Source organism: Panthera onca, chromosome B2 (genome assembly GCF_046562875.1).
Source record: "Panthera onca isolate mPanOnc1 chromosome B2, mPanOnc1 haplotype 2, whole genome shotgun sequence".
NCBI lineage: Eukaryota > Metazoa > Chordata > Mammalia > Carnivora > Felidae > Panthera > Panthera onca.
In genome coordinates, this window is record NC_138343.1 from 64,223,444 (window position 1) to 65,376,876 (window position 1,153,433).

Sequence of the window (1,153,433 nt, forward strand, 5' to 3'; positions counted from 1 at the left end):
TGAGCATTCCTAGGTCATTTCTTTTGGAGAGCATTCTACAGATTTCTGTGGGATAGAAGACAAGAGCTGGGACATAGAATATGGATATATCTAGCTTTAGTAGATACCACCAGTTTTCTAAGTGGTTGGGTCCCAGCGAATGCTTCCATTTGTAGTGTTTATCCACATCCTTGCCAACACTTTTTTCTTTTTAATTTTACCCATATTAGTAGTTGTGTCTTGGCACTGAGCTGTGATCTCAATGTGCATTTACTTGATAACTAATGAGGCTGAGCAACTTTTTATGTTAATTTCTCATTTGCATATCCTCTTTTTGTTCAAGTCTTAGCCCATTTTTTCTGGTAGGTTGTCTGCTCTATTAATTTGTAGGAATTCTTTATATATTCTGGGTGGATACAAGTTGTTTGGTATTTTTGTTGCAAATATATTCTCTATACATTATATTTTCATTTTCTTTTCTTTAAAAATTTTTTTAAGGTTTATTTTTATTTTAGAGAAAGACAGAGCTGGAGCAGGGGAGGGGCAGAGAGAGACACAGAATCTGAAGCAGGCTCCAGGCTCTGAGTTGTCAGCATAGAGCCTGACATGGGGCTCGAACTCATGAACCGTGGGATCTTGACCTGAGCCGAAGTTGCATACTTAACTGACTGAGCCACCCAGGTGTCCCTATCTTTTCATTTTCTTGATGATTTTTGATGAATAGAAATTCTTGATATTATTTTTTTCTTTCCACTAGTGTTGTCTTGTGAGTTTTTAAAGGAATTTTGCCCACTCCAAGGTCATAAAGATGTTTTTTCCCCTAGAAGCTTAATTATCTTTCATATTGAGATCTACAATCCATCTGGAATTGATTTTTATGCATGGTGTGAGGTAGAGGCTAAAAATTCATATTTTTCAATAAGGGTATTAAATTAACCCAATAATGCTTATTAAAAAAGACCATCTTTTCCCTAATGTAATCTATATCATTTTCTCATTATGGTGTCTCTCTGCTGTTTGTCCATCCATTGTCTGTATTTGTTGCTACACAAATAGCACACTACTTTAGTTACTATGACTTTATGATAGATCTTGATTTGTGGTAGGGTAATTTCTCCATCTTTTCTGCAGGACTACCTTGGCTATCCTTTTGCCATTTAAATTATAAGTTTTAGAATTTCTCAATTTCCAAACACACACACACACACACACACACACACACACACGCTCAGATTTTGTTTGGGACTATATTGAATGTATTTGATCAGAAGAACTAGCCACTTTACCATTTGAGTCTTGTTCTCCATGACCATAGTATATCATTCCATTTTATTCAAGTCTTCTTTAATTTCTCTCAATAATTTTTAATTTCCAGTGTCGAGGTCTTACATGTCTTTTGTTAGATTTATCCTTGGGGGTATTTGATAGTTTTTGTTGCTACTATAAATGGTATTTTTAAAATTTCATTTTTGTTTGTTGCTAATTTAAGGAATAAAATTGAAGTTTGGATATTATCCACATAACTTTTCAATGACAGAGTTAACAAAAAGAACACCCAAGAACCACTGTGGTGATTGATAACTTGCTCTCAGCAGTTTAAAATGGAGAAATGAACTATATTTAGATCCAGAGAAATCTAAGCAAGAGAATTTTATAGAAATAGATCATCACTTGGCCTAAAAATATTTATATTATAAAGACTTACTAATTTAAACAAATGAGGACAAGAAGACTATGAATTCATAATCTAATACAGTATATATTAGACTTATTTCTGTTGAGTTTTTATGACACAGGATTGCAAAGAATGGTCAGTTGAAGCTTAGGTTTTTTCAAATATAAATGGAAGTTTACATTTAAAATAGTTTACTCTTTTAAACTATTTGCTTAGCAAATAATAAATATACATATACACTGTAAAGATAAATCATACTTATCAGTATCTGGAGAACTATATATTTGACAAAGTTAGGTCTAAGTTGATAAAATAGAACATATACCATACATACAATATACCATAATTTGAATATATAATATATTGTATATATTTGAATACATGCATATACATATTTATATATTCAAATTATCATTGTATACAGGACAAGTGAATTTTATTAACTTGGACCTTACTCTGTTTATACATATATACATACACACATATGTAAAAACACACATACATTTAACCCTTGTATTACATAACTGCTTAGCAATATCTTCTCCGTAAATGTCTATAAATAACAATGACCTCTCAAGCATGTCTATTAATACTACTTACCTATGTCATAAAACTGGCTAGTTAGTAACAATGAGAACATATTTGGAAGAATAATGCTAAATATAAAGGCTAAAAACATTAAATAGATTTATAACTAGAGGTTTTTCATAGACAATGACATACGTTTTCAGAATATTTAAATTCATTTAGTTTTTAAAGAATGGAAAAGACAATAATACCATTGAATAAAATTGGATATTTTAGATACATAAAATAAAGAAGATGTTTGTATCCTGACATGTTATATATTTATTTATAGGTTCATGAGAGTAGGGATGTTGTTTCTTTTCACTGCTATATCCCTAATGTACATTTATGACTAAGAGAAAAAATCAAATTACATCTGGAATATCTAAATGTTTCCACTTCTCATTTAAACAGAATAACTAACACGCTATGAAAAAGTATCTAGGTCATTCCTTTCCTACTCTGAGTGGCTTTTACATTTAACCATATGATCTGCACCTCCTAGCATAAAGTAAAATTTCCAACATCCACAATAATGATTTCTTTGAGAAGACTGTAGAGCATTGTTCCAATGAGGTCCTCCTCAAGCCTGCAGGCAAAGTCTAAAAAGGTTAATGACTCACCCAAGCTGGAGTTGCTCAGCAAGCATTTCAACAGTGTCTGCCTCAGCTGCAAGGCCAGCTTGTTCAAATACTTCCTCGAAATCACATGCTAAGGTAATTGTATTTATACACATTTTTTTTTGTTACATGTACATAAAACAATTGCTCCTATTGTCTTAGATTCTGCAAATCGGCAAGGAGGTGAAATTAAAAGTTTCTATAATACTTTTAAAGCAGTCGAGTGTCTTTCAGTTTAAATGTCTGGCATTTGTTGACACATCAAGACAATATATTTAAGTAATTGTGCCCAGGTTCATTTTATATTCAAAACAAACATTGAGTTAATTTTTTAACCTTTTTAAGTGCTTGTTGTAATAGAATATACCTTATTATTTAAATATGCTCTATAAAAAGAAGACCCATTTAATATGGATTAGCAAAAAACAACAGATTCAGGGTAAGTCACATTCAGTAAATCTTTAAATTATTTACATAGAATAAAAAATGAAGAGTTATGGTTTTTCTGGTTAAGGCTTGATGTAAGAGTTAGTTGTGTAAATTTTTCTTAACATTCTCCTGCATCCTACCTTGCATCTCTCCCCCCACCCCAGTCCTACCTTTCCCCAAGATGTGTAACTATATGCTGGCTTTAAACAGCAGGGCTCACACATGAAAACATGCACAACGTCACTCCTCATCAGGGAACTACAAATCAAAACCACACTCAGATATCACCTCACGCCAGTCAGAGTGGCTAAAATGAACAAATCAGGAGACTGTAGATGCTGGCGAGGATGTGGAGAAATGGGAACCTTCTTGCCCTGTTGGTGGGAATGCAAACTGGTGCAGCCACTCTGAAAAACAGTGTGGAGGTTCCTCAAAAAATTAAAAATAGGTCTACCCTATGACCCAGCAATAGCACTGCTAGGAATTTACCCAAAGGATACAGGAGTGCTGATGCATAGGGGCACTTGTACTCCAATGTTTATAACAGCACTTTCAACAATAGCCAAATTATGGAAAGAGCCTAAATGTCCATCAACTGATGAATGGATAAAGAGATGTGGTTTATACATACGATGGAATACTACTTAGCAATGAAAGAATGAATTCTGGTCATTTGTAGTAACGGGGATGCAACTGGAGAGTGTTATGCTAAGTGAAATAAGTCAGGCAGAGAAAGACAGATACCATATGTTTTCACTCATATGTGGATCCTGAGAAACTTAACAGAAGACCAGGGGGGAGAGGAAGGGGGAAAAAAAGTTACAGAGAGGGAAGGAGGCAAACCATAAGAGACTCTTTAAATACTGAGAACAAACTGAGGGTCGATGGGGGGTGGGGGAGAGGGGAAAGTGGGCGATGGGCATTGAGGAGGGCACCTGTTGGGATGAGCACTGGATGTTGTATGGAAACCAATTTGACAATAAATGATATATTAAAAAAATAAAAAAAATAAACAGCAGACCTCATTCATACTGTTCATCATTACCGCTCTAAGCCTGGGTCTCCAGGTTGTATCTGATCCTTGATAAGATAACAAGTCCCAGGACACCAGAAGTCCTGCTTTAAAATAAGCTATGCTCAGCATAGAAATGCTATTCAGGTTAATGGAGAATTGTTCAGCTTAATGTGCAGGCATTTAATGTATTGTTGCTTTCACAGACCAGGCTACAACAACTCACAAAATATAGCCTCAGCCTCGTCCAAGTTACCAGAACTTTCATCTCTTGGGTAGTTGGTAAATTTTTTTTCCCCCCAACAGCGTTAGACAGATCAAGGAGAACTGGTCGTACAAATTATTGTATATTTGTTAGTATGACTCAGTCAATTTACTTTTTTTCCTTCTGGAGTTGACCTCATAAATAAATACTGGATAGGATTAATTACAAGACACATATAAAAATACTCCAAATCCGTTTCTCTTTAGTTGATTTCCAAGGCAGAGAGAGTAAACAGCCTTCTCCCAGCTTTCTTACTTTCCACAGCTGAGAGTGTAGGATGTTTACAGTATCTGTCGCTCAGGGTGGGGTTGGCGGTCAGCAGCACAAGCCTCAGGAAACCCAGCATCATTTCAAGATACCATAATGTGTTACAGGAAAAGATCAGAAAAGTATACTTGGAAGTAAATTATGGCTCTTTTAGGACTGGGGCTGGAAGGGTGGGTGGGAGGCCACATGACACTACTTTCTCGCTGCCTGCTGAATTTTTGTCTTCTTGCTCTGCACATCCTAGGATTTTCCTGGGGTCTACAGTTTTGGCCTTGCACACTCATGGATTGTGTTATTTTTGGATTTTCAATATTCCATGATTTCCCAAAATGGTCTCAAGTGATTTACCCATCCCTTAAATGGCGCCCCTTTCCTTTCTGTATGTGGGAAGATGTGAAATCCAGCCTCTCACTCTCTGAGCTATACAACTTTGTTCAGGCTCACTCCTGCATGTAACTGAGAACAATGGCTGAACTGTGCTTGCAGACAAGAAGACCATCCATCAGTGTAATTACTGAAAGTTATTTTAATTACGGGTTACATAGTCATAAGTTCAATCAAATGGGAAAATGTAAATATGCTAGGACACAAGTTATAGGCATAAAATGGTGTATTGTAAATTGCCAACAAAATGCTGAAATTAAAAAAAACTAATATTTGGAAGTAAATCTGTAATTAGAGGCATATACATAAACAGACTTAGTCAATATCTAAAGTTCTTTTCTAAAAATGATTTATTCAACTGGTGCGTGGACCTCATTTGTTATATTGATCTATGATGCACTAAACACTTGGTGAAAAAGAAAACCATCAATACTATATATCACAAAACAACCTTCCACATCACATTGTAAACCAAAGTGGCACCTAATTTCAAACTATTACTGGACATTGTTCATCATTCATTTATCAAACATTTGTTAGTGCCTGTCATTTATCAACCATGTTTTAAATTCTGAGTGATGGGAAATGAATGGTATCATCCTTGCCCTGGAGAAAAACATGGCCTAATATTCCATACAGACACTTAACCATTGTTATAAGAGTGACAAGTGCTGTGGTGGGTCAGAATGACACTACTGAAGTGACTGAAACCTAAGCCAAATCTTGAAGATTGAATAAGGTTGGCTAGGTTGAGATGGTGCTAATAATGGGTTTGGAAGGGGTGGGCAGGAAAGGGGATAGTGTAGTTTTAAACGCACCAGAAAAAACAGTTACAAAGCTGGAGAAAGAAAGACAAAGATGATGTATGCTGAGACCTTCAAGAATTAAGGTTTTTTAAGGGGAGGCTAGGGGGTAGATCAGAGTGGGAAATGATGGGGGTCCTTATATGCCAGGCTAAGAAATGTGGGCATTATCTCCAGACCATAGAGGCCAGTGAAAGATTATAAGCAGGCAAGTGGCATGACCATGCCTGTACTTTAACGTAAGGCTGCAGATAAGGAAAATAAGGTTTAATTGCATAGAGGAGAGGATGAGAGTCTTAAATTAGGGAAGTAGTAGTAAGGACCCACAGAAAATAAATATGGGAAATTAGAAAAAGAACAGAACTCAGTGAATGACTGCTTGAGGAGATGGAGAAGTCTGGGTAATTCCCAAGTCTGGTTTGGGTGACAAGGCCTTTCACACAGGAGGGAATGGATATGAAGAGGGGTGGTAAAGGAAAGAGCTCAGAAGAATACCAATGATACCTTGAGTGGATCCGGGCTGGGAATTTCGTAAGTTCACATTTAAGGAATATTTAATTCTGTTATAACTGAAGGGATGAAAACATTTTGAAGGACTGAATCATATAAGCCTGTTCTTTTTTCTCCTGCTTCTGCACCTCCACTTACCCTCTAGGTGGCGAATGCTCACACAGTCTTCAAACCCCAAATCCAGTCTTCTCTCTTCTGAAGCCTCCTCTGGCCACTGCCAGCCCTAATATCAGTGCCTTTCCACCTGTCTGGGGAGGAACTGTTTATTCCTCCTTTTGACCATCAGGGTACTCTGAATATTCCTCCATCACAGCACTTGAGCTTTATTGCAATTATTTGCTTGCCTATCTCTCTATAAAACACTATGTTTCATTTCACTTCATTTCATTTAATTGAAATATTTTTACAACATGTTTGTTTGGCACCATAGGAGGTTCCCAGTAAATGTGTGCTGAATGAATGAATGAGTAAATGTATGATGCCATGTGCCACCTGGCAATTTGTTAACAATTTGAAGATGATTATTTGGGTTTTAAATAAATAACGAGTACTTAACCAGTTCCTGAAAATTTATTTTTAAACTCCCAAATAATTCAAGGTTAGGCTCCATTACTTTTTCCAAGGAACTTATACCTAAGAAGATAAATTACTGCATCACAAGCAATCTTTTCTTAAATGACAGCAAAACCTTTTGGAAAGTTAACTTTTCATGATGGAAGTTTCATTTATTTTAATTTTTTTTGTGATGGATTCCAAATGAAGAAAAATCAGGGTACAAACAGTGCGGAGGAGAAGTGCATGTAAACAGTTTATAAATGGACAAGAAAGAAAGGAAATGACCCTAATAGTTGGTTCTGACTATTGAATAATCATTTAAGAGTTTACAATGTTCTAACTGGGAAGAACCACACCCTAACTAAATACAGTCATTAAAACAATTTTAGCTACATAAAATGATTATTTTAACCACTCAAAGACAAGTCAGAGAAGGTCCTGTCGTAACAAGAAATCTACTCTTTTCAAGTAGGGCTTCTGATTTAACAGTCATTTTAGTCACACAGAACCGATCTCTGATAAACTAGTAATTTGGTCCCTTTGAGCGCTAAATGAAAAGATAAATTTATTTCAAGTGTATATTATATCTGATTACATTTGGTACATTTTGTATTAAAAATCTTTTAATCTATTATCTGATTTAAAATAAAATCTGCAATAGTACCCATCAGCTTTCAGGATACACAGTAGCCTTCTCCAAATCTCACTTTTTAGGTCAAAATGTAGGAGCTCCATAGTACCATGGATGACTGACTGGAGAAAAATCATTATTACTACTTTCAATGCTTAATGTATCTTGTGTACTCAGGATTTTCAACTCTTCATGTCTTGCCCTATCATTGCCCTATTAATTCTTAGTCAAGCTCCAGATATCCTATCATTGTTGCATTTTAAGCTGTTGCAAATTCCCTGGTGAGGATGCCTGCTTGCATCTTATTCTACCTGCCTATCTCCACAAGCTACTTTGCCACCTGCTCTCTTCTCTAGTCTGGGCCATATACTTGCCATTTCACCTTCCATTCTCCTTTCATTTTGCGCATTCTGAGATGAAAATTTAATAGGAAGCCATCACCTCTCTCCTTCAGTTGAAAACTAAATCCAAACCTCCCACAATGTGACCAACATACTCTCAATGAATGATGGACTATACAGAAATTTCCAGGAAACAACTATCAGACAATCATAATTAAAATGTTGTGATATGCACTCTATTTTCAGCTTCTTTTACTTATAGTAACTCTACTCTAACTTATTCTAGTTTGTATTTATCAGAGATCCTAAAGGAAAACTACAAGTGTAGACTACTTTTTTACCATGTTACAATACATGGATAATTAATAATATTTTGACTTTAAAATAGATATAGGTGCAGAATATCTTCATAAAATTAAGACATTTTATGAGTTGGGAGATTTATCCAATGCAAAAATTCCATGGTTTTATTTTCAAATCATTTGCTCTAGAAAGTCCATTCCTTCTTTAATTAACCTTCTCATGTTTATCCTGGAGAAAAAGCTCTTCTCCCTGCTCCCCAAAGTCCTATCCCTTAAATCTGTGGCTGAAGTGTTTCTGTCTCAAGCTGTCACTATAGCTTAAATCTAAAATCTAATAAATTCTATAGTTGTGAGGGAATAGCCAATAGTTTGTGTCATCTTTGTGTAGAATGCTATAAGTAGATTCAAAGAGAGTTAGGAGACCTGTCAGTGTGATGTAACCTATTCAATTATGCTTTCCTTAAAAATTTTTGGGTTCTTAATTCCTTTAACTTTTTTACCCTTTACACTTACTATTTCATTTAAGCTATTGTACCCAGATAAGAAAATGTGGGTGAATTAATAATTTTAACTGCCTATCAGTATAGTTTCCTGTTAAGTATGCAAATTTTCAATGAAAGTGGTAGAAAAACTGGGCTCAAAAACATTTTTTAAAGGCAATTTTTGGAGTCCTCTTCCCATATATTCTGTGAGCACAGCTTTACTCACAGAAACCACTTGTTATCCTGATAACTTCAGCTGCAATAAATAATTGTGGGTCCTGTGTTTAAAAGTCTTCTAATTTTGGCTCCAGCCATAGTAATGGGAGTGTCATACTGTAACAGAAGAGAAGTTATTCTGGCAGTGTTTCCACTGGAACGTTCATTAGAAAACTCAAATGGTGGTCCTGCCAATATTTAAGTTAAATCTTAAATATTTACTACAGACATCTGAAGTAACTTTAGAAATAACTGCCAGTGCTGTAGAGTATCAAAATGTTATAATACTTAGTGGCACGACTTCATATTTTGATGAGGTTAATCTCTCCACTGAAGAGGTTTTACCAGAATAAAGTTTCTTTGGCCAAATTCTTTTATGTACCAAACACACAACCCATCCCTACATTTAATACAAAGGATGTGTATGTGTGTGTTGGGGGGCATGTTTCTGGAAAGCTACACACCAAAATGACAGCAGTAGTGACCTATGGGGAAAGGAAGAAGGAACTAGGGCTGGTTATCGAAAAAAATTTCAACTTTATTGGCAATAAACTGGTTTTTTTAAAAAGAGAATGTACTCACTATCTAAATAATATATATTATACACATTATATAAAATTATATCTATATACACAGATTTAATTTTTAAATTAAAATGAAGATTCTGTCTCACAAAATTAGAAAGAGGGTTCAAGTGGAGTTCTCACCTCTCTACAGATTTAACCAAATTGGTACTCTGTGACTTTGGGTACTCTCTAAAACTCTCTCTGAGCCTCAGGTTTTCCATCTATAAAATGATAAAATAATACAGATGTATCTCATGGGGTATGCCAAGTTCACTCTTAATAAATATATATCTGTATAAATACTTCATAACATGCTATTAGTCTTAATAGTTCCAATTTTAACATGTAACAATGTCTTTATTCTTTCTGCCTTAGTTTTCTCCTGTTCAAGGTCACAGATCTCTTTTATTCTTTTTTTGCCCAAGGTGGGAAATGTAAGGGATACTGGCTGCTCTTGTCAGTAGTGCTTCTGGCTCAAGTATCCCTGCCACAGAAAAGAATATAGGGCCAGGAAGAGAGAGTCCTCTTAAGGCACATCCTAGCTGATGAAATGATTACTTAAAGAAAGTCCCCAGACAAAACAGATGAACTCAGAAAATATTCTAAAAAACAGTACCACCAGGTGTCACTGTAACCTAAAGCAATGTTGGTTCTCTACTCAGTTGGAAAGAAATGTACATTACAAACAAACAAGTACTATCTTACAAGGCTTTCCATGTCAGTAGTTTATATTTTTCATAGTTATTAAACTATAGTTATTAAATTAAACTAAATTAAAATGGATCGCCCTAAGCCTTCACTTTTAGAAAATTACAATTAATGACAATGCACGTTAAATGACCTAAAATACAATAAATAGATCTTTGGAGGTCAAATATTTCATATTTTCAGTTTTGCCTTTTGGGAAGCAAACCTGAAGTCCATGATAATAATCATGTATGGTTTGACTAAGATTTTATCAGAGAACAAGTGAGTCTGGTTGATTGCCTAGTACTTTTCTTGTTCTTTACTGGATATTTGGGACACTTTTTAAAGTAATAAGAAACAACAGTTGGAAATTCTCAAAATTAATATTATAATTATGAATTATAAGATTTTAGATACATAATTTATTTTAATAACTACCCAGGGATTTTAATATTACTTTTATAATTCTCATCTCTTAATTTCTTGAAGACACATGATTGCTTAAAGCAAAATGTATAACACTGTATTTTGGGTTTTAAAAAATATATATGTAATATATGTGGCAACAGCACAAAGGATTGAGGGGACCTGAATGAAACTATAGAGTTATAGGTTATATATATATGTATATATATATATGTGTGTATATATATATACATATATGTATATATATATATACATATATGTATACATACATACCTACATAGGTATATAATCTCCAAAGTTAATTCAATAATTTTAAGTTGATTGTAATAAAGAAGCATATTATAATCTTTATTGTAACCAAAGAAATATGGCTATAAATGCCAACATAATTAAAACGACATACTAGAAAATATTTGTTTAACATGAAAGAAGGCAGGAAAGGAACAATAAATACATGACACAAATAGAAAACAAAGAGCAAAGGGGCAGACCCAAATTCAACTATATCACTATTTACATTAAATGTAAATGTACTAAATACTCTAATCAAAAGGTACATATTATTGGGTCAAGATGTATAAAAAAGCCAGACTCAACTATAAGCTATCTGTAAGAGATACACTTTAAATATAAAAACACAAACAGCTTGAAAGTAAAAGGTTGGGAAGATATACAGTATGCATAAGTAAGTTTCACTGGCTACAACAAGAACAGATAAAATAGACTTCAAGAAGTATTATGTGAGTGAAAGACATTTCATATTGATAAAAGAATCAATACAGCAGGGATTTATAACAATAAGTATATGTATATCTAATAATAGAACTCAAAAATACATGAAGCAAAAAACTATCCGACTTCAAAGAAGAAATAGACAATTATTATTATAGTTGATGACTTAAATAATGCTTCTTTCAGTAATAGGTAGAACACATAGACAGAAAATTAGTGATGATAGAGTTGTACAAAACTACGAAACAAACCAGTTTGATTGATATTTATAGAGCACTCCACCAAACAACAGCAGAACACATATTCTTTTCAAGTACATACAGAACATTAATCAAAATAGACTATGTGTTGAACCATAAAACAAATCCCAATACAGTGAAAAGGAATGCATTTATACAGAATATGTTCCCTTACTAAAAATAAAAAAAAGATATCTATAAAATCCCCAAATATTTGGACATTAAACAATATTTGTGTAAATAAGCCATGAGTCATTAGAGAAATTACAAGGGGAATAAGAAAGTATCTTGAACTGAATGAAAATGAAAATATAACATCAAAATTGTGAGAAGCGGTTAAGATATGTTTAGAGGGAAATGTATACGCTTATATTAGAAATGCTTACATTAGAAAAGAAGAACATTCATTTCTTTTAAATGGACTTCCAAATTTAGTAACTCCAGTTCTCTTATATACTGCTAGATGAAGATGTTGAAGGAGTCATTGGCCAGTTTTCAAATATATTATGGTTGGTATGTATTTCACATTACTTTTGTGAATAACGGAGGAAGATAAGAATCAAAGAATTATTTACTATGTGTCTATTGGGCAACAAAGGGTGCACTTAAACGAACAGTTTTTTTCCCCTTCTTCTGAGATTCAGTGAGGTTATCCAGAGTCACAGAGCTCGTAAGTGATGGAGAAGTTCAGATTTGGGTCTGCCTGACTTTACAGCTCACACTCCTACTATTCAGCAGGATGCCTGAGTTCTTGATTACTGTTTGTCCTGTGGTCCACTATGGCTTCTATATTTCCTTTTGCATAGACTTTAATTTGTTCAGCTTATTACCCATTGTTACAGTTTGTCTCTTATTAAATGAAGTCTGTTACAATTTATTTATATCAACTTATGAAAGAGCAACAGTCTCTATTATTGTCACTGTGTTGTCTTTTAGGTTATAAAGTCATAATGGGCAACCCTTATGTTTATTACAGTATACTACCTGGTGCACAATCCTCCCTGTTGATAGGCAGAAGCATTACATGCACTTCATGATGATGAGAGCATGCTTTCATCACTTAGATTTGCTTTAGGAAACACATCTAGTACAGCATGTTTGAGGGTCTAATGCCATCAATTACTGTTAATGTTGAATGTTATTAATTTCCCAAATAGAAAAAGAAAAATGCATTTATTAAAATTAATTCCAGGGGTGCCTGGGTGGCTCAGTCAATTAAGTGTCTGACTCTTGATCTCGGCTCAGGTCATGATACTGTGGTTTGTGAGATAGAGCCCCTTGTTGGGCTCTGTGCTGGCATCGTGGAGCCTGCTTGGGATTCTCTCCCCACCCCTCCCTCTTTCTCTGCTCCTCCCTCTCCCTCTCTCTCTCAAAATAAATAAATAAACTTTAAAAAGTTAATTCCTCTGAATTATCTGAATAAGCCACATAACAGTTTAGGGTTATCATGTTTGATTAGACATTAATAGTAATAGCTAACACTTCTGAGTGCTTTTCACATTCCAAGCCACATGCCAAATGCAAATTAACATAGTGTTGTAAATAAACCCACACAGATGAGGAAACTGAGGTTCAAACTTGCTCAAAATCACACAAAAGTTAAGATCTAAACTCAGATTTACTTCTCTCAGCATCTACGTAAACACGCACATCCTAAGCAGAGGAAGTATGAAAGAACAGAAGTATACTCTGGTTCTAAAAGCTTTATGTCTATAAAAGTACAAGAGGATCAGATGTATCTGGATACTTTATAGTCTCTTATAACTTCATGGGGTACTATATAAAATATCAAGTTAATTCTCTGGGGAATCATGCAATGTCTTTATTATTCCTTGCCTATCAATGTTTCAGTATGCAATAATGAAGTCAAGAAATGCCTGCTTCCACATATCAGTACATAACTACCAAAAGAATAAGTACAAATAATAAAATAGAAATCACTAGAATTTTTTGTAACTAAGAAATTCAAGTAAATGAATTTTTGGAGTTAGCATGTTGCAACTACCAAATTAGCAACATTTAAACATATACACAGCACAGGCGTGGCCCCCAGCAAATCTGTTATATTCATGTGTAGTGAAAAAATCTGTTTTGGACTTGGTGAAATTGCCTAATTTAGTCTCCCATAAAAAATAAAGTGATAGAAAAAACTGAAGTGATAGAATCAAAAACTATATGGAAATAAAAATCTATATTTTGATATATATTTTGAGTTGATGAAACTATATTTTCATCAAAATGAAAACAATTTTAACAGTACAGTAATTTGGTACAATGTGGTATAGAAACATGATATAGTCATTTAAGTGATTAATATATTTAAGTATAATATTTTTTAAAGGCATAATCTACTTTCAATATACCACATGACTGCATCTGCACAAAATGGGAGACACCATAAATTAATAGGCAAAAACTAAAATATTTGGGTATGAATAATATCATAATCATTTTTATTTGGGAACATTTTGGTTAATATTTCCTCAGTGTTTCAATAATTTTTTAAGAAAACAAAGAAGTACATAAGAGCACCTAGCCTCACAATGATGAAATTTAGATAAATGACGTAATACTCTTTTTAGGTCATTCAAATAAAAGATGTTTGCTCACCACACAGTAATTGACTGTGGTTTTAAAATAGTAGCAAAAATATAAAAAGTTCTCAGGTGGCTGATTATATTCAATGAAACTTGAATAGGTGACTCCATATATTTTAAGAAAACTTTTGAAAATGATTTCTTTTCAGTAGCACCGAGGGTGGTATCCTTGTGCAGTTTTTTGCTGCTATTGTATATTGACATGACAGAATGTCTTCTTTTGATACAAAACAGAACCCAGTAGAATCAAGCAAAGAAGAAAATGTGCTTAATTTTTAAAAGCAAATAGTAGTAAAATATTTTGTGACTTTGTTACAATGGTACTTAATCTCTATGTCAAATTGTGTTTACACACATAGATTAATCACAGATCTTCATTTTTTCCATTATATTAAAATTGAAAGTATGTTTCAGATGAAAAAAATAAACTATGATAAAAAGTCTTATGAAAGTGATGGGATGTAATGTATAACACGGGGAATATAACCAGTAGTATCGTAATAACTTTGCATGGTAATAGTAACTAGACCTGTTATGATGATCATTTCATAATGCATAAAAATAGAGCACTATCTTGTATCCCTAAAATTAACACAATATTGTATGTCAGTTGTAATTCAGTAAAAAAAAGGTCTTACGATAAAAGAATATGTTATCTTGTTATCTTTGCGAAATCAAAACTTTTGGCCCAGTTTACTGTCTCCTCCCCCCAAGAAAATCTGTGAAGAAAAAATGAAACTCTATCATCTGAAAATTCACTTGAGAACTGTACATAACCTTTCCAACTCATCTAAAGACTGGGGAGTTTGCAAGGGAAGCAAGAAAAAGTTCAGATGCCTAAAAAAAAATCTGAGTGGTTCCAAATCTAGTTGCTTAACCACCAGCGCCCGAGTGTCTCTAGGGAAGCAAGAGACATCTGCGGGTTTGGAAGCAGCATACTTTACAAACATGAAAGATGTGTTTCCCCACTCTCTCACCTCTCTATCCAAGGGGAGGAAAATACCGCAACACGAATTAAAGGTCAAAGAATGAAAAGTTAGTTACCTTAGAATTAGACAAAAGAAATGAAAAGTGAAATTGAATTGGCCATTTCTTTTTCATAAATATTCCATGTTAAGAGCTGCTGGAGAAAAACTGGAGCGCTTGATGTGTAAACTTCAGATTAATTATAATTGATATTCTGGCCTTATTCATTCTGATAAGACATTGACATATGATAAGCAGTCGCTTGTGATAAATAAAGTTTAATGCACTGCCCTTTATGCTTACTATGGTTTTCCTATAAAGACAAGTCAATAAATATTTATAAAATTAACTTATCTCTATTTTGAGACATTTTATAGGGTCATATGAATAAACAGAGTCAGCAGGTCTGAGTTTGGATGTTGGTTCCATTTACCACTTGTGTGACCTTGGAAAAGCTCTTAACTTCAATATACTAAGTTTTAAAACAGATAATGATAACAGCACCTCCCTTATTAAGATGAACCTCAATGTTCTTAATTGTCAAAATTAAAAAAAGTTTTTTTAAAATGTTTATTTATTTGGGGGGGGGGCACAGCACGAGTTGGGGAGGGGTAGAGAGACAGGAGAGAGAGACTCCCAAGCAGGCAGGCTCCACGTTGTCAGCACAGAGCCCAATGTGGGGTTCGGACTCACAAAACTGTGAGATCATGGCCTGAGCCGAGATCAAGAGTAGGATACCTAACCGACTGAGCCACCCAGGCGCCCCTTAATTGTCAAAATTTAATAGGCGTTTTTCCTTTAAAAATTTTAAGGGTTTACTATGTACCAGGCACTGTTCTAGACTATAGGGATATAGCAGTGAGTCCCTGATCTCGGGGTATCTGTGAAGAGCCAAAGTCAGTTAAGAAATTAACATATAATCTGACGGATGTGATAAACGCTTCAAGGGAAGTATAGCTGGTTAAGTGATCAGTTGGAAGGGAGTGCTATTTAAATGAGGTGGGGGTCAGGTAAGGCCTTTCTTACTGAAACTAAAAGAAGCAAGACTAAATGAAGCAAGGGAGTGAGTCGTGTTTATATCTGGTGTCACATATTTGCCCAATTTCATTTAGGTAAGTTTCCACATCTGAGTGTTACATCCATTTATGCCAGAAGCTACTATATAGAGAAACAAGGATTTTTCATGAAAAGGGAAGTAGAGGCTAGCAGGACATATACAAGGAGTAAGAGGAAAAGAAAACATTTCTTTCCCTTCTGTCTTACACGTAACTTCTGGGTTTGAGCACAAACACCCTGGCCTATGGGATCTCTTAAGGGTTGAAGGGAAGCTGGACACATAGGCTCCTGAAAGGAGTGGGCTCCAAAGGAAGAATGAACATTGTTTTCATGCAGTCTTTTCTAGTGGGGCTACTAAACTTAGACTCAGGAATAAGTTGCACTGGCAAATGGGAAAAGGAATGGAGCTAGGGTAAGGGGTCTTGGGCCGTTTATCTTATGTTTCTCCACCTATGGTCCTTTTGAGATCCTAGCATGGGGTATGATTAACTTTGAAGTCTGTGTAAGAGTCAGCCCAGGTGTAGCACACACCTAAACAAAGAAGGACTTTCAGGAAATGATTAATACGAGGCCTTTGGAGAAACAGTGGGAGAGATGGATGTTGCGAAAGTAATTCTCTGAAAACTCTCTGAAGAACATTAGATTTAGGCAATGTAGTAAAAAATTGATTCATTGTTCTGCTAGGTCTTTTTTCCCTCTGTGGCAAAAGAATCGAAATTCTTACATGGCAGTTCTAAGTTCAAAAGACATTTACTTCAGATGACAGTGGCATTTTTATAGCATGTTAACCAGTGTGTGTGAAAGTTATCCGTAGTATGCACTTGAATTACTAGAGTGAAGTCTATTAACACCAAATGTTTTAGAAAACAAGCTGCTCCAAATTTCAATTTCTTAGGGTTTATTTGTTTCATAGTTCAGCCAGTTTCCCAATCTCTCCAGACCTTGGCACCATATTTTATGTTATAATTTCAGTAACTTGAAAAACTTCCACTTCTGCACATGCTACTTCCCAGCTTTGGTCTGTCTACTACTTAGAACAGCTGCTTTACACTCAAGCCCCACCCGTCAGCTTCTTTGAGAGCAGCCAGGCAATAATGGACATTTCTGGGGAGGGCAGAGACAATGTCTGACTTGTTCAGCTGTATCCTAAACTCTTAGCACAAGAGTCCAGTTCAGAATAACTGCTTAATATATGTTTATTAAATGAATACACCAATGTCTGAAATCCTCTGGGATCCAAAATTATCTTTTATCTTTTCTGAGAAGGACCCGGGAGAGAAGGCAGGCAGGTATTATTAGTACAATAGGGGTGTTGATTTTTATTTCTTCCCTTTTTGATAGGATTACTGAACAGGCAGACAGAGAAAATATGTTGGGCAAAGTGTATTTGACCAAGTCTTTCATGTACTTATGGAGAAATTTAATCTGGATCCTAACACAATCAGGAAGATTCACTGCTCAACAACTGTACCCCAAAGGAACCGAGGACTGCAAGAGATCAACCTGGAGGAGAGCCCTGAGAGCCAGGATTATGGACATTTCGTATGCAACAATTTTAATCTTTATCAGTATCTTTAGTTAAACTAGAGAATGAAGGCTTTCCCAATCAGACATAAAATTCTGTTGGACCAGAATCCAAAAGGACTTTGACAGGTTACTGCAACAGGTTGAATCTAACTTAACAATTAGGTAACATTTCTAAGATATTTCTTATGCAGTGAAGGTGACATAACTGCTGCTCTTGGGTTGTCTTATGGATAAATGTAAATACCTATTTAAATTCAGGGATTGAGCCAAACAAGTACCAACTGGGGCAAAAGAGCAATTCATGCAAAAAAAGGAATGAGTTTTAATGGACGTTAAGCCCAACCTGGATAATACTGATGACTGCTCCCCAAAAAGCTAATGTGATTTTGTCGACATTAAGAGAACTGTGCTGTCTTTAGAAATTATCCAAGTATTTATGGAGCTTCCATTTGCATTGTTCTAGGTGCTATGTGGGATACAGAAGTATCAGGCATGGAATCCTTGCTACTCAGAAGATTAGCAGTCAGAAAACAATGTAAGATATGTGATTTGGCAGACTAATTATCAAGGAAATGACCCCTCAAAACTCTTAAACACCCAAAACCAAAACTGAAAACAAACAAACAAAACCCAGAGGCTTGAATGCACTCAACAGGCATACATGGTCCACTAATTGATATTTATAGCCATGGCCCAAAGTCATCAAGAAACTGCTATAAATAAGGTCCATTACTCTCTTTATAGAGACCGATGTTAATACATCTTAGAAATTGTCTTTAGTTTTAGTTTTAAATGGGAAATAATTGTTTTAGTTTTAAATGGGAAATAATTCACTTATCTAGAAATTATGCGGATCAGTTCATTCCTGAATAGGGTCAAATAAATCAGATACTACTGTACACGGTGAAGCACTGAAGTATACAGGTCAGCCTGTAATGCTTGAGAAGAGAGGGAAATAAATATGAGAAGTCACAGAAATGTAACATTCCACTCCAAACTCTACTGAGCCAAGCCAGATCTGTGGACTTTTGGCACTTTGAGGTCATGGCACAACCAAAGACTCTTGAGTGCTGACAGGAGGACAGGGGGTTACAACAGCTGCTTCTAGATAAGCCAAATATATAATTTATCAAAATAGCCCAAAGTTGCATACAACATCATGTTCCCCTTATAGTGACAGTGATGGTGCCCCAAACCAATGGCACATTTCCTTCTCAGGTGGGATTTCCAATGCATAATACTCTCCCATCCTTTGTGCCTATATTTGGATTTTGAATTTAAGTCTGGAAAAAGTGACACCAACAAGTGGATGCATGTCTCTCCAAATTTATGGCCTCTAATCTCAGATGACCCTCAGTGAAGCACAGAATAGCTTCCTCTGTCAACTTTTCTATGCTCACAGCAGCTTCTTCAAACCTGCTCCTCCTCCCTATTTTCATCCCTCTCAGGCGTGACTTACCTCACTCCCTACTTCATCTGGTTCATTCTGTCATAAAGTACATTACTGTGTCCCAGCTCAAGTCTGTTCTATGTCCACTCATCTTTTCTTATTTACAGGAAAGACGCCTCTCCTGTTCAAGGCTAACATTCTTTCATCTTTGTGAAGCTGTTGATACTCTGGACTTCTCCCTTCTTGAATTCTCTACTCCCTCTATACCTATGGCCTCATTTTCCTCCTCCTCTCCTGGCTCTTTTCCTGGCATCTTTTGCTGCTCATCTTTAAATGTCATATTCCTCAGCTATGTCCACGGTCTTCCTCTCACACTTACTTGGGCAGCATGATCCACCAGTTGCTCTTCCTAAGTAGGCTCTGCTCTCCACACCTCCACCCTTTGTAAGTGCTCTTTACCTTTCTGGTGTATCTGCTCAACTCATCCACTCACCTAGGGTCTGCTTGTCCTTCAATATGTTCAAAAAGTTTTGTGAACTGTTTCCTGATCCTCACACTAAGTTAAATAGACCTTCTCTGTACACCCCTCCTCTTAAAACTCTCAACACGACTTCCACCACAGGTTCTCTCATGCAATCAATAATTCTCATGTTTTTATCTCCTTTTAAGTCACCAACTCCTTGAAATGAAGCTGCATTGTTCTTTGCCATATCTCTGTGTGAAGGGCTCAGTAAACACCTATCAAATGAATGGATGAATTTTTTATGTGCAAAATAGGAGATCAGGAGATAATGAAATATTGTCTGAATGACCAATTGATGGAGTTGCCATTTGACAGGGATGTGGACCAAGTAACTTAATGTCCCTAATAAGAGGAAGGGTTTGTGATGTTCTGATGATCTTGTGCCAAATATACCTGCTTAAAATTACTTTAAAGACTAGATATTAACAAAGTCTAAATAGACTGTATAATAAATTAAAATGTGCATTAGTGATTATTTTGCCTTCCTTTTTTTTTTTTTTTTTTTTTTTTTTTTGGTAGCAGACACTGAAACACTTTTGGGTAACTATTGCTCTGTATTATGGTGACATGGGTTACTGGCTAATGAAGACCTACACCATTTTTTTATCCTAGATTATAAACCTAGTGCATCTTAGAGGAAAGAGGTCTATCTTTATTCCTCAGCAGATGGCCTCTTTCGACTGTAACTGCTAACTAACCATTTGACCCTATCTGATAGGCGCCCTAGACCTAGAAAACGTGCCTTCAGCCTTTGAAGTCCTCACATGGTTGGAAGCAAACAGGGGATGGTGACAAGAGCATCGTTTCCTCTACTTTGTGCAACTTTTTATTTTTAACATAAAGCTATTTGGGTTTAAGACTTTAAAAATACTTTTGAGTGTGCAAAAGAAAATAACTTCATAGTTTCTAGCATGGTGGGAGACATTAAAAGAGCTCTGGTTGCTGAATAAAATCACAGTTTTAAACCTTCCTGAGAGACTGTTATTTCCTCACCAATTCCCCTTAAGCAAAATATTTAAGATCAGTATGAAGAGACTACAGCTTTTTATTCTGAGGATTACCTTTCATGGAAATGATAAAATGGAAAAATAATTATTCCACAAAGTTCAATAAAAGAGCCAAATCCTCTCAACAAATCCACAGATACCATTACCCTTAAATACCCTCCACTTATCAGGGGGGAGAAAAAGAAAACTTCCTTAGATCTATTCAAATATAAAAACATTCTTTACTACATTGAATTTTATAAAATCCCATTGTTAAATACTTCCTCTCAAACTCTTGCCAAATGGGAGGATTACTGCTGAAACAGACAAGGAATATGTGACCTCCTCTCCCTCCCCTGATGAACATCAGGGTTACACTTTGGCACACATACAGATCTATTTTCTACAAAGGATGCAGCTTTTCAGAGATGTGAAGGATCTGGAATGAGAACACTGGCCCTCATCAACCCACTTCCTCTATTGGAAGGGAGTCTCCCAAATAGTCCTCTAAAGGAAACACTGGAATGAAGTCACCCATGTTTAGTAAAGTAACAGTAGCCTGATGATGTGACTGTCTCAAAAGTGATACAAGGCACAGTGGTTAGACTGAAAGTTCACTGGGACTTTTAATAATGAAATTTTAGATAAATATTTGCACAGATGCACACACATATTTATTTGTTCTGCTTCAACGGGACTCTTCCAAGTGCAAGTTTCAAAATATAAACAGTGGGAAACTGCTGCAGTAATGACTAGCAAAATACAGCAATTATTTGCAAGAGCTGAAAACTATTCATCTAATAAAAAGTAGGAAGCTGTGTGGGAGAAAAAGGAGTGAAATTCTCTAGCAAGTGAGGACAGTTGGAATTTAATAATTCACTTTGGCAATCATATTTGTTTAGTCAGCAGGCCAATGTTCTTACTGTGCTGTACAATGCCAGGGACAGTCTTCATCTTAAACACCCACCATGTTAAGAGAGCGACTATTTCTAGCCAAGCCACATAAATACTATCACTGTAGCATTCCTAGAGTATAAACCTTTTATTACATATCTCTAGGCAGATCTGTAAAGCCCAGAAAGGACTCTCATTAGTTCAGAGATTAATTTGGCAGAGATGGCATCAGATTATTTGAAAACATGTTATTAAGCAATATTTCAGAAGTGGCAGTTATGCTCCAGTAACAGAATATATGCTAGGCTCCAGACTGTATTTTTAACATCTCCTTAGTAATATAAATAGAGACCAAGGCATGAAAAGCTCTCATGGCTTTCTCTTTTTATTAATCAATGTTTTTCCTCTTCAAAAATATTTTCGTCACTTTTAATTGAAATAAATTTCCTCTTCAATAAAAGTGAAGGCATGCACAAGAGCTTATAAGAGAATGTACATATTGCTGTGGTGTTAGGAGCAGATGGATATAATTGATGATCAGATTAACACAATGAGATTAATGGCACCTATTATGCAAACAGCTCAAATGAGTAAATAACAAACGGCTGACCACCTATGGAATGGCCTTATAAGAGTCAGGAAGGCAAAGAAATGGAAAGTATATGTAGCTGCCATATGTCTGCATGCATCTATTCATATGCATCTTTGTTTCCTATGCTCATTCACTGGTTCTCCTTTGCTCAACTCTTAGGTATCATTTAATTGGTTAAATTAATATTTCACCAGGATTAACTTTTAACTAGTTATTTATGCTAACCCAGAAGCCATAGACTAGGTTTTTCATGCAGTAGATGGTCAAATACTGCCTAGCAAATAATTTTTTCCAGTGGTAAATATATGGTACAATAATACCATATATTTTGGAAAGAAATATATATATTCCATATATTGTGGAAAGAAATCCAAACATCTTTCAATGGAGAAGGAGAGAGAATTAGGTGTTTGGAAAAAAGGGGCATTTGTGAAGAAGCAATGGAGTTTTGTAAATCCCGCACAGTGAGAGAAACTTGTACAGTTAGCCGCAATCTGGAACAACCAGTCCCACTACCACAGCAGGGCGAAGACCCCCACTGAGCACAGTCCAGGAGAGGTCAGCAGGCTGCATATCAGAGATCCAGAGTGGAGCCCAGTGGCATGAGAATGAGGAATGACTTCCTGGTGGCACATGGGGAGGTGACATTATTTTTTGAGTGCATAAGAGGAAAGTGAGCATTTCAGAGAAACAGTTGAGGAAGACTAGATGTGAAAGTCTAAATTTAGAGCAATAATAGTCTGGGGGATTGGAAAATCTTCAAACATATACTAAAAGACCTGACCAGGAAGCTCCACTTCTGACAAGTGTGGAACAAAGAAACATCATGAAGGAAGAGAAGAAGCAAGTCACAGTCAAATCCCTCAGCCAGAGCTATCTATGCAGTTGGTTAAGTGCCCTACTTGGAAGACCAAAAGTTAGTGTCTGTGTATAATTTGATGGATAAGAATTTTGCTTTAAAAATCTTTTTTAGACAATTGTGAATAGTTCCCTTCTAGCATTCCTCACAGTCCTTATTGAAGAGGGCAGCTGTGATATAGAAAAATAACATCCTATTATGACTACCTTTGCTAAAATAGCCTCTCTTTCTGCAGGCTTATCTGACCCAGACCTCAGAATCTCCTGGACTAAGAACAACTCAGGCCATTGTGATTTAGAAGTATCCTGGTGCTAGAGAAGACACCAAGATGGCCAGGAGACAATGGCAGCATTAGAAGGCCCTAGTTGAACAGAATATATAATTTCATTTAACAGCTGCGGAAGCTCATTAACTACGCTGGCATGAATGATTCTTTACAACTACAAAAAGAAAGAAAAACAGCAGCCTATTTACAGATGCAGGGAGAGCCATCCCTTGTTTTCTAGCTTTCAAGGGAAACAAAACATTTCTGCATAATAACTTTATCCTATAATTCAACACGATTTAAAAGTGTAGCTTGCCATAAGCTTAAAGAGATATTTTTGTGCCACATATTCAAAACTTCCACAATATTCCAGCAGTTTCTGACTGCATGGCTTCCTGGTTCCCCATGACCTGCTAAGGGGGCCAATCAGGCAGCAATCTGGCCAGCCCAGGCACCTTCCTGGCATGCACGCTCCCTGCGCTCAAACATCGCTCTCCCTTGTACTTCCTCACGCCCTCAACTTGAGGAAAGTATAGCTCAAATGCTTTCCACAATCCTTCATCACTTCTTATTTTTTATTTTAGGTTCTCTGCCACTTGCTAAATGACCCTGAGCAAATCACTTAGTCTGTCTGTGCTTTAGTTTTTTTATCTATAAAATTATGATAGCACCCACCTTCATGGGACTATTGTGAGGACTAAACTGTGAGTTAATACAAAGCATCTAGAACAATGCCTGGCAATAGCACACCCTCAATAAACGTCAGCCAGTACTTCATTATTATTACCACTACTTAGGACACGATGCACCACTATTACTAATGTCACGTGTATTTCACCAACTCCACCTAAGTAAAAATTGCTTGAGGGGAGAATAGAGGTGCATGTTAGTACCCTTTCATGCCCTCCTCCTTCTTCCTCCCCTGCTCCTACCTCAGATACATACACAAACAGGAGGAATGTTGCTGATACTTTCTTGGGCTCAGCTGAAGGTTCACGATGGCATGGCATTGTCTTTATCCCATTTGGACAAACTCCCTCATGGCTGTTTTTCCTCCTAAGAGTAAGTGGTAAGGTATGTTCTGGGATGGGTCCCTATTTTTCTCTTTCATCATCTCAGACACTCTCTGTTACTCAAGAGCTCTCATAAACAGAACTGCTTGATATGAGTGCTCTAGGCTAAAGGAATGTGAAATAAATGATTCCCCAGTGTAGCCTGGTTCATTTGTATTCCATACTGGGGCCGAAGATGATGCTCTACTTGGTGACATTATTGTTTGTTTTTTTCTTTTAGTATGTATTTCCTGTGAGATCTTTTCAGTAAGGGGCAGCTAATCTCAGGTAGAATTTACATAATCTTGGGTTTCTGGTCCACATGACATTATCTCATCCCACTCTTATTAGCAATCACAGGAATCAAGTCCTTTTCAACTTTGTATCCTTAAGCCCCTAACATTCATGATTATTTATACAAATAGGTATTCAATATTTATTGAAGCAAGCAGTTATATTAGCCACATTCTGACAGGGTCGGTCATGATTGAGGTCCTATCATTTAGCTAAACTGAATCCAAAATTCAGAGAACTTTTCACAGTAACAAGTACTAATCTGATGCTTATCAGTAAAATTCAAACTCATCAAGATGGCCTACAAGGCCCTACAATGTCTGTCCCTTATTTACTTCTCTGACCCTATCTTGCTCACTCCAAACCAGAACACTTTATAATTTTTGTCTGATCCAACTTCTGTTCCTTTGCACTTACTGTTTGTTCCCTCTGCTTGAAATACATCTCCCCTCAGAATCTCACAAGATGAACTGCTTCTTATGATTCCTATCTCAGGACAAAGAAGGAGCCCATGGCCTGAAGAGAAAGGAATGACTTCCCCTGAAGAAATGACATGACGTATGATATTTAAAGTAGGAGTGTGCATGCACATATGTGTGTGTGGCTGTATGTGTTTTGGGGTACACGTGAGGAAAATAAGAGTATTCAATCTATGCAGAGGCAAGAGCTGAGGCAAAGGCTTGGAATGCAAAGGAATAGAGCAAGGTTGTTTGCAGAACTCCGATGTGGCTTCAGCTTTAAAAGCTGGGGACAGCAGAAGATGGGGCATGAGCCGAATCATAAAGACCTCCTTCAGAAGAGGATCCAAAAGAGGGGCAGTACAGCATTTATGCACAGTAGCCCTTACGTAATACCTTGATTTAAGATACAGATTAATCGCTCTTCATAAGAAAAAAATCCTTCTGTTTTCATGGGTATTCTCCTATTCTTCCCTAACTTAAAAATAATTAGTAGTGTTAAGTGTGAGTCAACCCTAGGAGTTTTATACTTTTTCAGGAAAAGTGAGCTACCTCATCCAAGATTCAGGGGATGGACTGCTCATAGGCCTCCTGGGAGCTTGTTTTCTAACCCTTAACATAACCATAACTTCTCCTACTACTAGTCCTGGTGTTAACTCAGGTGAGAAACTGAAAGCGATTTTAAACCTTGTTTTAATTAGCTATTAGCATATCATACACATTCACACACACTGAATTTGTAACAACCACCTGAATGGATTCTTCTCTATACCATATATATATATATATATATATATATATATATATTAAATTGCTATTATGTTAATTTAATAGATTTAATAGATTAGATTAAATTGATTAGCCTTACATTTTTAGAATTTCTAATAATTCATGATGATTCATTTTAACTACTCAGAGATTTAGGAATAAGTTTCAAGAAATCAAGAGAATCAGCCCCAAAACTATAGGAAGATTAGATGATTGGTTCAAGATACAGCTGAACATTATTCTTCCCATGAACAGTGTGCAAATTTCCTAATTTCTTATTCAATGCTTGACTGTCAGAACTTATTTTAAGCAAAATACATATTTACTTGGGTAAGAGAGTAGAATGAAAATTAGAAAAAGAAAACTATATATCTTATATGGCCATGAAAGCTACTGAAAGCATATGAAAAAGAATAAATGTTTCAAAATTAGATTTTCCAGATGGGCATTCCATAGTTGAAAGATTGTAATTCCAAAAATAATTTTATCTAACATAACAAAGAGTAAGAAATTGAGCAAAATAATTTCCTTAATAGGCACTTGGAAAGATGTATTATGTATAAAACATCAATCCTCTAAGCTGAATATTTGAATTTATAACTTTTACCAATTCTCACACTCATTTCAACATACTTAACACTCAGTGCAAATAAATCATTTAAGCAGGACAATAGTTTCTATTCATTAACATCACACATCCTGCAAATAAATGTATTTCTACTGTGGGAATCTTGACTGCAAGTACTACTCTTTTATGGCATGAGACATTTATTTACATACATTTTCCTTCACTGGTATGTATCATCAACATTTATTCTTTGCCAGAGTTTAACTCCTTAGCTGAAAAACACCAAATCCAAAATTCAGAAATGTAGTTCAGTCTCTGCAAAGAAGCATATTGAGAATAACAAGCTTATGACACATTACCACATTGCATAACATTTTATATTTTCCAACACTCTTTCCAGTAAGGTACCTCATATGTGAGATCTCATGGTGTCATTTTTGAAATGAGAGCTGTGGAGAGATTCTGATTTTACTCCGTTGTTAAGGTACCTGAAGGAGTGCATTCATTAATTTCTCTAACCATGCAGGGCACTGAAGCCTTTGGGGACAGTAAGTTCACATTTAGTGTTTATGCTGAATGAATCCCCATTCTACTTTGTTTTAATTTGCATTAAAAAGCCTCTACTCTCAAAGTACTGCATCATTAAGTTTATATAATAATTAGATATACAAATTAGGAAAGGCAGATTAAGTATCACTTGGCAACATTAACTTGCCCACCACCTTCCCCACACTGAAGATTTAAGAAGTGTGTATTAGTGAGAGATAACTTGTTCGTGTGTAACAACTGAAGAAGCCTGTTAAGAATACTTAATTCACTGACTACTATTTCTAATAAATAGCACATTCAGAGGATGAGATTTTTTTTCTTCATTTTATTTACTGGATTTTTGCCATCAAGAAGAGTAAAAATGAAGGGGAAAAACAATAATCATAAAAAACCCAATCTCTTAAATGATTTAATAGCTTGGTCAGTGCACACAAACAACTACAGCATATACTATCAACCATATTTTCTATAACTAGAATATTTATTCTGACATAGTACCATATGAAGAAAGTTTTCTCCATTACTGTAGTGAGACTGCTAAAACAGTTCACTAAGAACCATCTTTAAGAATTCAGTAAGTCATTTTAAATATTAAGAAAAATAACTTCCAGTTGCACTCTGATACAGAAAAACAACTGGTATCTTTACATTATAATTTTTAAGCCACCACAAATGACACCACTCAAGAAAGATATTTCCCCTCCACACCCCAACCATAATATTTAGCTACAGTTTTAAAGAAAACAAGGCAATTGTGATAGCATCTGTTTGGGCAAGGATATGTTTCACAGGTATAGCTACTAAGACTATATTCTTATGTAGCTTCCTTTGCCCTCATTGTCCTCACCCCTGGTTTTAGTTATTCTTTAACAGAGGAAAGATTTTACACATGTGTAATATTATGGGTAGCATCACTACAAAATGGAGTCCAGGTTCAAATTAGAGTTTTATGGTCAGGGAAAATTAGTATCATTTAAATGAGTCACCAGTGCCACTTTTAGACCTCTTACACTTCCTATAGAAATCTCCCTTTTAATGATGTACCCATTTTTATTTTCGCAAATCACAAACAAAAATTAAACATGCAATAGTTATGATGATTACTCAGTGTGGTGCTATTTTTTGTTTTACATTATAAACTTTACAGCAACAGTCATGTTATATTTATCTAGCACACATTTTAACAATGTTTTATTCTCAGTAACTGACCTATGGTGGCCCATTTCAAGAGTTTTATGTCCTAATAATACATGATATGTTACTATGCTGATATGAACATAAAATTTTAAAAATTTTTATAAAGAAGGAAAACCACATGAAAGGAATTAGCAACAGTTTCTAATTTATGCTAAATATTAATTTATCCTACTTAAGTGCAAATAACTCTATGTAGTTGTAGATATCTAACACTGTAAATTTTAAAAGTTGGATATTTTTGTGAAATAAAAAAATTGCATCCAGATCTTATTCCAAATATAAACAGGATACTTTTGAATTATTTTAAAATAGCATTTTAGATTTTTCCTAGTGAAATATAGGGCCTGAGACATAAAATATTACACATATTAATTTCAAAACTATCCGGCATATTTTCTGGAGATTTATATTTCTTTAAGAATATTTGAGAAAGTTGTGATTTTTACAAACTAAAATATTCTAATATGTAATCACTTAAATGAGGCAAATAACTAAATAGGTGGGAAATGGAAAATTTAGAGGGCAATGAGGCAAGGTCGGGGATACGAAATAACATAGGAGGAGAATCTAAAGAAGTGAAGGTCAAAGAACTAGGAAAAGTTTACTCATTTCTCCAAACCTATCATAATTTACCTAGGAAATGTGGTTAAGCTCCCCGGGACATAGCTGAGTTACCTGCTCTCAGTGTTTTAAGTTTACCTATTAAAAAACAAGCCACATTCTTAATTCCAGACCTCAAGGCCTAGCAGATGGAAAGCCTTCATCCCTCCCAGTGACAGCCTACTAACCTCTCATGGCCCAGCATGACTAATTGAGGTTTTCACTTGATGGCTTTATGTATGAGAGAAATTTAAAGGCACTTCTATACATGCTCCTTCCATCTCAGCTAATGAGAATGTTCAACTGTAGCCTGGACAAAATTTAAATAGTGGTCACACTGTTTCAGTATCACCTCTTACTGACATCATCAGTGAGTATTAAATAGGAAACAATAACTATAAATTCTACATTAATGGCAACAACGCATGTTTAGAAAATACAGTGTTTTAGAGGACAAAGGATGCCATTTTCATCTCCTTTTATGTATCTCATTTCTACTATTTAAGTGTCTCATATTTTAAAAAATCTGCCATAAGACATAGATTTACAAAAAATACAAGTTGTTGGATCCTTCACAGAGGTCCATAACAGGATTCTTTCAAAAGTATTAGGATGCCTTCATATAGTTAGGGTAGCATTTGATGCATGTATCACTTTTAAGAGATATGTGCTATTACATAAAACAAATCAACAGTTCAATTGAATGGAGGCAGTATCAACAATGGCCTAAAATCAGCCTAAACAAGAATAGATTTTTCAAAGATTGGTTTATCTTAGGTACTTTTTTAAACTGAAAACTACTTTATTACTTAAAGACTGAACCTATGAGGAAATAAGTTTAATTCAATAATGTGAAAGTGAATTAACTCTTTACTCTGGGCTTTGCTTTTTTCTGTTTTCAAATAATTTAGGTTTCATTCATAGAAATGTTTGTGAATGGCTCTAAAAAACACATATTTTGAAATTACATATAAACAGCAGGACAAATCACTGTTTAGAGTGATTTGTGAACTATTGCCCTAGTACACTTTTTTTTTTTTTTAGAACAGAAATACTATAAAACATTTCCTCACTTCTCTCAGGAATACTTTGTCTCTTTTCTTTTCTTTCCCTTTCTTTTTTGATATTGCAAATTCAATACACAGAGCACCTCTCCTCCTGCCCCGCTGAAGTCCTCTGAAGATGCAAAGAGATAGTTTAAAAGTCATTTAATTCATACCATTTTCACCCAAGCTCTGTAAAAATGAATCAAAAAGAAAGTAAGGTATTCAGTTTTAGTTAACAAGATAATTGCTCCTTGAAGTCTGAGGCAGTAGGCAGCTGCAAACATCCGACTGAAAGCCCATCTGTGGCTTCACAGCTTCCAGTCGAGGATGTTTACAGTCGCTCACTGTCAAGAGGGATATACCTTCTTTCTGTTTTGTTAACCTGCATACTGGTTCCTAGCAGGTGTTTCTAAGATGCACAAGAAGTAATTGTGTATGTTACTCAACTCTCATTCCAATGCAGAAATATTCTAGAAAATGTCTCAATATTAAAACAAAAAGCTTCATGTTTGTTAATCATCTACCAAGTTCCTGTAGGATTTTGTGACAGACTAAGAAAATATATGCAAATTGCTTTCATCCATTATTGTTAGCTAAGAAATAAACAAGGCAGAATTACTTAATAGGGCTCCAATTCGTATTATGCAATTTAAAATCGCTCTTTGAGTGAAAATGACCAAACAGAGAAATTAAATTATGTTAACAACATAAAGTACACATTAACATTAAATACTACACTTAAGTGAACTTAGACTCTCAATGAAAATATAAAAGGTCTATTTCAAACATTATAAATTCTGATTAAAAAAAAGAGACTTACGTGCTTTTATATACCACTCTTGCTCTGAAATCTGCTCCCAGAGACAACTTGTATAGTCAGCTGGTTTTTGAAAGAGTATGCAACAATCAGGAGAAAAGTAGAAAGTAATAACGAGGTCTATAACAGGCATAGATCAGTTTGTGGATCAAAGTTTCCCACTGGAAAAACACAGAACCTATCACTCGCAACAGAGTGACGCACATTAACTCCAAATTTGAATGTTTTGAATTCCACTCCCATTCTCTTATGAAAATAAATGAGGAAAACTGAAGGTTAAACTTTATCGGTCACTACTCTCCTGAAGGAATTCGAAACGCTTCCTAGTCTAGTGAAAGATTAAGTTAATACAGAACAGTGGGTGTGCCTTTCCCTGAGATTTTTTAGAAGAAGTTACCATAAGATTCTCAGGTTGCAAAAGTCTTAGTAGTTTGGGACACCAAACCCAAAACCAAAACAAAATCCACACAAACAGTGTCATGTTTACTGAAACTAACAAATGTGAAGAGCTCCATAAATTACTTTCTCAAAGCAAAGGGTAACTCTATCCCATTAAGGTTAAGAAAGTTAATCTTTGAGGCAGCAGGTGAAAACAAGCTGAATTATGTTGAGCCCTTTTTCTTTATTAACTAAGGACTTTGAACTATTAAAACTTCCTAGGGAACCACGTTTTCTCAATGGGTCAAGTCACACAGGGGAACAAAGCAAACTTTATCAGTGCTGTGCAATTCTACATTCCTGAAATTCTTAGTACTTGGCATTCACATATACCATCGCTGACTGGAGCTCTAGTCAGTTCACCAAACTCAGCTATAGCTACCAACCTTGTGAACTTCTCACCAAGACACTCACTTCTTTTAAGTTAGTCACAAATACTAACTGTACTCTGGCACCATACTCTGTACTCTGTAATTAAAACAGATAAATACCAAGCCTTTACACCCTGTGAAGACATTGTATAACAGTAACTGTGTACCAAAAGAAAATATTTTTACTTCATAAATTTTTCTCAAAGTGACAGAGCCCGTACTTGTCTTGGAATTTTACCACTTTTAAATAATAACTTTAACCTACAAACTAAAAATGGTGACTAGTACATGTTACGCAAATAACCTCAAATAACAATTCAATGAACATGTTAAAGAGATATTAAACCTTAGCACAACTTTGAAAATCCAGCCTTTTGCTCAGAACTCTTATGAATAAATACAAAAAATCCTCCAGAGCATGGAAGACAATAAAATTTCAGTTACAAGTGTACATAAATGGAAGGGTATTTAACAAGCATCAACACAGTATATTTCACTGCCTGTATACGTGGACTTCCTTTTTAGCAAGACACTAGCTAGATGAAATCTACATGGAAGGTAAAGTGGATTTATTCCAACAAGGTACTGAACAATTTTGCCAAGTTTAAGTGAGATTCAATGTTAAACTCTTTGCTTGTTTTCTGGAAATTGAACAGTATTGGTTCCATTAGAACAGCAATTTTCAAAATGAGAAGCTGGCAATGGAATTATCAGGATAGCTTCTTCTAACACCACATACCTGCACTACCTCTTGCCCCATCCGTTTTGCAATTGTTATTCAGAAGGGGAAGGTCTGAGTGTGTGTATTTTGCAAAAGCTATCAAATGATTTTGCCGTATTTTCTTGGCAGAGAACTACTAACCTAGAAAGATGTAACTAAATAAATTTGCTTGAGACAAAAAACTCTTGTCACTATTTGAGAAATAATACTAGTAAATCCAATTAAAAAATCATGAATTAAACACAAATATGGCAGAATAAGACTCAATTGTATCCAATAGATCAGATTCTACATACTGTCTTTTATAACACTGGAAATGTTCACAGAAAACAACTTAGTTCAAAACGATAGGAACGCTGGGTGCTCTAGCCCCAGTAGATAAGGTTCCTAAGAGTCTCCACACCCAAAAGTGCAATTCTGGATGTCTATATCCTAGTCAGTTTTTATAGTGTTCCTCATATTAGTTTTAACTCTTTGAAGGATTAAGTCCTCCTGGTGGTGGATAGTTTAGGACTGGTCCCAGTTAAAAGTTTAAAATTTTTTCTTCCCTATGACCCAGCAATTGCACTACAAGGTATTTATTCAAAGGATACAAAAATGCTGATTTGGAGGAGCACATGCACTCCAATGTTTATAGCAGCACTATGGACAATCACCAAAGTATGGAAAGAGCCCAAATGTCCATCGACTGACAAATAAAGAAGATGTGGTACATACACACAATGGAATATTACTCAGTGATCAAAAAGAATAAATCTTGCCATTTGCAACAATGTGGGCAGAATTAGTGTATTATGTATGCAAAACGAAATTAGAGAAAGACAAATATGATTTCACTCATGTGGAATTTAAGGAACAAAACAGATGAATGTAGGGGAAGGGAAGTAAAAATGAGAGAAAAACAGAGAGGGAGACAAACCATAAGAGACACTTACATATAAAGAACAAACTGTGGGTTAATGGCAGGGTGTTGGGTGGGGAATGGGCTAAATGGGGAATGGGCATTAAGGAGTGCATTTGGGTGTTATATGTACTGGGTGTTATATGTAAGCACTGGGTGTTATATGTAAGTGACGAATCACTAAGTTTCAGTCCTGAAACCATTACTACACAATATGTTAACTAACTTGGATTTAAATTAAAAAAAAAAATTTTTTTTTCTTAGCTACCCTAAACCATTCAGTCTTGAGCCCTCTTATTGATTCTATAATCACACATTTTCCTAAGCTGTGCACAACTTAGAACAGCTTAAAATATTATAGCCACTCAAGCTCCATTACCTCCTTCTGCTAATACACACAATTCTCTGGATTTCAACATATCAGAGTTTTTAAATTAAATGGCCTACATTTGAATGGTGAGGTTTTAGGCACTTATCAGCAGGTGGTGGGAGTTATCACTGCTTTACTGGTCAACTTATTTATATATACTAGGACTCTCCCTTGGCCATGGAAATGCAAAGGGACATATAGGTGAGGCTTTTCCCTCTGGCTCCATGTATCTCCTCTGTGTCCATCTAACCACCTGCTCTAGCCTCTGAAGGTTTACAGCGGCACCCAAGGAATGGGTGCTTCATGCCACCATAGGGCCTAGTGTCCAGGTTGTGCTCTGCATCCTTCCACGTACCATCTCTCTGAAGGCCAAAGTCCCAGGCAACTGTGTCAACAGTATTGGAATTTGGCCTCTATCCTTTCCTTCAGAAAACCCACCTACAGACAAAAAACACAAGTAGTTTCTGTTTCCTTTCATAGAAAGCATACATAGAAGTGATCTGAAATGGAAGTAAAATAAATGTACAACTTTTGTACAAAATTGTCCCTTCGAAATTCATCTTCACTTTCTTCTATTTATACTTAGTAGTCCACACTGTTGTTAGCCTAATTCAGTCTTCTAATTATTATATTTCTTTTTTTTTTTTTAATTTTAGAGAGAGAAAGAGTGCATGAGTCAGGGAGAGGGGCAGAGGGAGAGAGAGAGAATCCCAAGCATACTCTACCCTCAGAGCAGAGACCGATGTGGGGCTTGATTGCACGACCCCAGGATCATGACCTGAGTCAAAAGAAGAGTGGGATGCTTACCTGACTGAGCCACCCAAGCACCCCAAATCTCACTTTATTTCTTGCTAATGACAATGATGTTGAACTTTTCCTTGCTTTTTTTGGTAATTAATAGAAATATAGACCTACCCACTCATTGCCTGTTGAAAATGGATGAAGGCTGTAGGTATTTACTGGGAACATTTTTCCATGGATTGTGCATACATGCAAGATTGAGAAACTCAAATTCTAGGAAGAAAAGCAGTATCTTGGATAGTATAGGGCTTATAGTTACAAAGAATAAAATCTCTTCTACTCTAGATATTAATGTAAGTATTTTTTGTTCAATTAACAATCTCTAATAAAATGGTAGTGAGAAATAGAGAATTAAGCTTAATAAACTGTGTGTATCAAGTTTATAGCCTTAACTTTAATACATCATTTTTGTTGTATGCCAAGCAATGTTTATGCATGATCTCATTTTATCCCTGCCATGGTATGATGAAACTTTTACTATCATCATCACACAGATGGGAACACTAGGATTTGGGAGCTGGAATCATACACTCACTTTCCTATTCTGATATTTTGCCTATTGTAAGCTCTTCTAAATCATTTGTGCAGTTGGGAAGGTGTTAGTTTGAATAAATATGAGACAGTGAAAATTCAATAAAAATTGTGTTTGCATTGTAAATTGGGCATAAAAATTAATGAAAAAAAATACTTTAAGAGTAGAAACAAATACCCAGATCTTTTGGTGATAAAACAATTCATTCACTCATTCACCAACATGTATTTATTCATTTGCCAAAATCTTTAAAATAATACTGATTTACAGTTTAGGCCAGGGTTCTCCAGTCAGGAACTCTTCCAGTTTATCAGTTTTTTGGTTATTATTACCTTACTCTTTCATCTGCCCCAGCCTCTCTCCTACTCTGGCTGGCTTTCTCACTAGGGAGGGGGATTCCAGAGGGTCAGGGCATCCTAGCCTTCAGGCTAATAAGGGACTTTCCATCCAACTCCTCCCATCCCCTCTCTTTCCCTTCCCTCAGGCATATCACTGGCAGCAGTTCCTAGGCTGCATCCCTCTGACAACCTGCTGGCTCAGCTTTTCCCCACTTCAGGTTTCCATTAGACTCTTCACAAAGAGCAACTCTCAGGGTGCCTGGGTGGCTCAGTCAGTCAAGTGATTAAGGTGTCAGACTTTGCTTCAGGTCATGATCTCAGGGTTTGTGGGTTTGAGCCCCACATCAAGCTGTCTTCACTCAGTGCAGAGCCCACTTTGGGTCCTCTCTCTCCCTCTCTCTTGGCCCCTCCCCCATGTTCTCTCTCTCAAAAAGAAATAACCTTAAAAAAAAAAAGGCAACTCTCACCTAGGAATACTTTCCTAGTCCTGTTGAAACATAAAATCATATTTCTAAAGGGCCATTAAGGTGAATTTAAGATGAATTTCATTGTAATAATCACATGGCAGAATTCAGAAGTTCTTGTTTTTCTTAATCAAAGCTGTAAGATTAAATGCCCTGCAATAGTAAAAATTCAGCATGATTAATACTTCACCTTCAGAGTAATGAGAAATGATTTCAGAAGAACACAATTCTCTAAAGGAAACTGTATTCAAAAAATATTTCTGTTTAGGGCACCTGGGCAGCTCAGTAGGTTAAGTATCCAACTTCAGCTCAGGTCATGATCCCATGGTTCGTGGGTTTGAGCCCTGTGTTGAGCCCTGTGCTGACAGCTCAGAGCCTGGAGCCTGCTTTGGATGCTGTATTTCCCTCTTTCTCTGCCCCTCCCCTGCTCGCCCTCTCTTTATCTCTCTCAAAAATAATTATTAAAAATATATGTTTATACATTTCACAATTTCAAAAAATCCATTTCTAATGTAGGTCAAACTACACATAGTTGACATTTCAATTTTAAGTAAATAAAATTATTTTGATGCTCTTAAAGAAAGATTTGAAAGTAATCTGCTACTTGGTTCATTATTTTTTTCAAATACCTTTAGAAAGTATTTCTTAGTAGTAGCCCAGGTTAGAGACTTTATTAATCATTTTGTATAAAATAACATCAGTAATTGCCATAGAATAGCCAGATTATTGACACACATAGAAACCGACTCTTTCTAAAATTACATAATCATTAAAACATGTTTACAAAGCTATACAATGATACAGAACATTATCTACCCCATCAGGTAAAAGAAAAGCCAACAAAAAAACCGTATGGATGACATAAATATTACCATGGTAAAATGCAGAATATACACGTGACTTTTTTCTTTCTACTTTTCCGTATTTCTTTTTTTTTTTTTTTTTTTTTTTTTTTTTTAAGTAAGTTCTATGCCCAGCAGGGAGCCCAATGAACTCATGACCTGCACTGAGGTCAAGAGTCTGACATTTAACTAACTGAACCACCCAGATGCCCCCTACTTTTCTGTATTTTAAAAGTTTTCTTGAATGTGAATACTTTAATACAAATATTCAGAAGAAATTGATCCATTTCAGACATAAGAATTACAGCCGACCCTTCAACAACACAGGTGTGAGCAGCACGAGTTCACTTACATATGATTGTTTTAGGTAAATACAGCACAGTATTGTAAATGTATTTTCTCTTCCTTACGATTTTCATAGTAACTTTTTTCTCTAGCTTACTGTACTGTAATAAAACAGTATATAATACATATATAAAATTTGTGTTAATTGCTTGTTTGTATTATCAGTAAGACTTCTGGTCAACAGTAGGCTATTAGTAAAGTTTTAGGGAGTCATAAATTATACATGGAGTTTTGACTGTGCTGGGGGTCGGCATCCCTAACACAAGGGTGAAATGTAGTAGCTTTCTTATCTCAAGAGTAATGTAGACAGTGCCAGACATTTCTTAAGAACAGTTCTCTATGCAGGTAATCCTTTGAAGGGAGAGAAGATTGCATGAGCCTCTTCCCTGAAGGCCTTGATTCTGTCTCAATCACTATTGTGTCTACTGGAGCAGCCCATAATGTGTCTTTCACATAGTAGGTACTCAATATATACTGGCTGAATTTTTAAAACGTTGATAAGGAGATTCTTAAAATACACCTTATTTTAAATTATCCAGCATCTCTTTTGCAAAATTTAATTTTTTTTAATGTTTATTTATTTTTGAGACAGAGAGAGACACAGCATGAGCAGGGAAGGGGCAGAGAGAGAGGGAGACACAGAATGTGAAGCAGGCTCCAGGCTCTGAGCTGTCAGCACAGAGCCCAACGCGGGGCTTGAACTCACAAACCGTGAGATCATGACCTGAGCTGAAGTCGGACGCTTAACCGACTGAGCCACCCAGGCTCCCTTTTGCAAAATTTATAAGCTCATAGCTCTTTAAAAATTTTTCCTCTTTAAAAGTGATAAAATAGATGAAACTTAATAATTGGTTCAAGTTTAAAGCCAAAGCTATAACACAAAAGATGTGAGAACTGTCTTGAGACCAGCTGAAGCTTCTGCCAAGGTGAGAAGATGGGAGTCCTGGGCCCTTTTGATGGAGACTGGCATGGACAGATCTCTGAGCCAATTTTCTTTGTGAATGGAAACTATGATACCTATACCTTATAGAGTTCTTCTGAGGAGTAACATACATATGATAAAGTACCATACACATGTTAGTTATTTTTCCTTATTATTACCGTCTGATTCTGAACATGTTAAGGGAGATTAATCAGAACAGTGTTTACTAATGGAAATAAACTACTAATGTCATTTGGAATTTTATTTTTTTTTAATTTTTTTTAATGTTTATTTATTTTTGAGACAGAGAGAGACAGAGCATGAACAGGGGAGGGTCAGAGACAGAGGGAGACACAGAATCCGAAACAGGCTCCAGGCTCTGAGCGGTCAGCACAGAGCCTGACGCGGGACTCGAACTCACGGACCGTGAGATCATGCCCTGAGCCAAAGTCAGACGCTCAACCGACTGAGCCACCCAGGCGCCCCTGTCATTTGGAATTTTAAACAGCTATATGATCTCATTTGACATCACTGAATATCAATTTCCTCAAGTGTAATAAAAGAGTTAATCAGATTTGTTCTAAAATCCTTCCAGCTATAAAATCCTATGACTCTAATTCCTTCATTCATTGCTTGAATTTATGAGGTAGGGGTAGGAGCTGAAGTAGGAGATGGTTGGAAGGATTTTTTGAAATTAAACATATACAAATCATAGAAAAGTCTTCCTTTACCTAGTGTGATTTTTCTTAATACAAAGAAGCACCAATTACCCTGACTTCATTCACCATCACTTCCCACACCCACACATTTTTAAAAATAGCCGGACTACAAAATAGTTTGAGAGTATATATTTACAGGCACAGTAGTTAGTAGATGACTTATGAAATTTTCTATAGAAGAACTTAATTGTCTCCAATACTGTCTGGCATGAGATTTGGGTTATAAATAGCAAAAGAAAAGAGGCTCATATACCTTATACCTGAGGTGACATCGCATACAGAAAACAGGGACAAAAAAAGTCTTATTCAGAGTTCAACCTTGAAATCAGGTTACAAGACCTCCACACCACTCCATGTAGAAACGGGAAACTTAATTTGAAATAGCTCACTGCATCTCAAAATCAAAGACACTTTCAGCAGAGTTTACTGCAAGTTAATGATTGACTTGCACTGTTTGGGGCTATCAGCAGTTTAGTTGTTCACATAAGGATTTTCTAGATTTCCAACAAAATAACTAAACTCATAAGCCAAAATCATACTTCTATTCAAAATACAGTTATTGAAAAACTCATGTTATAATTTCATCCTATTATATTAGCCTAATTAATATGTACTCACAGCAGATTTGTGCTAAATTTGAACCACTAGGGATGGGTGATGAGGGAAATACAGTATAAGTGGCCCTAATTTCATTTGTAGATTTTAGCATTAAGAATGGAAGTAAAAAAGCTTAGGTCAACCAAACAGGACAGCCACAGAAGCAACAGTGAGGAGCCACCAACTTCTGTTTTGCTCCTCTTGCATTTGGGGAGGAGAATCTGAGAAGGCATGGGATGATTTCCATTCGCTTCTAAATGCCCAGGTTCTGTTTCTGTCTAATTCTAAGAAAATTTAACATGGTAGTAATCTAGAATGTACAAATGGGAAACTTTTGATGAACAGTGGAGCGAAGTAAAAATTTCCATGGTTACAGGAAAGGGTAAAATGAAAATGAACAAACGAGAAAGAAAAGTTCCTTTTCTCCCTTTCTGTTCTAGAAGGGTGATTTATTAGTGATTCTTCAAATGTCTGAACAATGTTATTGTCATGCAATGACAGAAAAAAATCTTTCATTTTCTTTGCTTTACTAATGGAGATCTAATCAAACCTGTGAAGACTGGGGCTCTCCACCTGAGAAACAACCATTTAAAAATAAATTAATTTCTTCAAATCAAAACTTTTATCATTTAGATTAGTTCAATAATTTTTAAACTGGGTGTTTTTCATAAATGCTGCTAAATAATGTACGTTTCTACAGAAACTAGGATAGAGAGAGACTTCAGGGAATTATAAAATGAATTTTCAGAAAGTTTAAGGATAAAAGTGACCATATATGTTAGATTTATCTGGGAACATCACAATTTCAGTGATTCTGTCCCAATACAATTGCAAATTATTAAGAAATATATTCAGACCTGTGAACTGACCAAGAAGGCATTAGAGATGATTTAATAAGCAGCATCCAAAAAAAAAAAATCCCAAATTCCCTAAAGAATTAACCTTAGTTTTACATTCTATGCAACAAAAGTACCACTCTTTTATTTTACCTAAATTATCTACTAAGAAATGAAGACATATATAAGAAGAGTAATTTGAACCCACTTTAGACAATAACTAGTGAAACTACCCTAATTTAGAGGTTTTGAAAACATTAATTGAAAAGAAACCTACCATGTTGGTTGGCATTCTAGAGCCTGAAGGTCCTAACTTTTCTTATTTTTTCTTTCTAAAGCATTTCTTAAAATTGCCTCTGGTATTTTTTAAATGTGCTCAGAAGTCCTAGGGCTCTGGCAGTTTTTTAACTAATAAAATAAACATAGCAATCGAGTACCTGCAGTTCTGCTAACAGTATTGTTTGTATTCTAAGCCCCATCCACAAAGGCTACAGTGAAAAATATCCAGTATAAACAAATATCACTTAGATACCAGTGGCATCTCAAAGCAGCACACCCAAGTCTCAAAATGCAAAAGGGAGAAATTTTCCACTCCCAAGGCGAATAACTTCCTGGTGAACCTCATGTCAGGCAAAAGAGAGAGAAATCGCCTCCGTTAGTGTGAAGTTGGGGAGGAGGTGTGGGTGTGAAGCAAATCAGTAATTCTCTTTCTTCAATTTTTCACCACCGTTTTTTCTCCACCTATCTTTTCTCTCTCTCCTTTATATTTCTTGCGTTTAGCTGTTCTCTTATCTTCTTCCATCCCCAATTCCAACAGAAAAGATAACTTTGTCCTTTAATCTTGTTGCTTAACATCAGTCCCTAAACTTCATACAATACACACACACACACACGTAAACACTACTGACATTTTCAAAATAATGTACAAATTAGGGCAAGAAGAGAAAATGAAGTGGGCTGGGGTTAGACTGGGGAAAAAAAAATTCGTCACTTGTATTTACAATGCCCAAGTTTCCAGCAGAGAGAGAAGTTAAAAACTCTGCAGGAGGAAAGAAGCTGGAGTCCTAAGAAATGCTAGGAGGAGGTAAGGTATATAGGTTCATGCAACCCTGAGAATCACAATGAGCCAGTACAGCCCACCTCAGCTGAAACCCATGGCAATGGTCACTTCTCATGCAATGATCACTTCCCAGGACTGAGGAGTGTCTCCTAAGTTTGGCTCTTGATTCTGCCCAAGGCTTACAATTGAGAACGGAAGACATATTGCTAATTAGGACTAGGTTGAGCTAAGTCTCTGACCCTTTCCATGTAGACTCATCTTCCCAAAACTCTTTCAGATCTTCCTGTTGATTCTTAGCACTATTGCTAAGTTATCCACTCTGCCTACCCTTATCAGTCTCCCCTCATTTAAGGCCCACCATTAAATAAAACTCTGTGTCTTAGTTGTCTCAATTGTACAATAATAACAACTATAATTATATAGTGATAGCTATAACTATAGAGTCAAGATAATTAAATAAACTAATATTTTTAAAGTATTTAGAACAGGGTTTGATAAATGAAAGAATAATATAAAAATTTGTTTAGTAAAATGAAAATAAAATATCTGTGAATACATATATATGGATTCAAATGACAAAAAGCTCTGTATAATGATAAAATAGACTTCAAACAGAAAAGAAGAGCAAATGTGTTGATTTTGTCAGTATGTGTCATTAATCCAGGAGAACTGCCAGGAAAGATAACCCAAGGAACCATGCTTTATCTAAACATTTTGTATTTAACCAAATCTGGCCTGGTCCTGAGACACTTAATTGCCAAGGAAGAAATCAATCTACCTGTTGAAACCAGTTTACAAAATGCAAGTATTAGAGTTCACCCTTAGCCTGAGATACCCTATGTCTGACTATTCGGGTACATTGCATTGCAGCATTGCAATTCAGCACTGCAGTCATTTGCATCCTTTATGTATTATTTACATAATATTCCTTAAGAGGCTTCATTGTATATTCTAAAAAAGGATAGAATTTGAAGTTAAATGTTTGGACTAAGGCAAAAGAACTTATTTTCCTTTGGAAGTGGGGCTATAATGAGATGAAAAGGACAGCGTTAAGTTGTAAAACTAGAAACAGAAAAAGGCAGGGAAAAAAAGGCACCGTGGAAGGAGAGACAATGAAGAGAAAATAAGGTCAGTTTCATGAGATGAGACTCTTTACCATGCTTATAATATGTGAATAAATAAAGGATATCATGACATCAAAACTTATAAAACAGGGAAGAGAACACATCCCAAATATGGAGCTACACAGGTGAAAAGTGTAAGATGACCTCATGAAAATAAAAACTATGGTTTAAACTTTATCTTCTCTATTTAAAAACAGCTTTTAAGATAAAAATATTTTGCAAACCATGTCTAGAATCTCAAAGATAAGCTAGCAAACACAGGAAATTATACGTTTTTATTTTTCTATTAACATTTAGCAAAAAGTGTAGCTACTTTTTCATGATCATTAGAAATATTAATTTAGAAACATGTAAGACAGTGAACCATATTAAAAATTATTTCCACAGACTGATTTCATAAATTTAATACCCAGAAATTTGTAAACAATTCCGCAGAAGTTCTCTAGGTGATAGTAATAAAATGTTAAGCTTTAAAAAGAAACATATTTGACATTTTTTTAAACAAGTACATCCTTCATAATAAAGTTAAATTCCACTCACAGCGATTCAAGGGATATAATTAAGAGTTTACTATGAAAACAAATCCTTTGAGTCCTTGTTTAATAATTGAGAAGTATTCGTACTGATAGTTTTAGGTTACATAAATGGACTTGAAAGATTTTCAAAACTTTATTATGTTAAAAATATGTAGTGTTGAGGTGCTAAGCTTCTCTAAATTTTAGCAGCACACCTCAAACTTCTGCCAGAAGAAAAGTATGCTTCCACTAAGCAAGAAATTTCCATTACTCCTATATTAAGGAGCCACACCCCATACAACTAATGACAGGAAGGCATTTCAATTCAAACCTCTTACACTATCCAGCCTGAAGCAAAGTTAAAAAAAAGATGCAAAAATAAAACACAACTCATATTTCCAAAGAAGAAAGGAAACTCTTGCTAAATAAGTAACAATTATACTGTAGAATTTATATGCTAAGCACGATTGAATGTAAAAACACCAGAGCAGTCAACCATAGCTTTAGCACTTTGAGTATGATTAACAGAATGAACTTTCAAAGGTCAATTAAATGTCAACACATTTTAAAGAGATACTCTTCTTAAATCTGGTCAATGTATAATGGCACCTTATAACTTAGGGATACCCTTCTTAATTTAAGTGTAATGTGCATATGATACACACACACATACACACACACACACACACACAGACACGCAGACTTACAACATGGATTACTATGGAAAGTAATCTAGTGTCTATCCTACAGTTTGACTATTTTAACGTTTTTCAACTTATGAAAGGATTAAGAAGAAAATATAACTGTATTTTATATATAGCACTACTCAATGAAGATGAAATGCAAAGTAAATTTTAAATGCTAAGATGTATGGTTTATTCAATAGCTGACCTTATTTATTCCCTCATAGGAAGTCATTCACAAAATGACTATTATCCTTAATGCATCATCCTGCTACCTAATTCACCCCCATTAACCTTCCCTGAGTGCTTGTGGTTAAAAAGCTTAACAAAAAAGGTAGACAACTTTCAAAAATTGCCATGTTTAGCATCAGAAATCTGTGGGATAGAACAAGTCCTGAAGGAACTGAGTGCCCATTCCTGACCTTTTTATCCAAGAAGTCAATTAAGAGCCCCAATCCTATCCGACATTAGGAAGGTCAAGTTGTCCCAAAGCCTCAGAATGAGAAGGAACCATCGACATCATCTGCCCCAAACTCTTAACGTTAACAGCTCAGAAAATGTTAAACCACAAAGGTAAAGCAATCTGGCTTGGCTCCCACAGCTCTTTAGTAGACATCAAGTCTTCTAAAACTGACTTAGTCTAGTGTTTTCTTCTACTTATCAAATTTATGCTATATTTTTCTCCATTAGGACTTTAATACCAGGTTATAATTGACCAAATAGCTGTAGCTACCATTGGAATTCAGAGCAAGATGTAATCTTTAAGGAATTAATGATCTAGGAAGGCTCCAAGGAGGAGTTAGAAACTGAAGAATGGGTAGAATCTGAGCGGTTCGAGGAGGCATCACTAATAAGGGAAGCAATATGGGCTAAGGCCGGTGGTTAAGTGTTCCATGTTCCAGGAACTATGTGGAGAATATATTCAGAGTAGGATAGGACACTGGTTTTAAGGTCACCATATAAGCCAAGCAGAGGAGGCTCCATTTGATATGGGTACAAATAGAAAGTGATGAAAGGTTTTCAATTTTAGGAAAATAAAAAAAAAATGATGTGAAGATAGCGAAGAATAGCCTTGCAAGATTTGAGGGGCCTTGTAGGAGTCTGTCTACTAATATCAATATTTTACAGGACTGTTTGTAAGGGGAAAGTAAGCTAATGAGAGACAAAGTACTTTGGAAAGTACATGAGCTCTAGAAAGTAAAGGTATTTTTCAAAGTCAGGGGCAGTGGCCTGTCTGATCACATCGCCACGTCTTGACGGCATACACTTCTCTGACAAGGCAAATTTGGAGATGGATTCTGGATCTATTCCTTTGGGGTCAGAGATAGAAATCTCTGCCCTTCAATAATTCCAAAGGCTAGATTCCAAGAGGAGACAGTTGGTACCCCTAAGCCATTGCAAGGTTGAGGATCACAGAGCCTAAAATCCAAAACCAAGATTAACATTTTGAGGCAGACAACATAATCAATGTTTCTCAAAGTGAATCAGAAAAGTATTTAAGTACTAAATAAAGGGGTATAAAAAGGGAGGGGGTAGAGGAGACAGCACCTGAGCCAGGGTGATACATGAGGAAACCCAGGTTATTAGCTGGACTGCAGTCTACTCCTTCCCTTGTCCCTTTCCCCTCTGCTCAATAATTACTATATAGCGGTATGACCTTCCCTTGTATCCAGAGTGACTTATCTCCTCCTGTGTTGTCTTCCTCTCTTATCCCTCTTCTACAGCAACTCTCCAGGGCTAGAAAAGAAATTTTAAAAAAATTACTATAATAAATTAAAAGTACACATATGGAGTATGTACTGAGTGAAAATTATTATCTGTCACTAATTTGTGTATTACATAATTACCAAGACAACTCCTATGAGGCGTTGGAGTTGGAAACTCCAAGTAAGGAAACTGAAGCATAGAGGGTAGGTAGAGGGTACAGCTCAAAGTCACCTAGCTAATAAATGGCAAAGCTAGGATTTGTATCAGGTGTGGCTGACCCCTTAGCCTATGCTTTGAACTTCTCTCCTAAACTCTTCCCTTTTTCTTCAATAAACATGAAAATACTGAAATGTTGGGGTTTTATGCATACAGAGGTTACAAAAGCCATTTTATGGGTTTGCAAATGAAAGTTTTAATAACAGACAGTATGGGGCCTGGGTTCAGCCACTCGCTTGACTGCCAAAGTATCAGCTTGAGAACTAAAATCATCAAATATGAGTGTTAAACTATGTTGAGGGGATAGGTTTCCATGCTGCATTCTAGCTCTGTTCCCTCTCACACCTTCTGCTCCTTGGGGTCCATTCCCAATTATTTGCTTGAAACTTAATCTCTCTAGTTGACTTAGGAGGTGACTGGAAGACAGGGTGGTGGGAATATCCCACAGTAGAAGGGGTTTCTTGGCCCTGTGCTCCAAAGCAGCCTTAACTGTGCTTATTAATTAGAAGGTAGGTGGTATTTTGGCTTGCTTATAGAAGTGGCTTGTGAGGAGATCCCTGGCCACAATTAAGAGATGAAACCACCAATTTTGGTGCTGGAGAGGAAGTGATCAGGGCAGAGAGCATGGTGGGGTAGGAGTACTTTTTAAATGTTCCTGGGGAAAGCAACAGTTGCCATTAAACATTGGCAAGAAAACTCTAATTCTCAAAATTTAGTGTGATTAATTCTCACTTTGGGAGGAAGCTTATTAAGAATACAGACTCTAGGTTCTGCTCACAGACATTCTGATCCTTTAAGTGTAGGAAGTTGCCCAGCAGTCTGAAGTTTGGCAGGTGCTACAGAAGATTCTGATACAAGTGGTCAAAGGACCATACTCACTTCACTGCTCTAACCCCCTGGAAGACAGCCAAACCAGCAAACCTGCTATGAGGAGAATGCACATTCTACAAAGTCAGCTTGTTGTTCAAATATCAATGCCATGTTTTAGGTTGAGTGGTTACTTTTAAATAAGGCTAGAAGGCTTTCCAGAAGTTTCCAGGCTTATAAATATTGGGGACTTAAATTCCTTATGTCAGCAAATAGACTATTACACATACATAGACTATTTTCCCTTAGGAAAATCAGAATATTTTATACATGATGTGGTCCACACAGGATCCCTCTACACACATAGCATTTGTCTAGAGTGAAGACCTTCTTGGAAAGATGCTACTTCCAGTGCTTATTTTATATTTGGTGTAAGATTGGAGTTAATTTTTTAACTGCAGATTTAGTTGATTTCAAAAGGTATACTTTCCTTCATGCAACTACATTGAAAGGTTCATTTCATGTTATTTTAACAATGAGTTTAAAAATCAGATAACACTCTATTGAAATATTATGGTTATGATTTGGCCATTTAATTAGACATTCAATCACAATGTAAACAACTACTGATAATTCACGAAACATACCTTTTCAAAGGTTTGTGCTCTTCAAAGAAAGCTAGGTCATAAAATGTATTATGTTAAATCAGTATTGCTATCTTTTGCCTATAAACCCTATCAATTGTCTTTGTCTGTTTCTAAATCTGTATCCCTATTTTAAAATACAATCTTTCAGGATAGATACTGGAATTAAGCTCGGTTTTTCTGCCAGTTTCCTTTGACACCTTCTCTCTTTCCCCCAAAGCATGATAATGATTCTCTTTAAGGATGGGCGAAAAGAATTTTAAATTATTCTGATCTGAGCACTGGGTATTTTTTCCAGTGAGTATTTATTGAGTATACTTAGGCACTTACATTAAAAGAAATCATCTTTTGTTGTTATAAGCTCCACGAGAAGAGAAAATGTCCAGTGGAGCACCTAACTCCTAGAAGGCATGCTCATAAATAATGAGAAAACTGGGAAAATTTATTATTGAGAGAACAAAATAACTTCTCCTGTATTCTGTACTGACGAATATATGTTTAATAGTTAAAAGAATTTGGGTTAGGGAAAATGCTTGATTTCACTTTTTGGGGAAAAAATGCAGGTTATCATTATAAAGGAAAGTTAGCACTCCATTGTATTGCAACACAACCTGTAATGACAATATTCCAAAAGCATTCTCAGACTAAACCTTTAACATTAATAATTTATCAAAATTATACACGTCACTAACACATCCCAACAAAGAAGATTATGTAAGTAAGCCATCTTGGCATCAGTGATACTGAACATAGCAGCTTTTTTCAATCCTTCATTAAAATTAGATCAAGATGTACTTGCATTATGTGTTACTGTTTCTGTAAGGAAGATTTACATTAGTTTAAGACTTACTTTGGTTGTAAGTGACATTTTCTTTTCCTTTGCCAGAAGTTAGAGACCACTACTCCCCCACTGCCCTCCACACAAAAGTTTTCAGTAGAAAGAAGCAATACAGAAAAACAGTGACAACAAAACACCTGCCCTGTTTACTCTCTCGTGTGTATAATAAGAGCCTTGTTCTCCCCCTAAATTGAGTCAGAGATGGGATGAAGGGATCGCTGGAGGCACCTGCCACTTTACCCTCAGGCTTGGTTCTCTGTCCCCAGCCTGGCTCCTACTACTCCAAATGGTGCAGCAAAGTAGATCAGTTTTAAGAAGTGTTTTTAAGCAAAGGATAGTTTATTTCTCACTAAAAAAACCCTCTCAAACCTTCAAATATTACTGTTTGAAAACATCAGACTTAAAAGTTACTTCTCAGCAGGCTGAAAGGTGAATCCATGCGCCTGTAAATATATCCTGGCCTACTGGTTCATAATTCGTGTACCACGCTGAGGCCCAAGGAAAATCTCAAACCGAGATGTATTTAAAAAACGGGAAGACACCACAGATCATGTAGCACTAGCCTCATGTATCACCGATGAGGAGATCTAAGTGGTTAAGTCACTTGTCCAAGGTCACGCAGAGCCAGTTACAGGCAGGGCTGGTGCGCGACCTTCTAATCTTTCCACCTCCCAACCCCCACGCCGCACAGGCCCTCAGTAGTTCTGGCTCCTAAAAGGTTCCCACCGATACGGTTCACAAGTCAGTGGCAGGTCAGCGACTCTTAAGCAATCGCACTTTTATTTGTTCTCCCCGCCTGATCGAAAAAGTAGTAAAAGGCACTCTCCTTGCCTTCTCCCAAACCCAGACACCCCGGACCGCTGAAGCCCCTCGTGCCGGAAAAGCCAACTCACCCGCAGCCCCTTGCGCGGGAGCCCTCGGACGTACTCTGGCCCTCCCCGCAGTCGCCACCGGCCGCGCCGCGGCCCGGGCTGACGACGAGTCCAGAAAGTCACCGGCGGTGACCGTGGACGCCAGGGGCGGGCCGCGCCGCGCCGCGCCGCCCCGCGGAGGCGCCGCAAACTTTTCCCGGCTCGCAAGTTGCCGGGCTCGGCGGCCGCGGGCCGACTTCCTTCCCGGCTGCGGGAGCGAGGGGGCGCCCCTTCCCCGGGCGGGGGCCAAGCTGGCCGGGAGGGGGCTGGGCGAGCCGAGGGACGGTCAAATAGGGGCCGGGGGAATGCAGGCGCCCGCACTCTGAGGCGCGCGGGGCCGGAGCCCGGCCGCATTGTCTCCGCGGCCTCGGACCCAGCCCCGGCGGCGGCGGCACGGGCGGGCGCGGCCGGGAGTTGCCGTCCCGAATTTGCCGCCCCCTTTCGCCGCCGCCGCTCACCGCGTTCTTTGTGTGTCTCTCGCCGCCGCCCTCGGGTCGCTTCGCCGCTCTCCTGACAGCTGATGGGCTCGTCACGCTAGGTCCCGCGTCTTCCCAGCCGCCGCTAGCGAAGCCCGGCCCAAGGAGGACTGTGTAAGAGCGGTGACAGATGCTGTCTTAGAGCCGCCGCCGCCTGGGGATATCTGAAACTGCCCTCGGGGCAGCCGGCTACTAGCCCCGGTACCGCACTACTCCTTAGAGACCCTTTCCACGCCAGGACCCTCCCGTCCTCCCTCCGCGGCCGCCAGCCCAGCTCCGACCGGGCGCCGGGCGCCCTGCTCCGCAGCTGAGCGCGCTCGGTCAAGAATCCTGGGGAACCCGCTCCGCCCCCTGGCTCCCGCACCCTCCAATGATCTCGGCCTACAGGGGGCAGTTCCGTCCAATCAAGTGTCGGAAAGCCCGGCCAGTTCCCAAGAGTGTAGCCAATGGAACACGACTCCGGCAACACACCCGCCCTGATCCACTGGGAACAAACAGCTCAAGAGACCTGAGGTGGGACCCAGATCCCGGCGCCCAGAGCAAGTCAAGTCCGGCCGGCCGGAGCTGTGTCACGAAGCGAGTCTATGGAGGCAGGTCTGGTCCTTAAATTACTGTATTGTAATAGAAGGTGTTGACGAAAATGGGAACGCTGGACGTACTGCTTTTGTAGGTCACCTCAATCCCTACTTTTAAACTCTTTTTCTGCCGAAAGTTCATGTGAAAGAAAACTGCACAAACACGTAGTAGCACTGTTGACTGTTCAAATTAAGGCCTTTACTTTTAGAACATTGCTTTAAAGCGTCTAACCGGACAGACAGTCCTCAGGCTGATGGATTTGTATTAATGTTTGCCAGAACACCAGGTATCTGAAACAGAAGTTAGTTTCTATCCTGCTCTAAAACGCGGGTGATCATGGCACTGCCAACTTTTTTTTTTCCTAAAAGAAAATTGCACTCGAGTGAAAATGTAGTTTTATATACAAATCATCTGTAATGTGAACTTTATTTCTGTAACAAAGTCACACAGTGTCTTCAGTAGAGGTTGGATAAAATAGCTGAATAGAAAATTATCATATATAGAGAGAAAGGACTTGAATAAACCACTTGCTATAAATGACTCTAGTTGTTAATCACAATACTTTGCAAGTAATAGTCACTCTATAGTTATTTATTTGATATGAATAGGATTCCTTAGCTATTGTTATTGTTGGTCATGTAAACTTTATTGAACTCTTTATTGAAAGTGGACTACGCCGTGATGAAAACAGTTTTTGGTAACACATATTTGCAAATGTTAAAATCAAATCACACTTATAACTGTTATGCCTTGCTTAGGCTTAGACCCCAAGTCTGAGTTTTGTCAAAAGATCCAGATTCTTGATTGACTTTGAGCAAATCTCTTAATGGCTAACTGTTAACAAAACATCATATCCCTAACTCTGCATGCCTTATCAAGGTGCTTTGAGATCCACCTAGATAGCATTTGTTAAGATTTTGTGAGATGTTGTACCAAGTGCACAGTAGCCTGAAATATGTTTATTCTCTTTTTCTGTTTTACTAATAAGCAAGTATCAAGGTACTTGCCTACGAGAAGCCCAGCAATATTTCCTCTGCACATTTTTCCAACTTGAAATATTTTTTGATCCCATCATTTTTCCTATAACTTAAATATGAATGAAGCTCCAGCCTCTTAATTCTAGAGCAAAGCAACATTCCTAAGTTTTGTTTTGTCTTTCTTTCTTCTTTCTTTTTCTTTTTTTAATGGATATGGTTTTAAGAGAGAAATTTAATGTATCCTTTGACTGCCAGTGTGCATAGTTTTATGTAGAAGTTATTAATGGCTATGTCAAATTTATACCTATATAATCAAGTAACTTTTGCAGCCATTTATTAGAGATTCACTTAAAGCATTTGTGCTTAATTTTCAAAGAGCAAATGTATATTTTTAGAGGTATTTCCATGTCATAATGTAATTTGTTTACTTTGTTCCAAAATATGCAATCTCATACAGAAGTTTAATTATTACTTCAAACAAATGTACATATGGTAACACTAGAATGTGAAATTTGTTAAGTTTAATTGAACCAGCAGTTGTTATTTTCAACTAATTAACTGCACAGATTTCATTTTCTGAGTGAAAATTGTGGAAGAATCAATCAGTATGAATCCAATGACCATGACTTATTAAGTGTATTTAAGTCAAAACCAGTGTTTGGTAGTTTCCTGATAATTGATGACTCCATACCCATTTATTAAAGGGAATGAATATTTTATCAATTGTCTGGGTAATATTTCTGACTTCATTGTGGTGATATTTCGTTCAGTAAGTGATATTTTCAAAGTTTTTCATCAATGATTTCTTCATCATTTGTTCAATATGGAACAAGAGAGCTGTCACTCTTAGAGAGTTGCCAGTTTTAACACACATTTAAATGTTTACTAGAGAAGCTGTGACTTTGGGGGTAGTTTTAGCATTTGTAGAGATAATTTTTTTTAAATACAGAAACATACAGCCTTTAATAAGTTGTATCACATGATCTTGGTATATGACTACTGACAATTTGATTTTTTCTGTATTGTTACATTTAAGATACAATCATCTTAAGACTCCCTCGTGAATAAGTATGAAGAATAACTTGATTCATATCTTCTGGATTCTGATCATTGATATGCCTCTGAATTTTTATGTGTCTTTGACAAATCAGGCTTCTGTTTGACTTCTCTCCAATTCACTGAATGCAGTTTACTCATTTGAAAATGATATTATTAGGAATAGTGAAATAATATCTACATAGAGAGAATATAAAAATAATTTGTTCATTTTTCTTTCTGGTTCTGACATGGATGCGGGAAAAATTCCTTTTGTGAACCATGACATTAGATCTCTTTAACTCTGCTTTTACAAAACTTGTGTTTTTCTGATTGCTTGAACCTGACCCTGCAGAGTGTTCTCATTGTGGGATGTATTTATGGCAAGACATTTTTATATGCATATGGGGGAACAGGGAGAAAATTCCAAAAACACTGGTAATGGCACACTAGGTTTCCCTCCTCATTTTATTTTGGACCACAGTCCCTAAGGGAAATTTCTTTTAGAGTTTAGTATTAACAGAAATTTTGTTTCCCCTGAATTGAAATCTTTGCAACTTCTTTTTATTTCAACTATCAGGAAGCTCAGAACGAAATTTACAGCTCAATTTAGGAAGGTATTATGGCCTGTTTGCAAATTTTTTATAAACATAATATTTGGCTTATTATTTTTCACCTGTATATTACTAGCTTATATTTGTATGCATGCATTTATTGAAGCTACCTAAAATACTTTCTGAAATGATGTGAATTATTACAGGCATGAATAACATATTTTGAACCATACATAAATCCTGGTGTGATAAGCTGAGCTTAACGTAAGCAGAGTATATAGTGAAGACAACATGAAGTTCTGAGACTGCTGTGGTTTTGCTTCGCAAAGGAAGAGGAATCTGATTCACTAGGTGTAGAATCTCAAAACCTTCTTCAGAGAGGCAGAAAAGTATAGTACAAAATAGGGATAATTTATTACACTGATTTTGAAAAGTTAGTTAGGGGCGCCTGGGTGCCTCAGTCAGTTAAGCGTCTGACTTCAGCTCAGGTCATGATCTCACACTCTGTGAGTCCGAGCCCCACGTCGGGCTCTGTGCTGACAGCTTGGAGCCTGTTTCAGATTTTGTGTCCCCCTCGCTCTCTGCCCCTCCCCCACTCTCGTGGGAGCGCCCGCGCGCCCGCGCGCGCTCTCTCAAAATAAATAAAAAACATTAAAAAAAAGAAAAGTTAAAGTTAGAGGGAACATATATTAATGGATGTTTTATGCAAACTCAGAGGTCTCCCTGATAAAAAGAATATTTGACTTAAATATAAAGTGAAATACATATTATAAATTATATTAAGTCATGGTCGCTTTCCATGTAACCCTTCAGTAGCCTTTTTACTTAACACAGTAACCCCTAGAATATGTTTCAAATGCAATAGATCTTTTCGCAAGGATCACTATACATACCCATTTCCTTCAATTTTAGTGTCTCTTTTAGAAAATAAATAATGTATCCCACTGTTTTCAAATAATATTCTACAATGGTTTTATTTTTGAAAGGCTTTTCCTGAGTACGATATTGTCTTAGAACTATTGAAGAAATTCATCTTATAATTTTGTTTTATGAGATATGTTTTGATCAAATATGACTGATAGGTTTAACAATGATATTTGCTTCTAAAATAGAATCATTTTATAGCATCCCTTTTCCTGGCCAGTGGGTTAGCAGTTTGGGGTGCTCAGTGAATTTAAGAGAGTTTCTGTTGTGATAGAAAACTCAATTCAGCCTGGCTTAAATAGAAGAACATTTTTTTAATTAGCTCAAATATTTAACAGTTCACTTTACAACCTTGACAAAGTAAAAGTAAGTGGATAGTTAGCTGACAGAGGTAGAAGAGGAAAGAAAGTAGCAAAAGTTGAGGGTGTAAGCAGAAGCATAAACAGCCTTATTCCACCTAGAGTGATGTCAAAAAAGTGACTAAAATTTATTGGACAAGAAACAGAAGTGTAAGTAGAGATTTCCAAAAACACTTAAAATAATAATATGATTATCAAAATTACAGAAATGCTGAGAAAAGTACTACAGTAGAGGATCTAAAGCCTCATTTTACATAGATGAGAATCAAGCACATGAAGAGATATATAATAAGTATATAAATATATTAGTTATTTTATTATTTCAATTTTATATTTTTTCAACTAAATTTTTTAGTCTCCAAAATGTAAACATAGTCAAAAGACTTTCCCTTTTTGAGACTATTGCAATTGGGTGTGAGGAGGATTGTTGTCTTATTTTTTTTAAACCAAATGTGAATATTATTTTTATGAAATTTTTCAATATTGCAAAAAAGTCATAGCATGAAATTTATATCAATATATGTTGGGAAACCACAATAATAAGGTAATTATGGTAGGATAAAATGTTGTTTAGAGTCCCAGTGTACTGAAATACAAATATTAATCAGAAATATACGTGGTACGCACTGTCAACGTGGAGCCTGATGTAGGGCTTGAACTCAGAACCGTGAGATCATGACCTGAGCAGAAATCAAGAGTCAGAAGCTTAACCAACTGAGGTACCCAGGCACCCCAGGAATATATGTGTGGTTTAAGAAAGCAAATATAATGTATATATAGTGAAATTACTTTATTTCCTTCAAAAGCAATTCCTAATGTAGTGGATTCTCTTTTATGTGTTTGAGAACAAATGTGCCTTTGGATCCCACAAATTCTAGTATAGATTAAGTATGGAGAGGGTTTTTGTTAAATGCCTATTTTTTGTTTTTAGGGTTTTTTTTTTTTGATGAAGTAATTGTATCATTTGAAACCATTGGACTCAGCACACGGGAAAACTCAATAAAAATGTGTTCAATTGGGAGGAATGAATGAAAATTATGGAAAAGAAATTAGAAATCTAGAACATAGAATATTTGAGGAGTTCACATTTTTGAGCTTTTGGGGCTTCAAATTTTTCAGATATAGTACATTGTTAATTTTCTGTGCCAGTGAAGAATATTGGGGCCACTGTGAAATGCTCCTGGGAGTCTCATAGAATCAGTTCATTTTAGGAAATGAATGTGCTGGACTTGCAGTCTGTGTTGTAAATAGTCAAAGGCAAGGCAAAAACAAATCATTATCAGAAACCCTGGAGGAAGAGTGTGTTTGTGTGTGTGTGTGTGTACACATGTACACAAGTAGACACACTCATGTGTAAGAGACTAGGATGAATAAATGTTTGGATCACCTGCCAGTTGATAAGGAGCAGGATAAATGTTAAAAGCAAGTACAGAAAAATTAAAGAATCATCATGAAAGTAAAAACTACCATCATAGTGTAATGTTTTAATCCTGATATGATAAGTTTTATTTTATAATGTACTGTGCCATTTGGAAAGAATGTGGAAAATACCTGAACTCATTCTTATGTGGTTGCATCTTACCAATGTTCTCTGAAAATAAATACAGCAATACGTGTTGGGTTTTCATTAACTTTTTTTTTTTCATTTGGAAAGAAACTTTATATATATAATGTCATTATATCTTCATAGTTTTCCCTCCAAATAGAGAGAAGACACTTGGTGTGGTATTTGAATTCAAAGACAGTTTTGAGCTCTGCTACTTCAATGGGATTCAACCAGGCCACTAATTCCTCTGGGCCTATAAATGAGGATGATAATAATTATAGATGCTGTATCTCTCTTGCTGTATTGTTTTGAGGGCAGAAGCAGCCAATTTGTTTGAACATGCTTTGTGGACCATTATGTGGGTCACCAATGTTCTTATTAGCATAGGTTCTATTCTTATTTTATAGAGAATGGAAAGGAGTCACAGTGATTGAGATGAGGCCTCTGTTACCCAGTTACGTAAGGTTGGGTCCCTGGTCTCAGGTCCGCAGGTCTCCTAATTATTCACAAGTGCCTATTCTACTACCTTGATCCATGCTTTTAACTGTGGTCAGTGAATATAAAATTAGAATAGTCATGTGGTTTCCTCAATTCCTTTTTTGGATTGAGGAGTTAGATTAATTTGTTACCAGGATTCTTCTGACTGGAAATCTTAACGATAATCAAGAATTTGGTGTCGTCAACACTCTCAGGGCTCTCCACTGACCTAGAAGTGGTGCAGGCAACCAAGCAGGGGGTAAAGAACTCTGTAGAAAACAGAGACGATGTCTCTTTCTCCTAAGAGAAGAGAAAGGGCATGGAAAATCAGGCAGGTGGTATGAGTTGGGAGCTACAAAGGTTCTGAAACTGTTCCTGATTTCCTGAATGTGGAGATAGAAGGGACATTAAGAGGATTTCTAAGGTTCAAGGGAAAATGTTCAGTGACTTTCTAAACATGTAAATGGCCTTGTGTGAGGATTTTTTTTTTGTTTTGTTTTAGTTATTTGTTTCAGTGGATCCATATGGAACAAAGGAAAATAAAGAGTGGCCATGAAAATATAAGTCCCTCTCTTCCTTCCCCTAGAATTCTCAGAAAAATTAGGACTTTTGACATCTATATCTAGATGACACATAGAATGGAATGAAAAAAGGAAAAAAAATCCCTAATTGTACCTGAGGGTTCCCTTCTCTCTTGTTACCGCTGAAGTATATGGGTTAGAGAAACAGAAAAATTGTAGCATGTGGAGATAATTGCTGAAAGTAGATACCCAACATTGTGTGCTTTAGTGCTGTAAAAAATAGTTGTTTGAGAAAGCTAAGTATATTTATCATTGCAAATTTTTTCCTTAATGTCTAGTAAATGTTATGTTTAATTCACATAGGATGGAGTGTAAGTTGTGATTTATTAAGGATATAGTACAGAATATATTTATATGAATAGAATAACATCTAGAAAGATCAACACCTAAATGTGGTTATCTTGATGTGGCAGAATTATGGTAATCCACATACTTTTCTGTATTTTCTGATAATTTTCCAATAAACATGGTAAAATAATAAAAAGGAAATTCTCAACTCTCTATTGCTACATTAGTTTTAAAGTTTAAGAATAAAGTGTATGTGTTATATGAATTATATTGTTATTTGCTTCTTATTGAAAATCTCTTTACTTGGACTTTTGAACCAAAAGTTTGAATATTCATTGCAATAAAATAATTTAGATGACTTTTACAACCAAATAAAAACAAGGAAATAATGTCAAGAGAAGTGAAATGGATTTTCATTGTGACAGTTACCTCTAAAATCTAAATTCTAGTTTTTTTGTCAGCTGTTTTTTTTCATTTTTTTTTTTTTAAGGGAAGTCTTAGTTGCTTAGTTGCTTAGTAGTTTACCTTAGGTAGACTACTTAAGGACTAGTAAAGTAATAGAGTAGCAAGTAGTCCCAACATCTGAGAGACAGGAATTTCACTTTTTGAAGACTTTGAGTAGATAGAGAAGATAGATAATACTCATGTGGCTCTCTGTGAGTGATATGACTTAGACCAGAGTTCTTGACTAGGGAAGATTTTGCTCCCCAGGGGACTTTGGGCAGTGTCTGGAGATGTTTATGGTTGTCAAAATGGGGTGGTATGGAGGGGAGTGCTATTGGAATCTGGTATGTAGAGGCCAGAGATGCTGTTATACATGCTACGATGTACAGGACAACGCTCCACTACACAGAATTATTTGGTCAAAAATGTCAGTGGTGCATAGGCTGAGAAACCCTGTGTAGACCCCTTTTTATGTACAAATAAAGAAAATAGTACCCTCAACTTCAAAACTTAAATCAATCCTTATTTATATGTTGTCTTTCAAGCAATGAAAAATATGAAAAGTGATATTTCCCTCCCCCAAAAGTAAAAAAATAGAGACTTCTAGTACACTCCTGTGTTATAAAATAATATTTAAAGATTGAGAACCCTGAGGTAGCTATTCATAGTGTTTGAGAAAGCAGAATTAGAATAGTACAACTCATAGAAAACAACTGTGCTTCAGCAACTTAGTTGAGAATTTTTTTTTTAGCATTCCTCACAAGACTATTTTAAGTAGTAATTCAAAATGGTTGGGAATGTGAATCCAATGATATGTCAAGAACATACATTAATAATGACTGCTATTCTCCCAAGAAATAAATGAAAACACAAAATGCACTTATTACGATATTTTATGTGTCCTTCAGAATCATGAGTTATTAGAAAGGCAGTTCTGGGACAAGATGCATGGATACGGGACAGAAGTCTTCCTTTCCATCGCCCCAATGTGAAACTTGTATTCTCATAGGAAGATTCCTGGGTTAAGAAAACAACAAGAACAACAACAACAATAACAGGAAGTTTGGCAGCATTTTGTATTGTGTTAACCCTATAACCCTGAAGCATGTTTTTCAGGGCATTAAAAAAAAGATATGCTTTCAGTTGGTTAATGCATGAAGTTCAGTGAAGGTCACTGAATACTGTTTTATTTTTCTCCCTGGAGAGGGCATTAACTTAGTCCCTTAAGAATGAACACTGTTAACTAAAGTATACCCATTTAGTCTTTATTACTCCTTTCCTCAAAGAACAGGATACATTTTCATGAAGGATAAAATGATATGTCATGATTATATTTTGTTTTAGTTTTTAATTGTGTAATGTTTAAGGAGTTACAAAATTGTCTTTGGCAGGTTAGCTGAAGACACGCTGAGGATCAAGTTACTCTGTGCTGTCCGAGTCTTTCTTTTCAGTATATGATAGAATTGATTCTGTGAGGTTAATCAGAAAGGCATAAATCCTCTTCTCTAAATATTTACTATTACATATTTTTAATTCGTATATGGAGCAGGAAGGTAAAAGGATTATAGGATAACTTTGTAAATGTTCTGTACCTCTTTATAATTTTACAGTAATTTCTTTCTGGCCATTAAGTAATGTCCACTTACTACTTAATATTTGGAAAATTCAGGAAAGCATTAAAAAGAAAAATTACTCCCAGAGACCACCACTTCTAACACAGGTCAACTTCCTCCCAGCTCTTTCATAAAACACATATCACTGTGTGCCCAACCCTCCCTTCTGCCTCTAACATAGAGTGAACATTTACTCATCTTATCAAACTTCTTCCAAAACAAAGTTTATAATGTCTGTATTGCATATCTTAAATGGCTGCACCTTACTCAGTTCTATAAGTGGTTCTGATTATTTTCTCCTCTGTAACACACATAGACATATGTTGTTCACAAATCAGTGAGTTCTCACGCACACTCTGGGGGCACCTGGGTGGCTCAGTCGGTTGAGCCTCTGGCTCTTGATTTTGGCTTAGGTCATGATCTCATGGTTTGTGGGGTTGAGCCCCAAGTCGGGCTCTGCTCCGACAGTGTGGAGCCTGCTTGGGATTCAGTCTCTCCTCTCTCTGCCCCTCCGCCCCCTCAAAATAAATAAACATTTTCAAAAAGGCTCTGGTTTATGCAGATTTCCATGGGCATTTGCCACTGCTCTGTTCCTTTTATTCCCACTCAAAGTATATTGTAATAGGAGTAAGAGTGATATTACAGAGATAACCTTGACTGTATTCTAATTTATTAAATAATGTTTAGTTTGGTACTTATACTATTAATAGTAACAAATTACTTGTGATGCACCTCACAACTAATGTTGGATATTTTGTAATATTTCTGGTGATTAATGATAAATTCAACTAATATGGGTATAATGTGACAATGAATGTTCCTGCCCTCAAATGTTCCCTAATTATTTCCATAAGATGAATGGCCAAAACTAGAGCTCTTCAATCTAAGGGCATTAATTCTTGATGTAGAGCTTCAAACTTACTTTCCAGAAAAGTCTTTCCAATTTCTGAAATCATTTTCAACAATACTGGGCTTTAGAATTTAGTTTAGCTAATTTTATAAGTGAAAAAGATACCCTTTAAAACAAAAATACTTGGAATTGAGTAATTTGATTTTTTTTCCTTCATGTTTACTTTGTCCCTTTTTCTTAGCTTCTTTACCTACCTCCAACTCTCCCTTTCTTTCTCCCTCCCCCCCTTTCCCTCCCTCCTTCCATCTTTTCTTCTTTCCTGAAGTAAAAACTTCATATTCTTTGCCATTTTTTTCTGTTGTCATTTTAAGATTTACATAAGCTCTTTATATATGAACTATATGAAAATTTTTTGGTCATAGACCGATGTCAAATATTTTTCCCAGTTGTGTGCTTTTTAAATTATATTTACTTTTTATGATGATGAATGTTTAATTTCAGTTTTTGATGCTCTTTCTTATCATAGGGAAGTTTCAATTTTTATTCTCTGTAGGCAAATTTATACTACTACTTGCATGAGTTCTTTCAATGCTTTTATAGTTAGAAAGCATTTTCCCATCCTGAGATCTGAAAAGTGCCCTTATTTTCCATATTTTCTTCTAGGAGAGTGTGTGTGTGTTTTCAGTTTTTAACATTAGAATATGTTTATAATTTTTTAATGTTTATTTTTGAGAGACAGAGACAGAGACAGAGACAGAGACAGAGTGCGAGCAGGGGAGAGGCAGAGAGAGAGAGGGAGACACAGAATCTGAAGCAGGCTCCAGGCTCTGAGCTGTCAGCACAGAGCCCAACGCAGGACTCCAACTCAGGACCTATGAGATCATGACCTGAGCCAAAGTTAGATGCTTAACTGGCTGAGTGACCCAGGTGCCTCTTAACATTAGAATATTTTAATCATTCTACAGTTTATCTTATGGTATAAAGTGAGGAACTAACTTAATTTTATTTCCATTTTTTTAATAATTGTCTCACATCATTAATGAATAATCTTTTATGTCTACACTAACTTATGATGTCTGTCACCTTAATCTCACACAGAACTTTTTCATTCTTGTCATTGTTTTGTCTTTTTAATCTGCTAGAGTAGTTGGCTTGTTGTCTTTCTACTTTATTCCTGTGTTATATCTATTTTCACATCCCACTTGGTTCTGTTGAGACAAACTTTCCCCATTAAATTTTTAAATCTTTTTTAGTTTTACCTATTTTTTCCTGATAAACTTTGGGAATTGCTTTAAAAATATATCTTAGCATTGCACTAGTACTCCAAGAATGCACATTAGAATTTTGATGGATTAAATGAACCTATTTTTTCCTCATTCATCCTCAAGGTATGTCCTTTTATTCCTGAAAGTCTTTTTATTCTTCTTACAACCTCTCATTATTTTCATTGTATAGGTCCCACACAATTCTTAAAGCTTACTTTAGGGGGAAGGCTGGGTGGCTTATTTGGTTGGGCATCCAACTCTTGATTTCAGCTCAGGTCATGATATCACAGTTTGTGGGATTGAGCCCTGTGTCAGGCACTGCCCTGTCGGTGCAGAGCCTGCTTGGGATTCTCTGTCTCCCTTTCTCTGCCCCTCCCCTGCTCATGCACACACACACTCTCTCTCAATAAATAAACTTAAAATAATGATTGCTCTTGGAAATGTTTATTATGATATTTGGTTAGAATGAGGTATTCTTCCATTAATTTTGGTTATATATTATAAATATCAGAAATTTGATTGATTTATATATATTTATTTTATACTTGGTCACTTTACTGAACTATGTTATTATATCCAATACTTTTTATTCAGTTGATTACTTTAGATTACTTAGGTAAAAACATCATATTATCTATAAATAATTGTATTTGTCCCCAGTTTTTTTTTGAATTAACAAATACACCTTATATTTCTATGGTTTTTTTCTTTGTTTTGGCTATCACTTCTACAACAGATGGAAATCATAGTGGTAATAATAGATATTCTTGACTAGTTTATGATTTGCCAGTGTATTGTTATAAAATATGATGTTGGCTGTATGTTACATATAAATATTCCTTATTATGCCAATGAATTATCATTTTATTTTGAGCTTATTAAGCAAATTTAAAACCCAGAGTACATTAAATTTTATCAAATTATTTTCCATATCTGTTGAAACATTTATGTATTTATTTTGCAGTCTATTTGTGGTTTTTTATTAGGAATTATATACATTGATTCTTAGGATGATTTTTAATTATTCAGAGTAAATTATTATTTTAATATAATCTGAATTGAATATGCTAATTTGTAATTCAAACTCTTGCATCTATACTTAGTATTTTTAGGTTTTACTATGAGGGTCACCTGATTTTTAAAGTGAGTTAGAACATTTTTTTCATATTTTTTCTATGCACAAGCAAAGTATACATCACAGGAATGATTTATTTCTGAAGTTGAAAAGTATTCAATGATAACACTCTTGACTTTACAGCTATCTTGCAGGTAGTTATTGAAAACTTGTTCAGTTTCAGTTCTTCAGTTGATATTGGTCTTATAAATTTTTGTCCACACTTTTTTCCTTCATTATGTTGGAATCCTTATTATTAAGATTTTCAGATTTATTAAGCTAGCTTATTTATGCTAATACTTTTAAAATTATATTTAAAATCATCTATGAATCTTATTAAATCCTTTTAAGATTATATGTTATTTCTTCTAATTAGTTTACTATTTGTTCTTGATTAGGTTTGCTAGCACTTTTGGATTTTCTTTTATATATATATATATCCATATATATCCATATACGTATATATAATATATATAATATATATATTTCTGTTTTATTGAGAAATAATTGACATATGAGTATGTCAGTTTTGTCCCTGTGTAAGTTCAAATCCTACAGCATCAAGACGCCTGGGTGGTTCAGTTGGTTAAGTGTCCGACTCTTGATTTCAACTTTTAGTTTTGTCTCAGGCCATGATTTCATGGTTCATTGGTTCGAGCCCCAAATCAGGCTCTGTTCTGACAGTGCAGAGCCTGCTTAGGATTCTCTCTCTCTCCTTCTCTCTCTGCCCCTTCCCTGCTTGTTCTCTCTCTCTCTCAAAATAAATAAACTATAAAAAAAGCATATAGCACCATGGTTTGATTTACATGTATTATGAAATGATTACCACAGTAGGTTTCAGCTAACATCCATCTTCTCATATAGATACAATAAAAAAAAAAAAAGAAAGAAAGAAAGAAAATTTTTTTCCTTGTGATGAGAACTTTTAGGGTTTACTGACTTTATTTTCCTATATATTTTATACTAGTGTTAGCTATAGTCATCATGTTATACATTAAGTCTCTAGTACTTATTTATCTTATAACTGAAAGTTTGTACCTTTTGACCACCTTCCCCTACCCTATGCCTCTGGTAACCACAAGTGTGATCTCTTTTTTTATGAATTTGTTTGTTTTAGATTCCACATAAAGTGAGATGATACAGTATTTGTCTTTCTCTGTCTGACTTATTTTACTTAGTATAAGGCATTCAGAGTCCATCCATGTTATTACTAATGGTAAGATTTCCTCATTTTTTATGGCTGAAGAATATATGTATGTACAACATATTATTATAATAAATATTTATTTATTTATTTATTTATTTATTTATTTATTTATTATATAATTACAATTTACAACTTTATCCATTCATTCATTGATGGACACCTAGATTGTTTCTACATCTGTCTATTGCAAATAATGCTGCTAATGAACATGGGGGTGCAGATATCTTTTTGAGTTACTGTTTTCATTTTCTTTGGATGTATTCCTCGAAGTGAAACTACTGGATCATATGGTAGTTCTATTTTTAATTTTTTGAGGATTCTTCATACTGTTTTCAATAGTGGCCGTACCATTTTACAATCTCACCAACAGTGCACAAGGGTTCCCTTTTCTTCAAATTCTCACCAGCATTTGTTATCTCTTGTCTTTTTGGTCATGGCCATTCTGACAGGAGTAAGGTGACACCTCACTGTGGTTTTAATTTGCATTTTCCTAATGGCTAATGATGATGAACATCCTTTCATGTCTTTTGCCCATTTCTTAAATTGGGTTATTTGGTTTTTTTGCTATTGAGTTTTGTAACTTCTTTATATATTTTGAATATTGACCTCTTATCAGATATATGGTTTACAAATACATTTTGCCATTTCATAGGTTTTCTTTTCAGTTTTTGATGGTTTCTTTTGCTGTGCGGAAGCTTTCTAGTGTGATTTAGTCCCATTTGTTTATTTTTTATTTTGTTGTTTGTGCTTTAATTGGCACATTTAAAATATCATTACTGAGACCCATGCCAAGGAGCTTTATTCCTATATTTTCTTCTAGGAGTTCTATGGTTTCAGGTCTTACAGGTAAGTCTTTAATCCATTTTGAGTTAATTTTTGTGAATGGTGTAAGATAAGGGTCCAGTTTCATTCTTTTACATGCGAATATCCAATTATCCCAGTACCATTTATTGAAACGATTTTTCACTCTTGAGTATTCTTGGCTCTTTTGTCATATATTATTTGACCATATATGCTTGGGTTTATTTCTGTGCTCTTGATTCTGTTCTATATTGGTCTGTTTGTCTGTTTTTATGCCAGTACCATACTGTTCTGATGACTATAGCTTTATAGTATTGATTGAGAAAGTGTTAAGACTCCTGCTTTGTTCTTCCTTCTCTAAAGGTATAATTTTGTTCTTTCTTTCCTTAGAAAAGAAAATTTGTTTTTCCTCAGAAATTTGTTCTTTTTTCTCTCAAAGATAGAATTTTGGTAGAATTCATAAACTCTAGTTTTACTTCTCCTCTTCCTCACATTGTAGGTTATTGATGTAATCGTTTACAGGTGTTTTAGATTGTGTAATAACAGATTATTGTAGTTATGGTAATTTCTATTATGTTAGTTTTTCTTTTGACTTTTAAACTAGTGTCATAAGTGGATTATGCGCCACCATACCATATTGTAGAATCTAACTATGACAGTGTATTTACTATTACCAGTGAGATTTCACTACCTTTTATGTTTTTATGATGTTAATTAGTATTATTTTACTTGCACTCAAAGAATGACCTTTAGCATTTCTTTTAAGGCAGATCTGGTGGTAATGAACTCTCAGGTTTTGTTTAGGGAAGTCTTTATTCCTTATTTGTTTCCTTTTTAATTTTTTGAAAATATTTATTCATTTCCTGAGAGAGAGAGAGACCGTGCAAGCAGGGGAGGGGCAGAGAGAGAGGGAGACACAGAACCCAAAGCAGGCTCCAGGCTCTGAGCTGTCAGCACAGAGTCCAACACAGGGCCCAAACACACAAGCTGTGAGATCATGACCTGAACCAAAGTCTGATGCTTAACTGACTGAGCCACTCAGGTGATCCTATTCCTCCTTTGTTTCTGGCGGACAGTTTCAATGGTTATAGAATTCTTGGCTGGCAGTTATTTTCTTTCAATATTTTGAATATGCCATCCCATTTTCTCCTGCCCTGAAAAGTTTCTGTTGAGAAATTCACCCAGCTTTATGGGGGTTCCCTTGTATACAACTCCTCTATTTTCTCTTACTGCTTCTTTGTCTTTGAATTTAGATAATTTAATTGTAATCTGTCTTGGTGTAGCCCTATTTAGGTTCAACTTTTTGGGATCCTTTGGGCCTCATGGATCTGGATGTCCATTTTTCTCCCCAGGTTGGGGAAGTTTCCAGCAATTTTTTCTCTAAAATGTACTTTTGTCCTTTCCTTTTTTGTTCTCCTTGTGGAATTCCCATAATTATTTCTTCTCATGTGTCTCATAATTCCTATAGCCTTCTTTACTCTTTTTTCATTCTTTTTTCTTCTTTGGGTAATTCCCAATGTCCTATCCTGCAGGTTGCTGATTCTTTCTTCTGCATGGTTGATTCTACTTTTGAAACTCTCTGTTGAGCTTCTCAGTTTGGTTAGTGTATTTTTCAGCTCTAAGACTTCTATTCCTATTTGGGGTGGATTTTTATTTTGTATTGTTTTGTTTTTGATGCTTTCCATTTCTTTGTTGAACTTCTCATTTTGTTCATGCCCTATTTTCCTAATCTTGTTTAGTTGTCTGTATATGTTTTCTTGAAGTTCACTAAATGTCCTTAAGAGGATTATTCTGAATTCTTTTTTTATGTTTCATAGATCTCCATTTCTTTATGGTAAGTTTTTGGAGCTTTATTAATTTTTTTTGTGTTGTCATAGTTACCTGATTTTTTGTGATCTTTGATTCCTTATGTTAGTATCTGTGCATTTGAGTAATTAAGCTCCTATTCTGGACTTTACAGGTTTGCTTTGGGCAGAAAATTCTTTGCCAGTCAGTTTAATTTGGATTTCTGGGTGTATCTGCTGGTGATGTCCTTGGGTAGGCAGGGCCTGCTATTACAGACTACTTTGGGGTGAGGCAGTTGTTCAAACTCTGAGGACAGGGATAGGGAAGTTTGCCACTAGCTGAAAACAGCTGCGTAGAACTGTTGGCTTGTTTCCCTACCCAAATGAGGTTGCAGGGTAGGATCTGTGTTTGCCTAGATTCTCTGGTCAGGCTTGCTAGATGTTTAGGACTGAGTACTATATTCAGTAGTAGATGGCGCTATGAATTAGCTTTTTCGCCCTGGCAGGGCAGCAGGATGGGATGCAGGGTCTATACTCCTTATTGTTTGGGGACCTGAATCAGTTCAGAGTGTATACTAAATTACCTGGCCAGGTGAGGCCACCAGTTTTTCTCTGCAGACAGGGGAAGGCTTGGGCTGTGATTCCTATTCAAGTGCCATTATACGTTGAATGGTATATGCAGCTTTCCATGTGTTCTGGCTATGTTCTCTGGTCAGAGAAGCTGAAGGCTATATTCAGTGATAAGTGAAGTTACAAATTAGATTCCCTGTCCAGGCTCAGTGGAAGAAGCATCTCTAAAGCTGGTAAAACTTTTTATTTATTGTCTTAACCCAAGCTGACCTGCATCCCAGGTTCCCTGACTGAACAGGGCCACTGGTTTTGTTTTGCAAACTCAGATCTGCCTGCCTGCCTCTCAGCTTGAATGTCACTGACCACACAGCTTCCAAGAATTGTCTCCAGCCATTCTGGTCAGATGGAGCCAGAAGATACATTCCATAGTGGGTGGGGCTGGGATTCAGCTCCTTGCCTGGGCAGGGCCAAACCAGTCTCTAGGGCTGGCAAAACTCATTTGAGGACCTGAATCAAGCAGATCAAGTTCCCTGGTCAAAGTGTGCCCCTTAACTTGACCTGAAGATGAGCAAAAGTGCTGGTTGGGATTACTACTTGTCACTGCAGGAAAAAACTCAGTCGGTCAAGATCCAGGTGCTGGTTATTGTGAACTCTCCCCTGTTCTCCATCATGGTCAGATACCCAGTGGCTGAGCCATGCAGGTTCCCCTGCAGTCCTCGTGGTGCAAGATCAGAGTAGGAGTTCTCACAAATCAACCCACAATGCTGGGGGAGACTGGTTGATTCCCCCCTGGGTTCTCTTTTCCTTCTGGAGGAACTGGAGGCTCAGGGGAGACCTGTCTGCATGGTGCTATGCTGGCCTGGGGTTGGGGCGATGTGGTCAATGTGTAGTCTCTACTTTTACCCTTCTAATGAAATCTGTCTAGGTCTCTGTGATGCAGAGAGTATGTCTGCCTTACTCTCATGTTCTAGGATTCCCTTGATAGTATCTTGTTCTTGAATAGTTGTTAGTTATTCTTGTGAGAAGGAGCAAAATCAGAAACAATCTGTGTTACCATCTTGGTGATATCACTCCTCTGTTCTTCTTTGTTAATTCAGTATTATAGTTTATTTACCAATTTTACTGTTTTTCTCTTTTCTTGAGCATTAATGTATATATTTATTTTTAATATTTTTTTGTTTTGTTTAGATTCTTCTGTTTGAACTTCTTGAAGTTACATTCAGTTTTATTTTTTAAACTATGTTTTTAATTGGAGCAAAAAATAGTTCAGGCCACATATGTACACTTGCACACATTCTATAAAGTTTGCTAAGTCACATTCCTGTTTTCATTATTTTAAAACAAGTTTGTGATTTTACTTTTCTTTTTATTTTTTCTAGATTGTAATTTAGGAAGGCATTTATAACTTCCAAAGTGTTTGAGTGTTGATTTTTTTTTTTTAATTTATTTATTTATTTTGAGAGAAAGACAGAGAGAGTGAATTGGGGACAGACAGAGAGAGAGAGGGAGAGAGAGAGAATCCCAAGCAGGCTCCACACTGTCAACACTGAGCCCAACGTGGAGCTCAAACTCAAGAACTCTGAGATCATGACCTGACCTGAAACCAAGAGTCAGACCCTTAACTGATTGAGCCATGCAGCCACCCCCAAGGTGTTTGAATTTTTATTTAAACTTAAAAAAAATGTTTTATTGCACTGTGGTCTGAGAATGTAGGCTCTGTAATTTCTGATTTGGATCACTTTTGAACATTTTCTTTGTGACGATATTTGAATTTTTATGAAAAGTTATATTAATTTTAAAAATAGTGTCCATGTGTATATATGTTTTCCTGTTTTTAGGATAGAAAAGTCAACATATAAATAGATCCAAACTTACTAATTATATATATTTACCCAGTATATGTTTATCAGGGGCTAAGAAGGATGTGTTAAAGTCTCCCATAACAAAATGCTTTCCTTTTCTCATTTGTAATATTTCTAACGCCCTTGCTTTATAGGCATTGACATGATCTTACTCTGCTTGTAAAGTTGAATGACTATTTTTTTCCTTTGATACATATCTTTATAAATATGTAATGACCCTTGGGCCACCATTAATATCTTTTGCCCTTTTTGAAATTAGTATTTCCTGTTTTCTTTTGTGAGTGCCTGATGCATACTTGCCCATTCTTTATTTTCCACTTGTCCATATCACTTTGTTTTAGAGTATTTCTTGTAAATATCATGAAATTCAGTGTTTTTAAACTGGATTTGAAATTTTTTGTCTGCTATTAAGGAATTTTCAATCATTCAAATTACTATTATGACTAAAATGTTTATTCACATTTCTTTTGTGATTCTTTTTGTGATTTTCCTCAATTTTTTGGTAACATTGCTTATGTCATAAGTTTTTACACTCTCTAATATTTGTCTTTTAATTGTGTAAAGAATTATTTTGGATTTTTCAGAATTATACTTATTAATTCATATTTTTAATGATCAGGATTATAAAAGAAAAGGAAGATTTTGACTCCCTTCATACAAAATGAAGAATTTCGTTCAGTTTCCTTTTCTGCTTTGTCTTTTCCTCACATCTGTTTCTCTTACCAAAATCTACAAGCTTCAATCCATATAATTATCATTAAATTCATATTTTACTTGATGTGTTTGCTCTTTGTTTTATAACAATATTAGCAATAGTTCTTGTGATTACCTTTCTGTTGAGCTGGCTTGATGTATATCATGACTTCCTCTGCTTGAGGTCTTCATTAGGATTCATCCCTTGGTCAGTAGGAGTATAACTTTAACCTTTTCGAGAACCACACATGGATAGTTCATTTTTTGAGCTCCTGCAAACCTGTGGATACCTGTTTCCTTCATATCTGAAGGTCAAATTCTCTGGAAACATAATTCTTGCAACTTTTACCCTCACAATTTTTCCCTTAAGAGATGTTGCTGCATGGGCTTACATAATTTTGTTTGTGGAAAATAAAGTCTTATAAATAGCATGTGGTTCAATTTTATTAGAAGTCATTAATTCTTTTCCTTCCTGAATGCTTAAAATAAACTTTCTTAATTATTGAATTTAAAGGTTTTTTTCCGGAACGTAAGTCAATGTGATTCTATTTCATTTTCCAGTTTAATGAATTTTTGCCTTGAATATAGTGAACACTTCTGATTTTAATACTCAAGTCTTTCAGTGATGGTATTCTTTTATGTTCACAACTACTTCAGTAGTTTGTTTTGTAACTCCTGGTACAGATATAAGAGGTAAAAGAATTTCTTTAGGTTTAGGTACATAATCTGTGAGTGAATTTTCTGAGTTACAGTTGCATTTTTAGTTGTTTTCATTCTTTTGCATATTAGTCACGCCTCTTATAATCTTATACTTTTTTTCATTCTCCGTATAACTTTCAGCTTCTGTTTCATAGAGTAAATGTTTTCTTTCATCTTACAAAGGATGACAAATCTTTCTAAAGTGGGTAAAGTAACTTTGGAAGGTATACTTTTTAATATAGGAGTTGAGAATTATGTTCCTTTTCCCTTTTCCTTCAATTACCCCATTTTCAATTTATTGTGGGCTTTGGGTTTTTTGTCTGTGCCTTTAAATAGATAGACAATTAAATAGATAATCTTATTTTTCTATGCAAGTGGTTTGTCAGTAGATTTTAGCACTACCATTTTTCCATTGTTAGGCTAATATGCCAGCTTTTAGCACAATTCTTTTTTTTTTAATGTTTATTTATTTTTGAGAGAGAGACAGAGTGTGAGTGGGGAGAGGCAGAGAGGGAGACACAGAATCTGAAGTAGGCTCCAGGCTCTGAGCTGTCAGCACAGAGCCTGATGTGGGGCTTGAACCCACGAACTGTGAGATCCTGACCTGAGCCGAAGTTGGACGCCCAACCGAGCCACCCAGGTGCCCCTCTTAGCACAATTCTTACCATATGTTGTAGTTGACAATTCTATTGGCTTATGAAGGAGACTTCTTCCTAAATCTCAACTCCTGATTTTCTACACATCTGAAGTTGTAGTGCATGAGAAACTGAAATTCCCAGTGGGTCAGGGTCATGGGTGACTCAGTTCGTTGAGCGTCTAGTTCTTAATTTCTCTCAGGTCATGATCCCAGGGTTGTGGGATTTAGCCCCACGTTGGGCTGTGTGCTGAGCATGGAGCCTGCTGAAGATTCTCTCATTCTGCCCCTTTCTCCCATTTGTGTGTGTGTACGTGTATGTATTCTCTCTCTCTCAAATAAAAAATAAAAAGTAAGTAAAATAAGACAAATTTCTCAGTGTTCCCTGCTTTCAGGGCTCTTCCTCTCTTTGCCCAGTTGTTTGACATCCCTGAAGTTGCCTCCCAGATTCTGGCACAGGTTTGCCTGAAAGTTTGGGTCTCCTTGCATTGTATTTTCATACATTTTTTTAAATTTCAAACAAATTTGGGTGAGAAGTTAGTCAGGGAAATCTTCATCAGGGGCTCCTAGCCAGCTTCTCTTTTAAAACAGAACCCTTTATACATCTTAGACAGATGCTTCCAAGCCAGAGAATCTTGCTGTTGTCTTAATGTCTTGAGTTCTGGAGGGCACTTTGGAATTTGTATCTGTATTACTCAATTAAGCAATCAATGATGAGAATGAATAATTCAAAGAATTGATCATCACACACAGGCTAGTTTTTTTTTTTCTTTTCCTGCTTGATGCTTTCTGTTGACCTACTTCCTTATAAAATAACACAATTAGCTGGTCGTCCAGATCTTACTGACACTAACAAAGAGTGCCATCTGTTGATGTGCATGATGTGCTCTCTAGTACCAGTCCTTGATTGCTTTGTGGAACTCAAAGCGCTTCACAGTTTTATTGTGATTTTAATCTTTAAAAATACCTCAGGGTCACTGTAAGGAAAAATCATTTAAATCATTCCCGTCTTACAGATGACCAGCGTGAGGCGAAAAGCAAGGAAATTGTGCTATAATCAAAAGAAAGTCACTCTAAAAATCAGTAGTATGATCCAGATCACAAGATTTCCAGATAGATGGGTTTTCCATTCCTTAGCATCTGAGTGACCTTCCCTTTTATAATGGGTATATATAATGATTTGTGAAGTACCTCACTGGCCAGTGCTGTCCCCTCTGGGAAGGTGGTTTTCTCTGCAAAACACACCTTTGCAAGTAGACTTTGAAGAGTATTGAGAAAGAAGGGGTTACTTGTCCAGCTCAATGTGACATCTCACATTTACTGCTTTAGGAGTAATCAATAATATTAAGTTCATTCAATAAGCTAGCAGATATTTTAGTGATCTTAACATATCTTTAACTAGAGAATTATTAGTAGTTTGTATTCAGAGTAGCCTGGCTTGTCCAGAAAACTAGAAAGAGGTCTTAATGGAGACCTGTCATCTTACAGGAAAAAAATATGCACAAATCTGAGTTTCTGTTATATTTCTATATTTTTAGGTGTTTTTGTTTGTTTTAGTGATTTGTGCTTTGGAGAAATAAATGAATCTTCAGTAGTTTGTGGCTTATAGATACTTGGGCTTCATTAACAAAAAGGTATTAAAGAATGGAAAGAGACACAGGTGAAACAACTCAACCTGTGTGTGTGTGTGTGTGTGTGTGTGCGTGCGCGTGCACTTTCTTGCTACGTGTCAGGTTCTTTTCTACGTATGTTGAAAGTCATTTAATCTTCACTACCACATATGAGGTAGTTACTGTTATCATATTCATCTCACAGACGAGGACAATAACAATAAGAAACGCTTCCAAGAACTTACGGCATACTGACCAGCCAGATCACACCCAGGCAGTCTCAGACCGGTGCTCAACCTTTTCACACCATGCCATCCTCCCTGCAGACAGTGCACCCAGAGATTTTCCAACCCTGTTTTATAAGCCAAGCTGATAAGTTTAGCCAACGCATCCTTGGTGGATGAAACAGGGCTCACAGTTCATAAGAGAGAAATTAGCAAACCATGTCCCAAAAGGACAAATTTGAGAGAAAGTGCTAAGGGGAACCTTCTTATGGAGTTTTAATTCAAAAGCAGTGTCTTTCTGAGACATCTTTCCACATTCCTTCATTTATGTTACTCCACTGGGATTTGCCCAGCCCCCCTGCTTAACCTTTGCTTCCTTACTTAGTAGCCTCAAAAGTGGGAAACGTTATGAAAAGAAGCACAAGTGTCAGAGCAGCCAGCTGGCAGAGGGAAATTCCAGTCATATTGTACATCCCCTTGTGAGCTTTTTATTTCAGTTGTTCTTTGGCACACACAAGTCAAAAGCTCAGCTGGCTGTCTGCTTCTTGACGGATGACAACTCTGCAATATTCCAAATGTCCAAACACAACTAACCAGATCTGGTCTTTGTGCTCTTTGAGAAAGCTGTAGTAAGTGAAAAAATTATAAACCAGTGCTTGATGGGTCATGGGTTGTTTAGAAGTAAAGTCACAAGAATAGGAAAGAACAATCTTTATTCTGTGGCCTTGGGTCTCCAGTAGGCTCAAGGACTGAGAAACAAGTCCCTAAACATAGACTTTTGTATCATAACCATGCTCAGAACTGCACTGTGGCTCTGTGGGGCTTAGAGAATGAAGTAAAGGCATGTCACTTGGCATTTGAAGTGTTCCGTGTTCTGGCTACAGCCTTCTATCTGGTTCTGTCCCTTGCACATGCCAGGCTGCTGTTCCAAAGTTACACACAGCCATGCCATTGTCTGCACATGACATGCATTGTGATTGGCTAATGTTTATGTCTTGATAGGTACTAAAGCTTTTAAATATCACCCTTCCACATGTATTTCATATAGTACTTTAAAGAATAAAATCTTATTCATTTCTTGAGCTAGACTGTATACTTCTTAAGATCATTGGTTTTTTTTTTACTCCATTTTATATTTGCCACAATACCTAGTACTTTCTGGTTCCATAGTATGTGCTAAATAAATTTTTCATATGAATAAAAGAATGAAAAATACTGGGAGAATATACCTCTGTGTTTCTTATCTTGTCCTGAGAAGGGAAAACAATTGTGGCTGGGCTAGCCTGAGAAGGAAGCATGTGTGTATCTCCCAATTGTGTTGGCACAGAATTTCCAAAGCCTATGGAAATGCAGGGAGAAATTGTGAAACTGTGTGGTGTTTCTTAGTGGACAGGGAGCAGAAAGAATCTTCGCAGAAGCTCAGATAGTTTCTGTGGAAAGGGAAAAACTTAAGCCAGTATAATGGATCCAAGGTAAGAAAAACATAGGGTTCTGATGACTGAGAAATATCTGAGAGTTTCACTCACCAAGGACACCCTGGGCACCATAGCTCTAACCTCCCATGACAGCGAACACTATTGCCCAAGTGCCAAGAAATGAAGGCAACTAATAACTATTCAGTATCTACTAGTGCATATTAGAAGTATTTTAAAAAGTCAATCTCAGGGGCACCTGGGTGGCTCAGTCGGTTGAGCGTCCGACTTCGGCTCAGGTCATGATCTCACAGTTTGTGGGTTTGAGCCCCGCATCAGGCTCTGTGCTGACTGCTTGCTCAGAGCCTGGAACCTGCTTCAGATTCTGTGTCTCCTTCTCTCTCTGCCCCTCCCCCGCTCACGCTTTGTCTCATTCTGTTTCTCAAAAATAAATAAATGTAAAAAAAAATTTTTAAAAATAATAAAAAGTCAATCTCAGAGTGTAGTGCTAGGCTACCTGGATTCAAATTCTGCTTCTGCCATTCACTAGTTATGTTGTCTTGTGCTTCCATTTCCTCATTAAATTGGATTGATAATAGTATCTATCTCATAAGATGGTCAAGAGGGTTTTAAAATAAGTAAATAGTGGAGTGCCTGGGAACCTCAGTCAGTTGAGCATCAGACTCTTGATTTTGGCTCCAGGCATGATCCCAGGGTCATGAGATAGAACCCCACATCAGGCTCTGTGCTGAGCGTGGAGCCTGCTTGGATTCTCTAAATTTACACAATCAATCAATCAATCAATCAATAAAATAATTAAATATAGCCTAGTGCATAGAAAATAACATATAATCATTTATTAAATTGAAAATGTGAGCATATTATTTTCCAAGGAACATTGTTTTATGCAGTAGTTCATTGCAATTGTATAGGCACTTGGATGTTCATAGTAATACTATCATAGTAGCCCCCAAATGACAACTGCTCAAATGCCCCCCACATTAGAATAGAAAGGTAAGTTGTGGTATATTCACACAATAGCATGCTTATTCAGCAGTGAATACAAAAGACCTACTGTTAATTGCTGCTGTTAAATGAATCTCACGAACTTAATATTCAATGAAAAAAGCCAGACACACAAAAGAATGCATTCTGTATGAGTGCATTTATATAAAGTATAAAAATTGGCAAAACTAATCTGTGCTGTTCAAAGTGTAATTGATACTCTCATGTACAGGAGGACTTCTGGGGTGTTGGTAATGTTCTCTTTCTTAGTGCTGGGGTGCTAGCTACACAGGTGTGTTTATTTTGTGAAAATTCACCAAATAGCATGTTTATAAATATATATGCCTTTTGTATGAATGTTGCACTTCAATAAAAAGTTTCTAAAATGAAACGATTGTGATAGTGAAATAAAAGTGGACCCTGTTGTAACAATGAATTAGCAAATGATCGTAGATTCATGCATCAACTAGGAAGGTAATCAGTAAAATCTTTGGAGTATGTAGGTGGAGACCTTCTAGTAGTAGTCAGAACCAACCAAAGAAGGGTTTTCAAGGCTTTGGCTGGTGAATTATAACAAAATCTATAGGTGACCCTATAGGTGAATTTTCTTTCAGTCTTTGTGGCCATCCTAAATTTGTATCACTTTTACTTCCTTTGAATATTTTAATTTGACTTAAGTTGTAGTGATAAAACAGCAATGGAGAAGGTGTAATCGTGTCACAACTTTCTTCTACTTTATTCCATTATCTCCACTCAGCACTTTCATACCCCGTCTCCCAGTGCTCACAGTTAAGTCTTTCTCCTCTCCTGAAATTGCCTTCTCTGACTGATCTTGCTGTCTTGGGAACCTTTTTGCACAGCAATCCCTATATCCAGTCAAGAGCTTTTCTACATTCTTATAATTAGTATTGCCTTTAACAGAAAAAGTAATATAGCTATGGAGTTATTGCTTATTAACACAAAAGCAACTAAGTAACTTTAATGTCTCATCACTGTTTATCTTATAATGAGCAAGTTAATATGTAGTCTTTTTCTTTCTTTTAAAAAATACCATTGATATAAATGCAAATAACCTAGATAACCAGCAAATATTGAATTAGTTGGTGAATTATTCTAGTAATTAGACAATTTACTAATATGTTAAAGAAAGTGCGTGTCTATTTAAGAATGACTTCAAGGATTCCAAAGTGTTGTGTGATGAGATAAAATGGTGGCAAGAAGTGTTTGCTACTTTTGTATAGAATTTTGACTCCATGGAGGAACTGGTAATTCAGAAGAGGCTTATATGGAGGAAGGCAGTTGGGTGACGGAAGGATATGAAGATGGAAGACCCCCTGCTTGTGAGCTACCTGTTTCTTTAGTGACCAAATAGAGGAGTATTTAAAATCTGATTGGCTTTTGATAAGTGTTTTTAATGGAATGAATGAAGGGTGAGTTCTCTTTAAATCTGTTGATGAAGACCTTATATTCTAATCCATTGTGTATGGATCTTTGGTTAAATTATCAGAGAGTTAAACTCAGAACCCATGATTTTCTGGATTCTAGATTTTCAGTCAAGAATATGCTCAATATTTTACAAGACTCATATGATCCTTATGACATGTAATAATATGCTCTTGTTGATATATGTGAATACATCTATGTTAAAATTGATATAAACAGCACTTAAACCAATTTTATAGTTTCAATACATTTCAATAATGAGCACAAATTTTAAGTATAATGAGAGCAAAATAGTTCATCATATTTTAAGGAATTTTCTTTCAATAGATTACATATATAATTGTAGAGATATTTTAGTTCTTTCAGATAATGGCATTTCCAAAAAATTTAAAAGACATATAAGAATATAGAAAAATTGACAATCCATGAATATTCAGTTTGTCTTGCCAGTAGAGAAGACAACTATTTATTATGTTACATTATTATTATATTGTTTATTTATACTTCACACATTTAAGCACGCCTTAATTCTTTTTATTACTGCTGGCAGGTATTATAAATTCTGTTTTACAGATGAGCAAACTTGAGATTCACTAAGTAACTTGTCTAGGTCATCATACATAAATGAAAGAAGCAGGATTTAACCTAAGTCTGTCTGGTTTCAAAATTTGCTTGGTCTCTACTGTCTGATCCCGACAGCCAGATAAATGTCAGATGAATGAACACACACACACACACACACACACACACACACGCACACACATAGAAATTTATTTCCTTCTATCCTTATTTAAAACTATGTATTAGCGTAAAAAAGCATACAGGTGCTATAATAATTATATAGGCAATCAGAAAATGCAACAAAAGAATATTCTGAATTGGATGGAACTTAGTTTATTCATATAATCATTTACTGAGTGTAGTCACTCCAGTGACTCTGGTTGTAATTGAAGCACACTGGAAGTTTAGAAACGTTATGGTTGATGGTTCCTCTCACTTACCTCTTCCTTTGTAAATGTCACTGGGTGCTAGAAATCAGTTCACTCTGAAAGATTCCCTTGTCTCCATGCCCCAGTTTCTCTGACACTGTATTTCTTCCTATGATGACAGTAGGGGGCACTTGATGAGACCCCTTTTGCACTGGTATGCCAATGGAATTTAATAGAACAATTTCTCTCAGGCTTCTTCAAATGCTCTCTCTCTTGTTTCAAACTGTTACCAAGTATGTCACTACTAAATCGAAATTTCTGGGGAAAGAGATAAACCATATGTTGCTTTTCCCTTCAGCATATTTTAACCATATGGTACTCGAAATGGGAATGCAACAGTGCTAGTAATTTAGACTCCCTGTGCTCCTAACACTACCCCATTCCCTAGCTAATTAAAAAAAAATCCTTACTACTAGCTTGGAAAAGTTGTCTCTGCCAAATAAATAAGGAGCAGGACTAGGAGACAAAATGTAACTGAAAGGTGCATTTCTGATGAAGTGGGCCTGGGCATGTGGACACATCAGCTCAAGATGGTGGATCACAGAACACACTCTGAACTCCTGAAAATTTTCTTTGTTTGACTTAATTCTGGCATGGAACAAAGAGCTCCCAGGTTGTCACTGATACAATACTCATTGTCAGCATAAGGGCTAAGCCTATAGCATTATATTTTATTGGATTTACATTTACTGAATACTTGAGGAGTGACAGTTGTCATTCTGGGTAACACTATAAAAATGTTTTCAACAGTGTAAGAATGACAGCAAATATCTTTGACATAAAACTAATAAGGTTTTAAGGGTTTTTTTTAAAAAGTACGTATGAGATAAAAGTTTGTTAGATACTAGAAAAATCGGGAAATTAATCACATAGAAATGTCATGTCCACTGGTCAAATACAGCTATTCATTTAAATAAAAAAAGATCAGATTTGATATGAATTGATTTCATGTAAACTAAAAAGCACAACTCAGAGCATCTGCAAATTTTATATTCCAGTCTGTGCTTTGCTTTTCATTGTGTTCATGGTGTCTTTGAACATAAATAATGTTTTTATTTTTAATTTTAATATCCTCACATTTATCAATCTTTTCTTTTTTTAATGTTTATTTATTTTGAGACAGAGAGAGCGAGAGAGAGTGAGTATGATTGGGGGAGGGGTAGACAGAGAGGGAGAGAGAGGAATCCCAAATAGGCTCTACACTGATGTGTACACTGATGAGCCTGATGTGGGCTTGATCTCACCAACCGTGAGATCCTGATCTGAACGGAAATCAAGATTCAGACACTTAACAGACTGAGTCACCCAGGTGCCCCATCAATCTTTTCTTTTAGGGATTTGGTTCATTGAGTGTCATTTAAGAAATTATCCTCTATTTCAAACTCATAAGGATTTTTTTACGTTTTTCTTCTAAAAATTTTAGTTTTCACTTTTAGGTATTTATTAAATATAAAATTTATTTTTATATATGGTAGGAGTAGATACCTGATTTTTCTCTGATAAGGAAAACCAATCATCCTTGTACCATTTATAGGATGATTCATTGTTACTACTTTGTAATGACATTTATGTTACCCATTACATTTTGTTATGTGTCTGGGTCTATTTCTGATCTTTGTATTCTGTACTCTGTCAATTTGCTTATCCTTGGCCCACATCACTGTTTTAACCACATTAAATATAGAAAATTCTATCTCATAGGACAAGCCTCTGTTTAATTCTCATTTTCAGAATTGTTCTAGCTATTCCTGGCTCTTTAATTTCCTAAATAAATTTTAGAACTATGTCAAACTCCTTAAAAATGTCTGGAGCTTTGGCTGTAATCATATTGAACTTATGGATGAATTTTGGGGAAATTGAAACTCATACACTTGAGTCTCCTCATCCATATTTTGTTAGGTAGAACCCTAACATTTACAGGTTTTGATGCTATTTTGAATAGAATCTTGTTTTCTTTTATAATTTTTTAGTGGTTATTGTTAAGGTATTCAACTGCAATTTATTTTGAATGCTGATCTCACAACCAGAAAACTTTCTTGACTTGCCAGTATTTTAAATAATTTGTACATTTCTATGGATTTTCCATGCAATTAGGTCATCTGCAAATAAAGGTAGACATACATGTATTTCTGTCTAATACTTTAGTATAGTTTACTTCTTTTAATTATCACAGTGACTAGAACTTCAAATAAAATTTTAAATAAAATGGTGGTAGTAGTCACCTTTATCTTGTTTCTGGTTTAAAATAATGCTCTGAAGTTTCACAGTTAAGGATAATAACTTGCTTTAGCTTTTTCACAGGTATTCTTTATCAAGGTAAGGAAATGGTCTTGTCTTCTGAGTTTACTAAAATATTTTATTATAAATGTAATTTTTAACATTTTATTTATATTTTTTGTCATTTATTTAGATGATTGTATAATTGTTCTCCTTACTTGTTACTATAGTGTGTAACAGATTTTCTGATGTTGCACCACCTTGATAAACTTTTCTTGTTCCTGGTATATATTTTTTTAATAGGTTAATTATACTCATTTGTGTTTTATTTAGCATTTTTGCATCTATAAGTGAGATTAGTCTATACTTTTCTTGTATGTCTCTTAGTGATATTTATTGTTGCTTTGTAGTTACTGTTCTTGTGGTTCTTTGCAATAGTTTATATAAAACAATAAGGAGTTTTTTCCTTGGAGTTAAGATTACCTTGAAAGTCATCTGGGCCTCTGGGCCTTTGCAGAATCTAACAATATTGTAACTATTAATAATCTAATTTCTGTAAACTTCATTGCCTTATTGGCAAATGGAAATGGTTTTCCATTTCATCTTTGAGTTTAAGCGATTTATATTTTTCTAAGTGTTATCCATTTCATCAAAGTTGTAAATTTTATTTGCTAAAATTTTTTTCCTAGTATATCCTATTACTTTTTAGAATCTTTCCAGTATCTGTTGTTAGTCCTCTTTTAAATTATCTCATGTTGTTTTTTATATCATCTCTCATTCTTTGCTTCGTGAATAGTATTTCTGGAGATTATAGCTTGTTTTCTTCATCAACACTATTGTTTCTCAGCTTTCCATTTTATTAATTTCCCTTATTTTTATTATTTCCTTTGTTCTGTTTTCTTTAGGATGACTTTACTGTTCTTTTTTGTTTTTTAAGTTGAACACTTGGTGTGTACTTAAAAATTCTTCTTTATTTTGTTTTCATCATATCCACTTAAGTCCACAAACATACTGTAATATACTTCAGCATTAACACACACATTTTTATGTGTACTATGTAGAAAAGTCATTCTAAATATATTGTAGTTTCCATTGCTGTTTCCTCTTTGCTTCAAAGATTATGCAGGAGTTTTTAGTTTCTATTCACGTATAAATGTTTCACTATATTTTATTGGTAATGTATACCTTAATTATCTGAAAATATATATGATATAATTTCTTTATAGCTTATTTAAGCTTACTTGTGGAAGTATTCCTCCTTGTATACTTAAAGTCTCTTTTTCTATTTTCTAGGCATATACATATATAATACATATATAAAATAAATTTTTTAATATTATATGTGTGAGACCAATATTGTTCAAATATTTTATATATTTACTATTTTTTGTTTCTAATAAAAATGTGTTAAACTCTTATACTGTGATTGTGATTTTGTATCTCCCCGCTAGTCTTTTTTTTCCCTTTTAATTCCAGCATAGTTATTATACAGTGTTATATTAGTTTCAAGTGTACAATATAGTGATTCAACAATTCTGCACATTACTCGGTGTTCATCATGATAAGTGTGCTGTTAATCCCCTTCACCTGTTTCACCCATCCCTCCATCCACTTCCCCTCTGGTATCCACCAATTTGTTCTCTATAGTTAAGAGTCTGTTTCTTGGTGTGTCTCTTTTTTCATTTGCTCATTTGTTTTGCTTCTTAAGTTCCACATATGAGTGAAATCCTGTGGTATTTGTGTTTATCTGACTGACTTATCTCACTTAGCATTATACCCTCTAGCTCCATCCATATCGTTGTAAATGGCAAGATTTCATTCTTTTTTATGCCTGAATAATATTTCATGCATATATATACCACATCTTCCTTATCCATTCATCAGTTGATGGACACTTGGGCTGTTTCCATAATTTGGCTATTGTAAATAATGCTGCTATAAGCATCAGGGTGCATGTATTCCTTTGAATTAGTATTTTTGTATCCTTTGTGTAAATACCTAGTAGTGCAATTGCTGCATCATAGGTAGATCTATTTTTAACTTTTTGAGGCACCTCCATGCTGTTTTTCAGAGTGGCTGCATCTATTTGCCTTCCCACCAATAGTGCAAGAGGGTTTTCCTTTCTCCACATCCTTCCCAAGACTTGTTGTTTCTTATGTTGTGATTTTAGCCATTCTGACAGGTGTGAGGTGGTATCTCATTATGGTTTTGATTTGTATTTCCCTGATGATGAGTGTTGTTGATGATGAGTTTCTTTTCATGTGTCTATTGGCAATCTGAATGTCTTCTGTATTCTATATTATCTTCTTGATGGATTGATTGTTCCCTTTATGATTATATAGTGTCTTTTTTCATTTCTTGTCAAAGTCTTTGTTTTAAAGTATATTTTGTCTGATATGAGTATTGCTACCCTGGCTTTCTTTTCACTTACATTTGCATGATAAATTCTTTTCCATACCTTCACTTTCAATCTGCATGTGTCTTTAAGTATGAAATGAGTCTCTTGTAGGCAGCATATAGATGGGTCTTGCTTTTTTATCCATTTCATTAACCCTCTGTATTTTGATTGACATTTACATTCCATTTGCATTCAAATTAACTATTGATAGGTATGTACTTATTGCCATTTGTTACTTGTTTTATGATTGTTTTTATAGTTCTTCTCTGTTCCTTTCTTTTCTTTCTCCCTTTTCTCATGGTTTGCTGCCTTTCTTTAGTGATATACTCGGATTCCTTTCTCTCTTTTTTTGCTTATCTATTACTGTTTTTTTTATTTGTGGTTACCATTAGGTTTGAATATAACATCTTATGCACATAGAAGTCTATGTTAAGTTGATGGTAGCTTCAATTTGAACCCATTCTTTACTCCTCTTCTCCTGCCCACATTTTAAGTATATGGTGTCATACTTTACATCCATTTTGGGGAATACCTTGCCTGATTTTATGGGTATACTTATTTTTACTGGTTTTGTGCTTCCTACTTTTCTTACTGCTACTTTCAGTCTTTTCTTTCCACTCAGAGTCCTCTTCAACATTTTTTGTAAGACTGGTTTAATGGTGATGAATTTCTTTAACTTTTGGTTGTCTGGGAAACTCTTTATGTCTTCTATTCTGAATGATAGCCTTACTGGATAGAGTATTCTTGGCTGCATATTTATTCTTTTCAGCATTTAAATACAGCATGCAAACTTTCTGCTGAAAAATCAGCTAATTGCCTTATGGAATTTCCCTCGTATGTAACTGTTTTCTCTTGCTGCTTTTAAAATTCTCTCCATATTACTACTTTTTGCCATTTTAATTACTATGTGTCTTGGGTTTCACCTCCTTGGATTGATTTTGTTGGGGGATCCCTGTGCACCCTTGATGTGGATTTCTGTCTCCAACACCACATGGGAAGTTTCAAGCTATTAGTTCTTAAAATACTTTTTCTGTCTCCTTTTCTGTGTCTTGCTCTGGGATTCCTATAATGTGAATGTTATTATACTTGATGGTGTTGCTGAGTTGCCTAAATCTAATTTATTTTTTAGTTATTTTTTTTCTCTGTTCTCTGGGTCTTGATTGCTTCCATTACTCTGTCCTTCAGGTCACTGATCCATTCTTCTGCCTCCTCTATTCTACTATTTATTGCATTTGGTTTATTTTATTTTTATATTTTTTAATGTTTATTTATTTTTGAGAGAGAGAGAGAGAGAGAGAGCACGCATGAGTGGGGGAGGGTCAGAGAGACAGAGAGGGAGACACAGAATCCAAAGCAGGCTCCAAGCTCTGAGCTGTCAGCACAGAGCCTGATGTGGGGCTCAAACTCATGAGCCATGAGATCATGATATGAGCTGAAGTCAGATACTTAACCAACTGAGCCACCCAGGTGCCCCTCCATTTGTTTTATTTTTAATTTCAGTTAATTGAGTTCTTCATCTCTGATTTTTTTAAATGCGTTCTGTCTCATTGTTAAGGGTCTCACTAAAGTCCTCCACTTTTTTCTCAAGTCCAATGAGTAGTATCTTTATGACCATTACTTTAAATTCTGTATCAGGTATATTACTTATCTCTGTTTTATTTAGATCTTTTCCTGGGATTTTTTCCTGTTCTTTCATTTGAGACATATTCCCATGTCTTCTCATTTTGTCTGTCTTTGTATAATTTCTATGTGTTAAGAAAGTCAGCTACATCACTTGCTTTTTGAAAGTAGTGGCCTTATGAAGAAGAAGTCCTATAGTGCCCTGCATTGCAGTGTCCCCTATTCACCAGAACCTGGAACTTCAGGGCTGTCTCCTATGTGTGTTGTGTGCACCTTTTGCCTTTAGTCCACTCATCTGCAGTGGCTCTTTGCCTGTTGTGGGCAGAATTTGGTCCCTGTGTTGTTAGTGGGCCAGGCTGGTCCTGCCATGTGCTTGAGTAGAGTCAATGCAGGCATTACCAGAGATGAAGTAGCACTGAACTGCAGGGCACTTTCTCCGTCTTGTGCTCTGAGAAGCATTTTTGGTGGGCAGGACCTATGGTCAGGACAGGTGTTTGCACCCAGTACACTGCTGGGGCTACAGTTGGACTGGTGTGTGTGGTTATCATCCCCTCTCCTCAAGGCAGGAGTCAGTTTGGAGTGGTACTGATACCTGTTGGGGCTGCTTGCACACTTCCAGGCTTGTGGCACTGGTTTGGATGGGCTCCCGCCAAGGGCATATTAGAGGGGGCGGGTCTGTAGGAGAATGTGGATGTGGGGTGCAGGGTGTTAGCAAGTTGGTTTGAGTGTTGGCATTGTGCTGGTTCCTGCAGGTATTCTTGTGTTGAAGGCAGGGGTTGGCGGGGGGGGGGGGGGGGGGGGGAGAAATGATGCCTGCCAGCTTCTTTGTTCCTAGAGAAGTTTCCCCACTATCCCTGCCCCTGTAGCACATGTTTTGAGGTTAGTAAATAAATCTCCTTCCTGTATTGGCCAGGTGTTTTTCAAAGTGCTGTTTCTGTGCTGTATCTCAGCAAGGCTATTTGTTGTGCTCTCTCTTTAAAGGCAGAGACTAAGTTTCCTCTTGCCCTCCAGGCTCTCCCAGAATCAAGTCTACTGATTTTTAAAGTTCCATGTGTCAAGCCCCACTAACTGTAAGAACTCACAAATTATGCCCCTCTGGTTTTCAGAGCCAAATGTTATGGGGATTCATCTTCCCCATGTGGGTTCCCCATGGCTGGGGTGCCTGGTGTGAGGTCTGTTTCTTTCCCCTCTCAGGATCCACAGCATCCTTCCCTCCTGCAGAGAATCCCTGTGGGTCTCTTTAGCTCCTGACAGTGTCTCTGCCCTTCCTACCCTCTTTGATGTGGCCTCTTCCCTAAATTTAGCTGTGAGGAGTCTGTTCTTCCAGTCTTCAGGTCATTTCTGGGTTATTTACGCTGATGTGGGTGTTATGTAGTTGTACCCATAGTATTCCACCATCTTTCCTAGAACTCTGAGATCTCCCGAGAAGGAAAATGGATGTGAAATTGTTAAGAGCAAGAAACAAATGGAACCAGAGAGGATAAGCTAGAAACTTGGTGGACAAACCGGAATCTGTGTTTGTATTTCACTGCCTTCAAGCCTTGACCTTTGATGATGCAGGTGACCTATAGAAGAAGCTAATGCCCTTTTGCTACAGAACTGTGTATAAGGACAGAACTGTGTATAATGATGCAGAAGTTGAAGAAGCTTCAGGACCAGACCCAGCAGGAGTCAGAGGAGCTCTTGGCACAGGGGCTTTCCTGGGCACTACAACTGAGCTGCAGAGCACAAAATAGCTATTACCTAACTTCCTCCTTCCAAATGTTATACAAATTTCTATTGAGGCCAACCCTAAACTGGAAATATACAGGGAAGGGAATTCTGGGAAGCCTAGTTCCAATGTAGCTGGATTGACAAGTGCAAGGCCATCACAGATTTCTTTTATTATTACTTTATTTCTTTATTCCTTTAAATGCTTTTAGCTGGTAACTATTTTCTCTGATAGCCACTATTCTTATGATGCTTTCTTTTGTCTTCGGTTTAGCTTATTAGAAATTTCCCATCTTTTTGTATATGATTGTCTGTTTATAGTAGCCAAAAGTGCATGCCTCAGATCTCCTGATCGGAAAGCATAATTGACCAGTTTCTCCAGCTTTTGCTATTCTGGATTCAACCCCGTATTCATGATGAGGCCACACTTTTCTTAGTGTAAGTCTGAGCATATCAAGAGAACTAATACAGGCCCATTTCTGGGACATGTAGACTCATCCACCAGGTGACTTTGATTAAAGGACTCCAGATTAGAGTGTCAAAAAACTTATTGCAACTGCACTGTGGTACAAGACCTTCCTATCCTATACTTTCTTCCCCCTGTTCTTCACAGGGTTCAGACCTACATCAGTCAGAAGGGTCCCATTCATTTCCCACCTTTCCCTTTTGTCCTCACAAGAATTTTCTCCAATAAATTTCCTATACATTTAATCCTGTCTTAGCTTCTTGGAAAACCTGAACTAATGCACTGTGTATGCATGTGCTTACAAAGTGTGTTTTAAAAAAGCATATAATTTTTAATCAACAAATCTTTTAATAGGCAGGTTTCATCTACCTACCTTTATTGTGATTTATAACATATTTAGTCCTACTGTTGCATTGTTTTGCCAGCCTTTTTTCTTTATCTTTAACTTTCCCTTTCCATGGTTTCAATTTGACTGCTGGTCAGGAAAATCTTGGGATATTGGAATAACAAAGCCTAAACTTTTGGTGGTTTCAAGTCAAGGTTATTTCTCATTCATTCTACATGGTCGTTGTGGGTTGACTTATTGAGTCATTCAGAAACCTAAGCTGATGCAGGATCCATCTCAACACATGCTTCCTAAGAGAAGCAGAGAAAACAGAATATGCCAAACACCTACTTGGCTCGTAAAGCTGCCATCTACAGGTGACACAAGCCACTCCCACTCCTATGCCATTGGTCAAAAGAAGTCACTTGGACATCCTGGATTCAAATGGGCAGGGAAATGCAGTGCTATCATGTGTCTAGATAGAGTAGGGTGTTTGTGTATTGTCCAATGACTCTATAACTTTTATCCCCCTCTGCTGGGCTGGAAGCTATAAAATATATTTTTATTATTTTAATTATTATTCTCCAATATGTCACATATTTAAATATTACATATTTTCTTAACAAGTTCTAGAATGTATATAATATTTTAATCTTCTACCCAGATTTTACTGAGTTATTGTAATGGAGCCATTATAAGATGAAGTAAATTTAAGTTACATTTGTCATGGGATACATCACATTTTGAACTATAAATTTTAAGTGGAATTATTAAAGTAAAGAAGACCTTTAAATTCAGCAGAAAGGAATTATTTTCATAGAACACCATAAAAATTAATTTCAACAGAGAATCTTATTTCTGCATTTGAAAATGGCAAAAGAAAAATAAAATCAGTTATTTAGTAGAGCTGTATGTTTTTCATCAAGGCAAAGCAGCAGAGACAAGTATATGGACAAAGAGTAAACCAACATTAATTATGCTACCATTCATGAATTGTTTTTCAATTTATCCAAAATATCTAATTTTAGAACGCTAGTGATTAATGTCCACTAGTAATTTATTTCCTAATGGCTGAAGAAACAAAAGAAGTGATAACCCGTTTTTCTTTAGATTGGGTTTGGATTGCCTTATATAATCGTTTTTGTTCTCTTCATTTACAGATGAACCCTGAAAGCCATATGTTGAAGAAGCACAAGATGGAAGGAGGCTGAGTTTCTGGGTCACTGTCAGACTAGAAAGGTTTATGTGTACTCTTGGGTGAGTGAGAAATAAGTGTTGCACCAGTAAGATTTGGTGGTTTGTTACTGTAGCAGGTGTTATCTAAACTAGTACAGTGCTGGAAGGTGAGCTGCCATCTCACACCTATTCTTCCAGCAAAAAAAAAAAATGTGATTTTAGTTTAATGATATATGATTGTCTATCACTGTAATTCATGTATGTCAGAGGAGAGCAGAAAAAATTGCCTTATAGTCATGGAAGTTATTTTCATATAACCACCTTACGAGCTTTTAAAACTGAAAACAAGCTGTACATAGGTAATGGAGTTCTATTTTTTTACTGAAGCAGATTAAATATACATTTTATTTATTTGGGTGGTATCTCTTTGGTTTGTTTCTATTGAATGGATGCTTACTTAATTACTTTAACCTTAGTCTTAACAATTGAAATGAGATTTGAGTAGTCTATAGGATTTTGAAAATTATCATTGGGATGGGTAGGTTGCATGGTATGTTAAATCTTAGAAAACCAAGAATAGGACTTGCCCAGTGAAGCTTGAAAAAGACTGTTTTAGAACCAGTAAATTAAAGTTTGACACTTATGTAAATAATTTGGACTACAGTCTTTTGAAATTGCTTATCTGTTTCTTCTAACAGATAAATATTGAGCCATTGCCATGTATAAACCACCATGCTGGGCCCTATAGGCAATGCAAAAAGAATATGACAGACTGTCTCACGGTGTCTGCCCTCCAGGATCTTAAATTTTTGAGGTAGGATCTATTCAAATACATAATATGGAATACTATGTTATAAATGCCAAGAGTTATAGGCAGTAAGTGATGCAGGGACTTAATCCTGAGAAGGGATACAGAATCCCTCACTGAGGCAATTAGAGGAGCTTTATCAGTAGAGACAGCATTTGTGATGCATCTTCCAAAAAGGGAAGATTTGATGTATTGAATAAATTGAACAGCTATACCCAAAGCATACAAAACAAGGCAGGATGGTTTCTGGCAAGGGTGTCTTCAGACCCTTCCATGATTTTAATAGATAGATTGAGGCATTCTTGACACATGTTGATTGGCATGATTCTGGGATTGTTTGACAAGTCCATTATCCATAAAAATAAGCAGATTTGGGGTCCCTAGTACATAGGGTGAAGTAAAAATCGTTCTCACATTATAATGCAGAATTGTAACAAATATAGATTTGGTATTGGGAAACTTAAGTTCAGATTCTGACTTCACAGGATAAGCAGAAATAGTCACTCAATGTCTTTGAGCCTATATTAATTCATAGTATGTTATAACTCATCATATGTATTTTATTTGCTTCAACTACAACTGTCATGATATATTTGCAAGAAATATGTTCCAGAGGAAAAAAAAAGTCTTCAGCTAGGTCAGGTTTTATTACAAGTAGCTCTACCACTTAACTCTTATAGCCAGTAGATCCAATGATGCTTGAAGTGTTTATGGCAGGTTAGGATGAGATATGGAACTAGTATTAAGGTCGAGTAGAAAAATCACAACAGAAAGGCTGAAGAAAACTTGCATCCTCTTCATCATGCATTATTAAAACATAGCCCTGGGCTTGCTACTGAATCTTCGTAGATACTGAATATCTGAACAGATGACCATGTTACCTGAGTTGTGACCCGTTTTTCACTGGGTGTTTTCTGATCCATCTAGACAAAGAACTTTCAACATTTCTTTTAGTGCCCTTCTGCTAGAGCCAAACAAGTTTTATATGTCTGAACAAATCTATGTCACTGTAATTTTTGAAGGATATTTTCATAAGTTACAAAATTCTAAATTGACAGTTTTCTTTTTCCTTCAGCATTTTAAAGATGTCAGGCCATTGTCATTATACCTTTCCTTGATTTTGATGAAAAGTCTGCCACACATATTACTGGATTTTTCCCCTGAATGTAGCATGCATTTGTGTGTGGGAGTAGGGATGAGAGTACGTGTGTCTCCTTTTTTTTTTTTTTAACATTTATTTATTTTTGAGAGAGAGAGAGAGACAGAGTGCAAGCAGGAGAGGGACAGAGAGAGAGGGAGGCACAGAATCCAGTGAAATGCTCTACCCCTGAGCTATACCCCTGTGAGGCACAGAATCCAAAGCAGGCTCCAGGCTCTGGCTCTGAGCTGTCAGCACAGAGCCCAACGCGGGGTTCAAACTCACCAACCGTGAGATCATGACCTGAGCCAAAGTAGGATACTTAACTGACTGAGCCATCCAGGTCTCCTAGGAGTATCTGATTTTAAGATTTTCTCTTCTCTGTTTTTCAGATGTTTGACTTTGTATTTATCCTATTTGAGATCCACTTCATTTTTTGTCTAGGATCTGTGGGTTGATTTCTTTCATCAATTTTGGACATTTCTTGACTATCCTCTCAAATATTGGCTCTATTTTCTTCCTATTCTACTTCTTAGAATCAAATACATGTACATTTGAACACAGGTTTTGGATGCTTTTCTCAGTTCTTTAATTTTTTTTCTTCTTTTATTTTAACTTGGATAATTTCTATTGATTTGACTCCTGATTCACTTATTCTTTCTTCTGCTTTTTTTTAGGCTACTGTAAAATAAATTGAACAAATTCTACATTTATGACACTGTATTTTTAAATCCTAGGATTTCCTCTTTTTAAAAATAAGTTTCTAGCATTCTACTAAAATGAAGTTCCCCATCTGCATCTATATTGTCTACCACCTTTTCCATTCGTTTTGAAAATGTATGCATATTAAATTTTTATATGCTAATTCCAATATTTTGGTCACATGTGGGTTAACTTGTATTGACTATTTATTGTATTGATGGATGACATTGCCCTGCGTGTTTGCATACCACATATATTTTTTTAATTTTATGTCAGAAATTGTATAAAAAGGACTGTAAATATTATTTACTGAAGAAAAAGAAATCCCGTGGGGCACCTGGGTGGCTCAGTTGGTTGGGCGTCCAACTTTGGCTCAGGTCATGATTTCACTGTTCACGAGTTCGAGCCCTGCATCAGGCTCTGTGCTGATAGCTAGGTGCCTGGAGCCTGCATCAGATTCTGTCTCTGTCTCTCTGCCCCTCCCCTGCTTGCACTCTGTCTCTCTTTCTCTCTCTCTCTCTCTCCCTCTCTCTCTCTCTCTCAAATAAAAAAAAAACATTAAAAAAAAAAGAAATCCCATGCCTGTGGCAGGCTGCAAGTGATGAAGCTGAAGCAGTCTAAGCTGGAGTTGAGCTAGCTCTGGGGCTGGTTGTAGCTTTTGTAACATCTGTAGTTCACCACAGGTTTCAAATGTTTTAGGAGAGGAATTGGGACTAGTTTATCTGAGCACCAGTGTAAACTTTATGTTTTACAGCTCAATAACCATCTTTCCATGCCATTCCAATTTTTTTTTTTGGTTCCTATGGTGGTCTTTTGGCTCTCTCCTGACTTTCTGAGCTTCACAGACTATTTCTACATTGCTGCTGTGGTCTTAGCTTTTGGCACGCCAATGCCTTGCACTCAAGTAAGGGCTGTGAGTGACTCAGGGGATGATGTTTCTCAGCTCTGCTGTCATGCACACCCAGGTTTTAGTTGCTGTGTACTAGATCCATCTTTTCAAGAAATCTCTCTTACCTTCTTTCCTTGTCCGCAGGCTTTAGAGCACTACCGTGTGCATTCTGTAAGGCTTTGAGTTACAGCAATCTTTCCCTGCTTTCCACTCAGCTTCCATCCTTCAGCTGGCTATACATGTGTTCAGGGAAAGCTCTGATAAAATTAGGATAAATTTGGTGATTGAGCACACTCTCACAGGACCTCCTTCATGACAGCCACCTTGGCTATAAAAAAAGTTGTTAAAATTTTGGCTAGTTTCTCCTTACCTCTGTCTACAGTGGGTTTGCTCCACCTCCTGTGCCCATGGTTTTGGGTTTCTTCTCTCCTAGGAAGGGTTCTTCCATTTTGGGAATTTAATCCATTTGTATTTCTTTTTATCTTCAACTCTCTAATCAAAAAAAACCCAAAACCATAATTTTATAATTTGTCTTCTTGTTCTCTTTATTAAAATGAAAGAAGTGGTCTCATGATTTTATATATATATATATATATATATATATATATATATGTATGTATACATACATGTATATATATATGTACACACACATACACACACGTATATATATATAATATTTTAAATACACAGACATTTTGATGTTTAATCATTTTTTCTGCTTCTCCTCTGGGACCTCTACAATGTCTTGTAATTCTATGATCATAACAATACTAAAATGAGATACTATGTTTACATAAATGAGAGCAATGTATTTACTAGTTTTATTATCTTTTGTAAAACTGTTCCTATTTCTTTCAAGGATCATTGCATATTCCACAAACAAAATATCATTAAATTATCATGTGTTGATCTTTCAAATAGATGATTAATCTTCTGTATTACATCTTTGTATTTTATTTTATGCTCTTTATTCAGTTGACACATGATTAGAAACAAATGTTTCTAGGTTATCAAATATGTGCATGAATTTCCTAGATTTAATTTTTCTAAATGATCATAGTGCATTTCATTTTCTAAAGAAGATATTTGAAATAGCTGTGTGCAGAAGTATTTTAGTTTTTAGTTAAATTATTGAAATTGTTTCAAAAATGTTTGGTCTCTTTCCTTGTTTTGTTGTTGTTGTTGTTGTTGTTGACCTATTACCTAAAGATGATAGACCTTTTTGCCCATTGCCAAGAGCCCAATTGTTTATTGTTTAGCAATATACTTTCTGAAGTTCCTAATTCTTACACTCTTTAATCTATTCATCAGTCTCTATCATGCCGGACTGTCCATTCTCTCTACATGAGACACATTTCTCATTTGATAGGGTTGGTCTTCTCACTAGTTGAGAAGTTGATTTACCACTTGTTCAATACAGAGAGAGACCTTGCTACTGACTCAAAGAGACAGGAACCTGGTCAAAGGACATGGACCATAGAATGAAGAAGCCAAGTGTGGTAGGTTGTATTAATGTCAAAATTTAATACCTGCTCCTTATAGGGTACTACTATGAGCCATCCATGTGGGCAGATTATGCTCCCCTGATTTCAGGTTTTACCATGTTTAACTTCCTTTGGCCAGGGAAATATGATAACAATGTCATGTGCCAGTTCTGGGCAGATGTACTGAGAACCGTTGCATGGTAGTGCCATTATTCTCTTCCCCCTCCTCTAAGAGTAGCAATGTCCCAAGTATCCCAGGTACTAATCCTTCAGCCTATATCTCAGAAAAAAAGAAGACACATGGAACAAATTATATGTAACATGAACAAGAAATAAACAATTAAAATTTTTTTTAATTATTAATTTTTGAGAGAGACAGAGACAGAGACAGAGACAGAGACAGAACATGAGCTGGGGAGGGGCAGATAAAGAGGGAGATCCAGAATCTGAAGCAGGCTCCAGGCTCTGAGCTGTCAGGACAGAGTCCAACGTGGGGCTGGCACTCACGGACCGCGAGATCATGAATTGAGCCGAAGTCGGAGACTTAACCAGCTGAGCCACCCAGGCGCCTCAAAAATAAACAATTTTTGTTGTAAACCATAAAAATCTAGAAGTTATTTCTTCCTGTGGCATAATCTGGTAAAAGTTTACCAATAGGGAATTTTGGGGTGTATGAATTGGATACTATGTTTATGGCTTGGTTCCTAAAGCAAATATAGAAGTACAGTTCTTCTGGAAATGTTTAAAATACTGACATATATTTATTCCTGAAGGATATTTCTTACAGGATTAGAGATAGAAACTTCTTTAAGAACTTACGTTGATTTCTTAGTGTCATCTTAGATGCTCTTTTTTTCTTTTTCCTTAGCATCCAATGCAAACATCTAAACACTGGTTTGCTTAAGTGTCTCATGAAGTAGATTGTATACTTTTTAGGGGAAGTGACTTTGTCATATTTGATTTTAGGTACAGCATCTAGCACAGTACCCATACCATGCTGATGCTCCTAAGTGTTTATTAATATGTAGGTACAAATCCACAATCTGAAAAAGCTGAAGTGGCTAATTTGTAGCAAAACCTGACCTGATCTGAACTCATCTGACAACAAAACCTTATGTGAACTGACACAAAAATGTTTATAGTCATTAATTAACCTACATGGAATGATAATTTATAAGTTTGGCTTAGGAAATACTAAACATTTTATTGTTGGGTACTGCTCTAGGCTCCCCGCCACCAGGTGATGTTACGTGATATAGTGTATATGTATTATCTTACCTTTCTAAAATCCCTCCAATTCCAATTTCTAAAACACATCCTGGCTCCAAGAATTTAAGATAAGATATTGTGGACTTGGGTCAGCAAATCAGCATTTTCTGGACTGTGACCAATCTTTTTTTTTTTTTTTTCTATAGTTATATCATACATACTTTCATCCTTTATCAGATAAATAGCTTTTTGGATTTTTCAGAGTGATCTTGAATTAATTTATAACTTTTAAGAATTTTATACCTAAACTACATGAAAAGAGCATAATTGAAATTTCTGTATCCACAATTTGGTAATAATGTGACATTACTAACATGTAGATATAAATGTTGATGGCTCTTGTTCATAAAGCCTGCCATGGTACCATTAAAGGAAGATATGTAAATATTGATATACTTTAAATCTATAGAGTAATTTCACTGGGTGAAAGCAGCCAATCTGGGAGTTTAACAAAAAAATTAACTGTGAACAAGTATTTGTTTCTAGTGCCTCTACGAAAGATGTAACGATCATCCTGGATTAGGAATTCATCATTAATAGAGTGTTATAGAGTGGGTAGAAGATCACACACATGCACATGGGTAAGAATCATGTGTTCTGCTAAATAGTACAAATGCATCTCAGTTGTAATAATGTAACTGTAATTTTTTTCTGATCTGTAAGTGGCACTGATAGGTTAGTGTTGGTCATGCTTAAATTTATATAGCTACCACATTTTCTCCATATATAAATTCTTATTTAATCTTAGGTAAAATGGCAAAAAGTATATACACGAGAGTTTGAATGTAGTCCATGCCATTCACTGCTTTTTGATGCGAGCTGCTTTGTATTCTGATTATCTTGCTGCTATAAAATGAACAAAGGGTAACATGGTATTTGATAAAGACAAGAAAACTTTTATTAAACTTTTACAACAGTGAAATAAATTATTCATGCAATTGCATGAATAATGGTATCCATGCTGATTAAATCAGCTAAGAGGAGGCAAAATATTCACGTGCATGGCATGAGTTCCATTTTCAAACAGTTGTAAAATGAAAATGTAATATAAAACAACACAGTAGTTGGTCCCCAAAAGTGGAAAGAAAAAAATGGGGAGTACAGTATTAATTCAAAAGAGGAGGGAAAAGTTTAAAGCACTTGGACTTCTGAAATCCACTAGCCAGAAGGAATTTTCAAAGACAGAAAAAATAATCCACCACTTCAAAGGAATTTAATGAAAGAGAAATAGCAAAGATGACTAGGGTGCAGGAGAGACAGACCTAAGGCTTAGAGACGGGAGAGAATGAGCATTTATGCAGTGAACCATTGCATAGCTTATTCTATTTGGGGCTTGAATAAAACAGGCTCCTCTCCAAATTGGGCTGTTGGGAACCTGCCAGCGTTTTATGATGATCTGAGAAAGGACCTGCTGCCGGCAATAAATAAGGTGTCTTCCAGATCTCTGCCACTCACCTTAAGATTTCTGACTATCACGTGTCCTGTCATCAAAATGTTCACAAAAAGAAAGTGTCAGAGTTCATACTTCTTCCCTTTCCACATCACTGAGCGCAAGAAATGGCGGAGAAAACCCCTGCCACCCACAGAATTCCAAAGAGCTGAGTGCACGCTGCAGAACACACTGACAAAGTAGGAGGAGAGGAAAAATAGCTCATACTTGAGCCCAGCAAAGTAGTGGGGAGGAAAAAAAGGGCACATGGGGGAAGGAGACTGATCAAATAGGAGCATTCCTTACCAACCATGCACAAACCCACCTTCAGAAAAATTCTTCACCACAGGGACGCCTGGGTGGCTCAGTCGGTTAAGCATCCACTCTTGATTTTGGCTCAGGTCACGGTTCGTGGGTTCAAGCCCCAGCGCAGAGCCTGCTTGGGATTCTCTCTCTCTGTGTCTTTCTCTGTCCTTCCCCTGCTGGCTCACTTTCTCTCTCTATCTCTCTCTCTCTCTCTCTCTCTCTCTCTCTCAAAATAAATAAAAACATTAAACAAAATTCTTTGCCACAGATAAGATGCTCTTTTATTACCAGGCAGTCCCTCCGATTAGGGTGTTGGCATCTGGGCCAATATGCAGAAATGACTGGAGACCACTGGTGACTGTAGGACTCACTTCTGACAGTCAGCCAGCAAGCATGGCGAGGCCTTCCTGCCGGCTCCCCTGCTTGCCACTTGGTCTGTTTGATTGGTTCTTTGTCCCGCTTGGTCAGTGCTGGTGCCATGCTTCCTGTTCTTTCCAACTATCACCTCTGTTCTTAATCCAAGCTGCTGAGAGTTCCTGGAAGAATTCTGTCTCCCCAGGGGAACTCGTCCGTTTCTCCCTTTGTTCCTTCTTCTTCCTTCTGTGTCCCTGTGTCCCCCTCCTTCCTTATTTGCCTTCTCTTCTGCCTAGACCTGCGGCTTCCCTGAGGCACCTGTGGGTCTTTGAAGCTTTTTAAGTCTAGGAGGCCTTTTATTAGGCGTAGGAGTAAAGAAAGAAAGGTTATGGAATTTTCACTGGAAACCCTTTGCTCCTCGGGGGAGACATATTATAACATATACCTATTTTAGTCTTACCTTATACTTTGAGAAAAGCCATTTGTTTGTAATCCCGGTGCCCCTAGTCCTGCCAGTTTTTCAAGGCTCCTTCCTTCTTTGGAGACTCAAACTGAGCTGAGCTCCCAGCCTTCCAGACTGAAGCAAGTCCTTGAATATTTCTGAGCATCCCTAGTGAATGTCTCACTGCTACATAAAGCTATTATGGCTTCTGCTTGTCACTTCTTACCCAGGACACTGCTCCTATACCACACTCCACCAACTATCTCATTATTCTTTTCTAGGCTGCTGCTACTATCCCTCTATTTCCCAAACCCAAAGCTATTGCACTTGACAGGATTAATGAACACTTGTAGGGAACAAGAGGGGATTTAAAATACAGAGTGGGAAAATGCTTTTAAACAATCACTATCAGTCTATGTACTGCCTTTCAGAGGATCCCTTTGGTTTCTCCCCCTTCTTGCCTCTGACCACAATTGCCACATATGGTGCTCTGGTCCATAGTTCCTTTCTTAGGCCCTCTCCTCGTAGAACAGAGAGCTCCAATCCCTATCTCTGGGCCTGTAAGAGGAAGCAAAAACCATTATTGAATGTTTTATTCCAGCAGTGTCATGCTACCCTCTAAGAAGGCAACTGATAATATTTTTTAAAAAATAGAATATAGTATACATAAATCCTGTTCCAAACTATGGGCATTTGGATGTTTCAGAAGTCAGGGCTTCACTGACAACAGAGGTTAGGTACATCCATTCCATGCCCATGACTAAACAAGGGTCAGCAAAGTGGTTTCTCTCACACAAAGCAACAGTTTGAAAGTAGGTTGTTCAGTGATGGTGCACCAGGGACAATCTGAGAAAAATCTCTATTAAATAAATGCTTTGCAACATAGTGCTGAAATTGAGAAGTATTTAAATGCCAATGATCCCATTTCTCTTTATATACCAAACTATGCTGCCACTAGTGATGGCCCTGTTATGTAATGATGCTACCTCTAAGAAAGAAGAATGGCCTTTCCTAAATCATAGGCTTTGTTCTTGCATGGTATAATGTTGTGCCTAGTGAGTATGACAAGATTGAACTGTTAACAATATTTTTTAAGTCCTATATGTGTTAGGAATTGAACTTGGATAAAAACATGATTAAATTGTGGTCCCTGCCTTTACATCGCTTCCAGTCTAAAAGGAGAAACAAAGTTATAAAGCACATAGTGTCTTTTACACAGTAATAAAAACACATGTAGGATATAATGAGTGCATGGTCACTTGTGAGAGGGATGAGGGGAGGAGTAGAGGAAGAAAGTTCTTCATTGAGTAGGTCATGCTTGAGTTGAATCTTGATGATGAGTGCTGTGTTCCAGGTGGACAAAGTTGGGAGTGATGGTGGTGGATTTTTGAATTTGTCTAAAGGAAGAGTGTGAAAAAGGATGCATGAGAGCCCTTCTCTACTTGCGTCAGACAACTTCCTCTCCTCACCACGTTTTTGGAACTCTTTTCCATCGCAGCTGTTAGTATTTTCAAAATAATATAAAATATAGGAGATGATACCTCATTAAAACCAAACAGGATCAGCTTCGGGGTTCAGAATGACACATTCCTGAAGCAGATGAAGTGATTCCTCCACCTTTTTCTCCATCACCAAATCTTTAATGTATTATGTGTTCCACTATCTCTAAATGCTAATGGTAAAAACATCAAATCCATGACCAAGGTGGGGGGAAAATGAAGACAGCGTAATCATGTCAGTGATAGATCTATATTTACTCAGTAAAGGCGTGACTGGACTAAATTATGAGTCCTGTCTGTCAAACTGCACAAAGTATAGACAAGTTGCTGATCTCAGAATTTATAACATGTACTGTTTTTATATTTGAACTTGTTCATATAAGGAAAAATTTTAAGAGTCCATTCCAGTCTACATTTATAACTGTTGTATAGCTTGAAATATATTTCCATTGTGTAAACTAAATTCATGAGGAAGAAAAACTAGTTGAAATATGTTTAATATATTAAAGTTCAGATGTGCCTTGTCCTGTGATAGAGGGATGCAGGAAATTCTAGAATTTGCATGTGCAGGGAAAGACTATATCCCCCACTGCCTATAAGCATGTGAGTTTTTCCTATCCCTGCCTTGTTTTCTATGTCAGGGAGACCCAGATCTTTTAAGGGATGTGAACAGGGAAGAAATAGGTATTGCCTCAAAAACTCAACTGTGTGTAAGTTGAATTTTTTGGGTGCCCCCTTCTCTGTAGTGAAAGTGTGCTTTAGGTGAGAAGGCATTAACATCTAATTGTTATCATAGTGGAAAACTGTGGAAAACAATAGAGGAAGGGACTAAGAGAAAAATTAGTGAAATGATGGGCTGTTTGTCCAAATCCCTTCAGTGTGCTCCCAACCCTTTCAGTAAAAATCAAAGACTGGACAGCCCTGTATGGTTCATGCTCCAAGCCCAGTATTTCAGTGAGACCCTATCTCTTTCCACTTCTCCCCTAGCTCAGTCCAGTCTATCTGCTGCTACTATCCCTCTATTTCCCAAACCCAAAGCTATTGCACTTGACAGGATTAATGAACACTTGTAGGGAACAAGAGGGGATTTAAAATACAGAGTGGGAACATGAACTTTTCTTGAACATGAGGCATTTTTCTTTGATTTTCTTGAACATGAGGCATTCTTTTCTTTTCTTTGCTTTTCTTGAACATGAGGCATTCTTCCACTGCACATCTATGGTACTGGCTGCTGTCTCCATCTGTAAGCTCTTTCACCACAAGTCCTCACTGCTCACTCCTTTAGTTCATGTCTCAATGTCATCATCTTCTTAGTGAGGCCTCCCCATTACCACATTTAAAATTTCAACAAAGTGCTCCCATCCCTATCACTCTGCACTTTCTTTTTCCATCTCCTGCTTACAATTTCTTCATTGCCCTTTTCCATCTCTGCTTTACTGAGTACTTTACTTTTTTGTTTATTGACTCTCTGTAGAAGGTAAGACAGTGATTCTTTATTTTTCTTTTCCACTACTGTGTGACCAAATACTGGGCACCAGTGGGCACCTGATCTTTTTGATATGACGGTGCCTGCCTCCCATAGTCCTGGCTGTTTACTCTTTCCTGAGTGCAGCCACGGTGTGGCCTTGTGTGGCATGGTGTCCTCTTCTCCTGGACTGTGAATGTATGTGACTAGGAAACCCCGTGACATGCATCTGTCCAGTGTCAGTTGTGTTTGGTCATCCTCATAACCCTGGGGCAGGGATCCCTCCCTCACCTATAAGGTGAATAGGAGGAAATTAAAACAAAGAGATGCTACGAGGCAAGACATATACAAGCATCAGTAATATAATTGAGAATGTCTAAGCAGGTGGTAAATGAGGATTAAGTAAAAGTACTGTGGGAGTTCAGAAATATTTGCATAATTAGTTTAATAAACAAAGGCTTTTATGAAAAATTATAATAAAGACGTAGAATACAAATGACTAGCACATGTCCTATTTAGGGCACCATTCTGGGTTATTTCTGCCTTCCATTGTCTTTGAGCTGTTTTACAATTGTAAGTTGCAGAAAACTGATAATAATGCAAATGACTTTTGACCACAAAAATAAAAAATAATTGTACCTGGTAAAATGCAATTGATTGTTGCCCTTTGATAGACCCACTTTGCATCTCTTTATAATTTCACTTCAAAATTCCTTTAGACACACACACACGTAAATTTCTTAGAATTCTCCTTTGCACCAGTTGTAACATTTCACTGTTTTTGTCATTAATTGATGAGTTAAATAAGATCTGTGATACACTTCATTTTATATTTATATGAAAGGCATAATTTTATCCTTAAAAAATTACCCTTCAGTAATGTCATTTCTACTAAAACATAAAAAATGGCTTGTACTGTCCTCTCCTTCTTCTGGTCATAAGCCACTAAATTTTGAACAATATGGTAAATTATAATGAAATCAGGCATGTGAGATTATGGCTGTGTCTACATGAAAGCGAACATCTGGAGGAAACATGAAAATTTCAGGCAGCCAAAATTGAGATACTTGGCTCTGAGTAGATGAAACATCTGGATTTTTGAGAATTGATTCATTTCCATCCATTTCTACCATTTTGGCTTTATTCAGACAGTGCCTTTCTTCTGACCCCATACCTTTTCCTAACACTTCACAGACACCCTGTCTGTTGTATAGAAAGGGTTTATTTTTTTCTACCCCTCTCCACTCCTCCACATAGTATACATGACAATAGACTCTATTTTTACTTAATTGTTACTTAAACTATTGCTTGAAGCCATCAATAAGGACAAAGGAAAAGAAAGACATTTATATTTAGTGTACCTGAGAAGTAATTTTATTCTGGCTTTTCAGTAGGTAATTACAAGATTTTTTTTTTCACTTATTTTCATACAGTTTTGTGGGTTTTCTTTCCTTGAGAGCTGTTTCTGCTAAATATTCTACAATATAACATATGAACACTTAAAAATATATCTGTCCATTTTGTTTTCAGCATCACACTCTTAATAAGGGGGAAAAACATTGAAGACTCATGATGTGCTTTAGAAAGTACTTAGATATATCATAGAAACTCAAGGCCATGACTAGGGAGGAAGGTCATAGAGCCAAAAATATACCTGGACCTGAAAGTACAATGTAGCATTCACTTCAGTACCTTGAATTGTGAGTCTAAGTAGTCAAAGCCAAATTGTCAAACCAATGACTTTCACTTTTATTTTTTATTATAGATTTACCACTTGGCAAACTGTTACAACAACAACAGCAACAAAAAAATCCCAAAGAGTGCAGAAAGAACTAGTGCAGTGGGTTGTCCCAGTTTATATTCAGTTCCAGTTTATATTCAGTTTTGTCAATTTGACCTTCACAGGTCTGTAATTACTGTAATCACAGCCTGCTGAACGTGCTAACAATCAAAGCATCCCAATTTGAACAGTTCAACAATAGCCTTTTTAATAGGGGTAAAACCATGCCAAAAAGACTGGCTGCTTTACTTCCAGCCTTTTCTGAAGACACTGGACAATAGGGAACAGGTATCAGGCACTTCACCTCTTAAAAGTAGGCTGTGCAGAGAATGACCCCAAGTCTGTTACTAAGAGAACCACTATGTGACCAAAAAGAGGGTGCCCTCCACCGCTTTGTGGCTGATTCTTCCGAATGTTGCCTGATGATGTGGACAGAATATCTACTTTTAGGGGCCTCACTTTTTAAAAAAAAATATATAATTTATTGCCAAATTGGCTTACATACAACACCCAGTGCTCATCCCAACAAGTGCCCTTCTCCATGCCCATCACCGACTTTCCCCTCTCCCCCACCCCCATCAACCCTCAGTTTGTTCTCTGTATTTAAGAGTCTCATGGTTTGTCTCCCTCCCTCTCTGTTTGTAACTTTTTCCCCCTTTTCTTTCCCCAGTGAGACCCTCACTTTGAACACCCAGTGGTGCCTATGACATTTTCAAAGGTCAAAAGAATTAGTAAAATCGGTTAGTGTGAGATAGCCCAAAATGCATAGCTGGTATTAGGGGCTTCTTTTCTACCAAGTAATAGGGAGAACCATAGTGATTTATAAGCATGTTAACCTCAGGCTTGCCCTGCATTTTCTGTTGTTTCCTTCTACTGTCACCATAGATTTACTGTGAATTATCTATGACATCATTCTCAATACCTTGTGGACAAAAATAGACATTTATAAGATTCTAAGATTAGAATAGAGTTTGGTCTTGAAAACAGAGTTTTTGGTTCATGTTTTTGTCGTTGTTTTGTATTTGCTGATTGGTTCTTACATGAATTATAATCTATAAATCTGTATTTGTACAGCCCTAGAGTGTCATGGCTCAAAGGAAATTAGAAAGTATTTAGCCTATATCTTTAACTTTTCTTTTTTGCCAAAGTACCCTTTTAACAAGCTAAATCAGTGTATAAAAACAAATAAAAGCAGAGCTTCTCTGAGTCCAGACACACACATATAATCTTACCAGCTAAGTTGTCTCTTTTATTAACTCTCCCCAGCCCCCAACATAGCAGAACTCTAAGGCTCCACAGAACATAGTTTGAAATTTAATCCAAGGTTCCAAAGCCTAGAGAGATAAAGTGACTTAGCCAATGTCACTACTAACTTCTGGAGTCCCTTTCTCTGACCAACTGAGTGAACCACAAATAAACACTAAAAATATTTTGGCAAACAATTACTTATCCCTCTGTTACATATTTTTTCCTTTGTTTTCTCCTACTCTTCCATTCTACTCCAAAAGACAGGCAAGTACTTTCCTAGTGATTTTGGTTCTGGTGGCAGCAGGACTAGTCAAATCAACCCACCTTCCAGAAGCAGCCTTGATTAGAAAAGGAGGGGATGCTGATAGTACTGACAGCACTAAAAATGAGAACCAGTTTTCACTAAAGGTAACTAGTGCACTCACTTTCTGGGATACATATCCAGGTTGAGAAATAACCTCTCCAAAGGCTGATCTCTCTCACTGCCAAAGTGCAATGTGTGCTAGGCAAATGAGAACATTGCTGAATGTATATCTCCACTGATTTTGTCTGAAGGTATGGAAAACTACCCTGCTTGCTTGGGAAACTCAGATTCTCTTTGTGAAACAGTCTTACAGATACTATAGAAAGTGGCCAGAGTGAATTCACTGGAAATGCTTACACTTTCATTAGTTTTCATCCCTTATTTACTATCAAGAAAGACAGTGGTTGGGGCTCACTTGTGGATGAAGGTCCTACGTTGGACCACTTCTATGTCCAGAAGAGACATTAAACTAGGAGCAAGTCAGCATAAATGGAACGTAAAATATCAGGATGGGGAGGACATGTAGAACAAGAAGCAAAACTAATATTTATCGAGTGACTACTGTGTAACACTTACTCTTCTAGGTCCTCTCTTTGCTTATTTTATGAGTGTAATAACCCAATATGAAAGTCACTATTATCCCTAAGACACATAAAGATCACAGGGGCAAGGTGACCCAGCTCTCCAGGTCCTGGGTCTGTCTGGTGACACTCATTTCAAAGTCATTTCACAGAATTATGATGGGAGTTGAGTAATGTTAATGATTTTGAGCTTTACGATTCAGAGGCTATGAAGAGATATAAAGACTTCCTAAGATGGCTTTGTATGTGTTCCTCAAGAACCCTGCAATTTAATTAAAGGCAAAAGAACATGACACCTTAAGGTCCCAGCTTGCTAGTGTATTAAATAAGTTACCACCATTTAACCTTTGAGGACTAACTGGAATATGTAATTTGTAAGCCAAATGTAACACTATTTTTAGGATGAGTAGGTAAAAATAAATCAGTAATGGAAATGAATGAAAGTGTTAGTGTTTCTAAAATATTGTTTAAGGAGTTGCCAAAAAATTAAGTTATATTACTTTTTCTGAGTAAATAATAGACTTCAATTATCAAACACCTTTTTATAAGTATCCAATAGGAACAAATAGTTATGAATATTGTATGTAATGTACTACTTCTAACATTCTAAAGTCCTTATATTAATCACTATTTAGGACTGTTCTGTGTATCTACATTTGCTCAGAGTGTTGGAAAAGTGCCCTGTAGGAATGAGCAAAACTGATGCACAAAGTGAGGAAGGAAAATTTAAATACAAAGCAATTTCTCTAATAAAATGCTCAAGCAGTCTAGAGTAATTTGGGTGCTTGGTGAATCATTGCTTAGCAATTCATGAACACTGTGGGTGCTTGGAATTCAATTCCATTGTCCTCTATCTGAATTGCTTTGAAAAAAAGGTCACATGAGAAGGAAAGGAAGTTTTGACTTTCACATGCCTGTTATTGCTAAGGAAACCACTTCCTCAGTATTCACATATTCAGCATGTCTTCAGTTTTGGCTTCCATACAAATTACATCTTGGTACTGCATTAAGAAACAAACAAGGGTGGAGAATATTTTAAAAACTCAACTATGACATGTTCACAGACAAAAAGAGGAGCATTCTGAGATGCCCTTTCTATTCTGAAGTACTCTAGGTATGCCTGGATGGAGTCTCTAAGAGCTAACAGGATGTCTGAGATGCTAGGGAAGTGGCCTGTGATCTGCCAGTAAACAAATGAGAAGCTAATACAGCTCTGTTGTATTTTCTGATTGGCAATGGCTCTGAACTATCTCCTACTTGTAGTTGCGGACAAAGAAACAGGAGATGAATTACCATGTTCTAGGACTGAGTGTTCCTTTCCAATTCAAATTGCAGTAAGAAATAAAAATGGTTAGTCTTCCTTCCAGTGTGTAGATTATATAACTTGTCTCCTTTTTTGTTTGTTTTGTTTTGGTTTGGTTTTTGTCTTTTAAGAAGAAAAAAAGAATAAAATGAAGGGATATTTTAGAATGACTGGGGTCATCAATGGGCCTGATTGCAAATACAGCTTAACTCAGAAGTAGCTATTTTTGCTCAAGTGGATCTTAACTATTTGGTGGTTTCTTTGCTTTTATTTATGTTTCTATTTTTAACCCAAATAGAAAGATCTTGTGTAAACTGCCTCTTTATCCATTGTAGAAATACAACTATTTTTATTTCTCCCTGTTGCTGGGAATAATGATTAGTACCCAGAAGATCACAAATCTGACATGTCTGGGGTCCATCTGTTTAACTATCCTGATTCTTTCAGCAACAAGATTTATTGTTCATCCTCCACCTTTTAGTTCTCAACCTTGTTCATGAATCATAGGTTCAGGACAAAATTGCACTGTTATTAAGAGCAATCTGCAAACAACTACTCTATAGTGAACTTACAACAGAGGAGTGCTCGTTTGTTAATACATGGCGGCAACTATGAAAGAGGAAATTCTTAGTTATAATAAAGCTGGAGTCATAGCATTAGCTGAGCATTTGAGACATTTTATGTCCACAAAACAATAGAGTTAATATCAAATGGGTACATTAAGCATTTAAAATGCATTGCTTTAGAACTCATGGATTTGATTTTTATCTTTAGTGTTTGAGAAAGCTAAATATTTTGAGTGACAGAGAAAATACAGAAAGATGTTAATGTACTTATTTATTGATGATCATTGGTGCACACTTGCCAGAACTTGCTGTAAGCACTCTATTTTTGGATATACACTATGCAAAAAATTTGTAAACATTATAATATGCTTTGGTTTCAAAAAGAACTGGGATGATGATGATGATGATGATAATGATAATGATAGGAATAGAAATAGTTAATGTATATTGAGAATTTAATAAGTGCTAGTCACTGGGGTAATAGTTTACCTATATTATCTCATTTCATCCTTACAACAACCCTGTGAGGTTGATACAATTTTTATCTCTGATCTTCACATGAAAAATTGAGACTCAAGGAAGTTAAATAATTGCTTAAGTTCACTCATTTAGTAAGCTACAGGGCTAAGATTTGAAAACTGGTAGCCTCTCCCCAGAGTCTGAACTCTTAACCACTGTAGTAGGTGTTTATATAGAGAAAGCCTTTGACATAAATTGAATTGAGATGCCATTAGGCTGAAGTAAGCAAAGGATCCCCTCTTCCTGTCCCAGCAAGCCATGTATGTGTGTGTGTGTGTGTGTGTGTGTGTGTGTGTGTGTGTGTCTATATATATATATATATATATATATATATACAGGCAGATACCAAAGTCCTCTGGATAGGGAGGGGGTCATCCCCAGCACCAGTCATCCAGGAAAAAGAAGGTCTTAAGTGAGAAAAAGAGGGAACACTTGGGTGAGAGAGAAGGTCTTGGTGTGGGTGTCTGGGTAGTAGATGTGCTAAGATAACAGTGACTCTCCCTACCCCACCATCCTTGCTGGCCTCCTGGGGACAGACTAGGAATGTAACAGAGAGCCCTGTAGTAGACAAAAAGATGAGGAAGATAAGTTATGTCTTGTTAAACTGGAAAATCAAGTTTCATCTTGTGCCCTTCATCTACTTCCTTTAGTAAAGTCACATTTAAATGTTCATTCTGTCAAAGAGATGCTCCAAGCATACTAAGGGAAGGATCATGAGGCTATGTTTTGTCAAAATAAATTTCTAGGCCCAAGATGGAGCTGGTTTTGTACAGGGTGCCATATCAGCAAACCAAAACTTAGTTAACTTTCTTGTCCCTGTAAATCCTCCCTTGACCAGAAATGAAATATATCCAGTCAGCCAATTCCCAAATGCCTAGCCATCTCTGGGCCTTCTCACCCCAAACAAGGTTGACTGTGTGACCCCAGTCAATCTTATATTTTTTATTTTTTTCTGGTTTGTTCTTTATTCTTTATACTATAAAAGCTTCCTGCCATCTTCCCCATTTTGCAATTCTCCAAAAGGAGAATGGTGAGTGAAGTGTTAAAGTTTGTATCACCTAAGTTATCTCCTTTAGTCATGTTTTAACAGTTGGGATCTAACATTAAAGGGAAATTGGAACTCTCCATACCTTCTTACTCTTTGAACCAAAGGTTAAGATTTCACCAAGGGAAGGGGTGAATCTAGTGGGAAGATTGAAGCATCAATATCAGATCACCTTAGGCCATGAAGAGATCCTTCTTTGGTTGCCAAAGTTAGAAAATTCAGCCTGTTTTCCTGCCTTCTTTTCTTCTTCCTCTTTCTTTCTCTCTCTTTCTTTTCTTTCTTTCCTTTCTTTCTTTCTTTCTCTTTTCTTTTCTTTCTCTTTTCTTTTCTTTCTCTTTTCTTTCCTTTCCTTTCCTTTCCTTTCCTTTTCTTTTCTTTTCTTTTCTTTTCTTTTCTTTTCTTTTCTTTTCTTTTCTTTTCTTTCTGGAGGCATTCTCTCCACAACATCTCAAAATATTTCTCCAACTAGTTCTGCAATTCTTCAAATTCTCACTGTCCTGGGTTAAGGCATTAAAGGCCACAATTAAATGCAAATGCTACCAAAGCACCTTCACTGACGTCCTACCTAGCTAATTAAATGGCACCAATCCCCACCCAGTTGCTGAAGCCCAAATCCTAGCTATTCTTGATTCTTCTATCCCTTCATTCAATTTAGCATTCATAGGTGCCCAATCATATAAAAACATCCTGAATTTTCCCTCTTCTCTCCATCAGCACCACCTCTCATCTGGGCTGCTGTGGCACCCTTGTAATTTGCCCAGCTGCTTCCATACTTGTCTCTTTTTAATTTGTTCTCCACATATCAGTCAGGGTGAACTTTTTGCAATTTAATGAGAGTACATCACTCCTCATCTTAAAATCCTCTGGTGACATCTCCTTGTGTTTAGCTCCTACCCTGATGTATAAAGCCATATATGGTCTGGACCTGCCTATTCCTTGAAAGGCTTCTCTATTATTGTCCCTTCAACCACCATACTCCAGCTGTAACTGAGGCATTTTGACTGTTCTCTGAATATGCCAAGCTCATTCCTGCCCTAGGGCCTTGGTACAAGTTGTTTTCCCTTTCTAGAATTTTCTTCCTCTTTGTCTTCACATGGCTCACTCCTCATCCTTTATTTTATTTTTTATTTTTTATTTTTTATTTTATTTTTTGGTTTTTTAAATTTACACCCAAATTAGTTAGTATATAGTGCAACAATTATTTCAGGGGTAGATTCCTTAGTGCTCCTTACCCACTTAGCCCATTCCCCCTCCCACAACCCCTCCAGTAACCCTCAGTTTGTTGCCATATTTATGAGTCTCTTCTGTTTTGTCCTCCTCCCTGTTTTTATATTATTTTTGTTTCTGTTCCCTTATGTTCATCTATTTTGTCTCTTAAAGTCCTCATATGAGTGAAGTCATATGATATTTTCTCTGACTGACTAATTTCACTTAGCATAATACCCTCCAGTTCCATCCACATAGTTGCAAATGACAAGATTTCATTCTTTTTGATTGCCAAGTAATACTCCATTGTATATATATACCACATCTTCTTTGTCCATTCACCCATAGATGGAGATTTGGGTTCTCTCCATACTTTGGCTATTGTTGATAGTGCTGCTATAAATATGGGGGTGCATGTATCCCTTCGAAAAAGCACATGGATCCCTTGGATAAATGCCTAGTAGTGCAATTGCTGGGTCGTAGGGCAGTTCTAATTTTTATTTTTTTGAGGATCCTCCATACTGTTTTCCAGAGTGCCTGCACCAGCTTGCATTTCCACCAACAATGCAAAAGGGATCCTCTTTCTCCACATCCTCGCCAACATCTGTTGTTGCCTGAGTTGTTAATATTAGCCATTCTGACATTATGGTTTTGATTTGTATTTCCCTGATGATGAGTGATGTTGAGCCCTTTTTATGTGTCAGTTGGCCATCTGGATGTCATCTTTGGAGAAGTGTCTATTCATGTCTTTTGCCCATTTCTTCACTGGATTATTTGTTTTTTGGGTGTTGAGTTGGATAAGTTCTTTATAGATTTTGGATACTAACCCTTTATCTGATATGTCATTTGCAAATGAACTACTGGGACCTCATAAAAATAAAAAGCTTCTGCATGGCGAAGGAAACAATCAGCAAAACTAAAAGGCAACCGACAGAATGGGAGAAGGTATTTGCAAATGACATATCAGATAAAGGGTTAGTATCACCCCTAATCTTTTAGATAATACTTTGAATATCACCTTTTCAGAGATGACCTCTCCATCCTCTGAGTCACTCACATCATTGCTGGTTTCCTCCTCCTAGAAGGTAGGTTTCATGAAAGCAAAGGCCTTATCTGTCTTGTTCACTATATGATACCTGAGGCCTAGAAATATGTTGACACTGTGGAGAAGCTCACTGAACGCTGGTGAAAGAGGAACCAACCCTTGTTATTAACCATTATTATTGAGTTCAATTCAGAGTATAGCCAACTACTGAGCTGAAGATCTGAGGAAGCACAGAGCAGTGAAGTTTTTCATGGATACAGGGGTGATGGGGGATGCATATAATTGAATCAAAATCTGTTTCATAATTAATGTGGCCTTAAACAATGACAATGGGGATATTGATATTAATGATTCTAAAGTTTTTGCTTCTACCTTAGCACTTACCACTAGTCTGAATTGCAGCTGTTAATTCACTGTCTATACCTATCAGTCAGGATTGTCTGGGTTAAGGTGGAATAAAAACAAACTACTCCCAAATCTCTCATTGACTTAAGATGAGTGAGATTTATATCTTAATCATGATATACATTCATCACTTTTGCTTATTTGTAAGCCCTCAGTGACCCAATCAGATAGAGAAGCCACCATCTTGAACTTGCTAATGGCTCTGCTGGAAGGAAAGTAAAAGACATAGAATAATGAATTACATACTAGCTTTTTAAGGATTCTACCCAGAAGTGACACATATCACTTTACTCACATTTTATTCATCAGAGTGAGTCATGTCACCTTCAAAATTTAATTGGATGGATAAGTACAAAGAGAAACAGAATAGTACTAATGTCTACCATTGGCCTTCAAAAGGAGAAGATAGGGAGATACAAGGTGATCACTGATACATAGAAACTATAAGAACTTTCTGGGCAGAAGTGATGGCCCTTGAGTGGTGAGAAATACTGCTTGATTGGACCCCAATTCTTCAACTAGGAAGTGATGAGCAGTTTTCCTACTTCTGGCCAATAGAAGATTGGGGGCAGAATCATTTTTAGTCTCAGACATTCACTTTTTCATGCAAGGCTGTTTTCTCTTTGGCAGTACATCTGTCTTAAAGATTTACTAAGTTTCTGTGTTGCTTATTCTCTGTTTTCCTCATCAAAATGTATTCCCTTTTTTTTGCTTTGTTTTGTGCTCCAGGAACTGACTTCTATTGACTGCATTATCCAAACTCCCCTACCCTCTGGCGTTTTGATTTGGTGAATATGAAGCACAGTGTCTTAGTCTGTTCAGGCTGCTGTAACAAAATGCCACAGATAGGGTAGCATATAAACACAGAAATTTATTTCTCATAGTTTGGAGATTGTTGGTGAAAACCTTCTTCTAGACCGCAGATTTCCGCCTTGTATCCTCACAGGGTGGAAAGGGTTAGGGAGCTCTGTGGGGTTTCTTTTATAAGGCACTAATCCTATTCCTGAGGGTTCCACCCTCATGACTTAAGCCCTTCTCAAAGTCCCCATCTACTATACCACCACCTTTGTGGATTAGGATTTCAACATACGAATTTTGGGGGAGTATCTCCTCATCTTTAATTGATACCTTAACTCTGACATGCTTCTATAAACTGTCTCTATTAAATTCCTTTCAGTAAATATAGTCAATCTCTGAACAACATAGGTTTGAACTGAATGGGTCCATTTATATGCAAATGTTTTGATAAATACAGTATGGTACTGTAAATGTATCTCTCACTTCATTTTCTTGATTTTCTTAATAACATTTCCTTTTTTTGATTTTCTTGATTTTTTAAAGTTTATTTACCTCTTTTTAGAGAGAGACAGAGAGACACAGAGAGAGAGAGAGCAGAGAGAGAGGGAGAGAATCTCAAGCAGGATCCGAGCTGTCAGCACAGAGCCAGACTCGGCTTAAACTCACGAACCACAAGATCATGACCCAAGCTGCAGTCAAGAGTCAGACACTTAACTGACTGAGTCACTGAAATTTTCTTTTTTCTTTTTTTTAATGTTTATCTGTTTTTGAGGGAGGGAGGGAGAGACAGAGAGAAATAGAGAGAGAGAGAGAGAGAGAGAGAGAGAACACGAGTTGGGGAGGGGCAGAGAGAGAGGGAGACAGAATTCGAAGCAGGCTCTGTGCTGTCAGTGCAAAGCTCAACGTGGGGCTTGAACCCACAAACCCTGAGATCATAACCTGAACTGAAGTCAGACTCTCAGCTGACTGAGCCATCAAAGCACCCCAAGGTGCCCCAATTTTCTCAATGACATTTCCTTTTCTCTTGCTTACTTTGTTGTAAGAATACAGTAAATACTATATAAACCATACAAAATATGTGTTAATCAACTCTTTATGTTAATGAGTAAGGCTTTCAGTCAACAGTACACTATTAGTAGTTAAGTTTTAGAGGAGTCAAAAGTGGATTTTCGACTACAGGGGCCAGTATCCCTACCACCTGCATTGTTAAAGGGTCAGTTGTATTTTGTGTATGTCATCTACTTCCTGCCTATATAGTTTCTTAACTATTGGAATCCAAACACTGATGTATGTCTATAGCCACCCGTAGTTCTTTCCATGACATATTTCTTAGATTTGCTATATTTCTTTCCTTTCTTACTCCCTTGCTTCTCTCTTTCTCTTAATTTTAAGAACTTTGAGCTCAGTGATAACCTATTCCAATTGAAAACATTTACTGTTTTTTGGCTAAAACACATTTTTTCATTCAGCAGTGTGATGACCATTCCCTTTGTGTTAGTTTGCTGGGTCTGCCACAACAAAGTACCACAGACTGAGTGGCTTAAACAACAGAACTTTATTTGCTCACAGTTTTGGAGGCTGGAAGCCCAAGATCAAGGTGTTAGCAGGTTTGGTTTCTACTGAAGCAGCTCTCCTTGGCTTGCAGGTGGCCATCTTACTGTGTCCTCACATGATTTTTCTCTCTGTGTGCAGGCGTCCTTGGTGTCTCTTTCTGTGTCTCTCCTTATAAATACACCAACTGTATTGGATTAGGGTCCCACTCTAATGGCTTCATTTTAACCTAATCACCACTTTAAAGGCCCTATATCAAAATAAAGGTTACATTCTGAAGTACTGGGGGTTGGGACTTCAACATATGAATTTTGGGGAGACACATTTTAACCTATAACTTTTTTTTTACATGACCCATATCACAAGACAGAATTCCAATTGGTCTTTGTACATCAAAGCCCTTAGTTTACCTTTTACTTATCATAGAGAGGAAGTTGCCTCTTCCAACCCTGAAGATTCCCAAATTTCTGGACACTTCCTATTTTCTTTTATTGGTGTTTTCAAGCCACTTGATTCTTTTTCTATGGTGCATATGAAATACAGCCAACTGATAATACATGCTATTAATACTATTTTCTAATAGTTTTCTTTGGAGCTACATTTTTCTGCCTTCCAGGTTATCACAGGAAACAGTTTTACCAAATGTTTTGGTAAAACATCCATATTACATTGTTCCAGGCTCCAGTGGTAGTTCATTTGCTGTCCACTATCCAGCCCTTAGCCACTGCCATATATTGTAGGCTTGTTTGCTATGGTAGCAACCTATGCTTAAGTACTAATTTTGGTACTATTCAAGATAGGCTAGGTTTGCTGCAGTAAATACACATATTTATTTCTTGCATATGCCACATGCCCACCAATTCTACAATGGGCTCCTGGTAGTCACTTGGTGACCCAGACGGTTGGAACAGCCACCACCTTGGATATGCCCACTTATGGTGCCAGAGGGCTGCAAGAGCCATTGCCTCTTAAAACCTCTTCTCATATATGACACATGTTACTTTTTTTTTTTTTTTTTTTACAGTTTATTGACCAAAGTGAGTCATATAGGTTCTTTTAACTCCAAGGGGACAGAGATCTGTTGCTCTACTATGGCCTTGAGAAGATAATCAGAAAGTTGTGGTGAACAATACTAATGGTTGCTGCACAGGGTTGCTGCTCAATATTTGGTAGCTCTGGAAAGTAGGAATATAGGAAAAAACAAAGATTTAAGATAATCTGTGGCATAAATTGTGGGTCCATGATATTATGCTTTTTATTTTTTAGTTTTTTAAAAACAATGTTTATTTATTTATTTTGAGAGAGAGAGAGAGAGAGAGAGAGAGAGTGAGTGGGGCAAGGAGCAGAGAGGGAGAGAGGGTGAGTGAGAATCCCAAGCAGGCTGTGTGCTATCAGCTCAGAGCCTGACACAGGACTGGATCTCACGACCGTGAGATCATGAGACCATGACCTGAGCCAAAATCAAGAGTTGGATGCTTAACCCACTGAGCCACCCAGGCACCCCTGTGATAGTATTTTTATTTTCTAAACACAGCGGTACTGTTTCTCCCTCCATACACACAAAAGCAACCATCCCATCCCCTAATGCCATAGAATTACATATTCAACTCTGTGAATATCAGATGGCTATTATGTGTCATTTGGTAATTTCCATAACTTTTCTTTTACCGCTAAAGAAGCCTGAAGATCATGTAAAAAGAGTAATGTACAACTATCTTATGCTTTATTGTGCCTGTGATATGTATGATATGTATCTTGTTCCCTTCCAAATGCATTTTAAAATGAAGTCATATTTAAATTTATCATTTCTATAAAGCAAGAAAGATATTTATTGTAATGCACTGCCAAGCAGACTGGCAGATGCCACTAACAAATGGTAAGAAAAATTCTTCTATGGCTCATTATTTCTATAAAAACAAACTATTTTTTAGTTATCATTTCTGAAATAGAATATAAACCCAAATATAAATGACCAAAAAAAAAAAAAAAATCCAGAAAAAACATAGTGGCCGTCAAATCCCAGCATGTGTGTCTCTAGGAAGTTAGTGAATAAGTGAAGTTAATCACAATATCTCACATTCTGAAGAAGGTACCAATTAAAGTAATTTCCAGTCTAAAATAGATGTGTCTGTAACGGGAATTACTAACAAGGGGTTAAAAATGGAATCAGGTATATAGCATACTGTGGGAAAATGTGCATAAAATTAGATTGTTTTGATTAGGTACAGTTTTCTCAGACCCTTCTCTGGGAATAATTTTTTTTTTTGAAATCTTTCCCCAATATTCTACCCTTTTCACTGGCTACAAGTGATTTTTCTAAACTACAAATCTGATCATGTCGTTCCCCTACTTAAAAGTAGTCTACTTCAGAACTCGGTCACCATTAGGAAAGGGTCGCTCTTTTTAGCTCCTCCAGGTTAACATCATCGTAACCTCTCTAAATCACTCAATCTAGGAATGCCCCTTTGCATACACTAGCGCCACACCATGTGAGCTAAGTGCTCTGTTCTGGCTCCCTCATAACCGTTGTTTGGCTCTCAGAGCTCCTTGAATGATTCCTCTTCCGAGAAGTCCCCTTTGTTGTTTCTTCCTTTAGCCCCCCCCTCCCCACCCCCCCTCCCACCCCCCCTCCCACCCCACCTGCCACCCCACCTCCCACCCCACCTGGCCTTCCCTTGCCTTGCTCTTTTGCATTTGAGACACAGTCATTTCCTGACTGCATTTTTTTCTATTACATGTTTGTTCTGAGCTCTGGTCGGACAAGCTGTGACTGAAATTGTTTCCTGGCTGCTGATTCACTGGTTTGCTCCATCCTTTGGAGTGGGGGACCCTTTGGATTCCAGACCACGTGGCTCCCTGTCTCACTGGTACTTTTGGTTTCAGCGGGTTGTTGGTCCTGACACCACCAGACACCCCTGAATCTTTCCCCATCTTTTCAGAGATCATTCACTGATATACTGAGTTATTATGCAGTTCTGGATAAATCATTTAACCTTTCTCTTTCTGGGGTTTTGTTTTTGTTTTTAGTTTTAAGTTTTCCCAGTTTACAAATAAGAGTCTAGATAAGCCAAAGACTGCCCTCACAGGGCTTGTGAGAATTAAGTGAAATAAAGCATGTAAAAACACTTTGTTAAGTGCAAAGTGCTAAACTAATATATTATTTTATTGCAATGCTTTTACTCAAATACATAATTCCTGGATGTAATTTTCTTTGTAAGGAGCTTTGTGATTTGAAAGTATTGACTGAAGGGGCATCTAGGTGGCTTAGTTGGTTAAGCTTCCAACTCCTGATTTCAGCTCAGGTCATGATCTCGCAGTTGGTGAGTTTGAGCCCTTCATCGGGCTCCATGCTGAGATTCTCTCTCTGTCTCCACCTCTCTCTCTGTCCCTCCCCCACACATGCTGTCTCTCTCCCTCTCAAAATAAACAAATAAACTTTAAAAATTAGTTTCTTGTTTTTTTAAAAAACGTATTGACTGAGAATTTGATAGACTAATGTGTAGGTAAGAGGGAAAATAATGATAGCTATTGTCACTGGATATATACCATATTCCAAATACTGTGTTGGCTCTCTAGATGTTACCTAATTTAATCTTCATATCTTCTCTGCAAGGTAGGTATTATCATTTCCATTTTACAGTTGAAGAAACAGTCTCAGAGACTTGAAGTAACTTGTTCACTTCTGTGTTTTGCCAGAGCTGTGATGCTCAGTACAAGCCCTCCTTGAGATACTGATATGCTCCGCTAGGTTTTGCCTCTTTGCTAGTCCCACCATGCCAATCTGATTCTACTTTATGTACTTCCTGCCCCATGACAATTGTGGTGTATTAGGCAGATTTCCAAGATAACTTCCAAAGATCCCTTCCTCCTGATAATCATGCCCTTCTAAAATCTCTTCCTCTTGAGTGTGTGCTGGATTTAATGACTTGCTTCTAATTAATAGAATATAACAAAGGTGATGCTATGTCACTTCTGAAATTGGTTGACAAGCATCTGTGACTTCTGTCTTGTTGGCTGTCTCTTGCTTGTTCATTTTGATGATGGCATTCTCTTGCTGTCTCTTGCTTGTTCATTTTGATGAAAGCAGCCGCCATATTGTGAGCTGCTCCATTGAAAGGCCCTGTGGTAGAGAATTGATAGCAACCTTCAGCCAACAGTTACCAAAAACCTGAATCCTGCCAACAACCAGTGAGTGAGCTTGGAATCAGATTACATCCCTCTTGAACTGGAGACTCAGCTGACATCTTGAGAGACTATAGATTCAGCTGACACCTTGATTATGTACTGTGAGTGATACTGAGCTGGAGAGCTTAGCTAAATTATGCCTGGAGTCCTAAGCCACAAAATTGAGAGATAATAAATGTTGTTGTTGTTGTTTAACTACTATATTTTGGGGTCATTTGTTACACAGCAATAGATAACCAGTACCTCTGTTATATATGAAAAGCATTCTTGATAGGGATCTGTTGTACGACTAGTGAATGAGGAAATTAACTCCAACATGCTCAGCTTTTTCACCTTATAAGCAATACTTAATAAGAGCTGAGATTGGAATTCATGTCACTCTAAGTTCAAGGTATCACCTTTTATGCCATGCTGCTGGAAGGCATGTGCATTTATATAAGGGCCTTTGGTGCGGGGTGAAGGTGGTAGGCTGATGTTTTGGTGCCCATGTACAAATGAAAACGGATAGAAATTTTATACCTGAAGATAGACTGGTAGGGAGAGTTTGGGATGCTAGAGAGCTCCTCAAATATTGTCAGATAATTTAATCCTGCTCCACTTGGATAGCAACCACTTTTACTTAAAGCAGAGGTCAAAATTTTTCTGCAAAGAATCAGATAGTAAATAATTTAGACATTGTAGGCCATTTTTGGTCTGTTGCATATTCTTTTTTGTATTTTTTATAAACCTTTAAAAATGCAAAAGTATTCTTAGCTGAGAGGCCTTACAAAAACAAGCCATGAGTCACATTTGTCCCAGGCTATAGTTTGTCACCCCTGACCACAGTCAAGGTAGTCCTTGAAGAGCACAGATTGATCTAAGTATGGTTCTCTATGGGATTCCCAGAGGGAATTAGGCCCTAATGTCCTAGGGCATTCATTGTAGGTAATCAATCAACTTCTTTTCTGTGAAACCAGGATGGTATTTACTGTGTACACACTTGAGATAATTGACTAAATAATCACTCAGAATGTTTTGTGTTCTGTGGTTCCCATGACAAACCCTGATTGAAAAAGTCTAGTAGCACAGTTGCTCACACACTTATTCATTCAACAATCATTAAATCAACACTAACTGTGTGCTCAGTGTTGTGTTATGTGACAACAGAGCTAACTGAAATGTGGACTTTTCATTTACCTCAAAAACATCACATTGAAGGAACAACAAGAAATTACGAAAACAACTTAATTTCTGAAGTTATGCTCAGCTAGAAACAATGTGATGATCCTAATAACTGTTTTTTTTTCACTAACATGATATCCTTGCTATAAAATAAGAGCATTCCTTTTTCTTCTTAGGTCTGTGATCTGTGCTACGCAAACCTATTGATTTGTTTGAGAATTGTTTGTTGTTTGAGAATTAAGACTCCCTAATGTTCTATGTCCTCAGATAAGTTTGGATCAATCCTTGCTTGCCACTATGTGACTACGGGCAATTACTTAACATTTTTGAGACACTGTTGCACCATAAAATGGAGAAAATAATAATACCTACTTCAACAAGTTGTTATGTAAATTTAAATGAGAAGCATAAGGCCCTCAGGGATAATGCTTAATAAGTAGCAAAAGCTCAACAGAATTAACTATTATTATTACTTTCAGGCTAGCTCCCTTGACTTCAGCAGCATCAGATACATGCTTTTAATTTTGTTTTTAAGTCAGATCCATATATCACACCCTATTTATTCTCTATGAGATATACTAATACAGAGGAAACATCTGCAGTTTTGTGTGATTGCATTGGCCCCCTCAGAATGTTGTGCCCAGCTACCGAGAGTAAAAAAAAATACCTATAAGGACTCTACAAATCTTGGAAATGTTCTATTTTAGGAGGATGGTTTGATTTCTTCTCAATGCAGTAAATTGGCTGCGGTAGGTTGGGGAAAGGTGGTAGGCAAATCCTCCCTTCAGCAGATTCCTGATTTTAACTTATTTCCCTTCCTTTAGAGAGCTTCCTCATGCAGAAAAAGGGCTTGACTCACTCTTTTGGATCCTGAAGTAAGAATATAGAACCAACCCTGAGTGACCTGTTACTCTGCACCAGGCTCTTCACACTTAATCGTTACACAGCCCTATGAGATAGAGAATATTTCATCGTTCACAATTTATATGTAAGGAAACTTGAAGCACAGATTGCCTATATAACTTGCCTAAGGTCATATGGCTGGCCCATCAGTAGTCTGGTTTAAATGCAGATGGGTTACTTCAGAGCCTAGCTCTTTTTCTTTTCTTTTCTTTTCTTTTCCTTTCTTTTCTTTTCTTTTCTTTTCTCTTTTTTTTAATTTTTCTTTTCTTTCTTTTTTTTTTTTTTAGAGACAGGGAGAGAATGAGTGTGTGCACAAGCAGATGAGGGGCAGAGGGAGAGGGAGAGAGAGAATCTTAAACAAGCTCCACACCCAGTGTAGAGCCCAACATGGGCTCAGTCTCACAACCATGATGTCATGATCTGAGCCAAAATCAAGAGTCCAAAGCTTAACCAATTGAGCCACCCAGGCATTCCCAGAGCCTAGCTCTTAATTCCACTGCTCTACTACAGTGGTATACAATAGAAAGATTTTGTGAGTCACATATGAAATTTTAAATTTTCTTGTAGTCATGTTTTTTTAATTTAATTTTATATATTATATTTAATTTTAATATATTTAATTTTATTTATATTTATATTTAATTTTAATAATATATATTTAATTTTAATAATATACTTTGAAATTCACCAATATGTCTAAAATATTACCATTTCAATTGTAATGAATATAAAATTTTGAATGAGATATTTTATACATTTTTTCATACTTAATCTGTGAAATCCAGTGTGTATTTAACTCATCTGTTCATCTCAATTAGGACTAGTTACCTTTTAAGTGCTCAATAGCCACATGTGACTGGTGGCTTCCACATAGAGCACAACTCTGCTACACATTCAGCTAAAGTGACTGGATTTTCTGTTTATATCTCTCTGTTTATATAATCATTTTTTGTTTTTGTCTTGGCATCTTCAAAAATGTAGAGATCTTGAGTACTAAAACTGAAAGTAAATTTTTTTAAAAAAGAAAGAAAACTGTTGTAATATTGTCATTGTTTTGGGATTTCTAATGATGCCTAGGAAAGCTGATGTTCTTCATTGCCTTCTGTCAGATTTCTGAAATATTTTGAGTTCAACTACATGCCCATTTAAGAACATAAGGCTCATTTACCATATTTCCCCTTTGGCCAAGCAGAAATCTAAAAATAAATTCTTAAGTTGTTAGGTTTGACCTAGCTCTTTATATAAATATCCGTTTGCAGTTGTTGTTTTAGCAAAAGAAAAATCCAATCTCCCAAGTCTTTTGGTTCTAAAAACTTTAGGAAACTGATTTCTTCCCTGAACACTTCCTTCCTCTAAATCACATACAAACTGAAAAGAAAAGGAAGTGAAAATTAGATTTTATTTTATTTTTTCTCAGAAGAGGACAAAAAGACAACCTGCCATCTTCACATACAAGTTCTTTGCCATTTCCCTTCCCACTATCAAATTTTAAGTGATGATTAGTGTATAAAACATCAGTCCGTTAATATGAAGTTTAACTCTGTAAGCTGTGCAGATTTTTTTCAGGAGTAAAGTAACGTGTCATCTAATAAGTTTGGAAGTGCCCTGTGGGAAGTTACCATGTCACATATACCGCTATTTGGATCCCAGGCAATGTTTCCCCCAGTACTTGATATAAGTAGACAACAACAGACAGGAAGTGTTTGTTGAATTAAATTTATTTTAATTAATTGGAGGAAAGTCAAGAAAAATATGCATACACTATTATACAAGAAAAATGGTTTGTTATTTCAAAATATATTTGTGGAAACAGTAGATATATTTTGATTAGAAAGAAATGACCTATGTGAAAGGAGGATGTAAAGATGTGGTAGAAACTACTAGAACTTGAAAGGGTGACTGGCTTCTAGAGGTTCCTCCTTAAGCCTGTTTTTAAATAAAACTTCAATATGAACATAATGTGAAAACTAAATATAAAATTGAAAGTAGAATATACAGGAAGGTATTTGTACAATTTTGGACAAGGGAAACCTTAAGTAGTAGGTAGGAAATTTAGAAAGAAAACACAGTTATATTTAACCTAGCTATATAGCACATGTATATAGCAGATATTTACATGTGTGTGTGTGCCCATATGTATGTGCATACATATTTAATACATACTTTATACAAAGCAATGAATCAGGGCAAAGAATGCGCAATTAAAATAACATCCTAGATAGATAATACATTACTATTCCTGATATACCAATGTCTACTAAAAAAACAGCAAGTTATAAATAAAGAAAATGGACAGAAATCATTTTCTCCTTTACTAGTGAAACAGGAAAATGCAAAGTACTCAAAAAGTAGATAAAACTTTTCACCCATCATATATACACATACATACACATGCACATACACACACACACACACACACGGAAACATCATCATGTGCTAGTGAAGTAGGCCTTCCACATAGCAGCTGGAGTGCACATTGCTAAAGTAAATATAGTAGACTTCACAGAGATTTCTGTTGAACAATGTCTGTGGATAACAATGCTAGCTGCCTTTGCTCAAATCATTTTAGCAGACTGTCTCTCACAACTGTGTGTGGGGTAAAGTAGAATTATATTCACTATTAAAGTTATGTGTCCTTATATGTATTTTAAAATTTGAAGTGATATTAACTAGCTTGATAATATGCCTTATGCAGTTAGCTTCAACTGACATTTGGTGACTTCAAATCAGTGTCCCATTTTAGGATAATGATTTGTCTTCATTGAAAAGAACTCGATGCTGACTTTGAAGGTAATTCCAAAAGAGGAGTTTCCAAAAATATTTGGACAATGATAATGTCAATCAAATAAGCTCACAGCCTCTAAAGGTGACTACTTTAACTGAAACAACAGTTATTTGGATGGATAAATTCCAGCATGTTTATAAAAATGAGTAATATTACTTTATAACCAGACTCAAGGCAGAGTAATGAAAAATAGTCGAAGTAATGTAGGTGGGAGTGAGAAAGCTTCCAGCCCTCCTGCTGGTCTTATGGAGAAGCCTCAGTAGTTCTAATGGTTCTCTGCTTGGTTAAATCTCAATTTTCCTGGCCTTGTTCCAAAATACTGGTGTAGTGTTTCTTGTTTTTCATTTATTTCTATGCTTACTCACATTTTCAGGCCATCACCTAAATTCTTTTATTAGTTCAGTTTTACCTGATCTCAGAAGATTTTAGACAAAAATGCTCTCTAATTTTATTTGGCTGTCACTCTCTTCTTGAGTCCTTAATAACAGTTCCTAAGGCAGATAATGTTTTCCAATAAATATTAAAATGAGTATTTTCCCACATTTCTGCTCAGGGCTGCTGTGTTGCATAATTCTAGGGGTTGTTTTCCTTTGTCTTTTTTTTTTTTTAAATGTTTTATTTATTTTTGAGACAGGGAGAGACAGAGCATGAACAGGGGAGGGTCAGAGAGAGGGAGACACAAAATCTGAAACAGGCTCCAGGCTCTGAGCTGTCAGCACAGAGCCCGACGCAGGGCTCGAACCCACGGACCACGAGATCATGACCTGAGCTGAAGTCGGCCGCTTAACCGACTGAGCCACCCAGGCGCCCCTCCTTTGTCTTTTTGAATAACCCCACACCACACCATACACACTCGGCTCACAAATGACACTCCCAGGGCCTGTGGGATGCAGCAGTCTTGTCTTAGCTTACCCTTATTTGGTGGGCTTTATGTCTAAATCTTTAAAGCTTCTGGTCTAAAGGAGAACTTCTATATCGCAGTTACATCAGAGTTCTAAATATTTTGTCCACAGTACTTTAAAAACAATTATGTCCAATGAGTTTATTTTAAATTAATCATATTTGATATTTTACAGAGGAGTATGCCATTTATAAAATATTAAGGTAGAAGGTGTTGCTTATTTTTCAGAAGATATGTCTCCTTGGGCTACATTGAACTGTAGGTGTCTATTATAGGGTCCGTTGAATTCTTCAGTTGTTTGCTTCTAATGAAAACACATACGGTGTTTGGAAGGATTTCTATCCAAATAAAGCCTTTTGATTAGCTATGTTAGAGATGGTGTGTCCAAAAGTATCCATTGTCATTCCCCACACCCCCAGCTTCCCTTGCAGTTCAATTGGCCTAGATGACTGCTTTGTCAATGGACTTTGGACAGAAGAGACTGGTATGGCTTCAGGCCAAAGCTACTAACTGCCTCAGTTGGCCTCCTCCATCTCTTCCCCACTGCAGTGGCCTGGGAGGCCTGGTGCTCCAGGTGGGCTGCTCCAAGTGGGAGGATGCTTCCTGATGGGGTTCAGACTGAGATGTGAGCAAAAAAGAAATCTTTAGTGGATTACACTACTTTGATTTGAGAGTCAGTTTGTGGTTATTGTGGTCTAGCCTTGTCTAACTAAAACAATACATATCATGGTTTTAGGGATTATAGAAAAAAATGTATATGTATATTCTGTGTATTCTAATGTAGTATATTCTAATGTAAATATAATGGTATTTTCTTTCTAGATTTCTTACCGATCTTAAGATCTCTCCCTTGACCAAAATTATACAAATATTCTTCTACATATTCTTCCATTTTTATTTTTATAGTTTTTACATTTTCTTCATATTAAGATTTCATTTAAAGCATTCAAATGTATCTTACACAAGATAACATCTTAGATTGGATGAGATATTTTTGATCATTTGAAAGCATTTTCAGGTCTTATATCACCTTCAGGTTGTTATTATGTGAATCGGTTGTCATTGATCTGTAATTATCTTTGTTGATAGAGTGCCAGGCCATGACCCTTTTAAGTGGCTGCACCAACTTTAAATTTACTTCTTATACTTGTTCTGAACATTATGTCCTGGTTAATTGCCCATCCTTTGGAATTCTGACCCCATTAAATGTTCTTCCATTTTCACCCTCACCTTTCACACTGGACTTTGTCCTCAGCATTGCTTTTCCAGCTATAACTTCTGGATTCCTAGAGCACTGTATTCAAAATGTGATTCATGGACGATTCATCTTTTTCTTTTTTCTCCTCTGTTGCATGAGGCCTCCACACCCCAGCCTTGGACTAAAAGGCTCTGTGTCTGCATTCAGTGAAACCTCTCATTGCTGAGTCTCCTGCTGTGTTTATTTAGGCTCCTCAGTCATTCAACCTTTTGGGGAGAGAGTCAGTCCTCTTAGGTGGTAATGATAACAGAATACAAAAACCATCATCATTACCTCTTTTCCAAAGTTAAGGTTAAAAACCAACATCATAATACACTTTGAAAATTCTAGGAGTACTTAGATTACTGAGCAATTTTCACAACTATTGGACTTTTCATGGGTCCTGAACTCCCAAGTGAACAGTTTGGAAGATTCTTGTTCATAAGTTTATTATTAACAAATAGGTAACTTTTAACATGCCACACATAGTTTTACAGTTTGGTTACAGTTCGTGGTCTGGAAGCCACTAGCTGAAACTCTGAGATCCCATAGGAAATTACTACTTCATAGAGGTAAATTTTTTCCTAGAGGCCAGGATTCATTATATTTTAATGATTTGTCTTTTTGAAGATACCATAGTAGCAGTTTTTTTCTTAGTGAAAATAAACTGAAGTTGTGCAAAAGAAAATTATAAATGTTCATCAAGAAAAGAATAGTTAAATAAGTTATTTTTATTTGTGTAGCGTAATCTCATACAACTATTAAAATAAAAAATAGAAATACAAGGTTGACACGTGGAAGATTAGCATGAAAAAATGGCAAAAAAAAGAGCAAATTTGACGTTTACTTTGACGTTACAAATCCCAACCATACTCCAGAGTAAGGTTAGCTGTGTAGCTATTTTGAATTCAGGTTGATCGGGGAATATTATTCATTTTGGGGGATGAACTGACAAAGGGGGCGGTGCTGTTGAGGATTCTATTTCCATGAGAATTTGAATACCTTTCCTAGGGTGGCAGGGTTGAATATGTTTATCATTGGTCCAAGTCACTGAGACTCACAATAAATATAGACAAGGGAGGATGAAGAGGGCATGGAACAGGGGTGGCATGTTGCCATTGGGAAGTTCACCAAATAGACATGATGAGAGCCATGGTACCTAAGCTTTGTTCAGAGACACTGATAAAAGTTTGGGAAAGGGATGGGAGTAGGCAGAGTAAGCATCTCTAGAGCTCATTTAGAGGTGGCAGAACTGGTGGCAGAACTGGCCTTGCAAGCTCGGGCGACCATCTCAAAACTCTTCATCTTCTCTCACAGACATATTAGGATATGGTTAGGATTATTCTGGATACTGTGATAGGATGCAGAGTAGGCTTATTAACACAATAGTGGGTTTTTTTTTCTATGTGTGTGTTACATGGTCAGAGGGTGGCTTCCCTCTGTGGTCATTTACGAACCAAAGCTCCTTGTATGCTGTATCTTGACCATTTTGCAAGGCATCAAAGTTCATTGCAGCTAACTGACAGAATGAGGAAGAGAAAGCAAGAAGTCACTAGTTTCCTAAAATCTTGGGCCTGGAGGTGATCTGTGACCTCTATTCTCACTCTGTTGGTAAACCAAGTCATATATAGACTCACCTACATGTCAGTGGGGCTGGGAAACATAGTCTTTGTCTGGGTCCAGGTCTCCCAGGGACACATGTTCACTCTGAAAGAGAGGACAATACATTTTCATAGATTGGTAGCTCTTTTTCTCAAGTAGGCAAGAGGGAGAAAGTTTTGAAGAGGAAACTGAATTGGAAGGAGACAGCAGGCATTTCAATTTTGATTAAATGCTTATTGAGCTGCAGAGCTGGCAGGGCCATGCTGGTGGAACCCCTGAGACAGAAGATGAGGGAGAAATTGGGAGATCTTGATATATATATATATATATATATATATATATATATATATATATATACACACACACCACAGTTAGGGGGCTAAATGTGAATGTGAAGACTGTTGTCTTTTTCTCACCTGGTGATTTCATCAGGCAGAAACCTCACTGAAGCAACTGAATCATGAAGTGTGTGGCATTCTTGGTTTTGGATACATGGGAAGAAAATTTTCCTAATCCATCAGAGGGCCCATGCGGCCACCTCAGGAGTTCCTTTGGCTCTGTAAGAAGGTACATAGAGGTTGGAGAAGAGTCAGGGACATGGAGTTGCTCAGGCAGCTGCTGGCCAGGCAAGAGGATTCCCCACTCAGATAGAAGTCTGAAGACAAAGATTGCTGGTGTAGCCAAAAGGGGGATATGGTTGACCCTTTCTGGAAGTTTCCTCAGTAAAGGAAGATATCAAGCTGAAGATGAAGAGTACCCCTAAGAAATCATGCACAGCATCTCTTCAGAAGCCATCATGTTGATAGAGACTTCAAAGAGTAGATTTGAGGGTTACCTTCTCCCATTAACAAGCAACCAACTATGCTGAACCCCAGCCATTTTTCTCTATTTCTTCTTCCCATATGACAGTTCATAGGAAAATAGTTGGGAGGAGTAAAAGAGCAGACCATGCCTCTTAAGAACTACAGATCCCACAGGCCAAAGACTGAGCCTGACCTGTGGGGAAGGGAAAATATAACAGTAGAATTTTAAAGTGAGAAGAACTGGATGATGCTCTTTTAATATCTGAAAGGGACCAGAAAGCTACAAGGATTTTCTAGAGATACAAGGGCTTAAAAAGGAAATTGTATAGATTATGGTTAGATACAATAATAGGAAAGAAACAAAACAAAATAAAAACACCTCCCCTCAAAACCGGCATGTTATGTATGTCCCTATCAAGACATACATAGGGATATGTATGGTTCTGTAAACACATAGGTGTAAAAGCTGGAAGTGAGGCTAGAAGACACCACTCTCCTGCTGGAATTTGCACTGATTGACTCATAAGGGGCTCATTAATTAACTCATATCTGCCAACACATGTTTACCATGGGGTAGAGGTGGACCGTGTACCTGTTAAGCTTTGTAGCATTTTGGAGCCCGAGTGGTCTTGCTGTGGAGCAAGGAGGGGTAGGGGAGGGAGAGAAGGAGGATCCGTTTTTCTCCCTCCAGGTGGCATTTAGAGTCCTGGGGTTGGTAGGATTGGCTGAGAATTGCCCCTTGGAGGAGCAGAGACCAGAGAGAATTGGGAATCTAAGTATTTAGGAACCAGGAACTCCTGCATGAGCAGGTGAGGTCTTGGCACTAAGGAAAATCAGTTTGTTGGGGAAAGCTGAAGATGTATGAGTTTCAAGGATGAATAATTAAGAGGAATATTTATTCATTTTTATTCAAAAATGTATTAAACATGTACAATGTGTTACACACTATGGTCAATGCTGGGAATGAAATTGAGAGGAAAATATCTAAGCTCTGCTGGGCTAAATTCGTGAAAAACAAATACAGGGAGCTTTAAACAGTCACTTGATCTGGTCTGAGGGTGGAAGATGATGGCTAATGATAGTGACAAAAAAGTGCAGAGTGTTAGGATAATGGGAAACAGTGTTTTTCATGTTTAGGAATTCCTTTAATGTTGTTTTAATAATCCTTTCATAAGAAATAATAATCATTGAAGGAAATAAATGCAAATCTTGGCACAGCGAACCAAATGGATAACGGCTTTGTGTTTTCTCTTAGAGTCCAAGGAAATTAAAAATCATTTAACTCTCTGATGAAACATCTTCATCACCTCATTTTTATTTTCACTGCTTAATCCAGAGGACATCTTCCATTTGTTCATTTCCCCTTTCATTCCATTTCATGCTCGGTCCTGCCACATCCTGTTCATTTCCCCTTGAAACAAATCATGTTAAAGATTTCTTCCTGGTCTCTGTTGTAATTTCAAAATCCTTAAGTAGTTTCAGAGGAAGACAATTAAACGGAGGTGAAGATCTATCATGCTTCCTTGTTATATCCTGAAGTTAAGAGGAGGAGGAGAGCTGCAGTGGCTTTTAAGGCATGAATCAAGCTGGTTATCTGAGAAACTCAAAAGACAGGGGTGCTATGAAAGCAAATGATGAGTATCTCATGATTCTTAAGCAAAGCCTGAAAAGTAAATTTAGATGCCCAGGTGGATTTGGGGTGAAGCTGAAAAGGCTCTGATATAGGCATTTCAGGTAAGTGTGAATTAGAATATCTCAAATTCATACCTGTTCCTTACACTTACACACACACACCCCACTACACACAGGGATTCAAGATATATATATAGATAGATATAGATAGATAGATACTAAAAGAGATTGAACATTTATAACTAGCATATGGACAGGCTAAAAATGTAAAATTATTAATAAATTTAGACCTTAGTAGAAACACTTAAAAGCCTAGTAACATAAAATTTACTTCAGAAAATAAGAGCTTTCTGTTCATTTCAATGTAATACCATGAGCAGTCCACCCTTAATGCAATACACGTGATTCTCCTAGCTTCATGATCTGGATGCCAATCTAACTATAAGAATATAAAGCAAAAATATTCTCATGGACCTGAATTGAGGAAGTCCTCAGTGATTTGTGCAATCCCAGTCTACTGCTGTCCAATGCAAGTTGGAGTCCCTGACAGTGGCTGTTACTAGGGAAGTGGAAATTTTGACCATGATTTCAAAGCATAGGACGAAGTGTAGGGTGAAGAAGTGAAAGATACACAGAAAAGCAAGAAAGACTAGCAGCAGGTTCATTCCCTTCAAGGTTACTGGATAAGATAAGTAAATGCATAGCTGTAGGTAATGTATTCCCATATTACAAAACAACTATTTTGCTGCCTGCAAGTACTTTGTTTTTCTAAATTGGCTCCTGGGCAATGTAAAATTTTCACCTCACTTCTAAGTGCCCATTTAATAATCTAAATTCAAGTAATTATAAAAAGAGAAGCCATATATTTTATAGAAAAATTGCTGTAGTTTTATGCTAAACAAGAGGTCTTTGCTTAGGACATTTATTGGTGATATAGCATATTTCAGTAGTGAGAGAACTAATTAAAACATGAAAAATCTTTTATAAAAGTCAATAAAAATATTCACAAATATGCACCAAAATTGACTTACGTGAACAGTTAATGCAGTGTTTAAAATACAGAAATTTTACATTACTTGTTTCACTTAATATGGTATCAAAGGCATTTTCCTGTCTTAACCTTAACTACTTGCTTAGCATGTATATTTTTTCAAACCTGGTGTATTGCTGCAAGTATGGACTTGGTATAGGGGCTATGCAGGTGTATGGAAATTTACCAGGACATTTCTGTTAATTAGGTAATTGATTGGTTTGTTGGAAACTTCTGGAGTCTTGAGAAGATAAAGATCGACAAGTAGAAACCCAACATATTACCAAAGTTGAAGGTTGTACTTTATGAGAGATAGTCTTACTAACTGATCATCAGAGAGATTTACCCACCGTAAATGCAATGCTAAAGCCAGCTGGGTCTGCCTAGCTATGGGGGCCTGCCAGGTAGGGTTTATGGATTGAGTTACAGAGGGCCTCTCCCCCAAAGATGATAAAGGGTAGAACTGAACTGAACATGCCAAATTTATTATTAAATTCCCACCTAATAAATTACTCTACTTCCCTCAGGGAGAAGGGAGTGAAGAGGAGGGAAGAGGACAGGAGGGTTTAGGGAAAATCCCTCCTCATTGAAACCAGAACAGCTGAGAAAATGTGTTTCTCTCTAGTAGAAATGACTCCTTAATCCCTTCAGATTTTTTTCATTCAACACCCTTGGTGGCTGCAGCACATGGTTCAAGGTGGCTTTGAGGGATTAAGCATCAAAAATTCAAGATGGGTAATGCAATGCAATTGGTAGCATTGTTCTGTATTGCTTTGAATCTTAATGTTTTTGTAGGGTTCTAGGCCCAGAGCTGTGCTAATATGCTTGGATGTATTGGGCTTATTGTAAACTGACTAACTTGTAAGAATGCTGACAAATAAGCAGCTAGGATCTTCATACTTAATTTTAAATGGTCCAGTTCCACAAACAAATCAATGGCAGTTTTTCTTGCCTACAGATGTTTGTTCAAATATATCAGTTACATCATCATTCAGAATGTTACACCCCAGCTTTTATTCTAAACACAAATGAGAGACATTTCTGAGTTCTTAGAAGCATGGGAAATGTGGTATTCTTATAAGATACAAACATTAAAATTCCTTCAGGCATTTCCATTTCTGTCACAATATAAACCAAAACACAAACCCTCATCCCCCACCCCCAGGCTGCTAATTGTATTGTTTACTGTGAGGATCAAGTGGGTTATGACTGCCCAAAATTAAAGCAGTTTTTAGTAAGAAAAGCAATAAATGAGAGATTAAAAAGTTAAACTGTCTCTATGCCAAACCAACAAATTGTTTTTATAAAACCTACATACAAATCTTAGTTTTCAAAATGATATTGAAGAAACAAACATGGCTGAAATACAAATATGGGTAGCTGTTATCCTCAATTCCTACTGACATATAATAAACAAGTTTTAAAACAAAAGTAATTGAGGACTTTAAATGAAATCCTGTGAGCTAGAAGTCTTAACATTTAGTGATTTGGTGGTTTCTAGGAGATTTCTTACAATTTTGAGGGAGCAAATTGTTCCTGGCTGAGATCTGTGAGTGCATGCAGGGACTGAGGGTGGCTGACTAGAATTCCAAAATAAAAGTGGGTATTTATAGTGTGCACAATACTATATATTAAGGCTGACCTGTAGTTGGGCCATTTTCCCCTTCATTTCTAGAAAGGAGCAAGGGTGCCCTCTTGGGACTTGGTGAAAAAACTTTTCCTCATACTTTCTTGAATTCTTTGGGCCCTCAAGTCAGAAACCTCAAAGGCCAATGGCAAATTTAGGCTGAAATGGAGGCTGAGAAGTGATAGCAGCTGCATAATTCACTCAAGTGAGGGTTTCAAGTGATGGCCAATCTCACCTCCAACTGTTCCATGGGCCCTTTCTAACAAAGGATGGCATTACCATTTTGGCCTGCCTCATCTCCCTAATCAAAACACCTTCCAGCTGCTTCAGTGACAAGTTGACTTGTATTTTGACTCTTTTGGCAAAAAAAAAAAAAAAAAAGTGTTCCCACACAATACTGTTTCTTAAAGTGCCTTGAAGTTAACATAATGTATTTTCTGCTTTAGCCATAAAAACTGAGGAATCTGAGAATTGGAAGAGCATTATAGGTTATGTAATTTAACCTATTTGTTCTAGCAAAGAAGAAATGGAGGGTTGGGACTAATGTAACATAATTTAAAATCCTAATGATTTGAATCTAGCTCTTGGTTTTCTAAACTCCAGTTGAATTAATTTTCTGTTACATAAAGTTTACAACAAATATGCAAATAAGTCAAGATAGGTATTATTTCTATTTTATAGATAACACTATTAAAGATCATGGTGATGAAGTGATTTTTCCAAGATTATATGATGAAGTTGGGCCAAAGCTAGAAAGGAGCCCAGTTCCTTGACTTCCAGTTAGGATTTTTTTATACACACTCATGCACAAACACAAACTCAGAAACAGACATATTACAATTCTGTCACTAATCAGTTAGTCTACTTACTATTAATCAAACATTCGTTGAGTGTTAGGTACTTCCCTGGTAACAGAGGATATTGCTAACCAGGGAAAATGTGTGATATCCAGGGTGCAGTAGCCTTCAAGAGGGATTGTTAATGATTTTTTTGCCTTCTGTTATTTATACCCTTGTCCAATCCCTTCTCATATTGAATATGGATTATGTATGTAATCAATAGGATATTGCTGGATAGCTGTGTGTTACCTGTAAACCTCGGTCATAAAGTACAGTGTGGTTTCTGTTCTCTTTTGGATTACTTGCTTTTGGAGAATCCAGTTACCATTTTGTATGGACACTCCAGCAGCCTTATGGCAATTCCATTATAGGAATTGAGACTTCTGCCTGATAACCAGCAAAAATCTGCCAATTATGTGTGTCAGCATCTTGAAATCAGATTTTCCAACTCTAGTCAAACTTTTAGATGACTGCAGCCCTGGCTGACATTTAACAGCAACTTCATGTGAGACCCTGAGCCAGAATACTAGCTAGGCCATTCCCAAATTCCTAACTCATAAAATCTGTATGAGATAGTAAATGTTTGTTGTTTTAAGTTGCTAAGTTTTATGTAATTTATCATGCAGAAATTGGTAACTAGTATTAGAAGGCGTGATAAAATAAACACATAAAGTAATAAAACAATTTCGAAGATCAGAGACAATAAAATGGGGCAATATGATAGAAGGATGGTGGAGGGGCTGCTTAGCTAAGGGTGGGAAGGGAAGGCCTCTTTGAGGAAGTAATATTTGAGTTGAGGCATCATTGTTCATAAAGAGTCAGCCACGGAGATCTGGGAGGATAGAAACTCCACAAGAGGCAGCAATAGGTGCAAAGGCCCCAAGTCAGGAAAAAGTTTGGCATGTTTGAAGGACTGAAAAAAGGCAATTTGGTTAAAGTGTAGTCAATTAGGGAGAAAACTGAGGAAGATGAAGCAAGAGATATAGGCAGGACCAAATCACCAGAAGCCTTGAAGGTCATGGGAAGCCATTGAGGATATATAGAGAAGAGAACCATGTTCTGATTCACACCATAGAAAGATCTCCAGTTGCTGTGTGGACACTGGATAGTTGTGAGTGGGAATGCACTCAGGAATACCAATTAGAGGCAATACCAATTAGAGGCACAATTGCAGTTGTGTTGAAGAGGAATAAATCACCTCATACATTAGGATGGCAGTGGTGGAAGTGGAAGAACTAGCTGGATTTGGGATATATTTAGAAGATAGGGCTGACAAGACTTGCTTATGGGTTGGGTTTAGAATGTGAGGGAAAGTGGAATCAAAGGAAGCTTGAGCTGTGAGACTTGTGGTTGGGAAACCACCCTTGGCTTAATTTTTTTTTAGAAGGAAGGAAGGAAGGAAGGAAAGGAAGGAAGGAAGGGAGGGAGGGAGGGAGGGAGGGAGGGAGGGAGGGAGGAAAGACAATAATTGAATCTATCCTTTTGAAATGAAACACTGGAAATTCCTTTTAAAAGTGTTCAGCATTTTACAGCTTCAAGACATTCTTACTACTAATGACCTCACTCAAGTTCATAAGAGCATTTCTTCTTGAGAAAGGCAGCAAATGTTGGCACAAACCTGGCTGATGGGATGAACTCGTGATTCAGAAGGAGTCCCTGATGGTAAAAAAAAAAAAAAAAAAAAAAAAAAAAAAGCCTTATTAATTGCTCTATGCAAGTACATCATCCCTAGCAGCAGTAGACTAGTAGAGTCTGAGTCCAGCATTAAGCCTTATTTCTTAAAGGAGAAAGTAATCTTCAGAGAAACAAATTTCTTTTCTTCAGAGAAAGAAATGTGTTTAGGATTACAATTATAGAAAAGCTCCTTTCTCTTAATTATTGTGTTTTATGAAGACTTTTAAGAGTTTTCTGAACCTAAGTTACAGTTATTGCTTCATGAAGATAACAATAAAAAGCTTATTTCTCAATTGTTACATTCTTTCCACATAGGAAATTTGGTTCTTGTAAATATTAAAATCAAAAGGCAGTTTTCACTGTTGTACTATAAAATCTTGTACTTGGGAATTAAGTATCTATTTTTAATGCCAGCATTTGCTTCTAAGAACACGTCATGATTTGAAAATGAAAAGGCACACAAGTCTGTGTACTGTTTATGTTTGGGAAACCAATAAAGAGTTCTATTACACTTTATCCCACAGGGAAAGACCATCATGGGTCATAGCAGTCATATTATGTTACAGTCCTGTGATATACTCTGTGTCAGCTGTTCTCACTCATTCACACACGTAGATCTTAGCTACTTAATATACAGTTATGCACATTTTCTAAAACAAAACAAAAATTCATTCAAACACGGAACAGATGTGAATAAAAAAAGAGGGTAGTTTAAAAATATTTCTGTTGCTATCAGCAATTATTTTGTCTCATGAATGGCATTTGGCTCTTGATGTAGAATGTGAATAAGGCTGGTTTGGTTACTGTGGAAGTTGGAACAATAGCAAGTTTCCCATTTTCAGTCCATGAGATCATTTATTGCAAGTTCATTATGCTTTTCAAACTATATTTTAAAGAAAGCATCAAATTGAAATTGGAAGTAGTTTATATAGATCAGGGAATGATTTTGTTCTACACATTCCCAGAGATATAGCTATATACAAATGTTACAGAAGCTGTTTTTTAAATACTTTTTTTGATATATTTGCTACCTCTAAAAAAATATATTGCTGTCTTACTAATGTCAAAATTCTCCCTTGAACCACATTCCCACAAACATGTTAGGTTAAATAATTAGAAATTGTTTTTTCATTCATAAGGTACTATTTTATTTAAACACTATCATTAGATTACTGGAAAATTAGAAAACATAAAATGTGTTCCAGCAATTTGATTGCATATGCCAATGATTTTATAATTCAGAGTAATATAAGGAGATTTGGTAGTGATAGTACAAAATCTTTATGAATGGGGACATTTCATAAAAAGTCCATCCAAAGGAAATGTCAACCAAGTTAATGCAAAGACAAATATGGTGATAAAAAGAACAGAAGGAAGAGACAACTAAATCTGAAATAAAAAGTGTTCCTGATAGCAAACAAATCAGAAAGCCTGAAATCTCATATTAACTGTGAATGACACTGGGCCACGTATATATCTAACTTACATGGAAAATAAGACTTGTATAACAGGATTAGTCAGAGTTCTCCAGAGAACTGGAACCAGCATGTGTATAGAGAAAGACTTATTTTAGCAATTGGTTCAACGTGATTGTAGAGACTGGCAAGCCAAAATCTGGAGGTTAGTCTGGTGGACTAGAGACCCAAGGAAGAGTTGATGTTGCAGTTTGAATCTGAAGGCAATCTGCTGGAAGAATTTCCTCTTCCTGGGGAAAGATCAGTTTTTTTCTTAAAACTTTTAATCCATTGGGAGGGAAGATGGCGGCGTAGGAGGACTCTGGGCTCACCGCGCGTCCTGCTGATCACTTAGATTCCACCTACACCTGCCTAAAGAACCCAGAAAACCGCCAGAGGATTAGCAGAACGGAGTCTCCGGAGCCAAGCGCGAGAGGCCCACGGAAGAAGGTAGGAAGGGCGGCAAGGCGGTGCGTGCTCCACGGACTGGCGGGAGGGAGCCGGGGTGGAGGGGCGGTTCGCCGGCCAACCAGAGCCCCCGAGTCTGGCTGGCAAAAGCGGAGGGGCCTGACGGACTGTGTTCCGACAGCAAGCACGACTTAGCGTCTGGGAGGTCATAAGTTAACAGCTCTGCTCAGAAAGCGGGAAGGCTGGAGGACAAAGGGAGGGAGAGCTGCTGAGCCCCCCGGACGACAGAGCTCAGCTTGGTGGGGAACAAAGGCGCTCGACAGTGCCATCTCCCCCACCCATCCCCCAGCCAAAATCCCAAAGGGAACCAGTTCCTGCCAGGGAACTTGCTCACTCCGCGCAAACACCCACCTCTGTGCTTCTGCGGAGCCAAACCTCCGGCAGCAGATCTGACTCCCTCCCGCTGCCACAGGGCCCCTCCTGAAGTGGATCACCTAAGGAGAAGCGAGCTAAGCCTGCCCCTCCTGCCCCCGTGCACCTTGCCTACCCACCCCAGCTAATACGCCAGATCCCCAGCACCACAAGCCTGGCAGTGTGCAAGTAGCCCAGACGGGCCACGCCACCCTACAGTGAATCCCGCCCCTAGGAGAGGGGGAGAGAAGGTACACACCAGTCTGACTGTGGCCCCAGCGGTGGGCTGGGGGCAGACATCAGGTCTGACTGCGGCCCCGCCCACCAACTCCAGTTATCCACCACAGCACAGGGGAAGTGCCCTGCAGGTCCTCACCACTCCAGGGACTATCCAAAATGACCAAACGGAAGAATTCCCCTCAGAAGAATCTCCAGGAAATAACAACAGCTAATGAACTGATCAAAAAGGATTTAAATAATATAACAGAAAGTGAATTTAGAATAATAGTCATAAAATTAATCACTGGGCTTGAAAACAGTATAGAGGACAGTAGAGAATCTCTTGCTACAGAGATCAAGGGACTAAGGAACAGTCACGAGGAGCTGAAAAGCGCTTTAAACGAAATGCAAAACAAAATGGAAACGATGACGGCTCGGATTGAAGTGGCAGAGGAGAGAATAGGTGAACTAGAAGATAAAGTTATGGAAAAAGAGGAAGCTGAGAGAAAGAGAGATAAAAAAATCCAGGAGTATGAGGGGAAAATTAGAGAACTAAGTGATACACTAAAAAGAAATAATATACACATAATTGGTATCCCAGAGGAAGAAGAGAGAGGGAAAGGTGCTGAAGGGGTACTTGACGAAATTATAGCTGAGAACTTCCCTGAACTGGGGAAGGAAAAAGGCATTGAAATCCAAGAGGCACAGAGAACTCCCTTCAGACGTAACTTGAATCGATCTTCTGCACGACATATCATAGTGAAACTGGCAAAATACAAGGATAAAGAGAAAATTCTGAAAGCAAGGGATAAACGTGCCCTCACATATAAAGGGAGACCTATAAGACTCGTGACTGATCTCTCCTTTGAAACTTGGCAGGCCAGAAAGGCTTGGCACGATATCTTCAGTGTGCTAAACAGAAAAAATATGCAGCCGAGAATCCTTTATCCAGCAAGTCTGTCATTTAGAATAGAAGGAGAGATAAAGGTCTTCCCAAACAAACAAAAACTGAAGGAATTTGTCACCACGAAACCAGCCCTACAAGAGATCCTAAGGGGGATCCTGTGAGACAAAGTACCAGAGACATCACTACAAGCATAAAACATACAGACATCAGAATGACTCTAAACCCGTATCTTTCTATAATAACACTGAATGTAAATGGATTAAATGCGCCAACCAAAAGACATAGGGTATCAGAATGGATAAAAAAACAAGACCCATCTATTTGCTGTCTACAAGAGACTCATTTTAGATCTGAGGACACCTTTAGATTGAGAGTGAGGGGATGGAGAACTATTTATCATGCTCCTGGAAGCCAAAAGAAAGCTGGAGTAGCCATACTTATATCAGACAAACTAGACTTTAAAGGCTGTAACAAGAGATGAAGAAGGGCATTATATAATAATTACAGGGTCTATCCATCAGGAAGAGCTAACAATTATAAATGTCTATGCTCCGAATACCGGAGCCCCCAAATATATAAAACAATTACTCATAAACATAAGCAACCTTATTGATAAGAATGTGGTAATTGCAGGTGACTTTAACACCCCACTTACAGAAATGGATAGATCATCTAGACACACGGTCAATAAAGAAACAAGGGCCCTGAATGATACATTGGATCAGATGGACTTGACAGATATAGAACTCTACATCCCAAAGCAACAGAATATCCTTTCTTCTCGAGTGCACATGGAACATTCTCCAAGATAGATCATATACTGGGTCACAAAACAGCCCTTCATAAGTTCACAAGAATTGAAATTATATCATGCATACTTTCAGACCACAATGCTATGAAGCTTGAAATCAACTACAGGAAAAAGTCTGGAAAACCTCCAAAAGCATGGAGGTTAAAGAACACCCTACTAACGAATGAGTGGGTCAACCAGGCAATTAGAGAAGAAATTAAAAAGTATATGGAAACAAACGAAAATGAAAATACAACAATCCAAACGCTTTGGGACACAGCGAAGGCAGTCCTGAGAGGAAAATACATTGCAATCCAGGCCTATCTCAAGAAACAAGAAAAATCCCCAATACAAAATCTAACAGCACACCTAAAGGAAATAGAAGCAGAACAGCAAAGGCAGCCTAAACCCAGCAGAAGAAGAGAAATAATAAAGATCAGAGCAGAAATAAACAATATAGAATCTAAAAAAACTGTAGAGCAGATCAATGAAACCAAGAGTTGGTTTTTTGAAAAAATAAACAAAATTGACAAACCTCTAGCCAGGCTTCTCAAAAAGAAAAGGAAGATGATCCAAATAGATGAAATCATGAATGAAAATGGAATGATTACAACCAATCCCTCAGAGATACAAACAATTATCAGGGAATACTATGAAAAATTATATGCCAACAAATTGGACAACCTGGAAGAAGTGGACAAATTCCTAAACACCCACACTCTTCCAAAACTCAACCAGGAGGAAATAGAAAGCTTGAACAGACCCATCACCAGTGAAGAAATTGAATCGGTTATCAAAAATCTCCCAACAAATAAGAGTCCAGGACCAGATGGCTTCCCAGGGGAGTTCTACCAGACGTTTAAAGCAGAGATAATACCTGTCCTTCTCAAGCTATTCCAAGAAATAGAAAGGGAAGGAAAACTTCCAGACTCATTCTATGAAGCCAGTATTACTTTGATTCCTAAACCAGACAGAGACTCAGTAAAAAAGAGAACTACAGGCCAATATCCCTGATGAATATGGATGCAAAAATTCTCAATAACATACTAGCAAATCGAATTCAACGGCATAGAAAAAGAATTATTCACCATGATCAAGTGGGATTCATTCCTGGGATGCAGGGCTGGTTCAACATTCGCAAATCGATCAACGTGATACATCACATTAACAAAAAAAAAAGAGAAGAACCATATGATCCTGTCAATCGATGCAGAAAAGGCCTTTGACAAAATCCAGCACCCTTTCTTAATAAAAACCCTTGAGAAAGTCGGGATGGAAAGAACATACTTAAAGATCATAAAAGCCATTTATGAAAAGCCCACGGCTAACATCATCCTCAATGGGGAAAAACTGAGAGCTTTTTCCCTGAGATCAGGAACACGACAGGGATGCCCACTCTCACCGCTGTTGTTTAACATAGTGCTGGAAGTTCTAGCACCAGCAATCAGACAACAAAAGGAAATCAAAGGCATCAAAATTGGCAAAGATGAAGTCAAGCTTTCGCTTTTTGCAGATGACATGATATTATACATGGAAAATCCGATAGACTCCAGCAAAAGTCTGCTAGAACTGATACATGAATTCAGCAAAGTTGCAGGATACAAAATCAATGTACAGAAATCAGTTGCATTCTTATACACTAACAATGAAGCAACAGAAAGACAAATAAAGAAACTGATCCCATTCACAATTGCACCAAGAAGCATAAAATACCTAGGAATAAATCTAACCAAAGATGTAAAAGATCTGTATGCTGAAAACTATAGAAAGCTTATGAAGGTAATTGAAGAAGATTTAAAGAAATGGAAAGACATTCCCTGCTCATGGATTGGAAGAATAAATATTGTCAAAATGTCAATACTACCCAAAGCTATCTACACATTCAATGCAATCCCAATCAAAACTGCACCAGCATTCTTCTCGAAACTAGAACAAGCAATCCTAAAATCCATATGGAACCACAAAAGGCCCCGAATAGCCAAAGTAATTTTGAAGAAGAAGACCAAAGCAGGAGGCATCACAATCCCAGACTTTAGCCTCTACTACAAAGCTGCCATCATCAAGACAGCATGGTATTGGCACAAAAACAGACACATAGACCAATGGAATAGAATAGAAACCCCAGAACTAGACCCACAAACATATGGCCAACTCATCTTTGACAAAGCAGGAAAGAACATCCAATGGAAAAAAGACAGTCTCTTTAACAAATGGTGCTGGGAGAACTGGACAGCAACATGCAGAAGGTTGAAACTAGACCACTTTCTCACACCATTCACAAAAATAAACTCAAAATGGATAAAGGACCTGAATGTGAGACAGGAAACCATCAAAACCCTAGATGAGAAAGCAGGAAAAGACCTCTCTGACCTCAGCCGTAGCAATCTCTTACTCGACACATCCCCAAAGGCAAGGGAATTAAAAGCAAAAGTGAATTACTGGGACCTTATGAAGATAAAAAACTTCTGCACAGCAAAGGAAACAACCAACAAAACTAAAAGGCAACCAACGGAATGGGAAAAGATATTTGCAAATGACATATCAGACAACGGGCTAGTATCCAAAATCTATAAAGAGCTCACCAAACTCCACACCCGAAAAACAAATAACCCAGTGAAGAAATGGGCAGAAAACATGAATAGACACTTCTCTAAAGAAGACATCCGGATGGCCAACAGGCACATGAAAAGATGTTCAACGTTGCTCCTTATCAGGGAAATACAAATCAAAACCACACTCAGATATCACCTCACGCCAGTCAGAGTGGCCAAAATGAACAAATCAGGAGACTATAGATGCTGGAGAGGATGTGGAGAAACGGGAAGCCTCTTGCACTGTTGGTGGGAATGCAAATTGGTGCAGCCGCTCTGGAAAGCAGTGTGGAGGTTCCTCAAAAAATTAAAAGTAGACCTACCCTATGACCCAGCAATAGCACTGCTAGGAATTTATCCAAGGGATACAGGAGTACTGATGCATAGGAGCACTTGTACCCCAATGTTTATAGCAGCACTCTCAACAATAGCCAAATTATGGAAAGAGCCTAAATGTCCATCAACTGATGAATGGATAAAGAAATTGTGGTTTATATACACAATGGAATACTACGTGGCAATGAGAAAGAATGAAATATGGCCTTTTGTAGCAACGTGGATGGAACTGGAGAGTGTGATGCTAAGTGAAATAAGCCATACAGAGAAAGACAGATACCATATGTTTTCACTCTTATGTGGATCCTGAGAAACTTAACAGAAACCCATGGGGGAGGGGAAGGAAAAAAAAAAAAAAGAGGTTAGAGTGGGAGAGAGCCAAAGCATAAGAGACTTAAAAACTGAGAACAGGGGCGCCTGGGTGGCGCAGTCGGTTAAGCGTCCGACTTCAGCCAGTCACGATCTCACGGTCCATGAGTTCGAGCCCCGCGTCAGGCTCTGGGCTGATGGCTCAGAGCCTGGAGCCTGTTTCTGATTCTGTGTCTCCCTCTCTCTCTGCCCCTCCCCCGTTCATGCTATGTCTCTCTCTGTCCCAAAAATAAATAAAAAAAAAAACGTTGAAAAAAAAAAAAAAACTGAGAACAAACTGAGGGTTGATGGGGGGTGGGAGGGAGGGGAGGGTGGGTGATGGGTATTGAGGAGGGCACCTTTTGGGATGAGCACTGGGTGTTGTATGGAAACCAATTTGACAATAAATTTCATATATATATATAAAAAAAAACTTTTAATCCATTGAATGAGGACCACCAACATTGTGAATAGTAATCTATTTACTCAAAGCTACTGATTTAAATGTTAATGTCATGTAAAAAATACCCTCACAGTAACTTCCAAATATGTTTGACCAGATATTTGAGTGCCATGGCCTAGCCAAGTTGACATAAAATTAACCATCACAAGAACATAGTAAATCAGTTACTCTTACACAATGATGGCAGGTGTATTAACTCTTCAACAATTTTGGAAAATAATATGGCCATTTTTTATTAAGACCTTCAAAATGTGTTTAGGCATTTTTACCAGATAATTACATTTCTATATTGTAGAAATAAACCTAAATGCAGGCACAAACATCATAAACCATAAAGCAAAAGATTGATAAATGTGATATATTAAAGTTAAAAATTTGGAGCTCCTCAGTAGCTCAGTCAGTTAAGCCTCTGACTCTTGATTTTGGCTCAGGTTATGATCTCATGGTTTGTGAGTTAGAACCCCACATTGAGCTCTGTGCTGACGGTGTAGAACCTGCTTAGGATTCTTACTCCCTCTCTCTGTACTCCTCCCCCACTTGCCCATGTGTGCTCTCTCTTGCTCTCTCTCTCAAAAATAAACAAACATTTTTAAAGAAAGATTATAAAATAATTTGTGTGGTGTAAGAAACCATAGGCAAAGTTAAAAAGCCATTGACCAGGAAAGATACTTGAAACACATGAGAGAAAATCATGAGGAACTCCTACACTCCTATAATTAATGCGAAAAATATTTAAAACCAAACTGAAAAATGAGCAAAGTTGGATAGGGCAGTTTTTAAAAGAAGACACTTGAATGGCTAACAGTCATTTGAAAAGATGTTTAGCCTGACTCATAAAGATATGCAAGTTACAATAAGATTTACTCTTCAAGCTATCAGAAAGACCAAAATTAAAATTTTAACAATGCCAGCTGTTGGTAACAGCATAAATTGGTATAACCACATTAGAGAACAATATGGCAATACCTAAAGAAACCAAAGGTAGGTATATATTAAAATCTTAGCATTCTACCCCCAGTTGTTTATAATCTAGTGAAATTCTGGCACTTGAACAAATAAATGCACAGGAAATGTGCATATGTGTGTATGTGGTATTGTTAATAAATGCAAATAAAGCAAAAATGTAAATATCCATCAGCAGAAAAATCAATAAATCCTGATAAATCAGAATAGACATTTGTATGGAAGTTTAAATAAACTAGATTTACATTTGTCTGCATGAATTTATCATGAAAATATGTCAGGTAAAAAAAGTAGGTTGCAAAATTATGTATACAGTGTGATTTCCTTTATGTCAACTTTGAACACATTTAATTGAGAAAGTCAACTAAAAGTTTAAGAAATCAAAATGCTGTACTATACGATACATACCTAGTAAAGTTATTTTTTAAAATATGGGGTGATAGGACACCCATAAAACTTAAGATGTTGTTTACCTTTCTCTACAAAGATTGTGAAGGAAATAGGTAGCTGTGTGTGTGTGTGTGTGTGTGTGTGTGTGTGTGTGAGCACAGAAGTGCACATCTATGTGCAAAAAGAAAAGAGAGGTCTAGGAAGACACAAAAGGGCTTTAATTTGATAGGTAATATTTTATTTCTTAAAACTAAAAAACGCTAAGCAAATATGGTAGAATAATAGGTTAAGAATGTACACCACCAGGAATGAACTCTAATGTAAACTGCGGACTCTGGGTGATCATGATGCATTGTTGTAGGTTCATTGATTATAACAAGTGTGTCACACTAGTGCAAGATTTTGGAAGTGGGGGTGGGTTGTGCATGTGAGGTGGCAGGGAGTGTATGAGAACTCTGTATTTTTTGTTCAGTTTTGCTGTGAACTTAAAGCTGCTTTAAAAATTAAAGCTTCTTAATTAAAAATATGTTAACTCTAGGTGGTGGTTATATTTTAAATTATTCTTAAGACATCAATGAATGCTTAAAAAATTTGATAATGATAAAAGAATGTATTGTAATGGTTCTAGGCCATTTCAAAACTTTTATTTCATGTGTGCACATTACTGTCATATTAAATATATATATTTATATATTACATACAGTAATATATGTGTATATATGTATATATAAAACTAAACTTGAGGATAAACATTTATTTCTGAAAAGCTGAGAATGAATTCTAAGTGTTATTTCTTGAGGATAGGACATGTGAGTGATTGATACACACATATTTATCATTCTTTATACATATATGCATACTTTGACTTCAGGAACATATTTTTTATTGCAATATAGAATATTGAAGTTTAAATATTTTTAAGTCAAATATGAATGGTGGACATGGCAAGTCTTTGCTTTGTGATCTTTTTAAGGAAAACGTATAATTTCTTAAACATTTCAATGACTTACTCTACAGCCCTTATAGACTTTTGCAGTTTGTCACCAAACTTGAGTCACTATTTCTTTCTTGCCAGTTGAATAACAATACCTCAGGATAAAGTTAAAGTTACACGTAATTGTTAGGAAAAACAGATTTCCTTTTTGTTCATGCCAGAAAAGTCATGGGAAGATTTCAAGATACTCCAGTTCAGCTGTTGAATGGGAAGATTTCAAGATACTCCAGTTCAGAAGTTCTCATACTTGGCTGCATATTAAAATCTTTAGAAATCCTAATGCCCAGGCACATCTCATAACAAGTAAATCAGAATTTCTAGGAGTGGGACCCAAGGTTTGTTTTTTTTTTTTTTAACTTCTTAGTTATGCAACCAAAGATCTCTATATTACGACAACTAAAAACCTTACTTTTTTTCTTTCCTTTTAAAGATAGATACTTACTTTGAGGCTTTACTATTAGATCCCTATAGCATCCATGCTATGGCTTAAAATAGTATGGTCCTCAAAGCTTTGAACCTTAAATGAGGATTCCTGGGTCATGAGTGTGACCCATCATTCTGTTAGATTGGTCTTATGGATACTGCTTGATTTATGTCTTCTTTTTGTTGCTAATAGCAACAGCACCAACTGTTTCAAGTTTAGGCCAAAAATAATGTTATAAAAATAGATTATTTTGAAAAAACACAAAAATATATACCCACAGGGGCTTTTAAGAATTAACAATTCCTGGATAAAACTGCAAAAAAAAATGCAGTTAAAAACCACCAATTACTTAAACATCTGGATATTTATGACATTATTTATAAACATAATACTCAGATTTTTCATTGAACTTTTTATCATTTCATGGATGTGAGGCTTTAAATTTTCTATCATTGATTCATATTTTTGTTCATATATAAAACAAAACCTGAAGAGGGGATGATTAGGAAACTTCAAAAGGCAAACTATTCCTGGTGGGTAATGTATTTCTTGGAAGCCTAGTTACTACTGTTGGTTATTATAATTCAGTTTCAGGAACTGCTGAGAGACTAGAATCTTATCCAGGATTTCCAACTTGATGGTTGTATGTCCCTTACTATAGACAGGTGTCATGATATGCACTGAAGTATAAAATCTCACCTGCAGTATAATGAGGTGCTGTATATATGAACCTATCATTTGAGAAAGTGATCTTGCATCACCACAGATTTGAAGGACTTGAAAGGTGGCCAGACATATGCTGTGGTAGAACATGCAACCCCTGATGGAGTATAAATTATACTGGACAGCTATCCTGTCTTCATTCATCTATTCATTTGTTTACTAAAATTATATCTTTTGAGTACCTATGTGATACCATATTTTGTAGCCTCATATTATCTATTTTGCAACATTACTACCCTTTTTTTGGAATGAGGCATGGTATCTCCTTGGCTTCAGCTAAGGGAAAATTTGACATTGGCTAATTGAAAATCTTAATGCCTATTTGCATGTTGGCATGAATTTATTTCACAGGTTGATTAACTTCTAATCAGGAAAATAAAGCTCAGGGAACTGTAAGGGGAAAAGCACAGGGTTCCTCTACCTCTCTGTGTTACATATTTACAGATTCTTCCCTTTCATGAAAACTCTTCCCCTTTTCTGATGTGTCCCACAATCATGCTATAATTTTTTTTTTGCTTCTATTGCTCTTTGTTTTAAAAGAAGTGTTCTATCATGGTGTTTTCATTTCTTCATTAACAATTCACTTTTAAAAATTAATTTATGGGTTTTGCAAAAATGACATATGGTCATTATAAAAAGAAATTGAAGCAATATAAAAAGAAAAAAAAATCATACTCCCAACCTTCTGGCTCCCTCAATTCACCATTATAAACATTTGAGGAGTATTACTCAGGAACTCTCTCCATGCATAAAACAATAGAAAGACAAATTTTAAAATGTTAGAAAAATGGGATCATACTATTTATGCTTTTTTAAATTACAGGTACTCAATTTTATATTTTTCTTATCACTTTTATTGAAGAATATTTCATGTACCATAAACTACCTTCAGTCAACACATGGCTCAATGAGTTTTCATAGTTGTGTACATTGATGAAACCATCAAAAATTGATACAGCAATTTATCAACTCTAAAAGATTTCTTATGCTCCTTTGCATTCCATTCCTCTCTCTGTCTCTAGCCCAAGCAACTATTGCTTTGTTTTTTTGTCACTACAGATTTATTTGCATTGTATATAAATGGACTCATAGAGTATATACTGTTCTGTGTCATTCATGAAGAGAATTTTCTGAATATAATAATGTATACATATCAATTAGATCAACGTAGTAGTGTTTTATAAGATCTGTGTCTTTGCTGCTTTTTTAGACTAGTTTTTCTATAAGTTATTCAGATAAGGGTATAAAATTCTCTGTTATTACTCTAATTCTATCAATTTTGGCTTCATATATTTTTGAGGCTCTGTTATTAGGCAATACACCTTTATGATTGCTGTGTTTTCCTAATGAATGGAATATTTTCTTGTTATAAAATGTTTCTCTTTATATTTAATAGCACTGCTTGTCTTGAAGTCTACTTTTGAATTTCTCTCTGGTATTATTTCTCTTTAGCCTGATGGATTTCCTTTAGTATTTCTTGTAGTACAGATCTAGAGGCAATCAGTTCCCTTAGAGTTTTGCTTGTTTGTTTTAAAATCTGAAAATGTCTTTATTTTACCTTAATTATTGATGAATATTTTTTGCTGGATATAGAATTCTGGATCACTAGTTTATTTTCTTTCTGTGCACTAAGGATATTATTTTATTGTTTTCCAGGCGCCATGATTTCTGATGAGAACTGTGTGGCCATTTGAATCTGTATATAATGTGTCATTTTTCTCTGACCATTTTCAATATTTTCTTTTATCTTTGCTTTTTAGTAGTCTGACCCTGACATACTTAGCCATGGTCTTTTTCTAACTAATCCTGTTTGGAGTTTTCTGAACTGCATGGATATGCAAATTTATGGATTTCACCAATTTTTGCAGGTACTATTTCTACAATTTTTTTCCCAGCTCCATTGTCTATCCCTTCTCCTTCTTGGACTCTAACTACCTATATGGATATGTTTGGAATGGTCTCACAGATCTCTAAAACTCTTTTCTTACTTAGTGTAATTTCTCTATATTTTTCCTCTCTCTCTTTTCTCCTTCTCTTCCTCTTTCTTCTTTTCCTCCTCCTCCACCACCCTCCCCTTCCTTCTCCTCCTCCCTTTCTACTCCTTCTCCTTCTCCTCCTTCTTTTTCTTGATTTAATGATTCTTATTGATCTTTCTTCAAGCTCACTGACTCTTTCCTCTGTTTTTCACATTCTGCTATTAGGTTCTTTGAGAAATTTTTAAATTTCAAATATCGTGTTTTTCAGTTTTAAAATTTTCCATTTAGATCTTTTAACCGTTTCTGATTTCTTCTTAATTTTCCTATCTTTTCACTTATGAGAATATGTTCCTTTACCCCACTGAGCAAAACTGTAATAGCTGTTTTGCATTTCTTGCCTGATAATTCCAACATCTGGGTCATCTCAGAGTTGACATTTTTTTTCCTTTTCAGAGTTGACATTTCTTGATTGTCTTTTTCCTTGGCAAGGGGTCATACTTTCTTGTATGGTGAATAATTTTGTATTGTGAATATTATATTATGTAGATTCTAGATTCTGTTATACTTCTTCAAGTATATCAAAGTTTTTGTTTTAGTAGGCAACTGACTTGGTTAAACTCAAATTACACAGTTCCATGTCTACAGTGGTTGACAGTTCAGATATCACTTCAGTCTTAATTGTAAGCTGCTTTCTGTTTGTTCCATAATGTGTAGTTCAGAGATTAGCCAGACTTGAGCTGAACTTAAACATGGAATTTTGGATTGTGCCTCTCTGGCTCTCCCTTTTCTTAGTTTCCTTCGTGCTCTCTCTTGCTTTGAGGCCTCTTCTCCTGGTGTAAGAGAAATGGGAAGTGTCTCTGTAGGAGTTTTAGCCATTTTTCTAGGTATTTAAGTTTGATTGTCTCATCATTGTTGACTCTGGCTTTTGAAAAAATTATCTTCTGTTTCACAAGTATAAATTCTCATTGTTTCTGTTTTTCCCCATCTGCTGTTTTCCCATAGTGATCCATTTTACTGTGTGCATTGCAGTTTCTGCTAGGGTTATATGACAAAACTTAGAGAGTGATTTGTGTATGCAAATGTTGTATGCAAATACACTAAAGGGTTTTCACTGGTACCAGATAGTTTTTAAGCCAATTTCTCAGAAAAGGGTTTCTGTGTTACATAGTTTGATTTAATTCAGACTACACATGTGTGTGTCTCAGGCCTGCTTTCTCTATTTCTCACAGATAAATATTTTCTACCCATGGATATGGGAAGTTGGCAAGCTGTCTCCCTGCTTTCCAAGTCTAGCACTTTTTCCGTCTGGCACTTTCCTAGGGCCTAGTGGGTGTAGCTTTTCTCATATCTGTTTCACCTACAGGGCAGCCCTTTCTGATTCTAGGCTGCATGTCACAAATTCAGTGCCAGCTCCCAGTGACCTTGCTAGGACAAGTGCTAGCTAGTGTCCAGCCAATTCTTTAAAATTTTTTTTAATGTTTATTTATTTTTGAGAGAGAGAGAAAGCAGAGTGTGAGCAGGGGCATGGAGGGTCAGAGAGAGAGAGGGAGACACAGAACTCGAAGCAGGCTCCAGGCTCTGAGCTGCCAGCACAGAGCCCAACGCGGGCTCGAACTCACAGACCGTGAGATCATGACCTGAGCGGAAGTGGGGCACTCAACCAACTGAGCCACCCAGGTGCCCCCATCCAATTCTTTTGTTAAGATTTCAGATTCACCTACCTATTACCAGTCTGACCTTTTAGTTCAGTTCATCTACAGATTTAATTTTATAGTTGTGGGTTATTTCTTAGTGGGTATTTCACTCAGCATCTTCTCCATCCATATATAACTTGAAGTCTCTTTTCTATTCTTTCCTCTATTGATGTTAATTAATGAAGTGACATTCATCCTTTTATAACCTTTTTTTTATATCTAATATTAATTTTTGTTCCCACTACTCTCCTATAGCCCCCAGTCCGGGCTCTTGCCGTATCACACTGGATCGGTGTATTCAGCTATTAATTCCACTCTCTTTTGCCATTGTGTCTCTAACTCCAAACCTTCTTAGATACTGCTGTCATAAGTTTTGTCATAAAGATTGGCTTTGATCATGTCACATTGCTCTCCACAGAAGTATTTAATGCCTCTTCGACACCAAGTCCAAGTCCAAAGTCTTGCCAGGATAATATGACTCAAACATCTTTTAAATTCATCACTGCTCTTAGCACAGATTCTGGATTTCAGGTGAAGTTTCTCTACTCACTGTCCCCTGAGTTATGCAACTTCTTCTCACTATTACTTCACCTTTGTTCATACCATATCCCCACTGTGGGAAAATGTGGGATGCCTGGCCCCAATTTGCACATTTTTCCAAATAATATTTTTCCTTTTAGATAAAGTTGAAGACTCTCTTCTTCCACAGATTCTTTGCTGTGATTTTAGTCTATGTAAATTCTAGTTCTATTCATTGCTTTTGCAGATCTTCTGATGCTTGTCTTGGTTATTCATATTCTGTCTCTCTCTTTCTTTCTCTCTCTCTCGCTCAGTATGTAAGGTCCTTGAAAGCCAGAAAGGAGATAAGAAATATTAATGAAAATTTTATTCATAAAGTCTATTCTTTGTAATTACAAAGTGCCTTGCACATAAGTATTTTGTGATCTAGAAAATCAGAAGGCAAATTTTGATGTAAGAAAAAGGGATTAAAAGGGACAGGAGATACAATCATAGTTGTCACTAAAATCAAGAAGAACTTGAGACAGTATCTTGGGAATAAAAAGTGCTGAAAACCCCAGCCACTTGATTTTTACCTACTTAATTAGCTATTGTGGTTGGAGCAAATCTCAGTAGCTCCATGAAGGAATTTTCATTTAAACCAAAACATAACGAAACAAACACCAAAAACCTGGGTCAATGTTTATGTAACTGATATTTTTAAGAATCATAAATTATAACTTCTTTTAAATAGCCATCACTTTTGCTAATATTATTTTCAACTTCTGTTACACAAAAGACCAAGCAAATAAATAAGTATATTATTAGAATTACATTATTTAGATAATACATTTATAAATTTTATCTACCAAGTTCTAATCGTTGGTAAAACACATAGAATTTCTTGTTTGCTGAACACTGTATAAAAAATAGCCCACGGGGCACCTGGGTGGCTCAGCCGGTTGAGCGTCCAACTTCGGTTCAGGTCATGATCTCAGTTAGTGAGTTTGAGCCCCAAATTGGGCTCTTTGCTGACAGTTTGGAGCCTGGAGTCTGCTTTGGATTCTGTGTCTCCCTCTCTCTCTGCCCTTCCCCTGCTCGTGTTCTCTCTCTCTCTTTCTATCCTAAAAATAAATAAACATTTCAAAAATTTTTAAATAAAAAAATTGCCCAAGATTGTGACTGACCACAAGCTTAGTATTGGTGTACAGAATGATGTGGCAAATAAAAAACATTAGATTGCACTGAGGAATTCATACTTAAAATTATGGGGCAATGGCCTCATGTACCCGACTAAGGACTGTGATCCTACTGGGTGCTTTAAAAATGGTAATTCACAAATTATAGAGTATTGAGGAAAAAGACAGTTTGATAAATGTGTTGGTAATATTCTCATCACAGAAATGGTGAAAGGAATTTAGAGAGAATTAATTTTCTCTTTTGTAGAAGAGGGAATAAGGTGACAAATGTTGTTCAAAGATACAAACAAGGACCCCTGTGAGGTCTTTATAGAGAGGTAGATTTCAGCTCAGTATGGCCGCTCTATGGCAGACATTGTGATGTTTGCCAAACATTCAGTTCCTCCCCTATATTTTCTGGTCCTTTTAAATTTAGACAGTGCTTGTATCTTATTCTGACCAATGAAATGTGAGCAGAAGAGATTGACTTCCAGTGTGTGACAGTAAATGCCCTTGATTCTCCAGTTTCTCTCCACCCCATTAAAGAAATGATCCATAATGGTACCAGCCACAAAACCCTGCAGCCTTGTCACCCTGTATGCAAAGAATAACTGTGCAAGCAGACAACTCAGAAACCACTAGCACCACATCCCTTGCTCTCCATGAAGGACTTGTAGCAATATACATATTGTTCTTTTAAGCCACTGGGATTTGTTAACTGAAAATTAATATAAACCATATTTCTCAACTGTTTTTCATCAATGAGACTTTGAAGACATTTTTTCTTAGTCACTGCCCACACCTCCCAACAATGAAATTTTAATACCACAGACATATATGTTTATGTACATATATTTATACAAGAATAGTAAGATTTTGGAGTCTCCCCCTTAATAATCATTTTTCTCTCCCCTAACAGAGTGTGCAAGTTATAACCTTGTATCTTGGATGGTTCAGCAATGGAGTGGATATCTTTGAGATGAACTTCTCGTAACAGGAAATGTTCATTCAGATGCCAGAAGGACATCAGCCAAAGACACTTAAATGGATGCTTTTTACTGTAGGAGCCTGAACTAGGTAAATTCTTGTGTTCTTTAAAACTCTTATATGACTTCTTCCTTGTTCCTATAATATTTTCCTCTGGCTTCTCTTATTATAAGCTACATAGTTCTTAATGTTTCTACATTATGTCTTCTTTTTTCCTGTGCTTTGCAATTATAAGTTTTTTTTATGAAGCGACAATTTTTCCCTCTGTGCATAACTACTTCAGTCTCAAGGTTCGCTTTTAACTCATTTATATAAATTCCAAATGTGTTATTCCAGCACTGACCTCTCATTTGAACTCTAATTCCATATCTTCAGGTGTTCAAAATGTCTCTGCTTAGGTGTCTAGTTACTGCACAATGCCCTCACATATGGGAGCCCCAGTTTCCCTCCCAACTCACTGAGATTCACTGAAGCCATGATCCAGTAGTCTAGCATGAGTGTGGTGTTATGAGTCAAGAAACACATTTCATTGGTCAAAAGTATTTCCTAATGGTTGGAATAATTTTCTTTTGGTCATTAAACATAATGAAATATGTCCCATTGCACATAAATGCTTTTGAAAATCCTGTTTTTTCCCCCCTCTCATCTACTTTGCCTCAACTCTGTGCAGTTACTCCCAAATATTTCTTTCCCCAAAAAGTCCTTCATCAGGCTCTAGGTCACACACTAATCTCTCCTCTCCTACTTCTGCATCACAAAAGTCTAAATTACTCTTTAACAATAAAATATCCCTCCCTGGAGAATGTGGAAGAGAGAGAGCCTGAACATTCACTGCTAGAAATCTTTTAATCAAGGAGGGGTGGGGGAAAAGATGGGAACACATATATGTAAATCTTGCCATTTCACATTACTTATTTCTGTCACCTGCTGTTGACAGAGTCTGGTCCTATAATCTAAGAGTCTTTTGAAGCTCTATTTTTTATTAAACTCCTGGTGGACACCTGTTGGGGTGTCTGCCTAGCACGTAAGGACTTCCTTGTCTGCTTCCCTCCATCACACTGATGGACTCTTGTTAGCCCATTTTATATGACATAATCATACAGGCCCTGGTCACAGATAATTAGACTCAAATTCAAACTGATCAGAATCCTTTTCCAGGGAATAGTAAAATATGATTGAGATGCTCTCTCTTGCCAACTGGATCTATAACTTGTAAGCTCAAAACTGTTTGTACTGGCAGATGGTAAGAGGAAACACCCATACCTCTACAGAACCTCCAGACCTCCATACCTCTGCAGAAAGGGCCAAATAGGAGGTACCATACACTTGGGGTGTGTAATATTGTGATCTATAATATGAAATATATGTTTATTTTTCATACTTATTTCTGGCACAGAGCATACAAAACTTGGAATTCCTTGAGTGATGAGAGCAATAAAAGTATCTTGATAATCATAACAAACCCCTTTTAATCATACCTGGACTGGGGCGCCTGGGTGGCGCAGTCGGTTAAGCGTCCGACTTCAGCCAGGTCACGATCTCGCGGTCTGTGAGTTCGAGCCCCGCGTCAGGCTCTGGGCTGATGGCTCGGAGCCTGGAGCCTGTTTCCGATTCTGTGTCTCCCTCTCTCTCTGCCCCTCCCCCGTTCATGCTCTGTCTCTCTCTGTCCCAAAAATAAATAAAAAACGTTGAAAAAAAAAAAATTAAAATCATACCTGGACTTATGTTAATGAGGTGACTTTTGAGAAGCACATAAAGATGGTGGCTGGTTGCCAGGGAAACCAACCTTGTGTTTGGAAGTTTGGAGCTTCAGCCCCATTCCCTGTCTTCCCAGGAAGGGAGGGAGCTAGAGGTTAAATCATGGCGAATGACCATTGATTTACTGATTTATGCCTATGTAGTGACCCCTCTATAAAAACCCAAAAGGAGAGGATTCAGAGAACTTCTGAGTTGGTGAACATGTGGAGATTTGGGGAGAGTGTTACATCTGGACAGGGCATGAAAGATCTGTTCCTGAGTTATATCCTTTTATAAAACTGCTAATCTAGTGAGTGAAATGTTTCTGAGTTTTATGAGCCACTCTGCTAAATTAGTTGAACTCAAGGAGGGGAGTCATCGGAACCTCCAATCTATAGGTGGTGAGTCAGAAGCACAGGTGATAATCTGGGGTTACAACTGGTGTCTGAAGTGGGGTGTGAGGGGCAGTGTTGTGGAACTGAACCCTTTAATCTATGGGTAACCTGTGGGATCTGATGCTGTCTCCAGGTAGATAGTGTCAGATTGAGTTGAATTGTAGGACACCCTGCTGGTATTGGAGAATTGCTTGGTAGTATGGGTAAAACCTACATATTGGAATGGGTTCAGGTTCAGAATGAGACGGTCCTTTCATGGGCTTTGGGCCCCATTTACAGAATTTAGGGGTAAACTCAGGTACTCATTGCAGACATCTCCCTCTATAGTCTATGCCTCTATCAGCAGTGGTCAAGTGGAAGACCTAATAATCTGGATTGTCCTTTCAGATCCTTCCTTTCCTCTCATAAAGACTCACAGCTTTGGGACACCTGGGTGGCTCAGTCTGTTGGGCAACCAACTTCACTCAGGTCATGATCTCACAGATCGTGAGTTTGAGCCCCACATTAGGCTCTGTGCTGACAGCTCAGAGCCTGGAGCCTGCTTCGGATTCTGTGACTCCCTGTATCTCTGTCCCTCTCCCACTCACGTTCTATCTCTCTCCTTCAAGAGTAAATAAACATTAAAAAAATAAAATTAAAAAAAAAAAGACTCACAGCTTTGATGGGACCATCAGGAAAAATCTTATTATCTTGGCCTATATTCCACTGTTTATGTCAACCACCACCAGAAGCTCCTATGGCTCTGTACCTCCCTTTCTAACTCCATATCCTACCTCCTCTCAATATCTAAAACCCTTCCTCCATGCCCTATAGAACTCTTGGCTGGTAATCACTATAAATCTATATCCCCAACCTATTTTCTGAATGTTCTCTTATTCTTGTTCTGACACCTGGTTCTCCCCTGAGGACATGTTTTCTTTCATAGTCCTCATGCTCCAGGTCTGGGAGGGAGAATAGATATCCTTCTTGCTCCTTATTGCTACTTCCTGATCCTTGATCTTCTCTCTCTTTCCTAGAAATTTTGGTACTGAATTTCCCATCATGTTCTACTTTCCACTCCTGCAGTCATTGACCAACCTCTGGGTCATGCTCCTCCTTTTGTAAAAGACCTTAGCTTCTGAATCACTACCCTTTTCCAGAACATACTCCTCTTATACTCCTTGCTAATTTCAAAATCCCAACTCCATGGCCTTTCAGAAAACTGACCTCTTCATTAATAAAATACCTTTTTCTAAGTCTTAGTTTTCTCTTAGCAGTAAAATAGATATAATAATGACTTCTTTTCAGGGTTGTTCTAAGAATTACTAAGTAATGTTGAAAAAGCACACTGAGTAAAAGCTACCTGAAGTCAAATCTGAATACAATACAATCTGAATACAATATCAAAATGGTTATTTTGATAATCTCTGTTTAGTTTGGAAACTATGCCTTACATTCAATCTCATGCAGAAGCCTAAAATGCATAAAAGTGGAGCTGCTTTGTTGAAATGCGGTGGGGGTGGGGTGAAAATGGGAAATTCTAGGAGTACAACCAGCTCAGCCTGGAAGTGCCAGCACAGAATTTCTAGGGCTTGGCCCAGAACAGTTTGAAACCGCTGAACTACAAGCCATTTTATCCTTTATCTTTTCTATGTATGACCTACATATCAGTGGAAATCATTTACCCAAAAAATGTACTTTAGTGCTTCATAAACATGTTTTCACAAGAGGAAAGCTTAACATTTATTCCTTGGCTATCACCAATAGTTAATAAGTGAAAGCTGGTCATGTGATAGACTTTTGGTATTTTTAAAAAACTTTTAGAGATGATAATATATTTAAGTTTTCTTTCCATAAACTTTGAAACAATCTTTAGAGATTAGTGCTTGGAAATGTTTGTCTCTTTTGAATGGTTATACTTCCTCTTGTTGGATGATCATTATGTAATATATTACGCTTTGTTTTTTGCCTTGCCGGCAAAATCTGTACTAGCTGCTCTTTGCCCTTTTTTTCCCCTGCTATAGCTATCTCAATATCTCCTTTATTAGATTATAATATTTTATCCTGATAATTATAATAGCATATATATATGTATATAGATATATATATATATATATAAAATTGCGAACACCTTCAATTCCTTTTGGCAATAGAAAACATCTGGATAAAAATTAACATGATCTGAATAATGATGTGTAACTATACAACAACCATAACTCAATTTTGTTATATATTTACATTTTTAACTATTAGCACACATTTAAATTTCAGCAGGTGAAACTATTGCTTAAAATATTTTTTTTAATGTTTATTTATTTTTGAGAGAGAGAGGGAGACAGAGTGTGAGCAGGGGAGGGACAGAGAGGGGGGAGGCACAGAATCTGAAGCAGGCTCCAGGCTCTGAGCTGTCAGCACAGAGCCCGATGTGGGGGTCTGAATTCACAAACTGCGAGATCATGACCCCAGCCAATGTTGAACCGACTGAGCACCCGGCACCACTATTGCTTAAATTATTTTATAGCCTTTTAGAGGGAGGTACTCACTGAATCAATTGCATATCCTTAGAAATTACAGAAAGCCTAATGTTTTTTACAAAAATGCTACACTTGGTCAGTCAACAAAGTGACATTTTGATAAGAGAAGAGAAGGGGAACAGGTTAGATCTATTCTGTTCACTTCGGAGTAATATTATTTTATTTTATAATGTTTGAAAACAGGTTCTAGTTTTGTAATGCTTAATGTTCATTTCAAGAAAAAAGAGTAAATGTTAACTTTTAGGACAAAGTGCTAACAAGCAACAATCAAAACATGTTATTATTAGATCGGTTAGAAACTATAAATTCTCATAACTGACAATTTGCTGCTAACATGCAGTACACTGTAACACAAATTAGTAGTATTATAGAATAATTTTATATGAATCTGTCTTTTGGTAGATTTATTTTAAATGGTACATTTAAAAAATATGATTATGTAATGGATAGCTTTAATTTAAACCAATTGCTATGTAAGCATTACTCTAAACACATTTCCCTTTCCAAAAATATTCATAGCAAACCCAAAAAAAAATATAGAATTTTTTAAAAGATGGGCACTGAAGTTTGAATTTTAAGAACAAAAAGAAAAAAAGAAAAAAATTAAGTTTGACAAACAGAAATAGACATCTAGGAGAAAAATTCAACACCTGAAAACAGATTAGACTATAAAAACTGTCATTAGTAATGGATTGTTACTCAGCAACATAGTACGGCACAACAATAACGAACTTAACACCTCCATCAATAAATAGAGAAAAAAATATTTTGCTTTAAGTGAGAAAGCAGAGGAGAAAACTTGACCTTTTGTATTTATTTGAGTAAATGTATATTTGGCACATTTCCAGAAAGACTTTGGGTGGGAGAAAATAATTACAAAGAGGCCTATGTTTAAATATCATGGTTGTGACACACACTGACAAACACCAGGCCATCTAGCTTGTCACTCTCCCAGCTGAAAAAAACAAAGCAGAGATGTGAAGGAAGAGTGGCATGTCCGTCAGAACGCACAATTTTCTGGCTTTTGTCACTGTGTCACACATTGTATTTCTTTTAAGATTTGCTTTTATATTTTATACAAACCTCTCACAGATATGGGGCCTGTGACAAGCAGTCTAGAAAATAAAAAAATAAAAACAAAGACAGTGGGGAAATTCTAAAATGTATCCTTTAATCAATCATATTAGGTGATGTGAGACGTGTCAGTGTGGGCAGCATGCTAATGTTGCTGTTAGGGAGACAGAGGAGCTGAAGACTCCAACCTTTAATCAGCTACACTTTCACGTTTTTGACCTGTCTGAAGTCAGAGCTGAATTTTTACAGTTTACTTCTATCTCAATATTTCCACCATCGTTAACTGGAAAAAGAGTGAGAAACACCAGGTAAAGCATTTCAAAAAAACCTACAGCACAAAAAAGTGTGTTTGTCCATTTTGCCAAGTGTTTTTCCAAATATGCTAAGAAAGATTGTCTGACCCAGAGCAGTATGACTTTGTCACTGAACATCAAAGGGTAGAAGTGTCTGCTCTGGAAATGACATCAACCATCACTGAAACACTTTTCAGATTTGATTGTTCTAATGCTCCTTCTCTAGCATAAAGACACTAATCCATCTAATGAATATGAGCCTCAGAACTTCTCTGGAATTTTTTAGAAATAGGGGATCTCCTTCTTCTGGCTTTGCTGGACTGTTGGATGTAAAGCCCGGATCTGCTGGTCACTATTTTGCCAGTGCATGGGAGAAACCTATCTGCATATTTAGCATAGAGTGCTGTGTACACAGTCAGCACTTAATATATACCCAACTGAACATTCCTGGACTTTGACCTAGGAAGCTGTGAATTGCCTGTCGGTGACCTAAGGGCCTCAGTTAGACAAATCACCTGCAATAACCACAGCAGTTATGACCATACTGACAAGTGACAGAAGCAAACTCGAACTGACCTAGGGCGTTTACTCTCTCATGGTTCTGAAGGCCTCAGATATTGGCAGCCAGAGACCAGATCCATGTCGGCAGATGCTGTTATCAGCAACTTCTTTTTTTGTATCTTTTGGTTCTGCTTTCCTGTGTTTCCCTCTTCATCAGAAGAGCTGTCTTACAGCGGGGATACTGGGGCAGGAAGGAGGCTGCTGGATGTCACTGACCACCAGGCACTGCAGTAGCTGGGCAACAGATATGTCACAAGTGCCACAGGAGTTGAGGCACTCTGCTACAAAGTCCCTGGCTGGGAGGGGAGGGTTGCTGGAGGAAGCTGCTGGCTGGTAAGTGCTGCAGACTATCGTGTCCTATAAAGCTGGGCACTGAAGATGCTGTGAGCACTGTCTAAGCCTCGGGCTGAAGAAGCCACGAATGCAGCAGGAACCTGCTGAGTGAGCCTTCTGGAAGCGGGAAGTAAAACTTTTTCTCCTGAAACGTCTCTCAAGCACCCCCTCATAAAGCTTCAGGGTCAGCTGTCAGAGGAAATCATTTAAAGGGCCCACATTCATTTTCATAAGGCAGGAAAACGAGGTGAATCTGAGGCTAAGAGGCAAGAAATAGATAACCAGCAGAGAGGCATTGCAAAGCCACATTTTTACTTTGGTGCTATAATATTATCTCAAGTGTGCACATCTTAAATTTTCTTTATTTTCCAAGTTTCTTTTCTTGTGGGATAGTGACAACATTTAATCCCACTCCTCAGGCAGTGCATCAATGATTCCAAACATCCCTTGACTAGCTGGGAAGGAAAAATTAGTGAGAGGTAGCATGGGTGGATTTCAGAGACAGAGATCGAGTTTCCAGCCAATTTTTGTTTTATAAAGTAGTTTTCTCAATCACCCAAGGGAAGTTATTCATACTTTTCCATTAGAAAAATTGATTCTCAAAGGTTAATAACCGTTGCCATATGTTTACCTCAGCACATGGTGAAGGTTTATTATTATATATTTAAGCTTGGGGACATCAAAACAATGATTCATAAACATCTAAAAAAAGTTTTTAAGTATAACTTATAAGCTTAAGTGCACAACTTGATGAATTTTTATAAATTGAACCCACTTGTGTCACTCATTCTCCGGACTTCATAAATAGTTAAGGTGCCAGAAATTCCTCTGAGAATCTAAAGTAAGTTTAGGTCTCTTCTTGAACATGCACAAACACGAAGAGGTTAGCTTGACATTGCTTAGTTTTTACATAACCCTAGGCAAGATCCCCTACACAAAACACAAAATGAGTTTTTCCTTCCTATTGGAATAGAATAATCTACCCATTACACTTTAGTTTATTAGTCCAAAGAACAGGGAAAAAATACAGTAAAGTACAAATCTCCCATGGCTTTTTAGAATCACTACATAATTTATGTGTTTTACATTTTAACTGACAATGTATATTAAATAATAAACTTGTATTAATTATATTCCCTGATTAAAAAAGTAATGGATGTTTTTAAACAATAAAGGTATCAATATATTTTTCGTTGAACACAAAATTCTCTTGGAAGGTGTGTGAAGAAATAACCTTAAGTTTTCTATATGGGATTTTTTCCTGTCTTTCAATTCCACTTTAAACAACAATGTATTAATCATGATATTCTTTGGAAGGGGATAATCACAGGTAGAAATGGTAACATTATTGAGGCTACATTTATGTTCTAAATTCTGCAAATACTTTGATGCAATTGGGCATTTCCAATTCAAGAAAGTATAGTTCATTAATCATAAAGTTACTGTTAACTGGAAGTTATTACTTTGACCACCAGATGGAGCCAGTATTGTTTCAGAAATGGAGTGGATCCTGACATTTTCATTTTTCCCCACTGTTTCTCAATCTAGGAGTTAAAATTTGCTTTCGAATTTGATCAGGGACTTCAGAACTACTACTATTGATTGAATCTATTCTTGTTAACTAATAGCTATTTCCATTATTTCCTATAAGCAAACACCTAAATTTGAAGGGATTGTTTTATATGACTTTTATGTCTCTTCCCAATTTAGAATTCTCTTATACATGCTGGGAATGTTCTAAGAGTACCATTCAAATTCCATTATGCTACTTAGAAGGCATTCTTTGATATTTCATTGTTTTTTGATATTCATAATTTTGGCAGTCAATACTGATGTTATTTTATGAGAATTTAAGGCATACATTAGGGAATAAAATGGAGACAAACAGAGATAAGATACGAAAGACTATTTTTTTGAGAGAGAAAGAGTATGTGTGCACATGTGCAGGGGAGGTTCAGAGAGAACCTCAAGCAGATTCAACACCCAGTGTGGAGCTCAAAGTCACAAACTGGGAGATCATGACCTGAGCCAAAATCAAGAATTGGTGCTTAACCCACTGAGCCACCCAGGCACCTCAATACAAAAAGACTCTTAATGCTATCCATTTTGAAAGTCTATTGAATGTCAATGCAATGGAGACATCTCCACAATGTTGAGCGACTCAGTCCAAGAGAATGCAAGTTATATACTATATATATATTGGTTTCTGCTGTACTTTTGCTTTTCTCTCCTGCCTTTTGTGTATAACAAATATCTGTATTCCAAGACAATGATTCATTAATATTTTTTCAAGTTTCAACTTCACTAATTATCTGTTCACATATTCTGGACAAATCAGCATTGGTGCCAAATATGAAGTTGCTGGGTAAAAGGAAAATTGGAACTGAGAGAAAAGAAATTCCCCCAGAAATTTCCCCAAAAGAGTTAATCAAGATGAGGCCAAGGTATCATCTTAGGAAGACTGTGCGTGTGCTGGTGGCCAGGTGGTGAAAGCGCTCGGTAACCTTTCAAAGCCAGTAACTCCAGGGAATGGAATTCACACAATTAGCCTAAGCGTGTAGTGTGAGAATGGATTTGACAACATGTGAAAGGCAAGAACATGAAGCTGTAATTGATTTCACTGATAAGAGGCCAGAAAGGAAGCTGGAGGTGAACAATAGGGAAAGTTGAATGTTTGATGTTATATAAACTTAATGGGCATAGTTTGGAAACAGTGTGTTGTTTCTAGGTTACTGTCAATTACAATTTAAAAATAAAGAACGGTAGCTGTTGCTAGGATGGTATCTAAATTGAATTGGTGATGATTAGGCTAATGGAATATAATACCCATTTGGGGGGCACATTCTGTAATGTGTAATTGGGCTATGAGCAAGAATGAAAGGGAATAAGAATACAGACTCAGGGGTGGACCTGTGAGTTCTAATCCTAGTACTGTCACTTCCAAGCTGGGTTACTTCAACTCAGTGCTGTGTTTTCTCATCTGGAAAATAGAATGAAAGCAATAGTGGTGCAAGAGGTTGTTAACTGAGATGATATGCAACCGTAGCGCTCAATTTGTGATATATGCTTAATAAGCTAATGACAATTATAACTCTATTTGTTCCAGGAAATACTTGGATGACGTTGAACAGCAGAGGACATCTCAGAGAAGGAGATAGGTTTATCCTAGTTACTTAGGCAAGGAAACAGCAAATGGCTAAAATTTGCCAAAGGACTAAGTGCCTCTTAGTATGACAGGAAAAAGTGTTCCATTCAGGGAATGAAGTCCCCTGGGGAAAATACTAAGAGGAGAATAGCTGTTGCCCTCCAGGACCTATATCAACTAAATGGCTTGCCTGTGAGCTCACATTCCTGTTCTTATTTACTAGTAGGGATCCTTCAGAAATGTTGCTCAAAAAACTGGAAGGAGTAGACAAGAGTCCTTCCCACTGTACTTCTCTAAAGCCTTGTAACTTGAGAAATGCTCCAATTCTTAAGAGGGCATTTCACTGATAATAGCAGGACATTTTATTTACAGAGGAAAAAGAGACATGCAAATGTAATTATCTGCCAGAAATATAATTCTAAAAGCAAAATGTCTAAAAGTTCTTGACTTTTCCATGAGGACATTTTCATTGCTCAGCAGGTAGAAGAAGCCATTCAATAATTAGGAAACTTCAGACCTAATTTATGAACAGATGTGGTGCTATGGATAGCAAGCAAATAGATGACAAAGGACTAAGTGACAATTAGAGTAGGGTCTTGGCACTGTGGGATGTCAGCAACTCCAGCGAGGAAGGAAGACATGGAAGCCTGGCCCAGGTAGAAGGGCCCTTACCATGGTGGAATATAGGCTGATGGAAAATAATTTCTCAGGGGCTTAAGAATATGGAGTATCCCTACTGGGTTTGAAGTAGTTTTCTAAGAAATGCAAGGGACTGACAGTTTATGGTGTTTTATTGGAAAAACTAAAGTAAACTTAGGTCTTAAAAATTTTTTTTTTTCTGGCACTGTGTGAAAAGTGGCTGAAAGGGGCACCAGTGCATTCGCATACTGTGACACACTCCTGTGCTTAGATCTGGTCTCCACAGAAAAACACTGGGGTTCCGGAAGGGTAGCTGATTCCGTCATAAGCAATGCAAAATTCAAAATGAGCAAACAACATCTTATTATTGCTGTAAAGCAAGGGACCTTTTCAAGGATGATGGGGGTAGTGCTAAAGAATAAGGGGCAACTTCACGAAACTCCTTTTAGCCAAGTTGTAACAGTTTGGTCAGAATTAAAGAAGTCAGTGTTTTTTTAGATATCCTTCAAAATTCAAGAAAAGTTGATATAAAAGCCATGATAACTCTAATAGAAAGGAAAGGAAAATATAGTGGTGTGTGTTTACTGATTTTAATAAGGGAAGGAACACTTATTATGAGTATCTAGGTGTGCTATTAAATTTCTCTTTATAAAAGTATGGATACACACTTCTTCATAGTAAAAACATTTTTTTAAATTTTATTTTAATTCCAGTAGAGTGAACATACTGTATTATAACACGTACAGTGTTATATTCATTTCAGGTGTACAATATAGTGATTCAACAATTCTATACATTACTCACTGTTCATTGTGGTAAGTGTACTCTTAATCCCCTTCACCTATTTCACCTATCCCCCCACCACCTCCCCTCTGGTAACTATCTGTGTATTCTCTATAGTTAAGAATCTGTTTTTGTTTGTTTCTCTCTCTCTCTCTCTCTCTCTCTGTCTCTCTCTCTGTCTCTCTCTTTTTCCTCCTTGTTCATTTGTCATGTTTCTTAAATTCCACATATGAGTGAAATCTTATGGTACTTGCCTTTCTCTGACTGGCTTATTTCACATAGCATTATATTCTCTAGATTCATCCATGTTGTTGCAAATGGCAAGATTTCGTCCTTTTTTATGACTGAGTGATATCCAAGTGTGTGTTGTGTGTGTGTGTGTGTGTGTGTGTGTGTGTGTGTGTGTGTGTGTGTCTTCTTTATTCATTCATCAACCAAAGGACACTTGAGCTGCTTCCATAATTTGGCTATTGTAAATAATGCCGCAATAAATATAGGAATGTATATATCCTTTCAAATTAGTGTTTTTGTATTCTTTGGGTAAATACCCAGTAGTATGATTACTACTAGGCTAGTTCTATTTTTAAATTTTGAGGAACTCTCCATAGTGTCTTCCACAGTGGCTGCACCAGTTTGCATTCCTACCAACTGTGGATGAGGGTTCCTATTTTTCCACATTCTTGCCAATATTTGTTGTTTCTTGTGTTTTTGATTTTAGCTATTCTGACAGGTATGAGGTGACATCTCATTGTGGTTTTGATTTCCATTTCCCTGATGATAAGTGATATTGAGCATCTTTTCATGTGTCTGTTGGGCATCTGTACGTCTTCTTTGGAAAAATGTCTGTTCATGTCTTCTGCCCATTTTTAATTATATTATTTGGGATTTTTGGGGGTATTGAATTGTGTAAGTTCTTTTTATATTTTGCTATTTGTAATATCTTATCAGATATGCCATTTGTAAATATCTTCTCCCATTCAGTAGGATGTCTTTTAGTTTTGTTGGTTGTTTCCTTAGCTGTACAGAAGCTTTTTATTTTGATATAGTACTAATAGTTTATCTTTGCTTTTGTTTTCTTGCCTCAGGAGACCTATCTAGAAATAATTTGTTACAGCCAATGTCAGAGAAATTACTGCCTATGCTCTCTTCTAGGAGTTTTATGGTTTCAGGTCTTACATTTAGGTCCTTAATCCATTTTGAGTTTATTTTTGTGTATGATGTAAGAAAGTGGTCCAGCTTCATTTTTTTAATATTTATTTATTCTTGGGAGAGTGCAAGCTGGGGAGGGACAGAAAGGGGGAACAGAGGATCCGAAATGGCTCTGTGCTGACAGGCTGACAGCACAGCAGTGAACCCGATGTGAGGCTCCAACTCACGAACTACAAGATCATGACCTAGGCCAAAGTCAGACACTCAACTGATGAGTCACCCAAGTGCCCCTGCCCAGTTTCATTCTTTTGCATGTAGCTGTCCAGTTTTCCCAACACCATTTGTTGAAGAGACTCTTTCTCATTGCATCTTCCTGCCTCATTTGTCAAAGATTAATTGAGCCACTTCTCTTTTATGATTCCCTGCTCATCAAGCCAACTTCAGAATATGATTTAGTCTGCTATCATGTTTACTTCCAGAAGACTGCCTCAGCCAAAAACTTCTAAGAATCTAGTAGTCTGGCCTACTTGATAGTCACAGTTTTTTATGATAAATGTGCTGTTATTCCAGTTTCATGCTTGAGTCTTTTAGAGCCATCCTACTGTCAGTACAACCTAGAGAGATCTGTAAATTCTTAGTGGTCTACACTTGTATAGCAGAGTATCTCCCCAAAGCCTGCCACTTATGAAGCCCTCTGCATGGACAATTAGTCACTTCTGGGTATATCCTGACTTTACCAAGTATTTTTCTTTAATTAAATTACATACACATTTAAAATTAGGACTCACCTAAGCATTTTGGGGAGTTTAGCAACTACATTGCTTTAATTCCAGTAAACTAGATTTAGAGACATTGATTGTGCTCTACAGTGTGAAAATCTGAGAAAGGTGGATTTTTTCAAAGACATTTATTGTACCAAAAAGAACATTTTGGATTGTAATTGTATTAAAATCCTAAGAAAATCTACTACTTTTTGAAAACTTACAGTGTAGTGGGAGAGAGCCAAAGTATGACAGACTCTTAAAAACTGAGAACAAACTGAGGGCTGATGGGGGTGGGAGGGAGGGGAGGGTGGGTGATGGGTATTGAAGAGGGCATCTTTTGGGATGAGCACTGGGTGTTGTATGGAAACCAATTTGACAATAAATTTCATATATTAAAAAACAAAAAGAAAACTTACGATGTAACAGGCACTGAATTAGATATTTTGCATTGAGTAGTCTGACTTAGCCATCAATACAATCCTTCAAAGCACTATTACTTTAGCTGGGCAGACAAAGAACCTAGAATCATGGAGGGTCTACACCCCAGTGCCTGCACATGGTTCATAAGCAGTGAAACACTCGTGAAGACAGGTTTTCCCACTGCCTTAGTCCACATTTTTGTTGCTGTTTCCATTTGGTTGCTTTTTTGGTGGAGGAGAGGTTGTTTCATTTAGTCTTGCTTTGCTTTGACTCTTTTTCACTATTATGTGATGATGGATCTTGTTTTCTTGTAACTTTTTGTTTTATCACTTGTGTTGTTTATTGATCTACTCTTTGCCCTCAAGTGGACTTCCAGGCACTGGGAGTGGGAAGGACACTGGAAATAGCAATTCTCAACATACACTCTGCACAGCACTGCACTTATAAGTAGGCACCCTAAAAATGGCTCCTTGACCAAATAAAGTCTTGACAAAATGGCTCCTTGACAAAATAAAGTCTTACAGTAAAGATAATATTTCCAATTGCATTTAATATAGTAGTTTCCAAAACTCTTTGACCAGAAAGCCATTTTATTGGAAAATAACTTTAATACTGAGACTAGTTCTAAGCGGCAAATTTTGGGAATAAGACAATGGAGATTAGGAACAAGAAAGTCATTTGTCTCCCTTCTCAGAGGGTTCAAGATAGAAAAGTTGAAGGTTTTCTCATGAAAATAAGTTTATTAAAATAGTGAAGAAACAGAAAGAATTTTCTTATTACTCGATTCAAGCTGCTGAAAATCTTTGCAATCCAAGGCAGAAAAGTGAGTAATGATGCTGTGTTTGTCAGGATGACAGATCAAGCATTAAATTTAGAATTTGAATTGAAAAGCTGCTTGTGTAGAATACAGGGCAGCCTCAGAAATGAACCTTGAAATTCTGTCATGCAGACTGGTCCTGCGGCACAGTGACAGGGCCTTGGCTGAGCACTAGCCTTTGCCTCTTCACCTCTCACCCCAGTCCAACCTATATGTATTGCCATAAGAACCACGTTTCCATGTTCAGAAATGTAAGAACCAAGAAATAAATGAAAACATGAAAGGGTGGTGAGCCTCGCCTCGTTGTTGCACACCTTCAGGAAGAGCTTGAAATGATTTTTTTACAAAGGAAGGCGCCATCTTACACCACTTCTCACCAACCTCGACCAACAATGTTAGAAATTACAACAGTGGGCTGAGGTCCCACCCCATAATTCCACCTCAGATCGGAGACATTGCTGTGAACACCAGGTGGTGACTGATGACCACAAACCCAACTTTGCTCCTGATAATCTTCATTCCCAGTGTTGCAATTAAATTACTGAGTGAATGGTTTCATTAATTTAACTTAATGATTAATATAGTTATTATCTAAGAGGATTTTTTTGTGCTTTGAAAGGAATACTCACCATCATTTTTATTTAATGTCCAACATATTAAACTTACACCCAATTACCAAAACTATGAAAATTAAATTTTGTTAAACAGTTAAACATTGATTAAAGTCTTAATTAAAGTCCCTCAAGTGATGTGAACATAATTATAAATTTACTATGATTAATTCTTTTGAATATTTTTACACTCCAAAAACAACAAAATGTGCACAAATCCAATGAGTGTAAAATGTACTTTTATACTTACCACTGATTTTGTAAGAATTAAGACCCTGGGTTTATTATTTCTCAGTATTTCTCCATCATTTTATATTTTTCTCATTATTATTTATATAACTTCTTTTATTACATATTTTTGAAACCTAACCTACTTTCCCTTCCTTCAATTAATGCCTCAGATTAGTTGAGATTCCAGGATTTGGGTAACCAGCCAAATAATTTGTGGTGGAGGTTGAAGAATCTGCCTCTCCAAAGTGAGTTGCATGTGAACTAGTAGTCATCTGTCTGAGCTTTTTTCTTGTTTTGCTTGTTTTTATACTTAAACTTGATTTTTTAGGTGACTAAGACTTTATTTTTTTATTATTTTTTTTAATATGAAATTTATTGTCAAATTGGTTTCCATACAACACCCAGTGCTCATCCCAAAATGTGCCCTCCTCAATACCCATCACCCACCCTCCCATCCCCCATCAACCCTTAGTTTGTTCTCAGTTTTTAAGAGTCTCTTATGTTTTGGCTCCCTCCCTCTCTAACCTCTTTTTTTTTTCTTCCCCTCTCCCATGAACTTCTGTTTAAGAGTCTCTTATGTTTTGGCTCCCTCCCTCTCTAACCTCTTTTTTATTTCTTCCCCTCTCCCATGAACTTCTGTTAAGTTTCTCAGGATCCACATAAGAGTGAAAACATATGGTATCTGTCTTTCTCTGTATGGCTTATTTCACTTAGCATAACACTCTCCAGTTCCATCCATGTTGCTACAGAAGGCCATATTTCATTCTTTCTCATTGCCACGTAGTACTCCATTGTGTATATAAACCACAATTTCTTTATCCATTCGTCAGTTGATGGACATTTAGGCTCTTTCCATAATTTGGCTATTGTTGAGAGTGCTGCTATAAACATTGGGGTACAAGTGCCCCTATGCATCAGTACTCCTGTATCCCTTGGGTAAATTCCTAGCAGTGCTATTGCTGGGTCATTGGGTAGGTCTATCTTTATTTTTTGAGGAAGCTCCACACTATTTTCCAGAGTGGCTGTACCAGTTTGCATTCCCACCAACGGTGCAAGAGGCTTCCCATTTCTCCACATCCTCTCCAGCATCTATAGTCTCCTGATTTGTTCATTTTAGCCACTCTGACTGGTGTGAGGTGATATCTGAGTGTGGTTTTGATTTGTATTTCCCTGATGAGGAGCGACGTTGAGCATCTTTTCATGTGCCTGTTGGCCATCTGGATTTCTTCTTTAGAAAAGTGTCTATTCATGCTTTCTGCCCATTTCTTCACTGGATTATTTGTTTTTCGGGTGTGGAGTTTGGTGAGCTCTTTATAGATTTTGGATACTAGCCCTTTGTCTGATACATCATTTGCAAATATCTTTTCCCATTCTGTTGGTTGCCTTTTAGTTTTGTTGATTGTTTCCTTTGCTGTGCAGAGCTTTTTATCTTCATGAGGTCCCAATAGTTCATTTTTGCTTTTAATTCCCTTGCCTTTGGAGGTGTGTCAAGTAAGAAATTGCTGTGGCTGAGGTCAGAGAGATTTTTTCCTGCTTTCTCCCCTAGGGTTTTGATGGTTTCCTGTCTCACATTCAGGTCCTTTACCCATTTTGAGTTTGTTTTTGTGAATGGTGTAAGAAAGTGGTCTAGTTTCATCCTTCTGCATGTTGCTGTCCGGTTCTCCCAGCACCATTTGTTAAAGAGACTGTCTTTTTTCCATTGGATATTCTTTCCTGCTTTGTCAAAGATTAGTTGGCCATACGTTTGTGGGTCTAGTTCTGGGGTTTCTATTCTATTCCATTGGTCTATGTGTCTGTTTTTGTGCCAATACCATGCTGTCTTGATGATTACAGCTTTGTAGTAGAGGCTGAAGTCTGGGATTGTGATGCCTCCTGCTTTGGTCTTCTTCAAAATTACTTTGACTATTCGGACCCTTTGTGGTTCCATACAAATGTTAGGATTGCTTGTTCTAGCTTTGAGAAGAACACTGGTGCAATTTTGATTGGGATTGTATTGAATGTGTAGATACCTTTGGGTAGTATTGACATTTTAACAATATTTATTCTTCCAATCCATGAGCATGGAATGTTTTTCCATTTCTTTATATCTTCTTTAATTTCCTTCGTAAGCTTTCTATAGTTTTTAGTATAGACATCTTTTACATCTTTGGTTAGGTTTATTCCTAGGTATTTTATGATTCTTGGTGCAATTGTGAATGGGATCAGTTTCTTTATTTGTCTTTCTGTTGCTTCATTGTTAGTGTATAAGAATGCAACCGATTTCTGTACATTGATTTTGTATCCTGCAACTTTGCTGAATTCATGTATCAGTTCTAGCAGACTTTTGCTGGAGTCTATCAGATTTTCCATGTATAATATCATGTCATCTGCAAAAAGTGAAAGATTAACTTCATCTTTGCCAATTTTGATGCCTTTGATTTCCTTTTGTTGTCTGATTGCTGATGCTAGCACTTCCAACACTATGTTAAACAACAGCGGTGGGAGTGGACATCCCTGTCGTGTTCCTGATCTCAGGGAAAAAGCTCAGTTTTTCCCCATTGAGGATGATATTAGCTGTGGGCTTTTCATAAACGGCTTTTATGATGCTTAAGTATGTTCCTTCTATCCCGACTTTCTCGAGGGTTTTTATTAAGAAAGGATGCTGAATTTTGTCAAATGCTTTTTCTGCATCGGTTGACAGTATAATATGGTTCTTATCTTTTCTTTTATTAATGTGATGTATCACGTTGATTGATTTGCGAATGTTGAACCAGCCCTGCATCCCAGGAATGAATCCCACTTGATCGTGGTGAATAATTCTTTTTATATGCTGTTGAATTCAATTTGCTAGTATGTTATTGAGAATTTTTGCATCCATATTCATCAGGGATATTGGCCTGTAGTTCTCTTTTTTTTCTGGGTCTCTGTCTGGTTTAGGAATCAAAGTAATGCTGGCTTCATAGAATGAGTCTGTAAGTTTTCCTTCCCTTTCTATTTTTTGGAATAGCTTGAGAAGGATAGGTATTATTTCTGCTTTAAATGTCTGGTAGAATTCCCCTAGGAAGCCATCTGGTCCTGGACTCTTATTTGTTGGGAGATTTTTGATAACTGATTCAATTTCTTTGCTGGTTATGGGTCTGTTCAAGCTTTATATTTCTTCCTGTTTGAGTTTTGGAAGTGTGTGGGTGTTTAGGAATTTGTCCATTTCTTCCAGGTTGTCCAGTTTGTTGGCATATAATTTTTCATAGTATTCCCTGATAATTGCTTGTATTTCTGAAGGATTGGTTGTAATAATTCCATTTTCATTCATGATTTTATCTATTTAGGTCATCTCCCTTTTCTTTTTGAGAAGCCTGGCTAGAGGTTTATCAATTTTGTTTATTTTTTCCAAAAGCCAACTCTTGGTTTCATTGATCTGCTCTACAGTTTTTTTAGATTGTATATTGTTTATTTCTGCTCTCATCTTTATTATTTCTCTTCTTCTGCTAGGTTTGGGGTGTCTTTGCTCTTCCTCTTGTATTTCTTTTAGGTGTGCTGTTAGATTTTGTATTGGGGATTTTTCTTGTTTCTTGAGATAGGCCTGGATGGCAATGTATTTTCCTCTCAGGACTGCCTTCGCTGCATCCCAGAGCATTTGGATTGTTGTATTTTCATTTTCATTTGTTTCCATATAATTTTTAATTTCTTCTCTAATTGCCTGGTTGACCCATTCATTCTTTAGCAGGGTGTTCTTTAACCTCCATGCTTTTGGAGGTTTTCCAGACTTTTTCCTGTGGTTGATTTCAAGCTTCATAGCATTGTGGTCTGAAAGTGTGCATGGTATGATCTTAATTCTTTTATACTTATGAAGGGCTATTTTGTGACCCAGTATGTGATCTGTCTTGGAGAATGTTCCATGTGCACTCGAGAAGAAAGGATATTCTGTTGCTTTGGGATGCAGAGTTCTAAATATATCTGTCAAGTCCATCTGATCCAATGTATCATTCAGGGCCCTTGTTTCTGTATTGATCCTGTGTCTAGATGATCTATCCATTGTTGTAAGTGGAGTATTAAAGTCCCCTGCAATTACCACATTCTTATCAATAAGGTTGCTTATGTTTGTGACGAATTGTTTTATATATTTGAGGGCTCCCGTATTTGGTGCATAGACATTTATAATTGTTAGGTCTTCCCGATATATAGACCCTGTAATTATTATATAATGCCCTTCTTCATCTCTTGTTACAGTCTTTAATTTAAAGTCTAGTTTGTCTGATATAAGTATGGCTACTCCAGCCTTCTTTTGACTTCCAGTAGCATGATAAATAGTTCTCCATCCCCTTACTTTCAATCTGAAGGTGTCCTCAGGTCTAAAATGAGTCTCTTGTAGAGAGCAAATAGATGGGTCTTGTTTTTTTTACCCATTCTGATACCCTATGTCTTTTGGTTGGAGCATTTAGTCCATTTACATTCAGTGTTATTATAGAAAAATGCGGATTTAGAGTCATTGTGATGTCTGTAGGTTTCATGCTTGTAGTGATGTCTCTGGTACTTTGTCTCAGATGATCCTCCTTAGGATCTGTTGTAGGGCTGGTTTAGTGGTGATGAATTCCTTCAGTTTTTGTTTGTTTGGGAAGACCTTTATCTCTTCTTCTATTCTAAATGACAGACTTGCTGGATAAAGGATTCTCGGCTGCATATTTTTTCTGTTCATCACATTGAAGATTTCCTGCCATTCCCCTCTGGCCTGCCAAGTTTCAGTAGATAGATCGTCACTAGTCTTATTGGTCTCCTTTTATATGTTAGAGCACATTCATCCCTAGCTGCTTTCAGAATTTTCTCTTTATCCTTGTATTTTGCCAGTTTGACTATGATATGTCGTGCAGAAGATCTATTCAAGTTATGTCTGAAGGGAGTTCCATGTGCCTCTTGGATTTCAATGCCTTTTTCCTTCCTCAGATCAGGTAAGTTCTCAGCTATGATTTCTTCAAGTACACCTTCAGCACCTTTCCATCTCTCTTCCTCCTCTGTAATCCCAATTATGCGTATATTATTGCGTTTAATTGTGTCACTTAGTTCTCTAATTCTCCCCTCATGCTCCTGGATTTTTTTATCTCTCTTTTTCTCAGCTTCCTCCTTTTCCATAATTTTATCTTCTAATTCACCTGTTCTCTCCTCTGCCTCTTCAATCTGAGCTGTGGTTGCTTCCATTTTATTTTGCAGCTCATTTATAGCATTTTTTTAGCTCCTCCTGACTGTTTCTTTGTTCCTTGATCGCTGTAGTAATAGATTCTCTGCTGTCCTCTATACTTTTTTCAAGCCCAGTGATTAATTTTATGACTATTACTTTAAATTCATTTTATGTTACATTGCTTAAATCGTTTTTGATCAGTTTGTTAACTGTCACTACTTCCTGGAGTTTCTTTTGAGGAGAATTCTTCCGTTTCATCATTTTGGATAGTCCGTGGAGTGGCGTGGAACTGCAGGGCTCTTCCTCTGTGCTGTCTGGGGTAACTTGCATTGGTGGGTGGGGCCGCAGTCAGACCTGATGTCTGGGGCCACAGTCAGACCGCTGGGGCCACAGTCAGACTGGTGTGTACCTTATCTTCCCCTCTCCCAGGGGCAGGACTCACTGTGGAGTGGTGTGGCCTCTGTGTGGGCTCCTTGCACACTGCCAGGCTTGTGGTGCTGCTTTGATGGGATCTGGCATATTAGCCGGGTTGGATCTGCAAGGTGGATGGGGGTGGGAGGGGCAGACTCAGCTTGCTTTGCCTTCGGTGGTCTGCTTCTGGAGGGGCCCTGTGGCACTGGGAGGGAGGCAGACCTGTCGGAGGAATGGATCCACAGAAGCACATCGTTGGGTGTTTGCATGGTGCAAGCAAGTTCCGTGATGGGAACTGGTTCCCTTTGGGATTTTGACTGGAGGATGGGCGAGGGACATTGTGCTGGTGAGTGCTTTTGTTCCCTGCCAAACTGAGCTCTGTCCTGTGGGGCTGAACAACTCTCCCTCCCGTTGTCCTCTAGCCCTCCCGCTCTCGGAGCAGAGCTGTTGATTTATAACATTCCAGATGTTAAGTCCCACTGGCTGTCAGAACACACTCTGTCAGGCCCCTCCGCTTTTGCAAGCCAGACTCAGGGGCTCTGCCTTTCCGGGTGGGCTGGCTGTCCCTCCACTGCCCCGGCTCCTCCCACCAGTCTGTGTAGCACGCACCGCCTCTCCGCCCTTCCTACCCTCTTCCGTGGGCTTCTTGTCTACGCTTGGCTCCAGAAAATCCATTTTGCTAGTCTTCTGGTGGTTTTCTGGGTTATTTAGGCAGATGTGGGTGGAATCTAAGTGGTCAGCAGGATGTGGTGAGCCCAGCGTCCTTCTCTGCCACCATCTTCCTTTTCTCTCTAGGTGACTAAGACTTTAAAAAAAATATTTTTTCATGTTTATTTACTTTTGAGAGGGAGAGACTGAGAGAGAGAGCAGGGGGAGGGGCCTAGAGAGGGAGACACAGAATCTGAAACAGGCTCTAGGATATGTGCTGTCAACACAGAGCCCAACGTCAGGCTGGAACTCACGAGCTGCAAGATCATGACTGAAGCTGAAGTTAGACGCCTGACCAATTGAGCCACCCAGGCACCCTAGGTTACTAAGACTTTTTAAGTTCATGCTTTCACCTACATTTTTTTGTAACCTGGCATCTTAACTCCTTTCTATGTATTTTGAATTCTTGCATGATCAATGCAACTCATCTCATTATAATTTATCTCATCATGCTGTATAGACCTGGTCTGTTAGCATTATCAGAAAATCACATATATATTATGTCATATTATTAGAGGCATCATTGAGGTCTCATCTTCCACAATATAAGGCATAGAGTTTTTCCTATTATTGATTTATATATGTCTTGTTAGTTAATCCATTACCTTAATACCACCAAGGTTTATTCTTGGGTAGTTACATGACAACCCCCCTTCTGATACATGCAAAACTCCATTCTACCTGGTTGTTCAGTATACTCACCAGCACTAGAAATTCTTGGTCCTGTGCCTGAATTTCCCATGTCTATTTGGCTCACTCACTTCCTACTTATACAAAATATAAATGCATACCTAGATAGGCTAGGAAGAGTGGCAGAGTAAGAGGATCCTAAATTAACCTCATTCCATGGATACAAATAGATAGCATTTATGTCAGCATAAATAATCAGAAGAGGACCCAAAGACTTGTAGAACAAATTCCACAACTACAGGTAGAGAAGATGTCACATGGAAGAGGGTAGGAAGGGTAGGTAGGGAGTGGGAGGGAGCTACAGGCCTGGAGAAACAAGAAACATATTATCACACTGGGGAGCTCCATGGGGAAGATGAATCCCCATAACATTTGGGTTTGAAGAGATGAGGGGTCAAATATTGTGAATTCTTACAACCAGAGGGACATGTAGCCTGGAATCTGCAGGCTTAACTCTGGGAAAGCCCAGAGGGTAATAGGAAGCTGAATCCTGCCCTTCGAGAGCACAGCAAACAGCCTACAGAGATAAACTATAGAAGCAGGGGTTTGAAAAAATGCCTCCGGCATATTCGAGGGAGAGCCATTTACTCACTCCCAGCATGCTCAGAGAGAGATTCCTCTAAGGAGCTGGCAGGCACCATTTCCCTCCTGACCCCCAGCATAAACACAGACCCACCTGTGGGAACCAGCACAGTGCAGGCATTCACTATTGAACTTGCTTATACCAAGCCTCTTCCCTCTACACACCCAGCATTGACAGATGTGCCATTTCCAGTCATGCTTGCCTCAGTCCCTGCACTGTGGATCCCCTCCTCAGAAGACCTGCATAAACCTTGCCAACATGGCATCTACCCACACACACGTTTGGTGGGGCCTTGGTCCTGGAGGCAGCAGTGGTGCCAGGCACTGCAGAAGCCTGAGGCACACTTTGTTAAAATTGCATGCCCCACATGGCCATGGTCCTGGAGGCAGTGGCAGTGGCAGGTCTCATTTCAGAAGCAGACCAGTGGGCACCTTGTTAAAACCATGTGCCCCACTATGGCTGGAGACCAAACACTGCCCACAACAGGCAAAGAGAATCTCTGCAGACAACCAGACTGAAGGAAAAAGATGCTGGCACATACAACACGCATAGCAGACATCCCCTGAAACACCAGGTTCTGGGGATCAGGGGACACTGCACAGCAGGGCACTACAAGACCTCTTCTTCATAAAGCCATTACTTTCAAGAGCAGGAGATGTGGCTGACTTTCCTAATACACAGAAATAGATTTTTTAAAAAGTTAGACAAAATGAGGAAAGAGAGGAATATGTCCCAAATGAAAGAACAGGAACCACAAAGAGATCTAAGTATCTTGGATATAAATAATGTGGCTGATAGAGAATTTAAAGTTGGGGTGCTTACTGGCTCAGTCAGTTAAGCATCCAACTCTTGATTTCGGCTCAGGTCACAATCTCATGGTTAATCAGATGGAGCCCTACATTAGCCTCTGCGCTAACAGTGCAGAGTCTGCTTGGGATTCTTTCTCTGCCTCTGTCTCTGCCCCTCTGCCACTTGCATGTTCTCTCTCTCTCTCTCTCTCTCTCTCTCTCTCTCTCTCTTTATCTCTCAAGATAAATTAATAAACACTTAAAAAATAAATTAATGGTCATAAAGGTATTCACTGGACTTGAGAAAAGAATGGAGGACATCAGTGAGATCCTTTAAAAAGAAATAATAAAGAGCCAATCAGGGATAAAGAGCACAATAATTGAATGTAAAAATACACTAGATGGAATACATAACAGGGTAGAGGAAGCAGAGGAACAAATTAGCAACCTGGAAGACAGAGTAATGGAAAATGATCAAGCTGAGCAGGTGAGAGAAAAAAAATTATGCATAATCAGAATAGATTTAGGAAACTCAACAACTCCATCAAGCATAACAACATTTGGATTATAGGGATCCCAGAAGTGGAAGAGAAAGAAAAGGGTGCAGAAAACTTATTGGAAGTAATAAAAGCTGAAAGCTTCCCAAATCTGGGGAAAGAAGCAGATAACCCAATCCAGAAGATACAGAAAGCTCTCAATAAAATCAACACAAGGGGGTCCACACCAAAACACATAGTAATTAAAATGGTAAAAAGTAGTGATAAAGAGATAATTTTTAAAGTAGTAAGAGAAAGACAGTTACATACAGGGGAAACCCCATAAAACTGTCAGCTGATTTTTCATTAGAAAATTTGTAGGCCAAAAGGTAGTAGCATGATATATTCAAAGTGCAGAAAGGAAAAAATCTGCAGCCAAGAATACTCTGTCCAGCAAGGCTATATAATTCAGAATAGAAGGAGAGATAAAGAGTTTCTCAGACAAACAAAAGTTAAAGGAATGCATGACCACTAAACCAGTGCTACAAGAAATGTTAAAGGCAACTCTTTGAGTGAAAAGGAAAGATCATAAGTAAGAGTATGAAAAATAGGAAACATAAAAACAGTAAAAATAAATATATCTATAAAAATCTGTCAATGGATTCACAAAATAAAAGGATGTAAATGGTGACACCATGTACCTAAAATGTGGGGAAGGGAAGAGTAAAGAATGGGTTCAAACTTAAGTGACCATTGATTTAATATAGACTGCTACATATATAATATGTTATATATAAACCTAATGATAATCACCAACAAAGGATATGCAATATTCTTTGCAACATATGCAAAGAATAAAGAGAAAGGAATCTAAGTATATCACAAAAGAAAGTCAGCAAATGGTGAAAGAGAGCAAGAGAAGAAAGGATCAGAGAAAAACTACAAATACAATCACAAGTAACAAAATGGCCATAAATGCATAGCTATCAATAATTACTCTGAATATAAATGAATTAAATGTTCCAATCAAAAGACATAGGGTGAGAGAATGGATAAAAAAATAAGACCCATCTATATACTGCCTACAAGAGACCTATATCAGACCTAAAGACACATGAAGATTGAAAATGAGAGGATGGAGAAAAATTTATCATGCAAACAGATGTCAAAAAAAAAAAAAAAGCTGAAGTAGCAATATTTATTTTGGACAAAATATACTTTTTTAAAAAAATTTTTAAGCATTTTTATTTATTTTTGAGAGACAGAAAGAGACAGAGGGTGAGCTTGGGAGGGGCAGAGAGAAAGGGAGATGCAGAATCCGAAGCAGGCTCCAGGCTCTGAACTGTCAGCACAGAGCCCACTGCAGGGCTCAAAACCACAAACCATGAGATCATGACCTGAGCCAAAGTTGGATGTTTAACCAACTGAGCTACCCAGGCATCCCAGGACAAAGTATACTTTAAAACAAGACTGTAACAAGAGACAAGAAGGACACTATATAATAATAAAGGAGACAAAACCCAACAAAAAGATATAACAGTTGTAAACATTTATGCACCCAACATGAAAGCACCCAAATATATAAAGCAGCTAATCACAAACATAAAGGAAGTAATTGATAGTTAAGCAATAATAATAGGAGACTTTAACACCCCACTCACATCAATGGACAGATCATCCAAACAGAAAATGAACAAGGAAACAGTGGCTTTGAGAGATGCACTGGACCAGATGGATCTAACAGATACATTCAGAACATTCCATCCTAAAATAGAGGAATACATATTCTGTTCAAGTGCACATAGAACATTTTCCAGAATAGATTACATATTAGGCCACAAAACAAGTCTCACAAATTCAGAAAGATCAAGTCATACCATGCATTTTTTGACCACACACTATGAAACTAGGAGTCAATTACAAGAAAAAATCTGGAAAGATCAAAAATACATGGAGGTTAAATAACATGCTACTAAGCAATGAATAGGTCAACCAAAAAATCAAAGAGGAAATAAAAAATACATACAGAAAAATGAAAATGAAAACACAATGGTCCAAAATGTATGTAATGGAGCAAAAGTGATTCTAAGAGAGTTTATAGCAATATAGGTCTCATTCAAGAAGCAAAAAAAATCTCAAGTAAACAACGTAACCTTAGACTCCTAAAGGAGTTAAAAAAAAAGAACAAACAGAACCCAAAACCAGCAGAACTTTGGAAACCATAAAGATTTGAGCAGAAATAAATGATATAGGAACTAAAAAAATAATAGAATATCAATGAAACCAGAAGCTGGTTCTTTGAAAAGATCAACAAAGTTGATAAACCTCTACCCAGACTCTTTCTTTTCTTTTCCACTTCATTTTTAATTTAAATTCTAGTTAGTTAATATATATGGTAAAATTCATTCAGGTGTAGAATTTAGTGATTCATCACTTACATGTAACACCCAGTGCTCATCACAAGTGCCCCCCTTAATACCTATCACCCATTTAGCCCATCCTCTGCCCACCTCCCTCCATCAACCCTCAGTTCTCTATAGTTAAAAGACTCTTATGGTTTGCTTCCCTCTTTTTTTTCCTGTCCCCATAAACCTCTATACAGACTTTTAAAAACAAAGAAAGAGAGGACTCAAAATAAACACAATAATGAATGAAAGAGGAGAAATAACAACTGGCACCACAGAAATATGAACAATTATAAGAGAATATCATTAGAAAAAGTATATGCCAACAAATTGAAGAAGAAATGGATAAACTCCTAGAAATATACAGCCTCCAAAACTGAATCAGGAAGAAAAAGAAAACTTGAAGAGAGTAATTACCAGCAATGAAATTTAATCAGTAATCAAAAAACTCAAAAAACAAAAGTCCAGGACTAGATGGCTTCACAAGGGAATTCTAACACATGCTGAAAGAAGAGTTAATACTTATTCTTTTCAAACTATTCCAAAAAATAAAAGAGGAAGGAGAACTTCCAAATTCAATCTATGAGGCCAGCGTTACCCTGATATCAACATCAGATAAAGATACCACAGAAAAAGACAACTACAGGTCAGTATCTCTAATGAACATAGATGCAAAAATCCTCAGCACAATATTGGCAAAGTGAACCCAACAACACATTTAAAAAATCATTTACCATGTTTCAGTGGGATTTATTCCCAGGATGCAAGGGTGGTTCAATATTCACAAATCAATGTGATACATAACATCAATAGGAGGAAGGATAAAAAACATGATCATTTCAATAGATGCAGAAAAAGCACTTGACAAAGTACAACATCCATTCATGATAAAAAACCCTCAACCAATTTGTTTAGAGGGAACATACCTCAACATAATAAAGGCTAGATATGCAAAACTCATAGCTAACATCATACTCAATGGTGAACAATTGAGAGCTTTTCCCATAAGGTCAAGAACAAGACAAAGATGTCAACTCCCAACACCTTTATTCAACATGGTACTAGAACTCCTAGCCACAGCAATCAGACAACAAAAAGAAATAAAAGGCATCCAAATTTGTAAGAAAGAAGCAAAACTTTCACTGTGTACAGATGACAAAATAGTATATGCAGAAAAACTGAAAGACTCCACCAAAAAATTACTAGGACTGATACATTAATTCAGTAGTATAGCAGGATACAAAATCAATAAACAGAAATTCATTGCATTTCTATACTCTAATGATGAAGAAGCAGAAAAAGAAACTAAGAAAACAGTCCCATTTATAATTGCACCAAAAATAATAAAATACATAAGAAATTTATGCAAAGAGGTGAACAACCTGTATTCTGAAAACCAGAAAACTCTGATGAGAGAAATTGAAAATGATACAAAGAAATTGAAAGACATTCCATGCTCATGGGTTGGAAGAACAAATATTGTTAAAATGTTAACATAGCAATCTATAGATTTAATGCAATTCCTATCAAAATACCAGCAGCATTTTTCAATTTTTTTAATGTTTATTTATTTTCTTGAGATATAGAGAAAGAGCATGAGCAGGGGAGGGGCAGAGAGAGAGAAAGAGGGAGACACAGAATCCAAAGCAGGCTCCAGGCTCCGAGTTGTGAGCACAGAGCACGACGCAGGGCTGGAACTCACAAACCGTGAGGTCATGACCTGAGCTAAAGTTGGATGTTTAACTGACTGAGCCACCCATGTGCCCCCAACAGCATTTTTCAAATATCTAGAGTAAACAATCCTAAAATTTGTATGGAACCACAAAAGACCCCAAATAGCCAAAGCAATTTTGAAGAAGAAAAACAAAACTGGAGGCATGACAATTCTAGACTTTAACTTATTTTTTTCAGACTTTAAGTTATATTACAGAGCCGTAGTAATCAAAATGGTATGGTACTGGCAATAAAAATAGATCTATAGATCAATAGAACAGAATATAAAACCCAGAAATAAATTCATGATTATACGGTCAATTAATCTTCAACAAAGATGGTAAGAATATGCAATGGGAAAAGTCTCTTCAACAAATGTTGCTGGGAAAACTGGGCAGCTACGTGCAAAAAATAGGAACCTTCATCCACAGTTGGTAGGAATGCAAACTGCTGCAGCCACTGTGGAAGACAATATGGAGAGCTCCTCAAAAAATTAAAAATAGAAATAGCCTTCAATCCCAAATAAGTTATTTACCCAAAGAACACAAAAACACTAATTTGAAAGGATGCATGTACCCCTATGTTTATTGCAATATTATTTACAATAACCAAATCATGGAAACAACCTAAGTGTTCATCAATAGATGAATGGATAAAGAAGCAGTATACATATGTATATATGTGTGTGTCTGTATAATATATGTATGTGTGTGTGTGTGTGTGTGTGTGTGTGTGTGTGTACATGCAAACACACACACACAGGAATATTACTTAGCCATAAAAAAGAATCAAATCCTGCCATTTGCAACAACATGGATGAATCTAGAGAGTATAATGCTAAGTGAAATAAGCCAGTCAGAGAAAGACAAATACCGTATGATTTCACTCATATGTGGAATTTAAGAAAGAAAACAAATGAACAAAGGGGGGGGGGAAACAAACCAAAAAACAGACTCTTAAGTGTAGAGAACAGATGGTTACCAGAGAGAAGGTCAGTGGGGGAATGATAAAACATGGGTGAAGGGGATTAAGAGTACACTTATCTTCATGAGCCTTGAGTAATATATGGAATTGTTAAATGACTATTGTACACCCAAACAAATATAACACTGTATGTTACCTACAGTGGAATTAAGAGAAAGAAAAGAAAAGAAAAGAAAAGAAAAGAAAAGAAAAGAAAAGAAAGAGAAAGAAAGAAAGAAAGAAAGAAAGCAAGCAAGCAAGCAAGCAAGCAAGCAAGCAAGCAAATGGCTTGTAATGGCCACTTGTAATGATGTGTACCATGTACAAGATGCTTTGCAAATGGTATCTCACTTAATAGTTTCATAACCATCCTGCTTAGAAGATACCATTTGAGCCCCATTTTATGAAAGAGGATACTGACAAATAAAGTAAATTACCAAAGGAGACATGACCAGTAGGGGATGGTGCCAGGGTTTGCATTCAGTTGTTCAGGCCAAAAGCCTTGCAGTGTTCTTGACAGCTATCCTTCTCACACTCCACACCCAGTCTTTCAATGAATCTTATTTGTTCCACCTTCAAAATATATCCAAAGTATGATTTCTTACCACCTTCATTGCTACCAACCCCAGACCCTGCCACCATCATCTCACACTTGAAGTGTTCCAGTTGTCTTTACAGTGGCCTACAGTGATCTCCTTTTGACTTTCTCTCTTTTTACTTCCCCTTGTCTTCACTTAACTCCTGCTATACTGGCCTCCTTGGAATTCCTTAGATGTGCCAGGAATGTTTCTATCTTCAGGCAATTGCTCTCACTTTTCCCTTTGCATGGCATGTTTCCCCAACCACCCTCCACCCCCCCACCCAGATATCCACTTGGAAAATCCCTCATCACCTTCAATTCATTGCTCAAATATCCCTTCTCAGTGAGGATTCCCTGACCAGCAAATTAATATCACACCCTATCCTTCCTCCAGAGCCCCCTCAATTCCTTATATCTTGTTTTATGTTTTCTTTTTCATAGCAGTTATTTGGTTTCTAACAACACTATACAATTTACTTATTTACTGTGTTTAATGACTATTGCCCTGTCTGTGACATTGTGCAGGGATCTTTGTTGTCTTGTTCATTGACATACCATAAGTGTCTAGAACTACTGGGGACACAGGAGGTACTAAGTAAATATTTGTATAATGAATGGTTTATCTGACTGTGAAGCCCATGGTCCTTCCACTGTGTGAACATCATCTCAACAATTGAAAATGCAATAGGTCAGATTATCTATTCAAGGATACCCATTACCCAGAAACCTCTTAAATATATAATGCTAAAGTTTTCCTTCCTAGTTTTGCTTCCACAGCTGATCATTTCCTTTCTGACATATTTTTCCTTTATATAGAGAAAAATCTTTTAATATGTAACGGCCAGTGCTAGCATACCAGGAGCTAGTATTAAGGTGATTTTGTATATCTCTGTTTGAGAGTGATTTTAGAATCCCAGTTTTTAAGGAGAGGAATGCATTTCATGGTATCCTATAAACTACCAATATCTTAGTGCCCATAAATCATTGAAATGTACCAAATTCCCAATATTGTACTCAAGCTAAAGTTTGCTGGCACTGAGAAATAGCATTACATTTCTTTGTCAAAACTTTTGTCTAGGTTTTCAGTATCGTAAATATAGCTATTATGTGTATTGATGACTGCTTTGTTTCTAGGGTCATTTCTTTTCTTTGCACATTTTGAAGAGATGAGAAAACTACTAAAACTACTTATTGCTTTAAGCTATAAGAAAGTGGTTGTCTTCTCTAATCAGCCAGTGGCTCATTCAAGCAAAGAGGCAGGGACAAGGGAAGAAGAGGATTTTTCTCCTCCATGTTAAAAGCACTGAAGATCCAACTGATTTGCTCTAGGAAACTACAAGAAGGAGCAGTCGGAAGTTCAAGTAATCTCAACATAGCTAGCAAAAGTTATTCTTCAATTATGTTTTTATTTTTTCTACAGTCTGCTTCGGGGATCAGAGAGGCAAATGTCAGAAAAGCTATTAGGAAATAGTGACAAATATTTAGGTAATTGCTGTAAAATATTTGACACTTCTTTTTTCCTGCCCTATATTCCTTCTTTTGGACAAGAGCATGAGGATGTCAACCATGTTGTCCTTCTTTTCCCACATGTGGTAGACGGATGACATGAGCTCATTAGAGTATTTTCTCCTCCTAGACACAGAGATGGGTCCAATTGTGGGTATATAATTCTAGTGAAGATAGCATCCATTTGGAAATAGGGGTGTGGCCTTTTCTCTGGAATGCTACTTATAAGGAGGATATACTATTGGAGGTACAGGTGGCCACCCTCTCTGATGAAAGTGGTGTTCCCATTTCGCAAATGCCCTACAACCTAGTTAACAGATTTTACTAGCAAATGGAGAGTCATTCCATAAAATCTGTTTGCCACTTTGCTACTTACTAGTTGTATTATGTGAACAAATATGTAACCTTTCTGAGACTTAGTTTCCTTATATGTAAGTGAAAATTATGATATCTACCTGTAATAATCCCAAAGGCTAATAACATAATAAGACAATATGTATGAACTGCCTGGTCCAGAGTAGACACTCATTAAATGGTAGCTATTTTTATATTATCACTATCACATTACTTTTCCCTTCTATTTTTAGAATCTGGAAGAATGATGTAAAAAGGTGTCCTTATTCAGTCTTTAAGAATAGCCAAGAAAAATAGGACATTGCTAAGTAAGCAGAAAAATCTGTGTCTCTGTTTCATGCCTACATTAGCAATAATGTGAAATAGCTACAAAATTAAGCCTCTTTTATGGTAACTCCATGTTATCTATCTTTCTACCAATGATTTCCTATATTCTCCTGTTTTAAAGATTTTATCTGAATGATAAAACCAGTGAGGTGTATCAGCAGAAGTTATAACGTCCTAAGGGAGAGAATGTTCTTTACTCACATGCAGATTCAGCATGCCTTTTCTGTAACAGAGCAACCAAGCTTTACTGGGTTAGCTGCACATTTGACTGCAGATACTGCCCCTGAAGCTAGATTTTTACCCACCATGATAATGGCATCTATTTCTGTTGCACCATTGCCATTCAAATATATATATATTTGCACACATAATCAACGGCCTAAAATTCTAAGTATGCAAAGTATGCAGCCAGGAAGGGTGGGAGGATGCTGAAGGAAGATTAAGATGGAAACATGGCATGACTCTGTTTTATCAGCTTTTCTTAGGCAAAGCTCTTTGGGGGTGTTTTTTTTTTTTTTCTTCCAGGGACTGATTAAATGTTCATGCCTATGGCAATGGGGATCCTTAAAAATAACTGGATATTGTAAAGTACACAGTTTTTCATAACCATGCAGCATAATCTTGAATTAATCTTTTATTTTTCTCATAATAGGTATCAGTACAAAAATAATGTCTTACATCAGCACAGTGCTCAAGGCTTTACAGAGTGATTTCATGTGCATTATCTCATTTTATCCTCCTAACAAAATAGTAATGGAGGTAGAGTTTGGATGCACCTCCCATTCTGTGTTAGGATTGTACAGTTTGAGGCTTAACGTGATTACATTGCCAAAGGACACAAAGCTAGTAAGTGACATATCTGGGATAGATTTTGGGGCCTAAGTGCAGTGCTATTTGGGCTACACCAGATTTCAAGCATTGTTTTATTTGTTCAATGCTCATTTTTCTATCTTATTTGTTTTAAAGTTTTGAATTAGAATATCCTCTTTGTATTAAGAAAGTCTTATTTCTCGGATGAATGCAAGAGAACTCCTTTGCTTCCATCCAAGTGAAGGAAGAGAATCAATTTACTTTCCCACCAGATCTGGCTCCTATAAGATACTGGTTTGCCTCATCATCTTTTAATAAGCAGAGAGTGGCTATTTGGGAAGTATCAATAGCTGGCTTATAGCGCATTCACTCTACTCCCTTACCAAGTACAGTCCTCATTTAAATTATACATCATAGGGGCAAGAGACTGCACAGCAAATCTAGCACATTCTTGAGGTGTGTGTTTTAGAGCATTTGTGAATTAGAAAATCCTATGAAAGTTTTCCTGCCCTAAATTATTTAAGGCTGATAAAATGGGTGAGAGAGAATATGTGCCACATATGCATTATTTGTTTATTAATCTTTTCTTCTTTCTTCTCCTACTGGATAGTGATAAGAACTGGATGAAAAGATACTGTGCTGAACTGGAATGTCTAAAAAAAATTGTCTGAACTAAGGGTGCTGGATTGAAAATAGGAGAAGTACTAATACTTTTTTTAACCAGGTTCTTTTTTTCGGTAAAGGGTCTTCCATTTTGATATCCACCTAATTTCTCCAGCCACAGAATATTATTAGCTGCTCCCCAAGAGTAAATCCAGCCTTTTATTCCAAGACCAAACAGTCCAAAAAGACTACAAACTCACTTTAAACAAGTGAAGGAGTTCCAGTCCATCTCAATTCACTTGAATGTGCTTACTCCAGCTCTGTTATTGTTAACCTGGTTCATGTGGAAATCACAAGTCCTAAAAAAAGAAATGAAAATGCAAGAGATGTGTGAGACTCAGTGAGAAGAGCTAACATTTGCATGATTTAAATTTCAGAAAGGGGGAAGAGAGAAGATGAGGCAGAAGGAATATCTACAGATACAACAACAGTGAATTCTCCAAAGGAAGCACTACCAAATTCAGACAAATTCATGTTATATTAAAATGGCTAAACATTAAAGACAGAGTTGAGAAGAATAAAGGATTAGGGAACCACAGATAAACAGAACTGGTTTCTATTAAGGAACACTCACAGTTCTTAGAGTTGTGGGCCTGAGAGCATATCCTGGGCAGAACTGCATAATTATTATGGACTATGTGCCTCTGTTCCTCTCTTTTTGGAATCCAAGTATCTGGTTGAAGTTATCCTTTCCCTATCACACCAATGTATGTTGCATGTGTGGGCGAAAATAACAACCGTTTAGTTCCCGAATCCTTTGTTTAAGAGGAACTGCTCCCAAAGAGGGGCACTTGAGAAATTTCACCTGTGAAGCCTTATTTGCATCAAAACCTCATAGATCCTGGACTTTGAGCCTTACACAGTAATTGAATGATACTTTGGGGGTTCTTGGAAGGGACTAAGTACATCTTGCATGTGGGAAAGATGTGAATATGTGGAACCAAAAGAAGGACTAGAAGAGATTTTTACTACAATGTTTCCCAATGAATCAAACTTCCCAGCATCCACTTCCCTTTTCCTCCCAGTTGTTTCTGAGATTGACTGTATGGCTTCTGGCCAATGAGGTATCAGCAAACATGATGCCAAGCAGAGGCCCTATGAGAGCTTCTCCACTGAAACTTGCCCTCCTGTAATGCTTTGCTGATGGAGCCCAGGTGGAGACTCGGGGAAAGATTGGTTCAGCAATCCCATCTGCCACAGCTGAGCCCATCCTCAGGTTCCTCACCAGATGAATGCAACCACATAAGTAATGTCAAAACAGACCAGAAGAAGAATCAATCAACTTGTAGAATCTTAAGAAAAATTAACTGTTGTGGTTTAAGTCACTAAGTTTTAGGGTGGTTAATCAGCAATATATAACTGAAACAATATGCAGTGAAAAAAAGCTCACTCAAAAAATTCTCTTAATGGAAGAAATTGTCATAACTTATCAGGAATGATATCTTTTCCAACTATGTCTTAAGCAAAAGGTATCACAAATCTATTTTCATGACTGAAATTTGATAATTGTACAAAATTCTCATGAACTATGTCACTTCTGTAGATTTCAGAGATCTTGCCTTTCCATAGCTAGTTACTCTGTCTACTCTAATAAATCTTAGTTATCACTTATTATGGAATAAGAAAAACTCCTAGAAAATGCTTGACTGTTACCTTGTTTAGATTTTTTTTGTCCCTGCCAATAAAATCACTAGTATGGACCAGTGGGGTCCAAAGGTAACAATCAAGACTGCTTAGGGGCTCCTGGGTGGTTCAGTTGGTTAAACACTGACTTTTGATTTCAGCTCAGATCATGATCTCGCGGTTTGTGAGATCAAGGCCCCACATCAGGCTCTGTGCTGACAGCATGGAATCTCCTTGAGATTCTCTCTCTCTCTGCCCTTCCCCCACTCATGCTTTACCTCACTCTCTCAAAATAAATAAATAAGCTTTTTAAAAAAAAGGCTGGTTAGATTAATAAACACTTCTATAAAATGTACGAATGGTTTCTCTCTCTCTCTTTTTTAAATTTTATTTATTTTGAGAGAGATAGAGACAGAGGAGATGGAGAGAAGGAGAAAGAGAGAAAGAGAGAGAGAGAGAATCCCAAGCAGACTTTGTGTCAGCAAGGAGCCTGATGTGGAGCTCCATCCCATGTACCGTGAGATCATGACCTGAGCCAAAACCAAGAGTCAGACACTTAACCGGCTAAGCCACCCAGGCACCCACGGATGGCTTCTCTTTAATAAATTATGGAATTGCATTTATGTAATGTCCCAAACCAATAGCAGGATGCAGAGCCAAAGAAAATTATGGCCAAGGAACAATTAAGATCACTTTAAGACAGTTTGCAGTGTTTTTCAAATAAATTATATATGTTTTCTTTTCAAAAAAAAATATAGGTCTTTGTTTAACTTAGGTTCCTTGGATTTTAATGCTTTCTCAGAGTTATTACCAAATGTATAGTTAGTAAGAACAGTCTTACAACAAATGTAAATCCAACCTTAAATGATATATACAGCTGAATCCTAGTAACTCTTTTTTAATCATATTTTAAAGCAATGTATATAACTCTTAAGTGTTCAATGCATATTCTACTGCCGTAGTCAAGTCAGAGAAAGATAAGACTTTCTCTGTATTAAAATGTACGTTCATTGTCTTTGAGAAGAAATTATCTTTAAAAATAATTAGGCTGAGAAAACTTCTGGTTTCAGCTTTGACCTGTAAACAGTTTGGAAGTTATTGTCCATGACCTTAAAAGGTTGGACAGATGAAAATTAATGCCTTTCTTGGATCCATCATAAAATTGCAATGGCAGAACAAGTAATCTATTTTAAACATAAAGACTAAGATAAAAGGAAAGAGAAGGAAGAAGCTAAAACAAGCTAGTACTCATCAAAAGAGAGATGGAAGAGCTACATTAATATCATACAAAGTAGATTTCAGAACAAGGAAGATCATTAGTGATACTGAGGAGCATCACAAAATTATAATATGAGTCCATTCTCTAAGAAGATATAACAGTTTTAAACTACTATGAACCTAACAGACCATCAAAATACATGAAGCAAATACTAATGCAACTGTAAGGAAAAATGGATGTGTCTACCATTATAGTCGGCAAAACATCTGTAGAAGTATACAGAAATTAATTAAGTTGTCACTTGGGAGAGGAACTGTGCATCTGGGAATAGATTGGAAGAAAACTTACTTTTATGACATTTTTACCCTTTTTAATTCTGTACCATGTGCATCTATTATGTATTCAAACATGAATACGTTAAAAAAATAAAGAAGTCTTTAGAATTAGGCCTAGATTCAAATAGTGTCTCAGTTAATTAGTTAATTACTGCCTTAGTTTTCTCCTCTGTGAAATGTGGACAGTAGTACAACCCTTCCATGATTGGTGTGAGGTTTGACTGAAATATGTCTCAAGGTGTGAACACAGTGGCAGATACTTGATAAGCCACTAATAACTCCTATTTTTTTGTCTTCAGTATAATTCATTTAAAACTTGACTGCGGTTGTTCACCTTGCAAAGTCTGAGTAAGACCTCTGATATCCATTCTGAAGTTCTCTAGGTTTGGTAATTTCTACAGCATATGGTAATTCCTTTACTTTCTGCCACACAGCTTCAGTAGCTTAGGAATTTATTCCTATGTCGCCAACTGATGTCACTGCATTAGGCAACTAGAGCACAAATTATTTTGAGTCATCTTAATTCTTTTAATATTTTTAATGTTTATTTTTGAGAGAGAGAGAGACAGAGACAGAGTGTGAGCAGGAGAGGGTCAGAGAGAGAGGGGGACACAGAATCCAAAGCAGATTTCAGGCTCTGAGCTGTCAGCACAGCGCCCAACTTGGGGCTTGAATGCATGAACTGTGAGATCACGACCTGAGCCTAAATCGGATGTTTAACGAACTGAGCCACCCAGGCTCCCCTGAGTCATCTTAATTCTTGATTGGCTTCATTGCCCCAGTTCACTGAGACCCTATTGCCTCTGCAACCTGCCTGGCACAACTCTTAGTAGTAAGCAGCAGATGCCCCTTCCTTGGGTTCTTTTTTTTTGCTCAAGCTTTGCAGGGCAAAGTTTAGAAGCACAAAACTGAATAGAAGCCAAGAGTATAGGCAGAAAAGAAAGGGCAAAAAAATCGGACAGATTTTCTTGCAGGCCCATATATTTTTTTCTGAGATCAATTCCAAAATCATTTGATTGATGGTTTAGGTGTTGCAGGTCAATATTTGTTTAGATTTGACATTGTGGTCATTTAATCAATGTATACATCACTTTTTAGTCTCCTCACCTTATCCTTTATATAAGAAATATAAGAGAGTTAATGAGAGTTAAAATAGCTGTAATATTCATAGGCACTATCAAAAGGCACAGTGCAGATTTGACCATGAGAAGGAATGACATCATTTTGATTAAACTTTCAAAGCCTTTTGACATTTTGATGCTAAGAATTCATAAAAGGTCAAAGGATCAAAAATTAATTCTAAATAAAGGTTGATTCATGCATTTTAAGGTAGGTCAGCCTTATATAACATGTGCTGTGATGCTGCTAGTGCTGTGCAATGGGATGGCTTGAAAGGAAAGACCTTTGTGTTCTGTTGATTCAGAACCATTTGTAACGTGTCAGCTCTTCCTTTTCTCCCCTAATCCCTGTGTCTTCATATTGCCCTTGGATTCTCCAAAGTGGCACTTTAAAATGAGGTTTGTGTTTGTATTTGTCAGTCTTCTTATTCCAACATATTTAAAGTAACCATGCTTCCAATTAAAAATCAGGAGGAAGTTTTATACTTTGACCAAGACATAGTGACAGGGACTGGGTATACTCTCTGGCACGAAACTACAACAACAAAAAATGTACAAAATATATTGAAACAATAGTTTTCAAGTCTTTGGACATTAGATAATAAAGCATAGTAACTCCTGAGAGAGAGCAAATGAACAAACTGAGTCATATGATTATCCATATTACACCTTGAGAATGCTTCCAGGCAGAAACCAGTGAACATTTTGGGTTGAGGGGACAATGCTGAGAGTCCAGGGAAAGTTTATTAGAATTTGCTGGATAGAATATTGAACAGAAGAGGTCCTTACAGAGAAAGAACGCTGAAGGTGCCCCTTGGGAATTAGGAGAGACTGATCAGTGTATTCAAGTGAGCAAATGACTTGAGCCCAGAAAATAACTTCCTGAAAGGATTTCAGGTAATAGTGTCTGCACTTACACAAGGCCAGAAACAGCACCAGTGTCTACCTGCCAGACTGGAAAATTTCATAATTAGTAGGGTATTGGGTAGAGTACATAAAGGCCTTCCTTCAGTTTTAGGAATAATTAGCTTTAGACTGAGCACTGTTCCAGTACTGCCTAAAAAACCTTAAAACTTAGATTTTAAGGGGTCAAACTGCTTGCAAGCAACTTTACTGCATCCTAGTACAAAAGCCAAGAATATCTACAAAAATATTCAGCATTGCTCAACAAGGTAAAAATCACAATGTCTTGCATCCAATAAATTACAATGCATGCAAAGAAGCATGTAATAATGATCCATGATGAGGGTTATTGTATGGATTTCTTAGATAATACACAAAATAGTGATAAATTAGACTTCATCAAAATTAAAAACTCCTGCTGTTTCGAAGACATCACTGAGAGATCAAAAGGAAAAGCCACGGATGTAAAGAAAATATTTATAAGTCCGCTAAAAGGCTTATATTCAGATTTTATAAAGAACTTTCAAAACTCAATATTAGGAAAATAACCAAGTAAACAATTGGCAAAATGCTTGAACACACATTTCAGCAAATAAGATACAAGGATGGCAAGTAAGCACAAAAAATAATGCTCAATATCAATGGGACTAGGAATTCTGTGCTTAGCAGGTGAAAAACAGAACAAACAAAATTGAATATTAATACTAATATGGCCTCATTCTTATTCAGGCATCGTTGAGGCCATTACATGAGAATCAAGCGAGAAAATAAACGTAAAAGGCTTGGTGCTAGCCCAACTGTACTAGGTAGTCATTTTGTTTCGTGCTTGCTCTCTTACATATATAAGAGCAAGATATATATAATTACACACACACACACACACACACACACACACACACACACACACACATATATAGTCATATTCTAACCACTATTTTTTTCAAGAGAAATAAAATATGGCATGAAAGGCATTAAAATACTAGAAAGTCACATGAAAATGTGTTCTCTTCTAAATTAGATTTTTATCACATTTTGTCATATTTTGTCATACAAGCTCCATGAAGAAAAAGGCTTTTAGTAAGTTTAATACATGTATCTGATATTCCTTCAATAATTAATAATAGAAGAAGCCTTGCTAAATTTAGTATAATGTCCAAATAGATTTATTACTTTCAAGTGTGAATAAGAATATTCAATTCTTTAATTACTTTTCTCAAATAGACTGTAGAAACTACATTAATGTGGAACAGAATGGTTTTCCATCTGTATTACACAGAGCCTGAGGGTTCCCTCAAAAAGGTGGCTCAAGGGCATAGGGTCTCTGAGGGTTGATGGGGGGCCAAAGATCCTTTCCAACTTTTTCTGGATTTCAAGTAAGATTTCATGAAAAAATGATTCAGCAAATAGAAAAAATAAGGGGAACCAAAAGGAGGAGGAATAAAATCCACAATCATAAAAGAATGATAATGAACTGGGAAGCAAGACACTTGGTGTGATGGTTAGTTTTATGTTTCAACTTGACTGGGCCAAGGGATGACCAGATTGTTGCAGGTCCCCAGTGTGGATGGGCATCATCCAATTGTTGAGGGCCTGAACAGGACAAAAAGGCAGAGGAAAATTGAATTCACTCTCTACCTGATTGCTTGAGCTAGGATATTAATCTGCTCTTGCTCTTGGCACTTCTGGTCCTCAGGTGTTCAAACTCGGACTGGAATCTATACCACTGGCTCTTGGGCTTTCAGGCTTTTGAACTAGACCACCAGCCTTCCCGGGTCTCCAGCTTGCAGAGGGCAGATTGTGGGAGTTTTCAGGATCCATAATCACTTGAATCAATACTCTATAATATATGTATACATGTATGTATCTCCTATTGGTTCTGTTTCTCTGGAGAACCCTGACCAATACATTTAAGATTTTATCTAGTTATGTGGTTTTGTGCAAATTATTTACTTTTTGAATTTGGACTACTAGCAAAGACTATGAATAATGTAGTTCATTTAGCAACCCCTAAATAACTCTAGAATAGGTCAACAGATGCTGCTGCTTTCACTTAAAAAAAAAAGTTGATTATCTGAATTTCAATACCCTAGTTATGTTCAAATGACTACTATTAAAATATTTTCTCTTAGACCAAATGTTTGTTTTAAAAATTATGTTGATGTCATTATGTTCCTATCAATAAAATTTCCATTTATCAAAGCATTATTTCATTTAATTGAATCCTTCCAACAAATGTTAAGAGTTAGCATTCTCTCCATTTTACTAATGAAGGACAATGGAGCACAGAGATGTCCAATGATTTGCCAAAATGGCCTGGTTCTTGGGGCCTTGTAGGCCACGTCCTGGCTTTCTACCTCACAGACAGCCTTATTTTAGGATATCTTTGAGCCAGTGATGAGGTTTATTTGTGGAATCAATACCTGAGTATCAGGGATACTTTGGGATTCTATTATTTAATGAATCATTGTCTACTTGAGTCAGAGTCTGGGTAAGACCAATGACATGGTAATCGTGTGATCAAGATTTTTTGAGCAGACTGAATTGCAAGTACTTTCCCCCTTTTGTTCATTAAAGTCGTATTTCATTAAATACAGCTTACCTAGCTAGGTGAGTGGCAGAGCTAGGATTCAATCCTAGTAGGTTCACTCTAACAGCCATGCTGTTCTGCCTCCCAGAATACTTTTCATTCAGTGACTTTCAACACACTCTGCAACTAACACTTCAATTTCAAAATAGTAATCCAGTTATAAAAATCTAACCTAAAAGAATCTTTAAGACAATGAGCTTCTTTCTCTTTTCCTTTCAGCACTCAACTCATTTAAATGCTGCATCTTTAATCCAAACATAGATTCTGTGTCTGAACAGCTTCAAAAATACTCAGTGTCTGTATTAATCCACTCCATAAACTAGTGGTGTCTGGATTAATGAGGTATATTTATATGTACACATAGAGCTATGTAGAAAACTGTGCATCAGTAAAATACATTTATACAGTTTATTAGGCATTCCCATTCTTGGGTTATATAATGGTTGCTACATAAACTACATTAAATGTTGTCTTTTTTTAATTTATTTTAACGTTTATTTATTTTTGAGACAGGGAGAGACAGCATTATGGGGGAGGGTCAGAGAGAGAGGGAGACACAGAATCTGAAACAGGCTCCAGGCTCTGGGCTGTCAACACAGAGCCTGACGCGGGGCTCAAACTCACGGACTGCGAGATCATGACCTGAGCTGAAGTCGGATGCTTAACCGACTGAGCCACCCAGGCGCCCCAAATGATGTCTTTAATTATTGACAATTTGAAACAATGAGAAAATGTACACCTCTATTTGAATCATAGTTCAAAGTTACAACACTCAATTATACCAGTTTAATGATTGTTACTTTAATTTTGCTTCTGAGGTGAAAAGTTATTTTTCCTGGTTGTTAAACCAATATTACAGCTGGATCTAAACTATCACAGATCCCTTGAGCCTAAATATTTAATATTTTAGTCCGGTTAAAATGCAGAGAGGCTGAGCTACAGACTGCCAGCCTAAGGCTGCAGTTTGGATTTTCTTTCTTTCTTTTTTTCTCTACACATTAAATATGACAGCAAGGCCCTGTTAACGTTGCTTATTATTGGCTCTGAGATCTTTGTTTTCACGGAATGAAAAGCTCTTCACACCACTAGGCATATGGCAAATAAGCTTGCTATACTGCTATAATGAAACATTTTATAATTGGGGTTGTATTTATAACATTCAAAACTGACCTAGGAAGAACTAGAGTACAGGATTTTACCCTCAAAATTCAGAATTGTGTTAGTTACTAGTGTCACTAGAGTTCCTGTTCCTATTCATGTCCAAAACAATTGTAAATTTATACTGTTATGGCAGCTCTCCTTCGAAGAGCCCAAGGCATTTTGCACAGAGTAATTCTCCCCATGCCTCTGGGAAAAGGGGAAGAAACTTACCAGAGATTCCTTTCACCCTAATCCTACCCCACAGCCTCAATGGTCTAAATACAGTTGGCCTTTGAACACAAGGGGTTTGGGGATACTGACCCCTTGCACAGTCAAAAATCTGAGTATAACCTGACTTTACTAATTGTCTACTGTTGGCCGGAGGCCTTACCATTAATAGAAACAGTTGATAACACATATTTTGTATATGTATTACATACTGTATTTTTACAATACAGTAAGCTAGGGGAAAGAAAATGTTGTTAAGAAAATCATGAGGAGAGAAAATATATTGACAATACTGTACTATAAAAAAAATCTGTGTATGAGTGGACCCACAGTTCAAATCTGTGTTGTTGAAGGGTCAACTACTATCTTGGAAGGATTATATTTTCCAGCCCCGATAGGCCAATGGTTATACCTTATATCAAATTAACATTATAATATTACATGAAATTGAGAAATTAAAATTAATATATAGATTACTTCTTAATATTATTAAATACTATTGGGGAGGTAATTTTGCTTGATAGTTAAAAAGTCTGTTTTTTATTTTACTTTATTTTATTTTTTCGCAGATGGCCTGAAATGAAATTCAGATACTAGGATGAGACAAGTTTGATGGATTAATTACAATGAATATAGATAATCTCTCTCTTTCTCTGTCTTCCTCCCTCCCTTCTCCCTTCCTTTATAAGGAATGCTCTAAGGGGCACTACATCTTACATCACAGTAGAGTTGATATAGCAGTCCAGTGATAATCAGGCTACCCAGTTCCTACTTGTTGTTCTGCATCCCAACCCACTGCATGACTTTGGCTTCATCTCTAAAATAAGGGAACAAACTGAACATAAATTTTCTCTACTCCTACTGAACCTGCACTACTGGTTCAGCTATCCCCTTACACAGATGCTGTAAATATTGCTCACTTGCATTCCCACAGATTCCTCTTGGTACAAGATGGCATTTGGATATTGCAATGAGATCAGAGTTACAGAGCATTTCCTCCTATGCTTTGTACCTCTTCTTTGTTTATGCTTTGGTTTCCTCAGTCTGCAATGACAATTAGGACAATAACGCTACTATCTACTTATTGCAAGACATTGCACTGTGGATCTTAAATAGCCAAGACCAATCAGGATGAAAGCCTGTTCATCCTCAACAACTGCCTTTGGTGAGCATTTGAGAAAGTAGGTCAATAAGTATACATAGAATCATGTGACTAATCATAAGTGGCGACTGTAACAAATACATATATAATGTGGTAATATGCAGCATGCTAAGTTTATACTGTAGGGTCCTGGTGCAGTGGAAAGAAGACTGGTCTGGGAATCAGAAAATCAAGAGAGAGTTTCTATTTAGCCACTGATTCTTGTGTTGAATTTGGTCAATTCATTTCCCCCCTATGGGCCTCAGAAGAACAGAAGAAAAGCTATGTCAAGAATTGGCAACAGTTTGAGCAGTAATAGTCATGGCTGCATATCTCATTCATCCAACCCAGTGATTGTTGGACCTGTCTGCACATTAAAATCAGCTGCAAAATTGGTGACTGTAGTTAATAGTACAATAGTGCATATTTGAAAGTTGTCAAGAGAGTAGATCTTAGAAGTTCTCATCACAAGGAAAAGATTCTTCAACTATGTATGGTGACAGATATTAACTAGCTTTATTGTAGTGTCATTTTGCAAAAAAAAAAAAAAAAAATCAGCTGCAAAGGTTCTGAGACATACCAATACTGGACCCCTTCCTTAGAGATTACAATTCAACTGGACTGGGCTTGGGTCCAATCATTGATGGGCTTGAAAAGCTTTCCAGGTGATTCTAATATGCAGCCAGGTTTGAGAGTCACTGCTTGAAGAAGTCAGAGGAATCCCTCTCCCACTGGATTGCCGCTCAGAATTGCAGCCTTGCTGTTCTCGTTTTGGTAGCACATGTACAGAGTTGCAGCCTCACTATGGTCAGTTCTGGTAGCTTGGTACCTTTGTCTTTTTTTTTTTTTTTCTGCTAAACAGTTTGAATATTAACCCTGAACACAATTGCTCTTTTTATTTGGGAAGACAACATGTTTCCTTTTAACATAAAAATAATAATGGTAAAAAAAAGACTACATGCCTAATTTGGGTTGAAGAGGTAAAGACCAAAAGAAAGAGAAAATTACTCTGTAGGATAAAGTATTAGGATGCTGAGTTTTCTGAGGAGGTCCAAATGACTGGTTGGAGGCCTAGACAGGGACATGAAGAGTTGCGTGAAAGATCTTTGGAGGAGACATTGGGTCTAGCAGATGGCAGCAGGCAAGAGCCTATAGAATGGAAGACCAATGAAGGACAAGGGACAGGATCTTCACTGCAAGGAAAATATATGTCAAGGGATTGAAACCAGTGTGGGAAGGACTGAGGAGTAGGTGGTGGTGGAAGTTGTGGTGGTGGTTAAGAATTGGATTAAAAGTAGGAGTTCAGCAGGGTGCCTGGTTAGCTCAGTAGTTAAATGTCTGACTTCGGCTCAGGTCATGTTCTCATGGTTTGTGAGTTTGAGCCCCACATTGGGCTCTGTGCTGACATTTCGGAGCCTGGAGCCTGCTTCAGATTCTGTGTCTACCCCTTTATCTGCCCCTCCCCTACATGCACTCTGTCTTTCTTTCTCTCTCTGTCTTTCTGTCTCTCGCAAAAATAAATAGAATATAAATAAATCATTACCAGTAGGTAGCTTCTCTCATAAATATAAGAAGGATCCTAGGACCTCTATGGTTGTCTGGGATACACTTAAATTATTTTGTTTGAGAATGAATGGCAAAGGGAAAACATTATTTTTGTAATTTCAGGGGGCTAGACTATGATTTTTTCCAGTTGTAGAAAATTTTGTAATTTAAATTAAATTTACTTTAATATACATTAGTTTTATAATTTGAGGCTGCAGTATACTGTCTTCCAGTGGTAGAAAATTTTGTAATATAGTTAAATGCATTTGCATCCTAAATTTGAAAAAAAAAACACTTCTATTTCTGAACCTATCAATATACTTCCAGAATATTAAATATATATATGAATATATATAAAATCAATACTGTAAATTAAAAAATAGTTCTTATGAATGAATTATTATTAATGTGTTAGAAGGCAGGACCAATATTTCAGAAACATGCTTTATAATGAATGAAATACATTATATATATCACACAATAAATACATTACAGAGTAAACACGCAAAATAGAAACACACAGTCATACTGAGGATAGAATGCTGAACAGAAATTCCAGTAGCTATATTTTGTAGTTTTGTTTTCCCTTTTGCCACTAACTTGGGATAAATGATTTAATATTGTGTCTCACTCTCCCATTTGTGGAGAAAAATCAATATCAGCCCTGTTTAAATTGCCACACGAGAGTTGTCATACAACTTGGGCACAGGTAAACCATATACTTAGTAAACCTGAATACAAATTGAACCTTGAAGCAGTTAAATCTGAGGATAATTATTTGCCTTATCCAAGAGGTATTTTATTCATTTGCGTAAGTACAGCCTGTGGATGTCAGTGGAGAAAAATATTGTAGACAGGTATAGGGAACGAGAAGCGTACATAAATATACTGCAAGACAAAGCAGAAGATGTGTGCTTCAACACAGGTACCAAGTTCTAGAGGAATTGAAAGGGAGAAGCCTCAAGGGACAATTTTACTATTTCAATGGCAATATAACCTGAGTTAGCATTGTAACCTAATGGCAATCGGAGTTGGCAAATAAAAAGAATGAGTCACCAAATACCCAAACCTGCAGAAAATTAGGTAATATTGCATTTCTTGAAGGATACCTCTTGAGATTATGTGAGTTGTATGTTGGGTGAACATATCATTTACCTTCTGAACAGGGACAGTTTTAAGAATGAAATTAGGTCTCTTAATTATTCTATATAGGAGGTGTAAACTTACCTTGAGCAATCTAGTGTTAAGTCTGAAACTGGGCAGAGTTTGAGATATTACCCTACTTGCAAGTTAGCAAGTTATACTGCCATATATGGATCAGAAAAAAAAATACCTCTTATTTCCTCACAGAGCATCTTGTATCTGGTCCCCATGTCATAGTTTCCCCATGTGACAGCTCTGAAAGAGCTAGGTGGACCTGCATAGGTACTCCATGAGAGGAACACCACATTGTGAAACTCACAGCTTTTATAGGCTATAGGGCAGCTGACATGTCTTCCCATCCTCTCCTCTGGGAAGAGAAAGGGACAGAGTACAGGGTTGGGGCAGGGGGGTGGTGCATAGATCTTTGCTCTGGAATGTAAACAAATGCTCTTGGAGCATGGGAAGGTCTCTACCTTACTACCTTCACCACCCTGGAATGTAAACAAATTTGTCTAGCTCTCTGGAGGGCTCTATATTTAGGGTTGCTATTCAGTCATCCTTTAACCCAGGTGCCAGTGCCCTTTACTCAGAAACATTACAATATTTATGGAACATTTTTCTACTAACAATTAATTTTCTAGTTGGATATCACTTGTATGCATGACTATCTTTTCAAAATCAGGCAGTTAAGGTTAAATTCTGGGTTTTCAGTGTGACCTAATGCTTTACTACATTTCTAAGATAGCTTGTTCAGGCCCATATATATGTGTGTTCATATTTGAATTACATATCCAGAGTTTATCTACTTGAATTCCCCCAAAGAATTCTGGGATGAGAAATCTAGACATTAGCTCTATTTGGGGTTGCAAACTACAGAAATCTAACTTAAGCTAGCTTAGGGAAAAAAGAGAGAATTTGCTATAAGGCCATTGGATGTCTCTGAAAACTCAAGGGAAGGAGCAGCTGAACTCAGAGATTCTGACTCTCTGCATGTTTTCCTGGTTCTTTCTGTGCCTCTCATGGCAGATCAGCTTTCTGTGCATCTGTTTGTATGGTTTCATATGTAAAATATAGGTTATTTTTGTTTTAAAACCCTAACAGAGATCTTAATTGATAATTTACATTTCTTTTTGTCTCGGTCTTTGGTTGCAAGAAACAGAGATGCCATTGAGTTAGTTGCAGACACTTGTGTAAGAGACATCACTGAGTTACTTTGAGACACTTCTGTAATAGCAAATGAGACCTGTGGGCCCTAAGGGAAGAGTCATGGGTTCCCAAATAAGCAGGATTCAACACTGAGTTACAATCTAGAACTAAGATAACTTCTTGTCCATATAAAGTAAAATTTTGTTGAACTTTGCCTTTACCATGATTTAGAATTTAGATTTAGATTTCCTGCTCTGCTCTTGAAACTTCTGCTATGTTACCCAGAAATAGTTTTATCACTATTAGGCAGTCTTCATGAAAAACATGCCCTTCCCTGAGTGCCCCTGGCCTCCCTCACTATACTTTTCAGTCTCCTTTCAGTGGCATCTCTAGAATTTCTGTTCAGATGGGGCTTAGGGATAACAATTAGGTTTGAAGAGGGTCCTTAAAGTTGAGTTTTCGTTATTAAGAAAATTGTCTGTTTTAAGAAATTGAGGTGAAAGTGATAAAGATTATGAGGTAGAGGTGAAGCTCTTTCTAACATCAGCTGTCACAACTAGAAATGCTCAAATTTCCAAAGGAGAAAACAGAAAGTGGCTGTCATCTTTGTTTCGGCAGAGCTTTTGCACTGCCGTAAAGTCATGTGCTCTCCCTGGCCCAGTCAGGGGTGTCAAGGAAAGCATGGCTATGTGTCATGGTCCATAGAAGGAGCTATCTGGACCATATCATCTAAGGCTCATGTATCATCGCCACCATTGTTCCTCTGATTACAGCCAAGGGAAGCTAACTTGCAAGAATACCAAGTTATTGACTCGAGCCCATTGGTTTGGAGGGTTGGCAACCTTATGAAAGTTATTTCCTCTTTTTAAGCTTTAGTTTTCTTGCCTTTAAAATGGGGGTATTGTCCCTGAAAACTGTAGTGACGAAATCGTGACAATCAAATAAGACAGTGTATACAACAGAATTTTGTGACTGGTAAAGCTGTGTAAAAGTAAGAAGTTAATGTCTGTAATGCTGTAAAACCTTTAAAAGACTTGGGTAATGTTAATAATTAAATAGCCAACAACTTCTCAATGCTTCTGCTCTAAAAACTTTATGCATATTATTTTTAATGCATCATCATAATTACTCTATGGGGCATGTATGATTATTTTTCCTATTTTCAGATGACAAATCTAATACATGCAGAGGTTAAGAACCTGCTCAAGGTCATACAGACAATAAGTAAGGTTAGAATATAAACTCAAATGATCTAACTCCAAAACCAGTACTCTGTTCTACCTAAGTCTGCAATATTGTAGTAAAACTCCATGATAGTAGACATTCATCTGTTGGGTATAGAAATAAGCTTTCTGTACTGTCCCAAAGGGCCAGTGATAACCTTAAGAACGTAATGAGTCCTTATATGAGAAAAGCCTCTACTTTATACACATCTGATATGGCCAAAGTTTTGCCACTTGTTGGTTAAAAAGATTGCCTTTACTTGTTTTACTTCGGTTTCCACACTTTGGTTAGAAGAATCTCTTTGTTCTCTTAGAAGTACCCATAAATGTTAGTGAACAATTTGGCCAACAAATTAAATCCCTTGATATTTTGTAAAGAAAGTAGGTCTATAATTGTCATCTCTCTTTGTTAAGAAATTCAGTTCCTTTCAAATATATGCCAAAGCAAACATTGATTTTTCTGAATTCCACAATTTCCTAATTTCCTAGTTAATACTTTGATGTATACATATTGATTGATTGCATTTGGGTTCCAGATATCTGCCATCCAGGCAGTCCTTCTCATTGAAAGAAGAATTTCCTAACTTCTAACTTTATGACCATTATTCCCAGAGAGGAGTGGTATTGACCCTCACTAACAAAGAATTCAATACAATTCAGCGTATGCTTGATGCAAATCATCATCAAGTTGATAGTGCTTTTTGCATGGCAAACTGCTTTCACAGTGCAAGGCCCTCTGCCCAATGTAGGTGAGAACATGAATAAAATATGATCTCTGCTCAGAAGGGGTCCATAATCCAGGGTAGAAAATAGACACATGCATAAATAATTCTAAGTCAAGATAGACCCTGATATGTGCTTTATTAGAGATACAAAGGAAATGCTAGGAGAACAGTGCAGAGAGATTACTTCCAATGGGGTTGTAAGTTTGTTTGTTTGTTTGTTTGTTTGTTTGTTTGTTTGTTTTTGCAAAAGTGAGAATTAGGCCTATTGTTAATAGTAAATGTAATCTGTCACCTACTTTACATAGATTATTTTTTTATGTATATTTTTTAATCCTCATAATAACCCAAGGAGGAAGTAGAACATGAAGAAAAAAACTGGAACATGCAGGAAGTTTATTGGGTTACGGGCACATGTAGCAGGAGTTGATGCTAGAGCAAACCACAGAGTTGTCCATGTGAGAAGCGTCTAGATTTTAAATCACTGCCAGAAATTGAAGAGTGTGCCCTATGGCTTTTGATTTGGGGCTCACAAAACACATTTTATTTTTGCCTCATAGTCTATATTTTTGATGATACCTAAAATGCCTTTCAGATTTGGAAAAGATCCTTCTCAAGATTTTCATATAAAACGGTAGCCAACAAATGGAAAAATGGAAATTTCATTTTATTGTGTTGAACCACAAAAATTGTCATCTTAGTAGGAATATTGACAGTTTTACGTAGTTCAACTTAAATGTACATAGATAACATTTGGCAGCCATTATTTGACTTCAGGACAGAGAGTGACATGATCATATTTGGGTTTCGAATGGATAAGTATGGGAATTTTAGAGGATACACTAGAGTACAAGGGCCTGAGGGCAAGAAAGATATAATACAGTGGTATTGGTGAGAGATGATAACCCTGAATGAGTCTCCCCCGACTAGGTGTGTTCTTCTCCAGGGCAGATACCACATTTCTGTCAAATGTCTAATGGAGAATGGAGTAGGTGCCCAAAGGAGAATTATTGAGTAAATAAGCGAGAGGGTGGGATAGAGGCGAAAGGAAGAACATGAAAGATATGCTACATGTAGGATCAACAGACTTTTGTACTTGAATATAGAGATAGGAATAGGGTGAAACAAAACAAGAATGCTTTTAAGGCCCCAAGGTTAAGAAGGAAATGTATAAGAATAAAGGAAGAATCATCAAATAATGTCAATGTTTCACCTTCTGCTAGTGATTTCTCCAGGCTTCTTTCATTGGCTGACATCTCTGATAGGGAAAATTTAGAATCTTGAAATATTTTGTTAAACAGACACTTTAAAGATTGGAAGGATGGAATGCTGAATGCTGCATTTCTAGATGTATTTTCCAAGTGCACAGAGTTCCACAGTGTCCCCACTTTCCTCTCGCTTCTGGCCCAGCTGATCTTGGAAGCTACTTGTCTTTTCCTATTGGGTACTGTATGGCATGGGTAGTCAGGTCTAATAACGTTGTCGTTTAAAATCTAGCACTGGAAAGAACTGGAAAAGTGTATCCTCAAGTCTGTTCCTATTCCAAAAGGCATTAATGAGTGTAAAATATTTTTTAAATATTTATGCGCAAATAAATTTAGGAAATGTTGAGTTAAAATTTAAAGAAGTTTTTTCTTCCTTAAACACTGCTTCTCTCAGATTTTTGCAAAGTGCACTGTGAATCTCCAAAAATGGGATAAGAATCTGAAATGTTCCCTAAATTTCTCTTACCACTAAACCTTTTTCACGTGAGCCTTTCACGTGTCTAGTGTTTAATGGCATAGTGTTATGGAAGTGTTGATCTTAGATTGTTTATTTGATATATTTCTTAATCTTTTAGTTTGGGGCTGTTCCCTTATTGTTGACTAAATTTTTAATGATAACTTTGGGTAATTATAGCAGAAATCCACCAAAGACTTGTAATTAGGTATCAGTATAATTATAATAATTTTTAAAACCCCTAAAACTCTAGGGAAAAAAACATTCCACATTATCAACAATAGTCATTTTTAGTATAGTGGGAATATGTTATTTTTTCCCTTTATTTCTTTCCCAAATATTATTTATGTCTTTAATAGAGATAGAAGAAAACATTGAAAGGAAGAAATTTAAAAAAATTAAGAGTGATACAGGAGAGTAAAAGCAAGACAGTAAGACTCAAATTTTTGAAGTTTTTTTACACAGGTTTCTCCCATTTCATTTTTTATGACTGAATGTATTGCAGTTCTTACCTTGATCCTCGAGATTGCATATTGTTATTAGTAGACACTGTCAGGTGGTAGAAAGAGCCTGGGATTTGGAGACTTAGAGGATTTAGCTTTAATCCTAGCTCTCCTGCTTAAGACAAACAAACAAACAAAACTTTGGTAAGATATACTTATGTGCATGCCAGTGTTCTGGTTTTTCACTATAGCTCTGTGATCTTAATAAGCTACTTAACCTGAGCTTCAGGTAGCTCTTCTGTTAACTCTCAAAGGATTTTGTAATACCACCCTGCTAACATAAAATCTAATGTTTATGTGACATATCTTTTTAAAATATATTTTCTTATTTTTAAAAAGTATTTTTTCATTATTGGGGTGCCTGGGTGGCTTAGTCGGTTAAGTGTCCAACTCTTGGTTTTGGCTCAGGTCATGATCTCTCTGTTTCAAGAGTTCAAGCCCTGCGTCAGCTGCCAGTACAAAGCCTGCTTAGGATTCTCTCTCTCCCTCTCTCTCTGCACATCCCCAACTTGCACTGTGTCTGTCTTTCTCAAAATAAATAAACTTAAAAAATTAAAAATATATTTCATTAGAAAAATGCATTTTATTTTGGATGACTTACAAAACAGAATTAACAATAAAATCATAAACATCACCCATGACTTTACCACCTAGCAATATCTACATTGCACGTCCTTTGTTGATTCTGCTTCATATTTGCTTTTCTATGTCTCTAATACACTGTAAGAAAGGTAAAAGCAGGGAATCCACCTCCTCTGTGTTCCAAGTACCTGGCAAGGTGAGGAGGTACTTAATAAAAATTTTTAATGTATACGATAAAAGTATGGTTTCCTTATTGGCTTTCTCAAACTTATCTTATTTGTGACTTAGGCTGCATCTATTCCACATCTTAAAAACAGGCTTTATCAAACTTTATACCCTTCACTTCTTTTCAGAGTCTGGCTGCCGTTTGCCACCTGGTCCCCCAACCACCTAGTGAGGCTTCCATGGCTCCAGTGTATACTTGTGGAGTGATAGAATTTTAGATATGGATAGACCCAGGGAATCTTCTGTTCTCCAGTTTCCAAGAGAGAAATCGGAAGCATCAAGAAGGAGGTAGGTCAGAGTTATAGTGATGGTTCTTAGTGGAGAACTGACTCGCTTTAAAACTCCTGTAGCCCCCTACACCAGAATATAACATTTAGAACTTGATTATACAGTCAATCTTGAGATATTCCTATCCACATGTAGACAATTCAGCTTGAGCAGGACTTTAATTTAAACCCCTGCTTCAACTTATGAGGCATGTCTTTGCTCATACAAAAACAGATTGAGATTTTATAGGCTTCCCTCTGCTGACACCACCCAGGAGAACCCCCAAGGGTTGTCTTCACAGCTGTGACATTGGCATCTACTGAGTTTAGTTTTCCTCTCTTAATACCCTGGCCTGTTTTCTTTGCATTCATTTCAGTCTTAACATTAAAAAAATCTGGGGGCTCCTGGGTGACTCAGTTGATTAATCAACCAACTTCGGCTCAAGTCATGATCTCGCAGTTTGTGAGTTCAAGCCCCGCGTGGGGCTCTGTGCTGACATCTCAGAGCCTGGAGCCTGCTTCGGATTCTGTGTCTCCCCCTCTCTCTACCCCTCCCCTGCTCAAGCTCTGTGTCTCTCTGTCTCTCAATAATAAATAAACGTTAAAAAATTTTTTTTAATCTGAAATGTTGTATTATATAAAAAAGAGTATCATCTATGTATGTTTTTGTGAGCATAATCTTAACAGTAGCCAGGAAAACTGAAGGAGCCCAGTCAGCACCCATGCTATAAAGCAAGTCATGAAGGGAACTGCCTTATTACCTAGTGTTGTAATAACTTATTAGTGCCTGAAACTACTGTGTTCATTTTAATGGAATTGGATAGGTTTGTCATAAATCAATGCTATTTTGGTGCTCACCTCCAACAAAAAAACTTTCCTCTTAAAATTGATAGCAAGTCTTCACATTCAAGACATTTAGTATGGAAAGGAAGGATATTCTGTCATCTCTTCATGCCTAATTTTCTGTCATTTGCCTATTGTGAAGCCAGCAGTCGGTTTAGTGACCATCACAGGATTCCCAAGCAGCTAGGATGGCTGGTTACGTGAAAATACACAATATGGACCATCTGGATTCTAAACAAACCAGGCAGGAATTCTGGGAGAGTCTTAGAAACATTTATGCGTTGCAGACTGTTTCAATCATATAACACCCCGTTTCTAATGTGTTCTTGCCTCCTTTTGTAAAACAATCATGCTTATACGAATTTTTGTGCAATTTGTGGGTTGTGTTTTTATTTTTCAATACGGTACATTTTCACGTAACATGTAGATCTTTACTGTTTTCAGGTATCAGGAAACAAGTAAGTGGTATATGTTGTGGACCACACATCTTCAAACACAGCCAGGGTGCCCCTTCTTTCCCCCCGCCTCAACCGAGTTCACCAAGGAAGCTGCACCCTCCTTGCTGGTGCAACCCAGTGGTGGAGCCCAGGTCCCCAGAGCACTTCTCAGCCTGGGGTTTGCTGCGGAGGTGGCTCTGAAGGCAAGAGAAGAAAGGGGGCAAGGCCCTTGGTGTACTGTACTGGCAGGAAAGATTCTAGGCTGTACTGCAGGCTTCTTCTCCATGAAGCACCCAGGGCCAGGCAGAGTCAGGTGCCATGGGGGCCCACCAGCCTGTTTCTCACTTGCAACCACAGCTCAGTTCTGCAGAATTCTAAACTCACTTCCAAGACCTGCCACAGTCCTCTCCATTTAGTGTTATGATTTACTAATTTTTTGTTTCAAACCCACAGTAATCATTTCCCCACTGTTGCCACTCGTTAATAACTATCCTATTTTTGTGGAATGTTGCACCAGATTTTTGGGTCAAACTTCCCCAGCCAACCTACCTACCACTCATCCTCTTAGTCATGACCTCCTATAATCCAGGGAGCTTAAAATTCCTCAAAAACACCACTGGCTCTTTGAGTGGGCATTTGGGGCACTCCTTTTCTAGTATTGGTATGTTTGATTTCATGTCAAAATGTAACAATTATGATGCAGTGTAAAACATTGCATATCATTTAACCTTCTCCCCCCACCTCCCACTAATATATAGCATGAATCACACTAAGAGCACAGCTAGGGAGTTACAACCTTGTTAATTAACATATTTTCATCACTTCTGTAAGTCATGATCATGTGAAACCTGCCGAGAGTTAGAAATAAAGTACACAGCACATACCTTTTCTAAATGGAGATGAAATAAATAATATTAAATCAATCAATCAATAAATCAACCAATAAATAAATATTCTCCTCCCTCCATCCCAGTTTCTCTAGGGATTAGTTGGTAATACTTTAAAAGAGTGTAACTATTACAGATGGGGGCATACCCATGGAAAAATTTGCTAATTTGGTTTAATTCAGTGCTCTATCAATTCAGCTAATTAACAAAATAATAACAATGATACACAGTGCAAATACATAATTACTTCTGCCTTTTGCTGCCAGGGAGCAAGTTCTAAGTGAGGTGTGACCAAAGATGAAAGGACACAAGTAGAAGATTGAGGTCCAGGGTGCTATATTGGAAGGAAAGGCCTGGAGTTTCCAGCTCCCTGCTATCTCCCTGAAAGGGAAGTTAGCTGAAGATGTCCCACTGCCTGCTCCATCTTTGGGGTAGGATTCCAAAGAACTTCCTACCAGGATTAACTCCATCTAGCAGTTTCTTCACAGCTCAGTGCCTCACTCTCACTTCTCCAGCTGGACACACTTCTCCAACCCTTCCTGGTCCTCAGCCAGGAGGGGTGCTGAAGCAGGAATGTCTTCCCAACCTTCCTGTAGACAAAAGGTGTCAATATTCCAGCTTCTCCTGTCTTGTCCCTAAACAAGTGTCTGGCCCTTTAAATTTTTTGAAGTCCTCTCCACCCCAGCTTTACCATGAAAATATAGGAAATGGGGAAGCTACGCTATTTTTGCATAAAACTTACCTGGAATATGATAAAATGCTTTGGACTTAGGGTTAACTTCTAGTGGGTATATGAATATGATTTCTAAATAAGTGCTATTTAAATTTAGGCATATGAACATTCAGAAGCAGCATAATGCTGCAATAGTTCAGAGCATGGAGTCTGAAGATAAGCTGTTGGGTCCAAGCCTAAGTGTAGACATTTTTTCATCATGTGTCTGAGAAAATTGGTTTGCCTCAATTTCTTCAAATGCAAAATGGCATCAGTAATAGTAATAGTAATTATACCCAGCTCATGGAGGATCAACTGAGTTAATATAGGTATTTAGGAGCATACCTGGCATGTAATAGGGATTCCATAAATGTTAGCCTTTTTATGATCCTGGAACCTGTGTGTGATGAGGACAGAGGACTGGGTAAATGGAAGGAACTTGGAATCCTGCATCCCTAGGCTGGCCCTGTCACTTATTAGCTGTGTAGGTTTGGATAAGTTACAAAACCATTTCAAGTCCAATTTTGTACATTTGTAAAAGGAAATAATAGAAGTATGTGTTTCATAGGATTGTGTGCGAAATAATGAAACACTGTATATAAAGCCCTAATACATAATGAGCTATCAATAATTGTTATTTATTTTGTTTCTCTGGCTCTATTTCTTATAAGCTGCGTTACTTTGGGCATAGTTCATTCATGGAGTGGGGAAGGGGGAGGTTACATAATACCTGTTTTTAGAATTATTGTGTAGATTGTATGACAAGCACTTAGAACAAGGTTGGGCAGATAGTAATTGCTCAAAAATGTTAGCTTACTGGGGGGCCTGGGTGGCTCAGTTTGTTGAGCAACCAACTTCAGCTTGGGTCATGATCTCACAGCTCATGAGCTTGAGCCCTGCTCAGATGACAGCTCAGAGCCTGGAGCCTGCTTCTGATTCTGTATCTCTCTCTCTCTGCCTCTTCCCCACTCAAGATCTCTCCCTCTCTCTCTGTATCTCTCTCAAAAATAAATAAGCATTAAAAAAAGGATAGCTTACTGTAGTCTGTCCAGAGGTGTTTAGGTATGGACCCTAAATTAGTGAACAAGTCAGAAGGAAAATAGAGAAAAGGTGCTTAGTGATGAAGAAAGGATCACACAGACTTCTTTCAAGTTCTCTGGGAAGCTCTCTCCTCCTCAGTGTCTACTATCTACTTCCAGCCCACCTCCCAGGCTTTGTCATTTGTCTTAGTTCATTTGAGCTGCTGTGACAAAAATACCATAGGCTGAGTGGTTTAAACAACAGACATTTATTTTCCATAGTTCTGGAGGCTGGGAAGTACAGATCTGGTGTCTGGTGGGAGCCACTTCCTAGTTCACAAGTGGCTATCTTCTCACTGTAACTTCACATGGTGGAAGGGGGAGCAAAGGAGCTTTCTGGGGCCTCTTTTATAAAGGGCATTAATCCCATTCACGAGGGCTTTACCCTCATGGCCTAATCACCTCCTGAAGGCCCCGCCTCCAAGTACTGTCACACTGGGGATTGGGCTTCAACAAACATGAATACTATAGTACAAAAGTATTTTATTCTTAGGGCTCCTGGGTGGCTCAGTGGGTTAATCGTCCCACTCTTGATTTTGACTCAGGTCATGATCTCACAGTTTGTGAGTTTCAGCCCAGCATCTGGCTGTGTGCTCACAGGGTGGAGCCTACTTGGGATTTTCTCTCTACCTCTCTCTCTCTCTCTGCCCCTCCCCTGCTCACCCTGTCTCTCTCTGTCTCTCTCTCTCAAAATAAATAAATAAATAAACATTAAAAATCTATTTTGTTCTCTGACATGAGGGAGAGATTAATTGGAGGTAGGCCTAGTGTTTTTTCTAGCCCCTAACCAAGGACTATAAGACACACAGGGCACACTTACCCATAGAGACTGAACCATCTCTAATTGTAAGTGACATGGAGTGATCCTTGAGCCTTTGATGGTCTCCTGGGACTCCTATGCTTCTGCCATCAGGCTGATTGATCATTGAAATTCACCTTCTAATCTTTATCACTTCAGCTTGAGACTCTGACACTTGTTAAATCACATAAGCCCTTGAAAGGATAAATACTTTCAAGCTGTCTTCAGTCAACATTCATTCATTTTGTCATCAGTATGGACTGAGCATCTGTTCTGAGTAAGGCTAGGTACTAGATTACAGGGATATGGAGAAGAACAGAGCAGACCTGGTCATCCCATTTTACAGACCTCAAACGTATAATTCTGGTCATTTATTGGCATTTATTGTGCAGATTTTGTAGTGGCATGGGCACAGAGAACCAAATGGTACTGCAATTTCCTGTAGGGGGGAAGAAGGCAAGACCAACCAGATAGGGCAAGAGCATGGTACAAAAAACACCTTTCTGGACATTGCTCTAGAGCTAGCTGGCTTTTCATAACCGGCTGCTTAAATTCCAAGCAGGCATGAGAGACACTTTTTCCTTCTGCCACCTTCCTAAAATTTCCTTACTGTACCAAAACATATGTCATCCACTTTTGAGATGCAAAGCTTGGAATCTTACTCTGTGGCCTGAGGAAAAGAAATACCCTTTTACTTGGGGATGGGCACTTCTTGCTAATTGTTTAAAGACATATTTCTGTACATAAGATTTTGAAAATAGTATCTAAATTGTTTATTTGGCATCGAGGAAAGGCATTTGGAATCAAGAATATATTTCTATTACAAATTTTAAAATGTTTAAAAAATACTTAGATGTCAAATCTCTTTAGTTGCCAAATTCTTGGTTCAACTTTCTCCTTATTTTCACTTAAATTGAAGGTTTTTCTAAAGACAGAAAGCGGAGTACTTTCTAACATACAATATTAGATTTTTGCATTATTGGCCAGTAAACAGGATATATTTTGGCCATAGGTGTTCGAGAAAGTAAAATCTTTCAACAAGTTTACTCTCTGGGGGAAAAAATCTGTTTTTTTAAGGATCAGGAAGGACGGAAATGAGGACTAATTCCCTAGAAAAAACCTGACAAGCAGACTGCCTGTAGGACATGAATCCTTGTTTCCTAATCACAGGCAGGCTGCTGAGTGTTTTAGATCCAGTGATTACACAATCTGTTATAATGTAAGCAGATATCAATTTTAAGCTCAAAACAGATTTTCCTAGTGTGTCATGTGTAAAAGCTCTTTCCAGATGAAAAATAAAAATCTGATTGTAGTTTTACTGTGAAATACTTTAGCTGAATAGAACTATAAAAGAGATTGATTCAGGTATGTTTTCCATTTTTCCATCACCAAAAGCATTTTTTTCTGTATATGTGGCTTAGTTACCTGATTAATCCAGGGAAAGATCTCAGTTATGCTGGTGATTGTATTTGCATTAAAGTGGTTGAGAATTAAAACACTTTTTTAATGTTAAAATTGTGGTGTTACTTTCACGGAAAATATCCCTGAACACATTGAATTTGGTTGTCTGTAGGCAAGATTTTAATTAGCAGTATTGTTGGAGAGTCAAATTCCTCTAAGGGCCTGGCAAAGAGGGCTGGGGCCTTCAATACCTTCATAAATTTACTTACCAGATTCATTTATAACATATCACAAGATTTATAGGAACTGTGCAAAGTATTTGGAACCAGCACTATTGCTAATTTCCAAAGAGGAATAAAAAGGCTTTGACCTAAGTTCCTGAAACATTTGTGTGGCTGCTATTTTGAATTCTAGAGATACTTTTGCAAAAGGTAAAGTGCTTCCAGAAAGACTCCCCATCCCCACCCCCTCCTGCAGCTTTATTTACTGACAGAATTTTGAAGTAACGTTAAATAATTTATAATTTTCAGCCACATTTAATTAATTTTCCACCTCATTACTATTTACAAGTGCTGTCTCATATTGAATAATGACTTTGTGTTGTTTGTTTGCTGGATACACCACTATGGTAAGAATAAAAGCTGCAAATTTGCAAATGTAAAGAAATGTTGTTTAAAGAACCAAAGAAAGAGGAGGTTCGTGGGGAGAGCTTCACTTATTCTATAGCCTTTAATTGTATAATTAAGAATGTTAATGAAAATTTGAAACAGAGGTTCTGAACGTGGCATCTGTGGACTGTACCTCAATTCTTAGGCTGCAGAGCCTCTGAATCTACTGATACTGTAAGCAGAATTTAAAATGGGCGTGCATATATGCTTTTTACTAGATTTTCTAACTTTTGTCAGATTCCCAACAGTGTTCAAGGTTCAAAAAACCAATTAAGAATCATGCTAAATTTTAAATAAAAAATCAGTGAAGATACAAATAATTTTTGGAAGTTGCCATAGAATTAATTTTCTCCCAAATGATAATTTAAGGATGTCGGAGAACATCTCTTCAAATGAATATATTTATCAAGTGCTTATTACAAGGAAAGAATCTTTTTACTCTGCACTCTCTTGGTATAAAGTACTTGTTCTAGTATTTAAGGCATAGTATTTCCTATTGAATAATGACAGCCATTTGTAAAATTGCTGACACGAAAAAATAGAACAAACTTGCTATTTCACAGGGAATTGAACATTTTGGTTATCAAAGCATTATGTTATGTAATTTAATAAATATGGATAAGCAAATCTCCAGCAATTTAATGCAATCTTTCTCTGTCAGTTTTGTTTAGCACTTCAGTTTCCCAATTGCCTTCATACCATCTTGTTTGATCTTTATGATTATATTTTGATGCATATGTAGCAGGATTTGTAATGCTGTTGTTGTCATAGATGAGCAAAGTGAAGTTATTGCATGAGTTGCCTACAGCTAATAGAAGCCAGGCATGTAGGTCTTTTGACTTCTAAAATGTGTGTGTTATTGCACTGCAACATGTTGCCTTTCCATATGTAACATGACAGGTATTATTCTCACCCTAATAATTCAGGTTATGTTGGTTATTTCTATGACTCATGTAATCACTGTGCAATTCAAAATAAAACCTCTCATGAATTAAGCCTTCTAATAACTTGGATTCTAAATTAGGTGACGTAGGCTGTCAAAATATTCTTTTCTAATAATAAAAGTGGTTGTAAAGCAAAGTTCATTGTACATCATGTGGCATGTTGCAGGGTCATTTTTGGTCACATCAATAAAATCACTAACTTTATCACCTAGTCCCTAACTACCTAGTCTAACACTTTCTTATATTTTGTTTGTATGTCACATATAATAAGAAGGGATGTTAATTTCTGCAAAACAGTAGCACTAAATAAATGTGTATGGAATACAGATGTGGAAAAATTGCTCAGGCGATTTACATATGCTTGTTTTGTGTTATAAAATTATCAGTTTAGTTCAAAATCATTGATTGAGTACCTAAATTGCCAGATGCAGTGATGGATTCTATGGATACAATGGTATATATGATGAACTCTGTCCCACATCTCAAGGAATTTATATATGATGGAGATTTGGATTGTGTCAATCCACATTTTTTTATATGCGATACTTGTGTGGTACATTTGTGTGAAGTAGTGGAAGCCAGGATATCTGGAGATTGGTATAAATCTCCACCAAATGACTTCATATTATGGATAGAAGCTATGAAGGTCCATGTTTGGTCCTTCTAGTTATTAGTGCTTTGCAAAGATGGAAACTTCCCCTCTTGAGGATAGCAAGTTCTCTACTATGAAAGGTGTTCCAACAAAGATTTGATGAGCTCTTAGGAAGGATTGTAAAGGGGCATTAAATAGTAAGTAGTTATTCTAGGGGCAAAGTTTTCTTCCAATTCTGAGGTCCTATGACTTGACAAATCATTTAACTCAATGCTGCCTTAAGTTTCTTTACCTTTCAAAATAAACTAAATATTTTATCTATTTACATTATAGGCTGGCTCTCTAGTTTGACAAATATATAGTGGTGTAAAATTGCTGAAAATGAGTAATTAGTCTTGCAAATTTTTTGCTTACTTACAGTTTTGTTTTTTACAAAAGAAGAAAATCAATTAGTTTATATACTTCTGCAAACTAAAAAAGGCCCAGATTGGCTATTTCTTGATAGAATTTCTTGTTACTACTGAAAAAAATCATTAATACAAAGTCATTAAATTTACTTTTGTTATTAGTTTATTTAAGGTTATCTGGAGGAAAAATAAAAATAAATATTCATATAGTCTTTTTAAACAGCCTTATTATGGCCTATTATAATTTATATACAATAAAATCCCCCTTTATGACAAGTAAATAACTGTTAGCCAATTTATAGAATTGTTCATTCATAACCCAAATCTAATTTTATTTTATTTTATTTTTTTAAGTTAATTTATTTTGAGAGAGAGAGTACGATCAGGGGAGGGACAGAGAAAGCGAGAGAGAGAATCTCAAGCAGGCTCTGTGCTGTCAAGATAGAGCCCAACTCGGGGCTCCATTTCACAAACCGTGAAATCATGACCTTAGCTGAAATCAGGAGTCAGACACTTAACCGAGTGAGCCACCCACACCCCCCAAATCTAATTTTAGAACTTTCCATCACCCAAAACATCCCTCAGATCTATTTGCTGTTACTCCTTATTCCAAATCCCAGGCCCAAAGAACCACTGATTTGCTTACTGTTTCCATAGATTTATTCTTACTGGATGTTTCAGATGAATGGAATCATATGATATAGTTTTAAGAGTATGGCTAGAGGATCACCTATGTTATATGCATTCATATTTCATTCCTTTTGATTGTTGAATAATATTCCATGGTATAGATACGCATATTTTGCTGATACATTCATCACTTGATAGACATTTGCATTGCTTTCAGTTTTTTACTATTATGGATATCAGTGCTATGAACATTCATTTGCAAGTCTTTTTTGGACATTTCTTATAGGTAGGTAGGTAGATAACCTAACAATATAATTACTGGAATGTATGATGAGTTTATGTTTAATACTTTAAGAAACTGCCCTGTATTCCAAAGTGGCTATACATTTTACATTCCCATCAGCAATACATGAGGATCCTGGTATCTCCACATCACTTGGCTTTGTCAGTCTTTTTGATTATAGCAATTCCAGTTGATATGTAGTTGTATCTCATTGTGGTTTTCATTTCCATTTCCCTAATGATTTGAACATGATACTGAACATCTTTTCAGTACTTATTAGCCATATGTATATTTTTTAAAAATATTTATTCAAATATTTTGCCCAGTTTTAAATTGGGCTATTTATGTTTTTATTATTGAGCTGAATAACATGTTTATATATTCTGGATACAAATTCTTTATCCAATACATAACTTGAATATCTTTTCCCAGGCTGTGGCTTGTCCTTTAATTTCCTTAACAGGGCCTTTTGATGAGCAGAAGTTTTTAATGCTGATGAAATCCAATTTATTACTTTTATTCTGGGGAATTATGCTTTTGTTGTCTCTAATCAATCTTTACCTAAACTTGAATATCAATCATTTCTTGTGTTTTCTTTTAGACATCTTATAATTTTTGGCTTTACATATAAGTCTGTGATCTATTTTGAGTTAATTTGTGCCTGTAATGTAAGGTAAGATTTAAGTGGGTTTTTTCTTTTTTTTTTGTTTTTTTTTGTTTTTACTTTACGCATGGAAATCCAATTTTTCCAGACTATTTGTCTGGAAAAAAAAAGAAAACAAAGAAAGAAAAAAATGCTTTCTCCATTCAATTGCTTTTGTATCTTTGTTAAAAGTCTGTTGTCTGTAAATATTTGAATCAATTCCTGGACAGTCTATCATGTTTCACTGATCTATTTGTCTGTCTTTATTCTAACCCCACATTGCTTGATTACTGTAGCTGTATAGGAAGTTTTGAAATCGGATAATGGAAGTCCTCCTCTGTTGTTCTTTGGCAATTCTATGCTTTGCTATTGCAAATATTTGCTTTGGCAATTCTGTGATATGTCCTTTGCATTTCCATACAAATTTTAATATTAACTTGTCAGTTTCTAACAAGTTTTCTGGAATTTTTGATCAGGATTGTGTTGAATCTATAAAGTAATTTGGGGACAACTGGCTTCTTATTACTGAGTTTTCTGATTAATGAACAAGATATACATTTATTTAAGTCTTTAATTTCTCATTGTTTTGTAGCTTTCAGTGTACCAGTCTTTTATATCTTTTGTCAAATTTATCCCTAAAGAGTTCATATTTTTAGATACTATTGTAAGTCACATTATTTTTTAAGTGTTAATTTCTGATAGTATTGTGCTGAAATATGTAAGTAATATTGTTTTTTATATATTCTTTTGAATAAGTGTAGTTTTTTGAGGTTTCATCAGATTTTCTACATAGATGATTATGTCTGAATAAAGAAATGTTAAATATTCTTTTCCAGTGTGGATGCCTTACATTTCTTTGTATTTCCTTATTACACTGTTATACTGGCTAGAACCTTCAGTAAGATATTGAATAAAAATGGTTAGATCAGATGTCCTTGTCTTGTTTTTAATCTGAGGAGGAAAGCACTTAGTCTTTCACCATTACTATATTAGTCATAGACTTTTCCTTGATGTTCTTTATTAGATTAAGAGATTTCCCTTCTATCCCTACTTTACGGAGAGCTTTTATCAGGAATGACTGTGAAAAAGTGTCAGACACTTTTTCTGCATCTATTAAGATGGCCATTTAGGTTTGTCTTTTTTTTAAGTTTATGTATTTGTTTTTAAGAGAGAGAGAGGGAGAGAGAGAGAGAGAGACATGATGGGGGGAGGGACAGGGAGAGAGGGAGAGAGAATCCCAAGCAGGCTGTGTGCAGAGCCCAACACAGGGCTCAATCTCACGAATTGTGAGATCATGACCTGAGATAAAATCAAGAGCAGGACTCTTAACTGACTGAGCCCCAAGGCACTCCTTTTTTTCTTTACTTTTATAATTTTTTTAGTTAATATGGTGAATTATATTGATTGATTGTGAGATATTAAACCAACTTTGTACTCTTAGCATAAACTAGTTGGTCATAATATACTATGCTTTTTAGATATTGTCAGATTCAGTTTGCTAAAACTTTGATAGAAATTTTTATTTATGTTTATAAAGGATGTTAGTATAGTTATTTTTTCTTATAATTTTTTGGTTTTGGTAGCAGGATGTAGTATGGTTTGGGAAGTACTCTCTCCTCTTCAATTTTCCTGAAACAGTTTATGTAGAATTGATCTTATTATTTTTTAATAATTGGTAATAGTCACTGGTATACCATTTGGGCTTGAAGTTTTCATTGTGGGAAAGTTCAAAACTATACATTCAACTACCTTAAAAGATATGTGATTATTTGTGTTATTTTTCACTTCTTGGTTGAGCATTGATAGTTTGTTCATTCAAAGAATTTGTCAGTTTCATCTAAGTTGTAGATTTTATTGGTAGAAAGTTGTTTATGTCATTTATATATTAATGCTCACACATCATCATTTTAATATCTATAGAGTCTATCCTTAGTAATACTTTATTGGTCCTGATATTGATAATCATGTCTACTGTCTTTTTTTCATCAGTCAGGCTAAATGTTTATTAATTTTACTAATTTTGATTTTCTCCAAGACCAGCTTTTGGTTTCACTGATATTCTCTATTGGTTTTTGTTTTCTATTTCATTTGTTTTTTCACTCTAAATTTATTATTGCCTTTATTCTGCCTATGTTGGATTTAACTTGATATTCTCTTTGTATTCCTTAAGGTGGAAGCTAATAATGAATTCTTTCACCTTTTGTAGTTCTGAAGAGGACTTCATTTTGTCTTTCTGTTAGATTCTGGGCATAGGATCCTGGGTTATTAGGGACTTTTTATTGTATTTTAGTTTTTTAAAGATGTTGCTCTATTTTAATTGTTTCTGATAAGAAGTTGATATTATCTTTACATTTGTGACTCTATAGGTAATATGTCTATTCTCTGGCTGATTTAAGATTTTCCTTTTATCATGGGCTTTGAGCAATGTGATTATGATGTGAGCCTTGGTGTAGCTTGCTTCATATATCTTGTACTTAGAGTTGATCGAGCTTCTTGGATATGTGGATTTATAGTTTGCAACAAATTTGGGAACATTTTAGACATTTTTCAAATAGTTTTTCTTTTCCCTCTGCTTTTGTTTCATTCAGGGATTTTGGCTGAAATTGTCCCACACTCACTGATACTTTGAACATTTAAAAAAATTCCTTGTTCTATGTTCATTTTGGTTAGTTTTTATTGCCACATCTTCAAGGTCACTGGCTTTTTTCTATAATGTTTAATCTGCCCTTAATCCCATCCAGTGTATTATTCATCTCACACATTATAGTTTTCTTCTCCAGAAGTTTGATTTGGATCTTTTTACAAAAACACTGTCCATGTTTCTTCTTAATTTTAAATATATGGAATTCAGTTATAACAACTTTTAATATTCTTGTCTAACAATTTTAACATCGATATCAGTTCTGGATCAGTTTTGGTTGATTAATTTTTTTTTCTCATGATGGTTTCTATTTTCTTGCTTCTTTACATGATTAGTAATTTTTTTATTTGTTCTCAAGCATCGAAATTTATCTTGTCTGGATACTTTTGTATTCTTACAAATATTATTTAGATTTATTCTGTGACACAGTTAAATTACTTGTGAGCCATTTGATCCTCTCAGGCCTTGCTTTTCAGATTTGTTATGTGGAACAAGAGCATGTTTATTCCAAGTCTAGTTATTTACCACTACTGAAATAAGACCTATTTCAGTACTCTATACAGTGTCCTGTCAATTATGAGAATTTCCAATCTGGCTGCTATGAGAAAACACAATTTTTGATCTGCTATGAGCCACATGTACTGTTCCCTTTAATCCTTTTGGGTAATTCTTTCTCTAGGCTAGTGTAATTTGCTCATATTCATGCAGTGAACAGCACTCAACTGAATATTTTAGGGGATCATTTGCCAGTATCTAGAAATCTCTTTTTGTGTATCTCTCTACTCTTTAATACTCTCTTCTGAGAACAAACTACCTTGGTCTCCCCAAAATAGAAAGTTGCCTGTCTCCATTTGGTTTTCCCCTCCCTGCTGCATCACCTGGAATATTTTTCAAGGCAGTAAACTGGGGTAGTCATAAGGTTAATCTCATTTATTTCCTGTCTCTCATGGTCACTGTATTTTCTTGCCTGCGGTCTAGCCTTTTGAAAAACATTCTGTATATTCCACTCTTTTTTTGAGTAGAGGGTAAATTTTGTCCTTAAAATCCCAACTTTGCAAAGCATAAGTCCCTCTCAATCTTCTTTTGTAATAAGAGTTCCTTATTTTCCAAGAGACAGAACAAGGGCTTATTTGGCCACACAATTTGGCCCTTACACATTTGCTTGCTAAAAACACAATTTTCTAAATTAATCTCTTGAGGAGTTTTTTTGATCAATTTTCTAAACAGTGGTAAAACATCTTTTCTTTAACCCCTATTGATCCTTTTAAGAACACAACAATTTAATTGATAACATTCATTTTATTGCACAGTTTTCAATTAGTCCTGGCAGGTTTCTTTTCTCTGCTTTTCTCCTTTATAACTCTACTGCAGTGTCGGCAAAGAAGCCCTATTCCTTCTGGCAAAGATGCCTCTGTGCAAAGTTTTTTTGGGATGACTAGCCTAAAGATGGTTTCTTCCAGCTGCAGTTTAAAGTGTTAGGCTGAAGAGAGAGCCTAATTCATTTGATTTCTGATCTCTATGATAGCATATCCCTCCCTAAGCAGTGTGAGAGTCAAGGTCAGCTGCAGCTAATCATCACAGGATTTGAACTTCAAAAAAATGGAAATAGAAGGTTTTCACAGAGAGCCCTTATATCCTTTTGCTTCCTTTCCAAGACTTACAAGAGCGCTTTTTTTTTTCAATCTCAGGGCAGAATGAAATCATTATTCAGTCTTATCCTAAGGGGGTAAGAATCTAACTAAATATCCATTTAAAAATATTTCCTTTTCTTAACACGTACATTCCTCAATGGATTTTGTGAGGATTACTGAGCTCCTGTTTTTGTTTCTGTTTTTCATTTTTCCTTTTTGTAAAATAGACTAGGCTCCTTAGAGGAAAGTAATTCAATAAAATACTTGTCTAAAGTGTGAGGTTTAGAAGACATCTGTTTAAGAAGGCTAGACAAGGAGGAAAGGGAGGAAATGACTTAAACATCAAGGACCCTACATACAAGCATGCCCACTCATTTTGTGGATGAAGACTTACTGGCAAATCTATTAGGCCTGCAGAGAAAGCTTTGGGCTCTGGGCCAGGTTGCCTGGATTCAAATCCTGGTTCCTCTCCTTACTGGCTGAGCAATCTTGGCCAAGTTACATAACTTCTCTGTATCTCTATTTCCCCAGCTATAAGTTGGGGGGTGGGGGTGGTAGCACCTCTTTTATAGGTTTGATATGAAGATAATTCAGGTTAATATTTATAAAGCACTTAGACTAGTTCCTGGTACCCAGAAAGTACTATATAAATATCATATAAAATATGCATTTTAAAATATATTTACTGGGAAATATAACTATCTGCTGACCCAAGAATCACCCCCTGTTCGGAACTGTCATTTTATGCAAGTATTATGAAGGTTGAGCTCTATTGGGAAATGTAATTCAAATTTCCATAAAAGTACTTGTGTAGAAAAGTTTCTCGTCTCCTACTATAATAAATTAACAAAGCATTTTTTCATCAAAAATGTATTGAAGGCTTCCTGGATATTAAGCACAATGCAAGGTGCTAGGAATTTAAAGATGAATAAAGCCTGCATTTCACTTAAGAACATTACAGTTAGCAAACCAGTAAATGGATAATTTTAAAACGGTGTGCAGATGCAGTAGCAAGATTGTTTCTAAGAAGTACCTGATAAAAGTTTCTAACCAAGGTGTGTGTGTGAATATGGGGCAGGGCTTGGGAAAGTAGGTCAAAGAAAACCTACTTTGACCTACTTACACTTTAGATATGAGGTAAAGTCAATCAAGCCATTAGAAGAAAAGGGTGTTCCTGGCAGAGGGAGAGAAACAGCATTGTGGCTCAGGGAACAAAGTCAGTCATATGTTCAGCACTGCTGGAGCTTAGTAAGAAAGCGGCTCTGCAATTTGAGGAACATTACCCTTCTTTGCTAGCAGCTTTTACTGGTGATCTCTTTAGATAGGGCAGTGTTGTCTTTAAAGAGCTAATAAGCAAGAATGGGACGGTGGTTGCTGGGGTGGAGGCTGGGTCCTGCAGGTTGGCCAGATCCTGTTGGGTCATTCTAGGCTCTGGAACTGGACTCAAACTCTGAAGTTCGGGACACAATTTTATTACTTCTCTGAGAGGTGAAGTGAGTCACAGGGTTGATACATAATACCTAGATTCATAAGACACTGATTTTCAAGCAGATATCATATTATGAATACACACAGAACTCTAAATCTTACACAATAGCAAACCTACCACAAGGTCACACTGCTTCCAGTTCTCATTGTGTTGGGCAAATCCATTTAGGAAATCAGATTAGAGATCAGAGTGCTGACTGGCCAGCATCATAACTGAACAAAGATCATACACATTATTGGGAGACATTTCCAACAATCTAGATTAGTGGAGAACCCACTTTTTTTCAGTCTGCAAACATCTCTACCTCAATGACATATATCATCCCATGAGGATGAGAAACGTATCTTTCTGGAGACAACTGAATAAAATTTGATAATTTATTGCTTCATGGTTTCCTAGTTTTAGAATTGTGTAATATAATGGACTTATTTTAACATGTCTTATCTCTGACTAGGATATTACAATATACAATAAGATACATTGATTGACTTAGCAACAGCTTTCCCTAACACCAGATTCAAATTTTGTATGTTATGTTGTATTAAAGAAACACTGTTCTTCTTCTTCTTTTTTTAACATTTATTAATTTTTGAGAGGGAAAGGGGAGGTGGGGCAGAGGAAGGGAGACAAAGGATCTGAAGCAGGCTCCCTGTCATGAGCGCAGAACCCCATGTGGGGCTTGAACCCCGACCTGAGCCGCTTAACCGACTGAGCCACCCAGGTGCCCCTAAACACTGTGGTCTTCTTAATTGGATATGGGGAGGAGGGGGTTCCTTTGTTTCTCGACAAAGAAAAAATTATAAAACCTGTCCCATTGTAAGTTACTACTGTAGTGTTGATATCATTCATCATCTGTTGATTTTTTTGTTAGATTTCAAGGGATAATTTTGTCTTTACCTCATATCTAAAATCAGAGTTTTTTGTTTTTGTTTTGTTTTGTTTGGTAGCTAACTGCTTACTAATTATAGCTTTTACATGTACTTCTAGGGCCAGGCAATGAAAGAACTGCTTAAACATGCATCTCTGGGTAAGTAAAGAGTATTAATGATAAAAACCAAAATACGATAAGAAAGTTACTATTCCTCTTTTGCAAACTTCTGAAGCAGAAGAGAAAAACCTGAATGTACTATATTTTCATTTCTTTTTTTTAATGTGCAAGTATTTATTTTAATTACTCGTATATGAAGGTCATTATTTTTGGACAACAGCAAGGCATTTTGTTGTCCACTCTTTCCATTCCCAAAGGCATCCACAGGTTTTGGTAAATTCCCATTATCCTTGAAACTGTGTTTCATACTAACTGCAGGGCTGTCAGCAGGTTCATCATCAATCCACCTCCCCAGTGCTTTGTACACTGCAACTTGCATAATGAGATAAAGGCAAAGGTTGAGGGAGCGCCAGTCAGCTCCTTCCAAATGGTTGCAGCCTTGCAATAGTCATGCGAGCCACTGGCAGTGTCAAAATCCAAATGCGTGTCCAATATCACGGGTGAAAGTCTTCTGGGACTGATGCAGCGAAACACTAGTTACTTCTGGAGTACAACTGTTATCAAAAACTAAATAGTCACTTGAAGATATTTTCTGTGGCTTGTTCACTTTGTCTTCATAGCATGAGTTATATAAATCACTGCCATACCTGGCAAAGCTGAATATCCCCATACCATCTGTCAAAGAGGCCTACCCAAAGGCAAAATTCCAGGAATCTCTTGGGTAAAGATCAATCATTGTTATTCCCACAATACAGAAGACATCTCCAGGTTTTCTCTTCTTTTAAGAACTTGGGATGTGCCCTGCATGAATTTGTAGGTTCTGTGTGTTATCATTGACTCTAAAAGAGCTCCTCCTTACAGAGACAGGAACTGGTTCTAGGAGTTTTACTGTCAAGCCATGGAAGGATGCTTCACAGTAGCCCTTGAGCCATTTAATATATTCTTCACTGATAATTCTGGTGTTTCCTAGAGATCCAATGCACTGTATATAAATACTGCATTTCTCTAGAGATAGTGCCTTTCTGAAAGGAGCACTGAAAAATTGCTTGAAGTCTTGGGGAGCCTCAAATGGGAGATGATCCAGTCTGATTGCAAATGCAAGGTAATAGGTCCAAAGAGATCATTGTCTGGCTTGAAGGTTTCATTCAGCAAATGCCATTTGCTAGGATCTAACTTCTAATACTGTGACACAAGTGTTGGGTTTTTTGAGATGAGAGTTGTTTTTTGTGTCTGTTCAGAGTGCCTTACTGTTTGTATAATGACAGGTCTCTTCCATTCACATCGTGTTCCTATGTAGAGCTGACATCCTTCCTTCTGAATGTGTCAAACAGCTGTTTCACCATGAGGCTTTAGGGGGAAGGCTCCCATTGAAGTTTTTGCCTTATAGAGTTGGGCATGCCTGGGCAGGTTGGGAAAGTACTCTGCAGAACACCTTCACTTGCCTTCCAGCCGGGGCCACCCCTGTATGCCTTATATTTTCATTTCTTAATTCTTTCTTTTTTGGTACGTCACTTAATTAATTATAACAAGGATTAGAGCAGTTAAAATTTAATGATTCGGGTGGGACCCATAATGATTTAACAAATGTGTAGGTTAACCAAGTGATGACACATGAGACATTTTAGAAAAGGAAAAGTATGAGAAAAAGCAGATGGAAATGAGAAAAGTGTGTGTGTGTGTGTGTGTGTGTGTGTGTGTGTGTGTTGTTGAAGAGTAGGCTATAATAAGAAGTAGTCCTATTGGTGGGGGGAGTGTTCCTGTTATGAAATACCAGTAAATATGTTTGAATGGGTAAAAAATGCTACCATTTATAAAGTCCTTAGAATGCAAGGTGTCCTGCATAAGTTATCTCATTTCATTCTTAGTCAAAAACCCGTGAAGTAGGTACTACTGTTCTCATCTCCATTCTACAGATGAGGAAGCTGAAGCTCAGTGCCTAAGGTCACACAGCCAGTGAATAATGGAGTCAGGTTTGGTACCTAGAGAGATTGTCTACTGAGTCTGGGCTACTTCTGTAAGAGAATCAGGACACATATTTCAGAGTCTTAATTAGAAGAAACACGAATTCTGACTTGCCTTAAGGTGACAGAGCTCATTATAGTTCTCTGAGTGATTTGGGATGAGCTCATGAAATCAATGGGGAGAAGGGGATGCATGTGAGGACAAGTCAACAATAAAAAATCACCATTGTCTTATCTGTCCCTGCATTTTTGGATATGTAAAAAGATGAATAGCATAGATTGCCCTCACCCCAACACCACCCATTTTCCCCTCAAGCTCTTTCTGGTTTAGCTGAAGGAACTAGGCTGGGCCCCATTTGTGGGCACTTTAAGAGGTTTGGGTAATTTGGCCAGCTGGGAGGGTATTATTTTGTAAACCAGGAAAGCAAGTGAATAATACCCTCTATCTGGAGTGGATGTAATTTTTGCTTAAACATGCATCATACTCACCTTAGGGTTCATTTGAGCTGGCTATAATTCAAGCTATGCCATCTTTTTATGAACACATACCATAACCTCAAACATGTTTCTTATCTGCTAAGTATGACAGTATGCTCTGACATCTGACTTTCTCTTTTCTTAAATACTCAAACCTTGGCTTTTAATGAAATCCCACTACACTGATGGTCTTTTTGGATGATTCATGCTTTTAATTTTTCTCAAAGATTCAAATGTGCTTTAACATTGGTAGTTCCGTAAATCAATAAAATAAGTAGATAAATTAGTCCAAGCAGCAATATAATTTTTCTTTCCCGTGCAGTAGACAGAAATAGTTTACTAACTTCCTAGTCAACCCAATTCAGAAAAACATATTCTTATTAAAAAAAAAGAAAATGACATATACACTCCTTCTGTTTAGGTGCTACAGTCTCTGAAATTTTCTGTAATAATAACAATAAAATAAGCATGCTTTTGGTGTATATATATGGCCAAACCTTAAAACTCAATGAGCAGTGTTATTGCCAAGAGTAATTAACTTATTCAGATTTTGACCATATGGAATATAGTTAAAATAACTGCTTTAATGTCTGTTTTCTACAAGTTCTTTCATCTATGACATTTTGGAGGCTGTTTCTACTGATTGATTTTTTTCCTTCATTATGGGTCATATTTTCCCACTTCTTTGAATATCTTTAATTTCGATAGGATGCCAGACATGAATTTTATGTTGTTGAGGGCTGATATTTTTGTTTTCTTTTAAATATTCTTGAGCTTTACTTTGGGTTGCAGTTAAGTTACTTGGAAAGAGTTTAATCTTTTAAGATGTTCCTTTTAAGCTTAGTTAAGTGAGATCAGAGAAGCCTTTAAACGTAGGGCTGAATATTCCCCACTGCTGAAGAAATACTTTTCTGAATACCCTACATAATGCGTTTTGCATTATGAGGTTTTTTTTTTCTATTCTGGCTGGCGGGAATATGAACTATTTTCAGCTCTGTGTGATCTCTGAAGATGGTTCTCCCTGATCTTTTCTGGTGGCTTTCTTTCTGCTTCAGGTGGTCTCCTTACACATAAGTGCTCATCAGCACACAGCTGAAAAGTCAAGGGAAACCCTTAGCCAATTTCCACATCTCTCTCTCTCTCTTACTCTCTCCCTCCTTCCCTCCCACCTCTCCCTCTTTCCCTTTTCCTTCTCCCCTCCCTCTCTGCAGTGCTTCTCTCTTTGTGCAACTTTTTCCTGTCCAGTATTTTGCCCTGAAAACTCTACCCACTGTGTCTTTGCAATTTCTTACCTCTGTCTCCTAGCTCAGGAAGGTTTTCAGACTCCCTGCACTGTGGCCTGGACATGCTGTGCTGGCAGTGAGCTGGAGAAATCCCATGGCTCACCTTATTCCTTTCCTATCTCTCAGAGATCACTTTCTTGTGCTATCTGTTGTTCAATGTCTAAAAGCTGTTGGTCCATATAGTTAGACTGGTCTTCTAGTTGACCAAGGATGGAGAGTAAATCTGGTCCTGGTTACCTGTCTTGGTTGGAAGCAGAAGTCCAGTTATTCAGATTTTAGATCTGCCAAAAAATAAAATAAAAATTTGAAAATTTATGGAGCCTATAGTAAATTATGAGAAACTTCATTGTGCTCAAAAGTGAATCTGGGATCATTTAGATGTTTTGTAAGCCCTGTGAGCAGAATGTGGATGTCTTCTAGATCCTCATTATGTTACTTCATCGCAAAAATCAATGTCGCAAAATTCTGTTGTACTACAAATCAAATTTTTGTAAGGAGGAATGAGCCAAACAAAACAAATAAACAAACAACACAATTACTTTTTTAATTTTTTTAATGTTTATTTAATTTGAGAGAGAGACAGAGACAGAGAGAGAGAGAGAGACAGAGTCCCAGTGGGGGGAGGGGCAGAGAGAGAGGAAGACAGAATTGGAAGCAGGCTCCAGGCTCTGAGCTGTCAGCACAGAGCCCAACACAGGGCTTGAACTCATGATCTGGAGATCATGACCTGAGCTGAAGTCAGATGCTTAACCAACTGAGCCACCCAGGTGCCCCACAAAACACAACTATCAACTGCATTTGGGACCAAAACAGTGGTGATATGTATGTTTATATACATGCAAACATGTATGCACTTTGTTTTGAATGGTGTTATAACTGATAACTGACAATAAAAATTTGAGTATAATAGATCTTACGATTAGTTGGATTCTTGGTTAAATTAATATTAATTTGATATATCTTGAGTTATGCCTTATGTTGAAAATCTTCCTAGTATTTTATTTATTTACCTGGTAAATAAAGAAAATTCAGTGTAATATAGTATTTCTCATATATCTATGATTCTAGTAGTAGTTCAGTATTTCAGTAGTATCTTGAACATCAGTAATCACTTTGTTCTACAAAGATGTGGCCAGTATAGTTTAACGAGAGCTCAATTGTCAATACACTGATTGGATAAAAGATATTTAGCCTTTAGAAAACTGAACACAAATATATTCTCGCATGAAGCGTGGCATATAGTTAAGGGAAAGTCCCAGCAGGAAGGTCCTGGCTAGTGGGGATTTGACAACCAGGAATCCAACAGAATGCAATAGGTGATTTGCAAGTAAAGAAGAGATTTGGCAGTAAATTGAGGAGTGTTCCAGATCCAGGAAGAGTGTAATCTTTGGAAGGTATAGGTGTAAGTCATATGGGTAGACACGTGGGAATTAGAACTTTAGTCTCTAAGGAAAATGGAGGAGAGAGGGACAGGCAAGGTCCTTTTTCTTCAAGGAACTGGGAGAATGAGAGGAGGGCACCTAGATAAAAAACAAAGAGTTAATATCCAAAAAATATAAAGAACTCCTACAACTCAAAAGAAAAAAATCCGATTAAAAATGGCCATGTGGTCTGGATAGACTTTTCCAAAGAAGATATGCACCTGGCCAATGGATATATGAAAAGGTGCTCAACATCAGGGGAATGTGAATCAAAACCACAATGGGTGAATCAAAACCCCACACCTGTCAGGGGCGCCTGGGTGGCGCAGTCGGTTAAGCGTCCGACTTCAGCCAGGTCACGATCTCGCGGTCCGTGAGTTCGAGCCCCGCGTCAGGCTCTGGGCTGATGGCTCGGAGCCTGGAGCCTGTTTCCGATTCTGTGTCTCCCTCTCTCTCTGCCCCTCCCCCGTTCATGCTCTGTCTCTCTCTGTCCCAAAAATAAATAAAAAACGTTGAAAACCCCACACCTGTCAGAATGGCTGTTATCAAAAAGATTGGAAAAATGGGAACCCTCATGCATTGTTGGTTTGAATGTAAATTGGTGCAGCCACTATGGAAAACATGGAGGTTCTTCAAAAAATTAAAAATAACTACCATAAGATCTAGTAATTTCATTTCTGGGTATTTAGTTGAAGGAAACAAAAACTCTAACTCAAAAAGATGTATGTACCCCCATGTTTATTGCTGCATTATTTATAATGCCAAGACATGGCAGCTAACTAAGTGTCTATCAGTGGATGAATGGTCAAAGAAGAAAAGGTGTGTGTGTGTGTGTGTGTGTGTGTACAAAGAAGAAATGGTGTGTGTATATATATGTGTGTGTGTGTGTGTGTGTGTACACATACACACACACACACACACACACACACACACACACACACATATATATATACACATGGAAAATTATTCAGCTTTAAAATAAATAATGGAATCTTGCAATCTGCAACAATGTGGGTGGATCTTGAGAGGCATTGTGCTAAGGGAAACAAGTCAGCTTGAGAAAGACAAAAATTGTATGATTTAACTTATATGTGGAAACAAACAAAAAAACCCTGGAATTCATAGATACAAAGAACAGCTTGGTGGTTGCCAGAGATGGGGGATGGGGTGTGAAATGGATGAAGGGGGTCAAAGGTACAAAATTCTGGTTATGACCTACATAAGTCCTGAGGATATACTGTGTAGCCCAGTGACTATAGTTAAGAGTACTGTAGTATATTGGGGGCATCTGGGTGGCTCAGTTGGTTAAGCATCCGACTTCAGCTCAGGTCATGATCTCATGGTTCATGGGTTCGAGCCCCACATTCAGCTCTGCACTGACAGTGCAGAGCCTGCATGAGATTCTCTCTCTCTCTCTGCCCTTCACCACCCCCCTCAAACAAACAAACTTTTAAAAAAGAGTACTGTATTATATATTTAAAAGTTGCTGAGAGTAAATTTTAAAAGGTCTCATCACAAGAAAAAAATTGCAATGATGTATGTATGGTGATGTATGTATGGTATTTGTGTGTATGATGTATGGTGATGGACTTAAACATTGTGGTGATCATTTAGCAAAATATAGATACACCAAATAATATTGTTGGACATCTAAAACCAATATGACACCTGAAACTTGTATGTTAATTATATCTCAATTTTAAAAAAAGAGTAAAAATTCCTAGTAATATTAGGAAGCTACTTGGGTAAAGAGATACTTACTGTAAGGCTGAGGATTTCACCCAGAACCTTGCCTAAGGCTGTGGAGCTGACCTGCTCAGTTTTGAGTAGGCTCAAATCTGAATGTGTAAATGACTTTAGACACCAATGTGAGGCTCTTCAGAGGCAGTGAGCCAAGCAGATTGTTATAATATTGGAGGATGTGCTGAATGTGTCATTCCAGACCTTTTAAATCAATTCAGTTCAACTCCATAAACATACCCTGAGAGGGTGTTGCAAAGGTGCCAGAGGTGGGTCATGCTGGGCTATTCCCTCTAACCTGCTCACAACATTCTTCTGTATTAGCTCTCCTTGTGTTTCCAGACTTTAAGTCTTTCAACTACATACTCCCAGTTTTATTTCTTTTGTCGCTTGCCACCTTGCCCTTGATTACTGTTCCTGTTTGGAGTAGTCTTATCAGGTATGTTGGGCCTCCTTCCAGGTCATAGCTTTGGAAATTCACCTCTGATCCTTTGCACATGGTAGACCTTATATACCATGCCATGAAGGGTCCCACGGGAATGACTGGTGTGTGTCCTTCAGCCGCTTGATCAGCAGTCTTTGACCCTGAATTATATCCTAGAAATGACTTATTTGAGTGAATCCCTGATATGGATCTGTTCTCTTTCATTCAGGTCAATTCTCTTACATTAAAAATCTCGTATGAGCCAGGACACAGGCCTAGCTACAAAGATGAATGAGTAAGGCTCCGTCTCCACAATTGGGAAGGTTGGAGCTTTAGGGTAAGGGACACATAGGTAGCAGATAATTATAATTTAGAGTGTGATGCTTGTTATGAAGAAATCCAAGATGTCTTTGCCAAGAAGAGGGTGGCATTTCACAAAGGAAGGAGACATTTATCCCAGCCTGAGGGTGAAGGGAAGGGTAGAAAGCATAGGATAGGGGTGAGTGATCTTGTGATTTCTTTTTCTTAACAAAATGGGTGCAGCAAAATTCTCATCAGATGAAGTTTTACCATATGATCACAAGAAGTACAATTAAGTATAAAATACTTTAAGTGGGAAATTTTCATCACACTTTCATCTTGGGGTGTGGTTAGAGCATAGTTTCAGGAATTATCAACCATTTATGGCTCTGGATATAATTTCTAGCTCTGCGGTTTAGTGACTGTATTCACCTCTCTGAACATTGGTGTCCCCATGTGTGATTATATTCTTCGAGTGTGTCAGTTATCAATTTATTGTTTCTCAGTTCTATATGCATCCTTTAATACATGCTCTGTGATAAAGGAATTTTTTTTTTTTTAGCATTAAATTGGGGCCAATGTTAAATTTTCTTGACAGAGGGTACTAGAAGGACACCGAGGAGGAAGATGGTTTCTTAGGATTTCTAGTGTGGGCTGGGCAGATCTGCATTGTGGGTGTGAGGACATCTGGTGGAGCCTGCCCCAGTCACAGACCCAGAAATCCATTTCTCTGATTTTGCAGCTCTGCATGATGAAATCCTTTCTGCAGGCCTCTCAACATGGAACCCAGAGCTTTATGCAGCCTGTATGCAGCCACCAAGGGCAGAGCAATACATAATAGGTAGTGTTCCTTCAGATCTCCTGCATCCCTCACACCCTGAAGACCTCTGCCCTAGCCGGCACCAGACTCCCATTGCACACCCTGGCCAGTTGCTGAGAGCCTGCTTTCTGCCAGCACTCTGGAAGATGGTCTGCTGTTTGCCTGGCAACTCCAGACCTACTCCAGCTGGCCAAATTAGCAAACTGTTCTGCTGTCCTGTGACTAAACCACATCTTCTCCAACAAGGTCCAATCCTCCTTCAAGTTTGTCCTTCCTTGGGTACTCTCCCTCAGCTTTGGAATACTATACAGAGTTTCTTCTGATCTTACAGTTACTCTTTTATCTTAGTTTAATTATCCTTTATATTAACTTCCCCTGTTTAAACCACTGTGCTGTTTCTATCTCCTGATTGGACCCAGACTGCTACAACAGCAAGTTTATCATAAGGATTACATAAAACAACATTTGGCATATAAATGAGAGCAATTATAGCTAATCTTGTTTTTTTCTCCCTCTCTCCTTATAACACAAATTCAAAAGCATGTTTATAAGAATGTGTGTGTGTATATGTATGTGTATTTGAGATCTGGTGTGTATGTGTGAGACTGTTTACAAAATGCTGGCTGTGTTTCTCCTTATTCAGTTTTCTACTGTCAGTTATTAACAGAAATGTAGAATTTAGATTTGGAAGGCAGCTTTAAGATCATCTAGACCAACTGCACATAAAGAAATTGAGTAACAGGAAGGCTAATGTTCTTGTTCAAGGTCACACGTTTAGTTCTGGGTGAAACCTGAATTATAAGAAGTCATATATCCTGAGGACATGTCCAGCAGTTTTCTCTATAGCTGGAATTCACTCTCCATACGAGTTTAAAATACACAGTAATCTAGATGGCTGTATGAGTTTCCTGGGGCTGCCATAGCAAATCACCACAAGCTGGGTAGTTTAAAACAACAGAAATTTATTCTCTTACAGTTCTTCAGACCATAAGTTCAAACACTGTCAGGGCTCTGCTTTCTCTGGGTGTCTAGGAGAGAATTGTTTTTTGCCTCTTCCAAATTCTGGTGGCTGTCTGCATTCTTAGACTGTGGCTGCATCACTGATTCTGTCTTCAGATTGTCTTTTCCTCTATGTATTTATTTCTTCTCTTTGTGTCTCTTATAAGTACACTTGTTATTGGATTTAAGACCCACCTGCATAATCTAAAAGTATCTTCTCAAGATCCTTAATTACATTTGCAAAGACCCTTTTTCCAAAAAAGTTAATATCATAGCTTCTAGGGTTTGGGACATAGACATATCTTTTTTTGTGGCCACCATTTAGCCATCTGCAGTATATAGTTTTAAAATAAATTTAGATTCCTGAGGTGCCATAATATATTACTCCATTAGCTCAGTTAATAAACCCAGAAATGTTTTTCCAATAGTTATTTATTCCATAGACATATTACTTACCAAAGTTATTTGCTTAGGCTTTGTAATAACAGTCATGCTATGTGAACTTCACTTGGGAAACATTTAGTCTTTTCACTATTATGCATTACAGCCAAGTGTTTCATGTCACAACAGGCTGATCCTAATGCAAACTCATGTATGAGGGGGAGTAGGCAATGATGCAATGTCATATACCCTAACTTAATATTTTCCCCATGTAGTCAGGCAGGTGCTTCCTTCCACTAATATGTGAGGCTAGTTAAGATTTAGAGAATATGCTTGAATATCTGAGAGCTTGTGTGAGGTATTAGGATGTCTGAGAAGAATTGGGGTCAGGTATCACATGGACTAGTCTGTTAATATATTCTATAGACATTTAACTGCCAAATTCCTTCAGTGGTTCAAACATAACCCATTATTTCTCTGTACGTGTTAAACTGACAGGCTGTACATTTCTTCCTATATTCCATAGTTTTTCCCCTTTTTCTTCCTCTTATATCACATCATATTAATCCCATTTAGGTAGAAGTGTTTTTTAATATTCATTCAATTAAGTGAGGTTTATTTTGAGCATAATAATAGACACTGCTTGAGTATTAAGACTTTGTGCTCTGATTGTGAAAGAGAAAGACATGTTTCTCACATAGAAAAGTTGGTTAAAAGATATGTGTTATTTTCAGGAGAATACTTCTATTATTACTAATTAATTCTGGAATGTATATAGTTGGGAATGCAGGGAAACTACCCCTTCTCACCACGCAAACTGGATACAACTCTATAAAATTGTGTTCTCTGTTAGGTCATTTGTTCTATTTCTTACTGGTACTGGTAGTAATGAAGGGGTAAGATTTTGAAAAAAGAAATTATTGGTGGCTTCCCCATATGTTTGTGTTTATTATTTGAGGATATGTTGAGAATGATGACTTTTTCTAAGCCAATTTTGACTTTTAAGATACAAATTAAGCTGAATTGACTGAAAACCAAATTCTGATTATTGTATTTGTCAAACTAAATGTCAAAGCACAGAAAAATGTATCTTCTTTTCTTGTAACAGATAAAAACAAAAAATAAAACTAAACCATGCCTTCTAGAAAACAGAATTCTATACATGGAATATTTTTCATTTTTTTTCTTTCTGACACTTAGATGGCATTGAATATCACCAATTATTTCCATATATGTTTTCCAACAAGAAAAACCCAGAATCCCTTCTCCATGCACTTAGATTCAAAAGACCTCAATAAGGACAAAGCCATGAGTACTCGTTTTGACACACAAATGCCTTGAACATCTGCCCTCTTTCTGTCTAAAGGGCTCTCTTGAAATACAAAGCCCTTTTGCTTTCTGTTTGCCACTGTGGCTGCAGCCACCAGCATGCTCAGACTTCAGAAGAGGCTTGCTTTCAGTGTCTTCTGCTGTGACAAAATGGAGGTCTGGTTGGACCCCAATGAAACCAATGAAATCGCCAATGCCAACTCCTGTCAGCAGATCCAGAAACTGATCCAAGATGGGCTGATCATCTGGAAGACTGTGACTGCCCATTCCTGGGCTTGGTGCGAGAAAAATGCTTTGGCCCACCAGAAAGGCAGGCATATGCGCATTGGTTAGAGAAAAGGTACTGCCCAGGCTCCAATGCCTGAGAAGGTAACCTGATGAAGAGGATGAGAATTCTGCATTGAAAGATACTGTGAATCTAAGTTTAGATTGAGTAAACTCAATCTAATTGAAAGCTGCTTGAAAGATACTGTGAATCTAAGAAGATTGACTGTCACGTGTATCACAGTCTGTACTTGAAAATGAAGGGTAATGTGTTCACAAACAAGCAGATTCTCATGGAACACATCCACAAGCTGAAGGCAGACAAGGCTCACAAGAAGCTTCTGGCTGACCAGGCTGAGGCCTGCCTATCTAATACCTAGGAAGCATGGAAGCACAGTGAGGAGCAGCTCCAGGCCGAGGAGGAAATCATCAAGACTCTGTCGAAGGAGGAAGAGACCAAGAAATAAAACTCATTCTCTTTTGTCTCTACATAGTGGTCTCAGCAGTTACACAGATCAGTTATTCAATAAAACAAACATTTATCTGGGGAAAAAAAGAAAATAGACAAAGCCCTTTTAATTCTTATGATTTCAGGGGCTCCTGGGTGACTCAGTAAGTTAAGTGTCTGACTTCAGCTCAAGTCGTGATCTTGTGGTTCATGAGTTTGAGCCCTGTGTTGGGTTCTGTGCTGACAGCTCAGAGCCTGGAGCCTGCTTTGGATTTTGTGTCTTCCTCTCCCTCTGCCCCTCCCCTGCTCATTCTCTCTCTCTCTCTCTCTCTTAAAAATAAAGAAACATTAAAAAAAATTTAATTCTTATGATTTCAGATGGAAAATCCCTATCAGGATCTGTAAATACTTTTTTCCACAGGAAGATGTTGACAGACAACAGCAGTAGTAATCAGTGAAAGACTGAGTGGAACCTAGCAGGGAAAAGCTACTTATGTTTGAGAATCTGGAAGATTTCTTTGTCTTGCTATGTTCACAGTCCAATTGATGAATGGATCTCCAGGAATATGAGAAGGGGATGGGTCAGAAAATAGAGGTTCTCCAGCTTGACTAAAGGATACTATTTAGGTTTTCCAATACTGTATTCTCAGCCCCTTGCCTTCCCCTTGCCTTTGCCCCTTTTTTCCTATTCTATCCTGGCCATGATCCTTCCATAGCTCTTCTTCCACTGCACACTAGGAAAGTCTAAACATTCATTTATTTAACAAATATTAATTGGATTTAACTATGTGCTCTATACTATGTTAGATGATGGATATAGAATAATGAGTAAACAAAATGCTAGTTCACATGGAGCTTCTAATCTAGCAGTTAAGTTAGATTCTAAACTAATAGTTATGTGTTTCATGAAGTAAAGAATTTTTTTCCAGAATTTCAAAAGGCTGTTTCCTATTAGGGAAGATCTTTGGTAAGGTAGACAAGATTCCACAGCCAGGGCTGAGTATAGGAGGTAAGATATCAAGCAGAGTGGCAAAGTGGAGGGGGCAGAGCTGAAAAGGAAGCATAAAGACAGTAAAGGGACTGGGTGAAAGGAGAAATGTTATCGATGCTTAAAGTGAGAATTTTTAAAGAGATAGACAAATATCTGAAGTGGCTTTTTGGAAAGCTGGCTGCATGACAAACTATATAAATCCCCTGGGTCTTTAAATGTAAAGAAAATAAAAGTAGTTGTTTTTAAAATTCAAGTTTCTTATATTGGGATTTGCATTTGTGTTTGTGTTTCTGGGTAACAACATACGTTGAGTGCAGTAACTGAGAAAAATAGAAATTGTGGGCTAGAAGACTAGCCCACAAAAGGTAGAGTAAGAGGGCTGCCCCTTGTCCCCTCATCAACTCATCATCATCTCTCTCTACCTTTATCTCTGGAAAGTAAATGTGTAGAACTTTGTTAAGCAATTGAAGTTAAATTATTATCAGCTTAATATAGATTGTTATAACTCTTAGATGTATTATGAAAGTCTCATGGCAATCACAAAGCAAAACCTATAATAAATACAAAAGATAAAGACAAAAGAATTAAGGCTAACACTACAAAAGTAATCAATTCATAAAGAAAGACAGTAAGGGAGGAAGAAAGAAACAAAAGAACTATAAAACAATCAGAAAACAACAAAATTTCAACTGGAAGTCTTTACCTATCAATAATTACTCTAAATGTAAATGGTTTAAATTCTTCAACTAAAAGACATAAATGGCTGAATGCATTTAAAAATTCAACTATTTTCTGCCTGCAAGAGACTCACATAAGCTTTAAGGACACATATAGACTGAAAGTGAAGGGATTGAAAAAGGTATTCCATGCAAGTGGAAACCAAAAGAAAGCAAGGGTAGCTATGCCTATATCAAATAAAATTGACTTTAAGTCAAAACCTCTAACAAGAGACAAACAAGGTTATTGTATAATGATAAAGGAGTCAGTTCATCAAGAGGCTATAACAGTTTAAATATATATGCACCCAATATTAGAGCACATAAACATATTCAACAATTATTAACAAATCTGAAGGCAGAAATAGATAGCAGTGCAACAATAGTGGGGGACATCAATACCCCATTTCAACAGTGGATAGATTATCCAGATAGAAAATCAATAAAGAAATAATGGACTTGAGTGGCACCTGAGTGGCTCAGTCAGTTGAGTGTCCAACTTAGGTTCAGGTCATGATTTAACAGTTTGTGAGTTTGAGCCCCATGTCGGGCTCTGTGCTGACAGCTTGAAGACTGGAGCCTGCAGCCTGCTTCTGATTCTGTGTCTCCCTCTCTCTGCCCCTCCCCCATTTGTTCTCTGTCTGTATCTCTCTCAAAATAAATAAAATGTAAAAAAATTTTTTTTAAATAAATAATGGACTTAAACTATACTTTAGACCAAATATACCTAACAGACATATACAAAATATTCTACCCAACAAGCACCAGAATACATATTTTTCTCAAGTATACATGGAACATTCTCTATGAGAGATCATTTGTTAGGCTTTCATAAAACAGTTCTTAACAAATTTAAGAACACTAAAATCATATCAAGTGTCTTTTCTGACCACAAACTAGAAATCAATATTGGAGGAAAGCTGAAAAATTCATAAATATGTGGAAATTGAACAATATGTTTCAACTGAACAACAACTGAACAACTAATGGGTCAAAGAAGAAATAAAAATAATCTTGAGACAAATGAAAAACAACTAATGGGATGCAGCAAAAGCAGTTCTAAGAGGGGAGTTTATAGCAAAATGTACCTACATTAAAAAAAGAAGAGAGGAGGAAGCCAAGATGGCAGAACAGCATGGAAGTTTTTGTGTGTCTCGTGTCCAAGAAATACAGCCAGACCAACACTAAACCATCCTGCACACCTAGAAAGCTGATCTGAGGATTAACACAACAATCTGCACAACCTGAACCACAGAATTCAGCAGGTACACAGCGCAGAGAGGTGAACTTGGGGAGAGAGAAGCCACAGAGGGCAGGGAGCTGCTTTTGCGGGCAGAGAGAGGACGGAGATGGAGGGAAAATATGGGAGAACATCCCCCCCCAAAAGCAGCTGGAGAGAGAAAGTGGAAAATTGGAAACAGCCACAGGGACTGAACTAAAAAGGGAGAAAGGATAAAAGAGAAAGGAGAGGGTTTAAATTCCATTAAGACTGTAAACAGAGGGAGCACAGAGTCTGCAACTCTGCAGCTCAATACATGGTGGTGCTCTGGTGGGAAGGGTAAATTCCCAGGAGCAGAGTGGGCTCCAGGAGGTTCTCGGACCACACGGGGAGAAGTGGTTCCACTGCTGGAAGGACATTTGGTAGAGGCTGTGAGGCCACCTGGGCCCAGCAGACCCCAGAGAATGGCCACACTTGCTGGTGCTGGAAGAAGGTCATTAAGGGTGAAGGCTGGTGCCAGATGTGTGTTGTGATTTTCCATAATCTCTGAAACACTGCTGCTACACTATCTCACAAACTTTTCTGGGGTGGGCTGGCACCTGGCCGCAGTCTCTGGGCATTGGCAGCAGCACGGTCCCGTGAACATTCCTGGGTGCTGCTGGCATTCGGCAATTGCTTAGTAAGACCCTCTGCAGAGGGGTGGAATGGGTCAAAGCCGCAGTCCCTCAGAAGTAAGGGGCTGGGGAAAACAGCTGCATCTGAGACAAAACTCAGGAGAGAGGTACTACCTGGGACTTGGTCACAGACAGTGTAAAAGCAGGGAGTGGAGGAAAGCTGAAGACAAAGGGAGGGTGCATGATTGCTGATCAGGGAGAACAGAGTTCTGATACTAGAGACTGGGTAGCCAGGTGACACCATTTTCACTGCTTCTGTGCATGCGCATATGCACCTACAACCCCCACAACAATCCACCCCAGCAGTCTAGCAGCGCCATCTAGTGGAGAATGGAAACTTTACACTAAGCCCCACCCAACTGGGCCAACCGCACTCTTCAAGAACAGAAGTCTCACCGCCTGCTTATATGGACTATAAAGTCCTTCATATCTGACATCTAGGGGAAAATGAAGTAATTTCAGTCATATTTCAGTCTGCTAACATGTCCATCTATTCAATTTTCTTTCTTTTTTTTCTCTTTTTCATTTCTTTTTCTTAAATATAGAAAGAGAAAAATTCGTTTTTATTTTTAATTTTTATTAAAATATTTTTCTTTAGTTTTTTCTACCATACTCTTTACTTTTGTGTACATTTTTTTCAAATTCTATTTTACTTCCATCACTTCATTTCAGTCTACTTCAGTGTAATCATTTTTTCAAATTTTCAAACAATTTCCTCTTTCCTCCTTTTTTCTCTAATCTATCAAGCCACTTTGAAAACCCAGACCAAAACACACCTAGGATCTAGCAAAATTTATTCGATTTTGTGTGTGTGTGTGTTTACCTTTCTAATTTTAATATTTTTTTATTTTAATTTTTTAATTTTAATTTTTTCTACTTCATTAATTCCTTTTGTCCCTTCAAAATGACGAAACAAAGGACTTCACCCCAAAAGAAAGAGCAGGAAGAAATGACAGCCAGGGACTTAACCAACACGGATACAAGCAAGATGTCTGAACCAGAATTTAGAATCACGATAATAAGAATACTAGCTGGAGTCAAAAATAGATTAGAATCCCTTTCTGCGGAGATAAAAAAAGTAAAAACTAGTCAGAATGAAATTTAAAAAATGCTATAACTGAGCTGCAATCTCAAATGGATGCAACGGCGGCAAGGATGGATCAGGCAGAACAGAGAATCAGCAATATAGAGGACAAACTTATGGAGACTAATGAAGCAGAATAAAAGATGAAGATTAAGGCAAAAGAGCATGATTTAAGAATTAGAGAAATCAGTGACTCATTAAAAAAGGAACAACATCAGAATCCTAGGGGTCCCAGAAGAGGAAGAGAGGAAAAGGGGTAGAAGGGTTATGTGAGCAAATCATACTGGAAAACTTGCTTAACCTGGGGAAAGACAGAGACATCAAAATCCAGGAGGCACAGAGGACTCTCATAGGATGCAACAAAAACTGACCATAGTCAATTTCACAAAATACTCAGGCAAGGAGAGAAAAGGGAAAGGAAGTCCTTAAGGGACTTAAGGGAAAAAAAGTCCTTAACCTACAAGGGAAGACAGATCAGGTTTGCAGCAGACCCATCCACAGAAACCTGGCAGGCCAGAAAGGAGAGGCAGGATATATTCAATGTGCTGAATCAGAAAAATGTGCAGCAAAGAATTCTTTATCCATCAAAGCTGTCATTCAAAATGGAAGGAAAGATAAAAAGTCTCCCAAACAAAAATTAAAGGAGTTTGTGACCACTAAACCAGCCCTGCAAGAAATGTTAAGGGGGACTCTCTGAGAGGAGAAAAGATGAAAATATAAATACATACATACATACATACATACCAAAAGCAACAAAGACTAGGACCAGAGAACACCACCACAAACTCCAACTCTACAAGCAACATAATGGCAATAAATTCATATCTTTCCATACTCACTCTAAACGTCAATGGACTCAATGCTCCAATCAAAAGATATAGGGTAACAGAATGGATAAGAAAACAAGATCCATATATATGCTGTTTATAAGAGACCCACTTTAGACCTAAAGACACCTTCAGATTGAAAGTAAGGGGATGAAGAACCATCATGCTAATGGTGAATAAAAGAAAGCCAGAGTAGCCATACTTATATCAGGCAATCTAGACTTTAAAATAAAGACTGTATCAAGAGATGAAGAAGGGCATTATATCATAATCAAGTGGTCTATCCACCAAGAAGACCTAACAATTGCAAACACTTATGCGTCAAATGTGGAAGCACCCAAATATATAAATCAATTAATCACAAACATAAAGAAACTCATCGATAGTAATACCATAATAGTAGGAGACTTCGACACCCCACTCACAGAAATGGACAGATCATCTAATCAAAAAATCAACAAGGAAACAATGGCTTTGAGAGACCATACTGGACCAGATGAACTTAACAGATACATTCAGAACATTTCATCCTAAAGCAGCGGAATATACATTCTTCTCCAGTGCACATGGAATGTTCTCCAGAATGGACCATATACTGGGACACAAATCAGCCCTAAATAAGTACAAAAAGATCGAGATCATACTGTGCATATTTTCAAACCACAACACTATGAAACTCGAAATCAACCACAAGAAAAAATTTGGAAAGGTAACAAATACTTGGAGACTGAAGAACATCCTACTAAAGAATGAATGGGCTAACCAAGCAGTTAAAGAGGAAATTAAAAAGTATATGGAAGTCAATGAAAATGATAACACCACAACCCAAAACCTCTGGGATGCAGCAAAGGCAGTCATAAGAGGAAAGTATATAGCAATCCAGGCCTTCCTAAAGAAGGAAGAAAGATCTCAGATACACAACCTAACCTTATGCCTTAAGGAGCTGGAAAAAGAACAGCAAATAAAACCCAAAACCAGCAGAAGACAGGAAATAATAAAGTTTAGAGCAGAAATTAATGCTATCAAAACCAAAAAAACAGTAGAACAGATCAATGAAACCAGAAGTTGGTTCTTTGCAGGAATTAACAAAATTGATAAAGCGCTAGCCAGCTTGATCAAAAAGAAAAAGGAAAGGACCCAGATAAATAAAATCAAGAATGAAAGAGGAGAGATCACAACCAACACAGCCAAAATAAAAATAAGAGAATTTTATGAGCAATTATATGCCAATAAAATGGGCAATCTGGAAGAAACGGACTAATTCCTAGAAACATACACACTACTAAAACTGAAACAGGAAGAAATAGAAAGTTTGAACAGACCCATAACCAGTAAGGAAATGTAATTAGTAATCAAAAATCTCCCAAAAATTTGGGAGTCCAGAGTCCAGATGGCTTTCCAGGGGAATTCTACTAAACATTTAAGGAAGAGTGAACACATATTCTCTTGAAGCTGTTCCAAAAAAATAGAAATGGAAGGAAACTTCCAAACTCTTTCTATGAAGCCAGCATTACCTTGATTCCAAAACCAGACAGAGACCCCACTAAAAAGGAGAACTATAGACCAATTTCCCTGATGAACATGGAGGCAAAAATCCTCAACAAGATATTAGCCAACCAGATCCAACAATACAGTAAAAAAATTATTCACCATGACCAAGTGGGATTTATACCTGGGATTCAGGGCTGGTTCAGTATCTGCAAAACAATTAACGTGATTCATCACATCAATAAAAAAAGGAAAAGAACCACATGATCCTCTCAATAGATGCAGAGAAAGCATTTGACAAAATACAGCATCCTTTCTTGACAAAAACCCTCAAGAAAGTAGGGATAGAAGGATCATACCTCGAGATCATAAAAGCCATATATGAACAACCCAATGCTAATATCATCCTCAATGGGGAAAAACTGAGAGCTTTCCTCCTAAGGTCAGGAACAAGACAGGGATGTCCACTCTTGCCACTGTTATTCAACATAGTATTGGAATTCTTAGCCTCTGCAGTCAGACAACACAAAGAAATAAAAGGCATCCAAATCAGTCAGTAGGAGGTCAAACTTTCACTCTTTGCAGATGACATGATACTCTATATGGAAAACCTAAAAGATTCCACCAAAAAACTGCTAGAATTGATTCATGAATTCAGCAAAGTGACAGGATATAAAATCAATGCACAGAAATCGGTTGCATTCCTATACACCAACAATGAAGCAACAGAGAGAGAAATCAAGGAATTGATCCCATTTACAGTTGCACAAAAAACCATAAAATACCTAGGAATAAATCTAAGCAAAGAGGTGAAAAATCTATACACTGAAAACTATAGAAAGCTTATGAAAGAAATTGAAGAAGACGCCAAAAAAATGGAAAAAGATTCCATCCTCCTGGATAGGAAGAACAAATATTGTTAAGATGTCGATACTACCCAAAGCAATCTACATATTCAATGCAATCCCTATCAAAGTAACACCAGCATTCTTCACAGAGCTAGAACAAATAATCCTAAATTTTGTATGGAACCAGAAAAGACCCTGAATAGCCAAAGCAATCTTGAAAAAGAAAACCAAAGCAGGAGGCATCACAATGCCAGACTTCAAGGTATACTACAAAGCTGTAATCATCAAGACAGTATGGTACTGGCACAAGAACAGACAGTCAGATCAATGGTACAGAATAGAGAACCCAGAAATGGACTCACAAACGTATGGCCAACTAATCTTTGACAAAGCAGGAAAGAATATCCAATGGAATAAAGACAGTCTCTTCAGCAAGTGGTGCTGGGAAAACTGGACAGCGACATGCAGAAGAATGAACCTGGACCACTTTCTTACAGCATACACAAAAGTAAACTCAAAATGGATGAAAGACCTAAATGTAAGACAGGAAGCCTTCAAAATCCTTGAGGAGAAAGCTGGAAAAAACCTCTTTGATTTTCACTGATGCAACTTCTTACTAAACACGTCTCCAGAGGCAATGAAAACAAAAGCAAAAATGAACTACTGGGATCTCATCAAAATAAAAAACTTCTGCACAACAAAGGAAACAATCAGCAAAACTAAAAGGCAACCAACGGAATGGGATAAGGTATTTGCAAACAATATATCAGATAAAGGGCTAGTATCCAAAATCTATAAAGAACTTATCAAACTCAAAACTCTAAAAACAAATAATCCAGTGAAGAAATGGGCAAAAGACATGAATAGACACTTTTCCAAAGGAGACATTCAGATGGCCAACAGACACATGAAAAAATGCTCAGCATCACTCATCAGGGAGATACAAATCAAAACCACAATGAGACCCACCTTACACCTGTCAGAATGGCTAACATTAACAACTCAGGCAACAATAGATGTTGGCAAGGATGTGGAGAAAGAGGATCTCTTTTGCATTGTTGGTGTGAATGGAAGCTGGTGCAGCCACTCTGGAAAACAGTGTGGATGTTCCTCAAAAAACTAAAAATAGAACTACCCTACGACCCAGCAATTGCACCACTAGGTATTTATCCAAGGGATACAGGTATGCTGTTTCGAATGGGCACATGCACCCCAATGTTTATAGCAGCACTATCAACAATGGCCAAAGTATGGAAAGAGCCCAAATGTCCATCAATGGATGAATGGATAAAGAAGATGTGGTGTATATATATATATATATATATATATATATATATATATATATATGTTGTGTGTGTATATATATATATATATACACACCATATATATATATATATATATATATATATATATATATATATATATATATATAATGGAGTATTACTTGGCAATCAAAAAGAATGAAATCTTGCCATTTGCAACTACGTGGATGGAACTGGAGGGTATTATGCTAAGTGAAATTAGTCACTCAGTGAAAGAAAAATATCATATTACTTCACTCATAAGAGGACTTTAAGAGACAAAATAGATGAACATAATGGAAGGGAAACAAAAATAGTATAAAAACGGGGAGGGGAACAAAACATAAGAGACTCTTAAATATGGAGAACAAACAGAGGGTTACTGGAGGGGGTGTTGGAGGGGGAATGGGCTAAATGGGTAAGGGGCATTAAGGAATCTACTCCTGAAATCATTGGTGCACTATATGCTAATTTCGATGTAAATTAAAAAAAATAAAATTAAAAAAAGAAGAGAAAAAACACTATTCCAAAACTAAAAATAAGCAAGCCACATAAGTTACCACTATATATCCATTAGGATGCTAATAATAATAATAATAATAATAATAATGAATAATAATAATAATAAATGTAAAATAACAAGTGTTGGAGGATATGTGGAAAAATTAGAATCTTCTGCTAGTGGGAATGTAAAATGGAGCAGCTTCTGTGGAAAACAGTTTGGCAGTTCCTCAAAAAATTAAGCACAGAATTAGCAGCATTATTCATAATAGCCCCAAAGTGGAAATCACCCAAAGGTCCATCGTCTGATGGACACATAAGTAAAATATGATATATCCTTACAATGGAAAGTTATTCAGCCATAAAAAGGAATAAGTACTGATGCATGCTATAACATGGGTGAACTTTGAAAACATGCCACATTACAGAAGCAAGCCACATAAGTTCACAAAATTGTATTATTCCATTTATATGAAATATACAGAATAGGAAAATCCACAGAGACAGAAAGTACATTAGTTGTTGCCAAGGGATGGGAGAAGTGAGGGCAAAATTGAGACTAACTGCTAATATCACAGAGTTTCTTTTTGGGGAGATGGAAATGTTCTGCAATTAGTGGTGATTGTTGTTTAACATGGTGAATATACTAAAACCCACTTCAATGTACACTGTAAAATGGTGAATTTTTTGGTATTTTATGGAATATGAAATTTTGTAATGTTTGTATGTGAATTTACAGGAGGATTATAGTTCAAGAAAACAAAAACTTTTTATGTGTTAAAAAAAAAGAAGAACCTCAAATAAACAACCCAACCTTATACATTAAGGAACCAGGAAAAGAACAGACTAAGACTAAAGTTAGCAGAAGGAATGAAATAATAAATATTAGAGCAGAAATAAATATAAGCTAGAAAGACAATAGGAAAGATCAATGAAACTAAGTCTTATTTTTTGAAAAGATAATTAAAATTGACAAAACTTTTGCTAGACTAAGAAAAAAGATGATTCAAAATTATAAATGAAAGTTTATAACTGATATCACAGAAGTACAAAGAATCATAAGAGACTACTATGAATAATTATATGCCAACAAATTAGATAACATAAATGTATAAAGTCCTAGAAACATACAACTTAGCAAGACTAATCATGTATAGAAAATCTGAACAGACGTCTAATGAGCAAAGAGATTGAATCAGTAACCAAAAATCTCTCAGTAAATAAAAACACAAGACCAGAGAGCTTCACTGGTTAATTCTACCAAACATTTAAAGAATAATTACTACCAACCCTTCTCAAACTGTTCCAAAAAACTGAAGATAATTAAATTAAATCCCTGTTACTGAAGTTAGGTATGGAAACCATAAGAAAAGAAAATTACAGTCCAATATCCCTGTTGAACATAGATGCAAAAATCCTCAACAAAATACTAGCAAACCAAATTCAAGAGCACATTTAAAAGGATCACACACCATGATCAAGTGGGATTTATCCCTGGGATGCAAGGATGGTTCAACATATGCAAATAAATAAATATAATATACCACATTAACAGAATGAAGGATAAAAATGAGTCATTTTAATGGATGTAGAAAAAATCATTTGATAAAATTCAATACCCTTTAATTTAAAAACTCTCAACATCTTAGGTATTGAAGGAATATACCTCAAGATAATCAAGGCCATATATGACAGGTACACAGCTAACATCATACTGAATGGTAAAAAGTTAATATCAGGAAAAAGACAAAGATGCCCATTCTCTCTGTCTCTACCTCTACCTCTACTAGAAGTCCTAGCCAGAGAACTTAGGGAAAAAAATAATAAATTAAACGAAAGACATCCAAGTTGGAAAGGAAGAAGTAAACCATGTTTGTTTGCAGATGACATGATCTTATATATAGAAAACCCTAAAGGCTTCAGTGTTACAACCAATAAACAAATTCAGTAAAGTTTCAGGATACAAAATCAACATACACAAATCAGTCGTGTTTCTATACTCTAACAATAAACTGTCTGAAAGAGAAATTAAGAAAGTAATCCCATTTACAATAGCGTCAAAAACAATAAAATGTTTAGGAATACACTTAATTAAGGAAGTTAAAGACCTGAAAACTTTAAGGCATTGATGAAAGAAATTGAAGAAGACACAAGTAAATAGATAGCTCATGTTGTTAGATTGCAAAAAATAATATTGTTGAAATGTCCATACTACCCAAGGATATATAATGCAATCACTATCAAAAATTCAATGGTCTTTTCCCCAGAAACAGAAAAAAAAAAAACTATCCTAAAATTTGTAGGTATACAACCACAAAAGATCCTGAGTAGCCAAAGCAATCTTGAGAAAGAACGAAACTGGAGCATCACACTTCTTGATTTCAAACTCTATTACAAAGCTATGGTAATAAAAACAGCATAGTGCTGGCATAAAAACAAGCACATAAACCAGTGGAACAGAATAAACCCATGCACGCACAGTCAATTAATATTTGACAAAGGCACCAAGAATACACAGTGGAAAAAGATGGTCTCTTCAATAAAACTGGGTATCCACATACAGAAAACTGAAACTGGACCACTATCTTATACCACTCACAAAAATTAACTACAAATGTGTTCAACACAAGACCTGAAACTGTAAAACTCCTAGAAGATAGCATAGGTGGTAAGATGCTTGACATTTAGTCTTAGCAGTGATTTAGTGAATCAGACACCAGAAGCATAGGTGACAAAGGCCAAAATAAACAAGTGGGTTTACCTCAAAGTATAGAGTTTCTGCATAGCAAAGGAAACAATCAACTAATTGAAAAGGCAACCTGTAGAATGGGAGAAAATATCCAAACCATATATCTGATAAAGGGTTGATGTCCAAAATATATTTTTAAAAAACTCATAAAACTCATTAGCAAAAAAGCAAATAATAACAATTGCAAAATAAACAAAGGACCTGAATAGACATTTTTCGAAAGAAGACATAAAAGTGGCCAATAGCTACAGCTCAACATCACTAACCATCAGGGAAATTGAAATAAAAACCACAATGAGATATTACCTCATACCATTAGGAAAGCTATTATCAAAAGACAAGAGCTAACAAAAGTTGGTGAGGATGTAAAGAAAAGGGAACCCTTGTGCATTGTTGGTGGGAACATAAATTGGTGCAGCCACAATGGAAAACAGTATGGAGTTTCCTCAAAAAACTAAAACTAGAGGTACCATATGATCCAGCCATCCCGTTCTTGGGTATATTTCCAAAGAAAATGAAATCAGTATCTCAAAGAGATATCTGCACTACCATGTTCATTGCAGCATTATTCCCAATAGCCAACATATAGAAACAACCTAAATGTCTTTTGACAAATAAATGGATAAAAAATGTTGGCTCATGTGTGCACATGCATGCACGCGGGCACGCATACACACACACACAGGAATATTATTCAGCTATAAAATGGAAGAAATTCTGCCATTTGTGACAACATGGATGAATCTGGATGGCATTATTCTAAGTGAAATAAACCGGACAGAGAAAGACAAATACTCTATGCTATCACCTACATGTGGCATCTTAAAAAAAAAAAAAGCTGATTTCTTAGTAATAGAAAATAAATAGAATGGTGGTGCCAGGGACAGGAGGAAGGGAAAAATGAGGAGATATAGATTAAAGAGTATGAACTTTGAAACTTTCAGTTCAAAAAATAAGTTCTGAGAATCTAATGTACAGCATGGTGACTATGGTTAATAATATGGTATTGTATACTTGGAAGTTGCTGAGAGTAGATCTTAAGTGTTCTTACAACACACATCACAAAATGTTAATTGACAGTGTGGAGTGATGGATGTGTTAATCATCTTGATCCTGGTAATTATTTCTCAATACATATATATATCAAATTATCACATTGTATGCTTTAAATATATATGATTCCATTTGTCAATTATTCCTCAATAAAATTCGAATAGAAACAAAATAAATACAATATATGTGCAAAAATGTTAAAGCAGCTTATGTTATTTGATGTTTGTAGTGGGATGGGTTTACATAATCAGAGAGGCAAACAAATATTTGTTTAAAGATTTTCATTATAGTATTCAAACTAGTGAGAAATAAGAAACTCTAAAGTCCCAAACATAGGGTATTAGTTTAATAAATAATGCAATATATGCATTATTTGTTAATTCTGCATAAAAATGTTCTGAAAAATATTTAGGAAACAGAAATGTTTACTCTAAAGGCTTAAAAGTGTTTAGAGCAGTACACAGAATTTTATGTGTTATGTATTATTCCAATCTTATATTTATAAAAATTATTGATCCTCAAAAAGTTTTGAAAAAGTAAAAGGAAATATAATAAAATTTTAACATCTGGAGTGAGTGGAATTAGGAGTGTTATTTCTTTACATGCTATTTAATTTTAATATTTTAAAAATCATATGCATTATTTGAATAATCAGGAACAAATAATAAATGTTACAAACACTATTCAGTTATAATAACAACACTCAGAAAAACCTGGTTGGCCTTATTAATACAGCATATCAGGAGCTATTACATTGCAGGTGTTTTTGGTTATGTCAATGTCAATACCTCACTGTTATCATTCTTCCACTGTTTTTTTCTTTCTGCTGCTATCCTTCTACCCCCTATTTATTTGGTGGTCTTTTTTTTTTGGCATTTAAAAATATATATAACTCATTTCTTCAATTGTGTTATTTTGACAATACATAAATTGTCATTTTCTTCTTCTCTTGACTTTGTTGCCTTTGTTTTAAGCTTTTCATTTATTCACTTTAGAGCATGTGTCTTTTTTGTTTGTTTGTTTTGGGGGGGAGGATGTGGAAGAGCTCTGGCTTCATATAGTAATTCAGAAATCTAAGCATAGAGAATATAAGCCCGAGCTATTTACTGTATACTTTATGTTTAAGTAATTCTTTTAAGTTTTGTAACTAGGAGACATTTTGGATCCAACTAATTTATTCTTGTTTTTGTGTCTTGCATTCAAAAATGAATAAGTTTGGGTTTGGAGGGGCTAAGTAATTAATTAGCCTGGAGTCTGAGACTTTGTTAACTGCTAAGATGATTACTATTACAGTGTACTATATAACATGCTCCTGGTCTTCCTTCATCTGCAACTTCCCTTCTTAACCAATAAAAATGGTGTTAATTTTTAGTTCCCTAATAGAAAACACGTTATGATGCCATGAAGTCTCTTTGCAAGATGAGAGGATTATCATTCAACAGGCAAAATCTGAAAACAGACATATGTAATATCAGAACCAAATGCTAGAATGTAGGTTATATTTAGCATCAGCAACAAATTTATTGATGCTGATTATTTTAAAGCCAAACAAATTATATAAGGGTTTCTACTGTGATTGTGTCTATTTGAATATGAACCCCTCCTTTTCCTACCCACCTCTCAAAGCTGCCCCATCTAGCCTGTTGAACAAGCCAGAAATCGGATATTCTTCCCCTCCCTCTCCTTCACCCTTTTTATCCAGTCCACCACAAGGCACTAACAGTGTTAACTCCCAGTGATCTCTTGAATCCACTCACTTCTCTGCCTCCACCATCACTGCCCATCCTCCCACCAGTTCCAGCCGTGTCATCTCCTAGGGGCTCCTGCAGAACCTCCAGACATCCACCTTCACACCCAAGATGGTTTTTGGGAAATGCAGATCCCATCACTAGACTCTGCTGCCAACAAATTCAGTGGCTTCCTTTGCTCTAAGGGTAAGGGGAAAATATTTAACATGGTCCTCAAGGCCTGCTCTGTTCATTTTTGTCTCATTCTGTCCTTGCTCTTGCCAGCGTTCAGGTTTCCAGTCCCTGGTACTCACTGTGTCCCCCTCGCCTCCGGGGTTGGGCATATGTTGTTTTCTCTCCCCAGGGTACATTTTCCGCACCCTTTTCCTCTAAGGGACTCCTACTCAGTCTTCAGATCTTTGTGTAATCTTTGCTTCCATCCTGCCATGGGAAAAAATATCACTATTATATGCTGTTATAGTTCTTTGCCCCTTGCCTTCCCAGTGGGCTCACTATTGCCATTTTCCATGTATTTGTGAGCTAATTTGATTAATGTCTTGTTTCTATTCAACTGCAGGCCCTAGTTTTGCTCCTAGCATATGGAAGATGCTCAGTAACCTTTGGTGGAATGAATAAATCAATGAATGTGTATCTAGTATGCCACAAGAAGTACATTTATATTAGCCACATTTGCTTCTCCTGTTGCTTCATTTTTAGGAAGGGGTGACTTCCATATAAGCAGATATTTATCCTTTAACTTCAGGGAGAAAATCACACAACCCCGTGGTCTCTTGAATCCCAAGATATGCACTATCCAAGCTCAGTTGGGTACTGAGTGACATTTAGCGATCCTTAGCACACGCTTGTGCAGCATCCTCTCCTGTTCCCCACAGCTGCTCATCCACCTTGTTCTCTTTAGCTTGACAACTATGCCCACATGGCTTTCATCATTCTCAGCTGCAGGTATCTCCCTGGAGAAAAGTGACTCTATCAAGTTTTAAATCCCTCCCTAGACACACATATGCACTTGTTCCTCTCTTTATGTCCTTCCTTCCTGTCCAATACTAGTCTGTGCACTTGTGTTCTAAAGCCCACACCCTCTCATTCCCTGAGGGCCTCCCTGGATCAATTTATTAGTCTTCTTCTATTATTTTCATCTCCTCTTCCACTGGCTTTAATCCTCCAATATACACATTTTATAAATGCAGATGTCACAAACAAAATGTAATACATAAATATATCATAACAAAACCAGAAACTCCTTTTTGTAAAATGTGAGAAAATTAGATGCACCTTATTTTAAAAGTCTGAACATTTGAATTTTGCTAAGAGCATCTACACCAGTAGTGCCAGTAATATTTTCTCTCTCCTTAACCCTCCAGCTTCTCTTCCCCACTCTGTATTCTTAGCCATTACCTTTATTTACTATTTCACAAAGAAAAATAGAAGCCAACAAAAGAAAACTTAGAGAAATTCTGCACTGTTGACCTATCAGTCTATATACTCTGCCTACTTCCCAGTAAAGAACTTCCCTGCTCCTATTTAAGGCCAGTGCCCCTAACTTGTGCAAAAGATCCTATCTTTGCTTTCTTCAAGGACATAATTATTTTCTGAATAATCGATTTTTTTCATTTTTTGTTTATTCATATATTTGGCAGTATCTCCCATCTTAAAGAAAACAACAGTAAACTCTCTTAATTGCCTGGAACTAGCTCTTGCTGAGGGCATTGCTGACCTATGCATTGCTAAATTCAATGTTCACTTCTCAGCCATTCACACCATTGAATTATGAGTAGCATTTGACAGAGTTGATCACTTCCTCCTCCTTAAAAATATCTTCTTCACTTTCTTTCCAACACACTGCTTTTTGAGTTTCTCTCTTACCTCTATTCATAGACTCCAGTGTGGATTCCTTCTCATCCCCCCAAACTCTCAATACCGTGGTGCCCTGTGGCTCCATTCGTGTATTTCTTTTCTTTACCACCTACCCTTGCACTAGTTGGCCTCATCTAGCACTCTGGCTGAGGATAGCATCTGTATGCCAGTGACTTCTAATTTTACATCTCCCCTGAAGTTCAGGTTTGGGCATTCTATGACATACATAATTAGTAACTACACTTGGATGTCTAAGAGCAATCCCAAACTGTATATAGTAAAAGCCAAATCCTTGATTCCAGACCTCCCTTCTTAAACCTGTTTCTCCTCCAGTACTCATTTTTGCAAAAAGCAATTCCGTTCTTCTCGTTGTTCAGGCCTAAAGCCTTAGAGCTTTTCTTGACTATTTTTTTTTTTATCACATCTCACATATGTTCCATCAATAAATCTTTTTAGCTAAATCTTTAAAACATATTGACAATCTGACCACTCTGGCCACTTTCACTATTACTACCCATCATCTGAATTATTATAATAACTTCATAAGTGGTCTCCTGCTTTTGCGCTTTCTCTCCTCGCCCCAACACACACACACACACACACACACACACACACACACACACACACACACACCAGCTAATCTTCACAAAGCAACCAGACGTATTTTTGAAATACTTATAAATATTACTGATACAAAGATGTATGCAGCATAATTTGCAGGTAATAATAACATACACACAGAATTCTTTTGATTTTTTCCAAAACCTATAATGCTTAGTATTTCCACACTGGTAAAACAAGTTAGTTGTCAAAGTACAGGTAAGTTATAGTAGTGATAAAGGTGATAGAGTCATTTAGTGTGATGTCTTATGGTACTGGGAGTTCACAAATTACAGGCCACAGACCAATTTCATCAGAATCACTTTAGGGGCCTAAGAAAAAGGTAGGTTCCTGTGACCCACTCCAGACTACTGAGCCAGAATCTCTAGGGTTTAGGAACTAAGAATGTATTTATTTATTAAAGTATACAGAGTTTAAAAACCACAGCCCCATACCATGCCCCAATGACTGTTATCTCACCTTTATTTGAAATACTATAGTGATAAGCAACTTGATCAGAGAGATCTTTTTATTTTATTTTTATTTTTTTTAAATTTTTTGAATGTTTATTTATTTTTGAGAGAGAGACAGAATGTGAGTGGGTGAGGGGCAGAGAGAAAGGGAGACAAGAGAATTTGAAGAAGGCTCCAGGCTCCGAGCTGCCCACACAGAGCCCAATGTGGGGCTTGAACTCACAAACTATGAGATCATGACCTGAGCTGAAGTGGGACAATTAACTGACTGAGCCACCGAGGCGCCTCAACCAGAGAGATCTTCTTAAAACATAAGTTAGATACTGTCACTCCTATACTGCAACCCTCTCAAATGGGTTTCTGTAAAGTAAAAGCCTAAGTTCTGACTTTAGATGCTTTAGGTCCCTGCTACTTCTCTGGTCTCATTTCCTTACACTTTCCCCCTCCTCCATTCTGTTCCAGCCACACTAGTCTGTTTGCTGTATCTTGAACACCCAGAGCACAGCCTTGGCTAAGGGCCTTTGTACTTGCTGATTTCCTTTCCCTGGAACACTCTTCCTCCAGATAACTTCATGTCTTTACCTTTATTCTGCTATTTTTTTCAAATGTCAGTTCATTAGTGATGCCTTCATGACCAACAGATAGAAAACAGCCTCCCTCCCACTCTACCCTCAGGGTACCCTGATTTCTCTTTTGCTGCTTTATTTTTCTTTGCAGTATAGTGTTTGTCCTCAGCTGTTCTCCTCTAGAAAGATTTAATTTTTTCTTTTTTTTAATGTTTATTTATTTCTTTTGAGGGAGAGAGAGAGCATGAGAAGGGAAGGGACAGAGAGAAAGAGGGAGACAGAGAATTGCAAGCAGGTTCCGTGCCATCAGCACAGAGTCCAATGTGGGGCTTGAACTCATGAACTGTGAGACCATGACCTGAGCTGAAATCAAGAGTCAGATGCTCAATGACTGAGCCACCCAGGCACCCCAGATTCACTTTTCTAAAAAAAAGAAAAAACAAGACTCACTTCTACTTGCTACTTGATGAGTACCTTCTTATCCTTAAACTACTCCAGGTCAAATCCTGAAATTTGGAAATTCCCTTGTGTACCCACACCCTTCCATCTGTTTGCTAATCATGCCTTTTCATAGTTCTTGTGGTGATGCCTCCTATTTCCACATTACGTTTTCCCTCTTGGTTGGACTTAGCTACTTGACTGACTCCCACATATAACCCCACTCTTGCGTGCACCGCTCCCTCACTATTTGTTTTCCCAGTGCAGGGCTCATGAACATTCCTATAAGAAGGCCCAGTGCTAATTGTGCCCAGTGGCTCTCTGCTTGCTAGTCAGTGTTTGCCTTGAGGCCACCCTTCTCAGTGCTAGCCAGTTCATCTTCCTGTCTTTCTGTAGTATCCTTTTCTTACATCCTTTTCTTCTCAAGCCTTCCCACTCCCCTTAAGGATCTAGTTCTACTAGGGGTGCCTGTGTGGCTCATTCAGTTAAGTGTCCCACTATTGATTTCGGTTCAGGTCATGATCTCACCATTCATGAGATAGGAGCCTTGCGTCGGGCTCTGTGCTGACAATACACAACCTGCTTGGGATTTTCTCTCTCCCTCTCTCTGACCCTCCCTCACTCTCTAGCTTTTTCCTCTCGAAATAAATAAACTTTTAAAAAAAGGATATAGTTCTACTCCACTGTTTATGAAAAGGTCCCTTCTGCTTTACCTCATGGGTGGATAAAGATCACCAATTCCTTGATTTATTTGTTCTACACAAAATAAGATAACAAACACTGAACAAAAACAACAACAGAAATCTCTGGATACTTGCTGCTCTCTGTTGACTCATACCTCAGCAGAAGTCGTTTGCTGTGGTGCCTGGGTGGCTCAGTCAGTTAAGCATCTGACTCTTGATGAAAGCTCAGGTCACGATCTCACAAAGCTCTGTGCTAACAACTTGGAGTTTGCTTGGGATTCTCTCTCCCTGTATCTCTGCCCCTTGCCTGCACACACACATGCACTCTTTATCTCAAAATAAATAAATAAACTTAAAAAAAAGAAGTCATTTCCTGTGATTTGTCTTTGATTATCTTGTCTTCTTTGTTTTATTCTACTCTCAATCACTTTCTTACCACACTGATTCCTCTTGACAACGTTTGGAAGGATGTTTTTCAAAATTAATAAATACACCAAACCAAAGACCAAAACCAAACAAAATTCCAATATGTTCTCTCTGGTATGGCCAAGAGGATTTTCCCAAACACAATGTGGCTGTATATCAGCTTGCCCTTCTATGCACCTCATTTTACTTCTCAAGGCTTAGGATGCATGTGAAACTCTCACAGGATTGGTCTCCATGGCCTCTCTTTCCCCAGCTACCCTCCTTTGTTGATTCTACACCTTTGTCTTCCTCCTATGATAGTACAACTTCTTAAAAGAAAAAGTTCCGCTTCCTAACTAACCTCAATTCCCACCCCTTCCTTCCTCCTTCCTGCCTCCCTTTCTTCTTCAGCATTCCACAAAGCCTGCTCTCAGAAAGGTCACTAGCAATCCCAAAGAATGAGTCATTACCAAATCTAGCGGTCTGTGCTCTATTCTCACCATTCACCCTGGGGTTTGATGACACTGTCCAACTTTCTTCTTAAAATTTTTCTTTTCTGTTGATTTTCAAAGAATGAAGTACTTTTTGTGATTTCTCCTATCTCTGAGTTTACTCTATTTATGTCTTCTTTCTGGGTCATCTTTCTTTTTCTATCCCCTAAATATAGATTTTTCTCAGTTTTCTCCTATGTACAGTTGACCCTTGAACCATGTGGCAGTTAGGGACACCAACCCCCGTGTGGTCAAAAATCCACATATAACTTTTGACTCCCCAAAAACTTAACTACTAAGAGCCTACTCTTGACTGGAAGCCTTACTAATAACATGAACACTCAACACACATTTACATGTTGTATGTATTATATACTGTATTCTTACAATAAAGTAATCTAGAGAAAATAAAATTTTATTAAGAAAACAAGGGTTCTAAACCCATGTTGTTTAAGGGTCAACTGTATTTTACTCTCTATACACATACCTGGATCTTTATTGCCTTTTTGCACTTCCAAAGACCTTTGTTCTAAAAAAAAGATTGCATTTGATCAAGTCAAGTCTGCCTTTGGTAGTTCTAGACAGCTTATTCCCTTTATTTCACTCCAAGACTCTTTGCAGAAGGAGCTGAAAATTAATAACATTTATATCATCTTTCATGGCTACCAGTGTGCATACTTACGCTAGATGCTTAGCATTGTTCAAATTAATTAATGGATCCTGAGAAAGACAAAGTAATGGACTACTGAGAACCATCCTGTTTTGTGATCATAGGCGAGATCAGAGCTGAATTCTGGAATGGTTAATTTATTCTGAATAAATTAACAAAACTTAATCGTAGACCTTGGACAAATAAATCAGAATCATGTATCCAAAGATAAATCAAATGTACAGCCTGTAGTCATCAGTCAAATTTCATTAGCATTTTACTTGCAAAAACTGTATATCATTTTTCTAATACATAGAGTAGAGCTCCATTATCACTTGATCAATCAACCAGTAAAATCACAAGGTTATTTTTTGTGTGTGTTTGTTTTTGCTTTTAATATTATTTTATCTTTCTGACTCTCTTAGTGCTGCTCATTAATCAAGAGTTGGGAGATATAAAAGAATACTATTATATCCTAGCTACTACAACTCTATGCCAGGCATGGGCAGAGCAATTCCATTTAATCTTCATAATGCAGAATGTAAGATATTATAATTTCCATTTTACAAATGAATAAAATGAGGCTAAAAAGGTTAGAATAACTCGCTCAAGGTGAAACAGCTAGAAAAGGCAGATCTCCAACACCATTGGGAGCTACCTGACTGCAATGCTCATGATAGAGTATGGTAGGAGTCAGAAACTTAGGGGATGAATCCTTCTTTGCAGAAGCATTCTGTTTGGTTGTCAGACTGTTTACAATGTATTTCCACTTAATTGGAATACGTTTGGCCTAGGACTCCAGGCCTCCTCCAGGACTCCTAGGACTCACTCACTGTTGTCAACTACTGATTCATACATTTGTGTTACTTGCCTGACACCTTTAATCATTGAACTCTCCCCTTCTATGATGAGGCATCCTCCCTGACCTTACTGAATTTATTTTATTTTTAAAAAAAAATTTTTTTTTTATTTTTTTAAGTTTATTTATTTTTGAGACAGAGAGAGACAGAGCATGAACGGGGGAGGGTCAGAGAGAGAGGGAGACACAGAATCGGAAGCAGGCTCCAGGCTCTGAGCCATCAGCCCAGAGCCCGACGCGGGGCTTGAACTCACAGACCGCGAGATCGTGACCTGAGCCGAAGTCGGATGCTCAACCGACTGAGCCACCCAGGCGCCCCATTACTGAATTTATTTTAGTGTTGGGAAGGAAGGTTCAGAATAGAAACCAAGAAAAGATATGCAATATTACAATTGTAGTAGATGTTTAGAACTGTTTTAATGTTCCCTGTAAGCGCAAGAAATATACAAATGAGCTGTGGCTCACATTTATCAAGCCATGTGCTGCAACCTGCACTGTTTTTCAATCATCATTTGATTTATGCTTCCCAATAACTCTCTGATGTGGGACTTTTATAACCCCCAATTTACCAGTGAGGCACCTGGGATCTGGAGAGATTGGGTCACTTCCCAAGGCCACACAGCGGGTAACTGATAGAGGTAGGGCTCCAATACAGGCCACTGAATTCCAAATCCAAAATGCTTAGCCACTCTTCCATACTGCTTCTGGTTTAACTCATTATGGTGAAAATAGGCCTGTGGGGGACTTCTAGGAGGATTTTTTAAAATTACATTTTCTTGATGTGTAATATACATACAGAAAGATACCACCTATCAGAAGTATGTACCACAGTGAATTTTCACAAACGACTATACCCGGATAATCAGGACCCAGGTCAAGGAACCACCTGAATTCCCCACTTGTTCCCACTCTCAAGGCTAAACACTATCCTGATGTTTAATAGCATAAAGAAGTGGTGCCTGTTTTTTCTGATAAATGGACTCATACAATATGCCTTCTTTTATGTTTGACTTCTCTCATTTATTATGTTTGTGAAATTCATCCATATTGTGTGTCCTTGTAGATCATTTCTTTTATTGTGTTATAATTTAATGGAATTTTATTATTGGATTTGTTTTTGTATTAAATAAAGATACTGCTGATTTTTCTTCCTGACAAGAAACAAAATGATATTCAACCAGAGATTCCCAAAATACTATCATTTAAATAGATGCAAGAAAGTATTAAAAGGTGTAGGCAGACCATGCCAAGATAGTGCCCATATGTAAATTTATAGCAGTTTTGATGGGGGAATGCCATGTTCTATTTTGGAAAACTGGAAGTTAACATTTAATTTTCATAACCTGCTATGCATACTTATTGTACTTAAGAGGAATTGTTTATTCATGTATTTTTTGAAAGAGGCTTTGTATTCTGACTGAGTCATATATAATAGGATGCAAAATACCCAAAGCAAAATTAATTATAAATATTTAAATATTAAAGTAAATCTCACATCCATGTTTTAAAATAAATTCTTTAAAAATAGGAATGATAAATACGAGTGAGTGATATGTTTTTGTTTTAATTTTTTAGATTGTATAATCATTTAAATTATTTTGCATTTTCCTAATTCAAAAGTTTCCTTAAATAGTCCTTAAACTATCCAAATATGAATCTAGAGTAAATGAAAGCCATATTTCATCAACAATGAGATTTTTTTTTCTTTTGTTAATATGCTCTGTCCTCTAGATGTGTCTGTGACTGTAGCCTTCCACCCCTCCACACAGAGGTCTATTTTAAACCAAAACAATAGAAACGAATAGATCTTCGGGTTGTAGACATTTTTTAGCAACAAGTCATTGAGGCACAGAAAATGCATAGCACACATTAATTCTCATTTTCAAGTAGTATCTCCACCGATTGCCCTGTTTTTAATCTCTGGTGCACGCCCATGACCCCACATGAACCTCTCTCCTAGTTCTGACCCACAGCTCTGTTCCAGTTCCTGGTTTCCAGAGAGCACGTAGGCCAGGGTTGCTCCGACATTGCTTCGGTCTTGCTTTGCTTGTTCTGGGTCAGATCCTCCACCACAGCTCTGGCCTTCTCTGCCTGACCCTGGTACTTTGAACATGATGTTGAACCTCCTGGCTGTATCAGCCCTCTTCTTGTCCACAGTTCGAAGGCAGCTGATTGGTTGACAGCCTAGGAATTTGGTTTCCTTCAGAGATGACACAGGATGTTTGTTCTGCTTGCTTGTCACACTAGAGCAGTCATTCTCAACCCCAGCTTGTGATTATAATCACATAGGATGTTTTTTAAACGTTCTGAAGCCCAATCCCAGATATTCTGAATTAATTGATACAGGGTGTGGACTGGATATTGGGATGTTTTTCTTTTAGAGAGATAGCTCCTTGGTAACAGAGAGAGGGAGGGAGGGAAGGAGAGAGAGAGAGAGAGAGAGAGAGAGAGAGAGAGAGAGAGAGAGAGGAGAATCCCAAGCAGGCTGCACACTGTCAGCTCTGAGCCCAATGCAGGACTCAATCCCATGACCCTGGGATCAACAGTCAGAGGCTCAACTGATTGAGCCACCTAGGTGCCCCCAGATATTGAGATTTTTAAAATGTATGTAGCTGTCAAAGTCAAACAAGTTGGACACTAAAGTAAGGTCAGATTTTATTCAGTAATATACTATTGCAATAGTATATTCCTGCTGTGACAAAGCCTTTGGGGCAGTATTACCCTGTCTTCTTTTTGCTTGGTTTCATTTCCTCTCCATGTCTATAAATTTTTTTGCCCAATTCTGATGAAGAATGCACTTGCCTTGTCACCTAAGTTTCTAATCCTGTTACCTATTGGATTTTCCTCCCACTACCTTGTTCCACTTTAGGATTGCACTTTATTCTTCATACTTGGACCCTCCCAAGGAGCAACCATTCCCTGCTGTCACCATAGACCAAACCCTGATCCCATACTTGTGGCTCTTTGTGAGCACTGGCCTCCAGCAATTTGCCTATATCTCTTCTATACCTTGTTTGACTCGCTTCACTTCTCCTAGGTTCTTCCCTCTTACACTGAACTTTCTTTCTATACTATGTTTTAATGACATGGGGAGGCCTTACAGTCCACTGTAGAACAGTGAAAGTAGAGCTTCTCATTGAGGCTTCTATAGGACTATTGGGGTTACCTTCTGGTCACCTTTCCTCCTAATGTTTCACTCTACATTGCCAGAGTTCTTAAAAACATCAATTAATTCATTCATTAATAAACATTCATTGAATGTCTGATGAGTATATTCTTAGTTTTATAAAGTAATCAAAAGTTGATAGTTATTACAAGATTTTCACCTAGAAGCGAAGAAGTCCATCATGGATAAACATCTTTTCTGAACCAATTGGCCTACTACCAATTAAAAAATACAACAGAAGTGGTCCTCAATATCCTTGGTACTATCAAAACATATTCTAGAATCTGGACTGCTTAGGCAGGGCAAAGGTTAATAGTAGTACAAAAAGAATATAACCTTTTTGTTATTGAGCGTAGATCATTTGGCAGGTGTTGTTTCTGCCCTTAAAAATATAGTTGATTGGGACACCTGGGTGACTCAGTTAAACATCCAACTCTTGATTTTGGCTCAGGTCATGATCTGATGGTCATGAGATTAAACCCCACGTTGGGTTCCAAGCTGTGAGTCTGCTTAAAATTCTCTCCCTCCCACTCCCTCTGCCCCTCCCTCACTTGTGTGTATGCTCTCTCTCTCTCCTTCCCTCTCTCTCTCTGTATCTCTCTCTCTCAAAAAAAACACATTATATGTATACTGTTGAGTGTGATATGCCTGCACATAAAAAAATAATAAGAATATATGACACATGCACACATATATGAGAGAGGGAGATAACAGGTAATGTAGAAACACAGAATCCCACAAAAAGTAACTTAGGTGAGGAGTGAGGTATTTAGAAAGTCTTATTGGGGCACCTGGGTGGCTCACTTGGTTAAGCGTCCACCTTTGGCTCAGGTCATGATCTCATGGTTTGTGGGTTAGAGCCCTGCATCGGGCTCTGTTCTGACAGCTCAGAGCCTGGAACCTGCTTTGGATTCTGTGTCTCCCTCTCTGTCTGCTCCTTCCCCACTCATGCTCTGTCTCTCTCTCAAAAATAAATAAACATTAAATAAATAAAAGTATTATTGAGGAGGCACCATTTAAACTGTGCCATGAAGAGTGTGTAGAATTTTAGCAGGTGTGAAAGTGTGGCATAGACATTCTAGACATGGAACACCAAGTTTAAGGTCAAAGGACAATAGAAAGGCTGATGGAGGAATTTCAATGAACTAAAATATTGACATGAGTGGCTTGAGAGAAATGTGTACTCAGTACATAACATAGAGTAGGTGTCCCATAAAAGGCTGTCAAATGAATTGAATTGACTGGGAGGAAAGATTCCTTAAGGAATTCACTAGGTGGCACTCTTTCTTCTTTGGCAGCATCTTTATGGTAAGTGGCAGAATATTTGGCATTATTGCTGACTTTTTGTGTTTGCTCCAGGTATATTATGTAAATAGATATAACCTGAGGCAAGGTAGCATTTTTGTCTCTGTGGATGACTCACAGAATGCTAGGAATGAGGATTTTCAAGTAACATGGAAAACACTAACAGAATAATTGAGATTCTTAATGTGTGTGTGTTATGGTCTGGAATTCTTTTTGCCTTGATAAATTTTTGTCTCTATGCAAAAAACTCCATTTCAGTTCTTTACTCAAAGACTTCTACTCCTGGGGAATTATTGTAAAAATTTTTTTGTGTACTTTTCATTTGTTTGAAACTCAGCTACTGAATCTGTTAGAATTAAAATGTATATCAACTTCCATTTTGGAAACAGGAATATTAAAATATAAGTTACTATAATCACAAAGCCATACAGTAAAAAATATAATAGAAAAGGATTTTGAAAATACTTGGCTAATAACTTATAGTCACAATCAATTTGATGTGTTCTAGAAAGAGCTGAAATATATAAAATCCATAAATAAAATTACACATATACTGGGTTACATGTTAATTTTGAAATATACAACTTCTCAAATCAATTCATCAGGCATTAGTTTTGCCATTGATTTTGACATCCTTGGGGAAAGATTGGCAGGTATTTTAATAACATATGCAGTGAAGTGACAACTTAAATCCAAATTCTCTGAAATAATTACACTTCTAATTATCTCTATTAGTACTACTGAGCACATTTTGTTGTTGCTTCTTAACGAAACAAGAAACATTGTCCTTATGTGCCCTTTTCGGGTCCTTCACTTACTTAAATTTTAACATAATATTCAGGAAAAATATTTTTAATTATGTATAATAGAAGTTTTCATTTCAGTAAGGTCATGTTTTTATGGAATTCTGATAAGAAAGTGGCAACAAATCTTCATAAGATTCACAGATGAATTTTCAAAGATTCTCCTTATTGAGGATTAAAAAACAAACTTGTGGGGGTAGGAAGGACAAAGATAAAAAACAAAATAAGCAAGTAAACAAAACATAAAGAATAAGTCTATGAGTAGTATTTCTATGTATTAGGTGCAGGGTTATGCATATGGTTATGGTAAATTCATTACATGGAGTGTAGTAAGCATTGGTGAAAGAACAAAATAAAGTATGTAAAATTTCCCCCCTATCTCTTTATTGTTTACATCTAGAACAGATGTTAAAGATTGATTGCTAACTTGTCTGGAAATACCCTTAAGATGATGTACTGATAACTATTCTGAAAAGTAGTTTTTCTTCATATTTGGGCTAACTTCCTCACTTCTGACATACAGCCTCTCAATGCATCTCCCTCATGATCCCCAATAGATGTATGCTAAGACGTATTCTCTTCTTGATGCCTGGAATGTTGTCCATGATTTCCTAGTGAATTCTTCTTCAAGGCTCAAGTTGAATATTGACTTCTTTTAAAACGTCCTAAAAATCAGCTCCAGCTTCCCCTTTCTGCTCCCATACCACCAAAGTGGATACCTTGTAGTGCCAGCAGATGCTAATGCTCATCAAGCTTCTCTCCTTCTACCTCAGTGCCCACTAAAGTATTTCCTAGCTTCTTGCAGTTGAGGGAGACTATTTCGATTTGCTGGCCAATAGTATATGGATGGAGGAGTAAATGATACTTCCATGTTTGCTGCATGAAATGCTCTCACCCACAATGCTTCACTCTCTTGCCCTTCTGACCCTGGAGATCATTTATTGAAGATCATGGTGTCACAACATGGGAGAGGCCTGTCCTCATGTCCACTTGACCTCATTTGAGCTGGAAAACTCACGTTCTCTCCTATGTCTTTCATCTAATCAATTTTGAGTACTATTCATTCTATCTCCTAAATCTCTCTCTGTACATTGATTTTCTCCCATCTTGATAGCTATCACCCAGTCTACACTACCAGCCTCTCTCCCTGGACCAGTGAAGTCACCACTGTACCAGTGCCTCAGCATTCAAAGTAGTCTTGGCCCATCCTGATTCAAAATGATGAAATTCCAAAATTGAAAATCTGATCTATTTAAAACTCTTCAGTAATTTCCCTCTCCCCTTAGGGGAAAGCTCAACATTTTGCTGGCCTCCCGTGGCCTGTGCCTGCATACGTCTCCAGTCTGCCCCTCTTCCTGCTCTCAGTGTAGGCTGGGATGATAAACTTTTCTTAGCTCTTGCTACCTGCCAACTCTATTTAGCCTCTAGGCCTCTGCACTTGCCAATTTCTTTACTCCAGATCTGGCAAAAGCCTAGTAATTCTTCAGATAAAACCTTAAAGATAATTTCTTCAGGGATGGCTGCCTCCCTGGTCTCCTAGACTATGTCTCTCCCCAACATGTTTCTTGTGTTAAGTTTATATCTTTTTTTTTAACATTTATTTATTTTTGAGAAACAGAGTGAGACAAAGTGTGAGTGGGGGAGGGGCAGAGAGAGAAGGAGACACAGAATCCGAAGCAGTCTCCAGGCTCTGAGCAAGTGGTCAGCACAGAGCCTGATGCGGGGCTCGAACGCACAAACTGTGAGATCATGACCTGAGCCGAAGTTGGACGCTCAACCGACTGAGCCACCCAGGCGCCCCAAGTTTATATCTTTAGTATCTATACTCTCCACTATTATTCCCAGAGCTTTGCACAGTGCCTAACACCTTTGAAAAATGAAGGTTAATTAAATGAATTATTTTACTTATCAGACAGTAACAGAAACATTATCTTCATGTATCTTCCACTATATTTTGAAGTCTTAGAAATCATAGGCCAGGATTTCCATTGCTAACATGGTGCATGGTATGGATTTGGTGTCTAAATGCATTGGGTGAATGAATGAATGAATGAATGAACGAATGCATTAGGAAGAATGGTGCCTATGCTTAGTCCTTTTACTAAGAGCTGAAATATGACAGTTAAGTGTGATCAGGATTCTGATGGTACAAGCACAGAGGATCTTGATAGCTATAATCTCTGTGTGGGCATGAATGCACATCTTCTCTAGAGCTCTAAGCATCACATATATACAACAGGAACATAAACCACGTATATATGAGTATTCATGGGCTAGGTTTATTTCTACTCCTTTGAAAAAAGATACTGGTGGAGAAAGCAGGAGTGAAGAGAAAGCCAGAACTGGCTGGGTAAGTGGAGAGCCCAGAATAAAGTGTGAGGAGGGAAGGTTTAGGACAGATATGAGATAACAGACAAGTGCAGGAAGAATGTGGGTAGAAGAGGGAATTTTAAGAAGTTGTGGATTACACATTCACATTCATTGAGGAACATGAATAATGGTTTTAATAAATATTTAATTATTTTAGTTGTTAGACTGTTTCTTTAAACACAACTCCATACTGACACAGGGCCACATAGAACCAAGAGATTTATTTAGGAAAGAAAAAAAAAAGTCCTTTTTGTTGATACTCTCATGTAGCTATCTCATTTGATCTGCAATGAAATCTCATGAGTAGTTTGGAAAAGTATTATTATAACCATTTTACACATACACTGAGATTTTGAGTAGTTAGAGGTCTAACCAAATTCACAGCTAGTAAGTGAAAAGATGAGACATCAGCCAGATCCTCCACCATTAGTCCCACACACCACATGCTCCCTAATACCCTGCCATGTTACTGCTGAAAAAAAAGCAGACAGAATGTTTTAGTCATTATTTTATAATTAATCTTTTAAAAACAAAAAAATGGATAACACTAGAGAAATGATTAAGAAAATAATCTTATTAAGTTTTTACGGGACAACAATAAATAAATAAATCTTGTCTTTATATACATTCGATATCAAGTTTATGTGCTTATTTGCCAACAGAGGAACCTATATTTAAGTATGTTTCCTATAATAGGCGACAACATTAACTGACTAATTTTTGATTGATTGATTGATTGATTCGTTCATTCATTCATTCAACAAACATTTTTGAGAATCTATTGATTCTAGCCAGGAGCCTGTAAGGTAAATAATGCATAGTCCCTGTCTGTTCTCAAGGAGTTCACTCATAGTGGGCAAGAATATGTATTAATAGAAAATGAGAAGACAATGAAATTAAATTCACTGATAGAAAATAGACACAGTATTATGAGAGCACCAAAATAATAATAAAATAATGTAGTCAGTAGGTAGGATTAAGACAGGCTTTCTAGAACTTGACCTGAACTGAGTCTTATAGGTTGAGCAAGCATTTCAGAAGTGGAGCCAATATAGCTGTAGACTGTAAATGGAGAGGCAGGACACTTTGTGTGTGTGTGTGTGTGTGTGTGTGTGTGTGTGTGTGTGTGTGTGTGTGTTTTATATGACTATAATCAAGCACATGTCTTGTGGAAGCATAATTACATGGTAAGAAGTGAAAACAAATATGACCAAGAATGAAGGGTCAAAGTGTTCAGATTGTATGGTACAGATACACAATGAAGCACTCATTCAAGAGAATCTGCACTCAGATAGGTGACCCTAGGGAATGGGTGAAGAATGGGCAGAAGACCAGAGGTATTTTATTTCATTATCTTTAGGCCAATGTATCCTAGGAAGCAAAGACCAATCTAATTCATATATTCATGAATGAAGCAATGGCAAAACAAATGAAAAACAATAACAAACTGCAAGAATAGAACACAATTAAATTTTCTTATGTTATAAAACTATAAAGTTTTCTTTACATAAATAGTGTCTGAAGATTTTGAGACTTCAGATTTTTGACACACATTTCAAGTTCCCAGAGTAGGGGTGAGGAAGCCATCAAATGGTGAAAGAAGAAATTCAACAATAAAATCACTATAAAGACAAATTAACTGCCCAATACAGAAAAAGGGTTTAAAAAAAAGGTGTTTCTAAAAATAAACAGCAAAGAGGAATTCACCAAAAAGATGCTGAGAACCCATGATAGGAGGCAGTGAGAGATCAAGGCTAACAGATGGGAGTACACTAAGTTGACGTAGCATCTGGACATTTGGACCACATGATCAAAGGCTTTTATTTGACCAGATTTCTGTTCATGAAAGAGAGTCCTACAATCCCCAAACAATAAAGGATGAAGAATCCAGCCACTGCTTTAAAACCAGAGGATCAAAGCGGTTAATATTCTGGACAAAGATCTACTTTTCTTATATTTCTCATGCATAAAATGATGGATGTAGATACACCTTGGATTTAAAATCATACAAGGAAATCATACTACTATATTTGGGATAGCAATTTGTTTTCTATTGATCAGTGTTTCTGAAACTTAGAGAAGTAAGACAGACATGAGATCAATCTCCAGCTTTAAGGGCTAAGACTGAATTTCTGCAGATGGTTTTAAGTATCTTTCCAAATGATAATAGTTACTCTATTATAAAAAGTTATATTTTTAAAAAATAGTCCAAAAGAAGAAAAATTTGGTGAACTATTTCTCCAACTTGCACCCCAAGGGTAATTTTAGCTCTGCATTGCCCATCAGGCTGCCATAAATGCTAGAATCTTAGGATATAGCAGTTTCTAGGGAGCTCTTCCTTAGCTTGTTCTATGGATAGAGTCTGAGGCCTCAAACAACTTTTCTTTTAAGATGCTGCTGAAAGGACAAAGCAGGTACAAGATTTTTAAGGAAAAGACATATCCATTAAAAATGATGTTTTAAAACTTCTGCTATATCCAGACATTATGACTACTTTAATTGTTCTTAAACTGTAGGAATCCAAATCACTTGAGCTTTTTTAATAAATATCTTTGGGCTCCACTCTGAAACTACTGAGTTAGATATTAAGGGGTGTCTCAAAGTTCATTTCTGCTTTGTGAAGTGTACAATGAGAAAAGTTCTTTTCGACAACTGAGTTATGGGTACAGTGCAGTAAAGTGGGTTTTTAAAACTGATAACTACTCTCTCCTGCTTTCTCCCCACTAATACATATCTACATCTTCAGTTTTATTGGTGTATTCCAGGAAAAGGAGAGATCAGTATGAATTGGTATAGTCAAAAGACTTTATTAATTATAGCACTTCTAGTTAGTTAAATTCAAGAATTGAATTTTTTTTCCAAAAAAGAAAAAAAAAGAGAAATAATCATGGCCATATTTAGATCTTTGCAATGATTGTTGCTCTTTGTAGAGAACTGGTCTTTGTTGAAATCCAGATATGAAGTGGGAGGAGTGGTCTTAAATCTGTAGCTCTGGATTGGTATTACAACAAGGCAGAAGAAAAATTTAAGAGATTTGTTTAGTAAATAAAATTAGAAACTATTGGCACAGACATTTGGGAGTTAGGATAGAGAAATGTCCAAGATTATGAAGTTTTTTGGTCACCACTGCCCTCTGTGGTGAAGGGAACCTTCAGGAGCTCCCAAATACAACAAACTTTTGGGACTCTAGGAATTATCACAGTTTTCTTTTTTTTTTAATATATGAAATTTATTGTCAAATTGGTTTCCATACAACACCCAGTGCTCATCCCAACAGGTGCCCTCCTCAATACCCATCACCCTCCCTTCCCCCCCTCCCACCCCCCATCAGCCCTCAGTTTGTTCTCAGTTTTTAAGAGTCTCTTATGCTTTGGCTCTCTCCCACTCTAACCCCTTTTGTTTTTGTCTTCCCCTCCCCCAAGGGTTCCTGTTAAGTTTCTCAGGATCCACACAAGAGTGAGCACATATGGTATCTGTCTTTCTCTGTATGGCTTATTTCACTTAGCATAACACTCTCCATTTCCATCCACGTTGCTACAAAGAGCCATATTTCATTCTTTCTCATTGCCACATAGTACTCTATTGTGTATATAAACCACAATTTCTTTATCCATTCATCAGTTACAGTTTTCTTTTTTTTTTTTTTTTTTTTGATGTTTATTTATTTTTGAAAGAGAGACGAGTGAGAGGCAGAGGGGCAGAGAGAGGAGTCACAGAATCCGAAGCAGGCTCCAGGCTCCGAGCTGTCAGCACAGAGCCCGACGTGGGGCTTGAACTCACGGAGTATAAGATCATGACCTGAGCTGAAGTCGGACACCTAACCGGCTGAGCCACCCAGGCGCCCCAGTTACAGTTTTCTAATGATAGTCGGGTTTCTCTATTTAGGAAAGCTCAAGAATTGTCTTACAGTTTCTTCAGTCTTTCAGATTTTGAATTCCACATTAATTACATGAAAGTTGATTCATATATTAGTTTCTTTCTAAAATTTGTCTTTATTTCTACTTAGCACAGAAAATGAGATGAGTTATAGATTGTTATTGATTATGTAGTCATTCTTTCTTAGGATTGATGTCGTTGGTATTTTAGAGTTCCTCCCCCAAATAATGAGTAAATGCAAATTAAAAGTAAAAACCTCAAAAATTTACAGAATTGAGAATTCTGGACTGCCTTTATTTACTGTACACATTTGAACATAAAAATGAATTTTATACAAAATTTGCTCTTCTCAGTGTATATTCTTTAACCAACATTATAGTTGAATATTTGTAAGATAGAGGAAATTGATTAACTACCAAAAACAGCTTACAAAGGGAAAAGATACACTTTCTAGAACACTCTGTCATGTCCTGTGGGTTGTAGAACATGAAGCTTGCTTTTACAAAGGAAACTTTCATTTCCTGGATCAAAAAAATTACACCACAGTAAAGTGACTCCAGGGAAAGGCTTATAAAGAACAAAAGTGTCTTCCTAAGTGACTTTTAGTGATCATGTAAGAAAATCTAATATAAAATAAGAAATGTAAACTTTTTAATCACAAATGCATTTTTATTTTCATCTATTTTACTAATAAATTATTCCAGCATATATAGGAATTTAACACTCATGTATTTGTATTTCTCCATACAGCTTACACAGAGGGTAAATAAGGAAATGGATTGATTGAACAACCAGATAACATCCATCTACGTTAAAAGTGTGGTACATCTCATAATCTCACTGAGTGATTTCCACTTTCTTAATCCCTTAAATAAAGAACAGGATCATTTCACTTTAGTGTATTCTGGAGTACTCTGGTTCACCCAGTTGCTTTCCATGGTGTCCATTTGTCACTCATTTGACTCACCTAATCACATAATCAGTGACCATCAAGCACATATCTCCTTGCAGGTATAGTGGGGGGATTAAAATTTGCAGTAGTTCAGGCATCCTGACAATACAGACACCAGGGTAACAGCATTAACAGCATGGAGGTAAGATATTGTGGGAAAATGTGGAGAGTCAGAGACAGGGAGCAAATGTCTATGTTGAAAGAGTAGATGAATTTAGAGGACTTAGTCAAAGGGACAACATTTGAAGGACTAAGAAGATGCATGGAGGTGAAAGCTTAGAGTCTTTTAACCCCATGAAGCCAATAAACATATTTGACACAACAGAATCAATTTGTCCTCAGCAATAGCCTCACCTTTGGCACTTGGTATTCTTTATTATACCCATGAGTTGTCTGAAGGCATATCCCTTTTCTGGAGTAAGTAGCCAGATAAAGGGTCCCTAAAGTTAAATTTCATCAGACTTGTCTCACCAAATTCCATCCCTCTTTGGCTTTCACATTTTCCAACCAGATTTCAAAATGAGAGTATTACAGGGATAGGCCCTGCAAACTGAGGTTCATACACCTCCTGAGTTGTTGAGGTTTCAGGAGGATATCTAGAAGAGCGTCAATTTTACTTTGAGAAGAAGTTAAACATTAATTAAATGACATATTTGTTAATTTATAGAATAAATATGTATGTTACTACATAATATTGTATAACAAATCAAATACAACTACGCTATAATGTAGGATACATGTTTGTATAAATTTTAAGACAAAACAGAAAACTTTAAAACATTTTAGAACATATAATTTAAGTTGAAAGTTTAAAGGCTAAAACTAAGGAAAGAAAGAGTTGGAAGAAGAATAACACACTATGAAGTAAAAACTGAATAAGAAGGCAATAGAGGCTAAAAAATATTTTAAAATATGTTAAAAGCAAGCAAATGGTATTAGTCCTTAGCAGAACTGTTTTGCTATTATTTAATTTTTCTTTTTTCCCTGACAGTGTATCTATTTTGTTACAGATAGTTTGTATCTTCATTTTCTCTCTGTATGATACTTTTGTTTTCAGGTTACATTTTCCCCATTTTTCTCAGTATCTAGTTAAAGATTTATACTTTTATATCTTCCTTTTTATCAATTAATTTTGTAAACATTACAAACACTATCCTGTTTATTTAATTTCATTTTTGAAATGTTGCTGGTATATAGAAGTGCAAATGACTTTGTATCTAGCTGTTTTGCTAAATTTACTTATTAATTATAGTAGTTTGAAGATTCGTTTTGAATTTTCTACATATATAAAATTGCCTTTGAATAATAAAAGGTTTTTTTCCAAAATTTTTAGGGTTTAATTTTTTTTCCAAAGCTTATTAGACCGACCAAGACCACAGGTGTAATTTTGGAAAAAAATGGCAAGAGCAAGCATACTTTGTATGACAGCAATTTTTCGACATTTTTTTAAAAACTTGTTCTGTGGTTCAAACATAGTGTTGGTTTTGGAGTCAATATACTATGCATGTTAGAGAAAAATGCGAGTATTGAGGGCAGTGTTCTGAATACCGTAAGACAAATTTCCTAATTTTGTTGTTCAAGTTTTCTGTATCTTTATTATTTTTGTATTTGCTTGTTGTATCGGTTTCTGAGAGAGAGATGTGTTGAATCTTCCAACTATAATTTACCCATTTTTTCTTTCAGTATTTAGTCATTTCCTCATTATTTGTATTGAGGCTAGATTAGAATATACATACAAATTTATGCTTATCCTATCTTCCATTTTTTTAATGTTTATTTATTTTTGAAGGAGAGAGAGGCAGAGCATGAGCAGGGTGGGGAGAGCAGAGAGAGGGAGACACAGAATCCAAAACAGGCTCCAGGCTCTGAGCTGTCAGCACAGGACCCAACATGGGACTTGAACTCACAAACTGTGAGATCATGACCTGAGCCGAAGTCAGACGCCCAACCGACTGAGCCACCCAGATGCCCCTCTCCTAAATTCCTTATAGATTGGATCTTTTACCATCATGAAATATACTTCTTTATATTTACTAAAAATTCTTGCCTTAAAGCTTACTTTGTCTGAAGTTAATATAGATAGGCCAGTTTTCTTTTGCTTAGGGTTTGTATTTTTTCTTTCAAAATTTGATTATCATCATGTTAATATATGCTTTATTTTAAAAATTAGGTTGACATACTTTGTATTTTATTTAGAACACTTAGTCTCTTAATGTAATCACAGTTATATATTTTTTAAGTTTGTTTGTTTGTTTATTTATTTATTTATTTAGAGGAAGGGCAGAGAGTGAGGGAGAGACAGAATCCCAAGCAGTCTCCATACTGTCAGTATAGAACCTGACATGGGGCTCTAACCCATGAACCATGAGATTCTGACCTGAGCAGAAACCAAGAGTCGGACTCTTAACCAACTGAGCCACCCAGGCACCCTGTATTCACACTTATATTTGAGTTTAGATTTACTATTTTACTATTTGTTTTCCACCACTGGTTCTATTTCTTTTTCCTTTCGTTTTCTTCTTGTTCTCCATTTAATTCTTCTCTTTCTCTTCTATCTTCTTGTTCTCCTTCTCTGAGTCAAATATTTGCTATTTTTTTTTTTTCCAATTCATTAGCTTGTTAGTCATACATTCTTTTATTTCCCTTTAGTAGTCACTTAGAGACTATTTAAATTATCATAGTATAATAAAAATTGGTATTTTATTGCTTTCTACACAATGCAAAAATCTTAGATCATTTTATCTCTTTTTAACTCCCTCCCACCTTTTGGGCTGTCATACATTTTCATTCTATATATAATTTATTTTTTTTTTATTTTATTTTTTTTATTTTTTTTATTTTTTAATATATGAAATTTACTGTCAAATTGGTTTCCATACAACACCCAGTGCTCATCCCAAAAGGTGCCCTCCTCAATACCCATCACCCACCCTGCCCTCCCTCCCACCCTGCCCTCCCTCCCACCCCCCATCAACCCTCAGTTTGTTCTCAGTTTTTAACAGTCTCTTATGCTTTGGCTCTCTCCCACTCTAACCTCTTTTTTTTTTTTTTTTTTTTTTTCCTTCCCCTCCCCCATGGGTTTCTGTTATGTTTCTCAGGATCCACATAAGAGTGAAACCATATGGTATCTGTCTTTCTCTGTATGGCTTATTTCACTTAGCATCACACTCTCCAGTTCCATCCATGTTGCTACAAAAGGCCATATTTCATTTTTTCTCATTGCCACGTAGTATTCCATTGTGTATATAAACCACAATTTCTTTATCCATTCATCAGTTGATGGACATTTAGGCTCTTTCCATAATTTGGCTATTGTTGAGAGTGCCGCTATAAACATTGGGGTACAGGTAATTTAAATCACACAGATATGTGTAGACAATATGTTGATTTAGATTTACCCACACATTGCACCTGGATGGCCCAGTCGGTTGAGTGCCCGACTTCGGCTTAGGTCATGATCTTGCAGTTTACAAGTTCAAGCCCCACACCGGGCTTTGTGCTGACAGCTCAGAGTCTGGAGCTTGCTTTGGATTCTGTGTCTCCCTCTCTCTCTGCCCCTCCCCCCATTCATGCTCTGTCTCTGTCTCTTTCTCTCAAAAATAATCATTAAAAAATTAAAAAGAAAAAAAAAGATTTACCCACACAGTTAATGTTTCCATTGCTTTTAGTTCCCTTCTACATTGAACCCAACTTTCACTTGGGTACATTTTCCTTTTGCATAGACAGTTGGCTTTCATCTCTCTCTTAGAGGAGTTCCATTATAGAGAGTTTTCTTAGTTGTTTTTTGGTTTTGTTTTTATTTTTTCAGAATTTTTTTTTGCAGCATATAGAATTCTAAATAGTCATTTATTTTCTTTATTGCCTTAATGATATAATTTTATTTTTTTCTAGCTGATATGTCTGTTGAGAAGTTAGCTTTTAATATTATTGTTGATCATTTGAAGATAATATGCCATTTTTCTCTGGCTGCTTTAAAGATTCTTTTTTAGTCTTTGGTTTCAGAAGTTCAGTTATGGTGCACATATTGTGATCTATCCATCCATCCATCCATCTTGGGATTTGTAGAGATTCTTAAATCTGCAGTTTGACATAGTTCATCATTTTGAAAATTTTTGGATCACTGTCTCTTTATATATTGCTTCTGCCATTATTCTCTGTCTACTTTCCTTCTGGGACTTCAGTTGTTCACATGCTAAAACTATGGATCTCGTTTCTCAAGCTGTTTTTTATATGTTCCATATTTTTCATTTTGCTTTAATCTGGACGTTTTCTATTGACCTAACTAATGGTTTGTTACTCCTCTCTTCTGTATGTAGTCTGTCATTAAATCTATATGTTTCTAAGAAATCAGCTATTGCATTTGATGAATTTTTAAAATTTTTTATAGATTTGATTCCGTTTTGTAATAGATGCCAATGTTAGGGTGAAATTCTCCATCTTTTCATCTATTTTTCTAAGCATTTTACTTATACTGACTTTAAAGTCCTTCTCTGATAACTTCAATATCTTGATCACCTGTGCATCTATTTTTATTGCCTTTCTTTTATCTTGGCTTTTTATCATTTTGTCTAGTCTCTTTGCATTCCTAGAAGTATTTATTTTATTGAAGGTTGAATAATATGTATGAGATATGTTAGAGCTTTGGCTGCTGTTTAATCCTTCCAGAGAGAATTTACTTTACTATCTCACAGGCAGTTAGAATGCAGCAACCTGGACTGGAATTAATGCAGGTTTGTGAGTACTACCCTAATTTCTTCTTACTCCTATGATACTGTCGTGAGTCTCACCTGGAAATCTTGGCTGTTTGTCAGGAAGAGACTCCCCTCCTCTTTGGGGGGCTCGGAACTCCAATTTTTGTGTCTCTTGTTTTATGATTTTTGCAAGAGCTCTGCACATCTTTCCAGCCTCCTAGACAGGACTCCCTTCATGTGTTTTGTTTTCTGTGGAATAATTTCCCTGCGGGTCCTGCCTGCCTTGATGGTCCTGAACTCTTAAGTTTTGCCTCCCCAGCCTTGGGCCACTGCCAACAATCCTCTTAGGTTCCTATGTTAGAAGCCTCTTTCTACTTTCCTGTTTTCAATTTAAAAAATCATCAAATGTCTCAAGTGGAAAAGTGCTACAGAACATAATGTTTACTTCAGTGTGTTTTCTCTTCTCTCTGTAATTCTAGTTATCAGGTCCTGTCTCCTTTGATATCTCACTGATGCCTTCCAAAAGATGTTTCTGTGTTTTTGTCTGACTTTTCTAATTGTTCTGGGTGGGAGTTTTGGTCAACCACAGCTATTGCACCAAATTGGAAGTGGATATCTTTATTATATATTTTCTTTTCATTAGTATATTTTCAGATATAAAATTTCCATTTGGTTCTTATTTATATCTTACATTTCTTTTCCAAAAATTTTTTTTTCATTTTTTTTCTGAGAATATTTACAATTGTTCATTGAAACTTCTTTTTGTTAGGGGCGCCTGGGTGGCGCAGTCGGTTAGGCGTCCGACTTCAGCCAGGTCACGATCTCGCGGTCCGTGAGTTCGAGCCCCGCGTCAGGCTCTGGGCTGATGGCTCCGAGCCTGGAGCCTGTTTCCGATTCTGTGTCTCCCTCTCTCTCTGCCCCTCCCCCGTTCATGCTCTGTCTCTCTCTGTCCCAAAAATAAATTAAAAAAAAAAAAAAAAAAAAAAAAAAAGTTGAAACTTCTTTTTGTTAAAGAAAGCTGCTTTAAAATCCTGGTCAAATAATTCCAATATCTATACCATCTTGATGTTGTGTCTGTTGGATGTCTCCTCTCATTAACTTGATATTTTCCTGGTCCTTGATGTAAGAAGTTATTTTTTTATTGTATTTAGATTATGTTGATCAATCAGACCAGAGTAGGCCCTGCACAGGCAAGCACACAGTCTCTGCAGACACCTACCCTCCACGAGGGGGAGCCATGTCATTACTGCTGGGTTATGGTGGTAATCCTATCTCTGCTCACATCGCCCTGATGTCAGTGCCTTAAGTGACAGGCCAAGGAAGGAACAATTTTTTCTGGAATGTGTCTGGTGTTGTCTAAAAGATTATGCCCTACATGGCCACTCCCTTATAGGTCCTTTGGCTGAAGAGAACAGGCTTTTTTTATTTGGTTGTATTTGTTTGTTTGTTCATGCTTTTTTCTTGTACTTACTGTTCTTTCCAGCCTGTGAAATTCTCCAGTGCCTAGGATGGGATATATAAGAGGCAGAAAAAAAACAAAAACAAAAACAAAAACTTTCCAAGTCATTCCTTAAATCCTAAGGCCCCTAGAAAAGCTGCCTTCTTTTTTTCACCTTTTAGAATCTTCTGATGTTTGTTTCATATATTTTATCCAGGGCTTTTAGGTATAAGAGGCAGAGAAGAATAAGGTGAAATGTCTACTCCATCTTATCTAGAGCTGGAAATCCTCATAGACAACGAGGATAAATTTATCTCCCATTCAAACATTATTTTATGGCCTTTTAGCTTTCTAGATTTATGAAGTATGAAGTTCTTACAATAATCGTGCTCCTGAACAGAAGGAGCACTTAAGACAGGGTGCTACACTAATGACTTAGATTCTAGCATCTCAGCTCATGCCCAGAGAATTGCACTCTGGTGGCCACAATTCTTTTGTTTCTTTTATACAACGAAGCTCGCTGTCCTATTTTTCTGAATATAGAATAAATCTTTGTTCACTAGAATAAATTTTTTAGATTCCTATTTTATATAAGGCTATAAAATTGCTCCAGATCCCAACTCACAGGCATAAAAAATATTTTTTTTTGTTTTGGTATGTTTCGTTACATTATTTTTAAAATTATTTAAGAATTTTCTTTTAATTCTAACATTTAATGTCTTGATAGCTTTCTCATTTAAACAGCCACAACAAATTTCTGGACTTCACATTTTTTCTTTACCTACCTCCTATCACTTACTTTACCTTCCAACAAAGTTGTCAAAACACTTCAGTCTCCACCTTATCATGTGACACTTGCAAGCTGTTGCTGTCTGGTGCTTTCCATACAACCTGACTTGGACCTCCACAAGGTCACTGATGACCTCCCATTTTCTAAATGTAGTGGGAACTTACCTTGCTTGACCTCTGACCAACATTTGATTACCACTTCACATTTCCTCTTCCCCTTCCTTTTATTTGAAACAAAAGCAACATCTCTATTTTTCCCCCAATGACTTTTTTTAATCTTTCTTTTTCTCTTCTTACTATAGCAAAAATACAAAGTCATAGAAATCATTCCGATCGTGTTTAAGGAAAACTAAAATTTGCTGTCCTTATCAATTCTGTGTATTTCTTCAGAGGACAGCATGGTTAGATTACTGCTTATAGTTTCACCAAATAAAAGCATTATATTTGACATGATAACATTTTCATATATTTACAAATATATTTATAATTCATAGTAATTCTTTTACTGCCCTTTAATAAATCCCCTTTGGACAATGTTAGCCCATGTCTTAAAAAAGTAAAAGAGGGGCCCCGGGGTGACTCAGTTGCGTAAGCGTTGGATTTCAGCTCAGGTCATGATCTCATGGTTTGTGAGTTCGAGCTCTTCATGGCACTCTCTGCTGTCAGCGTAGAGCCTGCTTCAGATCTTCTGTTCCCTCTCTCTCTCTTCCCCTCCCCTGCTCATTCTCTCTCCCCAAAATAAATAAACATTAAAAAAAAAGAAAAGAAAAAAGAATTAAAAAAATCATTCCCCAGTTTTCTGAGTTTCAAAATAGACTTAAAACTTATGTTAGAAAAATAGTTTTGAGAAGAAAAGATTTGAGTTTTGAATTCAAGCTCTTTAAGTGATACATTTTTTCAGTGTTTTCTGCCTCACCCAAATGGTGTCCCATCTATACAGCTGTGCAGTTCAGAAACCCAGAAATCACCTGAGCACCTCATGCCCACATTCCACTCATTAAAGTCCTATCAATCGTATTTCCTAAACATCACTAGGTTATTCTAGTTTTTCTTGTGCACACTACCATCACCATCTTCTAAACTACTAACATCTCTCCTCTGGATTTCTTTCTGTTGTAGATACTATTCTCATATATCTCCACCCAAAACTTACCACTCCCCCATCTATGTGTCTCATCTCAAAATGGCTTCCACATTTGCAGCTAGGATATCCTTGTAGAGTGTACATATTATATTATGGTCTCCTTTAAAACTCTTCAGAAATTTTTCATTGCTCTCATGGAGGAAAAAAAAATGTGAATCATGGTTTACAAAGCCCTACATGTTATGCCCCCATTTTAAGTCTCCAGCTTTCTTTTTCATTTCCAACCACTCATGCTCAGCTTAAGCCAGACTGGCTTCTCAGCTCACTCCCTTCTGGTATGGACAGGACCCCATTAACACTCACTGAATCTTCTTCCTGTGCTTTCTTCAAATGTTTATTCTTAGTTTACCTTTTCTGATTTTTATCATATGATAATTTTTTAAAGTTTTAATTTCCCAAATTCTTATTGCTTTCCTAATTTGTATAAGGATTTCTTATAATTAACAAATATAAAATCATATCGTTCTTAAATAATAATAATTATGTTACCTACTTTACAATATTTATTCTACTTACTTTCCCCCCTCTTGTTAAATTGCATTGGTTAATACTCCTAACAATACTCTGTTCTAGTGGGGAGAGCAGGAATCTCTTCTGATTTTCTAGTGTTGTGTCATCAGCCATCATTCTGACTTTTGATTTTCTCTCCTTTCCAAAAGTGACCCCAGATCCTATTAGCTTTTTTTTTTCCCATGCTAGTTTTACTTCATATGTATCACAAGTAAGTGGGGGTAGAATGCCCCCTTTCTTGAGTGGATCTCTTTTCTTTGATGTGATAAAAAGACAATATTTAAACAAGAAGTATTTTTCACTTAAAGTTCTATAAAATTCCTTTAATAGTTGACTATATTCAATATGGATAATGACAATAATGAACAGTTGATTGCTGTTTATTCAAAATGCTTTATTCTAATTAAAATCTCTCTATAATAAGCACTTTTATACTTAAAAATCTATGTGTGCATTTTAAATGATTTATTCTTAGGGTATATTCTTAGAAATTATGTTCTGTATCAAACACAACATTAAAAAAAAAGACTATTGATAAATATGGCCAAATTCTCCAAATTGCTTCCCAGAAATTTTCTACTAATTAATAATCCCATTAAAATGGGCTTGATTTTCAAGCTTTTCCTGCAGTGAAAGAGGTAAACAGTCCTAGGCTGCTAAGTCAAGCTGGCCGCTCGTACTCAGTGATGGTTTTGCATCTCCTCCCCTGCGCCTCTCTTCACTCTCCCACTGCACACGCATAATGGTGTCCAGAGGTCGGGTATGACTAGGATACCGGCCTCGACTCAGGAAAGCTGTAGACACAGGAGAGTTAGCTGACTCCTGGTACACTAATAACAATATTGGTGTTACTATTTCTATTCCTATTTGCTTTTGGCACAAAAGACAGCCAGTTCTGGAAAAGCTGAACCTGTTTTTCACTGCCAACATGTTCTACTAATGATCACTGCAAAAATGCCAGCTGTAGCTACAAAGGGAAAGATTTCTCCGATTTTCTCGCCTTTAGGGACAGAAAGGGGGGAAAAAGTACTAAATGAATGTGAATTGGAAGCCAGTTACTGAGACATTCTTCTTTCTCTGGCTTCATATCTTCACCCATATCTCCTGTGTTGTACTGCTCAGGATAAAAGTTCCCTATATGCTCTCTAACCAGGTTTTTCTGTTTAAACTGTGGATTATAGCCTCATCACATTCAGCAATAGCGTGGGCTGTATCATTATATTCATATGAAAATAGGAGAGAAGTGCCAGCTTCCCTTCTCCTAAACTACTCTGCTTGCATGCATTCTTTGATATTTCTGAAAGGTTTGCTGGGAGAATCAGTGCTTCAGACAGTCTCCATTTCATTTTCTCTGTTCTCTGGAAGTGGTTCTGATCAAGACCACACTTAGGGAGCACAAATGCTGTTTGAAATTAATAGCCATGACAAAGCAACCACCTCTTTCTTGGAGCATTCTGTGAATGGCAGTGAGGAGGTTAATTCCACTCCAGAGTCCCCAAGGCCACCTGGCCACGATGTTCACATTTATTTCAGCTGTGGTCCTGTCAGGTTGATTACATAGTTAAAACCAAGACTCTTTTGTATAGGTTTCTAGAGCAGTTCAGCTGCTTAGCTGCCTGGAAGCATTAATAACCTAGAATCGGAGTGACAGGAGAGTTCCTGGCCCCAGTTCTCTACTGGGAGCTCCCGCCAATGTCTGTTTGTCTTTGAAAGAGCAGCTCAAAAATGTGAAATTTACTCATACCATTTCTTCTTCAATAATAAATACATGTACTGCTCAGTGACGGCTTACTCTTTTCTAGAGGACTTACATAAATGATCTTCAGTTCTTGCAACCTTGCTAGCTAGCTCTTTGTTTTTTTGTTTTTGAGGTGAGGAAAGCACGGCTCAGAGACTTTAAGGGGTTCTACAAGGCCACATAGCTAAAACTGACAAAGCCAAGATCTGATTTAGGATCACCTGGCACCATAAGGTGGGCTCTTCCTCCCAGGAAACACTCTCCCACAGTCTTCATTAGCGGCTTTGGTGAGAGCAGTGAGTGCATCCTGTCCAGTATTAACAATCAACAGGATAGAGGGAAGCACAGTGAGCCAGGGTTCAGAGAAAGGCAACTGAGTATGTTAGCGCTGGGAAAGAGACATGGTATTTAAATTTAAGTAGAGATTGTAACATGAGATAAGGTAAGCCTACTATTAGTACTTCATAGCAAAGATCTAAACTGCTTGCTTCAGCTTCTGCATTGGCTCAGCAACTTTCACGCCTCTCTCATTCTGTTCCACACTGGGAATGATTTAGGGCCCTCAACAGACTGTGCCAACCAGATTATGTTATCCCTCCACTTACACACGTTTAATGATTTTTCATCACCTTAAGAATTAATTCCAAACTCTTCAAAGTGGCAAATTGAGTTCTTACCTTTCACTTCTCCCCATTTATTTCTCCATCCTATCTTTTTCTAGCCATATGAATCATTTGGAGTTCCCTTGAACAAACCTTCTTTGCCTATGTCTCTAAGACACTGTATCAGCTGTTGCTCCTGGCAGGAAAGTCCTCCCTCACCAAATTCTTCCTACACTCCCACTTCTGTTTTCCATAACACAGTAACTTAAGAATCATCAACTTTCAGAAGCCCTCCCTGACTGATCATCCTGACTGAGCAGCACACAGCATGCTGAGATGTGATTTGGTTTACTTGAATTCTCTTGGTCTAGACCTTGGACTCTTTGGGAATGTGTATTGCCTAGGAGCACATATTAAGCTGTTAATAAATACTGAACACAAGGAATCAGGCAAAGGTTGAGTGATCTAATACCTAGATTCTTATCTTCCTTGATTAGAAGAGTCAGGAAAGACTTCTGGATTACCACTTTTTCTGCAAAGGGATAATTAATTTTGAATCAGTTCAAACTCAAGTATTTATTGAGCTTTTACTGCAAAGTCTTCTTGGAGTCCTTTATCTCCAGTAAATAAAAATTGTACTGTTCATCAAAAAAATAGGGCTTCGATAGACAAGGTTACAAGCTAAAATTTTTGAAATGAGAATTTGCTTCAAATAATGTGAAACATGTATTGTTACCAAATTGATGATATTCAGCAGTTTATGACATAAACTAAAGCCCTGATTCAGTTTGTAGGCTGATATTTGCTGTGACACCAGGTTCAAGGAGTGAATTCTCATGTCCTCTGGAGGACTTAAACAATGAAAGTCAAATTCTCCTTACAATATATCTTCATATGAGACACACCTTTGAAAATAATATAGTTTAGTTGGCTTCAGATATGTTCTTTTTAAAATATTTTTCATCTATATGAAGTTAGAGAAAGTAAAAAATAAGGTTGGTTTAATGAAAAAAATTTGGTAGAACCTGAAATTAGCATGTACATAATTCAAAAAGCCTTATCATGGGCAATACTCTTGTGTCCTGTCATAGGTTTAGTTTACATGATTTAAAAATGTAGGTGTCACTGTATTATTTTATACATAAATATCAAATAGAAGTGGATGAAGTACAGGATTGGACTCCAAGAAGAAGTCTGGATTTTCAGTTCAAATACTTCCACAGACTCTGTGATCCACAAATGGAATGAGGTATAGACTCCACAGGTAAAGATAATGGCAGGAATAGAGAATGTTTCTTACACACTCATGGAGAATCTGTTCACTCTCCTAATTCACAATGTCCTTTTCTTTTTTTTTTTTTTTTTTTTTTTTTTTTTAATATATGAAATTTACTGTCAAATTGGTTTCCATACAACACCCAGTGCTCATCCCAAAAGGTGCCCTCCTCAATACCCATCACCCACCCTGCCCTCCCTCCCACCCTGCCCTCCCCCCACCCCCCATCAACCCTCAGTTTGTTCTCAGTTTTTAACAGTCTCTTATGCTTTGGCTCTCTCCCACTCTAGCCTCTTTTTTTTTTTTTTTTTTTTCCTTCCCCTCCCCCATGGGTTTCTGTTATGTTTCTCAGGATCCACATAAGAGTGAAACCATATGGTATCTGTCTTTCTCTGTATGGCTTATTTCACTTAGCATCACACTCTCCAGTTCCATCCATGTTGCTACAAAAGGCCATATTTCATTTTTTCTCATTGCCACGTAGTATTCCATTGTGTATATAAACCACAATTTCTTTATCCATTCATCAGTTGATGGACATTTAGGCTCTTTCCATAATTTGGCTATTGTTGAGAGTGCCGCTATAAACATTGGGGTACAGGTGCCCCTATGCATCAGTACTCCTGTATCCCTTGGGTAAATTCCTAGCAGTGCTATTGCTGGGTCATAGGGTAGGTCTATTTTTAATTTTCTGAGGAACCTCCACACTGCTTTCCAGAGCGGCTGCACCAATTTGCATTCCCACCAACAGTGCAAGAGGGTTCCTGTTTCTCCACATCCTCTCCAGCATCTGTAGTCTCCTGATTTCTTCATTTTGGCCACTCTCACAATGTCCTTTTCTTTAGGACAGTACTTTAACTCCTTGATGCAGAAAAGAATTAAGAGTATTATACACACATTTTTCATTTTCAGAATAAATTTTCAGATGTTAACCAACTAAACTAAATATGTATAGATTATTTTTTACATGTATTTCACATTTGCAAGTTAAAAAAAATGAATCTTGAGAAAGAGCAAAGCTGGAGGCATTATGATTCCAGCTTTTGAAATATACTACAAACCTGTAGTAATCAAAAGAGTATGGTACCAGCACAAAAACAGACACATAGACCAATGGTACAGCATAGAGAGCCCAAAAATAAACCTACACTTGTAAGGTCAATTAATCTTTGACAAAGATGGCAAGAATGTCAATGGGAAAAAGTCGCTCCAACAAATGGTACTGAGGAAAATAGCTACATGCAAAATAATGAAACTGGACCACTTTCTTTCATCATACACAAAAATAAACTCAAAATAGATTAAGAATCTACATGTGAGACCTGAAAGCATAAAACTCCTGGAAGTTTTTTATGTTGGCTTTAGAAACTTTTTCTAGATGTATCTCCTCAGGCAAAGGAAATAAAAGCAAAAATAAACTGTTGTGACTATATCAAAATAAAAGGTTTTTGCACAGTGACAAAATGATAAAGCAACTTACTGAATGGGAGAAGATAATTTGCAAATGGTATATCTGATAAGGGGATAATATCCAAAATATATAAAGAACTTATACAACTCAACACAAAAAACCCACAAATAATCTGATTAAAAAATGGGCAGAACACTCAGACATTTTCCTAAGGAAGACATACAGATGACCAACAGACACATGAAAAAAATGCTCCACATCAATAATAATCAGGGAAATGTAAATCAAAACCACAATGAGATATCACCTAACACTTGTCAGAATGGCTGGAATCAAAGAGAGAAGAAATAACAGGTGTTAGCGAGGATGTAGAGAAAAAGGAACCTTCATGCACTGTTGGTGGGAAGGAAAATTTGTACAGCCACAAATTTCCAAAATTTGTACTGTGGAAAACAGTATGGAGTTTCTTCAAAAAATTAAAAATAGAATTAACATATGATCCAGTCATTCCACTACTGGGTATTTACCTGAAGAAAATGAAAACACTATTTTTTAAATTTACTTATTTATTTTGAGAGACAGAGAGAGGCAGAGACAGAGGGAGAAAGCAAGAATTCCAAACAGGCTCCACACTGTCAGCACAGAGCCCCATGTGGGGCCCAAACTCACAAAAAATGTGTTCGTGACCTGAGCCAAACAATGAGATGATGACCTGAGCCAAAAACAAGAGTAGGACTCTTAACCAAATGAGCCACCCAGGTGCCTTAAAACACTAATTTGATAAGATATATGCACCCCTATATTTACTTCATCAGTATTTAAAATAACTAAGATGTGAAAGCACTTGAAGTGTCCATCAACAGATAAATGGGTAAAGAAGATGGGGTATTTACATACACACACACACACACACACACACACACACACACACACACACACCGGAGTGTTTCTCAACCAAAGAAAAGAATGAGATCTTGCCATTTACAAAGACATGGGTGCACCTAGAGAATATAACACTAAGTAAACTAAGTCAAAGACATATACCATATTATTTCATTCATATGTATAATTTAAGAAACAAAACAAATGAACAAACAGAAAAAAGAGACAAACAAAAAAAACACGCTCTTAAATACAGAGTACAATCTGGTGGTTGCTGGAGGGGAAGCGGGTGGGAAGATGGGTGAAATAGGTGAAGGGGATTAAGAGTACACTTACCATGATGAGCACTAAGTAATATATAAATTGTTAAATCATTATATTGTACACCTGAAACTAATATAACACTATATGCTAATTATACTTACATTTTAAAAAATAGGGAAGAGTAAACTATAAAAAAATAAGAAGTAAAACAAACAACAATAATAAACTGAGTAGAGTTGATCAGTATAATCAAAGAATAAGCAAACTTTACTATAGGTAAAGAGCTTCTTTATCAATGGTTTAACCCATGTTTCTCAGTCTTTTGAAAAAAACCATTGGCCTACTTGACTAGCAAGACTTTATAGAGATTCACTTTCTACAGTTTGCACTGAGTTCAAACTCATATGATTTCTTTACCAATATAACAGTATATAATTAGATATGCTTCTCAAGTTGCATAGCACCCTCCCTCTACTTCTTTGAAAATCACATGTCAGCTTTTGTAATACACAGAAATTTACCCACCACTTAGCCAATCACCAGACTTCAAAAGATATGTTTTAGATGAGAAATACTTTGATGAGGTCAGCTTCTACCCAGAGTCATGATGCAGTCCTGGTCAAATGGTTTATTAAGGGAGGGGCTGCATGGAGTGACTGACACTCAGGAAGGAACTCATGATGTATAAGTCCACTTACTCAAACGGAACAGAACATAAATGCAAAATTGGGAAAGCACCTGTTGTTCAATTTTAGTTTCATCTTTTTCCTTGAACTTCAAGAATTTTACTTTGTCTCTCTGCATGCATACATAAAAATATTGTCTCCATATAAACCTTCACTTCTAAATATCACAAAACTATCTATTGTTATGTTTTTAAAAATAAAGTATTAAAAAGCCTTCATGATATGTACTTGAATTTAGTTACATGACATTAAGCATTAGACAGCTAACAATCCTGATTAAATATTTGAAATTTGAAAAGATGAATATTCTAGCCTTTTTTACCCTTGGGGGTTTTTAATTTGGTTATCTGTTTACTGTTTCATTAGGTGAGCCATGTAATCAGAGACCCATAGTAGCTATAGAAATTACTAAGTTTAATGATTCAGGAATTCCCCTGAAGTGAAAATAATAACTAAACTGAACAATCTAAATTGATTAGTTTTACTTGTATCCAAACAGCTCTTGAGACCATAATATTAAACCTATCACTTCAGTATTTTCCATAAATTCATTTCATGTATATCCCAGGATCTAAAAGCAATTCTGCAAATGCAGTTTAGCATTTCATTTTTTAAAAAAGTGCTTTTGGCTTGTCCTTTTAGAGACTTTTATCTTTTATAATGTAAAATCATTAGGTCAGGGCCATCTCTCTGATTCCTGAATTATACACTGAAGCACTGTACACATTGTACAGATGTCTGTCAATGAGTCCATTCTGGCCATCTTATGAAGAATTAAGCTGTTAGGCATTATGAAGGATATAAATGGGTGAAGCAGAAAATCTGTCCTTGGGGAGCATACACTCTGTGATTTTTGAGAAGATAACATATCAAATAATTAGTTTTGAAAAATATGTGGCAGGTTGGGGTGATTAAAATATAAAATATAATTTATATATTCAAAAGAATATTGTCATTCAAAGGCCATTTTGGCAAACTATCCATTAAGTCTGTTGATACTGCCTCAGTATGATAATTTTAGAATGCTGTCATTTGGATTTGCTTCTTAGTGAGTTACAAAGCCACATAAGAATACCTGTTTCTTACTAGCACTTTTTTTTAAAACATGAAGATACTATTGGCCAGTTTGATTGATCTAACTTTTGATTCACTTAACTGTATTAAAATTACATTTCTCAGCCTGAAAATGTTAAAATTATACATATATGCTCAAGCATCTGAGAACAATTCCAATAAAGCCATTACCAATATGGAGTTATCTTAATATAAATGTATGATTTTTAAGATAGAAATTTTGAAGGAAGGTATACTAATGTCTTCTAGTATATCTGTTTAATATGTATGTATAATATTTACATTAAATGTGTGTATATATTTATATAATATACCTATACTTGTATGATAAAGTACAATACTATAGGATTTCATAGGAAGGGGATCTGGATAACAGAAGGAAGGGACAGGACATTTCTTATAGAGAAGAAGAAAAAAGAAAAAAAAGAAAATAGTGGAAAGAACGAAATGACATATCCAACCACAGAGAGGAGACCAGTGAACTCTTCAAAAGATGATTGGAAATTGATGGTAACATATTTGATACAGAAGGTAAAAGGAGTGGGAAAAAAAATCAAACAACTGAAAGTTTTCTAGCTTGGGCTATTATGCCCATAACAGAATGAGAGGTATTGACTCCAAAATAAAGATAGTGATTTTGTATTTAGAAACATTGAATAACGTAATTTGAAAACTATAAAAGACTTTAATTATTACCTAGTTAGAGCATGTACGCTCTCTCTCTCTCTGTCTGTTTCCCTTTCCCTTTATTAGAAAACAGATAAAGAAGTTATTCAACCAAAATCTGAAGACAGCCAAGAGAGACAGAAGTCAACACTTGATATTTCCTCTTTGGAATAGGAGTATACCTTTCAGAAGAGAGTAAATATTCTAGTAGTGGGAGTGGTGATTTGAGATAAAAAGCCGGATGGGAGAAGTTTGCCTGTATTCATATGTGAAGGTAGAAACTTAGAATGTAGGACTTTCATAGGGTAGGAGATTGAATAACTAGGCAGAGCAGAAGCCCAGAACACTGCTACATCTACTAGAGAAGAAGGTGGAAGCCATGAAGTCAGATAAGGAAATTTATTATCTTAAAGTAAGAAAAAAGGTTAAAAATTAAAATGTATATACATTTATTTTATAATACTAAAAAATGAAAACACTAAAGCAATAATAACTCTATAATATTAAGGAAACGTAATTTATGGTTTTAAAACTGGAAAAATCTCTGGGCCCAGATTGTTTGACTGGTGAATTCTATCAAATTTTTAAAAAGTAATTAGCACCAATTCTACACAATCTGTTTCAGGAAACAGAAGAGAAGAGAACACTTCTCAACTCAACTTATGATGCTAGCATTAGCCTAACATCAAAACCAGACAAACAGTACAAAAAAAGAAAACTATAGATCCATGTCCCTTATGAATGGAGGTAAAAGTTCTTAAATTATTAACAAATAGAATCCAGCAACATATGGTATCTAATATTAATTTAAATTAATATTAAAATAAATTAAATTAATAAATTAATATTTAAATTAATATTAATTTATTATTCATTTATTTACTATTAATAAATTATTAATTATTTAAATATCAATAATTTAATATTAAATAATTTGTAATAAGAATTATTCAATGTAAACAAGAGGGGTTTATTCCAGGTATGTAAGACTGGTTCAATATTTAAGAATCAGCCAGTGTAATCTATCATATAAACAGGCTAAAGAAGAAAAGTCATATGATCATATCAATCAATGCAGTAAAAGCATTTGACAAAATTCACCACATATTCATGACAAAATTCTCAGTAAAAAAACAAAGAAAAGCAAAGCATAGAGGAGAATTTCTTCATCTTGATAAAGAATATCTATAAAAAAAATAAAACCCTACAGCTAAATTATACTTCATGGTGTGACGGGATGCTTTCCCTCTAAAAGCAGGAAGAAGGTAAGATGTTCATATTACCACACTCATTCAACATAATAATGGAAGCTCTGGTCAGTGCAATAAGGCAAGAAAATTAAATAAAGAACATACAAATCACAAAAAAAAAAAGAAACAAAACTATTCTTGTTTGCAGATGACATGATTATCTACATAGGAAACCCCAAAGAATGTACAAAAAGCTTCTAAATTGTGGTTGTAAGCTTTAAAATTCATATAGGTATATAAAGAACCCAGAATACTTGAAACAATCTTGAAAAAGACAGTGTTGGAGGACTCACAATTTCCATTTAAAAACTTATAAAGTAGGGGCACCTGGGTGGCTCAGTCAGTTAAGCATCCGACTTAGGTCATGAGTCGGGACTTTGAGCCCCACGTTCAGCTCTGTGCTGACAGAGCCTGGAACCTCTCTGCCCCTTCCCTACTTATGCTCTGTCTCTCTCTAAAATAAAATAAAGCAAAACAAAAATTTTAAAAAACTTATTATAAAGCTAAAACAATCAAGCCAGTGTGGTACTAACATAAATACACAAATATAGTCAACAGAATAGAATTTAGAGTCAAGAAATAAACCTTTACATTTATAGCCAATTGATTTTCAACAAGAGTGTCAATATAATTGAATGGGAAAAGAATAGTCTTTTCAACAGTGGTGTTGGAACAATTGAATTACATATACCAAAGATTGAATTTGGACCCCTACCTTACCCTTACCTCATCATATACAAAAATGAACTCAAAATTGATCATAGTCCTAAATGTAGGAGATCAAGCTATCTGTGGAAAGCATAGGAATAAATCTTTGTGACCTTGGATTAAGCAATGGTTTCATAGATATTATACCAATTTACAATGACAAAAAGTAGATATATTGGAATTCATCAAAATTAAAACATTTGTGATTCAAAGGATATTATCAAGTAATTGAAAAGATAACCCACAGAATGGGAGAAAATATTTGTATATATCTGGTAAGGAACTGGTATTCAGTATACATAAAGAATCCTCACGTTTCACCAATGAAATGTTAATAATCCAACTAAAACTGAGAAAGATGTTTGAATAGACATCTCTCCAAAGAAGGTACTATATAACTGGCCAAGAAACAAATTAAGTTTCTTAATATCATTAGTTTTTAGGGAAAAGCAAATAAAAGCCACAATGAGATACCACTTCACACTCACTAGGAAGACTGCAATAAAAAGGATGGACCATAACAATTATTGACAAATATCTGGAGAAATTGCAACCCCCATACATCATTTGTGGGAATGGAAAATGGTGGAGCCACTTTAGAAAATAATTTGGCAGTTCTTCAAAAAGTGAAACAAAGTTACTGTAGAACCAGCACTTTCACTTCTACGTATATCTCCAAGAGAATTAAAAACACATGCCCACACAAAAACTTGTACACAAATGTTCATAGTAACATTATTTATGATAGCCAAATGTGGAAGTAACCCAAATGTCCACCAATTAATGAATGGATAAACAAAATGTAATATATCCATACACTGGAATACTATTTGGGTATGAAAATGAAGTGCTAATACAAGCTACAATGTGGATTAATCATGAAATATTATGCTAAGTCAAAACAGTCACACACAAAAAGCCTCAAATTGTATATATATATTTTTTATTTTAAATGTCCAGAATAGGCAAATCTATAAGATGGAGAGTAGATTAGCAGTTGCTAGAGGCTGTAGGAAAGAAAAGATGTGAAGGGACTGCTAATTGAGGTGGGCTTTCATTTTGGGGTGATGAAATGTTCTAGAATTGCAGAGTTGTATTTAATGTACAACTGTATAAATATACTAAAAATCATTGAATTGGACAATTTAAAAGGGTGAAATTTATGACACGTGAATTATATATCTCGGTAAAAGTTTCATTAAAACAATAATAAACTTAGTCATAGCCTTTAAAGATTGTCAAATTAAAAATGTTTATGTAAAATCATACATTAATTAGAAGACTAACATGAGCTGCCTGTGATGTACACCCTTCTCCACAACTAATCTTTGCACATTGGAGAAAAAGCATGGGCTGTTGAATTAGATAAGTGAAAGCTTTATACAAAGAGACATTAAGGAATACCAAGGTCTATTTATATTTATCAAACAATTGCTGATTTTAGTTTCAAAAACCTTATAGTAAAATAAGCACATCATAAATTTGGAATACCTCATAATATAATAAGATTTCCAATTTTCAAATTAACAGTAAACTAATTATAAAACATCCTGAACAATATGAATATCCTATCTTTGTAAAATCAGTGGGAATCTGGTAAGTCAATACATACATACTTTCATTATATCAAATTTTCATTTAAGAACTTTGAATATCTTTTTGGCAAGGACAGACTCAGAGAGTTATGAAAGTTTGTTAACATATAAACAATGTACAGATGTTAGGAAAAATACATACGTCTTCTCCAAATTAGATAAATCAGTCTTGCTTCATGAAGGAGCCTTGCGCTGTAGTGATTGTATTTCTCATGTTGATAATTGTATTGATAGTTTATAATAACGAGAACAAGCCTTCTGTGTTGTTCTTGATCTTTGCTTTTACTGTTGTTAATTTGTTTTGTTGTCCATTATGTGGAAATGAAGAGGAAGGAAGGGACTAGAATAATTTAGTTGGTCAATACTTTGTTTTGTTGCCACAAGCTTCCTATTTTGGATGTCAAGAGAGATCCCTCTGCCTCCATCTTTATTGGCCTCACCTATGTAACTAGGTCCTCATTTTGTTTATTCTTTTTAGTGTTGAAATCCTTCCTGGGTAGCAAGACCTGCTCCTCACATCTTGATTAACTCTCACAAAGTTGTTGTTCTGGGAGGGTGGACCTTTTTAGGAACTGGTCTCTTGCCCACCACTCCCAGTGAATTATCCATCTGCTAATTGCTTCCATCTGCTATTTGACCCCTGATAAACATGAATGAACCTTGAAAACATTACGCTGAGTGGAATAAGCCTGTTTTACAAGACCAAATAGTATGATTTTGTTTATATGAAATGTCTTTAATAGGCAAACCTATAGAACAGGAAGTAGATGAGTACTTGCTTAGGTCTGCAGGGATGAGGATACAAGAGAGTGGTGGCTACAAGATAAGGAGTTTCTTTTCTGAGATAATGAAAATGTTTTACAATCGACTATGGGAATGATTTTACATGCCTGTGAATATACAAAAAGCCATTAAATAATATACTTTAAATGTGGTGTGTGAATTTTCTATGTGAATTACATCTCAATAAGGCAGTAGTTAAAAAAGAACAAGCAAAACTGAAAAAAAAATATTGATCTCTGTTGGAAACAAGTCTAAATTTACAACATCGCTGAGTAACATTCCTGGTAGCTCCTTGCATCTTTGTTTTCCTTCCATGCCCGCCCCACCACACATGCACACACACACACACACACACACACACACACACCCTGAGCTACTTCAGTTTCTCTATTCTTCCTTATTCTCTATTCTTCCTTATTCTTCCAGTTTCCTCCCTTTCCTTCTGATCCACTGTTTCACGGGTCCTAGTATACCTGGTAGTTGAGTTTTCCAAGTATTCCTTGGTTTGAGATGTTGTCCACACTCTTCCCAGTGTTCTCTATAAATTGCACAATGTCTAGTCACATTTAAGGCTGTCATAGCTGAGACTATTTTACTTCATGATAAAAGTAGTATGTTTATTGGACCTTAACAGGCTTACTCCATCCAGAGTTGTGGAGAAAGGTTTATACTACAGTAGCAAAAGACAAGATATGGGAACGCCTTTGCAGTTTTTAAGAAAATAAAGTAACTTTGCTCCAGCAGGGTTTGGGTGAATTGGACACTAGAAAAGCAAGAAGGGACAAAAGTGTGGGGGAAGACTTGTATCCCATGCTGAGAAATGTGGGAAGGGGATAACCATTAGGCAGCGGGGAATCTCTGAGTGTTTGATAATGGTCAAATACTAGAAGATTTTTTTGTATCTGTATTATTTCAGTGCTTTTTGATACTTTCTAAATCTATTCTCAATTTGTAGCATATGGTCACACAAAACTAATTTTCTTCCCTTGAAATGATCATTTCATGTTTTAAAACCATCATTAATTTAATTTTATACAACTCTAATGGTTATCATGAGTCACGTTCGTTATCATCATTATTATTATGTAATTTTGGGGTTAAATATTAACTAGGCTTTTAAATTTCTAGCTAAATATTTTATCGCAGACCCTTTGATTTCATGCTAGTTGTTTTGTATCCATGACTGAACAACATGAATGTTTTCAAATTTTTGGCACAAAGGCTGCATAATTTAGAGATAAAGAGCTTCTTTAAAAATTAAAAAAAAATGACAATCTATAAACATAAAATTGCTAAATGAAACTAATACAAAACTCTTAGGAATCACAGTGATCAAATTGTGAGATTGATTAATTTGCAAATCATAGAATATAAGCAAGGTAACTTTTAGTCATGGGCTCTCTGTCATATTTCTCCTGACACAATTTTAATAAGATTCAGACAGGATCCAGAGAATCAGTTTTGATCCCTGCCACTCTATTTTCCCTTCAGCCCATTTAGATAATTATTAATTTAGCTATGCTAATCATCATCACTCTATTTATGAGCAGTCTCTAGAACATTCTCAGATGCAAGTGATTTCTACTTCTCCTTAAGTCCTAGATGTTTTCATTGTCACTCACTTTTTCTTCCTACTTAGTGTCTAGTACATATCATATGTACACCTTATATCCTTAATTATTGATAAGTATTATTGATACTTCAAGCCCTAATCATATTTTTCTCCATCCCCCCATTGTGCTTAGCAGAGCATCAGCAAAGAGTAGGCACTCAAGTGTCTTTGAACAAATGAATGATATATTTTTCTCATTATCTTCTTTTAAGCTTCTCTCTCATAGCAATTTCTCCTTTCAGCTGTGCACTGAGACCCCTTTAGCAATTATTAGCATCCATTATATCTCAATGTAAATTATCAAATATCTATTTTGAAAAGGCACTCTATTAAGAGGCTAAGAGATGGACAGATAGAAAAGACCCTCAAGGAGACTATATATTGATGATATATATGTTGGTAATAGTAGATTATATATAATCTTTCAAAAACCAAAGATGATGAAATTAGAGATTGCCATAGATATGTTTTACACATCTTTGTTACTAATTTTTAAAAATTGAACTAAAATAAATTTTCAAAGAATGACTGGAGCCCATCTATTTCAGATAAGCAATCTGGATTTGTCTGTTTTTATAAAAAGAATGTGTCTTTTTTGTGCTATTTTGACTTTTTTTGAAAGAGAACTTTTTGTAACTTTTATGTACAGAAAATTCAACAGCTTATGCTTAGCCCAATTTTGTGGCCAGTTCTTTAGCCTTTTCCAACTTGGCAATGTGAGCCACTGCCTGTGGACCTAGGATATTGCGTCCCCAGTGACCGCATATCTCATCATATCTGTCAGTGTAATTGGTCCTGATAGCTTCCACCTGCTTAGCCAGAACTACAGCTCTTTTGTCTTCCGAGTTAACCTGTGTGAAGGTGAGAGTAGTGCAGGTCTTCCTGTGGACCAGATGTCCTAGCTTGGCCTCCTTTCCCTTGATAATGCAGTAGGGAACCCCCATCTTACGACACAGGGCACACAGGAGACAACCACCTCAGTGGGATCCACATCATGTGCAATCACCGCCAGCCGAGCTTTCTTGTTTTCCACCAAGACGGTGACAGTATTAGCCCCAGCTTGAAGGACAGGTGACCTCTTAGAGGGCCATCACCTTTGCTGGCAGCTTTCTACTCAGCCTGGAGCAACAATCTTTGCTTCTTATTTGTCTCTGGTCTGTATCTGTGGGCCAGCTTAAGCAGTTGAGTGGCTGCTTGGTGGTCCCAGGCCTGGGTGAACTGGTTAATTATGGGAGGCACTTTTAGACATTTATAGAGAATATCCCTTTGCCACTGCAGCCTGATTGGTGACAAAGCGGATGAGGTCCCTTTTGGGCTGGATATCCTGTCTAATACCAAAATTCTTGGGCCTTTTCTCAAATAGGGGATTGTCCACCTTCTTGGCCTCCTGCTTCCTCATGTCAGCAGGAACAGGGTTGACCATCTTGTTCTTAACCTTCTTTCCTTTCAGCATCTTGGATGACTGGAGCTGTGCTTTGATTTTTAAAAATTTTTCTTACTTGACTATAGTTAACATGCAGTGTTACACTAGTTTCAGGTGTATTACAACTTGGCGATTTGACAAATTCATACACCGTGCTATGTTCACCACAAGTATAGCTACCATCTGTCCCATTACATTGCTATTACAATATCATTGACTGTATTCCTTATGCTCTGCTTTTTATTCCTGTGACTTGCTCATTCTATAACCGGAAGCCTGTATCTCCCTTTCCCCTGTACCCATTTTGCCCCCACCCACCCTACACTCCTCCCCTCTGGCCACCATCAGTTTGTTCTCTGCATTTATAGTTCTGATTTTGTTTGTTTATTCTTTTTTTTTTTTTAGATTCCATTTGTGAGTGGAATCATATGGTATTTGTGCCCCTTTCAACTGATACATTAACAGATGGGTTCCTTTCACTTAGGGTCACAGATCAAACTTATTCATCTTGTCTTTCTCTAATCAAAATTATGGTTTGGTTGACAATTTAAGAAACTATTTTTTAAAGTTGTTTAAAGGTTGGTTAACTTAACTGCTTTAAACTTTTGAAATTCTCAGTTTCTATATAAAGCGTATGGCTCATGATCTCAGGATATATACAGCTGTTGCAATTGTTTTTCGTGCCTCATTGTCAAGTGACATAAAGGAGGAATTTGGCGGCTGGCTTTGGAATTCTTTTTCTGTAAACTGATATGCAACACATTCCAAAATAAAATATCTAATATGCCCGTAATTGGTAATGAATGTGGAATTTGGGATACACAATATTATTGCTACATTTATAAGTTACCCAACAGAAGGAAGCAAATTCTAGATCTTGCTGAAGATTTAATAGGTAACTTGGTTGCCCCAAGGGTTTCTTGGCTGGTGAACAATCTTGGCTGATGGAAAAAGATTCCTTTGAAATGCTGTGGATTTGTTTCATAATTTAAATTAGTCCAGGACAAGGAAGAATTGAGGACAGAGGATAACTCAGTGAAGAGATGGACCACTGCAAAGGAGGAAGAATCTTGCAGCATAACAATTCTGGGAAATAAGAAATTTGAGCAGGTCAGTCAGTATAAACCCAAGTATTTGAGGATTTGAGTGTAAAATAAAAATCTAAGAGCAAGGACAGACCCTTTCCGGATGGTTAATCATAAAGTACAAAAATTAGCTGAGTTCAAAGTCTTTGCTGAAAATAGGAATGTGTGATCTTTTAGAGGTTTAAAATCTGTGGTGGACTATCTGAAAAATACAGCAGTATTTTGGTGCTGCTAGGACAGGGAATATGGAGAGGGCACCTGATGGTGGGGAGTTCTCCTCTTACAGCCATGTGCAGCAGCCTCCACTAGATTAACAGTCCTGGCCTCCAGCCACACACTTTAGTCACTCTCCCCATGAAGAAGGCATGTGCTGTCGCTTTGCTGGATCACAGGTGTTGATTCATTTCTCCCCTGGGGCAGAATGGGGAGGGGTAATATATACAAAGGCATCATTTGGTGTTTGATTATTGCATTTCTCCCCTCTCCACTCCAGATGAATATGAGGTAAAGATCCTTTATATTTAGAACAAAAAAAATTGTTTTCACAGAAAAATTACAATAGTATAGGGTTCCCATATAGCCCACACCATTTTCCCTGTTAGTAACTTCTTACAGTATTAGTATGGTACATTTGATACAATTAGTGAACCAATATATTGATACATGATTATTAAATAAAGTCCATACTTGATTCAGATTTCCTTTTTACCAATTCCTTTTCTGTTCCACTGAGAATATCATGTGACATTAATCATTGTGTCTCCTTAGGCTCGTCTTGGCTCTCACAGTTTCTAAGACTTGTTTTTGATGACCTCAGTGGTTTTGAGGATTATTGGTCCTGTAATTTGTAGAATGTCTCTCAGTTGTGATTTATGGGTAATTTTTCTCACAACTAGAATAGGATTATGTGTTTTGGAGATGAAGATCACAGAGGTAACATGCCATTCTTATCACATAATATAAAGGGACAAACTATCACCTTGATTTTCACTATTGATGTTGACTTTGATTACCTGGCTGAGGAAGTGTTGGTCAATTTTCTCCACTTAAAACTTGTCTCCTTTCCATAACGTATTATTTGGAAGGAAGTCATTATGCACAGCCCACAGTTAAGAACTAGGGAGCCCTGCTCCACTTCTTTGAGGATTGTTCAATGTTAACATTAAGCATTTGATACATGTGTTGTGCAACATTTTTACAAAGGAGTTGTGCTGTTCAGTTACTGGGGATATTTATGAACTTAAAAGGCAACTGACAGAATATTGTGGTTTGGGTAAATGTGCAGAAATGGGTAAGAAAGAAAATTTATTCTTTCATTTGCTGGACATTTTTGATCACTGACTCTGGTTTCAAACTTGATGCTGTATCAAAGACTTGCCCTCAGAGAGGTTATTACAGTTAAGCACAATAAATAATTTTTAAAAATCTAGGGGCTCCTGGGACTCGGTCAGTTGAGCAACCAACTCTTGATTTTGGCTCAGGTCATGATCTCATGGTCCATGAGTTAGAGCCCCCCACATCAGGCTCTGCAGTGGCAGTGTGGACCCTGCTTGGGATTCTCTCTCTTTGTGTCTCTCTGCCCCTCCCCCACTCACTCTCTCTATTAAAAATCAATAAATAAACATTTAAAAAAAAAACCAGCAAAGCTACAGTAAAACATGAGGGCAAAAATTTAACATAAAACTTTTTGTTGCCTGAAGGTACATTTCTACAGACTAGACCAGTGTTTCTCAGGGCTTAGTGGGAATTTAGTGCAAATTGACACAAAAAGGTGGATCTTTCAAATAGCCAGAATATGACCCTGTTGATGTCCTAGAGAAGAAGTATGGTACATAACTCTTATCTTTCACGGGTGGGTCCCCTGCAGGGCCTGAGGGCAACATGATTCCCTGTGAGATAAACAACTAACTGACTGGGCCAGTGAAAATAATTCTCTTATCTTATCCAAATGAATTTTTCACAGTCTGCCTGTTTATTCATACCATTTCCACTTGGATTAAAATAGTGCTTTTATTCACTTCTTTAATTATTATTTGGGCTTTAGAGCTTCACCTATATAACCTAGACAAGAAGTTCTCAAAGAATATTACAAATCACCAAGTCACAGGATATCGATAGATAGTACACACACATTGTTAATCTTGGAATTCATTGGGTTTGATGAAATCTGAGATTTATTTTCACTCTTTTCTTTTATATTAATTAGAGCTAAAATAAGCATGACTAGAATCAGGAGTTTTGTGAGTGCCAAATTATTTGTTTTCTGCTACTTCCATGTTGAAAGAGCCCTGATACTGTATGGTGTCCAGCTTTGCCCAAATTGGCTCCCGGCTAAGTTATGATTGTTATAAATCTACTACAATGCTCCTATTCTTCTAGCTAGTAGTTGGTTTAGGGTGAGTTCTACCCCATTTCTGATGGAGACTTGAGGAAGGTCAACTGAGAGTAGAGGGCTTTGAGAAAGAGTTTGTATCACTCCTTAAATTAGATGAACAAGGAAGAGACTTTGTATATTTTCCTGTATGATTGAGTCCCTGGTCTGTAGCCATTTGTGAGCACAAAGGATGTTAGCTTGGGAGAGTCAGACTTGCTAAGAATGGCAAAACAGGAAAATGAAGAGAACTTTGGTGCCATAATATCATTGAACAACTGAATTAACAAACACTGGACCATTTGTTTGTGAGATAACAAGTTTTCTTCCTTTTTGTTTAAGCCGATTGGGTCAAGCTTATTTTCTATTTGCAACCAAAGCATTCCATAAGAATGGTTATATACATAAAACCACACGTGTGAAAGAAGTTAGGGCTATTTAAGATATTTCAAAGATAATTTTGTCTTTAAGCGTTTTTTCAATGTATGCTGACTTTAGAATCTAATCCCTGCTAAGAGACAATTCCCCAGAATGTTCATTGATGAAGGATGGTAATATTACTTCTTAGTCTAGCATCTACCTTATTTTCTTTTACATATTTTGAGTTAATGTCCTAACTTCTGTTTCCCTAGTCTGGAAAGTCCACTCATTGGGTGGACTTCATTGTATCTCAATACTATCTTTTGGACAAGGATAAACATCCGGCCCAGTTCAGGCAACTTAGATGCTTTCTCCAGGCTATTTGGATTTGGGTCTCTGAGACATGGGTCAGTTTTTTTGTTTTTTGTTTTTTTAGCTCTTTCACTGAAAAGGAATGCAAATTAAGATCTGGACTGACCATGTTTGGCCTTACACATGACAAAATAGAGAAGGCAATTAGGCAAAAAAAGAAAAAAATTGAAGGGAGAGAAGCAGGAGTAAGAGACCACATAAATCCAGAGAGACAGAGAGAGTAATTTTAATGTCCATTTTCTGGATCTATTTGCTTCTGAGGGCTGGCCTCGGATTTCATGAAATAAATTTATATTTGCTAATGTTTCATACTTCTCATTAAAAGAAATCGAGGGAGTCTATGTTACTTGCAACCTTTTGATACTTGACTAAGGTACTTGTGAACTAAAAGAGACTTAATGGGATTTGATTTTCCTGTTTTGGTAATGCCACAGCAATCGGCATTCTCTTATGGCACTGATATCAATCTGTCTTGCATTAGAGCAACTTGGTGACTTACATAATCTACTTAGTAGTGTGTGAGTTTAAGAGAAAAGATTAGCCTTATTAATTTTTTAATCTATTAAATCATGAAGTATTATCCTTTATCTATAACAGAAATTTAAAATACTTGTTGAAAGAGAACTATTGCCTAATGAAGGAGTAAATAGGATTTTCATCCTTCCAAATTAAATGTTTATTTCAGGTATCTTAGGAATGCCCTGAACCACTGACTAAAGATATATCCAAATAATCATTTTGTTTATTCAAAGTTATTTAATACAATTAAATCATTTTCAGCACTAACCAGCATTGTTCCCTAGGAATATTTCAAAGCCACAACAAATGCCATTGTAAGTTTTAAAATATTGTTGGAGGTTAAGTAGTTCTTTTTAAAACAAACATGTTCTTTTTTAATTAATTTGAAGACAATGATTTTCTTAATGTGATTTTATTGACAATAATCTTAAAAATTTTTATTAAGAGGAGACATTGCTATAGGGTTGGGATTGCTCTAATGACCCTTCTTTCAAACAGTACATGAATTATCCTCTTTACAGAATGAGAATCAAAGAAATCCTCTAACTATTCTAAGATGGCTCAACTCTAGGCCCCTGACCTCTCTTTTCTTAGAGCATTTACCTTGGAAAACGAATTAGAAATTCTTTCTCTGCCCCATTTGAAATGTATATTATCTTTTCCCTGCCTTTTGCTATCACCAAGAATGTCTTTCTCAAGGACCTGGGGCCATCTCTTTGAAGTGTAATCATCACAGAAGATAGTGCCTATATCTTTGGCTATCAGATATCAAGTATTCTGGGAGGATAGGAGACAACTTCCTTGGGCACATTGCTCCAGATTGTAAAACTACCTCCTGACATGAAGATATGAGAAAGTTACTTTTCCTTTGGGTAAAGCCAATTAGCAAACACAGGTGCCTGCAGTTCCCCCAACCTAGTTCTTTGTGCCTCTTGGATTTCAATGCCTTTTTCCTTCCCCAGATCCAGGAAGTTCTCAGCTATTATTTCTTCAAGTACACCTTCAGCACCTTTCCCTCTCTCTTCCTCCTCTGGAATACCAATTATGCGTAGATTATTTCTCTTTAGTGCATCACTTAGTTCTCTAATTTTCCCATCATACTCCTGGGTTTTTTTTATCTTTTTCTCAGCTTCTTCCTTTTCCATAATTTTATCTTCTAGTTCACCTATTCTCTCCTCTGCCTCTTCAATCCGAGCCATGGTTGTCTCCATTTTATTTTGCAGCTCATTTATAGCATTTTCAGCTCCTCCTGGCTGTTCCTTCATCCCTTGATCTCTGTAGCAATAGATTCTCTGCTGTCCTTTATATTGTTTTCAAGCCCAGCGATTAATTTTATGACTATTATTCTAAGTTCACTTTCTGTTACATTGTTTAAATCGTTTTTGATCAGTTCGTTAGCTGTCATTATTTCCTGGAGGTTTTTTTGAGGACAATTCTTCTGTTTCATCATTTTGGATAGTCCCTGGAGGGGTACGGAACTGCGGGGCACTTCCCCTGTGCTGTCTTGAATAACTTGTGTTGGTGGGCGGGGCTGCAGTCAGACCTGATGTCTGCTTCCAGCCCACCGCTGGGGCCACAGTCAGACTGGTGTGTGCCTTCTCTTTCCCTCTCCTAGGAGCAGAATTCACTGTGGGGTGGCATGGTCCGTCTGGGCTACTTGCACACTGCCAGGCTTGTGGTGCTGGGGCTCTGGCGTACTAGCTGGGGTGGATGGGCAAGGTGCACAGGGGCGGGAGGGGTAGGCTCAGCTCGCTTTTCCTTCAGAGATCCGCTTCAGGAGGGGCCCTGCAGCACCGGGAGGGAGTCAGACCCGCCGGAGGGATGGATCCGCAGAAGCACAGCATTGGGTGTTTGCGAGGTGCAAGCAAGTTCCCTGGCAGGAACTGGTTCCCTTTGGGATTTTGGCTGGGGGACGAGCGAGGGAGATGGCGCTGGCGAGTGCCTTTGTTCCCCGCCAAGCTGAGCTCTGTCGTCCAGGGCTCAACAACTCTCCCTCCCGTTGTCCTCCAGCCCTCCCATTGTCTGAGCAGAGCTGTTAGCTTATAACCTTCCAGATGTCAAGTCTCGCTTGCTGTCGGAACACACTCCATCCGGCCCCTCTGCTTTTGCGAGCCAGACTCGGGGGCTCTGCTTGGCCGTCTGGCCGCCCCTCCACCCTGGCTCCCTCCCGCCAGTCCGTGTAGCGCACACCACCTCTCTGCCCTTCCTACCCTCCTCCGTGGGCCTCTTGTCTACACTTGGCTCCAGAGAATCCGTTCTGCTAGTCTTCTGGCGGTTTTCTGGGTTACTTAGGCAGGTGTGGGTAGAATCTAAGTGATCAGCAGGACACGCGGTGAGCCCAGCGTCCTCCTATGCCGCCATCTTCCCAGGATCCTCCTCCCCCAACCTAGTTCTTAAAAACTCTCCAGCTGCTTTTTTTTTCAAATTTTTATTTAAATACTAGTTAGTTAACATATAGTGTAATATTGGATTAACCACTTATGTATAACACCCAGCACTCATCATAAGTGCCCTCCTTAATATCCATCACCCATTTAGCCCATCCCCCACGTATCCCCCTCCATCAACCCTCAGTTTATTCTGAGGTAAGTGTTTTATTTATTCTGAGGTAAGGATTTTTCCCTTAAGGTTGCCATTCCATGCTTTCTGGTTTTTACTGCTTGTAACACTTACCTCCTAAGCCTTCCAGATCTGCTTACCTCAGCCGCTCAACCCACTGAGCCACCCAGGTGCCCGGAGGCTTGCCTTTGTAAGACTATACAGAACTCCTTCACCATGTACAAATGGAAGAACAAATCAACTGCTAGTGTTTAATGAGTGTCTACACTATGTAGATCCTGCACTAAAATGTTAGTTTTATATCTGATAAGAATTAGCATATGCTGTTGATATTGTCCATTTTCCACATTGAATAAGGTGATTTGTTTCATCATTTTTACACATCATTTTTACATAAACTTAAATATATAAGCATGGTTTTATTATTCCTTGGTCAAGAAATTACTCATTTACTTAGATAACATTTATTAGGCCATATTATGTTAGAAGTGATAATGCCAGAGATAACTTTTCTTAAGTTGCTCATGACTGAGGAGCTGAGACAGACATCTAAACAGATGATTATAATACAACACAACCTGCACAATAATAAAGGAATTTTTGAAAGTGTTACTTGAGCAGAGGAAAAGGAAATGAGTATGATTTGGATGCAAAGCAGTTTAGGAAAGATGCTACAGAGTATACCTGCAAATGCTATTATCCTCCATACCAGAATTTTCCTACAGACTTTTATAAAGGTTTTCCAATTATGATTTAGGGGCAGGAGCTGATCTAATAACGTGGGGTATAGTTTACTAGAATGTGATTTTTTTTTTTTGTTTTCTGGTCAGTTAAAAAACAATGGTGTTAATGTACTAGCTATAGAGCCTGGCACCCACATTTTGGAATGGGTGAAAACAATTCAAAGCAATCTGCTCCAAAATGAAGCCAACAAGATATTTCTGCCAAGAAATGATGGCAGAGTTCTAAATAGAATCATTTTGTGATGGTAGAACTGTTTCTCATCTTCCTTCCTTTATAGCATATCTTGTTTACATTTGGTTAATAAATTAAAATGCAATTGTTACCACAAAGCAGGCCACTTGAACAAGTGTGTTTCCAGAAAATTTTCATTTAGGTTATGTTTGGCTCACATGTGTTTATGGAATGCCATCACTGTGTTACCCACTTTGAATGCATTTAGGTAGCACCAAGTAACAGGACCCATTGAACACATATTTGAGTTTCATATGAGGCATATGTTCATTTAGGCAGCTGCTGTAGTTTCTGTGCTATCAGTAGAATTCTACAAAGTAATTAGGACAGTGTGTGCAAGACCAAAGACCTGAAAACCAGTAACTGAGTAGCTCTCCTTTCAAAGTTGAAGCAAAAGAAATCTTAGATAAAGGGGGTATACAGGCATGCGAATATTTGAAATTGAATAGTAGCAGTAAAATTTTTATTTTAAAAAAAGATTTAGGGAAAACTGTGGTATAAGTAGAATATAGGATACCTACTACAGGAAAATACATTGGAATCTTGGATGGATGGAACATATCCTCTCAGTCAGATACCATATTCAGATGTGGTTGTTTGTTGTTGTTACTGTTGTTGATGTGGTGGTGATTTTGCTTTCTGTAGATATGCTGATGCTTACTTTAGAGAAATTAAAGTTGGGCTTCCTGATTAAGATTATTTGTCATTCTACTTTAGTCAGATGAGTATCTCTGAACCAGTATACTTTCTTCAATACCAATGAGCCCCAACCCTTGGTAGCCTCTAGAAATATTTCATAATGCTTAACTAAAAATGCAGATTTCCAAGTTATCCTTCAAAATTTTGTATTTGTACACCAGGGTAGAACCTAGGAAGCTGTGTTCCTAATAATGTCCCTGGGTGATTTTATCTCTATTTATTTTAATTTTTTTGGTACACATTTTTTTGACAGAGAGAGAGCATGTGTGTGGTCGTGCATGCAATCAACAGAGGGGTGAAATGTGGGGAGAGAGAAAGAAAGAGAGAGAGAGAGAGAGAGAGAGAGAGAGAGAGAGAGAGAGAGAGAATCTTAAGCAGGTTTCACACCTAGCACGGAGCTCATCTCATGACTAAGGGATCATGACCTGAGCCAAAATCAAGAGTTGGATGCTTAGCCAACTGAGCACCAAGTGCCCCTTGATACACATTTATATATGCCACTTGTATTTTTTTCTTTTGTAGATTACTGTTTTGTGTCCTTTGCCATTGTCTTCCTTTCCTTTTCTTAAAACTGATTCATAACAAAACTTATGTATTTATATATCTAAATTTTTGGTATATATCTTGATATTTATGTGTCTTGATATAGACAGATAAACTTTGATCTCTTATGTATATGGCAAAAATGCTCCCCATGTGTTTTAACTGTATGTTTGAGTGTATTTGGGTGGGGGGGATTATATGTGTGCATAATAAACAGGTAGTAACTGACATTGATTCTTGGTCCCATGATCTATGGCATATTCCATTGCTAAGAGAGGGATAACTTGAGTTATTGGTTTCAGTGGGATTATGTTTTTGCAATACACACCAAATTTTAACCAATATCTTCTGGCACTTGCTATTCCCCTTTGTTCCTCTATAGCCAATCAAGGCAAGAGGCTATTCTGAACTCACTGCTCTGGGGAGAAGATGTATTGGCAAAAAACAGAAGAGCAGCAGAGGAGGAGCTACTTCTGGCTTTTAGGTTTCAAGAGTTCAGGCCCTGCAAGTAGTAGAAAGGATTAAGGTAGCAAACAATAGATTTGAGAAGAAAATATGATGAATCAGGCCTAGTCTTTCTACCCCCAAACTTAGGGGGAAATTAATATTTGACTAGAGGGATGGGTCACTTGGGAGGGAATCTAAGGGTTCTTAGCTACCAGAGAGGCTGTGTGTGAGAAGCGGCCTTGTTCCCTTCCCGTGTGTAGGGGAGTGCATGTAGGGGCACAACCCTCTGAAGGATTAGTGGGCTCTGAGAGAAGAGGGAACCTATGGCCCCCTTTCTTCATTGATTGTTTAGTAGATCCATGGGTATATACAAGTCCCAAAAAACAGTTTCTATGATATATTTAGGACACAGACCCCAGATGGCCTCATAAATTTTCTAGTTCTCCAACAGAGAGGGGAAACAGAATGTGTCTTTTATGGCTGAGAGTTGAGAAAAATAGTAGAGGTTGACATGGATATGTAGGGAATTTGCAGATAGAAATAAGAGATGAGTCAGTGGCTAATTGTGTATCTATAGTTGGGGATCTAGGTCTTTGTAGTCCCTTTACAGAGGCAATCTCTGGGAAAAGGCAGAGGGAGGTACGAAAATATGAATTAAATTGATTTCTGAAAAATATACTTTGATATACTTTGTATACACGCGCTTTGTGTACAGTCCTTGGCCTGTTAAGATGTCACCACGGAGCCCATGAACAGAGGCCCATTGCAATCATTGGAGAGGAAAAGCCAAAATATCCCCTGGATATACATACCAAACAGGCCAGGTGTAGATAAGAGTCACGTATTAAGAAGCACTCTGGATCCCAGGACACTTGATTTTTCTCCAGATCATCTCCAGTCTCAAGACAGCCTCATGTTAGTGGCATTCTGAAAGTCCTTTCTTTCTCCTAACTATCAGTGTGGAAGAGAACAGAATGAGGTTTCAGAACAGGATGCTCCCACCTTTTTCATTGAGGTTTTGTCCACTAGTCAGTCCACCATGTGACCCTGTGTGGTCGGTGGATACTCACAGGGTGAGCTACTCAGTCTCCTACTTCATCTTTTAACTTGTTCTTTCTTGATTCCTCTTTTATTGGGTCTATAATTTTATGGAACAGGTTCAATTTAGTTACCCTGGCTTTTTTAACCAGGGGGACTAGCTTTCCATCATCTAACATCTGGGTACATTTACTGACCTTAGATCAGGAAATGTTGGGAAATGTTTTCTTCAAGGGGCCAGAGAGTAAATATTTTAAGGCTTTACAGGCTGTTTGGTCTCTGTTGCAACTACTTGACTCTGCCATTGTAGCACATAAGCAGCCATAGGCAATATGTAAATGATGGGCATGATTATGTTTTCATAAAGCTTTACAAAATAAGCATCTGACCAGATTTGGCCAGTGAAGTTAGTTTGCCAAACAAACTGCCTTAGACTGTGGCTCACCCCACTTTTTGTCTAAGAATTGGCTGGTGGAAAATCAGGATTTGGACTATGCTGAGAAGGATATTCAAGGTAAATATTTTATTTGCCTCTCCAAACAATGTATAAAAATAAGCTTGCACAGCATTGTGTGGACTGAACTGTTGGTGTTATTTAAAATTGAGTAATCCAAACTTTGAGAAATGGGCTGTGAACTCTGATTCTAGCTATATGAGTCAGACAGGCCACACTGGTAGAGAATAAGATTGCCAAAAATGCAAACAGATTTTCTCCCAATCAGCCTGGGGCATGAAGGATAACATATTCTCTCCTGGGATGTAAGCACATGGGTAATGGGCCTGGGTTATGCTTCACTTCTGAGGTATGAAGAGTCCTGTCATTAAGGACTAGGGTCCCTCAACATGTCAATCCTGTTGGGAGTCTGATAGGTCCTTAAAGCTCGGTTTGGAACACTCAGGTTGGCCACTCCCAGCAACAGTATTTGCCACCTTCTCTGCTACACTTCCTTGTCCCCAAGCTTTCAGAGAGACTTAATAAATGTCACAGTTCTCCTCAATTATGTTGGAGGGACATAGGATGCAGTGTTTCTTCATAGGGCTGGCGGGGGCACTTCAGGGGTGATCACTAGTCAGCTGCAGCTGTGGGTAGACAGCCCAGGAAGAAGTGAAGGGTTTCACGTGCAAGCATGTGAGAGTTAGTGGCCTCAGAAACTCCCAGAACAGCTGCTAGAAATGTTGTGAGCAAGGCAGACTTTTGACAAATGCACCAATGGGGACTGGGGTTATGATAGTTGGAATGTACAAAGAAATATAAGCTTATTTCATATTTGGCACCTTGTAAGGCCACTGAGATAGGTTAAAACTGATTTCTAACCCACCCACATGCACTTATCTATATATATCTATATCTATATCCATATCTATATCTATATATTCTAAATTTGCTTGTTATATGCACCTTATTTATGGTCACTTTTATTGTTGGGTTTCCTCCAAATACTTAGAAAGATTCAAACTTTCTACTGTTATAAATACTTTTTATAATTGTCTTTGTGAGTAAAATGTAGTCTGTGTTTTTCAAATGGTGTTCTTGAGATAGCTTCCTAGAAAGAGATTTGCTAAGTCAAATTACATGAGCATTTTTAAGGTCCCTGTTACATGCTGACATTTTGCTTCCAACAAAGTGTGAAAGTGCCTGTCTCACTTAGCTTTTAAAAGCACTGGATATGTGGGAGATCATTGCTAATTCAACAAATATTTTAATTTTATTTATTTGATTACTAATTAAATTGAATATTTTATGTGTTTGTTAGCCGTTTTGTGTTTTTTTTTTTAATTTTTTGAATTTTTTTAATGTTTATTTATTTTTGAGAGAGAGAGAAAGAGTGCAATCAGGGGAGGGGCAGAGAGAGCCGGAGACACAGAATACGAAGCAGGCTCCAGGCTGTGAGCTGTCAGCACAGAGCCTGATGTGGGACTTGAACTCAAAAACCACAAGATCATGATGTGGGCCGAAGTCGGACGCTTAACCAACTGAGCCACACAGGCGCCCCTATTATTTATTTTTTAATTGCCAAGCATCATTATCTTCATTCTCCAGTTGAGGAAGCTGAGATTCAGAAAGCTTAAGTGACTTGCCTGGGGTCAAAGAGAAAATTGCAGGCATGGGACTTCATTCTAAATCGCGGTTCTCTGTGCTTATTCCATTCATTGTATAGTAATGTCCTGAAAGAAGAGGAAATAGGGCTTTTTCAATTTCTGTTTATGACTCTATCAAAGTATATTTTTTAAAATTAATTTCTAGAAATTGCAACTGATATCAAAAATCTCAGGAGAAATTTATTGTAAGAGCTTGCAAAGCCTCATTCAAAGATGAAGGTCAACAGAGACAAAGTAGATACAATTTTAATCTGTCTTAATGAATTTAGCCTGATAAAATGAATTCCTTTTTGTAAAGATAAAAAAGACTATTGCTGTGGTTGGTTCTCAAAATATTTTATTTAGTTTTTGATTAGACTAACTGCTACATAATATAGTAGTCCCCCTTATGTGCAGTTTCACTTTCTACAGTCACATTACCTGTGTCATTCACTTCACTTCATTTCATCATAGAGGCATTTTACCTTCTCACATCATCACAAGAAGAAGGATGGTAAGTACAGTACAGAGATGACATTCACATAGCTTTTATTACAGTATATTATGATTATTCCATTTTACTATTAGTTATTGGTGCTAATCTATTACTGTGCCTATTTTATAAAGTAAATTTTATCATAAGTATGTATAGAAAAACAGTATTTAAAGGGTCCGGTACTATTTGCAATTTTAAGGCATCCACTGGGGGTCTTGGAATGTGTCCCCCATGGATAAAGGGGGGCTACTGTATTTCACGAAAAAAATTCACCCTTTTTCCAGTTGTAGAAATACCTTCTCATTTGGGATCCATACTTATTTTCTATTAAAAATTACATTTGTGGAGAGTAGGATTGAGTTATGTCAGAAAGACAGAAGAGAAGACTAAGAAAGTCCTTCAACAAAAAACCTACAGTTGATAGTTTCTGTGGGCCCTTTCTATTCTTAACTATCAAGTACTTTTTGATAGTTAAGACTTTGGTCTTGAGACTCTTGTCTCCTCATTCTCTGTTATCCCTGGAGTCTGTAACTTTTGCCTCTCACTTCTTAATTGTCCCCTGTGCTCACATTTCCTCAAAGGCTTCAGGATTGAGGCTGCTGCTATTGACCCTTTCTGTTTCTTGGATAACTTTCCTATTTCTATACACATTTCCTTTTGATCATCTTTTTCTGAGGGCTATCCTTTTAGGGCAGGCATGTAGGCTCAGGGGTGTGTGGGTGGAATCGCTGTGTAGACATGACTTGGATTTGCATTACTTTGGGGTCTTAACAAGGAGAAGAAGTAATTAGAGTAGCACCCAAGGGGAAGGGGCAAGATAGCGTCACATCTAGTTTGAGTCTGGTACTAAAGCAGCCAAAGATTGCTGAGATTCATACGTGGGCTTTTTCAAAAGGCAGAAAACCAGATGGAGATTTAGAGCTAGGCCTAAGTTAGTGATAAACAATGACTCGAGACCCTAATAGATGGGGCTTTCCCAATAATAGGAAACTGTGGAAGACCTGTGTATTTGGAAGACAATTATCTCTTTCTCTTGAACTTAACTAACATTTGCTATAAGCATTATGTTAATTTTCCAGCCAGCTAACGTTAGGGACACTTTGCATTGAGTTTAAGGAGGGTATGACATGAATACACATATTAAGAGCAATACATATTTTGTGGAAGATTATTTTCTATTATATTTTATTGAGGATTGCCCTTAAGTATCACTAGAACAGAAGGTCTTCAAAAGACATTGTGAATAAAAATAAATTTAAGTCCTAAATAAATTTAAACCCTAAATTATTACCTTGTAGATTTAGTTAATATTTTCACTATTTTATGCTTTCTTGATTTGTAAACTGAAACTCTAAATTCTTAGTCGGAATTATCTAACCCTTTTTTGCTTTAAAATATTGTAAATAATTTCCAAACCCTAATTATGATATGTATTAGTTTTCTTTTTTTAATTTCTTAACTGTTTCCCTTGTCTCTGTAATGTATGTACGTAGTCAAAATTTATTTTAAAGCAAAATTTTCAGTGGTCTATCTAAACAGATCAAATTATTTCCTTGAATTTATTTCTTTTTTAATAGCAGAATTTTAATAGTATATACATCAAATATATATACATCTAAGTGTATAAAAATAAAGATTGCATTCAGAGTAAGAAATGACTTCATAGTTAAAACTAGAATTAGTGCTCCCCTGAATCTAACTCTTAGTTATTTAGAAACAAAGGACAAATAAGATATTACTTATATTTACTATTATCTCTGTGTTCATTCCAGCAAGAAAAATAACAATTCCAAATACTTTTGAAAACATAACTTTCTTTTAATTTAAACATTATATTGAAAATTGTTTGATGTGGTTTGATTTGTGAGATCTTTACGATTACATGTTAATATAAGATCAATGTTCTTTAACTGAAAATAATAATAAATGTGTGTATTTTAAACACTCGGGAAGAAAAACTGAGACCTTGCAATTGCATGAATTATAAACATGTATAGTTAAAAGGTTATTCAAACGTAATGTTCTAAATGAGAAAAAGCTGTTGGGAATATATTTTTCATTGCTGCTATTAGTAGAACTATGTGATTTTGCTTTAATTGAAATTTTATTAACGAACTCTCCTTGAATGATGAGCTTTCTTAATTTTAGCAACATCCAACATCAATTTAAGAACTTCCAATGACTTTCCATTTGTTCCTTGCTTTCTTGTTTAAGTTAAACAACAAATATTGATTCATAATTAAGGAAACAAGTCCCGAATGCTCCAATGAGTAATGGGAAAACAGGAAATAATTCAAAGTCTGTTTAATAGAAACAAATAATAAAACACTGTTGCTGTTGGGGACCTTAGAAATCATGGTGGTGGTGTAGCAGTGAGAGGCCTCAGTGCCAGGAGTTGTGCATGCAGACCTCTGTATAGAACAGGTCAAAGTCCAAATCCTGATATCACTCATCAGCCTAACACCTTAGGAAGTTGACTCTCTGAGACTTCATTTGTCTCCATTCTGTAAAATGGAGATTATAATTGTCTCCTCCCCAAAGGGTTTTTGTGAATGTTAAATAAGATAATGAATATAAGAATTCAACATAGTGCTTGGCCCTCAATTCATTAGAGATTTAACTATTATCCTTATATTATTATTATTAATGAGGCTAACTCTTTCATCTTTTTAGATGGGGAAGTTGAGGTCCAGCGAGGTAAAGTGACAAGCCTGAGGTGCTTCAGCTTATCTTTTTGTTTCTATATTAAAGTTATAGAATTCAACCTGATTATCTAATTGATAAAAAATTTCAATCTGATCACTGGAGTCCCTAAACATTCCCTAACATCTCTCCGTCTGGAAATATAAAGACAAGGCTACTAAACATTCGAGGGAGAGCAAACTCAAATCACACATACCACAAAGCAAATTGGAGCTATACAAGTACATGCTTATATATTGAGAGAAATAAAATACATTATTGGTTTATTTGCCATGTCACTGTAGAACATTTAATCCCTGAATGACCGAGAGAATGTTTTTATGTGTATTTTTATGAATGTTCTAATCTAGAGACATCTGTGGGATGGTCAAAGCTAGCGATTGTTCCAGGGATTGGAACACCTGCTTTCTCTGTTGCCCTTTATGAGATATAGGACATAAACAAGAAAATCAACCTCTCAGAGCCCCCGTGTACTCATCTATATATGGAGCATTATCATGTTCATCTCCTAGTGCTGTTTAACACTTTAAAGAGTATAAATGTTTGAAAGGGTATTTCAAACTCTAAACACTATACAACTGAGAGAAATTAGTGAATGAGCTTAAAAACCCACTGAGTAAACAGGTAATTATGAAAGTTTATATGAAAACACATTTTTTGGTGATAAGATAAAAAGAAAGCATAGATTCTAGAGCTAAGGGAAAAAAACACGTCGATAGGATTTGAAATTTTTATTTTGGACTGACCTACCTTGATAGTGTCATAGGCTAATTTTTTCCTCTAATCTCATAATGTTTTATTTATAGTTATGGTCTTCTAAATAATTATGTGTTGACTGGAATACAATGGAAAAATTTATAACTGAAAACTAGCCAACTTTAAAGAAATTCTGTTATTCATAAGCAGTTATTCATAACTAATTTATAAGCTTTTAATTTTGAAGCAGAGGAAAGAAAGGGGGAATTACACCAGACTCATAAACTGGAGGAGTATGGAAGGGAATGAGTAATGCAGATGAGAAAAGTGAAAATGGAGAAAACATAAGAGTGAAAATGATGTTCTTAATCATTTCAGTGATGTTGAATTTCAGTTTGTCATTAGTCACCAGGGTGAAATCCGTTAGCTATCCAGATCCAAAATGTTATGGTTATTTCCTACTATCATGCAAATGACCAAGATGGAATCACCTGAGAAGAAAGTAAATAGAATAACAAAGGGCAGAGACTGAGAAAAAGAAACACCAACATTATATTATTTCCAAGCAATAATGAGATATGTGAGAAGACAACCAGCAGAGAATGTAATCACTGAATCCCAGGTAATAACAGGAATGTGGAAGCCAATGGATTAAGGAAGAAGAAAAGGGGACTGGAGCAGAGTGAGAAGGGATGAGAGAAAAATGCACAATATATGGAAAGTATGTTCCATAAATAGAAATGTAGACATTTTGTAGAATAATTTCAATTCATCCCGTTAGGATAAAAAAAAAAGATTCTTATTGGAAAGCAGGTACAAGCCAAAATGTAGGTAATGGAGGGTAACTGGGAGAATGTGAATGAAGAGGAGGGAAGATATAAGAGACATTCGAAGCAAAATTTTAAAGTTTTCTCCCATTTGATTAACTTTGGCAATTTTTATTAGTATGTGTGAGAAATTATTAGTAGCCAGAAAACAAAAGCTTTGTTTGCAATTAGTTTTTCATCATTTTCTAAAGATATCTACTAATGAACATATTTAGGCATTACCATGTGCATTTATGTGTGTGTGTTCCTAAAACGATTAACATTTGTATAAGGGCTACAATATTAATGAGGATGTGCTAAAACAAGCTCATCAAAATATTTTACATAAAACAGGAACACATTATATAATAGTGTCAGACCTAACAGAAATAAGAAGTGCCTTGTGTTTTCAAGGTGTTAATTGGTATATTCATAAAAATCACAGCATTTGATCTTGGGATGATTTTTAATTAGATTATTAAAATATTGAGCTATAGGAAAATTGTCCCCAAATAGCAAAGATGATGATCTCTTTCATAACATCATGATTTCAATATGATATTTTTAAACAAATAAAACATTAATGTCAACAGTTAATAGAAGGCACCAACACATGAAACAACTTTGTTAAAAATGCAACACAAAAAGATAATGGAATTTACAAGGTAAGATTTATAGTTTAAGGTATATATATATATATTGTAAGACAAAATGTTACTCTGATTACCTGTTTAAAAGAAAGGAACCCATTGAAAACATTAATTTACAAGAGTGAAAACAGTCCCAAAAATTATATGAGGTTTATATAGTTATAAAAATATACAAATATTACTCAACAGATAGTCATTCATTGACTCACTCATACCTTAAATACATAGACTTGAACCTACTAGGGGCCAGGCACTTCCATGTCCTGGCCACTGAAGTAAACATAAACTTGGTCACCAATTTTGTGGGAGAACACAGACAGCAAACAAACAAATGCATATGTTGCTGGTTATAGTGACTGTGGGAAACAGTAGAGAGGGACAGGAGTAAGAAATAGTGTTTTAAACACGCGGTTAAGAAAGACCTCTCTGATGGGAGGTATTTGAAAAGGAACATGGAGAGACAAGCCATGTGGTTATCTGAGAAAATATGCCAACCAGAGGGAGCAGGAGCATGCCTGGAACACTCAGGAAGTGTGAGGAGACCAGAGTAACTGGAATGTAGTGAGCACAGTATAGAGTGGAGGAAAAGGAGATGGGAGAGGTCATGGAGGGCTGTAGAGGCTACTGTAAGGGCTTAGAATTTACTCAGAGGGAGATCAGAAGCTGTTGGAGGGTTTTGAGCAGAGAAGTGATATGATCTGGATTATGTTTAAAAAAATTATATTGGCTCTTGTGTGTGAATAGATTGTAGGGAGAAAGGTGGAAGTAAAAAGACTAGTTATAGCAATAAAAAGAAACAGTGGTTTGGAGCAGGATGACAAGATAAAGGTGATAACAAGTGGCCATAGTCAAAATATATTTGGAACATAAAACCCACAAGATTCACCAGTTGATTGGCTGAGGGACAGTAAAGAAAGAGAGGAGTCAAGGGTGATTTCAAAGTTTAGGAGCCTGAGAAACTGGGTGAAGTGAAAGATCAAATACTGACCTAGGGATAACACATGTAAGAAGCAAGTTTTCATAGGGGGAGAGGGGATTAGGAATATAGTTTGGGATATGCTAAGTTTCAGATGCCTGCCGGGCATATATGATTCCAGATTTCAGGTGAAAAATTTTGAATGGAGATTTCATTTTTGAAGTGTTTGATATCAGAGATGACATTTACAGCCAAATGTGCCATGTAGAGAATGTGTGTGGTTAAAGAAGAAAAGGGGTCTAAAGGATTGATCTTAACATGGTACTAAGGAGGCCCTCCAACATTTAAAATGTGGGAAGTAAAGAAGATCTAATAAAGAAGGACCAGCAAGAACACCCAGAATATTGAGAGGTGAACAAAGTAATAAAGGTGGAAATGACAGCCTATGTCAGATACTGAGTGACCGCTGCATTTGGCGGCATAGAGGTAATTGATGATCTTGAAAAGAAATTAGGTGGAGCAATGCTGGTAAGAGTCTTACTGGAGAGTGTTCAAGATAGAACAGCATGAGCGGAAGTGCAGAGAACATGTAGAGTCAACCCTTCCCAGAATTTTGCTGTATAAAAGGGCAGCAAAAGGAGATCTGTTTTTTAGAGGGAGATTTAGGTTTAAATATCAGTTCAAAACATTTTTGATAGTTCATATAATACATAGAATGGAGCGTGACAATATAAGAAACACAGCTATATTGTTTTCAGTTATTCCAGGTGTTTCATTTGCATTTCTTAAAATAAATCTATGTTTTTATGCACACAATTACACTTAAAATTCACTGTGAAAAACTTGCCTAAAGCACTGACAACTCTTCCTCTTCTTTCATCCAGATATCTCATGATCTTTGTATCTAAATATTATATGTACTTTCAACTTGCTACAGGTAATGACTTCAATTGCCTTTGAAATTACAACTGAGAACATTTCTAAATCATGAAGATTGTGTTAGACATTGTTAGTGGCCTGCCCAGGAGCCATACCCCCTTCTTCCTTTTTAACAGAATTTCAATTTTGTATAGACTGGAAACCTATTTGGCTCCTAGAGATGAAAACTTCATTCCCCTTACCCAGAGGATTTTACATTTGTAGATGTGGCAGCTATCTTACGATCATGAGGAAAAAAACCAATAATCTCAGGATGGTAGGTGAAAAGAATAAGAGTCTTGGCCTTTGATAAGACGTTGAGGTCCTACACCAAACCTTTACCACTTACCATTACCACTTACCACTATTCTTCTTAACACATATAAGATAATTAAATATCTTCATTTATTAAGCCATGGTTACTGTTACTTATGCTGATAACAGGTGTGCTGTGGCCTACAGCTGAAAACATTCCTAGTTTCTGTAATTTTTATTTTAATTGACGACTAGAAATTGCAGGTGGAAACAGCTTAGATTTCTCATTGAATATCATTCTTTATTCCCGTTTCAGTGCTTTCATCTAAAGGACTCTATAGGGGTACCCAGGTGGCTCAGTCGGTTAAGCATCCAAGCAAGCATCTTGGTTTAGGCCTAGGTCGTGATCTCATGGTCATAGGGTTGAGCTCTGGCACCTGGCTCTGTGCTGACACTGTGAAGCCTGCTTGGGATTCTCTCTCTCCCTCTTTCTCTGCCCCACCCCTCAAAATAAATTAATTAACTCAAAAAAAATAAAGGACTTTATAAATGTAATAATAATAACAAAACTAATGTTCATATAAGCACTTCTATGATCTATATTATTTCATTTAACCCAATGAGAGAAGTACTGTTATGTTTACTGTTTTTACAGATGACAGTCTGAGGCATAGAGAGATTAATAATTTCCCCAAAGGTACACAAATGGCTATTAGGAAAGTTGAGATTAGAACCTGTGATGTCTGCCTCCAAAGTCTGTACTCTCATGGTCAAGGCTCCCCAGGTTATGAGAAGGGTCTCCACTTGGTCCTGCCTTTAACTTCTTTGCCCCATGTCCCCATTGTATCCCTATGTTCAGTAAGGTTTGATTGCCAGATGTCCCTTCTTAAGTTACTTTTTCATTATTAATGCATTTTAATCATGTCATTCTGTAGAATCAAACAAATCCCTTATCTCCCAGGACATCCTCTTGGTATTTTTTGCTAGTTCACGATCTTACAACACACTACTATATTCTCATTCTACCTAGTTATTTTGTGTGATTGTCAGTGCTGATTATTCTTTCCTTTTCTTGGTAAAAGACCTGTTCTTCCTGGAACTATACCAGTTCTCTTTGTCCACCTGAACTGCTAACATAGATTATGAAGAATATATAGAATATGTACATTCAACAGACAAAAATAGAATGTCTACATATATTCACAATAACTAATATGCTACCTCATGTATAATTACTAAATAGGATATTTCAGTGGACATGTGTATATTCTATAAATCACATAGAATAATATGGCATAATACAATTCGCATAATAATATAACTTATACATCTATAACTTATACATCTCTGTATAAGTTAACATACAACTATATATTATATACATACTAGATATATGTCAGTTAATTTTTAAAAATCTCTAACATACTGTTAGCCCTATTTTGTGCAGGCTCATAGAGAGGTTAAGTAACTTGTCCAGGGTCACACTGTAGGTAAGTGCCTATATCTCCTCAGTTTAAACTTTTATGACATTAGGTACCTCTCCTTACCAGTGGTTGTCTAAAGTTGTAGTATATACTTATTTTTATGGTTGTTTATTATTTTACTCATGTTATAAGGCATGGGCCATGTGTTCTTTTGCTCAGCATTTTGTATCATTACCTAAATAGTAACTGATGCATAGTACCTGCTCATTAAATATTGGAAAAAAATAAATTATAAAATATTTTATTGCAGTAAATATTTTAATATTTTAAAAATAAAATGTGAAAAAATAAAGTTATGGAGTCAACATTCAGACAAAAATATTTCTCCAAATCCAATGACCTTTGACTAACTTGCTCTCTGTCTTTTCACATAACTAAGAAGCATCTAGATCAGTGATGTCAAATCAGACATGTATGCTGCCATTCTCTCCTTGTGTTCCCATGGCATACCTTGCTAAAAATCAACACCTCTTTGCCCGCCAATCCCAGTTAAGACCTCAGGATTCTTCTCCACTCGGGACTTTAGACAGTCAATACCAAACAATTGTTCTTGTCTAAGATATGGCATATATTTGTCATTCTAGATTTACAAGAGAAATGAAAGAAAATTTGTTCCTATTTAATTGATATATTAGCTTTGTCTCTTCCACAAGCTAATCCAACACTGCAGAGGGAAAAAACATGGATGTTAAGAACTGTTATATTTTATCATTACACTTATTAACACATTCTGAGAGTAAAAAAATATATGTCTGTCTGTGGACAGAGAAAGAAAGCCCATATCTCTCTTTTGTCAGAATCCCCTAAAAATCCTGGGGTGCCTGTGTGGCTCAGTTGGTTAAGCGTCCTACTTTGGCTCAGGTCATGATCTCGTGGGTCATGAGTTCGAGCCCTGCATTGGGCTCTGTGCTGACAGCTCAGAACCTGGAGCCTTCTTCAGGTTCTGTGTCTCCCTCTCTCTCTGCCCCTCCCCACTTGTTCTCTCTCTCTCTCTCTTTGTCTCAAATATTAATAAAACATTAAAAAATTAAAAAAAAAAAGGAATTCCCTAAAAATCCCTCTTTCTTAGTACATAGGCCCAAAAGCTATGGGCCAGAATGATAGGTATTCCTTTATTTCAAGGGAGCCATGCCTATTTATGAGGATATCTGTATAGGAAAACTGCCATCTTGACTGGCTTTTGCCTCACATAATAATTTCTCCTTTAAGGAATATTGCCCTTTGGTCACATATGCATATTAGGCAGGACCAGCCTCAAAATGGCCACCATGCTCACAATTTCCTTCTAAGGAGACAAGCACATTTCCTAATGAGGGAATTATCTCTAGGCAGTTCTTTAATTATAAGTTGACTCACTGGTACTGCATGACCTCAGATCTGATCACAAGTGATGGAATTGAATATGGATATTGTTGTAAGGAAAACACAGTAATAGGTTGGCCAAGGAGCTTTGAGGCTATGTGACCCCTGGATTATCTCAGGAAGTTTAAATGAGAGATAACAAAGGAAATTGAGGATGTTAGCAGTAAAAGCAGGTGCTGAAAAGACAGGGAAGCATAGCAATAGGCAGAAGCCATGAGGCAAGGGGGATTGGCAAGAATGTATTTTTCTTGTTTGTCTGTAAGAAAAATACAAATATCAAGGCATAAAGGTCTAACTGGTCCAATGTCCTGAGAAACAATTTTAACTGTCAATATGCTAAGAAATTGTCTCTATAAAATTAGGCTAATTTTTATAATACCCTCTTTCACAAATTTTGATAGTGTTCCCCCATTATCAAGATATAAAATTAAATTTACATTTTTAAAAATAATTTCCAGGTTTGTTTTACTTTTCTAACAACAGTTGCTATTTGATTTGTATTACCTAGAAAACACATCATCTCTTTATAAATTCTTAGAAGTTTCTGTGTGCAGGTCCCAGGATGTTCTGCAGGTTATAATACCAAATGTTTAGATTGATCAATAATGACAAAGGATATAGAGTACTTTAGGAAATGGAATTCTAACTTAAAGGTGTAGTACCTCATCTAGGAAAAGAGATGGTCATTGATTAGGTGTTGGGTGAGTGTATATTAATGACTTCAGTAAATGGGATTTGCTAATTTTCTGTGTGAGTAAACACACTAAGGAGATTCATTTAGGCGGTTGTTATTCAGGATTTCTATTAGCAATGTGACTGAGATATACATACTGATTTGGCTACGATCTGTAGACTTCCACATGCAGTATGGCCCCATGACTGATCTCCTATCACAGGATATATTTGGCACAATTCAGGGTCATCAGGAAGCAATAGAGACATATTAGACAATTCAACATGTTCTGATGTCTTCTAGTCAGCAACCTCATTATTACTTTGATTTTCTTTACTTATTAATATATCAAGATATTTTGAATTGAACATTTTTTTGAAGCTAATCATGGCATTTTCTAGTATTTATCAATAATTTTTATCTCGTTTTTCTACTATATTTATCATGTTTATTTGGTTGGCTTGCTCATTTTATGTTCTATTTTGGTCCCGTTAATTATCTCTGATTCTTATTTGCTTTTGGTTAAATATTTTTTCTTGATTAAAATGCAACAGATTTTAGAGTACTTGTGTGGCTCAGTCAGTTAAATGTCTGACTCTTGGTTTCAGCTCACGTCATGATCTCACAGTTCATGGGTTCAAGCCCTGCATTGGGCTCTGCACTGATAGCACAGAGCTGGCTTAGGATTCTCTCTCCCCCTCTCCCTCTGACCCTCCCCCACTCTCTTCTCTTTCAAAATAAATAAATAAACTTAAAAAATACTTTTAAATGCAACAGATTTTAATTATAGAAAGTTGGAAAATGCAAAGAAAAAGTAGGAAAATGAAAATAAGAATTCTTTAAATTCCCAAAATGACTAATCTTTTATCCTGTGCATAATAAATTATCATACTATAATACTTGAAAAAAATAACAAGATTTGGATTTGGGTGTTGGAAAGCATTTTTTCATGTTCACATCTAACTGAGAGAACTTAAGTTATCTTTAACTATAAGGTGCAAATAAAAACTTGTATCAATGCCCCAATTTTGAATATTAGATACTTTTACAGTGAAAGTGAGAAAGAAGAATAACTTCAATTTTTGTAGAAAGAAAGACGAGAATAAGAGTAGAATCAGAAACTTCTTATGTGATAGTAAAGATCAACATTGCAGGACTATTCATTTCTCTCATTATCTATTTCCACTTTATCCTTGTTAATATTATGATCAATATTTACGTGGGCACATGGTAGTTCAGAATAATAACTACAGTTGCAGGTAGGTATAGTTATGGGACTAAGTTTTTTTCAATGATAAGTTAGCATACATGCTTTGTGGCAGCTTTGAGGAATCTTCATTAGAAGAGAGATACTAGATGCTGTTTACTCTTTTCTTAATTATTTTTTCCCCTATTTTGGACCACAAGCACAAAGATGAAATGATGTAATGGAAAAATCTTGATTCCTTATGCTCTTCATGAATAAAACCTCTATGCTGACTCTGGAGAGCCCTCTCTGAAATTTTATGTGAGATAGAGATAAAACTCTATATTTATTAAGCCACTATTATTTGAAATTTCCCTGTTTTTTTTTTTCACCTAAAACTAGCCCTACCTAATAAATACAATAAAGCCAAAACATGGGAGTTTTTTTAAAAATTAATATTATTTGCAAATACTATTTAGGTAAATTTACCCCTCTCCCTGAAAAGGGTGGGGGGGGGGTGGGGAATTAAGAGAAAGAAAGCAGGCTTAAATAAGTAATATGAGGAAATAGAAAATGGGATATAAGTTCTGCTGGCATTAAAAAGATAAAAGAAGATAGTACAAAAAAAGTTATACTAATAAACTTGATAATATATATGAAATTCCAAAAATTCTGTCACTTATCAAGATAAGATAAGAAATCTGCATAGTGTTATAACCATTAAGGAAATTTAATCAGTAGTTGAAAATCTTGCCACAAAAAAATACCTAAACTGGTTCTATCAGTAAGTTCTACAAAATAGAATATTGGTAAATTTTTTCAAGGTTATACTATGTACATACAATCTTAAAATAGAAGGCATGTCATACACAGCATGTATATATTTCTTGTTCACATTCTGTTCTGTTCTTTTTCTTGCTGTTTTTTCTGTAGCTCTTCTCCAGTAATGCATTATGATCATGTCTTCTACATGTCTTCTAATTCCAGGACTCAGACTGAAGTAGGTGACACTATTCTGGATATGTCTTTCCCACCACAGGGGACACAGAAGCAAGAAAGACCCTGCATAGCCATTCAGTTGCACCATGGCTTCTGCTTGGATATGGAATCCACTCACATTCCATTAGCCAGATCAGGTCACATGACTAAGTCCAAAATCAATGGGATCAGAAAGTACACTGCTTCCAAGAAGCATAGGTTTGGGGAGGAGAAATATTTGTCAATAAAACAATAAACTATACATAGTTACTATATATAGTAAATCCAAAATTTACACAAACTCAGATTATAAGGAAAAGTGAAAACCTTCTAACTCATTTTATAAAGATATTATAAAACTAGAACTGGGAAACAAGCAAGAAAGAAAAATGACAGCCAATCTCACTAATGAATACAGATGAAAAAATTCCAAACAAGACAACAAACCAATTCAGCAATGTTTAAAATGTTGGTATTTGATGACAAAGCTATTTTATCCCAAGAGTGCAAGTTTTATTAAATACTAGAAAAAGCAAATAATATAGCTCAATGTATTATTTGATGAAAGAAAAAACTATTGCAGACATGCAGAGAATTATTGAAATTCAATAATTTAATAAAATTTTTGGCAAACAATAAGTAAAAATTTCTAATTAAAAAACTTTTTTTTTCATTTTGAAACAAGTCTAGGCTTATCAAAAACTTGCAAAAATAGTACAAAGGATTCCTGTATGTCATTTCTCAGCATACCCAAATGCTCAAACTGTACATAACAAGAGTGCAGCCATCAAATCTCCCAAATTAACATCAATACAGTATCATTAACTAATCTACAGAATTTATTCAAATTTCACCAGTTGTCCTACTAACTTACTTTTTCTGAAACCAGAATTGAATCCAGGCTCAGATGTTGATTTAATTGTCATGTCTTCTTAGTTTCTTTTAATCTTAGGCAATTTTTCACTTAGTTTTGGCTTCCATGACACTGATACTCTTGAAGCGTTATTTTTTATAGCCTGCTCCTTAATTTGTGCTTATTTTATGTCTCCAGAAATTAAATTCAGGTTTTATTTTTTTGGCAACAATACCACAGAAGTGATGTGCCATGTCTGGGCATTATATCAGCAAGCTTGTGATGTTGATATGCCTCATTAATGGGGATGCTATCTTTAATCAGCTGGTTAAGGTAGTGTCTGCTATGTCTTTCCATTGCAAACATACTATTTTTCCCTTTGTAAGGAAATAGGTTTCTTAGAGATTCTTTGGGATGATGTAAATATCCTATTTCTCAACATACTTTTTGCCCACTACTCTTAATATTCATTGATGACATTTGGCTGTAAAAATTGTTACCGTATTGTTTGCTAAAATGGTGATCATCTAATTCCATGATTCTTCCTATACTTGATAACTGAAATTGTACTGTGGATAAAAGCACTCTTTTCTACCTCCCTTATTTATTCAATCATTTATTTATGTCATTATAAACTTGTGAATATTTATTTTACTCTATGGGTTATAATCCATTTTCTCAGTATTTCTTCTATTCCTCAAACTGTCCTAGCTGTGCCCTTTGTGAGCCACTCTGACTTTGTTTTTATTTCCTTTAGAAATGTCCCCATCATTTTTTTGGAGAATTTTCCAATTTTCTGAACTGAAATGATGTTCCATGTTCATTTTGTATTTTCCCTGTGCCACTCCTAGAATCAGCCATTTCTCCAAGGAGCTCTGTTTCTTTCCACTGGAGAATGATTACTTAGAAATGAAGATCTGAGTGCACTGGGGGTATTATTTCTTTTAGACTCCTGTCAGCAAGCAGAGCTAGAAAATATAAATATTAATATATTAATAAATATTTATATATGTATCTATTTATAACTATATATTTAAATGTGTATGAAAAATAGTGAATTCATACTGATACCATCTATTTCAACCCCTGTCATAATTCATTTTGGCCTCCCTCCTTCCTTATTTGTAAACTCCTTTCTGTGATGGGGAGAAACCTGGTTCTCATTGGCCTCATGTATTCATTATTACTAAACCCTGGTTTATATAGCAATTAGTTGCAGAATTGTTAACTCAACACATTTACCAGACAGAGCACAACATTTGTGTATAGTTGTTTTGTCTCCAGTCTTAAAATAGTTTGTCAAAATACTCTCCCAAAGTTGCTTAGGTTAGTTCTCTTCTTCCCACCCTCTTACTGTGGCATGTTACTCATTTGTAATGCGGTTAAGATTCAATTTGTGTTTCTTTTTCATTTGGGGTTCCTCCTGCATTCTGCTTGATTCTAATTACATATATAGTATATATGTATATATATGTACATATATATGTATATGTATATATGTATTTATATATGTATGTACATATATATATGTACACATATACTATATATGTAATAGTCTGTGAAAAAAAACATTAGCATGTTTTTAAAAGTCAGAAAAAGATACCCACCAAAATATCACTTTCCCTCATCCCTTGTACCCATTTCCATTTTCTATCCTTTCCAAATGTATTCCAGCCCACCTCTGTCGGTAACTGCACTTGTTCCCCTGTGCTGCTGTGCTGAAGATTACCATTCTTCATGGCCAAACTCACTCTTTCACAGCTGTAGCAATCACACATCCAAAATCAAGGTGTCAGCAGGACTGGGCTGTATCTGGAGGTTCTGGGTGAGACTCTTTCTTGCTGCGTCCAGCTCTGGTGGCTGCCTGGCATTCTTAGAGCTGCTGGACTCGTAGCTGTGTCATTGTGGGCTCTGCCTCTGTCTCCATGTTGTCTTCTGTGTGCCTGTGTGCACCTTCCCTCTGTCTCTCTCAGAAAGATGCTTGTCATTGCACTTGGTGCTCACCTGGATAACCCAGGATAATCTCCCCATCTCAAGAGTCTTAATCACAAGGGTTCCTAGGTGGCTCAGTCATTAAGCATCTGACGGTCATGATCTCACGGTGTGTGGGTTTGTGAGTTCGAGTCCCCCGAGCTTGAGCCTCATTTTGGGTGAGCACAAGCACTGCTTGGGGAAAAACACAAACCCCACTTCCCTCTCTGCTCTCTCCCTCTGCTCCTCCTGGGATTCTCTCTCTCTCTCTGCCCCTGGCTCATTTGCTCTCTCTAAAAAAAAAAAAGATTCTTAATTACATATGCAAAGACACCTTTTCCAAGTAAGGTAACATTCACAGGTTCTGGGAATTAGGACATGGACAAATCTTTGGAAGCCCATAACAGCCTACCACAGTAACTCTTCTCACTAGTTTCTGATTTATCTTTTCTGTGATTTTTTTTTCACAAGTGAACAGATACATGTACATTTCCTTATTTCCTTTTTTGTGTGAAGTGTAGCATATCATAGATAATCTGTTGCTCTTTATTTTTTTCATTTAACACTATATCCTGAAAATAAGTCTGTATCCCTTTAGAGAGATCATTTTATTTTCTTACAGTTTCATAGAACTCTACTTTGTGGATAGGCTATAGTTTATTCATTCATTTTTATTATATGGATATTTAGATTGTTACTAATAATTTACAATTTCAAACAGTGCTGCCTGTGTATTTTTGTATTGTTGGAACTAAATCCTCAGGGTAAATTCCTCAGATTAAGGTAGCTGGATCAAAAGGTAAGTGTATATATAGTGTTGCTGGTATTCCCAAAGCCTCCTTTGCCTTGGTTTGTTCAGGCCACTATAACAAGTCACATACACTGGGTGGCTTAAACAACAAATATTTATTTCTCACAGTTCTCAAGACTGGAAGTCTGAGATCAGGGTGCCGGTACCATCAGGCTCTAGTGAAAACCTTCTTCCAGATTGTAGACTGCCAGCTGTTCATATCCTTTTCCTATCCAGATAGGAGAGTGAGAGAGTTCTCTGGATATTTATTTATTTATTTATTCATTTATTTATTTATTTATTTAGAGAGATGGCACCTGAGCAGGTGAGAGGCAGAGAGGGAGAGACAGAGAGAGAGAGAGAGAGAGACAGAGAGAGAGAGAGAGAGAGAGAATCTCAAGCAGGCTCTGCACTGTCAGCACAGATCTCGAACCCACGAACCATGTGATCATGACCTGAGCCAAAATCAAGAGTCAGATAACAGACTGAGAGACCCAATCGCCCCCTGGGGTCTTTTCTCTAAGGGCATCAATACCATTCATGACCTAATCACCTCCCAAAGGCCCTAGCTCCTAATACCATCATATTACAGGCCAGCATTTCAACATGTGAATTTGGGAGAGACACAAACATTCAGTCCATTGCACCGTCAAAAAGGGTTTGCATTCTCAGCCGTTATTAATATATGACTGTTCCTGTTGCCCAGTAGTGTCATCACAAATTATGTTGCCATATTTTTTAATATTCATGAGGCAGCTAGATAAGAAGTGTTTTAATTTTCATTTCCCTAATCATGAGGAAGGTTGAACATTTTTTTCGTATGTTTAAAGGCCATTGTAAAATCTTTTTATTTTAAATTGTCTTTTTATGCATAAGAAACTTCTATAACCAGATAAATTTTACCTCTAAATAAATCTACAGACACATCAAATTAATAAAAAAAAAGTGTTTAAAGTATTTCATTTTAGATTAGAAACAATGAAAGAATGACTGCTATCAGTACTTTTATTTGACGGTGAATTGGATGTCCTGGCTAGTGAAGTAAGGCGTGAAGAGAAGTAAAAAGTAAAAGAATTGTAAAGAAAGAAACAAAACCATAATTATTCACAGTTAACACAATTTTCTGTGTAGAAAAATTTAAAAACTCCATAGTTACCATAGCAGATAGAACTACAGAGATGGTTTAACAATGCTCCTGGTTACAAAATCAAAGATAATTGCATTTCTAAACACCAAAAAACAATGTAAGTTATAAAGCCATACAATGAAAAATAGAATCAAATGTTAAGTACCTGGAAAAAATTCAACACAATATTCAAAGCATTTGTAGAGAAAATTATACATTTTATATTTTATTGAAAGATTTTAAAGAAAATCTATTAAGCAGAAATATATGTTTATAGATAAAAGCACATTGTTATAAAATATAACAGGTTGAGCATAATTCCACTTAAAATTCTAACAAGTCATTGCAGTGGGACTTAACCAGCTGATTTAAAATTTACATAGAAAGGTAAAGCCATTCCTGAAGAATTAAGAACAAGATTGGCACACTTGGCTGATAAGACACAAAGCTTCACAGAAGAGGAAAACTGAACGGTTAATAAGCAGAGGAAAAGTTGCTCAACCTCAGCCATATTCAGAATATCATTTCACATTTATCTAGTTAGTAAAAATGGTAAGATGGATAAGTATTGTCATAAATAGGAAACAAAAATACCTTTATATACACTTTAGTACCTTAAATACACTTTAATACCTTAAATACACTTTATACCTTGCTGGTAGGAATGTAAACTTTAAAAATTCATTCTAAAGCATTTGGTTGTATTAAAAAAAGTTTAAAATGGATATGTATTTTCATTGTAGGAATTCCATTTTTGAGACATATACCCTAAAGAAACTATTTGATATGTATACTCAGAGATAAGTACAACAGTGTTCATAACAGAAACATTTATAAAAATAAAACATTGGTAAGAACCAAAATTTCCATCCACCAGAGAATAAATAAGCCATTGTGATGTCAGACAACAACAAATGCACGTATCAGTGAGAATGAATGACCTTCACCGGCACATGTCAATGAGGATAAATCTCAAGAACAATACTGAGCAAAAATCAAGCTCGGGAAAATATATATATATATTCCATTGAGCTTATAAATAGATAAAGCTAAATAGTACGTTGTTTAGAAATACATTGCTAGGGATATAAAAAAAAACTGTTGTTAAAAGAAATGGCATGACAAACACAAACTTCAGTTCAGTGACTGCCTCAGATGTTGGGGGAGGGAGTGGGCTGAGATCAGAGAAGCAGTCACAAGATTTTAAGGTACTGGAATGCTCTTTTGCTTAAAATGGACATATTCTTCATACCTGATTCATATGCCATAGTTTTGTAAATATATAAAAACTGAAAAAAAAAGAAAAGAGATATCAGTTAGAAGCAGCAACATTACTATGACTTTTTAGAAAATGGTTGCTTATGTGCTTTGCCAGGAGAGTTCTAATAGTCCCACTGTACCCTGCCCCCTAATGTGTACATGTACACTTGTTCACCTTCAGCTGAAGTTTTTGGTATAGAATCTCATTCTCTACTTAAAATCAAGGCTCAGGAAGATTCTATGTCTTGGGACAAGAAAAGTTCAGATAAGCTCTGATGTCTTATTAGCAAAAAGCAGCTTCCAGAGGGATGGAGGGAAAGGTAGTGGCTGTGTTATAACAGGTGAAGAGATGTCCAACGAGTGAATGCTGCTGGTTTCCTATTGCTGATCCTTTGAGTATCTAAAGGAAAACAGTGTATATAATTAATTTGAACCAGTTGAGTTTGGAAAAGGTCATGAGTCCATAATAATGCTCAAAAAGAATAAAATGACATAAGTTGCAAGAAGATCATCAATATGAGTTAACTTACTATGAACCCAGTTTCTGGGTCACCTGGGTGGCTCAGTCGGTTAAGCGTCTGACTTCAGCTCAGGTCATGGTCTCATGGTTCACAAGTTTCAAGCCCTGCATCAGGTGGGTCTGTGCTGACAACTTGGAGGATCTCCCTCTCTCTCTGCACCCCCCACTCCCTTTCTCTCTCTCCCTCTCCACCCCCACCCCCCGTCTCTCAAAAATAAATAAACATTTAAAAAATGTGAAACCAGTTTCTCCAGGTGAAAGGAGGAGTCCAGCTATCTGATTTAAGGGAAAGTGGACTACTTTGATTTAATTAGAACAGTACTGTTGTCTCATCGAGTAATTTAAGCATTAGTGAGGAGCACTGTTTCTACTCTGGGTGGATGTAAGAAATGTCTTGCAATGACAAAGAAAGATGAGCCTGCTGAGTTAATACTATGAGATATTGATCTGAGGACAGCAGCTGGCTTGCAAAAGTGGGCCCCAGGCATGGCAGAAGAAATGTGCATCTGGGTACTGAACCTTCAGGACTGAGCTGCAGATGTTTCCAGTCATGTGCAGCTCACCTGATAAGCAGGCAGCCATGGAACTAGTGTCCAGAGAGTTGAGGAGGGAGATACTCAGGGCTTAATGGAATCCTCATTCCAGTCAGGTGGAATTAGTGACACCTGATTCTTTTTATATTTGTGAAGTCAGTGTTGCTGTGGTCTTGTTGTGTGGAGGTATCTGTTAGAGCCTTTACTTCTGTTAAAGTGCATGTAGTCTTGTCCTGGGTCTGTGCATTCATCAATCACTGACACTACTGTGACAGCGATGCATTTTCCAAAAACACTAGTTCTAAGGCACTTTAAAAAGTGTCATTTATTTTATTTTTTTTTTTATTTTTAATGTTTATTTTTGAGAGAGAGAGAGACAGAGCATGAGTGGGGAAGGGGCAGAGAGAGAGAGGAAGACACAGAATCCGAAGCAGGCTCCCAGCCCTGAGCCATCAGCACAGAGCCCGATGCGGGGCTCAAACTCATGAACCGTGAGATCATGACCTGAGCCGAAGTCAGATGCTCAACTAACTGACTGAGCCACCCAGGTGCCCCAAAAAGTGTCATTTAAAATTAAAAGTATTGTGGGATCAAATACATCTGGGAATTTTTGTGTCAATCAGAGTTAAAAAGGAATCTTTGAGATTTCTCAGAGCCTTTAATAGGCATTGCAAATCTCTATAGAGTGGATTACATGCAGGTAAAGTTTTCTGGGCCCTTATTTTATCATGAATCCCTTATTATCCCTTATTCCAAGCAATCTTTTCTCTTATCAATTAATATTTAGAGGAATGTATTGGAAATTCTAAGACCATTCACTATAAGGGTCATCCCTACCCCCCACTGTAAGGCCCATATTTCCCAGCCTGAAGAAGCAGAGCATCCCATCCAGTTTTGTGTATCAAGTGGAAAATGTATATTTCCTTCCTGAATTTCACTCTATTCAATCATCTCCCTCTTGGGCCACAAGGAAATAGTTGTACTTTGCATTACTGAATTAGTATTTTGGAGTTATTGATAAAATTACTGGTAACATTGATTAGATATACATGAAAGAAAGGAAGCAATTAATAATAAATTATTAGGGGGGTGCCTGGGTGGCTCAGTCAGTTGGGCGTCTGACTTTGGGTCAGGTCATGATCTCACGGTCTGTGGGTCCGAGCCCCACATCGGACTCTGTGCTGACAGCTCAGAGCCTGGAGCCTGCTTCCGATTCTGTGTCTCCCTCTCTCTCTGCCCCTCCCCTGTTCACACTCTGTCTCTGTCTCAAGAATAAATAAACATTAAAAAAATTTTAAAAAAATAATAAATTATTAGGGACAGAGAAGACCCTAGTTACTGTCATAGAAGACACTTTTCTAATAGGGAATGGACCCCTCAGATATAGAAATGATAGGCTAAGTACAGACAGCATTTATTCAGAGAACATTTTGGAGGCTATTACTTTAAGCTAGGAGTTGAGTCTTGCTTAGTGATACAAAGATGTTCTCAAAGAGTTCACACAGACTAGTGGGGCCTGAGTAATGGATGCAGTCATTACAGGATAAGGTGATAGGTGACAGGAGTGTACCCAGGATGCTACTGGCATAAAAAGGAAGGCACACGAACTTGGGGGGCATTGATTGTCACTCCTACTTAGAAAACTTCTGTGACACTTGGTCTCTTTTGCTTTTTTCTGTATTCCCAGTGCCTTACACAGACAAACAGATGTTCAATGGTAGTAAACAATGCTCTTGGTGAATGAATGTGGAAGAATTGATAGATCTGAGTGCATCAGTCCACGGGGAAGTCTGGCTGATACATTAAAGCAGAAGCAAGAAACATATTTACAATAGTCATTACTTATTGAGTGTAGTGTAGTTTTATGCTAGGTATGATTCTAATCACTTTGTATACGTTATCTCATTTAATCTTTGCAACAGCCTTGTGAATTAGGTATCATTATGTATTATTATTACAGATGATGCAGTTGAAGTGCAGAGAGGTTAAACTTAAGGAATTTGTCCCAAATATAACTGGAAAGTAGAAAAGAAGGGATTTAAACTTAGTTCTGACTTCAGCCTTTGTAGCCAGACTTCCACAGAGCAACTGCAGAGATCTGAAGAATCTATCAGTGGCTAGTTAAAACACTGGCCACCATTCTGTTGGAATTTGTACCATCCAGGTCACTTCTTGAGGTCTTCCACTTGCATAATTAAGGCACAATGCAGGTGTTTGTTAAGCTATTAGCTACATTAGTTTAGTTGCCTAATTTAACACTGCCCCTTTCAGTTGACGCGGACTATTATCCTAAGAGAAGGGAACATGGGAAGGTGGAGTTTGATAAGTGGGATTGCTAATAGGACACAATTTAGAGGCTTAATCAAGTAGAAGGAGTCATTGAGAAATTTAAGAAGGAAATAGAAAAAATGATTAAATGTAAATATATAAAATAATATAAATTATATATACATAAATAAACATAATATATACATAAATATAAACATATCACATTTATATAAGTAATACAAATAATATATACACATATATATTTCCAAATATAGACTTGGGTCCCCATATTAAAATAATATGATTACAGATTACATAGCAAGAAGAAACCCACATTAAATTAGTTATGCTATTCAAATTTTTGCCTTTAGCCAGGGGAAGTATTACTTATATTTTGCCTAGGCAAGGCCCAGAAGGTTAACTATTTGCTTTTGATCGTCCTGAAGTGGGGAGCATGTCTAGAGCAGAGACATCCAAGTTCCAAATGAAGTGCTTCAATGCGTCAGGTTCTTGGAGGCAGAAATGCCCACCACCTCCACCACCAGGATGTCCTTGTCCTAATTCCTGGAACCTGGGGCTAAGTTACCTTACATGACAATAGGATCATTTTAGATGTGATTAAAGTTAAGGATCTTGAAACAGGAAGATTAGTCTGGATTACCCAGGTGGGCCCAGGCTAATCACGTGAACCTAAAAGCACAGATCATGTCCCAGTTGCAGTCAGAGGGAGATGGGAAGAAGGCTGAGAGTCATGCAATATTGCTGGCTTTGAAGATGGAGAGAAGGGCACAAGAGCCACGGGATGGTAGCAACCTCTAGAAGCTGGAAGAGGCAAGGGAACAGTTTATCTCCCTGACCCTCCAAAAGGAAATGCAGCCCTTCAGACAACTTGATTTTAGCCCACTGAGATCTATGGCAGACTTCAGGCCTGTAAGATAATAAATTTGTGGGTTTTTTAAGCTACTAAAAATGTGGTAATTTGTTATGGCAGCAATGAAAAAAACTAATACCAAACAGAATTAGAATTTTAAGTTGGTATTTAAATTTCACACAGAAGTCCTCAAAATAGCGCATACTTCAGTACGCAGATTAAAAGGTTTCCATGACTTCTCTACCTTAAATATTCCATCATGAATAAAAGCATATCCATCCAATGAACACTGGTTGGTTCTCTGCTTGTTTCAGGGGCTAATTTGTAATTTGGCTAAATAACATTAACACCTCTTTCAACCGAAAGAACTTAAGATCGATTTTCCCTCTGTCAGATGGTGATGGACAAAATTTCTTAAGAGATATTATGGTTCTGATGCTAGTCAGCAGGTTGTGTTTATTGTCTGCTTTGTTTTGTTCCTGATATGATTAACTATATACTTATCATGAATTTGGGAAAGTTAATGAACATTTAGAATTCTTATACTATTAAAAGGTGAAACGAGAGTTTTAAATACACTCTCTGTTTTTATGAGCCTGTTTGTTTTCAGTGATTTTTTTATTTTTGAGACAATGTGGGGGGTTATTGTTTTATCTTATTCATTATATAAGGTACAGTCTTCTGCTTTATGATTCGTCTTATTACCCTCCTTCCCCAGAAGAAAAGAGAAGGCAGTTATATTGGGAATTAGAACTGTTATCAGGCTCAAAACATTTAATTAAACAATACATTTGGTTACTTCTAATCATATTGAATTAATCTTCTTAATTTGCCCTTTTATTACTCAGGAAAGGCCAGCCTATGCTGTAGTAATTAATAAATTCTCAGAGGCTATACACAACAAAAATTTGTTCCTCACTCAATGGCTACAGCCTTCTTTAATTGAGTTCCCACATGTAGTTAGTCAAAAATTCAAATGTTTCAAAGTGTGGCTTAATTCCTCATTTTGAGGCCTCTGTGTGTGCCTAGGCAAAAGGGAGAGCTGCGCTGTTCCCCTACACCGGCTTCTAAGATGCCTTGCTTTAAAAGTGACATTCATCAGGGGTGCTTGGGTGGCTCAGTCAGTTAAGCATCTGACTTTGGTTCAGGTCATGATCTCACAGTTCATGAGTTTGAGCCCTGCATCTGGCTCTGTGCTGACAACTCAGAGCCTGGAGTCTGCTTCAGATTCTGTGTCTCTCTCTCTCTCTGTCCCTCCCCTGCTCGCACTCTGTCTCTGTCTCTCTCAAGAATAAATAAACATTAAAAAATTTTACAAGAAAGTGACACTTATGTCTACTTATACTGCACTCATATGGACCCCCTAGCTTCATGGGAACTGGGAAATTAGGAGGATCACATGGATATTCAATAAACAGTAAATGTCTCTGCCATAATTCCCCAAGTGCTAATATCCAATTTCACAAAGAACTTCATGTGACAAAATATTTCTACTGGTAGTTTAAGGACAACGAACACTGAAGTTGTGCTTCTTTGTCATATGGCACCAAACTGGTCAGCTTTCTAAGCTGTTGGATATCAGGCTTTTTTAAAAAAGGTCAATCATAAGGCAGTAAAACAGAAACATAGTAACAAATGAAAAAGTAGATAGGAGGTCCCATTAGTAAACAGCAGAGCACATGTGGTATGTAGAAAGAGCACCAAGATGGGGTGCCTGGGTGGTTCAGTCAGTTGAGTGTATGACTTCGGCTCAGGTCATGATCTCACAGCTTGTGAGTTCGCGCCCCACATCGGGCTCTGTGCTGACAGCTCAGAGCCTGGAGTCTGCTTCGGATTCTGTGTCTCCCTCTCTCTCTGCCCCTAACCCACTCACATTCTGTCTCTGTCTCTCTCAAAAATAAACAAACATTAAAAAAAAATTTAGAAAGAGCACCAAGTGAGACATTGTTTTCTTTTCCAGCTTTGCACATACTGGTATTCCATAAATACTCAAATGCATGAACTCCCAATGTCCTGATATTTGAAGAGACACCATTACTTAGACTTTTTCCATGTCTAAAATTTTATTAGTTGCAGAATTACAGTAATCCAAGCTTCAAGTAAATGTTAATGATTTATTTAAAATAATCATTCTCAAAGTGTGGTCTGGGGATCTCTGGGGATCCCTCAAACCCTTTGGGGGTCTGTATGATATTATAATGATGGATATTTGTCATTATATATTTTTCCAAATCCATAAAATGTACAACACCTAGTGTGAACTCGAAGATAAACTAAGGCCTTTGGGAGATTATGATGTGTCAGTGTGCTTCATCCCTGGTAAAAATGTACCATTCTGCTGAGTGATTTTGATAATGGGAGAGGCTATGCATGTATTGGGAACAAAGGGTATGTGAGGAACTTTGCATCTCCCTCTCAATTTTGTTGTACACCTAAAACTCCTCTTAAAAAGTAAAGTCTTTAATAAACACAACAGAGCAAAACCTACTAGTCATAGTAGGTTGGATTAGGACATAACCTAACGACTTCATTCTGAAGTGTTCATCTCTATAAAGACTCAGTTTCCAAATACGGTCACATTGTGAGTCACTGAGGGTTGGGACTCCAACATAGTTTTTGAAACCGCTTTTGTGGGAGACACTATTCCACCTATAACAGCATTCAAAGCCACAGCTATCATTTGGGAGGATTCTGTACTGCAATTTTCTAACCTTCAGTCTATTACATTTTCTGTTGAAGTGGTGCTTCTTAAAGTGTGATCACCTTTGTCAGAACAATTTGAATGTGCTTATGTGTGTATGTGTTAAATGCAGATTCCTAGGCCCCACCTCTGACTCCTGAGTCACTTACTTTGAGGATGAGAGCCTGGAATTTTACTGTTTTTGTTTTTTTAATTTTTTTAAATGTTTATTTATTCTAGAGAGAGAGTGTGTGTGTGAATGGGGGAGCATCAGAGAGAGAGGGAGACACAAAATCTGAAGCAGGCTCCAGGCTCTGAGCTGTCAGCACAGAGCCCAACGAAGGGCTCAAACTCATGAACCGCGAGATTGTGACCTGAGGTGAAGTCACACAGTCAACCAACTGAGCCACCCAGACACCCCTGAAATTTTACTTTTTAATATGCAATAGGATTGTTTGTTTTTTGGTATACAGTTGCATGAATTTTGACACATGTATAGATTCATGTAACCACAAATACTATCAAGATACAGAACAGTGGCCTAGTCCCCAGAAATGTCCCTGGTGTCATCCTTTTATGGTCATATCCCCACCCCTAACCCTGTAACCACTGGACTGTTGTCCATTACTATAGTTTTTGAGGTTTTTTCAAGATTATAATTAAATGCAAATACATAGTATGCTACGTTTTGACACTATCTCCTTTATCTCCTTAGAATGCCTTTGAGATTCATACAAGTTGTGGAAAGTATCCATAGTTCTTCACTCTTTATTGCTGAGTAGCACTCCACTGTGTGGATGTATCAGGGTTGGTTTATCTGTTCACCAATTACAGGACGTTTGGTTTGTTTCTAGGTTTTGAGCATTATGAATAAAGCTGCTATATACATTTGTGTACAGTTTTCATGAGAACATTAAGTTTTCATTGCCACAGTGTAAATACCTAAGTGTAGGATGGTTGGGTGATGTGGAAGTGTATGTCTAACTGATAAGAAACTGAAAAATTGTTTTCCAGAGTAGCTGTAACATTTTGGTCTTAAATCGGACACTGTTTGGACACTGTTTTAACAAGTGTCCTAGGTGATTTTTAGGTACAGAATAGTTTGAAAACTCTTGCCTACTGCCTCTAGTGGTTCATCCAGAGAGCAAAACTGTTAGCTAATAATTGTAAGATTATGAAATGGGATTTTTTCCCTCTAAGGTAACATTCACTGTCTATATCAAATAAGTTATAAGCCATGTGCAGAATTCCATTATCTGTACTTTTCCCTAATTTAGAGCATGTTCCTCCAAAGACAGAAATACAAATATTCACAGACAATATGTCCTCACATCTAATAATAACTTGTTCTATATTACCAAAATGCTTATTAGAGCAATTTTAAAATGTAGTATCTTAAATAGATACAGAGAGAGGAGATTATGTATAAATAGTTGTGTTGAATAATTAATCCAGATTTCTCTCTGGAAGTATATATTATTTATAAAAACTGTCTCCGGTATGTTTTTAATTTTTAGGATTTCCTTGAGCAAACAGAATAAAAACTGATATGAGACCTACACCAATAAAAATGTAAAATCATATTAATCCTTGGTGTTCAAATATCTTATAGACTGAAATTTATCTCTGTTCTATGGGATGCTGTCAATCAATACTGCATACAATTGGGGACTGCTCAGAAAAAAAATAATGATGGGGATATGTCAAAAGGACATAGGAGCCATCTAAAGAACTCCCAAAGGCCAAAGTCAAAACAATTTGAGCAACAAAATAGGAAAAGTGGTATTTTTATAGCCCAAAGCATTAAATAAAAATCCATGAGTCTATACTGATATAAATGATTGACTAAATAAATATGGGAAGAGACAAATCTCCCATATAGGAAAATTCCAAATAATTTTTGTAGATAGTCCACCTGTAAGGAGATGGAACATAACTTCTTACTCCTTAAGTGTTAGTTGTGCATAGTGACTTCCTTCTAAAAGGTACCATGTGAAAAGGGTTAAAAAAATAATATCTTTTTAGTAGAGAAATTCTGACCAGCATTACCTCACCCATATCTATCAATAGTGATAAGTCATGGTTATAGTCTTTACCCTTAATATGATATAATAAAAGGGCTGCTTTACCTCTGTGGCTTTCTTTCCTAAAATCCATAACGTTAGTTTAATCATGAAGAAAATGTCATACAAATCTCAATAGAAGACATCCTACAACAAATCTGACCAGTACTCCTCAAAACTCTCAAGGTCATCAAAAACAAGGAAAGTCTGAGAAATTACCACTGTCAAGAGGAGCCTAAGGAGACATAATGGTAAAACATAATGTGGTACACTTTATGGGACCCTGGAAAAGAAAAATTATATTAGGTAAAAAGGAAATTGGAATAAAGTATGAACCTTAGTTAATAACAATGAATCAATACAGGTTAATTAGTTGTAGCAAATGTACCACACTAATGTAAGATGTTAATAATAGACAATAGGGTGTGGGATCTATGGGAATTCTCTGTATTATCTGTGCAATTTTTCTATAAATGTAAAACTGTTACAAAATTAAAAGTTTATTTTAGAATGTGCAGAATACAATCAACTAAATGGAAAGTATAAAGAATCACTTGGGGATAGCAGATACTGCCCTCCCATTTTCAATCAGAAGGAAAACCATGGAAATGTGATATTGATTTGTGTATTTGCACCTAACAGATCCTTAATGAATTTGCCAAGGATAATTAATGAATATGCTATTTCACAGTGTGAATTTAAGTGAAAGAGATAGTTTTTATATTTATTGAACTACTTCATTTTTCAAAGCATCATGCTAGGCACTTAATTATTCAATGATTATATCAAACCCATGGGAATTATGCCTTTTTTAAAAAATGAAAAATCAGGGTCTAAGCTGTTAAGAAACATGCCTGTATTAATTTGCTGGGGCTGCCATAACAAAGTACCACAGACTGGGTGGTTTAAACAATGGTCTTTTGTTTTCTCATAGCTCTAGAGGCTATGAGTCCCAGATCAAGGTGTCAACAAAGACTGGTTTCTTCTGAGGCCTCTCTCCTTGGCTTGCAGATGGCCGTTCTTTCCCTGTGTCCTATTATGGTCTTCCTTTTGTGTGTGTGTCTGTGTCCTAATTTCCTCTTCTTATAAGGACACCAGTCATAGTGGATTAGAGTCACTGAATGACCTCATTTTTACTTGATTACCTCTTTAAAGACCCTAGCTCCAAATACAGTCACATTCCAAGGTACTGGGGTTAGGATCTCAACATATGAACTTGAGAGGGGCACACAATTAATCCCATAAAATGTCTAAATTGGTCTTCTTGCCCCCATCCCTGCCCCAGTGAAAGAAGTGTGGTTCTAATTGGCCTTTATTACTCTAAAGCCTTTGCTCATTTATTTATAGTATTGGTGTGGTCATTAGCCATGTTTTATTTATGTATCCTATGATAGTTCAGCCATAGGGGAAGCTGAATTCATATAGCTTTAAAATTTGTTTTAACAGGGGCGCCTGGGTGGCTCAGTCAGTTGAGCTTCCGACATCGGCTCAGGTCATGATCTCACAGCTTGTGAGTTCGAGCCCCACGTCGGACTCTGTGCTGGCAGCCTGGAGCCTGCCTTGGATTCTGTGTCTCCCTCTCTCTCTGCCCCTAACCCACTCACATTCTGTCTCTATCTCTCTCAAAAATAAGTAAACATTAAAAAAATAAATAAAATTTGTTTTAACATATTAATACCCAGTGAACAAACTGTGCTATCTTCCTCCCCAGGTTGTAGGGAGCATTAAATGAGATTATACCAATAAAACTTAGCTTGAAACAAAATATTACCAGCATTGCCATTGTTTAGAGGGAATAGTATTATAGTAATTCTACCTGTCTAGTAAATTCAGTAAATATATGGAGAGTACAGTGAGAAGTTCTTCAAGAATTTGGAGGCAAAAGAAATATGATTGCCTTTTGAGAGTTAAATTTTACCATCATCACATAATGGATAAAAACAGTTCTTCTTCTAGCAGCAGGAGTTGACGTAATATGACCAGAGCTATTAATACAGCTAATGGAAGGATGTGTCACTCTGAGGTAAGGGGTTAGGCAACCCACGGGAGCTTAGAAAAGGAGTCACAGAGACAAATATCAGTAGAACCCATCTGGGCACTTCCAGGAAACAGGGAATTTAAGCCAGTAGAGTTTTTAAAATACCAAAGTCCCATTGCCACGTTCCCAATTGGGGGATTAATCCTTCAGACTATCTTAATCTTAAACCATAAAACATTCATACTATTCCAGGGAGGATCTTATGCCTGCAAACCAATTTTACATGACCACATGTGGCATGAAGGTGCTTGTAGAGATTATATGGATGTATCATCCTAACTTGGGTGTCCAGTGACATGTTATTTGCTTTTTTACTATAAGTAGATTTTTATGAACTTGGTTAATATGGTTGAATTCTGGATCCAGTATCTGTGTACCTTAGAAAGTCTGATATCTGTCTCCAAAAGGCTGTGGACCCACACTGTGAATTTAACCTATAATGTCCAATATTAACGGTGCCAGAATTAGCAAATAAATATATGAAAAGTCCAATTGAATTTGAATTTCAGGTAAACAACAATTTTTTTCAGTATTAGTATGTCTCATGCAATATTTAGGATATACTTACGTAGTAAGTATCCATTGTTCATCTAAAATCCAAATTTAACTGGTCATGCTGTATTTTAGTTGGCAATTCTAGACAGAGCTCTTTTAACACAGCTTCCAGTTTTAATATTCTTATTTAAAACGCTTAGCACAGATTCTAGCACATAAACATTATAAATGGCAGCACATTCTAGCTTTTTGTAGAAGAAGTTATATTAAGTGAAAAGTAATCACATTTGCTGATACCTGTTAACTAAATAGAAAAACCACAAATCATTGTCCCTTACTCTTAAAAATGTAAACCTGAAAAGTCAGTTACTAATACTTCTGGTCAAGTAAGATCATATTGCTTGTATTTTATAAGAGATGATATTTATGAAATAACTCAAAATTTTTGTTTTCCCTGTAAGCCAAGATGATTTTGAAGTATTATAAACTCTATATGAGATTCCTTCTCACTGGCTGGGATGGATTTACGGAGGACATTAACTCTAGAGTCCTGATGTTTAACAAAGTGCCTCTTTTCAATGCATCCACAGGACATCTGGTCACTTTCTAGTAGCACAGTGGGAGCAGTATAGAGGGGGCAATTGACAGGAACTGCTCTAAAACTTTCTAGGCAAGAATCAGTTGACAGCCAGGGTAAATGAATGTCAGAGAAGTGCGCAAGGCTTAGCACAAGTCTAGGACTATAGCAGCTATAGTTTGGGCTATGCAAAGTCCTAAGACACTTCTAAAAGAAAAACAGAAAGTATTGATGGCTAATTTTAAAAGATCCTTTTTTTACCACATTTATCCGCAAGTCCAAAAATTACCATAAAATTAAAGGCTTTTAACTGCTATTTTCAATTTCGTGGTGGATTGCTGTCCATGTAGCAACTTTCTCCAGATATTTGTATCGAGTTAATCTATGTATTCTTCCTTTGCGTTTTCCTTGTCATGCATGTAATGTTCTTTAAGGAGACCCCTGATGTCATAAAATATCCCACCTGGTTCACTCTCCCCTGGAAGGAATTCACTTAAAGCAGGCCACATGGAAAAGAAATCTGTTATTCTAAAGATATGCTCTGTATGATTCCTGACTTGGACATATACGACCACATTGAAGTGACCAGTGAAACTATATGGTTAAGCCAGAGTTGGGAAGTGTTTTTCCCTTGAGTCTAGTTTTGATATCTTTCTTTTTTCTGTTATGAGAAGACAATGTCATCATAAAACAGTAAATGAGAAAAACACATTAAAAGAAGTATATGCCAACTGTGCGCTATAATATCATACAGCATTCTATATTCATGTATGCATCTATTTTAATATGACAACAACATTCTGAAGTGAATATAATTATAAGGCAAACTTTCTTTTGTGGAAATTATATGTAAAAGCTCTGGACTTTCTTTTCTAGCCTGTTTTAAAGAAGCAGTTAAAATAAGCTCTCCTCCTGTTACTTAATTTCAACAAATAAGATAAAATGGAGGTTTAAATTACGTGTCTTGTGGAGTGATTTGGTTGGCAAAGCCAAAGTGTGTGCATTCTTTAGGAAATAATTACCCTAACAACAACAAGCATTTACTTGGCTTCTTTTTCAAAGCCTCACAAGATGCCTTACAATTAAAACACAGCAAGCCGACCTACTTTCTTAAGGGTGTTCAGGAATAGGAATGAACAGATATGTCTTTAGTTTTAAGTGTCCAGACAGAAGGGTACTATGAATAGAATCTGGAAGGAAATTCTGGGACTCCAAGAGCCTGCAGCTCATGAGTGGGATAAAGCAAACAGCCTGCTGACTCTGACCTTAATGATCGACTAGGGACATATGGTCTTCACAAAAGATCTAACAAATTTCCTGGGCCTTAGCCATTCACCAACTCATCAGTGAGTGATACAACATTTAAGTTAGTATTGAGTTTTGTGGTGATTCAATTCTGGATTATAGAACCGGAGGGCTCAGCCACCTGAGCCCAGCAACCAGCTGCACCAAGGGCTACCTTGTCTTGTGCTCTAGGTCCTTATAGGTTACTGTATCCCTGGTGACCAAGGCTGAGGCTGTACTCTGAAGTAGGGGCTTGGAGGAGGAGAGTCTACAAGATAGCAGCAGGAGCAATGATGGAATAAAGTTCTCTGGGGCTAGCAATAGTAGCATCCAGGAGAAACTTGTAGTACCAACAGTTTCAAAGGCTTCATTTGACTTTCAAGTCAAGATAGCTTTAGGCAAGTTGTTCAGCTGTCTACTCTGGATTTCAACAGGGGCATTCATCATCTCTGGCTGGCCTTCCTTACTGTTAGAGTCTTCCATCTGGGAGAGGATCTGAAGAAAGAACTTGAACACTTCCCAGAAATTTGGGCTCAACCTTCTGGTGTCTTTATCAGAGGCTGTAGAGTCCCAAAGGCTGTAGTCATCTGCAGATATGTGCAAATGACCAGCTTGTACTATTTCAGAATGGAAAATATCAAGTGTCACATCTAGTTGTGGAATGAATAAGTGACAGAGATGAAAGGTCCAGCATAGGGAATAGAGTCAATGGCATTATAATAGAGTTTTATAGAGACAGATGGTAGCTATATTTGTGGCAAGCATAGAATAATGTAGTTATCGAATCACAATGTTGTACACCTAAAACTAATGTAATATTATGTGTTGACTATACATCCATAAAAAAGTGTCACATTGAAAATTACTTTTTAATAACAAGTATAATTATCATGGGGGATCATTTCATAATATGTAAAAATATCAAGTCACTATGATGTATACCTGAAACTAATAGAATGTTTTATGTCAATTATACTTGGATAAAAGAAAAGTATTCCAATATCAGGGTAGATCAGTGGTTCTCAACCAAGGCCAGTTTTGCCCCCTCAGGATGGTTGGCAATGTCTAGAGACACTTTGACTGTCACAACTGGAGGATGCTACTGGCATCGCTTGGGTAGAAGCCAAGAATGCTGCTAAATGTCCTACAATGCACAGGATGCCCCCCCATAAAGAATTACCCAGCTTAAAATGTCAATAGTGCCACAGGTGAGAGACCTTGGGTTAGATTATGTTGCACTTAAATGATTTTGGCCTAGTTGAAGATGGATATGGAAAATCTGAGAAAGTTTCAAGATAGTGAGATAATGGTCTAAACTGGGATATAGTCATATATCCTGAAGGATTGGAGGAAATAGCCCAGTTGGGGTGATGCAGACTATGTGGGAAAGATTTTAGGGAGGAAGTATGGCTTCAGCTGGGCTTTAACAATTACACAAGCAGACAGGAGCCATTGTTGGAAGGAGAAACAGTTGATCAAAAATGGAGAGAATTGCTCAAAAGTGCAGCATAACCATCCCACATCTCCAGCTCCACGTGACTCTACAGAGGATTGGACAGCCTCAAAGAAGTTTACTGTCATGAAGTGCCTCCTTCACTTTTACTGCCTTTTCCCACACCCCAGAAAGTGTCTCTAATGATGAATCTTGGAGGAGTAGGAATACAGGTGAGAATTGTGAAGTAACTTGCCAAGTGCAGAGTGTGCCTAGAGTGCCACTGTTATGGTGGCCATGCCAATGGCCATGCGGGATTTTGGTCTACAAGAAGACTTAATTACAAGTACATTGAGAAGCTTACTAATTAATGTCACCTCAAATCTCTCATGTCTTTATATTCCCTATAGTCAAGAATATGGAGCTTTGCCTCGCTCACATGGGCTTTATTTTTTATTTTTTTAATTTTTTAAAAATGTTTATTTTTGAGAGAGAGAAAGCACATGTGGAGGAGGGGCAGAGTGAGGGGGCAGAGGACCTGAAGCGGGCTCCATCCTGACAGCAGAGAGCCCAAGGTGGGGCTCAAACTCACTGTGAGATCATGACCTGAGCTGAAGTCTGAAGCTTAATCAACTTGAGCACCCAGGCACCCCTCACATTGACTTTATTAAAAGCATCTATCGTATACTGCTTTGTTTTATGTGGTGGCAGAAGTCCTGTGATTCTTAACCATTCCAACATTTCCACTGGCCTAAAGAAAGAAGGCCTTTCCTTTTTAGTAATCAGTACATATGGGCACAATAAGGTAGGGACAAGGTCAGAAAAAGGTGACTCAGAAATTAGAAGTAGTAATGGATGAGGTTATCCTTTTGCAGAAGAGACTCATTCTACTAGATGGTGGTAGTGACCTTTTCTAAGTCTCTATTTAACACACCAGAATATATTTTTCAGGTAGAGAGCTTTCACTTTAACAAATTGGATGAAACTTATCTATAACTATATTGGACTCTGTGACTACTATTAAGTACCTAATAAGTAGTGCTGGTAGTAACTGATAGTTACTGGGTCACAGGTAATAATCAGAGGATTTGGTTGGTAATTTGCTACCAGGAAGTTAATAATCTGTATGAAATCTACAAAAAAAAAAAAGAACTAGAAGAATTGGTAATTCTTTTTTTTTAAGTTTATTTATTTATTTTGGGGGGGGAGCACAAGTGGGGGAGAAGCAAAGAGGGAGGGAGAGAGAGAATCCCAAGCAGGCTGCACACTGTCAGTGCAGAGTACAATGTGGGGCTCAAACTCACAAACAATGAAACCATGACCTGAGCCAAGATCAAGAGTCCACCGCTCAACCAATTAAGCCACCTAGGTATTCCAAGAATTGGTAATTCTTTTTTTTTTTTTCTTCAACTTTTTTTTTTTTTTTTTTTTTTTTTTAATTTTTTATTTTTGGGACAGAGAGACAGAGCATGAACGGGGGAGGGGCAGAGAGAGAGGGAGACACAGAATCGGAAACAGGCTCCAGGCTCCGAGCCATCAGCCCAGAGCCTGACGCGGGGCTTGAACTCACGGACCGTGAGATCGTGACCTGGCTGAAGTCGGACGCTTAACCGACTGCGCCACCCAGGCGCCCCAAGAATTGGTAATTCTTACTCACCAGTGTTCAGGAATAGAATGTTCTGATTCCAGAAACCCATTAACCATTCTTGGGTTAAATAGAAACATCCCTTCTAAGTAAGGTGGGTCATTTCTCCGGCATTTGTGGCTATTCCTTCCTACTTTGTTTTGATATTATTGTATTTAATGATCTTCTGAGCTTGAATTTCTTCCCTTCACTAACCTTGCCTAGCAGAGGGAAATGCCCTGCAGGTAATGAGCTTCAGTTCTCAACCTAAGTACCTCTACCATGTGGAGCTAAGGGCCTCTACTTTCCACTTGCAAAATACTTGAACTTAATACTTAAATACTTGAACATAAGCTTATTGTGTCTGGATACAAACCTGGTGAGATCAAGCAGTGATTTTTATCAGCACACCATATGGAAAAGGAAAAGGAAAATCAGAAGGGTCAGTTGGTTTGCCAAAGTTCTGCTGCATGCCAGAGCTGAGACTAAAAAGTAAAATGGCTGGCTTTTTCCACAATACTAGCATCCTGGAAGAGTTAATAATGCAAAATTCAAGAAGTGAGAGTATGAGCTCTATGGGAAAAAATGTCAATGTTTCTCGTGAGCATTTCTCCCAATCTAGGTGGGAGAAACCCCTCCAAGTTCTCCTGCCTCTTTTCCTTATGGCTTTTGTGACTTTGGTTTCTACTCAGGAGTCTGTTGGGTGGCTCATATTCCTCTCTCATACCCTGCAGGCATTGGAGATGACATCAGGAATGAAAGGGAGAGAAACTGTGGTATCTCCAGAGACAAGCTTAGAACAGGAGAGATTTCTTCATGTACAGTCTAAGAAAGGAAGTGACGATTGCAGAGGCAAACACTAGAGTGGCCTGAGGTAGCAGATATTTTTTTTTTTTTTTTTTTTTTTTTTTTTTTTTTTTTTTTTTTTTTTATTTTTTAATATATGAAATTTACTGTCAAATTGGTTTCCATACAACACCCAGTGCTCATCCCAAAAGGTGCCCTCCTCAATACCCATCACCCACCCTGCCCTCCCTCCCACCCCCCATCAACCCTCAGTTTGTTCTCAGTTTTTAACAGTCTCTAATGCTTTGGCTCTCTCCCACTCTAACCTCTTTTTTTTTTTTTTTTTCCTTCCCCTCCCCCATGGGTTTCTGTTATGTTTCTCAGGATCCACATAAGAGTGAAACCATATGGTATCTGTCTTTCTCTGTATGGCTTATTTCACTTAGCATCACACTCTCCAGTTCCATCCATGTTGCTACAAAAGGCCATATTTCATTTTTTCTCATTGCCACGTAGTATTCCATTGTGTATATAAACCACAATTTCTTTATCCATTCATCAGTTGATGGACATTTAGGCTCTTTCCATAATTTGGCTATTGTTGAGAGTGCCGCTATAAACATTGGGGTACAGGTGCCCCTATGCATCAGTACTCCTGTATCCCTTGGATAAATTCCTAGCAGTGCTATTGCTGGGTCATAGGGTAGGTCTATTTTTAATTTTCTGAGGAACCTCCACACTGCTTTCCAGAGCGGCTGCACCAATTTGCATTCCCACCAACAGTGCAAGAGGGTTCCTGTTTCTCCACATCCTCTCCAGCATCTATAGTCTCCTGATTTCTTCATTTTGGCCACTCTGACTGGCGTGAGGTGGTATCTGAGTGTGGTTTTGATTTGTATTTCCCTGATAAGGAGCGACGTTGAACATCTTTTCATGTGCCTGTTGGCCATCCGGATGTCTTCTTTAGAGAAGTGTCTATTCATGTTTTCTGCCCATTTCTTCACTGGGTTATTTGTTTTTCGGGTGTGGAGTTTGATGAGCTCTTTATAGATTTTGGATACTAGCCCTTTGTCCGATGTGTCATTTGCAAATATCTTTTCCCATTCCGTTGGTTGCCTTTTAGTTTTGTTGGTTGTTTCCTTTGCTGTGCAGAAGCTTTTTATCTTCATAAGGTCCCAGTAATTCACTTTTGCTTTTAATTCCCTTGCCTTTGGGGATGTGCCGAGTAAGAGATTGCTACGGCTGAGGTCAGAGAGGTCTTTTCCTGCTTTCTCCTCTAAGGTTTTGATGGTTTCCTGTCTCACATTCAGGTCCTTTATCCATTTTGAGTTTATTTTTGTGAATGGTGTGAGAAAGTGGTCTAGTTTCAACCTTCTGCATGTTGCTGTCCAGTTCTCCCAGCACCATTTGTTAAAGAGACTGTCTTTTTTCCATTGGATGTTCTTTCCTGCTTTGTCAAAGATGAGTTGGCCATACGTTTGTGGGTCTAGTTCTGGGGTTTCTATTCTATTCCATTGGTCTATGTGTCTGTTTTTATGCCAATACCATGCTGTCTTGATGATGACAGCTTTGTAGTAGAGGCTAAAGTCTGGGATTGTGATGCCTCCTGCTTTGGTCTTCTTCTTCAAAATTACTTTGGCTATTCGGGGCCTTTTGTGGTTCCATATGAATTTTAGGATTGCTTGTTCTAGTTTCGAGAAGAATGCTGGTGCCATTTTGATTGGGATTGCATTGAATGTGTAGATAGCTTTGGGTAGTATTGACATTTTGACAATATTTATTCTTCCAATCCATGAGCAGGGAATGTCTTTCCATTTCTTTATATCTTCTTCAATTACCTGCATAAGCTTTCTATAGTTTTCAGCATACAGATCTTTTACATCTTTGGTTAGATTTATTCCTAGGTATTTTATGCTTCTTGGTGCAATTGTGAATGGGATCAGTTTCTTCATTTGTCTTTCTGTTGCTTCATTGTTAGTGTATAAGAATGCAACTGATTTCTGCACGTTGATTTTGTATCCTGCAACTTTGCTGAATTCATGTATCAGTTCTAGCAGACTTTTGGTGGAGTCTATCGGATTTTCCATGTATAATATCATGTCATCTGCAAAAAGCGAAAGCTTGACTTCATCTTTGCCAATTTTGATGCCTTTGATTTCCTTTTGTTGTCTGATTGCTGATGCTAGAACTTCCAGCACTATATTAAACAGCAGCGGTGACAGTGGGCATCCCTGTCGTGTTCCTGATCTCAGGGAAAAAGCTCTCAGTTTTTCCCCGTTGAGGATGATGTTAGCTGTGGGCTTTTCATAAATGGCCTTTATGATCTTTAAGTATGTTCCTTCTATCCCGACTTTCTCGAGGGTTTTTATTAAGAAAGGGTGCTGGATTTTGTCAAAGGCCTTTTCTGCATCGATTGACAGGATCATATGGTTCTTCTCTTTTTTTTTGTTAATGTGATGTATCACGTTGATCGATTTGCGAATGTTGAACCAGCCCTGCATCCCAGGAATGAATCCCACTTGATCATGGTGAATAATTCTTTTTATATGCTGTTGAATTCGATTTGCTAGTATCTTATTAAGAATTTTTGCATCCATATTCATCAGGGATATTGGCCTGTAGTTCTCTTTTTTTACTGGGTCTCTGTCTGGTTTAGGAATCAAAGTAATACTGGCTTCATAGAATGAGTCTGGAAGTTTTCCTTCCCTTTCTATTTCTTGGAATAGCTTGAGAAGGATAGGTATTATCTCTGCTTTAAATGTCTGGTAGAACTCCCCTGGGAAGCCATCTGGTCCTGGACTCTTATTGGTTGGGAGATTTTTGATAACCGATTCAATTTCTTCGCTGGTTATGGGTCTGTTCAAGCTTTCTATTTCCTCCTGATTGAGTTTGGGAAGAGTGTGGGTGTTTAGAAATTTGTCCATTTCTTCCAGGTTGTCCAATTTGCTGGCATATAATTTTTCATAGTATTCCCTGATAATTGTTTGTATCTCTGAGGGATTGGTTGTAATCATTCCATTTTCATTCATGATTTTATCTATTTGGGTCATCTCCCTTTTCTTTTTGAGAAGCCTGGCTAGAGGTTTGTCAATTTTGTTTATTTTTTCAAAAAACCAACTCTTGGTTTCGTTGATCTGCTCTACAGTTTTTTTAGATTCTATATTGTTTATTTCTGCTCTGATCTTTATTATTTCTCTTCTTCTGCTGGGTTTAGGCTGCCTTTGCTGTTCTGCTTCTATTTCCTTTAGGTGTGCTGTTAGGTTTTGTATTTGGGATTTTTCTTGTTTCTTGAGATAGGCCTGGATTGCAATGTATTTTCCTCTCAGGACTGCCTTCGCTGCATCCCAAAGCGTTTGGATTGTTGTATTTTCATTTTCGTTTGTTTCCATATATGTTTTAATTTCTTCTCTAATTGCCTGGTTGACCCACTCATTCGTTAGTAGGGTGTTCTTTAACCTCCATGCTTTTGGAGGTTTTCCAGACTTTTTCCTGTGGTTGATTTCAAGCTTCATAGCATTGTGGTCTGAAAGTATGCATGGTATAATTTCAATTCTTGTAAACTTATGAAGGGCTGTTTTGTGACCCAGTATATGATCTATCTTGGAGAATGTTCCATGTGCACTCGAGAAGAAAGTATATTCTGTTGCTTTGGGATGCAGAGTTCTAAATATATCTGTCAAGTCCATCTGATCCAATGTATCATTCAGGGCCCTTGTTTCTTTATTGACTGTGTGTCTAGATGATCTATCCATTTCTGTAAGTGGGGTGTTAAAGTCCCCTGCAATGACCACATTCTTATCAATAAGGTTGCTTATGTTTATGAGTAATTGTTTTATATATCTGGGGGCTCGGGTATTTGGCGCATAGACATTTATAATAGTTAGCTCTTCCTGGTGGATAGACCCTGTGATTATTATATAATGCCCTTCTTCATCTCTTGTTACAGCCTTTAATTTAAAGTCTAGTTTGTCTGATATAAGTATGGCTACTCCAGCTTTCTTTTGGCTTCCAGGAGCATGATAAATAGTTCTCCATCCCCTCACTCTCAATCTAAAGGTGTCCTCAGATCTAAAATGAGTCTCTTGTAGACAGCAAATAGATGGGTCTTGTTTTTTTATCCATTCTGATACCCTATGTCTTTTGGTTGGCGCATTTAATCCATTTACATTCAGTGTTATTATAGAAAGATATGGGTTTAGAGTCATTGTGATGTCTGTATGTTTTATGCTTGTAGTGATGTCTCTGGTACTTTGTCTCACAGGATCCCCCTTAGGATCTCTTGTAGGGCTGGTTTCGTGGTGACAAATTCCTTCAGTTTTTGTTTGTTTGGGAAGACCTTTATCTCTCCTTCTATTCTAAATGACAGACTTGCTGGATAAAGGATTCTCGGCTGCATATTTTTTCTGTTTAGCACACTGTAGATATCGTGCCAAGCCTTTCTGGCCTGCCAAGTTTCAAAGGAGAGATCAGTCACGAGTCTTATAGGTCTCCCTTTATATGTGAGGGCACGTTTATCCCTTGCTGCTTTCAGAATTTTCTCTTTATCCTTGTATTTTGCCAGTTTCACTATGATATGTCGTGCAGAAGATCGATTCAAGTTACGTCTGAAGGGAGTTCTCTGTGCCTCTTGGATTTCAATGCCTTTTTCCTTCCCCAGTTCAGGGAAGTTCTCAGCTATAATTTGTTCAAGTACCCCTTCAGCACCCTTCCCTCTCTCTTCCTCCTCTGGGATACCAATTATGCGTATATTATTTTTTTTTAGTGTATCACTTAGTTCTCTAATTTTCCCCTCATACTCCTGGATTTTTTTATCTCTCTTTCTTTCAGCTTCCTCTTTCTCCATAACTTTATCTTCTAGTTCACCTATTCTCTCCTCTGCCTCTTCAAGCCGAGCCATCGTGGATTCCATTTTGTTTTGCAATTCGTTTAAAGCGTTTTTCAACTCCTCGTGACTGTTCCTTAGTCCCTCGATCTTTGTGGCAAGAGATTCTCTGCTGTCCTGTATACTGTTTTCAAGCCCAGCGATTAATTTTATGACTATTATTCTAAATTCACTTTCTGTTATATTATTTAAATCCTTTTTGATCAGTTCATTAGCTGTTGTTATTTCCTGGAGATTCTTCTGAGGGGAATTCTTCCGTTTGGTCATTTTGGAGAGTCCCTGGCGTGGTGAGGACCTGCAGTGCACTTCCCCTGTGCTGTGGTGTATAACTGGAGTTAGTGGGCGGGGCCGCAGTCCGACCCGATGTCTGCCCCCAGCCCACTGCTGGGGCCACAGTCAGACTGGTGTGTGCCTTCTCTTCCCCTCTCCTAGGGGCGGGATTCACTGTGGGGTGGCGTGTCCCATCTGGGCTACTTGCACACTGCCAGGCTTGTGTTGCTGGGGATCTGGCGTATTAGCTGGGGTGGGTAGGCAAGGTGCACGGGGGCTGGAGGGGCAGGCTTAGCTCGCTTCTCCTTAGGTGATCCACTTCAGGAGGGGCCCTGTGGCAGCGGGAGGGAGTCAGATCCGCTGCCGGAGGTTTGGCTCCGCAGAAGCACAGAGTTGGGTGTTTGCGCGGAGCGAGCAAGTTCCCTGGCAGGAACTGGTTCCCTTTGGGATTTTGGCTGGGGGATGGGCGGGGGAGATGGCGCTGGCGCCTTTGTTCCCCGCCAAGCTGAGCTCTGCCGTCCGGGGGCTCAGCAGCTCTCCCTCCCTTTGTCCTCCAGCCTTCCCGCTTTCCGAGCAGAGCTGTTAACTTATGACCTCCCAGACGCTAAGTCGCGCTTGCTGTCGGAACACAGTCTGTCCGGCCCCTCCGCTTTTGCCAGCCAGACTCGGGGGCTCTGCTTGGCCGGCGAGCCGCCCCTCCGCCCCGGCTCCCTCCCGCCAGTCCGTGGAGCGCGCACCGCCTCGCCGCCCTTCCTACCCTCTTCCGTGGGCCTCTAGTCTGCGCTTGACTCTGGAGACTCCCTTCTGCTAATCCTCTGGCGGTTTTCTGGGTTCTTTAGGCAGGTGTAGGTGGAATCTAAGTGATCGGCAGGACGCGCTGTGAGCCCCGCATCCTCCTACGCCGCCATCTTCTCTGTCATCAGGTAGCAGATATTTTGAATACTAAACCTACCATGTCCTTGATTTTTAGTTGATTGCACAAACTAGTGTATGTCTCTGTCTCAATATTGTTGATTGTGATTGTAGAATGAGGATGCAAAAATGACTTGCTAAAAGAAATAGTAGGTCCCTTAAAGATACTGGGCTAACAAGTAAATGTGTTATAATGAATTAGATTTTCTAAATTATTTTGAGAGTTAATCAGTCATTTCATAGACTAACCACCTTTAATCAACCAGTTGTCATAATAACATTTTGTGCCTTCTTTGTTTCTTAATAGTTTACTAATCTGGGATACCTGACTGGCTCAGTCAGAGGAGAGCATGGGACTCTTGATCTCAGGGTAGTGAGTTCGAGCCCCATGTTGGATGTAGAGATTATTTAAATAAAATAGCTTACTGCTCAAACTTGTTTTGGAGGGGGACATATATGAGACTCTTCTTTTTTTTTTTAATGTTTTTAATGTTTATTTTTGAGAGAAAAAGAGACAGAGTGAGCGGGGGAGGGGCAGAGGCATGAGACTTCTTGGAACATAGCTGTCTTGCCAATTTTTAATAACCTATATTTATGTAATACTAAAAGGACTATGTCAAGAAATTCTTTAAAAAATGAAATCTTAATAAAGAAATCTCTGTGAGAAGAATTGTGGACAAATTCAGTCATACTTAAGAGCATACCTAATGACCAAAACAATTCAATAAAATATTAAAAAGGAATTTAAAATGAACTTTTATATTTATGAATAAAAGGCAGACTAGAGGTTTGAGAAGTTGAATTATTAAAATACCACAGTCTGTGGTGCAGAGATAAAAAAACCTCAGGAAAGCGAATCCCATCCAGTAACAAGTTAATTATTCTTTCTTGCTTTTAACTGTCAGTTATCAAGCTCCAAATTTACTTAATAGTTTAAACAAGAGCATATTTGTGTATACGTATGTATCTTCAGATGCAAAGGTTTGTCACCAGGTTTTAGTTCAAACTGATTCATTTGAGCTTATTCATTTTTCTTCTCTGAGTAGCAGCAGTGTGAAATGCCGAACTCTTATTACATTTTTTCTTGAGGTGTCATGTGCCCCTGGAGCTGCCTAGGTTCCATGATTATGTACTTTATGTTCTGCCAATTTTGATTCATTTTTATTCCTTATGAAATCTCTGTAGCAGAAGATTTGGGAGTAAAAAGATTTGTGACAATAACTTGCCACTTCATATGAACCGCCTGTGGCCTGTTGTTTTGATCTTCCCTGATATAGGAAAGAAAAATGTTTTGGAATTGCATGCTGCATAAACCCCACAAAGAACTTCCTCCTATATCAAGAGCAAAATTCAAAAAGCCTCAGGCTGTTGAAAACTAAAACTTTAAAACACCCCTGACTAGTGTTTGTTATCTAAATTTAGCTGCGGTACATGGACAGGTTTTCAATTAGGAAAGTGGGAAAACAAATGGAATCCTAAGCAAATTTCTTATTTGGGACTATTCTTGTGACTCTGAGGCTGAAATTTTGCAAAAACGTGCTTTAGCTTTGTAAAACTCTTTCTGATAGAAAAGAATTGGGGAGCAATTTGTTATCATAATGAGTATGTATTTCTAATATCATAGGGTAGGATTTCCACTTACTGGTCGGCAAGTAAATTCTTCTTACTATGAATTTGAGACCCTTTTGATGCTTTTACAGTTTTATCCCAGGTAAATATTTCTTGCAACCCCCTTTTCTTCAAGTGGGTTCCAGTAGCAGACAAACAAAAATATATCATCATAGTCTAAAAATTTTAGAAAGGCGCTTGTGAACATATTCAGGAACCATACACTTTTTGAAATGTATTTATATGGATGCTTTAAATAGAGTAGACATCCTTGTTAATATGATCCAGTGAAGAGAAAACCTAAGGAAATATTGCTCGTATTCTCTTACATAGAACCTCAAACTATTGGGAGTAGTAAGAGATATTCCTGGTAATCTGTTTTTCAATTCTAAGAAATTTTCTTTTTTGTCTTGGTCACACTTGGGAGCATTCAAATAAATTCAACAGAACTGAATTTGAAACACTTTAGTAAGTATAGTAGATGACACAAAAGTTAAGGAAGACCATGTACTTCCTGTCGCTTCCCAAGCATGCCTCACTGGACACTGGCATAAGAATTCTGTATTTATTGTAATTGTGTTGCCTCTCCTCCCCACTAGACTGTTTGTTCCTGGAATATGAGGGTGGGATTGTATATATCTCTATTGCCAACAGGTAACACAGTGCCAGGAACATAGAAGACACTTGAGGATGCTTATAGAGAAAATGATTACTTTCATTTTGTAATAGGAAAGGAAATGATATCTAATGTTAATACATGTTTACGTGCTTTATTCTATTAACTCTATCTTGCTTGCCAGATTAAAATAAGAATAAAGGAAGCTTCCAGGCTGGGTCCTCATTAAGCCAAGATGTACCGTGTTTACTAGCAGTAATATCTACAAATGATTATTAATATACCTCTTTTACTCTGTTTTCATGACTATGAATGTCACCCCAATTGGCCCAGACCCATCTTTTAAGGGAAGAAGATAAGGCTGAGAAACAGACAACATAAATATAAAGAGAAAATATAGGTAATATGCAGTTTGGGACACTCAAAGTAGAATAATATCCTTTCAAACTATGCTATTTATCTTTATTTTTTTAATTTTTGGAAATTTAACACTTTTTTTATTAAATGATAGAAGAATTAACTTCCAGGATAGCAATAATCAAAATTAATGTGCTGCAAAGTATACTACTAAACAGAGTATTAAATTTATATGCTATCTATCTTTAAAAGAATTTTCCAAATTACTCCCACTCCCATTTAACATATGAGGAGTTTGGGGCGCCTGGGTGGCTCAGCCAGTTAAGCATGTGGCTTTGGCTCAGGTCATGATCTCACAGCTCGTGGGTTCGAGCCCCATGTTGGGCTCTGTGCTGACAGCTGGGTGCCTGGAGCCTGCTTCGGATTCTGTGTCTCCCTCTCCCTCTGCCCCTCCTCCGCTCACACACTCTCTCTCTCTCTCTCTCAAAAATAAATAAACATTAAAAAAATTAAAAAAACATATTATGGGTTAGCTTTGGAGTCTGACAGAAGAAAGATTTGACATAGGGAAAGTAAAAGGAAACTCATGCTCTTTCCAGAGCCTGAGGATTATAGCACAGGTGGAAAAGGTACAGGGAGGAGAAAACTAATCAATTGGGTATATCCAAGTTTTCCTTTCTACAGGTTTAACTCACTAAAAGTTGGTAAGTTTCATGATAGGTGGGGGATGGGAAGAGGCTGTTGCCTGCACTCTTTGTTTTGGACTCTGGAAAGACATACTGCCTTTAGCTTCTCTTAAGCAATCTGGAGCATGGCAATGTCAACCTGAGGGCTCAGTGAGCAATTAAAAACATGAGTCATTTTAATTTTCCCATGGGATATGGATGCCGAGTTGAGCTGTAGAGGGCCAGGCATCAGGTCCTTTGTGGCAACAGAGATGGAAGGTAAATGGGCAAGTCAGAACACTGAATGAAGGAAGTGTGCAGACTCAAGGGTCTTTAAGTGGTAAAGTTAAGAAGGCACCCAGTCACCCAGGCGTCTCCACCCAACTCTGCTCAAGCCAAAGCCAGACTGCACATGCCATGAGTCATGAATTCCACTAGCCATGAATGAACACAAGCATCAAGCAGCTGAATAAGACCCATGATCCCTTGAGACTACATGATAAATTGACAACCAGTAGGTGTGCACTTCGGAAAAATATCTGATCATATATAGATGAGAATGTTACCTTTTGTCTGCACATCTCAATTGTAATTAAATGCTGAAAACCCAGTTATCAGAGCAGCAGTTGTTTGCCAGAATCTGGGGACCCAATAAGGTTGCTTCAACTTGTCAATGATCAGGCAGTATTAGAACAGAGCAAGGTATCTCTCAATAGCCATTAGTGCGCTTGGCAATTCTTTCATTAAAAAATGTTACTAATAGGAGAGTCTCACCCTTCTTAATCCTCCTGAGATTTGTCATTCTAGGTTGCAGTATAGGTCAGGATAAAGATGTGATGACTGTTTTCAATTCATTCTAGAATAGCCACAATAATGACTTTTAATCAATAACATATTAGAATGCTTGCATTATTGTTTCCTGTGCAGCAGAAGAAATAACTGTTGTATATTAATTTATTGTATGTTGTGTTAAATATTATACTAAATTTAATTTACACATATAATATTTTTTATTTTCATAATCACTCTGCAGATAGAAATTATCCCATGCTTGAGGGAAAGTGACCCTCCAAGAGCATATGTAAATTGCCAAATATTACAACTAGAGACAAGAAGGGACCTGTATGTACTGGGTGAATACTTATCGTGAGTCATGGCTTTTGATAAATGGTTTGAAGTATCTTCAGGACAACCCTATCAAGTTGATAGTAATAAGCCTATTTTATTGATGAGAAAGGTGAAGTAATTTGTTCAAGATTCCACCACAGGGGGCACCTGGGTGGCTCAGTCAGTTGAATGTCGACTTCAGCTCAGGTCATGATCTCACAGCTTGTGAGTTCAAGCCCGGTGTCGGGCTCTGTGCTGACAACTCAGAACTTGGAGCCTGCTTCAGATTCTGTGTCTCTCTCTCTTTCTCCCCCCCGCCTCACGCACCGACTCTCTCTCTCTCTCTCTCTCTCTTAAATATAAGTAAACTTTTTAAAAAATTAAAGAAAAAAAAAGATTGCACAACAAGATTGGAACCCTGGTCTTAGCTGACTTAAATGCTGCTGTTCTTTCCAGTCTTTAATCTTTCCTCATAATTGGGTCTGTTTGAAGATCAATTTGACCACTATAAAATTCATAATATAATATAGAGCCTCATACATTATTTGTAACCTCATTTATTATTTGAAGGGTGAAAGAGCAAATCAAAACATAACAGATTGCAATACAGTCTAAACTCTCTGAGTCCTTATTGCCATGTGTTTGATTCTCCTACATTAAAAGGATTAAATGAAGGGTGCCTGGGTGGCTCAGTCGGTTAAGCGGCCGACTTCAGCTCAGGTCATGATCTCACGGTCCGTGAGTTCGAGCCCCGCGTCGGGCTCTGTGCTGACGGCTCAGAGCCTGGAGCCTGTTTCGGATTCTGTGTCTCCCTCTCTCTGACCCTCCCCTGTTCATGCTCTGTCTCTCCCTGTCTCAAAAATAAATAAAAATGTTAAAAAAAAATTAAAAAAAAAAAGGATTAAATGAGATAATATATTAACACTGCAAAACACAGGCCTGGCACACAGTAGAATGTTAAATCATTTTACTTATTTCTTCCCCTATAAACTCATAATATACATGTTTGAGTGATTTACATTAGAGTTTTTGAATAGATGCAAAGTAATTTAAAAAGATTCTTACAAAGAATACTTGACTGAACATTTAAATCAGGACAAACACACAGTTTAATCAAGACTAAAAATCTTAAATTGATAGTATTAAAATTATAAGACTTTATTCTAGCATTAGTTAACTACATATTGTTATTATTATTGCCATTCGAAGAAATGGCACTGAGAAGGAGCTTAAATGTACTTTGAAAATTAAAACGTTTTAAATAATATACCAACTGATAGGTTTCAAAAAACTATAATTAGACAAAATACACCTTGGTAAATGCATGAAGCAAAGACGCTTTGCAGTGCTGGGCAACGGAATGTTTGCATAGCACTTCTGCTCCCTGGGATTTCAGCCAGTCCATCTGGTCATCTAATAGGGGGTCTGAAGACGGTGGGTGATCTTACGGACCATATGTGATGCAATACCTAGAAATAATTAGAGCTTGGCTAATGACGTGGCAAGGACCTAAATTTGGATTTAACTTGTTTTTATTGAGCAGAGCCCAAACTACAGTTATTTTTACACATTTCTTGATTTTTATATCACTAAGTCTGAAAATGGGCCTGCAAAAATGTATCCTTTTTCACTAAAGACATGTTTCAAATGACCTGTTTAACAATTATGCCTCTTATCCTATAGTAAATTCTAAAAAGCCAAGAGAAATCATGTTGCCGTTCCCCTTCTGCTGAACAGTGTTAAGACTAGAGCCCACCAGTGGGTTGGCATTGGTATTATAGCTGTGAATGAGTGACCTGGGTTGCTTCTCTGAGCCAACGTTGTCCTTTAACCTCAGACCTAAAATAAGAAAACATGAACGTACACCCATTGAGATTATGGTACAGCCCATGGGGAGTGATTAAGCCTAAGCGTGCACAAGAAGAGAGTCAAAATAGATGAAAAATAAAGGTCTGATAAGATGATCATCATCAAGTGATGATGGAAGTCTCCCTAAATCTTCACCCTGTTGTCTGTTCCTAGATGAGCATCCTCTTTTGTGAAGTACAATCTCATTTAAATACTTAACCTTCTTTTTGTCACTTCAGCACCACTTACAAATATAGCAAAATTTATCACCAGGGAGTAGGGCATGGGAAATAGAACAATGTAAGGAGTATCAGACGGGGAAGAAAAAAAATTTTAAAAGGAGTATTAAGAGGGAATACTATTATTCCGAACTGGGTTCCCTATTCAAAACCCCACCAATTATTTGTTTCATCTCTAATTCCACATAGATCATTAGACCAGATCAAAGAAGTGCCGATGATATTGAGAAGTTCAATTCAATATTGGTGCAAAATACACTACAAAATGAAGGAAACATCTTTTATGTGAAAGATAAGCAGGAAAATGTCTGCTGACTGATACATTTATTTCAAAGAATTGTATGAGTCCAAAGAGGGAGAAAGGGTATTTTCATCACAGGCTACTTTTCTACCTCTGCATCTTTGTGAACAGTTTGCCCTGGATTAAGAAACATTAACTTTGATCCTCTGTCTTAGATTTCACATATCAAAGACTGCATGTGATGTTTAGAAGCAAATTAAAAGTCTAATTATTTTATATAAATGCCACCATTTATTTTATCTCTTTTTTCAGGTTGAAAACCAGAAGGGTGTGGGGTGCTCTCTTAATTTGTATTGTGTTGCTTTAAATTCCAGTTTGTTCTGGTTTGTGATTTAAAAACTGGTCAATATGCCAAAGAGATGCCACCTTTAATTTGGCTATGTGTTGTCAGATTGTTAGGAACCAATTTTTTTTTCTTGAATACAAATGAAATCATTTGGGTAATATTAACTTTTATGTTCAAAATTGCCCTTGGATTACTCTCAACATCACACTTAATGGAGGACTACAAAAAGGGAGAATTGATGTTTAGGTGTTAGGAGGGTTATGAACATGTTCAGCACTGAATTCCTCCAGTTAATTTCTCAGCAGGCTATTTGATTCCCACTAAGTAGCACATTTTATTTTGTATTTGTGGACACTGATATAAAGAATGATATGAGACTATCAGCAGCTCATCTGTGTAGCAATGGTGTCATGAGGATGAGAATTATGTTTTTATTATTGGTTTTAGTTTCTGGATGCTGATTTCATAGGTAACAAAAAGTCCCATTTCGTTTAGGTGAGCGACTATAGTTAAGACGGCAACAGAACACTTTCAAGATAAAAAAAGAACAATGAGCAAGTAGAACCATGAAATTATGCTCATTAAACTAGCTCTAAAAATGAAATTAAGACTCCAGATGATAAGAATTTCCAAAGCAAGAGGCCCTCAGGTATTTTCCCTGAAAGTTTGTGACAGAGTCCCAAAAGGAATATATTTAACAATCCATTCAATAAATATTTACTTTCTGTCCACCAGAGCCCAACCAGGAGGTAGAAACCTTATCAGTTATGTGAACAGAGAGAATTTAATGTAAAGAATCATCAACTACATATCCAGTTGCTAAGTAGGTACCTGAAAGGGTAAAAACAGAATTTTAAGTACTGTGGCAATAGCACTATAGGAAGCAACCCCTGAGGCTGAAGGAATAAGGAGAAAGATTAGAATAACTAAAACTTAGAAACTTAGAGAAGTTCCTGCAAAGCTGAAACTTGTACCTCTGGGGAGGAGTTGCTGCTTGCCTGATGCTGGTACCTCTGAGCTTAGAGAGGTGACTCTGTGAGGCTGAGATACAGACCTTTGAAGAAGAGGCACCAGGCACCTGTGCTGGCTTCTTGATCAGAAGTAATGTTGTATGGAATGCCATCATGGTAAATAAGGCATTCCATAAATCTGCAGACTGCAGTGCTGTCATATGCAGGATGGACAAGAAGGCAGAACCATATCCAATATATATAACTATTTCAGTGGGGACCATGTCCCTTTCCATGGTGGGAGAGGTCCAGTGTAATCAACCTGCAACCAAGTGGCTGGCAGGTACCATATGACCATGCACCCTATAAGGATCTTAGTGCTCATTTCTGTTATTGGTTGGTCAAATGCTTCACAGCAGTGGGAATCAGACCAGAGTTACTAAGGGTCACTTTTTACATGGGCCCACTGGGAAAGTATTGCGTATTTAGGGAAAGAGACTGACACAAAAACATGTTATTTGTCTACCTTGTCACTTAAAGCTTTTCCTGTAGTAAGTGCCCTTTGGTGCATATTCAGGGAACATAAAAATCCTCCCCTATATTTTGTGTCTATACTGAGGTTTCATCTACTACCTCTCTCCCAGATTACTTCACCATGCTTTCAACACTGTTCTTTCCAAATCCCTGACCACCCAGCCAAATCATTAGTTACTACCTATAAATCAATGAAGATATGTAGTTCTGACCACTTATTTCCAGACAGAATGGAAAACCAAATATAACACTCAAAGATCTTTCCATGGAGAGATTTCTCTCCACTATTCTCCCTCAGGCCATTTATAAGTGGGGTTTTAATGATACAGACATCCATTCTTATTTAGTGCCAGCATTTCAAACAAAACCATCTGGAAACCAGGCCCAGTATTTTTCCTCTTCCATTAAATGATCATAAGAACCCCCCCGCCAAAGGGACATAAATGTGGATCAAGAGAGGGGACACTCAGTGCAGCAGGAGTCGATGCCAAAGAACCTGAGTTTTGTGCTTATGCAATGTACTTATGTCTTCTGGACCTACTCAAACTTGATCTTTTATATGCCATTTCCATTGCTTGATATATTGCAGCTATATATGGCCAACATTAGGCTTGGTGGGGCAAATTTATGATGCTCAATCGATGTCATATGATTAGGTGTTCAATCTGTATCAGAACCAAATAGTAATGTGCAAGCTGTTTCTCAGAAAGAGAATGGTTATATGCAGAAGAGAGCAATGTTTTGATCAAAAACCCTTAGAAGTCCAATTCTTTTATAACTTGCCAGGGGGTCCATACAGCACGCCTGTTTGCCATCCATTTTGAATGTCACTTGATCTGCTAGGTCATTAGGCCCAGGTGCACTGCTTGCATTGCACTTGAGACTCATTGCAAATTTCTCTTGGTCTGCTTTTCACTCCAAATTGGAAGACTTATGGGTTACTTCAGATATGAGTCAAGCCTTAATTTTTGTGTGTCTATCTCCAGTACTCTAGTTCAAATATGTCACACTAAAATATCTCACATACTTGTTATAAAATTAATATAGTCCATTGGCATATTTTACTTATGGAGAAGCCTAGTGAAATGTTGACTAGAATGTCAAGATGGTCAAGATTTCTTTGGACTATATTATGTTACAGTATGTGAGCTGAGTTGGTCCTGATGTAAGACTGTGATGACTTACTTTGTCTCTTTCAGGTAAAGCAAGCTGTATCTGATCTTCCTCAGACAGTTGTATGGAGGAAAAAGCACTTTCTAGGTCGTATCTGCATATGTACATGCCGGGGTCTGTGTTGATTTGCTCTGGAAAAGATACTGCATCTGGAACACCAGCTGCAATTGGAGGCACCAACTGATTAATTTTATGATAAGCCACAGTCACACTCCCAAATCCATCCACCTTCTGCAGAGGCCAAACAGGGGAATTAAATGGGTATCATTACTCTTGCATTTTTCAAGTCTTTGATTGTGACACTAATATGCAGTTTTCCAAGAGATACTATATTTTTGGTGTAATACACTAGTAGAGAGAAGCATTTCTAGGGACATTTATTTGGACCTTTCTACCATAATGCCCTTTATTCTTATTGGAGAAACAATAGGGGATATGAGAAATTCCCTATGGTGAATGGTGTGTTGTCTGCCCAGATGCTTTTTAGGGCTGAGGAACTTCTTTCCCCAACTGCTGGGAATGTTAGCTGCAGACAACTCACAACTGCATCCTCATTTAGTACTTTCTCTCAGCTGAAGCAGCTTTACCTACAGTTGCATCTACTCCCTGCAGGCATCCCACATCCAATGACTGGTAAATACAGGGCACAAGAGGTGCAAAGGCATGAGTCTCTTGCCTCAATTTGGGACATCTATAACCAGTCATTCAATCCTAGAGCTTCATGTGGGATCAACTGTGACCATGCTGTAACTGTGTCACAGCCCAAATTCTTATCCTGCTCAGTTCTCCTTCCCTTGCTCCCTCCAAGTATTGCTTCACAGAGCACTCACAGTAAACTCCTCCTGAACAAATATCTCAAAAGTCTCATATTTGGTATCCTAGGGACTTGAGAAATGGCCTCAGTTGGTATCAGGAGTTATCTAGGAAGCAGATTTTACCAACAATCCGGCAATAAAGATCTCATCACTAATGATGAAATATGGATAGCCCCTCACATGTGGTTAAAATTTTTCCCAGTGGTGAACTGGGGCAAGATACCAGTGGAAGGGACTGCTTTGGCAGGTGCAATCTCTCAAGTGTTTAAGAGTTAAAGGAAAAATAGCAATTATAAGGACTATGGAATTAAATATATATTGCTAGTGTTCAACAAATATATTGGAGAAAGACAATGAAAGGATAAGTATGATTAATCATCCATTTAATACAAAGTGTGAAAGCCAAAGGGCCTCTTTGGCAGTCTCTACAGAGATTTACATCAGTTGCAGACTGGGAGCAAAAAAAGCTGAGTGTGACCAAGTCCAGAACTTAATTCTAAGAATAGTAATAATCAAAAAGATGCTAAATTTTCAACTTCAACAAATCTATTACACCAAAATTAAGACCCTGATTGTAATGAGGTGGGAATTTAAGACACGGAAAGAGTCATTTGGCTTGAAGCACTTGAAAATGTTAAATACCTAAAACTATTGGGATTTTCCTGAGATCTCTGAGATTGCTAGAGTGGCCCACATCTCCCTATTAATGGGTAGCATTCCTCCCTTTCTGGGAAACAATACAAATATCTCTGCCTTGTAGGATACCCATGCCTTCTCAGGATTTACTCCCGCTTCCCCTTACTAGCTACCAGAACAATAACTTGGTTACACATATACTTAGCTGGGTAAGTGCTGAGTTCACTAATAGAGGAAGGGGATTATATCCTGAAGGAACTTCAGGACTTAGCCAACCTATACTGGAAGAAACTAAAGAGTATATAGGTGCCTGGATTCTGAGTGTCTTAGGTTTAAAAAGTCAGAACAGAAAGGTGTATGAAGGAGAGTTTGCTGATATGGAGAAAATCTCCCTTTAGATAGGATTTAACACTCTAGCAAGTATCTGAAGAGTTGGTGTTAACATATTGCTAGGATGGAAATCTACAAGGCTGAGAGAAAGCAAGAACCTACTCTAACTGAAGTAGAAATATCAGAATTGCCATGGCAGAAGTGGGAATCAAAAGGCTCATTGAAATGGGCATATTGAGAGGAGAAATATTTTGTATGAGCTAAAAGTCTGTAAGCTGACTATACAACATGGGAGAGTCAGGTGACTGTGTTTACCTAGGTAATAAAGTGTTGGTGAGGGGAAATAGACATCATTAAGAGCTCAAGGGTGCCCGTTTTCTGTAGGTCAGATCTGACAGTAGGAAATGCTGTCGAAGAACTGGGCTCCTGGATAGCAATGGGAAGGATAGGATCCTAAATACTGAAGTCTAAATGGTGGCTCTTATCCTTCAAAAGCAAGGTTAGCACGATTATTGTAATAATTATTATAATAAACATCAAGGACAGAGTGGTACCCAAGAGAGTCTGACTCACATAAAACTATGGGGATATTTAATAAAACACAGTAATCTCAGAGATAAAATAGATGAGAACCCAACAAGGGTTTTGCTTAATTTATACAACCAAAGAATGGATTTTTAAGGGGTCAAGTCAGCCACCCAGTAAAATGTTACAATCTCTTGACAATCAGAAGCAGTTTTTGGACTTGAGCCAGTTTTTGGCTACAGAAGAAATGACTGAAGGGGTGACTGGGTTTCTAGAAGGAAGTACCTTGCTACTCCATGACAATTGTGTACAGTAATTATTCCTGTTTTATATCTCCCAAAAAGACCTACTGCCATGTACTCAAGTTACCACACAGAGATTATAATATACTGTTAGACATTTGAAGAACTACTGAACACTGGGATTGAGTTGACACTTATTCTCAGAGCCCAACCTAAATTTTGTCATCCTGCTTCTTCTGTTAGGGTAGGAGGTATGTGGGCAACAGGTAGTGAATGGAATCTTGGTTCATGTCCGGCTCACAGTAGGTGGTCTGTGTCTACTTACCACCCAGTGATCATTTCCTTTGTTCCCCAGTGATAGTTAGAATGGACATATTTTGTAGTTGCCAGAAACCTACATTGGGTTCCTTAGGTTGTGGAGCAAGAGCCATAATAGGACTCAAGTAGAGCCTTCTGATCATCAGAAGCACCACCCCATCTAGAACACATTAACACAGCTTCAGTTTTAAATATGGCCATTGAGCTAGCACAGTGGTTCTCAACTGGGAGTGACATATTTTATTGTCATGACTAGGGCAGAGCTATGCGCATCTAGTTGGTAGAAGCCAGAGATGCTGCTAAACATCATGCAATGCACAGGGCAGATGCCCACAACGAACAATATCTAGTCCAAAATGTCAATAGTGGTGATACTAGAATCCCTGATTTAGTGAATGCATTTTTTCCCTTCTCTATCAGGAATGAAGTCCAAAAGCAGTTCACATGAGATGGAAAAGAATATACACCCTACAGTCCTGTCCCAGGGTTATGTTCCTCCTCCCATCCTCTGTCATGATATAGTTCAGTAGCACCAGGACCATGTGTACATTTTATTGAATATTGTGCCAGTCTATCATATTGAGGACTTCATGTTAATCAGAATAGATGAACCAGAACTAGCAATTATATTGAAGGCTTTGGTGAGACTAAGTGCTCCAGAGTATTAGAGACAAAGTCTTCAAAGTGTCAGGGGTCCATGATAGCAGTGATATTTATAGTTTTCCATAGCTAAGATTGAACATTATGCCCAGTAGGCTTCCATGGGGTCTCATATTCTGGAGGGAGCATATTTTTCCTTTAGAAATAGTGCTTAGGGGTACCTGGGTGGCTCAGTCAGTTAAGCATCCAACTTCGGCTCAGGTCATGATCTCACAGCTCATGAGTTTGAGCCCTGCATCAGGCTTTGTGCTGACATCTCAGAGCCTGGAGCCTGCTTTGGATTCTGTGTCTCCCTCTCTTTCTGCCCCTACCCCAGCCCCTCACACTCTGTTTCTCTTAAATATAATTTTTTAAAAAAATTTAAAAATTAAAAAAAAAGAAATAGTACGTAGATCCATTTATTGAGTGACATGGAAAGTTGACAGCTTTGAGTGGGCCTGGAAGAGGAAAGGGCTCTAGGAGTGACAGGCATCCCTGTCACTTGGGCCATGTGACCTAGCAGACACTGTGGTATTAGAGATAACTGTGATGAGAAAAGATGGCAAGTCCCAGATTGTAGAATCATAACATAGACCCCTAGAGTTTGGGAGCAAGGCTATGCAATTTCCAGAAGAAAATCTAAAACCATTCAAAAAACATCTCTTAGTATCATAGCTGTTGTATCCTGACATAAACAGAGTGCCTGACCATGGGACAAGTGATCAGATGGCTATAAATACTCATAATGAGTTGAGCTCTGTAAGGTCGGGTGGGCCTTGCAGTGATCATTCATTATGTAGAAGTATTATATCTATTATTGGGCATAAACAAGATAAGAGGGTACAAGTGTGAATATCTGTGTATCACATATTAATAAACACCAAAGACATTTAATCTTCAAAAAGACAGAATGACTCAGCCAGTTGTTGCAGAAGCTGCTGACCTGATAGAGTAATGGCTTTTGGAGGTGTGGCTGAGGTTTCAGTTTAATGATTATGACCTGCAAAAAAATAGAGCTCCATCCTGCAAGATGGAATGCATACTCTAAATCATTAAGCATTTAATGGTACCACGTCCCCAGTGGGTAGAATACGTGGGTCTGGGATCCAAGGAGAGGAACTGGGAGTGGCCACACTTGCCATTACACTCAATAATCAAGTTGGGTAATTTGTGCCACTCAATCTCATTAGTTTCTTTGCACTGACAAACTAGCAGTCAGGGCAAGGAGTTGCCATCATGCTAGGGGTAATAGAGCTCTATAGTTAGGGCAAAATAAGGCTGCTCTTTCACAATGAGGAGAAAGAATGATGTGTTTGACACTGAGGTGTTTCACTGGTGAAGTTCTTGGTGGTCCTTTGGTCAGTTTTAGAGGTAATTGGGAAAATGCAGCAACAAGAACCTATAAAGTGCATGTTGACTAAGGGTTCAGACCCCTCAGGGATTAGGTGTGGATTATCCTACCAGATAAATCATATAGATAATCAGTGGTAGTACCTAAAATAAAACAAAACCTAGAATGGGTAGTAAAGAGGGTACATGATGTTCAGCTAAAACCCTGAGGCCAGCTGTGGTGACATGAACTGTAGCTTGTTCTACTAACTTTCTTGTTGTAAATTTCTACAGGAAGATACTGGTCAGGGTTCTGGAAGACTTGTTTTCGGGTGGCGTAAACACAATATGTGAAACAATGAATTTGAATACTATAAGGGGTGAACTGTAGTGCATGCTGGAGTGCACTATCTAGATCCCTCTTGAGATGGAGGAAATCATTTCCCTAACTTCTGGGACTGCAGGCTGCTGAGGCTTCACAGCTGTGTTCCTTTTGTTATTGTTGTTTTGTTTTTCCATTTTTATTTATTTTTTTATTGATGTGCAGTTGGCATATAATATGTTACTGTCAGGTGTACAACATGATTACATTTTTTTTTAATTTTTCTTGACATTTATTTATTTTTGAGACAGAGAGAGAGAGAGCATGAACAGGGGAGGGTCAGAGACAGAGGGAGACACAGAATCTGAAACAGACTCCAGGCTCTGAGCTGTCAGCACAGAGCCCGACGCGGGGCTCGAACTCACGGACCGCAAGATCATGACCTGAGCCGAAGTCAGACACTTAACCAACTGAGCCACCCAGGCGCCCCATCATGATTCCATTTTTGTATGCATTATGAAGTGACCAGCACAATAAGGTTAGATGCCATCTGTCTTCATACAAAGTTACAAAAAATTTTTTCTTTTGTTTAAAATTTTTACATGTTCATTTATTGTACTTGAGAGAGAGAGAGAAACAGAGTGTGAATGAGGGAGGGGTAGGGAGAGGGAGATGCAAAATCTGAAGCAGTCTCCAGGCCCTGACCTGTCAGCACAGCACAGCCCCAATGTGGGGCTCGAACTCACGAACTGTGAGATCATGACCTGAGCAGAAGTCAGATGCTCAACTGACTGAGCCACCCAGGCACCCCCCCAAAATGTTTTTTCTTCTGTTGACAACTTTCAAGATCTCCCCTCTTAACTCTCAAACATACAATACAATATTAACTATAGTCATCATGTTGTATATTACATCCTTTCGACTTATTTATTTTATAACTGGAAGTCTGTACTTCCTGCTCCCCTCACTTATTTTGTCCACATTCCAATCTCCCTGCCTTCTGGAAACCATCAATCTGTTCCCTGTATCTATGTGTTTTGTTTTGTGTTGTTTGTTCATTTGTTTTAGTTTTTGGATTCCACATGTAAGTGAAATCATATAGTGTTCATCTTTATCTGACTTATTTCATTTAGGTGAATACACTGAAGGTTCATCCATGTTGTCACAAATGGCAACATTTCATTCTTTAAAAAAATTTTTTAATGTTTATTTATTTTTGAGAGAGAGAGAGAGAGAGAGAGCAAGCAGGGGAGGGGCAGAGTGAGAGGGAGACACAGAATCCAAAGCAGACTTCAGGCTCTGAGCCGTTAGCACAGAGCCTGATGCAGGGCTCAAACCCACGAACCCTAAGATCATGATCTGAGCTGAAGTTGGATGCTCAACCAAGTCACCCAGGTGCCCCAATTTCATTCTTTTTTATGACTGAATAGTATTCTTATCATATCTTGACTACTGAAAATAATGCTACAATGAATTTAAAGGTCCATATATCTTTTGGAATTAGTGTTTTCATTTTCTTTGGCTAAATACCCAGAAGTAGAATAGATAGACCATATGGTAGTTCTATTTTTAATTTTTTGTGGAATCTCCATACTGTCTTCCATAGTGGTTGCACCAACTTAAATTCCTACCAACATTGTATGAGGGTTTGTTTTCCTCCACATCTTCACCAATACCTGTTATTTCTTGTCTTTTTCACAATAGCCATACTGACAGGTGTGAAATGATGATCTTACTGTATTTTTAAATTTTTTTTATTTTAGAGAGAGACCACACATGTGAGTGGGGGAGAGGGGCAGAAAGAGAGAGAGAGAGACAGACAGACAGACAGACAGAGAGAAAGAATCTTAAGCAGAGTCCATGCTTAGCGTGGAGCTGACGCCAGGCTTGATCCCACAACCCTGGGGTCATGACCTGAGCCAAAATCAAAAGTTGGACACTCATCCAACTGAGCCACCCAGGGGTCCCTCATTATGGCTTTGATTTGCATTTCCTTTATGATTAGTGACATTGAGCATATTCTTATGTGCCTATTGGCCATCTGTATGTCTTTGGGAAAATATCTATTCATATCTTCTGCCCATTTTTTTAATTGTATTGTTTATTTTTTGTTACTGAATTGTATAATATTTTATGATTCCTTAAAAATTCTACAATTATTTGTTCTATTTCTATTTATATTATTGGGATTTTGATAGGAATTCCACTGAAACTGTAGATTGCTTTGGGCAACATGGACATTTTCACAATATTGATTCTTCTAATCTATGAGCATGCAGGAACAGCATGGAGGGGTGGGGTGCTGCTGGGAGTCAGGCAGGACCGCTGAAGAGGTAGGGAGGAGCAGAGCTCTGGCTCCCTGCACTAGCAGGCTAGTAAGAATGGAAAGATGGCACCTACCCACATTGGCATCAGCAAGGTAGAGGAAGAATGCCATTTTGGCTCCTGACAGCACCTGTGTGTTCAGAGGGAAAGAGCCCCAACAGGCTTCTGCCCACCAGAAGATGCCTTAAGTTAGCAAATAAATCTCCTTCACCTATGGTCTAGGCACTTTACAATCTGCTGCTTTTGCTCTGGGTCCCAAAGTGAATGTCTGCATGCGAGCCCTCAGTGAGTGGAATCTCTATTCCCTACTGCCCTCTGTTTCTCCTGAATATAAGCATTGTTGGTTTTTTAGGCCAGATGTTTTGAGGGCTCATCTCTTTTGCAGGTCCCAAGGGTTGAGGTACCTAAGGTGGGACACAAACCGCTGGCTGCTTAGAGAGAAGTTTGGTGTTTGTGAGATCTCTCCTGACTCCTCCCCAGTGTGGGTTGCCACATGAGGTAGAAGAGGAGAGGAGAGAAGGTGGTGAGACCATGTTTCTGCCTCCCCTACCTGTCTGTATGTGGCTCCTTTATCCTTTGTTGTGGAGGATCTGTTCAGCTTGTTTTCAGGGTTTTTCTCAGAGGGAGTTGTTGTGTATATCACTATAGATTTGTTGTGTTCATGGGAGGAGGTGGTTTTAGGATCCTCTTACACTGCCATCTTGAACTGGCTCTCCACAGCTGTGTTCTTTGATGGGAATTACTCTTGGCTTCACTTAAGGTTATATGTTCTCCTGGAGACAGTGCTCATCCAATCAAAGTCAATGAAGATATGATGTTTGGTTCCCTTATCTTGATTTGACACATCTCTGAAAGGTCACCCCAACTTGAGAGCTATCATTGGAATGTGAGTTTGCATTTACACCTGAACTGTAGTTCAGATTCTCCCTCTGCCAAATATTGCTTTCCTTGGTCCCTCACAAACTTTCCAAAGAGGACTCCCCAGTAAACCCTTTGCATTCAAATCTCAGGGTTCATATTCTGTTGGGAACTTGACCTGTGGAGGCCACTAATTTCACAGAGATTACAATTGGTTTTAATAATAAGGATAAGAAAAATATAAACAAACAACCTAGTAAAATAATTTCAGAAAGTGGAAAAAAATAATAAGCAAAGTACTGAAATAGAATAGTTGATGGTAGATAGGGAAAGTTATCTAACATGAAAAACTGAATTTTTGAGCTACAACCTGAATGATGGGATTGAAATAGGAAAAGTTATGCATGTTTGAATACTAGGAGAAGGTTAATTTGGCTGGATCACAGAAAGTGTGGGGGAGAGCATGAAAGTATGACAGTTGGGAGAAGTAAGATTATGAGAAGCCTTGTAAACCATAGTTCAGGTGTTTGGCTTTTATTTTATTTTCAATGAAAGCCAATGTAAGATTTTAAGCAGGGGAGTAATATGAAGTGAATTATTTCTCAAAAAGATTACACCAGTTATCTTAGTAAAAAAGACTTTCTTGAAACCTTCACTAAGATTTCACTCTTTATTCCCTCCACCTTTTCCAACATTTCATATCCTTTTTTCTGCATTATTTTTTCTTATACTTATCACTAATATACCATATATTTTACCTGTTTGCCTAGTATATTGTCTAGCTCCCCTACTAGAATATGAGCCTCTCAAGGAAGGGATACATTTGTTTTGATCATTACTATATCCCTGGGATCTAAAAGAGTGCTTTTTGCTATCACATAGTACATGCAAAGTAAATATGTATGAAATGGAAGCATAAAAGTAAAAATGGATGCTATGTAGGTGAGCTGTGTGAAAACCTAGAGGCACAGTGTTAAGAAGCTGGAGCATGGTTCATATGAGAGAAGATGGTGGCATGGGTTAAAGCTATAGTGGTTGACAAAAAGAGAACTTGGCTCATTTTAGTTATGTTTGGGAGTAGAGCACTTGGTGATAAATTGGAAGTTGGAATTATATATATAGAGAGAGGAGTCAAGGATGACTTTGGCCTGAGCAACTGATACTAGCATTATCAATGGAGATGGGAAAGATTGATGGAAGAAAAAGGTTGGAATATGTAAATGTCACTGATAAAGATATACTCTTCAGCATAAAATAACAGGGAAGCGGTACGTCTGTTTTTGTACTCATAGAAGACTTGGAATTGCAAGACTTGAGGGAATGAACTTGATCATGAAGGACCTCTTAAGCACAATTTATAAGTCCTGATTGTTCAGTGGTCTGCCTAGTTATTGAAAATGTTAGAACATTGTATGATGGATTAGTGGTAGTGGGGATCTTTAATATCAGTATTTAACTACAGAGGTGAATGATGGAATGACCACATTACTATTTCTGTAGGCTTATTATATCTTTGAGCTTCACTGGTCAGGGGATACATGCTACTAATTCAATCCATCTTTTGTAGTAGTGGAATGGATTTATACTCAAGCATGTTGGCCACTTAAGCAATAAAAATCCTGGACCATCTGCAGATTTTAAATGTTACACTGCTTTAGACATGCAGGTGTACCAAGGATCATAATCAAACTATTAAAATCCCATTATCAACAATATTAAATGCTTCTGATACATGTAAATGTGACAGACATTGCATCCAGTAGGGACCACTAGAAAGAATGTCATCTACTGTTGAAATAACATATTCTTCTCTCCAAACCAGAGGAGACCTTTTTCTAACCCATGTCATGAAAAATAATCGTATTTTGAAAGATGTTGCTAGGTGATTGGTAACATACTCATCATCATCATCATCATCATCATCAATAACAACAATAGCTCCATGGTAACTAGTTTTGGGAAATTGGTACATCTTCTATCTCTTTCCCTCTGCGGAGTGCAGAGATTCTCAACTTTGGCTGCATATTAAAGTCACCTAGGGAGCTTTTAAAAATCCTGATGTCTATGCCCCATGTCATGCCAATTGAGTAAGAATCTCTTTGGGTCAGACCTAGGCATCAGAATTTCTAAAAGATACCCTGATAGTTTTAATGTGTAGCTAATACTGATACCCACTGCTTTAGAGATTTTTGAAGCATATTAGTAGGTTAAGGACCCCAAAATGTAGTGCAGTAAAAATACTTGTTTTTTTCTTTAATCTGAAGTGTGCAAAAATAAAATTTCTCATCATGCATCATTTATAATATCTCAAGGAATACAACTGTGATGTTGATATGTTTTGAAAATACTTCTACAGATAATTTAGATGTAACTAGTACCTTTCAACTATAATAATCTGAAGCATTAAAAAATTACTTCTTGCTATTTTTTTATTTGCATTTCTTTGTTTATTATTGAGGTGAACATCTGTGTAGATGTTTACTTAAAGGTCATAGAGCTTTCAGGATTGCTGCTTGTGGTTGTGGATAATTCAAATAAGGGATTAGGGGTAGAAGCTCTAGAACATATTGGAAAAGGAAGGCGGAATTCTGCTGGGAGAATCAGTCATTTGGAAGCAGAGTCTTGGAATTTTCGTTGATATCCACATAGCATCATGTTTCCCCCATGAAAACTTAGAAAGTTGACATTGTTAAATGACTTGTTATCATATTTATGTATGTAACGAGAAAACTCAGCCAAAAAACTGAGCTGAGTTCATGTCAGAGCCTCAAAAGACGTTTGTTGAATGAAAGATGGAGGTGTAAGCAGAGTTGGTTGAAGGCCTTTCTCCTTAGCTTTATAGATGGCCATCTTCTCCCTGTGTCTTTAGATGGTCTTCTCTCTGGCCATATCTGTCTCTTAGCTTTCTATTTGTATAAGACTATCAGTCATACTGGACTAAGGCCCACACCAATGACCTAATTTTAAACTCAGTTACCTTTTTAGAGATGAATTTTTAACTATGGTCACATTCTGAGGAGCTGGGGTTGTGACTTCAGCATACGAATTTTTTGGTGCAGGAGACACAATTCAACTCATAATAGACATTCTAAAGGCAGTTGTATTTCCATGCTCTAGAGAGATGGCTTTGGTGCTGTCTACAAATTACCTTGAGTCCTGCATTCTTTTTCTAGCCTGAACTTTCATGGATCTAGCAAACTTCTTTTCTTTCTCCATATTGGTCTTTTCTGGGATGTGCATATGCATATCCCAGAGGGAAAGAAACTATTAGTAAGAAGGTTCTAAATAAATCAGACTATTAGGAATGTTCTAACAAGGACTTTGTCTGCACAGGAATTAATGAGGATAAGAAACTGGTCATACTTCTCCCTTTATGTTTAATTCCTTTGGGGATCTACATCTTTGCCTAAGGGTTCAGAACATTTTAACGGGTTTTGGGAGATGCCTGGTTAATGTAGGATTATGGCTGTCTAACCCCAAGACTGACCACAGATCTATTTCTGTCTTAATATTCTTTATTTTTTATACCATTAGAAAGAGGTAAAATCACATTCAATACAGCAAGTAGAACTTTGAAATGCAGTGATAAATTTCTAAGAAGGAGAGGATACCTTTAATACTCCAATTATATCTGTAGCTACTCTTTGTTTATTGAAGAGTTCAGTAGTTTTCACTCCCATATTAAGGTTTCTAATCATTTCTATTTCCCTTGTGTGACTGTCTTACTTTTATCATTGTTTCTATTTTACGTGATGTAATTATAGATAAAATATAAGGGAAATCTGGTGGAATAATATTTGGAAACGTTCTGTTTTGATTTATTTATTTATTTACTTACTTACTTACTTATTTATTTTTCCATCCATTGGGAATACATATTGCATTGTCAATGTTCTCTTCTCATTTAGATTGAGAGATTTAGGACCTATCAATATTTGCAGGTTTTTTTAGGTTTTATTCTGTAATTTTTAGTCACTTGAAGAAAAATACCTATATCTTTATTTTTATTAGAAAGGGATGGAGGAGGCAACAAATCAACTCACCTTCTCATCTGTTGTACTAAATTTCATGCTACCATAAAGAGATGACAATTGCAATGCTTCATTAAATGTGCTGTAGCATAATTACTCGGTTTATTTACTGGGATCTTAAAACTGTCATGCTTAAGAAAATTTAGTTGGTTATATGTGAATGTCTATGTGACAGAAGAAACAACAAAAATATCTATAAGCTGAATATTGCATAAAACAACTCATACTTGGGGCGCCTGGGTGGCGCAGTCGGTTAAGCGTCCGACTTCAGCCAGGTCACGATCTCGCGGTCCGTGGGTTCGAGCCCCGTGTCAGGCTCTGGGCTGATGGCTCGGAGCCTGGAGCCTGTTTCCGATTCTGTGTCTCCCTCTCTCTCTGCCTCTCCCCCGTTCATGCTCTGTCTCTCTCTGTCCCAAAAATAAATAAAAAACGTTGAAAAAAATTAAAAAAAAAAAAACAACTCATACTTAGGAAAATTGATTGGAGAAGAAATGTAGTCCATGTATGATCTTGTTTTTCCCTCTAAATTCAACATATAAAACTATAAGTACAATGTAGTTATCTGTATAACAAGTAAAATTTTACTACTTCTGTTATATATATTTTCCTAACAATAAATATAGGTCTAGTGAAAGGTAGACAGTATTCCAATTGTATGTGCCATTTATTTATTTACATGTTTTAGTCACTAGCAAATTCTGTCTCATTTCTTTTAATGTGTGTTTAGAGGATATATTGCATTTTTCTGGGGCTCTTCAGTTTCACTTCTATCTCAATTTTTCAAGAGGAGGATGTTTGATAAAATTATTTGGGCTGTAAAATGGGTGTAATAATTGAATCTGTGACCATTAAGTCAAATAAGGTACATATTAATAAAAATTAATAAAATAAAATACAAGAAGGGCTTCGTAATTGATAATTATTAGGAAATAGAGAAAGATTGCTCCAAGGACTCCTAAATAACAGCTTGAACAGGGAAACAGGATTGAACTAATATCATGAGGAACTTTGACTTGTTTGAGGTATTATAAAAAACAGTTTTATCGTTCCAATACCATCTGTGTGCTGCAGAATTCCACTTTCCCTCTGCAGTGTTATTTTCATACCAGTCCCACCAACTCCTATGAGTTTTGGTCACTTTTGATTTTGTCCCCTTAAGACTTAAGAATCATTTCTTTTTTATTTAGAAAAGTGGTTGGTCATGATCTCTATGCTGGCTCACTGTTGATGGCCCAAGTCATTTGACATCCAGAGAGGAGATGGATGAATGTATGTGCATATCATATCTCTCCTCCATTAGAATAAAATTGTTCAGTAATATTCATAAAATGAAACAAATAATAGTAATGGCCAGAAAAGAAATGCAGACAGTGGCATTTTTCTTTAACTTCATGCATATAATCATGTCTGTAAAATTTTAAAATTAAAAATAAAATAACTGTAGCAGTACAAAAAAGGGAAAATGCTAATATTTAATATTGTTTAATTACAATAATGAATTTTTAAAAAAAGGATAAGGATTTGATCTACATAATGACCTATCCTAGCAATGAATAATAAAATTACAGTTTCTATTTCAAGACTTATCTTTTACAAATTTGTCAACAATTTTGTAACAATTAACTTTTTTTGCATATTCAGTTTCAACAAATAGTATAGATTTGTCAGTCAGTTTTCATTTATGTACATCAAAGAATACTTTTTATTCATTTTAATTTCAATACATTTATTTCTCATAAAGTGACAGATACTCAAATTATTAGGAAAATCTTACACATAAAGATGCATTGAAGGTGATTCTCATTTCACAATAAATTCCAGAACTTTTGACAGTCCCCCCTCAGGATTAATTGTAGCAGTTTTCATTGTCTTTGCAGTGAAAAACATTTTAGACACAATTAAAAATTCTAAATATCACATAGAATGGCAGAATTGAAGTAATTCAAGTTCTGTTTCACCTTTTATCATCCTTGTGCTGCTGTTTAAACACTGAAATACATAGTCCTTCATGAGTTGGAAATCCAAACTGCACCTGAAATGATCTTGAATTATTATGAACTGTTGCAAAATTACTCTTTAAATGAAGATATGACTGACTGGGTCCCTGCATTGGAAGATTGATTGTGTAATAAAAGTCCCCTAATTAACCTTGATGTATATACAATTTTTATTTAAAGATAAATAATAATGTATAGTATTGAAACTCAACACTCAGCTGTAATTACAGCAAGTATAAAATAAGAGCAAAAAAAGTTTTGTGTCAGGAAAGAATATTTTATCATTGATGTTATTTAGAATTCTTAGCTACCCTTTTTGAATGCTTCCAGGGAAGACCTCTTCCATCTGCCCTGTTTTTGGCACCCCATTATTAGGAGACAATTTTTATGGGTGTCTCATATTTTTATTGTTTCGTAAGCTGAGACATTGAATGCCTTTGTTCTAGACTATCTTCACAAAAATGTTTATACTCAGAACAGTTTTGGAAGATAGAGGTAGTATTTTCCTCCAAATCAGAGGAACGATTTGTTTACCTTCTAGTATAATAAATAGTTTCTTCCTCCAAGGCAAAGAGCAGGCATGCTTACCTTCCATTATAAACGTTTAAAGTTTCCTGACCATGGGGTTCTGTCCTGTAACACAACCCACTGCATAGGCAAGCATCACGTAGTCTTCTTCACATCACACTGTGGAAATCGGGCTCAGAAAACTGGCATAAAAGCTGGCTACTGCTATAATAGTGAGTAATAAAGTCTTTTGTCTCTGACCAAGGAGCCTCATGTCTTCTGCCAGCATCCGTGAAATTGTGTCAGGCTAACTTGTTACCTTGCAAGTAAGGTGAAATCTCATTTAGCACATGATACAATTTTTTAACAATTATTGTGCTGATGAATTAACCTGTTAAATATGCAAAGGAAAATAGTGATGTAGAAAAGAGCATAGAGGATTTCTTTATTTCTTAGGTGGGATTATATACAAAATACTCTATAGTCTTTAAATGTTATCTTCATCATGATTGAGTCATCTGTGTATCACCATGGTAACAAGGGGGCATGTCAGGACTGAAAAACAGGACAGAAAAACACTCAAGGGCCAAGCAGAGAAACAGAGTGGCCAAGTGTTTGATATGTTCTGTATGAAAGCAGTGGCTTATTGGAAGAGATAAAATTAGGCTCTAATGAGAGTGGCTGAAAGGAAATGTCATGTCTTGAGAGGCAGAGTACAGAAGTCAAGAATGAGTGATGGCAAGTAAAGACTAAGTAGCTGAAGCCTGGCTTAGAAGAGAAAGTGCTATTGCGACCTGATGAATTTTGTCTTACCTGCCCCCTGTCCTTTAAAGGACAGATGTGCTACTCCACACCTTAAAATGCTGTTTTAGATCTGAAATCTTAAAACATAGTATAACTTTTAATTACTCTCTTCCAAGTCTGAACATTTAAAGAGAAAAATCGATTAAAGTTAGCTTGTATCATACTTCCTACCTCTGGACATTATTATAGAAGGTTTTTGTTTGTTTGATTTCCTTTATTTTAATTTATTGTTTGTGATTTCCATTACAACTCATTAGAGACTCCTTTTCCCTGGTTACTAATCCCTTTAGAGCTGATGGCTGTATCACAAGTACTAACATCGTCATTATTATGCACTGGCATGTTCTTAAGGAGACAGAGTAGGAAACAGGAAACATCTACATCTTTTCTCTGGAGGAAATTCTAAATGTACCCTGATAGAGGCTAAGGAGACTATATTAATGTCATAGACTCTAGAGAATATATTATCTGCAGACCCTTTGTCATCATGCAGATACAGGTAGAATGGTAGTGTATTATGTTAAAGTTCCAAAAATTATAATTTAGACTAGAATTCTAGTATGACTATTAAGAATTTTAAAAGCATATATATTAAACAAGTTGAAAATGTCTCCTTATTCCCTAGTGTTTACAGTTAACTTTCAACTGTAAGAGAAACTTTAGATTGAGAGATTGAGATTGACTGGGTTTAATTAAACGCAGCTCCATGTTTACTGAGCACCTGCTAAATTCCAGATCGGGAGTTGGTGTGCCGAGATCAGAGGTCCATGAAGGCACAGGACCTGCTCTTTCGGAACTATAGTATTAATTTAAGAGATTGGGCATCGGAGTTTCTAATATTTTTAGCAGCAAAAACAATGGAAGAATAATTCTAAATAAAAGCTATGAATAATACTACATCTTTTTAAAATGTGGAGAATTTTGTTCATTTTTGGCTACAGAGGTACAGGTTTTAATGACACTGGTTTTAACCAGGTTAGCCTCTTTTGTTGTTGAAGTATCTTTGCCATACAATGTTACATTAGTTTCAGGTGTACCACGTATTGATTTGACAACTCTTTACATTCCTCAGTGCTCACCATGATAAGTGTAGTCACCATCTGTCACCAGCCTCTTTGAATGAAATAATTAGCTCTAGTTTTCTAGTTTTCTGAGGCTGTCAGCAACATTTTAGAGACAACTTATGGAAATGACCAATGTCTTTCAATACATGCTCTGAAAAAAAGCTCATGATGAGAGAATCTCAAAAAGGAAGCAACTCCGTTTCTTGAGACTCTACGTAATCACATCTTTTCAGTCAGTTTCAGATGTGAAGCTGGAGCAGGGCTAGTGGGAGGAGAAAGAGAACTCCCCTCCCTATGAGCAAGGATCATCACAGGTGAAGGAGGGGAAATGCTTCACAGCAGGCTGCAGGCAGGGCAATGCAGCAAGAGGTTCTGCTTTGGTTTTTCCTTTTTTTTTTTTTTTTTTTTTTTAATACAGCCTCACACTATTCTCAGATATTTGCTTTTATTTTCTCTACCATGGTTTATTAGGTTTATTTAAAAAGAAGAAATCAGCACTTGCTTATAGGAAATAGGGAAGCGATTGGGTAAGAATAAGACTTAAAAATTAAATTTGAAAAGTAATCAGATACAGAGAAGTAATTGAAAAAACGGGTGGAGATTAAGGACAAAATAGGCTAAATAGTGTATCTGGAGAATAATTACCACCTTAAATTTCTCTCTTGAATTAACCAACATTTACCAATTGATATTTGTGATGGATAGATTTGTAATTATCAAATGCCGAGATGTTTATACCATTTACAAACGAGATACCGTTGTTGTGGATGTCCTGATCTTGTCCATTTACTGGGTGCATGATATCTGGGCTTTCCTATTGACCATCAAAGAGGAAATATGACACTGTAAACACTCAACAAGTGCTTGCTGAATGGACTAGTTTGTATGGAAAGGAAAGTTTATAAAGAAATATTCTGCAGGGGCACCTGGGTGCCTCAGTCGGTCGAGCGTCCGCCTTCGGCTCAGCCATGATCTTGGGGTCAGTGAGTTCGAGCCCCATGCTGGGCTCTGTGCTGACAGCTCAGAGCCTGGAGCCTGCTTCAGATTCTGTGTCTCCCTCTCTACCTGCCCCTCTCCAGTCATGTTTTGTCTCTTCTCTCTCTCAAAAATAAATAAACATTTAAAAAAATTTTTTTAAAGAAATATTCTGCAAAATTTTTCTGAACACATCTTTTTTGTAATCCTACATGTGATACATAATAATGTATTTATATCCTCAAACCCTGGACCTGTAAATCCTTTCAAGAATGGACTACATCTTTTTCAATTTTTGTAATCTCAATAATGAGCACAGTGCCAGAAACATTTATAGGTGCTCAATAAATGTTTATTGTTTTATCTGGCTACTTGTGGCTATTAACATGGGATATTAAAAAAAAAACTTGAGTAAATGAAAGATATACTATGTTTTGAATTGGAGATATTGAATTTAATGTTATTCTCAAGTTAATACATTTTGAAAGCAATTCATTAAGAATGTCAATAATAAAATAGATGATATACAGATAGAGATATTAATATGTTCTGGGAACTTTCAAGGTTCAAGTTTATTTTGACAAAAACAGCCAAGAAATTTTGGGAAAATTTTATTATGAGTGGAAAATGGCCTACCGGATATAAAAATAAAAAGCTGCATTAATTAGAGACATGTGGTTCTGAGAGAAGACTTAACACCTCAGAGAGAGCAGACTAAATAGTCCAAAAATAGACAAGTCCTATATAGGAATTTAGTGTATGATAATTATGGCATCACAAAATATTTGAAGGATTATTCGATAAACTCTACAGGGAAAATATGTATAGAGTTAAATGATCTCTCCTCACCAATGTTCAGAGCTATTAAAAAGTTAGTGGAAGAAATGAAACTATTAGAAAAAGAAAAGACATTAGAGATGACTGCTAGACAGATCTTGAGGTAGGAAATTAAATGCTTTATAAACAAAAAGCAACACAAGGATGGGGCCCCTGGGTGGCTCAGTTAAGCTCCTGACTTCAGCTCAGGTCATGATCCCGTGGTTTGTGTGTTCAAGCCCTGCGTCAGGTTCTGTGCTGACAGCTTGGAGCCTACTTCAGATTCTGTGTCTCCCTCTCTTTCTCTGTGCCCTCTCTCTCTCTCTTTTTCAAAAATGAATAAACATTAAAAAAATGTTTTTTAAAGCAATGCAAGGACACTCAAGGGAAATAATTTGTATTTTTATTATAATAAGTAAACGATATTGTGCATTACTACAATTCAAAGGCAAGAACACGATAGATTGGAAAACATGTTTGTGACACAGGCAGCTAATTTTTGTACTGTTCCTATGTAAAGATTTTGTGAGGGAAGCTCATTAAATCTTCCAATTAATTATGGTGGACAGAAGACATCCTGGCAGAGACTGTGGCTGTCCAACAGAATCCATCTTGTGACAGAGTTCTAGTCTGGCATATGGCTAGACTCATTCCCAGCTTCCCTAATGGGCACAGACTTAAGTTCTTGCTGGTGTCATATGAGCAGAAATGATGTACCACTTGGAGTCCAGGGCTTTTCAGTGAGTTAGCATGCCTGCTCTCCACTCACCTCCCCATTCTGCCTATTGAGACCTGTGTAGCATGACCAAGTCTCAACAATAAGGCTTTAGTGGGTGGCAAAGCCAGAAAAGAAAAGGAGACTGTGTCTCTCAATTACCATGTGGAGGATGTCCAGCTGCCAACTTAGTACCTGCCAGTAAGGGTGACAAAGAAGCCTCTATTCATTTCAGCCTTTACATGGTAACAACTTTGCTTATTATAGCAAGTTAGCCCACCTTAATGCACAATGTTTAAAAGAAAACAAGTGGCTAATAACCATAGAAAATATATTCACTTTCATCAGTAATCAAGAAAAAGTAAAACAGTGAGATACTGTTTTTACCTATCGTAATTATTTTGCAAATAGCCAAAACCACAAAAACAAAAATCCTCATTTTTGGCAAGGGCTTAGGGAAACTGCCATTCTTATACACAGTTACTAAGAATTTGTATTGGTCCAAAGTCTTCAGAAATAATCTTAGATATTTATTAGTCTTAGAAAACTTGCATATTTAAACTTAATACTTTATCTTTGATAAGTTTATTCTAAGTAAATTGTATTAGTAACGATTTATGTGCCAAGATGTTCACTGAAATACTTTTTATAATAACAAAACATTTGAAACCAAATTAATTAGTGCTCCCAGATAATAATAAAATGGATAACTAAAATTTAGTGTACTCATATGATAGATTACTATATATCCATTAAAATTGTGTTTTGGGAAAAATTTTTAATTACATTTATGTAGTCATACCATAATTATTCGTATGAAAAAGCAGTATACAAAATGGAATATAAAGTATGCATGTCATATTTGGAGGAAAGAGCCAGAATTATGTATATTTATAAACAATTTATATAGAGAGGTATTTGAAATTATGTATATAATGAAATATTGCACTTATTGTAAGCTATTTCTATAATCTTCCTTTGACCTTTCTACACCTTTTAGAATTCCCTATAATAAGCATTTTATAAGTTTATAATTAGAGAGGCACCTGGGTGGCTCAGTTGGGTAAGCGTCCAACTTCAGCTCAGGTCATGATTTCACGTGGGTTCGAGCCCCATGTCAGACTGTGTGCTAACAGCTCAGAGCCTGGAGCCTGCTTCGGATTCCGTGTTTCCCTCTCTCTGCCCCTCCCTCACTCTGGCTCTCTCTCTCTCTCTTTCAGAAATAAATAAACATTAAAAAATACGTTTGTAGTTAGAAAAGATACAATTTTGAAAAGAGAAAATGGGCTATCAAAAAGCTGAAGTAAACTTGTGAAATTGCATTTGTCAATGCACCAACCGTTGTAGCAAATAATTTAAAATATGCTATTTAGAAAATTATGTTAGCTTTATTTATTTTTGTTCTCTGGTTATGAAACGTTTTCTAATTTTAGCGTTTTAGAGATGTAGCATTTTCTGCAGAGTGGTGTAAAGCTGATACTTCAGATGCCAAATATTTTTAAAACTTTTAATTAAAGTAAACCATACAGAAACATGCACGTATTTAAAGCACACAGGTCCATTAATTCTCACAAACAAAAAACACCCCGTGTAGGCTGTCCTTCGATCAAGAAACTGAGCAGCAGCACCCAGACGACTTTATGTTCCCTTCTAGTTACCGACACCCAAGGTAACTGCACAGACTAATTTTGTGTGTAGGTATTTAAAGAGGTGAACCCCTATACATATTTTCTTTTATGTCATTCAACCTTCTGTGTTTCTGATTCATCCATATTGGTTCACGTAGTTTTAGATTAGTCATTCTAGTTGCTGTGTAGTATTCCATTGTGGCAGTATACTCCAATTTATTTGTATGTTTTACTGTATCAACAGTTATTTGTGTAGCTTTTAAGTTTTGGCTTTTATGCACACTTCCTAGAACATTTAAATATACATATTCTGGAGAACACATAGATGCCTTTTAGTTAAATGAATATCCTGGAGTGTAATTGCTGCATAACAGGCATGCACATAGTCAGCTTTAGTAAATTTTTCCAAACATTTTTTCCAAAGCTATTTCATAATTTATCTCATCAGTTATCCATGAGTTTTCATGGCTCCACACTCTCACCAACATCTGGAAGTAACAATTTTTTTCTTTTTTTTAGTCATTCTGGTGATAGTGAAGTGGTCTTGACATTTTAACAATATTGAGTCTTCTAATTATTGAATATGGTATATCTTCCCATTCATGTGGGTACTTTTTAAGTTTTCTCAATAGTTCTTATTAGCTTACAGTGAATAATTAAGGATACATTTTTCTTTAGATTTATACCTAGTTATTTGATGTTCTTGGTTTCATATAAATTGAATCATTTAAAAAATGTTGTGTTCTATTCACTTGCAGTATGCTCTGGTGCTCTATTCTGAGAACTCTGATCACTTCGGTCTCCCCAGACATTCATCTCCGTCTCCCCAACCCGGAGAATCCTCTGGGATTACCTGCCTTCTGACTCTCTCAACATAGTACACTGAAGCAAATAGGTTTACTTCATTTGTCTCCTGTCTCTTAGGGATAATAGTCCTTCACTTTCTGATGTCCAAGTTCTGGTCCAGCCTTTTCAAATATTTTGTCCTTTTTTTTTTTTCCTGACTGTTTCAGGAGAGAGTATAAATCTGGTTCCTTTTCCTTTATCTTGGCCAAAAGCAGAAGATACAAGGGTCATAGGTATTTGGGTTGTTTTTTAATACAATAGATTTTTATACCTTTTTTATATGCATGTGATATTTTACATACAATTTTTAATGAGATTTTTAAACTATAGAGTCCTTATTTTAAAAACTTATCACAGTTTAAAAACAGGTTAGCATATTCTAGGATATTTTCAAATGTTTTCTTTCTTTTGCATGTTGGGAGAGGAAGCAATAAGGAAGTCATATAAAGACTTTGAAATAGCAGCTGAGGATTGGCCACTGCTAAATAGTAGCAATGTAAATGGTCTGCTTTTTCTGGCTTTAATGAAGATTAGGTTGAAGGAAGTCTGTAGCAGCAAAAAGGTAACCGAATTATGGGCTTAGAAATATAAGATCCAAAAATGCCCACATCAATTAAAAATATATAGCAGAATGAGGCCATTCTCTCTGTTTAAGAGGAAAAGAAAAAAAAACAAAACAAAAAACAACAAACCACTAACTGACTTAAGCAAAAATTGATGACAATTTGCAGATTCCAATGGCACTAAATGCTACATAGGTTTTTGTACTCTTAGGATCCCTTTCCAAATTATATGTCTTTGAAAAATCACATCTACTTTGCTATCTTCTTGGGCTGACTGAGGTCACAGAAGACCAGCTGCACTCTCATCTGTAGGCAAGGTCATCGAGAGCCATGGGTTTCACAGTTTTGTGCTTTTTAAGCCACCGCTACCCCTACCACTCAGTTATCTGACTCTCAGGTCAGCTGCGTTTTCTTACTTGATCCCTGGATGCATCTGAATTCATGGCTATTCTTACCTGGACCTGGACATATATCAAGGCTTTCACATATGAGGTTTAGAACAGCAATCCTAAAAGGCAGGAAGGTAAAGCTTACAAAGTAACTTGCTCAAAATCAATCACACATTAGGAGGTGGTCAAATGAAGATTTAAATGTTACTCCCTCTTTATTTCAACACCGGTTCTTTTTTCATATGGTCGTTTGATTTTTCTGTTCTGGTGGAGATCATGGGAAGAGGGCACAGAAAGACAGGGAAGCAAGCAGCCAAGCCTATGTGTGTGAGGTGGAGATTGCCTTTCATCTGAAGACTCTCAGGCTTATATAGAGAGATGCCAAGCGATTTTACCTGGCAGATCCAAACCTAAAAGTGAAGGCATAGTCAGTATAGCACATTTAACTATCAATCCTGAATCAGAATGTTGAAGAAAAGAGTATTTATTTTGAAGTCAGGCATACTGAGTTCGATTGGTCCCATCTCTATCACTAACTAGTGGATAAATGATGACTGAGCCTCAGTCTCCTAATCTGTAAAACATAGGAAGTAATTCTCACAGCCAGGGGAGACAGGTATTTAACAGTAGGCTGTCTGGGGAAAATGCTTGCATATTTATACATATAAGATTATTTTAAATATTTGGTATGGATAACTAATAAATAATAAGGTATACAATCTTTCCTCTTGCAAACTTTAAGCAAACATAATAATTTCCATATGACTTGCTATTTATTTAAAAATCCACTATTTTTATAATCCTATCAATAACAGTATCACAATATCACATTCTGAATAAATGCTTTATTAATATCCAGTTCAGCAAAGAAATCATTCATATCTTTGACAAACAAGTGTAGTTTTGACATGAATGTTAGCTAATATCATTTATGTTAATGAGTATGAAAAAAATGAAACAGTGAAGACTTCGGTTGGAATTTCACTCATTTGTCAATGATACGAGTACTCCTTTGCTGAATCCAATAATGGTTTTCAACTACTACAAGAATATTTCCTAAACTTCTTGCCCTATTCACAGTATAACAGACACATAGAAGCAAGAAATGGTTGGTTGTTTCCCATTTTAATGGAGATTAGGTAAAGGATAGCTTGTAGCAGCACTTTGGACGCTGTTACATTAAAAAAAATTTTTTTTAATGTTTATTTTTGAGAGTTGGGGAGGGGCAGAGAGAGAAAAGGAGACACAGAATCTGAAGCAGGCTCCAGGCTCTGAGCTATCAGCACAGAGCCCAAAGCAGGGCTTGAACACACTGGGAGATCATGATCGGAGCTGAAGTCTGAGGCTCAACTGACTGAGCCACCCCGGGGCCCCTGAATGCTGTTACATTTAATCTACATTAATGGCATCACTGTCTTAGATCTGCATGACCAACAAGTAGTATTTCAAGCCTGACTTACACTGCCACCATGGCCAATTTGAAACTCTTTATGTGATATTGCTGAACCAGGGAGTTGGGAAGAAAAGAGACGCATGGTAGCTAACAATTTTATACACTGTTTCCACCATATGAACACAACAAACATAAATAACCTCAGAGTGTCATTTATAGTTAAATGTACTAAAATAATTTAAAAGTCATGGGTTTTTAAATATTTATTACCTTTGTTTTAAATATAATTTATTTTAATATACTTTTATATAATTTAATTTTTAATAATAAAAATATTAATCAACTGGCTCATAGAGTGTTCTGAAAGTTTAACAATTTATTCTCCTAAGCTGGTATGAACTGGCTCCATTGCACTTTCTTTTAACTACAGAACTGTTGAGGTGCTTAGAAATTACATCAATAAAGTTACTGATGTATAGAAAGTACTAAATAAAGGGTAGCTACAAACTATGTAATTCCTCCACTCTTCACTGAGGAACGTAGGCTCACCAGAAATACTTTTACTTTGTTATCAAACATAAAGAGGGGGCTTGGACTGGAAAGATCGCAGCGTAGGAGGACGCTGGGCTCACCGCTTCCTGCAGATCAACTAGATACCACCCACACCTGCCTAAATAACCCAGAAAATCACCAGAAGACTAGCAGAATGGATTCTCTGAAGCCAAGCATAGACGAGAGGTCCACAGGAGAGGGTAGGAAGGGTGGAGAGGTGATGCGCACTACACGGACTGGTGGGAGGGAGCCGGGCGGAGGGGCGGCCTGCCGGCCAAGCAGAGCCCCCGAGTCTGGCTTGCAAAAGCGGAGGGGCCAGATGGAGTGTATTCTGACAGCAAGCAGGACTTCACATCTGGAAGGTTATAAGTTAACAGCTCTGTTCAGAGAGCAGGAGGGCTGGAGAACAACGGGAGGGAGAGTTGTTAAGCCCCTGACAACAGAGCCCCGCTTGGCGGGGAACAAGGCACTCACCAGCGCCATCTCCCTCACCCATCCCCCAGCCAAAATCCCAAAGGGAACCAGTTCCTGCCAGGGAACTTGCTTGCACCTCGCAAACACCCAACGCTGTGCTTCTGCGGATCCATCCCTCCGGCGGGTCTGACTCCCTCCCTGTGCCGCAGGGCCCCTCCCGAAGCAGATCTCTGAAGGAAAAGCGAGCTGAGCCTGCCCCTCTGCCCTGTGCACCTTGCCGATCCACCCCAGATAATACACCAGATCCCCAGCACCACAAGCCTGGCAGTGTGCAAGTAGCCCAGATGGACCATGCCACCCCACAGTGAATTCTGCTCCTAGGAGAGGGAAAGAGAAGGCACACACCAGTCTGACTGTGGCCCCGCCCACCAACGCAAGTATTCAAGACAGCACAGGGGAAGTGCCCCACAGTTCCCCACCCCTCCAGGGACTATCCAAAATGATGAAACAGAAGAATTCCCCTCAAAAAAACCTCCAGGAAATAACGACAGCTAACGAACTGATCAAAAACGATTTAAACAATATAACAGAAAGTGAATTTAGAATAATAGTCATAAAATTAATCACTGGGCTTGAAAACAGTATAGAGGACAGCAGAGAATCTCTTGCTACAGAGATCAAGGGACTAAGGAACAGCCAGGAGGAGCTAAAGAATGCTATTAATGAGCTGCAAAATAAAATGGAGGCGACCACAGCTCGGATTGAAGAGGCAGAGGAGAGAATAGGTGAACTAGAAGATAAAATTATGGAAAAAGAAGAAGCTGAGAAAAAGAGAAATAAAAAAACCCAGGAGTATGAGGGGAAAATTAGAGAACTAAGTGATGCACTAAAGAGAAATAATCTACTCATAATTGGTATTCCAGAGGAGGAAGAGAGAGGGAAAGGTGCTGAAGGTGTACTTGAAGAAATCATAGCTGAGAACTTACCTGATCTGGGAAGGAAAAAGGCATTGAAATCCAAGAGGCACAGAGAACTCCCTTCAGACGTAACTTGAATCGATCTTCTGCACTACATATCATAGTGAAACTGGCAAAATACAAGGATAAAGAGAAAATTCTGAAAGCAGCTATGGATAAACGTGCTCTAACATATAAAGGTAGACCTATAAAACTTGTGACCAATCTCTCTACTGAAACTTGGCAGGCCAGAAAGGAATGGCAGGAAATCTTCAATGTGATGAACAGAAAAAAATATGCAGCCGAGAATCCTTTATCCAGCAAGTCTGTCATTTAGAATAGAAGGAGAGATAAAGGTCTTCCCAAACAAACAAAAACTGAAGGAATTTGTCACCACTAAACCAGCCCTACAAGAGATCCTAAGGGGGATCCTGTGAGACAAAGTACCAGAGACCTCGCTACAAGCATGATACCTACAGATATCACAATGACTCTAAATCCATATCTTCCTATAATAACACTGAATGTAAATGGACTAAATGTGCCAACCAAAATACATAGGGTATCAGAATGGACAAAAAAACAAGACCCATCTATTTGCTGTCTACAAGAGATTCATTTTAGACCTGAGGACACCTTCAGATTGAAAGTGAGGGGATGGAGAACTCTTTATCATGCTACTGGAAGTCAAAAGAAAGCTGGAGTAGCCATGCTTATATCAGACAAACTAGACTTTAAATTAAAGGCTGTAACAAAAGATGAAGAACGGCATTATATAATAATGACAGGGTCTATCCATCAAGAAGAACTAACAATTATAAATGTCTATGCACCGAATACGGGAGCCCTCAAATATATAAAACAATTACTCATAGACATAAGCAACCTTATTGATAAGAATGTGGTCATTGCAGGGGACTTTAACACCCCACTCACAGCAATGGATAGATCATCTAGTCACACGGTCAATAAAGAAACAAGGGCTCTGAATGATACATTGGATCAGATGGACTTGACAGATATATTTAGAACTCTACATCCCAAAGCAACAGAATATACTTTCTTCTTGAGTGCACATGGAACATTCTCCAAGATAGATCACATACTGGGTCACAAAACAGCCCTTCATAAGTATACAAGAATTGAGATCATACCATGCATACTTTCAGATCACAATGCTATGAAGCTTGAAATCAACCACAGGAAAAAGTCTGGAAAACCTCCAAAAGCATGGAGGTTAAAGAACACCCTACTAAAGAATGAATGGGTCAACCAGGCAATTAGAGAAGAAATTAAAAAATATATGGAAACAAACGAAAATGAAAATACAACAATCCAAATGCTTTGGGATGCAGCGAAGGCAGTCCTGAGAGGAAAATACATTGCCATCCAGGCCTATCTCAAGAAACAAGAAAAATCCAAAGTACAAAATCTAACAGCACACCTAAAGGAAATAGAAGCAGAACAGCAAAGACACCCCAAACCCAGCAGAAGAAAAGAAATAATAAAGATCAGAGCAGAAATAAACAATATAGAATCTAAAAAAAAAACTGTAGAGCAGATCAATGAAACCAAGAGTTGGTTTTTTGAAAAAATAAACAAAATTGACAAACCTCTAGCCAGGCTTCTCAAAAAGAAAAGGAAGATGATCCAAATAGATAAAATCATGAATGAAAATGGAATTATTACAACCAATCCCTCAGAAATACAAGCAATTATCAGGGAATACTATGAAAAATTATATGCCAACAAACTGGACAAACAGGAAGAAATGGACAAATTCCTAAACACCCACACACTTCCAAAACTCAATCAGGAGGAAATAGAAAGCTTGAACAGACCCATAACCAGCGAAGAAATTGAATCGGTTACCAAAAATCTCCCAACAAATAAGAGTCCAGGACCAGATAGCTTCCTAGGGAATTCTACCAGACATTTAAAGCAGAGATAATACCTATCCTTCTCAAGCTATTCCAAAAAATAGAAAGGGAAGGAAAATTTCCAGACTCATTCCGTGAAGCCAGTATTACTTTGATTCCTAAACCAGACCGAGACCCAGTAAAAAAAGAGAACTACAGGCCAATATCCCTGATGAATATGGATGCAAAAATTCTCAATAAGATACTAGCAAATTGAATTCAACGGCTTATAAAAAGAATTATTCACCATGATCAAGTGGGATTCATTCCTGGGATGCAGGGCTGGTTCAACATTCACAAATCAATCAACGTGATACATCACATTAATAAAAGAAAAGAGAAGAACCATATGATCCTGTCAATCGATGTAGAAAAAGCATTTGACAAAATTCAGCATCCTTTCTGAATAAAAACCCTTGAGAAAGTCGGGGTGGAAGGAACATACTTAAAGATCATAAAAGCCATTTATGAAAAGCCCACAGCTAACATCATCCTCAATGGGGAAAAACTGAGAGCTTTTTCCCTAAGATCAGGAACACGACAGGGATGTCCACTCTCACCGCTGTTGTTTAACATAGTGTTAGAAATTCTAGCATCAGCAATCAGACAACAAAAGGAAATCAAAGGCATCAAAATCGGCAAAGATGAAGTTAAGCTTTCACTGTTTGCAGATGACATATTATACGTGGAAAATCCGACTGACTCCAAAAGTCTGCTAGAACTGATACATGAATTCAGCAAAGTTGCAGGATACAAAATCAATGTACAGAAATCAGTTGCATTCTTATACACTAATAATGAAGCAACAGAAAGACAATTAAAGAAACTGATCCCATTCACAATTGCACCAAGAAGCATAAAATACCTAGGAATAAATCTAACCAAAAATGTAAAAGATCTGTATGCTGAAAACTATAGAAAGCTTATGAAGGAAATTGAAGAAGATATAAAGAAATGGAAAAACATTCCGTGCTCATGGGTTGGAAGAATAAATATTGTCAAAATGTCAATACTACCCAAAGCTATCTACACATTCAATGCAATCCCAATCAAAATTGCACCAGCATTCTTCTCAAAGCTAGATCAAGCAATCCTAAAATTCTTATGGAACCACAAAAGGCCCCAAATGGCCAAGTAATTTTGAAGAAGACCAAAGCAGGAGGCATCACAATCCCAGACTTTAGCCTCTACTACAAAGCTGTAACCATCAAGACAGCATGGTATTGGCACAAAAACAGACACATAGACCAATGGAATAGAATAGAAACCCCAGAACTAGACCCACAAACGTATGGCCAACTCATCTTTGACAAAGCAGGAAAGAACATCCAATGGAAAAAAAGACAGTCTCTTTAACAAATGGTGCTGGGAGAACTGGACAGCAACATGCAGAAGAATGAAACTAGACCACTTTCTTACACCATTCACAAAAATTAACTCAAAATGGATAAAGGACCTGAATGTGAGACAGGAAACCATCAAAACCCTAGAGGGGAAAGCAGGAAAAGACCTCTCTGACCTCAGCTGCAGCAATTTCTTGCTTGACACATCCCCAAAGATAAGGGAATTAAAAGCAAAAATGAACTATTGGGACTTCATGAAGATAAAAAGCTTCTGCACTGCAAAGGAAACAATCAGCAAACCTAAAAGGCAACCAACAGAATGGGAAAAGATATTTGCAAATGACATATCGGACAAAGGGCTAGTATCCAAAATCTATAAAGAGCTCACCAAACTCCACACCCAAAAAACAAATAATCCAGTGAAGAAATGGGCAGAAAACATGAACAGACACTTCTCTAAGGAAGACATCCAGATGGCCAACAGGCACATGAAAAAATGCTCAACGTCGCTCCTCACCAGGGAAATACAAATCAAAACCACACTCAGATATCACCTCATGCCAGTCAGAGTGGCCAAAATGAACAAATCAGGAGACTATAGATGCTGGAGAGGATGTGGAGAAACGGGAACCCTCTTGCACTGTTGGTGGGAATGCAAACTGATGTAGCCACTCTGGAAAACAGTGTGGAGCTTCCTCAAAAAATTTAAAATAGACCTACCCTATGACCCAGCAGTAGCACTGCTAGGAATTTACCCAAGGGGTACAGGAGTACTGATGCATAGGGGCACTTGTACCCCAATGTTTATAGCAGCACTCTCAACAATAGCCAAATTATGGAAAGAGCCTAAATGTCCATCGACTGATGAATGGATAAAGAAATTGTGGTTTATATACACAATGGAGTACTACGTGGCAATGAGAAAGAATGAAATATGACCCTTTGTAGAAACATGGATGGAACTGGAGAGTGTGATGCTAAGTGAAATAAGCCATACAGAGAAAGACAGATACCATATGTTTTCACTCTTATGTGGATCCTGAGAAACTTAACAGAAACCCATGGGGGAGGGGAAGGAAAAAAAAGAAAAAAAGAAGTTAGAGTGGGAGAGAGAGCCAAAGCATAAGAGACTCTTAAAAACTGAGAACAAACTGAGGGTTGATGGGGGGGTGGGAGGGAGGGTAGGGTAGGTGATGGGCATTGAAGAGGGCATCTTTTGGGATGAGCACTGGGTGTTGTATGGAAACTAATTTGACAATAAATTTCATATAATTAAAAAAATAAAGAGGGATGTGTTATGGAAAGATCTAGTTTGCAGTACATTGGAGGAGGATTCAGAATTTCTTGCCTTTGCAAACTGTTCCTCAGATGAGCATTCTAAACTTCCATTTCCTCATCTGTAAAGTAGGGATAATAACTGTGTAAGCATTATAAGGCTGTTGTACATATTAAATAAAATAATATACACAAAGTCCTTGGAAGAATACTTTACAAGTATAATGTACTAAATTTTAAAAGTTGTGGGGCAGCAGATTTCCATCTAAACTCCAAACGGTTCCCACAACTTAACAAAGGTCTTACCTATCCCTCCCTTCTTTCTGGCTCCATTCTGTGCACACTCTGTTATCATTCATCTCTGCAGTACCAGGAATGTCTTACAGACCTTTTCCTGCAACATTCACATACTCATCAGAGAATCTGAGCCTTTTTAATTTTTAATTTGGAAGAGATAACAATATAAAGAGATCAGTATCCACGTTTGTGTCATAACACCTCTCAAACTGTTTTTGCAGTATACTACCCTCATTAAAATGCCGTAAAGCATAGATTTATTATTTAAATTAAAGTGCTTTAAAATTTGATTTGGCCTAAAGAATTTTTTTGAGAATTACATGATACTCCTTGAGATAATTGAAAACACTCCAGGTGTTGCAAAGGCAGAGAAAGGAAATTAGAGGAGCTTAAGCAAAGCATTAGTAAGTAAGGAGGAAAAAGCAGGCTGAAGGCTTAGCTGCCTTCAGATAGAGCTGAGCCTGGCTCTGCACAGAAGCTCATAGAGCAGAAGGTGTGGGCTCACAAGGAGAGCTGATCTTAAAGGGAAGTAGAGGTAACTGTCTGTCTGACAGGAAGCCATGTATGGGGTGGACTAGGAAAAGGAGACAAGGAAGAGGGGAGAAAGGAACTAAGTCTTCCCCCCTGCTCCCTTTGTCCTATTCTGCCTGCCATCTGGGATTTTCAGAGTAATAAGGAGGTGAGCCCAGAGCTACAAGACTGCAGAGCTACCTGCCCGTCCCTCCCCAAATCTGATTGTAAGAACGCTGGAAGTTAAACATCAGATAAAGACAAAGAGGTTGCGTTGGTGGAGCAGAGGTCAAGAGACTCACAGTAGGAAGACTTCCCATATCCATAAATGTTATGAATAAACTCAGAGATATAATAGTGGTCTTAGGGGAGCAACGAAGTCTTGTCTGCCTCCTATATCACCAACAGACTAGTATAGTTTAGGAACAAGATTTTACTGTAACCACTTATTGATGGGCTAAGCTCATCAGTACCACTTTATTTTTCTTTACCATTGACTTAAAGAAGGCTCCATAAGATATTTGGGCATTTGGCTGATTTGTAGGTCACTTTCAGGTATGAAAAAAAAAAGATACTTTTCAGTAAATTTCCAGCCTAGTATAAATCCATTCTAAGATTATCTCCTCCTTAGAACCCAAACTTAATCTATGGAATGGGGAACGGCAGCAAGGAAGAGGGAGTGAGGATGTCTTACAATTTCAACCTTCATCCTTTCTTTACTTCATCCTCTCCCAAGCGCTATGCTATTTCTCCAACCTCTTTAAATTTGGAGGAGGAGAGCCAGGAAGGAAGAGAAAGAAGAAAGAGGATAAATCATTTTATTTAGCTAATGCAGCTTGAAATTCCTTCTTGAGGACTGTCATGTCATGGCAGATAAACAAATATGTGCTCTTCCATAGGGCATCTCTCTAAAGATCACTTCTGGGAACCTCCACACTGCATTCTTCTCCAGTATGGATGGCATTCTCTCTAGTCAATTGCCTAACCTCCTAAATCTGGCAGCACATCTTGATTTTCTCCTGGAGTCCTCTCTCCCAAACAATTTTCTGGCTGCAGTGGTTCCAGATGAGTCAAATTCAATGTTGTAGCATCCACTTAAACCCCAGAAAACTCATGCGCCCCAGGTGAAAAGGAGGCTCCAGTCCCCATCTACCCATAAAGCCTTATTATTTCTGGGTGCATATCTCAAGTTCTCCCAATATCCCTTGTGTTCCACTCTGACCAGCTCAAGAGAATATTCACATTTCTGCAGATGAGCAGCCATTTAGTTAGGACAGTAGCTATGGGGGTGCAGACAACAAGGAAGAGCACTTTGTGTAGGAAATCTTAAAACAATACTATAACTGACCAAAAGTCAGTCAGTTCTTAATTATCACCAGGCTCTGACAATTCTAAATGGTGTCAGTGATAAAATATTCCTCGTGAAGAAACTTTTTTGTCTAAGTTCTAAATAATTTGCTGCAGTTCTTTCTGAGTATTAATAACATGTGATAGGCTTCAAAATAGCACATTGTTATAACTTATTCTTTAGCAAACATTGTATTCTATAAGAACATTCCCGTTTATACAGCTGCCCCCTGCCAGACATTAATTCATTTTGAGAGTAACTTTATAATAGTTTGAAAACTTTTGAGCTCACTTCAAGTATGGTTTGTGTCTCCAACTACATATTCTTACATTTAAATAGCAGATTGAAAAAAAACACTGATTCACAATGACCAAAATGGCAAAGAAACTTCACGAGTTACTGCAATTCTGTCATTCATTGTGACCATTTGGAGTTCGTATTTGTGTTTCAAATGTGAAACAGTGAAACACATACAAATTGCAAAAGGTAATATTTTTGTTTAGTAAGTACAAATTTTAGTTCACACATGAACTACTTTATTGCCTTCTAATATTTTTTAAATTGAAATTTATTCTTTTAAAATTGCTTCTTATTTGTTATTTAATTATTAAACTAGCAATATTAATCATTACTGTGACAGACCAATACATAGATTTTTTCAAAATATATATTTCAAACTATGTATTACTTAAGAAGTATTAATTCACTGCATTTTTCTTATATTAACATATTTCATACCTACGAAGCTCAATAAAAATTTTTCAGTCTTGGGGCATCTGGGTGGCTCAGTCAGTTGAGCGTTTGACTTCAGCTCAGGTCATGATCTCATGGGTCATGGGTTCAAGCCCCACATCGGGCTCTTTGATAGCTCAGAGCCTGGAGCCTGCTTCAGATTCTGTGTCTCCCTCTCTCTCTGCCCCTCCCCCTGCTTGTTCTCTGTCTCTGTCTCTCTCAAAAATAAATAAATATTAAACAAATTAAAAAAAAATTCAGTCTGCATTTATTTTCTGGCTTATAGCTTCATATTATGATTCTTACTGAGGAGGTGGATTGTTAAAACATGACCCCTTCTGGATATCAAATACAGAGCTTCCCACTACCAAATACTACTCTCTTCATTTTGTAAACACCTTTCCCAGTCTCTCTAAAGAGTTCTCTTGAGGCTTCTCACTTGGCTTGATACTATCCCAAATGGTTTGGGATTTGAAATTTAAGGGAAAATCTGTGGCAACTAGAACTTTCACCTCAATTTTCATTATATCAAAATTCCTTTCTAAAATTCTTCTATCACATCAGTAAGGATATTTATATGTGATTGTGCAGATGGAGTATTAATCTAATGGAGATCAAAAGGATATGATGCAAAAAAAAGTAGGTATTTTCTGACTCATTCCTTCTTCCCTGGGCTTCTGTTCATGAAGTGAGCTGGGGAATTAATTAGCAAATGCACTGTGGCTCCAGACAGCGGTTGATAGGCCATGTTGGAGAGTACCCACAGGGAAGCCAGAATATGCAGGAGGACCTACCACTCTGGCGAAAATGTTCCAGAGACATTCTAGGCCAAAGACTTGACACCAAAGTCCTGATTTCCTTGTTGGTTAGCAAAATCTGCACTTTTGAAAAAGGAGAAAGTGGCCCCAAAGGAGCTCCTGGGTTACAACCCCATTCTACAAGTGCCTGCAATTTATGGCATGCCAGGAAAAGGACATAGCTTGGTTCAATGTAATAGATACTCCCTGATGTACCATATACCCCACAAAGGAGGCCATTCATTCTGGCTGCTTTGTGTCTGCCAGAATCAGAACTGAGGTGACATTCAATTCTGACACATTTCCTACTAGAGCCCCCAAAGCCGTCTGCTTTTCTGTCTAGGTGATTCCTCACCTAATCTGATACACATTGTATTTTAACCTCTTCATGCTTGTTACAGGATTTTCATTCTCTAAGTTTGAGCTCAAATACCACTTCCTTGATTAAATATTCCATAAACCTGGGACACCTGGGTAGCTCAGTCAATTGGGCATCCAACTTTGGCTCAGGCCATGATTTCACATTCGTGGTTTCGAGCCCCACGGCAGGCCGTGTGCTGACAGCTTAAGAACCTAGAGCCTGAGTTGGATTCTGTCTCTCTCTCTCTCTCTGCCCCTCCCCACTCACACTTTGTCTCTCTCTCCATCAAAAATAAACATTAAAAAAATTCCATAAACCTTTAAAGTTAATTTTGTTTTCATCTGTCTACTCATGACACTCTAATGCACTTCTTTTATCATTTTTATTTAATTTTAAATTGTAATTGATTTGTTTTCACAACTGTTATCCTCACCAAACTCTAAACTCTTTGAAGTTAGAGTTTATCCTATGTACTTTATATCTGTATCTACCCTTCTATTCAGCGTTTAATGAAACACATTTTTTGAGTTTATTTATTTATTTTAAGAGAAAGAGACACAGAGAGACAGATAGAGAGCAGGGGAGGGGCAGCGGGAGAAGGAGCATGAAGCCTGATAAGGGGCTGAAGTCAAGGTAAGATCATGACCTGAACCAAAATCAAGAGTCAGACACTTAACCGATTGAACCACCCAGGTGCCCCTAATAAAACACATTTTAAAAAAACTTTCCCCTCAGTATTCAATAAACATGTTTAGAGAATAATTTAATTGAATGCCAAAATAATGGCCATGGTGATGATAGTGGTTATTGCAGGATAATGAAACCTCAAGTTCCTGGAAAAAAAAAAGTCTAACCAATTTTTATTGAATACCTACTGTACTTTATATCATATTCATAACCTAATATATATTTCAACCAAGAAAAGAAATATGTAAAGCTTTGCCTGACTGCTTCTAGGATTAGAAATATGAGAGTGACCTGAATTGGAGCAATCAGAAAAAGAGAGATATCTTTTCTGTTGAATCACGAGAATTGAGTTAATGAGTCTAAGCACAGGCCAAGATTAAGATTCTTAAAATCAAATTATCCTACAAAGGATGCAACCCAGAGTCAAAATCATGTTACCAGCCTGGGTTTAGAGACAGCAAGACAGGGAAAATTGTGACTAAAGGAAAAGAAAAAAAAATTAACATATGCCTGATTCCAAGTGAGATGAGGAACAGAGGTAATTTGGTTCAGCCCTTATTGAAACAGGATGGGCCAGAGAATCAGAGGACCATCAGGGAAAATTCCTTCAGGGGCTTTAAAGTACGTGGAATCTAGCACCATCTTCTCTCTTTACTTCTAGCCCTCTTTCATTTCTTTTTTATAGGCTATAATCCACGTGCCCAGACTAGATTTTATTAAGGATCCCAATTAAATTATGATTTGAAGACAAAATAAATAAACATATAAATAAATAAATAAATAAGCAGTCTGCTCATTACAAAGCACCTTCAAAGTTGGTGTATAGTTTTGATACAGACAAAAAATTCTCCTCGGTGTCTCATTCCTTATCTAAACATCCTATTTATATTTACAATCTCCAGTTATATGGATATTCCCCACTTTCATAAGAACAGATGTGCAAGGATTCATATTTTCAGGATGGAAAATGAGAATAAGTATTTCAATTGTGAAAGAAATATTTAAAATACTAATATTGCAAATAACATACATTATTTGATTCCACTGAAGGTGGGTTTTTTTGCTGTTTTTGCTTTGGTATAAAATTTTGGTTTACAGAGCTTTACCTGGGGAAGGGGCCAGAAAATTTTTGGTAACATATTGGGAACTATAAGTAATTGAACATTCTTTAATTCCCAACTTAAATTTCACTCCTGAGTGAAACCTTCCCAGGTTTCCTGGTCAGAATCCCTTGTGTCAACAATTCAGAAGGAAACTGAATCACTGCAATCATTCTTAGAAGAATATTTATTAATATATTACAAAAGCAATTATGTACGACTTCAGAAACTAATGCATCACATAAGGTTGTATGCAGGTGTACCGTCTGTGAGGTAATAAAACACTAAATCTGTATCATTCTGCATGACAGAATGAAAAACCTACAAATACCAGTGCTCTTGATCTTCCAGTTTAAACCTTATATTTATGTCCAGCATCCTGGAAATAAGCAGGGGTAGAGAACTCATTTCAGTGCATTTGCTTCTATAGGTGCACTATTCATCTGCTTTTACTAGAAAAACTTCAATTATGGTTTGGTGAGAAAACACTGAGGTAAGAAAACAGAAAAATCTGGGTTTGAAAGTGAATTTTTTTCATTTTTGGGGGTAAGTGAATTTGAAAAGATCACTATCATTCTGAAATTTAGTTTACTCATCCATTAAATGACATAGTGAACCTACTTCACACAGCTGTTGTGAGAATTTATTGAGAACATATGTAAAACATGTTTTAACAGTATCTGCCACTATGTAGAAGGTCCGTGAAGTCTTGTTTATTTGGTTTTCACTTTTAACAGCATAATGAGGAGTTGTTTGCTTTTTTGTTTATCTGCTACTTTCCAAAGAAAAAATATGGGAAGCACAAATGAATGAAATAGGACAATTTAAACCAGAGGGAGGTGTTATTGTACTATAGCATCACAGAATTTTTGATAACTGGAAGCTTTTCATAACTGGCTGTTTCTCATAACACCTATTTGGGTAGACCTTGAATTGTGTTGGAAAATCTAGATGAGGCACTGTGGCTTTAGAAGGAAGATTGGCCTATGGGTGCTCATTGGGTAGCAGGGACAAGTGTAGGAGAATGCCAGCACACACGTTTATCGTTCATACTGGCGTTGCTTTAATTTGAATTACATTCTCTCTAGGTTGGGCACTTCTCTTCATGTTCTTCTCCACCCTTGTATATTATACAGTATGAAAGTTGTTGTCTTAACCCCTTATAGCATCTGAATCCAGTCTCCCCAGCCCTCTGTTTATAGCTAGGTATCTAAGAAGGGTGACAGACTGGTTCATGGAAACAGAGTGCTTCATGGATGGAAGTACTGAATTGAGAGGCAGGATTCTAGCTCCATCTCTCCCACTTTAATCCCTGGATTTCCACTTTCCTTATTTTTGTAAAATGTAGGGTTTGGTTGGCACCAGATGATCTCAAAGATCTCTCTTCATTCTAAGACTCTGAATTCAGGTCACATGAAGCTGAATCGAATGCTCTTTTTGCTTATAATCTCTTCTTTTGAGGAAATAGAAAACTTCTGTACTTGGGAGCCAGTATAAATCTCTGACTTCAAAAAAATGTCAATGCATATGTATTTTATAGGCTCAGTTTTGTGTAACAGAACTAATACACTGCTAATCTGTGAACCACTAAACTGTTAAAATGCCAAAGGAAAGTTAAAGACCAAATTATTTTTTTCTTAGAAGCAATAAAAGTAACTTTGTCTCTACTAGTATAGCTATTTCTGACAATTCATTATATCAGGGAAAAAAGTGGGTCAGGTTTAAATGCCCTGCTGTTTATAAAAATATATGAACTATAAAACAGTCTTTGTATGTATCCTTTTTGAAAGGGGATGTTTTAGATGACCTGGCCGGCTTTTGTGGATCAAGTCCTTTTTTTCCCCATGGCACTGCCACCGGCAAAGGCAGGAAGCAGGTCGCTTCATGGGCTTTGTCTAAGAGGCAGGACAGATTGCAGCAGTAAGGTGGGCCTTAAGAGCTTGTATCAGCGTTAGAAAGGATAAAAGAAATTACACTTTCTCTCCATTTTATTTATACCCAATTCTTACCTTTACTTCTGAAGGTGATTAGAGAAGTCCTGGGTGACAAAGACATACATTGCACGTTGCAGTTCACACTGATTTGCAGTCTTCATTTTATGATCCTCTTCATCAAAAGCCACATCCATATATTAAATAAGACCTTGGTCTCAATGCCACTTGTAGGATGATCATATCACTTATTTTTATTGCATATTCTTTTGTGTATAACCACAAGATCTATTATGTTTTCATCTTATGCTAAAGAATGGAATTTCTTGCTCTTTTATTTTGGGGCAATTGTGATGATCTATTTGCAAGACTCTAAATCTGTTTCAATAGCAGAGAGTTATCAACCTCATACTTATATAAATGCACTTAATTCTGTTATTTTTTTTATTCATCTCTCTGACTTAGATTTCCACCCCTAAGAAGGTCATAGGGCCACTTACTTAGGGGTTTAAAGGGGTGAGGAATGACTTATGGCAGCCTATAAATTGAATGGGTGAGGCAGAAAGTGAGCAGAGCAGGAGATCTGAAGTCACATAGACCTTGAAGAGGCCACTTGGGGCTGCTCTTGCTGCCAGCTCATCAGTATTTATGACATCTTCTTCGAAGTTGTAAAATGCTGGCCCTGGGTATTATATGGTGGTTGTATTCCATGGGTCACCTAGACTGCTGAATTTTTGCTCACAATATTCCCTATGCTTATATTTGTCTCTCCCTGCTCCTTCAGTAAGTTTTACTTGCGTCTAAATTTTATTCTAAACTCTAAACTTGATTATTCAAGAATAATCTTGTCTGGGTTGATGAGAAAGCCACACAACCCTACCAATTAAGCATTCTTCTTAATGTTTCAAAGATAACTATTTCTTTTAAGTTTCAATTTTAAAAATATTTTAAATGCCTATCATGAGACAGGCATCACAGTAGTAAATTTTGTGCTTACATTTATATGCATTGTCAAAAAATAAAAATCTCAGATTTGGTGGGTGGGACCTTCTGACCCAGAACAACAGTCCCATAAATCAGGGCAGGAAATCCAATCATCCTTGGCCCTCTCTCTTGTTCTAAATTAAACACTCTACCCCTGAGTAAGGTGACAACAAATTTTGTCATTAACACTTGGGTGTGATAGATTGACTCAGCACTTCAAAAGGAAGGTTCTGGAGCAAGGGAAGAATGCTTTAGGGAAGGGAGTGTGCTACAATTGTATGGCAGTGGTGACAATCTGAATCCAGCCTGCAGTTTCCACAAGCATCATGAGCCAAACAAAGGAGATTTCCAGTCACCTTCCAGGAACAACTAAGAGCTCTCCATGGCAGTCTTCTCTGTAAGGCCTCCTCCTCAGACACACGACTTTAAAAGAGAGGAGAAAAGTGTGTTGCACACTCAAAAATACTCTTTTTTAATAGAAAAGCCAAGGTCTCAAAATAGTTAATTTCTATCTCTAAAGGAATATTATTATAATATCAGTTATCCTGAAGTTCCTCACTGTGCCTTTGCTGTCAGGACCTGCTTCTCCATTACTTCACATAATGACAAGAAGATCTTTACAGTATCCTTCTATCTCCATTAAGGTTGCTTATGAAGCAGAATCATTCCTATCAAACCGTGTTTCTCCATTTACACACATTTGGAACTAGGACATGCTTATCGGTGAGATACCAGTAAACCCCAGCCCTTAGAAGCCTTGCCCTGCCTGACCTTGTGCAGACTACCTGTGTGGATTCCATTACGTGCAACAGAGAATTCAAATAAGCAGTTTTGTTGCTATTTATTTAGAAAAGCAAAGACCTTCAAGATTCGCTCAGAGTAAGCCTTCAGGGAGGGTGTAACTAGTGGGCTCTTTGACTTCACAATTGTAATAAATTAAAATTCTGAATTAAGTATCAGTGGGTACCCATAAAGGAAACTCTCAGTAACCCTGATGACCCTGTAATAAATGTTTGAAATGAAAACAAGAAGAAGAAGAAGAAGAAGAAGAAGAAGAAGAAGAAGAAGAAGAAGAAGGGGAGGAGGAGGAAGGAGAATAAGTGGCAGTAATAGTAATTGAGAACAGTCAAAAAGAGGTGGCTTATCTGAGAACAGAAATCTGTCCCAAGGAAATTGTGTCTTCCTTCTTTCCCTCCTTTCCCTCCTTCCCACTCCTCTCACACACAGAACTCCCACTCACAGGGCTGATCTCACATAGTGTGATCTTATTAAAGTAGGTGACACTGAAGTGTGATGGCTGAGAGGTTTAACTTATTCAATGAAGAATTTTTAATCCAATTTCTCATTTCTTTGAGCTACAGGCTTTCTAGTGTCCCCAATTTGTTCTGGGAGATTGCTAATTCCCTTTTTCCTCTCTGAATCAGGAAGGCCCTTCCACACATGCCTCTGACCTTGGTAAGCTGCTCAGTGCTTTCACAGGGTTCAGTAAAGACTTTTTCCAGAACAAGAACTTAGAGGCTGTCAAAGCAAATAGAAAGGCCGAATGGAGATTCCTCCATGCAGGGAAGGCCCTGAATAATTCAGTTTGCAGCTATAAGTGCTGCTATAACAAAGAATTCATTATCATTTTTACTGTTACTTTCTAAGCATCACATTTTCCATTTTCTTTTTTTAAAATAACTTTTATTTTTCAAAGTTTGCCAAACTAATACCAATTTATAGCTTAAAAAGCCAATGTGCTCTAAATGGCAGTCTTGTGTTTGACTCTTGCCATATTTCCTAGTTTTGATCATCAGAAACAATGACGTTCAACTTTTTCAGCTGTTTCTCTGGCATTTACGTTCATATTTCTACTAGTATTATTATTCTCTTGTTTATTTGTAGTGAAGTTTAGCTATTATCTGCTGATGTAAAGAGCAATGAGGATTTAGGTCTCTAACAGCCTCTTCCCTGCATTGCCACTTTCCCAGTAAGGGTAAATCAATATTCTGTGTTTAAATTATTATAACTATGTAAATGTTGTTTTTACTCAGCCAAATATTGCACTATTTCTTTCCTTACAAATTTTTTGTTAATTCTCGAGTTCATACTTACCTTGTTTTGTGATTTAATCAATTTCCTTTGTAATGATCACTCCTTCTTTCCACAGCCTTGTAAAACTTCTTACTGTAATTTGCCATAAAGTCAAATGTTCTTTTTTAAAATTATTTCTAGAGACTTTCCTCCTGAAGATCTGAATCCTCCAGTTCAGTGTGGATTGGTAGCTCTTCAGGTCTGTTCACAGCTGTTATCTTGGGACTTCTCTATGCCAGCATCCAGAGCGTTCCCCTTGCCTACATTCTGTGTGGAACTTCCTGATACCTGAATCCCATGTCTTCTTGGTTACCTTTCTTGCTTTGGTGGCTCACAGTCTTGAGTTCATTCCTGAGAAAGGACACATGGGAGATACAATTTTGAGGTCATGCAAATCTAAAAAGGTTGTCATTTTACTACCAGATTCTTTAATTGCCTAATTGTGTACAGTAATCTAAAGTGAAAATTACTTTACTTAGAATTTTGAAAGCATTGGTCTATTGCCTTCTGCTTCTCAGTATGGATGTGAAAAACTGAGGTCATTTTATTTTTATTCCTTTCTATGTAATCAATGTTGTTCAACTCTGGACATTGTCTCTTTATCTTTGGTGTTGTGAAATTCATGATGCTGTTGTCTTGGTGTCTTGTCTTTTCTTTTTCTTTTTTTCATTTATGGTTCTTGGCTTTGGGGGACCATTTTAATTCACTGATGCACAAATTTTAGGTCAGGAAATGTTTTGTATTATTTCTTGATAATGTCTCTGTTTCTGTTTTGTGGGTGTCCTTTTGGTTAGACCCTGTGATAGTTGATTTTATGTGAATGGCCACGTAGTGCCCAGATTAAATATTGTTTCTGGTGCCTGGATGAGATTAGTATTTGAATTGGTAGACTCAGTAAAGTAGATTGCCCTCCCCAATGTGGGTGGGTATCATCCAATCTGTTGAGAGCCTGAACATAACAAAAGGCAGAAGAATAAGGAAGTGGTGGTTTTTTTCCTGCCTCACTGACTGAGCTGGGATATCTCTTTCTGTCCTCAGACTGCAATTCATATCATTGACTCCCCTGGTTTTCAAGCTTTGGACTCAGATTGAATTACACCACTGGTATTTCTGTGTCTCTAGCTTGCAGGCAGCAGATAGTGGGACTTCTCAGACTCCATAAATACATAATAAACACATGAGCCAGTTCTTCATAATGAGTCTCTCTCTCTCTCTTTATATATATATATATATATATATATATATATATATATATATATACATCTGTCTTTATATACATATACATACATACATATGTGCGTGTTATACATGTAATGTATTATTTCAGATGTTCTGTTTCTCTGGGAAATGCTGATTTGTATGCACACTGAAACTTTTGGATTATCTTGGCATTTTCTTGCATTTTCTCCTTTATCTACTCTCTCTTTGTCTTTTTGTTCTTGTTCTGAGATTTGCCTTAATCAGACTTCTAGGGTAGATATTACTAAAATTCATCCATATTAATGGTTCCCTTCTCCTTGCTGAATATGTGAAATTATTACAATTCCACATGCCCTTGTACCTCAAAGAAGCCATGTGACCTGCTTAAGCTAATGATATAGGTGCTTTGGGATAGAAATGTTTAATTGCTGCTATATGACTCTCCATGCTCTTTTTTCTGTCATAACACATCCCAAAGCCTCATACTGAAATAGGGGTTTCACAAGTTTGGAGCAGCCAGGTAGAGATGCTAAGCCTCCATATAGGGTATGGCTATGCTGGAGTCACTCAGGCCAATGGCAGCCTGCACAAGCAAGAAATAAACTTTTTTTATGTTAAACCTCAAGACCTTCTATGTTGTTACCACAGCAAAATTTTGCATATCTTAAATGATTCCATTTCTAGGAGGCTTTCCTGTGATTTCATTGTTCCCTTTTAGCATCTCATTCTTGTTCCATGGATGCAATGGTGTTTAATAACCTCAGAATGATAAAAATATCATGATACTTTCCATTGCTTCTGTATAGTCCAGGTGCATATTTGCTTTTCCAGTTTGCACGTTTTGATCTCTGGCTTTTCTCAATAGCAAGGGATTCTTGGCTTTCAATTCCTTTGAAAGTGAGACACTAAAATCTAACAGGAAGCCCCATGTACATGGCACAGCATGTTGGTTGTTGGGCTTCATGGTAGTAAGTTAGACCTGCTCCTTCTTGATAGAATTTCAAATGTTATATCTGCAGGTTTGGGCCCATTAAGTTTCTCCAGAGAAGTGCCCATGCCACTATTCCTGTTTGATGGTATAAGCCTGGCTGCAGGTATTGAGGGAGCTAAGGAGAGGAAGGGAAGTAGGAGATTTTTTTCTTCCATATGCCTATTCTAAATTAATTCCTCTATTTGTTGATTCACAACCACTCTGTGCTCTTTTAATAACTCTGAGTCCAGCATCTTTCTGGTTCAATTTCTCCAGAAAATAAGATATGTATCTCCAGACTGGTACAGAATTTGGGCAGAAATCTGACAACGGCAGTGGCAAGGGCTTGTTGGTCTACTTGTACCTTGGGCAGTATTGCAGCCAATTCTTCTATTTATTTCCATCGCTCTCGTCATTCCTCCCATCTATAGTTTCAATGTCTATGGAACTTCTAAGACAATCTGGTGTTCTGTGAGCAACTGTGCTTTCTTTTTTTGGGCATATAAGTTTAAGCTTCTCTGCTCTTCTATGTCACTTATCTCTCCTCTGTCTGCTTTTCATCTTCTGAAAATGGGTGGAAGTCTTTCATCTGCTGATGTTTTACTTCCTGTTTTCGTTTCCTTGCACATTTTACCTTGTTTATTCCTCTAAAGACAATTTAGAGGAGATTATTATGGAGCAGAGATAAAGAAATGTATGTAATGTGCCCGGTTTGTCCAGGATTATCTCAACATGAACTCTTATGAGTTAAGATGGGCCAGCATTATTCATTCTACAAAGTGCAATAGGTGCCTTAAATCCTATGATGTGCTGTATGGGACTTAGTGGAGAAAAAGAGGGAAACACGGGGAAAGGGAGAACAAGGTGTGCAGAGGCACAAGATGAAAGAGAGCCAGTAATTGAATGAGGTTCTAAAACTTGGAGCACAGAATGGATTGGAGTTAATAGAGGGAGGTGATGTTGGAGACAATTGCGGGAGTGGTCGTGGATTACCTCTTAAGCCACATTAAGAATTTAGTATTTTAGGGGCGCCTGGGTGACTCAGTCAGTACACAACCAACTTCAGTTCAGGTCATGATCTTGCAGTCTGTGAGTTCGAGCCCCATGCTGGACTCTGTGCTGACAGCTCGGAGCCTGGAACCTGCTTCAGATTCTGTGCCTCCCTCTCTCTCTGCCCCTCCCTAACTTGTGCTCTGTCTCTCCCTCAAAAATAAATCAACATTAAAAAAAATAATTTAGTGTTTTAGGGGTCCCTGGGTGGCTCAGTTGGTTGAGTGTCTGACTTTGGCTCAGGTCATGATCTCACAGTTCCTGGGTTCAAATCTACCATTGGGCTCACTGTTGTCAGCCTGTCAGTGTGTAGCCCACTTCAGATCCTCTGTCCCCCTCTCTCTCTGCCCCTCCCCTGCTTGTGCACTCTCTCTCTCAAAAAATAAATAAAAGATTAAAAAATACTTTTTAAAAAATTTTGGATTTTAATCCACGTACAACAAGAAGCTACCCTTGTCTTTTTAAGGAGGATAGTGACAAGATCAAATTTGAATTTTAGAAAAGTGATTCTAGCTACAGTATGGAAAAACTAGAGGTAAGGAAACCAATTAAGAAATTGTAACAGGCTAGTAGTAAAGAGATGGTGGTAAAATTGTGGATTATGAAAGAGAAGTAAGTTTGGAGAACATGACAATTATATCAGTTTTGAAGTATTGAGTTTCCAAAGCCTATGATAAAGCTAATGTGACCAACAAGATGTTGGTCTGAAGCTCAGAAAGCCGGTGTAACTTTAAAATATATATTTGGGAACATAAATTGTAATGACAGACATGGAGGTTAATGACTAGTCAGAGAATATATGTAAAAATGAGATGAGCAGAATGCCTAGGAATCTTCACTTAAGGGATGAACTTAAAAAAGGATTTTTTAAGGATCTGAGAAGAAGCACTCGAGAAAGCACTCGAGAAAGGAGGCAAACCAATAGAGTATTTTTCTTTTATGAAGGTAAAGAATAATTTAGCTTTTAGGGAAAAATTGTCAATAGTGCCCAGCCAATTTAAGACTAAAGATATGGCAACGAGTTTAAGAGTGAATAGAATAAGACTGAATGATATTTAGGAATTATAACAGACTGGCTGGATGCACAAGGTAATGAAAAATCTAAATTTTTGGCTTGTGTAATTACATAATATTTCCTAAGATTAAAATTGCAGGGTAATGGTCCAGTTTGTCAGGCAAAGTTTTGGAAAATTTGAGGTAACTCTCAAACATTTAAGATGAAACGTTCTTTAATAAAATTTTGTCTATAACTCTCAGGCTTACAAGAGGGAGCCTGGGTTTCCTGAGGTCAGGGAAGATAAGAACTGAGAAGATAAAGGTTTCTGCAATAAATAAAGCATCAGTTACCTTACTGAAACAGTTGGTGAAATGTCTTGATGGAAGAGAGAAGCCAGATTGCTTCTGTGAGTCTGGGAGAAAAGTAGAGGGGATGAAGTAGAGTTGGCCAGTGTGTGGGTTCACCACTGACTGTGTAGAAATTTTCACAAAACTCAGTTCACTAGTTACATCCATTTTCCATTCCACTCCCCTCCACCACCTTGCTCCTTCAAACTTATCCATAAATTTACGGTGTCATTTCCACATTCATAAAAAGTATTGGTGTTTCCACTATACTTACCCCACCAATCCCTAAAGCTAAATCAGTACAGTCTCTGTCCTTTCTGCTTTTGTACCCAAGTTGTTAAATAATTTAATTAAATGTGCACAATTATGAAACTAGAACAAACAATACTAAAATTTGTATGGAACCACAGAGGGCTCCAAATAGCCAAAGCAATCCTGAGAAAGCTAGAGGTATCACAATCCCAGACTTCAAGATGTATTATAAGCTATAGAAATCAAAACAGTATGGTGCTGGCACAGAAATAGGTGCATAGATCAATGGAACACCTCAGAAATAAACTTACATTTATGTGGTCAATTAATCTATGACAAAGGAGGCAAGAAATTACAATGGGGAAAAGATGGTCTTTTCAATAAACGGTGCTGGGAAAACTGGAGAGCTACATGCAAAAGAACAAAACTGGACTAGTTTCTAACACCCTACACAAAAGTAAGCTCAAAATGGATTAAAGACCTAAACGTGAGACTTGAAACCATAAAAATCCTAGAAGCGAACATAGGCAATAATTTCTTTGACATCAGCCATAGCAACGTTCTTCTGGATAGGTCTCCTAAGGCAAGGAAACAAAAGCAAAAATAAACTGTTGGGACTACATCAAAATAAAAAAGGTAGCAATAGTAGCGAAGGTAGCCATAAAAAAAAGACAACCTACTTAATGGGAGAAAATATTTACAAATAACATATCTTACAAGAGGTTAATATTCAAAATATAGGAAGAACTTACAACTTACAACTTACAATTCAACACCAAAAAAAAAAAAATCCAGTTAAAAAATGGGCAGAGCACCCAAATAGAAATTTTTCCTAAGAAGACAGATAGTCAACAGACACATGAAAAGATGTTCATCACTAATCATCAGGGAAATGCAAAACAAAACCACAATGAGATATCACCTCATGCCTTATAGAAAGCCTAAAATCAAGAAGGTAAGAAACAACAAATGTTGGCAAGGATGTGGAGAAAAAGGAACCCTTGCTCACTGTTGATGGAATGTAAATTGGTATAGCCACTGTGGAAAACAGTATGAAAGTTTCTCAAAAAATTAAAAATAGAAATACCATATGATCCAATCCACTACCGGGTGTTTACCCAGGGGAAAGGAAAACACTAACTCAAAAAGGTATATGTACCCCTATGCTTATTGCAGCATTATTTGCAATAGCCAAGGCATAGAAGCAATTTAAGTGTCTATCAATAGATGAATGAATAAGGAAAAATGTGATATAGATACAATGGAATATTACACAGCCATAAAAAGGATGAGATCATGCCATTTGAGACAACATGGATGAACCTAGAGGGTTTTAATGCTAAGTGAAGTAAGTCAGACTGAGAATGACAAATTATACCATATGATTCAATTCATAAATGGAATATTAAAAAAAGAATAAATGAAAAACAGAATATAATTATAAATAAAGAGAAAAACTGATGGTTACCAGTGAGCAGGAAAGGGAGATATAGTTTTCTAGTTATGGAATGAGTAAGTCATGGGAATAAAAATTAGAGCATAAGGAATACAGGTAATGATACTGTAGTAACACTGTAATGGGACCGATGGTAGTTAAACTCATGGTGTATGTGGCATAATGTATAAACTTGTCAAATCACTGAGTTGTACCCCTGAAATTAATGTAACATTGTGTGTCGACTCTACTCAAATTAAAAAAAATTAAATATTTTTAAAAATGGAAATAAATAAATAAATAAATAAATAAATAAATTTGCATGATTGTGTGATTTGTTTCCAACAAAAATCAAGGTCACCAACCCTACTGCAACTTGGAAATCTTAAATAACTATTAACCTTCTCATGATTTCTCAGAATAATTTCAAACCTCCAAAATTCTCATCAAAATTTCATGCTAACAACGGAGAACAAACTGAGGGTTGATGGGGGATAGGAGGGAGGGGAGGGTGGGTGATGGGTATTGAGGAGGGCACATTTTGGGATGAGCACTGGGTGTTGTATGGAAACCAATTTGACAATAAATTTCCTATATTGAAAAAAAAATTTCATGCTAACAATTTGCTGCCATCGGAAAATTCTGAGCCCACTGCTCAGGAGGTCCTTTACTTCTCCACCTATCAAAATGTACATCTCAAACTAACTGTCCTTTCCTTCTTGTAAGAAATGCTTTGGCATAACTATCATCTATTTCCAGAGGAAATAGAGGAGACCACAAGCAATATAAAAGGTGTCCTTATGGACATACTTTAGAAAACATAGCTCCATTTGTCAAAACAACCTCCTGTCAAGCCTGGACTCTTCCTTTTTAAAATGCAAATTTGTTATGTCACTGTCACAGCTTGACATGATTTAAAGATTCCCATTGCCTTCAGACTGAAATCCAAATTATTTAGCATCTGTAAAAGGCTTTATGTGAAGACATGGAATTGTGAATAAGAATAGTTCTTTAGGAGAACTGAAATAGTTTGGGATAGATTAAATATGGGTTGAGATCAGACTGAAGAAGTAGGCCAGGGACAGATCATGAAGGACCTTGTATCACAAACCTGGTGGTAGTGTTAGAAGAAATGGGAAGGAATGAGACCACAGGCTGATGTGTCAAGGTGCAAAGGTGGTCTCTCCTGCAAGCAGATAGGGACTAAGTGGGAAAGACAATTTGATATTTTCATGATGTAATGTCTTTAAGATAATCTGGTGTGAGTGAGTTCTTTCCTGTTTCATTAAAACTAGGCTTGGTGGTGGTGGAGTGGAAGGTGTACTAGCCCCAAGCATCAGCCTTCATTCTCAACTTGTATGTTCATTTTTCTTCCTGTGCAAGTTCCTAGTCAGGTCCATCATGCTTGTCTACTCCTGCCTGGATCTCATATATACCAATTTTCAATGCTAAATCTTAGTCAGCCTTACATACTGGCAATGAGAAAGTTCGATGTCTAGTCATTATTAATACTTTCTGTCTGTCTCCAGGCAATTACTGAATTGCTTCGTGCCATTATAGGTTAGTTGATATTTTCTAAAGTTTTATACAAATGAAATTATACAGTATGTACTCTTTTCCCCTAGTTTCTTTCATTCAACATAATTAAATTGAGACTGACCCATGTTATTACATGTATCAGTACCCCATTATTATTATTATTATTTGCTGAATAGTAGTCCATTGTATGGTTGTTGATGGTTGATGTTTTTTTGAGTTATTTCCAATTGGTGACTATTACAAATAAATCTGCTATAAGCATTGGAGTACAACTCCAAATTTTTGCATGGATATATGCTTCCATTTCTCTTGGATGAATACCTGGAAGTGGAATGGCCTGATAATATGGTATGCGATATTTAATTTTTAAGAAACTTCCAAAATGTTTTCTAAAGTCTTTGTACCATTTCACATTCTCACCAGCTGTATATGAGAATTCCAAATGCTCCACAAGGTCACCAATACTTACTATACCCAATTAAAATATTGTGGACATTCTAATAAGTAATAGGTGTAGTGGTATCTCATTGCACATTTAATTTGCTTTTTCCTAATGATTATGATGAACATCTTTTCATGTGTTTGTTTGCCATATGTACTTCTTTAGTAAAGTGTCCAAGTTTTTTCTCTGTTTTGTATAGGTTTGTTTTCTTACTATTGGTTTTTGAGGATTCTTTATATATTTTGTTCATGAGGTATATCAGTTTGTGTTTTCTTGGAATTTCTTTATGTGGTTTTGACATCAGGATAATGATGACCTTAAAGAATGGAACTCCTTTTCACTTTTCTAAATTAATTTTTGTAGAACTTGTATTATTTCATCCTTAAATACTTGGTAGGATTTTCCAGTGAAATCCTCTGAACCTAGAATTTTCTTTGTGGGAAGATTTTAAATTAAAAAAAAAAGTTTCTTTAGACGTTTCTTTAAATTAAAAAAAAATAAGTTTCTTTAGATTAAATAAAATCTTAAATTTAGATTTTAAATTAATAAAAATAAGGTTTTTTTTAAGATGTCTATTTCTTCTTGAATGGCTCTGATACTTTGTGTTAATATTTGCATGAACTTTTAGGATTGACTTTTTGATAAATCACCATCTTTATCATTATGAAGTGATCTTTATCTCTCATAATATCTTTTGATCAGAAATCTATTTTTTCTGATATTACTATGGCCACTGAAGCTTTATTTTTATTACTATAAGCAGGGTATATATTTTCTCATCTTTTATTTTTGACTCATCTGTGACTGCTTATTTAAAATGTTTCTTTTGGGCTCCTGGGTGACCCAGTTGGTTAAGAATCTGACTTCGGCTCAGGTCATGATCTCACAGTTTGTGAGTTTGAGCCCCACGTCAGGCTCTATGCTAACAGCTGAGAGGCTCCAGGCTCTCAGATTCTGTATCTCCCTCTCTCTCTTCAACCCCCCCCCCCCCCAACTTGTACTCTCTCTCTCTCTCTCAAAAAATGAATAATTGTTAAAAAAAATTTAAAAATAAAATATTTCCATTTTTCTTAAGGTTATTTATTTTGAGAGAGAGAGAGCGGGTGAGGGGAAGAGAGAGAAGGAGAGCAAGAATCCCAAGCAGGCTCTGCATTGTCAGTGCAGAGCCCAATGCAGGGCTTGAACTCATGAGCCGTGAGATCATGACCTGAACCAAAACCAAGAGCCAGATGTGTAACCGACTGAGCCAGCCAGGCACCCCTAAAATATGTTTCGTCTATGAAATGTATAATTGACTCTTACTTTTAAAAAAAATCAAATCTGACACTCTCTGCCTTTTAACTGAGATGTTTAGAACATTTACATTTAATGTGATTAATTGCTTTGGTTGTTTGTTCATCTGTTATCCTGCTATATGTTTTCTATTTGTCCCTTGGTACTCTGGGTTTTTTTCCTCTTTTTTCTACCTTCTTTTGGATTTTTTAAATGGTTTTATTGTATCTCTTTTATAGCATATTAGCTATAATTATTTGTTTTGCCATTTTAGTTGTTGCTCTAGGGTTTATAGTATACATCCTTAACTTATCACAGTCTGCCATAAAATTATACCACTTCACATAAATAGCTTTTATAATCTTGTCATATATTTTAATTATACATGTTATAAACATCACAATAAATTATTGTGCAGTCAGATATCTTTTAAAGAGATTTAAATAAGAAAAAATATACTACCTATTTGCCCACACAGGGACCATTTCCAGTGACCTTCATTTTTGTGTAGATCCAGATTTTCATCTAGTTTCATTTTCCTCCTGCCTATGAAGAACTTCTTGTAACAATTCCTTTAATGATAGTTTTCTGGTGATAAATTCTTTTAGCTTTTTATGTCTTCACCTTTGAAGTATATTTTTGATGTCCCAAGAATTATGAAGCTTTCCACTCTACTGTTGAGAACGGGCAATATTCTCAGCTCTGTATGAGCACCAGATATGCTTTCCAGTCTTTTGGATGGTCCTTTTCCCAACCTTGGGTAATTTCCTTACATGCATGTACTAGTCCTTGCATGCATGTATATGTATGTTTCTTACATTCAGTACTCAGCTTAATATTGGAAGGGGACCCTCTGCAAATCTTCAGAGCTCTCTCTGTGTGCAGTTCTTTCCTTTTTAGTACCTCGCATGCTCTAGCTGTGCTAGTCTCCCTGAACTCAGCTCCATCTCCTTAACTCAGAGTGTCTGTCAGGTTCCACTTGGGTTAACCCTCCTTCACTGTATCCTGAAAACTCTCTCAAGGAAATGAGCTGAAACAATTATAGAGCTCACCTCATTTGCTCCGTATCTCTCAGGAATCATTATTTTTTGCTGTTTGATGTCTAGTGTCTTGAAACTGTCTTACAGATATTGTGGCTGGGTGTTATGGTCATTTCAGATGGGAAGGTAAATCCAGATCTTTTCACTCTGTCTTGGCTAGAAGTAAAAGAACTGAATCATTTATTTTTAAAATTTGTTTTTAAATAATAGGAAGATTTACTTTTTGCTTCCACTCCCTTGCTCTCTGGGATACCATTTTAGTTTGTGGCGTGTTTTTATAGCGGGTAATAGTCTCAATTTATGCTTTTTAAATCATTGATGTGATTTTTCTCTGTTACTTCCCTCTACCCCTGTATTTAGACTTACTAGTTAGCTTTCTGATTCACAGAAAAGTATTTTATGTTCATAATAATTTTGGTATGAAATTTTCTTAGAAATCTCTACATTGTCCAACTTTTTTGTACAGTTGACCCTTGAACAACATGGTTTGAACTGCATGGACCACTTCCACACAGATTTTTTTCAATAAATGCAGTACAGTACTGTAAATGTATTTTATCTTCCTTATGGTTTTCTTAATAACATTTTCTTTTCGCTAGCTTACTTTATTATACAGATAGACTATATAATACATATCACATACAAAAATATGTGTTAATCAGCTGTGTTATCAGTAAAGCTTCCAGTCAACAATAGGCTATTAATTAGTAGTTGAGTTTCTGGGGAGTCATACATTATACACAGATCTTCAACTGCATGTGTGTATGTGGGGGTGCCCCTAATCCTTGTATTGTTCATGTGTCAACTTTAGTTTTACACAATCCTTTTCTCAATTTTATAGCATCTATTTATAGCTTTTCAGTTTTTTTTAAACTAATATAACTTTAAATGAAAAAATGTTGAACACTAGTCAAAAATGACAGTGACCATTGTTTTCTAAATGTAATATGATTCTTTTTACAAGTTGGGATTTTATCTTTAGTAAGTCATAACAAAGTCAATTTTCTCAATAGTAAATTATAATTTTAATGCAGGTGCAGTGATTTTTAAAGTGTAACTTATGAGTATTTATGTACTCCAAAAACACAACATTCTCTATAACATCTTTTTATGAAAACAGTTATTTTAAAAATGCGTTTTGCTTTGCTAGGGCAAACATAACTCTGGAAGGATCTTCCCTGAAGCAGTCTATCAATATCCTTCTTGGCCACAGTCAAGATCATATTTAGAAGGAGGCATGTGATAGGTGAGTTCAATTTTTATCACATTTATATCTTTCCTCTTCACTGATGTCAATTGGAGAGAAGCTTTAGTAATACTTTATACTTTTATTTTTACTTGGTTGGTACAGACTCACTGTTTTAAGTAAACTCTTACTTGGAAACTCAATATAAAATATATATGAGAGTGAATAGTGTACTATAAGGCTACTGATAACCTTGAATCACTGAGCTAGCAGATGTGTACTCTTTCACTGATATCTTTTGGTGCTATCAAATTGTAAGCAGGGCATCATGGATTTTTCTCAGAAAGCATGATCTCAGTCCAGAGTTTGTGAAGCTTAAGCCCTTAGAATCATGTGGATTAGAGCTGAATTCTGTCTCCTCCAAATTATCTGATAGAATATGAAAGTTCTGACTGGCAAGGGGAAGATTTCAACAGTCATCTTTTTGGCTTTTACACTGCTATTTGTGTTCATTCACCCAACTTTTTCTGAGGATCTGTTATGAACCTGATATTGCCACGAATGTTATAGAGAACTGAGAGAAGAATGGCACTTGGTTAGAACCTGAAATTTATCTTAACCTCTGATGTCTCCATTATTCATAAAATACAAAGATGGTAGGGCATGTCAGCATCCAGTTTCCAATAAGGGAACATTTGACAGTATGAGATTGACAGTATGAGTAGATCATCTAGTGGTGACTGTGTGGTGTAATTTGTGAGCTACTGACACTTTCATTCCTTTGAGTTAACATCTTCTCTTCCCTGCTATTTATTCATAGACATAAAATCACTATTGCATTAATTTACTAACAACTTTGCTAAATTGGATGTGCTGCCAATCAAAAACTGGACTTGTATGTTCAGTGCAAAACTTGAATAAACTTGGTAGGTGATAAAATATACTTAGCTCCAGAATTCCATTTTTGTATTCTTTATCCTTTATGAATATCTTTGAATTATGGCCTCTCTGTTTTCTTGTTGCCCTAATGTAGCACTAAAAAATTTCAAGACTGTCACTGGGCAGAATTGCCTGCTAGTATTGGTTCTAGCACTAAGCACTGAGATCTTAGTTCTCAGTTTCCTTATGGGTAAAATAAGGTTTGAACATCATGATTTATAAAGTTTTTTTAAGCTCTGAAATTCTGGAATGCTAAGTTTTTCATCAAGAGAAAAAGACTCAAATATGTTCACATGAAATGTTAGTGACATTTGTCACAAATCCCGTAAAAATTTGCATCTCAGAGAGAGATGAAATGCATACACCAAGTGTTCACAACTAGGAATTAAAACTTAATTTTTTCTGCTAACACCATCATTCTGGGCCATCTGAAGCATTTCCATTCATATATGTTTTGTATTCACTTATCTATCCCATAAATATTTACTGATTCAATAAATATTTATTGAGCATCTACTATGTGGTAGTCACTGTTCTAGGTACTGTTGTAGATGTGTTTTACTTTAGATAATTCTTATATGCTAATATGAAGTATGAAAAATTGTGTGGTCTGAAGTGATATAGAAAATTATTATGAAATACTGAAATATATATGAAGATGGTCTGTTCACCAGCTGCCTCAAACCCTATTCCCACCCTACACATGTTTTGGCCAAGCTCTTCAATGTTCTTTCCAAATACTTTAAGTGGATGTGAAGGACAGTTTTGATGTATAGGGTAGTACTCTAAGAAAGCAGTATTAGGGTAAAATATTGAGGCAGGCACTCTGTTTAGCCAGAAGGTGGAAGAGAAATAGCTAGGAGATGAGATGTTTATTTGTTGCATAGGCTTTTCCTCATGCATCTCAGAAATAGCCTGCTTGCCTCCTTCCTTCCCTCCATTCCTCCCTCTCCCTCTTTTCTTTTCATTTCTTTTCTTGTCTTTTCTTCTGTTTCTTGTAAAGGCACAGCATAAAGGAAAGAATGTGTGTTTTGCTTTGTGTTTTTTTGCCTGGAAGCATTCAAATTTCCAATGTATTGTTACCATATTTGCAGTAAGTCTGCATTTTGGAAGAATGTATGCAATGTGTGCAAATCTATAATGTAAGAAGACACTTGCATTTGAAACAAGGATCTGGAAGCAGCACATCCTTCTGTGAGCTCAAGACTTGAGTCCCTCATGTCTAAACTGGAGTATCCATTTTTTTAGGTTTAGGCTCCTCCAACTCTCAGCCTGTACATTTGTCATCTTCATTTTGTTGTTTACATGTTTATTTTGGGAATGCAACATTTAGAAAAGTGGAATCTGCTTCAAGAAATAAAAAGTGAGAATTCCATCACAAAGTAAATACTGAAATCAAGTGGCATTTGTTTTTCACACATCTTTTATTGAATTCTATATTTTTGGATATCACCTTTTAGAGAGTTAGCAATGAACAGGATATAAAACACAAACCAACTGTCAACTGAAATTCATATGTTAAATTGTGGTAAAATTTGAAAATTAGAACTGATTGTGAGGTAGTCTTTTTTTTTTTACCTTTGACTTCAGAAAGGTGAAGAACTAACTGTTGAAAAACTGTAACAGTTTTTAATCCTAAACACAAGCTCAATTTCCTAAAATATTACTACTTAAAGGATTCAGTATATTTTCTGAAGCCATGATTTATCCAACAAATGCATATTAAAAACCTGATATGTGTAAAACATGGTGCTGAGAGGTACTAATAAGCTTGGATAATACAATTTCAGAAAAGTGAAACTCACACTCCTTGCCCAAGAAAGTTTATAACAAGAATTGCTCTGCTAGTGATTAACTTATTGTTAAAATGTATGTGTCCCATATATTTTTTTAACCTCTTTTGGAAAAGCTATGAACTACTCACCTAAGGCTATTATTATAAATAATAGAGCAGAACTCCTTTAAGCTCCTTTGAAGAGTTCACCACAACAGAGAACCCCCAACCTAGAAGAAAGTCACTCTTACTGCCCTTCATTCAAATAGCTCTGACAGATCAGAAAATAATAATGTCTGAACAGTATCCAGAAGAAATCTAGGTAGTTCATCCACAGCCACCAGCACTGCATACGTGGCATTTCATGTTCTCTAAACATGAATTTTGTATTTATTAGTATTTTTATTTATTACTTTTGTTGTTATTATTATTATTTTAATATTTTTAAAATACTAGTACTCAATGTTATAATTTTATTTATTTTATTAGTTTTATTTAGAAATTTATTTAGTATGTTGCAAGCCACCCTTGAGGTGTCCACCAACATCATCGCCTTCAGCTTCGTGGGCCATCTATGTCCACAATTCATGATGTGAAAGTTCTCCAGAAACAAAAGGATGTGCAGGGATTGAAAGAAAGGGGACTTTTAGGAAACATCGATGAATTCCTCCTCAATCTGTTCTGTAGATTAGCTCTTTGTGGACAACCACCACCAAGGATGGCAATGCTAGGTCTGGTATTCCATAAACTTAAACATGAATGCAACTCAATTTATTTCAAAGGTTATCTTACCTCTATCTGAATTACTCACCTTAAAGTAAAGTCCTGACACTAATTTACCACTTCCCCAGATATTAAGACTGATTTAGAACTCCTAAGTCAGAGCAATCTGGGCTTGGATTGCAATGATTCCTTGAATTTTTAGTGTTTCTAAATATAACCCTGGAATAAATCTTTCAGATGGATAACTGAATATAAGAAAAATATTAAAAGGAACACTTACAGATGAAGTGAAGGATGGAAATCAGATATATGGAAAGTTCATTTCATCATTTGAATAATATACATTTCAAAGCAGTGTCAATCATACAGTATTTGTTTTGGTGCACAATAAAAGAGAAAATTTATAGAAGATGAGCAAGGCTAAATGATAAATATAAAAAAAACTGTCAAAGAGGCAGAATCTCCAAACTTTCAAAAGTAACCTTGGGATGCAGGAAGCTACGGAAGCATGAGGCTAGAAGTAGAGTGAGGTCACTGGCTAGCAGGGAAGACACATAGGAAGTTATTCTGTCTCTATTCCCATTACCCCCCTTGGGGACAGTTACACAGAATTTGTTGATTTTATTGTTTGTTTTCTTTTGAAAATACTATTCTGTTTTAAGGCCATAAGCTCTTATTGATTCTGACCAAACCAACTCCTTTATGTGTGTGTGTGTGTGTGTGTGTGTGTGTGTGTGTAAGCCAAAAATGAAATTAAACATATTTTTAATTACCAGTAGCAGTTCTTTTAAGTTACAACTCTTTGTGAACTAATTTTTAAGTCTAATTACATGAGATGCTAATAGCCTTCAATCTGTTTTTAAAATATGGACTACATCTGGGCAGTCTAGAAGAGGCAAAGGGCTTTCCATGCAACATGAAAATGCAGCGAGAGATAGTATTTTAACCATATCACCTTGAAAGAGGTATAGTGAGTCCGGATGCAGATCAAGAGAAAGAATCCAAAAAGAGTATTACAGTTTTGTTACTCACAGCTCCCTGGGGAAAGCACAGTATGCCTTGCAGGGCTGGTGGCTCCGATGGCAGGCCATTGAAGTTGGTCACCAGCCAGAGGGAGAGGGGGAACTGTGGGCAAGTGTTTTTATTGTAGTTTCCGTGGGAAGTAAAGTGTGAAGCAGGATTAACAGGTTTAGCATTGGCTAGTTTGAAAAATTTCAGCAAGCATATAGGAGCTGTTCTTGGTTGTCTGGTACCTGGGCTATTGAGTGAATGTATAGTGTGCTGTAGTGTGAGAACTCTATTAGGGTAGAGGGTGAGGGTGTGGACTTATTTGGCTGCTCAAGAAGAAGAAATGACCAACCTCTAACCAGGGTCTACACAGCATTTAATAAAGTATATTATAGGTGTTATCTGGCCCCGTATTATGATATTATGGGTGATCTGATTGAGAAGACTTCTCCCCCTCTAATAGGCATGATAAATGCTGGACAGTATAGACATATATTTGCAAATCTGCCAATTTTATTATTGCTGCTAATTGCCTTCTAGAATATAGGCTCCAGCAGAGCAGGGACTTGGCCTCTTTGATTAATAGCCATATAGCTACAATGTGGAACTCAGTAGTCACTAAATATTTGTTGAATGAATGTATGAATGAATGAATCTCACTTTATTGAACAAATTCTGTCCATTACTGTTAATTAAATAGTAAATAAATAGTTTTAAATTTCTACGAAAATAAATTTCTGTAAGAAAAATGATATCTTATGTGCAATAATGAGATATAACTGCATCCTCTGATAATTTAGAAACATGAAATACCTTCAATATTTTTTTTAAAAATAGCTTTGTGTTTTGGTATATACATATATTTTCAAGATATTTGGCTGTATTTCATTAACTGAATATCTGTTAGAATAACACTTAATGAGATTATTTTATGTGTTATTATGATGAAAGAGAATTGTCTTTTAACCAAGAATAGTCAAGTATAAAAGAAAATGGCTAAAACATAAGCACTTATTGAAAATTCATAAAGTTAATTTTAGCTTATTCATTAAATAAACATTTGACAAGCACATTTTATAGAGAAGACATCTTATACTATAAATGTAACCATGATCCTAAGTAGTGACTTACTGATAGTGTTTCTCCATTGGGAATACATAACTGTAGGGCATGTGGAAAATCCTCAGATCTATGAAGAATACTCTCATCTGAGCACTTGGTCCAGCTCATAGAGGAGATAAGTGGAAATGGGGCCTTGATCTCTTTCTCTCTAATATTTTATAACTTTGCTTATTTTCTGAATCCTTAACCTTAACACATAAATATGCTTGTCTCTCCCATATTCTTCTCTACTCTATTATTTTCTTTTTATTCTCTGAAAAAACACTATTAAAAGATAACAAAAAAGTAAATAAACAAAAGAATAGGATAACATCTCCTGCTCCACTGCCCTCCACCCTGCCTCATCTTTCTCCAACATATGATAGCTAAGCTGCATGTGGCATAGTGGTTAGGAATGTGGGCTCTGAAGCCAGATAGTCTGGGGTCTAATCCTGGATCTTCCAATTCTTGGCTCTCTGACCTTCTTTAAGTTGTTTAACTTTTATGTGCTATGATATCTTCATTTGTAAAATTGCTACAATGATTGTACCTAACTCAGGTTTGTTATGAAAAATGAGATACTTTGTGTAAAGCACTTAGGACAATAAGCAGTACTTACTGTATACTGGGTATTTTCATTGCTATTGGTCTATAATTTTTCTAACCCATCATCTGAATCTTTCACTGACAAAGATCATGAATGCCTCAAATGACCGTATTTCCAGGTATGCTAGGGACAATCCTAGTGTACACCTATTATCTCAGGGTAATGATGAAAAGCATTCTGTATCAATCTCAAAAGTATTCCAATTTGAGAATAAATTACATGGTCATTGTAGTAATCAATGTAGTAATCAATTTTTAACCAATTAAAAATCTAGTTGGCTTTTTTATGTCTTTCTAGAAGTACTGAAAACTAATAGCACATATCCTTCTTTCTGAAATTCCCCTTTGGCTTCTATAATTGGAGGAGCGAATCCCATGTCTACCCTACCCCCATCCATAAAGGTTGTAAGGATTTGGAGTGGTAAGCCCTTACACAAGCTTCCTCTTACAGCTCAGAACTTCCAATAGAATACCCTGTTTGTGAATTTGACCAGATCCACAAAGATAGTAACAGTTCAACAATATTCCTATGACTATGTTCATATTCAATAATGTTGAAATCTACCTAAATAGCATTTAGGAAATAACTATGTGCTGTCCATATGTTTTGCTTTCATTGTTTTCAGTTAGTCAGGTTTCCATTTCTTCTCCAGGTCTTAAATTTTGACCTTCAAAGTCAAGTATTCTTACTTTAAGTCCGAAATATGACCTCTTAGTGAGTAAAAGCATCCAAGTACAAAATAGACTTCATGGCTGAAAAAAATCACCTGATTCAGGAAGTCTATATCTCGGAAAAATACTTTTATTTTTTATATATTTATTGTGCAAAATATATGAAAACCTTGTTGAATCACAATCATATAATATTCACCTCATGTTTAGTAAACACCAGAATGCTTCTTGGAATTATGAACTATCAGACTAACTGTAGCTGAATCACCAAAGGGGATCTTTTTATCAATAGCACACTTTTTAAATCCCAACCTTACATAGGATAATAGATGAGAGTATGCAATTGAAATTAAGTCAATCCCCCGGTTTTGAGAATAGATCTAGAACCACTTGATTCTTCTTCCTTCCAATCAAGTCTTCATTTAACCAACAAAAATCAAAATCCAATGCACTAAGGTGAGCCTCTTACCTGTATACAGTCCTAGCATTGCAACATTCCCTGATTTCTGTCAAACTGTCAGTCTCACATTCTGTTCTTGACCATCTTTCCAAGTAATACAAAATCTTTATCAATCAAGAACAAGAATTAACTTGAAGTTCACATACCTGGGGCCAATATTTATCTTTATAGTTTAGAATATCCTAGAAGTTGATTTCTTCTATCTCCTACTTCTTTGAATGCATCTTAGCTATATGAAGATAGATCAAATCTGTGGTTGTAGTATATTTAACGTTTGTTTATTCAGATACAATTGACATATAACATTGTTTAAGTTTAATGTGTACAACATGAGGATTTCATAAATTTATATATTGTATTATTATTACCACTGCAGTGTTAGCTAGCACCTCCCTCATGTTGCATAATTATCATTTCTCGTGTGGCGAGAACAAGTAAGACCTGGTCTTTTAACAACTCCAAAGTTGTATCTAAGTGATGAACCATGGGAATCCACTCCAGAAACCAAGAGCACACTTTATACATTTTATGTTAGCCAATTTGAAAATAAATTATATTTTAAAAAAGAAAACAGTACAGTAATGTTGACTAAAATCACTATCTGTTCATTAGATCTCCAGAACTTATTTATCTACTTATTTATCTACTTATTTATCTTCTTTCTTATGGCTGAATAATATGCCATTATGTGTGTTTATATGTGTGTGTGTGTGTGTGTGTAGTACACACACACACACACACACACACACACCACATCTTCTTTATCCATTTGGTTATTTGTATTATCTTGGCTATTATGAACAGTGCTACAATAAACATAGGAATGCAAATATCTTTTCAATATCCCATTTTCATTTCCTTTGAATATATAGGTTATTTGTTATATAGGTTATTTGTATATCTTGGCTATTATGAACAGTGCTACAATAAACATAGGAGTGCAAATATCTTTTCAATATCCCATTTTCATTTCCTTTGAATATATACCTCTTAAGTGTTGCCTATTAACTGGATTTGTTGTTACCTACCTAATGGAATATTTCCATCATAACCACTTTCAGAATTTGTTAGGAGACAGTTCTATCCTCTTTGAGATCAGAGCCATAGCATCTCACTCTTCCCCAGTCTTGGTTATGCCCCTATTCTAATTCTTCCATGTTCCTAGGCTCCATATAGTCAAGTCTGAATCCAAACAAAAATAGCATTCTTCTTTTGCTGTCATTTATTAGCTGTGAGACTTTGAAACATTTACATATTGTTGCAGTTCCTCAGTTTTCTAATTTGTACAAAAGAGGATAATAACACTTAGTCAACAGAGTTTTATATAGATGAAACAAAAATTTGATGATATTTGTTAGAGTACTTTTTAATTATTATGCAATATACAGTTTATAGGGCATTATCATGAGGCTAGTGATTCAGATGGGTACGTATATCACTCCTTCATTTCATATAATACACTATTATTGACAGTAGAATCTATGATGTATCACCTTGGATATTCATCAGTTTTAGTGTCTCGTAATGTCTCAGGCACAATAAGGCTCAATGAATGCACGTTTTGCAATAGGGAAATCTATAAGAGAAAAAAAATCATGTGACTATTATTTAAATTTTCCTTTTATTCTTGATAGCATTTTATGTAAGGCTGACTCATTTGTCATTTCCAACATGTGTGGTGACTGGATAGTCAGCCTTTTAAAAATTGTATTCAATACCAGGGCCTTCAACATATATTTAGGTCAGAAAAACTGAGTAGAAAGCTGGACATTCTGGTCCAAAGACTTGTCACCTTACGTGAACATAATCATGAAAAGACCCTAAAGCTACAAATGTTACCTTTTTAGCCATACTTCTTTGAGGTGATTTATTTTCTTATTATTTCAACATTCTATTGCTGTATCCCTTTAATCCCTAATCTCAGTCATTTTTGCTAATAACATTGGTTTTATTTTATTTTATTTTGCTAATAACATTGGTTTTAAATTTTGCTGACATTTTCTAACAGTATATCTTTTGAAAATATGTATATTAGTTTGTAATAGCATAGTACCACAATATTATACAAAGTAACTAAGTAGAAATTATGTGACATATTGGACAAAATTTTTTTTGAACACCAGCAAGGTAAAGTAAAATGACAAGAGTTTGATGGATTTTCAATCCTAAACATGAAATGCTGAGCATATTCTTGAACAGTGTGAATTGACATTGCTAAACCTTCTGTATTAATATTTTTCAGATATATTAACAATAAAACTATATTTATTAAGCTCACTCATTTCAAGCAGGGCCAGTATTGGATAGTGACAGAAAGAGTATATATTTTCAAAGAAACATTCACTTACTGAACTCTGAATTAAAAGGAAGATAATTCCAGGGAGGCCTGGGTGGCTCAGTTAGTTAAATGTCCGACTTCCACTCAGGTCATGATCTCACAGTTCATGGCTTTGAGCCCTGGGTCGGGCTCTGTGCTGACAGTTCAGAGCCAAGAGCCTGCTTCAAATTCTGTGTGTGTGTCTCTCTCTCTTCCCTCCCCTGCTCACGCTCTGTCTCTGTCTCTCAAAAATAAATAAAAACTTTTTTAAAAAGGTAGATAATTCCAGAAAATACAGTAAAACTCAAAACATGTTACTAGAAGGAAAAGAAAGGGAGCTCCTTTATTGACAGTCACTAATAAATAGGCCAGTTAAGGGGCTAAAATTAAGATTCATTTTTTTGTGGCCCATGAGGTACATGGTTTAGAGACAAAGACCAGGGCAAGCATCATTAGAAACACCCATAATAAGCTGGGATCGAAAAGTTTCCCTGTGTAAGTGTGAAATAGAAACAACACCTGTTATAAACTATAAGAAAAATTACCTGTCTCAAGTCTTGGCATTGAATGGAGTGAAATATTCTCTTTTGATTTTTTAACCATGAACTGTTTCATTTTTAAAGTTTATTTATTTATTTATTTTTATTTTAGGGAGAGAGAACACACATAAGCAGGGGAGGAGGACAGGGGGGAGAGGCAGAGAATCTTAAGCAAGCTTCACGCTCAATGCAGAGCTTGACACGAAGCTCAATCCCACAACCCTGGAATCATAACCTGAGCCAAAATCAAGAGTTGGATCCTCAACCGACGGAACCACCAAGGCACCCCTACCATGAATTGTTTTTTATTTAGGTTGAAGAGTGAATTAATATTTCTTGCATTTAAGTGCCTTGCTTGGAGAAGAGTAATGATGTGAATAAACATTAGTCTTTGAGAAGTATAAATGTTAGGGGCACCTGGGTGGCTCAGTTGGTTAAGTGTCCAATCTTGATCTTAGCTCAGGTCTTGATCTCAGTGTTGTGAGTTCAAGCCCTGCATTGGGCTCCATGCTGCATAGGTTTAAAAAAAAGTCAATAATTCAGCTTAAAACCAATTCTTAGTTGACAGAACTTCTAGGCAATTGGCAGGAGTTAATACTAAGTCTCTTTAAACTAAGTCACTTAAAATAAGAACACAAAATATTTTCTCAGATAAAAATACAAAAAGGATGAACTCACAACAAAAATATTTAAAAAAAGGCAAAGAAGGAAATATAAGCAAGAACAAGCAGAATTGACAGAACAATAAAATCTACAACATCTTAATATATTTTAATTTTGAAATTATAAGAACAGAATATAAAAAGTATATATAATATGTTTAAAAAAATAGAATAAATAATTGAAAATATTTGCAAGGAAAAACATAGCCTTACAATGTCTAAACATACTTGAATAAAGACATAAATAAACCCTCTAGCTCTGGATAGTATGAACATTGAGATTAAAAATTCAGTGGATATGTTTAACTGAGCTAAAGACAGAATTAATAAACTGAAATAGAAACCAAAGCCATATCTGAATATAATCTAAAGAGGAAAAGTGAACAATATGGAAGACAGTTAAAGATATAAAGAATAATGTGAGTTCTAATATATATACCTAATCAAAACCAGAACTGAAGAGAGGAAAAATGGAATAGAAGAGAGGAAAAAATGGAGTAGGAGCAATATATAAGCAATTGTGAAAAAAGACAAAAAAAAACAAAACAAAACAAAAAAAAAAACCACACATACACACAAGCTAGGTTGAAGCCTATAAGTAGGCTAACAAATTTATACTAAGTAACAAATTTATACTAAGTAACACTATTGTGGAATTGACAAACACTGAAGACAAAATATCTTAAAGTCATAAGGAAAAATCTGATTATTTTACTAAAAAAAAAAGACATAGAGTGTTAGCTGACTTCTCAACAGCAATATCCAGTATTAGAAGGCAATGGCATAATGTGCTGAGAGAACATTATAACCATCAACCAGATTTATATACTCAGAATATCTTTCGGGAATATGGGTTATAGGTAGGTATTTCAGACAAAATAAAACTGCAAAATTTGCCATAAAGAGACACTCATTAAAATCAATTCTAAAGGATATATTTGAGTGAGATCCTAGAGGGCATGTCTGAGATGTAAGAAAGGATGATGAGCAAAGATGTGGTTAATCCAAAGAGACATTGATTATATAAACAATAATTACAATAATACATTGCATGTTTGAGAAATGAAATTAAAATACACCATAACAATATTATATATATTAGAGAGTGGTCCTTATATTTTAAGTGTATTGAAGCATTTAAGTGCCTTGCTTGGAGAAGAGTAAAGATGTGAATAAATATTAGTCTTTGAGAAGTATAAATGTTAGGGGTACCTGGGTGGCTCAGTTGGTTAAGTGTCCAATCTTGATCTTAGCTCAGGTCTTGATCTCAGTGTTGTGAGTTCAAGCCCTGCATTGGGCTCCACACTGGACATGAAGACTACATTTTAAAAAAAAAGTATAGATCTTAAAATCTTTTTGGAAAAAAGAAAAAAAGTGAAATAAATTGTATAATAGAAGCAAAGAAGTAGAATGAGGAAAAGTAATACATTTTAAGAGAGGCAAGAAATGAAAGACAAAATGCAAATATTGGTAGGGATGCAAACTGGTGCAGCCACTCTGGAAAACAGTTTGGAGGTTTCTCAAAAAACAAAAAATAGAACTACCCTATGATCCAGCCAACTGCTGGATTTACCCAAAAAGATACAAAAATACAGATTTGAAGGGGTACATGCACCCCAATATTTATAGCAGCATTATCAATAATAGCCAAACTATGGAGAAAGACCAAATGTCCATCGGCTGATGAATGGATAAAGATGATGTGGTATAGAGGCACCTGGGTGGCTCAGTCGGTTGAGCGTCCAGCTTGAGCTCAGGTCATGATCTCACGGTTTGTGAGTTCGAGCCCCGCGTCGGGCTCTGTGTTGACTATGCTGACAGCTCATAGCCTGGCGCCTGCTTCAGATTGTATGTCCCTCTCTCTCTCTCTTCCCCACCCTGGCTTGTGCTCTGTCTCTCTCTGTCTTTCAAAAATGAATAAACATAAAAAAATTTTTTTAGAAGATGTGGTACATATATATAATGGAATATTAGTCATCAAAAAGAGTGTAATTTTGCCACTTGCAATGGCATGGATGGAGCTAGAATGTATTATGGTAAGTGAGATAAGTCAGTCAGAGAAAGACAAACATATGATTTCACTCATATGTGGAATTTAAGAAACAAAACATATGAACATATGGGAAGGAGAGGGAAGAGAAGGGAGAGAAACAAACCACAAGAGACTGTTAACAATAGAGAACAGACTGAAGGTTGATGGAGGGAGGGTGGGGGAAGATGTGCTAGATGGGTCATGGGCACTTGTTGTGATGAGCACCGGGTGTTGTATGTAAGTGATGAATTCCCGAATTCTACTCCTGAATTCAATATTACACTGTATGTTACTAAACTTTAAATTAAAAAAATTATATACAACTCAAAAAAATGCAAATACAGTGGGCCAAATAAAAAGCACAAAAAGACAAAGTGGAAATGCTTTACTTAAAAAGACTTAGTGGATTTAAAAAAAACCACACACACAAAATTCAACTATACATTGTTTACAATATCCACATCTTTATGTATGTACACAGAAAGGTCAACAATTTTTTAAAGATAAAAAATGAAAATATTAATCAAAAGAAATTCAGTATATTTATTTTAAGATCAGAGAAAAAGGGGCCTTAATGTAAAAATAAGAATTACCACAGTTAAATATAATTACTTATAATGAAAAAATCTTCAATTCTTGAGGAAAATATAAGAAAAATAAATTTCTATGCACCTAATAACAGCTCTGAAATGCATAAAGTAAATTTACAGAAAAGCAAGAATAGTCAATTCCATTATCACAGTAAAGATTTTAACATAATATTCTCAGGAATTGATAGATCATGTAAATATAATAGGATTTGAAGACCAGAACAAGTTTATTTATTTATTTGTTTATTTATTTATTTATTTATATTCATTTTTAATATAATTTATTGTCAAATTGGCTAACATACAATGTGTAAAGTGTGCTCTTAGTTTTGGGGGTAGATTCCCAGGGTTCATTGCTTACATACAACACCCAGTGCTCATCCCAACAAGTGCCCTCCTCAATGCCCATAACCCATTTTCCTCTCTCTCTCTCTCTCTCTCCCTCTCTCCCTCTCTCCCTCTCCCTCTCTCTCTCACTGCTGAACTGTGAGATCATGCGCACCTGCCTGCCTGCCCGCCAGGGCAGGTGCGCATGATCTCACAGTTCAGCAGTGACAGAGAGAGAGAGAGAGAGAGAGATTTTTAGGCTGCGGGCACCGCTTTAGCCAGCAGTGGGGTGGGGGTGGGGGCTCTCCCTCTCCTCTCTCTCTCTCTCTCCCTCTCTCTTAAGAGGAAGGGAGAGGAAGAGCGAGAGGTGCGCATGATCTCACAGTTCAGCAGTGAGAGAGAGAGAGAGAGAGAGAGAGAGATTCACTCTCAGTTTGTTCTCTGTATTTAAGAGTCTCTTATGGTTTGCCTCCCTCCCTCTCTGTTTTTAACTATTTTGTTTTACCCCATGGTCTTCCGTTAAGTTTCTCAAGATCCACATATTAGTGAAAGCATACATCTGTCTTTCTCTGATTGACTTATTTCACTCAGCATAATACCTTCCAGTTCCATCCACGTTGCTGCAAATGGCAGGATTTCATTCTTTCTCATTGCCAACTAATATTCCATTGTATATATAAACCACATCTTTATCCATTCATCAGTTAATGGACATTTAGGCTCTTTCCATAATTTGGCTATTGTTGAGAAAGCACTGTTATAAACTTTGGGGTACATGTGCCCCTATGAATCAGCACTCCTGGAGTTAAATTTCTAGTAGTGCTATCGCTGGGGCATAGGGTAGTTCTATTTTTATGTTTTTGAGGAACCTCCACACTGTTTTCCAGAGTGGCTGCACCAGTTTGCACTCCTACCAACGGTGCAAGAGGGTTCCTGTTTCTCCACATCCTTGCCAACATCTGTAGTTTCCTGAGTTGTTCATTTTAGTCACTCTGACTAGTGTGAGGTGGTTTCTCATTGTGGTTTTAATTTGTATTTCCCTGATGATGAGTGATGTTGAGCATCTTTTCATATATCTGTTGGCCATCTGGATGTCTTCTTTGGAAAAGTGTCTATTCATGTCTTCTGACCATTTCTTCACTGAATTATTTGTTTTTCAGGTGTTGAGTTTTGCAAATTCTTTATAGATTTTGGATACTAACCCTTTATCCACTATGTCATTTGCAAATGTCTTTTCCCCTGGAAGAGCACAATTTAAAATTTTCTTCAAATTGACAGAGAGTGAGAGAATAAAAGAATCTTGGACTCTTACAACTGCATAAAGTATATCCTATTTAAGCACAAATAAAATAGTTAGGAAAACCCCACTTTCTGGGCTCCAAAGAAATTCACAACAAATTTTAGAGAATTGGTATCTTACAATGTTCTCTGTCCACAACACAATTATTATAGTAATAAATCGTATAAATATAACTATAAAAACACTGTATGATATTATGAAATATATTTTTAAATAAATAATAGACCAAATAAGAAACCTTAAACTTAGAAAATATTTAAAGTAATTATAAAACTATTAAATACCTTTTAGGATGAGCACTGGGTGTTGTATGGAAACCAATTTGACAGTAAATTTCATATATTAAAAAATAAAAATAAATAAATAAATAAATAAATAAAAATAAAATAAAACTATTAAATAGCCAAATGTTTGTGTCTAGCTAAAGTAGTATTTAGACATTTATATCGCATGTATTAAAATGAAGAAATGATATAAATGAATGAACTAAACATCTAATATAAGAAGTTAGTAGAGAAAAATACAATAAATCCAAAGGAAGTATAAGGAAATAATGCAGAAGTTAATGTAAGGAGATAAGGAAGAAGTTAATGTAATAGGAATTAACATACAATAGAGACAATCCATAAAGCAAAAAGTGGGGAAAATTTGCCTGAAAATAAATATCAAAGACAATATGGTTCTATGCTTAGGCTACTTATGTATTTATATCCTACATGTGCAAGATAATTTGGAATACCACCTTGGAATATAATTTGGCATATCTGCTGTAGTTAAAGATGAACATACCCTACAACCCAATAGTGTTAGTCCTCGATACCTATTATACAGTAGCCATTGATACTGTGCACTGGGAAACAGGTGCAGAAATCTTCATAGAAATACTCTCTATAATAAAAAGGTATTAAATTTCAAAAAGAAATAACAGCATGAATTACATTGAAAGTAAAATGGACAAATTGTAGTATACACATACAATAAAGTATTATAGGGTATACTGAATTATATCTATATGCAATAAGTGACAAATCTCAGGAACATAATGTTGAGCTAAAAGAGCAACTCAGAGAGTATTAAATACTATATTAAATAAAAGCAGGCATGCAAAACTAAACGGTATATGATTATAAGTAAATAGCAGATGAAAGAGGAAATACTAGTAGAAATTTCATACCATCAGAGGGGAGGATGTTAAGAAATATGACAAAGGAAAAGGAAATATCAAGAGTTAAGAGAGAAAAACAAAACTAAAATACTTTCAGTTGTGACCCTGGAGAACCAAGTAGAAGATGAACAGTAATGAAATTGACAGGAATTAAAAAACTGTCATATTCTGTGTCCATTCTAACATTTATGTTTCATACCATTGCTTTATAAAATGAACCCTCCACTATATGCAGCCTAAGCTAATTAGTGTCCACCACTTGGGATTTGTGGCTTTCTCTCCTTTGCCTTTGTTCATGCTGTACCTTTCACCCAGAATACCTTCTTTCCCTCCCCCTCATCCAAATTATGCATCTTATTTAAGGCAAAGCTAAAGTTTCACCTTCCACCCCACCAAGAATTTTTCATTGGTCATTTTCTATTTTAAAGTGCTATAGACTTTTTAGTCCATAAGTTCAGTTTAGCACTTAATTATTTGTAGTGATGTATGTATACAATTACCTAGGAGTCAGACTTCAGGTGAAATGAAACAATGAATTTGAAAGTGAATAAAAAAGACAGAGGGGCGCCTGGGTGGCGCAGTCGGTTAAGCGTCCGACTTCAGCCAGGTCACGATCTCGCGGTCCGTGAGTTCGAGCCCCGCGTCAGGCTCTGGGCTGATGGCTCGGAGCCTGGAGCCTGTTTCCGATTCTGTGTCTCCCTCTCTCTCTGCCCCTCCCCCGTTCATGCTCTGTCTCTCTCTGTCCCAAAAAATAAATAAAAAACGTTGAAAAAAAAAAAAATTTAAAAAAAAAAAAAAAAAGACAGAGGGGCGCCTGGGTGGCGCAGTCGGTTAAGCGTCCGACTTCAGCCAGGTCACGATCTCACGGTCCGTGAGTTCGAGCCCCGCATCGGGCTCTGGGCTGATGGCTCGGAGCCTGGAGCCTGTTTCCGATTCTGTGTCTCCCTCTCTCTCTGTCCCTCCCCCGTTCATGCTCTGTCTCTCTCTGTCCCAAAAATAAAATAAACGTTAAAAAAAAAAAAAAAAAGACATGACTTGTAGATAAAATAGTTGTCTTAAATTCCGTGCATGCATGAGTCAGTAACACTTGAGTTCATCATGTAATGGGACTCTAAATGTACTGATGAGCCTTCTGGTCTCCCCAGAAGATACATACGGTTCACAAACCATTATCTCAAGTCCTGTTATAAGGTCAACCAAAATTCTGTTTGTTTTTCACTGTTTGACAGCTGAGCTATCTAGACCACTAAAGACCAACTTTGAATAAAGTTGAACTTTGAACCAACATATTCCTGTAAAAAGTTTTCAATATCAAGAAGCAATTAATAATGAGATTAGCCATTTCAATGTTATTCCAAAGGGAAAGACTTCGATGAGAGCTGTGTTAACATATTTAGTTGATTCTGATTCGGGGGATTTTGTATGGAAGGAATTCAGCATGCATCATATGAATCTGCTTATGAGATGAGTGGGGTTAGATCAGTGAATTCTGAAGGAGAGAAGGTATGTAATATCATGGACTTAATATAAAAGTATTAAATTTTAAAAAGACATAAACAACACGAATAACATTGAAAGTAAAATGGACAAATTGTAGTATACACATACAACAAAGTACTATAGTGTATTTAAGATTAATGAATTATTGCTATAATTCATGAAGCAGAACTTCATGACACTAATATGTGATCAGTGATCAGCTCTGGCAGTTTGAGATGAAAATTCAAAATTATTCAAATTCAAAGTTTAGAATTTACATCTTATTCTCAGCTACAGGCTTTTTTTGTTTCTAATTCAGGTGCCCAAACCTCCATGTACAAAAATCCCAGCGGCTTATTTAGTGAGTTTTTAGTTTTAGAAAAACTGTCTAAGGTTCTAATGGAATAGGAAACGGTGATAAGTGAATGGGCAAGCCCCATCTCCTGATTACTGTTGACCCTGCTGTTGAGTAGTTGCCTCAAAACAGTTTCTCAACTGCTTTTTTATTACCACACCTCTAAGAAAACTTTTTAGACATCTTTTCCTAATCAACCTCTCCATCAAATTTTAATAGCACAGACATTCTGTATATCTGTTTATATACTGTATATATATTTGTGCTTTATCCACAAAAGGAGTAAGCATAACTACTTAAGTTCAATACAGGGATAAGTACAAATTCAAGTTAAACTCTAAAGATCAAAAAACTAATAACACTTAATTTTGTATTAAGTGTTATTCGCTAACTTTTAATTTAACTTACTCATATAAATTGCAAAGTATCAAGTTACATATTTAAATTGAAAAGTTATATAAACCATTCTGTTTATACTGAGAGCCCAGCTATCTCAACTTGGGCACTTGACTGGAGGCAAGGTGACTAGCTGAGTTGCAGACTCCTGGACTGAGATTCTACTGCTCACTCGGAAGTTGCCAGGAGTGACGTGGCAGTCTGCCTTCTGAAGGAGCAGGTGGTGGGAATGAAAGCAGAATAGAGCAAGGAGGAACTCCCTGGCGTGGTCTCTGCAGTTCATAGCCCTAACCTTGTCTGTGGTGCTGTGACCTTACAAAAACATGTAGAGGAGCCAGATTTGGTCATCAAGTTATTTTGCTGACCACTAACCTAAATCATTAATTTTTAAGAGAATAAATAAATGTAGTAAGCTGAAATTTTGCTTATAAAATTGTCCCATTGCCCATCATATTGCATCAATGAGATGTTTTTTATGCTTTGTTACATTTGTTTCCTATTTGCTGGGACCTTTTTTGTATCTGCTGATGGAAGTATTTCTTCTTTAGAAACAAAACCCTCTAAATCAGCAGAGGCCGAAATGCAAAATCAGGAGGCAAAACCTCTGCAGGTAGATGAAGGCAATGTTTTCTTGAGGCTTTCCATACCCTAAGTGGAAGCAGAATTCTGGATGCTTCTTTAAGTAGGAAGCCTTAGAAACAGTATATCTTTATCTAAGTCATGAATAGCAATTTATTAAGGGCAGACTTCTTCATCCTATAAGCCCATGCTTACACATCTAAGGATCTTTAAGGTCTCCACTTTTTCAAGGATGTCATGGGATAGGCATTGTTTCATCATATGCTTCCCTGGCAGGATCCAGACTGATTAAGGTGAGACTCCAGAAGTATATGCTCAGGGAGGAAATGAGTTTGGCAGGGATTTAGAAATCCATTACTGTATCTTATCTCCCCTGGCATAGTCTGAACCAAAACACTTAAAACAGACTATCTGCAGAGAATCTTTTACCCAGTACAAAAGGTTCAGTTCAGCTTCCTGGTAGGTCTTCAGTTCAGTCATTTGGTCATTGAACAAATATTTATTCAGTGCCCACTATGTGCCAGGCTCTATTCTGTACATTGAAGATAGTGAATAAGACAAAGCCCTTGCCTTCTCTGTGCCCACATTCTTATGGACAAAACAAATAATCTATAAAACTTAATTAGATAGACAATAATTGTAGGTTTCAATAAGAAAAAAAAGTAGTATAAAGAAGTAGAGAGTAAGAGTGGCTTCTACATAAGATGGTCAGAACTGAGTCTACATGTTTATTTATGGCTGTGCCTATGTTACCCAAGGAACTGTGTTTTGGGTGGTCAGAGCATAAGTGAAGGGCTGCAAGACCAATGGAAACCAACCTGTCAATAAACTTAAGAATATGTTTGTAGAAATAATATGGTAGTTTAACCTATCAAAGTGATGTGCTTTTGAAAATAGGAGGGAAGATAAAGTGTTGAAGTATAGGGATTAGTAAAAACAAGTTGTACAATATTGACAAATTTTAGTTCTGATACATTTGACAAGTGTTTAAAAACTTGTTCCTAACTGATGTACTTACAATACCTAGAGTAAATTAGGAAAAAAAAATAGTCAGGATTTTGTGGAAACCCAAAACCTGAAATATGTTTTTAAAATATAGCTCATTACTGTAAGAGCATATATCAAATTAAACCAAACTGACCTACCTTATTAAATAAGAATTGTTTATGATTAGAACATTAATATTTTTCTAATTAAATGAATGCCTATAAAGTGCTTTTAAAGTTGGTTCTAAATCATTGACATAGGTTCCCTGAATACTGTTTATACATAATATTAACAATTTGCTTAGCAGGTCCCATCTCAAAAGTGTAGATTTAAAACCCTACATCTTGGTTTTACATATCACAAATGTTTATGAGATTATATGCTGATTGTGGTTAGTCTAAATTTATGAAGTTTTCTTGTTTCTATTTTGGTCATTTCCTTAAACCATGGTCTGTCAGGAGCCAGATCAGGAACTCCACAGAGGCCCACAGTAGCCTAGAAACAGAAAGGCTGGTGTTTCAGGAGGTAATGCATGCCAACATGTTGAGTTTAAAATTTACGAGAAGTGATGCTTTCATATTATGGGATTCAGAGAGATTATCACAGAGCACTCATAGACAAAGCAGAGTTTCCTATGTTCACCTTGCCAAAGTGCAGTTTTTAATAAAATTATAATTTTACTAAAATGAGAAACTTTCTTTATGACTTATTTTATATTTGACCCAGTATATTGAAGGAAAGAAAATCATTGTTTTACTTATTTACTTTTACTTTTTTAGGGTGTACAGTGTGCTGATTTAATATATGTATACATTTTTAAATGATTATTGCAATCAAGTTAATTAACACATCCATCACCTCACATACTTACCATTTTTTTGTGAGATGAGAACATTTAAGATCTACTCTCCCAACAAATTTCAAGAAGGCAATACAGTAGTATTAACTATAGTGACTATACTATAAATTAGGTCTCTGGAATTTATTCATTCTGCATAACTGAAACTTTGTATACTTTGACCAACATTTCCCCATTTCCCCCACCCATTACCATTTGCAACCACCATTCCACTCTCAGGTTCTATGAGTTTGACTTTTTTAGATTCCATATATAAATAAGATCATAATAGCTTTTGTCTTTCTGTGTCTGGCTTGTTTTACTTAGCATAATGTCTTCTAACTTCATCTACATTGTCACAAATGACAAGATTTCCTTCTTTTCTGTGGCTGAATAATATTCCAGTGTGTGTGTGTGTGTGTGTGTGTGTGACATTTGATCCGTTCATCTGTTGACAGACACTCAGGTTATTTCCATATCATGGCTACTGGCTATTATTATTGTGAATAATGCTGCAATGAACATGCAGAATGGGGGGCAGATATCTTTTTGAGATATCGATTTCATTTCCTTTTGATATATACCCAGAAGTGAATGGTAGTTCTAGTCTTAATTTTTTGAGAACCATCCATACTGTTTTCCATTAATGGCTATAGCAATTTACATTCCCACAAGCAGTGCACGAGGATTCCCTTTCCTCCACATCTTCACCAACACTTGTTATCATCTCTTTACAACTTTAAAGGTTCTGACCTTGTGAATTTTGAAATCACTCTGAAATGAGGAGGTAGTTTTGCAGAGATTTAAAAGAGAAGAGACAGTCTGACTAGAAACCAAGAAAAACATTGAAAATTATAGGCAGATCTGGAATAATCTTGGATTGTATCAGCTGATTTTATTAAAAACAGAAGTGTGCCTAGATGCTTTAAATAAGTTTGAATTTTCCAGGCTTTGATGAATTTCACTCCAAGGTACTGAAAATACTTGCAGATATGATCATATAATCAATGCTAGTAATTATATGGAGCTGTGGATCAAGGAAGAGGCAGAAGAATATAAGGGATGAACAAACTTTCAGTTTTCAAAATTTAGGAAGATACCAGATTCTTGCTGGAAATAACGTGGGTTTAACGTAAATTCTCAGTAAAATACTATAACTGTTTATTAGGCAGATGGCTTATGAATACTGATAAAGGAGTTCACTGGAAACATGAATTTTCTAAGAGAAAGTCATATTATCCAAATTAACTTTATTTCCTTTTTAAAATACTGAAAATATAGTGTATTCTGAGACATTTGGAAAGTTCTCCATGAGTACATTGTGGACATATGGACATTAATTGTGAAGTTGATTCATGGTCTTGATTAGAGGGTTCAAATAACTCTGTCTTTGACTCTGCATATTCACTATTTCATCAACAACTTAATTGAAGATAAACACACCATGCTTAGTACATCTGGACAGCAGAATTAGGATGATGGCTAACATGCTAAGTGGCAAAATAAAAAGTTTAAAAGAACACGATAGAAACAATGAGTTAAAATGGTAGCTAACGAAAACAACAAAATTTTGCATTGAACTAATAAAAAATCAATCAGAGAGCATAGACCTAAATTAATTTTGGGCTTAAAAACTATCTAGTCTCTGCTTTTAGCATAAGTCACACTCACAGGCAGACTGAGAACACTGCTTTTTTTCTTTTCATTTTGCTTATTCTTCTAATAAGTCTGTCCATATTAAGGGATTGCTCTTTAGAAGGGAACAATGTTTGTGACAATGCACATTGGTGCTGGCTTGGCAGGAATCTGCCAGCCTGGTTTAGGCTGATTAAGGGACCCAGCCTGTGGCTGGAAAAGGAATTGGTAAAGGATTTACAAAATAGGACATTTGCCCAAGTCCTGAGGTTCAGTGTTTGAAGCTGGGGTCGGCAAAATCCAGCCCACAGGTCAAACCCAGCCCACCACCTGTTGTTCTACAGCTGGTGAGCTAAGAATGGTTTTTACATATTTAAATGGTTGAGGAAAAAAATCAAAAGAATAATAGTATTTCATGATATTGAAAATTATATGAAATTCAAATTACAATATCCATAAATAAAGTTTTATTGGAATACATTTACCACGCTTTGCCATTAAATATTCTCCTACTTCACTCTGAACTACTCTAGAGCATTCTCTTTTTGTACAACAGATTTGACGAAAGCTTCAATAAGGTATGCTTGTGCATCTTACAAAAAACTTTTTAATGCATTTAAAACTAGTACTACTATTACATTTTAACACAACAAAGCTCACATGTCTATCAAAACAACTGGGTACAACTAAGTCCTACTTCTTAAAAACACTGAAGTTTTGTTGGGTATAATCATAATAGTTTGTGATTCCAGAATTTATGTCTTAATCATAAACTATTACTTTATTTTGGAGAATATTTTAAGTGAAAATCCTGTTCTTTACATATATATATATTTAAAATTATGTCTTACAAATTACAAATTTTCCCATAACTATAAATGTAACTACTAAAGAAAAAAAGGACAACTTGAATTGTATTTTTAAGAATTTAATCAACTCATAAAATTACTAAACTATAAATGATATAATACAAAAATATAAGAAAAAGCAAATACTTTCCATCTACCTTTGGTACTGCAGCGACTAAAATAATAATCTTCAATCAGAAAACTTTACTCTCTTCCTCACAGAATAAAAAATAAATATTGGATTTAATTTTAATTCACCATCAAACACTAAAATTTCATTATTAACATAAAATTATTTGGAAAATTGGAAAATTTGCCCATCCTTGACAATTTTTCTCCAGGCGAACTTTTCATACATGTATACGTTAGTGAAATGGACTGCTGTCAGTTTTGAGCATCAAATGCAAGCTACATGCAAATCAATATAGAATCGAGAGCCACTGGAGGAGTACAGGAAGAAGGAGGGAAGTGAGAGAAAGGGCAGGAACCTGCAAAAATTATGTTGAGACTAGCTGTTTGCACCAGTGCTTTTTTCAAAGGCCTAAACTTGGCCTCTGTATCTTTATTAGTTTTGAAGGCAGGGTTCTTTCAAATCTCTATGTGAAAAATCTGTACTTGTTGAGATGGTGTTATGTTAGTTTCCTCTTGTCATTTCACCTTTGCTACCTGGAAAACTGATTAATTGACACAAATTTGACTGAACAGACTCCTGTGCAGAGTGAATAAAATAAAGGAGTTATTCATCATGATAAATACATTTCTCAAGTAGAATCCTGGAAATTCATAATCCTAGGAATAGATTCAACACCAAAGTCCCAAGTGTTGATCCTCTCCTCTTCTCTATCTACACCAGTATTTTGATAATATCACCTGATCTCTTGAATCGAAATATTTCTATAAGCCTATGATGCCTACATTTATATATCCAGCATAAACCTTTCTCCTGAACTCTAAACACACAGGTATCCAACTGCTTATTCAACATTGCCACCGGAATACTAGACCAGTATCTCAAACTGAACATGTTCTAAATTGAAATCCTGATCATCTCCTAGTACTTTTCCACTTGAAGCTTTCCCCCATCTCAGTAATGGTGTCTCTTTCCTTCTAATTGTTCAAACCAAACACTTGGGAGTCATCCTTGACTTTTCTTGCCTGCACCCTCCCCCCCCCGCCCCCCCCCCCACACACACACTTGTCAGGAAATCCCATTGGCTATACCTAGAATCCAAGAACTTCTAGCCACCTCCAAAATTACCCTCCTGGTATGAGCCACCTTCATCTCTTCCTCAGATCATTGTAGTGGCTCCAACAGGTCTTCTGTTTTAACTTCGTCCTCCTACATGTAGTCTCAACACAGCAGCCATGAGGATCATTTAAAAACCTGTCAGGTCATATATTCCTCTGTTTAAAACCTACAATGTCTCCCTTCTTCACTTAGTATGGAATCTGTCCTTGCAATGCCATTTAAGATCCCTCAAGATCTAGCTCTCTCATTTTCCCCTCACATTACTTTTCATTATGTGTATCAATTATCTATCTGCTTCTGAAAAAAACTACCACAAAATTAGTGGTTTAAAATAACAGATATGTTGTGTAAGATACTGTAAGAACTGTAAGAATTCTTTAGGTCAGAAGTCTGATGTAGCCCTTACTGCGCTAAAATCAAGGCATCAACAGGACTGCATTCTTTCTAGAGGCGAGAGAGGATATCCATTTCTTTGCTTCTTCCAGCTCCTAGTGGTATCCCACATTCCCTAGCTCTTGGTCCCCTTCCTCAGTATTCAAATCAAGTCAGGCTTGATTAAGTCCTTCTCACATCACGGCACTCTGACCTTGTCTTCTGTATCCCTCTTCCACTTTAAAGAACCCTCTTGACTCCACTGGCCCCACTTCGGTAATCCAGTATACACTCCCCATCTGAAGTTCTAACCTTAATTCTATCTGCAACTTTCATTCCCCTTTGCCATGTAACTTAACATATTTGTAGGTCCCAAGAATCAGGACATGGACATGTTGGGGAGGGGGTGTTATTCTGATTACCACACTATTCTTACCCTCATTCTGCTCTAGACATAACAGTGTTCCATAAATATTCCAAGCACAGTTCAGTTAGGGCTGTTGTTCCAGCTATTCCCTTTTCGGAGGATGTTCTGTGCCACACTCATGCTTCTACTAACTCCTTTACCTCCTCAGTGAATCCTCCTTGACCATCCTATTTAGCATTACAACTTACCCAGCCTCCATCCCCTAATTTCTATAGCACTTACCACATTCTAATTGTATACTTTTCTTGTTATTTTTTACATTTATTGTTTTTTTTATCTTTCTTCTTCTACTTGGGTGGGATATCTGTCTGTTTTATTTACTTGATATTCCCAAACCTGGACCAATACTTGTTACACAGAAGTACTCAATAATATCTGTTGAATGAATGAAAGAAAATGTTTTATTGCTAGAGACCTTAAATTACTCTGAAATAAGTTATGATTGTGATGTCATATTATAGTGTCCATATACATCCTAAAATCAGGTAAATTTTTTTTATTATTCCTGCCATGTGCTTTATATTTCTATGGAAAGGATTATTGCACACATGGCAGGCATTAATATATTGGATTCACCACCAAAGCAATTACTCAGCTTTGTAATTAAGTAGGGCATGTATGTGTTTGCTTTTTGTGGTGGGACATAAATCACTGTCTACCAACTGAGCTGTGCAAGTCACTTTTTATTTTTTCAAAACTCAAATTAATATCTGAACCCAAGCTACCATATTACTGAACTAGCAGAAAATTGAACATTTGTCCCTGTAGGAATAGTTCTAGGTGTCATATAGAACCAAGACATTGATAGGGAGTGGGCTGAGGGACAGTATCTAGCCCTCCCTCTTAGGTCCAGCAGGTGGTTGTAAAGACCTGTCTTCTGTACCCATCTCTCTTCTTCAGTGCTGCTGATTGTCTATCTACTGGGACCCAAGGACCTCCTGCAAGGATTCCTGTAACCAAAAGTACTAATTTGGGGAGAGAGATATGGGTTCTTTCTTACCATCTTCAGACCCATAGACTTCTCTCTTGCTTCTACCTATCAAACTGGGAAAACTTCCTTTTAAACTTTTCTCTCCATATCACTTTACACATTCTGTGTCTGCAAATCCCTTTCTCCTTTTTCAGCCTCTTAAAATGTTCTCAGTTCTTCTAAGAGCTTAGACTTTTGGAAAGCAAAAGCCAATGACTACATGCTGTTTTTGCTTTTCACCCTGTCATACAGCTTCCTGGGCTGGCTACTTCTGGTAGGGAAAGGGGGGGAAATGGAAGAGGAAAAATATACACACTAACATCTAAAATGATACCAAACTGATTTTTAAAACTACCTTTTGTCAGGCGAAGGACATTGTCTCAGAGTGGTTATTAAGTTCTACTTTCTTTGCTAAGGCATTTTGTATCAAACATGTGACTTTTTAGATAAATTGGGCAGGGATTAAAAATTGATTTTTTAATTTCATAAATATTTTTGCAATCAGATGATCTTTTAAAAAATTAGTTAGCAGGGCACCTGGGTGGCCAAGTTGGTTAAGCGTCCAACTTTGACTCAGGTCATGATCTCACAGTTCATGGGTTCCAGTATCCAGCACTAGGCTGACAGCTCAGAGCCTGGAGCCTGCTTTGGATTCTGTGTCTCCCTCTCTCTCTGCTCCTCCCCTCACTGGCACTCTGTCTCTGTCTCTGTCTCTGTCTCTCTCTCTCTCTCTGTCTCTCTCTCAAAAATAAGTAAATAAACATTAAAAAAAAATAGCATCTTGAGTGGCACTAATTATAAAGCCCTATTGATATACAAAATCAGAGCCATATTAAAAAAATGAACATCATGCATTTTAAGATTAGCTTTACTTTTAAGTGTTCTACAAATAGAGGAAGGCAATTCAGAATCAAAACTACGTAAGGATTTAGGAGATATTTCTGTAATGGGAATTTCCCCCTTTGTCTGCTTTATTGAAAACATATTTGGGACACCTGGGTGGCTTGGTTGGTTAGGTGTCTGACTACGTACGGCTCAGGTCATAATCTTACAGTTCGTGAGTTCCAGCCCTATGTCCAGCTCTGGGCTGACAGCTCAGAGCCTGGAGCCTACCTCAGATTCTGTGTCTCCCTCTCTCTCTGCCCCTCCCCCATTCACACTCTGTCTCTCCCTCTCCCTTTATCTCAAAAATAAATAAACATTTTTTAATTAAAAAAGGAAAACATATTTTAAGTCTTTTTCTGTGGTTCTCAGAAAACTTTTCTTTGAGCTATTTCTTTCTAAGGACTCACTTTTCTTCAATCAGATACACCACCTTAAGAAAGGGAGAAAAGTAGTTGCCCTCCTCTTTGAAAGGCCATAACTAAAAATTATTTTTTGAATTTTTATTGTGGTAAAATATATGTACCTAAAATTTGTGATTTTAACAATTTTAAGAATACAACTCAGTGATTTTAAGTGTATTCACAATGTTATAAAACCATGGCCACTACCTGTTTCCAAATGTTTTTATCACCCCAAACAGAACCCTATAACCCTTAAGCCATAATCCCTCTGCTCCCAGCCCCTGGTAACCTCTGATATTTCCATATTTATGAATTTGCTTATTTTAGGTATTTCCTATAAATGGAATCATACATCATTTGTCCTATTGTAACTGGCTTATTTCACTTAGCAATAATGTTTTCAAGGTTCACCCATATTGTAGCATGTATCAGAACTTGATTTCTTATTACAGATAAGTAATATTATATTCTATATATACATCACATTTTCTTTTTCCATTTATCTGTTCATGGACAGTTGGTTTTTTTCCACCTTTTGACTATTGTGAATAATACTGCAATGAATATTGATATAAAACTCTCTGTTTGAGTCCCTGCTCTCCATTCTTTGGGATATACACCCAGGAGTAGAATTGCTCAATCATATGATAAGTTATGTTGAACTTTTTGATGAACTGCCAAACTATTTTCTACAGTATCTCTGCACCATTTTACATTCCAACCAGCAATACAGAAGGGTTCCAATTTCTTCACATCTTTGCCAACATTTATTTTTCATTTTTGTTTTGTTTTGTTTTGTTTTGTTTTTATTAAGGCCATTCTAGTAGGTGTGAAGTGGTAACTCCTGGTTTTGATTTGCATTTCCCCAGGACTAATGTTCAGTATCTTTTCATTTGCTCATTAGCTATCTGCATAGCTTCCCTGGAGAAATGTCCATTAAATCATCTGCCCATTAAAAAAAAATAGACTTTATTATTTAGAGCAGTTTTAGGTTTATAGCAAAATTGAAGAGAAGGTTAAGAGCTTTCCCAAATACTCTTTCTTCCCGTGTATATACAGTCTCCACCACTGCCAAAATTGCACACATTTGTTACATGGGTGGTACATTTGTTACAATCAGTGTACCTACAATAACAGATCATTATCACTCAGTCCATAGTTTACATTATGGTTCACGCTGGGTGTACATTCCATGGGTTGACAAATGTATAATGACATTTATCCACCATTACAGTACCACACAGAATAGTTTCACTGCCCTAAAAGTTCTCCATGCTTTGCCTATTCATCCATCCCTTCCCCCAACAACTACATATACTTTTACTATCTCCATAGTTTTTCCTTTTCCAGAATGCTGCATAGTTGGAATCATATAGAATGTAGCCTTTTCAGAATGGTTTCTTTCACTTAAAAATATGCATTTAAAGTTCCTCCATGTCTTTTCATGGCTTGATAACTCACTTCCTTTTAGCATTGAATATTCAATTATTTGGATCACAGTTTATGTATCTACCCACTGAAGGACATCTTAGTTGCTTCCAAATTTTAGCAATTATGAATAAAGTTCCTATAAACATTTGCATACTTGTTTTTGTGAGAACGTAAGTTTCCAAGTATTTTGGATAAATACAAAAAAGCACAATTGCTAGATCCTATAAGAGTATACTTAGTGTTCCGAAGTGGCTGTGCCATTTTGCATTCCTACCAGTAGTGAATGAATTTTCCTCATATGTATCTTACACATATTTTGTTAGATTTATACCGAAGCATTTCACTTTTGGGGGTGCTAATGTAAATAGTATTGTGTTTTTAGTTTCAAATTCCACTTGTTCATTGATGGTATATAGGAAAGTTATTCACTTTTGTATATTAACTCTGTATTCTGGAGCTTTGGTATAATTGCTTATTCATTAGTTCCAGGAGGTGTTTGTTTAGTTTCATTTTGTTTTTCGCAATTCTTTTAAATTTTCTACATAGACAATCATGTCATCTGACAGTTTAATCTTCTCAGTCTATATGTCTTATATTTCTTTTTCTTATATTATTACATCAGCTAGGGCTAACAGTACAATGTTGAAAGATAGGTGTCAGATAGAACATCCTTGCTTTGTTCCTGATCTTAGTGAAAAAGTTTTTAGTTTCTTACCATTAACTATGATGTTAGCTGTAGGTTGTTAGTAGATATTCTCATTAGATATTTGAAATTATTCATCTCAATCTTTACAAATAAACCTGGTAATTTTCTTACACTGCTCTTTTTATCCTTTGATTATTTTTGCTTAATCAGTAATATTACAAATGACTTTTTCAGTGTGTCTGCTATTTAAAAATCAGATATCGGGGCGCCTGGGTGGCTCAGTCGGTTAAGCATCCAACTTCAGCTCAGGTCACGATCTCACAGTCCGTGAGTTCGAGCCCCGCGTTGGGCTCTGGGCCTAGGGCTCAGAGCCTGGAGCCTGCTTCCGATTCTGTGTCTCCCTCTCTCTCTGCCCCTCCCCCGTTCATGCTCTGTCTCTCTGTGTCTCAAAAATAAATAAACGTTAAAAAAAATAAATAAATAAATAAAATAAAAATCAGATATCTACCACCCTTACCTCCTTCTTTCCCCTCACTGTCCCATGGAAGCACATTACAATTTCTCTTGCAACAAGTCTATCCTAATCTTCTAGTTCCTTATAACTAACTCATCATGCCCCCCCCCATCATCTCCCTGCAAATGAATTGTCACAATAATGCTTTCTTTAGAGTATCCCACTTCTTAAAGCCGACAAGCTTGCAGTATGTTAAAACAATGATTCCTCATAAATATCATCATTCCATATAAACAGCAATGCTTTACCTATATTGGCAGTAGTTTCGTGACCAGAAAACAAGCAGAGTATAGATATTAGATATCTTGGCCCAGTTCATAATTTCAAACAGTATGGCATAATACCTGCTAATGGTCCTGCATGACGATCTCATGATAGTAGGTATTTTTTCTAACCTGCATGACTATATTGTGTATATCACTGTATAAAAGAAAGAAATGGTTAAGATGCAAAAGAGAGGAAACACAGCTGTCATGTAAGATGTGGTCTTAGTGTTTCTTCATCGCTTTTTTCTTTTCAGAGAATGCCTATATTCCTGCTCTTTTTATAGGTATAGCATGTAAGAAAAAAAAAAGAGCTCATAATTGAAATTAAAAATTCAGAATGTAAAAGCAGTGTGAGAATTATTTTAATACATTAAATTCCATGAAGATATAATTCATGGAAAACAGTTTGGCATTAGGGCAATGCTGAGCTGGTGTCTTAGAACAATTAACCTCTCAGCTAGGATTTCAGGGCATATGTTTAGACCTTTGACTCTTAGGTATTGTTTCTGCTGAGACTATTGCCTCCTAAAGCCTTCCCCAAGGAGTCTCTTTTCTTGCCCTCACCTTCTCCTAAGCTGATGATGACTATAGTCCCAGGGAGCTTCTGTTTTGCTTCCAGGGATCTCTTACTGCCTCTATGAGAAAACTCCCTAAGGAACTCATACATATCCTCAGCACTAGGCTTGCCAGAACTGGAATTGTGTCATCTTTTGAAAGAATAGGCCCCTCTCCTGCCTTGACATTTGGTTACCCTTGCTGTGACTATAAGATATCATGGAATAAATCAAGATAAAGCATGCTAATAAACATGACTTTTTTAAAAAATTGTAATAACTATCATTGAACTGTTATTTAAATTATTCCCACATTAGATACAAAAAAATATGGCAGTTAACTGTGAGGCATAATAACTTCCAGTTTCTTCTGTAAAAGAGCATATTCAAGCTGTCATTATCTGCTAAGGACCATTTCCCTAAAAATTGGGGGAATGTTATGCTCTATATCTGTAATTATGCTATTTCCACAAAACATTTCTCCATAGATCCGAGAAGTAGTATTCCATCTGGAAACCTAGTCATTTCAAATTTATTATATCTGCTAATTGTTATTGTACAGGCCTTCCAGATATGATGTTAGGGATTCAAAAAAGCATTTTGCTAATGATTAACTATGAACATTTCTGTTCATTATGTGTTACCAAATCATTCCATCTCTGTCTTTTAATTCTATAATTACTTGGAGAAATACATTACTTAAAAATACAGGTGGGTCTTAATTTAAGCAGACAGCATAAAGATTTATATAAGAGTAAATTAAAATGTGACTACTTATTTTACAGAAAAGAAATAAATAAAATTAGCTTAGATCAGGGGTTGGTAAACTACTACCTGTAATCTAAATCTAGCCTACCATCTGTTTTTATAAATAAAGTTTTATTGGAACATAGCCATGTCCACTCATTTATATTTTGCGTATGCTGTTTTCTTGATACTAGGGGAGAATTAAGTAGTTGCAACAGAGATAATAGGGCCTGCAAGGCCTAAAGTTTTTACTATCTGGATCTTTAAAAAAAACGCTTGCTGCTCAGATTTTCAAATAGGAGGGTATTCAACAGTAGGCATTTCTTACGAATTAAGGGGTTTTTCCCGATAAATCTTAAGTTTGTTCATGATTTGGGGGGAATACATCTATTATTTACAAGGAAATCCACTCATATTTATAATGACCTTAAAAGTCATTGTTTTCTTTCAATGCAGAAGGTCATTGGCTAGTATTGTCATAAATAAGAAGATAGATCACTCTATATTAAAGAAATTGTTCATAAATAGCAATCTGTGTTTATATTTCATATTAGTGTACTGGGAGAAGGGAGTAGAAAATGAAAAGAATAAATTGGACTTTGTTGTTTTGTTGTTATTTTTTTTTGTTTTAATTTTTTGATGTTTATTTTTCAGACAAAGGGAGAGAAAGAGAAAGCATGAGTGGGGAAGAGGCAGAGAGAGAGGGAGATACAGAATCCGAAGCAGGCTCCAGGCTCCAGGCTGTCAGCACAGAGCCTGATGCAGGGCTCAAACCCACAAACTGTGAGATCATGACCTGAGCCTAAGTCAGATGCTTAACCAACTGAGCCATCCAGGAGCCCTTGAACTTTGTTTTTTAATGTTTGTCAGTACTCACTGTTTTCTTGTCCCTTATCTTTACAGAATATGGATATGCTACACTGATATAGTACATCTTAGATCAGTACAATCCTTTCTTTTCTTTTCCTACTTAATCAATTATTATAGATCCAGGTTGCATCGTACCGTTGGAGAAAATTCAGTGCAGACTGGGGGCACCAGGCACTCACGGTATGTAACTTTGGCCAAGCTTTACCAGAACCTTATGCATATCTCCAGTCAATCCTCTTCCTATTCCCACAAGAGTTATTGTATAACTTCATGGCTTTTCTTCTCTCATGAATTACTTTCAAGGGATTATCTTCACCTCCTCTGTTATCAAACAATAACTTCCTCAGTGTTCACCTCCAGCATGCACTAAATCTCTAAACCAATTATTACCTGCTTGTCTTCAATTTTCAAATAACACAATCACATTGTCAAATCAGGCTCACATGAATCAGAGCTCTTATACCTTATAAAATTTGCTAATAATTTTAAGGATGCAAGTAAGCAGGAGACAAGATGAAGCAGAGAGAGGTCCACGACCAGAATAGCTCCCCATACCCAGCACTTCATGCATAAAGCACCTACCCCTGGCCCTTGTCCCTGAGTCCACCCTAATTTATTTCTTAGTAGCCATTCTCTCCCAGTTCAGATGATGCCTCCTTATTTTTCAAAACTCAATTCAGATGCTGCTTCTTTCAGTAAACCTTCCTTGAATCCCTGTCTGGAATGAGATGCTCAGCCTATACGCTCCCATACATCCTACTGTCCACTGCATCATGGCCCTTTTTTGGTTGTATTATAGTTGTTTTTCTATCTCTTTCCTTAATGGTAAGGAACTTATAAGTGGAAACTTGTTTTCCATATCTCTAGCCACTAGCATGGTGCCTGCACCAAATTTGGTGTTTAATAAATGCTTACTAAAAGATGGAAATATTCAGGATCTCTGCCCTCTGATACATTGTAGGGCCAAAGGAGTGGTGGTAAGCAACAGAGAAAGAAGCCATATAAATACAATGTATTAAGAGTTATTATAGATGCAAAAAGCTACAGAAATTTCAGAAGGAACCACTAACTCTATTTCAGGGAGTCATGGAGAATTTCACAAAGGAAGAGAATTAAAGGTGCATCTTGAAGAGAGAATAGAATTTGCCAGCCAGAGACAAGGGGGAAGGATGTGTTGGACAGAGAAAATAGTAGGTCTGAAGTCATCATTATTTTGCAATACTCAAATATAACTATGAAAATTAGGTGACTCGTGTGATAAATTATTCAAGTTTTATGCTTTTGTTTAGTTAAAGAAAGCATCTGGTATTTCAGTATTTACAAAGGAAGTGAATTTAGCCTACCATTTGTATTATTGGATGCTGAAAGTATTTTTAAAATCAGTGCATAACTTGAAGACAGATATTTTTGTGGCTCATTATGCAATGATTATTACAGATGTACTGTGAATTATTGATTTAGCAAGCAATTGAGTCTTAAAACTGCTAAAACTAAATTTATAAGCATTTTTTTAATGATTCATGCATCTGAGTGAACAAACCAGTTATTTATATTTAGAAGGAAAACTATTGTTATTAATCCAATGTCCAAATAAAAAATAAAAGTTACCCATTAATTGCCCTAGAGTTCATAATAACCTCAGAACCTTAAGGTAAAGATTTTCCTATGAAAAAGGATTGGAAAGACAGTTGTGTAAAAGAAGCCAAGGACATATGAGTTGATTTTAAGAGTAAGTACTGGCTATGATCTGAATGTGTGTGTGTCCCTTCAAAATTCATATGTTGAAATGCTAACCCCCAAGGTGATAGTATTAGGAGGTAGGGGCTTTGGGAGGTGATCTGGCCATTAGAACTTTGCCTTTATGAATGGAATTAGTGGGATTACTAGTGCTCTTATAAAAGACACCTCAGAGAGCTCCCTCGCCCTGTCCACCATGCTATGACAAAGGAAGAAGGTGCTAAAATCTGTGCACTGTCAGAAATAAATTACTGTTGTTTATGAGCCACCAGTTTATGATATTTTATTATAGGAGCCCAGACTGAGACAAGTACTATATATAGTAGCTGATATATATACATACACACACATTGGTATTTATATTTTATATATATATATATATATATATATATATATTTTATATATGTGTATATATATATTTTATATATGTGTATATATATATATACATATACATATTTCATAGATACAGTGAATTGTAATTTGCAACAAGAACTGCATTCCTGATTGTTGACATTATTGATATGATTTATACTTATCACTGACCAAATGTGGCCCAATTGTTTGCAGAAGACATACCTAATTATGAATGTTTCCTGTGCTCTAAGTATTTACCCAGACAATTCTTTGCAAATTCTTAGGCTTCTGGAAGAACACAGAATGGGGCCCACAAGGACATCTACATTCTAGAGACTACAGGTTCTTCTCAGAAGATTCCACATCCTACATCCAGGATGAAACTAGAGAAAGAAAAATATACAATGAAAATAGTGTAGAAGGACATAGAAGAAACCATTAGAACAGCAGTTCTCAACCAGAGGTGATTTTTGTTTCCTCCCCCCTTCCACCTCAGGGAATATCTGACAATGTCTGGAGATATTTTTAATTGTCACAAGTGAAGGATGCTGCTGGCATTTTTGGTGGCCAGGGATGCTGCTAAACAATCTACAATGTACCGGGCAGCCCCCACAACAAAGAATTATTCAACCCAACGTTTCAGTAGTGTTGGGATTAGGAAACTATGTACTAGACCATTACTGATTGTAGATTTCTTTTGAATGTTGAGAAGCAAAACAAATATGGGTAAGAAATGAATTGGCACTCCCTTTTAAATTATAATTGGAAGACATAGTTTTAGAAGTTGTAAAATAAGGAAAATTTATTGGACATACACAAAGCAGTATAAATAACAAATAAAAATCACTTGTACTCCTGCCATCCAGAGGTAACCACTATTACATTTTAAAATTTATTTCTAGTAATTTTTGTGCAAATAAGTTGGAAAGGCACTATTAATCAGATGAGGAGTCTGCTGTGCTGGAGCAGGGTAAGCTATCAAGGTTAATTGGTACAAATAATGTGAGAGAAGTTAGTAACTTTAAAGCAGAAATGCACAGGTTAATGAGAACTTAGGAAGAAGCAAGGAGAGAGGGGCCAAGATAGTACTTTGAAGAAACTGAGTAGAATTAAGTGTCTGGAGTGACTAAAACATGCATGCCCCACTTCTCGTGCTTCTAACAATGGAGGCAGTATCCTATAATAATGTTTAATGAGAAATTGAAAATAAAAACAAAACAAACAGTTGCAAATGAAATAAATAGGAGAAGCAGACATCTTGGCTGGCAGGGAAGAACCTGTGCTTCAGTCAGAGTAAGAGATCTTTGGGGAAAGATTTTGTGTTGTGTATAAATTGGTTTAACTAGACCTGCACGAAAGAGAACTTCTCGATATGGCAGGCACTTGTTTCTCCCAGTGGTTTGTCTCAACCAGTGCCAATAATCCTAGCAATTAAAAATTCACATATTTTCATCTGTTCTATTCACTGACATTGATGCCTAGAAGACTTTGTGCTAGAAAATGGCAAGATGTTTTCTTTTGGTCCCTTGTGTCAATTCGTTTAGAATTAGAACAGTTGTCACAGTCACAACAACAGGCTCTTCCTACTGTCTAGATCGATGAGAGGAGTAATGGGAACAATCTAAGGGGTTAACAATTCATGCTATTGTGGGCACAAATATATTATAATTACATCATTTAAAAGCTTGGCGTCATAAAGCATAGGGATTCTCAAAACTAGTTTTTTCATTTGGCAATATTCCATGAGCATTTTCTCATTTCATTGGTCTTCCAAACATGATTTCATCATCTTCTACACAGCAAATTCATCACATTGTTTTACCATAATTTATGTAATTAATCTCTATTGTCGAACAAATAATCTACTAAATATATCAGACCAAATATCATTATATATTAGATTTTTTTGATGAAATGTTTTTAGAAATAAATATTGGGTAGACAAGCAACTTACTGAACTTTTGCATTATTAACAGCTTATTGAGGTATAATTTTACATATTTTGAAATGTACCCATTTTACATATACAATTCAATGATTTTTAGTGTATTTACAGAGCTGGGCAACCATCACCACAACCTAATTTTAAAACATTTCCATCACTTCAAAAAGAATTCTTGTGATCATTTATAGTCATTCCCCATTCCCACCCCTAGCCTTAGCAAACACTAATATACTTTCTATCACTAAGGTTTGCCTTTTTAAAACATTTCACATAAACAGAATCATACAATATGTGTTCTCTTGTGACTAGCTTCTATCATTAACCCTAATGATTCTAAGGTTCATCCATGTTATATACATCAATACTTTATTCCACATTGGACTCCTTTTTTAAATTATTTAATGTTGGGGCAATCTGGGTGGCTGGTTGAGTGTCTGGCTTTGGCTCAGGTCATGATCTTGCGGTCCGTGAGTTCAAGCCCCGTGTTGGGCTCTGTGCTGACAACTTGGAGCCTGGAACCTGCTTTGGATTCTGTGTCTCCCTCTCTCCCTGCCCCTCCCCCACTCATGCTCTGTCTCTCTCTCAAAAATAAATAAACATTAAAAAAATAAATTGTTTAATGTTTATTTTTGAGAGAGAGAGAGAGAGAATGTGGGGGAGGGGCAGAGAGAGAGGGAGACACAGAATCCTAAGCAGGCTCCAGCCTCTGAGCTGTCAGCACAGAACCCAACCTGGGGCTCAAACTCATGAACACACATAATTTCTTCTTGCATTTTTTTTTTTTTTTTGGTGAGTATTTCAGTCATAGTATGGTTGTGCTAAATCTAAAAATGATTGATCACAGGACAAAATATATTTGTTTGACTTACAACTTTAACCTAACTAAAGTCATTTTGATGGTGATTAGGCATGGGTTTGATTTTTCCAGGTAATACATCAAGAGACACAAACATTTTTTCAGAGAAGTCATCCTTTAAAAAGGCATCAATCAAGAGCACTAAAATGCAAACTTACTGGAGTAGACTTGACTAAATCATTATAACCAAGAGTAGGGAAACAGGAGAATGACCCAGGATGTGTTCTAAGATGTCTGGAGGAAAGGGATGATTTTTGGAAGTATTACTAGGTTTCCAATAAAATATCAACTCTGTCCAAAAATGAAAACTAAGAAACCATCTAAGAAAGAGTATGGTAGGCAGAATAATGGCCTCTAAAGATGTGAACCTCTCAATCTCCAAAATCTGTGAATATATTACCTTTTGTGGCAGAATGAATTTTGCAGTTAAGGCTCTGGGGACCAAGAGATTATTCTGGATTATCTGGGTAAATCTAACGTCATCACAAGGATCCATATAAGAGAAGAATGGAGGTAGGAGAATAAGAAAAGATGTGACAGTGGAAGCAAATGTCAGAGTCATGGAGAAACATGGACCAGGGAATGTAGGTGGCCCCTAGAAACTAGAAGAAGCAAGGAAACAGATTCTCCACTGGAGCCTCCAGAAGGAACACACCTTGCTGACACTGATTTTAGCCAAGTGCATCCCATTTGGATTTCTGACCCTTAGCACTATAATAGAATATATGTCTGTTGTTTTGAGCCATTGAGTGGTAATTTGTTACAACAGCAATAGAAAACTAATACATAGAGGCTTACCATAATGAGACAGGGACAGGAGTTTGACTTGCTCTCAGATAGGGAAATGTGAGGGAAGGGAGGAAAGCTGGGCAACCCTGAGCTAAGCCAAACAATCCTGAGAACAAGTCCCAGTGGCTAAATGGGGTAGGGCCTCCCTTGTCCTCACAAAGCTTGGAAACTCCAACATCCCACATCTCTCTGCTCTCTCTTCCTCAAACACAAATTACCCCCAAATGGCTAATTCCAGTTTACTTCCAAGACAGGCCTTACATAAAATATAATTTAAGTGCCCTTTATCCTATATATATGTTTTTACTTTGTCTTGTCATATATGATTGAAATTGGTATTATTAGACAGATCTAGTTTTGCACATCGTTTTTAGTACTTCCCAGCTGTCATGGTTGGCAGGTGACATAACATATTTAAATTTTAGTATCTTTATCTGAAAAATGACAAAATGTTACTACCTACCTTATGAGGTTTCTAAGGAGATCAAATGAAGCGAAATATCTGGTTCTTAGCTATCCAAAACAGTAGCCATTATTATCATCATCACCAGCACCACCACCATCACTGAAAATCACTTAGTGCCTGACACACAGTACATGCTATATAAGTGCTTGTGATGTAAATAAAGACAAGTTAGAGTGGCACCTGGGTGGCTCGGTTGGCTGTGTCTGACTCTTGATTTCAACTCAGGTCGTGATCTCGATCTCATGGTTTGTAGAATCGAGCCCCCTGTCAGGCTCTGCGCTGACAATGCAGAGCCTGCTTGGGATTCTTTGTCTCCCTCTTCCTCTGCCCCTCCCCTGCTCGTTCTTTCTCTTTCTCTCTCAAAAATAAATAAATAAACTTAAAAAAAAAAAAGACAAGTTAGAAGTCAGGCAGGGCCTGGAAACTCTGAAGACAAAAATCCACGGACATCACTAACTTGCTGATGATTGCCTCTGTTTATTTGCAGATTTGCTGTGACAAATAAAAGCTACATGCAGAGGATCCCATCCTGTTGAGGTGTACAACTTATTCTACCAGCTTTAAATAAAGTGTGATTATTTCAGATATACTTCTAGAGTTCACTTAATGGAATTAACAATAATTTTAGACTTTTTCTTTCCTGTGCTATCAGATCATTGTAATTACAGGAAGATTTTAAGAAAAAAATTATTTGCCTCATAAAAAATTATGCATTTGTGCACAGCTTTTTTACACTAAAATATCTCTGCATTTTCCAATGTTACTTATATTTTATTTCTTATACTACATAATATTATAATATATTATGCACTTGAACTCATTTGCTACAGTGTAGTGTATCTTTAATATCATGTATGCAAAGCAAATAATTTTTGCACAGGGCAATGCCAATGCACCTTCTAGAGTAAATGTGTCAGTCTAATCAGTTGACTTGATGGAAAGAGTGAATGTCTGTTTCCTCAGGAAAGTTCATAATGCATTTGTCATATTTGGCTATCTGTATGACTTCTTCCCTTTCTTCCCTCATATCATACTTAAATGGTATCTTCACAGGAGACTTTATTATCCAACAACCTCTTTCCTTCCTTCCTTCCTCCCTCCCTCCCTCCTTTCTTCCTTTTTCTTTCTTTCTTTCTTTCTTTCTTTCTTTCTTTCTTTCTTTCTTTCTTTCTTTCTATCTCTTTCTTTCTTTCTTTCTTTCTCCCTTCCTTTCTTTTTTCCAAAGATACAGTATGTATAAAGAACTCCTTCATTTAAACATTGCCCTATCCACTCTTCCTTTTTTTCAGTATTCACTCTCTCTACTCTTCATAGTATTTTTCTTACAGACATAATCTCTGACACACTGTGTATTTTACCTATTTATTTTCTATCTCACCTGTCTCTATACATATACTCTATGGAGGCATGGTTCTAGCATATTTTGTTTACTTCTGTGTCACCAGCCCCTAAAATAGTGCCAGGAAAATTGCAGGCATTCAATAAATATTTACTGAATTAAGTAATTAGTAATTGTGGTATGTATTGTGTCTCACCCAGTTCTCTACTCCCAACAGGTGGAAGTAGTACTGCAAAATAGGCAAAATCCCTTTCAGTGTATTTAATGCAGCTTGTGTGAGAATATAAGAGATAACTTGGTGGCTGATGTCAAGTTATACTCCTTTTCCTATCAGAAGTACTGAGACCTGAAGTCAGGGAATTGAGTGATGATGATTATTACTGAACTCCAGAAGCTCAGGTGAAAGAAAACATGGACTGAATTAGATTCATATTAGCCTTCTGTGTGCCCTTCCTTTAAAGGGTCCACACCTGGAACAAATCCGTACTGATGGCATATGGTGGCAGGCAGAGGTGAAGCCCAGGTGATACAGCAGGCAAACAGACCATTCTTTTTTTCATGGGCCTCCCTCGTTCATAATAAGAAAGATCTAGCTTCCCTAGAGAGGAACCACCTCACTTCTTCACCACTACGCTATGGAAATGGGTGAATGATAGCTTATTTAATTTTCAAGTGGCTTGAGGAGTGGTAGCCTCTACCGTAGAGACAGCAGTGGACCTAACATGTCCCTATACAAAACTCTTTCAGGCTCTTCCAACCTAAGTGAAAATATGCCTAATGACACACAATGATCTGGCTCCAATTCCACTTGTGATGTACCTATTCCTGAAGATTCCCCTTCCAGGAATAGAACCCTCTTTTACTTCTTACCCAGTCACCCTTGATTGTGAATTAACAAGGCATTATTTCCCAGTTTTGTAGGGCTAAAACTTTTAGGGTGGCCTTTGACTTTTTCAGTTAAGATAGTGAAAGAAATCCTATCACACTGGTTTACCTATTTTCTTTTCTTGTATGTAAAATGAGGTCCAGAGAGCTGTAAAATGGTATTGAGAACCTCTCTCTTTCTACCTTTCTTAGTATGTAGCATTGTTCCTCTTGTCTACAAGATGGCTGCTATGACTCTAGGCATCATATCTATGTTCCATCCAGGAATTAAGGGAGGTGGAGAGGGGAGAAAAAGGGAGATGCTAGCAGAGATTGTCTTCATTATCAGGAAGCCAAAAGTTCTCCTGTTAGACTTCTACTTACATCTCATTGGTTAGAACTGAATCTCATGGCACTCCTAGAGGCAAATACTGAGAAGTATTTTTAACTGAAAACATGGTCACCCTCAACAAAACTGGGGTTTTCAGTTAGCAGGGAAGATGAGAGAGAATCAATATTAAGTAGCAAAAAACAGTGCCTGTCACAACCTGTTACCTCTCCCTCACCTGCACATCTTCTTGATTTTTCTTTCCCTCATTTATCTCCTTTCACAATTTCCATCTCCTGTGCCATCTTTTCCCATATTCTTGCTCACCCCATGGACATAAGGCAATGACCATATAAACAACTCCTCCCCTTCTTCTATTCATCCTGCCATCTCCAGATTCCTCTTCTTTTAGGACCACTCTGTCTTTTCCTCATTCACAAATCTCCACTTATCAAAGTCCTTGGTCCTTTACCTTGTATTCAAGGCCTTCATACTCAGTCCCAATCTAACTTAATTTCAACTACTCTTAATGATACCAGTTTGTCCTCCAGCCAGTCTTCAATCACTTTTCTCAATTACTCATTGGATTTTTCCAGTTCCATACATTTGTTCATGCTGTTTTCCATTCGGAATGACTCAGGATCCTTCCTTCATTTAATTCTGTCAAAACCCTTCTAACTTTTCAAAGTTTTTTTCAAATTTGTTTTCTTCGAGAATGCATTCACAGATCCTCCCAATTAGAAATTTTCCTTCATTATTTCCAGTTCTCCTATTCCTTAGAGGGTTGCCATGAACATAGCACTCTCCACACACTGCCTTACACCTTAGGCCTTTGTGTACTCCATTCTACTTTACAACAAAGTGATAAGTGCCATGCAATTTGTTTTAATAGGTTTTGTTTCTTTAGAACAATTTTAAATATACAGAAAAATTGAGAGGATAGTGTAAAGAATTCTCATACATCTATACCCAATTGTTCCTATTATTAACATCTTACATTAGTATTCTTCTTTTGTTAAAATTAATGAACCAGCATTGATGCACTGTTATTAACTAAAGTCCAAAGTTTATTCAGATTTTCTTAGTCTTTAACTTGATGACCCTTTTCTGTTCCAGGATCCCTTCCAAGGCAACATATTTCATTTATTTACCATGTTTCCTTAGTTTCCTGTTAGCTATGACAGTTTCTCAGGATTTCCTTGTTTTTGATGACCTGGACAGTTTTGAGGAAATCCTGGGAACGTATATTTTAGCATGCCCCTTTATGGGAGTTAATTGGATATTTTTTCATGACTACATAGCAGTTATGGGTTTGGGGGAGGAAGAACACAAAGGTGAGATGCCACTTGCATCTCATCATTGAGGATACAGAAAACATGATTTATGACTATGGATGTTGACCTTGATCACCTGGCTAAGGTAGTGTTTGTCAGGTTTCTCTCCTATGAAGTTTCTCTTTTTTCCTCCTTTCCATTCTGTACTTTTTGGAGGAAGTCACACTATGTGCAGCTAACACTTGAAGAGTGGGGAGTTACACTCCACCTTCTTGAGAGTAAAGTGCCTACATGAATTATTTGGAATTCTTCTGCATGGGAGATTTGTTTTTCTCCCCCATTTATTTATTTTTCAACCATTTATTTATAGCAGTATGGACTCATAGCTGTTTATTTAATTCTTTGGGTTATAATCCCCTACTACTTTATTTCTTTTTTTGCTCAAATTGTTTCAGCTTTGACCATTAGAAGTTCTTTCAGGTGACAGCTGTGTCCCTCAGCTATAACCCCCATTCATGTGAGTTTCCATTGTAATTATTGTTTTTGAGCACTTCTTTATATTCTGGTACTACAAGATGCTCCAGGTTTATTTTGTGTATTTCCTCTCCCAGTCTTAGCCTTTCCTCTAAGGATCCCTGGTTCCTTTTGTTGGAGAATGGTATTAGAAGCCACGATCTAAGTGTTGGTGTGTTCATTGCTGTTCAGGAGTCACTTATTTTAGGACTTCTCAGCTGACAAACCAAGCAAATATGTCTGTGCATATAGATACGCATACACATATTTCTATAAATATTTCTATATGTAACCACCTGTATCTATATCAAACTAAAGTATCCAACTCTAATCCATTAACATATGAATTATTCTAGCCTCTCCCTCTTATCTATAAGCTCTCACTCTAACAGTGAGAAATCTGGTTCTCATATCCTGCCATTTGATTGCTTAATTATTCACTTATAGTATGTATGCATAGCGGTATCAGAATTGTTAACTTATATCCCCGTGGGAAACAATATTATCAACTAGAGAATTATGCTTCTGTGTAGTTCTCTTTGCCTTCAGTCTTTCAGACTCCACTCATTTAGAAAGTTCCTTATGGCTGACCCTTTTACCCCCACTCTCCTCAGTGAGGTTGTTTCATGCATTTGTAATACAGTTTAATTCTCTTATCCCAATCTGCATTCCTCCCTGGGAACTACCTAAATCATTTTTTAAAGTGCTTTTTATATATTGTACAGTTCAATGGATTATAACAAGCATGTTATGTTATGTCTCCACCATTACAGAATCATCCAGGATGGTTTTAACGGCACTAAAAATTCCCTTGTGGCTTCACTAACTCAACCCTCCCCTCCTCATTTCTCACAAGCAATTGCTGATCTTTTCCTGTCTCTATAGTTTTGCCTTTTACAGAATATCATAATTGTAATCATGTACTATATAGCCTTGTCAGGCTGGCATTTTTCACTTACCAATATACATTCAAAGTTCATCCATGTCTTTTCATGGCGTGGTAGCCCACTTCATTATACTGTTGAATAATATCCCATTGTATGTGTATACTGCAGTTTGATTATCCACTCACTTACTGAAGGATATCTTGGTGGTTTCCAGTTCTTGGTGATTATCAATAAAGCTGCTATAAATATTAAGTTTTCACAAGTTTGAAGTAAGTTTTCAGCTGAATTAGGTAAATATCTAGGAGACAAATTGCTAAGATTATATGGTAAAATTATGTTTAGCTATGTAAGAAACTATCAAACTATCTTTCAAAGTGACTGCACCTTTTTGTATTTTCACCAACAATGAGTAAGAATTCCCGTTGTTCTGCATGCTTGTCAGTATTTTCAGTTTTATGGGTTTTTGTTTTTAATTTTTAATTTTTTTATTTTAGTCCTTCTCATAGCTGTGTGACATATTTCACTTTTGTTTTATAACTTTGTAATGATAAATCATGTTTCTCACATGGTTTTTTTTGCCATCTGTGTATCTTCTTTGGTGCATTGTTTGTTCAAATCTTTTGCCAATTTTTTAAATTGACCTATTTTTTTTATTGTTGAGCTTTAAGAGTTCTTTGTATATTTTGGATAAATGTATCTGATAAATGTATCAGATATATACTTTGCAGACATTTTCTCCCAGCCTATGGCTTTTATTTTCATTCTCTTAGTAGTATCTTTCATAGAAAACATAGTCTTAATTTTTAAAAAGACTGACATCATTTTTTTCTTTTGTTGATCATTCTTTCAATTTCATCTAAAAATTCATCATCAAATCCATAATATTAAGATATTCTCTTATGTGTTATTCTGGAAGTTTTATAGTTTTACATTTTATGTTTAGGTCTATTATCCACTCTGAATTTATATCTGTGAAAAGTGTGAACTAGATTGACGTCTATTTCATCTTTTTTTGATATAGATGCCTAAGTGTTCCAGCACTATTTGCTTATAGGACGATTCTTCCCTATTCAGTTGCCTTTGCTCCTTTGTCAAAGATTTGTGTTGCTCCTGCATCAAAGACTATAGTGTGAATCTGGTCTGGGCTCCATATTCTGTCTGTTTTATCTATGTTACTGTTCTTTTGTCAATACCATGCTGTCTTGATTACTGTAGCTTTGTAGCAAGTCTTAAAGTTGGGATAGCATGAGACTTATAGCTTTGTTTTGGCTTTTCTAGGTCTTTTGTCTCTCCATATAAACTTTAGAATCAGTTTGTAGATATGTATAAAACAGTTTGATGGAACATTGATTACAATTGGATTAAATCTATAGATCAATTTGGGAAGAATTGACATCTTAACAATATTGATTCTACCAATGATTATAGAATATCTCTCTATTTATTTAGATCTTCATTGATTTCTTTCACCAGTATTTTGTAGTTTTCTGCATACAGATCCTGTGCATATTTTGTTAGATTTATACCAAACTATTTCTCTTTTTACAGTACTATTATAAATAGTATTCATGTTTTCAGATTTGAAATTCTGTTTATTTCTGGTATATGGGAAAGCACTTAGATCCCTTGAGTTTACAATAATCACTTATTAGTTCCAGGAGATTTTTTTGTCCATTTGGGATTCTCTGCATAGACAATCCTATCATCTGTGAGTAAAGGCAGTCTCATTTCTTACTTCCCTATCTTTGTACCTTATTTTATTTAATTTTATTTGTTTTATTTTCTACCCTATTTCACTAGCTAGTACAGTCAATATGGGATTGGATAATGCTGGGAGGGGATATCCTGGACTTATTCCCAATCTTAGGTGGAAGAAAAGTATCCTGCTTCTTGCCATTAAGTAGAATGTTAGCTGTAGTATTTTGTAGATGTTCTTTATCAAGTTGATAAAGTTTCCCTCTATTCCTAGTTGTGGAGTGTTTTTATCATAAGATTTTTTAAAAGTGCTAATTATCAATATTTCTTTCATGGATTAAGCTTTTGGTATTTTTAAAATGATAAAAGTATGCAAAATGCTTTTTCTGCATCAATTGATTCAGTCATGTCACTTTTTCCTATTTATCTTGTGTTATGATAGATTCTATTATCTGATATTCGAATATTAATTCAGTTTACATACCTGAAATAAAGGCCACTTGGTATAATTTTTTATACATCATTGAATTTGATTTGGTAATATTTTCTTAAGGATCTTTGCATCTATATTTGCAAGAAATATTGGTCTCCAGTTTTCCTTTCTAATGATGCCTTTAGCTGGTTTTGGTGTTAGAATAATGCTGGCTTCATTGAATTAGGAAGTTTCCCTTAGCTCTTATTTTCTGGAATAAATAGTGAATAATTGATATTGATATAATACCTTTTTTAAATGTTTGGTAGAACTCACTAGTGAAATCATTTAGGCCTGGTGTTTTCTTTTACAGAACATTATTGGTGATTTAATTTATTTAATAGATATAGGCCTGTTTATATTATCTATTTTTCTTTACATGAACTTTGATCATTTGTGACTTTCAAGGAATTGGCCCATTTCATTTAAGTTACTGAATTTGTGAGTGTAGAGTTACTCACAGTATTTATTATCCTTTTAAGTTTCATGAGATCTGTAGAGATCTCTACAGATGACTACAGAGATGACTACTTTTCATTTCTGATTTTGGTAATTTTTGTTCTTTTTCTCTCTTATTTTTTATTTAAAATTTTTTTTTACATTTATGTATTTTTGATAGAAAGAGACAGAGCACAAGTCGGGGAGAGGCAGAGAGAAGGAGACACAGAATCCGAAGCAGGCTCCAGGCTCGGAGCTGCCAGCACAGAGCCCAACGCAGGGCTCGAACTCACAAACGGTGAAATCATGACCTGAGCCGAAGTTGAACACTTAACCGACTGAGCCACCCAGGTGCCCCTCTCTCTTATTTTTTATTAAACTGCATAGAGGTTTTATCAACTTTGTTGATATTTTCTAAGAATCAGTTTTTAGAGTTTGTTGGTTTAGAGTTTGCCGATATTCTTTTCCCATTTTCTATTATACAGATTTCTACTCTAATTTTTTTTAAGTTTATTTTACTTATTTTGAGAGACAGAGAGAATCCCAAGCAGGCTCCATGCTATTAGCATGGAGCCCGAGGCAGGGCTTGATCCCATTAACCTTGAGATCATGACCTGAGCTGCAATTAAGAGTCAGAAGTTTAACTGACTGAGCCACCCAGACACCCCTCTAATTTATTTCTTTTGTTCTGATTGATTTAGACTTAAATTGTTCTTCTTTCTCTAGTTTCATAAAGTGAGAGGTTATTGATTTTAGATCTTTCCTCTTTTATAATATTTAAATTTAATGCTATAAATTTTTCTCTAAGCACTGTGTTGTTGCATTCCCCAAATTCATTTTCATTTAGAACCAAGTATTTCTTAATTTCTCTTAAGACTCCTTTTTGGACCATGTGCTATTAAGAAGTGGTTATTCAATTAAGAAGCTGTGGATTTTCCAGCTATCTATTATTGATTTCTCATTTAGTTCCATCATTGTTTAAGAATATTCTCTATAGTATTTCTACTCCCTTAAATTCATTTTATTTAAATTTCATTCACTTAAATTCTTAAGTGTGTTTTATGCCCAAGAATATGGTTTGTTGTATTCAATATTCCATATGAGCCTGAAAAAAATGTATATTCTGCTGTTGTTGAATGTAGTCTATAAATGCCAATTTGATCAAGTTGATTGATAGTGCTGTTCAGGTCAACTACATCCTTACTAGTTTTCTGCCTTCTTTATCTATCAGTTACTAAAAGAAGGGTGTTGGAGTTTTTAACCATAATAGTAGATTAGTCTATTTATCTTCAAAGTTCTATAGATTTTTTTGTAGTATATTTTGATGCTCTGATATTAGATTCATGCTGTATAAAAGTTGTTATGTCTTCTTAAGAGTTGACCCCTTTATAATTATGTAATGCCCCCTTTTATTTCTGACACATTCCTCTGCTCTGACATCTGCTTTGTCTGAAATTAATATGGCCACTCCAGCTTTCTTTAGATTAGTTATGTTGACTGTTAGCATTGTATATATTTTTCAATTTTTACTTTTAAACTATGTAACTCTGTATTTAAAGTTATTATAGACAACATGGTTGGATGTTGATTTTTATTGACTCTGACCATCTTCTGTTCTTATTTTGTGTATTAAGACCATCCACATTTAAAATGATTATTGGGTACAGTTAAATTAGCATCTACCATATCTGTGTCTATTTTCTATTGATTGTACTTGTACTTTGTTGCTTTTATCTTATTCCCTTCTTTATTTGCCTTTCCTGAATTTAATTGAGAATTTTGTATGATTTCATTTTCTGTCTTAAAAAAATTTTTTTAATGTTCATTTATTATTTTGAGGGAGAGAGAGAGAGAGAGAGAGAGAGCAGGGGAGGGTCAGATAGAGGGAGACACAGAATCCAAAGCAGGCTCCAGACTCTGAGCTGTCTCTTGTGGTTTGCCTCCCTCTCTGTTTGTATCTATTTTTCCCCCTTCCTTCCCCCATGGTCTTCTGTTAAGTTTCTCAAGATGCATATATGAGTGAAAACATATGATGTCTGTCCTTCTCTGACTGCAGGAAACTACAGATACTGGCAGAGATGTGGAGAAATGGGAACCCTCTTGCACTGTTGGTGGGAATGAAAACTGGTGCAGCCACTCTTGAAAACAGTGTGGGGGTTCCTCAAAAAATTAAAAATAGAACTACCCTATGACCCCGCAATAGCACTACTAGGAATTTACCCAAGGAATATAGGAGTGCTGATGCATAAGGGCATGCCTACCCCAATGTTTATAGCAGTGCTTTCAACAATAGCCAAATTATGGAAAGAGCCTAAATGTTCATCAACTGATGAATGGATAAAGAAGATGTGGTTTATATATTCCACAAAATACTACTTGGCAATGAGAAAGAATGAAATGCCATTTGCAGGAACACGGATGGAACTGGAAGGTATTATGCTAAATTTAATTTTTTATTGAGCCTGTTTCCCTAGGCTGTGGCCATCACAAGTGCTTCTTAATTTCTCCCATTTCCTTAGGTGAGATCAGCAAGGCTAGAAGATTTCTACAGTTGGATTAATACCTTTCTCCCTAAGTGGGATAAGGCTGTGTTAAAATATTTTCCTTAATAAAGAACATTCAGGGTGTATTTCAGAATGGTTACTTTCTTCAATCCCCTTTTAGAGCCATAGGAGTAGTTTTTGGTTCTTCTCCATGAGAACCTGGTGGGGTTCCTAAAGATAAAATTGATGAAGTGCATGCGGGAGGTCCCCCTAAGACTACAACTTCCAGGATTTTCTCATTCTCACACTAGCCTTCAGTCAGCTACAGCAATTTGTCAAAACTAACATCTAAGTGTTCCTACCAATGATTGGCTCTGCCCCCACTAAACTGATCTCAGCTGTGATTCTCTGTATTTTCCTGTCTTTCCAGATTTCAGGGTGACAGTTTGCCTCCTGGTTTCAATTTTCTGATGGATCTAAGAAAAGTCATTACCTTAGAGATCAGTTTTTTTTCTTTTTTGTTGTTGTGAGGATGGGAGTGACAACTTTCAAGTCCTTCACATGGCAAACCTGAAACTGGAAGTCCATGTGTAGTTTTTAATCTGTCCATTGACTACCACCACAAACTATCTGCCCAGTGAAAATGACAGGCTGTCTCTATATATGGACCAAACTGAGCCATGGACTATTGATTGCTGTAGCAGGTAAAGAGGAAGTAGCACCATTACATAGTATCCCAGTTTCTCCTCTTGAACAAGTAGGCCAGGACAGGGTATTATTTTCATTTTCAGTGGATCAGGTCAACCTGACCTTTGACAAATGGTCACATTTTTTTAAGTTTATTTATTTATTTTGAGAGATAAAGAGAGTGAGCAGGGGAGGGACCAAGAGGGAGGGAGACAGAGAACCCCACGCAGGCTCCATACCATCAGTGCAGAGCCTGATGTGGAGTTTGATCTCATGACTGCAAGATCAAGACCTGAGCAGATATCAAGAGTTAGATGTTTAACCAACTGAGCCCAGGTGCTCCAAAGTGGTCATGTTTATTAACATTTAGTATGCAACATATGATTCTATTTTGATCAAGTCCCACATGAGAATGATCAAAGAAGTTAAGGGGAAAAATAATCTCTACTCCTCTTGCCAGTAAAATATGAGTTTCTTTATAGTTCCTAGAAAATGTTTAGATCACAACAGGGGGTTTATTTCCTGGTGCGAGAAAAACAACCTATTTTATTATTACAGATACAGAAAATAAAAAACTATATGTTAGATTCTTTCCTAGAAATACTGATACACAAGCAAATTCTATAGTTTTCCAATTTCTTGCTAACTTCCAAGAAAATAATATTTAGGCTTTTGTAACTCTAGGCACACAATTAGTTTGAGAATTTCCTTGATATAAGTAAATATTTCACAAAATATACTTTTATAATTGAAGCATAATTCAACTTCAGGTGATAAATTTATCCTAAAAGACATCAATGATATGTTCTTATATCCCAGTAGTTGTCTTATTTTAGGAAATGATGGCATTACTTATAATTAAAGTTAATAATTCAAAAATACTCAAATTTGGGGCAGAAAGTCAGAAGGAAAGGTAGGAACAGGGAGAGGAAAAGAGAGAGAGAGAGACCTCATGTAGATAGATGTTTTTGGAAATTGCGGATCACAGAGCAAAGGTGAGATATGTAAAAATGGAAGATTTAATCTGGAATACACATGCTGCTGAGGTCACCTGAACATAAGATATACCTGAAGGGTGGAGGCTATCCACAGGAGAGGGCCAGTAACAGGACAATGCTTATGTCCCAAGGATTAAGTAGAAGCGAAAGGCTTCCAAGGGGCCCTAGACTGAATCACATGAATATGACTGCTGAAGTAAGTACAAGGGGCCACAGGACAGAAGAAACCATAACTAAACCCAAATTTGCTTTTGAAAGACCTTTTCTTAATATGGCCTTGGGAGGTTGGTCAGTTTCCTCATCTGCCCAATTCACTGTCGAATCTCAAGAGTTTGATGCTGAGCCTCAAACATAAAAAATGGGAAATCAGTCACCATGAAAATGACATAAAGGCCATAGTGAAATCTGATGAGTCGGTCCCAGTAATTGTGAATCAAAGGGAAGCAAAGTAATCGCAAACTTTACAAATTGTTAATTCTGTTGAAGACAGTGGTTACTACAATGGCAATGTTAATAAATTATCCAAGTATAGTCTATTCTGTGATAAACATCTGAATCCATTTTTCTGTTTCACTAAACATATGACACATTTTGTCTGTCAGTTTGGTTTACCCACTTCTGTTGCTGAAACCTGCTAAGGAAGGACAATGATCTACCCTGGTCATACTAAATAGTGCCCCAAAGAATATTAACAGTACCTACCCATTGTTGAAAATAGTAAATATGATAATGCCTGTAGAACATTTAGCAAAGGTCAGGAACATATAATATGCTCACTGAGTATTATTGCTAATAACAATACTTAGGATATTTAAAGGAGATATATTGTCTCCTTTTTACAGATAAGGAAATTAAAGCTCAGGAAAATTAAGTTACCTCATCAGTTCTGTAGGGCTAATTAGTGACAGAAATAGGAGTGAAGTCCCTGTGTTCTTCTTTCAGTTTTCCCACTTGCCTGCAAGGGCTGTGGCACTGTGGATAGAAGCAACTGTCTTATCAAGGGCTGGCCTGTATAGGGTTGGATTGTTCATCTCAAATTTGGGAATGAAAAATAGGAAAATAGGCAAGAACTTGCCGGGAAACAGTCTCTGGGGTTGGATTCAAGTCAGAGAATTCTAGGAAGCAGTACTTATTTAAATCTGATTTTTGAGGTCTTTGTTATAGTAAAATGTTATTTTAACAAAAATATACTTGATAAATGTGAACTCTAATAAAGTTTTTTTTCAACTTGTTAAAATTTTTAGTACTTATAAAACAATCTAGTCTTAGGAATTATTATCCAAATCCATTTAGTTTGAGAATTTTTTCAGGATGATTTTAGCTTTGTAGGTAGGTAAAAGTTGATATTTCTTTTTAAGTCAACTCAACTTGTGATACTTTTTAAGGAAGAGATTGATTGTAAATAGAGGAGGATCTCACTCACACAGCTGGGATGATAGCATTTAGACTTTGACACTTCAATCCAACCAATATAACTCTCAGAAGGCACTCTCAAAACAATAAAGCTAATAAACAGTTGAGGCATCTAAGATGGAGACTCTTCATTCCACGTAGAATCAAAACTGAAGAATTCTCAAGAAGTGACTCAATGCAAAGAAGGAAATTGGAAGAGAAAAGAATGTGGGGAAATTATTCTCAAACATTGCCAATTAAGCATTCTAAGTTTGACCAAAATAGAAGATGATCAGTCTCAGAAGAATGCAAAAAAGGCCATGAACTCTGATTTTTAATCAGTAGACAAGCATTGAAAAGAAATAACTCAAAGAAAGAATAGCTCAGAATATTAATTGCTTGGAAGAAGTATGTCCAAGGCTGATATTGTCCATGGAAAGAGAATAGAATGATCTATCTTCTTCTGATCCAAGGACAGAGACATTCCCACACATTGAATTCCTCATGAAATAAATGACAATAGTGGAACCTTACCAAAAATCAAATTAAAATAGGTATTTGGCTGAATTTGAGCCAAAATCTGATATCCCATTTCAGCCAAATACTTTCAGTGAAATCTCTTGAGAGCCAAATGTTCTTTGAAGCCAAAAGACTATATTTTTGCAAATTACTATAACTATGTATAAATAGGATGACCATATAATTTATCATCCAAACAGGGACATTTTTAAGTGAAAGGAGATGCTGATGATAATAATGCCGGTAAAATAGGCACAAACTCAGATGGTTCTGGACAAATCAGGACATATGATTACCTTATATATAAACCATTCTTGTGTAATAGATTATGATTAAGCTTCATACAAATGGTAGTGAAAAAAATATAGGAGGATACTTAACTGAAGTAAAAACTCTAGGATTATAGTTCACCAGTTAGTTAAGCTTGCATCTCAACAGTATTGAAGATATTCCTAGCTAATTTATTTCAAAATTTTCTAACAATTAAAAATACTTAAACAATTATAACTTGAGTATATAGAACCTTGAAATCGCAATTATGCTCCTTGCTTATTCCTTGGAGTAGAAATTAACTAGTACTTTGTCCTTAGCTCTTATATGAATGTGCATTTGTATGCCCACTTCTGCTGATTATACATTAGTGGGTTTTTCACTTTTGTCATTGTGGAGAGAGCAACAAAGGCCCCTTAAGCCTTCAGGCCAATCTTTGATAAAAGTAATTTTACAAGGACGAGTTGTCTCTTTTTTTAAACTTTGGTTAAAAAATAACATTATGTCTGGGCTGATGGCTCGGAGCCTGGAGCCTGTTTCCGATTCTGTGTCTCCCTCTCTCTCTGCCCCTCCCCCGTTCATGCTCTGTCTCTCTCTGTCCCAAAAATAAAAAAAAAAAAAAAAAAAAAAAAACATTATGGCCAGAGGGATCAATTAGCAAATTAAATGCAAATATATTTCTCTTTTTGAGAGTTTAGATGATGATGATGATGATGACGACGACGATAATAGACGATTCTTGGTATCCCTTCTGCACCACCTATCCCTTCCCCCAAAACACACACACACCAATTCCCTATCTCCATATATGGAACCACAACCCACCCACTTCTTGCTCAGCCCCACACAGGACTCATAATTGATATCTTCTCCTCACAAATTCCTCACATCTCATCTGTCCGCAGGTCTGTATGTTCTACCCCCAAAGCACATCTTGAATGTGTCCACTTTTTTCCACTCATACTACACCAGTCCAAGCCACTCACCCTTGCTGCCACCTGTTTTCTTGCCACCCACAGACACAGTAATCTTCTAAAAAATGTAAAGAATATCATTCAATTCCCCGTTTAAGTTCTTCAATTGCTTCCCACTGCACAAGAGTAAAATAGCACTTTTTGTCGTGGTTGACTGGGCCCTATAGGAGCTCATCTCCTGGCGATTTCTCCTCTTCTCACAATAATCCCACCTCACTGGCTTACTTTCTTTTCCCTGAGAGTTCTGCCCCTTCTTGACACAGGGCCTTGTCTCTGATGCTTTCTTCAGCTTGTAACAGTCTGTGCTCAGTGATTCTTAGGCTGGTCCCTTCTTATCCTTCAAATCTCTGCTCATGGGACCCTTTTTTAGGACTCCCGTGACTACCTATCTTCCCACAGTGTACTCTCTATTATCTCTGGTAAGTTATTTTCTAGAGCAATTATAGTCCAACTGTTCTTGTGTGTTTATCCATGCCCTCTCTCCTCAAACTGCATTGTAAGCATCTAGGGCAGAGGTTAACAAACTTTTTCTGTAGAGAGGCAGACAGTAAATATTTCTGGTTTGGCAGGACATATGCTCTTCCATTGTAGGATAGAGACAGCTATGGATAATACTTAATCTATGAATGTGGTTGTGTTGAAATAAAACTTAATTCGGAAAACAGGCTTTTGGCTGTGCTTGGCTCATGGGCCATAGTTTGCCAAGCCTCTCTAGGGCCAGTACCTTATATGCATTGTTTCCTCCCATATCTTCAGTGCCTAGCACAAAGCAAGTACACATATTCACAACCTTTTGTCCTTAACAAAATCCTGGAAGGTAAGTATTATTATTTTCATTTTATAGATTAGCTCAGTGAGATTTACTAATTTACCTAAGCTCAGAATAAATACTGTATTAGTTTCTTTGGGCTACAGTAACAAAGTACCACTGACTGCAGAAACATCTTAAAATGATAGAAATTTATTCTCTCACAGTTATGGAGAAGTTCAAAACTACAGTGTTAGCAGGGCTGTGCTTTCTTTGAAGTCTGTAGAGAAAAATCCTTCTTTGCCTCTTCTAGCTTCAGGTGGCTCCTGGCATTCCATGGTTTGGGGCAGCATCACTCTATTCTCTGCTTCTGTTTTCACATGGCCATCCTCTCTCTGTGTCTCTCTATGTCTTCATGCAGCTTCCTTTCTGGTATGTGTGTGCCATCTCTCCTGTTATGAGGACACTACCCATTGGATTTGGGACTCATCCTAATACAGTATGAACTCATTTTAGCTAATTTCATTTGTAAAGACCCATTCCCAAATAAGGTCACCTTCTGAGGTTCTGAATGAATGTGAATTTGGGGTGGGGAGAGGCAGTATTAAACCCACTACAATTCTCAAATGGTAGAGTAAGGATTTGAACTTGACACCACTTCAATGATTTTCCTCTTTGAAGTTATAATCTCGGCTATTAAGTTAAATTAGCAGTTAGCAGTGGTGTCCAATTTTAGAGTTATTTTGAGAAATGATGATTTGAGAATATCAGTGGATAGCAGAACTAAGAAACTTACCTTAGAGGAGCTTTGTCTAAGTCATTATTTCTGACTATTACTCAGACCATAAGTGTTGTCCTTCAGGGCATCTAAGATATAGAGATTTAAGACATTAGGGATACAGATTTGAGACATTTCCCAAAGATATCATTGGTTGAGCAAGAGAATTACATTACAAGTTTCATGGTCTCTCTAGTTAACATCCTTGGATACCATGCTTGTAAGTCATGATTTTCCCCAAAGCTTTAGACAAAGCATGTTTTCCCCATGAGGGGAGAAAATGAAGCTCTCTTACAGTCCAAATACATTTGGGAAATACCAGGCCAAAGCAAGTAAAACAGATTGCTTTACTGCAGTAAATAATTGCTTCATAGCATGCTTTATTTGTTAAGGTGGCTTATGCATTTCTAAGAGGGAGGTATTGTGTACATTTTTCTAAGTTTATTGGACATTTTTGTAAACTACCTTCAGAAACTAATCATCTGTGCCACACACTTTGATAAACTACTTTGGGTGTTTGCTTGCTTATCTAAGCACAGATAAGGTCTACTTTTCTGAAAGTAAATCTGTACAAATATACTTCTTTGGATTTTGTAAATTGGTTTTGAACCCCTCCATAACGGATGAGATTCCTGACAGGAGAGACACTGATGGGTTGTACCATGGCACTTACTAATTTATTGGTCAATTCATTTACTCCTTTATTCATTTATTTACTCACTGATTTCACGTGCACTTGTGGAGCCCAAGGTAGTAGCTATGAACATAAAGATGATCAAGACCAGAAGTCTTTTCATTAAGTCATTCAGATAATACACGTCAATCACTATTTCCCAAAGTAATTCTAATAAATGAAAACCACTTGTATTAGACTGAATTGTCCCTCTAAAACGCATATGTTGAAGCCCTGATCCCTAGTACCTTACAATGTAAGCTTTAGGACTTTAAAGAGGTTAATCAGATTAAGTGAGGTCATAAGGGTAGGGCCCCAATCCTATAGGAATGATATCTTTGTAAGTAGAGGGAGAGATAGTAGGGATGGGCCTGCACAAAGAAGAGGCCATGTGAGGACACAGCAAGAAACTGCCCATCTACAAGCCAAGAAGAGGCCTCAGTAAAAATCAATCCTGCCAGCATTTTGATCTTGTATTTCTAGCCTCCAGAACTGTGAGAAAATAAATTTCTGTTGTTTAAGCCACCTAGTCTGTGGTGTTTTGTTACAGCAGCCCTAGCAAGCAAAAATACCACTGTTAATTGTTTATTAGGCCCCTGCCTTCAAGAGCTTTATTTAGCTAGCTCTGATGTCTACTGAGGACTTACACTTCCTCTATTTGTATTTTAGAAGAATTTCAAGAGGTCAATTTGATTATAAACCTCTTGAGGACAAGGCCTTTGTCTGTTGCATGTCTACATTGACTAGCAGAGAGACAGGCATTTTATAGAAGGAGTATATCATTCACATCTCAAAATCCTCTCTGTACGATGATAATTGAGAGATGGCCTAATAAATCTCTTGGAGAGAGCAAGGAATAAAAGCAAGAGAACTATTAAGTATTAGGCCCATAGCTAGATAGTTCAAATATATCTTTCCATTTAATATTTCTCTTCTATTTTGAGGCAAATATCTTTAGCCCATTTTTCCAATGAGAAAACAGAAGTTCAGAGAGGATAAGTGATTTTACCAAAATCATGAAAACATTGGAAGAGCCAGAATTCAAACTCACTTTTCCCCTGAATATATGCTGACGGAAACAAGTAAATTTTTTTTTTAAATGACAAAAAGATGATTAGAATGTTTTCATCAATTGCTTAATTAGAGGAAAGAGAAAATCTGGCTAGGCATCAGCACTTACGAAAAAAGTTGGAAATTTTAGTAGACTATGTTTATTTCAGTGACATCATAACTGACATGGCTACCAACAAGTTAGGCCAATATTAAGTTGTGCCAATAAAAGTAATGATTATAAAGCACTTGCTAAGTGCCAGATATGCTTCTTTGTTCTTTATATGTAGTCTTGAAACTGCTCTTCAGGAAAAGTAGTGAAAAGACATGAGTGTGTCCAGAGGCAGTACCAGAATGATCAGACTTGAAATTATGCTACACAATTACTGGTTGGATAAACTGGCAAGGTTTACTCTGAAAGAAAAAATAAAGATGACATGATAGCCATCTCAAATAGTTGAAAGATTTTCAGGTAAAGAGAGATCTAGACATAGGAATAGAATTAAGAGGTAGGGAGTCTTCCATTCCTGAGAGTATTCAAATAGAATGCATTCACAGAAGATCAAGTACTTAAGTACTTGAAGATTATAGGACTTGAAGATTATAGGACTTGAAATTCCCTAAAGTTGAAGATTATAGGACTTTTAGGATTCATAAAAAATCACCATCTTCTTCTTCATTAACAAAGTTAGACTTGGAGAAAAAAATACATATGTATCAGTGCTAGATCCTTTCTGGAACTAAAGAAAGAATTCTCCAGGAGAGACACATATCAATTCTGTCATCACCATTTCTAAGAGAGATACTCACTAGGAAACTGTTGTTCAATTTGTACTCTTCTCTATATTGATTCTTTTATAATTATATTAACAAAATTCAGTCTCTGGTTTTCAAAGCCTGTAACAATACCTGTTTTGAAGGGATTGTCTATTTATTTTTGTCTTTATCAGCAAGAGAAGCTCATCCTTAATGCCTATCATTGGGCCAAGCATCAAGCAGAAGCTTCTTACAGTAAGATGTGGTTGGGCGTTTTTTCTTATCAGGGATCAGTCTTTCTCGAGAAGTACCTACAGTGGCTGAGAAGTGAGTACATGATGATCATGAGCATCATTAGAGGAATTCAAGTAGATAATCCATTTGCGAGCACCAGAGAAGTGCGGTTATGTGATGCGATGGGGCTACCCGGAGCCCCAAATGACAAATTAAATAGTTGTCGGGTTGTGGGGCATCGTAAGGGGGAATGAGGATAAATTGCAGAACGGTCCCACTGAGGATGGGTCAAGAAAGATATCGCATACAATGGACCCAGAAAATCCAAGCTGTCGGAGGTGTGTGTGTATCAAAATTATGTAAAAAAAAAAAAAAAAAAAAAATCACGTTGTTTTGTTGTTGCTATGAATACTTGACTAGTAAATGTGAAATATATCGTATCAGGAAAAAAAAAAAAAAAAACGCGTCCACGGGGTGTTCCATCCAGCTGTTCAGAACATCGTGGGTGCTCAAATAGTATTAACGCTCCACGATGAAGATGGTAGCGAGGATGATGATGATTAATGCAATCCATGGGAAAATAGGGCTGGGGACGATGACACAGACGAGAGACCAGGAAAGGGAGGATGACTCACGGGTGAGGGGTACCTGGGGATAGAGCGATGTGGCGTGCACGTTGGCGAGCGTGGGGGGAGAGGCTGGGGCACGAGTGGCTCTGACCTGGGGAGTGGGCGGGTGGGTGCCCGTGGGCGGAGCGGCTCCGGGACTGAGTGGCTGGCAGCTATGTCTGCGAGAGCAGCAGCATCACCCGGGAGCGAAGCCTCCGAGACTCCGCCTAACTGACACCCAAAACTCTCCCTCTCCCTCCTGCAGCCCCAAACTGGAGGCAGCCGAGCCTGGGAGCAGCCTCGGCGGCGGCGGCGGCGGCGGCGGCGGCGGCGGCGGCGGCGGCGGCAGCGGCAGCAGCCCCGGCCCCAGCCCCAGCCCCGCCCCCGCCCCGCGCGCCCAGCGCGCGACGCCCGGATCGGCCGAGCCTGGCGCGAGCCCTCGCCCCCTCGCCGCGCCCGCCGCGCCTCCGCCTGTCCGCCCCCGCCGGCCGAGGCTGGGCTGCGGGAGGCGGCCGGGCGGCCCCGAGCCGAGCTAGGGCGACCAAAACAAAGGCAGCATCCGGGGCTGGGTGGATGCAAACAACCATGAAAGACTGGGTTCTCTCTCTCCCCGGCTCTGCTGCTGCCGCCGCCGCTGCTCCTCCTCCTCCTGCCGCCGCCAGGAGGGCTCCTCTGTGAGGGGAAGCAGGGGCGCAGCTGCTGGGCGTGAATCCGAAAGGTGAGAGCCAGGGAGCCAGAAGAGGGGGCGTGCAGGCCACGAAAATGTCCTCGGCGGTGGGGCCCCGCGGTCCTCGCCCACCCACGGTGCCTCCCCCCATGCAAGAGCTGCCCGACCTGAGCCACCTGACCGAGGAGGAGAGGAACATTATCATGGCAGTGATGGACCGGCAGAAGGAAGAAGAGGAAAAAGAAGAAGCCATGCTCAAGTAAGCCACCCCTGGCCGCACCATCCGTGCCTCCGTGCCTCCATCGGTCCATTCGCCACTCACTCACCCAATCCTCTCGGCTGAGTGTGGGGGAGGGGCGGGCGAGGGTGCTGGGTGGGGGGCGGAGGCGCCCGCCCTGGGGCCAGGGGCGCCGGGTTTGAGCAGGGGAGAGGTTAGGGGGACAAGAGGACGGAGGCGATGCCACCGAGCGGGAAGCCCGGGAGCCAGGAGAGGATGTCTTGAGGCTGGGGTGCAGAGGAAGATTGGGTGGAGAGGGACCACCCTGAGGGTGGGGTATGCAGAAGCTGAGAAGAGCTGATGCCGCCCAGGTGGAAGGGCCCTGGGCTGGGAACAGGTTAAGGGCCAGGTGATGAGTGGAAGAAAGGGGAGGTGGGATGGATGAAGAGGTGCTGAGAACAGCTCCTCTTTTCCTGGAGTTGTTCAGGAGGTTGGGGTTACCCCAGTGAAGGGTGCCAGTATTTATATAAGAAAAATGCTTCTTTGAGTGTTCATTTTGGTACTCATTCATCTCCAGATCAAGACTGGGTCTTTTTTGGGCAGTTGCCATCTTTGGTAACCTGCCTCCCCAGCTTCTCTTTAATCTTTTAGTCACAGTCTTCTTCATAGAATACCTGTGTGAAGATACATTTTCTTACCCATACACAATGCCATTGGCAAGGCAAAGTTTTAAATAATGGGAGAAGCTGATGGGGACTCTGGCCTGAACAAAATAGAGGTTCCTCTCTTTGCTGGTTTCCAAGAGACCCCTGGGGCCTGCTCAGCTTCTGGTGGAAGCAGTACAATAGGGGATCAAATATGCGCACACATCCCCCCTTCCTTAAAGCCTATCAGCCCTTCAAAGGCTGTCTGCCCAGTGCCCCATTTCCCCCTGTCTGCGGAGGGGATGGGGCTTGTTGCTGGTAGTGCAGGGGTGTGTGACACTTCCTGTGCTGCTGCTTATCATATTCTCAAACAAAACTGCTTACAAGGTACTGGCATCCAGGCTGGGTTTTCCTTGCTCCTTAGCATCACCCATAGAGTGGAGCTGCAGGGGACTTCGACTCTGCCTTCCCTGGTCGTCTTGTATTCAGGAAAGTTTTCAACTTGGGGGTAAAGGAATTTGGAGACCCTGATTGGGACTACTTTGTTGGTGTCTCCCGTTTAGACCAGAAGGTGTATCTGGGGGCAGAGGATTGGCATGAAAAGCCAAAGGGAACCTGTTGCATCTGGAGTTAGCTGAGAGGGAGGAAGGGGGCAGGGAGGGAACAGGCGTGACACCCAGGCACAGAGCACACCCATCAGGGCCTTCCCCACCCCAGAGGATTACCTCCTGAAGACAAGATGCTGTCACTGAAGGTTTCTTGTGCTTCCTCTCAGTGCAGCAGTGCCTAGAAGGAAAGGAAGGGAGGGAGGCTGCATTCCCAGACTGATGGGTCCCCACCAATGTAACTGCCACCCAGATGGGAGAGGGGGATATTGAGCAAGTGCTGTCGGTGCTGGGCCACAGCAGAAGAGTAGAAATCCAGTCATTCCTGCCCTTTCATTGTAGACTCAAAGGGTCCGGAAGGCCAGAGCTGGCCTTGTTCTATAAAGAGCAGCAGGTTTCTGGATTCCCTGCTCCTTCTCCTCCAAAAGACAAACACTTTAAGCCTGCTGGCTTGAGGGAGGCAGAACCCTTGTTAATCTGCTGCCTGTCCCTAATGCAACAATGACATCCCTGGTGCTGCAGGCTTCCCCTCTTCTGAGACTGGAAGTAATGGATTGTGTCTGATGGTGCTGCTGTTTGTCTGTCTGGTTGTCAGTCCGTCTGTCCTCACTGGTTGCAGTCCCTGCCACCTGTCCTGGAGATCTTTTTTATGCTGGTCAGGATTTACAGGTTGCTACCATTCCTTTTGGTGTTCACTGCAGATAGCAGGTGGATGGAGGCCTCCAGCAGCCAGCAGAAAATATGAGCTGCTGCTCCATGGTCCAAATAGGAAGGGGAAGGCACAGTGCAAGTAGTGGCCATCACTCCTCTTCGTTTGCTGTTTCAGGATGGTGGAGAGTGAGAGGTTTTAAGAGGGAGAGGGTGAGTTTTAGGACAGAATTCCAAATCTGCCAGCTGCCTAGGATAGCATGGTAAGAGTGTATGGGGTTATGTGGACAAATAAGACAGTGAAGAACACCGTCCAATGCTCATGTCTAAAACATCTTTTCCACTGCTGTTCCTGTGACTGCTTTGCACTGGCTTGCAAATATTGTTCCTTTATTGCAAAGATTCACAGAATATCGCAGTGTGTGATGCTGTTATACAACAGCCCTCTATAATCCCAGACCTCTGCATTAACTTTATCAATCAGCCTCCTCTGTTAATGTCTTGGCCTTTTGTGCAGTGGCAGACTGGTGAGTGTTTTGGAATCCCGGTTTGCTGCCATGTAAGCGTGTCATATTGTCTGCAATTAGTGGAACAGTGCTGTACTTTTTTCTAGAGGGCACTTTATGTCTTAAAAACTGGTGATTGTAGAGACTTTTCAAATGACATACACATGTGGGAATTTAATGGCACAGTCATAGGTGGTGGCCTTTCCTAAACTTTGCATAAAAATAGATTGGAAAACATGCTGCTTTTCACTGGGCATTGAAGTACCGTATTTGTTAAATCAGAGATAAGTTTGTATGGTAATGCTTGGTCCATCATATCACATATTTGAGAAATTACTTTCACAACAGGCCCTACAAAGCTGAAGTTCTGGTAAGAGCAGTTAGACTTAAAATTCACTTTTGTTCATCACTGCAGAACCATCACCTTGAGCTACCCCATGTGCATGTTCTCTCTCTCTCTCTCTCTTCCCAATGTGTATAAATATGTAAGGCACTAATAGAACATAGAAAACTAATAGGTGAATATGCCAAAGAAAGATTACAAAATACCAATTAAAATGTATTTGTACAGTTTCATCAGCCTTGATTATAAATTACTAGCTGAAGCAGTTCTTGATAATATCTTTAAATGTGTGTAAATGGAAAAGAATAATCAAGCTAACTTTTGCCTCAAGATTTCAGAAAGTTTTACTCAAAATTATGAGTACTTTATCATAAAAATAAGCCATTTAATTGGCAAAGTGCACTAATTTTAAAAACCATGCCATGTAACTAGAAATAGTTGAATCCTGCAAATAATTCTTAGTGATTGATTTGATTATCTGCAAATCAGAGGTCTTTTCTTAATCTTAGTAGGGTGTGTGTGTGTGTGTGTGTGTGTCCGTGTGTGTCTGTGTTTTGGAGGCTTTTTGAAACCTAACTTCCTCAATGAATACTCTTTCAAGTAACTGTCACCAGACACCATGAGCCAATATATTACATGAGGTGAAAACTGCATTATCTGGGACCTAAATCAGAGAAGATCTCATTAGATCTAAAATCTTATTCCTTTTTTATAAAAGCTTCATAGAGAAAGGAGCTACAGAATAGTAAAAGAGAAAAAAATAGAAGCAGAGAGTTGAAGGGATAGTCTGAGGATAGGAATTGAGAATCATATTGAAATATTAAATAAAACTACTAACACTTATTGAGCATTTACCTCATGCTGGCCATTATTCTAAGTGGTTATTGAATCAAATGCCAAATAGTTGAACTATGCTCAAGTTTAATACATCCATATTTGGATTCTCCCAACAGTCTGTGCAGAAGGTAAGTCAGGTCATAGAATCCTCAGATCCTTATTCTACGCTCAGAGAATTCCAGTAATACCCTAAACTAACTCACATTACATGGCCCAACCAGGATTCAAACCCAGACCTTTTATTCTAAGTCCAAATATTTTTCCATACCCTACACCGTCTTTCTACCAAGAAGAAGCTTGCATTTCATCTACCTTTACCTTGAATTAATTTCTGCTATTTCCTCAGTTTCAGAGAAGTGGTTTTGCAAAAGATTAGGCTGATTTAGTAGATCAGCTGCTGATTATAAGAGGGCCTGGAGCTTTACTTACACTCTTAATAGAGTTTTCCTGTGGATTGAGGGCAAAGGAATTGCCTCCAGTTTTAAGAAAATAAAAAGCATCATACTTTGGTGGAAAGACCATTAACTTTGGATCCAAGCATTTTGGGGGTTCTAGCACCAATTCTGTCACTTATTGTGTAAATGTGGGCAAGACAATTAAATGGGAGATTCTATGAGGTTCTATTTTTCTTACAAATTCTACAATTCATGGTGTAAATTGATTTATAAACTGTGTCGACTTTAGACTTCACGCTCTTCTTAACAAGTTATCTAGTGCTAACTTTTCAAACATCCACAAAATCTACTTCCTTCATGAAAGGAGAAAAAAAGTAGAAGGAGTAGACTCTTGTAACTTTAGCTTTTCTTCCTCCTTTTTCTCCCTCCAACCAATTATAACATTGTGGCCTGAAATGTATACACAAGACTCAATATGAGAGACCCTAATTAGCAAGTGGGGAAAAAAAGGAAAAGTAGATGCGGCATCTGGGAGGAGTGCAGATAGAGACCTAATGAATGCAAGTATCATGTTTTCATTGGGGTTTGCAAAGATTTTCTTATCTTATGCCCAGAAATATTATCTCATGTTACTGAGGCAGGGATGGGTAAGAAGGAAAAGGAAGAAGGCAAATAGTAATGAGGAAACCCTGCTAACCCACGAGCTAGTGTCTATCATTTTTGAGATGTTGTGTTAAATAGAAAAGAGGGAGAAAACTCATCATTTTACTTGGAGTCTAGTCTCCTTTACACCATTTATAGATAGGGTTAAATTTAGAGAAGGTTAACTCTGAACTCTATTGGAGTTTTCTTTCAACAGAAATCTATCTTATTAAATGTGCATGCCCAGGACTGAATTCTCAATTGTTCCTGGAGAAAATATAGTAAAGGGAAGTCTTAAAAAATGAAAGACATGAGGAGTTATCAAAGAGAATGGAAGGAAAGAGACATAACCATGAGTTCACATTTTTGCTAACATGGCTTGACTTTCTTTTAACTTGTATGTATTCTTTCTTAACCAGAAGTGAGGGGGCACCATCATTTAAATAAGTAGATTACTAAATTTGAAATAGAATATGGAAACCAGTGTGGGCTCTATGTGCTACTGCTGACTTGAATAGAAACACAACATCTTGGGAGTGTTATTTGCTCAACTTGTTAAGTGAGGAGAATGGTTTGTCTTAAACCTGTGCAGTAAGCTTCCTGGAAAGATATCAAATAGGAATTCCTGAAATAATATTATTCTCCCACATCTGGAACATACAGATGGATGAGGTTGCTGTACCATGGATTATAGAGTCCATTGTAATTCATTTTGTATCTCTTTATGGACAATTTTATATTTTTAGACAGCTTTTTACATTTTGTTCTGTGATATGAGGTGGATATTTTAGAGCTGGTCCTGCAAGTTGAAGTTAATTTTCCTAGGGCACATGGCAATGAGAGGAATAGAACCCAGAACCCATGTGCATTGACTCCAAGTTCCTAGTCCTCTTGTAAGTCTTTTTTAAAGTACATCAAGATGTGGGTAATAATACAGGGTTTGTTTTCCTGTTCTATTGGGGGAGGAGGTACTAACATTTGTTGTATGCCTTCCGTGTGTCAGGCATTTGACTACATACTTTACATGTTACTCTCCCCTGAGCTCACCTCTTAATGAGAAGTTCATCCTGTCAGTATTCTATTAGTTTTCTAGTATTAATGAAATTCCCAGCACTAGCTAGATACCTTCCTGACCCTTTGCTTATGACATTTGACTCTGGAGCCCAGAGAATTAATCTAAAAGGTGGGAGAGAAGAATTTCTTATGGCTAGTGGCATTTTTTACCCTTTTCCAAGTCCACCTCTCTTTAATCTCTAGATCTGGCCACAGCTTACTGGTTAACCCCATATACACCCGGGGCTTTTCTGATCTGTTTGCTCTTTTACTCATGGCGTTAATACCTTTGCATTTTCCCACCATTCTCCTCCACTTTGAAGTTATCTCTTCTCCCCACTATTGCTCTCAGTTTTATTTATTATCTAGGCTATTTCAAACTAAGTATCGTACAATAGTCTAACAGTAAGACCATTTTTTTCAGGTTTTGGAATGGGGTCAGGCATTGGACTATTTGGGTAGAATAGAGTCCTTTGTTGGTGTAGTTAATACTGCCATTTTAAAAGTGCCATGGTCAGAAAGGGAGGTGAGCATCAAATAGTTGGATGGAGCAATGACTGAATTCTGGTCTTACCACTATCACTTTCTATAGATGCGACCATCAGTAAGTTATCCCATGCGAGTCTCCCTTTCTTTATGTGTAAAGTGGAATTGATAGTGCTTGCCCTGCGAACTTAGGACATTGTAATATGATAGTGAAACTTTAAAGTTGAAGTTGCTGTATCAAAGAAAGGTGCCATTGTTATCTCTACTCTGGAAAACTATAGAAGAATCAGAAGATTATCTTATCCTGTAGTTATTGCAGCAGCTGCTAGAGGTCCTGTGGAGATGAGTTCTTACAGAAGAATCCATTCATTGTATCATGCTTACAGAATAGTGTGGAGAGGCCTGCAACCGCCAGTGCAAGAATTTGGTAAGGAGGCACAGCGTAAAATGGGTCCAGGTCTTGGTCTGAGGTGATATTTACATTCTTCTTTTTTTCTCATTAAATAGCTCATAAATGTCTTTAGCACAGAAAGCAATGTGGACAATATGATAGTCTTAAATATCTAGAAGGCAACCCTAAATCAAAAATGTGAAGAGAAATTAGGGAAATTTCCTCATCCTTTACTAGAAAAAGACATGATGGTTTTAGTGCCACTGGATTTATAAATTATTCATTTTCAGAATTAGCTGAATAAGGGGCAGTATACTTGTCAAGTGGTAGTTTCTCTTTCATGTCAGTTTATTGTTGGGTGATGTAACAGATTATATTATATGTGTTTAGGAATGTTTTAAGATTCTGTACTGGATGCTTTAGGTTTTCTGTATGTATATTCTCACACTCTACATCAAGTTTATATACACTTATTTTGATCTAGGTCAGTGTTCTGTGAATGGCAAGAAGGGAGTATTCTGCATTGACTTTAGGTTTTCTACCTCTGTTGCTATCTTGTGAAAACTTCCTGTACACAGGCATGTTTATTTAAAAAGAAAAATAGAAGGGCGCCTGGGTGGCTCAGTCGGTTGAGGGTCTGACTTTGGCTCAGGTTATGATCTCACCGTTCATGAGTTTGAGCCCTGTGTCACACTCTGCACTGACAGTGCAGAGCCTGCCTGGGATTCTCTCCCTCTCCTCTCTCTACCCCTCCCCCACTCATGCTGTTTTCCTTCTTTCTCAAAATAAATAAATAAACTTAAAAAAAGAGAGAAAAATAGAGTTGTTTAAAAGGAAAGTGACTGTACCTGTTGGTTTGCCCAGAACAGTATCTATTTATCCCTATTTCAGTCTGTAATTATGGAAAATATCCCTATTTGTCAATTTTGAATTTCATTATGGACAATAAATTTTATTGTCTTTTTTATAAGTTTTGCTTCCCTTGACCCATTATTCATTTAAAACTTAAGATAATCAAGCAATTAACAGCCATAAAATGTATCTTCTCAATAAATAATACAAGTAAGTTATAGACATACTGTTTTGAAAGTCATTGTTTGGTAAATGGAAGGGCTTTTGCTGAGAATGAGGTGTTATCTTTTATGGAGTCTCAGTGGAATGCCACCTTTTATGGTAAAGTAGAATTTAAAATTTCAAAACATTTTTCAAATAGCAGTGGCTCTGAATTGCAGCTGCAGCAGGACTCTCTTTATGAGCGTTCTCCTTTGGGCCTTGCAAAGGAGCAACTGCAGTTTAGAGAAGACATTTACATAGATTTTAGAATGCAATATTTTAATAATTCTTCTGAAGTTTAGAGAGTAAAAAAAGGTAACGTTATAGAAAGTAATTTCTTGCAAATTGAAAGTAATTAATGTGCTCAATTAGATATTAGCTATTTTAAAGAACTGTAATGAACCAAACAGTTATCTTTATGTAATATAATACCTTGCTGGTGATCTACATCCTATTTAGTATTTCTTTTCGTATTCCCCATCATTATAGAGGTAATTATTGTTTGGGAGATGCCATTATATTTACACAGAGAAGATATATGAATTGAAAACCAATGAAAGTATCTGCACTGTCATATAAATTTATCTTACGCGGTTTACCTTCTTTTAATGGACTCTTGCATGTTCACAAATGGGAATTAGTATAGTAGTAGTAATTGATGGAGTTTTCTGGCTGTATGTCCCACACTTTATGTCGTCTGTTTGATTAGCTACCCACTTACATTTCTGTGCTCAAATATGATCGATATTTGAGCAGTGTTCTAGGAGATTACTGATATTCTCAAGAATATCAGGTTATTTTAAAGTTGTAAGTAATCATTGCACCAGCATCATGTGCCACATTATAGTTCTTGTTTAAACATAGCTCTTAACAAATGCAATGAGAACGTCTTTATTCGGGTGGCTAGCTGTTGTATTTTCAATTTATGGGGTTTTACATTTTAGAATAATTGGGCAGATGGTATATGAAATATCTAAGGAATGTATAGATCAATGTATCAGGTTTCTGTAAATATAGGATAGTATATATATGCACATTTAGAAGTTCTATCCAGGTCAGAAAGATTACATAGTGTATTACTAGAAAGGGATGAAAACAAAAGTAAAGTTAACCAAATAGCTTTTCCTTTTCTATTTCATACAGCTTAGCAGAGTTATCTTTCTTAGCTAACTCTGTGTTGTAATATTTTGGACCTTAAGTCTTCTTTCCTAACCCTTTTTTTGGCGGGGAGGTGGGGGGGAGAAAAACTTGATGTAGTTTATGTCTTGGTATCTGAAATAAAGGGAAATTAAAATGAGGTGGCTTATTTATTTGAGACATTAAAATTTTGGTAAGTGAAAATTATAAAGAGATTCTACTTTGATATTCTTCATGATCATCATGACAATTACATTAAAATGTAATTTGGAGAAAATAGAATATAGTAAAGTATTTTTATAAATTAGGCTGTATATTTCAATTTAAAGATGTCTACATGGGGTGACTGGGTGGCTCAGTCATTTGAGCATCTGGCTTTTGATTTTGGCTCAGGTCATGATCCTAAGATTGTGGGACTGAGCCCCTCTGTGTTTAGCATGGAGCCTATTTGAGATCGTCTCTCCCTTTGCCCCTTTCCCCTGCTCACACACTCTTTAAAATATATAAAAATAAAAACAAAGATGTCCACATACCCTAGGCCAAATCTAACCACCTAACTTATAACAACCTGGAGTAACAACTTCACACTAGTCTGAAACAGATAGTATTGTTCCAGGCACAGGCATGAAAAGGGATTACATGGTATTTGGAGCCCCAAAGGCCTAAGATGTAATAGTCCCTATTGAGTTGAACTATGACTGATAATCTAGCAGGTGGCTATCTGTCAGGCTTCCATAAAGGCAGCATAGTTTAAGGTTCTTGGAGGTCCACATGCAGAAAAAGAAAAAAACAAACAGCTCACAGTCCCAGGCCCAGTAACAGGTAATTTACCTGGTGAGGTAGTGCAAATTCTAAAAACTATGACGTGTACTTTGGGAAAATGCTAAGTAAGCCACACAAAATAGTTCACAATGGGTGGTGATTATAATAAGAAGTGGAGGACTTTTTTAAGTTCTCTCTTGTTCTTCTTTCTATAACTCCATTTCCTTCTGATTTGTCTTCTAGTTTCTAATGTGTCCCTAATCAATCTTCTGTTAATAATCAAGTGTTGCCCTTCCCATGGGTCCTACTTTCAACCTTATACTCCCATATAATATTCAGTTTCTGGTCAATCTCAAACACACTCATGGCTTCAATCATACTTATATGTTAATGATTTCCAAATCTATTTTACTACCTGAGAATTTTCTACCAAATTCTGGATTCATGTACCTAACCACCTGCTAAATATCTCTACCTGGATGCCCCTTGGGAACTTCAAACCAGTTGTTATCCATCATAACTTTCTTGACCTTCTGCCTAAACACAGTGCTGTTTGTATAATCCCTGTCTTTCAGCGTAGCATCTTTAGGGGAACTCCTTATTCAGTCCATTGTCAAATCTGATTCTGATTCAATCTTTCTAGAGTCCTTTGGATTCCTCTTTTATTTTCCAATTCCATTGCTTTTACTTTAATGTAGACTCTTATCACTGCTCACTGGGTTGCCTGCAATAACTTCCTAATTCATTTCCCAGCCACCAGTCAGACCCCTCCCATCTCATCTTCACACTGTTGTCAGAGGAATTGTTCTAACATTCGTTTGATCATGTCCATTCAATACAACCCCTTTGCTTTCAGAGTCAAGTTTAAACTTCATAATCTGTACTGTGCTTACTGTCTCCTTTCACTGGTCCTTCACACCTTCTTGCCATAGCCTTACTGAACAGGATCTCAAAGTATCACCACTGCTTCACAACTTTGTGACTCCTCTGTGCTTTTCTCTCTGTCAGGAATTTCCTTCTTTTTTTTAGAGACAGTGTGAGGGTACAGGGGAGGGGTGAGGGGGGAACAAAAGGGAGAGAGAGAGAGAGAGACAGAGAGAGAGAATATGAATCTCAAGCAGGCTCCATACTCAGTGTAGAGCCTGATGAGGTGCTTGATCCCACCACCCTGGGGTCATGACCTGAACTGAAATTAAGAGTCAGATGTTCAACTTACTGAGCCACCCAGGTGCCCCAGGAATTTCCTTCTTAATCTCCCTAATTTTTACATAGCCTTTCAAATTAGTTCAAGTGGCATCTCCTCTAGTATATCTTCCCATACTTCCCAGATTAATTTTTTTCCTCTGTGCACATCTTTTTCATAACCTTTTTCACTTGGCAGTTCTCACCTCAGTATAGCATATATTCCTGAGAACAGGATCATTCTTACTTGCCAGTGCCTGGCATGTAATAGGTGCCTGAAGTTTTTATAGTGTGTGTGTGAATGAATGAATAAATCCAAAGGGTGTGGAGTGGAGGAGTCACCAAAGGCTGCTGGGTGGATTAATAGGGTATGTAGGTGGATGCAGTGGGAAGATTATGCTAACCATGGGAATTCTATCAGCAGATTCTGAAATAAAAAGTGAGCTGAGTGTTTTTGGCTATTGTGAGAACCAGAGTTGGCCAGAACTTATGAGGAGAATATAGTGGATGTTGGATATTACAAGGTGAAATTGAAATACAATTTTCAGATGATCTGTTGTACTCTTAATTTATCATTAATGGCTTCCTGAAGGACAGCATTTTAAAAATGTTTGAATGTCAGCATGGGAGGATGTAAATAATACATTTTAAAAAGTAATTCTCTAGACAGACATGCTTAATGGAAACATTTCCTTTGAATTTAAAATATCACTAACTTCAGTAACAGTTTAAACCATAATATATGTTCTCTGATTTGGTATTTAGAATTAGATCATAGACATATGAACATAAAGTATTGTACTGGAATATATTTTTTATTTAAAAATGCCCCTTGGTTAAGTCATCTTCTGCCCTTAAACTCCTTGAATGCAGGTATCTCCTAATCATATTTGTATTTCCATTGCTTAACACTGTGCCTGAAACATGGCAGGACCTCAGTAAGTGCTTATTGAACTGAACTGCTCAGTCTGCATTCCCAGTACAGTAAAGGACTAGTCTTTGACATAACATAACTGGATTGGGTTGAGATATTGATAAGATGAGACCGTCCAGTCCAGGGCTGGCAATTACTCAGTGCACAGATGACTTCCTGAACCTAGAAAAGCATCAGTGCTAAATGTTGGATGCCTCAAGAACCTTTCTGACTGTAGTACTCCAGACCATCAACTGATGAGAGTTGGCAATCAAGATAAAACATTTTAGCCACTGAAGATTTATTCCAACTCCACTATTAAGGAGAGAAAACTGAGGCCCAGAGATTCTTTCTGGTTTTCATTATTAATCAGTAAGAGAGTTAGGTATAAGACTTTGGGTCTTCTATCTTCTGGTCCAGTGTTTTTTCTACTGTCATACTCTCTGTACCTACTTTCATTTTAACTACTGTCAAATTAAAAAAAAAAAGATTTCTTTTTCAATTTTGGTTTGGTTTGCCTGCTTTATAAGAGTATATGCTTTTGGGGCACCTGGGTGGCTCAGTCAGTTAAGCATCTGACTCTTGATTTTAGCTCAGGTCATGGTCTCACAGTTTGTAGTTTTGAGCCCTGCATCAGGCTCTGCGCTGGCAGTGTGGAGTTTGCTTGGGATTATCTCTCTCTCTCTGCCCCTCCTCAGGTCTCTCTCTCTCCCTCTCTCTCAAAATAAATAAACATTAAAAAAAAAAGAGTAGGGTGTTTGGGTGTTTCAATTGTTAAGCATCTGATTTCAACTCAGGTCATGATCTCAGGGTTTGTGAGTTTGATTCCCACATCAGGTGAGCTTAAGCCCTGATTCAGGTGAATCCGAGCCCTGCTTTGGGTAAAACATGAGCCCTGTTTTGGGTGAGCCCCATTTTGGGTTTCTCTCTCTCTCTCTCCCCCCTCTCTTTCTCCCTTTCTCTGTCCCCCCTCTCTCTGCCCCTCCTGGGATCTGTTGCTCTCTGCCCCTCACTCGCACCCTCTCTCTCTCAAAAAATTATATATGTATGTATATATGTGTATATATATATGCACACACTACTTTAAGAAACTTTATAAAGGAACTTTAAGAAAAAGAATTTTTTTTAAAAAAGGAAGAAAGAAAACTGAAGGGAACTTTTAATTACTTTGTTGATTTTGAATTTTGTCATATTGAGTATTATTCAAAGTAAGTGGATCATTGCCAAGGACTAAGAAATATTTTATTTAAAAATTTCCTTTGTAATGGTATTTGTTGCACTTATATTTAAGCTATCAATACTTCTTAATTGTGGTCATTTTATTTTTAATTTTTAATAATTCTCTGAAAGATACAATGTTTTCAATATGTAGTGATTTATTTATGATTCCCAATAGCTTTTACTACTATGCTTTTGAATTATGTACATATTAAAATCATATTTTGTTTTTTCACTTAGAAAAGCCAGTTGGTTTTGCTCACTATGAGAACAGTTTTTCTTGGTTCCCCCTCATTTGGAGGTTTGGCTTCAGATAGACTGTTGGTCAGTGACCCAAAGAAAGAATTAGAGGGATGGGAAGGAGATGGCAACTCACATAACATCCATGAGCACTCCCAACTCATCCATGCACCTGTTCATTTAAACTCTCACACCCACAAACCTGAAAACTTAAAACATTCTTTCTATAAAGTCTTCTTAAAGAAGTTCATTTTCTCCCATTTACTTCATTTGCATGATCCAGACATGCCTCATACTACTTTTTGTAACTACAGTTCTTTCTATACATTTTGCTCCCTTGGGCATTTTGGAAGCGCAGCTCGAGGGCATGTGTGTTTATAGACTAGCTCGGAGGCTATTGCAGAAGTCCTGGTGAGAGATGTTAGAAGCAAGGACTTCCATGGTGATGCCAAAATGTTACAATTTGAGAGAGATTTGGGAAACAAAAGCTACAATTATTTTCTTCTGATGGATTGAATATGAGTTGACTTCTGACTTGTGCCCTAAGTTTTGGGAGCATCTGGAGGGGTGGAAGAGAGATCTTAAGTTTGGTTTTCGTCCTTTGGCTTTTGCAGAATATATGTCAGTAACTCAGAAGACAGGATGGGTTAGAAATAGAAATTTATGTGTCATCTATACACAGGTGGCTATGGAACTACAGGTGAGAATGGGTGATTAGATTCAGAGGAGAAAACCTAAGAATGGGTCTTAAGGAAACTTCACTTTTAAAGGCTGAAAAAGGACAATGACCTAGGAAAGACAAATGAAGAATGGTAGGCTAAAACCCAGGAGACTTGATATACCAAATAAAAGTGAAGAGAATATGTCAAGGAGGAAAAGGCACTCTCTCTAGGATGACCAAAATAAAGACTGGCAACATCAAATGTTGGTGGAAGTAATGAGCAACTGGAATCCTTATTTATTATTTGTGGGACCAAAGAATAGTACAACCACTTTAGAAAACTATTTGGTAATTTTTAAAATTTAATTTAATTTTTAAATTTTTTAATGTTTATTTCTGAGACAGAGAGAGACAGCATGAGTGGTGGAGGGGCAGAGAGAGAGAGGGAGATACACAATCTGAAGCAGGCTCCAGGCTCTGAGCTGTCAGCACAGAGCCCAACACTCGGCTCGAACTCACAAACCGTGAGATCATGACCAGAGCCAAAATCGGTTGCTCAACCAACTGAGCCACCCAGACACCCCTGGTAATTTTTTTTTTAAAGCTAAACATGCATCTACATTATGACCCAGCAGTTTCATTCAGATATTTAAAGAAGAAAAGTGAAAATATTTATTCACAAAAACTCTTATAAGGGAATGTTTGTAGGAACCTTCTTCAAAATAGCCCTAAACTGGAAATACCTCAGATGTCCATCAACAGGAGAAGCTATAAAATTAATGAATTTTAAAACTCTTTATTTAAAATGAAATACTGCCCAGCAATAAATAAGAGTAAATTGCTGATACAGGAACAACAAAGATAAACCTCAAAAACATTCTGGTGAATAAAAAAAGCCAGACACAAATACTGCAGACTGTATGATTCGATTTATATGGAGCTCTGGAATAGGCAAAGTTAATCCATGGTGTTAGAAATCAGATTGGTGTTCTCTTTTATGGTAGCAGGGGTGAGGGGTTGACACGAAAGGGAAAGGAGTAATCTGCTGAAAGGATGGAAATGTTTTATATTTTGTAGGGATGTGTATTGTAAATGTGTATGCATTTGTTAAAATAGATCAAGCTGTACACTTAAGATCTGTGCCTATCACTGTATGTAAATTGTATCTGAATCAATAAAAAAGAAATTCAGAGACATCAACTACAATGAAGACTGATAAATAGCTATGGTATTCAGTTGTTGGATTCAACAAAGAGATCACTGGTGACTTCAGAAAAAGTGATAGGACTAGTTCTGGTCCTATCTTTTGGGATATTTGGGAAGAGAGACATAAGGGGATTCCTGGAGGGAAATGAGAGGTAGGTCCAATGTGGACCTCTTTTAAATGGAATTTAAATAGGATAAATTTAAGAATGCTTAACAGTTGATGGAAAGAATATAGTGAACAACATGGTTTAAAGAAAAGAGAAAGGGTATAAGTTTGTAACTGGAAAGATGAAGGACCTAATGTCTGATGATTTCTATTTTTTCTGTGAAGAATTGAGTCATCTTCTGACAGTGATAGGAGTTGGAGATTTGAGGATGAGGAAGAAAGTCTGAAATAGTTGGTGTGGAAAGCAGGAGTGTGAATTTACCAGAAAAAGAAATGATTGCTGGTCTACAGAGGAAGCCATGTTGGGCCATGTGCAAGATGAGTCAACAGAGAGTGAGAGACTGACAAAGGCATATTGATAAGAGAGACCTTTTGCCCCATGAGGCACCAAACTTCTTTGATCCTGACCTCCCGGGATGAGTCACTTTGAGGCTGGCTGAACACTTTGGTGTATAATGTTTTTTTGTTGTTTTTTGTTTTGTCTTGTTTTTTTGTTTTTAGTTTAGTTCGTTTTTTTGTTTGCTATGTAATCTTGATCTGAGCTAGTCTGAGAGGGTTTCTGTTTCTTTCAACCTAAAGGGAGCCCTGATTAGGATTTTGTAGTTGTTCTGTTTTCTACAAATTTACAAAGATATTCTCAAGTCTGTATTTGGGTTTTCATGTTTAGAGAAATGTGTTATAGAGAAAACATTTTTAATTTTTCAATTCAATAACAAATACGTGTGTGTGTGTGTGTGTGTGTGTGTGTGTGTGTGTGTGTGTGTACATATACAGACATATATGGAATCTCCATAAAGGAACACACTGTTATCAAGGTAAATTATCCTTCCTCCTTTCCATATACATCTTTTCAGTTCATGTTTTTGTCCTGTCTCCCAGGATGCCCCTGTTTATTTTAGCTTGAAAGCATTTGGGAATACAGAATAAAGAATGATGTGATTTGCTTCAGATCCTTTACCATAAAGGACAGTCTGGGAAACACAATGTGATAGGAAAAGACTGGACTACTCTAGTTTGACTTGTTTCCCATCCCCATGGTTGGAGAGTAATTTAGATTTCTTGTAGGTCAAGTTTCCCAGAAGCAGACACTGAGGTGGAGATTTCTGTGCAAGAAGTTCATTAAGGAGTACCTTCAGGATTAATATCTGTACAGGAAGGGAAACAGACAGGTGGAGAGAAGTTGGGCTGTAGTGCAGGTATAAGAAATCCTCAGTCAGCCCCTTGGGAGCTGTGAAACTGATCATAATATCTTGCATTGGCCAGTCACTGGACTCATGCTGCCAAAGGAATGGGACCTGGCCTTGGGAGATGTGGCTGTCTTCAGATTCAAAGGGTGGATGCTAAAGCATCCTCACCATGTGGAGGAATGGATCTCCCCATCTTGAAAGGGGCATCTGGACAGCATGGCAGGGCATCCACTTAATAATTTTAGCTTAAATTCAAAATAAGAATTTTGGGAAAGTTGAATATTCCTTAACTGCCTAAAAATTAAAGGAAGTCACAGGTTAAATATGAAGTCAATTATTGGGATGAGGAAAAACCTAAGATTTATAAACAAAATTGAATTTTCAAATCAGTTGTTTAAGAGTGTCCAGATTATAGGTCTGTTTTGGGGATTGACAATATCACCCAAATCCTAAATTATAAATATACCTATGAAACACTTGCAGATGCCTGTGAGGCAATGATTAAGATTTGTGGAGGGTAGTGACTTCACTTCAGAACTGATTTATCTTTTTTCTACATATTTGGAAACATTTCATGAAACCTTTGGCTTTGTTTCCTCCCACCATTTTTTTGTAAAGAAGAAGACAATCTACCTGGAACTTCAGACAGTGTGGAAGATATGCAAGATGGGATTTTAATTCAATGATACAAGTTTTGGGGCAACTATGGCATGTGATTTTTGGAAAATCCCCTAACCCTAACCCCTCCCCCACTTAGGTAATTGTTTCCAAAACAATCCTTAACCTCATCCCTAGAAGTGTACCTTCCATAAACACTAAAGTGTGAGGACTCCTTATTATATAGGAAAATAGAGCAGTACATTCTAGAAGACCTATTTAGTACTTGGTCTAAATATCTCCATTAAATTTAAAATATATATTTGTCAAAAAAATTAAGTAGCTTTCAGATCTTCATAGCTTAACATAACAGACTTCATTGCTTATTTGCACAGTTCCATGGGGATTGGGTGGCCTTCTTCCATGTAGAAGTAGTGATCTCTGGAACACATGGCCACCTCTAGGGAAGAGAGGGATGGAGGAGGTAGAATGAACATATGTCACTGCAGTTCATGGGCCATTGCCCAGGGCCAGGTAACTGCAAAAGAGGATGGGAAATGTAGGAGAGAACAGGGGATATTTGGTGAGCAAATTAGAGTAATTTAAAAGTAAATGTTTTATTAATTAAGCTACTTGTTTCTCAGAAGGAGCTAGTTTACTTTCTTTGATGTAGAAATAACCTGTTTAAGACAGAAATCAATATTTAGACTTACGGAATTTGAGTCAAAAGGAGCTTTAGCATCCAAATCAGTGGTTTCCACACTTTGGTGGGGTTGTCCAAGAGTGTTGGGGAGTAATGTTGACTGGACAAGGAAAAACTGTGGTTGGTAGGGTCTAGGCATCTATGTGCTATACTGCTGTATCATTTCTAGCTCATTGCCTTTATCTGTTTTATATTTTGTGATTTGGGGATCTTACTGGAAAAAAAAAGATTTCTGCAGCAAAAGAAACATCTAAAAACTGCTCATCTATGCCAGTACCCTTCTTTTATAGTTACAGAGGTTTATTCTTCCATTTAACCAACAGTTTTGAGCACTTGCTATGTAGCATCCCCTGATTTAGGCTGTAGGTACAGAGTCATCCTCTGTACTGTCATCCTTAAGCCTATACTGTGGTGTGTCCCAGAGAGCTCCAGTGACTTCCCAGCATCAGAATAAGATCTGGAGCTCATATCCCTAATTTTCGGTCCTGCCTGAAATGGCAATAATATTGTTAGCTCAGGATGTTCTAGAAGATATCTAGAAAATCCTAGCATGGAATTGACTGTCTAAGGAGTGTCTACACTTCTCATGGAAAATGGCTTTTATCTTAGAAAAGAACACAAACCTCTTTGAAGTTATTTTGAGTCCAGAATATTGGTGTTGTTTTGACTTCCCTTCTTTCTCACTTCTAATATCTATTTGGTCAATGAAATCAAGAGCACACTATCATCAACAGCTAACATTTGCCCTTATAGTAAAAAGTGTTCAAGTGCACACTCCGTATTTATTCTTATTATGATACTATGAAATCAGTAAGATAATTATTACAACTATCTCTACCTTTCATAAAAGAAAATAGAAAAAAGTGATTTAGGTAAAGATTACACCACATGAGTAGTAAATGTTCAATAGAACTGGGAAATAAACTTTGTTATTACAACCAGATACTAAAATGCAGGTAGTAAACAAAAATTTGTCTAATATACACTCTTACCACTAGTACTTAGTAGTAATTACTGTGGGATGCAGGGAAATGAGTGCCTGTATTTGAGAATCAAAGAGGCCTGGGTTTGATTCCAGGGTTTTTTCAGTTACTATGTGGTCTTAAGTCATTTATCCACCCAGTTGTCTCATCTGTGAAACAGGGATGGGTGGGAGGAGTAAACGAGATAGCAATGGTTATATTATGTACTTGGCATCTCTCTTCATACATGGGCAGCATTAGCAACAGTTGGCAGTAATAATTGTTATAATAGTATGAATTTAAATAGTACTATGCACCCAGTATTCACATCTCCTTGAATATAAAGACAGGTGCAGCTACACTGTGTGTGCACTGTTCCAGCTCAAAAGTACAGTACTTGCTGTGTTGATACTATATAAAGGAATTTTGAATCACAATTGGAGCTTTGGTTCTGACATTGTATTAAGCCAGAATACTCCTATTCATTGTAGTGGCTTTAGCACAATGCAGTTACCTGAGCTTTAGGAACACACAGAAGAAGTTGGGAGCTTTTTTTTATGTCGAACTAGGGTAATATCCCTTATTTTAACAATACTTTGGAATAGATTTACACTGCATTGTGTCTACAGATTTAATTCTTCGCATTTGTTGTTTTACTAAGGAAGCATTTTGACTCACCTATTGAGTTTATAATCTCAGATTAATGCATAGAGATTTACATACATAATTCATATGGTCTGTATTCAATGGAAAAGAATATCTTGAGTTCGTAGCATGAAAGAATACCTCCAACTGGATAGATTAACTCTTTGTACAGGAATGCCTTTTTTCAAAAATTAATAGATTTCCACATTGACTCAATGGCATTCCTGAGTACATATTCAAAATAAATGCTAAATGCAAAAAGTAACCTTTAAAAATAAATGCTAAATGCAAAATGTAAGGATGGTGTGGATTTATGCTGGTGAATAGTTGACAGAATGCTGTTATTTTCATACAAAGTTAAAGGTAATGGAGATAATTTCCCAATATTTTTAAAAGACCTATACATCAAAACTCTGTACCCTTGCTAAGATTAAGGTGTAATGAAAATAGTAAAAAATAATAGTGTGATAGAAACATCTAGCCATCACTACCAAGTTCTAGCTCACAACATGTATAGCTCCATAACACCGTATATAGCAAAATGCTTGCTTTTAATTCATGAGAAAAGCAAGTGTACATAATAAAGGTCTGTGTTTTCTTGATGAAACTCTAGTAATTTGGAGATATATTCCATAAAATTTTTTTTTTTTTTAATTTTTTTTTTTTCAGCGTTTTTTATTTATTTTTGGGACAGAGAGAGACAGAGCATGAACGGGGGAGGGGCAGAGAGAGAGGGAGACACAGAATCGGAAACAGGCTCCAGGCTCTGAGCCATCAGCCCAGAGCCTGACGCGGGGCTCGAACTCACGGACTGCGAGATCGTGACCTGGCTGAAGTCGGACGCTTAACCGACTGCGCCACCCAGGCGCCCCTATTCCATAAAATTTAATGCAGATTTTTCTAAAAGATAAAGTTCCTTCTAGAGTTGTTGTTGTTGTTGTTGTTGTTGTTGTTGTTGTTGTTTTATCCTTAAGCTGGCAGTGACTTATAAGGATCAGTATAACTCTGAGAATTAGTCCTTTTTTTCCTTCCAATTTGAGATTAAGAGAGTGACGTGTTTGCCTTTATCATAGCAGGCATTGCTAAATCTTTCACACCACATGATTGGTAAGAGGGCTTGATGATATGAAAGGTGGGCAGTTATAATTCCATTTACCTTTTGTCTCTTGGTTCTAGTGGGACTGGTGTTCCTTCCCCTCCACCCCCAAAGGGGGCACTCTGGCTTTTAGATTCTGTTTTTTATTTCTTTAGAGAAGAAATTATAGGTAATTTGGGTGGAAATTTAGGCACTTGATCTTCTTTCTTCCCTCCTTTGCTTTCTACTCCACCTCATTTCAGGAGACAGAAATATGAGAGCCTCAGTGGGGAATTTTCCCAGAAGAGAGATGAAGCATCCATTCCTTTATAATGCCAGTCATTTCCGGGAGGAGTGATTTTTCTTGTTTGGCCCTTGGGCTCTCCCTTGCTGGGTAAATCCAACTCTGTGCTATATCCCCTCAGGGCTGCTAGAAGGGAGACCTTCTGGAGGAGAGGAGCTAGGTGGATAGGAGGGAGGCACTACTTCCAGGAGCTTTTTCTCTTTGACCTCTCCTTGTAGGAGAGTCAGCCCTTCAGGGTGAAATCAGCATTTCTGACTATATGGGAGGCTGCATATAGGGTATTTAATTGCAGACAAAACAGAAACTGTGGATGAGGCAGAACAGCACATTTAGAAAGGAAGAGGATGCTGTGTTGGCTGCACAGTCACTGGTGAAGTTTGAGCACCCCCTATTATTTTCCCTTCAGCATGATGTTACAATATGTTTTGTTCAAGCCTAAATGAACCTTTTCATCTGGTAATTAACATTTTTACAGTGTTTCTCCTACCACCATATATTTTTGTTTAGAAAATTAAGACCCAGAGCCAAAGTCAATGAGTAAAATGTTTGTTTTGCAAAGAGTATGTATTTAAACCTGTAAGAGATAATTAGAGTATAAAGTGAGAAAGTTAAAAAGTCGCTTAATCTCAGATTCTTTGATTTCCCCATATATCAATATTTTGATCCAAATCTTTGCAGTTTACTTCATACTTAGCATTCTTTGAAAATGTTTCTCAAATCATCTTTTACTAATATTAAGTGACAGGTAGGACCACTGAGTGAATCCAGTGGCCTCCCTTTCATGCCGTGCATTTTGACGCACACCAAGAGTTGACTCTGCATCTGTGAAATTTGCGCTGCTAACCCACGTCCTAATCCCATGTTAGCTCAGGAATTCGCACATTCTAGTCTTGATTCTACTTTCTCTAATCTAACCCTCCGGGGTCTCTGAGTTTTCAAGAATGTTTCATTCATTTTAATTAATTAATCACTTAATTCAAATAATGTTTTGGCTCTGGCTTGCATCAAGAAATACAGAGGTATACTAAAATTAACAACAATTAGATGATTCTATAAGTTACTGCAGAGCTTATTAAACTTTCAGGAAGCTCTGTTTTTTTTATGTACATGTCAGAGCTAGTTTTTAATTTATCTGAAGTGGTTTGTAATTATTGGTATTGCTGATAATAAAATTTATGCTGTTTGGATCAGAAAAAAATTAGTATAGACTCAGCCTTTTATTAAATGCAATTTGGGCTCTGAAATGTGTACTTCCTGGCACTCCTCATATTGTGGATGTTATGCTTTCTGCCCCTCCTCTCATAGAACACAGGTGCAGCCTAGATGAGGAGTCAACCTCTTTCTAAACACTGATTATTTTCTTTTTTTTTAAAGAATTTTTTTTTTTTTCTCAACGTTTTTTATTTATTTTTGGGACAGAGAGAGACAGAGCATGAACGGGGGAGGGGCAGAGAGAGAGGGAGACACAGAATCGGAAACAGGCTCCAGGCTCCGAGCCATCAACCCAGAGCCTGACGCGGGGCTCGAACTCACGGACCGCGAGATCGTGACCTGGCTGAAGTCGGCCGCTTAACCGACTGCGCCACCCAGGCGCCCCTAAACACTGATTATTTTCTATAAGGTGGATGGTCAGAGGATTTCAGGATGACTGTCTACGCCTCCATTTAGAGATCTAAACTGTAGCAGAGGAGAATTAATTTACACATGGGAAATAAGTTTTTTAGTAAGATGGCTATGGTGGAAGGCTGTGAAAATCAGAGAGAGAGAGAGGGGGAGAGAGAGAGAGAGACATTTCTCTACACATACTTTTTCCTTGATCAGGAGAAAATTAAAAATAACTGCCTATTTGATAGACTATCAGATAAACTGATAGTCTAAGGCTTAAGGGGGAAATACAAACATTTCATATTTTAAAAATATATAATTTTAGAGGCATGGCGAGAAAAGTAAAACAAAGGTTTCGGTGTATTTGTCTGACTGTGGAAGCTTTGGAACAGTGAAATATTATGCATTTTTGGACTGGACATATTTTAGTCAGTATGCTGGCTGTGAGATCCCTGGGCCGACAACAGGGTCTGGCATGGTCACTGGTGGCCAGTTGGTGCACAATGTCCAGTCCATGAATACACACTGGGCCACATTATGCTTACCAAACTCTTGGACTATTATAATTTTTTAACCAGGCATGAAGTCTCATATTGTGTATTGATAATTTGCAATTATTAATGCTCATAATTCTTTTAAGAATTTAGAGCAGTTTTTTTAACAGATTTTTAAGACACTGAAGTGAAGGATTTATATTTATTAAGGCCATCTTGCAAAATTCAACCAAATGCCTGCTACTGCTGCTGCGAATTATCGCCCACATTGTATGACTTGAACTTATTTCCTACTCACTTTTGTGGTCTTACCAAGGCACTTATCCCCCCTGCTCTGTTCCCTATCTTTTGTGATCTGGGATTGCTTTTAGAGATGCTTCATGTACAGTTTTGATGATGTATGAGACACACAGTATCATTTTCCAGAGTATTTTTGCCTATATACTCTGTGCTTTATGTAAAATACAGACACAGCAAACAAAGGAATTTAGTTTTAAGTGAATTTGGATATATCTAAGAAGATGTGTGAAAGGTGCCCTCTGATAGCTTGAAGTTTGCCCCAAGCCAAAAAATTAAATAATTTTTTTTACTATGCTTTTGTCTAGTAAATAGAAAAGAAGAACTCGAGGAGAGCTAGCAGTTACAGAGGATGAGATGAGTCTGTCAGTTAGGACAGACTTCAGGAGTAAGACTGTATTGGAGGAGAATGCAAGAGATCAGGGGGAAAATTTTCCGCTAAAGCTCTACAAAGGTGAAGTGACAGTGGAATCAAATCTAATTTAGGTTCCATGGGCAGTGTAGTAGGTAAGGTGAAATTTGAGGATTGTTGAAATTTTACTTTGGAAAACTCCTTTGGAAAAATCCACACTGAAGGCAAACCATATCTCTCTTCTATTCCACACAGACAGTTTGCCCTCTGGCATTGCATAAAGCAGCCCTGTTGAGCACCAGATTATATAGTTGTGTTTTAAGGTCTGCATTGGATAAAAAAAATATGTGTCTGTGTGTCATTGAATTTATTGAATACTACACAGTCTCACTCAACTGGAGAGGTATTCTGTGGATGAAAGACAGGAACTGAGATTGCCCTTGCGTAGAAGATTCCCATGTTCACTCAGAGTAAATGCTTATGGAGAGAATTGGAATGGTGAATGGATTCCTGCCCACTATTTAAACAATTTCCTATTTCTCTCTCTGTCATATGGTTAAATTCTCATAAGTTAAATGCTTATATAATGCAAATGTGCTATTTTTGTGGTCAGCTGGCAATAGCCAGCATCCCCTAGTTCCTCATACTAGGAGGAATTTTCTTGATGGATTTAGCACTGGAAATAAAAATATCCACTGGTAAAGATTTCTCTCTTCAAGATGGATTACACCTATAGAAATAGGCTAGACTTGTTCTCACAAAACCTTATTCAATGTAACTTTGAAACATACAAAACTGTTGAAACCTTTGATTCCTTAATAAATATCAATCTGAAGGTAGAGGATTGAAGGGTACTTATTTGTCAAAAATCTGTTGATATTTGCAAAGTGTAAGATACCATCTGGTCCTGGTGAGTCATTGTATAGCAAAGAACACATGTTGTAGACCTTTATAGGGCTTCCACTTGAATCTGGCCTTGCTGTTTCTCTTACATTTTATAGCTCTTAAATTTGACCTCATCACATATCCTTTAAGACCTTTGGGAGTGGACTCCTATCAGTGGGGGCTTCAACTGAAAGGATGAAATCCTGTCTCCTTTCTAGTGCCACAACTCTTGTATTCAGTGTCAAGGAGAGTAGCCTTATGTTCTCAAATTTTTGCTGCTCTCTCTATATAAGATTTACAGATAGATATAAGATTTTTTATTAAATCTTCAAGTTCATATCCTGAAACTAGTCATTTGAGCCAAAGAAGAATTTGGAATTAGCTATAGAAAATATCCAAAAATGAAGTAGGCTTAAAAACTGTCATTCAACCTTGCCTTTTCTATAGTCTATGAAGCTATATCAGGAAGCAATATAAGAATATATTTCAACGAGGCAGGGACAGCTCTTTTGTTTTAGGTCATACATTTTTTTGCTTGGTCCAAATATGTTTTATTGAAGCCTTTGAAAACATAATCTCTTATACTGAAATGAATTCTTCACATTTTACCATTCCTTCCATCTCCAGGTTCATTATTTCTTGTGCCATTGTGCCTCTAATAAAGCAAACATAAAACATTGATGTGTAAAATATTGGAATAGAATTTAAGTATTCTGTTTTATTGCTGTTGTTTATCATAATTTCTGTCACATAATAAATATTTTCATATTTATCTTCACTGAGTCTTCTTTCATATGCTAACATATTTATTTAAAATGTCATAGCATTTCCCCCAAGGGTGGTCCCATAATCTTCCCCAAACAATGACTTGTTGCAATGACAAGGAACCTCTTTAATGGTAAAGAAGGTGCTCAAGAGGTCTTGATGAAACATTTGACAAATATTAGCCCTTAGAAATGAACACAAGCTTAAACATCCAATTTAATTGAACAAATATTTATTGAGTAAGTATTATGTGTCAGGTACTGAATCATATTGCCCAACAGAAAAATCTATTAGTAAAAAAAATAGAACTTTAAAGGGAGAAAAGCATTTGCTGTCTTCTGTGAACCCAGCAGCATGGGAAAGAAGGATTTGATGTTTCAGTATTATTTTGCAAACAAAAGACAAATACCTTTATTACAAAATCCTAGGTGAAAACAAATGTGAAAAATGGACTTCATGAAAGCTTCTTGAATTTCACACACTCTCCTTTGTTCTGAAAACAACTGACTGCAATCAGGTATGGTTTGAACTTTTTAAGGGGAATGGACTCAGATCTCCCTTTTCTTTATTTAACCGAAAGCTACTTTGATCCAATGATTAAATCTATGTGCTAATGCCTTACTACAACCACAAAGTTTCTGAACAGTAGAGTGTATGTTTTGGGTTAAAAGACCTATTATACTTATTTGAAATATGAGAAATATTTTGTTATTTAAAAGACTATTAATATAATTTTATGTTGCAAAATATTTGTAAACAAGAGTCTTATAGTAGAATGTACCTGGGAGAAAGTTAGGCTTACTTAGCTCATTGAACAGTATGACAGATGGACAAACTGACATAGATGCTCAAAGGAGAGGCTGGAAGGCTGAAAGGAGAGGGTAGTTGGTAGACAATCAGGTATATTTTGAAAAACACTGATTTTTTAGACTTTGATATTGTCTTTGCGGGAATTAATGTATCTTTTTATAAATTTTATAATCTTAAGTGTGCCTGAAGAATATATTCCACACCTCTTTCCCCAGTCTGTTTCTGTCTATACTGGGATTTTTGTAATATAACACCCTTAAATAGAGAACAGTTGCATCTAATCCTATTTAAAATGGTTGCTAAGGGACTATTCATAGGAGCTTAGAAATGACTCAAGATCTCCCTTTAAGGAGTAAAGGAGAAAAATCAAAGAAAAGAAAATATATAGAAAGAATTTTGACATACGGGTTTGTGTCATGTGGTTTCTGGTATTTAGGATGTACGAATCCTTTCCCAGTCTGTGAAGTTCTGGGACCATTGAGCCCTGAACCTTCTCCTAGCATGCTGGTCTCCTGTATTCCTGAAGACTCCCATGGGAAAATAGGTTTACACAGCTGAGTTTGGGGTGAGAGGGATACTTTCTTTCTCTACAACTCAGGTGTGGTAGAAAATGATGGCTAAAGTTTTGATCCATGTCTCTGCTAACCAACTCCTTCAGAAGAGGAGGTAAGGGCAGTTGCTGGGTGAAGTGGGGGATAAAACTAGCTGGGCAACTGTGCTCAGTTCTTTCATGCCCATTTCAGAAAACATAGAGACCTGTTTCATGGTGCTCTGTTTTTTGTTGCTGTTGTTGTTTCAGGATGAATGTGTAATATATTTTTTCTTCATTTGTGACAGTGATTTTTAGATTACTTTGTGACTAGGAAAATGAACTCTAGGGCTTGCCATAGACCAGGTGATGTATATGTCTACTATAAACATTGCCTTTCTATTTTTGCCAGTTGCAAATATTCAGGAGTTTATTAGAAGGAACTTTGAATGCCAAATCAGAAATTTCTTCTGACATACAGAAAGGTAGAGATCTCTTTGCCCACAAAACATTTAAGAATGGAAATGAGGGCCTTTTAAAAATCAAAACTTGGCCAGAGATTATACAGCAAAGAACATAGTGGAAAAACTTCTAATCCTAAGTAAAGAAGTTAGGGTACATTAGTTCTCAAAGCTATGGTGAGATTAAATATGAAACTTTAATAACAAAGGTGTAAATTTATCCTTAGACGTTTGTATTTAAAATAAGGGCTAAATACCTTTGTTTATATACCACTGGTAGTTAATACTTACTGATTATAAAATACAGAGTTATTGTTCTATAAAGCTACCAAAATCAGGTGGGAAATTGTTAGAGTCTCCATCTCATTTTGTTAGGCAGCTTTGCGATCTAAGGCACCATAATTCATTATTTGCTCTATAGGGTGCAAACCTACCTCACTGATTGTTAGCCTCTCAGATCTAAACAAATCAAAAATTAGAAAACATAAAACATGCTAGAAATTTAGGGCCTCTGTTGCTGCATTTAGGTTGTTTGAGGGTCAGGGTCATCCTAAGTTGATCACCTTTGTGCTTCTTGCAGCACTATAAAAGTACCTTAAATACAGTGGCCACAAAAAATATTTGTTGACCAAGTGAATTTAACTATATAAGAATTTATACTACTTTGATTTAATCCTGTTCAAACAACTTGATTTTAATAATGATAATACCAATTGCAACCAGGCATAATATTGTTAAATTATGCATACAAACCCAAGGCTTCCTTTTCTTATATATGGGGATCATTCAGTGTTTTCCTATTAATTTAAACCTCTATCCACCTATACATTTACATTGACAACTTGTTTTATTTATAAGATATCCTAACTAATGTTAGGATAACATTAAAATCTGCACACATATTTTTTTTTTCCTTTCCAGGTCTTTTTTATGTTTCCCCAATCCTGTCACATATGTTTCTCATCTTTGCCTCCACTTTCTCTCCAACTATGGCCAGGCTGCTCCAGAAAAAAATCAGTCTAGTGACATATGAGGTAATCTGCCTTTCTTTAAACAACAATACTGAATGTAAAAGGCCAGCATCATGGATATGTTTGCTCTGTCCAGGCTATTTTCCAGGTGTCCACATGCCTTTTTTTTTTTTTTTGAACACCTAAGTGTCTCTCTCACTCAAGAATATCCACTATCGTTTGTCCTACAGAGGCTGTTTCTTCTCCCTCATGTATTAGAAACAGGGTGTAGTTACTGAGAATGTCAGAGCTTGGGCAAGTTACTTAACCTCTCTGTGTTTTAATTTCCTTTTGTTAGAGGATTGTTTGGAGGATTAAATCAATTAATATTTATAAAGCACTTAAAAGAGGGGTGAGCACATAGTAAACATTATCAAATTACTTTATAAATTAAATAAAAATAACTGTGGAGAAAAATTAGTGTTGAGAAAAACTGTGGTATTTGAGAATTAGAGTAAGGATTCCTCACTTCCAATACAAAGTTTGGATTCCTGTGAATTAGTGTTTGGTGAGGCTGGAATGAGTACTAGGCAGAGCTTTTCAAACTGATAGATCAAGTAATTTCCAGTAAAAGCCAGCTAGAATAACTAGCATTCAAAAAATCATTTCATGGATTGGTGTGTTTGAGGGAGACTTTATAAACTGTTTCCAGTGTTAAAGAGCATTTTACCTTAGATGAACCCATTGCCCTGCTGAGCAATAATGAAATTTGACTTTTCCATGTTCTTTCTAAATTTTTTTTAATGTTTATTTATTTTTGAGAGAGAGTGCAAGCCAGGGAGGAGCGGGGGGAGGGGGAGGGGCAGAGAGAGAGGGAGACACAGAATCAGAAGCAGAGCCCCAGGCTCTGAGCTATGTGGGGCTGGAACCAACGAGCTGTGAGATCATGACCTGAGCTGAAGTTGGATGCTTAACCGACTGAGCCACCCAGGCTCCCCTTCCATGTTCTTTCTAAAAATTCACTGTCTGATCTTCTTCCAGTGGTTAATGATTGGTATTTGTTTTTGTAAGAATTCATCCTATTTTTGAATAATCATAAGCTGATTTTTAAATTAACCTTATAAAATTATTATGGTTTAGATATCTGAGCATATTATTAATTTGCTATTCTGCAATTCATTTATGAAGAACCAGGATTACATTTTAAAAAATGTCTTGAAAATCCAAAATGGATGTTGCTTAGTTAGCAAATTGTATCTCAAAGACTTTATTCATAGGCAAACCCTTTGTGGTCTCACACTGAGCATGTTTGTTCTAACTTGTTTAGGTTATGATTTGATTAATCAGTTAAGTTAATTAGTCATTTATTGCCAATTAGGAGAGGAAGGAGAACAACTGGAGGCAGGTATTCTCTTACTTATTCACTCAGTACTTATTTACCAAATGCCTACAGTTCAGGGAATATTACAATACAGTGACAACCAGACAAAGTTCCTACCCTCATGGAACTTATATTCTAGTGAAGTAAATGCATGATCTGATGGAATTGGAGTCACTTATATTCCAGTGGTTGAGTAAAGATCTGCTACTTACTATGTGACCATGCCAAATTTTTAAAACTCTCTGTATTTCTATTTCTCTATATGTGTAGTGAGAATAATAAAATTACTTACTTCATAGGATTGTTTTGAAGATTAAATGAGTTAGTATATGAACTGTGCTTAAAATAATGCCTGGCATACTGTATCAAGTAAGGATATAAATTGGAGGAAGGTAGGGTAAAGGAGACTATTCAGCACTCTATTGTAGGCATTCAGGTAAGAGATGCTTATAGCTTAAACTAGAGTAGTAGTAAAGAGGGGTTGATGAGTAGAGATTGAGTGCAAGATATATACCAAAGGTTGATAAGAGTTTCTTTGATTTGAGGGGGTGTGAATAAAATAAAGGAGTCAAGAATGATGCCAGTTTTGTGCCTGAGCACCCAAATGATCAAGGTCCCATTTACTGAGATGGTGTACATTTGGAGAAGAAGTCTAATTGGACCAAGAGTTCGGTTTGGAACATGATAACATTGAAATGCTGATTAGATATACAGCTGAAAATACCCAATAGGTAGTTGAATATTCAAGTTTGGAGTGTACGAATGCATTGGGGCTGGGACTACAAATTTGGAGTGTTCAGATTATAGATATTTTGGCAAGCCATGGAGCTTGGGTTTGATTATCAGGACTAGGGGTAGACAGAGAAGAGAAGAGGTTTGAAGATTGAGCTATAGGATAGCTAATTTTTAGATGTAGACAAGAGGAAGTGGAGCCAGTAAAGGAGACAGAAAAGAGGTGACAAATGAGATAGGAAGAAGACTAGAAAAGTGTGGAATCATAGAAGCCAAGTGAAGAAACAGTTTTAAGAAGGGGAGAGTGAAAAAGTCTCTGAATATTCCTCTGAATATTTCTGAGGAACAGACTAACAGTGAGGGCTGAGAGTTGCCTGTTGGATTTGACAATGTGAAGATCAGTAGTACCCTTGTCAAGAGCAGGCACCTTGGAATAGTTAAAACACCAAAACATAATTTGTTGAGTGGATTCAAGACAGAATAGGAAACTGCAAAGATGGATAACTCCTTTGAAGAATTTTGATATAAAAGTGGCAGAGAAATAGGGTGTTATTTGGAAAGGATGTGGGGTTAAGTTTCTCTTTTTTAAAGGGAGTTACTATCACAAGTCTGTGTGTTATTAAGAATGAGCCAAACAAGAGTTTAAAAGAAAAACTTTAGTGGTGTAAAGGAGAGAAGGGATAATTATAGGATTAAAATCCTTGAATAGGTAAGAAAGGATGAACATGAGCAGAAAGAAGGAGGAGGAGTAGTCTGTAAATATGAGCAAGGACAGTTTACCTATTATAACTGAGAAGAGGTGTATTAAAAGGGCACAGATACAGAAAGTGGTAGATGTGAAAGTTACGGGGAAATGTGGAAATTCTCTTTTGCTCACATCCCATCTCAGAGACACAGTGATCAGCTGGGAGCAATGAGAAGGTAGGAGATGCTAGAGGAGAAAGAAAATGCAAAACAGTGGCTTCAGAGGGCAGGTGAATAAATTTGCCAGAAAAATGTAGAGAGTTGCCAGCAATACTGAGGACTTATTTGAGGTTTGAGATCATAAGTTTAATTTGAATTCAGTTACTAGGGTATGTGGTTTTTTTCTCCAGCCATGGTCAGCTGTTTTTAAACAAGGGGTGAGTGGAAAGTTAGATTTAACCAGGGTTAGAGTTTCTCCAAGTGTCTATGAACACTCAATAGAAGGGCAGATGCTGATGGTGTATTTCACACTGTGATAATAGTGAATCATGGTTCATGAAATCTATGTGGATAAGGGGATAGAGTCAATGAATTGTAGGTATTTCTGGGCTAAAGAATTGTGAATAAGGGTTTCTAGAGTGAGTGAATGAGTAGAAGAGAAAGTAATGTTGAGAGAGTGGAATGTTTAAAGTTGAGAACTGATAATAGCAGGGTCCAACATGTGACCATGGCATTGGGTAACTGAGTTGTGTCAGTGAGCCAGATCACTGGGGAAGAGAAGTCAATCACCTGAGTCCAGTGGTTGGATGAAGCATCTACATGAGCACCGAAATTGCTGACTGATGTTTTAGTCTGTTTGGGCTGCAGTAACAAAGTCTGCATAGGCTGGGTTGGCTTATAAACAACAGAAATTTATTTTTCACAATTCAGAAGGCTGGATGCCTGAGCTCAGAGTGTCAATACAGTCTGGTTCTGGTGAGAGCCCTCTTCCAGGTTGCAGACTGCCATCTTTTTGCTCCTTCTTCACATGGAAGAAGGGACAAAAGAGCTCTCTGGGGTCCCTTTTATAAAGGCATGTGCTCCACCCTAATGACCTAATTACCTTCCAAGGTGTCACCCCCTAATACCATCACATGGGGGGTTAGGATTTCAGTATATGAATTTGGGGAAAGGCACAAACATACAGTCCATTGCAACTGCTGACAGAAACAGTGGTAAAGAGAAGGAGAGTAAGTCACTGCAAAAATCTTTAGTGCCTGGGGGTTTGTCTCCAGGAAGCAAGAAAGCAGATTGGTAGTTATGTAGGTTCATGGCATCGCTAACTTTTTAAAAACTTTTCTAGGGAGGAGAGAGTTTAGCACCTGTGATATTCAGGTACCTCAGGAGATCAAAAGATTCATCAGATAAGACATCTTAAAGAGTTTGAAGTCATTTTGTAGAGGAGATAAGAAAACTGCATGAGTAATTTAAAATCAAGGTAATATGTGATACAAGAAACAATAGAGGTATAGCTCAGTCACAAAGGAGATTTAGCAGAAGAGTCTACTTTGAGATGGCAGAATCCAGGGGGAGCTTTTTGCAAGAGGTGTCTTTTGGGTCGATTTGAAGGCTGGCAAGGATTTGAGCACAGAGATAGGAAAGAGGGATCTTCACACATAGGGAAGAATGTAAGCAAAGGCATGGAAATAAGGAATTACAGGCACGCAGCAAGTAGTTCATTTGTGCTTCCAGGATGCATAAAGACGATGAAAAAAAGGAGAACTGGGTAGTATGATTGGGGCCAGATAAAGCGAATCTAATTCCAAACAAGGACTTTTTTGTTCCATAAGCAGCAAGGAGTGGAGTATGACTTAAAGGCACACTGAAATCGTTGAGCAAAAGAATGACATGGTTCAGTGTGGGCTTCAGGAAGAGAAATTATGTATCTAAATCTCCAATTGATAGAGGAGGAAGACTCTAGGAAAAAGAGACAAGTTAATAGCACAGTCAGGGAGTAATTTATATTTGCTTTATAACTTACAAACATTGACTGTGGTTGGTACTCGTACTAATAGTGGCATTGGAAAAGGATTGGTGAGGACAAATTAATAAAATATAATAGAGATTCAGTCAATAAATGTTGACAACATTTGGATGTAGTATTGAGAAGAGGAGAAAGGAAAGCCAAGAAAATGACAAGGTTTTGACATTAGCTGATATGAAGGAACATGATATCATAAATAAAGGACAAAGGAAGAAAAGGACCAAGCATGAGTGGGAAGATTATCAGTTCAGTTTTGGCATATTGAGTTGACATCCCCCTAGCATCCAAATATAGTTATTTAGCAGGTAGTTTGAAGCTTAAGACTGGCACTTGGTAGTCATCAGTGTATTGCTGTTGGTGGAAGTCATGAGACTGGGTAAGAATGCTGAAGAAAGGATAAATGTAAGAGAGAAGTAGGTGGTATCAATGATAGGTCATTGTGGCACATTTTTATTATGGGGGAAGAATGAGAGGAAATAGCCAGAGATTGAGGCAGATAAGGGGTAGTGAGGTCAGCTCAGCTACAGAGCAAGTCTGTCAGACTGTAATGCCACTGAATCCAAGAAAAAAAAGGGATTAAAAAAAAAAAAAAAAGAATGAAGGAGCTACTTAATTATATCAAAGGATCCAGAGGGGTTAAGAACAAGAACTGAAATATACTGTTAGCTTTTGTAACTAAGAAATCACAATTGATGAATGATAGCAAAACATCAATGACAGTAACAACCACCACTACAGCTTCAACCTTGACTATGATCAATACAACGGCACTATTTTACCACCAGGAGAAAAAACAGACAGTAAAAACACCATAAACATGAGAATGTACTCAAATTTATAGCTGACTGGGTCCAGTTACTATGAGATTCAAAGAGCGCAACTTATTTCAGCAGGCTCTGAAAGAATTAGGAAATTATTATATAATTGATGTTATAGTATTCAAACATGTTTTAAGAAAAGATCACTTCACATTAAAAATAGTCATGTACCAATGTTAATTTTTTTTGTATAATATTTTGTGTATAATGAAAAATTAAGAGAGACTGAGCAAAGGTTGATGGAATTTCTCCTTGCTATCTTTGTAACTTTTCTATAAATCTAAAATTACCCTAGATTAAAAAGTTTATTTTAAAGGTGCCTCTGTGACTCAGTTGGTTGAGCTTCTGACTCTTGATTTTGGCTCAGGTCATGATTCCAGGGTCATGGAATTGAGCCCTGTATTGGGCTCTGCGCTGAATATGGAGGCTGCTTAAGATTCTCTCTCTCCCTCTGTCCCTCTCCCCTGCTTATGCTCTCTCTCCCTAAAATTAAAAAATTAAAATAAAAATTAAAAAATTAAAAAAACATTTCTTTTTAAATTAAAAAAAAAGTTTATTTACAAAAATGTGACCCAACAAATCCAGTGGTATATATGTAAATTTTCAACCCAAATAGCTAAATGAATAAACTTCTGGTGCTTATATAGGTAAATTTTAATTAATGAAAATTTTATAAGAACTAACTCATTCCACTGGTGTTTTTATACAAATTACGGTCTGGAGATGACAACTGGTGTTGTTGAGACAAATTACTGTTCAGAGACTAAAGAGTGATACTGAATAAAATATCCTTCAAGTCACTTATTTTTTTAGTTGACTTTGAGATCTATAGGCTAAATAGGCTATAGACTCCAAGTGAACCTATTTTCACAATGAAATTGACTTTCATTGAAAGTCAATGAAATTGAAGTTTTGTTTTTGTATTTTCTTTTTTTCATAAAAATAATGAATTTATGTTTTTTTCTTGCTAGAGTACTTAAACCAGAAAACGGCATGTGCTTACTGTTTACAAAGTGTTCCAACTTAAAAAAAAAATAGTATTCATTTGCTTTTGCTAGGACATATTTCAGCTTAGTGGGTAATGATTTGCATGTATAATTCACATTAACCAAAAGCAAAGCCATCCTCCTGGAAGCCCTGGATAGAAGGACATCTGTGTAGTCAGGCAGCATGACCTATCTCTGGCCTCAATGAAGCCAGTGAGGTTATTTAAAAAAAAAAAAATTCTAGTCTTGAATACATTCCATTCTTCAGCCAGTTTCTTGCTAAGGGAAGTTAAAGTTTCACACTCCAACTTTCTAATACAGTGTATTAAACTTTCCAGATAATTTCAACCACCTTTATGCCCCTCTTTGTGGTATGACTTGTGCTGAGCATAGTGATTTACAAATGTGGACTCTACACTTTGGGCTCTTGTAGAGTCACATTCATTTACTTGCATTGTGGTCATATAAAAGGTTTGCCTACTATATTAGCAAGTATGGAAGCCAAAATTGCCTATGAAAAAGGGATAGCAAATTATTGAAAGCTTTTTTCTTATGCAAGTATTGAATTATTCAAATTCTAAAATTTACTTGCATATTACACTGTTGGTAGTGGGAACCACAAATATGAAACTAATCATTTTATACAAATGACAAAAAAGGAACCAGTTTTGGTCTGTGCTTTGCAAATGCAGTTGAAGAAAATATCTACCACAGCTTGTGGTATTTCCTTTATGAGAATCCCTAGTGATAACTCTTCTTTGGTTTCTTTTCCACTACTTACTACAAGCACTTGTTTTGTTTGTTATTTAATGGATATTTCAAATTTTTGTTTTGGCTACTAGGAAAATCAGAATAAAACTTGTATCTTACCTTTAACCACTGTGTTGGACCTAAGAGCATACATTATGTATACTTACTCATTTCAACCTGTTTTCTTACCCTTATTGTCACTTTGTTCTAATATTTTCTCTCCTTCTCTCTCTCTCTCATACATACACATATGCACATTTATGCATTTCAAAGAAATGCATTTCATTGAAAGAATTTTTCAAATTCTTTTTTTAATTGTGATAAAATATATATAACTTAATCTTTATCATTTCAATTCTTTGTAAGTATACAACTCAATGGCATGACATATATTCACAATGTTGTGTAATTTTCACCACTATCCATAGCCAACTCTTTTTATTCATCCCTAACAAAAACTCTGTGTCCATTAAATAATTCCCCCTTCCTCCTCCTCTCATTCCCTGGAAACTTCTATTTTTTGTGCCTATGAATGTACCTATTTAGATATCTATTCTTGTAAGTAGAATCATACATTATTTATACTTTTGTGCCAGGCTTATTTGACTAACAGTGTTTTAAGGTTCATCCATGTAGTGTATATCAAAATTCCATTTTTTAAAATAGCTGAATAATATTCCCTCAAATCCTTTTTGAAAAAAAGTCAAAGTTTAAAGAAGGAGGAAGAGGGGAAAGATGGAGAATTAAATACAATAAAATATGGGAATATGCCCAGAATGTAGTAAGTACACCACAAAAATAAAAACATGAAAAAAATATTGATGTTACTTTGCTAGAAACTAAGAGCTACCCCTGGGATAAACTGTGAGATAGATGAAATTAATATTTAAGACTTTTCTCCTTCTACTCTCAGGGCCTCTCTTTCTCCCATAAACATGTGAGAGTGGGGGAGGGGCAGAGAGTGAGGGGGAGAGGGAGAATCCTAAGCAGGCTCCACAGTGTCAGGGCAGAGCCCAACATAGGGCTTGAACTCACAAACTGCGAGATCATGACCTGAGCTGAAATCAAGAGTCAGATGCTTAACCAATTGAGCCACCCAGCTACCCCTGCTTCTTATTTTTAGATATTAAATTTCCTCCTTTTGAAGAATGTTCTGTAACAGAGCTCGTCTATGAAAGGAACTGTGCCGTCTTGACATGTGGAATGTCTGGAACCTAATAGGTATTTAATGAACACTCCTGAGTGCATGCATCAAGGCAAAAAATCGTAATATACAGTATGTTTTTACAATGCTAATGGGTTAATTGGGAATAATTTGGGAAGATTACTTATTCCACTTTTGCGGTTTCTCTGTTATCTTTCATTTGGGATTATAACACCTTTAAACAATTGGATTTGTAGATTTGGACAACTAATTATCTATCCCTCTGCTTGACCTTATCCATTCCTTGCCTTGTCTCTCTAGCTGTGATGTGGTGAAATTAATGTGATAATATGTAATTTAGAGCTCCATTTATTATTTGTAAGATGGAGATAATAAGACATAAAAGAGTTTTTATGAGAAAAGAAATTGGGAAAGGGTCAGGCATCTGATAAATTAAATGTTATTTTCCTTATCTTTTGTTTGAATTGGGAATTGTCAAAAGGCTGTGAAGCAAGAAGTATAAATACAATTGATAAAAGTGATTTAATAGACAATTGGTATTCCATTAAGTGGGAATATTTGTTTGATGTGGTGTGTGAAAAATGACTACTTAGATGAAATATTTAATGACAGTGTTGGCTGATACCATAGATTACAGCATTCTACAACAGAATTTGTGAGTGGTGCAAAGGCACAAGGTAGTCCAGCTATTTAAGGGGTGCCTGAGAGGCTCAGTTGGTTAAGTGTTGACTTTTGGTTTTGGCCCAGGTCATGATTTCACGGCTTGTGGGATTGAGCCCTGCGTCAGTCTTGATGCTGACAGCGTGGAGCCTGCTTGGGATTCTCTCTCTCTCTCTCTCTCTCTCTCTCTCTCTCTCTCTCTCTGTCTTCAATTTCTCTGCCCCTCTCTGCCCCTGCCCTGCTTACAAGTGCATGTGCATTCTCTCTCATTCTCTCTCAAAATAAATAAAGCTTTTTTTTTTTAAAAAGATAGCTGCATTTTTATATAGTCTAATTTGAAGAAATGCAGAAAAACTTAGACACCAAAATGAAGTTATAACCTTGTAAAGACACTCAAAACTAAGAATTATTAGTCTGAGTGGTTATGATTTTGGTTAGCTGTGTTGTTGCCTCACCTAATATCTTATTTTACAGATTTCATCTCTGTGGTTTTAAAGCTGTTATTCCTGATATTTCTTCTTTATAGCAACCATAGACCCCATTATATGTTTAATCAGTTAAGTGGAGAATTGGTAAAGTGTTCAATTAATTCAGCCAGTTTAGACATGAATTTGGGATTATTCAAATCAAAATAGATTTCTGCTCTAAGGAACTTTTTCATATATATTGATACAAATGTCTTCTATCTCAGTTTCACATTAATAATGTAGATGTAAATTTAAGGATCCAATATTATCAAGTATGATAGGATATAATGCCCATTAAAAACACAACTGTAGAATCAAATACATAAAGCTAATGCAGTCTTTAGAAGCCCACATTAATCTCTGCTCGGTATTGAACAAACAAACCTGAAACATTTTCTCATGTCCTCAGCAGAATCAAAGACCAAATGTTGCTTGCAGTTAAGGGAATAGTTGATATCTCTCAACATTTATGGAATTCAAAATATAATAGTAGCCCAAACACTTGTACTGGTTCATAGCAGCCTGGTAACTTTTATATTAGTCATGACAAGAATTTTACATAGATACATTTCATGGTATTTAGAAAAGCAGTATATTAATGTTAATTAATAGCCATGTAGACCATTGAATATCACAAGTATTATGATGGGTGTATGATACAATGATATGATGAGTAAGGTATTAAATGCATTTCACATATTAGAAAACTGTGTGGCACTCACACACCCAATAAGAGGCAAACCAAGATATATCCTAAATCTGTTTAGATTCAAAGTCAGTGTTCTGTTTAGTTTGCCGTATTTCCACTCCAGGATGGCTCCATTCCAAGATGAACTTTGTTTGAACTGATTAGAGGTGAAGAAAGAAGGCAGAAGAAATTAAAAAATAAATGAGTGGCAATTAAAAATTTATATTTCTCATACACTTTTCCTCTATGATGGAGAAATGGGGAGACAACAAGAATATCCTTCAGTCACCTGTATACTGCTTTACCCTTACCTTCAAGCAACCATGTCTTTTAAACTGACAGAGCATAGCTATTTATATATAAACCTAGCAGAGTTGCTCTAACGGATAAAGACATTTGGAGTATTTAGACCTGACTGACTCACAATTTTCTTACTTGTTATTGTGCAATTCTGTGCAATGGTTTGTAAAATTATTACAGCTAACTGCATAACATAATAAACTCAAACAATGTTGAATATGTATTAGTGTATCCTGTGATGAATAAAGAGCCACAGTGAATTAGAATTGAAAGGCTAGTTTTGACTGATTTAAAAGGTAGATGTTATTAACTGACTGATGAGGCAAAATTCAGTGAAATTTCTAAGGGCCTGCAGAATGGAGTGTATGACTGTGAACTTTGGGTGTGTGAATGTCCAGTAAGTTTTTTCTTTGATTACATATTAGGGAAATATATTATTCAATAGTATTGAAGGATATGATTTAATTGCCAGAGAAATCTACACTCTAATGTACTGGTCATATAACACGCAATGGTTATTTCTTATTTTGGGGCTAATGGCATCATTATCACAAAAATTTATATAGTAAAGCAAAAATTAGAGACCAATTTATCACATTTGAAAATTAATAGATTAAATTGGCAGATAAGTAGAATGCATTTATAAATTGCCGTTTGGGCAGTTTTCTTTCTGAAATGGTACAGTCCCATATAAAATTCTACACTTGTTTTATGATTGAAGTCATGGAAGATTCTTCATATGCTTCATAAGCTAGCAAGTTAGTATGCACTGTAGAAATTGTGGAAATCAGAAATCTAAAATCTTCAAGTAAAAGAAGGCATGTTCATTGTTCTTTAAAAAAATGAGCAATATGTGAGTGTACGATGAAAAGAGAAACTCTTTCCTCAATCCTAACTACATTCTGTAGTGTGTGATGATTTTAAACATCGTTCATTGTATATATAAACAAATTTATAGGTATTTATATATGCATTCATATATACAATTATAACAGAGAACTCATTTCATTCAAACTGTTCTAAAATCTCATCCCCCCCGCCCCCCGCCCACCACCAACTTAACTGTATCTTGGTCCTAGACATGTTTTCATTCAGAATGTATAGGATAACATTATTTTTAATGTTATCCACCATTATGCATGTAAAACTGTTTATTTGACCAATACTTTATTTATTGTTTCTCTTCATTATTTTAAATAATGCTAAAAGAACATCTTTTCAATGTATACCCCCTAAAGTGATTAAATTTGAGTTGATTTCCTCTAACTTTTATTTAATTATTTTATGGAGGGTATGTTAAAATCAATATGGATCACTGAATTATGGAAACTTAGGAAAAAGGACGTATGTGAACTAAAACTGCACCCATGAGTAACAATTTATATCTATATATTCTTTATGAACCAATCATATATACAATAAACCAGCTAACACGCTCCTTTCCTTCATTAAGGCCTTGAACTCCTAGATAGTACTGCTTAGTTCTTCTCTATCTTGGCAACACATTAGATTTTTAAAATCTTGATACCTAGAATGCACCAACTAAATTGGATTCTCTAGGGGTAAGACCCAAGCTTTGTAAGCCTCCAGTTGACCCCAGTGTGCAACCAGTCTTGAAAACCACTGACTCAAAAGAGTAACTTGTTTTGAATGAGATGTTTCCTGGAGAGAAATAGAGAGGACGCAAGAAAAAAATCCAGTAAATCAGTCTCTCATCAGGAATTTAATATATGTGAAGAACATGTCTGCATAAGGCTAATTTTGTGCAAGAGACTGAAAGTCTCCACTTTCTGGCTTAACTTGGTTAGTGGAGGTAAAGGAAGAAATTGCAGCATCTTGCTGTGCACAAAACTCGTCCTATTACCAGCCATAATTGCTTGTTGTACGTCTTCCTCACAGAAGTTGTTTAGGTTGCATTTTATATTTTCTATTTATTGTCATCACTCTTCAATTTATACTTCTCTCCCCTGGTAGAAGTTACTCTCCTTGAAAGCAGGGCTTCAGGCTGTTTCCATTTAGGGCTGCACCGCTAGATTCAGGTGGAGTGCTGACACAATTGGCACTTGATCACTATTGGCTCCATGAATTAATGACTAGCACTCTGGTACTTCAAAGGAGGGTAAAAGGTAGTCAGAGAATAGAGGTGACTGCCTGGGGAGCAGATTGCTTTTGTTTTCACTCTTTCAAAACTCTTGTATGCCAGGTAGAGAACGAGTGTATTTTACTTGAAGAGATATCAGATTGTATTTCACTTAAAAGTGGAATTTTCTGTAAGAAAAATGTTCTGGAGTAAGGTGATTTTACAACATATACAAATGGGAGAAAGTGAGAAAATGACAATAATGAAGAAGATTATTGGGAGGAAAAAAAGACATTTAAAATGGTAGTGAGTACATTCTTTAGGAAGGTAGGAAACTATTACATACTTTCTCAAAAGCTTGTCTTGTGTTTAGGCAAGAAATAATTTGACCAAAATTGGTCCTATCAGAAGAGGAAAGGTTTGGCATGGAATGAAGATGGCATCTAAAGGAAACTGGAAGGGTTAGTTCAGAACTGGAAGGAGGTATTGAAACAAAATTATAAGAAAATATTCTAAAAGTTCAATTGAGACAGCTAAAAACATGAAAGCATGAAAATTATCATGTTTAATATCCAATATTAAAATTAACAGGACAGGCATCCCTTGTAAAAGAATAAGAATGATTTTAATATGCTCCAGGGCTGTAAAACCGTGGTTTGAAATATCTAATTTACTTGTTGGAACAAGAATAGAATGTTTCAGTCTACCTTTGCAAATTTTTATTTCATATTTGAGGAAATTGTGAATAATATCTTAGGGATCAAAGGCATTATACAGATGATGACAAATACTGTCCAATTAAGATGGATTTGATTTTACTACTGTGTAAATTCAGAAATAGGAAAGTCCCAAGAGTATGGGAATAAAGGTGTGAGTACATGAAGATATGGATGTAGAAAAGGAAAGTATTTTCTGTTATGTTTAGAGCCATGATTATCTTCAATAAATCATTTATTCCCTGTATTTATTTCTTATACTTTTATGTCCATACTTATTTTTATAATTTTACTATGACCTTTTCCCCACAAAAACTAGGTCACTTTTATGCAGTTGTTTTTATTCTCCAGTTTATAATTTTTTGTCATAAACATCTTCAGTTGTCCTTGTGTTATCATTGTTTTTCAATCATGATCAATGTTCTATATAGGCCTCACTAAGAATGTCTTTGCTCACAGATAAAGGATCAGCATTTGTGGCTCCAGTGGCCACTTTAAAATAGAATTTTTTTCTTTCTTTTGAGTTTTTGTTTAAATTCCACTTAACATACAATGTAACATTAGTTTCAGGTATACAATTTAGTGGTTCAACACTTCCATACAACACCTCGTGCTTATCACAAGTGCACTACTTAATCCCTATCACCTATTTAACCCATCCCCCCATCCACTTCCCCTCTGGTAACTATCAGTTCTCTATAGTCAAGAGTCTGTTTCTTGGTTTACCTCCTTCTCTCTTATTTTTTCCCTCTGCTTGTCTGTTTTGTTTCTTAAATTCCACATATGAATGAAATCATATAGTATTTGTCTTTTTCTGACTTATTTTGCTTAGCATAATACTGCTTAGCTCCATCCATGTCATTGCAGATAGCAAGATTTCACTCTTTTTGATGGCTGAGTAATACTCAATTACATATATATATATATATATATATATATATGTACACATATATATGTATACACACACACACACACACACACCCCACATCTTCTTTACCCATTCATTAGTGGATGGACATTTGGCTGTTTCCATAGTTTGGGTATTGTAGATAATGCTGCTATAAACATTGGGGCACATGTATCTCTTTGAATTAGTATTTTTGTATTCTTTGTGTGAATACCTAGTAATGCAATTGCTGGATCATCGTGTAGTTATATTTTCAACTCTTTAAGGAACTTCCATACTGTTTTTCAGAGTGGCTGCACCAATCTGCATTCCCACCAACAGTGTAGGAGAGTTCCCTTTCTCCACATCCTCACCAACAACTGTAAAACAGAACTTAAGGGCAACACTTTGTTAAAAGTAATGATCTCAATAAGAGAAAATAAACTAGATAGACTGTGGAAATGTATGTTATTTATTATTTTATAGTGTTTTCATTTTTAGTAATACTGTTTCTTATTTTATGCCTTTTTAGGGAGAGAATTAGCATTTTAATAATGTTAAGTGATGGCCTTAAGAAAATTTCTAATTGCTATTTAAAGATATATTTTAAGACTACTTAAATGTGAAATCTTCCATCTCAATTTATTTTAGAATATTTTGCAAATTAAGATAATAATTTTATGATTAATACACAAGAAGATACTGTAATAAAACCTAAATCCAATGAAATTTGGTATGTTCAGTATGATAGTCTTACAGATTTTAGGAGTTATGAACCTTTCATAAAATCAGAACTATATTGCTGGTGTAAAGACCCTAGAGATTAGTCAGTCCATTACCCTGTTTTACAAATGAAAAATTGAGGCCCAACAGGTGGTTACTTAGAGTGCTATGAGCCATGAATAGAATCCAAGCTGCTTTGATTCCTAGGCTTCTAGTCTTCTGTGTCATGTTTTACTGATTTTTAAGTGAATCAGGCCCAAATATTCGTCCTCTACAACTTCCCTTTTCATTAGCAAACTCAGAATTTCTTTTTCACCATGAAAATAAAAATTATCCTCCTCCTCCACTTTAAAGCTTGTCTGAAGATGTACAAATGGAAATAATGTTAGCACAGGCTAAACTGCAAGACATCTGGTGTAAGTATTTAGATTATATTAAGGTAAAGGTCAGGTTTGGAAAAGTCAGAAGGGATTAAAAACAAAACCTATGTGAGCGCTGAGACTGGAATCCACTGAAAATATAAATCAAAGATTGGCTACATATTGACCCTTTTTGATTATAAAGCCACTAAAAAGAGAAATAAATACCTGAATAATTAAATAACTTACTGCTGTCACTAATATTTTTGCCTTTGGGAATAGATTTTTTCTTTACTTATAGTTTCATGTATTTGTATATAAGTCCTATTCAAAACACCGAACTCAAATACATGGACCCTAAGGAACTTAGTTCTCTCCAGTCAAAACTGGGAATTTCCAAATAATTTCATCAGAAAGTTACTATTTTTACATTTAAAAGGGTCATGTAAGACCTCAGGAGAAATACTTGCTTAATGTTGTATATTTAAATACAGGGCATTTATATCAAAACTCTAATTTACATATGCTTATGAAATATAAGAAAGAGCAGAAAGAAAGTCTGACAGGAATATTTTAAGAGTTGACCCAAAGGGGTATCTGGGTGGCTCAGTCAGTTAAGCGTCCCACTTTGGCTCAGGTCATGATCTCACTGCTTGTGCGTTCGAGCCCCGTGTTGGGATCTGTGCTGACAGCTCAGAGCCTGGAGCCTGCTTCGGGATTCTGTCTCCATCTCTCTCTGCCCCTACCCCACTTGTTCTCTCTCTCTCTCTCTCTCTCTCTCTCTCTCTCAGATATAAATAAAAATTAAAAATTTTTTAAAAAGAAGAATTGACCCAAAGAAACATAACCTTTTTTGCAATGAGTAGGCTTTACCATGTATAAAGAAATTTAAGGATAGCCATTCATAGGCAAATTAGATAATGTATCATCTAATAATAATGATGAATTTATCATTAGTGAGGATTAATGGATATTATTCTAGGATACATATCTTGACATATAAATGTTGTATAACATGCCTGGGACTTTTAAAATAATTTATAGATGGGAAGATCCCTAGGATAAAATTTTATAGAGTACAATTGGGAAGTATGTTAATTTGGGGGAATAAATGTGATGCAAGTTACATATTTGGATAAAATTGTGAAAAGATTAGAGGAAGGGAACCTAAATTAAAGACTCTTTATTGAGCTCCTAGTGTTCCTTTTTTTTCTTAGAAATATCTGTTGAGTACATACTTATGTGGCAGGAATTGTACTGTGTATGCATTGGAAGATATAACAGTGACCCAAATGGACAATAATCCTTGCCTTACAGAACTTAACATTCAAGTGATACATACTTCTTATGTCAAAGGTATATCATCAGTGCTTTGAATACTTACAAAGAATGGGGTAATAAGGAGTGAGGTAGAGTATGGAGAGAAAAAGGAATAGAATTGAGAGTGATGAATGCCAAAAAATTGTCGAAGAGAAGTAGACTAAGTTCTGGGGCTATCTCTGTTGTGGAACTTTCTCCAACTCAACTTCCATGTGAAGCATTCTCTCATGTACCATGGTATGTCGGTTTTCACCTCTACACTCTGTTTCTCCATATGTTTTCTTGCCTTTTCTCTCCACTTGACTCTGAGCTGCTTTGGGCTGTTAATCTTTGTATCTCAGAACCAACCATGATGCCTGGTACACATGGGTTCTCTACCATATTTGTTTAATTAATATTAATATCAGTTATCAGACAAAGTATTCACTTGTGGAAAAGCCTGCATCTCTGTATTTGACCATCTGGATTATATTGGAAACTGACTTGGACTTTTTTTGACTGAAAAGTTAAGGTTGAAAATATCTTTACCTTTGAATTTTTAAGAAGAAACACCAGAGAAGGGAGAAGAGATACTGTAAGGGAAGGATTTTAGCTGCCCCACTTCCTCCAGATAATGTCTATCAGTGCTTCCTCAATTGCAAATAAATACAATTGTATTAAAAAAAAAACTATGTGAATTTAGCTTCAAAATAGTTTCATAGGTCTATCTTCCAACTGAATTTCCAGTTCAATATAGTCATCTCAGACCTGCTACTATCAAGTGACTAGGTACTGGAAATATTTTCAAATCATAGGAACACTTTAATATATCTTTAAATTATTTAATAATTTTATAAAAACACAATCTGCAAGACACCACCACCAACAACTCCATACAACCCAGACCTCTCACTTTGTGGGCCTTACTAGATACTAAAGGGAAATCCATACTTCAAATGTAGTGCAAGGGAAAATGTACTTGAATTAGTGCCTGGAGAATTCTCCCACCTCTTCAAGTTTCTATGATAAGTACTGTTTTAAGTTCTCTCTCAACTCGGTACAGAAGATCTGAGATGTGGGAGTAAAAGAATGAAAATCAGTGTATGCTTAATTCAAACAGTTAAAATTAAATTTCAGGAGTTCCCTAGAAGAATTTTGTATCAACCTGACCTAGTATCACCTCTGGTATTTGCTTCTGCAAATCATTTAAAACATGTTAAAACATGTCTTTTGTTTCAAGTTTATAGTCAAAGTGGTTTGAAAACTACTGGTGCCAAACATGAAAGTCAGAGTTGGAAATGGAACATATCAACACTGAACATAGGTTGTGATGAATCACAGTTTGTTACCTTTCAATAATTACAATTATCTACCTAGAAATACTATACTGTACTCAGTCATCTTCCCTAGCTGTTTAACTTACTTGCCACTCAAAAAATTTCTGGTACTGTTATATGTTTGTTTTTAGGTTGTAATATTAATACTCTTCAATATTTTTTCCTTACCAATTATCTGTTAATTGACATATATGTGTCTTTTGAGATAAATATAGTACCTTGTTAATCGCATTAATTGTAAGTGGGCATTGGTAGTGTCACTGGGATTTATAGATTAGTCACTGAGGGGACGTAGGGAAGTTGATGTCAGTTGGATTATAATAATGATACTAATTGAAGAGAGAAAAAAAATGCAGACTTTGATCCTGGACTCTGAATCCTAGGGATAGCTATTGAATGGCACCAGATTACCTGCTGCTTAATATTAAACATCCCAAACATGGTGTTGTTTTGCCTTCACACTTGTGTGATTATTGGAGCTTTAAAAACCTCTGTGATTGTTAACTGTATTGAGACCAATGTTAAACTAAGCATAGTGAATAAAAAGACAAAGGAAAGTAACTATAGTTAGTGTGGGGGAAAAAAAAGAAAGAAAAGCATATTCAGAGAGAAAAAAGCATAAGTTGGCCAGAGGAGTTGATTTCCTGGTGGTTTTCTTTCAGTTCTGCATGAGACAAGAGAATAACGTAAAGCATTATCCTTTTTCCCTCACTTCCCAGACAAATACTTAATTTAGGATTATACTGAAAACTCTTGAATTCAAGCAGAGGTGAGAAGTGAATATTTTATCAAGTCAAATGGATTTCCCTTCCCCATCTTATTCTGTAAACCAGAAAAGATAAATTTATGTATCAATTAAAAATGTCAGAACACAATCTTACCTGATTTAAGTGCTGTGGATTATTTTCCATATCATGTTCTTTTTAGTATCATGTATTTTCACATATGTGCTGTCATCATTTTGGTAAGAAAAACATGAAGAAAACTGTATAATCACATAATTACCCTTTGGAAAAAATTTCAAAAACATAGGGCTCTCTCAACAATCTGATGGTTACCAGAGGGGAGGAGAGTGGGAGATGGCTTAAATAGGGGATGGTGATTAAGGAGTGCACTTGTGGGGCGCCTGGGTGGCTCAGTCGGTTGAGCGTCCGACTTCGGCTCAGGTCATGATCTCACAGTCTGTGGGTTCAAGCCCCGCGTCAGGCTCTGTGCTGACAGCTCAGAGCCTGGAGCTGTTTCCAATCCTGTGTCTCCCTCTCTCTCTCTGCCCCTCCCCCAGTCTCACTTTGTCTCACTCTGTCTCTCAAAAATAAATAACTATAAAAAAAAAATTAAAAAAAAAAGGAGTGCACTTGTGATGAGCACAGGGTGATGTATGAAACTGTTGAATTACTATATTGTACACCTGAAACTAATATAACACTGTATGTTAACTAACTGTAATTAAAATAAAAACTTAATAAAAGTATTTTTAAAAAAGCATAGGGTTCTCTCAGTAAAATATACTCTGGCTTAGACATACATGATAGGTGGGTGAACTACAGAAGCAAAACAGCTTGCTTTTGCTGGGGAGAGAGAAGAGCCAGCATGCGGTTGCCACTCAGCCCCATATGTTTATATCTCTCTCCCAGTTTATTGCTATAGCCCTCTTCTCTGACTGAGACCCAGCCTGAAACACAATTAAAAAAGTGAATAAGTGCAAGTTGTGACCTGGGGCTGCAGGAACTGGCTGGACTTTGTCCTATTTGTTAAGGCCATGATTCTAAAACTTTGAAGTAGATTCTATGAACACAGCGTTGACATCTCCCTCTCTTGATTTCTGCCCTTCCTCTTAAATATTATAGATATGAGATTTTCTTGAAATGACCCACCCCCTTTTTTTCTGTGAGCATGAAGGTATCACAGTGCAAAGTGTGAAATATTGAAAAATCATGGTTGTCTGTGCTGGAGAGCAACCAGGTAACACCTCCAATTCACATCTCAGAAAGAAAATACTGAGAAATCCCAGTGACTGTGTCTTTTGGGCTCCAATGGAACACACTTCCAAGCTTGAATGAAAGGAAATTGTGAAAGGATGGTTATAAGGAACTAAAAACTTCAAAGTATGAGTAGAAGAATTCTGCATGTACGAATTAACCAACTGCCTACCTATACCACCTAAAGCAAAAATAATCAACGAGGAAGGCAATAAAATGCCTACACAGAGCAGGATATTCAGTTCATTTCTTCCCTTTGGAAATAGTAAGCTAGAACAATGAGCAGAATTATCTTGAGGAAGAAAACAGAGCGTACTCTATGGAACCTGACCTAGATTTTGTAGTTGGAATTAAGCTCATGGACACCTAAATTTAGAGAATTACCTGGTAGATTAGAGAAATTCTGGAATGGTGTCTTTGACTTTGGGGAATAAAATGCCTCCCAGTGGTTACTCTTCTATTCAGTGCTATGCCTATTTTATAAGCCTATTTTATAAGACTGACTCAGAATGGGAACCCTTGAGAGCCCACTTTACTGAAGAGGAACTATTATGGGTATAGCAGAATTAGAAGTCACTCCCTAAACCCTTTTCCCATTCCCTTAACTCTCATCTGAATGATGATGTGGTCCTAAAGTGTTCTGTTCCCAATTCCAGTGTGTGGGAGAGTTTCCCACACACACATCCAAGCAATGCACTGATACTAGTTGAGTGTCCAGCAGTTCAACTCAATTCTGACACTGTCTACCTAGAGATAGTGTCAGATCTCATAGGTTAAAGGTTCAGTCCCACAAGACTGTCTCCACCTCCCCAACTTCAGACGATAATTCCAAGTCCAGGTTGTCACCTGGGCTTCTGGCCAACCTGCTATAGATGTTCCAATGTCCCCCTTTTTGGATTTGATCAATTTGCTAGAGCAGCTCACCAAACATTTTACTTACTAGATCACTGGTTTATTATAAAAGGATATAACTCAGGAACAGCCAGATGAAAGAGATGCCTAGCACAAGGTATGTGGAAAGGGCACAGAGCTTCCATGTTCTCTCTGAGTGCCCATCTCTCCCCAAGTCTCCATTGTTCACCAACCAGGAAGCTCTCTGAACAATGTCCTTTTGGGTTCTCTGGAGGCTTCATCAGATAGGTATGTATGATGGATTCAACTTCCTGCTCCTTTCCTCTTCCTGAAGGCCAGAGGAGTGGGTCCGAGAAAGTTTCAACCCTCTACTCACTGGGTTGGTTTTTCTGAACAGCCCCCATTCTTAGGTGCATTCCAAAAGTCCCCTGATTAACATAACAAGAGACACCTTTGCTCTTATTACAGATAGTTCCAAGCTTTTTGGAGCTCAGTGACAAAGATCAAATACATTTTTTTTTTTTTATTACAAGTCCCAATATCAGGTCCAGTGACTTACCGTGAGGGAAGATTGAAATCTGAGTGTTTGTCTGTTAGCTAGTATGGTTCTTGGTTACTAGTATGGTCTGTCTCAGGTTACTTGCCCAAGCTTAATGGAGGCAAGTACTTACCAAGGCTAAATTAAATAGCTACTTAATAATATTAACTATGATTTGGCCTTCTGAGATAAAGTTTAAAATAACCGTATAATGGCAAATGGAGCTAGTGGTCCTGGATTTAAATACCATCTCTGTTACTAACTGACCTTGGGCAAGTTACTAAACTCTGATGTTTAGTTTTCTCTTCTTAATGGTGGCAATCATCATATTTACCTCACTGTGTTATTGTGAAAATTAAACAAGGCCATTTGCATAAGCATAAAGTATGGTGTCTGTTCCTGAATAAACACTCAAGTTATCACTATCATTATTAATAGTTAGGCATTACAATAGTGTTTGGGACTATGGGATGGCATTATAACTGAGATTCTGGAATTCTCGCTTTTAATTACATCCATTTTTCTGTTCTTCCTGCTCCTTTCCTAAACATTTATGTAGGCACATCCATCCAAAGGTGAAGCAACATTTCACTTTAGTACTATCTGGGAGCATTTTTAATACCTTGTTGGGAACAGTATTGGCACACAGAGACCAGCAAAAATCTAAACTCTCTGCAGACATTTAAACCTTGGGATCTTACTACATCAGTTTGGCAGCAGAGAGGGAACAGTGTAGAAGAGGGGTTGCTTGACAAGATCCAAGTGGGCTGAACCACATAACCTCATGGAGTGGGGCAAAGAGAGTGCTTTCTAAAGCAGAGTAAACTTGCCCATAAATTAAGTATGGTCTTCCAAAGAAAAAGAAAAGTTACATGAACTTAGACAAGACTTTATTTAAGACTAAGAATTCAAGACTGTTGCAGTAGAGGAGAGAGATTGAACTGAAGTCCATCAAAACAGAAGACGAGGGTAGGGGGAGAAGGGGATTTTAAACACTGGGGTGAGCTAATGCAAAATATTAGAACACTTTAGGAAGAGAGATTTGGTGAATGTGGTTGGGCCATCAATGTTTGCTCATTGGCTCTTATGAAAGTTAGACTCCTTCCTTCCCACAAAGGGAGATCAATCAAGGACTCTGTCTTTTTTTGGTGATTACATTTCAAGGGATTGGTTCTCAGGTCCTCAAAAAAGACATTCATGGGTTGTAAAACTGGCAGGAAGCTTGGAAAAGATTTACATCTCAAAGGGGTAGAGAAAGAATTTACAACTCCAAGTTCTCTAAATTAAATGCTCTAAGAAAACTGAGATCAGAGTTCCTAGTCCTAGAGAAACCTGTCTAAGATTTAGTCAAATTGAGGGGAACATTGAGGCTGAACTGCTCAGGTCTGTGATTGTGACAAATCCGATTCTTTTTCCTCACGATGATATACTAGTGTACTTTTTTTTTCCCCCATGGAGGAGATTTAGTCTAGTACTTTACTGCCTGAATGTGAGAAGTAAGGGAGATGATTCATTTTCAGAAATACCAGATAAAAGCTGTGCTGTCTAGTTAGCAGTTTACAACCTATTGAAGGTATGTATGATCACCCCCCCCCCCCCCCCCCCCACCAAACCCACCTCCAACAATGGAGTCCCAAACCCTTAGACACTTCACTTCCTGGTTCTTCTTCCTCCTCTCTGTTTTGTGAGCTTGTTTTCTCAGGCTTTGCAATGATCATGCGCCAGAGAACAAAGGGAGGAGGGACCGAAAGCCTCTGGATCATCTCAGGGAATGTACATTTTTTTCAATCAGACTACTTTTTGCCTTACATGGGCACAAGCCACATATGGGTAAGGCTGTAACCTCTGTAGTACTCAGCCAATGAGGAACCAGGGGAGGGACTTGCATGGTAGCAAATAAATTGTCTGCTGTAACTACCCCAAGTGTGCCTGTCCTTCAGACACCCACTCTCCTAAGAACATTGATTAAAGCCTCACTTCACTGTACTCCCAGTCTCCACATCCCTCCTTTGATTGGGTTGGTGGATTTATTTCTCACTGAATAAACTTATATAATTGCCTGTTTATATTTTTTAATGAATAAATGTATTTTCCTTGTTCTAATTATAAGAATAATGTTTGGGGCACCTGGGTGGCTCAGTTGGCTAAGTGTCCGACTTCAGGTCAGGTCATGATCTCGCAGTTCATGAGTTAGAGCCTGGTGTTGGGCTCTGTGCTGACAGCTCGAGCCTGGAACCTGCTTTGGATTCTGTGTCACCTTCTCTCTCTGCCCCGTCCCTGCTTGTGCTCTCTCTCTCTCTCTCTCAAAAAATGAATAAACGTCAAAAAAAATTTTTTTAAAAAGAGTAATGTTTATTGAAGAAAAATATTGTCCCTAAACCAAAAGAGACAAGATAAAATTTAGCCCCTACTCAGAGATTACCACTGCTTGCATTCTGTTGGTTATATCTTCACCATCCTTTTCTAATTATATACTTTTTTAAACAAAAATTGCAATCATAGTGTATCAGCTGTTTTTTGTTTTTTGCATAACTGTATATTGCAAATAATTACAAACACATTCTGTGTTGTATTTACCTGTCTTTACCTGTGCTTTATTTCTATATTCTACTCTGTCTATGTGTAAGGCCAACACAGGTAACTCCACATCTGCTCCAAGCTGAGTGAAATAGGCAACCGAGTCTATGTTTATTGCTCTGTTATTAGTGCGAGGATTAAAAATAAACTTTTAAATCCTCCTTGACAAGACTCCATAAGCAGGTTGTAAATGACACCTAAAGTTGATCATTCTAAATTCGATTACATATACTTTTTAATAAATGTAACTTTCCTTAGTTTATATATGTTGTACATATATTCTCGCAATTAGAATTTTTTATTTGAATGTCACAGGAGTCAAACTTGTGTAAAAATATTTGTTATTTTTCTGCAGCATATTTTATTGTATGTTGTGTATTTTATAGTTACAGTTTGGTACCTATAAATAGTTACTATAAAATAGGTACTAATAGCTATGTTAGCTATTAGTGCTACATTTAATTGTAATGTTTATCAAACAACAATCAGGTACAAGTAGCTTTTTTAGAACCCTGAAGTGTTTTTAAAAAAATTTTTTTAACATTTACTTATTATTGAGAGACAGAGAGACATAGAGCATGAGCAGGGTTGGGGTAGAGAGAGGGGGAGACACAGAATCTGAAGTGGGCTCCAGGTTCTGAGCTGTCAGCACAGAGCCTGATGCGGGGCTCGAACTCACAGACTGCGAGATCATGAGATCATGACCTGAGCTGAAGTCAGTTGCCTAACCAACTGAGCTACCCAGGCGCCCCCCTGAAGGGATTTTTTAGAAATGTATTATCTGTTGCTATATTATCAGAAATTACCTGGTATTTGTAAGGAGACATAAAAAGGACAAAAAATATATATCTTAGAATCAAAGGTAGAAACAATACTAAATTTAAAAATTAGATGCTTATAAATTATACTTTTTTCTGAATTTCTGTCTGGTTATCCATGAGGATCTATCTAAATGTACTTATCTTAATTTAGAACACTATTTTCAAATAATAAATTTTTTGTGTGCAAATACTAAATGTAAACATGTAAATATTAATACTAACTGTAGGTATTTAAAGACTTGTGTATTAAAAAGGGAAAGTGCACACTAAAAGGAAAAGACATGTATAAAGATCAGAGGTGAATTTAAATCTTGATTCAAAAAGTTAGTAAACTAGTATTTGAAAGAGTCAAGATAAAAATCTAGATTACTTGTACAAGTTCTCACAGATTACAGTTACTCCTAAAATAATATTAACATCTTTATTAAAACAACAAGAAAACTTTACCTACCACTGAGTTATAAATAATTAATTTTCATTTATAACTTCAATGATTTAGAATTGAAAATTCATCCTCAAATTTTAACTATAAATTTTGGATTTGGCTATATTTTCTGACTAGGCTTAGCTATTTGAAATCTGTGATATTTGTGACCAGTAGAATAAGATTCCTTTACGAGTAATGTCATTGATTTGTGTTCATGTAGCCAGGATCACTTCATAGGATCATTGCAGACAATTTTTCCCCCACATACTTAGCACTCTTGGAGGGGTAAGAGTTTGTAATTTCTGTGAAAAAATGTTCACAACGATTAGGAGCCAGCAACTCTTTGAAAAGGACAAACCTTTGTCTTTAATTTGTTGAATTTTACCTGTGCTCTAAATTAGCCCTCTATAATAATCAGTAATTTTAATCTTGCAATAATTCTGTACCCATCAAAAGGCTGGCTGTTAATGTGGATGCAGCATAAAGAAAATTGGTTATTTAAGGGGAGTTCAACTTTGTTCAGCAGGTACTGTATAATAAGGGCAATAAGTAATTTTTTCTTCTCAAAAGCTGCAGTTAGTTAATTATTGTAAATGTCAAGATTGTAGCTGTCATGGTTATTTTCTTCCAAAATGGTTTGAGCATATCAACTTTGTGATGGAGTATTTGAATACCAAGGTTCTGATCCATTCTTTGAGTTGCAATGCTCAAATATAAAATTGTCAATCCAAGTTCTTAAATGGCTTAGACATATTAATAGGAAGTTGAAAACTGATAGACTTAAAATATTTTTACATTACTCAAAACATGAAAATAGATCGTTACTAGTTTTAATGTATATATACATTAAATGTATACATACATATAAGAAAGCAAATTCCTTTAAGATATTGTTTAATTTTTTTCTTTTTTTAATGTTTATTTTTATTTTTGAAGGAGAAAGACAGAGTGTGAGCAGGGGAGGGGCAGGCATGGAGGGAGACACAGTATCTCAAGTAGGCTCCAGGCTCTCAGCTGTCAGCACAGAGCCCAGCACGGGGCTCAAACCCATGGCCGTGATATCATGACCTGAGCTGAACTCAGATGCTTAACCAACTGAGCCACCCAGGTGCCCTGGGATATTTTTAATTAACAAATTTTTCTTAATATCCTTGGAAAACAAGCTTATGTAAAATGCAGTGCATAAAATAAATGATGCCTGTCAGTCCTTTAGCCATTATTTATATTACTTGGTAAAATATTATTGTGATTAATATAAATTTGACATTCTTTCTTTTTATGTTTACTTATATATCAGACAGAGAGAGGCAGAGCATGAGCGGAGGCAGAGAGGGAGGGAGACACAGAATCCGAAGCAGGCTTCAGGCTCTGAGCTGTCAGCACAGAGCCTGATGTGGGGCGCGAACTCACAGACCATAAGATCATGACCTGAGCCAAAGTCAGATGCTTAACCAACTGAGCCACCCAGGCGCCTGTTAATATAAATTTGGAGAGACATTAAGACTTTTTTTCATATTTACAAAGTGTCTTATTACAAAAATTTACCTGAGACTTTTAATGTTTTAAATAGTTATCTGTGTGTATGATTCTGAATTAGACTTTTAAGAGAATACTATATACATAGTGTTTAAAAAGAAAAAGTTGCTAGAAAAAAATGTGTAAGTATAGAACTGTACTACGCAGGTAAGAAGAGGCACCCCCGCCTCCTGTGGTTGCAGCCTCCCAGCTGGTGTCCAGTGTGGTGTGGAGGGCAAACCAGCTTTCACCCTACCCCAGGCTCTTCCATGGTCAGTGCCTCAGACCCGACACACACAACCATTTCAACTGTACTGGGAAGCCTTGCTCACATTTGATGTGAGGGAGGGCAGAGTTTGAAGAAGATGCTCTGGAAGACATCATAGTTTTAGAAAATGTGGAGTTGATATGATGTAGGTGTTAGAGGGAAGAGAAGACAGGGAGGTCACCCTCCTAGTGTGGGACAGTAGTGAGATCAGTGAGAAGGGTTTCAAGTGGAGAAAAAAGTGGGAAATAAGGTTAGGAAATTTCTCTGAAAAACAAGCTAAAGGTTTACTAACAATAGCAGTAGAAATCATACCTAACATTGCATGTGAACTTTATCTTTTTGATCTACATAGAAATCATGAGATATCTGGCTTACAGGTACTCAGCTAAAATATTACAAGATCTGAACTGAAATTCAGGTCCTCACATGATAAATAAAGCTATTTTTCAGTGATTCTTCACTGACTTCTAGTGATTTATACAGATGGGAGCTTATTCCTACCCATAGGGGAGGAGTATGCAGATTTGATCACAGAAAAATGTAACACCTATGTTTTCTTTGTACATCTGAATGTAGTGTGTGTAAATTTTCAAGACTTCTATCTAATTATTTCCTATAACTGATGGCATGATAAAATGGCCAATTTGCAAAGAACTTAATAAAGGGACTAAACTACAAAGATGTGGGCAATGTTTAAGACGGGCAGAAAAGGATGATGAAATAATTCATAGCCATTAACAGTGGAGGGCTGTGCCTCCATAGGCCTGAAGGAATAATCAGAAAACCAGGGATAGAGCTATGTGGAAAGGGACAGATTTGGGGGGGGGGGGCACTCACTAGGGTGGCATAGGGGTACTATCTGGCAGGGAGTATGCTGGGGAGATAAATACCTCATTCAAGTTCATTCTCTAGTTCCTGATCTGCTGCAGGTGCCTTCTATTGGCAAAGCCAATCCAGACCAGTGGGGAAAGAGTCCCGTTGATGTCGTTCAAATAGCTGCGTCTCCCAAGCCTGGATTAGTGCGGACAGGGATAGACATTGGATCGGAAGGGGCAAGCAAAAGATATCCAGCGCACATCCCTACCCTGTCCGTCACTCTCCCAAAACCCACTTTTGTTTATTTTTTCTTAGCACTCAGCAACTAGAATTATCTTATTTATGTATTTCATGCCTATTTTCCGTCTTCCCTCTCTTAAGGACCTTGTGAATCTTATTCCCCCTTTTCATCTATTCTTAGAGCAGTGAGTTACAAGTGATAGGTACTCAATAATTTAACTAAATAAAGGAATAATCATGTATTAAACACATTTACTCATATGGGTAGGCATTATGTTTTATAATGGTTTAAGCCTAAATAGTACCTAATACACTGATCTCCATACAGTGGCCTCTTATTAAAAACTTGTTGGGGCGCCTGGGTGGCGCAGTCGGTTAAGCGTCCGACTTCAGCCAGGTCACGATCTCGCGGTCCGTGAGTTCGAGCCCCGCGTCAGGCTCTGGGCTGATGGCTCGGAGCCTGGAGCCTGTTTCCGATTCTGTGTCTCCCTCTCTCTCTGCCCCTCCCCCGTTCATGCTCTGTCTCTCTCTGTCCCAAAAATAAAAAAAAAAAAAAACAAAAAAACAAAAAAAACTTGTTAAAGCATTTTAAGTGAATATATTTAAGATGGATAAGTGAATGTATTCAAGATATTACAGTAAATAATGGAATTAATTTCATAAGACATCATTTAAAATAAATATTAGCATATGGTCGAAATTTGTGTTTTTTTAAATGCATCAGGCTAAAAATATCTAGTTTATTTATCCAGCATTTATCAAATAGGCCACGTGTGTATTTCCAAATCCTGAGAATATCATTAGTGTTCATCACATAATTCTGGTTTTCCTTCTTCCAAGCACTTGCTAGGATTATACTTCTCTACTCTCTTAAATTAGGCATGGTCATGAAACTTGCTTGGCCATTGAAATATGAAGAGAAGTGGCATTTTAATACTTATAACTGTAAGCGCTTAAGAGCTTGCTACCTTTCCTTCCATCTTGCTGAGGAATTCATGATGATATTAATGTTAGAGCCTCTTGTAATGAGAACATGTGGGGCAGAGCCCCCGCTTACCTGGGATGAACTTGCAAAATCAATGGGAAACACACCTTTGTTATTTTAAACCACTAAGGTTAAGATGCTGTTTGTGTTGCAACATAACTTAGTTGATTTGGAATGATGTAGAAGTGAATGAAATTAAGTGTGGCTCTCAGGGATATCATGATTTAATGAAGGAGATAATCTTAAACAAATTATTATAAAACAATTCAGGTGAGTGGTAGAGAGAGATGTCTAAGATCACAGGAACATAGAAAATGAAACTTCTATGTGAGTTAGGGAAGGATTCAACAGGTAACACCAGAATTTGGCCTTGAAGAAAATTTAAAGGGTCTTCCAGAAGAAAAGCATCCTAAGATGAGGAACAGTCTGAGTCATGGCAGGTTTGCAGAATGACAAAAAGCCCTGACTTCAGGACTCACATTTACACCCAGAGCAGACACTTGGATCAGATCCAGAGCTCTTGGGCACAGTATAGTGTGGTAGAGATCACAGCCTCTGGAGTAAGGTTACTTGGATTCGAACCCTAATTTGGTATCTGTGTCATCTTGGGCATGCTGCATAGCTTTCTAAGACTCAGTTTTCCCCTATGTAAATTAGAGACAATATGGATGCTGTGATATTTTTTGATGCACTTAGTAAAGTGCTTGACACATAATAGGTGTCCAAAATGTGAGTTTCATGATTACTAGTAATATTATATGGGCCATAATTATTTCATGGATGGAGATGAAAGTTAGGCAGTAGGGATGGGCAGTGCTAACCTAAAGGAGAAGGTAAGAAAGAACACTACAGGTTGAAGTGACCTGGGAACTCCTCTAAGCTGTCAGAGCAGGGATGCCCTGGGGACATGTAAAGATGCTAGAATACTGACTTTGCTAAATCATATCCCCTTGTATTTTTAGTCTTTATACATTAGAAGAATCTAAGTTTACTCATCAAACCTATAAATAGAGTGAGGGCAGAAGCTAATTCAGGCCTGCAAAGCAGAGGCAAGGGACAATTAGCAGGGCTCTGAGTACACCCATCATATGGTCCCTAGTGACCTGCCTTGCCCCTGTTGATTAGACAAGTGCATTTCAGACTGTGCTGAAGACATTTTGTAGTATGAGAATTTGTCCATCTAAGTGCTTATAGATAGATTTTAAGATACATGTGCAGTATCTTAATGCGGATTCAGGGTACATATGGAACAAGAATGGAAGAATGGGCCACTTTGATCTCAGTATCCTATATTAGGATGTAAGCTTACTTGGGAATGTCAACTCCTAGATCCCTGGGTCTGGGGATAAAGTGTTAACAAGAAAAGCCTTTTAAAGCTTCCTTCTTTCTCCAAAGATGAGGAGAGAAAAACAATGAGAGAGAACAACTCTATGCTATGTTCTACACGTATCATTAAGTATATTTTTGGAGGCAACCACTGGTTGTTTCCTATATAGTGTAGTGAGCTTTGGAATCAGACTACTTCATATAATGTTCCAAATTTGTCACTTGTGTTTTGGGAAAATTAGCCACTCTCAGCTTCCATTGTTCTCATGTAAAAAATGAAGATATTAAGTACACTCTCCTTGTAGAAATACAGGAGGAATGAAATGAGATTGGCCAACTCATAATCTCCATAATGTTAAATTAACCTAACTCCAATGGCTATGAATTGTCAAGTCGTAATGTGGTATATATACAATGATCAATTATAATGTTTCCATCCATCAGTTAAGGAGTGAGTAATCGGAACTCTCCCCTGCTGCTAACAGGAATGTAAAATGATGTAGCCACTTTGGGGAACAGTTTGGCAATTTCTTATAAAACTAATATACACTTACCATATAACCCAACAGTGCCACTCCTAGGTATTTACCCAGGAAGAATAAAGAAATATACCTTTACAAAGACTTGTCCTCTAGGGATGCCTGGTTGGCTCAGTTGGTTAAGCATCTGACTCTTGATTTCGGCTAAGGTCATGCATGATCTCACAGTTCTTGAGTTTTTGGGCTCTGCTCTGACAATGTGGAGCCTGCTTAGTATTCCGTCTCTTCCTCTTTCTCTGCCCTCCCCGCCTCAAAATAAATAAACTTAAAAACAAACAAAAACACACAAAGATCTGTCCTCTATGGTCTAGCAGTTTTATTCATATAGGCAAAAAACGGACACAATAAAATGATCAACTGGTGAGTGAATAAACAAAGTGTGATACATCCATAAGATGGAGTACTACTCAGCTATATAAAAAAAAAAGACCCTAGTACTAATACATGAAACAACACAACTGAATTTCATAAGTGAAATTTCCTAAATAAGTGAAAGAAATCAGACACTGTATTTTGGATGATTCCATGTATTTAACACTCTAGGAAAGGCAAAATTATAGAGATTAAAAAAAATCAGTGATTGTCATTGGGTAGGATAGGGAAAGAGGGGAAGAGGGAGAGAGATTGACCATAGGAGATGAGGGAACATTTTTGGGTGACAGAAATGTTCTATATTTTGACTGTGGTGATGGTTACAAGCCTGTATACATTTGTCAAAGCACGTGCAAGTGTATATTTTTTTCTTTTTAAGATGTTTTATTGTGAAATGTATTATTTAAATGGAACAGTGCATATCATAGTTTTACTTTTTTTAATTTTAATTTTATTTTTATTCTAGTATAGTTAACATACAGTGTTGTATTAATTTCAGGGGTACAATATAGTGATTCAGTAATTATATTACCTAGTGTTAATCAAGATAAGTGTATTCTTAATCCCCTTCACCTATTTCACCCATCCCCCCATCCACCTCTCCTCCGGTGTACATTTTAAATGAGTGAATTTTATTATATATACATTGTATCTTAATATAAGAAAAAAACTCAAAGAAGTGGTTATGGTGGAAACCTCTAGGTAGGAAGTACATTGGAGACTAGTCAAGAATTTGTAATCCAGAAAATCATTCTAGAAATGAGAAACCAGTAACTTGGATTGTGAATGTTTAGCCTCCTGACAGTGGACACTTGGACTTTTGAGTCTATTGTTAGGTTTTGGTGATAGTGAAGTCAAAATGTGAATGAAAAATTTTGGTGATAGTATGTCAAAATGTGAATGAAAAAACAACTGAGGAAAACTGCAGTTGCAAGTTTATTAGAATAATTTCAGAAGCCCCTTCCATAATTTGTATATGAATGTTTGAGAACTATGATTTGTCCAAGAGTTTCAAGATTTATTTAAAAAAAAAACTTGCTATCTAAGCTTTCCTCCAAAAACATGTCTTTCCTACTAAGACAGCTTCTGCCTTTAAAGCCAGTTTTTTTAAGTGCTATCGTCTGATGCATTTTTATCCAAAGTGATGAAATAACACAAACTTCCTCTTAAAAAAAAAGGAAAAAAAGAGAAATAAAACTCAAAAGTAAGGAATGCCTAAAGCATGCTTGTTTTTCATGTTTACATATTTTATTGGACTGCCTTTACAAAGAAACTCGGAAGTCTAGGTAATATGTAAAATGAAGAAACTTGACATTTGATTTTTTTCTTAAAATCAGCATTAAAAAATCAAATACACTGTTGATTAGTTGACTGTGGTAAGATTGGAAGACATGAGAAAACAAAATAAGCATATATGAAGATTAGGACACTGTGTATTTTTTGCTCCTTATCCTGATTTGTGATGGACTGTTTAGATGGTTTCTTTTAGTGGATTGATAACATGGTAAATGGAGACGCTTTTCCTACTTCAGTCATAATTCAGTTTACATGTGGCTCTTCTGTTATATGTATATCCCCTATTTGCAGAAAGTTATTTGTTTGTGTCTTTGCCCTCAGAACCACCTGTCATTGACCACATTACTATGTTGGTAATGATGATGATATTCAACAGCATTCTTACAACAAATAATTTTGGAATGCCTCTATTTCCAATGTGATATTAAAAGTGAGGTAAAAGAATATATTATTCAAACAATACTGTACAATTTGATAATGCTTGAGTGTCTTCAATGCAGTTTATACACAGTACTTCATTTGTTACTGCTAGGAACTCTCTCAGAAGGACCAGAAGTATGTTATTATGCTCACTGTGTTCCACCGTAATGAGAAGTAGAAGGTTGTTTACCTAACATTCTCTAGGCAGTGTCAAACCAAGCCTCAAACTCAGCTCTGATCCTTGTCCTGCTGCTCTACCATACCATAATTCTAAGACAATACTCTTGCTTCCTCATAAGGTAAAAAATGGACAATTGGATTTGAATGTGTAGTTGCTATGTTTTTTTCATTCAGGTTTTGTGGGGTAAGATCAGATGAAGGTCCAGATTGGTGGTCACATGGAAGCTCCATCATTTCCTGACCCTGACTTACACTGAGTAATGATAACGTATGATGTTATATACTATTATGTGGCGTTGGTGGGAAATCTACATGGGATGATTTGTAAAATTCCAGGAAAAGTGTTGTGATGCTACCAGTTTCTTCTCCTTTGTCTTCCAAAATTCTCCAATAACTCTGTCCTTTGAGTGAATATACTAAAGGTTCCTACACAATATAGCCATTATCTATTTCTAACACATTTATCTAATTTCCAACACATTTATTCATATATACAGTAAATGTATATTGAGTACCTATTATGTGCCAGATAATTTTCTAGGAACTAGAGGTACATCAGTGCATAAAATGAACCAAGTGCTGGCCTTCACAGAGATTTTCATTGTTGTCATTGATACTATTATGGATTAACTTCAGCTCAAATCTGGAAATTTTGAGGACCTTGGAAAATCATAGTGTATAAGTAGTTGATGGGGGAAGATGGGGTCCTATCCTTAGAGAATAGGCCTAGGATAAGTGCCTGGTAGAAAAGACGTGGACACCTGGAATTTGGGTATCATGAAAACATGCTAGGCAGAGGTTGGACCTGCCACAGTGGGAAAAGAAGTTTTTCTTGAAAATGTATACATAAATATCTCCCGTGGGGCCTAGCAGTCATTCTGGAGGTGAGTGGAGAAATTAGCCATAAAAATCTCAATGCATCAGCATGTATCTCTCAGGTATCTCTGAAACAGCTGAAGTGTCCCAGCTAATGTCAGCTGGGTTTATTGTTTCTTCAGGTTGGCTACATGGATGTGACCTAGGTTGGGCTTCACAAGAGGTTGACTTCAAGCTACAGGTTGGGTCCAGATTTGTTTCATATGTCTCAGGCTTGTCTCATGGTAATGGTAATTCAAGAGAGCAAGCCCTAATGTGCAAATGCATAACATTTCAAGGCCTTCCTTGTTACATCTCAGTCTGCTAACATCCTGTTGCCAAAGCAAGTCACAGGGCAAAGCCCAAAAGCAGAGGCAGGAAATACACTTTGGTTACCATGATGCTAAAGCAAGTGGCATAGCTCAAACCAGTAAAAAGAAATGGAGAAGTGGTATAGGAGTGAGGGAATGAATGTTTTTGAACAATAATTTAATCAACTGCAGAGCAGAAAAGAACTTTAAGGGCAGAGAAGTGGATCCACTGATGTAAAATTGTGTATGAAAGCATGTTAACATTTTGACTTATTTCTCATTATTTTTTCCATTATTTCATACCCTTCCATTACTACTATTCTTTTTCCTTTCAAAGTCAGTTTTTCCCCTAAATATAAAAACATACTTACTTCCTAGAATAAAGGTACATTGAAATAGTTTAGTGACTTCAAGCTGACTATTCCGGATTCTCAAACCTTTTAGGGCTGAGTTTTCAATGAGGAAGAATGCCAAAGTAGCTGCACCTGCTCTTCTATTGAGATCATTGGGTTGCAGTAGCTCTAATAAAGATATAGAATTGCAGCTTTGAAACTATATTCATGCTTCTCCTCAACCAAATAGAGTGAAGTCACAGCACTACACTTTTTACAACATTGCCTTTAGTGTCTTAAACTGTTTATGCCTATAGAAGATATAGACATTTTGGGATATTGCGATGGCTGACTTTCGCTTAATTATGTATTTTTAAAAAAATAAGAATTGATGTGATTTTCATGACTTTCTGCATTTTTCAGTATTTTCTAATAAAAGTAACTTTTAAAGCTTTTTGATGTAGGATTTATCTCTTAGAAATTGCAACTAATGCTCAGAATTTCTTAGAAAATAAATGTCATAAGGCATATGGCATAAGTTATATTTTCAGTTCTACATAAAATGTAGACAGTCTTTCAAAATACCAGTTGTAGGATTTTTTCCAGCCATAAATGCTGGTACTGTTCTTAAGTAATATTTTGTGTGAAATAGTGGAAGCAAATTTACCTTTTAAATAATCTACATATAATTTATTGACAGGTAATGTTTTAAACATATGGCACTATGGTTTGTCCTTTTCCTGAACTCTATTTTACAAGCTCCTTTAAGTTCTATATGTATATGTAATCATTCAACTTGATGAAAAATATTCCTACAAAAATAAATTTCTTAGCTTTAATGGTGTTTATATTTATCCTTTTGATTCTGACAAGGTATAAAGGAATAAATTGTTCACCCTGAAAAGATGTATTAATTGTTTGACTTCCATAGTGGTTTATTGGAATTATTGTTTTCCAAAGCACATTAAATTATATTCTACTTGAATGAAAGATGACATATTCTTAAAGTATGAGACTTGTGCCTTCTTTCTTTGAACTATTAGTTATTTTTCCTATTTAGTTTTTACTTTTTAAGATACAATTTACATACAATACAATGTATAAATCTGAAGTGTTCAGCTTGATGAATACTGACAATTGTATATACCCATGTCACCACAACTTAAAACAAGGTATAAAACATAAACATTCCCATTATCTCTCCACTCCCTCCCCACCCAGAGGCAACTACTTTCTGAGTTTTGTCACCATTGATTAATTACTTTTACCTCTTTTTGAACTTTATAAAAATTGAATCATGCAATAAGAACTCTATGTCTGATTTCTTTGCCCAACAAAATATTTTTGAGATTCATTCATTCACTCGCACTGTTGCACACATCAGGAGTACATTCTGTTGTATGAATGTTCTTTTCAAACACATGGGTTGTTTCCAGTTTAGATTACAAATAAGGCTACTGTGAATATTCTTGTAAAAGTCATTTTGTAGACATAAGTTTTCACTTTTCCTGAGTAAATACCTACAAATAGATCTTTGGTTCATAGGATAGGTTGCTTTTTCATTGATTTATAAGAATTCTTTATATATTCTGGATTTAAACCCTGTATTATGTGTTGCATGTATAAGATATATAATGTAAATATTTTCTATCAATGTATCAATGTGACCTGCATATTTATGATTTTAATAGTGTCCTTTGGGGGAATATTTTTCTCTTTTGATGAAGCAAAATATTTAAATTTTTATCATTGGTGAAGGATAAATAAGTTTTAACTGTGCAGTGTCAAAACCTAAAATATTATTTTCAAAGTAATGAGGTCATTTTCAGTTAAATAGCAATAAAATTATGGGTAATTTGAATAGACTAAGACAGTCTTGTCAATGTCACATCTTTTTAGTTGATTTACTACTTAATTTCATACATAAGAGAAAAAATAGAAAAAATTTTAATAAGGTAACTGTGGTTTTAGAGAAAATGTCTCATTACCTCTTGTAATTTCTCTGTAGGTAAAATAACTGTACAGTTATTCGCTAGAAAAAGAAATATATAAAATGTGTTTTTGAACAATGAATATATTGACTTTATTGTATTTCCTCTTTACTCTGAGGGTGACAGTTATAGTCTACCTACTGCAGTGATTACGTTTTGATTCCTCATACATCTAACTTGGGGATTTCAGAGAAGTACATTAGGATTTCTATGCCTTTTTGGTTATTTCTCTTAAAATTTACATAAATATATTCATTGTTACCAGCGCAAAAAGCCAACCAATCGACAATAAAAAAACTCTAGGCTTTTTTGCACTAAGAATTATTAGTTTAAGTCAAAATCTATGCCTTTAATGAGTTTATATTGGATGCTTAGTCATGAAATAATTTATTAAGTACCTCGTGTGGGTCATCTCTCTGTGAAATTAATATATGGGAATGGAGAAAATATGTACCCTTAAACTGTTTGTCACTTGGCAGATGAACTTTCTAAGAGTTGTGTGATATATTTATTCAGTGTACCATAATGTGAAGTAGTTGCCTATGTTCAGAAAAAGTACTAATGCTTTTAGAATAAGCAGTAGCCAATTGAAAATATTTCCTACTGAAATGTGAAGAGCCATATTTGCTATTCTATGTTATCATCTAAAATATTTTACCAAATATACTAAAATATTGTATCCCTTAGAGAATGAATATTTCTCATGTTGCATTTACTAAGTGTCACTTCATCATTTCCCAAACTGAATGCTATTCCTTGGAAAATAATACATATTATGCTTCTGTTTTAGTAGTGAATAATGAACACTACCATTTTGAAGATTCTGAAAATCTATTTAGTGGAAGAAACCTGCTTAACCTGTTTAACTTCATGCTTCCCAAATTTATTTGACCGCGAAACCATTTTCTTTTCTTTATGTGAGATAACACTTAATTCCTATGGAATGTTTCCATGAAACATTATATATGTATATGTGTGTGTGTGTGTGTGTGTGTGTGTATATATATATATATATATATATATATATATATATATATGTATATGTATATGCATATATATGTATATATGTATATGTATATATGTATATGTATATATATATACACACACACACACATATACATACATAAGTATATATATGTAAATGTGTGTATATACACATATATACCAGGGTATACCCTGTAAAGCATATTAGCTTCTTTAAACTTAAGAAAAATTGAGTCTTTTAATTTTTTCTTATAAGTCTTTTAAGACTTTAAGGTTAAGTCTTTAACCTTTTTCTTTCTATGATTATGCTTTGCTTTTCTCAAAAGGATTTCAACATAAAACATTAGTAAAATAGAAATTTAAACTTATAACCAAGAAAGAGGTGATATTGTAAACATACTTACCATATCAACAGCATTGTTATAACAAGCTTTAAGTTTTTCTCTGAACTTGCTTGGAACCTTGACAAAAAGAAATCATGGTAGGTGTTTGGAACAAACAAAGAATGACATTTTCCTTGGTGCTAAATTTTGAAAACAAAAATTGCGGGATGGATGTGGAGTTTTATAGAAAGGACTCAAGCTGATGTAATAGACAGTGACTTCACCAGTAATTTCTAGTAAAGGCAGATACCGACTTCATACAGCTGTTTCTTGTATCAACCGGTCATAAAAGCTGAAGGCATAACATTAAAATGCAGTAAGGAAGAGCTGTTTTACGAGGGACTATGATAACGTGGTCCAAGTTATTGAGACTTCTTGTGGTTTATTTAGCTTCCTCGAAGGAAAGGACTCAGACTGTCCTGTGGAATGAATGAATGGCTCATTCTTCATCATTACTTCACTTCCCAAACACCTATCTGGACATATTAGAACTACCCAGGGAAATTAATCATTTGAAAATCCCTGGACCCAAACTGCAGCTCTGTAAGTCTGGGCCAGCACTGAAGAACTTTGTCCCTTTAAAAACCTCTTTTAGATAATTCTAATACATGACCATGTTTGGAAGCCACTCATCGATGATTGCCCTTGAATATCACTTCTGTCAGTTGGCCTTTTTCTATGACCTGGCTACTAGAGAGACCATTGGAGTTTGTATTCCTTCCTGTGGATCTAGAGTGAAAATACTGCACAACAGATGGAGTTGACTTTTAAGAGAGTTGTTAACCAAAAGAAGTGCAGCAACTACAGAATACATGCCTAATGAGAAATGACTGAGGGGCTAATGAGAAAGAGAAGTGAAGTGAAGGTAAAGGGAACACAAGATCACTGAATTCAAATATATGGGGAGATTGTCTCTGTAAAAGGCAGCAAATTGGTTCTATACAGCTTTTTAAGGGCTGAGATAGGACTGATGTGTGGAAGTTACATTAAGGTAGATAGATATCAGTAGACATTTAAAAATGTCCAGCAGTCAGAAACCTTGAACAGAATTAGCTGTCATAAGACTAGTGAATTCTCTGTGACTTTAGGTTTCCTACAGCAGAAACATGAATACTATAGAAGTTGGGGACTTGGATAGAAGGGATGACAAATTTCAGTCTTAGAGTTTGAAAATCTCTATTTTTTTTTAAATATTCATGGATCTGTAAATAAGAGGTATATATCAAGTGAACCCTAGGAGTGACTAGCTGAAACTGTGGAAGTGATGCTGAAGAGTGAGGTGAACATTGAACATTAGTTATATATGATAATGTAATTAAAATTATTCTATGACCTTTGAGAACACAAAGTGACATTATAGAATACATATACATTAAAAGTATAATAGAGTTTTGTTTTGTTTTTAATTTTTTTTTATTTGAGTAGGTTTAGCACACAGTGTTAGATTAGTTTCAGGTGTACAACTTAGAGATTTGACAAGTTTATACATTAAGTGATGTTCACCACAAATATAGCTACCATCTGTCCCATTGCATTCCTATTACAATATCAGTGACTGTATTCCTTATGCTTTTTATTTCCATGACTTACTCATTCCATACTGGAGGCCTGTATTTCCTTCTTCCCTCATCCATTTTGCCCAACACTCAACTGCCCTCCCCTCTGGCAACTATTGGTTTGTTCTTTGTATTTATAGTTCTAATTCTGCTTTTTGTTTGTTTATTCATTTTCTTAGTCTGTTTATTAGCAGAAACATATGGTATTTGTCTTTCTCAGTCTGACTTATTTCACTTAGCATAATACCCTCTAGGTTCATCCATGTTGTCTCAAATGGCACAATCTCATCACTTTTATGGCTGTGTAATATTCTCTGTGTGTGTATATATACCACTATACGCACACGCGCGCGCGCGCACACACACACACACACACACACACACACACACACCATATTTTCATTATCCACTCATCTATTGATAGACTCTTATGTTGCTTCCATGTCTTGGCTATTGTAAACAATGCTACAATAACCATAGGATGCGTATGTCTTTTTAAGTTAGTGTTTTCATTTTCCCTGGGTAAATAGCCAATAGGGGATTATTGGATCATATGGTATTTTTTATTTTTAATTTTTTTGAGGAACCTCCATACTGCTTTCCACAGTTGTCATACCAATTTACATTCCCACCAACAATGTGCAAGGGTTTCTTTTTCTTGACATACTTGCAAACACCTGTTGTTTCTTGTCTTCTTGATTTTAGCCAGTATAACAGGCATGAGTTGATATCACACTATGGGTTTTGATTTGCATTTCCCTGATGATTAGTGATGTTGAGCATCTTTTCATGCATGTGTCTGTATGTCTTTTTTGGAAAAATATATACGCATATCCTCTGCCCCTTTTTAATTGGATTGTTTAGGGTTTTTTTTTGGTGGTGAGTTGTATACATTATTTAAATGTTTTGTATATTAACATATTATCAGCTATGTCATTTGCAAATATCTGCTACCATTTAGTATGTTGTCTTTTTGCTTTTGTTGCCCTTGCCTTAGGAGATATATCTAGAAAAACACTATAGCTGATATCAGAGCAATTGCTGCCTGTTTTCTTCCAGGATTTTTATGGTTTCATGTCTCACATTTAGGTTTGTAATCCATTTTGAATTTATTTTTGTGTATAGTGTTAGAAAGTAGTCCACTTTCATTCTTTCACACGTAGCTGATAACAGACTAGAGCTTTTTTCTTCAAAATAAAAATATTTATATTTAATATTTTTAGGTAAATGTCATCCTTACTTGCATTATTAATCTAGATTTCTACACTTTTTACTTATATTTGAAGGTATTTGTTATATTACAAAAGGAATAATTTAAGCAATTTCAAGGAAATGAATTTATGTTCAAATAGAATTCAGCTTGTGGAACAGAATACTGTTGCAACTTACACAGGGCTTTGTAAATGCCATGTCAAGTAGTTACCTTCTCTGCCTACACTTGGAGTTGTTGTGAGTATCATATGAGTTAATACATATAAAGAGCTTAAAAGAGTTCATGTAATGCTCAAAAATGTCACTTATTATTACCATCATCACTGATGACCAGACCGACTTGATTTCAGGTTGGGATCATAGCACTTGGCATGGTGTATGGCATAGAACACATTTCCTATAAGTACTTGTTCATTTATCCCAGAGATGTCATAATCATCAGGGCTTTCCAACTGGGGCTTTGGGACATGCCTCCATTTCATGTCCTAATACTAAAGCAGACATTTCTTGAACTTCCTCCCAGTAGTTGAGCTGCAGCTATTAAACAAAGTTTCTCTTGCCTATATAAGGACCCACTTTTTATAAGTTACTGGTGAAGGATTAATGAGAGTTCTTAGCCTGAAAGGCTTCCTGGAGTTTAGTACATTTCAGTTGAATTTTGAAAGAACTAAAAATTAATGGAGAGGGAAAGAAGGCAGATAATTTTGAGTGAAAAAAAAATGGCATATGGAATGGAGATTAAAATGACAAAATTATGTTCTAAAAATTTGAGATAGATATACCTGACTTGGGAAATGGGCTATGTTAGAAATTAAGAGGAAAAGATTAGTGAATGGGGGAATTTGTTGAAGAAATAGCCTGGAACTGGTAGCTATATATGTATTTGATAGGGTGGGGAATGCGAGCCCTTTTGCAGAATCTGTGAGTAGGAGCAAAATGGAACTTGAGGAAGACTACTCAAGCAGTTCGTTCAAGAGAGAAAATGAATCTGGAAGTAGTATACAAAAATAAGAAAGGGAAATTTCAAGAGATTCTTCAAAGGAATAGAGGACTTAATGGTTTATTGTCCATTAAGGAAAGTGATAATGATAATGGCATCAAGATCATGAACATCAGTAATAGGAAGGTTTGATTAATTCCTACATAGAATTTGGGAGTTGTTTAAGTTTGACAGGAGGAGGAATATTGAGTTTGGTATTTTAGTCTGTTTAAACTTGATTTTAGAAAGGTATTTAAGTAGATACAGATTTAAGATCTGATAGATAATGGGAGGTAAAGTCTGGAAATGGCAATTCACAAATCATCACCCATTTGAAGCCACAAGAATGGCAGTCCTAGCAAGTCAAGAGAGAGAGCAGAGGGTTTAGAGAATGTTTATCCTTGTCAATAAGGAGTAAGAAATCATATTCACTGGATTATCTTTCCAAATATCATACCTTTCATCAGTATTGTGGTTTCCTGACAGAATAAAGAAATACAATTTACAACAAAAAATGAATGCTATATATATATTTTAATATAGTACTTTAACATTTATTCATAAGTAATAGCCCACATACAACATATCTTCCTATCTGGCTCCATTTTCTAACTTTCTAGGCAGGTGAATCAGTTGAGAAAATGTTACAATTAATTGAAAGCAATGCCTGAAATATTTCATTAATCCTTTTCCAAGTTTCATTTTCCCATTTTATTTTATCTATTTAAAATCCACTTAAATACCACCAAGGAACCATTATGGACCTCTTAGTAGATATTTACTTAACTATCTGGCTCCCCGATGAGGAAGGAGAATGAATGCTTGTGGAAAAAAGGCATACTTAGATACATAGAACTACCCTAAAATCATTATTCAAAGAGCTATGGTTTTGTGTTACAAATAAAGAGCAAAAAAAAAAATTGTGAGTTGTAAGAAAGCTCTGGCAATAATCTTTACAAATACCATTTAGCTCTCTCAACTACGAAATTGTATTCTTCTTCTTCTTCTTCTTCTTCTTCTTCTTCTTCTTCTTCTTCTTCTTCCTCTTCTTCTTCCTCTTCCTCTTCCTCTTCCTCTTCTTCTTTTTTTTCCAAATTGCATTCTTTACTCTGGATATTTAGACTGTAGATAACCATTACCTGATAACTATCTGTTATTCTTCTACAGCACTGAAATATGGCATGGAGATGTGTGTGAAGGGTTGAAACTTGAAATAATCACTATTGTATGCCTCTTGCTAAAACTTGAATGATAATGAGATAGTTTATTTGCTCAAAACCAAGTAATTCATTGATAACATAGATTTTTTTATGATGAATTGAGCCTCCTGAAAAGAAATTGTGGTATTTCACAAATAAATGTGTAACTTGGGTCATGCCAAATGCAATATTGACATATGATCAGGTGCCATGACTAATAACATATGGAATTCTTAGCACAGCTGCTAGCCCACTGTAGGCACTCAGAAATTTTAGCTGATACTATTCACTGTTATTTCTCTGTTTTGTTATTGTGTAGTTTTCATATCTAAGAATGTTTACATTTATAGAAATTCATCTTGTTTTGCTGAGTTGCTTTTTTAAATTAATCAGGACAATTTTTAGTTACATTTTCTCTTTGAGAGTGCTACTATTCTTGTTTAACTTGATGTTATTGCTGACTGAACAGTCTCTCTCATCCCATTCAAGTCAGTGATTGTTAAAGATGGGAGAGACCATACTCAACCAGGCTTGGGACAGAGCCAGCAAGTTCAGACTAGTGGTTCTCCATCAGGCTGTCAGACACATGTAAGTTAGCTGTGAGCAGTATTAGGAACTATTCATTAATGAAATTGAACTAAAAGCTGACAACAGTTTCCTCTTTAGGATAGCTTTTTTTTAGGTCCAGGATTATACCCCCAATGCTCTCATTCTCATTCACTTTTAGACCTATATGCTTTCTTTCATAGAAAAGAAATAGGTGGGACTTTTGTTTGTGAAACTGGAGCCCACGGCGATGTGTTCCACACAGAAGCACTGTCACAAGTGCCAGAAGAACATAACAGGCTGACTTTACTGATCCAAACTATGTTCTTTCCGTCACTTGAGAAAATTAGATATTATTTAAGTTTTTGTGATGTTGTTCTTATTTGCTGTGGGTTGTCAGTCCCAGGTGAGTTTTTGTTGCTGTTGTCATTGTTTCATTTTTGTTTCCTTAAAACTCACTCTAAATCTAAAAGACTAAGTCCTCTGAACAGGCTTCAGATGTGTTTACCTAAATAGCTTGAACAGAGCTGGGTTAGTGAGAAAGAGAGGTAGAGTTAGCAACATTGCAGACTGCCCCACCTAGGTCTGCTCTGGGTGCTTACTGAGGAAAGCTGGATGCTCAAGGAGAAGCAAAAAGAGGTCCCTCTATGCCTATACTCAACAGGCAAAAGAAGAAACTGCCCACTTACTCTTGCTTTTAAGACACGGTGATCCTCCTCCCTACTGAAAACAAACTCTTGGTGGATGATGGTTGAGAGGAAAGAGCTCCTCCCTCAAACATGCCTCCCTACTCCAGGCACCCGGAAGGAGTGGGGAAGCTTTAAGCAGAACTTTCTGCCTCTAATAAGCTGAATTCGAATAAGAAAAGAGGTGAAGAGATGATTTTCCCCTCTCCAAGACCTTTACAAAATCAATCTGATGGAGCATTATCCTTCAGGAATCTTTTCTGCAGAAAATGGAGATGGCAGTTATGTTCAAATGAAAGGTGACATTTTGGGAACAAATCCCCTACCTGTTTGTTCTATGCCATCCCTCTTCCTCTCCCCAGCAACTTTGCTTTCTCACTAAATTCTGTCCTTTCTCCTGTCCTTCCTGTCTCTTTTCTTCTCTCCTTCCTTCCTCTCCTCACCCTCCTCCCTACCTGTACCTTTAACTACTTCCTTTTCCCTAGGCCAATTCCCTTGCCTAGAATCTTGCCTCTGAGTATGAAAAAAACATCTTTCCCTTCATTACTCCTCTTTTTTCAAGTCAGCTTTTGTCTCCATTTGCACTAATTATCTACATTCTCTCTCTGCACTTTCACATCACCCCTTGTCCTATTGACCCATCATAATTCCACTTGTGCCCCATCTCTTTTTACTCCTGGAGAGTTCAAAACATGATTTCAGGACTCCTCTTTGATGCCTCTGCTGCATTGACCATGTTAATTGCTTCCTACTTGTGGAAATTCCTTACTTCTTATTAGATGGATTTCCCCTCCTCTGGGGAATGAATGAAGTTCTCTCTTTCAGGTTTAGTGGCAGGAAAATTTCTGGTACTTTTGATTTTTCTTTTAAAGTCATTTTGTTTTTCAGGCAGCAGGTGGCTTTTGGAGAATGTACACAGGTTAATAAGTAGAAGAGTGTAAATGGGACAGTGTGGGGGGGGGGGGATGAGAACAGATATAAATCCATAGATATGTATAATATTTCAACAATTGGTGAATGAAAAAAAGAAACTAATTATGTTAACAGAAAATAGTAGCATGGATAAAAGGGGGTTAATTGGTCATATTGCCAAAATGTTGGAAACAATATTAGGAAACAAAATTAGCCTTTACAGACATAAGTACTAATAAACAGGTTTAAATAATTCAGAAGACCTGGACTTGGTTTTTTTACCTATCATTTTCTTTTTTATCAGTCTTTGAAAAATCTGTTTGCCTAAAATTTGGAATCACCCATTAATCTCTGTAGTGAATCTTTATCTTGTTATCACCTTGATTTTAGAATTCTACACTTTTTTGTCTGGTTTTGTGAATAAGTTCCTGGCCTTTTCAGGAAAGGTTCAGCAACCCTCATCAGTCATTGTGAAAAATGTCCAGCTGGTTTCCCTTTTCATTAGGAACCTGCTTCTTCTGTCCTCCTGTCTTTTTTTTTAAAATAAAAATTACTCCAATGTAGCTTCTGAGGATTCCCTGAATGCACATCAGAGGTATAACAGGCCCTGATGATTTGTGATTAGTACATCTGGATTTTCAAGAAAAATACCAACATTCACTCTCTCCTTCTGGTGTAGAAGTTTTACTGTTTCGTCTTCATCTTATGGGTAACAGTCATCATACTCATTTGTTCATGGTTAAGTTGACATGAATATGCAATTTTTAAAAACTCACTTTTTAAAGTAATATTTTTCAGCTTTTTCTCTTTTAGTATTTGTGAGTGGAAATGAGATCACTGTGGAAGGCCTCCTTTGAAAAATATATTTGAAGAGATTTTTATCAATTGTATTATGTTTCTTTTGAAAATGAATTTTTAAAAATCTCTTTAGCTTTCTTGATTCTTTTTCCTTTATAAACTCGTAATATATGCCAGATGGCTTGTCTTGCTGTTCACATTCCATAGTGTTGCCATTGGTCTTAAGGTCACTCTACATTTCTAATTTAACCAACCTGACTGCCTGTGTTAATGTCAGGAGGCTGCTTGCAATGATGGAAAGGACATCAACTTTGATACCAAATAGACCTTGATAAAAATCTTGGCTTCTTAAAATATCAATATTTGCCATTCCTATTGAAAAATAATTTAATCTCTTGGATGTACAGTTTCTTCATCTGTCAAATGGGACAATCAAATCTCTTTTTTGGGGTAGATATCTTGAAGATTGAATAAGATATGCTGCTTGGATTTGGTACATAATTGGTGTTAAATGAAAACAAGTACTTGTTATTTTCCCACCCTGTTTAGAAAAATCAGAAGAAAAAGAGATTAATTTTCTCTCTTTACTATTAAAAGATTGCCTCATATACAAATATTTTATTTGATAAAATATCAGTACACTAGATGTTAAATTGTATCTTCCTGGTTTGAGCAATGGCTTGACATTAAAGAGTCTTTTCCACTAAGTAAGTTATATGGTGAGAAATACCTATTTTCTTGTTCAGAAAGAGAATGAAACTTAGTCAAACTGTATGAAAACACATTAGCGAAGTTATTCAAGTCACAAAACCTATTGGCCATAAATCAATTTATATTCTGTAAATATTTTATAGAATTGCTGTAATCTTGCAAAAAAGTGTTACCTAGAATCTATCCTAAATCACTATATTTTAGAGTCTTAAAATTAGTCAAGTTTGAAACCCACAGCTTTTGTCCTTTTTATGTTATTCATTCATGTAACAATTATGTATTGAGTGACTATTACATCGGACACTATTCTAGGTTCTTGGCATACGTCAAGGAACCAAAGAGACCAGGATGCCTCCTCTTGAGCAGTTCATATTTTAGCAGTGGGAGGCAGTAAATTTTAGTAAGTAGTAGAGCAAGTAAAGGGCATTGGACGTATATGAGTGTGGTGGCTGTGGGAAAGCAGATTATAGTGGTGCATAAAATAATCAGAATAGGAATCATCAAAAAATGACATTTGAGCAAAGTCTTGAAAAAGGTAAGGAGGTTAGTCTGCCAATATCAGGAAATAACATTCCAGATGGAAGGAAAGGTTGGTTGGTTGAAAGGGACCCAAAATAAGATCATGTCTGGTGTGTCTGAGGAAAACCAGCCAGTATGGTTGGAGTGGAATGAGCAAGGAGGGAGGAAGGAAGCAGTAGGAGATGAACTCTGAGAGTTATAGGAGGCCACATTATATTCTGAGGACTCTGGCAATTTATTGTGAGTAAACTGGGGAACCACTGTAGAATTTTTGAGCACAGCAGTCATGATCTGATTTATCTTTAAAAAAGAGTCACTCTGGCTATTGTGTTAAGAATAGACTATAGGATAAGGGCAAGGGTAAATGCTGGGCAATCAGTTAAAAGTCTTGTGGGAATGCAAGTAAATGGTGATAAGGTCTCAAGACAGGGTAGCAATAATGGAGGAGATAAAAAAATGGTCAGACTCTGGATAGAAATTGAAAATAGAACCAATCTGATAGATTGGACACAAAGTGTTAAGAGAAAAGAGGAGTAAAGTCTAAAGTTTTTGGCTTCAATTGCTAGAGAAATGTATTTGCAATCAGCCTAGATGGAGATGGCTGCTGGAGAATCCTTGTTTCTATATATATTTTAATTAGTGATCTGCAAATCAGGAGATTATGTATTAAAAAAAATTCATTTTCTCAATCTTATGTTATTTTAACTGGCTCTAAGATTTCTTATGACAAATGCAGAGTAGTACAAAAACACTTGGGGAGTAAGCACAAATACAGTTTTTCCCCAGACACTTTGAATGTACTAATCTCCACTGATGATTGGAGAAATCTCAGTAAAATTCAAAAAACAAGAAATTGAGAACAGAAATGTAAACATGCCATATCTATTTGACAGCTTAGTGCACAGTAACTAGTTTCCTGACATTAGCCATGAAAGATAAAACAATTTAGATGACTTTCAAGTTGAAATAAAGTTTCATAAAGTAGTGTTTTGTGTGTGTGTGTGTGTGTGTGTGTGTGTGTGTGTGTGTGTGTGTTTTGCAGGTGGGTGAAGGGGGTGAGTAGTGATTACAGGAACCAACATTGAAACTCAAAATAGAGAAAGTAATTATGTAAATTATGTTTTTTGAAGGCATTTAAGATTTTTAACTCACATACTCTGAGTATCTGGAAGCACATTTAGTTCCTGTTTAGAAAGATGAAAGTCTTACCATAACCTCATCGACAGGTTTGTGGCAGTTTGAGTTTCTCCCGTGTGTATGTGCAGGAAGAGTAGACGTGGTTGAGTGGGCAGTTGGCAGACATTCATCGCATTGATTGCAGTCATTCATAAAACCCAGCAGTGCTGAGGGCGGAGTCAGGAGAAGCGGTCCCCTGAGGTGGTTGCAGAATGTCTCATTTGCATAAATCTGCAGTAATGCTTGATGATGAAGGTATGCTCACTTGCAGTTTGAAGACTGTGTAGAATCCATGTCTGATAAATCTCTGAGGAATTAAAGACAGTTGCAAAGAATAAGAGGTCAAACCCCTTGAACTCCTAGTCTGTTGATCCATAACGATTCTGGGAAGTCAGCACTTTGGCAGGGTTTGTGGCCTCCTTATGTCTGGCTGAAGGAATAAATCATATGTAGAGGAAAAGACTTAATTGCTACAACATATTGAAATAGTGTTGTGTTTGTTGTGTTTCTTAAAGTATGAGGAGGTCTGTATTATTATAAGTTTAATGCCTAGGAGATAATAGAAAGTGCTGGTACTAAACAGTTTCTACATATTAGAACCGTCAAAACTATTAACAGTTTACCCCTCCAAACTGTGATATGCCAGACACAACAATTCCAATTATGATTTTAAAGAAATGTTAATCCAAAAAAGAAATGTTAATCCACACAGGCTACCAAAAATCTTATAAGCATATTATATTTTTTATGTACCTTTTTTTTTTAATGTTTATTTTTGAGAGAGAGAGAGAGACAGAGTGTGAGCAGGGGAGGAGCAGAGAGGGTGGGAGACAAGAATCTGAAACAGGCTTCAGGTTCTGAGCTGACAGCACAGAGCCCGATGCGGGACTTGAACCCACAAACTGTGAGATCATGACTTAAGCCAAAGTCAGATGCTTAACCAACCGAGCCACCCAGGCACCCCTATTTTTTTCTATGTCTCTTATGAATGTATCTGAGCATAGGGGTTTTTTAAAAAATCTTTTTTTTCTTATATCTAAAAAAACTTCACTAAAAACATGCCAAATTACAAAATGTAGGAATATAGGGGCTCCTGGGTGGCTCAGCTGGTTGGGTGTCCAACTTCGGCTCAGGTAATGATCTCACAGTTTGTGAATTCAAGCCCCGCATCTGGCTCTGTGCTGACAGCTCAGAGACTGGAGCCTGCTTTAGATTCTGTGTGTGTGTGTGTGTGTGTGTGTGTGTGTGTGTGTATCTCTCTTTCTCTCTCTCTCTCTGCTCCTCCCTGCTAAAGGTCTGTGTCTCTCTGTTTCTAAAAATGAATAAACATTAAAAAAATATAGGAATATATATTACCATAGTTTAGAATCCCATCAGATTGGTTGAATAATTAGCAATCTGAAATAGTTTTTCCCTCTGAAAACACAGATTCAGTAGCCAGCTATATCACTGTAGTCCTGTGGTCAGAATACATGTTAGTATGAAAAATATGTTGTTTATCTGCTTTTTAAAAATTAATTTAAGTGTATTAATTAAGTATATTCAAAATTATATCTCAGTTGTAAATACTAAATGTTTTTAGTGTGATATATTTGTTTTCATTATTTAATATTTAAAGTTCAGAAATTCAAATAAAGTTTTATTTGAAAGATTATATAGTTTTACAGACAGAAGCAGTGTGTCAGCTATTGTGCTTTTACACCAAAACCACTGGTTATTTGAAATTAGTTGAGAATTTTCATACTCAGATGTGGTCTTTCACTCAGATTTAAAAAAAAAAGTTTTACTTAGAAACCTATCTTTAGTGCTAGCTGATAGTCCACATTTATTACAAAAAGAGTTACTTAAAAGCATATCTAAGGAAAACTGTAATTAAAGTAGCTGATTTATTTTATTTCAAAATTTTGTATTAATACCTGAAACTTTAGAGAAAAAAAAGAAATGAACTAAGACAGAAGGTTGCATATGGTTTCCCATAGATATAATTCTTCAAAATTTTTTCCAAAGTTGGTGATATTTCCAATATTTTAACAAACCAGTGCATGTAGATTAAATATGCTAAATGTACTATTTTTACTTGAGTGAGAATTTCTAAAGATTTTCCAGTGCGATGAAATGTAACTTCCTGAGCATTGTACTTTGTATAAGTTAGACTAACATTTCAGAGCTCAGAAATCCCAGGACATTATTTCTTCCTAACAAGTACCTTCCTGAATATTCCCTTAACCCTGATGCCTAAGGGGCTTTTTTCTTCCATGAAACCAGAACAAGAACAGAAGGCTTTGTGGTTCCTGTGGATGTTTTTGACTCCTCTCTTGACCAGTCCATTAAGAGTTTGGCATCAGTTCTTGAAAAATGCCACATTTCTTTACTTTTATCCTAGGAAGGAAGTATACTGAGGCTTTGAAATGGTACCACTTTCTTTTCTCATCACGTTACATATTGATTTCTAAGTCTTACTTGATCTTGTTTGGAATGAGCAGTATATGTGTGTGCACGTTTCTGTGCGTTGTGTCCACGTTTCCCTGTATCATTTCTTTCAGAAGTGGAGAATTTTGCCATGCAGCTTTTAGCTCTGGGAAAAGTTTATCTGCCACTGCCTCATCAGCGATCCACTTCTGGAATAACATGACTGGCCTTAAAAATTAGTAGTGTAGTCAAACCTCCCAGAAGCCTTTATGGAAGTTGTGAAGAACGAGACTCAAATTTGAGAATGTTGGGTCCTGAGGGGCTTTCCCATCTAGCAAAGTCTAAGATGTGGTGTCTCAGCTCTATAACCAAGCATTCCCTATTAAAAGCAATATTTTTAAAGCTTTTGGGGTGAAGGGATATCTGAGCCATCCAAGTACAGCCTCAGATGGGGTGTTTTTGGATTTCTGCCAATGAATCCCTTCAATGCTCAGTATGCCCTGTTAATAGGGTGAGAGCATCTTCTGCTGCCCTTTAGAGCTCTGTTATATTGTCTGTCCTCTGCATTTATGTATCCTGTAATGGAGGACTCAAGACACAAAGACCTTTTATATATTTTTCACATTGTAGAGGTATTTTCTCTATGTATTGTGTACACACACACACACACACACACACACAAATACTTTATATATGAACATTTCCTTCTAAGTCTTTCTCTTAATTAACTTGAAGGGGATTTTGAACATAGAGAATATCTTCAGTCCTGTTCGATCTCTTTTTGATAAAGGAAAAAACCTGTGTGGTAAGGAATAGCATGAAACAGGAGTCCATATCTTTTAGTAAAATAGCCAAAGCCACAGAAAATCCTGCCCATATTTTAACATATCAACACAACAGTTGTTCATATTTTTAAGCTTTCAGATGTCATCACATGGTGAAGCCAAAGCTTTCAGTAGCATTTCTTCTATGGGGAAAACTGCTGACAATCGTTGTATTGGTGCTAAAAGGAAAATCAAATAAGGAGGCTAGCACAGATTTTATTTGGGTACAGCTGAGCTCTTGAAAGTCTGAGTCAAAAATACCCAACTCTAAGGGCTTTTCCAGGGCCTCCAGGTTAATATAGAAGGGGCTTACAAAGATTTTCCATTAGACTGTGTTTTTAGTACCGTGTTTAATTTCCAGATGTGTTCTACCCTTTTTATAATTAATAGTGCGTTGTGCTGTCTATCATGCGCCCCAGGTGTGTTGTCAGGGACATGGCGAAGCCTGCTGCCTGCAAAACACCAAGAAATGCTGAAAGCCAGCCCCACCAACCTACACCGTGAGTATGGCATTAGTTTTATTGACTGAAAATGTCGTCTCTTACACAGATCACTGGTTACGGATTTATTAATTCACATTGCATGTGGGAGTAAGATACTCTGACTACTCGTGTATGTGTAATAAAAAGGCTATATTGAATCAGATAAAATTATCTGGAAACATGAGCTCTGTATTAAGTACCTTTGTTAAGTGATGTTTCTAATGCCATATTGGAAGCATAAAACTAATTAGAGGAAAGGGACACACTTTTAGGGGTTCTAGGGTGGCAGAAATTCTGTACCTTTTGGATTTAGAATGTGTGTGAGCTGGAGCCTAGGATTTTAGGGACATAGGAAGGCAAGGTGCAGACAGGGAAGGAGCCTGCAAGTAAGGGAGGTAGTCCACTACCCACCCTCACCGTATTACTTAAAGGCACGGACAATCTAAAAGAGCAGATTGTCCATCTAGTTTCATTTTTATTATTGCAAACTCAAGTGTAGATATTAGTGAAGAGTTAAATGACCAACACAAAAGGGAAGCAGGAAGTAGAGAGGAAGCCAAATAAGTAAATTCTGAGTTGTGAACATGGATTTTGATGAGATAAAATGTCAATAGCTTTAAAATTCTGCAGAGTAACAGGATATATTCAGTCTTCTGAATAGAATTATGCTTTTAGTAAGAAAAATTAAACATTCCCTTAACATGTCTCAGCAGCGGCAATACTCTGCAGAACAACCATTACAGCCAAGTAGTTACTATTGGTTTTTATCAAATACCTTTGAAGAAATGTCCTAAGAGTGATTTTCTATAGATTTCTTTAGCTGAGAAGTCTTTGAAGTAAACCAAAATAAAGTGATAAAATTGTAGAGAGTAAGAAGATACATAAATTTTTGTTTAATTCTGTTGCTATGACAAGTTTGTATTAACATTGGCAAAGACTAAAATTAAATAAAACATTTAAATGCTTATAGTTTATATATTACATTCAGTCACAAATCATTTAAAATTATTTGTGTTTTAGGAAAGGAAATTTTGGTGAATAAATTTCAAGAGGCCCAATAGATCAATTGTAGATTTTATCTCAATAAGTATGCTTGAATATCACCTTCTACATTTAATCAGTACTTTTCAAGGAATAAAAATAATTTGGATTTAAATGTAGTAAAACACGACTTGTTTTGAAATTGTACATTGAAAAAAAGTTGGAAGAAGTACTCTTAATGATATTGCCATGTTTTTTTTTCTATAAATGTTTCTGCTTTAAAACCATTTTCCTGCTGATGGAACTTTCCTTAAGAATTCATGGAAGCTTATGAGCCCTGCTTCCTATCTTATGTTCTAGGCATTACAAAATGTTTTACTTTATATTAGGATTATATTAGAATTCAAGCTATTCCTGGGAAAGTTCTTTGGAGAATTAATATTGATTTTAAAATTTATATTCCACATATTGAGGTTCCATTTTAATTGATCCCACTCATTTTAATGTCTGTTTTAAATTGGAATTATTAGAATCATAACAGCAATTGTTGTACTTCCCAACAAGATTTTAGATAATTTTCTTTACTTTGTTTTTAGTTTCCATAGACTTAAGAGTTGTAGAAATCCATCGTAATTTATATTTCACCTAGTGGAACTTTCCTGGTGGTCCTTCTGAGTATAGTAGCCAAGAAGAAGCAACTGTAGTCCCTTTGAATCCTCTATTTTGACAACCTCTTTGTTTACCTGAACTTTTCAAATTAAAATAGTGAACCTCTCTTTAGGTAAATTGAAAAATTTAAAGTTTGCAATCCATTCCTTATCCTGCTGATTCTCTATAGTGTGTTTGTAATTTGAGCTCTCCATATCCACACGTGTGCCTATCTAGGTTGATAAGAAAAGGCAATAATAAACAGCGGGGAGGGGCAGGGAAATTAAGGATGGCTTTAGCCTGCAGGTGAGTGTTTTTAAATTTGTGAGTCACTACCTATCACTGGATCTGAAAATCAATAAAGGCTACTTTTTTGTTTGTTTGTTTTAATTTGAATGGAATAGAAGAGATTAGAAAAATCCAAGAAAGCATCCTAGGTTAATATTATAGCATGAAATTAGATTTCTGTGTATGATAACTGGGTAAAAATATAAAATGTAACACACACTATAGTTATAAGGATGCACTAATGGGTTTTAATTGGGAGAGTGGCTTAGTCAGATTTGCATTATATGTATGTGTGTAGGTATATAAAATATGTATTACTTTGACAGAAGTGAGCAAAATGGAATATGAGTGTGATGTGGGCAAAACTAGGAATAAGCAAATCAATTAACAGACAGTTGTAATAGTCCAAAGAAAGATAATGATAAGCCTTTGACCTATAGGAGTGGCAGAAGGTGTGGGAAGGAAACATCTCAAGAGCTAAGTAAGGAGTCACATTGGCATTGCTTGATTGTCAATTGAATATGGTTTTGTAAAGAAAGAATTTAGAGGGACTGTCATATCAATTGTTTGGTAATTAAGGTCCACTGACTGAAAAGTAGAATTAAAGAAGCTAAGTAGGTCTAGGTAGGTAAGCAGTGAGGAGTTTGGATTTTGATATAATGATTTTGTGGTACTTGTGCTATAGGTCTATAGGTCCAAGAAATAGTTGGGTATATGAACCTGAAATAGTTAAATGGAAAAGTAGATGACATCACCAAAATATATATAGTTACAAGAAAATAGCATAGGGAGCCTTAGGTAAAATTAGTGCATAATGAATGGGTAAAGGAAAAGGATCCCATGACTCAGCTGAGAAATAAAGAAATAGAAGAACCAGAAGCCAAGGTAGTAGAGGGGCTCAAGGGGAATCTCCAGTAGTATCAAATACAGCAGAAAATCAGTTAATGACTTCAGAGATAAAAAAAATATCCTTTGAATTGTCCATATAGAAGTAAGTCATTGGTGGCATTTGTTACAGCAGTTTTAATATATACGTGGGTGGAATTACTCTATTTCAATAGTTGTGAGAAGGAAATGAGAAGTCAGGAAAGGAAATGGTGATTGTACATGACTTTTTCAAAATGCTTGACTGTGTAGGAAAAGAGTGGTAGGTAGACAGGAAGTAGGGTGGCTATACTTATGTTACTTGGTGCATTCTATTTTGCAAATCTTGATTGATGGATACACATATCAATATACTTTATATTTTTGATAACTGTGTATAAACTATCCAAAGATTCTTTTTTAGTTATTAGTAAAATGTCACTTAGTCATATTTTAGACATGCTGCATAAGTTGTCATCAGTTAATCAAAGTAACAAATGTATCAAAAATAATGGTGAAGTTCAACAAATTGAGTTCCTCAAGTGTAAGTATAAATGAGACAGAACGCCTGTCTCTTATTAAGGGTTTTCTCTCAAGTTGGAGGTGGCAGTTACATAATCAAATAAATTATAATACTACATGATGAGTGAAATATGTTAAAAAATGATTTATTCTGTTTGGGGTTGTTGGGGTCAAGGAAGGATTTAAGAGCCTGCAATAGTTAATATGGATTTTGAAAGATGGATAGTTCAGTAAGTAGGCAGTTTTGGAATACAGTTTTCCAGACGGAGAGAACAGTTGCCCAAGGCCCAAAACACCAGGTGGTGCTGGGGTAATTTAAAACATGTGCTCAATACTGGAACCTGAGTACATGTGTGTATATGTATTTGTGTGTTATGTGGTTGTGTGGGTGGATAGGAATTCATATGTGTAGGGGTGAGTGTGGGTTTTGTGTGTAAAAGAGAAGACAGAAAGGAGGTAGGAAGTGGTGCATCAAAATCTCTGGAGAACAGGACATTTGTCTAACTTGGAAAAAGTAAATAATTGTGCCTTCTCTTAGGTTTTATTTTTAATACTGTATTTTGAAATTTGACATACCATTAAGGGTTTTTGAGTTTTTCAAAGTGATTATGGATTTAAAAAGTCTGAGGAACTCTTGTGTACACATCAATATCTGTCCTAGGTGTTAGCAGGAATAAGTAGGAGAGGTAGGAGGTAGGGCAGATTTGAGGAAATTTTCCAGGTAGTATAATTAGAGTATAGTGATTCTTTAGATATAGTAATAAAACAAAGATGAGAGGAGATAACTCACTTTAGTTCAAGAGATTAGGTGAATGTGATAAAATTAAGAAGAGAGTTAATTTAGGCATGAAAGCAAGTTTAGATTTAGCATTAGACTTATGTATTAGTAGACAAAGATCTCTCCAATTGAAACATTCAGAAGACAGTTGGCTATTTGTATCTCAAACTCAGGAGAGGGTTAGATGAGATATACTAATTTGTGAGCAATTACTTTATAATAAAAACCATTAGGACAACTGAAATAGCATGGAGAGAAAGTATAGAGTTGGAAGGAAAGACTGCAATCAGCAGTGTAGAGGGTATCAACTGTACTGCAACAAAGAGCAGAGGAATTAAGTAAATTATGAAAGATCATGCAAGAACAAACTTGTCCCAGTTTTCCTGGAACTATCCATGCTTTAGTACCGAAAGTCCCATGTCCTGGAAATCCCCCAAACTTACCCCCCAGTCCTTGGAAAATTGGAATGGTTGGTCACACTAGAAATGAAGTTGGAATTTGCAAGTAAAAATCCAGAAAATGAGTGTATAAAGGGAAATGTACAAAGGGAAAAAAATGCTTAGACAATGTTTGTGTTATCAGGTGGAAGGTGACATTATCAGGAATAAGTTGAATCCATAGAGGTACATGTATCATAATTCAGTCTTTCTTGTTTTGCTTTGTCTTTGTTGGTGATTGCCTACTTTTTAAAATGAACATATAATTCACATACCATATATACAATTCACCTTTCAAGGTGTGCAATTTAGTGGTTTTCACAAAATTGTGCAATTGTCACTTCTTTGTAATTTGAGAAACTTTGATCATCCCAAAAAGAAAACTTCTATCCATTAGTAGTCATTTTCCTATTCTCTTTAAAACTCAGTTCCTAGCATTCTCAATGGATTTGCCCCTTCTGGAAATTTCATATAAATGGAATCATACGATATATGGACTATTTATGACTGGCTTTACCATTTAGCATGATATTTTCAAGATTCATCCATGTTATACATGTGTCAATACTTCATTTTTCTTATTGCCAAATAATACTCCTTTGTATGTATATACCACATTTTTGTTTATCCGACCATCATTTAAGTGGACCTTTGGATTGTTTCCAATATTTAAGCTATTATGTATAAAGCTGCTCTTAACATTTATGTATAATTTTTTGAGTAGACATATATTTTCAGTTCTCTTGAGTATAAACCTATGAATGAAATTGCTGAGTCATGTGGCAGCTGTATGTGTACATTTTTTAGGAATTGTCAAACTGGATTTCAAATCAGCTACACCATTTTACGTTGCTACCAGCAATGTAAAAGAATTCCAATTTCTCTACATCTTTGCCAACACTTGAGATTGTTAGTCTTTTTTTGTTATAGCCATTCTTGTGAGTGTGAATTGTATGAATGGGTTATCTTCTTGTGATTTTGATTTGATTTCTATAATGAATAATGATGTTGAGTATCTTTTCATGTGCTCATTGATTATATTTCGCTTCTTTGGAGAAATGTTGATCAAAATCTTTTGTCCATTTTTAATTGAGTTATTTGTCTTTATTGAGTTGTAAGAGTTCTTTATATGTAATGGATACCACATCCTCATCAGATAAATGATTTGCAAATATTTTCTCCCATTTAGTGAGCTGTCTTTTTATTTTCTTGATAGTACCTTGAAGCACAGGTTTTTTAATTTGATGAAGTTCAAGTGATCTATCTTTCCTTTAGTTACTCATGCTTTTGTTGTTATAGCTAAGAAACTATTGTGAAATCCCAAACTCCTTCTTCTTAGGGTTTTATAGATTTAGTTCTTATATTTAGGTCTTTAATCCATTTTGAGTTACTTTTTATATATGGTGTGAGGTAGGGATCCAATTTCATTCTCTGGTACATTGGATATCTAGTTGTCAAAAAGTGGTTATAGCAGACATACATATCTTGTTCCTTATCCTAGGAAGAAAGCCTTAATTTCCCTATTAAATATGATGTTAGTTGTGGAGTGTCAGTAGATGTTTTTTTTAAATTAGGTTTTGGAAGTTTCTTTCCATTTCTAGTATGTCGAGTGTTCATGTCATAAAAGGATATTGGATTTTCTCAAACGCTTTTTCTGCATTTATTGAGATGGTAATGTGCTTTTTGTCCTTTATTTTATTAACATGGTGTACTGCTTTGATTTTCATATGTTGAGCCAATCTTGCATTACTGGGATAAATCCTATTTGGTTATCCATTTTACATATTTCTTTATTTGATCTGCTATTATTTTTGATGATTTTTGTGTATATATTTATAACTAATATTGGTTTATAGTTTTCCTGTGATTTCTTTGTCTGATTATAGTATCAGGGTAACATTGATCTCATAGAATGAATTTAGAAGTATTCCCTATTATTTCATTTAGAAAGAGTTTGTGAAAGATTACTGTAAATTTTTTCCAGATGTTTCAGAATTTACCAGTGAAGCCATCAGCTTCTGTGAAAGCTAATGGGAAGCTATTTGATTACTTAAATTCTGTTTTATTTGAACATTTATAATGATTCTTATAAATGTGTATGAAATCCTCACATCTTCAGAAAAGCTCATATTCAAAAGTCAATTCTAGGGGTGCCTGGGTGGCTCAGTCGGTTAAGCGGCCGACTTCGGCTCAGGTCATGATCTCGCGGTCCGTGAGTTCGAGCCCTGCGTCGGGCTCTGTGCTGACAGCTCAGAGCCTGGAGCCTGTCTCAGATTCTGTGTCTCCCTCTCTCTCTGACCCTCCCCTGTTCATGCTCTGTCTCTCCCTGTCTCAAAAATAAATAAAACGTTAAAAAAAAAAAAAAACAACAAAAAACAAAAGTCAATTCTATATAACCCTTGAACCATTCACGATTTGGGATTATTGACACTTGTGATTTCTAGTTCCTAGAAAATAAATTTAACTCTGTTGTGTGTATGCGTGTGTGTGTTCATGTGTATGACCAATTTCATCATATAAAAATTACCAGTGTAACCTCAGAGTCTGGGTTCAGTATAGTTAAGGAATCAATCAGAAGGTGAGATTCTTTGGTTTGGATTTCTCTGATTACATTTGGGAAAAAAATGAGAAATTGGTTTTTGTATGAGTTTGTTGTTTTTGTTTTTGTTTTTCTTTTTTTTTTTTTACTTTAAAAAATTTGTTACTCATATGTTTGTAAGTTCTGTAATTAATTATCAATTTAATTTATTTAACAAAAAATGGATTTAGGTTCCAGGTAAAAATTCAAATTATTCAGTCTCAGGATTTTATTTTGCTATTTTGTTTTTGTCCTTTCTACTTCTTCTTTTCTAGAAATGATCTCTCTATGCAGTGGTAATTCATATCCTGGACTGGATCATTGAGCACCATCTGCATTGAAGCTTTTGACATGGACATGTGTGTCACACATACTCTTTTTTTCCCCCTTCTTCACAGTTTCAGATGAGTCAGCCTTGAATTGACAGGGAGGCTATATCCACACTTTTTTAATAGGCGTACTTTTTCAAATCTCAAGGGCATGCTTTTTTTCAGCAATGACAATCTTTGTTCAGATTAATTGTAACACAGGGACTTCTGAGAACCAACATGTATGGGATCAGAATGAATATAATCATGTAAATGTGGTAGCTTATATTTAACCTAATTTTAAAATAGTGCCTTGGGAATAAAAAATATAATGAGGAAAATATATATTAATATATATGCTTTTCCCATAATTTATGTTAAATATACATATATCTTTATACTTGATTATATCTTTTCTCATTTAAAATCACGTATCTAACATCAACATTATATCATATACTAATTAACAGAGTAAACAGAAGCATGTCTCTGAAATTATAAATAGTTGGACAGAAGCCTATGGCCCTATGTCAGTATGCCTTTAAGCTCTGCATACCAGACATGAACTTCAGGCTGTGTATATTAAATGCCTAGAATTCTGTCTTGCCATAGTAGTGGATTGCAGAGGTTCCATGGATAATGTAGAAAATTGGGCAGCCCACTGGCAGACTGTCTACCACCCCAGATACAACACCATCATGAATACAGTGATTCTTCTCAAAAACCTGGGAGAGGCCCTGTGAATGCTGGAATCTAGCCTGCTTTTCCCTGGTTGACCTGATCTTGCCCCTCTGCACCTCCTGGGCCATGTGGTATTCTCTGTTCCTGAAGCTTAGCAGATTTTGTACTCAGCCTTTTCCAAATTCTCTTAAATTCTCAGTTCAGGTGTGGTCTATTCCTTCAGTAGATACCAGTTAAATCAGCTTTGGAAGAGAAGGTAGCATTGAGGAGAGGGGAAGTAAACTTCTTCAACTGATAGAGATTGTGCAGTAGGTGAAGCAGTTTGCTGCTTGCTTTCCAATGAGTCAGGCTGTTCATTCTTCTTTCAACAAATATTTATGTAGTTTATACTGTGTGTAGAGCCCAGTGCCAGGCACTGGATATGATGATGGATAAAGTAGAGTCCTTGCCCTTGTAGAACTTAAGAGTGTGGGAGGAGAGAATCTAAACAAAAACACAGTTTATAAAACTCTTCATTTTTAATAAGAGCCTAAACTGAATCTATGTAGTGTTAGAGAACTACACAGGGGAAACTATTTAGAGAGGATGTTCAAGGAAGACACAGAAGAGATGATATTTAGGGAGAGATTTGAAAGATGAGGAGTCAGCCTTGTGAAGATCCAGCAGAAGGGAATTCCAGGCAGAGAGGATGGTATGTGCAGTGCATCTTAAATGGAAACCAGTGTAGCCTGGTTAGGGGACTAAAAGAAGGCAGAAAAATGTGAGGAGGAGGGCAACAGATGAGACTGATGAGATAAGTAAGAGTTACATCTTAGAGACCTCTCAGATCTCCAGATTTTATGTAGAACTATTGAAAAGGCCTTGAAGCAGTTTGAAGAAAGGAGATTCATGATCCAGGGTAGTGTGACAAGTGGGTTGGACGAGGATAAAAGAACCTTAGGAGGCAGTTGTGGTGGTTTAGGCAAAACATATTGGTGGCTTGGACTCTGCTGGTGGCAATAGAGATGAAGCAAGTGGAATTAAATGGGTTTGGTGAAGTTTAGTGGAATTTAATGAAGTTTTAGAAGCAATGAAAGAAAAAAGGAACTTCTGGTGTATAGTGAAGGGAGGGGGCTCCAGGTTATATGTGTAATCTCAATAATAGATTGAAAACATTGAATGCATAATGTGCAGGAACATGTTTTCTCATAAAATCTTAGCATCGTATTATGTACACAAACATATCTTAAATGGCATATATAAGTGAAAAATTTAGAAATCTCAGTTGTATTACTTCAGGTAAATTCGTATAGAATTTCAAATATTATTGATGGTAAATAATGATAAAAAGTAAAATTGAGTAAAAATTGAAACATGATTAGACTTTGCCATTTTAAATGTTCTTTGTGACTTTTTTTCACTCTGATACTCTGTTGGGAAAGATTTAATAATTTTGTAGGTGTTCTACACTAAATAAATATTCTAACATATATACTAGATAAAAATATTGCTCCTTTTTTGAAAAATATCTCATTTTTGAGTAAAACTCAGTCAAGAAGAAAGGGAATATTTCCATATTCAAAGGATCTTTTAGCTATATATTTTATCATGAATGAAAATATTATTCAGAGATAAGAAGCCTCTTCTGTACTGTTTTAAGCCGTATGTTTACATTAAAATGTGATGAGTTTTATTTTTTTGCAGTTTTTTTTTTTTGCATATACAATAAAAAGCGTTCATTGTTACAGTCTATATTTCTATTACCACCTATAGTAGGGATCATACTGAGCGGGTAATATTAAAATGATAAAAGTTCCAAAAAAATATGTTTTTGTCCTTTAGAATAAAGTCGGTACAGCCAGTATCTTGGAAATAGAGAATACTAGGGATGCTGACATTTCCAATTCATGGTTATAATTAGGAAGTGACAGATTTTTTTTTAAAATTGTGTGGCTTTTATAGTCTTCATTCTCTATATGATTTTGTGGTTTATGCAAATCATTCTATGCCAGTTCATTGAGTCTTATAAAGCCCCTCTTTCTGCTGTAACTATTTTAAGATAATATTGTTTTCATCTCTGTCTGAATGCTCCCTGAAGAAGGTGCCTTCTTCAACTTCTTGGGTATTAAAAAAGTTTAGTTCTGTAAGAGTAGACCCATAGTAGTTTTATATGTAATAGTTATTTTTCATGGATCTTAATTAATCATAAATTACTTTCACCAGTTACCCCTTGTTGACTGAACTAGGTCCTCTGTTAATGATGCTCTGAACAGTTTTTATTTTGGTGACCCTAACCTTGGAGAACCTTGCCCATTGTATGCTATCTAGGTCTTTTGTTCCTATGAATAGAGGGGGTTTTAGCTAAAAACAATTTGTTTCCTCCTGTATGGAGCATCTGACTAGAATCCTATTTTTTTATTGTCTTGTTGATCCTATCAGGAAGCAATTAGGGTCACCTTTACCTTAGGCCTAGGGCCAGCCCCAAGCAACTAGCTCAATGGATCTTTATCTTTTCAGCTTTCTTTGGCCAATCTTAGACCATGTGATATTTGATATTGATATTTTAAGGAGATTTTCTGAAACACTAAGGCTGTTTCCTGAAACACTAGAAGCCTAAGCAGACTTTTGTTTGAGTTCATTTAACGTCAGCTTTACCTCAAGTCACATGGTATGAGCAAAAACTGAGTTTGATGATCAGTGCTCTTGGCCGGCATATGGCAGACTCTTAAGACATGAACTTTGATAGTAAATTGTCCCAGGGTCACTCAGCAGGAAAGAGGCAGATCTAGGTCTAAATCCAGGTATCTGGATTCATAGTATAGGATGGATTCACAATATCCAGATGATCTACATTATGATTAAGAGGAATTTTGCAATTCTTCAGTAAATAGTAAATCCTAGCATTCAGGATTTGAACCAAATATTTTTAGTTCTTGCTCTGGTACTCACTTGCTGGGTGACATTAGCCAAGTTGTTTACCCTCTTAAATCTTAGTTTTCTCCTCTGGAAAATAGGAAGAAAATTGTTTCTAGTTATCTCATGGGAGTTTTTGAGGATGAAATGAGATAAAGTACAGAAGAGAATTGTGTATAAAGTACTGTATAAATATTATTCATATATTCTGAAGTAGCAGTGTGGGGGGAATGCCTGGGTGGCTCAGTCATTTAAGCATCCCACTCTTGATTTCTGACAGGCCATGATCTCATGGTTCGTGGGTTTGAGCCCCATGTCAGGCTCCACACTGACAGTGCATAGCCTGCTTGAGATTCTCTCTCTCCCCCTCTCTTTCTGCTCCTCCCTGGCTTGAGCACACACTTGCTAACTGTCTCTCTCTCAAAATAAATAAACTTACAAAAAATAAGGTAGCAGTGAACAGTCTGTACATAATTTATTATTTTGTCCATTTAACAAATATTTGTGAAGCTCTTACAGTGGGCTCATAGTGGCACAATTTGAAAAAAATTACTTTTTGGCTAATAAAGCCAAAATATAGACTGTATCTTATCTATTAGTGTTTCTTATTGAGAGTATTGGTACACTTTTTAAAATGATACACCATATCTCACACTAGCCCATCATGTTTCAAAAGCTCCCTACTATGGGAGGCCAGGAAATGTGTATTTGGAAAATTTCCCCAAGTTATCCAGACATACTCTTATGATATAGAACCACTGGTATGTACCACTGAGATGCTCAGTGAAAATGAAGGTTAGTTGAGATGGTTGATAATTGCACAAATCAAAATTAATGTGATTATCTCTGAATAGGATCTCTCTTCCAAAACTCATGTTGAGAGAATACAAAGGGAAATAAATGTTGGCAGTATTATTATTAGAAAGTCGCTGTGCCTCAGGGCTCAGCCTGGTTACTCTGTGAATCACTGCTATTTCTTCTGCTCTTCTACAGAGTCTTTTGTCCAGGATGAGAACGATTTGCCTGTGCCAAGAAAATAGATGGTTCTTGTGGAAAAACAGGAAGCTTATAGCTAAAGGAGAATCTGTACTCACTGCTATTTCTGTATTGGTACTAGAAGGTATTAAATAAAAGGAGAAGATCATGCTCAGGACTTGAGCAATCTATGCAGCAAATTAATGTTTATTTAGTAAAAAATGATTTTGGTAGATAAATGAATGCATTCATCTATTATGCATATAACAAATACTAAACATTGTGAATGTGTCTAGACTGTCTTTAAAGTCTTTAGATAGCATCACTAGTAATATATAATTGAGGTCATTGGGTAGACAAATACAGAACATGACATGCTGAAGCAGACCTTTTAAGTCTTATTTAACTCTGGATAACATTAAATAAGATTTCCATCATTTTCAAATGACCCATATGTGTAGCGTATATTTTTACGTTAATTTATTCCATTTTACTCATTCATTTGGACACATTAGAGACTTATAAAACTGTTAATGAGATAGAGCTTAAACTGACAGACAAGTAAACAGTTAATTACAACAAAGTATGATAATAAGGCTATGAAAGAATTTACAGATTGGCATGAAAGCACAGAGAAATCTAACTCAAAATTGGAGATTGAGAAAATGTGTTAAAGCCAGTAGTACTTGGCAATTTATCATATATATGTTAACAGTTAATTATATGCTATCTGATATTTTTCTGTAGTTCTTTAAAAATATCTTTATTGAATACAAACTATGTTTCAAATACTGTGCAAAATTGGAAGATGAAAGGAAGTCTCCCAAAGTAGTGTTAGGTATAGGATTTGCTCTCAAGTAGTTTATAATTTAATTGTGGAAGATGAGAGATGGATGGATAGATGGGTGGATGGATAGATAAGTTGGTGGTCATGCAGGTATAAAAGATATATTACAATACAAGTAAATGACCTAAGTCAAGCAAATTACTTAAAAATGTATATGAAATTTCTTCAAGTGGCCAGGGAGTATATGGATGTGTGTGTGTGTGTGTGTGTGTGTGTGTGTGTGTGTGTGTGTGTGTAATTGTGGCTGAGATGGTCTGGAGTCAGAGAAACTATGGGAGAAAGGAGGACTTTAGCTTTACTTCATGAAAGAATTGTAATTAGATAGAAAGGAGAGATTAAGGCATCCCAGGTTAAGAAAATGAAAATGATTTGGGTAAAAATTCAGAGTGAGAATTAAGCAGTCAGGCAAAGAGGGCATTGCATATATAATCTAATTGGAGAACCATATTTAGCAAAAGAGTCAAGGACTATAAACCTATAGAGGAAGGTTGGGGCCAGTGCATATATGTCCTTGAAAGCCAGGCTCTGGGAACTGGTTTTACTCTGAAGGAAGACAAGAAAGTATCTGAACAGGGAGCTACCCAGATTGAAAGGAATGCTTTGGGATAATGAATCTTTCAGAAGTATGAATAATGGATGATAATAGGGCATTCCTGGAGAGAAAGAGACCAATTAGTAGATGATTAAAATAAACCAGAAATGGCTAATAATAGTAAGGGTAATGATAGTGGTCACAGAAAAAATGGATGAGAAAGGCATTTGCAAGGAGAAAGCAGCAGGCTTTGGTGACAAGTGAATGTAGCAGAGAAAGGAGCAAGGAAGAGGAAAGACTGAAAGAAATGTCCAAGAATTTGAGCCTGGGAATTACCTTAGGAAAGCTAATGAAAAAGTAAGGAAATGGAAAAGGCATGTGGCTTTAGGGAATTGCATTCCCTGTAATAGGTACCTCTATTCTGATTCCTTAGGGAGAGCCGTAAGAAAGAAGACTCTCTGACACAATGGAGAGAACTTCATATTGGAGCATCAAAAAGGAAAAGAACACACATTTGATTTTCTTTTTTCTTTTTTTAAACTTTATTTATTTTGAAGGAGTGCGAGAGCAAGCTTCTGCATGAATGGGGAAGGACAGAGAGAGAGAGAGAGAGAATGCTGATGTGGGCCTCAAACCCACAAACTGTGAGATCATGACCTGAGCCAAAATCAAGTGTCGGATGCTTAACCGACTGAGCCACTCAGAGGCCCCCATATCTCGATTTTCAAAACTGCTCACCAACCTAAGTTATGTCTATTTTTAGCTCTTTGCTAGTTCTCTATCAACTGTGGTGACAAAATTAGCTGCAATTTTATACTATTCTGTTTTAGGCACTTCATGTGCATTTAACCCTCACAAAACTCTATATAAATTATCACTATTGTCTTCATTTTACAAATGAGGAAACTGAGGCATATCTAGGTAAATTACTTGCTTACGTACTTGCATCCATTATTAGTGAAGCCAGCATTCGAAGCCAGACAATTGACTCCAGAGCCTGTGCTCCCGACTTCTCAGAGGCAGTCTGGTAATCCTTTTCAGTGATCCAAGTGGGGATCCGTTGACCTTCAGCTCTCTCGCTTAATCCTGGTCTATGCTCTGGAGGGATTAGAAGATAAGAATGCCATAGGTTTTTTGATTTAAAGAATTCAGTCTAGATGGGACTATGGTGGGCATAATACATAATCAGTGAGTAAGTCATATTTATATTATCCAAATCTATGGAAGATATAAAATTTGATAGACCTAGAAAAGTGTACAAAATTTCTATCAGTGACTTTTTGCATTTAAGCTTCCTTACATATGAAATAAACAGAAGGGGGGTTGATATTTAAGGATGAGCTGCTACAGTACATTAGAAGTATACTAGTCATTTGTTAATAAATTGTGGGCTGTCTTGGATATGTTTTCTTTGTTTGCCTCAGTTGATTAAAAACAAAAAAATCATTGTCTTTACAATTTCTTTTGTATCTTATCCCCCTACCTGTAGTGTTTACTTCTTGAAGGTAGAGGCAGTTATTTATGAAAGTCATTGGTCTACTGTAATGCATAATACTGTGTTATATCATTGGAACTTGATACAAATTGCTTTGTTTTGATTTGAACTATGATTTGACTTGAATAATAGGTGCTGATGGACAAATGATTCCAAGATGGATTCTGTTATCCCCCTTATTGTAAATGGTACACTGAGTTTATAAACATTAAAGAGTAGAGAATACAGAGGATCAGGAAAGAGAATGAAAACCTCTTTCATTTTTCCCTTTGATTTTTCTCACTCTGCCTTTCCATGCAATTCCAGAGAGCTATTTCCACCATCTGTTATCCTTTGGAGCACTAAAAGTGTTAAAATACTTGGGCTGGTTTTTTGCAGTGTCATTTACTATGATGGTTTAGGGGATAGTCTTGGACCATGTTTATGAGAAAAGTTCAGGCTTGGAAAAGTATGGCTTTGAGTTATATTTTTCTGTGTGTGTGTATGAAAATAAAATTTAGGATGGCTTTGAGTTATATTTCTCTGTGTATGTGTGTATGAAAATAAAATTTAGGATTTTTGCAGCTAAGATTAGAAGGCGTTTAATGTTTTACTTTCAACAAAGGCCCTCAGGTGTTATGTTGTTTGGTGTGTAAAACCACTGAACTCTGTATTACCTTCCATATCACACTCCACTGCACACACGCACAGTCATACACATGCATCCTTCTTTACCTTCTTTCTTCTGCTTGTACCATCTCCGTTCTTCCTGTCCTCCAGCCTGGAAACCCCTGAGTCATTTTTAACTCTTCCCTTCCTTTTACTTCCTACATGTAATCAGTCACTATGTCCTGTCAGCTCTAATTCTGACTTGTCTTTTACATCTTTCCTCCTTTCCCTTCTCACTTCCATCCTCTTATTTCAGATTCCCCTACTCTTTGACTTGGGATTAGAAACCTAATTGGCCTTTCTGCCTCCTGTTTTTTGGCCAGTCTAAAGCATCCTACCCAGCATTGGTCAGAGTGGCTGCTCTCTTAGAGGCTCAAGGCCCAAGAGCTCATGAATAAATTATAGACTGTCTCCTGACCGTCCACTGCCTGGCTGTCTTATCTCCTATAAAGCCTTCTCTCCGTCATATGTTTTACAAAATTATGTTACTCCCTACTAAGAACGCTTTCCACACATTTTCCCTACTGGTTTCAGTATGTAATTTTCTCACCCACTGTACTTTCAAGTCTTTGTTCACGTGTAATTTTCTCTGAAACTTGCCTGACCAACCACCTTACCAGAATTTCTTCTTCCTCTGAGCTTTGATGCACCTATCTTCCCTACAGCATCCCGTATCATTTTCAACCTCTTATTTACGCACGTGTCTTAGATCTGCTGAATTTATGGCTTTGTTTTAGTTCTTTTTTATTTTCCTAATTCTTGGGAGAGTCAACAATTTTGGAGTGGAATTGGACACCAAAATGAAACCACTTGCAGCATGCCAGTGCTCTCCCACTCTTTTTCATTAAAATATTAAATTTGGAGGTTAAGTCATACAGGGAAAGGCTCAGGATTGAATGATCAGAACAAAAGAACTTCTGTAGTTTTTATTTCAACATTGGCAAAGGAATTGTGATGTTTTTCTTTTGATAAAATTGCAAATTTTAAAACTAGTCCAATCAGTTCTTCAGTTAAAAGTAAATACGTTTTTGGATGTGATTATCAGAAGAGCGATGTTGCAAAATATACAAGAACAATGACTAGTTGCCATTTCTTTAGTGTGGTTTTTTTCCTAGACTCTTTTTTGAATATTGAGATGTGGGCCAAAGGATCTACATGTTTTTCTTGCACAAATTTTAAATTTATCAATTAAACAGGATTTGGGGGCAGTGAGTTGTATATAAATTTTAAGTACAGATATGAAGTTGCTAGTTATATAGCAAACTATGCTGGGTATACTCTTAAGATATTCTTTCTTGGGATGCCTGGGTAGCTGGGTCAGTTGAACATCTGATTTCGTCTCAGGTGATGATCTCTGACTTGAGAGTTGGAGCCTCACTCTGGCTCTGTGCTGACAGTTCAGAGCCTGGAACATGCATGCTTCAGATTCTGTGTTTCCTTCCCTCTCTGCTCCTCCCCTGCTTGTTCTCTTTTGCGCACCCTCTCTCTCTCTCTCAAAATAAACATTAAAAAAAGATATTCTTAAATCCCAATTTCATCATATTACTTTTGACTCAAAATGTATTTTGATTTGCTGTTGCCTCTCAAGTTAAGCCTAAAATCGAATGTCTGGATTTTCTGGCATTTCCTCATCTTTATTCATTTCTATTATCTTTCTCTTACTCACAGGTTTCTGCATGCTTTTAGTAACGTGCCAAAACACATAAAAGATATTAACTTTTACTTATTGGTTAATTGATTATAAATTGCTATTGTTGATCATTTTAATAGCTATAATTAGAATGTATTAGAAGCAAATAGACTGTATTTATAATCTGAGAGTGAATTTCCATAATATGTTTATCTCTAAAAGAGAAGGCAAAAGGGCTTGAGAAACATCTCTCTGTTCTGAAACTCTAAGTAATTCTTGGAAGAAATAGAGGGAGACACAGAAAGGAAAATGGGAGGTAAAGTTTGCAAACATACCCGGAAGGAATCAAAACCAATGTTAGGAAGATGATCTTTGAGAGAATAGGAAGAAAAAAAGGAAGAAAAACCGTAATGCTGGAGCCACATCACAAGAAATAAGGGTGTGTCTCTACCTTGTGCAGAAGCAGCAAATGTACATGTTTCTGAAAAGATATGTGGGATTCACAGTGACCTAGGAATTTTATCTGACAGTTTTTGATATACAAACCCCTTGCCACATTAAACCTCAGTTAATTTTCTCCCCCAGGAAGAAGGTATTATTTTCTACTTTTTTTGATTAGCAGTAAATGATGGAGCTGTTACTCAGACCTCTGATGCTAACTGCTCGTTTTATTTCATTGCACAGGGGTGAGTAGGGCACTTTGCAAGTTGAATCCTATAAATTGAGGTGGTAAACCTTCAGTATGTATGTGTTTATTCTTCTTCTTCTGCTTCTGCTTCATCTATATCATCTACCCATATATAGATTGATGGGGACTGTATAAAAGGGATGTCTAACACCTGCCACTGCCCACATCCCCCTGCCCTATTCGTGTTCCCACCCGCATCCTCCTTCACACAAACACTTTATACTCCACCAGTACAGACTTGTAGCTCACCAACACGCAGTGGTGTAGTTAGGAATGGCTTATACTAACTCTTGAGAGCCAACTGTTAAATTTTCAAAACCTTTACAAGCTGGTTGTTTAAACAGTGTTACTATTAAAAATTAAATTATATCAACTTACAATTAGGGAAAGTACATTAAAACAAGGGGAGTAAATACTCAAAAATCACCACTTCCTAATTATTTGCTGCGTGTGACTCTTTATGCTCTTGAGTTATTCACATCCATTGTATCTTCATGATAGAAATACTATATGATAGAAATACTGTAGTATCATGCCTTTTATATGTTAAAACATATAAACATGCCTTTTATATGTTAAAACAACTCCATGTTAAAGTTGTTTAAAATCTGTCCTGGTCATAGTATTTGTACCATGGAAATTGGCAAAGTATGTAAGTCAACATTTTCTGTTGTTTTTGAGAAACAATAGTGTATTTATCAGCATAGCACTGCAAACACACTCTGCTGATTCTCTTTCCTGCCTTTGAAAACATTCTCTCCTCTGCCTGGAATGTCTCTCATGTTGCTACTGTGTGCATGTGTGCCAGCACAGGCGTGTGCGTGCGCGCGCGCGCACACACACACACACACACACACACACACACACACACAGTTATCCACACAATTAAGTACTCTCAATCACTTTAATTGGTGTCACCCCTTTCCAAATATTTTTTAGGCCTTCCAGACAGAGTTAATTGGTCTCTTTTTAGTAGTTTTGTAATTTGTTTACCTTTATTTTAGCATGCATCATTTATTACACTTAAGGTTGCTACATTTAGCAAATAAAATTTTGAATTTCAAGTGAACGATATTTTTAGTGTTAGTGTGCCCCATGCAATCTTTGAGGTGTACTTACACTAAAAAAATTATTGAGAGTTCATCAGAAATTTAACTTTAACTGGGTGTCTTATATTTTATCTGGTAACCCTAACTACTGCAATTAGTTTGTTAATGTTCCATCTTCCTAGTAGAGAGGTACCAGGTTTTTTTTGCCGTGTTGATCATAGTCTCCAACACAGAGAATGACTTAAAATAGGACTTTTTATTTTAATAAAATCTGAACTGTTATTCTTATTCCTTATCTAACATGTATTCCTACTGTTCTGTTACATGAAATTGCGAAAAAAATTTGTTGAATTTGAAATTACATGATACAATATGTATTTTATAAAGGTAACTTTAGATGGTATGTGAGAAATGGTTTAGACATTGGGCATGGTGGAATTAGGGCAAACAGATAGAAAGCTAAGGCAAAAGGCTAGGTGACTGATGATATACATGAACCAAGGAATTGAGAGTGGCTTGCAGTGGGCAGGAGACCATGGATACAAATAAAAATCTGGAGAGAGAACAACTAGACATGATCACTGGATATAGATGCTAAATTAGGAGAAAATAAAAATGACTCTGAAGTTTCTTGCTTAGGCAGTAGAATTCATGGTGGTACTGTTAACTGAGAGAGAAATGTAAGGTATATAGTAAATTGGGAGCAGTAAGAGTAATTGAGGAGTTTAGTTTGGGACGGGTTAAGTTTGATATGCTGTGATCAAACATAATATGAAAACTATTTAGTCAGCACTACAGTATGGGCACTGACAAATAAAATGAGATACCAACCAATTAGAATGGACAACAGCCAGAAACAATCATACAGTGGCACTATGGGCTGAAAGTGCTTTCAACTCGATGAAGATGTCCAATAGGGAATTGTTACCGTGGATCTGGAACTCAGAAGAGAATTTGGATCTGGAGATTTAAGAGTCCTTGACTCAAAGATGATGTTGATGCTCTGGGAGTAGATGAGATCACCTACAGAGTTATTTGGAGAAGACAGTAAATGATGGATCCATAGAGTATAATAATATTTCAGGATAGAAAGGAGTATAAATAGTAAAAAAGACAAAAATGGAGTGGTTAGAATCTGTGTATGGTGGAAATGTTGGATTATCTTGCTTCCACTTCAGACTCCACATTTTTTCTGATGAGGCAATTGTGTTATAACTGAAGTTGTATAAACCAACGGGCTTCTGTAAAATACTAAGTGCCACAAAGATTTGGAGGCTTGACCTTTTGTGCTATGGTAAGACCACCCTTGGACATATTGGTTGTCCTGTTGGTTAACTGAAGACACAGAGTGCCATTATCACTCCAGGAGGATCTGGTAAAATTGAAAACAAAGATATTCAGACATGAAGGAGAGTGGGCTTATTAGTCAGGGGCTCCAAGTTGATTGCCAGGCAGCCTCTCCAGCCTTAGGCTGTGACAAGAGAAGAAAGGGCCAGGAATAGTAAGTTGCCTGTGGTGTGTCATTGATTGTGTCCTTAGAGGGCTTTTACTGTTGTTATATTTCTCAAACTTGATAATAGGAGCAATTTTGAGTTGATGAGAAAGCATTTGCATTTGAACAGTGAGTTGTTCTCATTCTGTTACTCAAGGAGTTCCTGAGGAAACTGAGACTGCCAGAGTCCATATGGTCTGGAAAAGAACACCACGCTCAAGCTCAAATATGTGTGGGTCAGCAGACTGCTGGGGTTTTTTTCTTCTGATTCTGAAAGGTTGCTTAATCATTTGTCTTGTTATTGCAAATGTTATAATAATAATTATAAATGGTTCTTTGCTTCTTAGATGGGCAAATCTAAATTCTTCCATTTGACATCAAGATACATGATACCCTGGCTTCAGTAACCCACCCTCCCACATCTAAGTGCCCCCAGATTAGACCACCAGGTTTACTGGGTTCTGAGTCCCTTATTGTCACATGATATATCATGTTGTTTCCTGCTGCCATGCCTTTATCTTATCCCTTTCCTTAGAAGTCTGTCCAATTTCCACTTTATCTATTCAAGCTGTTTGGAGTCCATAGACCTAAATTCATATATCCCAGATCCTTTACTTAGGAAAAAATTTTAAAGCTGTGTATACCCATTGACTTGGTAATCCTATTTGTGGGAATATTTCTGACATAAATATAGTGCCAAAATATAGCCATACATATCCAAGGATATTTACTGCAACAAATTGGATACATCTGAATATCCACCAGTAAGAAAATAGCTGAAGAAATTATGGCACTGCAGGTGGATTGTAGTTGTTAATGCAACAATGTCAAAAGTACGTGGCTAAGCAGAACTGATTCTAATTATTAAGCAATTATTAAACAATTTATAAAACACAGATACAAGCCTAGCAAAAGAGATGTTGGCTCTGAACAGGTAGATTGCTTACCAGTTTGTAACCAGCTCAGTGTAAGCCTTGTACCTAAGAGTATGTATAAACAATGGAAGAGTTATGGAAGGATGCACACACCATTGTCAATAGTAGTTTGTTAGATAAGTGGGACTGGAGTGGAGGAGGAAGAGACTATTCCACTTGAACACTGCTCTTGTTTGAATAGTCATAAGCATAAGCATATATTCTGTAATTGAAATGACTGAAATAAAAAACAATGCTTCTCTAATATAGTGACTAGCTCATAACAGGTGCTCAGTATTTGATAATGATTACCATCATTGTTATGAGTGCCTCAAGTTCAATGAACCCTAGAAATCTTTTCTACCAACATCTACCCTATCCTTCTGACCATAGAAACATTTGTGTGTACAGTTTATTTATAGTACACTTCATTGCATTCATGACGCTTCATTCACTATGGCCTTACCTGTGTGGAAGTTTTCTTTTGGGCCAAGAACATAGTATTTTTTAAAAGCAGAGTCACATTTTATTTTAAACTTCCTTAATCACATAGTGTCAGAATATTTAATTACAAACAAAATGTTGATAAATACTTACAATCAGTTTATTCTAAATGAATAAGCATTTATGAGCCACAGGTTCTTGATTACATTTGGAGGTAATCATTGATTTGTTCATTCAATGTATATATGTTGAGCATTTGCTGCACACCAGTCACCAGGTATAAATCTGTCCTGGTCACTGTTAAACAATGGTTCTTGTTCAATAGTGAACAAGACAGATAAGACCTGTCTTATTATGGAACTTGTATTTTAGTGGGGGAAACACTCAAATAAATATATATAAATATATATTTATAAATATATATAAATAAATAGATACAATAGAGATTGTGAGGGGGTTGGGGATTTAATGAATAAAGTTTTGTGACAGAGAGTTATAGAGGGGCTGACTGTAACACAGACAGTAGAGATGACCTCTGTGAGAGACATGGAAGCTAATGGATGAGAAGATGCCAGCTATGAAAAGTTAGGACAGTGGTGTCCCCAGAAGGGGAGGCAGGAGAGGCAGGAGGCTTCCAAGTAGGAAGGAGCATGTCTGTCGCTCAGGTTGAACTGGAGCACACTGAGTGAGGATAGAGAGGTCTGAGGTGAGGTTGGGGGAACAGACGTAGGTCAGGTACTGTAGGGTACAATCAGGACTTGGCTTATTCTAAGTTTGATGGTAATATTCTAAAATAATAACACGTACTAATAATATCAGGCCATAGTTGTATAAGGTTTCTTGAAATGTACTTTAAAAACAGTTAAGATAGTAACAGAATGCTGTCATATCTAAGAAAGCACATCTAGGAAAACTTTAAAATGTATTTCTGTACAAAATATTACTTGTTGATCTTAAAGAATATTTAAAGAACTAAAATGAATACAGAAAAACCAAATGGGTCTTTTACAAGGTCAAAATTACCAGCCTCAACTACATTTGATTTCTTTTATCTAGGGCTGTCTTCTCTAAGCCATACTGAACAGAATATAGTAACTGCTTTATTTTTATAAATGACTTCCTTTAAACTGCAGACTTTATTTTTGAGATTGCCTCAAGACTCTGTGAGTCACTTGTCTTTTTATATTAAAAAGAAACCTTAAAATTTTTAACAGCTTTTTATATCAATTTACCCAGAACATCTGAATGTGTTTTTAAAAATGTCTAATATACCATTTATTTTACCAGTTTACTTGACCAGGTCCTTTGTTAAATAGTACATCCTAAAACCCAGATCTTTTGTATTTTTTTAGATCATATAAATGACTATATCTTTTACAAATATCCCTAAAGTTGAGTGTAGTTTATCCAGCATTCACTTCCTCATTAAACATAAGCATATGCCACTGCATACAAAGCATGTGTCTTTGTGAAGGAATCAAAGGTGACATCTGACTGATCTGTATCTTCAAGGATATTCAGTTTAGTAGCAGAGTTTCAGTTTGGTACAAGTGAAAAGTAGAACCTATTATATGTTGCATACAAAAAACAGGACAAATAAAGTACTGGAGGAGTGTAGGGAAGTCAGAGATGGAGTGGAAGGTACAAATAAAATATAATGGGAATTTATGGAAGCAAGAAATTACTTCTAGTCACCAAAACACATACAAAGGTATATTAACCTGTTTGTTCTCTTTCACTTTTAAAATTATGTCAAATAGAGAAATTAGAATTTTAGAGCTGAAAATGTTTTAAAGGATTAGCCAATCCAGTCCCATTGCTTAAGACATGACACTGAGGTTCAGAGAGTCATATTAGAGTACTTATCCAGGGATAGCACAGTAAAAACCTGGTGGTTTCCCTGACTGGCAGAGATGAATGCTTCCTGCCATCATGGGGACATAGGTGCATTTGCAACAGGAATGTGATGTGTTATCCAGAGAATGTGCTTTTAGTCTCTTTTTATTTTCAAACACATTTTATTTTCAGTGGTCTTCTAAATGGAATTTAAATGAGCAAGTGCATTTTAAAATCAAAATCTTCTTATCTAAATACACAGAAGGTGGTTAAGGAGAAGTTGGATTTAATAAAATCAGTTGAGATGCGGATTAGTCATAGGGAAAGCTGTTTCTTAATGTTCAGGTGGTTACAACACCAGAATGCTCTGTAAAGAGAGGTTTTTGAGGTCTTGTCCCCAACATTTTGAAAAAGAAAAAAGATTATTTTGCCTACAGGTCTCAGATATTAACTTGCTACAAGGTCTCTCAAGGCCTCTTTGTTCTGTGACTGTATTTAAATTTTTGTTGTTGTTTCCAGTGCTGTAAGGAGAGGGAAAGCTCCAGGTGGAGTCTGTGCTGACGTCTGTTTGTTCTCAAGCCCAAAGTTCATGACATGCAGAACAGAAACAGAAACAGGAGCAGTGCTATTTTGGTGTGATTGGCATCTTGACTTCTTGTTGAATATTTTTTAAATGAGAAGACTTCCTGGGTAGAAATCAATCATGATGTAAAAGATCTCTCTTTCCTCTTTCTGTCTTTGGTGTATAAGGACAAAATAACCACAAATTAGCCCATGGTCATGCCCACTTGGAACTTCTAAAGAGTGAAAGTTTTGCATGAAACTATGAAACTATTTCACTTTCCATAGTGAAAGCTATGGATTGAACCTATATAAACAATTATTCTTTTTCAAGTTTATAATTGTTTTTGAATTATTAAGTTTATGTAGTTTGGTACATAGGGAATTCTGTCTAAACATTCATATGATGGGGGGGTAGAGGATATTTTTTTTACAGTTTTTAAAATTGGATTTGTTTTGAAACTTATGGCTCAGATATGCGCATCATATATTATTTCAGTTAAGTAGTCACAAATTGACTTTTTTTTACATTGCCATCAATCAAATTAACACTGTCAAGAGATTTTGATAGTATTTCCATTGTGATTTTTGGAAGTGCTTTATTTTAAAATGGTCCTTGAGATGACTATAATTCAAGGGCATTAAACCAGTCAGCAATGTGGAGAATGATTAGTGACGGTTATGGTTTGTTTTATCAAGATAGCTTGTAGAAGACAGTAACTGGAATTTTTTGTTTTCATCTCCCTTGTCATTTTTAATATGGAGCATTTATGTGGGGAATTCAGCGTTGCTATGTTAAACCTGGATCTTCAAAAAGATAAACCCACACCATTTGAGGTTTGGTAAAATGTTTTATTAGAAAAAAAGAGAAAACATTTTTAGCAAATGCGTGCAGTAGAAACCCTCTTTGCCTTCACTCTGTCACTTGTTGACATGCCAGGTAAATCAATAGTTCAAGTAATGGCTGTGGAACTGCTGGATGATAGATGCCGGAAGGATAAATGTGTTGATAGTAAGTACTTGCCCTCAAGAAGCATAAAATACAAGAGGCAGCATGGTATTCATATAAAACATTTGGATAGACTCTATACAAGTCATTTGACAATGTCATGGGGACATTTTGTCATGGTCTAAAAACAGATTTTTAATTGCTCAGGCAATGGGCTTAGCAGATACCTTCACTCACTCACTGAGTCTCTCTTTATTCGTGAGCTTTATCCTAATGGTATTTTTTAGACTTAGTTGCCTCATAATTCTCTACTCTTCCAGGATAACTGCCCAAAAGGCCCTGTCAATATTACAAACTCTTCTTTGAACAAAGGAAAATAAAATAAACCAGAGGAGCAATGCCAAATTTGCTAGTGGAATGACTAAAGATTGTATTTTAAATATGTTTAAATGATAATATTATATTTTCTCCCTTAAATTATGTTGCTGGAATGCTTCTATCTCCAAAGCTGAGCCATGACACTTATTGCCCAGGGAAAGAGAATGTGGGTACACTCCCTAGTACAAAAATTTCATCATTCTGCTTTTGTGTCTCAAAGCTGATTTTTTTATTATTGTGTGCAGGAAGGAAATCAGTTTGAAATACAGGCTTTGTTAGAAAGCAGTCAATTTTCTGAATTATGTTAGATCCATTAATATATCAAGAAACAGACTCAGATCATAGACTTTCGTTCATAGTATAGAACTGATACCTTTTTTGTCATGAGGACTGAGCCATGGTTTCTTCCCCCTCTGGGAAGAAAGGATGTGTGATGTAGGGGAAGTCTACTGAGCTATTCTCCAGGTATTATTTATTATATTCAGAGGCAAAACTCTGAAAGACTGAGCTTATACCTCAAAGGCACTGTTGAAAATTAAAAGAAAATCATTTAATTTAGAAATGACTGTGGCCAAATTGATTTCTAAATTTAAAGTTAGTTCCTTAACCATTTCAGCCTCAAACTATATTTTCTTTGAACTTCTGTGGATGATAGTATTAAATTATAAACTCCTATCTTCTCTTACAGTAATGTAAGATGAATTTAGGCAACCTGCTATATCTCTGGTTTTCATTTATTCAATATGTAATGTGTGTGTGTGCACGCATGCACGCACACATGCGTGTGTGTACTGGGTGTGTATTAAATAGCACAGACTGCATGGCTTAAACAGTAGAAATTAATTTTCTCATGATTCTGGAGGCTGGAAGTTCTAGAATAGGGTTTCCACTAATCAATTTCTGGTGCGAGCTCTTTATTAGCTTATAGACAACTACTTTCTCGCTTTGTCCTCATAAGGACTTTCATTGGTGGATATGCATAAACAAAGAGAATGAGCTGTCTGGTGTCTCTTCTTATAAGGACACTAATCTTTCAGGATCAGGGCCCCAATCTTATGACCTCATTTAAACCTTGCTTATTTCCTCAGAGTCCCTATGTCCAGAGATAGCCACACTGGGGTTTAAAGCTTCAACATACGAATTTCAGGGGGACACAAACATTTAGTCCATAATGATTTCAGACCTAAATTTTGTTTTCAATATATGCTATTACATTAAGCCAATCCCATTTTTATTTAATAAGTTTGGCTATAAGTAGCATCCATGTCTAAGTTCAAAGCCATATTAAAACCTTTCCTCCCAACTAATGCTAAGTGCCAATGTTTTATATGTTTAAGTTCTTTAATTTTATTATTATATTTTTTGAATTTTTAATGAACAAAATCAAATTTAGAATGGCTTTGAATAAGAGAATATACTGGGGAGAATTCGGGGGTAGCTCAAAAAGTATGATCAGGACCTGAGGCTTTCCTTCATAATCAGTGCTTTTTTAAATCTTCTCTTTAGATTGGGTCTGTCTTCTCTGCAACTGTGTATACAGACAGCAGAAAATGTCAGATTCAATCCATGAGCCCATATTACCCCTTGCCCCCTGCCATAGTGTCACTGATCACCCAGCTGATGTTCAATGTGCCCGTACGTAGGGACTGTGACGGTACAGAACAGGGGCTCCTCCTGGCACATACCTCTGCAGGGACACAGGTAGAATGAATTAGTGCGGACTAATCTGAGACCTACCATGCTGTTGGAGGGGCAGTTCTCAGAAAAAAAGGAATGCTATTACAAAGCTACTTCATAATCTGCCTAATAAAACTGCATTGGGTTTGATTAATTACGCAGAGTTCAAGTTAATAATGAAATTAGTGTATAGATCTAATAATCACTAAGTGACAGCTAATCAGAGGTAGTAACTGGTCTACCATAAAGTTAAAGTTTGTGTATGAGATGACAGATCGGTTTACTTCAATGTGGTTTTATTGGAATTTTATTTTATTGTTTTAAAATCTATTTTTAATTTTAATTTTTTTATTTTTGAATTAAACTCTGTGCTCAACGTGGAGCTCAAACTCACAACCCCGAGATCAAGAAGTCTCATGCTCTACTGACTGAGCCAGCCAGCCAGGCACCCCTAGAATTTTAAATTTGTTTTAATCAATCACATTTTTCTTAGAGCAATTATCTGTAACATTTCTCAATGACTGCTCTGCACAGAAAGTATGATACTGAAGTAAATTAATTACTTTTGGAGGGAGGCAAAGGTCACTTACATATGATTTTAGAGAAGATAAAATAAATTATGTCACATTAATGAAGAGTTCTAAAATGATTAAACCTTGACATGAGTTTTCAAATTTCGTTTCATTTTAGAATAACAGAAAATAGAAATAAGAATAATATGTTTATAAATTGGGCGATACTTATATGCAGCAAGGTTTCTTTGCTGAGAGATTCAAAATTCCTGGTTATAAAAAGCAAGGCAGCTAAAATTCAAAAGGAATGCAAAAGCCATAAAATAAAATAGCCATTTAAAATATTTAACGAAGTGTGAACAAAGCTCTTGTGCTTTAAATGGTTGTCCCTTTCATTAATTTCTTCTCTAAAACCTGAACAATTAGGCTGAATGTTAAAATCATTGCAAAACTTAAATAGCACTTTGGAGAATAAAGTATTTTGCAGAAGGTGCTATTGCATAAGAACTGCAAACATGAAAATAATTTTATCTCGTCACAGAAATCAAGGTGTGTTTTCTATTGTGGATGTGTGAAAAGAGAAGAGGGAAATTTTTAAATAGTAATGGACAGCAGAACCCTTACAAATGTGCATAAGAGAAACTAGCTAATACAGACTACAGTTTTAGAAACTCAGTTGTTTTTTTAAATTCTAAAATGAAAGTCAATAGATAATCAAAATGGGTAAAACATAATTCAGTTGCTTTTTTATTTATTTTTCTACCAATCTTTTATAGTTAATGATGTCCCACTCTACTTCAGAAAACAAGTTAAATAGCTTGTTATTGGAAGTTTCTAATAGTGGAATAATATAAAAATGTGTAGGAATTGAAAGAAGATGCCACTTGTTCCTGTCCAGAATTGTGGTTGAAAACACGGCATCCACTATGTGTACTGACTGCTGAGAAAATTTAGAGAACCTACTCTCCAGGGGGATCAGTCGATTTCCCAGGCCCTTTTTCAATTTGGTATTAATGGCTTGAATATTTTTGTACTCTATTACTTAGAGACATTCACCTACATTAATTAGATTTTTAATACTTTTGTTTCTTATATTTAGAATACATGTTGTGATCTGGGCTTCAGTGGTCCAACTTCTTATTTACCACTATTTTCTTTTCAGGTCAGTTGCTCCGCAGCCCCTTTCCTGGTGCCTGTATCAAAAGCAGCAGTCTCCCTCACTCTTCCTCCCTGTGCTGTTTTGTTATTTCTGGCACACATCACTCCCTTCACTAAATTATGTATCTATTTGTGATTTGTTTATGGCCTATCTCCCTTAGAATGTAAACTCCAAGAGATCAGGGAACTTGAATCTGTTCGCTCCTGTCTCTCTCATACCTAGAATAATGCCTGGGAAATTCTCTTTGCTCAGTAAATTTTTGCTGAAGGGAAGGCTGAAGACATAAATCCATATTTCCCCACTGGTTTGAAATTTCACATGTATCACATATCTATCCGTATGTTGATATTTCTCAGAGGGTCTTTTCATTTCAGGTCTGTTTGTACCATATTGTTTTAATTTCTATAACTTTAAAATACACTTTCAGGGGTGCAGTTGGTTGGGCGACCGACTTTGGCTCAGGTCATGATCTCACAGTTTGTGAGTTCGAGCACTGTGTCAGGCTCTGTGCTGACAGCTCAGAGCCTGGAGCCTGCTTCTGTTTCTCTGTCTCCCTCTCTTTCTGCCCCTCCCTTGCTCATACTCTGTCTCTCTGTCTGTCAGTAATAAATAAACATTAAAAATTTAAAAAATAAAATAAAATAAAATACACTTTCATACTTAAAAAAAGCAAAGTGTCCTTCATATCTTTACTATTTCAAATATATTTTGACTTTTCTATATTCCACACTGTCAGCGCAGAGCCTGACATAGGGCTTGAACCCATGAAGTGTCAGATCATGACCTGAGCCAAAATCAAGAAATGGACGCTTAACCAACTGAGCCACCCAGATGCCTCATCTATTTTCTTAATAGGATTTGTTTTACAGCATTTTCCTCTGACTATAGGAATACTTTTAATTTTGCTATATAAATGATCACCTAATCAAAATCTAATTTGAGTAAGTAATTTCATTTTAATTTGTTATTGTTTTAAGGCAGACATTCATACATATGGCAGTAACTTTACTTCCTCTTTTCTAATTTTTAGATTTATTTCATTTTCTTATTGAAATACATTGGAAAGGACTCCCAGAACAATTCTGAATAATTATGGTACTGATGATTCTCCTTGTTGTACTCCTGACTTAAATGCAAATGTCACTAGGGTTGTAATATTCATGGCCTTGGCTATTGGTGAGATGGACAAATAGATACACAGAGATTCAGACAGAAATATGGTTATAATATGTGTATATGTTGTTCTGTAATGTATGTGTTCTATGCTACCTTTCTTAAGTGTTTCTAGTAAGATTCTGTTGTTTCGGAAAATAAATTTGCAAGAATCCCAACATCCTTGGATAGTTTTAGTAATGTAGAAACATTTTGACAACTTGAAACAATCTGAGCCTGACAGTTTTAAGCTAAAGAAGTATAGTTCTTTGGTAACTTAAAATTTCTCCATTTTTATCAGTATATTTAACTATTATACCTCCTTTAAATTAATGTTAGTAAAACATTGATATTTACTAATGTGGCATCAGGTGGGCAGGACTGCCTGAATTTTCTGCCAGCCTCACTACTGTTGTCTATCAGGGTAGATAAGATGCTTTCAATAGAGTATTTGTACCTTTCTTAGTATTTCTAACCTTCCTCTCTTCTAATTGTTATTGTGATATTAAAAAAAAGTAATTTCCTCCACTACCTGTGTCATTTTATTGCCCTTAAGAAGGGTAGTTGAATGTCAGCTTTCAAGATCTGATTACAATTTGGGTTGAAATACTCTTTATCTGAAAGACACTTCTCAAAATTTGAGACATTAAGTGGTTTGTTCCTATTTTATCCCTGATAAAATTTTTTCCCTAATTCACACTTTTTATTCATTGCAATCAATTTCTGACAATTGAGGAAGAATGTGAAAAGATAACAGTATAAGCTTGCACTTTTACCCTGTTTTTCTTTGGTCTCTTTCTTTGGTGTGTGTGTGTGTGTGTGTGTGTGTGTGTGTGTGTGTCGACACGACACACACGATATGGCTTCTTATAAGTCAAGGGACAAAATGTCCTGATTCATAAGTAAAGCCAAAAAAAAAAAAAATCCTTGGGATATAATTTGAAATAACAATCCAAACTTTCTCTTATAAATAATTTATTTTTCATCAATTGAGTTTAAGATACAGAAACTTTTCAGGTTATAAATGTGTATTCATCAAGCAAGCCAACCAACCTTCCCTAATGCAGTCACCCTACTTATACCACTCTCTTTCTTTATATGCTACCAAACTTCATCAAAGGAAGCATCTACTTGTATAGTTACTGTATTTTGGCTGCCCTTGCCATTACATTGACATTTGCCCCCTTTGGCCACAGATAAATTTCCAATCACCAAATCCAGTTGTTCTGTTTTCATTGCCATACTATTTATTCAGCTTTGGGCATTTGGAAATGTTGATAGTTCTCTCCTTTATAAAATTCTTTCCTCCCATTACTTTTACAGATATTAATTTACCCAAATCCTCTGGAATAATCCTTCCTTCAAGGTGTCTTTCCATGCCCTGTTCTACCCATTTTGTAAATGTTTTTCAACTACCACTACGATGCATACACATACAGACACGCAGAGAGAGATGTGTTGTATTGTGCATTCTATTGACAAAATGTCTATTTGTATCTTCCTCAGTCAGCATAAATTTAAAACACCTAAACAAACTCAAATATTCTGCTTTTACTCAATGTGTTTCCCAAGTCAGTTAAAGTAGTCAATTCCACTTTTTCTCTGACGCTACAAATCTCAGTCAGCCTAAAAGAAGGAGGAAAAGTGGTCTCTGTTAGTATACCACATAAAACCCTTGACAGTCTGACAACTCACTACATTTTTCAGGCTGCCATCATCATGATCTGACTCTACACTGATACTGTAGTCTTCTAGTCTTAAAGATCGTGGTTTTCCACATGTGTATACATTTAACTTTGTTCTTCTTTTGTCCTGACATACACTTTCTATTCTTCTGTGTCTGAATAAGCACTACTCAAACATCAGAATGCAGTTCAAATACAATCTCATCCACAAAATAAACATTCTTTTCTGTCTGATGCATACATAATACTTGGTTCATGTTGCCATTTTATAACTAATTACATTAGTATTTATTGATATTTATGGCTGTTTCTCATCTTCCCCCACCCACATTCACTAAAATGTGTTCCTCTTGAGGGCAGGAATAATATCTTATGTTAGTGTGTTACATAAACAACGAAGTTTTGCTAAATAATAATAAATCAATAAAGGAGGGTAGAAAAAAGGGCAAACATTCATTCCAATGCATGGGTTTAGTCTGATTCCTTGGCTAATCTAATACATACTCATTTCTATTGTATATTTGGATACAAACTCTAGACATGGTTGTCTATGCCAATATAGTTTTCTAAGGCTATATCATAATGAATTTTATTCCTTGAGTTTTCATGACTGTCAGTGACCAGGATAATTCCTCTGGTATTCTACACGGTAGAAAGATCTTCTTCTTCTTCTTTTTAAGTGTATTTATTTATTTTGAGAAAGAGAGGGGTGGGGGCAGAGTCCAAGCAGGCTCCATGCTGCTAGTGCAGAACCCAATGTGGAGCTTGAATCCAGGAACTGTGAGATCATGACCCAAGCAGAAATCAAGAGTTGGATGCTTAACCAACTGAGCCCCTAGGCACCCCAGGATCTTATTCCACCAAAATGTGGTGCAGAAAATTCCACAAAATAAATGAATGGGTGATGACATGGAAGTCCTCCAAAGAGCTCAAAATGCTGATTTTATTATCTTCCCATCCCTGTGATGTAAGCTGGTCAAAAGATTTTAAATGATTTTAAAAGACACAGTAAGGGGAGACATTTGTTAAAGTTTTCCAGTGTGTAAGCAAGAGAATCCCAGACTAGATCTAACACTCCATTTTCTGACCTTTGCCAATTCATCTTGTTGTTCCATGCTGTCTCAGTTACAACTTGTAAACTTTCCTACAAATAACAATAGATTAGGAACACAGATAAAATATTTTCAAGAATGTGGACTATTAGGACTTTTAAAAAAGTTGCTTGAACTCCTTACTGAGAGCAGCTATCATTAAGGTTCCAACAGGAGGGAGAAATAATGGTACTAGCAAAAAAATGTTCTAAAATGTATAGAATATGAAGGGTGATATAGCACCCCTGGCACCATTATAGTCATACTTGGCAACAATATCCTTGAAGTCTGGGAAGGGAATCTTAAAAAAATAGGTAGAAAATAGCATCCTAAAGATAAAATGTTTAAAAATACCTCAGTGGGACTGGTGAGAACAAAAGACCAAAGTTGCATGGGGTGGGAGTGCACGGAAACTGCTGTGGCGTTCACATGAGCACATCATCTCAGGCAGGAAAGTGTGCATGGCAGCCTGAGGAGGTGGAGTGATAGAGTTGGATTTCACTGAGCAGAGGCAAGAAGCTTATGCATTCAGAAACAAGATCACTAGTGGACCCTGTGGAACCCACAGGGCTGTGTGCACAGGTAACCCAGGGCAGCATCAGGCAGGATGCAACAAAAATAGGATGGGGCCGGATAAGTGGTTAGCAGATGAAGAAGTTGAAAATCAAGAGTATAGGAAAAAATAGAACTCACCTGGGGTGCTGTTTGCCCTTTCATCCAGTGAAAGAAAAAGGCTAAATCCATATCAGAAATCCCATAAAATGAAAAAGACTAAGTGGAGTAATTGTCCCTGCTCCTAGCAGAACCTATGTGCCTGAAGCTGCTACTCTCCTCACTTCTGCCTGCCTGTCCTACACGAATGGGGTCATGGGTGTGCTTCCCAGCCCCTAATGAGACATCTGCTTTTATGTTTTCTCCACAGCAGTCAGCCTACAGGGTGGGCAGATCATAAGAGAATTATCACGACTCAGGGATTGAAGTAGGGGCAGATGAGGGAGGACTCAAAAATAGCTCATAAGGTGATTATGGGGGTGATCGTGTGGTGGGTTGGATGTTGACGGAATGTTCTGTCAGCACCCCAATGTGCTCAGTGATCTCTTCATTGTCATATCTTACAGCCTTTTGATTGTCTTAGTTCTTCTTAGTATTTCTGCAACATTTGACCCCCTTACCTGACTTTTCCTTCTTGGAAATATCTCCTTTCCTATCTTACATCACATCAGATTGTAAGTTCCATAATGGCAGTGGTAAAGGCAGCCTTTCTCTCTGCAGCACTTCCCGGAATGCCAACCTGCCTACCTGAGTACGTGAATAAGTGGGTGAATGAATGGAACAGTTCAGCCATCTTCCTGACCTTTCCTTTCTATTTCAACTGAGACGTGGGGCACCTGGGTGGCTCAGTCGATTGAGCGTCCGACTTCGGCTCAGGTCATGATCTCGCTGTCCATGAGTTCAAGCCCCGCGTCAGGCTCTGTGCTGACAGCTCAGAGCCTGGAGCCTGTTTCAGATTCTGTGTCTCCCTCTCTCTCTGCCCCTCCCCCACTCATGCTCTGTCTCTCTCTCTGCAATAATAAATAAACTTAAAAAAAAGAAAAAAATTAAACTGAGACCTAATTTTGAGCTTACTAAAATGATGAGATATATCATTTTGCTTGGGGATATAAATGTATGGGTATGTGTCCTGAAAATTAATCTGGACTCTCTACCTAAATTATCACCACCATATGATTATTTCCCAAATGTACACCTCTAGCAAAAGTGGCCAAATATCAATTAGGTATATCCATTTACTACATACAGTCCTGTATTTTTAATTAACTGTTCACAATGGTTGTTCTCTGCCTTCAATTAGATTTTAAGCAATTTGAAGAATAGGGCCACAGCTCATCCTTCTCTCCTACCCTTTAGGAACTAAACACAGAGCTAATCAGTGAGTTTTTGCTGATTAATCAATTGCTAGGAGAAAGTTTATTACTCCTAACTTTTTTTTTCATTACCATTTAAGAACTTTTACTTTCTTTTCCTTAAATTCGGGCAAGTAAATAGACCAGAATAATCCTTGGGTACAAAAAAGTCAGTGAATAAATCCCCTTTTTTACTTGCCTCTGTGACAAGTACCCATGGAATTCAGGGTCTGTTGTGCTATAACATTTACTTACTTAGTATTCATCTACTATACATTCATTGACTGTCTATTCTGAGCTTCATTCATACTGGGAATAAAGTAGTGAACTGGGTAAATAGGTTTGGTCTCTGCTGACATGGAACATGTAGATTAGTGGGAAGTAAAAAATTAAGGGAATAAGTAAATGAATTTTTTAAAAAATTCAGTTACATGAAGGTAAAAAAACATATGATATAGTAAATTGAAAGACTGAGTGAGGATTGTCAAATAGTACCTATTTGAGAAGGTAACATTTATGCTGAGACTTAGAGGATGAATAAATAACCATTAAAAAAAAAAATCAGAAGCATAGCCTTGCAGGAAAAGAGACAACCTGGGTGTATGTTCCAAGGCATAGAAGAGAGCTTGATATGTGTTAGGACCTGAGAGGAAGCCCTTCTATTTAATGGATTCTGGTCAAGAAGAGTAGTGCTATAAGTTGAGTTTGGAGAGATATGTGCAGCCAGTTTATAAAAAGGCTCCTTGGCATTGGTAAAGTATTTGGATTGTATTTGCAATGTGATATAAGGCCCTTTGAGACCTTTTAAGCAAAGGAGTCACATGATCCAAATTGTCTAAAAGAAGATTGCTTTGTTAAATTTTGGTATTATGGGTGAATGCAATACATTAAAAGTGTTTAGGTTAAATTGCATGTTGCAAGCGTACATTTTATGAAAAGCATGCATTCAGCATTATTTGGTCCTAGGGCATGTTTTACAAAGGCAACATTGGATTGAGAATCAAGACACCCGTGTTTCAATTATACTTCTCTCTGTACCTAAGTAAATGATGTTGTAGCAAACCATTACTTTAGTTCTTGCTTTCTTAAACATTACTAAGGTGGATTTTATCCCAAAGACTCCTGAAGCCTCTTCAAGCGCTCTAACTATATAAGTCTTCATATACTGGTGTGCCAACAACACTTAATTGGGCCAAGTAGATCTATTTGAAGAGTGTCTAGAAAATAATAGAGTGTTACTGAAGACAGTCAGTCTTCAAATACTGGTCTCTGCCTGCGAAAAGAAGCAATATAATTTATAAATATTATCTCACACTAAGTACAGGATTTATAATTACAGTATATACTTTTACTTTAATTCCGATTATTCTCAGATAATCCTTTTAGTCCCGAACTGTCTATTGAATGTCCAATGTGTGTCTGATCTTCACTAGATACCATGGCTATGTAGATAGAATAAGACAGAGTATGTGACCCTGACAAGTACTGAGAGGAATGGGGAAGATACACATGGGAACATATGATGACAATATAATGTGATTGTTATGTAAAAGTATGAACTGAGTACTCTGAGAATTCAAAATTGAGAGAAACAATTTTCCTAAGGAGAGAACAATGACATTTATAAACCTAATCCACCATTTACCTTCTTGTCTCAATTTCTCCCTCATTTCAAATGTTAGACACAGTAAAGCCCAATCCTAGTATATTTTAAATAACAGTGTAATTGAGATATAATTTACATAGTATAAATTCAACAAGCTAAAGTGTAGAATTTAGTGGTTTTTAGTATATTCACAGAATTGTGCAACTATCAACACCATGTAAATACAGAATATTTTCATCACCCAAAAAAGAAAAACCATACCTATTAGCAGGCACTCCTCATGAACCCCTGTATACCCAACCCCTGGCAACCACTAATTTACTTTCTATCCCTACAGGTTTGATGAATTTTGGCATTTAATATAAATGAACTCATATAAAATGTGTTTTTTTGTGACTGGCTTCTTCCACTTAATACAATTTTTCAAGGTTTATCCATGTTGTAGCAAGAAACTTATAACAGGACTCCATTCCTTTTAATTACCGAATAATATTCCATTGTACGAATATAACACTTTTGTTTGGCCATCCATCAGTTGATAGAAATTTGGGTTGTTTATACTTTTTGGCTATGATGAATAATGTTGATATGAACATTCACGTACAAAGTTTTGTGTGAGCATATGTTTTCAATTCTCATGGTTATATAAATAGGAACATAATAGCTAGATCATGTAATAACTGTGTTAAACATTTTGCAGACTGGCAAACTGTTTTCCAAAGTGTTTATACCATGTTATAATCCCATGGGAAATGAATGAAGTTTCTGATTTCTCTATATCCTTGCCTTGTTATTGCCCATCTTTTTTATTCTAGTGATCCTAGTGAGTATGAAGGGTTTTATCATTGTGGTTTTGATGGGAAAATTGTTAATAAATAATGAAATCAAGTTCATTTTTTTCACGTGTTTATTTGCCATTGTGTATCTTCTTTGGAAAAATGTCTAATCAAATTCTCTGCCCATTTTAAAATTGGGTTATTTTCTTTTTATTGTCAAATCAGAGTTTTCATTGCTAGAGTATAGAAATACAATTGATTTTTGTATGTTGATTTTGTATCCTGCATCCTTGCTGAGTCATTTATTAGTTCTAATAAGTTTTTTATGGCTTCCTTAGAATTTTCTGCATAGAAGGTCAAGTAATCTGCAAATAGAAATAGTTTTACATATTCCTTTCTATCCTTTATGGGTGACTTTTATTTATTTTTCTTACCTAGTTGCCCAGACTAGATCCCCAGTACAATTTTGAACAGATGTGATATGAGTAGTCATCCTGTTCTTGTTCATTTCTTGGAGGAAGAACTGTCTTTCTCCAGTAAGTGTGGTATTAGCTCTGGGTTTTTCATAGATGGCATTTATCAGATTGAGAAAGTTCCCTTCTATTTCTAGTTTACTGCATGTTTTTTTTTTTTTGATGAAAAGTTTTAGATTTTGTGAACTGCTTATTCTGCATCATTTTCTGTGATCATGTGGTTTTTGTTTTTTATTCTGTTAATATAGTAAATTATGTTAGTTGAATTTCAAGTATTAAACCAACCTTGCATTCCCATGATATTCCACTTGATCATGGCCTATAATCTTTTTTATGTATTGCTGTATTCATTTTCTTAGTAATTTGTTGGTGACTCTTACATATATATTCACAAAGGATATTGGTTCATAGCTTCCTTTTTGATTTTTTTTTAATGTTTATTTTGAGAGAGAGTGAGAAAGAGAGAGGGAACACAGGGGAGGGGCAGAGAGAGAGAGAGAGAGAGAGAGAGGGTAAGAATCCCAAGCAAGCTCTGTGCTAGTAGTACAGAGCTTGGTGCAGGGCTCAAACTCACAAACCATGAGGTAATTACTTGAGCTAAGATCAAGAGTCAGGTGCTCAACCGACTGGGCCACCCAGGTGCCCCTGTAGCTTTCTTTTTGGGTCATGTCTTTGTTTTGGAGATCAAGGCAATATTGTTTTTCTACTATTTTATTTCTGCTCTTGTTTTTATTATTTCCTTCCTTTTTTTCATACATTTAAAAAATTTTTATATTATTTTTGAGAGACAGAGACAGAGCATGAGCAGGGGAGGGGCAGAGAGAGACAGAGAGAGAGAGAGAGAGAGAGAGGGAGGGAGGGAGACACAGAGTCCAAAACAGGGTCCAGGCTCTGAGCTGTCAGCACAGAGCCTGATGTGGGGCTCAAATGCACAGACTATAAGATCATGACCTGAGCCAAAGTCAGCTCTTAACTGACTGAGCCACCTGGACACCCCATATTATTTCCTTCCTTATGCTTGCTTTCAGTTTAGTTTTCTTTTCTTTTTCTAATTAAGAAACTAACTCCTAGGCTTCTGGTTTTCATAGATACTTTGGTTCTGGGGCAGCTGGTTTTGAAGGCTACTGTGAAGCTAGGAAAAGAGAAATGGGAATGGGGCAAGTAAAAATGCTGTAAAGCATACTGTCTGTGCCAAGATTCAGCCATTTTTCTTGAATCATTGTTCCTTGTATTCTTGCAAACTGTGTTAATTTCCAGAGTTTTGAAAAAACTGACTCTGGGAAGTTTTGCCAGTGTTCTCATTGTTTTAATGGGGGATAAGATTTTTGGAGATCCTAACTCTCCATTCTAGCTGTGCTTCTCCCTGTAGTGTTGTTTTAACTGTATTTGAAAGAAGAACAATCCACCAAATTTGGAGAGGATTTAGTTGTACATTTATGTGAACACAGAGTAGATGATAATATGATGTGAGAGATAATTAAAATTCTTCTCAAATGCCTATTATGTGGAAAATAAAATATGTTTGACAGTCATTTTATGAGTATGTTCCAATGCCATGGGACCCTGACAATTGTCACAGAGTTGAAGTACTGAATTTTTTTGTTCTGATGAAGAAATGTTAATGTGTCAGTGGACTTAACTAAAATATTTGATTTTATTAAATGAGCTGAATCCATTAAATCTTTACAAGATTGGCTTTTGAAAAAGTGCATATGCCAACACACCCTTTAGGATGTAGTCGTGGTGGCTGATATTATAGACGTGAGTAGAGACAAAATGCATTCACCATGACTGCTATAAGAGAGCCAGCTGCCATCTTCTTCTGTTAGTGTTCATCATCCATTTTTAGCCCTGCCTATGTTAATATTCAAATATTTTAATTCAGTCATTCACACAATTTCATTCTAATGGGAGCATATTAAAGCTGAGATATATTTCCAGTCACAGCAGTGGTGAGAGTAGTAACTTGTTTTCTGTGACTGAGTGATGAGCATTTGGCATTATGGTGGACTGCTAAAATTGCACTTTCCTTCTTGGGATGGTATATGGTGCTTCTCTAAGTGGGATTCTTTCCATCTTTCCAAATGGATATTAAAAATCAATATTCCATTATTTTAGATACTCAAAAATATTACCCAGAATAGAAAAATGACATTAAAACAGAGTAATGTAAAAAAAAAACTTAGCATGCTGCATGTACACAGAACATTACAATGGTGACCTTTGTTCATTTATTAAAAACATATTTAGGAGCACTTATTTTACAATATGTCAGAAATTGTTCTTGATTCTGGGGATACAGCATTGAATCATACAGATATAAATCCCTGTCCTCCCTCCTGTTGCTTGCTTTCTATAAAGGAGAGTCATGATAAATAGGTTAAATATATAGTTTATTAAACTTTTAAAAAATGGTAAGGAGAAAAATAAAGAAGAAAAGGGGCAGGGAGTATTGCTGTGATGTGTTGTAATAATATATAGGGTGGCCAGGGAAGGACTTGACTAAAAAAGTAACATTTCAGCAAAAATCTGAAAGAATTGTTCAAATGTGAGCCATGCTAAGCAGAAGGACCAGAAAATGCATTATCTGCAAAATGGAACTGTGCCTGGAATAATCCAGGAACACTACAGAGGCCTGTGTACCTGTGCAAACATAGTGGGGCAAATGTAGTGGGAGATGAGGCTGAAGGAGTTCCAGAGTGGCAGATCCTTATTGACCACGGGAAGGATTTTGGGTTTTGTTCTGTGTGAAGTGGGGAGCCACTGCAGAGTTTGGCTAGAATAGTGACATGGCCTGATGTACATTTTAAGCTGATCATGCTGGCTGCTACGCTGAACATGGACACAGTGATGCAAGGGCAAAAGCAGGTACGTCACTTGGGGGCTATTGGAGTAATATCAGTGAGAGACAATGACTTTGATAAGGGTAGTAGGAATCTAGGCTTTAAAGATTTGTTGGATTCCAGATATATTTTTCAAAAAGAGCAGAAAGGATGTCCTTACAGATGAAATGAAGAGTATGAGAAAAAAAAGTCAAAGATGGCTAACTTTTTTTGTGGGGGGGAGCTGAATAAATATAAGAGTTTCCATTTACTAAGATAGGAAATACTTTTAAAGGGACAGCTTTTGTGTGTGGGTGGGGAGGTTGGAATATCAGGAGCTTGATGTTAGACATGTTAAATCTGAGATGCCTGTTAGATATAGATGGAGATGTGGAATAGGCAGTTGTATACAAGATCTGGAATTTAAGGAGACATCTGAGCTGAATGTACATTTTGAGAGTTACCAGTGTACAGAAGGCATAACTGGTAGGAAAAGGCAGTGATTCCAGGTGTGAGCTTTGGGGCATTTCACCACTTAGATTCTGGGAATAAGAGGAGGAAGCACAGGGGTGTAGTATCCTAAGAGCTAAGTGAAGAGTGTCTTAAGGAAAAGAGTAGGCAGATAAAGACTGAATATTGACCATTTGGTTTAGCAATATAAAGATCATTGTTTGATTTGAGCAGATAATCTCCTCCAAAATGGAGAATTTATCATTTCAACAAGACTTCTCTATATTTCAGAATGCTGCTAAACATTTTAATGCATGATAGAAAGTATATTGAAGTAGAATGGACAATCACAGTCCCTAGGCAAGAAGTCCTTTGCTGCTTCATTAGATGACCTACCTGATTAGATAAGACAGTAACTCAGAGGGGACAGTAAGTCACACCTGTGTGTTGCACCATTGAGTTCTGGTGTGAGAACAATTTTATGACTCTTACTATAATTTTACACTGAAAAATCTATTTTTTGCATTTTCGTGTCTGAGATATAAAAACTCTTTGAACTCTTAAGATGAAAATATTTATATAAATTTGGAGTGGAATCAGGTTTGTGAGCTCTTGGAAAAGCCTTTGGCTTTTAATGAAAAATTTGACATGCATATTTAAATATTATTATATCTGAGATTTTGGGTAGAATTGTAGTCAACACAGACCTTGGTCAGCGATGAAGTCACTAATGTTTTTTTTTTGTTCACTTGATATATTTTTTAAAGTGCAAATCAAATAGGAAAATTAAAAGAGGAAAAGCATGTGAAATTATTTTGTCATAAAAAAGACGTGCACATGTTAGGTTGTTTATTACAGAAAATCTTTTTGCATTTTTTATTGGAAGGAATCTGTGACTTATATAAGGTAATGCAATAAGGAATAATCAAAATGTCAGTTTTGGATTTTGTAATGTAATTTGAATGGCTATATATCTGGATATTCTGGAAAATTATTTCACCTATGATAATCTGACTGAAAAAGCTGACAGGTTATTTAAAATTTCTTCCCTTCCTATTCTCCTTGGTTTCTGTATTCTTGGCTCTCTGGGAGAGAGCATGGGTGATATGTCTTTGCAGGGGGGTGAGAGTGGTAGGATTTTATCAAGTTAATCTTTGAAATCTAGTTTGTTGTAGTTTTTTTTTTTCCATATAAACATGTGAATTTGCATATATTGCCTAAGTTCTTAGTCCTGATGTGATGTTCTCCATTGTCTCCTAAGATCCTTGAGGGTAAGTGCATGACTTATTTAAGTTGATTGTTCCATATACTATTTATCTCTGTGCTGAGTTGTGCCAGATCATCAATCATTTTGAGAACACAAAAAAACAAATTCCTTAAGAGCTTAGGCTTTAGATACCAAAAACTAAGATTGGAATCCTAGCTTCATCAGTCTTGACAAGTTTGTGAATCGCTCAGACCCTGTTTTCTTATTTGAAAACAACATTATTTATATTTATTTAAAGTAATGTCTCAAAGTAAGTTCTGTACATAACTCTTGCTTACATAGCAATCAATTCATAATTAATAATTACTGCTAATTATATAATGACACTGTGATACAAGTTGTACCCTCAGCAGACCATTTCTCCTACCTTCTTGGGAGGCAGTGGAAATAATAAAATGTATGCATTGCAAAATCCTTTTCAAATAATCTGTACAATAGTCATACCTTATACAATAGTAAACCTTTGTACAATAGTAAACCTTTGAAATCACAAAACTAAGTTTTCCTTGCTTAAAACCTGTCAGGAATATCTTTGAGGGAAAACCCTTCAGTTGTTCAGATAGCCTGTAAGACATGCTACAAACCCTGGTCTTGACCCACTCAGCCTCTTCAGCCCTGGCCTTCCTTCTTCTTTCTGTCTTAGTGTGCCAAATTTTTTCCTGCCTCAAGAGCCTTACTGCAGCTAGGGACTCTCTCACTTTCTATCCCAGCCTCTACCTACTGGTCAACTCCTTCTCTTCTTTTACTTCTCTGCTTGAGAGTACACTTTACATTTCAATCGTATATGATAGTATGTGTGTGGCTGGAAAAGTCAGGAAGGCTGGAATCCTCTTCCCACAAAGTTCCCAAGTAATAATAAATAACACACGACAAAAGACTACTGTCTCATTTAATGGGCTAGTTCTGTGTATCCCCAAAGAAGACTTCGGTGAAGCAAGTTGGAGAAGATGGGTTAGGTTGAAAAAGGGAGTGGAAGTAAGATGCCAGACTCTAAGAAGTGGTTCTGACTCAATTTACCCATTTCTCCATAAGAAATGAGAGTCTCAGGAATGCTTGACCTCTTAATATCTCACCATGTAAGAAAAATTTCTCACTAGTGTTTATTCACTGTGCTGAGGTGAGGCTCAAATTAAAAAATCCTAAAGGAATAATGGATGAAAGAATCTTTGTGCATGGGACCCAATCAGTGCCATGCAATAAGACCATTGGTTTCAAATTTCCTTTCTTATAACCTAGTGATAAAGAGGATGGACAGACAGGCAGACATTTTCCTTTCTCTTCCACCATCCTAATGGAAATCCTTCCCCAGTCCCTTCTTTCCTCATACCCTGGACTCTGCCAGCTTATTCACCAGGCCTTGCCAAATGGGTCTTACTGGCTCTCAGGAGAGTAATTGTCCACACTGCTCATTGAGGTCTGGGAGAGGGTAAATCCCCTTGAATGTTCCTACTTTCTTTGCATTTGGTGTGGTGAACCTACCTCCAAATTCTTAGTGCATTTTGCCAACCACAATGCAGGTGGTTTGAAGGATCCCAGCTTTTCTTTCAGGCTTCCTCTTTTCCTTAAGAGGGACCAGGAGTGACAGAGGTGCTCTCCTTTCTTATCAGGGAAACTTCTCTGATTCCACACCACAAGAACTCCCAGGAGAACTAATTTAACAAAATTGTATCAGTCCAGTTCCTTGAGAAGCAGATGCCAGGATGGGATGCAAGGATTTTATTAGGGGAAATGCCTAGTGGGAGAGAAAATATGGTCATAAAAGGCTGGGAGAGTCATTAGATGCAAGTCTGACCTTTAATGAATGATAGAAGAGAGGTAGGGAGGATTAGGTGGAATGTCTTAGATTCCTATGTAGTCTAACGAAGGTTCAACAAGGTCTGTCAGAGAGTTCTTAAGCCTGTATCTGTGGTGAGGTGAGTTACTATTTTTTCTCCCAGGAACAAGCTGGCTTTTGTACCTCTGCCTTGCTCAGTGGTTGGCTAGGGGCAGCCCATGTGTGGTCTCCATAGGAGTGGTGATGGATTTTACAAAGCACTAAAGATGGGGTTTTTGATCAGTTATACTTCCTACTCCAGCACTTACCATGAGGGACAACATAACAAGGTGGTAAGGAGTGGGGCTCTGGATCTTTACTACTGCATTAATTTTAATCCCAGCTCTGCCACTTATTATCTTGTTATTGGGCAAGCCACTCACCTTCACCATGTCTCCATTTCCTTATCTGTGAAATGAGGATAATACAACCTAGTAGTGTTGTTATGATATTTAAATGAGTTAATATGTGTAAAACCTTAGAAAAGTCCCTATCACGCATAGTAAGTACTCAAGCACACCACTAACAGTGAACTTGTGCAAAGGTACTTAACCTCACATTCTTATTTTCTTCACCTCATGGTGACAGTGCACATGCCATGTGGCTCTTGTTGAAATGAAATGAGATCATTTTATGTAAAGTTCCTAGAATGGGACCTGGCATGGGATAAGCACTGAATCAATTGTAGATAACATTTATCATTATCAGAATCAGCAGCAGAAGCAATGGCAACAGGGTTCTTAGTATAGCTTCTTTTTGTACACAAGCATTCTTTTCTAAAAGTAAAACCTGTTCGATTAATTACCATACTTACAGTGCACTGTTAGCGGGGAGCCGTGTTGTGTGTGATACTGTTCTAAGTACGGAGGCTGTTTTCTTTTCATTCCAAGCTGTTTCATCCATTTTCTAATTAAAATTGTAGTGAACATGATAGGGTAGATGATTTAGTCTTCTCTAATTTGGCTACACTTGTAAAAACATGTCCATAAGTACATAAAGGTTAATGATCTTGTTCCACCTTACATCATAAAGAGCTGGCTCACTTTGGATTGGAATTATCTCTTAATTCTTTACTCAAGAAGGCTTTAAATGTGCTATATTAAGTGGAAAGAACTTCAAAAAAAATAAAATAAATGTGAGATATTCTTTTTTTAAAAATACCTTAATAAATGTATTTTCTTCTATTGAAAATAAAATACTCAAAATGTATATTTAAAGAAATTCTTATTTCATAAAAATATATATTGGAAGTTCACAGAATGCTATTGTAGGGCCTTTTAGTATTGGAACTGATAGATTTTGATGAATAGGACTTGTCAGTGATATACTCAGTGTAGTATGTAATGAGGCTTTTAAGACATTTATTAAGTTTATACTATTTTCCAGGTACTTGGAGGATACAAAGGTGGCATAGTCCCTGCCCTTGAGGTACTTATCCAGAGAAATAGATAATCATGGTAGCATGCAGTAAGCTCTAGGTTAAGCTTAAGCCCAGGGTATCTGGTGTACAGAGAAAGGACACAGTGTCATTGGAGGTTAAAATTGCCTGAGAGTAATAATAAAAATAAAAATAAAAAAAACAATAACAGAATCAAACTTTATTTTTCTCTCAGGTCCAAAAAGGGTTCAGTAATCAATCTAAGAGATATACAATGCCTCATAATGTCAGGAGCTCAGGTTTCTCTTATCCTATTGCCCCTGGGTGTGTAGCTTTCTTTCCCGAGGTCACTCATGGTCCAAATTGGCTGCTGATATACAGTTATTATATCTGCATCATCCAGCAGGAATGAGGAGAGGATGCAGGACTCACTCTCACCTTTGAAGAGTAATTCCCAGAAATTGTATATACCACATATGCATGCATCCCCTAGACCAGATAGTAGTCACATGGCCACACCTATGTGCAAAGGAAATTTGCAAATATAATCTCTATTACAAGTCATCATGTGCCTGGGTAAAATGATGGGTTATCTTACAGTAAAAGAAGGAAAGAATGGATATTGGAGGACAACTAGCAATTCTACCATAAAACCAACCCAGCAAGGAGTGGTTGTAGAGGAAGCTATCAAGTATTCTTAATAAAATAATAATATTACCAGTGTGTGACATTTTAACGTATATGTTATACTGACTTTCAAAGAACATTTACAGAGGGGTGCTGAGGTAGCTCAGTCTGTTAAGCATCGGACTTCGGCTCAGGTCATGATCTCACAGTTGGTGGGTCAAGCTGTGCTGACAGCTCAGAACCTGGAGCCTGCTTGGGATTCTGTGTCTCCCTCTTTCTCTGCCCCTCCCTGGCTCACACTCTGTCTCTCTCTCTCTCTGTCTCTCAAAAATAAATAAACATTAAAGAAAATTTTTTAAACAAAAAACATTTACAGAAAATTCACAGTATAATTAAAAATTTACTGTAACCAATTTGCAACCATTGACCACAAAACATTTAAGTTGTTTACAAGTAAAGATGAAACGGTATGGAGCATGTTGTAGGTGTATCTTAGCTGTTTTCCCAGTAAGATAGAGTCCAATGTTCACCTTATTCAAACTTTTTGGGCATTAGTATTATTATCTTCCCCAAATTATTATATGTAAGTGTTTATGGAAGTGGAAAGCCTGTGAGGAAAGTAGGTGATCTGTCTTTCTAGCATATTCCAATATGTTATGTACATGTACATTATGATACATTTATTGCAAGATAGAAGAAAAACTTAATGTTCAATGCCTTAGTGTCTGTTGCTAAATCCATGGAAAATACCTACTAATGAGTTGAATAAGCATTAAATAATCAAGTAATTTGTGTTCTAAATGCTTTATACTATGGAGGAATCTTTGGTGGATTTGTTTGTATGTTTATGAGGGTTTTATCATTGTTAAGGACATTGACTGAGTTTTTTGGAAGGATGGGGATGCTTTCTTACTTTTCCCCATTTAAAATATTGGAAGATAGACTCACACTTCCTGAAAATCTGCAATCCAATGTATTTGCAGGAAAATATTTGGTGCAGATAAAGAGGAATATCGTTAATTAATGAATCCTAAAACAGAACAGAGTAGAAAGGAGACTGACTAGAAAGGCAAGGACTTTCTTTTCAATAGTATACTCTAAATGTAATAAGGAATACTGAACAGCTATTTTTCTAAGTGATGTTACATACACACACACATCCAGATACATGTAAATGTCGAATTTTAGTTCCTTCATTCACTTGCAGTTGGCTGCTTACTCATGCATGAGTTCTCCCTCCCTGGGAACAGTTGAGAATTGCAGGCTGTTTTGTAAAACCATAGCTCTCAGTTTGGAGTGATTTTGAATTATTTTTCATTCTATACAGAAATTCAACAAAGAAGAAAAGACACTAAGCTTACTCTTAAGGGAGCTTTTCAGTGTTAAGTTATCCAAATCATTTAAAGACTCTTTTACATCCTAAAATAGTAAGAAAATGTTATTAAATGTTTGATGTTGATAGCTAACAAATTTTAGGTCTAACTTATAGTATAGATCAGTGTCATATTTTTGTGTTGTATATAAATAGCACAGTATATTTCTAACATAATCAAAGATTTTCAAATATTTTATAGTTTTATATAATTCCTATATAATTTCAATACATTATCATCGTATTTTGTAATTATGGGGGGTTTTGGTTATTTTAAAATGTGGCTAGAATTAGCTCTCAAAAAACCTAGACTTGCAATATGTTTACTATAGCAAAATATAACCCGATTAGATGTGTCCAATTAGGGTTTCAATAAGGTACTTATCACAAAAATCAGGATATAAAATATGATTTTTACTTATTAATCAACCTTGGAAATCTGTTGGCACATTTATGAAGGAAATTTCCTTAACTTGCCTCTCAATGATTTCTATTTCCGCTTATAAATTTCTGATTTTTTATCTTCTTTCTTCATTTCTTTGTATCTCATTTTAATGTTTATCCATCTTTCACTATCCATCCACAGTTTCCTGTGATTTCTCTATAAATTCTCTTTTGAACCTTTATTCTAGAAGTTTTCTCTAGTTGGATGCACTCCTGATTCTGTGTGCACTAGACTTGGGTTTATCCAGGTTTGCTCATGAGTATTAAGTGTTGGATCCTCATTTGTGAAAGAGATGCCAATCTTGACTTCATAGGGTTATTGTGGAGATTAAATGAAATAAGGAATGTAAATGCCTGACACATTGAAGGCACTCAATGGTATTTGTTACTTTCATTAATATTTTAATTCCATGACTTCATTTATATTTGTCAATATCTGCAAGCTAGCCGTGATTCAATGTGGTAAGGAACTACATAGGGTCTCAGTATCAGAGGCATGGATTACTGGTAGTCATTTTGGAGGCTGGCTACATTTTTCAAGAAAAACAGTAGTATTTTCTGATTTACTTGGAACAGAGAGGCAGTACATTGTGTCTGAAAGAGCACAGATATGCTCATATAGGACCCTTTTACAAAGCTTTTATACTTCTCCATTGCTAACTGAACAAACACCTTAAAATTCTGTCCTTAACCTACTTTTCTCCCTTTATTTTCCACTACTCTCTTTAAGGAATAATCTGCCCATTTGGGGCCCAGTGTAGGTTTCAGGAAGTCCTCAAACCTCAGCAATTATGTAAAATAGTATATTTAGGATATATGTGTTACCCGCACCCCACCCCCCACCCCCCACCCCCGCTGAGAGATTTGCCCAGATTTTCAATTGGTCCTTCCTTCCAGGAACAGTTTAAATGACAGCTTCTATGTGAAATCTCATGTGACCAATAGAAAGATCATTTAACCCTCATTCCACCCTACCTCCCCCCCAAAAAAACTATACAGTATTTTTTTTTTTTTATTTAAGAACACTTTTTGCCTTCTACCTTGTGTCACCATTTTATGAGTTCATGTCTCATCTCTTCAAAAAATTTCTAAGGCCTTTGAGAGCTGAAGCCATTTCTAAATTATTTTTGATTCTCCTCAAACTTATTTTTTTCAGTAAAATAAGTCCATATTAGAAAATTTAGAATATATGGAAAATTAGGTAGGAAAATAATTTTCATCCATCCTCTGCAGTTGAAGCTCTAAGTTTGATGAATGAGTGAGGAATGATACATTCATGAATTTTTAATTATACATACAAAGATGAATGATTTAAAATGGATCTATGTATTTTTGTCCAACTTATTTGGGTAGTCAGATTTTTTATTATAAAAAGTGACTTCTTACTTTTCTGTCCATTCTAAGACCAAATTGGCATTCTCCTTTGGCTTATTAGTTACGACATGAAATTTGCTTTATATCAGAAATGGATGAACCCAGAGCTTGGGCCCAGGAGGCTTGTGGTTCATTAGCCTGGAAGACTTAAATTGCCAAATAGGTCATGTGGCCCTGTGGCTGAGGCAAACAATCTCTGCCTCTCTGAAGGGGCAGCCACGAGGGTAAGCTACATAAAATGATCAATTTGACCACATCTCTACCACCAAAACTCTTAAAGTCTAATACAACACGTATAACAGGAAGCACTTGGAATGCCCTCAGAGAATGTAAATAATATAAATCAAAGTGGTTTTATTATTTCCTGACAATAAGCTAATGTAAATATCCTCTTTTGTCATGGACTGCAGTCTCATCTCCCTATTAAATTATTAGAAATGAACTAAAAAGATCATTCTGCACTTAAAAATTTATACTTGCCAATGCCTTCATTAATAAAAGCCATAAAAAAATGTCCTTGGTCTAATCCTCCTTGTTTGATAGCTTCTGACTGTTATTAAGTTATCACTTCAGACTATATCCTGTGCCCTAACTAATCTAATGATAACTACTTTAATTTTTGTGGGTTTTTTTTTCATGAGAGTAGAGAAGATATTGGCAACTCAAAGATTACCATATTTACTTTGTACAGTTTAGATTTTGAGATACTTACTTCATAGATGCTCAAAGTAGTGTTAATAACAGTGGTTTTGGTTTTTATCTTTTCCAAGGTGTATAGGCTGTCAAATTGTTATAAAATGGAGGAAAACATTCTGGATTCTAATTGGATGTGTTAAGTATAGTGATTAGTTAATGTACCTAAGTAGTTACAATAATGGATCTAGTCATTTAATACCAATTTAGTAAACAGAAATTAGCAGCCCAGTGTAATTTTTTATCTCTTGGCCATAATATTTCTACTATAAAGCTTCTAAAAGGACACTTAATAAGAAGTAAAGACTTAGGTATGTTCAAACTATTAAATATATTTACCTAAAAAAAAATCTATGTAATCAGTTGATTACTATACCTTAACTACACAAAGATTTCTTTGAAATGTCTTATTTTAATATTGTACCTACATAGCATGTTGAAAATATAATTTGTGATTTGGAATTGCATATATAATTTAGGAATCTATACAGTCCTCTATATAAGCCAACAATGGAAGGTGAGTAATGTTTGACAGTCTTGTCCTAAATCAATACCACTTTCAACATGACAGAAAATGAAATGCTTCCTTTATCAGCTTCTGCATTATCACACTGGTGATGAGTCAACACAACTTTTTACCAAATCCCCTTCTAATGAGACAAATGAAAGCATGAATGTCTTTCAGTTATTTTAGGTGAATCTGCATATGTTAAAATGGAATATCCCTTAAAATATTTTAAGTATTAGAAGTATTCAGAATACATATTTCTTTTGCCAAACATATAGATTATTTAGAGTCATCTGGATTCTGAAAGAAGAGTATGTAAAAGTAGAAATTTAATAGACATCCATGTATTGTTTACATTCTGTGTGCCCATCTTTCTCTTAAAATCAGTAGCACCAATTGTAGACTGGGTTTACTACTAATGGTCAGAAATGTGCCATAGCAGTGACAATGGAGCTGTTAGATTACTAAAATTATTTTCCTTGACCCCAAAAGACTTTTTCCTCTGTTAGTTGCTATAGAGACTTTGACTACAATTTCAGCAGAATATACTTGTGACTTTTTATTTTTATTTAAACTGTTATGATGTTAGTATTAGCATAATGGATGTTTGAAACTAATGTATCAAAATTTAATGGAAGATGTACAAGTTATACATGTTATTTAAATATTTATAGTTGCAATAACATTTTTCCAAAGGCTTTTTTTTGCTATAACTTGTAAATATTTATATATTTATATATTTATAATTGTAAAATATTTCTATTTTAAAAAAACTTCAGGACTCAGGTACTTTAAATTATTTCAATAAATGTCACTTCAAGTTTTAAATATAATTTTTAATTTGGTTTATTCATTTTTCTTAACATTTTAAATAATGTAAAGAAAGCTTTGAATCCAAAATACATATGAACAGTTTTAAACATAATTACACCATATAGCTAGAAAAGCAAAGACATGTTACTTTCCATTGCTTTCCTCTGTTTTCATTCTTATTTTCACCAAAGTAGATTACAGACCAAAGAAAAGAGATTTAGTTCAAACTCTCCCTGTCTTAACTCTTCTATTGTTGAGAAAGAAGGCATACAACGTAAAAAGCACAGAAACAGTTTAAATATACTTTCTGTGGGTTTTTAACTCTGGTCTATTATGTCTTTATTGTCTCTTTCTATCAAATCTCATATGAAGACTTTGAAAGCTTGTTGGAATAAAAACAGATAAGTAAAATAGATACAGTGCCATGGCATGATAAGTTTAGCCATCTTATGATCATGGAACTTTTCCTTGCAGACCTTTAGGTTACCTGTGATCACTCCCATGTGACCAAAGATTACACAGGTGGCCATAAATAGCAATGAGAACAAACTATGAGATGACAGCTTGAGCCTACATTAAAAGAAGTGCCAAAAGGAGAGATATCACCTCCAATTTTCTATTTGATAGAAGTGTGGGAATTTCAGTTCCACCACTTCTGCTATGTATTTAGCAGTATATAAATGATTAAGTGATACTTCTGTCAGAGCCTGTACCCTATTCTTTATTCCCCAGCAAAGTATTTTCATGTATGGCCTAGAATAGCAGTTTATCTATATGTGAGTATAATTTGCCAGTGATTCTAAAAAAGGAAGTGTTATTCTTGCAACTGGGATTAAAAATATAGAAGATGTTCCTCAATATGGAAAAGTAATTATAGAATTCAGATTCTCTTGAATTGATGTAAACTAAAATCTGGGGGAAATAATTGGACAGGCAAAAGCTTCATATGGATAAACTTCCAGAAAGCAATAAAAACAAATCTACAGCATGATGGTCTGGCTTCCAAGATATATAGTGATTATTGCTAAGCAGAGGTGGAACTTACTTTGAATGTCAAGATGATGCCTTTGTGGTGAAATCCTGAAATATTTAAACTTTAACATCCATTTACTTTAATTCAGTCATTTATTAAAGGCTTATTACTTGAGCCCCTCTTAGGCACACAGAAATATACTCTGTTATTGTGGGAGAGAAAAAGCAGAGTAGAAGAGAAAGTCTTGCTTTTGAAGTTATAACAATAGAGATGGAAGGAAGTAAGCACATAGACAATAATTAGAATACATAAGCAAATGTTTGATAATATAAAGTACTGGCTTTAAAGGGAAATAGGGATATATTCAAGAAAGTCTCTTGTAAAGGGTCCTGTTGGAGACAGTGGTGCTTGTGTATTGGTGCGTGTGTGATGGTGTGTGTGTGTATGTGTGTGTGTGTGTGTATGTGTGTGTGTGTATGGGTGTGTATATATGTATACATATATATGTATATATATGTGTGTGTGTATATATATATATATACATATATATGGGTTTGGAGTCTGGCTTGTCCTAGAGTGCTGTTGGACTCCTTCATTTTAGCTGGAAATGGCATCTAGGAAGAGAAAACAGGATACCCCTGGAACATCACGAATTTATGTTTATTCATGAGGGTTTGTTTAAGAGGAGTTCTGTTTGTATAAATCCTCTGTAAATAGAAGTGCTTTATTGCATTTTAGTTAGATTTCACCCCAACTCCTTAAGAAGAAACTTAGGGTTTTTAAAAATAAAATGTGTAAAATAAATTCATAATGTGAAGCAGCAGAGTAGAATCTGAATAAAACATCTTGTGTATTAAATTCTGTGATCTTTGTCTCTCATCATTTCCCTCCTCTATGTCACATGACCACTTACACTCTCATGCATTCATTCAGAAGGGTCTAGGGAGTGCTTATGAGTGGCACAGTTCCTATGCTCAAATTGTCTTTGTCTTTTAGGGGAAGACAGACATGTAGACTCCCAGCTCAGTCTAATAAAACACTAGCACTGTGGTGTAAATAAAAAGTACTATGGAATCCTAAAGAAACTGACCAGGCCTACAGGGATTTGTACAGGTGGGGTGACAAAAAGTTAAGAAAGATTTCCAGAGGTGAGACACAGGATTTGGGTCTTAAGAAATGGACATTTTCTAGGAAGTAAAGAAAGAAGGCTTTTCTAAGTCTCCTGTTTCTTTGTAACTGGTTCTTGCTTTTTCCAGGCTGTTTTTTTCCCCCATACATCTTGGATTCACAACTTTTTTGTCACTGGTGCTTAGTTTCCTTCTGTTTACTAAATGATCCAGATTAAATCCTCCTGACAAGTTTTGTGTTTTATGGTGACGTCAGTGGGCAGTATGGGGCTTTGCATGGATACCAGGCTCTTGTTTCCCCTAATAATCACCTCCAGTTGCCTTGCCCTGGGCATGTGATGTTTTTGTGTTAATTATCTAATTATATGAGTAGGATTCTTAACTATCATTCAGGTATGTACTTAGGTGTTTTGGACTTTATATCACATGTTCTTTTTGAATAACAAATTCCATGGTTTGTCTCTTACCTCCAGAATAACCAGGATGTTCTTGGTTTTGTTTTTTGTGGATACTCCCTTTCTACTAGTGTTTTAATCATTAAAGAAAACTCCTCAGGAAAGAGCAGCAACTCTGTGGGATTTGATATCTAGATAAAGAGTTTATAGAAAATTTTACTGCCTATGGCATGTTTGAACAGTAACCAGAAATGCAATTTAGTCTTTATATGAATGATAATTTGGTATTGGGTAGGCTCATATATGTCTGAGAAATGAGAAAAATAGAATGATACCTTGGGATAGCATTTCTCGGATGCACATGCAGTGGTTCATGAATTCTAATTATTTTCTTTTGGTTTGTGTTTTCACCTCAGTTGAGTGTTTCATTTACCAGTAGGATTACCAGATAAAATACAGGGGCCCAGTTTAATTTAAATTTCAGATGCACAATGAGTAATTTATTTGTATGTCCCTAGATTTTAGTACATCCCTAAAAATTTTAGTGAAGTACATGCGTATACTAAAACTCATGTCCCTCATTAGGATATTCTAACTTATTAATTGTTTATCTGAAATTCCAGCTTCACTGGATGTTCTCTATATTTATTTGCTAAATATGGCAACTCTATTCTTATAAAGATTAATTTCCCTTTTTTAGGAATGATTCACAAATAAAAGATTTTCATAGTAAATGACTTGAAGTTTTTGAAGCAGTGTGTTTGAGAATGGGTGACTATGGAAATATTTTTGTGAGCTCTCAGAGATTACTTTTTCCTTGAATATGTGTTTGCTCCTTACTGAAGTTTTAAAAACACTCCTTTGAAACTATGATACTCTGTTTGTAAAATTATTCTTCATTATCTGGGTCATTATCAAACAACAATTATCAAGAGACTACAGAATTCTAGGAATTTGGAGCTCAAGGAATATTAAAGATCACTTAGTTTAAATTGTTTTTGTTACAGTTAACGAATAGAGCCATAGCTTTTGATGTTAAGTGATTTATTAATAAGTTAACAAGTTAACAAGGTAATAAGCTGAAACTGAACCCAAGTCCTCATTTCTTGGTACTATGCTAAAAGGTATGTAAATATAAGGCCGTATGCTTTCTCTTCTATAAGGCCATGACGATGCATAACTGTTAAGTAATTAAAAGAACAAAATTAATTGAATGCAGTATCTTTTAAAAATACATTGACTTGGAAAAAAGTAAAATAAAATACTGACTTGGGCATTATCAACCATAACTAACAGCTTCCAAAAGCACTTCCAATAATTGGTTTACTAAACTTAACCAGCCATCTATTGCCATTTGTTAAAAGCCAAGAGTCATACATACTGCTTAGTTTAAATTCTTGCCTATCAACTGGCTATGTTACTTTAGCCAAATATTCTCTCTGTGCCTCAATGTCTTTATCTGTAAACAAGGATTATGGTAATGATAGCTACATCAAAAACTGTAGTAAGAATCACATGAGAATATCTGTAAAGAATTTCTAGCAAATACCTGACACTGATAAAGGTCTAATAAGGGCTACCTATTATTATCTTGTTATTGTTCTTGGTATTATTAATATATCTGATACCTACAAATGGTGAGGTTCATTTCCCTACTTCTGTCAGAGTAAATAAATGTGGCTAAAATGTGTTTATGCATGTGATTAAACAACTTTAATTTATATATAGATTTTTAATGACTCTATGGAAGATTCAGGGGTATAACATAAAGCATTTTATAAGTTGTTATTTTAATAATTTTTAAAAACCTATGGACTCCTTCTTCTCCAATTTTACCAACCAAAGGCAAATATCCAGTTCCTCTTCTAATGCCTTCAGTGATACCACATCTGAGATTTGGCCCAAATTTTCCTTTAACCTTTTCAATATTCATTAGGAAAATGTGTCCACAGTATGAAATTAGTATTTGAATTTGTGAGGTTATATAATCCTTTTAGAGATTAAAACTTTTTTTTAAACAGTCAGGTTCCTTCAGTGACTTCCCAAGAGACTCAATTATTCACTTATGGGAAGAAAAGAGAGAGTAGCTTCCCACTACCATTCTGATAATCCTAATTAGAGGTTTATAACCAGAAAAGTTTGGGATAAGTTTCCAAATTTGGTGGCTGCAGTCTGTTAAATTCCAGAAGAGCCACGGGGGAAACTGATTATATTTAGCTCAGTAACACTTTCGGATAAAAAAGACCAAGTAATGCTTTTGGGTAGACAAGGTCATTTTTTTTTAAATGAAGCAAATCCTCACCTCCTTTAAATTTAGCAAAACAAGTAGATATCTATTATTCTGTAGATTCAAACCTGATATAATATCCCAAAAGGCATAGAAGGGCTTGCACTGTGGTTCCTGAAATATGCAAATTCACAAAACTCTGCTAACAGTTTATGGCAAGTTCCAGATGAATTTTCATCATGTTGGTCTCTTAACATAGCTGTGGCAAAGATTGAGGCATAATGTATTTCTGGTCCCCTGTGTAGCCCATGCCAGAGGATCAGAGGTGGTTTAAGACTTCATAAAGTTTCAAGTTCACATTTAGAAAGTCCTATTAATTGTTGTCAGTTTAAGAGCTTGAATTTAGGGAAGAATTCCTTTAATGTCTCAAAAGTTGTTAATAAAGAGGAGTCAAATGTAATGACAGAGAAAAGCAACAACTTCTTGGTGTGTAGTACTTGGCAAGCAGATCTGCTGTGGTAAATTCTACCCATTCATTTGTTCACAATTGTATATTCATTTATGCATCTTGAACTGATCCATGCATTCTTCATTGATTATGCGTGAATTGAAGACTATAGACTATGCTAGATATTGGAGACACAAAGACAAATAAGTATAGTTCCTGACTGTGTGGCCTCTGTCTGCAACTTGTACTAGAACCTACAAAATGATCAAATCTAGTTTTAGTTTCAGTTCTATAAGTCTGGCACTGAAAGAAATCCATAAAGGCTTGGAAAATTCTATCACTTGATAATTGGGAATCAGAGCAAATTATAACGCCCATATTAGCAGTGACCACATCTTTAACACTGTATAACCACTGTGCCTAGCACAGTGCATAGTATGTACTCAGTATATTGTTTTAAGAGTGGAGTAATATCTAGATATATTCTTTGAAAAGCATTGCATCTTTTAGGTTCAAATAGGCTAAAATAACCTAAAATTGTCACTCATAAAAAGTGTTTCTCAAGATGGAAATGGAAGAGGCCAACATGGGACTTTCTGGTGGGATAGGGAGCATTGTGTAACTTTGTGTCTGCTTTTGGATCAGTAAATACATCTTACCCTGAACTTCTCCTAGCAACTGGTGTCTCTGAGTAAGTATCACATGCAGACCAGAAATGACAACTCTGGTTCATACAAAGTGGTAGTTTAAGATGACGAAGTACTTCCCAGCTACCTGACCCATAACCCTTTGCCATCATAAGCCCTTTTGTGATCTGAGTTATGTACATATTTGTTTCCTTATTCCCAAGGCAGTTTAGAGGTTAGGGGATGGAGACAGCAGGCAGCATTCTATGTTGGCATGTGGCTGAGGTGACGGGAGGATTTTAGCAGTTCGTGGGTGGGTGTTCAGGGAGCAGGTGGCATTGGGAGAAGGAAGTGACTGTCAGGATTCCGTGGCATTTGGGGGCGTGTATAGGCAGGCATAAAAAAAGAGTCGGGTATTCTAAAAACACTTTGGTATTCTCATAAAGAGAAATGTAATCCAGGGCTTCTGGTATCCTAAAGGCAGAGCATTTTAGTTTGCCCTCTGTGCAGAGTTTTAAGAAAGAGTCCGAGGAGTTAAACATAAATAAATAAGAACGGTAACTGATTTGCACAGTGTATTAACAAAACCTGCATGATCATTTGATTTTTGAGGCAGTGCTTTGGCAGGTCAATGATAGGCCTTTTATGCTCTTTTGTAAGAGAAGAAACAATTTTCACCTTAGTGTTTCTGTTGTTCTATTTGAGACGCCTCCATTACTTAGATGAAATGAAGCTGCTTCAGTATGTTGATTGGAGCCTCATCACCAGGTGGTTACCTTTGGCACTTGGCATCATGCTGCATTTACATTCTGAACTACACACAGTTGCTCATCTCTGAAGAAATCGGGGCATTCTGGTGCACATAATAGAAGAGCTAATTATTTATGTAACCAACACGACCTCAACGTTTTTTTGGGACATGGAAAGAATAAAAGTTTCAATTCAGTTCTGTTGAACAAGCAAACAAACATATGTTAGCTTCTCCCCTCCCAATTTCCAAAAGACACCATGGGAATATGCACTGAGGAAGGTGAAAAAAATGAGGTATGAAAAACTTGGATCCATTGACCATAATGGCATTACAATGATATTTCTAAAAATTACTAAGTCTCTTTTTCAAGTAGGCTTTTGATAAGCTGTGGTCATTTGTAAACACTGTCACATCAGAACCATAAAAAAGACAGGATTCAAAACATTTGGGAATACAAGTTTTCAGAATTCAGTATAATATTTAAAGATAAGAATATCCTTCAAATGTTCATTTCACTTTAAAGACATGATAGGGCTTCAGCACCTTAAAATTAAAAGTTCAGGTTGAAACATTTGTACATTTGTGGGTTCACACTGAAATAGAAAAAAAGGGGGGATTTAAACTAAGTGTTTACTTAAACATGTTTTAATTAGGGCTATGAAGGGGGGAAGACACGAGGACAGTTACATGGCAAATCGGCAGTTACATGGTGAAGGTAGCATTGGTGAGAAGGCCCCAACTGGACAGTTTGTTCCTCACAGGAGCAGCATTCAGAGTGTAGGTACCTTGGGAAAAATGAGGACATCTCTCGCTCTTTTGGGTTTTGCAGGAACCTCCTGGGAATGAAGGATAGAGGGCTCTGACGTCCTTTGTGTCAGGATTTCTTCAAGTTACCATAATGAGGTGTTTTCCTATTGCCTGGAGCTGACTGGACTATAAGAGATTTCTTAAGGATCATTTAAAAATATCTCTCTTAGGTGTTTCCTAATACATTTACATTTTATAACTTGTAATGATAGGTAGTGATATCCTAAAAAATTTGAAATAGCATTCAACATGTGGAGAATTCAACACACAAATAATCTTGATTGACTTTAATTAAGTTTCAGCATGGTTTAGGAAAGCTCTTTTGTTTGTAATCATTTCTTCCTTAGAAATCACCATTCAAGGGGTGCCTGGGTGGCTCAGTCCATTAAGCATCTGACTTTCACTCAAGTCATGATCTCATGGCTCGTGAGTTTGAGCCCTGCAGCAGGCTTTGTGCTGACAGCTCAGAGCCTGGAACCTGCTTCGAATTCTGTGTCTCTGTCTCTCTCTGCTCCTTCCCTGCTCATGCTCTGTCTTTGCCTCTCTCTCTCTCTCTCTCTCAAAAATAAATAAACATTAAAAAGAAGAAATCACCATTCAGGAAATGCTTTCCAATGAGAAGAAACAACAGTATTTTTTATAAGTATAGTCTGTGTTAGCAACATATCTATTTTGAGTAATATCTATTGCTAAATATTAACACTGTTGTCAGTATATATGATATAGAAATCAATTAAATGATTCTTAACATATTTTTCAGCAACAAAAAGCAAAGAATATGAGGCACATTTCTCTTAACCTACAAATTCAGAGAGAAAATGCTAATTTTTTTCTAAAGCATATCTTCCTTTTTACCTGACATTCATTTTGACAGTAGGAAGAAACTGCAAATGGGTTGATCAAAGTGTGTTGACATTTTAGTGGGATTCAAATGATCTTTGGTATTCAGGCAGAGCTGATGGCTTCATCTGCAAGTGAGCCATATTGTTAAAATATTGAAACACTTTCCTACCGCTCAGAAAAAGATCCCCTTTACTTAGTGTCCCAAAGTGTCCCCACCTCCCAGGCAGTAAGACCCTCTGTGATCTAGCATCTAGTGGGGTTTAGGACAGTATATCTTTGTATCAGACACACTATCTAGTTCTGTGATTTGACCAGAGTTATTAGTTTGCATTTTTAAATTTATATTCAGAAATACCAATGGATCATGATTAATTTTAATAGCCCAACTAAGTTTTAATCCAATGTGTATTGTGTCATACAGATTTAATATAAGAATAATAGTTCAAAGCATTCACTCACAGTATTTTAAAAAGCTGGTTTAACTAATAAAATATTCTTTGGTAGGCAAACTGAACTCACAGTTAAAGAAGGGGAAAGAAATAGTGGATCATACAAATTACCATATTTCCCCTAAAAATTGTTTTTATTCTTTTTTTGTACATCCAATGAATATAAGCCAGGATTGGTAATTTTGTGCACACAGACTACAAATTAACATTGCTCACAGCACATAGTTTTTAATGCTAACAGAAGGGAACTTTCAAAATAGTATTATGAATTTTCTAATTATAGGTTCTGTGATATGAGAGAGAAGGTGCTTAATATCTATGAATTTTAGTTTTTCATCTGCAAAATGAAGGGTAGAACTAGGTTATCTCTATAGTTCTACGATTTGTGTTTTTTTCTCATGCCTCATTTTACCTTTCACATGGTTATTCCATTGCCAGACTAGTGAAGATAGAACCTGGTGTCCAGTTACTGTTTCCAACAATCTGTTATTTGGAGCCAAGTGAGAGCAATAAGAAGACTTAATAATAGTCATACTTATCTGGACAACATGACAATGATGATTAGAAATACTTGTTTGGAGTTTGAATCTTAGCATCTAGGCTAATGCTCATATTTTGCAGATTAGAAATACCGAGCCCTGAGAACTACACCTAGAATCAAGTAAAAGAATTTCTTGAACTAAAATTTAGAACCCTTGGCTAGTGTATTTGGGAGAAATAGGTAACATTTTTAAAAAATGAGACTTGTACTCTTTTATGTATTATTATTACTGTTATATGAAGTATGTGGGGACTTCTGAGATGAGATGTTTCATCAATCTGCAAAATCTACCACATGAGAATATTCGTGCCATGTATGCATCTAATCATTAAACAAATCCTGGGAAGCTAAAATGAATTTAATAAACATTCCCTTTTTTCCACTGACCCAATCTTTTTTTTTAAAGTTTGTTTGTTGTTTCTTTGTTTATGTATGTATGTATGTATGTATGTATGTATTTATGTATGTATTTTTGAGAGTTGGTGGGGGGCCAAGGGCAAAGAGAGAGAGAGAATCCCAAGCAGGCTCCATACTGTCAGCACAGAGCCCGATGCAGGGTTCAAACTCAGGAACCAGGAGATCATAACCTGAACCAAAGTCAGAAGCTTAACCAGGTCACCCAGGTGCCCCTACACTAACCCATTCATTATTTTTGTTATTGCTTTAACCCACTTATCCCATTAAAAAATGATTTCAATTCAATTATTTATTTTTTAAAGTTAGGTAATTTGACTTGTTATTTATGGTTCTTATTTATAGCCTATTAATAATGCTGTCCCAAGACAGTTTACTGTATATCCAACAATAATAATAGATGCAGTTTTGGAACTTAAAAGTTTTAGCTTTTTCACAACTCTGGATTGGTACATCGTCAGGTAAAAGACCATTTTAGGGGCGCCTGGGTGGCTCAGTAAGTTAATTGTCTGACTTCGGTTCAGGTCATGATCTCACGGTTCATGAGTTCAAGCCCCACATTGGGCTCTGTGCTGGCAGCTCAGAGCCTGGGGCCTGCTTCAGATTCTCTATTTCCCCCTCTCTCTTTCCCTCCCCCATTCGTGCTCTGTCTCTGTCTCTCGAAAATGAATAAACATTAAAAAAAGTTTTTTTTAAAAAAAAGAACATTTTATTGTCTCTCCTTACTTTGTTTACTCATAATTTTGCCAATTATTAATTAAAAGTTACCTTTAACATTAGAGGTTCCTTTTAGATGTTGAAAAGATATGATTAATTTTACTAATAATAATATTTTTGTTGTTTTAACTCCTAACATACCCTCCCCTTGAAAGCCTATTTGTTATCTGGTGATCATTTCAGGTATTTTTTTTTTAATCATTGTGCTCACCTTATAGACAGTACAAATTGATGTCTAATATGCTTTTCTAGAATATACTGATTAACTTCATGCTTAGACCAGTGTGTGTGAACACATAGACACACACTTTACATTTATATTAATTCCTTTTTCTTTTATATACTGATCCCAACCAATCTTCATTATTTTTATTCATTTTTGGATAATTCACAGAGGTTTTGAAAATTTATCTGGTTTCATAAGAAAGTAGTATAATATGAAATCCTAAAAAGTTGTTTGGAGATAGATAGATAGATAGATAGATAGATAGATAGATAGAATCAAAGTAATAGTTTTTCATCTTTTAATGACTTAAAATGAAGGAAGAATGCTTATCTGTTAAAACTCAGAGCCAACTCTTCCTTGTCAGGTGACATCTCAACTTTAAGACTGTAGGAACTACTTTACTTGATATGTGTATGATGTCTGTTTCACTAACACATTTTAAATTATGTTACTATTATTACTTTTTCTTGTCTTAAAAGACATAGCACCACTTCTGCAAGCTGGTTCCCTTTCTGCAAACCCAAGCATATTACTGGAGCCTATATGAATTATCAGGGAATGTGGATCCCTAGCATTTATGTATTTTATTACTTACTGAACATATACTGAGTACAATGCAAGCACAAAACACATATCTTTGTTTTTCATCACTGAATCTTTACAACAACTGTATGAGGCAGGCCCTTTTGTCACCTCAGTTTAAGAGATAAGGAGGGGCGCCTGGGTGGCGCAGTCGGTTAAGCGTCCGACTTCAGCCAGGTCACGATCTCGCGGTCCGTGAGTTCGAGCCCCGCGTCAGGCTCTGGGCTGATGGCTCAGAGCCTGGAGCCTGTTTCTGATTCTGTGTCTCCCTCTCTCTCTGCCCCTCCCCCGTTCATGCTCTGTCTCTCTCTGTCCCAAAAATAAATAAAACACGTTGAAAAAAAAAAATTAAAAAAAAAAAAAAAAAAAGAGATAAGGAAACTGAGGCCTAGGGAGTTTTAGTAACTTGCCCAAATAAAGCTGATAAATGACAGAGAAAGGATTCACACCAAGGCTTACCTAACCCCAAAGTCCAATTCTAAACTACTCTGTTATTTTACTTCCCCCGCCATGATAGGAGAATTCCATATATGACACTTGTTGCTGGGATTCCCAAATGTTGCTTTACATTATAGTTTGCCTTCCTATAGTTACAGTGTTTCTCAGTATCATATACACATCCTTTCTAAATGAGCATGTTTTAAGATGGTAATATTTACAACACTGTCATTAGTTTCATCAAAAACTTAGTCAACTCTCCTGCTATCAGTTCAGATCGGGTACCATATAAAGCTGTACGTAGAAGAAAGATGTCAACTTTGGATAGTCTCCACTGTGCATTCCCAGACCATTTAAACAAGAAATCCTGCTAATCAGGAGCTGTTCTCTTATGGGGAATGACTATGTCAATATATATTCAAAAATGGCATATTTACAATATATCATTCTAGTAGTTGTACCTTAAGATTCTGATGAGTTTCTACTAATGTTGTATAAAAAGATTTTTTTAACTCTAAATAAATAAAAGAAAAAAATTAAATTACTCCTAAACTCACCACCCACATATAGTCAAGTCTTAAAATGTATATACAACGTATTTTATGTCAGTAAGTATTCTTCTACCTACCACATTATAATCAATATTTGGAGAGTATGTCAGTGAGCTGCAATTTATTTCAATAAAGGGTATAGGTGAGCTGCAATTTATTTCAATAGTGTTTAGTAGCCACTTAAACTAAAAAGTTTAAACTTTTTAAAGTTTATCCCCCAATTTTTCCAAGTTATTAACCATGATATATAAAATTTTCTTGTCTTCCTCCGTATGCTGCATTTTTTTCCAAGGTGAAGTTATCAGGGTATACTTAGGGATTACAAATAAATAACAATCTAATCTATCTAAAAGAATATATATAATTAAATTGTCTTTCCCCTTCACATTATAAAGTTTCTTTGCATGGGGCACCTGGGTGGCTCAGTCAGTTAGGCATCTGACTCTTGATATCAGCTTGCGTCATGATCTCATGGTTCACGAGTTCAAGCCCCACATCGGGCTCTGTGCTGATGGTGTGGAGCCTGCTTGCGACTCTGTCTCTCCTTCTTTCTGACCCTCCCCTGCTTGTGTTCTCTCTCTCTCTCTCAAAATAAATAAATAAACTTAAAATAAAAAATAAATAAAGTTTCTTAACATGAAGAACATAGTGAAATACTTAAAAATGGGTTCACAAGATTTCTCCAAGAGTATTTGAGTACCAAGTGGGTGTAGTATAAGAGCTAAAGACTACTGTAGAAAAGTTGAAATTAATTTTCATATCCAATTTAGGCATTGTCAGAAGCTTGTTCTCAGGTGATTTCCAATTGTTAAAACTGTATTTATTTTGAGTATTAATATTAAAAGAATATTGCTTTTTTCACTTACTATTCTCACAGAATACTCTTTCAACCAAGTATTTCAGGTCATCACTTTATATCATACCACTTGGAGAAATCCTGTGGAACTATTTTTAAGTATTTTACTATGTCCCACATGTTAAGAAACTTCATAATGTGAAAGGGTAAGGAATCTCCATTAGAAATGTTCTGTGAGAAACATTAGCTTAGATTGTTATTTGTTTGTAAACACTAAACACAGCACAGTTAACCTCAACTGAAGAAGAGGGAAGAAAAAATCCAGCATACAGAGGAAGCACAAGAGTGTTCTGTAAAGCATTGTTAATCATATGGAAAATTTGGTGACAACTTAAGTGTTTTAACAATCAGAAATCACCCAAAAGGAAGCTTCACACAACACCTGAATTGAATGTGGAAATGAATTTCAACTTTTCTACTTTGCTTTTTTAGCTCTTACACTACACCCACTTGGTACTAATTATAATTTTTGCCATGTTTCAATTTATCTTTGAATCTGTGGTGTGTAATGCCATAGTCATAGAGCATGCACGCACACTTGCAAGATCATTTGCATCACTGATACTGTGAATGCAAATAAGAAATTCCTGAAAAGGCAAGTTCCGCTTTGCCAAAACTATCACTCTTATAAAAGAAAAAGGGAAATGATAAAGAAATAGAATGTTTATAGTTGTCATTTTTATCTTCCTGCCTTAAAATCTAGGAAAAATCTAAGAAAAAAAAATTTTAGATCATTATCTCTTGATGTTTTGCATACACTATCTGGTACTCCCAGAAGGTTCCTGATTACCTGTGTGTGAAGAGAGTGTCAACTTTAAAACCGATCAACATTGAAACTGGGCATGATTCCATGATAGAACTTTTTGCCTGAATCATTCATTGACTTTTTTTCTTTTTAAGGATGTCTTCTGTTGAGAACATTTGGTTTAACACTAAAATTATGAGTCTGTTCCTTTGAGAACATTCAATTTAACAATAGAATTGTCAAATATAATCTGATGTTGCTTTTAGAAAATGCTAAGGTACTTTTAACCGGAATTTTCTCCCCTTTTCTGTCTGATACAACTCAAGTGTATTTTTGATGTGATTATTTCTGCTAATGTTAGCCATGTTTCAATTTATCTTTGAATCTGTGGTGTGTAATGCCATAGTCATAGACCATGCATGCACACTTGCCTTAAAATTTAGGAAAAATCTGAAAAGAAAAAATTAAATCATTATCTCTTGATGTTTTGCATACACTATGTGGAACTACTGAATCAAAAATTTTAAGGAATACAATTTTAAAAATTATATTACAATTTATATGTACTTTTAAAAGGGAAAATTCTTGGGGCGCCTGAGTGGCTCAGTCGGTTAAGCATCTGACTTCGGCTCAGGTCATGATCTCATGGTTCCTGGGTTTGAGCCCCGCGTTGGGCTCTGTGCTGACAACTCAGAACCTGGAGTCCGCTTCAGATTCTGTGTCTCCCTCTCTCTCTCCCCCTCCCCTGCTCGCACTGTCTCTCTCTGTCTCTCAAAAAAAAATAAACATTGAAAAAAATTTGTAAAGGGAAAATTCTATTAAACATAAAAAGGAAAAGTTAAAGTATTCTTAATATAATCAAAACCTAATAACATCTGTGTACATATTTTGGTACATGACACTCCTGTTATATACATATACTTTTTGCTTTTCCAGTTTTCTCCCCCCCCCCAGTGTAACAATGTGTCATTGATGTTGTTTTTTTAAATTTCTTTTTTAATGTTCATTTGTTTTTGAGAGAGAGAGAGACAAAGAGCATGAACAGGGGAGGGGAAGGGAGAGAGGGAGACACAGACACTGACGCAGGCTCCAGGCTCTGACCTGTCAGCACACAGCCCAATGTGGGACTTGAACCCGTGAACTTCTAGATCATGACCTGAGCCCAAGTTGGATGCTTAATTGACTGAGCCATCCCAGAGCCCCCATTAATGTTTTACTGTATTCTTAAATAAACTTTTCTAAAGGCATTTTCCAAAAAGGTAGACATAATAATTCATGCTGAAAAAATCAGTAGGTTCTGTCATTAAATAACTCTGGGAGACTTTTCAAAGATGCCAAAGTAATTCAACAGCAAACAACAAATGGTGCTGAAGGAACTGGATATCCATATATGATATGTAAATGAAATAAACAGATTTTTTTCTCTACACCATATACAAAAATGAATCCAAATGAATCATAAACTTACATGTGAGAGCTAAAGTGAGGAAGCTATTAGAAGAAAACATAGGAAAAAATATTTGTGACTTTTTTCGGACGAAGAATTGTTGGAATGGATTCCGAAGTATAAAACATAACAGAAAAAAATGATAAATTGGATTTCATCAAAATTAAAACTTCTGTTATTTGAAAGACATGGTTAAAAAATGACTCCAATCCACAGACTGGGAGGAAAAAATTATGACACATATTTGTAATAAAGTATGTACACCAAAAATAACTAAATAATAAAATAGTAAGCAACTTCTCGTAATGGGCAAAACTTTTGAACACTTTACCAGAGAAGCTAACCTAATGGAAAAGGAGTATATGAAAAGATATTGGGGGAAAAAAAAGATGTGCATTATCTTTAGTTGTCAGAAAAATGGAAATCCAAGCTATAGTGATACACTCTTCACACTCACTAGAATGGCATTTAAAAGATAGACAATAACAAGTGTGGACAAAGACTCTGGTGCATTGTTGTTGGGAATGTAAAATGACAAGTCACTTTGGAAAGCAGTTTGGGAATTTCTTATTAGGTTAAATACATATGTAATAAATTACCAGTAATAAAATACCTAGTTATTTATCCAAGAGAAGTAAAAACTCATGTCCTCACAAAGACCTATATGAAAACGCCCAGTAGTTCACAATACCCCAAATCTGGAAATAACTCCAATGTCCATGAGCCGGTAAGTGAATAAACCAATTGTGATACATACATACATGCATGCGTACGCACGTGCGCACACACACACACACACACACACACACACACACTGGAAATACTATTCAGCAATAAAAAGGAACACACTACTGATATATGTAATAACGTGGATGAATCTCCAAACCATTATGCTAAGTTAAAGAAAAAGACAGCAATGGTCAGATCAAAAAAACAGTAATCATTGCTAGGTTTTGGGGGAGGGAGAGGAGATTGACCATAAAGGTACCTGTGGGTATTTGTAGAATTTATGATACTGTTCGATGCCCTGATTGTCAAAATTCATCAAGCTGTACACTAAAAAATGATGAAGTTGTACTTCAATCAACCTGACTCTTAGGAAAAAAAAAAGAGACTCCAGCTCCCTCTTGGAGATTCAGAGTGTATTTATATATTAAAAACTCTAATATCTGAGGGAAATAATTTTAATTTAATTTTAAAAGCCTGAGAAATCTATAATATTTTATCTCGTGGTAAAATATCTTGTAAGTTATTTAAAATATTTTAATTTTTTTGCAGTTAAAAACTATAATGCTATTTTATCAAAAACAAATTCAAATAAATTTGTAAAAAAATTAAAGTGCTTGCTGTATATTGACAAATGTCTTCAGAAAGGCTGTACCCGATTTCACATCTATGACAATGACTATTTCCACTGCTGCACAGAGCAATGTATGTTGTTTAAACCTTTTTCAGGTTTATAGGTAAAAAAACATGTGGGGATTTATTGTTGTTGGTGTTATTTTAATTTCCATCTCCTTTTCTGCTAGTGAATATAAACATTTTCCAGAAGTTTATTGGCCATTTATGATGTTTCTGTTTTAAATTTTCCATACACGTTCTTTCTTCTCTTTTCCCCCACTTGGGTCTTTATATTATTTAATTTTTTGTATTAAAACTTTTTAAATTTTTATTTATTTTTGAGAGAGAGAGAGAGAGAGAGAGAGGAGGGAGAGACAGAACGTGAGTTGGGGAGGGGCAGAGAGAGAGGGAGACACAGAATCTGAAGCAGGCTCCAGGCTCTGAGCTGTCAGCAGAGAGCCCTTCCTGGGGCTCAAACCCACAAACTGCTGTGAAATCATGACCTGAGCCAAAGTCACACAGACGCTTAACCAACTGAGCCACCCAGGCACCTATTATTTATTGCTTTTTAAGATGTTTTTAAAATGAAAATCCTTTAACTTAAATATTGTTTCAATTTCAATTTTGATATTTTAAAAACATTTATTTTTGATGTTTGGATAATAGAATTTTTTCTTTCCTGTGGAAGTCCTTGGAATCATTTTATTTTACTTTTTTATTTTTTATCTTTTTTAATGTTTATTATTTTGAGAGAGACAGAGCGCTAGCGGGGGAGGGGCAGGGTGAGAGGGAGACACAGAACCTGAAGCAGTCTCCAGGCTCTGAGCTTTCAGGACGGAGCCTGACTCAGGGTTCCTGCTCAGGAACCATGAGATCATGACTGAACCAAAGTCGGATGGTTAACTGACTGGGCCACCCAGGTGCCCCCTTGGAATCATTTTAAAGAGACGATTTTCTTAAAAAAAAAAAAAAAAAAAAAAAAATATATATATATATATATATATATATATATATATACACACACACACACACACACACACACACACGCACACACAGTGCTAATGTGGAAACAAAATGAAATATTTTGTTTCACAGATCAGTGGTTTAGTAATTGAGACAATAGTGACTGATCAGTGGTCATGTGGTTCTTTTGAATTCTCTAGAAATTGTTGAACACTAGGGAGCAGCCTGGAATGGGTATTAACCTTGGTTTCAGGTTCTGTATTTACATAACCATCAGGACTATTTGGAAGTGCTGCCTGATGCTATTCTCATCCACCTTTGTGAATGTGTGAGTCAGGGTGTGGGTTGGAGAATGAGATAGAATGCTAGAGTCAATAGTGCTGAAAAAGTTTGAAGATACAGAGAAGGAGGACAGCTGATGAACTAGAACTCCTGAGAGTATTGCAGGGACCCACATCCAAGCATATTTAGGAAGATTAGCCTTGATTATAAGGATTATTAGCTACTGAAGCTAGAGGGAAGGATGAGAACAGGGCTAGATACATTTACAAACAGGATAGAAGGACTTTGAGGGGAATCCTACCCAAAGGGCACTGTTATGTTTATTAATTTTAGCAAAGTTTTTTGCCAAAAGTTGGGGTCTGGAGACAGGTGGCAAATGAATGCTTTAGACAACTCATACTGAGAGCTGAAATTTTAGAGTTTGTTTTTGCAAACATGAAATTCTGGGAGAACATTTTTGTGTGTGTGTAGAATATTTGCCTTGAATATTTGTTTCAGGCCAGTAGACCTTAAAAATAGATATCTTAGACCATTTAAGCAATTTCTGCTATGATATTTATATTTTTCTGTTCTTTGTAAGCTATAATGTTCTGCTATTCTCCTGTGACTTGAGTCTTTGCATGAAATAGATAATTAAAAAAAATGAATTTAGAGTTAGGAAATAAATTTATTTTATTATTTTTTAAGTTTATTTTTTAATTTTTTTAATGTTTATTTGTATTTGAGAGGGAGAGACAGAGAGAGACAGAGGATGAGCAGGGGAGAGAGGGAGACACAGAATCCAAAGCAGGCTCCAGGCTCTGAGCTGTCAGCACAGAGCCTGGTGTGGAGCTCAAACTCAAGAACAGTGAGATCATGACCTGAGCCGAAGTCAAATGATTAACCATCTGAGCCACCCAGGTGCCCCTAAGTTTATTTATTTTTGAGAGAGTGAGCATGAGCAGTAGAGGGGCCAAGAGAGAGGGAGAGAAACAGAATCCCAAGCAGACTCAGCATTCAGGGCTCAAACTTGTGAGCCCCTGAGATCATGACCTGAGCTGAAATCAAGAGTCAGAGGTTCAACCAACTGAGCCACCCAGGTGCACCTAGGAAATAAATTTTAACGTCATATGACTCAGGAAAATAAATACTTTCTATTATATAAATTTCTCAAATACCTCTGTTCATTATAGAATATTATGATATGCAGTTCCCAGAAAAATCTGTTTTTATATAGCCTAAAATAATATGCTTTGTAATTTGAAGTGACCTGTGTAAAGAAGCAGTCAGTATTTTGTAAAGCAACTCCAGGTTTCTAGTTTTAGCTGCTTATTGCTTTTTTGTGCGACCCTGCACACTGCAGAGATTGATTTTCTGTTTGTGCTCTCCGTTGCAGTTTTGAGATTCTTTGAATAAGCTCATCAAACTTAACTACCTACTAGAGCTTTATTTCTCTGAAGCAGCATTGTGACACTCAAGGGTTCCAAATTAAATCTCACTGCAAACCATGGAAATTTCAGTTTCACAATTTTTTTGAAGGCCTGGTAGATACTACAGAGGAGGGATTCTGTGATGGAGTAATTTTAGAAACGAGATCACGTGAGAGGTTGCTGTGCTACCTTATTGTAATTTCCTGTGACCAGCCTTCAGCAGTTTGTTAATCTGCCTGAATTAAGTACTTTATAATTCCAGATTTGGAGAGGTGAACATAATATATGAAGACAGGAAGCTAATGAAGCAAACAAACAAAAAACAGCTTTCAAAAAGTTTATCTGTCAGGTCAGTAAACTTTGGAAGCAAGTTTGCAACTATTCTTACCTAGCTGGCACCGTAGAAGAGAGTAAATTAGAAACGGTACAAAGTTGATCCAAATTCTCCTTCAATAAAGTTTACACTAAGCTTCTAGGGGCACCTGGGTGGCTCAGTCATTTAAGTGACTGAGTCTCGGTTTTGGCTCAGATCATGATCTCACAGTTCATGAGTTCGAACCCCCGTATCAGGCTTCACAGCTGGCAGCAATGAGCCTGCTTAGGATTCTCTCTCTCTCTCTCTCTCTCTCTCTCTCTCTCACCCCCCTCCCTTACTCCCTCCCCCCCCCACCCCTCCCATGCTCTCACTGTCTCTCTCAAAATAAATAAACTTAAAAAAAAAAGTTTACACTGAGCTTCTAAAAGAAACAAGTTAGTATTAATTGCATTGTTGCATTAGGTGGCTTTCAATATCATCTCCTAATAAGAAAGTCTTTGGTAATTTCTGTTTTTTATGTGTGATCTGACTAAAACTTCAGTTGGATGCTGCTTGGAACTATTAGACAAAATCTTTGGATTTATTGGCCGGTTAGTTTTTGTTTTTGTTTTTGTTTTTCCATTTCCACATCCCAGGTAGCAAGCAAGTAGTGGTAGATTCAAGTTCATTACTACTACTGGCAAAACAAGTTATTCATTTAACAACTATGAGTGCTTGGCACTTCTCTAGGTGTTTGGGGATATGGACTGAATAAAACAAAAATCCCTCCCTCATGGAGCTTATATTCCACTGGGGAGAAACAAAATAAGCAAGCAAATTGTATGTTATATTTAGAGATAATAGATGTCAAGGAAAGAAGAAAGCAGTGGGATCAGAAGTCTCATGGGGGAAGACATTTTTGTGTATCTAAATACTATAGTTGGAACAAGCCTCAGTAAGAAAGTCATTTATGAACAAGGACTTGATGTGAGAGTGAGCCAAACTGATATATAGGGAAGGTTTGAGGCAGCTGCAACACAAGTTCAAATCCCTGAGGCCAGTGTATTTCCAATGTGTTCTAAGAGTAGCAAGAGGCCAGCATGGCTGGATAGGAGGAAGTGAGGAGGAGAGTGGTAAGAGATGAGGCCAGAATGGTAATGGGCTTTGTAGCTATCCCTCTAACAGTGATGTAGAAGACTATACCTGATATTGCCGATTTCACATATGGTTACAGAATCATTCATGAACACACTGACTGCCATGTGTAAAATTAGAGTTCTGCTTTCCTTCATGGAAAGGATGATCTGCTTTTCAGCAGTAAAATTCAAATGTTTAAGGTAAAATATATATTTGAGAGAATGAGAAGAGAGAAATTACACTATAAAAATGTGAAATTACTTAGAAAACTTGATCTTAATCTTTGCCACTTATATTTAATACAGTAACTTTAACTTACTGTAGACTCAAACTCATGCTGGTCTGCCTGAGTTCGTCTCATACTTTGCCCAATGCCTGAAAGTCACATTCAGTTCTTGAAAGCATAATAGACCTGTATGGTTCAGTGGATGTTAACCAGTCAGTGTGCTGTGGAGATCCCAAAGTGGCAGTTGTCAGTAAAAGGAGGGCAGTTCTGACAGGCACATTTGGATTCTTGGTTGGAGTTTCCAAGCAACATCGAGGGGATACATGGCAATATATCTGCCTGAAAGAAAACTATCAGAACTACCTCAGTTCTGCCTCCTTTTGCAAAAGAACAGTATTCTTGATTGTGATAACTTTATCACTTCACAGTGTGCATCCTATGACAGCCATGGTTCACAAGCACTAGGAGGGCCTCTATGGCAATATTCAGAGTACGATAGGTAACTTCCCTCTTCTACCTTCTAAGCTGCCAATTATGTCAGCCTTCTGCTTAGCTGAAAGGGTCTGGACAGAACATGATGAAGCCACCTCAAATCTTAAAATAGAAACTTCATTAAGTTTTCTGTTTCAGAATATTTTCTTTTCAAGTACTAGTTTTAAGAGTCAGTTTTGTGGGTGCTAAAATAAAAGAGTAAAATGTAAAAAGGCTGAAAAAAAGTATTTGTATTATGGTACTGGTGGTATAAATTCTAGTTTCAGAGACTAATTAGGTAGAAAGGAGAAATGAGATTTTTCAGATATGGGTTATAGTTCTCTATTTAAAACATTCTTTTAAAAATTAAGTTTGCTTTACTCCTAAAATCTTTAAGATATCTTTATAATAGGATAAAATACAGAGTTAGGCTTATAACAACTTCTTAGCCTGAAGGGAAATGTTACATAAAGTCCATATTTCTGAAATATCATTGTTCCATTACTTAAATTAAATTATAGTCCTTTTTTAGATACTGTCTGAATCAAAGGAATTACCAAGAAAGAAAGAAATCTTCTCTCTTTATGTTGGCCTTGAATGTAACCTGAATTGTTCTCTCAGGACTTGTCTTATGATCCTCTTGAGGTTAAGGAAGATTGGCCATTAAATTTCCATCTATCGTCCTTTGGTTAAAATAACATATTTGTCAAGACACCTAAAATCTGTGATGATTTATACGCAGTGGTGAAAATGTATGCATGGTCTTAGGCATAGTAATGTTTTAAGTAGGAATTGTGGACAATGGGGCACAAAATAAAAATATCTGTATTTGCTATGTTGTAACAAGAGCTCTTTTGACTCATGGTGTAAGAATCTAGCCCTGCACCAGTGGTTCAGAGGCTCTTGCACCCAAAGTGAAATAATTTCTCAAGAAACATTGTAAGATAACAAATTCCATTGGTGTATAGTGCTTTCTTTTCTCTGAAGGCTCTGCCTGTGCTAGGGCTTAGCTAACACAGCCTCTTTTGATGTTGTAGCATTCTCCTGAGCCTTATTGTCCTTTAACATCCATAGTAAAATTTTTTACTAATCAGGCACTTTCAACAAAATGTGTCTTAAATGTTGCTTGCTTTCTTTTTTTTTAATTTTTTTAATGTTTATTTAGTTTTGAGAGAGAGAGAGAGAGAGAGACAGAGCATGAGTGGGAAGGGGCAGAGAGAGAGAGAGGGAGACAGAGAATCCAAAGCAGGCTCCATCCAGGCTCTGAGCTGTCAGCACAGAGCCTGACACAGGGCTCAAACTCATGAACCATGAGATCATGACCTGAGCTGAAGTCGGATGCTTAACCACTGACTGAGCCACCCAGGTGCCCCTTAAACATTGCTTTCTTGAGAGTTATGTGATAAATTTTGTTTGACTGTGTCTATAAGATGTAGGAAACAAAATATGAAATTAAAAGTTTGAGAAAGAACAAACCTATATAGCAGTGGGTTAATAATATAATGAAGGAAATGGGCCTGGTAGATGAAGTGTTTCATCAACAGCCTACTGGGAAATAGGATTAAATATTAAAATGTTAATGAAAAAGGTTTTATCACATCAACAGTTATTTTCTTACCTTTAAACTTTAATTATGAGAAACAGGTTGAGAATAGGGAATAATTCATTGCTCATGCCTGAGATTAAGCTACTTGAGGGAGGGAAGGGCCAACAGCAGTCTGTAAGCCCCACCATATATTAACTTGTAGCCCTTGACCTGCTGTCACCATCTTGCCCAGGTGGAACACAGCAGCCACAGAGGAGTGAGGGTGTGTCTGGAAGCAGGCCTACCCTTGGGCTAAGTCCAGAGAAGACCATCTGGTCTGCAGTGAAGATCAGGTAGGACATAGTACCAGACAGCAAGATCATGGGGAACACCTCAAACCTACAAGTGCAGGGGATCTAGAATGGGGACAAGCCACTGGGGAAGCAGGAGTATCTGAATCCTGGCAGCCAAGGCTCCATTAAAAGACACCAAAAACCAAGGTGTCCTGCCCTGTGAGGAATGGCTTTTTTGTTTTGTCTTTTTTTTTTTAATGTGTTTGATGACAAGAGTTTAGAGCTTATAATCTGGGAACTCACCATTTCTGACAATCTGTGATGATTTATACACAGTGGTGAAAATACATGCATGGCAGTGAAGGCAGAGGACTAAAAATTTTTTTATTACAGTCTAGTTCATCTAATTGTAGTTATAAAGCCAAGTTCAAAAGCAACAGGACAGCGAGCATTCTAATAATATTTAGCATAATGTCAGAAAGAAAATGGGAGAAATAAATGTCACTGTGTTACCTTAAGCAGCAAAGAACTGTCCCCAAGATTTCTTAGATCCGTGTAATACTGAGGGACAAAGTAAGGTGGGCAGACAACATAAAAGAAAACATGTTGTTGCCTAATCCCCAAACCCTAACAAGGCCTTGGGTGTAATTTTTTTCTTTGTAGACATATGGCCTTTGTTTGGGAAGAAATAGTAAAGATAACATAGGGAAAAGAGTAAGTACAATAACATTCCTTAGTGCTTTCTTTATTAATTCTTCCTTTCTATTTTTAGGTTATTCTAATACTTCTACAATTTTTTTCCAGAGAAAGCACTTATTTAGTATCATAGGTACAACCTTATATGCATTCACACACATAAGTCAATATGTAAATATATATGACTCCTATGACAAGTACTTTGCTTACTCGAACCAAGGTACATTTTTCAGTGTCAGGTTGAAGAATCTGGCTGAAGGCCTGCTCAGAGATAACAAAGTCTACTTCCCACGACTTAGAGAATCACTTAAAGGAAAAAGGATTTTTTAAGAGCCTAAAAGGTTGAGTAGTGATAAGGAGTTTAGAAACTTCTCAAGGTTTTGCCTGAGTGTCGTTTTGTGCAGTGTGACTTGACTATGTCAGAAATTGCAATATCTAATTTTTTTAAAAAAACTATTTTGATTGAGAAGTCTCAACTCATAATGACTAGGTATCAAATTATTTCTCTTTCACTAAAATCTGCTTCCTCGAGGCTCAGGAAGGTTCTCTTTCCTGCTGTGAAACCATCTCTCTTAAAGCCATCTTGATCCAATTCTGTCATTTTTCAGTCACTTTCACTTAATAAGAATAAACCGGTGGTAGAAGTGAGATTATCCATCCTCGTTAACGTTTCCATATCTCATTTGACTTCAAGTCTGTTTTTTCCACACAATGCTTTTCCCTTTCTCTTTGATATAGAGCACTTGTGGTCCGGACTGCCAGTGGACAGCATAGGCTTTAGGCTGTGGGGGATGGTCTGCCCTCCCACACTTGCTGCCTTCTCTGCTGTTAGTGCTGGGACTTGGTGTTGAGAGAGGGAAAAGACAATCCTCAGGTGGCCTCCAGGATTTGTCTGGCCTCCCTTGATGAGCCGTCACTACTTCTCTGACACACTGACCAGCTCTGATTTCTCTCTGTGAGGTGGATGTCCAAATGCCTGCCTTCTCTGGGACTTTTGTGGTGGGTTTTTAGAAGATTCTAAGGGAAGCTGCATGTATACAGTGTTCCATGTGGGGCATCCAGGAAAGGCTCTATTTAGTCTTATACCTACCTTTCCTTGTCAAACAATGGGAATGCAGTCTGCCAACACTCTTCCTACTGCCTCCTTCTGCAGTGCCAATGGCATCAGGTTCACTTTGAGACGAGAGAAATCACCATTCCCTTGGTGAATGGAAGTATCAGGCTTACTGAGCTTGTAGAAAGGAAATCTAGAAGGGAAGAGAGTAGAGAGAAGGCCACTGCTATCTCAGCTCAATGGTTCTTCCAAAAGATACCTCTTTCTTGCCCCCAGCCCTCTTTATTATTTCACTCTGACAAAGGCCAGAAATTGGTTTAGCTTCTTTTGTCTTTAAGAGTATGAAGAATAGGAGGTGCTTTGAATATGACCCAAGAAATTTTAGTTTCTTTTCTTGACAAGGCACCATCTTTGTAATAATCTTGTACTGTTTTGTAAGGGTTGGGAAGAGAAGGAAGAACTTCACATCATCCTTATAGTAATATTGAAAGTTTACTATGTGTTTGGTTGGGGGTGGGGGGTACTATACTAAATCATTTTTTGGTTTATTTATTTTGAGAGTCAGGGGGAAGCATGCACCTGTGAGCAAAAGAGGGGCAAAGAGAGGGAGAGAGAGAATCCCAAGCAGGCTCTGCGCTGTCAGCATGGAGCCTGATGTGGCGCTTGAACCCACGAACCATGTGATCATGACCTGAGCCAAAATCAAGAATCAGATTAGCATTTAACCAACTGAGCCATCTAGGTGCCCCTACTAACTCATTTTAAACAGAGACCTAGAAAAGATAAGTAACTTGTGAAAGGTCACACAGCTGGTAAGTAGCAGAGCCAGAATTTAAATCTGGGCACTCTGGCAATAGAGGCTATGTTCTAACCACTGCCTCACAAAGCTTGAGTGATGCCTAGCCATGGTTTGTGGGATTGTGGAGGCAGGGTCCTGAGACACTGGCTTTGGATCTCAGAAGACAAGCCTGGGAACACTCTTACAGAGAGAATTCCAGGTCATAAGACTGAGAAGCTACAGGACAGTAGTGGTCACTGACCCCGGGGATGGTAAGATCCCAATAAATTTAAATGTACTTTCTGTTCCAATAAAAGTTTATTGAAATAAATTATAATTATTTTAATGCAATCTCCTTTTATAGTCTAATTAGCACTTTATTTTGCAAAGCATTGCATAGTTTAGTGACCATTTAGTTGTTTTTTTAATCTAATGCACCTCAAGGTGATCAACAGATCTTTTAGATGGTCAAAGAAGTTTTAAAAAAAATGGTGCTGACAGATTCATTGTGGATCCAAGAAGGGGGAAACAAATGAATACTTTTTATGCACTCTTCATGATATATTATGCTTTGATGAAATACCATAATCTATAGTAAATCTCCTAGAATTCTGCATCTACTTATTGGTAAGACAGTGGTATGCATAATTAAGTTTCAAGTGGTTAAAACTCTGTTGAATTGCTCTCCAGCACAGCTGCATTTTTTCAAACAAAATGCTGGTCTGTCTCACTCAGGATGAAAGTGTAGTCCTTACAACATCAGAGGCATTTGGAGCTCCTCCCATTAGCTGCACTATCAGTTGGGAGACTGCTGCCTCAGTAGTACATGTGTGTAGTGGCATGTTTTCCATTGAAGTCAGAGAACCCAGTCTGGGTTGCTTAAGACATACTGCTTAAGAGTGTTTTGCCAAATTCCAGGGAGTCTGATAAAGAAGGACCATAGTGGGGCACCTGGGTGGCTCAGTTGGCTAAGCTTCCAACTTGGGCTCAGGTCATTATCTCACACTCTGTGAGTTCCAGCCCCACATCAGTCTCTGTGCTGACAGCTTGGAGCCTGGCACCTGCTTTGGATTGTGCGTCTCCCTCTCTCACTGCCCCTCCCCCATTCATGCTCTGCCTCTCTTTCTCTCTGTCTCTGCATCTCTCTCAAAAATAAATAAACATTGGGGCGCCTGGGTGGCTCAGTCAGTTAAGCGTCCGACTTCGGCTCAGGTTATGATCTCGCGGTCCGTGAGTTTGAGCCCCGCGTCGGGCTCTGTGCTGACAGCTCAGAGCCTGGAGCCTGCTTCCGATTCTGTGTCTCCCTCTCTCTCTGCCCTTCCCCCACTCACACTCTGTCTCTCGCTGTTTCTCAAAAATGAATAAATGTTAAAAAAAAAAAAAAAAGGACCATAGTAACAGTGAGAAATAGTGACTGAAGTCCCCAAGAGAATCCTGGAAATTTTTACAGCTAGCCTTTTTCTCTACAGACCTACATCCTCTGCTGGGCACTCCTTGATCTCCTGCTTTAACTTCCTTTTAATCTATTAAAAGTAGAAAATATTTATCACTTAGATTTCTCTGGAGGGTAAGCATGGTGTACTGTAAAGATTGTAGAGTTTGACATTTGACTGACCTAGATTTTATACTTCAGTTTTGCCATTTGCTGGTTATACCACTTTTTTGTGAATCATTTAATCTCAGTTTCCTTATGTATAAAAGTAATATGCAATTTATTGGGTTCCAGTGAGAACTGAAAAAGATGCTATATGTAAAGCACCTATAATTTTGAATATGTATTATTCTCTTCATTATTGATTAAATCGTTGCTTGACTAATAGTGTGACACATAGTCTGCATGACATTTTATTTACCCGGGTGTTTGTAAACATACACCCCTCCTGTGAAAAGGGAAACCACAAGGTTGCATCAATAGACTTTGCTTCTGTGGGAATGCCACTGCAATTACAGTAGTTCTGCTCTGTCAGACCAGAGGATAAATGTCATTTATTCCACATATGATGGACTGCTGGCTGGGGAAACAAGAAAAACTGATCTTATGCTTTTCTTCAAAGATGGCCTCTACTTCCTGAAGAGAATGCTCCCAAGTTTAAGTCCAGGAACCAGGGCTCTCTCTAAAAAAGTTTCTTTCAGAATTTAGCATGAAGCCTAATCAGCCTTGGCTTAAGTCTGGTTTCTCTCTCTAAATTGTCCCCAGGCCCTTCATTCCTCATCCTGAGCAGAGACTCTTAAGACTATACTTCTCTTCCTCCATGGCTCCCACATATGTAATAACAACTCTTGTTCACATGGAAGTCTTTGTACCATAGTCTCTTCTGAGCTGATATGCCAGATATCATATCTATGTTGTATTTCTTTCTGTGTTTATGAAGCTTCTAAGGAAAAAAAACCAGAGGATTAGTAGACTCTTGGCTTTTTTTGGTTTAATATTTCTTAGTTTCATTCTTTATGAGTCACCTAACTAGCCCATTTCTCGTAGTAATTTGTCACTTTTCAGGCACAGATTTGGATCACTTGCACAATTTGGATGAGAAGAGCAGGAGTCAAGATTAAAATGAGTGAGGGAATCTTGCCATCTACCCAGAATCTTCTTAGCATCTCACTGAAAATTTATGAATTTTGCTCCTAAAGAAAAGCATATGTAATTACTCTCCTAAAGTGTGGTACATTTCATTCCTTTGTTGGAGAACAGTCCTAGAAATCAAGCAAACTCTGATGTCTGGTATTGGAAGAGAAAAGAACATGAAGAGGTATAAGAAAATAATGCTTCTGAACAAGGAAATAAATTCAGATTTGCAAAAATTTAGAGTAGGACATCAGATCTCACAGCGGTTAATCTATGTGACAAGAATAAGGTTACCATATTCTCAAAATGCAATGAAGCAAGGGTAATTCTGAAAACTAGTCCCCATATCCTATTTTCTGCGTGATGTAATTGAGAAACTTTTGAGAATTAGGGAATTCACAGAGGTCTTGAGATGTAGTCTTTGTGACGGGTAAGGAGCCACTTCTCTTGCTTTTTAAAATAAGAACAACAGTTGCCATGTAATAAGCATGTGCACTCTCCTAGGTGTTCCTTATATATTATTATATTGAATTTGCACAACAAGTGCATGAAGGAAGTGTTAACCCCATTTTAAAGATGAAGAAACTGAGGCTTAGGGAGGGAATTATCTTGTCCAAAGTCACAGAGTTTGTATTTCTATCAGTGGCCCAAAGTCATTTTCAAAAGTACTATAAAGGGATACTCTTTGCATTATTATGCAAAATTGAAACAGTTGCTGTGATTTTTTTTCTCTTCCAGACTAGCAAGACAGATGACTTTTTCCTGTCATATTTTGACTTTAGAAAGTGAATGAATCTTTTGCCTTTAAGCTTACTTCCATCCTACCAACCTTATGAGCTAGCCTTTGTCCCCTTAATCACAAATGTGATAATTATTTCTAGAATGAAAGGAGGAATTAGAATATTTGTTTGAATTCTTGATTTTAATATTTATGTAATATTTTAAAATTTCCGGAAGGAAAGGTGCCTGGGTGGCTCAGTCAGTTAAGCATCTGACTTCAGCTCAGGTCATGATCTCATGGTTCTGTTCCTGGGTTCCGGTTGGACTGTGTGTTTAGAGCCTGTTTCAGATCCTGTGTCTCCCTCTCTCTCTGCCCCTCCCCCACTCACACTCTGTCTTTCTCTGTCTCTCAAAAATAAATTAACATTAAAAAAATTAAAATTTACAAAAGGAGTTGAAGTGGCTTCTAAGTTGAACATAACAGAAAATAAGAAAATTAAGGATAAATAAGCAAATAGATCTTCCAAAATATAGAGTAGATAGTAAAGTATGCTTAGGAAAAGCTCATTTATATAGCTAGTTTCTGAAATTATTCTCAGTTTTATGGCAGCTAAAACAAGGAAATTACAATTTATAATATACGTTACCTTTTCTAATAACCACAAAAGCATGCAAAGTAAACTATAGATACAGTTTTAAAGCAATACCTAAGATTTTCAAATGCACAAATTCAGGTGTGGCCTCCTAAACTGGTGAGTTGCAATTGGTGCTGAGGTATCATGGTTTGAATTCACTGTTTTATGCATCACTAGCCATATAACCAATAAATAAGCCAAATGTAGGAAATACCATGCCAACAAGATTGCTGAAAATATCATTTAATTGGAGGAGAGTCTTTAGCAGTGCTTGGATACAATAAATTCGGGGTCAGATTCTATGACTTATGGCTGTTATGCAGATAACTCCAGCTATTAGTTATATATATATATATATATATATATATATATATATATATATATGTATATATATTTATATTAGTTATATATATATTTATATTAGTTATATATATATATATATTTATATTAGTTATATATATATTTATATTAGTTATATATATATATTTATATTAGTTATATATATATATATTTATATTAGTTATATATATATATTTATATTAGTTATATATATATGTATATATATATATATATATATATATATATATATATATATATATAATATATGATGTCCAAATGGGGATACTTTTGAGAGAAAAAGAAATAATCATAATTGCATCAAGATAAGAAATGTCAACAGAGACTGTACCAGAGAAACTGGGAATATGGTCACCCTAGGAAAAAGTACAAGTGGTCATTTGTTTTAGACACCAGCCTCAAGAACAGTTATTGTGACTTTTGAGGACCATACTTTGTCACCCATGCAGAGGTTCACTTAGTATGAGCACAGTTATATGGATGCCTAAAAAATAAATCAAGATTCCTTTACAAATTATTTTTAACCATCTCACGGATTTTTTAAGTATTTACTTGATTGCCCTGAAGTTGGATACTAATTTGTTAGAGAAACCAACCATTTTCTCTTTTTCAAAATTAAAAAATCAAACTCTGAACTTGTAAAATTTATAAAGAGGAAAGAATTTTCACAGCATGACACTCTGACCTTGACCCTGATTCCCAAGAGTCACCTTCCCTGTGAGGATTTCTCATTCATCAGCTTTGAAACCCTCAGACTGTCCTCAGAGAAGCTCTGTAAAGGCACACTTCCTTCTTTTAGTGTTGACCCCCATCTTTATCACTTAAACAGAATTTTACAAAAGGCTCAGAGATTATAGATGAATAATGCATGCAAAATGACAAACATCTTGGTAACCTAGTTTACAGAATAAAATTTACTTACCTTCATTTTGGAAGCCCTTCTGGGCCTGGGCTGCTGCCAGGTTCTTGGCACACACCCACCTGACTGAGCCCATCTTGTTCCACCCATGCCTTGCAGGAGAACTTCCACTCACATTTCCTCCTCTTCATTCTTGTTTCTCCCCAAAACATCCCTGAATTATTGACAGCATGACTCTGAATCCATTCAGAGGCTCCTTTCTCTTCTTGCTGAAGGTATTCATTATTCTACAAGCATACCTTATTAAAAACTTAGCATGAATGTAGGAGACACAAAAGTTGCAGGAAGATCATTCTGCTTCAAAAAAATCATGGAAGTAGTACCTTTCATTTGAAAATATTATTAAGATAGTACCAGCTGACCTCCTTTTTAAATATACTAAGTATTGAGGGGCGCCAGGGTGGCTCAGTCAGTTAAGTGTCCAACTCCTCATTTTGGCTCAGGTCTTGGTCTCGCTTTGGATAGAGCCCCATGTCAGGCTCTGAGCTGACAGCACAGAGTCTGCTTAAAATTCTCTCTCTTGCTCTCTATCACTCTTTCTCTCTCAAAATAAATAAACTTAAAAAAACTATGCTAAGTATTTAAAATATTTGCATTATTAAAACCAGCTGTGGGAGAAAACAACCTCTTGACTAGATGTTTAAAGGATTAAAATAGAGCTGTTGATTTATTAATAACTCATTTTAATAAATTAATAGTAGTAATAAACAGTATTTTCATTCAGGACTACATACCTCTAGTCATATTCACTTCCCAATTTATTATTTTTAATTCTAAGTTCATTATCTTTGGGGACATCCATATGGCATATTCAGTGATTTGATATAACTATGACATGATTCCATTAGGTTTTATCATGCAAAGTATAAATTTTATAATTTTATATAACTAACATGCTTCCATGTCAGTTTTTAAATCTTTCTAAATCATGTTGCCTTAGATTTGTTAACTGCTATGTATTAAAAGCTAATTTGTCAATTGAATAAAGTATAAGAAAGAACAGTTAAACATAAATAATGCCTGCTACTATCTAATTTGAGGCCTTAATAATTCATGCTGTGATCACACGAAGATGCTTGTTACTGGTAGTCCCTATGTAAGCTCTCAGCACATAGACTGAATTCAGATTTCATTCATTAAACAATCAATAAAAATTCCTTTTGAATTACTTGACATCTTTGAGTTAGAAAAGTTCATATCAAAATCTGGATTTCCAGTTTTTCTGAAAATTGGACCTGCCAAATTTCTTATGGGCTAGAATTTATGGGCATCCTCAAGGATGCTTTTATAGTATCTTTCTGGCTTTGACATGTGTTTAAGTCTTCAACCCCTGATGTAGATACTTCCTAATCCAGTGCACCCTACACTCGGCATCCAGGTTAAACTTCTAAGTGCATTACAGTAAATCTGCCACACCCCCATTACAAAACTTTCATGTCTCCATCTGTGGAATCTGTGATTTGGACTTCAAGGCCTTCTCACTTTATATTCTGATATTCACCCAGAACAATGGAACAAGAGGTCCCATTTTTCTGGGCAAGTGGGGGCTACTTGTTACCAGATCACACCTTGTGCCTTTCTACTTCTTCACTTTCTGATGCTTTTCTTCTTCCTCAAATTTCTTCTTGTCCATATTCATGTATTTTTTTAGATCCAGTTTAAAAGTTGTGCCTTAATGATATCTTCCTAGAACAGTCAAGACAGATAGTGATTTTTCCCTCCTCTACACTTACCAATTTGTTGACTTTCAAATTTCTCAATGCATACCACTTTATGTTGAAACTATGAGTGATCACAGACTTATCTCAACTACCAGGTAGGTTCTAAATCTTGTTCAGTTTGAATCCCACATACACTTGGCATAATTCCTTATACTCTTTGACACTCAGTAATTATTTGTTGAATAATTATTTGTTGAATGAGAAAATTTTCTTCTTTGTTTCAATATTCTTTATGTAACTAATATCCTCTGAGACACAGATGTTATTTATATTTGCATTTTCATTAGGTAGATGATAGATGTGTGTATTTAAAATATTGATTTTTGTGAGGTATGTGATTATTTAGAGCTCTAGAGCCTTTTGTGTAATCAAATATTTGACCTTCCTGTTTAATCTTTTTTTCCCCAGTAATTACCATGATGTAGCTTAGTTTTTTATAGCTCTCACCTACCAAAATAATTCAGAAGGAATTATGGAATACCAATGATACATCTTTCTTGACATTATAATAGTATCATGTTCAAACTATAAGAAAAACTGTTGCTCCTAAACTATAATGTAGTGTTAAATTTTAGGTTAACAGGAATCAGTGTGAAACTTGACTTGGAATTTGTGGTTCATAGAAATGTTTTAAGATATTATAACAATTTTTAAAATATTCCTTTGGGTTGTACAGTATTTTAGAATAGTCATTGCTCATTGTTACTAATTCAAAAGTATGTGTTTACATTTAGAATATGTTTCATACAGCATATATTGCCAACTTTTGAGTCCATTGATAGATTCCTCCATTTTGTTTCATGTAGTAAGCGCTCATTTAGCAGTTGTATGTTCTCTTGGTTCTGACTTCTGATCCTCTTCTCACTTTGCTTCTCTTTTTTCCCAAATTGTCCTGGGAATCTCCCTGTTCTTCCCTATTTTTAGTGGTGGTGAAGGGAGAGTATGGAGACCACCATTGGCCCCTGGGCCTTCCACTAGATGTCCTCTAATGTTGGCTCAGCATCTCAGAATAATTGCCTGCAAAATGAAAAATAGCTGCCAATGTTGGTCAGCTGTATATATTCATAAAGTTCAAGTAAATTAGTTCTCTTTTAATATTATAAATCTGTTACAAATGATTCTAGAAAAGATTTACAACATAATAACATTTTAATTTTTCCCCTGGAGGGAATTTTTAATTGTTTTTATAGAGAGAAACAATTGCATTTTCATAAATATATTCATTTTCAATGTGCACAAATATGATTATTCAGCACAGCTATGTCAGCAAGAGCTATAGGGATAACTTTTGCTTGACCTTTAACCAGAATGGAAAAGTAAACATTTTGTGTTGGCTCTTTAAATCTTTCAGCGAACTGTTGGAATGGAAGAATTGCCTGCAATGAGTAAATGGCATTCAAACTTTTGCAAGATCTAGTAAGACTTTGAAAATGTTTAGAAATTTTTTATCACGGACTTTGGTTTTTTTCTGTTCATTTCTTAATACTTCTTATTTTATTGAGGGGAAGTAAGGAGTAATAAGGTGACTGAGTAGGACAATTCTGTCCTGTGACAGAATTCATGGCTGTGAGCCAGCCTGTTCCAAATAGTAGTCCTGCTTGTTTGGTTATTTTTTCATTTATCTATGTTTACATGTAACAAACTGCTTGTAGGCTAATAGTCGTTTTATTACTTCCTCCCTCCTTCCCCAGGAAGTAGTCATTCCCCCCTTCCTTCAGGACTGCTCTCCACTTTGGACAAAGCGGGCCTCAGAAGTCAGAGAAGGCCCTCACTCAAGGAAATACAAGGCTGGGAGTCGAAAATTATGGCCCTGGCTGAAGTAGTAAAAAGGAGGAAATATGGGAGGGACAGCAGTGGTATTTGTGACAATACCTGAAACAACAAATGAAAAATCGTGTAGCCTAATCTGAACTAAGGAAGTACAAAGCATGTTAAAAACTGGAGTGGTAATGTTAAGGAGAGCAGGACCTTAGGCATATCTTCAGGCTCTGAAAGAACTGATGAATGTTGTCAGCTAATAACAGGGCTCAAAGACTAGGTAAAATAGATAAGGTAGTCTGTATGTAATAGATAAGAGGAAGGACCTTCCATGTGTGGTGATGTCTCATTGGAGGCAGGTGACTCGCCTTTGCTCTAGGTCAAAGGCTACATTTCATAATGGGCTATGTATGTGATTTGGCCATTGACTACTAATTAGAATGTCATCTAGTTGTTAGTTTATGCTAGTTTTATCTATAAGAACTAAAATCTGTTTCAGTTTTCTGGGGCTGCCATAAACAAAGTTCTGGAGGCTGGGCGACTTAAACAGAATTATTTTCTAACAGTTATGGAGGCTAGGATCACAGTTACAGATCCAAGTGCTGAGAGGTTTGGTTTCTTTTGAGGACCATGAGAAAATAATCTGTTCCTGGCCTCTTCCTTGGCTTATAGATGGCTGTCTTCTCCCTGTCTCTGTATTGTCTTCCCTCTTTGCACATGGCCGTATCCAAACTGCCTCTTTTTATAAGAACACCAGTCATACTGGGATTGTAACCCTCATGGCTATATTTTAATGTAATCCGCTCTGTAAAGCCCCTATCTCCACTTATGGTCTCATTCAGAGGTGCTGGGGGTTAAGACTTCAGCATGTGAACTATGAGGGACATAGTTCAGCACATAACACTCTGCCCTTTTGCCTCCCAAAGTTCATATCCTTCTCACAAGAAAAATACATTCACCTCCATCCCAACAGCCTCCAAAGTCTTCAGTCATTCCAGTGTCAACTCTAAGTCCATAATCTCACTTAAATCTGATCTAAACCAGATACAAGTGAGTGTCCAGGTATGACTCCTCCTGAAGCTGAATTCCTCTCCAGCTGTCTCTTCCCCTCTTGGACTCTACCCATCCTGAATTTCCTTTTGTTCCCTGAAGTACACATCTTGGCCACATGTTGGCCCTTGCACAGTGTAGTCACTCTTCCCAGTGCACTCTTCCTCATTCTCTTCTTGTAGTGTTTTTTTTTTTCTTCTATTCATCCATTAAGCAGATGCCTACATGGCATTTCCTTTCATATGACTCGCTTACATTTCTTTCAGGGCCCCTCCTGCTTGCTTGCTCCTTTAGGGACCTTGCTTTCCTCTGTGATGCCCATATCACAGTCTATTCCAAGTAACTTGTTAAATGCTCTTCCCACTCTTTAAGACAGGAAACTAAGAGAGAAAAGTTCCCCCAGACATTTGACTTGCCACCACTATAGCCCTGCAAAGGTAACAGGGACATAGAAAGAAGTTCGTAAATTAAAGAGGCACCGAGGGAGGGAAGGAGAGGAGAAGTGAGAGGGAAAGGGAAAGAGAAAGAAGGTTTATGTGGAGGGACGGAGATGAGCCCACTTGATAGAAAGTTTTGAAAGAAAGCTTTGACAATGTGGTACTCATCACACCTAGGTGTGCCATGTTGTTCAAGTGACTTAACCTCAGTGGGCTTTGTCTGACAAGAGAGCTACACTTTAATTTTCTTTCTCTGTTGTAATGCGATAAAACATTTTTTTTCAGAAGCTGAGAGTGGGTTTGAGATGATTGGGGTGAACTGGGCTCTGAAGGACCACCTAGGAGCCTCTTGCATAAATACAGGTGTGAGGTTCTATTTGAAAGAGTTAAAAATGATGAATTTGGTTTGGAGATATGGTTTAGACATTCAACACCTGCGTTATGTCCCTGTTTGTATCAGCGTATGCCTTTCGGAGACAAACGTGCTTGCTATAATATAGACATGGTATATACTATCTTATACCATAGTCACCTCTTTAAGAACATAAACATTGTTATTCGTGTTCAATGTATAGGAGAGAGCAATGGTATGAAGGCACTTATTTGAAGTCTATTTAAAACCTCTATTTTTGTTGTTAATTGTTAATCTGAATTATGCTAAAATAATTACTCATTAATCATCTGTGATTAGAGAACACACCACAGTCAGAAGGTCCAGGAAAAGTCTTCTGTAGATTAACAGGGACGAGAAAGAGAATTGTTTGGAGCTGAACAGGTCTTACTCCAAACCCAAGCCTGACAGTGATTTTGTGGCGCTTAATGGGCACCACACTTTTGCCAAAGTTCATCTCTTATCTGCTCTCGGGATTACCAGCGAGTTGGCAGAAAGAATTATTTTTTTGTAATATTACATCATAATATCCCATTGAGATCTTCTGAAGACTTATATGAAAGAATAACTCTGCCTAATTTTGTTAGTAGGAATTGCAAGAGATTTCTAAAAAATCAACCCTTTTAAATGTCAAATTTTTAAAAAGTGACTATTGTAATTTTACTTTTTAGAAGTACTGTATTTTAGAAATACTTAGTTGTTTCTTCCTCTCCTAGAGAAAAGAACACATGGAATGCTAAATACAGTACATGTAAAAATAACAACAATTTATTGATTCCTATACTAATCCTTTTTCAAGGATTTTGCCTGTTTTGTCATTTAATCCCTATAATAACTCTATGAGGAAGATTCAGTTATTACCTCCATTTTACAGGTGAGAGTTTCTGTAAGACACAGAAATGTTCTATGACTTTCCCTTGACCATGTACCTGGTAATTGATGGAGCTGAGATTCCAATCTAGGCTGTCTGGAAACTATGCTTTTAACTAAACATGCTTATAGTAGTTGCTAAATAATCATTTAATGAAAAGGAATCAGAAATTTTGTCAAGAGAGAAACAATAGAATTAGAAACTGAGGAAAGGAATGTTGAATACTGATAATACAACTGAATTTATCTTGTGTTGGAAATACTCCAAGATTATGTACAGGGAGAAGCAAATTTTCTGTTCCATTCAACTCATTCTCAAGGGTGGTTGTATATATGCAAGTAGAGGGAGGAACTCAGGATTACACTAAGGGTTTAGACAACTTCCTTTCTGGGATATTTAGGTGCAGTTTAGAGACACGCAAGTGTAATAAATGATTCATCATTATCTTGTAACATATTTATAGATTTCAGTGTTCCCTTTAAATCTGTAGTTAGCCAAGATAAAAGTATTTGGCTTCTTTAATTTTATTTAGTGCTTTCCAGGTAAATCCTCGGCAGATTGAGCCTATTATATATCTGTGACTTAATGAAATATCTCCTTGCATTTAACTGACTGTAGACCTTGGAGGCTTCTTTTTGAGGTCATTCAGTATTATAATTACTCCTATACTTGAATCTAAGCCAGTAACCAAGTTTGTTTTGACATCATGCATTTTCAGAGTTTTTCTATTAACTATACTCAGCTTTATCCACTCGACGAACCCAGTTATGAGTCCAGCTATTTATAACTATTTAGATCCTTCTTCTCTTTGTTTTCATTATAATCTTTCTGTTTGCTCAGAAGCAAATTGTGTTGTTTCGCCAAGCCTGTTTTCTCTTCTATAAAAGGGAGATAATAATAGTTCCTATATCTTAGAACTATGTGAATATTAAACAAGACTATACATTTGTATCTGTAGCTTAAACCTCTTTCCTGATATCTAAAACCCATAAATAATTGCTTTTTCAACATCTTTACTCAGGTATCTGGTAGGCACCTCAAACTTAACATGACCTAGACACTACTCTTGAAGTCTTTCTCTCAAATAAGCTCCTTCCCTGACTTTCTAATCTCTGTAATTTACCCACTTCCTCAGGTCACAAATTTAGGACTCACCCTTGAATCTTATTTATTCATACCTTGCAGCCAGTCCATCAGCAAATTCTGTGAACTGTACCTTCAGAATAAGTCCTGAATCTTACCATTTTCAATACCTTCCTTGCTCTCATCCTATTCAAGCCACCATCCCCCTTACCAGAGCAATTGCAATAACTTCCTAGCTGGTCTCACTGCCCCTACTCTTGACCCTATAAGTATTTTTCCCCTCCCAACAGCAGCCAGAGTGATTCTGTAAATCTTTCAATTAGATGAGCTCTCCCCTGCTTAAAATTCTTCAGCCAGTTCCTAAATCAAAAACGTAAGAAACAAGTGTTGGTGAGGATGTGGAGAAAAAGGAACCCTCATGCACTGTTGGTGGGAATATGAACTGGTGAAACTACTGTGGAAAACAGTATGGGGGTTCCTCAAAAAGTTAAAAACAGAACTACCCTACTATCTGGCAACCATACTACTGCTCCATCCGTTCCATTGGCTCCATCCATTCCCCTACTGCTCCATTTGGGGGTAAATACCCCCAAAATACAAAAACACTAATTCAAAGAAAGACATGCACCCCAATGTTTATAGCAGCATTATTTACAATAGCCAAATTATGGAAGCAGCCCAAGTGTCCATTGGCTGGCTGGCTGGATGAATGGATAAAGAAGATGTGGCATATATATACTGGAATATTATTCAGCCATAAAAAGAATGAAATCTTGCCATTTGCAAGGACACGGATAGAACTAGAGAATATTATACTAGGTGAAACAAGTCAGAAAAAGACAAATACCATACAATTTCACTCATATGTGGAATTTAAGAAACAAAACAAATGAGCAAAGGAAAAGAGAGAGAGAGAGAGAGAGAAACAAGCCAAAAAACAGACTCTTAACTGCAGAGAACAAATTGATGGTTACTGGAGGGGAAGTAAGTGGGAGACTGGATGAAGTAGGTGATGGGGATTAAGGAGTACACTTGTTGTGATGAGGACTGGGTGTTGTATGAAAGTGTTGAATAACTATACTGTACACCTGAAACTAATATAATATGTTAACTATATTGGAATTAAAATAAAAAAATAAAAATGATTTCATAGACTAGAATGGTGGTTGTGAGGTATATGGGAGAGGAAGAAACAGAGTGATAAAGGTAAAAAGTTACAGATTTTCAGATATATCAAGAATAAGTGCTGGTGATTTCATATAGACATAGTGAGTAAAATTAGAAATGCACTGCTGTAAACTAGAAAGTAAACTAAGAGTAGATCTTAAGCCATCTCATCATAAACAAATAAATAAACAAACACAAAAAGAAAGCAAAAAAACAGAGTTAACTATGTGATGTGATGGGTGTATTAATGATCTTGATCTTGGTAATCATCCACAATGAAACATGTATGTCAAATGAACACTGTATGCTATAAATGTATGCAGTCATACCAGTCAATTATTTTTTAATAAAGTTAAAAATATTAAAAATTAAAAAGATGCTTTAGCCAATTCCCATCCCACTGAGAATAAAGTACAATTTTATTTTATGCCATTTATCATAAATGATACCACCTTACAGCATCTGGTCCTGGCCTTATATTCATCTTTATCTGCCTTGTTAATATTTCCTCTGCCCCCTGGCCCTTTGCTGTTACTCAGTTACATCAAACTCATTCCTGCCTTAGTGCCTTTGTAGTTGCTATCTTTCCACCTAGGATATTTTCCCTTAGATATTTGCATGACTTGCTTCCTTACTTTATTTACATCTCTGTTCAAATTTATTTTCTCAAGGAGGGGCTGGGCCAGCTCTTTTTAGTATAATTTATATAAAATATCCCTCCCTCATCCCTAATGCTACACATTAGAAAAATCAGAACTTGTTGTCTTCCTTATTATATATACCTATATATTTCTCATAAAAGCTTCATTGTTAGGTCAATATTTCCATTTCTGAGATGGGGTAACTGAGGGTTAGACAGATTGATAACTTGCACAGAATGGCATGATCATTAGAAGTTCAGAGTTAGCCCAAACTCTTGTTTCTGTGTCCCGTGATCATGCAATAGAAGGTGATTTAAATGAAAGGTCACAATTCTTTTGATAGCAAGAGTTAATTTAGCTAGTATTAGTTCTGGGCAAGTGCTTCTTCTTCATTTAGTGCACAATGTTCATGCCTGGAAGAATATTGAACACCCCAGAGGGCAGGGGACCATTTTTTGATCCATGGTATCTAACATACTAGAACCAGACATGTTCTTACATCCAGCATTATTCTACTGTGCTTCCTCCGTTTCCCAAATCACTGCCAAGATATTAGCTTCAACTCTTTTGTCTTTTGACCTTTGTAGGTAGATCTTTTAAAAATAATTTTAAGTCTAAATGGTATAGCTGATTGTTATACAAGCTGATTTGAAACCATTTTGCTCATAAAAATTCACCACACTTAAGCATTAGTAGATGAAGTCTTTCCTTTATTCTTAGGTACTAAGTATGGGACTGCTAGAATTGTCCTCAAAGGCAGAAGGCAGGTGTGAGAAAGAAAGCAGATATCAGTAAGGCTGGCAGAAGTGAAGGGATTGGGCGGGGGGAGCAGTAAATGAGAGAGAAATTGGAGAGAATGAAAAGATTGAACAGAAATGGCCAGATCTGCAAGTGTCATCACTGATGAACAAGAAGAGGCAAAGCCTGCAACATATTTATGAGGTGGTGTGCACCATTGGGAATGCTGAAAGGAACTGAACTGAAGCAACCAGAGGTAGAAGAAAGCTCCAGAAATAATGACAAATATAGAGAGTGGTCCAGCCTGTAGGATACGGTGAAGTGTTTGGGAATAATGCAGTTAATGAGGTACAGTAGAGGTTAGCAATGGTTGTAACAGCCCAGGAAGTAAATGTAATTTTGTCATGCTGTGGAGGCAGGAATTTAACACTATACTGAGTTGGGGGAGAAATGAGAAATTATACCTAATTTTCCCTGCTGCTGATTTTACTGCTGTAAGAGATGCCAGTGGCACCTAGGTGCTCTGCTGCTGTTAAGGCTGGTGTGGTGGAGGAATTTGGAAGAACACAACAGATTCTGTGGTGCCAAAAAGAGAAAGTGCAGAGGGCGAAGACAGTAAGGTCCTGAACAGTCAGGCAGCCCCAAAACCATAGCTCACCTGCCACGTTCTCTGAGGACTCTGGTGATTTGTTGAGCCTGTGAGGACAAACTAAAACATGCTCGTGGAAAAATCAGATTGAGATTATTTGAGAGGCCGTAATTCTGCACATTAGTGCTGTGGCAAAGGCAAAACGAAATATATATGTTCCAGGATTTTTCAAAAAGGCAAAAAAAAATTTTTGGCTTATGGAAACCAATGCTTTTTTTCCTGAGCACATGCATCCATACAGCCCACCTTGTGATCAGCACCCTAGAATCTTCATTCTCCCTGATGTCCCCAAGAGAAGAAGCTATCTTCAAGTATCTCAGAAGCTTCTCACAGTATGTTGGAGCATGGGGCCAGTCACATGATTTCTAGTTTTCACTAGTAAGCTGAGGCATGGGATTGAAAAGTTTATCCTAGAGCAGCCAGAATCTGTCCTCACCATCCAGTCTTTCTTGTTTTGTGGTTTTGGATCTACGATTGGTTTAATTTGTGTGTGTGTATGTGTGTGTGTGTGTGTGTGTGTGTGTGTGTGTGTGTGTGTGTCTTGGGACATAGCAGGGGGTTGCAGATATAGTGCTCAGAATAACTATGTGAATTGTGGCTCCCTGGAAAATATGTACTGCATTTCAATATTGTTTTCAAAAGTTTTGGTGTAAATTTTAATCTGACATGTTCCTTTTGTTTATCATACCTTCCCATTTCCTCCTTTAGCACTTTGCATATTTTATATCTCCTTTAGCACTCCTCTTATATTAATTTTTTATTCAGTTAATATATCTTGAATACTCACTATGTACTAATAAACAAGTTTCTAGGTACTGAGAATATAATGGTGAGCAAGATAGTTTGTTAAAATTTACGTACATAGATAATTCTTGGATCACTTTATAAAATAGATTGAAATCTGCCATTTAAAAATAGATAAAATGGAAAAGCATATAAATTACTTTTAATATAAAATTTTAATCATTAGCACTTATTAATCTATGTTTATGAATAAGATAATGGTATCAGCCCTAAGGGATTTTTAGTTAATCGGGAGAAAGGCATTATAATAAATAATTTCTACAAAATATAACTGTGTAATGAAGACTGTGCCTGTCTTGCACCTTCATATTTTCAGGACTTCGTCATAAAAACAGAAAAGGTGCTCCTCAAGAGAAAAATCAGATTTTTTTGTTACCAGCAAAATCGAGTTTTAGAACTTGTGCTGTACATAAGAAACATCCAGGGAGCATTTTCAAGATACTCATTCATGAACCTCTCACCTGAACCACTTACTGCATCAGATCTTTGAAGGGTAGATCGTAGTTTTTGTATTTCTAAGTGTTCTTCACCGAATTTATTGCTAAGCCTGAGTTACGAAGGACTGAATTTGAGAGGAGTTCTATGGTGCGTGCCAAGAGGCTTTGATGAAGGTCTTGTTTACATCCCTTTCAGTAATGATTTAGATCAGGAGTCAGCAACTGTGGCCCATGGGCCAAACCCAGCCTACCACCTATTCTTACATGGCTTGTGAAGCTAGAGTGGCTTCATTTTAAAAGATTGAATAAAATCAAAAGAAAAATAATACTTTGTAATACATGAAAATTAGATGAAATTTAGATTTCAATGTCTACAAATAAAATTATATTGGATCACAGTTCCCCTCATTCATTTTTTATTGTCTATGGCTACTTTCCCACTCCAAGAGCAAAGTTGAATAGCCAAGACAGAGACTATATGGCTTGCAAAGCTTAAATATTTACTGTCTTGCCCTGTACAGAAAATTTTGCCTACTCCTATAATGGGAAGAGAATATTCATTACATATTTCACAAGATATGAATCTGGGAGATATAGTAAGTTAGAGAAGAAAAATGTTCTTGTCACTATGGAGAGATGGGCCGAATCAAGTAAGATAAGATACAGTAGGTATGATAGGAAGGTCCTACTTGTTGGCCTAAATAAGACAACCACACAATTATGAGCAATTTAGCTTTTTGGACATGTAAAAATGACAGGAGATTTTAGTTGACAGTAAATTCAAATAGATGTCAATCTTGTATGATTCTGACCACTAATAATCTAATGTGAGATGGACCTGTAAGTAGAAGTATGGCATATAAAATAAAGAATGCTAAGATTATACCTAAATAATTCATTTCAGTTTGGGGTGGCCTACTTTCAGAATGGAATAGATATCTGAAGTATTTTCAGGGGGAGCTATTAGGATGGTGAAGGGATACAAAATCACGCCAAGTGATAAATTATTTAGTCTGAGGAAAAGAAGACTCTGAGGGGACATCCTCAAATATTTGGATGAATATCATGCGGGAAAAGGAATAGGTTTAGTCTGTGTGAGCCAAAGGGGTAAAGCGGTTATGGAGATGGAGAGTGCAGGCCTATTAGGTTTAATATAAATAAGGCATTCACACTATTTGTTCAGATATGGACTTTTATCCCTTACAAGGTGATTCCTTTACCCCTCTGGAAGGTGTGGACAGAGTCTGGAAGAATTCTGAGTCAGGATATTATTGGTGGGATTTGAGGATTAGAAGGGAAATTAAATTTCATGTAGGATCTCTCTCAATGCTAAGTATCACAGAGAATAATTCCACTATGTCATGCATGTATTTTGATATTCCTTGTGCCTTCATTGGACATTGACTATTTGCAGAACATTCTGTTTATAATTTTGAAGGCTACAAAGGGAATCCATGATGTGAATTGGTGAGACAAAGGAACTTTGCAAGCAAGACAGAAACACATAAAACATCAGGATGAATGATATATAAACTGAAATCTGTTGCTGTTCAAAGAGAGTGGGATCAGTGGAGACTTCAGGAAGGAAGTGGACTCTGAACAGAGCTTTGAAGATTGGTTTTAATTTGAATAGGCTCTGGTATAAACACAGAGGCTGTAGGTAATGGAGCCAACATGAGCAAATGAACAAATATCAGTTTGGGGTGCGGGGTAGGGTAGAAGATCTGTATGGTGGAGAGAGAGCAGTAGTGCTTACTGAACAACATTCATCCATTATTCATTTAACACTTAAGGAGCACCTACTATGGGAAACCATAGTGCAGTGCAAGAGGTTAGAAGGATGAATAATGATTCCTGCCCTCAAGGGGCTCCCAGCCCAGAAACAGGAAAATCAATGTCGACATCCTCTCTATAGTAGCTTAATTCTTGTGTGACTTAGCCAGAAGATGAGTTAGGGGAAATTTCTTGGATTAACTTCCTTCAGTTTAGAAAACTAACCAACCATCATTTAACGAATATTTATTGAACTTCTGCATTGTTCTAGCTCCTTGAGAAAGATCAGTGAACAGAACAGACAGCCCTCCTGCTGACCATAACATAAGCTAAACACATCTTTTTGTTATTCCCAGGTCCTTCAAGAAACATAAAACGTTATTTATTGTTTTACAAATTTTAAGAGGGCAAAATCAATAAAGAAATATCTTCTTTGGCTTTCAGAAGGATATTTAGAGCCCTGTCTGTGAAGAAAACACTGTGAAATACACAGCAGTGTCTCTTTAAACCTATGCTCTTTCTTGACCAGCATTTGTATTTTTGTCATCCATCCCATTTTGTTTTTGTTTTTGTTTTTTTAGCACCTGCAAAATTTAAACTGGAAATTTCATCCTTTGTGTCTCAGCTCTTGTCACTCTAAACGTCTCTTGTTGTGCGAATCAGTATTGGCTCTTCATACAAATAAAATGCAAATCATATCCTTGCCAGAGCTAAACACTTATCTCAATGAAATCAGAACAAATACTTGAAGGTTAAAACTGAGATTCATTGCTTAGCAGAATAAAGAGAAAAACACTGAATGCAACATGAATTTTCCACTGAGATGAATTCCAAATACAAGCCAAAAGCTCAGTAGAGATAAAAATACTTTTCATGCCAAATGATGGATTTTGATATCTAGAGCCAGATATCAGACTTATTTCTCAGCTATTTTTTCTTTCACATGAAATTTAATATTAAGCATCTGATGGCTTCTCACTATTGAAAAATGACGTATTAAGTTTCAGAAAATAAAGCAAGTTAACTCTGGTGTCCAGGTCAAATGACTATCCAAAAAAATGTGGCTTGTCTGGTCACCAAGCAGAACCTAGAATTCTACCCAGTAGTGAGTGCTGAGTGGCCTTATTTTTTTGTTCAGTTCTGTCTTTTTCTATATAATTGACTTCCCTGGTCCACAGTTTCCCCATGTATTAACTGTGCAAGTCTGTGGATATCACTCTTCAGGTCATTGCTTTGACCCATAGAATAAACATTAGCATATTATATTCCATTATTTATTTTTAAAAAGTATTCTCCTTTATGTGCCCAAGAATTTAAAGTGACCATACATATTACTACATTATAGATTTGTTTTTAAATATAATATTTTCAGTCTAATTGGTTCTCTTTACAATTATATACATTTTGTGATATATGCTTAAAAACATTAATATGAGCAGGGATTCATAGACTGCCAAAGTGTTCATAACATGAAAACAGCTCAGAACCCCAAGTCCTGTAGTTGTCTGATGAAGGAGTAGGGTACTTCCTCTGACCCACTCTCTTATGGCTCCTCATGTTGTCCCCAAGCAAATATACTAAAAAAAATGATGTCACATTATGGATTGTATTACATGGCTGGTATTCATAGTTATTTTTACTTTGTTGATTTTGCTTACTTTGCTTTTTACTCTGTTTACTTTGTTGATTTTAGACTTTGTTTGAAGTCTAGGCAAAAACAAAGAAACAAAATGATTTGTTAAAAATCATTAGAGTGAAACAGTGTCTGTTGATAAGCCACCATCATGGAGATGACTGAGCCAGGGTAATGAATGTATGTATACTCTTTCTGCAGTTTAGGTAGCTACTGGCTGTAAACAATAAGCACTTTCCAAAGGTGTTATCTGAGTTCTGGACATAAATAACATAAGCACTTACCCATCTCTGATATCATAGACACCAGGCAGATCTGATGCTTAATACAAGCTATATAATTGTAGTTATTCCTTTTTGTATTCTCAAAAAGGAAAAAAGGCTTATATGTATAGGCCCAGAGAGGTGGGGAGGGATTCTTCCAAAGGGTAAAGTCCTCCCATTCAGAAATAATCTTGGGAGGAAACTCATACTGTCTTGTGGAAAAAGAGATGCTACTTTATGTAATGTTCTGGTGATGGTGAATTTAATTTTTCATTTCTGTATGGATTCTTATGTGAAGGGATTTCATCCTGGCATTTCATGTTTAATAAAATTAAAAATATATTATTCTGCTGAACTAACAATGGAAGAATAAAAACAGGATATTCATGAGGCCCAGATCTACAATTCTCATCAGTTCTCTGGAAATCCTTTCTGCAGGTGTCTAAATAGCACAAAGGTCCAAACAAATTATAAGTCTGTGTCTGTCTAATAGTTCCAAATAAGATTTTCTTTTAATTAGTAAGGATTATTTTTATAGAATTCTATCATGAAGGCTGTTCTTTTTAGACTAACCTTTTAAAATATCCACTCAAATAGAAAAAGAAGTAAAACATTTCTTATTTCTTTATGAAAAAATAAACAATCAATGACTTGATAACTGGAATTAATTGTTTATGCTCAAGTGCTGTAATGTAACTGTGGATAAATTTTTATTATCATTCATCTAAATTTTGTGTGAGTGTATGACCTGTTTTTGTTCATGTGTAATTATAGGTGACCTACATTTCTTATATTAAATATTCACTGGTAGACTTTAAGAATTTTTAAAGTTATTATTCCTAGGAATTGACCCTTATATTAATCATTACAATTTGAGAAAATTTTAAGCTTTACTTAGCTTTCAGCATTTTGGTCTTACAGCAATGCTGTGGAGTAAGCAATATTATTGCTTCCCTTTTACAGGTAAGGAAATTCAGTACATCAGTCAGCTCAGGCTGCCATAACAAAATGCCATAGACTGGGTGGTTTAAATAACAGGAGTTTATTGCTCACAGTTCTGTAGGCTGGAGGTCCAAGATCAAGGTGCTGGCTGACTTGCTTCCCCCACAAGAGCTCTCTTCCTGGCTTGTAGATAGATGGTGGCCTTCTCACTGTGTCCTCGTATGGCAGAGAGATCTTGGGCTTTGGTGTCTCTTCCTCTCTTTGTAAGGACATTAACCTTGTCATGAGAGACCCACCCTCATGGCTTCATTTAAACCTAATTACTTCCCAAGGCTCTACCACCAAGTATCATCATTGAGGATTAGGGCTTCAACATACGAAGTTAAGGAAGGTATAAACATTTAGTCCCTAACACTCAAGGTTTAAGGAGGTTCAGTGATTTGCTTAATGTTACAGAGCTAGTAAGTTGTTAAAAATAGAATAAGCTCCAGAAACTTGCTAAAATAGTAGTTTACAATGGTATGATGGCTTTAAAAGTATCTTCAATTTGACTCTTCTTTACCATCCTCACCACAAGCACCCTATCAAAGAACCATGTAGCTAGATCACCTCTCTTCTGCACTGCCATGCTTAGGATCTGGTCTCCACATGATAAATAGAGGGATCCTTTCAATTCTCAGCCTCATCACATCAGTTTTCCACTCATAACCCAGAAGTGGCCTCCCATCCCATTCAGAAGAAAACTGAAAGTCCCCTCCATGGTTCTGAAGGTCTTCCTGGCATCATTTGACTGTGATCTTGTCTCTAATCCTTCTCCTTCTCTGCCCTGTCTGTCCTAACCCAAGCTCTTTCCTGTTCAGTGCTTACACTCCCTGTTCCTTCTGCCTGGAGTAATCCTCTTCCTCAGACAGGCAGCCATGTTTCTTACATCCCTCAGAACTCCACTCCCCATCCTGTGTGTTGTAAGCATGCTTTGCCCCTGTGACTTTCTATTCTTTAGCCTCTTTTTTGTCATCAAACTGTGTAGTGCTACCTGACATTATTGTATGTTTTCTGAATGTGTTTTTACACCTGCCTCCCTCCCTTAGCTGAATGCACATTTCCTGTGAACAGACTTAATTTGTTCTTGTTCATATCACTGGCATCTCAAACAGCACCTGATGATGCTGATGATGACTCTAAGGTATCAAAGTTTTTCATTCCCATAGAGATAAAGAAGCTCAGTTCAGAGGTGCTGAGGGCCATGTCTGAAGTTCCCCAGTATGTGAGGGACAAAACCAGGACTGACACCCAGATCTTTTTACATCAAATGGTCTCCCCATTACAGTCTCCTACCCTTTCCCGTAGGAACTCAGAATAAGTCACAAATCATGCTGTTGTGAAAAGGGAAGTGGTGGAAGAGAACTGAGATTTACTGAGCGTCACATCTGTGTCAAATATTGCACTAGGTAATCTCCTCTACAATCCTAAGCAATTATTATCCTAAGCAATTATTATCCTCAATTCACAGGTGAAGAGAATAAAACACAGACAGATTATATTATATTCTATTGTCCATATCACTTAGCACATCACTAGCAGATAATTTGTTCAAACCCTTGTTTTCATTTAGTGGGGATGCCCTTACCCCAGGAGATGCTGACCAAAGACCCTGGATGAAAGACTTCTCTAGACCTTCATTATTTCAGGAGTGAAAAGAAGAGAGTGTCTTTGCCTTAGATGGTAGCAAAGTTTTTTTAGAATTTATAAAACAACTTGTCTTGTGCCCTTGTACTTCTATTTACTCAGGCTGTTCAAAGCTAAAACAAAAACCAGAAACCTCTGGGTTTTGAAAGCAATCTGTTAAAGACTATAACTTATCTATCCTTAAGCCAAGAGTATTTATACATGAATCCTGCAGTCTTATCGCTTGGCAAAGCAGGGATAGTGTGGTTAAAGTAGACTTTAAAAATCTTTTCTTACACAGATTCTGTAGAAAGGTGAGCAGCAGGATGTGCCCAGAGACAAATTAGTGGTGCTCCTAGCCAGGCTGTTAAATTATTTTTAGGCAGGGGACATAGTGTACACACCAGGCTTTAGATGTGAGTAATTAATATGAAATGTTACCTCTCTCTGCCTATGGCCACACTGAGCCTTCTTTATATCTTGTTCTTTCTTCTCAGTTCTGTTTCCTAGTATCTCATGTATCGTCTGTCTTAAAGATGGCTCTTTTACTGTGAAAAATTTTCTTGTTATGTTGGCAAGAAGGTCTCTACAACACTGGTGGTGGCTGTAGCCGCCATGCCCAGAGCTCACTGTGCAGAGGCCCTGTCACTTCCCTGGTGCCACATCTGAGACCTTGGTTCCCCTTTTGTGATGGCCACACATCATTTGTTTAGACTCACAAGTGCTGATATAGGGAGTTGCGGAATTGGGAAAGGCTGCTCTAATGGGCCTTTCTTTAGTCCACTCCCTGTTCACTGAGAACCCCCATTAGAAGCTTTCTCCTAGACTTAGGGTAAGCAAAAGCAAAATAAAACCAAAACCAAAACAAAGCAAACAACAACAACCACAACAACAACAAAACTAAGGTAATGTAAGAGATTATTCAAAGAAACATTCCCTTAACATCTGAACAAATTTCCCTTTCCTTCCTTCTATATCTCTATTTATAGCATTGCACAAGGAGAACTGATATTAAAATGGAGACCTTGAGGCTCTGCTATATCTTGGGTCATCTAATAAGGTTTAAAATACACACACACACACACACACACACACACACACACACACATATACTACATAGTAAGGTATTTAATGTGTTTGAGGAGGTTAATTTTATGAGAACACTACAGGTTAGGTTTTTATAAATAAGGGAAAATGAAATCTATTACAAAAACAATGGAAAAATATTTTTTAATGTTAAAAATTAGAACTTCTCCCCCCCCCCAGAACTTGCATTCTAATAACATTTAATATAATCTCTTCTTTCATTTGTGCCATGGGCACAAAAGTAGTGAGCACTGGTGCTTGGCACTGGAGTGAGAAGAAATGAAAAAGAGCTGAGGAAACGTTTTTAACATAAGATTTCCAGACATAAGATTATTGTGTATTCACATTGCCTATATATTATTAATGTATAAAATAAATGAAATTTCTGTTAATTTTAAAGCAACTCAGTGTATCAGTTCAGGTCTACCATGATGCTTTAGTAACTGCCAGATTTTAGAAGCTGGATGAGTGCTAGGTGAGCACTTCATCCATGATGCCAACAGAGCACCAAATAAATTTGGATATTTTTAACTATAAGATAGCATACCATCATACTTCCTTATCCCCTGATTATTTGGTAATTCCTTCAGAGACCATTTTATTTGGTGTCATTCAGCCTGAGAAAGCCAAGCACTCTTTACTTTGTGTGATTGGGCAATAATTGTCTTTGATAGTGAGAAAAGATATATAGCATGAAGTAGAAAATGCAACCTGAGAATTGTTTTTAAAAGAAAAAATAATTATGTTACAGTCATGAAAATATAAATATGCCTACCTGCACATGCTCTGGGAAGATTTAAAGCAAGATGAAAGGAAGAACAAGCATCTGATTACTTCTTACCACCTCCATACCAGAGCTCTGGTTCAAACTTTTTTTTTTTTTATTTTTTAATGTTTATTTTCGAGAGAGAGAGAGTGCAAGCAGGGAGGGCAGAGAGAGAAGGAGATACAGAATCCAAAGCAGGCTCCAGGCTCTGAGCTGTCAGCACAGAGACTGACACGGGGCTCAAACTCACAAATGGTGAGATCATGACCTGAGCCAAAGTCAGACGTTTAATTGACTGAGCCACCCAATCGCCCCTCTGGGCCAAACTTTCATCGTCTCCAACCTGGACTCTTGCATGACCTCCTTACTGTTGTCTCTACTTTCAAGCCTGCCTTCTCCTATTCCTAATATAGGAGCCACAGGGATCCTGTGAAAATTTAAGTCCAGCCACCTGATTCCTCCATTCAGACCTGTCCAGTAGCTTCCCATTCATCCAGAGTAAAAGCCAAATACTTAAAATGATGATGAGATTTATGTAACTGTCCCCTTCTTCCCATCACAGCTATGCCCTTGCTCAGTCCTGTTCAACCACACCGGCCAGCTGGCTTTTCCTTAGACCCCCAGACAGGCTCCCACCTCAGGCCTTCCCCCTTTCTGTTTCCTCTTCCAAGTCCACTCTTTGTGACTTGTTCTCTCACCTCCCTCAAGTCTGCTCAAATTTCACCAACTCAGTCACACCTTCCCTGACTTCCCCATTTATACTTTGAAACGCAGGGTAATCAATAGTGACCATAACATTACTTAGCATTTATATTCTTAGATGATGGTAAAGTATAAATTTTGCTCTGCATGGCTACACTATTTTCAGTTAGGCTACTAGGTTTAACCCTAAAAGGAGCAAAGGGCATTGCAAGGGACTGAGAAGGAGAAGGAGCAGATTCTTGTTAAGGACTGACAACATGTCTTTCAAGGCTAGTCCACTGAATGGATTCCAAATTAAACTCTAAATATGTATTGATTGCCTGTTCTGTAGGACTTGGCATAGGAGTTACTGAGTTGGGTAAGAGATGAAGGGACCCAGATTTTAAGTTTAAGATGATCTATCAGAAGGGATTAATCAAATACTCAAGACAAATAACAGCAAAATAAGTATGAAATAGGGTGTTACTTCTAGGTGAAATACAGATCTTCATCAACTTACGATGGGGTTATATCCTGATGAACTCGTCATCAGTTGAAAATATTGTTAAGTCGAAAATACACTTAATACACCTAACTTATAGAACGCAACAGCTTAGCCTCACCTACCTAAATATGCTCAGAAACTTACATTAGCCTACACCGGGGCAAAGTTATCTAAAAGTCTATTTTATAATGAGGTAGAATAACATCTCATATAATTAACTGAATACTGTACTGAAAGTGAAAAACAGAATGGTTGTTTGGGTACAGAATGGTTGCAAGTATATTGGTTGTTTTCTGTCATTATTGAATGGCAGACGGGGAGCTATAGCTCGCTGCCACTGCCCAGCATGATGAGAAAGTATCATACTGAATATTGCTAGCCCAGGAAAAGATCAAAATACAAAATTTAAGGTATGGCTTCTACTGAATGCATATTGCTTTTGTGCCAACATAAAGTTGAAAAATTGTAAGTCAAACCATTGTAAGTCTGGGATCATCTGTATAGTGAACCATTCTCTTTTTGATGGTTTGCTGCAGAATTGATCAGATTATTGAGCTGGAATTAGATTGTGCTTAATTTGATGGATCATTACAGTGATAAAAACTGCAACATTTTTTTGTCCATGGTTCTGGCATATTCTATTGAATTAAATGCAGTTCAAATTTAAAGTACGTTGATATTATTCAAAGTTTTTCATAGATAATGCAATATTATGAGAGGTAAAATGGACTATTTCTAGCTTTGTGTGCACTGTGATTAGTGAAAGCTGATTATGACACATTTTTAGTATCTAAATATAACATAAGATGCTAACTTTTAAAAATAGACTTGATTATTCTCAGGCAGTGGCTGGTGAGGGTAGAAGATGTTGTCTGGAGTTGATTAAATGGTGGTAGGGGTTCTGGGTCACATGGAAGAGATACAGAGTACAAATATGTTTTAGAAATTAAAAAGTATTATATCTTCTAGAATTTTACTTCTATATTTGCAAAACCACTTGAATTATCTGCTTTATGATCTCTTTCATGGGCATAAAAGAACTTAAGTTATTTATAACACCTGTTATATTATTTAGATGATAGTTAGGTCTTAAACGCATATTAACAATGTATTTTAATTAAAGGATGAAAACAGATGTCACCATTAGCAAATATAATGGGAAGGAAATTACATCTTGTCACTTGTCTTGAAATCCACTTCAGAATGACTTAGAAAATACTGTACCTAATGATGGCTGACTAATTCAGGATACTGTGCAAGTAAAATTCAGGAAGATTGTATTTCTCTGCTTTTAAAAAATGAAAAAGGGGAAACCTTTTTGGAATACATTTCTTAGTCCTCAGATATTTAATTCAGGGTTTAAAAGTAGGATATTTGCCTGGAACTGCTTTTAAAAATCTGAAGTCAACCTAGACACTTTATTTCATAATTCTAAATCCTACTTATGTATTGTAATCCATTAAATGATATTAGATGGCACAGAACAAAATCAGACACTTTATCTGATTTGTTTTCACTATTTTCTCTGTATATTATTAAAAAAAATAGCTAATGTTTTATAGAGTACTTAGTAAAATCAACACCTCTCTATGTGCTTTACATATATTATCTATTTTAGTTCCCACAACAATCCTGTCTGTAAATAGGCAGGTATTATCTCTATTTCAGAGATGGAAAAGTGGAGTATTGAGGTGTTAACTTGCCAGGCCACAAAGTTAGTAGAAGGAAGAGCCCAGGAAAGGATATTTGGCCCCAGAATCCTTGGGCTCTGTTGTCTTCTGAAGTATTGGTACTAATGTGGATTAAATCCAAAACCAAAGCAACATGTTAGCACCTGTACTTCCTGGGGGGGAAGAAGCCAGTAAATAGTACATTTCCTTTCTCTATCCAGAGGAGGGTTGATACGTCTTTGTTACCCGCTCTCTGTGGATAAGTAGATGAGATAGCACCTTTGACCAGACAAGACAGGGTTGTTACTGTTGGTCAAATAGAGAGCCTGGTAACTGGGATGGGTAAGCACTGAACTTGACCAACCAGAGGATCTGTCCATGGAGACAGAGTCATTAGCTGTCTGCAAATTAGGGAATGTTGCATTTCTCACTTCCCCCTTATGGCTTTGTGATTTCTGGGAAACAGAGCAGCTTATAGAGCTTCATGGAACTATTCACATTTTAAAGGAATTATTCTGATCAAATTTACAAATTTAAGGTAGTGATTCTTTGTCCAAATTACACTGAAAGGTTCCCTTTAGCCACCACATCCCAGATTATATTTTATCATTCAAACAAGCAAGCAGCAAAATTTGGTTAGCACACTACTGTGAATACATTCAATGTACATAAATGTATTAGACATTAAAAGTAAAAGGGAACCCAACTTTTTCATGTGTTAGAGGCTTTCTGTATATCAGTCATTCATCAGCCATTTTGGAGCATTGGGAACACTTATGATTTAGGTAATCTACATTATTCAATTCAAAATAGCCTAATGATAATAGCCTTTTTAAAATATCAGATTTTAGAATCTCTTTTTTTCCCCTTTGTATGAATTAGAAATGACCATTAAAAAAGGCTGAAAATTTTTCAGGCAAAATTATGTGTTTCCCCCCAGTGCTTGTATTTCGTAGACTTTCCACAAAACAAAATATACCATCAGACTCACCTTTCTCCCTGACTTTTATCTTATAAAGATGACCTTTCTGCTCTTTATTATTGGTCAATTTATAGATGATCTAAGTCACTCATACTGATACCTATATGCCAGGAAATCCTGCCAGTCATAGCTGCTTCCCAAAGTTATCAGCTAAGTGTACTCAGAAACTTAAAAGCAAAGTACTTTCTTTTCTCATGTATTATCTATGTGTACGTATAATAATAATTACTAACATCTATTGAGCTTTTATCATGTGCTGGACACTGTACTAAGCACTTTACATTGATCATCTTAATTAACCCTCCCCAAATCCTATGAAGTCGCTATTATTATTACCAATTTATAAATAGGAAACTGAAGAATAGAATTTAAATAATTTCTTCATGATCATACACTTAAATTTTTATATTTAATCCATTCCAAAAAGCAATTGTGAAGTGAAGTTGGTTTATTTTTTCCTCTCCCCATAGTAAGAAAACATAGCAAGTCTGGTGAAAATAAAAATACAGAAAGATTAGGTTTATGGTGCATTGAGCAGGCATGTATTAAGTACCTAACACTCTGGCTTTATCATATGTGTAGACACCACCTTCTTCAAAATTGCCAACACATGGGGGTGCCTGGGTGGCCCAGTCGGTTAAGTGTCCGACTTTGGCTCAGGTCATGATCTCAAGGTTTGTGAGTTACAGCCCCGTGTTGGGGCTCAGAGCCTAGAGCCTGCTTCAGATTCTGTGGCTATCTGCCCCTCCGCTACTCGCTCCGTCTCTCTCTCTCAAATATAAAATACTAAACATAAAAAAAAATTTTTTAAATTGCCAACACATGGAAGTTTTCTCTCTGTATATTAGGTCAATTAGCATGACCAAATGGCACGTTCTGGAAAAGTTCATGTGGCATGTGATTACATGAATTTAAATTGATCAATTACATATTTATGATGCAGACATCATCAGCATTACCTATTAGATTATTTTCTTAAAAACTAACTTCATTTATTTCTAAAATTTCATTCCGATTTAATATGCTACTTTATAGTTTCTCTTCTTTTCACTTGATTTTCTTGTCTTGAACTGTGCTGTGAATGAGAGAACCTGCTTGTCAAAGTATTAAAATGACTCCCTCTTGTGCCAGATATTCAGTTTTAGACCTCTGATAGATCTAGACTATTAGAAAGCAGTGCTTTCATTCCATAATTTAGAAGCAATATATTGAGGCCTAACACACACAGCTTCTACACATGCAGTGCCTTACAGCACCCGGGAGCACAGTGAAGGTGTTTTTTGGGAGATGAAGCGGAGCAAAAATTTAAATGTGTGCTAGTGGGTCTCCGTGTCCTGAGATGTCTTCCTTTAATGCTTACTCAGGAGTGGCCTCCTATGGTAAATTGAAAATGGAATTAAAAATAAATGCTTGACTGAAGTAACAGGCAATAAAACACTAATAGCTAATCATCAGCTATGCTCTTATTTTTCCTAAGTGTCATCTCTCAGTGCTTTCAGAACACTGTTGGATGCTGATTGGATGAACTACATCTTTAACAGCGCTAAATGGAAGACAAAAAACATCTGACAAAACCTTTAATATATAATTTTTAAAGGGCACATAAAATGAGGGTCCTCCACAAAAGAGCAGAAATTGCAACACTATAAATTTCTTTTTTGTTCTTTTTCAGCAACCTCCTAAACCACATTTTTCCTAATAAGTTACACCCCTGCTGATTCAACCAATTTTATTTAGCACATTAGATATTTTAAAGAAAAATGGTTTAAATAAGAACTCAGTGTAAAAATTAAAATCTTTAGTGCCATCTGCTGGACATTTAAATTACAGACTAAATGTGGTTTTAGACCAGCTGAAAAGTAATTTTTTCAACTGTAGTAATTTTAAAAAGTATTCAATAATATCCGAGGTAAATTTCTGAACTACTGAAATGTTTAGGAAATATATATAATATATATATATATATTATAACACATATATACAATATATATTATTATAGCCGTTTTTTAGGGCAGACTTTTTGTAGGCTTTATTTTTTTAGCACTTTTAGGTTCACAGCAAAATTAAGGGGAAAATTTCCTCTGACCTACACAGATTACCTATATATCTGCTGCCCCCACACCTGCATAGCCTCTCCTATTGTCAACATCCCCCAACAGTGGTACATTTGCTACAATTGATGAACCTACACTGACACATCATAATCTCCCAAAGTCCGTAGTTTACATTAGGGTTCACTCTTCGTGTTGTACATTCCGTGGGTTTGGACAAATGTATAATGACATGTATCCACCATTATTGTACCATACAGAGTAGTCTCCCCGCCCTAAAAATGCCTCATTTATTTATCCCTCTCTTTCCATAACCCCTATTATGAACATTAAAACAAAACCTACAAATAATAACGTGTAAATATCTGTGATTCATAAAATCATAAACTTTTAAATGATAGGTATCAAATTATAATAGCAATATTTAAAATTTTTCCAGCATATTTTTGTATAGGGTGTCCCCCAAATTTTGAATTTATGATTAAAATTTAAAATTTAATTATGTGATGAAATTGATTTTATCAAGTGTGATGAAAGGTGTATGAAAAAAATGCCTTCATTTTCAAATTTAACCTTAATGTAGGGTTCTCTACTATATTATAATCCCCAGATAATCTGCACCAGAATCACCTTGGTTGACCTTTAAAAAGTCAGGGTCCTGGAATTTATACCTTAGCTACTAAATCAGAAGCTCTGTAGGTTAGTCCAAATGCATGCATTTTAACAAGCCCCTTAGATAAATTTGATGCAGTTTAAGAACACCAAGGAAACATCCTTCACAAATCAGTAACTTTTTATTCCTCTAGCCATATTCAAATGAGTATTCTTAAGATAGGAAAGTGTAGTGGAAAGTTGGAAGTAGAGGTCCTAATTATCACAAACCAGTTTTACAACCTTATGTTAGTAACTTAAAGTAATAGGTCTAAGTTTTCTCATTTATAAAATGAGAACATGGTACATAGTGATTTTCGAAATCCCTCCTCCTGTGTCTCTTATTTTCCTAAATATTTCCATTTAAAATTGGGTTTTGGAATCTTTCCTTTATCTTTTCTCATTCTGAGAATGGAGTTTAAATGATTCCAAAGTGATGATCCCCAAGTCCTAGCAAAGATGTAGGAGGCTTTAGTTTCAAGCTTATACAATTCCATTTTTTAAATTTCAGGAAATAGTTACAAGGGTTGGAGGAGAAAACAAAGGTGAAATTCCAATGAAAGCTAACATGGTCATATAGAGGAATGGCATGTTATATTTCTACAGATCGGTGTTAAGTGAAAGCTTAGCTTAAGTAAATTCAAACTATTGATAAGTAGTTTTATAATATTTGGTTAGGGTTCAATTTGCAAAAGGAAGTTCAAGGCTGGAAAAAATACACTGCTATAAAAGTGATTTCACCTTTATTATAAAATTTTTCAATGAATCAATTCCTTTTGAAGAATATTTTATATATGTTAAACACCTATAAACAACTTGCATTTAAAATAAGAATAGTTGTAAAATATTATCTGAAAAAACACAAAAATATATTAACACATTTTAACCAAGACTAATTGTTCCTCTAAGCAGCAGTAACCTTCTAGAGCCTAGAAGATTACATTTTGTTAGATCAAGTTTTATGTTCATGATAAAATTATGTTAGGCTTTGAAAAGAAAAAAAAAAACAGTCTCTAATACAGGGACATGATCCCTATGTACAAAGGAAAAGGACCATTTTCTGATATTTATCAAAACACCTTAAATAAAGTAATAAAATAAGTAAAATTTAGTATCCTCTTATGTTGTTGTATGTTGTTTTCTTAGAGACTCAAGCAGTGCCTACTGTATAGTTGGAGCTCAATGAGTGTTGAATTGATGCTTGTATCAAGGACTGTATTTGATACAATGGTACATATACAGTAAATGAGAAGGGTTTGTGAGAGATGCTGATAGATAAATAAGTGGGAGCAAAGGGAGAATCACCCCGGGATGAGGAACTGGAATATATCTTAGAGATTCTATTTTAGCAATGGATTGAAATAATTGGTTCAATTTATTAAGAAGATCATTTAGAGTGTATGAATGATGAACTAGAGTGAGGAAATCCATTGGCCAGAGCCTACTTAAAAAGTTGATGAAATAATCCACATGAGGAATAATGAGAGTTTTCACCACAGGTGACAGATCTGTGCTATGCAACTAATCACTACAAAATGGGTTTTTGGTTTGTTTGCTTGTTTATATATGTGTCTTGTATCTGAGTCTGAGTTTTACTTTGCTGTATTTGCATCCTTCTTACTAGATACAATAGACTGGATAGCTACATATATGTATGTATAACTTTGTTAGGACACTGCGTTTATCAAAAGAAATTTGCTGGTGGAGGCAAAATGCTCCCATAGTGTTCACTAAGTGTATATTTAGTATATGAAGAAAGAGAGAGAGAAACAGAGAATACCATAGGAAATCTTAGACTTAGATATTGCTCAAGTCAAGTGCAGTGGAATGAATTAAGAAATTTGACATAAATCAGAGGAGTGTAGATAATGTGGAAGACTGATGTCAACAACATCTATCCCAGAATCTTTCTAGGGAATTTATGAAGAAGCCAGAAATCTAAACACTAAATTTCACAGGTTCTCTTGCAGCTAGATTTCCAGATGTGATTTATGTTCCACCAGTCAGATGTACTTGTATGAAACTTGAATTGAAACGGAGTTAAATGGAGGACCACAGCAGCATGCTGGGCAATCATTTTTCTGGACTCTCTAGCAGGCTCCAAGTGGCTATGGTGGTATTTCCAGATCAGAATGTCTCTGCTGAGGTGGTAGGATTCTAACACCAGCAATTTGGGCAGTGGCTTTCTGATTCCATAGCTTCCTGGTTGAGGAACTCTGAGTAGCTAGTTTATGCTTTTGTTTTAGGAGTCATTCCTGGGGGTCAGGTTAAGAACCCACTTCTGTCCCCCTTTCAACAATTTTGTAGCACCAGATTTCATAACTTAGTCTTTTTGTTTAAAAGACTGTGAGGTTATTCCCAACTCATCTCTAATATAAGGGACCAAGCATCATTACAAAAAATTAGTTATCACTGGAATGCAGTGGAATTTTACTGCTCTTCTGTTCAAGAGTAGAATGAGAGAGAGTTTTATTAAAAGGGAGACAACTGGGGCGCCTGGGTTGCTCACTCAGTTAAGCATCCAACTTTGGCTCAGGTCATGATCTTTTAGTTTGTGGCTTTCAGTCCTGCATCGGGCTCTGTGCTGACAGCTCTGAGCCTGGAGCCTGCTTTGGATTCTGTTCTCTTCCCCGGCCCTGCTGGCACTTTGTCTCTCTCTCAAAAATAAATAAATATTAAAAAAAATTTTTAAAGAGGGGGCAACTCTGTTTTGGGGCCAAAAAACCAATTTTTAACGGCACATATGTTTTCATATCACAGGTATGTGTGGTTATTGGGCTGTCATTCATTACAACATATAAACTGGATGCGTGTTTGCTGATATGCAAAGACTCTAAAAGATAATTTGATTTCAACTTACACTTTTAAGAAGTTTGAGAGCATTCACAATTGTGTTATTATCTTAGCATGCTTTCCTGTTTTTTTGCTTTAGTACTTCTGTTCATTAAATTTTTTTAACATTGATTTATTTTTGAGAGACACAGAGAGACAGAACATGAATGGGGGAAGGGCATAGAGAGAGGGAGATACAGAATCCAAAGCAGGATCTCAGCACAGAGCCCCATGTGGGGCTTGAACTCACAAACTGTGAGATCATGACCTGAGCTGAAGTTGGACGCTTAACCAACTGAGCCACCCAGGCGCTCCTACTTTAGTACTTCTAGTAGCATTACTATGTGCCATACTTTTAGTATTCAGGAAATAGTCCAAGTTCCAAATCACCTAGAAAAATGTTTTTGACCAGCTGTGCCAAAGAAACCTCCCTGGTTATTTTAACCAGAACTATTACCCTACAGAACAATTTAATTACATTCCTTGCCACTTGGTATATGTTGTCATAAACTGTTAATTTGTGTTTACCTATAACTTACTTCCTAAGTAGACTGTACTTTTTGGAATCAAGAACTGTGCTTTAGAATTGGGGTTAGTGTTAATTTTTTGACAATAGAGTGTGATGTCAAAATCTTTTAAAGCAAGCCTTCAACCTATCAGGCTAGCGAGATGTTTAATTTCCTTGTCAGGTCTTTCTCCTGGACACCCCTATTGGAGGCACTTGAACAATCTGACATTCTCAGAAGAACTCTCCTAGCTTTAATCTCCATGTTACTAACTTCATGGGCCCTATATTGTACCCTGTTTTATGTGTTCTGTGCCACGGTTGGGAAGGAACACGTAAGCCCTTGCCTTTTTATGCTTGTTTGCACATCCAAAAGCAATTCTCCATGTTAGATGGCTATGCACAAGCCACCCTGGTCCCTGTCCCTCTCTTCATCCTAGGGAAAGCCCTTACCTTCCTTCTACACCTGCCTCTTAGGCTTTTGGAATTTCAAAGTACTAGTTCCCATTCCCTCCTACTCTAGGAAAGTCTGTCCTTTGAAAAGGATAGCCAGGAAGAAAGCTGGAGTTGTCTTCTGGCTTCTGATCACTTTCAGGATGGAGGAAGGAAAAATACAAAATAGAAATAAATGCAGTACTGTGCCAATTACAAAAATTTCTCTGCATTCTACCATTATCATTTAGCATCTTGCTGTGTACCATATTTATAGTAAGTAATCAACAAATACTTATTAATATGTAAGAATGTCATTACCAATTTTCTGTTTATATTATTTTGCATTTATATAACGATGTTTTTAAAGAATATCTAGTTTTTTAGGCATTCATCTTTATGTCCTTCAAATGTGTGCCATTAATCACCCAAACAACCTGTTTACAACTGGAATCTTGATGTTTCTTGCGTTGAGTGCACATATGTTAAAATAGTACAATGATTATTACAGAATGAAATGATGGGGAAAAAGTCACATCCTGAGAGAAAACCAAGGTTTCTCTATTAATGCTTTCTTTTTTATAGTATTGCGTATTTTATAACACCATTTTCCCTCTAGATAATTTAAATCTGAAATTTGTGATCATATGTATTGTCAATCTTACTAATCACTAAGAATATATTGTTAATTCTAAAATTGAAATATATAAATAAATTTCACAACAAAGATTTAATATTTGCAATTCTGCATTTACTGACATTCACTGGCATTTATAATATATAATAAAATACGTATTTCCATTTATTATTCATAATAGAACACTGTCACATATTTGATATGTATTAAAACATTAAAACATCAGATACAAAAAATACATATGCTGTTTATGGTTTCACTACAATATCCTGATTCCAAAGGCAAAATTTATTATGAGGACAACATCTTGACAGAGTGAGATATCAGAATAATATAAGGGGAATACGAATTGAGAAAAAGACATTAAAGTTAATTTTACGATACAGTTCAGTAGAGCATTGCAGAAGGTTGCAGAATAAGTAGATTTTGAGGAAGTGGGAGTAAATAAATGCTGAACCAACCTTCCTTCCTTCCTTCCTTCCTTCCTTCCTTCCTTCCTTCCTCCCTTCTTTCCTTCCTTCCTTCCTTCCTTCCTTCCTTCCTCCCTTCCTCCCTTCCTCCCTTCCTCCCTGCCTTCTTTCCCTCCTCCCCCCGCCTTTTATAGTATCTGCTGATAAGTAAAGAAAGAACACAGTGGGAAATAAGTTAAAGAGGTTGCTAGAGACTTTGGTTGGACTCTTTCTTTCAATGAAGAATAAGGGAGTCCTACCTGTAAGGAAGGGAAGAAGCCCATGAAGAAACAGAGTTGAAGCTGTAAGAGAGTTCTGGGCTGAGAAACAGCATGATTTTTCTTCTCTTAATTCTCTCCCAGTGGGAATGTCCAAACCAGTTTTATACATGTGGACTATTGCCAAAACCAGGAAGGAATTGGAAATACACATGAGAGTTGGGTACAGATGGGTGCAGGTCACTAAGGGATAGCATCCGGGAGGATATAAGTCCTGGTAGAGTTTGGAGATGCTTGTGTGAATGACTTCATAAACTGTGGGGTGAAGCACTTACCAAAGAGCTGCCCCAGGCATGTCAGTGCAGCTTCTGGGAGAGCACTGTCCCCTGGCAGCTGTCATCCTTAGGAACTACTCAGAGGGCTAGATTTTTCTTCCACTGAAAGAAAGACTGGAAGAAAGACTGGAAGAGACCTTCCCTCCTAAAATGTCTCATGGAGAAAATGAGAACCTAGAGACCTCACCCTCATAACTCAACTGAGAAACCTTATCTCACCAGCCTTCTTGCCGTGGCCTACTGGAGAAGGACATGTTGCTGCCTGCCCACCTGTTGTGGTCTGGCCCCCTGTCACAGCCTAAGCTGCATACACACATAGGGAACCAGCACTGGGTTCATACATCATCAAAATAGTATTTTGAGTCTTTCAGGAGGACACAGTAGCTTGAAGTTAATTTGAGAAAAGAGAGTTTGGGAATAAGCACTGTAGAGGAGTTGAAACTGCATGAAAGTATTATTGAGCAGGAGTGAAAGGTCATGGGAGTTTCAGGACCTGAGTTCATCAGCATAGCTTTGGCTTGTTCATACTCAGCTTTTGTTCATGTATCTTCAATTAGTCATGACAAAACACTGACATTTCCTGATAGTTAACACTTTCCTGCATTCAGAAATGTTTTCATTTGCAAGTTGAATCCGTATTTGTTGTCATCTTTTATATGGGCTTAGAGTAAGATCTGAAGTATGTGAATTCACAATGATATATTCAGATAGAAAGGAAAAGCAAACCCCTAGACAAAAATTAGTTTTCTCATCAATAAAATGGGAATTTACTTCATAAAGTTATTGTGCATTTAAACATACACATTTCTTCTTTAAATTAAGTAGGAGGCATAATTGGTCAACTCTTTTGTAGATTTTAATGTCATATATATTCCAGTTTTTCATTTCTTTATAGCACTCATTTGTTATTTAATGATATTTGATGAGATAGAACTGAATTTTTTCCTTTTTTAATGTGAAATACTTCATGATACAAAAGCACATATGTAAAGAATAGAGAAAAAGAATAAAAGATATAATATGTGCCTAACACTCAACTTAAGAAATAAAACATATTCAGTACTTTTGAGGCCCAGAGCTTGAATAATTTCATATCTACATGAAAAAAAAATATGTATTCTACCACTGAGGACAATAAATATGTGTGAACAAGTATCGTACTCAATAAGCTTAACAAGTTTATTCTACTGGACAGATAAATACATATGCATATGTATATAAAGTTCTTAATTATGTTTTTCAAATATTCTCTGTAATTATTTATTTTTGATCTGTCTGGTCTGTTAATTATAGAGAGAAAGGTCTGTCAAAGTATCCTACAATGAAGGTAGATTTCTCTACATTAGTAGTTTTATTATTTTTTGGCTTCATATATTATTATATGCAATTAAGTTTAGAATTGTCTTATAAAAAATTATATGAATACTTTTTAAATAATAGATTATCCTTTTTATCTTTAGTAATGCTTTTTGCCATAAATATTATCCCAATTTTGTTGTTGTTGTCCTTAGCCTTTCACTGGGATATATTTTTTCATTCTTTTATTTCAAACATCCTTCCTAGTTTGGGTATATCTCTTCTAAACCTAATTTAGCTAAATTTTAAAGATCTAACATGTTAATTTTTGTCTTTTAATGATGCTGTAGTCCATTATACATATTGTGACTCCTGATGTGTGTTGGATTGTTACTACCATTGTTTGTCATAATTTCTAATTGTCCTGCTTTGTCTGTGTTTGTTCATTTGCTTCAATTGTTGTCTTCTGTAGATTGACTATTTCCTCATTCCATGTTTTCCACTGGTTTGGATATCATACACTCTATTTCAATTATTTTTGGTGGTTACCTAACAACAATGTTAATTTTGTTCACTTGTATGAAAGTTAAAGCTGAAGTTCTTGGTCACAGAGCCTCAGTACATGTCCCAGGAGCAGTGGTCTGCTTCATAACTATACTCCATCTCTGAATTACTGCTACTGTTTCATTTTTCTCCTGTGAGGATCTCCATACTTTCTCCCCAACTCAAATAGGAATTAAAATTTATTCCTTTAGGGGCACCTGGGTGGCTCAGTCGGTTAAGTGTCTGAGTCTTGGTTTCAGCCAAGGTTATGATCTCACAGTTCATGAGTTCGAGACCTGCATTGGGCTTTCGCTGACATTGTCCTTCCCCTGCTTGTCCTCAATCTCTCTCTCAAAATAAATAAACATTTTTTTAAAGTTATTCCTTTAAATATCCAGTATTTTCAGCATTTTGTGGCAGCAAGATTTTTCAGGATACATAGTCTTCAGTATGAAATTGTTTTTTTTTTCTCAAAATGGACTAAGAACAAAGTATTTGTGTATGAATTTTATAGTTAGCAAGTATGTATTGGCTACTACTAAGGAGAAATATGTCTTAACTATCTTGCTAAACTGTGCATTTCTAATGCTATTTACTGTTTGGTAGAAGAAAGGTGACATGTACAGAAATACTAATAGTATATGGTAAAAAAACCAAAAGACAAAAAGCTGAATGCCTTATGAGTGACCAAATAAAATGCTATGAGATTGTAGCAGAGTAAGTTTTTATCTCACTGGTCACTGCCCTGCATATATTTATTATAAAAAAACACCCCTTTTGATTGGGTCCTATAGGATGGATAAAAGTATTTTGTGTTTGATTTTTTTTAAGTTTATTTATTTATTTTGAGAGAGACAGAGATAGCACAGATGGGGAAGGGGCAGACAGAGGGAGAGAGAGAGAATCCCAAGCAGGCTCTGCACTGCCAGCACACAGCCTGTCGCAGGTCTCAAACTCAATGAAACCATGAAATCATGATCTGAGCCAAAACGAAGAGTTGGACACTTAACCAACTGAGCCACCCAAGCACCCCAATATTTGAATTTTTAAAGAACAGTGGATTTTCAAACCATTATACCTCAGTATAAAGCATATACTAAATCAGGAGATGACAGACTGGCCCACGGGTCCAATCTGGCTTACCATCTGTTTTGGTAATAACGTTTTATTGGAATATAGCCACACTTATTATGCTTATTATTTACATATTATCTATGCTACTTTCATGTTATAATACAGCTGTGTAGTTGTCAAAGAGACTATATGGCCCACAAAGTCTAACATATTTACAATCTGGCCTTTTACTGGAAAGTTTGCCAACACTCATACCAAATCATGTGCTGTATTACAAAGTAAATTCATAGGGAATCTTTTCCCTTTGCCTAGCTTTTGCATTTATATTTACTTAAATACATTTGATTTGATGGTTCTCACAATAAATATCTATCCATGTACTTCCTCTATGCTTAGAGTTTATATATGTTTCTTTGATTAGAGATATTTCCTTGTTCCCACTCCTTAATAATTACTTTCTTTAATAGAAGCCTTAAGATTTCCAATGCTATTTTGTAAGGTTACTTTTGAAGTAGTTAAGATAGCCCCAGTTGTTTTTTAAAAACTTGAGCCTAGATTAATGGTGCTTAAATTATAAAAAATTCAGTGTACCAAATAACATTGTTTTTCAAGCCGTTCAGACATTCTTGCTTTCCTTAAATATATCACTATTTCTATGAACTGAAATTAGCTAGCCTTTAAATTGGGGAGGGCTTCAGATTCTAAACTACTTTATTTCCTAGAGCAAGTATGTGTGCTATTAAATAGAAAAACTGTCAATTGGCAAAGCAGGAAAGGGGTTTTATAATTTTTAAAGTAATTATTAAAATTCTGCTCAAGAGTTGTTGATGTTAAAAGAAAAATATAATGAAATCCCAGTACTTCAAGTACTAGAGTCCTTAGACATAACTTATTTGATTCTGTTTCCAGGGAGTACCAGTTCCCACAGATATCTTAGGTGTAGAGAATCAAGCTAACTAACTGCCTGTATTAACAACAGCATGTGTGTGTACCTTGTGTCCTAGGGAATACATCCAGCACACTCGCTCAGTTACAAAGATGACTTTCCTAGGAGTTTCTCCATTGTTGTAATGGCCAATGACTATTGGCTAGGCCTCGGACAACTCTCTCAGTTCTCATTTACAAAACTAAGGCATACTTTCACTGGGGATTCACTGGATGTCATGGTGTTCTGTACAGAGCAGCAAATAGTTTCTATTTGTAGCAGTTGAAGATTGAGGGATTAGGGCTGATAGGGAAGGGAGGAGACTTGAATCACATTAAATGTGAACATTCTTATGGAAAATGGTTTGCCTCAACAACTTTGGTTGCATCCATTAAATAAAGAGTGGTGACAACTCTCATACAAATTGGGGTATTTGTATGAGAAAATATTTGTATCAGAAAAAATCTGAATATTTGCAAGGTGTGGTTTAACACTTTTCACATATCGTGGAAGGATTAGTGAGCTCAATTATAATGTATAAGGTGATACTTTATATACTGTATGAAATCAAACACTTGATATTAAATACATAAATAATCTCCAAGAATAGGGGTAAAGGAAGATATTTTGTGGAAGACAAATTGCATAGCATTATAATTTATAATTTTTTTAAGTTTATTTTTGAGAGAGAGATATGTGAGCGGGGGAGGGCCAGAGAGAGAGGGAGAGAGAGAATCCCAAGCAGGCTCTGTGCTGTCATCACAGAGCTCAATGTGCAGCTCAAACTCACGAAACTGTGAGATCATGACCTGAACCAAAACCAAGAGTTGGGCACTTAACCAACTGAGCCACCCAGGTGCCCCTATAACTTAAAACGGTATTTTTCCAAGTATACATCATGCTCACATAGTGGGTCAGGGAATCAATTTCCTGTGACAAACTTTTTTTTAGACTGTAATCATTATTAAAATAGAATGAGATAGACTATACCAGAGTACATCGTATATAGTTAGCTTAAGTATTTTGTATAACTTCTGCTTCAGTTGTATACACACATGAATGTAGTTGTAAAGTGTTGAGTTCCCCAGTCCAAATACCTTGAAAGCTATTTGTCTAGAAGAAGCAGAGGCGTGGAGTGGACACATGAATTCCACTTTGGGGACCAAAACAGTGATTATATGTTGTACTCGTGTATGTTTCATTGCTAGTAACAAAACTGAGACTAGTGGGTTACATGCTAATACATTTTTTACCAGTGGCCTTTTACTGGAAAGTTTGATTAGTTGAAGGGTAAGATTAGTGGGAAAAATTATTTTATATGTTTTGGTTTCATTCAAATAGCTATACTTCTGTTAAGAAAAATTATTTTTGTTTTTGTCTTCTGTCATTTACTTAGTTTGCTACCGTTTTCTCTTTTGCCCAGGAGATTGCATCAACAATTTGAAAGCTATAAAGAACAAGTGAGGAAGATAGGGGAAGAAGCGCGGCGTTACCAGGGAGAGCACAAAGATGATGCCCCGACTTGTGGAATCTGTCACAAAACAAAGTTTGCTGACGGGTGCGGCCATCTCTGCTCCTACTGCCGCACCAAGTTCTGTGCCCGCTGTGGAGGCCGCGTGTCTCTGCGATCCAACAACGTAAGTGTTCCCTGAGCCTGAGAGGTGCTCTGAATGCAGGTGAAAAGCAGTACACCTGCCAAGCAGAAAACATACATGTATTATAAAGTAGACGCAGGCATAAGTGTACACATTAATGTGCCCCTTTCCCATTTTCTGTTTTTCATAAGGTTCATAGTAGTGGAGTAGTGATGAAATAATAAAAAAAATGCTTTCCATATGCATCTTAGTAAATGATTAAAAACCAAAAGATTCAAACCAACAGATTATTTGTGGGAGTAAATTTACTTTCTGAAAAATGTAGTAAATGTGGATTTAGTATCATGAACTAGAAGACTCTTAAAAGTTGTTATATCCAGTTCTTCTTGTAAAAAGAAGAAAAAAAACTTAGTTTCTACAACGTTTGTTTCAGGCTGAATGAAGGTAGAATGTAAGGTGAACTGGGTAGCATTAAATGTAACCGAAGACAACATATATAAAACAATGATTAGCTTCTATGAGAGTAATTTCCTATTTACTGTTGTGGTAAAGTATATAGTGCTAGGTTTCTCTCATGGAAACTATTTTGATATTTAAAGAGTATGTCAAAATACCCTTTTTTAAATTTGGGGGATTTTTGTACTTATTATCTTCTCTATGAGATGTAGTCTCACCTGATGCAGTTTCCTTATTTGGCTTAAATGAGAGCTACTTATGTTATGCCTGTGCTTTAAATATATACACTTTGTGAGGCACTGAGATGCTCATTTAAGAGAACTAAATATTCTTTATGAAGTACTAGATAAATTCTAATACTTTAGAATACATTTTAATATACTTTATTGTATACCCTATCTTAGTATGGTAAAATTATTTATAGGGATGTCTGGGTGAGTTTTCTTTGATGTAGGTCTGCAATGTAATATAGAACAGTTAAGATTATCATATACCTAAAGAATTCCCCATGTTTCTCTAAGTAATTTCATTTATTATCTAATCATATATGCAGTGTAACATAGTACAAAGTTATATTTAAAAATAATATGGAAGCTTTATGCACTCTTGATATTTTCCTAATTGAGAAACCCATGGCTAAAATTAAAATCAATCTCCCTATCAACATTATATTCATTGGTAGTGTATTTCAATTGCAAGTAGGGTATTCTAAATATCCCTTCCAGTGAAATTAAGATATTCAGTAAAAGAGAAATGTTTTAAGGTGAGCCCACTATTATCTTTGTGGCCTTGGGAAAATAATTAACTTCCCTGAACAACATCTTCTTTATCTATGAAACTGGATAGTAATAATTACTGTATATGATTATTATGATAATTAAATTAAAATCTAGGTCTTTATGATATATATTTAAGAGTTATTTAGGTGCCATTCTGATACCACATGAGTTTTCCTCCTGAAAGTTCTTTAGTTAATTATCATATGTTATATTAAGACCTTTTTAAAACAACCTTGGGTTAAAATAGTATCTGGCACATAAAGAGGTGTACAAGAACTATGTGTTAACTTTCTCATCTTTAGTGTTCCTAAATACACTGTTTTGGAATGAATTCTCACAGATGAGACCTGGGAATGATATACAAAATATTTAAAAAAACATTTGGTGTAGGGGTACTGTCCAATCTGAAAAGGTGCTGTCAGTACATAGTAGTGTGCAAATTAGCAGGGTGGAAATGCTGCCTGAGCACCCATAGCTGTTGAATGTTTGTAACTTCCCATGATAGGTTTGAGGAAAACCAATAATAATACAGTTAACTAATGAAATATTAAAATTACCTGGGTTAATCTCATGTTAAAGGAAATTGAGCTAAGATGTACCTCTGCTTTGGAGACACCCAAGCCTAATGTAGTCTATCTGTCTCTATAAGCCCATCCAATTTGGACAAAATATTCAAAAGAACAAAATAATAGAAGGCATAACTTTAAGGCATGAGACAAAAATATTGTATGAATATATTGTGTTGTTTTTTTCCCATGACATTATAAGTGTTGAAATGTATATTACATATAAATAGTGCTTGTGGAATAATTTAGGACTACAATAGTTAATATCTTTTTTCTCATTTTTATTCTTTACAAATATTTCCCATTCTTAGATTTTTCCAAATTGTAACTATAAATATTTTGACAGTAATTTGATAAAATTATTTATATAATTTTATTCATTTTAATAAAATGTCTTTTCAGTAATAGGAAGACTAAATATAATAGTGAATTAAGATTTCTTTCTGAAAAATGTTTTAAATATAGATGTAATCATCAAGTACTAAAACTTTTGGAAATTATAGTGCCCAATTTTGGTATCTACTATAGTAGAATTAGTATAGGTGCATTTTCAATGAAAGCTTGAACATGAGTATTTTGGAGAAGAGTAAACATTTACAATGCTTATAAATACCTATGTCTGAACACTTTAAAAATAATACATAATTGTTTTCTTAAAATCTATTAATATATGCCTTATTTTTGTTTTTCTCTTCTTCTTTTCCTCTCTTTTTACTCTGCTTCCTTGGATGCTTTCCCAAAGGAGGACAAAGTGGTTAGAATCCATGCTTTCTTTTCTATAATTTGTTATTATAATGTTGTGAACTTTATTGAGTGAATGTTTCACCTAGTGTTGTCAGTCACTATACTTTCACAAAGAAATGGTATACTAGGAAAAACTCATTCCCAGTTCTTGTGGAAAAATAAATAAATAAAATGGACATCTAGGGGCATTACAGAGTTTTATTATTAATAACAGGTGAAGTCCGGGTAGTTTGAGTTCATGGAAACATTGATATTTATAGTATAGTTTAAATCATTATGAACAATTTGTCCTCTTAGCTTTCTGAGTTTTGATGATGATTCCATCTGCAATAAACAATAAACTGCAATGGAACAATAAATCCCAATGGATTGTCCCTTTCTCAGCACTCAGTAGATGCATAGGCAGGTGATTTAAAATTTTATTGCAGAAGGAATTGAATGTACTGATTTAGTGGCAAGACTGAATCAAATCAAATAAAAAGTCAAAATAAAATGATTTTTCTGTAGAACACAAGTAGCAGAGCTGCCATATTGAACCACATTTTGCCCTATGCCCCTTTTTTTTCTCTCTGATGCATAGAAATCACTCCCGAGAGTGGTGAAAGGTCACTTTTCGTTCTTATCAGATATAGAAACCACAGAGGCCGGGTTTAAGAAAATAGGATCCAAGTGGAACCATTAGTCAACCTGTCTTTTGTATACAAATTATATAGTTTCATGTGGTATAAATTACAATTTCCCCAAAGCTCAGTAATTTCTCAGCATAAGACTGAGGCAGTACGTGTTTTGGGTTCAATATATCAACTCAGCTGCCTTTGTTCAACTTTTTAAAGTTTAAATGATGTACTGCAGTGCATAAGTAGTAAGCAAGGCATTAAGTGAACATTAATCTGTGTTTTTAATCTTGATGCTAATATATGTTCATCACTTTTTCTTTTATTATGAGAAAGAAATCAGGTTGAAAGTTATATAGGGTAGTTTGTTTGCACTAACTGTGTTTTCCTGTACTAATGATGGCATGTGAGATCATCTTAGGGGCTTTTATTTTAATGCATTAATGTACTATGTTAGAAAAAATATATATAACTAGAATATCACAACTTTGGTTTCATGAATATTACTTTGAGGGAGTCTGCATTTGAAATGTAGATAATTTTAAATTCCTTTAAAGAATAAAAATTAGGTAAATAATAATGCTGTTAATAGACCTAGTGGTAAGACTTCAGCCACACCTATAGGGTTGGCCGGACCCGTTGTCCCTTTGGCAACACTTCCCGTAATGGTAGGTTATTTGTGCTTATTGTGATTTCCTGACTCTGTAATGAGACTTCAGGTGGACTTTGTGGTTTTCAGGCTAAAAATGGAGTGGAAAGACCTATAAAATACAATCATTTTCAGTTATTTTCTTTATTTTAATTAGAATGCATATATCTACCATTTATTTTTAAGTACTTTGTCATAATTTCTTTTAAAAACCTTTTTAGCCTATTGAGGTTATTCAAAAAATTGCCTTTCTAGTTCAGGGAAACCAAAACCAGATTTTGTTTTAGCTGTATTAAAGAGAATAACTGAATATTAAAGTGCTTGATTGTTGGTTCTTTCCCTGTTCCTCTGAGCTCTTTCATTTTTGGTAGAGAAATTATAATTTACAGGTGTGCATGTGTGTATATGTTGGTATGAGTGGCAAGGGAAGAGGGATAAGGGTAAATAAAACTTTCCTAAAAGCAATCTACATCTTGATCAATGTAATAACAATGAATTCTACTTAGTCTGTTATATTGGTGAATAAATACTACTAAAATACTAATACGTATGATATAAAGACCTAAGGACAGCTAACATATAAATATTCCTCTTATTAAGTCTGGCAAACATATTAATGACTATTTTTTTGCAGGCTGGTGCTATTTTATTTTAAAACTTCACACTTAGCTTAAATCACCTCTAATGATAACTTGAAAGACTGTGTACTTGCTTATAAGGAAAATGGCTGTCATAAAGAATCACTTTGCAATTGACACATGTAATAGCTTATAATAGGAGAGTATTTTATATAAGTGTGTATAGTCTCATAGGTAAGATTATGGTTATTTATTTCACTGAAAGCCCTCTTCGATACCTAAGTGAATAGGGATAGTACAAAATTCTCCTCAGTCTGTTTAAATTGCTTTTGACTTTGTTTTTTACTATCTATTTGGTACCAGAGCATTGAATTTAGGTAATTCCTTTGATAACATTAACACTTTGCTGTTGGTAAATCAGCTTCCTTGAATCCTTCAAGTTTAATTCCTTTGAGATTTACCATAAATTTTCATCAGTATTTCTTTTTTAGTGGGTGAATGGGATTGGTTTACAAATATAGCAACTAAAAAATGAACTTGCTACACTTCTAGTTAATCTTTATTTTCACAAAATGAGTCAGGTTTTATAAATTAAGAGTGTTTTATAGTAAATGTCAGCAATACCCTGAAAAACAGAACCCTATTTACTCATTCTTTCCAAATGTGAAAGCTGCACGTACCTACCTTGTAAGCATCATGTGTGAAAAAATACTTTTTTATATCAAGATAATAATTGAGGTACTATGTTTACAGAATCGTGATTTTTTAAACAGGCTCCTCACAGCTTTTCGTTAATGGTTGTTTTTAGAAATCACACTAAAAGATATGTTAATGGAGGAAATATGTTTTTGTAGAAAAAGTTCATAAAAGGTAGGAGTTTGGTAGAATGGGGCAGTCTCAGCCGTGTCTGGAACTGGTTTTATCATAAAGTGTTGTCTGTGGGATAATTGATTCTTAATGATACAAAGAACTTTGCCCTCACAGACTGCTCTTAAATACCAAAATGATGATTTTGGTTTTCTTCTCTTACTAGGGTTAGATAAAAAGAAGCAAGTCAGTAAAATCAACTGCATTAAAAACGGATTTGCATGATCGTATTCAGTGTTTATTTTTATTATAAGAAATCTTCTAAGAGTTTTCCATATTTAGTCCATGGTATGGTGAAACATCTGATCATAACTTTCAACCTTCGCTCTTTGGAAAAAGGGGCTGTTAGAGTTTACCTAGACTCACTTTCCTGTTCTCCTGTTCTCGCTTTCTTTTTTTTTTTTTCTTTTATATTTTTTTAATTTATTTTTTAGATACTTTGATGATGGCTTTTTCTGCAAGAATATTCTCTTAGAGTTTCTTCTCAGAAAGATAATATAAGCCTAAATTAAAAACCTTTAAAATATAGACAAACATATTAATAAGGAAATGTTAAGGTGCACCAAGGGGAGAACTTTCATTAAGCAATTTAGTTGATTAGGTGTCTCAAGGTATTTCTTATTTTGTTGTGCTTATCCTACAGGGGAGTAACACATCAAGTTTTAAAAACTATTGTGTTAGATAATTCAGAAAGTTGTAAATTTTTTTATTTCAAATTTGTTTTAGGAATTTACTTCACTGTTTTTCAAGGGCATGGAATCTTAATCTCTTGTACTTAGCATTACTATTCTGGGAATATTTCTTAATATTCAGTAATCATTAAGAAGTTTGTAATCTTGGCTTTGCTCCACCCAAAAATCATTATTTAATGCACTTATAAAACCTGTTTCATGAAATTACCATTTCACAAATCAACGTTAAATACAGATGCATAGTAAGACAAAGAGAGTTCCACTGGAGTATAGATAAAATAGCCTCCTATAGTATAACGAAAAGGGCTGTGATAGAAACAGCTTTCACAAAGCTAAAGACTAAACCGTGGATGAACTCCCTAGTTTTTGTGAACATAAGTTGTCAGATCTCTTGTTTATATATCTAGGAGTTGAGTTACTGAGTCATTTAATAGCTCTATGATTAACATTTTGTGGAATTGACAGTTTTCCCTAAGAGCTACGCAGCAGTTTTTAAGTTCCAATTTTTTCACACTCATCAATACTTGTTATTGTCTGTATTTTTTTAGCCATTCTTGTTTGTCTATATTACTAAAGTCGCTCTAGCTCTCTTATGGTAGCTTTTTACATGGTATATCCTTTTTACATCCTTTTAATTGTATCTACTTTTGTCTTTGTATCTAACGTGTGTCTCATATTAACAGCATATACTTAGGTCTTGTTTGTTTGTTTGTTTATTTTAAAGACAACTTGACAATCTCTGCTGTTGTGATTGGATTTATAATTCATTCATGTTTAATATTATTAATATGGTTGTATTTGTCTTTTGTTTTCCTTTTTTTATATATCTCATTTTTTGTTCCTCCATTCTTTCTTCACTGCCTTCTTATGCATTAAATTAGTATTTTCTAGTCATGTTTTAATATTTCAGTGATTTTTTTCATTACATTTTCTGAGTTATTTTCTTTGTGTCTCTAGGGTTTCCAATATGCATCTTAACTTACAGGAATCTACTTTCACATTACCTTAATTACAATAAAAGATATAAATATTAATTATATATAGATCTATTCCCTCTTGCCCCTTTTTTGCCATTATTTTAATAAATTTTATCTCTGTATATGTTAAAAATGTAATTTTTAACATTTTAAAAATTAATACTTTATATGATTTTATGTATTTTAATAAAGCTGAGAGGGGGCGCCTGGGTGGCTCAGTCGGTTAAACAGCCGACTTCGGCTCAGGTCATGATCTCACGGTCCGTGAGTTCGAGCCCCGCATCGGGCTCTGTGCTGACAGCTCAGAGCCTGGAGCCTGTTTCAGATTCTGTGTCTCCCTTTCTCTGACCCTCCCCCGTTCATGCTCTGTCTCTCTCTGTCTCAAAAATAAATAAACGTTAAAAAAAAAATTAATAAAGCTGAGAGAAGAAATAAGAGCAAGTGTATATTTATAGGATTTGTTATATAATATTCTTATTTACTATTTTTTATTTTCTTCATTTCTTCCTGTGGATTCAAGTTACCATCTGGTGTCCTTTCCTTACTCCAGTGCAACATTGCTTTCACCCACTTCCTTTGTGCCAAGTATATTTGACTTCCATATGTTACAGGTTTAACAATACTAGTATATTAATGTTGCTTTATGCTTTTTTAAAAATCTTTAAGGTAAAGAAGAAAAATGAGATAATACTTTTATAATAACCTATATAATTAACTTTGCCAGAGTTTTTTTGTTTTTTCGCATGAGTTCATATTATTTTCTAGTGTCACTTCCAGCCTTAAGAATTTCCTTTAGTATTTCTTTAAAATGAGTCTTCTAGCAATGAATTCTATCAGCTTTTGTTTATTTAGGAATGCCTTTACTTCACTTTTATTTCTTTAAAGTTAGTTTTGCTAGATGTAAGGTTCTTGGTTGACAGCTTCTTTTACTTCTTTCAGCACTTCAAATATGTCATCGCACTGCCTCAGACCTCCATTGTTTTTATTTGAAGTCAGTTGTTAATTTTATTAAGAGTCTTTTGTATATGACCAGTCTATTTTCTCTTGCTATTTTCAAGAATTTATTTTTCCCAGCTTTTGACATTTATTATCATGTTTATGTGTCAGGTTATGGACCTTTTTGTGTTCTTCCTAGTTGTGTTCATTGAGTTTTTAGATGTAGTTTAATGTTTTCCATCAAATTTGGGAAGTTTTTCAGCCCTTATTGCTTTGAATTTTTGATCCTTTTTTCTGCCAGCTTAAATCTAATGTTGAGCCCCTGTCATGAATTTTTTTATCTTAGTTATTGTACTTTTCAATTCCAGAGTCATCTTTTTAAATTTTTTAAATTTAAAAAAAATTTTAAATTTATTACTTTATCTTCAGAGAGAGAGAGAGAGAGAGGGAGAGGGAGGGGCAGAGAGAGAGTGCATGTGGGGCTCAGTCTCACAAACCATGTAATCATAGCCTGAACTGAAATCAAGACTTGGACACAACCAACTCAGCCACCCAGGCACCTCAAGAATCATCTTAGTTTTTAATAATTTGTATATCTTAACGTATATTCTGTATTGGATGAGACATTATTATAACTCCCTTTATTCTTTGAGCATGGTTCCTTTAGTTCTTTGAACATACTGATCATAGCTCCTTTAATGTCTTTGTCTGATATTCCCAACCTCTGGGCCTTCTCAAAGAAGGGTTGTTGCCTGTTCCCCACCCCCCTTTGGTGAGTCACACATTTACTGTATTTTTTGCATGTCTCATGAATTTATAGTTGATTACTGGTCATTTCAGATAAAACATTGTAGCAAATCTGTGTGTGATCCCTGTCCCCACTCCTGGGACTTTTTTGTTTGTTTGCTTGTTTGCGTCTTTATTTGTTTAGTGAGTTGGCTGTACTATTTCAGTCAAACATATTTCCCCTGCAGTGTGCAACTTCTCGGGTAGATACTATGGCCCTTGACTGGGAACTGGGGGTGCATCAGGGTGGGGGAGACAATTTTCTTTGCTACATCCACTCAGAATAGAACATCAATCTTGCTTAGCTAGAAGGGAACGAGGAAGGGAATAAGTTGTGACTCAAATGCCACAGACTCTCACTGTTCTTATGGAGATTTAGTAGATTTCCTCAAATAAACATTTCTCCATTTGCGATATGCCCTTTGGACCACTTCCAGGGACTTCAAATGGCTGTTTTCTTAAAGTAATTTTCACTATTTATAGTTGTTTTCCAGAGAGGGAGCCTGCAGAGCTCCTTACATTGCTATTTTAGAAGTGCCCCTCAAATAGATTCTGATAGTTGTGTTTTAACACATCCATTCACTAATTTATTTATTCATTTTTCCCATTCACTTATTCATTCATAGATTTTCTCCCATGAGTAACCTTATATATAATTTTTTTAATGTTTATTTACTTTTATTTTGTTTTTTTTTTTTTTTTTTTTTTTTTAATTTTTTTTATTTTTGGGACAGAGAGAGACAGAGCATGAACGGGGGAGGGGCAGAGAGAGAGGGAGACACAGAATCGGAAAGAGGCTCCAGGCTCCGAGCTGTCAGCCCAGAGCCCGACGCGGGGCTCGAACTCACGGACCGTGAGATCGTGACCTGGCTGAAGTCGGACGCTTAACCGACTGCGCCACCCAGGCGCCCCAATGTTTATTTACTTTTAGAAGAGAGCAAGACATAGCACAAGTTGGGGAAGGTCAGAGAGAGAGGGAGACAACAGAATCTGAAGCAGGGTCCAGGCTCTGAGCTGTGAGCACAGAGCCTGATGTGGGGCTCAAACTCACAAACCTCGAGATCATGACCTGAGCCAAAGTCAGATGCTTAACCGACTGAGCCACCCAGGTACCCCAATGTAATATTTTTTTTTCAAACTCAACTCTCAATCATTTAAAAAAGATGTACTTTTATAGTGATAGATACCAAAATGGATTCTTTCTGTTTAATTTAATATAAAAGTTACTTCTGTGAGCTTATTATTTATATATTCAAAATAATTATGTGTTTATGTTGTTGCATAATAATTTTTATTTAATGTTATATTAAATAAAGTATAATTCCTCAAAATTTCCTCCTTGTATATAGGATGACAACCATCTGGTGATTTTTTTCCCCTGCCTCAACCATCTGGTAATTCTGTCAACATCCCTACTGAAACCCTTTAGTGTCAAAAGTATCATGTACCCATTTGCTTACAAACCACAAGACCATGACCATTTTTTCATATTCTGTGTATTAGAAGTATTTGAATATATCCTCAAAACTTTGTAAAACATATCTTAAAGTTATTACATTCAGGGGCACCTGAGTGATTCAGTCAGTTGAACATCTGACTCTTGATCTCACCTCTGATAGCCATCTCAGGATTGTGAGTTCAAGCCCCACCTTGTGCTCAGTGTTGGGCATGGAGCCTACTTAAAAAAAATAATAAAACAAAAAATATAATAAAATAAAGTTAGTAGAGTTGTTTTGCAGGTACTTAATAAAATTTAATATGTTCTAAATCTGGTAGTCATAACTTGGAGTTAGGCACCTAAGCCTTTAAGAAATCCTTTTTTTCATATATTTCCTTATTATGAAACTTAATAAATGTATTAATTAGCTTATTTTGTTGTTGTATAATATGTATATGCAATAGATTCTTTTCACACATAAACTTCAACAGCAAATATTTTTTTCAAAATTCCATTTGAATCACTTTAAAATAATAGAAAAATAACTGTGCATTTACTTTGTGAACACCTGTGTTGTAAAAGATTTGATTTTCATAAAAATCAATCAGGTGTTGTTATTGGCCAATAAAGTGCTGTTGCAGCAAATTATATGGGTGAAAGTAGAAGATTCACCTTTGGAAAATGTTACACCTGAAGTTACCTTCAGTAACTTCTGGGAATCGGAAAATGTCTGTGTCTTTAAACTACATAAAAACACAGAAGACCAATAGTGCTAGTCTTTGAACGGAGTGTGCAATTATGTTTTTTGGTACAAGTGAAACCAGATAGGACAATCACAGAGAGTAGGTGCACTTGATGGACAGTATCAAAGAAGGTTTTCAGGAAGGACAGCAAGTCAAGCCTCAGGTTGGTGATTGGAATAGATGATCATAGATATTTCTTGCTTTACTCAAATTCTTTGATGTTTTCCTTATTTGTTGTTGTTATTATTCTTTACTGTAAGACATGGTTAAAAAATTATTACTCATTACAATTATTTTGTTTTGTGTGTCATAAGAATATTTCTTCTCAAATCTACACATTTTGGTGCTTAAAATTTACAGTTGCTAGATATGCCTAAATTCTTTTTAGATATCAGAGGACCATTTGTTGGGAGTTTTGTAGAGGATATTCATGCATCAAATGCAGTTTGGATTAATTTACAAATTAACAATGCTATGAACTTCCCTCCATATATCTCGATCTTTTATATTTTCATACCCTTGCTTAGTTTCTTTCAGTATCTTTCAAAATAATCTTGATCAACTGATGAAAAGTAGTTTTCCAAATGCCAAGAGCAACTCAAATGTCATCCCCCACATGAAGCCCTCCCTGAGTGTCTCAAACAGAGTTAGAGTTAGCTTTCTACACCTTTTATACACCTTTATTATAATATATTCTATTGATTAGTGACTTTCTTGCAGTTGTGGAAAGAATAAACACTACCTTGAATAATCAACCATGAGTATGCTGCTTAACACACACTAGGTACCCAATTCATGTTTGTTGGAAAAATGTGAATTAAATAAGATTATAACTTCCAACTCTGACATTTTATATATCTATGAAATGTTAATATTAGTAGCTGCAGAAAATTCTTCCTAGAAACCAACTAACGTTTATTAGGCATGTGTTTCTTAAACACTAGATAACAAGGCCTAATCCTGGGCAGTTTATATGAGAGATTCCACAACATCCTTAGCATTTTTTTGTGTGTCAGTCCAGTTCAATTGTTTTTAAATCATCCTTCTTGGACCATACGTCACCACTGAACTATTTCAGGAAACATTATCAACACTGTCACTTAACTAAACTTTTTATTTCTATCTACCAGAATAATATGTTTTCTTCTTTTTTTTTCCTTTGAGCTCTCTCTTTTCTTGGTTCTTCTTTCTTTTCTTCTCTCTAGATTAAGCTTTTATTGTGTGTTGACTACAAGTTACTGCCTCTCATTTTACCCTATGTCTGATTCTCTTTTTCCCCTATCAATGCTTTACATTCAATTTTGTCAATAGTGAAAGTTAGGATATCAAGATGAGTTACAGGACATGGTGTAAAAAATATAATAGTGATTATATAAAATAAGTTAAGAAGGTATTCAGGCATGCTATACCTCATTTTATTGTGCTATAACTTTACTGCACTTCACAGATATTGCATTTTTTACAAATTGAAGGTTTGTGGCAACTCTGTGTCAAGCAAGTCTATCAGCACCATTTTTTTCAACATTTGCTTATTTTGTGTGTCTGTGTCACATATGCTAATCCTTGCAATGTTTCAAACTTTTTCATTATTGTCATATTTGTTACGGCGATCTGTGATCAGTGATTACAACTCACTGAAAACTCAGATGATGATTAGCATTTTTTAGTGATAAAGTGTTTTTTTAAATTAAGGTCTTTTTTTATATACATCTACACTATTGTGCACTTAATGGACTACAGTATACTGTCAACGTAACTTTTATATGCACCAGGAAACAAACAAAAAACTTCATTTGATTTGCTTCATTGGAGTGCTCTGGAACCAAACCTGCAATATCTCTGAGGTGGGCCTATAATGAGCACATCTTGTGTTTCTACCTCAAAACTAATCTTTAAAAAGAGGAACTATTTTGATGAGACTGTTTCGGATATCTTTAAGTTACTATATCATCAAAAGAAAAGAAAAAATTATACAGATATGGTTAACTGTCAGTGTCTTTATCGATGTTGCCTAGTTGTGTGTGTGTGTTTTTAATCTTAAGGTATCTGCTTTTCTTCAGCTAATTAAGTTAACTTGATCATTCCTTGATTGTTTCTCTCCTGTTTTGCCCTCTTTTCTATTATAGGTATGCTGAATTTCCTATACTTATCTTCTCCTATCTTTTTTCATCTTCATCATACTTAATATGTTTCAAAATCCCGGAGCTATTCTTACCTGATTATGCTTCCTTATGAATTTTCATTCATCTGAAAGCAAAACGTTCTGATATCAGATTGTCCTGTTTCCATGGAAGAAATGTTTTCTCAGAACTACTTAATAATATTAATTTTGTGAGGTTCCTGAGTACCTTAGTAGGTTGAGTGTCCAACTTCAGCTCAAGTCATGATCTCATAGTTCGTGAGTCCAAGCCACACATCAGGCTTGCTGCTGCCATTGCAGAGCCCACTTTGGATCCTCGTGCCCCTCTCTCTGCCCCTCCCCGACTTGCACTCTCTCAAAAATAAATGTTGTAAGCTTTGAGTCTGGAGTGCTCTCTTGTCCAGTAAGAGAGGGGATGCAGAATTGAATATGAGAGAGGCTAATGTCTGGGAGGAGACAAGAGCCCTGAGTAAGTGTCCTTTCTCCGTATGCATTAGGATCAGAAGGCTTACATACATGATGGACATGCAGAAAGAAACAATAAAACAGTAACCCTAAACTCGTGTGTGAGAGAAAAGGGGTTTTTGAAGATATGCGATGTTAGGGGTTAGGGTCAAGACAAATCAAAATTTTAGCGCATCAAGCAGACTGCCATTTACTGCAGGCACCAGGCGCCTTTATCTTAACTTTTCTAGGGGCTAAAACAGAGCATGTTACCTCAGGGTTAACAAGGCATTTTTCTCGATAATTAGCTCTGGGCTCTTTCACCCTGCAGCAGACAGAGACTTTCTGCCTCTACCTGTTCTCAGACGCTTTAATCCTGTGGAAGAGGCTTTCTGCTCTATGCTTTGTTCTATCCTGGGCATTTTCACCCTGTGGCAGCTTTCCGCCTTAAGCCTTGTTAACCCATTGAGGAAAGCTCAGAGAATTCTTAAACTTATTCCTCACAAATAAATAAAAGTTTAAAATTTTTTTATAAAAGAGTATGAATTGTGGAGGTTTTTCATGTGAACTTTGTCTAATTTTTGTAATATTATATATAATAAGGCAGTTTTTTTTTTTTTAATTTTTTTTTTCAACGTTTATTTATTTTTGGGACAGAGAGAGACAGAGCATGAACGGGGGAGGGGCAGAGAGAGAGGGAGACACAGAATCGGAAACAGGCTCCAGGCTCTGAGCCATCAGCCCAGAGCCTGACGCGGGGCTCGAACCCACGGACCGCGAGATCGTGACCTGGCTGAAGTCGGACGCGCCACCCAGGCGCCCCATAATAAGGCAGTTTCTTAGAGAAACACTTGCTTTGGTTCCTCAGAAAAGTCCCACTGTTTTCAAATGAAATTTTCATTCATTGGTTCATCTTTCAAATTTAAGATTAATCCCTTTTTTCAATTTTAGTTTGAGACAAATAAGAAAGCTTTCATTTTCTGTGATTCTAATCGGTCAGCTTTCTGAAAGATAAGCATGATGCTATGGGAAGGAAGCCATGCAGCCAGGAATTCAGGACAGGTTCCTTGGTTCTTCTCACTCACTTTCTACCACGCTGACTCTAGCACTCCTGTTCCCCTTTCCTTTGGCAATATCCTCAATATCATTCAGGAATTGAGATTTCTTTTCCTCCACATATTCTACTGATTATATGTGTCTTCAGCCACTGCAGATGCCTCTGAGCTCTAAAGTATCTGTAACAGGTCAGAGTCTAATTGTCCTAGAGCATAGGAAGGCCAGGGAGACCTCAGCCTGGCAGTCAAATGTATTCGCAGATGTTTATTAAGCACTCAGATTTAACACGTATAAAATCCAACTCCTGGTCTTACCTTCAAAACCAGCTTATTCTATAGTCTTCATTGAAGTAAAAGGCAACATCATTATTCAAGTACCACAAACCAAAAACCTTGGAATTCTCCTGACTTCTGTTTTTTTCTTGTCATATCTTATGTCCAATCCATAAGAAAATCTTGTTGTCTTCAAAATTGATCTAGAGTGAACCTCTTTTCACCAACTGCAATTTTGCTGACCTATTACAAGACCATATATCTAGTCTGAATTATTGCATTGGTTTCCCAAATGGCCTCTCTTTTCTGCTCTCCAAAACTCCACTCCCCAAGCCTAAGCTCAGCTAAAGTGATTATTTTAAGATGTGAAACAAATCATGTCACATCTCTGCTCAAAAACCTACAACGACTGTTCATCTCATTCATAGTAAAAGCCAAAACCTTTGCAGTGATACCCAAACTCTGTGATTTATACCCCACACACACACTCAACTCCCATTACTCTCCCACCTGCCCACTGTCTTCTGCTTGTACCTTCCTCCTGTCCCTAGTTCATACTACACAAAAATATGCCTAGAGTTCCTAGAATAGCTGTTTCTTCTCCTGAAATGCTCTTCCCCTCCTTCACTCCTAAACTCTTTTGGTCTTTGCTCAAATATTATCTTCTCAAATCACCCCATTAAAAATTGTAGGCTCTTCCCCTACCACAGAATATCCTTTCCGATTTGTTATCTTTAATTTTTCTCCAGAGTACTTTTCCCTGCCAAAAAAAAAGTATCTATCTGTTTATTTGTTCACTGTGAGCTCTTTGAAGAGGGGGCTTTGTTTTATTCTCTGCAGTATTCCCATTGCCAACAACAATGACTGGCACAGATAGGTACTCAAAAAATATGATTTATAGGTTTGTAGATATATAAAAGTATATCTATGGATATCTATCTCTTGGTTTAATTTCTCTAGAGAATCCTAGTATAATCATATGTATTATATATATGGTATATATATCATATATGTATATCTAGATATATAGCATATAATATATATCTATCAATCTGTTTATGTGATTGTATTCTATGTGATATATATAATATAATATATAATGTAATCTATATTATGTTTTTTAATAATGGGAATCTTTTATGACATGTTACTATATTGAACATCCAATGAACAATTAATGGAATTGTTCTCTAATGCATCTCTAAATTATTTTGAAAAGAAAAATATTTGGATTATGTAAACTCATTGTTGAACTGAAAAACTTTCATTGGTGAAATAAGGTATTGTGATAGAGAAAATGAGGGAATTAGAATTTGACTTGTCACAATTCAGTCAGTGCAAATGAACAAAAAATATACTTTTATAATTTATTTTATTTTTTAATGTTTATTTTTGGGAGGGAGAGACAGCATGGGTGGGGAAGGGACAGAGAGAGAGGAAGACACAGAATCAAACAGGCTCCAGGCTCTGAGCTGTTAGCACAGAGCCTGACACAGGGCTTAAACTCGGGAACTGCAAGATCATGATCTGAGCCAAAGGCGCACGCTTAACTAACTGAGCCACCCAGGCACCCCTTATAAATTATTTTCATTTAGTTTAACACTTTTTAAATGTTCTGCAAAACAGTTTCCAAATTGCATTATTTCATGGGCTTGTATCCACACTGATAGTTATGCTAATTATTATGGGCAGAATTTTTGTAGGTAGAGATTAAAAGTGTGGCCAGAGAGGTTTAGCCATTTTCTGTACATCAAAATGTCGACAAGATGTTGAAAATCCAGAGTACCTATCTCAGAGCTTGTGGCATTTAAAATAAAATCATGTGATTAATTTCTTCTAAGATAAATTCTCATGTTATAAATAGTCTCGACTGTTTATAACAAAATTTAAAGAGAATACTAAATCTCATATTTTATTTGTGGACATGTTTTAATTCCTTCACTTTGCTCTAATTGCCTGGATGATATAGACCTCATTTTAATTTTCTTGGTATTTTGCTGAGCAATCACCACAATGCTACAAAGAGCACACTATGAACATTGAATGAATGAATGGCACTTCTCTGTTACCTTTTCTTTCTCAATCGAGTTTTTTTGAAATTCCAAAGTTCAAAACTCTAAAATATAATTTCGCATTTTAGCATATCTCTTTCCTAAAACAAAATTATTAGAACTGAACTTAGTTATTGTAGGGTGCTGTCTTATTAAAACAATGACTTCTGGCTTTGCCTACTCCACTCTGTTCAAATTAATAGTATGAGAGGGTATTTAGTCCTGTTCTTTCTTACACAAGGCTCTGGAAACACTTGAGTTGAGAAGAATCAAAGGAGGCTCCCTACAAGCTTTTTCCACTTGGCCAAATGCAAATCTGAACCTACCTCAGGTGTGAATGGTGCATGCATGAAGGATGGAATCAGATTTTTGAGTTTTGGAACATTTACTTAAGATTTGCAAACCATCTAGTTTCCATTTCATGAATGCTTCTTCATCATACACTTCTTGGTTAGTTCTTTATTATTGACTGGAATGAATTAATTTACTTCAGTTTGTATCTTTGGTAGGCATATGAATTTGGCTGAAAGTAAAATATGTAAGACACTGAGATTTCCTAGTCATATATAAAATACATAACACGTTATAGACAAATAAGATATTAATAGAGACTGATTTCATCTGTTCTTTTAATTCACGCTTTTATTAGAAGGCTTATTTTTGGAAATATGTGACCCAAATACATAATGCATTGTATTTTTGCCATCTTTTTTATAAGCCAGTTAAAATACACAATACCAAGTTAGATTTACAAAGTGATTGTGTTTGTTGCAAACATTTGGACTTGTCTTTATTTAGCCTTGTCAGTGCTCTGTAGGAAAGTGTTTTTCCCCACTTAGATTTTTGGTTAATGTATTAGAAAATTAAAAAGCAGAATATTACAGGATAATACACTATTCTTCCATAATAAATTACTGCAGTTTTTATGATTTTCTAATGTTTTTCGCAGATGTTATTTCTTTTTAATTTTATTTCAGAAGTCTAAAACTGTGTGGTTAATTCTTCTATTTACTGTAGCAAATATCTAATCTCCTATTCCGTATTCAACTATGGAATTAATGTCATTTATAGTATACAGTGCAAATAACTTCTTTCTACTGCAGCTGGAAGATCATTCACATCCTTAGTTGCTTGTATTAAGATGCTTTCTTTTGAACCCAATTTTTTATTTGCATTCACAGAAAGCCTTAAACATAGTATCTTTGAAATATTTAATTCTAAATTTTGAAACAAATACAAAAGTCATGTTTAAACATATTTTAGAACTAGAGAATATGGCTAGCAGGAGTAATCCTTAATGAGAAAATATAAATATATAATTTCTATATATTTTTGCCTAGGGAATGTACAAATCTTTTCCTATTCCTACTTAACATAATTTCTTGTGGTATTGCTGATGTGACCACTGAGACGGTCTGAACTAGAGCAGGCCCTCATGCAATGGTCACGTGGACATGTGCTCTGAGCTGCAGTTCTTTGCTGGTTTGTCACTGATGTGCTCCCTCAGCCCTACAAGGTTGGTCTAACTGCCCCTCCCCCCCACTTACAGATAAGACACTGAGGCCCAGAGAGGGGGACTCAAACCAGGGTTAGTGCTACTCCTGTCTAGGCTCAGAGTCTGCACCCTCCCTGCTGCTCCACTGTCCTACCCACTGCCTGCATGGGTCACTGATGTCACTATGCGCTGGCTCCAGGCACCTCTGGACCTGTGCTCTGTGGGCAGATTCCCTCAGTCTTCACAGCACTGCTGGGAGGGGCCATCAGGATCTACAGATGATGTGTCACCCAGCACTGGCCACCATGTGCAACCTCTGCTGTTTCATTTGGCCCTTTTGCTACTAACCCTGAGCTTCAATGATGCACGTACCACATCTAGTTTAGACGGCCTCCACGGTCACCTCAGCTATGTCACAAGAATGTTAAGTAGGAATAGAAAAAGATTTATGCAATCCCTAAGCAAAAATATATAGATAATTATTTAATTTTCAGAATTTCTCTATGCTATAGAATCAGTAAACTTTTTCTGTAAAGGACCAGATAGCAAGTATTTTTGACTTTGTGGTCCTCAAGGTCTCTTATTATTATTATTATTATTATTATTATTATTATTTTAATAATCATCATCATTGTTTTTAGATCCTGAGCTATGCAAAAAGAGATGGCAGGAGGGATTTGGCCCTCAGGCTGTAGGCTGCTGACTCCTGCATGGAACAAAAGGAGCAATTTGTCTCATTGCATTATTAACTTTATCTGCTGTATCTCTTACTTACTAAAAATGTGCATGTGAGAGAGAATACATTTTTCACTGGCTAATAAACATTAAATAAGATGATTATATGTCAAAGCTTTAGTAAACTATCTGGCATATAATAAACACTAATAAAGTATATATTATACATATGTATAATAATATACAACATTGATATTTAATATACAATTAAGTAATTTTCTAATATATCATGCATTATATTAACTATCAAAAGAACTTATATGTACGTATATATGTGTACATATTTGTATCTGTGGTTATTTTTATTAAATCATAGATTCTTGAATATGCCATCCAACTGGAGTCCCTTTTTATTAATAGTAGAAATTATCATAAGGACTTTGATGTGTAAATTTGAAAACTAAATATATGATTAGCATTTGATAAATCATAGCTCTCACTATCCAACTCAAACATATATAAACTTTTTATTATAATAAGGTATCTATATTTTATCATAAAATGAAACAAACATATTTCCTTGATAATATACTTATTATTATGCATATCCTTGGTTTTTGCCCTTAAGTAATTAAAATTTCATAAAAAATTGATAAATTGTGACAATATTACAAGTTTAAGAAGATGAGAAGTTCTCAGGTACCTTTAGAAAGAATTATTTTTTAATAGTTAACAGACTATGATAAAACTATAAATGCTAAATTTTCTTCTTCCTTTTCTCTTTTAAATGTGAGAGAATTGCTTTTCAGTAGTGGAAAAATTTTAAAAGTGTATATAAATACTTAGATTTCCTTATTTTCTTTGACTACCAAGTTTCATTTATATACATGTTACTAAAATTAGCATTCTGATTATTTGTTAAAAACATGATTCTGTATTGCTTTTGCAGCTTGCATAATTTTGAGAATGAAGACCCAAAATTCCTTTTCAAAGCTTCTCTGTACTCATGTCTTCTTACTTTCCTACTATCAGAGAGGGAACACCATCCCAATGTATAATGCCCCATTACCAGAAATACTTTCTCCATATATTTTTGTGCTTATTGATCTTAATTCTTTATGTCTCTTGTTAGCATCAACAAAAATGTAAGCTGTTTTTGATTTATGAGCTCCAATATCACTTCCCTACTGTGACCTGTATTCTTTCGTGCTGTAGGCTAATGTGGGTATGTGCAGTGAAGGCTTTCTTTCTTCTTAATTTGTGTATACTGTGTCACATGCTGAACTGTGTTCTACTTTCCAGATTTTAGTAGTATTAACTGTATAATATGTATACAAAGTCACTTGGATCATCTTAATTTACTTTCATTAATTTAATTCTGCTTGTGAGATCTCATCCTGCGAGACCAACAGGAAATTCACTTTCCATAATCACTGAAGTTTAATTCTCCTAACCCTGTACTTCCCACCCTACCTCCCAGAGGTATGACTTATGTATACGTTACCAAAGCATTGTAAAGGCTCCTCCAGTCTCCAGGTCTATCCCATACTTGGAACATGGCAATCCTGATGAAGCAGAGGCTGTGTGTCTCTGGTCCAGCTTTTGGAGAAATAAAATTAAAAGCAAAGTTTTCTTTCAATCCAGAAAAATCTCTCTACAAAGGTAAAAGGGAAATGAAACAGTTTTATTATTGAGTAAGCATTAAACTAGAATATGATGCACACCACAGGCAATGCACTAAGAGATTGCAAAGACAGAAATCTCACCCCTTTATACAGACAGGCAGATAGAACCCACTGCATATTTATCCTCAAGATAAACAGTAACTACTCCTTAAGTAAGAGGATTTGATTGCATTATTGGTCACACATAGTTTATCCTAAATTTATCTGATAAATAAGGTGACCACCTATATCAACTAATTGGATTTATCCAAAGGTAAAATAAACTTCTCATATATTTTTATGGCAACTTGGAGATAGGCATCAGAAGAAATTAGCCTCCTACCTTCCTGCAGAAACTCAGAGAGGGGTACTGTCTTCCTTAATGATTACATTTCAAAGAAATGGCTCCAGGTCCTTGGAAAAGACATTCCTGGGTCTTAAGGCTGGCAAGAGGCTTATTTAGCTTTTAAAACACATACATTTCAGGGGCACCTGGGTGGCTCAGTCGGTTAAGCGTCCAACTCTTGGTTTTGTCTCAGGTCATGATTTCAGGGTTCTTGAGATCTAGCCCCACATGGGGATCTGCACTGACAGCTTACAGCCTGCTTGGGATTCTTTCTGTCTCCCCCTCTCTTCCCCTTTGCTGCTCCTGCATGCTCTCTTTCTCTCTTTCAAAATTATAAATAAACATTAAATAAAACACATACAAAGAGACAGAGAAAGAACTTAAAAATTTTCTAACGTAAATGCTCTCTTCCCTTATTTTGAACAAAGAGAATGGGGTCTCTTTCAATTTTTTTTTTAATTTGTATTTGCCCTTACACAGTCTCCTTGCACCTATACACAGCTATCCTCAAAGTTTTTGCTGCTTGCCCAGGGCATTACTAGGCCATACAGGAGTCTCTGCAATTTTCAGGACTGCCAACCTCCAGCCTCTTCCAGACTGGGAATTATTTTAGGGTTCCTGTCATAAAATCCACAATGTGCGAATTTATTTTACAAAAAAAAATTCCTAAGACAAGGAAATAGAGAATAGTTAGCCTGATTTGAATATGGCTTTGAAATCTGGGGACAAAAAAACACAGCTTACTATCTTAATAAATTACTTTTCTGACACACTACTATCATGATTTTTACTCCTTAAGTAGTTTTTGAAGTTAACCGAACTGATCACTCTATTTTAATTGCAAGATTTGTGTATGTGTGTATAAATATTTTTTTTCTATAGCCTTAGCACCATATACATTATTGAGGTCTTAATTTCCTTTGAGTATAATGTTCTTTCTTTAATATTCCCATATTGTATGTGATAATTCCTGATTTATGACATTAAATTAACTCATTACAGTCTGTACCATAGCATAATCGCTCCCATTTTATTAGTGCCATTGAAAAAGTTTAGGTATTTCCTCCATGTTTGAAATTTCTCCAGAATTGTTTTCATTATTCTCTGTTCACCTCCCTTAGACTCCAGGAGGCTTAGGAATCTTTACCCTTCTTGCCCTAAAGTGATCTTTGTTAAGTTAAACCTACTGGTGGCATGTTCACATGTGGTTAAAGAACCATTCTATTCATCTTTTCTGTAAATTATCTGTGAAGTATCACAGTAGTCCATAACTACCTCAGTAGCATGTGAATCTGCGTTTACAAATGGCCTATGAATTCAATTTGTAATAGAGCAGAGCCTTTCACATTTCATAAGAAATGGCCATGTTTGGGGTGTTGGTAACAGTGACACTGGGAATTAGATAATCTTCCCTTATTTGTAGCCCTATGACCAGGGGAAAAAAAAATCACAGCTTCTCTTGACTTAATTTTCTATTTATAAAATGGAAATAGTATCATTTCACCTCACCTACTGCTGAAAGCTATTGAATTGCTAAAAAGAGGAAGAAATTTCTCTTGGAAACTATATAAGTAGAAGTCTTTTTTATTCATGTTTTTTGCATAAGTTTTGGGTGTTAAGTAGAACAGAAAGAGCTAGGTAAGCATTCATGATTACTGCTCATTTGATGCAGTTGGGCACCATTTGATTTTTTTTTTCTGATTTTATTTCTTTAACTCCTTGCAAACTACTAAAAATGGACAGTTCATCTCTGTTTGCTTGTGATACCTGTCATAAAATGGTAACTGCATCAAACCATTATTTTATGGCTGCCTACCCATGTAATCTCAAGAAGCATCCATGAATTATAATAAGCAAAACATGGTCTGGATGTTCATGTTACAAAACTAGATTGTTGCTTAGTATTCCTGTTCAGATGTTGTAAGATATGACTTTTTAAAAATAATTTTTCCTTGGGGCACCTGGGTGGCTCAGTGGGTTAAGCGGCCGACTTCGCCTCAGGTCATGATCTCACAGTCCGTGAGTTCAAGCCCCGCATTGGGCTCTGTGCTGACAGCTCGGAGCCTGGAGCCTGTTTCATATTCTGTGTCTCCCTCTCTCTGACCCTCCCCCATTCATGCTCTCTCTCTCTCTGTCTCAAAAATAAATAAACGTTAAAAAAAATTTTTTTTAAAATAATTCTGCCTTTACAAGTTTTCTATCCATGCAACTTTAGGATGAGACCACTTTGAGTCTTGCAAAAAAATTGGAAAGAATTAAAAACTATTTCAACCACTGAGTTTAGTTATTAGGAATTTCTACAGATGTTGTTTAAGTTATTCTGGAAAAAAATTATTTATTTTTCTTTATTATCTTGCTAGCTCTGTTGAATTTAAAATTATTTTTTTCTCTGCATGTACCAATTATTTGTGTCAGCCCAAACTCTCTGGCTAGGTGATTATTTCAGAAACTTTATTATTTAATGTGCTTGAATGACATTTACTTTTATGTGGTATAAGCCATTCCCAGCTACTTTTTTTCAGAATTTATTATTGTGTATTCTAGCTTTATTTTCCAGAGAAAAGCATATTTTACTTTATTCATATATTCATTCCTTTGCTGTGAGTTTTGATTATTTTTAGGTCAATATTTTATCAATGTTACTGCAGCAGTTAAGCATAAATTGTGTATATTCCACATCCGTTTTTTAAGTAAAATATCAAGGTAGAGCCTGATTATGGAACTAGGTCATAATGATGGATAATCTTCTTAGAGACATCTGTTTTGGGGATATTGTGCAGTTTGATCCACCAAATTCTCTTATAGCAGCATCAACATGATTCTCTTACTATACATTTTTTTTATCTTAGTGCTTCTATTATTTTATTATTTATTCTTCCACAAATAACACATTTTTAGAAACATATTTTGGAACACATATCTTATATCATCTGTCTTATAGTGGCAAAATTCTGTCCCATAGGTTATTTGGGAAGCTGTATGAAAGGTCAAAGGGATAAAATTTTGATATATCTTGAGTAAAATATACCAGGGTCCTGACCAGACATTTATTTTAAAAACAAGAAAAGTCACCAAATATTAAAAAAATACCTTTGAGGGACTCCCTAAAATATGAAAATTTCCACACTGTTATTTCAAAGAAATTTGACAGTTCAGAAAGCACAAGTTAAAAGTGAGAGGGTGTTCCAAGTGGGAAATAGGAATTGATTAATTTGGTTTCTTAGGCACTGATTAATTACCTACGATGTTCTTAATATATCTTTTTGACTCTGTTGCTTTCTTTTGGTGGAGAGAGACCTATCCCCTACATCTGTTGATAATACAAATTGTAAATCGCAACGAGAAGTTCATCAATCTTCCTACTTATAAATCAAGGGATTTAGAATCCTCCTATACTGAGCAGAATGGAAAGTGGCTCAGTTCATCCCTAAAGATAAAAGAGGAGTATGATGCCCTAAATGTGACCAAATTAGTATTACTAACAGGAACATCATAATGAGAGTTAATTTGCTTAACATATCATTTGAAAATATCTAACCAGTTTTGGAGGCAGACATTTTTCGGTTATGTTTATTAAGTACATAATGTTGTTGCAGTGTTCTCATGTGTGTGTATATGTGTGTGTTTTATACATCTATATATTTTTATTTAACAACCTTATTACTTCCATGTGACAGATAAGGAAACTGAGTCATGGTGCAATTAGTCATTTTGACTTGTTCCATGTCTCACTTTATTAAAAATGTGAGCATTTTAAAATCCAGACCAATGCAAACACATCACTTGAAGGGCTGATTTGAATGCAGATTTCTGGGCCCTACCCCTAGAAGTTTTGATTCAGTAGGTATGGAATGTGGCCTAGAGATCTCCATTTCTAGAATTTCTCAGGTGATGGCTATCCATAGACCATACTTTGAGTAGCACTGATTCAGGCTACAATAATAAACATTGTTGTATACTATTATAGTATATTCTAAACAAGAAATGTGGTTTAGTAATAAAGGAACACCTCATTTATCCAAATTCAGCCTTCTATTAACGTCACCATTCTGAAAAACAGATAAAAACCAGGAACTAGGCAAAAGATAAGTGAAATTTCATAAATATTTTGACCATATCCAAACAATTAAACCCATGCTACTAACTCATAAGAGATCCTAGTGTGCCCTTAGGTTATTCATAGCTCTTTAAAAAGCTGAATTTTATTGCTAGTCGTCAAATTTGTAAAATTGAATTAGAAGAAAGAAGAGAGCCCATTCTAACAGGTACCATGGTAAGAAGTATTTGGCAGCTTCAGTAGATGGTCAAAACTAGAAGAACAGACACAAGAATTAAAAAAATATAGCAGTCTGGGTCTATGACATGCACAATCCAGCTGACCTATGCATCTCAATTGGACTTGAGAATTTACAGTTCTCAGTGATTGCAGCATGTGCAAATATACCTGTTCCTTATAGTGATAGCTCTAGAGCGAGAAAAGAATATGGAATTTGGAGTCAGACAGAGTAATTTCAAATCCCAGCTCCTTCACTACTGGCAACAGATGGCATTAAGTTTTCTGCAACTAAGTTTTCTCATTGGTGAGGCGATCACAGCAACCACCTCCTTAAATGGAATAAATAAAGCAGATGGGCAAGTTTCCTAGCAGGGTACCCAGTGCGTAGTAGAAATCCAAGTCTTTCTATTGCTATCTTCCAATGGCCTTAAAGATCCATTAGAGAGGGTAGGATATGGAGTCAATCAAACCTAGACTCAAATGCTGCCTGCATACTCATTAACTGGAAAATTTTAGGCAGGCTGTTTTAACTCTCAGTGCTTCCATTTTCTCATTTACAAAGTGGAGTTAGCATCTTTATTTCTGGGTTAGTATAAGAATTATTGATAATATACATATAATCTTTTGTTTATATTAGGCCTTCAATAAATAGTAATTGTAATGATTATATTTGTCACTCTCAGTGTTTTCCTTTTATGACAATATTGCAGATGTGTTAGATACTTTGGAAAGATTTGTATCCTACATGGCAAAAATGACAATGAAACTAACAAAAACAGAAACAAATGTGATCCAAAGGATAAATCTTTAGTAATTTAATATAATTTATTCATTATGGTTCTTGTTGTTTATAGTTTCACTTTATACATTAATATTTACACCTTATCTTCACATAGGAAAACAAATATATACTTTAATATTTTGAATGTTTCCTTCTGTATATGTGTATATATGTATATATAGGGATGTTAAATTGTCCCACATTTTCAATAATTCACATACTTGGTCACTATTCTTAGAGCATAGCTTATGTAAATTGATTTTGGGTTGGGGTTTTGACATCTTAATATGCTTTAATATTGGTATTATTATCCAGGAAAATACAGAAAAACATAGATAAGAGCCTGAGCTTACAGGTTTTGTGACTTAAGATGATCCACTTAACCATATTGAGCCTCACTTTCTCATTCATAAAGTGTGATAAAATTTCCTACTCTCAGTGTTTTGGAGATGATTACCAGCATTTATAACATGCTTAACATGATACACATTATAAATTCCTAATAACTGATTGTCTTGTCTAGATATTTTGTATTCCACTGTCCCATTTTATATTGATAATAATAAAAATGAATCATTTAGACTTCAATAATTTGGTTCTAAGAAGAAAATAATTACTCACATTGTCTCCAGTCTCAAAGATAACATACTTAATGGGTATATAAATGAATACTGATAAGGGTCATAGATGGATGCTCTAGATGTTTTGAGTAAGTTAAAGTAGGAGAAAGAAAGGAACTACTCAGTTTGGGGAGATCAAGGAAGGCTTTCAGGCTTTCACAGGGATCTCATTTACTATGAGTTTTTTAGTTCAACTAAAAATTGTTAAAATTATAGTGAATATATAATACAGAAGACTGGATCAAGATACTGAAGAGAACACACATACGAACACATCTCTAGCTACCTAAAATTCCTTTACATAAAAGAGAAAAATTAAAATACAAACAAATTCAGAACAGAGATAGAATGTAAGGTGTTTGATTAGCAGACCATAACTTTTTAGATACTCTTGAAAGACAGAAAATCCAAAGGACTTAATTAACAAAAGCAAACAATATGCCAGCCCTAAACACAAGCAATAGAAAATCATAACCAAGATAAAGCTAGAGAATTAATTATTATGTTTAGTGATAGCCAATATAAATATAAAGGGGAAAACTATCAGTGCAATTAGTTAAGAACATCACTCATAACGTCAAGGACATTTGAGTTCACCTCACCTCCCAACTCTACTTCTCTACACGTACAATTAATTTTTTTTTACATTATTTATTTTTGAGGGACAGAGCACAAGTGGGGAAGGGGCAGAGAGAGAAGGAGACACAGAATCTGAAGCAGGCTTCAGGCTCCCAGCTGTCAGCACAGAGCCCAACGCTGGGCTCAAACCCACAAACCGCGAGATCATGACTTGAGCCAAAGTTGGACACTCAACCGACTGAGCCATGCAGGTGCCCCTATACATGCACAATTAAGAAAACAAGGAAGTGGCATAGCTGACTCTTAAATTGTAGGCTAACACTGTAACACTTGAGGACTTGAAGACTGTACTCAAAGAAAATTTACTTATTAGAGGAAGGTGCTTAGTATAGGTGTCAGGCTCTGAGAGGGAATCAAATGGAGCCTGAAGTAACTTGGTATACAAAGTTGATGTGGATAGAAGAGAAGTAAAATGTCTACATCTAAGGGAATTTCACAAGTGTTTCACTCTCAGATAACAGTCAACTTTGTTTTGATAAGTGAAAAGGTGAGAAATGTTTTTGTGTTTGGGTAGAAGTGAGTGGTATTGCTATTTTCCAGGTCTGTTATATGCTCAAGAAGGGAAAACAAAACCAGTCAGTCGATGCACTCACCCACTAAACCCACAGTGAGCTCTTCTGTTTGGAAGATGGGGATCTTTAGGAATTAACCCCATGATCTACACAGTGGCAGAAGAAATTTACACCAGCATAAACACAGATGATTAAGTGAGATTTCATATAACTCAAAGACAGATTTTCATACATTAAATAACACTTTGTTGTGGAAAGGAGCTATGAGTATTTGAATAAGGATGAGTTAGGAATTAAAATGTGTTTGCAAAAACTATTTTTACAAGTCAATTGAACTGATGAATAGAGTAGATAGAGCTGAGGCCTGAATTAATGATCTGTAAGCTAAATAGACAGGATTTCACTGAGTGAAGAGTAAAAGGCAAATAAAAAGTATGTTAGAAGAATTAGTCATAGATACTTAAAGAATTCTGACTATAACTAATAGGAGATAACAGAAAATGAGAAAAAAAGGAAATGGAAGACATAAATACAATATTAGAAGAAAATACTCTCAAATTGTTGAAAGACTTGAATCTTGAGATTAAAAGGATATATGTCATGTAGTAAGAAAAATTATTGAAAAAAGATTTACACTAAGACACCCCCTTGGTGAAATTTTATTACTCTAAATATAAAGATTAAAATCCTGAAAGGATTCAGGAAAAAATGAGAAAGTTTACATACAAAGAAATGAAAATCAGATTGTTATCTGACTTTTATCATTGACAGAATGTTTGAAGTTAATCAAGCAGTATCTTCACTGTTCTGAAACAAGAACTTTCTGAATCTTGAACTCTCTAGATAACTAATGAGGGTTACCAATTTAACACATTTTTGACATAAAAATATTCAGGAAGTTTACCTTCTACAAACTTGTTCTGAAATAATCTCTCCAAGATTTAGTGCAACAAAATAACCGGGTAACATTTAGTATATGAATGTAAACGTGGTTTAATATCAAGAAATCTAACAACAGAATTCAGTGTATTGAACAAGGAGAAAATCATATAATCATATCGAAAAATGCTTCAAAAGTATATAATCAAATTGATAGCCATTTCTAATTAAACACCAAGAAAGTTAGAATACAATAAAGCCTCTGAAATATGAATAGAGATATTTACCAAAAACTAACAACAATTATTATTTTTACAGATGAAACACTAAAACCATAGCAATAAATACTACCACTTAGTATAATTACTATTATAATTTAATTTAGCCTTACATATTTTATCTAAAATAACTTGCATAAATGTTGAAAGAAAAAAGAGGTATATTATTGCTAACTAGGATTGTATACCAAAATGAAAATGAAAAATTTAGTAAGGCAGCTAAATATAAAAAAAAATATGCAAACCCAATTTGTATGTACCATAATTTATTCAATATTCTGGGGCGCCTGGGTGGCTCAGTCGGTTGAGCGTGTGACTTCAGCTCAGGTCATGATCTCGCGGTCTGTGAGTTCGAGCCCTGCGTCAGGCTCTGTGCAGACAGCTCACAGCCTGGAGCCTGTTTCGGATTCTGTGTCTCCCTCTCCCTCTGACCCTCCCCCATTCATGCTCTGTCTCTCTCTGTCTCAAATAAATGTTTAAAAAAATTTTTTTTAAATTATTCAATATTCTTATCATTTCTTATTTTTTCATGCTAAGAACAACACTACAGTGATTATCCTTGTGCATATATCCTTACTTTTTAATGGTTTATATCTTAGGGATAAATTCCAAAAAATAAGTTTTCTAAACTGCTTTCCAGAAACGTTTTAATAATTTAGAAATGTTTGATAGTATATTTTCCCCATATATCCACCAGTAATAAATACTAATGTTCTTTTTGATTCCTGTCAACGTAATTCATATAAGTTAACATTTTATTATTAATTTAATATATTACTTTGATTTTCATTAAGCTTATGTATTATTTCACTTATTTTGGGGTATCTGGGTTTGATTTTCTGAGAATTGCTTATTCATTCTTTCACTCATTTTTCTGTTGGTTTGTCTTATTCTTGTCAATTTGTAAGCACTCTATGTATTAAATATATTAGCATCTTAATTGTTAAATGCATTGCAAATATATATATTTTTTCTTAATCTATGTTTTGTTTACTGGTTTTGTTTTGCTTTCAGAGCTCTTCTGTATTGCTCTTCTGTGGTAAAATTAAGGTGCAAAGATGTGTGCCCCAATTAAAGTGTATATGAGCTAAGTGATGAAAAATCATATGTGAGCCTGTGCATGTGTGTATAAAAAGTATGAAAGGTAGACTTTGAGACTATATCTACTAACTTGCAGGGATATCAATGGTATATTGTTATTTGAAAAAAAAAAAACCAAGTTGCTGAATAATGTGTAAATTTCCTTCTTTAAACCAATTTGAGATATAATTACATATAAAACTCACTGTTTTAATGTAGAATTCTGCGATTCTTAGTAACTTTACTGAGTGGTACAGCCATCATCATAAATCAGTTTTAGAACATTTTCATTCCTCCAATAAGCTGCCTCATGTCCATTTGCAATTAATCCCCATTCCTGACCCCAACTCCAGGCAACCACTAATCTACTTTTTGCCTCCATGCATTACCTTTTCTGGACTATTCAAATAAATGAAAACCAAATATATACGTATATATATATATATACGTATATATATACGTATATATATACGTATATATATACATATATATACGTATATATATACGTATATACGTATATATATGAAAATAGGCTTGCGTATGTTTTTATCGAACAAGGAAGAGGCTGAGAAGGGTTACGCATCTGGCTGTTGACATTGGTTAAAGTCAGAGGATTGGAATGAGAGCAAGGGAGGCAAAACAAAAACAACCAAGTAAGCGCTTTTGAAAACAACAATGTAATCCAACAAAAAATAAGCATAAACAGAAAATTCACTTAAAGCATATTAAAAACAACATAGAAGTACATAAAGGAAAATCAACTATAATGTGTAATAAAATATCATTTTGCCATCAGATCAACAAAAATTCAGAAGACTGATGACATCCAGTGTTGCTGGGATTTTGAGAAATGGCCATTTTCATACCTTGCTGGTGAGAGAATAAATCAGTCCAGCTTGTTTTAAGGGGCAATTCTTTAGCATCTCCCAACACTTAAAATGATGTTTACCATGAACAACCCTACATTTATATTTTTAAATCCTAGGAAAACTGCAGGGGCATCTGGATGGCTCAGTGGGGTGAGCATCTGACTCTGGATTTTGGCTCAGGTCATGATCCCATGGTTGGTGAGATCAAGTCTTGCATGGGGCTCTGTGCTGACAATGTGGAGCCTGCTTGGGATTCTGTCTCTCCATCTCTCTCTGCCCCTCCCCGACTCGTGCTCATGCTCATGCTCTCTCTCAAAATAATAAACATTAAAAAAGTAAAATCTTTATATACATATGTAGGTATGTATAACTAACACACACACACACTATACACATATACGCACACATAGAGTATATAGTGTTGGAAGGATATATATGAGAGGAGACTGGCTTTTATCAGGACCTACGAGGCCTTGCAAGAACTGACCTTCTCTCCAGCATCCTCTACTAACTTGATCTCATTTCCTCTTACAAGCCCCTTCACGTAGTCCCCACTAGTCACTGGCCTCTGTTGTTCACAAACCAAGCAAGGCCTTTACACTTGCAGTTTCCTATTCCTAGAATGCTCTTCCTTCATTAGTCTGACATACAGCTGTGCCTTAGTTCAATTGGTACCTCATTAGAGATGCCCTTCCTGAAAACTCTTTCCAAAAAAACTCTCCCACCTACTACCCCTGACTCTCCCTGGCTCTTGATTCCAATTTATATTTCTTATAACACTACCTAACAGAGTATATATTGTCCATGTATCTTTTTTATTGTCTGCTTGTTCCCACTAGAATGTAAGCTTCGTGATAATGGGGACTTGTTTTCCTAAAGCCTGATTAATATCTGGCACTTAATAGACACTGAATAATATTTGTTGAATGTCCAATGAATGAATTAGATTATAATAGTTATCAGATGTTGGATGAAAGGAAAATTGCAGATTTCAGTTTTAACTTTATTTTTAATTCTTTATTTTTATTGTGTTTTTTCAAAAGAATATATTTCCCTCATGGGAGCATTGCTGTTTTAGTAAGTTACTTAAAAAATCACAGATCAAATACAAATGGTCTACCTTTCCAAATTAATCCATAAAGCATGTTTTTAGTTACATTCTTCAAATTACTTAAACCAATCTGAGCTTAAAATAAAGTCCTTCATTTTATATAAGGTAAGAAGTTTGAAGATTGATTTAAGGTATTACATAAATAGTAATGAAGGAAAGATCCTAATTTATTTGTGTTTACTTTTGTGGGATGAGTACAAACAAACTGGGACAACTTCCTTTAATGCTATGTTAGAAGAAAAATGTTTCTCATTCTTATGAACAACTGATTTGTGACTAAGTAGAGCTATACTGGTTTAGCAAACTGTTCTAATCAGTGATCTATAATAAAGAGTAAAGACTTACTTTACTGTGACATTTTGATTTAAAAAAAAATCATTGACTATCCACTTTTTCCATAAAAAAGGCTATTTACTTCATTTTACACCACTGTTTTTAAATATATTATTACCAGCAAGAAGCACTATTGCTCTAGTTTATATGTAATCCTGTCTGTCTACTAGTAATAGAATGATGTTAGAAATCATGTGAGTAACATTGACAGTTAAACAGTGACAGAACAGTCTGTGGTGAGGATATCTACATAACTAATTGGTTTAGGGTATTTCAGCACATTTAGAATTTTTAAAGAATGGTTTATTATGTTGCCTGGCAGAAGTTACAAAGCATTAGAGAGAAGCAATATCCCTATTGCATAGTATAATACATTATGGTTTACTACTACCGTCCGGTGTGATTATTATACTTAATGCGCAATGCCTTAAGCTCCTTATAATGGCTATTTGAATTTTGTTTGAGTTTGTGAGAAAATGTGCCCTCATTTCTCAAACAAGAAGGCAGACCCATGCTATGTGTGGCACTGCTATCAGACTTCTCAGAGCTGAGAGATGTTCAGATCAGGAATTAAGGCACCTGGAGGTAGGTTTCCCATTGTCAGGTTATCAAAGAGTAAGGGGCCATCTTAGTTCATATTTGTATCTCTGTCCTTAAGAGATACCAGCATTATATAGTATATAAAGTATAACTATTTTCCTTTGCCATATAGATGAAAAGATGTACTTTTCATTAAAAGTGAATAGTCCTTACCAGAGTTTTGTGGTGTGAGAAGAAAGTTGGGGACAAGCCTAGGAGAGAGGAATCATTCTTTAGGGTGATGATGGTTCATCTCCTTCCTAAGAATAGCAGAAAAAAAATTGATAATTTACTGATTCACCATTTGATGAGAAGTAGGTTATATATATCTTGTATTTTGGGGTGGGTATGAATTCCAATATTGCCAACAATATTTTGATAGACCATTCTGCACGTCTTGTAGGAATAGATAATTTCCCATAAATGTTTTTGTTATTGGAGAGTTTAACAAACTATTTGAAACAGTTATAAAGTTTAGCCATTGAATAACACAGTTACAGACTTTGGAAAAAGATTCATTGAGAAGTGATATGGTCAAGAGATGTATGCCAGAAATTATATAAGTAAAATGCTAACGTTCTCCTCTGCCAGTGATATAGGGCAGGTGAACTGTGTATGGTGGTCACCAGCATGCTGTTAGTAGAGAATAGCTCCAGAGGGGCTTTCTATGCTATTAATTTTCTCAATTCCCCTACCCCCCAAAAAGTTTAAATATACTTCCAAGTTATGACTATTTAAATCAGTTTACTAGTGCATCTTAGGATCCATTATTGTTGGGGCACCTGGGTGGCTCAGTCAGTTAAGCGGCCGACTTCGGCTCAGGTCATGATCTCGCGGTCCGTGAGTTCAAGCCCTGCGTCGGGCTCTGTGCTGACAGCTCAGAGCCTGGAGCCTGCTTTGGATTCTCTGTCTCCCTCTCTCTGACCCTCCCCATTCATGCTCTGTCTCTCTCTGTCTCAAAAATAAATAAACGTTAAAAAAAAAAAAAGTATCCATTACTGTCACATTTGGTAAATTAGATGCTACATTTTGAGGCAAATGTATCATTAAAAAGTTGTATTTTCCCAGAGGATGATAGTGTTGAGTGGTGGCCAGTATGCTTAGTATTGGAAAGAATAGAAATTTCTTTCAAACAAAGGGAATGGAAAGAGTCCTAAACTTGACATTTTATAAAGCTACCTGAACTTTACTACACAATTTAAATAACCCATGGAGGAGTAAATGCTGACATTTTAAATTTTTAAATAGGCATTTAAAGATAGTGAAAAATACCTTGGTATTATATCTCAAATATATGTTTTTCAGAATTTAATGTGCTCAGAGTAATGTTGGCATAGAGGAGACTGCTGATAAGAAAAGTAAGTCACTAGTCTTAGATTAAAATGGTTTGTTCTCATCTCAGTTGAACTGTAAATTAAATGTGTCACTGGGATAATCTAAATTCCTTTTATCTAAATAGTGTCTTTTCCTGGAAAGTGATGAGCATTGAATTAGGTGCACATAAACTTCATTCTGGTTCTAACACTCTAATAGTAAAAATATTAGTAATTCACATACTTTTGATAAAATATTTTACATCATGCTTTTTAAACAATTATTAAAAATTAAATTCTGCGTTTGCCTTAGTTTAGTGAGTCTTTTAAAGTTCTATATGTCTTCTAAGAGATCACTATTTTAAAATTTGTAAGTTGAGTATGTGGGAGGGAATTTAATTCAGCCTCCCATTAAATATCCAGCACATGCTACCTACTTTACATAAATTATCTCTTTTAGCCATATATAATATATATTGTTGTATATATTTATATGTATCAAGTTAACTATTATTGTCCTTAATTTACAGAGGAGGAAACACTGTATTTCAAAAATCGGTAAATCAGGTATGCCCAGCTCTAAAAACTATTCTCTTCTTCCACACTGTATCATTTTAAATGAAAATATGTTCTTTATCCCTTGGAACAAATATGAGATATTTTGTTACTTTATATCACTTTATTTAAAGTGATATTCTAACAGAAAGTTGCAGAACATTAAAAACATTCAGTATGTATTTTAATAGGTTAAGAGTAAATTTCTTGTCTATAATATATGTTTCATTTCCTGAAAAAAGTATATATCCATTCATATTTATTTCTGAAATCTATTAGAACTTACCCCCAGATCATATGTAATAATAAAGAAAAGGTAGGATTTTATGCATGGTTTCAGAGTTTTCTCACTGTAAAATCTGTGTCAAAAAACACTTTTCCATTATGTATATAGAAATGAGGTTAACTCCAGATTAATATTAAGCAGGAGTCATCTTGCAATGGCAGGTGTTTCTGCTATGTTATGATATTATTTCCAAGGTAACAAAACAGAGCATCATAAAGAAAGAGTTAGGTTAACAGGTGTGAAATAAACAATAGGAGAACACTTTACAAAAACTGTATAAAACCTTAAAAAATGGATGACATTTTTGGTAAACATCACCACTAGCAATAATACATACAGAATTAGGGAGGGAGTCAAAACTTATTTAGTATGTGAAGTACAAGGGAAAATTTGCCAATGTGAATTTATTAGAAAGAGGAGAATTTATTCAAACAGACTTCTCCATGGTAAAGTTTTATTAAGTAAGTTATCCTTTTAAGTTCTTTAATAACCATGGTTATATTAGTTGTGATATTTTGGTATGGAGTGGATAAACTTATTTGCATGTGTAGGATACAGTGTTAATGGTGATTTATGTATGTGTGTCTGTTTCCTTTTTTTTTTTTTAATTGAAAGCTATTTCAATTTCTTTCTAATGTGTAGGCTAGTCATAAGATGCTTTTGGATATGATGTTTATCTCAAGACTAGAAGCAGCAAGATGTGTAATTTCATTTTAGGTGTATGTTGGCAGTGGTTTCTTGGAGGAAGAAAGACATTTTAGAAAACCAGAATGTGGAATTGGTCCTGTTTCTGTTTCAATTAATAAGACATATCAAAGTAGGAAATTCTTTAAGTTCATGGTATTGGGGAAAGATAACCCATATTCATTGTTTCATGGGAACTGGCATCCAAAGGAAAATATTGAGTTAACAAAGTCTCAACCAAAAAACCGTGGTATTTGAGAAGAGTGACAAGTTTTGGATAGTAGAAAATCTTGGTGGAGGGATGGTCAAGAGGCTGCCAATGACGGAAAGAAATGTGTACGGAACCTCACATTTTTCTGTGGTCTTAACGATTATGACTCCGAGGGCAGGGAAAGAAAGACATTAAGGTAAAACCTTGGCGATGAACACAGGGTTTCCCCTTCCTCCCATCATGCTGTCTAGATGTTCAGTTGACATTTAGTGCTGCCTATGAAGATCAAACCCCAGTTTGAGAAGAGAATAGAATTACTCTAGTCTATGACAGAGGGGACATAACTAATTTCCCTTGGTACTAAATGTTTCTTCTTAATTATCATATTTGTACATATTTTCTGCTAGAAGCATTACACTCAACAACAAATAACACATTACTGGGTAAGACCCTATTACTTGAATGAAAATTCTGATCCATCATAGCTTTTGGCAATTAAAGGATAACAGAAGGATCCTAAAAATGGTGAGAAAGGGATGGGGAAAAAATGAGAGAAAAAGTCAAATATAACTAAAAGTAAATGTGTCCTGGGCCATAGTTTTCTGGGCACAAATTCATGATTGCCTGATTTCTTTCTCTGTAGCAGGCGATGCAGTCAGACGTTACTGAAGCAGAAAATCATATACAAGCCTGTTTAAGACACAGCAACAACAAAAACTGACAACTATTCATTCTATGTCTAATAAGTGTTATTCAAGCTGTTGGCCATTAATAAGATAGTCTAATTTAAGGCCATATATGTTTTGACAAAGGTTTATAACTCAGAATGACTTCTCTTCAATGTATAATGGTCCTAAATTTCAGAAAATAGTTAAAATGCACTTTATCAGGGAATAAAGAAAGAGAGGTGTAAGTCTACTAATGGTTTCCTGTGTAGAGTAGGAATTTGACATGGCAACTCTAGAGGATATGCCTTATGTCCTCTTGAAATGTCAGGACGTGAAATAATTAAGACATTGGAATCTGAGGCATGAGGACTTTTTCTGTTTATGAGTAAAAATGTTAAAGCATATTTGACCTCCACATCTTCATTAATAAGTATATGTTATTGTATAGAAATCTCTCAAGCTAGAATAGCTAGAATTGTTTGCCTTATAGGTAATCTAATGTCTCAACCTAGTTTTGCAGGAATTGAAGTAAACAAAAATATGCAGTAATTTCTGTTCTTTTTGTTTGCTTATCAATATTCACAGGTCCGATTTTCCTGTCTTATTTTTTGCTTTCCTTTCCATTCTACTTCTCAGGTTCTCATTCTTGATATTGTCTTCAAATTAAGCATCCGCTCCTAGGTGAAGGGCCACAGGGTACAGTTTAGCCATTGGAAGACCTTTGCTACTTTTTAATCATTAGGACCCTAATAATGACAGCCAGAATTATTGTTACATTTGGTTCAAGTGGACCATATTGCAGTCATAAATGCAGCTGAAAATAATTTTAGTCTAGAATTTCTGTAAGTGCTTAAAGTTGGAAGGGCGTATATTCTATTTGAATGGAAAAAGTGACCAGCCGCATCAGGATAAAAGTTGAAACATGTGATATCAGATATCAGAGTTTAAAAATTACAAAGAAGAGGTCTTGAGAGGTTTTCTGATTCTCTATGAGTACCTTCGCCACAACCTGCTCAGATTAGTCTTCAAAAATACTCTTTACAGGGGAGAAAAACATGCCATCCGTTATCTGAACTGTATTTGGCTCTTACTGTCAATAAATTCTTGCTTAAATCAGAGACCAAATCTTACCACTGCAATATGGGCTTGTTGTCTCTAATACTCTCTTCTACTGTAACAAGAGCAATCCCTTTCTCTCTCTCTCTCTCTCTCTCTCTCTCTCTCTGTCTGTCTTTCTCTCACAATATACCATATACATGGTATATAAGACAGGGCTTACTACTTAAGTAGGAAGGATAGCATGAGCTGGATGGGAAATGCTTGTTCTTAAACCCCATATTTCATTTACTTACCAAACATTTTTATAGCACTTACTATGTGTCAGGCATTATTTCAAGTACTTCACAAATGTTAACTATTTTAACCATCACAAGAAAAGTTGGAAGAAGTACCATTAGTGTGCCTATTTTACAGCAAGGAAACTGAGGCACAGAGAAGTCGGGTAGCTTGCCTAGGATCATAACTACTGACAAGTAACAGAGGTAGTTCTTAGCCACTATGCTATACCCTTCTTTAAATCTGCACGCTTTTCTATGATTTCTTTAATGTATTTAGGTGGTTCTGTTCCCAACTGTATCCCCAACTTTGGATTTATACTACCGATATTTCTAAGGTTCTTGTGTAGTGCATATCTAACATGTGTGTGTGCACATGTGTGGATATGTGCTTACTTACTGGTTGTGTGTTCTGTTATTATGACAGCATTCATAGAAATACTGCCACTAATGGAACCATAAATTAGGAGGCAAGAAATATGTATATTTCCCCATCCATCCTACCCTGCCCTGCCATTAAAAACTCCTGAGACTGCATTGTGAAACCTTGGACAGTTCATGACCTCTCTGAGTCAATTTACTCATTTGTAAAAAAAGGGAGTTTTCTCATCTTTAAATTCTAGACCTGGACCAGGACATATGTTTATTTCTAAAGTTAGCCAGTAAAGACATTTCTCCTTAGGATGGAGCTGGTCTTTGATATTTGAAAGAACTATGCCCCACAATTTTAATAAAGTCCTAAGTTTTCAAGAACTATAATAGGGTATTATTCTCATAACAAAATATAGTACAAAGATAGTTAGAAATTTTACATGACCACTTTCTAATCTCTGTTAGTTCTAAAAATACTGAAATAATTTACAAATTTGCTATAATAAGTTATGTAATAAAATCAAAACTTACATTATTACATTATATAACCAATCAGATAAAAACAGCAGCAACACACCTATAGTCAGACAAAATCAGGTTTACATACTTTCCAAGGTAGAACATTTTGGAGGAAACTTAGGAAAGATTCTGAGGAGGGTCCAGGTGAAGCAAACCTAATATGATTGACAATTGTTTAATTTGATATGACAATTATTTTGATACAGGGTTACTGAGGATCATAGATGGGACCTGCCAGTCTATAATGCTATCTCCTCAAATGTATTATTTTGGAAAATCCAATGAGTTTAACAGTTGCAGTTATGTGTTTGCTTGTATAAGGTGGTTGTAATTGCTACAGAAACTTTTTTTAATGTTCAAAATTTAAAACACACAAGGCATAAAAGGGCAGAATTTATTTGGTATAAATAAATTTATTTATTAGGTATAAAAGATGCAGGAGAAAAGAAAAAGATGCGGGGGGGAGACACTATTGAGAACATAACTCTCACCTAATGAAGGTATAAAATTAATTATAAACTTGAATATGCAAGCAATTATGCTATTTCATAATATCTTTGCTGTTCTGTGAGATGAATTGTCTCTGCTTGGCAGACTGCTCGATTCCTGGAAAGAAAATAATATATATACATCTATATGAAACAGCTATAATTCTGCAAGCTGGGAAGATAATTCCATGTGGAAAGAGCTACACATTATACAAAAAGCAGAATCTTTTCCCTTTTCTTTTGGTTGAGGTTTTTGGCTCCTACTAAGGAGCAGTATATTGCTATGCTTTCTGACAACTGACCAATGGGTGAATGTAATCATTGTACAACTCTAAAATGCATAGGAAATAAACAATTCAACAGAAATTTATTGAGCATCAATTATGTCTAGAGCATAGGATGGTTGGTCTATAAGATTAAAAGAAAATAAAAAAGACTCACCTTTCAAGGAGCTGCAGTCATAGGGAGGATAACTGCAAGAAAAAGCTAGAGATTAATACGAAAATAAAAAATGTATCAAAAACATGCTGTGAGAAGTTAAAGGAAAAATAAACTGGTTAATTGGCTAATGTGAAAATTCTTGCAAATGCATAATCATTAATCTACATATAATTAACATGTTATTAATCTACATTTATTGAAATAATTAAATTCTATCAATATAAGAATACCAGAAAATCCAAGATATATAGTCATTGTGAATCTTTTACAGGTATTGTTGTGTGCCAGTCTCAGTGTGTCTATGACCAGTGTTGTGGCTGGTACAGTCTTTGTGGTTCTTATGATTGCAAGACACCCTTAGCATCAGGAAACTTTGAAACAAAAATTATTACTTACAAGTCCTGGAAATTACGGGGCACACCTGAGGCCACACACTGAGGAGAGAGAAAGAGACAGACAGAGAGGTTGAGGGCAAGAGCAAGAGTGAGAGCATGCAGGCCTGGGGTTTTGCTTTTACTGGAGTGTAGGATGAGGGCCTAGAGTTCTGGGGCTCACGCTTTATTGGTGAATTTCAAACATAATAGCAGGACTTTAAAGCAAGGGGAGAGAAAAAAAATAGGCAGTCCAAATGGTCAGTTGTGGAAATTAACCAAAACCTCATAAACAAAGGAGCCTTAGGGTAAGGAGGTGGGGCTTCTTCTTTAGTCTGTGGCTGGCACTGTGTTTATTAGATACCCATCTGTGAAGTGGATGCTTCTTTGAAGTGGATGGATGCCTCAGCAATCAAACCTTCAGCAAGGCACTTGCATTACAAACAAAGAAAAAACATCGTCTGATGGATCTAAGAAGAGTTGGTTTTCAGTTTGTTCAGCTTTTCTTCTGAGAAACATGAGGATTTTTTTTCTTGGCTGTTCTCTGTGAGAATATGGTGGGTTTCCTAGATGTAAAGCCCACAAAAGTGAAGGTGGGGGGCTAAGAATGTGGCCCCCAGGAATTTCTCATGCTACTCTACAATCAGCCCCTCACAATTTATCAAAATTACCATTCAAATCTTCTTGTAAGTTTATAGCTACAGGGTCCACTCCTCCAGGTTATCTCAACCCTCTGAAAATTCCCATGTCAGCACCTTGGCTACTAAAACCCTGTAGCTCTCTATGCACAGCTTTTTGGACATAATCATGCTCTGAATGTGAGTTTATGTTCAGATGGGATCCCTGTTAGGCAAATATTCTGGGCCTTAAAGAAAAGGACGGGAGATAGAGGAAGCTGGCAGACTCGAGGATCCTGAGCTCACTTCCTTCCACCAACACACCCAGATAATGGCTATACATGTAAAACTGAAAGTGACCAGAAGACTGGCAGAACAGACCTATAGTTAAATGTAGAGAGGAGGCCACATCGAATAGGGTAGGAGGGGCAGAGATGTGTTTGAACCAAACCCCTGGTGAGACTAACCACAAAGGGAGGGATACCACAAGCATGGAGAAGACAGAGGGTCAGACCCCATAACAGGCACTTCGGACACAGGGAATTCCCACTGGAAAGACCAGACCCTATAACATTTGGCTTTGAAAACCAGTGGAGCTTAACTTTACAAGATTTTTAAATCAGTGGGGCTTACCTCTGAGTACCTTAAAAATCAGTGGACTGAGCTCCAAGAGGGCTGGAGGGCAATAGGAGACTGAGTCCTTGTCCTTAAAGAGCTAGCCTCTCTAAGATAAAAGGTGCTGGTGGACACCATTTGTCTTCCCCTCCCCTAACCTGGATAGCTGTATACATGGAACCAGCACAAACACTCTCCACATACCTTGCTCTTAAAGAGCTAGCCTAACAAATAACCTGGCCAACACACAGAATGAAAGTAGCAGTTTGAAAAGTGCCAGGGGTATTTATGAAGGAGATTTATTTAATCATCTCAGAATGTGCACTGGAGGGGCAGAGATCTTTAGGAGACTTCTCTAAGAAAAAAGGTGCTGGTGGACACCATTTCTCTTCCCCTCCCCTAACCTAGATAGCTGGATACATGGAACCAGCACAAATACTCTCCACATACCTTGCTAGGACCGTATGCCCTGCCCTCACATCCCATGCAGACCTGCCCCACTCAGAAGGCATTCCTCCAAAGCAGCTCTTCCCCAGACATAACCTGCAAGCAGCCCTGGCGGGGACTGGCACCACTCCAAAGTGACTGTTGCCCTGGCGTTGGGGTAGTAGGGAGGGGATAACTACACATACCAGCATGCCAGAGGCTTTTAGCTGACAGCATTAAGGAGGGTGTCCTGCAGTTTGGAGCAACTACAGCCCCAGCAAAAGAACTAAGGGCAGACATCTGGTTTCACTTTTGGGTGGCCCACCAATGAAAGCCTCTCAGGGAGCAGTGCAGGGAGAGTGCCATGTAGCTCCATGTACATGCAACTACAGCAGAAAGTCTGAGTGCCAACAGGTACCCTGACTGCTGACACCATCCAGCTAAAAGCCTGAGGTGACCTCAGACAGGCCCTCAACAGCACAGGGACCAAACTTTGCCTGATGCATCCAGCTAGACTGAACGCAAATATGATTCAGCCATAACAGTAGGCCATTTGCACCCACATACACCCTTAAGAGTACATGGTCCTAATGACCAGGGTGCATTGTGCTCAGGGCACCACAAGACCTCTTCTTTATACGGCCACTACATTCAAGATCAAGAGATGTACTTGACCTTCCTAATGCATAGAAACAAACACAAAGACTTAGAGAAAGTGATGAGACAGGAATATATCCCAAATGAAAGAACAAGACAAAATCACAGCAAAAGATCTAAATGAGACGGAGACAGCAAATATACCTGGTAAAGAATTCAAAGTAATGGTCACAAGTACTCACTTAGCATGAGAAAAGAGTGGAGGATCTCAGACCTTCAACAAAGAGAGAGAGAGAGAACAGAGATGAAGAACTCAATAACTGAAATAAAAAATACACTTGAGGGAATCAGCAGATTAGAGAATGCAGAACAGATCAGCCATCTAGAAGATGGAGTAATGGGAAGCAAGCAAGCTGAACCGCAAAGAGAAAAAGGAATCATAAAAAAAAAATGAGAATAGGTTAAGGGAACTCAGTGACCTCAATGAGGGTAATAATCTTCACATTATAATAACTTCACATTTCACAGAAAAAGAAGAGAGAGAGAAGAAGGCAGAAAATTTATTTGAAGAAATAATAGCTGAGAACTTCCCAAATCTGGGGAAGGAAACAGACATCCAGATCCTGAAAGTGCAGAGAGCCCCTAACAAAATTAACCGAAAGAGGTCCATGCCCACACACATGATAATTAAAATGGCAAAAAGTAGTGATAAAGAGAGAATTTTAAAAGCAGCAAGAGAAACAAAAATAGTTATATACAAGGGAAATCCCATAAAAGCTATCAAATTACTTTTCACAGAAATTTTGCAGACCAGAAGAGACTGGCATGATATATTCAAAATATTTAAAGAAAAAAAAAAACCTGCAACCAAGAATACTCTTCCTGGCAAGACTATCATTCAGAATGGAAAGAGAGATAAAGAGTTTCATAAGCAAATAAAATTTAAGGAGTTCATCACCACCAAACCAGCCCTATAAAAAACATTAAAGGGAAGACTTTGAGTATAAAGAAAAGTCCATAAGTAGAGGTAAGAAAATTAGGAAAGGGAAAAAATTCACAGTTAAATGCAAACATATGATAAAGGTAGTAGGTTATAAAACCAGTATGCAAGTTAAGACACAAAAGCAGTAAAATCAATTAGATCTACAAAAATCAGTCAAGGCATTCACAAAATAAAAGGATATAAAATATGACACTATCCACATAAAATATGGAGAGAGAAGTAAAAAATTTAGTACTTTTAGAATGGAGTCAAATTTAACCCACCATCAACTTAATATAGACTACAATACACATAAGATGTTATGTATGAAATTAATGGTAACCACAAGTCAAAAACCTATAATAGATACACACAAAGAGAAAAGAATCCAAGCATAATAATAAAGAAAACAATCAAGCCAAAAGAGAAAAGAGCAAGAAAGAAGAAACAGAGTAGAACTACAAGGACAATCAGAAAGCAAGTAACAAAATGGAAATTAGTACATACTGATCAGTAATTACTTTAAATGTAAATGGACTTAATAGTCCAATTAAAAGACATAGGGCAACTAAATGGATAAAAAAGCAAGGCCCATCTATTTGTTACCTACAAGACACTTACTTCAGACCTAAAGACACATACGATTGAAAGTGAAGGGATGAAAAAATATTTACTATGCAAATGGAATTGAAAGCTGTGGAAACAATACTTATATCAGACAAAATAGACTTTAAAAGAAAGACTGTATCAAGAGACAAAGAAGTACAGTACATAAGGATAAAGAAATCAATCTAACAAGAGGATATAACAATCATAAATATCTATGCACCCGATATGAGAGTGCCTCTTAACTGACTTGAAAGGAGAAATGAACGGAAATAAAATAATAGTAGGGGACTTTACCACCTCACTTACATCAATGGATAGATTGCTCAAACAGATAACCAACAAGGAAACAATGGCTTTGAATTACAGATTAGACCAGATAGACCTAACAAACATATAAAGAACATTCCACCTAAAACAGTGGAATACACATTCTTTTCGAGTGCACATGGAACATTCTTCAGGATGATCATGTTAAGCTGCAAAACAAGTATCTATAAATTCAAGAAGACTGACATCATGCCATGCATCTTTTCTGACCCCCAACTGTATGAAACCTAAAATCAATTACAGGAAAAAAATCTGGAAAGAACACAAATATTTGGAGGCTAAATAATGAATGGATTAACCAAGTAATGGAAGAGGAAATTAAAAATACATGAAATACATGGGAACAAAAGAAAGGAAAAGACAATGGTCCAAAATCTTTGGGATGCAAAAGGAGAGCAGATCTAAAATGGAATTTTATAGCAATACAGGCCTACTTCAGGAAATAAGAAAAATCTCTAATAAACAACCTAACCTTACACCTAAAAGAGCCAGAAAAGGAACAAAGCCCAAAGCCAGCAGTAGGAAAGAAATAAAAAGATTAGAACAGAAATAAATGAAATAGAGACTAAACCAAAAACAAGCAAACAAACAAACAAAACAAAATAAAACAAAACAAAACAAAAGTGAAAAGATCAATGAAACCAGGAGCTCGTTCTTTGAGAAGGTAAACAAAATTGATAAACCTTAAGCCTGACTCATCATGAGAAAAAAAGAGAGGATTCAAATAAATAATACCAGAAATTAAAGAGGACAAGTAACAATCAATATGACAGAAATACAAAGGATTATAAGAAAATATTATGAAAAAATTATATGCCAACAAATTGGGGAGCCTAGAAGAAATGGATAAATGCTTAGAAACAAAATCTCTCAAGACTGAATCAGAAAGAAATAGAAAATTTGACTAGACTGCTTGCTAGTAATGAATTTGGATCAGTAATAAAAAAAAAAAAAAAAAAAAAAACAAAAAACAAAAAACAAAAAAACTCCCCACAAACAAAAGTCCAGTACCAGAAGGCATCACAGGTGAATTCTAACAAGCATTTAAAGAAGTTAATGCCTTCTCAAACTCCAAAAATAGAAGAGGAAGAATAGCTTCCAAATTCATTCAGCATTACCCTGATACCCAAACCAGATAGACACTACAAAAAAGAAAACTGCAGGCCAATATCTCTGATGAACATAGATGTAAAAATCCCCAACAAAATATTGCAAACCGAATTCAAAAATATATTTAAAAATCATTCACCAAGATCAAGTGGCATTTATTTCACGGATTAAATGGGTGGATCAACATTCACAAATCAATTAATGTGATACATCATATTATCAAAAGAAAGGATAAAAACCATATGATCCTCTCAATAAATGCCAAAAAGTGTTTGACAAAGTACATCATCCACTCATGGTGAAAACTCTCAATAAGTGGACTTATAGGGAACATACCTCAACATAATAAAGGTCATATATGAAAACCTCACAACTAACATCATACTCAGTGGTGAAAAACTGTATTTTTACTTTAGTATCAGGAAAAAGACAACAATGTCCATTCGCATCATTTTTATTCAGCATAGTATTGGAAGTCCTAGCCCTAGCAATCAGACAAGAAAAAGAAATAAAAGACATCAAAAGTGGTAAGGAAGAAGTTAAACTCACTATTCTCAGATGACCTGATACTAAATAAAGAAAACCCTAAAGTCTCCACGAAAAAGCTACTAGAACTGATAAATTAATTCAGTAAAGTTGCAGGAAAACATACAGATGGCAAACAGACACGTTAAAAGATGCTCAACATGACTCATCATCAGCGAAATACAAATCAAAATCACAGTATTATCTTATACCTGTGAGAATGGCCTGAATCAAAAAGACAAGAAATAACATGTTGGTGAGGATGTAAGAAGAAGGAACCCTTGTGCTCTGTTGGTGGGAATGCAAATTGTTACAGTCATTGTGTAAAAACAGTACAGAATTTCCTCAAAAAAATTAAAAATAGAAATACCATATGATCCAGTCATTCCACTACTGGGTATTTATCCAAAGGAAATGAAAACAATAATTTAGAAAGATACATGCAGCCCTATGTTTATTGCAGCATTATTTACAATAGCTAAGATATGGAAACAAGCCAAGTGTCCATTGATAAATGAATGAATAAAGAAGGTTTGGTATTTATATGCAATGGAATATTACTTGGCACTAAAAAAGAATGAGATCTTGCTATATACAACAACATGAATTGATCTAGATGATATAATGCTAAGACAGATACCATATAATCTCACTCATATGTGGAATTTAAGAAACAAAACAAGAAACAAAGGAAAACAGAGATAAAATAATCCCAGACTCTTTTTTTTTAAATGTTTTTATTTATTTTTGAGACAGAGAGAGACAGAGCGTGAGCAGGGGAAGAGCAGAGATAGAGGGAGACACAGACTGGGAAGCAGGCTCCAGGCTCTGAGCTGTCAGCACAGAGCCCCACGTGGGGCTCGAGCTCACGGACTGTGAGATCATGACCTGAGCTGAACTCGGACGCCCAACCGACTGAGCCATCCAGGTGCCCCAATCCCAGACTCTTAAGTAGAAAGAACAAACAGGTGGTTGCCAAAGGGGAGGTGGGGGTGGTTCATGGGGAAAAGAGGTCAAAGGTATTAAAAGGTACAAGCTTCTGGTCACAAAATAAATGTTATGGAGAGGAAAAAGCACAGCATAGGGAATATTGTCAATAAGACTGTAAAAGTGTTGTTTGGTGACAGATGATGACTACACTTATTGTGATGAGCACTGAATGATATATAGAATTGTTGAATCATTTTGCTCTACACCTGAAAATAATATAACACTGTATGTTAATTATACTTCAATTAAAAAAGAAAAGGAACAACTCTCAGATCTTACACTACAGTTATATGGGTGTATATTTTTTAGAATAGATAAGAATCATCTGTCTTAAATAAAAGAGTGGTAACTGTCCAATTGGCCTAGTAACTGATGCTTCAAAAAAGGATTATGCCTAATGGAACATAGGGATAATGGAATAAAAACAATGTAGGTTCTCTGAAATTATTTTTTCAAGGTTATCTTGGTTCTTCTTCGCCTTTAGCATTCCCACAACAATTTTAGAGGGACCTTATACATTTCCAGAAAGACTTGGAGGGTGGGATTTTTTGTAAATGTTAGTGGAGGATTGCATTAATATATAGAGAGCACATTTGCACATTTGTTATTTTGCAACTAATGAGCATAGTTCTACCTATACGTATCAATGAAGCCAAATTTTACTCAATTCTTCTATATGCTTACTGATTTTTATTGTGCATGTCCTGTCAGTCACTTAGAGATGTGTTTGTATCTCCCATTATACTTGTGATTTGCCTATTTTTGTCAAGTTCTCCTTTATATATGTTGACATTATGTTGTTAATGCATATAAATTAGAATTTAGTGTCTTTTGGATGGATTAATCTTATATCACAATAAAATTCATTTTTTTTATCTTTAGTAAGGTTTCTTACATAAACTCTACTTGTTCTGATATTATTGTAACTCTACCAGCTTTCTTCTGGTTAGTGTTTGTGTGATATTTCTTTGCTTTTTCTTCATTTAATCCCCTTGTATCCTCATATTCAAGGGGAATCTCTTCTAATTAGCAAATAGTTCAGTTATGTGGCTTACAAAATTCAGTTTGATGATTTATTCCTTTAAGTTGAAACATTTATTGTGTAAACATTCCATAAAGTGACATTATATTTAGATTTAAATTTACCATTTTACTTTATATTTTCTATCTCCTACCTTCTTACTTACTTTTGAATTAATTATATTAAGCATTTTATCCTTCCACTAGCTTGTTAGTGATACATTATTTTATTTGTTATCCACAAAATCTTATAAATGCTTAATGTATATTAATATATTTATCACTTCTTGGAATATACAAGAACCTTATACTAGATTAATATAGTTTTTCCCTTCCAACATTTAATGCTGTTATTATGTTTTAGTTTATAAGATTAATATTTTAAGTTATTCTTGTTTGTCATCAATTTCCATTTAGATTTACCAATTTTTGCTTTCCAACATTTGCCATATCTTTGTTTCCACCTAGCATCATTTTCCTTCTGTTAAAAACTCTCCTTAATATTTTTTTTTTGGCTGTGCTTGCAGATAACACAATCACTTTTTTTTAGAATCAAAATGCCTTTATTTTAAAAGATATTTTTCACTACTATAGAATTGTATTTGGCATTTATTTGTCTTTATCACCAAAAATATAATTCTATGTTTTCTAACTTCTGTTGAGAGGTCAGTTGTTAATTTTATGATTACTTCTTTGAAAATAATGTATCTTTTCCCTGTGGCTACTTTAAAAATTTTGGTTTTGGTTTTGGTAGTTTCATTATGGCATGCCTATGTATTGTTTTAGTTAATTTTTTGTTTTTGTGTTTATTCTGTTTAGGGTTTGCAGCAATTCTTGAATCTTGGCATGATGGTTTTCATTGGTGTTTTAGTCACCTTTGGCTATTATAACGAAATACTATAATCTGGGTGGCTTAAATATCAGACATTTATTTCTCACAGTTCTGGAGGCTAGGAAGTTCAATATCAAGGTGCAGGCTGCTTTGATTCTTAATAAGAGCCATCTTTCTGACAGCAACCTTCTCCTGTTTCCTCACATGATGGGGGAGAGAGAGCTCTGATTTCTTCTTCTTCTTATAAAGGCATTAATCCTTTATAGGGCCCCACCCTCATCACCACTTCTAAATCCCTTTACCTCCCAAAGGCCCCCAATACTGTCATATTGGGAATTAGGGATTCAACTTATGAATATAGGGGAAACAGAAGCATTCTGCCCATAGCAATTGGTTTTGGAAAATCATGGCCTCAGGTATTGTCTCTGCTCCATACGTATATTCTCTCCTTCTAGGACTCCAATTACCCATATGATAAACCTTTTCACCGTGTTTTACATATCTCTTATGATTATCCCCATTTTGTATTTCAATACTTTTTCCTTTCTCTACTTCAGCCTGCACATTTAAACCTAATTTGAATTCACTAATATTATCTTGTTTTGTCTAATTTGAAAGTATACCAATCTACTGTGTTCTTAATTATTTTGCTATATTTATTTTTCAGCCTTAGAATTTAAGTTTGATTCTTTTGTATAGTTTCTGGTTCTCTGTTTAAATTCTCTGTCTTGTCCACCTAACTTATTGAACATATTGAACAATGTATTGAAATACATATCTTATGACTGTGATATCTGGATCTCCTGTGAGTCTATTTCCATTAAGTGTGTCTATCTCTCCCTCTCTCTTTATTCTTCTCCCACTCTCTCTGCATCTGTTTCTGTCTTTCTGTATCTATCTCTGTCTATCTCTGTCTTTGTCTCTTCAAGTGGTATTGCCTCTTGGTATTGTAGTAATTTTTGTATGGATGTCTTATATTTTTTAATTTTTTTTTTCAACGTTTATTTATTTTTGGGACAGAGAGAGACAGAGCATGAACGGGGGAGGGACAGGGGAGGGACAGAGAGAGAGAGGGAGACACAGAATCGGAAACAGGCTCCAGGCTCTGAGCCATCAGCCCAGAGCCCGACGCGGGGCTCGAACTCACGGACCGCGAGATTGTGACCTGGCTGAAGTCGGACGCTTAACCGACTGCGCCACCCAGGCGCCCCGAGGATGTCTTATATTTTCTATGAAAAATCATGGCTATAATTTGAGGCTCTTGTAATGTTATTATGCATCGAAAACAGTGTACTTTGCTTTTTCCAGGCACCAAGGATAGAAGCAGATTGCTTTAATCCAATCATGGATTGAGTTGGTTTAAAGCTGGGAAGCCATGAACTATCTAGTAGATAGGAATAAGGGGAAGAAATGGTACTACTGAGGCCCTAGGAGAACACTCTAATGAGAACTCCACCCAAGGGGAACTATACAGGGATAAAGTCTTGTCTGAACTACCTACCAGTAACACATAGAGAAAACACAACCAAACTTCTCTCTCCTGACCTGTAGTCTTCTGGCAGTACCTCACTTTTGGGAGAAATGGCATCAAAACAATGCTGACTTTTCCAATCAATAAATATTATGTATACCTCCACTTACTTTATTTTATTTTTTTGTATTAGTCTGCTTGAGCTGCCATAAAGAAAATACCATAGACAGTGTGGTTTAAACAACAGAAATTTCTTACAGTTCTGGAGACTGAGAAGTCTAAAGTTAAAATGCCAGCAACCTTGGTCTGCTGTTAGGTGGACAAGACAGAATTTAAACAAAGAACCAGAAACTATATAAAAGAATCAAATTGAAATAATAAGGCTAAAAAATAAAAGAGAGGAGAGCTCTCTTTTTTTTCTGGCTGTGTCCAAATCTGGCCTTTGCTCGGTGCTTGTAAAGGCTGGGCAGAGAGGGGGCTAGGTGGCGACAGTGCTCCCTTCTCTCTTAGCAGCACACTAATCCTAATCCTGTCAGGTCAGGGCCCTACTCTTTTGACCTCATTTAATCTTAATTATCTCCTTGTAGGCCCTATTTCCAAATACAGTCACATTTGTGGTTAGTTTTTCAACATAAGAACTTTGAAGGGAATGCAGTCCAGTCCATAGCAATCGTCATAATTTTTTTTAAGGAATGGTGTATAAATTTTAATGTAGATATTTTGCACATATTTTGTTAAATCTACCCTTAGGTATCAGTTTTATATGTTTTTATAAATGGCATTTAAAAAATAACTCTCAAGTTTTTGCTGCCAGTATATGGAAATAAAATTGATATTTGTATATTGACTTTATATTCTGCTATTGACTTTAGCATCCTATAACATGCTAAGCTTGCTTATTAGTTCCAGTAGTGTTTTGTAGATTCTTTGGGAGTTCCTATATATACTATCATGGCTTCTGAAAATAAGGATAGATTTACTTTTTCCTTTTCAAAACTTATGTTTTGTTTCTTGTTATTGCCTTATTATATTTGTTTTGACCTCTACAACAATGGTTAATAGTGGTATTGAGAGCAGACATCCTTGCCTTGTTCCTGATCTTAGGTAGAAAGCTTTGTGCTTTCATCAAGTGTACTGTTAGTGGTAGGTTTTCTGTAGATTTTCTAATTATTTTTGGAAAGATTTTTGCTTCTATGTTTCTAAGATATTTGTTTTTTTTTTTAATTGAGGTATAATTGACACAATAACTCTAGTTAACATTATCTTTGCATATTTGGCAAGAAAATTTTTTCTTGGGATGAGAGCTTTTGAGATTTACTCTCTTAGCAACTTTCAAATATGTGATACATTATTATTAACTCTAGTAACTGTGCTGTACAGTATATCCCCATAAATTGTTTTATAACTGAAAGTTTGTACCTTTTGACCCCCTTCAGTGCATATGTCTTTACAAGTTAATGTTTTCCTTTTCTCAAATAAGTACCCAGAAGCGGAATTGCTGGATCATATGGTAGTTTTACTAATTTTTTGAGGAAATTCTATATTGTTTTCATAGTAACCATACCAACAGTACACGAAGTGTTCCTTTTACTCCACATCCTTTCCAACACTTGCTGTTTCTTGTCTTTTTTATAATACCCATTCCAACAGGTGTAAGGTAATATCTCATTGTGGTTTGATTTGCATTTACCTGGTGGTTAGTAATGTTTAACATATGTTTCATGTGTCTATTGGCATATGTATATCTTCTTTGGAAAAATGTCTATTCAGATCTTCTGCCCATTTTTTAAAAAAATATTTATTTATTTATTTGCTGTTGAGTGGTATAAGTTATTTATATATGTTGGATATTAAACCCTTATCAGATACATGATTTGCAAATATTTTCTTCTATTCAGTAGGTTGCCTTGTTGTGCTGTTGATGATTGCATTTGCTGTGCAGAAGGTTTTTAGTTTGATGTAATACCACTTATTTATTTTTGTTTCTGTTGCCTTTGTTTTTGGTGTCAGATCAAAAAACTGATGCCAAGACTGATGTCAAAGAGCTTATGACCTATACTTTTTTTCTAGGATTTTTATGGTTCCAAATCTTATGTTAAAATCTTTAACATAAGGTAAGCATAACATAACATAACATAACATAACATAACATAACATAACATACAGCTTATGTTAAAATCTTTAATCATTTCAAGTTGATTTTGTGTATCTTGCAAGGTAGAGATCCAGTTTCATTCTTTTGCATATGTCACCCAATTTCCCCAGCACCATTTATTGAAGAGATTTTTCTTTCCCCACTGTATATTCATGGCCCATTTGTCATAAATTAAGTGATCATATAAATACGGGTTTATTTCTGGGCTCTCTATTCTGTTCCATCGATCTATGTGTCTGTTTTTATACCAATGCCATACTGTTTTGATTATTATAGCTTTGAAATATAATTTTAAATCAGGGAGCCTGATACCTCCAGTTTGTTCTTCTTTCTGAAGATTGTTTTGGTTGATTGGGGGGTCTTTTGTGGTTCCATACAAACTTTAGTATTGTTTGTTCTATTTCTGTGAAAAATGCCAGTGGAATTTTGATAGGGATTGCATTGAATCTGTAGATTGTTTTGGATAGTATGGACATTTTAACAATGTCAGTTCTTTTAATCCATGAGCACAGAATATCTTTCAACTTGTGTCTTCTTTAATTTCTTCTATTAATGTCTTATAGTTTTCAGTGTACATGTCTTTCACTTCCTTGGTTAAATTTATTCCTGGATATTTTATTCTTTTTGATGCAATTGTATATGGGATTATTTTCTTTATTTTTCTTTCTGATAGTTCATTGTTACTGAATAGAAACACTATTTTTGAATGTTGATTTTTTAAGTCTTGCAACTTTTCTGAATTCATTTATCAATTCTAACAATTTTTTGGTGGAGCCTTTAAGGTTTTCTAAATATAACATCATGCCATCTGCAAATTTGCCATTTGAAATTTGGATGCCTTTAATCCTTTTTCTTGCCTAATTGCTATGGCTAGGAGTTCCAATAATGCATTAAATTAAAGTGGGGATAGTGGGCATCCTTGTCTTGTTTCTGATCTTGGAGGAAGTTTTTGAGTTTTTTTCCACTAAGTATGATGTTAGCTGTGGACTTGTCATATATGGCCTTCACTATGTTGAGGTAAGCTCCCTCTATATCAACTTTGTTGATAATTTTTATCATAAATGGATGTTGAATTTTGTCAGAGGCTTTTTCTGCACTTATCGGGATATTGTATTATTTTTATTTTTAATTTCACTAATGTGATATATCACATTGACTGGTTTGTGGATATTGAACCATTCTTGCACGCCTGGAATAAGTCCCACTTGGTCATGGTGTATGATCCTTTTAGTGTATTGTTCAATTTGGTTTATTAATATTCTGTTGAAGATTTTCACATCTATGTCCATCAGGTATATTAGTCTGTGATTTTATTTTTTTGTGGTGTACTTGTCTAGTTTTGGCATCAGAGTAATGCCTTGTAAAATGAGTATAAAAGTGTTCCTTTCTTTTCTGTTTGGAAAAGTTTGAAAAGGATTGCTATTAATTCTTCGAATGGTGTAATTCACTAGTGAATCCATATGGTCCTGCCCTTTTGTCTGTTGGGAAGTTTTTGATTATTGATTCAATCTTACCAGTAATCCATTTGTTCAGATTTTCTATTTTTTCGTGATTCAGTTGCATTTTTATAAGAATTTATTCACTTATTTTATGTTGTACAACTTGTTAACATATAATTTTTCATAAGAGGAATGTTGGATTTTTATTGTAATTTCTAATAGCAGGGTTTCCTGTATCAGGAGTTTAGTATTAGGACTAAGTTGACCTTATAAAATGGGTTTAGAAGTGGGAGTGAGTTATTTTCCTTTTTTAATTAAAAAAATGCTTTTGTAAGATTGATATAATTTACTCTTCAAATATGTTAAAAATAATTTTCTAGTGAAGATAGTTGGTTCTGGCATTTTAATTGTAAGTTGTCTTTTAATTATGAATTCAACTTCTATACTAGTTACAGGAATATTCAGGTTTTCTATTTCTTTTTGTGTCCATTTTGCTAATTTGACATTCTTATGGAATTTATTTGATCCATGTTAATTAATTTATTGGCATAAAATTGTTAATAATATTCCAGTGTTTATCTTTTTAATTAATCCCGGGTCCTTAATGATGCCCTCCCTTTTGGTAGTTTTATTCTCTATGGTTTTTTTTGATCAGTCAAGGGGATGTTCATCAATTTTATTAATCCCTTGCAAGAGCCATATGTTTTTATTTTACTGATTTTCTTTAGGTTATTGATTTTCAAATTTTATACTTTATTGGTTTCCACTTTCATCTTTATTATTTTCTTCTTTACTCTATATTTATTTGTGTTAATTCATTCATTTTTATTCTTAAGGTAGAAACTTAGATCATTGATTTTATAATTGTTTCTTTTGCAATAGAGTATTTAATGTTAAGTTTTGTCTCTAAGACATGTTTTCGGTGCATCTTACAAGTTTTGATAGGTTATATTTTTAGTATTATTCAGATCCATACTTATTTTAATGTCTCTTGTGATATTTTTGGCCTTGTCACATTTAGATATGTGTCGCTTTATTTCCAAAATTATGCTATTTCCAGAATTTTGAGTTATTGTCTAACTTTATTAAGTTTTTAAATGCTAACTTTTTAAAAGTTTTATTTATTTATTTTGAGAGAGAGAAAGAGAGTGTCACTGGGGGAGGGTAGGAAAGAGGGGGAGATAGAGAATCCCCAGTGTGGGGCTCAGTCTCATGAACCATGGGATCATGACCTGAGCCAAAATCAAAAGGTGGACACTTAACTGATTGAGCCACCCAACTGCCTCATAATTTTATTAAATACTGATCAGAGAATATATGCTGTGTGATAACAGTTCTCTAAATGTATTGAGATTTTTTTTTAATGGGCTGCCTGTGATCTATCCTGGTGGTTATTCCATTTGACTTGAAAAGAAAATGTATTTGAATTATTTCTTCAGCTTAATGGTCCCAATAGCTATTCACTGTCAGGCATTCTAGAGTCTTACCTTAAACAAGAGCAGTTTAGAATCTGGATAAAGATTCAAAGATCTATCTATACTTATTTCTGGGCTACTACTGTGGTACTACCCAAAACTTACAAGCCAGAATAAAATGTTTTTAAACCATAAAGGCTATACATGTGTTTTTTAAATCTTTTTTGTTTATTTCAAATTTTTATTTAAATTCTAGTTAGTTAACATATAGTGTAATATTAGTTTCAGGAGTAGAATTTAGTGATTCATTACTTACACATAACACCCAGTGCTTACCACAACAAGTGTCCTCCTTCATATGTATCACCCACTTAGCCCATCCCCCACCCACCTCTCCACCAGCAACCCTCAGTTCTCTATAGTCAAGTCTCTTATGGTTTTTAAGTATGTTGGCTTATTCACTATTGTAGACCATGTAGTTTTAGAACAATTCAACATAAAAACATTTGTTATGCTCTTTCTGTAATAATTCACTTCAGGGATAGATATAAATACACTGTAGGTATTATACAGTAATGATCTTTATCAGTCTAAATTCTGCAGTTGTGTAGTATATTATAGTGTTTGGTATCCCAGCATAACAGAATAAGAGCAAATAACACTTTGTGTTTTCATTATTTTTTAATGTTTATTTATTTATTTTGAGAGAGAGAGAGACAGAGACAGAGAGAGGGAGAGAGAATCCCAAGCAGGCTCTGCACTGTGAGTGCAAGGACGCCTGACATGGGCATGAACCCACAAGCCATGGGATTATGACCTGAGCCAAAGTCAGATGCTTCACTGACTGAGCCACCCAGGGGTCCCTATTTCATTATTTAAATTAGGAGTTTAGGGGCGCCTGGGTGGCGCAGTCGGTTAAGCGTCCGACTTCAGCCAGGTCACGATCTCGCGGTCCGTGAGTTCGAGCCCCGTGTCAGGCTCTGGGCTGATGGCTCGGAGCCTGGAGCCTGTTTCCGATTCTGTGTCTCCCTCTCTCTCTGCCCCTCCCCCGTTCATGCTCTGTCTCTCTCTGTCCCAAAAAAATAAATAAAAAACGTTGAAAAAAAAAATTAAAAAAAAAAAATAAATTAGGAGTTTATGCCATTAAAAGTAGAAAAATAAGATATCAAGTTTTAGGAATACTATGCTGAACACAAAATAATCTTATTAGTTTTCTTCATAATGTATAACTCTGGGAGATAAGATACATATGAAAATTTTACCTTATCAATAAATACGTGTGAAAAATGAAGATGTTATAAAATGTATAAATCCATTTGGATATGGGGTGAACCTTTAAATGAGGTCATATAGCTATAAACATCTGGAACAAATTCTAGGAACTGCACAATGTTCAGAAAACTGGAGAATGGAGTGTAGAAAACTGGAGAATGGAATGCTGCTGATGAGGTTGAAAACATAAGAAAGAACCATAGTATGCTAAACAAGAGTTATGATGATATCTTGAATACAGGGAGTGATTTTGTCAAATTTAAATTTTGGAAGATGTGAAAAGGTATGGAGGATTTATTGCAGGGCCAATAAAAGGAAGAAGAAAATCTATTAGGCTATCAGTTATAGAAATCTTGATAGAAAGAGATCATGACCTCAGATTAGTCAGTACGGTGGGAATAGGTAAGAAGAAGCAAATTTGAGTCATCGTATTCAGGAATCAGAGTTATTATTGGAAGAAGCATTAGGGAGAGGGTAGGTTAGGATCACTCACATTAATTGCTTGATTTGCTGTGTGGGTGGTCATACAGTATAGTAATCACCAATTTAATTTATTAAACAAATACTAATTTATCGTATAAACTTTCTGAAAAATATTTTTCAGAAAGGGTTGTGATTAAAAAAATAGAAGTCCTGTTTCCATCTCACATGGAATCTATTGGAATAAGAAATGCAGAAGAGCAGAAATGGAGCTCTGTGTGACCTTAACATTTAGTAAGAGTGAAGAAGGAAGATTTTTAGCAAGGAATACAAGAAGAGGTGATGCAAGTAGGATGTAGACGAGAACAGAAAATTATCATTAATATCCAGAAACCAAATAAAGAAGGTAGTCTTAAATTACATACACTCTATAGGAAAAAGGTGAGAAAGTGTCTATATGTGAAATTAGCACCATGGAAGAAATCACTAATGTCTGTGAAAGATAATTAAATACAGCTTTAGAGACTGGAGTCAGATTACTGAGAAATAAAAGGGATGTAACAAAGTGGAGAGAGTATTAATTTAGGTTACATTAACAGGTAGCTTGATTTTAAAGATTTTTAGAGAAAAATCAGTGGCTAGAGAGAGAACAGGTCAAAGACAAAAAAGTTTTGATTATTCTAAATTCTTTAATAGTTATATGCCAAGAGGAAAGGAGAAATAGAGAAGGCAAGGTTGAAGACACAGGAAAATGAAGGGGTCAGTGATGGAGTGAAATCCTCACTGGGCAAGAGGGGTGGTATCCAGAGTGCGGGTGTGAGCATTTACTTTCCATGAATAGGGGAACATCTTATATTATCATGTCAGTCAGGAAATATAAAGTAAGGATTGGTGTGTGTTTGGATGCTACTAAAACACAAAGATTCTTGGGCTGAATTAAAAAAAATAGTTAAGGCTTTTGCTATATATAAAAAGAAATGCATATCCAACAAAATTACACAAATAGATAACCTAAAGGGATAGGGAAATGTATCTGCTAAAGAGGAACCAAAAGAGAATAAAAATACCAGTATTAGAATTCAGTTCACAAAAATTCCACAATGGATTCCCTACATTTTATGCTCAACTTAACACAGCAATCAGAGGGACCTTATTATAAAACCTGAGATATATCAGTTCACTTCTCTGCTCATGTATTTTATAAAACTTCCAAAAGGAAAAAAAATAAACTAATGAAATAGCAACAGCAATAACAAAAGACTGGGAGAAACGCACGCGCACTCTGAAACAAGTACCAAAGAGAACTCTCTCATTGTCGCCTGCTTAGTAATCAATTATTTTCTACTGTCTCATCTACTATTGTCAAAAAAGTTGAAATATCACCTTAATAATTTTGTCCCCAGTTTCTGCTAGCATGAGTACCTTCACTGAATAGAGAAAGTAAGGAAAATGAGTAAAAATATTCAGAAAATGCAGCATCTATAATAAAGCTGAATATCTCCTGTTTTCTTTTTCATGTTTTTCAGAATGTTAGTATAACTATTTTTGAATGCTGTATTAAATACGATTCAGTATTTCACATTTTATCTTTGTAAAAAGTCTTCATGCTTATATTTATTCTTCATGTTACAGAGAGAAAGAGAGAGAGAAAAATTGAGCAGGGGAGAGGCAGAAAGACAGGGAGACAGAGAATCCTAAGCAGGCTCTGTGCCATCAGTGCAGAGCTGAATGTGGGACCAGAAATCATGGACTCTGAGATCATGACCTGAGCTGAAACCAAGAGTCAGAGGCTTAACTGACTGAGCCACCCAGGTGCCCCAGATTTTTATAAACAAGACAATTGTGTTAACATAGGAATTCTGTACCTCACTGTCATCACTAATCACCTTAGTAATATCATTGAGAGTAAATAAATCTAAGGCACATTTCTTCTGCTCTGTATGTCTGGATCTGTAACATTTCATGTGTAAAGTATTTCTTACATCCAAATATGATTTTTCTGCCATAAAATGGTCTATTGTATTTCTTAAGGATTCTCTAGATGGAATTTAAAATGCTATTAGTGCAAGAGTTCTGAATAAAATTTTCCAAGGGTGTCTGGTTGGCTCAGTCGGTTAAGCATCCGACTTCGGCTCAAGTCATGATCCCCCAGTTCATGAGTTTGAGCCCTGCATGGGGCTCTGTGCTGACAGCTCAGAGCCTGGGAGCCTGTTTGGATTCTGTGTGTGTGTCTCTCTCTCATTATGCCCCTCCTCCACTCGTGCTCTCTTTCTCAAAAATAAACACTTAAGAAAAATTTTAAAAATAAAAAATTTTTCCCATGTTCTTCATAATTCTGATGATGTATGGCATGGAGTTTCAGAAGCCATATTCTATCACAATAATCTTTCATTTAAGTTTGTGTTTGGTTGCTTAACATCTGTAAATTGTTAAGATAAGGTATTACACAGACTTTAGATTAGTTTGGAACACATCCCAGGGTACCTAATCAGGGTATAATCCTGCATGGTGCAGTCTTTAAATTTAAAAACATGTGTGTGTGTGTGTGTGTGTGTGTGTGTGTGTGTGTGTGTGTGTGTATTTTAAATAAATTGGGTTGTTTTTTTTTTTTGGTAGAAATATTTGTATCTTGTCCTTAAAAAACAAAACAAAACAAAACAAAACAAGAAAGGCTCCCCATTCCACTTTTGGATTATTATCCCATTTTTTTGTATTATCTATAGTTGAAGGCAAACATAATACTTGATGCTAAATTCAAAAAGAGACTTTGTAAACATACATAACTGTGTTGCTTCTTAACAACGGTTTGGCTCATTTTTAAACATACCGAAATGTTTGACATGAACTGCGTTGAAAGGTACAATAACAAATGTTCCACTGTGTTGTCATCTATTTTCTTTACAACTTGTATAAACAGTTTCTTTTTTATTAGTGAGCTTTGTGGCAAGAGTAATTTATATAATGGTAGAGATTGGAAGATAGTATTTTAATAAAAAAATATTTTGTTTTTTTATAGTTAGTTTTGCTTTCAGATTGGAGGATAGATTGACCACACTTACAATTAATTTTGAAATACAAATTTTAAAACGTGTACACAAGGAAATAAAACATAGGAAAAATTTGGACTTAAATGCTATTTTTCCTCTTAAAAATAGACAAAATTAATGAAATATCCAGACTTAAGTGAATAAGTAGTATTTTGAAAATATTAAAGTAGTTGCTTCTACTTACTAGCTGTAACCTTTTGAATCAATATGAAATGAAATTAAATGACTTTTAATATTTAATATTAATAATAATAATTTGGCAACAACCATAATTTGTCTGCTTTTATTACTCCTGTGGCAATTCTGCACATATTCAAGATTTGGAACCTGTCCAAATCTAGCGATTACTTTTAATTGGCCCATTTTTATAACACCTAAAAATATGAAACAATCAAAATAAGATTATTTTCTAGAAAATATTCAGATGTACAAAGAAGTGAAGAGTCTCCTTTACCCTTCTTTTTACCCATATTTAATGCTTCTTTCTGCCTCTTTTTTTTTTTTAACTTCATTTTGGAATTTTTATTTTAATTATATGTTTTATTGTGTTTTCTGTATGGTTTTAAAGGAAATTTATGTTTATCCTAAATATACTTTAATATTTTTTTTAAAAAACTTACTTTTGATGATGAATAATACTTGCTTACAGTGTAGTAAATACAAATTTATTGTCTACTTAGGTGATACAAAATAGTCTGAGATTCTTACCAATCTCTTTGAACTGCGTAATTTCAGACCTTCTCATTACTATTTTGTCAGCTGAAGAGGCAATTCATGAGGAAGTGTCCCCCTCCAGGGTCTGGATAGAGGAGAATCAGTGTCACTGTGCATGGAGTTCTGGCCTTGGGGTATTGCCCCTTATAATGTTATCCTTGATAAGACTGTGTTCAACTGATCAGAACTTCTGAGGGACCTTATCATGACATAAAGATATTGTGATACACTGTGCACAATATAGTATTATTTGGGAAACATTGTAAATTACAGATATGTTCCATATTTCCTTTATTTTGTTAAAGGCCTATGAAATGCACTATGTATCTTGTTTAACATCTTAGCATATGGGAATTCAACTAACTGCTTTTGTGAATCTAGTTTCATTTCATGACCTGCGGAACGGTAGAGGAATGAATTAAGCTTTGTCAATCTTGAGCTTTTTAGAGTAAACATCTCTAAGTCTTAGTTTTTCCTATATTATTAATTCATTTGAGTTTTCTTTCTTGGAAAGCAGCAGTTCTTAACAGTTCATCTATACTCTCTTCCTTGTTAAAAATACATAACTTCTCTCCCTTTTTTTCTTGTTCTCACTTTAGCTTGTATTTTATCTTATTTTATAACTACAGTTGTTTTTCTCCTATTCATTCAAATGTTTTCAGTGGTACATTTTCTTTTTGCCAACTAAATAAGGCTTTGTCTTTTACTATCTTAATAGTTAACTGTTAGTTAACTGTTAACAGTTACCTGTTAATAGGTGACTGTCAACAGTTAACTGTTTCTCAATTACTGTATCTGGAGTTTATTCACCCTTATGTGATATTTTTGAGTAATTGTTGACTGAATCAGTATTTGTGAAAACAAGGGCCTGAAGTTTGGTGAACAGTCTTTCCTGTGGGTGCTGTTTCTCGTACGAAGGAAAACTGAAGTGTGTTCAGAAGAAAGCAACTGAGGCAGGGAGGTGGAATTATACCACAAAGCAGAGGTACTGGTGATATTTGAAAAGAAGGCTCATGGGGCCATAGGCACCTATCTTGGCTCTGTGTCTACTATGTTTTGCTGCTATTGTTATTCATTACTTCTGTTACTATCGTTGTCCTCGTTGTTACATTCAATTTTAAATGTCACCAAGAGGAGAGCTGATATGTAGATTTATTTTAGGTGGTAATACATCTTATAATTTATCAGTGGATATGTTGCTAAATGACTGTTCCAAAATAGCTCCTCTAGTGGAAACTATATCGGAGTAGTCACAAATGAATAAACCTAGCCCCAAATTTACTGCTTTAGTAAATATGTGTGTGGAAACTTTTATAGCATAATATCAACCTGAGATTGGTTTATTACTAATAAACTAGAGAAGATATACAGCTTGACCTTTCCTTTTGTGCCTACCTTTTATTGTTTGTTCCTTATGAATATCTTTTAATATTGACTTTAATAATGCATAAAGTTTGAGAAGACCTATTTTCTAACTCCTTCAAGACATTGAGGTTCATGTACATAAATATTAATTCTATAGCTCCTTGCATTTTTCTAATCAATCAACTACCCTGCTTAGAACATTTTTACTAACAGATATTTTAAATGAAATTTCAGAGTCAGTCATATAAAACGTGAGGGATACATGGTAAAAGGAAAGTCAGAATCACGTGGTTAAGAACACCAAGAAAAAAACCCTACTCTGGAAACCTAGAGGTGCTTTGGTTTCAGGTGGGTGCCACTCTAGGCATTCATGTACTTAACTTGTGCAAGGATCATTTTCACAAGAAATTTGCAAGGATAAGTATAAAGATTACAACCATTCTTTTCCTTAAAAGATATTTTAATGTGATAAACATACATCATTTCCAAATGGCATAGAAAATTTATATTGTTCTCTCTTCTTCAAATAGGTTATGTGGGTATGCAATTTATGTCGAAAGCAACAAGAAATCTTAACCAAATCTGGGGCATGGTTCTTTGGAAGTGGCCCTCAGCAGCCAAGTCAGGATGGAACCCTAAGTGATACAGCTACAGGTGCTGGTTCTGAGGTACCAAGAGAAAAGAAAGCACGGCTCCAAGAAAGATCACGGTCTCAGACACCCCTGAGCACAGCAGCTGCCTCCTCCCAGGACACAGCGCCTCCCAGCGCACAGCCAGACAGGAGCAAAGGGGCGGAGTCCTCACAGCAAGCCCTTGGGCCCGAACAGAAGCAGGTTTCATCAAGGTCTAGAAGTGAACCTCCAAGAGAGAGGTAATAAATAGTTCATTAACCCTGTAAGCAAAAGACAAGATTTTATATTGAGAGCAAACCTATTTTCAGGAATTTAACTGCTATTAAGAGGAATATTTGGAGGTAGTACTTCTCAGGCCCCACTTGGAAGGTAACAACAGCCCTGAGGTGCTTTGTTTACCTCTAGAATGTGTCGTTCCTTAGGAGACCTTTATTGAAAAGCTTTTCTTTCCTAACATGCACGGATGTAAACAAGTCACTAACTTCCAACCTTGAATTCAGAAAAGTTCTTAGATCATTTATTTACTTATAAAACTAGCACTTTAATTTGAAAGTGTGCTCTGAGAGACTATGACCTGACACAGTGGAGGATGCACAGGTATATTAGCAAAGTCTTTTTGGAGGACATTTCTTTTATGCTGAGCTCTGACAAGTGACTAGGAATTAACCAGGTAAAGAATGGAATGAGTACTCCAGGTATATGCACAGGCATGTGGCCTGAAGAAACAAGTTCTCATGAGAGAACCTAAAGGATGCCCACTGCCAGGAATGTGAGTAGCAGAAGGGGAGGGCATGGTAGAGTGGGGAAGAGGTGGCTGGTTAGGTATCAGGGACCAAGTCATACTGGGCCTATTGGCCAAGTTACATTTTACCCTAGGAATAATGGAAAGCTACTGAGGGTTTTAAGCATGGGCTAACATGATCAAATAACTAACTTTAATTGATTCATTCCTTCATTCAAACAATGCATTTAAGATGAGACAGGATGCTACACACTGGGAGACCATGTTAACAAGGAGGACATAGCCCTGTTCATCATGAGATTGGTAGTTTGGAGCATCTCACATTCATGGAATGTAGTTATTAATCAATCCAGTAGCCATGTGTATACTATAAGCAAACACTGTGCTAGGAACCGGAGTATAAAGATGATTAGGACATGGTCCCTTTTCTGACAGATCCCAGGGAAATTACCACAGTCTATCCTAGAGGAGACAGACACTTGAGCAATTAACTGTACCAGAAAGCTTATTTGATCAAAGCTAGAAGATACATTGGGATCTAGAAGACACATAGTACTTTGGGAGTCACAGGAAAGAGAAGGTGCCTTCTGAATTAAGCCTTCCAGGATACCCAGGAGTTGTAGGGTAGGCAGACAGGAAGGAGAGGACATTTCAGAAAGAGAGAATGGATGCACCTGAGCTATACAGAGAGAACACGCAAAGGACACTAGAGATACTTCAGTGAAGGTATAATGGATAGCTTTTGGTGACAAACTATTGTGGGTTAAGAAGAGACAAAAATATTGGAGATGCAATTTGGGATTGGTCAGAAAATGATACCTGTAAATAAGAGAATTTGGAGCTCTAAAGTTTCTAAAAGGAAAATATGAATCCTGTTTTTGACATATGGTAAAAAAACAAAACAAAAAAAAAAAACAACAAACAAAAAACTACAAAGAATTCAAGAATAAGAACCAACTTTTTGTTTTAAACTTTTAAATTAAATTTGAAGATTTATAGAGACAAATGCTACTGCTGATTATATAAATTACTTGTGATGATGTGACTACATAAGAAAATAGTGAGGATGTTGAGGGTATGGAAGGAAAAGAAGAGATGGGTGGCAACTTCAGGGAGATAAGGAGACCAAAAGAATGGCAGGCAGTCTGTTTAAAATTACTGAAGAATTCTTCATCAGGAGTTAGTGGAAATGGAATAATTAGAGGTAGAGGTGGGGAAACGCATACTCGGGGAAGCAAAAATCAGAGAGACTGCAGAACATCTTTCGTTTGTATGACACTTCATATAAAGCACTCTCCATAAAGCACTTTCACAGATGGCCTCTCCTTTAATGCTCATGTGAACTTTGCAAGGTAAGCATTATTTATCAGCTTTTCAAGGAAAAATTTATTCAATATAAACTTCTAACAAGATCAGCGATGCCTTAATGAGCTACTAAATATCTGTAGTACAATCATCACACTTGTATGAAAACTGTATTTGATAATTAATACATGTTCCTATTAGACTCCTTACGTTGTAAACCTGCAGTGGCACCCTTGCAATTCCTCCCTCTTATAACAATCTCTTTCGCTTCAAAAGAACAATGTGCACTAAACGTCTTCAGCAGAATTTGCCATGCTATCTTGCTTACCTATGTCATTTGAAACCCTTTACTCTTTCTACTACTACTACTATTACTACTACTACTACTAGTACTAGCCCCTCCTCAAACTGACCCCACAGCATATTGTAGTAAATACTACTTTGGTGACCCACAATAGAAATTGCCCTTTTTCTCGTATTGTTTTTTTTTTATTTTTTTATTTTTATGCATGATGTCGGCTTTTGGACTTGAAATAAAAAAATGGTTCCTCTGGAAAGCCTTCTATGGGCCTCAGGGTTTCAAAAAAAAGAAGGCTTAGGTTGTTCCCACTTTAATTGCATGGTATATTGTATAGTGTCAGGGTGCTTAGACAAGGCCCTTACTTTTGATAAATTCTGGTATAGTTGCTGGAACTTTCCCAAATTAGGTGCACTCCAGTGTACAAGAAAGGACTGAAAGGGCAAATGAATGATATAGCTACAAGATTCAAAGGTCGCCAAACTCCTTTCCTTTCCTTTCCTTTCCTTTTATCTTTGCAGTACCTTAAATGGGATGGAGAGAAGAGTAGAAACAAAACCATTTTTGTTTGTTTTTATTTTGGTGTTTTGTTTTTTTGTTTTTTGTTTTTTGGACTGTGTTCTAAAATGAGGGAGATGGAAAGGAAGAGGGGAAGAGAAGGAGGAAAACTGAATAATAATTTGAAACATTTCAATATTTCTATTGCCCAAGGAGGGTAAAATGAAGGCTAAAGTTCGGTCATTTTCTTTCCTAACCATCTCCCTTAAGTGTTTGGGTGCACATAAGCTTGTTAAAATTACCTTTTTCTACTATTAAAGAAGTGCTACCAGATTTGATTTTTGAAATGGGCATACTTGTATTTACATTTCTTTAAAAGCTTCTATTATAATAAAAGATTGCAGATAATGTATTGTCTAGATGTATATCAAGTATATATATTTAGAATTGAACTGATATGTGTATTCTTTTGCTACTATATTTTACATATTTTAGTTTTCATCTAAAACATTTTTAAGTCTTTCATTCACAAGCAGAAGTTAGCATAAAACGTGTTCATTTATTAATTTATTGGTGGTTTTAATTAATCTAGTTAATTTATAGGGAATTTTAAATGTGAAAACAACTTTTAAAGTTCCTTAGGCTGCTGTAATATAAAGGAGCTTTAGATAGAAAGCTAATCAGACACACAGGTTTAATGTAGTTCTTTATCAAATCGTTTAATTAGACATCGGATTATAACGAATAATCTGGTCTTCATTTTTAGCTTTACTTTTAGCTTTACACATTGCTTTTCTTCTTGACGTTCCTTTGTGTATCACAGGAAGAAGACTCCAGGGCTCTCTGAGCAGAATGGCAAAGGAGCCCAGAAGAGCGAGCGGAAACGCGTGCCCAAGTCCTCAGTGCAGCCGGGAGAGGGGGCCGTGGAAGAACGCGAGCGGAAAGAAAGGCGGGAAAGTCGACGGCTTGAGAAAGGACGGTCACAGGACTACCCAGATGTGCCGGAAAAACGAGAGGATCGCAAAGCGGTGGACGATGAGAAGCAAAGGAAAGAGGAGGAGTACCAGACCCGGTACCGCAGCGATCCGAACCTGGCGCGGTACCCGGTGAAACCGCCGCCGGAGGAGCAGCAGATGCGCATGCACGCCCGGGTGTCTCGCGCGAGGCACGAGCGGCGCCACAGCGACGTGGCGCTCCCGCGCACTGAGGCAGGAGCTGCGCCGCCCGACGCCAAGGCCGGCAAGCGCGCACCGCCCCCCGCCAGGGCTTCGCCGCCGGAGTCGCCGCGGGCCTACTCTGCCGAGAGGACTGGGGAAGTCAGGACGCCGGGCGCCAAGCAGCTGGCGAACCACAGCCCGCCGGCACCCAGGCATGGGCCAGTCCCCGCAGAAGTCCTGGAGCCCAAAGCCCAGGAGCCCCTCAGGAAACAGAGCCGCCTGGACCCCAGCTCGGCCGTCCTCATCAGGAAGTCCAAGCGCGAGAAGGTGGAGACTATGCTGCGGAACGACTCTTTGAGTTCTGATCAGTCGGAGTCCGTGCGGCCTTCCCCGCCGAAGCCACACCGGTCCAAGAGAGGCGGCAAGAAGCGGCAGATGTCCGTGAGCAGCTCCGAGGAGGAGGGCGTATCCACGCCGGAGTACACCAGCTGCGAGGACGTGGAGCTGGAGAGCGAGAGCGTCAGCGAGAAAGGTAAGGGCTGGCCTCGTGGACCACGAGCACGGAAGTGTTTGGGGCTCAGAGGCGCGCGTGTGCAGGGGTAAAAAGTTTCAAGTGCCTTGAAACCTGCATGGTAATGCCTGTAGTTAACACTGCTGTATGGTATGTTAGAAAGTTGCTGAGACTAGATTCCAAACTCATCAGGAGGGAAAAACAAAAATTCTAGCTAGATGAGTAGATAGATGCTAACTATACTTATTTTGGTAATCGTTTGGCATTATGTATGTGAAATCATGTGGTGTACCTTAAACTTAATACGGAGTTGTATGTCAGTTATAGCTCCGTATTTCCATAGAAGTGGAGGGGAAAGTGCGACTTGGAGTGCTCACAGACATAGCTTCACAGGGAATAGAATAGAAGGTTTTAGCTTGCTCGCTTCCTTTGTTTCTTTTTGGTAGGATTTTGAAACATAATCACACGCTTCAAATTTGGGTTACAAGAGTTCTTAATGACTTGTGTTCTTGTCATTCTGGGAAATTCAGTGTGCAGTCTTGTGTTTTTAATTTATTATTTCTGGGTGATTTGTCTGGGGGGAAAGCTGCTTTTCTAGAAAACCATAACTATTCCTGATAAAGGGGAATGTACCTCTTTATTTATTTATTTATTTATTTATTTTTATTTATTTACTTAACATTTATTTATTTTTGAGAGACAGAGACAGCGTGAGCAGGGGAGGGGCAGAGAGAGAGGGAGACACAGAATCTGAAGCAGGCTCCAGGCACTGAGCTGTCAGCACAGAGCCCGACGCGGGGCTCGAACCCACCAACTGTGAGATCATAACCTGAGCCAAAATTGGATGCTTAACTGACTGGGCCACCCAGGTGCCCCAAATGTACCTCTATTTTTTTAATGCTTATTTATTTTGAGAGAGAGGCAGAGAGAGAGCACGAGATCCAGAATCCCAAGTAGGCTCTGTGTTGTCAACATAGAGCCTGATGCAAGGCTCGAACTCACCAACTGGTGACATCACGACCTGAGCCAAAATCAAGAGTCGGTTGCTTAATTGACTGAACCACCCAGAAGCCCCTACAAAACATTTTACAGTGTTGTGTGATACGCTGACTTTTTTTTTTTTGTCTTGTCCTGCACTGTGTACTATACCATAGTCACATGTAGCTATTTACATTAATTACAATTAAATAAACTTAAAAATTCAGTTCCCCAGTCGCACTAAGCCACAGTTCAAGTGCTCAGGAGCAATCATCACAGAAAGTTCCTTTGGATAACATAATGCTGGTCTAGAAAATATTTCAGTTTAATGTTGAAATTATGTATTTGTTTTGAAGATTCACATCATTCTGCTGCTGTTCACTCAGATTTAAATTGGCTACAGTCCTAAATTTGATGGTGGTGATAATCATCCTTGTAGTGCTTCTTAGTTATATTTTGAGGTGACTATTTTTACAGTTTTTTGGCTTGTTTTATAGTTGCTAAATTATGTGCTAAATATTATAAATTTATAAAAAAGTAACTTTACCTCCTCATCTTCTCTATCTTCAGACTGCATGGCTGTGTCCTCTCCCCTTCTATGTCTTCTGTCTCCTTTCTCTCTCTGTCGTAGATAGGTAGGTAGGTAGGTAGGTAGATAGATATAAGTATAGATGTAGATATACATATATAAACACATGTATCCATCTATTTATCTGTGTGTCTAGATAAATAGATAGGTGAGTGGATGGATGGATGAATGGATATATGTATTTGGGGACAATTAAGAAAGTTTACTCTGGCATTATAATTATTGCATCTCAAGTTAAAATAACTGTTTTTTGGACAGTGATTTTGGAAGAGATTATGTAGCAGAATGTGGATGCCATGTTTTAAGTTTCAGGGTCAAGGGAAGACTGTCCCCATGAAATAAAATTTAAAGGGCAATGGGAGACAGAAATTAAAATATTCTATGTATATGGGATCATTTGGCTTTTTAGCACACTTTGTGATGACTTATGTTTGACTTAGAAGTCAACATGCATACACTTACGCATACTGTCTATATGGTCTTTTTAAAAGTCCCATGGTGAGTGTACTCTTGCTGCCTCTGTGACCGAATATTGTTTTGTGAGCACATATTTTATTTCCCTGAAATAATAAATTGTTAAATTAAAATGTAATTGGGTGTGCTTATTTGGTATGCAGATAGCTCTTAATGGATATATATGTATATGTATATGTATATGTATATGTATATGTATATGTATATGTATATGTATATATTTTCCCATTTCTTAAAGAACTCTACATCAGCTTTTTCTGAGTATGTGTTTTAAATCACAATGGGCATAGAATCAGTCAGAATTGAATCTCACAATACCAACAGATTATGAAAGAAAAAAATGACAAGTGGCATGGGTAATTGCAAGGATGGAATTGGTGTAATGTGAGGAACTTATTGCCTCTGCATACTGTCTTCCCTCCTTAGGCATTATCATTCTGGGGACATTAGTTGACTATATACACTTCTGAAGTTGAGGTAAAATATGTTCTTCTGGGAACACAGGGGCATCACATGTGTATTTATCTGATTCAGACAACTCTGTTTTCTCTGATAATTAATCTGTTTTCAATAAATGTCTTGAAAATACACTCCAATCAAAATAGTTGTCTTATTCTAATAGTTTAACCAATCCCAACTAAGTGTTTGCCAAATGAAACAATAACTATAAAGAGCATACTTTTTTTTAGAATCAATGTAGCATAGAAATTTTCCTATTTCAAAGTGAATTAGAAATTCTGCTCTCTGTGCTATTAATGCCTTTGTTACCAAACCCCACTATTGTCTACTAAGGACGATCTAGGGAACTGGCCCTGATAATCTGCAGTATCCTGTGACTCTGCACAAGTTACTTAACTTTCATATGTCCTAGTTTTCTTATTGGCACAATGGAGCTAAGAGTATTTGTGTGGTATTATTATTGAGTGGTTTGATGAGATGGTGCATATAAAATAGGATACTAAATTAGCATTCTTCCTGTCTTGGTTTTGCTCGTGCTACCTATTCCATAGATATTTAATGTCACAATGAGTGTGAGAGCATCATTCATTTATATAACTGCAAAGAAAAGGTGTGAGAATTATATTTATGTCTTATAGGATCTAATGGGGTGAGAAGAATGATTTGGGAAGAGATTGCTTAGGAGAGTGGCTGCCATGTTGTGAGTTTCAGGGTCAAGGGAAGATTATCCCCATGGAATAAAATTTAAAGGGCAGGGGGAGACAGAAATTAAAATTGCATTTTAATTATAACCCATTATTTTGGGTTCTGGTCTCAGTTCCAATATGTGTGTGTGCAGCGGAGTGAGTTTCCACACCAACAAGCAATTCTCGTATGCCAGCAGGATGTCTGAGAATTCAACTTAATTCAATTCTGATATTACCTACCCAGAGATAGCATCAGATCCCACAGGTTAGTATCTCATTCCCAAAAGACTGACCTTCACTTCAGATGCCAGTCATAAGCCCGGGCTGTTACCAATGCTTCTGACCAACTGGCTGTAGATCACAGGTTCCCACAACTTCCTAAGGGGTTTGATTAATTTGTTAGAACAGCCCACAGAACTTAGGAAACCCATTTACATACTAGATAATTGATTTATTATAAAATGATAGAACTCAGGAACAACCAGTTGCAAGAGATGCATAAAGCAAGTTCTGGGGAAAGGGTGCAGAGCTCCTATGCCCTCTCCAGGCATGCCACTCTCCCAGCACCTCCATATGTTCCCTACCTAGAAGCTCTCACAACCTAATACTTTTGGATTTTTATGGAGGCTTTATTACATAGGCAGGGTTGATCAAATCATTGGCCATTGGTAATTGGTTCAACTTCTAGTACTCCTCTGTCAGGAAGTCAGGGGGCTAGAACATAAAGTTTCAATCCGCCGATCACATGATTGATTCTCGAGGCAACCAGCACCCATCCTTAGGTGTGGTCCAAAAGTCATGTCTTTAACCTGACAAAAGATAGATACCTTTATGGCTTTCATCACTTTGGAAATTCCAAGGATTTTAGAAACTTTTTGCTAGAGAGGCACCTGGGTGGCTCAGTCAGTTGAACGTCTGACTCTTGATTTCAGCTCAGGCCATGATCTCACTGCACTGTTAGCCCAGAGCCTGATGTGGGGCTCAATCCCAAGAACTGTGAGATCAAGCCCTGCATCAGGCTTTATCCTAAGGTTATATAACCTGCTTGGGTTTCTCTGTCTCCCTCACTCTCTGCCCCTACCCCACTCATTCTGTCTCTCCCTCTCTCTCCCTCTCTCTTAAATAAATAAATAAATAAATAAATAAATAAATAAATAAATATCAAATGGAGGAAAACTGGAAAGCTTTCATACATTTTAAAGGGATAGCTGTTCTAAATGAAAGTAAGAATGAAGTTTTTGTATTTCCACATCTTTCATTTTGATGTGAAATTGGATTCTTGAATTGGTTCACATTGTTTACAAACATGCTGTGGGCCAGCCAGACACATTTACTGGCTGCATCTAGCCCAGGGACCACCAGCTTTTTATCTCTGGACCTCCCTGGGGTCTGGGTTGTCTGTTGTCTATGCAGAGACTCTGAACCTCTCTTATGAAGGTCCAAAACTCTTAATACAAAGCAGTATTTAAGATTGCACATTTATATTTAGTCACAAAAATCTATGCACTGGAGTCTAGCATGCCCCTCATTTTAATACTGTTTCCTTTTTTTAAAAAAAATTTTTTACTGTTTATTTATTTTTGGGAGAGAGAGAGAGACAGAGTGTGAGCAGGGGAGGAACAGAGAGGGAGACACAGAATCCGAAGCAGGCTGCAGGCTCTGAGCTGTCAGCACAGAGCCTGATGCAGGGCTCGAACCCACAAACTGTGAGATCATGACCTGAGCTGAAGTTGGACACCCAACCAACTGAGCCACCCAGACACCCCAGTACTGTTTACTTTAAATACTATTTCAGCTCCTCTGTTCAAAAATCTTGGGTTCAAGATCTTGGGCACCTGGGTGGCTCAGTCAGTTAAGTGTTCAACTTCATCTCTGGTTCGTGAAGTTCTGCAAATTCATCTTGCAGTTTGTGAGTTCGAGCCCCACGTCGGGCTCTGTGCTGACAGCTCAGAGCCTGGAGCCTGCTTCGGGTTCTGTGTCTCCCTCTCTCTCTGCCCCTCCCCTGCTCCCTCCCTCCCTCTCTCTCAAAAATAAATAAACATTAAAAAAATTTTTTTTTGTTCCTCAAGGAACTCAGTAGAGAGGCTTGAGAAATAAAGAGACAAAGATGGTGCCAATGTGGAGGAGAGAAATGGCACCAGTTCTGAGAAGAAACAAAGAAGTATTGCTGCCTTGATCAGGAGAGTAAGCTACTTACACTTACAAGGAATTTAAAGTATAAATCCTCAGACAGAACTAGTTAGAAAAAGAGCCTGGCATTGGATAACAGGATTTCCTTTTTAAACCCTTCTGCTTACTGACTTTGAATAAACTCAGAAAATACAACACAAATTGATTGTGCCTGTGAACTTTGAAAGTACTCCGTGAATGGCTTCTGAGGTCAATTTGTATAATAAGGGCTTATTGGTTTGTTTGTAGCTATTACTGCTGGGTAGTATTTATCAGTCCTTTTAGGGGTATGTGATATCTGGTTTATTCTAAGAAATGATACCTGCAATGGTATCAAATAAGGCTATGTATCTTTAATTACAGGTATGAATTTTCCACCTAAAGACAAAGACAGTTTCCAGGGACCAGAGCATAGGTTTTAGGTGTTATGAATTATTGACTATTAAGTTTAGGTACATAGCAATTTAATCATTGAAGAATAAGGAAAAAGAATTGGAACCTTTGCAAAAATCAGGTACTAAATTCTGTAAATGAAAATGTAGTTCTCTATGTTATTCTTTAATCATTAAACTAAAAATATTGGGAGTATCCTCTTTTACCTCCAGCAATACAGTGCCTGCTGCTCACAGAGCTTTTAATTCTGGCCAGAAGTTATTGATTTACTTATGTTTTTTTGACAGCGAAGAATGCATTTTATATCCTTTTGATAGTCTTAAGAGGGCTTGCAATTAAATAACTTGGTCAGATTTATTCATGTATTAATTTATATGTAGTATTACATGAATATTGGATGATACACATGATACTAAACAAAGTATCTATAAGAACCTACTGCATTCCAGGCATACTGTGCTAGGTTCTAGAGGTACAGTGGCTAAGTAAATAAATACGCACATATACATAGCCATCGTTTCTGCCCTCATGACATTTTTTATTGGCTATTCAGAAGACTGATTGGAAAGTTTATAGAGAGATAGGATGCACCAAGATAAAATCAGGTTCTGTGGTAAGAATTTGGCTACATTTAAAAAAAATTATAACTTTAAAACAAATGCAACTTTAAAAGAGGTTCCTCTTCAAATGGCTGCCCAAACTTAAGCATTTATTTTTCTTATCCCATGAGATCCCACAAAAGTGAAGAAAAAGGAAGTGAGCTATGAGCACATGAGATGTTCTTGAGAAGATGGAAAGAAGAAAGTAGCCTACTTTTGGGCATAAGAGGTTTCCAAGTGAACAAGAGGATGTGGTGGTGGAGAAGACTGTTTGCTGTGAAGTGGCTTACAGAGACTTACGGCTCAGATACTAGGTTCCTTAGAGCAGGAAGTGAGAAGGAAAGCTTTAGACTGGCAGATTCATTCAACATATGTTGACAGAGTAGCCGTTTATTCTCCTTACTGTTCCCTTCTCCTCTTTACTTCCTTGTATACAACAAAAGCTACCCCACGTTTAATCCCTAGATAGAAACCAAGAAAAAAGTCCAGTGGACTGCCTGAGCAAAACTCAGATATTGGGGTTGTTGCACCCCCACCTTTATAGCTTAATGCTGAGTTGCACACATTGTTTACCCTAAAGTGAAGGTTATTAGCTCTCGAACATTCATTCACAGATGTTAGAGACACTGTTAGTGTCCATTTGAATGGCATTGATAAGAAGACTTACATGGAAATTTGTACCAGCTGCACACAGAAATCCAGCCAGTACTCAATTTTTTTTTCTTTTTCAAGTTTTTATTTAAATTCTTTTTTTTCATGTTTATTTATTTATTTTGAGAGAGAGAGAGAGAGAGAGAGAGAGAGAAACTTAAGCAAGCTCTGCACTGTCAGCACAGAGCCCTACATGGACTCAATCTCCCAAACTGAAATCATGACCTGAGCTGAAATCCAGAGTCAAACTCTTAACTAACTGAGATACCCAGGCACCCCTACAAGTTTTTATTTAAATTCTATTTAGTTAACATAGTGTAAAATTAGTTTCAGGTATAGAATTGAGTGATTTCTCACTTATATACAACATCCAATGTCATTACACGTGCTCTCCTTAATACCCATCATTTAACCGATCCCCCTGCCCACCTCCCCTCCAGAAACCCTCAGTTCGTTCTCTGTAGTTAAGAGTCTGTTTTATGCTTTGCCTCTCTTTCCCCCCATGTTCGTCTGTTATATTTCTTAAATTCCACATATGAGTGAAGTCATATATGGTATTTGTCTTTCTCTGACTGACTTCTCTTAGCATAATACTCTCTAGGACCATCCATGTCATTGTAAATGTTAAGATTTCTTCTTTTGGGGGGCTGAGTAATATTCCATTGTATATATACACCACAACTTCTTTATTCATCATTCGATTGACATTTGGGCTCTTTCCATAATTTGGCTGTTGTTGATAATGCTGCTATAAACATCAAGGTGCATATATCCCTTTGAATCAGTATTTTTGTATCCTTTGGGTAAATACCTAGTGGTGCAGCCAGTACTCAATCTTAAATAGGAATGAACAACAAAGGCTACAAACTATGAAGAACGCCAGCAAGAGGCACTAGAAAAGATCAAGATAAACAAGTAGACCTTAGAAGTAAGAAGTAATTCAAGAGCAAAAAACATAGTACAAAATGCTACATTCCTGGTTACCTTTGATACATTCTGAAATGTCTAAGCCCCATCCCCAGGGCAACTTCCCCACCCAAACACACAGATATACTCTGTGTAAAATATTTTTTGAAAAGTTAAAGTTATTAACCAAGCTTAAAAAGAAAGCTGTGGCTACCAAAACCCATAACACTAAAGCACTTGGGCACAAATACTTGACAAAATATAAGACTATATGACTGGACTCAGGATCACAAACTTGCCTCAGGTATGAGTTAATTATCCTAACCAGGAAGTAAAATAATCTTATCTGATACATTAAAATAAAAGCTATTGTAAAGGCTATAAACTCTTTTTGGTCCAAAAGAGGTAAATGTGAAACTGACCCATGAGGAAATATATTGGAGCCCAGAGGATGAGCCCAGAGATCATAATTTGAAACATAGGAGGAAGTTCAACAACATTAAAGATGCGAAGGAAAAAGGGAAAATATCTATAAGCTTTTGGAAGTTAAAATAAACCAGCTCATATACACAAGAAGAGTTAGACTGCCCTTACACTTCCTATTAGCAGTGGATTCCAGACTACAGTTGTTCAGTGTTTCTCAAGTATGGAAGAACAAAACCATTTTGAAATACAGTTCTGTGTACATCTAAACCCTCAATCAACTCCAGGTTCTCAGAAAACCTACTTTGTAGTCTCCTTCCGAGAAAATTATTTAAAGATGTATCACTCAAGAAAACAGAATAATAATCAAGAAAGTGGGACAAATGGGAAACAAGAAAAACTGAATCAAGAATCCAGTGCAAAGAAATCCCTGAATGACATTATGTGCAGAAAGCAATATGTACAAATTAAAACTGGAAATCACTTCCAGGAAGTTCCAAGAAGAAAATCTTTGTTAAGAAGAATGTCATGGATTCTAAGAAATATCCAATGACTAATGAATTACATGGCATTATTGACTGAATAAGGAAAGGCTGTCTCTTTTTTTCAACAATAAAAAGGAACACTGAGAAAACAAAAACAAAAACAACCACTATTAAGGAAAATCAAGTTTCAAATATGAGGCAAACAAAAGCGTGACATTATTTTATTAATTGAAATAGCCCATTCAACTATTAGCCTAGGCACATTTTTCTCTGAGTGAACAAGAAGCCTGGCAGTTCATCCCTAGAAAAGGAAATTTAATTTTTGCATATCATTTTTGCTTGGTTCTGGAATACTTATATGTAATAATATTGTAAGTGCCACTTACTGTTTTTCAGGTTTTAGAATGAACTCCCTTGCTCATTTAATACTTATATATGTTTACATAATTGAATACAAATATTTTGTCCATGTCAAAATAAAGGTAAAACGGGCCAATATGGGGGTGAGAGGATTTGGGCAGGGAAGAAGTGCAGGTAAGCACATGAATATTCTCATCTAAAATGGTCAAAAGTTAAAATAGCTTGTTGAAATTTTAGGACAAGAAATACAGGATTATGTATACATGTATATTTTTTAAGTGTTTATTTATTTATTTTGAGAGAGAGAGCAAGTGACCAGGGGAGGGGCAGAGAGTGAGGAAGAGAGAATCCTAAGCAGGCTCCACACTGTCAGTGCAGAGTGCGATGTGGGGCTCAATCCCATGAACCATGAGATCATGACCTGAGTCAAGATCAAGAGTCAGATGCTTAACTGACTAAGCCACCCAGGCACCCCAGATTTTGTATATTTAAATATGGAAGTATAATAGGAGAAATTGGTTTGTGAAAGCAAAGGATGTAAAAAAGTGAGCTAACGTCTCTAATCAGTTTTTTAAATTTTTTTAATGTTTATTTATTTTTGACAGAGAATGAGAGAAAGAACATGAGTGGGGGAGGGGCAGAAAGAGAGGGAGACACAGAATCTGAAACAGGCTCCAGGCTCCGAGCTGTCAGCACAGAGCCCGACTCGGGGCTTGAACTCACGGACAGCAAGATCATGACCTGAGCTGAAGTCAGATGCTCAACCAGCTGAGCCACCCAGGCACCCCATAACATCCCTAATCAGTTTTAACCATAAATATTATCTTAAAATTAGAAACCAGTGGATAATATCTTCGATAAGGCTGTCAACATACAGAGGCAATTTATTTTTTAAAAATTAGAGTACTTTCCATTAGAAGAACTAAGAAAATAAATATTTAAAAATAAGTTTGAGAAGTGGAATAATAGTGTGAACAAGATGTGAGGGGAAATGAATTATTGTAACTACATATCAGGCCCATATTTATTTTAATTTTCATCATGTGCATGAATAGGAATACATAAAAAAAACTGGTATCTAGTGTCCCCTTCATTAAGTTGTAAATAACCAGTTTTGGTATCTTCTGGGTCTTTTATAACTGGCATTTTTGCCACCAGAACCTCAAAACAGCAGTGGATCCATGTAGAATTATAACAGCATTGGCTTCTCTTTTACCTTTTCTACATAGTATTTCATTGAGTTCCTAGTGTATGACAGGCATTTACCAGGCTTTGGAATATATGATTAGAATATAGCCCCTGCCCATAGTGACTCTCTCACAAGAGCCCACCTCATTTCTTTTGTCCTGTTTCATTTTATGTACTTCTGCTTAGCCCATTCACACAGAGGCTGATGAACACACTTTTATAGACCTCTGCCTGCACTTCTTAACTTTCAACCAAGTACTTTCTCTAGCTTTTTATTTAATTTACCCTCTTGATCTATACAGACAAGAGAGAATACTGTAGGACCAGCAGTTGGACAGGTTGACATTTAGCACCAAAGCCCAACAGTTTTACCTGGCCTGGTTTTTGTTAATATTATAAAGGACAGAGATGAGAATATACACAAAAGAGAAGGGAGACTACTGTCTGGTATTGGTGAGGGAAAGATAAGTTTCTTTCTCCCTTTCAACTACTGAGAGAGGCATGATTTAGGGTGTTAGATGCTACCGTTTAAATGCCTTAGAGGGATTCTGAGAACTGATTTCTTCTTACAGTGAATATGGAATGGACATTAGCAGTTTTAATCATCTGTGCAATTTAAATCTTAGGAAGAGATTGAGAGGACACAAATAACTCCCTGTGTGTGTGCGTATATGTATGTGTGTGGTCTGAGCTAATTCTAAGAATATGTGTTAAGCAAATTTTGGAAATCGTCATGGTGAAAAGCTGGCTTTTTCAGAGCTACAATTTCCGCCTAATATATAACTACTAAAAAATCTCCTTGATTCTAAAACAAGAGTTGTGATTAAAAGGAAATCCTATAAAAAGGAAAGAAATTAAGCCTGTAAATCTAACATGATTATACCCAATAATATTTCTCCTAAATTAATCCATAGCTGGAAATATTAGTCATTTAGTTACATCTTAAAGATATTCCTATTCTTGAATCAGGAGAAACTAAATTAAAATCTGGGCCACATTTTCAAAAATAATCATACAAATTTTATGTGTAATATATGCTTACAATTTTAACATAGAATGTTTTAAAAGATTCATAAGTAAAGGTCATTTTCAGGGGAAACATTTATGCTTCAAAGTACATTTACAAAAAGATCTGATATTGAAGATTTTAGTGCCACTATTTTATCTCTCAGTAAGTTGTTCTTCAGTACCCTTTTAAAATGCAGAATCATACTGCAGTGTTTTTGACCCATTTTATCCAGTGAATGAGAAGGTTGTCCTTACTTTTGGTTCAGTTTAACAAAATAACAGAATCTTAGACCTGGGAGAGAATTCAGAAGCTATTGAACAGGGAAGGAGACATTATGGGTGTTGAGGCCTGCCTGATTTCCTGTCCCCGAAGCCATTTTCTCTTTGTAGTTGGAAGAGCTTGGAACTCAATTTGTCCCCAGCTCCAGCCAGACCCTCTGAGGATTAGCATTCACAATTTAACCACTTGTTCTGTCTGCAGTCTAGACCCAGCCCCAGCAGCCTGGCTTCTAACCTGTTCCTGAGACCAGGCACCAGATTTTTGCCATGTTTTGGTTTTGTCCGTGGATCCAGTTCTGCTACCCAAGTCCCTCTAGAACTAAAACATTGCCTTGCCCTCACCGTTTCCTGGCCAGAAATTAGAAGCTGGACCTCTGGATACTGACTTTCTTGATGCCAACTGCCATATTGGAAGTCCAGATATTACCTTGTATATCATTCTTCTTCATACATTGTGGGGTATCTCTGGTTCTTATGGCTGTTCTGGATTTAATAGTTATTGCCTGTAACCATCTTCTTTGAGTGTTTTGTACTAATTACTGAGCTGAACTTCTGTGGTTAGGTTTTTTTGTTTTTGTTTTTGTTTTCTAAGCACCTGTCCCATGCCCAAGGGCATATCTAACTTTAATCCCCAGTAAACTCTTCTGAGTCTGAGATAATAGTGTATACTTTTCCAGGGCACCTGGGTGACTTGGTTGAGCATCCAACTCTTGATATTGGCTCAGGTCATGATCTCTCAGTTGTGAGATCGAGCCCCACATTGGGCTCCACACTGAGTGTGGAGCCTGCTTGGGATTCTCTCTCTCTCCCTCTCTCCCTCTCTCCCTCTCTCCCTCTCTGCCTCTCTCCCTCTCTCCCTCTCTCCCTCTCTCCCTCTCCCTCTCTCCCTCTCTCCCTCTCCCTCTCCCTCTCCCTCTCCCTCTCCCTCTCTCCCTCTTTCTCTCATCCTCTCCCTAGCTTGTGTGCGTGCATACTCTCAAAACAAATAAGCCTTTCTTGTGCCTTGTAGATGATCATCTCCTTCCTGAGCCTTCACACTGCCTTTCCTCTGTGTGTGTCTGAATTTTCTTTCCTTATAAGGATACCAGTCATATTGGATTATGGGCCATCCTAATGACTTCATTTTAATTTAATTATCTCTGTAAAATCCAAATATGATTATATAGTCTCCAAATATGATTATATTCTCACTTGGGGGTGAGGACTTTAATGTATGAGTGAGGGGCACAATTAGGTTCATAGCAATAACATTCATAGGAGGAACGAGATTAAGGCTTCTCCATACTTGTGTACGTACATGATAAATACGAAAGTTTTGCATTTGTCTCCTTTGTTTTTCATCCATAAAAAAACATAAGATCATCAAGAATCTTATTGAGTACTTTATGAAGACAATTGATATCCAAGATCACGAAGACAGAGTTTTAGGCACAGCCAGAGATGGAACACATTGGGTATGTTTCTTAACCTCTGTAAGCCTCAAGTTCTGCCATTGGGAATAACTGTTCATATCCCATGCAGTAGTTGTGAAGATTAAATTAGATAATCTGGTATGGCTTCTGTGTACCTAGTACCTGACAAACAGCAAGTGCTCAATAAATACTTTTATTTCTATGATACCAAATAGGATGTATAGATAATTCATGCTACAGAATCTCAGAGGAAAGCCAGAATCCTAAGGTTTCATCGTGGAATTGGGGTAGAATTTGGGCAGGAATATTCAATGTGGTATTCTAGTCAGAGAGCCTGGCATGAACAATGAGAGGTGCTGAGCATATACACTGTTCTGGGAACTATAAGCTTAGAGACTTGTGGAGGAAAGAGAGCCTAGAGGTTACTGATCAAGGGAACAATTTTAATCCCATATCTTTCAAGAACTGAGTTACCTTGGGCTACAGAATGAGAGGGATGGATTATATTAGTGATCCTCATCCTTGAGCATACCTTAGAATCCTCTTTAAAAATTGTCAGAGCAGCACCAAAAGAGATTCTGATTTAGTCATTGTGGAACCATGCCCCAATTTATGTTAACATGTGCAACTAAATTGAGAACTATAGGACTAGTTCAGTGCACATTATAATCACTTGAGAAGCTTCCTACAAATGTTCAAGCTCCCAAGCACAGAAATTCTGATTTAATTGTTCTGGGTTGTGGCCCAAGCATTATTGTTTTTTTTTTTTTAAGGATCACTTATGCTAATTCCAGTGTGTAGTCGGGGTTATGAATGGCAGTTTGACAGTCTTCATTCAGGGACTTTTCCAAATCTCAGTCCTGACCCTTTATAAATTATGAAGTGCTGGTTCTTCCAAGAGAATTTTAATTTTGTATCATATGCGAACCCCATTTTAAAAAGTTTCTTATTTATGTGGGGATGTATTTGGCTGGAATAAGTACAAAATGACTCAACTGATGTTTTGAAGACAGAATAAAGAGTTGTATGTATCCAGATAGATTTTAGAACTCCGACCCTGGTACCCAGGTACTTTAAATTAATTTTCTGACAGACTAACAGGTGTGAATTCTGCCTGGCTGACTGTAGTGCTTAGGAGCCCACAAATGAGAGAGGGAGTGACCTTGGAGGAGTGACCTTGGAAATGTCCAAAACAGAAACCAGAAGTCATGCCTGTATAGAGCTAATAGGAAAGAATTCTCAGAATCTGGAGTATTCTACAAATGTGAGTAATTATTACTGTCCTAACAGTTGGTTGTCCCAGTTGGGTTAATGGTAAACTCTTACAAATTGGGTCTTTTCATAGAGAATAAAATCCAAAACCTAAGCCAAGATCATCAGTCCTCCTAGTTTAGCACCATTTTATCCTCACAGACTCACCTCCTCTAACACTGTGCTCCTTTTTTTTTTTTTTAAGTTTATTTATTTATTTATTTTGAGAGAGAGAGAACACAAGCAGGAGGCTGAGAGAGAGAATCCCTGGCGTGCTCTGTGCTATCAGCATGGAGGAGCCCAGTGTGGGGTTCAAATTAAAAAATGGTGAGATCGTGACTTGAGCCAAAACCAAGAGTTGGATGCCTAACCAGCTGAGCCACCCAGGTGCCCCAACACTGTACTTTATGCATATCATACACATTTCCATCTCTACTGTTTGACACTTGATTTTCCACTCTTTTAAATGCCCTTGTATCTCTAGTAATGATTTAAAACTAAGACTAAATTTCACTTCCTCCTGTATTCTCTTGAAGTATCTAATTTTATTTTTGACATTTGTATGTTTGTGTCTTTTCCTGAAGGAAATCAATTGTAATTTTAAGTGAAGACATCATATTTATGCGTTTATATACTGGTTTATACTTAGAGTGATAGTTTATATTTACATACATAGAAATGTAGTTGTTGGATTAAGTTGTACACTGCTCGATGTTTCTCTATTTTTTAAATGTGTGAAGCTAATTACAAAAGTAAGAAACTAATAACTTACATGTTTCAGTAGAGAGAAAAGATGTACCCAAAACTACAGTTAAGGATAATTGAGTCTGAAAAAGAGTAACTTCCTGTCTTCTAATTCTTGGTGTATCCCTTTAGTTTATTGATTTAATGATTGTGCATGGGGAAAAAGTATTTCAGGCAATAGGTACCTGATCACTAGATGGCACAGAATTATTTACTTTGTTTCTTGTGTGATTACAGTTTACTTCTCTGTTCTCAGAATTCTGTTTCTTTAATTATTTTTAGTAATTTGGACATTAATTAATTCTTCAAGCTATAAAAAGGAAACCACAATATTGCTATTACTAGGCATTAATTTAATACATATTTTAATGAAAAAAAATTTCAGTTATACACAGAAGAAATTATATTGTGAATTACAGTAAAGAATTGCTATTAGATATTAAGAAAGAAATAAAACAACATCAATAACACCAGCAACAATTGTGTAAAATAAAACCGGTTCACATAGAACTGACTTATAGCTGAGTGGTCAGAAAGGAAAGAGCTGAAAATTTAACTGGCATAATCCCCCAACATTTTAAATTAGGTTTAGGAGGTTCCAGAGGGAATAGTTTCTTTGGGAAGCCATGAATCAGGTTAGAGATTAAGAACCTTTGGGAAACCATGAGGTACATTAAGCAGCATCATCCAAGGCCTTGTATTTTTCAATGAGGAGGGCACTTGGGATAGTGACTGAAATTACTCAAACTCAGTCTGGATGGTTGGAATCAAAATTATGCAAGAAATTGTAGCCCAATTAATGAGGAAATTGTCAAATTTATTTAATAGAACCCTCACCTCTAACTGACCTCTTTGTGTTTAGTTTATAAAATATGATTGCATCTCAAAAAGCATTTTATCATGGGTATGGGTGAATATTTATTATTATAAAATATATAAATTGGAAGCTAGCTCTCTTTTCTGATTAAAGAGCAGTGTTTAAAGGAATACTATATAGCCATAAAACATCTATTATATATTCTTATGTTTATGGCATAAAAATATTTTTGTGATAGTTGAGAGAAAGGTGTTGCTAATTGTATATATACACTATATGGTATGTTTTTGAAAAAATACTTACATTTGTATATAGAGAAGGAGCTGAAAGAATGTACATCAAAATGTTGATCATACTTACATCTGGATAGTGATGCATTCTTCATTTTTTTGTTTTTATATTTTTAAACTCCTACCGTAAACATATTCCTTTGTATTAATTTAATTTGGGTGTTCCTTTATTTCTTTGCTTTGCTTTGCTTTTTTTCCTTTTGTGTCTTCTATTAGATTGATTGAGTTACTTTCTGAGCCTATTCATTTATTTTAGAGCTTAGGATATTATACTTTTTTTCCTATCCTTCTGTGCAAACCTAACTTTTCAGTGCAATACTTACTTTTATAATTGTTTTATTAGCAAAATCTAAAATTATTATCTCTATGAAACAGGACTTTAGCATTAATATTACTGTTATCTAGAATAGGTCCAGCTTGTAGAACATTTATATAAATAAATGTTAATACTATTTTTATAGCTAATATTTAGATTTACCAATGTATTTAATATGATTTACTGATTTCATTTTTCATAATTATTTTCTAGATCTCTTTTTTCTTGCCTTCATTTTTCTCTTTGTTAGAGCATATATTTTATTCTTTTAGTGAGAGTCTGGGAGTAGTAAAATGCCATTCGTTTGTCATTTCTTGAATGATATTTCAGATGAATGTACAGCATAGGCTTTTTCTCCTGCATAGTTTCCTGTGCTTTGTAAATCACATGGGGATCTGCACCGTTCAGAAAGCAGTCCTGGGAGGCTTACTGGAGTTACTTTGAGCCCTGTTAACTGGGAGAGCTTGAAGTAGGGTTTAGCCTTCTCTCCCAGCAGTACATGGCATTACAGCAATAGCCGCCTCAACCCAGAGCTTGGTCTCCCTATCAGCGGGACAGACAGGTTCAACCACTCACCACTGTGGTTTCTGTAGAATTGAGCCCTACATTTGTCTTATTTAGGCTTTGTAGCATGTTATTTATTATTTGAAATATATATTGTGTTTGAGTAGAGGGAGATTTTATGTGTGCTTTACCCTGACCTGGAACATACATACCATTTTTAAGAAGACGTTTTTAAAAAATTAACTAAGGGAAGAATGAAAAAATTAAGAATGAAAAAACTACCACAGTAGTACTGTGGTCCTTTAGTAATAGTAGAAACCAGAGAAACTACTGACCTTTTATGTGACTTGGATGGAAATTTAACTGAGGTAGAACTTAGGGAGTCTCTTTTTCTGGGAAATCACAGGTTCTGATTTGTTTTGTTTAATTCCTGAACGGTTTTAAATTACTTCTAACAACCACTACCGCACAAAAAGGACAACACATGGATAGAAATAAATAGGAAAGGAAAATGAGGTATAGAAATGAGGTATAGAAAGTTTCTATAGCATTTAATTAATTAGCTGGTACATCAGGTAAATGATCTTCCCTCTCTTCTTGGCTTTGTGCCCTCTTTAATACCTTGCTGTTTGAAGTCTTGTAATACATGGCCTAATGTTTCTACTTAAGCCTTTTTATTGGTTGTTTTCTTAGTGAAGACATAGTTCGTATCCATGACTGTAGGAAGCTAGGTATTTGGACCACATACTTGGATTTTATCCTTAATAAATATATATACTTTAATGGTTTTGAACTTTAAATGAGATTTTTTAAAGTTTATTCATTTATCATTTCTGAGAGAGAGAGAGAGAAAGAGAAAACACAAGCAGGGGACGGGCAGAGAGAGAGAGGGAGACACAGAATCTGAAGCAGGCTCCAGGCTCTGAGCTGTTGGCACAGAGCCCAACACAGGGTTCAAACCCATGAACCGTGAGATCATGAGCTGGGTCAAAGTCAGATGCTTAACTTACTGAGCCTACAGGTGTCCCTGAACATATAAATGAGATTTTAAACTGCGAGCATATCAAAAGAAAAAAGTTACCCAACACTTCATTTGAAACTACTTCCTGTTTACAGTTATATAGCTGCCAAAGCTAAAGAAATTTAAAACAAAACTAATCTCCACTGCATAAAACCTATAATGGTGAAAAAGAATGTTTATTTAAAAAGGTGTAGCTGAATTTGTGTTAAGAGAAATCTCTAAGAGTCAGAAATGAAAGGAGAAAACTGAACCCTAAGTTATGTGGGTGTGATACTTCAGCAACACCTCTGATGGAATCAAGACTTACAATGTGTGAGGGTTTGGGTTTTTAAACAACACAGGGCCACCAGAGGCAGTTTTGCCCTTGTAAGAAGCAGGTAATTGGAACTGACATCTGTGCATAAGACCATCACCCTTAGAGTGCTTACCCTACAAAGAAAGGAGGATTAATATTAAATTTCACACAACTCAGATAAATGAGGAACCTTTTTCTGTCTGAACCCTGGGTGAAAAATCAATAAATCTCTTGTAAGGAATTGAAGTTTCATTGTGTTCCTTAGGTGGATTTTGTAGACTGAATTTATATTGTCTGTATTATGACTTAATCCCAGGACAAGAAATTAACATTAAATTTGGTCCTTGGTCAAAGATACCTCATTCTGTAATACCTTTACTATGCAGCTTCAAGCTCAAAAGCCTTCCCATTTTGCTATAATCAATAACTTGAGTTACAAAGGACAGACAAGTGCTAAGAAATGGGTCTCAGAGAGCCAATATTCTGGCTTTGTTCATTGGGTTTCTTTCTCTTTTCTTTTAGCATGTTTTCTATCTTTTTACAGAGAAATGCAGTAGTGGCTAAAGCATTTGTACAGACTTTAGGCTGAAATGGCCAACTTTTGGTTATTCTTTAAATATCTCAGCACCATGAGAAGCACTCAATTTCCTGTTGTCCTATTTTGTCAGGTCTCCTATAGAAAGTGTGTAGGATCAGTCAGAGGGTTTACATTGGAGAAACATTCTGTGGTAGGTGGATCAGGTTTACAAAGTAATCATTATCCTTAATACTGACCTACCTTTACCTTCTATTTCTCTCTTTAATCTCTCTTTCATCACTCACTCATCTTTTCCCCTCATCTCCTTAAAAAGATCTTCTCTGAAGTGTTCCCTACCTCACTGTGCCCTATATCCTGCCACTCTCTGATATTTTGACATATGTGCTATTCTGATCCCCTTTATTCCATACCCAGCATCAACTCTGTTTCTTCATGTAGTTGGTTCAGGGTCTGGGAGACCTAGGTCTCCCTAGCTTAGAAGACAACACAGATCAAGGCAGGTTGTACCGGTCAATTCTCCTTGAAAGATCCTTTATATACATGCTTGTCCTCTATCATACTGTGAGACAAAGAATGGCAATGTTCATAGGATGCTTATATTCATTTATATTGTAAATGGTTTCATTACCACAATTTGAAAGCAGTAATTCCCACACCTGTATTTCAGAATTTCAGAATAATTGAATTTCAGAGTGCTTTGGAATTCAGGGCCCCTTGATAGCAGCTAATTCTTTGAGTATTTTTAACCTTCCAGATTTTCTCAGACTAGGCACTTTATATCCAGAGTTTCTTCTAGTATCCAACACACCATTGTAGGAAACCTATAAATCCTGATACAAGATAGGTTGTAGCCTTATGACTCAGGAAGTTGCAAGTATGAAAGTAGCTCTCCATCCTGGGGAAAAAAAAAAAAACTTAATTAAATATATTAATTTCCCAAATCCTAATACAGTTTTTCCTTTACTTAGGATTGGGTTATGTCCCAATGAACCCATCATAAGTTAAAAATATTAAGTTGAAAATGCACATAATACCTAACCTACTGAACATCATAGCTTAGCTTAGTCAATGTTAATGCATGCTCAGAACACTTACATTACCGTACAGTTGGGAAAAATCATCTAACACAAAGCCTATTTTATAATAAAGTGTTAAATATCTCAATTTAATGTTGTACTTAAGTAAAAAAAAATGCTTGGGTACAGATGGTTATAAGTCTACCAGTTGTTTACACTTGTGATCACATCGCTGACTATAATCTGTGGCTTACTGCTGCCCAGCATCATAAGATGATATTATACCTCATATTGCTAGCCCAGAAAAAGATCAAAATTCAAAATTCGAGCTGTAGTTTCTATTGAATGCATATTGCTTTTGTACCATCATAAAGTTGAAAAACTGTAAGTTGAGTCATTGTAAGTCAGGGACCATCTGTATTTTATTCATTCTCATGTCTTTAGAGCTTACCTTTTTTGTTACTCCACAAAGTCTCCTAGTTGTATTTTGAATATTGGTTTATTCTGTGTCTATATATATACAATTAGGATTTCCCAGAATATGTCATTTGGACTTTGTGTTTTGTTTAATGTTGTTTGTTTTATTTTAGCTTAGAATCCTTCAGAATAGTTGCTTCAGGGTGATTAAATAGAATTGAATAAATTGAAGACCTTGATCCAGAAGCATATCCCTGTGGGTCAGGAAGGAGATAGCTGAGTTGGTGCTTTGTGACAGCAGAATCACAGATATCCCAGTGACAAAGCAGGACATGGAACAGTGCTTATTATTACAGAAACTACCCAAAGAACATGGTCCTGAAAATCAACTCTGAATCTATAAAATAGAATTCAGTACTTCCCTTTTTCCTTACAGTATCTTAACAAATAAAAAGAAATAGTATCACTTATGCAGCATTGCACTCCCATCTAGTATTTTTGCAAAGCAATAATAGTTTTAATAAGTGTGCTGCCAAACATAAGTTTTTGTGTTCAAATAAATTGGGCCAATGCTAACTTTGGCCAGAATTTCTCTAAGGACTTCTCACCACCTTTATAGGTAATGTGCATTGTGATTGTTCTAGAAAATAATACAATACAAAGTGTGTCCTAAATACATTTGATCAGGGTACCTTTCATCCTGAACCATCCATTAACATCTCTATAAACTGGTGTTCTGAGGTCAAGGCATGGCAGAGCCCTGCTAGAGTCTCATGAAGACTCTATAGACCTCAGCCTATAGCATCCTTTGCATTTTACTCGGTGTCGATTTATTTGCCTCAATCACGAACCACCAAGAATAGTCTTGTACTAGATATTAGGTAAAAGTTAGTTCCCAGACTTAAGGATGTTGTGAACTAAAGCAAGATTAGCTTTGATTATTACTGTTATTTTTATTATTGTTGTTGTTGTTATTATTATTATTATTATTTTGAGAGAGAGAGAGAGAGCATGAGCAGGGGAGGGGCAGAGAGAAAGGGAGAGAGAGGATCTTAAGCAGATTCCACACTGTCAGCACACAGACTGACGTGGGGCTCTGAACTCACAAAATATGAGATCATCACCTGAGCCAAGATCAAGAGTCAGATGCTTAACCAACTGAACCACCCAGGCGCCTATATTACTGTTATTTTTAAATTAAAAGTCTTACTCTGCCACTGATTAGGTATGTCACTTATCATATCTAAGCCTCAGATTCTTCTTCTGTAATATGGGGATAATAAACCTTCAAGGAAGAGACCTCGTCTGTTTCTTTTTTCTCTTTAATAATTAGTATATGCAGTGTTCAGAATTTTTGCTAGGTGAAAGAAATTATGAGTGTGTGTGTGTGTGTGTGTGTGTGTGTGTGTGTGTGTATGGATCAACAAAACTTTGAGAAATAATAAAATTAAGTCCAATATGGAATATTCCTGTTTGGACCTGAAGGGTCCATTGTGAAAAACAATGAAGATACCCACGTGGATTTTTTAGTCTATGAAAATGTCTCAGAAGAGGTTCATTGAACCTGAATTTGTGTTTATGCCATAACTTTTCACAAATACTGTGTTCTGCTACTGGTTGCAAAGATTAAGAACCTTGATTTTACTTAAAGCACATAGAGTTTACACATGTATAGACTGAAAGATAATGTATTTACTCTCTTCTGCCCAGAGTTTGTCCTGCCGTTGATCTTAAATGCCAAAATATTAATATAATGGCAATGTGGCTCACAAAACAGATAAAGCTGTTCAATACGGTAACAACATGTTATTTTTACCTGGACAGTCTTAAGTCTGTAGTTCTACAGAAAATCAGATGCTTTATGAATATCCCATGAAGAGTTTATGATCTAGATATTCTCATTTTTTAAATTACTTGATATATTTGTCTATGTGGAGATATATCTTGTTTTTTATAAGGTATGATTGTGACCAGCTGAGGAATTACATACAGTCAGCTATAGTTGAGTACAGATGTTTTTCAATGTTTGTAAGTATTTGAGGAGAGTTAGGAAATAATATGTATTTACTGTATTGTATTTCAGTTCCACTCTCCTTAATATGTATTACATAGAACTTAGATCTTCAATACAGTATTGATTATTACTTCAAAGTGCACTTGTAAGAGATTTGTGGTTTGAAATCAGATTTTTTTTTCATCAGTTACTGGGACTGTAGAGGAAAAGAAAAACCCATATTTTCCAGGATATTTTATGTGATTCCTATTTCAACGTTAATAGTATTGTCACTTGATTGTAATCTGTACTTTCTGGCTTTTCTATTAGTACTGAAATTTAATTTGGAAATAAAAAAATTTGGTGAAGTAGAAGCCTTACATTGTGATTTAGGAATTTAGTTTCTAGACAAGTCAGTCTTGGTATATACTTCCATGCCTGTTTCTATAGATGGTTGATTCTCTTAGAGTGTTATGGTCACTTCTCAGGTTTGTTTTGAAGTACATGAATATGCTTTAGGAAATGTGAAATACATGTATATACCTTATTTTTACTATTTACAGCATTCTCTGTATTAAAATTTAAAAAAGTAATGATTACTTGAAGAGTAATATGCTAAAAGTAAAATACATAGATCTGTTTGTGTTAATGAAAAGACTGTGTTATGATAGAGGAAAAATACAGTTCCTTCCCCCGCTCCCCCATAAAGTAGGAGTATGCATTCCATCTAAAAGAAGATATAGTCCTTCATAGTCTGGACATGTACCAGGTCCCATATAGTAGGAAAAAAAAAACCCATATAAAAAACCCCATATAAACCCGTGTGTGTGTGTGTGTGTGTGTGTGTGTGTGTGTGTGTGTGTATTATATTTAAAAGTGTTTGCCTCTGCTTGGAAAATACCACAATAGGAAGAGAGAATCTACCTTTAATAATAGTTTATGTAAATGGGAGGAAAATACTATATAAAGAAAATGTGCATACGTACAAAGATAGCCTAATTTCAAATATTTCTTCAGAAGAAACAAAATTTTTTCTTCAGAAATCAAAGATATAATAATAAGAAACTCACATTTAATTGATTTGAATAGTACTAAACAAAAGCAGAAGAGTTATGTTTTAAGAAATCATCCTATGGGCCAATGGCCATTTTGTTGTCATAAAAATCCTTTATTTAGCCCTCTCCACAAATAAGCTCCCAGCAGGAGAAAGGCCACTAGTTAGAGCAATTTGGAAGATAAGTAAACAGAAGGAATGGCTAGGAGCATAGTGTCATCTGGCAGAGAGCTTATTTCCTGAATCCTGTGGATCTGGTTAAAACCCAACAGAGATGCCAATATGCTTCTCCTCAGTAAATGCTACCAGTCTCCACACCACCAGGCCCACTGAGGCTTGGGTACAGTATTTTATCCAAGCAATCCTTTGCATAGCTGCACAGTGCTTGCAATGACCTACGTCAGTCATACAAAGCGATTTTCTTACACCAATATTTTCTTTCAGTTTCCATTTTCTGCTGCTCCTGACCCATGGGTTGTTGCTGATGTTCAATGATGTAAGCAAAGTGGTGGAGGCACTTTATGCTCTTCTTAGATAATATCTTGAATTTGTTTAAAAGCACAGCTGAAAATCCCCAGGCTGAATTTCTTTACAAGGTTGCTGTCATGTGTGCACCTGGGATACCCATCTCTTCAGAAGGGTGGGAAGAAGTGAGGTCTGTTGATTCCGAAGAGGGAACAGTCGAGGCCGGAGGAACAGGTGCTGGTAAGCAACAATGAGTTTGGGGCATGGGAATTCATTATATTTAAGAATTGGACACAAACATATTTAACACACCCTCTGTATCTATATTTTCAGTATAAATATTCCCATTCTGTGTGTGTCAGGTGTAGAGTGATTTTGTTCCATTTTCTCAACAAAGCAAAGTTTCTAGATACCAACTTTATCTTCATTATTTTTCTCTGAAAAGGGATGATTATATTTGCAACATAGCCCTAAAGATTGTAAGATGATGAATCACATTTGTGATTTATTTTTTGGTGTAATAGCCAACCCCAAAAAGATATAAAGATGAGAATGTCAATATTCTCTGAAAATAAGGAAGAGGAATAGCAAGCTGTTTAATTGTGCATGAGTTTTGTTTGGTGGTCAGTGTATTCCATGCTTTGCTACCTCATGCTAATATAGAGAGTGAGAAATGTTTAACAAATTAAATTCACCATTAGTGGATAGTTCAATGCAAATATAGGAAGTTTGAGTCACTTTTTCAGAACAATGGATCCTGGGTTCTTGAAAAGAGCTGAAACCCTTCCACAAACACACAAGCCTTGACGTGGGCCATGGTATCACAAGGTCAAATGGTGTATGTGAAGCTGGCTCAAAATTACAATTAATGTTAGGTTTTATGTGTTCTCTCTCTAGGGAAATCAGTCTGCTGGTCTTTGAAAGGCTGTGGAATCACAGCCGAGTGGGAGGGTATGAAATATATAACCCCAAGGTGGGATATGATGGTTCAAAATGGACAGAGTGACAGAAATGCTTTAAATAAGTAAATATTGTTAATATAAATTTCTCAATTGACAAGATGAAAATGGAAGGATTTTTTTCTACTTATTTGTGGACAGTGTCCTCAGTGACTGACACTCGTTTCTATCATAGAATATCCAAGTATGTGGTACTCAGAAATAAGTGGAAGCGTATTTTAAAATAAAGTCATCAGCCCCTTCTCACATTGATTCTGTATTTTAACTCTGTAATTATGAAAGCTATGTACATCATCTCAGAGACCTTATTTGGTTTTCCAAGTATCTTTTGTTAGAAATACAATTTGTTACCATTTGATAAATTTCTTCTTATGGAGGCACTTTAGGGAATCAAAGATAATTATACCAAATTAGTATCAATTCATGACATGGAATAAGAGAAAAATATTAGACCAGTAGCATTCAAAACAACTTTATAATTTGAAGTACATTTTTACCAGTTAATAACTGAGAAAAAAAAAAAGAAATAGGAGAAAATACAACAAAGAAATACCTCAAAGAAAGTACAACAAAGAAATTCACATGCAGTGAATTAAAATATTTTAATTCAGTTGACTTAGCGTACATAGGCCTATAAGATCATAGATTTTTACATTTCAGTGAAATAGAATTATATAGTACTACTTATACCTAGAGGAGATTGGTAAATTGGTTGTTGAAAGTTTGGCTCTCCTTCCATGTGTTCTCTTCAGTGTGCTTGCTGGGCCAGCAGATCTGTCTGACTCCAGATGTAGAAAATAGAGGTAGATGATTGTAGGCCCCTCCTGCATCACTGTGGTTTTCCACACCAAGTCACTGGCACTTTTAACTTTGAGGTAATCTGTCAAAATAATTACAGTGGCTCATATATACCATGTTGTATTGAAAAGCTTTTGCATGGACTTTCAAGTCAGACAAAGTCAAGTCCAAATTCCAACTTTCCTCCTTAAAATCCATGTGACCTTGGGCAAGTTAATTAGCTTTTCTGAGCTTCATCAGCAATAAAGGGTAAGTAATATTGATTTTGCCATATACCTACGAGAATTCCATGTAGTAAGTAAAATTAACACAGCACAATATTTGGCACGTAACAATCATTCAAATAATATTTATTTCCCTTTCTCTTTTCTAAGCAACAATTTGGCCAGTCTTTAACTTAAGCCAGTTGCAAGTTTGAGATAAAGAAAAACCAAAGATTCTAAATAGAGGCTAAAGTCATGTTCTCTTCAGGGGAAGAAAACATTCGCATTTGCTGATTTGTGTGAGGCTGATATTTGGCAGTTGATTTGGTGATAGTGAGATGATCCATGGTTCAGTGTTAACTTTTTTTTATCAATTATTTTTGACAAGTATATATATTTTGATTTAACACAGTGAGTTTAGTTTAAATAAATGAAAGATGGTTCTTAATTCTTCTCCTATTATCATTTGATCATTTAATTTTTAAAACAAACTAGAAGCAGTCTGCCTCTACTTTTCAGTTCTGTAATACATGATATGGGGATGATAAAGTGAGTGTAGTGACCTAACAGAGGATAATGATTCTGTCTCAGTGAGAAATATCTGTAAGTTGTGAAAAAGACTATGAGTTGTGACTCTACAGGGATCAAAAACCTACATCTTTTAAAGCGTTGAATATAATATGAGCCCCACTCCCCGCCCGCACCCCCCCCCCCCCCCCGCCCCACTGACAAAGCCTATTTGGAGTTGTCTTTTGCCCCCTGGAGTTGAGCCACTATTAGCTCTAGGCTGGCTATACAGGAACACTTTTGTCTGTGTTCTCAATAATCACTCCTTAACTCCTGGTTTATGCCTCCTGGTGCCAGTTGTTGTCATTGGACTGAGTAAGATCTCTCAGAGAAACTGCAGGGGAAATGATCTGTTACACAGAGCTTGGCAGAACCATTGCCAGTGATTGATAATGGGACCAGATCATTTCAGGTGAGTTTTCTGTGGTCCACAAGCCAGCAAGGCTTGACTTTGTTATCTTAGTCCATGAATATCTCAGTGCAATGTCACTGGGGGATAATAGGAGGAGCTCTTCAAGCATATGCCCGAGTCTTTTCTCCTGTGCTAGTTTTAAGGGACCACAGCATTTTGTTTCATTTCGTGTCTCTGCCTACAGGAAGGTAACATCTTCTGTGCATTGTTTCAGGAAATGGTTAATTATGGACCTACCAGAGCTTTGGTGTTTGCTACAGTGGAAACCTCTTTCGTATAGCAGAGAACACTATAGATTAATGCGGTAATCAATGAGAATCTGTACACTGCAGAGATCTGTTTTGATGACAGCAGCACTTATGGCCTTGTTTAGTGTCACCGTTGTATAATGTTGGACACTGCAGGCTTTTTTTGGTTTTGATTTAGAATGCGAGGACCATAGGGAATTTTATTTAAAATGTCTTTTGCATTTTTTGTGGATTTTTTATTGTGTTGTGGATTTGCTGCCTTTGCTAGCTAGAATTTAGTGATTTGATGCCAGTAGCATTTATTTAACCACTCCTATGCTGCTGTTATGTTTGCTGGGTTTCTGCAGTTTCTACTACTTCATACGTTGCACTCAGGAACAGGTAAACTAAGCTATATTAATCTTATACATAAATGTAAAATTAATGGAATATATTGTTTAATTATCCCAAGAGTAAGATATTAAAATGCTTCATGTAGATTTTATAAATATAGAATAAAGAATAGTTTACTTTTAACATGGCAATTACACAAATGTATCATCATTTTAGAATACAATGGTGACCATCGAGTTGCATTATATGAAGTTATTTTCATGTTTCATGTTTTAAATGACTATCTGAAGTGTACATTAAATTATCTAAATTTAGTATTTAACTTTCAACTTGATATATATATATATAACTTTCAACTTTATATGTATATAATATACAATTCATTCAGAAAGTATATATTTTCCATTTCTGATTGCCTAAAGGCAGTTGTTTTTCCTGTTTACTTAATTTCACTAAAATTAGAAAGCTTCAGAACTTAATCTTCTTAAAAATAGAAAGATACCAGTTTCTGTATAGATTGTTATTTTGAAGTGTTTAGACAAAGGCTGCCAAGGCCTGGTTTCTCTTGGTCGACAGTCCTGAATTTTAGAGCACAGCATGGAATTGCCAGTGTTTCTGTGACATTAAGCTGTGGACTAAAAGGAGAACTGTCCAGATAAAGGGAAAGAAAGCCCAAACAGAAAGAAGGAAAGGAAAATACAGTCTTTTGGGTCAGAGATTTGGATGTGTGACCTTGGGGCGACAGAGTTAACTAACCACTCCTGGCCCTTGTTTCCATTCTGCCAGTTTGAAAAAAGACTACTGTTATCGGTGGGAGAAAAACATAATGTTTTTCAGGTCCTCAGGATCGTCTGATGATGATTTCTGTGTATAAAAAGACATTGTTACTAAATTTTTAAAAGTATACATTTTTCTTAATGCAGGGAGGGAATAGAGCTTTTTTTTTTTTCTTTTTTTTTTTCTTTTCAGTGTTTTAGCAGCTGAGGCTTTTTGGAAGGGAGATTATGACCCTTTTAAATTAAACTGGTAAATCTCTTGGCTTCATTGTTACTATTTTGCCAAATTGGCATTGGGCAAGTTTGAAGTGTCCTGAGGGCACTTGCTGTTAGACTGTAGTCCTTTGGTGGGGGTGGTGGTGGAGGGAGGAAAGAGGCATCTGGAGTTATGCAGCAGCAGGATAAGGTCCTGGATGCAGAGGCACTGGGGCTCTCTGAAAGCCTGCCAGGGACATGAGCTCTCCTGGCTACTCCTCTGCTCCCTCTCAGGTACAGCAAGTACTGCTGAGAGCAGCTAAGGAAAGCGCCTGCATGCTCTTCCCAGCAGATGACTTTCAGGAGGTCCACTTTGTGCTGAGGACAAGCTTAAAATCCAAGAGATCAGAGGCAAATGGAAAAGAAGCAACCAGCCACCTTCTGCTTGCAAAAGTATGAATCATATTGCTGTCTATCAAATTCTAGTTAACATTCGTGACAAATTAAACCTGTTCTTTCTAGAGGATAGAGGATTTTATCGTAAACTGAGGCATGTACTTGCAGAGTGGCTGTTATTGCTACTTGATAAAGATCATGAATTTCATGTTCATGGTCATACTTACTGTGTCTTCTTAATGACAGACATCCACTAATTTGAGAGGAAGACTGAAGCAGTGATGGTTCATGCTCCCATACATTTGCATCTGAGAGATGAGAGGAAAATAATGTGATTGATTTCTCTATCTAGCTCTGAGGAACCAGTTTATTTGAGTTTATAGTTTCTACAAATATATGTATGAGGGCAGTAACTTCATTAGTGAAGTGATTATCATACAGAAGGTTGCCCACTCAGTTCTCTTCAAACTTTGTGATACTCTTCATTATTAACCCATGGTTAAAAAGCTCTTCAGGAGAAGGAGATACTTTCATTTTGAAGCATTGTCTGTGAATGGCCCTTAGGAATATTATGTTAGAGAAGTGATGGAAGTCATTTGGAAAACAAAGACAAAATTAATCTCTATGAACAGCAAGTATATATTCCGGGTAATTCTGGAGTGTTGTGGAGAAAAAAAATTTCTTTACCATTCATAATTCTTCTAGCTTATCCAATAATTAAAGTGACATGAGACAGATTAACAGGAGAAAAAATAAAACAAAAAATAAAGTTTAATTACATGTGCCTGAGACCCAATAATGAGACTGAGACCTAGAGAAATGTCCAAAGCAGGCAATTTTTATGCCTTTTAGACAATTTTTTCCCTAGATTAAATGCTTTTTATTTTTAGATCAATCAAAAACATATTATAAAAACCCTTTAATATACAAACTTCAATCACAACAGCAACCATGTAGCAATGAGGGGATGGGACATGGTGGGAGCATGTCAGGGGGAGGGTTGGTTTCTGGGGTCCCTACTCCTTCCTGTGCCTGCAGTCACTCTGTGACCTGTGGCCTCTGAGAGCATGTCTTAACAGAGGGCAAATCAAAGCAGCCCCAGAGACAGAGAGGCCTTGATGGTGACACTGAGACAGACTGAGCACAGCAGGCCCCTTCAAGATGCCATCTTCCCACTGAGGTGGCCTCCAGGGAAAGCCAGATCCAATTAGGAGGTAACAAGGTGACTGGGAGGAGAGTCAAAAATAAATGAAATAAATATTTCTTCTTCTCAATTTTCTAAGGCCATGAAGATTAGAAAGTGGCATGTTCAATTATAAAAATATAGAAACCAGTGAAGAATTACTAATTATCTATAGTAATATTAATAATCAAAAAGATTATTACTCTATTCAGCTTCACACCAATAAATGGGAGGGTAGTGAAATGGGTTTAGATTTTGGATAGCCAGCTTCAAGTAGGCCATCTTTTGTCTTTAAGAAGGTAATTGCCATATAATGAGTTGGTCAACTCATTGCAGAAACACAACCAAAAAATTTAAATGCCTAGTTTCTGTAAATCGCTTGTTTCAAGGAAGGTTTTATGTGAGCTGTGGGTTTTAAAGACCAGGAGGATAAATTTCTTATTCTGACAAACTGTAAATATTGAACAAATTGCAAAGCTGACTTCAGTAAAGGGGGGATATTGATTGTAACAGTTGTGGGCTCTAACAAACATATTTTCAATAGTATAATATCTGTCAGATATTTTAGACTTATTAATAGCTTTTGAACTTTTATGTGGTAACAAGAAACTGTTAGCCTTGCAATGTTTGTTTGTTTGTTTGTTTGTTTTACCATCTTTAAAGAATGCTTAGCCCTTGAAGCTTATTCTTAACTTCTAAGCAAGTCCAAATTGGAACGATTGTTTTATCCACTTTCAAGTTTCACTTTAATTCCGAGATTATGTTTTCTAATGGTTTATTTAGATTACACAAAGTTTTTTTCTATATTTTCTTTTTTAGTCAATGTCTTCAAAGTTGTTTAAGACACTCATCAGGAAAGAGATATTAGCACATCTGTATATAGTATTTCCTTTGTCTATTGATATGAAAGTCTTTTCAAATATATGATTCATTAACGTCCTGAAAGCTCATAAAAGTGCTTTCTGAGATGAATTTCTTTGCTCTCTGCATGTAATCATAAACTTCATTTTCTTTGAGTATGGTTTCTTGATTTCCTAAGTGTCTAGCTTAAATAGGGTTCTTAATGAAAGCATACTGCTGAGGCTGAGGACCTGCAAGAGAAGATAATTCTGGGAACTAAAGGTAAAGCACCAAGGCAATATAGAAGTGTCCCCAGTCTGAGTCACCCCTGCATCCAGACTCTTTAACCATTTGTTAGTAATTTGGAGAGCGATCATGGGCCCATCAGAGAAATAAAGGAAGCAGTGGACTCTCACAGAAATATACTTACTGCACAGAAAATTTTATTTGTATTTTAGAGTATACGGATCCCCTAAACTAATTGTGGATCATATAAAAGGGTTCACATAACTCAGGTTATAAAGTTTGCCTTAAAGATTGTAAAAACAAAATGCTTTCTACCACATCCTGTGGTAGAAAAGTTTTGCCCTACATGAAGGTAAGCCATTTTGCTTCAGTGGTTAGTAAATAAACCCAAAACTCACTTCAAAATGTTCTTGCTTAAGAACACTTCGTTATCATTTGAAATTTTCATGTTATTCCACATTATACTGAAAAAATCCACCCAATCCTGACTTTCCAAAAGGTATATAAATGATCAGATACACTGATATGAGTAAAGAGACTAGAAATGACAGACATTTCAGATACAACATAGAGTGCTTTCATATTCAGATGAATAGGGGACTGTACTTTATAGGGACGCACATTATTTCATCTGTACCTGAAGGGCTTAGCTAGGGTAGTTTATGTTCAGAATAGCTTAACCGAGACTAGATTTTTTTCTGACATTAGGCTTTCTTGACAAATATGTTGTGATTCCCTGACTTCAGAGGCTAGTCTTGTTCTAGATCAAGCATTTAGTTATTGAGATCTCTATGTAAGGCTTCTTTCAGTCTATGAAATTTTATTGTAATCAGAGCTATTCATTGAAGACAAGAAGGTAATGGAAAAAATGAGCACAGAATAAGAGCCTCCAAAATATCTATTTAATCTGAGAGACTTTTAGTGTTGGTAAGAAACCTATGGTTTATAATGAAGAGAAGGATATCTGTGGAGTTTTAGCTTGAAGCTGTCCCTTTTGAGTTTCTGTACAGAGTCTTGGACATACCATCTTTACTCTCCACATTTGCCTGGGCTGGTTTATAAAGCTAAATTGAAATGGGTACAGTTTTCATGCCTGTGAACTAAGTGCACATCTAGATGTTTGACCTAAAATATGATGCATGATAATTACATTGAACAAAGATTATAGTAGGCCCAAAGATCTGGAGTGTGTGTGTGCATGTGTGTAATTTTTTGTCATCAAAACTATTAGTGTATCACTTTGGAAAACAAATGGAACTATAAAAATTCCTAGTAATACATGAAATTATAAAGTCTAGCAAGATGTTGTCTTTTCATTGTTTTTATCCTTTTCAACAGTAAAAAATGCAAATAGCCAGGCTGGTGTAATATAGTTTCTCATTTGAAAAATGAATTTTTAGTCATTAGAATACAGTTGCAACAGTTTTCTAAATCTATTGAAATATCTATAAACATCAATAAAATATATATCAAACATCAATAATAAGAATTTTATACCTAAAACTAAACGCTACTTACAGTCTTACCATATAGAAAGTGAGGTTGAGTTTAGGGGATGCCAATTGACTGGCTCTTTCCTTTTTCAAATGGAGATGAGTGTTTAATTTGAGTTAAAGTATATATAAAATAAATATGCCTTTATATTGTGGGAAAGATTAGGATAAACTATAATTTGTTTTCTTAATATTGGAGATATTATAATCACACTAATAATTTGATATTTCTCATGGGTTTCATCCATTTCTTCGGTTCATTTTTGCTGTGATCAGTAAGACACTCTAAAATTTGGGTTGATGTATATGGAAATCAGATGCAGTATAATGATCTTGTGTTGGTAAATTCATTGGAATTATTTGATCAATCTTAAATGTACTCATATTTATTAGGAGAAAATATTTAAAGATATTTACTATCTTTTTAAAAAATGTTAATTTTTGAGATAGAGTGCAAGCAGGGAGAGGCAGAGAGAGGAAGAGAGAGAATCCCAAGCACAGAGCCCTATGCAGGCTCAAACTTATGAACTGTGAGATCATGACCTGAGCCAAACTCAAGAGCTGGACACTTAACCAACTGAGTCATCCAGGCACCCCAACAATATTTACTATCTTTGTGAATGATATCACTGTGTCTTACTTAGGAAAGATTTGTTACCGATTTATAAAATTTATATCAGAAAATACATGTGAAAAATCATTATTCTTAATTAACAGTGTTGAAGTAACAATTTAATCTTTTTCATAAAAGAGTTCAAAGAATAATGTAAATTTTCAGATTTAATGTCACTGAAAATTTTAAATATCAGTGCAAATAGTGGTATTCAATTTCAGGTTTTTTCACCAAATAGTTGTTAATTTCACAGTTTAATTCAGTTACACTATCATCCCCTTGACAAGTTTTGTTGGCTTTGCTCTTACTTAAAAAAGCATTAATTTTGATTAAGAATATTTAGAAGACATTTAAACCACTCTGTGTGTAGGAAATTTTACAAAGAACAATTAACTCTGTATTTCCCATTTTTTGTACTTCATTCACAAAATGTCAAGAAATAGAACATTCAAAGGGAGAAAATAAGAATTAACATTTATTATGTATTGAAACCTTACTTTAATACACCATAAAACTAAAGCAGTATTTGATAAATAGTTAATACATGTCTGTTTTGTTGCCTTTATGAGTAATGATTTAATTTTGGAATGGTGAAAACTCATTCTCAATAGCTGAGTTTTCCTGTATGTAAAACGTTTGCCAACCAGCTTGTTGTTATTGATGTTATTTGTTTACATTATTTTAATTAAAATCTTTTTGATCAGTATTGTATATTAATCTACCATTTTTTGTTTTAAATAAACCAGGAAAACTGAAAAGGATATTTCATCCTGTTTTCTTTAAAGTTTATATGCCATAAAGTAATTTTTTTTGGTCTGTTACATAATGGATATTGTTATTAGGTTGCCCCTTAGTATAGCTATGTTCATCGTGCTACTCAGGTATCACAGCATTGAGGGCATGTATACCCTTCGCCAATTTGATTTTTTTTTTCCTTTGTCCCTTTTTTTGATTACCCTGCCCCTTTCCTTGTGAATTCTTACTACTGTCAGTGTGCTTTTCCTTGTGGACAATATGCATCTTCAGTGGTCCTGTGGAGTTGAATAACAGAGAAACTCTTAGGATTGTGACTGTAAAATTAGTGGGTTTTTGGAGGAATAAAGTCTAGGAACTCAGATTTGCGATGTTATTTATTTATTAATTGATTTGCTAGATGAGAAGCCTTTTTTTTTTTTTTTTCACTTGCTTTCCATTCTTTGCAAGATTTCCAAATCGGTGATTTGCTGAGATAATGTCCTATTTCCTGAATTCTGCTGTTCAAGCTATGAATAAACTAACACCTTTACATCAGTTGTATTTTAGTTACATTGTTTCTCATTGAATCAAAGGTATTTTGAGATTAATGGGTGGAAAATTCTGTATTTTAATGAAAACAGTTATAATAAATATATTAAAATATGTTTTGTGCATATTCATTTAATTTTATTTCAATTCCTGCTTTAAAGTCTACCCTAATACCAAAAGTGACTTAAGGTACCTACCAAAATGTAAAAATAGAGCCACATGAAATAAGTTAAAAATGTGTAGAAAAGATTGGTGAAGAAAAATAAGGGTAGAAAATTTGGCTGCAGATTTAACCATAAACATTCTAACATACATGCTTCGAGAAAAGTAACATCAGTTACAAAACTTCAGCTTCCATTACATAAAAATAAACCAGTTAAGTGCACACTAATTTTTCCTGATAGTGACACCAGAGAAAGTTTCTTTTGTGTAGTTTCACAGAAAAGATAATCATCATCAGAGCATGATCCTTGTGAGTGACATCATCACCATGATCTCTATAGTCGTAAGTTCAGGGACAATGTATGGAAGGAATTGTGGAGGCAGTGAGGGGAAAGGTACTGTATAGAAATGTAGTGTATTCCATGTGCATGGTTGTGTGATGTTCTGGAGTAATTCAGAGTTAGATTGTAGGATATCTAAATTGATTTACTGCATATCCCTCACAAAGACCTCTGTAGATACTATTGCTTTAAACTAAAAGATTTCAAAAACACTGGAGAAACATTGTATTCCTAAATACATTTCCTCTGAAGTGCACTTGGGAGTAGTTCAGTGCAGCTGGGTAATTGTGGAAATTGTGGATTGAAACAGCCAGGCGCACGGGACATGGGATTGCCTTGCATTCCTGAATAGAAGGCCACCCCGTTTTTCTCAGGAGAGCATCTGTGACCCAGCCAAGAAACTATGTTGGGCCCTTTAAGTCTTTTTAAAGTAACAACTTCTGTTATGAAAATGTTATCTAAAATGAAGCTATTTTGGAAACAAAATTTTAGACTCGTTTATCCAACCCTTTAATATTTAGAAACTCTGGAAGAGAAGTCCTTTCTTGAGTCAGTAGGTTAATCTTTGACCAATTTTAACTTAGTTTGCTTTATAAAAATAAGTGTAGACGTGATCTAAATCCATTGTGAATATTGCTCTTTCCTTCCGTGCTTTTTCTTGCCTGATTTATCTTCCATCATACGGAATTGGAGTATAGTTGAAAGCTTTATATAGCTTGACCACTTTGGCACTGTGGCAGAGATTTAGACAGTGACCTTGCGCTGCTTTCCTGTGGCTATAATTTGAAGGTTTATGAATATGAATACTTAACATTTTTGTCTAGAATACTGTTGAGGCATAAAATGTTCTCCAAATTTCTATGTCTAATGATTTCCCACTGCCAACAAAGGAATATCCAACTTAAAAAGAAAAGTCTTTTAATATATCTATAAATTGAGTAGCCAACATAAAAACAAGCAAATAAAAAAAAAAAAGAAAGAAAGGGAAAAACCCTAATTTTTACAGTAACTTTCTTTGATAGCGCTCTGGGTTTAAAACATGTTTATATTACCAAAAATGTTTGCTAAGAGTATATTTATTTTCTACTATTTTATAGCTTATTACACATTTTTAAATGATAAGCAATATCAGTCCCCCATAAGTGCTTCCATTTTGTTCTGTATATCCTTAGAATTCACCTTTATCATCATTTGGCTATTATTATTGTTATTTGTATCACTAAAATCATGATAATGTGTCTCCATATTTTTTTATTTCCATGTCTTTGGGATGTAGGGGCAGATAGAAGTTGACATTCCAGAATTATTATTGCAAACTAATATTGTTTTATTAGTGTTGCCTGGGTGTGAGGTCTGGATAAAAACTAACATTTTCCTTTATCAAATATATTTACATCTAGAGTGCTTTCTTGTAATGTCTCTGCTGTGAACTTGCCCAGCACTACAATTTCTTAAACCTGTGGTTAACATCCAGTCCCCAAACAATGAAAACATATAAACCCCAATTTTTTCCACAGGGTTTCCTGGCTGGTTATTCCGAGGCTTTGCACGTGACAACCTGTTCTCCCACGTGAATGGAATACTCAGTGTCAATGTGGAAGCCTGGTCAGTTGGAAAGTTGCAGTAAAATATTTCCCTCTTGTGTGCAGCACTTCCAAAATTATTATTTATGAAGAATCATTGTGTTGGAAGAAAGAAAATAGTTTCCCTAAGGTTGTTAATTTTGTGCTTTGCTGTCCAGGGTACTTTACTATTATATACTTAGGTTCTACAAAAGATATTTCTCAGTCTTTAGGCTTCAAACCATATTTACACATAAAATTTATTCCTCTCTAAACTATTATATGTAGGCATCTTTTTGCTTTAACCTCAATCAATGACCTTAGACTTTTCTTTAGATACATTGTTATTGTCATTTAATACAGATAATAAATACAGTCTATCTGCATTTCCTGAAGACCATAAACATTCTAAGGCACAAAGGTGTGTGTGTGTGAGTATGTGTGTGTGGTTTTATCTTGTTGTTCAGAACTCTCAGGAATTTTAATTTATTGACTTCTGAGTCCTGCAACATCAGGTCAGTGCAGAGATAAAGAATAAGGATGTCATTGAGCATCATGGTGTTTTGGAACTGTTTCCGAACCCTGAAGCTTCATGTAGTCTCAAAAATCTAGGTGTATATACTTTCAAAACTAGGAAAAATTAAGCTCATGAGCAATGTTAACTATCTCAAATAGCTCTTTATTTATCAATATCCTTTATCCTACTTAAAGTAATACAAAATTTTCTGTGCTTTTCCAAAACCCCATCATCCAGGGTGACCCTAATGCATTAAACTTATAGTTATTTTCTAGATGATTTGGCTAGGAAGAATATAAACTGAAAAAAGAATCTTAGGAAGTTAGGATGCTTGTACTAAATAATTTTTAAAGTATAAAGTAAGCTGGTTTTAAGAAGACATTTTCAAGGGTATCTTGAGTCATCAAGAAAAATGTAAAAAGGGATATAATAGCCTACTTGTTTCATGATACAGAACAATTCAGTCACAAATACTTTGCTGATACATGTGTATTTTATTCTCCCACATAAAAATATGATCAGACAAAGAAGAAATGATGAAATATTTGTTTTTACATTAAGGATACATTGTACATTCTGATCATATTAATTACTTCACAGTCCAAATATTTTTAGTTAGAGATTAATCTGTATACTTAATATATAGATCACCTGACTGTACTATAAAAACAACCATTTTCTTAATACCTTAGGCTTCCCTTGGCTTTATGGAAATTAAACAGGAAATTTTATATTACTTTTTCTGTATATGATGGCTCTTTTCCTCATCCTTTAGCAATTGGGATTAAAGAAATATTCACACATTCTGAACACTTGAGCATCCATTTGCACCAGGCCGATTAATCATTTCTGTAAACAAAATGACTTTAACGTTTTTCTAAGCCTATTTCAAAGTATATTTTGCAAATATTACTGATTTTATGTATATTTTAGTTATGATCGCTAATTAATTATAAATGTGGTCTCTAGCACCATGATTTCATATTCCTAATTTCAGTTGTGTAGTTACATAATAAAATCATTTCTAAAGTCCTTTGTAATTAGCAGAGTTGACATATCTCATTTAATCCCATGAAACTTTTGCAAGAAAGTGGCATTATCTCCATTTTATAGAGAAGGACAAGGTCTATAGAGATGAAGGGATATTATCAGGAATGTGGCAGAGTAAGGAATAGAGTCATCGGTCTGTAACATCGAGTACAATGCTCTTTTTGCACAATAGCTGGTTTTTATGTTTTATAAGAAACAATGTAAATTATTAGTTTCAGATAAGATATAATGCTGTTAATAGAGGAATGAAAATAGAGTGAGGTTCTCTGATTTTCTTTTTTTTTTTAATTTTTTTTTTAACGTTTATTTATTTTTGAGACAGAGACAGAGCATGAACGGGGGAGGGGCAGAGAGAGAGGGAGACACAGAATCCGAAGCAGGCTCCAGGCTCTGAGCCATCAGCCCAGAGCCCGACACGGGGCTCGAACTCACGGACCACTAGATTGTGACCTGAGCTGAAGTCGGACGCTTAACCGACTGAGCCACCCAGGCGCCCCTCTGATTAAGTTTTCAATAAGTAAACCGTGGGGGCAGTTTCTTAATTTTTACCTGGCATTGGAATTGACAGAAGGGCTTATCAGTATTATTGTTGGAAATACTTTTTAGTGTCTATTTTTACACTCTAATAAACAACTTGCATTTCTGTGGTGCTTCCTAGATTGTAAAGCAATTTCATGTGCTTCACCTCAGGCTACCCTTGAAAGAACAATGGAATGCTATAGGAGTTACCTCTGAAGATGAGGGATTATCTGAGTGACTGAGCTCAGAGCTCAACCAGAGTGTTCATTCTGAGTTCCACATTATTGCTTTGTAGAATTGTGTGGCAATACGGTTGATGTTCCATTAGTTCTCACATTCACAAAAAAATATGCGTAATAACCAGAGAAGTATCAGCTCCACCAAATATGTTAGTGAAATTCTTGATCAGGTACTAAGCCTATATTCCCATGCCCTAAAAGTATTAAACAAAGATGGCACCATGGGCCTTTACACAAATATGTTACCTTTCACTGGATGTAGTTCAACTCTGGAAGCTCTATTGAGTATAAATGTTTCTGAATACAAGCATCTTTGGCACCTCATTAACTTAACAAATAATAACAAATTAACAAAGAAAACTTGCATTTCCTTGAACCATAAAATTTATACACCCGAGAGAGAATGGTATTGTTGGTTCTCTGATAGAAGCAGAGCTCATTGTTAACAAAGGGGAATTTTGAAAGTGAAATTTCTAACAAGCATTTAGAGAACAGCCACTCTAGTGAATCTGTACAGACTGGAATAATGTAAGTCTTCTAGCAAATGGCACCTTGTGTGTGTGTGTGTGTCCTGGACCAAAAGAAATTGGAATTTATGTTACTTAGAATTTTTGAAGAGGTTCTTGTGAAGACCAGTGGTTTGGGAATGCCTCTGGCCCTGCCTCAAGCCTTATTGCTCAAGGGACACAAATCTCTGTTCCTTAATTGTACAGTATTTGCTGTCAGATTGTGTAGTGTATATTAGTGTATATTTTGAATAAAATCACCAAAAAGTATTTGAGAAACAATATTTTTACCCTCCTAGGAACTTAGACTGTTAGTAATTCTGTAGTGAATGATAATTTACTGATTTTGCTTACATATGGTATTTATATTTATTTTTAGACTTTAATATTTCACTGATTATATGATTAATGATTGAATTTAGCAAGTGTATCTTCCCATTTTATTTTAATGCCTGGATTCTAAGACCTATTAAATAATATTTGTTTCTTATCCATGACTGCTAATTTAACCTAAGTGAAATTAGGCTTTGTAGGATTTTGCTGTATAGCAAATTATCGCTTATTTATTTCAAAGTTCATTCCACTATTATTTTTAATTTAGAAGTGGGAGCAGACACACTTGCCTTTTGTAGGCATGGGACTATCTGAAATAGGTTTCTAAAATAAGAAGAAATTATTTCAAAATGGTATTTTCATTATATTAATCAGAAGTTAAGATTTTTATCTCAGTTCTTAGGCTTTGGATTTTAATTCCTATCTATGAAAAGAATGCCCTTGTAAAATATTTAAGTGATTTCAAATGTATAACATTTTTATCACATTATAACCAAAGCAATATTTATTAACTCGTGTGTTGCCATGGTACTCAGTATGAAAAATACCCTACTTTGTCTTAAATTAAAAACTCATTCTTAGAACTTGAGTGTTTTTTGTGTGTGCACTGCATGCATTCAACAAATATATTTTCTGCCCAGTATTTTAATTTATGTGCTATGCTATAATAAAGTATATTAGGATTTATTTAATTTTACTTAGTCCCAACACACATCCTACTATAGAGAATAAACAAAAATAAAGGAGGAAAATGTTTTAAGAGGTATAGGAAATCTCTGGGAAGGATGATTCTACCGATTTTTGGTCTGTGAATTTTACAGTTTCTTTGGATAACAACAATCTGTACTATATAGGAAGAATAATTTTCTTTGAGATGACAGGTAACATAGTTAAGGATATGTATTTGGAATTGTGCAGTTACTGTGAGTCAATCTTTGAATCAGTTTGAGTGCCATCTTTTAACACAATCATTATAATGAGGTTAAAAATATGCTGTGTTTCTTATGGAAATAGAAGTCCAAATTTTCTAATACATAACAGCTTTGATGTATATAACCTTTCTTTTGCTACCTACACATTAGATACACGTTCCACCTGGTCAAGTGTAATTATCATGTGAATTGTTAGATATTTATTTTGTAAATCAGAGTTATGGTTTTCCTTTTACAATGTTAATATACTCATACACAGTTATGCATCTATATGATGTAGAAAGCATTTTTGTTCAAATGACTTTGATTCGTCTTATTGGAATCCACTGTGCTTTGACATTAAATATCACAAGATACAAAATTTTAAATCATAGAGGTGCATATTTATACATTGTTACATCCTCTAATGGTAATAACCTGTGTTAGGAAAAGCTGGTTCTCTTTACAGAAGATTCAGGAGTCATTTAGCTGACTTTCATTTGTGCAATGAAAGTTGTGTGCTTATTTATTAATTACTTTTTCACAAGAGATGGGATAAAATTTTGTTTTTAAAGTTTTAACAAAAAATAATACTCAAAATTATAACACATTATTGAATTTTAGCTGTTTATGAACTTGAGCCATTTCAGTAGACTGATATATCCCCTGGATCTAAATTAATGATAATAGTGCATTTGTTCTTTTATAGTTATATTGAATACTGGAACCAAAATGATTTTGTAGCAGGTCTTTAAGCAAATACCATAAGTTTATCATTTTGTAGCTATGCTACTTGGAAATCAATCTCTTTAATCACCTATTAGAAAGATAACCAAGGAAAATGTTTTATATTAATGAAATACTAGATTCTGAATATTTTAGGAGGAGGTTTTGGTGAGTTTTGCTTAGTCCATTAATAATAGAGATATATGACTTATAAATACAAATTACAGTACTTAAAAATTCAATATTATCTTTAAAATTTAGTAATTACATGGAAAGAAGAAAAATAAGTTTAAAACTACATATTTAGATTTTAGAATTTATTTCTCATAAGTCTTTAAGCAAAAATATTATATTTTAATGGGTGATAATGACATTTGTGATAAGAAAACTGTTCGAAACTATTCAGGATGTGAAAGAAGTGTAATTATACATTAAAATATATACAAATATTGTATGCTAAAATATTGAATGCCTTTTAGATTTTCATTTAATAGAAATTTTTAGTAGACATCAACACTATGTATGACCAAAATTATCCTATTTTAAACGAATTAAATTAGACTCTCCATTTAAGATCATAATTATACAAAGCTTATAGATGATAGGATACCATTGCTTGAAAGCAGCGTTTTTATAATAAAGTGTGCTTGGTATCATCACCAAAACGTACCAGAAACATCAGCTTTTGGTTCTTTGCATATAAAGACCAATTTCTGCACAGGAAATATTAATCAGATATGTAGATCTAGATTTACTTATGACAAGGTGAGTGAAACACAGGGTTGAAACACCGTATGAGGAATTGAAGCATGAGCCAGAGAAGGATCCCAAGGAGTATAGTTTTTAAGATCTAAGTAATTGAAGGATATAAAAAACTTTGTTCCCTTGAAGTTTTAAAATGGGTTGGATTTTGCCATTGTTTTAACCTCAACGACTTTCAAAGCAGTCCAACTTTCAACTTAATGACTAATTTTCTTCTTTAAACCCCATAAATATTGTGTTCTGTTAATTTGTCACAGTATTTCAAATTGAGTCAGCATTTAAGAAGTCATCAGGCTTTCTTACTCCTAAGTATATGAAATTTTAGGGAAAAAGTTTTATGAGTTATAATAATCTTTTGAATGATATTTTTAGTTACTACTTAATAATTGCAATTTTATTATTATTATACATAGTTTTTCTTTCAAGGGAACAGTGTCATAATACTAAAGGCAAAAGCAACTTTAAGAATAAGTAAGTAGGCAGGGATGGGCAAAATGTGTGAAGGGGAGTAAGAGATTCAGGCTTCCAGTTACGGAATGAGTCAGTCATGGGAATAAGTACAGGGAGTATAGTCAGTGGTATTATAATAGCATTGTGTGGTGACAGATGGCAGCGACACTTGTGGTGAGCACAGCATATAAGGTATAGATATGTTGAATCCCTATGTTGTACACCTAAAACTAATGTAACATTGTGTGTCAGTTATATTCAAAGAAAAAAATTAATAAAAAAAACTTTTGAAGTTTACAAACAGTACAAATAAAAGAGGGATAAAAACCCTGTTTACAGTTTCCTTGCATTTAATTAACTGAGGTGGTTCAGAAGAAGATAATCATTGACACCAAGCCATGTACACATTTTAAAGTATGTGATTTTGGAGCGCCTGGGTGGCTCAGTCGGTTAAGCGGCCGACTTCAGCTCAGGTCATGATCTCACGGTCCGTGAGTTCGAGCCCCGCGTCGGGCTCTGTGCTGACAGCTCAGAGCCTGGAGCCCATTTCAGATTCTGTGTCTCCCTCTCTCTCTGACCCTCCCCTGCTCATGCTCTGTCTCTCTCTGTCTCAACAATAAATAAACATTAAAAAAAAAAATTAAAAAAAAAGTATGTGATTTTGAAAGGGATTTGGACTCTGTGTGTAGTGAATTTTAACAATATAGTTTCTGTTAATGCAGTTTCTTTTTTTTTTTTTAATTTTTTAACGTTTTTATTTATTTTTGAGACAGAGAGAGACAGAGCATGAACAGGGGAGAGTCAGCGAGAGGGAGACACAGAATCTGAAACAGGCTCCAGGCTCTGAGCTGTCAGCACAGAGCCCGATGCGGGGCTTGAACTCACGGACTGCGAGATCATGACCTGAGCCAAAGTAGGCCGCTTAACCGACTGAGCCACCCAGGCGCCCCTGTTAATGCAGTTTCCAATATTCAACCCTTCACAAAATATACTGCTATGTATATGACACATTTGAAGAACATTTTAGTATTTGTTGTAGTATATATAACAAACTCCTTCAGCCTTTCTAAGATATTATTTATTAATTTTATTATTTTTAATGTTTTATTTATTTTTGAGTGAGAGAGAGAGAGACAGTGCCCGAACTGGGGAGGGGCAGAGAGAGAGAGAGGGAGAAACAGAATCTGAAGCAGAGCCTGACACTGGGCCAGAACCCACGAAATGCGAGATCATGACCCGAGCTGAAGTCGGACACTCAACCAACTGAGCCACCCAGGCGCCCCTCTAAGATATTATTTTAAAAGAAAAGGGAAGCAACTACTAAGAAACTTAGGTGTATAGGTTTTTTTATGCCTGCAGATTTTAAACATTTTTACATTTTCTATCACATTTCTTTTATAGTGACTGTATCTGCCATGCCTGTCATCTACATACAGTTCTTTGCTTGTGATCTTCACAGATACCAGAAAAACATATTTTCCCAACACTCAGCTAGATATATCACTATTAGTTAGTGTGCTTTACTCACTTTCTTAATTTTTTTCTCTTTAAAGATACATCAGGAGAAAAACTTCATTGATTTAATCTAATATTTAAAATGTAAGAGATAATTTATTCTCACATTCACCCATTCCTTTTTTTCCTATGCAAATACTGAGAGCACTGCTGCTTTCTGTTATTTTTTTCCTTTTTTCTCAGGTGTTTTAATATATTTTTAAGCCAAAAAAATCAAAATTAAAGGTTCATAAATTCATGCTTACAAAATTAGGATTTTTAAAGTTTTTTAAAGTCTTTTTGATGGCTTTAGTACAATTGGATTTTCTGTTGGTTGTGTTGTACTCTTGCTAAAAGTTATTCTTGATAATTTATTCAGCGCTGTGTGCTAAAATGTGTGTCCTAGTGTCAGCTAATGAGGGAAGAGGATAGAGACCAGAGGTTAATTTTGAAATAACATGATATAGTTCAGAAGAGTAGAAAGAGAGACACTAAGTTTTAATACTTATTTCAGTTCATTGAATAAAACTTTTTCAGCATCACTAGATGGCAGGCTGTGCCTTGGCATGGATAGTCTTTCGAGGGAAGGTGGAGTGAGTTAACCCAGTTCTTTCAGTGCTTTTTATGTGTGTTTCTAGGCTGATTTATGAGAATAAAGGTAGTATATAGTATGAAGTGCATTTGTAACATTCATTCCAATGATTCAAGTCACAGCCTTTGCAATACAGGGGTGTATCATTCTGGTATGTACACACTCAAGATTATGATGTTCATAACCCTTTACTTTATAGACTGAAGAAGTCATACTTAAAATGATGCATTCTCCACTTTAAAGCATTGCACTTTTCATCCCCCCCTCCCCCCCCATGGTGCAGGTGACTTGGATTATTACTGGTTGGATCCTGCCACGTGGCATAGCCGGGAAACATCACCTATTAGTTCGGTAAGCTTTCTGGGAAATGAAAGTTGGAGCTTAGGGATGATGTGTACTGTTCATTGTCCTATCTATATTTGACATGTGATGGATAGCAGTCTTACTGTGTTTCGTTATACATTTTTTAAAACATTTTATTTATTTTGAGAGAGAGAGAGAGAGAACATGCATGAGCGAGCAAGGGAGAGGCAGAGAGAGAGGGAAAGAGAGAATCCCAAACAAGCTCCTTGCTGTCAGCAAAAGAGCCCGACCCAGGGCTCAGTCCCACAAACCATGAGATCATGACCTGAGCCACAGTCAAGAGTCAGATGCTTAACTGACTGAGCCACCCAAGAGCCCTCCATTATACATTTTAAGAAAGAAAATATCCATTTCATTTAAAGTAGTACAGTCTAGAAGGGAAAAAAAAATCACTGAATAATTATAACAAATTTTATTTTATTTTTAAAAAGTTTATTTTTTAGAGAGAGAGTGCATGGGTGAGCATGCACAAGCAGGGAAGAGGCCAAGAGAGAATCTCAAGCAGCCCCCCCACCCCCACTCTGTCAACACAGAGCTGAAAGTGGGGCTCAGTCTCAGGGTTCATGAGATCATGACCAAGATCAAGAGTGAGTCCCTTAAGCGACTAAGCCATCAATGTGCCTCTATAACAAATTTTAAATTAAGTAAGAAGCAATTATTAAATGATGACTATATATAAATGAGATATTATTTGGTTAATGATATCAACATTAACAACTCAAAATATAGAATAGGTTTTCTTTCTATAAGCAGATATGTTTTAAGTTTAATTCAATTTAATCATTTCAGAACAATTTTTTAGAGATTTACTTAGTTGCTAACCACTCTTAGAACTGTTTAGTTCAAGAGTCTACTGCAAATAAAATGTAGCTGCATTTACAAGTGCAAATTGTTGTAAGTTGAGGGTAGAACCCACCAAAATAAAGAATTTCCTCTAGAGTGCCTTTAACTGAGGAAATCACATCTTGCTACAACCAATAATTATGTGTCTACAGGAAAGAAAACCACTTAGCTTTTTTAAACTTTATCCATGTTTTGATAGCATCCTGTAACGTGGCAACCATCTAAAGAGGGGGACCGATTAATTGGACGTGTTATTCTGAACAAGAGAACAACCATGCCCAAAGAATCAGGTGCATTACTGGGTCTGAAAGTAAGTATGCTGGTTTAAAATGTTTCTTAAGGGTGGATTACAGTACAGGCTGACTTCAACAAAATTTCTGACAACGATTTTTAAATATCTTCCTCTCTTCTCCAAAATACAGTTCACCTAGTGAACGTATCTTCTTCATATATTGATGTCTTATGACAGATACAGTATTTTTATCTGGATTAATATTTCAAAATCATTTTATAATATGGCTTACAAATGTGTTAGGAAACTGCCATGAAATATAGGAAAATAAAGAATTTTTATCTCAGTATGAAGTTCAAGGATGATTTTTACATTAAGAAGGTTTTAGTGGATGGTAGTAAAGTTAGATTATGTGGACTGCATAATTTTATTTTATCTGGACAAACAACATAAAACATCATTAAAGAAATTGTTTCCTAAGTACAATAGACTTTATCATAATATCAAAAGAGTAAAATGTGTCTTTTAAAAATATTAACTGACATCCAACAGATATAAAGAAAAACTAACAAAGTGCAAAAGATTATATTTTATTATAGGAAAAATATATATACACATTTTGTCTTATTTGTGTGTGTATGTGTATATGTGCTAAATCACATAGTTTTATTTGCTTTCAGAAACTTAGAAAAACAATCAAAGATGGGCTTTAAAATTATTTGCTAAGATATTATATTATAGTCGTGTGATAATTTGACCTCTTCAAAACCATTGACTATTAATCCAACTAAAACTTTTCTTCAGTTAATGCACTTAATAGTATCACCTTATTCATTATTAACATTTATTTCTCTTGCTATGAAATAATTCTGATCGCCTCCACTGATGGGCATATCCCAAAGTATGGTGGATCAGCCTCAGCCTTTGAGAACATGTGTTGCACCTTTATTTATACACACTTGGTGCCTGCATTGGGAGAAATTAAACTTAGAAACTTTCTGATGTATTTAGTTTCAGTTACAGTGGAAAAGCCAGGTGAAAGTGTTAAATATTCAGTAATATAACCCAGACTTTAGGAGTTAGATTAGAATATGTATTTCAGGTGAAGTCATTCAGATGGTCAGTAGCAGAGATAAACTTAGGCTATTACTCATTGTGCCATGGTAAATTGCTTCCCAGAAGTGGCCTATTCTTGGTTTGAATCCATAGTCTATGTCTTAGACCTATATCCTACTTAAAGGTATACAGAAGGGATAAAGATCTGATGTGACAATGGGGCATGATGTGCATATAGAACTTTAATTCTAATAGGAGGCATGAACTTGGAGGGTAAAGAAAAATGAACCCTAATGTAAACTGTGTCACACACTTCTATAAGTAGGAAAGACCTGTCTTCTAAGGGTAAACACTACTTTTGGTGCCGTTGTGTTGTTAGGTCAGTATAAGTAATCAGGACATGAACTTTCTTGGGACACATGATCACCTAAAATATAATGAGATGTTTTCTTTTTAAAAGTATACTGCCACTCCTTTAATCAAAAATATGTTTCACTTTATTAATGTGCCTACACTCAATCCTAAATACATTGTAAAAGACTGTAGGATTAATTCCTAAAAGTAATTAACTTATATTTTAAAATGAATCTTGGGAACTTATAAATTTATTATTATTCAGGTTGTTGGAGGAAAAATGACTGACTTAGGACGCCTTGGTGCCTTCATCACCAAAGTAAAGAAGGGTAGCCTTGCAGATGTAGTTGGACACTTACGAGCAGGTAAAGTTTCTTTTTAACATTTAAACAATGTATACTTTTTGCATGAGTTGGTGGTTTTCAATGTGGGGTAAGTTACAAATAAGTCAATTAAATAAATAACTAATTTTAGTGCATGGGTGAAGATTTTTTTCCCCTGGCGTGGGTATTTACTGCAATTATAGGTAACTATGCATCAATGGCAGTTTGGAGAGAGTAAGATTAGGAATCTTTTATTATTCATGTAAAAGTAAATAGATGCAAAATGCTGCAGGATTACAAATTTTTGTAGATGACTTTATAATTTTGCTACAAAAACGAAAACAATTTAGCCTTGTAGAAAAAATAATATCACTAATTAATTTTTTATATTTTAAACTATTATAATTACTAAAGTTTTCCATAGTGGTCCCAAAACACTTACCAGTAGCAGTGTTTTTAGTAAAATACAACCATAATCACATTTCTTACACAGATTACATAATAAAATATTTGTTAATTTTATTGTGACATGTATTATACTCATGCAGATGTGCTACTTCTTGGTATTTGGAAACTTACATTATGTTGCTCTGTAACCTTAACGTAATATGATAAAATCATTTAATATATTCACATATACCATATTCAGTAGCAACACACTTTAAAATCTGTTTTTGTTATTTACCCTTCATTTTAGTTAAAATCATATTAATGTATTTTTCCCAGTTTACTTCATGGTTTTGTAGAAATCTTTTGGTTGGAGTGTCTGCCTATGCATTTGAAAGACAATAACAAAGAAAACAGAGAAAGCTGAACTACAGAATTGAGGATTAATAACCCGTAGCACATAGAAAGAGAACATTTCTAGGCTGTTTTCAGTTTTTATACCTTAACATTGTAATTACTGAGACCTTGAGAAAAGTGTTCTATAACCGTTAAAGATATTTTTGTTGTAGTTGATTACCAGGATATCAGTTCAAAATCATTTAGGTTTTTTCTTTAATAGAGACTTCCTATGCAGGTGTTGTATAGGGAGAAAATCCAAATCAGAGGTTTTTCTTCATCTGCAATATATACAGCTTTGAAGATGTGTAGAGGTACAGTACGCTGTTTTTTTTTTTTATCAAGGACTAGTTATGATTTAATAAGAAAATAACTCAATCAGGTGTGACTGTATCAATAAACCGAGCCTTTGCTTATTTAAAGACTGAGAAACATGCCTTAGAAAGTTTATGAATCTCTTTTTTAGGAAGTATAAGAATCCCTTGAGTTAATGTAATGCTCTAATGTAACTACAGAAATCTGAATTTGCAGATCATATTATAAACATAATGGCTTTTGATTTTGTCTTTGTATTTTAATAGAGGATTACTTAATGAAGTCAGTGAAGGGGTTTTTCTACATAAAATATCCCTTAGTGATTAATTTCATTTTTTAACACCCTTATGTGCCTAGAGCCTGAGAAACTTAAATGTAAAATGTTAAAAGCTCAGCATAGATAGCTGTAAAACAAAGAAGTGGAGTTTTCACTAAAAGCAATTGATGCATTTGAAAGAAGTATTTTAATAAATTAGATCATATATTCTGTTTGATTTACATTATAATTTAGGAACAGTCTTCCTTCTATTTGCATATAACCATCACTGGCTGTACAGTGCTGTGCTTTTTTATTAATGTGAGCTTTGTTCAGCATTTGCAATCTTGCTTTAATCTTGCCATAGCTTTCTGTACTGTTTCTTCCCCTTAAGTCCATGCACTATACCACTACTTGGTTTAATTATCAAAAACAAGGTTGACACTGATGTGCTCCTTATTAAAAGTCTTCACAGTCTCCAGTCATCATCTGCTTAAGTCAAAGCTTTGTAGTTCTGTCCTCTACTAACCATTCCAGCCACTTCTATTACCATCCACTTTACCTGTTAGCCATGGCAGTGTGCCTATAGGTCCCTGGCAAGCTATCCACCTATTAGACCTGGTCCATGCCTCTTGTTTATCTGGTTGCTTTTTTGCTCTTGTGCTCTACCTGTTGAAGTCCTTTCCATCCTTCAAAACTCATCTAAAGTTGCCTTAATTGTAAAGTGTTTCCTAATATCTCACCTGGAACAATACCTAATTACTACCTCCCTAGCACTACCTGGCTCTCTTTCTCTTCCTCAGATGAACTCCTATCATTGTGTATAACATTTTAGTAAAGATATTAATTCCTGTATGTCTCCCCCACCAATGACAGAGGAAATCTCTTTTATTTGCATCATCATAATCTGCATCTCTGCCTGAAGAGATTATCCGTATAAAAATAAATACTGTTAAAGACACCACCTTCTAGTTTAAGATATTTTGATTTGTAAATAATACATGTACTAAGTTAATAAGATATTAACAGTTATGCTTCCGATTGCTTTCTATAAAGGGGAGAATTTTTATAATTCAGTGCTTTTGAAAATGTTGACTGCAATACATTACTGTATAGTCACTTTAATGGTTTACATCCATCAATTAAAAAAAATGAAATGGAACATGATAGAATTGGAGATATCAGGGTAAATATTGTTTCGGAAAGTATTTTTTTCATACACACATACATACACATACATACACATAAACATAAAATATTCACATGATGTAAACTTTATTTTTTTTCTTGGTCAAACAAATTTAAAAGACTGAATATATTTTAAATTTGTAATTATATTTTATTTCTTTTTTTAACACTGAAGTGTATTCATTGCCTATGTAAAACACCTTGCTGTGTAACTTCTTAGGTCAAACAATTATAAGTCCCTTAACTATTAATGTTAACCATACTCTTTTACCAAACCAAAGCAGCATTATATGCTTTTCAAATATTTAGTTTTCATTTTTGAGTAAGCAAACATTTGGGAAAAAATACTTTAAAATAGTCCTAGCAAAACAAAATTTTTCTACTTTAAAAAAACAAACTGAAAACATCTAAAGTTTATAGTTCTCTTGCCTATATATATATATACCTACAAACTGAAACATCTCATGTTTACAGTTACCTTTCATATATATATGACATATATATCTTTCATTATATGTATATATATTTATATATATATAAATTATATTGATCTATCAATTCAGCATATATTAGCTACTAAATCATTACAGGTACTGAGAATAAGATGAGCAGAAACAATTAAATTAAGACACCTTAAAGTACCATTGAGGTTGGGGTATTTCAGCTGAGTCTGCTATTGTGAATTGAAGGAGAGAAACATTTGGGATCTAAAACTGCTCTAAATATTCATGAAAATAAACAGTTTTTCCCAAATGATCCATGGTAAAATCCCTAGTTAAAATATCAACAATAAATTATTAGCTCATTTATTTTAACGTTATATTATTCTCCTGGATTCTTAGAGTATTTAACAAATGAATGAGTATTGTATTAATTTTTTATTATTTTCAAATATTTTAAAAATATTTTCTAATTTTACTTTAATGCTCACAATATATATTATGTATAGAATGTGTGTGTTATGAACATCTGGAAGTGGGTTGACTGTCATGCAACAGTTTTACATCTGCTTGCTTTGTAACTTTTCCATAGCTACCTGCGTTGCCCTGTGGGTATGAATTCAAATCCTTTCATGCATTTTTATTCTGTTGTGCGTCTGGTGAAGACAATGAAGCATGACTTATAATTGGAAAATTCATGCTAATAAATGTTAATTGCTATTTCAACCAAAAATAAAGGACTTTATCCAGAGTTAAATAAGAATCTTTCACATATAGAGCTGCCTGCATTTATTATATGGAGGACATGCTGCTAATTATTATTTTTTAATGTTTCCAAATAGGCTGTGCTAATTCCATCCCATAGCATGAGATTATTTTTTATATTATTTCTGGTATATTTCAAAAGATAAAGGTAGCTTTGTATTGTACTGTTTCCTGTGACCAGTAATATTCTATGGGGGAAAGAAAAAGAAAAAAAAGAAAGAAAAGAAAAAAGTGTTTAGAAGAACCATTTAGCTGACATTATATGTCAGTCAATTTGCTTTTGAGAGCAGAGCCTAGACAAACTATTTGTATATGTTTTGCATTTCTTTGTTAAAAAAAGAGAAAAGATAAGAAAAATAAACAGAATATATAAGGTAAAAAAATACCCTTTTTTTTAAATTCAAGGGGATGAAGTTCTAGAATGGAATGGTAAACCCCTGCCGGGAGCTACAAATGAAGAAGTTTACAACATTATTTTAGAATCAAAATCAGAACCTCAAGTTGAAATTATTGTTTCAAGGCCTATTGGGTAAGGCTAAAAAAACTTACTTCTTAAGTTTAGTAAATTACATGTATTAGCAGGGTTTTTAAAAGAAGTTTATACATTCATACAGTACATGTTAATAACATGGATAGTTTTTCTTCAATTATGGGCATACACTTTATATTTTTTAAATTTCTTAATATTTTAAACTTGAATACTGACTTTTCTTCACTACATTTTAGAAGCTCCACAATTTAACAACTGTAGTATCAAAAAATATTGTTATATATTTTCAGAAGTGAAATATAAACTAAAAATATTTTGTTTTAATGGCAGACCTATTTTTAGTAATTTAACTTAGTAGTATTTCCTTAAAGGGAGTCACTAACAACTCATCTTCTTATGACATTTAAAACAGTAATTGTTTCATGTCTACATGAACTGTTTATTATTTTACTAAGAAGAGAGTATTTTTTTCTATATTTTTACCCATGGGTAGTGCCAACATTTGTTTAAAATCAAGCAAGTGTGAAATATTTTAACTTTAAAAAATTGGTCATAATAATTGGTATAATATTTTTTAAACTTCAGTTTTTAGCATAATTTAATTCTCTATAGCCAATGGGAATTTTTTTTTTAATCTGTGTGTAGGGTCCCCCACATTGTTAGATTTCCTGGCTAACCCAAAAGTCCAGAATATTCTTTTTGCCAGTCTGTAATTTTTTTGGAAGACATATTGAAATATCTCCTGATAGTTGCATTAATGTTTGAATATATTTTTGGAAATAAATCCCTCTTTTTTTTCCCCATTGTCTAAAATATTATAGAGCCATTAATTCAGGACTTATGTTGAAAAAGTAATAGCCTTTAATTTTTGTTGTCTTCATGCATATATGTCAATGCAAAACATAGAAGAAAATATAATTATCCTATTTTTCAAAGGACTGAAAACAGATGATCACGTATTTCAAGGAATAATATTAATATATATAAACTCTAAAATAAAAGCAAGATTATAAATAATTTTAAGTGGTGATTATTAAGAGTAAACATTGAAGACATTTGCAAAAGTATTTGTACAGTTCCATGCAAAATTTTTTTAAATAGCAACACTTTATAATTTATGCTAGTTTTACATGACATGTGTTCTAGTGCTCAGGTTAATATGAGGCTGGAAAAGAGGTAAGTAAATTGGAAAATGAATCAAAAGTTTCAAAAAATAATTTAAAATCAAGTATTGTACACATTGCCAAATACTTTCAGATATGTAGTAGTTTAAAAGTAATCAGCTAAAATATTGATTTATGGTAACTTTTAAAAAAACCAACAGACAATTAAAGTGGACTGGAATAACATTTTCATGATTGTTACCTTTGTATGAAAATAACTTAAAAGTCATAATTTGCATAGCCAAACCCTAAATTGTAGGAAATATGGAATGCAAAGATTATACTTAAAAATCAAATCTGGCATCAACTTCCCAGTTAATAGAGAAATTATTAGAATCCTAGAAGAATAATTCTAGCTATATTTAATAATTATGTTTAATGTAGTTCTATAATTTAAAGCAGAAACCAAAATTTATTCACAGTTTAGTGGCATAGTAATTCTGCGAATCATACATGGTCTAAGAAATATCTGCCATCTTGAGGTAAGAACCATTTTTGCTAGCCTACCAAATATAACATTCTTGGCATTTATACTTACAATTGGTATTAGAACTATTCTGTCACCTTTCTTGTAGAACTAATTAAGAAGACATGTTTGTAAATGTGGAAATTTATTCCAGAAAATATTACTGAAGCAATTAACATTATTATATTTTGATTCAAAATCACTTTAAAATTTTTTTACTTCTCCACAATCTTTCAGACATATACAAATCCTAAGCTTGTACCTGGTTTTAGGATTCCAAATTCTAATTTTCATAATTGACTTTGAGGCTGGTTTTCAGAGAAGTTGTACTATCTAAAAATTTATTGCTTCTACGTTTCTTTTTAAAAATTTGCTTTTATTTGCCTAGATAAATTTAGAAAACGGTAAGCAGAAGAGAAATAGTTGGTTTCTTCAAATAGTTGTTGTCTTAAGTATTGCAAATTAGTCTCTTAATTATCATATGAAATACTTACATTATACAAATTACTAGTTATAAAAATACGTATAAAATGTATTTATAAAATGCATAACACAGGATGTATTATCTTTGTAAGAAGTATAAACTATAGGTGGTTATGAAAATTACTTTGCACAAAAAGTGAAAATGAGTCCAGAAAATAATCAGAGAAAACTGTTTTTGTTTCTGTCCCTCCCCTCTACCCCTGCCGACACACACACAATAGTCCAAAGAAAAATCAAAATCAAAGTGAAGTTAGGTCACAGGTAAGTGGTTAGAAATGCTTAAACAATATTCTAACATTATTCTAATAATTCTGTTGGTACTAACTCCAGTCTGCTTTAATATGTCATGTTAATACTTACATATTGTTAATCTCCTTAAATTGATACTAAACTATCTTTGAAAAACCAGAGGTAAAGTAGTTCTATGCAGTATACTTCCCAAAACAAGCTGGTCCAGGGTTCTTAAGGTCACAGTGGATAATGGATTAAGCTGAGGTTATAATTAAACATTTATTCAGAGTAATTTGTGAGTGTGACAGGAGTGGGTGTTCTCACAAGTCACTTTCTAATCATACAGTAAATGGCCATATATTTAGCTAACTTCAGTATAGAGATACAAATCTCTATATAGGGTTATATATGTGTATATGAGTTACATATTCACATATATAAAATATTTTAGCTTTTTTGTTGCAAGCTTGAACCATTTTTATTTTCCGAAGCAATTCATCCTTTTCATTTTATTAACTTTGCCCATGATATTCACCATATTATTTTATTATCAAGAAATGTTTTCATCCCTTTCATTCAGTAAACTCTTTCAGATGTGTTTGTAAAGCATATTACTGATTAGTAAAATGTGTCATTTTGATTTTGTAGAATTGAAATAAAATACTACCTTTAACATTTTTTATTTCCAAAACCTACTGTTTTGGTAGTAAAAATATTGTGGTAGTTTTAGCCACAATATTAGTCTGATTGTTGTCATGTTGAAGTGTTTTGCTGTTAAATATATAAAAACTTATTTTTATTGCAGTTTGTGTGTGTGTGTGTGGTGTTTGACAATCATGCATATTAGTAATTGCCTTAATAGTAACTCCTGTCCATTTCCACACCTGTAAAGACCCAAAAGGATTGTTCACACCACTGAAATACATGTGGCTGTGATTGCCTCAGGGAGGGTAACTTAGCTAATGGGATTTTCACCATACCCTAATTTCTTTTAGTGATATTCCACGGATCCCTGAGAGCTCCCATCCTCCACTGGAGTCCAGTGAGTTTAAGATTTATTTGTTATTATGATATATATAGGATGAAATTAAAGAATAAAGATTTATCATTTGCTTTAATTATTTGATATAAATGAATTGGTATTACTATACTAAGGTTATCTCTAATGATATCAGAAGTTGACAACTATGACAATCATTGGAAACCCAAAGTTCTATTTTAAGATTTTTCTTTTTTTACCTCCCCCCCACCTTTTTTTTGTGATGGTTACACAAAAATCTTTACTGGCAGTATACCTTCTGCATCATAATAGTCAGAACCCTCACAAAGCTCAGTTAATATAACAGTACTAGTTCTATTTGCTGTACGTAAAAATTTATTGTTACACTGGATTATTCAGTCTGATTGGTAATTAGCTCAGTCTCATGAGCTAGGCTTCTAGTGAAGGAAATATACATGCTAACAGATATTTTAAAAACAGCATAACAGTGTCAGGTATGATTGTGGAAGTAAGTAGGTGGAGTAGAGGTAAAGTTCAATGGATATAAGGGAGTCAAGGGACAGTGAGGCTAAAGGGTTGAATTATCTACATAGCCTTTAGAGACACTCCACGTGATAGAAGATGACAATGTGTGCAGTAAAGTCTAGACTGGTAATGAAGTTTTCAGTGAGAATGTAGAAGTGATAGATATTTACTTTGCAATGGATTGGTATTAAATTCAATACCTTGGGCTTGATGACCAAGTGTTATTATGGACCCCATCTTATGGAAATACAAAATACAAGGTGATTTAAGAGGAAAACAAGTGATCCAAGTGATCGTTGTTACAAGGAGGTAGAAAACATATGGGTGGGATAAACAAGGAGCTGAAGATTAGGTAGGTATATCAAATGCCTACCAACATGCATACCTGCTAGATGAACCCATATTTGGTTTTGAAGTTTCTGATAACTAATACACAGAAGGAAATGGGACCAATTACATAATTTATAGTGTCAATACTATTTAAAAATGAAACTGATATAATACTAAAAGCAGACTGATTATTAGAAGCAATACTGTTCTTGTACTAAGACCCAAGAAAAAAATTATCCTAAGGATCCTTGATAAAAGAAGCGTAATAACAAAGAATTTTATAGAACTCTTTCTTAAAGTCTTTGCAGGGCACAGAGTGATGCTACACGGCTTAATTTAGACTTAATTTGTGTGTATTTAGAAAAAAAATATGTGGATGACATACCCTCCGGCAATGCTCCATGAATGTTTTATCAGTAGAGCTAAGTTTTCAATGACTGTGGGTTTAAGGTTATACTTGCTGGGGTAATAGCATTCTATAGACATTCTATACTGTGGATCGTGTCAAGGTATACTTTAAGAGTGATCTGAGAAGAGAGACCTCTCATTTAAAAAAGAGGGGAGGAAAGCCTCACAGAGTAGCTAAGTGGACAGCCAGCCTCCTCTACACAAAGGTGAAGTGGGTCACTTGTGTTGAGTCACTGGAGACAGCATTCTCAGACATACAGAAGATACATTTCAAGATCAAAACTGAGATAGATGGTAAATTTTAAAAGTGGTGAATTCTAGGCTTAGATTTGGCTCATATATTATATGTGCATTCATTTTACTTTCAGCAAGGACAGTTCATAATAGATGATTCTTTGGCCAAGATAATTAAAATAACAGGTACCATCTTTCTTATCAGTAAAGCCTGAAGCCTTCACCCATATGTGAGGTTATGCAAGAATCTAAACTGTACAGATACCCTCCAGAAATGTAGAAAACCAATATAAATTGAAGCAAATAAATATTTATTATATCATTATAAATACTTTTAAAATAGGCAATAAACCAAAGGAGACAGTATGATAATTTTCTGTGACTATCCAGTTGGAAGTATGTTCTACTGTTATTGATGGTATTGAATTATGGTTTTATACAAATAACAGATGCATTTAACATTTTATAAAAAATATTCCTACACATATGTTATAAATGTTACTACAAATTACTTATTTTTTTTCTCATTTTAGGTTCAAGTTCCTTTGAATCTCAGAAGATGGAAAGACCTTCCATTTCTGTTATTTCTCCAACAAGTCCTGGAGCTCTAAAAGATGCCCCACAAGTCTTGCCAGGACAACTTTCTGTATGTATTTTTTTGTACATGTTGGGGACCATTAGGATTTGCTCACTGTTCTGAGTCTGTCCTTAAAAATGCATGGCTTTCTTTGAAGCCTATGATATGTTTGTAGTCACCTAACACCATAATCTGTTTCAGCAATTTTGCATGTATTTATTAAGTTATTAGATTAGCCTTTATCCATATATTTATTTGGAAATGTTTATTGAGTGCCTACAGTATACCCCGCTATTATAAACATTCAATGATAAATGACAACATAAGTAAATAAAATATCCATTATATTTTGTGTGCAAGTTTCCAAGGTCAGTTGGTAAGATATAAGAAACTAAGAAAGTCATGTTCCACTTATTTAACCTTATGAGTCTGGAGTCTGAAAAAAGTTTTTCAATATTCTTTTTACTTTCTTGAGACATTTAGTGAAACACTTCATTTCTGATTATCACTCTGAAAAAGCTACAGTTTTTCTTACTGTTGCTTTCCATGTGACGTGAGGAAAGCTGGAGTAAGGGAGTGATGGCTAACCATTATGAAATGCCACATCTGTGTAGATTATGGTAGAATACAGGACATTTATATTCATAACTGAAAGAAAACTTGCTTCAAACTATTCTGTAAATAGTGTACTTTTTCTCCTTTGGTAATGTGTGGATTTCTGTAGTCTGCTTTTGCTGTACTTCTCTTGTCGTTAATTAAACAAAGAAGATAACTATAAGCTTGATGTTATTTTTAAAACCATTCCTGGTTTTAACTTCTGTTTTTAGTAGATTGATATCTTTGAATAGTCCTTTCTGTTTATTTTATCTGCCCTGCCATCTCTGTGTGTGTGAATCTCTGAAGTACTCCACCTATATTTCAAGAGGGATGAAAATCCGTTTGGGTTTTTGAAAAACACATCTCTGGTATTATTTGAAAACAGAGATATGGATTCATATGGAATCAGGTTTGAATCCTTAATCTGCCCTGCACTATGAAAGACCAATCCTATGTTAAATTGGTTTATTTTCTTATAGTGACTGTTAAATATGTTCCATATATATATTGTCATTAGACAACTTTCTCTCACAGTTCTTACTCAACTAAAAAACCAAAACTAACTTCTAAATTAAAAAAAAAAAAAAACAATGTTAACACTGTTTACTGCCAGCATTTATAAATATATTGACTGCTAAAGTTCTGGTGTTTAGGAACTCAACAATAGTATTTCAGTGTGCCATTCCCCCATTTTTCTTTATTCAAACTATTATGAAATCTTAGTAAAAATATCATTATTTGGCCTTCGCTTAGCTGAAGGTATGTAATGCACCTTCCTGCCTTCCTTGTTCTTTTCTCCTTCTCTCATGAACATTAACATTTAATAGGTGAATTATGAAAATTAAATGAAAAAAATAACAGGAAACAACAGTATCTGGTGTAAAGGGGGCCCACAGTAAATATGTTTCCTGAGCTCTTCCAGATTACTTGGGTAAATTGTTTATTCATCAAGCCTCATTTTATTTCAGTGACATATGGTGCTACAAAATGCATGTAGCCACAATAAGGTCATTAAGTCACTTATAATCACTGAACACTGGCACTTAGCGTTTCAAAACAAGGATAATTATTTCAATATCCCTTTCTTCCCTTTTTAATAAAATTATTGTCAGTTTTATTTTCATAACATGATCTAAGAGAGTATAACACTATAGGCTTGACAGTTGTAAGTCATGTCTAAAATACATAAAGAGAAAAGTCAAATTGTAAGTGGTTATGCTTTCAAATTCGTATTCTTTTCAAAAATAGTATTTATAATTATAATTTAAAAGTTCTTCAAAAATAGTATTTTTTGTAGAATTAGAATATCTTAGGGCTTGTGCAAATGATTCTTTTCTTTATCGATCTCAGGTAAAGCTGTGGTATGATAAAGTGGGACACCAGCTGATTGTAAATGTTCTGCAAGCAACAGATTTACCGACAAGAGTAGATGGTCGTCCCAGGAATCCCTATGTGAAAATGTATTTTCTTCCAGATAGAAGGTAGTGAATAATTTTGGAAAAAAATATGCAAAAATCTTACTAATATAAAAGGTAGACTGTTGTTTCCTGGGATATAGTTTTATTTATTTGGTAAAATTGATATACCAAAAATGGCACATAATTAATGTGAACATTTTGATGAGTTTGAACATACACATGCACCTGTGATATAGTTTTAAGGTATAATAAATAATTTTCTATGAGGGAATAAACTTTCCCCCTGAAAAAAATCCCTCAAGCCTTGTATTTTTAAAAACATAATGTACCAATTTAAAATTTTTTCATTACCTTGTTTATACATCTATTAGTCTTGGATAGCTATACATCATTTGGGAAGTACCTTTGTGCATATATGTCTATTATCATAACTACTGCTAACACTGTAGTTAAAATTAGAATAGTATTAAACTCTATGGTCTTTTTAGACTTTAATGTTAAAAGTTATGAATTAAAAATAGTTGAAATCCCAATAGTGGTATTACATGTCACTACAGTAGATGGCAGCATATACTTTATTTTGCTTTTTCATTTACAAAACATACTTATTTTTCAGTGATAAAAGCAAAAGGAGGACTAAAACAGTAAAGAAAGTACTAGAACCAAAATGGAATCAAACATTTGTCTATTCACATGTACATCGTAGAGATTTTAGAGAACGGATGTTAGAAATAACTGTGTGGGATCAACCAAGAGTACAAGAAGAAGAGAGTGAATTTCTTGGAGAGGTGATGTATATTGTAAAGATTCGAGCCAAATGCTTATTGAAGTTTTGTGATATGTATTAATTATGATAGCTTTTATATTATGTTTTGGTCAAGGTGCTTGATTTAATTTAAGAACTGCCCTTTCAGATCCTCATAGAATTGGAGACAGCACTTTTAGATGATGAGCCACATTGGTATAAACTTCAGACGCATGATGAATCTTCACTACCTCTGCCTCAGCCATCACCTTTCATGCCAAGGCGACACATTCATGGAGAAAGCTCTAGCAAAAAACTACAAAGTAGGTTAAAGTTATTTTTAGTTACCCAAATTAGAGATTAACATTCAAGATATTTTTTCAACATTCAAGATATTTTTTTCAAATGTTTATTAGACATCAAAATACTGGAAAATTATTTATACAAAAAGACTTGGCAAAACTATTTTCTACATTTCCCTAATGCAAGTATTATGTATAGTACTGTAGAGGGATTCCAGAGCTGAGAGTTTAAAAACTCTGAATTAATCATTCTTTGCCCAGTACTGATTGAATTGTTGATTGGTTAACTGATAAAGTAATTTTTGTTATTATTGATGAGTTGCTACATATAAGGTTCTTGATAACCTTATAGCTCCTGGGTATTTTTAACATTGTTATTCATAAGAAACATTTTTAAAAACACATTGTAAAGTATGTTTGTTGTTACTCATCTGGTGATTGGGAAGAACAGTATTCTTTTCTGCATGTATCCATTAAATTTTGATTTATGAGTAAATAATGAATCAACTGAAACTTAGAAGCTTCATTTTGGTAATCTAGAACCTGATTGTGTTCCTCATATAATTGAATTTTTCATGTTAGTGTCTCTCTGATCATTTTCTCAAAGCTAATGTTTAATGCAGAATAATGGCTAATTTTGAAGGATAAACATAAATGTTTTATAAAGAGCCATGGTGCCTTTTTTAATAATATGAGCTCAGTAGAGCTCCAGCCAAGAAAGTCTTTTAACTTTCTACCCAGCCACATCCACCCTGAACTGCAGAGGAGGGCACCTAATTGGGTAGAAAACAATGTATATACTTAAAGAATAATTTGAAAAGTCAAAATCTTACTGTATGAAATTCCGGTCCTTCTATGTCTTAAATGATTTAAAGAGGAAATACTGAGAAAATGTTATCCTTGGATCACAAACCTTTTTTTTTTTTTTTTTTTTTTATATCAGCTCAGCATTTACTTTGTATTATTCTTGTTCAGAAGTATTTAGTAGTAACGTAAGTAGCTTTAAAAAACATTTTTTTTGACCCTGTCCTTTAACATTTCATAAACCAACAAGACACAGAGGTATCTGTTTGCCTTACTGTTGTGCAGGATCTCAGCGAATCAGTGATAGTGACATCTCAGATTATGAGGTTGATGATGGTATTGGAGTAGTTCCTCCAGGTGCGTGGGTGAAGAGCATGGCTCCGCTTCACTGTGCTTCTTATGCTTGTTTTCACTGTCAATTTCCAGACTTATTCGGGATACTGAACTGGAGATTTATGGCACAGAGAAATCAGTATTATATTATTCCATGGTGACTTGTGTTCCAAATTACTAAAAAAGTTTAAAATGTACTAGTAACTATTCATTAACATTCCCACTTAGGTTCTTTTCTAGAAGCATGGCTAGCTAGGTTGAAATCATTATTTCACAATGCTCTGAGCATAAGTAAAAATATGAATTTTATTTTGAAAGGATATGGTTCATTTTCTCAAATAAAAATTCCATTTTCCTATGTTTTATATTGTATGCCTACAATTTTCTGTCTTCTGTTTGTGAAAATAATGTAGCCTTCCATGGAATATACTGAGACAGGTGCATGGCAGGATTTAAATTGCATGCAGCATGGCTTAACTTTTAATGCTTTTGTGATGTGTTTACCACTTATTATACCTAGAATGTGTATGTGTGTATTAAAATAAGGAAATGCTTTAGAAAGATTCAGTGTTCATTTTAAGTCAACATTTTTTTATCGCTGTATAAGTTAGTAAAATTTTTGTGGCATTGTCTGGTTCAAATCTCTGTTTCTCATCTGACTCTTTTTTGTCAGAAAGTGAGAGAACCAAGTAGTAAAGGCTTATTTCCTTGGCACTAATTCTATGTTATTTCCTTGATTTACTAATACAAAATAAGGAAATACCAAATAAGTAAGTAAAGTGAAAATCTTCAGATGTATAAATAAGATTACTAAAGGCATTTCCTTAGGAAGATATTGACATATAACCCCTTAATTTATGTCATTTCTCAGATGGAGATGCACTGAATTTGAGGGCAATGATTTTGGTAAAGTCAGTAGACCAATTCCACACTAGTGACTAAATTCACAATTTGGAGAGAAACATACAACTTCTTTAAAAGTACAAGAAATTATGGAGAGTTCTCTAAAAGTAGCTTTCATTTGCTTCCTGTAATTCAGAGAAAATATAGTTTTTAATCACTGTATGACATTAGCAAATATTCTTAAAAACAATAAACTTGCTGCTGTGCCCATCTATACTCTTAGATAATACTCTTTGATACCAGACTGGAAGAGTTTTAAATAATAGTGGGTAAAATTTAATGTTTTATTTTCTGTTTTGTTGATTTATAAAAGTATCATAATATTTAGACACATTGTCCACAGAAACTTTAACACAACATTCAATAGAATATTGGTTTTTTATAAAATTGAAAGTGGAAAGGTGATTGCATATTAAATCTACTGACATATTTAAATAGGAATCAGATGATTCCTGTTAAGAAAGTCATCAAACCTTTCTAACAAGAATCTTGGCTATTAATCAGCCTTAATATTATTACCAGCTCATCTAAATAGAATTTACTTTTATGTGTGGTTCTCACATTTTATTCACCTAAAATTTCATATTTTTTATGATGAGGCAGGATAGCAAATGGATGAAAGTATAAACGGCCAATTGAATAAACACTAAATTACTGAAAGGGTAAGTTTCTTCTCGTTTCCCTGAGAGATCACACAGGTACCAAAATGGGAAGTTATGGGACCCACTACAGGTGGAATTAGTGCTTGAATACCACCAAAAAACACTGAGTTCTAAAAATATTTTTATTCCCTACTGAAATACCATATTATGATTTTTATGAATGTATATAACCTCTTTTATCATATAGGAGCAGTGCCTAAATTGTCATTTCAAGTCATATTCATTTTAATTTAGTATTTAAAAGGTAATTAGGCAGATTTTTAATAGAATATAACAAATAAATAACCAATAATATATTATGTTCCAGAGGTCTGATCATAAATTAAGAAGGGAGATAATGAAATTAATTTATATTTTCAGGTATAGTCTTCATTGGTCCAAAATGGACATGTGGTAGCTTCTAAAGATATATACAGGTGTGAAAAACACAATGTAGCAAGTAATATATAATATATTTTAAATAAAGAGGGAAGATGAGACATTGGTAAAATTAGGGCAAGCAGCTAAAATAAAGTGAAGGGATAAGCTAATAAGCATCTTGATAAATTCTCATATGCTTTTAGAAGTTGACTACAAATTTGTTACTACATTTCCTAGCATCCAATAGGAAGAGAAGTTTGTTTAGAAGTAGAGACTAGTTCTGCATATGTTCAGCATACTCTGAAGTTTCTGGTTCTGTGTTTCCCCAAGAAGTTCAACAGCTTTTTTTTTTTTTTTTTTTTTTTTTTTTTTGAGAGAGAGAGAGCATGAGCATGAGTGAGTGAGGGGCAGAGAGGAAGAGAGAGAATCCCAAGTAGACTCCGTGCTGTCAGGGCAAAGCCTGACACAGGGATCGATCTCATGAACCTGACAGCATGACCTGAGCCAAAATCAAGAATAGGCCACTTAACTGACTGAGCCACCAGGTGCCCCCAAAACCTTTATTTATATAGATGCCCTACCACAGCTGAACCTTATATTTTCTTTTTAGAAAAATATGTTCGCCTTTCTAGAACCACAGAGTTCTGTGCTCTTGTTTGATGTACTTACTACCTATCTCCACTTAGGGAATCTAAGGTTCTGAAATTGAGACATTCAGAGCTACTTTTTATTAACTGTATCATAATTTTGTGGTTATTTGAAATAAGTGACTTTAGCTGCTTAAGAAGAATAAAAATAATCATATACAGAATTCCCTTATATGGGGCAAGACATATGGTGATCTCACTTTTTTCTTTTTTTTATGTTTATTTTTTGAAAGAGAGTGAGACAGAGTGTGAGTGGGGGAGGGGCAGAGAGAGAGAGAGAGAAAGAGAGAGAGAGAGAGAGAAAGACAGAATCCAAAGCAGGCTCCAGGCTCTGAGCTGTCAGCAGAGAGCCCCATGTGGGGCTCGAACGCACAAGCTGTGAGATCATGACCTGATCCGAAGTCAGACACTTAACTGACTGAACCAGCCAGGAGCCCCATGGTAATCTCAACTTCTCTGAGCATTATTGCAAATACATAAAGTGAAAAACAAACAAACTTTGAGTCAACTAAAACATTGAAATGAGCATAAAATATCAGTGTCCTCCCAACTTTTTCTGAAGCTAGAATGTGTTCTCAATAATAAACATTCTACAGAGAAAACCAAATGACCTTGAAAAGCAAAAAACTGATTGAAGAGGGAATTTGTTAGGACGAGCACTGGGTGTTGTATGAAGCCAGTTTGACAATAAATTATATTAAAACAATAATAAATTAAAAGGTAAAAAAACAACTGTGAATACAAATTAGGATAAGTTAAAAAATCTTACTTTCTACGTAAATACAAAGAATCCAAGGGAAAAAAATCATTTATATCCTTCTCACAGCAAGATGTCTAATTCCCTGTTATTTCATAGTGATTAATTATATAAAATATGAAAGTTTTATTTATATAACATGAATATTCATTGAAATCTTGAAATGGTGCTTCCAATTCAATTTTAGCCTTCCATAATTATTGTATAATAAAAAATGTTATCAAGTGATAACAAATGGTAGTTTGAAATGTTTATGTAATTTGGACCTTGGATTAATTATTTTTAAAAATAACCACGATGTTTTATAATGAGCTGTGAAACAAATTCACTACATGTAAATTTAGTTGGTTTCTTTCTAGACTTAATATTGCAGTTTATACAACTTAACAATGACAAAGAAACTTCCCTACACAAAACACAAAATAATAGCTTAATTGCTATGATTTTTGTTATAAAATTAAGTATATGAAATGATAAATTATATAATTTATGGTTATGTTATTCGGTCATTATACCGATGTTTTCAGAATGGCAGAGTGGTTGAGCTTCTTTGATCTCAATATTGTCAAATTTTACTTTACAAAATGTTGAAAGACCTTCCTTGTACTTTAAGCTTAGTTAAAAGATCGTACAATCAGAAAAAATAAATTGTTGGGGATTTTTAGTCTGCCTTTAATAATGGTGTTTCATGGCATATTTTAAAATAATATAGCAGTTATGAAGCAAATAAATGAAGAAAAGTTCAAGCTGTCCAATTAAATATAATGTTTTCATGTTTCATGTACATTTATATAGTTGTAAATATAATCATTTTCCTTTGGCCACAGAATTTTTTATTTTGCTTTCAATAATGGCAAACAATGACCCTTGCGAAAAAAAAATTTAAACTGTTACTGTGGATTTGAGATTGGATTGCTATTTTATCTTAACTAAGTCAGAAGATGATATAAACCTTTTTGCTTCAAGGGAGAATCAATTTTAGAATTTATTTCTAATTGCAGTTATGTTAACTATATTAATTATGTTACCGACGCATTTGTGGAATAAGTTCAGATGTCTGAAGTAGATTTGATGATTGTTTCTATAGGAGGGTTAATCTTCTCTGCATTATTGCCATAGTCATCTCCACCCATACACTATTTTCACTTGAAAATTGCAGTATTATGTGTGGTTTGCAAAATTCAGTCAGTATTTGTAATAGTGAAGATCTAGTACTTTTCTTTGTTAACTAAAATTTATATGATGATATTTTCATTTTCTTATTTGCAAAGCCATCTGAAATCCAGCCAAGATAGTTTATCCTGTGGAAGAAAAGTTCAAATAACTTTTAAAGAGACACCAAATTTCCAAGCATTGACTTACCTGTTAACTATAGTTCCCTGTCAAGTTCTTGATCTGGGTTGCTGAAAAATCACTAACTCATTCATTTTTTGAATTAAAATAGTATCCCAACTCATTATAATGTCTGAGGCATCAACTGTCATATTCATATTCAGTATCTCCATGGTACCTTTGAACAAATCTGTAGCCTGTTTTTATGCATGTATATGTTACATTCTATGTACGTATACTTAATAGTTTTGAAGAGAAAGGTTAATAATATTGATTGCATGGCATTTATTTTCGTAGGTCAGTGGCTGCTTTAGATGTAATCTGATATTTCCACATTAAAGTTTATGTTATAGAAGAATACTGACAGATTTTTTTTGTGTGTACTCTTGCCAGTAGGTTATAGGTCTAGTGCTAGAGAAAGTAAATCTACAACATTAACTGTGCCAGAACAGCAAAGAACAACTCATCACCGCTCACGTTCAGTATCTCCTCACCGCGGCGATGATCAGGGAAGGCCGCGTTCACGTTTACCAAATGTGCCATTACAGAGGTGGGTTTTAAGATGGGCTTAGTGTCTCTGAGAGTACTTTTTAATTTTAATATAATGTAAGCTGCCACAAGACTGTTACTGAAATGAAATAACAGCTTGGTCAGTCAGGTTCTTTTCTTCAGAATCATTTGTAGGCAAAATGTCTTTTTATTCATTACCCAACCTATCTTACATTCTGTTCTTGAATCTCAAGAAATTTTTTTTCCAGGGAGTCGAAAAAGTTTATGTCCCAAGCACAGTTTTTGAATAATTATCTTGTATTGTTTGCTAGTTTTCTCTCCTGTTAGGAAAAATTGTACCATAGTGAATAACCTGTAGAGAGAAATGGCAAAGAGGAAGAGGTTAAGAGGGAGAATGTATTTATTTTATTTTATTTTTTTTTTTTAATTTTTTTTTTAACGTTTATTTATTTTTGAGACAGAGAGAGACAGAGCATGAACAGGGGAGGGGCAGAGAGAGAGGGAGACACAGAATCGGAAACAGGCTCCAGGCTCTGAGCTGTCAGCACAGAGCCCGACGCGGGGCTCGAACTCACGGACCGTGAGATCATGACCTGAGCCGAAGTCGGACGCTTAACTGACCAAGCCACCCAGGTGCCCCTAGGGAGAATGTATTTTTAAGAAATTTAGAATTGTCTCTTTGAAGCACTTTAAATGCTTAGAAAAGTATATAAAGCATAAATAATGTAGTGCCGTATTTTATCTTCTATTGAAACATACTTCTTAAATTTTAATTAAATATGCAGATGAAAATTGTGGTCCTTTTTTGACAGAGGTGAAAAGAGGGTTGAAGAAATGTAGCTCAGGCAGAGCACTCAGAGAATAAATACCGTTAGCTCATTGGTAAAATATGTATTTGGTTATGATGCCAACACTTTTTAAGCCATGCCAGTTATCTGCCAGTTACCGTCAAATCTTCCCCATTAGTCTGTCGGCCTGATTTGGGAAGATGATACACTTTGATGCATATGAATTTTTGTAATCATTTTAGGAGTTTAGATGAAATTCATCCAACAAGAAGGTCACGTTCTCCAACTAGACACCATGATGCCTCCCGAAGTCCAGTTGATCACAGATCCAGAGATGTGGATAGTCAGTATTTATCAGAACAAGACAGGTATTTGTTCAAATTATGATCTCAACATTATAACTTTTTGTTTGTTCTGTTTTAACTTATGGTAAATATCTTGGCATAGTACATTAGAAAGTAAAAGTATTTAATCACTCAAAATTTAACTCTCAAGGAACAACTCTTCAGGGTATCCCAATAGAAATGCAACTTTAAGAAGTATTTGGCTAACATTATATTGTCATAATGTGTGCATTTTTTACAGATCAAAATTTATGTTTAGCCAGGTTAAAATGTGTAGCTTGTTGTTCTGACTTCTATAAGGAAGCCTACCTAAGCAATTTTCAATGTTTTATATTTTGTGGAATGCAGTCTTTGGGATGTTATTTATGTAATTATAAAAATATGTTTTTTATGTTATTAAACAATTTTGGATACAGGTCATCTGAAAGTTAATGTTGCAGAGTTTCTGTGAGGACTTCAGTAATAATATTTTTATATACTTAATTTTCATAAATGTATTTCTATAAAAAACAAAATAATTGAGATGGATTTTTTCATGTGAACAAGTACTTCCTGGACACAGTTACTAAAAATCTACATTACAACTCTATTGTTCTACATGCCCATAGACTTTCTTCTCAAACTAACCACATAACTGTGTAATATGCTAGACCACAAGCTCAGGATCTGAATTAAGGTTTTAGGATACCCACCTTGTTGAATATCCTCTTCTGGCTTTTTAAAGTAGAGAAACTTTCAGGAAGGAGTAGGGAAATGATACAGTGGTGCTTAATGATTGACTTTTTCCTGTGTAGTCAAGGACATAGAACTCAGTAGAGCTTCTTAACCATTTATTGTCATCCTACCATGGGAAGTGATGCCATGACCTTCAACAGTGTAGTCATATTGGGTACTGAGACAAGAACTACTCTGAGGAATAGGATTCCACACTGCTCAGCCTGAGTTGAGTTGAGTGAGGGTCACTTTGTCAACATTCATTGGGGCCACTATGATGTTAGGTGAGGTTGGAAAAAAGGACTTCTTGACCAAGGCATTTAATAAGGTGAGACTAATTTGAGTGTAGAAAAAGTACAATCTTAAAATAAAACAATTCTAATTGAGTATATTCATGATTGGTTAAAAAAAAAAAACTAATCTGTGATATTGTGTTTTTAGTGGCTGTAGAAACCAAGAGGACTATCATGCTTAGGGTTCCAATTAGCATGAGAAAGGCCAGGTGTATAGGCCTTTCAAAGGTCTTTAAAATATCCAAGTATCTGGAATTGGAAATAGATTTCTATGTCTTATTTGGGGAGGGTTTAGTTTAGTTTTGTTGTAGTATTTTGTAAAGTCACTTGGAGATACAATAGCAAATCAGCAACAGCTAGGACTTTGACCATAATGTTTGTACTTTATTGTTTAAATTTTTTAAAATACTGTCATGTTTCTTTTTGTTTAACCTCTCAAGCAAATATGCTAGTGCAGACAATCTGGTTTCTTCCCTTTTCATGTTTTCATCGGCATACCATTGGCATAACCCATGTCATTTAATGCCTCATGATTTATCTGTTCCATTCACCACCCATCCTGTCTGTGCAGTGAGCTTCTTATGCTGCCCAGAGCAAAACGAGGACGAAGTGCAGAATGCCTCCATACTACCAGGTAAATACAGGGATTTGGTAATGGTAACTGTGTGTGATGACTCTCTTTCCATTCTACTATTCTTTCTTCTCTCCCTTAATGGTATGATGACAAATATGTTAAATTAATTCAAAATTTGTTTTGTTTTATTGGAGGTTGTGGAAAGGTTCCAAATATATTTCAATTCTAATCCAGGCAGACTGCTTTCCTGTTTGTATATTCAGGATCCAGAGACTGATTCATGAGCCTCTTTGGAACTGTTTTACACATTCCTAAAACTGAGGAGCCAATTTTGCAATTACAATTCTAAATGCTCACCAGGGAGCAGCCCCCCCACCCCAACCTCCCCAACAACACACACACACCTGTCTAGTCACAAGAGGTCTTATCTGTGCATGGCAGTGTTATTGTTTTCGTGATTATAAGTTTGTTCTAGCCTTTTTAAAATTTCCTTTTGGAATCTAGTATGGTTGATATTCTGTTTGCTTTTGTTTATTTTTCTTTAAATGTTTCTTTATTTTGGAGAAAGAGAGGGGGAGAGAGAGAGAGAGACAGCACGTGCGTGAGCATAAGTAGGGGAAGGGCAGAGAGAGAGGGGAAGATACAGAATCTGAAGTAGGCTGCAGGCTCTGAGCTGTCAGCACAGAGCCTGACGGCCCGAACTCACTAACCAAACCGTGAGATCATGACCTGGGCCGAAGTTGGATGCTTAACCGACTGAGCCACCCAGGTGCCCCAGATATTGTTTGCTTTTAATAAAATCTTCAGCAGTCACTTTTTGCCGACTGAACATCAGCTTCCTTCTTGATAAAGAATGAGAATCTTTGATCTTTGACTTCTAAACCTTCCCTCCCTCCATCCCCCCCACCACCAGTCCAGAAGGGTTACAATACAGACTTCCTCCTAAAAGCATGTAACAAACAATATGATGCTTCTTTAAAGATGAGAAGAAAAGGGGATGGAATATTCTCCTGTAAACTGGAGCTAAGAACCTGATACTTTATTGTCATCTCATTACATCTTAAATTTCACATCCAGAATAAATAAGTTAATGCATAAAATCTCTTACAGATTATTCATAGAATGCAGTCTGTAAATATTTATTGTCAATTTGGAGTTAATAAAAAGTAAGGAAATAGAAAGTCAGTGAAACAAACCAACACACAGACTCTTTCATATATTTGGCCAACAGAAAGACAGTAGCAAGGCGAAGGAAAGAGCTAGACCTGGAGCACCTGCATGCAATACTTAGTCAAATGCAGGATTTATTTTGTCTAGATGGAACATATGGTTCTGCTCAGTATTGCAAACATGATCATGCTAATAAGAATTATTTCAACTTTATATATATATAAAATTAGCCTACTCATAACTACTTTCATGTTTGCTTGTAGCACCATGGGGGAAAAAAATGAGGAAATAGTAGTTATGATTGTGAACTAGGGAAAAAATATAAAATGAGAAATGTTGTAAATATTTTCTCAAATTCTTTATAATGCTCAACCGCCCATGCTTACTATTACTTGTTCTTTCTGACAAATAGTTTGTTATAGGAACAATGTTTTCTTTTTTTCTCATAGCTCTGTTGATTTGACTATAACTGTAAAAACAATAAAACAAAAACAAAACAAAATAAATTTAGACCAATAGTCTAAACAGAACAGCTAAATATATTTTTTTTTCTTTCCCATGTTATCTACTTCTAAAGGTGAAATACGAGGATATAAAAAGTATGATATACTGGTAATTTCATTATTTTGTACAATCTTCAAAATACATAATGTCATATTTACTTTGGAATTTGAAGGATAAAATTTAAGAATTTGCTACTTTCTAGCAAACAATGAAAATAAAGTTCATTGGCCACCAAGCATAGTATTGTCATTAATATACTTTATCTCAATTCCCTGGCAGTAATTATATCATATGAATGTTATTATCCTAATTTTACAGATGAGGAAAGATCCTGAGAAAGTTTAATTTTATAAGTAACAGAGCAAGGATTCAAAATCAGGTCTATTGACATTTTCCACCAAACTTGGAAAATCTAGTTTTTCCAAAATTAGATTCTGAGGAGTTGGTGCTGTGCCAATAAAAGAGTTTGTGAGTCAAACAGATTTTGGAAACATTGCAAATTACAGTCCCTCCCTACTGATTTAATATGCACAGTATGTTAAAGTCATATACTAAAGAAATCTGTCTCATGTTGTTTAATTCATTTTCTGCCTATTTATTTTTATAATTAATACATAATATCCAGTTATTATGTTTATAACTTATAATTATTATAATTTAATATTTATAATAATAAGTATTTATTTACTTATTTAACCATTAAACCATTTTTTCATAAAAACACAACCCAAGAAAGTAATGTTGTACAGAAAATTCAATAGCTGTCCATCATTAAGTGGTAAAGCCAAGGTGGGAATTTAGAACTTCATACTATAAATAAATATTATGCTATTTTCCATTCTGTTTCACATTCTTTGCTAATCCTTGTTAGAGTGTTCCTGAATAATCACTTTTGAACCAATTGCTTTAAAAAGTAATATAGCAACTGGTATTAGAGATATTTTGCGAAGGTTAAGAGTTGAAAATAAGACTATTGTCTGTGAAGCAGGCAAAATCCTTAGTTTCAGTAAAATTTGTCCTCAATTAGTATTCAAATATGGTACTCTAATATATTTTTAAACTGAAGCTTTAAGAGATTTCCTTTCATTTGGCCATTAGTATAAATATGAGTAAACCAGTGGGGTGTTTAAATGTTTAGTATGTCCTTAGCAAATGTTTATTCCCTTCCCTATTTATTGTATTTTAATGTAGGCCAAAATAGACAAGGGACTTTCATAACAGCAATTAAACTTGTAGAAACATTATTAAATCATCAAAAAATTAATTGACTGGACCTAGTTTGCGCTTGGTGTAGTACAGACCATCCAGAATCCCTCATAGTTCTTAAAAGAACTCAGATAAACTTGGGCTTTTTTCTGCCATTTTCTGCGAAATCAAAATCCATATTCCCATTTGCATCTATTGCCCATCCCATTTAATTTCCAGTAATAAATTTTACCTGTGGTTGGATTTGAATTCAGAAGCCGATAAATGGGAAGGATTTCCTCCATTGCAGCCACTTGATGTGTTGGTGGTGCCTTCTCTTACTGCAGTCTGATGCAGTGATCAGCTTTCTCCCTGCCATGCTGGTCAGCGTAATTACTAGAATGTTAACTCTTTCAGTCATATTTTAATTCCCAAATTACATAAATTATTTGGTTAGTACGTTTAGGTATGAGTTGTTTACTTCCATAGAAGCAGGCATAAAATTAAATCAAGGATTAAAGAGTACATTTAAATATTGATTAACTCATAGAAGTTTGTTAGCAGATATTTTTCAAATTAAGGCAATTATAATTTTGAGTCTTTCTCTTAATTATGAAAACAATGTCTATGATTCCATATTTTAATGATTCTTCTACCTTCAAATAATTATTGTGGTTATTCTGGGGAAAAAAAAAAAAGATGCGTCTTTGATTTTAGCTTTATAGGCCTCCTATTTTTTGTGTGTCTTAGTAAAATTTGCTTCCTGTATATTTTTCTGTTTTCTGCGTGTTTGTGTGGCCACGTTCCAGATATTTTGTTAGGCACTATAAAACATTACCGCCTAAGATGCCTTTATTAGAGAACGGTTCTCACTGGAATATTTACAGGTAAGAGTCATGACAGTGAGTCCCAGTTGTAAACTAATCCTGAATCCCTTGCCTACTAAAAATAACAAATTTAAATTCTAATAAAGCACTACCATTTCTTCTTGAGAGTAATTATATGCAGAGAAACATTAAATGATATCTAAAAATAACTTTAATTAATTATACAACTTATTCTAGATTATCTCTCTAAATGAAATCTAATTACTCAAATATCAGAATTCTAGTTGTCTTGTCATTTATGTTATTTTGTTTGTTGATTTTAATTACGATAATTAATTTTATATTATTTTATTTTTGGATAATTTTGATTTGTGAAGCTCAATTCTGCCTGCACATACCAAAACCAAGTCAGTGACTAGACAGGACTTTCCCCTTCATCATGAATGCTTTAACACAAGAGTATTGAGATTTACTGATGAAATATTGGTTAGGTAAGAACATTTGGAAGTCATGCCTTCCACTTCCCTTGTCTAGTGTTGTGACCCAAAATAGTTGAGTTGTAAATTTTTTCTTCTCTGATGTCCTTCATTTTGTTTTGGTGTGGCATCTGTTCTTGGTAATGAAGTTTTAGGCATTTTGTTTTAGTGCTTTTTGTATCCCAGTTTTTTCATAAGAAGGTGTGATCTTAGTCTCATTTTTTTTTTCAGTCTGAGACCCTTTTAAAAAAATTATGCAACCCAAATCAAGCATAATCTTTGTTTAGTTTCATTTTCTAAACAAAATTTTGCACTGCCATCCTGTCAGCTCTCTCACACCCTTATGAACTGAATCACAGTGATTCTACATTTTATGTAAAGGGGACATTATTTTATGCTTTACTCTCTAACATGGTCTTCCTTTCTTTGTTTTCTTTGTCTTTCTCTTCTACCACTGGATGCAATGCACTGGCACTAGTGAACTGCAGCCCTCCCTTGACAGGGCTAGGAGTGCTAGTACCAACTGCTTGAGACCAGATACTAGTTTGCATTCACCAGAACGAGAAAGGTATAAAATAAAGACTTTCTTAATTCCCTGTCATTTGTACTAGTGGTTTTTTTTAATCACTTTGTTTTGTTTCATGTGAGTCTCACAGGTTTATTCATTCATGTTCACTTTGCTGTCTCCATTCCCCCCTCCCCTTATGATACACGTCTACCTAGAGATATGTGTATGTGGGTCAGCCCGAGGGCACACATACACATATTTCCATGAATGTTGTTGCAAATGGTGTGATGTAATTTGTAACTGCTTCTGGCTGCTGCTTTTTCCCTTCTGTTCCTGTTCAGTGGTTTTATTTACACACTACTCAGGGAGCCTTCAGTATGCTGATAATGTGATAAGGTTCAGTGAGTTATCTGAAGGGGAGGATCACTTTCCTATTAGTTCCGATGATAAATAGTATTTGTAGGTTTCAGCAGTTCCCAAACTTAAAGTAAGAATTTCATTTAGGTAGAAAACTTCCCATGTGAATTTATATTCGCTGTTTAGTCAACCTACTCTTTGATATAGATCACATTTTGCAGTAAGTTACATTTTGACAACAAAAAATGTTATGTCTATCTTAGATCTTATGATGCCTTACAAAATAAATGCACATTATACATACACGCACAGTTTTGCTTAACACTTTTAATTGATTAATAAATAATTCTGATTTTAGTTTGAATGTATTCAATGTTTTTGTATTACAATGTCTCCTAATTTTGAGCAGCTAATTTTTCCATTGTAGTGGAACTTTCTATCTCAGTAAACTTGGTTATCATTGATAGTCTTGGATGTAATTGTTTTTTCTTTTCAATTAGAAGTCAGTCACTGGAGATTTGTTTACTCCCTCTTTACAAACCCTGAAGAAAAAATGTTTAGTGATGCTAATGTGTAACCCATTCTCTTCTTTAGAGGCTGCTTAAAGCTTTTCTTTAGCAATCTTTCTAGACTAAATCTGTTTATTTGTTTATGAGCTGTTTATTTCTGGACTTGAATAATCGGTACAGATATACACACCCTTTTTTTACTGTTGTCATAACATTCTACTGAGAAGTTTCCTTTTTGTTTTTAATTCTTTTGTATTTTTCTATTTTGTAATAGAAAACAGTAGAATCTAACTTATGTATGTTGTATATTTTTTATATTTGTAGTAGAAATTTTAGTTGAAATGGCTATAGGCTCTTCTAAAATCACAGCTGAAATTGTTCTATTTTTCCTCTTTTGTTATATATTATTCCTCTCCCCAAGAAAAAAGTAAATACAAGAGTAGCCAGAAAAATCTTTTTATATTTTTTACTTATTTTTTATTTCCTTATATGTTCTGTTTGGTATTAAAACAAGACAGAATTGTTCAAGTCAGTAGAATACTCTGACTACAACAACACCGTAACATTTTTAGTATCTTTATATAGGTGCTAGCTAATAGAAGTATAACACAAGCCACAATTATAATTTTTAATTTTCTGGTTACCATATTAAAAAGATGAAATTAAATTTAATACTTTAACCCAGTATATATCTGACAATGATATCTGACATATCATTATGACATATAGTCTATTAAAAAGTATAGATATTTTGCATGTCTGTTTTCATAGTGCTTAGTAGACACTGGTGGGTTGTGGCTACTGTATTGGATACCACAGGTTTATCCTTATGCTGAAGCCTATCTAGCATATGTTCCCTTGTTACACTAAAGCCATAGGGTTCACAAATCCATGTGTTGGTATATGTAACCTCTCAGATAATACCCTTAAAATAGATCAGCTTGTAGACAAATATTCTGGCCAAGTTATTGTACCGGTCACAATAGTCTAAGGTCTAAGTGAATGTACTTACTTTTGATAGAAGAAAAGTATAATTGAAATCTATATTCACTATATATATATATATATTTTTTTAATGTTTATTTATTTTTGAGACAGACAGAGACAGAGCATGAACAGGGGAGGGGCAGAGAGAGAGGGAGACACAGAATCTGAAACAGGCTTCAGGCTCTGAGCTGTCAGCACAGAGCCTGACGCGGGGCTTGAACTCACGGACCGTGAGATCATGACCTGAGCCGAAGTCGGACGCTTAACCGACCAAGCCACCCAGGCGCCCCATATATTCACTATATATTTAATACAAAGAAATTTTCCATTAAAAATTGAGACAGGCAGGAATTGGTATTCTCATTGATCTTTAATTTATTGTGGTCAACTTTATTGCCAAGAAGAAAATAAATGAGATAGGTTTCATCAAGAAAATTACAGAAGCTGTAGATTCTTACTGGTTTGGAGGATAGGGACTTCAGATGCCCTTTTGTGCACACGCCTATAAGCAGCTTTGAGGCAGAACATCATAGTATCAACAGTGGTGACTTTGTTCTCCACTGTAGCTAAAGTCCCTAGACAGGATGTGCAGAGAGTAGGAATGGAGAGGTTTAGAGGGCTTTCCAGGTTATTAATTTCTCTGATTGAGCAGAGAGCTTCTTATGTTAATACCTAATTTATACACAGTAGATAAAATGTTAAAGAAAAATTTTAAACATAATTTCATATACTTAAGATAGTAACATATTTCCACAGCCCACAGCCTCGTGAACTAACCAACTTGCTGATTCTAAACCATTTTGATGAATGTTTGTATGTTGTTATACCAACTCAGTGCCCTTTTCTGAAGAATTTTCACTCACTTTTAAAACAAATGAAGTATTGTGTCAGTGCAAAGAATGAAACTGTCAAAGCAGACTCAGTGTCCAACACCAGAGTTCACTAATGATTCAAAGATAAAGGAGCACCAGGCACTAGTGACCTATTCTTTTCTTGAAGGAGTCCATTTTGTCTCCTTCATTAGGATGGTTTGGCCCAGGCTGAATAATGCATGTAGAAGCACTGTTTGCAAAGGTAGCCATTTCAGTTTTTGAGTGTCTTCATTATATATTCTGTTGATTACAGTAATAACAAAAATAATTATGGATTACCCCGTTGCTCATTCTAGTCATGCTTAAGAAAATTTGGGTTTATTTGCAATAAAAGGTCTAGAAAGACTAATTATTTCCTACTAAAGATGTCTAATAGAGGACTCTCCTTTATCTTTTCATTAGCAAATACCATTAAATATTTACAAGGAAGTTTAGTTAAGGTTGTTTCACTTTTCCTTCATCTTTATTCGGGGTCTGTTGAGGTCATTCATTCCCTTGATCCCTGTTTGGGAACGAGTAAGTTATAGGCCTACCATTAACCTTTTCTTTCCCAGATTTTAAAACAAATTATTACTGAAATGTTCAGAAGCATTTATTGTTAGAGCTACTGGAGAACAGTTGCTTTCCTGGGATATTTTGTCTTCTTCCTTGACTGTTCACAGAAATCACAGCCTTACTGAAGGCTCATGAAATGGTAGTCTATACTTACTGCCTCCATTTTTTAACCTCCTAGTAAATCTGCAGTCTGACTTCTACCCCTTACCGTGGCTCTACCACTATGCTGAAATTCCTCTATGAACTACAGTGGCTCCCTAATTGTCCAACAGTGTCTTGCAACATTTTGCATTAACCACCCAGTCACTTGAACCTCTCTTGTATTTAGTACCTTCTACAGATTTTCTTTCTTAGGCCTTGGTTATGACCCAGCCTCTTCTTGCAGGCTTCTCTTCCTATCTCACCCCACATGGATAGGTGTTCTCCTGGCTCCATCTTCATTTTTGTTTTGTCCCTGAAATTATATTTCTATCAAAAACTTCCATTCTAATTAATACCTATGAAGACAACACTCTACTGTAATTGACCAGGCCAGAACTTTCCCTTGAGTGCTAGGTCTAAATTTTTAAAAGTTGCTATTTGTGTACATCAAAATGTCTAATTTAAATTCATTATCTCCTCTTACATCCTTTCTTTTTTTTTAAGTTTATTTACTTATTTATTTTGAGAGAAACAGAGCACAAGTGGGAGAGGGGCAGAGAGAGAGAGAGAGAGAGAGAGAGGGAGGGAGGGAGGGAGGGAGGGAGGGAGAATTGCAAGCAGGCTCTGTACTTTCAGCACAGAGCCCACTGCAGGGCTCAAACCCATGAGCCGTGAGATCATAACCTGAACTCAAACCAAGAGTCGGATGCTTAACCAACTAAGTCACTCAGGTACTGCTCCCCTTACATCCTTTTATAGCAAAATACTTTCTCTTTCTAAATTTTCCTCTTATTAGGATGGCTTTGACATATAATAAAGCACATTAGCTGGAAACAGTTTTCCTGCTCCTTCACATTCAGTGAATCAGTAAATCCTATCAATTCTCTTTTCAGAATCTCCCAAACAGATCCCTTACCTTGATTATATTGAATTATATTCTAGCCCTTCCCTTGTCACTCTTGCCCAATTGATTTTTTCATGAGCTTTATTAGTAGTATTTATTCCTTCTTGTCTCAAGTTTTCTATCCATTAAAATTAAAATGCCATTTTTCCTTTGTTGTCTGCTTAAAATTTTTACTCATTCTTCAAAAATTTAGGTCTAATAACCATAGCTTTTATAAAACCCATTTATACTACCCCCCCTTCTTTTTTGTCAGAATTATTTACTTTCTGGGCCCACATGATACTACATATTTCTATTAAAACACGTTATATTTTACTTAATAGGGTATTTATTTCTTTTGCTATATTGTATACCTGGAGGACAGGAATCATATCTTATTTGTCCTTGCCATCTCTTGTGATAGCATTATTATTTTTTACTTAGTAAATGCTCGATTTGGAGATTTGGGGAACTTAAAAAATACACCCTATTTTCTGCTCCCAAATTTGGGTCTAATTGTGAGCTAGACCCAAGAACTAGAAGAAGGGAGATCTAATTATCACCATAAATACAGTGAACAAGTTTAGAAGCTGTGACTTTAGGTCTATAAGCTTGTTAATAACTAACTCACCCTAGAATCAGCCAGATTCACAGAACCTCAGGACAGGTTCAGGCCCAGGCCTCACATCTTAACAGCTGCTTTGTAGGTTTATGTCCTGTAGCATTTACCATTTGTAGGTAGCTTGATTTGGAAGGAGTCACCCAGAAAGGACTAAGTTACCTGTGCCTGGTCCTTTAACATAGTCACTGATCTTATAAGCCAGTCCTCCTTTCTTGGGGTAGCCTGAGGCGAAGGGTAGAAAGAGACCAGGAGCTTGCTTGAATAAATTTCCCTCTACATGGAAAACATGAGGAATAAGGGAAAGGAGGTACCTACCTAAAACTTAACAACTGTAATTTGAATTAAAATAAATAAACTGGAATTGAATTAAAATTTAAAAAAATAACAGTATAAGTACCTATATTAATTTTACTTTAAAACAATTTTGGGAAAAATGAGGGTTTTTTTTTTTCTTTTTATGTATTTTTGTTTCAAGTTTTTATTTATAAATTCCAGTTAGGTAACATATAATGTAACATTAATTTCAGGAGTAGAATTAAGTGATTCATCATTTACATATAACACGCAGTGTTCATCAGAAGTGCCCTCCTTAATAGCCATCAGCCCTTGTTTTAAATATTTTCTTTTTAAGCAATCTCTACACCCAATGTGGGGCTCAAACACACAATCCTGAGAGGAAGAGTCACATGCTCTTCCGACTGAGCCCACCAGGTGTACCCCATCACACATTTTTCAAAGGACTAAAATAAATAGTGGGATTAGAATATAAAAATACTATATAATCAGTTGTCTCATTTGTTCAGATTTAGGTTCTAATATTACAGTAATTCACAGATTAAAAAAAAATTTTTTTAATGTTTATTGTTGAGAGAGAGAGAGAGAGACAGAGAGTGAGTGGGGAAGGGGCAGAGAGAGAGGGAGACACAGAATCCGAAGCAGGCTCCAGGCTCTGAGCTGTCAGCACAGAGCCCAACGCGGGGCTTGAACTCACGAACTACGAGATCATAACCTGAGCCTAAGTCAGACACCTAACCGACTGGGCCACCCAGGCACCCCAACTCACAGATATTTCTTTTGCTATTTATGGAGTGAATGGTTTACATTTCCATATAATTTCTCTTTCAGATAATTAAGCTGCTTTTCCATGTTTTGCCAAGAGAGATGCACCATTGAAGGATGTGTACATATGAAAGCATTAAATATTAGTTGCACATTTAAACACATGCGTATTTGTTTTATAGTGTATTATTGCTGAGGGAAAAAGACATGATGAAAGAACCATTTATTTGCATATCGAGACCTGTCAATTCTAATTCCTTTATATCTTATCAGCAGGTCCCCTCACCACTGGTAATCTGTTACTTAAGGTTCTCACTATTTCTTACCTGTATTAACTTACTATCTACTTGGATATTTGCAAATATAAGCTACTCATTCAGTGCAATGCATAGTTTATATAACTGTCAAAACTCAACCAAAAAACACTACAATTCCTTATGCAAGGAGCTCACAGCCTGTTAATTCCATCCCTTAACCATCAGAGTGACCTTTCTTCTACTGTGATCACAGTGAAAGGGATGAGCTCCAACATATAGACATTCCTGAATTAATGAATTTAGGATACCTGATGTTAAAGTGCAAATGCTGTAACTAACCAGTGTAACTTATAGGCAAGCTAGTTTGGAAAGAGAAATCAAGAAAAGGAGCTTCATGATTAACAGCTGCACCGTGCTACCTTCCAAGATGAAAATGGAAGTTGAACCCTGTGTTTTAGCAAAATAACAAGGGGATAAAGATTCAAATTTTGACCTTTTATTCTTTGTAATAGGAGAGAAAGAAGTTGCACACAATTTAAAAGCATGTAAAATATCCTAGTATATCTGAAACTCACAAATATGGGTTCTGTTAAAACTTACCTAATATCTAGTCTTTGGACAAAAATTGAGCATAAGTTGGTCTTGCTCCCATATTAAATATATGGTGGGAAAGCAAATGGATTTTATTATATTGGTACCATATATCAGCATATTCAGAAGGACTTTGAATGTACAGATAATCCATGTATTATGCTAAATATTTTGTCAAGAATTACCTTTTCATAGCTTGCATTCACAATTGCTTGTTTCCAAATGTACACCTTTCTCCTTCATAGCTTTTCACTGCATGTTTCATAATTACAGCATTTTTCTTTACTTTTTTGTTTAAATAAACACAAGGACTGGAATTTTGCCTCAAGAAGCAGGGTTACTCATGATCCTGTCAAGTTAACATTACTTATCACTTTACAGAAAAACACATTAGCCATGTTTTTGTGTTTCCAAATCCTGTAAAACTTTCAGCACCTCAAGTTTTAACATGACTGAATCCAGCTTCATGTAGAAGACAGGGTGGTTGTGATTTCAATTATTTTAGAAATATTTTTTCGTTATTGTTCTTCAGAACAGAAGCCAGTAAAGTGAAATATATTTTAAAGCTTTTGGACTGGGTTGACCAACTATCTCAATAATCTAAAATTATTAAATAATTTCAAATTAATGCAAAGTATTTTTAATTTCACAAACATGTAACACATTTAAGAGTACATGTCACACAATTTTCTTCTCTGCCTAAATTCTGCTATTGAATATCTTTATATGCCTCACACCTTCCTCAAAGCCCTGCTTGAATCATGACAAGTTTATCTAAGGCTGATTGATGAAGCAGGCTTCCAAAGGGCTTTCAGAATCGAGTATCTGCTGGTCTCAGATATCCTGGTCACATGTTGACAGCCCTTTGCTGTTTTTGTCTAGATTATCAACTAAATCCAATAAGCCAAGTGAAAAGGCAAAAAATACAGATTAAAAAAAACCAAACAACCAACAGGACCAGTCTACTTTGAATAATTATAAAATCTTATATCTAGATGAGTCCTTAAAGATCATTCAGTTATCCCTTGTTGAATAAAAGGAAGCCAGTATTAACAGAAATTATCCTGTTTAAAATGCTCATATCTAATATGTAAAAATTTCCAAATCTGGCCTGCTCTGTCCCTTATTGCCTCTTTTCAGTTTTCAACTAGGTGTTTGTAATTTGTGGTTATACACAGACAGAATCTCAAAATAGTTTAACAAAGAATAAACCAAGATTCAGACTTTCATTTAACTGTTATTCACAAAAAATATTATTGTAAATACAGAAATAAAAAAACCACTGTTTAATCTATTGGGAGATACTTTTGCAAATAAAGATTTGCAGAAATTTTTTACAAGTAATATTTCCCACTTTTATCCCTCAGTGTTTTTTACTCACAATTTTTAAATTTCAGTAATTAGTGCTACAGTTTCCCCCAAGAAAATTTGTTAAGATTTCACTGGTTAGCATTCCTATGAATTATTTCTTAATGTCATTGTTTCCACACTAAAGAGCATTTTTCTTTCTTTCACCTAAACTGTGTTTCTCCTTTGTATTAAATTCACACACCTCATCTTTGCCACTTTATCCAGTAATTTCAACACCTGGTATCAACTAAGTATTGGTAGCTTATTAAACCTATTTTATTCAAACATAAGCCAAATTCTTAAGGGTGCATCTTTTTCACTTAAAGTTATATATATGTGTGTGTGCAGATGTGTATACACACACAAGCACGGTTTAAAAGAAAACAATTACACATAATAGATTTCAAACATCTTCCCAAGTAAATTGTTTCTCTGTTCACTTATAGGGTAACAAGATTTATTTCCTTACATTATAATTTATCTTTCCAAGGCTTATCAAAATCAGGAGTAAATTGTGGAGCAAAGAAGCTACCCTTTGCCTTTTTGCGGTGCTTTTCCAGTCCTGTTGTTCCATATAGTCTTTTATGTTAGAAGTTACTAAATGTCCTGTTTTTTTCCTGTCTTGTTCATTGGGCAAACAGGGGTAAATGGTCCCCCTCCCTAGATAGGAGACGACCTCCTAGCCCCAGGATTCAAATCCAGCATGCATCTCCGGAGAATGACAGGTACTAGCCAACTCCTCCTCACAAACAAGTGGCTTCAACAGGCTTCTAGGCCACCAAGTGAAGGATGACCAAGAAATGTGGGTTGTGATATGCTTCCTTTCAGGAGCCAGAACCACATATTTTGCATATCCACCTCTAATAACACACCTCAGAGTGTTTCCTGAAATGAGAGTGGCATGCAAATGCTATAGTTTAGACAAACTAAGCCAGATCCAGCGGAAGAGTTCTGTTTTAAATGGGCATTTGTTTCAGTGTTTTGATTTTCTAGAAACACACTTAAATAATTGTTTTTGTTTAAACATTCATGAATAAATAAAAATTTTCAGGTGCTTTAAAATTTATTAAAATCTGTGACAGACTTTTCTTTGTTATATCGGTTGGTGGTTTAATCTCAGTTGTCTTGTTTTTTTACTACATAAATTTGTTAATAATAATTTTAGGTTTGGAGGTACATTAAAAACATCTGATTGAAAGTAGAATAATGGGTTCTTATAAATCGTATGAATATTGTGTTTTTAAACCAAATACTGCCAAGGGCTAGAGCCAGTCTACAAGGTAGGTTTTTAAAAATAGCATCAGTGCTTTGAATCTACTTCATGCTGATATGTCAGAAATGCTTTGTTACCTTTCTCGGTTGTAGTTAACCCAGTTCTCCTGTTTTATGGTGTTTGTCATATATAGTCCTTATCTTTAGGTATCTTTTTCTGACTGGTCACAGAAGGTTATTGGATATTTAGGATATGTTTCTTCTAGTTTAAGTAGAAATTCAGTCAACACATTGGTAATATATATTAAATAGATAAGTATGTTTGGCAGCTCAAAAACAGAACAGCTAGTCATGCAAGCATATACAGGAGGTTCCTTTTGTTTATTTGTTTCCAATATGTGTGGTGATAGCAGAGTAATTGCAGTCTTACTTAAGAGTGATGTAATTTTTTTTTCAATATCTGTAAATAGTCAAAATATCTTCAGGGTTTCAAATGGAAAGAAAACTAAGCCCTGTCACCCAGAAAAAATTAAGTCATCTTACAAATGTTGGAAAGGACCACAAACTAGTAGTTTATAAAGACTTTAAGAATATTTTATCATCTTTTAATCTTTAAGAAATTTACCTTTTAATATGACTTAAAGTATTTGAAATTTAAAACTAATTCCTTCTGCTACTTATCTGGTTTCTAGGATAGAATTTCTGAGAGCAGACAAATTAGTAAAATATCCAATCTAAAAATTATTATAAATTTAAAGTAGTCTCAAAAAAGATACAAAATAATCATATAAATTAAATCAAAGGTTACACCCATTGCTACTCATTCATTGAACAGATATTTATTGTGCCCTGCTGTGCACACTATTCTTATGGCTAGCGTCACAGCATGTATAAGAAAAGCAAAGTTCTGGCCATTCAAGCAACTTGGAATTTCTTTTTATAAAACACAATTCTGGAAAGCCTTTGAATTTATTCCAAACAAATCAATCAGTGGATTTCATCATATGTACTGACTGAGTATAGGACAATTAAATATAATGGTCTTTATAATGAATATAAATGTAAGTTTATCAGGACATAGATTAAGCAAAATGGATATCCAAACAATAGTTTCAGTTCTTATATACATGAGATGAAAATTAGTTGAAAATTAGATGTCACTTAATGACATATGAATTAATTATGTTACTTGATTTAATAGATTGTATATATAACTTTACGGGTAGTTTTAGGAATGGAAATGGTCATTTTAGGTAAGATTACTATGGGAACCTTTACTAATATGTAATTCTGAATACAAATTTTTTTATTATGATGATTTGTAAATAAGATCCATGTTCAACCAACAGAAATATTTTTTAAATAGCTAGATACTATTACTTGTTACTATAGGGAACAGAAAGTTATTTACAATAAACTTTTATTAAAATATAGGAATATGTGCCCATAGAGAAATACCAAAATCAACAGATGCTAAATTCATAGGTAACCATGTCAGTCATTTGGCAAACTTAACTCTTGCATCTTACCTCTTACCAGCTTTATTTATTTATTCAGAAGTTTCTACCAATTTCCAAATGAAGTTAATAGAACATCAAATCTGGAGATGATGAATGCCCATAATGTTTTGGGCATCAGGTGACTTTTGCCCCAGGTCACTGGTAACTAACAGAGTATTCTAAAATCAGTCACAGTTTATATAATCAGCCTTTGGACGTCCTGTATCAGGGTCCTACTTGATTATAGCAGTAATACAAAAAATTTTGCTTAAGACAGTTCCCTAGTAAGTTGGAAAGCATTTAGCTGCCCCTTTATTTCTTACAGCATAAATGTACACATACATGCATGTATGCACATTCACGCACACACACAATTTTTAATGTATCCTTTCTCCACAATTTAATTTCAGTTTCAAACAGTCTTGATGTCATCTCAGGCTATATCATAGATTTATTTGTAATTAACATGGAAGTAGGTTTGTCTAGATCTGGAAAAATTTCCTAGAAGTTGTAGAATATTTAAAACAATGATAAAAAGAAAATACATAGATTTGGAACCCCAGGAATGGTTCTGACTATAAAATTGTAGGGAAAATTTCCTTGCAGTTTTATTACTAAAAATGTTCACATTTAAGAAATAATCACTCCAATAACAAAATACCTCTTAGTAAATGGCATCATTTTAATATGTAAAAAGTAACTTTTATCAATCTGTGTACATAATTCTGTTTATGAATCTTAATAAAATTTGCATCTATTTATGGCTTCAAACTAATCAAATTTTTTTTGCGTTACAAGTTAGAAACAAATGCGTTCTAATAAACCCCTGAAGCATCAAGGTTCTGAGTTTAGTGCTCACAGCTGAATCAATAATTCTTAAATGTGAAAGACTAGTATAAATAATCATAATTATTATTGACTAATTCTACTTTAAACTATTCTTGGTATAAATGCTTTTTCAGGAAAATGCAATATATCCTTTTGGTACATTTTGACATGTATTTTAACCCTTTATTAATTTGAAGTCACCAATTCCAATATGTGATTAAATATATTTTTGCATCATTACACATGGTATCTTTAAGGATTTTTTTTAAGGTGTGTGACTTAAATAAATACTAAAAATATTTGATGAAATGACCCTATTTTCCAGGACTTTAAATTATTGGAAAGAAGTAAATTATTGGAACAAGTAAAGCATCCCGCTGTGTTTAAGATTAATTCCTAAGTTGCTAAAGTTCTTTTTCTTTTGCAAATAATCTTATTTGTATAGTTTCCCACACCTGTCACTTAGTAGCAGCTACTTGCCTGTTGGAATCTTTGACCAAAAGTGTCACATGGTTTCTTTTGATTCAAACTGAATGAATCTTCTCTCTTCCTTAAGAGAATCTTCTGGAATGAAGAGATCATCTGTTTTTTTTTACTTCCGAAATTCAGAGCAGTTACCACAGTGATACAGAGTTAATGTAGAACCATTCATAAATTCAGTACATTACTTACCATTTTTATTTGTTTCATAACATCTTTTGTTATCTGTGTTTTTCAAAGATGTTCTTTATTTGAATGAGTGAAATATACTCATTCACCAAAATACTTAAGTCCGTTTAATGGCTATAGTCATATATATAACTATCAATACTTAAAAAATGTACATGCATCTTAACTGCATGCAGCTATCTTCACTGTGTGTGAACATTTCTTATTTAAGTAGATTCTATTCACATACAATACTTTCTTCCTAAACTTATGAAGACACAAGATGAGTCACATCTTGAGTCACGGGATGGATTTGCCTTCCACATTAAGCCATGTAGATCGTTGGCCAGCAAATATACAGATATTTACTCATGATATCCGTGTTAATTCTAATTAAATTAAAACATTATGTGGTAGATTTTTGTTACATTTTCTCCCAAACAGAACATACTGTATTTTCATTTTATTATAAAATACCTTTAATAGTATTACTTTTTTTATTAACATTAGACTTTAATAGAATTGTAATATCTTCAGAAAAGCTGTATTTACCAATGTCTTTGGGAAATTGCTCTAATTGAGTTTAGTTACTGAAGAGGAAAGGAAAATAGCACAGAAATAGATTTTAACCATTACCTCTCTTCATTAGTACATTTTATGAATCTTCACATTTATTTTTTTTTTTTTCTTTTTTTTATTTTTGGGACAGAGAGAGACAGAGCATGAATGGGGGAGGGGCAGAGAGAGAGGGAGACACAGAATCGGAAACAGGCTCCAGGCTCCGAGCCATCAGCCCAGAGCCTGACGCGGGGCTCGAACTCACGGACCGCAAGATCGTGACCTGGCTGAAGTCGGACGCTCAACCGACTGCGCCACCCAGGCGCCCCCTAAATTAATAGAATAATAAAAATGGAACTTCAAGAAATTAGATTAATTAGGAACATTGGATATAGAACACTGGATATGGAACATTGGATCCTTTTCAGATCGTTATTCTTGCTCTAAAAATAATTGTTGTCATACCTTACATTTGGATTTAGTTTGATAACTTTTAAAGAATTCCACTTGTGCCCTGTGAACTAAGAATTATAGGATCAAAACCATACAAGTATTAAGTTTTGAAGTGAAGAGAAAGCTCAATAGTTCTGATTCTTGCATGTGTAAACCAAAGAAACATTCTTTGTGAACAGTAAAATAATGATAAAAACTTTTAATAGAACAAAACTTGTTAAAACCCAAAATAATTAAGACATCATAGAAGCACTGTAACTTTTTTGTTCACTTCTCTCCAGGGGTCCCTCCAGTAAACATTAAACCATGCAAGCCACTGGATAGCAGAATGGGCAGAGAACCTAAGGACATGAGCTCATGATGGTGTCCTCACCAACTTACTAAAGCCTCTGTTATCTTGGATTAGTCACTTAAACCTTATGGGACTCTGTTTCCTCATCTGTAAATTTATGTAGTTGTAGGTAGACTAGCTGAATTCTAGTGTCCCTTGAAGACTACACTTGTGTCTATGCTGCCTTGTTGTATCATTGTATGCATATATTGGGCCAATAATAATGACTGACAGTTCATTATGCATAAGGCAGTAACCAAATGGCATTTTTATGATATTTTTGTATTTTACTGAAGCCCAGAAAACATGAAAAGTTTTATTTCTAAATTTATTTGATTTTATATAAAATGAATTTTGTAACCCTAATTACTTTTTTAGACTCTCAAGTTACAGAGTAAAACTCAAATTATTACTTTTTTAACCATTCATTCAATACCTATGAGCAGCTACTATGTGCTAGGTGTTGACGTTACAGTGATAACTCAGATGGATACCGTTCCTGATTGCGAGGAACTTAGAGTAATGTAAGGTAGAATGTGGTTCATTTCACTATGATCCATTTATGATTATATGATCAGCAGTTTCAGTAGTATAGTACATAACTGTACGTGAATTGTTCTTATCTTTCCCATTTCACATGTCGCAAGATTCTATTCTAAGAAAAGCTGTGTTTAAAATATGCAATGTGTTCATAGTTGTAACTTGGGATTTGGAGTGGAAAAGACATTGGAATTTTCTACTTTCTTCTCTATTCTTTATACTGAATTATTACAATTAATGTGTATGTTAACTCAATTTGAAGATCCTTTTAAATGGTTAAAAGAATGATAAAAACCTGTCCTTTGTAGAAATCTTAGGATGAATCTTCAATAAGAGCAAGTTTCTATAGCATTTAGAGAGAGATAAAAAAAAAAGGTCATTCTTGACAAATGAGTTAAAAATATAAAAAATTAGATGTATGAACCGCTGCATGAATTTTTGTCACCCAGTTACGGAACAGTGACTGAGTTTGGCACTATTATAGATAAATAAAATTCTTCACCTTCATGAAACAAATATATGTAACTATCAGTTTAAATAATACTTTTATAGCACTTACCACTAGCTAGTTCTAAGTAATGCTAAAACTACTACAAATGCTTGTTTTATGTAATGTTGCAAACAAAGACTATAATAAAAAATAGTAAGGTTGAAATATTTAGAGTTAGCAAACTTGCGATGTGGTAGTATTATTTCCACTTCACAGGTAAGAACAAAAAACTGAGGCACAAATTGGTTAAGTAACTTGACTAAAATTACCCAGCTAGACAGAAACAGACAGTTTAACCCAGACAGTACGAGTCCAGTGTCCATGCTTTTAACTACTGTGTTCCAGAGTTATTTATGTCACAGACGCAATGTGATCACTGCTTTTGAGATTGTGGAGTCTCATTTGACCTCGTGTTTTCACATTTAATGACTTTGTGCGTTAGAGAAAATTATTTAATCTCTCTAAGCCTCAATCTTTTTATTTTTAAAAGGGATAAAAGAGTAGTACCTACCTCACTAGATTGTGAGATCAGATGAGTTAATTCCGGTAAAGCAGTCATGCCAGCATACAGCAAACTCTTAGTAAATGTTAGATGTCATTGGTATCATCATCATTGTTGTCATCGCCACCATCATTTTGGATTGCTGTGATAATCAGTCTAGAATACAGATATATTATAGGGATCAGAAGAGGAAGACTTGAAAGTTTTACAGAAGTAAAATCTCAGTGGGGTCCAGAAAGATTAATAGAAATTAGTAGGGATAGAAACAAAAGCAGACAAGTTCTGAAAGATGCTATAACCCTTTTGTTGTGCAGGGGTAAAAAGTTTGTACAAAAGTCTACCAGATTCTACACGTCCCTCACCACCACCCCCCTCATGGCCAAACTTGGCCATCTGACTCTTCCCTCTCCAACAATTTTCTTTCTGGTCTCCTTACTTTGCTTGGACATACCAGGCACAAACTTGCCTTAGGGCCCCTGTACTTGCTGTTTCATTTTCCTGGGATACATTTTCCTTAGATATATAACAGGTCTAACTCCCTCCTGATCTTAGGTTACCAATTCAAGGACTCCTTCCCTGATCACCTTACTTAAAATGGCCATCTGCATCTGCCCCCAAGCCCCTCCCTCACACACATTTCTGATCCTGCTTGCCCCAGTGGACTTGTTGTTGTTGTTAGCATTTGTCACCTTCTCATATGCCATGTAATTTATTTGTGGGCTTTTTGTTGTTGTTGCTTATTGCTTGTCTCCTACAGATAACATGTCAATTACTTGAAGGCAGAAATCTTCTGTGTATATGTGTGTGTTCACAGGCATGTGTTCACAGACAACTAGCAGTGTCTGGCATATACACATGTCCAGCAAATATTTGTTGAATGAATAAATAAGTGAAGGAATGAAAACCTTTATGGCAATGAGTTTCATGAATTGGCCTAAAACTCTGTACTCTCATTCTGCTTTCTGCTGAATATGAGAAAAGGAACACTTGTCCTCCCAGTCCCTGAGCATTCTTAGAACAATGCATAAATTTCCCATAATGGTATATTTCTTTTTATTTTGAGCTCAGATATCTACTGGGCCTGCAGTAGCTCCTGCTATATATATGCCTCCCTTCCCTTTGCCTTAGGAACAAGCTTTCCTTCCCAACAACCATCTCACATTGATTTTGGGCACATGCCACATACTTCTCTAGTCTTCTACACACTACTATCAACCTCTCCTGATCACAGGATCAACAAAGTAAATAAGAATATCGGAGATATGCCTTTCACATCAGAGGTCATCTCTTAGTGCTTTCCTAGGCCTGTACCCTATTTCGTGCTTTCTTCCCTTCTGGAGCAAGAGTGTACCCCAAGGGCATAATCAGAATCTACTTCCTCCCTTCTCTTTGCTGGACAGTATATGACAGAACAGGTTAGGGGCCAGACATACTTACATTCTGATCCTAGCTCTACTACTTACTGGCTGAGTAGCCTTGTCCTGAGTCTATTTCCTCATCTTTGAAATGAAGATGACACTTTCTGAAAGGAAAGTCGTGAGGGTTAAATAAGTCAGTGCCTCCCTCAGTGCCTGGCATAGAGCTGTCCTTCAGTATATCCTCTTTTCCAAATAGTAAAGGAAAGTGGTAAGTGAGAAATGGTTCCCCCCTCTGCTTAAACCCTTTCTTCATCTCTCAGAAGTGAGATGTCACAGTAACAGAAGGCTGAAGAACACACAGCCGAAACCCTGAATTGGAAGGACAACACAGTGAACCCAGTTTTTGGCAATAGAGAAAGAGATGGGGAGAGATGAACAGCCCCAGAAGTCTATACACACCATGAAGGTGGACTTTTTACTTTGACGTGTGTTTCTAGTGGGCTTCAGAGCAGGGCTTGACATATAGGATACACTCAGATTATCTGGCATTAATAAGTAATGGCAGTTTTCTCTGTTGTTGGAAGAAATAGGAAAGAAAAATAAGCATAAGTTTAAAGACTCAACTATTGTGATAAAAATACATAATTATCAAGATTAAAGTGCAAATTACTTTTTATGGTTTCTCTGGAATTTTTTAAAATAAGTTTCTTGACCATAATATTTTATATTTATTTCAAATATATAGTAGGCTAGACACATTTTAGGTCAAATAGGCATACGTAAACTGCTGCTTAGGGAGGTACACTCTCTATAAACATTTCTTTGGGAAAATGCATTTCAAGTTGTAAATGTTCAGTGTACATATATTTACTTCTGGAACATAAAGTAAACTGGGAACTTTATTAGTTTGGTTTGTGATATGTGATTAGCTTTTTAAGATGCTACGTGGTCGCAAAAGCATAGTTATGATCAATTTGGAAATAATTTTAATATTTGATTTAAAGTGATGTGAAGCATATTTCACTATAGTATTTTTCTTCAGTTCATATTTTGCAAGAGAAGAATAACAAAAAAATCTTTGTAGCACCATGTTTCAACTTGTAAAATAGAGGGCACGTCATCCCTTTGTGGTCTTTCAGCACCTAAACCATTGCTGTCATCACATCTGTCATCACTACATTTCCCCACTGAGTTTATTTACTCATTAGGAGAGGCAAAGTTGCTCAGCAGGGGCCCATACTAAGTCCTTACTGCAAACAACCCTGCCTGGACTAATGGAGCTTCTTGTGTCTCCTGTTGGGCAACTTGTGTCTTCCACCCAGCACCAACTCTGATTTTTATTTTTATTTATTATCATTTGTTTTTATTTTAAAAAGCATTGACTGACAAAACCATTTAAAGAAGATAATTGTCATTTTCATGCCTGTTGCTTTTATCATTGTATGATATTATTGTAGCTCTATTCATCATATATTTTGTATTTCTTTAACATTTCATTCCACAGGCACTCCAGAAAGTCTGAAAGATCTAGCATCCAAAAACAGACTAGGAAAGGCACTGCCTCTGATGCAGAAAGGTAGGCTTGGTGTTGTGCTATGTGGCCATCTTCTGTTTCAGCTGATATATTCAAGGGTGCCTTCTCTCATTTTACATGATCGGTTCTTAAGCACAGATTGTGGTGTTTAAAGACATTCATTTAAATAAACTTCGCCTATTGGAATGGCCTCAAAAAACAAGAGAAGGGTAATTTGAAGGTGGCCCTTAAATCTTAGGGTTTAAGAAAAATCTCGTATATTTCTCATAGTGATCATGTTGATTACTAAGGAGGACTAAATCTGTACTCATTCCTACTTACATATTAGGACATCAATATTTTGTTTCTGAGATTATTTAAATGTTAGCAATGAACATAATACTTAGGATATGCAAATATTTTGAGTGTTATTTATCTGAACGATGTTTAAAAAAATCTTTTTTCTGTGAATAGGTCTAAGTTATACTTGTATATAAAAGATACTTGCTGAGTTAATGTAAAAGTTAAAGGAATTACTGACCTTTCTTTGCAATTTATCCAATTTTACAGATTTTTTTGCTATTTTTAGGTGTAAGATATTAACACATTATTTTACATAGCTGTTAAAAAACACCAAATGTCCCATTAACATATTATTCATTCATCTAAAAATTATCGAGAACATACAGGGGGACACAGATGTAAATGAAAGAATGTATTAAAGTGTCGTAGCTATTACTACAGAGGTATGCATAAGATACAGGGGGAACACAGGGGAAAATGTGGAGTGGGAACAGGAAATATCTCATAAAAGGTATTGCTTGAGTGAAATCTAGATACATAAAAGTAGATGTGAAGAGAATAGCCCATGAGAAAGAAAAAAAAAATGGGAGAAACACTGAGGCTTAAAATTTCCTCTTGATTTTGGGGGATTTGTATACATTTTGAGAGGGAGAATTCTTTCAGGAACTGGGAGAGAGTGATGAAAATAAAACTGGAGAAATCCCTAGATGTTTTGTTGCACATGCCCTTGTGTGCTATTTAACAGAGTCTCAACTTCTGTTTTATCCATCCATCAACCATCGATAGGCTGAAAGACAGATGATTGGTTTTGAGTTCCAGAATTATAGAACACTATAACAGCATTTTGTAAGGTGGATTGAAAGATCCAAGGGCAAGTGTGAGACACCAGCTAAGCTGTCACAATAGGCTTGATTGAGATAGACTCTGTACAATTTAGTTATTCATTGAAAGGATATGTGCCCAACTATGTGCTAAGTTCAAAGAATAAAATAGTGAACAGCAAAAGAGGAAAGCTTCCCAGGAGATATTACCTCTGAGTTGAGATTATAAGTGTGAATAGGTATTAGTTACATCAAGGAATGTGAATAACGGGAGTATGGGGTTTTTTCCTAGTTAATATCTATGGAAATGCTGACTATTTAAGGAATCTAATTCCCAATGGAACAAGGATTTAGAGAATTCAGAACAGTGTTGAGTAGAAATTAAATTTTACAAAGGAGCTAGGCTTCGAGAAAGGAAAGAAGTACAAAGCTCTAGCACTTCAGATAGATAGGTAGATAGACAGACTGCAATGAAACAGTACTGATTATGTTTCTATTTACATATTATTTAATGTCATCTCAGTTAACTGCAGTTTCTTAACTAGCATTATAAGTGACTTAAATTCCTTAGGCAAATTTTTAATCTTTAACTGTCATTCACTGACCCCTGCCTCACAGACAGACATAATTTCAATTATTTTTGACATGATTGAAATTTTTCCTCAGAGTCTTATTTTTATTTTGTTCAGGCTTTTTTAAATTCACTTAACAGTTACTAGTTGAGTGACTACTGTGTGCAGTTCTGTAGTAGGATATATCAATGAGGAAGTCTTTGACAATAGGATACTGTTTTACAAAATGCTAGATGATTCTAGAATCAACTGATGGTATTTAACTACAAATGAGTAATATTTGAGCATTTTCTTCTACAACACTGAAAATACCTGTAAATAAATACAAATCCTCCTTCCTTCCAAAAAGAATAGCAAGAATGTGATTGATTTCCCCAGTCTCAAATGTTTGCTGCTTAAGGACCATATTCATATTACTCTTGCTTTATATACTTTGCTAGTAGGTTTTAATGTAGAAAACTCAAACCTTTTAAGTGTGCATATTTGTTTTATTATAATTAAAGCTCTCCATTGACTTTTATTAGAGTATATATCATATCTCAAGTGAGCAGAATAATTAGTTACAAAAGAAGAATTGCCTGGATTTTCTAGGTTTGTGTCAGCTCTCAGTTCTTTAGAAGATGCCTTGAGTTGACATCTAACCTCAGGTGAATTGAGGTCACAGTATGAATGCCTTGGGAATTGATTCTTGGCCTTTGGGAAGCTAACAGCATACACAAAGGATTCATACCACACAGCCACACCTTGGCTCCTGGCAAAATTTGCTATTTAATGGTCATCAGTTTTGAAGGCCCTTTTTGGCCTTAACAAATTTGGCCTTATGAGTAATAGTCTTATAAGAAAATACTTTGAAAGATGGTGACCAGTTATAGACAGAATATAAACAGAACTGATGTCTGACTTTTGTGCCTAGCCATTGAAAGCAGTGCTTCAGATTCTCTTGGGAAGTTCCTTAGTAAGATAAAAGTCTGACTCTTAACTCTCATATGAATTCAGCTATATGACCTGCTAGCACCATTTCTCATTTCTACCCTAGTGACTTTTCTTCTTGTAGAACCTATACTCTGCAACCTACCTGGGGGATAATTTGTCAGGACTAGTATTTAGAATTGGTTGTATATACAATGTTGTACTGGGGCTATTAGAAAGGGACTGTATAGGCCTGTAATGACCATTACAAGAGGAACCATTTTGAACTGTTGACCTTAAATACCACGTGCATGTCCATCCCGTAACAAGTCATTAAAAAAAAAAACAGAATTATATTATTAAGCTGCAGTGAAGAAATTTACTGCAAGACCATTTGCAACAATAGAAATGTCTGACTGACAACCTCAGGTTTTGGTGAGAAATGTGTTTTACTTAAGTTCAAGTCAAAACCCTAGTCTTAGGTGAAGAGAGTAGGCACAGATTGTACTAAGTGGTAAATATTTAGATATGCATTTGGAGATGGTGAACTAGCTTGAGATATACTTAGGTTTGAATTGGAGTTTTTCTCTAGAAGACTTATTTTTTGCTTAAAAATTATGAGTTATTTATAGATCTATATAGCAGAGTAGGTATTCATTAAATGCCATTTCACCTTTTGTTCCTGTAAACTCTCAGGAGACAATTCTGTTAAACCTTGTCAAACAAGTTGATATTTGGATATATATTTATGTTTTGTTTTATAAGATTAACAATATATCCAAGGGTTTGCCATTTCTCATAATGTGATATAACAAACCTATCTCAATAGGCAGAAAAGGGAGCAAGTATTGGCACTCAGTGGATCTGTGTGGATCCTGTCTTTACCACATGTTAGCTCTTTATCTTTTTACAAGGCACTCTATGATCCTCAGTTTTTCTGTCTATAAAGTAGGAATAATGACACTTCTCAGAACTGTTATGAGAATATCAAAAGAAGAACATACATGTGTATGTATGTGTGCATGCATGCACACACACACATACATGCAGTGCCTGGCATGTATAGATGGTTCCCTATTGATGCTCAGTAAAGAAAAGTTGTTACCATCATTTTCCTCATCCCTCATGCACTCCCTGTTCCATTCTCTAATATGGTTGTTCCTAATTTCTTCCATTCATGCATCCCTACGTTCTTAGCACATCCCATTTCATTGAAATATCAAGGCTCAATAGCCTGGGTTTTGTCAGCATTTCACTTCTGTACCTCAGAATCTCTTGATTAATTCTCCTTTCCTTTCATCTAAAATGAATTATACTTGGTTCCATTATCTCTCATTTCCAAACCTTGCTCTTCTCTTAAGTTCTGCATTTTCATTTACTCTCCTCAGTTTCCTTTCCTACAATTCAGACTTTCTGGCACTTACCTCTCTCTTCCTCAGGCAAAGTGGTTTTTGACACTGCCCCTTTGGTCTACGCTTTCATACTCATTACAGTTTGGCTGGCAGCAGGGACTGCTTTGTCACTGAGGGACTTTTAGTTCATGTCAAAGAAAAAACAGATCTTGTGCGAAATGATGGACCGTAAACACTACAAGCTGTGCTCAGACACTGCAAGCTCATGACTTTGGAGATGGGAACACTAAGTCATGTAGTCTTGATCGGTATAATACTGACCTAGAAAACCATTTATCTGCTCCAGAATTGCTTTTTATATCTTTGCCATTTAGTTTGGTGCCATATAAGAGCCACCTAAAGTTTTCACATTTCAAGTCACATTTAAGTAGTTCTTTTAATGCTTACAAATTGCATTAAGGAATGAAGCAAGATTTTAGTGAATTTGAAATGAAATTTCTCAATACTAGGGTGAAAACTGTGTTACTCGATTTTCAGACTACACTAAGAAAGTGTATTTTGAGCAAAGATTGCTTGAAGTTTATTCTCATGACCATGGTTTTTAAAGTGTAATAGATAAAAACTCATTCTTTACCAATAGAAAGGATTTGATCATGTAATCCTTTCCATATAAAGTAATTCTATAGAGTTAAGTTAATGTGAAAAGTCTATTTAGAATAAATGAACAATCTTAGTATGTATAGTTAGTTCTTTTTTCTTTTAATTTGGAAATTGAGACAACAGTCCAGGTTTCAGGATTTGCAGTAGGGTCTGATGAAGCATCTATCTATAGGTCAAGAAGATAAAAATGCACATTATTACAGATCTAAGTTGTACCTTATTGTCCCCTAGAATCTGACATTTTCCCATTTTTTTGTTCTATAATAGGGGAGATAACCCTGTGGTAAAGTAATTACAGCTGTGAAAATCATTTTATCTAAAAGAAAAATTGTCAATCTGAATACAACTTGAATAAAACAATAATATATTTCCAGTGAGCAGTATGTATTTTTTACTCTCATACTTCAAATCACTTGATAAGTGAATTTTACAGCATTGTTGTAGAAATGATGAGGTATTATTTCTTTGCTTCTGTCACTGTAAAAAATAATACAGATTGGGTACATAAACATGCATTTATTTAAAATACAAACTGCAAATGATTTAAAAAGGCAAAAGCATGTATATATTTTAAACAAGATACACATACATCAGTTTTTAATTTTTAATCCTTAATTCGTAAATTGATTTCATAATAATTTTGAACCCTATATTAAGATAACTGTCAATATATGGACAAATATCTTTTCAGACTTATTTTTAATCTTAGAAGACATGTTATTATCCATACATCAGCCATTTGTATTTAGTCAGTTCAATAATGAAACTTTCTCCTTACTGTATCATTTTAATTTGTTGGTCTGCTTAAGTTAACCTCAGAAGATATCTTCCTTTTTGCAGCCTACTTGGAATAGACTTCCTATTGCAGAGTAAACTTATGAACATTGTAAATACAGAGTCTTACAGTGTGCTGTTTCTTCTTGAAGGCATATGCTTAAAGTATTCCTATATTCATGACTCTAATTGTATTTATTCATTCAGTCAGGTTATCTTTATTGAGCTCTTGCTTGCTGTACAGCTGTATTCTAGGTACTAGAGATAGAGCTCAATAAAAAACAAGAGACAGAAGTCTCTGCCCTTGTACAACTTAACAAGAGATTTGTTACATTGGAGGATTCTGGATTAGCCCTCTGAAGACCACATGGCATGCATAGCTGCAGTTACTTGTCCATTTCGTTTTAATTCCGTTTCAGTGATTGCATGATGATGGGTTTCTTCTGGTTTTTAAAGTCGCTGCCTTGTAAGAGTAACCAGGTTTTCCTTGGACGAATGTGTTGGTATCAAACTTAATGTGAACCTGCTGACTGAAGATCTTTTTTGGCCCTAATGTTTTAGGGTTCTCCCACCATGCCTTTCTAGAAGGGGATACGCAGCCCTAAGAGCGACTGATCAGCCAGTCCTTAGGGGAAAACATCCCGCTCGCTCAAGGTCGAGTGAGCACTCTAGTGTCAGAACACTGTGTTCTACCCACCACCTTGCCCCTGGAGGGTCGGCGCCACCTTCTCCGCTTCTGACAAGGTCGCTATTCAGTGTCCAGCCCAGCATTCATGTTCTGCCTCCGGGTGTTGGTGTGGTGTTGTACCTTCCTGAGCACTTGATGCTTTCACTCATTATGACACCATAATTTTTTAATCCTTTCTTTGTGGCACTTAAACCTCTCCCACATCCTCTATTACTTGCATCTATCTTCACTGTGCTGGTAGTAGTCTATAGCTCCTGCCAATTAGCTATCATTGAAAATTAAATTTGACTGTGTTATGTCCTTCCATCTGTTTGTGGCATATTCATATATATATATATTTTTTTTTAATTATGTGAAATTCTTTATGAGAAATTACCTGGAGAATTAAATGTGTATTTTCTTTAAAAAGTATAAGAGAAATTAAAAAAAAATTTTTTTTATGTGTTCAATAAAATCTTAAGAGCATTTTAAAGTTCTTTAGTTTAAAAAAATTTTTGAATGCCAGCAGATGGAGGTCAGCTTACTCATGTGCTGTAGTAATGTATCTGCACACTTCTCAAATTTATATTTGTAATTTTGACCATTCCACCAGTATATTTTATAACATGTACTTAAGGTTATTTTTTTTTAATATCTGTCAAGATTTTTCCTATTTAAAAATAAATAACAAGTGAATGGTAATTTATAAAAGTCTACAGCTAGAACTATTCTTATCACTTACAAATAATTCTAGATATAAACATTCAGTAACTTAATTGTAGCAATTTAGGCAACAGCCTTTCTTAACTAATTTATCCACAATGATAGAGTTCAGAGGCTGTAAGTCAATATATTATTTGGTTCAGCACCACCAAAAATGGATAACTTAATGGAAAGCCACAGTTTCATAGAAAGTTAATTCATAGAAGGGAGTCTAATTGTACTCAATTCAGAAATTCATTATGCAGAACTGTGTGTGACAGACATTATCCCTGTCTCTTTTAGTCACTTTTTATAATATTTCTTTTACACATACCATCAAAAACATTTGATTTTGTTTCCAAAAGCTGAGTTAGGAGGTTTATGTCTATTTTAATAGTAATAGGATGAAGGGAAGGTATTTGTCAGGCCCTCTTGGAATTTCACCATTTCATTCCCCCCTTTGTTCTTTGCCCACAGAATGCACAGACAAGCAAGTCCGACCCATCCTCCTCCTGCAGACACATCCTTCAGCAATCGGAGGGGCCGGCAGCTACCACAGGTGCCAGTGAGAAGCGGCAGTATAGAACAAGGTATCCAATAAAGAGAGATCATTGTCCAAAAACCTTGGATTTGAGAACCACCTCTTTTTATACTCCTTTTATTAAATGAATAGTACTTTGATTTATGTAGTTTGCAGAATCCTAAGATTTTGTTTCTTGAAATTTTATTCCCAGAACCTAACGGTAGTGGTTCATGGAATATACTCTAACATTGCTGAGTGAGTGAATGAATGAATTTTAGATTGCCAATTAAGAGAGTGAAATCAGCCCTAGAAACACCTTTTTTCAAAGAAACAAAGAAACAAAACACAATTTTTAAAATCTTAGTAAAATATGGTATTTTATGTGTGTGAGAGGGCTTATTTAAGCTTTTTAAAAAATATTTTTTAAACAAACACTTGATCATATTGAAGTCTTTACTAGTATTTTTTAATTTTAATTCATTTGCAATATTCTGTGTTGTTTATACAACTTTTATGAAGAATGACTTAGAGAACACATTTTAGTGTTTTGTGTTTTTTTTAACAGTTCATGTTACTTACAGATTCTCTTATTTTAAGCATATACACATTGTGTTTATTTTCCTAGAAAGAGAGAGAATGGGAAAGAGAAATAGAAAAAGAGAGAAGGAAAAAGTTTTGACAGTGGAAATAAATTCCCTAAAGTATTTGGGCTAGATTATATAAATTCTAGGTTAAAATAGTCACTGTGTTTTTTCATGTGACCCAAGATCTATCCTAATTCTCCATAGGTGAAATGATTTATCAGTATATGTTATCACATAACCAGTGTGGGATCTGTTAAGTAATTTAGTGAAATAATTTTTATTTTGGGGTGGTAATATAAATACAATGGACTCACATTTAAAACATGTATTCAAAATCTTCATCCCCATAAAATGACTAAAAGGGTAACATTTTGAATATTTTTTCAACAGTGTTGGTTGTTGCTGATATAAAACTTGTATTTCATTCTGTATTGAGGGAGCTGTGTATGTGTTTTACTTAATTGAAGTACTTTACTGAATGTATCACAGAAATGTATCACACAAGTATCACAGAAATGATCTAAGAAGATAAGTACATTGTTTCCAGGACTGTTATGGCAGAATTTATAAATAGACTACTTGGTTATAGAAAGATTAGTGTAGATTTTAAGAAGTATTAACTTACTGATAGAGGAATGCTACTATGGTAAACTCAGGATGTGTATTATTTTTAAAGATTATACATCTCACTGATATATCATGCTTCAGTATTCAGGATTATTATAAGAGTATTCATTTAGTTAATAAGATATATATGCTGCTATGTGAAAATCTGACTTTCTTTTCTAAAATAGCAATTAATTCATTGGAATTCTCAATTCACGTGTTTAACAAACTTTCTTTTCTCTTTTGGGAACATTTTGAGAAGATAATTCATAATGTTTTTATGACTCAAATTAACAACAGCCCAGATGAAAGAAACTGCTTTAAATAAAATTTGGTGTTTATATAAATTATCCATTCATGAACTCCTGTTGCACAACTAAAAGAACTACAAATTCTAGAATTTTTCTACAAACTCAGTGTTATTAGCCATAATTTGCCAAAGATCGATATCCAAAAAGTCATGTGTTCCTAAAATTCTTTGCATTTCCTCCAGTTGCTAAAACACTCTGTAAGTTCAAAAGCATATAAGGGTACTGCATATAACGCATACAGTGAGGTTATAGCTATATTATTTCTATAGAAATAAGAATTGCTTCTATGAAATAATTTGGAATGTATGCTGGATTTGTTTTTTTTTTAAAGCTTATGTTCTATTGTTAATATCAACATTATTGTTTATGATATTCATATTCACAGTTGTCTTTCAGAGAAATCATCAATTTGTAAGGATTGAATTGAGGTGGGAAGAAAGGAATGACTGAGGATGAAATTGATGGACTTATTTTGATATTTAATATCATAAATATACTAGTAAACTCTTTTTGTTATTTGAGGTTCCTGAAATTTGTGATCTCAACAGTCATATACATAAAACTTTTTAAAAATATGAGAACAAACGTGTTATTTTCTCTAAGTGTTTTTCTATAATTAAAATAGGTCAGTTTTACTTTATGATTTTATCATGTGCTCTGGGACCTTTGGTAAATGATGATAGTCTCCACCATCATCTTATCATGGATCTATTTCACACTGAACAGACATGACATCTTTGTGTGTCCCAAAATACATTTTTTAAAGTAAAATATTCATTTGATTCATGGACTAGAAAGAATGTAGCATGTTCTATTTATGATTCATTTCATTGTTCATAGGGCTTTCATAGAATTATGGTTTTTTCTTTTGATATTATTTTTTGAACGTTAGTTATATCTTCTATGAAGTTAATGCTGAGTGCAGTTTATTTGCAATTAAGCCTCTACTTGATTTCCTTCTCTCCAAGTTTCTTTTTCGTTGTTTTTTGTTGTTTTTTATTTTTAACAGAGAGTATTTTTTTTGTTTTGTTTTTATTTTTGTTTTTGAAAAAAGAACTGAGGTGATGATAAGCAGTTGATTGGTAAGAGCAAATATTTCAAATGGTTTAGTTTCCTGGATAGTGATGCAACTTCTTGATGAACTTATAAAGTAATGTTATTCATATGGTTTCTGGGTACAGTTACCTACATGATTGTGTTTTGGATTCATGCCAGGATGATTAGATTGGATGCATGTTTTGTTTTATTTTCTGTAACTCAGTTTTACTACTCTGTCTTTGTAACATAGAAGCAATATGTGCTATTTAAAGGCAAACACATCCTTTGAAAAGACATTTTTACTTAATTTTTGAAAAAGTTTTTTGAAGTTTCTTTTAAAGATTATGAATGTTAGCATACTTGCTACAGGGATTCTGATTATATTAAAGTATGCTTAGAAGAAAAGAAGAGAAATGATCACAACACAGATTTTGAGATAAATTAGTCAAAAAAGTAGCCTTACAATTAGGTAACTAATGGTTTGTGATAATTGAGAGCAAAGACTTCCAAGAAATTTCTCTGGTTATATTACAAAGTTGTGTTCCAGTGTAGCCCTATGGAGAGTGAATTTGAAAGCAACATAATTGTTTGCATACAAATGTTATATGGTTTTCTGAAACCAATGAAGTGATTTTTTCGTGCTCAACTAGATGTCTTCTAAAGAAGTATTTAAAAATTATTTGTAAACTAACACTTGGTGTGCCAGTTATATTTTATGTGTTCTATTGTTACATCTGCCACTTAACAGTCTAATGGTAGTCCCCTTCGGAAATATCTAGAAAGGCCATTATGTTTCAATAAATAGTGTACCAACAAGGAAGCAGATATAAAGTTTTGTAAAATGTCTTAAGAAATATAATCTCCAAAGAACAATTTCTGTTTGAGATATTTTAATATTAATTTGAGAAGGAAGAAGGGATCACTTAATTAGGATAATTTTTTTCAATGTGGAAAATGTTACTATTTTCACAGTGAAGAGAAAATGCCTACTATCTAGTAAAAATCAGAATTCAAGTTTTCATTATTTATATAAAATTTCAAATTATCTGTACTGCTATCATTTTTGAAATGATAAAAATGTTTGTATGAATATTAAGTATGCTTTTTAATACACTTGCAGTAAAAGGTCTTAATGGATTAAAATTAGAATGCTTTAGGAAAAATTGGTGCTGAAATATTTTGCTGTTCTTAAAAGGCAAGAAAAATGCCACACAATATATTTTTCAACGCCAAACATTAATTTCCCAATGTTTCTGTTTTTATTTTAAATCTTTAAATTGTATTCATTCTTTCTTTGATTAATTTTAGTACCATATTTGAGAGTTCCTCATGGTTTGTCATTGTGATTTATCATATTACATTATATGTTGTGCATTTTTATTATTCATGCCATTGTGTTGATTCACATTTCCGTGTCTAACTATAAATTTGCTGATTTCTTTCTTTTGTTTCCATCATTATGTGCATTTAATTCATTGAAGAACAAGAAAAATATAACTCTTCCACAAAAGGTAAATATTAATGTAACTTTTTAACCATTTAATATTATTCCTTTTCTTTCATAATATGTGAGTTATATAACTGTATTTATTAAAATAATGGGCAAAATTATTTAGCATAAGGGTAGTTTTTTCCCTACAGTGTTTTGTAAGGCATTTTATGTTAAGTATTTTATATTGTGTACAGTTCACACTACAGAGGAAAATATTAAAATGAAGAGTGCTTTGTCTTAAAATTTACCTACTCTGACCATTCCTTTGGAAAAATAACACATTTTTAGAATATTTTTGTTTTGTTGGTTTCCATTCCCCTGCTCTCATGTAAAGGGTTTAATTCTTACTTTCTGTTCAGGGTAATGTCTCCAGTAAAGGAATAGAAAATCCCTGGATTTTCCTTTTTAATAGCACTAATATTGTAGAATGTTTGGTCCCCACTGCAATCATGCATCTAGGAAATGGATGCTTAAATGTTACTTCTCTTGGCCCACTTAAACTGCTTTGTTGGCACATTGGTAACCTCCAACCTTATCTTTTGGATCACAGTTGAGTTTTGGTCTTCAGACTTGAGTTTCAAGCAGACATATACCTTGACCTGCTCTCATGTGCTGCTAATACTATTTCCTATTCAGTATTACTGTTGACCTGATAATTAAGTATTTGAATATGAGTTTTTAGCTTAATGATATAATATTATTAATAATAGCTAAAAATTAAATAATACTGTATAGTGTAATAAAAGTACATTTACTCAGTATTGTGGATTAATGATTGAATTAATTTGGTGGACGTAGTAAGCCTAAAAATTAGTCCTGAGAGTAGCACATCCCTACTTTACGAATGATAAAACTCAGATTATGAGAGATTAAGAGACTTACACTGCTGATGGATAGTAGACTATAAGCCCAGGTCTCTCACTTTTGACCTCCTTCCACTATACTTTAGTATATCCTGTTTTAATAAGCACAAATCCCAACTACATTATCCCTAAATCCTAGTATATTCAGGTATTGTTATATATCTCAGTATTACAGAGTGAAAATGGGAGATAATATTCAATTACTTATTTAATTTGAATTTTTAAAAATATGTCTATATTCTGGTAAATGCATATTCTGGCAGACACTATACTAGGCAATAAGTACATATTAAGAAAAAATAAAATATTCAGTAAGATCCAAGATGTCTACATCCCTAGATTTTGCATAGATTGCTAGCCTTCCTGAATTTTTAATTCAGGTATCAGAAATAAACTTTAAATTCAGTGGTATAAAAATGGCCAATACATTTGTACTTTAGTTCAGAAGAATTTACTTGGATTTGCATGGTAAATTTTAGTTGATAAAAAAATTAAAATTCTATATTAGAAATGGGCCATGACCTAATTAATTCAGCCAAAAGAAGGAAAAAGGTAATAATTGTTTAGAGAGATCTTCCATATGTATTATTACTACCCAAAAGCTATAATTAGCTAATCAAAACAAAATTCCTAAGATGTGCAACCTAAAGTCTCTGTGAAGTATGCACATTTACAGGCTCCCTGCAGAGTGTGACAGATTGTGACATTTTTACAAGGTCATTGTGTTCTGGATGAGATGTGTCATCACTCTGCCCAGTTTTCTTTGCACACAGGACATGGATATGCTTCACAGAATGGAACCACACATGACTGAAAATAGCCAACGAGGTACCTCCCAAAATGCATGCAGGCAAGGCAGAGAGCGCAGGGGATGCTGCATCTCTCTCCTGGTATCGAAGGGAGTATTGCTTAGTCACAGAAAGTGTTCAAAGCCCAGAACAAATAGAAGCACATTCAGGAAATCTCTTTAAATAAAGTCAGATTTTAGGCTCACATACCCCATAAAAAAGAAACGGTTTTGTTTTGCATAGAAACTGTTGCTATGAGCTGATCTTTTCTGGGATGGATCGTATTGGAGAATTAAGATGTTTTGAGTCCTCACATGGGACAAGCCATGCCTAGGTGACCATATAGGTTAAGGGGCTCCTCATGAGAGTTTGCTTTTAATGAGTTGTAGACAAACTTGTAGGGACAGCTAATGGTCCCAGTTTGTGGAGGACTGAGATGCAAAATTTCCAGTGCTTAAACTGGGACAGTTGCAGGCATAGGGGGGTGGCTGGTCACTCTAACTGCAGGGGAGTTATATATACTGCAGGTATATAACTTTTCAGCATATATTTGTAAAGCACATAAAAAGAGGTGTTAAATACTATTAGCATTTTTAATGTTAGATAAAATTTATTGAGCACTTACTGTATGTGAATGACTTGGCCAAGAGCGCTACCTGAGAGGTAACTATCAATATCTTCATTTTCCAACTGAGAAAACTAATGCTTAGGAAGGTTAAAAATCTGGCCCTTTATCAGTCATTTATTTGGTAAGTGGTAGAACAGGAGGTGGGCCTGAGACTCACTCCAAAGACCTTGTTCTTAACTACTCTGCTCTACCGGCTCTTCAGCATTCAGACAGCATTTATTGAGTACCTACCTTGCACGCAGTACCACATGATTATGGTAACAACACATGTACAGCCGTAAGGGAGGTATTATTACCCATTTATTTCATGTAGAGTCAAGGGGTTAAGTGAAATGCCTAAGGTGACAAAGCTTCTGGACAGCAGAACCAGATTTTCAGTCCACAGCCTATGTTCTGTCCAGGGTTCCATATTGCTGTGACATCTGCCACTTACAACACCAGGATCTTGGAGAGGCCCAGTTAGGGGTTCCAGCACCCCCTAAAGACCCATTTTTTTACCACTGAACTAAATCTCCTAATACCTGGCTTGCCCTCAAGTTACTAATTTGAGAAAATAAAACCAGTGCATTTGAGTAAAGATAACACATTCTCGGGGTTGAAAAGTTAACTTGAGAAACTATAAATGTTCATACTACATTATTTATCTTTTACTTCCCTCTTTTATGTTGAAAGCTGAGAAACCATATCATTTTAGACTTCACAAACTGCTTTATAGGCATATTTTAAATTATTCATTCTAAAAGTAAGCCAATTTTTCCCTCTCTGCTACATTTCTTGGACAGTTTTAAAGAGCCCATGAATGTAGTTTGGGGGCATCGCAATAATGATATAAGAAGATCAAAACAGAACCAGAAATTAAATGACATCAAGGTGAGAAAAAATGTTACTATCATAATAAATTTCTAACTTATGTGACTTTGGATAGTATTTCTTAAGCGCATTAACTTTTTGGGTTTTGTAAGCAATTTTGAATCATAACAAAACACATCATATTCTCTTTTATACAAATATGAATTTTCTTTATTATAAAAAATGTAATTTACACACATGGAGAATGAGCAGCAATCAGAGTTCAAGTTATTAAATGATTTGAATAGGGGCAGAGAGTAAATGGCATTTGTTGCTTTTTGTTTTCCAGTTTCACTAATAAGATATATAATAATTATTGCAATCAGGTCATAGAGGCTATTAAAAGATTATCTCTAGTCAACTGTATTTTAAAGTACAAGGTTTCTATAAAAAAATGCTCCAATCAGTTACCTATAATTTCCTTCCTTAAATGTTGACAAGAACAGTTGGAATGCTAACTTATGCAAAAAAAAAAAAAACTTATAATTTTTCTGGAACTCTTAAGCATTAACCTTAATTAGATGCAATTCATATAAAAAAGTGGAAAACATTATTTTAATAATCTTCTGTGACCTTAGCTATTGTATACATGATACTTGCACATTAAGAGTATACTATGGTTGTAAAACGGTAGGAAAAAATCATGTAACTTCATTTTTGCTAAAACAAGTAAATTTGTGTATTCTTCAGAAGCAGCATTATTTTAACTGTCACTAAGTAAAAAAGGATTTCAGTTTTATTTACATTTTATTGGATGCATATTTGGCCAGGTGATTTCATTTCCTCTTATTGTATCATGTTGTGATTTCGAAGATTTAAGTTTCTTTATCTTCCAGGGCTTTGCTTTTCTTGAACACATAACGAATATTTATGAATGACTGTTCATATTAGTAAAAGTGTCTAATTTATCCATTTCTTTTTTTGCCACAAATCCATAAATATAGTTGTCATTCTAGCCTTCTCTTTAAACTTTAGAGAGTGAAGCAGCTCATGTGAAACAGTTTAGAACTCTTGGGGGTTTTTCCCTAAATTATTTTCCCTAAATTATTAAATAGGGAAATTAAATATTTCCCTAAATTATTCCCTAAATAAATTTATTTATTTATTTATGAGAGAGAAAGAGAGAGAGAGAGAGGCACAGAATCTGAAGCAAGCTCCAGGCTCTGAGCTGTCAGCGTATAGCCTGATGTGGGGCTCAAACTCACAAACTGCGAGATCGGGACCTGAGCCGAAATCAGAGGCTTAACTGACTGAGCCACCCAAGCATCCCAGAACTCTTGGTTTTAACCTTATTTTCCCATTCTGCTGATTCATGTGTGGTTATTTATAATAGTATATGGACTTTTAAAACTTCAGAGTATTTAACACATCAACTAAGGCTCAGCTTGCAATATATGCCTCATTGTGGGAGAACATTATTACCCCTTTCTTCCTGGAATTTGTGGGGAAAGTGCAGAGGAAGACTAAAAGGCAGACAGAGGTCTAGCCATGCATAAGCTCTTTGATTTTTTTAACAACATATATTTCCCTTAAATAGTGTATTTTTAACAAGTTTTAAAATTGGTAAATATTTTTTACAAAAGAAAGGGAAGAGATTGTCAAAAAATTGATATTGAATTTAGTAGTTATGCTACATCAAACCTTTCAAGATAGATACTGCTGCCGTCAGTGTAATTGAAGTGTAATTGCCGTCAGTGTAATGAAAACTATGGATAAATATATTGAAGATCATTTGGAATAAGCAACATGGCCCCTCGAGGAATGATTTTGTTATTCTCCCAGAGAAGCCTTACCTACCTGGGCTGCTTTTCATGAAGACTGTATCCTAAGAAGTGTCTCATAAGGAAAATAGTGTTCCCTCTCAGAAGAGAAAAACATTTAAAAAGCCTTTTATTCCTGTGAAACATAAAAGAGCAAGGTAAAATGGCAGATTCTTTCATCAGGAGCCTGACTTTCTTACCTGTGAGGTGTTGGACTAGTATTTTCAGTGTTGCTCTAGTGCTTGACAGTTTTAACACTGAAAGTGATGTCTGGGATTGGAAATCCTGAGCTTTGTTTTCGACAGTTTGGTGAAAATCAGCATGCTATAAGTGATGGTATGTGGCTTTGGCTGCAGTGAGATTTGAGTGATTATATATACAAATTACCTATTTTGCCTATGCTGATACTGCCTTTCAGTGATATACCAAAACACAGGCTATTTTCTTTAAAAGCCTTTAAAGGCAATGTGTTTTCATTTAACATGTTATTTACTTGTTGTGTTTAATGTTTCCCATGCTGGCCAGATGTTATCTTGTATTCTTATTGTTCCTACTAGCATAGCACAATCCTTCATATTTAAGAGAAGCATACAATAGCACAAGGGGGACCATTTGACACATTTCTACCCTTGCAAATTGAAATGCACTTTATTCTGAGAAAGTGACCCAGAATTTGGGCCTTTCTGTGTAGTCAAAATAGTCTAGACATTAAATCTTCATGTACATCTACTGTATATGTGTGTGGAAGGTAGAGGACATATTAGTATTACATCAGAGTTGCTTACTACATTTGTATGACTCCACAAATAAGATGAACATGCAAGGAATACTTTTTAATTGAGAAGAAACCATAATAATAAATAATAATGTAAAATACACTGGTGATTTTGTCCCCTTAACATCTATATTTGTAGCAAGGTGGCAAATTTTAAAATGCTGGAAATTAGGTACTAGAGCAAGTGAGAAAGTCATTATTGTAGTTTTCCATTTTTTGAAAATGGAAAAATTACCTTGCTAATACCCTTCTGAAGTAATACAAAATCATAAACCACAATAGCTGGAGGTTACACTGAGTAGTCTTAATCATTTTATAAATAACAACTGCATAGTGAAGAAATGTCTCAGGAATTGATCAAGGCAACACTGATGAACCAATGAATGGTAATGGGTCTAAGATTATAATCTATGCCTAGTCATTCCCCATCCTTGGGATTTACCGTTTTGCCGCATTGCTTCCAAATGTATGGAGAATGTTTATACATATTAACAATATGTGCTCTACTAAAGCTTAAAAAACTGTTAGTAGAGATTAGTATTACATTTTTAAAATTTTCAGATATCAACCCATCTTTCTATTCAGGCTGTGGATAGTTTATAATGTTACAAAATCAATTAGCTAAATATTTGTCATCTTTTATTACTTTATAGTCTCCATGTTTCATATTATATTGTTTCTTATGTTTGAGTTCCTACTATCAGTGATTTTTTAAATGCTTCAGAGAAGAAATTTTTTTCAATATTGTCAATAACTGAGACATTGTAGGTGTTTCATTTATTTATTTCATTCTGCCTGACAAATTCCAGATATGCGGTCATTTATCATTGCTTTCTCTGAGACATCGGAGCAAAGATGGGACTCCATTATCACTGAAGACTCATTGTACTACTAAATAGCAGTGAAGCAGAGGCATTAACTTTTCTGTTCACAAAGTGTGATAACACATTGTAGTTGACTTGACAAGCTTAGTTATCCTATCCAAATATGATCCTGTGTCACCACTGACAGATGTACTAGCTCACCTTGTTACAAAGTAAAATAATCATAATATTTTTACTTTAATATATTTACTAATATAGAAATTTTATTATTCCTGTTCTCTTTTACACTTTTGTTTCACTTGGAATACCCAAAAGTATTTGAAGGCTTAACAACATATTGTATGGATTTTCTTTTTTGCCTGTAAACACAAATATTTGAAATTCCAAATTCATGTTAATTTGTAGATGCATAGGAAGAAATGAAGATTCAGAGCAAATTTATCTTTGTATAATTGTAAATTTATGAATATTTTTAATATATCTAAGAAAGTATAATGATTACATTATAATTATCTTAAATTACACTTAACTCTAATATTTAAAATATTTTTAAGCAAATCACAAATGTCCGGTAAGTCAAAGGAGTTTCCCAGAAAAATCACATTCTTTTTAGTGGAGGTGATACTATATACATATGTACACACTATATATATATAGCTTTCAGTGATGGGTTAAGGAAGATTTATTAAAGATTCTTAAGCTTTTTATTTTTTTTATTTTTTAAGTCACAGGCCTTATCTTAAATAGTCTTACAAAGAGATAAAATTGGAAGAAATTCATGCAGGCACAAACACAGTATTTGCAAATGATTTCAGCTTATTTGTACTTTCATCAAAGATCATCCATACCATTAAACTAAGAATACATCACAAAATTTGGAAAATGAAAAGGGAGTAATTATTTTACTCTGACTTCTTAATAGTATCTAATATTTTCCACTAGAAAATTGTAATAAATTATAGACTTTAAAATCATATTTACTGTTCTCATCTTTCATACTCTAATAAGAGTCCCTGTTGAGCTTAGAAGAAATAATTTCACAAGTATGATTTTAAATTAACCTGTAAAAAAGTTCTAGTTTTATACTTTCTTAATTGTAATGTTGAGTTCATATTTGATATATAGACATTCACTTGATAAAAATTCCAGAGTTTAAAAATAACTGAAAGTAAAGTGGACCTAAGAAAACAGATTTAAGTTCAATGAATATTTTTTAAGTAAGTTAGTAATCTGCTTTTTTAAAAAACACAATTCAACATCAAACACAGCATTCAGCTTTTAGAAAGCATAGTGAATAATTCCAACTTAAAGAACTTTTGTATAAAATTATAGTGTTAATTGCACCTTAGAGGTAGAGAAAAATTGTTTATTACTGTCACTCTATCTGCAATTCTAGCTGAAACAGTCTCTAACAAACATCCTTTTTTGACTATATTGTATCTAATGACTATATGTTCATTAAAAGATTAAATGCAATTGCATGATAATTACATTTGTTGTATAAAATGAGAGCGTATTTTTTTTAACTCTCTAGTATGTGACAGTTTTGAAATTAAAAAAAATTTAAAACCCAGAAGTCCTCCAATGTTTAAATTCTTTTTATAAAGAACGAGCAACTGGCATTTTAATGATTTTGTTAGTTTACAATGCTGCCAATATTCAGGATACTCCTAAATGTGAATTTGATGCTAGGATTATGGGGAGAATTGGAAGATATTTCATATTTTAATTTTGCTATTGGCATTAAAAGTCAATACAAAAATTTTAAATGATGATTAGTAATCCTTCTTTTCAAAGTAAGATATTTGAGCTCTATGGGCTGTGGCTCATTGTCCTTATATTGGGATACTCAACAGGTAATCATATTCCAAGGATGCAATTTAGTTTTATCATTGCTAAGTATCTGTTATTTTGTATAAATCATGTACATTAATAATCATGTCATCTGGTTCAAATTTGTGATAAATATTTTAATTCATATATTTGTTTTTACTATTTAGACATACCAATAATTCAGAAATAATGTCATTTCATTTCAAAATAGATTGTTTAAAAATAAAATGCAAGTAAGCAAACTCTGTAAAAAGTATAAAGAACTTGTATAAAGTTATTTCAGAATACACACTAATGTACAAACCATAAGGAAATAATGAGAACTACTTAAAAATGTAAATTTTATGGAATTATCTGATCTTTTGATTATGAGTAAGTAAATGATAAGCTATTTGCGTTTTGCTTCTGTTCTTGAAATCTGAGAGCAAGCAGTGAGGACAGCATGGCAACTATATTTTTGCTGGCTAGTCAAGGGAGTCTACTTGTGGTTTTGAGTCAGATTTTGGGCATTTTCTTTCTTCAACAGATTAAAAGATGTCAACTTTCACTCCTTTAAGAATAAAGATAGTTTATTAATCATTTTTAGAAGGTCAAAATGAAGTCATTTAAAACCATTTTAGGATTTATTTTATTTAGGCTACCCCTGTCTACTTATGATTTCGTTTTCAGTTTTTCAAAATAAAGATTTAAATGCTGCCATGTCATATTTAGAGACATGAGGTGTTGTCCTGGCAGACTAAAATCATCAGAACTGTTTCAGATTGCTTCAGGCCAGTAGTTCTTGAGAAATCATCTTTTCAGTGTCAAGTTACTGTCTTCCCTAGGAATTTCATGATACTAAAAGTGAAGGTCACAAAGCTATGGGCTAATCAATGTGAAAAATTTCTTAAAATTAGTATAATTTATTGAGAATATGAAGCTAATACCATTTAAATTTGCTTTTATCACAAAGATGGCTTTGAGTTAGTTCCAGTTTTAAGTGTAGAGTATAACTGATTACATACAGTTCATTTAACTTCCTTGAAATTCAAAGCAAATGACTGAGCAAGGGTCCAGAGGCACCCACAAAATAGGCAGAAGGCAGAGAACAGATAATTGTGCATTTTCTTGTATTGCCTATGGCTTTCTGCAAATACTACTCATTTCTCAATAGCTTTTTCTCATTTTCTAATTAATCTCAAGTAACCTTTTATTTTCTAGTACTTGTTATGACTCCTTTAATACTGTCAAGTATACATTTCTGAACTACTTCTCTCAAGATCTCCATAGAGCCATCTTTTAATCATACAGTTATCATTTCCTGTCAACATTTCCAAAGCAAGTGTGCATCATTGCTTAATTCACAAAACTGTGATGTTAGGGATTGATACTGTCTATCTCATTTACTGAATATAAGCAAAGCTAAACATCTAATAATTTTATACTAAAAATATAATTAAAATATTTATCCACACATTTAAAACAATGTATTTGTCTCTTGTGCTGTTAGTTTGTACACACAATAAAAGCTACATGTTTATATAATCTTTATAATTGGTATCAGTATCTTTTATCAAGGATGATAGACCTTTAATCATTGCAGTGGTAAAATTTACCAACAAGTATCTTTATAAACTCTTTGTAAGAGATAAAATCATCAGCCAAGTTAAGTCACATATATCAACATTTATACTATCCTTTAAGTCACTGGGCCCTCTTGGCAGAAGCCCCAATACTTTAATCACATACAAATAGGTATTTTTCCATATATACATATATATACACATATATATATATATATATATATACATATATATATATATACACATATATATATATATACACCACACACACACACACACACACACACACATATATACATATAAATGTATATATATGTATATATATACATAACTTAAAAATAAATCTTAGCACTGGTTGCAGAGGTTGAATAGTCCAGGAAATTGTCAAAAGATAAATTGTAAAAAATAAAAATAGGTCTCACACAATACAGGTGTATGTTTTGAAGAGTTGATTCTGCACACTTGGCTCTTTTTTCCCCTTAATTTGTAAAAATGTATTAATTAATGGCATGCTCTTGAAGCTAAGCTGCTTCTGATGGATTCTGACTTAAAATAACTTGTACTTTATTGAGCTATAATTTTCCCATCTAAACAGTCACACTTGCTATTCAGGAGATTAATAAAGACTTTAATGCAGTTCTTTACAAATTATAACTTAAATAGCTAAGCATTTTATGTCACATTTTCAAAGCATAGGAATTTCATCTATGTGGTCAGACAGAGCAACCAGAAATAGAAATCTAATATTTACTCTTAGTCCGTTTTTAAGACTGGAAATATTCATGAAATGCTACAGGTAGAAATTAATGATTTAATAAGAGTGCCTCAGCAAACCAGGTGCTTACCAATTAAAATAGTTTTTAGGTGACTGCTGTTAGTTGAGGATGTTAAGTGGGTGTGTGCATGCATGTTAAGCATGTGCATATATGTGTGATGTCTTCAGTATGCATATTTGTTTTCTCTATATATGTACATGCAACAACCAGTTGATTAAATTGAAAGCATATTTTCACAATTAAATCTGATTTCATATAGTCATTTATGAATGGAATTGAAAATATTTCATATCAGGTAAAGAAGCAGCAGGGTCCTTATATTTTGTTACTAACATTTGTGTTCCCCATTTTGTGTGATTTGAGTCATGTTCATCTTTAAATTAACAGGTGATAGCATTGTATATTCTGGATTTTGTTTATTAGTCATGTGTTACTTCTAAATTTTCATTTAATTGAAGTCATATCAAAAGAATTGCAATCTTAAACCATTCAGTTCCTAAAAGTGCTTCGCCTGTGTTAATAGGCTTCCATTGTGTGTTTTTGCAGCAAGCTTAGTAGTGGAGGAGCGAACAAGACAGATGAAAATGAAAGTGCATCGATTTAAGCAGACAACAGGGTCTGGTTCTAGTCAAGAACTTGATCGCGAGCAATATTCCAAGGTAAAACAAGTAGTATCCAACCAAGAGTTTCCCTTTTAAAAATGTACAGTGTATATAGCAGGTAGGACTAGTAAGCACCAAGTTGTGTGAGAGAAGTTATCATTCAGGTGATGGTCTTGTATCATAACCTCTCTCCTCTTGATATTTTCACAAGATATATAACTCTGTTAAAAATATGATTAACTTGGATTTAATGTTTTTTTCTAAAAAGGAAATGTAAATACTTGATATTATTAAAGTCTCTCAATGATCTGTTGTCAATAGTCAAATTCCTATACATAAGCAAGACGTGAAGCCATTTTATTGCTTAAATTGCATTTAAAATATTAAGATGTAAATTCATAGTCTTAAGTACTATTTTAGGTTGATGTTCACTATTGAGATTTATTAGTGAATGACATAAGTTGTGCAATGTGAGATTTCTTATTGATCTGTCTTCAGTAAGAAAAGTAAGTGATAGCAAATTCTTAGAAACTGAAATTTACCTAATTTCAAGTGGCATTAAAACATTTAATTTATATTTCAGCATTATTTTGTAAGGACGCACTACGAGTCTATAAACTGCTAAATAGCACCTAATAATTTTAATTAAAATATGCGTAGAATTGTATACCTCATGAAGCAATTTTAAATATACTATCTGGTTTATTTAAAAATCCTTTTTTTTTGTTTGTTTAATACTACAAAAGTGGCACCAGCCATCACAGAACAACCTGTGTTATAATTTCATGTCAAGAAGCCCTTTTGGAAGTAATGACTTTTTAGAAATTAAAAATTAAAAAAAAAAAACAGCTACCAAATCAATATTGTTAATTTGAAATATGACTGTAGGAAAGCCTACTGATTTTTAAATGTTAGAGGTTGATCTCAGATATTTAGAGATTAATGCAAGAAAATAGAGGTGGTTACAAAATATGACTTGTCATATAGAGTCGTATGTATCAGAGTCAGTTTATCACTTTACATCTTAGGTTAGTTGCAGTAGGATTTCCAACTGAGATGTGACTCAGTGAGACTCAATATCCTAGGAATCTGAAACAACACTTTAAACAGTAAAAATCATTCAAAACAACACAAAACAAAACAGCAAGCAGAATATCTTGATGTTCCATAGAGTTGCTGATTCTAGCTCCACAAGTCTTCCCTGCAATTCATTCTTAATTATTATCACTTATCTTATTTGTTTGTCTTCTTTAGGAATATCATCATCATCTTTGTTTTCTTTTACTACAAACGCAGTAGAGATTAGAAGACAGGATGATGTACATCTTCTGCCTCCACATTGGATGCAGTTATTTAGAAAAGTTCTTTAAACTGGACATGCCTCATTGGTTTCTTAGCATCATGTCAAAGGATAAGGTCAAATAGAACATTGAGTTGGAGTTAGGGCCAGTATAGGAAGCAAGAAAGAGGTAAACAATCAGGGTAATACTGAAAACCTTTCTGGTCATTCTGAAGTAGGACTCTAATCATTAATCAGTTGATCAAAAAAAATCTAAAAACGAAGTGCCCTAGAAGTCTAAACAACCACTAATACTTAATATTCATGATGAATCACAAGTAGGTTTATCTTGGTTGGGAGATTCCAAGTTCTCTGATTTCATAGAAATTTAGAATCAGATGAAATTGATCTTCTATTCCAGCTCTCTTATTTACCCAGCTTATGAAAACTGAGGTCTCACCCAGAATTAGTAAAGCCTTTCTGTGGAGTGATAAGCCCTAGAACTCCTTGTCTTAAACTTAGGTACTACTGTTCTGCATCTTGTATCATTGAAATGTACATGTCATCCCAGTTGGATTCATAAGTTCTTCCAGGGCTTTTAATTTGAATACAATTAAACTATCACATTCTGTCTTTGCCCCCTCCTTTACACAAGCATCCTTTTTCTTTTTCTCTCTCATCCCATTTGAATATTAAAAAAAAAAAAAAAAAACATTACTTTCAAATATATTACTGTTTTTCCTATGGCATAAATTGATACTACTGTGTTACATAAATAAAATTATTACAAATTATATCAATAAATGTGAGATCATGGATATGGTATCTTTAAGAACTTATAAGAATATAGGATAAGAAAAATAAATAGGATAACAAATAATTAGCTTATTTTTTATTTTATATGTCAAGCAGAAGTTACATACTCCACAATTCTAGTATTTATATTATGGCCTAATGCTTACAATAAATTTTTAAGTAGTTCCCATTTCATTAGGAAATCATGTAAGTAGTTTTCCATTTTAAGTAATTTCATTTCCATTAACTCAAAACTCTTTTACATGCTTAAGAAAGTCTTTCTCATTTTTTATTCTTTTACCCCAACCATTTTATAATTAACTTTACAAAAATCTATTTTATCCATATAGTTGAGAACAAGCATTGTCATAAATTTAATATACATTAAATTTTGAACTTTATTCCTTTATTGACTCTGTTTTAGTGTTTTAATCCATTTGACATTTTGGAGGAATAGCTTTGTTGAAATTCTGCCGAATTAGAAATTAGTTAACTATTCTCAGAATGTTTAGAACCAAACACCAATAGAACTAGATTTTCTTCAGGGCAAAGAATTACTAGACAAATGTACTATAATTCCTAAAACGTTTCAAACCTGGCACCTCCTTTAAAATATGGAACATCCCTAACTGTCCTGAGTAGGGAATTAGCACTAACTTTTCTTTTAAAAAAATACAAGACTGCTTTAGGATCCCTGAAATGTGATACCATGATGTTTTTTCAATGATGGTATACAGTGTTACATTCCCTAGTGATGGGGTGAAATTCATAATTGGAGGGTAAGTTCTCATTTAAGCACTCACATTTTAAAAAGTGTTTATGTTTCAATAGTCCAGGAACAGCAACCAAGACTAATGGGATGAGTTTTGTAGGTAGCTGTTAAGTGTTTATTATTACTTATTTTTAAAAATAGCTGCCCTATAATTAGAGCCTCCCTTCACATCAATGACTTATTTCCCTGCTGTATGATTAGCATAAATTCTTCCTAGGGATATTATATTTCTAAAAATATAATAGAATATTATAATATAATAATATAATAGTTATTATATTAAAATATTAAATAATATAATAGTTAATGTGTTTCCATTAAAATATTTAATTGATAAATAGGAAATTTAACAAATTATGCTTGATTAAAAGTCAAAGTCATTATTTAAATTTCTAACAGATTCTGAAAATAAGTAAATAGTAAAAGGCGAATATAAAAGTCTTTCATTTCCTTCAAATAACTAAATGCAAAGAAAAATGATCTTGTGTGAGAATGATGGATTTTTCTTTCGCCCAACATAGAAAAATTTAATATGATCTAGTTTTTTAAGATACCTTGTTTTATCACTTTGCTGAAATAGCAGAAGTCTATATACAAAAATGTTGAAGAAGAGATGGCTTACAGAAAAGCAAGATTTCTTTAGGAGAAATAGTTCCATGTACACACACATACCCTGATGCTATAGTCTATACTGTATGTTATGGGCATTTGCCAAATAAGGGGAACATTTGTTCTGGGTGTCAACGCAATGCCAGAAAAATCTCCTATAGCTGGGTACATTTTTATTGTATTAGAACCCAATTCTTTCATATTCTTTCATGGACAAGCTATCATTTCAATATGTTTGGAAACATTGTAATAATTACATGATCTATGTACTTAGCAAAATCATTTCCAAGACAAGTAATATAGGAGTTGTGTTTGTATCCTACTACTATTAAATTTAGATCCTTCTGTCAGCATATTTTAGTTTTTACCACATCTACTCTGTAAATAAAAAATAGTTCTGATTGAAATGAATCATGTGAGGATCATGTTAATCAGATGTAACAGAATTTGATGATGAAACGTTACCACATAAATTTAAAATGCACCTTACCTTAAATCATATTAATGTTAGAGATTACGTCAAGTTGTATAAATAGCTCAATTCTGGACATATATGAATTTTCTTTTGGATTATAATTTGATATATGGCTTTCAAAAACAAGTCATGCAATTATGAAAAATTTCTTTGGAAAGATAATTTCATTGATATTCTATAATTTGGAATTGTTTTCATGCTTGATGTGAAGTTCCTTGCTCAGTACATACACATGAGAAGTAAAGAATTAAAACTAACATGTAAATACCTCAGGCCTGAACTATTCTTATCTGAGGAATTTTTAAATAAACATGATTATCTTTTCTAGCATTTTTTAAAATGTACTGTTGTTTTATACTTCTTTTTGTATATACAGATCCAGGTTTTTAGCATCGTTTTATTTAGTGTACTTTAGCAAGACAATTATTTATACAAATTTTTATAAATAGATGGATTACTTTAGGTTCATTAAAAGTTATCTGATAGGGAACATCAGAGAATGGATGAGCTTTTCTACAACTTTAATAAACATTTGATATTTTCACACTTTAATGTATAAACATAGAATTAAATTACTTGATAAGAAACTTAAATACCCAATGTTTAGTCATGTGTTCCTTTTAGTTATGTGTCCTTTTGTTAATAAGTTATATTAACTTAACTTCCAGTAAAAAACATAAGAGAATCACTTAATATATTAGGTATTTCAAAATTATATATATAAGGTTTAAGTGGTTATATTATAACCTATTTATTATAATAAAAACACATATATAAAATACTGATATATGAAGCTATTTGCTATTTGTTCCACTGCAAAAAGAATCAAGTAGAAAGAAGAAGAGCTTATTAGCTGCTCTGACAACTTTGCCTGTTTTAATCTTTTACCTAATGAATTCTAAAATCTTCAGTAATGAATACCAAAGACAAATTTAAAAATACAAGATATAGTGTAAATTCTAATTTTAATAGAAATCCTTTTTTTTTGTTTTGTTTTTACTTTTGACACTGAGCTGATAGTTTAAATCTGAAAATCTCTACTTAATTATAATAGAAAGTTGAAGTCCAGTCTTTACCTCCATGGCTCTAATCCTCCTTGGCACAGCCCCTCAGCTTTTGACACAGCCCTTTGTGAAGACATACATTTTTTTCAAGAAATTTGAAACAATGTGATGTCTTGAAATAGGGAAAATATGTAGGTAAATTGAATCATTTTAGAAAGAATCAAAAATACAGACAGATAGAAGCAGCCTATACTTTGCTAGAGTAGAGGTGAATAAAATGGGTAGTTATGAAAACTAAAGCAAAATAGAGAAACCGATACACTAGAAAAAGTACCTAATACAATTTTGAGGTTTCAAGTATTTGCCAATAATTTATTCAGTGAATTTTCCACCCAAATATTTAAAGTTTTTGTTTGATTTATAATTCAGTCTTCATAAACCTCTTTTTTTTTTTTTTTTTTTTTTTACCGCTCAGAGGATGTAGGATTTTTATACTGAAAATCATATATTACATTGTGTTTGGATTATTTTAAATTCCACACCTACTTTTATGAAGGTACACTTTTACTTGGTGTAGGCAAAGTAGTCATTAACCTCACCGTGTATGTCTCTTTTCCCACAACCTGATGATGGAGCTCACACTTTCTTGTTTTTAATCTTTAGTATAACATACATAAAGATCAGTACAGAAGCTGTGATAACGTCTCTGCCAAATCATCAGATAGTGATGTCAGTGATGTGTCCGCCATTTCCCGAACCAGCAGTGCCTCACGCCTCAGCAGCACAAGCTTTATGTCAGAGCAATCTGAGCACCCCAGGGGTAGGATCAGGTGAGTTGGCAATACTCTTTATATAAACTGGGTCTGTATGGGGATAAAAATGCAACTAGCTTTCTTAATGTTCCTACTAAAAAACAGTTTAGGTCAAGTAGCAGAAACATTTCACTAACATTGTTGGGACTGGAGTGGGTGGAGCATTTATTTGTTGTTGTATAATGTCGCCTATAGACTGTTCGGTACTGTCTACCTTATAGACAGAGTCATAATTTTAAAGATTGTTGGAGTCACATTTACAGGACTTTCTTCTTTTTTTAAGTTTATTTATTTTGAGGGAGAGAAAGAGAGGGGGGGAGAGAGAGAGAGAGAGAGAGAGAGAGAGAGAGAGAGAGAGAGAGAATGAGCAGGGGAGGGTCAAAGAGACAAGGAGAGAGAGAATCTTAGGCAGGCTCCACTCTGAGCGTGAGGCTCGAATTCATGAACCATTGAGATTATGACCTCAGCCAAAATCAAGAGTCAGATGCTTAACCAAATGAAGCCACTCAGGCGCCCCTACAGGAGTTTTTTCTAATACGATTAAATCCACAGAGCATTCTTTAGTCCAGTGTCAAAAAATCTTTCCTATAAAGGGCCAGCTAGTAAATATTTTGGGCTATGTACAACAGTCTCTGTTGTATTTACTTTATGATGTCATTGGAGTGTGAAAGCTATGCAAACAATTGAGCATAGCTGTATTCTAATAAAATTTTATTTATAAAAACAGGAAGTGGGCTACATTTTGCCTGTGGGCTTTAGTTTGCTGATATCTTTAGTCCCATTGTAGTTGGTCTGCTTTCAGAGTAGGATTGAACAGATGTGATACAAAGTATACATACCTAGTTTACATTACATGAGTTGTAACAAATTTTCATGAAGTTTGTTTAAATCTCCAACTGTGCTTTTGTCTTCTTACAATGAAAATACCCTGCTGTTGTTGGGTCATAGGGTAGGTCTATTTTTAATTTTCTGAGGAACCTCCACACTGCTTTCCAGAGCGGCTGCACCAATTTGCATTCCCACCAACAGTGCAAGAGGGTTCCTGTTTCTCCACATCCTCACCAGCATCTATAGTCTCCTGATTTCTTCATTTTGGCCACTCTGACTGGCGTGAGGTGGTATCTGAGTGTGGTTTTGATTTGTATTTCCCTGATAAGGAGCGACGTTGAACATCTTTTCATGTGCCTGTTGGCCATCCGGATGTCTTCTTTAGAGAAGTGTCTATTCATGTTTTCTGCCCATTTCTTCACTGGGTTATTTGTTTTTCGGGTGTGGAGTTTGATGAGCTCTTTATAGATTTTGGATACTAGCCCTTTGTCCGATGTGTCATTTGCAAATATCTTTTCCCATTCCGTTGGTTGCCTTTTAGTTTTGTTGGTTGTTTCCTTTGCTGTGCAGAAGCTTTTTATCTTCATAAGGTCCCAGTAATTCACTTTTGCTTTTAATTCCCTTGCCTTTGGGGATGTGCCGAGTAAGAGATTGCTACGGCTGAGGTCAGAGAGGTCTTTTCCAGCTTTCTCCTCTAAGGTTTTGATGGTTTCCTGTCTCACATTCAGGTCCTTTATCCATTTTGAGTTTATTTTTGTGAATGGTGTGAGAAAGTGGTCTAGTTTCAACCTTCTGCATGTTGCTGTCCAGTTCTCCCAGCACCATTTGTTAAAGAGACTGTCTTTTTTCCATTGGATGTTCTTTCCTGCTTTGTCAAAGATGAGTTGGCCATACGTTTGTGGGTCTAGTTCTGGGGTTTCTATTCTATTCCATTGGTCTATGTGTCTGTTTTTATGCCAATACCATGCTGTCTTGATGATGACAGCTTTGTAGTAGAGGCTAAAGTCCGGGATTGTGATGCCTCCTGCTTTGGTCTTCTTCTTCAAAATTACTTTGGCTATTCGGGGCCTTTTGTGGTTCCATATGAATTTTAGGATTGCTTGTTCTAGTTTCGAGAAGAATGCTGGTGCAATTTTGATTGGGATTGCATTGAATGTGTAGATAGCTTTGGGTAGTATTGACATTTTGACAATATTTATTCTTCCAATCCATGAGCAGGGAATGTCTTTCCATTTCTTTATATCTTCTTCAATTACCTGCATAAGCTTTCTATAGTTTTCAGCATACAGATCTTTTACATCTTTGGTTAGATTTATTCCTAGGTATTTTATGCTTCTTGGTGCAATTGTGAATGGGATCAGTTTCTTCATTTGTCTTTCTGTTGCTTCATTGTTAGTGTATAAGAATGCAACTGATTTCTGCACATTGATTTTGTATCCTGCAACTTTGCTGAATTCATGTATCAGTTCTAGCAGACTTTTGGTGGAGTCTATCGGATTTTCCATGTATAATATCATGTCATCTGCAAAAAGCGAAAGCTTGACTTCATCTTTGCCAGTTTTGATGCCTTTGATTTCCTTTTGTTGTCTGATTGCTGATGCTAGAACTTCCAGCACTATATTAAACAACAGCGGTGACAGTGGGCATCCCTGTTGTGTTCCTGATCTCAGGGAAAAAGCTCTCAGTTTTTCCCCCAGCAATAGCACTGCTAGGAATTTATCCAAGGGATACAGGAGTACTGATGCATAGGGGCACCTGTACCCCAATGTTTATAGCGGCACTCTCAACAATAGCCAAATTATGGAAAGAGCCTAAATGTCCATCAACTGATGAATGGATAAAGAAATTGTGGTTTATATACACAATGGAATACTACGTGACAATGAGAAAAAATGAAATATGGCCTTTTGTAGCAACATGGATGGAACTGGAGAGTGTGATGCTAAGTGAAATAAGCCATACAGAGAAAGACAGATACCATATGGTTTCACTCTTATGTGGATCCTGAGAAACATAACAGAAACCCATGGGGGAGGGGAAGGAAAAAAAAAAAAAAAAAAAAAAAAAAGAGGTTAGAGTGGGAGAGAGCCAAAGCATAAGAGACTGTTAAAAACTGAGAACAAACTGAGGGTTGATGGGGGGTGGGAGGGAGGGCAGTGTGGGAGGGAGGGCAGGGTGGGTGATGGGTATTGAGGAGGGCACCTTTTGGGATGAGCACTGGGTGTTGTATGGAAACCAATTTGACAGTAAATTTCATATATTAAAAAATAAAAAAAAAAAAAGATATTAGATGAGGAAAAAAAAAAAATAATAATAATAAAAAAAAAAAAAAAAGAAAATACCCTGCTGTGAAAGGGAAAAGACTGCAGGAATCCAAGTGCCATCTTATGTAAAGCAGACTCAATATGGGCAAGGCATATTTTATATTTGTTCTTAACTAGTTTCCAGAAATAGAAGTTTCATTGAAGGAATTTGGGGCTTGATGAATGGCCCAAGAGACATAAATGCTCAGAATAGGAGAAATTACCTTTCTAATACTCTGAAAATCTGTTATTGGACATTTTGATGATTTACAATATGTTCAAGCATTCCTTCTTCCTGGATTTCCCTGTACCTCCATCATCTGCTAAAGCAAATTGAGAGTAATTGTCTTACTGTTAATTAACAGTGTCATATTCTGATCATCTACATGAGCAATTTCAACTTTGATGAAGATGTTAATAGAATATGCTTTATCTCTATTTATGATATTCTTAGCATCTGATCCTAACAGAATATGATGTTCCCTAAAACTTAAAATAGAATTAGAAGAGCTAAAAGACATAGCCCCATTGAGCTGCTTAGGATCAAGGGGTAAAAATTATTCTAATGGATTCCTTTTAATTGAAATATTAAGATATTATGTTTCAAAACCTATTCAGTTTAGCAAAATTATTGATAAATAGGACTTCAACAAGTACTTTTCACATTTAATCACTAAAAACAACTTACTGAATAATTATAAACTAAATCTTAAAGTAATTTCTATTTATATTCACAATAGAGGCAAGTACCTTGAGTCCTACACTATAAAATATTACTGGTTAATAGAATTCATATTACTAGTCAATTACAGGAATAATTTGTGGGCCCATTTTTATTTCTTGAAATTTCAAGAGAATAGTATTCTTCAAAACTTGGTCTTTAGGAGAAAGTTGGCTGTGTGATTTTTGAGGAAGAAAGCAAAGAACAGAAACTAGGTAGTGCAATAAAGGACTGTGATTTCATACAAAGGGGTTCAGAAGAAACTACGTGGTAGGATATTGGAACCAGTGTTACTTTGTGGGATAATGCCAGTTTAAGAAATCAACACTAATTATAACTGTGTCAAGATAGGAAACAAAAGATAGAGGATTCTTTGTCTCCTTGATTCACATGACTTTTCTTACTTATTGAAGGTGGTGTGAATAGGCATGGACCTAAGAAGGGTACAAATAATTTCTTATTATTAAAAGTGCTAAATATAAGTGCTAAATGTAAATAAAAGTGCTAAATATAAGTGCTAAATCAGTTTTTTCTAGGCATTTCTGTTTTCAGCTCCCTTTCCCTTCTCTGCAACTTAGAACACATATGAGCTGAGAGGGTTGTTGTTTATTTTTATATATAAGTGGATTATGTAAATTTACTCCCTAAAGCTAATGACTAAACAAATTTCCCCTTAAGCTAACATGAAGAATTACTTTTCTTGTAGTCCCATACTTTAGGCCAGTGATTGATTCTCTGTATGTGGTATACTTTTGATTTCTTAGAATACTTAGGAGGAAGAGAGAGGAAAACTGAGATATGGGTAGCTCTTTATTCTGACTTCAGTCTAGTTATCTTTTCATATACATTCTTCTCCCCACATATCCTCATAGGCACACAAGCGCACCTCTACACACACACACACACAGTTATTTTGCATCCATCATCAACCATGTGGTAAAATCCTGAGAGGAGGTTTTGGAATGAAAAAAAAAAAAAAAAGAACAGAATGATGTCAATATAGAAATGCTGTGTCTCTCTTATTGGAACAATGTCTGCAGGCTCATCAGCCTTTAAATATTCCCTATTGTCGTAAATAACACAATGATTGTTCTCATTATAGTACTGCTTCTCATTTCTTTTTTTTTTTTAACTAACATCTGCATAGGTTTTAAAATTCTATTTATTCAGGTTCATGGATAAAAGATGAACAAGTTTGATCAATTATGATGATAGAATGCATTTATATGTCATAAGTAGCAGCAAACTTTTGAATTCCTATCATGAAAGAAGACACCATTATTTCCAACACTAACTTAAAGTATAATGCCTAGGCTACATACTCAAGGGGATTATAATCCATTTAAGAGTTTAAATCTCTGTTTTCAATTTTTAGAAAAATATATATTTATTTATTTTGAGACAGAAAGAGAGAGAGCCTGCATGAGCAGGGCAGGGGCAGAGAGAGAGAGAATCCCAAGCAGGCTCTGCACTGTCAGTGCAGAGCCAGACACAGGACTTGATCTCACGAACCATGAGATCATGACCTGAGCCTAAATCAAGTGTCAGATGCTTAACTGACCGAACCACCCAGATGCCCTAAATCTATTTTTATGGGCTCATTCTATATCTATCTATCTATCTGGATAGATAGATAGATAGATACATATATATAGATAGATAGATAGATAGATAGATAGATAGATATATCTATATATATATATGAAAACTTGAAAATATATGGAATATATATATTCAAATTTTCCTATGACACAAGACATGTTTTATTATATGATGTGTTGGATGAGTTTCATTCTGAAAATCAACACAAGGATTGAGAGGACATTATAGCATTTCCAAAGACAGTATTCAGTACCCTAAAAGCCAATCAAATACCTAGTATTCTCATAAAGGATTATAGAAAGAAACTATATGACATGATCTTATCCACATTATATAAAAGCATAGTATGTAGGTACTTAAAATACCATGTAGAGTTTTGATTTCCTCTAACCAAGTATATTATAAACCAAGAAAATGTTGAAATAAGCACATGTGAAATAAGAAATGGGCTGCACAACCTTCTGTGCAATTTATAGTTTTCCAGATGTTCCTTACTACAATTTCCTATTTATGATTCACAGTACATGTTACTGTTTTTAAGGTCCTGGGAAGTTTTCTCTTGAAACAATTTGTTTGTCTTTATTTATTCCAAAATGTACCAAACTTATTCCACAATGTTCTTTTTCACAGGATATCAATTAGTATATTGAAAAGTTCTTGTGAGCGATTTGAGAAAATCTTTTTTAGTTAATTAGCATCTTTTTCTGCCTTAAAGATAAAAGACTATACAGTTGTTTCAAAGCCTGTTTGAGGACAAATAGAATTAAGCACTTATAGGATGTCTATAGGTTGAAAAATATAAATATGTTTGGATGAACAATTTCTAAAATATCATTTTCAAAGAGTGGTAGAGATTCATGGGCCATCACTTGAATCTTTTGTGTTTGAGATGATTATGTACCAAATATCTTATCTACTCAAGTATGCAGCTAGCTAAACCACATGGTTCTGTGTGACTTGAGAAGGAGTATCCCTTCCTCCAGATGCATTCTGAATAGTTCATTCAAAATAGTCCAAAATATGTTTCATGTTTTTAAAGCTTACATATGCAGGGGGGCTATAGTAGGAAAAAAAAGTAAACTATGATGTTTGCATTTAAGGTAAATAATCTTGTGTAGATATAATGAATGAAAGTTTTTTTTTTTTAATTTTCAAGGATTAAAACAATTGAAGCTTAAATAATTGTGTGATTCTTACAATAGAAAATCAACACTTGGGGCACCTGGGGGGCTGTCAGGCGTCAAACTCTGCTTAGGTTGTGATCTCACGGGTCATGAGTTCAAGCCCTGTGTTAGGCTCTGTGCTGACGGCTCAGAGACTGGAACCTGCTTCAGATTCTGTGTCTCCTTCTCTCTCTGCCCTTCCCCTACTCACGCTCTGTCTCTCTCAAAAATAAACATTAAAAAAAATGTTTAAAAAATCAACACTTAATACTTCAAAATAGTAAGTATCGATAAAGATTGAGGTTTCTAGGTTTCAGATATTTCTTGATGTGCCTTACAATTTTAATTTAGTATTTTCTTAAGTGTTCCTCAAAGAATGTTTTTCCATCCAACCACAAAATATGTACAGTATATTAGTAGAAGTGGCACAATTGACAATAAAAAATGTGCATATACTAGAAGCCAGAAAGAATATATTGAGCTTCTGAGTTCTCTGTTCACTTTTAAATTTAAGAAGATTTTCATCTCAGAAAGGAGATGAATTTTCTTGGTATAGCTCTGAACTTGTTTTTCATCTTTATCGCATATCATTTTTTTTCCAGGCAGACATATTTCAGATGTTTCATACAAAACCATGCAGCAAATGCAGGCATAATCCTATAGTTGTTCTCAGGTGTTACAGAATTTTAGAAGCTTTGTCAAAACTATTTTCCAACAGCATTCACATTTGTAATATATGTTCTCCTAGATCTGCAAAGTTGGCTTTCTAGAGCAAGCTGGATTTTAATAAACAAACTTGAAGTGCAAATTTGATGTCACTAGTATTTGACCTTTTTGGTATCTCTTTTGGGAAGAATACTTTCAAAAGCAATTGCCTTTGTTTTCTACATTCATAGGTTGAAAGACTTGAAGGTTTTTTTTTTTTAAGGTGGTAGGAGACTTTATTCATGCATTCATTCATTTCTTCAAAGCTACTTATATGAGTACTAGTATGGCATGAATTTTTTTTAAGAAACACTATCTTCTATATACAAATAATAATCTTGCAGCCATAAATTTACTAAAATTTGGCAATTTGTATAGGCATAATGATTAGTAAACATATACTGAAAGAAATAGGTTTATATTTGGGGGGGAGTTTTAAGACATAGGTTAAATTATTTGAAATTTTTAATTGTGATAGAAAATAAATAGGTTAGGTTAATATCTTCTGGAAAATCAATTGATACTACAGTTATGTTGGAAAAATGTTACAGACAATTTCAAATGTACCTTGTTTCATAATAGTTCTTTAATTCCACAAGGGAATACAAGATAACATTTAAAAATAATCTTTGGATTTTTTTGTGTGTGATATTTGAGAAATACTTAACTGCAAAATCACTTGCTACATTAATAGCTTAGAAGAACAAATTAAACTTTAATTTTTATATACTTACTAATTATTATGCCTAATGACACTGAACATATTAAGAGCGATCAAGAGGGAATTTTTTAGAGCTATCCACCCTTAATTTTGCATGCTTGCCTGTTGTGCTGTGGAAAAACAGTCTATTGAGATCAACAAGAGTACTGAAAAGAAATAGAGGAAAATATCAGGGAAATCCAGATACTGGATGTTGAATATCTGAGAAAGGAAAGATATTTTAGCAATCTTCTAGTGGCTTCTTTCATAGTTTCATCTTAGTTTTAATAGTCCAAGATTGATGAGTCATTACCACTGTTATTTCCTGTGACCAGATTAAAGCTATAAAGAAATGGAAAGAATGTACCATAAGCCTTTTAAAAAGGGTTCCATAAAATTACTATAACATTCTTATTAATACACCATATGACTGAATGTGCCATACATTTAAATTATTATACCATGCCATACATATAAACAAAATAACTGAATATAAGTAACACAGCAGTCTTGATAACAGCAAGTTACAGAGCTCTTGAGACAGGTGAGTAGGTTTTCCTGGTAAGTTTCTTCCTTACAAACCATTTAAGACTGCAGTTTGAAGTAAAGCAGCACTGGTCTCATTTGAAACAGCACCAATCTGCTTAGTTTTTACCTTTCTATTCTACCAATTCATTATAGATTTATACTAAGATGTATTTAGTTAAATTCTGGGAATGTCAGTTAAATTCTGGGAATGTCAGATAAATGCTTACTACATAACAGACAGTGAAAATGGTCAGTTATAATAAATTATCAAAAGTTAATAGCAACCTGGAATATCTTATAAAGATGGGGTTATCTGTAGAAATGATTATAATTAGGCCTTAGTGGCTGGTCATATGCGGGAAAAGTATACACTATATACATGGAGTTTTAAAAGTACATTGTGACTTGTTTTTATAGAAATCTACTTCCCTCTAATTTTATTTATTCTGGTAGAAGTGAATTATAGATTCTTTTTAAATTTAAAATATTTTAAAGGGCATGTTTGGAGAACCTGGGTGACTCAGTAGGTTAAGCGTCTGACTCTTGACTTTGGCTTAGGTCATGATCTCATGGTTCATGAGATCAAGCCCTGTGTTGGGCTCCTTGCTGACAGCGTTGAGCCTACTTGAGATTCTCTTTCTCCCTCTCTCTTTGCCCTTCCCTTGCTTGCTCTCTCTCTCTCTCTTAAACAAACACTTAAAAATAGATAGATAGATAGATAGATAGATAGATAGATAGATAGATAGATAGATATAAAGAGCATGGTCAATGGAGATCATAGATAATGATAATTAGAAAATTTTCTTTAAAGAAAAAGAATTCACTGTGTCTTTGGAAGAGAATATGTAAAATTTATTCAAGTTTATTCATAATTGTGTATAAGTTTTTTTCCAATAGTTTTCTAATTTAATTATCCTAAACGAAGTTACATATTTAACATTCTGTTGTTAAATAAAATAAGGATAATTCTCCCTGCTTAATTATTATTTTCCCCACAATATATAAGAAAAATTAACTGACATGCTGCTAACAGCATATCTTCAGTGTAACATATTATTAAAGATCTGTAAAGTTTATGTATATATTAAGTGCAAGGAAAATACCACAAGTTATGGATCCTAATATTAAAGCAACTTTCAAATACAACCATTTTACTCCCTGGGAATACTTTTCAAAGAAAGAAAAATCTGTCCCCCAAATGCAAATTCCTCTTTACCTTACAGGATATGTTTGCAGTTGTGATCTTTGTGATTGACACAGAGGCGAGGAACAGTGTATTTAGTCTGAGGTTATGACTGATGTCCAGCAGTACCACCTTTTGGATTCATGCCAGGTATAGATAGGAGTGTTCTGCTTCTAAAAGATCAGGTTTAAGTATAAGAAACCCCACCTGTTGCTAAGATGTGGACTGACTTTGCTTCAGTGCTGATTTTCACAGCACATGAGGACTTCCTCAAGGGCCAGTTCTGTCACCCCTTTGTCTTTGATGTGTTGTAATTACCACACAGATCAGCTGTATTAAGGATGCTCAGTACTATAGTAGCTATCAAATTAGCAGGAGGACTGTTTTGAAAGGACTATGTTTTCATGCCAAAAAATATATAATGGAAAATTTCTAACAGATTCTTAATTTTCTATTTAACATGGTATGTTTGCATGTTTATATTTGCTTATTGGAGAACCACATGGGGATTATAAATTTAGCTGTATTATGTCCGCTGGCAGATAATTGTTTTATTGGTCACCAGGCATGAACTCTTGTTATAAACGTTAAATATCCCCTTTTTTGGGTAAATATTCATATTTCTGTGTCAATTATCCTATTATTTGGAATGGATACAATATCCTTTTACTTTGAACCAGTGCTTTTCAAACTACACCTATTTCATGCGTTACTTTCATAATTTTGCCATAACTATGTAACATGTATTTTGTTATATTTTTATTTTATTAATGTTTTTGAGAAAGAGAGCATGCATGTAAGTGGGGGAGGGGCAGAGAGAGAGAGGGAGAGAGAATCTTAAGCAGGCTCCACGCTGAGCATGGCACTCAATGTAGAGCTTGACTTCATGACCCTGAGATCATGACCTGAGTCAAAACCAAGAGTCAGACTCTTAACCAACTGAGCCACCCAGGTGCCCCTATTATATTTTCAATGTATTAAAAATACTGTGATTTATTAAGTATCTTTTTTTGTGTACCAGGCATTTTGATACATTATTCACATGCAAGATCATTATCGCTATAACAGCCCTATAGTGTAATTACTAATAACTTGGTTTTACAAATAAGTGGCACATGGCCAATATGTGGTAGAGCTAGAATTGAGCTGGAATTACCAATTAACTGGTAGTTTAACCCTTTTATCATTGTGTAGTGAACCTGTTTATCTCTAATGATAGTATTCTTTTGGTTTAAAGTCTGTTTTGTCTTATATGAAAATATAATTTTTTAATTACTATTCAAACTATTCACATCCTTTTACTTTCAACCTTTCTGTGACCATATGTATTAGTTATATCTCTTATAAATGGCATACAACTGATTTAGTTTTTTTTCTTCTAGTCTGACAATCTCTATCATTTAATTGGCTACTTAATCAGCTTGCATTTATTTGATTTATTATATATTTGGATTTCTATCCTACTTTATATTTTCCATTTTTATTATTATATGTTTCCCCTTTCCCAATTGGTTTTTAATTAAATTGCATTTATTTCATTTCTCCCCTCTACCATTCTGGAAATTATACTATTTCTATGATTTTAGTGCCGAGTTTAGTGTTTCAAATATATATTAGTTAAATAATACATTTAAAGTTAATAGTACCTCCATTCCCTCCTAGGAAAAAAAAATCACTGTAGTACACTTTATCTCTGCTATCATCCTGCTACCATTTACATATTTTTCCAGTGTTTTAACTATATGCTGTTTTCTTTCTCCCATTATTGGATGTTATTTTGCTTTTAAATGCTTTAGGTTGACCCACGTATTTTCTAGTTTCTTTGCTAACTATTTCCCATATGTCTGAGACTTTCATTTTGAGAGTATTCCCTGTCTTCCTGAAATATATGCATTAGAATGTCACCAGTGAGGGCCATTAAGGCTTAGGGAAGACCCGAGTTTTTCCTTGTTATTTAAGGGCCTTGGCTGCTACAGAGATTTCATTTCTATCTCCCCACTAGGTCTGCTCTAAATTTCTCATCTGCAAAACCTCCCAAGACATTCATAATCCATTAAGCAATCTGTTTTCAGTTCCCTCTTGGTATTTTGGCTAAGGGGATTTGCCTTTCTTGTGAACTTGGGTTTGTTAATTGGAATGGGTATTTGTTGCAATTTTCACTTAATTTCTAGGCATCTAAGAGTGAAGAGATTTTCAGAATGTATCATCTACCGAATTGCTAGAATAGGTGTTTAATATTTAATGCATTACTATTTCTTGAGTTTTTGAATTTACTCACTTAAAGGGTAATATTTAAAATGAAATTAATGAATAAGAATATAATTGTATGTATAAAAAGCAAGAAGACCTGTGGCCTTAGGGACTTTATCCTTAGTTAGCAGGTGGCAGGGCAAGGCAAGGAGAATCAGATCTTGAGCTGAAGTGAGATATAAGGTGTTGAGAAAATAGCAGTCCAGGACATCAAAGGAGGAGGTGGAGGGAGCGGAGGCCAGGAAAATGAGGACAGAAAGGAGCTCCAGCAGAGAAAGGACCACTGGAGATGTAAGGAAGAATGGTAGCTGGGGAATGGAAAAATAATGTAAGGAGTTAAGGGAGATTACAGCTAAAATGGAAGAAGAGATTCTTCGAGCTCACAGGATGTTGGAATTTAAGGAAGGAAAATGGGTGGGCCTCTGATCAAAGGAGCAATTAGTAATCATCAAATAGAGAGCATTTTGTAATCAGAGTCCCAAAGCCAAGACAGTCTGTAGGCTGCCTGCCTGCCCTTAGAAGCTACTTTCAATTCAGATGCCAATCTGATTCAGTCAGCTGTGGCCAAGATGACAAGATACCAGACCCATCACACTTGAACACAAGCAAATGTGTATGACCTTTTTTTTTTATTATTCAAGGGGGAAGCAGTGTAACTGGGAGGCATGTCCAGTACAGGTTGCTGAAAAGCAAAAAAACAAAACAATAAAAACATTTATCATAGGTCTTCAATTCTACATATTGATACAAAATATTTGCTACACCTAAGAGAATGATCATTATCTCACCACAAGTACAGTTGACTCTTGAACAACATGGTTTGAATTGCCCAGGTCCACTTATATGCAGAAGATTTTTTTTCAATATATGAAGTACAGTGCTGTAGATGTATTTTATCTTCTTTATGATTTTCTTCCTCACACTTCTTTTTCTCTAGCTTATTTTATTGAAAGAATACAGTATATAATACATATAACATACAAAATATATTAATCAACTGTGTTTATTGGTAAGGCTTCTAGTTAACAATAGACTGTTAGTAGTTAAATTTGGGGGGAATCAAAGTTATATGCATTTTTGACTGTACATGGAGTCAGCACCCTTGGCCCTCACATTGTTCAAGAATCAACTGTAATTAAAATTTCATGGACAGCATGTCACTGAACAGAGATGTGTGGATATATTGGAGGTAGAAACAGCTACATGTCCATGGAGAAGATTTAGAGCTTAGATAAGTACCCATAAGCAATCAATGCATGTTGTCTACAGAATGTATTTAGGAAGTTTTTCATCCAGATAGGCATATTGACATATAAGAAATGTGTGATATGAGATGATTTTTTAATGTTTTGGTATTCACTGAATATTGTACACCAGCTTTTGTTGAACAGTGTGTGTGTGTGTGTGTGTGTGTGTGTGTGTTACAAATATATATTTAATTACATTTACAATAGCCTGGAAATACATGAGGATATATATTTTTAAGTAGCTATTTGCAGCCATTAAGATACTAAAATTTTTCTTAGAACAAATATAAAAACATATTGGCTTACCTAATATTTGAACAGAGTAGTTCTATTCTTCCCACCCTATTCTCCACCTGGCTCCCAAATCAACAAAAAACTGGAAGCCACCCTAATTTTTAACTCTCGCCTGTCCTCCTTCTAATGCATTGCTCCTCAATGTTTTTACCATTATCAACCCCCTAAGAAGCCTTTTAGATGTTGTTTTCCTAATTGTCCTTTCCACGTGACATTTTAATATTGCAGATAACACTGTATCTGTTTATATACTGTGGCTGTTTAGAGGACCACAAACTATTATATTATCTAAGAAATGTTTACTCCTCTTACCTCCACCATGAACCAGTTATTACCCTTTGGAAGCATATCACTCCCATTGAGAATGCATATTGAGATGAGTCATCAGGACTTATTGATTTTGCTTCTTAAATAGAACTCATGATCATACACTGAAGATTACAGAGAACAGAGGTGTTTATTCCTCTCTAATTGCCAGCTGAAAACTAACCAAATTTTTTAAGAAAGAAACTAAAAACCTCATCTACCATGAACCTAGGAGACAACTACATCTTTAAATTATAAATGATAGAAAACAGTTTTCAAATTCAGTGAAATCTGGACTAAAATGAGGAAAAACACCAAGAATAGATGCTGACTTATTCACCTATTGAATAGAATGTGGAGCTCTCTAAAATAAATGACACAGCTTTGGAAAGCCCCATCAGAAAAATTCCCATCTACAATCTGCAAGAACGAGGGACAGTTTTAGCACTGGAAAACACTGTATGTTTTATGCCTCAGAGTAGCAGATGACATCAACTCAGAGGAGAAGCCTCACAAGTTAGCTATGGCAGAGAGGCTATTGGGGGGGGATGCATAGGGATCAATATGGCAAAAGCTATTTGATGTAGTTTGCAAAGAAATAAATTTCTGTAACACAATTATAATACATACACCTTCATTACTAACCTTATGGATATTTTTGAAAACATCACTGGTCTGGATAACTCTACCATTATTCAAAAATAAGCAATAAGATGACACAATCCATCCAGTTCCGGGCATGACAACATAGTTTGTATCAGATTAACCTTCCTACCTCTAAAACTACAAAAACAAACAAGCAAATGTTTTAGGGTATTTGGAAGCAATTAAATTGGTAAAAATTTTAAGGACTTCAGTCTTTGAAAGAAGAGAAGAATATGAAATACGTGCCAAATTTGCCCCAGTTTTCTTTGAAGGTATTTCCAATTCAGTGACATGGGATAATAGAGCCCAAGCAGAAAGCAGCGGTCTTACTGGGCTAAGGATACAGATCACAGGTCAGACACAGAGCTGGAAACTGCATGGAGGGCTCCAAAATTTGCTATAGATTCCCCTAATGAAATCTGTTGACGACCAATGTGATCGTGCACAGAGAAAGACTCCAAGAAACCAAACAAAAAGCAGCAGCTGGAAGATTAAAGAGCTGAGCAAAGATTCCAGCGGGTGCCCAATGCTGGGGAGATACAGATTGCCTTCAGTTTCTGCAGTCAGAGGGGCTTGAAAAATACCTTTGGGGTGGGGGGGAGCCTGTGTGGCTCAGTGAGTTAAATGTCTGACTTTGGCTCAGGTCATGATCTCACTGCTTGTGAATTCAAGCCCCATGTCCAGCTCTGTGCTGACATCTCAAAGCCTGGAATCTGCCTCAGATTCTGTGTCTCCCTCTCTCTGCCCCTCCCTTGCTCACACTATCTTTCTCTCGCTCTCGCTCCCTCCCTCAAAAATACACAAACATTTTTTTTAAAAAATGAAAAAATACTTTGATTTCTTATACAAATTTCAGAAAAGCCAAACTCTGGGAATAAGCATTACACTCTACAAGTGATGGCAAAGCTTTAAAATCAAGTCTGACCAGGAATAAGATGACTTCTAAAATTTTACCCTTACTGAAGGAAAATCAGAGAGTGAACATCCACAGTGTCTGGCATCTAATTAAAATTTATGGGGCATGATTAAAAAATTAATAAAAAAGGACCAACTGACTACAACCAACAATACAATTTTTATATAAGGCCTTTAAAATAACCATGATTAATATATTCCAGAAAACAAAGGAAGATGGATGTTTTCTACAGAGACCTGGAACCCGTTTTAAAAAGTTAAATGGCAATCCTAAAACTAAAAGATATAAAAAAAAATTAATAGGTGGGTTTAATGGCATGCTAGAAGCAATAGAACAGAGAATTCTTGAGTCGGTCAGTGGAAAGTATATAAATCAGTGCACAAAGAGAAAAAAAAAAATTGGAGAAGGCCCTAAGAGACTTTTGGAGCATAATGAAAAAGTCTAATATACATGTAATTGGGATTCCAGAAGGAGGGGAAATGGCATAAACAATACTTGAATACTGTGGTACTAGCTGGGTCTTCCAAAATTAATGTAATACATCAAATTATAAGTCCAAAATCCTGTAAAAACCTCAAGGTGTGTAAAGAGAAAAAAATCTATCAAAATCATGATCAAAGTACTGAAAACTAAAAAAACACTTTTATGAAGAATCAGAAGCAGAAAAAGAGCAGAAAAAAAGAAGACATTATCATTGAGTGCTTCACTGAAGCAACGATATAAGACTGGTTGAAATTTCAACAGATACCATGAAAGCCAAAAAGCAATGGAACAACCAAAAGAAAAAATGCTTTAGAAAAAAAATTAAAACTTCAAACTTAAAATTTTATCCTTAATAAATATTACCCTTCAAACATATCCTACAGACAAGAAAGGAAGAAATGAAGGAAGGAAGTAATGGAAGGAAGGAAGGAAGGAAGGAATACTAGAATAAAAACCAGTAGGATAATTCATCACCAATAGACCTGTACTCCATGTTGAAGGAAAATGTCCCCAGTCAGAAACACTAAATTTGAGGAAAGAATGAATACTGGAAAGAGTTAATGATGATAACAACAACATCTTGTGGTAGTTACAACATATGTAGAAGTAAAATATATAAAACACCTAGGTAAAAGGTAGAAATGAAAGAAGTAGAATTAAGCTGTTGTAAAATTTTTGCATTCTTCTGAAAGTGTTAAAATGTATAATTTAATGAAGTTTCTAATAAGTCAAGGTACATATTTTAATCCTTAGGGTGTCCACTAATAAATAATAGAAGAACACATAATTCAAATGCTGATAGTGGAGAAAAAAAACACAGAATTAATCTAGTTAGGCAAAATGGAGAAGTAAAAGAAGAAACATGATTATTAAAAATAAGTGGCAAGTGATAGAGTCAATTCCAGTTATATCAGTAATTCCATCAAAAGTAAATGGTCTTGGGGCACCTGGGTGGCAGTGTTGGTTGAGTACCCCACTTTGGCTCAGGTCATGATCTCATGGTTTGTGGTTCTAGCCCCGTGTCAGGCTGTGTGCTGACAGCTCGGAGCCTGGAGCCTGCTTCTGAGTCTGTGTCTCCCTCTCTCTGGCCCTCACCTGTTCACGCTCTGTCTCACTCTCTCTCTCTCAAAAATAAATAAACATTAAATTTTTTTTTTAAAGTAAATGGTCTAAATACACATATCCACTGTCGTGAAATGAAAAAAGGAAGATCTCAGTGAAGAATACACAGATATTTAAATGGTACAAACAGTTGTATGCCGATAAATTTTATAATTCAGATCAATGTTAGCCAAACTATGACCAACAAGCCAAATCTGGCCCACTGCCTATTTTTGTGGGAAAAAAAAAAGGTTTATTGGAACACATCTATGCTCATTTGCCTATATATTATCTATGGCTCTTCACCCACCACAATAGCAAACTTGAATAATTGCAACAGAGACAGTCTGTCCCACAAAACCTAAAATATTTACTATATGGCCCTTTATGAAATTAAGTTTGCCTAAACCTGACTTAGACGAAATGTACAAATTTCTTAGAAAGCACAACTTACCAAAAATGACATAAAAAATAAAAACTTTGAAGAGTCCTGTATCTGGTTTTTTAAAAAAATTTTTAATGTTTATTTTTTAAAGAGAGAGGTAAGGGAGACAGAGCATGAGTGGAGGAGGGGCAGAGAGAAAGGGAGACACAGAATCTGAAGCAGGCTCCAGGCTCTGAACTGTCAGCACAGAGCCCAATGTGGGGCTCGAACCCATGACTGTGAGATCATGATCTGAGCCGAAGTTGGATGTTTAACTGGCTAAGCCACCCAGGCGCCCCATGAGAGTACTATATCTGTTTTTTAACTGATTCCGTAATTATTTTAATGCTCCCCACAAGGAAAACTCCTTACCCAGGTGGGCTCACTGATAAATTATTCCAAATATTTAAAAAATAATTCTCTCAGGCTTCTACCAATTTTTCTAGAGAATAAAATGTAAAAATACTTCCAAAAATATTTTTGTGAAGCCAGCCTATCCTTGATAAATTTGATAAGGACATTATAACACAGGAAAATTATAAACCCAAATCTCACTAAAGTAGTTGAAACAAAGTTTTAGCAAATTGAATCAAGATAGATATATAATAGATGAATGAATGGATAGATTGATTTTGAGAGAATGAAAATACATTATGTCAAAAATATTTGTTCCATAAATGCAACATTTGTTTAACATTTTCTCTATGTAATTCATTACAGAATTAAAGAAATTATATCGTCATCTCAATAGAACCAAAAAATATTTGATAAAATTCATCACATATATATGATAAAATATCTTAGCAAACTGAGAACTTTTTTAAAATGATAAAAGTTACCTATAGTAATTTTACAGCAAGCATTGTACATCTGTGTTATTTACAGTGTGAGCCAAAGTGAAAATCACCACCAGACATCCTTTGCAGTACCTATGAGATCCCTAAAATTGTGCTAAATTCAGTATATGAACTTTTTTTTTATTATCTGTAGTTCTAGGATCCTGTAAGCCATAGTACAGACTTTGCATATACTGGTTCTATATATAAAGTAGAACTCCTATTCCTAATGGTCGGCTTGCCACTTCTGGTTAAATGAAATTTGTTCTCAACTAAATATTCTAAGATCAGTTAGTCATTTTAACTGAAAACCTGATTCTAATCTTGCATTTTTATACTTTGTCAGCAAATGACTCACAAACCTCTTTTATTATATTGTGAATATTTACATCAAATGGAGCCAGTTTGTCAAAGTTTTATTTTTTTGCCCTTCAGGCTTACTGTTCACAACTACAATAAAACAGGGTAAATAATTCACTTTTCCTCAAACCTTCTACAATTTAATGTATCTACTCAAGTTCTGTCCGTTTACTATCTTCATTCACATTCTAGGTATTTTACTGTAAGCAATGATGTCCTTCTTTTCCTTTGATAAATAAAAACACATCTATTACCTTGAATTTGTATCCATATATTTTACCTAGTGTGGAACCAACCATCAATATTAGTTACAACTTTTATTTTATTTTATTTTTTAAATTTATTTTTATTATTTATTTTGAGAGGGGGCAGGGGGAAGAGCAGAGAGAGAGAATCCCAAGCAGGCTCCGTGCTGTCAGCACAGAGCCTGATGATGCAGGGCTTGATCCCATGAACCACAAGATCGTGACCTGAGCTGAAATCAAGAGTCAGGTGCTCAATCCACTGAGCCACCCAGGCACCCCAGTTACAATTCTAAGCTAAGCTTCTGTCTCATAGAGAACACTCAGAGGTAGAAAATCAGGCATAGCAGGCTGTCATATACAAGAAATTTAGCACACCAGCAAGTTACATAGCACACATAACAAAGCAACATGCCTACAGTATCCCTTAGACATTTTCTTAAAATTGCAAAAATGAAGATAAACCTTATCAAAGGAAAAGCTACTGGATACCATATGAAAACTAGGCATTTTTAAAGTATGTATATGTGTGTGTGTGTGTGTGTGTGTGTGTGTGTGTGTGTGTATTCATTCCTTGGTTATTGACCAAGTTTTATATTCTGACTTAGTTAGCAGTTATTCAGACATTCAAAGATATTTTTTATTAATTAATGAAATATAATGCTAATGCTAAATCTTAAAGTTAACTAATTAATCACTTGGAAATTTTAAGCTGACATTCCAACCAGCTTAATTACTATTGATATCAGACTTTAATCACAATTATAGTTCAATTTAGTTATTACATAATTTTACATTTTTTATAATTTCAAACATTATTGGAAGAAATGTTAACTTACCCATTAAGTAAAACCAGTATAGGAAGTTTAGGAATTCTAGGTTAATCTGTCTATGAAAACCAACCTAAGTCTTTAAAAATAAAGTAAGATTTTGTGCTTGTATTATATACCATCCTGAGGAAATCTGTAAGAAGACATAAAACTTTTTTTAAGTTGAGATAAATTCACATACCATAAAATTTATCCTGTGAAATGATGCAATTTAGTGGTTTGTAGTATAGTCACAATTAGGTGTGCAGTCATCACAACTATCTAATTCTGGAACATTTTTATCATCCCTCACAAGAAACCCATACCCATTAATACTCACTTCCCATTCCTTCTAGCTCCCAGTGACCACTAATCTACATTTGTCTCCATGGATTTGACTATGGGACATTCCACTTAAATGGAATCATACAATAAGTAGCCTTGCGTATCTAGCTTCTTTCACATAGTATGTTTTTAACTTCATCCATGTTTATAGCATGAATCAGTACTTCATTCCTTTTTATGGTTGATAATATTCCATTGTATGGATATACCACATTTTGTTTCTCCATTCATCAGTTTGTGAACATTTAAGTTGTCCTCTTTTTAACTATAAAGAATTATGTTGATATGAGTATTCATATGTAATTTTTCATATGGATATGTGTTTTAAATTCTCTTGAGTATGCACCTAGGCATGGAATTGCTAGGTCATATGGTAACTACGTTTAACTTTTGAATGGAATTACTGAGTCATTCAGTAACTCTTGAGTTTCATTGAACTGTATCTAAGTTTAACTAAACTGTCACACTTTTCCAAAGCAGCAGCATCATTTTATTTCCCCATCAGCAATGTATGAGGATTCTAGTTTCTTCGATTCTCATCACTACTTGTTATTGTCTCTCTTTTATTATAGCTATCCTAGCGTTTATGAAGTGGCATCTCATTGTGGTTCTCATAAGACTGTTTTAAGCCAAATTTATTGAACGAGTTTGATATATCTAAGGATTCGCTGTGTGGATTTAAGTTCTTATTTTAAAATTCTTACGAGTTAGCAATTCCTTGAGAATTTTTTTTCTTAGAAGGCAAGCATATTCAAAATATTAGAATTTCAGTTTATTTTTTCTGTACAGATTCTTCAGTTACCTATATTAAAATTACTTAAATACTCATCTGTATAGATCAATCAGGAACAGGAGCTCTATTAAATTTCAGATACCTTGGAATCTAATATCTGTCTGCCTGGACAGCTATCCCTAGGGTGCACAGAGAGTAAGAGGTTTTTGTTTTCAATAATAAAGACTATTTTTAAGCATGCCAAGAGAACTGGCAACTTCAGTTTTACCACTTAACCATAGGGCCAAAATTGACATGGAAACCAAAGCCCAGACTTTCAAGGGCAGTTCTGGAAACACATTTTCATAAGTGATATGAACTTCTAGCAGCAAACACACATGTAAAAAGACGAACAAGCCAGATTTTCTGTCATTCACCATCCAACTTGTAATATATCCTGATGTCTGCCATCCAGCAGATTTAATTCCACAGATGGATTTCCTATTGTTGCTCCCATTAGTGAGGAATGTATCATTAGTCACAAGCAAGCGAAATAAAAGCGAAACTTACCAAGAACCAGAAACAAAGAGACATGGAAAACCAGAGTCAGTAAAAAGAAAGCAGAGACTGAAAGTCACGTTCTCTTGGGACTTGTTTAAAGGCAACCTTGGGCTTGAGTTCATGAGGTGCCCTGCTCCACCAACAAAATTTAGTTGGATCCGGTAGAGTCCACTTGGGCATTTTGATGGGACTCCCCAACATAATAAAAACATTCTCAGGGCACCTGCTGGCTCAGTCAGTTAAGCATCTGACTCTTGACTTCGGCTCAGGTCATGATCTCATAGTTCATGAGTTCAAGCCCCACATCAGGCTCTGCAATGACAGTGCAGAGCCTGCTTGGGACTCTCTGTCTCTCTCTCTCTCTCTGCCCTTCCCTCACCTGCTCTCTCTCTCTTCTCTCTCTCTCTCTCTCTCTCACAAAAGTAAATAAATAAATATAATTCTCAAAATTAAAACACAGTAATAAGAAAAACACATAGCAAATATTTAAGTTTTAATTAATTAGTGAGAAAACCAACAGAGTTATATAATGGTTCCAAAGATGATCCAAGAAGTTCATGTACTTATATATACATATATATATACGTATACATATAATATACATATATATACGTATATATATATACGTATACGTATATACGTATACATATATATACGTATATATATATACGTATACGTATATATATATATATATATAGAGAGAGAGAGAGAGAGAGAGAGAGTCATTGAAAACAAAAAGGAATGTTGGAATAAGATTATGAATTTAGATTCAAAACTGGATAATATTCTGTAGGTCAATAAAACCATAACCCTTTGGAGTTACCACCTCTTCTAAATGGTAATCATTTGTCCTTATCAGTTTTATTCAAGTTAACATCTAGCTTTACAGAGTTCTAAAATATTTGTGGTATAATTATTATAAGATTAAATAGTAAGTAAAAAGTGTTACATTCCCCTAGAGAGTCAAATGGCCTGTAAGTGGGCTTGTTAGATAATGCTCAAGCATGGCATTAAAAAAGGAAGGCAGCTTTTTTTTTTTCTTTTTTGGTGTCAAATCCACATTAGATTTTTCTGTGAGGGGGGCAATTATTAGTCTGAGAAATTGGGGAATGGGGTATCTTTAATATGATATGAACGATAAGTTAGAGAGCAGTTTTTTGGTTGGGTGGAACATGTTATGTTTAAGAGACAGATCCAAACAAGAATGTCACTTGATAGCTGGCTATATAAATCTGAAGTTCAGGACTGAGTACTGAGGACAGGTGGAGAAAAACAATTGGAATTTGCAGCATACAGATAATACGTAAAGCCTGAGACTAGATGAGACATGTAGCTAATTAGTCTCCTACGGAAGAATATAGGTCAGAGGGCCAGGCACTGAAGTGCTCCAGTATTTAGTGATGAAAGAGGATAAAGGTCTTGCCAGTGAGGCACTAGGTAGGAAAATCATTAAAATGTTTCAAGATCAGTAGAATCAAATGCATTGTCATATACATGATTTATTGAGAAGTCAAAAGGATAAGGACTATGCAATGATAGGACTTTGCCATGTGAAGAAGTCATTGGTGACTTTGATAAAAGGCAGCTTTGGTGAAGTAGTAGGGACAAAACCTGATTTAAGTTAGTTCAGGATAGAATAGGAAGAGAGGATGTATGGACAACTGAGTAGATTTTTAGCAAAGATCAGTAGCCAGAGGGAGAGGGAATATTGAAGGAATATGGACGGTTTTTTGTTTAATTTTAAAGATGGGTTATATCATAGTCTATTTGTATACTGACATCACTATTTTTTTACTCCCTACTCAATAAATCTTCAATTCACTTAGCAATTGGGATGATACTGTGACAGATTTAGTCATGTATAAGGTGCATGCTGATATGAGATATCAGAATCCTAAAATAACCAATAAAAAATAGAAAAGAAAGGGCTGCGGGGGCACCTGGTTGGCTCAGTCAGTTAAGGTCTGACTTTGGCTCAGGTCATGATCTCAAGGTTCGTGGGTTCGAGCCCCACATCGGGCTCTCTGCTGTCAGCGCAGAGCCTGCTTCAGATCCTCTGTCTCCTTCTCTTTCTGCCCTTCCCATGCTCATGCGCTCTCTCTTTCCCTCTTTCAAAAATACACAAACATTAAAAAAATTTTTTTTAAAGAAAAGAAAATAGAGGCTGGGAAACAATAGCCATGACAATAGAGGGACTCTTAGAAGTTTATGAAGCAGAAAGCCTTAAAGTACATCCTGAAGGATGAGACTAAATGACAGGAATGGTTTTCCAGGCAATTGAAGCAGAACAAATAAAAGGCTACAAATTAGGGAAATAGCATATTCAGGCACCTGGGTGGTTTAGTAGGTTGAGTATTCAACTCATGATTTCAGCTCAGGTCACAAAGTCGTGGGATTGAGCCCCATGTAGGGCTGCGTGCTGTATGTGGAGCCTGTTTAATTAAGATTCTGTCTCTCCCTCTGTCGCTCTCCCCAGATCACGCTCTCTCTATATATAAAATAAAAAAATAAAAAAATAAAGCATATTTGTACTTAGATGGTAACCTTCACATGGATTAAACTACCCTGACTGATTAGACCCCAGAAACCTCTGCCCTCAATTAGGTAAACAGAATTGAAAATGTTTTAACATGTTCTCATTGAACATTATGATATTCTAGATTCTTTAGGAAGCTACTCACAGTCATCATATCATATAAGAATGCTTTAAAGATTCTTGAGGTGCCTGGGTGGCCCATTCGGTTGAGTGTCTGACTCCTGGTTTCGGCTTGGGTCATGATCTCAAGGTTCATAGGATAAAACCCCACAACGGCCACATCTGTGCTGGCAGAGTGGAGCCTGCGTGGGATTCTCGCTCTCCCTTGCTCTCTCTGCCCCTTCCCTGATTGCTCTCTGTCTCTCTCTGTCTCCCTCTCTCTCTAAGTAAATAAATAAATACTTTTTAAAAAGAATGCTTTTAAGATTCTAAATAAAATATTTTATTTTTTGAGGAAAAATTCTACCAGTTATTCACAAAATAACATAACTTCTTAATCCCCTATATGGTAATGACTAGAAAGATTTACCTAATTTTTTTAAGAAATTTTGTCAGTGTAATGGGACATTTCATTGCTGTGGTTAAATATCCATTAAAAAATGTTTGAATCTTCTTAGCTCTTCTTGAATACATTTTCATGATAGAAATATTATTGAAAGCATTTCCCTATACTTTTAAATTTTTCTATAGCCTGAAGAACACTGTTGAAAATTTTACAATAGTACTTTTTGTGAAATAACTTTTAAAATACAAATTTAAAGTTTAATAGAATCCAATTTTCATGGAAATAATGAGAAAAAAGGTACATGTTAATTTATCCATATTTTATTATAAAGGTAAAAATAAAATCATTAGAAGGGAAGTTTCAAATAATTCCTGTGAGGAGTGTGCTGCAAAGATTGATGAGAGGTGGAAAAACTACTGATTTCTCAGTCACAGGTGTTTAATTGAAGATGGACATCATGACTGCAAAACTGACCAAATTGTGACACTGCTTCATGTCCTTCAGCAGAAGTCTGCAAGTAAAACAGTAGAAAAAGCAGGTAGCAAGAGCAGACTTAAGGAGAGGTGGCAGATTTAGGTAATGCACTGAAATAAATTGCTGAGGACACAGAAGAAATTTACTGGAACATTTATCAGGAAAGAAAGTCCACTGGAGTTGGGAATATAAACCCCACAGGAATCCATTCTGGACTGGCTATATGTTCATGTTTTGAAAAAGAGTTGGCATAAAATGCATAGCAGAATTATCAGATTTGCAAATGAATTTAAAAACTTTGAGTTAATGAAAAGCTGATTAGAATAAATTGAAAGAATATAAATATTAATATCATTATTGATATGGACCAGTTCAAGTAATACAACTAGGGATTAAAAATTCCAAATGATTCCTATCAAAGAGGGGTCTCATTTTTCAATTCAATTCATGGAAGGATCCTAAAGATCAAACAGTCTTGTTTCTTTTCCATTGCTTCTAAGTCTTCCACAATCTCACTTTTCCACATTTCTCAACTCACCCTAATATATCAATTTCCCTTTCTCTGAAAGCACTCATTATATATATGACCACAAATATATTACATGATCCCAACAATTTGTTTTATCATTTCTAATCATATTAGGATTTATCCCAACATGACTATTAAATGTCATCACTCTTAAAAGATGCTTATGTTAAGGGGCACCTGTGTAGCTCAGTCAGTTGAACATATGACTTCAGTTTGGGTCATGATCTCATGGTTCATGAGTTTGAGACCCTCATTGGGCTCTCTGCTGTCGGCACAGAGCCCGCTTCAGATCCTCTGTCCCCTTCTCTCTCTGCCCCTCCCCTGCTCACACTCTCTCTCTCAAAAAAAAATAAACATTAACATTTCTCTCTCTCCCTCCCTCTGCCCCTCTCCCCCACTCATGCTTTCTTTCTTTCTCCCTCTGTCTCTCGAAAAAAAATACTCTATTAACGTACTTTGTACTTGAAAACAAGAAATAGAAAATTGAAAATCAAGATGGTGCTGAGTGTCACGTAGGCCAATTTTTTGCAGATATTTTAAAGAAACATAAAATAATGAGGGTCATTTCACATCTGTCAAACTAGATCTTTATTGGACCAAAAGGGGCCAGTCTAGATGCAATGCAATGTAATTTAAAGGATTTGAAGAATCCTAACATCTATAGCTCCCAACTTGCTTGCCCTACCTCTCTGCCCAGTTCACAGGCATACATTTACTTTGGCAGGTAGAGATGGTTTTTTTTTTCCCACCAACATGGTGCCTAGAAATTCTCAACAATAATTTTCTCATTTAGGAGAGAAGGGCAGTAATCTGTTCAGATAAATGAGTACAGTCTGGGAACATAGACCAGTAAGTTTTGGTAGGAAAGAAAAAAAGGAATATCTCAACCTGAGCATATGAATTTGAAATACTCAAAGAGAAAAATGAGATGAAGTTTGGAGGAGATGGAGCATGAGGGGACAAGGAAGTAGGAGGGAAATGCAATTTTTTTTTTGCCTCATTAGCAGTGTTTCCTAGACTCATTAAGCCTCAGGTGGCAAAGAGATGTCTGTTAGTTGGAAGTAGAACAGAGCTGTTTTCATTTTTTTAAACCTTGTATGGCAAACTCAGAATATCCATTTTTTATTAATATTTTTTCCTCAGGAATGTATATGAACTTGTCTTATTGATTTAAATATCCTTGTTTTTCTCTGAAAGTAACACACTAAAAAATTAGTAACATTTACCTCCTTTTGGATAACACTGGTTGCATTTGTTTTCACTAAAAGTTTATGGATTCCTTGTTGAAATACTATTGTTTTGAGCTATATAGTTGTAAGACTACTATGCAACTGGCTTTTCCCCCTAAAAATTTGCCTGGATTATTTCAAAATAAATTAGATTTAGAGTTTCAGTTTTGCTGACCTATAATTTATGGATGCGTATATGTTTTTACTTTGTAAATATAGTTCATTTACCCCTAAAATGCAAGGCAGACGGATGGGGACTTCAGGAAGAGCCATCATGAAGAGCACCAGTGTGAGTGGGGAGATGTACACACTGGAGCATAATGACGGCAGTCAGTCCGACACAGCTGTGGGTACAGTTGGAGGAGGTGGAAAGAAAAGGAGATCCAGCCTGAGTGCCAAAGTGGTTGCCATAGTGTCTAGAAGGAGTAGAAGCACATCCCAGCTAAGCCAAACAGGTGAGTGAAGTGAATTTAATTTAGATACCTCGAGTTCTTGCTGGAGAGACAAAAGTGGATCCTCGTGCTATGGCTTGTGAGTGATTGCAGAGCATATTGATTCTTCTTTGCAAAGGAAGTTTATTTTTCTGTCTCTGAAAATCTGTTACATATGCGATTTTATTTTTTTTTTTCTGTGCAGCTGTCTAACAAGGTATCATTTGTCAATCGGTAAAGTGGTCAGATATTTTCCTTTAAGTTAAAAAAAAAAGTAAAGCCATGTTTATAAATATGCAAGGAAATGCAAAGAAGTATTAAAGATCCAAATTTATTTATATGCAAGAAAAGCAACAGGATTCTCCTTTTCAAAATGTTCCATAATACAATTACCTATAATTTAGGCTCTATATTTTGATGGAAAAGAATGTCAGTTGTGCAACTTGAAATATAGTCTTCAAGGTACTGTATGAATGTAATTATTGAACTGTGATTATTGTATTTTCAGTGCAAGTTAAAAACCTGGCAGTTATTTCTACTTTAGAAAATGGGTCAGTGGATTTGTGCAAAGAATAATGTCTTAATACAAATTTGAGTTTCCAGATATTTTCTACTGCTTATAAATCTTAAAAGCTTTATGTCCTCAAGGTATATAGAAAAAGGAGAAACACAGAAGGGAGAATGGTTATTTCTGTACTATAAAATATTTTTTAAATTGCCCAAAATTACATAATATTTGATCAGACATATTAGATTAATTCATTACTATGTTCAGTACTGTGGAAAACCAAAGGTAAGTGAAATACTGAATTGATTAAATTGTCAGCACTTGTTTCTTCTGTTATAACCATTGGTTCCATATTTTTGTTCCTTAACAGCAAAAGTCTTGTTGTAACAACATTTACTTATTCCAGAAAATGTTCATGGAATTCTTTTCTGTAGTTGACTTGGCATCCTGGAGAATATCTATTTTAAAATGTGCATTCTAGTGGACATATTTACAAATAAATTAAAGGTAGGAAATTGAACCATTCAGAAACTGAAGTACAGCACACAGCTATTTAAACAGAGGTTTGTCTTTCTGAAAATCATAGAATAAACCTAGATTATCTAAGTCTCTGATGGATCTGTCTCTATGCCATCCCACTAAGATGAGCTATTTATTGCGAAGGAGAATCTTTTATCTTTCTGAGGGTCGGATTTCTCCTTGAGTAGGAGGCATTTTTTCATTTGTGTTGTCTTATTTTTGATGGTGACGCTTCCTGGTTTTTGGTATTGATCTAATGATAGTTTACAGTGTGGGGTATGGATAAGGCTTTTACCACCAGGTTTGAAAATCCTTCATTGCTTAGATGAAATGGAAATGTTCTTTTATGAACCAGTGCTTCCTGCGTGAGAGGCTGCAGATTTAGCGGACTGCTTATCTTCTTCTGCTAACTATCCACAGTCTCTCTTCCTTTATTTTGCCCCTATAATTCCCTCTCTACCATTCACTAAAGTAGAATTATATTTTCCTAGAATAAAACACAATAATAATTTATAAACTATACTTGTTACATAGCTTTGTAGGTAATAGGTTCAAATGATTGTCATTGAAATACTTAATTAGCCTCTTTGCTTTATTAATTTAAATTTTATTCTGTTTATGATCATTGTTGAATTTCAAATAATATTTACCTTTTCAAAAGTTGCATTGTTTTTTTGTTTTTTTTTTTAATTAAAAAAAAATTTTTTTAACGTTTATTTATTTTTGAGACAGAGAGAGAGAGAGAGCATGAACAGGGGAGGGTCAGAGAAAGAGGGAGACACAGAATCTGAAACAGGCTCCAGGCTCTGAGCTGTCAGCACAGAGCCTGACGCGGGGCTTGAACTCACGGACCGCGAGGTCATGACCTGAGCCGAAGTCGGACGCTTAACCGACTGAGCCACCCAGGCGCCCCAAAAGTTGCATTGTTAATAATCTCCACAGAATACCCTACTTTAGAAAATTAGGGTGCAGTGTAAGGAAACAAAAAAGACATTGGATTACAAAGCCAAGCTAACAAAACAATTATTTTCTAAAGTGACTCAGTAAATCACCTGTTACTTCATCTCTCTAGGATTCAGTTTGCTTATATAATGTGGCAGGGGCAGGGGGCAGGGGGCGGATTGGACTATCTGTCCTCCTATGATATTTCCAGGTATAAAATTTTATGTATATTTTCTATATCATAATTTTACCTTCTTTTTGATAACTTATTCTTATTGATCTTTCTAAAGCAAATGACAGATGGTGACAAACCTTAATTATCATTCCTCTTTGTTTCAGTGCATGGCCTGATTTTTCTTCCTCTTCTGTCTTCTACAAGTGATATGGAGAGGAAAACAGCATTACTTTAAAACAAGCTGTGTATTCTGGGGAATAGAATGTATTACATTTAATGTAAATGTTTAATTATTTTAATGTAGAAGAAAAGGTTAAGTAAGGGCTTCTCTTTTAGTGAACCACTAATCCGTACAGTCTGGTTTACAGTTTCTCTTCTACAATATAGATGAGAGATAATCAGAAAAATGTGAAACGCTTGGAAATAAAAGTTTAATCAGCTTTTCTAAGAATGATATATTACAAGCACATTGCTTTTCTGTTTTTGTTTTTATAGCCACAAGTTTGCTTAAAGGAGTATATTTGAGTGTTTGTTTGAAATCAAGTAAAATTTATTTCAGCAAATTGATAGCATGGTAAATTTTATATACTATACACACACATTCATGTATATGTATTTATTATGAAGAGTAGTTACTGTGCTCTTTAATATATATAAAATTATTCTTATATATAACTTAGTAGTCTGTTCAATTATAGGTAATTATTTTTACAGGATATTTCAATTATAAATATTAATATTTTAAAAACACCTTTACCACACTATTTATTCATAATGAAAATAGGAATAACTTCTTTAAATATGTATTTTTAAATAGGACATTTCCAATGACTCTAGGTGCTACTACTGGTAAATGTCTTCAAGCCATCTTGCATATAGCAAAAAACCTATTCAGTAAGCAGTAGCTAGATTAGTTTGAAAAGCACAATAGTGAAGGAAAGGGAATTATGAGAAAAAGCTCCATATCTAGAAATATTTTGGAATTGAGGCTCAGAGTAAACTTAGGGATAATCTTTATAACTTTATCTACAAATGTAAGATAATTTTAAGTATCATAAGAATGATTATTCATGTGTCTAAGTGAATAAAACTAATAATGATTTACATTTCTAGAGCTTTTGCCATTCACTCTTAAGTTACATACATGCATATGTGTGTACATATAATTTCACTCCTTTATTGGTCACAACAAACTTATTAAGTACTCTTATTATTACTATTTCCATTTTGAAATTGAAGAAATTAAAGCATAGAGTGATTGGGTAATTTCTTAAGTTCCTATTGTAAGTGATTGGGCCAGAATTTAAACCCAGGCTTCCAGGTGCCCAAGCCTATTCTCTTCACTCTGCAAAAAAAGAAGAGTTTGAAATAATGTTCAGCGAACATTTAAGCACAATTCTGTTGTTAGTACATGATAGACAGTATACCAGGCACTGGGCTAGGACCTAGGAATACTAAAGAGATGAATTAAATATTGCCTCTGGCTTCAAAGATACCACAGTAGAAAATGGTGAATTACATATAAATATTCCATCTCAGAAAGGGCAATTATCCATTTATCAAAGTGGTACAGAGGAAGCACAGAATGTGATTCACTCTCATGCAATCTTGAGAGGCTTCTTTGAAGAGGTGAGACTGAATATTAAAAATTAAATCAGTAATACCATATAGGGAAGCTCATTCCAGGTGAGAGGGCACAGCACATTGATAAAATGTTGAAAATGATGAGTGCTTATTCCCCTGGGAAAGGTATGCATCCTAAAATCATATAAAAGATTTCTATAACTCTAATGGATATTCATTCTCACTGCAAGAAACAGGTCATCTCAGAACAGATCTTAGATCAAAGAAGCACTGTGCATCCGAGACTATGATTTCTGCTTAGAACTTTTAAGTTTTATGAAGAAAACATCTGTAAATGTAAAATATCATCAGCTCTATTTTCTATCAGTTCTATTTTTCTATCATCAGAAAGTGTTCAATTTACTTTATCTTAAATTATTGAATAACTGTATTTACGGTATTATACCAGCCACAGTAGGTATTTCAAAATTAAAAGTATCATCCCCAGTGGAAGGAAATTTCCTTCACACTTGAAATAAACATGAACCAAAGAACTAAATGAAAAAATATAAAGCAAGTGCCAAATGTAGTAAAACCCCTTGCCATTTATATATGTTACCAAAAGAAGTGGGAAGACAAATTGGTCTAAGATCTATGTCTCAAGATGAGAGCACATGCAGAATTAGTAAATAATTATGGTCTAACCATTTAATAAAATTTTTATTATATCATTAACAGCTGAAGATATTTTATTAGATTAATATCATGTTTAATGATCAAAACTGCTTACATTATGGAGATGTTGCAGTTCTATTTTATAATTTTCAAACAATTAAGAGTCAGTTATCATGTACCAAGAATGTACTAAAAAATCATTTGTTTCTTTGATAATAGTCTGTGTTTTTCTAAAAATTTTCCCCCATTCCAAATTTTACTTTTCCCTGTCCAAATCCTTTCCTTCAAGATCCTGCTCAAGATCTTGTAACTCTATAAGTTGTCCCCTTTTTCTTCAACCTTTACCAGTACCTGTGTCTGTGAATTCCTATTAGATCAAGCTCTGACTTTACTGTCAATTTGCTGCAAGCACGAAAATTTGAGGCTACTGCCATGAGCAAAGTAATAGGTATATATTTCATAAGGAAGCATATCTCACATGGATATGGATAAACAAAAATTTCCATGACTTGAAAATGATGCACACTCCCTCTGAGTAAAGAAACTCAATCTGTACCAAAACAAAACAAAACAAAACTTTTCAGTGACATTAAGCTCCTGTTTTCCTCCTCCTTTTTGTATGCATGGAACAGGGCCTCTTCCAGGTGCCTACAGGATCCACTCATGTCTATAGGCCCTGCAAAGCCTTCTCCTCCTTTTTTGATCTGGCTGGCACATTTAGCATTATGTTTTAGGGTTTAGGCCTTTAAGAAGGATGAAAGAGTCACTACTACCTTCTGGCTGCCCTAATATTCCTGCAAGAATCCCTGAAGCAAAGAAGCAGAAAGTAATTTTGTGGAAATTATTAAAAGGCTAATAATTTTTTTGGAAAGGTGGAAGGAAAAATACTGGGAAAAAAACACAAATATATATTTCAATAAATTATCCCAGCCCATGGACACAGTTTGGCTGAAACAAAGGTGTATGAAAAGACTTAGTGGGAAATACATTTAGAAAAAAGGTTGGGGCCAGGTCTTTTGAAGCCCTGTAAGGGAATTTGCTCACTGCTTGATGGAGACATTTTAATCAAGAGAATAGAAGAAACAGCTGTGCCACTGGAAGCTCACACAGAAGCCAGGTGTACAAACTCAGCGAGGAAGCAAGGAAGTCGGTGTGAGCTAATAGATCGAATGACATATAACACAGTGAGCTAGAGAAGGAGCTATGGAAAAGGAAAAGAATGAGCTCACTCAGAAAGGAGTGGACTGAAAATGGCATTAAGAGAAGATAAGGTGAGATGCCCTTATTCAGGAATAACTTCTAAGGGAAGAAGCGTGTGTAGTGTGGAAGCAGGATCCAGAGGGAAAAAAAAGAGTGAGCAGTAAAGAGGAAGAAAAGCAGAGTCCCAATGGAGGAAAGAATTGTAGAGAAAGACTAGTTAATCTTACAGGACTGAAGAGGCTAGAGAATGAGAAGAGACCATTGGATTTTGGAACAGAAGGATTCTTCCTGACCTTAAGTTTGAATAGACTGGAGAGGAAGGGGTGAAGATAGAGCATGCCTCAAGTGTGGGACAGAACCCAACATGGGCTACAGCCCATCCCACTCTCCACTCATCATTCATTTCAGCTTTCTGTCTGTAACCATCATCTTATCCATGCCCACTTAATTACTCCCCATTGCATTTGTGATGGGGTTCTTGTCATGGGTGTGAGGAGCTAGAACAGCAGAGAATGTAGGTAGGAGCTCAGAAACATGGAGTTAGAGGGTCTACAACAGGATAGCATGAGGCTGCCCTCACCCCCCTAAAGCCTATTCATATGTATGGGGCTGGGGCTGGAAAGATGAATAAATAAAAGTAATTATTAGGAACTTCTCTTCAGAAAGCTTAGTATTAGGAAGGGAAAACCAGTATGAACAGTTCATCTTTCATTCATTCTACCAAAATGTATAAAGTACTTTTATATAGCAGACTGTAATGGAGACAGTACTAAGAGTAAATAAGGGGTGTGTGATGTGTGTGTGTGTGTGTGTGTGTGTGTGTGTGTGTGTGTGTGTCATGTCTGTCTCAGAATGAAGGAGATCTGAGCATTTTCCAAGGATGAGGTATGGGAAAAGCACCTCTAGATGGAGAGATTGAAAGATACAAATAACAAAGAATTTTAATTAACAGAGAAAAGTCCTAGAGAACAGAGGTTATAATTCAAGGACGCTAAAGTTATTCTTGGAGAAAAGGAAAGATGGTTCTCTTCCTGAGTTTGATAGAAAAGAGGAAATGGTTGGAATACACAGGAGTATTGCAACAGGAATATGAAGACTGAAGAAACATGAGTCTGAGGCCTTTGATCTTCTCAGTGTAAATGAGGCGAGAGCAAATAGAGTGAGGATATGGAGTGAGGAATGCCATAAGAAATGACTATGATAAAAGTACTGCTGAGCAGCATTGGAATTCCAGCTGGGTTTGGATAATGCAAAATCTCTGCAAGGTAACTTTAAAGTGCATTTACCAGGATTTGCAGATATCTAGTTCATACTAGTTTCATTTGTTTTTCAAGACGGTCATCCCCTGTCGTGCACATCTCCGGTGTCCACACCAGGATTTCTGCTGATCTAGATCTAGAATCTATTCTATAGTCTAAAATAGATTATATATATAGAATTATATATAGGAAATTCACCTGTCCTGGGCTACCATTTACTACTTAGTTGAACTCTTCTCAATATAAAGATTTGTCTCTTTGGGGAAAATTGAAGCTCTACTCTCTCTCTTATCTATTGTTATTACTTCTTCCCAAGGCAATGAACCAATCTTTTTCTTATTCTTACTCAAAATAGGGGCCTAAAAGGCTTTTTTTGGCAGTTTATCTCAATGAAATTAAATAATTCTTTCATTATAGTCATGGGAATGAAACATTTCAGAAGATTCATAGTAGAGTTAAAAACTGCATAGTGCTTATTATCCTACAAGATTATACAGGCAAAAATGTAAGTATTCTAAGAAGTTTTGGGTAGATGTATGTATGTTTGATTTCAAAATAGCTTAATAAGAGTTAATGAATTTCCAAGGCATATCACAAATTTCTCAAGAAGAAATTATAAATGGAAACTAACAAAATTACCCTTGTTCCACTGTCAAGTAAATAATATACTAATATTATTAATAATAAATAAAACTCCAACTATAACCCACTTACACCTACAGGGATAGTTCTTGAATAATCTAATTTCCCTATGAGTTTAGGGCATTATTTTAAAATTCATGTGGTCCTTAGACAATAATCATGCCAAGAAAATATCCAAGTTATTAAATACCCTTCTGCTAATCTTTTTTCAATTTTCTTCCCAAAAGCCACACAGGTGAAGAAAGTCCTAAAATAAATAATATGATTGCCAGCTTGGACTTTATACTTTATTTACCTTGGGAAAATGCATGTCTTATTTTGCCACAGGACTTATTTTATCTCCTTCCAACCAATCCAGTTTGCCAAAATATTCTCTGTATTTTAAGTCTACTGCAGCTTTGTGAATATTATCAGTCTTTTCCTTTTTATAAAAGTAAGCTGTAGCTACAGAGAAGGCTAAAGTGTTCTCTGTGAACATTTTAAGAAATGTTTTCTTGGTTCTGCTACTTAATAATGGAAGCAAAAAGTTCTTACAAAGGATAGGTGCCCCACTAAATTTCAGAAATAGAAAGCTACATTTATCAAAATCTTGCTGAAATCCAGATTTCTTGTCTTTGCCTCATTTATTTGATTGATTTAATAGCACAAGAAAAACATTGTGAGGAACATAATGTTTCATATTCTTTGTTTCCTGAATGCAAAATCATGGTGCCAGAAATGATTCTCAAGTCTGCAAAACCATCAAATTAATGTAAGCATGGGTTCTTTTATTTACTGTTGCTGTCTGGCTTAGGAATTCACTACTGTTAATAGAGATTCAGTTCAGCTATAGTAACTCATCTTCTGAAGAGATGCCCTAATAAGGTTTAGTATTTTCAAACATATGCCAGCTGCTATGTTTTTGTTCTTTTCTTGGCTCTGAACTATAAATTTTGAATTTGGCTAATATATATATATATATACTTTTAGGTCAATTTGTCAGAAAAAAATATTTATTTGAGTGGAATTAATTTTTATAATTAATTTGTGTTTAGGATTTGAAGGAGGAGAGGAAACTAACATTTCTTAAGTGCCTTCAAAGGACAATACTAAGTACTCAAATAATTATATATGGTGATAATTATTGTTAACTATACTAAGTATATTTTTAAACATGAGATCAATTTCAGACTGGATATGATAAAATATTTTGGGTAGCTCAAATATAACGAGAAGTGTATCTGATAATTTTTACAGCAGATGACCAATTTCAATGCATCCTCATTTAACAGAGTGATTTTATATAGAGATATATTGCTGATTTGTTTTTGTAATATTTTGCAGATTTTTAAGCACAGAAAAACAAAAAAGAAGATACATAAAACTCCTGCAATGCCACCACTAATTGCAAGTTCACTGTGAAAATATTAGTATATTATTAGCTAATCTTTTTTTATGCATCTGTGTTATTAATATTGATAAAACCATCAGCAATGACAGCTATTATTTATTAATTACTACATGCCATCCATTTAATTGCCTTGCATGTATTAACTTCTCTAGTCCTCAAAACACAGTCATAAAAGGTACTATTATTATTCCCATCTTACAGGTTCCGTGACTTGTCTGAGGCCACACAACTTTTAGAAGTTGAAATGGAATTTATGTCTTAACCACTTCACTATAATTCCATGCAACTCCATGTACACAGAGATATGTTTTTATATAGCTTTTTAAAAATACTTATATATTCATAACATTTCATTTTGTCCTATAATGCTACCTCTTTTTTTTACTTTTAAAAAATATGTATTTAGGAAGACCTGTTAGGACACCATTGCAGAAGGCTTGTACCAGGCTAGATTTGGAAAAAGGTAGATGAGCATGAAAGAGATTACAGTCCTTTGTATGGAAGAGTCTGTGGGCAGTAGTGAGGAGAGGAATGTCATGGATAGGGGTGGATATTGTCATTTACTGAGAGAGTGACTCCTGGGAAAGGATATTATTGGGCACTTCATGCTGATGTCTGGACAGTCATTGGGTAGGTTTTTAAGGCAGTTGAGGATCATCAACATATAAATGGAAATTGGGATCAATGAATTTGCTTAGGAAGGCAGTGCAGAATATAAGGAGAACAAAAGGTAAAGACCTTTTTGAGCCTCAGTTTCTTTAGCTATAAAATGGAATAATAAATGGTACCTACCTCAGAAGACTGTTGTGAGAATTAAATGAAAATTTAGGTTAACAGTTTCTATCAAAGTACCTGGCATGTAGAAAGGGCCCAATAGTAATACTAATTAGCAATTTTAATAATTCTGAGAAACCAAATAGAAGGGCAGTAAAGAACAGATATTGGTGGCATCATTCATGAATGGTGCTGAGAGGCAAGCTAACCTGGCCAATGTTTTTATCTGCTCACTAGTTATAAAGTGATTAATGGTATACAAATTCTTAAAATCTAACTGGAGTTCTTCTAAATCACTGCCTCTCAAAGTTCTTCCTGTCAAGTCCCCCTTTGAAGATCTTGTGAAATCCATCAGCCCTGACCTCAGGAAATTGCACTTCGTCACATTATACCACATTGTGCACACACTTAAAGGGTAGTTATCCATATGTTTATCCTGTGTTAGGTATAATCTGCCAGAGAGTGATCCATCTTCTCTCTTTATCCAACCCTTCCTGTACTTTTCTATACTAGGTCAGGGGTCAGCAAACTTTGGCTCAAAGTTTGCTTCATATGGCCCATGAACTACGAATGATTTTTTTTTTTCAAATGGATGAAAATGTCACAATAATATATTGTGACACATAAAAATTATATGAAATTCAGTTTTCGTGTCCATAAACAGTTTTATTGAAATACAGCCATGCTGGGGCGCCTGGGTGCCTCAGTCGGTTGAGTGTCTGACTCTTAATTTTGGCTAAGGTCATGGTCCAGTGGTTGTGGGATTGAACCTATGTTGGGCCCTCCTGCGCTGAGCATGGAGCCTGCTTGGGATATTCTCTCTCTCTCTCTCTCTCTCTCTCTCTCTCTTTCTCCCTCCCTCCCTCCCCCCCCCCCCATTTGTCCCTCTGTCCTGCTCTCTTGCTCTCTCTCTTAAAAAAAAACAAATACAGCCATACGTATTCATTTATGTGTGGTCCATGGCTGCTTTCATGCCACAAAACTTATGGCCCACAAAATCAAAAGTATTCACTATCTAGTCTTTTAAAGAGAAAGTTTCATGACCTTTACTCTAGGCCAAGAATTTACTGACTGCAATGCAGAATGCAGATGAAGTCATTAGAGAACTGTGATCATTTTTATAGTTATCTAAACATATTCTCTGCTCAGCCAGAAGTTAATTTATATTACTACTGTGACTTTCAAATCCCACCCCCCTTATTCCTGCAGCATTTACATTTATACTGTTTGCCTATTGGCATCATCTCTCACTAGACAAAATGATTCTCCAGAATGAAGGCTTATCCCCCAAAGATGAGAATCTTCAGCTCTTCAACCTTGCCCTAAAACTTGATCCTTGACTTAGCTGCTCACATAAAATAGTGACACCACTTTGTTCAACTGTGATTTTCCCAGTTGGGAACTCAGGGGTTGTATCTGTTCTTTCAGTGATGATTACTTCCCCAGAACTTAACACAATGCTGTTACTAGGCATGCAAAGATTTTCTTGAATGAATGAAACTTTTTGAAAGTTTTCTGTGTTCTGTCTCTTTCCTCAAAAGCCACTCAGTCCTCCTCACACACCAATCTGAGTTTTCCTCCTCTCATTACTCCCAGATTGTTCTTGTTAAGGTCACAGAAAGCCCATAGACATGAATTTGATTTGGATAAAATTTAACAAGTTGTGAGGTCACAGGTATTGTGCATAGGAAACCAATAATATGTGTGTAATGGAAAAATACTGGTAAAAAATGTATACTTTATATGTGACATGAATAAATGATTCTTATTTACTTTCTGTCTCTCACATATGTAACTTAATTTCTGGCAGTGCTCTAGCCAGACATGAATTCTTTGGGTTTATAAAACATAATTTAAAGCTTCTTTCTTTGCATCTTTACAGGTACAACCTGTAATGGTCCAACCCTCCACTTGGAAAGTTCTTAATCTGTCACCTTGCTTGTCAAAATCCTTGTCTTCATTCAAGCCCTACCCAAATTCCAACTTTCTGTCAGGGCTAAAAGTGATTCTCTGAACTCCTGCAAAACATTTTTTGGTTCTCATGTGGTGCGGTTTAAATACTTCTCTGCCCCGTATATATCTGTAAGGTTCTTATCACAAGATGAATTTCAAAGTTACTCAGGGATAGTAACTGTGCAGCAGGTTTTTAGGGGAGTAGTGGGTGGGTCTTACATGATATAGTGCCTTTAATGCAGAAGATTCTTAATAGAAGTCTATCGGATGGGTGTGATGTTTGCTCAGTCAAAATATCATGTTCAGATGGTAATTAATTGATCATATCATGGTATTGCTTTTAACGTTGTGACATGCTGTTGTTAGTGGGTAAATTTATAGGCAGTTTTTCTTTTATGTTGGGCTTTGTTATTTTTTAGGAAATCAACACAATTTTTAAAATTTTAACAAGTAAAAGTGATTTTCTTCTGTTATTTTTCTGCCTCCTTTTCCCTTTATTTCCCTTTGTATATATCACTTCAGAATACCTAGACATTGATCTGGATACATTTTATTGGATAATTCCACATTTCTGCTTTTAAGTTTTAACTTTTCTATAAGCACCAGTAGATACTTAATCATTTTAAAGTTTTGACACAGTAAATGAATTGTTGTGATAGTAAGTTCTTTACCATTATGGTAAAAGTGAAAGTAACATTTTATTAGAAAATTACTAAAAGACAATTTGCCTTGATAATGATTGATAAAGATGTTACAGTTTTCAACACCCTCTTGCATATATCACTTGATGTAATAAGTCTATTAACCTTGTGAAAATACATAGTTAAGAAATGTGAAAATGTATATATTTTTTGGAAATCTGTCTTTTCTTAGGGATAGAGACAAAGGATACCTGTCATAATGGATTTACCATAACTATTAGGCAAGTCAGCTAGTGAATCCTTACGTGGAAAATAAGATTTCTGATATCAGGCAAATACATTGCAATACTTACTAAAATAATCATTTACAAACTAAAGAATGTGGTACACACAATAGTTAGTCATAGTTTTAGTGAGGCTTAATAGACTTCATGTTCTAGGACTATAGGAGAAATAATAGTCAGTATTCCAGATTCAAATTCAGTAACCTAGTATGTTTCTGTAAGCTGAAATAGCACCTTTTTTCATATATATTTTTTTAGTTTTATATAATTTTTTATACTTTTATACTTGAAACTATAAAACTTCTGACAATCAAGTAGTAAATAATCATATTGTGTTTAGGAAAGTTTCAAATGAAAAGAATTATAAATTATATGTAATATGTAAATAAATTTATATTTGTAAATAAACATATAGTTGCATTGAAACAATTTGCTGTTATCTAATGAAGCAGAAGTATATTAAGTTAAGAAATACAAAAAATCAGTATCTTAATTTAATATTTTCATCACTCTGAATATTTTTATCACTCTGAATTTTTATCACTCTTATACTCTGAAAGTGTGAGAATCTCTAATCTACCTGAATTATAGAAACTGAAAATAGAATCAATGCCTTTAATGAGGGAAGATTCTTTTTTTTATATAATTTAACTTTATTTTTTTATTTTTTAAAATTTACATCCAAATTAGTATATAGTGAAGCAATGATTTCAGGAGAGGGAGGATTCTTGATAGGAAAACCTATTGACTAGAAATCCACAGGAAAATAAACTCAAATGAGATATTTAATAGACTCTACATGATTCAGCCTGCTACTAAAAATGCCAATTCCTATTTACAACTTCTACCTCAGGAAATTTACCCAATTAACTAGATGTTTATAAAAAGGAGAAAGAAAAAAAATGCAAGAAAGAAGAGATAGAAAAGATGTCATTTTAAGAAAGATTACATAAATTTTCAGGGGAATTCTGTGATCTTCAACAAATCATTGATAGACAACTATCTATCTATCTATATATGTGTGTGTGTGTGTGTGTGTGTGTGTATATATATATATATATATAGAGAGAGAGAGAGAGAGAGAGAGAGAGAGAGAGAGAGATTGGTGTGAATATGAATAGCAAGATGAGAGTAGGAAACTTTTACCTTAAAAGTAAAAATTTACTTTCAGTTTGGTGCTTTGACTTTCTATAATGCTTAATAACAATTCTGTCTTCTCATGGAGCATTCCTTATTATCTCTTTAAATCTTTTTTGAGTAAAGATTCAAAAGCATATTTTTGTGGAGAAAAACAATCCACTTTCATAAATCATGTAAATAATTTTGAAAATCTAATCCAAATTATATATACAGAAACATGAAAGAAAAACAGCTGATTTCAAATGTTTTAACGTAATGTATTACATGCACTGACTGGGATGAAAAAGCCTATTTTTTCCATATTTTTAAATTTGATCTAAGTACAATTACAGATATTGGTTTTAATTTCCAAGGTGTAGGTGGCCTGAATTCTGGGTTCCTTGGTGAGAGTTCCTGAATCAAAGTGGCTCTGTAATAACAGGTCTGTTGGCTCCCTTCTGCTCTTGGTGCTGGATGCAGAAGCCATCTCCTCTATATCTCTGCCAGTGCTTTTAGTTCCTAGTAGGCACGTCCTAGATTCTCCGGCCTGGATAGCACAGTTTGACAATTTGGTGCACATCCTTTTACTCTGTAGATGGCTTAGTGACGTTACTCAAAGCAATGCCAGTTGTCTGTCCTTTTGTTCTGCTTTTATATTTCATAGTTTTCACTCATTGCATACCCCCTAGCTATGCCTTTTAGAATGCTGCTGTGAGTATTCTTCATGGTACACACAAATAGAAGGCATTTTCCTTGCCCTCAAATTATTTATAAGCTCAGTTTTGACTTGGTAAAAGGCAGAAGGCTGTCCTGTCTTCTTATAGAAATTTACAGTTTACAGAGCTTTTCAGGCTTACCATCTCATGAGTGCAAAATTATGGAAACTCTTAAAAGCCTGATCATATTAAGAAAAATTAGGAGGGCATTAGCTAATGAAGGATTCATGAGGAACATTAGCTTTAAATGTAATATAAACATATGTTCTTTAGTCCTCAAAAATTCCATAAAATTTAATATATTATTAATATTATTTTCCTTTCCATTCAGAAAATAATTGTGAGAATTAAATACAATTGTAAAGAGCCCAAATATTTCAAATTTTACATACATATCACCTGAATTTTAATCTTTAAAATAATCAATCTGTTTTTAGTAGTATATTGTACTAACATTTGTATTGTTCATTCTTAGTTAAGTCCTACTCCCTTCCCCAAGGTAAAAGGAAGCCATCAGTTTTGTTTTAAATTTTCTCCTTTTTCCACCATTAAATCTTTGGGTCATTAGTGCCTGAAACCAGCAGTTGTTCCCTCACTGAACTTAAGTTCCCACCTAGCACTGGCAGTAATGTTCATGTGGTGCCAAACATTTCATTTACTCCACATTTATCAAGTGGCTATCAGTAATACGAATGGTGAATACTTACTCAGCCATATTATATGATTGGTCCTGTGTAAAATACTTGCTATGCATTATACTATATTCACATTCAACCCTCTCAACAATTCTGTGTGGTTGCTATAGAGTTAATGACATACAGTAATTTTCTTTGGATTTTCAAGGGGAAAAAAAAATAAAAGGCTGAAAGAAGTTAAGTCACTTGCCCAAAGTCATAAAGCAAGTAAGTGGAAGAGAGAATTTGAATCTTTGTCTGTACTCAGAGTCTTAGTCCTTGCCCCAGGCTGAATATTTGTGTCCCCCTAAAATTCATACATTGAAACCTAATGGCCAGTATGATGGTATTAGGTCCTGTGGGGCATTTGGGAGGTGACTAGGTCATGACGGTAGAGCCCTCATGAATGAGATTAGTGCCCTTCTAAAAAAGGCTCCACAGAGCTGACTACCCTTTCAACCATGTGAGGTCATGGTGAGAAGTCATCTGTCTACCAGGAAATGAGTCCTCACCAGACACCAAATCTGCTGGTTCCATGTTCTTGGACCTCCCAGCCTCCAGAACTGTGAGAAATAAATTTTTGCTCTTTATAAGACACCTAGTTTATAGTATTTTTGTTATTGCACTACATGGTCTGGGTATGTTTAAAGTGCTGTTAATTGTTAGTTAAATATATAATTATCTATAAATATCAAGAATATCCAGTATCAGTGGTTACAATTTGTCATTTTCATAGAAGTTTATGTAACTAGAAAAATATTTAATTTGGATTTCATTTTCCTTATAAGGAGAAAACTGTAAAATGTATCTTCAAATAATTTTATACACTAAGACTAATAAGCTAATGCACACCACTATTTTTTTTTTCTTCAGTGCTATGCCTTACCTATTAGTCCGATTTTACTTGTTAGGAAAGTGAAAGAGAGAGAGTAACTTGCCTGAGTTCACACTGGTAAGAAGAGAGCTGGAATTTGAACCTAGGGGTTGAGCTACAGAGTCTGTGCTCTAAGTGGAGCATATCATCAAAGCTGGCCTGGGAAGTGACACTGTCATCCAGCTATCTGGTTCCAGGACCATGATACTGTACTGCAACTCCAGCTGCTTGGTGGACTAGTTCCTAAAGCTGTCTTAAAATGTGCAAAGGCTCAAACACAGTAGGACTGTGTTTCTTGTTAATTTAACAAAAAACGAGTTTGTTGGGCATCTGTGGGTTCAGTAAATTCTAGTAGGCTTTTCTGTAGAGAAGATAGTATATTAAGAAGGGATCATATCTCAAATTTCATAGTCTTCTCTCAAAGTAATAAGTCATGTTCAGAATGGTACTTGTTTTTCTCTGAACTATGTCACTGCTTTCTAAGCACTGAGGAGGTTATCAAAAGAAGGAGAGATTTCCTTGGGACAGCTGAGATAGAGTTGTAAAAGAGAAGTGAAGGAAGAAGAGAGATAAAAGACTGTTGTGTACATCCATATGGGAGATTCCCTTTGGTCCATGTTGTCCAAACTGCATATAATGGGGCACCAGCAGAAGAATGGTCTCAGGGGAGAAGGTAACAGGGGAATAAGGCAAGTAACAGGCAGTTGTCTACAAGGTTCCTCTAACAGTGCTAAAGTCTAGAACATGTTGGTCGTGTTGGGGAGAAGATGGGAGAGTGCAATAAGCAAGTCATTTATATCTTGAGACTGCTACTATATACATATAATAGAAGTAGATTCATTTGTTCTGTTCACTTAACTGATTCATTTATCCACAAAGATAAGCCTAATTATATAATAAAGGCTGACTTTATTGGATACTTACTGTGAGCCAGACTAGCACAATTCTAACACTTTAAAACAGATACCACCCATTGTTGTCACCACTTTTTAGGTAAGGAAACTGAGCTCAGAAAGATTAAATAATTTTCGCAAGATCATGTAGCCAATAGACAGTAGATTCAGTGTGCTTAACATTTATATTGTTAGCCGTGATACTGTGCCATCATCTTTAATTAACTCGATAAATTATTCGTTAAAATGAATCTACCTGCTATAATAATTGACTTTAAAATGTATAGTCTCAAGTTCAGTAAAATTCTGTTTATTGTTCATTTAACAATTTGGTCAGGTGTTCATAGTTGACAATCCTCTCTCTTCCATGCAGTGGTTTGGGCACCCACGCTCTTTATATTTTATGCTTTTTTATTATCTGAGTCCATGTCACAGACGAATAAAAGAAGAATGGAGAAGGTACATCTGCTTCTTAAAAGCCTTGTTCTGGAAGCACCACACATCAGGAATCACATAACCATGCCTGCATGCTAGGCATGGGGACTGGGAAATATAATCCTGGCTTAACAGCTGCTTAGTGTCAATTTTATGCAATGGGCAGGAATGAGCAGCTGACTGGTTCTTGTACACATGCCTTACAATTTCTTCTGTTTTATTTAATTAAATCATTTAAGAGTTTAAGTAATTTTTAAAGTAGAATCTGAAAATACTGGTGCTTTCTTACGTTATTTTATTTTATTATTTTTTAATATAATTTGTTTTCAAATTGGCTTATATACAACAGCCAGTGCTCATCCCAACAAGTGCCCTCCTCAATGCCCATCACCCATTTTCCTTCTCCCCCACCCCCATATCAACCCTCAGTTTGTTCTTGGTATTTAAGAGTCTCTTACAGTTTGCCTCCCTCTCTGTTTGAAACTATTTTTCCACCTTCCCTTCCCGCATAGTCTTCTGTTAAGTTTCTCAAATTCTGCATATGAGTGAAAACATATGATATCTGTCTTTCTCCGACTGACTTATTTCACTCAGCATAATACCTACTGGTTCCATCCACGTTGCTGCAAATGGCAGGGTTTCATTCTTTCTCATTGCCAAGTAGTATTCCATTGTATATATAAACTACATCTTCTTTATCCATTCATCAGTTGATGGGCATTTAGGCTCTTTCCATAATTTGGCTATTGTTGAAAGTGCTGCTATAAGCATTGGGGTACATGTGCTCCTATGAATCAGCACTCCTGTATCTTATGTTATTTTAAAATTCATGCACTGCCAGTGTAATCTGTGAGCCTCTTTATCCCAGTTTCAGAGCTTGTCAAATTCCAAAACTGTCCCCACAATTGCTATTCGTTCCTCAGCTTAAAATTTTCCTGGCCTCTTCTGACTCTGGAGTCCAGATTTCCCTGTCCTATACCACATTGAATCCATTATTTTTAAAACAGTCCATGCTTTTTAAAACAAAACAATTAAAATTTGTGCATTCTCGGCATTCATGAGTCTAATAGACATCATGAAGATGATACTGGGAGCAAGTGGGGGACTAGAGGGAAGGAGGTGGTTTGAAAGTGGTTATGATCACTAGGCACACAGTATTTTGCCCTTTTTTCCCCCTCTCTCTCTCACTACTCAGTTATTTCTCCTGGATTCTGTCAATATCTGTAAATGATTAACAAGTACATTTATGTCCATCTTCAAGTTACTCTATAAATTTATTTAATCTTCAAAACAGACCTATGAGGTGGTTTATACTATCATTTTTTCTATTTGCCTGTGAGGAAGCTAAAGGAGAGAGAATAAGTGGTGATTGGCAGAGGTGGGATTTAAACCCAGGCTGTTTGGCTGCAGAGTATGTCCTCTTAGCCACTAAATTATTCTGCCTCTCAGAGGGGACAACTTTTTCACTAAGGAAAATTCTGATACCAGCTCCTATAGTACAGTTCTATTTTGTTAAGTTTATTTCTGACACTAAGCTAATTTTTAATCCAACTCTTAAGTACTTGATGTAGTTAAAATAATTATGACTGCATAGCACTTCTTATACTTTAACAAAAAACTAAAATGTGCTATGCAATCTAGCAATTGATATTACTTAGGCTTTGTTTCTTAGATACTATATAACCCATGCTCAGTGTTCGTTTCTAAGAGTTCTGGAGTTACCACTGGTTGTTTTTAACTATAGATTTATTTATAATTTTTCCTAGTATTCTTTTGTTGAGTAAAGATTTTGACAGATGTATTTAGTTTTGTAGACCTTGTATATGTACACCCATAAAGCACACAGACACATCTCAGTGTACTTGGCAAGTTCTTTAGATTCTTCATGGGCTTGTCACACAGATTAGGGCCCAGAAGTAAGTCTGGCCACCACCTAAGATCTTTGCTGCTGCTACTTTGTACATAGCATCCAGCTATCAGTACTGGCTTTTGTTCTTTGTTCTGAAAACTCATTGTTTTTTTGTGCTCAGTGGCATATTCAAATAGTAAACATCTAAGGAAGTTCACAAACCTATATAGCCAAATAGGAAGGGGAAAAATTATTATGTGTTGTGGTTATGCATCCAGAGTGTCACCAATCAATTTCTAAGATAGACAGTACAATATAGAAAGAATGAACACTTTCACTAAAGCTTTGTTTTAAATTTTTAAGCAATAGTTATGTGTCACTTTATAATTTTTGACAGCACAAATATGAGGCTCAAGAAGAATGAGATTATTTTCTGGTCAGTCTGTGCTGGATTTCATGCCGTCTACAAAGTTGACACGGTTCGGTACTTACACATAAATCCTTTAGTGTTACAGTTTAGCATGTCCTTTTCTGAACATTAGTTTATTGCAAAATATTTTCTAGGTGTAGATGTTATTATCAAACCTTGATTTCTCATAAACAAGAGGATATATGTATTCATACTTCAAGTACCTTAAGCAAAAATAACCCGAATTATAATGGCATTATAATTTACTGGGGCTTGAAAATATTTTTTAATTCTTAAAATTATTCCCTGATTTTTTCCTTTTATATGCAGAAAGCTGATTCTTTTGTTATTCTTTCATATGAATAAAGATAAGTAAAAATGCCATTATAATAAGCAGTTAGTTTTTCATACTGGTAAGTTGTGCAGCAGCTATGTTCTCAGGCTAGAGACTGTCACATCAAGAGATACTGGATATTTCCACATCTCAGATTGCATGACATTTTCATGAATGTATATGTTTATGAATATATCTGTAGTTTCCCAGTAGTTGATTGTTATGGTTAAAAAAGTTTGGGTTTTCTGTGTATAGTCTTCTTATATCTCAGTTCTGTACCCATTATTTATATCCCATTTTTCCTCCCCCTTCATGAGAATTGAGTAATGAACATGAGCTCAAATTTGCTAATAAAACACTTTTGACATTCTTGTCATACACATAATGACTCCTGGTTGATTCTCAGAAGATTATATGGATGTACTATACAGTTCTTTGGCTTAGTCTCAACACACATAAAGGAGATTGGATATCATCACTGACATAATTCTTCCACATAATCTGGAAGGTTATCCCAGTCCAATGTTTCAAGACATCCTGTAATACCTCAGAGATGCTCTGACATTCTATAACCTGTGAATAGTCATATTGATCTCTAACGTATACCCATTTTAAGCTGATTCCAGACCTTAATGCTATCTTCAGAATATAACTATTTCATATCTGTGGAATACACGAACTAAGAGCTAATTTAACTCCAAATCACCAAGCTCCAAAAAGACTGAAATTCTATCATTTGCCTTCTTGAATTTGGAATTGTGCTGCTGGGATAGAGAAAGAAATGATCCATGTTTCTCAAACTTTTCCACTGAGTCACTTCTAATAGCAAAGGAAAGTAGCAACTATCTCCAGAAGGACTGCAGCCATAGCCTCAAACAACAGCCAAAGGAGAAGGATTATTTGAACTCTGAGTTTTATCATAAAATTAATGAGACTTTAGCCTTTCACTTATTACATACTCATGTTTATTTTACTATAAAATTTCCCAAAATCTTCCAGTAAATGTAAAAGAGTGGTATTCTCGAAATTCTGTGTTTATCACTTATCTTCAAACATCCTCTAAAACACTGCTTAACTCCCTCCAGGAACATAAGCCAGGGTCTTAAAGCCAGATGTCCATATGTGTGGGTTAAACCGCAGAGATTTTCAGTGAAGTCCATGACTATAGAGTAAAACACAGCCAATTGGACAGCAGAGATATCAAACCAGAGATAATCATCTAGCACCAAATTCCAACTGTCTGAACTAATTCAGCAACTCACACTGAATTCAGTTTGGCTTTAGGCTAAAGAATAAAGATTCTTTTCCATGGATCCACCAGAGAAAAGACTTCTCTTTAGCCTTTCTGGTTCTCAGTTGCTCTGATGTTTAATCCTCACCTAGGCCCAACTGCAGGGCCAGTGGGGTGAGCACTTTGAGCTGAAGGCTTCCTGTAGCAGCTTGAGGGCACCTTGTAGAGCAGCCCTTCCTCTGCTCAGATGAAGGACAGATTTTGCTAGGAAGTGGTGCACATACAGGGAGGACCACACCAGCTTTCTGGCTGGGAGAGCAGTACTTTATATGAGTAGAATATTTTTAAGTATAAGCAATAGACTTACAGGATTGTTCTGTAAGTTATGTATGTTGACTGAAGATGGACTAAACTAAGAGTCAACAAGCCTGAGTTTCAGGGCCTCCCTCTTCCAGAGGCTAACCGTGTGCCCTTCCACAGTGTATTTCGGGTCTTCAGCCTCAGTTTTCCCAGCAGCAGGATAATAGGATTGGGTTTTTTACATGGTCTCTATTACTACCAAGCTGTATAATCTAGGGTTCTATACATTTTTCTGTATAACCATGACTTCAGTCCAGATTTTATTTACTTGAGTCATATGTATATATAATATTCAACTTTTAGCTTTTCTCTAAACCTGGAACAAAATTTGCTAATAACCATATGTCATAATGTCACTTTTCTGAAATTGGTAATTGATAATTATTGTGCTAAAGGTCATGTCACTTTTTAGTTTTTTCTCTAAGCACAAAAATATATCAAGTCTGATTACTTATAGAGATTGAGAAATTAAGGAAAAGAAACCACTGGTGGTTTTTATTTAAGAGTGACGCTCAACTCCTCTATGTTTCACTTGTGTGGGGCCCTACTCTCACACCTCCTCCATTGATTAGCCTACAGCACAGTTGCTGCCTGATAGGAAACAGCTCCCTTTCAGCCATGTCACCACCTAGGCCCCTACAGCACAGTAAAAGACCAAAACATTTGCTGGATTTGTACAGTTACATAAACATGTTCTTCCCTTGTGCCTCTCATTCAAGTGAGTGAAGAACAGAAAACAGTAGTGCTAATACTGATGATAAGAAGCATGGGCATCTTAAAATACAATTAAAGACCGAGTCTAACAGACAAGGTGGGATAATGAAGGGATGGAGAAATCTTTACAATTCTGGTGTGAGGATAATTATCTCAAAAATCTTTCAGTCAGTGAGTCTTTTTCCTAATGCAATGTAAAGGTATAAGTTTGAGAACTGGAAGAAATAGAAGTGGCTGTTGACATTCCAGAATTTCTGGTTAGCAAAGCCTGCTTTGATAAATTCAGGAGAAATTCTTGTTTGCAAGACATTAAATTTAACTGGAGATTATGTGGGGAAAGATAAGGAAAAAAATTATTTAAATATAATTCTCTGAGAAATGAACACAGAAGAGGAGTCCATTATGTTAGAAAAGAATATAGGTTTTGAAATACTTAAGTTCTAATGAAAGGAACATTTTTAAGATAAAAAGATGGAGAGAGAATGTAATAAATAGAGCTTGGGGGGGGGGCGCCTGAGTGGCTCAGTCGGGTGAGCATCTGACTCTTGATTTTGCATCAGGGCATGATCTCAGGGTCATTGGATCAAGCCCCACGTTGGGCTCTGTGCTGAGCTTGGAGCTTGCTTGAGATTCTCTCTCTCTCTCTCTCTCTCTCTCTCTCTCTCTCTCTTCCCCCCCTTGTCCCTCCCCCACTACCTGATCTCTCTCTCTCTCTCTTCTTTCTCTTTCTCTCTCATAATGTTAATAATAATAATAATAAAATAATTTTTTAATATAGCTTGGTCCTTGGGAAGGCAGAAGGGAGAGGTGGTATCAAATCAAGGTAAGAAGAGAGACCCCTCTTTGTCCTGTTGTAGGAGAGGAAGAGGGAAATAGTGGATGTGGAGGGTTAGGGGCTGTATGATGTCCTTGCACATCAGGCTCCAGCTAACTACTTATGTGCCACCTAAACCCATAGATAGGTCTTCATATAAGACACTAACTGTCCTTCGGGTGCATAACAGAGCCCCAGCCATCTAAGGCATTTAGAAAGTCCCTCAGTCTCTCCCACCACCCTTTCTTCTGTGCTCCCTGAGCTTCATATCCACTTTAAGTTACATCATTAGAAAGCAATTTACCTTTTTACCTCCAATGAATGACCTTCCCAAATATCAACAGCTGGTTGGGCACATCTTTAACAACCCTTCTTAATACACTGAACATTTCAGGTAGTAGCATAAACAACAAAACTCACTAAATTAACATCTAGTGTCCATGGACTCACCAGAACCTCCTGAAGACAAGGAAATTATATTTTGACATACATTTCTTTTAATTAAATGTGTAAAATAGCAAAGGTTGCGTGACTAGTTGACAAGAATTTTCCTTCAAGGGTCATGTGAAATAAATAATGCTCATAAGATATAAATCACAAAAGCAAAGTACTTTCCATGATTGGGTTCCAAATATATGTTAATGTGTTGTAAAGTAATTGTTTTCCCATGAGCACATATCTGAAAATTTATTGTTAAAAATCATGAAAATGACCCAACATGCAAAATATTTGTCTTCCTAATTTTCTGGAAGCATCTTATATTCTTTTGGGTCAGCCATTACATAAGTAACTTTTAATGTGCAGTAGTTTTCATATATTTTTTAACATAATTTGTATAAAATTTTTTCAGGTGTGTTTGTCTTCATTGCAGTGACCCGGCTAAAATAGAATAATTTACACATCAGAGTTTTGTTCACTTTCCAGGTTCAAATGTCATAGCCATCCCAAAGTCCTAAGCAGAGGATTATTAGTTCTTATGAAGCTGCTTTTCTGCATTGCATCCCTCCCCTCACATTCCGTCAAAGCTACAAGTAGCATCTAGCTTTCCTGATATTTTAACTTTGTCAAATAATAGATTATAAACACCCTTTCAATAATAATACTCAATGCTAATTTGAAGTTTTCATTTGTATAAGGTTAATTTCTGTTGTATTTTATCACCTAGCTTCTAATCAGAGCACTGTCTTTATCTTACTTATAAAATATCTTCCTATTAAAACTGCTTTCAAGCATTTAGAGAAATGTTAGTCAGTATCCTTATTTGTGAGAAAATATAGAGGATCTGTAGGACAGTGTTACTCAGTGTACAAATCTGTAAGTACAAAGTTATTTTTTTAATGTTTATTCATTTTTGAGAGAGAAAGTGTGCGAGTGGGGGAGGGGGAGAGAGAGAGAGGGAGACAGAATCTGAAGCAGGCTCCAGGCTCTGAGCTGTCAGCACAGAGCCCAACACGTGGCTCGAACCACAAACTGTGAAATCATGACCAGAGCCAAAGTCAGATGCCCAATGGACTGAGCCACCCAGGTGCCCTCCGAGTTATTATTATATTAATATAGCTACTACCTTTTTAGGTATCAATCCTGCCCGGGGTGCTTTATATGTCATCATTTCTATTTCTTCCAGAAAACTAAGCTGTTTCCACTTTACAGAGAAATTTAAGGTAAACAACTTACTTTTATATCAGTGATAGTGGTTCGATTTAAATGTAATTTTGTGTAAAGTCTTAATGAGGGGGAAATGTGTGTGTACGTGTGTACCTAAGGTGAGGAGAAATAGCAGTATTATTTCTATGTATAGTTCTTCTTACATGCTTAATAAATATTTGACTAAATGGATTCTAATTACAAATGAGTATCTCCTTAGGTGTGACCCTAATAGCCTTTATAATAGATTATATTTCCTGGCCTTAGAAGTCCTTCTTACATATGGTAGTTAAAAAACTATTTGGAAACTGTCTATAACTATCCTCAGGATTTGGATCATGAGATCATTTTATAAACAAAAGAAAATTTTAAAGAATTCTTTGGTAGAGTAATAGGTTTTTGAATAATCTCCTGGTAGGAGCAGTGTATTAGTTTCTTATTGCTGCTGTAACAAATTACCACAAATGTAGTGGTTTAAAATAACAAGAAATGAATTATCTTGCAGTTCTGGCAGTCAGAAGTCCAAAACTGGTCGAGGTATCAATAGGGCTGTCTTCCTTTCGGAGACTCTAAGAGAGAATCCATTTTCTTGCTTTCCCAGGCTCTGGGGGCCATACTTATTCCCTGGCCTGCAGCTCTTTTCCACCTTCAAAGCCAGCAATGGCTGATGGAGTCTTTTTCATATCACATCTTACCCTGATGTTTGTGTCTCTCTCTTCCTCTTATAAGGGCCTCTATGATTACATAGCCCCCAACCCAGACAATCTAGCATAATCTCATTATTTTATGGTGTGTTGGCTAGCATACTTAACTCTATCTGCAACCATAATTTCCCCTTGCCATGTCATGAAGCATACATTCTAGAAATTAGGGACACAAATATTTGGTGGGGGGCACTTATTCTATTTATCAAAGGCCAATTTAGTTTTATACAGTCTGAACTTTATGGAAAGCCCTCTTTAAGAAAATGAACAAACAAAACTACAAATGCAAAATTAGACACTAACGCACATACTTATGTATAATGAGAAAAAAGATGACAACATATACATACCTCTACAAAGGCAAACTGCATAAATATATCCCAACTTAACCCAAACTAATTTTGTCCTCAATTGTTCAGTATACCCATAGATCAAACAAAACAGCTGTGTGATAAAAATGCCTCTTTAAAAACTTCCACTTGTTTTGGGTAAATTAAATAGGTAGAACCCTTGCCAAATTATGCCTTCAAAGTTTGGTTTTTAACCAAATCTTTGTTCATTTTTATTTATGTCATTTCCCCCCCTTCAGTTTAATTGTCCCAATTCCTTGTGTTCTGGGAGATGTGACACAAAGAATACAAAATTTGGGGCCAGAAGGTCTTGGATTCGGTAACTGTTTATTCATTCATTCAAAACATTTATTAATCAAGCTAATAGTTACCAGGTACTGTTCTGGGCTTGTCATAAGCAGAATAGATCTGGTCCTTGCTCCCGAGAGTCCTAGGAAGGTCATCTCAAACATTAAATGTTATGAAGAGGGACAGGGCCCTATGAAAGCAAGCCCTGCAAGGGGGCTTAACCTAGACTGGTGGTACTGAGGTTTACTTCAAGACCTGAGAGATGAGACAGAGTGATCCAGGGGAGTAAGTAGCACAGGGGAAAGGAAAATATTCCAGGCAACAGAAATATTATGGACAAAGACCTATGATGGGAACTGATATTTTGAGGAGCTAAAAGAAGGTCAAAATATACAGGGGCAAAAGGAAAGAGCTGTATAGGAACGTTCTTGAGAGCAATTTGGTGCTAATGACCATGCTTAATATTTTGGTTTCATCTTAACATAGTAGCATGCTGTTGAGTTTTGAACAAAAATGTGGAATGATCTGATAAGCAGATTTTTTTTTATTTTTTTATATTTACATCCAAATTAGTCATCATATAGTGCAACAATGATTTCAGGAGTAGATTCCTTAATGCCCCTTACCCATTTAGCCCATCCTCCATCCCACAACCCCTCCAGTAACCCTCTGTTTCTTCTCCATGTTTAAGAGACTCTTAGGTTTTGTCTCCCTCCTTGTTTTTATATTATTTTTGCTTCCCTTCCCTTGTGTTCATCTTTTCTGTATCTTAAAGTCCTCATATGAGTGAAGTCATATGTTATTTGTCTTTCTCTAATTTCACTTAGAATAATACCCTCTAGGTCCATCCACGTAGTTGCAAATGGCAATATGTCATTCTCTTTGATTGCCAAGTAATACTCCATTGTATACCATATCTCCATTCATCCATCGATGGACATTTGGGCACTTTCCATACTTTGGCTATTGTTGATAGTGCTGCTATAAACATTGGGGTGCATGTGCCCCTTTGAAACAGCATACCTGTATCCCTTGGATAAATACCTAGTGTTGCAATTGCTGGGTCATAGGGTAGTTCTATTTTTAATTTTTTGAGGAACCTCCACACTGTTTTCTAGAGTGGCTGCACCAGTTTGCATTCTCACCAAAAGAGATCCTCTTACTCCACATCCTCACCAACATCTGTTGTTGCCTGAGTTGTTAATGTAAACCATTCTGACAGGCATAAGGTGGTATCTCATTGTGGTTTTCATTTGTATTTCCCAGGTGATGAGTGATGTTGAGCATTTTTTCATGTGTCGGCCATCTGGATGTCTTGTTTGGGCAAGTGACTATTCATGTCTTTTGCCCATTTCTTCACTGGGTTATTTGTTTTTTGGGTGTTGAGTTTGATAAGTTCTTTATAGATTTTGGATACTAACCCTTCATCTGATATGTCATTTGCAAATATCCCCTCCCATTCTGTTGGTTGCCTTTTAGGTTTGCTGATTGTCTCCTTCGCTGTGCAGAAGATTTTTATTTTCATGAGGTCCCAATAGTTCATTTTTGCTTTTGTTTTCCTAGCCTCCAGAGATGTTTGCTGTGGCCAAGATCAAAGGGGTTTTTGTCTGATTTCTCCTCGAGGATTATGATGGCTTCCTGTCTTACATTTAGGTCTTTCATCCATTTTGAGTTTATTTTTGTGTATGCTGTAAGAAAGTGGTCCAGGTTCATTCAGCATGTTGCTCTCTAGTTTTCCAGTAACACTTGCTGAAGAGACTGTCTTTATTCCATTGGATATTCTTTCCTGCTTTGCCAAAGATTAGCTGGCCATATGTTTGTGGGTCCATTTTTGGGTTCTCTATTCTATTCCATTGATCTGAGTGTCTGTTCTTGTGCCAGTACCATACTGTCTTGATGATTACAGCTTTGTAATACAGCCTGAAATCTGGGATTGTGATGCCTCCTGCTTTGGTTTTCTTTTTCAAGATTGCTATTGGCTATTTTCAAAATTGGCTATTCGGGGTCTTGTCTGGTTCCATACAAATTTTAGGATTGTTTGTTCTAGCTCTGTGAAGAATGCTGGTGTTATGTTAATAGGGATTGCATTGAATATGTAGATTGCTTTGGGTAGTATTGACATTTTAACAATATTTGTTCTTCCTATCCAGGAGCATGGAATCTTTTTAGATTTTTTTGTGTCGTCTTCAATTTCACAAACCTTCTATAGTTTTCAGTGTATAGATTTTTCACCTCCTTGGTTAAATTTATTCCTAGGTATTTCATGGGTTTTGGTGCAATTGATAATGGGATCAATTCCTTGATTTCTCTTTCTGTTGCTTCATTGTTGGTATATAGGAAGGCAACCAATTTCTGTGCATTGATCTTATATCCTGCAACGTTGCTGAATTCATGAATCAGTTCTAGCAGTTTTTTGGTGGAATTTTTAGGGTTTTCCACGTAGAGTATAATGTCATTTGCAAAGAGTGAAAGTTTGACGTGCTCCTAGCCAATCTGAATGCCTTTTATTTCTTTGTGTTGTCTGATTGCTGGGGCTAAGACTTCTAATACTATGTTGAAAAACACTGGTGAGAGTGGACATCCCTGTCTTGTTCCTGACCTTAGAGGGAAGCCTCTCAGTTTTTTCCCATTGAGGATGATATTAGTGTTGGGTCTTTCATATATGGTTTTTATGATGTCTGGGTATGATCTTTCTATTCCTACTTCTTGAGGGTTTTTATCAAGAAAGGATGCTGCATTTTGTCAAATGCTTTCTCTGCATCTATTGGGAGGATCATGTGGTTCTTGTCCTTTCTTTTATTGATGTGATGAATCACATTGATTGTTTTGTGGATATTGAACCAGCTCTGCATCCCAGGTATAAATCCCACTTGGTCGTGGTGAATAATTTTTTTAATGTATTGTTGAATCTGGTTGGCTGATATCTTGTTGAGGATTTTTGCATCTATGTTCATCAGGGAAATTGGTCTATAGTTCTCCTTTTTAGTGGGGTCTCTGTCTGGTTTTGGAATCAAGGTAATGCTGGCTTCATAGAATGAGTTTGGAAGTTTTCCTTCCATTTCTATTTTTTTGGAACAGCTTCAAGAGAATAGGTGTTCACTCTTTCTTAAATGTTTGGTAGAATTTCCCTGGAAAGCCATCTGGCCCTGGACTCTTGTTTTTTGGGAGATTTTTGATTACTGATTCGATATCCTTACTGGTTATAGGTCTGTTCAAATTTTCTGTTTCTTCCTGTTTCAGTTTTGGTAGTGTATATGTTTCTAGGAATTTGTCCATTTCTTCCAGATTGCCCATTTTATTGGCATATAATTGCTCAAAATATTCTCTTATTATTGTTTTTATTTCCGCTGTGTTGGTTGTGATCTCTCCTCTTACATTCTTGATTTTGCTTATTTGGGTCCTTTCCTTTTTCTTTTTGATCAAACTGGCTAGTGGTTTATCAGTTTTGTTAATTCTTTCAAAGAACCAGCTTCTGGTTTCAGTGATCTGTTCAACAGTTTTTTTGGTTTTGATGGCATTGATTTCTGCTCTAATCTCTATTATTTCCTGTCTTCTGCTGGTTTTGGGTTGTATTTCCTGTTCTTTTTCCAGCTCTTTAAGGTGTAAGGTTAGGTTTTGTATCTGAGACCTTTCTTCCTTCTTTAGGAAGGCCTGGATTGCTATATACTTTCCTCTTATGACTGCGTTTCGTTGCGTCCCAGAGGTTTTAGGTTGTGGTGTTATCATTTTCATTGGCTTCCATGTACTTTTAATTTCCTCTTTAACTTCTTGGTTAGTCCATTCACTCTTTAGTAGGATTTTCTTTAGTCTCCAAATATTTGTTACCTTTCCAAATTTTTTCTTGTGGCTGATTTCGAGTTTCATAGTGTGGTAGTCTGAAAATATGCACGGTATGATTTCGATCTTTTTGTACCTGTTGAGGGCTCATTTGCATCCCAGTATGTGATCTGTTCTGGAGAACATTCCATGTGCAGTGGAGAAGAATGTATATTCTGCTGCTTTAGGATGAAATGTTCTGAATATATCTGTTAAGTCCATAGGGTCTAGTGTGTCATTCACAGCCGTTGTTTTTATGTTGATTTTCTGTTTAGATTATGTGTTCAGTGCTATAAGTGGGGTGTTGAAGCCCCCTACTACTATGGTATTATTATCAGTGAGTTTCTTTATGTTTGTGATTAATTGGTTTATATATTTGGGTGCTTTCATATGTGGTGTATAAGTGTTTACAATTGTTAGGTCTTCTTGGTGGATAGACCCCTTCATTATGATACAGTGCCCTTCTTCATCTCTTGATATAGTCTTTATTTTAAAGTGTAGATTGTCTGATGTAAGTATGTGTACTCCAGCTTTCTTTTTTCGACCATTAGCATGATAGATGGTTCTCCATCCCCTTACTTTCAATCCCAAGGTGTCTTAGATCTAAAGTGGGTCTCTTGTAAACAGCATATAGATGTATCTTGTTTTCTTATCCATTCTGTTACTCTGTGTCTTTTGATTGGAGCATTTTTAGAGTGAGTACTAAAAGATATGAATTTATTGCCATAATGTTTCTTGTAGAGCTGAAGTTTTTGGTGGTGTTTTCTGCTCCTTTCTAGTCTTTGTCGCTTTTGGTATGTATGTATGAATGAATGTATGTATATATTTATTTATTTTAATCTCTTCTCCCCTCAGAGAGTCCCCCTTAAAATTTCTTGCAAGGCTGGTTTAGTGGTCACAAACTCCTTTAATTTTTTTTTGTCCGGGAAACTTTTAATCTCTCCTTCTATTTTGAATGACAGCCTTGCTGGATAAAGAATATTTGGTTGCATATTTTTCTGATTAAGCACATTGAATATATCCTGCCACTCCTTTCTGCCTGCCAAGTTTCTGTGAATAGGTCTGCAAACCTAATCTGTCTTCCCTTATAGGTTAAGGACTTTTTTTCCCTGGCTGCTTTCATGATCAGCTCCAGCTAGTATTCTTATTATTGTGATTCTAAATTCTTGTTCAGACATCTTGCTCGTATCTGTGTTGGTTTCCCTAGCTGTCGTTTCTTCCTGCTCTTTCTTTTGGGGTGAATTCCTTTGTTTCATCATTTTGAAGGGAGAAAAGGAATTAATGAAGTAAAAACAAATTAAAGTTGAAAAATATTAAAATTAAAATAATATTAAAATTTAAGTATTAAAAAAAACCACACAGACAAAAAAAAATCAAAGAAATGATGCTAGATGCCTGGTGTGTTTTGGTCTGGGTGTTGAAAGGAGCTTGATAGATTACAGAAAAAAGGGGAAAGAAAAAAAAGGCAATCACTTGAAAATTTGAAACATAAAAACACTGCAGTAGAATAAAATGAAATGATGGAAGTAAAATTTGCAAAAATTACAGAAAGGTAAAAAATATTAGTAGAAAAAAGTGAAAGAAACACTTTTAATAAAAATTGAAAATATAAATTTTTCTCTTTCTGTATTCAAGAAAAAGAAATGAAAAAGCGAAAAAAAGAAAAATTGAATAGATGGACAGGTGAACAGACTGAAATACGATTGAAATTACTTCGTTTTCCCCTAGAAGTCAAACTACGAAGTGCTTTATAGTCCGTAAACTAAGCAGGTGTTAATTGTTCCTGAAGAGCAAGGTTAGCCCAGTTGAACGGGGCTTAGTGTAATGTCTCCCTTCTCCACTAGATGGCGCTGCTTGGCTTACTGGGGTCGATTGTTACGGCGCTTGTAGGTGTGTATGCACATGCGTGCAGCGGTGAAAATGGCATCACCCAGCTATCCAGTGTCTAGTATCGGAACTCTCTTCTCCCCAATCAGCAATCGTGCACCTGTCCTTTGTCTTGGGCTTCTGTACACTCCCTGCTTTTACACTGCCTGTAACCAAGCCCCAGGCAGCACCTCCCTCCTAAGTTTTATCTCAGATGCAGCTGTTTTTCCTGAACCCTTACTTCTGAAGGATTGTGGCTTTGACCTGTTCTGCCCCTGTGTGGGAGTGTCTCACCGAGCAATGGCTGGGTGCCGGCCACACCCAGGAACATTCGCCGGATTGTGCTGCTGCGGATGCTCAGAGACTGTGACTGGGTGCCAGTCCACCCGAGAAAAAGTTCACGCGATCGTGTAGCAGCAACATTTCAGGGGTTATGGCAAATCACATCATGCATCTGGTACCAGGCTTCACTCCCAGCGACCTTGTTCCAGCACCAGAGAATGTGACTGTTTTCCCAGGTGCACTGCGGCCTTCGCCTTTCACGAGTCACACAGCTTCTAGCAGGTGTCCTCCCAGCAGGGAAACCGCCTCTCCCCATGTGGCCCGAAGATCCCAGACTTCACTCTGCTCCTGGGAATTCACCCTTCCCACCAGAGCACTACCAGGTATGGAGCTGCTGAGTTTCAGACTCTGCACTCCCCGTTTATAGAGTGTTAATGGAATTTAACCCTTTCCTTTCTCCTTTCTCCCTTTTTAGTTCAGTCCCTGCAACTGTTTTCTCTTTTCCACTTTCTCTCCAGCTGCTTTTAGGGGGGTGCTTTTCCCATATTTCACCACCGGTGCCCCCCTCCCGTCTTTTCTCCACACACGAAAACAGCTCCCTGATCTCCCTGGCTTCTCACTCCCCAAGTTCACCTCTCCACGCCGTGTATCCGCTGAGTTCTGTGGTTCAGGTTGTGCGGATCGTTGTGTTCATCCTCAGATCAGTGTTCTAGGTGTGCAGGATGGTTTAGTGTTGGTCTGGCTGTAGTTCATGGATGCGAGACACAAGAAAAACTTCCATGCTCCTCTGCCATCTTGGCTCCTCCCCCTGATAAGCATATTTAAAGTTTTACCTGTTTGTTTTGGAGCACTGGGCTGGGAAGAGGAAAAAATGCAAGATTAGATGTAAGGAAATGAGAGGATAAAGAGAAATATTTGGAGTTGAAATATAAAGATGAGTTATTAACTATCTTCTCTTCAAAAGGATTCTGGTGTGTAAGCCTTTTCATTGACAATGACTCCTTTTTTAAAAATGTTATTCATTAAGCACTATTTAAGACATACAAGAAAGTAGAAAGCATACCTGATTGGTTGCTTTTATGCTGAGAGACACATTGATACTGTTTCTTTGACCAGGTGTTTGCATTTTACTTCTAAGTGTATAATGAACAGTTTCCTACATATAAGCATTTCAGGCATAAACTAACTGGTTAAGGGAATAATTAAGGAGTTACAAAGAGTTCCTTCTCAAATATTACCAGGACTTCTTTACCTGGTTTGAAAGGTTGTCTGATGTAGTACTTGTTCATGGTGGGGAAGAGAGGACTCCTCATACAGCTTCCCATTCTTGTGGATTTAACCTTCTTCTAAGACTTGCCAATCATAGATTCCAACCAGGTGCATTCCTCACTAGTTTCCAAGGAACATATCTTGTCTTCAGTACAGTCTTCTGGCATTGCCTTCTCTATTCTAGGTGTTTCCTTCTCCCTTTTCAAGCCTGGCCATTGACCAAATCCCCTACCCTGCTTCTATTAATATAAATCAGTTTTGGATCCCATATTTTTCTGCCCTAAGATAGCCAGTAGCATAGTTTATTTTTTCTGTATGGTGTTGCATATATTTAACTAACTTTGCCACATTCTAGTGTCCCATCTGATACAATTTCTACCTCTGCTTAATACATGATGACAAAGAAACATATCATTGGGATATGTTTCTCTGTTGATGGAGGTATAATATACCTTTACAAATAGTCAAGATGATGGGGCACCTGGGTGGCTCAGTCAATTAAGCATCCTACTCTTGATTTCAGCTCAGGTTATGATCTTACAGTTCATGAGATCAAGCCCTGTGTCAGGCTCTGCACTGATAGCACAGAGTGTGCTTGGGATTCTCTCTCTCCCTCTCTCTTTTCTGCCCCTCCACTCATGCTCTCTTTCTCTAAATAAATAAATAAATAAATAAATAAATAAATAAAAAATGGTCAAGATGGATAGCCATATATCATTCCAATATTTGTAAAATACTAATCAGTTGCCTAAGTAAGAAAAATTTCCCATATCTCCCAAATGTTAAATATTTGCTATAGCTGTCCAGCCTTGTAAAATGGAATCTGCTTCTCTTTGGCAACTGTATTAGTTGGGGTCCCCTAAAAACAAACCCTGAGACAAATGTTGGGTGTATTTTATTTGAGAGGTGACCCTAGAGAAACAGCAGTATGGGTTACTGGGAAGTGAAATAGGAAAGCAAATCAATATAAGGTGTGTTACATAGTAGATTAGTGCTCTGGCCAACTGGAGCTTGATCCTATTGGCATTCTGTGGGAGACAGTGTAAAGGTGTCTTCCCTGAGAGTAGAGACACTAGCATTTATTCAGCAACGTTCATTTGTCACTGGATGAGGGCTGTTTCCAGGATCGTTAACTTCCTGGACCTTCAGGCCTCCTTTCCACGTGGGCCCAGCTGACTACAATTGGAAGGAGCCCTGAGCAGAGAGTTGCAGGTGCCTGCAGAGACGCCATCCTCACATACAGGAGCAGCAAGTGCCAGGCAGGTGTGGGCAGGGCACCAACAGCATCCATTACTATAGCCTTCTACCCTCAATCTCCATTTATACTTCTACAGATTAGGCTTTAGACAAAGGTACCCAGCCAGCAGGTATAGTTAAGTATGTGCAACATGTACCAAGCCACAAGTTCTGTGAGGTTATCTCCACTTTTTCTAAATGGCCCACATGTGCAGTGTTTGCTTGTGGAGGCCCCTCTTTTGCCTTCTCTCTCTGTGCCTTCTATCCTCCACTAGGGCTGCGCTTTATGGCAGAACTTCTCTCTTGATATTTCATCTTTGTCCAGGGCATTCCACACAGACAGGGCTGCCCACCTCTGTCAGCACCCTCCACATCACTCTGTGATGCACAGTAAATTTCTAGTAATGTTAAGTGTCCATCTATTTTCAAAACCCCTTTAGTTTTCTATAGATACTTAATTTTTGGCTATCACATGGGATACATCCTGTTAAAGAGATTCTCTGAGTTGCTATATTGTTTAAAGTTCAGATGGCTTCATATTACTCCTTTGAGGTAATCTGCATTTTATTTGAGGGATAAAGTTCTCATGGTGGGTTTTCATGTGTCACGGTGTGCTATCACCCTACCACCCATCTTAAGGACATCCAAAGGAATAAAAATGGCAGCTCGAGACATGCTGGCAATGAGAGACTGACCATGTGCCATTTTATATTTATTTGAAAGTTACGATATGATCTTGTCCCTTTTCAGTTCCTCTGGCCCCAAGTTAACTAGCTTTAGTTGTGCCGACAAAGGTGCCTCCATAACGCACAGATGTTTCCTAATGCAAAAAACCCAGATAAATACTTCAAGTTCTAAAAGAGAGATACATTGTTTACCAGGTAGCACTAGGCAAGAACTTTTGAGTTACATCGACTTCCATTCCTTGCCTGTTCAATTTGGTAACAATCTAATTGGAATTGCAGAATATCACCTTGTAACTGGTTTTTTTTAATGTTTTTATTTATTTTTGAGGCAGAGACAGAGCATGAGCAGGGGAGGGGCAGAGAGAGAGGGAGACACAGAATCTGAAGCAGGCTCCAGGCTCTGAGCTGTCAGCACAGAGCCCGATGTAGGGCTCGAACTCACAGACTGTGAGATCGTGACCTGAGCCGAAGTCAGATGCTCAACCGACTGAGCCACCCAGGTGCCCCACCTTGTAACTGTTTTGAGGCAGCTTTAGTTTACTTGTATTGCTCTACTCCTTAAATATATGCTGACTATAGAAGTCATCATCCAAAATGGAATATCTTTGAGGGTAAAAGGGAACACTAGTAATAATATGCTAGGACAATAGGCATAAAGCATGATTGCCCTGAGGCACAGGAAGTGTGATTACCGTACCTCCTTTTACCTCTTCATGCTCTTGAGACAGTACTGGAGGGAAGAAAAGGAAAAAGCAGAACACTGAATTCTGATTCCTCAGTGCCATTGTGGTGAAGAGGAAACAAAGGAAAAACACTGTCGTGGTAATATGGTTTTGTTGTTGTTGTTGTTGTTGTTGTTGTTGTTGTTGTTTTTGCTGCCATTTTCCCTTCCTCAACATAGTGTCATGAAAAGAGCTTAAGGAATTATATAGATTTCAGAGGATGTGGACTTTGGAATTTACTTTGGGTGGGGAAACTTGGGAGGTGGTGATAGTTTTGCCACTTACTAACCGCTTCTTAACTCTTTTTTTTAATGTTTATTCTTGAGAGAGAGAGGATGAGTGGGGAAGGGGCAGAGAGAGAGGGAGACAGAATCTCTTTTTTTTTTTTTTTTTTTTTCCACTGTGGAATTCCTTTTATTTTTTTTTATTTTTTTTTTATTTTTTTTTTTATTTTTTAATATATGAAATTTACTGTCAAATTGGTTTCCATACAACACCCAGTGCTCATCCCAAAAGGTGCCCTCCTCAATACCCATCACCCACCCTGCCCTCCCTCCCACCCTGCCCTCCCTCCCACCCCCCATCAACCCTCAGTTTGTTCTCAGTTTTTAACAGTCTCTAATGCTTTGGCTCTCTCCCACTCTAACCTCTTTTTTTTTTTTTTTTTTTTTTTTTTCCTTCCCCTCCCCCATGGGTTTCTGTTATGTTTCTCAGGATCCACATAAGAGTGAAACCATATGGTATCTGTCTTTCTCTGTATGGCTTATTTCACTTAGCATCACACTCTCCAGTTCCATCCATGTTGCTACAAAAGGCCGTATTTCATTTTTTCTCATTGCCACGTAGTATTCCATTGTGTATATAAACCACAATTTCTTTATCCATTCATCAGTTGATGGACATTTAGGCTCTTTCCATAATTTGGCTATTGTTGAGAGTGCCGCTATAAACATTGGGGTACAGGTGCCCCTATGCATCAGTACTCCTGTATCCCTTGGATAAATTCCTAGCAGTGCTATTGCTGGGTCATAGGGTAGGTCTATTTTTAATTTTCTGAGGAACCTCCACACTGCTTTCCAGAGCGGCTGCACCAATTTGCATTCCCACCAACAGTGCAAGAGGGTTCCTGTTTCTCCACATCCTCAGGGAGACAGAATCTCAAGTAGGCTCCACACTGATAGCACGGAGCCCGATGTGGGGTTTGATCTCATGAACCATGAGATCATAACCTGAGCTGAAATCAAGAATTGGACACTTAACCAACTGAGCCACCAAGGCGCCCTTGCTTCTTAACTCTTGAGCTCCATTTCTCACACTTGTCAAGTAGAGCAACACCAATACCAGGGACTTAGGATGAGGGTTAATGGAAATGTGTATAACGCACTGAGCACAGGGCTTAGTATATAAAAAGCACTCAACAAAGGTTAGGCCCTTTTCTTCTGTGCTTTACCATTTCCCTGGCCCTAGTGCTTGTCTTCTTGCAGGAGGGTGGGATGTGAAAGGGTGTGGGGAAAGCCAGCAGAACCCTGTGAGTGCTTAATAAATGCATCTTCAAAGTGATAATTTTGACACTTTAAGTGTTACATGTGTATTACAAAGGCCAAGTAGGGAGGATGTCAGAAATCAATATGGGCCTTCCTCTTGCCCATGTAAAGCTCTTTAAACAGGCTTACCCTGGAAATTAGCCCTCAGCTTTACTTCTCTGATATCTCTTACATAACCAGAGAACCTACATAGTCTTTAATAAAGCAAGCAATATTTTCATTTCATTTGACTTACATATGTATCCATTATATAGTTTAAGATTTTGTGACTATGTAGCAGTTTTCAAATTGTGACTGTTTAGCAGTTTTCGTATTTATGAGATGATGCAGAGCAAATTTACTGTGTGGTTTTTCACTTCATGGTCTTATAATAAGCTATAGAAAAACCAGTCTTGACAGAAGCAATTTAATCATACTGTGTGTATGTGTGAGAAAGAGAGAGGGGAGGAGAGAGAGGCTGAGAGAGAGGGAGACAGAGATTGGGAAAGAGAAAGTAAAGACTTTGCAGAGAGCTCCGATATTTCACCCAGAGAGAGCACAAGTCATTTAAACCAGGTCAAATCTTATTTGGATTTCAGCTTTCCTCTGAGAACTTAATGCTGATTCTTAACTTTTCCAAGATAAACTAGGTAAGTCTGTGTTCCATGTATGATTTTACTGCGTTCTACTAGGAGTTTGCTGGTTAACTTATAACTTTTCATAAAACTAAAACCAAAAGCAGAATTTCTATGTTCATCTGAGCTTTCAATGCTATGTTACTAATTTTCCAACAAAGATAGTGTTATACTCGAGATTACTAATAATTGAATGAAAAGGAAAAAATGTGAAAATTGTTACGTGGTGGATGGATTACTTATAGAAAGATGTTGCGAGGATATTTATAAAATTATAATGCCTAATATGATTAACTCATTGCACTTTAAAGCTGGATTTGAAATTGAGCAGTGCCTCAACTCATTAGTACCAAAACCTACATGTTAATGTTATCACAAAGTTATTGCTTTCTTTGAAACAGTTTCATTTATATTTAAAATTGCATCAACTGTGTTGCATATCATATAGGCCTTTTACAGACAATTCAATGCAAAGACTTTATATGGATTTATTTTAGAAATTAAGAAGTATTTTTAATTTGCATTTGGAAATTATAAATCTTATTTTCTATTTAGACTCCAAAAGTTTTGCTTTTCATTTTGTTATGTGCAGCCAAGGACCAGAGAAATGTAACTTTTTGTGTGTGAATAACTTATGATGAGTTATATCAACTGTGTTGCTTACAATGGGTTGTACTTTTTTTCCCTAAGACTACCTACTTATGGAGATCTTCTCAGCAGTATTTGAGAGAAACCACTTAAAATTCTCAAATGATAAACATGTTTTAATTATGTTTAGATCAGAAGAAAACATACATGTTAAGAATTTAGAGAAATTTCAAAACAAAATAGACTTATGCTCTCAGATAATTTATAGGAAGAAGTATAACCTGGTAATTATTTTTTTTCCTAATTGATTTTCTTACTCATATGCTGATGTCACAACAGTCTGGCTGAAACTAAAAATGTAGTATGGTTATCAGTAGAGTTTGTGCCAAAGCCATTCTGAGATCCCTCTGGAAAAGGACAGTCTATTTGTATATATTCCAAAACAGAGGGGTTCTCCAAAGCCTAAGCATATAAACTGTATGGTAAAATCTTTAACACTTATCAGTAACTCTCTTTCTTCTTTCTAAAAAAAAAAAAACTCTAAATCAAAATCTGATGGAGGACACTTTTGTGTATGAAGGTTTTTATACATTAGCAAAGGAGAGTATTCTATATATTGCTTATTGTGTTTATTTTTGTTTTATACTCTAAGTAGAACTTGGACTTAATTCCTTATTTTTAGTCTTAACACTTAATATTTAATTTTGGGAACAGGGCTCATCCATGGAAAAAAGGCATAAATTACTTAGGATAGCTGTGATACATTTGTAATTTATATCTTTCCCTCCCCTAATTCCCAGTTTAGTTTAAGTCATTTATCTTAAAAGGAATCTTAACATCTGTTTGGTTTCATGCCATCCTCATGTTTAACCAACTGAGTGAACTGTCCCCTTGCTTCTTATCTATGCTCATTGTTAGTGGACATCAAAAAATTATTTTTCTACCTAAGTAATAAATAAATAAAAAAGTAAAAAACTATTTTTTTCTCCCTTACACTTCAAACTTGGTATAAGACCAACAATACAGAGTCAGTCTGGTCTAGAAAATTTTTTTTTTTATCCGATTGACCAATTAATAGGAACCACTCTGGGTTTCTATGAAGATATATACACAGTTAATGCTCTAAGCTTTAGTTACTAAGATTCAGTCAGCAACCCCCTCGATAAACATTTGCTGCGCACTATTTCACAAAGCACTCTGACAGGAGAGTGCTGGAGGGAGAGGTATAAAGCATATATATTTAGGTGAAATGTTACATATAAGTGAGATTTCATTAAAAGTCCATTACATTAAATGTTTTCATAGAGCATTTAATAGTCAATTACCAATTTACTTACAGGGAAATAATCAGTATAGGAGTTTGGAGAGTAATATCATTGCAGCTTAGGCTGGTCAGACTAGGTTATAAGTAGGGCTGCTTTGAGATGGTCTTAAAGCATTGATAGGGAAAAGACAGAAGGACATAGCTAGTAGGTAGGATGATATAAGGAAAACTGTGGAAGCAGAAAATATAAAGTCATGGGGCACCTGGGTGGTTTAGTCTGTTAAGTGTCCGACTTTGGCTCAGGTCATGATCTCACCATTCATTCAACTCACCAAGCCCTGTGTTGGGCTTTCTGCTGTCAGCACAGAGCTGGCTTCGGATCCTCTGTCTCCCTCTCTCTCTGCCCCTCTCCTGTTCTCACAGGTGCACTCCCTCTCTCTCAAAAATAAACATTAAAAAACTATATATATATATATATATATATATATATATATATATATATATATATATGGAAATGTAAAGTCATGAAGAGAGAACAGGATATAACCAGCTTGGTTGGAGCAGAAGGTTGCTATCTGGTAGAAAGGTAAATATGGCATATTTGGTGGGAATATAATATAGGAGCACTGTAAATGACATGGAGGCTGTGGGAGAGCCAATAAAATTGGAGCAGGAGACCAACATCTTTATCTGTTGTGGTGGTAGAAACCCAAGTGAAATGACAAGAATCTCAATATGGAGAGACCAACTGAAACAAAAAGGAAGGAATAAGTACAGGAGATAAGGAATTAATAAACCATGTTTGATAATGGAAAAATGGCAATATCTTTAACGGAATTGGGAAATTACTAGAGAAGGCCAGTTTGAGTCTGTAAACCTCTACCAGTCCTGGTTCAACCAGAGAAGCAGAATCTGTAAGAAATGTATATTAAGAGATTTATTACAAGGTATTGGGTTATGTGATTATGGGGGCTGACTAGGCATGTCTGAAATCCATAATGCAGACGGCTAGAACTCTGAGCTACTGGCTGACGCTGTGGTATACAAATGGAATTTCTTTATCAGGGAAGCCTTATTTCTGTTCTTAAATTCTCCAACTAGTTGAATTGGGCCCATCCAGATTATCTGAAATAGTATCCCTTACTTATGGTCAGCTGTTTATGGACTCTAGCACACCTACAAAATACTTTCACAGTGACACCTAAATTTGTTTGGTTGAATAACTGGGGACTGTAGCCTAGCCAAGTTGACACGTAATAAAACCATCAAAAATCTCCAAAGTGCTATATAAACTCCAAGGTGCTAGTAGGATTTCTTAGGTGAAAATGGTTAGAGATATATAGGAAATTCAGAATTGAAACTCAGGAAAGTTACTGAGATTGGAGATACCAAGATGGGCATTATCCACATAGAAAGGATACCCATGCCAGTCAAGTGGGAGATTCCCAGAGAAGGGTGTAAACTTCTACATCAAAAATGAATTATGGAGATAACCATTTAAAGGGGCAGAAGAAAGAAGAATTAACTAAAAGATAAAATAAAAAGATTAAAGAGGGAAGAAGAGAACCACAGTAGCAGATGGCCTTGGCTGTCCCTCTCTTCACTACACTTTCTCATTAGTTTCCTGAAATTTCCAGTAGACTGAGTATTGCTATGGTTTCCCTGCTTTCCTCCTGCATTTTGGGTATCTTGCTGCCAGAGATCCGAATAGAATTTGCACTGAGAAAAGATCAGTAGTTTTTTACTCCTAACTTTTAAAGTAAAATTTAAGTAGAACAGATGAGAAACACTACAGATTGCAGGTGTTTCAGACATAAAAAATTAGATACATATTCCAGATAATAAGGAATTAAAGGTAACACTGTTCTGATTACTTAATAGAAAGGTCTTTCAGACATCTTAGCCTCCACAGTCTTGAATGTTCTTTTCCTTCCTCATCTGTCTAGCAATTCTTTAAGTTTATTTATTTTGAGAGAGAGAGAGAGAGAGAGAGAGAGAGAGAGAGAACAAGTGGGGGGAGGGGCAGAGAGAGGGAGAGACAGTATCCCAAGCAGGCTTTGCGCCAAATAGCACAGAGCCCAAGGCAGGGCTCAAACCCCCGAACTGTGAGATCACGACCTGAGCCTAGATCAAGTCACACGCTTAACAGACTGAGCCACCCAGGCACCCTTGTCTAGAAAATGTTTATTTGACCTTCCAAGTATAGCTCAAGCAGCTCCTCCTCTGTAGGAAGATCCTTAACTTATGCCAACAGAGATGTTAACTTCATCTTTTTTGTCCCATCACTCATTTAGGCATATTTTATACTTCCTACTCTGCTGAAATAGAATTGCTTATGTTTTCCTCCCCCACAAGACTGTAACTCCTTTCAGTTTTGAGTTGACAGCATCTATTACAATACCATTTAAGTGCTGGGAAAGGAAGGATAGCTATGTACACACGTATATGAGAAAACAGTATAGAGAAGGCAGACCTATATGTTTATAGACAGTTTGTGGAAGGAGTTTACTCTGGGGTTTACCGAGAAAAATATAAGGGAATAAGGTGGAGAAGAAGAGGAGGGGGAGTGTATGGTAAGAATGCAAAGCAGGAGGAAGAATACTATTCTCCTAATACCGAAAAGGAGAGTTTTGATGTAGGTAAAGATTTTGTTGAAACAGGAAGGATGGGAGAAATTTGTCCTCCCAGGAAAATAAAAGACAAATGGATATGAGAGAAAATGTGCCTTCCCCTAAGAAGAGATTTTTCTTGATATGAAAAAAATGACATATTTACAGTATATTTGTCAATTTAACTTTGATTTAAAGCATTTAAAATGCTTGTAACAATGAAAGCTGCTACTCCTTTCCTGTGTGTGTGTGTGTGTGTGAGAGAGAGACAGAGAGACAGAGACAGAGATCGGAGGGCCTATTATGGGTAGTTTTTATACAAATTGACATTTCACCTCTATTTTTTCCCCCCAGCCATATGCTACCCTGGCACTGATTATAAATGCCAGTAAGTCAAAATATGGTTCCCACATTAATAAGTTGAAATTATTTTGCAAATGGTGGCACCTTTATGAATATAACTATTACAATATGGGTTGCAAGAACCAGAGAATGACTTTGCATATCTACATTATATTGCAGTGTTCTTGAGAGGAAAATGTAAAAGTTAAAAAGATGCATCTTCAATTCAAATTGCTGGTATATACTTCCATGGTATTTAACTTTACAAAATTAGATGTCATCTCTCATCAGAATTGTTTAATGTACTTCTGTTATGATTATTTCTGCTTATCCCTTCCAAAGTTCCACATTTTAAATTTTTTTCATGTATTTTGGCCTTTAATTTAGAAAATGGTAGATGAAGCTTTGAAATCCATAAACATGCTTTCCACCCTCAGATTGATTTAGAACTTGACTGCTTATTTTCTTTCAAAAAATATGAACTTATCGAGAAATATGGCTGAAATCCACTTATCAAAAATTGAGGGAACCAGTGGCATATAGTATTTTTTTCCTTTTGTACTAAAGGGACAATTTCAAGAAGCATTATTGGAAAGCTTTTTACTCTAGTACTTCAGAATTAGATTTGGAAACAAAGCCTTCCTGTCTCTAAGGAGAACAGCAGAACTAAGAGTGATTTCTCTGAACTGTGTCTAATCTGCAGTGATTGGATTCCTATTCATTGCAAGGACACTATAATGGCCACATCTAGCCTGCACCACCTGTTATATAACAACTTATTGTAGCAGAGAGATACTAAAATCACTAGAGGTTGGATGTGGCATGTTAAAATGTGAACAAATGGAGTGTGACAATGTGTGTTCTTTCTGAAACAAATAGGAATAAAGGACACATTCCACTCACTGCTTCACTGCTTTGATGATGAGACTTTTTTTTTTTTTTACAAAATGGGAATTGACATTTCATCTACAGTAAAGACCATACAGAGACACTTTGGAGCATAAAGATTCAGCCTCTAATCCTCACTGTGGCATTATGATGTTGTGTGACCACAAGCTAAAGATTTAACTTTACTTCACCTTCAATTATTTAAACAAAGAGTTTGGATGAGATCACTTATTTTTAAAGCTCCAGTGCTAGGTTTCATACATATTCTAAACTGGATGAGTTTAACCCACCTATCATATACATTTCAGTATTTCATCTCAATATTTATTTTTAAGTATTATTTTAATCCTCATCTGATGTGGACTGAAAATAAATATTGCCAATTTGAAATTGTCTGCTTTAATATTGCATAAACCTCAAAATATATTAAGTATTTAATGTTCTTACAAATTTACTTCTTCTCTAATGAAAGAATGTCAGGTTTGTTTTTGTATCATGGTGTTATATCGTAGTGTTCCTTCTAGAAAAGAGGTATGAACTCTACAATCTTGGCCATGTTTATTTGCTCCCACTCGTAAAGGTATAATGTCTTGGTCTGTTTAGGCTGCTGTAACAAAAATGCCATAGGCTGGCCAGTTTATAAACAACAGAAATTTATTTCTCACAGTTCTGGAGGCTTGGAAGTCCAAGACCAGGGTACCAGCATGATCAGGTTCTGGTAAAGATCTGCTTCCTGATTCATAAATGGCGCTTTTTTTTTTTAATTAACTATAAACTCATATGGTGGAAAGGGCAGTAAACTACCTGGGGTCTCTTGCATAAGGGCACTAATCCTATTCATGAGGGCTTCACTCTCATGACCTAATCCAAAAGCCCCACTTCCTAAGACCATCACATTGGATATTAGGGTTCATATATGAATTGGGGGACCAGGGAAGACACAAACATTCAGTCTATAGTAGGTAGCTGAACCAGAATCAAACATTTTTTGTGTGGTTAGCACCTAATGCTTCTCTAACTCCTCAAATTATCAGGACTCACTGATTTACAACCATGTTAGGACAATGCCTTGAAAGTAATAGGCAATATCTTGAAAAGTGAGAAGCAGACAGTAATTGACTTTGTTAAGGATGTCAAATTAGTATCAGCAATGTGCATCATTCCTAGTCCCCATTTTGTTAAGATAGTCCCTCTATTAATGCTTAGATATCTGGGTAGGCACATATGTCGTATGCCTACAGAATCTTTAAATACTGTGCTTGACATAGTTCAGTTTATTCCTTCTATTCTCTGAGATATACGAAATGCAGTTCTGGAGATTGGTAAATCTTTGTCACTAGATTTCCCCTTCACCAGCATACTTTTATGCTTTCATTGTGTTGTATATTTCAAATTCTTGTTTGCCTGATGTTCTAAATATGGAAGGTAGTGAGGTAAAAATTAAAGATGTAAAGATTTGAATATTCTATCGTACCAGTTTTCACCACCAACATTTTCTATTTCATAAGGGTTTTTCTTTTGCTCTTATGAATATCCAACCTTATGGTTTTTTTATTTAATATTTATTCTAATCACAGTCAACAGAGAAGCAACCAGCCAGCAGTTTCTCAAATCTCTCAAGCACACAGACTCAAATGAACCCTTTTGTACATAAGTTGTATTCTTGCTAGTCATGGAACCATTCTTCATCAGTGACACACAACTAACCCACAAATTACCCTCAAGACCTGTGTGGCCAGGCCTCAAATTACCACAGTTTACTTAATTTGCCCGTTTTGCTGCTTATTATGTTCTGAGGTATAGTTTGATCTCAGTGCCAGCCTGAAATGAAGTCGTTAGAGCATTTTACTCTACAAATATCAGCTGCACAGAATCACATTGTGTTGATGGCCACCCTCACTCTGTGGTCTTAAATTGCCACAGGAAAATTGGTCTCTCTTTCTGTCCCTCTCCTCCACCTTCACTTAATTTATTCTCTTCTCTCCACTCACAAACTGAAAAGTTTCTTCTGAATTTATTAACTCTTTCTATGCCTACTAGCTACTCTTTGTACCTTTCCCTCCACTCTTAAACCATAAATTACCTTTCTGATCACTCAGTAAATAGAACTGTTTTTAAATTTTTCATCCTGTCCTCTTGATTGGGTATGTCAGCCAAGTGTTAGAAGAAACTAAACTAATGAACTAACTTGTAGCAACCAGAGCTAGTTGGTAATCAGAAATCCAGATAAACCACCAATTATGATATAAAAACTGAAGTGAAACATTTCCAGATGATAATATTTAGGGACAGTACAGCCACCTTAATAGTCCTTACTTTTTCACAATTGATGTTGCTTTAGATAGTATTTTGCTAGAGATTGCATTAAATCTGTAGATCACTTTGGGTAGCATGGCCATTTTCACAGTATTCTTACAATCCATGAGCATGGTATATCTTTCCATTTGTTTGTATCATCTTCAGTTTCTTTCACCAGTATTTTATAGTTTTTATAGTACAGGTCTTTCACCCACTTGGTTTTCACCTCCTGGGTGTATTCGTAGGTATCTTACCATTTTTGGTGCAGTTGTAAATGGGATTGTTTTTGTAATTTCTCTTTCTGATGCTTCATTATTAATGTATAGAAATGCAGTGGATTTCCGTGCATTGATTTTGTATCCTGTGACTTTACTGAATTCATTTATGAGTATTATAAATTTTTGGTGGAGTCTCTGGGGTTTTCTATATATAGTATGCCATCTGCAAATCCTTACCAATTTAGATGCTTTTTATATCTTTATGGTCTAATTGCTGTGGCTGGGAGTTCCAGTACTATGTTGAATAAAAGTGGTGAGAGTGGACATCCTTTTCTTACTCATCATCTTAGGGGAAAAGCTCTGTTTTTGAGTATGTTTTGAGTATGATGTTCACTGTGGGTTTTCCATATGTGGAGTTTATCATGTTGAGGTATGTTCCCTCTAAATCTACATGGTTGAAAGTTTTTATCATGAATACATGTACTCTGTCACATGTTTTTTCTGCATCTATTGAAATGATTACATGGTTTTTATCCTTTCTCTTGTTGATGTGATTTATCATGTTATTGATTTGCAAATACTGAACCACCTTTGCACCTCCAGAATGAACCCCACTTGCTTTTGATCGTGGTGAATGATTTTTTAATGTATTATTGGATTAGGTTTGCTAATATTTTGTTTAGGATCTTTGTGTCTGTGTGTATCAGAGATATTGGTGTGAACTTTTTTTTTTTGTAGTGTTTTTATCTGGTTTTGGTATCAGAGTAATGCTGGTTTCACAGAATGAATTAGGAAGTTTTCCTTCCTCTTCTATTTTTTGGAATATTTTGTGAATAATAGGTATTAACTCTTCTTTAAATGTTTGGTAGAATTCACCTGTGAAGCCATCTGGTCCCGGACTTTTGTTTGTTGGGAGTTGGGGTTTTTTTTGTTTTTGATTTTGCTTTTCTGATTAAATTTCATTCCTGGTAATTGGCCTATTCAAATTTTCTATTTCTTCCTGATTCAGTTTTGGGAGGTTATAGGTTTCTAAAAATTTATCCATCCCTTCTAGATTTATTGACATTTATTGACATATAATTTATTATAATATTCTTAGAATCTTTTGTTTTTTTGTGGTATCAGTTGTTATTCTCCTCTTTCATTTCTGATTTTTTTGAGTCCTCTCTATCTATCTGTCTATGAGACTGGCTGAAGATTTATCAGTTTTGTTGGTCCTTACAAAGAACCAATTCCTGAATTCAATTATCTGTTCTATTGGGGTTTTTTTTAGTTACTGTTTCATTTATTTTTTGCTCTAATCTTTATTACTTCCTACCATCTACTAGTTTGGGATTTTGTTTATTATTCTTTTTCTAGTTTCTTTAGGTGTGAATTTAGGTTGTTTGAGATTTTTCTTGCTGCTTGATGTAGACCTGTATTGCAATAAACCTTCCTGTTAGAACAACTTTTGCTGCATCCCAAAGATTTTGGACTGTTTTGTTTTCATTTTCATTTGTCTCCCTGTATTTTTTGATGTCCTCTTTAATTTTGGTTGGCCCATTCATTGTTTAGTAGCATGTTATTTGCGTTCTTTCCAAATTTTTTCTTAATGATTGATTTCCAGTTTTATAGCATTGTGCATTTTATGACCTTCATGTTTTTGAATTTTTATGTTTTTTATTATCTGCTTTATGTATTTGGGTGCTCCCATGTTGGCACATAAATATTTACAATTGTATCTTATTGTTGGATTCTCCCCTTTATGATTATGTAGTGTCCTTCTTTGTCTCTTGTTACAGTCTTTGATTTAAAGTCTATTTTTTATGATACAAGCATTGCTACCCCAGCATTCTTTGCACTTCCATTTGCATGATAAATTCTTTTTCATCCCTTCACTTTTAATCTGCATGTGTCTTTAGTTTTGAAATTAGTCTGATAGGCAGCATATAGATAGGTCTTGCTTTTTTATTCATTCTGTCACCCTTTTGGTTGGAGCATTTACATTTACATTCAAAGTAATTATTGATAGATATATATTTATTGCCATTTTGTTAAGTATTTTGTGGTCGTTTTTATAGCTCTTCTCTGTTTCTTTCTTGTCTTGCTGTTTTCTCTCTTACTGGTTTTCTTTTGTGATATACTTAGATTCCTTTCTATTTTTTGCATATATATTACTGGTTTCTAATTTGTGGTTACTATTAGGTTTATATATAACATCTTACACATATAGTAGTCTATATTAAGTTGATAGTCACTTAAGTTTAAATCCATCCTCTACTCCTCCCTCCAACCTTTTAGGTATATAGTGTCATACTTCATGTACTTTTAGTTATGACTGATCTTTATGGATATACTTAATTTTATTGCTTTTGTGCTTCTTGCTTTTCTTTCTTCTACTTTTGGTCTTTTATTTCCACTCAAAGAGTCCTCATTAACATTTCTTTTAAGGCTGGTTTAGTGGTCATGAATTCCTTTAACATTTGTTTATTTGGGAAACTCTTTATCTCTCCTTCTATTCTGAATAATAGCTTTGCTGGATAGTTTATTCTTGGCCGCAGGGTTTTTTGTTTGTTTTTTCTTTCAGAAAAAAAGAAATCGTGCTACTGCCTCCTAGTCTGCAAAGTATCTGCTGAAAAATCAGCTGATAGCCTTATTAGATTTCCCTTGTATGTAACTGTCTTCTTTTGCTGCTTTTAAAATTCTCTATCGCTACTTTTTGCCATTTTAATTACTATGTATCTTGGTGTGGACCCCTCCTTCAGTGGACTTTGTTCGGAGTACTCCGTGCCTCCTTGATCTGGATTTGTTTCCTTCCCCAGATTCAGGAAGTTTTGAGCTATTATTACTTCAGATAAATTTTCTGTCTTCTCCTTCTGGGATCCCTATAATGCAGATGGTTATTGTGCTTGATGGTGTCATTGAGTTCCCTTAATCTATTTTTATTTCTTATGATTTTTCTTTCTCCTGTTGAACTTGATTGCTTTCTACTACTCTTTGTTCCAGGTCACTGTTCTTCTGTGTCCTCCAGTCTACTATTTTCCATCTAGTGTATTTTTAATTTCAGTTACTGAGTTCTTCATCTCTTACTGTTTTTTTATGTGTTCTCTTTATTGAGGGTCTGAGGTCTTCCACTCTTTTCTCAAGTCCAGTGAGTAGCTTTATGATCATTACTTTAAATTCTCTATCAGGAGTATTACTTACCTCCATTTCATTTAGCTCTCTTGCTGTGATTTTTTCCTGTTCTTTCATTTGGGACATAGTCCTCTGTCTCTTCATTTTATTTAATTCTGTCTGTTTCTACATGTTAGGAAAGTCAGTTACATCTACTGCTCTTGAAAGCAGTGGCCTTATGGAGAAAATGTCTTATAGAGCTCTGCAGTGCAATGTTCCTTGTTCATCAGAAACTGGTACTTCGGAGGTGTCTGCTCTATGTGTTGCATCTGCCCTACTATTGTGGCTGAGCTGCTTTTGCCTTCAGTCATCTGCAGTGGCTCTTGTTGCATTTTGCAGGGCAACGTTTGGTCCCTCTGTTGTTAGTGGGCCAGTCTGGCCTGAGTTGAGTCAGACCAAATGTTTGCCAGAGGTGCAGCAGCACTGAACTCCATGGCATTTTCCCTGTGTTGTCCCAGAGAAGCTTTCATTGATGGGTGGAGCCTGAAGTCAGACCAGATGTCTGCCCCCAGCTCACTTCTGGGGCCATAGTTGGACTGGTGTATGTAGTTATCTTCCCCTCTCCCTGGAGCAGGAGTCACTTTGGAATGGTGCTTTCCCCTATTGGGGCTGCTTGTACACTGTTGGGATTGTGGCACCATTTGGATGGGCTGCAGCCAAGGATGTATTGGAATGGGAAGGTATGCAGGAGATCACAGGGTTAGGATGCACTGGTAGCAAGGTCCATACCTGTCTGCTGTGGGAAGAGAGCTGCAGCCACCAAGGAAAACTTCTGTGTAGGCTGGAATGGAGACAGCAGATCCACAGAAGTGTGTAGGGTTGGGGTGTGCTGTTAGCAAGCTAGATGGAGAGTGTTCATGCAGTGCTGGTTCCCGTGGGGGTCTTTGTAGCTCAGCTTGGGGATGGGGGAGGGAAATGACAGCTCACAGCTCTCTTGTTCTTAAGTCTCTTCAATGATCTCTGCCACTCTGACACATGCTCTGAGATTAGTAAATAAATCTTCTTGTATATGTTCAGTGGATTTCAAACTACTGCTTCTGTGCTGTATTTCAATGGGGCTGTTTGTTGAGTTATCTCTTTAAGGGTAAGGACTCAGTTTCCTCTTTCTCTCCAGCTCTCCCAGAGCCAAGCTCACTGATTTTATTTTCTTTTAATTTTCTTTTTATAACTTACATCCAAATTAGCATATAGTGCAACAATGATTTCAGGAGTAAATTCCTTAACACCCCTTACCCATTTAGCCCACCCCCCCTCCCACAACCCTTCCAGTAACCCTGTTTATTCTCCATATTTATGAGTCTCTTATGTTTTGTCCCCCTCCCTGTTTTTATATTATTTTTGTTTCCCATCCCTTATGTTCATCTGTTTTGTCTCCTAAAGGCCTCATATGAGTGAAGTCATGTGATATTTGTCTTTCTCTGACCAATTTCACTTAGCATAATACCCTCCAATTCCATCCACGTAGTTGCAAATGGCAAGATTTCATTCTTTTTGATTCCCGAGTTAATACTCCATTGTGTGTGTGTGTGTGTGTGTGTGTGTGTGTGTGTGTGTATATGTGTGTGTGTGTGTGTGTGTGTGTGTGTGTGTGTGTATATATATATATATATATATATATATATGCATTCATCCATTGATGGACATTTGGGCTCTTTCCATACTTTGGCTATTGTTGATAGTGCTGCTATAAACATGGGGGTGCATATGTCCCTTCAAAACAGCACACCTGTATCCTTTGGATAAATACCTAGTGGTGCAGTTGCTGGGTCGTAGGATAGTTCTATTTTTAGTTTTTTAAGGAACCTCCATACTGTTTTCCAGAGTGACTACACCAGCTTGCATTCCCACCAACAATGCAAAAGAAATCCTCTTTCTCCGCATCCTCGCCAACATCTGTTATTGCCTGAGTTGTTAATGTTAGCCATTCTGACAGGTGTAAGATGGTATCTCATTGTGGATTTGTGTTTCCCTGATGATGAGTGAAGTTGAGCATTTTTTCATGTGTCGGTTGGCCATCTGGATGTCTTCTTTGGAGAAGTGTCTATTCATGTCTTTTGCCCATTTCTTCACTGGATTATTTGTTTTTTTGGTGTTAAGTTTGATAAGTTCTTTATATTTTGGATACTAACCCTATATCTGATATGTCGTTTTCAAATATCTTCTCCCATTCTGTCAGTTGCCTTTTAGTTTTGTGGATTGTTTCCTTCGCTGTGCAGAAGCTTTTTATTTTGATGAGGTCCCAGTAGTTCATTTTTGCTTTTGTTTCCCTTGCCTCCAGAGACATGTTCAGTAAGAAACTACTTCGGCAAAAACCAGAGAGGTTTTTGCCTGCTTCCTCCTCAAGGATTTTGATGGCTTCCTTTATTACATTTAGGTCTTTCATCCATTTTGAGTTTGTCTTTGTGTATGCTATAAGAAAGTGGTCCAGGTTCATTCTTCTGCATGTTGCTGTCCAGTTTTCCCATCACCACTTGCTGAAGAGACTGCCTTGATTCCACTGGATATTCTTTCCTGATTTGTCAATATTAGTTGGCGATACGTTTGTGGGTCCATTTCTGGGTTCTCTATTCTGTTCCATGGATCTGAGTGTCTGTTCTTGTGCCAGTACCATACTGTCTTGATGATTACAGCTTGAAGTCCGGGATGGTTATGCCTCCTGCTTTGGTTTTCTTTTTTAAGATTGCTTTGGCTATTAGGGGTCTTTTCTGGTTCCATACAAATTTTAGGATTATTTGTTCTAGCTCTGTGAAGAATGCTGGTGTTATTTTGATAAGGATTGCATTGAATATGTAGATTGCTTTGGTAGTGTCAATATTTTAACGATATTCTTCCTATCCAGGAATATGGAATCTTTTCCAAATTATTTTTTGTCTTCTTCAATTTCTTTCATAAGCTTTCTATAGTTTTCAGTGTATAGATTTTTCACCTCCTTGGTTAGACTTTTTTCTAGGTATTTTATGGTTTTTGGTGTAATTGTAAATGGAATCAATTCCTTGATTTCTCTTTCTGTTGCTTCATTGTTGGTATATAGGAATGCAACCAGTTTCTATGCATTGATTTTATATCCCGCAACTTTGCTGAATTCATGAATCAGTTCTAGCAGTTTTTTGGTGGAATCTTTAGGGTTTTCCATATAGAGTATCATGTCATCTGCAAAGAGTGAAAGTTTGACCTCCCCCTGGCCAATTTGGATGCCTTTTATTTCTTTGTGTTGTCTGATTGCAGAGGCTAAGACTTCCAATACTATGTTGAATAACACTGGTGACATTGGACATCCCTGTCTTGTTCCTGACCTTAGAGGGAAACCTCTCAGTTTTTTCCCATTGAGGATGATATTAGCGTTGGGTCTTTCATATATGGCTTTTATGATCTCGAAGTATTCTCCTTCTATCCCTACTTCCTTGAGGGTTTTTATCAAGAAAGGATGCTGCATTTTGTCAAATGCTTTGTCTGCATCTATTGAGAGGATCATGTGGTTCTTGTCCTTTCTTTTATTGATGTGATGAATCACATTGATTGTTTTGTGGATATTGACCCAGCCCTGCATCCCAGGTATAAATCCCACTTGGTTGTGGTGAATAATTTTTTTAATGTGTTGTTAGATCCGGTTGGCTAATATCTTGTTGAGGATTTTTGCATCCATGTTCATCAGGGAAATTGGTCTATAGTTCTTCTTTTTAGTGGGGTCTCTGGTTTTGGAATCAAGGTAATGCTGGCTTCATAGAAAGAGTTTGGAAGTTTTCCTTCCATTTCTATTTTTTGGAACAGAGAACAGGTGTTAACTCTTCCTTATGTGTTTGGTAGAATTTCCCTGGAAAGCCATCTGGCCCTGGACTCTTGTTTTTTGGGAGATTTTTGATTACTGATTCGATATCCTTACTGGTTATGGGTCTGTTCAAATTTTCTGTTTCTTCCTGTTTCAGTTTTGGTAGTGTATATGTTTCTAGGAATTTGTCCATTTCTTCCAGATTGCCCATTCTACTGGTGTATAATTGCTCATAATATCTTATTATTGTTTTTATTTCTGCTGTGTTGGTTGTGAGCTCTCCTCTTTCATTCTTGATTTTGCTTATTTGGGTCCTTTCCTTTTTCTTTTTGATCAAACTGGCTAGTGGTTTATCAATTTTGTGGATTCTTTCAAAGAACCAGCTTCTGGTTTCATTGATCTGTTCAACAGCTTTTGTGGTTCTGATAGCATTAATTTCTTTTCTAACCTTTATTATTTCCTGTCTTCTGCTGGTTTTGGGTTCTATTTCTTATTTTTTCCAGCTCTTTAAGGTGTAAGGTTAGGTTGTCTACCTGAGGTCTTTCTTCCTTCTTTAGGAAGGCCTGGATTGCTATATGCTTTCCTCTTATGACCGCCTTTGCTGAGTCCCAGAGGTTTTGGGTTGTGGTGTTATCATTTTCATTGGTTTCCATATACTTTTAATTTTCTCTTTAACTTCTTGGTTAGCCCATTCATTCTTTAGTAGGATATTCTTCAGTCTCCAAGTATTTTTTACCTTTCCAAATTTTTTCTTATGGTTGATTTCGAGTTTAATACATTGTGGTCTGAAAATATGCACAGTATAACCTCGATCTTTTTGTACCTGTTGAGTGCTGATTTGCATCCCAGTATGTGATCTGTTCTGGAGAACATTCCATGTGCAGTGGAGAAGAATGTATATTCCGCTGCTTTAGGATGAAATGTTCTGAATATATCTGTTAAGTCCATAGGGTCTAGTGTGTCATTCACAGCCATTGTTTTTTGTTGATTTTCTGTTTAGATTATGTGTTCAGTGCTGTAAGTGGTGTGTTGAAGTCCCCTACTACTGTGGTATTATTATCAGTGAGTTTATGTTTGTGATTAATTGGTTTATATATTTGGGTGCTTTCATATGTGGTGTATAAGTGTTTACAATTGTTAGGTCTTCTTGGTGGATAGACCCCTTCATTATGATACAATGCCCTTCTTCGTCTCTTGATACAGTCTTTATTTTAAAGTGTAGATTGTCTGATGTAAGTATGTGTACTCCAGCTTTCTTTTTTCGACCATTAGCATGATAGATGGTTCTCCATCCCCTTACTTTCAATCTCAAGGTGTCTTAGGTCTAAAGTGGGTCTCTTGTAAACAGGATATAGATGTATCTTGTTTTCTTACCCATTCTGTTACCCTATGTCTTTTGATTGGAGTATTGAGTCCATTGACGTTTAGAGTACTGAAAGATATGAATTTATTGCCATTATGTTTCTTGTAGTGTTGGAGTTTCTGGTGGTGTTCTCTGGTCCTTTCTAATCCTTGTTGCTTCTGGTATTCATTCATTCCCTCATCTTTTCTCCCCTCAGAGAATCCCCCTTAAAATTTCTTTCAGGGCTGATTTAGTGGTCATGAACTCCTTTAATTTTTGTTTGGGAAACTTTTAATCTCTCCCTCTATTTTGAATGACAGCCTTGCTGGATAAAGAATTCTTGGCTGCATATTTTTCCGATTCAGCACATTGAATGTATCCTACCACTCCTTTCTGGCCTGCCAAGATTCTGTGGATAGGTCTGCTACAAACCTGATCTGTCTTCCCTTGTAGGTTAGGGACTTTTTTTTCCCTTGCTGCTTTCATGATTCTCTCTTTGCCTGAGTATTTTGTGAATTTGACTATGATGTGCCATGTTGATGGTCGGTTTTTGTTGAATCTAATGGGGTTCCTCTGTGTTTCCTGGATTTTGATGTCTGTGTCTTTCTCCAGGTTAGGAAAGTTTTCTGCTATGATTTGTTCACATAACCCTTCTACCCCTTTTTCTCTCTTCCTCTTCTGGGACCCCCATGATTCTCATGTTGTTCCTTTTTAATGGGTCACTGATTCCTCTAATTCTTAAATCATGCTCTTCTGCCTTAATCTCCCTCTTTTTTTCTGCTTCATTATTTTCCATAAGTTTGTCCTCTATATCGCGGATTCTGTTTTGCCTCATCCATCCTTGCTGCCATGGCATCCATCCGTGATTGCAGCTCAGTTATAGCATTTTTTATTTCATCCTGACTAGTTTTTACTTCTTTTATCTCCACAGAAAGGGATTCTAGTCTGTTTTTGACTCCAGCTAGTATTCTTATTGTCATGATTCTAAATTCTGATTCAGACATTGAGCTTGTATCTGTGTTAGTCAAATCCCTGGCTGTCATTTCTTCCTGCTGTTTCTTTTGGGGTGAATTCCTTTGTTTCATCATTTTGAAGGGAGAAAAGGAATTAATGAGGTAGAAAAATTAAAATTAAAAAATATTAAAATTAAAAATTACACACACAAAAATCGAATAAATGATGCTAGATCCTAGGTGTGTTTTGGTCTGGGTGTTGAAAGTGGTTTGAGAGATCGAGAAAAAAGGGAGGGGGGGAAGGAAATCGTTTGAGAATTTGAAAAAATGAATACACTGAAGTATATGAAATGATGGAAGTAAAATAGAATTTGAAAAAATTTGCAAAGAAGTTTAAAATATAGTATAAAAATCAAAGAAAAATTTTTAATAAAAACTGAAAATAAAAATGAATTTTTTCTTTCCGTATTCAAGAAAAAGAAATGAAAAAAAAGGAAGTCATTTGAAAATTTGAAAACGTGAATACACTGAAGTAGAATAAAATAAAATGGCAGTAAAATATAATTTGAAAAAATTTACACAAAAGTTAAAAATATATTAAAAATTAAAATATTTTTAATTTGAAAATAAAACCATTTTTTCTCTTTCTGTACTCAAGAAAAAGAAAAGTGAAAAAGAAAAAAAAATTGAATAGATGGACCTGCTAACAGATTGAAATACAACTGAAAACTACTTCGCTTTTCCCTAGAAGTCAGACTATGAAGCATTTATAGTCCATAAACTATGCAGGCGGTGAGATTTGTATTCTTAAAGAGGGAGGTTGGCCCAGTTGGGCGGGGCTTAGTGTAATGGCTCCGTTCTCCACTAGATGGTGCTGCTAGCCTACTGGGGTGGATTGTTGTGGCACTCATAGGTGTGTATGCACATGTGTGGGAGCGGTGAAAATGGCATCACCCAGTCTCTAGTATCGGAACTCTGTTCTCTCCAATCAGCAGTTGCACATCCGTCCTCTGTCTTCAGCTTTCATCCACTCCCTGCTTTTTCAGTGTCTGTGACCAAGCCCCAGGCAGTACCTCTCTCCTGAGTTTTGTCTCAGATGTGACTGTTTTCCCTGGCCCCTTACTTCTGAAGGACTGCGGCTTTGACCCGTTCAGCCTCTCTGCGGCAGGGTCTCACCAAATAATGGCCGAATGTCAGCTGCACCCAGGAATGCTTGCTGGACCCTGCTGCTGTTGGTGCCCCAAGACTGCAGCCAGGTGCCAGCCCGCCCCAGAAAAAGTTTGAAAGATAGTGTAGCAGCAGCATTTCAGGAATTATGGAAAACCACAACACACATCTGGCACCAGTCTTCACCCTTAAGGACCTTGTCCCAGCACCAGCGAATGTGGCTGTTTTCTGGGGTCTGCTGGGACCAGGTGACCTCAGCAGTCTCTACTAAATGCCCTTCCAGCAGTGGAACCGCTTTTCCCCATGTGGCCCAAGAACCTCCCAGACTCGACTCTGCTCCTGGGGATTCACCCTTCCCACCAGAGCACTGCCAGGTATCGAGCTGCAGAGTTGCAGACTCTGCACTCCTCTTGTTTACTGTCTTAATGGAATTTAAACCCTCTTCTTTCTCCCTTTTTAGTTTAGTCCCTGAGGCTGTTTCCACTTTTCCACTTTCTCTTCAGCTGCTTTTGGGGAGGGGTGCTTTTCCCATATTTTCCCTCTCCCTCCCCCCCCTCCACCCGCAAAAGCGGCTCCCTGCCTGCCGCGGCTTCTCACTCCCCGAATTCACCTCTCCACGCCACGTACCTGCTGATTTCTGTGGTTCAGGTTGTGCAGATTGTTGTGTTGATCCCAGATCAGTTTTCTAGGTGTGCAGGATGGTTTAGTGTTGGTCTCGCTATATTTCATGGGCGCAAGACACACAAAAAACTTCCATGCCTTTCTGCCATCTTGGTTCTCCCCCCACCCAAGCCCACTGATTTTTAAAGTTCTAGATGTTAAGTCCCACTGATTGTAAGAACTGGCAAAGTTAGGCCCCTCTGGTTTTCAAAGCCAAATGTTATGAGGATTCATTTCCGCAGTGTGGGCTCCCTCTATTTGGGGTGCCCGGTGTGAGGTCTACTCCTCTCCATTCTGTCTATAGCATCCATCCCTCTCATGGACAGTATTGTGGGTCCATTTGACTCCCAACCTGTCTCCACCCTTCCTACCCTCTTCAATGTGTACTCTTCTCTACATTTAGCTGCAGAGAGTCTGTACTGCCGGTCATTTTCTGGATTATTTACACTGATGTAGATGTTATTTAGGTGTATCCATAGGATGTGGTGATCCTAGGATCCTTCTGCCCTACCATCTTTCCTGGAAGTCCTGTCTACGATAATGATACTGCTTATTTATTTATTGCTAATTTATTCCCTTTTAACCCTACTTGTCTGAGACTTCATAAGAAAGAAAAATTTCCATTAACTTTATTGTTAGAAGAGCCTTATTCTTCCAAATATAAAACTATAGAGCAACAATTCAATGTAACCCAAGTATCTTATCTAAAGCTAAAGAATTGACAGTACTATTCACACAACTATTGTTTTATTTTTTTTAATACACACTGGGTTTTATTTGGAACACTACTCTGATATAGGATAGGTTGCTGTAACAGGATACCCTTAGATACAGTGGCTTACTCAAGACTATGACATAACAGTCCAGGTGGACAGTCTAGTCTGGGGCTGGTATAGTGGCTCTATCATTTCAGGGACCCAGGCTGTGCCAAGGTCCTTCAACAAGTGCTTCCATCTTGAGATCACAGTAGTTGTTCCTGCCATGTGTCCCCACACCATCAAGAAGGAAGAAGGAAAAGAATTATGTGATCGGTCTTTACCTGGGAGGATGGGGGAATTTCTATCACCAAGAGAACAGGGTAAGAATGGGTATTTGGGGCATGAGTAGTCTCTGTGACATATTGCAACTTAACTAGGCTTCATTCTAAATAACATTTTGAATTAAATACGAGGCACAAAAAGATGTGCTTTGAGTGGAGCAAGGGGAATTAGCGTCATTCAACTTGGAGACGTAATCTGAGCAAAACACTGGTTATCTTATTGTGTAACAATATGTAATTTAAATAGGTGCACACTTTCCGGAGTGCTTTATATGGATTATCTCATTTACTACTCAAAAATTGTCCTAGGTATCACAATCCATCCCCCAATTCCTCATATATGAGGAAAGTGAGGCATAGAGAGGCCAAGTATGCTGCCTGAAGGCACAGAATAAGGGGTAGAGCTGGTACTTGAATCCGGACATTCAGATTCCAGAATTGCCTCTCAAACCACTTCTTGTTCAGCCACTTCCTAACACTTGGAATGTTAGGCTGCCTTTTGAAACTGGATAGGAGGAAAGATTCTCTAAAGAGTAATACCTTGAGTTTAAACAAAACTTTAAAAATCAAAACAAAATCTGAAATATACAAAACAAGGTTTTGCCTGAATTATTGTTTTATTTTTTACAATCAGGATGGTAGATAATAAGGAGATATTCTAGGTTTATAACCCATAAATAAACCCAGATTCATCTAAGGTATTAATTTAGACTGAAGAAGAGTGAAAAAGAAATAGGTTTAATCTAAATGTGATATATTTATTACTCCTGGGAAAATAAATCTAAGACCTTATTTTCTGAACATCAGGGTTATTAATAAAATATTCAGGTATATCCATGTAATACTTTAGACCATTTTTTGATCAAGGCAAACTAAAACAACTTCATCCTGGTATTTGAGGCTTAATCCTCACCCTCAGACCATTTTAGGTGATTATATATCCGGAGGTGCTTTAAATTATATTTAGAACATCACAGTTGCTAATAAGTTAAGTAAGAAGACAGTGTTAAAATAACAGTATCCACTCCCTAGATGCATTAGTTTGCTAAGGCTGCCACAACAAAATAGCCTAGACTGGATGGTTAAAATAACAAAAATTTATATTCTCACAGTTCTAGAAGCTGGAAGTTCATGATCAAGGTATGAGCAGGTTTGCTTTCCTCTGAGGCCTCTTTCTTAGGTCACAAATGACTGCCCTCTGCACATGGTGGTCTCTGTGTCCTAAAGCCCTCTTCTCATAAGGAAACCAAAAGATGGGTATTAGGGCCTCCCTAGTAGCATTTTAACTTAATCACCTATTTAAAGGCCCTGTGTCCAAATACACAGGCTTAGGTACTCAGGATTAGGAGGTACTCAGGATTAGTTCAGACTATGAATTGGTGGGAAAGGGGCATAATTCAGTTCATAACACAGAAACACTTTGGAAACACTGAGGCTATGAAATCAATTAGCAGCAGTGAGAAGTTCAGCATTTGACTACTCCCATCTTACAGTTTGGGCCAAAATAAGATATGGTACAGGTTGTATGTTTCAGTGACAGTAAACCATCTAAGTATTTTTTCGCAGCCTTACTAAATTCAATATGAAGATTATTTAAAAGAACATCTTGAACTTGCTATTGCTTACATTTTCACCAGCCAGGCAAGAGGAAAAATCAATGTGACATTAGCAAATGTTTTGCTGACAAGATCAAATGTGGTTGAGTGAACTGAACAGATAGGACAGCAGGCATTACAGTCGCTCAGAACAATATCAGGTCTCTTACCAGAGAATAACTGTTAGCCACAGAAGAGCTGGAAAAATTCAGGTTAGTGTTCAGCACAGATGAATCCCTTTTCTAAAGTTGTATCTGTAGAGAACTTAAAGTGTATGGCAGCAAGAGAAAACATTTTACCTCTTTTGGGTTATGGTGGTGAAATTAAAAAGTATAGGCACATCGCTGAAAAAGATTTGAAGTATTTTGAGTATCATCAAAGGAATTTATTCCATCCATCTCACAAAGATATTCTTGATTCTGTTTTTATTTTCTTGACCGCTGTATTTCTTTCATTATAAATCTCTTTGAAAATGGGAAGAGGAAAGGAAAATTTATGACTTGTAGGAACTAACATGGAGAATAATAAATGAGGGAAACCATAAAGTCAAAGACCCTTCATGCAATTTTCTAAAAGTAATCTTCAGATATATGAAATTTTTACAAGTTGTACTCATCTGACTTGGGATAAAATATATTTAAAAACTTTGGCATAACACAAAAGCAATATTTTTGTTTAAAAACTAGGAAAGAAAAACTGTGGCACTATTAGAACAGACTACCTAATAAAAATTTCTACATGGTTATGACAACACTGTGAAGCATCTGATATCAACAAAGGAGAACTTCTGGATATTTTCTTTTAAAGAGTGACTGTTGAAGACCTTTGACAATATCACTGTATCATATTTTATATAATGCAAATTACACACAGCTTTATGTGGATAATATTGGTACTGGGAAGACCAAGACCTTGAGATCATTACAAACCACATTAGTAAATCACAACAGCCACCCCAAATGATATGTAATGGCAGACCTTGAGAGCATTAGATAAAAGGTCCTGTGTGAGGCCACCCTACCAACTCTCTTGCTTCCACTCTCACTAGCTTTACTCACCATTCATTGAATGCTGGTCATTCTGGAAATGCAGTTTTCTCAAGGGGCTACGTTCTTTACCATGTCAGAACCTTTGAATATGCCGCCTTTTTGGCCTAAAATACAACCCTTCCCCTTCACCATCTGGAGTTAAAATTTGCCTTTAAAATCCTTTGGATACCAATGTGGTCTCTCAGGGTATCTAATACTGTCAGTTGACTGTATTTGCTGCTGCGTCATTTGAACACCAGGTAAAGTGGTTGGTTTGGGGTTTTTTTGGTCTTGTTTTTTTTGTTGTGTTTTAGGAAGCCTATTTTAGAGATGATCATAAACAGCGGAATTATCTTCAGGAACTGAAACAAAGTAAAGGAAGAGAAGATTTGCATTTCTCACCAGGTTACATGCTCATTTAGTTATTAGCACAGCAAACAGCAGACTCACACTCACTGTTTAAATTGTTCCTTCTCTTCCCTTTCTCTTCCTCTCTCCAAATTATAAGACATAAGATGAATACCTAAAGCTAAATAAATATAAAATAAGACCTCTGTGCCTATACAGTACTTACACTGAATCACAAGTAAACTTGTTTGTCAGTCTCTCCTACTAGACAATGACATGGTTGGGGACAGTGCCTGTTTCCTGTCCACTCTTACATATGCAGTACTGGACCCAAAGCACTCAGAGAATAGTTTGATGAATAAGTAAACAAGGGAATAAATGATCAAAACATTAACTACAACAACGTTTCTTTTTAAAAACATAATTAAATTTGTCACTGTACATATAAAAAATAGTTTTTATCACTGATCTCAGTTTCACTTTCAGGATAACCAAAACTACTCTGTAGTTTTTGTTTGTGAGGTAATAGGACATTACTGCATATATCTTTTGGATCGAACTGTTTAAGTGATATTCTGTTACTGATTTTTCAAATTAATTGATGAAAATTGACTATTCATTTGGCATTAGAGAATACTTTGATTGAAAGATGATTTATCAGACATTATCTGTGTTTATCCACCTTTCCAGCCAATAATATTAGATCTATAAATGTTTTGTCTTGCTCATGTAATCATTCCCAGCTGCATAGAAACAGGCTCTAATGTCACATATCTTAAAAAAATAGGTAACCTTCCCATATCCTGTGTGACTCTCCAAATACCACCTCTCATTCTCTCTTCTGACTGGCCATTCCTTTCAGTCCTACTACTTCACCAAATCTTCTCCTTTTGAAATCAAGTGATCTCCATGGAGCCAAGCTCTATCATCACTTCTGTGTCTGTTTCTTACTAAAACTCTAAGTAGTAAACAACATTTATTTTTAGTTCTAACACTTTATTCTTCTGATTTCTGCACCATGACACTTATCTATTTTTCCACATGCCTTAAAAGGTCTTCCTTCATAGGCTCCTTAATAGTCTTGATTTTCTTCTGGACATCTAAATATGGAAGATACCGTAGACTCCATTCTGTTTACTCTTTTTATCTCTATCTATACTTCCTCCCTATTACATTTAGTACTATAGATTTTAATTCCATCTGTATGCCAACATATCCTATCTAACTACCAACCTACCTTTTTCCAACCCTGACCTATCCCTCGTGGTCCTGATTCACACATGCACTTCCTACTTTACTCTCCACATGGCTATTTAGAAAGCCCCTCAAACATCCAAAAGAGAACTCATAATTTCCACCACTCATAATGAATTCCTCCTCCTTGCAGTAAATGACACTACTGTTCAACCAGTTATCCTTTTGTAAAAACCTAGAAATTATTGATTTTTTTCTGAACCATTTTATACATCTAGAGCAAGTGCTGTCCATTCCACTTCACAATATAATCAAAGCCTACCCTCTTCCCATATCTCCACTGCTGCTCCCTAACAGAAGCCACTATTCATCTCTTCTCAGGTAAGAAAGTAGCTTTCCCATCCTCCTCTGCTTCTACGTCTAGTTCCTACAATTCATTCTTCACACAACAGCTAGAATGATCCATTGAAAATGGAAATCAGATCATGGCCCTGCCCTATGACTCCCCACCACACTCAGCACAAATTCCAGTAGGTTGTGCCCCACCAGCTCCTTCAGCCTCTTCTACTCCATCTTCTCCTTGTCCATCTTACTTCAATTTTCTGTAGCTTCCACATACAAGCTGAGGAAGATCACTCTTCAGAGTCTTGCACCTATTCCTTTTCCCTGGATAACACTTCCTTTAGATCTTTGCATGGCTGGCTTCTATTTAACATTCTCAGAAGTGGGCTTCTCTGCCCAGCTGATCAAAAGTAACGCATCTACTGGGACAGTTTCTTCTGCTTTATTTTTTTTCATGATTATTACCAATTCTAAAATTATCATAACTTATTTATATTATTATAAATATATAAATTTATATTTATATAAGTTCATTATAAGCACTATCCTGTCTTGTTACTGTTATAGCTGTAACACCTAGAAAAATGCCTATTACAGATGCTTGCTGCATAATGAGTATTTACAGAATGAATTAATAAGTGGGGTGTTTCTAAATATAGCATACATCTCTTAATATGAAAAGAGAAATAATGAATATGTAAATATGGCACATTCCACAACATTCTATGAGAGAAAGTTTCTTCTTCAAAGCAAGAGAAAATAATTGCTCCCAAATGATAGGGATTTTACTAATTTTACATTTGTTTGTGAATATAGAGTATTAAAATAGTTTTCTATTCCATTTGTTCTTTGTATGATACTTGGGATAGCAGTTTCAAGTCAAAGGTTTCATGTCATAATTTGATAGGAGACTTCATATCTTACCCAGGTTAATGATTCCTCAGTGGATACAAATAATTGGTAAATAATGGTGATATTATTTAGTGGTTTAATGTATTATATTGATATTTTTAAATTACATATATGTAACATATATGTATGCTACACTTACAATATATGTACAGAGATAGATAATTGTATACATTTGCACCTCTATACAATTTTTGTGATTTTAATGGAAGTTTTTAAATATGAGAATGTGTGCATGAAAATATATGTGTAGCTAAACCATTGTTCTGTTTGTAAAATAAGTAAGATTAGACTTTGTGTTTTCCTAAACTGGGGTATAAAGGAATGATCACAAGACTGAGATTCAGAAGATCTAATCCAGCTTTCTGCTGCTAACTAGCCTGACATTGAGCAAATCGTTATACTCACTAGAATGTAAGCTCCATTAGGGCAGGGATTTTTGTCTGTTATGTTCATTCCTGTATCACCAGCATCTGGAAAAGGTTGGGCTCAGCGTAAGTGCTCCACAAATAATTTTTTACATGAATTACACTTCTCCAAAATTAGTTTCCACATCTACAAAACAATGTTCTTTCCAACCCTTATATTCTAAATAATATTAAAGCTGTTATGAATTTAAATAAGACAAATTCATAGCTGGAACTGTTTATTCAGTTTTTACCTTGGCCTTTATAAAATTGTCTAGTTCATCAAAGCTCTTTTCAATGAATATTTATTAACATGAATAAGACGAGAGCTAATATCAGTCCATATTTGCTGTCTTCCAAAGGACAAAAACAAAACTTTAAAATTAAAAATGTATCATTCAAACTCATAAAATTAAATAAGTGTAAAAGAAAGTTCAATAACCAATTTCTCAAATATTTCCTTAAAGTGTGCAGCATTTACGTTTGGAATGTATTAAGTTTTAAGATTGCTCTAAGAAAGTTAAGACACCCTGTAAATGAACCTTTAAGAATACCTGATATTCCAATTACATAATATAAAAAAATTAATATTCACTTAAAATTTTTTTTCATTCATTGAACAAATATGTAATAAGTGGCAACCATGTGAAAACCTGTGTTAGGAAATGATTGCCAACCTGATAGCCTACCCTCTGCTGTGAGCTGCGATGCCAGGTGTACACAAAGCCCTGAGATCTCTGGTGTTGGAGCCTCTTGGCCAGAGTCAACAACATTAGAAAGACTGCAGAGGCAACCTGTGTGCTACTGAGAAGACAGTAGCCCCCCTCCTGACCACCATTACTCAGAGGGTCCCTACCACAATCACCAGGACCAGTCCCACCATGGGTATTACTTCCCTGTTCCCTCATTGCCTGTATCCTTACTTCTTCCATACTGATGACTAATGAGACCCTGACCCCTTTACAATAAAGCCATTGCTGCTCTACCCTGTCACCCTCTATCTCTCCTTATCCTTTTTCCATAGCACTTATTACCAGGCATGTATTTATTTATTTGTTCATTGCCTTGCTTGTATACACACATACGCTAGAATGTAAGCTCCATGGCAGCAGGAAATTTGTCATTCATCAGTGTATCTCCAGCACCAAGAATAGTGAATGACACATAGCAGGTGCCTAGTAAATATTTGTTGGATGGATGTGTGGGTGGGTGGTTAGATGGATGGATGGATAAATGAAAAATTTAATGAGTGAATAACCTGAACCTCCCCACTACTGATCCTCTTAACTGTCTCTCCTCTGTTTCCAGCATCACCTCACCATTTAGATGTAAAGGTTGCCCTCATTTTTCTAGCCATGATAGTACTTGTTCTCAATAAGAATTTGGTGTTCCACCCTGGGTTTATTGCTTCCTGCTGGTTTGGGTAAACATTTGCATAACTGTGCTTGGCTCAGTTTGGTAATACATCCTTGGGGCTTGCCTTTACCCCTCAAGTGGGACCCAGCCAGTATGTGTGTGTGAATGAAGTGTTGCCCCACCATAATGACTTCATAAAGGAACTACATCTGAGAAGGAGGCACAGTATATAAATAAATCAATATACAAATAAATAAAAACAGCACTAGGATGTCAATAAATGAAGTCACTGCCTTCAGTAAGTGTACACATTCTACAATGACAAGCCAAATAGGCAAGACAGAGACTAGAAAGGGGAAAGGTAGAAAATTCCTGAGCCTTAGGTGGGAAAATAGGTACATCTGTTGGTACCTATTTGGTACCAACAGAATGTTGGTAGGAGTGATTTAAACTACTATCATGTTTCTAAATGGCAATTTAGAAAAAGCTATTAAGATTAAATGGATTTGGACCCTTTCACTAGCATTCAGCTTCTAGAAATATGTTCTATAAAAACTCTCCTGTAACAACTGGAAATATCCCAAGTACTCATCAATATGGACATGCATGGTTTAATTATGAGATCACATAACAGTGCAGTCATTAAAAAGAATAAATATAGACATGTTTGTATTACAGATATATTAAATGGAATGAGGAAATTGCACATTAGTATGTGGGGTGTGATCCTGGTATTGAGTTTATACCAGTGTTCTAGATACTATGGATAACAGTGAGTAGTATTCACAATGTCCCTCTCCTCATAGAGATTAAATTCTAACTGGGGAACAGACAACAAACAAATAGAAGTTTAATGGCAGAGCAGTGCTATGAAGACATATAAAGCATGGCAAGGAGATAAAAAGTGATGAGGACCAGAAAAAGCCTCTCTGAGGGGGTGACACTGGCACAGAGACCTGAATAAAGTGAGGGAGCAAGACAAGAAAATCAGAAGGAGAGACAGTAAGGAAAACAGGCCCTGAAGCAGCATGCTTGGAGTGCTCAAGAAAATGCAGGAAGACTGTGTGACTGGAGAGCAGTGATCGTGGGGATGAGAGGCAGAGTGTGAGATTGGAGAGGTAGCCAGGGGCCATATTATGTGGCATTTTATGGGCCATTGTGACAATTTCAGATTTTCTTTTAATTTTGATGATAAACCAGCACAAGATCTTGAGCAAGGGAATGACATATTCAGAATTGTGTTTTTAAGGAACTGCTGTGGCTTTTACGAAGAGACTATTCAGCATTGAGTCCATATAGTAAAACCAATTATATCTTTTATTAGACAATCTACAAAAGGATTGCAGTGACCAAAAATGAGAGGAAAATATGCAATCTTTCATATGGTGTATTTAGGAGTGTTTTGGGGCACCTGCTTCAGAGGTTTTATGAGGGTTGAAGAGTTTATGTGTGTATACACATACAGTAGTTAATGTATACAGTTATACATATAGAGTTTTTCATATATTAATGGGTATTAAATAATACTATGTGAAAACCTGAAAGAAAACCAGAAATACACATCAAATGTTTAGATGGAAAAAGTGTGGCAGGTATTAAAAGTGTAACTTTTCGGTATTGTTCTAACCAAAAAAATGTTTTGGAATTTCATTTTTATGCTATGAATAGACTGGTTAGTGCATTTCAAAGTGGTTTGAAGAAGTTGCTCTGAATTTAGAGTTTAAAAAAATGATCAGCCATTATAATTCACAATGCAGAAAGAGACTCATACTCAAAACTGCCAGTAAGAAATGATTCAGCTCAGTTCAAAAGCCAGGAGACAGCAATAAAGCCTTGGAGTTAATACCTGTTCTACCTACATAGGTATCCTTATATGCCATCTCAAATGAGATCATGTATGTTAACTTGTTTCAAAAATCATTAAATACTACTGTTTATTTTTATGGGATTGCTGATACATGGCCAAAACTGATATTTTTCACGCTTAGTCCGCTGTGCCTCATCTCCTTTAAAGGACAGGGCCCATTCATTTAGCTCTATTCCCACATATTTGGAACATTCCAGATTGGGAATGTTCCTTTTAGGTTGTTCAACATTATATTTCCCCATAATGCAGTTCAGTGCCAAATCCAACTTTTCATTGAAGTTGATAACTTGAGCAGCAATAATACAATGAGTTCATTTTGGTTCACTAAGATTCAGGCAGTCTCTGGAACAGGGGCAGTGGTCTCCCTTCCACTGCTACCCCTCTTGGCCAAAGCATATTGTCGGCAAAGAGATTTAGCTAATCAGATTATTCTCTTAGACTCTTTTCTTGAGTAAACTTTTAATTATATGCATAATTGTTTAATTTGCAGAATCAACCAGTATCCCTGGAGAAATTGTCTAAACAAGACTTAGAGTTTCTTGTATTTTCTCTTGTCAGAGTCAGGCCACAAGAAGTTAAAAAGCACCATACAGAGAAGCACAGAAACAGGAATGGCAGCCGAAATGAGGAAGATGGTAAGGCAACCAAGTCGAGAGTCTACTGACGGCAGCATCAACAGTTATAGCTCCGAGGGAAAGTAAGTGACGTCAGCACATCTGTATGGCTTTAAAACCATGGGTTTTGTAAGTCACAGGTAAAATAACAAAGCCACCAATGTTTATGGTGCAGCTTATTCCTTTTTTTTAATGTCTACTTATTTAAAAAAATTTTTTCAGTGTTTGTTTATTTTTGAGAGACAGAGAGAGACAAAGCATGAGTAGGGAAGGGGCAGAGAGAGGGAGACACAGAATTCAAAGCAGGCTCCAGGCTCTGAGCCGCCAGCACAGAGCCCGACGCGGGGCTCGAACCCACAAACCGTGAGATCATGACCTGGGCCAAAGTTGGACGCCCAACCAACTGAGCCACCCAGGCACTCCTAAAGTTTATTTTATTTGGGGGGAGGGGGGTGAGGAAGGGGCAGAGAGAGGGAGAGAGATAATCCCAAGCAGATTCTGTGCTGGCAGCGCAGAGTCCCATGTGGGGCTCAAAGTCACAAAACCACGATATCATAACCTGAGCCAAAACCAAGAGTTGGATGCTTAACCAACTGAGCCACCTAGACACCCCTCAGTTAAAATTCAGACTCTTGATTTTGGCTCAGGTCATGATCCCTGGGTCGTGAGATCAAGCCCCACATTGGGCTCCCCACTGAGCATGGAGCCTGCTTGGGATTCTCTTTTTCTTCCTCTGTCCCTTCCCTGCTCACCCTCTCTCTCAAAATAAATAAACATTTTTAAAAATTAAATAAAATTTAGAAGTGAAAATTAATTTCCCATATTCCTACTTTTCTCCAAACTATTTTGGGTTCTGAGTAAGTCTAACACTCTCATAATAGGAACTTACATTTTTTTGTTTTAAAACATCACTCTTTTTTACCTTAGGAAAAGATCTCAAAATTTATCTTCCTCATTATTTTTGTGTAAAGAGTTTGAGTTTTGAAATTAATCATGAAAAAATATAGGTAGATTTGTGTTTTACTTACTTGGTCTGCTTTTACATATAGATCCTGCAAAAAATCCTGCATTTCTCTATGCTTGAGAATTTTTCTGGTAAAACCAAACCTTTACTGAGGTGATAGATCTTACAATTAAGTAATTATTATTCTGCGGTGGGTTACTTGGAGATTGACTGTGTGCAAATTTTCCTATAATTATTCATTTATTGGCATTCAAAAATCTCATTCATCAATCTAATAGTAGTAATTTATTTTACTGGAATTGTTTTTTTCTGTTTAGAAAATGAAATAAAATTATGCCAAGTTAATGATCATGCTATGTTTACCCATTCCTGAAACTATTAAGTCCGTTTATTTGATCAAATGATTGGTATGCATCCTCCCAGCAACATATAGCTAAGAGCAAAAATCAGCAGGCATGAAAGTTATAGAGATAAACTTGCTGACAAAATGCCAATATTTGATGAAATACGGTAATGTGACATACAAATGAAAGACCAGAGACAATATTTTCTGATATAAAATTAATAAATCAAATAATATTTACCTCCACCTGAATAAGCCACTTAACCTCTTATAGATTGATTTTCGTGGTCTCTGGGTGTGATAATAAATTTGTGCTCGAATTCCCTTGATTGTGAGGAAGTAATATGTGAAAAAGCACATTGGGAATAACAAATCCCTACAGAAATGTGCTTATTCAAAAACTACTCATTGAAGGCCACATATGTAGCAAGCATGGTTCTTGGTACATGGACAAATCAATAAACAAGAAGGGCACAGTCACTCTCTGCTGGAGCTTACAGCCCAGGGAGTTCAGGTAGTCATGGGGTAGTAAGCAATGGACATATTCTAATCAATTCTTTTCCACTTGAACTAAATAAAAATCTCAGATAATATAAAAATGTAGTTCATTAAAAAATGAATGAACATTTTTATTTGTAAGTAAGAATTTGTACTTTGCTATGATATTTATTGAAGAAATTATCAGGCATTTTTTTTTAATTTAGCATTGTTACTTAATGTTCATGAGCAATTATTTATGTAGGGTTCATCATATAAAAATTTACATCTTATATTTTATGTCAATAATATAGTTATGGAGGGACTTGTATTTTTAAGTGTCCAGAAAACTTAGTATATTAAAACTATAAGCCATCCTGAATAGAACATCAGCTCTTAATTTGAGAGTTTATTTAGACCTTTTCTCAGTCAGTGCTGGGCTTCGCTTGGTTCAGGGGCAATGAATGCAAAGAATCACGAAGTAAGTTGTCCAATATTTATGATTCATGATCAGAATTAGTAGTCATATGGACGCTAATGAAATGAATTCTAGGAGATCTAATGTTTTGATTTTTGTCCTTTTGCTAATAGCTTAATATTTCCTGGAGTACGACTAGGAGCAGACAGTCAATTCAGTGATTTTCTTGATGGACTGGGACCAGCTCAGCTTGTTGGCCGCCAAACCCTTGCCACCCCTGCAATGGGTAAGAATCACTTTTTTCCCCCACAGGAAAACTGATGTTTCATGATTGACAAAGTCATTTAAAGCATCTAGTAGTAATATAAGTGAGTAGCAACATTTTAGGGTATTTCTGGTTTCAAATGACTATTCTAATTTCTAATGCATGTTTCTAACTTGAGACATTATACAAAACAAAGTTAGTCAAAAATCTTTGAATTTATCAAAAAACTCTGTCAAGACAGAGTAAGGATAGCATTTCACAGCCTGGAAAGACAAGTGGATCATTCAGTAAAGGATGCTGCCTTAACTGTTTCACTAAGCAAAAAAAGATTAATGAAATTGCCTCCCTACTTAAGAACTTAAAAAAAATATTTTAGACTGAATTATAAAGGAGAAATTGGGTAGAGAAAGACCCTAGCAAATACTGACAAACACCTACATTAATGTTTCTATGCTCTTGGGAGTGGAAAAGAACGTCTAAAGGATCAAACCAAAGACAGATAAGTTGAAAACTTCTACTAGAAAAAAAACCCTAAATTAAGTTAAAAGAAAAATGATGAATGGAGAAAATTACATGTAACATGCACAACAGATATTCCCCTGAAGAACATGAGATTGCAGCTTGCAAGGGCCCAAAGAATACTCAGCAAAATGCATGAAAATAGGTCACCACAAAGGCATATCATCATGGAATTTCACAACACCAGAGATTAATAGAAAATTCTACAAGTTTCCTAAGAAGAAAGATAATTCTATATAAAACTATCAAAAAGTCAGGGGTTCCTGGGTGGCTCAGTCGGTTGAGCATCCATCTTTGGCTCAGGTCATGATCTCATGGTTTGTGGGTTCGAGCCTGATGTCAGGCTTTGTGCTGACAGCTCAGAGCCTGCTTTGGATTCTCTGTCTCCCTCTCTCTCTGCCCCTTCCCTGCCCACTCTCTCTCTCAGTATAAACACCAAAAAAATCAGATTTCCACTGGACTCTTCAATAATAATATTGGAAGCCGGAAGACCACTGCATATTATGTTCAAAATTCTGAGTAACAATTGATTTCCAATGTAGAGTACAATAGCCAGCCAAGTTATCAAGTAAGTTTCAGGCTGGAATAAAAACACACTGACAAGAATGGTGTCAAAACATTTTCCTCATACACAACATTACTCATAAAGTTACTGGAGGATATACCTCAACAAAATGAACTGAGTAAATTTAAAAAAGTTGAGAACTAAAAAAGAAAGAAAAGATCCAGTAAATGAATGCTTCAGCACAAGAGAAAAACGGTTGGGATATCCAATATGATAGTGAAGGAAAAGTTAAAGATAACAATTGCAACAAACTTTAAAAACAGTTTGTCCAAAGGGTAACATGTCAGAATCCATAAGATAAAATCTCAGAACACCTAATGTGCTTGATTTTATGGAAGAAGTAAACAACCAGGAGAGAATAAGGGGTTGAATTAATGATACATCCATAAAAATGTAAGCAAATGCTTTTTAAAAAGACACTTATTAAATAGGGAAAAGAAAGAGCTGTCCAAGAAATGAGAAGTAACCACAGTATTCTAGTTCACTCATTTCTAAATAATGTTATGTAATCATAGTTATATAGACTAATATCAGAATAAGGGAATGACAGAAAGCGTCAATATATGGTGGCGAAGGAAGGCAGTGAGAGAGGTTGAAGTTAGAAACTAATAATAATATCTAAAAGCGAAAAACATAGGAAAATGCCTTACAAATTTAGTATTTCTAAATAAGGAGGCAAATGCCAAACAGTTAAAAAAATTTTCACATAAAAATATTAAAAATCTTGAAAGCAGTGATCTTTGGAAGGCAAGAAGTTGAGAGAGAGAATGGGAATCTTTTATACTAATAAATAGGCTTATAGAACAATTTGACTCTTTAAACTGTGCGTGTGTGTGATTAAAACAAAAACCAAAGAGACATGTGGGACCTGAGTCTAAAACAGAGTTATAAAAGTAATGGTTCTCAGTCCAGAACCACAAAGTTGATCAACTGACCTAGCAAATAAAGAGAATTCACAACTGAGAAAATGAAGATTATTTAGCTAAGGAAAAATTAGAACTTATTAATTTTAAGAAATAAAGTATCATATCAATCAGAAAATGATGAACACCTTAGTAAACATGGGCAAAGGATATGAACAGGCAAGACAAGAGAAAGAATACAAACTGAAAATACTTAGACATATGTTCAGCCTGTCTACTAAAGAAATGCAAATTATAAATTTTAAACCATCAGACTGACAAAAATTAGACATATTGCTAATATCACTATTAGTGGGTGTGCAATATGGAAAGACAGATACTTCTGATGGTAGTACAAAGTGGCACAATCTTTCTGAAGGATACTTGGCAATATACATAGAATTTTTTAATGTCCATTCAATTAGACCCCATATTTAAAAATCTGGGAATTTATGCTCAAGAGATAATTGACCAAGTGTGCAAAAATTCTCTATAAAGCTGTTCATTCCAGTGCTATTTATAATAGCAACAATGTAGATAGTCTATATTTCCATCAACAGGGATCTGGTTAAACAAGTAATGACATATCCATTCTAAGGATGCATGGTCATGATATAGATGATAGATAGATGGGTAGGTAGGTAGGTAGGTAGGTGGGTAGGTAGGTAGGTAGGTAAGATAGATAGATAGATAGATAGATAGGGATAGGTAGGTAGGTAGATAGATGTAGGTAGGTAGGGAGATAGGAGAGAGAGAGGAAGGAAGGAAGGAAGGAAGGAAGGAAGGAAGGAAGGAAGGAAGGAAGGAATAGATCAAAGGAGGAAGTTAGTTAAAGAGAAAGTACTTCTAAGATGGGATATTCACCAAAACATTAATAGTGTTCTTCTCTAGATAATGGAAATATAGATAATTATACTTTTTTACTAAGAAGTATATTAGATGATAAAAAGGATAAGAAATCTTATTAGCATATAAGAATAACTTAAATTCAGTATTGTTGTAATTAAGTGATTTATAAACTAATATGAAACTCATAACATAGATTAGTACCAGAAAAATGAAGAGAAACATTTCAAAACCTGATTTGGAGGAAGGGGAAGAAAAGTGGGATCAGGAAACTCTAAATATTAGGGTTTTTTATCAAGATCATGAAGATCATAATTTGGAGTCTATTATTATATACCTCTGTTTTTTAACTGCATGTAACTGCAAAGAAGTTGAAACATTTTGTTTCCCCTCCACTTGCAGGTGACATACAAATTGGAATGGAGGATAAAAAGGGCCAATTAGAAGTTGAAGTTATTAGAGCACGAAGCCTCACACAAAAACCTGGTTCCAAGTCTACACCTGGTAAGGAAAGGTCGTACTGAGTTTGCACAAGAGAATCTGACATAAGCAAAAAAAATCCAAGTATTTGCTGCATTTGAATTCTATATGCTCTTGTTTTGCATCATCTGATTGATGAAAAAGGCAGCTTTTCTGTATTCTTTGATTCTATAAAAATGGATCTGGGTTTTCCTTGCACAATTATTCTGTCAAAGTCTAAGTAAGAGTATTATCAAGTTAATTTTTTTCTGCACATTTACAAATGAAATTTTTTTTAGTTCCAATCATAAAAAAGAAACAGTGAGCTTTTATTGTATTTATATATTATTATGTTTATAATGTGAACTGTAGGGGCTCCTGGGAGGCTCAGTCAGTTACATGTACGACTTCGGCTTAGGTCGTGATCTTGTGGTTTGTGAGTTTGAACCCCATGTCAGGCTCTGTGCTGACAGTTCAGGGCCTGGAGCCTGCTTCAGATTCTGTGTCTCCCTCTCTCTCTGACCCTCCCCCATTCGTGCTCTGTTTCTCTCTCAAAAATAAACAAAAACATTAAAAAAATTATTTTTAATGTGAACTGTAATGCCAGCTATACCCCAGGTCACTCAGTCTTAGGTTAATTCCACATACATTTACTTGAAATGAGGAAAATGGCAGTGATGGTAACATAAGCGTTTTAAGGAATAGAATTTGTGGAGCACGGGAAAGTTAAAATGATGTAAATAGTCAAGAGAAACTTTCAATAAGCAATCTCTAATTCTCTAATAAAGCATTCTCTAATAAAATCAGTTTAACTTGAAGGATTAACTTCTTATATGTTAATGTCACCTTTGTTCAGCTCCTTATGTCAAAGTGTATCTTTTGGAAAACGGGGCCTGTATAGCCAAGAAGAAGACAAGAATTGCGCGAAAAACCCTTGATCCTTTGTATCAACAGTCCCTGGTTTTTGACGAAAGTCCACAGGGTAAAGTTCTTCAGGTAAGTAAAAGTTTGTTTGACTTTTTACATTGTAATGTCCACATTATCCATATAAACACTGAAGAGTGGCCAAACATGAAGAGCATAAATTTCAGTAAGGAGAAATGCAGGGTAACATCCTCGAGTAGAAAAAAACAAATTGTTAATTTACAATATAAATAATATGTAGTATTAAAAAAATATCTGGTGGATGTAGTAGATAATACAAAGTTTATTTTCTCTCCCTTCTTTTTTTCCTTCTCTCCATCATCTCCTTCTGCTTTTACCCTGCCTCCCACAGCCCCTCTTCTCAATAGGTAGGTAGGTAGGTAGGTAGGTAATCAAGGCAAATGATGCTGATAATTTATTGAGCATTACTATGTTCCAGACATGGGATACAAAGAAGCAAGGAAAGAGAATATTCAGGACTGGTGAATGTCAGATGCATTGTTAAGTAATTACATGCATTATTTCTTTTAAACACTTTATCTACTATGTATATAAAATACCCTTATCCCCCTTTTGAAGATTATGTATGAGGATCACAGAGATTAAATAATTTGACAAAATTACTCAGCACATAGGAAAGGCAGGTTTCACCACTCCTGCCTGTGTGAAGCAGGTGAATGAATTCAGTTGAGAACGTCTCCAGATGACCAAAGAATTAGAAAATAGAACCTTAGGAGTAAGTATAATGAAATGAGTGCTTATCTGACACCAGCAGGAGTTGACCCACATTGTGCTATAAGCTCACTATAAGCTATAAGCTCACTGATTTATTAACCATCTTATCAAATCAGAATTGTCAGGCAAATGCTCAAAAGGAACCAGCTTACAATTATTTTTCAACCTTCACTAACAAGTACATATATAAAAGAAATTTAATGAATATTTTCATTCTTTATACATACTCCTTCATATACACACTCTACCATACACCGAATTGCATTGTTTTGCCCTAACTTGTACAAATTTTAGTTTTTTATATCACTATGGCCCTATACATCACTTACCAGATAGTCATTACTAAAGAAAGTATTGAATGTATGTATAAACAAACTTGTATATGTATTTCTTTACCATGGTTTATGTAGCTAATATCCCTCATTGACTATGGAAACATTAGTTGCTTTCTATCTAATCTAAAAATTACTGTGAAGTATCTCTTTGAGCACCTGTATGTTAATCTCTGTCTGTTCCTCCTCCTTAGTGTCAGTTATATTCATTTCATCTCATTCATTGACCCACTTTTGCAGAATAGTTGCTTTCAGTTCTTCAAATATGAAAGAAACATTAGAGTTTTATTGCATTTCTCTGTCTCTGCAGGTCATTGTCTGGGGGGACTATGGCAGAATGGACCATAAATGCTTTATGGGTGTGGCTCAAATCCTGTTGGAAGAACTCGATCTATCCAGTATGGTAATCGGATGGTACAAGTTGTTCCCACCATCATCCCTGGTGGACCCCACACTCACTCCCCTAACCCGCCGGGCTTCCCAGTCATCTCTGGAAAGTTCAACTGGGCCTCCCTGCATCCGCTCATAGTGAACTCCTACCAGAGTCATTCCAGTGAAACTCTACCTTTCAGGATAATAATCTGAACCAGATATTTCATGATCAAAAAAGCATTGTTGGAGACAGACAATCAACTTGTGTTTTGCCTGTAGTAGTTTTTCAATATGTCCCACTCGTTGTTTAAAACCTGGCTTCATATGACAGAACAAGGCAGTCTATCAAATTACAGTAAGAGTCAACATGCTAGTGAGAGTCACTGATGCTTCTAACAAACAGAAAAAGAGGAAACTTCAAATTCACACACACACACACACACACACACACACACACACACACCAAATTGAACTGGAAACTCTCACTCTGTGAAAAGTTGTATTTTACACGTTTGTGCACAGACCACAAGCAGTGTTATTTCCCTGGTGTTTGAGAAGTTCTGTTTTTTGTGTGTTTTGTTTATTTGTGCATTATTTGTTGGGTTTTGGTTTCTTGATTTGTTTTGCTTTGTTTTTCATTGTATATGTTATTTCCACTAGTTTTTGGACATGTCACGCCAGGCCTCATGATGCTTACAAAGACCCTTCCTTTCTTTTCCCAAAAGCACTAAAAAAGGGCTGAAACAGTCTCTGTGGCATCTCCCCAAAGTGTTCAGCAACTAGGCAAGATGAGGCCAATGAAGGATTTCACTGGCTTTCATTTTATAATTTTTCAAAGTCTTATGTGTGCAAACCCAGAAAACAAAAAGTCATCTTCTAAAATAATCATAGAATCACTTTTTTAAAATGAAAAGCGTACCTGTTTGTGTTCTAAAACATTATTTTTCCATCGTTTTTCATGGAAGACTTTTAGAGAAGTCAATCTGCAACTAATGCTGGGAACTAAAACTAACCACATAATTGTACTTTGGAAATACTCCTTGTAGTAACTTTTTCTTCCTGATATCCCCCAAAATAAGTATATGCTCATGTGTATAAACTATACTTTTGACTTCCCAAAATGGTGACTAGAAATGGATTTGAGCCTAAGACACTTTCAGCTATGCCCAGGCTTCTCGGCCATGTCTCAGTGTAGACATACCCATCTGCCCTGGAAAGAGCATGGTATGAGCTGTCCAATATTCCACTGGAAATTCCAGTTGAAATATTCTGCACTAAAGTAATGTTTTCATCAAATTTTAGTTTACATTTCTTTGAGATTGATGCAAGCACAAAAGCTTGATTTTTTAATGCAAAATATCCTACTTTTGGGGGGGAAAATAAAACAAGTCAAATTTCAACTTGCATTCTCTTCATTTGAGTTTTTCTTGGCCTTGAATTTCCCTTGTGACATTCTGTATATGTGCTACACACTGCAGACTCTGCAGGTGCATTGATACGTTCTCCCTCCTTTTATGAGTCATTCAACTTTTGTGATCACACAAATAGAGCAGCATGACTTGGAACTGTTCAAAGCTGCATGCACGTTTTTTTTTTAAAAAATGAAAAAAATGAAAAAAAACCCAAAAGGTTATTTAATAATGTATGTTAGTTCCACATTAGGACAGCTTGTATGTTGCATGTACTTGTACAGTTTGCTCGTTAATTACTATACTGAAATAACCAAGAAATCTAAGCCATCCATTTTTGTTATAGACATTTTGCAGGTTTTAGCCAGACTCCGTATGTGAGTTTGGGGTGAAATGTCTATAGATGGACTTTATTTTTTACCCTCTGGAAAACGTGATGTAGTATGGACCAAATTCCTTCTAATAAATATTTTGGTGTAGATTCCTACTGTGGGGCTGTAACACATGTAGACACTGTGTACACACTAGGTTTTAATCCATAGACATACTGCCTGCACCAAGTGAATTATTTATTATTATTTACACATGCCAGAATTATCTGCCCATCATTCCACAGGGCACAGATTGACCACTACTCACCATGCTGAGCAGGAAGAACTGAAGCATTGGTGCACTTCTACTAGATTCCGTTCTGTCTTAGTGGCCAACAATCAACTAACTATAATTGGGTAGTATCTTTCTATTTTGACCACTTGTCTTAACACTCCCCTGTGCTTTTAAAATGAACAACTCATGTATGTAAACATGTTTAATAAAATTTACTTTTCATGTCAGTTGGTAGCCATCTGTGTTCTATGTTTTGCCAGATTTCCATTGTGGGTTCTATGGTGCAAAATGGGAGCCAGATCATGGGAAAGGGAGGCTGGGATTTGTTGTCTGCTGTGGGCATTTGACTTGTCACTGCACTATATATGTCTTAATCTACACCCAAAGGGTACTTTGCATCACATACGAGTTTTCACTTTGTCAGCCTGTCTAAGTGAGCACATGACTATACTTCTGAAAAGTGGCATTATTAAAAACAATAAATCTCAGTAAGAATCAAATGGAAGGTTGTTTTTCTGCTGCTGTTTGAGTGTGCAAATAAAAGAGACAACTCTATTGTCAAATTGCTGAATCATTTCCAGTTATGTGACGTATCAAAATATTAATTTCTGCGTCTCTCATCAAAGCATCTGGCTCCTCTTTCCATCTTTTCTTTCTGAACCCCTGACTGATTTGTAGACCTTTGCCTTAGAGTAGGCCAACTTAACAAACCAAGCAAGCCATTAAGTTATCTTCAGCAGAATCTTAGGGAATAAATATATCTTCAAATATCATAGATCAGTCTCTATAGGTAATATGTTAAAAGAAAAATTATTAGCTTTCTTAATTTTATAACTCTTTTTCTTCTTCAAAAGTGTGTTCATGTATTTCATAAAATCATCATCCTCACAAAATACTTGGTAAGCAATAATTTCATATTGCAGTACATTTTTAGTAAAATTGCTGTTGGGATCTAATCTCCACCTTTTAAAAGCCCATAATGGGGGCGCCTGGGTGGCGCAGTCGGTTAAGCGTCCGACTTCAGCCAGGTCACGATCTCGCGGTCCGTGAGTTCGAGCCCCGCGTCAGGCTCTGGGCTGATGGCTCGGAGCCTGGAGCCTGTTTCTGATTCTGTGTCTCCCTCTCTCTCTGCCCCTCCCCCGTTCATGCTCTGTCTCTCTCTGTCCCAAAAATAAATAAAAAATGTTAAAAAAATAAAAAAAAAATAAAAAATAAAAAAAAATAAAAGCCCATAATATTTTTTAGACCAAACCAACTTTAACATAAAGCAAAATAAACACAACGAAATATCAAATCTGAGACAATAAAGCAATGTGAGACAGACATGTCACTGCATAAGTTGTTTAAAATTTTTTAAGCAGTTGACTGAATTTTACCCTATTGGGTCAACCAATTGTTTGGTCTACAAGACATGAAATTATCTGTTAGGTTGAGTCAAGGAGGAAAAAAAAAACAACAGATCGGTTCAGTTTACAACGGGCTGTCAGAGCAGAGTTGTTTAATGCACATAACCAGGGGAGGGCAGGGGCAAATCTGACATTAAAATAGGAGGCAGCTAAATATAGCTTTAAAATTCTTTGTCTAGACAGAGACAGAAAAGCAGAAATCTCTCTTCAAATCATGTAAACCTTCACAGCATTATGACTTGAATGCCTGTAATGGTGGAGAGGAAGTAACAGTAGGGAAAGCAATGTTGCTAAGTCTTCATGGTTTCCTGCTGACTCTGACAACTTAGTATCTGGAAATCCCACCTTGAGATACATAATCTGACTACACATAAGGAACATTATTAAGGGCTTTGTTGGATACTAGATGCTATTTACTTGGGATGTAAAAATGAAAAAACAAAAAAATTGACCTGTCTTAAAGGAGCTCCCTATCTACTAAGGGAGACCATGACATAAATAATTACAGTAACAAATTTTGAATTTGTATACAAAACACTATGGGGATTACCTTTAATTCTCACAACAGCCCTAAGAGTTAAGTACTTTTATAACCCTATTTTACATAAAGGATCTGCAGCTTGGAGAGGCTAAGCAACAGGCCAAAGGTCACAGCACTGGTTACTGATGGAGCTGGTATATGAACCAAAGTCTGACTGCAGAGCCTGCCCTGCTAAACACTTTCCATCCTCCACCAGATGGTGAGCTAGATCTTTAAGAATGAAGAGTCCATCAGATGGGAAAGAATTCTAACCCAAACTCTTCTGCCTAAGGCAAGTCCTGGCCAGTTTCAAATACTTCTGCGATGGGGCGCTTGGGTGGCTCAGTCGGTAAACGTCTGACTTCGGTTCAGGTCATGATCTCGCGGTTCGTGGGTTCAAGCCCCACATCGGGCTCTGTGCTGACAGCTCAGAGCCTGGAGCCTGTTTCCGATTCTGTGTGTCCCTCTCTCTCTCTGACCCTCCCCCATTCATGCTCTGTCTCTCTCTGTCTCAAAAATAAATGTTTAAAAAAAAAAATACTTCTGCGATAAGCACCCTTACCATAGGCATCTTTGCCACAAGTATTTTTGCTGCAAAAATTTTCACCACATAGCTACTTGGCTATTAGGCCCTATATGATTTAAAAAAAAAAAAAAACAACAAGAAAACAAAACGACAGTTTGGTTTGACAATTTGTAGGTTTCATCAACTGGTTGACAGTTTGGTTTCATTTCTCCATCAACACAGAATTCCCATTTTTATACTATGTAAGTCTTAGTTCTCATAATGGCCTATACAGTGGTGGGGATTTGTGAACCCATAGAACTTTGGCACATCTATCAACAGACATGTGACAATATGTCAAGAACAATATGCCAAAAACAATAGAAGGCTTCCATGACGCAATACAAAACTCAGTTACAAATATGCATCCTAGTATTCGGAAACTGATATCTCTCTTAACAAAGGGAGATGTAGCCAAAAAGAAAAAAAAGTATGTGCTGAGGAAAGAGACAAATCAACAAGGAAAAAAAAAATGTGTATAGTACTATGAGTGAAGGACTTAAGAAACAAGAAGCACTTAGATACAATTCACAAAATAAAATCTGTTATATAAATAGCATTGCCATGAATCTACATACATTTTTAAAAATGTTTTATTTATGTTGAGAGAGCATAAGCGGGGGAGGAGGAGAGAGAGGGGGGACAGAGGATCTGAAGTGGACTCTGCACTGATAGCTGTGAGCCTGGTGTGGGCCTTTAACTCACAAACCGTGAATCATGAACTGAGCAGAAGTCGGATGCTCCACCACCCAGGTGCCCTGCATCTACATACACTTTTATTTTTCATGACATCTTTTACAGCAAAACTGCCTTACAGCCAATTAGCTGTGTGGCAAAAATGCTTGCAGTAAAGATGTCTACAGCAAAGATGCTTATGTGAAAAATATCCAACACATTGCAGCCAGTAAGGTCTCCTGTTGCATGTTTCCCAAGCACTCTGCCAATAGCACGGGAGGCAGGGGAGTAGGGAAAGAGAGCCGGTGAACTCTTCTCCATCCACTGAACCCTGTTTCTAAGACTTTTCTCCTGTAACTCTTCTGTGTCCTCTTCCGACTGCACTCACCATTTTCATCATCATATCAGCTTTCAGGAAAAGTACTAAAGGAGCTAGAAAAACTTTTCCTTAGCTGAACCCCAGACTTATCCTTTGGTTCCAAGGTAAAACTGTCTTTGGAGTACCTCTACCTGACTCCTTGTCCCTAATCCCAATGCAGCAGTGCCCCTCAATTATGCATCAGTCACAAAAATCTGCATTTTGGGGTTAAACTGATGAGCCCTGAATCCCAGCCCCATAAAGGATTTCAGTCCTCCCAGAGAGCGTCCATATGGCCTCTAAGTTATTTGCTCCCAAAAATAGGTTCCATGACTCCTGATCTATGCATAGAGTCCCTTCTCCTCAGAGGAGCTCAGAAGTCATCGGTGCCTTAAGTAGCTCCCATATCCTACACAGTACTTCTATCCTGGTTCCTCAGTATCTCTCAAGACGATACAACATATGCAAGTCTTCACAACTCCTAAGTGTAAACAAAACATGATCAATACCATAGCCATCACATAATGACATTTTTATTAGTTTTTCTCACAGAGGTTACTCTATATTCATAGCTTGGGATAAAGTTTTATGAGTTTTTATTTTCTTTTTACTTTTTAAAATTGCCACAGAGATGCTCTGGAGTCATCGTATCCAATTGCTGCTCAAACTTTTTCCTTTGTCGCATTAACTCCCCAAATGAGCAGTGTTACCTGCCCCCCAGATACACCATGGGTATATGTGTAATGATTTCTGATGACATGGTCAGGTCTACACTACTAATAGAGCTCTTCCTAATTATATACACCTTCTAGTTTATCCCTCCTTTTCCCTTTATCACCCACCTTCAACAATGGTCTCCTTTATCTTGACTCCAATACCTCATCTACTGCTCATTCATAACACTAATATATGGCTGCCAGATCAAATACAGAATACCCAGTTACACTGGAATTTCATATAAACGATGAATAATTAAACAATTTTAAAATTAGTCTTTATCACAAATTCAAATTTAACTTGGCATCCTATATTTTTATTTGCTAAATCTGGCCACCTTACCTCTATTGGTAATGTGGTCTGTGCACCCTACCACCACTTTGCTGACATGCTCCCATAAATGATATCTAACCACAGACAAACTCCAGTCTTTTCACAGCATAATTATTGACCCTCTCTGAGTCTACTACTAAAGATTCTCTTCTTGGAAATTTTTCTCTCCTCTTCTCATGGTCCTACTTTTCCAACTTGAAGGCAAGATTCTGTCTCCAATTCTTTACTCCTTCTGAAAGGATTATACACACACAGACCCATTGCCACAATGCTTTACAGTGCCTCACAACAGAATAGGCTGACAACATATATTCCCATCACACTGACTTTGGGTTTCTGCAGGTAGGCACTGCTTATTCAACCTGGTCCTTCAATATGAGACATGTGGATCAGACCTGAACCCAACTCCCAGGTTGAAACAGAGCTACCCCTGATGACCTCCAGATCTGTGGACGATAAAGAACACTCTTGTGAGCCACAAAGATTTAGAGGTCATTTGTTATGCAGCATTATTATAGCAAAGCCTATTACACCATCCTTCTTTATTAGTTCCTCTTCATTAGCAACCACTATGTATAATTATCATGCTAGACACTGAGTAAAGCACAAAGCTCAATAGGACACAGACTCCTTAACAATCCTTAACTGTATTTATTCCACACAAATATTACCTTTTTATCTTTTTGTGCTCTCCTTCCACGATCGTATCTACTCCCAGATTTCAATTATTGCCCTTATTTCAATCTTAGCACTTCAATTTCTCCATTTAATAGGTCTGCCTTCTAAACTATTTATAAGATATCTCCTTAAGGATTCAGCACCTCAAACTAAACAGATTTAAATAAAAAATTTGATTATATACCCCCAAAGTCATCCTATTTCTGTTCAGGATCACCTTTTCCAAGTTTCCAATACATGATTTATTCTTGATATTGATGATAAAGGTAGTGATAATTAATGAATAAAGTCCATGAGGAATTGAAAGAGAAAGGGTTCCATTTATATCTTATGCATTCAACAAATTTTAATTGAATATTTATTTTATACTAGGTACTTTACCAAATAATCGATCATACAAAATTAAAGAAACAAAAAGGAGCCCCACTTTAAAGGAACCGACAATCTAGTGGGGAATAAAGACATTACTCAAATAATAGCTCATGTAGAAAATGGCCGCTTATAATTAAAGCTGTAAAGGAAAGTTACTGGGTGCTATAAAAACATATAATGAGTATCTTGCCCATCCTTGGGCCTAGACTGAGAAAGTGGAGTGTCTGGGCTATGAAGGCTTTCTTGAAGAAGTAAAATTTCTGTTGAAAAATACAGAGGAAAGAGCAAGACATTCTAGACAAAGGAGATATGTACAAAGGGCAGAGACAGGAGAGAATGTGTCATGTTCTAAGAACTAAAAGGAGGTCACCTTGAATGAAATGCAGAGAACAAAGAGGCTAGCAAAGTAGGCAGGGGTAAATCATGCTGTGTTGTCTTTAACCTCTCTGAGAATCCAGAGGGGCTTATAACTCTCTACAGCTCTTAACCACAGAACTCCTTTAATTAAAGTATATATCTATCTTCCACATACTTGGTGCTCAATACATTTTTGGTAAATGTATTAGTTAAGGGAGGGTAACTACTCTAAAGAATTGACCCCAAAATATATAATGGCTCAAGTACAACAGTACAATTTACTCTTTCCTGGCCAACAGTAAGGGGAATGTGAACAAGTGAACCAGGACAGTCCTCTTCTACACAGTGTTTAGGAAACCAGGTTGATGAATGTTCTGGAATCTTTAACACATGACTTCTAAACCTCCCTAAAAATTGGCTCTATTGCAGCAATCTAGAAATTGGAAAAGCATATAGAGGAAAACATGCAAAAGACATTTATGGCCCATGACTGAAGAGGGACATGCTTCCACTTATATTCCGGCAGTTAGAATTCAGTCACATGGCCTTACCTAACTGCAAAAGAGGATGTGAATGCCCAGAAACATGAGAACATGGATTTTGATGAGTAATTAGCAGTCTCTGTCCAGTAAATGAATGAATATGTGGAGGCCAAAGCATATTATTAGTGCTCATACTAGTGTCCTTGGGTTTGAGTACTTTCCTTTCGGTTTCAGCAATACAAGTAACACACTCAAAAACAGTAGAAAACATCCTGAGTACAGGATGACAATCTCTGACACATAAATCATTTGTTTAAAACATGCTCAGCGTTGGGATGACCTGTCCTTCAGGACATTTTCATAAGCCTCTCTCAATTACTGATCCCAAGAAGTTGTCTTTCCTTAAACAAGATCCAAGCAACGGGATCAACATTTAACAAGGTTTTCAGTATTTTCACCTGTTCTCAGTAAGTTGTTTTTTAACTATCCACGTGCTTTCTTGGGCAAAGGCAGTTTGCTGTAGGCCCAGTGTGTACTGTGACAAGCATCTGTGAGGTATGACCAAACCAGTTACAGATGTAATCCATACCCACACGGAACCAACATCGGCTCACCACCCCTCCACTATCCAGATCATCTCCTAACTGAGACATATAAAATAAGCTAAGATCCTGTGTCCATCTGCTTTTAAATTGAATGATTTATATATAGTTGAAAAGGCATAAACCAGAAAAGGGAATTGACAGACTCACATAAGTGAAAATTCTACAGGTCGATTCTGTTTCAGGCACAGGTTGAAGCTAGTATATCAAAGACATCACAAAGAATCTGTCTCTCTCCATCTCCTGATGTTGATGTCCTCTCTTTGGCTTCATGCTCAGATAGTACTTCCAAGGTATAGCAAAATAGCTGCTAGCAGAGGAGGAGCCAAGATGGCAGAAAACAATGGAGTTCTTGGGGTCTCGCATCCCTGAAATGCAGCCAGATTAACACTAAACCATCCTGCACACCTATAAAACTGATTTGAGGATTAACACAACAATCTGCACAACCTGAACCACAGAACTCAGCAGGTATGCTGCGCAGAGAGGTGAAGTGGGGGAGAGAGAAGCTGCAGAGGGCGGGGAGCTGTTTTTGCTTGCAGAGAGAGGACAGAGACGGGGGCGGGGGGGGGGGGAGAATATGGGAAAAGCACCCCACCCCCAAAAGCAGTTGGAGAGAAAGTAGAAAAGTGCAAACAGCCTCAGGGACTGAACTAAAAAGGGACAAAGGAGAAAGGAGAGGGTTTAAATTCCATTAAGACTCTATAAACAGGGGGAGCACAGAGTCTGAAATTCTGCAGCTCAATACCTGGTGGTGCTCTGGTGAGAAGGGCAAAACCCCAGCAGCAGAGTGAGGTCAGGGCAGTCCTCAGGCCACATGGGGAGAGGCAGTTCCCCTGCTGGAAGGACATTTGGTAGAGACTGTGCAGCCACTCCGCAGTGAAAGGTCCCAGCGGACCCTAGGGAACAATCACATTCGCTGATGTTGAAACAAGGTTGTTAAGGGTGAAGCCTGGTGCCAGATGTGTGTTGTGATTTTCCATAATCCCTGAAATGCTACTGCTGCACGATTGCATGAACTTTTTCTGGGGTGGGCTGGCACCTGGCCATTGCTCAGACCACCCAGAAGGTCTGAGTGGGTCAAAGCCACAGTACCTCAGAAGTGAGGGGTTGGGATAACAGCCAAACTTAGATACAACTCAGGAGGGAGGTGCCACCTGACAACCTGATGGCTTGGTCATAGACAGTGTAAAAGCAGGGAGTGGATGGAAGCTGGAGACAAAGGACAGGTGTGCCATTGCTGATTGAGGAGAACAAAGTTCAAATACTACAGACTGGACAGCTGAGGGACACCAATTTCATTGCTCCCGTGCATCCGCATAAACACCTACAAGTGACGCAACAATCCACCCCACTAAGATAAGCAGCACCATCTACTGGAGAATGGGGCCATTACACTAAGCCCTGCCCAACAGGGCCAACCATGCTCCTCAGGAACAACACAGGCCTCTCCACATGCTTAGTTTACAAACTATAAAGTGCTTCAGTTTCACTCCTAGGGGAAACCGATATAATTTCAATTGTATTTCAGTCTGTTTGCTGGTTCATCTATTCAATTTTCTTTTTTTTTATTTTCATTTCTTTTTTCTGAATACAGAAAGAGTAAAATTTTTTATTTTCAATTTTTATTAAAAAAATTTTTCTTTAAAAAATATTTTTCTTTAATTTTTTTTACTCTAATTTTTTACTTATTTGTAAGTTTGTCAAATTCTACTTTAGCCCATCATTTCATTCTATTCTATTTCATTGTATTCATTTTTTCAAATTTTCAAACATTTTCAGTTTTTTTTTTTCGTTTTTTCCCCTTTTTTCTCTAAACTATCAAGCTCCTTTCAACAACCAGAATAAAACACATATAGGATCTAGCACCATTTATTTGAATTTTTTTGGTGTGTTTTGTGTTTTTAATTTTTTAATTTTAATTTATTTTTACCTTATTAATTCCTTTTCTTCCTTCAAAGTGAGGGAATTAAGGAATTCACCCCAAATGAAAGACATGGAAGAAATGATATCCAGGGACTTAATCAACACAGATACAAGCAAAAATTAAAGGCATTCATGACCACTAAACCAGCCCTGCAAGATATTTTAAGGGGGACTCTCTGAGAGAGGAAAAGATGGGGGGAAAAAAGGCGAAAAGCAACAAAGACTAGAAAGGACAAGAGAACACTACCAGAAACTCCAACTCTACAAGCAACATAATGGCAATAAATTCATATCTTTTGGTACTCACTCTAAACGTCAATGGACTAAATGCTCCAATCAAAAGACACGGAGTAACAGAATGGATAAGAAAACAAGATCCATCTATATGCTATTTACAAGAGACCCACTTTACACCTAAAGACACCTTGAGATTGAAAGTATGGGGATGGAGAACCATCTATCATGCTAATGGTCGAAAAAAAGAATTGGAGTAGCCATATTTATATCAGACCATCTAGACTTCAAAATAAAGACTGTATCAAGAGATTAAGAAGGGCATTATATCATAATGAAGGGGTCTATGCACCAAGAAGACCTACAACTGGAAACATTTATGCTCCAAATGTGAGAGCACCCAAATATATAAATCAATTAATCACAAAATAAAGAAAATCATTGATAATAATACCATAATAGTAGGGGACTTCAATACCCCACTTACAACACTGAACAGATCATCTAAACAGAAAACCAACAAGGAAACAATGGCTTTGAATGACACACTGGACCAGATGGACTTAACAGATATATTCAGAACATTTCATTCTAAAGCAGCAGAATATACATTCTTCTCCAGTGCACATAGAACGTTCTGCAGAATAGACCACATTCTGGGACACAAATCAGCCCTCAACAAGTACAAAAATTCAAGATCATACCATACATATTTTTAGACTACAACACTATGAAACTCAAAATCAACCACAAGAAAAAATTTGGAAAGGTAACAAATACTTGAAGACTACATAACATCCTACTAAAGAATGAACAGGCTGACCAAGAAGTTCAAGAGGACATTAAAAAGTATATGGAAGCCAATGAAAATGATAATACCAAGGCCCAAAAAGAAGATCATAAGAGGGAAGCATATAGCAACCCAGGCCTTCCTAAAGAAGGAAGAAATGTCTCAGATACACAACCTAACCTTACACCTTAAAAAGCTGGAAGAAGAACACCAAATAAAACCCAAAACCAGCAGAAGACAGGACACAATAAAGATTAGAGCAGAAATCAATGCTAACAAAACCAAAAAACAAAACAAAACAAAACAAAAAACCCAAAACAGAACAGATCAATGAAACCAGAAGCTAGTTCTTTGAAAGAATTAACAAAATTGATGTACCACTAGCCAGTGTGATCAAAAAGAAAAAGGACCTAAGTAAATAAAATCAAGAATGAAAGAGGAGAGATCACAACCAACACAGCAGAAATAAAACCAATAACAAGAGAACACTATCAGCAATTATATGCCAATAAAATGGGCAATCTGGAAGAAATGGACAAATTCCTAGAAACATATACACTACCAAAACTGAAACAGAAAGACATAGAAGATCTGAACAGGCCCATAACCAGGAAAGAAATCGAATGAGTAATCAAAAATCTCCGAAAAAAACAACAGTCCAGGGCCAGATGGCTTTCCAGGAAAATTCTACCAAACATTTAAGGAAGAGTTAACACCTATTCTCTTGAAGTTGTTGTAAAATTTAAATGGAAAGAAAACTTCCAAACTCATTCTATGAAGCCAACATTACCTCGATTCCAAAGCCAGACAAATACCCCACTAAAAAGGACTATAGACCAATTTCCCTAATGAACATGAATGCAAAAATCCCAAACAAGGTATTAGCCAACCAAATACAATAATACATTAAAAAAATTATCACCAAAACAAGTGGGATTTATACCTGGGATGCAGGGCTGGGTCAATATCCACAAAACAATCAATGTGATTCATCACATCAATGAAAGAAAGGACAAGAACCATATGATCCTCTCAATAGATGCAGAGAAAGCATTTGACAAAATGCAGCATCCTTTCTTGATAAAAACCCTCAAGAAAGTAGGGATAGAAGGATCACACCTCGAGATCATAAAAACCATATATGAAAAACCCAATGCCAATATCATCCTCAATGAGGAAAAGCTGAGAGCTTTCCCCCTCAGGTCAGGAACAAGACAGGTATGTTCACTCTCACCAGTGTTATTCAGCATAGTATTGGAAGTCTTCACCTCAGCAATCAGACAACACAAAGAAATAAAAGGCATCCAAATTGGCCAGAGGGAGGTCAACTTTCACTCTTCACGGATGACATGATACTCTATGTGGAAAACCCTAAAGATTCCACCAAAAAACTGCTAGAACTGATCCATGAATTCAGCAAAGTTGCAGGATATAAAATCAATGCACAGAAATTGGTTGCATTCCTATACACCAACAATAAAGCAACAGAAACAGAAATCAAGGAATCGATCCCATTTACAATCGCACCAAAAACCATAAAATACCTACAAATAAATCTAACCAAAGAGGTGAAAAATCTACACACTGAAAACTATATAAAGCTCAAGAAAGAAACTGAAGAAGACACAAAAAAAATGGAAAAATATTCCATGCTCCTGGATAGGAAGAACAAATATTGTTAAAATGTCAATACTACCCAAAGCAACCTACATATTCAATGCAATCCCTATTGAATAACACCAGCATTCTTCAGAGCTAGAACAAACAATCCTAAAATTTGTATGGAACCAGACAAGACACCGAATAGCCAAAGCAATCTTGAAGAAGAAAACCAAAGCAGGAAGCATCACAATCCCAGACTTCAAGCTATACTACAAAGCTGTAATCATCAATACATTATGGTACTGGCACAAGAACAGACACACAGATCAATGGAACAGAATAGAGAACCCAGAAATGGACCCACAAATGTACGGTCAACTAATCTTTGACAAAAAAGGAGCGAATATCCAATGGAATAAAGACAGTTTTTTCAGCAAGCGGTGCTGAGAAAACTGGACAGCAACATATAGAAAAATGAACCTGGACCACTTTCTTACAGGATACACAAAAATAAACTCAAAATGGATGAAAGACCTCAATGTAAGATAGGAAGCCATCATAATCCTCGAGGAGAAATCAGGCAAAAACCCCTTTGATCTTGGCTGCAACAAATTCTTACTCAACACATCTCCGGAGGCAAGGGAAATAAAAGCAAAAATGAACTATTGGTACCTCATCAAAATAAAAATCTTCTGCACAGAGAAGGAGACAATCAGCAAAACTGAAAGGGACTGACAGAATGGGAGGGGATATTTGCAAACGACATATCAGATAAAGGGTTAGTATCCAAAATCTATAAACAACTTATCAAACTCAATGCCCAAAAAACAAATAATCAGTGAAGAAATGGGCAAAAGACATGAATAGACACTTCTCCAAAGAAGACATCCAGATGGCCAACCGACACATGAAAAAATGCTCAACATCACACATCACCTGGGAAATACAAATCAAAACCACAATGAGATATCACCTCACACCTGTCAGAATGGCTAATATTAACAACTCAGGCAACAACAGATGTTGGTGAGGTTGCAGAGAAAGAGGATCTCTTTTGGTGGGAATGCAAACTGGTGCAGCCACTCTGGAAAACAGTATGGAAGTTCCTCCAAAGATTAAAAACAGAACTACCCTACAACCCAGCAGTTGCACTACTAGGTATTTATCCAAGGGATATAGGTATGCTGTTTTGAATGGGCACATGCACTCCAATGTTTATAGCAGCACTATCAATAATAGCCAAAGTATAGAAAGCACCAAACACAGATGAATGGATAAAGAAGATGTGGTATATATATATATATATACAATGGAGTATTACTCAGAAATCAAAAAGAATGAATATTGCCATTTGCAACTGCATGGATGGAACTAGAGGGCATTAGTTCCATTAGGATGGAACTAGCGAAATTAGAGAAAGACAAATATCATATGACTTCATTCATATGAGGACTTTAAGAGACAAAACATGAACATAAGGGAAGGAAAGCAAAAATAATGTAAAAACCAGGAGGGGGACAATGGAAAACAAACAGAGGGTTCTTGGGGGGATTGTGGGAGGGGGGATGGGTTAAATGCATAAGGGTCATTAAGGAATCTACTCCTGAAAATCACTGTTGCACTGTATGTTAACTAACTTGGATGTAATTAAAAAGAAAAGAAAAGAAACAGCTGCTAGCCGTCCCAGATTTATAACCCATACTTCAACAACCTCAGGGTGGAAAAAGCACACAAACTTACCAACATCCCAGAAAAATCCCAGGCCTGACTTTCTTGGACCATCTTGAGTCATTGCCTAACACTGAACCAATATCTATGGTCAGGGAGATGAAATATATTGATGGTCAGGCTTACGTCAAGAGTCTAGTCCTGGATCTAGAGTCTAAACGGTTCTACCCAAATCACATAGTGCCCTATGGCAAAGCTGGATGCTATTAGAAGGCAAATTGCTGGTAAAGTTCTGTCTACTCTAGGTCCATTCCTTCTCTTCCCTCAAAACCTGGGGAAGGAGGAACAAGAGTCTTCAAGGCTGACCATGCCCAATCATGCCCCTCCCTTGATGAGACTTATATTTCCCTGTCTTCCAAATTAAGAAACCACTCATCTAGAACCTTAAATATTCTAGGATATCAGGCTAGTATTTTGAGGGATATACCATTGTAATAATGTCAATAGCAACTGACATATTTTGATTTATGTAAGAAACCTAAGGCTAACTTGATAATTTGCCTTTGCTCATACAACTGGCAATTTGTGAAATTGGGAAACCTGCTCCTACCACAAAGTTATATTAAGAGTTGAATTAATAAAATAGAACATATCTGGTAAACGGAATAATAATACTAACCTCTTTTTGGCGTTATTTTGAAAATTAAGGTAATTAGTAAATATTGACTTCTTAGGTAAAATCTAAATTCATAGTAAATACCCAATAAATGTTAGCAACTATAACTATTATGCATCAAATACTAATATACATCAAAGTTACAGTGAAGACTGTACTGAACATAGAACTCTTGGGCAAATCTAGCCTTTAGTGCCTGCTTATGTACTCAACCCACCACCACTGCTGGGATATTCCTTCCCTGTACACTCAGATGAGACTAGAAGATTGTTTTTCTACACGAGCGACACAGAAGTTCTTACTTCCGTGCCCCATACCACATATGCTTTCTTCATTCCACTCCTGGCCAACCTCAGTGGGGCTGATGGCTCACTCCTTTTCTATGCCAATGATTGCATTTAGTCAGCACCACTTTCTGGAAAGCAGGCAGAGAACTCCCTCTCTGACCCAGGCCAGCAGAACTACTCTCATCAGCATTTTTAGTGACATTTCCTGGAACATTTAGTTAACAATTCCTGTCCCAGAATTCTCAATCTTTCAATGTTCCCTGACTTCCCTCTGCTATGTGAGGTTACCACCCTATAGTGTACCTGCAGGTTTGCTCCCACATCTCTGAATCCTCACCAATTTTTCCAGGTGGAGAGGAACTTACTTCCTTTCACTGAAATCACTACCTTTTACTTTCTCTCACGGTGTACACCCTCTTCTTTAGACCTCTTCTTTTAAATGCTAGAGTCTCTCATTCATCTTCTTCCATAGAAGAGATTCCATACTTCATTCTAGTAGCCCTTTCCCTATTGTGCAATCCACAAGACATGACCATGGCTTTTCTGATTAGCATGTATTTTATTATCCTTTCATTCCTCTAGATTTTCCAAGTTCTATCACACATAATCACATATCACACATAATCACACCAGAAACTATACACTCAGATCACACTAACTTATTCTTGTTCACTCTACCATACATTCACTAAGTTTTTCTGTAATGTTTTGCTTTTGGTTTTAAGTTTAATTTAAAATTCTTGATGGCTCAGAGCCTGGAGCCTGCTTCTGATTCTGTGTCTCCCTCTCTCTCTCTCTGCCCCTCCCCTGTTCATGCTCTGTCTCTCTCTGTCTCAAAAATAAATAAACTTAAAAAAATAAAAAATAAATAAAAAAAGGGGCGCCTGGGGGGCTCAGTCGGTTAAGCTTCAACTTCAGCTCAGGTCCAACTTCAGCTCAGGTCACGATCTTGCAGTCTGTGAGTTCGAGCCCCACATCGGGCTCTGGGATGATGGCTCAGAGCCTGGAGACTGCTTCCAATTCTGTGTCTCCCTCTCTCTCTCTGCCCCTCCCCCGTTCATGCTCTGTCTCTCTCTGTCTCAAAAATAAATAAACTTAAAAAATAAATAAATAAAAATAAATAAACAAAATAAAATTCTTGCGTTTGCGGAAGAGCCAAAATGGCAGAAGAGCATGGAAGTCTTTTTGAGTCCCGCATCCATGAAATACAGCCAGATCAACACTAAACCATCCTGAACACCTAGAAAACTGATTTGAGGATTAACACAACAATCTGCACAACCTGAACCACAGAACTTAGCAGGTACAAGGCATGGAGAGGTGAACTGGAGGAGAAAGAAGCCACGGAGAGCAGGGAGATGTTTTTGCTTGCAGAGAGAGGACGGAACAGGGGGAGAGTATGGAAAAAGCACCCCACCCCAAAAGCAGCTAGAGTAAAGTGGAAAAGTGGAAACAGCCGCAGGGACTGAACTAAAAGGGGAGAAAGGAAAGGGTTTAAATTCCATTAAGACTCTATAAACAGGGGGAGTACAGAGTCTGCAACTCTGCAGCTCAATACTTGGAAGTGCTATGGTGAGAAGGTGAATCTCCAGAGCAGAGTGGGGCCTGGGAGGTTCTCGGGACACACAGGGAGAAGCAGTTCCACTGATGGAAGGACGTTTGGTAGAAGCTCTGCAGCCACCAAGTCCCAGCAAATCCGAGAGAACAACAACATTCGCTGGTGCTGGAAAAAGATCGTTAAGGGTGAAGCCCGGTGCCAGACATGTGTTGTGATTTTCCATAATCCCTGAAATGCTGCTGCTACATGATCACGTGAACTTTTTCAGGGGCAGGCTGGCATCCAGCCACAGTCTCCAGGTATTGGCAGCAGCACAGTCCCATGAATGTTCCTGGGTGCAGCTGGTACATGACCATTGCTCAGTAAGACCCTCCCCCAGAAGTTCTGAGCAGGTCAGTGCCCCAGTCCCTCAGGAATGAGGGGTCAGAAAACACAGCTGCATCTGAGATAAAACTCAAGAGGGAGGTGCCGCCTGGTAACCTGACAGCTTGGTCACAGACAGTGTAAAAGCAGGGAGTGGATAGAAGCTGGAGACAAAGGACGGGTGCGCGATTGCTGCTCAGGGAGAGCACAGAGTTCCGATACTAGAGACTAGGTAGCTGGGTGACGCCATTTTCATCCTTCCTGCACATGCACATACACACCTACAAGCAACACAACAATCCACCCCAGTAAGCTAAGCAGCACCATCTATTGGAGAACTGAGCCATTACACTAAGCCCCTCCCAACTGGGCCAACCTCACTCTTCAGGAATAACACAAATCTCCCTGCCTGCTTAGTTTACAGACTATAAAGTGCTTCATAGTTTGACTTCTAGAGGAAACCAATGTAATTTCAATCGTATTTCAGTCTGTTAGCTGATCCATCTATTCAATTTTTTTTCTTTTTCATTTTTCTTTTTCTTGAGTACAGAAAGTGAAAAAATTTATTTTATTTTCAATTTTTATTAAAAATGTTTTCCTTTAGAAGTACCTGGGTGGTGTCCAACTTCGGCTCAGATCATGATCTCACATTACATGAGTTTGAGCCCCGCATCAGGCTCTGTGATGACAGCTCGGAGTATGGAGCCTGCTTCACACTATGTGTCTCCCTCTCTCTCTGCCCCTCCCCTGCTCATGCTCTGTCCCTCTCATTCTTAAAAAAAATAAAAATATTTTTATTTTTTTCTATATTTTTTCTTTTCGTAAACGTTCCAAATTCTATTTGACTTCCATCATTTCATTTTATTCTATTCACTGTATTCATTTTCACAAATTTTCAAACATTTTTCCATTTCCCCCCCTTTTCTCTAATCTAACAAGCTCCTTTCAATAGCCAGACCAAAACACACCTAGAATCTAACATCATTTATTTGATTTTGTGTGTGTATGTTTCTTTTTTTTAATTTTACTTTTTTTTCCACCTTATCAATTCCTTTTCTTCCTTCGAAATGATGAAATGAAGGAATTCACCCCAAAAGAAAGAGCAGGAAGAAACAACAGCCTGGGACTTAACCAACACAGATACAAGCAAGATGTCTGAGTCAGAATTTAGAATCACAATAATAAGAATACTAGCTGGGATTGAAAATAGATTAGAATCCCCCTATTCAGAGATAAAAGAAGTAAAAACTAATCAAGATGAAACAAAAAATGCTATAACTGAGCTGCAATCTCAAATGACTGCCACAGTGGCAAGGATGGATGAGGCAGAGGAGAGAACCAGCAATATAAAGGACACACTTATGGATAATAACGAGGCAGGAAAAAAAAAGAGGGAGACTAAGGCAAAATGCACGATTTAAGAATTAGAGAAATCAGTGACTCATTAAAAGGGAAGAACATCAGAATCATATGGGTCCCAAATGATGAAAAGAGAGAAAAAAGGGGTAGAAGGTTATGTGAGTAAATCAAAGCAGAAAACCTTTCTAACCTGGGGGAAGACACAGACATCCAAATCCAGGAAGCACAGAGGACTCCCATTAGATTCAACAAAACTGACCATCAACAAGGAATATCACAGTCAAATTCACAAAATACTCAGGAAAGATACTAAATACAAAATACTAAGGAAAGAATCATGAGGGCCTCAAGGGAAAAAATTCCTTAACCTACAAGGGAAGACAGATCAGGTTTGTAGAAGACCTATCCACAGAAACTTGGCAGGTCAGAAAGGAGTGGTAAGATATATTCAGTGTGGTGAATCAGAAAAATATGCAGCCAAGAATTCTTTATCCAGCAAGGCTGTCTGTCATCAAAATAGAAGGAGAGATTAACAGTTTCCCAGACAAACCAAAATTAAAGGAGTTTATGACCACTAAATTGCCCCAGCAAGAAATTTTAAGGGGGACTCTGAGGGGAGAAAAGATGGGGGAAAAAAGACCAAAAGCAACAAAGACTAGAAAAGACAACAGAACACTACCAGAAACTCCAACTACACAAGAAATAAAATTGCAATAAATTCATATCTTTCAGTACTCACTCTAAATGTCAATGGACTAAATGCTCCAATCAAAAGACACGGAGTAACAGAATGGATAAGAAAACAAGATCCATGTATATGCTGTTTACAAGAGACACATTTTAGACCTAAAGACACCTTGAGATTGAAAGTAAGGGGATGGAGAATGATCTATCATGCTAATGGTCAACAGAGAAAGCCAGAGTAGCCATACTTATATCAGAAGATTTAGACTTTAAAATAAAGACTGTAACAAGAGATAAAGAAGGGCATTATTTCATAATGAAGGGAGTCTATCCACCAAGAAGACCTAACAATTGAAGTCATTTATGCTACAAATGTGAGAGCATCCAAATATTTAAATCAATTAATCACAAAATAAAGAAAATTATTGATAATACCATAATAGTAGGGGACTTCAATACCCCACTTACAACACTGAACAGATCATCTAAACAGAAAACCAACAAGGAAACAATGGCTTTGAATGACACACTGGACCAGATGGACTTAACAGATATATTCAGAACATTTTGTCCTAAAGTAGCAGAATATTCATTCCTCTCCAGTGTACACAGAACATTCTCCAGAAAAGACCACATACTGGGACACAAATCAGCCCTCAACAAGTACAAAAAATTCAAGATCATACCATGCATATTTTTAGACTACAACACTATGAAACTCAAAATCAACCACAAGAAAAAATCTGGAAAGATAACAAACACCTGGAGAGTACACAACATCCTAATAAAAGAATGAATGGGCTAACAAAAAGTTCAAGAGGAAATTTAAAACTAAATGGCAGCCAATGAAACTGATAACACCACAACCCAAAAACTCTGGGACACAGCAAAGGCAGTCATAAGAGGAAAGCATTTAGCAATCCAGGCCTTCCTAAAGAAGGAAGAAAGGTCTCAGATACACAATCTAACTTCACACCTTAAAAAGCTGGAAGAAGAACACCAAATAAAACCCAAAACCAGCAGAAGACAGGAAACAATAAAGATGAGAGCAGAAATCAATGCTATCAAAACCAAAAAAAAAAAAAAAAAAAAAAAAAGTAGAACAGATCAATGAAACCAGAAGCTGGTTCTTTGAAAGAATTAACAAAATTGATGCACCACTAGCCAGTGTGATCAAAAAGAAAAAGGAAAGGACCTAAATAAATAAAATCAAGAATGAAAGAGGAGAGATCACAACCAACACAGCAGAAAGAAAACCAACAATAAGAGAATACTATCAGCAATTATATGCCAATAAAATGGGCAATCTGGAAGAAATGGACAAATTCCTAGAAACACAAACTACCAAAACTGAAACAGGAAGAAACAGAAAATCTGAGCAGACCCATAACCAGGCAAGAAATTGAATCTGTCATCAAACATCTCCCAAAAACAAGAGTCCAGGGCACAATGGCTTTCCAGGGGAATTCTACCAAACATTTAAGGAAGAGTTAACACCTATTCTCTTGAAACTGTTCCAAAAAACAGAAATGGAAGGAAAATTTCAAAACCCTTTTCATTAAGCCAGCATTACCTTGATTCCAAAACCAAAACAAAGATCCCACTAAAAAGGAGAACTATAGACCAATTTCCCTGATAACATGGATGCAAAAATCCTCAATAAGGTAATAGCCAACAGGATCCAACAATACATTAAAAAAATTATTCACCACGACCAAGTGGGATTTATACCTGGGATGCAGGGCTGAGTCAATATCCACAAAACAATCAATGTGATTCATCATATCAATGAAAGAAAGGACAAGAACCACATGATCCTCTCAATAGATGCAGAGAAAGCATTTGACAAAATGCAGCATCCTTTCTTGATAAAAACCCTCAAGAAAGTAGGGATAGAAGGATCACACCTCGAGATCATAAAAACCGTATATGAAAAACCCAACGCCAATATCATCCTCAATGAGGAAAAGCTGAGAGCTTTCCCCCTAAGGTCAGGAACAAGACAGGGATGTCCACTCTCACCAGTGTTATTCAACATACTATTGGAAGTCTTAGCCTCTGCAATCAGACAACACAAAGAAATAAAAGGCATCCAAGTCGGCCAGGGGGAGGTCAAACTTTCACACTTCACAGATGACATGATACTCTACGTGGAAAACCCTAAAGATTCCACCAAAAAACTGCTAGAACTGATCCATGAATTCAGCAAAGTTGCAGGATATAAAATCAATGCACAGAAATTGGTTGCATTCCTATACACCAACAATAAAGCAACAGAAACAGAAATCAAGGAATTGATCCCATTTACAATCGCACCAAAAACCATAAAATACCTACAAATAAATCTAACCAAAGAGGTGAAAAATCTACACACTGAAAACTATATAAAGCTCAAGAAAGAAACTGAAGAAGACACAAAAAAATGGAAAAAGATTCCATGTTCCTGGATAGGAAGAACAAATATTGTTAAAATGTCAATATTATCCAAAGCCATCTACATAGTCAGTGCAATCCCTTTCAAAATAACACCAGCATTCTTCAGAGCTAGAACAAACAATCCTAAAATTTGTATGGAACCAGACAAGACACCGAATAGCCAAAGCAATCTTGAAGAAAACCCAAGCAGGAAGCAACACAATCCCAGACTTCCAACTATACTACAAAGCTGTAATCATCAAGATAGTATGGTACTGGCACAAGAACAGACACTCAGATCAATGGAACAGAATAGAGAACCCAGAAATGGACCCACAAGTGTACGGTCAATTAATCTTTGACAAAAAAGGAGCGAATATCCAATGGAATAGACAGTTTTTTCAGCAAGCGGTGCTGAGAAAACTGGACAGCGACATATAGAAAAATGAACCTGGACCACTTTCTTACAACATACAAAAAAATAAACTCAAAATGGATGAAACACCTAAATGTAAGACAGGAAGCCATCAAAATGCTCGTGAGAAAGCAGGAAAAAACATCTTTGATCTTGGCCACAGCAACTTCTTACTCAACACATCTCCAGAGGCAAGGGAAACAAAAGCAAAAATGAACTATTGGTACCTCATCAAAATAAAAATCTTCTGCACAGCAAAGGAGACAGTCAGCAAAACTAAAAGGCAACCGACAGAATGGGAGAAGGTATTTGCAAACACATATCAGATAAGGACTAGTTTCCAAAATCTATAAATAACTTATCAAACTCAACACCCAAAAAACAAATAATCAGTGAAGAAATGGGCAAAAGACATGAATAGTCACTTCTCCAAAGAAGATATTCAGATGGCAAACAGACACATGAAAAAATGCTCAACATCACTCATCATCAGGGAAATACAAATCAAAACCACAATGAGATGCCACCTCACACTTGTCAGAATGGCTAACATTAACAACTCAGGCAACAACAGATGCTGGTGAGGTTGCAGAGAAAGAGGATCTCTTTTGCACTGCTGGTGGGAATGCAAACTAGTGCAGTCCCTCTGGAAAACAGTATGGAAGTTCCTCCAAAGATTAAAAATAGAACTACCCTACAACCCAGCAGTTGCACTACTAGGTATTTATCCAAGGGATACAGGCATGCTGTTTTGAAGGGGCACACGCACCCCAATGTCTACAGCAACACTGTCAATAGCCTAAGTATGGAAAGTGCCCAAATGTCCACAGATGGATGAATGGATAAAGAAAATGTGGTGTGTATGCACACGCACACACACACACGCATACACACAATGAAGTATATCCAGCAATCAAAAAGAATGAAATATTGCCATTTGCAACTACGTGGATGGAACTAGAGGGTATTATGGTAAGCAAAATTAGAGAAAGACAGATAGCATATGACTTCACTCATGAGGACTTTAAGAGACAAAACAGCAGCGGAAGATGGCTACGTAGGAGGACCCTGGGCTGACCGCGTGTCCTGCTGATCACTTAGATTCCACCTACACCTGCCTAACTAACCCAGAAAACCACCAGAAGACTAGCAGAATGGAGTCTCTGGAGCCAAGCGCAGACGAGAGGCCCACGGAAGAGGGTAGGAAGGGCGGCGAGGCGGTGCGCGCTCCATGGACTGGAGGGAGGGAGCCAGGGCAGAGAGGCAGCCTGCCGGCCAAGCAGAGCCCCCGAGTCTGGCTTGCAAAAGCGGAGGGGCCAGACGGAGTGTGTTCCGACAGCAAGCGCGACTTAGCATCTGGGAGGTCATAAGTTAACAGCTCTGCTCGGAAAGCGGGAAGGCTGGAGGACAAAGGGAGGGAGAGTTGCTGAGCTCCCGGACGACAGAGCTCAGTTTGTTGGGGAACAAAGGCACTTGCCAGTGCCATCTCCCCCGCCCATCCCCCAGCCAAAATCCCAAAGGGAACCAGTTCCTGCCAGGGAACTTGTTTGATCCGCACAAACACCCAATGCTGTGCTTCTGTGGCAGTGGCTCTGACTCCCTCCCGCTGCCACAGGGCCCCTCCTGAGGTGGATCACCTAAGGAGAAGCAAGCTAAGCCTGCCCCTCCTGCCCCCATGCACCTTGCCTACCCACCCCAGCTAATACGCCACATCCCCAGGACCACAAGCCTGGCAGTGTGCAAGTAGCCCAGATGGGCCACACCACCCCACAGTGAATCCCGCCCCTAGGAGAGGGGAAGAGAAGGCACACACCAGTCTGACTGTGGCCCCAGCGGTGGGCTGGGGGCAGACATCAGGTCTGACTGCAGGTCCGCCCAACTCCAGTTATACACCACAGCACAGGGGAAGTGCCCTGCAGGTCTGCACCACTCCAGGGACTATCCAAAATGACCAAACGGAAGAATTCCCCTCAAAAGAATCTCCAGGAAATAACAACAGCCAATGAACTGATCAAAAAGGATTTAAATAATATAACAGAAAGTGAATTTAGAATAATAGTCATAAAATTAATCACTGGGCTTGAAAACAGTATAGAGGACAGCAGAGAATCTCTTGCTACAGAGATCAAGGGACTCAGGAACAGCCAGGAGGAGCTGAAAAATGCTTTAAACGAAATGCAAAATAAAATGGAAACGACGATGGCTCAGATTGAAGAGGCAGAGGAGAGAATAGGTGAACTAGAAGATAAAGTTATGGAAAAAGAGGAAGCTGAGAAAAAGAGAGATAAGGAGGAGTGCCGGAAGATGGCGGCGTAGGAGGACGCGGGGCTCACAGCGCGTCCTGCCGATCACTTAGATTCCACCTACACCTGCCTAAAGAACCCAGAAAACCACCAGAGGATTAGCAGAACGGAGTCTCCGGAGTCAAGCGCAGACTAGAGGCCCACGGAAGAGGGTAGGAAGGGCGGCGAGGCGGTGCGCGCTCCACAGACTGGCGGGAGGGAGCCGGGGCGGAGGGGCGGCTCGCCGGCCAAGCAGAGCCCCCGAGTCTGGCTGGCAAAAGCGGAGGGGCCGGACAGACTGTGTTCCGACAGCAAGCGCGACTTAGCGTCTGGGAGGTCAGAAGTTAACAGCTCTGCTTGGAAAGCGGGAAGGCTGGAGGACAAAGGGAGGGAGAGCTGCTGAGCCCCCGGACGGCAGAGCTCAGCTTGGCGGGGAACAAAGGCGCCAGCGCCATCTCCCCCGCCCATCCCCCAGCCAAAATCCCAAAGGGAACCAGTTCCTGCCAGGGAACTTGCTTGCTCCGCGCAAACACCCAACTCTGTGCTTCTGCGGAGCCAAACCTCCAGCAGCGGATCTGACTCCCTCCCGCTGCCACAGGGCTCCTCCTGAAGTGGATCACCTAAGGAGAAGCGAGCTAAGCCTGCCCCTCCAGCCCCCGTGCACCTTGCCTACCCACCCCAGCTAATACGCCAGATCCCCAGCAACACAAGCCTGGCAGTGTGCAAGTAGCCCAGACGGGACACGCCACCCCACAGTGAATCCCGCCCCTAGGAGAGGGGAAGAGAAGGCACACACCAGTCTGACTGTGGCCCCAGCGGTGGGCTGGGGGCAGACATCGGGTCGGACTGCGGCCCCGCCCACTAACTCCAGTTATACACCACAGCACAGGGGAAGTGCACTGCAGGTCCTCACCACGCCAGGGACTCTCCAAAATGACCAAACGGAAGAATTCCCCTCAGAAGAATCTCCAGGAAATAACAACAGCTAATGATCTGATCAAAAAGGATTTAAATAATATAACAGAAAGTGAATTTAGAATAATAGTCATAAAATTAATCGCTGGGCTTGAAAACAGTATACAGGACAGCAGAGAATCTCTTGCCACAAAGATCGAGGGACTAAGGAACAGTCACGAGGAGTTGAAAAACGCTTTAAACGAATTGCAAAACAAAATGGAATCCACGATGGCTCGGCTTGAAGAGGCAGAGGAGAGAATAGGTGAACTAGAAGATAAAGTTATGGAGAAAGAGGAAGCTGAAAGAAAGAGAGATAAAAAAATCCAGGAGTATGAGGGGAAAATTAGAGAACTAAGTGATACACTAAAAAAAAATAATATACGCATAATTGGTATCCCAGAGGAGGAAGAGAGAGGGAAGGGTGCTGAAGGGGTACTTGAACAAATTATAGCTAAGAACTTCCCTGAACTGGGGAAGGAAAAAGGCATTGAAATCCAAGAGGCACAGAGAACTCCCTTCAGACGTAACTTGAATCGATCTTCTGCACGACATATCATAGTGAAACTGGCAAAATACAAGGATAAAGAGAAAATTCTGAAAGCAGCAAGGGATAAACGTGCCCTCACATATAAAGGGAGACCTATAAGACTCGTGACTGATCTCTCCTTTGAAACTTGGCAGGCCAGAAAGGCTTGGCACGATATCTACAGTGTGCTAAACAGAAAAAATATGCAGCCGAGAATCCTTTATCCAGCAAGTCTGTCATTTAGAATAGAAGGAGAGATAAAGGTCTTCCCAAACAAACAAAAACTGAAGGAATTTGTCACCACTAAACCAGCCCTACAAGAGATCCTAAGGGGGATCCTGTGAGACAAAGTACCAGAGACATCACTACAAGCATAAAACATACAGACATCACAATGACTCTAAACCCATATCTTTCTATAATAACACTGAATGTAAATGGATTAAATGCGCCAACTAAAAGACATAGGGTATCAGAATGGATAAAAAAACAAGACCCATCTATTTGCTGTCTACAAGAGACTCATTTTAGATCTGAGGACACCTTTAGATTGAGAGTGAGGGGATGGAGAACTATTTATCATGCTCTTGGAAGCCAAAAGAAAGCTGGAGTAGCCTAGACTTTAAATTAAAGGCTGTAACAAGAGATGAAGAAGGGCATTATATAATAATCACAGGGTCTATCCACCAGGAAGAGCTAACTATTATAAATGTCTATGCACCAAATACCCGAGCCCCCAGATATATAAAACAATTACTCATAAACATAAGCAACCTTATTGATAAGAATGTGGTCATTGCAGGGGACTTTAACACCCCACTTACAGAAATGGATAGATCATCTAGACACACAGTCAATAAAGAAACAAGGGCCCTGAATGATACATTGGATCAGATGGACTTGACAGATATATTTAGAACTCTGCATCCCAAAGCAACAGAATATACTTTCTTCTCGAGTGCACATGGAACATTCTCCAAGATAGATCATATACTGGGTCACAAAACAGCCCTTCATAAGTTTACAAGAATTGAAATTATACCATGCATACTTTCAGACCACAATGCTATGAAGCTTGAAATCAACCACAGGAAAAAGTCTGGAAAACCTCCAAAAGCATGGAGGTTAAAGAACACCCTACTAACGAATGAGTGGGTCAACCAGGCAATTAGAGAAGAAATTAAAACATATATGGAAACAAACGAAAATGAAAATACAACAATCCAAACGCTCTGGGATGCAGCGAAGGCAGTCCTAAGAGGAAAATACATTGCAATCCAGGCCTATCTCCAGAAACAAGAAAAATCCCAAATACAAAATCTAACAGCACACCTAAAGGAAATAGAAGCAGAACAGCAAAGGCAGCCTAAACCCAGCAGAAGAAGAGAAATAATAAAGATCAGAGCAGAAATAAATATAGAATCTAAAAAAACTGTAGAGCAGATCAACGAAACCAAGAGTTGGTTTTTTGAAAAAATAAACAAAATTGACAAACCTCTAGCCAGGCTTCTCAAAAAGAAAAGGGAGATGACCCAAATAGATAAAATCATGAATGAAAATGGAATGATTACAACCAATCCCTCAGAGATACAAACAATTATCAGGGAATACTATGAAAAATTATATGCCAGCAAATTGGACAACCTGGAAGAAATGGACAAATTTCTAAACACCCACACTCTTCCAAAACTCAATCAGGAGGAAATAGAAAGCTTGAACAGACCCATAACCAGCGAAGAAATTGAATCGGTTATCAAAAATCTCCCAACAAATAAGAGTCCAGGACCAGATGGCTTCCCAGGGGAGTTCTACCAGACATTTAAAGCAGAGATAATACCTATCCTTCTCAAGCTATTCCAAGAAATAGAAAGGGAAGGAAAACTTCCAGACTCATTCTATGAAGCCAGTATTACTTTGATTCCTAAACCAGACAGAGACCCAGTAAAAAAAGAGAACTACAGGCCAATATCCCTGATGAATATGGATGCAAAAATTCTTAATAAGATACTAGCAAATCGAATTCAACAGCATATAAAAAGAATTATTCACCATGATCAAGTGGGATTCATTCCTGGGATGCAGGGCTGGTTCAACATTCGCAAATCGATCAACGTGATACATCACATTAACAAAAAAAAAGAGAAGAACCATATGATCCTGTCAATCGATGCAGAAAAGGCCTTTGACAAAATCCAGCACCCTTTCTTAATAAAAACCCTTGAGAAAGTCGGGATAGAAGGAACATACTTAAAGATCATAAAGGCCATTTATGAAAAGCCCACAGCTAACATCATCCTCAATGGGGAAAAACTGAGAGCTTTCTCCCTGAGATCAGGAACACGACAGGGATGCCCACTGTCACCGCTGCTGTTTAATATAGTGCTGGAAGTTCTAGCATCAGCAATCAGACAACAAAAGGAAATCAAAGGCATCAAAATTGGCAAAGATGAAGTCAAGCTTTCGCTTTTTGCAGATGACATGATATTATACATGGAAAATCCGATAGACTCCACCAAAAGTCTGCTAGAACTGATACATGAATTCAGCAAAGTTGCAGGATACAAAATCAATGTGCAGAAATCAGTTGCATTCTTATACACTAACAATGAAGCAACAGAAAGACAAATGAAGAAACTGATCCCATTCACAATTGCACCAAGAAGCATAAAATACCTAGGAATAAATCTAACCAAAGATGTAAAAGATCTGTATGCTGAAAACTATAGAAAGCTTATGCAGGTAATTGAAGAAGATATAAAGAAATGGAAAGACATTCCCTGCTCATGGATTGGAAGAATAAATATTGTCAAAATGTCAATACTACCCAAAGCTATCTACACATTCAATGCAATCCCAATCAAAATTGCACCAGCATTCTTCTCGAAACTAGAACAAGCAATCCTAAAATTCATATGGAACCACAAAAGGCCCCGAATAGCCAAAGTAATTTTGAAGAAGAAGACCAAAGCAGGAGGCATCACAATCCCGGACTTTAGCCTCTACTACAAAGCTGTCATCATCAAGACAGCATGGTATTGGCACAAAAACAGACACATAGACCAATGGAATAGAATAGAAACCCCAGAACTAGACCCACAAATGTATGGCCAACTCATCTTTGACAAAGCAGGAAAGAACATCCAATGGAAAAAAGACAGTCTCTTTAACAAATGGTGCTGGGAGAACTGGACAGCAACATGCAGAAGGTTGAAACTAGACCACTTTCTCACACCATTCACAAAAATAAACTCAAAATGGATAAAGGACCTGAATGTGAGACAGGAAACCATCAAAACCTTAGAGGAGAAAGCAGGAAAAGACCTCTCTGACCTCAGCCGTAGCAATCTCTTACTCGGCACATCCCCAAAGGCAAGGGAATTAAAAGCAAAAGTGAATTACTGGGACCTTATGAAGATAAAAAGCTTCTGCACAGCAAAGGAAACAACCAACAAAACTAAAAGGCAACCAACGGAATGGGAAAAGATATTTGCAAATGACACATCGGACAAAGGGCTAGTATCCAAAATCTATAAAGAGCTCATCAAACTCCACACCCGAAAAACAAATAACCCAGTGAAGAAATGGGCAGAAAACATGAATAGACACTTCTCTAAAGAAGACATCCGGATGGCCAACAGGCACATGAAAAGATGTTCAACGTCGCTCCATATCAGGGAAATACAAATCAAAACCACACTCAGATACCACCTCACGCCAGTCAGAGTGGCCAAAATGAAGAAATCAGGAGACTATAGATGCTGGAGAGGATGTGGAGAAACAGGAACCCTCTTGCACTGTTGGTGGGAATGCAAATTGGTGCAGCCGCTCTGGAAAGCAGTGTGGAGGTTCCTCAGAAAATTAAAAATAGACCTACCCTATGACCCAGCAATAGCACTGCTAGGAATTTATCCAAGGGATACAGGAGTACTGACGCATAGGGGCACCTGTACCCCAATGTTTATAGCGGCACTCTCAACAATAGCCAAATTATGGAAAGAGCCTAAATGTCCATCAACTGATGAATGGATAAAGAAATTGTGGTTTATATACACAATGGAATACTACGTGGCAATGAGAAAAAATGAAATATGGCCTTTTGTAGCAACATGGATGGAACTGGAGAGTGTGATGCTAAGTGAAATAAGCCATACAGAGAAAGACAGATACCATATGGTTTCACTCTTATGTGGATCCTGAGAAACATAACAGAAACCCATGGGGGAGGGGAAGGAAAAAAAAAAAAAAAAAAAAAAGAGGTTAGAGTGGGAGAGAGCCAAAGCATTAGAGACTGTTAAAAACTGAGAACAAACTGAGGGTTGATGGGGGGTGGGAGGGAGGGCAGGGTGGGAGGGAGGGCAGGGTGGGTGATGGGTATTGAGGAGGGCACCTTTTGGGATGAGCACTGGGTGTTGTATGGAAACCAATTTGACAGTAAATTTCATATATTAAAAAATAAAAAAATAAAAAAAAAAAAGAGAGATAAAAAAATCCAGGAGTATGAGGGGAAAATTAGAGAACTAAGTGATACACTAAAAAGAAATAATATACACATAATTGGTATCCCAGAGGAGGAAGAGAGAGGGAAAGGTGCTGAAGGGGTACTTGAAGAAATAATAGCTGAGAACTTCCCTGAGCTGGGGAAGGAAAAAGGCATTGAAATCCAAGATGCACAGAGAACTCCCTTCAGACGTAACTTGAATCGATCTTCTGCACGACATATCATAGTGAAACTGGCAAAATACAAGGATAAAGAGAAAATTCTGAAAGCAGCAAGGGATAAACGTGCCCTCACATACAAAGGGAGACCTATAAGACTTGTGACTGATCTCTCTTCTGAAACTTGGCAGGCCAGAAAGGATTGGCACGAGATCTTCAATGTGCTGAACAGAAAAAATATGCAGCCGAGAATCCTTTATCCAGCAAGTCTGTCATTTAGAATAGAAGGAGAGATAAAGGTCTTCCCAAACAAACAAAAACTGAAGGAATTTGTCACCACTAAACCAGCCCTACAAGAGATCCTAAGGGGGATCCTGTGAGACAAAGTACCAGAGACATCGCTACAAGCATGAAACCTACAGACATCACAATGACTCTAAACCCATATCTTCCTATAATAACACTGAATGTAAATGGACTAAATGTGCCAACCAAAATACATAGGGTATCAGAATGGACAAAAAAACAAGACCCATCTATTTGCTGTCTACAAGAGACTCATTTTAGACCTGAGGACACCTTTATATTGAGAGTGAGGGGATGGAGAACTATTTATCATGCTACTGGAAGCCAAAAGAAAGCTGGAGTAGCCATACTTATATCAGACAAACTAGACTTTAAATTAAAGGCTGTAACAAGAGATGAAGAAGGGCATTATATAATAATTACAGGGTCTATCCATCAGGAAGAGCTAACAATTATAAATTTCTATGCACCGAATACTGGAGCCCCCAAATATATAAAACAATTACTCATAAACATAAGCAACCTTATTGATAAGAATGTGGTCATTGCAGGGGACTTTAACACCCCACTTACAGAAATGGATAGATCATCTAGACACACGGTCAATAAAGAAACAAGGGCCCTGAATGACACATTGGATCAGATGGACTTGACAGATATATTTAGAACTCTGCATCCCAAAGCAACAGAATATACTTTCTTCTCGAGTGCACATGCAACATTCTCCAAGATAGATCATATACTGGGTCAAAACAGCCCTTCATAAGTATACAAGAATTGAAATTATACCATGCATACTTTCAGACCACAATGCTATGAAGCTTGAAATCAACCACAGGAAAAAGTCTGGAAAACCTCCAAAAGCATGGAGGTTAAAGAACACCCTACTAACGAATGAGTGGGTCAACCAGGCAATTAGAGAAGAAATTAAAAAATATATGGAAACAAACGAAAATGAAAATACAACAATCCAAACACTCTGGGATGCAGCGAAGGCAGTCCTGAGAGGAAAATACATTGCAATCCAGGCCTATCTCCAGAAACAAGAAAAATCCCAAATACAAAATCTAACAGCACACCTAAAGGAAATAGAAGCAGAACAGCAAAGGCAGCCTAAACCCAGCAGAAGAAGAGAAATAATAAAGATCAGAGCAGAAATAAACAATATGGAATCTAAAAAAACTGTAGAGCAGATCAACGAAACCAAGAGTTGGTTTTTTGAAAAAATAAACAAAATTGACAAACCTCTAGCCAGGCTTCTCAAAAAGAAAAGGGAGATGACCCAAATAGATAAAATCATGAATGAAAATGGAATGATTACAACCAATCCCTCAGAGATACAAACAATTATCAGGGAATACTATGAAAAATTATATGCCAGCAAATTGGACAACCTGGAAGAAATGGACAAATTCCTAAACACCCACACTCTTCCAAAACTCAATCAGGAGGAAATAGAAAACTTGAACAGACCCATACCAGCGAAGAAATTGAATCGGTTATCAAAAATCTCCCAACAAATAAGAGTCCAGGACCAGATGGCTTCCCAGGGGAGTTCTACCAGACATTTAAAGCAGAGATAATACCTATCCTTCTCAAGCTATTCCAAGAAATAGAAAGGGAAGGAAAACTTCCAGACTCATTCTATGAAGCCAGTATTACTTTGATTCCTAAACCAGACAGAGACCCAGTAAAAAAAGAGAACTACAGGCCAATATCCCTGATGAATATGGATGCAAAAATTCTTAATAAGATACTAGCTAATCGAATTCAACAGCATATAAAAAGAATTATTCACCATGATCAAGTGGGATTCATTGCTGGGATGCAGGGCTGGTTCAACATTCGCAAATCAATCAATGTGATACATCACATTAATAAAAGAAAAGAGAAGAACCATATGATCCTGTCAATCGATGCAGAAAAGGCCTTTGACAAAATCCAGCACCATTTCTTAATAAAAACCCTCGAAAAAGTCAGGATAGAAGGAACATACTTAAACATCATCAAAGCTATTTATGAAAAGCCCACAGCTAACATCATCCTCAATGGGGAAAAACTGAGAGCTTTTTCCCTGAGATCAGGAACACGACAGGGATGCCCACTCTCACCGCTGTTGTTTAATATAGTGTTGGAAGTTCTAGCATCAGCAATCAGACAACAAAAGGAAATCAAAGGCATCAAAATTGGCAAAGATGAAGTCAAGCTTTCGCTTTTTGCAGATGACATGATATTATACATGGAAAATCCGATAGACTCCACCAAAAGTCTGCTAGAACTGATACATGAATTCAGCAAAGTTGCAGGATACAAAATAAATGTACAGAAATCAGATGCGTTCTTATACACTATCAATGAAGCAACAGAAAGACAAATAAAGAAACTGATCCCATTCACAATTGCACCAAGAAGCATAAAATACCTAGGAATAAATCTAACCAAAGATGTAAAAGATCTGTATGCTGAAAACTATAGAAAGCTTATGCAGGTAATTGAAGAAGATATAAAGAAATGGAAAGACATTCCCTGCTCATGGATTGGAAGAATAAATATTGTCAAAATGTCAATACTACCCAAAGCTATCTACACATTCAATGCAATCCCAATCAAAATTGCACCAGCATTCTTCTCGAAACTAGAACAAGCAATTTTAAAATTCATATGGAACCACAAAAGGCCCCGAATAGCCAAAGTAATTTTGAAGAAGAAGACCAAAGCAGGAGGCATCACAATCCCAGACTTTAGCCTCTACTACAAAGCTGTAATCATCAAGACAGCATGGTATTGGCACAAAAACAGACACATAGACCAATGGAATAGAATAGAAACCCCAGAACTAGACCCACAAATGTATGGCCAACTAATCTTTGACAAAGCAGGAAAGAACATCCAATGGAAAAAAGACAGTCTCTTTAACAAATGGTGCTGGGAGAACTGGACAGCAACATGCAGAAGGTTGAAACTAGACCACTTTCTCACACCATTCACAAAAATAAACTCAAAATGGATAAAGGACCTGAATGTGAGACCAGAAACCATCAAAACCCTAGAGGAGAAAGCAGGAAAAGACCTCTCTGACCTCAGCCGTAGCAATCTCTTACTCAACACATCCCCAAAGGCAAGGGAATTAAAAGCAAAAATGAACTACTGGGACCTTATGAAGATAAAAAGCTTCTGCACAGCAAAGGCAACAACCAACAAAACTAAAAGGCAACCAACAGAATGGGAAAAGATATTTGCAAATGACATATCAGACAAAGGGCTAGTATCCAAAATCTATAAAGAGCTTACCAAACTCCACACCCAAAAAACAAATAACCCAGTGAAGAAATGGGCAGAAAACATAAATAGACACTTCTCTAAAGAAGACATCCGGATGGCCAACAGGCACATGAAAAGATGTTCAATGTCGCTCCTTATCAGGGAAATACAAATCAAAACCACACTCAGATATCACCTCACGCCAGTCAGAGTGGCCAAAATGAACAAATCAGGAGACTATAGATGCTGGAGAGGATGTGGAGAAACGGGAACCCTCTTGCACTGCTGTTGGTGGGAATGCATACTGGTGCAGCCACCCTGGAAAACAGTGTGGAGGTTCCTCAGAAAATTAAAAATAGACCTACCCTATGACCCAGCAATAGCACTGCTAGGAATTTACCCAAGGGATACAGGAGTACTGATGCATAGGAGCACTTGTACCCCAATGTTTATAGCAGCACTCTCAACAATAGCCAAATTATGGAAAGAGCCTAAATGTCCATCAACTGATGAATGGATAAAGAAATTGTGGTTTATATACACAATGGAGTACTACATGGCAATGAGAAAGAACGAAATATGGCCCTTTGCAGCAACGTGGATGGAACTGGAGAGTGTGATGCTAAGTGAAATAAGCCATACAGAGAAAGACAGATACCATATGCTTTCACTCTTATGTGGATCCTGAGAAATGTAACAGAAACCCATGGGGGAGGGGAAGGAAAAAAAAAAAAAAGAGGTTAGAGTGGGAGAGAGCCAAAGCATAAGAGACTCTTAAAAACTGAGAACAAATTGAGGGTTGATGGGAGGTGGGAGGGAGGGGAGGGTGGGTGATGGGTGTTGAGGAGGGCACCTTTTGGGATGAGCACTGGGTGTTGTATGGAAACTAATTTGACAATAAATTTCATATATTGAAAAAAAAAAAAGAGATAAAACAGATGAACATAAGGGAAGGGAAGCAAAAATAATATAAAAACAGGGAGGGAGACAAAAACATAAGAGTCTCTTAAATATGGAGAACAAACAGGGTTACTGGAGGGGTTGTGGGAGCAGGGGATGGGCTAAATGGGTAAGAGGCATTTAGGAATCTTCCTGAAATCATTGTTGCACTATATGCTATCTTGGATGTAAATTAAATAAATACAAATTCAAAAGAAATTCTTGCATTAGCTATACATTTTTTTTTGTCAAAGACGTTTTCCCTTTTTTCCAAGGTTTTATTTTAACCCATTAACATAGATTGTAATATTAATTTCAGAAGAATTTAGTGATTCACCACCTTCATACAATACCAGTGCTCATGGCAACCATTGCCATCTTTAATACTCTTCACCCATTTAACCTATCCCCCTGCCCACCTCCCTTCCAGCAACCCTGAGTTATCTATAGTTAAACGTCTATTTGGGGCACCTGTGTGGTTCAGTCAGCTAAGTGCCCAACCCCTGATCTCAGCTCAGGTCTTGATCTTAGGGTCATGTGTTTGAAGCCCTGTGTTGTGCTTCACTCTGGGCATGAAGCCTACTTACAAAAAAAAAAAAGTTTTATGCTTTGCCTCTCTCTTTTTTCTCCCCTCTATGTTCATATGTTTCATTTCTTGAATTCCACCTATGAGTGAATTATGGTATTTGTCTTTCTCTTATTTTGCTTAGCACAATACACTCTAGTTCCATCCATGTCATTGCAAATGGCAAAATTTTGTACTTTTTAAAAAATGTTTATTTGAGAGAGAGAGATAAACAGAGTGTGAACAGGGGAGGGGCAAAGAGAGAAGGAGACACAGAATCTGAAGCAGGCTCCAGGCTCCCAGCTGTCAGCACAGAGCCCGATGCGGGGCTTGAACCCACAAGCAATATGTCCTGAGCCGAAGTTGGATGCTCAGCAGACTGAGCCACCCAGGTGCCCCAAGATTTCATACCTTGATTTCACACCATATTGCTGAGCAATATTCCATTATATGTTTATTCATATATTCAAATATTCATATATAAACATACACATATGTATGTATATCACAACTTCTTTATGCATTCATCGGTCAGTGGATACTTGGGCTTTTTCCCTAATTTGGCTATTACTGATAATTCTGCTATAAACATCGGGGTGTATATATCCCTTCAAATCAGTATTTTTGTATTCTTTGGGTAAATACCTAGTAGTGCAATTGTTAGATACTAGGGTAGATCTATTTTTAACTTTTTGAGGAACCTCCATACTGTTTTCCAGAGTGGCTGCACCAGTTTGCACTTTCACCAATAGTTTAAGAGGGTTCCCCTTTCTCTGCATCCTTGCCAACATCTGTTGTTTCCTGTGTTAATTTAAGCCATTATGACAGGTGTGAGGTGACAGCTCATTGTAGTTTTGATTTGTATTTCCCTGATGATGAGTGATATCGAGCATCTTTTCATGTGTCTGTTAGTTGTCTGGATGTCTTCTTTGAAAAAATGTCTTTTCATGTCATCTGCCCATGCCTTAACTGGATTATTGTTTTGGGGGGTGCTGAGTTTGATTGTCCTTTGTAGGTTTTGGATATTAACACTTTATGAGCTATGTCATTTGCAAATCTTCCCCAATCCCTCAGTTGCCTTTTAGTTTTGTTGATTGTTTGCTGCGCAGAAGCTTTTTATCTTGATGAGGTCTCAATAGTTCAAGTTTGCTTTTTTGTTTCCCTTGCCTCCAGAGACATATCTAGTAAGAAGTTGCCAAGGCCAAGGTCAAAGAGGTTGCTGCCTGTTTTTTCCTCTAGGATTTTGATCATTTCTTGTCTCACATTCAGGTCTTTAATCCATTTTAAATTTAGTTTCCAATACATGCAAATAGATGCACATAATGTTGTTTGTGTGTCCTATACTTTATTGCGTAGTGTCTGGAAAAATAATTTTCTTCTATGGACTTGTGCTTTCTTCTACCACAGGGTTCTTAATCTGTTGTATGCTTTGGACCCCTGTAAGGCCTGGTGAAGTCTATGGACTCCTTCTTAAAGTAATGTTAAACTAATTTAAAAAGTACATAGGATTCAAAGGAAACTAATTACACTGGTAAAATTAAAAATATTTTAAAAATAACTTGTGATGTAGTAATACATATGACTTCTTTAATGATGTGCTAAATAAAGTGACAGATCGAATGACTACTGTGAAGTGATGAACATAAATGATAGTTGAAAGTATCTGCAACAACTGTAATATGATATAAAAATATCTGTTATTGTATTTACAACAAGGTCATAGGTACTGCTATGCTATTGTTATGGCTTGCTGCCTACAGTATCAATTGTAAGAAATGATACTTTCAATTAGAGGTAGGAAAGACAAAGGAAGGTGCAGTGTTTTGTTTTGTTTTGTTTCTCATCCAAATTCAAAAACTTACTGAATTGCTTCCAGGGTCTCAATTTACCTTGGCCGCAATTACCTTACAATTTTCCCTGCCTCGGTTTACCCTGATCAACAATTACACTCTCATATCAACTGTAGTAGAGCTAATGGCTAGTGTATTTTTTTCTCCCTTTTATGCTTTATTCCAATATTGTTATAAGGAAATGGCTTGATGAAACTCTTTGTAAATCCTTTTGAAATTATTCAAGGTAGAAACAATGACATAAACTAGTACTTCAGTCCCTGGCACATAGAACATGTACAAAAAATGACTGTAGGGGCCCCTGGGTGGCTCAGTTGGTTAAGCGTCCGACTTCGGCTCAGGTTGTGATCTCATGGCTTGTGAGTTCAAGCCCCATGTAGGGCTCTGTGCTGACAGCTCAGAGGCTGGAGCTTGCTTTGGATTCTGTGTCTCCCTCTCTCTCTGCCCCTCCTCTGCTCGTGTTCTGTCTTTCTCTCTCCTTCAAAAATAAACAAACATTAAAAATTTTTCAAAAAATGATTGTAGAATGAACAAATGACAGGAAGATTGAGAACCCTATATTCTCCTAGATCACTGTTTTCAGTCTATTAAAACTCGATCTCCTTTGGATGAAAATAAAAATTTCAACTCCTACACCCAACATGGCTACAATTATCATGTCCAAGGGGTCTATAGCCTTCCTGCAGTTGAGAAACAAAGTAAATTCCATACTTTTTTTGTTGCTTCTAGTCAAGATTTTTCTTGTATGCTATTCTCCCGCTTGTATTCTAAAAACAATACTTTTGATTTGGGGTAACTGGGTGGCTCAGTATAAACATCTGACTTTGATTTCAGCTCAGGTCATGATCTCACAGTTTCCAGGTTCGAGCCCCATGTGGGCTCTGCACAATGGCCACCTAGAGCCTGCTTGGGATTCTCCCTCTCTCTCCCTCTATCCTCTCTCTCCCTCTCTCTCTTTCTGCCCCTTGCTCACTTGTACTTTCTCTGTATCTCTCAAAATAAACTTAAAAAAAAAAAACACTTTTAGTTTGCTTCTGCTTTATCTAATTGTATCATTATATCAAAGATGTTGTTCTGATTTCTCAAATTATTCATACCAATATGGAGACTTCTACACTGGAGATACAGTAATTTAGCTCATTAAAATTACAAGTATAACCAATATAAAAGGTGTTATGATAAAAGGATCCCAAATGTTACTATTTAATTTTTTCTTAATTATCACAACAGTATAATTTTAAATTATAAATTGATTTAAACTCTACAAATCCACCACCACTCTTGCTAGCAGTTGGCCTATTGAAGCCTTTTCCTTCTTGCTTTCTGAAAGTAACTAAAGCCAAGGTCAAAATCTCTTCCACTATGTTCTTTTGTAAATGTAAACCCTCTGATAATATAAAGGAAAGCACACATGTCCAGAGAAAGGGGGTGGAGGAAGAGGAACTTTGAGAGCTAAAAGAGGAACAGGGGGGACATTCTTAGAAATGTCCAGTGAGAAGATAAAGGGCAACTTGGCCCTAATAATGGATGGCCCTAACAGCAATAGCTTAGCACTGATCAGACATTATCCCAAAGTAAAAAAACAGTGGGCATTCATTGTTCAACTTTCCTTTTGTACTCTAATGTTACAATTGAATTTTTCAAAAATTTGTGACAGGTCACTATCACTTAAGAGAAATGATTTTGGAGATGCTATTTCCTCTACAACAAAATAGTTTTCCATATTCTCTTTCTTTGTCCTACAGTTATCTCCCTGTGACCCACCCACAGCTCCTCCAGTCTAAAATGTCTTTTGATTCTTCTCTAAAGAGAAGAATGCAGATCTTCCCCTGTGTTCTCCACCAAGGAGCTACTTGCTACTATCTGAGCCCTCCTACCCTATCTAGGCCCTACTTACCTCAGAGGTAGCTGAGATCAGTGCTTCTTAAACCTCAATGTTGCAACAATTCACTCAAGATTTTGTTATAATTGAGGTTCAATTTTAGAAGTTTGAGGTGGACCTCATATTATATATTTCTAAAAAGCTTCCAGGCAGGATATATTATGGCTCAGTGCAAAACAAAATACAGAAGTCTCGTGTTTAAAAATTAAGAATTTCAAGATGGTGGCAACAGAGCATTAAGCCAAGTGCTGCGCCTTTCCAAGTGCAAGGCCCCAAGTGACTGTACAAGTTTATGTACACCTATGAAGCCAGCCCTGCTCTCAGGTGATGCAGGAGTTGGTGGATGTTACTTTGAGTAGAAAACTGTGAATGTCCAGGCCTAGAAAGCAAAACCTTGTGGTTAGCCATCCTTTCCGGTAGCTTTTTCTCTACTAAGAACAGTGCCTAGGTAAAGATTTTTCAACCATTTAGATCTCTGATTGATTTGATTAAAATTGATAAGTTGATACTTCTGAAGCAATGTTCTAGGAATTCTCCCCTCCTCCCTTTGGAACACCGTTTCTCTTGACAAGAGCTTTTCAAATGATGTTCTAGAGAAGTGAGGGACAGTTTCTGTCTCTAGATATTTGTAGAAAAAGATAGGTCTCAGAACCTTCACTCTTGCTCCAACCAGAGCTCTGAGCTTTCAACCTGCTTGGAAATTTCTCTAGAGGTTGGAGACAGAGAATGTTGGTGTAACTCAGTCAGGAAAGTTCTACTGTTGTGAAAAGTTAGATGGAGACAAAGAGAATGGTTCTTCTAATCTAACAGAAGCCACACACCAATTATGAAATCCTATTTCCTAGTACCTTAGGCCATCAAAACCTTAGTTGTTTGGAGAGTTAAATAAACAAGTAATCTAACAAAAGTTCCAACAATTTAGGATTAGGCGGCCTCTCAGTTCCAGGCATAACAAGAAGCCCAGTAGCAGACTGGGGGTTAGCTAGCCTCCTGAAATCTGACCCTCATCATCCTCCTACTCCAAGTACCTGCCTGTTGGCTACAACTACAGAATAGGATGGGTGGGGGTTAAGAAAAGAATTGGAAATTCAAAACGGTATATCTATGTGGAATGTTTTCACCCCCAAGGAAGCTGTGTAATATTTGTGAATTTCCACTGATTTAATAATAAGCAAACAGAAGTTGTATTATATGGTCCTTCTTAATATTCAATTTCAAATCTCACCCTGCCATAACGGTTTAATGCCAAAAGCTCAAAATTATAAACAAAGGTTTCTGTCTCCAATCCAGGACCTCAATCCCTGCCCTCTGTTGGTGAGAACTGAAATCTGATCAAACAAATGGGAGTGGTGGCACAACTCAGCCACAAGATGGCACTAGTGCTTCACGCAGCTCAAGGAAGCTGCAACAGGCAGAAGTACCTGTGGAGGGGACAGTACCATGTGAAAGTCTTAAGTAGGGAAGATTTAGACTGGGACAGACTGAAGTTTAAGATCAAGGACAAAACTTTGGGAAAACAGCTTCTTTCAAGGAAAACATACCCAAAGCTTTCCTTATCTTTATTTCCATTAAGAATTAGTTAAGAGGTCTTATTTTGTTGAATGAATTCTGAGTTAGGACTCACCTTCCTTAAGAGTACAATGGGTTTATTTCAGTCCACAAATATATCTGCTCACAAAATATAATTTCCATGTATTTAATAGTAAACTGCCCTATCTCCAGGGCTAATGCCACCACACTCCCCTCTAGTTGCCATATAGATATGCCAAGCTGAGGCCAAGTGCCTGAGACACCAGGACAGAGCATCAATAGCACTGTGAGCAGCTTTCCAAGGCAGGACCCTTGGAAGATCTGGAAGGAGTTTTAACCCTTGAAAGATCTGGAAGGAGTTGCTTGTTAGTTCCCTAGGGCTGCCACAATAAATTACCACAAACCTGAAGGCTTAAAACAAGAAAAATGTATTGTTTTACAGTTCTGGAGGCCAGTGTAAGCAGGACCAAGCTCCCTTCAAAGTCTCTAGTGAAACAAACCTTCCTTGCTTCTCTCAGCTTCTGGTGACTCCTTGGATTGTGGCAACATTACTCCATTCTTTGCCTCCATCTTCATATGCCGTTCCTGTGTCCCCTGTGTCTTCTTCTCTGTGTCTTACAAAGACAGTCATCATTGGATTTAGGGTCCACCCTAAATCACCAATGATCTCATCTTGAGATCCTCACCTTAATTAAATCTGCACTTTTCTTCCATTAAGGCTCCAGGTGGACTTTTATCTGGGGGTGGGGGCACACCATTCAACACACTACAGCTTGGAGGTAGGTTATTCCCTGACATCTAATTATTCTCACCAGAATTATGGAATTTCAATGAATCTGAACAGCAGCCAGTAAATATCAGGCCAAGTATCAAAGTTCACTTGACTATGAATATGGGAGTTTCTGAAGAAGCATCATTGCTAAAGAAACCCCCTTCCCCAGAAAGATGTTTCTGTGAACTTTTCTGTGATCTATGACATAATTTCCTAGTAACCTAAGCCCTCTTTGGTTTAGAGCATTTCAATATTGTATGTGTGTGTTTAATAAGAGTCCTCCTAATGCATTTCTAATTCATATATGAACACTATAATAACAAAGATACTATAATAATGACAAAAATATTCTATTTGGATTAGTCTTTCGTGCTAAAACAGGAAAAATTGGATCTGAAATCTCATTAGCTATGTGTCACTGTGGAAAAAAAAGAAAGAGGGACGGTATTACCTACCTGCTTGCCTAAGGGGAACATATATTAAAGTATTTTAAAATACTGAAAACGCTGAAAAAATGAGAGGTGTATTTTGCTTTCTCTCCCATATTCATAGCAAGTGCAGGCACACGTGTAGTCACAGGAATAGACATAGAGCCTGAGCTCTGGCTACTGAAAGTCCAGTCCTCCAACCAACAGCAGCAGCATCACATGGGAACATGTCAGAAATGCAGAACCTCAGGTCCCACCTTAGACTGAACCAGAACCAGGTTCCCTGCTCCCTGGGTGATGCACACAGATGCTAGGGTTTGAGAGGCCCAGCTCTGTTTGGACAGTTTCATACACTCAATGGCGATCCTCAATATTCTCCCCATTATTAGGAGCTCCTTGGGAACACTCCAGATATGAGCAGTGGTTGACAGAGAGAAAAGTCACTCTTTCCTGCTACGTGGACCCTCTTCACTGACAATCCCCAGCCAGCCAGATTACATACCACAATCACAATGCCTAGCTTGGACATCAGTTGAGTTCAGTTTTGATTACTGTGGAAGATCAATGGGGCTATACTGATTGGGGAACCATACAAAATTCTGTGATTTTCACCTCAATATTTTAGTACTGTAGTCTGGCATTTTCACAAGCAACTGAAAGAGTAACTGCGAGGGAAGGCCATGCACATAGTTAAAAATAAAAATAAAATAGAACAAAAGAGCCCCCCGGATAATCCTTTGATTTTTCTCACTCTGGATTCCCTACAGGAACAATGGGAATAATGACGACATTCTTCTTGACAGGGTAAGACCCATGCTGTAAAAGCATTTCTGCTTTAAGGTGCCCAGATGAAAGATGCTGTACAAACACAAAGTGATGGCAACTAGGTTGGCATTTTTGCAAGAGAGAGAATCTCTGATGTGGTCTCTTAGTTTTTAAAAGCAGAGAGAGTGCTGACACTCCTGCAGGGCTTCCCTCCGTCTCACTGTGGTTTGGTGAGCTCTGGGGTTGGGGCCCTGGTTGTCAAGGAAACTGCTGAGGGAGAGACTGGGGTGGCCTAGGTTCTTGGTTGATTGGTGGAGCTGAGAGCAGATTTCAAATGAAAGACATATATTTTGAGTGACCAGGGAAAAGCAAATGATGGCCAATGAAAGGAATCATGCCCATCTTCTCCACAGAGTTCACTTGAATAGAAACTCGTAACAATTTTTTGCTTCTTTAGGAGCAAAAAACAGGATGTACAAACCTTAAGCCTAGACTGTGGGCTCTATGGGGAATCACTGTCATAGCTGGGCACAGGAGCCCTATCATTCTTATTGTGGGCAAACCTGGGTATGTAATGACTAGGTCAGCCTCAGATAATGTCTTTGCCTTGTCTTGGCACAATGCTCATAAAGGACCATAGAAAAAAATGTTATCTTGCCATCTTCTCCTCTTGGAGGAGATACAGGATTTGGATTTGCCATTTATTTGTCTTGTTCACTGCATATCTTTGAACTCTTCTCGACTGCCTCCAGATAGAATTAGTTATTCCTCTGTGTTCCCAAGTACAATATTCCAGCCCTTATTATCACATTCTACTGTAACTATTTTGGGCCTGCTCCTTTTACCACTCAAGTAATTTCTTTAAGATCAAGGATAATGTTTATTTCTCTATTCCAAGTACCTGGCACAGTGTCTGACATGGTTGGTCCTCAGTAATGATTTGAAAGAAATACCTGCCTCTTAGTGAAGTCTGAGAGAAGGTGGAGCAGACATAACCAAACAATGAGTTTTCAGAAAAACTCAGTGATGTAGAGACAACATAATCACTACACTGAAGACTTACTAGTTGCCAGCACTTTATATAGCTACTGCATTTGGTTTTCATGTTCCCACCAACACTATGAGGTAGGTAGGGTTGCCCAAATTATTGAAAAAGAAACAGATCCTCCAAAAGGTTAAGTAAGTAACATAGGTGCCACAACTAGCCCATTGCTGAGACAGCATTTGTATCCAGGTCTCTCTAACGCAAAGCAATGTTCTTAGCCATTAATGCCAGAATATTCTAGGGCCTTGTAAAGGGTCATGTAGAGCCTCTAATATGGTATCTCTGGAGTAAAGAGCACAGACCTCTTGTAGTGATAAAACCATCCTTGGTGATAAGGCATCAGGCAAGATATCAGGTTGAGTGGTATTCACTTGGAGCAGGTGATGCATGATTAATAATGCCAGTACAATTACAGACAAAGCACATTGGGGAGCAAATCCATGCTGCAATAATCCCTAGCTCTGTAGCCTTTTGCAAGTAACTTTCACTGTACTCCAGAGCGATCACCTTCAAAGTGGGGCACGCCATGTCACTTTCCTAAAAAGGCTTCTGTGAGAATTACATTAAGCAATGTATGCAAATATGCGTAGTACAATTCCCAACACATAGTTAGTAATGAGTGCTCAACAAATTACAATTATCATATTACCTACATATCATACTAATAATTGGTATTATTTCTATTATAAAAAGGGCTTTTTTTTAAGGCTGAAGGAGCTGCTCAAATCTGAGCATCATCAGAGTATCATTTGAAAATCACCCCTTCTTTAAAAGCTTAGAGAAGCTGGGGTATCTGGGTGGCTCAGTCTGTTAAGTGTCCGACTCGGCTCAGGTCATGATCTCGCAATTCATGAGTTTGAGCCCCATGTCGGGCTCTGTGCTGACAGCTCAGAGCCTGGGGCCTGCTTCAGATTCTGTTTCTCCTTATCTTTCTGCCCCTCCCTGGCACTCGCTCACTCTTGCTCTCTCTCTCAAAAATGAATAAACATTAAAAAAAATTAAAAGCTTAGAGAAGCTGAAAAGGTGCCATGCAAGAGAAAAGGAAGGATTCTGTCTGGTCGGTTGGCATTCTCATCACAACTTTCCAACATATCATTGTGGGATTTCCATAAGTCATTTGACATCTTTTCCACATCTGTGAAAGGAAGTAGTAAGAGCAAATAATACTTTGTGGAAGTGCTTTGAAAACTAAGGAGTAACAAACAGAGGCTCTTATCTTCTTTCCTATTTACCAACTAAAATTCACAAAAACATTTTTCTTCCCTATTTAATGTGGATAGACTGGAAGACCTCTGGGTCTCCTCACCTTTACACTGCCCCACTAGCTTGGTAGGGGTCAGGAGAGGAGAAAAACATGTTTTCTTTCCAAAAAGCTCTTTAGCAGCCTTTTTAAAGGACTTGGTCTTCTCTTTATATTTTTTGACATTTTTCTATTTCTGTAAATTCATTGTCACACACGAATCCATTTCCCCCACTCCCTCACCCCCACACCAGTAGAAATAGAACACTACTCTGTAGAAGCCATCCACAAGTAATGTGATAGCCCGCACGCATGCTTTTCTAGGGACTCTGTAACCATGAGCTGCCAATCAGCAGCCCTGCTGAGGAACCCACACCACTGAATTGCCCTCTTCTAGTATTTGCTGCCAAGGCTCCTCCTTCACTTTAGATGAGCTGCCGTGGTCCTCAGTGCTTAACAAGTGTACATGACTGATAGACTGCTCTCCATTTCTAGTGTTCTTCCTGCTATCATAAGACCTGGGTCCTGTGGATGCCACCGCCAATATACATTGTAATTGGACATATTGGTAACATGCAGAGAACACAATTTACCTTTCTAGAGACCAGTGGTGACCTTCTGAGAGCTCCCTGACAGCTGAGATGCAGAACTTGCTGACTTTCATCCCATAGCATTTGGGCAATTGGGTTTGCTTTGCTCCCAAGTGTTTTGTTTTATTTTAACACTGCAAAAAGGTAATCTATTTACCGAAGAGTGATTTAAAGACATTATGGTTTTCTTTACAAATTTAAGAACAGGAATTGTCCACTTTTTAAAACCTCTACATTTCACCCCTCCATATAATCCACTGAATGGCCTGTATCAAAGGTAATCTCCCTCCCCATTTGACTTTCCAAATAAATTTCTATCATTTCTTAATTATCTTGGGTTTAGGCACTCCTGAAAAGTCTCTGGGCACAGGTTATAGAAGGGCAGGTTTTTTCATCTGCAATTGAAAATAAAACCACCAGGGAGGAGCCAAGATGGCAGAACAACATGGGAGGTTTTTTTTGTGTCTTGTGTCCATGAAATACAGCCAGATTAACACTAAACCATCCTGCACACCTAGAAAACTGATCTTAGGAGTAACACAAAAATCTGCACAACCCGAACCACAGAACTCAGCAGGTACGTGGCACAGAGAGGTGAACTGGGGGAGAGAGAAGATGTGGAGGGCACGAAGCCATTTATGCTTGCAGAGAGAGGATGGAGATGGTGGGTGGGGGTGGATAATATGGGAAAAGCACCCCCCCCCCACCAAAGCAGCTGGAAAGAGAGTGGAAAAGTGGAAACAGCTGCAGGGACTGAAATAAAAAAGGAGAAAGGAGAAAAGAGAGGGTTTAAATTCCATTAAGACTCTATAAACAGGGGGAGAACAGAGTCTGAAACTCTGCAGCACAATACCTGGCAGTGCTCTAGTGAGAAGGTCGAATCACCAGGAGCAGAGTGAAGTCCAGAGGTTTTTGGGCCACATGGGAAGACGTAGTTCCCCTGCTGGGAGGACATCTGGTAGAGGCTGTGTGGCACCCCCACAGGCCAAGGTCCCAGTGGACCAGGGAGAACAACCACATTCCCTGGTGCTGGAACATCGTGGAGGTGAAGCCTGATGCCAGATGTGTGCTATGATTTTCCATAAGCCCTGATATTGCTGCTACATGACAGCATGAACTTTTCCTGGGGCGGGCTGGCACCTAGCTGCCGTCTCTGGGCATCGACAGCAGCACAATCCAGAGAACATTCCTGGGTGCAGCCAGCACCAGGCCATTGCTTGGTGAGACCCTCCCACAGAGGGGCAGAATGGGTCAAAGCTGCAATCCCTCAGAAGTAAGCAGTCAGGAAAAATAGCTGCATATGAGATAAAACTCAGAAGGGAGGTGCTGCCTGGGGCTTGGTCACAGACAGTATAAAAGCAGGGAGTGGACTTAAGCCAGAGACAAAGGAAGGGTGCATGATCGGGGAGAATAGAGTTCTGATAGTAGAGACTGGGTAGCTGAGTGACGCCATTTTCACCGCTCCTGCGCATGCGCATACGCACCTACAAGGACCACAACAATCTGCCACAGTAAGCTATGCAGCGCCAACTAGTGGAGAATGGAGCCATTACACTAAGTCCTGCCCAACTGGGCCAAACTGGCTCTTCAGGAACACAAATCTCTCCGCCTGCTTAGTTTACTGACTACAAAGCACTTCACAGTTTGACTTCTAGAGGAAGTCAAAAAGTGAAGTAATTTCAATCGTATTTCAGTCCATTCACTAGTCAATCTATTCAATTATCTATTTTTTTCTTTTTGTTTCTTTTCTTTTTCTTGAATACAGAAAGAGAAAAAATTACTTTTATTGTTAATTTTTATTAAAAATATTTTAATTTTTTCTATAATCTTTACTTTTGTGTAAACTTTTTCAATTCTATTTTACTTCCATCATTTCATTTTATTCTATTTTAGTGTATTCATTTTTTCAAATTTTCGAATAATTTCTTCTTTTTTCCTTTCCTCTTTTTTCTCTAACCTCCCAAACCCCTTTCGACACCCAGAAGCAAATACACCTAGGATCTAGCATCATTTATTTGATTTTTTTTGGTCTGTGTGTTGTCTTTAATTTTTTAATTTAAAATTTTTTTAATTTTAATTTTTTTACCTCATTAATTCCTTTTCTCCCTCCAAAATGATGCAATGAAGGAATTCACCCCAAAAGAAAGAGCAGGAAGAAACGACAGCCAGGGACTTAAAGAACACAGATACAAGCAAGATGTCTGAGTCAGAATTTAGAATCACAATAATAAGAATACTAGCTGGAATCAAAAACATATTAGAATCCCTTTCTCTTGAGATGAAAGGGATGAAACAAAAAATGCTATAACTGAGCTGCAATCTTGAATGACTGCCACGGTGGCAAGGATGGATGAGGCAGAGCACAGAATCAGCGATATAAAGGACAAATTTATGGAGAATAATGAAGCAGAAAAAAAGAGGGAGACTAAGACAAAAGAACATGATTTAAGAATTAGAGAAATCAATGACTCATTAAAAGGGAACAACACCCGAATCATAGGGGTCCCAAATGATGAAGAGAGAGAAGAAGGGGTAGAAGGGCTTTGTGAACAAATCATAGTGGAAAACTTTACTAACCTGGGGAAAGACACAGACATCCAAATCCAGGAAGCACAGAGGACTCCCATTAGATTCAATAAAACTGACCATCAACAAGGAATATCATAGTCAAATTCACAAAATACTCAGGCAAGGAAAAATCATGAGGGCCTCAAGGGAAAAAAAATTCCTTAACTTACAAGGGAAGACAGATCAGGTTTGCAGCAGACCTATCCACAGAAACTTGGCAGGCCAGAAAGGAGTGGCAGGATATATTCAGTGTGCTGAATCAGAAAAATATGCAGCCAAGAATTCTTTATCCAGCAAGGCTGTCTGTCATTCAAAATAGAAGGAGAGATTAAAAGTTTCCCAGACAAACCAAAATTAAAGGAGTTCATGACCACTAAACCACCCCTGAAAGAAATTTTAAGAGGATTTTTCTCTGAGGGGAGAAAAGATGAAAAGGAAAAAAAAGACCAAAAGCAACAAAGATTAGAAGGACAAGAGAACACCAACAGAAACTCCAAGTATACAAGAAAACAAAATTGCAATAAATTCATATCTTTCAGTACTCACTCTAAATGTCAATGGACTAAATGCTCCAATCAAAAGACACAGGGTAATAGAATGGATAAGAAAACAAGATCTCTCTATATGCTGTTTACAAGAGACCCACTTGATATGTAAAGACACCTTCAGATTGAAAGTAAGGAGATGACGAACCATCTATCATGGTAATGTTCAACAAAAGAAAGCAGGAGTACCCATACTTACATCAGACAAACCACACTTTAAAATAAAGACTGTAACAAGAGATGAAGAAGGGCATTATTTCATAATGAAGGGAGTCTATCCACAAAGAAGACCTAACAAGTGGAAACATTTATGAACCAAATGTGAGAGCACCCAAATATATAAATTAATTCATCACAAACATAAAGAAACTCATCGATAGTAATACCATAATAGTAGGAGACTTCAACACCCCACTCACAGCAAAGGACAGATCATCTAATCAAAAACTCAACAAGGAAACAATGGCTTTGAATGACACACTGGACCAGATAGACTTAACAGATATATTCAGAACATTTCATCCTAAAGCAGTGGAATATACATTCTTCTCCAGTGCACATGGACCATTCTCCAGAATAGATCACATACGGGGTCACAAATCAGCCCTCAACAAGTACAAAAAGACTGAGATCATACCACGCATATTTCAGGCCACATGCTATGAAACTCGAAATCAACCACAAGAAAAAAATTGGAAAGGAAACAAATCCTTGGAGACTAAACAATATCCTACTGAATAATTAACGGGCTGACCAATAAGTTCAAAAGGAAATTAAAAAGTACATGGAAGCCTATGAAAATGATAACACCACAGCCCAAAACCTCTGGGACAGAGTAAGGGTGGTCATAAGAGGAAAGCATATAGCAATCCAGACCTTCCCAAAGAAGGAAGAAAGGTCTCAGATACACAACCTAAACTTATACCTTAAAAAGCTGGAAAAAGAACACCAAATAAAACCCCAAACCAGCAAAACACAGGAAATAATAAATATTAGAGCAGAAATCAATGCTATCAAAACCAAAAAAACGTAGAACAGATCAATGAAAGCAGAAGCTGGTTCTATGAAAGAATTAACAAAATTGATAAACCACTAGCCAGTTTGATCAAAAAGAAAAGGACCCAAATAAATAAAATCAAGAATGTAAGAGATCACAACCAACAGCAGAAATAAAAACAACAATAAGAGACTATTTTGAGCAATTATATACCAATAAATGGGCAATCTGGAAGAAATGGACAAATTCCTAGAAACATATACACTACCAAAACTGAAACAGGAAGAAACAGAAAATTTGAACAGACCCATAACCAGTAAGGAAATCAAATCAGTAATCAAAAATCTCCCAAAAACAAGAGTCCAGGGCCAGATGGCTTTCCAGGGAAATTCTACCAAACATTTAAGAAAGAGTGAACACCTATTCTCTTGAAGCTGTTCCAAAAAAATAGAAATGGAAGGAAAACTTCCAAACTCATTCTATGAAGCCAGCATTACCTTGATTCCAAAACAAGACAGAGACCCCACTAGAAAGGAGAACTATAGACCAATTTCCCTGATAACATGGATGCAAAAATCCTCAACAAGATAATAGCCAACCAGATCCAACAATACATTAAAAAAATTATTCACCACGACCAAGTGGGATTTATACCTGGGATGCAGGGCTGGTTCAATATCCACAAAACAATCAATGTGATTCATCACATCAATGAAAGAAAGGACAAGAACCATATGATCCTCTCAATAGATGCAGAGAAAGCATTTGACAAAATGCAGCATCCTTTCTTGATAAAAAGTAGGGATAGAAGGAGCACACCTTGAGATCATAAAGCCATATATGAATGACCCAATGTTAATATCACCCTCAATGGGGAAAAACTGAGAGCTTTCCCCCTCAGGTCAGGAACAAGACAGGGATCTCCACTCTCACCAGTGCTATTCAGCATAGTATTGGAAGTCTTAGCCTCTGCAGTAAGACAACACAAAGAAATAAAAGGCATCCAAATCGGCCAGGGGAAGATCCAACTTTCACTCTTCATAGATGACATGATACTCTACGTGGAAAACCCTAAAGATTCCACCAAAAAACTGCTAGAACTGATCCATGAATTCAGCAAAGTTGCAGGATATAAAATCAATGCACAGAAATTGGTTGCATTCCTATACACCAACAATAAAGCAACAGAAACAGAAATCAAGGAATCGATCCCATTTACAATCACACCAAAAACCATAAAATACCTACAAATAAATCTAACCAAAGAGGTGAAAAATCTATGCACTTAAAACTATAGAAAGCTCATGAAAGAAACTGAAGAAGACACAAAAAAATGGAAAAAGATTCCATGCTCCTGGATAGGAAGAACAAATATTGTTAAAATGTCAATACTACCCAAAGCAACCTACATATTCAATGCAATCCCTATCAAAATAACACCAGCATTCTTCAGAGCTAGAACAATTAATCCTAAGATTTGTATGGAACCAGACAAGACACCGAATAGCCAAAGCAATCTTGAAAAAGAAAACCAAAGCAGGAGGCATCACAATCCCAGACTTCAAGCTATACTACAAAGCTATAATCATCAATACAGTATGGTACTGGCACAAGAACAGACAGATCAATGGAACAGAACAGAGAACCCAGAAATGGACCCACAAATGTATGGCCAACTAGGTTTGACAAAGCACGACAGAATATCCAATGGAAAAAATGCAGTCTTTTCAGCAAGTGGTACTGGGACAACTGGACAGCAACATGCAGAAGAATGAACCTGGACCACTATCTTACAGCATACACAAAAATAAACTCAAACTGGATGAAAGACCTCAATGTAAGACAGAAAGCCATCACAATCCTCAAGGAGAAAGCAAGAAAAAACCTCTTTGATTTTTGCCGAAGCAACTTCTTACTGACAATGTCTCTGGAGGCAAGGAAAACAAAAGCAAAAATGAACTACTGGTATCTCATCAAAATAAAAAACTTCTGCACAGTGAAGGAAACAATCAACAAAATTAAAATGCAACCGACGCAATGGGATAAGGTATTTGCAAACGACTTATCAGATAAAGGGCTAGTATCCAAAAATCTATAAAGAACTTATCAAACTCAACACCCAAAAAACAAATAATCCAGTGAAGAAATGGGCAAAAGACATGAATAGACACCTCTCCAAAGTAGACATTCAGATGGCCAACGGACACATGAAAAAATGCTCAACATCACTCATCATCAGGGAAATACAAATGAAAACCACAATGAGATATCACCTTACACCTGTCAGAATGGCTAACATTAACAACTCAGGAACAACAGTTGTTGGCAAGGATGCGGAGAAAGAGGATCTCTTTTGCATTATTGGTGGGAATGGAAGCTGGTGCAGCCACTCTGGAAAACAGTATGGAGGTTCCTCAAAAAACTGAAAATAGCACTACCCTATGACCCAGCAATTGCATCACTAGCTATTTATCCAAGGGATATAGGTATGCTGTTTCAAAGGGGCACATGCACCCCAATGTTTATAGCAGCACTATCAACAATGGCAAAAGTATGGAAAGAGCCCAAATGTCCATCGATGGATGAATGGATGAATGTCATCGATGGATGAATATATATATATACAATAGAGTATTACTCGGCAATTACAGAGAATGAAATATTGTTGTTTGTGACTACGTGGATGGAACTGGAGGGTATATGCTAAGTGAAATTAGTCAAAGAAAGACAAATATCATATGACTTCACTCATATGAGGACTTTAAGACACAGAAAAGATGAACACAAGGGAAGGGAAACAAAAATAATATAAAAATGGGGAAGGGAACAAAAACCTAAGAGACTTTTAAATATGGAGAACAACCAGAGGGTTACTGGAGGGGTTGTGGGAGGGGGGATGGGCTAAATGGGTAAGGGGCACTAAGGAATCTACTCCTGAAATCATTGTTGCACTATATGCTAACTAACTTGGATGTAAATTAAAAAAAATTAAATTAAATTAAAAAATATAAAATAAATAAAACCACCCAAAACTAGAGGTCTTTCATCACACCCTGGCTCTGCCAAGATCCCTTCCCTGTGCAATTCCGTCATTAGTAGCGGACAGCATCTCAGAATGTGCTGGAAGCAGTGGGTAGGCTCTGGCCCCAGATCTTGCTGTTGGTGGGGAGCTGTTTAGTTCACAGAAGAGGGACACATGTGATCCTTGTTGGTGACAGACTGCTGAGCATCTATACAGCTGGTTAGAAGAAAACTAGTGAGCTTGTTCAAGAGTCTGCCTGTGGTAATCACCTTCTGGATGGGGAGAGGACACTAAAGAGGGCTATTCAGTCCCTAAGCAGCTTTGCCCAGGGATGGAAAGGTTCCTGCTGCTCAGTTGCTATTACTTTGTAAAGAGAAGTATTTCAGCCCAGATATTCATACATACCATTCATTTAATAAGGACTTTTGATTTTGCAGTTTATCTAGTTATTAAGAGTATAGCCTCACTTGAGATTCCTGCTGTTTTTCCATAGCCAATTCCAGAAAGGCTGCAGTTACAGGCAGTACCGTTTGAACATGCTCAACACACCCAGGCTATCTAGCCTTAAACCAAACAGGCTCATCTCAGCTTAGTAAAAGAAGCCATAAACAGAGACAGAAATGCAGTTCAAACATTATATTTAGCATTGCATATGCTTAGGTCAAAAGCAGCCTTACAAAGCAGCAGTGCCAGAAATCTGGTTTAGCTCCCTAAGTGTGATTGAATCCCAAATTACCAACGGTGGCAGGAACTACTCATTTTATAGAGGAAGTGACTAGGCCTGGAAAGGTGAAGTGACCTTCTCACACTCCTAGTTGGGGGCAGAGCCAAGACTAGAACCAGGTATCATGAAACCTGGGACACCCACACTAGTGCCTCTGGGTGTCTTGTTTTTGTTTGTCCATAAGGTAATAAACAATTCACAAACCTTATCTCATTTGATTGGCACACTTGTTATATTGATTTCTATATAACAATCTATTAAGTAAAGATGGAAGCTTCCTGATTTTCAATTCCCCTTCCTCTGCCTCTGGAGTTTACTCCTCAACTGGAAAGATCTCAATTTGGATTCATTCCAGTAATGTCAAAATGCCAGAAGTCACATATCCATGTGCACACAGGCAGCTTTGTTCCCTTGTTTTTCCTCAATACAGGCTCAGGGATTTCAGAGAACTGAGCAGGCTCAGGAAGAATTATTCAGTGACAGACACACAAAGGAAACAAGAAAAAAAAGACATGAGAGAGATTTGTTTTAGAAGAGTCATTCCTGGCTTTCGCTGACATTCAGAAGGATCAAGACGGAATGAGGGGAAAATGACTAACCCAGAAGTCTGTTCACCTCAGAAGGTGCTGTTTCTGTGGCTCCCTGCATGGTAGGGGGGTGGGGGGAGAGTAGGGCAGGATTGTGGGGAGGATCCCTGAGGAGGCAGCTAGGCCAGCACAACTGTACGTATGTGCACTGAGGTTTGTCAGGAGGTTTGGATTCCTGCACAGCCCTGCCACGAACTTGTGCAAATCATTCACTCCTTCTGAACCCCTCTCCTAGGACATATAAGAGTTGAAACATATCATTGTTTCCAAAACTTATTACTATTGTTAATATTATTATTATCGTTATTAGTATTATTATTTGTGCAGTAACAGGTTTTCTTTAGAGGAAAGCAAAAGCTTAATCTGTAAAAGAACTCTTTTTAATGGCCTGGCTTTGGTGGTTGTGTGGGTAACTACACTTGCGCTGCAGGCCCTCCCCTGCCCAGGTCCCTGGGGTGGCCCCTGCATGCTCTGTGGAGCAGGGTCTAAAAGCAAAGGGCTGGTCTCTCATTTCTTACCTTATTATTTTTGCTTCCATGCAAATCTGTCCTCTGTGCCAAGTACCTTCTAACATATCACCAGGAGGGGAAAAGAATCCAGATGGTTCACCTCATACTCTGATCCCCAGAGTCAAAGTGAACAGTGCCATCCAGATGGCATTGAAAAGAAGAACTGCTCCCCCTTCCCCCCCTCCCCCCCCCCCCACAAACACACACCACAACTGAACCGTTTAAGACTCATGGCTGAAAGGTAGAACTTAAAAAGATTTCTGTTTTTGTTACAAAAAATGCCTTGAAACATCTAAACACCATTTGATAAAAGACTAGTTCTCTTAGTGAACACAAGGTAGGAGCTATATGTAAATTGACTTGAAAGTCCCCTTTTTAATAAGAATGATATCAAACAGGTACCTTTCTCAGTTTCATCTTTCGTCTTTAGGAGTATCTGGGCTGTCACTAGGTCCTGCCTTTTTTGTTTGGACAAAAACATTGGTAGGCACAGGGCAATGGCATCTTCCCCTCCAATCCTTTTGTTTTTGCTTCTTTTTCTGTATCTGGTGTGAAAAGAATGAGGTTCTAGATCATGATTTCATGCAACAAAGATTTTTCTAAGTAGTATTCAGTAGAGTAGTAATAGGTAGACTTTCCCCAACTCTCACTGATTTCTTTAGCTCCCAGGCTTTAAAATCACTTGAGTCCAGTAATCTGTAGATGGAAATTACGAGCCATTTTCTGTGAATGCTCACGTCTCTCTATCAGTGTCATGTACCTATAAGTGTTTATCACCCAAATAGGACTCTTACTAATTCCTAAGAGGTTTTACAAAACCACCAACAACCACATTTTATAATACATTTTTTCCCCTGAAATGTCATGAGCAACATTGCCTTAAAATGATCGCAAATGCAAGAGGGAGGACGCTAAGTGTGAATTCCCTGTTGTTTTAGAATTTTGGCTGAGGCCCTAAAGCTGATAAGGAAGAGTGTTAATTGTCTGCACATTCTAAAAGGAGATGCCAGAGCATTTAGACAAAATTTGCTAAGTGGTAATCCAAAACACAGTTTGGCCACCTATAACTCCACACTCCACTTCTAGGGTATTTATGAAAAAGGGACTGTGGGAAGGTTAGGAGTAAAGATTTTCTCTGGGGACAGTGGCCAGAATGCAGTGTATCACCCTTTGGGGGTAAGAAAAGAGCTGGCTTTGCTCTACAACAAGCTATGTGAGGAGAGCTTCTAGGGAGCCATGCATGGGTGACATGAGCACTTGCCAAGACCAGGGAGGGTGACCACCCACTCCTGAGGGATGTTTGTTAAGCTGCAGAAATCTGCTGGCCCCACAGCCTCCGATTCTTACAGATACTCCCTTGGTTAGCTGGGGTGTAGTGTCATAAGGACTTGCACTAGACTCTCACCTGGGGAAGACTGAGGGATGAAGGCAGTCTGTAGATTCCCCCAAGGCAGGATGAACACAGAATGCTTAGGATGTAAACAGCACTCCTATCATGGGTCTCTGTTGATCAAGACTCTGCTCTAGAGCACTTCCTTCCAGGTGTAGGCATCCCTGGCAGAAGGATTACAATTGGAGGGGATGGAGGCGGGTGTGGGTGTGGGTGTTGTAAATGGCCAGCCATAGATTGCATTCTCACCTTGGAATTGGGGCTACAAGAAGGCCCAAGTGAAAGGATTCACAAAGTCTGTGTGCATCCATAAACGTGACCTAGCACTCAGCATTTGGGCACCTCCCACACTCTGGAGCACACCAGTGCTGGACCACAACCTTGTCAGTCCTCACTTTCTCTTCCCAGCTCTCAAGATAGCAGCCAGAAGTGCCACAGAGAGGAAGTCAAGAAATGGAAAAGAAACGGATTATACCCCACTCTGTTCTGTAGATTTCTGAATCTGAATCAAGCCCATGCTGGCGAAAAGTGAGAAGCTTAAGTTGGATGAGAGGCTGAAGTTGTGATATTAGACTGGACTATACTTTTCAAAAATTTATGGAAAATTTCAGTCATATGAAAAGAAAACAGTGTAGTAAGCTTCCACATACTTATCACCCAGTGCAAATGGCTATTATCTAGATATACTCTACCCATGCCCTTCTGCACATTAAGTTCAAGCTACACTATATTGGACTATCTTATATCTAAATTCAAAGACTCTGCTTTGGTATTTGGCCACTAGCAGCTTTCAGGCCTCACACTTCCCTTCCTTTTTCTGCCCCACTCAGAAGCCAGTAAAAAAGCTGGGGGTGTTCCCTCCCTTGGTGCAAACCACATAAAGATTCTATAGATCTTCTGGTCTTTTAGTTATTAATAAATAGACTTAGTTTTATTGTTTTGTGGTTGTCCTGTCAAGGGAGAAATCAATCCCAAACTTGATATTGGTCTGGGTATCAAGACTGATGGTGACACGCACGTACCCAGAGGATATGAAGAGGTTTGTTAATCATAGAGTAAGATTTTCTGAGGACAGCGTGGCAAGCACCCAAGCTTGATCTGGAATGGTTGAGCCAAGTGAGGAACAAGTGGTTTTGGCTTTTATTGTAGTTAGGAGGTGGGGCCTGGGTGAGTTCCCTGCAGCTTGTAGAACACCCCACCCCCCACCATCACCTCAGGATATACCCATGCTTCCTGTGCTTGCACTCCTCCTGGCGGTTGAGTCCTGTGGCAGTATACAAACGGAGGGCTGAAAGTTGCTGCAGATAGCAGTTCCTTCCAGCACAGCACTGTTGTGCCAGAATGCAGAGGCCAGAGTGGTGTGGCACTTTTCCCAGTATCATCTCCTACTGGGAATGCTGAATGTACATTATAAATTAAAGCCCTTTATACGTGAGTTTCTAGGAATATTTTTATTCCCTATTTTCATTACTTGTTCCTCCCGACCAGTTGATGCTAGAGGCCATCACCAATCCAAAGAATTAATTCAGCAAATCATCTGGCAACAATATCAAAAATCTACCTCTGGCTTATGTAGCTGGACACATTCCTTGTTTTTAATTCCAGAACTTTGAGATCAGCTCATCACCTGAGAAACTATTCACGGTCCTTGAATGGAATACCATAAAATCTCCTGGGGAAAACTGTTTCTTCTCTCTAGATTTTTTTTTCAAGGAACAAGCCCAGTGTACCAAAAAATATCATAAAGCCTCAATCTTCCAATCTTCAAAAGAGTTTCCTTCAGGAATTTATCACTTCTCAACTAGTAAGTGCCCATTTTGACAGGATATAAACAGTGGTATATTGAAGCCAGGCTAAATGAACCAATGGTGCATGTCTCTTCCCAACTCTGTGTTCAGTTATGTCGTGTTGGTATCAGCCATGGTAGGAGTAAACTTCCACAGAAGTTGGTAAATGCTATAAATCAGGGCTTTTCATATTAGAGAGCCAGTTGTTAAACATTTACCAACATACTGCCAGTTAAGGTTGAACTGGGAGAATGAGAAATTAATGGAACTTCAAAGATTTTACCAAAATGTGGCAAAAATGTGTAACTTTTTAAAAAAATATACTTATTTTTGATAGGAAAAAAAATGCACACCTGCAAATGAGTTGGGAGGGGCAGAAAGAGAAGGAGACAGAGGATCCAAGCAGGCTCTGCACTGACAGCAGAGAGCCCAATGTGGGGCTTGAACTCAGGAATCGTGAGATCATGACTTGAGCCGAAGTCAGATGCTTAACTTACTGAGCCTCTAAGGCACCGTGCCCCCAAAATGTATAACTTTTGAAATGAAATGACCTGATTCTCATCTCTTTCCTTATCTCTCACTTAACTTATCTCCTTGCTTGTTCCATATATGAGAATAAAGCTGTGCCCTGCAATATACCTTCAAAATTCCAGGTTTGATGTAGTATGAGTCAGAATTCAGGTGAGTCTGAAGTCAGAATTCTGGCTCTTCCACTGTCTAACTATATGACCATCGGAAATTTTCATTAAGCTTGAAAATATATTTCCTCAACACCAAATATAAATAATAAGAGCTCTCATTTTACGGAGTTATAATGAGAAATAAATAATGCCTGGCACTTAGTGGCCACCTATTAGATATTTGTTAAGTAAATGCTGTATGAATGCTTATAAAAGCATTTTGTCAATGCCTGTCATTAACTGAACATTTAATAAATGTTAAATAGTATAAAATTAATTTCAGTAGTATAAAATTACCATCATAATTAAGTCATTCATTTTTGAAATCCTTTCCATATACACACTAGCCTCCCCAAATGTTACAAGTCAGGATCCATTTTTAAAAATCTGACTACAGATGAAACAAGAGACATTTATTTCCCCTCAAACAAAAGTCCATTCACTGCTCTGACAAGCTAGAGAAGGAGACACTAGATTAAGGATGACAGACGAGAGTTGATGCACCCACACATGACAGCTTGCAGATTCTGGGTGTGCTATAGCATATTCTCAAATAATATTTATCAACCTTCCTTCTGTGCCCACTGCTTTATGTATTTTGACAACACAACCTTTGAACATACTCACTCTAACATTCATTTTTATATTCAGATTTTAAAATTCATCTGAACAAGTCATTAACAACTTTAGCCCTTATAAAGTTCAGTTATCTTAAAGATTAACAAAATATTTAACTAAAGAATGCAACTCACTGCATATAAAATGAGAAAAAAAATCATGTTCCCATATTTGTTTTTAATGGACTACTTTTGGGGAAGTTTTAGGTTTATAGAAAAATTGGGCAGAGAGTACAGAGTTCTCAGGGCACCTGCCTGGTTCAATTGGTAGAGCATGCAGCTCTTTAAAAAAAAAAAATTTTTTTTAGTGTTCATTTATCTTTGAGACAGAGAGCATGAACAGGGGAGGGTCAGAGAGAGAGGGAGACACAGAATCTGAAACAGGCTCCAGGCTCTGAGTTGTCAGCACAGAGCCCAACGCGGGGCTCAAACCCATGAACTGTGAGATCATGACCTGAGCTAAAGTCGGACGCTTAACCGACTAAGCCACCCAGGCACCCCACAACTCTTGATCTCAGGGTCATGAGTTCAAGCCCCATGTTGGGCATAGAGCCTATTTAAAAAATTAAAAAAAGATTAAAAAAAAAAGGACAGACAGTTTTCATGCCTCCTCACCCCCTTCCTTATCCCAGTCTCATCAATTAGCAACAACTTGCATTACTGTAGTATGTTACAATTGATGAGCCAATATTAATATATTAAGTAAAGCCTATAGTTTATATTATGGTTCACTTTTTGTGTTGTATATTCTGTGGGTTTTAACAACTGTATGATGCCAGCTATCTACCATTACAGTATCATACATAATTCTTTCACTGCCCTAAAAACGTCCTGTGCTCCCCCTGTTCATCCCACCTTTCCTCCTTCCTGTGAACTCCTGGCAATCATTGATCTTTTTATTTTACTATCTCCATAGTTTTGCCTTTTCCAGTATGTCACATAGTTGGAATCATACAGTATGTCACTTTTTCAGGCTTCTTTAACTTAGCAATATGCATTTAAGTTTCCTCAATGTCTTTTGGGGCTCAATTGCTAATTAAAAAAAATAGTGGAATAATATTCCATTGTATATACCAGTTTGTTCATACATTTACATATTGAGGACATCTTGGTTGCTTTCAAATTTTGGAAGTGCCATATTTTAAAACTGAAATGCTGGATTAAATAGAATGTCCTAAATTTCATTTACTTACCTTATAGAGTATGTTATTTGTTATTTCTTAAATAAATGTACAGGAGTGTGTCCGCCAGTCAGAGTGGCCAAAATGAAGAAATCAGGAGACTATAGATGCTGGAGAGGATGTGGAGAAACAGGAACCCTCTTGCACTGTTGGTGGGAATGCAAATTGGTGCAGCCGCTCTGGAAAGCAGTGTGGAGGTTCCTCAGAAAATTAAAAATAGACCTACCCTATGACCCAGCAATAGCACTGCTAGGAATTTATCCAAGGGATACAGGAGTACTGACGCATAGGGGCACCTGTACCCCAATGTTTATAGCGGCACTCTCAACAATAGCCAAATTATGGAAAGAGCCTAAATGTCCATCAACTGATGAATGGATAAAGAAATTGTGGTTTATATACACAATGGAATACTACGTGGCAATGAGAAAAAATGAAATATGGCCTTTTGTAGCAACATGGATGGAACTGGAGAGTGTGATGCTAAGTGAAATAAGCCATACAGAGAAAGACAGATACCATATGGTTTCACTCTTATGTGGATCCTGAGAAACATAACAGAAACCCATGGGGGAGGGGAAGGAAAAAAAAAAAAAAAAAGAGGTTAGAGTGGGAGAGAGCCAAAGCATTAGAGACTGTTAAAAACTGAGAACAAACTGAGGGTTGATGGGGGGTGGGAGGGAGGGCAGGGTGGGAGGGAGGGCAGGGTGGGTGATGGGTATTGAGGAGGGCACCTTTTGGGATGAGCACTGGGTGTTGTATGGAAACCAATTTGACAGTAAATTTCATATATTAAAAAAAAAAAAAAGAAAATAGAGAATGATTTTAACTGCCAAAAAAAAAAAAAAAAATGTACAGGAGTGTGTGAACGGAGTCATGGATGGTCAAATAAGTTGAAATACAATTTTTTAAAAGACTGTAATCTAGCTTAAAATTGCGTCATTTTTAATTTAAGTATCTATTTCTTTGAGGATCTGTCTTATCTGGTACTGGGGGCAGATTTATATCTCTCTGTAGAACTTATTGGATAGATTAATGGTAGCAATAACTGTTACAGGAAATAGAAAAAATAATGACTATTTGCTTTGGATAAAAAGAAGGAAAAATAGAAACAAGCTGCAAATTTAATGAACTGGTAGTCAGCTGTCAGAAGAAACTGTGCTTTCATACAACAGTGAGTATATAGCAGCTTATAAATCATATTTAAGACAGACAGAACTTTCTTAAGGAAAAGTAGTCAGAATTAATGGGAGTCTATATAGAATTCTGCCCTGTTGATTCCCTACTACCACTATTTCCTGTTTATTCCCCATTCTTTGAAAAATGGTACAAATTCAAGCGTCAGCAAATGAATTGCATGAGTATTAATAATCCATCCTGCAGGGAGATTTAATTTAGTTAATCCGGATCATCTTTTTATAACGTTCTTCCCTTCTTTTCAGCAAGCCTATAGGAAGCCATACCTCAAGTAATAAATATATGCCAGACATATGTGCAGGGTTTTCTTGGGGTGGACAGTGCAATAGTATGAAACATGATACCTGCCTTCTAAAGTTTACAATCTACATAGAGAATAAAGATGTGGACACATGCCACAATAGTGAGCAATACTGTACTGCATATACTTAACTGCTAGTTATACACAGTTCGCCAATTAGTGAAATAATTCTGATGGGACAGAAGTCATTAAGACTCGAGGCCAGTTGAAATAGGATTGAACTGGACTATCAGAAACATGTAGTATTTGGATACTTAGGGAAAACTGGAGACTTGGGAGTTGGGGCAAAGTGCCTGTCAATGAGAAGGCTAGCAAGATTGGTGGAAGGCATTAAGAACAAGCTATTTGATCTAAATCTAATCCTTAGGGCAGGCATAGTCTAAAAAATAGTTCTATGTCTTCATGGGGTTTATATCTCATTTCCTCAGCAGCTGGCTTATCTCTTTTACTTTATAATGGAACCCCAAAGTGTTGATTTTTCTTGTGACTTCTATGCAGTAAATATAATCTGGTTATATGGATTTAATTCATTTTTACTTCTCCTAGGTGCAGGTTTTCAGTAGATAAAGGACAAACTGGAAATCTGTCCTAGCGAATTTGCTATATCAAAATGCACCCATATTACTGTTTCCTACCCAGGCTGTAGAAAAACAAATAATCTGAAATCTCCTTTACCTTTTATATCACAGAGTGGTGGTAAACATTATGATTACTTCATTTTAATATAGTTCATTTTAATAAATATAATACTAGAAAAAATAATGTCAAACCATGTAATCAACAGCCACTACTAAAATATCCATAAAGGTGACAATGTGTTCTGCCAAAACCAAATTCACAGTTGGTAGATATTAAAATGCTAACTGCACAAGTACATCCATACTGGGCTCTTAAAAGCACTTTCCTTTTCATCATCAAACCTAGCAGATGATTTTCACAAGATAAGAATGATTCAGGGTTTTCATCTGCAACATCACAGGGAATATTAAAATGGTGGTTATAGTGACCATCATAAAACTGAGAATATTGGAATAAGTAAACACCCAAAAGTAGCTGGCCTGGACAGAATAGGCAATAGCCAAAAAATTAAAAATAAAATAAAAATAAAGTGAAGTTTCACAGATGAGTGAATTTTTAAGGCAGATTTAATACCAAAAGCTCTGGGAAAACTTTATTTTACTTCTTCATCACTGTTCACTTAACAGATGGTAATTAAAGAAATAAGTAGAAACCTAAGGGCATATTAAAGTGGCAACATTTAAAAAGTTTTAAGGCAGTCCAAAATTTTAGTGCTTGCCAAACTTATATTTTAATTAACCTTTGTTCAACATATTGTACTCCTTGGTTTCTTAGTCACATACTTAGACTCATTGTGTTCAGACTGACTCACTCATCTGTTCAATATCCTTGACCAATCTCTCCTAACTCTTAAACAACAGAGGTCCCGAGTGCAAATAGCTGTTCTCATTGTTTCTAGAAATCATTTGTGGGATGTTTGGATCTTTTCTTTAGTCACCTCAGCAATGGTTACAAAAAAGGGCAGTGTCGTGGGCCCAGTAACAGTAAAGATCTCCTGGTGTCCAGAAGCCAAATTAGTGGTGCCTGAATTTTTATTCAGCCATCACTAGTATGTCCTGCATATGTCCCTAAACTGTCATCCCACTCTTCCTCACATCCCCCATGCTCATGCCACAGACTCTTGCATTCCTGCTATCACCATACTGACATACAGGTTTTTTCTGTGTTGTTAACCCTGTAGCTCCAAATTAGAGAAGCACTACTTTTGGTTGCTAAAACTTCAAATGTAGTAATTCCCTCTTTCCTTCCTTCCTTCCTTCCTTCCTTCCTTCCTTCCTTCCTTTTCTCTTTTTCTTTTCTTTTCTGATATCATGATATAATTTTCTGTCAGGGTGTATCTTGCCCTGGAAGCTGCCTGACAGGCTTACAAGGCCACCATCATTCTCCAACCTTTCTAAGGGTCTCTGATCTTTTGTCATCTTCCTTCCCATGACGATGCCTCCAGAGGCACATGGACTCTTTGGCCAGATGTCTTTGCCACCAAGGAGTTTCCAGTCTGATAGGACAATAAGCATATAAACCAATAGTGACCCTCTGGCATCGTAAGCACTTACAGAAGTAAGAATGTGCTGTGGGAACAGAGGGGAAGAAGGCACTGACTGCACCCAAGAGTGTTAGAGGAGGTTAGTGAGGGGATTCACTGGAGGGGAGAGGAGACCCAAAGTACTGAGCAGGAAGGGAGGCATGGCCAGGGCTCAGCTGCCTGCCCAACACAGAAGATCCCAGAATCACAAGTGTTGGGGCTGTAATTACTACTATACACAGAAAGTATTGGGTAATAACACAAGGAAGGAAGAAGAACCCAGATTTCGAAGGTTCTTTCATGCTTAGCTATGGAATTTTCATTTTACATGCCAGGCCATGGTGTATCTCTGAAATAATTTAAGAAGAGAAATAAGACCTACCTCTCATTTCAGAAAGAGAACTCCAATAGCAGTATTAGAAACCTGAGGGCATACTTTAAGGATATTTTGGTTTTAAGGAACATGAACAAATGGGCTAAAATTAACAAAAAAGGAAATTTGCTGTAAAATGTTATCTCATTTCTTTGAGGAAGTTATTAACAACTAAGACAATGGACAGAACCAAGGGTGCTACAGGAATGGTGGGCAGTCTACCTAAAGTGGCACCATTACTGTATATCAGTTCCACCAACTCTTGGTCTCTCTGTCCCTATTCAAAAATATTTCAGATTTTTAGAAGAAAGAATCTGATGGCCCAACCTGGATTACCATTCATATTTAGGAAATGGGGTTAACTAATAGAAGCCTGGCCATTAAGTTTCCTCTATTAGAGCTGGTGATTTGCTAAAATTGAGTAGCCACTTACCAAAGAGAGTTAGAAAGCAATTGCTCTATAGTAAAATGGGACAGTTAGGATTAAAAGGAAAATTATATAACATATTCTACATGTATTTGTCAGAAACAACATAGATTTGGTAAATGATTGAATATGGAAAACAAAGTAGACTAGAATGGCTCTTCTGGCTTGGAAGATGGGATACAGGCATTACTAGTCATCAATATAGAAAACAAAAAAGGAAGAGAAGATTTGAATGAGGAGATGACTGGTTCCATTCTAACCCTTTTAAATTTGAGAGGCCTGTGTTCCATACCCATGAAGAGATGATCAATGGAGAGTTAAGATCTAATTTGGGAACTCAAAGAAGACAAAACCCTGGATATCCTTAGTGTGACTGTATCCCTGGAAGCCATGGATGTGGATGCTATCACCCAGGGAGACCATGTAAAGTAGGAGAGAGAATACAAGACTCCTGAACACATGGCATAGAAAAGTCAAGTAAGAAAAAGAAGGAATAAGTGTTAATGTATTTATTTAGAAAATTATTGGTGACTTTTGTGAACAAAAGGATGACAAAGTGTAGCAGAGACATGGTGACATGGGACTGAATAACAAATTAGAGGTGAGAAAATATAAACAGTAAAAAAAAATTGTATTCTTTTTTTTTGAGAGAGAGACAGCAAGACAGAGTACAAGTGGGGGAGGGACAGAGTGAGAGGGAGACACAGAACCTGAAGCGGGATCCAGACACTGAGCTGTCAGCATAGAGCCCAACGCAGGGCTCGAACCCACGAATCGCAAGATCATGACCTGAGCCGAAGTCGGATGCTTAATCAACTAAGCCGCCTAGAAACCCTGAGAAAATATAAATATTCGGTATATAATGTTATTATTCTTTCAAGAAATTTGCTCAAGGTGAGAGATAGAATGGATTGTATTACATTGAGTTGTTTTTGTATATAGTGACATAATACATAAAAAACTTGGAAAATAAAGAAAAGCATAAAAAGCATATATTACAGACTTTAGTAACAGTTCAGAAGAAATGGAGATAAGCATTTTACTCATGAGGAAGAGATGTTTATAAAAAGCTGAAAAAGTAAATAATGGCAAATCTTTGGAGAAACCAATAGTCATTGTGAGGGATTTGTTTTAGGAAGAAAACACTTCATCCTGTGAAATGGGAAGTAAGCAAGAAAGAAGCTGAGAGGACTTGTTAGTTTCTTCTCACTAGGAAGTAGAAGACAAGGCCACCTGCCAAGAAAGACGGGGTGGGGGACTTGAGTTAAAGTGAGGTACTGAGTTGAAGATAGTGGTGGGAAGTGGGAAAGTGATCTTTCCAAGAACAAGGAATTCAAGGCTACATAAAAGGCTCAGTGGATATTGGAAATCATACATTTGTACAAACTCCAATCTGAAAAGTTTTTGAGATCTTTTTTTTTTTTTTTTCAGCAGGCTTCCTAAGTCTTCAGGTAGGAGAAAAGGTAAATGGATGAATAATGGAGAAATGTGGCTTCACATATGTGAGGTAATAGAAAAGATATATATTGGTCTCTGTCCCTCATTCCTGACACAGGGATCCTGAAACCTTGTAAGTTCCTAAGTGATAAGAGCACTAGGACCACCTTTTGTTCTAATATTTGGTCTTTGACCCTGGTTCTTGACATAGGGTTCTCAAGTCCTTTGTAATTTCCTGGGTGATAAGAGTATCTTTTGTTCTTTCTCTTTTTCTTTCTTTTTTTTTAATAATATACATCCTTAATTTGTTTCACAGTCTGCTTAGAGTTAATATACTTCACATAAAATGTAAAAATCTGACAATTGTATAAGTCCATGTACCGCCCCAAACTTTATATTATAGTTGTCACATGTATTACAGTTTCTTATATTATAAATCTCCAATATGATATTACAGCTTTTTGTTTAAATATATATGTATTCTGTGCACATATAATATTAGAATATATATGAAATTTTGGGGAATTAAAAAAAAATTTGTTCTAATAAAGTGACTCAGGATGACTCCTGAATGGGGTCTGTTCATAAAAACAAAAACAAAAACAAAAACAAAAGCCAATGTTAAGGTCACGATCTCGCGGTCCGTGAGTTCGAGCCCCGCGTCAGGCTCTGGGCTGATGGCTCGGAGCCTGGAGCCTGTTTCCGATTCTGTGTCTCCCTCTCTCTCTGACCCTCCCCCGTTCATGCTCTGTCTCTCTCTGTCCCAAAAATAAATAAAAAACGTTGAAAAAAAAAAAATTTAAAAAAAAGCCAATGTTAGAAGCTTGGAACTTTCAGCCCCAGTCCCATTCTCCAGGGAGAGAAGAGGGACTAGACATTGAGTTAATAATTGATCCTGGCTACATAAGGGGTGTCCATAAAATGCTAATACTGTTATGTTTGGAGAGCTCCAAGTTGGTGAATACACCCATGTACCAGGAGAGTGGTGTATCTCACCTCTACAGGGATAGAAGCTGCTGAGGTCAGGACCCTCCCAGATCTCACTCTTTTTATCTCTTTGTCTGAGTGTTCATCTGTAACCTTTAATAAACTGATATACATAAATGTTTCTCTGAGTTCTATGAGCTGTCCTGGAAAATAATCTAGTCCAAGAAGAAGGAGATCATGGGAACCTCCAATCTGTTGCCAAGTTGGACAGAAGTTGTGGGTAATATGGAGACCTACTACTGGCGACTAGCATCTGAAGTGGAAGGCAGTCTTGAGAGACTGAGCCTCTACTGTGGAATCTGATTCTATCTCTGGGTGGGTAGTGTTAGAATTGAGTCAAATTGTAGGGCACAGAGCTAGTGTCACAGAATTTCTTGGTGTGGGGAAAACATCTGGTGTCAAAAGAGGTTGCAGTGACAGAGTAAAGACAACACCCAGGAGCAGTGGGTTTTCCTACACAATATATCAGATAGAACAAAAACACAAGTTGGTAAGACTTTGAGACACTGGGAAGAACTAGTTGAAATAATTTGACCACAGTATTTAAGCCATAAAGGGAAGAAGAAAAGCCAAAAGGGAACTGATCAAATGGAATTAAAGAGAACAATCTAAGACCTACTGGTCTCAGTTAATGAAAGAGCAGATTTAATAAAAGCAAATGAGAGTGAAAGGAGAGGAAGATTTGGTTGTGGAGGGGAATATCAAAGTTGTGTTTAGTTAACAATTCCAAGAAAGAATATTTATTAAATAGACAAAAGTTATTTGATTTAAAATGATTATGAAACTAAGCCTCAACTATGGGATGTACTGTTTCCTTTGGAAACTGAATTCTTCCAAGGTTATGGCAGGAATTGGAGGTAACACGGTAACTGACACAAATATTAAACTTCTGAAAGAGGGGGCACCTGGGTGGCTCAGTCAGCTGGGCATTTGATTCTTGGTTTTGGCCCAGGTCATGATCTCACAATTTATAGGTTTGACCCTCACATCGAGCTCTGCACTGACATCATAGAGCCTACTTGGAATTCTCTCTCTTTTCTCCTTTCTCTGCCCTTTCCCCAGTCATCACACATTCTCTCTCTCTCTCTCTCTCTCTCTCTCTCTCTCTCAAAATAAACAAGTAAACAATAAAAAAAAAGAATAAAATCCTGAAAGAGTGTGTATCAGTGACATGAAGAACAGTGATGATTATATTGTTTATGGCCAGAAGGTGGTACAGCTGCACAATATGAATCTAAAAATAACTCTGTTTTTTAGAGAAATGTGAGACAGCAAAAATTCCAAAGTGGCAATGGAGAATGACATGAAAGTCTTCCAAATGCCTTTAAATACTTAGGAGTGGAGCAAGAAGAATGCTGTTAAATCGAAATAGCTTATTAATAAATATAATACTTTCAAATATGCTGGTTTTTATAACTCCAATGTTTCCTTTTTTAAGGTATGTTAGACATATGAAAAATAAAATAATTAGTAAATAAAACAGTCCTTAAATTTAAATATGACACTAATGGAAGGTTTACTATCTTGTCAGGAAACAGATCTTTCTGGTGTTAAAATAGGGAGTCATCCTATTTGTTGACCAAAAAAAGTATGTGTGCATTTATTGTGAACATTTTATGTTAGCAATAGAAAAATCCTCAAAACTCCATAAGGCTGCAACTTAAGAATACATTTCCGGGGCGCCTGGGTGGCTTAGTCAGTTGAGTGTCCGACTTTGGCTCAGGTCATGATCTCACGGTTCATGAGTTCGAGCCCCGCATCGGGCTCTGTGCTGACAGCTCGAGGCCTGGAGCCTCCTTCAGATTCTGTGTGTGTCTCTCTCTCTCTGCTCCTCCCCTGCTCACACTCTGTCTCTCTCCCAAAAATAAATAAAGATTAAAAAAAAAAAGAATACATTTCCAAATGACCTGGGGTAAGAGGTTGTTAAAAAACAAAAAACAAACAAACAAAAATAATGGAATGACTTCCAGAAACTATTCATAAGAGCAGGTGGCTTTTTATTTCCAGAAGTTAACCATTTCACTTGTTATAGTCCCTTTGAAAGTCTTTAGGAAATGCAACTAGGGCTGTAGGAAAGAAGAAAACACGAGGCTATTAAGAACCATAACTGAGTGCCTACAGCTCAGAAAGAAGAACTTTTCTGGCATATGTTTCCAGTCAGACAACAATTAACTAATGATTATACTTATGGATGGTTAAATTTCATAATAAAATGTTCAAAATATTAGAAAACTTCTGGAGTCACTCTTCAGGAAAAACATTTAAAAACACAAGCTAACACTAAAATGTTAACAGAGATTATCTCTAAATGGTGGGATTACTGGTGCTCTTTTCTGTAGTTTCCAAAATCTCTATAATGAACATCTATAGTTTCTAGAAGACATACCTTCACTTCTTTGGATTATTGACAATCTGATGCTAAATATACATTCTTTTTGCAGTCCTTCTAAAATAAGTAATTAAAAGATGAAATATATATGTAGAAACTTTTTCCTGGGTTGATAGGTAGAAAATTTGGAAACATTCAGAAAAGAGCAAAAATTTTAATACATGGAGTTTTTTTTCTTCCAATTGAGAAAAGTGGGAGTATGTAAAAAACAGCTCATGGTTAGATCTTTAGTTCTCCCCTAAGTAATTATTCAGGGCCCAGCTCATCTTTCCTTCTCTCTCCAGGATGGACTCAATTTGCTCTGATCTTCCAGCTACCTGAAGCTCTACATTACCAGATGTAACACTAAATGTAGCACTTATCAATTTTGTGATTTTAAAATTTTTTTTTAAATTTTGTGTTGGGGCGCCTGGGTGGCTCAGTCAGTTGGGTGACTGACTTCACTCAGGTAATGATTTCACAGATTGTGAGTTCAAGCCCCATGTCAGGCTCTGTGCTGACAGCTCAGAGCCTGAAGCCTGCTTCGGATTCTGTGTCTCCCTCTCTCTCTGCCCTTTTCCCACTCATGTTCTGTCTCTCTTCTTCAAAAATAAATTTGAAAAATTTTTTAAAAATTAAAAAAAAAAGATAATGTGTTAACAAAATGATACTTTCCTTTACAAAATACACATATAAATGGACCTGTAGTAACAAAGCCCTCTGTTCTTGCTAATTGGGAAAACAGTGCTTCTCATCATCTGCTCCCAGCCCTGAGTGCTGACCATTATCTTCAGAATCCCAGCCAGTGGAGGACTCTCTGAGTTGAAAAGATCCTCTGAAGGCCAACTGAACACCTTGCCCAGATGAGCAAACCATCTGCAGGGTTAACTAACTCACTGAAGAACTGAAAAGAGGATACTTTTTGAGAAGCCTGAAGACATGCCACTCTTTCTGCCTAGAGATTGTGCCATTAACACATTAAGAAAGAGAAAACTCTGTGGCATTGACAGCACGAATCAGAACATTTCAAGAACTTTCTCAGAGAGTAGCCTACGATAGGGTGGAATTATTCTTTAATTTCATTTCATGCTGAAATGCTTTTTCCTGCTCTGGGCCACCAAAATACTAATTCTGTATAGACATACTTTTAACAATTTGACATAAGACTTGATAGTCTTCTCCTTCAAGAAGATGAGTGCCTTGGGGCACCTGGGTGGCTCAGTCGGTTACGTGTCTGACTTCGGCTCAGGTCATGATCTTCTCATTCATGGGTTTGAGACCCTCGTCGGGCCCTGTGCTGACAGCTCAGAGCCTGGAGCCTGCTTCTGTGTCTCCCTCTGTCTCTGTCCCTCCCCTGCTTGTGCGCTCTCTCTCTCTCTCAAAAATAAACATTTAAAAAAAATAGTGCCTTGCTGTTGTGTGCATGTGTAAAGAAAAACTGTGGATTTGTATAACCGTTGTCTTTAATATCACTTCCAAAGTAGCAACACCTCATTGCTTGGCAGGTCCTCAGCATTTGATTTTGTTGACCCATGTAAAGGATATAAAGGAGAATTGAAAAAAAACTTTGAAAGTCTAGATTAATCTAGATTATAACTGAAGAACATTTGAGGGACAGCTTAAGAGAACAAAAGCTGGTAGGAGGTACTCAGCCTAACATAAATTGAATGTGGAGATAGTTTTGGAGGCTAGAGAAGAGCCATTCCCCCAGCATCTTGTATTCCTGGTGAGATTGTTGGAAAGAAATGGGGAAAGAGGCTTTGAAGTTACTTTCCATGTGATGTGAACGTAAACCTCTTTTGACACTGGGTTGAGCCACTGCAGTAAAGATTTAAATTGCTTTTCAGTTATTTTGGATTTAAGATTTGTGTGTTTTTGGCTAAAACAGTATGTGTAAACTTACTCAAAGGCTGCCTGGCTTTGTGCAGGTGAAATGAAACCATCAACTGGGAAAGGTTTTCCATTAATCTGAGATACTAAACATTAAGAGAAGGTGTCATCCTATAGATAATGACTATGTCTACATTTCTGATAAGCAATTTCCCAACCAAGAGTTTTAGCGTGTGGATTTGGGGGCAGATGCAATGGTGGAAATGTCCTAAGCAAATATAACAGATGACATAGTGGTGGAGGCAACTTGCCAGAAGGAGCAGAGTGCTTCCGCACAGTCTCGATGGCAATTGAGTATTACACCGAAGCTGAACGATGACATCCAAAGGAGAAGACGGATGGAGGTAAAACACAGTGAGATACTGCCTTTCTGGGAAGCAACCAGGCTCTGTTTTGGTACAGTGAGTTCCATTTTTTTTGTGTGTGAGTTCCACTTTTTAATTGTTTTTAATTAATCCTGATTCTCCCCTGCTGTCCTGTTGGCATCTTTTAAAACTAACAGATAGTTAATTTCCACCATTTATTTTTCCTTTGTCCTTGTAAAAAGCAGTTAACCATTTTCTCTCATCTTTACTAATGAAACATTCAAATCACAGCTGATGTTGTCAAATGCCCTTCTTCCATGGTCTTGAGGTAGGCAGTTCAGTAACTCTTCAGGAAGTGACATTTATATTCTCACACCCCTAACCTTTAACTTACTTCTTGCCCATTTCCTCCACCACACAAATGAAACCTGTGATTTTTACACACAATTATTGATGACCTGAGTCCAAATGAAGAGCAGATTCATTCATTTCTCTACATCCAAATAAGTTATGCAGAAATGCTTTTCTAAACTTCACCAAAAGAGTTACACTTCTGCTTTTTTCCAAAAGGTATAATGTTCTGGTAAGAATCTTGTTGGAATTATCAAAGGTCACTACTAGTAAGAACATTAAGACAAAAGACCCTTCTTCAAGGACCTCAGCATTGCCTGACAAAGTGAAAATAAAAGAAATATTTCTAAAGAAGGGAGAAAATCAAATGAAAGTCATTCCAAAGAGCACCATATGGCCCACAAGATGAGGGTATGGAAGGCTCATGTGCTGAGGGAAACACACAGATTCTGGAAATCAAAAATGAAACCCCGCCCCCCAACAAAGTAGGTCATCCCTCATAACCAGATTCCAAGACCAAATTTCTGTTGCATTAACATCTTATACTTCTAATTTAGTCTACCTCTGTTGACATAAATGTGTCTTTTAAAAGTGAATTCAATTCTCATCTCAGCATGGTTCATATTTGTGGTAAAACTAAATGGCTTCATCTCAAGGGTGATGTTGTAGAGCATATGTTACTCAATTATAACATCATCTGATTTGAACAAAACAGAGAGAGAGAGATACATCTGAACTCAGTTTAAAAGCATTTAGATGCAAAATTTCTATCCTTTACAAATCTAGCTAGCATTGTCATAAAAGTTGAATGGGGGCGCCTGGGTGGCTCAGTCGGTTAAGCGTCCGACTTCAGCTCAGGTCATGATCTCACGGTCTGTGGGTTCGAGCCCCGCATCGGGCTCTGGGCTGGTGGCTCAGAGCCTGGAGCCTGCTTCCCATTCTGTGTCTCCCTCTCTCTCTGCCCCTCCCCCGTTCATGCTCTGTCTCTCTCTGTCTCAAAAATAAATAAAACGTTAAAAAAAAAAAAAAAAAAAAGTTGAATGAAGTTTAAGAAGTAGGAAAGAACTTTTCTAGCTTCCTTCAGGGCAAGGCTTCTCAAATTTGGTACTATCGACATTTTAGGCTAACTCTCTTTTCTTAAAAAATAGATTTTTAGAGTTTTAAGTTTACAGTAAAACTGAGCAGAAAGTACAGACAGTGCCCATATATCCTTTGCCTACCATAATCTCTTTTTTGTAGGGAGCTGTCGTGTGCACTGTAAAATGTTTAGCTGGCCTCCCTGGCCTCTAAACTCTAGACACCAGTAGCATCCCCCAATTGTGACAAACAAAAATGTCACTAGACATTGCCAAATGTCTCCTCGTGGGCAAATTCATCCTTGGTTAAAAACTACTGTTTCAGAGTTTGGCCTTACTCCTAGAGGAAAAATAGGAACTAGATTCTGTCAAGTTTCTTAAGAAGTATCATTTTTTTAAGTTTATTTATTATTTTCAGAAAGAGAGAGAGAGAGAGAGAATGGGGGGGGGGGGGTAGAGAGAGGGAGAGAGAGAATCCCAAGCAGGTTCTGCACGGTCAGCGTGAAGCCTGATGCAGGGCTCAAACTCCTGAAACTGCAAGATCATGACCTAAGCCAAATCTGAGAGTCGGACACTTAACCAACTGAGCCACCCAGGAACCCAAGAAACATCATTTTTGTGCCCTGTTTCACTCAGACAGAAGAACTTAGCTAGACATTTTATAAGAATTTAATCTCTTCAGATAAAGCCACTACAAACTCATTCATAAATATTTCAGAAAGATAAGACAGTTGGGGTAAAGGAGAAGGGATTGAGAGGAGGAGGCCAGAGATATTCCTTAATAAAGACCTTGCACACGGAGGTAATCTAGGGTCTTTCTCGAGCCTGACATGTCCAGATGCTCAATATATTGGAAAGAATTATTAAAGAATTGATCAGATTCAGGGCTTTGATTCACAGGAACAGAGCTTATAATTAATTATTAAATAGAACAACCACAACTATTTGTTAATTTACAATGAGAAACCTCACTGTGAAAGAACTAAGATACACATTGGCTATAACTGCACAGTCTCCTCAACTAGGTTAGCTATATGGAAACTGAATTGTTGGAGGGTGTTAATGAGCATGGAGTCAAAACAGGGGAAGTACATTTGTAATCTGACAATGTAAAGGGCATCTGGGTTTGCTTAGCCTGAAATGCCCATCTGCACATTGGGATCCTTCCTTCTGCTCTGGGGCAGCTCTGGGGGAGTCGTGTCTGAATCAGTGCTCCCACAGGAGAATGGGCCAAAGAAACATGAGAAAAACTTTGTTTTTAATTTTTTTAATGTTTAATCATTTTTGAGAGACAGAGACAGAGTGTGAGCAGGGGAGGGGCAGAGAGAGAAGGAGACACAGAAGACACAGAATCTGAAGCAGGCTCTAGGCTCTGAGCTGTCAGCACAGAGCCTGACATAGGGCTTGAACCTGAGAGCAGTGAGATCATGACCTGAGCCGAAGTCGGACACTTAACTAACCGAGCCACCAGTCACCTCCATAAAACTTTTTAAACTTCAGATTCATGAGGGTGCTTGGGAAGCTCAGTCGGCTGAGCATCTGACTCTTGATTTCAACTCAGTTCACAATGCCAGGGTTGTGGATTGATTCCACAACCCCCGTGTCAGGCTCCACACTGAGCACGGAGCTTGCTTAACACAGTCTGTGTCTGTCTCTCTCTGTCTCTCTCTCTCTCTCACCCCCCCTTCACCCCCTTGCCCTTCCCCTGTTCACACATTTCCACACACTCCCTCTAAAGAAATTAAAAATAAAAATTTAAAAAATTCAGATTCATGGACTCCTCTTTCAGAGATTCTTATTTAGTAGGACTGAAATGGGGCCTGCTCACCAGCATTTTAAACAAGTGTCCCAGATGCTTAAGAAACACTGAACTGTGGTCGTCTTTCAATCTGCCTATTTGCCTCTACTTCCACAGGGTTCTGATTGATGCTGCTCTGGTTAACACTGTCTTCCTCTTGGCCTGTTAACAGAGGGCTGTAGGCCTGTAACCTACTTCGGAGGTTGCAGTAAAGCCTGTCAGCCTGGACAACTCTGTCTCTGTAGGTGATGATGAATCTATGGGTATTGATTTCCCTTAAAAGCGTCAGCATATCTCTCTCCCTTATCCCCTTATTGGGAATGGAGAGTAGAAAGTAGGGATACTACAGTTTCAATCCCATGTGACATCTATAAATACTAAAAAAAATTTTTCCAAAAAATATTGAAGATAATTAACTTCAGGAAAGGACATTCCTCTCTTTTAAGCAGATTAAGACATTTAAGTGTTAATTTCAAGTTATTGATATTAGTGATATTATGTTGCAGACTAGGAGTCTGGAGTTCTCTCTTGTCTAGCAAGAGAGTGGATGCAGAATTAAATACCAGAGGGGCTAATGTCCGGGAGAAGACAAGAGCCCCGAGCAAGGGTTTTGTCTCCATATTTACTGAGCTCACAAGATATTACCCACGTGGTGAACATGAAGAAAACAACATCTTACACAAGTGGTAAACATGAAGAAAACAATCAGCTAGCAATCATTAACTTGTGTAAGAAGCAAAGGGTGGGGGGGGGGGTGGCAAGTGATGTTTGTGATCAAGGTCATTGGTGTCAGATGGAAAGTAATTTCCTACACGTGATATAACAAGTAACAAGTAACAAGTTACTTGTGATTCCATTACAATATCTTGCTAGCTAACTTCAGGTGCTTTCACCCCATGATGGTGGCTTTTCCACCCTAAGCTTTTTTTTAATGCATTTATGTAAGTAGAACCTATTTCCCCACAATATTATAAAATAGGAGGGCAGAATCTTACATACTAAAAGTCACCCCCATTTTTCTCCTAGTCACCCAATCACTAAATGGAATTTCTTGTTCTTCACATTAAAGACTCATCTGTCTATTCATTCTAGAAACATTTATTGGTTATGTAGCAGCTGCAATTTTTAGTTTTTGAGTCATAAAATCTCTTCTAATTCTCGCACAGAATTAAAAGACTGGGACTGAGGTGGGAGCAGAGAAACAAGCAAAGGGTCTCTGGGTTTGAAGAGAAAGACACAAACTCTAACAGATAAGGATGTGGTGTGGGAGGAGAAGGGCAGCATGCAAGGTTTCTCACACGATGTTACACCTGAACTGACTAGAAAGGGTAAAGAGGAGCTTGCCAAGCCAAGCAAGGAGAAGATGACATGCTAATGAGTGAAATGGGAAGTGCAAAAACAGAGTGGTATGAGAGAGCCTGGAGCATCCTGAGATCTCTGTTACTGGTTTGGCTGGAGTATGGGGTACATAAGGGATGTGGGATGTAATGGGAGGCAAGCAGGAGCCACTCCATGAAGGATCTTATGCTGAGGAATTTTGATTCTATAGATCAATGTGAGGACGAGTCCTCAGATGCTTAAAAGCAAAGGAAATGACATTACACCGTGTATGATTAAGAGAAAAAAGGTTTCCTAGAGTGAGAGACTTGAGAAGAGGCTAAAAGTTTGGCATGAGGAAAGAGCATAACCAAGGAGAAGGCACAGAACTGTCCAGCAGTACTGAGCATCTTGCTTCAGTTTTAAAAACTGTAATGCTCTGAACAATCAATTTGCTTTGGGGACTTTTTTGGCAGTGCTCAGAAGTCCAGCTGCATAGCAGAGAAAGATTATGGTTGAATTAATTCACAGTGGTCATGTGTAATTTTTCTAGATCAGGGAGTCAGTATTTTTCGGTTTGAACAAGACATGTGGTAGAAGGTGATGGACAGGGAGGAAGGGGAAGGAAGGGTCAAATATATAAGGGCTTAATGAATTTGAGGAACATGTTTGTAATAGTAACGAAGAAGTAAAAAAGAAATGGGGAGATTGGTTGTGATAAAGAGTAGACTACTGAAGAATAACATTTAAGAAACAGACCAATTGTAGGTCATGAGTTAATACTGTGTACGACCCATATAGGAAGTCTGTGTGATAGATACCTTTTCAGTTATCTTCCTCATCTACCACTCATCCCTCCCTTCTATTTTTTAATGGAAATACTGACATACAACGGTACACATGGTAATCAGTTCAGATATACAACATAGAGATTCGACAACTCTAAGTTATGCTGTGCTCATCACAAATGTAGCTACCATCTGTCACCATACGACACTATCACAATACTATTGACTATATTCCCTATGCTGTATCTTTCATCGGCATGACTTATTCATTCCATAAATGGAATTCTATACCTTCCACTTCCCCTCACCCATTTTGCCAATCCTCCCACCCCCTTTCCTCTGCCAACCACCAGTTTGTTCTCTGTATTTATGGGTCTGTTTCTGCTTTGTTCATTTTGTTTCTCAGATTCCACATATAAGTGAAATCATATGATATTTGTCTTTCTCTGACTTATTTCACTTAACATCCTCTAGTTCCATCCATGTTGTTGCAAATGGAAAAATATTCTTTTTTATAAGTGAGTAATATCCCATATTATACATATATCACTTATCTTTTATTCATCTCTCGATGGGACCCCTAGGTTGCTTCCATATCTTGACTATTGTAAGTAACGCTGCAAAAAACATAGGGTAGCATATATACCTTTACACGTTAGTGTTTTTGTTTTCTTTGGGGAAATACCCAGTAGTGGAATTACTGTATTGTATAGCATTTCTACTTTTAATGTTTTGAAATTAAAAAATTTCCACAGTGGCATCAATTTACATTCCCACCAACAGTGCACAAGGGTTCATTTTCCTCCACGTCCTCACCAACACTTGTAATTTCTTGTGCTTTAGTTACTAGTCATTCTGACTGTTGAAAGGTAGTATCTCATTGTGCTTTTGATTTACACTTCCCTGATAATCAGTGATGTTGAGCATCTTTTCATCTGTCTGCTGGCTATCTGTATGTCTTCTTTGGAAAAATGTCTATTTGAGTCCTCTGCCCATTTTTTAATTGGATTATTTTTTGGTGTTGTATGAGTTATTTATGTGTTGTGGATATTAACCCCTTATTGGATATGTCATTTGCAAATATCTTCTCCCATTCTGTAGGTTGCCTTTTCATTTTGCTGATGGTTTCCTTTGCTGGGAAAAAGCTTTTTATTTTAGTGTAGTCCCAATGCTTACATTTGCTTTCGTTTCCCTTGCCTGAGGAGACATATCTAGAAAAATGATGCTAAGGCTGCTACCAAAGTGATTACTGCCTATGTTTTCTTCTAGGACTTTTATGATTACAGGTGTCACATTCAGGTCTTAAATCCAGTTTGAGTCTCTTTTTGTGTATGGTATAAGAAAGTGGTCCAAATTCATTCTTTTGCATGTAGGTATTAAGTTTTCCCAGCACCATTTATTGAAGAGATTCCTTTTGCCATTGTATATTCTTTCCTCCTTTGTCGTAAATTGACTATATAAGCATGGGTTTATTTCTGGATTCTATATCCTTTTTTATTGATCTATATGTCTATGTTTGTACTACTACAGTACTGTTTTGATTATTACAGATTGGTACTATATCTTGAAATCTGGGACTGTGATACCTCCAGCTTTGCTCTTCTTTCTCAAGATTGCTTTGGGTATTCAGGAACTTTTGTGGCTCCATAAAAATGTTAGTATTACTTTCTCTAGCCAACTGAAAAATGCTGTTGGCATCTTGATAGAGGGTTCACTGAATCTATATATTGCTTTGGGTAGTATGGACATTTTAACATTAGTTGTTCCAACTGATAAGCATGGAATATCTTTTCCATTTGTTTGTGTCACCTTCAATTTCTTTCAACAATGCTTTATAGTTTTCAGTGTATAGATCATTCACGTCCTTGGTAAAAAGTATTTCATTCTTTTTAGTATAATTATAAATGGAATTGTTTTCTTAATTTCTCTTTCTGCTATTCTGTTATTAGACTCATTCTCTTCTCTTACCACTGAAACCACAGTGGATAGGATGGAGGACCCTGTGTTCATATTGTGGCAACCCTGACTAACTGGACTCATCAGTTTTTCACTCTTGGGGATCTAAAATCAGAATATTAGTCACTCTTTTTTGTTTGAACACTGGTGCTGTAATGCACCATCATCTTTGCCAGTGCCTAACTCAGCAGAGAAAACCGACAGAGAGTAGAGAGAAAGAAAGAGAGAGGAGAGGAGAGGAGAGGAGAGGAGAGGAGAGGGGAGGGGAGGGGAGGGGAGGGGAGGGGAGGGGAGGGGAGGGGAGGGGAGAGAGGAAACATGCAGAAAGAAACAAATGAGAATCCTTATACCCATAAGAGAGAAAATCTATTTTTCTAAACGGCTTCCCAGTTCTCAGGCTCTTTCCTTGGATGTTCTTGGTACAATTGGTTTTCCTAAGCTTGCCCTCCTTAGGGGAAGAAAAGCTCATCCACACTCAAACAGTGCAAATCTAAACATTATTCACTTATCAGATTGGCTAAAATGTTACTGTTCAGTAGTTGCTTTGGTGAGTAGAGAAAAAGTAAAATAAAAGGTAGAGAAAATATAAGAAAAATACTCTCATATTCATTTGCAAAAGAATATGAATGGGAACCACCTTTTTGAAGGACAATTTGATAATATCTTGTAAATATTCATATATACATTCCTTTGACTCAGAGATTACATCTGACATATTTTTAATAGTACACAAAATTTTCTGTATGTATAATTCTATTCATTGAAATATTGTTTGTAATAGAAAAAAAAAACAAGTTAGAAATGTGGTACATGTCCACAAATGAATTACTTAGTTACATTATGATATATTTATAGTCTTACTATACAGCCTTCACATGGGATGGGATAGATCTATATTTGCTGATGTAGAAGTTTTCTAAGAAACATTGAATGAAAAGGCAAGGTATCAAAGAGTTTGAATACTCTAATTCCATTTGTGTGTATTTTAAAACTATATATTTTTATATGCAGATATGCTCATAATATTTTCTGACTGGATACACAAGAAAGTGATTAATTTGTGACAGATTTGAGCGGGCTCAAGGAGAAAGGAAACTTCTTTCTTTTCATTCTATGCCTCCTTTCTGCACTGTTAGTTTCCATTTGTTTTGTTTTGTTTTCAGCATGTCCATATGTTGCTTTGGTTTAAAGAATAAAATCAACTTGCTCTCAGGAACAAATCAAATATGGATCATGTATACCAGGGTTACTCAAAGTACTGGTCTATGACAAGTTCAGGTGCTTATGTCAAAATGTAAATCAACACATTGCTTCTCCAGCAAAATAGTCTCCCTGAAAAATAATAATGTCAGCAGAACTGAACAGTATGCTCAGTGATGCAGTCGATTTACATTCCAAGGCAAGCTTTTCATCCTTCACTGGTTGGCAACAAAAAGTTCTCGTGTGGTTTTCAATCACACACTGAATAACACTAATGTATACTTTAAAATGATTTTAGGAGAAATTCTCACCTCTCCCAAGCATATTTGTATGTCCTAAGCATATGGTTAAGGTATTTCCTTGGGCACAATTCTTGGTTTTTAAAATTTTTTTTTAATGATTATTTATTTTTGACAGAGAGAGAGACAAAATGTGAGCTGGGGAGGGAAACACAGAATCCGAAGCAGGCTCCAGGCTCTGAGCTGTCAGCACAGAGCCCAACATGGGGCAAGAACTTATGAACCACCAGATCATGACCTGAGCTGAAGTCAGCTGCTTAACCAATTGAGCTACCCAGGTGTCCCCAGGATACCTTTCTTAAGGCCCCTGGTCCACACAGGCATTCAGGGACCGAGGCTGACAGAGGCTCTGTCATCTTTAACATGTGGCTTTAATTGTAGCACTATGTGTCAACATTGGCAAGAACCAGGATACAGTTCTCCCTAGATTCAACAGCGCCTGGGATACGCAGTCCCAAAGTGGACGGCTTCTTCCTAACAACAATCTGACACTATGGAAGAGAAGGGTGAATCTTTTGGCTATCCCTGTCACAACAATCTGCATTATCTCTTCCAGCACTAAAATGTAAATCAAATAGCAATCAAATATGCTTTTTATCAAATATTCATTGATATAATAAGGGGTTAAAATTCTGACCATTAACTTTAAATACATCTTTTCATATATGTAAGTACGTGCCTTCCTTACCAAACTATGAATGGCAATCCATATTAAAACACTTTCTAAAATATATTTAACTTGAAAATACAGGGTGACCTGGTAACTGTCTGGTGATTTAATGTGATGCAGTAACCTAACCTACTATGGTGGTAGGCCTGTCTTTTTGGTTGCTTCCCCAGACTACTCTGCAAATAGGTCACCTACCCAAGTGGATGAACCCTGAAAGTGATGCTTAAATTCCATAACCCAAACTCTTTTTTTTTTTAATTTATTTTGAGAGAGCACGAGTAGGGGAGAGGCAGAGAGAGAATCCCAAGCAGACTCCCCACTGTCAGTGCAGAGCCCGATGCGGGGCTTGAACCCACGAACTGTGGATTATGACCTGAGCCAAAACCGAGAGAGGGACGCTTAACTGACTGAGCCAGCCAGGTGCCCTCATAACCCAAGCTTTTGCCAACTGTCTGAGGTGAACCTGAACAACCTGGGCTAATCAGGGATACAAGAACTAAATGTCTGCCAGGCTCTTAACCACAAAATGATATAGTGGAGGGCTGGAGTGGCTATATCGGCCCCAGAGAAGAAAGGTATCACACAGAGAAGTGAAGATGAGAAAGCATGTGGCCCTAGAGAGTGAGAGTCACTGAGAAAGTAGTGACTACATTCTGATGGCTTTCCAATCCCTCTGAGGTTTCCTTGTACTCCTATCTTTATGATTAATTGACCCTTTTTCTTTAAAAGTTAGACTGGGTTTGTGTTATTTGAAACAGCTGTAGGACAACTGTCTCAGTCACCCCTTACAATTTTCTTGCTTCTATACATTAGGGTGTGAAGGGAAATCTTCCTTCGGCCCACAGAACTCAGATGTCTACAACTTTTTAAGGTAGACTTGACCTAGGGACACCGTTGTATGTTGGTTTGATATAATTTCCACTCCATTTGTTTATAGCAAAAATGAAACTGTTTTTTAAGAGTGAAGTTGTTTTGATATGAGTGAAGTAAGCTGTGACAGGATATCATCACCTCATCTGTTGTCACTGATAAGAACTCAGTAGTTCAGCTGCTAAGGGGCCCCACTGGGGCTTATCAATAAAAACACATGAAACAGCAACTATGGCGAGGGAAGGCACATTCAGACTGTAAATACCAAAAGTTTGTAAGGACTACCTGAGAGTATTTGGCCTGGGTGAGGGGACTCTTTGCTGATCTAAACAGTTCTCTGAAGGCCTTGGGGCAATTAGCTCCCACCACAGTAAGGCAGTAGTAAAAATCATGCAGTGGCCCCCACAAAGGAAATCCTCTTGCCTGTCAACACCCCACACCATCCTTGCTTAGCACTGTGATCCAGCAACAGGAGACTTTTACTCTGGCAGCTGAACATCAGTTCTCAGTCAGCTAAGCCATCTTTTTGAAGTACCAACACCTATATAGGTACACCTCAACTAAATTTGGACTTTACTCCTTTCATCTCCCTTTGCCTGGAAGAAGAATGTGATTAATCTATCACTGGCTTAGAATATGTTACTCCTATATGAAGCTTATTAAGAGACATTATCCTGTACGGTAGTGGCTTGTGAAATTATAATTCCCACAGTGAACCGGTGTTAAATAAATTGCTGGCAAAGATGAAACTCAGTCTCTGAGCATTAATTTGCCTCCCAAAACACAACAGCCACTAAATCTATTTTTTGAGCAAAAAATACAGATGGGTCTGCTCCCATGTTTTGCTCATGCAGACATCTCTTGCAAGAATAGGTGAAAGGCACAAAACAACTGCTAATTTGTTTTTAAGAACAGATTTTTTACTTTCTTATATGTCTATCTCATATAGCACTAGAGCCTCACTTTGTACTTTGTACCTGACTTTATGAAAGATACACTGGACTTTAAATTGCATGAGCTTGTCTAATGTGTGCTGCATTTTTTACCTTGTGGCTCTTCACCAATTGTGGATTCATAATAAAAAGTCCTCAAAGCTTTTCCTTGAATGATAGCCAAACTCAATTTGCTGATTTTGATCCTGAAACCGTAATACCAGACATATTATCCTCTTGGGCCCACATTTACAAAAGTATACAATCGTGTGAACAGCAGTAATTTCAATTCAGTATTGTCAAGGATCAATTCTTTTATATAATCTTAAAGTATTGAGCATATTTTTCTTTAATTTACTTGCCTATCCAGATGAGTATTGTCTAAGTGGTTTCATAGGAAATACATTTATTCTTACTCCAAAAATGCATCCAATGATCAAGAGGAACATCAGTTTTGTGGCTTTGTAGTTTGTCTCTACTACACTAAAAAATATTTCCTCCCTAATTCATTCAGCTGAGCACCTTGTTCCATTCCTACTTTGAATTTCCAGCAGGCCTTCCTGTGGCCTGAGGGAACTTGAGAAGAAAGCTGTAAGCTTTGGGGACAGGTTGAAGTCAGATCCTCTGATTAGGTCTGAGGAAAGGGTCCATGAGGAGGTTTGATTGGCCTCTCTGCTGCTTCCTAGCCTGAGATTAAGGTGCTAAGGTGTGAATTTGGAAAAAAGACTTACCAGACATTTTTAATGAGCATGATTTTAAAAATGTGTTGAGTTCGTACTAGTCCTTCCCATATTTCCCCATTTATCTACCATTCATGAAAACTATGGTGTTTAAATATCTTTTCCCAAGAGAATTTGAGTTTTTGTTAAAAATTTGAGGAAATCAGAGGTTTCTGGGTAAGGGCAAAGACCCAGAAAAGTTAGTCTACTTTAGCCACTACCTCATTGATTTTCATGGTGTAATAAGATTGCGGTTGTTCAGTGTTCTTTCCTTAGGTGACTTTTTTTCTTCAATAGCAGGAAATATCAACCAAAGAGAAAGATTTTTTTTTCTCAGTGGGCCTTTATATGAATCTATAAAATCCAGCCTGTTTCTATGGTCTCATCTTATCCACATCCGTTGATTCTCCCTGTCTCTATCTCTTCTCTCTAGTTTCTTCTATTTACTCTTAAACCAATTATTACAAACTTCTTTTCCTTTTCAGTCTTTTGTAATGCCCCCTCTGTCTTACACCTGCAGAGCTGCAGCCACATAAAGTATGTCCAAATAAAATTTGTTTATTCTAATGAAAACTTGAATTGGAGACTGTCGTTTGCTCTCAAGCTCATTCTAAGTGACATTTACTCTGGATTTCTTTCTCCGTTTAAAGGGTGATCTTCCCAGATCTCTAGTCCTTTATACTTTATTGCTCTGTAAAATGGCCCGTTTTATTTAAACTTAATAGCAAATCTCTTAGCGACCACTTAAATGTGGCACTTATGTGCTTAAGTATTGTTTTCTTATATATATGTTAAAACAAAATCCTAACCTTTTTTTCCTTTTCTTCCCTTGAGCCAAACTCACCGGCAGCAGGATCCCTTCCGAACTTCCAAAGCGCCACACCCGCACTGGGCTCCGGAGGGTGAAGATCCAAGCCACGTGGCTGGGGCCTTGGGGGACGTACTTCCGGTTCTGCCTTTGTTCTTTGGCAGCCAGCTGCTTCCAGTATCTGCCCGACTTCTCCCAGGTGCGGTGCAGGGGACCCGTCCCAACCACCCAACTCCTTCCCCTGCGCACACAGGTGATACGTGCCCTGGCGGTTACCCGTGGGGCAACACGGTGTGGTCCTCACTGCGCTTGGCTCACTGTCGCTCTAGGAACCCCGGCAGCAGGGCACATGGGGTAGTGTGCCCCGGTTTGGCTGTGCAATCGGCCTGGGACGGTTCCAGGCGCCAGGCTGTGATAAGCACGGCCAAGTAAAGCACAGGGGGTCAGCAGCAATGTCAGTTACTCAATCCATCTGGAAACAGCCATGAGAGAGTCAGCGGCTCACGTGAAGGCGGCTCACCTGAAAGCCGGCTTGGCGCACCTACTGCTGTTGCTGCTGCTTCAAATACCCGAGTAAGTTTCTCCATCAATAAAAGATGCCCATTCATCCTCTTTTTGATTGTGAAGTGTTAGAGGATTGGGGGGCGATTATCAAGAAAGATTTGAGGTTGAAGTTCACTCTCCCAGCGTCATGCTAAACAGGAAATCCCTTTTCACAATCCTGTTAACTCTTCTTACCTCTTCTATTAACTAATGCTGTTTTGTTTATTTTGTTTTGTTTTAGTTTCTCTGAGTCTCAGTTTCTAAATCTGGGAAATCAAGGATATAGGGTTTTGGAGTGGTGGGGATTCAGAGCTGACATCCAAGAAAGAATTCTTGAAACATCTTTGGTGCAAAAAGGTGATTTTATTAAAGCATGGGGACAGGACCCGTGGGCAGAAAAAGCTTCACTGGCGTTATAAGAAGTGACTGCTTATATACTGTGGAGTTGGGGGAGGTAAAGTCGAGAGAAAGTTTCTTAAAGGGATTTCCATATGCTAAGGAAGACTCACAGATTACAGGAGGCCTAGCTTTTATCAAGCTAAGGTTGTTTTTCCCTCTGACAAAGCATTAACATTAAGCTAGTAGGGAGTTCCTGGAGATTGGGCTATTGAAAGATTGCCTTTTTCTTATAGTTTACTAAGATATTTGTAAACTGATGGAGACTCTGTCGGTTTAACCATTTGTTTTCTGTCCTTTCCTTTGTTCTTGGGCAGCCAGGAGTGCCTGAGGAATGTCACACATAGCCCACCTGGGAGGGGTGGGATGGGAGGAGGAGTTGTTAGCTTGTGTTTTGCCCTCAGCTTGCCTTATGCTCCCTCATCAATAGTGCTGCTTCTAACTCCAAAAATCTTGTCACCTTATTAATAAATCAGCAATTTTTCCCCTTTACAAACATCTTTAGAATTCCCTCATGAAAACTAATGAAGAATATGCTCTAAGATTATGATTATCAATTCTCTAAGCCTCAGTTTTCACATAGAATGAGATATTTTTTAGATTCCTTTAAGACGGATAATACTGTTATGCATGCGGTAGATTCTTGCTGTCTTTTCTATTTAAGATTTTTTTTTCCACTACAGATGAATTTGTATGTTTTCTGTTGTCATAAACCAAAAACTCCAGAACCTTAGTGCATTTCCTGGCTATAAGAAAGCTTGGAGTCAAATTCATTGTCCAAGTGATGTAATATGCCAAATTCTGTGGCTGAGGAAAGCATCTATTTCCTTTCAGATATATTTTGTTCTCTATTATCCTCAAATGCCTTTACTTGGAGAATTTCAATTTGTAGGTGTGAGCAGAATGCAAGATATAAATTCAATTCACAGCACAATCTCCAATTCCATGCTGATGCATTTTCAAGTTCTTGGTTATAAATTAATCCACTCACCTCCCAGTCATTTGGCAGAAGCCATGAGTAAAAATGTATTCTCTGTCAGCATATCTGTCCAGGGATTAAGGAACTGTTTTGAGGGATTAGAGTATGAGAAGTTGGTCCCAGAGAGGCATCCTTGGGGCCAAAGTGGACAAGCTGTCCAGAGACCATAGCAGTTTATGCAAGAATTACTTGTTCACCTGTGCTCTAATGGAACTGTTTTGCATAGGTGGATCTGTAGGTTCCCTAAGCCTGCATAATTTCCAGTCTTCTATACCCCAGTGGGCATCACTAGTGCAGCATAAGTGTATCTGTTCTTATGCTGATAACTGTAGCTCCTTAGTTCCTTTCTATCTCAAGGTCCAGGATTATGATTTTTTCTCAAGTTAAAGCAGTCATGTACAAGGTTAATGGTGTGCTAAAGATGTGCAGTGCATAACCTATACAACTGTAAATAGCTGCTTTATGGAATGTTTCTTATAATCTGGCTCAGGAGAACTGTTGTTGGTTTCTACTTGTAGCTTTGATCAATCCAGCATTAATCCAACTAATAAATGTTCAGCAATCTGTTTTTAACTAAGAAAACTCATGCCTTTCAGAAATCACACAATAGATAATATTCACTGAAAATAGTTACCACTTGTTTTTGAACTACCAATTTTTTTGTATCCAGTATGAACTCCGCAGCTAAAGCAGACAAAAAAAAAAGTGACTGATTTCTGAGAAACAAGAAAATAAATGCATTAGCTTAAATAAATTCAATGTATTCAGTTTCATGTTTTTTAAATATAGCTGTGTAAAATAAGCCTTATTAAGTATTTAAAAAGTAGAAATGGGTTTGAGTTTCATCTAGTGGAATTTAGTTTAGTTTAGACTTCAAGTTAAGTCATGAAAAACTCTCCAAGAAAGATACAGGGCTATCAGTCTGACTATTCCTCAAAAAGCAAATTAAATTAAAAAAAAAAAAAAGTAAACTTTAATGTGCATTACTCCAGGTCCCATATCAAGGGCTAAATTTATAAATAATGTTTGTTCAATCAGATTTTGAAAACACTTTGTTTCTATTTGCTGTGTTTCAGTTTTAGGAGAAAGTGACAGATTATCAAAGAGATCAGATTGACACTTTTCAGTGTCACTTTTCAGAGGAGGTTCTGGGGTTAGTACACATTTAGTTTAATTTCTTACTACATCAGAAGATAAAGATGAATGAATGCTATTGAGAATAATCTAGTTTATGAGGGTCTCAAACATCCACAAACCATTTAACTGTCTCAATTTAACCATTCTTTTTCATGCAGGAATAAGAAAAGTGCATGATTTAGAATCTCAATCGTAAGAGAACAGAAACATTTTAAGCTGACTCCTGAGCTACATAGTACTACTTCCAAGCTAGTTCTCCTAGAAAATAAAAATCTCATGATGTTATGCGAATGTAGACATGAGACCCACACCCCCTGATTGGAAACTAGTTTATGGAAAGCCTCAATTTGAAAGGCAGATCAGCTACCAGATTACTTCAGGGATTGTTCAAGAATCTCAGAAGTTTTCCCCACTTGCAGGTTTTGTAGTTTTCCCACACCTGAAGAATACCATCTCTATTCCTGGAGAGTTTCCCAGCATTGGCAAATAATCTGCTGTCTGACGAATTTTCCCTATCTACCTCCCAAACCAGCAGACTGGGTATACAAAGACCAGCATTCAGCATTCCACCTTACCTGAGTTTGTATCCTTACTCTGTTCCTTCGTTCAACTTTGTCTTCAGAGCACTTACCACTGCCTGATGTCATTTTAACTATGTGTTTATTACCTGTCTTCCAAATGAGAATGCAAATTCTAGGAGAGCATGGAGTTTGGACAGTTTTGCCCTTTGTCATAACCCAAGCACTTAATGTAGTGCAAGGTACATAAAAGTCACTCAACAAATACTTTTTGAATAAATGAATAAATACATTTTGACAAATGTATTTATTTGGACCCTAGTGACTTGTCCCTTTTCCACTTTATTAGGTGTCTAGAAGAGAATGTAGTTCAAGTGATTCCATTTTTATGGTACCCTGAGTTACTAAGTAAATTATAATGAACACTTAAAAGTTATTTTTATTATATAAAATACCTTCTTTTTATTATATAAAATACCTTTTATTTTATTATATAAAATAAAATATCTTAAGTGTTTGATAGTTCTTTGCTTTTGATTGCTTTTTCCCAAGTTATTTGTCTAGGCACTAATTAAGAGATCTGAATCCTTACCATCAAAGTAAAAGTTCATATAAAACAAGTATTTTATTTCACTAAAGTGTTTAGCAGGGATAGGCAATCCATCACCAAAAAAGGAGACTTTCAGCAAAGCTAGGCTGTGAGCGTTCAATGAAATATTTTTCCATAGGACACTAAACGTTTTTGTAAAATGCAAATTTCTATTAAAAGTTAGTAAGATAAGACGTCTGATTCTCATTTTGACAAGTGTAAAAAACATCTTTTCTTTTGTTAAAGAGAAACAGGCCCTCCCTAATGGGCTTTGAGGTGACTTCCTCCATTCTTGTATCTTTGTATTGCTTGATTTTAAAAACATAAACAAGCATTTACTGATTTAAAAAAAAGGGGGGACGGTAAAAAAAAAAGAAACAGGGCCCCAATTGGTGTCACTTACATTAAGCACCTCCAAGACTTAGTACCTAACCTAATTGTGGTTTCTGCCTCCCTCTGGAGTGGAGTTTTAAGCAAATCAGTCTGGAATTTCCTGGTCAGCACTAGTGAGATAACCTGCCAGTTAAAACCTCCTGCCTTCCCTTAAGAGAAGGTAACCTTACTTGAAATAATCATATCTTTTGCTGATAACTGATATGCGAAACAAAGGCAAAAGAAAAAAATTAAATTTTCTTACAACTTGTAGCCCATTGACAAGTCTTTGAAACAGGCAGAGTGACCTCCCTCTAGGAACTCAACTGCCTCAATGATGACACTTTGCTAAGGGCAAAAGGCAATCTTAGCTTAACATCATCCCAACCTCCAGGATCCTGTAAGTCTACTTTAATATATAAAAATTCCTTTGGAATCTTCCTTTGTCTCTACCCCCCAAATATATGTTGGCAATCATACTCCAAGCATATATTTGAAGGGTCTCATGACTGAGTTTTACTGAACAGTAATAAATGACCTTTTCCTAATAATAGCTAGCCTCCTCAGGGTCCTATAACCCTTGTATCCAAAATACCTTACAGGCTTGTGCTATCCCTGCCCCTCTCCGAACTTGAAAGTATGTAATCAGCCACTTTTCATGACCCCAGTGAAGCTGTTTCTCCCCACGGATCCTGTATAAAACCACCTTTTTTGCACCAAAAACAGCTCAAGAATTCTTTGTTGGTAGTAGGCTCCAAACCCCAACATTTCCACGTCAGTAACCTCCTTGTTTCACCACATTTCTGCCTATAGAATCTTTCTGCCTATAGTTCCTTGAAGCTCTTTTTTACTTGCTAGATGGGATGCTGTGCAATTCATGAATTGCTTAATAAAACCAATTAGATCTTCAAATTTACTCAATTGAAGTTTTTTAACACCTTAATAGATATTTATTTGGGGTAATGTTTAATTTTATAAAACTTTACTCACCATGAACTTAAAAAACAGTCTTGTAATGAAACAGAATAAATATACCTAAAAGTACATAAAACATAAATTAGCAGCTTACTGAAAGATAAAATAAAAATCTTAGTAAACTATACTCAGGTAAAAAAACAAAGGGGCGCCTGGGTGGCGCAGTCAGTTAAGCGTCCGACTTCAGCCAGGTCACGATCTCGCGGTCCGTGAGTTCGAGCCCCGCGTCAGGCTCTGGGCTGATGGCTCAGAGCCTGGAGCCTGTTTCCGATTCTGTGTCTCCCTCTCTCTCTGCCCCTCCCCAGTTCATGCTCTGTCTCTCTCTGTCCCAAAAATAAAATAAAAAAAACAAACATATATATATTAAATATTACTGACATCTCTCAGAAATTCCTTTCTGTCCTTTCCCTTCTCAATAAGAACCAATATCCTATACTTTACTATAACCAATCCTTGATTTTTCTTTAAAGTTTTACTACCCAATCATATATCCCTAAACAATGTAGTTTAATTTTGCCTGTTTTTGAACTTTTTGTACAATTCTTTTATATTCTTCGCTTAACAATATGCCTTTATAATGCATTAATACTTTGTAGAATTGAATCTATAATTTGTATAGTGGAACATATACAGTATTGTTGATGGATATTTGAATTGTTTCTAGTTTGGGTCTGTAACACAGTGCTGTATGGATATTCTTGAACAGGTGTCATAGTGTACATAAGCATGTGTTTCTTTAGGATGTATATCTGGGAGTAAAATTGCTGATCATGGAGTATTAATATAATAAGTTTTAGTAGTTGCCCTTAAACATCTGTCTAAAATTGTATCCATTTGTACTTCTACCAGTAGTGAGAACATATTCCCATTTGCTCTACAGGATAACAGACTTTTAAAATTTTGCCAATATACTAGGTATATAATGATATCTCATTGTGGTTTTTATTTGCATTTCTCTGATGGCTAATGAGGTTGAGCACCTTTTTATATGTCTTTTTAGGCATTCAGATTTTTGTGAAGTGACTTTTGTCCATTGTCTTTGTTTTTAATTGATTGTGGACCAATGTATTCTAGATGTGCACCTAAAGACACCTGTGTGTGTTGCATATGGTTTTTCCCTCTCTGGGTTCCCTTTCAGTGGTGTCCTTTGATAAACAGAAATTCCCAATTTTAATGAGGTGGTGGGGTAGGAAAAATAATGTTTTCCTCTACTCTTCTAGGTTCTTGGCTGAGATCCCCCTGCAATAAAAGATTAATAGAAGAAAAACAAAAAGTTTAATAATCTGTATACCTCCTGTACACATGGGAGAGACCCAGGAAAACTGAGTAACTCTCCCAAATGCCCTAAGCCCCCACCTTAAATAACATCTCCGACTAAAGACAAAAGGAGTGGGCAGAGGAGGCCAGTTATGGGAGGTTACAAAGAAAAGCACAGTAAACCGGGATAAGGTTTTATGCATATTTAAATCCTTACCTTCACCATTGATAAAGGGTTTCTAGAGATTAGAGTCATTGTTCTCTTCCTGGTACAGAGGGGAAGACAACCTTATAAATGGAAATTTCCCTTACAAGCATAAATGTCTTTTATAAAAGGGTAACTTTTACTTGTTTTTCAGAGCTTCTCCTGGGTCTACAGGTTCATTAAAAATATGCAGCTTAAAATAATCCATATGGCAAAGAGGCATATTTTAGGGTGACAAATTTCTCCCCTTCTAGATTAAATTTATCAGTATTTTTCTTTAAGAGTGCTTCTGGTATCCTAATTAAGGAATTATTCCCTAACTATCATGAAGATAGTGTTCTATATTGTGTAAAAGCTTTATTGTTTTCATTTTCACATTTGTGGCTATGACATATCTATAATTTATTTTTGTGAATGATGTGAGGTAGAGGGTCCAGTTTTTCCCCCATATGAACCCAAGGGTCCCGAAAGGGAACAGTGCAAGCTCCATAGTAAATCTGCCTCTGACTATACCTTTATAATAAGATTTAATAGCCATTAGAACCTCTTCTCCCAATTTGCTGTTCTTCTTCAGAGTGTTTGTGTTACTCTTGGCCTCTCCATTTCTATACAGATTTGAATTAAGCTTGTCTTGTTCCACAGAGATCCGTATAGGGATTTGGACTGTGTAGGGATTTGTGTAGAGATTGCTTTGAATTTATAAATCAGTGTTGGAAGAGCTGACATCTTTACAAAATTAAGTTTCCTGATTTATGCACAGAGTATTTCTCCATTTATTTCAGTTATTTAAAAATTATCTTGTTAAATGTGTATTAATTCCTACAAAGAAGTCGTATGCATCTCTTCTTAATTTTATTACTAGTCCTTAATATTTTGTTGGTATAAACTATTTTATAAATTTCATTTTATAATATTTATGGCTGTCATAGAGATATAACATTGTGTCATAGAGATATAACATGGTTACAAAGTTTAGTAACTTTGCTAAATTCTCTTAAAACTAACATTTTGTCTGTGGGCTCATTTGAATATTTTTTGTCAAGATTTGTGAAACATAACATTTCCTTACCAATTCTTATGTTTCTTTTTCCTTGTTTACTGCAGTTGCTGAAACCATCACCGTACAGATGAATGGAGATGATGATAGTGGCATCCTTAGTTTCTGTGTTAAAATATACCAGTAAGTACAATGTTTCTTGTAGATTTTTTTTACAAATACAGTTCATCCTTTGAACAACAGAAGTTAGGATTGTATCGGTCCATTTATATGTGGGTTTTTTTTTTTCAGTAAATATAGTACTATAAATTAATATTCTTTTATGATTTTCTTAATAGCATTTCCTTTTCTGTAGCTTACTTTATTGTAAGAATATGGTATGTAACACACAGAACATACAAAATATGTGTTAATTCACTTTTTATGTTGTCATTAGGGCTTCTGGTCAACAGTAGGCTGTTGGTAGTAAAGTTTTGAGGGAGTTAAAAGTTATACACAGATTTTCAACTGCCCAGGGGGTCAGTGCCCCAACCCTGTATTGTTCAAGGGTTAACCGTCCTCTTTTCAACCTGAGGAACTTTTATTTTTTCTTAATTTTAAAGTTTTTAATTATGAATGAATGTTTAATTTTATCAAATGGATTTTCTGCAACTATTAAAATGATACTATAATTTCCCTCCTCTAATGTCTTAGTAATGGAAAATTCTATTGATAGGTTTTGAATGTAAAACCAATATTGAGTTTCTGGAAGTTACTCAATTTAGTCATACATATTACCCCTTTATAAATTGTTTATTAATAATAATTTACTAATTTATTAGTAATAAATCTGTTAATTTTCAAAGGATTTTTGCATGTATGTTAACTGGTGAGAAACGCTTCTATAATTTTGCATCCCTAGTTTTAGAATCAATGTTATATTATCCTCATAACATGATTTGGGGAGTCTACCCTTTCATTTTACTACTTTGAAAGAGTTTTGGTAATAATATTACAACCATTTGGGCTCAGAGTGTCTTTTTTGATAAGAATTTTTATTACTATTTCTTTTAATATTTGTAGATAAATTCTTGAGGACTTTCTTTTCTTCTTTTCTTTCTTTCGGTTTCTTATGTCAGTTTTGGGAGGTTTTATCAGTTTGATTTTCTTTTAACAAAACCAACTTTTGGCTCTTTTGGTCTGCTCTATTGTACAATTTGTTCTGTTGTATGAATTTCTGCTCTTACCTTTATTTTTTCTTTCTTTTACTTTCCTTTGGCTAATTTTCTTTCTATAACTTCTTGATATGGTTGCTTACTTCACCTATTTTCAACATTTCTTCTTTTCTAGTGATCGTGTTTTAAATAAAAATATTCTCTAGGTAATGATTTAGCAGCAGTTATGAAATCATATTTTCTTTATCATTCAATTTGAAATACTGTCTAATTCATTAGGATTTTTTCTTTGAACCTATATATTATTTACATGATTATTTTTTATATTTCCAAACATATGGATATTTCCTAGTTTTATGGTGGTTTTTCTTTTTTTCCATGTTTATTTATTTTTGAGAGAGAGAAAAAGAGACCAAACCTAATCAGGGGAGGGACAGAGAGAGAAGGTTGGGGGGCAGGGGGACAGTGGGACACAGAATCTGAAGCAGGCTCCAGGCTTTGAGCTGTCAGCACAGAGCCCCATGTGCGGTTTAGACTCATGAGCCATGAGATCATGACCTGAGCTGAAGTCAAGTATTTAACCAACTGAGCTACCCAGGTGCATTGGTAGTTTTTCATTTTTAACATAATTGTCTTCTGATGCAAAAAACCATAGTCTCCAATATTTTAATCCTTTAAATATATTGAGCCATGCTTTATGGCCAGTATATGGTCAATTTTTAAAAATAATAGTACGTGCTTGAAAAGGCTGTGAATTCTGCAGTTAGTTGTATGAATTTTTTTTTTTTAAATGAAAGAACGATGTAATCTCGTGCTGTTTAGTGCTAGCAGAGCAAGAAAACATGAGTTACCCAAATAGGATTAGAAATCTCTTTTGTTCTTCCTATCCTCTATATGTTCCTAGAATCTTTTAAAGCAGCTGTTGGGTAGATAGAAAAGGAAGAATCAGTTGTGTCTGCCTATGCGTTTTTCAACTTTGTTTATCTGAGAGGTTCACAGCAGTGTGGTTATGTCCAACTTTTGTTTGTTTTTCCCCACAAGTCAAAAGACAGCATATTTTTAGAATTTCAAATATCAGTAAATAATTAATACATCTGGGAAAGAAAAACTTGCTGTTAGTAACATACACCCACTAATCTATAATGAATAACTATAAATTCAATGCTGTTCCTTAGAAGGAATCTCAGAGGGTAATATTTGAAATCATTACTTTTTAACGTGGGCATTCATTTTTAGCTTAACACTATTGCAAACAGAGTCAGTTTTACTTTTTACCTGTCTAGCATTCTAAAGAATCTTTTCACTGAAAGTGATTTCATTTTGTATCAATAACATACCTAGAATACAATGATGTCAAAACAGTGGGGGTGCCATGTCCAAGAAAAGCCAATAAAATGGGATGGCAACCCCCAAGTATTGAATTTCCAGTGAATTTATATTACTAGAAATGCATGAGATCAGTTCACATGACACTGATTGATGTCCAGATAGCACAGAATATAGTGATAGACCAAGTCTTCTTTTGAATCTTGTTTTAAGTTGTCCAAGTTCAGGTAGGAATCCTGGGAGGCCATGGCTCCATTTTTTATTAAGTTTTCTATTATTTTGAATGAAATGGCTAGAGCAATATCCACTGAGGATGGTGGTAATAATTGAGAAGTGGAAACAAAGAAGCTTAGTGGAGATGACTTCCTATCCCTTCCTTTGGTGGCTGTGGGACCTTGAACAAGGGACTTAACCCTTGTAGCCTTGGTTTTCTCATCTGTGAAATTAGAAAAATCATTCAAACATTATAAGGTTGCTGTTTAGAATCACATATGATTCTGTGTGACTACACAACATACACACATGTTAAGTGTATACGACGCTTTGAAGATTTGATTATTTCTATGGTTATGAAATTAGTATTAGCTTCTGGAGGAAAAGAACCTGTAACATGAGGGAGGGACTTACCGGTATTAGGAGGCAAATGGATTGAGGCTTTTAAATGCAGCCAACTCTCTCCTTATGGCTATTTCCCAAAAGCAACAATTTCCATTTAAATCTTTGGAAATACAACAAGATAAAGTGCTTTTCAGATGACAAGGTCCACTCCAAGACACAAGTGGCTTTTACATAGAAAATAACTGGATAATGAAAACAATATCCAAAGCCTCCTGTCAGATACTGTCCTTTTCCACTGTGATTTATTTTACTTGAGGTACAGCCATCTCTGTGTCATTGTGTGGTCTGGTTCCTTTTAGATGTCCTTTCAGATAGAAAGGAAAATGATTTTTCAGGTTTTCTCAGACAGGAAAAACAAAATGCAACTAATTTATTTATGATTCTGTTTTGTTCCACTCAGTAAGTGTATTTTTCTTTTGCGCTTTGTTCCAGAAATATAAAAATATGGTTCTCTTTACCAGAAGGATTTGAGAAGGGGGGACTTTCTGAATGCCATCAAATAATTCATTGTGTTCCTTAGGGTAAGCCACCAAGTTGACATGCTGCCATAGAAAAATGGGTAGTAATGATTTGTTTCTTCTTTAACCAAAAAGACACAAAAAGACAAAGTTAATACAGTAATAATAGTAATGATACAGTAATAATATAATGTAGTAATAATACTAATTATAAATAGTTACTTCTAATAATAAATAGCTTACATTTATTGATCACTACTCATAAGTCAGATACTCATCCAAGCACTTAATAAATTAGTAATGTTTTAATTCTCATAACCCTATATCAAAGCTTTTTGAATTATCCCTATTTTCGGATGAGGAAATGGAGGCACACAGAGGTTATAAATAACTTGCCTAAAGTCTCAGGACTAGTAAGTGATGTATTTAAATTCAATCAACATGTTTCCAGAGCCCACGAAAAACCTTGTTGCTTTTCCAGTGAAATGACAGATGTTAAATTCTCATCCCCAACATCAAACATTTAGTGGGTCAGCAGAGATCAGTGTTGAAATGACTATTAAAGTTTGCTTGTTTGTTTGTTTTAAATAAAGTATGTCCCTCATGTCTTAGCTAAAGCTAAGTATATGATTACTTTTCTCTTGTGGCAAGAAAAACCTGGTTCTTTGTGAACATTATGACATATAGAGGGTATACTTCTTTTAGTCATTCTACAGTAACTTCATTGTGGTTCATCCTTTGAGTTCTAAGGCTTTATTTTGCATACTTTCTCATAAGCCTTTTTTTTTTTTTTTTTTTTGCTTCTGGAAATCTTGGTTCATACTGACTTGCCCACACCTCAGCATTCCACATCTACATGCTTAGAATATCTACAAAGCTAGTTGCATCTGTCCTTCATAATATTCTTGAAGCAACCTTCCCTCCCCAACAATACACATATTTCGCTTGAGGTTGTTTGACTTCATTTGAGCACAAAGTGCAAAGAAGCCTACCAAGTCAGGGAAGAATTGAAATTGATGCTACTTCACTTGAATTTCTCTTTCTGTTGCATCTCACATTCTGCTGTCAGAGTAATCTCCCTTGAGTATCTGGCAGTCAGCTTTATTGATTTCCATTTTCCTACCACAGAAAGTGAATGTATCACCTTTCTTCCCAGGCCTCCTTGACCGAAGCATGCCCTGATACCTAACCTTGCCCTTGCATCTCTAGTTGAGCTGGAACACTGCTTAACATGATTTTAGGCCACTTTTTCAGATGTTTTGTGCTGCTTGTTCATTTTTTTTTTTAATAAATGTTGCTGGAACACCTACTATATAGTGGGTATAGAGCAAGGCACTTACCAGGGATGACTTCCTTTGTCAGTATTTCTTACCTATATTTCAAACTCCGCTTACTCCATTTTTCTCATAAACAACGCTTGGACTTTTCCAGGACTCATTATTCTTTATTAATTTAATTCTGTCCCCTCAATTAGGTAAGAACTAGCTGCTAATAGGCTTTAGACCTTTGTATTCTTCTAAAGTGCTTAACATTGTGCTGAGTAAATTAGCAAAACTACTTGTTAATAGAGGAACTCCAATGAAATCCTTTGCCTTATTAGAATTTCAGTCCAGTGAAGGTCTCCACCCTTTGCTTAGAAAGTGATGATGAGTTGTTAGGAAACTGATGAATTATTATTGCCATCTGTGCAGATGTAAGTGAGGAACATGGAGTTGCTTTTGCTTTTTAAAAAGAATGGTGTTGATATGTGTCTGAGGACAGCGGGGGTGGGATGCAAGGGGAAGGAAGGAACTTACTTTCATCTTATACAACCCCCTCCAAATCCCTTGGTTTTCTTCCTTGTATCTTTTTACCAGTACAAAATTTTTTTTGACATATCATGGTTTCCAGTTCTCTGCAGTTTCTAAGCACACTTTTGAGTGTTCTTTCTTTTAGAGCTAGGAATTAACCCAGCTCTCTGACCCCTTGCCTTATACTATAAGATCATACTTTCTGAAATTCTTATTTTATGCTAGTCAGTCCTAGAACTGTACACACAATGTTTTCTTCATTTATTTTGTAACATCTCTAGCCATTTCCAACATATCATACTGTAAGTAATTTGGCTTACTCATTTAATCAAAGACCCACTTTGTTAATGTAACTTTGTAATTCAGTTCTCAATTCATCTTTTGCAGCACAGTTGTTATGAATTTTCAATTTATTTTTATATCTATTTTTATAGCTGCCACTTCTACAATGTGGCAAGCTTTTTTTTCTTAACTTTTAAAAACATCATTTCCTAAAGAAAGCTGTTCTGAAATCTGGCTTTTTCAGCAAACTCAACACCCACACAATAAAGATAGAATGACAGAAGTTAGAGGTGGAAAAGATGCATAAGGTCACCTTGCCTATTTTTTTAAGCAAATACAAAAATGTGTGCACAATAATGTTTGAACCTATATAATTAGCATTTTAAGCTTAGAAAATATTGTTTACAGCCCCCATTATATTTTATCTTATCTATAGGTTTTGCTAATAAAACTATATGAGCTTTGCTATTCACATTTTTCTTCAAAATCAATTTGTATCTTTGTGATAGAATGTGAGTCTGATTGATTCTAAACTTATTTTATCTTTTAAAGTATAATAATAATAACTTTTCTTTTTTTACCTTTTCCCTCCTGTTCTGAGGAGTAGCATTTTCCCTGTCTGTTGCAACAAATCATCTCAAAACCTTAATAATTTAAAGTAACAGCAGTCATTTGTCATTGTTTGGCAGGGAAACTGGCCTCAGCTAGGCAATTTTTGTCCATGGTCCCTTATGCAGCTGCAATCAGATGGTGTTGGCTGCTGGAGTCATCTTAGAGGTTTTTGCTTGTTTTTATTTTGTTTTTTAAGAGAGAGCAGGAGTGTAAGTTGGGAAGGGCCAGAGGGAGAGAGAGACAGAGAGAGAGAGAGAGAGATAAACTTAAGCTCCGTGCCCAGCATGGAGCTGTACTTGGGGCTCAATGCAGGGAGCTCCATCTCACAAACCGTGAGATCATGACCTGAAGCGAAATCGAGTCAGATGCTTAACCAACTGAACCACCCAGGTGCCCTAACTGCCAGAGTCATCTTAAACACTTTCTCATACACATGGCTGTTGGCTGGAACCTCAGCTGGGGCTTCCAGCCAGAACACCTATAAGTGGCAACTTGATCCCAAGGCAAGTATCTCAACATAGATGTAAAGGCTATACTGCCCTATATGGCCTAGCCTCTGAAGTTGAAAAGCATCATTTCACCAAACAGTCACAAGGAAATGCCCAGGTATAGGTAGAACAAGGTGCGGGATTGGTTGAAGGTGAGGAGTAGATCAGATGGGGAAATCAACCCACCTCTGGATGAAGAGAGTGGCAAAAACAGGTGGAATGAAAGACACTGTTACTGCCATCTTTGGAAAATAAATCTTCAATAAATAGTCATGTAATATAAATAGTTATATAATCAACTACTAATTCTTTGCAAATGTATAGAGAATTAAAGTTTTCAGTTTAGATTCCAGTTTCAACCTCTTTATACACCAAGCTGTTCATAGGTGCCACTGATAAATAGGTCTAGAAATACGCACAGCTCTTCACTTTACTTATTTTTTCAGTGTTTCCATATCACTCCCTTTAAGAAAGGTGAAATCAGCAGAGAAGAAGAGAAAAGGGGCTTGGTAATTCATAATCTGCACACTCTATTCTATTTATGAGCTATTGGCTATAATCACATCTTCGATGAGTCCAGCTATTTCTCTATTCAATGTGTGACCTTGAGTGCCAGTTGACTTCCTGAAGTCATTGTGGTTAAATTGTCCTGAAGTTCTCTTTTAACTCTAATGTTCTGGAATTCTAATTCTTATATCTGCAGGTTTGAAACTCTATTTTCATCTGCTAAATAAACATCATTACCAGTATTACCAGATAATTATCCTAATGAATGTGCATATGTTTATTTTTCTATTTTGAACCCCATGGAAAACCATGAAACCCAATTCCTGTCACATGTTCCCTCTTCACAAATAAAATAAAAGGATTATGTTTCTACTTGGAGTGGAGTTTATCTAAATTATACATATTATTTTTCCTCTCCCTTTTATCCTAGAATAGTCCATGAAGCCTCAAAAGCTTTCCCATGGAAACAGTAATACTCTTCAGACAACATATCCTTACTTGGCTTATTGATAACATTTTCCCTACCAAACATGAATCTGTGGTAACATGATAAAATGAAAAATCTGGATTCTGTCAGAAGCATGAAACTCATTAATGAAAGTAGTTATTAGTGTGTGGAACTTACACAGCACAGCAATAACCTTGTGGATTTATAGATAAACATGAAACCTGAATCTTTGAAACAGCCTCCAAAATTGTCTAAAGCAATGGCCAGCAGAGGTGGCAAAGCAGTGGTTAATACTAGTCTGTAATGTCACTCATCAATAATCTTTTATTAGTGGAGTCACTTTGAATAAAATCTTTGGTTAGGTACAGATAAGATCTTCTTTCTCTATCAATTACAACTTTCAGCGTTTAATTCACACTTTACTGTATCTCCTAAAAGTATTTCTATATCCTTCCACAACCAAGTTTTTACCCTGTCTTGCTGTTAACAAGATGATTTTTCCTCCCACAATTTTCTCTCCCATTTTGACCTTGAAATCAACACGTTCTTCTCCCATCTTTTATACATAAACTGTTCCCTCTAACAATTTTTTTTCTGTTTATACTCCTGTCTAAATACAAATTACAGTCATAGATCAAATCCTCTGTGAATGCCTCTGCTTGTATTCATGGCTCTACTTACAAGCACGTGTACTAACACATAACTAGACATTGGAGAAATCTTATTTATCTTCCCTACCTTTATTCATTGTATTTTATTCGTTCTAACATCAGTCTTGACTGTGCCTTCAAATTGATTTGTGGGAGCCAAGCCAAGAGTAGTGAGGAGCTCTTCAGCTCTTGGTCTTTGCAAGCTGCAGGTCCTGGCCAAGGGCACTGCAGGAGTGCAACAAGAAGACAATGAGAATACAGGCTGTGAAGTCTCTCCTCCTTTGAACCATCATGACTCATGCTCCTGAGGGAGAAAGTCAAAGGATTTGTTGGCATTTCTTTCCATCTCTCATGTGCCAACACTCCATGTAAGCACAACATTTCTAAAGTCAGCTTGAGACTAAGGGGACAGAAGTGACCCACACTGAAAATGCCACTGTGCTCATCACAGCCTGTCATCCAAATTAGCATTTGGAAAGTGGCTGGACCCAACAACCAATCAGTGAATCCTGTTTACTTAATGATCTCATCCAGAAATATCTGGCTACTGAAGGGAGAAGGAACATAGCTGCTCTGACATTAGCAGCATGCCCCATGCTATGTAGGGAGGCAGCCCACCAATGTGGGCAGACCCTATAGAGTCCTCCTGAGGAAGGTAATTTACACACTTTGATCCATCACTGCAGGCTTGAAGCTGCTTTTTTCCTTTCCTGGAAAAAAAAAAATACTTATTAAGCAGCCTGTTAGGAAAAATATAGTTTCCTTTCTTCTTACTTGCCCCTTAAAGCAAAAATGCAATTTTCAACATATAGAAAAAAACAGACTGAAAATTCTTAAAAATCAGCATTGCTTTTATGCTTCTTTTCTGTCTTCCTCCAAAACCAGTCTTTTTTTAAGTGGCCAGTGAGAATACATAAATGAAACTGGATTAAAAATTTGTTTTTAATATGTGAAGAGAATACTTATAATGTGAAAATATTCTGGAAAAAAAGAAATTTCCCTAAGAAGCATAATTAAAATCAAGGAAAGAAAATTAGAGGAAAGATATTGATAGCCTACATGGACTCTGATTAAAATTAAAATCGAAAGCATATTGGAATAGACTGATATGTCTGGCTGATAGATCTCTTTTTCTTATTATTGCTCTGCACAGTAGCAGAGAAATGGAGGTGAAAGGCATTTAGGAGCCTTGAGAATTAGCTGTATTTAACTATCTCTTTTCATATAAAACAAAATTCTATATGCCTACGTATTTGTCTTGGGGTGTGTAGGTGCATGTGTGCGTGTGCATGTGTGTATGCCTGTAAATTAACGTATAGAATAGAATTTTAAAATAATTGTGATGGAATGAAATTCTAATGTGTCTAATGTGACCAAAATTTCAAAAAACAAATATGGTGTTGAAGGTGGGGAACTAGGCTGTTGGTGTTGTCTCATTGGCAACTCTGGGGTGTTTCTGTGGTGGAATGTTAAACTGCACTGCCCCCCAGTCTACCCTACACTGTGAGCTAAATGAATGCCTCATTCCTCAAACTCCAGATCTGGACTTGAGGTAGCAGATAAGAGGTAGCTGTACTCATTGCCAGGCACACACTCACTCACAGACTTAAGTATACCCACAAACCAGTTGTGTTCGTGGGTAGTACGGGGAGGAGAATATACACTCACATATCATAAGTGGCCACCACAGCACTTCTTTTCCTAGCTCTAAGAACATTTTGTGTAAACTTGAAGACTTAAGTGGTTAAGTAGGTACAATGTTTCCTTTTAAAATATCAAAATTACCAAAGTTTGTGTCCTTGACTGGGCCTGCGTATTTCTGTTTAGCCAGAAAACAGTGCATTATGGATGTCTCAATAGGGTGTATTAGGATGATGGATGAAGAGTTTCTTTTTTTTTTTTAAGTTTATTTATTTATTATTTTGAGAGAGTGAGAGTGCAAGCGAGGAAGGGGTGGAGAGAGGGAGAGATAGAATCCCAAGCAGACTCTGCATTGTTAGTGCAGAGCCTGACACAGGGATCAAACTCACTTAAGTGTGATCATGACCCAAGCAGAGATCAAGAGTGGATACTCAACTGACTGAGTTTGTTATGTGAGGCAATTACACCAGAATAACAATTCTGGTCATCCAGAATTCAAGTCAACATTGATAGACTTTTATTAAATAAAACTTATTGAGGCAACTGGGTAGCTCAGTTGGTTGAGCATTGGACTTCAGGTCATGATCTCAGGGTCAAACCCTGCATCAGACCTGTGCTGACAGCTCAGAGCCTGGAGCCTGCTTCGGATTCTGTGTCTCCCTCTCGCTCTGTCCCTCGTCTCTTCCCTCCCTGCCCACATGTGCTCTCTCTCTCTCAAATATAAATAAACATTAAACAAAAATAAAAACAAACTTATTAAATAACTGTATATTCTGGCCTTTGTCTACAAAATGATGTCATATCAGTTTTTAAGATCCACATGCCCTCTTGTGATGTCAGTATGTCATCCTTTTCAGAGGGTTTAACAGTTAATTGTTAGAGTCTCCAAAAGGAGGATGAAACTGGCGTGAAACTGGCAACTAGTCTGTCAGCTGCAGCCCATGATCCATGTTTTCCATCTTGTTCTTTAGCTCCAGCTCCCACTTGTCCATTATCATTGGCCATGAATCTCTATGGAGATCCACAGACATTGTTGACTATGCCTATTGTGAGAACACATAAATATCAAAGTTGTGTCTCTCGGAGTTTCCAAAGCTTCCAGTCTTTGGTTCTCAGAGTAGTCTGGGTTTTGGAAAGAGTGTGGAGAATAATGTGCTCTTCCATTGTCTCTTTCCCATTAGCTCAGAGTTAGCTTATATAGATCCCTCAAAAACAGTTTTTCTCTGATCCCATTCTTTTCCCTCTAATGAAAATGTTTTTCTTCTCAGAGCTACAAAATCTCTTCAATCTCCATTTAGTATGGGTTTTCCCGTACTTATGCATAAACAAAACAAAACAATACGACCCCTTCCACACCAAATTTTTTTTTAATTTCAATATTTTACCTAAAATAAAGCATCTGAAGCAAAAGAGATTTCCAGTCCTTAGTTCTTATACATAGAAAATAACTGGAAGTTTTGAAATTATAAGTTTTTGTTTTTATTTTGTTTTCATTTTGTACCGCCCAATAAAATTCTTGGCTTAATTAAAACTGCTTATAAGACGTATACTTATGTCCTCAGCAGTCTCTGATAACACACGGTCTTTTTTTAAAAAAAAAATTTTTTAATGTTTACTTATTTTTGAGAGAGAGAGACAGAGAGCTAGTGGGGGGAGGAATAGAGAGACACACAGAATCTGAAGCAGGCTGCAGACTCCAAGCTGTCAGCAGAGAGCCTGATGCCAGGCTCGAACTCACAAACCGCGAGATCATGACCTGAGCCAAAGTCAGATTCTTAACCCACTGAGCCACCCAGGCACCGCACGATAATACATTGTTTTAAATGAAGACCTAAATCATGTAATGATGACAGCAGATTCTTAAATGATGCATCCTTGCAAAGCCCTACTCTAGAAATCATGATTTCTTTGTTCTTATGTATGTAAAACACCATACCAGATGCTTTAGAACATGCCAAGATACCTATCCTCCATGGCTTATAGCCTGGAAGAAAAAGGATCGATCAATTGATCTATGTATCTACCTATCTTATGTGAAAAATTTATTTCCAAGATAATCTGGGAATAACCATGATTATCTAAGGGAAGAAGAGTATATCTTTGGTTTGAGTTTTTAAGAATTCTTGGAGTAGAGATTTGACTTAGGCATTGAGAGAGAAATGATACATCGATAGGCAGCTGTGAAGGAGAATGTCATTGCCCACAGCCCTGAAGTAACCACCTGGACAAAAGTATGGATGCATTGAGATGTCAAAGGATGGTGAAGAAGGAATATTGTGAAAATTGAAGGTGGTAAACTGAAATAATCAGATTATTGAGACATTTGAGCAGCTGGCTAAATGTTTGAATTTAATTCTCACTTAAGTGAATGGATATTGGATTTTTGAGGCAGAGGAAAAGTATGATCAGATTTGGGCTTTAAGGAAAATATAAAACCTGTCAACTTAAAAAGTAATAGATAACCTTAAAATAGAGAAAATGAGAGAGGAGAAATATATAAGGGTTTATTGTAGTGTTAAATGCAAGCGATACATACCAAAGACACACAGCCTATTAAGATTGCCACATGACATCAACAATAATGACACTAACAGGAATTGTGTACTTGTCCCTGCTTAGCTCAGGATCAAATATCAATTTTTTGCTTCTTGGGAAAAAAAACAAAGATGAATATTTTATTGAATTATATTAAGTTAAATGAACCCCATCCAGAAACAAACTGCCTTGCTTTAAGGAGTCTGTTTTCTCTAAATGGTCTCATTGTTTATATAATAACAATAGTGGGGAACCTGGGTGGCTCAGTCAGTTGAGCGCCCAACTTTGGCTCAGGTCGTGATCTCGTGGTTTGTGAGTTTGAGCCCCACATTGGGCTCGCTACTGTTAGTGTGGAGCCCACTTTGGATCCTCTGTCCCCCTCTCTCCTCTCTCTGTCCCTCCCCCCACTCACACTCTCTGTCTTTCTCAAAAAAATTATAATATTAATAATAACAACAACAACAATCATGAATTGTGGTTGTAAGATTCAGTATGGATTTGTCTTTAGGTGCTATCATCTTGAACTGTATTGCAGCAGTCTAAAAATGTTTTCAAAATTGTTGTCCCTTGGAATCTAGAAATAGGCCTGTTGGCCATGAACTATGAGACTAGCTGAAAAAATAGCAAATGAAATGCACATTATTATTCATAGGAACAATTAGGCTAGTCATGCTATAATCAAGCTATCAATCTTATGTTGAGCTGTTTGCTGTCCCTGATGGCTTCATTATACAGCTAAGTCAGGAGGAGGATACTGCCAGTAAAATGAAGAATCCCTTCCACTAAAAACAAAAGCACTAGAGGTGGGGATACAGGAAGATAGAAGTAGCTGATGTATTTATAGGGAAAGTTTTACCTTCTTACTGAATTATCAGGGTTGTACATAACTTCAGAAAGTTTAATTCCAAAATCTCACCACCATTATCTCTTTACTGATTATAATCCATAAATGTTGCTTGATGATTTATTCAAGCAATGTACACCAGGCATTCATATAGCTCAAGAGGTTGAAAAATTAAACGTAGTTTCTTGATAGTTTGCTATTAATCCACAGGGTTTAATTGCTGTTCTTACAGCTTTTTCATAGGAAATAAATACTTTCTCCATAGAGTCACGATGCCGTATCACTAATGTGTGTGTGGAGCACAGGCTTTCTCTAATTAAAAAAGGAAGGAAGGAAGGAAGGAAGGAAGGAAGGAAGGAAGGAAGGGAAAGAAAGAAAGAAAGAAAGAAAGAAAGAAAGAAAGAAAGAAAGAAAAGAAAAGAAAAGAAAAGAAAAGAAAGAAAAAGAAAAAACACATTTATAGCAGAGGTCAGGAAACTGCAACCCCTGGACCAAATTTGGCCTGCCACTTGTTTATGAAAGGCCTACAAGCTAAGAATGGTTTTTACATTTTTAAAATGGTTGGTTAAAAAATCAAAAGAAGAATAGTATTTTATGACATGTAAAAATAAAATGAAATTCAAGTTTCAGTATCCATAAATAGTATTATTGGAATAAATCATGCCCATTCATTTATGTGGCTGCTTTTAAGCTACAGTGGCAGAGTCAGGTAGTTGGAACAGAGACCCTGTGACCCACAAAAGCAAAAATATTTACTATCTGTGCCTTTACAGAAAATGTTAGCCAAACTCTGGTTTATAACATTCCCGGAATGAGGAATCATATAAGAAATTAAGAGTCACTTTGTTTTTGTTTTTTAAGCCAAGAAGTTTTTAAAAAATTATAGCTATCTAGTAAGAAAGCAAAAGTTTTCTTTACAAGGTTTCGTTTTGTGTGACAGAAATGCCAGAATTCTTACTCTGGTGCCTAAAAGAATGTGATTTTGAACCATGTGGAAAAATAAGGGTGAGCCAGTAAAATAATACATGAAAGGACATAGTGTAGGCCTGAACTCCCTGCAAGGCTTGAGAAAATATAGAGAGTTACGGAATGTGTGCCTGTTTGCATTTCTTTCTGGCAGGCATGTAAAACTGAACTATTTATAGTGAGTCAGGCAATGGCTACATGCACTTCAGCTAGAGAACTACCTTAGAAAATAACAGGAACAGTTTTCTGGATGAAGGGGGAGAAGAAAAGCCTCCCTTAAATAAACCAGAATTTTAAAAAGTCAAAGAAAAAGAAGGATGTGGTACATACTTGAAAACATGAGAGGGCATGGCTGCTACTCTGACTTGAAAACTCTGCTTTCACCAACTCTGAGGACTTCACGGTCCCTCTACCATGCAACTGGCACAGCCACGGGTTCAGCCCTCTAAACTAGTAGCTTAAACCCATTCCAACACACACAGCTCCTGTTTCCAGTGCCCCCCATGTAAAACAGAAGAGGAGAAATAAATAATCTTTGGAGGTGTCTGTTTTTATTCTCTGTTCCCTACAGATCAAGAAAACAGAACCCGTCTCAGTGGTTTTCAGGCTTCCGTGGCAGCTTGTGGCGTTTAGTGGCACCACAGCACAAATCAAAGGAGCAGATCAAACTGCCGCTGCTATGGAAAGAGACGCAGAGCTCAGAGGGAGCCATTTACAGTCCTCTAACATGATGCAGAGCCTCGCTTGGGCTTCTAGAACTCGGAGGACGTACCAGTTTGAGCATATTTCTGTGTACGTCACTAGGATTCATCTGTTGCTTGTAAATAAAAGGACAAGCTCTGTGTTTCAGGACTGAAGCCCCCAGATGTCTGAACAACACCACTGTGCAGTGCAGCTGGTATTACAGAACCAGAACATGACACTTTCAGGGACAACTGTTGCTTCAGGGCCAGCATCCTACTGCTTTATTGGCATTAGCTGTTGGCTGTTTCGCTAGCTTAGCTGTGTGGCCTTATCTGGTTTTGATTTGATTGCCCTAATTTATTCCTCGGTTCATTGAATTTGAGCAGCTGCTCCTAGATTCACTCAACCTTTTCTTGCTATCATCCATCCTTGCATACAGCTCCTTATCCCTAAGTATCGAAAAACGGAGAAGCATTTTCCTTTGCTAAAACAAGTAAATTGTTCCTAACTAACTGGGTGGGTTTAGTCTGATAGATCTGATTCTCACATCTATACTTTCTCTGAGATGATTCTATGATTGTTCTGAGATCTTGCTGTAGATTTTGCCCCCGTTTCCAGTAATCAGACAGACAACATACTATAAGTTAGCAATTTGGTTTTAGCTGTTGGTTAACTTTTCTCCATGTGTGACCCTGGAGTCTTCATTTCTGATTCAGATGCTTGGTTTACAGCCTTCATGTAAATTCGGAATTTCATTGTGTGAATCAGTAATATTTTAAACGATGTTAGAAAATTGACAGTCATCCTGTAAAATGTAATGAAGACAAGAAAGAAAGCAATAACGGAAGATGAAATAAGTGCTAGAGGTTGGCAATCAACAAAAATCGGTATCTAACTGTATCTAACAGTTTGTATCTAATACTTGTAAAAGTAAAGTCTTAAGTCCAATGATAGGAGGAAGATTCCATTCTATTAAGAGCATTGTATGAAAGGTAAAATGTACAGAGTGTTAGGTATACCAATTTTATTTTAGAAACATTATACATATAGAGTAGAGATTAATAAAAAAAAAAAAAACTACCCCTTGTTCTATTACATTCTAAACTCTAAAATCACACTTAATCTAGGGGCGCCTGGGTGGCTCAGTCAGTTAAACGGCTGACTTCAGCTCAGGTCATGATCTCACAGTTTGTGAGTTCAGGCTCTGTGCTGACAGATTCTGGGTCTCCCTCTCTCTGCTTCAGATTCTGTGGATGCTGCTTCAGATTCTATGTCTCTCTCTCTCTCTGTGCCCCTCCCCAACTTGTGCTCTGTCTCTCTCTTTCTCTCAAAAATAAACATAAAATAAAATCACAATCTAGACTCCTCCATTTTAGCAAAATGTACAATACTGTGTTGATGGCTAACAATTCAATCACTTCCTTGTGGAAAGAGGAGATACAAGATATTCAAAAAGAGTCATTACAAAATCTCTTCAACTATTCAGTGGAAAATGCAAGTGGCAACTGTTCCAACAAACATAAAAGCACTTATAATGCATGTAAAGCAGGCCTTTAAAATTATGATCCCTAACTTGTTATAAGCAAGGGCACATAGGATTTGGAATAAATAGTCCTGGGTGATTAGGACAAGTCATTTCAATTTACCAAATCTTAGTTTCTTTCCTATAAAATTGGGGATGGAAATAAAATAAAAGTACACACACACACACACACACACACACACACACACACACACACAGTGGGGATGAGAATACTGGCCCCCCAGAGTCTGAAGAAATGAGATAAGTATGTGTGGAGTATTTACATAAAATCGATTTGTAAGTTGGGGAGCAACTACATGAAAGTGATTTTGATTCAGTAAACTGATGCCAATAATAGTGATATTGGTAGTGATTGTTGTTTCTGGAGCACCTGCTAATATTAAGTCTTCTGCAAAGAGGTTATATTATACTTTCTCTAACCTATATGACGACCCTGAAAAGTTAGATACTGTTATTACTCCTCTGACTACAGGATACACTTCCTGGGAGCTTAGTTCCTAATTATATGTACACAGCTTCTTTGCCAGCTGTTTTGTAGATAAAGGCCTAAATACTGGACTGTCTTATTTATCCTTTAAAAACTGGCTTCAGCTGCACCCATGTCCTCACACTGGGCCTAGGACCCATCCTCTTTGCTTCAGTGGCAGTTCTTCCCTTCTCTGAGAGTTTAGACAATATCACAAATAAACAATGTAAGATACATAAGGACTTTTAGGGAAGAGGAGGAAGGAGGAATTCTTCTGATTTTACATATATGACCCGAAAAAGCAGTGATTTGGAAGGAAGAGCTCAAAGATAAAATTAAAACTGTGGGTCTGGGGCTGAAAGATGTTAATGATGCTATTGGTTAAGGGGGCGGGGGAGGGAATTCTGTTCCTTTAAAAATTTATTTCTTCTGGGTTTTCTTATTTGTTTTAGAACTGTGAGAGCAAGTGCTTCCCTCCATGAACTGCAGATTTAATTCTATAATTTTCTAGGCGAAAGAGACATCTTGATGAATGACAGTAAAGGGATTTAGTGGAAAGAACAGGAGGCAGTAAAATATCGCCTGCCGCGGTGCCAAGGTGGAGTTGAGGACACGGTTCCCAGGCCTTGCTTTTGCTCAGTCTCCGATTTGATGCTGCCCCAGGGCTGTGCCCACCTGAGTACCCACCTCATGCAGGCTCTGTTATGGAATGATGCCAAAGCATATTGTGCTTTAGATTATAAAACTCCTGTGTTTTGGGATATTTTTACAAAGAATAATAAATTGTCAGTTCTCAAAGAGACACACTGAGATGTGTGGGAAATGGTAAATCTGTGAATGAGAAAAAGAATCTCAAACAGGTGCTCATATTTCCACACTGATAAATTACAGAGAAATGTCTCTGGCACAGTTTTCCTAAGCCTGAATATTGCTCTGAATGGTTGTCTAGCCATCACTAAGCAAGCAGGGCTTGTTATGACCTTCATGGCCCTTAGCCACTTTTGGCTTTGTGGGCCCCTTCCTCCATAAAAGTCATAATCAAAAATTTTTAAATATTTATTAAAGATTATATTTTAAAGGTATTCATATAAAGATGAATATGTTTATATTGTATATTGAAACATTTTATTTGACCTAAAAGTTCATTTTTCCTTCTAATTTTAATTTAAATGAAGATATTTTATGAGCCCTTAACCATATAGATGAGCCCTGGACATGTGCCTGCTGTGCATAACAGGTAAGCCAGTCTTGATATAACTTAGTTCCTAAATGAGGAGTTGCTATAACTATGTTCATAAAATGAGAGAGGTCTTTATGTTTTTTAAATTGAGCTGTTTTTATTATATTTTGACATCAGCATTACAATACCCTGGTACAAAGAATAGGGAATTTTCCTTCTATTTTATGTTTCAGAACTAACTGAATGTTGTAGAGTCATTTTTTCTTCAAACTAAAACCTATTTGTAAATGCATTTAAACCCAACTGCTTGAGGAAGAGAGTTCTTGAGCAACTTTTTTTCACTTCTTTTTGGTTTACTAATTTATTTCATGTTTCTTCTTCATGTAAGCTAATTTTCTGAGAAAAAATATCCATTTTACCAATTTCCTTATATTTATTGGCCAAGAATTATATATCATGTGTTCCTAAAACTTTTATCGCTCTCAATCTGTGGTTGTTTAATACTTTTCATTCTTAATGTTCAAATGGTTTTCTTTCTCTTTCTCTGGATTTGCTATGCTAGAGAGTTGGTTATTTTAATCTCACTTTCTAGTGAGATTTTTGAGGTTTATTGATCAAATCTACCATTATGCTTTTAACTAATTTTTATTTCTTTTTTTTTTTAATGTTTCTTTATTTTTGAGAGAGACAAAGTGTGAGTGGGGGAGGGCCAGAGGGAGAAGGAGACATAGAATCCTAAGCAGGCTCCAGGCTCTGAGCTGTCAGCACAGAGCCTAATGTGGGGCTTGAACTCACAAACTGTGAGATCATGACCTGAGTAAGTAGGACGCTTAACCAACTTAGGCATCCAGGCACCTCTGTTTTTATTCTTTATAACTTAATGAAGGAATTTAAATGATATATTTTCTTCTGACTTTAGCTTTGGCTACAGGCTGTATGTTTTTGTATATAGTATTTTGGTTTGGTGATTTCTAAAAAGCCTTTGTCATTTTAATTTCTTCATAATCCTGTAATTGTTTATGAAAATTCCAAGTGATTATTGATTAATTCCAAGTCATTATTTTTGCCGCAGTTAAAACTTAAAAAAATAAAATTTCATTTTCATTTCATTGTGCTAAATATTTGGGCTGTACATTTTCGGTTTTGGAATTAAGATTTTTTTCTGGACTAAGAATTTTTAGATGTTCTGAAGACAATGGAAAATAAGATGCATTCTCTATATGGTAAAAGTGCAATATAGATATTTTAAATCTAATTGTACTATTCAGATTATATCCCTCTCTTTTTTTAGTCTTTATTTATTTTGAGAGAAAGAGACAGAGAGGCAGAAAGAGACAGAGAATCCCAAACAAGCATGGTGCTGTCAGCACAGAGCCCTATGCAGGGCTCGATCTAAGAAACCAAGAGATCGTGACCTGAGCCAAAATCGAGAGATGCACACTTAACCAACTGAGCCACCCAGGTGCTCTGGGATTATGGATCTCTCAAATGCTTATTTGTGGTCATATTCCTTTGTCAAAGATTAAGGAAAATGTGTTAAAAATCTCTCCAGTTACATATTTCTATAAATGTTTCCTTTTATTGTTTAGTGGTTTTTCTTCCTTTATGTATCTCACTGTGACATATTCAGTTCATTAATGTTCATTAAAATTACACCTACATAATGATTTGGACGCTGTTGAGATAACACAGTCACTTTAATACCATAGTTAACATTTTTTTATTCTGCATTATTTTTTGTCTGATAGTAACTTTTTCCTTCTTTCTCTTCCTTTACCTACTATCCTTATATTTGATATCTTGTTATCACTTTTTGATATATTTCATGCTTAGCCTATCAGTAGGCATTGTTTTTGACTCAGTATGAGTGGTTTCTTTTTTTTTCTTTTATGTCTTTATTAGAGATATTTAAGCTATTTATATTTAAAAAAACAAATATTAAAACTTTCTGTCACTCAGTTCTAAGATATCTGGGTTGAGTTTTGTGTGTGTGGTTTTTTTGTTTGTTTTTAGGTTTTTTTTTTTTTTTGCTGCTAGAGAATTCTTTATCTTTGCTCTTTTGATATGTATGTTATTCTTTTTTGTTCCTTTGTTTTGGCTTTCCTATAATTTTGAAAGCTATATACTTTATTTTTCATTTTGCTGATGTTTAACCCTGCGTTTTGTAAAAGTAACCTCTTTTTTCTCTTTTTTCCTCTTTTTCTCTTTTTCTTATCCTCTTTAACCTCTTTTTCTCTGATTACTAAACACAAAAATGAAATATCTTTTGAAAATTTGAAACAAATGTTTAAAATATTTTTATTTCTCCTTGCTACATGTTGAATTTTCATTCTTTATTAATGCAATTATTTTGAATATATATTACCATTTTTATTACTAGTTTTTTACATTAATAAATTCTCTTTAACATTTAAATTTACTTTTAAACAGTGTTCCCTCATCCCTTCCTTGTGTTTTTACAGATTTTCGTAGGGGAAGGGAAATGTTCATAGCTTATTTATATGGTCTGTGAATTTCTCAGTTTGTGCCCTGACACAGGGCTGGATCCCATGACCTTGGGATCATGACCTGAGCCAAAATCAAGGGTGGGATGCTTAACCGACTGACCCACTCGAGCACCCTTGCTGGGACTTTTATATATGAATCTGGAAAGAAAGAAGTGCTTTCTTTCCTCAAGTCAGATAGTATAAGGATGTGACTTAGATGCTCCTTATGTATAGAAAAGCCTGAGATTATGAGGCAGGCTTACAGGAGAGGATGGGATAAGAGATGAAGGGAAAAAGAGAATGTCTTGAAAGTATCATCTAAGTCCCTAGAGAAAGACATCAATGCCTAAAGTCAGCTCCTAGTGTTTCTGTACATCACGTGAGCTATTAAATTTCTTTAGTTAAATACAACGTTATGCTAGTTAAGTACACTATTTTCTTATTCATCTTTCAATTATAAGTACTTGGTATACTTCCTGGCTTGCACGTAACAGAATCTCAATAGGTGTTTGTTATACAATAGATGTTGTTCATTTTATAGCTTCTCCATAGTGACATATGTCTTTCCTATCTCAAAACTTCAGCACCCAACAGTAAATCCATTTCATTCATTTTCCCCTGTTTTCTTCAACCACAAGTGCTTGGAATTTTCCCTGGAAATGTGGCCCAAGATGGTAGTTCTCCTACCAAGTTCACTATGATGCTAGTTTACTGGGATTAAATTAGGGAGGAAAAATTATATATCTAGGGCCAGTTCAAGATTTTCCACTTTTTTGGTGTTTGATCTCTATCTTACTTTTTTCAATCCTTGCTCCACTCATAATTGGAAAAGGTAAGGAATATTCTGTTATTGAGTGCAACCTCTGGGAAGACTTTCCATGGCATAGTCCTTGGCCATGGGCCTTAGAGGCTATTGGAAACCTCAGGAGTAGAGTGTCAGGTTCCAGGTACAGTCTAGATTTTTTGACCAACTTATTGTGTGACTTGCACAAGTAATTTTGCTTCCGAGGTTTTCAGCTTTCTCACTTGAAATATCGGGATTTGGGTCAGATGTTTTCTAAGATTTCTTTCATCACTGGCATGGTATGATTTCATGAATCTTTGCAATCAAAGATGTTTCATCAAAATGAATTTTGTTGTGTGTCAATTATAGGACAACAGTATTCCTTATATTTGTAGATATGTCCTGATACTGATATTTGATCCTAAAACATATAGCATGCACTCTATCAGCATGTATCTCTGAAGGATTGTTCTTTATGTGTCTTAAATATTAGAACTAAGACACATTTCCGGATATAAATATATATATCTATATGTATATATATACATATATATCTATATGTAGGTCAAATACTCTGTTATGGTCTTTCATTTTTTTGTATGTGAAATTAAAAACACTGCTTGAGTAGGTAAGAGTAATTATTGTGTACATTGTAGTAAAACAATATTGACTGGAAAAGAAACTTCCTTCTATGCACCTCCATTTTAATATAAAGAATTTGACCTAAAGAAAAATATCACTCAATAAATTGACAGTAATACTTTTGGCAAATAGGTTAAAATGGTGGGCAAGGCACACATCAGAAGTCAAAATATTGTGAATATTTATATTGTTCTTTGTAGATTTCACGTTCTCCTTTCTACTGCTAATATTACAACTGTGCCATAAAAATTTTATCTCAGGAATCAGAGTTTAATTTTTCTCCTTCTTTTGACTATGAATGAAGAGTGATTTATGAAGAAATATATAAAAAGAAGAAAATATTTATGCATTCTCTTATCAGTCACCTCATGTAATTTTCACACAATCTTTCTGTACATATTATTGTATAATGAAAGAAACTGAAACTCGTAAAATGTAACAGGCCAATAAATGCGAGCAATTGAACTCAGGTGTGTCTGACTTATTGTACATAACATGTAATACGATTCTAGAAGGAAATGTTAAACAGCCCTTTCCTTGTAATTGGGAAAGTATGAACAGTTTGTTATATGGTTTATAAAACATTCAAAAAACTAATACCAGCTTCAGAATTGATTACAAGTCAACTTATTTTTTACTCATAGTAATAAATAGCTGTCAAGCACTTGCTAAGAATGAGACATTGTACAAAATACTATATGTGTAGGACTTTATTTAATTCTCATACAAACCCTGTGCAATAAGAACAGAGTTCTATTTCATAGATTTACATTTTACAATTCTGAGAGGTTAGGTAATTTAATTTGCCCAAATACACAGTTGGTAAATGGAAGAGGTCGATCTGAATCCAGGTCTCCCTGACTCAAAGGCCCATGCCCAATCACTCTACTGTAACACTGGCCACTAGATTTAAATAAAATGAGAGCTGAGTTCTATGCTGGCTTTTTGCTAGCTCCCCGAGTAACTTTCATAACTAATTTAACTTCTTTTAGCTTTGGTTTACTTCTATATAAAATTAGGGAATTGAATGAGAACACTGTAAGGATTTCTTTCTCTTTTCAACATGCTTGAGTTTCCATGGCCTGAGGCAATTCTCAAACGTACCTGGATGAAGCACTCCAGACTTCTTCCACTTGACTTTATTCTTACCTTAAAAAAAAAAAAAAAAAAGACTGGGTCTGCAATCTCTGAACTTGAGCTCCATATCAAATTTTTCTTTGAGAGGTAGCGGGGGTTTCACACTGCCTGTGAAATACTGATACAAATCCCAACTTATATTGTACAAGTTGTCCTCCTGGGTTCATTTAAGAATCCGTATGAGTGAAATGGATTTTAGAAGAAGGACCTTTTAAAATTATTACTTCTTAAAAAGCAGAATAAAAACAGAAGAACCTACATCAAACCTGTAGAGTTTTTTCCCAACATACAAAAATTTGGATACGAAGGAAAAGTCTGCATCTATTTTAATCATCAAAGTTTGGGTTGGTGATAAAAATCTGAAAAAATCTGTAAAAAAAACTGTACTTTTACATGTTTCCTCTTGTACATTCTTTTTTTAAAAACGTGAAATATACACACAGCAGTACTCTCCTTAATACACAACGTGTACATATCAGCCATCTTAAATAAATTACAAGCACCTTAGAATTCTCCTCTGTGCCTCTCTCAGATCACATCCCCCAGCCATCCTCCTGAGTTAACTTCTAACCTGAGTTTTGTGTTAATCATTCCCTTGTTTTTCTTTATAATTTTACCATTAGTGTGTATACCAACAATGTTATGTTTAGTTTTGCCCGTTTTTGAACTTTATATAAATGAAATGGTCAGACTATGTGCATTCTTCTATGACTTGCTCTTTTCATTCTCTATTATTCCTTTAAGATTCATCCAAGTAGTGTGTAGCTATTGGTTTTCCCTTTGTGATTAATAATATTCTGTGGCATTATATATACCACAGTTTATCCATTATATTGTTAATGGATCTGTAGGTTATTTCAGGTTTTGTTTTGTTTTTGCTATTACAAATTATGAACATACATTTATCTGTTTCCTGGTACACGTATGGAAGCTCCTCTAGCATTATACCTGGGAGAGACTGTTAAATCTTAGGGTATGCATTCCTTAGCTCTACTAAGCCAGTTTGGTTTAATTGATAGTTTAAAAAAATTAATCTGTTGTAAACATTTAACATTCTGGAGCATGAAAAGAAGTCATAATCCTATTGAATTGTAAAATCTGGCTAACCAAGATGTTAGTAAGTCCTACTAGAAGAGCAGAACATTACCCTGGGTTGAGCTACTAAAATAAAGAGGTAGTGCAGTTCGTTAAGAAACAAGAAAAACAGCATAGAAAATTGCCACAACATGGATGGAGCTAGAGTGTATTATGCTAAGTGAAGTCAGTCAGAGAAAAACAAATACCATATGATTTCACTCATGTGGAATTTAAGAAACAAAACATGAACATGGGGAGGGGGGAGGCAAACCATAAAAAGACTCTTAATTATAGAGAACAAACTGAGGGTTGCTGGATAGGGGGTGGGGGGATGGGTTAATGGGGTGAGGGACATTAGGAGGGCACTTGTGATGACACTGGGTGTTATATATAAGTGATAAATCATTAACATTCTCCTGAAACTAATATTACCCTATATGTTAACTAACTGGAATTTAAATGAAAGCATGAAACAAACAAAAATAAAAATAATTAAAAAATAAAATGAAAATTTGAGACAATTATAATTTTATTCTCAAATTTTGATATAAGTAACTAATTTCCTTTTTTATAGAATAAACACTAATCATAAATTTAAAAAAAGAATGGCATAGGAATGGCTAAATGAAGAATATAGGAGACCATTCTGTTTCTAGAAAAATAATTTAGAAAGATGGGCAAGTCTTGTTTCTTTTCTATTAGTAATTAGATTCTTTATAAAAAAAATGTTTATGCATTTATTTTGAGAGAGAGAGAGAGATAGTGTGTGGGGGGAGGAGGAGGGAGAGAATCCCAAGCTGGAATCAGGACAGAGCCCGAAGCAGAGCTCAAAGCAGGGCTCACAGTTTGATTCATGAGAAAATGACCTGAACAATACAGAGTTCATATTTGTCTTATGAGTTTATACTTTTTTCCATTATGGAATCTCTTGGAAGTTATTCTATATGGCCCTCAAAAAGAATGGCTTAAATGTCTCTGTTTAGGAATTGTTCTGAGCCTGTATGCCATGGACTTTAGTGGGTACTAAGAGCTATTCCATGTGGACATGGACAGTAACTCCATGTGTACAGTAATATTATCAGTGAATGAAGAAATGTATTTGACACACTAGGTTAATCCTGTGTAGGTTTTCTATCTTCTTAGTCAATAGATAAATAGATTTCAGCTATTATCATGCAGGTAAGAAGAAATGTTTGATATTAAAGATGTTGAGATCTGCAAGTTTGGGAACTAACTGCTGTGTAATGTACATCTGTACCTCTAACGTGTGTGTGTGTGTGTGTGTGTGTGTGTGTGTGTGCATTCAAACAGGCACACACATGTCTGTAGATAGGGTTTATGAAAATCCATACCACCAAAGGATACCAGGATATTAAGAAAAAAATTTTCTGTAGATATGTACCTTCTAACTCTGAGACAGCATTTTAAATTATTAAACAGAATATTTAACATTTGCACTTGAACATTTTATTTGTAAACATAAATTAGAGAACACCATTAAATCAGCAAGATATCTCACACTGCAGAAGGAACATAGGGTCCCTTTTAGTTTCATCTTTGTAAACATTATTTATAAATCACTAAATAATAGGGAGAGGATCAAAAGCTAAGTTGATTAAATATGAGTCAGAAAATAAGATGAAGCAAAAGTTGAATAGTAGTGTCTTTTCTTATTTATTGTCCAGGTTTTGAAAAATTAAGGTTCATTTTTTTTCATTTTGCCAATTCAGTTTTGTTACTCAAAAACACACAATTTCTTCCAAACCAGGAAGTAATTTTGAGCAGCCCTGAATATACATGTGGGTGCATTTATTTTCCCTTCATTTGAGCAAAGTTTTAAAAGAGACTAATCTTTTAAAAATAGTATAAAAATGATACCCCGTCCATACAGTTCAATTTATAATTGAACTCTTCAAAGAAAATAAAAATAACAAGAATGATTTCTTACACGGTTAAAATTCAGATAAAGATTTTTCTTGCTAATGACCCTCCAAGAACTGTTATGGAAAATCACTAACCTGGCTTCTGACAGTGTTTTCATATAGAACAAAATATAAATGACAGTATTTTCATTACTGCTAATAATGAAAATATTGATGTCTAAATGTTTATACTCTGGAAAAATATATGACAGCTTAACTGAATAAAACATGGGTTGATCACTGAAATAGGTTTTTTTTAATTTATAAAACAACCGGCATCTAATGTCCCACATGGGGTTATATCTTCTCCCCTAGTGATGCTTAAGAGAAAGAGTTAAAGTGAAAAACAAAGTGAGGCAAACATACCAAGAAAACAGTAAACATTAGAAAAATTCTTAATTAGATGATTCATGAGGGGCACTTCGGTGACTCACTTGATTAAGTGCTGACTTAGGCTCAGGTCATGAACTCACGAGCCGTGAGTTCGAGCCCTGTGTCCAGCTCTGTGCTGACAGCTCAGAGCCTGGAGCCTGCTTCAGATTCTCTGTTCCTCTCTCACTTTGCCCCTCCCCTGCTCATGTTCTGTATCCCCCCCCCTCAGGAATAAATAAACATTAAAAAATAAATAAAAAACAAAAGATGATCCATGAAGTCCCTACACTTGTTTGTGCCGCCCCTGCCCCCCGCCCCCCAAGGGTCATTCAATAAATAACATGCTTCAGGGAGTTTGTGTAAACAGTGTCTTGGCACCAGGGAAAGGTGAGATTAGAACCAACTCCTGGAATCAGTCCTGGTAGCCTGGCTGAGCTCTTCAGTGGTGTGAGTTGATGCACAGAGATTATATGCAGTGTAGTTTGTCTTTCGCATCTGCTATGTTTACAGATGTGAAAATATAGATATTGTAGCATACATACAGATGAATAGCCATTTGAGAACATTGAAATCTGTTACTCTTTTAACACAATTATTCCTTGCTTTTGCTCTCCAGTAGAAAATTTTCTCTTCCCACAGAAAAACAAAATGTCACTGTGCAGAGACTTAACAAATGAGATTAGTGTTTGGAGAATGAGGGTGGCCTTTGTGGAAGTGTTTGGAGTCCTTGGCAAACTTTATCTACTAACAAGCAGGGGACATTTACAAGGTCAGACTCCTTGCAAAAGGCTGGACCTGCATCTCAGAAGAAACCACTGCAGAGTTCATCTATTCAGTCAGAAAGGCACAATCTCCTTTAAAGCACAGTCCCAAAACAATAATTATTTCTCATTTTGAGAGGACGATGGGAACTCATCTTTCCCTCCCGACACTTCTCCATTTATTCCACACTGCAACAAGATCCCCTTAGCTACTAGATACCTACCTAGAGGTAACTTTATAGTCTTTCATCTACTAGATTAAATTCATTTTCCCCCAAAGGAAAAGTGTCTATCTTTTTACATATTCAATTTTTGCTTATACTTTAAGAATATATCATTAATTTGTTCATCATCAATTTGATTAGGCATAAAATATAGCAAGAATGGCAATGCTTTACTTCTATTTTCTAAAAGAGCATAACCAAGCAAGCATTGACCACTATCAAATAATTTCTAATCTTTCTTGGCATCTGAGGTATTTAAGTTCTGGTTTTGACTGCTTTAAAACAGCCATGATGTTGCATGGCATTGTAACTTAGAATTTGTCTAAATATAACATTGAACTGTGCCATCTTCAAGGCTAATATATAAGAACAATTTATTTGGTCAAGTTGAATGCACTAGGCTAAAGAATTCTGTAATTAAAATTCACTCATGTTACATAGTACAGTAACTCATGTACGGTACAGTACAGTGATAAAAACTTTGCTTCTTGGAAAAATGATTCCCCAAAGAAGCTATGCCTAAAGTTACAGAGATCCTCCAAACTGAGGATGTGAACGATCTGAGGAGCTCCTTACAAATATCAGAGGTCTACTGACTCAGTGAATATTTCCTGTTTTCATAGCATAAATTCAGCTCCTTCTAAAAACTCTTTTTTTCTAAGTTTATTTATTTTGAGAGAGACAGAGACAGAATGAGCAGGGGAAATGCAAGGAGAAAGGGAGAGAGAGAGAGAGAGAAAGATAGAGAATCTCAAGCAGGACCCATACCTTCAGCGCAGAGCCCGATATGGGGCTCGAACCCAGGAACCATGAGATCATGACCTGAGCCCAAACCAAGAGTTGGCCGCTTAACCGAGGGAATGACCGAGGTGCCCTATCCTTCTAGAAACTCTTGAAAGCACCAGTGTTAGTATTCTGAGTTACATGTGACAAAAAACCAACTCAAAAAGATCTAAAAGATATAAAGAAATTGAATGGTTTACATAACTGAAAAGGTCAGGGCAACAGGGACAGTTTCAAGTGTGCCTTGATGCAGAGGATGGTAGATGTCACTAAGACTCTTCCTCTGGATCCGTGCCTCATGTAGGTTCTTCCTCTCATGAAAGCAAGACGCTTGTAGCATCTGCAGCAACCTCACATCCTTCCAACCTCAAGTCTAATGGAGAGAGGACCTGCCTGTCTCAATATTCCCAATTGAAAGTTTTATTATGTCTCCTTGGCTTTGATTGCATTACCTGTCCATCCCTCAATCAATCAGAAGAATATAAGAATACAAAGTGCCATTAGACTTGGGCTTTAGGCACCTGTTCCACTCCTAGAGTTGAGGATGGAGGCCATTATGGAAAGGAAAGAATGGGGAAGAATGAACCTTAAACTAAAACGGGAGCTTTTTAGGGGTGCCTGGATGACTCAGCTGGTTAAACGTAAATAAAAAACAAAACAAAACATAAAACGAAAACAAAAAATGGAGCCTTCTGCTGAAAGGAGGATGACTGCTGGGGACACAAACCATGAAATTCACTGTTCCACCCTCCTAGAACCCTTTGCTATCAGCTCACCAGACACAAGCTCATCTAGTATTATTGTTCCTTATGTGTCAGGGATGTTTAACAATTCATAAATGAAGGCATAATTTTATAGGCCTAATACTTATACTCTCTAATTCAATATTTAATTTTTTTAAGTTTATTAATTTATTTTGAGAGAGAGGGGAGAGGGACAGAGAGAGAAAATCCCAAGCAGTCTGCATTGTCAGCACAAAGTCTCACATGGGGCTCAGTCTTATGAATTGCGAGATCATGACCTGAGCCGAGATCAAGAGTAGAATGCTTAACTGACTAAGTCACTCAGGCGCCCTAATATTTAAATGTTTTTCCAGTATTTAAATTTTTAATGAAATTATTAATTATTTCAAAGTTAATACTAATTATTCCTTAAGTGGATTCTTTGTATTAACATCCACAAATACTTGGCTTTTTAATTCAGGATGTACAATTCAAATTATATTTTAGTCAATTTTTTTAAAGTGATCAACATTTAAAAAAATTTTTTTTCTTAATGTTTATTTTTGAGAGAGACAGAGACAGAGTATGAGCAGGGAAGGGGCAGAGAGAAAGGGAGACAGAATCTGGAGCAGGCTCCAGGCTCTGAGCAAGCTGTCAGCACAGAGCCTGACACGGGGCTTGAACCCACAAACCGCAAGATCATGATCTGAGCCGAAGTTGGACACTTAACCAACTGAGCCCCCCAGGTGCCCTATATTTTACTCAGTTTGAGGCAAAGGATGACATTAGGATAATTTACAGTTGCACAGAGGTAAACCAAGTCATCAAACTCTTTCCTCCCTGATAAGAAGGCATTATATGATACTGCATTTAATTTTTATTATTAAAGACCCTTAAAAATAGGAAGAGCAAAGATTGATTATAAGTAATATGACTTACAAATAGGAAATAATAAAGAAAAAAGCATATTACTAGGTATAGACATTCCAAGTATAAAGTTATCATATTGAATATCATATTAAGTACTAATTTTTCATGGCTGGAAAGAACTATAGAGATACTTCAATCCTAGAACTTCATAATAAAGATATTTTCTTTATTATGGTAAGTTGTTTGTCATTATTTTCTACATAAGACAGAACGGCCAGAAAAACACATTTATATTAATATATCATTGTGAACTGGATTAATTTGGGCTGATTCTATAAAGAACTCTCTGCTCATCCAAGAGGACACAACTGCACCCCAACTTAGCTGATTCCTTCTCAGGGCTTTGTTCATTCCAAGAGTCATTGAGCCTCTCCATATTCGTAGCTCTGTGCTAGGTGCTGAGATACAATGATGAATAAGATAAATGTGGCCCCTAATCACATGATGCTTCCAGTTCAGTGAGGGTGACAGACAGCAATTATGTGACAGTTGACCCTTGAACAACACAGGAGTTGGGGGTGCCAACCTCTCCATACAGTCAAAATTTGTGTATAACATTTGATCCCCCCCAAATTTTACTAATAGCCTACAGTTGACCAAAAGCCTTACCAGACATAAAGTCTATAAACAAATGTTTTGTATGTTACATGTTTTATATACTGTATTCTTATAGTAAAGCTAAAGAAAACAAAATGTTAAGAAAATCATGAGAGAAAATGTATTTTCAGTATCATACTCTAAGAACTTGCATATAAGTGGACTTGCACAGTTCAAACCCATATTGTTTAAGGGTCACCTGTATTCACCAAATCCAGTCTTCAGTACAAGGTATAATTTTTGTTATAAAAGAAAACTTCATTGTCCTGTTACATCATCTCCAAGTCCATCTGGCCAAGTCTAGAGGCTTAGGGAAATTGCCTTTGAGTAGAGAATAAGAAAAGGATGAACATCTGGGTGGTATCACATGATCAAGGTTCTGACAGCCGTCTGCCCATCTGGAACACAGAGGACAAGGTAAGGAAGTTATTTGGGGCTAGATCATGCAGGAACTTGTAGACTGTAAGGATTTCAGTCTTTAAAGTTTTGGGCAAAGGGTGACATAATCAGATTTGCATTTGAAAAATCACTCTAGTTAACATGTAGAGAATAAATGCAAAGGTTGGTGTAAAATTATGTCAGGAAGCTGATAGAGTGGTCCAGGTGAAAGAAGATGATGCAGTGGTGGCATGTCCTAGAGTGGCACTGTTGGAAAGATTTGACAGATTTGAGAGAGATTTTAAATAAAAAATAAAAAGACGCATTGGTTCTCACAAGTTATGAGTCATTATATGCCAGCAGGTTTTTTTCAGTGTACTTTCTGAGGCCAGTAACCAGTCTGTTTTCCTACTGAGACTCAATAAATACTATCATTCTCTGACAGTCATATTCCTTTAGTTTATTATGATATAGCAATACCTGTAGTAATAATGATGCCCACATCCTATAGCTTTCCAGTTAATGCAGATGGCTTTTGACCATAGCCTTCATCTCTCACCTTGTTAATTCAAGTCTTTTTGCTCCTGACTACACTAACTCATAGACATCTTCACGAAATGTAAAAGCATACAACAATCTAGGGTGCCTATGTACCTGAAAATATTCTGAGTTATATTATAGTTTATAGATATCCATTCCTTAAATCTTTATACTAACATGATCTGGAGAACTATGGAAGTCAGTAAAGATAGCTGACCTGACATAGCACACTATATGGATATTTTTTTTTCCTTTAACAAATGCTCTATCCTGAAATTTAAAATCCACATTTAGACTAAAACGATGTTGTATGATTACATGCCTTGCAAACCTTCTATTCTGATTCTACCTTCTCTTTTCTCTCCCTGATTCCCACAGTATTGGTGTTCCCCAGAATCTCTCTGTAGGCTCTTTGCTCTTATTCTAAACCAGAGATAACCAAATCACTGATGCTGCTCCCGAGCTGTCCACCTGAATGTCCAATTGCTTGTATATTCATTCAGTTAACAAACATTTTTGAGAGCCTGTTCTATCCCACCTCCTATTAAGTGTCTTCATGAAATGGTTCTTCAAAACCCTAATCACATACCTGAAATTAAATCCATTAGGCCCCCAAATCTACCCATCACTCTCATATTCATCATTTCAGTGAAAGTCAACATAGCCCACTTGCTTTAACTTCACTCAACACCTGCCCCTATCTCTCCCTCCCTTGCTGTCCAGTCACAAGTTCTGTGGCTCTTCCGTTTAGACCTCATTCAAATTCACCTCTTTTCCTGCCTTCCTTCACTTTCAGGGCTTCAATTTGCACCTTGTCACCTCTAGTATAATAAGCTCACACTGTATTTCCCTTCCTCCAATGGGGGCCCCCTTGCCAATCATTCTTTCCAATCCAAGTTATCTGTTATGAAGGCTGATCTAATCATGTGACTCATAGAAACCTCAAGGGTGATGTTTTCTCATTAGGATAGAATACTAGCACCTCAGCACAGCAAATAGAACCCTTAGGAATGTGTTCTTTAACCCTTTAGCTACATTCTAGTGCCATCAGCCCACTCCCCTTCAGACTCTAGATGCAAATCATTTCTTGTTCAGTAGGTTGTAACATGCTCGTGTCTCTGTATTTGCTCTCCTTTCTGCCTGCCTCTATTTTATTACACTTCACCTTCAAGATTCTTTTCAAGTATTCTTCGCACAGGATTTTCAGCATCTGTGCTGCTGAAGCAAGCACTCTGCATGGGGTTTTCAGCTTCAGGCCCATGTGTGCCCCTGCCATTCTACTTTGTCCATCTATTTATTGAGACAGTCAGATAACAGCCTACTTCTCTTTTATTCACATTTCACTCTGCCACTCAAACCAACTTTCTGGAGCATAGATCCTTTATCCCCTCAGATCTACCCATAGTACATGAAATATAATTAAATGATCAACAACATTTGCTGAACTAGTGTTAATAATTATAATATATTTAAATGATTTTAATGATTTGTATGATATGGTTATTATGATTATAATTATAGTATATTCAAGTGATTTTTAATGGTTTTTAAATGATTTTAATGATTTGTATGTGCTAAGTATTTTTTAGCAAATCTGGGAGAAATGCACGCACACCTATTAAGAAACCAAATACCACCACTACTATTAAATGACAACAAATAGGTTGTTATGAGAATTTTTTGGACATTTTTCATGCACATTGCAATCATTGGAAGCAGACTGAGTTATCGGAAGCAGGATTTGCAATCACTGGATTGGCCAGTTCCCATTTTCAATCTTCAATGCTGAGTCTAAACAGCAAATCCATGCTTCCTATTGTGAAAGAGTTAAAGCTCTCCAATGGTGCTCATTTCTAATAGGTGTTCTTTCCTTATTTGTTTTTTTTAATAAAATGCTTTAGTATGAGATACAATTATGGGGTAGTTTTCCTGAAATGAAACTAGCAATAGGAGTCAATTCAACATATATGTGAAGAATCATTTCAGAATATTCTTTTTTTCTGATTTCTAGACAACTCTATTATTGTGAATAAATCACATGTAGTTCTCTTGTCACCATAGTGTTTGGCAAGGAAATTTGCAGTGTTTCTTCTTTAATCTTAAGAAGCACATATCTGCCAACTTTTATGTTGCTCTTGAAAAGTAATAAATAATTACACTTCATATGTCAGCATTTCAGTGCCTGGTTTAGGGGAGAGAGTATTCATTGTTTTTCTAAGTGGAAGAGTAAAAAATTGAGAAAGATAAAGAGATTTTGCCGGTGTTTTTCTGTAGAAACATTTTTCTTTTAAAAAAATATGTGCTACAAAAACTATACTAGCAATAGGGATGTTTATCATGATATATATACTTTCATGACGAGAGTGGTGAATATTTTGATTGAGACTTTGAACAGCACACTTGTGTAAATAAACGTTTTTAAATAATTTATATTTCAAGACAAGATTTAAGCTGTGTTGGTAAGTCTGTCAAAATTACATTTCCATATCCACACTTCTGCTAAGCATAGTAGCATAGCTGCCATGAATCCTAAATTTGAATACACAACTTCTATAAGTGGGACATAGAATGCTATTTCTCAAATATAATATGGGGTCTTTTTGATCTGTCTGAAGGCCATGGGTTTCTTTACTCCATTTGGTGGTGATACTAACACAGAAGGCTGGAAAATGGTATTGTAGAGGAGGGAGGCTATCCATATTCATATAGGTATTTTTCTGAATGTATTTTATGAATTGGAGAATTGTTTGTACCAGAAAGTGTCAAAATTTTATTAGAAATATTCCCTACAGTTTGGTGGACTAACATAAAACAAAAACAGGAGAGGATTTTTTTTTTACATTCTTTTACATAGAAGAGCAGCCCTACACATGGTGTGGGAGAACAAGCAGGGCGAGCAAGGGATCCACGCAGTGGGGAAGGAGAAGTAGGGGTCTGCAGATGCAGCTGTCTAGTACAGGTGTCAGTGCCTGAGTAGGATGAGGAGTATATCTGAAGTGAGGATGAAATGAAGTATTGCAGCTACAGTGGTGTATGTAAGGGAATGCTCAGGGGGCAGTAGTGAGGACAGCCCCAGGCAAGTGGTGTCCGAGCCTGAGCTGAGTTAGGAGGGTGTCAGTGCAGTGAGACAAGTTGCAGTTGCAGTGAGGCAACAAGGACTGACGATTGGTTACATATAGTGGGTCTGATCACAAAAATGTATTAAGGATGATGGGAGCCAGGTTTCTTATAGTCGAGACGGGAAGTACAAGTATGGAAAAGTAGGAAACTAGGATGAGTCCTTCAGTGTTGTATCAAAATGGGAGACAACGGTATGAACCTATGTTTTATCACTTACTGAAATGACATAGAAATAGATACAGAGGTAAATATGTGTGTATTGGGATTCTCCATAGAAGTAGAACCAATATGCCTCTGTGTATGTGTGTGTGTTTATGTATATGGTTTGTTATAAAGAGTCAGCTCACATGATTATGAAGGCTGAGAAGTCTCAAGATCTTCAGTTGGCAAACTAAGACCCAGGAAAGCTAGGCCAGCAGGCTCAAGACCCAGGAAGAGCCAATGTTTAGGTTTGAGTCCAAAAGCAGGACAAAACTGATGTCCCAGTTCAAAGGCAGGCAGTAGGAATTTTCCCTTACTTGTAGGAAGATCAGTTTTGTTGTTCTATTCAGTCCATGAGTGGGTTGGATGAAGTTGCCCGCACTGAGAAGAGCAATCTGCTTTACTCAGTTTACTGTTTCAAATGTTAATCTCATGCAGAAACACCCAACACCCTCACAGACACAACCAGAATAATATTTGATCAAATGTCAGAGCACCCCATGACCCAAATTGATACATAAAATTAAGCATCACAGTGTGTGTGCTTGGGTGTCTGTGTTTAAAAACAGCTAGCTTCCAGATCTTGGTTACTAAATACTATTCTCCCTAAAAGGGCTCCTTAGAGAAATGGCTGAATCCAAGGCTGGGCAGGGTAAGTGTAATATGATCCTGGAACATCTTGTCGTACCATATAAGAGTGCTCAAAGAATGATGAGGGCATGTCAAAGAACACGGGAACCAGCTTGGAAAGGCTCCTACTGGCCAAAGCCGGAACAACTGGAACATCAAAATAAGTAATAATAGCAACAGATTGTAACATCAGATAAAATAAGAATCCATGAGCCCATAATGTTTCATGAGACCATCCCTCATATTTACATAATCTCAAAGTACAAATGCACTAAATATGTACTAATTACAAAGAAAAATAATAATAATTTTTCCGTGAAGAATTATGGTAAATGCTACTTTAATGGCCAATATTAACAGTAAACAATAATAGGACAACTGTATGTCTTCTTTGGAAAAATGTCTATTCGTGTCTTCTGCCCATTCTTAAACTGGATTGTTTTCTGGGTGTTGAGGTTTATAAGTTCTTTGTGTATTTTGAATACTAACCCTTTATCAGATATGTCATTTGCAGATATTTTCTCCCATTCTGAAGGTTGTCTTTTAGTTTTATTGTTTCCTTTACTGTGCAGAAGCTTTTTATTTTGATGAAGTCCTGATCGTTTGCTTTTGTTTCCCTTGCCTTAGGTAATACATCTCATAAGAAGTTGCTAATGCCAGTGTCAAAGAGGTTACTGCCTGTGTTCTCCCCTAGGATTTTATTGGTTTCCTGTTTTACATTTAGGTCTTTAATCCATTTTGAATTTATTTTTGTTCATGGTGTAAGAAAGTTTAGTTTCATTCTTTTGCATGTTCCTGTCCCATTTTCCTAAAACCATTTATTGAAGAGACTTTTTCCCATTGCATATTCTTGCCTTTTTTGTTAAAGATTAATTGACCATATAATTTTGGGCTTTCTGTTCTGTTCTATTAAACTATGTGTCTACTTCTGTATCAGTACCATACTGTTTTGATTACTATAGCTTTGTAGTATAACTTGAAGCCCAGAATTGTGATGCCTGCAGCTTTGCTTTTTTTTTTTTTTTTCAAGGTTACTTTGACTATTCAGGATCCTCTGTGGTTGCATACAAATTTTAGAATTGCTTCTTCAAGCTGTGTGAAAAATACTGTTAGTATTTTCATAGGGATTGAATTAAATGTGTAGATTGCTTTGGGTAGTATCATTTTAATAATATTTGTTCTTCTAATCCATGAGCATGGAATGTTTTTCCATTTCTTTGTGTCATCTTCAATTTCTTTCATCAGTGCTTTATAGTTTTCAGAGTACAGATATTTTAACTCTTTGGTTAGGTTTATTCCTAGGTATCTTATCGTTTTTGGTGCAGTTGTAAATGAGATCAATTCCTTGACTTTTCTTTATGCTGCTTCATTATTGGTGTATAGAAATGCAACAGATTTCTGTGTTTGATTTTGTATCTTATGACTTTACTGAATTTGTATCAGTTCTAGCAATTTTTTGGTGCAGTCTTTCAAGTTTTCTATATAGAGTATTATGTCATCTGCAAATAGTGAATGCAAACTGGTGCAGCCACTTTGGAAAACAATGTGGAGGTTCTTCAAAAAGTTAAAAATAGAAAAAAAAATAGAACTACCCCATGATCCAGCAATTGCACTACTAAGTATTTACCCAAATAATACAAAAATACTAATTCAAAGGCATACATGTACCCCAATATTTATAGCAGCATTATCAACAATAGCCAAATGATAGAAAGAGTCCAAATGTCCATCAGCTGATGAATGGATAAAGAAATTGTACACACACACACACACACACACACACACACACACACACAATGGAATACTATTCAGCCATAAAAAGAATGAAATCTTGCCATTTGCAACAACATGCATGGAGCTAGATAGTATTATGCTAAGCAAAATAAGTCAGCCAGAGAAACAAATACCATATGATTTCACTTATATGTGGAATTTAAGAAACAAATGATCATGTGGGAAAAAAAGAGAGGCAAACTGAGAAATAGATTCTTAACTATAGAGAACAAACTGATGGTTAGCAGAGGGGAGGGGAGGTGGGGGGAATGGGTTAAATAAGTGATGGAGATTAAGGAGAGCACTGGTTGTGATGAGCACTGGGTATTATTGTATGTAAGTGTTGCATCACTAAATTGTACACCAGAAACTAATATTACACTACATGTTAATCAACTGGAATTTAAATGAAAAAAAAAAAAAAAAAACAGTAATAGGAAAAATCAAATTATGTATTGACTGATAGGATATAGTGAGACAAATGGAATATCACTTATGTGGTATTCCTGCAATAAATAAAATGCATATTCTGAATCTATGAGAAAAAAAAGACAAATGCAAATTAAGGAACATTATACAAAATAGCTGACCTTTATCTTCAGTAGTGTCAAGTTGTATGTCAAGGAAAGACTGAGGATCTGTTACAAATTGGAGGAGGAAAGAGATGTGACAACTAAATGCAACATGTGATTCTGAGCTATATCCTTCTGCTATAACAGACATTATTTTAATTCATAAAACATAAATGGCTATAAGATTATATAGGAGTGATATATTTATATTAGCTTCCTGATACTGATGGTTTGTGGTAATGTAAGTTAATGTCTTCATTTATAAGAAATACTCATTGAAGTATTTGGGGTGAGGAGCATCACATCATCAACTTACTGTCAAATTCAAGGGGAGAAAATTTCTTTATTCTTACAGCTTTTCTCCACGTTTGAAATTGTTTCAAAGTAAAAAATAAATACATATGCTACAGGACATTTTATTGCATTAACAGTCTGAGATTTCACTTGTTTCCTTGAGAATACAGCTCTTTTGTTATATTCCCTTAACTATATTATGCCTGTTTATTTTGGTGTGAAAAGGCAGTAAAACTATATCCTTATAAGTTACTGATTATGACTTTTTACATCTTAAACATTCTCAGGTTTGGATTTTCATTATGCAAAAACCATATCAAAAGAGTGGTAGTTGAATACATCTAGTCACAGGGAATATGTTCTCATATTTCCTCCTTGGGTACATCTCTCTCTCTGTCTCTTTAGGAACTTTCCCAGTATTGTAATGCTCCCTGCCATTTCAATGAAACTGCTTTAACAGTTGTTATCACCTGTCTCTCTCTTCATTTTTAAACTTTGAGGATAGTTATCAGTTCTTTCTTGATGTTGCTGAAACATTTGATATTTTTGGCCTCTGTCTCCTTGAAACTCTCAAGTCACCAGACTCCGTGATAAGGCTTTCTTGCACTCCTCTTGCCTCTCCAGGAATTCATTCTTCTTAGTGGAATTCATTCATAGATTCTTTTCTCTCTGAGAGCTCTTACACTGCCTACAAACACATCCACATTTCTATCCTTGAGTATCTCAAAGCCAGTATATACAAAACTGAATTCATCATCTCCTATTTTCCTACTCTCCCTTAAATCCCCTCCACTAGGCTTGGTGCTCTTTTTTATTCCTCACATTGCCATCTATCTACCTAATGGCCAAAAAGATGTTTTTTAATTTCCTTTTTATTAACCGTATCCATACATTTCTTTTTCTCCCCTCCAGTGTCTTAGTTAAGATCACCCTTATCTCTGCTCTGGATTACAGCCTCATAGTTGGGTGTCCTGGACAGAAGCTTTGCCCCGCTCTCATTTGTCTTCATGGTGATGCCAGAGCATACGTGGTAAAGCACAAATCTGGCTATGAAAATCCTCGGATGAAAATTCTGTGTTGTCCCCATATTGCCTTTGGGCAAAAAGCAAAAACTTGTTAACAAGATGTGAATGATCTTTCCCAGTTTGGCCACTGCTCACCTCTCCAGCTTCGTCTTTTCTCATTCTCTCTTATCAGTTCTGTGCTCCTTGCAGTTCTGTGACAAAGTCATAGTTTATCCAACTCCCATACTGGAATGCACTTTATGCCCCCATTTCCTTTCTCTGTTTTTCACATTGTTAACTGTTGGGCATAAATAAGAGATACCATGTCTTCCAAGGAGCCTTCCTTGATAGCCCCTCTGCCACTGGTTGTTTCCTCAGAATCCTGTGATTATCTTTTATTAGTATCAGAGCACTTATCATATTGTATTACTATTTTAATAACCACAGTCAAGCTTAAAACCCTTCAAAAGCTTTGCATAGCTCTCAGAATAAAATCTGATTCTTTATTCAGGTTCAGATAACTTTATGTTATCTGACCTCACTCTAAATCTCCCACCTCATCTCTTACCACTCTTTATCTTCCTCAGTGTTCACACGTGTTGCTGGACTTCTCTTTGGTCCTCAGATTTGCCATGCTTATTTGGAGACTTGCTTGCAACTCCTGGTCTTTACATAGCTGACTCCTTCCTTGTCATTCATACCTTACCTTAAATATCATCTCAGCAGAAAAGCTTCCCCGACCACCCTATCTCCTGCAGCCTCTGTCGGTCTCTGTCACTGTATACCATTTCAGTTCTTTGCATAGTGCTCATCCTGGCTGAATGTTTTTCTTAATTATTAATTTTTTTCTTATCTGTATGCCCCCAGCTAGAAGGTAAAACTCCATAAGAGCACAGACGTTGTCTACCTTTTTTTTTACATATCCCAAATGCCAATAAAATGCCTCAATGGAAAGAGTGACTCCCTTATAAGACTATAGGATTCTTAAGGACAGATTCTATTTTAATAATGTCTATTTATATGGTATCATTCTTGATATATCAAAATCAGTAATCTCATTCATTCACTCAACACATATTTAAAGTATTTCTGTATCCTAAGCACTGTGTAGGAGATGCCAGTGAGACAAACAGTCCAGTGACAAAAATGCATAGTCTACCACGTATGCAAATGCAGTTCAATTTTACCAAGGTTGGAAGCTTGGAAGTTGTCCAATGTTTCAAAATCAGCCTTTACTTCGAACATGCAATATAAAATAATTCAAAAACCTATACCAAGTGAAATTTAGCACCCATACTGATCTTATTAGGAATTCATCAGGGGATGAATTAGGTTTAGAAGCTATTTGTCACCTCTTGCCCCACATCCCTGCCCTGAGCTTCATTCTTAATGTCTTCATCTTACTTCCTTTACTATCCCCGTCCCCCCAACAAGGGAATTTCCTTCTAGTCCACCAAAAACAAACTTGTTGTATGTAACTGACCTATAATGAAGATTTGGGGACTTATGGGGAAATTATAAATCAGAACAGAAAACAATCTTCTATTAAACAGAAGCTCCAAAGGCTCTTTTCCCTAACAAGAAAGTTCTTACTAACAGTATTTCTCCTTGGTCTACAGCCTGCCACTGTACTGTTAGATGCTACCTCTACCTACAGAGATCTTTCTCTCAGAAAGTTCCCATTTCTCAAATATTTAGAAAATTTAGCTTCCCTGTAGCACTTATCCTCTCCTAAATCAGTCCACTTTTCTCATCACAAAGGGGCCACTAATAGGTTTTCCTAAGCGGAAGAGCTATCCACTCCCCTTGATGGGGGAGTGATTCTATTCAAACAGAGCAGAGTTATCATCTCCCTCACTTTAGATATTTGCTTCTGTCAACAATGCCTAAAATTACACTTTGCTTTAGGTTAAACATACTGCACAATTGATTCACTGAAACTGTTTAGACTGATATCTTCAAGACTTTCAGAAAAGTTGCCTTCAACTGCATCTCTGTCATTTTGCCCTTGTTTACATGGAATTTTAACCAAAGTACCGACATTTGTCCCTGATAAGTTTCATCATATTGTATTTGGCCCATCATTTCAGCATGTCACGATCTTTTAGAATTTTGGTTCTGGCATGCAATATAAACTATCCCTACCAACTCATGTCAAATGTAATTGTTTAAGTATATTCTCTATCCTCTCATCAGCTACCGAAAATGGATCATAGGCATGTGCTGCTTTGTTACAGGATTTTAATGGCTTTAAAAGACAAAAATCAAATGAGATTGATAAAAATATAAAGATAGGAAAAAAGGTAAAAATCAAATGAGAAGATTAAAATTTGCCAATTGAGACATCCAAGGACAAATGAACATCTCATGTTTAGGCATGTATCTCCCTCCCATTTCTCTTGATAATTCCTTCACTACTTATTTTGAGGTATAGGTAATTCTGGAGATGGAATGAGGCATGGAATGGGTGGTTGCCATAAAACATATTTTACTTTTATTTTATTTTTTATATTTTTTAAATGTTTATTTTTGAGAGGGAGAGAGAGAGAGAGAGAGAGAGAGAGAGAGAGAGAGAGAGAGAGAGAATGTGTGCTCAAGTCAAGGGAGGGGCGGAGAGAGGGGGGCGGTGGATCTGAAGCAGGCTCTGCACTGACAGCAGAAAGCCCAATCTGGGGCTTAAACTCAAAAACCATGAGAACATAACTTGAGCAACTCAGATGTTCAACTGACTTAGCTATCCCAGCACCCCCACCATGAAACATATTTTAATGTGGCAGGGCCAGAAGTAGTCTAAGGAAACTAAGAGGCCAAAGACAGAAAATTTAAGGAAGCAATAATTCTCAGGAACTTGCAAGAGCAGGGTGGCCTTGCACAATTTTGGGAGTGAGTGCCCCTTAAATTTCGCATGCTAGGTTTCACTTGTCATCCTATTCAAAGTCTCATAATGAGGAGGAACATTTAACTTATAGAAGGTGTCCTTGCCAAAGTTTATTCCTTCAGCCTAAGCTCCAGCTGTCATATTTCCACCTTCCTCATTGCTAGCTGAAACCCCTTAGTCTTAGCAATCTTCAAACTATGCTTGAAATTTGTCCTCTCTGCTCATTTCTCTAGTGATCTAAGACCACAAGTATTAGGAGGGAGCTCCAGGCGTCAGAAATAATAAGAAATACACTTAACCTACCTTTTAAATTAATAACACAGACCAAAAAGGCCAGTTTGGTTTTTTTTTTTCATTCAATACATTCTGTAACTTTTTGTATTATTTTCTTTGTTCTGCTTTCCCCATTTCCTTGCAGTTTGGTCCACCAGTCCAGGTCCATCACTTCAGGAAGGGCAGGGTCATAACCAATTATGGCTTAGTTAAGTATATTGGAATCTTCTTGGCAACCCTGTGTCGGTGCATACAATTAACTTGCTCTGTCTGGAACTGCTGGACATGTTTTCTTGGGGTCTGACTTGCTAGCCTGTATCCAAATCTCTGTTCCCCAGGACTGATGGTTAAATGATCATGGCATTTCTTCCTTTCTCTTTCTTCATGTCCATCATTATTATGCCATAGCTGCTGAGTACCTGTAAATGTTCTGTTCTCTGTTACAAAATTATGTGTCTCTTCACCTATGCTGTTTTTTTTTTAATTTTTTAAAAATGTTTTTATTTATTTTTGAGACAGAGACAGAGTATGAGCAGGGGAGGGGCAGAGAGAGAGGGAGACACAGATTCTGAAGCAGACTCCAGGCTCTGAGCTGTCAGCACAGAACCTGATGCGGGGCTTGAACTCATGGACTGTGAGATCATGACCTGAGCTGAAGTTGGACACTTAACTGACCGAGCCACCCAGGTGCCCTATGCTGTTTTTATATAGCATATATATTTTATATAGCCTATATATTTGTCTGGTTGAATACGCACAAATCCTAACTCTTTTTTGTTTTAAAAAGTAGGTTATTTCATGAATGGACAAATGAACTAAGGAGAATGAGCAACAGGCATTAGGTGTCTCAACACTCAGAAAGCCTGATTAAATCAGCCAAGCTGCTAATGTGCCTTATGTAAAAACTTGGAAGCCAGGCAGATGGCTTCTATATCTTAATGTCTTTGGTATAGTTATTCCTCACCAACTGTGAACATTGCTTTACTTAAGCATTGTAGTTGGAAAAAAATCATAATTGACAAAATTAATGCCTAGTGAATAAAGAGGACTCAGAGAAAAATAATAAAAATATATCCTGTATGTGCATGTTCATTTGCACACACATGTTCCCATGTACATACATGAATAGATGTACATCACAAAGGGCAGCCAGTGCCAGAAAAAGCACAATTCTTTGCCTCTCTTGTGCCAGTGTCACCCTTTTCATTATTCAAAAACAAGTAGCCAAGGTGGATTCTTAATGAATCTATGATAATATTATGCTAACTTTATGTAAGGCAGGTTGTATCCTCCTTAATGTTTTAAAATTTGATCCAACTATATTAAAATTTCATGGTTTTATTTTTTTAATTACATATTCCCTCATGATGTTTTCACAAGTCCTATTTGCTCTTTCAGCAAGACTATTTTAAGACATTATTAGACATTACAATAGGCAGTAGGAATACAACAGTGAAAACATCTATAATCCCTACTTTCATAGAGTTTATAAACTAGAGGGACAGACAGAATTAAACCTGTGCTTAAGGAAATATGTGATTAGAGATACATTGTATCTCATTTCCAATCAAACAGTTCCATTGCAATTTTATAAAGCCACTATCTAGAAAAGAAGAGGAGATGGGTCATAAACAAATAAGAGATTTTAGGAAATTTATGGAATACATAAAAGAGGTGGAGAAGTGTTAACTAGTGAATTAGATCAGAGGAACTCTCCAGCCTAGACTACACAGAGAGGCTTGTAGTCTAAACCCATCTGTAATGCAGAATCTAGTCAATGCTTGGGACTGAAAAATGCTACACTCAGCTGAGGGCAAAGTTAGACATGAGGCTAAAAATAGGAGGGATAATAGAGTATCTGTTGGTGGCATGGTTAACTATCCCAACCTCTAAGTGAAACCAGTTCAAAAGCAAGCTCCTATCCACCAGGCAAGGGGGTACTTCTCTAAAGAAGGTGAACAGTCCTAGAGAAAATAACTTATTTAAAGTTCCCTCAGCATAAGAAACTTAAATGTAGGATTCCCAGGCCCCCGCCCTGGCCCCTACCCCAACCCTGCCATCATTTTTAAAAAGTGCTTGCCTGTGAATTAGCAATAGAGGTACCAACATATAGAGAGATGTTCCAATCAGCTCTTTTACCAGTTTATTTGTAAAAAAAATAAACAGCTAAGATTCACTAGAAGTCTGAAGAAAGCCTTTAATGTGGAAGAGTGGCCAAAATAAACTAACATAAAAACCAACTTCAAAAAAAAAAAAAAAAAAAAAAAAAAAGTAGGGGCACCTGGGTGGCTCTGTGGATTAAGCTTCTGACTTCAGCTGAGATCATAATCTCATGGTTCGTGGGTTCAAGCCCTCTGCTGACAGCAGAGAGCCCACTGCGGATCCTCGTTCTTCCTCTTTCTCTGCCCCTCCCCTGCGTGCATTCTCTCTCTCAAAAATAAATAAACTTAAAAAACAGTAAACAACAAAATACTTCTTTTTTTTTTTAACGTTTATTTATTTTTGAGACAGAGAGAGACAGAGCATGAACGGGGGAGGGTCAGAGAGAGGGAGACACAGAATCCGAAACAGGCTCCAGGCTCCCAGCTGTCAGCACGGAGCCCGACGCGGGGCTCGAACCCACGGACCACGAGATCGTGACCTGAGCCGAAGTCAGCCGCTCAACGGACTGAGCCACCCAGGCGCCCCAACAACAAAATACTTCTAATTGTTATCCTTAGAGACTCATGGGGAACTTGAATCCACAAGATAAGAATAGGAAGCTATGAAAGTAACAACCAGAGAATTAAAATGAGCTCCTATGAAATATATTGCTGCCAAAAATGTTATAAGTGAATTGGAAAATAAAGATAAAGAATTCTCCCAGAAAATACAGGGAAAAAAAAAAACTCAACCCCTCCAAAACAAAACAACACAACACAACACAACAGCAAAGACTGAAGATGTGAGAGAAAAGAGAAGTGTGGAGAAACAACATACAACACTGCGGCTTAAGCGATCTTCCTAAAATGCAAACCATACCTTCTATTCTCCAGTTCATAATCATTTAAGTTTTCCCAATTGCCCTAAGTAAAAATCTTTTCACATAAGAGATTTTGTAGTTTGATGCTTTCTCTCTGGTCGAGACTCATAATTTTTCCTGTTACCTCCTAGACTCTAGACTCTGTGAACACTTCTCTTTCAGAAGCAACCTTCTTTCCCATTGCCTTCTTCACCTGGCTTTTCATACTCCTTCTAGAATAGCTGGAGCATTTCCTCAAGGAAGTTTTTCAGAATTCCCCTAACATGGAATTTTGTTTACTCATAAATGTCTTGCATTAAATTGTGAAGTTGTAATGGTAGGAACTGCTGTTTTTTCATTTCTATTAGATTAAACAGTGTGAAATTATTGGTTTTAGGTCATATATTCCCTAGGTCACATATAAACAATTTTGTGTCATTTAACTTGATATATCCCAGCTCTTAGTGTAATACTTGGAGCTTAATGAATGTTAGATAATGTTTTGTTGAAAGAAATATCGATGGGGATGAATTATTCTTGACATCTAGGTTTTTATGGCTTTGGAAAAAAGGCTTCATTGTTATATTATAAGATCAAATATTTAATATTTTAAGATCAGAAACTAAACTGTCATAATTTAAATCAGCAAAGTGTGTTAATGATTTCAGCTATGCTACTATTTCTGAAGCTCAATCACAAAATGTCTCTAACACAAGAAAGCAATCATTAGTTGGAATATAAGACACACTAAAAATCAACCAAAAATACACTTAAGCTCTTAATATATAAACTATGGATTTTTTTTTTAATAGTCTATGTGACTAGACTTTTTCATATGGAAGAGAAAAGTTGATTTACTGTTGAATATCCTGTCTTCTGCCTCCCTGTGGTTAACTTTCAGCTAGCAGTATGTAGTAAAATCAAATACTTTTTCAGTCATTCTTGGCTTACATGGATGTTTAAAAGAAGGCTACCCACTGAATTGGAAATGAAAAAAATATTGATTGAACATAGTGAATCAATTGGAACTTTTAGTGTTTTGCATCTATTTTGTTTCCTACAAACTTTCCAATTAATTCACTGATTTTGATCAAATTTGCCATACTTCAATTTTAAGTATCAGTATCAATGCCAATCTTAGGAGGGATCTTCCAGTGTGCAAAGTTTGTCTTCAAGAAATTCCTAACCTCAGGTGAGACTAGAACATTTCTTGAGCAAAATCACAAAGTATGTCTCAGATAGTGTCACATCTGTCTTCTGCATTTCATATGGTGTCTCTTTTCCTTATATTATGACTCAGACACATTTCTAATTAGAAATTGAAAAGTCTTACACCTGACATAGGAAGTGTAGACTTTAATGACAAGAGCAAGAGGTATTAACACAGGCAGACAAGTTTTCCCACTACCCTGAAAGCATCTCAGTTTCTACCTTGCTCTGTGGAATATGGTACTATATTAATTGTGAAAACATGAGAAACTAAACTCTCTGAGATTTTATTTTGTCTCAAAAGTGGATTAAAATACCACCTATCTCATAAATGTGAGGATTGTACAAGAAACTGCATGTGTACCTCATAACAGAGTGCCTGACATATAGTATGCGCTGTATAACTTTTAGCTGTTGATATTCTCTATTCCCCCAAACAGATGATGCCTAGCTTCTTACTTAAAATAGAAGTTCCATACCCTAACTTTGGCAGTCCTGTTTACCCTTCATCTAGATTTCCCCAATGGTGACATCTTGCCTGGCTATAATACAGTATACAGTCCAGAATATCTATATTGGTATAATCCACAGAGTTATTCAGTTTTCACCAGGTTTGTGTGCCTGTATGTGTGTGTATGTATGTGTAGTTCTGTGGAGTTTTATCATATATGTGGATTTGTGCAATCACAGCAAGATACAGACTTTCATCACCAGATTCCCTTGTGACCTCATCCACTCACCTCACTTCCCATGTCTAACCTCCAACAAGCAATAATCTGTACTCCATCTCTATCTTTTTATTATTTCAATTGTGTCATATAAGTGGAATCAAATAGTACATACTATATAACCTACCCTGCTGCTGTGGACCTCTTCCCTTAGAAGATATGGCCTATTGGGGGCAATAACTTTTTCTAACCCAAACTTTAAGGTCATCTTCTTCACTGTAGTTTCTGAAAAATGTTCTCTCAAATTTCCCTGACTTGAGAACATCTCTGTAGAAATTTGGAAAGAAATTTGACAAAACCTTCATTTGAGAAGTGATTAAAACTTGTTGTCTCACTGGTGGTCAGAGAAACTTGACCTGTTTTCCTGTGTTGAGGGCACAACATGTATTTCTAATAAGTTGACTTTCCAGAAAGTGAAATTCCTTATGTTCTGGCTTTTTAAAAGTGAAATAGAAATAAATTCCATAATACATTTGAAAACAAAACAAACAGCAACAACAAGAAAAACGCCTACAAGCAGGACCTGCAACAGGTGGAGAGAATGAGAAAACAGGGCCCTGAGGAGGGGAGGGGAGGGGGGGGAGGTGTGCCCACTGGGCCTCCATGTCCCCTCCAGGATCAGCTGTCCCACCAAAGGCCTGACTTCTTGCATGAAGAACAGGATAGGAGACAGTCTTCCATCTGCACACAATGCCACTTGGAGTAGTAGCTACCACATGATTCCTGTGCGTCTTGGAGCCCATCCTTTGGGTGAGGGACATGCTGCTGTGCTGCTACGGAGAGGAGGGGGGATCTCGTGCTGTAAAACGGTGCTCACTAGTGTGTGCACAGCCTCCTGCTTGCCCAAATGCTGCACCTGTTGGCTGACCCGCTGGCTGCCTTGCTGCACTCAGCTCAGCCACTGGGGAAGCATGAGAAAGATCAGAAGCACAGAAATCAGGAGTTGGATCTGTATAAAGAGGAGGGGTCCCACCTCAACACCCCCATGGAACATTTCTGTAGCCTCTGGACTCAGTGCCCAGTGATGCCAGGACAGCCCACAGGAGGATGCCATCTGCACTAGCCAAGACCACCTGTCTTCCGCATGAGCAAGAAGGTGTAGACTTGGGGGATGAGGAGAAGCTTCTAAGATGCTTCAAGCCCCAGTGAACTCATTGAGCATCCCGTGAGGGAATGGAGTGGGATGGAGGGTATGGGATTAGTGAAGAATTAATAAATAAAGTTAAGGCCTTTCGAAAAAAATAACAATAACCCTTTCCCTGCATATCCCATCTGGCGGAAATTAGTAAAGCCATCTGTTGTCAACAGTTAATATTTTCTGTTCAACTCTCCTTCATCCTGCACAAAAAATTATTTGCAGGGTTAAGAAGCTACAGCACATTTGGGGACCTGATACCACCACACTTCTTTGATAGCTCCCAAGTAGATGTACACCAGTTCAATTGTCCCCTTCCTAAATTTCACTGAAAGCCCAGTATCTCTCTAGTCTGAGCCAACGGCTTCTACTCCCCGAACTGTCACCAATTCCAGGGGTTTATGCAGACCCAAAGGAAAGTCTAATCCAATATCCTCTTCTAACTCTTACTCAGGAGGATAAGAGCCCTTTGGGCTTTCAGTTGGCTATTGTCCCCCTACTCCTGCTGCCACATAAGGCATCAACCTTCTAAAACCCCAAAGATGCATTTCTCTTTCTCCTTCTCCCCCCACCCCACCCCGCCACCTGCCTTCTCTCACCCTTGAGCTTGACTGCTCTGGGGAGACCGTTTTAAAGGAGTCACTCGTCCCAAGGAACTTCCCAGGTCAAGGTTGAGCAGAGCAACTCAACACAAAGTTAGTTTTATCTTTGCCTAGACTGCCTGCTACACACATTCTTCCCATGGAGTTTAATCAAAGACTTTATTTTGAGACAAAACTCTAAATGTGAACAATTTGCCCTGGCAATAGGCTTTTATCTTTCTAGGAATCAGTCAACAAAAGCATCACGTGAATGTTGATGTATGCTGAAAACTGAAGGAGGTGCTAGGTTAGTAGAAGGATGTGACTGTGATGAATAGCAGCCAGAAAATATTTATGAAGGATAATCTAGAATCCCACATACTTTTCCGTACATTTTCTTTAGCCCCTTAAAAAGTTATAAAGGCAATTGTGAAGAGGAAGCTATTAGTACCAGAATATCTGAGAGAAGAACATTCAGAAATATTACTTCTTGGAGGAGTTGGTTACTAATAGCCTTTAAGTCCAGTACGTTTCAGATAAGATTCCTAAAACCAAAGCTTCACTTCCACTCTACATATAAGAGATCTTAGGATCACTTTGCTCACCTAAACAGCCATACTTCTCAAGAACCAGATAAACTTTGGATACAAAATAAATCCCTCTTCTTGGAAGGGAGCCTTGAAAGATTATGCCAAGAAACCTCTATCTCCTGCTTTAAGTGCTTTTCAGCTCCTGGAATGATTTCCTATTATTTCATTTTATACCACACTGAATATTTCTCACTTATTCAGCTTTCTTAATTCCCAAAAAGCGTCTATTATTTCTTCCTTCCTTGGTGTTTCTTCCCTTGTCAGAAAGAAATGTCACTCCCACAGTTGTTTCCTTCTTTTATGTGAGAATAGATCGTTCTAAAATTATTTCATTTACCAGGTGGTGAGGTCTTTTCAACCTCTAATGAAATGCTCTTTACTGAACTTAAGCCACTTTCACAAAAGGTATAGTTTACAAACCCTTTTCTCATTTGTATGGTTAACTTTATTCTTGTGATACGCCTTTTAAGACTGTTCTATGTTGAGTGTAGCTAGCAAAAGTCAAATAATGTTTGCATAGTGGAGGGAGATCTCAACACTCTAGCACAGAAAACTGCAGGAGTTTTTCAAGTGCTAACATATCTATATGTATTTAGAGAAATATAATTGTGCGTTGCAAATGTCAAAAGCAGTTTATTTACACAGAAGAATTAAAGTAATTAGATCAAAACTAGGAGAATAATCATATAAAAAATTACATGAAAAGGACATTTACTCTTTCTCTTTAAACAGAGTTTAGCAATTACCTTTTTTCAGACTTTGCCCTTGAAAAATCTCACAGAAATTCAGGATGGGAGAGCTTAAATGTCCCCCAGATATAACCACATCCTTGAAAAATGATCTTTCAGCCTATTCCTAATCACCTCTAGCAATGGAAAATACCATTTCCAAAGACTGTCTTTTTTCCTGGATTTCTGGCTTTCCTGGAAGAACTCAGTGCATTTAAGTATAAACACTTCAAATAACCACTGCTCCCACCCAGGAAGCTGCCTCCTCGTTATCTATAATCATCCCTCATGAGCCAATATTTTTATTTCCAAAACTTGGACCCATTGGTTCTAGCTTTGCCCTCTTACACCACACAGAAGAAATCTAATCCATCTTCTGGGTAAAAACACTATACTCAAAGACCACCCATCATGTGCCCTCCCTCAAGTCTTTATTCCTATAAATTAAACATCCCATTCTCCTACAACCATGTGATATGGTTTCTAGACCACTAGCTATTCTAAACACCTCCCTCTGGCTACCCTTCAGGAATCTCTTTAACTATCCTTGGACAGATGATTCCTAGTGAGGTCTAATCAACACAAAACCCAGCAAGACCACTTAGACACACTCTATAAACCTAGCCTAACCCTCAGGAGCTTTCTAAGCCAACACATCTGCTCTTTATTCATTGAACTCACAGTTGGCTAAACCAAATATCCTCTGTCCTAGAACTGTACAATTTGATTTCTGAACTCAAACATATCACTTTGCTTTTAGACATCTTACATTTCTTTGTTATATTTACTTTAACAGTTATTTATGTTAAAAGTTATATTTATTTTATTTATTTTACAGTTATATTTGTATAAAGTTTATATTTATTTATATAAAGTTATATTTATTTTATTTATTTATTTTACAGTTATATTTAAAGTTATTTTTGATTCCTGTTTTTTTCATCTAAAATATTAATCTTTCTAAATTTTTAATTTCTAAGTTTGAGTAATATGCATCAATGTATTTTTCTAAGTCTATGTATTTACGCTGTTGAACAGAACAGGATGAAACACAGAGTCTTCTGTCATGTTCCTACAGAAATACAACCAGATTGACATCAATCCAATAACCTTTCCCATTCTCTTTGTGGCATAGCGACTCTGGCCCAACTACTCCAGCCTGACCTTCAGAAATAGCCATCCCTCTCTACTGTTTCCTTTACACGTGGGAAGAAAGAGCAAAGTCTGTCAAGACTACCACACTTTTACAGACATTCCATCACTTTTCCCAGGTACTCAAAGCCATACTGACCTACCTCGTAGTGAATACAATCAAGATTCTTATTCATTATGAGTCACCGAATGAATGCATATGGGGATTCTTTCTTGTTCCAAGATTCTTTGCATAGCAAATCCTATACACATATCGTCCCAGATAAACGTATACCTTAGACATCTACCCCGTGTTTAAGAAAAGGAGCAGGTGTCTTCATCCCAGCCACCATCTTTCTGCCATGTTGTCCACCTGAATCCTTCAACACTAGGAACTTCCTCATACTCCAGAATTTTCTCTATCTCACACACATCCAAAATTAGAGCATACAGCCCATGCTGGATGTTTTCATAAAAGGTGTGTATATTCCTAAATTAGCCCTTTTATGCATTTGAGTTAAGGTGTTATTGTTGACAATAATTAAATATTATTATTAATATTTTCATTTTAACAAAAGCTGTCAGTGTCCTGAACCAAAGAAGTATATATTGTGAATTCTTGACATCCATTTCATAAAAGCAGCTACATTCTTTCACTGACATGCAAACAAGCCCTGAAACCATTACCATCCCTCTAAGGCTGGAAAAAGCTGACCAGTGTATAGATACTCCTCTGAAGTAGAATTGATTACTATATTTCTTTTTATTTTATTTATTAATGATGAGCCCTGCTAACTTTCCTAGTTAGAATTAAATAGGTGATTTTATTTTAAAATGTGCCTGATTAATAAGGATATTTTACTCCAAAGTTCAGTTGTTTTGTATATTTAAAATATCCTAATTAAGAAAAAAGTCAGAAAGGGGTGCCTGGGTGGCTCAGTCAGCTAAGCGTCCTACTTCGGCTCAGGTCACCATCTCATGGTTTGTGGGTTTGAACCCTGGATTGGGCTCTGAGCTGACAGCTCAGAGCCTGGAACCTGCTTCAGATTCTGTGTCTCCCTTTCTCTCTGCCACTCCCCCACTCACACTCTTTCTCTCAAAAATAAATAAACATTAAAAAAATGTTTTAAAAGTCAGAAAGATTTCAAAAGCAATACCTAAAAAGCAGTTATCTACAAAAACAATAATAATAACACCAGTATCACCAAAGCATTGTTGCAACTAACCTGGAATGTCAGCTTTTGTTTTCAGATCTTAAAAACTACCACTGAAGCTTCATCCCATCTTCTCATTAAAATGTAACCAAGTTTTTAAAATTGTCATAACAGCATCTGTTCCTGAAAAACAATTTACCAGATCTCAAGTGTTTTATGATAAATTTTACCCAATTTAATTGAAATTAAACTACTTCATATGCATGTAAACATGAATGTATACTTTTTGAGTGCTTATATAAATTTTAGTCAAAACTTTATTTGTCTCTAAGAATTTTATGGCAGTCCCAGCAAGTTTAACAATAAAAAGGCTTGTTTTCAAGGATTTGCATCAAGTGGTTTGTTAAAGAAAAATTATCATTAAAAATGTATAGTATCACAGTGTCCTAGGATTTAGAAAGGATTTTGAAAAAGACATCTTAAACTTTTAATTCTAGATGTTTAACCCAAAACTAAGCTCAGAGAGATGAGTAGCCATTCTTTTTATGGACAGGTACAGAAAAGATTTCATAACCAAGAGTTTCCACAGTATGTCACCATCCCTATTATTTATTAAAAAAAATTCTAACCACTTACCAAGGTCATAACAACCTTTACTTTCTAAAACTCCTCTCTGTGGTTTTCCTAGTGTTGGTGGAGTGGGAAGCAATATCCCCCTCTCTCCTAATGTATAGTGTACTTGAAATCCTTTCTCAGGTTATCATGAACTGGCTTTTTCTCAAGCTCAAATTCAGTGGGGATCACAGAGAAAGAGAAGAAATTTTCACAATGTTTATCTCCCAAAAAGTTTGCTTATAAAGGCTCAGTGAGTCTTTTCAGATTAGGCATTGCATGAACTTTACAGGATTATGGCTGTCTTTCACTTTCACTGTCACTTCAAGTTAGTTACTGTCCCCATTTGATGGGAGGGCAGCAGATAATAGTGAGGATTATAGAATCTAATTGTATGGGTTCAAATCACTAACTGTTTACAATACTGGGTAACTTGGGAAGTCATATAAGTTTTTAAGTTTTGGTTTCCTCATTCATAAAATGAGGGTTGATGTAAAGAATCAATAACAAGATGTCATATGAGACTTAGTCCTGAGTGTGTATAAACTCTTCTCCTCCTCCTCCTCCTCCTCCATCATCATCATCATCGTCATCGTCATCATCATCATCATCATCATCATCATCATCATCATAACTATCCTCACAGTTTAATTAAGTAACTTACCCTGAATCTAGACCCTCTGACTTTAATCCCCAGGCTTTTCTCTATATTATGCTGTCTCCATTATATATAACCTTGAACTATATCAGGAAAGGACAGAAGATCAAATAAATCAAGCATCACTGAGGAACCTTAAGCTAGTAAGTGAGAAGCACCACTTATCAAAAATTGGCATGGTCTAGTTCAGTCATTCTAGTGTAAGTTGACATGTTATCATTTCATCAGCCACATAGGAAGAGAATATAAAATCTCCAGTGATGTGACTTCTTATCAGACCTTCACAATAACATATTCATCAGACAGAGCTGGTAACAGCATCTCTGAACACAGGTTCAGAGAAGATAAATGTTTGCCTAGATCACTGAGCAGCTAACTATGCTCAGTAAAATGGGTTCATTATTTCTCAGAGGAAGCTAGCATACATGTAGAACATTACTGGTTGAAAATCACTTCCTCATTCCAAATACATAAAGGGCTATTGATTATTATGTTACCTGTGAATTTTTAGCAGGTCCTAAATTAACTCTATTAACATTGGCCTTACTGTTGATCACTGTGGATTTTTATATGATATGCAGCCCTAGCATCGTTTAATCAGCACCCCATACTACTGCCATCTTGGCCCTGATTATGAATTTTCTAAATAGTAACTATTTGGCTATCTGCCTTTCATTGTGGTTTGTTGAGTCTAAACCATGCTAGTCAATCCTATTGCTTCTCTGCCTTTAGCAATCTGTATTTATAGTACTATGCCACCCTCAGAATTTTTTTTATTACAAGAGATTTGCCTATATAAAGATTTTTTAAACCTAGCAAAGATGGATTTTGGTACAAAATAAGATTATCTTAGAGATATATGTAAGAATATTCACAAGTGTATTTATTAATATTTGATGCACTTGAAAAATCAGAGTGGGGGGGAAGCATCTGTGGTGAGATGAACATATGTAGCAAGTTTGTTCATTGCTTGTTTGAGACTGTTGATCTGTCAATATATATACACTGGGTAATTACTCAACTTATAAGTGTTAAATCTGAGGGATCTGCTAAGAGAAGTACAGTAAAACTGAATACGTTAGTTAGTATCCAATAATAGAAACTATTAAAATGCATGGAGAAAGATGTTCCTAACTCAGTGTGTAATTTCTCTTGTTCGGTCATGGAGGAAACCATGTATATAAATTGTTTTAGTTAACACTTAAGAATTTGCAACAAGGGCATAAGGGAGAGGTGATGTTCTAATTTCTTATGAAAACTGCTTCCTGACGAATTTTGCTGCTAATTTCCAAATATTCTGTGCACTGTGAACAGTTTTACAAAGAAATGGTTTTTCCATGAGTTTATTAGAAGGAGAATGAACAAGATATAGAATAAAATGTATAGAGCCATTTGTGACTTTTAGGGGGAGGAAAAGTTGACATATGTTTACTTAGTATCACCTTTATTTAACAGGGAGATGATATTATAACTACATGAGGAATGTGCTTCCCTTGAAAGTCTGCGTTTGGACTATAAGCTACCCATGAGTTTGGTTTTCAAATGTAAACATATGCATATACCAGCAACAAACCTATCTCCCCAAAATATTATAAAGTTTCACTATATGCCTAGATACATATAGAAAAAGAAGCACTTTGCCAACACTGTATTAAGTGATTATTTAGTTGCTTTTAAGATTTATGTATTCACCCAAAATGTTGCTCTTGTGAAATTGTATTGGAATTATTCTAATAGAATGTGTGGCCACCTTTCAAGATGTTCTATTAAACCTATTACTTATTAAAGTCTTTATTGGCTCTTTCCTCTTTACAAGTGAGAGGCAGTTGGAAGTATATCACTACCAGATGGAGTGGGAAATATATGCCCAGGCTGGGTATTGCTACTCTGACATCAAGGAATAGGAGAGTTTTCAGAACACTCTTTAAAAGTAGAGAAAACTACTCACTGTGCTTGTTTTCTTTTTGATATGGATCTTATAGAGGGCAGCATATGGAAGCAACATTTTCCAGATTACTGCCCCCTATGCAAAGGGTGGCGGTCAGGCCATTCCAACAGCACACATCAGTGTCATGCCGTCTCTCCCTCACTGAGGGGTCCCATGGTGGCTCACAAGGGGTGGCACCCTACTTGCTAACCTGCCTTGCTACAATCAAAAGCTAGGAAAGACACCCCCCCCCCCTCCCTCCCACGTCCTGCCTTGGGCCTTATTTCACTTCTAACAGCACTGTTTCTGATTCACAGTGGCCAAGATGAGTGGCACAGGGGAGCCATCTTATGCCCCTTGTGAAGGGCTCTGCCACTCCCCTGTGACTCCCCCTCTCTGCATCACACTGCTGACCCCTGGCTGCACTGGATGCCAAGCTTTTTCAGGTAACCTTCAGCTTGTTTGTGTCCCACTGTCTGATCCATGGCTCTGGGGTAGAGTGTGGGCTTTGCCCTGAGGCTGCCTCACTGAGAGGCTGCTTCTCCTTGATATTGTTCTAAAGTGAATTTGCATCCTTCAAAGATTCATACACCACTCCTCCCCTCACATTTTAGGAGGTATTACTCCTCTGTATTCATAGGAGCTAGATGGAACCCCTTTTCACCAGCACCCTTAAAATTTGAAGCAGCTGGTTCTCATGCTTCTACCTGGAAATTATTTTCCATTACTTTAGGATTTCTTCCTGTAGGTCATCAGTGTCATAATCCCAGTAGGTCTTTATGTCTTTCTTATGATTTTTTTTTCTTTGGAAATTTAAATTAAGGACATGAAGAAAAGTGAAGTCGATTCAGCTCTCCAGGAATATAATATTAGCAAATATGTAGAAAGACATGAGAAATAGGAAAGAGGTGGTACAGTGGTGCTTTCTTTAGAGTTGACAACGAAGACTCCTCAGCCAAGCATAGAAGTGCTGGCTCATATCCGTTGGACCCCAAAACCCATGTCTGTCTTCCCTCTACCCCAGTGTTCTACTGTATGATTCAAACGTCCTCCAGAAGCTGTATTGCAGAACATCCCCTTCTGTGTTTTAAGTGTGAAATAACTACTTCTCTTGATCTTGTGGAAGTCTCCAATTGGCATCCTGTGAGTGACTCAGTGTTGCTTAATAATCTGAATTTCAATGCCAGTAGAGAAGGTTTCATCAGGTTTAATAAGCCTTTGCCATTCTCTGTTACAATATGCTTTGCTGGCTTCACTTATTTGCATAGTATGAGTTTTGAGCACCTATAGACCATGCCCTTTGAAAATCTCCATTGCCCTTTTCACTGCAGAATCACTGGTATGTTAGCATAGTCCTAGCACATGGGGGTACTTAGTAAGTATTGAATGATAAATGAATGAATGAAATCTTTTTTTTGAAAAAAAATGTGTGTGCAGGTAAAGAAAGAGACATAAAAATATAATAATATATAAAATATACTGTAAAAATAAACTATACTAAGATCTGACTATGCAGAAATGTACACAACAGGTACCTCAGATTATCATACTTCCCCAGCTCTGGTACATTGGATTTTCACTGCTTGGGTTGTTAAAAGTTTGTTGTGGTTGTTTTGTGTGTATGTGTGTGCGTGTCTGATTCTAAACAGTATTGGGCCTTTTTTTAAATTTTCTTTTTATTCTTTTAAATTTACATCCAAATTAGTTAGCATATAGTGCAACAATGATTTCAGGAGTAGATTCCTTAGTGCCCCTTACCCATTTAGCCCATCCCTCCTCCCACAACCCCTCCAGTAACCCTCAGTTTTTTCCCTGTATTTATGAGTCTCTTATGGTTTTTCCCCTCCCTGTTTTTACATTATTTTTGTTCCCCTTCCCTTATGTTTATCTGTTTTGTCTGTTAAAGTCCTCATATGAGTGAAGTCATGATTTTTGTCTTTCTCTGACTAATTTCATTTAGCATAATACCCTCCAGTTCCATCCATGTAGTTGCAAGGGTTATTAAAAGTTTAGATTAGTGTGTCTTGATATCTTTCTCCCTATTTTTGCCCTAACTTCAATCTGCAAGTGGTACAGTTATCTATACTTTTTATTATATGCATGTATGTGCACGTGTGCATGTGTTTCAAGAGCTTCGGCGACATAAAAGGCTTATAAATGTTTGCCTCAAGAGTCTCAGATGATCACTGAACACTTTTGAGCTGAACATCTCTCCTTTGAGGCCAACACATTTGAACTTCAATAACTGTAACTAGGCTTGCATTGCTCTTAAGTATGGCAGATTTGAAATCCTTTGACATCTCTTTATAATTTCTGATGTGAAATAAATGTCTATGAATATGCCTAGAAATCACATTCTCTTTACCCCTGAAAATTGTATTAGGTTTTTCAAAGGTTACAGAAAGTTTCTACCTGACCACCATACTTTATCACTATAGCCCTAGCATGTTTGTGAATAGGACACCAATTTTTTACTGATATTTATATTTTCAAGACTACCTTATCATATGATGAAAACATCTTCCCTCTGTTATGGTGTCTAAAATTTATGCTGTCCTCAATTGTCAGTTTTAGGCCTAGATATCAGAACTGGGTTTAGAATGATGATCATTTCACATTTTGCATCCTACCATGTTCATACAGGTCTCTCTTATTAATTAATCTCAAATATTGATCCTGGCTTATGTGTGGTTTATTTGTAATTAAACTAAAATGAAATTTTGAACACTCATCAGTTTCATGAAGGTAATTACTACTAAAATGGCATGTTTCTATAATTTTAGGGTAACACATACTCAGTTGTGGAAAACAGAAACCCCCCAAAAAAAATCACATTAGGAAAAAAGTCATCCTTAATAACAGTAAGTACTTAAAGAAAGCTTATTATGTACCAGGAATATTTTAGGCACCATACATTTATTAGCTTAGTTAACTCTCACAAAAATCCTAGGAAATAGACATATAGGCCTTCATATGGTCCTAGGGAATACAACAAAACAAAACAAAACTCGTACTCTCTAAAATTACACACTAAAAATCACAGAGTTTATTGGAAAAACAGAGATAAGACAGTTAAAACTTATGTATCATAGCACTATTACCATAACACTGAGGGAAACATTAATTTGTACTTTCAGAGACAACTTTGACAACTGGAAAGGCACTTCACAGAGGCTGGAGGCTCTCTCTGAGGTGGGGAATTTTGGCTTTTAGGCACTGGCAGGCAATGCAGATGAGAGTGAAGATCTGAGATAGTATGGTGGCATTTAAAGTAGGCACAAGAGGAAGTGACACCTGATAAGAGCCCAAAACCATGCAAGACTGGAGGTCTGCTAATGAAATCAGCTGGGCTTGGAGTTTTCTTTGTGGGAACTTTTTAGATAACTAATTCAATCCCATTACTTTTTATAGATTTATTCACTTTTTCTATTTTTTTTCCTGAGTGGTAGTTTGTGTCTTTCAGTGTCTAATTGTGTCTTTCTATCCATTCCATTAAGGATATCTAATTTTCTGGCATACAATTTTTCATAGAATAATATTCCATTATTTTACTTTTTAAATTTGGAAAATTGACAAGTCCCCTATTTTATTTCTGATTTTAGTAATTTAATCTTCTCTATTTTTCCTTTGTTATCCTAAGTAAAGATAAATTATTCTTTTCTATCTTTTTAAAATACCAAGTTGCATAGATTTTGTCTATTTTTTTTTTTTTTGCCATTCTCTATCTCATTTATGTCCACCTTCTTTATTATTTCCTTCCTTCTGTTTCCTTGGGTTTAATTACCTCTGCACAGTGCATTTCCTGCATCTCAAGTTTTGATATGTTGTGGTTTCATTCTAATTCATCTCAAACTATTTTAAAATTTATGCACACACCAAAACCTGGATGCAAATTTCTATAACAGCTCTATTCATAATTGCCAAAAACCTGGAAGCAACCAAAATGTCCTTCAATAGGTGAATAGATAAACAAACTGGTATATCCATACAATGGAATACTATTCAGAGAGTTTTTAAAATGATTTTAAGAAGTCACAAAAAAAAGACATGGATAAATATTGAATGCATGTTGCTAAAAAGAAGCCAGTCTGAAAAGACTATACACTATAGGGTTCCAACTACATGACATTCTGAAAAAGGCAAAGTTATGGAGGTAAAAGATCAGTGGTTGCCAGGAGGTCAGAGGAAGGCAAGAGGGTTAAGCAAGATGAAGTACAGGGAATTCTTTTAGGGCAGTAAAACTATTCTGTAGGAACTCTAATAGTGGATACATGACACTATGCGTTTGTCAAAACACAAAGAATGAATCTTAATATGTGCAAATTAAGAAAATATTTTGGAGTTCAGAGAACCTAAAATGGAATTCAAAATTGACAAAACAGTCTAATTGTACTACAAATATTTGAAGCAACCTCACCGAAAGAGAAAGGAGGGAGGGAAGTGTGTTTTAAAAAGTTGATAAAAATGTTTCCCATGGGGGTATGGGTTAACAATTCTGATACCTCTATAGATGTACCCTGGAATTGAACAATTAAGTAAATAGATGGTGGAAGGTTACAGCCAGGTTTCTCACTGTTAGGCTGGGATGTTACATGTAAGCAAGAGAAGAAGGCTAGAATGATCCATGTGGTAATGAATCAGAATTGAAAAGATTAATATGAATTCATTTTTAGCTTAATATACTTGTAAATTGTTACATATAGAAATATATATATAGGTCTACACACACGGATTAATAGACACACATATTTTCTTATGCTGCAGTCTGAGAGGGCCTAGAAGTAACACCATCCCAGTAACAACAGTCACACCTAGCTCCCATACCTTGGTTTCTAGTACATTCTCCAATAAAAGGACAGGGAATTCCATGGAGAAATAACAGATTCTAGTACTGGCATAGGGAATATACAACATTATCCTGAAGTATCTTGTAATATCATAATTTTAGGAAATCCTCAAAAAGAATCTCACAATGATAATGGGGTAGTAAGTGTCCTTCCAGAATTCATTTTCATATAGAACCAAGGAATGTGACCTTATTTGGAAATACTGTTTGCAGATCTGAAAATACTCAAGATGAAGTCATACTATAATAGGTTGGGCTCTAAGTCCAATGACTGGTATCCTTATAAGAAGACAAGGCACTCAAAAACATAGAAAGGAAAATGCTATGTGAAAACAGAGACGAAAATGGGAGTGATGAGTCTACAAGCTAAGGAATGCCAAGGATTGTCAGCAAGCATCAAAAGCTGGAAGACACAGGATTCTTCCCTTCAGCCTTCAAAAGGATCATGGCCACGCCAACACCTTAGTTTCAAACCTCTGGCTTCCAGACTGTGAGAGAACACGGTTCTGTTGTTTTAAACTACTGCATTTTTGGTACTCTGGTGAAGCAACTCTAGAAAACTAATATAGGAGGTGTATGAAAGAGGCACAGACAACTGGAAGAGGTCCCAGTGGCCAAAGCCGGAAAAAATTTAAGCAACACAACAAATAAAATAGTATTGTATTATAACCCAAAATATAAAATACATATCCATAAGGTCATACTGATATAAATTACTAACTGAATAAATAAATATATGTGGAAAGGGGGTAATCCTTTTGGTAATTCTTTGGTAATTCTTCCATGCAGAATTCCAAATAATTTACTTTACTTTCAAGGAGCTGGAGCAAAATCCTCAATCCTTAAATGTGGGCTATTCATAGTGATTTTATTTTGAAGAGTATAGTATCGAAAAGGGGGGGTTATAACTTCACAGTGGAAAAATAAGACAAACATTACTTCAGCCAAGTAATTAAGGACAGCATCAACAATAATAAGTCATGTTGATAGTATACGGCCTTCATATGATATGATGAAAATGCTATTTTCCCCTCTGTAATCTTCCTCCTAAGAACACATACATGTGGTCTAATCAAGAGAAAATATCTGACAAATCCAAATTGAAGGACATTCTACAAAATTCCTGATCAATACTCCTCAAAACTTTCAAGGTCACCAAAAAAAGGGAAGGGGAGCCTGGGTGGCTCAGTCGGTTAAGTATCCGACTTCAGCTCAGGTCATGATCTCACGGTTCATGAATTCAAACCCCACATCGGGCTCTGTGCTGAAAGCTCAGAGCCTGGAGCCTGCTTCAGACTCTGTGTCTCCTTCTCTCTCTCTCTCTCTGCCCCTTCCCAGCTCATGCTCTGTCTCTCTCTGTTTCTCAAAAATAAATAAATGTTAAAAAAAAATTAAAAAGATAAGAAGTCTGAGAAACAGTCACTGCCAACAGGAGTTGAAGAAGCCATAATGATTAAATATAATGTGGTATCATGGATGGAATCTTAGAACAAAAAAGACATTAACTAAAAACTAAGGAAATCTGGATAAAGTATATGCTCAAAAAAAATTAGCCAAAAGGATCCAAAAAATATTTGGGATCTGCCCAAAAACAGCACATACAAATTTATTTTAAGTAGTCATAGAACATACACCAAGTAGAACCACATTCTGGCCAATAAACAAACAAACCTCAACAAATTTAAAAGAATTGAAATCTTGAAGAGTATGATTTCTGACCACTAGAGAATCAAACTAGAAATCAGTAACAGAAAGATACCAAGTAAATTCATACCCTTGGAAACTATACAACAGACTTCTAAATAACCCATAAGTCAAAAAGGAAATCTCAAGAGAAGTAAAAAATGTGTTTAAATGAAAAGGAAAATAAAACATGTCAAAATTTTTAGTATGCAGCTAAAGCAGTTCTGAGAAGGAAATTAATAATACTAAAATACATTAGAAAAGAGGAAAGTCTCAAATCAGTAATCTAAGCTCCCTCATCAAGAACCTAGAAAAAGAAGAGCAAAATAAATCCAAAGTACACAAATGGAATGAAATAATAAAGATAAGTCAATAAAACTAGGGCACCCGGGTGACTCAGTTGGATGAACGTCCTACTCTTGATTTTGGCTCAGGTCATGATCTCCCAATTCTTGATATTGAGCCCCAAGTGGGGCTCTGCTTGGGATTCTCTCTCTGCCTCTCTCTGCCCCTCCCCCACTCTCTTTCTCACACATGCACAATCTCTCTCTGAAAATAAATAATTAAAAAAATAAACCAAAGAAGCTGAAAACAAAAGAGACAAAATTAATGAAACATAAATCAATTCTTTGAAAAGTCCAATTCCAGGTTTCTAGATGGAGACCTTTACAGCTGGTCCCTATATACTTTTGATATGTACCCATCATTTTTTTTTTGCCAGTTTCTTACTTTCTGATGAAATAAGATATTGTGAGATTATCTAGTACTTTCTATGTCCCAATCCTAGAATCAGCTCTTTGTCCCAAAAGTACTGATTCCTTTTGGAAAGAGTAGTATTTACAAACCAATGTCAGGTCAATAGATTTACTTATTACTCTGGTGTGTCATTGCTTCTAAGGCTTCTCAACAACAGAGCTTTACAGTGTGTGTGTGTGTGTGTGTGTGTGTGCATGTGCGTGTGTGTGTGTGTGCGAAATGGATTAATTGGTATTAATTTCAATTCAATACTACTGGGTACCTTATACAATTTTTTCTTTCCTTATTTTTTAAATCCCTTCTCCAGCAGTGATAACCTTGGCTCCCATTATTTTTAAAATATTTATTCATTGGCATAGCATAATTCAAAGAAAGTAGCTTCAGAATTGTCAACCCATAATAAACCTGTTAATAAAAGCCCTTTTTATATGAACAGTGTATTTATTTTTCCTTCATTTTTTAAATGATATTTTTGCTGGGCATAGAAATATATGTTGACCAGTTTTTCTTACAGAGGTTAAAGAAGTCTCATTTTCTTCTAGACTGAATTATTTTTGAAGTTCTGTTGTCAATTTGATCCTCTCTTCCACTGTGTGTTATTTCTGGTTGCTTTTTTTCATATTTATAATTCTATTTTTTTTTTATTAAGATACAATTAATACAGCATTATGTTAGTTTCAGGTATGCAACATGATTGCAAAATGATTGCAATACCAACATGTACACTACATGATATTGTTACATAGATCATTTTACTCCATAATTTTACCTCTGTTTTTAAGATTGTCATTTTTATTTCTCTAACTTCAAGTATATTAACCCTTACTTCTGCCATCTCCAATTTGTTGTTAAACCCATCAGTGAAATTTTTTTCCAGATACTGAACTTTTCAGTTAATTAATTTCCATTTGGTTATTTTTCCCTTGTTTGTTAGTGTCCACTTCTCTATGGAGATTCTCTATCTGTTCACTCATTAAGACTATATTTTATTTTAGTTCTTGAATATGTTTATTATAACTTCTTGAAAGTGCACAACCACTAATTCTACCATCTGCATCATATTAGAGTCTATTTCTATTGACTCCTCTCTCCCTTAATTACAAACACCTTTCTCTGTTTCTTCACATATCTGTAATTCTTAAATTTTATACTTAATTTTGTAGACAATCTGTTGTAGAGAGGGAATCTATTATTGGCTTCTGACTATGTTTATTTTGTTTTAGGAGGGAGTTCTCTTGGCTGGACTTGAACCATAAGCTCTGTTTTCCTTGCATTTGGCAGGAGCTAAATTTGCAGCTCAGTTCTCTCAGCATTTTAGCTCTTGTAATCTCCCTCATGCTTGCATAATTCAGGGTTCAACCAAAGATTTGGATACAGTTTTTTGTAGATTATTATTAGATGTTATTATTATCCACTGTATACATCCCTCCTTTTCCATATCCCCCTAACTTTTCAGTCATTGCAGTAGTACCTAACTTTATCCATTGACTCCTCTAGCCAGAAAGACAGTGGTTTTCTGCTCTAGTTAAAATTTCCTATCACTGCAGACTGGAAGAAAGCCATGTGTATGGGAATCTCTCTCAGTTAACTTTTCTCAAAGATGATTCCCCTTCAATATCTGCCTGCTTTTATCCTATGCCTTCAAATAATTGCCTTTTTAAGTAGTATTTTGTACAGGGCTTATAATTGTGCTCTACAGTAGGGTTGGTCCAAATGAAGGTAATCCACTATTACCAGAAGTAGTACCTTTGCCTGTTCATTTTTTTTTAAGTTTATTTGTTTATTTATTTTGAGAGAGAGAGAGACATAGTGGAGGGGGCAGAGAGAGGAAGAGAGAGAGAATCCCAAGCAGGCTCTGTGCCGTCAACACAGAGTCCGGCATGGGGCTCAAACTCACAAACCAGTAGATCATGACCCAGGCCACAATCAGTTGCTTAACTGACTTAGCCACCCAGGCACCCCCTGCCTGTTCATTTTTTTATCATCTCTTTTCTCTTTCATTTCCTTAAGCATATTAAACTCACTTTATATTTTGCATCTAATCACTCTGATTACTGAATATTTATAGGTTCATTATTTCTTCTTTATCATAAGTTGGCTTTTTTTTCTTCATCTATTTGTGAAGTTTTTTCTTGGGGGTTCATATTTGTTGATACTTTTTTTTTTAATTTTGAGGTCTGTATTTAATGTTCTTTCCTGGAAAATTTCAGTTTACTTTTGTTTTACTTTCATTTTTTGGTTTGTTTTTGTTAGACATGGAAAAGGATCCTCCAATTCAAGATGACTTCAAACCAAATTCTTATTTTTTTGGAAGAATTATATATTGAGAATTATAGCTTCAAACCCACATGAGAAATTTCCCCCCTCTCTATCTAAAGCCAGATCTGTGAGAGGCAAGTTTCTTTATTTATGTATTTCACCCTTTAAGCATGGGTACTACCCTTCAGGGGGTAGGGCTTTGCAATAGGATGTCTAATCCAATATTTTCTTTTATATGAGAACTGAGCATTATCTACTGAATTCAGTCCCATCCTACCTCTAGGACCATATCTAGGGTTCATTTCTAGGTCATTGAAGCAATTTAAAAGATGCTCAGAGCAGCCATGGCTTCAGTTATTGCTTACTTCCCTAGACTTCTCCTTTACCTTAGTTTTTGAATTTTGACTTTTCCCTTACTTTGTTAGTGGCTCAGCTGGTCATTTAGAAATTTTTTTTTGAATCCAGAATTTTAAATGTTTGGTAGCCTAAGGGTTTTTCAGGATATCTAATATGTGATGTCAAAAAGAGAAAGTTTTTATTCTAGTTTTGAGTTTTTTTTCCTTATATTTAATTTATTTACTTTTGTATTTAATCCAAGTGTTGAGAAAGTTGTGGGTGAATTTATTTTTCTCAGCAGGAAGGTCCCCTTTCAGGACTTTCTTCAGTGTAGTGTCCTGTACGCTGCATATAGCAGGAATTTTGCACTATTGATGATATATTTTTAAAGTTTCCCAAGCTGATGCTAGATTTATGTTTCTATTTGTAGTAATAAAATGTGTTTGTAATCTATAGTCAGGCTACTGACTTTCTTGGGAACTGTGTTAGTGATACTACCTGTCTACAAAAATGGTTAAAATTAAGTAAGACTGTTAAAGAATTAAATTTTGTCTCAAGTGCAATTCTGTTTTTATGAATTTATGGATTTTGAGAGAGTTATGATCAGAAAAACATGATTCTCCTACTTCACGTAAGTGAAATTTGAGTGGCCATCTAATCATTTCATTCCTCTCAAGCGAAATGGTAATAAAATAGTTTTTTATAGATTAGAATGTAATCTATTTAAAAGATTTCCAAAGAAAACCACATTTAAAAAATGTATTTATTGTCTCTGACTCTAAGGAAACTTCTTTCTTCTACAAACATGGTCTCAGTCCCATAGTCCCATTGTCTATTACAATCCTCTTAGTTACCAAAGTTATCTGACCTATCTGAAGAGAAATGCCAAAAGTCTTTATAAATATTTAGGAAAAAGAATAATTCTCTTTTTATTTTGGCCCATTAAGCCATCAAAATTACTGTGACTTTGCAAGGTAAGGATGGCACAGATCTTTTGCTATCCCCCACTCTCACAGAGCTTACTATTGCAAATCCACCACACCTGCCCAACCTGGCCTTCCACATTTTTGAGGTAGGTAATGCGACATTCTTTTATTTTCCCCAAGTAGTTATGTTTAATACAGTAACTTGGTTCCACCTATTAAACCAATCTTCAGTGTATTGCCGCTAGTCAAGTTGATCCCTAATTCTTTTCATCTCTTCTCACAAATTCAGTTTTCATATCTTTAAATAATACCAATGGTTTTCCCCTGGTATTCAAGACTATGATCCTCACAATAATCTCAAGTCATCATCATTGCCCTTTTACATCTGAAAAATTTGCGCACACACACACACACAGACCTACACACATGTATGCATACACACACACACACACACACACACACACACACACACACAACCCTGCATGGAAACATTTCAGTTCAGGTAGATTGACTTTGTTAGAACTTTTAATTCTAGGCTCACCTGTACAATTATAAATGTTTCTTTTTTATTAATTTTTTAATGTTTTCTTTTATTTTTTTGAGAGACAGAGAGAGACAGAGTGTGAGTGAGTAAGGGACAGAAAGAGAGGGAGACACAGAATCTGATGCAGGCTCCAGGCTCTGAGCTGTCAGCATAGAGCTCTATGCGGCTCTGGAACCCACAAATGCAAGATCATGACTGAGCAGAAGTCAGAAGCTCAACTGACTGAGCCACCCAGGCACCCCCATTTATAAACGTTTTTTTTAGTGTTGAAAGCTATTAACCAAGGCTTTCTGACACTTGAAGCCTTGATGCTTAAGACGATGCTAAAGTAGAAATAGAGTCAGGTGGCATCGTAGAATTTTATAGTTGAGATATATAAATATTTATATTTGTTTATTTTTTAAAGTTTTAAATGTTTGTTTATTTTTGAGAGAGAGAAAGAGACAGAGCGTGAGCAGGGAAGGGGCAGAGAGAGAGGGAGACACAGAATTCAAAGCAGGCTCCAGGCTCTGAGCTGTCAGTACAGAGCCCAAATGAGATCATGACCTGAGCCAAAGTCAGATGCTTAACCGACTGAGCCACCCAGGTGCCCCTATTAATTTATTTTTAAAAACTCATGCCATACACTTTTTATGGTTAATGCACACAACATAAAATCTAACCATTTTAAGAATACAATTCAATGGCATTTAGTACATTCAAAATGTTGTGCAACCATTACCACTGTGTAGTTCTAAACATTTTTATCACCCCAGAAAGAAACCTGGTGCACATTTATTAGTCATTCCCCATTCTCCTTTCCCTAAGCCCCTGGCTACCATTAACCTGCTTTATGTCTCTATGAATTTGCCCTTTCTGGATATCTAATGTAAGTAAAATCACATGTACACAATATGTAGTCTTTTGTATCTGGTTTCTTTCAGTCAAGCTTCATCTATATTGTAGAATGTATCAGTATTCATTTTAAATTTGTGTTGTTTTTCCCTTTGTTGTTGAGTTGTAAGAGTTCTTTACATGTACCACACACTAGACCCTTATCGGGTATATCATTTGCAAATATTTTCTCCTATACTATGAGTTGTCTTTTCACTCTCTTGATAGTGTCCTTTGATTCACAAGAAGTTTTAATTTTGATGAAGTCCAATTTATCCATTTTGTTGTTGTTGTTGCTCATGCTTTTGGTGTCATATTTCAGCATCCATTGCCAAATCCAACATCAGGATTTACTTCGATTTTTTTATTCTAAGAATATTATAGTTTTGGATCTTATACTTTTGATCCATTTTGAGCTAATTTTTTAATATTATGTGAGGTAGACATTGACCTTTATTCTTTTGCATGTAGATATCTTTTGCATGTAGACATTTTTACAGAATCATTTGTTGAAGAACCTGTTCTGTCTGCCTCCATTAAAAGACCTTGACACTCTTGTCAAAAATCAATTGGCCAAAGATGTAAAGACTGATTTCTGAACTCTCAGTTGTATTCTACTGAGCCATATGTTTATCTTTATGACAGTACCAAACTTTTTTTATTACTATAGTTTGTAGTAAATTTTGAAATTGGGAAGTGTGAGTCATTCAAGTTTGTTCTTCTTTTTCAAGATTGTTTTGACTACTAGAGGTAATTTGCAATTTCGTACAAATTTTAGTATTTTTCTTTCCATCTGTGCAAAGAAAAAGGCCATTAGGTTTTGATAGGGGTTGCTTCAAATTTGTAGATCACCTTGGAGAGTATTGCCATCTTCATAATATTACATTTTCCAATCTATGAACAAACGGTATCTTTCCTTTTGTCTATTTCTTTAATTTTTTCACCATTGTTTTCATAGTTTTCACTGTATAAAATTTGTACCTCCTTGGCTAAATTTATTAATAAATTTTTTTTCGGTGCTTTTGTAAAAGATACTTTTTTCTTAATTTCCTTTTTTGGATTGTTCACTATTAGTTTGTTAAAATGTAACTGATTTTTGTGTGTTGATACTGTATCCTGAAACTTCGGGTAATTTATTAGCTCTAATAGTTTGATTGTTGTTCTTAATTTTTTAGGATTCCCTCTATATAAGATCATGTCATCTGTGAAAAGAGAGAGTTTTACTTCTTCCTTTCCAATCTGGATGACTTTTACCTCTTTTTATTATTGAATAATTGTTTTGGCTAGAACTTCCAGTAAAATGTTGAATGGAGGCAGGTGTTCTTGTCTTGTTCCTGATCATATGGAAAAATTTCTTTAATCTTTTAATTAAAATTTTTTTCGGGGGTTTTGTTTTGTTTTTTGAAAATGCCCTTTGTCTTTCTGAGCAAGTTTCTTTCTATTCCTTGTTTGTGGCGTGTTTTACCCATGAAAGATTATTGGATTATGTCAAATGCTTTTCTGTAACAATTGACATGGTCACATGGGGTTTTTTCCCCCTTTTTTCTATTTATGTGGTGCATCATATCAATTAGTTTTTATATGTTGAACCATCTTTGCATTCCTGAGATAAATCTCACATGGCCATGGTGTGTGATCTTTTCAATATGCTGCTGAATTTGGGTTACTAAAATTCAATTGAGGATTTTTGCAACTATATTCATTAGAGATACTGGTTTATAGTTTCCTTTTATGGTAATGTCTTTGTCTGGCTTTGGTTTCAAAGCTATGCTGGCCTCACAAAGTGAACTAGAAAGTTTTCCCTCCTCTTCTACTTTTTGGTGAAGTTTTCTTTATTCTTTTTTCTTTCTGCTTCTCAGACTGGATAATTTCAATTGTCCTATCTTCAAGTTCACTGATTCTTTCTTCTTCCTGCTCAAGTCTTATGTTAGTATCTTCTAATGAAGTTTTCATTTTAACTATTATATTTTTCAGTATCTAAATTTATATTTGGCTTATTTTTATAAATTCTCTTTATTGACATTCTCTAGTTGATGATATATTCTTTTCCTGGTTCCCTTTAGTTGTTGTTGTTGTTGTTGTTGTTGTTGTTGTTGTTCATTATTACATTTAGCTCTTTGAGCACATTTTAAAAAGTTGTTTTAAATCTTTGTCTCATAAGTCCAAAGGGCTTTCTCAGGGATAGTTTCTATTCATTTCTTTGTGTGTGTGTGTGTATAAATAGACCATAGTTTCTTGGCATGCCCCATAATTTTTGTTGACAACTTGATATCTTAAATATTATAATATAATGAGGCACCTGGGTGGCTCAATTGGTTAAGCTTCCGACTTTGGCTCAGGTCATGATCTTGTGGTTCATGTGTTCAAGCCCCACATCAGGCTTGCTGCTATCAGCACAGAGCCTTCTTCAAATCCTCTGTCTCCACCTCTGCCCTGCTCATGTTCTCTCTATCAAAAATAAATAAACGTTAAAAAAATAATAAAGAAATAAAGAAATATTATAATAAAGTAACTCTAAAATTCAAAATCTCCTCCTTCCCCAGAATTTATTGTTGCTGCTTGTTGTGGTTTTACTTATTTGTTTAGTGACATTTATAACATATTTTTGGAGAGACTAAAGACTTTGTTGCATGTGGCCACTGAAGTCTCTAGATGCCTGGAGCCAAAAAAAAAAAAAAATCCCTCAGTCTTTGCAGCAGGGCTCTCTCTGTATGTTTGTTGGGACATGTCTTCAGTGCTCCAGCTGTTTACAATTCTGGCTTGGCCTTGTTTTCCTATTTGCATGGGCTTGAATGCCTATGACAGTTAAGAGCTTGAGATCTTCTCAAGTTTTTTCTGAGCATATTTCTAACTCTGATCATGAGCATGGCCTTGTAGATTCCCTGATATACATGAGAACTTTTCAAAGCCCTTATTCCTCAAAAGGATCTTCTTTCCAACATTTCCTTCCAGCTTTTTTTTAAATGTTTATTTATTTTTGAGACAGAGAGAGACACAGCATGAGCAGGGAAGGGGCAGAGAGAGAGGGAGACACAGAATGTGAAGCAGGCTCCAGGCTCTGAGCTGTCAGCACAGACCCTGACGTGGGGCTCAAACTCACGAACTGTGAGATCGTGACCTGAGCCGAAGTCGGACGCTTAACTGACTGAGCCACCCAGGCGCCCCAACCTTCCAGTTTTTTTGAGGTGTCTATTGTTTCTCACAATTGATATCATTTGCCTTACATGGCAACAAGTTCATTTGCCTTTGAATATTTTCAACCACTGCCTTCTGCAGCCATGTTACTGCTTCTCTTCTCTGAAAGAGCTTTGAATTAGAGAAATAAAAGCAAACTCTTTGCATTAGGCTTCAGGGAGCTCCAAGAGAGATCAAAACAGACAGCAATAATTCTTTGAAAACAAAGTTTTCTGTGTTCCCTTTGGCCCTAGGAGCCCACACTGGGGATATGGACTGCCATCTTCAGGACTGCCATCCATCTGGGGGAAGTAAAGTCAAGGGTAAGTTAAATTCTTACAAAGTTATCTTGCCAGTGTTCAGTTGCCTTTTTATTGATTGAAAGTTCAGTTGATTGCTGTAAAACCTTTGACTGTTTTCCAGAGTTCTGACAAAGTTGATTCTGACAGTTTTTGCCAGGTTTTCCAGTGTTTCTGCAGTGAGACATGCTCTTTGAATTCCCACCATTTTTGATGATGTCACTCCTACCGATATACTTTTAACTGTTATTCTTACACATATAAAATATATTTGCTTGAACACAGAACAGAAATTATTTTTTCACTCAGTATTCATATTGGGTACATACTAAAACCTATCCTAAAAAGGTAGATATAACCATAAACAAGGCAGCCTGAAATCTTATCTCAGAGGTTTATATGCTTCTGAGAACATACAAGATACCAAAGCCACCAGGTCAACTACTAGGACCCATGGGCTAGCACCTGCTTTTGTAAACATTTATTGGGATGCAGCCACACCCATTCCTTATATATTGACTGTGGCTGTTTTTGTGGTATGGCAGCAGACTTGAGTAGTTCCAACAAAGCTGAAAATATTTACTATTTGGTCTTTCACAAAAAAGCATTTGCAGACTCCAGAACTAAGGTATTGATACTGAATATTGAGTTTTAAAAAGGAAAAAAAAAAAAAAAGGACAGAGCCCCTATGCATGTAAGCATGTGTACATGTTATGATTAAATGTATTGTATTTCAAATATGCAGGAAAGGAACAATAAATTATTAAAAGGTACTTATTTGATCTCAGTGTGGCAAATAAATTTCTTAATATTTTAAGAAAAATACCATAAAGAAAATACTGGTAAATCTACCTTCCAATTAACTATGCTACAGTTTTGCTTTTGTGTGAGTCTGAAATTTTTAATATAATTTTGACATCACTCTATTATTAAACTTTCTGTACGAATGAAAAATTATGGCCTGGACTGAAAATTATGGCCTGATCTTAGGCAAGAGCATGGCTCTAAAATTATGCAGCATTAAAGAAGATGTATTCCAAATTTATGAGATAGGCTTAGCCTAAACTGAAGAGGATTTGTATGTATGAAGCCAAAGAATATTATACACTTTCATGATGATTATTTTAGAAGCATAGCCACTTGGCACCAGACTGGACATTGACTGATGTACTAAATCTTAAAAGTAAGTAAATTCACCTAGAGACACAAGGAAACTGATGAGAATTGTCTTGCTGACTTTAAGAAAGAAAAAAACTTCAGGCTTATTTGTCACTAACAGTGTACTGGAGGGAGGACACAGTTTTGTGTATCAGAAAGAGGATGTCAATATTATAATATTACGGGTGCAGAAGTAGGACCTAATAACCTGAGGAAATGAGTACTATAAAAATCACAAGGTTTTTTGTTTGTTTGTTTGTTTGTTTGTTTGTTTGTTTGTTTGTTTGTTTTCCCTTCTGGGCACAAAGATTAGAGATAAACATCATTTCTTTGCACCCTAGAGAACTAAGATGAGCACTGGACGCTTCTCTAGAAACATTTGAACTTGCTTCCTTAAAATCTGAAAGCAATTACCATAAAAATATCTGAACTATATATTACCACTAACTTCTAGGAGCATTGCTGGCTCATAAAAAGGCATAAACTCATATGCTTTTTATTGTCTTTCTTAATCTTGAAAGAATTGTTGATTTAATTAAAGCACAACTTCTTTTTAACACAAGACTCAAATCATCTATAAAAAGCAATATATTTCATGACCCCTAAGAATATCACACTAACTTGGTCTTTTAATACACCATAAGAATGTCAATTAATGTCAAATTAAACCCAAGATGGACACATTAAATTCCCATTGGCTTGAAATATTTTATTAGATGCTTTTGAATGTGTTCACTCTGGAGATTTTTCTGGTAATCATTAAGGAATGTTTGTACCTCAGAAGTTGAATCTCTTCCTCACATGTCTATACTGTTTTCCAATCATCTAAGTGTGCTGTAGTTTTAACTGGAAATCACCGGTGATGAGAACAGCAAAGAAGCTGGCTGAAGCAAGCCAGATCTTACACCTGTAAAATTAGAAACAAGATACCTTAACCAAGTGGTAACTGTCAGTGGTTACATATGAATGTTATTTTTATGGTAGAGTATTATTCAAGCCTATTTTGAAAACCTCAAATTAACCAGCAATTCAACTGCTCGGGATTGTTAGGAATGAAGACACAATTAATTATAAAGAGGTTACAAATTTGCAAAAGCAATTTACACTGGGCTTTGAAATTATAAATATAAATGTTTTCATGACATTTATTTTTGTTTTGCATTTTTCTTGCCACTTTGAAAATAACAAGGAACTCTTAACACATTATTACCCTGTGTTCAGCTCTCTGCACCGATCCTTTGCTTCATTTGATGTGGAGAATAACAGCAAATCTGGCTGAGGAAGGAGACTTAAAGAATGTTAGAAAACAACAACAAATCACAATGCCACAGATTCAGGGTCAGAATGCTGAGCTTGTAAATGAGTACTGGCACCCAGATAATATAGCCATGTATTTGATAGAGAAGGAAAATTAGCTGCTTAAAAATACTTTCACATAAGAGTAGAAATAACAAACTTAAAAGAGATTTTAAAAAACTCTACTTTTTGATACTTTAGTATGGGTAGCAGTGATTTGGAGAAAGAAAACATGAGACATCCAAGAGAGGGTATAGAAGCTAAGCTTAATGTGCAGTTCTGAAGTAAGAGATCACAGAATATCACATCAGGTAGCAACATTGCCCACCAAGGTTGGTGTAATTCAGGGGATTACGATGGTACCCAGAACAAGTATGAGAGTGTAAATTTAGTGGGATTAATTCTAAGTGAGTTGGACAAAACTGATAAGGAATAACCATGAAATGGTGTGAAAGGATAACTAACATTACTGGATCTTCCCTCCTGGTCTGTGGGAGCCAGGTCTGAGTTGGATCTATTTTGAGCAAAGGAGTATGCATCCAGCTTTTGCAAACAATATTAGGTTGTATAAACAGAAACTAAAACTAAATGCCATGGGGGAAAAGCAGAAGTGCTGTCACACAGTCATTTTTTCAGCTATATTAGGACTGGAAATAACAGACCAACAGAAAGTAAGAGCTGAACTAAACCTTAGAGATGTTTTGGATCATCACGTTCTGGGATGCAGATATGAAAACTGAGATACAGAGTAGCTTGTGAACTAAATGTGTGTGTGTGTTATATGTGTACACACACACACACACACACACACACACACTGCCCTGATATGAATTACTGTCTACCAGTGTAGTTTTCTTCACTTTGGTATCAAGCCCAGTGTGAAAACTCTTTCATGAGTAGCATTGTTTGCCCGTTCATCATTAATAAACACAGGGGTCTAGGCTTGCTAGCACATATGTAATATAGGAAAGAATCAAATCTTTGTGAGACAATGCACTGGAAATTATCTGAAAGGACATACACAAAACCAACAATAGTACTTACCTCTAAAAAGAGAGTGAATGGAGAAAAATTAGGGTGGTGGTCAAAGGCAATTTTAGCCTCATCAGTTTTGGACAGAATGCCTTCATATACCATTTGTGTAAATGAGAAATCAATTTGAAAAAGTGTTTTAGTAGATATACTAAACACTAAGTTAATCTTAGCATATTTATACATACTTACATATGTGCTTTCTCAGATTTATGTTTTTAAAATTGCTTAAGACAGAAAACACATGGCATCATTTCCCCAATTCTAGTTATACTGTCTTAAATAGCTATTTCTGAACAAGCATATCGAGTCAATTCTTTACCTTTCAGTTTCTACCATAACTTCATGTGTATTTGTTCTAACTGATAGATTACTATATCACAAAACCCACAAAAGACAGATTTTCTTTCTATTGCACCTGCCTCCAAACCTGGTATCCTATAATAGAAGTTACTATCAAGTAAAATTTTCTCTTAAGGTGCTGTTGGGTGACTTGGTCAGTTAAGCGTCCGACTTAGGTTCAGGTTATGATCTCACAGCTCCTGAGTTCGAGCTCCGCAATGGGCTCTGTGCTGACAGCTCTGAGCATGGAGCCTGCTTGGGATTCTGTGTCTCCCTCTCTCTCTGCCCCTCCCCCACTTGTTCTCTGTCTCTGTCTCTGTAAAAAATAAATAAACATTAAAAAATTTAAAAAAAATTTTTTTCTCTTAAAATTTTAGGAAGTACCAAGAAACCAAAATATTTATAAAGAGAGGAATAGAATTTCAGACATTCAAATATTTCATGAAAGTATGCTAGATATGCACAAACCAAACATAATAACCCAGGGCTCCACCTAATGTTTACAGGTTTGTTATACCTTGATGGGAATCAGTCTCATCTATAGAGTTTAACTTCTGATGCTGTCATGTTTACCAAACTTGAGGCTAGTATTCACATTTACATTTTGATACATTTGATAATTTACATTTTGATAATTTTGATATTTTGGATATACTATAGTCATCACATTCTAATATAATGTGCATAGGCATATTATAGAAGTTGAGTTTTGGAGCTGGTAAGAGCCTTCAGAATCTTCTAATTCAGCTTCTTCGAATGGGATATTGAGAACCAAAAAATTATTGACTTAAAATCACTCAGCAAGTTAGTAATTTGGGACATAGGTACTAATCCACATATATAAATGTGGTTTTTTAAATTTTTTTAATATTTATTTTTGAGACAGAGAGAGACAGAGTGTGAGTGATGGAGGGGCAGAGAGAGAGGGAGACACAGAATCCCAAGCAGGCTCCAGGCTCTGAGCTGTCAGCACAGAGCCACACACAGAGCTTGAACTCATGAACTGTGTGATCATGACCTGAGCTGAAGTTGGATGCTTAACTGACTGAGCCACCCAGGTGCCCCTAAATGTGTTTTCTTATATGCAACCAAGTTAGAAATGTAAAATAGGTATGAGAAAGAAAGCATTGCAGGAATTCATTAAATATTCTAAGGTACACCTAAGCAAAAGCTTGCCTCTAATAGATTTTTTAAAAAATATATTATCTTTCTACTTAACAAACCTTGCTTTCTCTCAGTTAATATTCTGCATTGTCCAATGCTTCCCAATTGCAATTAAATTCCTAGCATTGTTCCTTTCAGATAGAGGATTATTAGAACAAATGCACTCTTGCCAATTCCCCCATCAACTCGTTTTGTAAACTCTATTTTTTGCTCTCTTCCTGGGACTAAATCAAACCTATAAAGTCCTCCTGTGTAATTCCCCTTCATCTTATAGTAAAAAGTGCTCTTTCTCCTGCAATCTGATGTACAATCGAAAATTTCAAACTACTAATAAACAGCATGGATCCCTGGGTCAGAAAGCTGACCATCTGTGTGCCAAACACCTGGGTGTAAAGTATGAAGCCTCTCATTATTGATTCAAAACATGAATTTAAATTGGAGAACTCTGGAATGTTATCAGACAGAACATTAGAAGGTGCTAATAAACTCACAACTTCACACAGTGCCTTGTAGATGTTGCTTCAACTTCTCTTCAGTTTTTCTTTCTATCCTTTTATATATAGACCTGCCAGATTTAACAAATAAAAGTACAAGATACCCAGATAAACTTGAACTTCAGATAAACAACAAATAAATGCGATATTTGGAACATACTATTTGGAACTACAAAATTCTTTGTAGTTCATCTGAAATTCAGATTACCTGAGTGTCCTGTATATTTTATCGGACAACCCTATTTGTATACAAATAATTTTGAGCTACCTCTAAAGATAATCTATCTGGCTTTTCCTATGAGCTAATATGTGATATTCACAAATTTTGGGGAAAGAGATTTTCAACAAGTAAATATCGTATGAACTCTGCTTCAAGACCTACCTAGGGAAATTTGGCAGACTTGGTTTATTAAGTAGTCAAACCTTTTCTTAAAGATTCAATAATATTTTAGGCTTTGCAGGTCACACAGTTTCTCTTGCAACTCTTCCTTCATAGGGTAAAAGCAGTCACAGACAATACATAAGTAAATGAGTGCAACCATATTCCAATAAAACTTTATTTAAGAAAACAGGTGTCCGGCCAGATTTGGTCTGCAGGCTGTAGTTTTCCAATTATTGTCACATAGCCAATATTCCTGTGACATTAAATTTATCTTATTGGAAAATCAGTCCATTCAGTTGGATAAAGCTGGACCTTCCAAAAATTATAAAAAATAGTGTGATCTTTAAGGGAAATGGAAATCAAGGTTTTGCATGTATACTCTGAAACTACATATCCTTCTGCTATTGAAGAGAGATAAAAATGACCATACGATTAATTCGGTTTGTAACACTAATTAGAACTAAGTAATTTTAGAACATTATACTATTACCTAGTTTATAATACAGAGACATTGTTGTTTAGCCAAATTACTACTTTTTAAAAAAAACTTAATGGACATATTTAACATTAAAAATGAAGGTGCAGGCTGGTATTTCAAAGAAGATAGAAAATTTAAACAAGAGAAGTAACACTGAACAAAGCAAATGAAAAAGGATATTGTTATACAAGTGCAGCTGAAAGGCAGAAAAATAACAAGATGTGGCTGGTAGGATAAATTGAGAGAGACAAATCTTAAGCAGTTTCCATGACTCATTGCTGAGCCACAGTAACCAGAGTGGTGCAGACTGATTCAAAATGGATATAGGGAAAGTGAATATGGTGTGGAAGAAGACAGAAAAAGAGAGTCAGAGACCAAGAGAGGATGAAATGGAGTGATGTCTTAGAGAGATACCTTTCCTGGCGAGACGTGTGGAAAATAGAGACAGAGAGATTGGTTTTGTTTATGATCTCTTGCCAGCAACTACTTGCTTACAATATGGGAGTTAGGTCAAAGATGACGGGTGTATCTGATGATGACAGGAAAGCCATTTTTTTACAGTGTGTTTTGCTGTCCTAGGAGTTTAGTCTGGTAGAAAGGACTCAGGCATACGTTTAAAATCAGTCATGCATGTGACAGCCAACAATGTATTTCAAATAATCCATTGAAACAAGTGTTTCACTTGCTAAATTTGAGGCACAGATAAAGAGATGTAAAAGCAAATTGAGTGAAAAAAATCACTTTATTAAATGTTTCTTTTTATCTTTTCATCAGCATCAAAGCCAGAATCAACCTGACACAACAGTAATTGTATAAATGGCTGAAATGAAGTAAAGAGGTTATTGTCATTGAATAGCTATCTCCATGGCAATAGGAATAGATTGTGTACAATAAAGAGTGAAAAGAAGTAAATGAATAATGAATAAATACAATGCATATTCTGAGAGAACTCAGAAGCAAGCTGATGGTTGAGAGGGTGCCAGAAAAGTTACCCAGGAGTTCATGATACCAGAAATGACCAACATTCTAACTTTGTTATTTGTGAAATAAAATTGTCCCCTAGTTGGAATGCAAATTTAGAGGAAATGGCCCAGGATAGCCTTAGCTAGGCACAGTCATCACAAAAACAGTAACTGAATTAATCTTAACAGGAGATTTTATATACTCTGATCAAATTAACCTTAAAAAAAATCTCCAGCTCCTGTGTGAATATTTTGCATTTGTCACGTTAAAATATATAAAGAAGTCTTTGTTTCTGATGAAGTCACTAGATATCATCAAAGGCAAAATATATCTTGCTGGACGCGTAGTAACTAATCTTTATTGAGCACTTTATAATGCCAGGCATGGTGTTAAGTGCTTTTATATGTCTCACAACAACCCTGGGAAGGTGGTATTTTTAATATCTCTATTTACATATGAAAAAAAAGAGGCCCAGAAAGGTTAAGTAACAGTCTCAGGGACACAGCTGAGAAGTGACAGTGCAAGTCTTCTATTGCCAGGCTGTCCCACTCTATATCAAAGAGTTTTATATATGCCCACACAGATGGTCACTCACCACCTCAGGCAATAGTCAGTGTAGCCTTCATTAATTTATGATGATGGCACTTGGGTTCTGTGTACAATCTTTCCTGTCCTGGGTCACAACCATGGCTCATCTCATCACTCATGATGTTGGTTCCTGGCTGGGAAGGTGATCTAGTGGTGTCATCTACTACCACACTGACTTCCAGAGTTGATTCTGTGATCTTACTAGCTAGAATGGTGTGCCCTTCCAACCCCCTCAGTCTGTGGGCAGCCCTCCAGAGACCCATTCTTTAGTTGTAGATATTTATAGAAGCCATCCTCTTTCTGAATGGAATTAGTAAAGTGAATGCTGAGGGTGGTTCTATTCAAAGTATGTTCCTCAAAATAGCAGAGCAGCAACACCTGAGGGCTTGCTCCAAAGGCAGCTTATTGGTCCTACCACCCAGCTTTACTATATCAGTATCTTTAGGATTTGCATTTTATGAAGACATCGAAGTGATTTGTATGCATGTTAAAATTGGAGAAACATCAACTTAGAGGACTTCTTCAGCCATCGCTTTTCCTCACATTTAGAAGATCCATTACTGTGTGTCAGGGGAGTCTTCCAGGACTCAGTCTCAGCTGACCAGAGATTTCTCTAGGAAGACATGGTAGGTGACAGTTGCAGCCACACTTGAAAATGGCTCTTCTTCATAGAATTGTAAATTGGAAAATGTTTTTCTTGGAGCCTTAGTTCTCCTCAGATTGCCAACGAAATCAATGACACAAAAGTTTCACCTTGGGATCAGACCTGTCACAGTTTTCAGTTACTCCTTGACTTTGGTGTGTGCTTCACTGCATAAAAAAACTCAAAGCTGAAACCGAAAAACTATATTGAATTCAGGTCAATGTAAGATGGTGGAAATCATGGCAGCTGACAGTGAAAGCTTAGTGGCAGACTTGTGACACTGAAACACCACTCCTGCCTCCCATTCCTTCCCTTTATTCCTGGCTGTCTCAGCAGTCACCTTTCCCTAAATGTTTATTTAATATTCAGGAGATTAATTCTGATTAAGTGCTTAGTGCCAGAGTCTTATCCTGCCAAATAAGGGTTTATAGTCTACTTGAAGTGATGCCATCAGTGCCTAAATTATAGAAGGATAATGTAAATAAAACAAGAAGTTGCAAACAAAATCACCAATTATTTATATTACCAGCTAGGTGGAAGCTCTAGTGAAACAGAACCTGGTCTCCCTATTTATGATAAAGCCCCAACAAACAATCCATGATAAAATAAGAAAACTTAACTTGAATGTCAGTTGTCCAGAACCAAGGGTCTTCAGTACAGATTACAAACCAATCAAGCAGTTTTTAAAAATCTCGGTTTTTCACTAGTGGTTAGTGTAGATTTCCTTTAACTTTAAAATTAATTTGCTTCTTATTTTTCATCTTGTACTAAAAATTTACCCCCACCTGTCTCCATATCTCACTTCCCCCTTGTCTATCTCTGTATCTGCCACCCTATCTTTGAAGTTTTTGCATCTCTTTCCTTGTGATCACACAACTTATTTTAGAACTGGCCAGGGTTTCTTTAGAAGGTTTCAATCTGGACTCCTAACACCCAGAATTTAAATTCATTTTGCATCCCGGACAAAGCAGGAATAACAGACTTGTAGAGACAGACATGACATGAAGACAGATGCCAAACACAATAGAGGGTTAAGGAAAGGCAGATGCCGAAGGGGGCAAAATTCAAATAGGAGAGAAATGAATCAATAAATACATAAGCAGTTAGGAAGTCCAAAAAAAAAAAAAAAAAGAGAGAGAGAGAGAGAGAGAGACTAAAGACCCCTTAAAAAGGACCACAGGATTTTACAAGATCCAGACAAAAGACTCTCAACTAATCATGGTCAAGATATGTGAAATTTAGCACTTACACTTACAGCTAACTTACCCATTTTATACATTAAATAGCATAATTACTCTTCAGTTGTGAATGTACCTGATTATACCCATAAGTGGAATGGTAAAAGTCATTGTTATATCAAAATTTTAGTTAAATATGTTTTATCTCCTAATATTATATTAACATCAGCAAAATTATTGCATATGCTGCATGTAACTTTTCAGAAAGCAAAAGTAAAGAAGTACATTGGCAGGTGGGCAATATAGAATACATGGTCTATAATACAGCTTTCTAAAGCCTCTCCTGATTTAATAGTAAGACCCAAACAGAAGCAAATTGTCAAGTGTGCAGCCAAGTGGTCTGCTGAAAGAAAGTGGCCACATTAATCTGCATTTTGGCCCTCATGAGTATCTAACCCATTTCTGATATTTACCTTACTTTTGAAAAATAAAATATACAAGCAAACATAGCTAAATATATTATTTAGGGATACTTACAGATGATAATATTTTTCTAAAGAAAAGGGATGCTAAACATAAAATTCAGGATAAATGTTATCTCCCAGAAGGAAGGCAGTGGAATGCAATAAGGAAAAGCACAATGGTATTGGTGATATTCTAGTTCTTAAAGTGAGTAATGAAAGTTCATTTTGTTGTTAACCAACATGCCTTATATGTTACATGTCTTCATATGCATAAAATTTTATGTAATAAAAATTTAAATAAATCATCCAAATATTTATTATGCTGCCAATCCATAGAGTGCTAATTAAAAAAAAAAGAAATTATGAAAATTCACAAGTTTGAATACTAATTATGTGGGAGATTAAAGGAGGTTTATGCCTTGAAATATTTTTCTAATTGAGTTGAAAACAGAGAACACATCACTCTGCCAGAGAAGTCAAGGGAAGGACTCCTGGCCCTTCTGTTTCTTGGTTGTGCTTGAATGTAAGAATGACAATTCTGCTTTTTTCCAAGAATAACTCTAACCATTTTTTCTCAGAACAACTAACTATAAGTTTTGCAGATAGTCTGTGATAGAGTTTTTCTTAAATACTAGAGTACCATGTATTTTAGTTTGGATAAATGTCTATAAATGCCACTAGAGGGTTGAAGGATCTACTGTAATTCTTTAAAAATCTTTCAATTTTTAAAAGCTAGGCACATTAGAACAGGCAGAAAATAATAAACTTGTTGAAGATGTGGTTTGCCAACATATGTGAGTATCTTAGAATATGGATATGAATAAGATAGATAAATGGAGACTGGGTAACAATGAGGTAAATTTACAACTTGTTAAATGACCATGCTCTAAGTGTACTGACTCATCAGTGAGTGGTGGACAATAGGGCTCTTAACCTCAGGTGATCCAGTAGAAGTAAATAATCCGTACTAGGTCTACCAGATTGTATGAAAGTGGGAAAATTAGCTAATAAAAAGCAATATCCCAATGTTCTTCACAAACTAGACTGATGAACCCAATCCAACAAAATACATTTAATCAGAGTATATGTAAAGTCCAATACTTACTTTTATAAATACATGGCAAGACAAATTTTTGTGAAAAGTTTCCAGAAGTGAATTTGATTTCTGTCTGCATGAATAGTGGTAGAGTGTCCAGAAAATGGAGGCAATCCTTCTCCACTCTAAACTGTTCAATATCCACTCAGGACATTTTCCATTTAAGTGCCACATCTTAAAGGAGATACTGAAGAAAACAACCAAGGAAATATTGAAGAAAACAACCAAGGAAATATTGAAGAAAACAACCAAGATAATGAGCTGCCTTGAATCAACATCACATATGGAATAGTGGACGTCAAAACTGAAGAAGAAAAGACATGGCAAAGAAAGGAAAGTCAGAGTTCAATTATGTGTACAATTACTTCAGGCACTCTCATGTGAGTAATTAATTTGATTTGCACATTTCTGCCTTGAGGGGAGAACATAGCCAAAGAAAGGAAGAATTATCTAACACTTATTTTTCCTGGAGATAATTATGGGAATGCTAAAAGGGAGATTAAAATATTTGACTCAGGATTATATTAGATTAATTTTAAGATTACTTCCAAATCTAAAGAGTGTGTGTGTGTATGTGTAATTTTAAATTTAGGTACTTTTCCCAACTAATACAGTATTTTTAAGATTAAAAAAAAACTCTTAGCTGAATAAAATTTTGCCTTCAGCCATAGTATAAAGGCAGAGAGAAACTATAATCAATAGAATCTAAAAGACCTGATGTTAAGAAAAAGATTAAAGCAAAGAAAATTCAAATATGGTAACCAAGACAGCCTTAACTTTCCCCTCAGCTTGACTAAACTTTAGACAGGCTACGTCCTGGCTTTATGCCCTGAATTGCCTTTTTCTTAGAGCATTTACTTTAAAAAACATAATTGTTTTCCAAAATGATGTCTCAGCCCCTTTGAGATGTAAATCTTCTCCTAGCCTCTTGCCTGATTTATGAGTAAGGAATGTCTTTCTCAGGGACCTGGGAACTACTACTTTGAAATGAAATCATTAAGGAAGATAGCATCCCCTATTTCCCAGTCTCTGTGGAAAGGTAGGAGCCTACCTTAATGGGCACCAATTAGCGAACACCAATGGCCTAAAACAGACAAGAGCATTTATAAACTCAGGAATAACTCAGTGTTACAACCCAACTCACTGCTTAGCCTCTCCCGTCAAGTGCTTCAGTACTTTCTACTTGCTCACCCCAGCACTTTGAAAAGCCCTCCTTTCCTTCTGTTTCAAGAGAATTTATTTCAGACTGAGGTCTCTCTCCTATATTTCAATAGCCTTGGATAAAATTTCCCTTACCTGTTCAACTTTCTCCAGTGCCGTTTTAGTTTTGACAATGACAGCCAAGGTAAGACCCAAGGATAGAAAGCCAAGCAAGGTGACTGAGTGATTCAGTTGGTCCAACAAATATTTTCAAATTCCTATCAGCCCTCTGTAGTATTTACAGACTACTGGCATAAAAAGGCATCGCCACAAAAGACTTTAATACTGAATAGAAAATGAGTCAAGTGGCTTAAGAGATCTTATAAAGTTCAATGAGAGAATCACAAATTTCTATGGTTGGTGTTAGAGACGAAAGGCACAAGAGTCATATGTAAAACTCCAGAGACAACAAAAAGCAATAAAGTTTTGAAACAGCTAATACTAGGTCAGCTATTAGGCATAAGTAGCAACAGCGTTGTTGAGGTGACATGAAGTATAAGTGGTGGAAAGAATGGCAGAGTCTGTCTCCACTCCTCATCTCTTGATTGGTATATGGTCACCAAGTGGGGTCTCCCTCCCTCCCCCTCTGTGTGTGTATGTATATATACATAATACATACATATATGTATATATGTATACACACACATGCACACATATATATGACATAAGGTATGTAAAACATTTGCCAAGGCACTATTATTGGTTGTTGTTACTACTGTTTGTATCATTAAATTTATATCATATGTTTTAATAATATAAACAGTAACAACAGCCAGTAATACATAGTGCCTTGCCAAGTGTTTTACATACCTTATGTCATTTAATCCTTCTTACTATCCAATGAGAAAGATACTGTTACTATTCCCACTTCTTTGATAAGGGAACTGAGAGTCAGATAAGTCATGCAGCTAGCACATGATGAGGCTGACACTTAAACTAAAGCTGATTCTAGAACCCATATTCTTATCTAATTAATCCAGTGATCCTCAATTCTAGCTAAACATTAGAATCACCTAGAGTGCTATTTAAAAATATCAGTATCCGGGTCCCATCATCAGAGATTCAGATTTAATTGATTTGGGGTGATACCCAGACATTAATATAAAAAAAACAAAAAAACTAAAATTGAGTAAACTCTTCTCAAGGTGACTATAATGTTATTAACTGTGGCACTAAGCTATCCTGTTTCTCCTCCTACCATTTCTGTGGTAGAAATAATAGCATAAATCAATACCAACAGAGGCAAAGCCGGCTTTTCATCACTTCTTCACCTCTAATTCACATTAGAAAGTAGTTTCCACCCTCACCATACTCTCAGACTGCACATGCTAAGGCTACTAACTAACTTCTATCTGACAAATCCACTGTCCTTTTTATACTCCATCTTCCTGCATCATTTGACACCATGATTAAAGCATCACCCCTGAAACTATACTTCTTCCCCGTTTTGTAAAATATGCTAACTGTCCTGCTGTTCACAATGGATTTTCTTCCATGTCTCGTCTTTTTAATTTTCCAGAGTTCCATCTTTGTTGTCTACCTTTCTCATTTGCATTCCAGCAGAGTATCTCACCAACTCCCCAAGTATCCCTGAAGGAAAACAAACGCTCCATTACTGTCTCCAGCCCCTCCTGGACCTCTGTTCCACACATCTAGCTGAATATTCCAAATGTCTCCACCTGCCTCATTGCAGACCAAGGGTGCTGGACCTTAGGGGAGTTACAACCCAGAAGCCTGGGGTCTCTCATTTTGTGCAGTATCTGTTGTTCTATGCATTGTTTAGGAGCAGAGTGGTCACTTACTCCTCAGCAACCAAGGGAAAAGTAAACCCATCATGCCTTCCACACCCACCTCTCTAGCCTTAGAGGGCATCTATACTGCTGATGGTAATGAAAAGCTTATGAAGAATATTGTTTTAATAGAATTTTAAGGAAACAGAGATCAGGGAAATATATTCTGTTAGGTCTTTTACCTATTTCCTGTTTCTCCTGTACACAGTTTATCTACCAGGGCACAAGCCAAAGGAGAAAGTGCTCATAGTCATGACTGGTTTGCTATTTCCCAGATTTCTTTATTCTGACTCTTTGTGCTGCTAACTAGAACTAGTATATTTGAGTTTTTATCTTTTCTTTTTACTTCCAATATTTAAACAAAGAAATATAATTTATTTCCCAATTACTGTATATATAATTGATACATTTCCTGCTTTTTTCTCATCTCTGAGATCACATTTGTTAAAACATGCTACCTTGAAAAAACCAAATTGTTAATGTCTGTTTTTGATAAAGCAACATTGATTAATTTTACTCTGTAAGCTAATGAAAGAAATAATTTATTACTACTTTAAAATTTTATAGTATTATTCTTAACAGTCATGGTACTGCTGATGATAGTGATAACAGGTAAGCTATTTTATTTGGTGAACCTTGTTCATAATTTATAATGCCTATTACTAGAGTGTTCATCTTAAATTTTTATCTTTAATATATCAGAACAGAAGAATATTATAGCATCCTATTCTTTATATTACTAGAGTTATGAATGAGTAATAACTTAAAGGTATATAAATTAAGCACCTGGTTCAGTAATCAAAGTCCAAATTTATATGAGTTATAAGCCCTGAGGTGCCTGCTCATTATTAAGTGATAATTATCTGGGTGGATACACTATTTCATTTATCAAAAATGCATGTGTTTTGCAATTTATATAAAGACAAAAATCCAATTAGAAGGTTTGCAAATGTAATCATTCTATTACTCAATATATTAACTTTGTCATATTAAAATAATCCCCCCCGTGTTAAAGTTTTAAATCAATATCTGTCATAATTTCCTTTTGCTCACAAGTTAATATGTATACCAGGCATACTGGATACATGATTCTCTTTTTAACTTCATAAGATGTAATACTAAAAAAAAAACATTTCACTGTGCTCTAAGTAAGACTTGCTGAGACTTGCCTATGAACAGAGATTCTCCAAGATATTTTAATTTCTTTTTATTTTCCACTTTAAGCATAGTTCTAAACTAAAAAATTGAGATAGGATGGTTTATAGTCTAATTTTTGATAGAAATTTTTGAATTGAGTTGGAATCTATTGTGTTTTACAATAGAAATCTTTTTATAGAGAATTAATAATATTGGAGAAAAACTCAAGCAATTTTCATGGATAATTCACCATTAGGAATGTTCATTATGATATCCAATTGAGTATGAAATAGGTGAATTAATGATGGATTTCACTTGCCCTTCCAACATGAAAGCACTGTCTACTCTGTAAAACAAAAAGCTTCCTGAGAAGTACGACCAATGTGTGTTTCTGAGTAATAGCTTTAGGAAGAAAGAATTGCCTGTTATTGACTAATTTTGATCAATCCCCAAAAGTCTGGCATTTGGCCACTGCCTACCTGGTCCTGTATGACCCACAGACATGTGCACTGACTGCCAGGGAATCTGCCAGACACTTTTCTCCTGTAGCCTGTAGGCCACAGAAATGCAAATTGAGACAGAAATGCCCTTGGCTGCCTGCACAACTTCTCTCTTTGGTTGTCTGGCAGGAATACTCAGCCAAAATTAACAGTCTCCCATCTTCAACCTCCTTCTCACATTTCCCCAGCAGTGCAATTCCACAGTTATTAACAGTAGAGAATTCCTAGTTTGATACAGAGTCCAAGCATTAAAAACAGAAGAAAATAACTTAAGTCAATGGAATCTTAAGGGTAGAAACTGGGAATATTGTTTGTGTGTGTGTGTGTGTGTAGGATAGGATTTTTAGTCACGTGCCAAGAAAATAGAATGTCAGAAGACTATCTGATAGATAGCTCTAACAAAAGATGTGAGGACTAATATGCTCCTGGATTATTAAACCAAATACTGGGATTGCAAAAGTCATAGTTTTCTCTGAAGGAAAAGAGCTATTTGGTAGTCTCTGTCAATTTAAAAAATAGTGACAAGGTGAGCACTCTGAACTCAGTCTCTACAGATTCTTTCCAGGCAAGGCTTCCATCTTGAGTGCACCCTTTGGAAGTTGGGATCAGGTACATCTAGGTGTCTTGATGTTCTTTTCAGCACATCTTTTGTACAGTGGAGTTAGTGTGATGGAGTGGGTAGGAGCATGAATGAACGCTGGAATCATAAAAGATGGGTTTGAATCCCTCTTAAACCACCTAGTAGCCAAGTGACCTTAGGAAGTTTATTTAACCTTTACTAATCTTTAGGGTTTTTTGAGCTTAAAAATGGAAATAATAACTGTAAGAGTTGTTGACACAATGAACTGAGATATCATTTACAAAGACATTAGCATTGTACCTTCCATGTAACAAATGCACAAATGATACTTAGAGTGCAAGCATTTTTATATTCTTTGATGAAATGAGTCCTTCTACCTTAACATCTTAAGTTGTAGCTCTTTTTCTTCCCATACTAAGCACATTTCTTCATTTTCTACTAACCATTTATACAATCTTGTAAATTCAAAGATTTGTGTTACCCTCTTTAATTTCTTCTCCCTAGTTCCCTCTGACATTTTTCCTGTGGAATAAATTCAGTAGTCAAAGAAAAACTGTAGACTCACCTTATCTATAAAAGATTTTCTGATCCTTTCAGAAGAATCACTAGCTTCCTCCCCTGTGTTCCACAAAGAGCATAGTATTTACTTGACTGTCTTTGGTTAGTTGTCTGTTTATCTCTATCCCTTGATAACATGTAAGCTCCTTGAGGGCAGAGATCATGGCTTACTTGTCTTTATTGAACTTAATAGTGTGAAAAACAGCTTCAAAACACATGCTTTGGGAAGACTAATACTGAGAATCTTCTGGCCAGCAATGTCATTTGGCATTTGGAAAGCCACTAGGGATGGAAAAGTACAATCAGACATTCTGTTCGATTTTTTATAGTAAATGCCACAGTGAAAAGTGACTGAGCATTTGGGAGGCCCCCTGGAGTGTCACATTTTGAAGTAGCAGCTTTTGAATGCTGTTTTAGGACCAATATCTGCTCTAATATTGTGTTGTTCAAAGACTATGCACAGCAGAGGATAAGATATCAGTAAACAGTCTTTTAGTCTTTTACATTCTCTCTTTTTTTGTCTTAAAAAAATAAGAGAAAGATTGTCTTCTGTCTTTAAAGATTGTTAATTACTCAGGACTTCAACAATAATGATAATGTGATTTTGTTCCACTTAAAATTCTCAAGATACAGACACAACTTAAATCAAAATTCAGCTTATAGTTCTAAAATGTCAGAAAGATGAAAACTGAATAATTCATGATAATTATAGTCATGTGAGGTCAATGCCATTAGTGATAGCAATTTGAGTATTAATTCACACTTGCTGGACATGTAAAATATAACAAACCTTAATTATCTTTTCTTGTTTCTTTTTTAAACTATTGGTGATCTTGCCACTTAATCTAATAAATACTGTATTTACATAAATGAGATTTTTTAAGAGAAATGTTGAGAAAAAAAGGCTCAATAAACAAATCAAATATACCAAGAAGGACATATCTCATCTTTTCAGATTTTAGAAAAAAGTTTACTCATAAATGCAGCTTCTTAGCAATACAACACAATAAAAGCAGACTAATAAAACAAGTAAACGGTTGAAAAAATAGAATAAGTTAGGAGAGCCACTAATTTCTCCATCTTCTCCAATTACAACTTTTATACTAAAATTTAAGTGGACCTAAAAAGTACATTCCAAATGAAAATAAAAGCTAGTTTTGAATTTTAGCCAAAATATAACTACTATTTCATAGCAGAGGTGGAGCAAAATGTATTATTATCCATCATTCTAAAAACTAATGACCTCCACACAGCGATGATTTCTGATAAATTTTAATGGAAATAAAATTTCTGAAGTTTAATTATAATACATTTTACTGTATTTAGAAAGACCTAACCAAGTCTCATGTTAAGAACAGATAAAGAGTTAAAATTTCCATTTTAACTCTTTCTTAGGTGTAGCTACTAAAAGATGGAGCTTAAAAGGTAATTTCATTTTGCTTTATAAAGTATTCTATCTGTTGTAATATCTAAAAAGGAAATTGACAGACTACATTCAGCCATAAAACACACCTTAACAAATTTAAAAGAATAGAAATTTTATAAATGTCTACTCCCAGACCACCCTGAAATTAAACTAGAAACCAATAACAGAAAGATAGCTGGAAAAACCTCAAAATACTTAGGGATTAAACAACACACTTCTAAATAGCACATGGTTCATAGAACAAATATCAGGAGAAAATGATATTTTAGACAAAATGATAACACAACATATTAAAATTTGTGAGATGAGGAGAAAGCAGTGCTTAGCAGAAATTTATAGTATTGACTGTATGTATTACAAAAGAAGAAAGATCTATAATCCATAATCTAAGCTTCCACCTTAGAAAAGTATAAAAAGAATGAATTAAATTCAAAGTAGAGGAGAAAGAGGATGGTGATGGTGGAGTAAGAGGGCCCTCAGCTCATCTTGTCCCACAAACACAACTAGATAACTGTCAAATTATCCTAAATACCCCAGAAGTTGACCTGAAGACTGGCAGAACAAACTCCACAAATAAAGGAAGAGAAGTTCATACTGAAGAAGGTAGAAAGTGTGAAGACATGGTTTAGGAGAGAAAGGGATCCTGAGGTGCTGCAGAGGGGAGGGAGCCATGGTTGAGAAGGGAGAGAGAGGAGCACCCAGGGGAACACACAAGGAAAATGTTTCCCCAAAAACATTGGCTTAGAAAATGTGAGGGACTGAATTCATGAATTCTTACAACCATTAGAATTTAAAGCCTGGACTTCTAAAGGTCAGTAGGCTTGGCTGGGATAAAGCCCAGAGAGCACTGCACTGCTCCTGGAGAGAAGGCAGGCAAACAACCCGGAGGCAGACAGCATGGAGGCAGAGATCTGATTAATGCCTGGGGCACACAGTGGGGCTATTATTTGCCCTGAGAGGCAGCATTCATTGACATGATATATATATATCTCACATTTTCTTTATCCATTCATCCATCGATGGACATTTGGGCTCTTTCCATACTTTGGCTATTGTTGATAGTGCTGCTGTAAACATGGGGGTGCATGTATCCCTTCAAAACAGCACATACAGGAGATTAATTTTAGACCTAAAGACACCTGCATATTGAAAGTAAGGGGATGGAGAAACATTTATCATGCAAATATATGTCAAAAGAAAGCTGGTGTGGCAATACTAAAGTCTAGACAACTAGACTTTAAGACAAAGACTATAACAAGAGACAAGGAAACTATACAAATGTCTATCAACTGATGAGTGGATAAAGATGTGGTATATGTATATACAAATGGAATACTACTCAGTGATCAAAAAGAAGGAAATCTTGCCATTTGCAACAACATGGATGGAACTACAGTGTATTATGCTAAGCTAAATAAGTCAGAGAAAGACAAATATCATATATTCACTCATATGTGGAATTTAAGAAATAAAACAGATGAACATAGAGGAAGGGAAGCAAAAATAAGATAAAAACAGAGAGGGAGTCAAACCATAAGAAACTTAAATACAGAGAACAAACTGAGGATTGCTGGAGGAGTGGTGGTTGGGGGGATGGGCTAAATGGGTGATGGGCATTAAGGAGGGCACTTGTTGGAATGAACACTGGATATTATATGTAAGTGATGAAGCACTAAATTCTATTCCTGAAATCATTATTGCACTATACGTTAACTAGTTTGGATTTAAATAAATTTTTTTAAAGTAGAATCAAAATAAATTAAATAAATAAATAAATAAATAAATAAATAAATAAATAGAAGGGTACAAAGTACAATATCCATTCATGATAAACAAACTCTCAACAAAGTAGGGTTAGAAGGAACGTACCTCAACAAATAAAGGCCATCTATGAAAAACCCAAAGCTAATATCATCCTCAATGGGGAAAAGCTGTGAGCTTTTCTTCTAGGTAGGAACAAGACAGGGATGTCCACTCTCACCACTGTTATTTAATATACTACTGCAAGTCCTAGCCACAGCAATCAGACAACAAAAAGAAATAAAAGGCATCCAAATCACCAATGAATAAGTAAAACTTTCACTATTTGCAGATGATATACTCTATATAGAATAATACTCTATATAGAATAATACTCTATATAGAAATAATCTATATAGAACATCCTAAAGACTCCACCAAAAAACTGCTAGAATCAATAAATGAATTCAGTAAAGTTGCAGGATACAAAACCAATGTACAGAAATCTGTTATATTTCTATACACCAATAATGAAGCAGCAGAAAAAGAAATCATGCAAATGATCCCATTTATAGTTGTACCCAAACAATAAGACCTAGGAATAAACCTAACCAAAGAGGTGAAAGACCTGTACTCTGAAAACTATAAAACACCAATAAAAGAAACTGAAGATGACACAAAGAAATGGAAAAACATACTATGCTCATGGATTGGAAGAAATTGTTAGAATGTTGATACTACCAAAACAATCTACACATTTAATGCAATCTCTATCAAAGTACCAATAGCATTTTTCACAGAGCTAGAGCAAAGAATCCTAAAATTTGTGTGGAACCACAAAAGACCCTGAGTAGCCAAAGTAGCTTGGAAAAAGAAAAGCAAAACTGGAGGCATCACTATTCTGGTATTCAAGTTAGATTACAAAGATGTAGTGGTCAAAATAGTGTGTTACTGGCACAAAAATAGACACATAGATCAATGGAATAGAATAGAAAATCCAAAAATAAACCAATAACTGTATGGTCAATTAATCTTCAACAAAGCAGAGAAGAATATCCAACGAAAGTGTGTATACACACACACACACACACACACACACACACACACATATGCATACAGCAGAATATTATTCAGCCATAACAAAGAATGAAATCTTGCCATTTGCAATGACATAGATGAAGCTAGAGGATAATATGCTAAGCAAAATAAGTCAGGCAGAGAAAGACAAATACCACATGATTTCACTTATATGTAGAAGCTATGAGATGAAACAAAGGAGCTAAGGGAAAAGAGAGAGACAAACCAAGAAAAGACTCTTAACTGTAGAGAACAAGCTGATGGTTACCAGAGGGTGGGAGGATGGATGAAATAGATGATGGGGATTAAGAACTGCACATGTTGTGATGAGCACTGGGTGTTGTATGGAAGTGTTGAATCACTCTTTGTAATCTGAAATTAATATACACTCTATGTTAACTAACTGGAATTTAATTGAAAAAATTAAATTCACAGTAAGCAGAAGAAATTAAATAATACAAATTAGAACATAAATAAATAAAATTGAAAATAAGAAATCAGTATAAAAAATCACCAAAACAAAAGCTGGTTCTTTGGAAAAATCAATAAAATTGATAAGCCTCTAGCCAGACTATCTAAGAAAAAAGGAAAGAAGGCATAAATTGCTATTATCACAAGTGAAAGGGGACATCACTACAGATCCCATGCACTTTAAAAAGATAATAAAGGAACATGATGAACAACTCTATGCTCACAAATTTTATAACTTAGATGAAATGAATCTGTTCCTTAAATGACACAATCTGTTAAAACACACAAGAAGAAACAGAAAATCTGAATATGCTTATACCTATTGAAGAAATAGAATTATTAATTAATAACCTTTCAAAACAGAAGCCTGGGTTTACTTGTGAGTTCTACCAAACATTTAAAAAAGAAATGACACCAATTTTCTACAATCTCTTCCAGAAGATGGTAACAGAGAGAATACTTTCTAATTCATTCCATAAGGCCAGCATTGTTCTAATATCAAAGCCAGACAAAGACATTATAAGAAAAGAAAAATACAGACCAATCTCTCATTAACATATATGTAAAAATCATCAACAAAATACCAGAAAGTCAAATTTAACCATATTTTAAAAGAATTATACACCACAATCAAATGGGATTTATCTCAGGTATGCAAGGTTGGTTCAATCAAAAATCAATTAATGTTCAGTCAAAAATTCATTAAACAGGCTAAAGAAGAAAAATTACATGACCATCAGTGTAGAAAAATATTTAACAGAACTCAACACTCACTCCTGAGGAAAACTCTCAGCAAATTAGGGTTACAGAGGAACTTATACAACTTGACAAAGTACATCTACAAAAAACTCACAGCTAACATCATACTTTAATGGTAAAAAACTCAAAGGTTTCCCACTAATAGCAGCAACAAGGCAAGGGTGTTCCCTCTCACCACTACTTTTCAACATTGTACTGGAAGTCTTAACTAACATAGGAATACAAGAAAAGGAAATAAAAAGTATGTATATTGGGAAGGAAAAAATGAAATTATTCACAGATGACCAGGTCACCCTTGTAGAAAATCTAGAACAATCAACAACAACAACAACAAAATCCTAGAACTAGTGCAATATAGCAAGGCTGTAAGATACAAAGTTAATATACAGAAGTCAGTCACTTTCCTATATACCAGCAATGAACAAATAGAATTTGAAATTAAAAAGACATTACCATTTACATTTTATCACTCAAAAAAAAAAAAAACCCAACAATACCTAAGTGCATATGAGAAAACTACAAGGCTCAGATGAAAGATATCAAGGAAGAACTAAATAAATGGATAGTCATGTTCATGGAGAGAGAGATTAAACATTGTCAAGATGTCAATTCTTCTCTGCTTAATCTGTAGATTCATTACAATTCCAGTCAAAAGCCCAACAAGTTATTTTGTGGATATTGACAAACTGATTCCAAAGTTTATATGGAGAGGCAAAAGACACACAATAGCTAACTCAATTTTGAAGAAGAACAAACTTGGAAGACTAACACTACCCAACTTGCAGACTTACCATAAAGCTACAATAATGAAGGCAGCGTGGTATTGGCAAAAGAATAGACAAATAGATTAATGGAACAGAATAGAAAGCCCAGAAATACATCCCCATAAATATAGCCAACTGATTTTTGACAAAGGAGCAAGAACAGTACAATGGAACAAAGATACTTTTTTCAACAAATGGTGCTGGAACAGCTAGACATTCACATGCAAAAAAAAAAAATGAATCTAGACACAGACCTTAAATCTTTCACAAAACTCAATATTTGATTATAGACCTAAATGTAAAATGCAAAACAATGAAATTCGTAGAAGATAACATAGGAGAAAATTTAGGTGACCTTGAGTATGGTGATGGCTTTTTAGATAGAGCACTGCGGTAACAATCCATGAGAAAAGGAACTGATAAGTTCTACCTCACTCAAATTCAAACCAAATAGAAACCAAGAACATCTTCAATAGGTGACTGGATAAATAAACTGTGGTACATCCAGACAATGTAGTATAATTTAGCTCTAAAAATAAATGAAGCATCAAGTCATGAAAAGACATGGAGGAAACTTAAATGCATATTACTAAGTTAAAGAAGCCAGTCTGTAAAGGTTACTGCGGTATGATTCCAGCTGTATGACATTCTGGAAAAGGCAAAACTACGGAGACAATATCATTATCAGCGCTTATGAAGGAGAGAAGAATGGATAGGTAGAGCACAGGATTTTCAGGACAGTTAAACAATTCTGTATGATACTATAATGGTTGATACATGTCATTGTGCAATTGTCAAACCCCACAAATGCACAGAAACAAGAGTGAACCTAATGTATATTATGGACTTTGGGTGATGATAAGGTGTCAGTGTAGATTCATCAGTTTTAACAACACTGTGGTTGAGGGTGTCTATTGGGAGGAGGTTCTGCATGTATGAGGGCAGAGGGGCTGTCTGTACTTTCTGCTTACTCTGTTATGACTCCAAAACTCAAATAAAAATTAAGTCTACTAATTAAAAAAATGTTTAAGTAACAGTGTCATTTATTCTCTGTACACTAATACTCAAGAATTGGAAATGTTATCAAACCAGCTGCAGCAAAATTGAAAATAATGACTTTACTACATGTATACAAAACTACCACTTATCATATATGTGAAAATTTTTATTCATTTCTATTCCTCAAAATAATGTAAAGACTTTGTTATTCCTGGGCCATTGACAGCTTTAAAATTGCTCTCCAGAATTGCATATCTCAAACTTATTTGATCCTAAAACAGTTTTTAAATTATGATGTATTGACAGAACCCCACAGGAATTCATTAACCTACAAGGTTTCATATGCCTTAAACATTGAAAATATAACCATTGTGTGCTAAAGGTACAAAACCAGACGGTGCAAATGAGCAGATGGTCTTCCAGCACACAGCTTTGGTGAATGCAGCCTCTGCTTTAGCACACTGTCAAATGGCATACTCCTTTTTTTACTTCCTAATACTCTCAGGAATTTTTCTTAAAGTTAGACTCTAGCATAATAATAAAAAATATATATAACTATCTTAAACTTTTTATTAAGTTAAAAAGGTACATCTAGAAGGAAAGGAATTGTTAATAATTTTGCATAGAACACCTTACTAACATCTTAAGAAACACTTGTATTCTATAGAACAGGATTTGGAAAATTCTTCACTAGGTGATGAACTCTCTTCAGAATAAGGGAAGAATGTTCTATTGGAAGACCCCAAGTGAACAAACAGTATTTTCTTTCATCCTGGCAAACACTGACAAGAATTTTTTTAAACATAATTTCTTATCAAGTTAGCTAACATACAGTCTACACAATGTGCTCTTGGCTTTGGGAGTAGATTCCCATGCTTCACTGCTTACATCTGACACCGAGTGCTCATCCCAACAGGTGCCCTCCTCAATGCCCATCACCTATTTTCTCCTCTTCCCTGCCCCCTCATCAACCCTCAGTTTGTTCTCAGTGTTTAAGAGTCTATTATTGTTTGCCTCCCTCTCTGTTTGAAACTATTTTCCCTCATCCCTTCCCCATAGTCTTCTGTTCAGTTTCTCAAATTCTACATATGAGTGAAAACATATGATATCTGTCTTTCTCTGACTGACTTATTTCACTCAGCATAATACCCTCCAGTTACATCCATGCTTTTGCTAATGGCAATATTTCATTCTTTCTCGTTGCCAAGTAGTATTCTATTGTATATATAAACCACATCTTCTTTATCCATTCATCAGTTGATGGACATTTGGGCTCTTTGCATAATTTGGCTATTGTTGATAGTGCTACTATAAAATTAGGTACATGTGCCCACATGAGTCAGCACTCCTGTATCCTTTGGTTAAATTCCTTGTAGTGCTATTGCGGGTTGCAGAGTAATTCCATTTTTAATTTTTTGAGGAACCTCCACACTGTTTTCCAGAGCAGCTGCACCAGTCTGCATTCCCACCAACAGTTCAAGAGGGTTCCCATTTCTCCACATCCTCACCAACATCTGTTGTTTCCTGAGTTGTTAATTTTAGCCACTCTGACCAGTGTGAAGTGGTATCTCAATGTAGTTTTGATTTGTATTTTCCTGATGATGAGTGATGTTGAGCATCTTTTCATCTGTCTGTTGGCCATGTGGATGTCTTCTTTGGAAAGTGTCTCTTTATGTCTTCTGCCCATTTCTTCACTGGATTATTTGTTTTTCAGGTGTTAAGTTTGGTAAATTCTTTATAAATTTTGGATACTAACCCTTTACCCCATATGTCATTTGCAAATATATTCTCCCATTCCATCAGTTGCCTTTTAGTTTTGTTGATTGTTTCCTTTGCAGTGCAGAAGCTTTTTATCTTGATGAGGTCCCAATAGTTCATGTTTGTTTTTATTTCCCTTGCCTTTGGAGACGTGTCAAGTAAGAAGTTACTGCAGTTGAGGTCAAAGAGGTTGTTGCCTGTTTTCGTCTCTAGAGTTTTGATGGTTTCCAGTCACATTTAAGTCTTTCATCCATTTTGAGTTTATTTTTGTGTATGGTGTAAGAAAGTGGTCCAGCTTCATTCTTCTGCATGTTGCTGTCCAGTCCTCTCTGCACCATTTACTAAAGAGACTGTCTTTTTCCATTGGTTACTCTTTCCTGCTTTGTCAAAGATTAGTTGGCCATACATTTGTGGGTCCAATTCTGGGGTCTCTATTCTCTTCCACTGGTCTGTGTGTCTGTTTTTGCACCAATACCATACTGTCTTGATGATTACAGCTTTGTAGTAGAGGCTAAAGTCTGGGATTGTGATGCCTCCTGCTTTGGTTTTCTTTTTCAGCATTACTTTGGCTTTTGCAGTTCCATACAAATTTTAGGATTGTTTGTTCTAGCTCTGAGAAGAATGCTGGTGCAATTTTGATTGTGATTGCATTGAATGTGTAGATTGCTTTGGGTAGTATTGACATTTTAAGAATATTTATTCTTACAATCCATGAGCATGGAATGTTTTTCCATTGTTTTGTGTCTTCTTCAATTTCTTTTATAAGTTTTCTGTAGCTTTTAGTATACAAATCTTTTACATCTTTGATTAGGTTTAGTCCTAGGTATTTTATGGTTCTTGATTATAAATAACATTGATTTCTTGATTTCTCTTTCTGTTGCTTCATTTTGGTGTATAGAAATGCAGCCAATTTCTATGCATTGCTTTTATGCTGTGACTTTGCTGAATTCATGTATCAGTTCTAACAGCTTTTTGGTGGAGTCTTTCAGGTTTTCCATGTAGAGTCATCCATGTCATCTGCAGAAAGTGAAAGTTTGACTTCTTTGCCTTTTATTTCAATTTGTTGTCTGATTGCTGGGGCTAGGACTTCCAACACTATGTTAAACAACAGCAGTGAGAGTGGACATCCCTGTCATGTTCCTGATCTCAGGGGGAAAGCTGTCAGTTTTTCCCCATTGAGGATGATATGCACTGTGGGCTTTTCATATATGGCTTTTATGATGTTAATGTATGTTCCTTCTATCCTGACTTTCTCAAGGGTTTTTAAGATAGGATGCTGTATTTTGTCAAATGCTTTTTCTGCATCTATTGACAGGATCATATAGTTCTTCTCCTTTCTTCTATTAATATGATGTATCACATTGATTGATTTGTGAATATTTAACCAGCCCTGCAGCCCAGAAATGAATCCCACTTGTTCATGGTGAATAATAATTTTAATATACTGTTCACTTCAATTTACTAGTATGTTGTTGAGAATTTTTGCATCCATGTTCATCAGGGATATTGGCCTGTAATTCTCCTTTTATGTGGGGTCTCTGTCTGGTTTAGGAATCAAGGTAATGCTGCTTCATAGAATGAGTCTGGAAGCTTTCATTCCATTTCTATTGTTTGGAACAGCTTGAGAAACATAGGTATTAACTCTGCTTTAAATGTCTGATATAATTCCCCTGAGAAGCCATCTGCCCAGGACTCTTATTTGTTGGGAGATTTTTGATAACTGATTCAATTTCTGTGGGTTTCTATGGCTATGGGTCTGTTCAGATTTTTTATTTCTTCCTGTTTGAGTTTTGGTAGTATGTAGGTGTCTAGGAATTTGTCTGTTTTTTCCAGGTTGTCCAGTTTGTTGGCATATAATTTTTCATAGTATTCTTTAATAATTGTTTGTATTTCTGTGTGTGGGTTGTGATTTCTCCTCTTTAATTTGTAATTTTATCTATTTGGGTTCTTTCTCTTTTCTTTTTGAGAAGTCTGGCTAGGGGTTTATCAATTTTGTTTATTCTTTCAAAAAAAAACAGCTCTTAGATTCACTAATCTGTTCTACTGATTTTTTTTTTTTTGGATTCTGTGTTATTTCTGCTCTAGTCTTTACTGTTTCTCTTCTTCTGCTGGCTTCAGGGTTTCTTTGCTGCACCACTTCTAGTTCCTTTATATGTGTGGTTAGGTTTTGTATTTGCAATTTTTCTTGTTTCTTGAGATAAGCCTGGATTGCAATGTATTTTCCTCTTAGGACTGCTTTTGCTGCATCCCAAAGGGTTTGTACTGTCGTGTTTTCATTTTCATTTGCATTCATATATTTTTAAATTTCTTCTTTAATTGTCTGGTTGACCCATTCATTCCTTAATAGGATATTCTTTAACCTCCATGCATTTGGAGGCTTTCCAAATTTTTTCTTGTGGTTGACTTCAAGTTTCATAGCATTGTGATCTGAAAACATGCATGGTATGATCTCAGTTTGTTTATATTTAATGAGGACTATTTTGTAATCAAGTATGTGATCTATCTTAGAAAATGTTCCAAGTGCACTTGAGAAGAACTTGTATTCTGCTACTTTTGGATGAAAAGTTCTGAATATATCTGTCAAGTCCATCTGGTCCGTGTATCATTCAAGGCCATTGTTTCTTTATTGATTTTCTGCCTAGGTGATCTGACCATTGTTGTAAGTGGAGTATTAAAGTCCCCTGCAATTACCATACTTTTATCAATAAGATTGCTTATTTTTGTGATTAATTGATTTATATATTTGTGTACATCCCAAGTTGGAGGCGCATTTACAATTGTTAGCTCTTTTTGATGGATAGACCCTATAATTATGATATAACACCCTTCTTAATATCTTGTTACAATCGTTAGTTTATAATCTTGTATATGTAGAAGTATATAAGTATGACTACTCCAGCTTTCTTTTGACTTCCAGTAGCATGATAGGTGGTTCTCCATTCCCTCGCTTTCAATCTGAAGGTGTCCTCAGGTCTAAAATGAGTTTCTTGTAGGGGTGCCTGGGTGACTCAGTCAGTTAAGCGTCTGACTTTGGTTCGGGTCATGATCTCGTGGTTCGTGAATTTGAGCCCCATGTCAGGCTCTGTGCTGACAGCTCGGAACCTGGAGCCTGCTTCGGATTCTTTGTCTCCCTCTCTCTCTGCCACTCCCCTGCTCACACTCTGTCTCTCTGTCTCTCTCAAGAATAAATAAATATTAAAAATTTAAAAAAATAAAATAAAAACAAAATGAGTCTCTTGTAGAGAGCATGTAGATGGATCTTGGTTTTTTATCCTTTCTGATACCCTATGTCTTTTGATTGGGGCCATTTACATTAAAAGTTATTATTGAAAGGTATGGATTTAGTGTCACTGTATTATGTGTGGGGCTCATGCTTGTGATGATGTCTCTGGTCCTTTGTAGTTTTTGCAGCATTTCACTCACAGTGCCCGTTAGAATCTCTTGCAGGGCTGGTTTAGTGGTTATGAACTCCTTCAGTTTTTGTTTGTCTGGGAAAGTTTTTATCTCTCCTTCTATTATGAATGACAGCCATGCTGGATAAAGGATTCTTGGCTACATATTTTTCCTATTCAGCACATTGAATATTTCCTACCATTCCCTTCTGGCCTGCCAAGTTTCAGCAGACAGGTCTGCTACTACCCTTATGTGTCTACCCTTGTAGGTTAAGGCCCATTTGTCCCTAGCTGCTTTCAGAATTCTCTATCTTTTTGGTTTGTCAGTTTCACTATGATATGACGTGGTAAAGACCTATTCTTGTTGAATCTGAAGCGAGTTCTCTATGCCTCCTGGATTTGGATGTCTGCTCCCTTCCCCAGATTAGGGAAGTTCTCAGCTATAATTTGTTCAAGTAAACCGTTTGCCCCTTTCTCTCTTCTTCTGGAACTCCTATGATACAGATATTATGTTTCATTGAATCACTTAGTTCTCTAATTCTCCCCTCATGGTCTAATATTTTTTTATCTTTTTCTCAGCTTCATCATTTTCCATAATTTTATCTTCTATTTCACTTGTTCTTCCCTTTGCTTCTTCCATCCTTGCTGTCACTGCATCTAGTTTATTTTGCACCTCATTTACAACATTTCTTAATTCATCATGACTATTTCTTAGTTCCTTGATCTCTGCAGCAGTAGATTCTCTGCTGTCTTCTATGCTTTTTTCAAACCAAGCTATTAATCTTACGACTATTCTAAATTATTGATCAGATATATTGTTTATATCTGTTTTGTGCAATTCTCTGTCATTTCTTCCTGGAATTTCTTTTGAGGAGAATTCTTCCATTTTGTCATTTGGCTAGTTTTCTGTCCTTTACATGTTTTAATAACTTGTTACGTGTCCTACACCTGTGAGCACTACTATATTATAAATGGGTCATACACTGGCCCTTCAGGAGGTGTTTTTGGAGTGTGTTGTACGCTCTCTATTGGTGTAATTCTGGTTGCTTTATCTCCCTAGTAGTGGTGGTTGGGACCTTCCACCAGGTGTGCTTGGATTTATTCATTGAAGTAATCCTGGAAAAATTTAAAAGGAGGTGGTGGTGGAAGAAGCCTTATTGCATACAAAGAAAGAAATGACAGGGATGGGGAAAAAGAAAAGAAAGGAGAAAAAAATTAGCCAGGCAGAAAATCAGAGAAACTATATGGCTTAATCCAGAGAGAGAGAAAAGAAACTAAAGAAGAAGGAGATACAGAAGAGGTATAAAAAGAATAGATTAAAAATGTCTGCTTAAACAAACCAACAACCAGAATAGAGAAGGGAAGAAATAAGAGGAAGAAATCAGAGAATGCAAAACTTCTGGAATGATATCTGATGGTGCCTTGGAACCAGTGGCTTCACTGGTCTGGAGGAGGGGCTGTCTGGTTCTGTCAATGTCAATCTTGCTCTGGTACATAAGTAGTTACCAGCACAGAGGGGCGGGGTTTGGTGAAGGAGGTCCCGACTCCACTGTGGGCCCACTGTTCCCTGAAGCCCCACCTTGTTGGTGACTGGGAAAAAAATGGTGATACCTCAGTCTCTCCTCCCCAGACCAGTGTCCCCAACCACTCTGTTCTGTCTGTATTCACAGTGCTGCGCAGGTTTGAGCAGACTGGTTTGTCCCACTGCAGTTTGCAGTGCCTCCCAGATGCTTGACTGGGATTCAAACCCCGATGTTTAAAGGATCCTGCTGGCGCACCATGGTTCCAGGGTAGAGCCACTCCACCCAGCCAACAAAGGGCCTCTGGCTGGCAGGCACTTGCAGGGTCTTTTGTCCTTGGAGCGGCTATGTTCCTTCTTCCAAGGGAGGGGACTGGTCTTTCCGACTGTGCCTCTGAGCTAGCTATGGATCCTGGGCCTGGCTCCCCCTCCCTCCAAGCACACACAGGGAGGCAGGCCTCGGCCCAG

At 36.3% G+C, this 1,153,433-nt stretch overlaps 2 protein-coding genes, 2 long non-coding RNA genes and 3 pseudogenes across 50 annotated transcripts; 3 read left to right on the forward strand and 4 right to left on the reverse strand.

Annotated features, from left to right (window-relative positions):
* Positions 1–42,358: 42,358 nt before the first annotated feature.
* Positions 42,359–48,748, reverse strand: LOC144616393 (putative uncharacterized protein encoded by LINC00472). The gene is made up of 2 exons (XM_078447066.2): positions 48,377–48,748; positions 42,359–45,008 (listed from the first exon to the last, which is right to left on the reverse strand). Exons 1-2 carry the CDS (start codon positions 48,746–48,748, stop codon positions 44,979–44,981), a joined length of 402 nt encoding a protein of 133 aa, XP_078303192.2. The 3' UTR covers positions 42,359–44,978.
* Positions 48,749–49,359: 611 nt separating this feature from the next.
* Positions 49,360–447,233, forward strand: LOC144616394 (uncharacterized). The gene is made up of 7 exons (XR_013555667.1): positions 49,360–49,464; positions 86,303–86,399; positions 87,017–87,132; positions 148,520–148,677; positions 218,620–218,659; positions 407,828–407,923; positions 447,162–447,233. It is a non-coding gene; the product is annotated as an uncharacterized LOC144616394 (long non-coding RNA).
* LOC132667267 (archaemetzincin-2 pseudogene) lies at positions 218,824–219,765 on the reverse strand (annotated as a pseudogene).
* Positions 229,036–230,576, forward strand: LOC144616266 (large ribosomal subunit protein eL19 pseudogene; annotated as a pseudogene).
* LOC132667268 (large ribosomal subunit protein eL8 pseudogene) lies at positions 288,944–289,728 on the reverse strand (annotated as a pseudogene).
* LOC132667271 (uncharacterized) lies at positions 290,589–300,949 on the reverse strand. The gene is made up of 4 exons (XR_009605064.2): positions 300,864–300,949; positions 300,441–300,579; positions 291,042–291,194; positions 290,589–290,784 (listed from the first exon to the last, which is right to left on the reverse strand). It is a non-coding gene; the product is annotated as an uncharacterized LOC132667271 (long non-coding RNA).
* A 19,631-nt stretch (positions 447,234–466,864) lies between the features above and the next one.
* Positions 466,865–957,440, forward strand: RIMS1 (regulating synaptic membrane exocytosis 1). Of its 47 annotated transcripts, XM_078447085.2 has the most exons (33): positions 466,865–467,580; positions 547,255–547,335; positions 666,243–666,456; positions 668,958–668,969; positions 729,060–729,400; positions 732,828–733,693; positions 778,446–778,513; positions 779,568–779,678; positions 781,276–781,375; positions 785,486–785,609; positions 788,909–788,955; positions 790,944–791,056; positions 792,935–793,065; positions 793,619–793,790; positions 793,917–794,070; positions 795,139–795,210; positions 800,241–800,397; positions 801,388–801,513; positions 803,068–803,130; positions 807,711–807,800; positions 816,565–816,648; positions 825,847–825,918; positions 831,808–831,990; positions 833,093–833,205; positions 837,159–837,188; positions 848,374–848,486; positions 854,027–854,193; positions 880,932–881,167; positions 949,003–949,141; positions 951,434–951,546; positions 954,760–954,861; positions 955,673–955,812; positions 957,118–957,440. In XM_078447085.2, exons 1-33 carry the CDS (start codon positions 467,417–467,419, stop codon positions 957,334–957,336), a joined length of 4,917 nt encoding a protein of 1,638 aa, XP_078303211.1. In that variant the 5' UTR covers positions 466,865–467,416; the 3' UTR covers positions 957,337–957,440. The 47 variants fall into 47 exon arrangements, with proteins under 47 accessions (XP_078303211.1, XP_078303193.1, XP_078303194.1 ...); XM_078447067.2 differs by lacking the exon at positions 837,159–837,188; XM_078447068.2 differs by lacking the exon at positions 837,159–837,188 and having other exon boundaries at positions 800,244–800,397.
* Positions 957,441–1,153,433: the final 195,993 nt, after the last annotated feature.

Bases quoted from the DNA above. Each gene is read 5' to 3' on its own strand.
- LOC144616393 (XM_078447066.2), bottom strand. From the start codon at position 48,748: ATGCGGCCGGGCTCCGGCCCCGCGCGCCTCAGAGTGCGGGCGCCTGCA. The intron at 45,009-48,376 runs GTGAGTTGGCTT...TTTCTTTTCTAG, and splicing joins TCCCGCGCAAGGGGCTGCGG to CCCTGGAGAGTTGCTGTAGA.
- RIMS1 (XM_078447085.2), top strand. From the start codon at position 467,417: ATGTCCTCGGCGGTGGGGCCCCGCGGTCCTCGCCCACCCACGGTGCCT. The intron at 807,801-816,564 runs GTATAAAATAAA...TTGGGCAAACAG, and splicing joins CATTCACCAGAACGAGAAAG to GGGTAAATGGTCCCCCTCCC. The intron at 833,206-837,158 runs GTATCCAATAAA...AATTCATTGAAG, and splicing joins AAGCGGCAGTATAGAACAAG to AACAAGAAAAATATAACTCT.